The sequence below is a fragment of the Leptinotarsa decemlineata genome, unplaced genomic scaffold, assembly GCF_025532065.1.
Source record: "Leptinotarsa decemlineata unplaced genomic scaffold, Ldec_3_MD MMD2_tig00026307_RagTag_RagTag, whole genome shotgun sequence".
Lineage (NCBI taxonomy): Eukaryota > Metazoa > Arthropoda > Insecta > Coleoptera > Chrysomelidae > Leptinotarsa > Leptinotarsa decemlineata.
In genome coordinates, this window is record NW_027412681.1 from 18,108,116 (window position 1) to 18,991,645 (window position 883,530).

The window sequence follows — 883,530 nt, forward strand, 5'->3', positions numbered from 1 at the left end:
AATTTACAAGCATAAGTATTGCAGATGTATCCTACTGAATAATAATAATCATAATCATTCACTAAGAAGTAAATATAGTCTATAAAAATAAAAAACACGCTTTTAAAGAGCATCGAACTGAAAGGTTAAAAATATTTTTTCAAATATGTTCAAAACAATAACGAACGAAAAATATTATTATTATTGTGAAAAAAGTGACGGACGCTTGATATACAGAAAATATGGTACAAAGCGCCCACACGCATTTTTCACAATGATACTAGTATTTTCCGTTCGTTATTGTTTTAAGCTTATTTGAAAAAAATATTTTTCAACTTTTTAGTTCGATGTTCTTCAAAAGCGTGTTTTTAAGTTTTTTGAACTATATTTATTTTTCATTTTTTACTTTCGTATGCCATAAAATCGTGTTTTTTAGTCTTTGTGAACTATATTTATTTTATCTGAACTTTGGGAACAATTAGAAAAATAACCATTGATATTTTCCGATGCCGGAGAGGGAGCCTAAAAATCTGCTACCAAGCCCAAGGCAGCAGGTGCGCAAAGGAGGGTTACAAATAAGGCAGCAGGCACGCGTGTTAATAAAAAAATACTTTTTTCAAATGCAGAAATACATGTAAAGTGAGTTCTAATTATATCAAAGAGGTTACTTACTGCGTCATCTGCCTCGAATAGATCAAGCAATAATATCGAAAATTCTGTTAAATACAGATCCCGAGCTTGAGAGTTACAAACAAACAAATACATACATACAGGTGAATCTAATAAAAACGTGTCTAAAGAAGTACAAAATAGTGTATATGATTGAGATGATGTAAGTAGATGAAATAACTTCAAATATGAATATCTAATTTGGTGATATGCGCATACGTCTACTCACATTCACACATATATAACAAACAGTTAGAAGAAACAAGAGTATACATTCAGAAAATAAACATTTAAAAAGTCACAGAAATATTAAAAGCTGTTTGTACGTGGTGAAACAGAATTTGATTTAACACTTTTTTGTTGTTGGAACACTAAAGTGGAAAAAAGGATTCTAAAATAAGTACATATAAAATATTTAACATTTACAAAATAACATTTATGTTCCATGGAAATATAAGTTTACTGTGATGTATAAAAAAAACAAAAGGTAAGTATTTATATTTTTGCGATTACAGAGATATTGAAATGGTGTATAAGATAAAACTTATTAGAATAGATCACGTGGAAAATAAATATATACATATTAAAATCAGGGGATAAAGAGGATGTGAGTTGTATAATGACATGTAATCCGTACTTAATTATTTTGGTCGGATATTTTCCCAATGTTTTTACGATGAAGCCTAGTAATAAATTTTTCGAGTGCCTTTTTCATGTGCTTGGTAGATTCACAATTTTGTATATCTTCTGGTAAGGATATTTCATCTATTCGGACTTCCATTGTCTGATATAATTAAAATTGATTTGAAATCTCTGGAAAAAATTAAAAAAAGATCAGCCGAAAATAACAATTTTATTAAACAAAGACTGAAATTACGAAGAAATAACATACAAGCAACAATAAAAAAAAATCAAAAATTGAAATATTAGATAATAAAAGTTGAAAATTGAAAAATTAAAATTGGGAGATTCCAAACCAAGTCACGACATTTCGATTGTTAGTATCTGTGCTGGGATGTCTTCCTTCGGGTTGTCTTGGACAGTTAGTCGGAATAAGAACATCAGATATTGACATTGAACACTGTGGACTGTATTTATTTATTGTCATACATCAGGTACAAAGATGTTCGAGAGCAACATATACTAGCGTTGACAGACTGTCGCTGAATGCCTTTTTTGCACTTAGCCGAGTGAGTTGCCGATGGAGCCAAGTAACACTCGCCCGAGTGAGTTGCCGATTAGACCAAGTCATATTCGGCGCAGTTGCCGTATCTGATTCTGAGAAGCAAATCCTCCTTCAGTAGCACCATGGAGCCAACATGAAATTTTTCGTCGATGTCGAATTGCCATTTGTTTCTTGACTGAAGTTGAGTCAGATCCTCCTTTCGCCATCGACTGCAGAAGTGTTGTCCGATTCGCTGCAAGTGCTGATAGCGCTTAGTAAGAGCTATCTTGGATTCCATCAAATTTAATTCTGGTATTGCGGCCAATTGTTCTCCAATTAAGAAATGGGCCGGTGTTATTGGTTCAAGGTCATTGGGATCGGATGAAATTGGGACTAACGGCCTTGAATTTAAGATTGCCTTGATTTGCGTAATCAAGGTATAAAATTCCTCATAATACAAATGAGTATTATTCAATACACGTTTCAAATGGTGTTTGCATGATTTCACAGCAGCCTCGTGTAAACCACCGAAATGAGGCGATCGCGCTGGAATGAAGTGCCATTCGATTTTTGAAGAGTTCAAGTAATTTAGGAATTCGCTTGTTTTGATCAAATTCTGAATTGAAATCAGCTGATTATTATTGCCTACAAAATTAGATGCGTCGTCTGAATAGATATCTGTACAAATGCCTCGTCTTGACACGAATCTCTTGAGCAAATTCAAGAAACCATCACTAGTCAAGTCTGTTATTAGTTCTATATGAACCGCCTTTGTCACCAAATACCCTTGATCAATTTATTTGTTCGAAGTTTACTGGGCTTCAACTCGAAAGGCCCCGGCATAATCCAGTGCACTCGAAATAAATGGGCGTGATGGTGTTATACGAGCCTTAGGCAGATCGCCCATTTTGGGATAGATTACTTCATGGAGATTTGCCCTAAAACATTCTATGCATTTTCTAACGCGACTTCTTACTGTCTGTTTGACGTTAATTGGCCAGTATGTTTGCCTAACATGAGACAAAGTACATTGAACTCCTGAGTGGAGTGTGCGCTTGTGATGAAAATCTATCACTAATTTTGTGTAACTGTGTTTGGGATGTAACACTATTGGATGCTTAATATCAAAACTATACTTCGCGTTCTGTATTCTACCCCCTAATCTAATAATTTCTCGATCATCGAGAAAGGGAGCGTAAGATCTCAGCTTACCTTGGTAATGAACACATTTTTCATTTTTCAACGTACGAATTTCAGCAGAAAAATATTTCCTTTGAGCTAGTTTTGCAAGAAAGAGTTCACTATTTTCTAATTCTGCAATTGTTAATTTACCCATCTCGCGTTGCTGGGTTGTTACCTTTAGATTTTTGAGAAATCTCAAGTAATAAGCTATGACGCGAATCAATTTGGTAAAGCTTGAATATCTTTCAAAAATACAAATATTTTCGATAGCCTTATCCCTCTGGTGGTTACCACAAAGGAACGGCTTTCTGAAATTTCATTGAGTTTTCGTTTAGCAAAATCAATTATGTTCGAATTTTGAGGCCAATTATCGTGTTCAATGAAAAATTCAGGTCCGCGCAACCACAAATCGGAGTTAATTAAATCTTCTAGGGACATACCGCGTAAAATTATATCAGCTGGATTTTGCTCAGATGCAATATAATTCCAGTCTTGAATTTGAGTATTATTTTGTATTTTCGCGACACGGTTCGCTATGAAGTTTTTCAAAGTCGTGGGTTCGCTAGCTATCCAACATAAGACAATAGTCGAATCTGTCCAATGATGGGTGATCAAATTTTCAATTTTTAATGCTTCCTTGCACTTGACAATTAACTTACTTAAAATGAATGTCCCTAGTAATTCTAGCCTTGGCAAACTTTGATATTTTATTGGACTTACTCTAGATTTTGCGCACAGTAAGTGACTTTCACTGTGACCATCAAAATCTATTGATTGTAAATAAATACAACAAGCATATGCTCGCTCACTTGCGTCGCTGAACCCGTGGATTTCAATCAATTTCGGATTATTCACTAAAACGTGTCGGGGTACTTGCATTAGGCCTACTTGTGATATTTCATTTTTCAAATTCACCCATTCCGAAATTGAGTTGCTGGGAATTCTAATTTCCACAACTTTTGAATTTAGCTCTGACTGACAATGGACCTAGAATTCCTAACGGATCAAAACTCTTGGCAACAAAAGATACTATTAATCTTTTGGAAACGCTTTCACTATTCTTTACTATATTTTGGGAGTTATATTCAAATTTGTCGTGCTTTGGTATCCATGAAACACCCAGAGTTTTTACGCTAGACTCGTCTGAAATCAAATATTTAGGATTTTCATTCGGATGTCCATTCATATTTTGGAGTGCATGTGGTTCATTTGATTGAAGCTTTCTAAGCTCGAATCCATAGCCTGATAGCATTTGACAAATGTTCTCCCTAACCCTTATGAGGCTGTCAAGGTTTTCAGTGTCTGTGAGAAGGTCGTCAACATAAAAATCTGAACGAATTATGTCACTTTCAACAGGCCGTTTTTCAAAGCTGTCCATGGCTATTTGTGTCAAACACCGAGTAGATAAAAAAGAAGCTGAAGCCGTGCCGTAGGTCACGGTATTCAACTGGAAGTGTTTAAACGTATATATTTTCCAAAATACATTATTGCCTAAAGTTTAACAAATCATTTTTTATAATTTTTTTTGGGTGCAAATTGATGAATTTCATTTTTGTGCAAAAATCATACTTCGAATGAAAAAATTAGAAGAGCAGATCAGTTCAGGAAGAGATGAGAATTTCAGAAATAATTTCAACTTCAAGTGGTGTATGAATGTTTCCAATAGAATGATTCAGTGCAAACCCTGCACTACACCACTAGCAAGAATAAAAATTTTTGTTGTACAGAAAAAAAATCGGAGATCGTACCAAATAGCCTAAAATCAAGTCTTTCCTAAAAATAACTACCTTTCTGACATTTTCTAAGTGGTTTGTTTATCATTCAATGTCCGGTTCGTTCCCTCTAATATTTCGTCTTCCTCTTATCGGTTTTTCATCGTTATCATTGTTAGCCACTACAAACATAATTATTGTTTCGTATAATTTTGGCCATTACTTTTATTTATGTTGCACCCTGTCACTTGACTGTCAGAGAGGCAATGAAATCAATATACGACGCGATGGGATGTTTTTGAATTTGTACAAGTCAATGGTACAAAATTTGATGTATTACTCGAATATATGTAAAAATCTTGCGTCGAGAGATTTTCCTCAGGAGGTGATTCATTATAATTAGCAGGTTTCTGATAAACTGCACCTCTCAAGAATAATTTTTTTTTTAAATTAATCAAATGAGAAGGGCATGTTCAACTTGTAAGTAAAACTTCTTATTACAAGTTTAAAAAAATATATGAATTCATTGGATGGCGTTTTGAGAACCACCTCGGTTCCTTTCCTCGGATATTCATAGAAAATGCCTGGAAAATTTACCACAATCGACAAAATGTCAAATTAAATTTCTTTTGAAATTGACTGATAATTTCAGTGTACTGTTGAAAATGTTACTATCTTACAATTTTTCCAGTACAGGTTCCTTCTCGGAAAAAGTATAGACTGATTTAATAGGATTTCATATCATAGGATCATTAATAGGATTTCATATCATCATTTCCATTCACAATTATACAAGCTGTCTCTTTTAGTTTTCTTCTCATTTTGTTGGATTCTGTCATTAGAATTTTGGCGTCTGCCTAATTTATCATATCTCTTGTGAAAGTGTGCTCTGCTAATATGCTTCAAATTAACAGACCATACTTTAACAAATAAAGACAGCTTGTATCATTTCAAATGGTACTAATAATATAGCATTATTCACAATCAATTTCGATCAAACTTTTTCGAAACATCACCCCCTAACTTTTTGTCTCTCTTGGTATCGATGTGACTTTTTGGTGGTTCGAATGGTATCACGATTTGGATTGATTGGATCAAAAACAGTTTTTGTAGTAATTCCAAACGATACTTCCTGCATGCTTTTTTATTTTTATATTTAGCAGTTCATTTCATATACGAATGTCATATTTTGTTGAAAATAGACATACTGTGGATTCTTTTCTAAGTGCTCTGCTTCCACGATCTGATGTATAAATGAAATCAGGACTTCTCTTTTTCCAACTACACACCTGTTAACGATATTTGATAAATATTTCAATTTTATTATACTACTATTTCTGCACATTGGCACTATAATGGCTAATAATTATATTACTCAGAATTATTTCGATATCATGAACACCCACCTGAGCAAAATCATAAAAAAAATGTATTTCAGTGCATACCACAGTTCTATTCATTAATCTTTCTGGCTATGGTTGAAACAATTTGGTATAACGATGTCACATCTATTGGTATCCAAAATTTAACAAAACTTTCCAATGTACGACGAATTGATCACATAACTCAGGGGAAAAAAGAATCGATAGATGCTGGGAAACAAATCAATAAGCACTATTGAAATCGATAATATCTTTGGTGTCTCCACTAAATTTCACAAATGCTCAAAATGTCCAGCGTTCATGTCCCGACATTTTCTAAGGCAATCTACCGTTTCTCTCACAACGTTATTCAACTACTCATACTTATTTCCGCAGTTTCTCACATCATCCAATTTTCCAAATCACCTCGACTTCCTATCGGTGTACGATCGCTGCGGAATCACTACGTCCATAGCGTAGTTAACCAAACTCAGATTTTTACACACATTTATGAATAGGACAAGGTGCCAGTCAAAATGTGGCCGCAAATATTTTTAATTATTGATATAAGAAATCTGAAAACAAATGTCATAATAATTCAGTAAATATGAAATAAAAAATAATTTGGAACTAACGGAGAATTATCTTCAAAATCGGTTTTTCATTTTCAAACATAACTGAAAAATTTCAGATGAATTTCCAGCTAGGTCAGGTGTTACCACAAGGAATCTAGGTCCACTTCTGTTCATAATTTTCATCAATGATTTACCGTCAGCTCTGACATATATAGATTGTCTTCTTTTTGCTGATGATTTTAAACTCTTCAAATCAGTCCAAACAATCCGAGACTGCACATATCAGCAAAATGATATTAATAACATTTCAGATTGGAGTTGGAAGAATAAATGTAAGAGTTTTATTGTATCGTCACAACACAGTACTCGCTTTGCTCATCACGAGAGGATTTATCGCTGTTTCAACCAACTCTCTTTCATCCAAATAATGAAAGAACTCATTTAAAACTGAATGAAATATTTATTATGATGAAAACGAAAAAATTACGATAAGGGTTGTTAAAAAAATAGTTAAGAAAGATACAAAGAATCACCAAAAAACTTACATTATATTGCTACCCAGCAGGAACGATGAAAAGGAGATGTGCTGCATTCTTAAAATTCTCTGGAACCGTTTCTGAAGAGTGATCAATGAATACTGAATCAATTTCTCAATACTTTCTGTTGATCTTGACCTCCCTCAATATTTATAAAAATTCATATGCTGAGGTTGCAACTTTCTCTGATCACCTTACTAAGGTAAAATGCGTAATACGCTTCCGTGCGACTTTCCGTATTTGGAGATTGTTTTATATTTCCATATACTTGGAATATTAAAAGATGGAATTGTGAATACTGACTGTTTTTGTTTTAGAATATTGAAGTTGGGGTTTAAATATCCTTCAATTCATGTATTTGCTTGAATGAATTTAAATTATTTCATGACTATTTTCCATCCTTCCAAGTGATGAAGGGTTTCTTAGAGGGATTGACCCGGGTCTTACTCTATGAAATATTTTAGTAGCTTCATTTTTTCAAATAAAAATATTGGCGGCTACTTTTTGACTGGCAACCTGTCATAAATGTATTTTCCTATTTATAAATGTATGTAAAAATTTTAGTTTGATTAACTACGCTATGAACGTAGTGATTTTGCGGTGGGATCATGTACTATAACTATCGCTCCCCTATTGAAGATCCTTCGAACATATTTGGACAATCCATATGTTGAACATATCGGTCTTTAAAATTTCCTTCTCGGATATTGTTTCTATCGAACGTGCCATTATTTGTAAAATGAAATTCGTCATACAATTTTTGATGTAGTTGATATTTGTCTGAACGAAATTTGTGGTTTTTCAATCATTACCACACAGACTGGTAACTGATATAAACTTTCAAAGCAATAGTTCCAGTGGATACTATTCTGTTCAAGTGAACATAAGCTAACACATCTATTTCGTTTTCCTCAGTTACAATAAACTCATCATTCTTGTCTACTTCGTGGCAAAATTCATTTTTCAATTTCCCAAAATTGTGTCTTGTCGGGTTGCACCTTCCTGGATGACGTTCAGCGTACGTGTTTCTTTGTAGGTTTTTCTACATTCACCTAAAATGAGAAACATGTTTATCAACTTTTTCATTATGCCTATCAAGTTTCCATATACCTATCAATATTAAAATAACTTCGTTTCAAATAATTAACAGATACGTTTTTTATTTATCTTTTATTCAACGCCTACTTTCGATCAACATAAACGCACCACGGAGTACTCATTCCCAAATTGAGATTTTTGTATGTGAAATGAACTGAAATACAAAAATATATAAATAGCTATACTGAGTGTTCCATTAGAATTTTCACTTCTACAGTAATTTCAATCTTATATCGATAAATAGATAGATCCGTTTTCATGTTGTTATTTTGCCTGAATTCACAATTTTCAGGACAAAAAACATACCCAGCGAGAAGAAACCAGCAAATCGGGAATAGCAGAGCATGTTTGGACTCATCAACATAACATCAAGCGGTCCCAAGCTGAGATCATCCAGAGAGAGGAACACTCGTTTAAAAGAAAATTTAAAGAAACCGCATATATGTTGTCCATCAACGCATTCAGCCAAGTTAGGGTAGAGATACGCAACATATGGAGACCCATATCCAACAATCAACTTCCGCCAAACGGTCAGCACCCGGTAAACCGGTGAAGCGGAAAGAGGGAAGAGGGGATAGGTGAAAACACTCGAATGACCTATAGATATTCATCTTTCGGGAATAAGTCCAGTCATCACCCGAAGACGATTGTGGATACTAACAATCGAAACGTCGTGAAGTAACTTGGTTTGAAATATTTTGATTTTTATTTCTTTTCAATTGTTCAATTTTCAATTGTTTATATTTTATTGTATTGGCAATGTCGGTTCTGAATTTACTTTGAAAGCACTATTTATGATATCTAGATAATGTTTAGCATCCATTTGTAGGTACAGTTTTATTGAACTATGACTTCCGAGATCGGTGATTTCAATTAGCTGCTGCTCTTGTATTTTATTTTTCATCAAGGCACTCACAGCAGTAGGTCTAACGGAATCGTTAGTTATTTCATTTTGTGTTGTATTCAAACCATTTTTTGGCAGCTCCTTTCATACCAGGAAGAAGAGCTCATATGGTTCCAGTATGGATTGCAAATGAGAAATAATCTATCTGTAGGTAAATTATCAATTCTTCTGCTCAAAAATGTTCAAAATAGGCACAAGTCAGGTTTATTTTTATTGGATGCTAACACATTTTTTGCACAGTTGAAAGACACGCCAGATGAAGCCATTGTATGGCGAAACACGTGTTGCGTTTTTGTAAAACAATTTAGTGAAAATCTCACAATAAAGTGTTTTTGGAATACGTTCGAATATGACACCTAATACCTGACATCAACGAACTTGGATCCTCGAACTGAAAATAATTACCCTCATTTATAACTTTGATATGATTTTCAACAACCGTATATTATAAACTATATAATTAAATAAATAAAATAATATAATAAACCAGTACATTCATTGCACCTTTGCTCTAGATATATGTCTTTTACCGAATTGCATTAATTTTAACAGATTAAGCAGGTTGAGTGCAAAAAATCTCTGTAAAACTCTGAAAAAACTACCTAGCCTTCAACTTTCTCATCGTTTTCATGCATTGATGAAAATAAACTGCATTATTTAATATTTTCCACTCAAATGAATAATTTTCTCGTTAGCCATCTAGGAAAGTTGTCCATTTAACTCTTTCTGTCATGCGATTTTTATAGTTTTGAGCAGCTAAGCCGCTCCTTTTGCTTCGTCTATATGTAAGTTCTTGAATAAATAGTACACTAACAAGTGAACTCAATAATTTGAATTATAACTTGACACTTATGATTATTGCACTTATTTCACATATAAATATCACTTTCAACCTCATCGGTTGTCTGTACTAAGATATATTTCGTTCTGAACAAATATGTCTGTTTGTAATTCGATAACCTCGTATATCCCCTGCTCCTCTTCCTATGTGCTTCTAGTTGCAAAAGTGGTTTTAATAATTCGTGTTGTTCTTATTTTCCATATCATTCCAGGTTTTTCACTTATTCATTCATTATATGTGTTATATATTCTCTTCAATATTCCCAACACTTTTGTTAGATCTCTGCTGTCTTTGCTGATCTCAGATTCTCCTATATTTTCTTCGTTGGTTTGAAGACGTTGTCAATTTTCTCCTTTAAAATTTTTCCGATTCGGTTGGTAACACCTTCTGTATGGCAAATAGACAGTGCCTTGGGGTTGCTCTTTACTGGTGTTCCTCTTCTTCTCTCTTGGACGCGTAACATTCTGTCGTAGCCGTTCGCTTGTAACACAGTTGGTAGATGTTCACTACGGTGTAGATGATGGTTCGCTTCTGTTTTGGATGATAGTTGGATCCATGTACACCGTATGGCCTAGTTGATTACTTTCCTTGATAACTAAAACCAACTAAAAACCAATCAAAATATTGACGACAGCCGTGAAAGCCTAAATTCCTATATAACAAAGGAAACTTCAAAAATATAATTTGTTTCCTAGATAAAAAACGCGCAAAATGTATATGTTTCACTTTACTGTCATGAAATCATAAAATTATTATTATATCTCAATTGGTCAATATTAACGCGATCTCGATAATGTATCTATGGTTTAATCTCCAAAATAATAGTTTTTATTTGCAGGCGGCATCTAATCCCATCGTTTGTCATTCTGTTTCTGGGTACTAATCATTTTGACAATATCAAGGTAGGACAAAGATTACGATTCAAATGGATTATAGCTCATTTTTTAAAGCGGTGCAGTAATGAAAGCTCATTATGTATACAAAAGTCTCAGGAATTACTTTGCGATTTTTTTCCCGCACGAAGGTTGGTTAACTCACAATTTATATGATTTCATGGGTGCATCTGAGGAATGGTTGAAAATATCAAACAGATTTCTATAAAATTATATTTTTCAAAAGGAGAGTTGGATGATAGTAAATTATCTTTCAGGAAATAATTCCAAAAAGAAAGTAGATTTGGAATTGAATCCAGACACATGAAATGAGTACTATTCTTCAGTTGCAGATGAATTGACAAAAAATATAACCGTAGCCTATGATCCACTATTAAATCTAGCAAACGTGAGTGTTAACGAAAACTTAATCATTTATATATTGAAAAATTGAAAAAAACGTTACATGATATAGATGATATGGATATCATTAATCTATTCAATTTTGAATCCGGACACATTAAATAAGTATTATTCTTCAGTTGCAGATGAATTGACAAAATATATAACCGTAGTCTATGATCCACTACTGAATCTAGCAAGCGTGAGTGTTAACGAAAACTTAATCGTGTATATATTGATGAATTGAAAAAAACGTTACATGATATGGATTTCATGACATTTAGTATGGCTGATAAATGAATCCTTCAAAGAAGGATTGCTGATCTATAAAGGTGGTGAAGTTAGGTCTCCCATGAATTTTAAACCCATTTCACTCATTCCCACGGTAGCCAAAATCATCGAAAGACTTGTTAGGCAAAGAATCTTTGACTGTTTGCAGGCATTGAGCATCAAAAATGAAAAGAGAAATGAAAAGTGGTAAAAAACAGGAATTTTCATTTCTCTTTTCATTATGATCTCCTACCACGTAGTAACGGCTACATCCATCAATTTATTGAGCATCAAAAAGTTTGGATTTCAGTGCAATCATGGCCATATTTATCTGGCCGCACACAAGGCGTTAAGACAAAATCAGTTTCAAGTAATAAACAATGTGGTGTTCCGCAAGAGTTGGTCTTGGGTCTAATTTGGTGTTTGCTATATAGTAATGACCTGACAACACTTGACATCTCAGAAAATGTCACCGTGTTTGCCGATGATACCACCATACATCGGCATAAAGATAAGGAAGCTGATATTCATCATATCATCAATTCAGATATAATAAAGATCAAAGAGTGGAGCGACTCGAACCTGTTATCTTTCAAAAATTGAAAACCAACATGGATATTTCTTTAAACCACCAGATTATTGAAAACAGTGTTTTATAAATTTCTAGGACTAGGCATTAACAACGGTCTTAAATTCAATGAACTTGTCAAAAACTTCAAAAACTCAACCGCGAAGACAGTATACTAATCCTTGATAGGGTCACATTTGCGATACGGTATCTCATTCTGGGGAGTGAGCAGTGGTGATATTCTTCAAAGTATTTTTGTTTTGCAAAGAAGAGCCCTGAGATACCTCTGTAAACTAAAATTTCGCGATTCATGCAAACTTCACTTCAAGCAATACAACATACTTACGGTACTGTCTATATTCATTCTTGGTACAGTGTATCTCATAAATAAACACAAACAAAATTTCATTACAGGGAATAGATACTCAAAGTAACCATTACCATTACTATCTTTCACTCTCGTTAAGGATTCAGTTGTACATAACGGCTGCAAAATGTACAATCACCTTCCAAATAATGATGTAGTTTTACCGTCCAACGCCAGTTTCAGAAAAACAGTAAAAAGAGTATTTTATGATAGAACCTATTACAATTTGAAAGAATATTATGTGGATAGAACAGAATAAGTAGCCCAAACTGTACACTTTGATATCATATACTTTCTATTGTTAGTTATATTTCAAATTTTGAATTAGTGACTGTTTCAATTCAATTCAATTTTATATTGTAGTGATTATTTTTATACATGATTGAATTTTTAGTGTAAAACAGCTATAAAAATAAAAACAACAATAAAAATTAATTGACGCTCCGGGGCGACTACATTCATCAAATATTATTAATTTAATTTACATTTACATTTACATTTACAGGCTTTCTCAACGAGATATTATTTTTTGATAATGAAGCATATTTTGATTGATTGATACATCAATGAAAAACCCGCATTCAGATTTCAAATAAAATATAATGGTGAATTATGCACTGATACGATATCAGACCTGAATTTTTATCTCTGATGCGACTGATGACTGGGCAGTCTGCTGTGTTTCCGTGCTTTCCCACTCCCCCACTATCAATTTCGAAATGCGCTCGTGCTTGTTTCAACAAAACAAAATAGTAGAAGATCCGAACCTAAATCGACCTTCACCGAGCTGATAATAGAATGAAATATATTTTACAATGAATTTAGTATATTAGAAAATATGTTAAAAATGGGTTCGCTATAAAAATCCTGGACAGACTATTTTTAATTATTTTTTGAAAAATGATTTTTAATTAAATTTTGCAACATCCAGATAATAAGAAAATTTTTGTCCTTTCTTGAAGTATAAAACGTATAGAATGTGCAGCCGTTGGGTTGTCTATTATTTACCTGGGCGAACTACTGGTTTGTCAGGTATAAACAGGTATATCGATGCCAGTTACTTTCACTGATTAGATATTAAAAAAAAAATTATATCATCATAAGCGCTGTTTCATTGCGAACACGTTGATATAGGGTTGTCTCCAGAAAATTCAGTCCTATTAGGGGTTTGCGAATTTTAAAGATTTGAAATTCAATGCGCGTGGAAATGTGTGACAGAGAGATCCGAAGTAAGTATACTGTGTAATAATAAAGGACCCAACATCGTAGTCGCCTCGAATGGGACCTTGATGAATATTAGAAAGTGCGCATGCTCGGTATGTAAACTAAAGAGGGTAGAGGTACCTCTACCACCCTCCAAATAGTAAACAGTGCGCGTTATTTTGGAGCAACTGACATTCGAGTTGCAAAAAAAAATAATTAATTAATTACATAATAATCAAATATATTTACTATAATACCAAAATATAAAACAATATAGCATTAATTAAATAAATAAATAAATAAAATATATATATATATATATGCTGATTTTGAATATATATATATATATATATATATATATATTTATATATATATATATATATATATATATATATATATATATATATATATATATATATATATATATATATATATTTATATATATATATATATATAAATCAAGAATGAAATAATTCGTGGACACAACACTCAAAAAATAGGGGCAAACCGCGGACACGTGTTTCTGGCAATTGGCCTCATCAGGCCGTGCGTATGTGTTGTTTCCTGCTTTCGGCAGGAAACAACATGTGCGTATGTGTTGTTTCCTGCCGAAAGCAGGAAACAACACATACGCACGGAGTCAACAGCAGAAGCCAACCGCACATTTGTGGTTCCAGTTAGAAGACCTAGAATTCCTAGGCTACATCTAACGTGACCACGTAGGCAGCTATAGCTACCTGCGTGACATCCGGGTCCAGGATATAAATACAGATAGAGATTTTATCGAGTGTGTATGATAGAAATCAAGAATGAAATAATTCGTGTACACAACACTCAAAAAATAGGGGCAAACCGCGGACACGTGTTTCTGGCAATTGGCCTCATCAGGCCGTGCGTATGTGTTGTTTCCTGCCGAAAGCAGGAAACAACACATACGCACGGAGTCAACAGCAGAAGCCAACCGCACATTTGTGGTTCCAGTTAGAAGACCTAGAATTCCTAGGCTACATCTAACGTGACCACGTAGGCAGCTATAGCTACCTGCGTGACATCCGGGTCCAGGATATAAATACAGATCTTTTATCGAGTGTGTATGATACAAATCAAGAATGAAATAATTCGTGGACACAACACTCAAAAAATAGGGGCAAACTCGATAAAATCTCTATCTATCATAACAACCAGTTTTTGTAGCCGAAACGAATTGGCTTCCCTTTTATAAATTGTTTCGCTGAATGATGGCCAAAGTATTTCACCATTGACTCGTCGATTGAGAGGTCCTTATGGAATATTCCCCACTGCTGAAAATTTTTATTTAGAAGGTTCGTCAAAGGTCGTAACTTAGTCATTTTGTCGTCTTTGTCGAGGTTAATATTGTCCGACAAATGGATATATTTTTTTATCTCTTGAAATCTATTTCTGGGAATCACATTGGCAACAAATGAAACTCTGACATCATCATCAAGACACCAGTATAAACGTTCGCGGGGCAGCCGATGATATCCTGACAGCAACAATATTCCAATGGTTGGTTTAACAGAAATACACATTATAGGTGAAATTATATAAATGAACATTTGCATAGCGAAACCAATTTCCAAGAAAGGTTCGGAATAAAAGTTTGGATGGGAATTGTGGGAACAAGCATCCTTGGCCCTTTCTTTTACGATGATCATTTGAGTAGTGAAATGTATCTTCATTTTTCATTAAATGAATTCGATGGCTACTTAGATGAATTGCCACTGAATATCCGCCATGAAATATAATATTTTCAAAAGGTCGGCGCTCCTCCCCATAATGCAGCAATAGTAAGGAAACATTTAGATGCAATATTCCCAAGAAAATTGATTGAAAACAAGGGTCCAATTGACTAGCCAGCTCGATCCCCAGTACAGATACCAAGTACAGATATCGACCATCTCAAACACAAAATAAGAGATGCATGTATCAGTATTGCACATATTTAGAAAATTGCCACAGAAATTATCTGGACCGACAACTTATGTGCATTCAACAAAGAGGTCGCCAATTCGAGCATTCAATGGAGATTGCCATGTAACTTTGATTTTCAAATTGGATTCATTTCTCCCAAAAGTTCATGATAAAATAAATTGTTTTTCTGTTTGATTGTTGTCACTGATGATGGTGGCTATTTCAAATGGATCGCTATAAAAATATAAAATGTTATATATCCTTGGATTGTGAATTTATCGCTTTATCAATATCTGTAATTGAAAAGACAGGTCCGTATTTGAAAACAACAAATTTGATAGTGGCCATGTTGACATGAAACGTTTTATCGAATATTTATTATTACATCGTCATAGTACACTTCGGATACAATAACATTTTCCTTTTCCATTTTTTGATATTCTCCGAAATAACAATTCCATTCGAAAATAACGAAAAACAGCATTGGTTTTCCCCATGTAACTCGAGAAGAGCGAGAGTCCCCGTAAATTTTCTTCGATTATTGTATTGTTTCCGATGACAGTTACCTTTTTTCCCATTTAATCGTCTTCGTATCTGTTACGGTTTAGGATATAGCAATGTCACCACATGATAAAACAAACAGCCTGTATACGTTGTTATATATTCAAAGTAATTCATCAGATTTTTTATGAGGATAGGTACATTGTTATATTAGTGTAGTTGGTATTACCACATGTGAGTATTACCGCAATTGGTAAAACTTCAAAAAACATTAGAGACAGAAAAGGGCAATTTCTAGTTATAAATATTGCGCTACCGGCTGAAATAAGACTTGAATTTAAATGGTAATAATTAAGTACTTTACCGTCATCATTCCAGTTCAAAAGCCGTTCTGCGAGTGGTAAATTGCATTAGAAATTATTTTAAAACAATTTGAAAAGAAAATAGTCTGTCTCTATAGAAAAATAAATGTTTACAAGGTGAGCAATTTTTATTAACCTTCGATCTAATTGGTATTGATAAAATTTTGTAACCATATTGTCTAATCTTTCTGCGTGACAGATAACTATATTTTCAGAAAAAATGTGCAAATCAGTGAATGACGTAAATTTAATCCACATCGTACGTTGATCGATATTTACATTTTGGTGATTCACAGTGGATATTTGTATAGCTAGAGTTGTAAATATTTTTTTTGAGATAATTCAAAACTTTCCAATAGAAGTATTCCGAATGTTCATACATACTCATAGTTGAGTATATTCGGTCAATTGTATTGGAAGTATGAATTTTTTTCCATACTGTTTTCAAATACAATTTAGAGTTGAATTAGTTGACAGAGGTTGTCTATCTTCTTTCAAATAAAACTTTGTCAATTACACTTTTTTAGAAAATGAAGGTACGAACTTCTAATATCATTTCCACCAAATGGACAAAACCACAACAAAACAATAACTGTGTCGATTTCGACAAAACAAAAACATGAGTTTGATTGAAGGTAATTGACAATGTTTCATAAATTTCATTAGTTTGGATTTCCATTGTTCATTAGTTTGGATTTCCATTGTCTAATATTGTATAAAATGATTTGAAATCTCTGAAAGAACCAATTAAAATAAATTGAAAAAGAGTAGCTGAAAATAACAATTATACTAAGCAAAAAAAAACCCTTAAATGAAATGACCACCAAATGGTCATCTCCCGTTAAACCGGTGAAGCGGAAAGAGGAAAGCGCAGATAAGTGAAAATTAGTACTCTAATAACCCATAAATAGTCATCTCTCGGAGGAATTAATCCTGTCACCACCCGAAGACGATTGTGGATACTAACAATCGAAACGTTGTGAAGTAACTTGGCTTGTGAAGTAACTTACCTTCTAATTTTTTTTTTGTTCAATTATTCTATTTTCACTTGTATTTTATCTATTTTCACTATTATTTCATTTCAGGTTTTTTTTTGCTTTATATAATTGTTATACCCAGCTATTCATTTTTCATTCTTTTTCAGTTCTTTCAAGGATTTCAAATAATTTTTTATAATATCAGACAATGCAAGTCCGAACTAATGATGTTCTTTTTTAATTTTTCTGTTTTATTGGTAAAGGGATTTCAAATCATTTTATATACCTAATATTAGACAATAGAAGTCCGAACTAATGAAATTCAAAAACTTGAGTTGTCACAATGAAAAATATTGTGCCACACGCGACTCTTATTGTCATCAACGAAATGCCCCGTCATCAGGCGGAAAGATCAAAAAGTTTCGGTGTGATGTATATGTTTATGTAAACAGAGTGAAAACAGTCAGCGAAAACAACTATTTAGATAAAACATATCTGTTATTCGTATACTTTTTGGCCTAAGTTAATTCAGCAAGTTCTCAAATTCGTGACTGGAGAATTCTTAGAAAGTTACGAAACAATGATCTCAGTTCCATTCATTCCTATGCTATCATTTGTCAAATCTGCCATGATTTTATCCATTCTATAATCTATTCGTCTTTTTGACCATGACTTCATCTAGTATCTTGGTTTTTTCGCATGCGCTTGAAATATCCGATTATAATAAAACCGCGGGCTGTTATAACGACGTCATCTATCAAACGTCTTCAGTTCATTCAGGTTGGAGCCCAGCTCCTTTGCCCTTTCAGCTGATACAACGTCGTCTAGAGCCCAAAGCACGTATTTATAGAGAAAACTCCAAAAATGGGCCTTAGCAGAAATTGGTTTTAGTTCTGTTAACGATCCGATATGGCGCTGCTATCAAAAATCTGTTTCTGTGGGTAAAACAGATTCCCTACTATCCGACGGTCATACGTCAATGTCGTCAATCAAATATCAAATCATTATTTGTGCTTTGTGTATTCATCCTGCCGCAACATCTACTTCAAAAATTGTGTGACCTCTTGAGAGCCGATTAGAGTCGTCTCCATTTCGAAACCTGGAAAAATCATACAGGACCGACGCGACAAAGTCCTTGAGACCAACCAGCCTCATGTCATTTGCAATGCTGACCTTAGAAAATATTCTTGACAGGCATATTAGGGACAAAGCACCGGCTACCAGACCGCTGCATTGAGACCAATACGAGTACGCGATGAAGTATGTTCAGCTGTTTTCTCGAATATTCACGCTGTATTTGATGACACGTCTCTTGGATCAAATATACAGGCGTCGAGATAAAGAGGGATTGAAGACACAAACTGCAGATAGATAGACTGCATGCTTAGAGATAGATTGGTATACCAAATAACAACGAAATAATTGTACATAGCACCATTCAGTTTTTCCACTGATGAGAAAATTGAAATTATGAATGAACATATTTTCAACAAAAAAACAATTGAAAATTTTTTTCAGTTTACCCGGAAATTAATTCAAGTCAAGAATATACCCTGTATATTTTTCAAACCATTTAAAGTAGGATATGAAATTCTATTTTCAATGGCATAAAGTCAAGCGGGTGGCATTGTGACATCATTTATAGAAATATTATCAAACAACTTGATCTTGCATGGAACAAATGGCGAAAGTTTGATCAGTATTAATATAAAAATTCAAAATTTGAGATTTTTCACCAACTTACTTCTTTTTCTGAAATTCAAATTTGAAACTTTTAACCAATTCACTTACTCATTTTTCTGAAATGTCAAATTTTACTTCATTTGTCTCGAAAATCTTGATAGATACATACTACAAATAATCAGTGTTATTATTTTCAGAGTTTGAAGGCCGTGGCTTTTTGGAATTTCTTCCTGACGTTTCGTTGATACGAGTGGCTAACTGCCAGAGGTTTAAACATCCTAAGCTAACATCTCCGATTTCGTTATTCGTGTGTTTGATTGTGAAAATGAAGGCAGGTAGTGTTCGCCCCCAGATGTGCTGTGTGACAAACTGTAATGGTTTGCAGAGTAAACGTCATCGGTTTCCTCGATCAGCCTGAACTTTTTGAATTGTGTATGGAAAATGTTAACAATCTGTTACTGAACAATAAAACGAAGGTGCAAATTCATAAAAGTCATAATGAAGTATTGTAAAACGATGACTTCACACAAGCAGGAAAAGATTCCAAAAGTTCCCAATTAGTTAAAACTGGTAGTTTTATCATTTTTCAGTTAGTCAGTGTTTTTCTTATCTTCTATATCCTAATTCCTTGATATTGTCATTTAAAAAACATATGTGGTGAGTTACAGACATTTTTAAAACAAAATGTCAATTTCGATCTAATTTATTGTAAGATCACAATAATTCTGCTGACACTGTTTGCAAATTCATCATACGATGCTGTAGGTGCATTTCAACAAAATTATGGAAGGTATGGAATTCAAATTTATCGTTTATTCAAACACTTCTCTAAATCCAGATTCTGTTAAGGTTATTGCTGACAAAAAATTTTGAATAACAACACAAAACCAAAAAATATATTTTTCTTTCAAACAGGAAATGAACGATGTTACTGATATTCAACTATAACGTTGAACCAATTCACCACATTTACATTCTACTTTTAATGCTACTGGCACTCATATGAAGCTACTTTTTCTGTCTAGTAAAACTATAATTTTTCCAAATTCAAGTTTATATTCCGTTGATAGTTGGTTTATTTGAGAATTGTTGTTCTGCCATTGTAATTCTCTTGTTATCATTACAATCTTATCTGTGTATGTATTTGGAATATCGACTGTTTTTAGATTCTAGTGTTATTTGTAATTTTAATGTTGACGTTGCTCGTCTGATCCTAGAAATAAATTTGTATTACATGCTTTAACAATTTTCATTTCTTCATCATCATTCATTATTAAACCTAGTTTTGAATATCACAAAATAAACTTTTGTTCAGCTTACTTCAAGTACGAACTTGCATACAGGACTCATACATTTTAGCTTCTTATGGGAGTCTTTGATTCATATTCATTTTCACCTTCATACTTTTCAATCCAGAGAACATTGGATAATGGTTATTGAGCAATGGATAATACTTGGTCGTTGCTCAATAACCATTATCCATTGCTATTCAATCTGTGGCCATAGTATTTTAAATTTGCCGATAGTTCTCCTTTTGTCCAGCAGTTGACGCGTCGAATTGTCCAAAAGTTCTGTTAACGGACAACTATAGCGCTAGTATCAGTTTCTAACATTACCACAGGACGTTTTATTCTATATATAGGTGTTCTCTGGTCTAAAGAAGGCAAGATGAATACTGTTCGTATAGTAGAAAAAATAGAAAATATTTCCCAACAAAACACGCGACTCAGACTAGTTTTTGTCTGTTTGGTAAAATTCGAGTTTGTGTTCGAAACCAAACCAAGTTTTTTTATTTTTGTAAATCCTCTTTTACGTTTCTGGTGATTGGGGGATTGTTTTGGATTTAATGATACATTTCTTCACTTCAAAGATATTTCCACCAGAAACTTTCGAAATTAACACACTGTATTCAATGGGCCACCTTCATTCATTTGTTACTACGAGTTGTATGATCTTGCATTTTTAAATAGTATAAATCCCTGATCCTCCCCGCACTCACATTGAAGATACAACTCGACAGTTCGTAATTACTTTACCATACGATGAAATAATTTCATATGAACATATCTCATAGTTCAGTTGGTTGAAATATCCAGATGTGATATATGGATTTTTAAAGCAATGAAAAATAAGAGCTATTTCGACTGTTTTATGTTGATTGGAACGGCATTATCGACAAAAACTGAACCAGGATTACTAGAAACGACACAACCTTGGGTACATGATGTTTTTACAACAATTGTTAATGTGTCATTGATTATTGAAGAATCTGTCGTTGAAGATAAAAATTTAGTAAGTATGTTATTTTACTTCATTACCATACAAACTGAAGAGACTAATGACCAATGTCATTGGCACCATAGATGAATAGTTTTCTGACTTCATTCAATCATTTAGAACTTTTGTGAAATTATGTCAAAAGTGTCTGTCGCAGAAATAAATGGGGTCACGATCACAGTAACAAAGCCATATAATCCATAGTTTAGATTAGATACTCAATAAAATGAAGCTTCTCGAAAGAGATAGAAATGATGGAACCTCTACATACATTACATCTCCTTGTAGGTAAGGCACAAACTATTTTTTTTCAATATAATCTTCGGTCTGAGAGTACAAACAATTGTTACGAGAATTATACTATACTACTATACAGTAGGGGAGACTAATAGGGGGATATACTTAAGCAAGGCAAACTAACATGAGGGGGATACCTTGCACCCTGTTGAGTACCTTCACCCTCTATGTGGGGCCGCCCGTGTACGGCAGTCGATGAGTATAGTTTGAAAAAATCGATATTCTGGAATACTCCAACGCGTCAGATAAGGGTATAATGGCAAGAATCTGACGATTTGAGTGTCACTTGAAGGAGTGGAACGATCATTAATTTGCAAAAAAATCGTCACCTCGATATTCTCGAGCGCGATTGATTTTTTATTCATTTTGAAGAAAGTAATTTAGGGTTAATTCTTAATCATTTCCTGATGATGCTAACTTGGTTAGTGAAAGGCGCGTCGAGATACAGCATTTTGTTCTGGTGTGAGGAAAGTGTTTTCAATAGACTCATTTCACGTTGAAGGTTTCAAATTCTGTTCATCAAGTGGAAATAACAGTGAAAAGACAAAAAAATCACTGTTAAATTGCTCTCCCACTCACCCTTATATCGCATACGAAAGTGAAAAAATCATTCATGTTATTCGAATGCATCTCTTTTTTTTTCGATGTAAAATGTTACTAACACAAAACCAAAAACATACTACTCAAAAATATATTGAATATAATGACATTGTTTCTAGATAGGTGTTTATATAGGTAGTCTGTTAACTAGACCATTGCTTCACAATAAAGAAAGTTCAAAGAAGAGTTTGGTGTATTGCAGTGTATCTCGTTTTATTGAGTCAGGTATATCACTGTAGATAACATAAATTTGGTAACTCCGTCGAAAAAGTTTCAAAGAATAAAATGGCAAAATTAGCTTACCTTTATGACTAATTTTGAGGTTATGAACATCTTTCCTGTTAAGATGGAATAGCATTTTGTTGATAATTTATGGAAAATTATTTGAAAATTGCATTATTTTTATTCAATCTGCCAAAGTCTCTCAGCTTGTGTCAAATTCTTTCTCTACTAGGAATACCGAAGATGAATCGTAAACAGAAATTCTGAACTGCTGTATTCATTTTTTCACACTACTAGTCAAGCACTGGCAATATAAAACATCAACATGGATGGATTTTGATAAGAACAAGCCCTGACTCAGACCGAAGATAATGATGATAAGTTGACTGAAATATTTTTTAAATCCAGCATCCAAAACCACACCATCTCAAATCATAATCAATTATAATACAAACCGAAATACATATACTACTTTTGAAGTTATTGAAACTTAAAACAAGAACACCAGATGGACCACAGTTCATAATCAAACAATGGTGAGGGGCTTTTTTAACGAGTATCTCTTTATAATTATTGACCATGTTCGACAAAAAATACCTATAAAGATCTGTACCGTCAGCATACAATTGCCTTGAGAAAATTGAAAACACTTCATTAGAATTGATGTATAGATGACATATAAGAGTACCAAGGAATAAACTTTATGGTACACTCTACAATATTGTTATTTTCATATTGGAAATTAAGTTTCGCATACTTTTTCCTGAAGGGAATAGACTTGATGAAAAAATAATTTGAAAAGTGGTATTTTCAAGATATCTGATATATAACATATATTTTCAGATATATTGTTGAAGAGTGGTTCGTCCTCGTTCGTTTATTTAATTTTTTTTTATTTGTTTACTTCAAATCACATCCTTACTTAGGTTACATTTTTTTGTTTGTTGCATCTACAATTATCGGGTTGATATTCATTATTATTTCACTTATTTCGTTTACATTCTACTGCTGCCAGAGTTTTTTCCCGCCTGTACTCCCTTAGCACTTCAGACTCGAGTGTGTACGTGTCTAGGAGAGAAGTTGACCGTTAGTGGTAAAGCAAACAACATCGTTTTCCTCCCTGTCATCAAACTACTTCTGCTTTGTTTATCTACCGAATTGTATTACTACATGTTAAAAAGTGCTTTCATCCTACTTTACTCCTGTGGTAAGTGATATTTGAACTACTATAGATGTTATTCAACATCAAATTTTACTTTTACCGCTCACATTACAATTTTGAAAAGGCATTTGGTTATCAATTCAGAAATTTTGTTTCCTTGAACTTGGCGTCCCTTATAATTTTACAGTCCAATCCTCAATTCTTCCTGAATATCTTGTGACCTAATTTGGGATCAACTAGAGAAGTTATGTTTATACTGTACCTGCGTTCTCATCTGTCGATGAGTTAAAGAGAGAGAGAGAGAGAGAGAGAAGGAGAGAAAGAGTCAGCAATTTTTTTAAACTCTTCAAGCGGGTAGATATATCACATGTAAAATGTACAGGTGGTTGCTAGGTATTTTTTCCACCATGTGTTCAGTCCATTCGAGACTGAAGCAGCAAAAGTTTCTCGAACCCCCAGTTGTTTCCAGTGGTCATAAATATCTTTCCTGGAGGGTTTCACCTGACAGTGGATGGCGGATAATATATAACACGTGAAGGATCTTGATGTGAACTGGAAAGCTTCTTACAGAATTTGATGTTCTTTTGCTCACTTCAGAATTGTTTCTTTTGAAACTACTGACATCTGTAATCTAGCAAATGAGTTGGCAGCACCTCCTAATTCAAAGACTTAGTTTGATCTATTGGTCGACTTCTCATCTCATGTACAAACTATTCATATCTCATAACCAGACAGGCAGTTTGCGAAAACTCAGGTTCGTAAAGAGCATGAACGACATTGCTCATGAATATTACTGAATTTTTTTTCCCTACACCAAATCGTTATTTTTAACACCTCGACACGTGTTTCGATCACCAAGTGATCATCTTCAAAGAGGAAATGTCTGTTAAAAATAACGATTTGGTGTTGGGAAAAACTCCAGTAATATTCATTACTACACCAAAGGTTCCAAACAGTGCATCATAAGGACATTGTTCATAGTGATATCAATTTGTAAATGTCAGTCTCCTCGAATTTTCTGTAATTATACATCCACTAGATCCAGTAATAGCTGCTTCAGGAGCGTAACAGCCAATCCAGAAATTTCCACAGTCACCATTATGTCTCCATTGAGATCTTCTGATCTCAAACTTATTTCAGTGTTGTGTAAATTACCGATAAATGTTGGGAAACCATCTGAGCCGTTGAGTGGGAGGATCTTCAAGACCATTTCCAAAATTTTCCCTGGCTAGATGTTCGTTTCAGCTCTAAAGATCCATCTATTTGTGTTTCTGAAGTAAAGTTTTTCTATCATCCATGGTTGCATACATTCCTTTTTCAATGAAACAAATATCTAGCAGAAAACCTTGGTCCAACAAAAATTGCGAGCAAGCTGTCACCTTCAAAAATCTCGCCTTCCGGCAGTGGAGCAAAAATCCCAGTGCTGAAAACCGAACTAGATTTGTTAGTGCTCGCAACAACTGCGAACTCAGGATAAATGAAAACAAAAGAACTTCGCAACCATAAAATTAGGGATAAACTGCTTGTCAATCACAACAGTAGTAGATTCTTCTGGTCGGTAGCTAACGCTGTTAATCAAAACTTTACAAAATCCAATTTCACCATAAACACAAGTGAATGGTTCAATAGGAACAACATCCATAGGAAAAATCAAATCTACTAGCTGGACAATTTGCGTCCCACTCTACAGTCGATTTTCTCCAAAAGGCACCACCCACTATTTCCACACCAGAATCCACAAAGCCGGAAATACTTTCCGACAACGTTTAGTCAGACGAGTTTTGAAAACGCTCAATATCAACAAGACGTCTGGTCCTGATGAAGTACCCGTCATCGTACTCAAAAAGTGAGCGAATGAACTTGCACCAGCATTTTGCAAACTATTTAACCTGTCTTATAAAAAAGGGGCTTTTCCTTCTTGTTGGAAGATTACTCGCGTTCAACCTATTCCCAAAAAGAGCAAGAAAAATCTTCCAAATAACTATAGACCAGTCGCTTTGCTTTCAGTGATATCAAAAATCATGGAGAAATCCGTAAACCACCATATGTTCAAATATTTGGAAGGCTTCAACATCCTGAGCGATCATCAATATGGCTTTCGGAAATAAAGATCAACAGGCGACCTTCTATTGTATATCACCTATATTTGGAATAACGCAATCGAGAAACATGGAGAATCAAGAGATGTTGCGCTTGACATTTCTAAGGCCTTTGACCATGTGTTGCATGAGGGTTTGCTGGCCAAACTTCGATGATATGGCCTGTTGGATCATTTTTGTGTATGGCTTTCTAGCTTCCTGAAATAACGTTCCCTGCTGGCCTGCAGCATATCTTAATGAGGATCTAGTAGTAATTTCGAATTGGGGTGAAAGTAAACAGTTTCAATTCAATGCCACAAAAACCCAGGCATCGGTTTTCTCCAAAAAGATAAATGTCCCCGAATCGGATATAATAATGTTACATCAGTCAATTCCACTTTCTGCTTCGATAAGTTTGATGGGGGTTAAAATGGACTCCAATATGTCTTGGTAGAATCATGTCGCTGGAATTGCAAAGGCTGTTTCTCAAAAGCTTGAAACACTGTTCCAAACGAGACAACTGTACACACCTCAGCAACTTTTGATGCCTTATAAAGCTCAGATCAGACTTTCTTTGGAGTATTGTTCTCATGTATGGAGCTCCTCCCCTAAGCATATCCTGAAGCTGCTGGATTCCATCCAGAAAAGAGTCATCCGCCTGATTAGAGACGTGAACATCACTTGCAACCTTGATAGTCTGGAACATCGAAGAAAGGTTGGAGATTTGTCTCTCTCCTATATATATTTTCACGGAAAGTGTTCAAGTGACTTGGCACATATGAATCCACCAAGAGCGGTACATATTAAAAAATACGCGACGGACTGTGGCTGCTCATCGTTTTCAACTCAGTACACCTCAAACTTCACTGTTTAATTTGGAGAACTGAGTTCGTTTGAAAGAAATTTCCTGAGAACATTTCTCCAAATAGATTTAATCTCCAGCGATTCAAATTGAGAATTTTTCAGTAGTGCTAGAGTTTTGTTCTTGAAAAAAAGTAGCATGCTCTATTACCACTGGTGGCATTATGCATGTCTTCCGTGCAGTCAGATTGATGATAAACATGACATATTTGCGACTACGTTAGAATACTGTTTTGTTGAAAACGCAACTTACTCTGAGTATATTTCACACAAAAAAAAGCGTCTGTCTGGATCGATAGAGTGGGAACTGCATCATGTTCCTAGAATTGAGTATAATCTATCAAAGGGTACACTTCGACAACTCTTCTCTCAATGCCTATTCGTACAGAAATGTATGAAATGAATGTTTTCATTTGTAATCGGTTCTTTACACTCTAACTGCCTAACTGATTTTTATTTTAGGATATTGAAGTAGGCGGACTTCTAAACCAAAGATGGGTCGATCCTAGACTGGGAGCTAATGAACTCACCAGAAAATGGGCTGTTGCTGGTCAGGTTTGGGAACCCAAAATAACCACTTTCAATGGGGAGAAGATATTTGAGGAGACAGTATTTTGGCGAGGATTTGGAGAAGAAGGCAATGTTCTTTTGTCCAAGAAAATTAAGATTAAAATTAAATGTACCAGGGACCTTCAATTATTTCCATTCGACACTCAATATTGCACATTGAAATTGGGATCATGTGAGTAATTATAGTCTGGAAGAAATAAAGAACACAGTCTGAAATTAGAAATATCTTTGGAGAATTCCAAAAATCAAAATATTCTCATATATGCATTCTTGGCAGCCCTCTAACTTTTATAAAGTGTTTGAATATGCTTACGTTTTTTGTTTGATCATTTCTCCATGCTTCATGTTAATATTCGCAATACCTATCCCAGGAGCTAGAGCGAAACAAGTACGAGTATTGGGGCTAATATAATTGTTTACTTTATCAAATTCCATAGTATATCTACAAGAGTTTGACTGAAATAGAACTAATATGGAACTGATTGCCTTATGAAGATTTAGCTTGATCATAAGCAAATAACTTTAGGGATAAATGTAAAGGTCAGACACGACCATATTACACATCTATCTAAATTCAGAGTCTTAACTGCTTGTGACAATCTGCCAAATAATTAGCTGATTGAGGACAATTTTCCTTTGTCTTCGAAGATGAACATTTATTCAATAACCCCTATTAGGTATACTCATAATTTGTACTTCAAATGTCGAGTCTATCTGTTTAAAAAAAAATCTGTTTTTCCGTTAACCAGCTGTCGCACCTCTACGAACGACAACCCTCAAAAGTCGAAACTTGTGCGAGCTACGGATCAACGAGGTCTTACCTTTTAACGTGTGATTCCTAACACGGGTTGGACGATAGCAAGTGAAGATCGATCGTTCAGACTAGGGCTTGAAATAAATGAATTTGGATAACATCTTGATTTGACAGACTTTTTCAGTAAACTTTTTCAGTAAACTTTTTCATTTTTTCGTTTTATTCAAGCACTAGTTGAAATTCCCAAGACGCCTTCTTGTTTTTTTTTTCAAAAACATCATTTTGTTGATGAATGAGGAGAGTTTTCAAAAGTTGTGTCAATCATTTACCAATAGACATACAAATCCCCAACTTTCCTTCATTTTTCTCGACTATCGAGGTTGTTTGTGATGTCTTACTAGTTTCCCTTCAGAATCAGTGCCGGTATGCTTATATGTACTATTGACGGAGCTTCATATATGGGAACAATATTCCAAAATAATCTAATCCCAAATTCCTGCATTGAGAGTTGCTTGTGATTACTACTTTCTAGTTGCCTTTTTTATTCCAATATGTTTTGACATTGAATTTATCTTGGGTTACTGTCACCACCAGCTGAAATATCTCTTGGGTCGTCATTGAGATGTAACATTTTGGAGTCGACAATGACGTCCATTGGCAAGAGAGTTTGACCAACTAATAATTAAATCAATTCGTTCTTTGTCACGAGAATTCTCAATTAACTTTCGGAATTTGTTCAAAGTATCTTCATAAAGGGTGTCATTTGACTTGGTGCACCTTCAACTTTGAAATTTTGAATAGCAAACTGTATTTTAAAACAATTTTTGTTTGACAATGTTCATACGTTATTTGTATTTCGACCCAGATTTAAACAGACTTCAACCCTCTATTCCAGAGAGGTCGTTCCACTTCAACCTCAAGAGGTTTAAGAATAACCGGAACTCTCTTGAACTACCTTTATTTTGGGTACTATGGAGTTCAATGATTACTATAGGCGATGACTTGTAGGAGGAGTGAAATCAGTCAAAAAATATACCACAAAACTTTTATTAGTAAGAAAGAATCGATATTCAAGAAAAATGAGTGCATTTCTCAATTTGAAGCTCAAACGATTTATAAATATGAAACAGCACAAATGTAGATATACAAGGTTTCATTTCTTTTGTACCTTCGAAACTTAGAATAAGTTACTCCTCAAATTCCAGTTGTTTTTATCTTCAGACTACGATCAGTGAACAGAAGTGTTACCTTTTTACAGTCATAAATATTAGGCTTATGTAGTCTTATTTTGTCATCAAAAAGAGCACACAATTGTGCTCTCGTCAGAAAACACTATATGAATTCATTGAAAACACCAGCATTGATAATAATAAGACCTTGGAAATATCGAGTGGAATTCCCGAGAATTTCCATGTTTCCCAACTGCATGAATAGAAAAGATGGATTGTATATGAAAGAATGTTAACATTTGATCTTTGTTTTCGAAAAATATGTTCATGGTCTCTTATTAGTTCAAGTAACTATTCATGAATGAATGAAATAACTGACTGAATGGTAATTCATTAGAAGATTGTTCTAACTAATATTTGACTCTCTTGAAACATTTTGTTAGCTTGGATGAAATGAATATCTCTGAGCGTTTCAACAGTTGAGTCAGCTTTGATCCAACTGCATGATATTATCTTGATTCTCAATTTTATTCTCCATCGTTCATCCATCAAAGAAGATATTCTTAGTTTTCAGCTTTTGACAGTATTACAATGATATTTTATAAATTTGTATGCAAGTACTTTTTTCAGATATTATCAATACTTGAACTGAGAGGGGTTCAATACTACTTAGCAAAGATGAAAGAGATAAGACTCAACATGGGTTGTCTTTTCTCCGAATGGTGAACTCCTTTCGAAATACACTGGCTACAAACTGAGCTCTGCTCGGGCATTTCAATTCATTTATTTCTTAATTTGATTCATGAAAATAATCGCTGTTTCGCGATGAGACATGCGTTTGCTGACTGGGACATCGGTCAGGGCCGGCTTCAGATTCATTACAGTATATGTCGTGGATTATTTGTTTGTTGAGATAGATTTCACCTCTTGAACATATTTCATCTTCTTTGACCGTCTCGGATATTTTCTCCTGTGAATCTTATCTAACAGGAATCAATTGTTGAAATAACAACTTCTGTTCCTGTTGGTCATACGCCCTCTGCATTTCTGTTGTTTCAACTAAAAACGTTTTTTTCTTCCCCAATTTTCATTATTTCTTTTTGTTGTTTCTAGGATATTTTCGAATATTCCACAAGTATACAGTCAGTCATGATAATTTATATTATTTTTATTGCTCCATTTTTTTTATCTCCTCACTAGCCATTTAACATAATAGTGATAGTCAAAAATAAGCTAGCAAGTCATTCACTCAACAGGAATAAATTCTATATCTCCAAACCTTCACAAACACTTGTGACTGAGTTATAGCAAAAATTCAGAAGGAACGCTTTTTCAGATCGTTTTCCACATGATGAGGTGTCAATAATATGGGATGATCAGCCAATACTTATACTGAATGAACTTAGAACGCATGAATTCAGATTAATCAATGTATCAAAGAATATCATAATGGACATGAAAACCTCGGGTAAGTAATATATTTTTCAAAATATTATTTCATTTAGTTAGTTGAATTAGTTCTTTAGGCGATTTTGATGATTGATAGTAAATATTGAGACTGCAAAGATAATTTTATTAAAATAATAATTATTTCGTTCAAACCACTGTAATGAGGAAAAATTTGAGGGATATGCCACAAAAATAGGGTTTTACAGCAATGAAAATGTGAAAGAGCGAGTCAGAGTCTGTCAGAATAAGGCATTTTTTTAAATTCCTTTCTTCGACGTAATTTAATGCTTTCAAAATAGCACATAATTCCCCTGTGAAAACAATACTCTCTTTGGGTAATTTGAAGGGGGCCCTGTAATCAGAACTAATGAAAGCTGCTCCTACACCCTTTTCGGTTTTTGGATGCGTCCGTGTATATCAAACAACGAAAAATATCGCAACACATTCTTGGTCGTTGATAAAAGACTCGTGTATTTCCGATTCAAGGTCCACCAAGTTCTCTATTTTTGAGGAAATACTTGATTGTTCCAGATAATATTGTATATTTCAAGCAGCAACTCCTTAGTATTTTCTGGCAACATTTTTAGAAAAACCGTTGGAATATCATCACGGCCAGGGAAAGAATGTTTCATGCATTTGAGATATTCAAGTTCTCTTGAAGTTATTTTATTGCCCAACGTATCTGATGTTATGGCTGAGGAAATTGTACCTATACGATTTCTCTCTCAACCTCAACTGTTTTATAACGTCAGGGTACTTATTCTTGCTCAAGTGTTGTTGAAGGGAGGCCGCTAGGGTTTCTACTATATCTTCTGGAGACGTAAAACATTTTTGTCCTTCGCTATGTAGTTAGTATAATTGTGAGATTGAATGCCAGATTTTATTTTCATTTTTCCAGATGGTACTTGATAGAGTTGAGCTGTTTATTTCATTCACAAATGCTCTCCACGAATCGCGTTTACTTTTTTCATCGTATTCCTGGCTATTGCTGTCAAACATTTCAATTCTATTCGATTTTCATCTGTTTTGTGTCTCTTGAAAATGTTGAATGCTTTTTTACATTTGTCAGCAATTTTTTGGTATTCTAGGTTCCACCAGGGAATGGGTGGATATTTATATACCTACAGTACTAGTTTTCCTAATACTTATTTCTGCTGTTTCAATTATCATCTCTGAGAATTGCTCAATCAGATGATCTATGTCTAGATGTGATACTCCATTCTCTTTCATATTTGCGAAGAATAAAAACTCAAAGTCGTCTCCACAATTTAATATTACCATCAGGTGTTAGAACGGTAAAACCTTCCATCAGTACAAGTTTCGAACCTATATAGGTTCATCATCAGCTAATTATTTAAAATTCTACAATAAAAGAAAAACAACATAACAATAGTCACATGTTAACAATGAGTTAAATGGTCACAATCAACTGGTGTTCTGGGCAAACAAATCCCATACCATCTATAGTTGCCATCTTGTTACAAAGAGAAAGATTGAGAAAGATAGAAAAAAAATGGAACGACAGGACTAATAGGTTTCCTGGGACGTATCACTATCCTTTATGTCGCTAATCGATTCCGGTTCTAATTGTTTCTTGATTTTGGTACACCTTGATTTTATCCTCCTCTCCGTCAGGAATGGATAAATTTTGTGTAGTAGAGAAAGAAGTCTCTGAAGGGTCAGGTGAGCCGTAGACGTTATGTTTTCAAAGAATTCATTGACCTCGTCGTATGTTGAGACGTGTTTTATAGTGTTGTCCTCAAACATTGGTTTGACTGGGTGTAAAAGGTCTTTCACTGGTGGGTTCGTGTCACCAGTCTTGACGTTTTTCCTCCGCTGATCTGTAGTAGGTTTGTAAATGTTGTTTCTTCATTGACTTCAAGGCGCGCTGGAGTTGTTATCTCAGATCTAGTTCTCTTAGTTGGATTATTCGGTGATAGATTTTCAGATTGATTGATATCTGTGTTAACTGTGCCTGTACAGCCACGGCTGGGTGGTCTGTCATAGTGTCAGTTGTGTTTTGAGGATCTTCGGTTTTATTTGGGCAGTTTGCTGCTAAATGTCCTTCTTGTTTGCAACTGAAGCATAGTTGATGATCCAGAGAGAGGTATATGCGATAGGGTGTATCATCGAAGGTTATAGTTATTGATGGGGGGATTGTGGAATGAACTAAAGGAGTATCGTAAATTTTGTCTTCGGAAGCTAAGTAGGTATTTGTTTGTATTCAGGATGAGAAACATCAATTCTCAAAAAGTAAATTGTTGACACTAGCTTCACGTCTAACTTGCGTGATTCCTGCTCCAAAAAACTTTTAGGAATAAAAGGGGAAACATGGATATTTTGGTTAACAGCACTAGCGTTGTTCATGAAATATATATATATATATATATATATATATATATATATATATACATATTCCGTTGTTTGAGATTCTTGAGGAACAAATGATGTCCTTTGGATTCACTTCACCACCTAAAGTCTTCTAATTTCAAGTTATCTAGGACATTGAATAGAATTGATTGTTTCTTAGTGGGAAACTTTGGCTTGTTTGGTTGGTTCGAAACAGTGGAAAACAATCTTGTAGAGTGATTGGAACTCCTGTAGTCAGAAGTACCCGCCAATCTATAATTGAAAGCAGGTTTCATCGAGGTCTAGTACGGATCTGTACGCTGCTTCCTGGGACAATGATAACAGACAGTCAGTCATTATTTTCCGTGTTTGAAAGCCGTGAATTGTTGGAATTTCTTCCTGACGTTTCGCTGGCGCGAGTGACTAGCTTCCTTAGATATTTATGCATCCTGAGTAAACATCTCCGAAATATTAACTCAGGATATATAAACCTCTAAGGAAGCTAACCACATACCTTTCTTATATGTGAAACAGAAACAAAGTCGGCATCGCGTTGAGTTGAGTATTTTGTTTGAAATTTTGTTTTGACTCGACATCATTTCGATAGAGGATACCTGTAATGGTTCCTACACAAAACATCTCTTTGATTTTTTTACTAATACTGAATCTTTGAATTTTGAGTTGTTGTTATTATTTTTTTGGTAAAATCGAGAGGTTGCATACGAATCAATGAAATATCTCGAATAAATAAGTTTCTCATGACACAGTCATGAAGTTAATAGAAAACTAAATAGACAGTTCAATATTCTCATTTCTCATTCTTCGCGAATATCACCTAGATGCTCTTTGAACACCCATTCTCATTATCGATAATAATATGAATGTTATCAATTAGTGCGATTTAAGGAACTTCAATCAACCGTTGTGCAAAATGTATCACAGTTTTTTTTCAGGTAATTTCAGTGTTGCAACAGTTCAGTTCGTGCTAAGAAGAAATTTCACTCACTACTTATTTTGTACTGGTACTCCTTGTTTCCTCATAGTGCTCCTCAACTACATATCCTTCTGGATGGACCTCGATAAGAGATGGAACTTGAACATACTGACTTTCAGTGGCAACTTATATTTCTATTATTCTTCCGTTTGTCTATTAAACCCAGTTTCGTATTTGAAAGCTTTAGATATATTCACTGGTGTGTGTACATTTTTTTCTTTAATATCCTTACTGGAAACTTTCCTTACGGACAGTATTTTAAATTTAGAACAAAAATTTTACCACCTGGGAAAAAGCACTACTTTCAATAAGTATTCTAGAATGATTAATCTAATCGAATTGGGAATGAAGATAACTTTTCCCATTTTTTTTTCATTTTTCATTTCACTTTTCATTTTTGTTTATATACCATAACAATATTGGTCAATTCACAGGTAAAATCAATAATAGAAGATTTGATTTGATATTTAATAGTTCCTGAAAATACAATGTTTCGCCTCAATGAAATATGACATTTTTTTCCAGAAAACTTCAGAAACTGAATATTGAGAATGAAACGACATTATTTTTCTCATACCTTTTAATAACATTTTGTCAAATTCAAATATATTTGAGTATAACAACCAATATAAAACGATTTTTGGTACATCGTTGGGTTTCATTTCATCTATAATTGTATGCTATTTTGTATCAGATGACCTATTGACTAAAATATTAAATGAATTCGAATTTAATATATCGAGTTTTATTAAAAATCAAATTGTTAAGGAATATTTTGAATGAAAATTATTTTTCTCCCGAGCTTTCAAATAAATATTTATTAAACATATATCTCCATTTAGTCGTTATTCATATAATCCACATATATATTCTTGTAAACTGACATCACCCGCTATCCCTGGATGTTGGTTACTCCTTCAATATATTCCTGATTTGACCTCCCAATTGCATTGCAAAGATTAACATTACTACAAAACCTTGTCATCCCTTCTATCTTGACATATACATTATTAATAAATCGAAATCATACACAATTTTCCCTGAAACACATGTTGTAAATTGATTTACTTTAGTAGGACTACTTGTACTCGTAACCTCTCTTCAGAAATTATGACAGATAATAAAAATAACTGCATGCATACTAAAACCACAGTAGAATAGTAGAATGCTAAAGACCCAATAGTGTCACTATCTCCTCTTTTTGGTAATAAATCACAATGCGCATGATCGAACGCGCATTGTGATTTATTACCACTCAATCTGATACAATCCTATCCGAAAAACCGCCTTCAAGCGGTAAGTATTGGAAATTCCTTATCTGATTTCAAACACAATGAACATGGCGTTCCTCAAGGGTCAATATTAGGACCGTTATTGTTTATAATAAACATTAACGACTCAAGTAACTATATGGTTCCGGTGAAACTTATCCGTTTGCAGAAGATACGACGTTGATATATTCTGGCAAACAGATCAGATCTGCACAGAATTCAAGAAGACTTAGATAATGAATCCGAAAACTGTTTTGCAGCCAAAAAACTCAAACTTAATAACGATGAATCACAGTAGCTTTATCTTTCGTCTATGAATGCCATAGAAACTCATTCTGTAAATTCACTAGAAGTAACTCTGGATAGTGATCTACCGTGGAAACCTCATATTACCAAATTGAGAAGAAAACTATCCAGTGCTCTATTCGTCCTACGATAACTTCAAACTATAACCAATTTAAATTCACTCGAAACAACATATTTTTCTTTATTTCATTCACACATAAGTTACGATACTATTCTTTGGGGTGGTTCATTGGATTCTCTCTTAATTTTTCGTTTACAGAAAAAAGCTGACAGTATATTGTCCTGTGTCAGCTATCTGGAACACTGCCTCTCTTTATTAAACACATAATAATGCCCTTACCGTGTTTGTACATTTTCCAAATTCTAACAGAGATTCACAAAAACTCCTCGATGCTCACCAAGCAATTGGACATACATAGCTATGCTACCAGACAAGCAGATAACCTGAGATTCCGCCAAACCAAATCAAAGAAAAATTCACTAAATTATCATCTCTACAATATATTACCATCAAAATTGAAATCATTAAATATATATTTATTCAAAATAAGGATAAAAACTTACTTTCGACGCAGTATTTTTATTCCACAGAGGAATACATTGAACATTTCAGACTTTGTAGGGAATAAAATTCGTCTCGCCCAATTTTCCAATTTTATGTTACTTTCTATGGTTTTTTAACTAGTTTCTTGTTTCAACATTATTTTAAAAAATTACATTATTTTCGAATATTACATTATATTACACTATAGGTTATATTTTAACAATTATTATTCTACAGTATTGTCTTATTAGTCAATGGGCTATGCTTGAAGACTGGCAATAAAAAAATCTAAAGCAAATGGAACTTCAAACGTTCAAGCCAGTCTCTATATACCTACACAGTAGGTTTAATGGACTGACGCCTATCAGAAAACAACTACTCCCCTGGCTAATACCACGAAGGGCGTTGGATTATATCAGACAGGCGTCAGTGCAGGAATCTTCACAGAAAATGTCCTGCATATGCAATTGGCAATACAACTGAAAGAGTCGACCTTCAATTATGGAACGGGCACACTTGCAGACCGGTTTCGGGCTTATTAGCCACTCATCAGTGCAAGATCCAACGCCCTTGCTTTAGATTTCTACAGTATTGTCTTTTTTTTTTCTTAATGTGATATGCTACAAACGTGTATTATAATGTAGTCAAATAAATATGTTCCATTCTTTGCTCTGAATTCCTCGATAAACGTTGTTGTCATTTATAAAATTTCATGGAAATTACCGCTTTTGGCCTATCAGACTGACGACATTTCGCTTGTAGAATCATCATAAAAAGATGTTATATTGTGGCTAATATCACCACTTCGGCAGAAATATTCCAAATTCAGATTTATTTCATATTGAAATTGGTATAGGTTTGAATCAATTTTAAAAGGATTTCTGAGATTTTCACGGTAGGTTACCTTACAAATGACACCACAGGTCTAATCAGGAAATTGGTTTTGTGTAATTCAATAAGAGAATACAGATTGGGTTGTGGATTCATGATCGATGCTCTACATTTATCCCTTCTATTCATAACCAATTCTATTGTCTTAAGGGTTTCCCTCACCTTTTTCTGATAAATAGTTGTAATAGGGTAATTCCTCATAATCTTGCAGCTTCCTGAATTAAGGAAATGTAGAGTTTTGTCTACGTAGTAATTTTTATGTAATGCAATAACCTTTATCTGCTCTGCGTAAAAATCACTTCATTATCCTTATGTCATTTCATCGTCATGAAAAAATATTTTCAAAAGAGAAAATTTCCTAGTATTTTCTTATTGTTTGTAATTGTTTTTTCATGTTATAACTGTTTAAATAATTGGACGTCGAGATATAACCTTCGACCTCGCAGTCGCAGTAACACTGATGATGTTTGCCGCAGTAGCAGACGAAACGTTTGGTAATTAATGTTCCATTCGACCACAGCCTACCAGCCCGGATGTTGTCCCTTTTAATCGTGACGCCGGTAGTGAAAGCCTACGTTCTTATAATTAATTAGGTAATAACTTCTCCTTTCAAAATCGTAATTGGTATTCATCAACAAAATAACAAAAAAATTCCAAGTTTGTTTCAATAGTTTATTGGGTTAAATAATTATGATAAAGTCTTCTTTTTCCGAAAGTAAATAAAATTTTGAGGAAAATTCATAAACAGGGTGTAACATAAGTACGTTGAAATATTCAAGTGACGTATTCCTGAGACAATTTTAAGTCTATATGAACTTGTGTCCGAAAATGCTTCGTTTCGGAGATACGGGGTGTTGAAATTGAATTTTTTTTGTTCGCTTTTTAAAATAACTCTTGCAAAAAAAAGTTATTTGCACGAAATTCGGTACCCGGGGTTTTTTGACGTGGAAAATCATAATTTCGTATTAATTCTCATGTAGCATCTAGAGGGCACTGCGTACGCTGTCATTATTTATTTCAAATTGACCTAACTTTTTTGACAGTAAACTTTTGGTACTTTTCATGGAAAAACCTAATTTCCACACCTTTTCCAAGTAAAAAAGGTACACCTCTTCAATAACGCTGGAGGTGATCGTTTTCGAGATATTTACAATTTTCTATATCGATGCATATTACTCAGCTCCTAAGGCGCTAAGTGAAATTGCTGTGAACATTACAAAATCTAAATATGTGGTGGATCTCGTCAAAATGAACAACTTTTTTCTATAAAATGTTTAACGAAGAATGATTTGTTTCGAAATACAGATTGTTGAAATTTTTCAAAACATGGTGAGTTTTTGTCATAAGTTTTTTGCAATTTTAGTTTTCTTCATCAAACTTTATACGCAGTATACCCGTACTGACTTCTTCTAAACTAAGCATTACCGAACTACTTATTCAATCCAAATTAAAAAAATTTGTCACGTTCGATTATTCAATTAGAAAGTGCTACATTTCGGGGAAGTACTATGTTATTCATTAGGAAAATAAACATATAAAAATTGAACGAAACAACTATTACAACAACTGTTCAAAGTGACGACCCCAACAGTAATACAAAATTCTGCTCTCCTCATCAAAGAATTCCGCACCCGTTGAAAAATTCCCGGAGTGTTTCTTATCGTTTCGCAGCAAGCTATGATGCGATCCCTCAACATTTCGTCGTTTTCAATGGGAGCATGAACTAGTGATTTTACGTGTCCCCAAAAGAAAAAATCGACGGGATTGAGGTCCGGTGACCTCGGGGGTCTTAGTGCCTTCTCTTCCTATCCATCGTTGGGGATATGCTACGTCTAAAAAATTTCTTGCTATCACACCAAAATGAGCAGGAGCTCCATCGTACATAAACCAAGAGTGATTTCGGAGACCTATGAAAACATCTTCCATAAGTTGGGGAAGCTCGTGTGAGGGGAGAAAATAGGGCCCAATTAAATATTCCCCAATTATGCCTATCCTAAATTAAAAGAGAATCTGTCTTAGAAATGAGTTTGCGTTATCGCATGTGGGTTATCTTCCACCCAGATGTGGTTGTTATGGAAGTTCATGATACCGTTTCTTGAAAAATTAGCCTCATCTGTGAAGAGGATTTTTGATAAAATTTGCGGATGTTGTTCGATTTTTCTTTGGAGCCATTGAGCAAATTCGATACGTGGTTGGAAATCTCGTATCGTAAATGCCTGGATACGCTGAATATGATAAGGATATAATAGCAGTTCCTATAAAATTCTGTAAACTGTCATGTGACTCACATTTAAAGTTTGACTAATTTTTCTTGTACTTCTCTCTGGATGTTTCTTCGAGAACCGCCTCCTCCAATTCTACAGTTCTTGTAGTCCGTGGCCGACTTACTGCAGAATTTGTTTCAAAGCTTCCAGATTCGGAAAGTCGCCGTAAAAGATTCGCAAATGTCGCTACCTTTCCTGATAGATGCGTCTGGCCTCGCTTGAATTTCCGTCAGCCAAGCCGTATGCAAAAACCATATCAGCCATTTCAACATTCGCAAAGTCGGGCATGGTACCAAAAAATCACTTTACAAACTCCGAACTGTGAATTTTGCCCATTAATAGTTAAAAATGTGACTGCGAACTTCTATTTTTATAAACAAACTTTCATAGCCTACTCGATTTAATTAACTTAATTTGCAAGCGGAGAGTGACAAAAATTATTGAAATCAAATTTGGCTATAAATTAATATGCACCGATAAAGAAAATTGTAAATATCTCGAAAACGATCACCTCCAACGTTGTTGTACCTTTTTTACTTGGAAAAGGTGTGGAAATTAGGTTTTTTCATGAAAAGTACCAAAAGTTTACTGTCAAAAAAGGCAGGTCAATTTGAAATAAATAATGACAGCGTACGCAGCGCCCTCTAGATGTTACATGAAAATTAATAGGAAATTATGATTTTCCACGTCAAAAAACCCCGGGTACCAAATTTCGTGCAAATAACTTATTTTTTGCAAGGTTTATTTTCATAAAGCGAACACAAAAATTCAATTTCAACCCCGTATCTCCGAAACGAAGCATTTTCGGACATAAGTTCATATAGACTTTTTTTCTTAAAATTGTCTCAGGAATACGTCACTTGAATATTTCAATGTACTTATGTTACACCCTGTACATTTCGGACGTGAATATTTCCCCCTCTCTTAACTTTTGAATGGACAAGATGTCAAGGTCGAACAAAATTTATGTATAAAATATCATTTTTAGTACTTTTTGATTGTTAAGTATTTAAATTCCCTAGCAATTTTCATTTATTTTTGAAAATCGTATCAGGCGTTTCTGAGTAATAAGCAGTTTCATATTGGTTTTAGGAATTTACCATACATATTTACCATTAAAAAAAGTATTCTAATCTCACTTCAGTTCATTCCAGCGAATGTTCAAATTGGTCATCATTCACTTTCTGAAAAAAAATTAAGTTTCATTGTTACAATCTTCATTTGGGTTTGAAGGCCGTCGTGGTTTGGAACTGTATCCTAACGTTTCGCCAGCACGAGTGGCTGGCTTCTTCAGAGGTTTATTCATCTTGATGGTTCACCGATGACTAGTGATTTCTAGTTCGTAAGTTGTATTTATGTTCACTCAGGTAGCCCACCTTTCTTATTAGGTTTGTTCTGTTTCTACGAAATTCTGGTTCTAAGACGTCAGGATTATGAATCCTCTGTTCTGGTTTCGACTGCGAAATGATCCTAAACTGTTTTGAACCGTCTCGAATCGTTGTTACTCTCGAGGCTGAACTGTTGAGAACTGTTCCCGTTGCTCATGCGCATTCGTGTGGAAATTTGTTTTGGCTATTTGCCAGGATGTTTTTTTATTTATTTGATTTGAATAATTGATGATTCAGGGTAGATAACATTTGCACTGACTATAGGGATACGCTACATAATAAAATGGACATGATTAGTAGTATTTTCTTGTCTTCATCTCTTCATATATACGATAGGTGACACAGTGGTCTCCTGGTCTCCTGAAAAGCGTTCTGGTTTCAACAAGTGTCCGAGACTATTTCGGACTGTTTGAGATTTTTTGCTTGTACGCACCATGTCTTGCGCAGTTTCCAAACAGTTTCGGATGTTAGAACCAGAACAAACCTATTGATGCGTTGCTATTGGCCGCAGTGTTATTACCTGTTGATGACGTTACGTTACATTGCACTGTTGCCACTTTAGCATCTTTTAGTATGGGATTCCAAATCCGGTTAAGAGTTATCGCATCCTCTTTTCCGTTGTAGTTTTCCGTATGTTTGTGGATTTCTATGGCTTCCCGTACAAGCCGACTGTGGTATCCATGATCGGGTGCAAGTAGTTTCACATCTTCAAACAGTATTGTATGATCCCCTTCACTAAACGCGTGTTCTGCTACTGCCGATTTTTCTATTTGACCTAATCTACAGTTTCTCCGATGTTCATTCAGCCTTGAACCTATGGATCTTTTGGTGGTACCGATATAAACTTTTCCACAGGTGCATGGTATACGATACATCCCCGCCGCTGATGGTAGATCTCGTTTGTCTTGTGCATATCTCAAGTTCTGTTGTATTTTCCTGGTGGGCTTGAATACTGTTTTTATGTTATGCTTCCTTAAGATTTCTCCGATTCTTTCTGTAACCCTAGGGATGTACGGTAGAAATGCACGTGCAACCATTTGAGTTTCCTCCCTATTTTGACTTGTTGAAGCCTTCAGTTTCATGGCCTTGTTGATCTCGGTTACACTGTATCCATTCGATGTTAAAGCCACTTGAAGATGCTCCAATTCTTCTTGTAGGTGTTCCGGTTTGTTAATAAATTCATCATTGAATATTTCTGGGTTAATTTCGTTAGGAGTATCATCTAGCTCTTCCTGATAAATAAGTACCTCATCTTACTGAAACCTAATAGTGATAGTGATAGGAGAGCCCACTGGAACACCTGATAGGATGCCTCTAAATATTTTTGAGGGAATGCGTGACATCTGAAGTGTACGATACATAACTGCTATACATTTCAGAACTCGTGGATAGAAAAAAAAAGTGCTTGCAACGATATTACCCCAGGAAAAAGTATCAATTAAATTTATAAGTATGTATATATAGTAGATATATATTGTCCGACCTTGACATCTTGTTCCGTTCAAATGTGGAACAACTATATATATATATATATATATATATATATATATATATATATATATATATATATATATATATATATATATATAGAGGTTGACGGTTAACACGACTGGCTAAGTTAAGAAACAGCACGGGGATTGGAACGCGTGCAGTCGGAGACAAGAAAAATGAGAACTCTTGTTTCTGTTCAAGCTTTCGAGACTTCATTGACTCTTCTTCAGGAACTCTAGATGATAAGATGAAAATTAACAATTGTCAAAATTTGTTGTACATTACTTACGAAAGTTGAGGTTATGTAAATAAAGCAAGCATGAGAAGAATTGTTTTCTTAAAACACTTTGAAAATGTGATGATTTATGAACACTCATGATACTGGATAACTGGTTAAGACTGAGAACATTATAATAAAATGTAGATGGCACTAATAACATTAGATTGTTGTAAAATATTTTTTTTTAACATTTTTATACATCTTGTGAAAGGGACATGTCCAAGTCAACTGTCAATTGTCTTGTCAAAAAATATTTTTTTAAATATTGGAAGAGGAGAAAAGAAAAGATCCATGTCTGTGGTATGGAATGCAAAAGTGACTAAGTTTATCATCAGACAGGAATAAAGTGCAATTGAAATTTGTGATGAATTTTCAAAAATAAATTGAATAGAATTTTGTTTTGGTTAACATCTTGGAAGAGTGAACAGTTGGCCTGTCATTTACAGCACATATTGAAATTGATAGATGAATGGTTGAATGTAATTTTATTTTTCGATTAAGTTAAAAGAGTTTGAAAGAGGTTTATTGAATGATAGTTCCAATCATTATGATGTGCAGATTGACTTTTATTATATTGGATTGGTAGCAGGATGGTTGGTGCATCTGTTTTGATTGTCTAAGTGAAGTAGGTAAGTATAGATTATACTAAGTCCTTCTATGTCTCTTCTAGAATTCATACTGAGAGGATTTTTGAAAATGTTTGTCATTTCTAGGAACATTCTTTTGTGTACGTTGTTGGATTGGTCTAATATTTTGACATTGTCATATGCAATTTTGTGGTCATGGTTGATGGAATGTTGGGCTAAAGTGCAACTATTTTTGTTGTTTTTTATATCACTTTTGTGGGCTGTGATTCTATCTTTGAGGAGTCTGCCAGTTTGGCCTATGTATATTTGGTTACATTCTGCACAAGGAATTCCATAAACTATGCCTAAGTTGAATATAACCACCATTTTAGATTCCAATCACTATGATCAACTTGCAATGAACATCCTCAATGACACACAATATTACTCACACCTTCATAGAGACCCGTCATCCACCATTCAACAAAAATCCAACAAATTAATTACTTCTCTAACAAAGAAAGGTTGTCTAACTGAACAGGAAAGTAAACATTACAAAATTTACAATGGTACCATCAACAAATTCTATGGCTTTCCTAAAATTCATAAAGCAGAACTTCAATTACGTCCAATTATTTCTGGTATTAACAGCCCTAATAAAGGAATTGCACAATTAGTCACAGATATTTTGACACTCTCATATAATCAAGATAACAATTTTTATTTCAAAGACTCTTTCGAATTTTGTCAATTTATTAATGAATTTCACGTTCCCAATAATTATATCTTAATTAGCTTAGATGTAAAAGATCTTTTTAATAATATCACTCTTGACCTTGTATTTCTAATCACTGCAAAATTAATCTTCAAACTTTTCTGGACTTGATCCATTTTCTCTTTGAAACCACAGTTTTTTCATACTCCAACAATTGTTATAACCCTCAACTGGAAACACGTGAAAGTAGTGCGCTATGAGTAACACACGTCTGACAGACGCAACCCAGGAAAATTGGTTATTTTAGGGTATCTTTAAGAAGATTAAGTGTCTATAAACAGTTTTATTCATGTACTACAATTAATAATGATATTTTAAGAATTACTTGTAATATTGTTTACACACAAAAATCTGATAACCTAATAATAAAAAATATACAGAGGTAAAAATATAGTTCTTAAAATATTAGTCATACATTTGGTTCATTTCTTTAAAAAAAAACATCAAAAAAATTGAATAAAACTTAAAAGTTAAAAACTACAAACATCGAAGGTAAAAAACAAAGTAATAAAAGTTAAAATATATAGGTATAATAATTATTTGTAAAAATGCAAAAGTAATAATTGAAATAGAAAAAAAAATAACTTGAGGCTGTGAACCTTACTTTGCTCACATTATGGGAATTACTCTTTAGCTTCTTTTACAATTTACTTATTTTAATATTTTAATCAAATAAAAAGTTAAATTTAATCGGTAAACAAAAGGCACAACACACTTTAAATTACACTTGGTGCACATTCGTTGCAAACTTTTTTTGAACACTCTAGGCAAACTGGGTTCTCACACTTGATGCACTTATACGCGGTTTGCCTTCTTTTTTCGTATGAGCAGTACCTACAAGTTTTCTTTTTGGGAAGCCTATCCGTTATTTCCCTCGTTCCGGCTGGCGCTTGGTCTTCAACGCCCAGAATTTCTTTAACAATTTTCGTTAGGCAATCTGGAAGGTTCGGAATTGTGAGTCTTCGTTCAAGTTGCTTCTTGATCAATACATTCGCGAGGTTGTGAATAAAATCAAACCTCTTGATCACGGGCGTGTCATCGTAGCTTGCGTATATAATTCCTGCGTTGACGAGGCTCACTGCGATCATATTATAAAATATAGTAAGAGGCCAACGTCTGGAACGCCTATTTGGCGAGTAATTCGCAATTATTTTATCCAAGTTATCCACACCAGATTTCGTGGAATTATAAAAGCTTATTATTTCCGGCTTATTGTTACTGGTGTCGGTGTACTTTGATCTATGCATGGATGATGTCAGGATGACAGCTTTGTTGGGCTTCGGAACGTATGAAAGTAGTGTAGCCTCTTCTGAAAACCCGTATAAGCTGGATCCTACTTGTCGCTTCTTGTCTGCCTTAAATGCCGGTGGAATTTCTTTTTTGTTGGATCTCAATGTACCAACGTATGTTAATTCCATTTTTTCCAGTTCTCTTATAACCTCTAACGAGGAGAACCAATTGTCCGCAGTTACGTTTCGTCTCGATTTCGCGATCGGTTTGCTAAGCCGAATGACACTTTGAGTCGGTTTTGCAAGTTGTCTTTCTTCTGGAGACAGAGTTTGTCCGTCACTGTCTTTGCCCATGTATAGGTACGCATTATAAAGGTAAGATGTATGGGCGTCAGTTAGGCACATAATTTTCAAACCATATTTAGCCGGTTTGTTTGGCATGTATATGCGGAACTGACATCTTCCTCGAAATGGGACAAGCATTTCATCGATGCAGGCGTGGTTCCCTATTTCAAATGCTTTCTGGCAGTTGTCTATAAATTCATAGAACAAAGAAGAAATGGGAGCAGCGGGATCAGTCTTGCTTCGTTCTTTTCTTGATGTTTTATCATCGAATCGTAGTGCCAGAAGAAGTGTAAGACACCTCTTGAGCGACATAACTCCTCGAAAAATTGGACGACCTGAAGGCCCAGTTGAGAAAAGCGAAGAAAAGTCTTCCTTCCCAGATTTAAATATTGCGCACAACATCATTAGTCCAATGAGAGCTTCTATATCAATCACATCAGTGTCTTTATAGTTCGGGGATTGTTTCTCCTTTATTTTCTCCCGCATTTTTCCCAACTTTTTATTAGTCCAAATGACCACTTCATTGATGATATCTTCATCGAACAAAAGTCGCCAAACTTCTTCAATTTCCGGATTTTTGCCAAGGGATTTTGAACTCGGTCTCAAAGCTGGAAGTTTCATTTTCATCAAATTTCGTACGGGAGTTTTTGTTGATTTTGGTTCTTCGGAACTCCAGGTGTAACATCTTTTTTTCCCGTAAAAATAATTTGGTTCTTCTTCGACATCTTCAGATTCCTCTTCATCGTCAATCAGATTCTCATCCCTGCATTTTTTTCTTTTCCTAGTCACCCTTCTTGCAGGTGGGGATTGAACATTAACCTCTGAAATTTCATTGACTTCTTCTAAAACTTCTCTTTCGTCTTCGTCTGAAATTTGTGGATCGTCTTCGGTGTCAGTTTCATGTTCAGAGACTTCTATATGATCGTCTACTCTAAAAGAATCATCAGAACCAAAGTCTTCGTCACTTGGTGCTTCTTCCTCTTGTGGCAGGAGGACCATTGCCATAATTTTCTTTGTTCTAGCAGAAAACATTGCTGAAACACAGTAGACAAAAAACAACAATACTAAGATAGATCTGAAGAAAAAGTTTATAAATTTTACAATATAAAATTATAATACAAAATATGAATTATCAACACTGAATCGATTAAAATATTTTTCAAATATAAAAAACAGAAGTGCAGGATTGAAATTGTAAATATAAAGTGCAAGAATGGAAGAAAAAACTAAAATACCAAGTCTAGCAATGATTCCAATATAGTATTTCGAGAATCTAAAACAAATAATATAACGTTATTGGTAACACACGTCTCAAAAACGTGTATGAATATCGCGACTACTAGTAACATACGTCTCTGAGACGAACACAACTAAGTACATTACAGATAACATGCATCTCACAGACGTAGTGGTTTTTAGTAAATTTGTCCTCAAACAACTTGAGTCCTTGTTGCCGGTAAACACACAAGGTATACACTGAAGGAGAGGTTGCACTTGCAGCGCTAAGTCGACCTGTGGCAAATTTTGTAACTAGCCGCGTCTCTCAGACGTATGTTACCAGTTGAGGGATAAGCAAATACTCGGCATGCCTATGGGAAGCCCAGTGTCCCCTATCCTGGCCCAGTACGTGATGGATGACTTAGTCAATTCATGTTTAAATATCATACAATTTCAAATACCGTTTTTAAAAAAATATGTCGATGACATAATACTCAGTGTCCCGAATGATGGAATCGAAGAGGTCCTCCGAATTTTCAACAACTATGACCCACATCTCCAATTTACCATCGAAAATGAGGATGAGAACTTCAGTGTTCCATTTCTCGATAACAATCTCATAAGGAGACATGACAATTCGTTAATCACGACTTGGTACACCAAACCTGGCGCTTCAGGTAGATTCCTGCATTACCAATCATTTCACAATAACAAACAAAAAATCAATCTGGTCTTAGGAATGAAAAACAGAGTGATCCTCACAAGCCACTCCACCCTTCGGAACCATAATCTCAAAAAACTTACAAACTTATTTATCACCAGTGGATATCCACCCAAATTAATCAACAGTTTAATCTTCAGTCGTTCCACCACTCTCACTGAACCCAGTGGGGTTGATGCTCCCTTTCCCATACACAATGCTGTGACTTCCAAATATTTTTCCATTCCTCACATCGAAGGATTATCTTATAAAATTAAAAAAATTTTCAAACCTTTCCAAAACATTACAATTTCATTAAAAAATACAGTGATAGTAAAAAACATTTTTTCCAAATTAAAAGATAAAACTCCAACTCTACACAACTCAGGCATAGTTTATGGAATTCCTTGTGCAGAATGTAACCAAATATACATAGGCCAAACTGGCAACATTCCATCAACCATGACCACAAAATTGCATATGACAATGTCAAAATATTAGACCAATCCAACAACGTACACAAAAGAATGTTCCTAGAAATGACAAACATTTTCAAAAATCCTCTCAGTATGAATTCTAGAAGAGACATAGAAGGACTTAGTATAATCTATACTTACCTACTTCACTTAGACAATCAAAACAGATGCACCAACCATCCTGCTACCAATCCAATATAATAAAAGTCAATCTGCACATCATAATGATTGGAACTATCATTCAATAAACCTCTTTCAAACTCTTTTAACTTAATCGAAAAATAAAATTACATTCAACCATTCATCTATCAATTTCAATATGTGCTGTAAATGACAGGCCAACTGTTCACTCTTCCAAGATGTTAACCAAAACAAAATTCTATTCAATTTATTTTTGAAAATTCATCACAAATTTCAATTGCACTTTATTCCTGTCTGATGATAATCTTAGTCACTTTTGCATTCCATACCACAGACATGGATCTTTTCTTTTCTCCTCTTCCAATATTTTAAAAAATAGTTTTTGACAAGACAATTGACAGTTGACTTGGACATGTCCCTTTCACAAGATGTATAAAAATGTTAAAAAAAATTATTTTACAACAATCTAATGTTATTGGTGACATCCACATTTTATTATAATGTTCTCAGTCTTAACCAGTTATCCAGTATCATGAGTGTTCATAAATCATCACATTTTCAAAGTGTTTTAAGAAAACAATTCTTCTCATGCTTGCTTCATTTACATAACCTCAACTTTCGTAAGTAATGTACAACAAATTTTGACAATTGTTAATTTTCATCTTATCATCTAGAGTTCCTGAAGAAGAGTCAATAAAGTCTCGAAAGCTTGAACAGAAAAAAGAGAGAATATAAATATATATATATATATATATATATATATATATATATATATATATATATATATATATATATATATATATATATATATATATATATATATATATATGTTAACTCGAAGATTCTCACGGATAAAGTATGATTAGCTGTTTTCTCGGGTTTCGCTCCGTGTTCTGTGTATTTTCTCCCCATAAGGATTATTTTCACAACGTTTCGGCAAAGTCTCATTTGCCATCTTCTGGTGATGTCTGGTTTTTTCAACTAGACTGATTAATTCGAACTCTGTGTCTCAATTTATAGGGATGGATGTTTCCCTTTACCTGCGTTGCTGCCACTAACTGTGTTTGCTCGACTACCTGTTTTGGTCTTATTACCTGAGCTGCCTCTCCTGTCTCTGTTATTGTACCTGTATTGTCATGTACCGAGTTTTGCCTCTGAAGTTGAGCAGTCTGATTGCTTGTGCGAAGTGATAAAGTGGTAATAAGACCAAAACAGGTAGTCGAGCAAACACAGGTAGTGGCAGCAACGCAGGTAAAGGGAAACATCCATCCCTATAAATTGAGACACAGAGTTCGAATTAATCAGTCTAGTTGAAAAAACCAGACATCACCAGAAGATGGCAAATGAAACTTTGCCGAAACGTTGTGAAAATAATCCTTATGGGGAGAAAATACACAGAACACGGAGCGAAACCCGAGAAAACATATATATATATATATATATATATATATATATATATATATATATATATATATATATATATATATATATATATATATATACAGTGTCACACATAAAGTCCGCAGCATGGGATTTTTTTTGTTCATCTCTTCAAGCAACTTTTGATATCTCCATTAGGTTGTGCTTTAAAAATGATGCCATATGACATGCATATGACCGATCGAGTGATTTCTCATCCCTGTCAAATTTGACATTTTTTCCAAAAAATGTTCAGAAAAGCATTTATTGCTCAAAATTTCGAAAATCGGTAAAGAGAAAAGATGATTGTTTTTTCATTTTTCACCCATATACCAATTTTTAGCTCTCTAATACAAATTTAGTTTTTTTACAGTTTTTCGAAAATTTGACATTTGCCGATTTCTCAAATTTAGCCAAACCTCAACAAAGTTAGTGCTTTATGCCTAACTTATCTTTCTAACGCATTTTTATTACCAATTGCAATTCTAAATACAACTTATTTCGCAAAAATTGAAAACACCAGAAAAAATTATGCCAAAAATGATGCAAAGTTGATACAGTTTTTATAAACAGATAAATATTTCACTTTATTTCTACTTTTTGCGAAATAGCTTGATACATAAGCATAATTAAAAACAATATCAATGAAAAGTCAATAATTTATTCTTTACTGCACTTTTCAACAGTTAAACTTTGATTTACTAATTACGAAAAATTACAACGAAATCAAACTAAGGGTACTGTGGAAACAATTGAACTGAACTGAATAAGCAAAATATTTCATTGTCATATGACATTTGTTGAATAACTCAAAATAGTGTTTATCAGTTTCAGATTTAAAATAGTTTATTCGTTGTTTAGTGTGTTGTTAAAAATGCTGAATCTTCAAGAGAAAATTGAAATCGTTTTAATATGCAGCGAGAATACCGGTCACCGACAAGTAGCTGATATTTTCAATGCCAGACATCCTGCAAGAAATATTCATCAGTCAACAATTAGTAGGATAATAGCTAAGTTTAAATCTACTGGCTCGGTTGAGAGTAATTTTAGAAAAGCACATCAGCCTTCTAGACATACTGAAGAAGTGGAATTTGAAATATGTTTGGATGTCGTAGAACATAAAAAAACAAGTATTCGAGATATTGCAGATAGAACAGATGTTAACCGAGAGAGTGTACGACGTATTTTACACAAAAATAAATTTACGCCTCATAAACCGAAATTTATCAATACATTAAAAGAAAGGGACTTCGATATGCGCTTGTATTTTTCTTTTTGGTTTTAAGGGGAAGAAGAAGAAACTTATCATTTTCCTTATCAAATTTTATGGACAGATGAAGCGACCTTCTCTTCAAATAGCGTTGTGAGCTCGCAAAACTGCAGGTGGTGGGCAAAAGAAAACCCACATTTCGTAATCGAATGTCGAGATCAATATTCGTTTAAGACGAATGTATGGTGTGGCATATTGAACGATCAAATTATAGGACCATACTTTTTTAGACATAATTTAAATTCTGCGGACTACCTACACTTTGTGAATACCGAAATATCTGAAGTTTTGGATAATATGCCCCTTCAAGTAAGAAATGTTGTGTGGTATCAGTGTGATGGTGCACCTATTCATACTACAAGGGTGGTTAAAGAGCGCCTTTTGGAAATTTTTAGGGGCAAAGTAATCAGTCGCAATATGGAACACTTTTGACCGCCTAGATCTCCTGATATAAGCCACTAGATTTCTTCTTGTGGGGTTACTTAAAACAAAAGGTGTATAAGCAAAGACCTTTTCGAGATATAAACCATTTAGAGGCAGTTATTCGAGAATGTGTTGTAAGCACGAAACCCCGTAGTGTAAAGAATGCAGTTGAAGATGTTTTAAAAAGGACAATTGATTGCATTGAACGTGGTGGAAGGCACACCGAAATGTGACTTTTTATTTTGTATTTCTATTGGTATTTACATGGTTTAGGCATATGTTTCGATTTGATTCAGTGTTCTTAATTTAAATTATAACTTTATTTTAACAGATGTTTGTTAGAATTTTTTACGGTCTAGTTTTCTAGGCAACAAAATCTAAATTGATTTCTGAAGTAATTTTGTTCAATCATACCTCATAAAAGATATTTAGTAAATGTGAAATTACTTTCGTATAATTCCTTCCCTCAGTTTAATTGCGTTGTAATTTTTCGTAATTAGTAAATCAAAGTTTAACTGTTTGAAAAGTGCAGTAAAGAATAAATTATTGACTTTTCATTGATATTGTTTTTTATTTATGCTTATGTATCAAGCTATTTCGCAAAAAGTAGAAATAAAGTGAAATATTTATCTGTTTTTGAAAACTGTATCAACTTTGCATCATTTTTGGCATAATTTTTTCTGGTGTTTTAAATTTTTGCGAAATAAGTTGTATTTAGAATTGCAATTGGTAATAAAAATGCGTTGGAAAGATAAGTTAGGCATGAAGGATATAACTTTGTTGAGGTTTGGCTGAATTTGAGAAATCGGCAAATGTCAAATTTTCGAAAAACTGTAAAAAAACTAAATTTGTACTAGAGAGCTAAAAATTGGTATATGGGTAAAAAATGAAAAAACAATCATCTTTTCTCTTTACCGATTTTCGAAATTTTGAGCAATAACTGCTTTTCTGAACATTTTTTGGAAAAAATGTCAAATTTGACAGGGAAGAAAAATCACTTGATCGGTCATATGCATGTCATATGGCATCATTTTTAAAGCACAACCTAATGGAGATATCAAAAGTTGCTTGAAGAGATGAACAAAAAAAATCACATTTGCAGCGGACTTTATGTGTGACACTGTATATATATATATATATACAGAATATGTCCATGAATCTTTTATATAGGGTGTCATCTGACTTGGGCCACCCCATCTTTGAATTTTTAAATACGAACCTGTATTTTTTGGATCGTAAGGTTTTGGATCGTAGACATTCACTTCATACTGAGAAATTGAATTTTATTTTATATTTGAGGATGTTTCGGTAATATTTGATTATAGCTGGGTGAATTATTCCCTTTCAAATTACGGTCCAGAAAATTGGTTGACAGAGTTAAATAAAAACACAATAGAAACGTTTACGTCTCCCTATGTACCATAGAGTTTTTAGGGAGTTTTTCTTTTCATTTTCAGGTACCAATTCATATGTTTTCATATTTCCATTGCTCTGAGCGTTTTCTACAATGAACTTCGAATAAGAAAACCTTTTATGATTATCTGAAACATATCTACATCATTAATATATTATATGTGTATTAATAAACAGAAAAAGAAACGATAGCAATAATAACATCCAAAACGAACACTATAATTGTAAAGAAAATTAAAATGAAGCAATTTATATACACAAAAAAAAATAATGGCGCAATAAATTTTCGAATTGGAGTCCTTCCATTCCGAGACATTTCTGAACTCGGTTTTTCGTATTATTTATTGCCCTTAATACACTTATTTGCTGTTGCGAAATCATTCAAAATCCTCAATCTCGAATCTTCCACCTTTTCTATTTCTCTGCCAGCGTAAATCCTATTTTTCAATGTCCCCCATAGAATACAGTCCAAAATAGTAAGATCTGGTGATCTTGCAGGCCATCTTATTGGCCCATTATTTGTCTCGAAATGGAAGGACTCCAATTCGAACATTTATTGCGCCATTAATTTTTTGTGTATATAAAATACGTCATTTCAATTTTCATTATAATCATAGTGTTCGTTTCGGATGTTATTATTGCTATCTGTTTGTATATATATTAGCTCAGAAATTGGTTTCGAAAAATGAACAGTTGGAAAATATTCTGAGTTGGGGTGATATCCGTTATTCCCAAAAATAATGGCGAAAGAGAAATTATGTTAAGAACGACAACATTAAGGAACTCTTGATAATGACATTCATAAAACAAAACACCTTTGATGTCCACAAATATATTAGGCGTTATTTTCAATGACGAATACTTCGACATGAGCACCGGAGTTCATTGCGTTGGATACTTAAAGTCAATATATTGGACAATTATATTTTTTGGTAATACGCTATTTTTTTTGCCTTTCAGAAGTTCATGAACGTCTCTTGTGGGTGGGTGCAACGTTGCTTTGGCCCCTTAATGCTCGATACAACGCGAAATATTTATATTTACAAAATAAATTAAAGTAAATTACCAATTGAGCTTTCCCAAACATTCTGCCTCGACCAAAAAATATCCCATTTTTTTTTCAAAATGACAGAATTAGAAAAAAGAAACTAACATAAATGAAATTCATCAATCCATTCATCCAATTCATCATCGGAACGCGTTCGGACCGTATAAAAAGACACAACAGGATGACACGTTCAGTTTGAGTAGTGCCTAGATGATGACAGTACGACTCGCAGATAATTAAATAGAAGTTATAAAGCTTCAAATCCTTTTTGTGACTCACATTCAATATGATGCAACTAATTTTCCTTTATTTTCAGTATTTCAATATTAAATTTTACAAAAAGGATTTGAAGCTTTACGTCTTCTATTAATTATCTGCGAGCTCTTTCGACAGTTGGTAGTACTGTCATCTTCTAGGCACTCCTCAAACTGAACTTGTCATCCTGTCGTCTGCCTCTTTATACGGTCAGAGCGTCTCAACTCAGGTATTTCAGGTACTTTAGGTAAATTTGCCTGTATTTGTACTGCATCAGGTACTCTTCTTTGTGTTAGATCTTCTCTAGGAATGTGTATGGTTTTGTTTAATATATATTGATTGTGAGATCTTGTTGTGTTTTGATTTGTACTTGTTCCTCGATAAGTGATTTATGAGTCATCACCCGAAGACGATTGTAGATACCAACAATCGAAACGTCGTGAACTAACGTGACTTGGAATCTCTACACTTTTTTATTTTTATTATTTTCTTTTTGCATTCCTTTAATTTTTATTTATTCAATTATTATATTTTTACTCGTAGGTTATTTTACTATCATTTCATTTCAGGTTTATTGTTGCTTAATATAATTGTTATTTTCAACTATTCTTTTTTAATTATTCTTTTTTACTTGTTTCAGGGATTTCAAATCATTTTATATAATAGACAATGGAAGTCCGAACTAGTGAAATTCATCACGAAACATTGTCAATCACCTTCAAACAAACGGTGATTTATGACTGTTGAATTTATGAATGTTCAAGTTTTCCTAAATGTCCATGCAGTTTGCCTTGTTGACTTGTTTTATGAGTTTTATGTTCTCTGGTGGGGGGAAATTATGTTTGTTTTGTATGGCGTGTGTTGCGAGGTTTGATTTATAAACTATTGGATTTATGTATGCCTTTTTGTGCTCATTGAACCTTTGGATTAGTTTTTTCTTGGTTTAGCCGATATAGAATTTGTTGCAGTCCGAGCATTGTATACTGTATATCCCGTTTTGGTATTTGTCTTCTTCTTTTTCATAGTTGTTCATTTTTTGTGTTATCTTCGTGTTCGGCTTGTATATGATGTTGATGTTCAGTGGTTTGAAGATGTTTGTTAGTTTTTTTTGGTGTCCTACGTACGTAAATGCTGTCCATCGTTGTGTTGTTTTGTCTGTTGGGGTGGCTTGATCCTTGTTCTGTATTTTTTGTTTGATTCTGTTTTCTAGTTTATCTATTGTCTCTTGGGTGTATCCGTTTTCGTTCGCTATTTCGTATATGACTTTCCGTTCTTTGTTTCGGGCTTCATTGCTGAGTGGTATCCTTAACATTCTATATATGAATGCGTTATATGCAGCCATTTTGTGTGATGGTGGATGGTTTGAACTTGCGGGTATGGTGGAGCTTGTTTGTGTAGGTTTCCTGTATATTGCCATTTGAAATTGTGTTTTGTTGTGGTTATATCCTATGGTTATGTCCAGGTAGTTAAGTTTTGAGTTGTGTTCTTCCTCAATGCTGAAACATAGTTTTTGATTTATTTCGTTAATTTTTTTTATTTGTTCCATTCTTATTCCATTGTTTTGTGATTTGTACAGTCCATCGTCAAAGTATCTGAACCATTCTCCTTTTTCATCATGTGTTTTCATTATTGTTAAGATTTTCTCATCTATGGTTTGCAGGTATATTTCGGATATATGAGAGTTTGAAAGTGGCAATTCATTAGTTTGGAGAAAAGGCATACCTTCCCACCATAACTGGTGATCGACTTACTCGAGTTAGGCACACTTTTTTCTTGGATGAAGGAAACCATATGAGCGACAAATGTTTTCCATCGATGCGGAGATCCTATTATCCAATGTAATGCAATGTGAGAGTGAGTGAATGAAGCAGTCGCGTGAGTAATACCGCAGTACATAATTCTAGACGAGGAATAGTTACCTTTTTGAGGGGTGTCACTTTAGATTTGGCGCCTAAAAAAAAGGTAGTTATTTGTTGGTTTTGATTAAAAACTCGAAAATAAATTGCGTCAAGATGTGATCTGCTATGTCATCCTGATTTATGTTAGACGTTTCAGATATGGTTCCACCCAGAGAAGTCGCGGCGAACATTTGAACGATATTATGTTCCACACATAATGGCATCAATAAGTCTTCAAGACGAATGAAAAATTTCGATCATTTGTACACATACAATTCAAATTTTAAGATAAGAAGTGTCTAACGAAAAATTCTATACCTCGACTACAGTTTTCAACTAGCCGAACTTTGAAGTTGAAAAACAATCCCTTCTCACTTGCATCACAGAATCCATGAAGTTCCACTTTTGTCACAAGAGAGGGCATCACCAAGCGGGGAATTGGTAAATGTGAAAGGAGTTTCAAGTTTGACTTATATTTGTTCCAAATTCGAATAATTTCATCAGAGGGAACGTCATCCTATCCTTCATCATCGAATTGAGTGAGCAGCGAGTGGAAAATTCCTCCCTTCATCAATCAACCGACAACTGCGGTAGCAGAAATTTAGGAAGCTAACCTGAAATGCCATCGGAAAACGAATCCACATGTTTCTAGAAATGATATGAAATCTAGAAAGGTTAATGCAGTCAAGCTGCTGGAAAATAATTCCATGAAAATCTAAAAATGAATAGATAAGTACTTTTTTGATCATTCCCATATTGATTTCAATTTAAGAGCCACCGGTAGACAGCTGTTTCAGCCTATTGGGCATCGTCAGTACCGGGCAGGCGGTTGATTGGTCAAACCACCAACACTGACATAAAAACTTGGCAAGTTGACTTGGGTGTCACACCAATAGGTGGTTCCACTTATGTTTCGCTTACATTTACGCAGCTATTTTTATCAAGTACTTTCTTGGACAACACTTGTTTGCCGAAAGCAGGAAACAACACATACTACACCGCGCTGATGAGGCCAATAGCCAGAAACACGTGTCCGCAGTTATATATATATATATATACATGGATACACCCCCGCATCTTCCGTAATATTCAACGAACACCTAACCTTGTTGAACAAAGTTCTTCATAAGGAAGCGAGAGAAACTGTTGAAAAGAAAGGAATTAAATTCGTGTGGGTAAAAAACGGAAACATATACTTGAGAAAAACCGATTCATCGCCGATCCTACATGTAAAAAATTCCGAAATCTTGCAAAAGCTGCAGATTAACATACCAACTCCATACTGATTAAATGTATTACCAATAGCTGGAAAAACGAATCTGAATATATATTTACAAAATGTTAGAGAACTTCGTACAAAATCTAAAGAATTTTCTGATAAAGTCAAGTCCTGTAATTTACAAGTTCTTTGTTTCACTGAAACATGGCTCAACTCAAGCGTTAACTCTGGTGAACTATTCTGTAACAGATATCATGTTTTTCGACGAGATAGGGAAACTACGGGCTACATGAAATCTGATGGCGGAGGGGTAAGTATTGCAGTGACCGCAACGCTACGAGTCAATCATCATCCACATCTTCAGTCAGATGCCGAGGACCTATGGATATCTATTCAAGAAGAAAAAGGAAAAAAACTTTATATCTGTTGTGTTTATCTTCCCCCAGGTAACAGTTTAGCCATATAACTCATATCAACCAATTGCATAAAAACGAACCAACATTATCTAAAAACAATGTACTTATCTTGGGCGATTTCAATCTTTCTACTATTGAATGGAACCAAGTGAATATAACGAGTCTCATCTTGAACCCAAAAATGTCTGAACTAATTGACACCCTTCTATCACTAGAATTATTACAATATAATAATATCACTAACAATAATGATAGGATATTAAATCAAATTTTTTGCAATCAGAATCACGTACAATATGTAGATAAATCTATAGATATAATAGTAAATGAAGATCCCCACCACCCTGCAGTTGAAATTCTACTAAAAGAAAAACAATTCCATAAATTGACCTCCAAACACAATGTATACCGTAACTTTTCCAAAGCAAACTACGATGCTCTGAACATTGAACTCAGTGGAAAGGACTGGGCTGGAGTATTTTCTGGAAAGGATGTTGACACGTATCTAAATGAGTTCTACTCGACAATCTTATGATCTTATTGACAAACATGTCCCCGTAACAAGAACAAAAACTGGGTTTCCCATATATTTCAAACGTGAAACTATTCAAATCATATTGAAAAAAAACCGAGTACACAAAAAATTTAAAATATACAAAAACCAAATCGACTATCTGAAATTTAAAAACCTGCGAGCGCGTTCTAAGGAACTCAATCGACGTGATTTTCTAGAGTATTCTAAAAATATGGAAGATGAAATCAATAGGAACTCGAAAATGTTTTGGGAATTCATAAAAAATTTGAGAAAAAATACAAATTGTATCCCAAGCTCGTTATATCTTGACAATGAAACTGCAGATACCGGGGACACAATAAAGTAACCTTTTCGCTAAAAATTTCAAAAACAACTTCATCCAACCTATTGACATAGTTGATCCAACTTTCTTCATCTCCCCAGTCGAATCCGTCGAAGTAAATGAATATACCTTACTGACAGCTATTAACTCGTTAGATATAAAAAAATGTGGAGGTCCTGATCATATACCCGTTTCCTTTGTTAAGCAGTGCAAGAACAACCTTGTTCAGAGTGGAATTTTTCCTGCCAAATGGGAAATTTCGCATATCGCACTAATCTACAAGAGCGGCGACAGACACAATGTAAAGAATTATAGGCCGATCAGTAAATTATGTATATTTGACAAACTTTTTGAAAAAATAATATATAATAACATTTATTCTTCATTATATACATCAACGAAATCTCTAGTTGCTTTAATAAGTGTAAATTTTTACTATATGCCGATTAATTGAAAATCTATCACACAGTAAAGGATTCATATGACAGCGGAGAAATTCAGGAGGACTTGAAGCGGCTCAAAAAATTCTGTGATGATAATGATTTGCGTGTCAATTTCATTCTCCAGAAACAAAAATATAATCAGAAATAATTATTACTTTGAAAATCACAAACTGAAATCTGTTTCAGAAGTTAAAGACTTGGGAATAATTATGGACTCGAAGTTGTCATTTAATTCACATATAGAAAAAACCGTCAATGAATGTAATAGTATCATTGAATTCTTTGAAAGAAACTGTCAAAACTTCAGAACGGCAAAATCTCTCCTCAATTTATATTATGCATATGTACATAGTAGGCTCTGCTTTGCATCGGTTGTTTGGAAACCTCAGTACCACATAAACATGGCTGGTATCTCAATCGCCACAAAAGAAATAACCAAGAAAAGAATTTCTGGCAAAAACATAACAATCTGCACTGATAGCAGACAAGCACTATTAGCCTTGAACAGACACCGTGTTACTTCAGGGCTAGCACTAGAGTGCCACCAAGATGTAGCCAAAGCCTCGGTAGATAATAACATTATTCTGAGGTGGGTTAAAGGGCACGACAGGAGTAAAGGTAATCGCATTGCCGACTCTTTAGCCAAGGAAGCGGCTGGACTAAGAATTTTAGGACCAAGTGGCACCCACGGCCTGATGACTTCGACAATTGCGGAACTAGTCAAAAGTTACACCCATGCTCAATCTCTAAAGAGATGGGATTAAATCAAAGGATGTAATCTTGCCAGGATCGCCTTGGGCGACCCTGGGAAGCTGGCGCCGAAGAAATATCTGGCGATGACCAAGAAAAATCTACACCTTACAGTAGGACTTCTGACTGGCCACCGTCAGCTAAGGAAACACCTACATAATATGGGGCTAGTGGACACACCTCTATGCAGGATGTGTGAACAGGAAGATGAGACTGTCAGGCATGTCCTGTGCGAGTGCCCGGAGTTATCGTCAATAAGAGAGTGTGTGTTCGGCGAGTCTTGGCCTACACCTGCCGATATAAAGGAGATGTCTCCCAGCGACCTGTCCACCTTCCTGGAAAGGACAGGATGGACGACGACCTAGGAGGACAACTCCTCGGGAGGATGTACAATGGGTCACATGTGGCCTAAGTGCGTGGGCTTACACTCACCCTCCCTACTCTACAGAAACAGAACCACATGAACATAGATCGTATTGAAAGAGTCCAAAACAAATTTCTTCGTTACATTGGTCACAAATTGAATTTTCCAATTACGAATAGCGATTACAGTCCCATTATGCGCCAATACAATATTATGCCTATGAAGGATAGAAGAACTGTTACGGATCTTATCATGATTTTCAAGTTGATGAAAGGATTAGTCCACTGCCCAGAGCTTTATTCCAAAATTGAGTTCAATGTTCAGGGTAGAACGTTGAGGCGCACATAATTCTTCAAATTAACTTGCACAAGGACAAATGCTGCTCAAAATTCACCACTTTATAGAATGCTCAAAACCTTTAACGAAATTTGCAATGATATTCAATATTTTGAAATCTCTTTAGACTGTTTCAAACGCAGGATGAAAAAAAATTTCATTGATAAGTTGTGATCATTTCTGTAGTCTCTGTCACTCTTATAAGAATTATGTTATTCTTCGATTGTCTAATTTAGTTTACAAAAAATTTAAATTTACATTCTTTTTTCTCAAAGCCCACTTGAACTAAAATTATAAAGTGGGTTCTCTATTGGATTTGTTAATCTGTTTGTAACCCCTATATTGGTAAATAAATAAATTAATTCGAGATAGACCGATGAAACTCTCTGGACTGATGGAAATGCTCAAAATGCACCTTCCACCTGAATGGGGTTGGCCAAAGTGATATACACTGCCCGCCACTCGCGATGGAATACCCCATTTTTACGGTAAAACATATTAAGGGGCAAAATAGGCTCAAAATTCCTTCAGATTCGTGATCAGGACTACCAACTTACTACGATTACACTTTTTTCCTAAAAAAATTTCAGTCCTGAAAAATCCGAATTTGTCTCACTTCTTATGGAAACACCCCCGTATCTTCCGTAATATTCGAGGTGGAACGATGAAACTCTCAGGACTGATGGAAATGCTCAAAATGCACCTACCACCTGAATGGGGTTGGCCAAAGTGATATACACTGTCCGCCACTCGCGATGGAACACCCCATTTTTACTGTGGACGGATAGTGTATATCACTTTGGCCAACCCCATTCAGGTGGTAGGTGCATTTTGAGCATTTCCATCAGTCTTGAGAGTTTCATCGTTCCACCTCGAATATTACGGAAGATACGGGGGTGTTTCCATAAGAAGTGAGACAAATTCGGATTTTTCAGGACTGAAATTTTTTCAGGAAAAAAATGTATTCGTACTAAGTTGGTAGTCCTGATCACGAATCTAAAGGAATTTTGAGCCTATTTTGCCCCGTAATATGTTTTACCGTAAAATATGGGGTGTTCCATCGCGAGTGGCGGACAGTGTATATCACTTTGGCCAACCCCATTCAGGTGGTAGGTGCATTTTGAGCATTTCCATCAGTCCAGAGAGTTTCATCGTTCTACCTCGAATATTATGGAAAATACGGGGATATTTCCATGAGAAGTGAGACACTGTATATGTATATTTCGAAATACTTTTCACTATCACACGATGACGATCGCTCGATTCATTAAGAAACTGTTGAAGCAATTTGTTTATGAGATTTTTTTGACATTTTTGTATATTTTATGACTTATAATACAATTTTTATCAAACTCAAGAGTTTCTTTTTATTTTTAAACAAGTTTTCATAATTTACCATAAGACTTGTTATTGAATATAAGGTTGTGAATCATCCCCTAAAAAAATAACACTAGCCGCCGCTGGTTTTCGTCAATCGATTGTGACTGAATCAAGTTCGCGCTCAACTCGACTTCCGCTTCGCGATCGTTCCAAACGTCGCGTCACTTCAAAAGATTTCCATGGACTTCCCAATCGGCTTCCAAAGACTTCCATTTTGATATACAAACACTACCAACACGCAGATCGGGAAAGTCTAGTTAGAACCAACGGAGAAACGTAACATTTGGTGTTGGAAGTGGAATAATTGACTTAACTGGTTGCGCCCTTGATTTCAATAGATATATTTTTGTAATATTTTCATTTTCAATATCATTCAAGACGAATTTCAAAATAATCTTAATAGTTTTTTAGGTGTTGGAAGTGGAATAATTGACTTAACTGGTTGCGCCCTTGATTTCAATAGATATATTTTTGTAATATTTTCATTTTCAATATCATTCAAGACGAATTTCAAAATAATCTTAATAGTTTTTTAGGTGTTGGAAGTGGAATAATTGACTTAACTGGTTGCGCCCTTGATTTCAATAGATATATTTTTGTAATATTTTCATTTTCAATATCATTCAAGACGAATTTCAAAATAATCTTAATAGTTTTTTAAACATGGAAATTAACTGTTCGGTGTTTTTAATTACTTACAGAGCACATCAATAGTTGCTCAATTGAGCAACTATTTTCTATCATACTGTTATTAATTTTCAAAAATCATTTTTAATTTTCCCAATGAGTTTTTTACCACAAGATGAAATTATTTCCTCTGAGTGACGACATAAAAACTCATATATATATTCAAATGACCTAAGTTTTCAGTTAGTATTAGATAATTAGCCAATATTCATAAAAAAGCAACTCAAAACTGCCATTTAAAATCGGATAAAAGAACACAATTGGCAAATTATCGTGCGGACAGTAATTAAAGAAAGTTTTATATTTGTGTTCAAATCATAGCCACCTGTATTAACATTACCTTACATATAGATCAAATAGTTTAACTGGGGTATTGTTATGAACTTCTTGCCACATCACTGGTGGATTGATCACCACTAGAGAAAAATAACAAATATTATTATGTGTTCACTTCAATAATTAATTTTTCATGCAAAAGTACACTCAATCTTCTGAAATAAATTTCTTATGTACCTAACCGCAAATCATCAATTATTATTATGTATTAAGATACCAATAAAACATTTAAATGAATATTAGATGGCGTCCTTGAAATCTTACTTGCTTAAAGTAATTTAACAGGAATAAGATGAAAGGTAACAAAACACCTATCTCAACAGGGTCATTGCAAGTTCGTTTTGAAATTGATGAAGATACTTCAAAATTCAATTTGCAAACCATATCTGTTTTGTGGCTTTGACAACGAGAAAACATTTTTACCAGAAACAATTTACTAGAACAAGAAACAATACCTCCCAAAAAATATATGATGAATAATAATGATTTCATAAGTAGTAGGTGAGAAATGGAGAGTTTAGTACACAAGACAACATTCAAATTTCTGAAAAATTATGAAAATTTTCTTTTTTATTTTCTCAACAAAAATATATAAAATAATACAAATAACTGGCTCTCATCACCGCAAATATATGTTCAGTTCCTAATTCTGACCTTATAAAAATAAATTCAGGATACTTGACTTTCAACAGACCATGAACAAAACAAAAAATACAGACAAACTGTCAATTTTTCAAGCTAGTAAAATTTTTGTTATTAAACTACTTTGTTATTTGAACTAGAGAATCTAAAATATGAAAAATAAAAAGTGATAGTCTGTATTGTGGATATCTTAAAAATATACCAAAATTTATGAAATGATGATAAAAAAATATAATTGAACACTTCAAAATAGGTATCTAGAATATCCACAGATTTTCGTCCAAATACAAACAGAAGAAAGAGTACATCTGAAACAACAGTGAATCTATAGTAGCCAAAAGCAACTGTACCCATAAGCCTTAAGAACACATGAAACTTTTTGTTTACCAACGCTGTCAAAATATACCTTGCCAATATTTACAAGACCATGACATACGGAAGTTGTGTAATGCCCACAAAATAAAAAATTTTTATTGATTGGACAAAAGGAGTTGACCCATATTTTTTGCAAATGACTTTTAAACGAAAAAATGTGCTTTTCCTAATAGTAGAAACGGTTTGAGTCTGAAAAATAGAATTTCTGATATGAAGTTCATGGTATAGGTACAACAAAGTTAATTCCACCCTAATACCATAATGTAAGATAATGATTTATGTTGATTGCTTATGCGAGACTTAGCCCCTTTTGGCCATATTGCTGTTTAGCAAAAATTTATGAATACAGAATTGAAATAATTCAAAGTAATTTCTCGATGTTTCTTGATTTCTTAAACTTTGATTCATCTATCTATTATCATTCCCATAAGAAAAACAATCTTCAATAGTTGAAACTTATGCAAGCAAGCTCTTAATTTTTAATGAGTACCAACATAGAAATATTTCTTGTCCTTGGTAACCTTTGAGAAACAGTCCAACTTTCATGAACTCAGCTTACAAAACCAAAATGAAAGAACAGTCTCCAATCAACAGAATAATGGCTTTTCATCATTCTGAATACTCAATTTCAAAATGTTAATACTGGGTCATTAAAGGAAAAGGTGGTAACATGCCCCATGAATGATATCCATTACACTTTTCATTATGAAGGATTGGTAAAGAAATAGATAAAAAAATTACTTCTAACTACAGTATCAATAGGGCGAGTAGTTGTTTCAGATACTCTTTATTTTCATCCGTATTTGATGATCTGAAAGATTACACTTTTTGTACCAAACGGAAGGTGGAAAACCATAAAAGGCATATTCTAATGTTATAATGAATCAAGTCTAATACCCTCTTATATTTTGGAACATTTTTGGTACCGGAATGGAACTAAAAATGGAACAAAATACAAATACCTCAAAAGAAGCATAACGTGAATAAAAATTTGATTTTTATAAGTTCAACATTTGGTTGAGTTTGGATCAATTTGTATCAAAACCTTAAATATATATTATAATTCAAATCTACTTTGCCAGTTTGTTTAAAACAAATAACCCCAACATATATTATCAATTAAATCATTTGGTTCAGACTCATTTGAAAATAGAAAATTTTTTCAAGGTGTCAATTTCTTTGAAGGTTCTAGAAGAACTAGTAGGCCTGCGATGGAAGAAATAGCGCCCAAGAAACCAACAGTACCTGGAGACAACTTAACATGACCCAGAGCCGTTAACGGAATGAAAAAGTCACAGCCATTCTTGACAGTATCTATAACTACATTTTGATTCATTTGTACAGCTAGAGATAGCTTCGAGAGAGCTTTCATAATATCAGCAAAACTTCTTAAACCATTTTTTGGTATAATATTACTTTTTTCAGATTTCACAATTAGGGAAATTTCATAAAAATCCCTCATTAAATTCATTGTAATTGAGTATAACCAGTATTTATTTGAGATACGGCTCCACTTTTCTGTGTCGACCGCACATATATCAGCCCTACCAAGCCATAAAAAGTGGTCAGCGAGTAAAAATAGAGAATTAGCTATTTTGCTCAAAATAATTGTGTATCTCGTGGGTATATCCTCTTGTTGAAATAATGGTAGAGCTGTATACAATCCCTCAGCGAATCTTCCAAATCGAAGTACTGGAAAATTTGTTATGTATATAAAACAAAACTCATCCAAACATCAACTTACGTTTTCTGAAAGTGCTGAGTTGAAACTCTAGATTCTTTAGTCCAGCAACACCATCTTTATTACTTTGTTGAAGTCTGTGCCATAAAAATCGACTGATGTACTGTAAGAGCCTACAAATTTGTTTTTATATTGCTGAAACAATGATAGAACATTATAAATACCTTGCGATTTTGTCTCTTCCAGCAGTTTGATTATTGATTTTTATTATTTTGTCCATGATTTCATATAATAAATTGATGACAACTCATATCAGTTGAAATTTTAAATTTTTATCTTGGTTGGAATCTTGAAATTATTGTAACCTTGTCCTTTCGTTCTCTGACATGACAGAATACTTATGGAAATTATCGCATGGTTTATATCATGCAGTATGCAGGACATAAAACATTTCGAATTGAACATCCACTTTATTTTGACTTGAGCAGTGTCTAGTATTCCATATGTATGGAGGAATTTCTACCGGTGCGTTGATTAAATAACTGAATGTTGTTTTTTGTTATGTTTATTGTTGTGGATTTTTGTGTTTTGAGTTATTTTTTTGGGAATTTGTGAGAGTTATGTTTTTTGAAGGTGGATGACAATGTTTCGTGGTGCATTTAATTAGTTAGAACTTCCCTTGTCTAATATGATATTAAATTGATTTGAAATTCCTGAAAAAATCTGTAAAAAATTAAAAAGATTAGCTAAAAAATAACAATTATATGAAGCAAAATAAACTGAAATTACAATGAAATAAAATACAAGCAACAACCAAAATATAACAAAATGAACTATTAACACGAGATATAAATTAAAAAATTATTATCAAGAAATGAAAATTGAAAATTGAAACATTTCAAATTAAGTTACTTCACGTTTCAATTTTCATCTCGTGTTAATAGTTCAATTTTTTTTTATTTTAAGGTTGTTGCTTGTATTATTTTATTTCATAGCAATTTCAGTTTTTTTGCTTAATATAACTCTGTTATAATTCAGCTAGTCTTTTTTAATTTCTACAGATTTTTTCAGGGATTTCAAAGCAATTTTATATCATATTAGACAATGGAAGTCTGAACTAATGAAATGCAGTAATGTTTTCGTGTGTTCATTATAGGCGTGAGAAACTGATGAAGAGGTGAAATAAATTACTTTCACTCAAGAAACCACAACAATGTATGAAAACTGCTAACAGGAGTTTTGTTTTGCTATCCGGATTAGTTTGAATTTGTCCGAGAGATGTCGCATCTGAACGATGTACTTAGCAAATATAGAAATATTTGTACGGTATTTCCGACAATTTGGTACCTATATAAAAAAAAAGAAGTAATTTTTGAAAAAAATGTTTTCTCACTTAAAAATAGGATTGTCGATCATAGAAAATATTTTGTGTTAACATACAAATTTTTCAAGAGTAAAGAATGAATCATTATTTTGAAATATTATTCGAGAAAATTGTCAAGTCAAATCGCAAATTCTGAATATAGTTTATCATTAAGTGTGGACAGCTGAAATTGTTTGCTTCAAATTTACATTTCACTTGGAATTTTGACAGCCAAACCTTTGATTTTTCATACCTTTTCATTTCGTATATCGCTTTCAGTATCTTTTGAAGTGAGTGAAGAAAACATGTAACTGTTTTATATATAAAATAAAACATTCACAAATTACAATAAACTAAAACGAACACCAATATCCAGAACAAGCACTGCTCTCAAACACTGCAACATTCTCTCGGTGCAATCATCAGAAAAGTTTGCACGCCCAGAAGAGGGTTGCGGTTCTAGTCAATGGAATGCAACATAACAGTGCTTGTTTTGGATTTATTCTATGTTGGCATAATTCATAAAAATAGAACAAAATCAGATAGAATTCAAACACCGCTCTAACATGAAGACAACATTTTCCAGTTAGCTACTGAAATAATCAAAGTATTCCTCACTACTTCTAGAAACATTCCTTCTATTGCTTTCATAATGCTTGGTTTCAAAATATGCTCATCATTTGACACCGTTTTATCGTGATTCAACTGTTTTAAGCGTACCCACAAATACTCTGTCGAAGTTAGGACTTGGAGGGCATAAACCTAGACAAATTGCCGGATCCGTTTTTGTTCAAATTTCTGATCGAGTCATTTCTTTTTACATCTCTTGGAAAATGGCACAGGTATACATCTGATGGCATTCGTTCTGAATAATCATAAAAAGTGAGCATTTAACATATTAAAAAAATAATTTCTTTCACAAGTTTTCTCAAAGAAATACGATACAACCCACCAAGCATACACGTTTTAGAAATAGCGACGTTGGGTTGGATTGGGATTCTGAACATATGATTGATATCATTCCAATACCGAACATGTTACGATGTCACGGTTTTATTTATCAAAATCGTGGACTCATCTGGGAATATTTGCCTGTAAATGATGATCAATTCAAAAGTTACGTAATGTTTGCAACCTAATAAAAAAGTGTTGAAATTAGATCGATAGAAATTGTTGGTCAGAAAGGCGAGTAATAACAAAACTACTGAAATGCAACAAAAACCACTGAAATATTCTTTCATTATTTGTCTGGTTATCCCTCGGTTTCTCCTCTTGGCACGACGTACTGTATATAAAATCAATATTTCTAGTAAATTGCAATACTTTTTTCGTCTACTTATTATATGAGTCGAATAACAGAGAATCTGGATTGAACGTCTTTAATTCTGTCATGAAAAGCAATTTCCACAATAACGTTACGGTGCAGGCAACTTAGACACAAGCTCAAACTAGAGTCAACAAAAACATGTTAAGTTATGGATCTTTCTTGCGGTAACTCATCAAGTGATGAAAATGATGTAAAACCTACATTTCTACTAAGTCCAACTAGTTCAAGCTCTTTGGGTCTATCTTCGGACGTAAGCTGCAGTCCCAAAAAGTGGTCTCCTCGATTTCTTCAAGATGGTATACGTAAAAGTGCGTTTTTGCCTTACAAGCAGCAAAGTAGTTCGTGCAATACGGTATTAACTAATTTGCAACGGGGAAACACTCAAGCTGAAACACCAGTGCCGGAACCTACAGAAATTAACTTTCATATGAAAGCTGGTCAAGGAGAGTTGACTGAAGAAGAAATTGAAAGAGAAAAGAATGTGGATATAGTGGATGGTGAAAATTTGACAGCACTGCACTGGGCTTGTGCGTATGGGCAATTCAGTACTGTCGAACACCTTTTGAAACATGGAGCAATGGTAAATGTAAAAGGATCAGAAGAAGAATGCCCCCTTATTTTAGCTGCAAGTGGTGGTCATCATGATATTGTCAGGTTACTCATCAACCATGGAGCTGATGTTAATCAAGTGGATCACGTAATATTATTTCTATATTTTTTTAATTCATTCTGAATTCATTTAGGAAAATTTTACTTTATGGGATACTCACGGATTTTCGCGATTTTTTCTGTGATGATGATACGTGATGGTAGGAATTCAGAACACTTTTTATTTTTTGTCGGACTCAATTAGTTTTCGAGATATAGCCTGTCAAAGTTTGTATGATGTCATAGGTATTTTACATTTTTTTAAGCCATAAACGATTGCAATTCACATATTTTTTATTCAACACATCTTTTTCCATATAATCGCACTTTTTTCTATCGCTTTTCATTCACTTGTTGCCAAATTTCTTGAAATGAGATTGAAATTCCATAATTTGTCACATGCTAACTCAACCTAACCTAACCTAAGTTAGTCTAACCTTACTTTAAAATTTTAAAAAACTATGTATCCTCAACATCTAACCTGACCTCCAAGTTCTAATGCAACTTATAAAAAGTGATTTGTGTGCACCTGACAAAAATTATGGAATTTCATTATAATTTCAGGAAACTCGGCAATAAGTGATTGGAAAGGGATAGAAAAAGGTGCGAAGATACGGAAAAAACTGTGTTAAATAAAAATATGTGAATTGCAATCGTTTATTGCTTTTAAAAGAAGGTAAAATATGACGTCATACAAACGTTGACAGGCTATATCTTGATTGAACCTTAAGATTTAAAGATTATTCATTTTGAAATTGTCCACAGATCATATATCTGGATGTCGAATGTCAATTTTAACTTGAGCTTTGTCATTGGCTTGTACTACACATATACGAATTAAATACATGTCATATGTCAACCTCAGTTTGAGGAGTGCCAGATGATGACAGTACTACCAACTGTCGAAAACGCTCGCAGATAATTAATAGAAAATATAAAGCTTCAAATCCTTTTTGTAGAATTTAATATTGAAATACTCAAAATAAAGGAACATTAGTTGCATCAATCAATATATATATATTGTTCCCGATGAAGAGACAATAAACGCCTCGAAAGCTTGAACAGAAAAAAGAGTTTTACAATCTTTCTGCCTCTGACTGCTATACAACTTTTTGAGGATGTTTCATACGATGGTTATGTAAAATATTGGACACAACATGATGGATGAACATTGATGAAAGTGAATCTAGTGAAACAAATGAAAAATAGAGAGTTGAAAATCTCTGACATCCAATTTCACTAAAAAAATCTTGATATTTTGCTTAAACTTTTTCTGGATAATTCATATCCTTTGAGTATGTTAAAAAATATTTTGTTTAATTCCTCATCCATATCAGACATTAATATAACCTTACCACCAAATCCAAATATAATTGAAAACAATGGAATTAATATTGCTCCATCCCCAGTTTTTTATAGTACTTTACCCTTCATTAAGGAGATCACCCCCAAACTCTCTAGAATTTTCAATGAATTGCCCAATATTAAAATAGCCACCAAAGCAGTTCTCACGATTAGAACTTTACACACCAGAGTTAAAGATAAACCCCTCATTACTTCTCGAATAAATGTAATATACAGTATTCCATGCAACAAAATCTATGTTGGTCAAACGTCAAGAACTTTAAGTTCCAGAATAACTTCTCACAAAAGCGATTGTAGACACCATCCTGAAAGATGTGCTCTAGCTGAACATGTCAATAAGTTTGACCACCATAGGAATTTTGATGCCACTAAGGTCTTAGCTAGTGAAACACATTTAATAAAAAGGTCCTGTCTTGAAATGGCCTTCATTGCTGAAAATAAAAATTGCATCAACAAAAAAACAGATATTAATCATCTTAGTGAGATATATTCCTATCTTTTGACGTTAGATAAAAATCCATATAACAATGTTTCAATGAATTCACCCAATCTAGCATTAATAGAATAATGTACTTTATACTTTAATCCAAATGTCATTATCTTACATTCACTTTAATAAAAGCTGCACAGGTAGAAATTTCCAAAAATAATTCTTTACAAGTCAAAGTTGGTAACAGCTTTTATCACTAGAACCACTGACATATGTCAACTATCTGTCAATCCCTCCAAATTAATGTTTTGTGAAATTTCGACATGTGACATTATTCTTCCTTCAAATTAATTTTAAACTGTAACGTTTTTCACAAATATTTTATCCAATATTAGACATCCTTTAACCAGTTTTATAAATGTATTGTATCAATGTTCACCCATCATGTTGTGTCCAATATTTTACATAACCATCGTATGAAACATCCTCAAAAAGTTGTAAGTCTAACCATTCATAATTATATATTAATATTACTTACACCCTCAAATTGTAGCATCCCTGATGGAAACAATTTATTATATTTCCGAAAGCTTGGACAAACTTTAAAGAGTACTCTTTCATTTGCTGCTTAGCCCCATTATTTGTTGGTTCCATTCTTAACTAGTCAGCAACGATTACCTTCTCCTATATATATATATATATATATATATATATATATATATATATATATATATATATATATATATATATATTTATATATATATATATATATATATATATATATATATATATATATATATATATGATGAGCTGTTTTCTCGGGTTTCGCTCCGTGTTCTGTGTATTTTCTCCCCATAAGGATTATTTTCACAACGTTTCGGCAAAGTCTCATTTGCCATCTTCTGGTGATGTCTGGTTTTTTTCAACTAGACTGATTAATTCGAACTCTGTGTCTCAATTTATAGGGATGGATGTTTCCCTTTACCTGCGTTGCTGCCACTACCTGTGTTTGCTCGACTACCTGTTTTGGTCTTATTACCTGAGCTGTCTCTCCTGTCTCTGTTATTGTACCTGTATTGTCATGTACCGAGTTTTGCCTCTGAAGTTGAGCAGTCTTATTGCTTGTGCGAAGTGATAAAACGGATCTCCATGTTGATGGTAATCTTTGCGCATCATCCCTCTTGTTCATATTATTAGGTCGTTTTTCAATTTCGATTGCCTCTCTGATTGTTCGTGAGTAAAAGTTTTCGTTGCTTGCTAGCATTTTTGTGTTGTCGAAATTGATGTTATGTAAATATATATATATATATATATATATATATATATATATATATATATATATATATATATATATATATATATATATATATATATATATATATATGATTTTGAAACAGTGAACTGCCTTATTTATTGATTTGAAAAAATTCTTAATATTTCAGATGTGTAATACAGCACTGATGTATGCTGCTAAAGGAAATCATCCACATACCTGTCAAGAGTTGTTGCAACACGGAGCAAAATTCGCTTTGGTAAATTTAAATGATGATACGGCCCATAAAGTCGCCATAGACAACAATAGTACATTGGGTGAGTATACGCACACGGATGTATATCTATCATTCGTATATACGTCAAAACCTATTTGAGTTTTTTGGCTTTTATGTTTGCTGCTATTGGGGGGATTATTCAAAACTATTCGTTGTGAATCAGAATTTGATGATGAGGTGTCAATTTACCCTGACCTATATTCTGTGTTACTGGTCTTCAATATCATTTTCAGCGGTAAACTCAATTCATTCAAAATTATCGCAGCTGTCCACATTCACTTGATATTGTTATCTGCTAAAAAGTTCATTGTTTCAATTCCGTCTTTAGGGACTTTTTTGTATAGTATTTTGTGATCGCGTCGTGACTTTGGGCTAGGGGTTGAACAAGTTCTCAAATTCCTCCACAAATCCACCGATTTAAACATTGTCCCGCGACAGTTGGAAGTTGACTCCCATAGTTACTACGGGGAAATTTTTATCTCACTTTGTATAATGTAATTTGGTCATTCCGGCTCTAGACTCAGAATTTTGACGTATTTATTCATTATAACCTAACCTAACATTCAATCTATTTTGTATTTAGAGCCGAATTTTTTTAGGTGAATGTCAAAAAAAATACATATGCCCTTTCGTACAACTGTTACAACTGAAGCAGAAAAAAATACAGAAAATTAGATATTGATGGATTAATATATAACAAAACAGCTGTAGACAATTCCCTATTCCCAAACACGAAACAAAGTTGCAACTGTTGTGAGATTCTCCAAAAATGTTACATCAACTCTGGTTCATCTAGTTGATTACTTGTCGCTCCTTCGGCTGCCCATGGTTTTTCAATAGATTACCATGAGGTCCCTCGTTTATATTTGATATTTGTGATTTGAGTTTTTGTCTATATCACGGATGAAAGCTAGAACTGGAACATCTGGCGTAGAATGAATGCAAAACAAATACTGCTTCCAAACACCCCAACCGCAACACTTTTCTTGACGCGTGTTTCACTAACCAAAAACTAAGTTGGCATCTTCATCTCCATATCTGGTGTTTGGGAACAATGCTTTATTTGGATTTTTCCTATACATGGCATTTTCGCTATAATATTCTATTATTATTAATATCTTCACTCTAAGACAATACAAATTTGAATCTCTATGAATTATATTATTGTAATGGTCATTGGTGAATAACCTGTGTACATCTTGCAAGTTTTTTCAGCTCAAACTGTGATTGAAAATTTCATTATATCGAAGTTAGAGGCTTCCACCACTGCTTCTGAAAGGATTGATTGAACTAGGCATGTACAAGACATCGAATTGAAACATGCTACCTAATGCTGAATATATGGATCTCTCCTGGATTTATGTAGATTTTTTTAATATTTTTTAGTAGTGTCACCACCCCAAACTTGTATAATAAAATAATATTGGCGGCCACACTTCGTTTAATATTTATAAAACCTAGAAATACAAATTCTATTTTTCAACAGTTATATAACTTGTAAAACTGATTCAATTTTAAGTAACTCAACTTATTGATTTAAATATCAGCGTACCTACAAGAATATTTTTCTTGGATTGAATATTCTCATGGGACTAAAATCCATGCCCCGCTATAGAGGTCAAAGCAAGATCCGAAGTTTGATAAACTTTACAAAGTTCGGCCGCTTATTGACACACTGTCAGAATGGTATTTGATATCATTCGCGCTTAATGAGCATCAAGCCATTGATGAATCAATGATTCGCTACGAAGGAAGAAGCAGCCTACGCCAGTATATGCGTAAAAAACCTATAAAAAGAGGCTACAAAGTCTGGGTACATAGTGATGAGACAGGTTATGTCTCACAATTTCAAATATATACTAGCAAAGTTGGTGTTCTTACTGAAAGGGTGCTAGGAGAACGAATCATCAAAGATCTTTCTAGAGAGTTAGTTGCTAAGAATCACAAGGTGTACTTTGATAACTTCTTCAATTATGTACACCTTTAAAAATACGCTACTTTCTAACAAAATATATGCATGTGGAACTGCTCGAGAAAACTGTAAGCAGATGCCAACTTACTTATGAGATGACAGGCTGCTGAGACGTGGTGATTCAGATTACAGAGTTTCCAAAGACAGACTAGTGGATGGACAAAAAAGCGATGCTATATTCAATTCTAACTTTCATGACCCTACAGAGTTGAAGAGTGTTTCTAGAAGAAGAAAAGATGGCTCTAGAGAGGAAGTCAAATGTATGGTACTTGTTAATGACTATAATCTTCACATGATATGTGTAAATCACATTACTTGATAGATCGCAAATCAAGGAAATGGTGGCACTGAATAATTTGGTTCTTTGTGGATGTTACAGTGATGAACTCATATATCATATTCAAGTCCCGATTACCAAGTAAAATAACCTTGAAATAATTTCGACTTTCTATGGTTTCTGGCCTAATAGGTGCTATTTCTGGGGAATCAAAGCGTGGTCGGAAAAGTAATGAAAATATACCTAATAAATTCACAACCATCGTGCCACAGTAATTGAAATTTGATAAGAACTTGCATACAAGTTCACGACGATGTGCACATTTTGGATGTGTTCTACGTGCAATGTGGAATTATGTGTCAAAGACAAAAATTGTTTTTATATCTTTCATCGGAACTAGATGATGCCTAGTGGTCACTTGAAATAACCATATCATATTTTTTCTTTTGTCACGATCCCACGTTTTTTTTGTTTTACTTTGTGAATAAATATATTAATCAATACATTTTTCCATGAAAGTTTGTTTTTTTCCAATAAAAATTAACTCCGTCCTCAAAGGGTTAAAACAGCAAATGAATCTATCTCGAACGATGAGTTAAAAAAAGGTATGAAATGTATATTCCTACAGATAGATTTCCATGTAAGGGAATAATGGTGTGTAGATAAAGTAATCACTAACGAGGATTTATTGGAAGGTCCAAAATCAACGTAACAGACCATGGAACATTCCTAGAATAACCACAAAAGACATAAATTTCTAAGTACCAAAATATTCATCAACATATACTGTATGTTACACATTTTCAGGGACATGGCTCCTAAGGGAGTTCATATCTGTGGTAATACCCTTATATCAGTCTGGTCGTACAATATTCCAAATGTTCGATTTTTGGCCATACCAAAAAATATGATAAAAAACTGAATGTTATTACTGTGGGGCTGAATCACATGAAGGGGAATGCTATACTGTATTCATTTACTGTAGTAAGAAATTGAAGAATCAGTAGTACTAGATAATTGATCATTATATGAAGCAAATGAATTCTGAGCAAGAATTTATAAGAAAACGCAAGCTACAGAATTTCAGAAACATCAAGGGAACTTTCCTGTGTTATGTAATGAAAAAAATTAGATCATTTCGGCGATCAGTCAGTGTCATCCAAGGAGGAGGGACAATAACAGTATACATGATGTAATTCCTAAAACCATGAAGATACTACAGTGTGCAGATGATATTGTAATGATTACATGGGGAGTGGATAGAAACGATATACTAAACTAAATGAATTCAACTCTTCATAAAATGTCACTATGGTAAGAGAAGCACAACTTTTAATTATATTATTTAAAATCAGTTACAATGATGTTCAGCAAAAACCATCACACAGAACATCTCCTCTTGCACATAGTAATGGACCAATCCATCATTCAAGTGACCACAAATATTTTGGAGTAATTATTATTAATGTTATTACAAACACACTGAATTGATCTGAATATATTGATTATATTACAAAAAATATAAGGAGGGAATCAACAACATAACGTCTCTTTGTGTTATATGGTGGGGGTTAATCCTCTCATACTACTCACAGTGTTCAGGGGTATATCAGAACTTACTTAGACAATGGTCATTACTTCATCAAGCTTTCTAGCAAAGTAAACCTGACAAAATCAAATCGAATTCAATATGGTGCACTTGGAATTTCAACGGAAGCAACGAGATCTACTCAAACCCCTGCGCTATTATCCGAATATGGTGAAATGGATTTCGAAAATTGAAGAAAAAGAGACTCGTAATATTCCAGTCATAGACTTAATACGGCTACTATATCAATTATGTACACAGAAAACGGGATACTGGAGAAACAAACCAGTACCATATCTAATTGAAGCATTGCAAATATGTCTCAAATTTAATATAAACACTTATCAATACGAAATCAATCCGGGATATGATACAGAAATTGACTATCAGGTAGGTCACCAAAAAACACCAAACTTCACACAACAGAAATCATATCTAACGGAAAATCAAAAATTCCTGAACTCGTTCAAAAACAAATATTCTGACAATAACTTTACATATATACTGATGGATCGTTAGATTTTCACATTCATCGAGTAGGTTTTGGGGCACACATACATCATTGTAATTATAATTACAGTTCCAGATAATATAACTTTACACAAATATGCTCAGCTGAGATAATAGCCGTTCACAATGCTGTTTAAGTCTATTGAAAAATAATCCTAAAAATCAAATATCTTCTGTGACTGAAAAAAGTGCAATTGAAAAATTAAACAACAAAATGTTTTATAAATCTAGTTATATCACAGGACTAAAAAAACATTAATATTAGCTGCCATGAAAAGTGAATACGATATTATACTAACATGGATACATATTCACCAGAATATAAAAGGTAACGAAACGGCAGACATCCAAATAAATATAGGTCGAAATCTAAATATCTCCAATTACATCAAACTTGCCGACGGAACTGTAAAAGTGACCTTACATGTCGAACCCATCTAAACAAGAAGAAGAAGAATAAGTCATTTCAGAAATGGCCTCAGAGTAACAAAAGACAATAGAGAGGTCTTTTCCATCCTTACATTGAAGGCAGCATAACTTTGTTTACGGGAAGTAAGTTGGACCATAAAACAGTGGCGGTTGGTTCAGTTGATAACCGGAGAGATATTTTATATTTATAAAATAAATCATTTCAGGTGAAAATATATTCTGTTCAAATAGTTCCTACAGGAAATCTGATTTATTATTAATGATTATGGAAATGGGGCTAGTTTTTCTACCACCTACTAGATTTTTATTTATGTATGGCTTTATAATAAAGCGTGTGGTTTACTGGGTTGAAATTAAATTATTTCAAATGACTAATTGATAACAATGATAAATGTAATGAACTTTGTTTCATTAAATCAGATGAAGAAATTTGTGATTCATTCTCAGATTTGATAAACAAGCGGTACGGTTTGTGTCCGATATAAAGAATTTTCGATTAGAAATCATGAATATTTATAATTACGATTGAGTTTTGATATTATTCTGTGATTTCATTCAAAATTGGTATCTAGGGTTTTTGGGTACATTATGAAAAGGAATATTTTTGATGTTTTTACTGATGGTTTTTTTTGATCTTTTGATTGAAGTTTTTAAAACTAGGTTTACATTTACATTTCATTATTTGACAACCCAACCAAAAAGAGGTTAAAAATGATAACCGTCATGTCTTATTGAATATTGTTTGTATGCAACTCGAAAGCCTCGTGCAAAGAAAGAAAAATCAAAACGGAGATCATATTCTTTGTGAGACGTAAGTTAGTTGTAAAGTGAGCAATAACAGATATAACACCGGTTGCAGAGGAATAATTATTTAGTATACATATTTTTCATTTTTGAATACAGTTTTTTTCATTTACATTAATGATTTTTCGTAATTATAGAATTCGTCAGCATGAAAAAACAAAGTCGGTCCACAAAGACCCCTAGACACAAATTTCGAATGAAATCACATAATAATATCAAAATCCAATCGTAATTATAAATTCATTACTTTTGAAATTAACATTTATCATTGTTATCAATTAGTTCATTTGTAATAATTTAATTTCAACCCAGTAAACCAAGCGCTTTATTAAGCCATACATAAATAAAAATCTAGTAGGTGGGTGAAAAACTGGCTTCATTTCCATAATCAATAATAAATCAGATTTCCTGTAGGAACTATTTGAACAGCATACGTTTTCACCTGAAATGATTTATTTTATAAATATATAATATCCCTCCGATTATCAACTAAATCAACCGCCACTGTTTTATGGTCCCACTTACTTCAAATGTAAACAAACTCTCCATAACCTCTCATTACCCGCCACCCCCCTCGCCTATAAGTTGTACAGAAAACGATAATACGATATCCGTTTCAAAACACGTGTCTTGTTTTGGTATAGGCACAGAGGCATGTGTCTTATTATTACTCTGAGGAAATTTCATAAAGTTCGAAAGAAGAAGAAAGTTGATGGTTCCTAAATGCATCTTTATTACTGTTTGTTTGTAGTCAAAGCATATGCTGTGTTGTAGTCGATAATAAAATGTGTTCACAAATGCCCCCTTTCAATTTTCTTTTGGGGAATAAATATGTTGAAGAAGAAATTAAAAGTGAGGATGACATTGAGATTTTTCACCATAAACTCAAATCAGAAAATTGCGAGGAAAATGTTAGCAAAGGCCCTCACTGTGAAGTGTGTAAGGAAAGCTTTTGTAGGCCAACTGATTTTTTCAGCACCGAGGCGTTCATATCCAATTGTACCTGCAAAATCCAAAATATCTTTTTGGGTGAAGACTTGACTGGGGATGAGAAATTTTTTTCTGAAGATAAACAAGGTATTTTCTATCTGGATAAAAGTTATTGCACCTGCTGTTCAGTTATTTGCACATACTGTTTAGTTCATGTGGGGAACAGCGCTAAGTGTATTTATTTATTTATTTATTTGATTTTAACCAAACAGGCCAAGACGGCCTTATTACATGGTTAACAGCTTTACAAAAAATACTTGAGGAGTTGTAGTAATTAAGCTATGAACCTGAATCATAAATATAATGTATCATGAATTGCAGGGGCTTGTAATCAATCCACAATAAAAATATTGAGAATATCGAAAAATCCTTTGAGATCTGTAACATTTTATAAGGAGATATTCAGAATATGATTAATAATTACTGTATAAAAAACTTTAGGAGGTAGAGAAAAATATACATTTACAAATACATTGTAACTGTTGATTAATTTCATAATACTTACGAGAGGAGCTCTTAAAGTTAAGAGAGAATTTGGAATATTGAACATAAGTATTGTACGAGTACGCCACCCAGGTACATTAAAAGGAATAAGTGCAAGAATTTTGGGACTGTTTAATTTACTATTGATCACCTTGTACAGAAACATAATAGCAGATAGATTTCTTCTTTGGTCCAAAGACATTATTTTAAATTCATTTCTTAAATGAGTCGATCTAACTGTGTTATAGTCAGGCCACAAACAGTATTTTCTATAATACAATATTAAAAATTTATTCTGTACTCTCTCAATTTTATGTAATGAGGATGCATACTCCGAGAAACACAGTAATGATGCAAACTCCATCTTAGGCCTTATTAGCGCAAAGAGTAATTTTATTGTGGTAGTATTTGTGAAAGTTGCAGATTGCCTCATCACATATCCTAGTGTTCGGTTGGCGGTGGCTACTATATTTCCTATATGTTCCGCAAATGAAAAAACTATATTGTAGGTTACACCAAGATCCTTAATTTCTGTACATCAGATTAGTTTCTCTCCCCCCATCTCATAATTAAAGATAACTGGTTCTTCAGTGTGAGTTATACTCATCACTTTACACTTAGTGAGATTGAAATGCAGTTTATTAATCAGACTTCATTCATAAATACTATTCATGTCCTTCTGCAGCATAACACAATCCCTTACTGACTATATTTTTTTATATACTTTGAGGTCATCTGCAAACAGGAGGCATTCCGAGTATTTAATAACTGAAGATAAATCATTTATGAATATAATGAAGAGTAGAGGCCCCAAATTGGAACCCTGTGGCACTCCAGAGTTTGCATGATATTCTCCCGATACATTTTCTTTGTGTCTGACAATATATTTCCTATTTTCCAAGTAACTCTTTAATAATTCAACAAAATTCTTCGTTAATCTGAACCATGTCAACTTTTTCAGAAGTACGTCATGATTTACACAGTCAAATGCTTTGAGGAAATCGGTAAATACCGAATCCATTTGAGATTTACATCCAAATGTTTCAAATACCCGGTTTCCAAATATGAACAAATTTGTATTGATCGACTTATTTGACATGAATCCATGCTGCTCAGATATTAAATATTTTTCAGTATATTGATATAATTTACTGTATATGATCTGTTCGAACAGTTTGGAATTATGTGTGCTCCACACATAATTGAAATTGGTCGGTAATTTTCAATGTTTGTCTCATCACCAGATTTATAGATTGGTGTAGTTATGGCTGTTTTTCATTGCTCTGGAAAGACTCTCGACTCAAGAATTCTGTCAAAAATATGAACAAGTGGTTTCTTTAACCATTCACTACAACATTTTAGGACATAGGGAGGAATACCATCAGTTCCTGCAGTTTTTTTGGTTTTAATTTCATTACCGCTTCCTCAAAATCTGCCTCAGAAATAGCCTTAATTGAAAATATATCGTTAACGTCCCCTACAATATCTTGTATTTAGGCTATAGGAAGGAGGCTTTATTCAGATCATATACGGAAGAAAAGAATTCTGCAAAGACTTCAGCAGTGTCCTCTTCATTCACTACGTTACTTTTATATAGAAAATTTCCGGCATCAGTACAGTTTGCCCTTTTACTTCTAACATAGTTCCAAAAATAGCTCACATTATCTGACATATTATCCTGCAGCTCTTCAAGATACCTATTTTCTTCCTTTTTTATAATTGATTTCAATTTCCTTCTCATTACAATATATTTTTCTTTGTAATAATTCGATACCTTCTGAAGCCTTCTATGTGTGTCCTTTTCTTTCAACATACTCTTTATTTCTTTTGTAAACCAGATAGGAAACGGTTTATAGTTTTTATATATTTTAAACTTTGGAACCGAGTCTGATATAATCGTATTCCATATTTTATAGAAGGCATCTAAAGACCGATTTACATCGGATTCTGATAAAACACCCGCCCAATTTGTATCTCGTACTTTTAAGACTAAATTTTCGAAATTCGCTTTTTTGAAATTATATTGGTTCTTATTGTTCATCTGTTTGACACATTGATTACTTTTTCTATATTTAATATTTATATTAAGGGTATGATGGAATATGTCTTCTTTGACAAACGGTACAACTTCTCTTTGCACATTACAATTTTGTTCGCTATTTTCCAATGTGATTACTAAGTTGAGAGTTTTTCCTTGAAAATTTTGTATGTAATTAACAAGTTTGAAAGAATTAAATTCTATAAACTCCTGTAATATTTTTAATTTTTGATTACATGCGTTGAAATTAAAGTTGGGACCGTTAATTTCGGAAAAGTTAAAATCTCCAAAAATATATGTATCTTCAGTAATAACTATCTGTTTCTGTACAAAGTCAAATACCAACTCGTACACATTACTTGAGCAATTTGGGGGTATGTATCTGTATCTGTAGAGTAGGGAGGGTGAGTGTAAGCCCACGCACTTAGGCCACATGTGACCCATTGTACATCCTCCCGAGGAGTTGTCCTCCTAGGTCGTCGTCCATCCTGTCCTTTCCAGGAAGGTGGACAGGTCGCTGGGAGACATCTTTATATCGGCAGGTGTAGGTCAAGACTCGCCGAACACACACTCTCTTATTGACGATAACTCCGGGCACTCGCACAGGACATGCCTGACAGTCTCATCTTCCTGTTCACACATCCTGCATAGAGGTGTGTCCACTAGCCCCATATTATGTAGGTGTTTCCTTAGCTGACAGTGGCCAGTCAGAAATCCTACTGTAAGGCGTAGATTTTTCCTGGTCATCGCCAGATATTTCTTCGGCGCCAGCTTCCCAGGGTCGCCCAAGGTGATCCTGGCAAGATTACATCTTTTGATTTCATCCCATCTCTTTAAAGATTGAGCATGGGTGTAACATTTGACTAGTTCCGCAATTTTCGAAGTCATCAGGCCGTGGGTGCCACGGTCACAGTCGCTGTATTTGATATAATTTTTGGATGGCCGTTGCTTGTAGAACTTCCGGTCCCCATGCAATGGCTCCATACGTTAGCATAGGTCTTATTATTGCAGTGTAGATCCAGGCGACTACACGGGGTGAAAGACCCCATGCGCGTCCCACTGTCCTCCGACATTGCTCATAAGCCACGTATGCTCTTTTTGCTCTACTCTGTAGATGAGAGTTCCATGTTAGCTTCTTGTCGAGGATAATACCAAGGTATTTCACCTCTTCAGAGAAGTTCAGTTGGCTTTTGAAGATTTCGGGAGGTTTTAAGCCCGTTAAACTTCTTTTCCTGGTGAAAAGGACCATCTCAGTCTTCTTGGGATTGATCGACAGTGAGTGTTCCTTACACCATGTTTCTATCAATTTCAGCCCATCCTGCGCTCTATCGCACAGTGTGTTTACAAATTTGCCGGTCTGCAAGATAACTATGTCATCTGCGTATGCAATTGTGTAGAATCCATTTTTGTTAAGGTGATTAATTAGGGTATCCAGAACTATGTTCCAGAGAAGGGGTGATAAGACCCCTCCCTGTGGACATCCCCTCATGACCAGTCCTTTAACTGTGATGTCTTCTACATTAATACTTATTGCTCTGCTAGAGAGCATCTGGAGTATCCATTCTCCTACTACCAGGGGTACATTCCTGGAGTGTAGTTGCTGGGTAATTGTTGGAAAGGTTGTTTTATCAAACGCTCCCTCAATATCTATGAATATACCTAGGGTGGATTCTTTGTTGTCCAATGATCTCTCGATTCTGCCAACCACATGGTGAAGGGCCGAATCAGTAGACCTTCCCGGGGTATATGCATGCTGATTTGGATGAAGTGGGTTGTTAACAAGTACTTCATCTCTTATGTACCGCTCACATAGCCTCTCCATGGTTTTTAAGAAAAACGATGTAAGACTAATTGGTCGGAATGCTTTTGGTAGGGTGTAGTCCATCCTACCTGGTTTGGGTATAAATACTACTCTTACTTCTCTCCACTTACTGGGAATATACCTCAGAGCTAGAGAGGCTCTGAATATTCCAACCAGGTGTGGCATAAGAGTGTCCAGTCCCCACTGAAGTAGGGCTGGTCTTATACCGTCAGGCCCTGGTGACTTGAAGGGGGAAAAGCCCGATATAGCCCATCTTATTTTGTCCTCATCAATTACTGTACTAGCATATTGCCAGTCAAATTGTGAGGGTGTTATTGGTACATCCGTCCAGTTCGCCGTTCCAGGAAAGACAGAACCTGGGAAGTGAGTTTCCATAAGAATCTCAGCACTCTCCTGGAGGTTGGCGGCTTTGTCGCCATTTTTCCTCGTCAGGATGCCGATAGTCTTATGGTGGTCATTTGAGAGTGCCTTCTGTAGCCTAGAAGCTAGTGGAAAGTCTTCGACTGCCTCACAATAGGCTCTCCAGGCTTCTCTTTGTTTTCGTCTGCAGACTTTTTTGAACTCTCTGAGGTTGGCTTGATATATAACCCAGTCCTCTTCGAGTCTTGTACGTTTTGCCTTGTTAAAGGTCGTTCTCGCTGTTTTCCTGAGGTGTTCCAATTCAGGGCACCACCATGTGTTGGTTGTGCCATGCGTTTGAACCATCCTCATTGGACAGGATTCCTTATAGGCAGTGTCTATTTTGTTGTGGATAGATACTGTGTACCTTTCCAGTTCTTCATTGTTGCCAGGAGTCAGGACCTCTGTTTCCCGTAGAGCTCCTCTTAAGAGTCGATTGTAGAGAGCTACATCCGTCCTCTTCGGGTCACGGGATTTTACAGTAGTCCTGAGATCCTGGCTTACCGTATAGGTCAGCCAGCGGTGGTCTGACATAGAGATATGGTCCGAGACTTGCCAGTCTTGGATTTTGTTTGATATTTCGGCTGTCGTGAGCGTGATATCTATTAACGTTTGGCTACGGGCATTAATAAATGTTGGCTCCGTGTCTCTGTTCAAGATTGTTAGATCTTTCTGTATTATATATTCGTATAGTGACTTACCTCGGGCGTTGATATCCTTGCTGCCCCAGCTCACGTGGTGAGAGTTTGAGTCGCAACCCAATATGAGCTCCACTCTCTGGTTGAGCCAGTGGTCCACTAGTACTTCCATTTCTCTGGTCGGTGGTAGGGTGGCTGCATCTGAAGGGAGGTACACCGATGCGATTATCAACGCCATATATTTGCCTTTCCCAATTGGACATTCAACTTTGACCGCAGTGAGATCTGAGGTGCTGAATTGTGCCATCGGAAACGCTCTGTATTTCCTAGGAACGTAGACAGCCGTCCTAGGTTGCTGGTTGCTTGGTAAGCTGAAAATTTGACCAGTTAAACTACTGAAACCAGTAATTTTGGTCTTAATTATCCAGGGCTCCTGGATCAAAGCTATTGCCTCCTCCAATACATCAAGGTGGCGACATAGTGTTGCCGTTGCCGCCTTTTTGTGTTGGAGGTTGCATTGTATTATTTTTACTTTTTTTCCAACGTCCTTGCCCATGAGACAGTTGTTGGATACAAAGTTACCTTTAGAGGTCCATCTGCTCCCCTGCTAAGGGGGAGGTGGCCTCGCTGTTTTTGGGTGCCTCCTCCGTCAGGTCATCGAATGTCATCTGTTCAGATGCTTCGACTTCCTTTTCGGGACCCATGGTGGCCTTGGGGTCAATATTCACTTTAGGTGGTTCAACTTCCAAGGACCTAGGGTCTTCAGAGGTACCCTCTGTTTCTTTTATTGTTGCCCTAATAGTCAGTGAGGTAAACGCGTAGCTTAACCTCATCGACTTCTTCTTCAGGACAGCCATATCATCTTCTCCGATCCCGAAGACGAAGAGGTGTCCTTGTGGGTTCATCTTAACCTCATGATGGAAGGTGCACCATCTTGCAACCTTCAGGTCAGGATTCTACGCCTTTAGCCGACCCAGCACCCTCTCCTTTTCACCGGATGTCGTCCTGTGGACGTCCTCCGGGATCCAGAGTGAGGCTTTGGTAAGCTTCGGGAGCTTATCCACACTGACGACTGCAAGTGATGCCTCCTCCCATGGCTTAATATTCATTGTGGCTTTCTTCAGCCACTCTAGCGTCACGTCGTCATCGCAGACCACTCTGATGATTTCACCGGAGTATGTCCACGACTTGAACGTGGGCGGTTTGCTGTTGTTGCTGGAGGCGGAGAAGATGATCTTGTCCAGCTCCTCCAACAGTTGTTTTTTGATGAGACTCTCTCGTTCTGCGGTAACCTTACCGTACGGGTTAGTCTCATCTATGATGGCTACCTTGAGGTGTCTCAAGGCGGCCTCCACGAAGGTTTTGGAAGGTGCAGCGACATTTATGTCGCTGCGCAGCTTCTTCAACCTTCTTGGGGTTCCCTCCGTGGAGGTACTCGCGTGAGGGCGCTTTCCTGCGGTGGCAGCCGGTTCCTTGCCTTTTTCCAAGGCGGAGCTCTTGGCGCCCTCCGCAAGAGGTGCCCTTGTTGTTGAGGATGGAGTGGGAGAGGTGGAGGGTGCACTCATAGTTGCTGCCACTTCTGCCTCTTTCGCTCTCTTCCTCCTCTTGGCCTCGGCGCCGCTGATACGCTTACGCCTTGGCCTTTGCGTTGCATCGCGAGGTGGTCTGCTATGTCCAGCCTCTTTCTGAGCGGTAGCTTGGGGTGAGCATTTCTGTTCATCCCCAGCTCCCGCCCTAAATTGAGGTGAGCATTGCTGTCCAGCCTCGGGATTGTTTGGTTTTTTGTACTTACGTTTAGTTTCCATGTATGTTCCCACGAGTAGCAAGGGAAGGGTTGGTCACCTCTAGCAGAGCCCCGCATTACCAGAGGAAGGCTAGTTACAATGAGGTTTCGCCCGGTTCCTCAAGGGGATCGTTCGTAACCGCATATAACCCTGCGGCCATTCAGCTGTCGACACGATTCCTTACATCTTAGCTTGGGTAGGCTGGTCCGCGGTGGCATGTTTTGCAGGGCTTTTGGGGGGTTTTAGTTCCCCTCACCCTACTTATTTCTGCCACTGACCAGGAGTCCGTCAACCCCGTCCGTTAGGCCCCATTGGCTTCCCGGATAGGACCTCCAGTCCCCTGGCCGTTCCCCTATCCGCCACCTGGGGACGCGCCCGATAGGTAGCCCAACCCACGGGTTGGGGGTATGTATAACACGATAATAGAAATTTTTTTGTTACCTGCTTTTAAATGTACAGCCAAACCTTCAAATTGGGTTCAGTTTCTTTCGGTTTTGATTAAAGTGTATTCTTTTTTAAAAGCAATAAGAACTCCTCCGCCAGTAGTTTTGTTCGTTATTTGCAAATCCCTGTTGCCTCTCGCCAGATGGTACACATTTGTATCAACAATTTCGCCGTCACTAATCTCTTCTTGCAACCACGTTTTGACAGATATGATGATGTCAAAGTTACAATCTAATGTACTTCTAAAAAAAATCATTGGTTTTAGTGTTCAAACCCCTGCAATTCTAGTAGTACACATTTATAGTCTTAAACATAACATAACATCAGTGGGCTCAGTCTGTAGTTAAAGTTATTAGTAGAGTTTGTTAAGTAGAAAATAAATAATGTATATGGATATGTGTTCAAGTTACTTACAATATTATCAGATAAGTAATGGATTAAATGGATTAGAACACATTTCCAATTATCGTAAATTAGGACTAAGAACTATATATCAAAGGTTATTCATTTTATTTAATTACTTGTCCACAATACTGAATTTGATAACAGCCCAAGATATTTTCTGTATAGGCCAGGCTTTAGATAAAATAAGGTACCTAAACTAACAATAGTTGTTTTTCAACTTCAAACTTTTTCCCTTTCAGTTCGCCAGTTCCACTTCTTGACGGATAAGTTTTACAGTGTTGTCACATTTGGCATAAATTTTGCAATTATGCGACCATGCTTCTTTATTACCAAATTTCTTCTTTGCTTGAAGAAGTAGCTTGTAGCGATAGTCTGTTAAATCCTCGTTGATGAAAATTCCTGTTCCTTTCAGATTGAATTTGGCTTTGTAAACTTCAGTTCGCTTCAGGTTGGTGACAAAGTCTACAATTACTGCCCTCGGTTTAGTAAGATCTGTGGAGATTTTGCCTACTCTGAATACTCTGTTCAGTTCGAATATAGCATATTTAATTTTCATTCCATCATTTATTGTATTTAAGATTTTGCCAATCAAATTCTCATCTGCTTCCTCATTGACTCCAATTAAGCGTAGGCTATTCATTTTAGATTTTTCATGTAACACATCAAGTTTTTCATTAAGGTAAACAAGTTGCTTCTTATGTACTTGTGATATACTGTTTGGAACCTTTGGTGTAGTAATGAATATTACTGGAGTTTTTTCCCAACACCAAATCGTTATTTTTACACCTCGACACGTGTTTCGATCACCAAGTGATCATTTTCAAGAGGAAGATAAAACTCAGTTTTATATAAGGCTAATAAAAGTAATATAACAATATAAACATTCATAGTAATATAAGAGGTCAAAATTTAAAAAGAAAAATCTAAAATTAATTTATATGTAAAATGTATATACATGTATAAGTTACAATACCAAAATAACTATTAAAATACCAATTAAAAAATGTATATATGAATTCAAGGAGTGGTAGAGAACTTGGTAATTATTGAAAGTGTTAGAAGCATATTTGAAGTATAATAACATAGCTTATATATACAATAACGGTAACGAATGAAGAACGAATATAAAAGAATTCATGGTATCATTACGCTTAAATAAATGTGTATATATAAAAATATTATCAGTATATATTGAAAATGTAAAAGTTATCAATTTTTTTTTTTATTTTATTTTTTCAGTTTTCAATTAGTTCATGAGTCTCATATCGATCAGATTGTTTTGTGAAGAGTTTTATTCCTTTCTTGAACCTGAATTTTGATGTCTCGTTTTTCAATTCTTTAGGAAGTATATTAAATGCCTTTGGAAGTAGGACTCTGTAACAGTTTCGACCAATTGATTTGGATGCAAAGAGTATTGAGAAGTTATCAATTTGCCTCGTTGTATGAGCATGAGATGGTTTATTTAAGAACTGTGTTGTAGTTATGCTAAAAAAAATTATTGTCTCAGATATATATATATATATATATATATATATATATATATATATATATATATATATATATATATATGTATATGTGTATATATATATGGCGGGGGCAGGTGTGCGACGCGAGCACTCTCTGGCGAAAGAAGAGCTTAGTTAACTTGTACGAACGTTCGGTCGAACGCTGCCGATGGTCCTGTCTCTTGGTTAGCCACACTAAGTAGATGTAAGGAAGCAATTCCGGGTTCGGTGAGCGGGAGGAAGCCCTGCGAAATCCTGTTGGTGTGGGGTGAGGGGCGGTACCCGCAAGGATTTCCCGAAAATCCACCCCTCCACGCCCGATCGCATCCAACGCCAGGGTACGTCTGGGGGGCCTAACCGGCCCCCCAGGCCCCCCGGTGCGGTCGTAACTATGACTCTCTACATATATATATATATATATATATATATATATATATATATATATATATATATATATATATATATATATATATATATATTTGGCAAAATCCCCAACGCAATTTGTCAGTTCTTTGGCGGCAATTGGATCCCTGTGATTTTTACTAGTTGCTACTTGTCATGCGTGATATTTTGACATTTCTGCATCAACCATTTTATTCATCAGTTCTTTTACCTTGACTATGCCTAGATGACCTTGGTGTACTAGGTGTAAACTTTATCTCAATATCATATCATCTTTGATTGTAATATCATCAAAATGAAAAATTACAGCTGGTGTATAGATATGAAAATGTTTCAAACCCCAGGTGATAACCAACATTTCTTTTTCAATATGATTATTTCTCATTCAGTTTCATAAAGAGGTTAACTTGCATATGCGATTATACAGTGAGCACCATATGTAACAGATAAATTAATTTTCTACGTTATTAGCCATTTTCAAGAAAAACCCTTAAACACGTCAAATTATATATTCGAAAAGACACTTCGTGACATAAAAAATCCCCCCTTCTTCAACTTTCTCAACGTGACAGCCACTCCCCCAATTTTTTTAAATGCAAAAGGGGGCTCATTTTGAAGGGTATTCCATTTTCTTAAAGTCATATCTTTATCTTTAATTTCGTGCATGTGTCATAATGAAACAAAAAATTCACAATTGTTGAAAGGTATCACGTAGGTATTCCATTGAATCCGTCCGCTGTACAATATGCCATGCACCTTCAATTTTTTGTTTTGTTTTTACCAACCGTTGTTTGTCAGCCGTGACAGTTGAGTAAAAAATTATATGTTTTCTGTGAACTTGCTGAAGAGAAACAGTTTTGCAGTTGTTGTTTGTGTTTCTTGTTGAGTATTACTTTTAGACAATAGGCTAAAAGTTCTAGCAATGTCTCATTTGACTGAACGTCAAAGAGTAGAAGTGTTAATACTACTAGGATGTGGGGACAAAACTAGAACCCAGAAGAATGTAAGTGAAATGTTCAATAATAAATATCCTGATCATCACATTTCTCAATCTACCGTTAGTAGAATAGAAACGATATTTCGTGAATTTGGGACTGTCAAAGATATTTCAAAACCAGGCAGGAGTGTATTGATTGACGATGGGAAAAAATTGGATATTTTGGTAGACATCGAGGAGAATCAACATAAACCTACCCGACAACTTGCCGCCGATTACGACATAAGTCAAAGTTCGATATTGCGTCTTTATAAAATTGAAAAGTATCACCTTTATGAAGTACAATTGGTACATGAACTCAACAAAGACGATCCAGATCGCAGAACTTAGTTTTGCGAAATAATGAAAGCCAGGTGTCTGCGGGATCCTTCGTTTAAGAAAAATATATTGTTTTCCGACGAGTTAATTTTTTTTAAATGGAACCGTCAACAGACAGAACTGTCGATATTGGAGCCGAGAAAATCCCCATTGGATGATGGAGGCCCACACTCAATATCCCAGAAAAGTAAATGTTTGGGCAGGGATTATAAATAATCGCATAATTGGACCATATTTTTTCAACGAAACATTAACCGGTGAACGTTACTTGGAGTTTTTTACTAATTTTTTACTTTCAACGCTGAAAAGACTTTTCAGATAATGATAATCCAAATCAAATAGATAGGAGTATCTGGTATCAGTAAGATGGCGCTCCACCACATTTTGCAGCTGACGTTTGTGCATATCTGAATGAAGTTTTTCCCAACAGATGGATTTTTAGACGTGGTGCCATAGAGTAGCCAGCCGGTTCTCCCGATATGACACCGCTTGACTACGTTTTGTGGGGTTACCTAAAATCCAAAGTATACGTCAATTGACCAAACAATATTGAGAGTTTGCAAATCAGAATTAGTGAAGAAATAGAACGTATCACTCACAAAACCATTCAAGATGTTGTTGATAACTTTCAGCAACGCCTTTATTATTGTCAAGAAATAAATGGCTGTCAGTTTGAGCATTTGATCTGAAGACTTCCATTAGTTGCACATTGATTGCTACCGCTTTAATAAATCATTTAGATAACGCAATTTATTCATTGGTTTTTTTTCGCATGCAAGAAATTAAAAAATAAAGATATGGCTATACAGAAAATTGAATACCCTTCAAAATGAGGTATCACTTGAGCCCCTTTTGCATGTAAAAAAATTGGGGAGGGGGTGGCTGTCACATTGAGGGGGGTGAAGGAGGGGGGATTTTTTTATGTCACAGAGTGTCTTTTCGAATACATAATTCGACGTGTTTCAGGGTTTCTTTTGAAAATGGCTAATAACGTAGAAAATGAATTTATCCGTTACATATGGTGCTCACTGTATACCCAGAAAAACAGTAAGAAATGTTGATATAATTTTGAAAAATACCTCGATCCATTTACAGCTGTTATGATGTCATTATTCGTTGGAGTGAGGTGCCGAATTGAATTCGTTCGATAACTTTATTGAGACATTTCATATTGACACATATACGCAGATCATCTGAATTGTTTGGATATGGTACAACCACTATCGGAGATACCTAAGGAGTTGGTGTTGTAAGTCTTTCAATACTATCGGATTTCTCAAGACATTCAAGCTCTTGTTCAACTTTGTCTCGATGTTTTTTTATGTGCAAAAAGACTAACCAATTTATCCTCAAATAACTTGACTGTGAAATTCTTCAAACAACCAAGTCTTCAAAATAGTTCCATTTCAGTAAAATAATAGAGCTGGTGTAAATCTCTTCTTTAACAGGATTTGTTTTGTACCGAAAGTTTACAACAAATACTCCTGGACTTTTAGTCCAGCGTGGCAAATTCAGCTGTGCCTCAGAGATGCGCAAATGATAAAGAGAGATGGTAACTGTCCACAATCACTACTTGTAGTTGTGAACAGCTCTCGCCCCACTCTGCCGAATGATCTACTGCGCATCCAATATTCACAGACACACCTAAATTTGCCAAGCTATACTTCATTTGAATTATATGAAAATATCTTAGTTTCATTCACTTTCAGTTTATGATTGCGGTGGAAATTGTAGTTCTGCTGATTATTTTTACAGATGATCCTGTTTATCGATAGTGCAATTAGTTATTTTTTCGTCTAATTCTATACCTACTTTTGTTGAGTCGCACTTGCAAGATCTTGGTATTGTGGATCCCGCATCATTTTCCAATCCCGTCTGTTGCGAGCTTACAGGGGCAGGATTTGCGAGGCAGGAAAGCGGCATGCATTATATAACTACGAATACCCTTATATTGGAAGGGTTGTTGTGAACTTTGTTGATGATATTGCTGACAATTTTCAGAAAATGCCAATTCATTTGTTTTTCTGTAATACATGTTTGTACCGTTTTCTACACAATCATCCTTCACACTTACAAGAATTATTAGTTTGTTGTCTTGCAGGACATTGTGACAAAACTTTCTCATGCCAACTTAATCCACAATATTAATATAATGGGTGATTTTTTAAGAGGTATAGGATTCGATTTTCAAAACACAAAAAATTTGAAAAAATTGATGAAATCTTCCTTGGAATTGATAGAACATCAATACAATTTAATGTTTGAAGATGATTTCATGCAAATGTTGTCCGCAGCTCCACTTTAGATGGCCCATGCGCGAGGTCCAATTTTGGGACACTCTCTCTAACATATCGTCCGGAATTTCACGTATAAATGCTTCAATATCGGCTTCCAGAGCGTCAGTCGTTGCTGGTCATGAGCCCTAACATGACCCCATAAAAAATAATCCAAAGGCGTTAAATCACACGATCTAGGCGGCCAATTGACGGGCCCCAAACGTGAGATAAACTGTTCACCGAAGGCGGCTCTTAATTGGGCCATTGTTTCGTGTGGCATGTGGCACCGTCTTGTTGAAACCACATGTCAGGCATGTCCAATTCTTCCATTTTGGACAACAAAAAGTCGTCAGTCATCACACGGTAGCGCTCGCCATTCACAGTAACGTTCCGGCCATTGTCGTCTTTGAAGAAGTATGGCCCGATGATGCCACCGACCCATAATCCACACCAAACAGTGACTTTTTCGTGGTGCATCGATAGCTCTTGCTATGCTTATGGCTGGTCTTCACTCCAGATGCGGCAATTTTGCTTGTTAACGTATCCATTCAACCAGAAATGAGCCTCGTCGCTGAACACAATTTTTCGATAAAAATGTGGAACTTCCTCCAACTTTGCCAGCGCCCATTCACCAAATGTTAGACGTTGTGGAAAGTCGTGTGGCTTCAATTCTTGCACCAGCTGTATCTAATGAGGTTTTACACCCAAATCCTTTCACAAAATTTTCCACGTAGTGTGGAGTAACAGATGCCCAATTGCTGCGAACGGCGGTGAATCGATATTTCACGATCATCACGAACACTGGCGGATACAGCCGCAATATTTTCTTCGGTCCCCTCCTCTAAGTATGTGTGTTGGTGGTTTAATGTCCAATAATGTAAACTCGGTTCGAAATTTAGTCACAAGCTTCCGAATAGCTCCCTCAGTAGGCCGACGAAACTGCCCATAAATTGGAAGAAATGCACGATGCACTTTCTTCATCGACTATGAATTTTGATAATAAAATTCAATAATTTGCAAGCGTTGTTCATTTGTAAGTCGATTCATGGTTAAATCATAGACCACGATTCACGCGTGATCTGTCGAAAACAGGGTTGCCAAAAAGATACCAGCAGATATGTAATTTAATGACTTCATGTTGATTTATGCTAGTTATTTGTTCCATATGTTGCGCTGCTATTCTTGTATTCTGTATCATTTTTTTATGGTATTATAAGTAGGATGTTCCACAAAAACCATATTTTCGAAGAGATGCGTCAGTTGTGTTCAAAATAATGTGATGCTTGATTTCCTATCGGACAAAAAGTTATAATTTCAAATTTTATTTTGAGCTTTTAGAAAAAGTATTTTTTGCATTTTTTTTTTGTCTTATTGTGAGGTGATGAGTTTTCTTGTTTCACATCGAGTGAATTCAAAAATAGGTCATACGAATCTTCTCCTACCATACATGAAAACGTGGCCTTGTTCCTTTCTTCGTCTGAAGTATTGGCAGCTTTTAGGTAATTTTTGAATCTGAAAATCCATCTTTTCTATCTAGCTCCAAAATTGTTCATATCATTCTTGATGTCTAATGGATAATAGAACCGATATCACAGGACACAGACATTTTTGAATGTACCTTCTTTAAAAAAATGTGTTCATTTATGCGTTCCATTGAGTTTTAGTGTTGTTTGGTAATCTTTAATTATTCAGTTATCATCGCCAATTTGTAATGACCTACGTCAATATTTTATTAACTGTCATTTCCTATATTACACTGAGAGCCTTAATATTTTCTTATAGCTCAAGGTTTCTATCTCTATACACATGATATAAAACTATTTTGCAAGAAGTAGCAAAGCTAATGAACAAGAACTCGTAATTGATTTTTTGTTGATTGATGCATTCACATATGGTAATTATAAGTGTTTGAGTTTACATTGAAAAATGTTTGTTGTTTATATGAAGACTGTATTTTAATTTCATTAATAAATTATTCTCATTCATGAATATTTCTTTTTATTCCAGATTTTGGAATCATGCTTCTTCAAGAACAAGAAGAAACAGTGTTGGTGAAGAAAGAGGATACCACTAATGAATTAAAAAAAAAAAAGTGTCCCATAAAAAAAGCAGAATATTCTAATCATAGATCCTCAAGAGTTTGTAATAGAGCATATAAAGAAGAAGAAAACTCCTATAAACTCCCTACAAAATATCTTGGTACTAGAAAAAAATTGAAATACCATGCCAACTCGTTGACTGTAGTGGATCCGTTTCATTGTAAAATCTGCTCAAAATCATTTTTTCAAAGAAGTCATTTGGAATTGCATGAAAAAACTCATATTGGGAAGAAACTATTCATTTGTAATATCTGTAAATTATCTTGTGTTTCTAGCAGCCACTTGAATATCCATTTGAGGACGCATTCTGGTGAAAGACCTTATCACTGTAAATTCTGTTCAAAATCTTTCAGTATATCTGCAACTTTGAAGAATCATGAACGGATACATACAGGAGAAAAAAAATTTCATTGTGAATTCTGCCCAAAATCTTTCACTTTTAGGTCTAGTTGGACAGTTCATAAAAATATTCATACAGGGGAGAAATCATTTCCCTGTATGTTCTGTCCAAAATCTTTCAGACAAAGAAGTGGTTTGAATGTCCATGAAAAAATTCATGAGGAGGAAAAATTGTTTCTTTTTAAAATCCGGCAAAGATTTATTGCTCAAAATTTGAATAAACATGAACAAAATAACAGTGGTAAAAAACGGTTTCACTGTAAAATCTGCTCAAAATCTTTTACACAAAATAGTTATGTGAAAGTTCATGAAAGAATTCATACTGGAGAAAAAATGTTCCATTGTAAAGTCTGCTCAAAATCTTTCACTCAAAAAAGTACTTTAACCACACATGAAAAATCTCATACTGGAGAAAAACGGTACCAATGTAAAATTTGTAAGAGATCTTTCACTCATAAATGTCATGTGGTAAACCATGAAAGAACTCATAGTGACGAAAGGCCATATACTTGTAAAATATGTTCAAAATCTTTCAAAAATAGTAGTACTTTGAAAGATCATGAAAAAATTCATACTGATATGAAAGTGTTTCATTGTAAATTCTGCTCAAAATCGTTCAATTATAAATCTAATATGATAGTCCATGAAAGGACTCATACTGGAATACTTCCATATCATTGTGAAACCTGTTCAAAATCGTTCACCCAAAGTGGTGGTTTAAAATACCATGAGAAAACGGCACGTCACCAAGAACTCGTTCAAGAAAAAAAGAACAAAAATGTTAAGACTGAAAAACCTGTATCGTGTTAGTTTTGCAAGAAAATCATGTAATGTAAATATACCTTCAGATTGAGAATGTAAAACTGTCAGTTGTCTCGGTGTGTTGTCGGTGAATGACTATAAACTATTATGGATGTTGATGTATAAACTGAATAAGAGCCTCATAGCTTTTATGAATAGATTAATGTTGTAAAAAGCAATAAGTATTTTTATATGAACATAGCACGGTTCCCAAAAACGACTAACCTGGCAAATAAAATTTGTGAATTCAAGATAGGTCGAAAAGTTCCCCATTTGTGGGAAATGTAAGTCCAAAGAATCCGGTAACATGGTAAGTGCTTGGGAAGAAAATCTGCTTATAAAAAACAAGAAATTTGAGGTTAGGCTAGGCACAGGTGCTGATGTAGGCGTTATGCCCTTGAATATATTGAAACAGTTCAAAGTTCATTCTACAGAACATGTACTGAAAGGGTTCAAAGGCTCAGAAGCCAAAACTATTGATATGAGTAATTTGCATTATAAATATAAAGGTATATATATAAGAGGAAGGGTAGTCGTTCCTGACTAGTTAAGAATAAAAACTATTGGATAGTGGGGTATTGCAGCAAGTAAATGAGTACTCTTTTAAGTTTGTCCAAGCTTTCGGAAAATTTTATTTCCATCATCAGGGAAAATCTTATGTGAGGATGGTTACATTGATGTTGAAGAAAAAATTGTTGATACATTGGAGAAGATGAAACTTGATATACAATTCTAAATGCTTGAGATTTTTTTTTTTATAAAATATTGTTTTTCGTCAGACCGTTATTCACATCATGCGTGCAGGATTCAAATCTGCACGCATATATATATATATATATATATATATATATATATATATATACATATATATATACATATATATATATATATATATATATATATATATATATATATATATATATATATATATATATATATACACATCGGAAAAGTCTAGGGATATTTTTATAACATACTAAATATCATAAAAATAAATGCATGGGGTCGTTTAATTTCGATTAAATTGGTACACTCGACCACCTTGTAGATTTCTATGGGTTGAACAAAGCCTGCAAAAACGGTAACTAATCTTTTATCAATTTTTTTACAAACTGTAGCTTTTCGGCTAAAATGAATAGTCTGAAAGTGTCGAGTTTGTACATTTTATGCAGTTCTTGCTCAGCAATTAAACTGGAAATATTGTGCTTTAACATGGAACGCCATCACTTACCATTGGCTGAGATGAATAGAGCTGTAGGGCTTCTTCAAGGTGGCATGCGACAAAATGATGTAGCTCTTCGTTTGGGGGTCTCCCAAAGTGTTATCAGTCGATTGTGGCGGCGTTTCCGTGAAACTGGCAGTCCAGCCGAACAACATCCAGGGCGAGGACGCGCTACAACTGCAGTTCAAGACTGATTTTTGATCTTAACCGCAAGAAGATAACCGACAATCACAGCACCTGAGTTGGTTAACGTGTTGCAGCAGACGCACCAAGTAACCATTGGTCGTGATACTGTCAGAAATCGACTGCATGAAGCAGATCTCCACAACAGAAGGCCACTTAGGTGTCCACCTTTGTCGAGAGGCAATCGCGGTAGAAGATTAGAGTGGTGTCAAGAACATCAAAACTGGGATGCAAATGATTGGGCCACAGTTTTGTTTACAGACGAATCCAGATTTGGATTTCATCCAGATTCTCGTCGAGTAAGACTGTGGAGACGACCTGGAAATAATGAACGTTTGAGACACGTCCAGGAAGTCCATACATACAGAGGTGGTACAGTAATGCTCTGGGGCGGAATCATGATCGGCGGCAGAACCGATCTCGTTTTTCCAAATCGCTCCCTCACAGCTCGACAGTACTTCGACACCATTCTTCTACCTATCGTCCGTCCGTTTGCTGGTGCTGTTGGTGAAAACTTCCACCTAATGCACGATAATGCTCGTCCACATGTCGCGCGTCTAGTGACTGACTGGCTCACCAACGAAGGAGTTGATGTATTGCCATGGCTAGCACAATCATCGGACCTGAATCCCATCGAGCATGTGTGGGACACGCTTCAACGAAGAATTACTCCGCATATGGGGAACATTCACACAACGTTTCAATTGAGAGAGCTTTTAATCGCAGAATGGGTAAATGTACCTCAACAAGACATTGACAATCTCATTTTATCGATGCACGATAGATGTAGGGCTGTAATAAACCAGCGTGGAGGCCATACTTTGTACTAATTCCAAGTTTTTTGTATTATGATGTTTTTTCGGGATGCCAAAGAAGAGCCATATTTTTTTTTAGTTTTGCTTATATGCGCACTCAGTATTTTTGACCATTTAATACATTTTGTTGTAAGTTACATTCGTTTAATAATCACCCGTCAACTTTTTTTTTTTCCTAAAGCGATCTAAAAAAAAATTATTGCCATTTTTAAAAATATCCCTAGACTTTTCCGATGTGTATATATATATATATATATATATATATATATAGAATCTGTTTAAAATCTGTTTTTCCGTTAATCAGCTGCCGCCCCCATACGAACGACAACTCTCAGAAGTTGAGAAACTTGTGCGAGCTGAGGACTAACGAGGTCTTACCTTTTAACGTGTGATTCCTAACACGGTTGCAGAATCATTCCAGCTTCAACCAGATAAATTCTCTCGAGAAAAATATCTGGTCGATGCGAGAATCGAACACACGACCTTCCGACCGAGACAAAGAAGATTTTATCGAGTGTGTATGATATACAAATCAAAAAAGAAACAATTAGTGGACATAACACTCCAAAAAGGGGGGGGGGCAAACCGCGGACACGTGTTTCTGGCTATTGGCCTCATCAGTGCGGTGCAGCCAAGTGTAAAGGTGGGTAACACTTGTTTGCCGAAAGCAGGAAACAACACATATGCACGGAGTCAACAACAGGAGCCAACCGCACATTTGTGGTTCCAGTTAGAAGACCAAGAATTCCCAGGCTACATCTAACATGACCACGTAGGCAGCTATAGCTACCTGCGTGACATCCGGGTCCAGGATATAAATATAGACAAAGAAGATTTTATCGAGTGTGTATGATATACCCCCTTTTTGGAGTGTTATGTCCACTAATTGTTTCTTTTATATATATATATATATATATATATATATATATATATATATATATATATATATACAGGGCTATTCAAATTCGTTTCTGTACATGAGGATCTCGTAAACGATAAGAGATAGAGTGTCGAATATAGCTCTTTTGGTTCTGGAGATATACAGGAAAAACCAAAAAATCCCTTGTGGAACCACCTATTGGTGTCACACCACTTATGTTTCACTTGCGTTTACGCAGTTATTTTTATCAAGTACTTTTCTGATTTTTCACTTTTTGTCTTCAATTGAGGACCGCCTGCCCGGTACTGACGATGCCCAATAGGCTGAAACAGCTGTCTACCGGTGGCTCTTAAATTGAAATCAATATGGGGATGATCAGAAAGTACTTATCTATTTATCTTTTGATTTTCATGGAGTTATTTTCCAGCAGCTTGACTGCATTAACCTTTGTCGATTATATATATATATATATATATATATATATATATATATATATATATATGTGTGTATATATATATATATATATGTGTGTGTGTGTATATATACATATATACATACATATATATATATATATATATATATATATATATATATATATATATATATATATATATATATACGAATATTTTGTAATTGTAGTTGGGGAAAAACAGGTTCTCTTGAGCGGCCAAGATTTGAGTTTGATTAAGAGGATGAATAATATTAATGTAAATAATTTAGAAAATTCAGTTCAACAAATTTTACAGGATAACTCAGAAATTTTTAATGGTTTTGGTAGGAGTAGGAGTAGGAAAACATTACTGTAATATTCGGGATAGATTTTACTTTATAAATGAAGGATTAAACTTATTTTTTATTCTGGCATTCAACATTTTTTTGTTTTTATGACACGAACAATATACGGAGGCTCAAAAATAACTAATAATGAAGTTCTTCCCCCGTTTGCAATTGAATTCCAAAATAATTTGCAAATGGAAAATAAACAATCAAAACCCATATCATGCTGATTTCTGCACTTTACGGCCGTATCTAGTGACATCTGGGCCTTGAGCTACTTCTCTTCTCTTGAAGGTCTGCTCTTTATTTTCTTTCTAATCCTTCTTTTCTTTATTCTCTAACATTTCGCAACCTACAATTTTTTTTTCCTTTACTTTTCTCTCCATAGAAATATAATTTTCAGATAATATAATCTGCGAATTGGTCGAATTAGATCTTCGTGTTCCCATTTGACTCTTGCTACTCTATGGAACTTGTCTTTTCCAGGAAATAAAAATGCAAAAAATATTTCCTGAAGGCCATGGCAGTTCGATTATCTGTTTCATGAGAACAATATCACCTACTTTCAGATTGCCTATCTGTTTTTGACCAGTATGGACCTGTTCTACTAGATACTTTTCCTGAGTCGACTACATAAACCATCTCTGAGCTTCTGTATATAATTCAATCTTTTTATCAAATGACGTACATCAAATATGACCAATTCGGGAATCTCCGTATTGAGAAATATGGAAGGTGTTATAGGCACGAAATCTTCATTAGATACATATGTAATTGGTCGAGAGTTGATCTAGTTGCCTCGCAATCAAATAACACAGTCATGAGTTCTTCATAATCAGCAGGATTTTTCGTAAATTCCGCCGCACCATTTTTCTTGAGTTCGAATATTCTTCCACTCCATTCCAGTTGTCTTGTTTTAGTAAATTGATAATTCCAATGAAGTTTCCACCATTATCCGAGTATATTACTTGAACTTTACCTTTTCTTGCAACAAATCTTCGGAAAACCATTAAAAATGCATCTGTAGAAAGTGATCTAACCAATTCAAAATGCACCGCTCGGTAGACTGCATATGTCAATTTTCTCCGAGAAAGGCACCACCCACTATTCCCACACTAGAATCTACAATACCGGAAATTACTTTTCGACAGCGTCTAGTCAGGTGAATTTTAAAACAGCTCAATATTAACAAGGCGTCTGGACCTGATGAAGTGCCCGTCATCGTACTTAAAAAGTCTACAAATGAACACGCACCAGTATTTTGCAGACTTTTCAACCTGTCTTATGAAAAATGGGTTTTTACTTTTTCTTGGAAGATTGCTCGCGTTCAGCCGTTTCCCATAAAGGGCAAGAAAAATCTTCCAAATAACTACAGACAGTCGCTTTGCTATCAGTGATATCAAAATTCATGGAGAAAGTTGTAAACCACCATGTCCTCCAATATTTGGAAAGCTTTAACATCTTGAGCGATCATCAATATGACTTTCGGAAACAAAGATCAACAGGCGACCTTCTATAGTATGTCACCCATATTTGGAATAACGCAATCGAGAAACATAGAGATTCAAGAGCTGTTGGATATTTCTAAGGCTTTGATCGTGTGTGGCAAGAAGGTTTGCTGCACAAACTTCGATGCTATGCTGAAAGTGGCCGTCGATGGATATCTGTCGAATACTTTCACCATTAACGCTGGTGTTCTCCTGGAATCCATATTGTCTTCAACCCTTTTTTATTGTATTCAACGACTCATTGGAAAAAAAACAAGAATCCAATATATTGCTTTGCTGACGACAGCACACTTGTCTCGTCATTCCATTTGGATTCCAGGACATCAGCTATGGAGGCACATCTTCACCGGCAGCAGAAGGTTGCATATCTTAATGAGGATCTAGAAGTGATTTCGAATTTGGGTGAAAGTAACTAGGTTCATTTCAATGCCACAAAAACCCAGGCATCGGTTTTCCCCAAAAAGATAAATGTCTCTGAACCGGATATAATAATGTTAGGTCAGACAATTCCGCTTTCTGCTTCGATAAGTTTGTTGGGGGTTAAAATGGACACCAATATTTTTTGGCCCAATCATGTCTCTAGAATTGCAAAGGCTGCTTCTCAAAATCTTGGAAAACTGTTCCGAACCAGAAAACTGTTAACACCTCAGCAACTTGTGATGCTTCATAAAGCTCAGATCAGATCTTCTTTGGAGTATTGTTCCCATGTATGGAGCTCTGCCCCCCAAACATACCCTGAAGTTGCTGGATTCCATCCAGAAAAGAGCCATCCGCCTGATTGGAGACGCGAAATCACGTGCAACCTTGATAGCCCGGAACATCGAAGAAAGGTTGGACATTCTCTCTTCTATAGATGCTTTTACAGGAAGTGTTCAAGTTTCTTCGCGCATTTGATTCCACCAACAGCAGTGCATATCAGAAATACGGGACGGAATGTGGCTGCTCATAGTTTCGAGGTTCAACTCAGTACACCTCGAACTTCACTGTTTAAGAGCTCTTTCAGCTGGAAACCTGGGTTTATGTGGAAAAAAACTTCTGAGAACGTTTTTTCAAATGGATTTAGTCTCCATCGATTCAAATCCAATGTAAATCGCGACTTTCGCACAAGCATCGCTCTGAGAGCACCTAAGGATTTACCTGTAGTGCTTGTGTTTTGTCCTTAAAATAATACTGGTGTCCATGAATTTTCTCCGCCTTTGAAGTAAAATGGACCGACTAAATCTACACCCGAAACTTGAAATGCTGCTGTATTATTTTATCTTGTCAATAGGGAGAGGGGCAAAGGGATTTAGTGTTATATCTTTTATATATTACGCATTTTGATCACAAATTTTCTTCCTTTCAATAACCAAAACTTTTCTCTTGAAATACATAAGAGTCTGAACTCCTGCATGAGAATTCAATCGACGTTGTTATTCAATTTGGCAACAATCTCTTTTTTAAATGGAAAAATATGCCAGGAGATGTAAAAATGAAAGGTTCACTTCTTTGAATAATATTTTGTTTTCACTCTCAGAAGACCATCATTTGACTCGAAGGTATTCATTTTATTTATTTGTTTGATATTTGCTGAAATTTTTTTTCTGGATTATAATCCAGCGATTCGAACATATTTTGAAATATTCCACATGATTGTTTTACTTTTTTATAATTATTCATATCAATATTTCCAATTTCAAGTTTCTTGGTGCTTTTTTAAAGTTTATCCAAACATATTGAAATTGTTCTGAATTCGTATAAATTTCTTGATGTTCATTGGCGGTAGATTCGGATACATTTCATTGAACTTTCTACATGTTCTGCTGATAATTTTGTCACACTGTCCAAAAATAATAAACAAATTCATAAGAACTTCGTTTGAATAGTTTTGTTCCATCGTTTTGAAGGTATTTGCAACTTCTGAAGTGACGAAAATGTCGATATTATTAGGAGAATGTCACAACGCTACTGTCAAATAGTAATCACGGCCTGCTTACCAAATACCGAATGGAAATACCATTCTGAAGGGACATTTTCACAAATAAATGTTCATAAGTCCGAAACTTGACTAGTTAGATATAGGTATGATATACATAGAAAGAAAGCAAATTTCAGCAGCTTTCCGAATTTTCAATAATATACAGGGTGTTCCATTTAAAATAATCAAATTTCAGCAACTTTTTCAAGCAAACGAAAAAACTGTATTTTTTTACCACCCTGTATTGAAGTAACGGAGATTAGGCTGACGTGTGGGAAGTGTCCAAGTATCATCTAACTCCAAACCAAATTTCGATATCATAGTACTTCTTAACTAAAAGATATCGGCATTTTTAGAAGTCATGATTTTCGAAGAAAAAAATTGAAATTAATTTTTATTTCGAAAACGGTAACAGATAGGTATAGGGAAATATCAAGAAAATTTGTCGGGCAATTGTTGGAGATTCCAAAAATAATATTATATACAGAGTGTTCCATTTGAAAAATCAAAGTTGCTACTGCTTTCTAATAGAAGCGGCAACACCGCATTGTTGAAAATATTTTAGTTGGCTAGAGAATGTTCGAATATGCCCTCCATTAAATTTTCAAAGTGATATATATATATATATATATATATATATATATATATATATATATATATATATATATATATATATATATATATATAATCTAAAAAGGTTAATGCAGTCAAGATGCCAGAAAATAATTCCATGAAAATCAAAAAATGAATAGATAAGTACTCTTTGATCATTCCCATATTGATTTCAATTTAAGAGCCACCGGTATACAGCTGTTTCAGCCTATTGGGCATCGTCAGTACTGGGCAGGCGGTCCTCGATTGAAGACAAAATGAGAAAAAACCAAGAAAGTACTTGATGAAAATAGCTAAAAGCACCAATATAGGTGGTCCACAATTATAGGTGTCCACTAGCGTTACGCTAGTTGCACACACACACCGATTTGGGACGGCCAGTATAAAATCGGCCGATATTTTATTGGTAGCTTGCACACTCACCGGATTTTTATCGGTCAAACAATCAGTTGCTTTGTTGTCGTAATTAGCACGCACTACCAAAACGAAGTTAATACGTAGTAACTACAATTTCACCGAGCATTCGAGACTGGTGGAATGGTCGGTAAAAAACCGGTGAGTATACAAGAGTGTATTTAGTCATGTACGCCACTACTTCCCGGTACTGCCGGCGATACGGTGGCAGTGGACGGCTGCTCACCGGTATTTTACCGGCGGCGATCACCAGTCGGCGTGTGTGCAAGGTCCCGTTCCCACATGTGGTTCACTATTGGAATTTGGACGACCAGTACAAAGTCGGCCGTCCAAAATCGGTGTGTGTGTGCAACTAGCGTAACACGTGGTGTTTTCAAACCAGTCAGCAAATGAAGCAAAATCTCCAACTACCGACCCGGCTGCCACCGCTCGAAGCTCGGTGCTTGGTGTGACGTCAGGATGTACCGCGGGCGATATCACATTTTCAATTACTCTTGCTCAGTTGTTAATTGACATAAAAACCGGAAAATTTTGTGGGATACTTGGGAGATGATTTACTTTCATAATATATAATTTTCAATAAAACACTAAATTAGCCTGAATGAGCCCATTGTAACCACATTCGTTGTCTGATATTTAGCGGCACATTCTCCAGAAGCTCAGGCAGATAATCTCGTAAAAATGTTGACCATTCAAGTTTCTATCAAAGAGTTTAAATTATAAATGTGTTCATTAGTGGTTCTGTTATTCCCCAACTGAATGGCATCTCAACGATGGCGGCTTAATCCTAAGGTGTGTGTATCCGTGCCGAGAGGATGAATGACACCCGAATACCGGGCGCCCTCTCGTCGTAGCATCGCCTTGTCACGGTAATGCGGGGCTCTGCCGTGATTGACATTCCTTCCCTAGCTACTGGTGGGACTTTTATATACAGAGTAAACTTAAAAATTCTTTCTGATGCTGAGTCTATAGAGTAAATGGATGTCGAGTTTATGACTCCAACTGACCTCCCTGTAAATTTAGATCAGGAGCGAGTCTACAGAGGCGATGGACGTCGAGTTTACGACTCCAACTGACCTCCCTGTAAATTTAGTTCAGGAGCGAGAGCTTCCAATCTCCCCGACTCCTGGTCCAATAATGAACCAAACAAAAAAGGTTTGGTGATGCAGCCAGAAACGACTGAGTCGTCTTCTCAAGAGCGGGGTACCTTATAAAACCGCCTTGCACGAAATTCTTGATCGGCGTACGCAGAATCTATCTCAGTGAGGAAACAAACCCCCCATAAGCAGATTAGCAAACGTTTGCGCTCAAGTGATGATTCACCAAAACCAGAGGCGAAAAAGCCCTGCACGGTTGAATCTAAGGCCATCGTCAGGTGTAGCTGACGTGCAAAAACCATTATATGGAAAGGTTGTCGCGGGTATCAAGGTGGGAATCTTGTACCTTATCTATCCGACTATCTCATCAACGATGACACAACAGAGCATATACTTGGCAGAGCCGTACTCTTAACATCTGACCTGAAAGACCACTACTCACCATACAAACTAATCTTCGTTAAGAAGCTGGGTTAATTTGGTCGAGTGTGAATATGTGTGAGCCACAATAAACCCTTGCGGGTTGCGGTGGAGGGTCGAATAGACCCACTCACTTTGGACCTAACCTAACCTTCTATGAGAAAAGAGTATGGTACTATAACTTGTGTACCTATAATTCCTTCCCACACGTTAATAGACCATCTATTCTGGTGATCCAGAGTGCGGAAAAAATAAGGATTCACATCACTATAATAACGGAAGTTGTCTGTTCACTAAGCCTTTGTTATGAAAAGTAGATTCATAAGAAAATAAAATGGATGTTTATCCTTACTAAACTTGTCCAGAACCCATAGACAAAATATGATTCGTCGATGGAAGTCTATTCCATATAACTCCTAGTGCATCTGAATACGGTACGAGTGAAATTTGTATTTTTTATTACCTTATTAGGAATGCTCCGTCTGCTTATCTCTGGTTCTTTCTCGATATTACGGTGACTCGTATGAGGGTTTTCTATGATTGATCCCATTATAAGAAATTCATTTTCCTCATTTGTAATGATAGGTTTTAGTCTGTTTGCTTCTATCTACTAGAGTATGATATGCGTTAGGTTAATTTTCATTTGACGTAGGTGAATCCCAAAGCTGTCCCTGATAAGGACGTACCTATTCAAGTAATTGAATTTCTCACTGTGAGCAATGTGTTTGTTAGTCTGAATACAGCATTGTTACTTATAAAAAGGTCTGAAATTCAATGAAATGTCCGGACAAATTAGCAATTTAATTTTGGGATAATATTGTAATCTAAACCACCGTGGTGAATCTTATTCTGAAAAAAGTTCACGTAGAAAAGCGTGGAGAATTCATCACATCGTTTGTAAAAATCTGTATTGATTTTTTGTCCACCTTTCAATTGATTATCACCAGCAACCAAATTCAAAATTTTACCTTCTGCATATTCATACTCCTGTAATTGACTTTGAATGCATTGTTATAAATAGGATCTAGTTTTTACCCCCAACTGTCTCGTCCCAGCAGGGTTACAGAACTATCACGCAACGCTCTTCCTTTCAAAATTGTATCAGAAGTAGATGGCATGTTTTTTAAACAACAAAACTAACAAATCGCAGAATCAGCAAATATATGTACCTACCTATACAAATTCAATTTTTTTCCGTTGGAGTGCAAAAAGTAAAAATGTTATGATTAATTTGCTACAAAAAAGATCTGATACATTCAGGCCCGCTTGGTGTTTAGCATCAGATATTATGTTGATTAAAAAATGTTATCCCTTTTTGTGAGTCTACTTGACACTGTAATATATCAGTGAGTATAATTATTCAATTTAATCGAAATGAACACCATTTGAATCGGTGCACTTTTGCCAATGTATTAACACGAGTCGATTAATTACGTCAGCATAAAAATTGGTTCTCGAAATTCGATGAAGTCGACGAAGGTTGTTTTTGCTTGGACCTGATTGGCGATAGTTCTACCGGTGAGAAAGTTACCAAATTGCTCGAAAAGATGGTAGTCGATTAGGGAAAGGTCTAGGGAGTATGTTAGGTGAGACAGGTTCGACACTCGATTCGTTTAATTTTTGCACGGTGATTTATAAAACGTGCAGAACAGGATCGGACCTCTTCTGTTGACCAATTGCTTACGCAATTTTGAATACAATGTGATGGTTTGGCCCGATTCCAGTACGTTAAGTGAATCACACCAGTCACTGATCACCAAACAGTAACCTTGGTCTTTTCTGACGGCTATTTGCCATTGGAAAGTGTCTGGGTAGAGGATCCACTAGGTACTCAACACATATATGACGATCCTAACCAAAAAATATAGTTTTGATCGCGCAAAAGTGACGAAGAACAGGCCTCGAAACGTGACAATTTCTGTCGATCGTGCAAATCATGGGCTATCCACTTTCCGAGCTTTCTGACCTTTGCAATACGTTTCAAATAATCAAAAACCACATAGATGCTGACACCCATTTCTTCCGCCATCCTACACACTGTGATGAGTTAGTCTACAACAGGGTCCTCAAATCCTTGTCGTTCATTACTGTAGGTCGACCACTTCGGGGCTCATCTCCGTGGCTAAAATCTCCGGAACGAAATTTTGCAAACTAACGTCGTAAAGTGCGTTCATTAACACTATCATTGCCAAATGCCTGATTAATTTTTCAGGCTATTTCGGCTGCGCTTTGGTACAATTTGAATTCGCAGAGAAAAATTGGCCGGAAATCGTTCAACGAAATCATATAGTAATGAGCTGAAAAGAGGCAAAATTCCCTATCGATCGGTATACCTATATCACGATACAATAGAATACATACCTATTCATTGAGATATGGAGCTACAAAAATACATGATACGAAATGGTCAAAACTTTTGAAACAACCTGGGGACAATTAGAAGGCAAAATATTCACCTAGTTTAGACACATCCTGGCGTGTTCGGTGATATCATTTGCACGTCGCGCCTTAACGAATAAATCTTCAACAGATATTTCTGCAAAAGCAGTTTGAATTTGGGCCACTTTGGATGAACCAACTAGACCAGAAAATAATGTAATTACTTGCTCAAGTCGTCATTTCAATAAAAGTAAATTATCGTCCTTTATTGAAACAAGTGTTCCAATTTTGAGGGCAAGCTACTACTGCTTCATTTTGATACATAGGTACCTACATCTTTGCAGTACACCAATATACTCTCTTGACAAGCGGCTCCAAAATTGCTGTTCCACTTTTGTTGAATGTGTTTTTTACAGCTCACTCTGGTTAAACACCCATTCTTTGGGAAAGTGGTACAATTTTAACTTTGAAACATTTTATACAGGAAGAAACTGTTTTCTTCGCCTACTTCCTACCGTATAATGGCCAATATTTTTCACGAATAGAAAAAGAAATTATTGATATCTACAATGTTTTTAAGATTTAATTTTTTGCAGGTCCCATTTGTGCAAATTTTTGATTTTTTGACTTGTTCAATTCACTTTTGTAAAGACAGCTGTGAAAATTCTAAACAGTTTTATATAAAGCGTTCTTTGGATTTCTACTAGTTGGAAGATTATTTAATTTTTTTAATTTCTTTGGTTGAACTGCTTACTCTTTCCAATAAGGCAGCTCTATACCCTCTAGAAAATGTTTGAGTCCATTCAATATATTTAAAATTTGTCTTAGATCGAATCAAAACTGAAACATTATAATTCTTTGTAATGTGACAACGTGTATTCAAGCAGGTTCATAATTTGAAGAAGAAAATCTTAAGGAACGTAAAATATCAGTAGCTTGACTGGTTGAAGAAGCTCTCAAATAGTAAAATTTCTGAGTTGTAATTGAAGTTTAATTAGAATAATTCAAAGAACTGAACGTTCAAGCATTTGAGCCAATTTCCATGGGAGCTTGAGAATGTTGGCATATCGATAGCAGGTAATCTCACCTTCTTTATAATTTTTTTTAAATTTCATTTGACTGTTGTATACACAAACCACTTACAGTTGTATAGCGTTAGTTTTTTTCGTTTAGGAATCAGAAATGACTTTTTGCACGCTTCAACGTTCTGAAAATAAGTATTTTCTGAAAGACTCACGAACTTTAATTTGTTCAGCAATTTTATTATCAACTATGACAGATATTTCCCTAAGCAAGTTTCTATATTTTAGCCCTTTTTTATTACACGCTTTATATTAGCTTCACCTGTATGTATGTATGTATGATTGTTTGAATGCATGTATGTATGATTGTATGCATGTTTGCTTGTAACTCTCAAGCTCGGGATCTGTATTGACTGAATTATTGGCATTAGTGCTTGATGTAACCTACTTGATATTTCTTGATCTATTCGCGGGCACATGACGCTGTACGTAACCTACTTGACATTTCTTAATCTATTCGCGGGCAGATGGCGCTGTACGTAAACTCTTTGATATTTCTTGATCTATTCGCGGGCAGATGGCGCTGTAACCTCCTTGATAGGTTGTTCATAAGAAAATCAAAATAATAAATATAGTTTAAAAAACACTCTTTCAAAGAACATCGAACTAAAAAGTTACAAATAAATATAGTTTAAAAAAAACTAAAAAACACGCTCTTAAAGAACATAAAACTAAAAAGTTAGAAATATTTTTTTTTAATTGAGCATAAAACAATAACGATCGAAAAATACTAGTTTTATTGTGACAAAAGCGTGGGCGATTTGTGCCATATTTTCTGTATATCTAGCGCCCAGGCTTTTTTCACAATAATACTAGTATTTTTTGATCGTTATTGTTTTAAGCTTATTAAAAAAAAATATTTTTAACTTTTCAGTTCGATGTTCTTTAAAAGCGTGTTTTTTAGTTTTTTCAAACTATATTTATTTTACCTAGGGGGAGATTATGAAAGGAAGTAACCAGTTGATTAATACGCTACTGATATCACGTTGCTGGTAAAGTGATATTTCGTCTCTTGTGATGTGATATCACGTCACCAAAAAATTTTAATATTTTGTGATTTTCGTCAGAAAAAAAACAATATCTTATTGATTCCATTAGCTTCCTATTATTATTCAAAAAACATATAATTTGACAGGAAAACGAACATAACAACATAACTTGACAACGAACATTTGAACTTAATTTCCAACACTGCAATTTTTTACTTTCTATATATGTGGCGAAATTATATAATAATCAACAATTACTTTCTATTTATGACTTTATTCACACTTTTTTTAATTAATGAAATGAAAATCAATTAATATGATATGAATATACGTATGCAATATTTAAAGAAAGGCAGAACGAAACATTCAAAAAATCAACGAAGCACAAACTAACTTTTTTTCAAATTTTCGGAATTTATGAGTAGCACCAGTAAAAAAAATAATCTCGAGAAATGATTATCAAATATCACTATGCAAAAAATTGTTTATGTACTTGTCGAATGTAGGAAGAGCTTTTTGAATTCCGTTATGGTTTCGCCCTCTTGCTGTGCTTTCGTTATAAGACTATGAGAGCGAGAGAGAAAGAGAGAGAGAATTCTCAAGTCTCTTTCTAGATTTGACAAACTGTACAATTTGACATGCAAGACAAAAGATGATATAGTACAAAAGGCACAACTCTTTGGCATTGCTGGATCAACATAACTGTCCTGAAGGGATAAGCCTGAGTAGTAAAAGGCAACTCCTATTAGAAAAGACGCCATCTGTGGGATCGACAGAAAACTCATAAATCCGCGAATATCAAAAATATACGAGGCTTCCCAAGAGTGCTTCGTTTCAGACTTTTTTTCATCTAGTTATCGCTCTAAAGGGAGAGCTGTAAAAAAGATAGATAACCAATCATATGTGGCTGTCGATGTCAAAGTATGACTGGTCTGGCTTTACAATTGACCGCCTTGGGGAGCTTCGTTTATCTTTGATATTTGTAATCATCGCCTCTTACTACTCAAGCTAGTCCTTTAAGGGTCATGGTGGGTTGAAATAGTGCAACCTGGTGTTGGATTATGAATGCTTTGCTTTAGTACTCTCGTCTCATCTAGAAGAGTTTCAATTTAGTCTTCGACAGTTTTTTATTTTTCATTGAATTTTTTCTAAATTTCAATCAATGATGATGAGGTAGGTAAGTGTTTAGTACTAGATTTCCACCTTTTCATCTTCAAATACCAAATATCAGGTAAAATCAGATCCTTGCTAGACCTTATCATCCACGATTAATTTGGAATTTTATACTGTTACGTTTCCCGTGGCTTGTCGAATAATTGACTACACTAAATAATCAAACTTAACTTTATTTCACTTTAAATACAACAAACACTACAAATACAACTTCAACTATTATTTGAATGTCTATCGCCTTACTAAATCACTTCGCGAACTGCACTGTAACGTCCACTTGACTGTGTCGATATGCTCCTGGCTAGCGTTTATATATCGTAATCGAATGCAATATAAATTTCGATGAAGCTCCATCGATATCGGTAGCATTATTCTCGCTGCTTCTAGAACAGCAGGGAACATTCGCGCGCTCTTAGCTACGTCACGATTGGTTTATGGCTACCAGTGGCGGCCGGCGTTATTATTTTAGGGCAAGATTTACAGCAATACCTTATATCTATCCGGTATACCTATTCAATCTGAAAAATAAATAAATGTAGATCAACAAAGAATCTGCTCAGGTGTAATGTAGGGCAAATTGAAGTGCGAAAGTGAATCGTTGAATTGTCTGATTAAACGTTAACATGTCGTATTTATAAATTGTGGAGTTATAATTTGAGTTGAATTCTGAAATTTTAAAACTCCATTCTCCTAATTATTTATTTCATTCATAAAAGCTCATGGATGGTAGCCAGCTGGGTTGGTGTGGGTGGTTTGCTCCACTCACTCAGTCGAACGCTGTGTGAATCGATGATTAAAGCCGCGACGCCAGACGGATCGATTTTCACGTTATCGTCCAACCCGTGCTATGAATCGCACGTTAAAAGACAAGCCCTCGTTATTTCTCAGCTCGTACAAGTTTTGACTTCTGAGAGTTGTCGTTCGTGGCGGGACGACAGCTGGATAATGGAAAAACATATTTTGACGATTTCAATCAATTCATTAAACTCTGTTTGTCTGTTATTGCTACACTTAAACATATTATTTGTGGATCTGTATTAATTGATTATTCAGACAGTGAAGGGTTGAAAAAACCCAAAAAACATCGATGATTATAGAATACTTCATAAGAAACGTCTTCTGAAGAAGATTCAATATGATAAATGAAAAAGAATATCTTATAGTTAATGTTGATGACCTGGTGAGAATCTCCGCTGGTTATTGTTTTGATCGTATGCATTCAATTCAAACTTCATTATTTTCAAAAAGATATTGATAGAAACTAAAAAAGGAAAAGTCAGTGTTATTACATTCCTGACGATAATGTTTGTTTTATACCACAGGAAATCACTATATACTACAAAAACATGCAAAACCTCGGCTACATTGACAAAAAAGTTTGTCACTCAGTGTTTTTCCTACTCTTTGATGATCACGATATGTAATGAATATCTTTATCCATCACAGTTACTGCTTTATACATTTTTTGTATATTACTTGCCAGTTAAACTTTTGAGCAGTGTCTACCAGTAGTAGCAGTAGCCACTCCACATTTGACCATCTGTTTTTAAACAGCTGATCTGTCATTTCATCTTGACATATTATTTGAAAAACCATTCTGAAGATTCCTAAAAGTTTTATTCATTTTGAATTCTAATACTTTTTGTGATATTTCAATACGAGATTATGACTTTTCCAAACGTGTCTTATAGTTATTGAAAGGTAGGTACTTTTCTGATTTGTAATATTACTTCACCTAATTTTGATCTTTTCCAAGGTTTTTATTTACTATAGAATGAGTTGTGATTTTGGTATGATATGAATAATAGCTGAAAAAACTATCCCTTCTGAACCAATATTGTAAAATTTTTGACAAAATATATTTGCGAATTTATCTGCACTTCTAAGCAATGCTTGCATTCTTCAAAAAATGTTTATATACTGTATGCAGAGAAAATGCGTCTTCAAATATCTCATATATGTATATATAATCAATAACAATATTCATTAAAGAAGAAAGTAATAAAAATCATGAAATTATGAAACAACAAAAATTATTACATACATAGTCACAACTCTTTAAACAGCAGTTGAGTTCTTCAATATTACTCTAGGCTGACAAAGGGTAAAAATTCTCATGTTATCAATAACTTTATATAAAATTTTGGCTATATACAAAACACAAAAGTGAAATCTGTATTATCAATATAGCATTTTATTCCAAGGAGGAAATCTCAAACGTGAAATGACAATTTTTATAGTTCAAAAGTTTGCATTTCATTTATTATAATATTTATTCCTGTGTTAACTTCGGTATCTGTTTAAATCTGTTTAAAATCTGTTTTTCCGTTAATCAGCTTAACTTCGGTATGTTAGTGTATTTAAAAAATTGTTTAGTCCAACTGACTCTTGAACAATTTTTATATTTGTATTTCATGTTATGAATAAATTAGTTTTGACTTTGTATTTTTTAGCATGAACGTGTCATGATACCTTCTGGAAAAATCAAGACAGTAAGTTAAGATGCCCGGAAACACACCTCCAGCCTTTGAAATAGCTCCTCCAACATTTGAACCACGTCAGACAGGTTCTGAAGTACCTATTTCTGGAAATAACATGACCGAGGAAGCTTCACCTGCAGCTGCTAGTGAAGCAGCTTCAATTGAGAGTGAAAGAGCTTTGTCCACTATTGCAGAAAGCGCAACTCCTATTGAAGAAACTGCACCTGTTATTGAAGGAACTGCTCTTGGTGTTGAAGAGACTGCACCTACCATTCAACTACCAGCTATTGAAGTCACTCAGAACACTCAACGGCATGGCCCCTTTCCAATGCCTAATAGAATAAGAAACAATAACCATATTCCACTGTTCAGTCTAAGAAATAGACTGTTCCACACTTTATTTTATAGATCTGCTTTGGCTTATGCAAGAATTGTACCCAGACCATTTCGCCGATTTCTAGAATTTGTTATACTTCTTAAAGCAATAGCTGCCTTTTTCGTATTAGTGTATATACACATATCTTTTTCTCGAACACCATCTACATGTTTGGCTCATGTCAAAGATTCATGGCCTAGAGATGGAATATTAAGAGTAGAAATTGTGAGGAATGCTGGAAACAATTACAACATCGAACAAAGTTATGCCAAAGAGGAGAAACTTAAACAGGGAAAAGCAGAAGATTTTGTACATGTTATTGGTTTACTAGCCAGGGAAGGATTTATGTACATAGAACCGACAGCAGTGGAGGAAACTACAAAGGAAACCCAACCACTTGATCCAGATATACAGAGTAAGATAACTTCCATACCTTTTTCTGAAAAAATATTCAAAGATTCTGAAAGAAATTGTTCTGTATGGTTCTAGAACTTGTGAATTCACTTGTTAATTCAATGACTTGGCCAACACATTGAAATTACTTTGAATATTACTGGAGTCTTTTCCCAACACCAAACCATTAATTTAACATCTTGACACGTGTTTCGATCAACAAGTGATCAACTTCAAGATCTTCCTCTTGAAGATGATCACACTTCGCTCGCATTTATGCAATAGAATAGCATAAATGCGAGCGAAGCCGAGTGTAAAAGCTAGTAATATATTTTTGATGTAGATCACGATACACTCATAATGGTGTGCTACTCGTTAGTTCCAAACGCGTCCAGTTCGCGCAGATGACGTGAGTGCGAAGCATATCGGGGTTGTAACTTCGTAACTCGTAACTCACAAATTCTCTGTTGTGCTGTGAAGTTTAAGAATTATTACGAAATTATTGTCAAGAGTGGTTTTCAAACATTTCTAATTAGCTTTTGCCAATTTAGTGTCGTATTCGAAGCTTCAATAAAATTAAACAAAAATACGAGTAGGTAGGTATATAACTAAGACAAAAGGGACCAATATTAAGTATTTTCGATTCCCAAAGAGCAAAGAACTATCTAAACAATGGATTTCAGCATGTAGGATGAAGGACAACATCAATTTGAAAAATGGTGTGTATTAATTAAAGCAATGATGACACATAATTTATTAGGTATTCAATGGTTTTCAGCAACTATTTGTTCTATTCATTTCCATAAAGATTGTTTCGAAGATTTATCAGTCAAAGAGCAATATGGTACTTTTTCAACAAAAAACGCCCGTATTTTGAAAACTGATGCTGTACCCACTCTGAACCTCTTATTTGAGAGAAAGCAAACTGAAGAATCAGAAAGAACAATTCGTTTTGCTAAAAGGACAAAATCCACTCTTTTACCAGAGCAACAATTGGAAAATTATGAAGGTAGTGTTTCCACATCACTACAATTAAATACTGAAGAGATAGAACAACCTGAACAAACAAACGTAGATAGCACTTGCAGTACTTCAGTTCAGTCGAATGCACAACAAACGACAGAAAAAGAGAGGTTAGGTTCTTTTATCAATCGAACTTCTTGTCACTGTGAATATTGGCTCTAATCGATTTTTTTTCTTTATGCATTTTTAAATTTTTTTCAGAATTGCGGAGTTACGTATAGCGGAACTAGAAGAAAAGGTTGCAAATTTGGAATCGTTAAATAGGGAGCTGTGCGATGAAAATTTACAGCTGAAGAAAGATATGGAAACATGCAGAAAATCATTGGAGAAATGTTTTTCGTCTGGTCAAATAGAAAGACTATTGAATCCCCATAAGAATCTTAGAAAGTACTTTTGACCAATGTTATCAATCTCATGCAAAAAATGTCATTTCAATTGAAAGACATTGAAAAGTTGTGTGTTCTTTCCTTCGACGAAATCCATTTATCCAATAGGATTGATGTAAATAAAAAAGATGAACAAGTGATAGGCCCACATAAGACTTGCCAAACTGTAATGACATGAGGGCTGATTAGTAACTGGTAGCAACCAGTGTTTTATGATTTTGATCAGCCAATGAAAAAAGAAATTTTAAACCAAATTATATCTGCATTATTCAATGCCGGTTTCACCGTGGTAGCCGTAGTAAGTGACATGGGTCCTACGAATATGAAATATTTCTCGGAAATGAATATTGCTCATGATGAAAATTGTTCATTCCCACATCCTTGTAATGAATCTATGATGATTTTTTTGTTTGTTGATGTACCTCATCTAATCAAGTTATTGAAAAATCACTTCATTGATCAAGGATTTTGGTTAAATGGTACATTTATGGATAAATCTTGTTTCGAAAGTCTCCTGGATATATCTACATCAGAGCTTTCTATAGTACATAAAGTCAGCAAGTACCATATCGAATTGAAGGGAACTGAAAGACAAAAAGTTAGGCCAGCAGTGCAACTGTTCTCTAATTCTGTTTCGAAGGCAGTTTTATTTTGTGGAAAAAGCGGATTAATGCCATCAGAGTTACCCTGGGAACAAGTATCAGACTTCGTTCAGCTCATTAACAGATGGTTTGACGTTATGAATTTGAAAACGAAAATAAGGGCTAACGAACCATCTAAAAACGCATATGGTATAAATTTAGAGGATCAGAAAAAAGTACTAGAAAAAACTTCCAATGTGATTAAAACACTACGAGTGGGAAAACATAAATCCTTGATTCAGTTTCAGAAAGGTATACTTTTGAGTAATAGATCAATTGTTGAGCTCTTCCTTTATCTTCAGAAGAGACATTCTGATGTCCAATATATTCTTACTACGCGACTGAATCAGGATATTCTGGAAAACTTCTTTTCTTACATGAGAGGGATGGGGTCATCTAATAATCATCCAAATCCTCTGGATTTCATTTATAGAATGCGTTGGTTCATTTTGGGAAAACACTCAGCATCAGTTTTCACTGAGATCAGGAATACCGAAGAAACCGGAGAGCAATGTTTAATCCAATCTCTAGAACAAACTTCAGAACATCCTGAGTTTGAAGAGTTAAACTGCATTACTGCTGATATGTTTGGGAGTATATCAACGGGAGCGGAATGTCTGGAAAACTCCCGGGAATTCCAAGATAGAGAAAATTTTATTCCTTATTCCTTTATAAATTCATGTTATGAAAAATGTCACACTAATGGACCAGATATGTCGCAAGAGGCGTTGGAGTTACTCGGATTGAAAGAAAAAATAAACAATGACTCATTAACTTATGTAGCGGGTAATGTGGCTCATAAATTCAAGAAAAAATATAATTTGGGAACGGAAGTTCTTCCAGCTTCCTCAAAGATTTGGATTGGTTGCAATTCATATCAAGGGGAGGTCTTCTAACACCCAATAACTCATTCCTTTAAGCAACACAAATAATGGAAACCGAATTTCAGAAAATGCATGGAAATACATTATCCAGAGAAAAAGGTATCTTCAAAACTTTAACGCAAAGAACCATAGAATAGAAAACCCAATACCATACGATGCATTACATTGTTTGTGCAGAACAATGTAATGCGGGAGATTAACAAACGAATAAATTTCCATAATTTGAAAAACAGGATGGAAAAAAATTAATAATTTCGTAAATCAACGAAAGAAAACTCGATGAATTACCAAAATAGCTTCTATCTCATTTTGTAGCTCGTTGTCATATGTCTTGTTACTTCAAATAATTAGAATATGGAAAATTTGACCCATGTGCAAATTGCACATGGTTTGAAAACAAAAGTACTTCAAAAAATATGTATTTTATTACCTAGCCGATTGAATTTGTCAAAAATATTGTCAAAAGTCGGAAATATCATCACAGTATGTATCACCCTCAGTTTCATCAATAGGGTGAGAAAATGACTCATAATTTTAGTATTCAGTAGACTCAGGAAACAAATATACCTACTTCTGAAAAAATCAACATGTATGTATTTATGCATCAAGACTAATAATTCCATTTTCATGAGAAAATGCCTGGAGATATTTGACCGAATCTCATTCTACTTCTAATGAATTGTGCGTTGTCCGGCTCCGTGCTTTGCAGTGACGTCACAAGTTAGGACAAAGCGGACAGAGATGCGCGTCGGCATACCGTTATGAGTGTATCGTGATGTAGATATGTTTCAGATAATCAAAAAAGGTTTTCCTATTGAAAGTTAATTGTAGAAAACGCTCAGAAAAATCGAAAAAATATTAATAGGTTCCTAAAAACTCCACGGTACATAGGGAGCCGTGAAAGTTGCTATTGTGTTTTTATTTAACTCAGTCAACCAATTTCCAGGGCCGTAATTTAAAAGGGAATAATTCACCCAATTATAATCAAATATTACCGAAACATCCCGAAATATAATATAAAATTCAATTTCTCAGTTTGAAGTGAACGTCTACAATCCAAAAACTACAACAAAAAATATAGGTCCGTATTTAAAAATTCTAAGATGGGGTGGCCCTAGTCAAATGACACCCTGTATAAAAGATACATGGACATATTCTGGTAACCCACATCGAGTGCCTACATCAAAATGTAGGCAGATTTTCAATATCTCTGCGAATAAAGAAGATATAGGCAAAAAATTAATTTGGAATTTTTTGGTTTTTCCTCCATATATCCAGAACCAAAATAGCTATATTCGATTTTTTCACATCATTGAATAGGTCTCTAAAATACGCAACTTTGCCACAATTCAACCGACACTCTATCTCTCATCGTTTACCAGATCCCCATGTACAGAAACGAATTTGAATAGCCCTGTATATACAGAAACATTTCGAAAAAGATATATTTCTTTACTACTAGAGTCTCATCTGAGCTATCTTTATATTCTAGGTTAACAGTAATACAATTATTCAACCTTACTTTGATTTTGTTTTTGATTATTATTCTGGCATCGACTGCTGAGGTCATTACTGTGTAAGTAATGTAAGTGTATTATATTCCTTTGACGCAAACAAAATTTCAAGTCTACCAGAAATTGCAGAATCAAGGAATGCTATAATATTATGGTGTAACCGAGATACAAAATTATTTTCATGTTGGACTCATTAAAATGGTTATCAGTGTCACAGAAATTATATTTGACATCTATAATTTTCATTTTTAAAGTGTTGAATACGTTGATGCCAGAATACCTTAATGATTTTATTGTCTTTAAATCTCAAATTCATAATCATCAAACAAGAGCAAATACAGGACAACAACTTCACTTACCAAAATACAATCTTACTAAGTCAATGAAACTTTTATTTTGTAAGGGTTTCAAAGAATACAACGAACTACCCAATCACATAAAAGATACGAAAACAATTATTTAATTTAAAACTAGTCTTGTTATGCATATAAGATCTAATAACTAATATTTGATCCAATATTATCATTATATATTTATTTATGTTTTTAGGGGCCTAAAATAATTTTTGTTATTGATTTTTTTTTCAATTGTATGTATATTAGGATAAGTTTCCTATTCAATAAAAATTCATTCATACATAACTATGGGGCTATATGCATACAGAGTCAAATTGCTAAACTATTCGAAGCATCTTATTGTGATAGATTGACCAAGCGCTTGGAACACTTTAAGCTCCTCTCAGCAAATCAGAATGGTTTCCGTAAGCACAAATCAACCAGCTCGGCAATCTCTGATTGCTTAGAGTTTATGTACAGTGAACTAAATAGTAGAAATAATGTTCCATGACTTCAGTTGTGGTTTTGATACTATTGATCATAATTTGTTGATCATGAAATTGAAAGGGTTGGGAGTTAGAGGTATTCCACTTCATTGGGTAACATCACATCATGAATAATGTGAAATCAGATTCAAGAATATTAAATACAGGAGTTCCACAGGGTTCAATCTTGGGAACACTATTGTTTATAGTATTTCTGAGTGACATTGATGACACCTGTACCTCTGCAAATCAAACGATAATATGTGCTGATGACACTAATATTCTGATGTCACAGAATAACCTTGACCAATTAACAAAATTAAGTTCCAATGCAACTAATGAAATAGAAAGATAAAGCCTTGAAAATCTACACAATATATGGAAGCTTTCAAGTTCTTAGGTGTTACTTTGGATGTTAAGCTAACATTTGAAGCTCTCATAAATTATTATATTATGGGATGGTTCAGTCTATTCTGCAATATGGCGTGATTATTTGGGGGTCCTCTTGTCACTTTGAAAGGGCATTTGTATCTCAAAAAGGATGATAAAAAATGTGTGATATTCACCCAACTACAACACGTAAAACTTTATTCAAGTATCTTTGAATACTGACCGTTCCATGTTTGTATATATTTGAGCTGATTATGTACATTGAAAGAAATCAAAATAAACTAATAAGGAATGAGGACACTCATATATACAATACTAGGAATAAGGAAAATCTTAGACAACCCTATGCAACATTATCAGTCTGTGAAAATTCTCCAAAGCATATTGGTATCAAATGTTTCAATAAAATAATAGATATAATAGATGTGAATCTGAATGAGATTCTATTCAAAAATAATTTGAGAAATTTTCTTTAGAAAAAATATTTTATAATGTTGAAGAATTTTATATTTCCTGATACCTGACTGCTGTGAGGTTTTGTTTTGCAACTACACTATCTTAACAACATATTTGTAGATTACCTTCTTTTTTTTATTGGTCCGATAATTTTTATACATGTGTGTATGTATGATGCCTTGTATAATCTTCAATTTACTTGTGATGCACTGTTTGGAACCTTTGGTGTAGTAATGAATATTACTGGAGTTTTTTTCCTCAACACCAAACCGTTATTTTAACACCTCGACACGTGTTTTGATCACCAAGTGATCTTTTTCAAGAGGTGTTAAAATAACGGTTTGGTGTTGGTGAAAACAACTCCGGTAATATTAATCTTCGATTGATGAATACATTCTATTATTATTATTATTACAGAAATTTTAGTTGCAAGTAAAAGTTTAGCTTGTATAATTTATAAACATAAACACAGTTTAAACAAATATTTTCCTTGAACACCTAAATGATGTTGACATTCACAATTAAAACACATGAAAAACACTGAATTTACAATTTCCTTCCGAACGCTTTTAATATATTTATAATGTAGAAGCAGGATGCCATTCAGTGAGAGTTGTTGCAAGAGAGTTAGATACTGCTATTATAAGTTCCATTTACATTATGAAATTTGCTTTCTGGGAAATTGTGTGCAATTTCTTTTCAATATGGTATTCTTACAAAAAAGGGCCATCAGATATATATCCACAGCTAATTGTAAGAATTCATGCCGTCCTTTATTTGTGGAACAGGATATTTTGACCATAGTCACAAAAAGTATAAAAATCAAATTAATACCACTTCAATAACTACACATCAATCACACCTTATCTGCCTTCCCCCTTACACAAAATTCGATTAGTTTCAAGTTTTTTTAGTAATCATTCCATTAACTTATGGCGAATATAGAATGAAAATAGATTTAGAAATAAGGTAAAACATTTATTGTTGTGAGGGCCTATTATGGTGTCAATTAATTCTACTAAGATACCATAAAAATTTAGCTTTAATTAAAAATAGCCCAACTGAATTTTGTGATGAGTTTAACTAAGTACAACTAACTGTAATAGTTATGGAAGTTTATTATTTTATTGACTACTTTTATATATTTTTTCAACTTTTTCAAAATGGATATATTGTTACATTTCTATTAGATGTATTCATTTTATGTATGTATATTTGTAGATTTTTTATTTATATTTTCTTCAATGCTTTGTCAAAAAGAACACATTCTTGAGACAATAAAGAATATTTTGAATTGAATTGAATTGAATATTTTTTAGGCCAAATCAGTGACAGTAAATCACAAGTGATTATTGATAAAGATATGGCAGAAGATTCACTGCTCAATGTTTCTGGAATATCACCAACTGTGTGGAGAGATTATGATATGCTGACTGCCTTCCCTTTGACAATTTCTGAAAAGCCAGAGTTTCTAGATAACGTTATTGATAGAACCGTTCATAAGGCAGCTAACTCAACAAAAATATTGGACAATGATCTACACAAAGGAGAACTTTCTGAGACTGTTGAATCAAAAGGTAAATATCAAACAATATTTTTAACTTGAGTACTTTTGTCTCGTTCACTGCTAGAACATACCCAAAAAAGTGAATTTTAGACTAGATTTAGACGAGATAAATAACTACACATCCTTATCTTAAATGATTATGGATATTAGATAATTCTAGGGTCCAAAGTATTGTGTAAATGATCCAATTCCAAATAGTACTCTTTAAATCTGCAACATATCTCATTAGGCTCTTTTGAATGTCTGAACAATAAGTGGTGATTACAATTTGCCTTGCAAAGATGTCATCTATGGAATCAACAAAAAATTAAAACCTTGAATATCCAAAATAAACGAGGATACCAAAGTTGGTGTATTTTCTGAAGATTTCGCTAAGTAGGCAAAATAGCGGCAACATTTGGGCTCTGGTATTTTCCAGTTGACTATTTTTAGTGAAAGTTGCAGCGAGAAATAAAGATATATTTGTGATTTGAATTTTCTACCAATCTCATACTTGGGTGTTCATAATGAAAATCTTCATGAAATCTAATCTTCTTTAGAAAAGACAAATATTTTCCTGTGCTGTGCAATTCTTTTTTTCCTAACAGGAGTCACAAGCTATGAGGTTCTTGATGCAATTAATGCATTGAAAAATTCGAAGTCAGTAGATACACATGATTTGAAATGCCATATCATAAGACAAACATCAAATCTAATTCTTGCGCCATTAACATCAATGATCAATTTGATCTTCAGTGAAGGCATTTTTCCAGATAGTTTCAAATTAACCAGAGTTATTCCTATTCATAAAAAGGGAGATATTACAGAAATTGACAATTATAGACCAATATCCATTATTTCCATATTTGCTAAAATAATTCTGAAAAATAGACTAGTGAAATATTTTGAAAAAAAACAATTTTTGAATAATGCACAATATGGGTTTCGAGAAAATCGCTCTACAACTTGCAATTCTTAATATATTGGAAGGCATAGGTGGGGGTCTGGAACAAGGTGTACTCACGGATATTACACTCTGTGACTTGTCGAAGGCCTTTGACTGTGTCTCTCATGAGATACTCATTTTGAAACTTAATTATTACGGTATTAGAGGGTTGGTATTGAAGTTATTCAGTACATATTTAGAAAATAGAAAACGAAGTGGTTATTTTTGTAAATGACCTATGCAACTTCCTATTACCCAATAAAAGTGTTTTATTCGCCGACCTTTGGCGAGTACCGTCAAAGTACCGATAGATAGATAGATAGATAGATATCCTTAATTAGTTCTCTGTAATAAAAAACCTTTTCAGGTGTAGAACATGTCAATTACAGTAAACATTACAGAAATAGTAAAAAAATCATGAGGCAATATCATTAATATTGGTTAAGAATATAAATGGCCACATATGTAAAAAGAACAAGGTTATCACAGTCAATATACTTAATGTAATATTGTTAATATTAGATACAGAACACGAACATATACATCTATATGTAGGGTTAGAGACTAAACTACATCACAATGCAGAATGATACGACATGAAATATTCAACGCGAACAACATCAGTTTAAATTATCATCGAAGAATTCTTCCAGCGAATAATAAGCTTTGGAGAGAAGCAAAGTTTTCAATTTATTCTTCATGATCACAGAAGACAGAGTTCTGAGAGATTCAGGTACCTTGTTATAAATATTCATGATTGAAAAAGGTATATTTTTTCGAAGATAGGTCGAATGTGTCTTTATATTCAAAAGGTTATTTTTGTTTCGTGTGTTGTGTGTGTGGTTTCTTTATGGAACTCACTTCTTCTTCTCAAAATATTGAAAAACCTTCTGAAAATTGGTTTACTGCAAACAAACTTGAGTTGAACGCAAGCAAATCCCAAAAAGTAACCTTCTCCTCTAATATAAACTTACAAATGGAAAACACTAAGCTACTCGGAATTGTCATTGATGACAAACTCACGCACATAAAAATATATTCTTGAACACTGCTTTTACTCCACATACGAGTTTCTCGTTACAACGAAGCAACTGAGTCATGCACTTAACACATCGCTTCTCTGAAATGTTCCATTCTGTTCATGCCTCACTTGATTATGTTTGTAACCTTTCAAAATATTATATGTTTGATTGTATTATTTTATCCATTGTATTTTATTATTTATTTATTGAAATAGGATTCCCTAATATACAGGTTAGCTAACTTAAAATATAATATAATCAACAATTTATATAAATAATACAACTTTATATAAATACATAATTTGAACAGAACAAAAAGGAATTTTTCAATTTCCATCATGAATATATTTTAACAGTTTGCTCTTGAAAATCTTTAATGATAGAGTAGATTTAATTGAATCAGGTAAATCATTGAATTGGACAAAACCTTTAAAAAATAAACTGCTCATACTATTTCTTGTATTTGTTCTATTTATATGAATGTGACTGTTGTGCCTAGCAGAATGGTGGTGGATGTCCTTATTAAAAGTTATTAATGATAGCAAGTATGGAGGGGTCATTTTATTCAATATTTTATAAATGAAAACCATGGAACAATAGAATAATCTTTTGGATACTGAGAGCCAATGTAGAGCAGATAGCATGGTAGAAATTGGTGTATACCTATTACATTTTAAAATTATTCTCATTCCTCGATTTTGTAGTTTTTGTATTTGTTGCACTTTGTTCATATTAAAAGAGAATAAAATAGATGCACAGTAGTCTGAATGGGGTTGGATTATTGATTTATATACCATAATGTTTGTATCTGTTGATAAGTAATTGGCCATTCTTGAGAAGAAATATAATTTTTTTGCAATATTTTTTTCAATATATTTGAAGTGGTCGTCGAATGATAAGCAATTATCAAGTTGAAATCCCAAATAATTCACTGAATGTTACTATTTCTATACGTTCATCTTCAATTTTTATATTTATGTTGTTTGTATTTATTTGATTATATTTGAATTTAGTAGTAATTATCATTGCTTTTGTTTTTTTAACATTAAGTTTCATTTTATTGGTTTTCAGATATTTTTCTACTTTCTCTAGAACTGTATTCATTTTGCCAACAGTTTCTTCTAAATTTATTCCAATACAGGCCAATAAGGTATCATCTGCAAATAAGTTGATGAACTCACAGTCTGTAAATAATTGAATATCATTCAGATACAGAATGAATAATAGGGGACCAAGCACACTACCTTATGGCACTCCTGTGTGATTTGTTATATATGATGAGAAATAATCGTTCACACGTACTCTCTGTTTCCTATTTGATAAATAATTACTTATCCATTCATAAACCATCCCCTCAAGCCCATATCTTCTCAGCTTCCGAAGCAAAATACTTCTATCAATCGTTTCAAAGGCCCTTTCGAAATCTAAAAAGACAGCTACAACACATTTACCTTTATCTGTTTCATTAGTAAGTTTAGTTAATGATAACTGTAGAGCTGTTTCACAAGAATGTTTTTTTCGAAAACCAGATTGATTGCTAAACATGATTTTATTTTTGTCAATAAACTCTAGTAATTGATTATATACTGCTATTTCTAAAACTTTCTCTATTGGCGGTAAGGTATTACCGATTGGATTAGGTTAGGAAATGTATGATAAAACAAGGGTTTTTAAGGTTTTCCACATCAAATGAGAATTATTCTTGTATCTGTCTATTTTGTTATGATAATACTGAATTTCTTTATTTTCAATGAGTTAACCACATCGTTTCTTAATTTTTAAAAATTTTTCCATCTAATTATTTTTAAATTTTCATCTCCCACTGTAGTCACAAACATTTTATAGGCTTCATCCCGTTTCTTAATTTTGATAAAAATTTCATTGTCAAACCAAGGAATATTGTTTTTCAACTTACTTATTTGTATGGGAGAAATACTATTGACAATATTTGAACATTTTTCGAGAAATTCTTCAATAAGTAAATTAACATCTATAGAGTTTAAAGACCAATTACAAGAAATGAGCTTATTCTTAATTATACTCAAATTATTATCAAAAAGATTTCTGTATTTTCTTATTGAGCTTTCTTTGTTAGATTGACTAAAGAGGAAATTGACAGAAATAATTGAGTGGTCAGTAATTTTTGGCGTTAAATGAACATTTGAAACTATATTATCGTTATTAGTCAGAACCAAATCTATTAATGATTGTGTATCTAGTGTCTTTCTAGTAGGTTCAGTTAATGTTTGATTTATACCATAGGTTGTGAAAAAAATTCATGATTTTTTTTTGGTATAGAAACTTTCTTCTAATACGTTTAAATTAAAATCACCTACCAGAATAAAACGATTGGTAGATGACACAAGCTTCTCGCAAACATCCTTGAAATCTTCTAAAAAAGTTGCATGAGAACTAGAAGATGAATGATATAAACATCCGATCAACCATATTGAAGATTTGAAGTTAATTTTAACAATTTTACACCAGTAGTTCAATTCCAGTATGAACTTCTTAAAAATAGAAAATTCGAATTTTTTATTTATATACATACAACGCCAGCAGTATATCTATTTTTTGAATCACAACGGATGCAAGTATAATTGTCCATTATTCCACATCTTCAATATCCTCAGTTGTTCTGGTTTCATTTAATAAAATTACTTTTTTGATCATAACAAACAATACTTTCTTGAATTTCATCTTAATGTTTCAGTACGCTCTGTGCATTGAGGTATATGATATCACTGTTCAACTGTATATCAGGGTTATTTACTGGTTTTTTCTTACATGACTAAAATTTTTGTTTCTCACAATTGTGGGCTTTTCATTCATATATTTGATGGTACTATTGTTATCCCCTGCTGCAATCATTTCATCCAATTTAGATTTCACTTTACGGAAATAGTCCCTTTGTTTTGGAGTTTGGTCATTAGATATTTTCACACTGGGTATTTTTATTGATTGTTTATTCTTCAATATATGTCTGGCATCATCTTGTGATTTGAAAATAAGCTTGATGGGTCGATTTCTGTCAATTGTTGATTTTCCCAATCTGAAATGTTTTATTTCTTCCTTATTGACGTTGAAGTCCTGCAGTACATTATTTATGGTTTTTCTTTCTTGTGCTGATCTTTCAGTGTGGAGGTTTCCCTGAGGTTCATTCACATTATAAATGATAACATATATACTATATATATATATATATATATATATATATATATATATATATATATATATATATAAATATATATATATATATATATATATATATATATATATATATATATATATATATATATATATATATATATAAATATATATATATATATATATATATATATATATATATATATATATATATATATATATATATACATATATACATTGTACTATACTATATATTGTATCTGAGTAATGTATGCACTGAGGAATTCTTTCAATGGTGCCTGAATAATGGATTGATTTTAAATGCTTCCAAAACATCCGTCATGTTTTTTCGACAAAAAAATATCAGCTGTGACGCAAGCCCTCTTGTTAGAATAAATCATAAGTCAAGTATCAAACATAAAATTTCTGGGTGTAACAATTGATGAGAAACTGACATGGAGAACTCATATCGAAAATCTGGTAGGGAAATTGAGTAGTATCAATTTTATTATCAGACAACTGAAAGACACTGTATCTACAGAGGTTCTATATATAATTTTTTTTTAGATCGCTTTAGGGAAAAAAAGTTGACGGGTGATTATTAAACGAATGTAACTCACAACAAAATTTATTAAATGGTCAAAAATACTGAGTGCGCATATAAGCAAAACTAAAAAAAATATGGATCTTCTTTGGCACCCCGAAAAAAAATCATAATACAAAAAAAATTGGAATCAGTACAAAGTATGGCCTCCACGCTGGTTTATTACGGCCCTACATCTATCGTGCATCGACAAAATGAGATTGTCAATGTCTTGTTGAGGTACATTTGCCCATTCAGCGATTAAAATCTCTCTCAATTGAAACGTTGTGTGAATGTTCCTCATATGCGAAGTAATTCTTCGTCGAAGCATGTCCCACACATGCTCGATGGGATTCAGGTCCGGTGATTGTGCTGGCCATGGCAATACATCAACTCCTTCGTTGGTGAGCCAGTCAGTCACTAGACGCGCGACATGTGGACGAGCATTATCGTGCATTAGGTGGAAGTTTTCACCAACAGCACCAGCAAACGGACGGACGATAGGTAGAAGAATAGTGTCGAGGTACTGTCGAGCTGTGAGGGAGCGATTTGGAAAAAAGAGATCGGTTCTGCCGCCGATCATGATTCCGCCCCATAGCATTACTGTTCCACCTCTGTATGTGTGGACTTCCTAGACGTGTCTCAAACGTTCATTATTTCCAGGTTGTCTCCACAGTCTTACTCGACGAGAATCTGGATGAAATCCAAATCTGAATTCGTCTGTAAACAAAACTGTGGCCCAATCATTTGCATCCCAGTTTTGATGTTCTTGACACCACTCTAATCTTCTACCGCGATAGCCTCTCGACAAAGGTGGACATCTAAGTGGCCTTCTGTTGTGGAGATCTGCTTTATGCAGTCGATTTCTGACAGTATCACGACCAATGGTTACCTGGTGCGTCTGCTGCAACACGTTAACCAACTCAGGTGCTGTGATTGTCGGTTGTCTTCTTGCGGCTAAGACCAAAAATCGGTCTTGAACTGCAGTTGTAGCGCGTCCTCGCCCTGGATGTTGTTCGGCTGCCAATTTCACGGAAACGCCGCCACAATCGACTGATAACACTTTGGGAGACCCCCAAACGAAGAGCTACATCATTTTGTCGCATGCCACCTTGAAGAAGCCCTACAGCTCTATTCATCCCAGCCAATGGTAAGTGATGGCGTTCCATGTTAAAGCACAATATTTCCAGTTTAATTGCTGAGCAAGAACTGCATAGAATGTACAAACTCGACACTTTCAGATTATTCATTTTAGCCGAAAGCTACAGTTTGTAAAAAACTTGATAAAAGATTAGTTACCGTTTTTGCAGGCTTTGTTCAACCCATAGAAATCTACAGGGTGGTCGAGTGTACCAATTTAATCGAAATTAAACGACCTCATGCATTTATTTTTATGATATTTAGTATGTTATAAAAATATCCCTAGACTTTTCCGATGTGTATATATATATATATATACCGGGTGTCCCACATTTTATGTGACAGGCAATATCTAGTTTGTTGAAGGAGATACACAAAAATGTTTCATACACAAGTTTTAGGAGTTCATGAGAGCTATATTTTGATATAATTTTTAAATATACAGGGTGTTTGGTGTAGGTGCTACAGACCAAAATTCCATTTTTTAAAATAGAACGCCCTGTATATCATTACATATTCAGATGCTACGTTAAATTCTGATATCATTTCATGTTTGGTTTTTGAAATTCGGTTAGGGCGTTGTTGAGTTATTGCACTTTTCCTTAAATATAAAGTTTCAAAAAAACTTATTTACTCGTACACGAATGCAGTCTATATCTTTTATTAAATTGAACTAGACTACTACTGAATACAAACCATTATTCTCACCTCTACGATACGATATCGATATCAGTTGAATATAATATTGAAATTCTTGAGAATGTGACTAACTTGAGGGTGAATTGCTTTATATTGCACAATTTCATCAAGTAGCTTATGCTTGTTGATGCCATAGTAACAAATGTTGTTGAATTGTATCTACTTGTCAGTTCGATTCAGTGATTCTTTGCAAAACAGTAACTGTGTTCTTTGTGCGAAAACTCCAGTATGCCTTTCGCGTTTAGTCCAAGTGATTGCATTGATATGCTATTAATTTTTGGGGAATGTCAGAAAAACTGCCGTCAAGCACAACGTCTATACCAAGAACGTTTTCCAGACAGACCCATTCCATCACGAATGACTTTTTCGAGAGTTGTAGAAAAATTGCGAACTGGGTCATTTCCTTCTACTATTAAGCATCGTCATCATACGAGATCTGTTAGAACTGAAGATTTAGAGATCAATGTGTTGGCTTATATTATTATTCATCCACATGTTTCTATCGGTACTCTTGCAGAAGAAGTCGGTGTGAGTAAATCTAATGTACAGAGAATTCTGAAAGAAAATAAATACCACCCATTCAAAATTCAGTTGGTACAAGGTTTGAAACCCACGGACTTTGAACGACGACTTGAATTCATTGCTTGTATTCAGGTAATATTACATGAAAGTCCCAACATATTCAGTCAAATTTTGTGGAGCGATGAATCGCGATTCCACAATAATGGAATTGTGAATCGACATAACAGTCACTATTGGTCTCAAGAAAATCCCCACTGGGTCCGCGAAAGTAATTTTCAAACTACTTGGGGTATTAATGTATGGTGTGGATTGTTCAATGGCCGCATCATAGGACCTTAATTTGTCAATGAAAATCTCAATGGATTGCGATATTTACATTTTCTAGAAAATGATTTGATCCAGTTGATGGAAGATATTCCCATAGCAGAACGACAAGGAATTTGGTGGCAACAAGATGGTGCTCCTCCTCACAATTCACAGGTTGTTACTGAATATCTGGATAGAACGTACCCAAATAGATGGATTGGTAATAAGGGTCCAATTCGGTGGCCGGCTCGTTCCCCAGATTTATCGCCGTAACCGAATTTCAAAAACCAAACATGAAATGATATCAGAATTTAACGTAGCATCTGTATATGTAATGATATACAGGGCGTTCTATTTTAAAAAATGGAATTTTGGTCTGTAGCACCTACACCAAACACCCTGTATATTTAAAAATTATATCAAAATATAGCTCTCATGAACTCCTAAAACTTTTGTATGAAACATTTTTGTGTATCTCCTTCAACAAACCAGATATTATAAAATGTGGGACACCCGGTATATATATATATATATATATATATATATATATATATATATATATATATATATATACATACATACATATATACATATATACATATATAACTGAAAATTGAACAATAAAAAAATCAAAATGAAATAAAATTTAAAAATCAAAAGATTTCAAGCCAAGTTACTTCACGACGTTTCGTTTGTTAGTATCCACAGTCGTCTTCGGGTCATCACCCGAGATTTTTGGAGGCGACTGCTTGCTCGCAATTTTTGTTGTTCCCCAATATTTATCGTTTGTGGTCAGAAGATCCCAATGGAGACCTTACAGTGACTGTAAACTTCTGAATTGGTCGTTAGGTATAAATCTAGGAGACTAGCATACTCTCCATCATGGTCAGGAATCCTGGTTGGATCATTTATGATCTGAGTAAGTCCGCTGCTTATTGCAAAAGCCTCAGCTTCGCGACCTTGTTGGTCGTTAATATTTAAAAATTTGAGCTATCCGATATAGTGGACATTTAAGTCACCTAATATGAAAATTTCAGCACTGGGATGATTGATTTACAGAAAGTCAATGGTGTGTAAAGCTTGGTGGTCGATAAACGCAGCATATGAATTTAGTGATCTTCTGTGATATTATTTTTAACCACATAACATCAAAGTTTTGAGGTCCAGCATTTTCTCTCGTTGACAGAAGAGATCGCTTCTGGTAAAAAGAGATATTCCAAAGTTACGTCTGAATCGGGAGTGGAAATCATAGCCGGGATATAAAAAATTGTCGGGGTTTGTTGAAGCACTGACTTTGGTTTCTGAGAGTGCAAGAATATGAGGACCATCCTTTTGCAGATGTTGGTGCTCTGAGTTTATATTTGAGTTGAGTCCTCTTATGTTGCAGAAATCGATTTTGAAGTTGCTAGTGGGACTCTTAGCAACTGCAGTTACCATGCTACTTTCCTGTGGACTGATATTAGGAAAACCCTGCTGACAGTCAGAAATAGTGGTTTTCGAATAACTTCTGCAGGATGATGCTCTCGAATCGGCCCCCACTCGGAAATACGATTGGGGAGTAATTTGATCCTAGGAGCGCCATCATGAAATTTTTCCTTGTATCCCCACCCTTGAAACGGGAAAGAGCGGCATAGCAACAAAACGTTAACCCGAAAGCTGCGTAAGCCGTTGCAATGGTATCTCACCGGGCGATTTGAGGTGGAACCAGCATCTACTATTTCTAGCTTGATCATGTGAAACAGACTTATTACATTCCACTACAATGATTCTATCTCTGGAGTCCTTGCAAAAGGTTCACATGGAAGACCCTGAACTCAAAGCCAATACATCTTTTTCAAGTCTACATGAAGGCTGTGATAGGTAGATGACATCTTTGCAATATGGCCTCATGGATTTGAAAGTCTCTATACATTCCTGAACCACATCAACTTTTTACACAATAATCTCAAATTTCCAATGGAAGTCAAAAATTACAACTCGCTTTCATTCCTGAACGTTCTCATTATAAAATTGAATAATTCTTTCCCACACACTAATCCATACCAACCGCTACTTCAATGCTAAGTCCCATCATCATCCCACCCAAGTGAATCTCGTTTTGAATTCTCTCATATACAGATCTATCACACTCACCGATAACCACAATAGATCCAAAGAGCTAGACGAACTCAAACTGAAGTGAAAAAAATACTTTACTTTTACTCTAATGAGTGGTGTAAACAATTTTGTTGACAACGGGAAGTATGAAAGTACAGATTGACTGTATACATTGTTGAAATATGCTCTCCTTCATTTTTGAAGGCATGTGATTCTTTTCTAGAAAAAAACTGCTTTAAATTCATGGAAGAGAACACCCAATTTGACATGTAATTTTTTTCAGTATATCCAGAAGACGAATATATTGTGGAATTTTCTCTTGAATTTGGATTCCTTCGACTCAGTCCGTCTACTAGAGCTAGGCTGAAAATTCCCGTGGAAATTGTCACACTCGATCCGGATAAAGACCCATGCTTTGGTGATGCATTCAGCAGACTGATATTAGCCGAGTTCTTGGGTTATGATGATTTGCTGTTAGCTTCTATCAAAACTTTAGCTGAGCAGGAGGATAACAAAGGATATTTAAGGTACCTTGAAGAGTATTGAAAATTATTCTGTATATACACTTTGCATTCATTATGAACATTTTGAAACTTGATGATAGTTTTCATATGTTGAAAACTAGACCAATTTTTCTGTAATTCGGTCCCTGCTTCAAAAATAGTTGTTATATGGTCATGAAACTTTAGCTGAAACCCATTAATTACTGATTAAATCAAGGAAAATATGTTTCATGTGTGAATACCTACACTAACCTGTATTTCATTATGAAAGTTTTCATTTTTTTTTCTTTCAGTTATCATACTATTCAAATTGAAAGCTCTTCATAGCGATATCATAAATGGCATGATATACATAAAGAGTTACCAGCTAAAAACCCTCCAACCATTTTTACTTCGCATCAGTGGAGGCGCTTCCTACAGAAACCCATCTCTCTCTATCGTATTTTTGGTTTCAATCATGAGCATGATGATCATGCAGGTTTGTTTCCATTATTCCTACCCTGACATCAGAGACATCATCATTATGTTCCTTGCATTGATGACCTCATTTCTTTCTGATATTCTTCTTTGTACACTTGCTGCCTGTTGCATCTGAACAATGTTTGTCCTGCATCAATCTCTGTATTTTAATATGGGCATTCATTAGATTTAGCTCTTGCTTTATTGTATAAATATTTTCTGAAGCAGCCATGCCCAGAGAGCTTGCGTTAGAAAATATATTATGTCACCATATGGCCTATTACCTACTGTTTGTTATTGGGTATCAGCCTATTTGTCTAACCTCCATACTTTTCATTAGTACAATTCTCTTGTCACTTTCTCATAAGGTTGGCAGTTGTACCTCTCTTTGTCTTTCGTGTAATAAGAGAAAAGTATTCACTTTTGCTTCAGTTTCGATTTGAGTATCCAGCTCATCTTTCAACTAATTATTTGGTATCGCAGATCCTTTTCAGCGTTGATGGATCTTTTGGTGAATTTTATTTCATTTCTTGGGTCTATTATGTTAATGAAACGTCTATTGGGAATCAAATGCATTATTCAAACAAAAAATGTCAGTCGAGATAAAAACATAGTTTTTTGTAGAGAAATGGTTATTTGAATGTCCAGTACATTGAGGTGAATAAATATATAATATCTTCCCTTTTACAAATCACTACATAGTATAAAACAAAGTCGCTTTCTGCTGTCTGTCCCTATGTATGCTCAAATCTTTAAAATTCCGCAACGGATTAAATAAATGGAGTGATTCAAGAGGAAGGTTTATATGTATATAACATGCATAATCTAGTAGAGAAACACTGATAATTTCAAAGGTTTCTAATGTGTTGTCATAAATAAACACATTTTTTTGCCCTTACATTGCAAATGCTGGCTGAACCCTACGAGACAGACAAAATAATGTACTACAGAATTGTACACCTCAAAAAGGTCTACAAAAAAATCCGCGATGGTATATTTCTAATTCTTAGGAATAACCACAATAACCGTTTTTAATCTTTTACTTTTTACAAGAAATAATGGGACGAAGTGATTTTAAGCTATACGGCATTAATCCTTATCCAATTAAGTAACTTAAATACATTATGCATTTATTGTAGATCAATAGGGCGCTTCACAGCATGTAATTACAATGAATTTTTTCGAAAATATAACAGATTTGAAATGCAGGGATATAGCGGCTGCGGCGGTACCGGTCGAGGGGCCGGCTGCACGTGTCTAAAATAGCGCTTCGAAGGCCGCGCTTCGCCCTATTGCACATTATGATTACATATACGTGCTGGTTAGCAGAAAAACAGATATTAAACAAATAAAGTGAAACTGTTTTAAATTATTCACTTATAACTAACTGAATAGAGTAAAATTTCAGCAAAAAGGTTTCTTAATTTTTCTATCAAAATATGTTTTCTTAGTTACATTGGATACAATATCATGAAATGAGTTTTTGAATGTATGTATAGTACCTGAAAAACTTTCTTTGTCAGAATCCTTAATCATTGGAGTTTGGTGAAGTTTCTATGAAGCATTTTTTTTTGTACGGCATATGACGGATCTCGAGGTTGATCAACTACTTTGCCAACTTGCCAGTTGAATTTCAGTTTCTTCTGGGATATAAAGTTTTGATAAACGTTCCGGTTTCATAAAATATGAAATACTAATGATAATTTTGGCTGTTGAGATAAATGCGAGATAAATATTACAGTTTTGAATCATTTCTTCAATTTGTTTACACATTCCCGGCCAATAACACATCTCTAGTACAATTTTTACCTTTCTGAATCCCAAAATGCCCCCAATGAATTTTTATCAAAATATTTTTACCCATTTTGTTAGGAATTATTAGTAATTGTCTCTTGAAAAGTAATTCATTTCTTTTCACTATTTCACTATGAAATTATAATAATTATCATTGTTTGGCCGTCCCTTACAAATAAATTATAGCAATAATTCTTATTCAGAATCTTCTAATGATGTATTGCATTTCTTATGGGTCATTTGAAAATTTAATTCTCTTACACAAACATTTCAATATTTTTGAAAGTCATTTGCAGAGAAAGTTTTGTGTAAGTAGGCTGTGGATAGTGTGCCAACATTGCCAATATATAAACCCTTTCTCGGTTTGAAAATCAACTTAAAATCATATTTTTGCACTTGGATAATCATTCTTTGTAAACGTGAAGGACAAGCGACAAGGACGTGAAGGACAAGACAATCTGCGTCCTATTTCCTTAATACCGACTTTAGCAAAAATTATTGATAAAATTAGTCAAAGTACGTTTAGATGAATTGTTAAAACTGCACTGTATTATAAGCAAAAACCAGTTTGGGTTTCAAGCGGAAAAAGATACAAATGATGCTATCTTTTCTTATTTATATGAAATTTACTCTGAATTGAATGCTGGTGAAGTAGCCGCCGCAATTTTTTGCGATATTTCAAAGGCGTTTGATTGCGTCAATCATGAAATTTTATTAAAAAAACTTCACAAATATGGATGTAGAGGTGTAACGAACACTTGGTTCGAATCGTACCTTTCAGGTCGGAGTCAAATGGTGAGGACAACGGAACTCTCAGAGAACAGGGCCATTGAATCTGGTGTACCACAGGGTTCTGTGTTAGGCCCTATTCTGTTTCTGCTATATATGAATGACATATCTATGATTAACATATCTGGTAGTTTCACTCTATTCGCGGATTCTATTATAGTTTGGAAGAGTATTTTAGCGAATCCTTTTAACAATATATTAGCAATATATTAGCAATTTATTCTTTGTACTATCACTTTAAACATGGTGGTATTTTATCTACACATTTTTAGAACTTTTTTTATATTTACATTTATACATTTTTGGAATTTTTTTATATCTACATTTATACTTTTTTAATACTTTTTTTATATTAATATTGTATTTCTTGGACTTTGTCAATAAGATGCGAATCTTCGGACAATAAAGTATATTTTGATTTGATTTGAAGAAGTGGTTTTTTGAAAACACCTCACAAAGGTTCATGATCTGTTTCTACAACTAATTTTCTGCTGAATACATATTCATTAAATCATTGAGTGATTTGCATAGGCACTGGATAAATTATTTTGGAGAAGGCATGTACCCACGTCTTCCTTTGATGAATCTACTGAGATCGCAATAGGCCTAGAATTGTAGTACAGGTGCCTCAACTAATAGTTGCTTCATTTCATTGAATAATTCCATATGTCTGGATGTCTTCTCAAAAATCACACATTATTTTTTCAATAACTCTCCCAGTGGTGAATATAAATTAAAAAGATTATTTATGAAATGATGGACATATGTGATCATTCATTTGAACTCTATTCTTATTTTTCGGTGTAGGCATTGATTTTATTGCTAATAAATTCTCTTTTTCTGGAAAGTTATCCTCTTTGGAAATATTATGTCCTAAAAATATTATTACATTGGTAATAAATTTGCACTTTTCTTTTCTGAATATGACTAGATTTTTTCTAGCTATATCCAATACCATTTTAAAACGTTTATCATGTTTTTTTTCGCGTGTGACCCCACACAATTAGGTCATCGATATACCAAACATTGTTTTAAACTGTTTATGAAAAACCTCAAGTGCTGAGCTTATACCATATGGAAGATATAGAAAACAGTATCTTCTAAATGGTGTTGCAAAAGTACATAGAACATAGGAATTTTATGTGAAGAGTACACAACTGGTTTTGCACCTTTTCTTAACTATATGTGTTATTTGTCTTGTAAACACCCAAGACCCGAGAATAAATCAGAATACTCTTTGCCTAGGTTTCCAACATTAGTTTCTCTATAATGGTTTTGTTCAAGTTTGTGAATGTAGTAAGCATTGAAACCATGATTTTACTATAAAAAATTCCAAATTGTAGAAATGATCTTTCAATTTACATTTTAAAACGCATTTTTCCAAAATATGTACGTTAGTATTTGTATGAGACTTCAGATTTGTAACAGTTTCCATTAAATAGTTCGGATCAAATCCAATGTTATTTGAATTTTCTATAAATATCGGACTGGATTGACCTCCATTATCCAGTTTGAACTAATTAATTTGCTCATTTTATTCTGAAAAGTATGCCAAGCATTATTTTTATTGAAAGCACCATAAAGTGATCCAATAAATAAACAATTATCATTTTTCAAACTATCATTAATTTCTACCAAATTTATATTTTTATTTTGACCCAAGCGAGCTTCAATATCTAGAATACTCACTTTTCTCTCTATTCGGCCAAGTTCTGCTTCCTGGTGAAGTTGATTTTTGTCTACAGTTGTTAGTCTGCTTCCACACATATTGTTCTTGATGTAGCTGATGGTTCTCGGCAGATTTTTCAGAATTATTATGAATGAAATTTTACTTTAGATTTTGAACTGCCTGTATTTCAAGTGGAGCTGAAGTTGTAACATGCATAATGATGTTAGATTGCTGCTCGGAACTCTCCACTGTAATACAAAATTTCACTGCTTTTGATAAGTCAATTTTTTTCAAGTGTCGCTTCAACTCAATTGGTTTAGTTAAAGATTATCTGAGTTCTGATTCTTTAAGGTTGGAAAGAGAGTTTGAATTCTCAATCATAAGATGCGTCGAATTAAATATTTTTGTAAAATGTGTATACAGACCCCCTACATCTAATGTGACAAATTTTTTGAAGAGATTAGAGGTTCTTCTAGATCAGCTTTCCTTAGATGCATCCTTACTTCTCACAGGTGATTTTAATATTAACTTTTCTGATACAACATCTACAAATACTAAGTTATTGCTTAACTTATTGACATCGTTTAACCTTCATATGCACGTAGACACTCCTACATGAATCTCTAATTCCTCTTCCACAATAATTGATTATTCATGTACAAATGTTAATGCCGTTGAATGTATGGTTGTAAATTCTGGTTTATCGGACCATGAAACCATTTTGTGTAATTTATCCTTCGAGAGAAACGTCAACAAAAAGTCCTTACGAAGAGGAAGACTTTTCAGTAAACACAACTATAATAAGTTTGCCCAACTTTGTGAAGAGTCTGACTGGAATAACGTCCTACATTTTGAAGACCCCACCCCCTGAGCTAATTCCATAAATTACTATCTGTGAATTTCAATCGTGCATTTCCCATTCGAAATTTAAAAAACAAAACCGAAAAACCTTGGATTACAAATGTTACAAAAGTATCTGCAAAAAATATGCGAGCACTGCATCAAATTTGAAAACATGGAAATATCGATAATACTGATTTCATGAACTATTTTAGTAAGTATACGAATATATATACAAAAGTAATTAAGAATGCCAAAAATATGTATTACTTCAACAGAATTGAACACTCCAAGAATAAACAACAAGAAACATGGAATATTATCAATGAATTGAGAGGAAAGCATATGACCGAGTCAAAAAAGCTAACTCTTAACTCAGATGAATTGAACTCATTTTATTGTTCTGTGGCAACTAAACTGGCTGAAAAAATCATTGTGAAAAACGACCCAATGTCGTACTTGAAGAATATTGCAGTACCTTCTACTTTCTTCTTCACACCTACGGATATCTAAGAAATAAAAGAAATGTTTGGTGAAATTAAAAATAAAAATTCGGTGGAGTGGGATGCCGTTTCCTTGAAAATTCTGATAAATCTTCCTGACAGGGCTTTGGTGCGTTGGCGGAGGCAATAAATTTCTCATTCTCTAAAGGTATGTTCCAATTGTGTCTGAAAATTGCCCCAATCATTCCTCTACATAAAGGAGGCGATCTTGACAACCCAGCTAATTTTGAACCAATTGCTTTGCTACCCGTCTTGTCTAAAGTGATAGAAAAACTGGTAAAAAAACGAGTAATATCCTTCCTCGAGAAAAACAATATAATAAATTTATTCCAGTTTGGCTTTCAGTCTTCAAAAGGGACACAAGACGCCATATTTTCACTCCTGGAAAACCTGTATACCAATCTTAATGACAGAGAATCTGCGGCGGCCATGTTTTGTGACCTAACCAAGGCCTTCGATTGTGTAGACCACATGCTACTTCTTCGCAAGCTAGAAGTTTACGGATTTAGAGGATCTGCATTACTTTGGTTTGAGACGTACCTTTCTCATCGGCGGCAGAATGTTTTATTAGATGGAATTTCATCAGAGGAAAGTTTTATTGGCAGTGAGGTTCCACAAGGTTCCGTTTTGAGACCGGTGTTGTTTCTTATTTATGTCACTGACTTAGTTCATGTTGACATAAGTGGTACATTCACATGTTTCGCTGACGACACCACTATCCTCTGGCATAGCAATACCGCCTCCAATTTACTTGATCAAATCATTGTCGACATAAGAAGGGCAAAAGAGTGGTGTGATTCCAATCTTTTATCATTCAACATCGATAAAACAAATGTGGTCACGTTTAGATGTAACATAGGGGAAGTACACTTGGAAAATGTAAAAATTGAAAATTCGGAGAAAAACAAATTCTTAGGGCTCTTCATTGATGAAAATCTAAAATTTGATTCCCATGTCGACTATTTATGTAAGAGACTAGCAGCAGGATGTCATGCAGTGAGAGTTGTTGCAAGAAAGTTAGATACTACTATCACAAGATTAGTTTATTTTGCACAAATTGAGTGCTATTTACGTTATGGAATTTGTTTCTGGGGAAATTGTGCAAAATTTCGTTTCAATATGGTATTCTCTCTACAAAAAAGATCCATCAGATATTTATGCAAGGCTAGCTACAGGGTTTCATGCCACCCATTATTTCTGAAGCAAAAAATTCTGACCTTAGTATGTCTTTTTATTTTGGAAACAGTGTGTCTTATCCACAAAAAATATAAAAATCAATTTAATAACACCTCAACTTATAGTACACGTCAGTTTTACTCCGTTTCCCTTCCCACACCTTTTTTAGCCCTTACACAAAATTCTATTATTTTCAGTAGCAAGAAGTTATTTAACCACCTTCCCATTAATTTAAGGCGAATATATAAGGAAAATAAATTGTTGGGAGGCCCTATTATAGTGTGGACGAATTCTACCAAGGCTCTATCGAGTAATTGACATGTAGCTTTGTGTAAACAAGTTATTGAAACCAATACGAAATGGCTATCAATGTTCATTATGCAGCATTATATATTTACATTTACTTAATATTCATAAATTAATGTACTTATATTTGTATCTGTTCAGCTGCTCTTGTCTTGTAGTTTATATTTGTTAATTGTCCCATATACATGTTTTACTTTACTAGACTTTGCCAATAAGATGTTCAGATCTTGGGTAATGAAGCATATTTTGATTTGATTTGAATACAAGCACTACAAGAAAATCCTTAAGACGCTCTAAGAGCGGTGCCTATGCGAAAGTAGCGAATCACGTTGGATTTGAATCGCTGGAGATTGAATTCATTTGTAAAAACGTTTCCAGGAAGTTTATTCTACATAAACGCAGTTCTCCAAATTTAAGAGTTCTTAAACAGTGAAGTTCGAGATGTACTGTTTGTCGCATATTTCTGATATGTACTGTTCTTGATGTAATCAAATGTGCCAAGTCATTCGAACACCTCCCATGAAAGTATCTATAAAAGAGAGACAAATCTCCAACCTTTTTTCGATTTTCCAAACTATCAAGGTTGCAAGTGATATTCGTGTCTCCAATCAGGCGGATGGTTCTTTTCTGGATAGAATCAAGCAGCTTTAGGGTATGAAAAGCAGCTTCAGGGTATGAACAGTGTTCCAAGTTTTTGAAGAGCAGCCTTTGCAATTCCAGCAACATGATTGTGACAAGACATATTGGTGTCCATCTTAATCCCCAACAAACTTATTAAAGCAGAAATCGGAATTGTCCTGCCATTATTATATCCGGTTTGAAGACATTTTTCTTTTTGTAGAAAAATGATGCTTGGGTTTTCGTGACATTGAATAAAACCTGGTTACTTTCACTCCAATTTCAAATCACCTCTAGATCCTCATTGAGATATGCAACCTCCTGCTGCCTGTGAAGATGTGCATCTGCAGCCGATGTCCTGGAATCCAAATGGAATAAAGAAACAAGTGTGCTGTCGTCAGTAAAGCAATATATTGGATTCTTGACAATACGTCGACGATATACAATAAAAAGAGGGTTGGAGACAATATAGATCTCTGGAGAACATCAGCGTTGATGGTGAATGTATAAGTATAAGTGATATCAATCGACGGCCACTTGCAGGAAACGTTCTTTTAGGAAGTTGCAGAGCCATACATAAAAATGAGCTGACAAGCCATAGCATCAAAGTTTGACCAGCAAACCATCATACCACATACGATCAAAGGCGTTAGAAATATCAAGCACAAGAGCTCATGACTCTCCATGTTTCTCGATTGCGTTATTCCAAATATGGGTGACATGCAATAGAAGGTCGCCTGTTAATCTTTGTTTCCACAGGCCATATTGATGATCGCTCAAGATGTTGAAGACTTCCAGATATTTGATGATATGGTAATTCACGACTTTCTCCATGATTTTTGATATCACTGGTAGCAAAGCGACTGGTCTATAGTCATTTGTAAGACAGTGTCAAAAAGTCTGCAAAATACTGGAGCGAGTAATAATAATAGTAATAATAAATAATAAATGTCATTTGTTGGTGAATAGCAAAGGGCCATCGGCCGAAGTCCTTCAGCCAGTGTACAATTTTTAAATATTTGCAGTGGTTTTTACATATGCTTACATAATAGATTTTAGGTACATTATATTTCTGAAAAAAATATATGAATTATGAGAGTGATATGATGTTTTCCCAAATAGTTTTTTCCGGGTATTTGAATTTGGATGGTTGTCCTGCAGCTCTTTCCCTACATAATGCCTATAGGGTCTCTAAGTTAGTTTCATTTAATGCAGGATTACGACAACTTGAAAAAATTACATATGCATATTCGAGAAGTGGACGACAGATCATTTTATATATTTTAGTTGCAGTTTTAATGTTGATTCCTCTTTTTTTAAATGTCAGACTCCGAAAGTCTTTTCCTCTATTGATGCATTTCTTTTTAATCATTTTTGTATGGCTGTTCAAGTTGATTTTGTGGTCAATGTTAAACCCCAAGTATTTTACTGATTGCCTGCTTCCTACGATTTCGTTGTTGATGTTTATTGTTGGTAGCATCTATGAAGAGTTGTGATGAAAAATGATGACATGTGATTTTTCTGGGTTTGGTCTCAATCTCCATTTATTGAACCAGAGCGTTGTCCTGCCGACGAGATTTTGCAGTTCCTCTATTGTGAGTGCTAAAGTGCGGTTGTGTGAAATTAAGGCAGTGTCATCTGCATACTGTAAGATGTTTTCATTAAATTCTATCTTGTCTTCCAAGTTGCGATTGTATATATCACGGCAGTATATATTATAGATAATTGGAGATAACGGAGAGCCTTGAGGAACTCCTTGTTGGGGAGCAAATTTTTTGAAGAATGAATTTCTGACTCTGACTGTGAAGGTTCTTTTCACAATATTGTTTCATTATACAGAAAAGATGGATAGGGGTGTTCAATTCGTGAAGTTTATATAACATTCCTTCTTACCAAACGCTATCAAAAGTTTTATTGGTATCCAAAAATAGCGCCGCAGAGTGTAGGTTGGTCATGCGTGCTGTTTGTACGTTAGATGTTACAGTTACTATAGGGTGGGTTGTATTTTTATTTTCTCTAAAACTAAATTGATACATTGGTATATTGATATGTTCACTGAGTTGATATTTGATGATTTTCTCAAAGTTTTTTCCTAACACTGGAAGAAGAATAACGGGTCTGTAGTTGCAGGTCTGTGAATGGTCTGTATTGGGCTTTGGAATGGCAATTATTAATCCTTCTTTCCAGGGTGTAGTATAGTAATGATTATTCAAACAATATTCATGGATGGAGATGATATGTTTGTGTATGTCTGATTCTAGGGCTCATACTATTGCCTATTCCTGGGGCTGTATTTTTTCCTTCACTGATGATGTTATAATATAAATCTTCATCTATTTCTTGATCATTTTGAATTGGGATGTTTTTGAAAAAGTTTCTGTACCAATTATTGACAGACTCATATTGATTTTGGTCAAAATAAATATAATTTTCTTTTTGGAAAGCATTCTCAAAATTAGTTGAGAATGTATCTACCTTATCTTCATCTGTTGATATTATACAACCATTAACTTGCAGATTATTGATGTTATTTATTGGTTTGTATTTGGATAGTTTTTTGGTTTGGTGATTTGCTCGTTTATTTTTTCACATGTTTCTAACCATTTTTTTGTACTGCATAATAAAATTCTGGATATTTTTGTTATAGTCATTAATGTTCTTCTTCAGTTGAGGATCCTGGGTGATTTTGAATCCTCTGTACATTTTTCTCTTGTTTTTTATCAGCCTCATGATAAATGGTGGAAGTTCGTGGTGTTGGATGAATTGTATTATATCTACATTTACTCTTTCCATGTTGCACTTATTATAGTTTATCTTGTAATCCTCTTTCTCCATAATCGTATTCATGTTTAAGTTCACTTCAGTTGCCAAATGGTCTGAACCTAGGTCAGCATGAGTCTCAATTTTTACTATGTTATTTTCCAGGTTACTTGTTTACAGTACCAGGTTACTTGTTTACAGTACCACGTCTGGAGTGCTGTCAGGATTATTTTCCATCAGGAAGGTAGAAGATGTTTTTGCTTTTTTGAAGGAGGATTTCTGTAGGAAAGTGTTGAGTTGTCTGTTGCGCATGTGGTTCACATTGAAGTCTCCTATTATCATTGCATATTTGTACAGAGCAGATTTATTAAAGATTGTGTCCTCAATATTAGGTGAAGAGTTATGTATGTATACTAGGAATGTATGAAGTTTATCATTTAGGTACAGTATGGTAAACTGAATGTATTCATTCAGGATGTTGTTGAGCCGAGGAGCATTATCTTTTTTCATTTTCAGAGATGGACATACTTGTACTAAGCTTGCACCTCTTGCGTTGTTAACCGAGTAACCATCTTTTTTTATTATATCCCAGTTTCTATAGTTGCTGTTACTATCTATTTTAGTTTTGGTTTCAACAAAAAGTGCACAGTTGATATTGTTACTTTCTATGAAATAATTCACTAGATGTTTTTTTGTCACATAGCTATTTATGTTAGAATATAAAATTTTAAGCATGTTGAATGTTGATAGATAATGCTTGTTCATTGATGGGTTCTGTTGGCGAATTTGAGGCTGGATCATCTAGATCAAACAAGAATGAAGGCTTGGATTATTTTCTGTGAATATTACACTGCTATGAATGGTCTCTTTAGTTTTTTCAAAAGTTCTTCTCTGTTTGTGTGTTTCGGTTTATTTTTTTGTGTATATAGGAGTTGATGATGCGATCGTGAATAATCACATAAATATGAGTGAATTTTGGTCCCGTGTTTGATTTTAGGTTTTATTTTGTTCGACCTTTTGTTGAGGCTTTTTATGGTTGCATTGGGTATTTCTTCTATTGGTTTAGTTGGTCTTTTAGACATTTAGAAGAACAGGCTTGGTGGTCTTCTGCTCCACAGGACTGACATTTGGGGAAGGTTAGTTGTACATTTAGTCAACTTGTGATTTTCTCCACATTTGTTACATTTGATTGAAGAGAGTTGTGGGTGAAAATATGTTTCACTTAACTGTTTTTCAAGTCTCCAAATTTACATGAACAAGCCTTCTTTTTTAAATCAGTCACAAATTGTTCTATACGATTTTCAGTTTGCTTTTCTGGTCATTGGGTATTATAAATAAGGAAACCTTCTTCTTCTAACACGTCGCCTGCTACTAGTAACACGTCGTTAAGAAGCTCTGCAACTATGTCTTTTAAATGTTGCAAATCGAAACCCTTTATACATTATGTATGTACAAAATGCTCCAGTGTGTTTCATAAAAGTTGCCTGCCAAGATTTAGAAACCAAATTTCTTTCATAAAAGACAACAAAGTTTTGTGCTGTACGGACGAAAATGAACGTTTTCTCAACAACCTGGAAGAAGAAAACACTTCACTGGAAAAAACAATTAGTGAACTTAATGAAGATAGTGCAATAAAAAACAAGTACATCGAAAAATTGAAACGTGAACATGAATTGTTTATGGAAGAGGCAATTAAGCTAGAAGATGAAATGAGCCAAACTATACAAAAACAGGAAGAAATTATCAGAGAATTAGAAGGACAGATAAGAGAACTCAAAAAAGAAATATCTTTAAATACTATAGAAAGAACAAAAACCCAACCAAAAACAGTAAGTACACAAACTAACCTTGTAACTAATAAAGACCAATCTACGTCTGTTGAAGATCATTTATTTAGCGAAGCCAGTGGCGTAGAGGAACGATCAATTAATAATAACACTGTCAACATTCAAAAACCTAATATTGTTAAAAAAAGGCTCTTACTGTTAGCTGATGATTATGGCAAAGATTTAAGTAGCCTCATTAAACGAAAAATTGACAAAAAGGTATATGACGTTCTGACAATTGTTAAGCCAGGAGCACACATGGAAAGTGTCATTGAAAATATTGAACATCTGGCAATGGATTTCACTCTGCAGGATCGCATTATAATAATTGCCGGATCTAATGATTTGGACAGACGAAAGATACCTTCTTTCAAAATAATCTGTAATAAACTAAAATTGTGTGTGCATACCAATGTTTCTTTTATGTCTGTTCCTTATAAGAAATATGGTGTCGTCAAGAATAAATATATATGTAAATATAACAGTAAACTAAACGATTTTTTATATAGATTTAATAAATTAACTGAAGGCTAAATAAACTATATTGAAAGCAATGAATCGAAGTCATTGAAACTTAGCCAAGTTAGGATTGCCAAAATTTTATATCGTTTTCTGTCTAACACAACATATTCATCTCCTAAGAATTTGAGGTTTGTTACTATTACAAATTTAGTCTCTACTAGTAGTGAAATAGCCTCCGATAATGATGATGCTGTGTTCTTATCTACATCTACGTCTAGGGATCCTTCTGATGTACAGGAATCCATTTTTGAAAAAGACTCGGCCGACAGTGGAAATGATGTGAATTTATATCGAGAACATAATGATAACAATTCAAGTAATTCAAGGTCTGAATTAATAACCTATGATGTCGAAACAATTATTGATGGTAATGCTCTAAATGACGTACCTTTATCGCAAGAACTTAATATTAGTAATAATTTAAACAAGGTAGTTTGTTTAGAATCAACAACCTTAAACACTGATGCTACCATGTTAAATCCTCCCTTGGCCGATGATTTATTAAACAATAAGGAGAACAATTTTTTATACCCCAGGTTATCCCAACTGAGTCTTATATTGTAGATTCCAAAGTTCATAATATATGTCATATAAACGTGCAAAGCTTTATGAATAAAGTTAATGAAATAGAACTTATGATAAATGACAAACATATAGACGTACTGTGTCTGTCTGAACACTGGATAGTGAAAGAGAACATTGATCATATTTCTCTCGAAAATTACAAAATAATTAGCAATTTTTCTCGATGCAATCATAGCCATGGTGGATCACTCATTTTTGTTAGAAACGATATTGATGCTACTCAGGTTAGTATATTTAATGAACTCTGTATGGAATGTGAGATAGAAATGTGTGGTATATCTTTTCGCATATCAGAACATGTTAATATTGTTATTTTTAGCGTTTATAGACCTCCTAGTGGGGATATACAGGTATTTTTTGATAACCTTACGTCAGCACTAACATCGATTAGCAAAAAATTCAACTACATTGTGGCATGTGGTGATTTTAATATAAATTTGCTTGAAAACTCGTTATCTACCAAAATTCTCTGCGACATATTTGATTGTTTTAACTTAAATATCACCTCTAGAGCACCAACACGAGTTTTCACAAATATAAGAGGGCAAACAAGTTCTTCATGCATAGATTACATATCGACAGATATTCCTCTCGAGTCTTATAACGTGGAAATATTTGACCCAATGTTATCAGACCATTATGCCCAGTTACTTTCTGTTTGTTTTAAAATCAATCAAAACATCGAGAACACAAATATCAATAAAGTAAATAAGCGTGATATACGAGAACATAATATGCAAGAATTTAATGATCGTCTAATGAATATAAATTGGGACGTCATATTAAATTTAAATGTAAATGATGGTTTTAATGTGTTTATTGAAAACGTCACTTGGTGTTTCGATGTTGCATGTCCGTTAATATTAACTAAAAAAAACCACAGTCTTACAAAAATGACAAAGGTTGGCTGTCAAACGCATTAATCGTAGAAGGTAAAGAGATTCGTAAAATATACAATGAAATAAAAAACTGCCCTGAAAATAAATTACTTTACATGGAAAGGAAAAAAATATATAGAAAGAACATAAAATCTGCCAAATTGAATTATTACAATAATAAAATAATAAATGCTGAAAATAAATCCAAAGAGACATGGGCTCTAGTTAATAAGAAGCTTGGAAGGTCAAAAACTGGTTTTAAAAATATTACTCTGAACATTCAAAATAATTTAACTGCTGATGGGAAAGAAGTGTCAAATTGCTTTGCTTCCTATTTTTCTAGCGTTGTGCCTGATCATATCGCCGAAAATTTCGGATATAACTTATCTTTGCCCTGTACTTTGTCTGAACATAGGATAAATTCCATATTTTTTTATCCAGTGAGTAAAAATGAATTAGCAACTGTTATAAGCAATCTTAAAAATAAAAAGTCGGCTGGTTTGGACGGTTTCACTACTCACATCATAAAAAATATTTGCAATAACATCATAGACCCACTGCTTCACATCATAAATCAGTCATTTCTTAGCGGAGAGTTTCCTGATCTTCTCAAAATAGCTTGTATAATCCCTATTTTCAAAAAAGGCTGCATGAGTGAAGTAGAAAATTATAGACAAATATCCTTGCTAAGTGCATTTTCAAAAATTATAGAAAAAATTCTCTACTACCGCATTTTAGCATATATTGAAGGGAGCAAAATTTTTACAGATTGTCAACATGGATTTAGGCCATCAAAATCAATAGAGACAGCATCCGCACATTTTTTCAAAAATGTATATAAAGAGCTAGATGATGGCAAATATGTTTTAACTCTATTTTTTGACCTATCGAAAGCTTTCGATTCAGTGGACAGGAACATACTGTCTAAAAAATTATATAATATCGGAATAAGAGGATGTCTTCTAAGCTATATCAATTCCTACATGGAAAATAGAAAACTAATTGTTAAATGTAATGAATGCCAATCAGACATGCATGACGTAACTCTCGGTGTTCCACAAGGCTCTATTTTAGGCCCACTACTCTTTTTAATTTATGTTAATGATTTACCAAATCATATTCAATATGGTGCCACCACTTTGTATGCTGACGATACCACTGTTACTGTGTCGGGTGTTACTGAGGAGGAACTTTACCACAAAACTCAGGTAACGCTTGACGAAGTGTATGCGTGGTGTCAAAGAAATAAACTTATTTTAAACCATGGGAAAACGGTTTTTATGAACTTTAACCTTAGGAGGCCATTAACACCTGGCTGTAATTTTGCTCTATCTGAAACAACTAAGTTCCTTGGCACCTTTATAGACAGCAAGTTAACATGGGAACCACACATTGACCACGTCTGCAAGCTGCTTAATAAAGCTTATTTTGCCATTTTACAGCTTAAAGACACAATTGCCAAACAGGGTCTTGTAAGTGTGTACTATGCATTAGCTTATTCACATATTTCATTGAATATATTAACCTGGGGACGATCGAGTCATTTACAGCGCGTCTTTGTTGCTCAGAAAAGATTACTGAGACTGATCTTCAATATAAATCGCTTAGATAGCTGTAAAGAAACTTTTATAAATAATAATATTTTAACGGTACCTAGCATTTACATCTATAAATGTCTGGTGTGCGCGAAAACTAATATACTCTCTTTCAATACCTCTGCGGAAAGGCTAATGTACGTTACACGACATAAAAAATTATTGTCGATACCTGGGCATAAAACAGCTGCATTCAAAAACTCTCTATACTATAACTGTATTATTTTGTATAACTGTGTTCCTCAGCCTATGAAAGAAATGACGTTATCTTCATTTAAAAATGAAATAAAAAAATATTTGATGCTGAATGCTTTTTATAGTATAGATGAGTTTATAAATAGAATTAAATGACCTGTCAAAGGGAAAATAGGAGGAATGAGGAATCTAAATTATTTCCTCATTGTGTAAACTTTTTGTGTAGTGTAAGTATTTTGTTTTATTCCATATACACCTGACAAATATTTTGTTTTGTCTCATATACACCTGTTTTTTGTGAAATTGACAAGTATAAGTTATATTATACAATCATATTTGTAAATATGTTCATGTGTGTAAATGTGATGATTCAGTTTTTATTCATTTTGTTACATGACTCTTACATGACTACATGACTACATTTATTTGTGACATTTGTGATATTTATTTGTGTGTGATATTTAAGTGACGTACCAAATATACACTATTGTATCAAATATTGGTAAATAAATATTCTATTCTATTCTATTCTATTCTATTCTAAAGAGTGTATTAATTGGGAAATCTGTAATCCTCATCTTTTTCACCCATTTCTGTTGCCACAGAATAATTTTCAAACAGTTGATGCCCAGAATCGCTAATTTTCGGTCATAAAAAAATGAATGTTTGTATGACAAAAGTCATTCTTTACTGAATTAAGGGAGAGTTGAAAAGGAAAACTTCTGGATGTTGTATGACATAGGAAAGAATGACTGAAAAAAAAGAGGTTGATGAGTAGAATTAAAACCTCTGGTGTAAAATGAATTTATAGAAAACACTTCTCCCCATATCAGAACAAAAGTATAATACTGATTCTCTATGGGTGTTTCACTAAACAAGCTAGTATTATCAAGAGGTGACTAAAACTAAACGTTACAGAGCTTTTACTTACATCTAGACGAACCATCACCTTCCACAGTGAGGGTAATTAAATGAGTGTCATTAAATTCTTTTTTGATATTGGATATTGTGTTATTCTTTTATTAAACTTCAATCTCTAATTTATATGTTGATGAATACCTGATATTTACATGTTTTCTACCTGCAATTATTACATAGGAGAGTAAACAAAGAGCTGTCTGGAATGGGACCTTGGTCATTACATTTTGTCTTGTAGATTTTCAGTGTGTCAACTCTTTCCAAGACTTGTTTTTTAATAACCTCCATATCAATCAATTTGAAAAGTAGAAACTATAAAGACTATTTTCAATTAGTTAGCTTGAAATAAGTTTCCCAGTAACCGACCGTTATCACCAAATAATTGACAACACACAAAAGTCGTAACTTGTGTGACTTAAGGATTATCGAGGTCTTACTTTTGAATGTGTGATTTCTAGTATTCACAATGTAATTTTCTTCAGTAAAAAATTGAAACCACGAATAATGATTATGAATGGAGGTATAATGAGAAGTCGTCTTCTAATTTTGTCTGCAGTTTTCATTGGAAGCTTAAAACATGATGATACCACAGTTAAACGTTGCCATCTATGTAATGCCTTAAATGATGTTCATCACTACTTATTTACGAAGCTTGTTGAGATCATAAAAAAATATAATTAATTTTAATATCTATTTATGATATGAGTATTGAAAGTAAGGTTTTATTTTGTGAATGAAAAAGTTTGCGAAATGAGCGTAGCGAGTTGAGCAATTTCACGAACAAAATGAAACTTACTTTCAACATAAATATCATACAAAGTTTTTTGTACAACTGTCCTGTTTTTTTAATAAAATAGATACATTTAATATTTATATAAAAACACATTTTGACATCTCTTGTCAGTTAACTGTTTTAATGTTATCACATTTGCTGTGAAGTGACTGTAACAGTATTGTTTACAGCTCACGCGTTATATTTAAAGTTATATTTAAATTTCTTGCTGGTGTTTAATGTCTTGCATAATGAAGAACGATATTGAAGAGGCTGCAAAAAGAGCTTCAATTGAATTTACCAAAAAAATCAGCTCAGCAGTACGACTTCGCATATTCTAATTTTCTTAGCTGTGTAGACTTGAAAACGTTGAAGGAAATTTCAGCGAAACCGTCTTCTTGGCCTATCTAGAAGAGAAATCGAAAATATGGAACTTGTCACTTTTGTGGAGCAAGTTTTCAATGATAAAGTCGAGTGCGCTTGTTAAAAATGGTGTTAATACAAGCAACTATTTCCAGGTAATAGCATTCTAAAAGCGGAAAAATGAAAGTTATAGACCCAAAAAATCAAAAACTCTTACGTTTGGACAATTCCAGAGGTTTATAAATGCGGCGCCAGATGAAAAATATTTGATAATAATTTTCGGAATATATGGAGCCTGCCGGCGTGAAGAGCTGTGCCATTTATTAATAGAAGACATTAAATTAATGGATAAATCATTGATTGTTCAAATCCAAATATAAAAACGAAAATAGGTCGTTTTTTTTGCATTGTTGGAAAAAACATTGACTATTTTAATAAATACGTTTCATTACGTTCTTCTGTTATCAATCATCAAGGTTTTTTTTCTGAGATACTCAAATTATAAATGCAGTGCCAACCCAGTTGGTATAAACACGTTTGGAAAAATGCCCTCTACCATTGCTGAGTTTCTGTACCTCCCGGAACCAAAAGAATATACAGGTCAGTCATTCAAAAGGTCTTCTGCTTCTTTTCTAGCAGAATCAGGAGCAAATATAACGGATATTAAGAAGCGCGGAGGATGAAAGTCTACAACAGTAGCTGAGGGTTACATTGATCAATCTATTTCTTATAAAAAGGCTATTGCTGAAATAATAAGCCCAACAGCTAGCTTCAGCGTTACAGCGTCGTCCTCTTCACTTCAAGAATTAAATGTTAATGCCCATGAAATTGTCAACTCAGATAGTTCATATATATATTACAAAGCTCTTCAACAACTCAAAGTATCAATATCAGCAGTTGTTCTGATTGTATTTTTCATATTAATTTTCATAAATAATAATAATGTAATTAATGTATATAATACATTTGTAACATAATTTAATTGTATCTATATCTATTGCTCATTATACAAATTCCTTGAAGATTGAATAATTTTGTTTTGTTTATTGCTATTTGGTGAAAAAAAAATCATGTTAAAAATACTTTTAATACTAGTGTTCAAAATATTTTTTGAACCCTACTTTGTAAACATCATCTTTCAATACTCTTGACAACCATAAAAAATGTCAATTTTGATGACAATTGTACAAAAATCTGATTTGGGGGCTGTCTCTATCTCAACTGTCTCTTTTGAGACAGTTGAGATAGATGTCTCTATCTCAACTGTCTCTTTTGAGACAGTTGAGATAGAGACAACCCCATACTTGTGATTTAAGAAAAAAAAATTATATCCAAGCTATTATAATCCCAAGTATTTAATTTTGGTCTGTCAGTGTATTTCCCAATTTTTTGTAAGAATTTAAAGTATTTTGTTAAATTCTTCATTTACTAAATTCTATCAGTTGTTTTTATATCTATGTGATAATTATTGTTTTTACTTTTAGAAATGTGGTTTCCGGAGAACATTATCGCTTTGTTAGTATGTGGATGGCAAGGACCTCTTATTTTGCAGCATTTTTCATCATGATGGTTTTCGTAAGTAACTATTTTATAAGATATCCATGTTACTTTATATGCCTCATCAGAATCAGAATGAAAAATATACATTTAGATGAGAAATAAACGAAATCTTTTATCAAAAATATTCAAAAACTCCCATGGAAGTTACAACGTTTTAAACTTATTATACTATTAATTTTAATTCTCCCTGGTAAGTGTTGGAGAAAGTGAATAAATATTTTTGACTGGATATGGTAGGTTTGATCATTAATTTTTTTTATTGAAGAGACATAGTAAGCACATATCCATCAGAGATGAAACTATATATTATTGCTCAAATTATTTCAAATTGTTGTTATGGGTTTCCTTTGAATAGAGGTTCATCAATAACTTCAAATGTAAAAGTAGAGTGTAACTATGATTGATGATATTCTGGCTCAAATGGTTTTCATTTGAATGAAGGTGAAAGATGACAACCAGTGTAGAAGTCTGCTTAAACAATGATATAAATGAATATTACTGGAGTTTTTTCCCAAATGTTATTTTTACAACTCGACACGTGTTTCGATCACCAAGTGATCATCTTCAAGAGGAAGATAAAACTAATAACTACTCAAAACTGAAGCTACTTATACTAATCAGGTACATCATACGGGTGGGGAATCAGTAATACCACCCATACAAGTGTACCACCCTAAATTAATTTTACAATTGGCCTTTCTATTATTTTTAATATGTCCTTATGTATGTTTAAATGTTACAGCTATATGTAGAACAGTTTTCAGCTATATAAAATTAGTTTCACAATATTGCCTATCTAAATATATTTACAATGTGTCTTTTTGTAGTAATCAGTAAACCCAACAATATTATTTCAACAAGCTATATAGAATGCTATTTGGTATTGGTCCGTTGTCGTTATTCATAATATTATTATGTTTACTTATTTCCACACTCTCATAGGCATCTAGTTGCCTGTTGTTATTAACTTGTCTAATCTTAAATAACTGAAGTCTATGGAATGGTTTTGTTGCAAAATATGATGGGCGACTGCTGATTTTTCAAATCTTCCATATTTCAAGTGTGCTATGTGTTCCTTATATCTCACTTTAATAGATCTTTTTGTCTGTCCATAATATTTTGCATTGCAGTCGTCCTTACATTCAATTTCGTAAATTCCAGACCTTTCCGAATTTTCGACTTTGTCTTTTGGACTTCCCAAAAGGTTCTGCAGTGTATGACTTGTTTTAAAAACCACCTTCATACCTAGTTCCTTGAAAATCTTTCCAAAGTTCTTCGTATATTGGTGGTATGGAACTAAGATGTATTTATCTTGGTTTTTGTCCTTTCTGAAAGTCGAGATTTCGTTCATTCTTAATCTAAACTTCTTTTTCCTAATTATGTCATCTACAATACCCCTCGGGAAACCGTTAGTGACTGCTATTTCCTGTATTGAACGTTTTTCTTTTGTGAACCTATCATGTGTTAGAGGGTGATCGAAACACGTGTCGAGGTGTAAAAATAACGATTTGGTGTTGGGAAAAAACTCCAGTAATATTCATTACTACACCAAAGGTTCCAAACAGTATATCACAAGTAAATGATATAAATGTAAAAATAAGCCATAGAAGTTACCTGGCAACAAAATCAGCATTTTGAAGAAAAAAATAAGGGAGTTGTGTGAGGTCGGAGAAATGAAAAACAAACAGATAACTGAATTGAAAAAATTACACATACAATTTGTTGAAAAAGCTAAAAAAAAATAAGTCGAAATGAACAGTCTATAAAAGAGCAAGTAATCGTAGTATCTGAATTAAAACAACAAATTAAGGTACTAGAAAAAAAACTGAAGGACAAAAACAGGGCAACAAAAGATAAACATTCTGTTAAAATCTGTTTTTCCCTTAACCAGCCGCAACAAACCAAATAAATACACTCAAACCAACCAAAGGGAAATATAAACAGATATGAACCGGATAACAGTATAAAAGATTACTGACTAATAAAAAAGAGAAAAGCCTCAAGAAAAATAATAGGAAGGACTGAAAAATTTCGGGGGAAAATAACGTAAAAAATTACATGAAATGAATCAGTTTTGTTGCTGGAAATAATGGTAGTGATATGGCAGAATTTTAAAGGAATCAAATATCAGCCGAATATTCAATTAACCAAATTGCACTAAAATTAAATGATGAAGACATTAACTAATGCAAATCAGCATCTAACAAAAAGAAATTTCGTAATCAATCGGCCTAACAGAACTGATAGTATTGCAATTATAGAGCTGGCGGAAATGTCACATAAAACAAACCTAATGATTTTGACTGAACCTTTTAGATATGATGAAACATACATGAACGAGATAAAATACATGAATAATATTTCTCACTAGACAAAAAAAAACCTTGCTAGCTTTCCATTGTAGCTGTAGAATGCAACAATGTCCTGCTAAGAATGACCTACCACCGAGATAAATCGCCCATCAACAAGACCGGAAAATAACGTATACAGGTAGACAATTTCGAAAGTCACAATGGCTATATCTGACCAACTTAATAAAATATAAGAAATCGCTGAAAACAACTCCCGTAATAAGGAAGGGGAAACAAAATGATGTAATAGGTAACTTGCTTCCACTTACCCCCTCGTCCCCAGCTACCCCAACTTTATATTCTCAAATGACAACCCCTACTTGTGATACCTCAACTAAAAGCTCTCAAGAAATGCTTTTCAGTGGTACCATACAAAGCTACAATCGATGTAGTAACTTTTGGTTTATTGAATAAAACACTATTCAAATTAAAATTGTATTTTCTATCATTCATTTTAGAAATGTCTAAAAACATTCTTATTACCGTCATATCAATAATATTTAGAGTCTAGGGCATTTTACGCCGGTACTATTTTTGTTTAGTTGATAGGTAAAAGTAACAAATGAGTGGTATTTGAAATATTCGTTTTAGAGAGTTATTTTTGTATTGCATTTTTTACTTTAAGACGGGAAACGATACTATTATTATTAATACATTTGATTTTTATTCCGGTACGTTCTACATAAACAGAATATTTATCTGCAACAATGGTGTACAACACAGCTGAACATGTGGAAATGATTTTTATTTAGGGTAAAGAAGATCAGTGTTTGTTAAGAACAACTAAAGTATTTAACCACTAGGTGAGAAATGTAAGTCACGTGTACATTCGCCAACTAGTAGCAAAATCACAAGAATCTGGTACTGTCACAAAAAAAGTGTTCATCCAAGATTACTGGACAAAGCAACGCAAATTGAAGTACTCCTATTCCTCGACTCGTCAGACAACTACAAAACCGGATTATCCCGCGAATCTGTAAGGAAACTTAAATGACATAAATTTCGTCCATTTAAAATGCACATCCTTCAAGAATTTGTTTACGATGACCCCGATAGGAGAATTGAAATTAGTGAAATTATGACAGCTATAATTATCCCAGAACCTCGGCTCATCAAAAATATTTGCTTTAGTGCACTTTTTATTTAAATGGGCACGCAAATAAACAAAACTGTCGTTACTGGAGAGACGAGAACCCACGACTATTTAGAGCAGGGCATACACAATGCCCTGAAAAAGTTAATGTTTGCGCTGGTATATTGGAAAATGCAGTTATTGGTCCGTTATTTATAGAAGGAAATTTTAATGGTGAAATGTATGCTCACATGCTAGAAAGATCTATTGAACCTCGGATGGTTCATGAATTAGAGAATCAGAGACCTTGATTTCTTCCTCTGGGGCTACTTCAAATAGAGCAACTGAAGGAAAGAATAATCCAAGAATGCTGAGCTATTTTCAGAGAAACATTTACCAATGTACGTCAAGAGTTTGAATATAGACTTCATTATTGTCTTGAAAAGAAAGGAAATCATTTGAAAATTTTCCAATTCAATAATAAGAAATGAAACTTCAATTTAAATAAATAGTGTTTTATTTAATGAACTAAAAACGACTACATCGAATGTATACCCAATGGTACTCTTTGTAGGGTACCATTGAAGAGCATTTCTTATCTTTCAGATAAGGTATCACAAGACGGGGGTTGCCATTTAAAAATATAAAGTTGGGGTGGCCGAGGGCGAGGGGGTAAATGAAAACAAGTTAACTATTACATCATTTTGTTTCCCCTTCCCTATTATGGAAGTTCTCCTCAGCGATTTCTTACATTTTATTTCGTTGCTCAGATATAGCCATTGTAAGTTTTTAAATTGTCACTCTGAATCTAAATTACTAGTAAACTTTTTAAAATTGAAAACTAAAATGTTTGTAGAACCCTCTACAAATGATATGAGCGTTAGAAACGATGAAGAAAAAAAACCAAACTGAGATTTTGCAAACTATTAGGCAGTCTACTTCATCTGAAGAATTTATAGAACCTGACCCAAAAAAATAACTTATTATTTCCTCGCCTAAGCCAGATAGCTCCATAGAACACGTTAAAACACATGTTCTATGGAGAAATAGAAAGCCAAAAGCTTTCTTACCCAAAAATTAATATCTCCTAAAATATACGCCTTTCAATTTAAAATTGATGAAATAACTGAATATCTCTATCAACAACAGAAAGTTGAAATTGCAGTATTGACAGAGTACTGGCAAAATCAGTGGCAAATAGATACTTTGGCTATCACTATTTTCACAGTGGGGACTTATTTCTCTAGAACACATCTCAGAAACAATATGGAGAACAGAGAAATAAATAAGGTGGCAGGTTTTTCAGTTGAAATGCAGATTCAAATCGTGGGAGTTTGAACAAAGTATGAAATAAATCTGGCACGATATAGATCGCCATAAGGAGAAGTAGAAATATCTCAAGAAAAGCTGGACTCTGTACTGCAATTCATAACTGGAACGAATACTATGGAAAATATTTATTTAGCAGGAGATTTCAATGTCGATTTCATGACTGAAAGTAACTTATGCTGTTCAGTGGGGTATCTGTTGTCGTTCTGTGGATTATATAAAACAACTATAGAACCATCACATATAAATCATAGATCTCAAAGTTGCATTCTTAATATTTTCACAAATATAAATTATTAAGCGAACTTCAAACAGTGAATTGGCATTCAAAATATCACATGGGAAAAATACTGAATTTAAATAAGAAAGAAGACGGAATAACAAAAAATTACAAAGTGACAGCATGAAAAAATATAAGTAATGAAAATATCTAACACAAAGAGAAATTATCAGAATTGCTTTACTTGAAAATCTTGATCCCTCCACAGTCTACACATGTTTCCATGAAGAGTTTCTGGCTATATATGAATCATGCTTTGCTATAAAAGAAATGGAAAATAAAAGTAAAACAAAATCGTCACAGTGGTATACTGAAGAATTGAAAGAGATGAAAACCAGATTGGTTGTATTAGATAGAATAAGAAAAGTGAGATTAGATGAAGCTCTAGAAAGAGTCCAAGTTTAATACAAAAATGATTATAATGAACATATAGTAGAAACGAAAAAGAGGTTTAATGAAGAGTATATTGCACATGCTGTCAACATAACTAAAGCAATGTGGAATATCATTATGTCTGAAACAGCACCGAAAATGCTAAAAATCAACAAATCCAAACTCGTGACTGATGAATTAAATGACTATTTTGCAATGGTAGGATTAGAAACAGCAAGGAAAAGCAATGTTCTCTCTATTAAAATGCTGATAAATAATGATATAAATAATGTTCGATCAATATATTTTTATATTTTGAATGAAATTTAATGTCAGACATATATGGATCTTCAACCAGCCTTTTGAAGGATGTAAGTGATGTAATAGGGAAAACCTATCGCATTAATAATCAATAAAAACATAAACGAAGGGGTGTTCCAGATGAACGTAGGCATGCAGAAGTTATAATAGGTTTTAAAAAAAGAGGAAGTTGTTTGGCTCATTACAATTCCACCAGTGATATCACAGATTAGCACACTGCTTTAACATCTTTTTTCGACAGCTCTCAGCATGACTCACCTAAAAATCATGCTATAGATAATCAAGAGGACCTCCAGATATTGAGCCGCATTTTTAGCAAAGGTCAAGAAGTTGCTAGGGAAGTTGTCATATTATGGAGTAAGAGAAATTTCGTACAAACTGCTTGAACATACCTGTCAAATCGTCTTCTAACGACGTGATGGAAAAAGTCACTTCCAGTAACTCAAGAAGTGCCTCAAGGTTCTATTTTAGGGTCAGTTTTCTTCATCATCTACACAAACGGCCTTCTCAAATATATCAGGTTTTATCAGCAACCAGATTGTTTTATTTAATTTACATATTCATTTGAGCTGTCTCATTAGAGTTAGGGACGAACCACTGTCATAATCATAATATCAAATGAAACCTGTGAATTTCTGTACAAGCACTTATGCAAAGTTTTGAGATTTAAATAAATTGATGAATGTAGCTGTTACTACGTGATAGGAGATCATCATGAAAAATGAGGAATAAAACTTTTGATGTATTTTACCTCTTTTATTTGTAACTAACGTTACTGCAGTTTCGTCCTATGAGGACATTTTCAAACTAATATTAGTGTGAAAGTGGTTAAAAACATAGAAAGTTTTATTTCTCACTAGTTATTGCCCGCGGCTTTGCCCGTGTAGAATTTGGTTTTTCACATTAAGCTGCATGACAGACTATTTTAAACAAATAGTTGAAATATTTTTTTATCAACCCAAAACTTCGGGTTTCCAACTTCAAAACTGACGAAATTCAATACAATCTCTGAACCCCCATTTTGCCCCTTGGGGTGGAAATTCCTGATTGCCTTTCTTGATGCTTATCTACTCTATTCAAAGAACCTATTTGCATATTTCAAGATTCTAGGTTCAGTAGCTTCGGTTGTACGTTAATATAAGATTGGGAACAGCTAGTAATTCATATTTTCACTTTAAAAATACAGTTATTGAAAAAATATGCCAACTGCACTAAGAAATGAAAATTGAAATCGAAAATCGAATTATGTCACCTATAAAGAAATTCGGAAAACTAACACAACCGTCAGCAACGTCTGCCCTCACGCGTCTGCCCGCGTTCGGGTTGCATTCTCGGCCATGGCGCTTCATTGCTTAGACCCCCCTACGTCTTACAGTAGACGCGACCCGTAATGGCTTACTGCGTTGCATCAAGTAGATCTTATCGTTATAACTTTTAAACGATTCGTCCAAATTACTTAGCGTAAAAGACAAAGTTTATCTATATTGAATACTTAAAACGACAGTTGCATCAATTTTTAGAGGAATTTGACAGATATTCTAAAATGTGAATTGTAAAACAAGTATCCAATTTAATTGTATTTACTGCTCAGTATTTTGCATATAGTGATTACCACATAAGAGGTAGATATATGCTATCACCTACTTTTATTTATTACTATTCAAGATAAATACTCTTAAGGTACATTATATTCATGGACCTCCAATGGTTTAGGCAGCGCACGTCAAGATAGCTCTCAGGGAGCAAGAATTTTACCGACTTACTTAATAGTTATCGTTGTATTATGACCAAAATTACACAAAACCTTTGTAAATTGTAACCTATATATTATTTTGATGTATAGGCTGTATTTATGTAAAGTTTCATCTAAATCCGTTCAGTCGTTTAGGCGTGAAACAGCCACACATTGGCTCAATTTGATTAGGACAGAGACAGTGATTGAAATTGTGTCAATGATGCGTAACTGGGAGTCAAGTATGATTCAAGAATAATTAAACCTAGATGTTTATTTTATGGCTGTCAATTTTATCGCTCATGAGAAGCATTTTATCACTGTACAATTACAGTGAAGGCCTAGCCTTCAATCTTTTTATCATTTTATCGGTATTAAGGAAAGAATCAATAATAATAAAGATAGAAAAATTACTTCAAATTTCTTCCTCGTAATCAACAATAATAGTGAAAACAATTCTTAGAAAGCATTTGATACTTGAATTTTGATAACCGAATTACACTTTTTCTGAAACATTAGAACCAAAAGAAGTAGTTATTCATTTGCTCACCACATACAAGGGGTACGTTTTTTGGCAGGTTTGAAAATTTGTCATCTTCAATTTTGTATTGAGGAGAAATCAAAATTCCAAGAAATTTTCACGGCTTCATTGGGAGTAATGTAATTGTTGAAATATAACATACACCCTTCAAAAAGAAAGTACATACACTTGTTCATAAAACACACATTAACTAGGAAATTAACATTTCCCTCTCGTAATTTCGCAAAATTGCCTGCAAGGACCAAAGTCTTCTTCATTTCGTTTTTTTCTCTCTCTTTCACTAAATAATCGAATCTTATACGGATCAAACTTTTTTTCAATATTTTTCAATATTTGCGATTCAATATCGTACTATTCATTAAACGTACTGGACTTTCAGCCTATCTCTTAGTATTTTGATCAGACCCAGTTCATCGAAATTTTGACACCAACTTGCCACAAATTTTTTCAGAAAGATTTCCGTTGGCAAACAAAAAACCAATAGTCGCTGAACGACAAATACTACAAATTGATCTGATGGAGTTCTTCTAAAGTTTAGATCAATACAATAAATTTCATTTAAAAACAATTTAATTTTTTTATTGTTTGGAAAACATAATGTGGATATTTCAAAGATTCATATGTTTCAAAGAAGCCAACCAATTTTCAAAAGGGAAAAGCATTGAATATGGAACAGAAAGCTCTTTACAATGAGGTACCACCCAACCCCCATTTAAAACTTGCTGGAAAAAGATAACTGGAATAGATAACCTGGGATCATTTTTGGGTTTACTATGCTCCGTGTGCATTTTACCGTGTTTTAATAATTTTTGTTCTTTCCTGAGGCATCACTCTTGAATGCTCTTGTTATCTCTGTACCAAAACTGAACTAATGGGTCTCTCTCTCATATATAAAACAACGCGTTAATGAATATTTCCTGTGCAACCGAAGGCAACTTGTTTCTCCTATAGCAACAACCGATATTTGCTTTGGATCCCTAAATGAATCCCGTACCACGCAGCCCGTTTCATGCACGAGTCGAGAGAGAAAAACAAACCGAAAAATCTCTTTTTCGCCCTCCGAAACGCCGTGGGGACCGCTGTGTGGCAGTCGGTGGAGGGGTGAAAAGGGGTCGACACGATGTCGGTAGCCGGCTTCGAGTGTTAATCAGGCCGATCATATTTCCGGCGGCAGAGTACATAAATCAGTGGGTATACCCGAGTCGAGGGTTAACAGGCTCCCAGTGGCCTACTATCACGTAATTATGTCACCTATATCATATGACAACGTGGCGCCTCTTGTTTCGATGGATGTGATATGCAGTGCTGGAGATAAGGAGTGGAAAATATATTGAAGTTGACCTCGACTATGAGGTCGTATTCTGAAAAAAAAACTGAAACCATCTACTTTCAAATATTAACCTTGAATTACATGGAAATCATTTCAAACAGTAGCAATGGAATTGGGAGTACCTCAGGGCTCAGTTCTGGGACCACTTTTTTTCACACTTTATACTAGCCAATTTAATAAACATGTTGAACATTGTAAAATACACATGTATGCTGATGACATACAACTATACCTCCCTCTTGAAGTTGATGACTTGAACAACGCTGCTAGAAAGTTGAACAATGACTTAGAAACCATATCAAATGTTGCCGAACTGCATTCCCTTGTGCTCAATCCAAAAAAATCAGTAGCACTAGTATTTGGAAGCAATGCTCATGTAGCATCAGTTAAAAATAACTTGAAACTGTATCTGAATAATGAAGTAATTAGATTTGAAAGTAATGCAAAAAATCTTGGTTTAATTTTAGATGAGTCTTTAAGATTTAGAGAACATATCAATCGAAATATTCAGAGAGCCTATGGTGGTGCACTACGATTACTATATCCTCACAAAATGTACCTCAATGTACCTATAAAGAAAATGTTATGCGAGTCTCTAGTTTTAGCACAATTCAATTATTGTTTTCCGGTCTATGGACCTTGTCTTGACTACGATACCTGGTCCAGAGTACAACGTGTTCAAAACTCCTGTATTCGTTATATATATGGAATTAGGAAGTATGAACATGTGTCCCACAAGCTTGCGGAACTGAACTGGTTTAACAATTTATATCGTAAAATAACATTCAGGACAGACGTACACAACATAAATTTGAGAAACAAAAATGTAATCACATGTCCACAACACAAGACCGCAATTTTCCAGAGAAGTTTTTCGTATTCGATTTTTCATCTTTATAATTCTATTCCCGATTCGCTAAAACACCATAGTAATTTATATAAATTCAAAAAAGAGCTTAAAAGTTTCCTGCAAGTTAACACATTCTGATGCAGGTCCGTTTCGTATACCCCTTTTTTTTTCTATAATCTGTGTTTCACAAGTAGTCATTTTTCGTTATCTCTCATACAACTTTCTTTTTTTCCACTTAGTTATTGGTGGTGAATATTCAGGTGACCCAACAAATGACAAATGTCAAATGCCAAATAATTGTGAAATAAAAATTTAGGTTTTAGGATTAGTTAGGTTAGTTTTCAAGTTATAATATGCTTATTTAAAATAGCAAGGGTTGAGTGGTAGAGCACCCTCGGGTGAACTCCCCCTTGGGATTTTTGTGTAACAAGATGAATACCATGCATTTTATTTTTCATTGGAAATAAAGACATTATTATTATTATTATTATTATTATTCACAGAAACGCTACACGTTACAGAATAGCTATTACGGATAGAATCATACCACGTTATTCCACTGCACACAATTCAAAGTGATGGCTATTTAGAGCAATATTTTTGTCAATGTAAATATTCTTCTTAACTTGAACGGAGCAAAGTGTAATTGAATTTGAAACATGTCACTTTCAGAACAGTTATTGACAGTTGACCCTATTGAATTTCACTAGTTCGGACTTGCATTGTCTAATATATAAAATGATTTGAAATTCCTGAAAAATAATTAAAAAAGAAGAATTAAAAATGAATAGCTCAAAATAACAATTATATTAAGAAAAAACAACCTGAAATGAAATAAAAGTGAAATAAAATACAAGTAAAAATAGAACGATTGAACAAAAAATTAAAATTAAAGAAATAAAAAATGAAAATAAAAGTAGAAAGTTAAGAGATTCCAAGCCACGTTAGTTCACGACGTTTCTATTGTTAGTATCCACAATCGTCTTCGGTTGATGACTGGACTGATTCCTCCGAGAGATGACTATTTATGGATCGTTCGAGTACTTTCACTTATCCCCGCTTTTCATTTTTTTCGCTTTACTGGTTTAGTAGGAGATGACCGTTTGGCGAGAGTTGGTCATGTTTCGCTTGATAATGGGTTTCCATATGTTGCGTATCTCTACGCTAGCTTGGCTGACTACGTTGTTGGACAACATGTATGCGGCTTCCTTGAATTTTCTCCTAAACCTCTCTCTAGAACAAATAACTAAATATAGACAAAAACAACGGTCAATTTTCTATTTGGACGAATCTTGGTATGACACTCACGACACATTTACGAAAGGGTGGACTGATGGTTCGAGAATGTGTACGCCTAACATGCCTGCAAACAAAGGATGCGAATAATCATTGTGCATTGCGGAGGAAGTAAAGGATGGGTTCCGAATTCTTTGAAATTATGTGAAAAAAAACTTGAGGACTGCAATGTTGACTATCTTAAGAACATGGTCGATAATATTTTGAAGAAATGGTTTGAAAACACATTGATCCCAAATTTGGATCCCAATAGTGCAATAGTTCATTCGCGACAGCTCATCAAATTACCGATTAAAAATTCAAGGAAAGATGAAATAGAAAGTTTTTACATGGATAACAATTTGGATTTTGAAGATTACTATACCAAAAACAAACTACTTGAAGTTTTACAGACAAAAACATTTGAAAAAGTATATGCCCTTGGAAGTATTGCTGAGAAGTATAGACACACCATACTGAGACTTCCCCCCTATTTTTGTATTTTCAATCCCATCGAGTTGATTTGGGGAAAATTGAAACAAAGCATTAGGCGTAAAAATAATTTTTCAAAATTTTATAAGAGGGTAATAGAGCTAATTAAAGAATAAGTATTTAATATTACCGAAGAATACTGGCAAAGACTGGGCACCCACATGAAGCTGAAAGTTTTACCGCTTTCCTTCATAATATGAATTCTGGCAAGAATAATCCTTACAAGGGGATCAAGAGTAAATTTATTTTGTAACGATCTTATGGAACTCAACAAGTCGGTACAAATTAGGAAATGAGTTTCGTTTCGTGCAAATTCACAGAATAGTAAAGATTGGTATATAGCATACGCTGGTCGTTGAGTGCATCGATCAGCTATGGAGGTGTCCATCTACAAGGAATGCACAGCCCACCCCATTCTCGGTCTTTGATCCATCAGTATACAATGCATTTCTTTAATACCCCCCTTTTATTTTTTGAACGGGTCAACTCAAAAAATTGAAATTTGGGATAATGAAATTAATGCATGAATACTTTATTTTGAAGTGAAATTGACAGATGAAACTTTCAAGATGGAAAAAAAATAAAATGGAAAGGGGGGTCTTGTGACACATATTTTGAAGCTCCTGACGAATATTTCACAATCCTAGAATATGAAGTCAATATAGTTACCTACTACAAAATGGCGGAAAATTGAATAATTTCCTGAACACAAACATATTAATATCGATATTTTTACAAATATTGCTTTTTATCTGCCATATGGCAATTCCATATTTTTTGTTTATAAAAATGACAAAAAATGTCGGTACGACAATGAACATCATTGTTCAGTCACAATATTCTCATTTAGTTTTCGGTTCTACTAGTAGAAAGATACCACGTCAACAATCTAAAATGGTCAATTCTCGTCCATTGGAATAAAAAATTTAAGCGACTTTTATTTACAGTGCGACGCGTAACTTTCACGAGACCGAAAGGATTTTCAATGAACGTTTTTCGAATCGTCCCATCTGTAGAAAATATTTGAAGGAACTTGTATCCAAATTCACGACTACTGGTATTGTACATAACCAAAAGCCCCAGGTCTTTCGTCCATTCCGGAAGAACAGTAAGTGCAAATGATTGGAGAGATGGTAGTAATTCCTGAGCAGTCTACTTATTCCATCGCGAATGTTTGTGAGGTTACTCCTTCTACTGTGTGACGACTTTTGAAGAGAAATAGGTATCATCCATACAAAATTAAAATGGTACATCAATTAACTGAAAATAACTGATCGAAGAACAGAATTCTGCGAAATCATGACGGAAACGATTGCAAGGCATCCTGCCTATCTCCACAATATTTGTTTTAGTGACTAATGTACATTTTTTTAAACGACAATGTTCACAGACAAAATTACCGTTATTGGAGTGACACCAACCCTCACGTTTTCCGGGACACACATACCCAATATCCAGAAAAAAACGTTTGGACAGGACTATTGGGAAACCATATTGTAGGACTTCTATTTGTTGATCAAAATTTTACAGGAGAACTGTATTTGAATATGCTGGAAACTACTTTCGACCCTCTCATCACTGAAATTGTCGAAGCGAATCCTAATGAATTCGATATGGATATTGTATTCCAATAAGATGGATAACCACTACATTACTCCAGACAAGTAAGAAACTATTTGGATACTACTTTTCCCGGTCGTTGGATTGGCCGTCGAGGTCCTACAGAATGGCCAGCCAGCCCGCCAGATTTGACACCTTTGGACTTTTCTTTATGGGGCTATTTGAAGCAAAAGGTGACGAAACTGAACCTGTTTCAATATTGGATATACGACAGAGAATAATAAATATTTGTAGAGATATTGACGTTACTGTGTTAGAAAATGTTCGTCGTGAAATATCGGATAGGCTGTTCATATGTCAAGAAGTTCAAGGCAACCACTTCGATCATTTTCTGAACTGACCTCAAGATTATAACCTCATATTATGTAGTTAAATATCAATGTATTCAGGCAATTATTAAACGTTCCGCCATTTTGTAGTAGTTGAAGATATTGACATTTTATTCTAGGGTTGTGAAGTATTTGTCAGGAGCTTCAGCTTAATTTTTTTTCTCAGATGGTGCCCAGTCGCCATCTTGAAAGTTTCATCTGCCAATTTCACTTACAAATAAAGTATTCATGCATTGATTTCATTATACCAAATTTCAATTTTTTGAGTTGACCGGTTCAAAAAATAAAAGGGAGGACATTAAAGAAATGCACTGTATATTTTGCAGTAGTTGGGACATTTACTAATGTTATTGTAGTAGTTTAGTTCGTGTTGTTGTGAGTTCAATTCTGACTTTTTCATTTTACTATCCGAAACATTACAATGCCTATCAGCTAGTTTCAATGTTATATTCCTATATTTGAATTAAATATTTTCAGTATTTCCAGTCGAAAATAAACCCCTTTCTACTTAATGGCCTATGGAAACCTATTTTTTGAGAGAAAAGTAATTTGCTGTTATTTTAGTTAAAAAAGTTCGAGTGTAACAAGATAAGCATTTTTATTTACTATGGGAAATCATTGGTTTTTCCCCAAACGTTATAAATGCCTCGCCTATGACTACTCAGACGAGCAATTTCCTTGGAGACAAGTTAAAATCAAAGAATCAATCTACCTCATCCACGTGCTCCCGATAATATACCGCTCCTTCGACGGAACGAGTATTACGAAAAATAAAAAAAAAAAGGAAAATAAACTCGGTATCGTTACCGCCATGATTATATCCGAGTACAAACAGTCTATTAGAGCGGGCAGGCGGAAGGAGCGCACACTTCCGGTTCGACGTCGAGAGGAGCAGAAAAGTGATCATCGAACCGGAAGTGACACACGTCATATCTATCTCTGTGTCGGGCCACGTGACGTTCCCGATCACGAGGACGACGACGACGGCGGGGTTGCTGAGGCCCCGCGTCGTTTTCAAAGGAAATTCGTCTCGGGGTTGCCGACCCAAGGGAAATTTCTTCACAGCGGCAGAAATATCTGGAATGGAAATCACTTAGGTGCGGGCGGTCCAAGATGTGGATTGTTTTATGCACTGGAAAGCGGACAGTGGACGGGAAGGACCGTTAAATGATATGTCGGGTGCGAATTGTATGATTTCATCTTGAAAAAGTCTTTTTGGAGTCGCTGAGAAAAGAAACGCGGTAAACATTATTTTCTTTATACGGAAAAGAAACGAATGATTTTTTTTTTGATGATCGACAGCATCATAATATCGGTTCCCCATATGTAATATGTTTATTGTGGGACGATACGTCAAAATTTCCGGCCTTTTATAAACGTCGACTAACCTAAATGGCAAATCTACAATACGTTATTTTTGGGCGACAAGCCAGGATTTTCGGCGTTGTATACAGGGTGTAACTAAATAATTGTAAAACATTCAAGGAGGTGATTCCTCATCGAAAAAAAGATAGAATCTTTCATATAAAAAAAATTCATTGGATCATCCCTTGTTAAGATACAGCCCCTTAAAGGGGGTATATAACATTTGTATGATAATTTTTTTCACAAAAAAGTTACAATATTGAAATTAACCTGACGTTTTGTACTACCAAAAAGACACTTAACCAGAAATTTATTTGGTTTACCCCATGGTTGTAAGGGGTGGAAAACGCAACCCCTAAACTTTATTTCCAATGTAACTTTTTGCCTTATTATTTGTTTATCATTCAAAAATTTTTTTCCGATAGCCTGTTTCATTCTAAACAAAAATTGTCTCTTGGGTTTTTTGCCCTACGAGATAGATCAAAATAATGTACACCTCAAAAAGTCTACAAAAAAGATTGCAATGATATGTGACTATCTCTTAGGGATAACCTACAATCACCATTTTTACGAGAAAGTGAAGTATAAAGGATAAAAAATGGTTATTATGGGTTATCTCTAAAAGATAGATATATACCATCATGGACAAGCGCAAAAATGTGTTTATTTATATCTCATTAGAAACCTCTAAAATCATCAGTGTTTCTCTACTATGTTATGCATGTTATATACATATAAACCTTCCGCAATCACTTTATCTATTAAGCATGCATAGGGACAGACCGGGCAGCTACTCGTTTGCTAGACTGTTTTTGATATTTTATGTATAATAATAATGATATTTATTCACACAAGAAAAATAATTACAGAGTATATCCAACAAATGCAGCATTACTGTGAATAAACAAGAATATACCACGGAAGCAGTAGGTACTGCTTGTGTGTGGGCGTATACACCATGAGTGTATACAAACAAATTATTCGAGAGTACTATAGTAAAATTACTAACAATATCTATCAAATATGTATCTAGTTATAGTTTCAACTCGATAAAAATTCTTTTCGATGAATGATTTTATTATAGTTTTACAACATTAAAAACGACAACAGTTATAAAGTTTGTGGCAGGTATGTACGTTCCATAAAATTAATTGTTACACTGCCCTGAAGAAGAATTTATTTAAATTCGAAGAGTTGTCAAAAAAATAATCGTTTTTCTAAGATACTCTTATCCTGTTTCCCAACACAATTTCCTAGAAATGTATCCCGTTAAGACAGACAAGCGGACGCGGCGGATGATATAAAGTGATGACTATAAATGAACATCTTGAAAAAACTTATGATGTACTGTTTGGAATCTTTGGTGTAGTAATGAATATTACTGGAATTCCACTAATATTCATCTTGAAAAAAGGCCATGTTGAGGCAAATAAGAGAAATGTTGAAAACGAAAACATTTTTTTTTTCGAGTAATAGGCTGAGACCAGACAAGTACTTAACAAATCTATGTGAGGAGAAATATGAGTTTCCCTTACATAGTAGTTGGCCCAGTCATCTTAGTCAAAATTAGGTAAGTATCTCGGAATTTGAGATACACAGCTATGAACTCTTAGAAACATCCTACATATGGTAGGGTGTATGCGACTATTAAAATCTATGGTCAAAGGTCACAAAAATATATTTTTGCACATTTGATGACTGTTGACCTACCGGGTTGACTAGTAGTTACTTATAGTGCAATTGCTTGGTGGCCGAAGGCTTTACAGAAAACGGCCTAAGCGAAGCTCTCTGGCTTACAGAGACAGGCTTGTCTGGCTATCAGTGGTGCCATCAGTACCACACCGTCAGCGGCTATGGAGATCCTTCTAGATCTACCTCCTCTCTGCATTTTTCTGGAAAGAGAGGCTAGATGGACTGCATACAGACTTGTGCACATTGCTAATTGCACAAATCAATTCAATGCAGAGTGCAACAGACTGTTGTGACATTGGAAGTCACAGCATTCTGGAAATGACCTCTGACTTTATGCCTTCAACTGTCAACTACGAACTGCCTTATATTCCTTTTTAAGAGCAGATAGTTGTTGGTTCACAGATGGATCAAAAACACCTTCCGGTTCTGGTGCAGGTGTTTTTAGTCGCCGACCCAAGACAGTGTTATCTACCTGCCTAGAAACTTATGCGACTGTATTTCAAGCGGAAATTTACGCTATTGATTTGTGTGCGTAGAGATTGGATAAATCCAACCTCACTCACAAGTCAATAAAAATATTCTCGGAGAGTCAAGCGGCGTTGGAAGCTCTTGGCTCCTACCGAGGAACGTCTAAATTGGTAGCAAACTGCCAAAAACGACTCTCCTCGATAGGAAAACTTAACAGATTGTCTCTGGTATGGATTCCTGGCCATACTGGCCTGGAAGGCATTGAAGCTGCTGACTCTCTTGCAAAGGAGGGTGCTGCAAGCGGCTTCATTGGACCAGAACCTGTCATTGGCATCGCTTTGGGCTTTGCCAAACAAACACTGAACACCTGGATGGCAAGAATATTTATGGACTTCTGGCAGAATCTTCCAGGGTTGGCTCACTCCAAGGCGTTAATTCACCCTTCGAAGCTTGATTTCAAACAGTTGTTGGACTACAGTAGGGATGAACTACAGGACACTGTCATTTGAATCATCATATGCAGAGACTTGGACTGTCAGAAGACAGTGTGTGTCGCCTCTGTCTGGAAAATGATGAAACAGCAGAGCATATACTTTGTGGCTGCCCTGCTGGTGACCGAATCAGGTTCTTTGAGTTCGGCAGATCCGTACTCTCACCATCTGACCTGAAAGACCACTCACCATACAAACTAATCGGCTTCGTTAAGAAGCTGGGTTTATTTGTCCGAGTGTGAATAGGTGTGAGCCACGATAAACCCTTGAGGGTTGCGGTGGAGGGTCGAATAGACCCACTCACTGTAGACCTACCTACCTACCTACCGGGTTGACTACCGGGACTACCGGTTGACCTTAAATGATGCTCTAACCGCGTGCTCTCCGTCCAATATTGCGAAAATGATTCAACCTATAAACATTTTTTTGATACGAAAGTTGTGGGAAATATTTATTCCCATACAATATTGATGATGAATACAAATAACGAAAAACCCATAGGAAACGAGATATTTGCAAAAAATGTGTAAAACATCGATTTTCGTGACCTTTGATCTTAATTTTTGATAGTCGTGTACACCCTACTATATGTAGGTTTTGAGATTACTTTCAGGATATCAAAATATAAGTTTATACGAGTTCATAGCTGCGTATCTCAAATTCCGAGGAGAACTTACTTACTTACTTACTTACTTCAAAGCGGTGAAAACGAGAAACACAGAAAGAGTATTGCAAACTATTAATGCCATACTTGTATCCGGAAATTTTCCACCGCAGGTGGTCCTCACCGAAAAACAAAATAAATCGAGGAGTGTGAATAAGGCCTATCGACCTATATGTGTGGGAGAGTAATTAGAAAAAATGTTAACAACTGGATGTTAGTCATTAATAGTGATAACAGGCGAGGTCGTGCATCTCCATAAAATGTGAATCATATCGCTATGAAAAATTTTCGCCCATTATGATATCAATAAAAATAACGTCAACCCTATGCGGTTACAAGTTTTCATTACTACAAAATACTATTTCTGAAGTATCTGAAGGACGTCCAGGCATTTCATTAAAATGATTTGTCGCAAACAAGAAGAGGAATTGACAGAGATCTATGCGACCGATAAAAATAACCATCCTACCGATAACATCGCTCATATTTGTCAGTGTTATGTGCATGTAGATCAATCACCTGCGACATGAGCTCTGTATACATACACGTTGAAATGCAGCGGCGTCCGGTTTCCAATTCGATTATCATTATTAACTCAAATCGAAGCCTCGTTATAATGTCGGTGGGATCGGCCAGTGGGCGATGACAGGAAATTGATGAAAAATATATCGCGTGTCTTAATAGTATTTTGAATGTCTATTGACTGATGAAGATAGCGCATTATTGATAGATAGTGTGAATCACGCAGCAGTTGGATAGTTAAAGATTTATTTCAGTTGAAAAATAGAAGATCTATTTTTTTGACGTTAATTTTTTCGATCTATTGGAGAAACAATTTTTAATTTTCATTGTTTACAAGAATTATTTTACTAATTTATAAAATAAAATTACTGACACTAGTGCTGTTTTAGTGTTGCGGCGTTTTAAAAATACTTGTGCCAGTATAATAGTCCGGAAATAATAAATTTCTGAACAAATATACAAAATTGATAGTTAATAAAAAATAAAACAACCTCTTTTGAGAAAACGGACACAAAAAGTGGATATATACTGGAGAGAAAAAGAACAAAATGAGTTTTTTAGATATAATTCTGCTCTAGTTTTTCTCGATATCCATATTTTATGTTTATATCTTTAACTAACCTCCATCGTGGGGATATTGAAAATATGGTATAATATACAGGGTGTAACATTTAAGGAGGTGATTCCTCATCGAAAAAAAGATAGGATCTTTCATATAAAGAAACTTCATTGGACCATCCCTTGTTAAGATACAGCCCCTTAAAGGGGGTACATAAAATTTGTATGACAATTTTTTTCACAAGCACTGAAAATTTTATTTCCAATGTAACTTTTTGTCTTATTACTTGTTTTCAATTTAAACATTTATTTCCGATAGCCTGTTTCATTCCAAACAAAAAATGTCTCTTGGGTTTTTTGTCCAAAATAAACCAAGTTCACAGCAAAAAATTATTTTACGAACAACTACAGAGATGCATCGTCATAAATGCGAACTGGATTTATTGTTATTTTGTAGTTGCATTAAACGATTAAAGGGTAATGAACAAAACTAATTTATTAATAACAAAACACACAACATGTAGAAATCGTAGTAAATGTTCAATATTTCTACCTTCAGACATTACGCATGCGTCTAGACATCGGCGCATTGAGCCACGTATTCGCTCAAATATTCCTGGAGTCTCTCTGATTACCCTGCACGCATCGATGATGCGGTTTCTTAAGTCCTCTACATCGCGAACAGGAGTACGATAGACCAAATGCTGTAAATGGCCCCAAATAGAGAAATCGAGAGGATTGAGATCCGTGGATCGAGCGGTCCAGTTCTGTGGTCCTCCTCGACCTATCCACTGAATTGCATATGTTTCAGTTGAATGCTGACGTGCTACTTGACTAAAATGGGCGGGAGCCCCATAATGCATAAAAAACATATTCCTTCTGACGCCCATAGGAACTTCTTCCAGCAGTACTGGATGCACTTCTCTTAAAAATTGAACGTATGCCTCACCATGTAATCGAGAAGGTAGAAAATGAGGCCCAATTAAATCATCCCCAATAACTCCGCGCCACACGTTAAGAGAAAACTGTTCTTGATGGTTAGTTTCGACAATAGCGTGAGGGTTTTCATCAGCCCATATGTGGTAATTATGAAAATTAATAATCTTGTTCCGAGAAAAACTACATTCGTCTGTGAATTCTATCGTCATATGATCAACATTTAGCTGGAAAGCAATCTTTCTAGTACTGGTAGTAGGTTGTTCTTCAATCAAATTAAGTACTGCTTCCTCAAGCTGTGGTGTTCGTACTTCTCGATGGCGACCACAATTCTGCGTTCTTTTGTCGAATGAACCATATTCTCGTAATCGTTGATGAAGTCGAGCAAATATTCTATGTGAAGGATGCTGCCGTTGAGGATACATTTCAGCATATCTTCTAGAAGCATCTAACCCATTCCCCTGTGACAGACCGTAAACGTAATGCATGTAAGACATTTCCTCATTTGTGTATGCCATTTTAGTAACAAGTGAATTATTGAAGTAACAAATTAAGTACAGAACAACAACATACAATTAGTATTAATTCAATTTCGAAAATTCACAAACTGAGAGCGTCATAACAATTTAATTGTCTCTATCGCTAATAGCGACCTACTAGATAGATTAGTTTCGTATTTTCGCATTTCTGACGATGTATGCCTGTAGTTGTTCCTAAAATAATTTTTTGCTCTGAACTGGTTTATTTTGGTCATAAAACCCAAGAGACATTTTTTGTTTAGAATGAAACAGGCTATCGAAAATAAATTTTCAAATGGTAAACAAATAATAAGACAAAAAGTTACATTGGAAATAAAGTTTAGGGGTTGCGTTTTCCACCCCTTACAACCCTGGGGTGAACCAAATAAATTTCTGGTTAAGTGTCTTTTTGGTAGTACAAAACGTCAGGTTAATTTCAATATTGTAACTGTTTTTGTGAAAAAAATTGTTATACAAATTTTATGTACCCCCTTTAAGGGGCTGTATCTTAACAAGGGATGGTCCAATGAAATTTCTTTATATGAAATATCCTATCTTTTTTTCGATGAGGAATCACCTCCTTAAATGTTTTACACTTATTTAGTTACACCCTGTATATGTGTAAAAAACTGAAAATAAAACATATTCAAAATATACGGAAAAGGATTGACCAACTATTATAGTCCATTCGGTATTAACTGGAGGTGAAAGAATTTCAAGAATGCAAACATGCCGGTACATCAAAGAAAGCAACATTGTCGTTTCAAGCAAGTGGCACTGCAATTCATTCACAAAGTCTCTGAGATATTTCTAGCCGCTGTACCCCATGACGCCGCTAAGGAGCCATTAAAACAGTAATCCAGTCATTTTAGGTTTTTTAAATCTCAATCTGCGGAAAAATTCCTATTGAGCTGAATTTTGGTATACACCTTCATTACGGCGTTTCAATGAAGATGTGAAAAATCGACATTGATATCGTCCGGCTTGAAAAGTTATGAAGGTCAAAAGGTCACAAAAATCAGTTTTTTGCGAATATCTCGCGACCTATAGCTCGAAGGTCAATAAAGATCATCCTAAAAATATTCCTCATACGATTATGTACCAAAAATGTCTCTTGCATTTTTCTGTAAAGTCAACCGCTGAGCAGAGCGCTGAGAAAGCGAGTAGAATGCACTCGCATAGGGTATTGTATACCGTATACATATAAGGCGTTAACTCTATTACTTTTCATCAATGTATTTGAGTTTTCTTAAAACTTCTAACTTCTACTCGGGTTCATAACTTCTATCATGGTTCATAACTCTCAGGTACCCATCGGTCCGTTATTGCTATTTCAACAAATTAGTTTAAATAAAAAACTTGAGGAAATTCGTTGTGAATATTTACAATATGAATCAAGTCCATATTCAACAGAACTATTTGATAATGTTGGCATGAGAAAAACTCAGAAATCAAAATTATATCAATACTTGGAGCCAATTAATTATCAATTAGTTTGTGATAATGCAACATACATAATTGATGGTAGATTTCTTATGCATCGTGTTGTATGGCAAAAAAATGATACATTCAATATTATCATTAACAAATATATTAATTATTCATCAAACAATTTTGGTCAAAATACTGTTGTCATTTTTTATAGTTACTCCGATACCAGTAAAGATATCAACGAATCGCAGCCGTTTCTACATCTTGTGAAGTTCACTTCAATGAATCGATGGAAGTTCCTATCAGTCAAGAAAAATGTTTATCTAATGAATTTAACAAAAGAAAATTAATTAAAATGCTCATTGAGAATTTCGAAAAAGTTGGTATTTCTATAAGACAATCATGTGATGATGCTGACGTCTTAATAGTTGAAACAGCAATTGAAAAATCAATGATTAATACTACAATTCTCGTTGGCGAAGACATAGAGCTATTGGTACTTCTCATAGCATGCGCACAAATAATTGATCAACTTACATACTTTTTTTTTTAAGAAACCAGGGAAAAACAATGTTGAAACAAAAATATACTCGACTGAGAGCCTCAACAAGTATCCACACTGCAAGAAAAATATTCTGTTTCTACATGCTATGACCGGATGTGACACAACTTCAACACTTTTTGGTAAAGGAAAAATTAAAGTCATGAAGATGTTTGAAAAAAGACCCGATTTACAGAATTCTGCGGAAATATTCCAACAAGAAAATTGCGCTTCAGATGCCCTTGTCAATGCTGGAATACATTTTCTATTAGCAATGTACGGTGCTCCAAAATCAGAAAATTCAATTGACAATTACAGATACAGTGAGGTTGGGAGTGGAAAAATAATATATTACAACCAATAACAACTTTATTGCCACCACCAGCAGCCGATGATCTACTGAATACAATCTTTTGTAATTGTATAATTGTTCTAAAGCTCGTGGACATTGTCGTGGTCAGTCATGCTTAAACGCAGAGTCCACTAGTGAAGAAAATGATGAAGATGTTGATTTAAATACAGCAATAAGTACACTCGATGTTTTGTCAACAACTTTTGATGAAGTTGAAATTGAGGATATCGACGACGAATGAATATAAAAAATAATATATACAAACATTTTTTCCTTCATTTTTCAAAGTACAAATGAAAAACTATTGAACATAGAAAAACCTTTTATTACAGTTCATGGATTATGCCTACAAGGGAAATCATATACTACAGTGAACAAATGGAATGGTTGTTCTAATTCATCTATAAATAAAATACACATATTATTTAATGTCCTTTAATCATTAGGTAAAATCTGTAACTATAACAAAAATTGCATTATAAATTAATGCGATTTTTGTGATTGCATACTCTTTACTGAATTCTGAATCCTTGGTTTAGTGTTATATAAACTTAAACGCATATCAGCAGTGGCATACAACCGATTTCGGTGCTTGTTTTCAATAATCAGAAGCGTCGAAAACATAGATTTGTCGAAGAAAATGAAGTTAGGTAACGAATAGCAATGTCTCGAAGTTTTGGCTCCAACATTTGTCAAGATTAATTCCTGATTCAAATGTATCTTTTCTCGGAAAATTATGACATTGATTATAATAATTATTTCAATTTTGTCATCTACTCCTCAAGATGAATTCATAACTACCCAAAGAAAATAATTTGTTGTACATTTATTCGGAATACCAACCACCGAGCATTATTGCGACGAATTAAGATATTTGAAAATTAACTTATAGCTTCTCTTGTCTTTTTCCATTTTCTTTTTCCACGAAACGTTGAATGCAAAACAATTCTTTATGAGGGTTGAGAGAGTTCATGAAGCGTTTCTGAAAATCCCGTTGGAACTGGATTATCGCAAACCTCGTTGTTTGCTTGTTGTTTTTTTAATTCCTACCTTAGTAACTTGATATTCGAGGAAATTAGGGATGTTTTCGACTTCGTTTTCTCTCCCTAAGAGTACAAAAGACTTTGAGAGAAATGTTTTGAATGTTTCGCTACGTTCATTCGAAAATCATGAAACTGTTCATTCCACCGTTATTCACATATAATATTTAGGATGGACAGAAATATTCAAGCATATATATATATATATATATATATATATATATATATATATATATATATATTTACTGAGGAAATGCTGACAACCATGCTTTCGTTTTAATGCAATATTTTTGAGAATTTAGTGCCTACTATCTGTTGAGATTTCATGATATTCTATTCATAAGTCTGTTGAGTTATTGTGCTAAGAGTGACACTACTTTTATTATTTTCAAAATAATTTATCAAAAAACAATTTTATGTTTTAATTTTACACTGCTTTTTGATGGGAAAAAATACTGTTCAACCGAAGTAATGGACTGAAACAACAAATAAACGTTGGTTTCACTTCTTAGATTGACGACTTGTTTATTTTGTGGAAATTCATGTTCACTGAGGATACACTAAAAACACACTTTTGTCTATTTTCCACTATATTTCTTTATTGTTGACCGGTTTCGGTTTTGAAAATGGTGTAATAGCCGAAACCGGTCAACAATAAAGAAATATAGTGGAAAATAGACAAAAGTGTATTTTTAGTGTATCCTCAGTAAACGTTGGTTTCCTGACTTTAAACGTGGTCGTAGAGACACGAATGTTGCAGAACGCAGTGGACGTCCGAATGAGGCGGTAATACCAGAAAACACAAAAAATCCACAAAATCGTTTTGAATGATGGAATAGTGAAGTTGCGTGAATTAACTGACATTGTTACGATATCAAAAACACGTGTTGGCTTTATATTGCATGAGAATTCGACTATGAGAAAGCTCTGTTCAAAGTGAGTGCCGCGCGAGGTCACTGTGGACCAAAAACAAGAACGTCTTGATGATTCTGAGCAGTGTTTGGTCATGTTTGAATATAACAAACCGGAATTTTTGCGTCGATATGTGACAATGGATGAAACATGAATCCATCACTTCACTCCGGATCGTCATCTTAGTGGAGAGCAGCTGATGAACCTCGTCCAAATCGCCCAAAAGCACAACAATCGGCTGAAAAGTTGTGGCCTCGGTATTTTAGGATATGCGTGGTGTAATATTCATCGACTATCTTGAGAAGGAAAATACCATCAACAGTGAATATTATATATCGTTATTGAAGCGTTTGGAGGAGAAATTGCAAAGAAACGACCCCATGTGGCAAAGAAAAAAAAAGTTTTATCGAGACAACACACCGTGTCACCAGTCAATCAAGACAATAGCAAAACCACGTGCATTGAACTTCGAATTGCTTCCACATCCACCGTATTTGGCAGATTTGGCCCCAGTGACTGGCTGTTCGCAGGCCTCAAAAAATGGCTCGCCGGTAAAAAATTTCGCTCCAATGAAGAGGTTATTGCTGGAACTGAGGCCAATTTTGAGGCAAAAGATATATTGTTCTAGAAAAGTGGTACTGAAATGTTAAAGCGGCGCTCTTAGGCTCAAGACTTTTCAGCCCATGTGTTATGTCAATATTTGTGAATAATCACAGATTGGAAAACAGTGAAAAAATCAAATGCTTCATATAGAAACTTCTTCTTGGATCCAAGAAGTTGAGAATGCTTGCGTCTAATTAATCTTTTCGCTCAAATGAAGAGGTCATTTAACAACATTTGTAAACAAACGTGTGTGACTGAGAAAGTTAAATGGAAGGAAACATCACTTGTGTATTTTGTTTATAAATTATTAACAAATCAATGATTTATCTCTATTCCAAAAGTTACCCAAGTTAACCATTTTCTTCATTGAAACATTCGTAAAATCATTAATCTTATCTTCGATGTCACTTCTCCTTTCTACAATACTTACTAAAAAAGGAAAGCCATTCTTCTTAGATGTTGTCTGTTTATTCCATTTTTTCCCTTCAAAACGTAAACGAATATAAAACCTAGTTTGAGTCTTAATTTTAGGTTACATAATATTGTACATGAATGTATGAGCGGTAAAATGGCGTAGGCTGAACTTCGTCAACTTTAAAATAAAAAATACCATTAGTTTGTTTCTGCCGAACTCTAAAAACCTGATTCGGTCATCATTTTCCAAACAGAGGCAACACACACTGTCTTCCGACATACAGTGTGTCAATTTTAAAACTCACAATGGGCTAGATCTCACGAACGAAAGCCGTGAGCAATGGTGAAACTTTGGCTTGAATGGAATATTTAATGAGGTTTTGGTTGAACTGCAAATTAAAAATGTCAATTAAGTAAATGTTCAAAGTGGGTTCCGTTGTTTTGTAAACAATAATATAGCCTATTTTCAAATTCTGCACGAACTTTGGCAAATGTTGTTCTAATAATGGCATGACATGCTTGCGTAATTCTTTCTCGCAATTCCCCAAGTGACGCAGGTTGAGTTTTATAAAAAACGGACTTGAGGTGACCCCACAGAAAAAAGTCAGGTGGCTCCAAGTCTGGTTACCTCGGTGGCCACTCAATGGGACCTCTCCTTCCAATCCATTTGTTCGGATAATTAGTCTCCAACCAGTGCCTAACTGGAGCTGCATAGTGAGGAGGTGCTCCATCTTATTGGAAGTGCAGCAAATCTTCGTCTACAGCTAGGTTGCCTTGGTCGTCCCTTTGGTTCTCCAATTCATGCCCAAGTGTAAGGTTTGATGGTGTTTTCCACCATATCGAGATAAATGTCGCCACTTAAATTGCCTGGTATGAACAAGGGACCAATTATGGCATCACCTAATATTCCCGCCCAAACATTCAGTTTTTCAGGATATTGAGTGTGACTTTCTCTGAATCGATGCGGGTTCGCATAACTCCATTACCATTCAGCATAAAAGTACATTCATCAATGAAACAAATATTTTTTAACATTCTCGGTTCAACGCGAATTCTTTCAGTCATGAGTTCACAAAACACAATTCGTCGGTCTGGATCATCATCGCCTAGTGCTTGAAGAATTTGTGTGTTGTACGGGTGAAACTTATGTAATTTCAACACCTTTCTAACCGACTCATGTGAAAGTCCTGTCCCTGTCACTGCAGATACTTGACGTGTTGATGCAGTAGGTTCCATTGCAAAATTTCCAAGGACCTCAATTTGGGTTGCTTCATTCAGTAATCTTGGGCCATTCCTTTTTTAATTTGCACTGATCCCGTTTCTCTAAACTTTTCAACTAAATCGCGGACGTACACGCAACTTACATTTTTGTCCGGATGCCTTTCATGAAATATTTGAGCTGTTTTTAAATAATAATGGTTCTGGGAGGCAAATATGAAAATTATCTCCACGCGCAAATATTGACTCTGACAGAACCCAAAAAACAGATCTTTCCAACTTGTTTTGCAAAAACGGCCAATTAAGTTTTTTATTTAACAAAAAATGTATCGACTTGTCATTTAAAATAATAGTCCGGGAGGTAGCATTACAAATAAAAAAGTCATAGTAAGCCGGCTAATGTTAAAGTTCGTGTAGACTTTGACAATAGGCTGAATTATTGTTTACTAAACAACGGAACCCACTTTGAACATATACCTAATTGACATTTTTAATAAATTTGTAGTTCAACAAAAACCTCATTAAATATCCCATTCAAGCCAAAGTTTCACAATTATTGCTTCACCTTGTACATTTTTATAATATTTTCAATGATGTATCACAAGTAGGCGTTTGCAATTTAAACTTTTTGAGTTTTGGTGGGTGGGGCTTAGGGGGTTTATGGGGTTGAGTTCTCTTTCATGTCACTTTAGTTCCCCCTTACTATCCTAGACACGGTTTCAATCATTTTAAATTGACACACTGTATGAGGATTCAAATGACAGTGGCCTGTAAGAAGGCCTGTTAGACATCGTAGTTCATTCCTACTGTAGTCCAAAAACTGTTTGGTATCAAGCTTCGAAAGCTTCGAAGATTCTGCCAAAAGTCCATAAATCTTCTTGCCGTCCAGATGTTCAATCTTTATTTGGCAAAGCCTAAAGCGATGCTTATTACAGGTTCTGGTCCGATGAAGCTGCTTGTAGCACCCTCCTTTGCAAAGCAGTCAGCAGCCTCATTGCTTGCCAGGCCAGTATGGCCAGGAATTCAGACCAGAGAAAATCTGTTGAGTCTTCCTATCGAGGAGAGTCGTTTTTGGCAATTTGCTATCAATTTAGAAGTTGCTCGGCAGGAGCCAAGAGCTTCCAACGCCGCTTGACTGTCCGAGAATATTTTTATTGACTTGTGTATGAGGTTAGATTATTCTAATCTATCCGCACACAATTCAATAGCGTAAATTTCCGCTTGAAATACAGTCGCATAGGTTCCTAGGCAGGTTGATATCTCTGTCCTGGGTCTGCGACTGAAAACAACTACACCAGAACCGTTAGGTGTTTTTGATCCTTCTGTGAACCAACAACTATTTCTTGATATGTCTTTCTTCATCCATGGGACAGAGAAATGGTTTTTCGGGTGACAACGTTATATGCTGGGTGTTCATTTTAACTTACCTCTCGTGATATGAAAATAGTAGGAATAAATCAATCGCGTCATGAGTTTAGGTAGGTTTCACGGGAATCCAAACTTTCGCCTCACCACCTGAATAATTATGTATTCAAGTTTTTGTGGTGGTGTGGTGTAAGTCAATAAAATAATGATCCGTGCAAACAAAGTATAAGTTTGGAGAAGATTGTCGATTGCACATCTGTCAAGTCGCCCACCGAAGACGGTGTTGAGATTTACTCTCCACCACACTTTATCTTGTGTTTTGTATACAGAGTGGGCCAAATTGGACACTTTTAAAGGAAAAGTCCTGTTTTCAAACTAGATAGAGGAAAAGTGATGGCTGTGTCTCAGGGTCAAATTTTATAACAAACTTAATTTGAAAACCGCAGTTGCTGTAACTTTTTTCCTGTCAAGAATTTCACGTTTCTATGAGAAAAATTTCAAAGCAATGTTTTACGTAGAATTCAATAGTATAAAAACTTATTTTTTCAAATGAGATATCAATAGATTTTGTTGGAAAACTATTTTTTATGAAACACCCTGTAAATTAATGCATATTTCAATAGAGCTTGAATTTACCTTTCCAAAATTGTAGCACACTTGATGTTTCGCAAGAGTCATCTTTGAAATACTAGGTCTTATGTACTGTGTAACTTTTTGAAAGCGCTCAATTAAGTCGTTTCTAATCTCGATAGAGGTGAAAAAACGATAATGTTCTATTCGAATTGTCGCGAGCTTTCGACACTGTTGATCACGATTTACTTTCGAGCAAGCTGTTTTGTCTAGGAATTTCTGGCTCATCTCTGGATTGGTTGAGATCTTATCTGGATTGCAGAACGCAAACTGTGAGGGTTAAACTGGAGACTGGGACCTTCCACCCTAGAACCGGTGTCGTTCCCACCGGTGTTCCCCAGGGTAGCGTTCTATGACCTATTCTCTTTCTTTCATTCGTACATGACCTCAACAACAGTAATCGTCAACATTGTACGGTGCAATTTGCCGGCGATTCTTAGTTTACTCTGAAGTCCGCGGATTATGAGGGATTGTCGTGTCAGGCCAATCAAGCAGTTGTTAATATGTTAATATTGTTCTCAAAATGGTCTCATTCTGAACAGCTCAAAAAATAATACAATCGTCTCTTCACTAAATGAGAATGATCGCAGTGTTCTGGTCAAAATAAATGTAAAGTCAATACAACAAACTTTATCTGTAAAATTTTTAGGTGTGAACATTGATGCTCAACTCTCTTGGAACAAGTACATTGATTATATTTTGAGTAAACTGTCGAAACATTGTTTTGTAATTCGTCATCTCCGTAATTTTCTTCCATTGAATATATTGAAGAGCTATTACTATGCTTATTTATATTCAATCTTCACTCAGTTATTGTCTGATCAACTTTGGTAACTGTACAAGAATAAACGAATTATAAATAGCTCAAAAAAGATAGTGAGAACAAAGTGTTTCAAAAAATAGGATGACTCATGTAGGGAGCTTTGCCGATTTGGATATTCTAACCATTATTTCACTATATATATTCAATTCAACTGTGTTGTTTATATCAAAACTCATCTCGACAAATTTGAATCAAGAGATAATCCTCGGCTCGCCACAGGATATACGTTAAGATCCAACTATAATTTTATTGTTCCCCACCATAAATTGACGAAAGCAGCAAACGGCCCTCTAATTATGCCAATCAAGTTATTCAGCAAACTACCTATCTCTCTTAAACTGCTATCAAACCTGCATTCCTTCAAAAAAACTGTTACATTACAATACATTTTATTCCCTCAATGAATACTTCCAGGCTGATTTGGAAATATTAATCACTTGATTGCAACAGTTTCGAACGTACTATTTTCCATAGTCATATTTTCAATTTTATATTATTATGTATTAATATTCACAACTTCCATATTGAATAGTATTAGTGTTCTAACTCAACTGATATTTTCATATCTTTACTGTTTTATATATAATTATTTCTATTGTAATTTTCTATATTTTAGTTTAATTGACTTTTCCATGCTGTAGAATCTCTGGAAATAAATTGATTTGATTTGAAACTGTCCAATCTATATCCCTCAATAAGTTGAATGTATTGGCTAGTCACAAAATGATTATAAGCGATGACCTAACAGTAGTACAAACTATGTGTATATTGAACATAAGAGAATTACTCATACTTCTTGTATGCACATTAATTCTTATCCGTGTAAGGAGTTCAGGGGAGTTGACTTCATGATTCAGTATTGCGAATAGAAATATTAATATATTTTGGTTTCTTTTATCGCCCAGAGACAATATTGTGAACTCATTTCTCAATTGTGTTGAGGAGTGTAGTCAGGATAGATACGATATTTTTTGCAGTACAAGAATCTCAAAAATTTGTTTTGAATTTTTTTTTTTACTTAGGAAAGCGTAGTTTGATATTCTCTTAACCAAATTTCTTATCCAAATTCAAGTTTCGATTTGACTAGTGGGTAGTACAAAATCTTTGCAGTTTCTATATTGGAAACATTTGATATTTGTCTTATTATGAAGCCCAACATACGGTTTGCTGATATAATTATTCTTTCTATATGGTTTGAAGAGGAAAGTCTATCATCATATGCAATTCCCAGGTCTTTAATTTCCCTAACGCGCTTTGAAACCCCCCTCCTTGCATCATGTAATCAAATATCGGATCTCTTAACCTTGCTATTCCACTGTATTTTTTCAGATTGAAGAATAGTTTATTCCCACAACTGCGCTCATAAACATATTGCAAGTCCTTCTGCAACATAATACTGTCTCTGACAGTTTCAATTTCTTTTTTCAATTTAGAGATCATCTGCATATAATAAACAGCTTGAGTACTTGAGAACTGAGGGCAAGTCATTGATAAACATAACAAAGAGAGTAAGGGTCATAAATGGGAACCCTGTGATACTCCAGAATTAGCTTCATATTTTCCCAAAGTATTTCCATTATGCTTAACTACTAAACTCTATTTTCAAGATAACTTCCGATCATTTTGAGTTTGCTATGAGAGAGTCCAAACTCATGCAACTTTGTTAATAGTACATCGTGATCAACTTTGTCAAAAGCCTTTTTAAAATCAGTAAATATTACATCAAGTTGTGAATTACTTCTGAGCGTTTCATACTTCGAAAACAAAGCTGAAAAAATTTGTATCAACAGATTGTTTGGAAATAAAGCCATGTTGCTGATGTATTATACTATTCTTAACGTATCCATACAATTTTGAATATATAATTTGTTCAAATAATTTATAAGGTGTCGGCATTATTGATATAGGTCTGAAATATTCAATGTTCATCTTGTCACCTGATTTGAAAATGGGAGTAACATCAGTTGTTTTCCATAAACCCGGAAATTCAGTTGTCCGGATTAAATTGAAGATATGTAGCAGAGGTGTTGCCAACCATTCATTTACACTTTTCAATATATAGGTTTCAGTTTTTTACAGCTTCTTCATATTCAGACTGATTGCATGTTGAACGTATCATTCGTTACTAGAATACCACTCATACAGTCAGAATATGATCGATACAATGACTTTGTCTTTGAGTAAACAGAGGCAAAAAACGTTGCAAATGCTTCCGCTATTTCGTGTCTTCAATTTTTTTCTTTTATATTCATAGTCCCCAATACTAAAAAAATCTGTTAAAAATCTGTTTTTCCGTTAACCAGCTGTCGCACGCCTACGAACGACAACCCTCAGAAGTCGAAACTTGTGCGAGCTAAGGATTAACGAGGTCTTACCTTTTACGTGTGATTCCTAACACGTGTTCCCAGTACTATCTTCATTATTTTTTCTGTCTTTCTTCTGAAACTGTCGAATTGTATTACATCATAATCAGATACAAATCTTAATTTTCTCAACCTCTCTTTCTCTTTAACCAAATCTTTAATTTCATTTGTTAATCAAACCTTGTATTTTTTAGAGTTTTTATACATATTGTACCATTAGTACACATTCATCAATGATATTATTCTATTTACCATAAAATTTTTCAACTGACACATTTACATTTTTTCTGTTCTCACATCGAACCAGTCGGGGTCCCTCACCGTTTCGCAAAGTTTATAAAATTCAGCTTTTTTGTAGTTGTACTTGAATACAAGGGATCATTGGCAATTATTATTAATAGTCCATTTGCTGGGTACAAATGGAATTTAATATTACTCCTATTATGTTTGTGTCTGACATATCTCGAAGATCGATCTTAACTTTCAGATAGATATACTGATTTAGATGATGGGAAAATTTCCACTTTCCATAGATAAATGTGAATATTCAAATCTCTAACGTGAATATTGTTTCTGTAAGTTATTTTGCATCCTTGTCTGCCTTTTCATTTCCTCGCCAACGTACTTTGGTGACTATACAACTACTATTTGATTGCCATTTTGAGTGAGGAAATGAAAAGGATCAAATATTTTCAGGAGCGTGAATTTTCCGGTTTGATATACTTCGGAGCGAACTTTCTGAATGTAACGTGAGAGTATTTGATTATTTTGTTGTGAAAAGCAGAAACATGGTATACGGCATAAAGCTAAGCTGTAAAAATATTTGCTCTTTACGCCAAGTACCACTTGTGAGATTTCCTTGAAATGAAAACTGCACAGCTAGAGTCCTGTCTTGTTTGCGATCCATTAGAATATATTTATTGGTGAAACAAAAATTTTTATTGTGAGTGCAATTACTTTTTTGATGGTCATTATTGGGTTTGGTATAGTTTAGTTAATAAAAGTAGCATTTTAGGTGAAGTTTAGTTGTTACGAATTTTAAAGTCAAACAGTAAGCGGGCAGTTCAAACTGTCATTGGGAAACAATATTCTCAAGTTGTGTGTGTAGGTGATGTGGTGAGGTTGGGACCTAAATCTATAGACGAATCTCAGTGAGAGTTTGCGTCCTTTCACATTGAAGAGGTGAAATACTCACAGTATGAACTTTATGAATTACGATCTGAGTTGATTTGATCAACTGGAATTTTTTAGCTGAATATACTATGCATCCATGAATTTGAATTGTACTGATGCTTTGTACATCATTAGTGAAATTTCTTTCTGCGCAGATGCACTTTAACCACCCAATCACAATATTTAACTTTTTTAATTTTTCTCAATTGTCTCAAATATGACAGTTAAACTATTTACCAGTAGAAACTTCAATTTATTGTGAATTGTATTTTTATCAACTTTAATGGTTCCCCTGCATACACAGTAAATGAATGTTGACATATGTTAAAATGTGTTATATGTTTTTCCAATTACCCTCTTACTGACAACTCTCAGAAGTCGAAAATCCTCCAATGTGAGGTTTTCTGGGCTTTGTATATTTTTCATCAATTCACTGAATTTGAAATTTTCAAAATATATTCGAAATGTATTTAATCAAACGGGAGGTGTTCAAGTGACTTGGCACATTCGATTCCACCAAGAGCTGTACATATCAGAAATACGCGACGGACTGTGGCTAATCATCGTTTTGAGGTTCAACTCAGTACACCTCGAATTTCACTCTTTGAGAACTCTTTCATTTGGAGATCTGTTTTTATGTGGCATAAACTTTCTGAGAATGTTTTTCCAAATGGATCTAATCTCCAGCGATTCAAATCCAACGTGAATCGCTACTTTCGCACAGGCGCCGTTCTTATAGCGCCTTAAGGATTTTCCTGTAGTGCTTGTGTTTTTCCATAAAAAATCCTATTCTACTATTGTGTCCTCAAAAGTATAACATTTTTCATATAAATCTTGGAAGTAGGACTATCTATGTACATATGATACTTACACAAAAAAGTTGTAACAAAAGTTAAGTGTACCAAATGTGATTGAATATTTGATACAGAATGCATGACAATCTAGTGAACAAAAACATTATTGATGCCTGCTCGAATCTGCTGAAAATATGCAAAATGTGTATGTCTGCAACTGAAACAAGCTAACTAATAAAACAAAACTCTAAGACAAATACTTGCAAGATAGTGACCATCATCGACCTAAAGTCAATGATACTCCATAATTGAAAATTGGATTTCTTTCAGAATATTTCATTCCTCTTCCAAAGTTGGAACGAACATCACAAAATGTCACCCCATCTAGTGGACGAAGTACTAACCAACTGCATATCCGTAATTTGCCCGATTCCTCTGAATAAGGAAGAAAAATTTTCTTATTAGTACGTGGGCTATGCTTGAAGACTGGCAGTAAACAAATCTAAAACAAATGAAGTTTAAACGTTCAAGCCAGTCTCGATATACCTACACAGTAGGGTTAATGGACTGACGCCTATCAGAAAACAACTACTCCCCTGGCTGATAGCACGAAGGGCGTTGGATTATATCCGACAGGCGTCAGTGCAGGAATCTTCACAGTAACCGGCCTGCAAGTGTACCTGTTCCAGAATTGAAAGTCGACTCTTTCAATTGTATTGCCAATTGCATGTGCAGGAAATTTTCTGTGAAGATTCCTGCAGTGATGCCTGTCGGATATAATCCAACGCCCTTCGTGGAATTAGCCAGGGGAGTAGTTGTTTTCTAATAGGCGTCAGTCCCTTAAACCTACTGTGTAGGTATATCGAGACTGGCTTGAACGTTTAAAGTGCATTTGCTTCAGATTTGTTTACTGCCAGTCTAATAATAACAGTTGATAAAGTTGCTGCTGAAATTAACGGATGAAAAAGGTATATCTAATTCAATACTGGACACATAAAAATAGATATCTAAGAAATTTCACAACATTCTTTTTTAAATATCGAATATTCAAAATTCCAGAATGCATTTTCAATCATCCAATTATCCAATGTTGAAGGGAACTATTTCTGAAGCAAACTTTTGACTCCAGAATTTTTACTTCAATCATGTCGATTTTAGAACGGCACCATTTTCTAGACAAATTTACGTGAAGTTTAATAATAAAATTTATCAAAATCTTTTATAGTGATGATCAAAATAAATATTTTTATTAGGTTTTGATATGAATGTTCATTAGGAATGGGCCAGTTGCTTTCAATTCACGGAAAAATAAGAAACAAAAAATTGTTAAGCACCGGCCTATTATCCCTAACTGTTGAATCATATATAACTCTGAAGCATATCAACAAGCAAGGTGGTGTTCCTAAGAAAACTACTGATTTGTAAATTCAATAACTTAAAAAAATCTAGTGTTCTGTGTGTTACTGAACACTGGATTGATTCCAATCACGTTAAAGCAACCTATATTGTAACTTTGAATTAATGTTATTTTTTCTACGAAATGAAAGAGAAAAACGAAGTGTTCGTACATTTATGAAGAAAGATAATTTTTATTTATAATGAGTAATTTTAAAGTACCTAGTATAAAGTACTGGATTCAAAGAAAATGAGTATTGAAGCTGAAATTGAGTTATATGGGAAAAAACTTGAATTAAAATTGCATTTCTGAAACTTTGAAGTATTCATTGGTCTAATAGAAGAATAACTGCATAAAATGTCTAGAAAAGATCATGTATTTGAATTGAAAGTGGTGAGAAAATTCCAAAGGAAGTAAGAAAGCAATATTTTTCAAAATGAACCGTTGACAAAGATGTATGGATCATGCACAGAAGTTACAGACACAAACTGCAAGAAAAAGCCCACTCGGAACAACTACTTTCATATAAAAATTGAATTACAAGAAAAAGAAGAACTTTCGAAACAACCAACCCCGTATGAATATCGAATTGTGCAAAAACATTCTCATTCAGTTTATACTGCAAACATTTGTTATGGAATTGAATCATACTTGTGATATACTGTTTGGAACCTTTGGTGTAGTAATGAATATTACTGGAGTTTTTTCCCAACACCAAATCGTTATTTTTACACCTCAAAGGTGTAAAACGATTTGGTGTTGGGAAGAAACTCCAGTAATATTTATGAATTGAATAAGATATCATTCCCTGCTTCGATGAGTTTGTTGGGGTTTAAAATGGACACCAATATGTCTTGGCACAATAATGTCGCTCGAATTGCAAAGGCTGCTTCTGGAAAGCTTAGAACACTGTTCCGAACCAGAAAACTATATGCACCTCTGCAACTTTTCATGCTTTAGAAACCTCAGATCAGTCCTTCTTTGCAATATTGTTCTCATGTGTGGAGCTCTGCCCCCAAACATACCCTGAAGTTGCTGGATTCCATTCAGAAAAGAGCCATCCGCCTGATTGGAGACGCACGTGCAACCTTGATAGCCTGTAGCATCTAAGGTTGGAGATTTGCCTCTCTTTTATAGACACTTTCACGGGAGGTGTTCGAGTGACTTGGCACATTTAATTTCTCCAAGAGCGGTACATATCAGTACTACGCGACGGACTGTGGCTGCTCATCGTTTTCAGGTTCAACTCAGTACACCTCGAACTTCATTGTTTAGGAACTCTTTCATATGGAGAACTGCGTTTATGTGGAATAAACTTCCTGAAATCGTTTTTCCCAATGGATTTAATTTCCAGCGTTTCAAATCCTATGTGAATCGCTACCTGGTCATACTCAACACAAATGAATCAAGCTGAAAAACAAATGCGTAACACCAATTTTGGTGGAAGAATAATTTTATGAATGGTAATAGTGGCGACTTCGCCACATTTTCAACATCCGAAGAGGCGAATGAACTTTATCCATTATATTCAGTCGGCAGGTCAGTCGGTAGCCAAGCGGTTCGGCGTGGGTGCTTTGTTCACTCACTCGAATTGACTGCCGTGTTGGTCGGTGGTTCAAGCCCTAGTCTGAACGATCGATCTTCACTTGCTACCGTCCAACCCGTGTTAGGAATCACACGTTAAAAGGTAAGACCTCGTTAATCCTTAGCTCGCACAAGTTTCGACTTCTGAGGGTTGTTGTTCGTAGGGGTGCGACAGCTGGTTAACGGAAAAACAGATTTTAAACAGATTTTAAACAGATTCGTATCTTGAGTATTTTTCAACTTTTGAGGATGGTTTGTGAATTGAATGTTTTCGAAGAATAGTTTTTCAAAGCTCCACACTTTTTTTTTGCCTTAGCTTTCTCCACTCTGCCCTCTTTCTCCATTCTGCCCTCCTTCTACATTCTACCCTCCTTCTACATTCTGCCCTCCTCCATTCTGCCCTCCTTCCCTTTCTCAATTGTATCAATTCTCAACATGAAATGTAAAAATGCACAGTTTTCATTGCAAAGTTTTTCCTAAGACTTTTACAAACAGGATATAGAGTTGACATTATTTTGATCTGTAGAAAGTTCCAGCAAGTTTCTTTTCATTATAGTTACGTAAAATTTGATATTTGCTTTTGGAGACTCCGCCAAAATTTCTATTTTGAGAATGGCGAATTCCTTTGGTTATTCATGATAGCAAACCCAGTTCCAGTCATGGAAACTTGAAGTCACTTATCGAAGAAATCATGAATTTGGATGATCTGGTATTAACAATGTATCAGTAAGATCGCCTTTGATTCTTCATCATATAGAAAAACTATTGTCTTTCCGTAATTTTATCCCAGTGTATAACAAACAGTATTATATAAATTGAAAGGGTTATATTTTTAGGGGTGATTAATTTTTTAGGAAATAGAGTTTTTGGCTTTCTAGTACTTCATATTGATACAAAAAATGTGGGAATCTTCCAAATAAAGGAAGGTAGCAGTCAATTTCAAAAATTGACTCTATACAAAGATATGTAGATCATACAAAGAAGTGTAGTGTAGAAGTGTAGAAGAACAGTATTATATATAAATTGAAAAGGTTATATTTTTAGGAGTGATAATTTTTTTAGGAAATAGAGTTTTTGGCTTTCTAGTACTTCATATTGATACAAAAAAATGTGGGAATCTTCCAAATAAAGGAAGGTAGCAATCAATTTCAAAAATTGACTCTATACAAAGATATGTAGATCATACAAAGAAGTGTAGTGTAGAAGTGTAGAAGAACAGTATTATATATAAATTGAAAAGGTTATATTTTTAGGAGTGATAATTTTTTTAGGAAATAGAGTTTTTGGCTTTCTAGTACTTCATATTGATACAAAAAAATGTGGGAATCTTCCAAATAAAGGAAGGTAGCAATCAATTTCAAAAATTGACTCTTTACAAAGATATGTAAATCATACAAAGAAGTGACTTTCAGACACATACTGGAAGAAAAATCCCTCTCGAAACAGCATTTTTTTTATGTAAACATTGAAATACACGAAAGAAAAATACTTTTATATGAACTCTGAATTATATGAAAAACACTTTTCTCTATTCCGTTTGTAATCCAAACATTCGTAATGGAATCGAGTCAGATATCATTCACAGGATTCCTACACAATATAATTAATGAGTGAAGTAACATTTCACTTGCATGGAACACCGTCATCCTCACTTGTAGATATACGATGTTTCGCCGTAAGACACTTTTGTTAGGACCCTTCAGTACCAATCTGGATAACATAAGAAAAAACACACAATTCATTCATATAATATTATAATATTTGAAATCTATGTATAAATAAGAATTTGAGATACTTTCAGATGTGGAATATTCAAATTCATTTGTGGGTGGCGTACTAGAGATGTTCCATATATTCCATAAAGTATTTTTACGTAATATTCTTGTATTACTATGTCTTTTGGTTACTGATGCTATCATTTATATTCTGAAAATACTCATTTTTGGCTTAGCATTTCTTCTTTAGTATATAAAAAAATCTTTCAAAAAAGAAAAGGAAAGTTCAACTATTATTTTACAGGCCCTTTCTTTTCGTTTGAGTATGGATGAAAGTTCAGTTTTATTTTTTGAAGAGTTTCCGTTGGTGGTTTTTGATCACTTTTTGTAAAGTTTTTTATATAATACAGGTGAAGTAGAAGACGGAAAATAGATATTTTCTAAACAATAATCTCTCCTTGTTGAAGTAAAAAGTATTTTGTGGAGACATAACTGTTTCCTAAAAACATCCATTTTGTCATTCTAATTCTACTTTTCAAAAAGTAGAAAACTTTCAAAAAAGAAAAATAAAAATATAAGGTGCCGATGAAAACTTTTGAAACTATATTTTTTTTTTATATATAGGTACATGTAAAGAGAAAAATTTTACCTGAAACAACGACTTCGTACAGAACATATAGTACAAGTTATATCTAAATATGATTCTAAATAGAATTAAACGAAGTTGTATTTTCAAATGGTTTTGGAATGCTCATGAACCCTAATAAAATAAATCAATTAAGCATTCATGCTACCCAACAAAAATAAGAAATTCAACGTTACTGGTATATTAGCCATATTGTCATCCAGTCAGCCAGCGCCTTCAGTAATGAATGCGACAATGTACTCTTTCTAATGTCAACGGTTTCCAAAAACTTCGTATATTTGTTAAAATAATTTCAAAATGAATGATGAGCCTAGTTTTGTTAAAGCTGACTCCCGACAACTTACCAAGAGTCGATTTTGAAATGATCCATGAATTTTACTTGAAAAATTTGCATTTGGTACCGAAATGAAGAATGAAAAATTGAAACCGTAGGTGGTATATTCAGTAGGTCCCTTTTATTTATATGACATTCATTTCAGACTTTGCCTTTTATCGAATGATGGAAAGATTTGATTCAATTTTTATTTCATCTCGGCCAAGGCGCTGTATGGTGACTGAAAAGAGAAGCAAAAATATGTACAGTGAAATGTAGAATTACTCCAGAACATATCAATCCAAAAATAACCTGAAAAAATATTTTTCGGAATTTAAACTAACAATACGGAATATGCAGCAAAATAGGCACCCACCGAGACCTATTTTTTACAAAAAAACATTCTTTAATTAGATAATTTTAACAGTTGTATTCAACCGAGTTGACAACAATAACAACAAAAAATGGCGTTTGTCAAATTGGATCATCAGATCTGTGATTGGATATTGAAAACCAATACACTTGGCAACTCCGCTCTAGACACGGTCCATTTTATTGGTCAACAGACACGCGGCCAATTTAAATTCTTGCTGTTCGAATTATTCTTTTTTCTGCAAATATAAAGAGATTTTGCGACCGATTAGGCTTGATAAGTATAATATACCCCTAACTCGATCAGTCTATAAGCAAACCAATATCATTTTTCATAGCATGAAACAAGCCCATTGAAAGTAGGTGCACGAAATGACGACCATCCAGTTGAACACAAAGATCCACTCTCTCTATGAAAGACTGCTAAACATTTAATAACATTTGAAGCGTGGCTCTTCGAAAGCAGCCCTTATTTTACTCCTTCATATTTTCCAGTGTGGTTGGAGTGTCGTAAACCTTCTTTCTCAAGTAGCCCCATAGTCAAATCTGGTGATCTTGTTGGACCATTTTTTGGAACCATACCAATCCATTTTATTGGAAAGCACATATTCAAAACTGAATTTGAAATGTGCCGGAACTCCATCCAATCGTAACCACATCCGTTGTCTGATATTTAGCGGCACATTCTTCAAAAGCTCAGGCAGATCATCTCGTTAAAATTGTAAACATTTGTGAACAATTAAGTTTCCATAAAAAAAGTATAGTACTATAAATTGTGTACCTATAATTCCAACTTGTTTAGATGATTCTGGTCTGGATATTTTTGGGTATACACACTGGACGCCAAAAGGCAATTCTCTAAACACTCACCAATCGCTAAACTCACATCTATCCGTTCTTAAATGGAATAAGTTTTCATTTTCATCGAAAATAGTCCAGTTAATGTTTTGAATAACGTAAAATATAATAACTGTCAATAACAATTCTTTCAACAAGTTGAATAAATATCGTTTCAAAGCTATCTTGAAATAAGAACTACTATTTGAAAAAGCCAATATCTGAAAAACTATTTAGGTTGAGTATAGGAAACCCCAAAAAGGAATGGTAATTGAATTTTATATTGTTCAGACTAAAAAAATACAAGGTGTTCTATAACAAAAATATCTTTGTCAGAAATTATAAAAAGTGACACTGATTTTTGAACTTTCTGTATAGTATTAAGAAACGAGTACTATCGAAATCAATAGCCCAAAACCTCTTTGATGAGAATTAGAAGGGATGACTTCAATACATTTCTATGTTATTTAGTTTCCAATTGTACCTAGCATTTTCATAAAAAAGCCAATAACTCGAGAACGGTTGAAGTTAGGTACATAAAACCTAGCTTATATGGAATCATATTATTTTTTCCGCACTAATCAAAGACGTAACGAAATACAGGGTGTTACATTGAAAGCACAACTTTGATATGTCACACTTTTTTGAGCCACCCTGTAGACTCCAAAATAATTTATTTCTGCAGCCTTAAACAATATACATATAACGAAATAGAGAAATTGCCGAAAAAATAATTGTTTGGCCTACAGGGACCGTGTCGTATGGGGTGCCCCACCCTATATAAAGTGTGGTCCACTAAGTGTGCAACAAATGGGAAACTTTTTTATTATCGATTTCTCAGAAAATTCTATTCTTGACAAAAGTTGGTGCATGTTCCAAAACTATACCAAGTGTATCTGAAATGGCTTTATGACAAACACCATACAGGATAGGCCAAAAAATATAAAGTTCGTTCAAGAGTAAAGTACCCTTATTTCAAAAAATATAGAAATATGTTGAAAAGAAAAGTTGCTTGGAATTAAAAGTTATGTTCAGATTAAAGTTTTTTTTTTAAATTTACTTGGATTTGTATTTTCTTAGGTGACCGTCAACTTCATGTTTGTTCCAACGATATTCAACAGAACTCTAGAATAAAACAAATACTCTTTTTAACGAGGCAAATACTTTACCAAGTATAATGTTCATATGAGTAAACTATCAAAATCTATCGCGGATAGCCATGAACAAAAAAGAACCAATAAGCGGTAGTACAGAAAAATACAGTAGGTAACTTAACAACTTAATAGGTGCTAACAATAAAAATTATCGAAGCGTCTGTGCATGTCCACCTTCTCTTTTAATGCATCTAATTGTTCGCTCATAAAATTCATTTAATGTAGATCGCAACACATTAGCGGGAATATTTCTGCAATGAACTCGTATGGAAGTTTCAAGCTCATCAACATTATTAAAGGGGCGATCTCTGTAGACCGTTTTGTTTTCAAATATCCCCATAAATAATCTAGAGGTGTAAGGTCTGGAGAACAAGGAGGTCATCGAGGATCGGTATTTCGTCCTAACCATTTATTACGAAATGTCCTATTCAGCCACTGAGAAACATTTCTAGTAGAATGGGCAGGACGTCCGTCATGTTGGAATCATAACTTTTGCCGTTCTTCTAATACCATATCATCCAAAAACTCTCCTATTTCAGTTTCCAAAAAGTTCAATTACCTGTCACCATTCAAATTCTCGCGAAAAAAAAAACGGACCTAGTAATTTATCATTCAATATATCACACCAAACGTTTGTTTTCTGATAGAATTGATTTTTGTTGTCAATAATAAAATTTGGGTTGACATCTGACCACCATCTGCAATTTTGTGATGATAGAACCCCATTTGTTGTAAAAATAGATTCATCTCCAAACAGAATACATCGATGAAAATCTCGTTGTTCTTCTATTTCACTCTGAATCCACATGGAAAAATCATATCTTTAATCATAGTCTCTTTCTTGAAATGTACAAATGAATGTAGGTTTGTAAGCACGGTACTTATGTTTCTTGAGAATACGCTTCACAGATTTTTTTTCATGCCGGTATAATCACTAATTTCTTGGGTGGATCTTCTAGGATTTTCTATTACTGCTTGAAGTACGTCAAGCTAGTTTTCTTCTGTGCGTACAGGTTTCGTACGCTCCGTATTATGTTTATATTCTAGTGAGCCGGTCTGTTTGAAATTCTTTAAAATTCTACTTACACTTGAACAGCAAGTTTGTTTGTCTGGATGCGCTCGTTGAAAATATTTGCAGCTTCGCGCATTGTTGTAACATCACCACAAATTAAAACTAATTCTGCCTTTTCAGTTAACGTTAATAATACTGAGCGAGGCATTTTTAATTAAGGACAAATATGAAAACGTTTTACAGGCAAGTTTTAAGAAGCCACACTATCAAACTGCAGTATTGTTTTAGGGCGTATGTGTTTTTTGTTCATGGCTATCCGCGATATATTTTGGATTGTTTTTTAATATCTGTTCTAGTTGAGGCATTGTTGTCAGAATAAAAGAAATTTTATTCTTTTATTGCCAGTTTATTCATATGAACATTTAGTTAGTAAAGTATTTGCCTCGTTAAAGAGAGTATTTGTTTTATTCTAGAGTTCTGTTAAATATCGTTGCAACAAACATGAAGTTCACGGTCACCTAAAAAAATACAAATCCAAGTTAATTTTACAAATAAACTTCAATTTGATAAAAAATACTCCAAACTGATTTGATTGTGGCTACTTCAAATACATATTAAATCAAAATAGTAAAAATATGTATCATACGGGGGTAATTCAAAATTTTCCAAAAGAAAAAAAAATCGAATAGCAGGCCATGACTTCGTATCTGAACATAAATTTCAATTCCAAGCAACTTTCCTTTTTAACATATTTCTATATTTTTTGAAATAAGGGTACTTTACTCTTGAACGAACTTTATATTTTTTGGCCTATCCTGAATGGTGTTTGTCATAAAGTCATTTCAGGTTCACTTGGTATAGTTTTAGAACATGCACCAACTTTTGTCAGGAATGAAATTTATCGATAATAAAAAAGTTTCCCATTTGTTGCACACTTAGTGGACCACACTGTAATTATAATCATGGATAGTTTCTGAATTTTATTTTTATTGATCAAGTTTCTTACTCCATAAAATCCCAATGGTCTGCAATAGAAAAGTATAGTTTTGATATACAGGGTGATTCATTTCGAAAGCTGCCAATGATCTATTCTTTCAAAATATTTTCACCTGTTACTTTTGGTTATTAACAGAAGGCAACACGTTTCTATTTGAAACGGATCACGTTTGTACCATTTTTTCCACACCAGAACAAAATACTGTTCGTACGCGCATGGTTAGCGAAAAGTGTGTCGAGAGACAGTTATTTGTTCTGATGTGTAAAAAGGGTTTTCAATAGACGAAATTGGCAGTTATAATGGGAATCATAATTTCCAACAATGAATCCGGACAAAATTTAAAGAATATAGTCAATTATTGCTACTAACTTCACCAAAAATGAAGGTGAGTTGAAATATTTCAAAGAAACAGATCAATATCAAACATATTCTTCGCAAAATCAAAGATTTTCATTATCTTTTTCATTTTGAAGTTTGTCTAACTAATCAGTGTCAAAAATCACTCTGTTTACACAGAGTAACGTGCCTATGTTGAACACGATGAATATATTCATTACTATGATAAGGTTGAAACTAGAAACTCCTCTTTCGAGTCATTGCTCAATTGTTTGGTTCATTAGCGGAGACTACAGTATGTTGCCCCGTAACTACTCTCTGCCGTGAATCATGCGTTTGATGATTGTTTGTTTTGTATGTTTCAGACCATTTCTGTGTCCATGCTGCTCCGATTCTCGCACCACCAGATTTTCGTGTTCATTGGTGAGTTGTTTTGATTGCATATTGGGAATATTGTCGCTGAATTCGATAATTGTACACGTTTATAATTGGTAACACAGAGCACAGAAATTTGAGATAAAATAGTGAAATATTTCATTGGTATGTATGCACTCTGGTAAGGTAATCACGAGCCAAGTATATATATATATATATATATATATATATATATATATATATATATATATATATATATATATATATATATATATATATATATCGTGAATCCTGGATGTGCATCGATCGATTTTGGGGAAACTTCACTCAAGAATAATCTGAAAATTCCACAATATACTAAAATCGATAGGGGCACAAGTTTCTCAACTTCTGAGAGTTATCGTTCGTATGGGGCGACAGCTGATTAACGGAAAAACAGATTTTAAACAGATTAAAAAGAACAACCTATATATTATTATATTTTTGGATTATACATCAGATTCTAAATAGTTTTTGTGCATAATGCCCTATATTCAATACTGACCGTTTTTAACATATCTAAGTTTTTATGTCAAGAATGATGTTGGCAGTACAATAATTATCAATTTTTCCTATGAAAAACCTTTATGTTTTGGTCGGGTTCCTTGTAGAGTAGAACAAAATCCAATAGACTTTATATGAAATTTGGAAAATTTAGTACAGGATGGTCAAAAAAGAAATATAAAAATGAAATGTAGTAAACCTTCTGAGGTGACTTTTATCATATTAAAATCGTCCATTGTTATGAATTAATCGTATTCAGTATCAAAAATAATGGTAACTTTGTGAAAGGATACCTATTCCAATAATTGGTAGTTTTTAAAATATTTTCAATTTAATATTTTTCTGTCGACAGAATACTTACTACACGGTTTCTAAATTCTGTCAGGTGGCCATAACGGCGCAGCGTTAGAAAACAATCAATTGATACGATAATGCCAATACTTGTCATTTGCAAATTTTCAACAATAAATCAGGCTGGGACAGTAAAATTACACAAACGAAGGTTTTTAAATTTTTTAAATTTATATTTCATTTACGGAAAACGTAATAAAGTTATTTCAAGGAAATGTGATACATTTGCGACCCGATTCCCGGTTAAAAGAAACCATCCCCAAATACTGGTGAAATACGGCATCATAGGTTTGAAATTTTTGAATTTGAAATGCATGTTATCAAAACAAACGCCAATATCTTGAATGTGAAGCAGATCTGAGCCAACTGCATATTCAAACAAATCAAATGTACATTGGGCGAAATTAATAATGTTTGCTGAATTGGAAAATCTGGAGACAACGAGCAGACGCCTAGAACAATAATAGTGGATACTGTTTCCTATCTAAAGCGTAACGAAATTTATAACGTCAGAGCTGCCTTGAAAGGAACAGAAATCTATTCAAATTAAGATCTAAAGGAAAATTATTATTATCTCCTAACATCTGCAAGGAAAAAATTCGGCGCACAAAAAGTCTGGACCAAGAACGGAAGAGTATTTGCAAAGGTTGGCAACGATGTAAAAATAATTGATGAAGGAATGGATTCAATTTAACATGCACCTGAAAAACAGAATAGTTGATGTTTTGTTGAGTTACTTTATTTCACTCACTACATGTTTATTTTAATAGATTTTTATTTAAGCTAGGTTTACACTTTTGAATCGGTTTGGTTGATTTGTTATGTTGTTATTAAGTAGTATAAATTCTCCAAAGCACTATATGTGAATGTTATTGTAGTTTTCATGCTGTAGGGTCCACTAACAGACACTTGGGAGTAGGTAGGCATTACGAGTATATCTGTTTAGAACCAGAATTGTAGGTGACTGAATACAAAGTGCAATGACCTTCAAAGGAGGTCACTCGAAGATAAATAAGATATTTTTATGATTACAGAAACATGGTTACAGAAAGAAATTGGACTTGGAGAAATAATACTTATGAAAAATTTCAATATGGTAAGATCTGACAGAAATTTGCATTTTACAAATAAAAGCACCGGAAGTGGGGTTCTGATAGCAATTGAAAACAAATTCCAAATACTCGATATCGTGAAGCACGCAATAAGCAACGAAACTTACTCATTTGGTGTAGTTTATACTCCTTCTAATAGCCTGAATGATATTTACGAATCTGCATTTAATTTCTCACAAGATAATATTAATTATCTTGATGAAACATACATTGTTGGAAATTTCAACATTCAAGGAATGACAGGTACAACTTCAAATTCAAATAGTCATAGTGAAAAAAATCAATCTGTTAGCTGATTTCCTTGACTTCAATGCAGGCAAGCAACACAATGATATAGTAACACCAGGGTCGGACATTAGACTTAGTTATTAGTTCTGAAAAAACTTTTATTGTTGCAAGGTAAATAAAATGGATCCATATTTCGTAAATGAGGATGGTTGCCATCTTGCTTTCTGTATCACTAATTTTTTTTTTCTTGGGCAAATGAAAGAATCGACGAATTTGAGAGAAGTTCTCAGGTATAATTATAAAAAAGCGGACTTTCCTGAACTCACACTATTAAATATTTTGACTGGTATTTTGTATTAAATGAATATGATGTGAACACAGCTTTAGGTAACTTCTATAAGATATGCGAAGATCTTGTAAATAAGTGTGTTCCTAAATTTACTGGCAATAAAAATGCACATCCAATTTGGTTCACCAAAGAAACAAAAAGTATACTGATAGAAAAAGAAAAATGCCGGAAATTGAAATCGCAGTCGGATTTTTATAATAAGAAGTTTATGGAATTAAGAAGGAAAATGAAAAGTCAAATTAGGAAGGATGAAAAAATGTATCACAAGAAAATTGAGGAAAATATAGATAATAATATAAATGAGTTACGGAATTTCATGACTACAAAAAAAATTAATAGAAAATTGTACAGTTTTTTTCATAATAACGTGCCTGTTGGTAACAAGGAACAGCTAATGCTTTTGCAGATTTTTTCTTGTCAGTTTTTTGTTCAGAACCAGCTTCATACAATTTAAATTTCAGTAATAATGATGATACAGGTTTATGGAATGAAACATTCACTTTGCAGTCAATAAATGAAACTGATTTCAATACAGTACTGAGAAAATTAAAACTTAAAAAATCATAGGGCACAGATGGTGTACTCCCATATATTCTATAAGGGTGCGGTGAATGGTTGAAAGCCCCATTGATACACATTTCCAATTTAATTATCAAATCTAATCCATTTCCGCCTATGTGGAAAACGTCCATAACAATACCTTTACATAAATCTGGATATAAAATGGATGTTGAAAACTATAGGGCTATCGCCATCACGTGTGCACCAGCAAAATTATTTTCAGTAAACTCAGCAGTTTCACCAGTAAATATTCATTTCCTCAACAGAATGGCTTCATGAGCCAAAGATCAATTAACACAAATTTATTACTATTCAGTAGTGACTTTTTTCAACACTATAACACTATAGAGAATAAATCACAATTGGACACTGTGTTTACAGATTTCCGTAAAGCATTTGATCAGGTTCATTATGATGTATTCTTGGAAAAGATAAGCAGATATAGATTGTCAAGCAATTTGCTAGAATTAATATAAAATTATTTACAAGATCGATAGATACGATAAAAATACGTCTGGGAAATTTTCGTTTGAAGGTGATTGACAATGTTTCATGATGAATTTCATTAGTTCGGATTTCTATTGTGTAATATTATATAGAATGATTTTAAATGCCTAAAAGAACCATTACAAATTAATATTAAAAAGAATACATTCAAAATGATAATTAAATTCAGCAGACAAACCCTGAAATGAAATCACAGTGAAATAAAATACAAGTAAAAAATAGAAGAATCAAACAAAAAATAAAAAATTGAGAGATTTCAAGCCAAGTTACTTCACGACGTTTCGAATGGTAATATCCACAATGGTCTTTGGATCATCACACGACTACCTCATTAACGATGAAACAACAGAGCATATACTTTGCGCTTACCCCGCTAGGGACCGAATCAGGTTTTTAGAATTTGGCAGAGCCGTACTCTTACCATCTGACCTGAAAGACAACTCACCATACAAACTAATCGGCTTCGTTAAGAAGCTGGGTTTATTTGGCCAACCTTGCGGGTTGCGGTGGAGGGTCGAATAGACCCACTCACTTTGGACTTAATCTAACCTAACCATCACACGTGGGTGTCAGCTTTATCGCTGTTTTGAAGGCTGATCCTTCATTTGAAGGAAATAATCTACTTGACTATCCAGAGCGATTAATCGATGACAATGTCCATTTGTGTTTTTGAATTTTGAAAAATTTTCTCGATTCAATAATTTCGTATGAAAATGTGTACATGATTATCAAAAAAGGGAATATAAGTGTGTGTAATGAAAATTTTCCGGTTGGTCTACTTTTATTTATTTCGAGTTGCTTTTTATCGAATTTCAATGCATACTATGAGCGTATTCGAATTGAATGTTAACAGTGACAGCTAATCGCTTGCAGGCCGTCGCATCGCTTTGTTGGATTGAAAACTCTATGAATATGTGAAGGTCATTTCCGGAGTTTTATGGGCGTTTTTTTGACTAAAAGAGCAAAACGTTACTCATTGTGTTTATGGAAAATGGGTCTTTACTTATTCTCTAGAATTACACCAAGTCTAACAAAGTGACGGACAAAAGCTACACCTTGAATTAGTTATGGTTTATGCTTGAATTTCGCAAAGCAATAAAAAATATCAGAAAAGTCATAACTTGTATATGGGAAAAACCAAAAATGCTGTTTTTCTTCTTTTTTCGAATGGAATTCCTATTTAGGAGAATATTAAAAAATGTAAAAGAAAAATGTTATTGTATTCGAAGTATACTATGAAGATGTAATAATAAATATTCGATAAAACGTTTCGTGACAACATGGCCACCATTAAGTTTTTTTTTAATACGGACCTGTCTTTTTTATTACAGATATTGAAAAAGCAATAAATTCACAATACAAGGGTATTTTGATATTTCCATAGCGTTTCATTTGAAATAACCACCATCATCAGTGACAACAATCAAACAGAAAAACAATTTATTTTATCATGAACTCTTGGGAAAAATGAAACCAATATGAAAAATCAAAGCTACATTAAATGCTCGAATTGACGACTTCTTTGTTGAATGCACATAAGTTGTCGGTCCACAAAATTTCTGTGGCAATTTTCTAGTATAATAGGTGTAATATTAATACAAGAATTTCTTATTTTTTGAGATGGTCGATATCTGTACTTGGTGTTGAAAAAATGTTATCCTCTTTGTATTCCCAGACAAAAAAATCTAAAGGAGTAAGATCTGGGAATCGAGCTGGCCAGTTAATTGGCCCATTGTTTCCAATTCATTTTCTTGGGAATATTGCATCAAAATGTTCCCTTACTATTGCTGCATTATGGGGAGGAGCGCCGTCCTATTGAAAATATTGTATTTCATGGCAGATATTTAGTGACAATTCATCTAAGTGGCCATCGAATTCATTGAATAGAAAATGAAGATACATTTCACCATTCAAATGATCATCGGAAGGATAAGAAGAATTGGGTTCAAGCATAACATCAGAACCTGCTTCAGATCTGGGAACACTATCCGTAGCAGTCTCACCCAACGCGGACTGTGATTTCAAGAATTGCATTTACCGGATACCCTGCGAGTGCGGAGAATCATACATCGATGAAACTAAGAGGCCTTTGAAAGTTCGCATTGCCGAGCACAAGAAACACACACAGCGAGGAGAAACTAGCAAATCAGGAATAGCAGAGCATGTTTGGACTCATTAACATAACATCAAGTGGGTTCAAGCTGAAATCATCCACAAGAAGGAACATATATGCGGCTTTAAAGAAGCGTAGAGGTACGCAACATATGGAAACCTCTAATCAAGCGGAACACGACCAACTCCCGGCCAAATGATCATCTCCCGCTAAAACCAATGAAGCGGAGACAGGGAAGAGGGGATAGGTGAAAGCACTCGAATGATCTATAAATAGTCAAATCTCGGAGGAATACGTCCAGTTATCACCTTTAGACGATTGTGGATACTAACAATCGCAACGTCGTATAGTAACTTGCTTTGGAATCTTTTAATTTTTATTTTTCATTTCTTGTTAATAATTTTTTTTTCATCTCGTGTTGATGGTTCAATATTTTGGTTGTTGCTTGTATTTTATTCAATTGCGATTTCAGTTATTCTCTTTAATATAATTGTTATTTTTCAGCTAATCTTTTTTTAATTTTTTACAGATTCTTTCAGGGATTTTAAATCAATTTATATCATATTAGACAATGGAACTGCGAACTGATGAAATTCTTTTTTTTTAGAGCACTTAAATGAGAGCTTGTTTTTTAAAACAGTTTTTACCATTAATTCACCATTCCATGAATTATTGGTCTTGAATCAGGTACCCTATTAAATTAATTACCGATCCAATAGTATGTTGAATCATTGTCAGGTACTATTCTATTGTTTCCATGCATGAACGGTTCTAAATTGTGTCGTACGAAATTGCCCCTGAAAAATTATTAAATGTGAAATGAATATATGAACGTTTTTCATTATTTCAAAATCTAAATGGGGAATTTTTGAATTTGTGCAATTGATGAATTGTTCATTTTGTGAAAATTCATGATCACTTTAATGAAATGAATAAAAACACTTTTGTCTAGTGCTGCACCGGCTCCGCACGGTTGCAATGCTGATAGTAAATATTTTAGCCTTCGAAAATATAGCGGTACGGATAACAGTGATGAAAACGTAATTTTTATAAGTATGTAAACGCTCCCCTTTTACTTCTACGGGAGGAGCCCCAGTTGAAATATTTGAATTTTTTTTATATATGGAAGTGAAACATGTCTTAATGGATTGCATTTTGTGAGTGCTTTGATTTTATGTAATTTGTTTGTGTTATGTGAATTTTATGCAAACAATCTTCAAACTCATATGCCTAAACTCATCTGAGCTCGCCCTGTACAGTGTAGCATGAGCAAAATACGTTTATTTTCAGATTCTTAAAACGATTTGTTAGCACCCGTGATGTTTTTGGAAATGGTATCTAGAGCATGACAAAATCCATTCCTTTTCACATTCTAAAAATAATGGTTGGTCTTCATTAAACCACACATGGTAGTTCTGAAAATAGTCAATGTTCAGCAAAAAATCATCTTAGTTCACTCTGTACAGAAACAAATTAACCCACCACTTCAATGAATCAATTTTATTTGTAGTCAGAGGAGGAATACAAAAAACAACCCAGATATTTTCTATTGGATTTAAATCCATTCTACGTGCTGGCCATGCCATTGTGTTAATTTCAAACTCTTCGAGGTAATTTCTGAGTATCTGTGCAATATGGGGTCTGGCGTTGTCTTGCATTGGTAAGAAATTATCGGCGATATGAGGGGCGAATGGTACTATGTGTTGTTCTTAAGATCTCCATTATGTACCTTTTAGCTGTAACGGACCCAATGTGTATGACCACAAGGTTTGTAGGTGCTGTCTAAGAAATACCACACCACATCATAACGGAGCTTTCACCAAATGATGTGGTTTGTGAAAAGTTACATTGAGCATTTTATTCATTGGGACGTCGTAGCACACGAACACGTCTGTCGTTATTGTGTAAACAAAATAGGGACTTATCCGTGAAAACACTCGTTCCCAATCAGCCTCTAACCAATTGACGTGTTCCCTGGCAAAACGTAATCTTTCTCTTCGATGGTCTGCAGTTAATAGAGCAATCCTTGGATGTTATGAGTCCCTGTGTCGCTGGCGAAAACTTTCCGTACTGATTTGTATAGCATGCACGTTTCGAAACTGAATTTGTAGACTGTAGATGTGTCACAAACCATTGTCGAAGTATCAAAATTCTCAAATATCGATAGTTACTCGATTTCTTCCTTGCCCTGGTTTGCAAACATGATCGCCTGTGTCACGGATTTTTTGCAAAATCCTTGTGATAAATGTGTGGGAAACTTTGCAATTCGGCGATAACTCCAGCCTTCTTTCACATTCATCACGTGATTGACTCTCCATAATAAATACAATTAAGAATCCTTTACAAGTAAACAGTAACCGAATAAGTACACGTCTAAAACTCGTTTAGATTTGCGAATTCAGAAAGTACATTTCATGCTTCTTTTTATGTTTTTGTCAATGAAAACTAAAGCACTGAACCACAGTCGAAACATATCGCATTCACCAGTGACATATACGAGAGGGTTTACCAAATATGACATTGTAGTAGGAGTTTTCATTAACGCCAAAAAATATTTTGACATTTCAATGAGGTGCGTTGATCCATTGGAGATGTGCATTTCAGAACACCTTCATGTTTCACACTAATAACATCACCAATACGAAATCTACCTCTACATCCCACGATAAAATAGTAACACTCCACCTATGGCTGCTCCAATAATGTCTTCGGCCAATATTGTCGAATTCTAAAGGTACTCAAAAAATGTCCAACGCCATATACCTTACTAAACTTCAATTCACCCTCATACCTCACGACACCCCATCTGACAAACAATTACAACTCACGTAAACCCCCATCTGGAACAAAAAACATTCACCCCCATGTCGTTGCGACTATGCTACACACACTATTCACTATCATAGCACGCACTTACTTTTTCTGGTTATCAACTGGGATATCGTGTTGATGGAAAGCCAACTTACGGGCGGCTCATAAGCCAGCAGAAATCGTATGGGGTTTCTAGGCCTAGTAATGGAATAATTATTACTGTTGTGGAAGTACAAAACAGATGTATACGTTGTGTGAACTTCAATTAGAAATGATACACTGAACTTCCACTGTAATACCCTTATATTTCAGTACTTCAAAGAGCAACCGACTAACGCACTACATTTAACGATACATTTACTCTATCGAGGAACAAACATTAATGAAGGAATAAGCATTCCTATTTTACCATCAATACCTTACATAACCGGCTAGCTCAGTCGGTAGAGCATGAGACTCTTAATCTCAGGGTCGTGGGTTCGGGCCCCACATTGGGCGCCATTGTTACTTTGTATTATTTACTACCCTACAGATCTTCCATTATACTTTCAATTTCTCGAAATTATGCAATAGAGGATCTAAGGTAGATGAATACTTAAGGAAAACCTCTTAAGGAGTGGGTAGATTAAGATGATGAGTGATTGTAGGGAGCTGTATAATTTCCAACGAGAAAAACTATACTTTGGTTATGTTTCGGGATGAAAATAGGACAACAAAATAAATCAAGCTCTAGCTCTCTATTTCAACGTTATTCAAACAAATAGCCAGGGGCAACCGATATCTTTATACCAAGTAAGAAATCCCCTTAAGGTATCGATACTAAAAGTTCACAAAAGGAAGTATATGATAGGAGGACAAGATATATGTGGTAGAAAAAAAAAGATTTAGTTTTAGCCAAGTACAGTATGAATAACGATACAGCTCACTTGTGTGATGGTTATTGTGTTTTCCACCCTGGGTTCAGCTTCGTAGGAGAATGTTGCCTTGTATAGAGTAATAGCGTAGAAGGGTAGGCCTAGGCGTTCGAACGAAGCATCCAAAATACATAATCATAATCAATTCGACTGAATGTCCAAATTGGGAAGAGATTGCGCTCCTGGATGAACTTATTTTCCAATCAATGATCCCGGCTTGGATGATTATTACTACCCCGTGCTATCTTCAACTAGATATTCGACCCTTATCTTCAATGGTAAGTAAAACCAAGCTGAACTGAACCGTTTCGTAAAGGCAAGATGACGCAAAATAGGGTAGTTGCCAAGCACACGTAATGAAAAATAGCAAGTAGAAAAAAAGGCCTTAAAAAGAACATATTCATGAAAAGTTTGACCGGGTTCATTCGAATTTGAATGTAATTCATGCCAAGGCTGATAAAACCTACTTCAATGATGGATGACTTTGAGTAGCAAATATTCAATGTGAATTTAGCAAACTTGTGTAATTCGGGAACAAATCTTCTTGAAATAGTCAGAGAACCTTCCTTTGAATAACTTTTTCGCAATAATTACAAGAGTTTTAAAGAAAAATCCGCAAACAAGCGACACACGTTTTTCCAATCCTTCTAGAACACCGAAAAAACGATCATTCTCCTCAACTCTCCTTTCTTTTCATATTTAACAAAAAAACCCGCTTGTTTTAATTCATTTTTCATCAGTGTCGTTCTTTTATTTTAGGTTGGGAACCCTGATATTTATAATGAAGTGACCTGGTAGTTCTAATAAACCTTCAGATGACTAGCAGAAGTGAGGTTATGTTATTTTGTTATGAATTCCCAAAATAATGAAAACAATTAGTTGACAGTGATTATTCTGGCTATCTACTTCGATAGTGGAATCTGCCAATAAGCCGATTTTACGTCTAAGGTTGTCAGAAAATGGGCGTCACGAAGCTTATTCGGCGTTGCACTCACAAAAGGTATGGGGTAGGCGTCCCGTTTAGTCACTTCGTTTAGCTTTCGGAAGTAAACGCAAAAGCGATATCTTCCATCTGGTTTTTTCACTAATAATATGGGGATTTACCAAGGAGAGTCTAAAGGCTCTACCACTCCATCGCGAAGCATTTGATCGAGTTCTTCATTTACTTGTTTAAGTAGCACCGGTGAGATTGGGTAATGCCTTTGTTTGATTGGAGGTGCGTCTGTGGAAATCACATGCTCGATAAGACAAGGTGAAACCCAATTTGTCTCCCACCTTATTGGAATAACCATTTACCACCTTGTGCAACTGTTTCTATTGTGAGTCTGACAACGATTCCTTCGAATTGATTACACAAACCTCGGAATCATCAACATTTCCGTCACGGAAACGCCATTCATCTGAGAACGAGTCCGGCCCAATCGCCATCTGTATCCAAAAGTCCAACCACAAAATAATATAGTGTGCGGAACTAACAGCACGTCAATCACTTTGACGCGGTCACATTATTGAATGGGCAACAAAACCGATCCTTATACTTTCACTGCTTTGACCATTTGCAACTGTGCAGGTGGTTGTCGCCGTATTCACTATCCTACAGAAATCTTTCAAGTTTTTCCATCCTCGGCTACCAATTATCGTCCTGCTGGCTTCACTGTCCAGTAATCCAAGAAACTCTCTACCGAACACAGTGACTCTCAAATAAGGACGGAGATCGTTTTTTGCATGAGCGATTACGAAATCAAGAAGCCATGTTATTATCGGTCGAGACGTCTAGGCGGCTCACTAACGCCTCCCCGACCAGTTTTTTGGCCTGCAATTAGAGCAAGATGAAGCGGTTACATTACCTTAGCCGCACCGAAAGCAAAATATCCGACGGGATTTATCACATTTGCGAAATCTATGCTCTGTCCCTTGATAATTCCAACAAAGTGGTTGAGAACTTGTGGGAGTCGCGGTTGGAATCGACACTTCAGCGACAGGTGTTGATTTCCGTTCTATTGACTCGAGAGTGATTGAGGCTATCTGGGGAGTACCAGGTAGCTTATGATAAGCGAGATCAGGTTCCATGAGATTTCTACAATTGGGGGGCGGAGGAGTGAATCTTTGAACTCTCAGTTCCGTCTCCTCTATAGCTCGGGCCAGCCTAACCAATTCAGCTACAGTACCAGTTTTATGTAAGGAGAGCTGACTTTGTAGGTATGGTAGGAGATTTCGTCTAATTAAAGCGACACGACGTTCCTCTGAAGGTCGACTCACATCTAATGTTTTGAAAAGTAGAAGTTGAATAATAAAGTTCAGTGAGTAGAAATAAAAAAACCTGTATCCTTTTTCTTAGTTTACTGTTATAACCTCTGGAACTAACATAACCCGTAACAAACTTCCACTGTAACGCTCTTATATTTCAATATATCAAAGCGCAACTGACTAAGGCACTACATTTAACAAACTGTACTCTATCAAGGAACAAACATTAATGAAGGAATAATCATTCCTATTTTACTATCGCTACCACTAATTCCTTACGTAACTCATAAATAGTCAAACCATCAAAAGAAACAGTGTGTCATCGGAATGTATCATCGAATTCCTATTTACAACCATCATTTGCTTCCATCGTTGCCGTCGTTAGTTCACAATTGTATATACATTTGTTGTTCAGTTATATAACTACAAATCAATATATTTCGAGTATTTTCAAAGTATTTTGTTCGTTTATATTGAATTTTTCTTTTGTTGAACATTTAGTACTAGAATATTAGTGGAATATATCGTGCGGATATTTCTCATGTATGTTGTTTTCCAGGTTGTTGGTGTTGAATGAATATTTTTCTTCGCAGCATGTTCTGATAAAATGTCAAAAACTGATTACCAATAGTCAAACTGTTTTTTTACTGAATTTCTACTCAACTATAACTTATAATTGCTTTCTAACATTTTGGAAATTGTTATAACTTGACGGGACTCATCCTTCTGCATTTACCACTTCATCAAACATAATTGCATACGGTTTTTGTTTTCAATCTGGAATTTCGTCATTGAAAAGGAATGTTCCTGAAATTTAATAATACCAAGCTTCTCGTATAATTTGTTCCATATTTTACTTGTCGCAAACTTAAAAATTCGATTGTACCGCTGTCAGTAAGGTAAAATTCATAAAGTCATTTGTGAGGAATTTTCCTTCATAAAACTGACGTAATAATCCCCTGTTAGGTTATTAAGCTCTTCTTGTATGACGATGTTGATACTTGAAACTTTTTCTCTTCATTAATCCTGCTTTCAGTTTGTGCACAACTTGAAAAGTTTTATCATTACCGGAAGTATCTTTTGAACACGATTACTTATTGGGAATCGTGTTCCAGGAAGACGAGCAGAGCGAAAGTGTTTGATGATTACATCGAGGATCTTGATTTTCACAAAAAGTTTTGAAGTCTACCGCGTCGAGTGTCATCAATAATTACCCCTCTTTTTAATTTTGAATCGCGTGGAAACGAGGATCGGAAACTTCGGAGATTTTCGAATCACTTCTTTGATGGCCGCTTTGTTTTTCAAACTTGGAAACGATTTTCCATGAAGTCTGAATTGGACGAATATATTTTTGTTCGATTGATGTCCTATTTATTTTCTAGAAATTCTTATTGAATATAGGGTAAAGAAAATACTTTTGTCCAATTTCTACTCAGTTTATTATTTGTTACGACCGGTTTCGATTTGTTAGACCAGTTACTTGAGAATGGTTTAACAAACCGAAATCGGTCGTAATAAATGAAAGCTAAATGAAAGGTAAACATTTCTGAAAGTTACTTCTTTGCATGATCTACACATTAATGAATATAGTTACTTCTTTTAAAATTGATTGTTTTCTTCCTTTCTTTGGAAGATTCACACATATTTTTGTATGAAGATGGTGTAGAAGAAAGACAAACACTTTCTTTCCTAAAAGCTAGTCACTCCTGAAAAGATAACCCTTTCAATTTAAGTATAATATAATTGTATAATAATAGGTATGACAGTCCGGCACCGGGTCGGTGCCGGACTACCGAAAATTCCGGTCTATCGGGCGGTCCCCTTTCCTAGTGTGTTTCCTAGTGTAGGCTTTGCCGTAAAACAAAGGTACTTTGTTTTTTCAACTACATACATACATAGATCGTAATTATAAGAACAATTAGGTTAATAATTAAACTACAAATACAGTATGCAAATACAACAAAGTTTATTTTACATTTCATATAATGGCGAAGACACTTCGTGACTGATTAACTGTGCTGCACTGCACCTGTATTGTCACACAGCTGTATTGTGACCGCTAATTGTTTCCGAACAATACCGAGCGCTTCCGGATGATCCCGAACTACCCCGAAAACTTTCGAATAGCTCTCGAGCGTTTTTATTTGCTTTAAAGAAACACTTTTGGAGAAAACAATTTTTTTTTAAATTTTCCTGAGCGATGCCGGATTATCGGGCATTCCGGACTGTTGGATGCCGGACTAATGGACTTCTACTGTATTTGTTTAAGTTGTCTTTTTGTTCTTTTAGTACTGCAATGAATTTCATGGCTCTTTCATAACTTTTAGTGACACTTTCAATACGGAAATGTTATGAAAAAACCAATTAACACACTTTTTAGGAATCATAAATTCACTGATTATATTATTAGGTTATTTATGTTGATGTTTTATTATGTTCAATGAATAAATAATTTGAGAAAAAAAAATCATGATATTCTTCGTTCAAAGTATATTATTTGCCAGTAAACTGGCTCTCCTTGCTACTTCTCTTCTATGCTTTTACCGGTGGATTGACGCAGTGGTATAGCGCCCGACTCACGGTCGAAGGTTCTGCCGACGGAATGCGAATAGCCATTATTAACATTGCTTAACCATAACACGAGGTTAATGACTGAAGTAGTCGATGCCGTTGGCACCAAAAAAATATATGCAACTTTGTTTCGATGACCAAAGATGAAACAAGCAAGCAAGAATAGTGAAATAAAATACAAGTAACAATAGTACGATTGAACAAAAAAAATAAAGTATAAAAAATTATAAATAAATAAAATGAAAATAAAAATAAAAATTTAAGAGATTCCAAGCCACGTTAGTTCACGACGTTTCGATTGTTAGTATCTACAATCGTCTTCGGGTGATGACTGGATTGATTCTTCCGAGAGATGACTATTTATGGGTCGTTATCCCCGCTTTCCATTTTTTCCGCTTCACTGATTCAGTGGGAGATGACCGTTTGGCGGGAGTTGACCATTTTTCGCTTGATGATGGGTTTCCATATGTTGCGTATCTCTACGCTAGCTTGGCTGAATACGTTGTTGGACATGTATGCGGCTTCCTTGAATTTTTTCCTAAACTAATGTTCCTCTCAGTGTATGATCTCAGCTTGGGACCACTCGATGTTGTGTTGATGGGTCCAAACATGGTCTGCTATTCCTGATTTGCTGGTTTCCCCTCGCTGTGTGTTTTTTATGCTCGACAATGCGAACACTCAATGGCCTCTCAGTTTCACCAATATAGGATTTTCCGCAATCAATGTAATTCTTGGAATCGCAGTCCGCGTTTGGTGGCCTGGTTTTCGTGAGGCTGCTACGGATAGTGTTACCGGATCTAAAGCAGGTTCTAATGTTGTACTTGAAACCAATTCTTCTTATCCTCTCTGATAATCCTCTGATGTAGGGAAGTGCAAGCACTGGTTGTGACGGCCTCTCTTCCTTGTGAGGCTCCTGCTGTCTTTCAGCCAAAGTCTTTTCTACCATCGCTTTGGAGTAGCCATTCCGTTGAAGATCATTTTTGATGTTGTCTAGTTTCTTCTCGAGTCCTTCCTTCGTATTACAGAGCCCGAAAGCACGGTCTAATAGAGTCTTGATGATTCCTCTTTTAGTCGATTGATGGTGGTTGGATTCGTGGTTCAGATTGTGAAAGTGATGGAAGGTCTCATGCTGTTAATGTGTTTCAGGAAGGCGTCTAGTTCAGTATTCCCATAGTTCCATATTATGAAGGTGTCGTAAACATATCTCAACCAGACTCGAGGTTTCTTGTGGGCTTCTTCAATGGCCAGAGTTTTATACCACTCCATATATATGTTGGCTATGACTGGTGAAAGTGGCGATCCCATTGGCAGTCCCTCATCTTGTGTAAAGAATTCGTCCTTCAGTTGGAATTACTAGGATGCTGTGTACGAAACTGTTATTTCAGGAATAGCTAATTATTAATTGATATATTGATATATAGCCCAAAGGACACCCCCCTCCACGAACAATAAATATATGATTATACCCTAATCTTTGTTTATTCATACAATTTTGTAAGTGCATACAACCTCCTTTTACAAAAATTCATTTTTTCCAAACGCATCGTATTCATTTACACTTCTCTCATAAATTGATTTTAAAATTTGATTTTACCGTGATTTCGAAAATAGTTTTAGTAAAGACCAAATTTTTCAAGAGCACATCTCATTTTTTTAAGAAAGATTAGATTTTGTGAAAAAAAACTTGGAAAAGGAAGCCAATATGATAACTTTTAAGGGAAAATTGTGGATAACTTCCAACGGAAGGAAGAAAATAATTAATTCCAAAATAAATCCTTTACAAAGATGTGTAGATAATTCATAAAAGTTACTTTCAGGTACAAACTGAAAAAAGCCCTTTCGAAACAACTACCTTCATTTGAATATTGAATTACACGAAAATGACTTTTTCCTATTCAGTCTGTACTTCAAACAATCGTTATGGAATTGAATCAGATATCATTTATGAGAAATGCTGAACAATATAATATATGAAAAAGTTACCATATAAAGTTTCAGTCACATGGATCACCATTATACTTAATGACGGAATAGTTTGTATCTGAAAGTAACTTCTATGCATGAACTACACATCTTTGTGAAAACTTCATTCTGAATATAATTGCTTTCTTCCTTTTTTTGAAGTTTCCACAATTTGGTCAATGAAGATGGAGAAGTGAAAGTCAAAAAGGATTTTTTCACATACCTATCTGAATAATTACTTCCATAATTCAGAAAGTATTTCTAGTACTTGAATTTATACAAGCTTGTCACTGTTAAAAAAAATCAGTATATGAATTTATGTTTGGAAACATCTTTTAAACTGGTGGTAACTTCTACTAATTTCTGCCCTAGGTAATACAAAAAATCTTGCCGAATTTCCAATATATTACTTCAGATATTATTTTTTTCAGTTATTTAGACTATTATTCTTTCAACATCGTAAGTATACTCTGGACTTGGAATAACCCCATTAAAAAACAAGCGGAGTAAGTTGAGGAAATCTAGCTAGCTATTTTAATGTTCTACATGTATGTGGGAATATTTCGTCTAACTGATTTCGAACTGAATAACACTTATGCCGCGGTGCCTCATTTTGTTAGATTCACACAGAGCTATCCAGTTTATGACAGATATTTATTGACTACGGCATATAAAGTTACAATAATAGTAAGTCAGTGGTACAGAATGTAGATGAACAGCACAATTGAACAATAAACACATAAAAACAATAACAGTTGAACTATACAGAAATATACAAAAAAATTATTGAATAAAATATACAGAGAAGTAATTAATGAAAATTTACATACAATTTCACAAGAAAAGTGAACATATAATGTGCATAATATTATAAAAGTTCAAGTACTGAGTACTGAGGAACATATTCTTCCCTACTATAAAAACTTGTTTTATTAGATAGTCCTTGATGGTGAAGGAAAATGTATGATACTGGATGGTAGAATATTATACAGATTGATATCGAGAGAGTTCTTAGAGGATTTTATAAATTGAACCGGTGAGATCACAGCCCCACTAGTATTATATCCGTGAAATTGGAAGTTAGTCGAAAATCTATGTATATTCTTGTGTATTTCTAAGAGTTTCTGATATATAAAAATAGATGGTAACGTCATAATGCCTAGTCTTCTGCATGAATCGCGGAACCTGCGTTTGATATAATTCTAATTGCATGTTTTTGAAGCGTGAAAACATTGGAAGAGTTGCCAGAAATAGAGTTCCATACCTAGCATGAGAATGAAAAAATGCATAATAAGCCGATTAAAGAGCTTATACTGAAAACGTTTCTCAATTGCCGGAGTAAAAAAAGTTTTGAGAGCTTCTGGCTTAATACATCTATATGAGGTGAACAGTTCAAAGCATCCTCAAGAGTGATTCACAGTAAATTGACAGTTTTGCCTACAGAAATATTATTATAAGTCGAGAAAATTATGTTTTGTGTCTTTTCCATATTGAGTTTGAGAAGGTCGATGTGTCATCAGCATAAATGACACATGTGTAAGGTAATAGTTCATAGAAAAGATCGTTTATATAAACTATGATTAGAAGAGGCCCCAGCACGGACCCTTGAGGAACTTCGAAGTCAATCGATTGTAGATGAGATATTCTGTTATTGCCTAGATCAACAAACAGTTTTCTATCCAAAAAATACGATGAAAAAAATCAAAGTGCCACACCTCTGACTCCATATTCTTCCAGTCTATGTAACAAAATAATATGAGAAACACAATCAAGTCACAAATTGTCGATTTACTGTGATGACCCTTTTCAAAGCCATCGACTATATCCCTCATAACCCGAGCTACTGCTTGGATTAGTCCCAGCCATAGATCAGCGGCTCCCAAAATTAAGATCAAATTTGTGGCTAGCTAGCACGATTAGGCGATTACTAATTACAATAACCCCGACGTTTTGAAAATTGTCGAGAATATTAAAAATGCGAAAGATTTCGTTCGGCACAAAATCATCCCCTCACTGTTTGAAATGATTTTCAAAGGAAAATTCTCAACTTTCACGAAGTTATGCTTTTGTTAATTAATAAATTATTATCGGAATAGTTGTTATTATCGGATCTCTGCTTTGACAAATAGTTGAATAATAGTTTAAATAATGGACCTAAAAAAATTCGCCTCGTGGAGGCTCTTTTTTTATGCATACGTGAGAAGATTATCGGATAAAAGTTTATAAATGTTTTCAATTTGTTCAATATAATTTTCTCAAGTGAAAATTTCTATAAATATCAATGAAATGAGGGTAAGATACTTCTTTTTGTTAATGTTTTGATTTTGAATATTTTTTATTAACAAATGACAGTAATTAATATCGGTTGTAATTTTTTACGTCATTAACAAATTTTTTAATGGCTAGGAACATTTTAATTTTATTAGTTCAGATATGTATAATATGTATAATGTGCAAAACTTTAATATTTGCTATCCTCACAAACAAATATGAACTTCTGTGAGCTGTCTGTGTGTGTTTGTTCGTTTCCTAACTTTTTGTAACCTTTGATATTGTCTATTAGTGCATAAATGTATTATTATTTTTTTTATTACAACAAATTGTTTTATGTGAGTGATTATTTAATTTTTTTCGTATTCGTTAAATTAACCACACACATGGTTGAACCCTCAGTGGATTAGCAATTTATTCATCATTACCTTCAAGATGATAATTCTATTTTGTATGCAACATAGATGAATAAAAAGTATTATTATTATAATGAAAATGATAATGATTGTTTTTCATTTACTGAAATACAAAATAATATAAATACATAAAAAAAAGTTCGGACTCCCATTGTCTGATATTATATAAAATTATTTGAAATCCCCGAAAGAACTAATAAAAGAAGAATTAAAAAAAATAGCTGAAAATAACAAATATATTAAATAAAAAAAACCTGAATTGAAATAACAGTGAAATAAAATACAAATAAAAATAGAACAATTGAACAAAAAATAAAAATAATGAAAATGAAAAATAAAAAATATGAGATTTTTATTTTTTGTTCAATTGCTCTATTTTGACTTGTATTCCATTACACTGTTATAACATATCAGGGTTTTTTGCTTAATATAATTGTTATATTCAGCTATTCTTTTTTAATTCTTCTTTCATCAGTTCTTTCAGGGATTTCAAATCATTTTATATATTATCAGACAATGGAAGTCCGAACTAATGAAATTCATCATGAAACATTGTCAATCTACTTTAAACAAATTTGGAACATTTGTTTGCTATTCAGTTGTATTGAAAAAATAATGAAAACAAAATTCTTGAAAATTTAATTCAAAGAACAGCTATATGCAACAAAATAAAAGCAACACGTGAATTGTTATGTAACAAACAAGTGTAATTTTTAAACAATTAGAGATATGATGGTGAACATTCATAAATTTTCTTTTCTATTTAGGATACATCGATCATCGAAATTGGCTATTGTAACTATTTTACTATGACATAACGAACGATCAAAATTCAAAATAATTCAAAAGAAATCGGACAATTATAACGAAAACGGGTATATTGTTTGAACAATTAGGGATACAAATATGAATGAATGATAACTTTGTAGAAATTTCAGCTGCGAACAAAATTTTTTCGAAGGCCCATCGCCGTATTTTCATTATTTAACAAGTTATACGTCATGAAAGACATGAAAATGTCAAAAATATCAAAATTTTTCATAAACAAATACATAGTTTGAATCATCAATCATAATAATGATTTATGAAAAATGAGAATTGAAACTTTCTATGTTTTCAATCCAATTTTATTTGTAACTAACGTGACAGCAGTTTCGTCCTTCAAGGATATTTTGAAACGAATACAATATCTGTATTCGTTTGAAAATATTCTTGAAGGACGAAACTGCAGTTACGTTTTTTACAAATAAAATTGATATAAAAACAGAGAAAGTTTTAATTCTCATCATTCATGATGATCTCCTACAACGTAGTAACGGTAACATCCATCAATCTATACCTAATTATGAATAGTTACTATAGCTAATTTTCAAGATCAGTATATCCTCTATACAAATTCCTATGTTCCGATGATGTCTATCATCGTATCTCTGATTGTTTAAAATGATATCCGTTTACCGCATAACAAACCACGTAGCTGCTGTCGTGTTATATTGAAAATTATTGAAAACAATTGATTTTTTTATAAATTCTGTTGCATATTGCTGTTCTCATAATTATTATTTTTAGAAAAAATTTAAGAGCTGATCCCAAATAGTTCATAATTTTTTTTGTTAATAAACAATTAATATTACTCTAGTAATATTCATTATTCATAATATTACTCTAGTAATATTCATTACTATACCAAAGGACCAACAGTGCATCACAAGTACAATGAACAATTAAATAATTTTTTTTATTATGTCAAGAAACAAATAATTATTTTCAGAAGAATTTTTTTTTCTCAAATAATTATTCTAAGTATGTTAATTTAAAAAAATACTATTATCAGTTGAACAAATTTTTTGCAATTTTTTTTTCAAATTATTGTTTTTTTCGGAAAAAACGTTGGTTGGATAACAAGATCAATTTAAAAAACATTTGTTTTCTTGACGACGTTTCGAATTCAATGAAATTCTTCTTCAGGATTCTGTAACAATGGATTTTCGTGAACATACCTTCCACAAAACTTTACCATTATTATCGTTTCAATTTCACAAGAAATGAAGAGTTCCTAATTAAATTACTCACCAAAAAGTAGTTTTTTTTGTGTTGATAATATTGCTATTCTAAAAACCATCATACATATTAGATATATATTTAAAAAAACATTGCAAAACAACCAAAATTTCCGAGACAACAAATCGTCCCAAGCTGAGATCATACACAAGGAGGAACATTGGTTTGGGAGGAAATTCAAAGAAGCTGCATACATGTTTTTCAACAATGTATTCAACCAAGCTAGCAACATATCGAAACCTTTAATCCAATGAAAAATGGCCAACTCCCGCCAAACGGTCATCTCCCACTAAACCGGTAAAGCGGATAAAGGAAAGCGGAGATAAGTGAAAGTACCAGAATTACCCATAAATATTCAACTATCGGAGGAATTAGTCCACTCATCACCCGAAGACGATTGTGGATACTAACAATCGAAACGTCGTGAAGTAATTGGGTTGGAACTTCTCAACTTTTTATTTTTTGTTCTATTTTTACTTGTATTTTATTTCACTATCATTACATTTCGGGTTTTTCTGCTTAATATAATTGTTAGTTTCAGCTATTCATTTTTAATTCTTTTTTAATTATTTTTTTCAGGGATTTTATATAATATCAGACAATGAAAGTTCGAACTAATGAAATTCAGTGATGAAAACGTTATTTTCGTATGTAAATGCACCCCTTTTATCCCCAGTGAGAATCCCCAGTTGAAATTTAAAAAAATCCTTTCTTATTGCACATTTACAACATAAAACGAACCTACGTACATAACTTCGGCCTGATGAAAAAGTAATTTTCATATGTAAACGCGCCCCTTTTGCGCCCACGTGGGGCGTTCTACTTGGAATATTTGAAAATCTTTTCTTAGTATGCAGCTATGACCTGAGAAATACCCATATACTAAATTTTAGCTTCCTAGGACTCACCAGTACGGAACAGTTTCAAGTGCATTTACATTTGATTTTTTGTAGAAAATTCGGTGAATTGTATGAAATATTGACAAATGTAAGTTGAACTGAGTTCATGTTGATGAGAGTGGCAATGGTAGTTGTAAAATAGATCTACTTTTGAAAATGTATCTCTATCATTTCTCGAAAATGCGACAAATAAAAAAATCTGATCGGACTGAATGTGGTATAAAAATCTGTCAAAAATAAATTTATTTCAACTTTCACCTGTGCTCTGTATACTATTTATATCCCATCACAGGCATTAGTTTCTATTAGTATAGATTTTGTGACAAGAACCGTACATATTCATACAGTCTGAATACGGAATATTCCCAAAATAATGGGAGCCATTCCGGATCAAGGATTATTTTTCGGTGTATGCTCCTTCATCCGATACTCTCGGTCGAAGTTAATAACGTCTGTGGTTCGCCGGCAGGAGAGAAGAGAGAAATCTCCGGGGGCGGACGCTATGCTTGCGGGCTTTCGCCTACTATCCATCGCCGCAGACCGGCAAACAACTGCTCATGTTGACCAAACGAACTGTTGCGGCTTTACATAAGAAGAATCCGGTTGCCGGCTACCGATCAATCCGCATATCACTCATATATACCGGGACTATCGGCTTTTGTCTTGACCGGTTCCGAGGATCGACGTAATCCTTCGATTCGTTCATATAAATATGTATTCTTCGGAAAGTTGTCCAGAGATTTTATATTCATTTCTCTTATATTATATTCATTTTTCAATAAAACAATAAAAACAATTCATCTCACGAAAACATCATTGTGTGTAAGGAATAGAGATCCTCAAAATTGAAAAAATGCATGACGTTATTTAACGTTTCAAAATCTAAAATCTAATTATTCCTTGCACTATTCTAAGGATATTTTGTTCTTTGATAATTTTTGATAGGGCGGTTTGTTGTTTCTAAGATACGGGGCGAAAAATAATTTCGACAATAACAATTTTGGTCGCAGAACGTTTTGAGACATTCTTAGATTCTATTTGTTGTACCCATACCACATACAACGAGTTCAGGCACGTCTTCCTGCAGATTTTCTTCCACGTATTGAATTCTGTCAATTGCTTTTGTGCACATTGGTTCAAATCCCTCAACTGCTGACGAGTATTCATTTTACCGATGAAGCCAGTTTCTCAAGAAATGCCATAAGAAATTTCCACAATAACCATGTTTGGGCGAAAAAAAATCCACTTGAGGTGTTCGAAGATCACTTTCAACATAGTTCTCTTTAAACGATTAGGTGGGAATTGTAAGTGACTTCCTAATTGGACCGGTATTTATGCCTAGAAGCAAACGCTGGAGCAAACGCTACCTCAGTTTCTGGAGGATGTACCATTGGTTACAAGAATTGCAATGTAGAATATGCACGATGGTGTACCAGCGCATTTTAGCATATACTGACTAGAAATTTCAACAGTAACATACGGAGATCGCTGGATTGGTCGAGGTGGACCTCACTTATGGCCTGCTCGATCACTGGACTCAAATTCCCTGGATTATTTTCTGTGGGGTCATAACTGAAGTCATTAGTTTATGCTACTCCAGTGAAAGATGTGGAAGATTTGAGAAATCGGATAATTACGGGGTGTAACGTAATCAGAAAAGATCATGATGTTTTTGAAAGAGTTCGGAAGTCGATGTGGGGAAGATTGGATTCTTGCATCCGAGCGGAGGGTAGTCATTTTCAACAGTTCTTGTAGATTTAGAAACATTACAAATACATTTTGGTAATAAACTGTTATTGTCGAAATTCTTCATGGCTCCGTATCTTCGAAACAAAGCGCCCTACCAAAAATCATCAAAGGACCAAATATACTTAGAATGGCCCAAGAAATACTCCCTCAAATTTTTGCCGAATTTTTAATAAACACCCTGTGAAGTAATATAGGTAACTCCAGTTTTAAAGATCCAGTTACATTTAAAATATGATTTTATTGTGTAGCCGAGCTATTATGGTCTGTGGTACACAATTGATATTTATATCGGCCAATAGCTGCATTGAGAAACAATTAACCAGGATCAAGAATATTAGATTCTGTGTAGAGAAGGTTATTGTTAATTTGTTTCTTCATTATTTTTTTTTCTGATTGATTCGGCCGTTACTTGATGAAAATCTGTGGTAATTTCATAAACTACACCTTACGATTTGATCTCCACAAAATCCATTTGAGAAATGTATCACGACATGTTTCGCTAACACAGTAGCTTTATCAATAGTGATTTGAATACTGCAAGTTGCTTCTTATGCTAATATTTATATATCACAGGTAACTATAATTAAATTACCTAAACCTCTACAAGTTTTATATACCTGAGGTACCTCTTCAATAATGGTGATCTACTGAAATCCAGTTGGTCATTCATTAGAATTTTTGAATTTTTGAGTTCTCTTATTTACAAGTACCCACATCGGTTCGACGTAGGTGCTTTGTTCACTCACTCAAGTTAAGTTGGTCGGTGGTTCAAGCCTCAGGCTGAACGATCTATTTTCACTTGCTATCGTCCAACCTGTGTTAGGAATCACACGTTAAAAGGTAAGACCTCTTTAGTCCTTAGCTCGCACAAGTTTCGACTTCTGAGGATTGTCGTTCGTAGGGGCGTGACAGCTGGTTAACAGAAAAACATATTTCAAACAGATGTGTTTAAACATAGCTCATATGATGTTCCTGGATTCGATTCCTAAATGTTCTACCAGTTTGACCAATATATATCTTAGGACACGTTCCACACTTTAATTTATATATTTCTGATTTCTCGAATTTGGATGTTTTATCTTTATTATTTTTAACTAACTTTACCAACATATTACTTGTTCAATATGCAATTTTAATATCTCGTTACCTCAAAAATGAAGCCACTTTTTCTGTTTCTATTTCCCAGCATACATCCTGATGATACTATTACTTAAGTAATAGAATTATTAGATAAAAATAGAGTGAACCCAGTTATAAAATAAGAAATCATTGACCTTCTGTCGTTATGTCTCAAACTAAACTATTTTCAACAGCAATATATGTTCTTCTTCAAAAGGTTTAATTGTGGGAAATCCGTTAGGCCCCTTTCTTGTGGAAATTTCCATGGATAACCCAGGGAAGTCAATTTTCAAACATCCTTTGATTAAGAATTTCTTGTATTGTCATAGAATGTAGATGACGTTTTGGTATGTTCTACAAGTACTAAGAGACAATTAGATAATTTTCATAGGGATCTCAACAAAATTCATGGAAACATTAAATTCACTCCATAGTGAATTTAATGTTTTCATTAAACTCAAACTCAATCAATTTCTTGGACTTAACAATTATAGAATGAACAACAAACATGATTTTTCAGTTTATGACAAACAGTCGTGTACGGATTTTACTATACATAACGATTCTACCCATCCATATCAACACAAAGTAGCAGCTTACAATATCATGATTCACAGATTAGTCAAAGTTCCTCTTTCAATAGGTAATAATTTCAATAAAGAACTCAATATGATTAAGCAAATTGCAGTAAACAATGGGTTTAAAGCTGAATTAATAAACAAAATACTTTCCAAAAAAGTCTATGCAAAAGCGATTCGAGACGTTTTCAAGCAATGGAAATCAATAAACTTAAAAATTCAAACATTTTAATGAATAACCAACCATTATTGAACTTGTTTTCTTAAAAAATCGAGGAAGTATTATTATTGATGTAAAAGTGAGGTAATATGCTTCAGGTAATCATAATTGAAGAGGTACCTCAGGTATATAAAAATTGTAGAGGTTTAGGTAATTTGATGGAGGTAGTCCGAATTATAGTTACCTGTGGTATATAAATATTATAAACGTTAAATCATCAAATGTTACCGTACATTTTGCATCTCTCCTCGATACAGTTTTCATGATTTTGATTTCTGTCAAAAGTATTGGTACTTACATGGGATTTATATTTTCCGCTTGGGGCTTTGTTCACGAGATAGAGCAGTTATTAGTTATCAGTCTTTCTCTTTGATGAAGAATTCATACATGCAGTCGAACCGCGTTGAAATTAATCGAGTTCCAGGCCCATTGTGGTTTGGGTAGGATTTTTTCTGCACTTATGAGAGGTAATACTTTCAAAACGGTCTGTAGGTGATTTACTTGATTGATTTCAGCAAGATTCTGCTGCTGAACGAGAAATTTTTGGAAGACTAACATCTGTGCATAAATGTCTGTCGGATATTATTCAATATTCAGCGTGGTATTAGCCGGGAAAGTAGTTGTTTCCCGGCATACCTACTGTGTATATCGGGAGAGATGAATGTTTCGAAAATGTATTTCATAATATTCATTTTCTTGTTCGTATGTATCTTTCCTAGATACAGTTTTCAATCTTTTGATTTTTGTCTTACTATCATTGCCAATACAATACTGTTGTGGTATTCTAATGATTCTCGTGATATCGCTTCATTTCGAATCAAATTATCTCAAATCACTTTTTTGCTGTCATGCAAAAATATTTGTTGAAACATAAAATGCAGAGTGATATAATAAAAAAACTGCATCTTTTAGATATGGACATGATTAATAAAAAAAGTTCTTTACAGTTTTTGAATTACAGTTTTTTTAACATATTGCTTTTTGAATGAATTTGTAAACGCCTCGAAATGAAATCACGTAAGTTGATATGGTAAACATCTTCCTTTACATTTTACAAAATTTTAATAACTTTCGTATGAAGCGACTGACGTGAAAATATTATTTTTCATATAAATTAATAATTTCATACTCCATCGACACTCATGAAATGTGAACAGAATATATCGATTTTTTCCATAGTTATTGAAAAGCAATATGAAAAAGTTTTGATTTTTTCATTCTGTTTACGGGTTTTTTTCTAATTCAGTGACATACTCGTTATAAATGTTAATGCCTCCATTCACTCTTATATTAGATTTACCCTGGACCTGGATGACTGAGTCGTCTGATCAGCCCAATATTTTGTATCAGCAATATAACAGAATTAGTAACTTTGTCGATTATAAAGTTTCATAACAGTGGGGTCAAACCTCTCTCCCTGAGGAAAGCCCCTTGCAACCCGTGTCACTTCTTATCTTTTCAAATGGTTGTATAATATACGATCGTAATATATCGATCTTTCTCTTAGCATGCAGTGTATCTACCTGAAGCTTGTGTCGCTGATCCTCATTTTTCTCGATGCGACGTCTGGATGATTGTTTTTAGGGACGTATCTACATATGCTCTCTCAATATATTTTGATTTATGAAAACCTCAGGTGAGGACAACGTGTATAGTTACTATTGAAATGTATATTTCCTTTCGTGAAAAATATATTGAATTCATGAGGTTTTTTTTTAAAGGACAAAACAAAAGCACTACAGGAAAATCCTTAAGGCGCTCTCAGAGCGGCGACTGTGCGAAAGGAGCGATTCATATTGGATTTGAATCGCTGGAGTTGAAATCCATTTGAAATACGTTCTCAGGATGTTTATGGTAGATGCTCGTCCCACCCGGTATCGTCCGGTGAGATACCATCGCAACGGCTCAAGGCCGGGACTCATCTGTCATACACCTTTCAGAGCCGACTCCCATCATACAGTCGGACGAGTGTCTGAGAGGGAAATGGTACTTTAGTCCGAATAGAGTAGTTCACATCGTTCCGATACGTGGCCAGCCCCGCTCAGATCCAACTCCGATCCTGCATTCGATCATGATCCGATAGTGCAGCCTATTTGTTCTCCAGCTGCGGGACGGGTATCGCTTGGAGTTTGTATGATATTTGAGTTTTTTGTTTTCTTCAAATTAAAATAAAAAAATGTCATAAAAACCGGAGAATCTTATTGAACAAGTCAGAAAATGTCCAGTTCTATAGATATGACCAGACTGAAGAGCTGTACCGCTGTTCTCTATGAGAGCTCTCCGATTTTCCTCATCTTCTTCTTCCAAACAGAGTGCTTTAATGGCTAAATCGCAGTTGCGATTTTGCTTAGAGGACCTTCCTAGATATTGCTTGAATCGACACTGGCGAGAGTGGCAAGTGTATCAAGCCGAAATGGTAAATAGGAAAGAAGTCGGAAGCATGTATGACAAGTGTGATTACGCACTGGCAATCCTGCACCGATCCGCTTTTGGGGCAAAATCAAACTGGAGTCGGATCGAAGAAGTGTATGAAGAGGTGTGTTCCGGCCTTTAGGCAGCGTGAAGTTGCTTTCGGACTAACGTTTTGTTGCTGTGCCGCTGTTTCTGGTTTCAAAGGTGGGAATATAAGGAAAAATGTATGATGGCGCTACTCCGGAGGTAAAATAGCTCCCCAATCGGATCTTTGGGTGGGAGCTGATTTAAGGGCATCATTCTGCAGAAGTTATTCGAAACCACTATTTCTGACAGTCAGCAGGGTCCTTCTAACATCGGTTCACAGGGAATCAGTATGGTAACTGCAGTTGTTAAGAGGCTCACTAGCAACTTCAAAATAGATTTCTGCATTATCAGAGGACTCAACTTGAATATTAGCTCAGTGCACCAACATCTGCAATCAAATAGTCCTCATATTCTTGCACTCACAGAAACCAAAGTCAGTGCTTCAACAAATCCCGTCAATTTTCTATATCACGGCTATAATTTCCACTTTTGATTCAGACGTAACTTTGGAATATCTCTTATCAGAAGCGATCTCTTCTGTCAACGAGAGGAAATGATGGAATCACGAGACTTTGATGTTATGTGGTTCAAAATAATATCACAGAAGGTCACCAAATTCATATGTTGCGTTTATCGACTACCTAGCGGTAAACAATATAGGGCACTATTCTCTTCACTTGCAAATACCATTGACTTTCTGCAAATCAATCATCCCAGTGCCGAAATTTCTACATTTGGTGACAATATCGAATGGCTCAAATTTTCAAATATCAACGACGAATAAGGTCGTGTTGCTGAGACTTTTGCAATAAGCAGCGGACGTACTCAGATTATAAATGAGCCAAATTGGATTTTTGACCGTGATAGAGAATATGCAAGTCTTCTGAATCTATACTGTAACGAATTAAAGAATTAACTGTCTTAACCAAATTCATTTTTAACAATATTTTACTATCCCAACTAATTTATATACAACACTTAGCAACTAACGCTTTATTTATCTTCACTGTTTGTTAACCGCTCGATTTGCTTTCTAGACATAGACTCACTGACTGACTGCCGCTCGGGACGGAAAGCCGGCCGTTTTATATCGCCATCGAGGTGGTTCGCGATGAGTCATGTGTTTGCTGGCTGTAACACTCCACAGTTTTCATGCTCGGTCGTGGAAGATGGTTACCGCACAGCAAAATCTTGATGCCGCTGGATCTGAAGATCGTTTCCAACATGCTTCTCACAATTCTCCAGTCCAGCCTGTCGAGCCCAGAGGCTAATTTCGGAATTGCCAAGTCCACGAGATTCTGGTCGAGCATTGTGTCCTTCAGTCTAGTAAGACTCCTCCAGACATCTTCATAGAACGGTTTGTCTCGAGAATGCTTTTTAGTCACGAAGTAGAAAATGTTTCTCTGACCCGTCTTCAACTGTAGCACTCATCCGACTTCAGGATTTTGTTCTCGTAATGTCTGGAGCTGACCGAATTTCTTGTTGAATACCACAGCGATACCCTTGGACATTTGGAGATCCTCTGCCACGCAGTGAGCTAGTACGTAATCAACTGGAACTTTGAAAAGGTCTCGTGGCTCTTTTCGAGTTACCCATCTACGACCTTTTGTCCGTTCGAGTATAAGGACATGCATTGCTAGAACGTCATTCCATCCTCTGGTGGTCTGAGGGCGTGAACTTGGTCGTGATTTCCTGCATAAGGAGCCAATCTATTGAAATGGACGACCCTAGACTTTCCTCGAAGTGGCTTATGGATTCATTAATTTTTTTCATGATTTTGTACGGACCTTCCCACGAGTTCTGAAACTTCGGTGATAAACCACGGCATCGCTTAGGGTTGTATAGTCAAACTAGGTCACCGGTTTCGAATTCTTCAGCATTTGCCTTGATGTCATAGGCCTTCTTCATCCTATCGCTGGCACTCCGGATCTTCAGACGGATTCGTTCATGGATGTCGTCCATTCTCTGCCGATGCTTGCTGACATAGTCTTCCCCCGCAGTGTCTTGTTCTGGCGGCGTCCCAAACTTCAGGTCGCAAGGAAGCCGCAGCTCTCGGTCCATTATAATACTGGCAGGGGTTTGGCCGGTTGATTCGTGCACTGCCGAACGATAAGCCAGAAGGAACAGGTGGAGGTATTGGTCATAGTCTCTTTGATAGTCAGAGACTACCTTGGACAAGTGGCTGTCTATGGTCTTATTCATTCGTTCCACCATTCCATCGGACTGTGGATGTAAGAGTGTGGTTCTGGTCTTTCGAATGTCCAACAGTTTACATATTTCTTGGAACAGGTTGGACTCAAAATTTCTGCCCTGGTCCGAATGCAGCTCCAATGGAAAACCGAATCGACATATCCATTCCTTTATCAGGACGTCAGCGACGATAAAGGCTCTTGGTTGGGCAGGGTATAGGCTTCTGCCCACTTGTTGAAGTAGTCGATGGCTACTAGGATGTATTTGTTCCCATGGTCGGACTCTGGGATCGAGCTGGCGATGTCGATGGCTATTCTCTCAAATGGACTATCCACGTTATACTGGCGCATTGGAGCTTTCGGTCGTATCCGAGGTCCATTACTGGCAGCGCATACACCACACTTTCTGCACCAGTCCTTGACGTCGGATTGACAATTAACCCAGTAAAACCGTTGTCTTACTTTCTGGAGGGCCTTCGTTACCCCCAGATGTCCTCCAGTGACTCCATTGTGGATTTCTTTGAGCACCTCCCGTCGTCTGCTCCTGGGTACCTCTGTCTGGTGCCTTTCTTCTCCAACGTCTTCAGACTCCAACACACGCTTCAGAACCCCGTTTTCCATGGTAAGAAAGTTCCATCGGGCCCTGTAGGACTTAACAGCTGGCGAATAACGTGCAACCTCCTGCCACGATGCTCTTTGATTACTTTTCTTCCATCCGATGACTAAACCAAGATCTGAGTCTTTCTCTTGGTCTTCCTTGATCCTATTGTCCTATTGCTACCATTTTTTTTCTGCTCATCAAAACACATATAATATATTTTTGTTGTAGATATGTTTCAGATAATCACAAAAGGTTTTCTTATTCGAAGTTCATTGTAGAAAACGCTCAGAGTAATGGAAAAAATATGAATAGGTACCTAAAAATGAAGAAAAACTCTCGAAAAACTGTACGGTACATAGGGAGATGTGAAAGTTGTTATTGTATTTTTGTTCAACTCAGTCAACCCATTTCCAGGGCCGTAATTTAATAGGTGATAATTCACGCAATTATAATCCAATATTACGGAAAAATCCCGAAATATAAAATTGAATTTAATTTTTCAGTGGGAAGTGAAAGTCTACGATTCAAAAACTACAACAAAAATACAGATCCGTATTAAAAAATTCAAAAATGGGGGTGGCCCAAGTCAGATAACCCCCTGTATAAAAGATTCATGGATATATTCTGAGAGCCCACATCAAGTGCCACTAGCAAAATGTGGACAGATATTCAATATGTCTGCAAATAAAGAAGTAATGGCAAAAAAAAGAAGTGTTTTTATCGATTTTACATGCTCCTCTATATGGAGTTTAGATTTGTTTTTTAGTACAGATTGGCTAAGTTTGTCACTTGTACTTGTACGGCGGTTTATATGTAATTGAGCTAATAGGCGTGAAGTTATCCACAGATTTCTGGCCACACATGCTGACGTAGAGGAAAATAAAAATCTATAGTTGGTATACGAAATTATTAGCACCCGCACTAATATCTGTGGCTGGAAATACCTGTTACTATAGGTTGAACGAGGAATTATTAAAACTATTTGGTGTTTAACTTTTTTATAGAATCTTGAGTAGATTGACGCGTTGATAACCGTTTTTCATCAACAATACAGATTTAGGAAAGAATAATATTGTAAATATCAGACTTACTTTCCAATACCCTATGTAGAAATGATACCCGATGATGTGCGTTCATCAAAATCATACAACTTCCGTAGTTTCTTAGGTATATCAACATTGGGTATATCAACAACAGTTTTCTCGTCATAAAAATCGAACAAGTCTCATGGAATCTCGGGTAGATTATTGTAATGATAATAGTTATCTTGTCACCCTTACAGATTTCCAGGAAAAAATTGTTGCAAAAATCAGACTATAACTTTTTTGAACCCCTTGTAGAATTGGAACCAGATGATGTGCGTTCATGAAAATCACACAACTCTTATAGAATCTTGGGTAGATCAACACAACAATCAGAGTAACTTTTTAAAACCCCTTGTAGAATTGGAACCAGATGATGTGCGTGCATAAAAATCGAAAAAGTCTTATGGAATCTCTGGTACATTAAAATAGTGATACTAATTTTCTTGTCACCCAAACGGATTTCGAAAAAAAATGTTTAAACAATCAGACTCATTTTTTGAGTTGTGTGATTTTCATGAACGCACATCATCTGGTTCCAATTCTACAAGGCGTTTGAAAAAGTGAGTCTGAATTTTACAACATTTTTTCCTGCAAATCTGTATGGGTGATAAGATAACTGTTATCACTGTGTTAATCTACACGAAATTCTATAAGACTTGTTCGATTTTTATGCACGCACATCATCTGGTTCCAATTCTACAAGGGGTTTAAAAAAGTTAGTCTGATCGTTTCAACAATTTTATTCTCGAAATCTGTATGGGTGACAAGAAAACAGTTTCCACTATGTTGATCTATAAAAGTTGTGTGATTTCAATGAACGCACATCATCTGGTTCCAGTTTTACAAGGAATCTCAATAAATGAATCTGATCGTTTCAATAATTTTCTTTTTTGAAATCTGTTTAGATGACAAGAAAACTGTTATCGCCAAGTTAATTTACACAAGAAACTATGTAAGTTGTGTGATTCTCATGAACGCACATCATCAGATGTCATTTCTACATTGAGTATTAGAAAGGAAGTCTGATATTTCCAATATTATTCTTTCCTAAATCTGTATTGTTGATGAGAAATGGTTATCAACGCGTCAATCTACTCAAGAATCTATGAAAAGTTATACACCAAATAGTTCACCTATAGTGAATAGGTATTTCCAGCCACAGATATTAGTACGGGTGCTCATAATTTCATATCCCAATCACAGATTTTTATTTTCCTCTATGTCAGCATGTGTGGCCAGAAATATGTGGATAACTTCACGCCAATATTGAGCAATGCCTTCAAATATAAAGAAATTTCCACACAGTTTTTGTAATTTTCCTTTTCATTTAATTTTTACAGTATCTATTGACGCATGTTATGGAGAAAATCAATATTTAAATCAGCTTCCATATGCTTGTTTCTAACGATCATTTTTGTAATACTCCTAATCAGTTTGTTATTTCATTGTTTCAGTGGACGTTCTGCAAATGTTGGAGTCTAACGTCGCCATATCTTTTCCAGCTGCTCCTTTGTTGACCGTCATTTTGGCTTTGGTCGGTGAGTACAAAAAAGAGAACATTGATTAAATCTCATTTCTTTTGAGCCGGCGGTGGCCTTTGTTGTTGCATTTTTGGGGATTTATCGCTGCGGAATCTGCGGTCTTTATTACCGGCTTTTTTCATGTCTTTCATGATTGATAAAGTGTGTGTCGCTTTGACAAATGGTTTAGATCAAAGGTGACTATTCACAATGAGAGCAACATTCACTCAAAAAATAATTTTTTTCTATAAAAACAAAGCAACGCAAATAGGTTAGTCGAAACAGGATATAAATATAATGTATTATTACATATATAATATATATATATATATATATATATATATATATATATATATATATATATATATATATATATATATATACAGTGTCACACATAGAGTCCTCATCAAATGGGATTTATTTTTTCATCTCTTCAAGCAACTTTTGATATCTCCATTAGGTTGTGCTTTAAAAATGATGTCAAATGACATGCATGTGACCGATCAAGTGATTTTTCTTACCTGTGAAATTTGACATTTTTTCCAAAAAATGTTCGGAAAAGCAGTTATTGCTCGAAATTTCGAAAATCGGTAAAGAGAAAAGATGATTGTTTTTTCATTTTTCACCCATATACCAATTTTTAGCTCTCTAGTACAAATTCAGTTTTTTTACAGTTTTTCGAAAATTTGACATTTGCCGATTTCTCAAATTTAGCCAAACCTCAACAAAGTTAGTGCTTTATGCCTAACTTATCTTTCCAACGCATTTTTATTACCAATTGCAATTCTAAATACAACTTATTTCGCAAAAATTTAAAACACCAGAAAAAATTATGCCAAAATTTATGCAAAGTTGAAACAGTTTTTAAAAACAGATAAATATTTCACTTTATTTCAATTTTTTGCGAAATAGCTTGATACACAAGCATAACTAAAAACAATATCAATGAAAAGTCAATAATTTATTCTTTACTGCACTTTTCAAACAGTTAAACTTTGATTTACTAATTACGAAAAATTACAACGCAATTAAACTAAGGGAAGGAATTATACGAAAGTAATTTCACATTTACTAAATATCTTTCATGAGGTATGAATGAACAAAATTACTTCAGAAATCAATTTAGATTTTGTTGCCTAGAAAACTAAACCGTAAAAAATTCTAACAAACATTTGTTAAAATAAAGTTATAATTTAAATTAAGAACACTAAATCAAATCGAAACATATGCCTAAACCATGTAAATACCAATAGAAATACACAATAAAAAGTCACATTTCGGTGTGCCTTCCATCACGTTCAATGCAATCAATTGTCCTTTTTAAAACATCTTTAACTGCATTCTTTATACTACGGGGTTTCGTGCTTACAACACATTCTCGAATAACTGCCTCTAAAAGGTTTATATCTCGAAAAGGTCTTTGCTTATACACCTTTTGTTTTAAGTAACCACACAAGAAGAAATCTAGTGGGGTTATATCAGGAGATGTAGGCGGCCAAAAGTGTTCCATATTGCGACTGATTACTTTGCCCCTAAATATTTCCAAAAGACGATCTTTAACCACCCTTGTAGTATGAATAGGTGCACCATCACACTGATACCACACAACATTTCTTACTTGAAGGGGCATATTATCCAAAACTTCAGATAGTTCGGTATTCACAAAGTATAGGTAGTCCGCAGAATTTAAATTATGTCTAAATAAGTACGGTCCTATAATTTGATCGCTTAATATTCCACACCATACATTCCTCTCAAACGAATATTGATCTCGACATTCGATTACGAAATGTGGGTTTTCTTTTGCCCACCACCTGCAGTTTTGCGAGCTCACAACGCCATTTGAAGAGAAGGTCGCTTCATCTGTCCATAAAAATTGATAAGGAAAATGATGATTTTCTTCTTTTTCCCCATGAAACCAAAAAGAAAAATACAAGCGCATATCGAAATCCCTTTCTTTTAATGTATTGATAAATTTCGGTTTATAAGGCGTAAATTTATTTTTGTGTAAAATACGTCGTACACTCTCTCGGTTAACATCTGTTCTGTCTGCAGTATCTTGAATACTTGTTTTTTCATGTTCTACGACATCCAAACATATTTCAAATTCCACTTCTTTAGTATGTCTATAAGGCTGATGTGCTTTTTTAAAATTACTCTCAACCGAGCCAATAGATTTAAACTTAGCTATTATCCTACTAACTGTTGACTGATGAATATTTCTTGCATTGAAAATATCAGCTACTTGTCGGTGACCGGTATTCTCGCCGCATATTAAAACGATTTCAATTTTCTCTTGAAGATTCAGCATTTTTAACAACACATTAGACAAGGAATAAACTATTTTAAATCTAAAATTGATAAACACTATTTTGAGTTATTCAACAAATGTCATATGACAATGAAATATTTTGCTTATTCAGTTCAGTTCAATTGTTTCCACAGTACCCTTAGTTTAATTTCGTTGTAATTTTTCGTAATTAGTAAATCAAAGTTTAACTGTTTGAAAAGTGCAGTAAAGAATAAATTATTGACTTTTCATTGATATTGTTTTTTAATTATGCTTATGGATCAAGCTATTTCGCAAAAAATAGAAATAAAGTAAAATATTTATCTGTTTTTAAAAACTGTATCAACATTGCATCATTTTTGGCATAATTTTTTCTGGTGTTTTAAGTTTTTGCGAAATAAGTTGTATTTAGAATTGCAATTGGTAATAAAAATGCGTTGGAAAGATAAATTAGGCATAAAGCACTAACTTTGTTGAGGTTTGGCTAAATTTAAGAAATCGGCAAATGTAAAATTTTCGAAAAACTGTAAAAAACTAAATTTGTACTAGAGAGCTAAAAATTGGTATATGGGTAAAAAAAACCAATCATCTTTTCTTCTACCGATTTTCGAAATTTCTAGCAAAAACTGCTTTTCTGAACATTTTTTGGAAAAAATGTCAAATTTGATAGGGAATGAAAATCAAAAGATAAATAGATAAGTACTATTAAGATCATTCCCATATCGATTTCAGTAGAAGAGTCACCGATAGACAGCTGTTTCAGCCTATTGGCATCGTCAGTACCGGGCAGGCGGTCTTCGATTGAAGACAAAATTTGAATCCCCCCTTTTATTTTTTGAACGGGTCGACTCAAAAAATTGAAATTTGGGATAATGAAATTGACGCATGAGTAATTTTGAAGGTAAATTGGCAGATGAAACGTTCAAGATGGCGACTGGGCGCCATCTGAGAAAAAAATTAAATTGAAGGGGGGTCTTGTGAAACATCGTTTTGAAGCTCCTGACAAATGCTTCACAAACCTAGAATCCATTGTCAATATCTTCAACTACTACAAATTGGTGGAACTTTTAATAGTTGTCTGAATACATTGATATTTAACTACATAATATGAGGTGATAAGCTTGAGGTCATTGTTGACGTGGTACCTTTCTGCTAGTAAAACTAAGAACGAAATGAGAATATTCTCATTCAGTTCTTGCACTGTATTTACTGTAGTTTCGTCCTATACGGACATTTTCAAACTTGTACAATAAACTAACAATGATTCATTACATTCGCCCTTATATACCACCCCTGAAGGTACTAATAGAAATAGAGGTACTTGACTTGATTGAGTACCTGAATTTCACAATGCGGATGTGCCAATTTAAAAACCGGTGAGTAAACTGAATCGATTTGATCATTTACCAGGTTGCACCCACAATGTTTATGCTCGTGAATTCCCAAGGATTCTAAATAATTGAGTTTGCAACCCTTCCTGGCATAGTGCAGAATTTCCGTATCGTTTAGATTCGGAAACTTGTGGTTGCATGCCAAGGAATGGTTTGAAAACGTCGAACCATTTTTTCCTAGTGTGAAGGACCTTTCATGTTCAGCATACCGTTTTTGGAAATTTCAGCCACATTGCCCCATAGGAACACTATTACACTCCGGACAATTATAAAACTCCACCTTATCTTTGGCATTGAAAAGGGAATGAGATAACCTGGTATGTGGTCTGAATGCCACTTCGAGATTGTTTTTTCTGAAGAAACCCGCAATTATCTCTGTTCTTTTTCCAAAATATGTAAGCGTTACCCATTTCTTGATTTTTGGTTGTTTGACCTGAGGGTATATTAATCTGTAAGCGAATTTCCGACTATGTTTCCTGACTAACTTCTAGATAGTATCTGCGTTGAAACCATTATTATGACCTATCTGTGTAATTATATCAATTTCCCTAGCTAGATTGTTAGCAGATAAACGCAGTGAGAATGATCTGTGCAACATTGAATTGTAGGCTGCTAATTTATGACTGTCTGGATGGAAATAATCGCTTGGTATGGTGATATCTATATAGCTAGGTTTTCTGAAAACATTGAACTCAAATTGATTCTGATTGTGTGTAATGGCCAGGTCTAAGAAATGTATCTGTTGTTATGAACCACTTGGAGACCACTATAGTTAATTCCGACCTGTGTAAAGAACATATTCATTTTCGGTATAGATATGCAAACGATATTCTCGCCTGTTTCAGAGGTACTATACGACGGCTGAACCAATTTATGACATTCATGAACAATCTCAATAGCAACATTCAGGTCACACTCGAAACAGAGATAGAAAAACAGATAAATTTCTTACATCTGGCCATCACACACAATCAGAATAAATTTGAGTTCAATGTTTTCAGAAAACCTAGCTATACAGACATCACCATTTCAAGCGATTATTTCCATCCAGACAGTCATAAATTAGCAGCCTATAATTCAATGTTGCACAGATCATTCTCACTGCGTTTGTCTGCTAACAATCTAGCTAGGGAAATAGATATAATTAAACAGATAGGTCATAATAATGGTTTCAACGCAGATACTATCCAGAAGTTAGTCAGGAAACAAAGCCGGAAATTCATTTACAGATTAATATACCCTCAGGTCAAACAACCAGAAATCAAGAAATGGGTAACGCTAACATATTTTGGAAAAAGAACAGAGGTAATTGCGGGTTTCTTCAGAAAAAACAATGTGGAAGTGGCATTCAGACCACATGCCAGGTTATCTCATTTCCTTTTTGATGCCAAAGATATGGTCGATAAGTTGGAAAAATCTGGAGTTTATAAGCCTATGTGTACGGAGTGTAATAGTGTTCATGTGGGACAATGCGGATAAAATTTCCAAAAACGGTATGCTGAACATGAAAGGTCCCAAAGACTATAAAAAAATGCTTCAACGTTTTCAAACCATTCCTTGGCATGCAACCACAAGTTTCCGAATCTAAACGATACGGAAATTCTACATTATGCAAGGAAGGGTTGCATACTCAATTATTCAGAATCCTTGGAAATTCATTCATTGGAAGTTTGAAAATTTCCGTATAGGACGAAACTGCAGTAACGTTAGTTACAAATAAAAGTGGTAAAAAACATAGAAAGTTTAATTTCTCTTTTCTTCATTATGATTTCCTACCACGTAGTAACGGCTACATCCATCAATTTGATAAAAAATAACTCAACAAACCTTATCGGGTTGTTGGAATTGCCATATGGCAGATAAAAAGGAATGTTTCTAGAAATATCGATATTATTGTTTTTGTCTTCAGGATATTATTAAATGTTCCGCCATTTTGTAGTAGGTGAAGTTATTGACTTCATATTTTAGAGTTGTGAAGTATTCGTCAGGAGCTTCAAAAGGATGTGTCACAAGAACCCCCTTTTCATTCAATTTTTTTCCCAGATGGCGCCCAGTCGTCATCTTGAAAGTTTCATCTGTCAATTTCATTTCAAAATAAAGTATTCATGTATTAATTTCATTATCCCAAATTTCAATTTTTTGAGCTGACCCGTTCGAAAAATAAAAAGGGGGGCATTTAAGAAATGCACTGTATTAAAACATATTAACGGATAAAACAGTTGCATACCTGTGCTATGTGAGGATATTGTCATTAGAAATTTCAATTTTGAAAGAAATCAACAACTTGTTGACATTCAATAATGTGAAAATCAATAATGTGAAAATCTCACAATGAATTGTTTTTCAAATACGACAGTATAATGAATTCTGTATCATTGTGAATCCAAGATGGCCACAGCTACAAAATGGCGGATTACAAATTTTTTCACAACTACCTCGATATGGGTATCAAATGACAGGACTTGACCAGTGCAATAGTAGTACACTTTTAAAAAAATGTAAAATCAAAATTTCTTTTTTCAATTGATTTCATTAATGGAAGGAACATCGCAGATATTTTCTGTAATTCATTTATTATAGGTATTGTGTATATTATGGGGTTACTTTTCATTGTCATCAATATCACCATCAGAAATTTCATTGTCTAATATGATTATAATATGCTTCGAAATCTATAAAAGAACAAATAAAATTACAATGAATTACTGAAATATCAAGTGATTAAACGTGAAATGAAAATACAATGAAACGAATAAAATAATTGAGATAAAAGATGAAAATGATCACAAAGTAAAAAAGAATAACAAGTAAAAATAAGAAAAAAAAATAAAGATTCGAGCGCTTTCACCTATTCCCTCGCTCGAATGACTTGGTTTGAATCTCATTTAAATTTTTTTGAATTCATATTTTCTTATTTTTTCTTTATTGACTTTTTATCCCATTTCAATTTGTTATTCTTTATCATTTGTTTTTACTCTGCGATCATTTCCATCTCTTTATCATTTTATTCGTTTTATTGTATTTTTTGGTTTTTTATCGACCTTTTTTTGGGTAATGGTTACCTTCCACAATCTGAAAAAATATAAAAATTATAATGGAGAACTTTATACAAGTGTAGAAGGGCAAACTTTTTAGTTTACCCCGATAAGTTACTGCGTAAAAATCAAAGTATTTTTCACAAAGAAAAATCTTCTATTTATCAGTAACTTGTCGTATTTCACAATTTTGCCTATCAAAAAAATATTAAGAAATTATACTTATCTTTTACGTTTCGGAGGCCAAAATCTGCCTCCGTCTTCAGAAATGGATAAAAATTCGAATTAATATGCAGTTATTCCTTTTTTGAGAGCTTATTTCTTTACTTCTTCGACAGATGTCAAAGAAGTTTTGAAATATGAAATATGAGCTTATTTCAACTACTAACTAACCTACCTATAGTGTTGTGTCCACGAATTATTTCATTCTTGATTTGTATCATACACACTCGATAAAATCTCTATCTGTATTCATATCCTGGACCCGGATGTCACGCAGATAGCTATAGCTGCCTACGTGGTCATGTTAGATGTAGCCTAGGAATTCTAGGTCTTCTAACTGGAACCACAAATGTGCGGTTGGCTTCTGTTGTTGACTCCGTGCGTATCTGTTGTTTTCTGCTTACGGCAAACAAGTGTTGCCCATCTTTACACTTCGCTGTACCGCGCTGATGAGGCCAATAGCCAGAAACACGTGTCCGCGGTTTGCCCCTATTTTTTGAGTGTTGTGTCCACGAATTATTTCATTCTTGATTTGTATCATACACACTCGATAAAATCTCTATCTGTATTCATATCCTGGACCCGGATGTCACGCAGGTAGCTATAGCTGCCTACGTGGTCATGTTAGATGTAGCCTAGGAATTCTAGGTCTTCTAACTGGAACCACAAATGTGCGGTTGGCTTCTGTTGTTGACTCCGTGCGTATGTGTTGTTTTCTGCTTACGGCAAACAAGTGTTGCCCATCTTTACACTTCGCTGTACCGCGCTGATGAGGCCAATAGCCAGAAACACGTGTCCGCGGTTTGCCCCTATTTTTTGAGTGTTGTGTCCACGAATTATTTCATTCTTGATATATATATATATATATATATATATATATATATATATATATATATCTTTATTATTCATATGGATATGTTATTTTGTTTATTTTGCATTTATATTGTATGTAATCCAATGTTTTTCAGAAAATGTGACTTTCAAAATTTTCATTTTTATATTTATGGTAGGATTCTAGATATTTTCATCAATCTACTAGCTTATATTCTGATTTCATACAGTTGACTATGTTTTTTCTTTCTCAAAATGTTCACCAAAGCTTCGTCAATAAGAACTTTTCTTTGGACAATTTTATTTTTATTATTATTATTATTATTATTGGTAGGTATTTTTTGAAGCTTGTAGCTTCTATGACTCTCTATAATTTTCATAAGAAACATGTTTCTATCTCAAATAGTTAAACAGCTGTCATCTGCCCACACATCATTGATATACACTGTGGCCGTATACAATCTCAAGTGAATTATCCGACAGTGAATATCCAAGAAATATACTCATACCTTATCATTTTTGGTTTGTATTTAAAAAATTAACCTTACACAATTTCTACCAAATACGCAAAATACAAACTTCAACATTGACGAAAGACAAAAGAGTGAATAAACATTGAAAGTATTCACCGTCATCTGCCGTAATTTTGTTTCCATAGCCGACTTTTCTTTCGTCGAATAATTAATCAAATAACGTTCAGTTCGCCTTAGCTCTTCCTATCTCCGCCAGATTGGCGAGAATCATCCTCAGAGTTTTGCCAAGAACAGGAGAATGAATTATTAACTTATAACTCGGAGCGTATGGGAGAGAGCAGGGAGAATGTAATATTATTAAAAGCAAAGTTGAATTCCAACAGTGGAGAGCCAGCCGACAAACAAGAGGAACGAAACACCGGAGAGAGAATTTTTGTTTTGTGCTTTGTAGAATTGTATTGTAATGAAAATGTTAGGTACGTTTTCGCGAATAATTTCGAGAAAAACATATTAATGTTGAAAACTTTCTGGTGATTTCGCCTAAGGGCGACACTAAAATGAACAAGGGGTGTTTTCTGGCCAGAAAGAAGCGTTCGGGTTTGGAGGTTGAATGGATTCCATTGAAAAAAAAACGTCTTTCATGAGGCAGTGTTTTCATGATGAAAGCTAGAGGCAGTACATGTCACTCAACCAAATTACAAGGCACAAATCAAATCAAAATATACTTTATTGTCAGAAGATTTTGTATTCCATTGACAAAGATTTGTAAGTAAAAATATATTAGCATAACTAAGGTGTATAGATAAAACCTGGCAATTTACAAAACTTTGAATGAAACAAGTACAAATACAATAAAAATAAAATGGAATACACGTTTTTTCAATTATTCAATAAAATACTCTTGTAGGCTATTATAATAGGATCTATCAGTTAGCAAATTTCTAACTGCTTTCTTGAATTGTATGTTGGTCAGATTTGCAGACCTCATCATCTACTGGTGAGTGATTGAATAATTTTCCACCATTATAAAAAATAGAATCTTTGATTAATGTTGAGATCGATATGGAAAATCTTATATTAAACATGCTATTACGAGTAGCATAAGGAGAAAAAACAAGGTCAAACTCCGTTTTATGTTCATTCAGCACATTTTTAAGAATAAACAGCAACGGCAGTTGAAATCTTATCGGTCGCAAAATTATTTCTGCATGATTCCCTAGGGTTGATTTTACAGAGACATCTTACTGCTGTTTTCTGTAATATCAACACAGAAAAGAGAAGGGTTGCACTGCATGTTTCCCAAAATTATATTCCATATATTATTTGGGATTCAATTAAAGCGTAGTAAACTGTTTTTGCTGTGTGAGAACCCAACTCGTTAGAAACCACCCTCACTGCATAACATCTGGAGAGAATTTTACTCTTGGGTTGTATGACGTGTTCGTCAAATTTAATCGTATTATCAATAAATACACCAAGAAATTTTGTGTTCAATTTGTTTTCCAATATATCATTGTCTATTGAGTGTTCATTTAGCAGACATTTAAATGTTATTACATTTGTTTTGGAGATATTCAAGGATAATAAATTGGCATCACACAATTTTTTTACCTTTTCTCAATCAGTTGATACATTTTTATGTATCTCTGCTGAGTTCTTTTCATATTGTATTATCTGCGAAGAGAGTAAAGCTACCAGATATGTCTATTATAGTCAAATCATTGACATGTAACAAAAAAAAAAAACAGAACTGGACCCAACACAGAACCATGTGGCACACCAGATGTAACTGCCCTGCTTTCTGAGAGGTCCGATGTTCTTACCATTTGACTTCGAGGACACAAAGTTATAGTTCGCAAGCCCACGCTGAATTTTCAGAGGGTCATTTTGTACCTTAAAAAATGCATGAAACAAGTGATTGTAATTCGCCCAAAGTTTTTGTAAAGCATCTATGGATCTAGATAATGATTACGACTACGACATTTCCTACCGAAACACTGTACAAAAAAGGTGATGAATTCTTGTATGGCCTTCATGACATTACGTTAAGGGGTTGATAATACATGAACCAACTAATTTATACGGCATAATATAAATGACTGTTTTAATACAAAAAAAAATTCATGAAAGCTGTACAGGACACACTTAGGACGCACTTTTCCGGTCATTTACTTGGTACAAATCAGTTGGTTAATGAAACGGCGAACAGAAAGAAACGTATTCTTGTACGGTCCATCTATTCCATTGAGTTTTACAATGACTACAAATTTACTGGAAGTAACTTAATGACCAGACAAAGGTAAATGAAATGTGATAATTTTTGCAGGAATAAAAACAATACGTATTCTAACCATTGAAAAAGAAGTATACTGGGTTATGCAAATGCAAGTCTATAGTGTGTCAATTTGAAAACATACCATCTTTTATTTTTCGACTCTTGTGGAAAATATAAAAATTTTGAAAAATGATGTAATAAAATTACATCAAGACGGTATCGGATGCGAACACAACCTCTGAAATTTTAAATGGTAGGAAGTGTTGAGTGATATCTCGTTTTGAAGGTCATTCTGCTACCATGTCAAAAATACCACATACTTTACCTTTCTTTTCAGCAATTCACGAGAAATCTGGATGGAATGGACATCCTAACCAACAAAACTGTCGCTACTGTAGCGATGAAAATCCACGACTTTTTTTGGGAAGGTCTTAGTGAACGTTTCGGCTGGTATTCTTCGGAATACAATTATTGAACCTTCATTGAGGAAAATCTAACTGGAGAACTCTAAGCAAATCTACTTGGAGAAATAATATACCCCGTTGATAACATTCAGTTTTGAAAATCAAATTGATGGGGCTGTGGTATAATAATTTTGCAACACGATTTTATTTACTATCAACCAGTTGGAACTTCACCACAGTACTTTCTTCTAGTTCTTCCAGTTAGACAGTGACTAAAAGATAGATTTCCTGGAAGATAGATTGGCCAAGGAGGAGTAATAGAATGACCACTACTATCGCCCTACTTATCTCCCCCTAGACTTTTTATGGAGGCATCTGAAATCGATTGTTTAGAAAACAACTTCGAGATTCAGAAAATTTGAAGGGAGAAACAGCTGCGTGTAGAAAACTTTGGGTAGAAGTTTTCCGTGACTATGTCACTATTTAGAAAATAGTTTCGACTCTTTCGCACATTTAATAAGATCAATAACTTTTTATTGAATTTTCATGTTGTACTGTACTGCAAAAAACTTGATACCTAAATATATTCACGGGTTTTCTTGATTTCTCCAAAAATAATTTAAAGAAAAGTCAAGTATGTGGTTTTTTGGAAAGATTGCTGTACGACCTTGAAAGTGAGATATTACTCAATTTTCCTGTTCATTCAGGATTTTTGAGGTTTTCTCTTCTTTCTAGAAGGAATATGTAACTTTATTAAAAAGTAGCCTACAGAATGTCCTTAATAAAAAGTGTGACCTATTTTTGCATATTTTGGATTCTCTATAGGTGCTAAAATATACAGGGTGGTAAGCTTTCAAAATAACCCTGTATCTGAGGATCCAATAAACGTTAAGAGATGAAGAGTTGGTCAAATATTAACAAAATTACTATTTAAAGTACTATGCAATGATCGATTGAAAAAATCTGTTAAAGATAAATTGAAGTGTTGAAATTAAGTTGATCAATATCAGTTTTTATTCCATGAGTTTTGCAACATTATGTCCCATTGGCTACTTTCGAATAATTTTCCCTGGTGAAATATTTCATTAAAAAAGATTTGTGTTTTCAATTTTCACCAGTTCATATTGCATTTTTTCGAATATTGAAAAAAAAAAATTGAGTTTTTTTTTATCACGTTTCTAATATAAATATCAACACTACCAATTCACTTTTTGGAAATTTGAACTGAATTTAACTGTTTATCTATCTTGTTAGGCTATTGTATGATGAAAATTGTTATATAACCGTCCAATAACAGATTCTCAATAATTCCTGTTTATTTCTAACTCTTCAGGCATTCATATTTTTTGATTATTAATGAAACTCTCTTCAGCTTGTGACTAATTACCGGGTATTGTTTCAGCGAACTACTCTACACTTGACAAATTATCCATCGAAGTGAACTAAATTAAAACTAAACAATACTAATGATCGTTACGTTTTCCATTGTTGTTTTAGTCTGTCGTCGACATTAATTAAAATGAAGAAACTTTTTTTTTTCATATTTCGAAACTGTTCTTTCTCCGATATTTCACGAAAGACAAGCAATTTATCTACCTACACACAATTAACTGTCAGAATCCAACACTCCGACTCAGAACTGGAGAAGTGACTGTTCATAGTGATTATCATGAATCTGATTATTTTATGGGTGTTATTACAATGCTAAAAATGGAATGAATATACGAATTTAAAAAAAATATTTGTGGATCTTTTTTTTTTGTTTGCTATAGACTATCTCATTGGTTTTATTTCGCAAGTACGATATAGCTTTGAAAACATGCAGGTTTCGAATTGAGTGATTCGTAAAGTGCTTTGAAGAACAAAAGAAACTGATTTTATACGATGTGGTCCAACGAATGGAACTTATTATTATCATTGAAAGCTAGCTAATCCATTTTCCAAAAAGCTCGAGTTAATATTACACTAGCCAACAAACAAAAAAAATTGTGACTAATATTATAATGGCTATACATGAGAGTTTAAAGCATCCTGACCGCGACTTCAACATAAAAATTTTTCCATTACTTAAAGATATTTGAGTTATACTTATTCATATTTCATAAAAAAAATTTCACATATTAAAGGAAAATATAAGATCAAAACAAGAAAAAAAAACAATTTGTTTTGAGGATAACAGAATTTATTTACAATACACATGAAAAAATATTTAGATGAAGTCTTTTGTGAATAACCCTTTTGCAAATGTTGACCTTTCGTTTATATGTTTCATTGTTTTTCCTCATAAGGAACCAACAATAATCTTCCATCATTGCCGCATCCCATCTGTCTTGGTAACGTTGCTCCATTGTCAATATGTCTTGGTGGAACCTCTTCCCCTGTTTGTCACTGACAGCACCCAAATTTTCTGGGAAAAATTCAAATGGGAGTGCAAGAAGTGGATTTTGGGAGACATGCGACATCCCATTCTGCAGTAGTTTCCAAGTAGGCCTTCTACTAGTGTTTTTCTACTTTCTTGTTCCCCTAAAAACTCCTAAACAATTATTTTGAAAAAAATCTACGCAGCTAATTCAACATTACTTAATTTTTGATCAAACTATGATCACTTAGTAGTTTTCTAATTTATGGTCCAACGAATATACCTTCGTTGACCTTTGCATCACTTAATTTCGGAAAAACGTGTTTAAGAAATGTAAACGCATCACCTTCTTTGTCTAATGCTTTTACAAAATTTTTCATTAACACCAGTTTAATGTGTAATGAAGGTAACAACACGTTTTTGGGATTAACAAGAGGTATATTCTTCACGTTAGCTTGACCTGTGAATATATTTATCTCTCGGTTGTCCTACTGTTCCAAAGGCAATGAAAACAGCAAAACTTCGTAAATCCGCCCTGAAGACCTAGTAATAGTTGTATGACTTTTAGGTCACCACATACTTGTAACTTATACGTATTATAACTTATTGCATTTAGAATAAGTGACATACTTTCGTGTGTTTCTTTCATGACAACTACAGGGTTTTTTGTTACCATTATGGAGCAGAACGGCTTTCAAACTTGTTTTAGACGAATCTATAAATAAACGTCATTCGTCCGGGTTTTGTGCAAATCCAAATTTTTCCATCACACCATTTGGATTTATATAGACACACATTTTGTCCAGCATAGTAAAAATCGAGGATAGTTCATGTTTACGGTTCGTAAATATTGTAACTTTGGTTTTAGGGGCTAATAAATTCCATTGTTGTAATCTAGACCCTAATAGTTCAGCCTTCTCTTTGGACAGGTGGAGGTCCCGAACTAGGTCATTCAATTTAGGTTGTCCGAATGAATGAGGTGTTCTTACTTCAATCTCGGGAAAAATAAGAACCGTCTTTTTCTGGCACATCATGGAAACCTACATTTCCAAATCTTCCTCCCAATTTGCCGGGGGTGTTGAATTTGGGAAACTATCTGCAGGATTAACGCAGCCACGTTTCTGTACTTTGGACATTTTTGTACTGTTGCTTACGTCGAGTTCAAATATGTGATACATACTGCGTTTACAGGAGTCAACTTATTTTATTCACGAAGAGAACATTAATATAATACTCTTAATATTTGCGTGTTTGCTCACCTCGCTTCTCTAATACTAACTCATCACTACTAGTTAACCAATATTGATGATCCGATTGTCAACCTGCTACTTTTATAGCGGTTCCGTATTTCTGGTATTTTCTGGAAACATCGAGTATCCGATTCGAATATTGGGCAGAGCCAGTGTGTTGCCAGATGCTGAACATTTTCCTCAATTTAGGGGAAAAGCAAATTTGGAATGTCGTATTCATTACATTTTTGTAAAAAAATCATAACTTAAAAATCTCACGTGTTAGGAAATTTTTACTATCATTTTCGCATTTAGAACCAAAAATTACCAAAGAACTGCCTTCGGCATTACAGTCGTAAATTGAATTGAATCAAAGAAAATATTACTCGATACCTTATCGCATTCACTTTTTTGTTTTTTTTTTTTTTGTTTAAAATGATTGTGAGATTTTCACTATGCAGTTTACAAAATCACACGGGTCACTATACAATATCTTCTTCAGAAGTGTTCATAGTAACCTTACTCAAAATGTGCACTACCAGTTCGGGCACTAAACAGAAACTATTGATTTCTAAGCATTTTCAACATTCCTCTTCCAGTTGGATCACGTTGTAGTCATAATGAAACTCATGTACCTCTATCAAAAGATGCATTGTACTTCTACTGTTTTTATTCTATTGGAGAAATATCTTCCCCTTCAACTAATATAAAGTTTGGGACAAGAACCACTTCACTTAAAACTAACTCATAATTTATACGACACTGAAGTTTTGTTTTTGTTTTCAATAAATTTGGTCACATTATTTTCTGTAAGCTATGTCCAAGTGCTTTCATAAAACGAGTGATATTATTTATGGGTTCATTAAAGTAGGCCAATGTCCTATGACGCTCATTATCATTTCTTGAAGTTGCATAAAACTGGTGTATAGCTTGTTTCCGTAGCTTTCAAGAAAGTATAACTTCGTCAATTATATCCACCTCGAAACCGTTATACCAGCATTACATTTAATACCTCTGTTCTCTTTGAAAATTGTTTTTCAAAGGTGGAATATTCACTTCCCTGTGAAGCGTATACTATTCAATGCTGGTATAGATGTGTCGATTCATTCAAGGATGTTTGCTGATAATAAGTAAAATCGAGTGCGAAGTAATGCCTGTTATGATTTAAGTGAGAGCAAAACCTAATCTATTCATTGAATTTTACACCTCCATTTCAGTTGTGGATTTAATCGAAGAATATTCAAGAAAAACTTTAGTGTGATCTTTTCACTAAACAGTTTTACAAAAACGCAACACATGTTTCGCTATACAATAGTTTCTTCAGGCGTGTCTTTACTAACTAAAATCTACATAGTCAATGCTTTATATACGTTTTTACAATTAAAAGTGCCTAAATTTCAGGTACCTGAGTTTCACTTAGCCACCTATTCTTGAATTTGTACCAAGTTTATAAAGTAATGAATGATATGACCCAAGTTTATGTAGCAGTTTCCATATTTGAAACAATATTCGGTAACGGGGAGTTATTTAAGCCTATTTGGTCATTCAGTAAATAAACCGAATTCCCAAATATTTTTATTTATGAACATTCTGAAATATTGAGTTTCAAACTTTTCTCCTGTAAATGTAACATATTATAGTTGTCATTGAACTCATGTACTTCTGCTAAAAGATAGTTTGCTAATGTGGAATTGGTATTACCCTTCAAGAAACTACTTCTATGGTCTTCAACTCGTTTGAAAACATTTTTTTCTGTTTGCCCAATATAAAGTTATATGCAATAGTCACAAGTCAACTTATATATTCCTGATCTATTCGAAACTAATGTTTCGTATTCGTTGTTTTTGACAAAGTTACTTAATGTATTGGATGATGGATAACACCTGCATCGTGAAATCAAAATTATAGGATTCCGAGCAAAACGTAGAATAAAGTGAAATTACATCAAGGACTCGACTTTCAAGGACAAACAAATGGGGCCAGCTGGAACAAGCATCAGAACAGTTTCTATGCCATATCAACTTCATTCTCCTCGCATTTAGTTCACCAAGGGGAAGTAAAACGAAGGAAAGACGCCATTTCTGAATATACCGGTCAACAAGAAAGATATCGGAAAATTAGGTAGTTTATTGTAAATGTACTCATACTGATCAGTATCTCAACAAGAACTCAGTCTATCATCCAGAGCGAAAACGTGTTGTGATGAAAACCCTTGTTGACTCTGCTACGAGGATTTGTAAGTCACATTTCGAAGAACTTTCTCATCGCAACCAAGTTCTACTCTAGCATCTATCAACATTCAGCAACCATTGGTGTGCTCAGTCTACTTGCCTTATATAAACTCATATAAACACTTGGACCATTTACAAGCCAACTGCTCAACCACGCAATCCTATCAGAAACAGGACAATAGAGAAGCTTTATCATCAGCAGGTGTTTATATGATTCCCAGAAGTGCAAGTGCATAAGATGTCTTAGTAGAAATGATCATCTGATAAAATACTAGGAAATTGATATTCTGTCTAGAATAACGCATTACGACGTACGGCAGAAGTTACCTAAAGTAGACCCGCAAAATCAGAGAAATAAAAAAGAGATACAGGGATACTAAATATTGCTTTTTTGTTACACAAGAAAGCACAAGTTAAAAAAATTAGAGACAGTGAAAGTATGCCAGTTGATATTATCCACAAACGAAAGAATAGAAAACAAATAATTCTCAAAACATAACTTTAAATTTTCGTTATTTTTAATAATTTCATTTTTATTACACTTAGCCTCACCTAACCTATCATACAATATAAAAACAAACCTATAAACGCAAAATTTATTATAATCGATTCTGCGGATATATTGATATCTTCCATATGAATATATGAACTCAACAACTTCATGAAACTAGTATTTTTGAAATTAATGTTTGGAACATGAATTTTAAATGTAAGGAACATTAAATGAAAGTAGTTATTTTGTGAATCAGAATCTTCGTTATATAACAAAACCTTTACATATCGGAGGTGTAACACAAATATAAAATCAGAAAGTAGGTATAACGGCAATATGCAAACCCTCTAGTATGTCCCAAATATTTTCAATTACTTAATCCATTCTCGGAAAGCAAATATTGAAACGATTACAGGCGATATCAATGTAAACCTTTCAGAGTAAAATGTGATTAGTCGCTTTCGATATAAGTCGTATATTGCTGAGATGTAAGAGCACAGGATTAAAAAAAATCGTATCCTACCAATTGCAATATATTATTATAGATTATGATTCAGTAATACTTACCTATGCTATTAATAATGAAATTGAAAAAATAATATCTCGTAAGAATTACGATCCATTTAAAATTCAACTGAGAGATTAAACTTGGGTAGATATTTATAACAAAAAAAAAATAGTACACATCATAAATAAAATGAATACTACATAGATCTCCATACTACAAGAGTAAAAAAACGTGACACTACTAACATAAATGGATGACATCTGAATTGAAAAAGTCTATAGACAAAAAAAATTATAAAATTACCTCGAAATATCCAGAAAACTAGGAAATTCAACAGAGATAAACAAATCGTAAAAATAATATCATCAAATTAACGATACAGACTACAGATTTTTCATGACAAGTAAATTAAAATGAAAATTATTTTAAATCTATATGAGACCCAATAGACCAACTGTGTGGCAGTACCTTGAACAGAAATTATTATTATTGAAACAAATGTTTCACAATAAACAATAAAGAAGACATTGTTAACAATTAAAATTTATTTCAGAGTGAAAAATTGTGAAACGCCACGAAAGTAAAAAATTATGAGGACAGTTTAGATTTTATGGAAAACACCGTGCATTTGCATCCAACGGATGAAACAAAAGTAAGTTCCATAGTGAAAAAACTAGAACAAAAAAAATTTCAGAATTTGATGGTATTAGAGCTGAAACTTGAAAAGAAATAACATAATATATTGCAAAGCCATCAACATACCAGTACTTAATAAACACTTGTTTTGAATGTATAATAAAACCATTCTATAAAAATGGACAGCCAATATGGCTTTAGGAGAAGATACTATAAATAAATGATACATATAAATGATACATATAAATGATACATATATTATTCAGTGTATGAAAAATACCGAAAAATAGCATTTTATGTACCTCTCTGAAGCATTTGACACGATTTATCACACTATTCTTCTTGAAAAATTTCGATGGTATTGATTCAGAACTAATACTTTTGAATGTCACTTGTCAGATAGGGGGCATAAAGCGCATCAGATCGGAAACCCTAAAGTGCCCCAAAGAACCGTTCTCATGCCGTTCTCATTCAAGATGGAATAGTATGCTTCATATTAGTGGTAAAATTATTAATTTCAGTGATGCCAAGGGTATATTATATATAGCAGAGAGTATTGAACTAACTATCACTGGATTCATACCGTATCCTTACTCTTTTCATGAGATTCAAAGAAGAAAGTGGTATTTGTGCCCAGCTGAAATGACATAGCTCTTGATTTGCGGAGGCAAGGATGTAGGTCAGTTCTTGAATTTTTTTAAAGAAATTCAATTTTGAGTGCTGGAAAGGGTTATCAAATTCAAAGCACTTATTTGGAAGCCATTTACAGTAATTTTCAGAAATACCGTACCCATTTTCAACGTTTGTCATTGTAGATCAATTGGTTACACTGGGATAGGAGACAATTCAAAATCACCAATCAAACATAAAATAGAGTCTACTTGAGAGTTTCAATTTGGTCCCCTTAACTTTCGAGTAAATTAATGAATACAAATAATAAATAATTAATATTGAAATCAATCTGTCACTGTAAAAAGTGAACAGAGTGTCAAAGGTATTCCAAGGATTGCTTCAATAGAAAAGTAATGAAATACAGGATCAGCAGCACGCCTTGACACAAATTTTGATGTAAACAACGTGATTTGGCGGCTATTCGCCGCACTGCGGACGTGAAAGGTATGTCGGCTTCCCTGTAAACTATCACACATTGGTTACGAGATACGTGTTTTCTGTCAACTTGATATTAGCCTCCATGTTATGTACTCTCCGTTCAATCTTTTGAATCTCAAAGCCGATATTCTGTCCATCTGATTCGCAAAGCGATTGAATGGCGGAAACGGCGCCGTTGATGTTGATTTGCCAGATGTCAGTCTCTTCTGTGACAGCATCAGGAACCTGTGCGTCTAAACGAGCCAATTATTGTGGCTTTACGGGTCTAGTTCGTGGAGCGCCCAGCTCCTCTTCAGCTGCATCAATGGGTGGTAGAACTGCCATTCCCACCATTTCGTTATCAGGCTGGGGTAGAGCTATACAGGGTAATTCAAATTCGACCCCTACCATTGGGATATCCTAAACTACAGGAGAACTTCGAAGCTTAAATTAGGGCAAAGTTGCGTTTTTTGTGCCTCAGAAAATACCGTTTTGAAACTTCCAAACTCCCTACATAAAAACTAAAAATATATTTTCATTGATTTTTCAGCAACTTGTTTTCATGTTCAGATTTACTATCCGACGTTTCGTCTTCTGGCAATCGTCATCATTATTTTTTTCTATCATGAGCGCCATTTTTTTTCCACATAGAAAAATAGTGATTCCCATTCTGATTTCATTGATATATAATTTGATGATTTGCCCGTCTGAAACCTTGGGTTTCTGAGATGTTCATGACTCTATCAAAAAATATTTTGAATATTATTGGAGTTTTTTCCCAACACCAATCCGTTATTTCAACACCTCGACACGTGTTTCGATCACCAAGTGATCATCTACAAGAGAAAGATTGAATCTTCCAAAGGTTCCAAACAGTGCATCACAAGTAAAAAATATTTTGTTTGATGAACACTTGTTGTCAGAACTCATCAGGCATCATAAGTTTGAACAAATACTTGAATCGAAATGTCCTCATTTTCAAATGAAAAAAAACAAGATATGTTGAAACTTTATTATAAATTTGAAAGGAATAGTACGAAAACAGCACAAATTTATTTTGAATCATATCCGGAAAGACAACAGCCAGATAGAACATCATTCGGAGTTTTGGACAAACACTTGACTGACTACGGAGCGTTTCAAAAACTAAAAATAACGTATCGGAGCAGAATGGAACAAAATACTAGATATAACTCATTAGCAGAGGTAAAATTATTGTTCTTATCATATTCGAAATATAATTATTTTTGGTACTTTTTTAGATATATGCAGATCTTTCCAAATCAACGCATCAAGTGCCACAGACGAGCGTTTGGTGGAAATTAAATAAAGTGTTCTGAAATGTTTTATTATACATATTTCACAAAAATTACATTAAGGTGATTCTCAGGAGGAGGATGGAATTTTGTGGCTGGCTCTCGAATAGAGTAAACCGTACAAACGTCGTGAAAAACATTATTTGGAGCGGCGAACGTACTTTTTCGAACTGTGGTGTTTTCAATAAAAATAATGATCATATTTGGAATGAAAATAATTCATGACAATTCAGAGAAGTCAGAACACAAGTTCCGTTTCGTTTGAATGTGGGCTGGAATTTATAACGACCGAATACTTGGACCCTATTTCTTCTCTAATACTTTGAACGGGGAAACCTATCTTCGGATTCGAAAAATATATTGTTAATTATAACAGCTGCTGGTTTCAGCATGACTGGGTTTCTACACACAATAAAAGAGCAGTTTGCAAATATTCACTCCAAAGATTTCCTAATAGGTGCTTAGAAAATTCTGGACTAGTGAGGTGGCCGGCAAGGTCACCTGACCTTATAGTTTTTAATACTTTATTGCGAGGAATTTAGAAAAAACTTAGAGAAGATATTCAGACGAAGGGATATTGTTAGGGCTCTTCTCAATTTGAAACGAAGAGTTCGCTTATGTGTTTAAGCAAAAGGCCATGATTTCATTCTTGGTTTTTGAAACGTACCGTACTCAGCCAAGTGTTTGTCCAAAATACCGAATAATGTTCTATCCGGCTGTTGTCTTTCCGGAAATAATTCAAAGTATATTTATGCTGTTTCCATACTATTCCGATCAAGTTCATAATAAAGTTACGACATATCTCTTTTTTTTATTTGAGAATGTGGACTTTTCAACTGAAGTATTTGTGCAAACTTATGTAGTTTAGGCGATCCCATTGGGGGGGGGGGGAATTTCAATTATCCTATATAATCATGTGGCCAAAGATACGCGACATAATCCATGAGATTTTGCAACAGTTTGTCAGGTAAGTGGCGCAACTTACCAAAAGCCCCAGTTGTTAGGTGGCCATCTCTGCTTTGTTATAATTATTATTATTGTTATTATTTGGGAAATTTCTACATTTGTTTTAGTGATGTGTGTTTAAAAATATGTTTAAACTTGTGCGAGGTAACGACTAACGAGGGCTTACCTTTCAACGTGTGATTCCTAACACGGGTTGGACGATAGCAAGTGGAAATCGAGCGTTCAGCCTAGGACTTGAACCAGCGACTCACACATCGGCTGCTTGACTGAGTGAACAAAGCACCCACGTCGAGCCGCCTGGCTACCGCCCGGCTATAATAGTTTTAATAAATATGTAGATATAATTTTGTCTCAAACTCAACCTTCATTATCGTATCATCAATCCCAACGCCAGCGGAAAAAATCCGTAACTGTCTTGTTCCGTATAAAAAAACCTTGCTAGATTGAATGAATTCAGTAAAAAGATTCAAAGGCGGTCTCTTCTCGACATTGAGCCCATACAATGCCTCGCTTATTTTTGTGCTTTGTTCCGAGTTTCGCCACTTTTAAAGGGCACTACAACGGCATCGTTCGGAGTAAGCCAACCAATTACCAAGACTATTTCCCGGGAAGTCGCAAAAAATCAGTAAAAATATCAAATATTTCAAGAGGACGGAACGACGAAAGAGTCCGCATAAAGAAGTGGCGTCGATAGAGAAAGATATTTTCCTTTGAGGCAGATCTTTATACGTAGCAGTGGCGATATGTTTAAGTCAGAAATGCGAATATAAATATTGGAATTGCTAGGTTTGTTCTGACTTATTTATTTGTGTAGTATGAACATTCAACTTCTATGATGCGAAATACATTTTAGTTGATAACAATATAAAATATTTTTTGATGTGTATCTATTTCTTATTCATTGATGGTTGTCATTGGTTGCTTTAATATTAGTCCGAGTGTAAACATTAACCCCAGCCTAGCGCAATCCCATGAAAAGGGCAAATTCTCGATATTTTGCTTCGCTTAAAAAATACCGAATTTATTTGAAACAGTTGCTTGAATTTCGATTTTGACCATACATACCGAATTTCAACCCAACATTTGAATTTTTTTTTTGTTTGAAGGTGGCTGACAATATTTCGTGGTGCATTTAATTAGTTCGGACATTATCTAATATGATATAAATTGATTTGGAATCCCTGAAAGAATCTATAAAAATTAAAAAGATTAGCTTGAAAAATAATAATTATTTTCAGCGAAAAAAATAATGAAATGAAATACAAGCAAAAACAAAAAAATTGAACTATTTACACGAGATGAAAATTAAAAATGATTAACAAGAAATGAAGATGGGGACCTGAAAGATAGAACAAACTTATCGATACAAGTAAACATGGAATTATTAGGATGCTGTGCACTAAACTGCTACTTCCAACTGAAAGACGAATTATTTACGCAATATGAGGAATTGCCAATGGGATCGCCACTTTCACCTGTTATAGCCAACATGTATATGGAGTAGTTTGATACTCTGGCCATTGAAGAAGCCCACAAGAAACCCTTAGTCTGGTTGAGATACGTTGACGACACCTTCATAATATGGAACCATGGAAATGCAGAACTAGACACCTTCCTGAAGCAGATCAACAACGTAAGTCCTTTCATCACTTCCACAGTGGAGAAGGAAGTCCATAACGGAGTGCCATTGCTAGACGTATCGGTGAAGAGGACCGACACTAAATGGGGAACATCTGTATACCAAAAAGCCACTCACACGGGACAGTCTCTCAACCAGGAATCCAACCACCATCAGTCGACTAAGAGAGGAATCATCAAGACTCTAGAAGATTGTGCTTTTGGGCTCTGTAATATAAAGGAAGGTCTCGAAAAGGAACTAGGCATGATCAAAAATTACCTTTAACGGAATGGTTACTCCAAAGTGATGATGGAACAGACTACGGCTAGAAGACAGCAATAGTCTCACAAGGAAGAGAAGCCGCCACAACCAGTACTTGTATTTTCCTACATCAGAGGATCATTGAAAAGGATAAGAAGAATTGGGTCCAAGTATAATATCAGAACCTGATTCAGATCTGGGAACAATATCCGTAGCAGCCTCACGAAAACCAGACCACCAAACGCGGACTGCGATTCCAAGAATTGCATTTACCGGATACACTGCGAGAGCCGAGAATCCCATATCGGTGAAACTAAGAGGCCTTCGAAATCAGAAATGGCAGAGCATGTTTGGAATCATCAACATAACATCTAGTGGTCTAAAAAAGTGATATCTGGAAAGACCCTATCATTGATTGTATTTTTTCCATACAGAAACAATTTATCTTTCTGAAACCGGAGTAAGATCAAAATGAGTACCTATATATTTTTCAAGTATTTCAAAGCCTCGTGTACATGTTTTTGAAATGAAACAATTCCGTCACTGACGAAAATTCTCATATGATTTTTTATATTGTTATTCCTATGACGACTGAATAAATGCCTCTCTAACAAATCCGATAACGTATATACCGTACGAGACCATACACGCTTATTTCGAAATCGAAGAAAGGGAAATAGTGATATACTTGAATTGAAGGGGTTATATTTCTTAGGAGTGATTAATTTTTGGGAAAGAAAGTTTTTTGGCTTTCTACTACTCCATATTGATACAAAAAAAAAGAAGGATGAGGGAGTCTTCCAAAGAAAGGAAGGAAGTAACTCTATACATGGATGTGTAGATCATGCAAAGAAGTAACTTTCAGACACAAAGAAAGTTCTCCTGAAACAGATACTTTCATATAAACATTGAATTATACGGAAGAAAAAATTCTTTCGAAACAAATAATTCTATATGAACACTGAATTATACAGAAGATATTTTTCTCTACTCAGTTTGTATTTCAAACATTCGTTGTGGAATACAAATCAGATATCATTCACATGAGTTCTACTTTCAATGAATGGTAGCAAATTGCACTTACATAGAACACTGCCATTCTCACTGGTGTATACCAGTGTATTATTTTTATAACTTACTTCAAATATGGCCAACACAAAGCTTTTTGTTGCTTTCCGTATACGTAAGGTCAAAGACGTCTCTCCTTACGGGAACACCATCTATGGGATCAACTGAGAACCCAAACTTGGGATAACAAAGATAAACGAGGTTCGATGTAATCAAAGACGAACTAAAGTCAGAACGTTCGGAAAATATTAAAAATTAACGAATATAAAATTTCACAAAAATAATTCCATTTTTGGAATAGGCAATATGCAAGGAAATTGAACGACCATTTGAATTATCATCGTTCGAAATGAGTTGGATAGTTCACTTTCAGCCCTTTTATACAGTCTACATTTTCTGAAGCACCGTCTCAATTGAGTCATTTCCAATAATAAAACTCCAACACTATATGTTGTTTCGCCATCGTTCGCTATATACAGTCTTTTGTGTAATTCATTTTATATGGGGCTTGATCAGCTAAATGAGAGGCCATCAACATAACTATCCGCCGTAAAACGACAATACGGCAATAGCGAATAGCGTAGATACAACTGTGGAGAATAACGGAAATTGGTGGTGTCCGCCAGTTTAATAGGCTTCTGACTCATTAGCCGTAAGATGAATACTATTGCCGGAATACACAATAGGAAGCATCGGTATTTCGATCTGCTGAATCCAATATGAGAGATAAATATGCTATTATTAGGGAATGTAATGGAGTAAACGGAGCATTTACTTTGGTGAGAGAGATATATAATGGCAGAAAAACTCACCCGGACTGCGTTTATCGCTCTAGAAGCTGGATAGGAAATCCTAAGAAATTGACTTGGGTTTTCATGTTATTGTAGATGGTGTTAGGTTAGGTTAGGTTCAAAGTGAGGTTAGGTCTATTCGACCTTTTATCGCAACCCGTTTATTGTGGCTCACTTGTATTCACACTCGATCAAATAAACCCAGCTTTTTAACGAAGCCGATTAATTTGTATGGTGAGTAGTTTTCCAGGTCAGATGGTAAGAGTATGGCTCTGCCAAACTCTAAAAACCTGATTCGGTCCCCAGTGCGGCAGGCACAAAGTATCTGTTCCGCTGTTTCATCATTTCCAAACAGACGCGACACACTGTCTTCCAACAGTCCGTGTTTCTGTATATGATGATTCAAATGACAGTGACATGTAAGAAGACCTGTTAGCCATCGTAGTTCATCTTTACTGTAGTCCAACAACTGTTTGGTATCAAGCCTCGAAGGGTGAAAAAACGCCTTGGAGTGAGCCAGTCCTGGAAGATTTTGCTAGAAGTCCATGAATCTTCTTACCATCCTGGTCTTCAATATTTGTTTGGACAAAGCCTAAAGCGATGCCAATGGCAGCTTCTGGTCCGATGAAGCTGTTTGCAGCAGCGTCCTTTGCAAGGGAGTCAGTAGCCTCATTGCCTTCCATTCCAATGTGGCCAGGAATCCATACCGGAGACAATCTGTTAAGTCTTCCTATCGAGGAAAGTCGTTTTTGGCACTTTGATACCAATTTAGACGTTGCTCGGTAGGTTAGGTTAAGTTCAAAGTGAGTGGGTCTATTCAACCCTCCACCGCAACCCGTAAGGGTTTATTGTGGCCCACACCTATTCTCACTCGGCCAAACAAACCCAGCTTCTTAACGAAGCCGATCAGTTTGTATGGTGAGTGGTCTTTCAGGTCAGATGGTAAGAGTACGGCTCTGCCGAACTCTAAAGACCTGATTCTGTCCCCAACGGAGCAGGCATAAAATATATATGCTCTGTTAGTGAGGTAGTCGGATAGTCAAGTTGCAAGATTCTCACCTTGATACTCACGACAACCTTCCCATATGAGGGTTTTTGTACGTCAGCTACACCTGACGATGCCTTAGATTCAGCCGTGCAGGGCTTTTTCGCCTCAGGTTTTGGTGAAACCTCACTTGAGCGCAAACATTTGCTAAACCTGCTCATAGGGGGTCAGTTCCCCCACCTGCGTAGGAATGCTGGTGGGAGAACTAACCCCCCATGATTCTGCGTACGCCGCAGCTCTCGCTCCTGAACTGATTTTAAGAGGGAGGTCAGTTGGAGTCGTAAACTCGACATCCATCTCCTCTGTAGACTCGCTTCTGAACTAAATTTACAGTGAGGTCCGTCGGGGTCGTAAACTCGACACCCATCTCCTCTGTAGACTCGCTCCTGAACTAAATTTACAGGGAGGTCAGTTGGAGTCGTAAGCTCGACATCCCTCTCCTCTGTAGACTCGCTTCTGAACTAAATTCACAGAGAGGTCTGTTGGCATCGTAAACTCGACATCCATCTCTCCTGTAGACTCGCTCTTGAACTAAATTTACAGGGAGGTCAGTTGGAGTCGTAAATTCGACATCCATCTCCTCTGTAGACTCGCTTCTGAATTAAATTTACAGGGAGGTAAGTTGGACTCGTAAACTCGACATCCATCTCCTCTGTAGACTCGCTCCTTAATTACAGGGAGGTCCGTTGGAGTCGTTAACTCGACATTCATCTCCTCTGGAGACTTGCTCCTGAATTAAAATTACAGGAAGGTCAGTTGGAGTCGTAAACTTGACATCCATCTCTTCTGTTGACTCGCTCCTGGATTAAATTTTACAGGAAGATCAGTTGGAGTCGTAAACTCGACATCCATCTCCTCTGTAGACTCGCTTCTGATCTAAGTTCACAAGAAGGTCAGTTGGAGTCGTAAGCTCGACATCCATCTCCACTATAGACTCAGCGTCAGAAAGAATTTTTAATTTTACTCTGTTCATAAAGGTCTCACGAGTAGCTAGGGAAAGAAGGTCAATCACGGTAGAGCCCCGCATTACCGTGACAAGGCAATGCTACGACGAGAGGGCGCCCGGTATCTCGAAGGTTCCGTAGTGACAGCTGATAGGCTCAGTGTCATTCATCCTCTCTGCACGGATACACACACCCTAGGATTAAGCCATCGTTGGGATGTCATTCAACTAGGGAATAACAGAACCACAAGTGATTCGGGTAGGAGCCAAAGAGCTTGACTGTCCTTCAATCGAAAGGAATCATCAATCGAAAGGAAGTTGTACCAGATTTTGTAAAAACTCCAAGTCTATTTTTCGGACAAGGATAGATCATCGCTAACATCGCACCACAGTAAGCCCCCTCACTTGTATGGACTACCCAAAATCCACAAGAAGGACGTTCCGCTTAGACCGATCATCAGCTCCAGAGATTCGGCTACTCAAAACTTGTCTAGATTTTTACTTCCCTTTATACAACCATTACAAGGAAAAACATCGTCTTTTGTGAAGAATTCAAAGCATATTGTCAAACTACTAGGGTCAATTGAGGTTACACAGGAAGATCAACTAATTAGTTTCGACGTGGAAAGCCTTTACACCAACGTTCCGGTCGAAGAAGCACTCCAAATCATACAGAGAAAGCTATCCGAAGACGGGAACCTGAAAGAGAGAACGAATCTACCTATAGAAGTAATCATGGAATTACTAGGATGCTGTGTACGAAACTGTTATTTCCAACTGAAGGACGAATTCTTTACACAAGATGAGGGACTGCCAATGGGATCGCCACTTTCACCAGTCATAGCCAACATATATATGGAGTGGTTTGAAACTCTGGCCATTGAAGAAGCCCACAAGAAACCTTGAGTCCGGTTGAGATATGTTGACGACACCTTCAAAATATGGAACCATGGGAATACTGAACTAGACACCTTCCTTAAACACATCAACAGCGTGAGACCTTCCATCAATTTCACAATGGAGAAGGAAATCCACAACGAATTGCCATTCTTAGACGTTTTGGTGAAGAGGACCGACACTAAGTGGGAAACATCTGTATACCGAAAACCCACTCATACGGGACAGTATCTGAACCACGAATCCAACCACCATCAATCGACTAAAAGAGGAATCATCAAGACTCTATTAGACCGTGCTTTTGGGCTTTGTAATACGAAGGAAGGTCTCGAGAAGGAACTAGACATCATCAAAAATGATCTTCAACGGAATGGCTACTCCAAAGCGATGGTAGAAAAATGGCCAACTCCCGCCAAAACGGTCATCTCCCACGGAACCAGTGAAGCGGAAAATGGATAGCGGGGATAAGTGAAAGTACTCGAACGACCTATAAATAGTCATCTCTCGGAGGAATCACTCCAGTCATCACCCGAAGACGATTGTAGATACTAACAATCGAAACGTCGTGAACTAACGTGACTTGGAATCGCTCCACTTTTTATTTTTATTTTCTTTCTATTTTTACTTGTATTTTATTTCACTATTATTTCATTTCAGGTGTATTTTGGTTAATATAATTCTTATTTTCAGCTATTCATTTTTAATTCTTCTTTTTTAGTTGTTTCAGGGATTTCAAATCATTTTAAATAGTAGACAATGAAAGTCCGAACTAGTGAAATTCAAGCCTGTCTCTGTTGTAGATGGTGTAGAAAACTATTAGATATCAAATCCATGCAGGGGTTTAATACCTGAAGAAAATGAGTTTCAGCTTTATGCCGTCAATTGTGGATGGTAAACTTACAAATACTGAAAAAGTGAAAAAGTAAATATCCCAGATGGGGTATAATTTGCCAGCAGTTCTTGTACAGTTCTCCAAAATTTAGATAGTGTAATTTCTAACCTAACCTAACCATGTTTGATAAGGTGACCTATATATGCAAATGCGATAAAATCCTGTTAGACTTTCGCAAAAGTAGTTTTTAATATCAAAAATTTCATTTATTCAGTCATGGTTTGTGTGGCGATAAGTATGACATCGACAGGATAAATTACGTTAACCGCGTATTCTATGGTACGGGATTGATATTATGTTTACCGCTATATAGAAGTCACTTTTCCGATAATAAAAAATTATATTTATCTTTCTTTTTTTTTCGGACGGCGTTTGGTTTTAAGTATTTAAATTCAACACATGTGCTGAAAATTCCCGGAAACGCGTTTTTTGTTTATTCAAAATTGGATTCAGTTATCAACGTAATCTTTATCAAGAGACACAATCATTTCAGCGCCACTCTAATATTTCAAATCCACCTTTGTAGAACGATTTATTTTTTGCCTCAAAATATGCCTCAGTTTTAGCAATAACCTTTTCATCCGAGAGAAATTTCTTACCGGTGAGTATTATTTTGAGGTCTGCGAACAGCGAGTACTCGTTGGGAGCCAAATCTGGCGGATACCGTGGATGTGGAATTCGAAGTTCAATTCATGTTTTGATTGACTTGTGACACGGTGCGTTGTCTTGATGAACCAAATTTTTTTCTTTGCCATATTGCAGTCGTTTCTTTGCAATTTCGGCCTTCAAAAGCTCTAATAACGTTATTGTAATGAAATTACCTATTGTATACATATTGTTATTATTTTGCCTGCGGAGTTCGAAGAGAAAATCTCGATATTTTATCCGTTTTTCCTTCTCTTTTTGGACGATATTCGTCTCGCCAGGAGCTGAAAACTCCACAACAAATATCGTTTTACTCTGGTGGTCGAGAAGGACTACGTCAGGCTTATTACCTTGTAGGAGCCTGAGGGTGGAGAATAAATAGTTCCAATAAATTCGGCATTTCTCGTTCGCCACAATGGATTCAATATCTCTTGTAGCGTAGGGCAACACCAGTGTCTCGTCAATACCGTAAGAGTGCTCTTAGGGCCGCGTTATGTCGATGGATATAGACCGAGACCACATATGCTGGACATGCTGATAGCAAGTGCATTAGGGTCTCACGGTATGCCCTGCACCTTGTGTCAGGAACTTCTATACCCATCACGCGACTGCGGCAGACTAAGGTGTTAAAGACACCATCCTGGCAAGCCATGATGAACCCCTCAGTTTCCGCTTTCTTCGACCCGAAGAAAGCGAAAGTCAGGCGCTATGATGATCCAAAGTCCCCAATGTTATTGAAGAAGACCCCATGCATTGGCCTATTCTTGTATTTCCGCAAAAGTGATGTGATCTCTGCGGCTTTTATATGAGCTTTTTGCTGAACGGGTTCCAACTCGGTGACAGAGTTGTGGTCACCTCGTTCAGTGTCGAAAACTAAACCCACTTCATCAGCTGCTCGGGCAGCTGCCCTAAAGAGAAATGCTTCAATTCCATCTCTCTCATGGTCACGGACCATGCAGAGAAGAGAATCCAAACTCCTGACGATTTTACAGGCCATATCCAGTACCATTCTGTCATGTAGATACTCCAAACTCGAAAGTCCACGGCATCCCTGTTGTCGTAGGAAGTACAACCGTGGAACGGACGATTATTGTTATTACTATTTTTCCTGTTATTCGAACTGTTACTATTCAGAACAATGGAAGATCCTATATATTTTATTCACTCTAGTTAATTAGTTATTTTATGGTTTAGTCATACACACGTTTTGTTTTTTTGTGTTTGGTTTCCTAGGTAAACCTGAGAAGTCGAACGAGTGACTAGAAAATATATTTGAAGAGAGAATAAAGCATACTTTGATCAGTAAACATCGTTAAATTTATTTTCCGCTGTTACACTATATAATATTCACTGTCGATGGCATTTCCCTTTTCAAGATAGTCGATGAATATTAATTACACCATGTACATCCCAAAATACCGAGTTCATAATCTTTCCAGCCCAACAATCGGCTTTCGTGCCCTTTGGACGAGGTTCAGATGATGATCGTTTTGATTCCGGAGTGAAGTGATGGATCTGTGTTTCATCCATTGTCACATATCGACGCAAAAAGTCCGTTTTGTTCTGTTTGAATATGGTCGAATACTGCTCAGAATCAACAAGAAGTTCTTGTTTTTGGTCAACAGTGAGCTCGCGCGGCACTCACTTTGAACAGAGCTTTCTCTTAGTCAAATGCTCATGCAATATGGAGCCAACACGTTCTTTTAATTTATTTACGATGTCAGCTAACTCACACAACTTCAATTCTCGATCATTTAAAACGATTTTGTATTTTTTTCTTATGTTTTCTGGTGTTACTCTTCATTTGGACGTCCACTGTGTACTGTATCATCGGTGTCTCTAAGACTATATTTGAAGTCTGCAAACCAGCGTTAAATTCTCGTTTTTGATGAAGCATAGTCCTTATTACACTTTTCAAGCCATTGCTTCAGTCCTTATTACACTTTTCAAGCCATTGCTTCGCTTGAACGGTATTTTCCCCAATGTAAAATTAAAACACGAATCTGTTTTTTATCCATTGTTTCGAAAATAACAAAAATAATGTCACTCTTAGCACAATGCGAGTAAAATATCAGGAAATTTCAACTGCTTTCAACGGTTAGAATCAGCTGAAAAAGCGGTGATTGTAATAAAACTATCGACATCTATTTGTTAGGCCCGAAACTTTTCAGCCCATGCACTATGAAAGCTGTATAAGAACTTTTGGAAAATGATCCCTCACTTGGTTTATTATTTTCACGTGCACCACCCAGAACTGACGTAATGAGCTGAAACTCATTTCTACCTAAGAACTAACATATGACTCCCTGAAAAATGCAGTATGGGTTTGCGAACTTCATTTTGACCAATAGAACATAACACGTTTTTCTTACAGTACAATTTTTTGTAGCGAGCATTCTCATATACGGAATTCACTTTAATTTATGTTTCCATCTATTTATCTTTACCTAACAGTGGAGGGTTAGCTATTATTCATATTTTGTGAATATGGAAAACCTATTCTGATAATTATTTCACTGTAGATTGCGTTGAGAAGAAATGAATACTACTTTTCCTCGATATTCCGATATATCTACTCGGGTGAATTAGTTATATTCTGTAGTTCACGCCTACGAAGCCGCGGACGAAAGCTATCATATACAAAGAGTATCTGTCATAACTGATTGATTTGAAATTTTTGAAAGAATCTGTAAAAAATTAAAAAGATTCGCTGAAAAAATAACAATTTTATTTAGCAAAAAACTGAAATTACAATGAAATAACATGCAAGCAACAACCAAAAAAATCAAAAAACTAAACTATTAACACGATCACAAGAAATGAAAATTAAAAAATATAAAATTAAAAGATTTCAAACCAACTTACTTCACGACGCTTCGATTGTTAGTATCCACAATCGTCTTCCGGTGGTAACTGGTCTTTCGAGATCTGACTATAGGTCATTCGACTACTTTCACCTATCCCCTCTTCCCTCTCGCCGCTTCATTGGTTTCTAGCCGGAGCTGACTGTTTGGCGGAAGTTGGTCGTGTTCCGCTTGATTAGAGGTTTTCATATGTTACGTATCTCTACGCTAGCTTGACTAAATGCTCTGTTGGACAACATATATGCGGCTTCTTTGAATTTTCTCCTAAACCAGTATTCCTCCTTGTGGATGATTTCAGCTTGACTCCACTTGATGTTATGTTGATGAGTTCAAACATGCTCTGCCATTCCGGATTTGCTGGTTTCTCCTCGATATGTGTGTTTCTTCGCATCGCAGAGCACACCACGAAACATTGTCATTCACCTTCAAACAAATGTTGGAAATTATAACTCTGAATTACACTCGTGCGAAGTCGAGGCGGGTCGCTAGTACGGTTTATAATTCTGAAAAATAAAATTGTTTTGTAGGATTGTCTTTTCAAAAATTGTAGAATACTACAACAAAATGTAAATATTTAAGAATTGATCTAAACCACTTGCGACTGCTACGCATGGAACTGACGACGTGACTGAGCCACGCTAGTATCGGGTATCTTGTATACCCCGATAATGCCAACTTACATGGAACCGGGCGGCGGTTTGGCGTTCGGAAAACTCCCTGTCATATTAGATAATTGCAGTTTTCGTAGGGATCTCAAATTTTTACAGAAACAAAATATTACCTTTGTTACTCGCTGATAATGTAGCTTTCTATAGGTGAAATAGTTCTCGAAATCGGTTGAGTAGTATTTGGTATTATCCATTACAAACAGACAAAAAAAAATCTCAGTTTAGATTCATTTGATAAATGAATTAACGGTTTTACAATTATTCTTATAAAATGAAACATCATGATCACAATAATTGAGCACAATTATTTTTGAGCAAATAGACTCAATGGACCTAACTTTCTGGGAATGAAATTTTACTGGAAAAACTAGAAGTATCTGGATCGCTTCCTAATATGAGCCCCAAAGTTGCTGTTACACACTTCTTTAGTTCGTTTGTGAATAACTTTATTACTTCAAAATTTGGGGAATGGCTTCCAATAAGAGCCGATTCAGAAAGTGCCGTTTCATTTTTCCAAAGGCGTGTTCATACTGGAACGTCTATGAACATCGTTGATTTTCACGAACGCTGTAACTTTAGACAGATATACACCGAATCATATTTAGATTCTCGTTGAGAAATTTTCTCTGAATGAATAGTATCAGAAATTTCTCTCAGTGATTTATGTGACTTGATTATTTATTTTAATCATCCTCACCGGTAGACATCGATGCTTTGCCATAAGACACTTGCCTTAGGGCTCTTCAGTACCAATCTGGATAACATTATTCGAAAAAACACATAATTTTTTCATAAATTACGATTTTAATGTCACGGAACAAGTTTAATCTACTTATGTCATCGATGACATTGTAATGACATTCATTCACGTATTTCCAAAGAAAAGAAGGAAGTAATCAATTTGTTAAGATGTGTAGATGGAAAGAAGTAACTTTCAGACACAAACTGAAACAACTACTTTCATATAAACATTGAATTACACGAAAAAAATTCTTTAGGAACAAATACTTTTATATAAACACTGAATTATACGAAAAACACTTTCCTCTATTCATTTTGTATTCCAAACATTCGTTATGGAATTGAATCGGATATCTTTCACAGGATTTCTACACAGTATACTAAATGAAAGGTAAAAATTTCACTTACATGGTACACTTGTCATCCTCACTAGTAGACATTGATGTTTCCATCGATGATTTCACGTGTTTTCTGTATAATTCAGTGTTCATATAAAAGTATTTGTTTCGACATAATTTTTTTCGTGTACTTCAATGTTTATATGAAATAAGCTGTTTCAGTAGGGTTTTTTTTCCAGTTTGTGTCTGAAAGTTACTTCTTTGCATGATCTACACATCCATGTCTGTATAATTTACTTCTTTTAAAATTGATTACTTCCTTCCTTTCTTCTTATGATTCCCACATATTTTTCTATCAAGATGGAGTAGTAGAGAGCCAAAAAACTTTCTTGGCCAAAAATCAGTCACTCCTAAAAATACAACTGTTTCAAATAAAATGATGAAAAAATGTTTTCGAATCGACCCCGTCCCAACCGTATAAAATTCTTCTTTGTTCTCTTTTTCACCAGTACATTCTACAAACAATCTATGATTTCAAAATAAACTTGCCAAGTTTTTTTGAATGAAAACAAAGATCAATTTACTATCAACACTAGTCAAAAGTAGCAAATATCGAAGAAATGAGTATTACATTTCCCATAAACGACCTGACTACTCCAATCTTTCGGTTAATGCATAGGAACAACAAAACTTGAAATTCTGAGCGTATTATGTGCAAAATTTCAGTTTTCATATGCAGATATCCCCAAAGAACCCTGCCGGAGGTAGTGAATATAAATTAGTTATTAAACCTGTTAATTATAATTACTTTATTGAGCGTGACGTCTTTGTACATAACCTCGAAGAATAGAGAAAGCTTTGAACATTTTCTTTTGAATTAATTAAGGCAGGCATTTGAAACTTTGAATATTTTGGATAGAAAAATCACCACTTTTTCGTGAATTATTCATACAGGTTTAATAATAGAACTCGAGTGCTACCTTCACTTCCCAAGAAGATCGAAGTTTATTTACTTGTTTCAATTTTCAGAGTAGGTGACTCGTCTTCAATTGACTATAAACATAAACTGAAGTGATTTAATTATTAGTCAAACACTTGAATGTAGTTTATCTTGAGAAATATAAAATTATACTTACCAATGAAAAAGTGTTAGGTTATATTGCCAATACATATTACAGAAGAAACAAATATTTGATTCTCAATTGAACACGTATTCTTTCATTCATTATAATTTTCAAGTAATTTTCACAAATTAAATTTTTATTCTAGAAGCGTTTCGCTTACACCGTAGCTTCATCGGTAGTAATAGTGCACACACTGGTATACAATTCTCATATACAACAGTTACCTGTGATGCTTTCAGGACACTTTGTTCTTTCTTTTTATTTTGTTGGTCCTAAGAAGAGTGAATAGCCCAAAATCGTAAAACCTACGCCTGTTTTGAAAAAATTGTTCAAAATCTCTACGAACGACAACCGTCAAAAGTCGAAACTTGTGTTAGCTAAGGATTAACGAGGTATAACCTTTCAACGTGCGATTTCTTGCATGAGTCGGATGAAAGGCAGTGAAAATCGATCGCCTGGCTTGTGGCTTCGAATTACCGATTCACCTAGCGGTCGATCGAATGGGTGGAACAAACCACCCACGCTAACCCCGTCATTTTAGCACATTCGTTCATTTTGACAAAAAATAGAGTAACGTGTAGTGAAGAATGAAAATACATATTATATTGAGAGCCTGGCTCTTTTGCAGTTGAATCTATTATTATTTTGAATTGACAACTCGCACATGAATTTTAGCAGAAAACTGCTATCGATAAAAATTTTTTTTCAGATATCTAGTGTTAATTTTCGACCCAATATGGTCACTCACTTCATATTTTGGGCGAAAATGTTGGAGTAATGATGCTGCTGCTTATTCCGTGAGTATTGGAATTATCCAGAAAGGAGCCTGTCACGTTTACTATCCTAGTTAATAATAATTGATGGTCAATGGATTAAAATATCGGTGCTTTCGTTCCAATAAATGAAGATCTGAAAAAAAAATTGGGATTGGGGTGACAGAAACCAAGTAGAATTTGCTTGGAAAATCCATTTTTTTGTAAGAAGGTACTGGAACCAATACAGGGCACACAATCCCGCCAGCTATATCGATTAATTTATCGGTTGTCTTCCCAGAAACTTGGAATACCACTTCAAACTAGGTAATTGTATAGACCTCAGCAGTTTTTAATGTTTCATGAAGCTGGAATGTGACCTTCTTTGGAATATTGCTTACAATGAGATCCGCTCCTAAGTATATCTTGGGGATCCTAGTGTTCACTCAGTTCAAACATCACAAGCAAACTAGGTAGCCTGAAACATCGAAGGGAGGTTTGGGACTTTTTTTTTCCACAGATTTTTCCATGGAAAGTGTTCTACTGATTCAATCAGCTTAATTTCTCTCAGGTGTATTCCAGAAGTACGCTGCAAAACAAACTTCGAACTCAGTTTTCAGTAACTGTAATGGATTTCCTGGCGCGGTTTTTCCAAAAGAATATCTACAGCAATATCAATGCGATATAAATCAAAGCTTTTTACGAATTATCTTTCATGAAAGATAGATAGCTGGTAATTGATTTCTCCTTCAACATAAGAGAGTACGATTTTTGTCTCATAACTGGAAATGTACCTACATACGTCAGCAGTGAGATTGTGAATCAGTGATGAGGCTTTTATTATATTTTGGCTCTTTTCACATCCCTCCAATTACAGCTCAACGCTCAAAATTCTATTTGTCGTTACTCAGCTTCGTTTTTATGCAAAACGAAACATCCACTCTTTCTTGATAGCGATAAATCTTTCGAACGAGCGAAACAAAGAATTGTAGCATTTGTAACTGTCGACACATAAAAGCCATTGAGCGGCATGGCGTGGCGGCAGAGAAGGAGGGACGTCGGAAAGGAGGCGGATGATTCGGCAATCGTTACAGCAACTGGTAGTTGGCGTGCCGCCGCCAGTCCTCTGCCGCCTGCACCAGGTTCTTTAGTCCTGTCAAAAGAAGACCAGGATTAAATTGAAAGGGACATTTTTTTGGGAGATGATAATTTTTGGAAAAGAAAGATTGTGCCTTTCTACACATCTTTGTAAAGAATTTATCTTGGAATTTATTGCTTTCAACATTTCTTTGGAAGATACCCACATTTTTTGTAAAGAGATGGAGTAGTAGAAAGCCAAAATCTTTCTTTCCCAAAACAGGATTTTCATCAACTTCTCGTTCATGAGTCTTGGTAAAATAGGATACAGCAATTTGGTAGATAAACAACTAGGATAATTGAGAAGCTAATAAACAACTGAAGATGGTGTTCTGATGCCAATGCCTGGGTTAAGTGGGGATTTGAAGGTAGTTCTTAAATACTTTTTAATATTTTGTGTTATGCAGTTGAAGCTTAGAAGTGACAGCTTACTCTTTCTGAAAAGAGTGAAACAGCATCAATTTTACTAGTTTTTGGTTCACCTTTTTTCGCCCCTGATGTTTCATTAGGTGATACGAAAGCCTCAAAAGGGTATAATCATGATCTTATATCAGACAGCGCTGTCGGTATGGTAACTTTCGTATTCTTCCGCCCTTGAAAAATTAAACCCTGAGTAGTGAATGGTGATGATACCAAAAGCTCTGCCGTGAAGGCAGATTTTATTTCCTTTTACTACTCAGGCTTGTTCGTTATGAGGACAGAAGAGTTCACAAGCATGCATGACTCGGCCAGTACTATTGTTGAAACTCTTCTTCTACAGTGCTACCATTTGAAGTCGGAAACTATGAGAATTTTTTTTGTCAATAATATAAATGAAATTGGATTTTGGTGTTGATTTGTGTTTTGAATAAGATCAAAAACAACACAAACACTTGTAAAAATTGACAGTTTTTCAGAAAAACATAAAAAATTTGACATTTCTCCTCAGATTTTCGAAAGTAGTTACCATTTTTTTCATGAAACCCAAATAACAATATGACTGAAAATGGAATTTTGTGTCTGATCAACTATCTCAAATACAGGTTCCACATTTCAGTATAACGTTCTTCACCCTCAATACAAACAACAGTTTGTTTGTTCGTCTCATAGATTGGGGATTTATATTGGTGCAGCACTCTTTGGTTGTATCCTCCAAATGTTGAGCGTCATCGAAAGGACTACTTTCATAAATGTCCAAATGTCCAACAGTTTGGTGTATTGGTACGCTATCAAGCTAGAGCTATAATCTTGCATTAGATTATAATACCAGAATTTTCTTGTGACTAATATAGGCAATTTTCGAATTTCGACTTCGTTTACTTCTCAAAACGAACTCAAAGAGTAACCCTACCTGGGTATCGAAGCCATATTCTTCCAGAGTATTTATGAATTTGGGTTTGCAAGCCCAAATTTTTCAAGGACGAAACACAAGCACTACAGGAGAATCCTTAAGGTACTCCGACAAATCACAGGATCGAGGTTTGGCCAGCTAACCCTCATGTCACACACGGTCAAAGGCCTTAGAAATATCGAGCGCAACAGCTCTTGGAATATTTTTCTTGTCCTTTTCGGGAATAGGCTGAACGTGAACAATCTTCTAACAAGAAGGAAAGCTCCTTCCTTGTAAGACAGGTGGAAAAGTCTGAATGTGTTGCTGATTGTCGCTCATTGAATCTGATCAAAAATTCCGTACCGATTCAATCGAGTAGTACTGATTCTGCTTGAAGAAGGAGCAATAGTTATTTATGAACATTCAGCATTTTTGTCCTTGAGTTATTTTAAAGTATTTGTTAAAAATGTACTCTCAAAGTATACGACTGGTGATTTCATTTGAATTGTTGAGTTTTCCATTTGTATTCACCAAATGCTATTGTTTTAGACAAACTTTTGAACTTCTTCTACTTCGAAACATTTGTGCACAAGTTTTTATGCCGTAAAATTTTTTTCCATGTGAGGTTTCGATTTTTTTTCTGAACGAATGCATCCATCAAAAATGCCAAAAATATTTTTGTCCTAGATCAATGAAATTCGGCCCACGTTCAAAAAATTGCAAGTTTCTAAACGACTTCGTTAAAAGTAATGACATTTTTCAATTCATCAACATTTTTAAATTTTTCAAAATGAGACCATTTTGATACTGACTAACACATGATGACAAGTGGTTGTGTTTGCTTTGGTCCAAGTCGAGGCACGAAAAAACACCATAGAGCAATTTCATATAAGTATATGTTCATATGTTGCAGACTTCAATGGTGACACTGCATGTGGAACAAATTCAAGATCAATCATGATTTGATTGACAGTCATTTTTCAAAGTAATCTGAGATTCAGTATTAAAACGTCAGCCTGAATTGAAAGTGGTGTATTTTTTAGAAGAAATTAGTTTTAAAGAAAACATTTCACCTTTATACTTCCCATCTTTATACAAAAATTGGGAAAAATCTTCAAAGGAAGATAGAAAGTAACTCAACTCAAACTCTTCACAAATATGTGTAGGTCATGCATAGAAGTTACTTTCACATACACAATTTGTAACCTCAAAGCTTTTCCTGAATGTTGGTATGAAAATAGGGAAGTAGAAAGCGAAAAATTTCATTTCCTTCTGTAACCGAAAAGTATTATTCTCAATCAGAGCTTCCAATATTCAACAAAAATAAATCATATCACATTCAAACAATGTATACGCTGAATATTTTTTGTTCTCTATTGAGATCTCGTGAATTACTAACATTTGATTTCGAGATCATTGTAAGTCAGCTCTTAATTGTATCTAGCTGTACTCTGTATGCCTTTCTGGTAGTATTCCGGATTGTGGTTTTATACATGAACTGGCCTAATTTACTTGTTGATATGGTGACGTCGCCTACTCCGACCTCGTCGTCGACGTCGGAACTGTTGCCTGTTGCGTCTAGAGTGCCGGCGTCGGCGTCGGTAGATGTATAGGCGACCAGTTGATTCTTTTGGCGTGCGGTTCTAACCGTGGCGATGTTTTATTTTTCCATTAATAATGTGTTGGCTTGATGGATGGTTTTACATAGTGGGTGCTCACCAAGTCAATGCGTTGTAATTTATAAATATTGGAGAGGCGGTGTGATGAATGTTTTTTGTTATTCGGATTAAAAAATATCGATTCAAACAAATGATCGTATGGATTCCATACGAATGAAATTGAATATGTTGTTATAAATTTGATGATATTATATTTTTATGGGTAATGAGTAATGTATACAATAATTATTAAATAAAGGTATGGATGAGTTATTAATTAGTAATAATTATCTAATAGTTTTATTATTTTTAAAAAGTCGAATAGCTTCCTTCATCCTCCATGCTAGGATGAAGGATATCGTATATTGATACCATAATATTTTTGGCATGCCAGAATTTCATAAACATATATTGTTAGGGCAAACGCACACTACAGACTTTTTATCGGCCGATAGTTTAGTCTGGTTGGGTTTGGTGGGGGCACACTACTCAAACAAAACTGAAAAGTCTGAACAGTTATTGATGTATATAATATTTTGACGCGTTGTATTGAAAGTATTGAAGAATGTTATCGAGGAAAGCTTGTTTTCTTCTGTCTTCAGCATCCATTTTACCCCATGCAGGAACAACAATTGCACAAACCTCATCCCATAGTTTCTTTTCAATATCAACATCGGAATATTCTTTTAATGCTTTATTATATAATGCAGGTCGCTTTTCAACTTCCGCAATTATACTTTCTACTGAACATTCGGCAATATTCGACATAATTATTAAAAAAAAATGTAATGAAAACGCAAATTTATTCAAAGATAATGTAGGTACTAGATAATATTTTACATCAGATATCAACAATGGAATGTAGAGTGGGGAGTCTGCAGGCACCGACTGTTTAGTTGGTGAGTCTGCGCACTTTCATAAACACACAGTCTGATTAGGACTCGGCCGATAGTTGTCCAACTTTGTAATTGAATCAGAATTGGGAAGCCTACACGGAAAAAAAAAGATTTGTTGAATGAAATAAAATTCACTTCATTCAAAGAAATAAAAGTGTCATATATGCACGACAAAATATTTTGTTGATGCAAGTAAAAAGAATTCTTGACTCCTAACTATTTCTTCAAGCATATGTTCATTGTATCAAACAAATATTTCATTGAAACAATCGCATCCATTAGTTATTTCAATTCAAAGAAGAATTGAATTCAAGTAATATTTTGTCTAATTGATAGCGAGAATGATTTAGAGTAATTCGAATATTCTATTGAACAAACAAAATTTAAAGATGGGTGAAATAGTGGATCTGATTGAAATAATCAAATGTATTTTCTATTCGAGTAAAAGTTATGTTGAAGAAACATAATATATCTGCAGGATGATGGAGAACTTTCCTTGTTTTGATAATGGGAAAATTTCCACTAAAGTAATGATTTTGTTGAACAAATAATGAATAGTAATTGAACGAACAATGTTTATACCTCATTGTGAGTATCTTTCTGATAGAGTAAAGCATTTCGAAAGTTCAAAATAAGTATGAATAATGATGTACCAAATGAAATAAAGTTATAAATCAAAATCCTTCCCTCTTGTTTGAATTTGGTTAATGGATTCAATTAACCAAATATTATACTAATCTGAGTACCAGCATCTCGTTGGTAGTAATTTTCAGTCCTACTGAAAATTACTTTTCTCTTCTCCAAAACTTCAATATGTTTTTTTAAGTTTGTAGATAAAAAGCATTACGTATAGTTTTAGTATATTGACAAAATTACTTTTCGGCAGAATCAGAAATACAGAGTCAGTGATTGAATTTACATGAATCTCCAATCAAAATAGATCAAGTTATTGAAGAATTGTGAGAATATATTATAGTTTGTTCAACAACCCGATTTCTCAATACATTAAATACACGTTGTATCATTTTCTCAACTGGATTATTGATCTACTTACGTATCACGATTTTTTAATCAGCTGCTGATGGGAGTCTTGCGGATAATATTTCATATTCATTACTGATTATGTAAATGCCATGGAAAATTGTTCAACGTGAGAATGAGCAAAATATAAATAAAAATCGAGAAATTTTAGTACCAAATTTATTCAAACAATTAATAAATTATAATAGACTTCTACAAATATTTAAATGAAAATATACATTTTTCACAAATGGTTAATCCTAGTATAAAACATTAACATATTTTATTATTTATTATTATTATTATTGGTGATATCTACTAAAAAACAATTAGAGTTGATTTCGAAACCTTTCACTGAAGTAATGATCTAAAATGAAAGAGAACAGAGATTAGTGATAGTCTACATTTTCGCAATAATACTATTGGATCAATTTCTACTAACTAGCTTAGATATTATCCCATAGAAATATAAAAATATAATTATTTTTTTTGTACACATCCAATTTAACAAAAGGAGATACCCTTATTTTTTTATAATAGGAAAAAAACAATGACGTACTTCATCACAGAAAAATTTGATTAGAAATATGACAGTGATGACAAAATTTACCTAGGTCTCCAATCATAACTTTCAGGCCTTCAAATCTATTAAATTGAAGAATTCTAGCATTCAATTACTTTAAGGTATAGACCTGAATAATAATAAGTATCTACAGCAAATCGCAAAAATATATAGTTATTTGAGAAAACTGAATATGTTTTTAATTGTAATGGTATACATATTTATTATTAAAGTTATGAATGAAAGACATACCTCTGTTATATATGATTCTTAATTTATTCCATCAATTGCTTCCTTGATTGAATATTTTTCTTTTGCCAATTGGGGGAGTCATTTCTTTCATTTCTTCATCAGTGAGCCTTTTAGCTATGTCTAAGGTTACATCATTTTCTGTCTGTAAAGTATGTGTTTTAAGTATATTATTAGGAGATGAATAATATACGTATTTTTTTACCTTTAAAAATGCCAATTAGGTCATTTAATCCCAAGTTATTGAGAAATTCCTTCATGTCTAAAAATAAAAGAGATTATATTGCATGTTTTGAGTTCGTGCAGTTTTGTTGGATGTCATCATTTCTGTAAATATGTTACAAATAACTTTCCTTTTTCGGTATTACTGATTTTAATAAAGTAATACAAGAGAAAACTGTGATTATTTCACAATGTTCTTTGAAAGAAAAATCTTAAAAAGAGGTTCCTTCAAGGATTCAGTATATACGGCACCATTCAATTATTTATTTATGATGAAAGAAATTTACAATTCGAAATAAAGGTACAGCTCTTCGCCGACATTGTATACCTACACCTATTTCTGTGGCAAACACCTCAATTGTATTTACTCTGAAAATGTCCAATTCCTTCGTATCCAAAAATCAAAGGTCAACTAGGTACCCAGTGTATGCATACCTACCTACCTCTCTCAATGATAATAATTTCACTCGACAACTTCTACTTTCTTAAAAACAGAATTAAAAACATGGAAGCTTTCTTTCAGTCATTACATTAAACAATAAGAACTTCAACCCACTTTTATAGATAGCTGCCGAGAAAAATTTATGGGCACGTGCTTGAAAAAAACGATGTCCGTTTATCCAATACATGCTATTCATAATTATTTCAAAATATGGAATGAAAGAAAGTATATTATCAACATACCTGTGAAAACACTGAAAAACTTCAATCCACGTATAATCAAAAAGAAACTGTAAACCTCTTCATCATTTCCTTGAAAAACACAAAACACATTGTTAATTCTTATTCCATTCGCGATTAGTTTACGGTTCTTGCGAAAATGCAAATGGTGCCGACCGGCACTCTATTCCTTAAAAGTATTTCAACTATATCATTTCTTTAAAGGAAACAATTCAATTTTTCAAACCAACAAATAATAAAAATATTGTAATGAAATTATCCATAATCTTGAAATTATTTCCAAAATTAGTTAAAGGTATTGATATGTATTGTTGAAGTGAAAATAAATATTCAGTTGATTGAATTATATATTATTATGAATTATATTGTTTGACTCAACCGAATTATTTTGAGAACTCAATAAATGTTATTCTTGAAATGATCCACAATTCATTTGACTAAGTAAAAGACCTCTTGAATTGAAATATTAGAGAAATTAAAATGAGAATTTCATTTTATCTCCGCAAAATTATCATCTAATCGATACAATACACACGTCGTTTGGAATGAATGATATTTAATCAAAGTGATGAAATAAATTGGACTAAGTAAATTTCTTTGAAGTAACAAATCTTTTTTTTCGGTGTATCCAACTTGTTTCTGATTATTCAGTCGGCCAACTGAAATCGCTCAGATGTGCTGACTCACATTACGATTCTATACTTATAAGCATCCAACTTAACTATCGGCCGATAAAAAGTCTGTAGTGTGCGCTTGCCCTTAGAACAGACATAAATTGGCAGCAGCGAGACCAGTGTAATGGACAGTCATCGTGGACTTTGAATCATCTAGACAGCAGCCAAGCTAACGGCCAATTCAACAGTTTTAGTTTTACGAAATCAAGCGCTCAAAGTAGTCAATAGGAATATTACAAGATTACGGAAGCACGTATAATGGGATACGGGCAACAAAACAACAAAATTTGAAGCAAGTTTTCCACAACCTACTTAGGAACCGATATCATCAGATCTAAAAGACCTTCAGGGGTAACAGGCAGATTTCTAAAGATTGGTTAACTCTACCTCTAGTTAAGTCTAGCTCCAAAATATTTTTAGAACAGATTATAGTACAGGTCTTCATTGACACCCATCAGATGTAGGAATTCCTGAGGCTAGGTCAGTATAACCAGATACTTTAGAATTTACAAATACAGAAAATACTTTCAAAATAATCAAGTAAGTTGACAAGGGTGGCATAACAATCGCTGGAAAAGACAGTCCTCAAGCTCTTACCTCAAGCAAGTCATTACCTCAATTTAGAAGTGACTCTAAATTGAGGTAATGGCGTAGGGGTAGGGGTAGGGGAAGAAGCGTGGTTCTAGTTGAGAAAAAATGCGTCTCGTCTAGATTCGGATTCGATCAAGATTTGAAAATATATAAACGGTAACTCAAATACATAGAAAGAGTAAAATGCCAACCGTGAAAAGTACAGAGCTATTGGATAAATAATCATTACATTTTAAAAATAGACGACATATTTTCAATACCCGAAAGAAGGAATATATTGCTAACATTCAAGACAAGGTATAGGTCTATAAAAACCTGGAGAATATATATGCCTCACAAAGGACGAAATACACAAATTGTATTTGAACAGTAGAAAACATAGGTATTTGGTCGAAAGCACAACTATCCTAGAACCGGCTGCTCCGAAATGATGAATGAATTCGACAACTGAAACTGTCAGATCGTATTGATAGGTTCAGTGATAATCTGAAGAGAGATGACGATCTAAAGTAAACTTGAAGCTGTCTCAACAATGGAGTTCATTATGATTTGTAGCAAGTTTGCAAGTATGGTGCATTGGCCAAGGGATACTGTAATTGAAGATGTGCTGGAATAATTCAATATATGGATAGTTTGGCATCAATGAAACCGTGACAAGAGTCGAAAGGGGGGACATTTGGTAACTGTTCCGTTGACATTGAGAAATATTTTAAATGTATGGCGTTCTCACTCCAAAAATACCATACAAATAGTTCATCATTGCAGAGAACGGAGACTATGAGCTAATGATTTCATGCGTATTACAGGTTGGCGAAAATCAGATGAGGAAGCCGTTAAATTGAAGTTACTTGAAGAGAGGGCAACGTTACAGGCTGTCATTCTCATAGAAATGCACATGCATATTACTAAGATACGCAAATATTCATTTTCTAGGTTACATTAGTTGACATTTTTGATCAATATTTCGCACTTCTAAATTACTTGCTGAACAGAATTTCTTTAAAACAAATTTTTGTCATCGTTACTGTGACAATATCATAGTAATATATTTGTGCAAGGACCCGTAATTTATGGATCATTACCTTTGTCCATTTGTGAAATAATTGTTTCTTTGTTCATTTTCTGTCACCAAGTGATAAAGAATTCATTGTTCAGTTGTTTATGAAGTAAGACATTTAAAATTCGGAAAAAGGTATAGATTGGAGACACGAACATCAAATGCAACCTTGATAGTTTGTAACATCGAAGAAAGGTTGAAAATTTGTCTCTCTTCTATAGATATTTTCACGGGAAGTGTTCAAGTGACTTGGCACATTCGATTCCACCCAGAGCGGTACATATCAGAAATACGCAACTCAGTACACCTAGAACTTCATTGTTTGAAAACTCTTTCATTTGGAGGACTCAGTTTATGTGGATGAACTTCCTGAGAACGTTTTTCCAAATGGATTTAAACTCCAGCGATTCAGATCCAATGTGAATGCACATTCACATTCATATATATATATATATATATAATATATATATATATATATATATATATATATATATATATATATATATATATATTATAGAATAAAGTTAGTGATTGAAGTGTCTCAAAATAAAATGTTCATATCCAGAACACTTTTGGTTTAAGTGATTTATCACAAAAAATAACTGAATTGGAAACATTTTTTACATTATTAGAAAGTGATGAGTCAATGAAGCCTGTAAAGGAAAAGTACTGGCGACTTCAACAATACCTACTGACAAATAGGCTTTGATCGGAAAATATTCATTTCATTAATAACAAATTATCCTTTCCTCATATTACAATTGATGAATGAATTGCAACTGCAATAGCTCGGAATGAAACTTGATTCTGTGACAGTCATTTAACTGGGAAATTGCGGGAAAACCAATGTTACGATTAATGTTATATGCGATTGATGAATTAATTAAAATTTTGAACTGACGTATTTTATTCAAAACATTATTGAATATTTTATAGATCCATTGTTTGAAATATCGATTAGAAAATGAGAAAAGATTTTAGATTGAATTTATAGATTTTTTTTCATTCTTGATAATACATGGCTATTTTTTTATTAACCCAAAACTTCAGGTTTCCAACTTCAAAACTGACTGACAATCTTCATACCCTTATTTTTCCCCCTTGGGGAGAAAATTCCTGAATCCCTTTTTTGATGCTCATTTATGCCATACAACGAACTTACCTGCATATTTCAAGATTCTAGGTTCAGTAGCTTCGGCTGTACGTTAATATTAGAGTGTCAGTCAATCACTAGGTACCCATACAATATTGAATAGCATCAGAAAAAAAAAAGAAAGGATTACAATGAAATACATTGGTTATCCTACTAATCCTACTCTTACTAATTTTATAAATCCGTGAAGTTTGTGAGGATGGATGAATGTAATGTATGTATTTACGTTTTGTCATGTCTGAACAGTTCAACTGATTCAAATGTAAGTTGGTATATTAGTCTGGTTCACATGTACTTGATTTAGCTCTTTTTGGTGACATTTCTCAGCCCTGTCCAAAAATTACTACCAATGTGTCATTCGATTCGTATTTTTGCCTAGAAAGTTTAAGGAAAGGTTCGAAAAATTACGACCAATGTGTCATTCGATTCGTATTTTTGCCTAGAAAGTTTAAGGAAAGGTCCGAAAACGCGGCGATAAAAATTACAAAAGTTATAAACAATTAAGTGAAAAAAAAATGGGGCTTTAGTTTTTTCTTAATATCTCGGAAAATTTTCAAAATTTTACGCAAATTCATTTATCTTTTCAAATTTCCAAAATTTTGAAAATTTTCCGAGATATTAAGAAAAAAAACTAAAGCCCCATTTTTTTTTCACTTAATTGTTTATAACTTTTGTAATTTTTATCGGCGTGTTTTCGGACCTTTCCTTAAACTTTCTAGGCAAAAATACGAATCGAATGACATCTTGGTCGTAATTTTTGGACTGGGCTGAAAAATGTTACAAAAAAAAGTACATGTGAACTAGACTATATAGATAGATCATGACTTGGAATAACACATAGGGTAGGTTCCCACGGCAACGCTAGTAAAACAGCAGGAAACTGCTAGTATTGTATAAGTGGGTATGTATTGATTGACTGACACTCTTATATTAACGTACAGCCAAATCAAGTGAACCGAGAATTTTGAAATATGCACCTGAAGTTTTGGGTTGATAAAAAAATATTGTAATTATTTGTTTAAAATAATCTGGCATGGAACTTAATTTGACAAACATAATTCTACTCGGGCGAAGCCGCGGGTAATAGGTCGTAATTTATATTTTTACTTTAAAAATACAGTAGCTAAAAATATGCCAACTGCACTAAGTATTGAATCACTTCGAGGATCGAATTATGTTACTTATAAAGAAATTTCGCAAAACTAATACAACCGTCAACGACGTCTACCCTCACGGGTCTGCCCGTGTTCGGGTCGCGTTCTCGGTACTGGCGCTTTATTGCTTAGACCGCCCCTCTACCCCCGCGCATCGTCCTCCGTTGTCTTACAGTCGACGCGAGTCGTAATGGCTTAGTGCGTTGCGTCAAGTTAATCTTATCGTGATAACTTTTAAACGATTCGTCAAAATTAATTACTGTAAAAGACAAAGTTTATCTATAATTAATACTTGAAACGACAATTGTATCAATTTTTATTAGAATTTGATATATACTCTATGATGTGCATTGTAAAAAAAAGTATCCAATTTGATTCTATTTATGGTTCAGTATTTTGCACATGGTGGCTAGCACATAAGCGATATATATATATATATATATATATATATATATATATATATATATATATATATATATATATATATATATATATATATATCGATTCAATTCGTGAGGTTGCAGTCAATAGCTGGGCTGTTACAAAGAAAACTCTTTGTTATATGTCAAGCTTTCGGTATATTTCACACCTTCGTCAGGACAACTACAATAATAAGATTATATATCTTGTAAGAAATATATAAATATGGAGAACTTACTAACGTGAGAATAAAATATAAAATGGTTCAAAAACAGATAGAAAAACATTAATAAATGACAGTTAATAAAAATTTTGGCTGACAATGTCAAGTGGGAAAATTCTGAATGATACTCGAATTACTAGATTTTTTATTTTCTTTATCATATTTCAGTAGGTACGTGTAAATTTTGCTGAGACTATCAATATCAGTTCGTTTATTCATTGAATGTTCTTCGTTATTAATATGTATCATTTCCAAAAATATTCTTTTCGTTATATTGGTTTCTCTATCTAAAATATTTGGATTTTCAAAATTCATTTTATGATCCTCCGAATTAACATGTTCTGTTAATGCACAAGAATTAACATTTCGTCTACAGTCGCTCTTATGGGAAGTGATGCGACTACTTAGAGGTCTAGATGTTTGTCCTATATATGTTTTAGAACAATCCATACAAGAAATTTTGTATACTAAATTGGATTTTTGTTTATTTGAAATTGGAGCTTTTACTTTACTGTATAATTTAGATATAGAAGTGACATTTGTTTTAGATATTTTGAGGTTATTATTTCGGAATACATTAATTAATTTTGGTGTCAATTCTTGAATATATGGGAGTGATTTATATATGAATGAAGGTATAACGTTGTTATGTTCAACTTCTTCATTATTATTTTGAAAGTTTGTTCTTTCACAAAATAAAATTCTGTTTACTAAAGATTTAGGATAAGAATTTTGGATCAGAATTTTACTGAAATTAGACAAACTTTGGTTTCGTAAATCGGGATGGGTAATTTTGATGATTCTGTTTTTTAATGATTTTATTAAATTGATTTTCATTTTATTTGGATGATAGGAATGGTAATTAATAAATCTATTACTTGATGTTGGTTTTCTGTACCATTCAGTGATGATAATATTTTGTTCTGATCTCAATAACTTCATATCGAGGAAAGGAATTGAGTTGTTTATTTCCTCTTCAATAGTGAATTGGATATTGAGATCATATGAATTAAATACATTCAAAATTTCTTCTTTTCCATCTGTAGGTATGGTCAGAATCAAATCATCTACAAAACGTTTGATGAATGGAATAGGGAAAGATAATTTTTGAATACAGTCATCAATAAGCTCATCTAAAACAAAACTCGATAAAATTGGTGAAATGGTGGAACCCATAGGTGTGCCAAATATTTGTTTATAAAATTTGTCTTCAAATATAAAATATGTTGAATCAAAAATAAAATCTAAAATATTCATGAATGTAATTTTGTCTAATTCACAGTGTTCTTCAATGTTAGACCAATTTTTGTTCAAAGTTTGTTTCACTACTTTTAACGGTAGGTTTGTGAAAAGTGAAACAACATCTAGGCTTATCAAAACATAATTTTGAGGAAGCTGAAAATTATTTATAAATTCACTAAATGAAAAAGAATCTTTAATATAATAAGGATTGTCTGTTTTATAGGAAGTTGTTAAAATATTCGTTAGAAATTTACAAAGTTTTGAGTTAGGTGCATCGATAGAAGATACAATTGGTCGCATGGATAAGGTAGGTTTATGAACTTTAGGTAACGAATAAAAACGTGGTGCTATGGAATTGTATATCATTAATGATTTAGCTGTAATATTATCTATTTTGTGACAATTTTTTAATTTTGTAACAATTTTATTTGCTTTCTGTTGTAGTGTAGAAGTTGGGTCTGATTTTAAAATTTTATAGTACTTATAGTTTTCTAATAATATGTGATTTTCATTGATGTATTGGTCTCTACACATGGCGACTGTAACGTTACCTTTGTCACTATTCATGATAATAATCTCTGGATGTTCTTTCAGATATTTTCGGGTTTTATTATACAATTCATTCAAATAGTGTTCTTTGTCATGATTTTTGTGTAGAAAATTTGTTATTATATTCGTTACTTGTGTTCTATATAAATCTTTTTTAGTCTCATCGAAATTCTCCATTATATATTCCAAATCTGCTAATAGAGACGAAATGTTAATATTATGTTTATTTGGAGAAACACTGAATTTAGGGCCAAGGCCAAATAAACATAATATTAACATTTCGTCTCTATTAGCAGATTTGGAATATATAATGGAGAATTTCGATGAGACTAAAAAAGATTTATATAGAACACAAGTAACGAATATAATAACAAATTTTCTACACAAAAATCATGACAAAGAACACTATTTGAATGAATTGTATAATAAAACCCGAAAATATCTGAAAGAACATCCAGAGATTATTATCATGAATAGTGACAAAGGTAACGTTACAGTCGCCATGTGTAGAGACCAATACATCAATGAAAATCACATATTATTAGAAAACTATAAGTACTATAAAATTTTAAAATCAGACCCAACTTCTACACTACAACAGAAAGCAAATAAAATTGTTACAAAATTAAAAAATTGTCACAAAATAGATAATATTACAGCTAAATCATTAATGATATACAATTCCATAGCACCACGTTTTTATTCGTTACCTAAAGTTCATAAACCTACCTTATCCATGCGACCAATTGTATCTTCCATCGATGCACCTAACTCAAAACTTTGTAAATTTCTAACGAATATTTTAACAACTTCCTATAAAACAGACAATCCTTATTATATTAAAGATTCTTTTTCATTTAGTGAATTTATAAATAATTTTCAGCTTCCTCAAAATTATGTTTTGATAAGCCTAGATGTTGTTTCACTTTTCACAAACCTACCGTTAAAAGTAGTGAAACAAACTTTGAACAAAAATTGGTCTAACATTGAAGAACACTGTGAATTAGACAAAATTACATTCATGAATATTTTAGATTTTATTTTTGATTCAACATATTTTATATTTGAAGACAAATTTTATAAACAAATATTTGGCACACCTATGGGTTCCACCATTTCACCAATTTTATCGAGTTTTGTTTTAGATGAGCTTATTGATGACTGTATTCAAAAATTATCTTTCCCTATTCCATTCATCAAACGTTTTGTAGATGATTTGATTCTGACCATACCTACAGATGGAAAAGAAGAAATTTTGAATGTATTTAATTCATATGATCTCAATATCCAATTCACTATTGAAGAGGAAATAAACAACTCAATTCCTTTCCTCGATATGAAGTTATTGAGATCAGAACAAAATATTATCATCACTGAATGGTACAGAAAACCAACATCAAGTAATAGATTTATTAATTACCATTCCTATCATCCAAATAAAATGAAAATCAATTTAATAAAATCATTAAAAAACAGAATCATCAAAATTACCCATCCCGATTTACGAAACCAAAGTTTGTCTAATTTCAGTAAAATTCTGATCCAAAATTCTTATCCTAAATCTTTAGTAAACAGAATTTTATTTTGTGAAAGAACAAACTTTCAAAATAATAATGAAGAAGTTGAACATAACAACGTTATACCTTCATTCATATATAAATCACTCCCATATATTCAAGAATTGACACCAAAATTAATTAATGTATTCCGAAATAATAACCTCAAAATATCTAAAACAAATGTCACTTCTATATCTAAATTATACAGTAAAGTAAAAGCTCCAATTTCAAATAAACAAAAATCCAATTTAGTATACAAAATTTCTTGTATGGATTGTTCTAAAACATATATAGGACAAACATCTAGACCTCTAAGTAGTCGCATCACTTCCCATAAGAGCGACTGTAGACGAAATGTTAATTCTTGTGCATTAACAGAACATGTTAATTCGGAGGATCATAAAATGAATTTTGAAAATCCAAATATTTTAGATAGAGAAACCAATATAACGAAAAGAATATTTTTGGAAATGATACATATTAATAACGAAGAACATTCAATGAATAAACGAACTGATATTGATAGTCTCAGCAAAATTTACACGTACCTACTGAAATATGATAAAGAAAATAAAAAATCTAGTAATTCGAGTATCATTCAGAATTTTCCCACTTGACATTGTCAGCCAAAATTTTTATTAACTGTCATTTATTAATGTTTTTCTATCTGTTTTTGAACCATTTTATATTTTATTCTCACGTTAGTAAGTTCTCCATATTTATATATTTCTTACAAGATATATAATCTTATTATTGTAGTTGTCCTGACGAAGGTGTGAAATATACCGAAAGCTTGACATATAACAAAGAGTTTTCTTTGTAACAGCCCAGCTATTGACTGCAACCTCACGAATTGAATCGATTTATAGTTAATCCAGTCACTAATTATTCTGTTATATATATATATATATATATATATATATATATATATATATATATATATATATATATATATATTTGTTTTGAAAGGGATATATTTTTAGGAGTGATTAATTTTTGGGAAAGAAAGTTTTTGGCTTTCTACTACTCCATCTGATACAAAAAAATGGATGAGAGAATCTTCCAAAGAAAGGAAGGAAGTAATCAATTTTAAAATATGTAACTCTATACATGGATGTGTAGATCATGCAAAGAAGTAACTTTCAGACACAAACTGAAAGAAAATCCTCCTGAAACAGCTACTTTCATATAAACATTGAATTACACGAAAGAAAAAAATTCTTTCGAAACAAATACTTCTATATGAACACTGAATTATACAGAAGATACTTTTCTCTATTCAGTTTGTATATCGAATATTTGTTGAGGAATAAGAATCAGATATCATTCACATCATTTGTCATTTTGTCTTCAATCGAGGACCGCCAGCCCGGTACTGACGATGCCCAATAGGCTGAAACAGCTGTATACCGGTGGCTCTTAAATTGAAATCAATATAGGAATGATAAAAAAGTACTTATCAATTTATCTTTTTATATATATATATATATATATATATATATATATATATATATATATATATATATATATATATATATATATATATGCTGAACTGGTTTTTCCGGGTATTCGATTCGTGTATGTGATATTATCTCTAATTTCACCGACGTTTCGACAAAATCTCATTTGTCATTATCTAGGTGTGCTGTTACGTGTTCAGAAGTTAGTTGACCCTGCTCGACTCACTTCTTACTATACTGGTAAAATGGTATTCGTTACGTGTTCAGAGATAGAGTGTCCATAAACGCTATACTACCTACTACTCGAATGTTGTTGAGTTTTACTTCTTCTTAGTTGACCTCATCTCCCCGTTAAGGTATCGAATGTTAAATCTGAACGGATAGGTCTATATATATATATATATATATATATATATATATATATATATATATATATATATATATATATATATATATATATATAAAGCGAAGGGTAGTCTTGACTGAATAGTTAAGGAGAAATACGGAATATTGTTGGGGATGCAGTCAAAGTACTGGGCTGTTGTTTAATGAATACTCTTTGTTATATGGTCGAGCTTTCGAGAATGTTTATTTCCTTTATCAAGACATCTACAAGAAATTGAAAACATTGCAGCAAAATTGTAAAACAAATAGATAAAAAATGTACTTACCAACTTGAGGTTATAGTAAAAAGTCAGACGTTCAATGAGAAAAACAAAGTTAATAGTTTTCATCATGTAGAAAAGTGTCTCACATTAAAATTTTTGAGTTTCAGAGAAAAAGTACAATGAACTCATTTAATTTGAACATTTAAAAGATTTGGAAATTTCAAAATTATTTCACTGGCCATGCTTGGCACTTACTAGTGGCGTGGTAGCAACCATAAAGAGAGAGAAAACAATGTTGACACCAATGTCACCATGGTTGACACTAGCAAATTCAAAAGTATCTGAATATGGGTACAGTGCTGCCAGACACTCACAAACGAAGTGACTGGTTGTTTTGACAGACTCAGCAATGCGCCCAAAAACAAACACTATCTATTGCTTGGGGAACCTGGAGGAATTAGTTCCAATTTTAAAATGTAATTATAAATGTTGCTGAGGTTGTTGAGCTCAGTCTTTTTGTTCATGTTATTGGTATTCCTTTTGATAAAAAATATTTCTTTAAACAACCGTTTTTGTAAATTGCTTTCAGTACACAAAACTGTAACTTTGGTGTAGTTCATTATGTGTTAAGTGCTGATGGCATGCTCCACCTGTGCATTTGCAGAGCATGTCATAGCTTTCAGATAGCCTTGGAATGTAAGATATAACGTTAGTTGTGAAAGGTGTCGGTGGATGTTGAGTCGGTAATTGTTGAGTTAGATGTTGTTGAATTTGTAAAGCTGTTTGTATGTTCGTTTGGTTTTTAATTAACTCTTTATTTTCTATTGCATTTATCGTTAAATTTATGAAGGAATCAGGATGAGCATTATCTTTCAGAACAGATTTAATTAATGATATTTCTTAATTGAAATTTTCAGTTGAATTGCATATCGTTTTAGCTCTGTTGTAAAGACAGTTTATTATACCTTTTTTAACACTCGTATGATGATTCGATGTATAGTGAAGATATCTATTTGTATGTTTTTTTCCGATAAACATTTGTATCAAATTGATCTGATGACTTCTCCAACATCACATCAAGGAAAGGGAATCGACCGTCTTGTTCAATCTCTGTTGTGAACTTTATTGTCGGTTCCCGCTCGTTAATATAATTCAAAAAAGTATTCAGGTCATCATGGTTTCTAATTCCAAACAGCAAAGATATCGTCGACGTATCTCCACCAAACTTTGGGACCGTGATGATAAGTTTCAACAAAAGATTCTTCAAAATACTCCATATATATGTTGATGGGAGATAAGTGGAAACCCATAGCCATGCCAAATTCTTGTTGATAGAAATCATCTCCATATTGAAAATAGGTTTTGTCTATACATAATCTTTTGTTGAAAACTATTTTCATGTAACTCCAACTGTATATGCCAAGATAGCTCTCAGGGAGCAAGAATTTTTTCGACTTACTTACTTATCGTTATTTTATAACAAAAATTACACAAAATATATATATATATATATATATATATATATATATATATATATATATATATATATATATATATATATATATATATAAGCTGTATTTATGTAAAGCTTCATCTAAATCCGTTCAGTCTTTTAAGCGTGAAAGAGCCACATACATACAAACATTTATCCATCCTCACAAACTTTCACATTTATTTTAGAATTTCTCATACATTTATTAAAAAAATATTCCTAGTTTTTTTGTCGTTCGATAATGTCCATAATATTCAATATATTTGCATAACTATGATTCGAGTTACTTGGCCCAAAACGTATTGCATGCTGTCCATAATTTTCAGAATGAAAATTAGCCGTTTCTTTCGAGTATACAGAAAAAGTGTTTACTACTGTCTGTTTTGAATTTCCAAGATGGACAATGGATAATGGACAATGGAATCTTCAGCACTGAAATATGATGAAAATACGGTAGTTGAAGCTGCGGTATTGAAAATTCTTCGGTGTATTGAACCGACGATATCCACTTCCAAGAAGATCGTGAATTAAAGCGAAATGTTTCCGCTCTCCGTACTCTGAGATATATTTTTCTATATATATCTTGTCATCGATTGATCAAAAACCCATTCCGCAGCAATAAAACGGAGCAAAGGCATCAATTCGAATTAGTGGCATGGATTCAAGGAAGCGTGCGACGTGAAAGCAAATAACATTGTCGCCGATGTCGGAGTGCACGGGGAGCTTAAATATGCAAATTCGTCCATTAAGGCGATTTCAACTGGTGTTGGGATCGACGTGGCGCCGCTTCCAGTACATAACGAAATTTTTGACATATTTTAGAAAAGAATCTGACATGATCTTCTCTTCAGATTAAATTACATTTGGAATTTTGAAACGATCCGATGGTTTTTCGGTCGCCTTTGAGTAACTAAAGGGCCGTGTTATTTTAAACGGAAATAAGAATGAAATAAAGCTTCTTTTCGCAAAAGACCCACGAGCTATTTTTGCTGAAATGCCAATAAAACCTTTGTATTTATCTCTACAAAGATGCATGTTAACCAATTTCTTCAAACAAAAAATAATTTGTGCAAAAATTTATTTCACTCCAAAAAGCTTTCTCAGAAGGTATTGACGTTACGAGTCAATAAGTATATATATATATATATATATATATATATATATATATATATATATATATACAGTGTGACCCATTTAAAATGGAACCACCCCTGTAGAATGTGCATTTTTCAATCAATCTCAATTTTTTTTTATTGAAATATTAAGCATGAAAAACTGTATCTTGACACTAACTTTCACAATTTTAGTTTCATTTCCAAAGCACTCTATGGTTTTTTTTGTTTGTCAAAAACGGCAAAAGTTTATTAGGCAATTTTTGTTTTCAAATTAGACTACACCACTGGATTCGTAGTCGTTATAAATCAAAACTGTCAAATTTTCATTAAAAAATATTTGTTAACAACGAAGTTACAACAACTTCAATTTTGGAAACAAAGTATTTGTTTGTAATTTTTATTCAGATTATAGACATATTTGAGATCTGACAACACTGTCATCACCAAGTAGAACACCAGTGAATTTGTACAGTGAAAATCCGAAGTCAACAGCTCAATGCGTTCTACAGTTATAACTCCTGAAAATATGGTAATGTGAGATGATTTGTGGTGCAAGCGTTTTGTAATAAAAATCTGACTACGCCACTGGATTTGTGGATAATATATCCTTAAAATCATTCATTTGAGTGTAGGTTACGAGAAGTGAAAATTAAAATAAAAATTGAATAATTGGATAACAGAAAATTAAAAGTTCATTTTCAAGTTACGCAGTAGTAGACCAAGTTCAGAATCTCATGTCATGGGATCTCCCAATTGCGCTTTTACCAAATCTTGATAGAATCTTGAAGTATTAATGGTCATACTTGTAAGCTTTTTGGAAGTTTCCCAATAATAAATAATAGTACTTTTGTAACAGCGCAGCTCGATTCGTTGGTCTTGTTCTGTATACTTTTTGTGTCAGAATACCCCACAGAAAAAAGTCTAATATTGTTAGATCAGGCGATCTAGGTGGCCATTCAATTAAGTCACTACCTCGTCCTATCCAATGATTTGGAAACTGGTTATTTAGCCACTCTTTAACAATCCTCGAATTGTGCACGGAACAGCCGTCGAGCTGAAAATATAAATTTACTTGTTCCGCAAGAGGCATTTCATCTATTTCGTCCGATAATTGGTTATTTAAAAATTCCAAAAAATTTTGCCCGTTTATGTTTCCATCAAAAAAATATGGACCTATTATTCTATTTTGTACTATACCACACCAAACGTTAACTTTTTCGGAATATTGACTTTTACAATTTATGATCCAGTGCGGACTTTCCGTAGCCCAATACCGAGCATTTTGCGATGAAACTACCCCATTGGTGCTGAAAGAAGCTTCATCACTAAACATTATGCAGTTTAAAAAATTTCTTGTATTCAGGTACTCGCCTTGTGCCCACAAACAAAATTCCATACGTTTCACTTCATCACCTGCCTTTAAAGAGTGAAGAAATTTAGGTTTAAATGCTCTCATTTTGTTTTGTTTAAGACATCGTCGAATAGTCTCTCTCGGTAAGTTTAAATCCAAACTGGCGACTCGTAAACTTCTGTTTGGGTGGTTTCTAAAATAATCTAAAACAGCATCTTCGTTATTTCTTCTTCGGTGATTATTTTTTAAAATATATTTGCTGACTGCACCGGTTTCTTTAAATGTTTTGTTAATTTTACTGACGGTGCTTCTGTCAATGGGAAGTCGATTTGGATGTCTGTGATTAAATATCCTAGCTGCTTCTCTTTCACTATGATAATTGTCCCCAGAAATTCTCACAATTTCAATTCTTTCTTCTAATGATAATTGCAAAGCCATTATTAAATGCACGTAACTAACAACTATTATTTTATTTATGATTAACTGTCAAAATCACAGCCTACTGTTGATTTATTATAAAACCTTTGCATAATGAGTTCAGCTTCCTCAAATTATTGATATCTCCTCTAAAAGATTGTTTTAGCTGAGTTATGAAGAATTTACAGGGAACAATTTTTGTCCTGCTCTCTGTTTTATTATTGAATAAATGATTTCCATGCTTTAAATCAATTTGATTTTAGCGGCTATGCGGAAGAATGTACTAAGTACTGCTTAACTTGAAAATGAATTTTTAATTTTCTGTTATTCTAGAATACACTTCTCGTAACCTACACTCAAATGAATGATTTTGAGGGAATATTATCCACAAATCCAGTGGCGTAGTCAGATTTTTATTACAAAACGCTTGCACCACAAATCTCTCACATTACCATATTTTCAGGAGTTATAACTGTAGAACGCATTGAGCTGTTGACTTCGGATTTTCACTGTACAAATTCACTGGTGTTCTACTTGGTGATGACAGTGTTGTCAGATCTCAAATATGTCTATAATCTGAATAAAAATTACAAACAAATACTTTGTTTCCAAAATTGAAGTTGTTGTAACTTCGTTGTTAACAAATATTTTTTAATGAAAATTTGACAGTTTTGATTTATAACGACTACGAATCCAGTGGTGTAGTCAAATTTGAAAACAAAAATTGCCTAATAAACTTTTGCCGTTTTTGACAAACAAAAAAAACCATAGAGTGCCTTGGAAATGAAACTAAAATTGTGAAAGTTAGTGTCAAGATACAGTTTTTCATGCTTAATATTTCAATAAAAAAAAATTGAGATTGATTGAAAAATGCACATTCTACAGGGGTGGTTCCATTTTAAATGGGTCACACTGTATATATATATATATACAGAGATATAGATATTATTGAGTGTGTATGATATAAATCAAAAGGAGGAAATTCGTGGACATGACACTCAAGAAATATGGAGGCAAACCGCGGACACGTGTTTCTGGCTATTGGCCTCATCAGCGCGGTGCAGCCAATTGCAAAGGTGGACAACAACTGGTTACCAAAAATAGAAAAAAAAAAAAAACATCACATATGCACGGTGTCACCAACAGGAGCCAACCGCACATTTGTGGTTTCAATTAGAAGACCCAGCATTCCCAGGCATCATCTAACATCACCACGTAGGCAGCTATAGCTACCTGCGTGACTTCCGGGTCCAGGATATAGATACAGAGTTATATTTCTTGAGTGTCATGTCCACGAATTTCCTCCTTTTGATTTATATCATACACACTCAATAATATCTATATCTCTGTATCTATATCCTGGACCCGGAAGTCACCCAGGTAGCTATAACTGCCTACGTGGTGATCTTAGATGATGCCTGGGAATGCTGGGTCTTCTAATTGAAACCACAAATGTGCGGTTGGCTCCTGTTGGTGACACCGTGCATATGTGATGTTTTTTTTTTTCATTTTTGGTAACCAGTTGTTGTCCACCTTTGCAATTGGCTGCACCGCGCTGATGAGGCCAATAGCCAGAAACGCGTGTCCGCGGTTTGCCTCCGTATTATATATATATATATATATATATATATATATATATATATATATATATATATATATATAAATATATATATATATATATATATATATATATATATATATATATATATATATATATATATAATAGTGACCACCCCGCCTCCGCACGGGTGCAATGCTGATACTAAATAGAAGTTCACCAACCGGAAATTCAAGAGCATGGAGAAACAGGCGCATCTGCAATGTGAAACGAACCTACATACAAAATTTTGGCCTTCGAAAATATAGCGGTACGGTGAAATAGTGATGAAAAGGCAATTTTTATATTTAAACGTCCCCAGTGGGGGAGCCACATTTGCATTAATAACATCACTTCCGATCAAACATATTTTATGGATTTTCGATCGATCATGTAGGTAGTAGGGATATCCTAATTAATCACCTTAACAAAAATGGATTCTACACAATTGCATACGCAGATGACATAGTTATCTTGCAGACCGGCAAATTTGTAAACACACTGTGCGATAGAGCGCAGGATGGGCTCAAATTGATAGAAACATGGTGTAAGGAACACTCACTGTCGATCAATCCCAAGAAGACTGAGATGGTCCTTTTCACCAGGAAAAGAAGTTTAACGGGCTTAAAACCTCCCGAAATCTTCAAAAGCCAACTAAACTTCTCTGAAGAGGTGAAATACCTTGGTATTATCCTCGACAAGAAGCTAACATGGAACATGGAACCATACGTGGCTTATGAGCAATGTCGGAGGACAGTGGGACGCGCATGGGGTCTTTCACCACGTGTAGTCGCCTGGATCTACACTGCAATAATAAGACCTATGTTAACGTATGGAGCCATTGCATGGGGACCGAAAGTTCTACAAGCAACGGCCATCCAAAAATTATATCAAATACAGCGACTGGCTTGTTTAAACATCACAGGAGCCATGAGAACAACACCAACCGCGGCAATGGAAGTAATCACGGGTCTGACCCCTCTGGATCTGTTCGTTAAGGAGGTTGCGTTAATGGTCATGGTACGATTGCACACGGCTGGTGTAAACCTAGAAGTAGGAATGGGTCGATTGAGGCTGGGCCTATGGCGGGAAGCGCTTACTGCGCAACCTCTGCTGCAGGCAACAAATGATGCAATTGAACCCAGGTTTGTGTTTAATAAACCCTACAAAATACAAATTAAGCAGAACACAGAATCAGATGCTACAAATGCAATACGGATTTATACAGATGGCTCAAAAACCAAAGAAGGTTCAGGATGTGGAGTGTACCCCAGATCACTAAGCCTAAGGATCGTATGGGGAATGGGAAGAAATACCAGCGTGGTCCAAACAGAACTGGCTGGTATCTCAATCGCCACAAAAGAAATAACCAAGAAAAGAATTTCGGGCAAAAACATAACAATCTGCACTGATAGCAGACAAGCACTATTAGCCTTGAACAGACACCGTGTTACTTCAGGGCTAGCACTAGTGTGCCACCAAGATTTAGCCAAAGCCTCGGTAGATAATAACATTATCCTGAGGTGGATTAAAGGGCACGAAAGGAGTAAAGGTAATCGCATTGCCGACTCTTTAGCCAAGGAAACGGCTGGACTAAGAATTTTAGGACCAAGCGGCACCCACGGCCTGATGACTTCGACAATTGCGGAACTAGTCGAATGTTACACCCATGCTCAATCTTTAAAGAGATGGGATGAAATCAAAGGATGTAATCTTGTCAGGATCACCTTGGGCGACCCTGGGAAGCTGGCGCCGAAGAAATATCTGGCGATGACCAGGATTTCTGACTGGCCACTGTCAGCTAAAGAAACACCTACATAATATAGGGCTAGTGGACACACCTCTATGCAGGATGTGTGAACAGGAAGATGAGACTGTCAGGCATGTCCTGTGCGAGTGCCCGGAGTTATCGTCAATAAGAGAGTGTGTGTTCGGCGAGTCTTGGCCTACACCTGCCGATATAAAGGAGATGTCTCCCAGCGACCTGTCCACCTTCCTGGAAAGGACAGGATGGACGACGACCTAGGAGGACAACTCCTTGGGAGGATGTACAATGGGTCACATGTGGCCTAAGTGCGTGGGCTTACACTCACCCTCCCTACTCTACAGATACAGATACAGCTGTAGGTAGTACTAATAATAAAAGGATTTGTCAAAACTCAGCGGCATAAATCCCAAAGGAAAATGCAGTGGTGGTGTCAGATTTTTGAGGTGAGTCATCTACAGCCGAACGTAAAATCGATTTCTGCCCTGGCGACAGGTCGCCACGCTTTATGATAGTGTAAGAATTGATCACTCGATGAGGAATATTTTGTCGAGCCGCCGTCGGTCATGGGAAGCTAAGACGTTGAATCATAATTGCGATATCAAAAGGTTTTTGTTTTTGATGTGATTCAATGGAATATGTGTTTCTTCGTGCTGGGATGCTGCTTCTGTTTACTCGTCGTATGTGATTTAGTTAATGTGAAAAGGGAATGAAAAGGTTATTCAAAGTGTGACCAGTATTTGTTTCTATCAATAGATTCTCTTCTCACTGGTTCAGCTTTTACGCTATCTCACTCGCAACACTGAGCTCGGATACATATAGTGTGTACAGTATAGTTAACTACAGTATATTGTGTTTCAGTAATTACTTTTTTTTGAATCAATAAAAATAAAATATAATTCATACAGCGATAATTTAGAATGTGAGCACCCTTCTGCAAAGAAAGACAAATAACACTACTGCACACTATCAAGCCATCAGGAAGTTATATATATTTTTATATTTTATAATTGAAGTGTGCATTCATCTGTGCATTAAGCCCGCGTATATTTCGTCTGTCTCAAGGAACAGTAAATATAAAATCTACTCTTAAGGTGGCTACACACACAACTGCAAGCTTGTCCAGCATGCTTGTTCAATCATTTGTACAAGTATGCACAATTTGCTTTTGGCACCACACAAGCATATGCTTGATCAAAATAGAGGTAGTGTTAAAAGTATGTCGAGCTCGGACGACGATGCGCTCGCTTTGGCCGCTTTTGTTCTTGTGCAGAAAAGGAAATCACGAATAAAAAAGCGTGGGGTGCGGTGCAAAGAATGGTTGATGAAAAGGAAAAGCTATTCTCACATTAACTTACTAAGTGAGCTGAAAATATATCCGCGTGACTGGCACAATTATCTTAGAATGGATGAATAAACATATTTGAACCTGTTGTTTCTAGTATCACCTTTGATTAAAATGCAGGATACGATCATGAGAGAAGCCTTAGCACCACATGAAAGATTGACAGCAACATTGCGATTTATTTCGACTAGAAGGAGTTATTATTTCACCGCAAGCATTAAGTTATATAGTTCCTGAAACATGCCATGTCATTTACAAGGTGCTTAGAAGCAGGTATTTGAAGGTGAGTAATAGAATTATTTTAACTCAGTTATTTATTAATATTTCAACGAAGAGACATACAAAAAGTAGGTACATGTTGTATATAATAAACTGTTACAAAATAACATTAGACATCACTGAAATTTGAAATATAAGACGGGATAGACTGATTGGAATGAGAAAGGGTTTCATAATGTACATGAGATTGAGGGAAGGTTGAAGGGAAATTGAAGTAATTAGTATTGAAATGTTGAGTTGGTGAACAATCTGTAAATGTATTGTTAGTTTCACCACGAATACCATGGAACGGAGTCAACTGACCCATTTCTGTCATGAATAATGTGTCGTCAATTATTTTTTCTGCTAACAATCTGACGATTATTTGTCTCGTCTCTCATTTTCAGAGCGACGTTTTTCCCAAAAATATCATATTTATCTTCTTTTATCTTAGGTTTTTCAAAATAAGATTCAATTGCTTCCAACAACACATTTGTCATTTTTGCGTTTAGGTGGTCGGGATATGGTGCTTTTTTTCGGTTTAGATTATGTGGCCTCAGTTGTTTGACTATCAGTATCATCATGTGTAGTTGACTCATCTTTCTGAATCGGTAGATCTAAATTTTCTTGAGAATTTTCATCTGGTTGGTACGTGTGTACCCAACGTACCGTTTTGCTTGCGCAAGCGCGTCTAATTCAAGCATGCATAATTAAAATCAAATCAATCCCCAAGCTGCTTGTACAATTACAAAGCACCACATTTCCCTACAGACATTCACGCGTGCTTGTACAAAATGATTGAACAAGCATGCTGGACAAGCTTGCAGGTATGTAGCCACCTTTAGTCTAATCAACAAGTTCAAAAACATGAAAAATAGAGATGAAGATCCTCAAAATATGAGCGATAGCTCATTCGAATCACCTCTAGAAAAATGTATTTGAAGGATTTTGGTGCAGGTAAAAAATTGCAATTGTTATTAACAAAATAAGATAAAAACAATATTTAGTTTTTCGGTAATAACTCAAAAAATAATAATATTTAAGCAATATCTCCATTATTTATAATTTTAATTTGACATTGAAAATAAGGTTCCGCGCAGCTGTTACGGCGTAAGCGCGCTGCCGCTAAAAAGAGTTTCAAATGAAATAATTTTTTATAACATAAAATGTCATTTTAAAAATTTGAAAAAAATCCAGTATCTTCTCAACACTTGAATGAATCGAGTCCCGTAGAAAAAAAAAGTTTTGTCACCATTTTTCAAAAAGTTATTCAATTGTTAACTAACAAATTTTTTCCCAATCTCCGTTGGCATGAATAATGGGATGAAAGGTATAAATAATTGGCCTATAAATTTTAAACTTCGTGGAGCCCTTTTGATATATATGCGTCATACGATCCTGCGATAAAAGTTCATAAAAATGTATTAATTTGTTGATAATGATTTTTTTATAACTATTGCAAAATGAGATATCTAAAAATTGTTAATAAATTTTTTTTCAATTGATATTCAGCTATGTCTGTTTTCACATTAAACAATGGCAGTTATTAACATAGGATATGAATTTTTTACGTAATTTGTTTATTAAATTGTTTCAAACAAATAGAGAAATTCAATATTTTTGAAAATTTTTTTTTGCTATTATTTGTCTAGAGATAATTATAATTGAATTTTTTTTTCCTAATTTCAATTTTCATTTTTTTAAAATCGATTTTATTTATATTTCGATTGTTTAAATAATCAGTTAAGAAATAATTTTGCTTTTAAAAATCATAATTTACACTTTTAAATACTTATGATGCACTGTTTAGTACCTTTGGTGTAGTTATAAATATTACTGGAGTTTTTTTTTCTCCCAACACGAAATCATTATTTATAAAACTTCGACACGTGTTTCGATCACCAAGTGATCATCTTCAAAGAGGAAGATTAAAACTAGAAACTAATTCGAAGCTAACCCTATTTATGCTATATAGATATCCCATACAAACCATCCAGGTGTACCACCCATACAGGTATACCAACCTAAATTATTTTACAATTTTTCCTTATCAATTATTTTACAATATATGTTCAAATATTATAGCTGTATATAAAACAATTTTCAGTTATATAAAATTAATTTCACAATATTGCCTATCTAAATTTATTTTTGCAATGTGTCCTTATGTAGTAATCAGTAAACCCAACAATATTATTTTAACAAGTTATATAGTTTGCTCTTTGGTATAGGTCCGTCATCGTTATTCATAATATCATTGTGTTTACTTATTTTTACACTCTCATAGGCATCTAGTTGCCTACTGTTGTTAACTTGTCTAACTAATCTTAATGAACTAAAGTCTATGGAATGGTTTTGTTGCAAAATATGATGGGCGACTGCTGATATTTGACGTTTTGGTAATGAGGAGCTAATATAGAGGGTTAGAATACGATATATTTAGAAAAGAAGCAAGCACGTACAGGTATATTCCTGACAGTTCACATCACTGTGGACAACAAAAACGTGCTGGGTTGAATTTTTTAGTGCATCGTCTTTTGACTTTCCCTCTAACACATGATAGGTTCACAAAAGAAAGACGTACAATACAGGAAATAGCAGCCACTAACGGTTTCTCGAGGGGTATTGTAGATGACATAATGAGGAAGAAGCAGTTTAGGTTAAGAATGAAGGAAATCTCGACTTTCAGAAAGGACAAAAACCAAGATAAATACATCTTAGTTCCATACTACCAATATACGAGGAACTTTGGAAAGATTTTCAAGGAACTAGGTATAAAGGTGGTTTTCAAAACAAGTCATACACTACAGAGCCTTTTGGGAAGTCCAAAAGACAAAGTCGAGAATTCGGAAAAGTCTGGAATTTACGAAATTGAATGTAAGGACTGCGATGCAAAATATTATGGACAGACAAAAAGATCTATTTAAGTAAGATATAAAGAACACATAGCACACTTTAAATATGGAAGACCTGAAAAATCAGCAGTCTCCCATCATATTTTGCAACAAAACCATTCCATAGACTTCAGTTCATTAAGATTAGTTAGACAAGTGAACAACAACAGGCAACTAGATGCCTATGAGAGTGTAGAAATAAGTAAACACAATAATATTATGAATAACGATGACGGACCTATACCAAAGAGCATACTATATAGCTTGTTAAAATAATGTTGTTGGGTTTACTGATTACTACATAAGGACACATTGCAAAAATAAATTTAGAGAGGCAATATTGTGGAATTGATTTTATATAGCTGAAAATTGTTTTATATACAGCTATAATAGTTAACATATATTGTAAAATAATAGATAAAGAAAAATTGTAAAATTAATTCAGGTTGGTATACCTGTATGGGTGGTACACCTGGATGGTTTACCTGTATGGGGTATCTATATAGCATAAATAGGGTTAGCTTCGAGTTAGTTTCTAGTTTTAATCTTCCTCTTTGAGGATGATCATTTGGTGATCGAAACACGTGTCGAGGTGTTGAAAATAACGATTTGGTGTTACTCCAGTAATATTCACTTTTTAATAGTTTGTCAAAAAAAAAATTCATCATTTAATTGTTTATTAGTTCAACAATTTGTTATGAACAAATATTGACCAACGTCTTTTTTTTCTGAAGCAGAAAAAAATTATAAAAACAGCTATATATATTATATATACTATAAGTATTATAATAAATAAAAAAAAATTATGGAAGTTGTTTGTATATAGCTGTTCTTATATTTTTTTTCTGCTTCAGAAAAAATATATAACGTTGGTCAACATTTGTTCATAACAAATTGTTAAACTAATGAACAATTAAATAATAAATACATTTTTTTTTTTTGGAGAACTATTTAAAAGTGTGAATTATGATTTATAAAAGCAAAATTATTTTCTAACTAATAAGTTAGACAATCGAAATATAAAAAAATCAATTTCTAACAATTGAAAATTTAAATTAGGATTTTTTTTTAATCATGATTATCTCTAGACAACAAAATAGCAAAAAAAAATTTTCAAAAATACTGAATTTCTCTATTTGTTTGAAACAATTTAATAAACAAATTACGTAAAAAATTCATATCCTATGTTTATAACTGCCATTGTTCAATGTAAAAACAGACATAGCCAAATATCAATTGAAACAAAAAATGTTATCAACAATTTTTAGATATTTCATTTTGCAATAGTTATAAACAATCATAACTAACAAATTAATAAATTTTTATGAACTTTTATCGTAGGATCGTATGGAGTATATATATCAAAAGGGCTCCACGAAGTTTAAAATTTATAGGCCAATTATTTATGCCTTTCATCCCATTATTTATGCCAACGGAGATTGGGAAAAAATTTGTTAGTCAACAATTGAATAATTTTTTGAAAGATGGTGATAAAACTTTTTTCTACGGGACTCGATTCATTCAAGTGTCAAGAAGATACTAGATTTTTTCAAATTTTCAAAATGACATTTCATGTTATAAAAAAAATATTTCTTTCGATAAACTCTCTTTAGCGGCAGCGCGCTTATGCCGTAACAGCCGCGCGAAACCCTATTTTCAACGTCAAATTAAAATTATAAATAATGGAGATAGAGTCTCGGGAGTCGGTAATTTTTTTTCGGAAATTTTCTCCTCTTCAACGAGCTTTTATCAAAATTGCTTAAAAATTAATATTTTTTGAGTTATTGACGAAAAACTAAATACCATTTTTTTAATCTTATGTGGTTGATAAAAATTGCAATTTTTACATGCACCAAAATCCTTCAAAAACATTTTTCTAGAGGTGATTCGAATGAGCTGTCGCTCATATTTTTAGGACCTTCATCTCTATTTTACATGTTTTTGAACTTGTTGATTAGACTAGTGCCTTCATTTTGGTAGATTAATATCTACCCAATTTTCATTGCATATAATATTTTTAAATTAATTATTAATTAATTTTAATTAAATTCTTATGAAAATGATTCACTAACACACTAGGTAGAAGAATAAATTTCATGGAGACTGACAAAACTGTATTTCAAAATCAGTTAATAGCGAGTAAGCCAACGAATGTTTCTGTTATCTGTTATCAACGGAATCGTCAAAAAATTAATTAATTGATCTAATGATGGTGAAATTTATATTGAAACACTAGTGGACCCGGCGAATGTCGTTCCGCCTCACCGTCATTGAATGAGCAAATTTAGGATTTCAAAATTATTAAGTATAACAAATTAAACGGGAATTGGTAGTAAAAGTGCCCTTCTCAGTAAAGCACCCTGTGATATACATGTGAACTATCAGTTTTATTATAACACGTCACAAAAATAATAAAAATTGGTCCAGCAGTTCTTGAGTTCTAGTATTATCATTTTCATTGATGAAATATCATTTTCAATACTTCCTGACGAATAGAAAAAAAAACAAAAAATCATAAAAATTGGTCTAGCCGTTCTCGAGTTCTTTTATAATTATTATTATTATATTATATTTCGATACTTAATATCCCATTCCCGAAGAAAACAAATCCAAAAACACAAAAATCGTAAAAATTGGTCCAGCCGTTCTTGAGTCCTTTTATTATTATCATTATTTTCATTGATAAAATATAATTTTTCAATACTTATTATTCTATTCCCGACGAAGAAAAATCCAGAAACACAAAAATCATCAAAATTGGTCCAGCCGTTCTTGAGTTCTTTTGTTATTATTATTTTAATTTTTTTTTTCATATTACTCACCTTCTAAACATTCCCTGGACTTCCACGAATAATTCAAAACCAAACTTAGCCAAATCGGTCCAGCCGTTCTCGAGTTTTAGCGAGACCCACGAACAGCAATTCATTTTTTACTCAGGGTGAGTCGACAAGATTCCCTCGGTCCATTGCTATCAGAAGAAACAATTTTTTGAACAGCTCAAATTTTTTTGCAATCATATCGATAAATACTATCTTTCAAAATTATTTTCTCACATATTGGGTGATTCAGCCGAGCGTGGCCAACCAAAGTTATATCATTTCAATCAAAACAGCCAGTAGGAGTTTTTGTTTTCGAATTTACAATGCAGCATTGCCGGATTATTACAGAAAAAACTATTTTGCTGACAATATTTTTTTAATTCACCACCAGCATGTCTACAGCAATCAAGTGAATTTCTTTTAGGAATAGTTATTCAACATCACTATGATAATTTCTGGAATCTCAACTTTTGGAAACAATATGTAGAATGCTCGGTAAAACCGGTCAAGTTTCATTCATTTTACAACAGACATAATTCAACTTTTTCAAATGGAACACCCTGTACTTTTTCATTTGTTATATTCCAAAACTTCGAAGTCCGTATTTGAGGATCATAGTGTTCCATGTAAGTAAAATTTCATATCGTTACTCTCTCATCTATTATATTGTGTAACATTCCCATGAATTCCGAAACGAATGTTTGGAGTAAAAATTGAGTAGCAAGAAATTATTTATGGATAATGCAGTGTTCACATGGAAATATTCTGGAAGTACTTTTCATTTCGCGTAATTCAATGATCATGTGAAATTACTTATCACAAGAGGGCTTGTTTTTCCAGTTCGTATCTGAAATTTGCTTCTATGCATGATCCACACATCTTTGTAAAATGTTCATTTAGAACTGAATTGCTTTCTTCTTTCTTTTGAAAGTTCTCCATAATTTTTGAATGAAGATGGAGAAGTAGCAAGCCAACAAGCTTCTTTCCTAAATGAAAATCATATAACAACAATTCACTTATTCTTTCAGAAACTTCATTGCACGGTCATGTACTTTTCATACATGGTGGTTGCTGACTTGTGGTACCCTAAACTTGGAAATTTCTGCAGCAATTTTTCATCGATATTGTTGAGATTATATTGTAAAATCAGTTTTCGATATTTCCTAGAGCTCAGATAATAATTTGATGATCATCAAATAAATATTAATTTTATGATGACGGCTTCGATAATCGCTTGAATTGAAAACATTTTTGCTGCATTATGTATTTCAGCTGATTCCCAAATATCTGAATATTTTAAATCTCCAATATTTTCAATGAGGTTTTTTCACATCTCAAAACTTACAGAGGTTTGAGACAAATGTGAACTTTTATGTCCAGCCCCCATTTTGCTCTCTGCTCTCGATGTTCAATCGAGAGTCATTGATAAGAAAAACAACTTATCGTTTGAGAAAAATGAGCTTGTATTGATATCTTACTGTGAATGTAATAATGTCAGGTCAGGATATGGAATTGCAAAAGCCGTTTCTCAAAATCTTTGAACACTGTTTCGAACCTGAAAACTGTACACGCCTTTCAATGCTTCATAAAACTCAGATCAAACCTTCTTTGGAGTATTTTCCTCATGTATGTCCTTAGCATATGTCCTAAGCATACCCTGAAGCTACTGGATTCCATCCAGAAAAGAGCCATCCGTCTGATTGGAGAGACGTAGATAACTTGCAACTTTGATTGCCTGGAACATCGAACAAATGTTGGGGATTTGTCTCTTCTATAGATACTTTATCGGAAAGTGTTCAAGTGACTTGACACATTTGATTCCACCAAGAGCGGTACATATCAGAAATACGCGACGGACTGTGGCTGCTCATCGTTTTGAGGTTCAACTCAATATACCTCAAACTCCACTGTTCATGAACTCTTCCATTTGGAGGACTGCGTTTATGTGGAATAAACTTCCTGTGAACGTTTTTCCAAATGGATTTATTCTTCAGTGATTCAAATCCAATATGAATCATTACTCTCGCACAGGCACCGCTCTTACAGCGCCTTTAGGATTTTCCTGTAGTGCTTGTGTTTTGTGCTTGAAAAAAATCATGAATTTCTATATAAAGTTCTGGAAAATAGTTGCATTTTCCAGATACCAGTAAGTAATCGGAGTCCCGGAGTTTTTTGCAAATAGGTACATATCAAAAACAATACCGTTCTTCGAAATGAAAAAAATTTAATTGTTCTTCAGATTGTACCGATCACTAGACACATACTCGAATACGAATAGTGTTAATTAAATGAATATTTTCTTCACCCTTTTAATTTTTCTAAATAAACCTGTTGAACAAAAATCGTTATTTTTTTTCCAAATATTTTGAAAACTTCCTATGCTCTGTCGATTTCAACATACATTGATCGCCGTTTGAAATACGTAACTATTTTGAAATTTAATCCACCTTATAAGTTTGAGACTAGTTGAGATCCTAAGAAGCCATCCTATATAGAAGGATTATGAGATTTCGTACAGGAAAAGTGATAATTCAACTGTGGCTTCTCTGGAAACAAAAATGGAAATACTGATATCTTTTCATTTTTTTAAAGTCATTGCAGAGGCAGTTATCTCCATTTCACTGTATCCTGTAAATATTCATTTCACTTCATCCATAATAAACCTAAAATACACAGTCTTTAAAATCCACTCATGAATTTCAGCCACAACAGTTGTTTCAGAAATGAACGAGGTTTCCAATTGTTCTGAATTTGACATGGTTCAATTTCCGCACTAACTAATTTCTGAAAATTAAAACTGCCAACCTTCACGCACTTGATTATGCAAATTCGCGCTTTTACCCGTTTGGCGTCGTTCGTGAAGGGAGTGACGCCTCGATGGCGTCTCTGGTGCTGATGGCGACGCCGACGTCCTCCTGTGACATCGTGTGACGGCCGTGGCGCCATGAGACAACAAGTTGGTTCGAATCAACAGGGGTTTGGGATGGGTTTTCGGATATTCTTTATCATCAATTATGGTCCATTGTCAGTTCATTACCAAATGACATTAAGTAATGTGTTCTTAGAAAGCTCTGAATATATTGGAACAAAATCGTTCAACGAAATTTTTCGATAAGTCACTGCCTTGTGCGTTTTTTTGTAACTTTCGGAAGATATTTCACTTCGATTCACTCTCATGTCATCTAATAATATTATTTTGGACTGTTTTACCGATGCAGATATTTAAGAATTTTTTTGGTGATTTTTGGAATTATCTACAATAACATAAGACATTAATATAAAGTACGAAATAATATTGATATCAAAATCGCATGCAATGAAGTGAAGAATATAGGATCTCTCTCATCACATAACGCATGCGTTTGAGAAATAAAAATAATAATGAATCGGCTTTATTGATAATACAAAAAGCAATACAAAGATACATTCGAAAATGAAAATAAGTTACAGGAGATTCTGGTACTCATTGGCGGAGTCAACAAACACCACTCCATAAGGAACGCGAACATACAGAAATAAAAAGACAATTAACAGTGATGGTACCACGTAATAAGAAACATAAATAAAAATAATAATTTGTGATTACCCTCTGAAGAGAGTTGATAAATAATTAAATTTAATTGATCTGTTGTTTATTAATTTGTCCAATGAGCAAAAGTTGACTATCATAGATATAATTTTCATATTTGCATTTGAATTTCCTGATATTGAATCTCTTCAATTGCTCGGGCAATGAATTATAGAGTTTTACAGCACCAAAAAGAAACGATCTCCGAAACTGTGCAGTGCGATGTTGTGGCACAGTTAATTTGTTTTTATACCTAATGTTTCTTGAGTGAATATATTCACGCAGAATCAGTTTTTGTATTAAAACGAGAGAATGGGGAAGGGTAATCAATTTATGAACAAAACAACCCAAATGATAAATCATACGGTTTTTCATATTGAGCCAGCGGGAGTTTTTAAAGGCTTCAGAAATAGAATCATACTCACGAAGTCCATAAATTAGACGGCAACAAGAATTTTGCACTTTTTGTGTTATTTTTTTATCTGAATCATATAAGTATGGCCCATATATGAAGTCACCGTAGTTCAAATGACTTGGCACCAAACTATCACAGAACATTCTTTTTAAAGGTTGGCTTAAAATAAACGATTACAGAATAACAGTTTCAATGACATATAAGCTTTTTTTATTAAATTTTCAACATGACTAGTGAATCTAAGATCAGTGTCATGCATCACCTCTAAGATTTTAGCTGTATTGACAGGAGTCAAGATAGTATGACCAAGTTTTAAATGGAAATTGTTTTCTGCAAATTTACGATTCTTCTGCGATCCAAAATGCATCATCATTATTTTATTAGAATTAACTCTCAAATCATGTTAACTTGATAGCCCATTGATCAAATCAAGATCAGTGTTGAAGAGATTTTTTGCCTCAGCATACTCATCGATTTTGAAGTGCATATATAATTGTATGTCATCAGCATACACCTGTATATTACATTTCTTGATGGCCGAGATAATGTCAGTAGTATAAATGATGATCAATAAAGGTCCCAAAATGGAACCCTGTAGAACTCCTGGTAGAATATCAAGAGGCAAGGAGTATTGACCATCAAAAACAAATTTTTGAGATCGGCCAAGTAAATAAGACCAGATGAGAAATAAAGCAGCACTATCGAAACCATAATATTTGAGTTTCATGCAAATCAGCTCATGATTGATAGTATCGAATGCTTTCGAAAAATCTAGTAGAACCAGAGTGCTAATCAGTCCCTTATCAAATCCCTCAACAATGTCTCGTGTAACAGTAGTAAGAGCTGTAGCCGTACTAAAACCCTGCCTAAAACCACATTGCGATGGTGATAACGGATTATTGGTATTGAAATATTCATTAATTAGTAAATCAATAACTTTTTCAAAAATTTTACTTATGGTTGGAAGTATACTGATAATTCTGATATCAGAATAACTTAGCTGGATCATTATTCTTGGGAATGGGTATCCCAACGGCAAATTTCCACCGGTCTGAAAAATATGAACGTTCAAAACAACAAATGATGATATGTATGATAATATTTATCTATAAACAAGCTACAAAGTTTCAACATTCTGATTGAAATATTATAAACCCCTGAAGCTTCACTTTTAATATAATTCAGGATTTCATGAATAGCCTAAAAATAAATTCAAGAGATCCTTCAACCACAAAATCAAAAGTTATTTTGTTGTATTTCAAATCATATCTAAGATACATTCCGACACCCCCACCTCTCCCTTTTCTATCCTCACGTATGAACTTGCAACCATAAATTTGAATCAAGGGAGAATCAAACTGATTGGTCAGCCACGTTTCAGAGACCATTACAATGTCAAATTTGTTTTCATGTAAAGTAAAGAACAACTAGAAAAAGTAAATATACACATATTGAAACCGGGTGAATCATAATAGAATATTGTCTATAATCTTGATCGAGCCCGAACTGCCGCGAAAGAGCTGAGAAAACTTGAAGTTATATTTTTTCAATATTTCACTAAATTGGATTACAGCAAAAGTGAATTTATCGGTCAGCAGCTGAAACTAGACATGCTTAACAATTCCATCGTCACCTTGGAGAAAATCTTCTGAATCATTCAGCTATAAAGAACTCAAAGAGGACAATAATTCCTTAGGAACAATTGACTTCCATTTTAGCTAACGGACTTAGTGGTTCCACGAAGGATGAGCAGAGCAACAAAAAAGAAAGTTTGGTTTCTCTTCTTTCTTCGAAATGAAATAGATACTGATGGTTTTCTCATCTAAATAGCATGGATTGGATCAAACTTTATTATCTGCAGTTCGATATCTTATAAAGCAGCTGAAGAACTGATCCAAGTTCTGTTCTATTGTCACCATCTATCAATCTGAGACCTAGGTGTTAATATTTTTTCGCAAGATTTATGAAGCTCCGTTAACTGTTTTCAAATTAATTTCATTGTCATATCAGTACTCTAGATTTGAACGATAAAATTCTGTTTCAAAAATAAGAGAAAACACTAACTTTGCACATCCGACTGTCAGTCACTTGTCCCAAACTCAGAGATCTAATTCAGAATGAATTTAAAATTTTTAGCTCACATTCTCCTCCCTCGTTCCCCACCCTCAGGCTCATACAAGCTAATAAGCCTGATGTAGTCCTTCTCGACCACCAGAGCAAACGATATTTGTCGTGGAGTTTTCAGCTCCTGGCGAGACAAATATCGTCAGAAAAGAGGAGAAAAAACGGATAAAAAATCGAGGTTTTCTCTTCGAACTCCGCAGACTCTATCCAGATCACTCTGTCAAGATGGTTGTTCTGATTATTGGAGTCCTTGGTGGACAGCAGAAGGCTGTCATTCTTGGCTCACTGCGCTTGCTCAGGGCACATGATTCTCGGATCCAATGATCACTTACCCCACGGTGTGGGAAGTGGTCATTGGTTGATAATGCTGGCGCGCCCTCCCGAATGTATCGGGGCTTCGGGGTATAGGGCCTGATCAGCGCACACTACGGTGAAAATAATAATAAGTTTATAAGCAGGCTCTTGGTGACAATATAAACAATGTACAAAAATAGAGCAGTTTCTTGAAACTACAATAAACAATAATTCCACAAAGCCGAAGATGTCCTAGGTATTGAGTTTATGTATTTCTAATCTTTAAACATTATTCTAAGTGTTGTACATAAATGTTGGAAAAGTAATAGTTACCAAGTTACCTAATGCTAACTCATTAATAACTCTTCAAAAATCTAATAATATGGTAACGAGTATAATAATCTAAATTACATATAACATATATTTATAAACATACATATGCGCACCGATACGAATAGTTACCTATATACAGGGTGTCCCTGGACTTCCTCTTTTCCTCTCGGGAATGTATAGATGGGGTCAAAATATCACCAGTACTTCATATAACTTTTTTTCCTAAAATCCTTCGTAACCAAGTTACGGGCCCTCGAAGTTACAAAATGAAAAATGTTTTTCTTTGATAACTTTTCAAGTGAATATTCAAAATCATCCAAATTTTGGTAATTGACTAAACAAATGAATTCCTTCGATGAGCTTTCATGCAGGAGTCAGTTGTTTTGCTACAAAGTCAGGAACGGACTACCCCCGATGGTCCACACCCCAAAACTTTGAAATGACAGATATTTTTCAATATTTTTCAACAAATTAAGGTTACTTGGACAATTTTATGAATAAAAGTACTCGTGTGGAAAGTCGATCGGAGCAACGAGTCTTGATAAAAATGTAGTTTCACTCGACGACATCAAACCCGCTCGTCCACCATTATTTGAAATGAATAATTATCAAAGCAGAAATAATAATGATAACGTTAATTCAACAACATTTATCCTGAGATGTCTACCATTATTCGAAAATATTAGTTTTTAAGGAAAATGGAAATGATAGGTAAAATGTTCATAACGAATTTTTATAATGCAAACACGTTTAACTAACGAAACTCAAGAGCCTCAAGAGCAAACAGAAATGAAAAATCCGCTACAGAAACTGCTCGATATGACCACCTTCTCTCTCTATACATTTTCTTAGTCTGCGAAGACACCCTCTCTGTACTTGAAATAGCATTCCAGGGTCGTTTCGTATGGCTTCACAATGTAATGTTATTCTAATCAACAATGCATCTCTTGTGTGAATAGGTGTAGCGTAAACAAGGCTTTTTAGATGCCCCCACAGAAAGAAATCCAATAGATTTAAATCCGGAGACCGCGATGGCCATGAATATGGCCCACCTCTACCAATCCATCTATTGTGGAAAATATGGTTCAGATGGTCACGCACAATCAAAGTAAAATGAGGAGGAGCCAACATGCATGAACCACATATCTCTTCGGGTTTGCAATGGAACATGTTCCAAAAGTCCATTCAAATCGTTCTGAATGAACTCCAAATAACGTTCTCCATTCAATCGGTCCTGTAGAACGAATGGTCCTATAAGATGGTTTCCTATGATACCAGCCCAAACATTCACGTTGAATTTCCGTTGGTGTTTGGTTTGCAATATCCCATGTGGATTTTCTTCGGCCCATATATGGAGATTATGAGAGTTGATAACTCCATCTCTACTGAAACCTGCTTCATCAGTGAATAAAACTCGATTAATAAAAGTCATATCTTCTCTTTGCCTATCCATGAACCAATTGGCATATTCCAGTCGTGCTGGAAAATCTTGAGGTGTCATGGCATGTACCTTCTGGATGTGAAATGGGTGGAGCAGTTGTTCCCTAATTATTCTATGAATAGTGGACTTGGATGTATGGAACTGTTCTGATAGATTTCTGATGCTCATTGAAGGATCATCAGCGACGGCTTCCCAAATATTTTCCTTCAATACAACGGTACGTACAGTCCTAGGAGCGCCCTCACCACCTCGTTTTGGCAAAACTGTACCTACAATAATATCGAAATAAAACAACGTGCTCAAATTAATTATCAATTATTACATACCTGTCTCCCTCAAGCTGCGATCGACACGCTCGAATGTTTCTCTTGACGGTACCGTTCGATTGGGAAAATGCTCGGAATACAGACGACGAGCTTCTGCAGCATTACAAAATGCTCGTCCATAAAATACATGCATATCTGCATATTCATTGAATGTAAACTGTTCGGCCATATCAAAAAAATTCAAAATATCCTATAGAATATTGACAATACAATGATAGTTATATGACAACGCACCACTCAACAAAACAAAATCGCATTCCAGTTTCTCATTTTTTATCAAAACTTTCTAAAAGGTTTTTTTGTCAACATCTGTGAAAGAAATGGAACATAATTATTCCCTGGATATTTTTCACCTGATCATGTGTAGCCGTTTTTGTAGTTCATTCGTTTGCTTTTTATTAGTATAGTAAATATTTTTTCCGATGTGCGTTTTTTCAGCTAAATTTAGATTCGTGTTAAAGAATTTCTCCCATAAAATTATAATTATCAGTGAAACTCCTCAACAGTTCAGCTGTGAAGAAGAATTTGAAACATTCGAATGTTGAGTTTCAAGAGATTCAGATAACTGATCAACACGAAACGTGATTATTCCACACGTATTATGTACATACAAAATATGGAATGAATTCGATATTTCATAGTAGAGTAGCTTGTTAGTTTAAAAACACCACGAATCTACAGAACTTGATATTTCTTTCGAAAAAATATCTGCTATCACAATTGTGACTTAAACTTCCATATAGGTACTGTACTTTTTGTTTACGACTTCATTTTAGCATACTTTGTATTATTCCTGTTATAAATGTTGTTGAATTAACGTTATCATTATTATTTCTGCTTTGATAATTATTCATTTCAAATAATGGTAGTTTTCCTTGCAATTGGAATTTTGAATTTGTTGGAATCCTTTGCCTCTCGTGAGATATATAATCAATCTCATTAGTTTTTTTGTGTTTGAAAAAAATAGATGATTGACTTGGAAAAATATAATTGTCCCAAATCAAGCATTTCAATTTCTTCAAATAGAAGATTAGACGAATAGTTTTTTTATTTATGGAGCGTAATTTTAAAGAAAAGTTTTTGCATAACTTGCAATTTTTGAAAATGTGTATACGATGCAGCAGCCCAACCCAAAATCACATACGATAATCGAGATTCAATTAATGCGAAATGAAGTATTTTAGAACGGACAGGATCATTATGTTGCTCATATATCGGAATCTCCCTAGTAAAGTTCTCAGAGTACTAGTGACACTATCTATATGACAATCCCAACGTAAATGACAGTCGATTTTTATCCCTAAATATTTAACATTTTTAGTAGACTTAACTTTCAAAATATTGCTATGGTTCTTCACTTCTAGAAATTTGTAGTTTACGCATTGCCGGCGGTCTTTCAAGTATGATTCAAATATACTGTAAACATTTCCACGAACTCACACATCTTGCAAGTCCTCCAACAGCTGAGTATGAGTATGTCGAAGGCCTTCAGAAGACCAAGGAGTACTCCAACTGCAGGCCTGGTAGATTTTTGCAGTAACTGATGGGATAGCATCTTCCGTTAATTTATTTATTTGGAACCCATAAATCCTGGCTTCAATATAACATCCCTAATTCTGATTTAGGTATCGACAGTTTTCTTTGTGGCTTAGTGTTTCCTTTCTAAATACACGTACAGGTATATTCCTGACTTTTCCTCTGCGACATGAGAAGTTCAGAAAAGAAAAACGTACAATACAGAAAATAGCAGCCACTAACGGTTTCTTGAGGGATATTGTAGATGACGTAATAAGAAAGAAGAAGTTTACGTTGATAATGAAAGAAATCTCGACTTTCAGAAAGTACTAACTAAGATAAATATATCTCAGTTCCATACCACCAATACACGAAGACCTTTGGAAAGATTTTCAAGGAACTAGGTATGAAGGTGGATTTTTAAACAAGTCATACACTACAGAGGAAGTCCAAAAGAAAAGTCGAGAATTCGTAAAAGTCTGGAATTTACGAAATTAAATGTAAGGACCATTCCATAGACTTCAGTTCATTAAGATTAGTTAGATAAGTTGACAATAACAGGTGAGAGTGTAGAAATAAGTAAACATAATAATATTATGAATAACGATGGTGGACCAAAACCTAATAGTATACTATATAGCTTTAAAAATAATATTTTATTTATTAGATTTCCCTGACTATCACATAAGGACACATGATAATAGTATATTATATAACTAGAAGTGAGCTATTATTTACCGAGCATTTTTATATCCTGAGGCGCGTAGCCTCAGGTTTATGGTTTATGTATGCTTTTTTGTGCTCGTCGTACCTTTGGATGTTTTTTCTTGGATTGGCCGGTATAGTATTTGTTGCAGTCCGAGCATTTTATGCTGTACACTCCGTTTAGGTTTTTGTCTTCTTCTTTTTCATAGCTGTTTATTTTTTGTTTTATTTCCGTGTTCGGCTTGTAAGTGATGTTGATGTTCAAGGGTTTGAAGATGTTCGTTAATTTTTTGGTTTGGTGACCTATGTATGTGAATGCAGTCCATCGTTGTGTTGTTTTATTGGTTGGAGCAGTTTGATCCTTATTCTATATTTGGTATAAAAACTGAACGTCATCTTTTGTCGAATGTTCCATTTTGTTGAATCTGTAATTAATCGATGAATAAAGCCGATTATTATCATTATTATATATATGCAGACTTTTCATTGATTGAAAAATACGAATTTTCATAAGCTCAATGATTTTACTGTTTTTGAAGTAATGTTATTTTAGATTACTCGTAACTCATCCTCAAAGGTTTGTTTATTTTCTGTTCGTTATAATATGGAAATAAAACATCTCTTCAACGTTTTGATTTCATCCACCGAAATACATATCAAAAAATTCATTTATTCATCTAAAATGAAATGATGTAGCTTGAAGAAAATAATCTAATATGAGACATTTACGATATCGAATATTTTACCAAAGATTTCAATCAGGAAAAAATGTATATATGATATCTCATAACACAGGTCATTGAGATTACGTCATATCTTCACAAACGTTATTGTTCAAAACTATTTTGGTCTATCTGCAGACATCTTACGAAAATGACCGATATCTTGAAACTTCCTTTTCCATTTTTCAGTCATCTATTGATGTCGTTCTGCAGATATTTGTCACAGTCAACGAAATGAAATTATCTGAATGAATTCACTGCTCAAGCTCAAATCACTTGGTGTACATAACATATTTTTTCAAAGTATATAATTAATTATTAATTAATCACTCCACGAAATGTCGGATTGAGAATATGTATTCTAAATATTTCCAGAACTAATCGAATTATTTTAATGAAAAGAGAAATGAATTTTCTATGTTTTTAACCACTTTTATTTGTAACTAACGTTACTGCAGTTATACATTAAAGTATAAGTTTGAAAATGTCCGTCAGTTACAAATAAAAGTGGTAAAAAACAATTTTCATTTCTCTTTTCATTATGATTTCCTACCACGTAGTAACAGCTACATCCATCAATTATCGAATTATTTTAATTTATGAAACATTATTCAAATGAGATCTGTAATGAGCAACTTTGTTTATCTCTGATGGTTTCCAATCTTTCCATGATGGTACTCCTTACCATGAACACATAGTATACCGAATTTTTACACCGTTGAAAGTTTGTTGAATTTTTCTCGTTCATTACAAAATGATACACAATGTGACGTCACGATACGTAGATACCATCTACCATCTATAAGGCTAAATCGCGGTTCAGTTGAGAGGGATATTGGCTAGAAGAGCAATATCTGCCTTGATTTATCATGTGCAGATGTTGAATTCTGCTATTTGTTAGGTCAGGTTAGTATCTCTTGTACTGTGTAACCCTTTAATAAAAGCATTTATTAATATTATTGTTAATAATATTTGTGATGTGATACTTGCATTGCCCATGCATATTTGAACTTCTTTTTTAAAGAAATGTTATTTTTATTCTGTCTCATTTTTCAGAACGGAAACCATGCGGAGAGAAAAAAGTTTGGTTTGAAAAAAAAACGCGAATCCATATATTTTTCGAACTGAATTTTAAAACCGTTGACAATTGAGAATCTCTCTTCGCTAATTCCCTGTAGATGAATCAGAATGGGAAAACAGTTGAATAAATAATCAAATAAGCTCGTTGGAATCGGTATTCGTTAAAACGATTATTTATTGAACGGAAACACGGATGGAGTCTGATTCGGTCCTGTAAATAGAAGCAACGGGAAATTGAAGATCAACAAGGGGTAATCGATTTAGGCTTATATACGGAAGTTGGAGATAATTAACTATTAAAAACTCATTGTGTTCAATTACGCCGAATAAACTGTCGGCTGGAATAAATTTCTCCGTGGGGCTTTTTCGGATAAATAATGCCTCTTACGAATAAGCATACAGATGACAGTCTACTGCTTTGAGGAGAATAATAAAGTTTTTTACGTGTTGAGTTTCGATCCGGTTTGAAGAAGTTGAATCAGAATGACAGTTGTCATATACTTCAAATTTCTGTATTTTTTTTCCGAATTCTGTACAGTGTTGACAACTCCTGTCTCTATCAGTGCTTCTGGTAATTTCCCTTTCTATTATTTACTAGCGTCCCGATTTTGCACGGGTACATTTTTTTCATTGTGGCATCAACTCGTAACTAATATTAATGATTTTTTTTGATTCAATCAAAAGTATGTTCACAGCCATTGATTTCAATTTCAAAGAATTGGTGAGTACATATCTATCTAAAGACGACACAAAACAGGAATACGACTTTTATCTTCGAAGTGATTCACTACGTAAAACAAATTCAAGGCATTTGCAGCCTTTCTTCATTACTTGTCGCGTTGGTGTGTGAGGCCACATTGACTTATTTTCATACGCATTCATCTGAATTTAGCGATAACACATAAGATATTCGAAATTGTTACTACATAGTATAAAACAAAGACGTTTTTCGCTGTTTGTCCCTATGTATGCTCAGATCTTTGAAACAATGCAACGGGGTTTAATGCGGGTGTTTTCTAACTGATAGAGTAATTCAAGAGGAAGGTTTATATGTATATAACATGCATAATATAGTAGAGGCTGGCTGAACCCTACGAGATCAAAATAATGTACTACTCAATAGAGTAGTACATTATTTTGTACATTATTCTATAAAAAAATCGCCATGGTATATGTCTATTTCTAAGGGATAACTCACAATAACCATTACCATCATCCTTTACTTTCTATGAGAAATAACGGCCTATTTACGTAGCGATTTTAGGCAATACAGCATTAATCATTATTCAATTAAGTACCTTAAATACATTGTTCATTCATTATAGATCAATATGGCCCTTTATATCATGTAATTTCAATGAATATTTTCGAAGATATTATAGATTTCAAATGAAGGGACATAGCGGTTGCGGCAATACCGGCCGGGGGTCCGGCGGCGCCTGCCTATAAAAATAGCGCGTCGAAGGCCGCTCTTCGCCCTATAGCACATGCTCCGCAGCGATCGCAGGCGTTTACATATATATTTAGTATCAGCATTGCATCCGTGCGGAGCCGAAGCGGTTCGCTAGTATGGTATAAAGGACAGTTATAATATTTATAAAATTTGATAAGAGTCTAAATAGCTTTCCAGTCATGACATTATCATGTGATCAAATTTTTGAACATTGAAATGGGTATAGTAAGCTATCCTCAAAAGGTAGACCTATGCCATCACTGACTTTTTCGAAGTCCTCTAAAATAAGAGTAATATGTAATGAATTGTTTGGTTATAATACAAAAGAAATTTGGTAGCATTTTCAATGAAAGCTCCCTGGCTTTGCACGGGTAGCATCACCAATCTACACAAAATATTGATGAATTATATTGTATATTTGTGGTTATATTTTTTGCACGAACAAGCAGCAACCTTTCATGCAGCTATGCATGAAAAAAAAATGAATGGTCACGTTATTTATACACATACACCTTTTCTTTTTAAACTGTATGAGAATTTTTTCTAATTTTTTTGAGTTTTTCAGTTTATCGCGTTAAGACAGGCAGACAGATACGGCGAGGAACTTTGTTTTACAGTGTGTAATGATAGTCACATAAAATCAATCCAAATGTTAATTTCGAGATTGAAAAGGGTATATTTTCATGAGCGACTTTTATTCATTCACATGAACACTACAATAAAGGAAAGAGTTCTTTCGAATCAACCACCTTTATGTGGAATTCGAATATCATGAAGTTTCCCACATTTCTTGTTCGATGGTGGAGAAATAGAAAGCCAAAATCTTTTTCCCAAAAAGCCAGATTTTAGGTTCGCATCTTGTACCTGTTGCCTATTTCTGAATTGGTACTTATTTTATTCCCATTCGTTGCTTCCAGATCATAAGCTGACTTCTGCTTATCGACATTTTTCTCATTTCGGAATTTAAGGATAAAATGACCATCACATCCAATCACGTTGAATTTCTGTCGCTATCCCTTGGACTGTTATTTTGGGGTCTACTACATTCACTCAGAAATAATAAATGCCATGTTATTGTTGATATCTATTCTTGATGAAAATTTTCTTGAAGATGGTGTCTGTTGATTGCTGATGTTTGGGGATATCAATTGAAAAATAAGGTTATTGTTTTGCAGAGCAGATTGAAGTAAAAATGAATTCTCGAGAAGGTATTCGAGTAGCGGCGTCCTTAACCACTCGTATGGCTACAGCTAAAGAGAAAAAATACTGAAAAAACGCAATCCGTTTGCGTTAATCTATACCGAAGATGACTGACATATGGAAAGGGGTAATGTAATGATGATGTATCCGTTACTACGCGGTAGGAGGTCATCATGAAAAATGAGAAAGGAAACTTCCTAGGTTTTTTTACCAATTGTATTTGTAACTAACGTTACTGCAGTTTCGTCCTATAAGAACATTTTCAAACGAATATTGTATTCATAATCTTTACTTGAAAAAACACAAAAACATGATTTATTTTCAAGGAAATGTTCAAAAGGATATATTTGTTTGAATGTTTTTACAGAATTTTCAAAATTACAGATAGATTAGCAACCAAGTCAACTTGACAAGTTTTTATGTCAGTGTTGGTGGTTTGACCAATCAACCGACAACTGCGGTAGCAGACATTTGGGAAACTAACCTGAAATGCCATCGTAAAACGAATCCACATGTTTCTAGAAATGATATTGAATCGAGAAAGGTTGATGCAGTCAAGCTGCTGGAAAATAATTCCATAAAAATAAAAATATGAATAAATAAGTACTCTCTGATCATTCCCATATTGATTTCAATTTAAGAGCCACCGGTAGACAGCTGTTTCAGCCTATTGGTCAAACCACCAACACTGACATAAAAACTTGTCAAGTTGACTTGGATGTCACACCAATAGGTGGTTCCACTTATGTTTCGCTTGCGTTTACGCAAGTATCAAGTACTTTTATGGTTTTTCACATTTTGTCTTCAATCGAGGACCGCCTGCCCGGTATTGACGATGCCCAATAGGCTGAAACAGCTGTCTACCGGTGGCTCTTAAATTGAAATCAATATGGGAATGATCAGAGAGTACTCATTTATTCATATATATATATATATATATATATATATATATATATATATATATATATATATATATTTGATGAATAAACTTTATCATCACTATGATAATTGAATATTATATTCTTCTATTGGTTGTTGATAACCAAGAATGGACACTCTCTAACAAAGCAGTTGATGGAAATTCACCTATGAACATCTATGACGTGGCTTTCCCTGACCAATGTGAAAACTTTTTTCCGAAAGTGACCAAACGATTACGTTAAAGTGAGCACTTGTAATGAAACTGTGGCCACCCAATGGGAATAATTGTTTTCCGGTAGCAGTTGATTAATTAGCAGTAACGCACGTCATCGGCGATCATTTCAAAAATGACACGTCAAACAAAATGAGCGACGACCCGATCCATCAGCTCGCGTATCCTAATAGATAAATTGGAAAATTGAGAACCGGGACCGATATCAATTGATGGCAGAGCAAATTACTGTTTCTGATGTTTGGAAATGTGGACAGCTAATAGTGAATGTATACAGTGTGGAATTAAATGATGCAGTTATATCCCTATCATCATTAAAATATTTTTCGAAAAAACTCGGATAGGTTGATTTTTATTTTTTGAAAATCTTTTTTTGACATGTCATGTTTCACCACTTTTCCGAACTCATGCTCTTCATTATTTTCAAATTGTACAAGAGGCCACCTGTCACCTGGTTCAAGAGTAATTTTTAATCTTTTTACAATTGTCCTTTTTTTTCAATTAGGTTAAGTCATATCCGTTTACATGATTGAATATTGGTGATAATTATGATGCACTGTTTGGAACCTTTGGTGTGGTAATGAATATTACTGGAGTTTTTCCCCAACACGAAACTTTCAATCTTTCCCTTTGAAGATGATCACACTTGGTGATCGAAACATGTGTCGAGGTGTTAAAAATAACGATTTGGTATTGGGGAAAAAACTCCAGTCATATTCATTGGTGATAATGGTAGGGACTATTTTACACTTTTGCATTGTATTAGGTTAGGTTAGGTCCAAAGTGACTGGGTCTATTCGACCCTCCACCGCAATTCGCAAGGGTTTATTATGGTTCATACCTATTTACACCCGGCCAAATGAACCCAGCTTCTTAACGAAGCCGATTAGTTTGTATGGTGAGTAGTCTTTCAGGTCAGATGGTAAGAGTTTGGCTCTGTCAAATTCTCAGGACCTGATTCGGTCCTCAGCGGGGCAGGCACAAAGTATATGCTTTGTTGATGAAGTAGTCGGATAGTCAAGTTGAAAGAATCCCACCTTGATACCCACGACAATCTTACCATATGAGGGTTTTTGCACACCTGACGATGCCTTAGATTCAGCCGTGCAGGGCTTTTTCGCCTCTGGTTTTGGTGAATCATCACTTGAGCGCAAACGTTTGCTAATCTGCTCATGGGGGGTTTGTTTCCTTACTGAGATAGATTCTGCATATGCCGCTCAAGAATTTGGTGCAAGGCGGTTTTATAAGGTACCCCGCTTTCGAAGAGATGACTCAGTCGTTTCCTGGCTCCACCACCAAACCTTTTTTTTAAGGTTCAGTTGTTGGATCAGGAGTTGGGGAGTTGAGAAGCTCTCGCTCCTCAACTGAATTTACAGGGAAGTCCGTTGGAGTCGTAAACTCGACATCCATCTCCTCTGTAGACTCGCTCCTAAACTAAATTTACAGGGAAGTCAACACTGATTTGTTTTGTGAAAAGTATCCCAAATTTTCTCCTTATTCACAAGAAATGCTTTGCAGAGCGTGTGCTCAAGAGATGTGCTAAACTGAAATCATTATTGAAGATCTTACGACCTCTTGAGGTAAATTGCATGGAATATCAATGGAGGTTATACAATGGTTATCGAAGAAACACGAACTGTCCTATCGTTTTCCACTGAATCAATATTTAACTTTACTGACATCCAAATATTCAGTGTTGTAGATACTGATATTTTCGGGTTTGACCCCATTATCAAGTTTCATGCTTGAAAATATATGGATCACCATATATTTTCATCAGTTTCCACTGATAATTTCAACTATTGATTCTTTTCAATAAGCGCTTGACAATTGACACAGCCGTTTTTTATTTGAAGTAACCAACAATAATATATTTTTCTGGTAACCACTGTCGATGCGCCCAATATACCTATACAGTTTTCCACAATGTTTTGTATGAAGATAGGGAAGTGAAGGCCAAGAAGCTCATCTAAAAATTATCAATTTCAAGTATTAGAAATAGGCAGTTATCACACGAAGGCGATTTTGGAATCGAAACCTCGCGAAGAAGATAATTTTTTATTCATCTCCATATTTTATTTTCATTTTCAATTTATTAATTTTTATTGTTCTGCATACAATTGGTTTTTCATTATTGATATTCCATTTATTTTTTAAACCATTCAATAATTCATTTCAATTTCAAGTCACAATAATTTTCTTTTTATAAAAATTAGAATTCTTACAATTTTTATTTTTTCTTTCATTCAATTTTGTTCTCAATTTTACCTATTTTTGGCATTATTTCTGTTTAAACTGATTCACCCGTTCGTTTAATTTAATTTTATTTCATTCCACCTTTCCTGACAATGGAACTCCGAATTAATAACATTCAACACAAAACATTTTCAACAACATTCAAATAAATGTTTGAACTTTGCGAAACAGAATCTCAAATTTCATCACAATGACGTTCTAAGTTATGAATTTCTTGTCACTTTTCTACAGATATTTTCACGAGAAGTGTCCAATGACTATTTCTATTTCGAATCTAGCGGCTAGTAACATCACTTCCAATGTGCCAACCACCGTGAATCAACCTGTATATTCGATTGAATTGAGTATAATGTAGATCTGGATTTTTTTTTATTTATCCATATTTCGAGGTTTGTTATTGTTTCCTCCTCAACTTTGTTTATGCAGCCGATATCGACATAAATACACACTACGAAAGACAAGGGGTATAAAAAGCGACCTGCAAAAATTCCTGCAACATTACATTCTCGGAATGAATTTACAATCGTTGTTATGCATATATGTTCCAGTTGGACTTGAATCGAATATTGATCACCTCAATTAATTTTGGAGTAAAATCAATCAATGGGAATTGTGTAAGCTTTGGTTGTATATAGTCATGCGAAAAGGATTAGTGTTGTTCAAAAATATATTATCAAACCGTACGCCTAGCAAAATAATATGGTTCGGCCGTCATTGTCCATTCAATATTTCACTAGTGGAAAATTCATTACAAATAGATCCCGTTTGGATGAAAATTCCATTCAAATTCATTTGGATACCATACAGGGGTGAAATATTGACAGTATTTTTTAGAAAATATTGTATTCCGAGAGAAAATTCAAATGTTTTGTAGATCAGCTTATTTCAGTCTATTAGATATTTGTAACAAGTCAATTAAAATATAAACTACATAGAATGAGTGATAGACACAACTTCACATAAATAGTCGCATTCAAGATCAATGAAAGATAAACTCAGTAAACAAATATATTACGGACTCAAACAGTTCTCTTGTCTCTTAACTTTTGATCAGGATAAGTTGGACCATATTTACGTAAAAATGCGTTATTTTTGTACTTTTTGATAGAAAATACAATAGTTGCGTTTGCCCACTCGTCATTGACTTTTTTCAAATGAAAAGGGTAGTTTAACAGTCGTTCACTTCTGGAAATCGATTCAGTCGTTCATGAATAATTAGCAGTTCCATATTCGTTTCAAAATCTGCCAACAAACGATAAATATCCTAAATGAAAAAATGTATCAAAAACTTACTCCACTTTTCCTTTACACATTTTCAAAAGGTTCACCATTCACTTCCTGACAACAATGAAAGTTTTTCACAAATTCATTTCTTACATTATGAAATGTTTCTGTGTTAATTTTGTCAAGAGCAGTTCTTATTCTTTCCATGAGTTCTGGAACGAACTGCGGTAATGTACGGTATATTTAAGATCTAACATATTCCCACTTGGAACTAAGGGCGTCATATCAGGTGATTCAGCGGGCCACTCTTAGGTGCCACGTATTTCTGTTCAGTTCAGTTTGGATAACTGTCATCTAGGCACTTCTCAAACAGCCTGTCATTTTATTGAAACTTCACACTAGTTGAAAATTCATTGGGTTTCACCAGTTATCCATACCGGTAGATAGGCTAACGTGGTCCCTTAAAATGGCCCGCTATTTCACAGGATATGACGCCTAGAGATGTTCTTGAGGAAATACATGACATTTTGAGTGTACGTTACACTGTTGCAATTCATTTCACCTTGCAGACTTCATTATTGTCAAGAAGTGAATGGTGAACATTCTGAACGATATTGAAAAAGAGGTTTGAATACATTTAAAAAATTATTATATTGATAGATTATTCACAGATTCATGAAAAAGAATAATCTGCCAATTACTCAGGAACGGCTTGTCTGACTCTCGAAAACAAACCAGTGTTGGATGGATAATCAAAAGGTCTGTCAAACGAGGTATTCGTTTTATTTGACAAAAAAGTTTGGTAAGAAATTTTGGTTTGTTCCATAAAAATATTCTTCCGATGACGACCAATATCTGAATTGTTTCTAGATAACCTTTTTCGAGTACTACTTTTTGAAGTTAAAGTAGAACATGATGACAACTATGATCTCGTATTCTTCAGGTTGCAGCGACATCAGAACTTTGATTTTTGAGTAAGACAGTTCCTTATTTTCGACCGGGGTTTCGTTTGATTCCAACATTTACATTTATCCGTTCAAAGCCAATGTTACAAATGCTGTCAGTATATGTCAATATCCAACCAAATTAAATAATAAATGTTCAATCCAAAGAAAGGTTCAATATTTTCATTTTATTTTGTCATTATTCGAACTTTTCAAAACAACGTAATGTACAGTACATTATAAAAGAAAACATAACTGTATATACTAACATGCTGCCATCCGTTTTGGAGATACATTTTTACTAAATCCTTATTCGATGCGTACCTGAAAGCTTTTATATCGAATGAATTTTTAAAAACATAACTCTGGGGCGAAAAGTTTTTGGATTTCTCTAAAGAGTGTATATTCGAAACAATAGAGATCTGAAAATGTTCGGCGTTACCAAATAATGCTACGTATTTGTAGCCTGAAGGGTTTATAACTTTTCATAACGAATTCTCTTCTCCTGTTCCTCAGGTCGACATACGACTTTTAATGAGTTTTCTGAAGTAGAGTAACATGTGAATAAAATCAAAATTACCATTTTTCATTCTGTTCATGAATAAAGTTCCAAGATTCAGTTTCAAAACATCTGATCGTTGTTGAAAATTTTTCAGAGCGGAACATGACTACATGTTTCTGGATGCTTTCGAAAACTTTATTTATTTATTTATTTATACACTGTTCTACAGGTTACACCCAACTACAGAACAGTGAAATTATAAGATAAAAACAATACATAGAGAATTACCTGAAGTAAAAAGACCTAAACTCAGAGATGGAACAGTAAAAAATGTCGAGCTGACACCTTCCAGAATTGCATTTGACATACATATTATGCAGATGTGAACGTTTCAGAAAATTTGTACGTGGTGTTGGCAGATAGAAAGGATTAACCACACTAGAGGTTGGTCTAGGTATATTGGAATTCAGTTTTTGCGGAATATGTGGGTCAGTTTAAAAAGAAACATTGTCGAGTGACAATTACGAAGGCAACAAGAGCTATTCATAGCTTGTCTAGCTAACAATGCATCATGGGGAAATCCAATTGGTTGATAGATATTGTCTGATCTATAGGAGAGGAGTTTTAGGAAACGACGTTATACTTATTCAACATTCTCTGTATACAACTGATGAGATGGATTCCATGGATTCCAGATGGAAAGCATAGTATAAGGTTTTCGATGTAGATGGATCCGAGAAATCTCTGGAGATTCATGCATTAAATCCATACATTCTGTTTGCAGCAGACAGAGTAGCTTCAATGTGCGGTACGAAGGAAAGTTTTGTGTCGAAGGTAACACCTAGATCGGTGAATGTGAGAGGTCGTTGAAGTGGAATATCGTTTATTAAATATTGATATCAAAATGGACTATTTTTTAGTGTGTACGTCATAACACTACATTTACTCGCGTTTAAAGGAAGATTGTTGCGAAAACACCATTGCTCAACACGTTTTAGATTGAGGGAGAGTTGAAGACAGTCCTCGATGCCATTGATCTCACAATATAATTTCAGGTCATTCGCGTATATTGAACAGTTGATGTCAATGACCTCAACTATGTCGTTTATGAAGGCGTTGAAGAGAAGTTGACCTAGGTTGCTTCCTTGTGGTACACCTGAAGTAGCTGCATATTCTACAGACTTGAAGCCATTGAATATAACATACCTGTCAGTGAAGTATGATATGAAAAGTTGGATCAGGGTCAGAGAAAAGCCGTACCTGTACAATTTCGGTCGCAGTATCTGTATCTGAATCTGTAAAGTAGGGAGAGTGTCTCCGAGGTCTCTGGGAGACATCTCCTTTATATCGGCAGGTGTAGGCGAAGACTCGCCAAACACACACTCTCTATTGACAATAACTTCAGATATTCGCATAGGGCATGCCTGACGTTCCATCTTCCTGTTCACACATCCTGCATAGAGGTGTGTTCACTAGCCCCATATTGTGGAGGTGTTTCCTTAGTTAACAGTGGCCAGTTAGAAATCCTACTGTTCCTACTGCGTATATTCTTCCTGGTCATCGCCAGATATTTCTTCGGCGCCAGCTTCCCAGGATCGCCCAGGGTGATCCTGGCAAGATTGTATCCCTTGATCCCATCCCATCTCTTTAGGGATTGAGCATAGGTGTAACGTTTGGCTAGTTTCGCAATTGTCGAAGTCATCAGGCCGTAGATACCACTGAGTCCTAAAATTCTTAATCCAGCCGCTTCCTTGGCCAAAGAGTCGGCAATGCGATTACCTTCACTCCTGTCGTGCCCTTTAACCCACCTCAGGATAATGTTATTATCTACCGAGGCTTCAGATACAGGTGACCACAGGGGGTGAAAGACCCCATGCGCGTCCCACTGTCCTCCGATATTGCTCATAAGCCACATATGCTTTTCTGCTCTACTCTGTCGGTGAGAGTTCCATGTTAGCTTCCTATTGAGGATAGTACCAAGGCATTCCACCTCTTCAGAGAAGTTTAGTTTGCTTTTGAAAATTTCTGGAGGTTTTCGATAGCATTAATCCGTGATCAAGTCTGTCGAACGCCTTAGAGAATATATGACATCAGTTTGGGATCTCCTATCAATGGTTTCAGAAATATATTGAGTAACATTGAAAAGGTTGGTGATTGTCGAGCGACCTTTGATAAAACCATGTGGGATATAACCCACATGATTTCAAACACTTTGGCGAAGTTTCATATTATTGATATGGTTCTATAATTACCGACATCAAACTTGTCCCCTTTTTTATAAATTGGCCAAACTTTAGATAATTTCCATAGATCTGGGATGGTACTAGTTTTGATGCAGATATTTATCAATATTGTCAATGGACGACTTGGAAATCGAAAAGTGCGAAATGAGTTCTATGAATAGCGACAAAGGTCCTATTTTGAACAGTCCTTTGTTTGGTCTCACACGTAATAATTCTAAATAATAATTCGATAAATATAGGAGATGATTACTAACATGGTATCAAAACAGGTAGTTTAGCATAGGATCAGTAACAGGTAGTAATTATATAATACTAACCGATGTTGTAAGGTAATACTGACAGGTAGTAGTTAGGCCACTAGGATATAAAAACACTAACATAGTTGCAAAATTGAGTCATAATGATCTCCTGAGGACGCTAACTTGGTTAGAGAAACGCGCGTCGAGAAACCGTAATTTTTTATTCTGGTGTTGGGAAAATTATTTACAGATTGGTGGATTCTTGAAACTTCACGAAAAAAAGTGTTGCGAAAATGTCTACAATTGTAGAAATATCTGTTACAAATTATATCACATATCGAGACGACTCAAATTTGTATTATTATGTACTACAACATTGTGTACATACTTTTTCTCTGAATTATTCTACCACTCGATATATTTTATTTTGAAAACTTTTATAACCTTGTGTCACCAGTAACCCTCAGCAGTAATAGTTTTTCATAAAAATCTATAGTGATTTTTCAAATAATATTGTACTAGATCATGCTTCAATTTTTCACGGAATCAAAATTTCAAAATATTCAAGGGAATATTGTGTTGAACAATTCTATAACTTTTGTCACTAATTTTTAAAAATTGTATCAATTAACACCAAATCATCAGTCAAAAATTCGTACAGCACATAATAATAATTTACTTAAATTGTGCTAATAGTTGTATCGGAAACTCAAACAAAATAACAAGTAATTACTATATGCAATGAGTAATGAATGAAAACATATCTGTCAGTTTTTTAAAACAGGATGTTTAAATTACCACTTAACATTGTAAGTTGAATGTTACATCAACATACATTGATAAAGTGATTTGTCAAAAAAATTGAGAAGTGATAGGCATAGTTAGGAAGTTCAAATAGTGTGGAATATTTCAAAATTCAAAATACAAATCTTTGATCTATTTTTTATTTTGGACAAAATATTTTGAAGATGGCAAGCGACGTAAAATTAAACAAAAATAATAACATTGAAAATGTCTATCTAGTATAAGTAAGTAGTAAATTTTTTTAGAATCCAATTATCGATTTTTCTCATTTCAAGATTTCCTATTAATTCAGTTAAATGGAATGTTCTGATTCTCTCACAGTATATTTGGAAAATAAATCCGTGAAGAAAGAGATATAAACAGTAATGATTATATAATTATGAAGTTAGCGACACAAATTTTGAAATCAAAACTTTTTGAAATGATAATTCCACCATTCGTTTACATTTCTGTTACAAATTAGTTGTTACAGTCGTAACAATTTCCTTAGAATTCTTCTTTCACAATGAAAATGTGGCTTACCTTTTATTTTCGTCATCTTTCCATTTATTCTTAATTATTAAGTATGCTATCTCACTTGAAAATACACGTCCTGGTTTATAAGTAGTCATTATCAATTTATCATCCTCAGTGGTATCCAAAAGCTTTTTGCAGTCTGAAATTCGAGAGAGAAATATTAATTCATGTAAACTATAATAAGCAACATATTTCAGAAGGTACATAAATCTTCTATTCTCCTGAAAAATATGCATGGAATATACCTAAATAAAAATGAAAATTGACAAAAAACCATTACCGAATTAAAAGTTATCCCATCTGGAGCAATAATATATGGTAATCCTACAGTAGCTTTTTCGCTGTAAGGTCTCACGTGTAGAGGTTCCTCGATATCCTCGGGATTGTATTTTTCCAAAGTGGTAGTAGTAGCGTCACTTCCCTGAAGGACTTTCCCAAACGAGGTAGTTTTTATTCATTTTCAGAAGATATTTTTTTTCCTAACACAATATTTTATCATTCCAACAATTGTAGTGATTTATGATATTAATTTTTGTCATTTTCATTGACTTCATTGTGAAGTTCATGGACGATTTTTATCGGTTCGACGAGCACAAAAAGGCATACATAAACCCATCAATATATAAATCAAACCTTGCAATACACGCTATACAAAACAAACATAACTTTCCCCCACCAGAGAACATAAAACAAGTCAATAAAGGAAACCGTATGGACATCTGGGAAAACTTAAATATCCATAAATTCAACTTTCATAATTCACTTATCGAGTAACAAATACAAATCAAAACACAACAAACCTAATATTCAATATATTACACAAAACAATACACATTCCTAGAAACAGTGAACCTAGAGAAAATCCAACACAAAGGATATTACCAGATGTAACCCAAATACAGGCAAATTCACCTACAGTACCTGCAATTAGGAGTTCTGACCGCAAAAAAGAACAAACAAGAGGATGAAACGCTTAGTTTAAGTAGAGCCTTGAAGATGACAGCACAGTCAGCTATCGAAAGCGCTCGCATATAATAAATAGAAGTTATAAAGCGTCAAATACTTTTTGTGACATAAAGGAAAATTAGTTGCATCATATATATATATATATATATATATATATATATATATATATATATATATATATATATATATATCAATGAAAAATAATTTTTTGGACAAGCACTCATATGAAAGTGGGCAAACCGTAGACACGTGTTTCTGGCTATTTAGCCTTCGTCAGTACGGTACAGCCAAGTGTAAAGGATGGGCAACACTTGGTTGCGAAAAAAAGGTCGAAAACAAAACAAGCGGATTCACCATCAGGGGGCCAACTGCGGTTTCGTGTCATCGTTGGAAGACCTCGTTATTACAAGGACTAACTCCCAACTTCATCACGGGTGCAGCTATAGCAACCTGCGTGACATCCTTGTAATCACGAGGTCTTCCAACGATGACACGAAACCGCAGTTGGCCCCCTGATGGTGAATCCGCTTGTTTTGTTTTCGACCTTTTTTTCGCAACCAAGTGTTGCCCATCCTTTACACTTGGCTGTACCGTACTGACGAAGGCTAAATAGCCAGAAACACGTGTCTACGGTTTGCCCACTTTCATATGAGTGCTTGTCCAAAAAATTCTTTTTCATTGATAATACCATATCCACTCAATATCCCTTCTTTCATATATATATATATATATATATATATATATATATATATATATATATATATATACATATATATATATATATATATATATATATATATATATATATATACATATATATATATATATATATATATATATATATATATATATATATATATGTATGTATGTATGTATGTGTGTATTTCAATATTAAATTCTACAAAAAGGATTTGAAGCTTTATATCTTCTATTAATTATCTGCGAGCGCTTTCGACAGTTGGTAGTACTGTCATCTTCTAGGCACCCTCAAACTGAACTGGTCATCCTGTTGTCTGCCTCTTTATACGGTCAGAGCGTCTTAACTCAGGTATTTCAGGTACTTTAGGTAAATTTGCCTGTATTTGTTCTGCATTAGGTACTCTGTTTTGTGTTAGATCTTCTCTAGGAATGTGTATGGTTTTGTTTAATATATTGAATGTGTGGTCTTGTTGTGTTTTGATTTGTACTTGTTCCTCGATAAGTGGTTTATCACTGTTAAATTTATGGATGTTCAAGTTTTCCCAAATGTTCATGCGGTTTCCCTTGTTGACTTGTTTTATGAGTTTTATGTTCTCTGGTGGGGGAAATTATGTTTGTTTTGTATGGCGTGTGTTGCAAGGTTTGATTTATATACTGTTGGATTTATGTATGCCTTTTTGTGCTCATTGTACCTTTGGATCAGTTTTTTCTTGGTTTGGCCGATATAGAATTTGTTGCAGTCCGAGCATTGTATACTGTATATCCCGTTTTGGTCTTTGTCTTCTTCTTTTTTAAAGTTGTTTATTTTTTGTGTTATCTTCGTTTTCGGCTTGTATGTGATGTTGATGTTCAGTGGTTTGAAGATGTTTGTTAGTTTTTTCGTTTGGTGTCCTACGTACGTAAATGCTGTCCATCGTTGTGTTGTTTTGTCTGTTGGGGTGGCTTGATCCTTGTTCTGTATTTTTTGTTTGATTCTGTTTTCTAGTTTATCTATTGTCTTTTGGGTGTAAAGTACCTGAAATACCTGAGTTAAGACGCTCTGACCGTATAAAGACGCAGACAACATGATGACCAGTTCAGTTTGAGGGTGCCTAGAAGATGACAGTACTACCAACTGTCGAAAGCGCTCGCAGATAATTAATAGAAGATATAAAGCTTCAAATCTTTTCTGTACAATTTAATATTGAAATACTCAAAATAAAGGAAAATTAGTTGCATCAATCAATATATATATATATATATATATATATATATATATATATATATATATATATATATATATATATATATAGAACTAACAAATAATGGGGCTGAGCAGCAAATGAAAGAGTACTCTTTAAAGTTTGTCCAAGCTTTCGGAAATTTAATAAATTGTTTCCATCATCAGGGATGAACTTTTTGAGGATGTTTCATACGGTGGTCATGTAAAATATTGGACACAACATGATGGATGAACATTGATACAATACATTTATAAAACTGGTTAAAGGATGTCTAATATTGGATAAAATATTTGTGAAAAACGTTACAGTTTAAAATTATTTTGAAGGAAGAATAATGTCACATGTCGAAATTTCACAAAACATTAATTTGGAGGGATTGACAGATAGTTGAACTATCTGTCAATCCCTCCAAATTAATGTTTTGTGAAATTTCGACATGTGACATTATTCTTCCTTCAAAATAATTTTAAACTGTAACGTTTTTCACAAATATTTTATCCAATATTAGACATCCTTTAACCAGTTTTATAAATGTATTGTATCAATGTTCATCCATCATGTTGTGTCCAATATTTTACATGACCACCGTATGAAACATCCTCAAAAAGTTCATCCCTGATGATGGAAACAATTTATTAAATTTCCGAAAGCTTGGACAAACTTTAAAGAGTACTCTTTCATTTGCTGCTCAGCCCCATTATTTGTTAGTTCCATTCCTAACTAGTCAGCAACGATTACCTTCTCCTCTATATATATATATATATATATATATATATATATATATATATATATATATATATATATATATATATTCAAGCAGTGAACATTATTATTATATGGACAAGTATCACCTTACCGTAATTCTTTTAGGCTCATGAAGATCAGATCTAGTAGAATTTCGTGGTCGTAATAAAATCGATTGCATTTATTTGATTTGAGCTGAATACTCGTAGACCTCAAGCTCATGCTGCATTTTCAGTAGGACCTATGTGTCTCAAAAGTGTATAATTTTCATAATTCTGATAAAAAAAATGCGTCGAAGTGGAAACAATAGTTTGGCAAAAATTATTGTAGGGCTTTCATGAATTCAGATATTGATTGGCACCTACTGAGTTTTTTCCTAGCCAAACGCCGTACAAAATATTAGTTCTCCTTGCCAATTCCATCGGCACTCGATATTTCTGGCCAGTGGTTGAAACCGGTAATGACGGCTTGAAGAAATTAATTGGCCAAAACTTGATGAAAATACATAACATATTTGAATAATACTTTATTGTGAGATTACAGATTACACACACACTTTACAAAACCGCAACACGTAGCTTCTGGACACTCTCAGAATATCGTGTGAAGACGATATTACAAAGTGAAACACGTGTCTCTTTTTTGTGAACTAACTGTAAATCAAACAATGAAGATTTTAATACTTTCAAGTTCATTGTTAGAGCGAAAACTCAGTTATCAGTTTTTTCTTGAAAGATGAATTTGCTGAAACTGGGCATCATAACGCCGAGGAACAGAATTGCACCGTTTCATTTGTTTGGATGTCATATATACAGCTCGGGAACTTTCAATGTTTTATACAGCTCACAATTAACTTTCTTTGAAATAATGCTTGAATATTTAGTCATGAGAAAATACCCAAATTTCTGACCAGCTGAGTTTTTGTACGTACCCCGAATGAATCATCATACATGAAATGTCAAAAGTTCCTATCGGTTCCATTTGCTTTCATTTTATCCGAGGCCAAAGGTCACAATTTTTTATTTATTTCTTTTTGAATCTAGGAATTATTTCAGACCCAAAGATCACAAGCAATTGTGTTATCCTGAGGCATCAAAGGAAAGTTGGAGGTTTGTCTCTTTTCTAATTTAGATATTTTCATGATGTGTTCAACTGATTTAGCTCAATTTGTCTACAAGAAGCAATAGGTATATGTCAAAAATATGAGGCAAAATATAGCTCATCGTTTTGAGGTTCATCTCTACATACTTCGAACTGAAAATCTAGGAAATCTTTCAGACCCAAAGATCACAAGCAATTTTGTTATCCTGAGGCATCAAAGAAAAGTTGAAGGCTTGTCTCTTTTTTAATTTAGATACTTTCATGATGTGTTCAGCTGATTTAGATCAATTTTTCTACGAGAAGCAAAATATGTCAAAAATAAGAGGTTAAGGTTCATCTTAAGGTTCATCTTAACACACTTTGAACTGTACTTCTAGGACATCTTTTAGTTGAAGTGCGGAGTTGTCTTGAAATGAATATGACGGACATTTTTTATAAATGAATATAATATACTGCGATTAAAATCCAATAAAAATTGCTACTCTCGCATATTAGGAACCGTGCTCAGAGCAGTCTATGCAATGCTTGTGTATTGGAAAAAATCGTGAACAAATTCAACAATTATACGGCGGACCATGCTTCGTTTCACGATGATGAGAGGCAAACGATTCTCCATTCATCCCCGCACCCTGGTCTAAATGGAAAGGTCGTCTTTATGGGAGAAACTGTATTTTTTAATTTTATCCGAAAAGCTCTTTGCCGTACTTTTCGCCGTCCTCATCTCCCTATCGCAGCATTATGAATACGAAATCTCCATGCTGACGGCGACGTCTCGATCATAATAATACCGTGAAAAGAGCAGCAGCTTTTGGTCTTTTTCTCCGGCAGTAATTGAATCGGTTTCGAAAAGCAGCAACTAACAAACAACCGACAGCTGCTTTGAGATGCTGCTCGGGATCGGTACGGCTTGTCATTTCCGTTCTATGCTTAGAAATACAAATTGCCCGGATTACTTGTTATTGAATATTAATATAAAACCCCTCGTGACGCGCCTCGGTGTATTTTGTAGTCCGGTAGAAGTAGTTTCGCATTCTCTTCTCGTTAATAAGGTTACCTTTTCCTCGTAAGTTCAATAATAATTGATGACACTATAAAAAAAGTTCTGACAGTATATTTCTTGGAGCAGGTTGAAGGTTCGGCTAAATAGGTGATGACTCTCCTGGTGGATATGTTTGTCAAACCTATATAATTAGCAACCTTGAGTTCATTAGTGATCGCTTTCGATAAGGAGTATTTTCCATGTCATCCTCTTTCACGAGTATTCTGTTTGACACGGATTTGCTACGTGACGTGACGTGACGAGGTTTTATATGGGTATGCTACGGATCTCGTCGTTAGTGCTAATTTTTGCAATGCACCTTTACTACTACTAAATTGAATCTACAAATTTTGATTTTCATCAGTTGATCTTCATATATTGTGTCCAAGATAAGAAGCGATTTTAGAAACAGTTAAAAGATCAAGCATTGGTTGAATGGAGAAAGAACCCAGTATGATGTATTTGAAAAATTGAAACATTCTGAACACTTCCGTAACATATTTGAGTTATATCGAAAAAGTGCAATTTCGCTTCTTGAGGCTTTTTGGGTTTCAACGTTGCACAATCTGATATTTAAATAAATATAGATCAATCGAAAATCTGCTCTAGTGTACCAATGAACAAACTGAAACGTTCACCCTTAAAAATAACTATGTGATAAGAATCTCTGAGGATTATGATGAAATAACGTTAAATCATTTACATATGTGGCTTCCTTTGAAAACGTATACGATTGCGAAATGCAGCCTCTTTCCAAAAGGCAATAATTCGCAAAAAACGCCTCGATTGGAAATATGTAGCTTTCTTTTAACATACATAGAAAAATACAATGCCTTAGACAAGAAATGTGTACTCATATGCCAGCATATGAGTACACATTTCTTGTCTCGGCAGTTACTAACCATTTCTGCAATCGTAATGTTACCTTTCAGAAGAATATATGGTGATTCTGGCTTTTCTATGAAAATTGTGTCAGTACAGAATGCTGTATATCAAAATTTTGAACTTTGACTCCAAATGTCTGCTTTAACCATCCTGAAAACAAGCACTTTTTGACGCACAAAATTTTACAACGAGAACGTCGGTGTGTATTATGGTGCATTTTTTGTTCAATTACATATCATCACGTGATCACCAGTCAATTTCCACATATTCTTCAACTTCCCGAATCTATCGAGTGCTCTCTATTACACTTGAGCAGATTTTTTATTCATCGACATTTATCTTGGCTTGATATTTGTAAGCCAGTACATCAATTACTCACAAATATTTTTTTTGAGAATCATCTCCATATACAGGATGATTCACAGTGTATGGCACATTAGACGTTTCTGGTGAACCAGCCAACAAATTATTTGAAATTCAATGGAGAACATATTCAGACATTCTCTACCCAACTTAAATATTTTAATATTTTCGACAATGCGGTGTTGTCATTTCCATTGGAAAGTAGGTGCAATTTTGATTTTTCAAATGAAACGTATAATATCATTTTAGAATCTACTACAATCACTTGACAACTTTTCTTGATATTTTTCTAAACCTGTATGTAACCGTTTTCGAATTATATGAGATGATTTGAATTTTTTACTTTGGAAATCATGACCTCCGAATGCTGATTTCTCTGAGTTGAGGAACATTATGGTACCAAAATTTGGTTCTTATTCAAGTGATACTTGGAGGCTTCCCCCTCTCCAGCGTATTCTCCGTTACTTCACTATATGGTGGTAAAAATATACAGTCTTTTCGTTTGCTCTGTAATAATTCATTCTGTGTATGATAACAAATTCAGAATGGTGTTAAAATTTGTTTCTTTCTGTGTATGTGTACACTTAACTGGTCAAGTTTCGGACTTACTTCCATTCGGTATTTTGTAAGCAGGCCATGGTTACTATTTGACAGTAACTTTGTGACATTCTCCTAATAATATTGACATTTTCGTCACTTCAGAAGTTTCGAATACCTCAATAACGATGGAACAAAATTATTCAAATGAATAGCAGCATATAGAACATATAGAAAGTTCAGCGAAAGGTGTCCGAATCTACCGCTAATGAAGATCAAGAAATTCATGCGTAATAAATTTATGGATGAATTTAAAAAACGAGAAAATTTTAAAGTGGAAATATTGTTATGAATGTTCACGGAAAACAAGTAAAACAGTCATGTGGAATATTTCAAAATATGTTCGAATCGCTGGCCGTTCACTACTAAGCACTTCTAAATGTGGGTGCGTTGCAAATCTGATTTCATTTGGATCGAATTCTGCAAATGTTTGGCTAATCCTTTCTAATAATTCATCTGTCGAATGCACGGGTGTTTTATAAACTTCAACGAAAAACTCCTGTTTTCAAACTAGATATAGATGAAAACTGATGGGTGTCTAAGGGTTAAAATTCATGCCAAACTTAATGGTGAAAAACTGCATACCGATATCTATCATCGTTTACAAGTTACAGAGCTTTTAGGATTTTCCTTGTAGTTTAATGAAATGAATAAAAACACTAGTTGATTTTATTTATACTACCGGTTTCGGGTTTGACCCCATTATCAAGTATGAAACTGAAATGTGAAGTTTGAAAACTCGGTTATATCGGGAGTTTTCAGGTAAGATGTAAGGACAGGTATTTGAAAGACAGGTAGTTGGGTGAACCAGGATGCAGACTTTAAAATTCATTTCATTGAAGTGATCATGAATTACCACAAAATAAACAAGTCATCAGTCACACATATTTTTTCATGTAGACTTTGAAACGCAAGTAGACTTGGGACGACGCAGCAATGACTCAAGAAATGCATGAAAAAATGCCAAGGCATTAATCTAATTGTCTTCAGAAGTTACGGGTCGATGCAAGTTGCTAGATCCTTTTAAAGTTGATCCAAATTCATTGAAATTGTTCTGAATTCGTATACAATTTTCGAGGTTCATTTGTAGTAGATTTGGATATCTGCCGTTGAACTTTCTTCATGTCCTGCTGACAATTTCATCATACTGTCATAAAATAATGAACAAATTCATAAGAAATTCGTTCGAATAGTTTTGTTCCATCGAGATAAGTTGTTGGGTAATTGTTGTATATTCCAAAAATAATATATACATGGTATTTCATGTGAAAAATCAAAGTTGCATCTACTTTCTGATGGAAGTGGCAACACCGCATTGTCGACAATATTTCAGTAGAGACTGTCCGAATATCCTTTCCATTGAATTTTCAAACTGATACGGCGTCTGGTTCACCAGAAGCGTCAAATGTGCCATCCACCAAGAATCAGACTGATTCTTGGTGGATGGTGGATTATCGAATGCGGTAAATTTTTCACTACATTAATACTTGGAGTTGAATGTAATGATGCATATTTTTACTACTCATAGTACAAAGACACATTTTGTCACCCAGCTCTTTCTTTATAAGTTTGAGCCGTTTAAGGGTACAGAACTTTTTACTTTTATTGCTATTAAGGTCACATAATCACTTAGGTATATCTATATAGATATGTTGTATGTTACATTAAATCAAGAAATGTTTCGTTGGATATCGTTGTATTGGCGTTGTTTGAATTACCAGTATACGCTACGCTTATATTCGAGTGAAGCGTATCAAATTCAGATGTTTTCAAGTGAAATGAGATTATTTGCTTTCCATATTCACATTCCACCAGAAAAATGCTATCAAAACATTCAGATTTGTGTGCGTATATATCAAGCGCTTTATAAGTTATGTCAAAATTATTGGGATAGGGATAGAAAAAAAAGAAGAACTGGTACCTTACGTTGAAAATAGCACCTTAAATTCAAGGATATTTATCATTGGTCGTGGTATGCAGGTATTTCATGTTTGGCGTTTCGTCTACTACTGCGGTAGATATTATCAAAGGCGATGAGGTAATCCTCGATGTGCTTATCACATCGAAGTGCAGATAATATCCAAATAAACCCGGAAAATTACCTTGACTCATATACAGATCATCTTTCTTTCCAGTTTCTGTACAGCCGTTCTCTATGTGTTATGGCGCAAACGTTCACAGCTAACATGATTACCTATTTCCATCAGGAAATTTCATTATCAAGAGTGTTGATAGAAATATACTTTGATCTGTTGTATGTCATGAGACGTTCTGGAGAGTTGTGTTACTGATAGATAAAGAGCAAAACCAAATGCTAATTAATTTTCTTCATAATTGAAAATAAGGGCAAAGTCTTTGTTCACCTTTTCTTTATCGAGTGTTTATTTGCCGTCAGGAATGTTGATTATCCCAAACTGAAGCCAGTCAACCGTTTTCATTTGTTGTTGTTTAATTTCACTTTCATTAGATGTTGCGAAAATTCTGTATACAGGATACATCCTATAAGACTGTTACAAAAGACTTTCTGTGTTTCTCTATATTATTTCATGACATCCATTCCCTGGTTAGTACAGGCCATTCGGTAGATGTCTGTCATATTCTTTCGAACATAATTTGTCTAGGTCATAAGAACGATAACAAGTAAACAGGCCCTATAAAAACGCTATACAAATTTTTCGGAGTCAGTTGATGAGTTTTTTCGTTAGTACTGTGAGGTGAAGTACTATCCTGATTATTTTCGTGTTTTGTATAAAAGTTCATTAGGATTATCTTCAAAATAATTTTCTAATATACCGGGTAATTTATTGGTGTGTGGTGTGTAAAGATATCTTTTCAGGCGGTAGCCAGGCGGTTCGACTTGGGTGCTTTATGCACTTACTCGAATTGACTGCCGTGTTGGTCGGAGGTTCAAATCCCAGTCTCAACGATCGATTTTCACTTTCTATCATCCAATCCGTGTTGGGAATCACGTTAAAAGGTAAGACCTCGTTAATCATTAGCTCGCACACGTTTCGACTTCTGAGGGTGCGACAGCTGATTAACGGAAAAACGGATTTCAAACAGATTTGTTTTAAACAGATCATAGAACATAACAGATGAACTGGTACTTCAACCAGCCAATCAGAGCGCACCAAGCTGTCAATAGGGTCAGGCCAGGCGGGTTGTTTAGAGTTTGATGTAATCGAAATGTTGTATGACGTAAGGGGGAGGCCTACGCGTTTTAAGTATGATGTAGGCAAGTACATTATAAATCCGTTGAGGTACACTTTTCCCATACTAGTTTGAAAATAATTCCTCTCGACACGCTGTTCATCATCCAAGTAACCTTCATTAGGAGTTTACTAAAACTTAGCGGGAAAAAATTTGGGAAACGTATCCTAATACATTCATTTCACACCAGATGTTCCAATTCTACCTATCGAGTATACTATAATTTTCTTTAATAATAATCTGAACAGGGTACATGATAAGACAGTGCAAATACCGTCTATCTCTAAACATCAATAAGTATTACATTTTTTTTTGTCATACGTAACACTCCTATGAATTCAGTGTGAATGATCCCACATGCCTTTCCATGAGGGTGCAGGGTTCTTCGAAGGAATAATAAAAACAACCGACATCAAAACAAAATATAAAACCATCTGCCCACCATATCTTCAAGTTTTAATCATACGTGGTAAGTATATGAAAGAGGCAAATATTTTGTTTTGTTCAATTTGGGCCTCTCAAAGGAAATAATAATAATTGGGGAAATAAAAAAAAATATATAACCCCTTTCATTTCAAATAATTGGAGACTTTCTGCCAAGTATGCATATTAGTATGTTCTGAAATAATCCCCGTTACAATTGTTAAGAATTGAAAAGGGGTATATTTTTGGGTGAGATTAGTTTTTGGGAAAGAAAAGTTTTGGTTTCTACTTGTTTGAACAAAAAAGGTGGGGAACTTCCAAAGAAAAAAAAACAATTAATTCTAAAATGAACTCTCTACATAAAAGTGTAGATCATGCATAGAAAATACAAATTGTTTATTTTGAAATTGATTACTTTCTTCCTTCCTTTGTTAGTGTCCCACATTTTTTGTACAAAAAAGTATTAAGTCAAAACCTTTCTTTCCCAATTATTCAGTAACTTTGTAATTTTATCTAATAGCAACAATCGAAACATTAAAAAAGCTAATAGCAGAAAACTTTTGATTATTTTTATGTAAACATCATCATCTACATAGTGTAGATTATTTTATTCAAAATTTCATGTTTATCGCCGCTTTTTCATTTTGGATATCGATAGAACTACTATGAAATGAAATAAAACCAACTGAAGATTTTAGTGATCGAAAGTGGGTGAATAAAGAGGAAATATTTGTGGTTTCTAAAAATTTCAACTAATATGGCTTGAAAAATATCAATTTCATATATGATATTTCTCATTATTGTTTTTATTGGTAACCTCATTATGAAAAATGATAAATGGAACTTTCTATGTTTTTTCCCCACTTGTAAAAAAAGTGGTACCACGTAGTAACGGCTACTTCCATTAATCTTATTCTGGTTGGCAAGACCTGGTCTTTTCATAGCTTTCTCTATATGATCGACAGGAACATTGATTTTCAGGTTTCTACACAAAAATGAGGTTTTTTTCTTTAAGTGGTTGGATTATTGGAAAAAGGATTCTGGCCAAGTTGTGGGTGGTTGATTCTCTAGAACAGATGATCGGTTCAAGTGAATATTGGGAAGCCCATACAGGTGAGGGGTCTTGCTGTGGTGCGGTGCCAGCGATGATTTTTTTTTAATCTGAAATAACAGTTGATGTTTCTTCAAGATATGATATACGTTCCTTTCTATCGATGTAATGGAATCTCGTGCAATTTCTTTGCATTTCTCAAAAATTTTGGTGGTGTTTGTTCTTTGAAGGTTATTCAGAGCCTTTCGTTCATAATGGCTGACATAAGATATTGGGAGTGGTTCTCGATCCAGCTGTTCTCTGATTTTCCACCTCAATACTTTCGCCTCAATATGAATCAGATTTTGAATTTAATATTCATTGTTTGTTTTTACGTCGTCACTGGAAGACATCTCCTTTATATTGGCAGGTGTAGGCCAAGACTCGCCGAACACACACTCTCTTTGGCAACCTTGAGGTGTCTCACGGTGGCCTCTGCGAAGGTTCTGGAAGGTGCAGCGACATTACTGTCGTTGCGCGGCTTCTTCAACCTTCTTGGGGTTCCCTCCGTGGAGGTACACAAGTGAGGGAGCTTTCCTGCAGGGGCAGCCGGTTCCTTACCTTTATTCAAGGTGGAGCTCTTGGCGCCCGCCGCAGGAAGGGCCCTTGCTGTTGTAGGTGGAGTGGGGAAGGAGGAGGGTGCACTTATAGTTGCTGCCACTCCTGTCTCCTTTTGGCCTCGACGCCGCAAATGCGCTTACGCCTTGGCCTGTGTATTACATCATGAGGTGATCTGCTATGTCCAGCCTCATTCCAAGGGGTAGATAAGGGTGGACATTTCTGTTTATCCCCAGCCACCGCCTTAGATTTAGGTGAGCACTTCTGTCTAACCCCGAGATTGGGTAGGCTGGTCCATGGTGGCAAGTTTTGAAAAAATTTTTGAGGATTTTCAGTTCATCTCACCCTACTTATTTCTGCCTCTGACCAGGAGTCCGTTGACCCCGTCGGTAGGGCCACATTGGCTTCCCGAACAGGGCCTCCAGTCCCCTGGTCATTTCCCCATCTGCCACCTGGGGACGTGCCCGATAGGTAGCCCAACCCACGGAAGGAAGTTGTGTATTTCAACCACTTACTGAATATCTTGAGTAACATATCAATAATGCAAAACTTGTTAACATTTTGTCAGTGAACCCTTTCTTTTGGAGTGCATTTATTTATTTGACTTTGTCTAACTTTTGAGTGTCGCGTGTCATGTGAGAATGAAGGTATTTTTATTCAAAAAAATATTGTTGATTAAAACTCGTTGATTCTAAGGACATCAAAAATAAATCTGTTTGAACATACACTTCAACTTGGTGAATGCAACTAAACCAATGCTCACTTCTTCGGAATTGTAATTATTCAAGGGAATTTTGCGGCTTTTGTAGAGGAGCAACTAATTCCTAGAAATGGAAGTTTTCCTGAATCGCTTTATTCTGCACGTGCTTGAATCGAATTATCGAAATAATTGGTACGGTCCTATGAGGTTATAATAATTTGTCGAACGGAAGATAATACTTATAATGATGTGTTTATTCATAACTTGATTACAGTAAATAATAATAATGAAAGATTGCGTAACATAATTTGTAACATGTTTCATAATGAATAAACAGCTGACTCATTAAGTCATTGTCAGAGCTTCAGACAATTACTGTTGAACAGTTGTTACTCAAACTGCTTTTGAAACATGAAGTTCTCCATACAAATACACTCACATACTTACATTTCTGTGTACAAAGTCACACTAAGGAGATAATTTATTGATACTGTACCTACAATAGTTTGTGAACAATATTCAGGGGAAAACTACAATAGTTGCAAGATTACATTAAAAATGGATGTTGCAGTTATACTCAAATACTTAGAAAGTGAGGGATGAATAAAACGATGTTGGGCGAGTCCATTCAGAAGAGAGATGAAAGATTTACCTTATCTCTTTGATGAAATTATTTTTTGGGCATTTCGAATCTTGTAAGTCGCAAAATAAATCAACGTACACTAAGATACTGTTTTTGCGGAGCTCATCGTTTTGAGACGTTCGTTAGGTTCGACTCTCGTTTAATATTGGTGTTCTACGATAGTTAAGATTCTTTCGATTTGTGTATTGTTGAACGACAACTTTGAGAAACTATAGTTGCCTGAATCTTCAAATAACAACTTCGTAGAGTATTTAGCAGGTTTATTGAAGAGCATTTCAAACATTTTCCTCTGTAGGATAAAAAGTTTTTTTATGTGTGACACTGCTGCCCATATGTTCGACGAGACTCTATAAGTGTATCATAACTTTCATATGTGAAGTATCTAATATATTCAAGGATACTCGAGTGTATAAAGTGTGCTTCTTAATAATAATTATGTATTTGCTCGTAATATTTAGATGTACAACAGAGTGTGTTACAATAATAGCAAATGAAATAGAAAACCCATAAAAGGGGAAACCTACTAGAGTTTGACCTCGTATTTTGGCTAAATACCTCTTTGTTCTTGCAATATTCAGGTGTTTCACCAGGGTTTTGTTTCCTTGCCTATCTTCGTAACATAAATTTTGTACAATGTGCATATTCGTTCACTTCAATTTGTAGCAGTTTTTGAGTACAATGATTTGTTTTTAGATAAAGAAACGAATTCAATTTTTATTGCACTTGTGTTTTCTGTTTTTATGAAAAACAGATTATTAATTTCATTTATCGTTATTTCAATATCAAGTAGTTCTTTGTTTCTTCCCAAGACTGCTATAGTTAAATTATTTCCGTCCAGATGGGTGAGGCCAAAAATTAATATATTACGTTGGTATCTATCTAAATACATCTAGATTCAAGTTTTTTGTATTTGTGTTCAAGTCGGTTGATATTTTCAAAGCAACCTTCTATCTTTCTTCGTGTTTTATCGTTCTCTGTTACAATGATATCTTTTTTTAGTTCCCTTTTGATTTCTCTACTTTCGTTCCTTATTACTCTCAAAATTCTCTCCAGTAATTCAGTGTTGATGATTTCTTCTGTAAATTCGTCTCTATCCATCATCATTTCATATTGTTGATTTCTGAATCCGCTTATTCCAGCATTTTGTTCAGCTCCGCCACTGGTGGATAATTAGGGTATTTCATTCAGTCACACTTTGCTTTATCAGCAGTCTAGTTTTTATTTCACTAAAAGATTCGTATGATCTCCAGTCTTTGTTTATGCGCTTTTATTTCATAGGAGTTGAATTATGTCTATACTTTCAGTTTAAATAGAGGTTATATTTTCAGGAGTGACTTTTTCTGAACATTTTGATATCAACTTGAAATATTAGTTACGAGTCTGAATTCACTGAAACATTCACTCAACCGTATACATTTAACACAACATCTGTGCAATTGCTATGATTCGTTTTGTTTGCCTGTCTTCGTACTCCGTACTACCGACAGATGCAAAACACGTCCGTTCGCTAGAACGGTCACTTACTAAGTGGTGGTAACTTGCTCGATATGAAAATTCTATCTCATATGGCTATTCACTAACTGAGTTTTGATTTTTTTATTGATATTCATTGTATTATATTACGTGGTGGATTAGCATAGCATGACATGACAAAAACATGTTCTTTCATAGTTGATTGACAGTATCTTTTGTTTTGAACAGTCAGAGATTCCGATGATATTATTTTCTGCTTTCACCTTCAGCGCTTTTCAATTGTCAGCCCTGCACAAAATACAAATTTCACCAGCTAAACAAAAAAGTAATCCACAGGTTTTATACTTGAGTATTTCGTTGATATATATTGTGAAAAGGATTGGTCCCACCCCTATACCTTGTGGTACCCCTCATTCAACTATGCTATATACACTGACGATGTTATCGATTCCTACATATTGTTTTAGTAATATTTATTCATCTTTCAGATCATGATAATATAGAATATGTCAAAAAAAATTCAAAAACACTGCTCAAAATACTACTAGCGATATACTTCACTTAGACGTCAACATGTAGATCACTAAACTTACAGTTTTTTTTGCACATTTTCAATATAGTAGATACATTATTATTAACAACATAATAGTGTTCCCTGTCATTGATATAGACCGAATGCGTTTTCTCTGAATTCCAGTCCCTCCAAGGTCTCCAATAGCTTCATGTTGTTTATAGTGTCGAAGACTTTGGAAAGGTCTAAAAATATACAAAAAAATGGTTAGGAATTATCAAGGCTATCCGATATGTTTGATGATCAGAAGAGCAATGTCGGAGGACAGTGGGACGCGCATGGGGACTTTCACCCCATGTGGTCACCTGGATCTATACTGCAATAGTAAGACCAATGTTAACGTACGGATCCATTGCATGGGGACCGAGAGTTCTATAAGCAACGGTCATCCAAAAAGTATATCAAATACAGCGATTGGCTTGCTTAAACATCACTCGTGCCATGATAATAACACCAAAGGCGGCAATGAAATTAATTACTGATTTGACCTCTCTAGATCTGTACGTTAAGGAGGTTGCGTTAATGGATATGTTACGATTGCGCACGGCTGGTGTAAACCTCGAAGTAGGAATAGGTCATTTGAGGCTGAACCTATGTCGAGAAGCGCTTATTGCGCAACCTCTGTTGCAGGCAGCCAGTGATGCAAGTGATGCAATAGTGGAGTGTAGGGTAGGTCTAAAGTGAGTGGGTCTATTCGACCCTCCACCGCAACCCATACGGGTTTATTGTGGCTCACACCTATTCACACTCGGTCAAATAAACCCAGCTTCCTAACGAAGCCGACAAGTTTGTGTGGTGAGTGGTATTTCAGGTCAGATGGTGAGAACCTGATTCGGTCCCCAGCGGGGCAGGCACAGAGTATATGGTCTGCTGTTTCATCATTTTCCAGACAGAGGCGACACACACTGTCTTCCGACAGTCCAAGTCTCTGCATGTGATGATTCAAATGACAGTGACCTGTAAGAAGGCCTGCTAGACATCGTAGTTCATCTCTACTGTAGTCCAACAACTGTTTGGAATCAAGCTTCGAAGGGTGAATGAACGCCTTGGAGTGAGCCAATCCTGGAATATTCTGCCAGAAGTCCATAACTTTTCTTGCCATACAGGTGTCAAGTGTTTGTTGGGCAAAACCCAAAGCGTTGTCAATGACAGGTTCTAGTCCAATGAAGCCGCTTGCAGCACTCTCCTTTGCAAGAGAGTCAGCAGCTTCATTGCCTTCCAGGCCAGGAATCCAGACCAGAGACAATCTGTTCAGTCTTCCTATCGAGGAGAGTCTTTTTTGGCAGTTTGCTACCAATTTAGATGTTGCTTGGTGGAAGCCAAGAACTTTCAACGCCGCTTGACTGTCCGAGAATATTTTTTTTGACTTGTGAGTGAGGTTGGATTTATCCAATCTCTCCGCACACAATTCAATAGCGTAAAATTCCGCTTGAAACACAGTCGCATAAGTTCCTGGGCAGGAAGATAACTATGTCCTGGGTCTGCGACTGAAAACACCTGCACCAGAACCGGAAGGTGTTTTTGATCCATCTGTGAACCAACAATTATATGCTCTTAATATTTCCTTCTCCCGCAGGATCCAGTCCTCTCTACTCGGGAATAGTACTTTATATGGCAGTTCGTAGTTGACAGTTGGAGGCATAAAGTCAGAGGTCATTTCCAGAATGCTGTTACTTCCAATGTCAACCAACAGTCTGTTGCACTCTGCATTGAATTGATTTGTGCAATTGACAATGTGCACAAGTCTGTATGTAGTCCATCTAGCCTCTCTTTCCAGAAAAATGTGGAGAGGAGGTAGATCTAGAAGGATCTCCATGGCCGCTGACAGTGTGGTACTGATGGTACCACTGATATCCAGACAAGCCTGTCTCTGTTATCCAAAGAGCTCCGCTTGGGCTAACGCTGTAAAGCCTTCGGCCACCAAGCAATTGCACCATACGTGATCATTGGTCTGACAATCATCACATAAATCCAATGAATCTGTTTGGGACCTAAACCCCAAGTTTTACCACAAATCCTTCGACATGTCCATAGAGACAGTCTGGCTTTGTGTAAAACTTTTTCCAAGTGAGCGTTTCAGGTGAGTCTTTTATCAAGGACAATGCCAAGATGTTTCATCTCCGTTCCAGATGGAATGACCTCACCATTGAGGGAAAGTGGCGTTAGAAAGTCCAATTTCCTTCTCTTGGTGAAGGGGATTAACACAGTTTTGCTGGAGTTCATCTGCTCCCTCAGGCACCAACTGTTTAACGCGCTTTGGATGATATTACAAGCTACCCTTCCCGATGTGGACCTTGCCAGGATGACAAGGTCATCTGCATAAGCTTGCAGATCAACTTTTCTTCTGTCGAGGGCATCAAGTATACTATCCACCAGGAGCGACCATAGAAGGGGAGATAGTACCACACCTTGAGGGCAGCCCCTGCTGACCCTGAACCTGATATCCTCGCCTTGAAGAGTCGTAGTAGCAGTTCTGTTTACTAGCAGAGCATAGATCCAGCCAGTTATGGTCGATTCTATACACTTTTTAGCCAGAGACAATCCTATAGATTCAGGTAGTGCATTGTCAAATGCTCCTTCAATGTCAAGAAATACAGCAACCGCAATCTCTTTGCTGTCAAGGGATTGGGAGATTTTCTCAACGAGGTTGTTTAATGCTGAATCTGTCGATTTGCCGGTTCGATAAGCATACTGATGGTTATTCAGTGGGGATGCATATAATGCTACTCTCCTGATATGTCCGTCCAGTATCCTCTCAAGTCCTTTCAGCAGGAAGGATGTGAGGCTGATTGGTCATACCGATTTGGGGTGTGGGTCTCTCCATCCCACTTTAGGTATATATACCACCCTTGCTGCCAACCAACTGGGTGGTATATAGTTCCACGCCAGAGTAGCTCTATACAATTTTGTGAGAATAGGTAAAATTATTTCCAGTCCGTTTTGAAGAAGAGCTGGAAATATACCATCCTCTCCGGGAGATTTGAAGAGCTGAAAAGACTTGATAGCCCATTCAACTGCCAGTGCTGTGATAACCTTTCTTGCGACGTCCCAGTCGTTCTTTTTTGGGCGTTTAGCGCCCTCGAAGATGGGCGGTCTGTTGTTATCAAGAGTCAGATTTTCAGAAAAGTGGTTTTCTACCAAAAGCTCTAACGTTTCTTTACTAGAGGTCGTAAATGTTTCATCGGGACGTTTAAGCGACCCAATTTCAGCAGTCGGCTCTCTAGAGAGAATCTTGTGAATTCTTGCGCTGCGAGGTAAATCAGAGATTCTCTCACAAAACTTCCTCCACGACTTCCGTTTTGCCTTTCTAATGTCCTTGTTGTATGACGTTAGAGTGGTTTTATAAAGCTCCCAGTTACCTAACTCTTTAGCTCGATTGAATAGTCGTCAAACTTCTTTTCTTTTATTTTCAAGGCTTTTGTTCCACCAAGAAGAGTTGCAGTTATCTCTTTTGACCCTCAGTGGACAGTTCTCATGATAGGATGACATCATTGCTTCGCGAAATTGCGTCGCTACTGTCTGTTGCACTCTGCATTGAATTGATTTGTGCAATTGACAATGTGCACAAGTCTGTATGTAGTCCATCTAGCCTCTCTTTCCAGAAAAATGTGGAGAGGAGGTAGATCTAGAAGGATCTCCATGGCCGCTGACAGTGTGGTACTGATGGTACCACTGATATCCAGACAAGCCTGTCTCTGTTATCCAAAGAGCTCCGCTTGGGCTAACGCTGTAAAGCCTTCGGCCACCAAGCAATTGCACCATACGTGATCATTGGTCTGACAATCATCACATAAATCCAATGAATCTGTTTGGGACCTAAACCCCAAGTTTTACCACAAATCCTTCGACATGTCCATAGAGACAGTCTGGCTTTGTGTAAAACTTTTTCCAAGTGAGCGTTTCAGGTGAGTCTTTTATCAAGGACAATGCCAAGATGTTTCATCTCCGTTCCAGATGGAATGACCTCACCATTGAGGGAAAGTGGCGTTAGAAAGTCCAATTTCCTTCTCTTGGTGAAGGGGATTAACACAGTTTTGCTGGAGTTCATCTGCTCCCTCAGGCACCAACTGTTTAACGCGCTTTGGATGATATTACAAGCTACCCTTCCCGATGTGGACCTTGCCAGGATGACAAGGTCATCTGCATAAGCTTGCAGATCAACTTTTCTTCTGTCGAGGGCATCAAGTATACTATCCACCAGGAGCGACCATAGAAGGGGAGATAGTACCACACCTTGAGGGCAGCCCCTGCTGACCCTGAACCTGATATCCTCGCCTTGAAGAGTCTTAGTAGCAGTTCTGTTTACTAGCAGAGCATAGATCCAGCCAGTTATGGTCGATTCTATACACTTTTTAGCCAGAGACAATCCTATAGATTCAGGTAGTGCATTGTCAAATGCTCCTTCAATGTCAAGAAATACAGCAACCGCAATCTCTTTGCTGTCAAGGGATTGGGAGATTTTCTCAACGAGGTTGTTTAATGCTGAATCTGTCGATTTGCCGGTTCGATAAGCATACTGATGGTTATTCAGTGGGGATGCATATAATGCTACTCTCCTGATATGTCCGTCCAGTATCCTCTCAAGTCCTTTCAGCAGGAAGGATGTGAGGCTGATTGGTCATACCGATTTGGGGTGTGGGTCTCTCCATCCCACTTTAGGTATATATACCACCCTTGCTGCCAACCAACTGGGTGGTATATAGTTCCACGCCAGAGTAGCTCTATACAATTTTGTGAGAATAGGTAAAATTATTTCCAGTCCGTTTTGAAGAAGAGCTGGAAATATACCATCCTCTCCGGGAGATTTGAAGAGCTGAAAAGACTTGATAGCCCATTCAACTGCCAGTGCTGTGATAACCTTTCTTGCGACGTCCCAGTCGTTCTTTTTTGGGCGTTTAGCGCCCTCGAAGATGGGCGGTCTGTTGTTATCAAGAGTCAGATTTTCAGAAAAGTGGTTTTCTACCAAAAGCTCTAACGTTTCTTTACTAGAGGTCGTAAATGTTTCATCGGGACGTTTAAGCGACCCAATTTCAGCAGTCGGCTCTCTAGAGAGAATCTTGTGAATTCTTGCGCTGCGAGGTAAATCAGAGATTCTCTCACAAAACTTCCTCCACGACTTCCGTTTTGCCTTTCTAATGTCCTTGTTGTATGACGTTAGAGTGGTTTTATAAAGCTCCCAGTTACCTAACTCTTCAGCTCGATTGAATAGTCGTCAAACTTCTTTTCTTTTATTTTCAGGGCTTTTGTTCCACCAAGAAGAGTTGCAGTTATCTCTTTTGACCCTCAGTGGACAGTTCTCATGATAGGATGACATCATTGCTTCGCGAAATTGCGTCGCTACTGTATCCATATTATTACAACTGTGAATAGTACCGAATCCGTCCTCAAAGTACTATTGGAGGGAGTTTTTATATCTCCTCCAGTCAGTAGATTTTGAGTCACGATATTCCACTACTGGTCTTAGACCTGTTTCAATATTGAAAAGAGTATATCTATGGTCTGAACAAGAAGGTTCAGTAGATACAGACCAGTGGTGTATTTTGTTGCTCAGTGAATGTGAGTTGATGGTTAAATCTAATACCTCTTGCCTATTAATAGTGACAAAAGTTGGATCCGAGCCCTCAATAATTACAGACAGCACCTCCTCCAGTATATAATCAAAGAGTAACTCACCCCTACGGTTTATATTCGTGCTGCCCCACGCTGTATTGTGTGAATTGGCGTCATATCCCATTACTATTTGTAGTTTGTTCCTTTTGCTATATTCGATAAGTCTCTAACAGCAAGAGGAGGTACAGTATCTGAATCTCCCGGAAAGTAGGCGAAGAAGCCGATAAAATTCGTCGTACCCTTCTTGTCCGATAGGGAAATTTGAATGGCTACCACGTCTTGGATGCAGAAGCCTGTAAGCAAAAAATGGTTAATACCTTTCCTGATGACCAGACATGCTCTGGGTTTCACCCCAGGGCACGCTATTACCTCACCAGGAATATCACTCAGTCCGGTTACTCGGCCTGTGTTTCCTGTCCATGGTTCCTGCAGGAACCATGGACAGGCATGTTGTAACATGCCTTGGCATGTTGTGAGTTGGCCTGCAAACACTTGAAGATAACAAGTGTTGCCGCAAATTTAGAACTCCTCGACCCTAGGAGGGAGAAGATGGGGGGTCCTTGAGAACACCTCCACCCTCCTCTCCTGGGATCGAGGGATGTGTAGGCTCAGATGATGAGGTGAGGACACCTGCTGTCTCTGAGTTGCCTGCTGATTTATTGGATCTCTTTGACGAGACGATTTTCGTCTTCGCTTTCAGAGAGCCACGTCCAGCCTTTTTTCCCAGTTTACTCGACGAGACGTTGGCCGTCTTCGTCTCCTGAAAAACACCTGTTTTCCCGGCCTTGGGCTGGGTGTGAGCCGGTGGTTTATCCCTAAGTTTGGGTGGAGTGTACTCCAGATTAGTAAGCCTAAGGATCAAGTGGGAAATGGGAAAAATACTAGCGTGGTTCAAACAGAACTGGCTGGTATGTCAATCGATATAAAAGAAATAACATAACAAGCTGCACTGATACTATACAAGCCCCATTAGCCTTGAACAGACGACGTGTTACCTCTGGGCTAGTACTAGAGTGCCACCAAGATTCAGCCAAAGCCTCGGTAGATGATAACATTATCCTGAGGTGGGTTAAAGGGTACGACAGGAGTAAAGGTAATCGCATTGCCGACTCTTTAGCCAAGGAAGCGGCTGGACTAAGAATTTTAATACCCAGTGGCATTCACGGCCTGATGACTTCGACAATTGCGGAACTAGCCAAATGTCACACCCATGCTGATCCCTAAAGAGATGGGATGAAATCAAAGGATGTAATCTTGCAAGGATCACCCTGGGCGACCCTGGGAAGCTGGCGCCGAAGAAATATCTGGCGATGACCAGGAAAAATATAAGCCTAACAGTAGGACTTCTGACTGACCACTGTCACAATGTCACTGTCGCAATGTCCTATGCGAGTTAAGGTCAATAAGAGAGTGTGTGTTCGGCAAGTATTGGCCTTCACCTGTCTCCCAGTAACCTGTCCACCATCCTGGAAAGGACAGGATGGACAATGACCTAGTAGGACAACTCCTAGGGAGGATGTACAATGGGTCACATGTGGCCTAAGTGCCAGATGTAACTCATGCACTTGTGACAACTCGTCACAAGTGAATCAATAGTTGTTTGCTTCAAGTGGAAAAGCCCCTATTTTCACTTTATTTTCTCAATATTATTTCATTATTCCCATGTAACAGAATCAACTGTATTGCCCATTTAAATTTACGCTTCAATTTAAATTTTCAATCCTCGAATTTTTCCTGTGGCAAATTATTCCATGATTCAAGTTAAAAGCTTACAGAATCCAACAAGTTCAGCAAATTAGAGCTCACGTACAAATCTAGACTCTGTTGCCAACCGACCGTTTGAATAATTTTGTATTTTCTTTTTTCCGTTCAACTCTGAAAAGTGGGTGAAAGTTTATTCAAGCTCCGGTGCTAGTGGAGAGTTCATAAAACTACATGTATTCAGAAAAAAAAACTGGAAAAAAGGAAAGACAAACTTAGAAACGTTAAATTACCTACGGTGCTTTGGAATTACGTTTCATTTCGCGTCATGAGCGGCGACAAAAATAGTCGAATAAATAAAAACTTTTCGCGCCACCGCCAACTTCACAAGTCGTAACAACTTCCACGGTTGATAGTCGGCGATATTTTGTCGAGTGCAGTTGAAATACAATAGCTCGTGGAAAAGGGGATTGTTTTCACAAAAGCTCGTCGAGTTCGTTATGGGCGTACTGTTTCGTCGTATTTCAAATTGGTATCGCGGGAGTTGTATATACCGGTTGTCTCTTCGTCAGCAAATATTTATATTTCCTAATTAAACGGATGATCGTTCTGATCTGGTATTGAGCTAATGGTTTTTGTGTATGTACTTAGCATTTATATTTTGTTTACTCGATATCTTTCATATGTAAAATTAGGATATCTAGGATCCCTATTTGTGTAATAAATAAATAAATGGATTATTCATTATATTGTAACGAATTAAAGAATTAACTGTCTTGAACAAATTTATTTTTAACAATATTTCACTATCACAACTAATTTATATACAACATTTATACAACTAACGCTTAATTTATCTCCACAGTTCGAATTGTTTATTGAAATACACGATTCACTTTCTAGATACAGACTGCCACCTCGGGACGGGAAGCCGGCTTATATTTTGGCAACGACCGTTCTAGATTTCTCTAGTTGTTTCGGTAGTGGCCTAGATTGTTCGCGGCGAATTGTCGAGTTCATTCCTTTCGCGATGTGTCATGTGTTTATTTGCTGACTGAGATATTGGTCAGGGCCGGCTTCAGATTCGTTACAATATTATATATTTATCAGTTTGCGACTACTTTAACACAAACAGATTGCTTAGCAACAAGTTCTCCCAATACGCATTCCAAGATGTCCTGCGATGGTTGCTGTAAATGTTCTCCTGATCTTCTCAGGTAACCAGTAGCCATGTAGATCGTGATGTGCAACTCTGGAATCGTACCTGTGGGTCATATTCTGGAATATCCTCTACGGCATTCACAATAGTAACTAGAGATTTCAGTTGATTAGTTGACATTGACGTCGTCAAGATATTGTCGCAACTCAGTACTCGCTTGGCTATTAACGAGAGGATTTTATTCGCTGTTTCACCCAAAATAATGAAAGAACTCATTTGAAACCTAATTAAATATTTATTGTGAAGAAACAGAAAAATTAAACTCACACTCAAATGTTAATAAAAATAATACATTAAATCAATCAAAAACTTACATTATACTGCCACCCAGCAGGATCGAAGAGAAGGAGATGTGCTACATTGCTGATGATCAATCGATACTCAAATGAATACTGAATACTGTCTGTTGACTGTTAATGATCTTGACCTCCCTCAATATTTATAAAGAATTATACGCTGACATTGCGACTTTGATCTGGTCACTGTACTGAGGTGAAATGCACAGCATGCAATCTGTGCAAAGTTTGCGTATTTGGAGATTGTTTTATATTCTATATCCTGTGATCGGATCAATTTCGATGTGTATGAACTTGAAATATTAAAAGATGGAATTCTGAATTCTTGTTTAAAATATTGAAGTGAGGTTGGAATATCTTTCAATTCATGTATTTACTTAAATTAATCTGAATTATTTCATGATTATTGTCTATATTTGACACATCTCCCCTCCACGTTAAAGCTGGCCCCCAGCTTTCTGTGTGGTAACGAAAAACAAAAAAAAACAAATTGAAATTCAAATGAAAACTCACAACTTGATGAAAATATTTTGAATAATAAAAAAAACAATGGGTTTGAAATATGATTATGAACATCAATTACAAACTACATGTCCTATAAAAGTTAGAAAAAGCTATATTGTCCAATTGATTTTTGCAACTATAAGTTCCCACACTAATATTGTCATAGTCCGACACTGAACTTTATCTGTCTTTGTGTCACTCCACCAATCTGTCCGCACATCGTTCCGTGTCTTGGTTCTGATTCTGCTTTAGTTGACGGCTGCTCGGCTACCACATCTCGACTGGATGGAAACATTGGCAACGTAGCAGTGGACTGAATTGGACTGGACTATAATTGATGTGTCAAATATAGACAATAATCATGAAATAATTCAGATTCATTTAAGTAAATATATGAATTGATATTGATATTCCAACCTCACTTCAATATTTTAAACAAGAACACTCAGTATTCAGAATTCCATCTTTTAATATTTCAAGTTCATAGACATCGAAAATGATCCGATCACAGAATATAGAATATAAAACAATCTCCAAATACGCAAACTCTGCACAGATTGCATGCTGTGCATTTTACCTCAGTACAGTGACCGGATCAAAGTCGCAATGTCAGCGTATAATTCTTTATAAATATTGAGGGAGGTCAAGATCATTAACAGTCAACAGACAGTATTCAGTATTCATTTGAGTATCGATTGATCATCAGCAATGCAGCACATTTCCTTCTCTTCGATCCTGCTGGGTGGCAGTATAATGTAAGTTTTTGATTGTTTTAATGTATTATTTTTATTAACATTTGAGTGTGAGTTTATTTTTTCTGTTTCTTCACAATAAATATTTAATTAAGTTTCAAATGAGTTCTTTCATTATTTTTGGTGAAACAGCGAATGAAATCCTTTCGTAAATAGCCAAGCGAGAACTGAGTTGCGACAATATTCAAGATGCAATATTCCCACCTTGACCGCAGCAACCTTTTCATATAAGGACATCTGGTATCAATTGGAATAAAATTCGGCCATACGTCGCTTTTCCACTTCTGGTTTGGGTAAACCATCTTTTCAGCATAAGCGTTTGCTGACCTCCCCAGGAGGAGTTTGTATTTGACCCTGCTGCTCAATAATTTGGTCTTTTTCTGGCTATATCACCTGGCTTCATGGTTTTGTTAACAACATCATGACTTAGAGAACTGAAATGCTTTTACTGCAATGTTTCATAGACGATAGTTGGCATCATATAGTTTCTTGGATCACTTACAGGTGCATAAATGGTCCGACGAGTACCTAGGGAAAAGGGGTCTATAAAAGCAAAGACCTGCATGACAAGGGTTTGTACGACAAGGGAACGCCCAGTATCTGGAGTTTTCCGTTAGTAATCCTGGGTGGGATCGGAGTTATGCATTCTTTCAGCAAGACACACACACGGCTTGATTATGCGCCATTCAAAAATACTTCTTCTACAGGCAACACTCCTCCCGGCAGGGGTATTCTAACCGACTTATAATCTTCACAGAGTTGAACTGCATACTTATTATTCCTGGATACCTCCACACGAAGCTAGTATTTTTACAGCAGAATTGTTTGCTATCCTTCAAGGTATCTATTGCTGTGGAATTCAATTTAAACTTTAAGCAATGCGTCTGGTCTGTAGTTACTTGAAAAATATTTTTGTCCTGTATGTGTAGGCTGAACTTGAGCGATCTTCTAACAGAATGTAGGCACTCATTTTTTCTTAAGTAAGTTACAGAGCATGATGAACGCTGATGTAAGTACCATGACAGGTCCTTTATTAGGATCAGACGCTGTTGAAAAGTAGATGTTTGGAATTGTACAGAGATGATAGTGGGTGACATATTTTCCTGAAAATTAGTTGTTCATTGAATAAATTTGCTCTCCCAACCGCTGTTTTTAATGTTGAACCATCTGCTATGTTCAATTGTGAAATTGTGGGAAAATCTAGAACCATTTGGACTGAGAAGCAGTTCGTCCTTAAATATGTTGATTCAGTCGTTTACTTTTGCTTATTCTCAACTTGCATAATGTTAGTGCTATATTTTTGGCGACATTGTTGGTTTTCCAGACATTTAGAGATGATAGTTCACTGTCAACCTCTGTTGCTTAATACATTTCACAAAATTGAAATTATCGAAATACCATCGTTATAGACTAGTATGAGTATACTATTCCACAATACGATTGCTAACTGAATATTTTAAAACAATATAAATAATTAAAATTATTTTATCTTGTTGATGCTTGTAGAAAGAAACACATTTTGATTCTAACTTTTCCCTAAATAGAACGGGGTACATTCTTAGGAGAGAGAACATTTTTAAGAAAACTGTTTTTTTAGCTTTCACTTCTCTCTCATGAAATGCGAGAAAAATTCCATAGAAAAGAAGAACGCAATTAGGTTTTTAGGAGTAGAAGCCAAAAATCTTATTTCCCAAAAATGTTCCAATTAATAAACTCCTCGAATGATTTGAATGGATATCGAATGAACTTGTTGGAGGGTGAATTTTTACAAGATTATTCAATATTTAAATGAGATATAAAAAGATTGAAAATATTACAAACATTGAACAAATATTGAATGCTAAACCAATTTGTTATCAAACTTTAGTATCTAGAGTTTCGAAGAGCGAAATATTTTGCTTTATCAAATTATAATTACGTTCTCCTTTCTTCTTTCAGTCCACGTCGTTTTGTCACTACCTGGAAATCTGCTCCTTCCACTTACGAAAGTTCTCTAATGTCAAATCTATTCTCCAATCTATTGTATATAGCAATATTTCGAGAATTCGATGTAATGATACTCCGAAGAAGTAGGATTTTAAATAAATAAGAAGTATCACTGGTTCAGATCCTTTTAGTAACCAGAATGAGGCCTGTGAACGAGGTAACCGACTGCATATCTGAAATTTGCCCAATTTCTCGTATAAGGAAGAAAACTTCACAAATTGAGTGGACATACTTATTTATAAAAATAATTCGCTCAGGCCAGTCTCAAATTACCTACACTGTAAGTTAATGGACTGACACCTATCAGAAAACAACTACTTTCCTGGCTAATACCACGAAGGGCTTTGGATTATATCCGACAGGTGTCAGTGCAGGATTCTTCACAGAAGTAATTCTCACATATGTTGATGTAGATAGTTTGATTAATAGCCAGTCTCCAAGTATGCCCATGTGCAATTCTTATGAATAGTTTTATAAATCTTCACCTCTTTTTTCCAAGGTAACTTCCCGCTGGAAAAAAGTTGAACAAAAATTCCAATCATTCGGTCTCAAAGAACATGCATAGTTAGTTACCTTTCCTTACGATTGTCATGTATGGAGTCTTCAAGAACAGTTGAGTTCAATGAAATATTATGCATGGTTCGGCTCAGAACCGCTGATGAGATCTATGGCAGGTTGAAACATTACTGTCTGGTGTTGGTATAACTTGTTGAAGAAAGATATGATAAGTGACTGCATGGCAACTGATTTCTGAGATTTCCTTGTACTGTATCTATTGAATGTTTCAAAGTTATTCAACAATTCTCACAAACATAGCATGTTTCAGATTTCCTTCAGAATCTACCAAAAAAAATTGGGAATAAGAATACGAATTATAGAAGAGATTTACTAGCTGTAATTAATTTGTTCTGATGGCCTAGGCAAATATTGGTCTCCGAAAAGTTAGGACAAGTACTATAAAATACTCAAACGAGTTTATTGTATTCGATTGAAATTGTAGTAACGTTGGTTACAAATAAAAGTGGTACAAAAACATAGGAAGTTTCATTTTTCATTTATCAAAGATAATTCAGCAAACTCAGCATAATTCAGCTAATGCAAATTACAATCAGAGGCGTATTGTTTCAAGTTCAAAATAGAAACTAGTGGCCTGGCCCATGGCAGTTCGCCATGGGCCAGGAGATTACTGATTGCATTAATAGATGCTGAGATGGCTACTTGGATGGATGTTATCACAAATATCCTTTAGCTGAGATAACATGTAATGGTGAAGCGACGATCATTTACTGGCAGCGCTCGAATAATTCTGGAGTGGGCTGTGGCCGGGTATCTGACAAGCTTCCAGGTTTTCAACGACTCTGAATAGAGTTTTGGAAATCAAAAATATCATAGTAATGCTCGTTGCATAAGTAGAAAAAACATGTTGCCACTGAATTAGAACATGTTTCAAGTGTTTTTTCTTACACATAAGTGGTTTGTTGCTTAAAAAATGTATTTCTCTCTCTCTACAGTTCATATGAAATAATATTGCTGCCAATCTGGTTAATACGGTTCTGTTGATACTGATTTCGGACAATATATAAGTCTTCGAATTCACAAAAAAAAAACAATTTCTGAAAAAATATGATGGAACTGACCTATACTTGATGAACCTTCATTATAACGTGTTCACACTTACGTTAAAGTATTTCTTTGAATACTCTAACGAATCTGAAGCCGGCTCTGACCGATATCTCAGCCAGCAAATAAACACATGACTCACCGCGAACCGCCGTGAGAACTATAGATGAGTACCGAAACCACTAAAGAAATCTAGAGCGATCGTTACCGATATAAAAGGCCGGCTTCTCCTCCAGCGATGGCAGTATGAATTCAGAAAGCGAATCGAGCGGTTGAACAAAGAATTCAAATACTGAAGATAAATTAAGTGTTAGTTGCTAAGTGTTGAATATAAAGTAGTTGGCATAGTGGAATATTGTTAGAAATGAATTTGTTTAAGACAGTTAATTCTTAAAATTGTTACAATACGAATCAATTTCTGGATATGTTCATTTAATTTCCTAAATAAATTCACTGAAATAGAATATGTTACTCCTGCGCTGCGTGTAGTTTCTCAATGAATAAATTGGCAGTAATGAAATGAAAAACTTCAGGATTACTCGAATTTGGAATGGCTTCTTGAAGTGCCTCAGGAATAAAGCTTTCAATCTGCGAAATTTTCAATATCTCTGTTAGTATTATCAATTCAAAAAAGATAACAATTGAAACATTTGATGTCATGTTTTTCAGCACTATTCTAGAATTTACTAGCGATGATTTGTTTTTGATAATGATGACAACTCTGTATAAATTTGAGGTATCTATACAGACATGAAATCACTATTTTTTGGTTTCTCAGAAAATTAATAATTCGATAACAATGCCATTCGGACAAATACGTCATCAATTGAATATGTACCGCTCTTAAAGAAAATGTTTTAAAACATATGTCAGATATAAATTTTGTATGAACACATAAATGTATTCCAACTACCTTTACGCGAACATTAATACATGGACTGAAACGTCTCTTGCCCAACACATAGATGGCGCTAGTCTTATTGCATTGCATTCACCGCGTTTTCAGTTAGTACTAATCTTCAAAAGAAATATGTTGACATTTCATGATATTCTACTCATAAGTTTGTGAGTTATTGTGCTAATAGTGACACTACTTTTGTTATTTCCAATGGACCAAAAACAATTTCGTATTTAAATTCCACACTGCTTCTGGATGGGAAAAATACCGTTCAAGCAAAGGAATGGCTTGAAAAGTGTTATAAGAACTCCGCTCCATCAGTAACATTTTCAACAATTAAACCTTGGTTTGCTGACTTCAGACGTGGTCGTAGAGACACCGATGAAGCAGAACGCAGTGGACGTCCAAATGAGAGTGACACTAGAAAATAAAAAAAAATCCACAAAATCATTTTGAATGACCGAAATGTGAAATTGCGTGAGTTACCTGACATTGTGAAGATATCAATAGAACGCGTTGGCTCTATTTTGCATGAGCATTTGAATATGAGAAAGCTCTGTTCAAAGTGGCTGCCACGCACAGTGTCACAAATCAATGGAAACGATGGCGAAATTGCATGAAATGGACTTTTAATGGGCTCATTCAGACTAATTTATTTTTTCATTGAAAATTATATATTATGAAAGTAAATCATCTCACACGTATCCCACAAAATTTTCCGGCAAGAGCAATATAACGAGCTTCGAGCGGTGGCAACTGGGCCTGTAGTTGGAGATTATGAAACGCTGCTATCGTCAATTCAATTTAATTTTTTCAAAGTAATGTATATATCAATTCTGGGTAACTGGCATTTTTGAGACGAAAGTTCTTCAATAAATAAAGAGTCTCTTGTGATTCCAAGATATAATTTCGGATTTTCCCACATGACGTAAATAGATCTTCGCTCGATATTGTTTTTCGAATTCCAGTTTTGAAAAAATATTCCAGACAAAGGAGAATCTGATGATGTATCAACAGAAGTACTCAAACTCTCACTGTCCTCGGGGGACATATCATTGTTAAGTTTTGTTAAGTTAAGTAATAGTTAAGTTAAGTACACAAAAGAATGTAATTATTTTATTTTTCTGTTGAATTTGGATGTATTTTGTTGAATGGGTAATAAATATAAATGGGTCTTCTACTCCACTGGTTCTTCCTTTTGCGTGGCCGGCCTTATGCGTCGACTGTACGACGGGGGGCGGGTGAGTTAGGAGGAGTAGGGGTTTCCTTGACAGTGGTGGCGCTAACTAGAGGAAAGATACCTAGTTGTAAGGCTTTCGAGCCAGGCCAGCGGAAGGCGATGACATTATTCATGTCTTCGGGGGAACTTAGTATTAATTTTTTCCAATACTTTCTGTATTTTCTATTTCTTTAGAACGATTTCTTTTTCGGTGGTATATAATATTTACGGTCTGTTTAGCTTTTGAATTTACGGTCTGTTTAGCTTTTGAATTTACGGTCTGTTTAGCTTTTGATCTTCGAAAAATCTGTTCAATAACTTGAATTCCAACATCAAATGTATTTTTCTTGTGTACCTGTTTCACAGACATGATTTGATTTTCAGCGATATCTTCGTTTCAAGTATTCAACAAAATTTGTTTTTTCTTTTTTGAACAAACCGTGAAGCTTTAGATGTATAGGCCGTCGGTCTATCAATCTGGCAATCAAATATATGCGGAATTACGCCTGGTTTCAATATAATTTTTCCCACTTTCATAGTTTTGATATACATGTAATTTTCTAAGTCTGTTTCAACCTAAAATTCAAAGTATTGATCAGAGTAAACTATAATTATTTTCATTAATCATTATCATTCATACTTACATTAAAATGATCTTCGCAACAAAAATGCGCCCCCTTGGCAGATACAAAGTCGGCCCTTCGCATAGCGCGCTGCCATAACTTTCGTAACAGTAAAATAAAAATTTTGTCTGGTGCAGTTACCAAAGAATTCTTGCATTTAGGAACGATGCAATACTTATAACATCATTTTTTATCATTATTCATATTCACGTAGTTGACACACTGCAGTAAACAACCAACTTGCTTTCTACAGCTTTAGCACACGTATTTTGCTTATCCGCCAGCACTCCCTTGTCGCCGAGTCGATTGATGTGACGTCAAGCTTGACCACGCCCCGTTTCGGTGAACGCCACATTCAACAATTAATTTGAGGGGGAAGATATAGAGTGAAAATTCAGATTTTTGGCAGATGAACTATTTGAAACATAAACTTTCAAATTATGAAATAAAAAAATTGTTAAATGAGCCCATTGCTTCCACATCCACCGTATTCGCCAGATTTGGCTCACAGTAACTACTGGCTATTAGCAGGCCTCAAAAAATGGTCACCGGTAAGAAATTTCGCTTCAATGAAGAGGTCATTGTTTGAGGATAAAGATGAATTGTTTTAAAAAAGTGATATTGAAATGTTGGACTTGGAGTGATCGCGTGACTCTTGATGAATCTTACGTTGATGAATATAGCCAATTTTGACATAAAAAACTTTTTTTTCGCAGGCCCGGGACTTTTCAGCCCAGGTGTTATTTGCTTCAAGTTGAACACTCACAGTAACTGTTCATGGAATTAATTTATTCATTATTTATACATGGTTAACGAGAGATTACATCTCATAATGTTTGTTCGTTCATTTAATTTGAACCGTTTTGGGTATCGTTCTGTAAATGGAATGAATACTGGTTTGATTAATCGACGTAATCAACTAATGAATTTTCACCGTTTCGCGTCGGTGTGCAGTTGAAGTTTTCTGTCTCATCATTGAATGATATTAGATAATTATCAACTGTATCAGAAGTTAGGGACCCCAATGTATTTTTGTTGATAATGTGTATGAGAATATATCCACAAAATATGATTCTCGCTTATTTTTCGCAGTGAACATTTTGTTCTAGGTGTAAGGAAAAGTGGTGAATCTGATGAGAAGAAAGTTTTCCGCGCGCGAACATATTTATTTGCATATTTCGTAAAATTTTAGCATTGGTGTCCTTAGGCTTATTCGTAAATAAGTTCAATATTGCTCCACTGTTGAGACTACGTACATTTTTTTTCCAGACCTAATGGTTTGAATATTTGGAATAAGAAAAAAACAGATCAGATGTTACCCCAATAAATGATGAGAATGAAATATACAGAAGAATAATAATACTTCAATGACCTTGATTAAAACTTCTCGAGTATAGAAATTCATTATTAGAACTGCCAAATATGATGTTGAAAAAAAAAACGTAAGTTGTCCAAAAACTATATTGAACTGTTTGAAAAACGTCGAAAATAATGAAAAACTTGTGGAAAAGAAGGCATTAAAATGTAGGAATGATATCATTCAAGATAAAAAGTTTATAGCTGTTATAACTCACTTGAGAAAAATAACTTTTTAAAAATTAATATTTATTGAACAGGGGAAACAGATCTGTATCCCCAGAGTTGAGTAGTAACAGTATGACAACTAGAATACAACTAACTATTACGCCACGCAGGACGTTTTTTATATGAAAAAATATCATGAAGTAAGCGTCTGGGTGAACAAAGAACAGTAAACGGCGCCTGGGATCTTTCTGGAACTGCGTAGGTGCCGGATGTTGATTCAGCTATGCTCTTGAGATGGTCACCTTGGAGATGAATGGTAGAGGTCAGCCATGGGCATATAACAACTCCCCTTTACCAAAAAAAGTTGGTTCCTTATGAAGCAACTTTTGGGCTGTAAAGTATAAAAAATATATTAGTAATCGTCTAATGTGATTTCCTCGTCCTCGGGAATCTCATCTTGAAGGCTAGGTCTTCTTCTTGGGAACATACTTGTAAAACGCTTAAAAGGCCTGAAGGGTCTTGGAGGCGGTGGTGGGTTGTTGACATCTGCAATTGCTAGGCTGCTGCGACGTCTTCTTCTGCATTTACAAAAGGTGTACAGAATTATTAGCACAATAATTAGCGTAATGGTGAAGTATGTAAACCAAGAAATATGTTTGGTTACATATGGTTGATGTATTAAATCATCCAAGGTTTTAGAATATGAATCAAGTTTGTGTTTGGCAATTTCCAAATCATCGACATTCAAATCGTTCAATTTCAATGGCTTCAGTTTTGGAATACTTGATTTGTCCGGTAGGTTATTGCAACATTCGTATGGTATTAAGACTGGATGTGATCCATACGAGATATTTGAATATTTCGAAAATCTGGAATCAGCTTGAATTTTTGTTATTCCAATAAAGGCACTGCATTCCGTTTCAAGGGTTATGAGAGAGTTTTTATTTATTAATTCCGTTTTCACTTTCTTTTCGGGACAATTTATAGTCACTTGTAAAGGTTCCGAGAGTATCACTAGCCATAGGTTCGTTTCAATTTTGTGCACCTTATAATTCTGACTGAAAAATAAGGAGCTCTGACAGTTGGTTGGAACGTTTTTCGTGTACTTGAAAATTTGGGCTTCACAAATTGAGTTTTGATCAATCGGATATGCGAACATATTGTAACACAGTTTAGTTTGGAATGTCAATGTCTTACACGCACTCATATCCGTGATTGGTATGAACATTAAAGAGTCATCGTCTTTCGCGATATATTGTTGTGAAATTTGCAAAATATGATGTAGCCCTGTTCTATCATCAAATATTGGAATGGGGTACACATGATATAGGGTATAAATTGGAGGTTCAGTCAATGGAATTTTGAGTACAAATATTAGGTTGTGCTCAGTTTGAAAAGCTTCTAGTTCGATTATTTCGAGATATTGAGCTATTTTGTCCAATTTTGGTTGGAGAGGAAGATTATTTCTTCTTAAATTTTGAGAAATTTCTAGTAGTGCATTTATTAAGTGATCAGGTGTTATGATTGACGAGTGAATAATATTCAATCTTGCAAATGTGATTGAATCCAAGGCGTCATCAACGTTTTCTTGAATAAATAAAAAGCTTTCCATAAGTTTTTCACAAATTTCTATAAATTTCAATTTTGCTTCCACTTGTGCTATTCTGTCGTTCAGTTCTGTTATTGACTTTTCTATGACTCGAATGTCTTCATTAAATGTTTTTTCATCAATTTGCAGTTTTCTTATTGTTGTATTGAAATTTTGAATTACAGAAGTAGTAACGGATATTTGATTTTTTAATAAATTCTCTAATTGATGTTCATCGTTATTTAGCCTGTTTATTGAGTTTGTATAAAATTCGCCATCTGAAGCGTCAAGATTTCCAGTAATTGATTTAAAAATAGATCCAATGCCATTTATGAGACCACGTTTATTTCGTCTAGGGTGTTTTGCATCCATTGCAATTTCACGAAACTTATCTCTCAACGCTTGAGCTAGTTGTAAGATAAGCCCGGTGTGCGTTTTGACTTCAGAGCGAAATGTGCTCATGCTTTGACCGTAAATCGAGGTCATGCCGATTAATGAATCTAGAATCTTAACGTTGTTATCAAAGGCTTCTTTGATTTGGGAAATGTTTTTACTGACGAGTAGCGTCCATTTGTCGTCCGTAAGAATAATATTACCTTTTTCATGATAATATACGCCTACGGTATTGTTGATTGTTTCGATTTTGTATGGACTGGTTACAGGGAACGCTACTGTTCCGAGCAGTAGGAGTGACCTGAAAATAAATTTAATTTTCAGTATACGGTTTCATCCTATCAAAGTTCACTTTTGTTCTTTGATTTGTTTGCACATTTAGAAGTATTGCTGAGTTTTGAAAGAGTTGTTCAATTATGAATGGGCCGTTGAATTTATTTTGCAATTTGTCTTTTATTTGCGATTCCTTAACGTAAACTTTATCGCCTACTTTGTAATTGGGTTTTTCTCCAGAAATATTTCTGTCGAAACGGATTTTAGCTTTCTCCTTTTTCCTTTCGATTTTTTCTCGTGCGACTTTGTAATAATGAGAGAGTCTATTATTTAGGTCTCTCACGTATTTTGTAATAAGTTGTTCTTGATTATATAGTTTTTCTGGAGGCCTGCTTGCCGTGTGTCCGAAAACTAATTCATGGGGTGTAAATCCATGAGATTTGTTCTCAGAGTTATTATAACATATTACCGCGAATGGTAATACATTAAAAGGGTGATCATCTGGGTGTTCAGCCAGATGGGCTCTAATCATTTCTAATAATGTTGCATGGAATCTTTCCACAGATCCGTTGGATTGGGGATGATTGACACTAGAATATGTTAGCTTTATATCAAAAAGGGTACAAAGGTCTCTTAGAAGGGCATTATCGAATTCTCGACCATAATCACAATGGATTCGTAATGGGGTTCCATAGTGCTGGAAAAATAAAAGTAGGGTATCTGAAATATTTTTTGCTGTTTTGTCTGGGATTGGATACACTTGTGTGAATTTTGTCAGTTCGTCACGTATACTCAATGCGTAATTTTTCGTTGGGATTTCAACTACGTCGATGTTTATTCTTTCGAAAGCTGTTTTAGGCGTTTCGGTTATGACTAATGGGTTGTTTAAATTTTTTAGACAGATTTTTGTTTTTTGACAAACATCACAAGCTTTTATGAAATTTTCAACATCTTTGTTGAGTCCTTGCCAATTATATTTTTCACGTATTCTACGAATTGTTTCATTGATACCTCGATGTAAATTACTTTTTCCGTTATGATTTTGATCAATTATGATCGGGATTTGATCTTTATCCGGAGTGGTAATGATGTTATTGCATATTTTGAATTTTATATCCTTTTGAGCAAAAATGAAACATAGAATTTCTAAAATGGGAAGTTCAGGATTAGTTTCAATGCAATATACTTTAGAGGGATCTAAATCATTTTGACTTCTATACAGGGTGAGAAACAAGTGTTCAATCACCGATTCTGGATCATAAGTGAGAGGAACTATATAATATTTTCTGTTTTTTATTGTTTTGCTTGATACAATATTTATTTTGAGATTTCTGAATTCGTAATCTTCTTCAAGAATATCCTCAAAGATTTTATAGTGAAAGTCTTTCAATTCCTTTTGTCTAGGGAATATTAGAATGTTTTTATTTTCTTTATCGAGAAATTGACAATTGGAATACTCGACTTTTGAATAATCAATCAGAGATGTTGTTTTGTATAAATTTACGAATGTTGTGAACTCTTCGGTTATCTGTTCTGGTGTATATTCTGATTGATCGCCTTCACGGTTTTCGAAGTTTTCAGGGTTTTCAATATTTTCAGGGTTTTCAGGGTTTTCAGGGTTTCCTTCGGATTCCTCTGGTTCTTGTACCGGATCTTGGATTATTTCAAGATCTAGTTCTTCATTTGTTGGCAAAATGAAGGTACCTGAAGGTATTAGTTTTGTATTAAAAACGAGACAGGCTTTTGTGGAATTAACTTTGATTCTTGAAAGTGCGTCAGCGTTTTTATTTATTCTTCCGGGTTTATATATAATTTCATAGTCGTATTCTTCAAGCTTTAAACGCCATCTTGCGAGTCTACTTCCTGGATCTTTTATGGAAAATAGCCAAGTTAGGGGTCTATGGTCCGTAATTAGTTTAAATTTTCTACCGAAAAGGTAGGGCCTAAAATGCTTAACTGCCCATACTATTGCCAATAGCTCTCGTTCAATCGTGGAATACTTTGATTCTGCGGAACAGAGAGTTCGCGATGCGTATGCAATAGGTAGGTCCTTGCCAATAGGGCCTTGGGATAATACGGCTCCGATAGCGTATGCGCTTGCGTCTGTAGTTAAAAGAAATGTGTCTTCGAAATTTGGGTATATTAGAATTGGGGTTGAAACAAGTGCTTGTTTTAATTCTTCGAATGATTTTCTACATTCATCATTAAAAATGAAAGGTGTGTCTTTTTGAAGTAGTTTCGTGAGGGGTTTTGATATTTTAGCAAAATTTGGGATAAATTTTCTATAATATCCGGCTAATCCGAGGAATGATTTTATACTTTTCTGGTTTTGAGGTTCTGGGAAATTTATTATACAATCGACTTTGTCGGGATTTGGTTTTACTCCGTCTTTGGTTATTACGTGTCCAAGATATGCTACTTCCTTTCTAAGAAATTCACATTTATCTGGTTGGATTTTGAGATTGGCTTGGCGGAGTCTTTTAAATACTTCTTTTAGTCTGGAAATGTGCTCATGAATGGTAGGGGAATAAATGATGATGTCGTCCATATAGACAAGACATCGCTCATTCTGGATTCCGAGAAGAATGTTATCCATCACCCTTTGAAATGTTGATGGAGCATTCTTGAGGCCAAAACTCATCCTAAGAAATTCGTAATGGCCATTTTCTACCGAAAATGCTGTTTTGGGAATGTCCTTGTCATCGATTTCGATCTGGTGGAAACCAGAAGCAAGGTCCAAGGTGGTGAAGTATTGACATTTGCCAAGTTGGTCCAGAAGGTCCGATATCATTGGAAGAGGGTATTTGTCATCTACAGTAAGCTCATTTAACTTCCTATAGTCGACAACTACACGCCATTTTTGTTTTCCTGATGCATCTATTTTCTTTGGTACAACCCAAACTGGAGATGACCAGGGAGAAATAGAAGGACGTATAATTCCATCTTCTAGCATTTTGTTTATTTGTCGTTTCACTTCCTCTTTATGAATTTGAGGGTAGCGATATGATTTGGTAAAGACCGGTTTTGCATCTTTCGTGTCGATTGAATGTTTTATTTCATTTGTGAATGTGAGTCGATCACCTTCCAAATAAAAGATGTCTGAAAATTCCAAGCAAGTTTGCGTAATTATTTCGGATTCTTCTTCGTTCAAATGATCTAATCGTAATTGTTTTTTTATTTCAAATTCCCTATCTACATAATTTTTTTCGATTTTTGTTTCGTTTATGGGGTTCAAGGAAAAATTTTGAATTGGTTCAATATCCAGATTATAAAATTCTACTACTTTAGGTATAGCGTTTGAATTTATAATTGAAGTGAAAAATTCTCCTTTTTCATTTACTTTTACTAAGGCGTTTGGCAAACGAACATTTTCTTTATTCTGAGCTACCAGTATAGCATCAGTATTTGAGAGATGACATTTTAATTTAAAAATTCCTTCTGTCCGAGGTTCGATTTCTATAGTATTTGGAATTTCGTCTTTTAAATATTGGTAGTAGTCAAATTTACTTTCAAAAGCATAATTGTCAGGGTCGTATTCAAAAATATCGTCAAGTTCTGCGGTTGATGTTTCCGGGTCCAACGTAACTTGGTGTTTCTTTTCTGAATTTTGACAATTTTGGGAAGAATCTGGTACATTATTCGAGTCTATCACTTTGAAAAGGGGTATGGTTTTGAAATCAGTTATTAATTGTTTGTTTTGAAAATCAACAACACAATGATAGTGTTCCAAAAAATCAGCTCCGAGAAGTCCGTCAAAGTCTATGTCAAGATTGTATATGTAGATTTTGTGGGGGTCAGTGTCTGAAAAGGGCACCAGTACTGATTCGGTTATTTGAATTCTTTCGTTAGTAATACCTTGAATCATAACATTTTCTGGTGAGCGATTTCTATATTTTTCGACAGTTTTGGGTTTAAATACTGAAATTCCGGCTCCACTATCTATTAGAATTTTGAATGTTTTTGTGGCATCCATGATATAATATAAATTTTTCGAATTGAGCATAAATGATTTTTCTATACGAATTTCTGCTCTGGAAAATTCAGGTTGGGATCCAAATTCAATGTTTGTATTTGGGTCTGAATTTCTGACGTTGGGTCGATAGGAGGAGGGTCTGCTGCTGTTGAGCCAAATTGAAAATCCTGATTGAATTGATTTTGCGGGTAATCAACAGAGTCAACGTTCGGGTTTTCATGAAAATTTTGATATGTTGGAAAACTGGCTGCATAGTCTTCGTATTCGTAGGGGTTTTCAGAAAGTTCATTAAAATTTTCTTGATAACTATCTATGCCTTGATTGAGATAATGTGCTCTTTGAGTGTTTGTTCGATTAAAATAAGGATTGGGTTGTATAGCCGATGGTCTTTGTTGGTTTGGGTTTTGTTTAATTAACGATGGCCTATTTAGATTTTGATTTGATGCGGGTTGATTAGGTCAAACACCTTGCGTTTGAAAATTTGTTTTTTGAAAATTTTGTTGGCTCGATGGATTTTGTTGGAACATGGGTTTTTGAAAATTTTGTTGGGGAATCTGTCTGACTCTACACTCGGTTTGGAGGTGTCCCTGTCGTTTACAGAGATTACAAAATTTTTGTTGTATAGGGTTTTGTGGTTTTTTGTGTTGGTTAAGATTCATATTTTTATTGAGTTTCTGTTGTTGGAAGTAAGAGAGTTGTAATTCTCTCTTAATTCTCTGGACAGCTTCGAGCATTGAGGGTGGATTTCCTGCTCTTACTATTTGTCCGATTGTTGGCTCTAAACCTGCTAATAGCGAGTTTAGCGTCATGGTTTCGATAAGATTTTGTTGGGCTTGTTTTTCTTCTGCGGTGAGCGGTTGTTTTTGTATAGCCGCATGCATTTTTGCATTATGAGTTTGAAGTCTGTTAATAAAAACAAGAGGAGACTCATTTGGCATTTGGAAAATTCTCTGCAGGTCTTGAATTAAAGAGGCTAAATCTCGAGAATCACCAAAATATTGGTTTAGCAATATTTTGATTTCTTCCCAAGTTTCTGGTTTGCGAGAACTTATTAATTCTGCTGCTTTACCTCTGAGTTTGTTTTTGATATGTAAAATAAGTAAAATTCTTTGGTCTTGAATTGCCATGCGGTAAGCGGTATTACACGCACTTATGAACGTATTAAGAAAAATTTGATCACCGTCATATTCTGGGACAATTGAAAAAATTTCACTCAATTTATAGGGTTCAAGTGGGGGTGCACTGGGTGAAGCATTTGTGTTGGGCATTTTTGAAAATAGAACAGTACACACAAGAATGGAAATATTCAATTATATTAAAAATCGAGATGATTCTTTGTTTGTTGCTTACCAAAGGATGTCCATGGAGGATGAAATCCGGCTTCACTAGCGTTGCTCCGGCGAAGTTAGCGTGCGCTTGTTCTTCTACCGTTGAAGAGACCGTCCTGCTATGGTCCTGTGGCTTGGGGTTGTTGGTTCTTCCTTGAAGGATTAGGATCCACCACTATCGGTTAGGCTGTTCCTTGTTTCGTATAGTGTTGAAGGATCCTACCGACTGCGCCAATTTTGTTATAACTCACTTGAGAAAAATAACTTTTTAAAAATTAATATTTATTGAACAGGGGAAACAGATCTGTATCCCCAGAGTTGAGTAGTAACAGTATGACAACTAGAATACAACTAACTATTACGCCACGCAGGACGTTTTTTATATGAAAAAATATCATGAAGTAAGCGTCTGGGTGAACAAAGAACAGTAAACGGCGCCTGGGATCTTTCTGGAACTGCGTAGGTGCCGGATGTTGATTCAGCTATGCTCTTGAGATGGTCACCTTGGAGATGAATGGTAGAGGTCAGCCATGGGCATATAACATAGCTGAACACTAACCATTGTTTCGATGAATTTTACAGTTCAACTTCAGCGAACGATTCAAAACAAATCACCAAAAAGTTTGAGTGTACAAAAAACATCGATATACAGTGCATTTCTTTAATGTCCCCCCCCCCATTTTATTTTTTGAACGGGTCAACTCAAAAAATTGAAATTTCGGATAATGAAATTAATGCATGAATACTTTATTTTGAAGTGAAATTGTTAGATGAACCTTTCAAGATAGCGACTGGGCGCCATCTGGAAAAAAAAATCAAATGGAAAGGGAGTCTTGTGGCACATCATTTTGAAGCTCCTGATGAATACTTCACCACCCTAGAAAATGAAGTCAATATCTTCATCTACTACGAAATGTCGGAATATTTAATAATTTTCTGAAGACAAACACATTAATATCGATATTTCTAGAAATATTCCTTTTCATCTGCCATATGTCAATTCCAACAAACCGATAAGGTTTGTTAAGTTATTTTCTGTTTATAAAAACGACAAAAAATGTCAGTACGACAACAAACATCATTGTTCAGTTAGAATATTATCATTTAGTTTTCGGTTTTACTAGTATAAAGGTACCACGTCAATAATCTCTGAAATGGTCAATTTTCGTCCATTGCAGAAAAAATTGAACTGATTTTTATTTTACGGTGCGACGCGTAACTTTCACGAGACCAAAAGGATTTTCAATGAACGTTTTCCGAATCGTCCTATCTGTAGAAAATATTTGAGGGAACGTGTATCCAAATACACAATTACCGGTAGTATACATAACAAAAAGCCCCCAGGTCATCCGTCTATTCCGGAAGAACAGCAAGTGCAAATAATTAGTGAGATGGTAGAAATCCTCAACAGTCTACTTATTCCGTCGCGTGTCTCCTTGTACTATATGGAGACTTTTGAAGAGGAATATGTATCATCCATACAAAATTAAAATGGTACACCAATTAACTGAAGATGACCCTGATCAAAGAATATAATTCTGCGAAATCATGACGGAAACCATTGCAAGGCAGCCTACGTATCTCCGCAATATTTGTTTTAGTGACGAATGTACATTTTTTTAAACGGAAATGTTTACAGACAAAATTGTTGTTATTGGACTGACACCAACCCTCACGTTTTCCGGGAAACACACACCCAATATCCAGAAAAAATTAACGTTTGGGCAGGAATATTGGGAATCCATATTATAGGACCTCTATTTATTGATCAAAATTTAAAAAGGGAACTGTATTTGAATATGCTGGAAACTACTGTTGACCCTCTCATCACTGAAATCGTCGAAGCGAATCCTAATATATGCGATATGGATATCAACAAGATAGAACACCAATGTTACTCCAGACAAGTAAGACATTATTTGGATACTACTTTTCCAGGTCGTTGGATTGGCCGTCGAGGTCCTACAGAATGGCCAGCCCGCTCGCCAAATTTGACACCTTTGGACTTTTTTTATGGGGCTATTTGAAGCAAAAGGTGTACGAAATTGAACCTGCTTCAGTATTGGATATACGACAGAGAATAATAAATATTTGTAGAGATATTGACGTTACTGTGTTCGAAAATGTTTGGCGTGAAATATCGGATAGGTTGTTCATATGTCAAGAAATTCAAGGCGACCATTTCGAGCATCTTCTGAACTGGCCTCAAGCTCATTACCTGATATTATGTAGTTAAATGTCAGTGTGTTCAGGCAATTATTAAAAGTTCTGTCATTTTGTAGTAGTTTAAGATATTGACTATTTATTCTAGGGTTTTGAAGCATTTGTCAGGAGCTTCAAAAATATGTGTCACAAGACCCTCTCTTTCCATTCAATTTTTTTCCCAAATAAAGCTCCTGGGTTAGATACTTTTGTTGTAAACACCCTGAAAGTATGTGTGAATCATAAACTGATGTTTTACCTAAATGCCTAGGAATCAAGATCCTCCATAAGTCCGGAGATAGACATCATTTCTATCGAAGTTATCGAACATTTTTGAACAAATTATAAAATTAAGACTTGTTTCATATCATAACAGAAATATTGATATATTAGTAGTAATATGGATTTATGGAGAAGAGAGCAACGCAAGATGCTATAGCGGACATAACAAAAAAAAGTACAATAATGCAGACTCGAGGCTGATATATCTTATTCATTGGTCTTGCTAAGGCGTTTCATGAAGTCAGCTATCCGGAATTGTTGAATTCACAGGAATTCCATACAATAAGAAGTTATTTGAGTTATAGAAAAGTAAACTGTTAAAAATGTGTGCAAATTCACATAACATACATGTCACATGTCATGTGAAAATACAACAGTGGTTGTAACGAAGACAGTCCATTATAAATTATGTAGAACAAAAACCGTTGATATAGTGGAGAATAACATGAGATTTTATGTGTTTTAATACAAATACTAATTGAACAGTAAAATATGAATTGGAATAATTCTGCATATGTAATGTAATTTTAAATAATATTTTAAGTAGATTTCCCCAAGAGTAATTCAATATTCTGTGACAGGTAATGCAATTTAGTAAAAGAACTTATGTAATATTTGCCTTATTAATAATGCGTTTTCACATAATACAAAATTCACACTGTATATATCCCTGTATTTTCATAATATATTATCTTAGTCTATACTGTAATATTTCAATGTTATTTCACATACTTATTGTATTATAACAATGTATGTTCATATATTTCATTGTCACTTCACATTGGACATATTTCACTTTTGCCTTTATGTTAATTTGAAAGTTGAGTGTTACATATCAAAATGAAAGTTTTATCAAGCATAGCACTAAAATAAAAGCAAACCATGTCGGATAAAACTTTCTCTTGGATTTATATATCAGGGCATTCCTATTGTTACCCTTTCCAGATTGAAAATTTCATGTAGTAGCTATAGCTGCCTTTTGTGAATAGTAGATCTTACGAAAACCACAGATGTGCGACTGACTTCTGTTGATGACTGCATCTAGTTGGGTTTTTATTTGCAACCATGTAATTGTCCAATTCATGCCATTTGACTACACCACATTGATAAGGGCCAACTAGCCCAAAACATGTGTCTTTTCAGAAAGACAGAACTGCTCAAAGTGGACATGGTGTATTGACTACACATAATGGTAGTTGAAGCCATGCTAACATATTTATTGAAGGTCTGGTAGCCAAATATGAAACAAATTACCACTATCAACAGGCTGAGCAGGTTACGAAGTTTGGAATAGTAAGTGTAATGGAAACTACACCCATAGCATTATTGAAGACTTTCTGGAATATTCCTCCTTTACGTTTTGTAATGAAGTGGTAAGCAAGGGTAGGCAAATCTAGACTGAAAATCTCACAAGTTACATTCGACCAGAAATTTCGGAATATGAGTGCTTTTTGGTGTCACATATTTTAATTTTCCATTATAATGACTATGCAAGTTGTGTTACTTAACATTATGTAGACTCCAGGAGCTGATTTAAATGAAAGTCAATAACCTTATTTTGAACAAAAATGGAAAACTGAATAAATTCATATAATGGAGTATCAAATACCAGACTTTGTGCGACTTGAAGACGGTATATCTACCCACGCTGCCTATTCGGAGGTTTATTTTTTCGTTTTTATTTGTTGAGCTGGCGAATTATTTTTATTTGCCAAGAAGTCATTTTCTCGGAATAAAAACACATTAGCGATAGAGACTTGCTGGGGGCTACGTTGCCGTTTTCAAGTCTGAAATATAAATAGATCTTCGTAATAAAATAAAGCTGGAAATCTCCGGTTCCTGTCGATAAAATGAACAGGTATTTCAGAACAGTTGCAAATTCGGTAGTCGTATAGAACTTTCTATATGTGCACATGAACCAAAAATTATCTGAATGAATATTTGTACAAAGAAAAAATATATTCATTCATTTGTTTCGTGTATCCAGCATCTTTCAACCTATATAAAGTAGAAAATAATATGACTTGTTTCACTTTTTTGAATCAGTCATACATCAACATACACTTCTTGCATTTTCATGGAGAAACTGAAATATTTTCTAGGCTAATCTGACGAATGATTAATTGGTGCTGAAAATCAGTAAACCAAGTTTCTCTTGAAAATGGCTATTATTGGTGATATTTTTCCCTGAGATTAATGTATCTTGTCAAGAATCACTTGATTAGTGAATCTTGTCTCTCACGTGAATTAAAAAAATTCAGGAATGGGTTTATATTGTTTTTTTTAAAGTCCTCGAAAATTATAAGTGAAATTTTCAGAAAACTGTTGACCTTTTTTAAATTTGGCCACGTGATTTGAAATTATATTTCTGATTCATTGAAAAATCATTATTATTGCGATTGGCACGATGGGAGGTAAAACCTCTACTTTCTTCGTTTCAGAAAAGTCCCTGAAGTCTCTTTAGATTGATGGTTGAAACAATTTTGAATTTTTTATTTTAATTCGAACATTAGTTGCATTTAAAATAAATGGAATTTAGACTAAATTGATGGATGTACCCGTTACTACGTAGATATCATCATTAAGAAAGTTCAATGCATAAGTTTGAAAATGTCCTTATAGGACGAAACCGCAGGAATGTAAACTGTTCAAATTGATGTCTTCACACTGAACAATTGTTCAGTTTTCACAGTTAATTGTGAAATTGATATGAACTTTGTTACTGATGCTGATTTACTCCAAAAAGATATAAAAATGAAGTATCTGTTATACAGTGCATTTCTTTAATGCCCCTCTTTTATTTTTTTGAACTGGTCAACTCAAAAAAATTGTAATTTGGGATAATGAAATTAATGCATGAATACTTTATCTTGAAGTGAAATTGACAGATGAAACTTTCAAGATGGCGACTGGGCGCCATCTGGGAAAAAATTAAATGGGAAGGGAGGTCTTGTGATACATCTTTTTGAAGCTCTTGACAAATGCTTCACAACCCTAGAATATAATGTCAATATCTTCCACTATTACAAAATGGCGGAACTTTTAATAATTGCCTGAATACATTGACATTTAACTACATAATATGAGGTAATAAGCTTGCGGTCAGTTCAGAAGATGCTCGAAATGGTTACCTTAAACTTCTTGACATATGAACAGCCTATTCGATATTTCACGCCGAACATTTTCGAACACAGTAACGTCAATATCTCTACAAATATTTATGATTCTCTGCCGTATATTCAATATTGAAATAGGTTCAGTTCCGTACACCTTTTGCTTCAGATAGCCCCATAAAAAAGTCCAAAGGTATCAAATCTGGCGAGCGGGCTGGCCATTCTGTAGGACCTCGACGGCCAATCCAACGACCGGGAAAAGTAGTATCCAAATAGTTTCTTACTTGTCTGGAGTATTTCTGTAGTACTCCATCTAGTTGGAATACAATATCTATATTCAATTCATTAGGATTTGCTTCGACGATTTAAGTGATGCGAGTGTCAACATTAGTTTCCAGCATATTCAAATACAGTTCCCCTGTTAAATTTTGATCAATAAATAGAGGTCCTACACTACGGTTTCTCAATATTTCTGCCCAAACGTTAATTTTTTCTGGATATTGTGTATGTTTTTGCTGGAAATCGTGAGGGTTGGTGGAACTCCAAAAACGGTAATTTTGTCTGTGAATACTGCCGTTTAAGAAAAATGTACATTCATCACTAAAACAAATATTATGGAGATAGGTAGGATGCTTTGCAATGGTTTCCGTAATGATTTCGCAGAATTCTATTCTTTGATCAGGGTCATCTTTAGTTGATTGGTGTACCATTTTAATTTTGTATGGATGATACATATTCCTCTTCAAAAATCTCCACACAGTAGGAGACACCTCATAAACATTTGCGACGGAATAAGTAGATTGTTCAAAATTTACTACCATATCACCAATTATTTGCACTTGCTGTTCGGAAAACGTTCATTGAACATCCTTTCGGTCTCTTGAAAGTTACGCGTCGCACCGTAAATAAAAATCGCTTCAATTCTTTCTTCCGAAGGACGAGAATTGACCATTTCAGAGATTGTCGACGTCGTACCTTTCTATTAGTAAAACCGAAAACTAAATGAGAATATTTTAACAGAACAATGATATTCATTGTCATACTGACATTTTTTGTTTGTTAAATAACTTAACAAACCTCATCGGGTTGTTGGAATTGCCATATGGAAGATAAAAAGGAATATTTCTAGAATTATCGATATTAACTTGTTTGTCTTCAGGAAATTATTAAATGTTTCGCCATTTTGTATTAGGTGAAGATATTGACTTCAGATTCTAGGGTTGTGAAGTATTCGTTAGGAGATCCAAAATGATATGTCACAGGACCTCTTTTCCATTTTTTTTCCAGATGGCGCCTAGTCGCCATCTTGAAAGTTTCATCTGTCAATTTCACTTCAAAATAATTAATTTCATCATCCCAAATTTCAATTTCTACCAAGAGTTAGTGTCATTCAGTATTATTTATTTAATTATCACACCAGATTCAATTTCATGCCACGAAAACCCAAGCATCGGTTTTCCAAAAAGATAAATGTCTCCGAAAGGAATATAATGATATCAGGTTAGACAATTCCGCTTTCTGCTTTGTTAGGATTGTTGGGGGTTAAAATAGACACCAGAAAGTATATCTTGGCACAATCATGTCGCTGGAATTGCAAAGGTTGCTTCTCAAAAACTTTGAACACTGTTCTGAACAGTGTTCAAAGCAACAGTGTTCAAAGAACAGCAACTTTTGATGATTTATGAAACCCGGATTATATCTTCTTTGGAGTATTGTTCTTATGTATGAAGCTCCGCCCCAAAGCATACCCCGAAGCTGCTGGATTCCATCCAGAAAAGATCCATCCGCCTGACTGGAGATGCGAACATCATATGCAATCTTGATAGTCTGGAACGTCGAAGAAAGGTTGGGGATTTGTCTCTCCTCTATAGATACTTTCACAGGAAGTGACTTGGCGCATTGGCATTGATTTCCACCAAGAGCGGTTCATATCAGAAATACGCGACGAAATATGGCTGCTCATGGTTTTGAGATTCACCTCCCTCGAACTTCACTCTTTCATAAACTTTCTTATACTGCGTTTATGTAGAATTAACTTCCTGAGAACGTTTTTCCAAATATATTTAATCTTCAGCGATTCAAATCCAATGTGAATCGCTACTTTGGCACAGGCACCGCTCTTAGGGCGCCTTAAGGATTGTCCTGTAGTGTTAATGTTTCTTCCTTAAAAAAATACTTCAGAATTTTTTTTTTCATATGTAAACGTCACCTATTTAAAAAAAATTGTTTGCTCTACATCACATTAGGGAAATGAAAATCACAATACTACGACCCTAAATACCCAAAACATTTTATTTGCCTAGATAGACCATAATAAAATATCTTTGACTAGGATAAGTTATGTAAGTGTTTATTTCCACATTTTTACCAATATTAGTACAAAAATATGGATAACGGAATGCGCGTCCTGAGACAGTATTTTCGTTCTGGTAAAGGAAAATTGTTTTCAATAGATTCATTTCACGCGAAAGGTTTTAAATTTCAGTTATCCAGTAGCAAATGTATTTTTTTGTTCATTCAATCATATATGGATACTTCTCATTGGGTCTTAAATGTTATCGAACATAGATTTATCAATACTAGCTGTCGGATTGCTAATCGATACTAGAGATTCGAAATGTATCTTCAAATTTTTACCTGTTTGAAGCATTGGCGCAAAATGTACCTCGGATTGAAGGGGCGCAAACTTTGGTCGCTCTTACGATTCAGAAGAAGGGAGAAGGAAAAGCTCGCAACTGCATTTTAAATAGTCTATGAGAATCAGGAATAAGCAAGTTATTATCCGAAATCATTTGTGAATATTAACAAACGAAAGGTCGTCAATTAACTCGGTTTAAAGTCTTTTTTGTAATTTATTTATTTCATTGATATTTCACTAATTGCTCAACCTATTTGTCAAGTCAGTTCGATAGTAGATCACAATAATTTGGATACTTCACACATCAGCTGTCCTAACCTTTGAAATTTCATATCAATCTAATTTTTCATATATTCACCATTCACTTTTTTAATCAACTCATTCGAATATTGAATCTTGAAATTTTAAATATACAGTGCCTTCATTTCAAAACTTCCTTCCCCTAGTACTTCTTTTAGCGTGGATAATTTGCCGTAGGCATAAAACCAGTGCCAGTGGTATTTTAGGTTTAACCCCCTCACCCCTAGCTACCTCCACTCAATAATTTTAAATGGCACCCCCTATCCTGTAAACCATCATTTTAAAGATCTTAAAAATCCTCACTCAACCCCGTTTAGAAAACTGGTTGATCTGTTCTCGTAAAATAGGGCAAAAAGGAAATGAATGATAACAAAATGCAAAAGTTTATGAAATCGCTACCATTGACTCAATAACGGTATATTTATGTATCTTTTTTACACAGAGTTTTTTGCTTTAGCTGAAAGTTCGATAAGGGCACAAAGTTGCTTCTTGGCGTCAGTTACAATTAAATGGTGAAAATATTTATCAGAATCAGTTATTCCTGATTTTAAACTGTATGTCAAGTGGTGTCAGTTGCACTGACAGTAATACAAATCGTAATGGTGTACACTTTACAAGAAAAAACTGAAATTATTTTTATTTATGGTGCTGAAGATGGGTGTGCTCGTAGGACAGCTCGAGTTTTTAATGTAAGGCATGCAGGCCAAAACGTAAGTCACCGATATGTTCTAGACCTTGTTAAAAAATTTGAAGAGACCGGTTCTGTGTGCAACTAAGCAGTAAAGCAGCCGAGAGTTCTTACAGAAGCCGCACAGATTGAGATTTTAGGCCAAATCGCCGTTGATCTTACTACTTCAATTTCGAATGTCGCTAAGTTAGTAAATATTTCAGTTGTTTCTATACACAAAGTTTTAAAACTAAACAAGTTCTTTCCTTACAAAATGAGTATTCTTCAACAACTCAGTGAGGATGAATATGATAGGAGAATTGAATTTTGTGAAATAATGACTGCGAGAATTCAAAATGACCCGAATTTAATAAAAAATATTTGCTTCAGTGATGAATCAACTTTTCTTGATGGCTTTGTAAATAAGCATAACTGTAGATACTGGGATAATGAAAATGCACACTTGTTTCGAGAGGATCATACGCAATATCTACAAAAAATAAACGTCTGGGCTGGAATTCTGGGAAACGAAATAATTGGCCCTATTTTTGTAATTAGGTAATTGTATTTAAACTTATTGGAAAATGTAATCGATCCACCCATAACACAGTCCTTAGAACGCCAAGTTGATGAAGAAGACAACCCGCCCTTGGATGAACAAAATTTACATTTTCAACAGGACGGCGCACCGCCATACTACGCATTGCTTGTCCGACAGTGGCTCGATCAACGGTATCCTGACAAATGGATTGGCAGAAGAGGCGCTCTGAAATGGCTGGCGAGATCTCCGGATTCAACGCCATTGAATTTCTTTCTCTGGTGTTATTTGAAAACAATGGTATACAAAACTCCCCCGCAGGACATACAGGATCTAAGACACAAGATTACTGACACATGCAGATAAATTAATAACAAAACATTTACAAAAGTCCGACAGGAATTTGAAAATATATTGTACTTTTGCTTAGCTACCCATGATGAACATTTTGAATACGTAATAAAGTAAGGTACATTTATTTAATTTCAATAGCTATTATTTTAAACTTTTGCATTTTGTTATAATTCAACCAATTCAACCAGTTTTCCAAACGGGGTTGAGTGAGGATTTTTGAAATCGTTAAAATGATGTGTTACAAGATAGGGGGTGCCATTTAAAATTATTAAGTGACGTGTTTTTTGCCTACGGCAAATTCTCCCAGCTAAACGAAGTACTAGGGGTGGGAAGTTTTGAAATGAAGGCACTGTTTAAAATGTAACAAAACTTTCTCAAGCTTTGGAAGACCGAACCTCTAACATTCACTTTGTCAAATAATATATTTCGAATTATCATCTTCCGACAATTTGGTTCTGTTAGTTGTAACTTTAATTAAAATTTTGATGTCACATGATGTATCAACTTCAATCAACTTGCCTAGAGCTCATGAAATGGGCTATACCGACCATGATATGAATAATTTCCACTAATAGATTTTATTCTAGGTTATGGCGTTCAGATAATATATCCAATGCTTGAAAGAACGAGAAAAGCCTTGATCAACCACCGTGAATACGACGACGTGACACTCGTAGCGCTTGATTGTTGTGGCGTAAACAGAAAAATCCTTTTTAATTCCCCGCAGTGTGTTGGGCTGGTCTGGAAAATTGTGCTGGCTCTTCATCTTTCATTTATTTTGTTTAATTCCCTGCGATAGTCGAGTTGGCCCTGGTGACAGGGCGTGATATTGCTCCTTCTAGCGGCCTTGTTCTAATATGCCCTCAAAATCGACCATTCTCTGCTTCTCTCTTGCAGTAGCGTAGATGGAGTGTGGTGGGTAGTGAAAATGGCTTTGACATTATATTTTTCAGGCAACATGCATGCCTCAATAAACGAATTGAAAATATCGAGAGCTGATTATAACTATGAATTGAAGAGTTGGAAAAGTAGGTAATGAAATTAATTAGTTACGTGATAGATACAATGGAACACGTTCATTGATTTTCTCGTGTGGACATGAAATCAGCGGCGTGGATGGTGAAGTTGAATAAAATGAAAACCTGAATTTTTAGGGATTTATTGCGTATTTTCCTGTTGAAATGTTTCAACTTTCTATTTCAAAAATTTTAATTCAGTGGGGTACTATAAAACTGATGGAAATATAATAGAGGAGACGACGAATTTAATAGTTTTGAAAGTTTCTTTTTGTCGCAGTAGTCAGAATTATGAAAGTATTTAAAAATTACCCAATACAAATGAACAGAGATAACCGATACTGTTTGAAACGAGCGAGAGTAAAATTTCAAGGAGAAATAAGGTCAGCACGAACCAAGAATTGAAATATTCTAGATTGAAGTTTTTAATTTGTATTTAAAATTCTCATGAATATATTTCCTATAGAACTGCAATCAGTCAAACATAACAAAACTTTTTGTTTGAAGGTGGTTGATAATGTTTCACGGTGCATTTCATTAATTCGGATTTCCATTGTCTAATATGATATAAATTGATTTGAAATCCCTGAAAGAATCTGTAAAAAGTTAAAAGTAAAAAGGTTAGCTGAAAAAATAACAATTATATTACTCAAGCAAAAAAACTGAAATTACAATGAATTAAAATACAAGTAACAACCAACAAATCAAAAAAATGAAATATTAACACGAAATGGAAATTAAAAGCTTATTAACCTTTTTTGGTATTATTCACCTTTTACAATCTGAAAACATAAATTTTGGTAATGGACAACTTTATACAGATGTAGAAAGTCAAATATCCAGTTCACTCTGAACTAGATATCGGGTTGAACTAGAAGAGCATGAGAACATCACGGCTTTCACGAACGGAGTCATGATTACAGAGAAAATCCGGGCTGGTAAGCCGTAGTCGAATAGAACATGACGTGCCAAACGATTCGTCTGCTACTGCGGCGGACATCGTCAGTGGTGTGCGTGCTGAATGCGAGGGCGAACGTTATATCTCGAATTCCCAGTAAAGACTGATATTCGACGTGTGGCTTTTCCAAATGAATCTAAAGTGAAGTATAAGAAAATTCAAAACTTGTTATTGATAGAAAGAAACAATACTTTCAAAAAATCAAATGTTTGGTGTAGTGTATTGAATAATGAATCAATTGATTCAGAAGAATTAGAATAGTAAAAGTTATTTGGGCAATGTTACATGACATTACAGGACCGAAACAATTTATTGAAGACAATTTACGATCAATACCTTTTGGATATTTCACTGGTATTGAAGAGCCCCAAACTTACTTCATTATACTTTATTATTTGAATTGAAGGGATTATATTTTTTAGGAGTGAATAATTATTGGGACAGTTTTTGGCTTTCTACTACTCCATCTTGATACAAAAAAGAAAAAGAAGGATGAGGGACTCTTCCAAAGAAAGGAAGGAAGTAACTCTATACATGGATTTGTATATATATCATTCACATGAGTTCTACTTTAAATGAATGGTAACAAATTGCACTTACATAGAACACTGCCATCCTCACTGGTATACACATCGGTGTATACCAGTGAGGATGGAATATTTGTCTTTTATTTTTTTGAACATTATTCACTAACAATATATCTATAACAATCAAAATAAGTGAGGTGGGGTATTTTTCTAAGACCAGTAGAAGAGTACTTCAATTTATTCGAGGAAACGTGATGTAATACTATTATGTGATTACCATAATTATTTTTTCAAATCTAAAAAACTTTTTCCTCCATCTCCTGAAGACTCTACCTTGGTTAGTGAAACACGCCTTGAGAGGAGTATTTCTTTCTGGTGATTGGAAAAAGTTATTATTTTTGGATTTATTCTACGGCAGATCTTCATCTTCATTAGTTTTTATATTTTTTTTCAGTTTAGTAAAAAATATAGTGTATTTCACCGTCTTGATTGGGTATTGCCGTCATCTTGTAATACTTTTCTACATGATACATGTACTCGTATACTGTTAGTACTACTGATCTGCTTTCCCCATGCAGTATTTCCTGTTACTTAATCTGACTAATTTTGGGAGTCCGAACCGTCGTCAGTTTTATTACTCACGAAAGTGAAATGTGAATTCAAAATTAACAAAACGGTCTATTACTCGGATCATTAACCTCTCATTATTCTATATAACAACACCATTCTGCCTCCGCCAATGTTCTTCCGTTTCTCGGTTCAATAAGATCTCCTCTTGCTCTTGTTTACTTCTTCATAAAATTAATTGAATGTCCTCTGCGAGCTAAAAGTTATTCGAGAAATGTGTTTGTGTTGTCGAATATGGGATAGACGGAAAATTGTTACATTTTGATGTGATTTTTTACGTCGCCGTTATTTTCGTTTTTGATGTGAGTGAAATGTTCGCCAACAGTATTTTTGATGGATACGGTCGTACTAAAATCTTTTTCATTAAGGTGCAAAACGTTATGATGAACTCTCAACTGATGTTGGTAGATAATGAAGCAACGTTTTGTTTTCATTCATTCAGTCTTTCCCAAATATTTGTCTCTAACTACTTTGAGTTTTCGAAGATGTTGATAATGATACCGTATGAATTAATGCTATGTATCGAGTCCAATCTGCTGATGAAATTGCAGCCTGCAGATTTTCTTACTGAACTGTTATAATAGCATAGAGATCAGTTCTAAAAAATGTTCAATATGTCTCAAAAAATTCACAATCAAATCACAAAGCTCATTTGCTATATTAAACTTCAAATCTATTGGGAACTGAAAAAGATATGATATATTTTTTAAAGACAAAATACCAGCACTACAGGAGAATCCTTAAGGTGCTCTCAGAGCGGTGCCTGTGCGAAAGTAGCTTATCACATTGGATTTGAATCGCTGGAGATCAAATTCTTTTGGAAAAACGCTCTCAGGAATTTTATTCCACATAAATGCAGTTCTCCAAATAATAGAACTCCTAAACAGTAAAGTTTGAGGTGTACTGAGTTGAACCTCAAAACGATGAGCAGCCAGAGTTCGTCAAGTATTTCTGATATGTACCGCTTTTGGTGAAATCAAATGTGCCAAGTCACTTGAATACTTTCCGTGGAAGTATCTGAAAAAGAGGGACAAATCTCCAACCTTACTCCGATGTTCCAGGCTATCAAGGTTGCACGTGATATTCGCCTCTCCAATCAAGTGGATGGCTCTTTTCTGAGTGGAATCCAGCAACTTCAGTGAATGTTTGGCGGCAGAGCTCCATGCATGAGAACAATACTCTAAAGAAGGTCAGATCTGAGCTTTATAAAGCATCAAAAGTTGCTGAGGTGTGTGCAGTTTTATAGTTTGGAACAGTGTTCCAATCTTTTGTAAAGCAGCCTTCGCAATTCCAACGAGATGATTGTGCCAAGACATATTGGTATCCATTTCAACTCTCAACAAACTTATCGAAGCAGAAAGCGAAATTGTCTGACCTGACATTATTATATTCGGTCTGAATGCATTTATCTTCTTGGAGAAAACAAATGCCTCGTTTTTTGTAGCATTGAATCGAATCTGGTTACTTTCACTCCAATTCGAAAGCACTTCCATATCTTCATTAAGATATGCATCCTCCTGCTGCCGGTGAAGATGTGCCTCCGTAGCCGATGTCCTGGAATCCAAATGGAATGACGAGACAAGTGTGCTGTCGTCAGCAAAGCATATTGGATTCTTGTTTTTTTTTCCGTCAAACGGTCATCTCCCGCTAAAACCAATGAAGCGGAAAGAGGAAAGAGGGGATAGGTGAAAGGTGAAAGCACCCGAATGACCTATAAATGGGTCGGAGGAATAAGTCAAGTTATCACCCGAAGACGATTGTGGATACTAACAATCGAAACGTCGTGACGTAACTTGGAGAGGAGTCTTTTAATTTTTATTTTTCATTTTTGTTAATAATATTTTTTAATTTTCAGCTTTTATTAATGTTTCAATTTTTTATTTTCTGGTTGTAGCTTGTATGTTATTTCCTTGTAAATTCAGTTTTTTTCTTTTAATAAAATTGTTATTTTCGGTTAATCTTTTAATTTTTTTCAGGGATTTCAAATCAATTTATATTATATTAGACAATGGAAGTCCGAACTGATGAAATACATTTTGAATTGTGGTTCCATAAGATTTGCGTTTATAATTTGATCTCTCTTCGACAAATGCAATCAATCACCTCTTTGGTTCAATATTCTGTAAAATTTTCTCGGAGCTGCCCCGCTCTTATATTTTTGAATGTGTGGGTACAAACACGGAATGTAAAATATTTATCAGAAGTATTGAGCCATATGCAACCTATAACGATCAGAATCTCATTGTTGCTTGCCTATGTTCCAGGTGAGAAACGCTTGAGGAGTGGTTACACTGAACAAGAAACGGGTTGATTCGGAAATTCTTAACAATGAACAAGAAATTGAATTTTACTTTTTTCGATGAGTTACCGTTTTAAAAAAATGGAATATTTCTGTACCCATCAGATTAAATTAGAGATATTTTCCTTTTTTTGAATAAAATTATTTATAAAAAAAGTTTTTTTAATTTATTCTATTTGTAGCCAGACAAGAATATCAGTTTACACTTTTTTGAGACATTTCTGTTGAATAATTTCATGACGTGACTTTGAGAAACTTCGAGAATAACATGGCTGAATTTCTTGAAAAAATAAAGTTGATAAAAATATCAGATCTCCATATTGTAATAAAGTTGGTGATGGACTCCAATAAACGAAACGTTTCATTCGAAGAGGAAAAGCACCAAAACGTTCTCTGCCTTTTCCATATCATTTGGAATAGGGGTAGCATAGCCACCAACAAAAGCGACCATTGTGACCAAATGTTTTGTCTGTTACTGCGGCAGACATCATCAGTTGTATCTCGAAGTCTCAGCAACAAATAATTAGCGGCATACGTGTTTATACTTTTAGAGGGTGATGGGGGGCTAAGTTTGTGTTCTTGTATCCTGGTGTTGCGTTTGGTAGTTCCTATGTATATTGAGCCACAGGAATAGGGAATTCGGGTAAACACCGGTGGATATCAGAGGCTCTCTTTTGTCCTTGGTCGATTTGATACTGATTGATTAGTAGGCTTGTAAACGGTTTTGATGTGACGTATGAACAGTTTTCCGATGCGGTCCGTGACATTGTTTATGTGAGGCAAATTTACTGTGCACACCACTGGCGGCTGTATCATGGTCGTTGGAGTATTTCTTTTTCTAGGATGTAGAGCACGTTTGATTTCTTTCGCTGTACATTGGCCTGTAGAACTTGGTCTAGATAAATTTCTCCTTCGAGAAGATTGTGTTCACCAATCCACCCCTGCCCTGAATGGTAGTTTGAGTTCCTGTTAGTGGCCGAAAACGAATTTCTGCAACGGTCTCAGTTTCGGCCGAAGCCGAAACTTCCTTACAAGGATTATATTTTGAGGAAAAAATAAAGAAAACGTTATTATAATCAGTCAGTCTTTATTTTTCTATCTTTAAATCACAACGTTATGCAGTCTCCGACATTTTTACTTATTGATAATCAACATAATAAACCCTCATTTAAGAAAAAATATTATTTGCACCTTGAAAATACTTAAAATGGATGAGGTGTTTATTTGAATAGGTGTAGATCCTTCTATTTGAGTGGTAACTTAAAATGAGCAGTTCGACCACCTTTGAGTAATGTAGCAGCTATCCCGGACGACGCCACAGCCAGGGCAATGCTGTGACTACTTCTTACTATCGCCAAAAGTACATTAAGAAGGAAGGTTTTACACGTTCCACCTGGAGCGTCTGAAAAGAATATTCGACCGTCATTTGCATCTACACTTGTGATAATTTCATTGTAAACTTCCTGTTGCTCGTCATTCAAGGATGCTCCATTTTTTCTTACTGCGTCTTCCAAGGCCACTGTATCGTTACTGGTCTTCTTCGCGTATTCTCTATTTTCAAAATGTATTGATGTTATTGGCTGAGGTAATCCATACTCTTTAAGAGGACGGCCGCCTAATGATAATACGGTATCCTCTAATACCGACAGGCATTTGTTAAATATCAGGTCCGATGAGTGCTCTACTTCTACGTCACCTTGCCTTTCCAGTTGTTTTTTAAATTCTTCAGAAAGGTATTCTTTGTATTTTTCCCAAAGACATAGGGGGTCGAAAACCTGACAGAACGGTGTTTGACAAAGTGCTGCCTCTTCAAGAGCTGAATTCAAATGCCGATCATCTTCAAGTAGACCTAGAGCCTTGCACGCGGATTAGAAAATGGGATGTAAGTGACCATCTACAGTTTTCAATGCTTCAAATGAAATTGGGCCTCTGATCTCATGTAGAAGCATTCGAAGATGGTAGCATTCTGTATTATTTGGATGAAGAGTATAAACCCTACCTAGAACGTGTTCTTTTGTGACCCCTGACCATCCTTCAACATTCACTCTTCTCTGAAACGATCGATTATTCCAAACGTAATACGCAGGTGGATGACTTTGCAATGTTTTTGCAAAGTCATCCACCTTACACAGATCGAAAAAGGAGAGGATTGTAAATGTAGGAGGACTACTCAATTTGTCGCACAAGTTCTGCTCATTAAAATAAATTCTCTGTCCATTTTCCAAATGGACAGCAAAGTGCACTACAGGAGGAAAACGCTCATGTATTGGGAATTCAAGAATTTGCCAAACTGCTTCAGCTGAACGTATATATCGACCACTTGCGTAGGTTGTAACTTCATCCTTCCCGTTCTCTAAAGTAAACAAAGCCTGATATGACCCTTTATTAACATATTTGCAAACGTATTTGATTGACTGCACTGAATGACAATACTCTACGTTCACGTGAGTGTTACATGTTCTTAATAGCACTGGATTATAAAGAACCACCCAACGATTATCTATTGTAACACCCTTGATATTGACAGAGAATCCACTGTCATCCTGTACTGCAGATAACCATCATCACCAGTTTGAGTTTCCTTAATAAGAGCCTTAGGATAACGTTTTCTGTACGAATTATCTTTCATGCATGGATAATTTCGGTTTAAACTTCCACAGGGGCCATGTATCATACCACTTTTAACAATTTCGTAAAGCTCAGGATCACGATCGGGGTTAGGTATTTCAGCACAAATAATATTGTCAATTTGATCCGGAGTGATGCGACGTTGAAGCCATAAAAGTATATGAATATGCGGAAGACCTCGCTTTTGCCATTCCGTCGAATACATATAGCATCTCACTTCACCGAATATTTTCCCTTTTATTAACAAGTCCAAGATCTTTTTAACCTTTAACCGAAAGACACGCGAAATAATACCGTATCGAACATGAGATTTTTGTCCTGGAAGTAAGTGCTCATTTATGTCACTCCAGCGTGGGTTACATGTAAAAGTAAAAAAAAGGTCGGGACGACCGTGATGTCTAACATAGGTCATGGCGTCTTGCGTTTTTTCGTGCATGTATCTTGGCCCATCAGTAAAAGATGATGGAAGTACTACCATTTGTCCCAGCTGATTTGCTTCAGTATCTTGCCAGCCAATTGCATCTTTTAAATGAATATAATTATTTGCGCGAAATTGGGCTTGATTGTTTTTCATGTAGTTTAGTCTTTCAGTTTCTATTTTTGCGTATTCATCTACCAAATATTGAATAAAAAGAGCGCGATATTTAACCAAAAAGTTATCATCTCCTGCTCTGAGCATTATTCTGTATGAATAAAAACTTACAGCAGATACTGTTTTTTTAAGGGCAACTTAGTTATGGGATCGCATTGGGGTATGTTGATTGAATAGCCATCATCCCTCCAGCAAAACATCAACGGGTACTGCAGCGCGTCATAAGCTCGATGTATCCACTGATACGTTACTGATAAGTTACTTCGGCTTTCGAGGATGATGTTTCTTCGGTCAAAATGCTGATCTACCAATACAACAGCCACTTCATTTGCCATTGGTGCATTCGTGCATTAAATCTGCCTCTGTGTTCTCTTTGTGGTTTTTTTATCTGCATGTATAATGACTTTGATTGACTCTGAAGGCGATATTTTATAAATGGCTGTTTTTAGATCTCTTATGTATGCAACATAAGCTGCAATTGTTTGATTGAATTTGGTCTGAAATCAGGAAATTTAGAACATCGAATATTAGCTTCTCTATCATCTTCACCGACAAAATAAATTCGCAGAAACTGTGCATCCTGTCCAGGTTCCGCTAATATTCTTCCAATTAAATGATAGACCTGTCCTTGAACTTTAAAAGTTGGTGAAAAACCGACTTCTTTTATTTGTTTTCCGCCAAAGGAAGTCATTTGAAAACAGGCATTATATTTTCGGATATCATCCATGAAGTGTACATGATTTGGGTTTAAATCATTAACCAGACTGTAAAGTGGTTCAGGCAGTTGTTCAAACTGCTCAAGTTGTACTTTACCGGCGCTACAACATATGCCAGGTGTCTCATCTTTCCACTTCAAGGCGTTACACCACTGACACTTGTACGTCATAGAACCTAATACTACACTGCTGTCAGTTCCATAAGCAATATCTGGGTCATACGCCAAACCTGAAAGCAACTTGTTTCTCCATACACGCTGAAATGTATTTTCTCTACACCGTGACTGAATCACTCTATGCACATCGGTATTCCTGGCTAGATATAGTGCAGCAGATTGCCTATGTTTTTCAGGGTTTGCAGCCTGGTAGGTGGCGGCAGATTTCCTGTGTCTTTCAGGGTGTGCAGCCTGGTAGGTGGCGACAGATTGCCTGTGTTTCTCGGAGTGTGCAGCCTGGTAGGTGGCGACAGCTTGCCTGTGTTTTTCAGGGTGTGCAGCCTGGTAGGTGGCGACAGCTTGCCTCTGTACATCAGGGTTTTTTGTCTTATATTCAGACACAACTTTACGGTGGGATTCAGGTAGATTCTGTCCATATTTTTTTGTGCCTTTTTATTTGATTTTTTCGTTTGTAATTAGTAAACCTTGCCCTACGTTTGTTTTTTTTTCTATCAATGTCACATACTCAGATAGGGACAATAAATTTCTTATTAAATTTTCATCATAATTTATTGGTGAATGTTCACGCTCTAAAACAGGTACCTCCTGACAACCCTTATCACATTTAAGTTGCGAAGGTGTATCGATTCTAAAATCATGTTCTTCTACAGCCTTTCGCCTTTCCGGATAGTCGTTAGATCCAGATTCCGTATATATGAGAGCGTTTCTATAAACTTCAAACTCAAATGGGAATATCAGCATCAAACATCATATCAGCAAAATATTCGTCAGATGTTACGTAGTTATCACCATTCCTGTCGTGGGTCATACTTGAATACTTGCATTAGTCATCAACCACATATCTGACAATTTCTGAACGCACCTCCATCGCTCTATCTTGTGTTCCGTACATTACATAAGAGAGAGCACGAAACAAACATGCACCGTCACCAACAATAGGGACTACAGTACATTCTTCAACTTCTCCATCAACGTTCAGATTTTTTTTAGCCATTTTAAAAAAGTCTAACCGACAAAACGATTACTTAAACCTAACGAAAACAAAACAAATGCCAAATACAAAGCAGAGTCTATAACCAAAACTACTAAACCGAAAGAAAGCAAATGCAATCCAAAATATGCCAAGAAAATAACAGCCAAAATCGTCAAATATAATCCTAGAAATATTTAGGTATAGTATGTACTAGTAGATACGGCGGCCACTCATCATTCGGCATATGTAACAGTGAAAACACGATAGCGCGTTTTAAAATACTACTAACGCCATCTATTAACAACATTTAGAACTAAAAATTATTTTGTTCGCCTTAATTTATTCGTTCCATCAGGTACTGATAGGTTCAAACTAATTCATTTACATCCTCCATCATCCCTTATTTTATCACCTTAGGGGTAGAATTTATCAAAATCCTTTCTTAGGGAATGCCTACGTCATAGTAGCTTTGTGCATGCAAAGTCTCGGCCCGATCGGTTTGAAATTGACAAAGTTTCATGCAAACTTCCATCCCCTATTTTATCCCCTTGGGGGTAGAATTGATCAAAATCCTTTCTTAGCGGATGCCTGCGTGCCAAATTTCAGCCCGATCCGTCCAGTGGTTTGGGCTGTGCGTTGATAGATCACTATGTCAGTCAGTCAGTCATCTTTGACTGATATATATATAAATATATATATATATATATATATATATATATATATATATATATATATATATATATATATATATATATATATATATATAAATAAATATATATATTTATATAAAGAGATGACGTCGCTAGTCCAGAACCTAATCCACCCAGTGACTTTTTCGGGATGCAATGGATGCTCTTGGATTTCATGTGGATTGATATCTTCCCAATTTCGACAATTTTATTTGTTCACGTACTCATCCATCCAGAAATGGGTGTCATCTCTGAAGATGACTTTTTGATGAAAATTAGGGTTAGTTGCCAACTGCTCCAGAGCGCATTCAGCGAACACGCGTTGTGTTCTATGGTCGTTTTCCTTCAGTTCTTGGGTCAGCTGAATTTTGTACGGGTGTAGGCCCAAGTCACGATGTAAATTCGCCAAGTTGTGGTTTGCGAAAGGTTCTTGTGAGCGACGCAAAACCGACTGCTTCGGATTCTCCTGCACATTTTCACAGATAGTAGAGATGTTTTCACCAGATCTTGCATTTCGTCGATTTACGGATGTTGGTATTTCGTTTATGAACCAGTGGACTCAATTTGTCCACAACATGGTGAAAAGTTTTCTAGATAGGACGATTATGGCGACCATAAAATGGGCGAAGCATGCGGTACTTTGCCCCGTTCTTAGTAATTTGGCAAAACAGACTAAATGAATGACAACCAATTTGACAGATGTATTTTAAATAAGATAGCCGTTATCAATTGTCAAAGTTTGAAAGTCCTTGTTGGAAGACCCTATTGAATAATTTCCTGTGCTTATTGAAATCACTCAATTTGTTGAGTACCAAAAACTGCACTAAAAAATATCATTAGCCCCTGACTTGATAATAATAGAATTTATTGTTTCAGGAATGGAGGCCATTATGTCAGAATTTTTCAATGATACAACTACCGCATTCTATATCATTCTTATTGTTTGGATGGCTGACCAATATGATGCTATTTGTTGTCATACATCTATTAGCAGAAGACACTGGTTGAGGTAAGTTTATTTAGTATTTAAAAAAGTGGAAATACCCTGAAAACATATTTTTTCGCCGATTGAAATGTTTTTTTTTATTAGGTAGAAATTCCAGAAATTCACTGGAACTCCAACTTTTAATAATTTTCAATGTTCAGAATAGAAATAAATCAAAGGCGATTAATTGATTATCTGACCATAACACTCGATTTACTAGGTTTTGAAATGGTATGTCATTTATATCAAAACTACGTTCAAATAAAGTCGTAAATGATGAAATTATGAAGGCATACAAGTTGAAAAAATGCCATTCAATTGTCCCACCAATTCAGTTTAATAACAAACAAAATTCTGACTAGTACACTGGATTAAGCAGATCTTTGTTCTTTCACTATCTGTAATTTCATCAAAATCTCTTCATCGTTCAAGAGAAGTTATAGGTAAGGAAAGTTTGAAATATATGTCGTTTGAACTGTCTGTTGAAAACAACACCAAAAATGCTGTCATATCAGTCATTTTCTGATGATGCTAACCTGGTTAGCGAAACATGTGTCCAGAGAGATTATTTTCTGTTCTGGTGCGTGAAAACTGTTTCCACTACATTAATTTGACACTCCACTACACATTTGACACTCCACTATTATTTAATAGGCATATCGATAATGTTGTAACCTCCTCCTGTTGTTTGTACGGATTAATTGCACGTAACAGTAGTGATTTCAAAGAAACTTCGACCTTAAAAACTTTATTCTATGCTTTCATAAGATCAAAGTTAGAATACGCGTCAGTTGTGTGGAGCCCGTTTTATCAATATCATAAAGAATAGAAGCAGTTCAATGACGATTTTTAAAACTGTTAAGCATAAAAACCGATGGCATTTATCCTCCAATAGGAACAACCCACTCTGAATTGCTACAAAAGTATAACTTTTTCAGTCTCGAAAAAAGGCGTGAATATTATAGTGTTGTACTAACTTATAATATAATATAAATATAGTTGACTGCCCAACATTACTGGAAAAGTTTAATATTTGCATTCCAGACACCCGAGTACTTTCTATATAAAAACATCTCGCACAAATTTTCTGGAGAATTCTCCAATCCATACCATGTGTAAAGTGACAAACTCTGTTATATAGCAATAATTTAGATATATTTATTTGCAAATTGTCAGATATAAAATCCCATTTTATGAAATAATTGTTTTGTCACCTATAATAAATATAAAATTGTAATCTTTATAGTCACTTGTTTGTGATGTATTCATTATACTTTGTTATTTTCTGCTCTGTAATTGGGCTATATCCTGTAAAGTATTGTATTAGAAGTAAATAAATGAATAAATAAATACATTTTAAGCTAGAGGTTCCGAATTCTACTTGTCGTTCAATGCCGTTTAATAAGTCTTCATTTTTGTAATGATGAACATATCTCGATGAAATTCTGACAAACCGAAACCTGCTGAGTTACTTCAATTTTTTTTTATGGTGAACGTATTTCGAGGTAATTTTGTCATAAATCATTTCAAAACTACGTGAAACCAATGGTGTGATCGGATTAATAAAAACTTATTTTGTTGATGAAATTTGGTGTTCTTAGACTGCTCGAAAGTCTAAGTCTATGGTCACACATTACTCACTTATTTGAGTAATGTATTTCTAATAAAAATAGATGAAAATAATTTCTAATAGCGGTTATTTGGCAGAGTGGTAGTGCGCATGACTCACGATCGGAAGGTCGTGAGTTCGATCCCAACCTCCATCAGATATTTTGTATTATTTAGCAGTTACATTTAAGTGTTCGTTTTTCTTATGCATGTAATTTTAGCCACAGTCAAATGTTGATCGGTATAGACATCGATTTTAGCAAAAATTTCGAAAAAAGAATATATTATTCAGATCACTTGTTTTGATAGTTTGAGTTGGTTTTATGAATTATACCACGTCGAATTGCAATTCCCTGGGAAATTTGAGTAAATAATTTATATCGAATATTTGTTTGTCATATCATGAATTTGAATATTATTTATCTTTCGAACGAAATGAGTTATCGATTTGTATTTGGAGAAATATTCCTCTTGTTCTCTTCTCTTTGCTGAACACATGAAATGTTTTTCTTATTATTAAGTATCAGTCTCAAAATATGAATAAATCATGCTATCCTGCTATGTATAAATGAACAACGAATACACTTGGTTGGGAAAAGAAATTATCTAGATTTTTCAAACAGTTAGAAAATTGTGAAGTAACACATTTTTTTGTGACCTTCTTTGTGAAAAAAAAACAAAATGAGAGAAAATATAAAAAACCGATGAATATTTTTGAATCTGATGTTTGTATGTGAAGATAACAAAGTTCACCTGAAATAAAAAATATACAAAGTGTTCCATCTGAAATAATTATCTATACGGAAATTGTTTCGGTTTGAAAAAACGATATCTGTAACACATGTCTGAAGTTACCTGTTTCGAAATATTTCAAACTTTTCAACTTTGACAACTGTTCCTCTCCCCCAGAAGGGTCATCAGAATGGACCTTTCTTGATTTGCATTTAACGAATGTTTGTGTCGCTTTCTTGTAGTCATTGAAAATTATTTTCATCGTTACTAGCTAGGGTTGCCTTTTATGTTTCGGGATTTGGCAACCCTAGTGTTGCAATTTGGCAACTCACAGCTCTTTCGTAAAGTTAGACATTTTTGAGCTCATACGTACTCAGAAAGTTTTGACATACGCGCGCTATTTTTGTTGTTTACAGTAACTCAAAAGATTAATCATGACACAAAAAAGGAATTCAATCGTGAACATTTTTGTGCGATTATTTTTTACAACTTTCGACGTGGATTAACACAGCAAGAGTGCATGAATGAACTTAATTACATTTTTGGCGATGGAGCTCCATCAGGGACAATCTTAGGCATTAGTAGAACCAGCATACATTCAATATTGCATAAACATTTGACTGTCAAAAAAATTTGTTCGTGTTGGATCACACATAATTTGTCAATCGCTCAAAAAAAACTCGTGTCGATTTGTCGAAGGAAATGCTCAAAAAATACGATCGCGGTGCTTCGAAACACGTCTGTGATATCGTTACAGGTGATGAATCGTGGATTTACGCGTATGAGCCCGAAAGAAAAAAACAGTCGACTGTATGGGCGTTTCAAGATGAGCTAAATCCAACAAAAGTTTTTTGCGCATGAAGTACTTCCAAGCAAATGGTCGCCTGTTTTTTCGGAAAAACTGGACATGTCGCAACCGTACCACTAGAACAACGCAAACCAGTCGATTCTGAGTAGTACACAACCATTTGTTTGCTAGTTGTCTTCCATGAAATCAGGAAAACCAACCGCCGAAGACCTATCACTTTTCGTCACGCCAATGCGAGCTCTCACACATCGGTTCAGATAACTGCATCTTTGAGCACCCAAAACATCGATTTGATAAGTCATCTCCCGTATAGTCCTGACTTGGCACCGAATGACTTCTTTTTATTCCCGCACGTAAGAAACAAAGTGAGATGTCAACGTGTTTCGATACCTGTAGCAGCGGTTGCTGCATTCAGAATGCATGTTTTGGAGATACCTCAATCAGAGTGGGAAAAGAGCTTCGACAATTGGTTCAAACGCATGCAAAAGTGTATAGATCTTCATGGGGAATATTTGGAAAAACACCAAAGTGATTTTCGATGATTAATATTTGTTTTTCTTCTCTAATCCCGAAGTATAAAAGGCAACCATACCAAATACGAATCATACACGTTAGGAATCACACGTTAAAAGGTTAGACCTCGTTAATCTTTAGCTCGCACAAGTTTCAACTTCTGACGGTTGTCGTTCGTAGGGGTGCGACAGCTGGTTAACGGAAAAACATATTTAAAACAGATTTTTTTTAACAGAAGTCTTTCAGTTACTAACCAAAAGCTGACGCTTCCAGTAAACATCGGATTAATTTCCAATAGAAAGGATATTATCGCTGAAATCTTTCCTAAATCATTCAGTCAGAATTCATTAACCGTGCGTTTCCACCATAAATTACAAATTAATAATATGTCGGCGCATATCATGTGGGAACATTTTGATAAACACAATGTTATTAACATCCAGTTTCTGTTTGATGGTAAACATGACGTTCGGTTTGCTGGATTTCAAAGGATTAATTGTTTAACTATTCTCACTTAAAAATTTCAATTCGATATCCCTTTTGCATGTTGATGAACATAATTTATCAAAACAGTCGTAAAATCCACCATTTGGTCTGGTGTTGGTGTGGTTGGTCTGGTGTGTGATGGATCAAATGAAATATTCTTCGAAGAAATAGAACACAATGAATTACTGTGTCCGACAGAGCCATTTCCTTTCTGAAAGGGAAATAATGTCATATTCAGAATAATCTTAAGAATGTTCAGGAAAACTCGCTTTAACTCTCCTTTGCTTGTTCTACAGCTCTCATTTAAGGTATAAATCCCCTATTCCGATTCATATACATATTTCTGCTTCACAATAGAAGGGTTCTAAGGGTTATGTAAGTGAATATATTTCAAGAAAATAAAGAAAAATGCTACCTACCGTTTCTTGAAACTATATAAGGACAGATTGTCACTATAAAAGGAATGATAGTCTGTATAATAAAAAATTTAATGATAGAAACCAATATCTTCCCACAATATATGCATTGGAAAGGACTTGAGAAGCAATCCATTTATAAATCATCTATTGGCAATGTGTTGTAACACGCAAAGTAATGAAGGAATCTAAAACATTGAACTATGGATCGCTAATATTGGGTGCAAAAGGTCATATGTTGAAATAAATCACCACATCACAGAGAATCACGGAAACTAATATTTTCATGGTATACTTTCATATGTTATTGCATAAAAACAGCAGACAGGAATAAGACTCTCTCACCAATGGCTCTTGATAACTTCGAAACCCTTCTACTTTCAGCGGAACCCAAGTGAACTGGCTCCACAGGTTATCTGTTCTCTCAGTAACCTCTACCAGATCAGGAGATTCTTGTTTTAGAAAAGGTATTTTATAACCTCACCGTATCAGTGACTTCAGAACGCGTTCATTTTATCCAAATCGCTGTATATAGGACCTCGCTCAGTTCCCTCGCCCAGTATCAAGAAATAAATCAAGTCTTAAACCTTTGGAATTCATTCTACATATTTTTTCTACCAGTTTAGGAAAAAATCAAACACATAATTTATGAATTTTAGGTTTGCTAAGCTCATGCTGGAAGAGAAAGAACCATAAATAGTTCACACTACTTATGGTTCATATTCAAGTATCGAAAGCTTATGTTCGTATTACCTTCTCAGCAATGAAGTTGTAACTCATGATAATTGATGAAAAGCTGCTGTCGTTCAACTTTATCTTTCCTTTCATTCGAAAAATCAGTTAGTTGTGTTCAAAAGTTCGGTAATGAATAGAAGAAGATGAAATAATGAAAATGCTTTTTTACACTGTTATGCTTATGTTATGCTATTAGCAATCTATTTTGAAAAACTGTTTTATTAATCCCTACTTACATATCAGTTTCTTCGACAGTAGGAGCAGATTTGTCACTATCATTATAAATATCTCTCCTAAACTGACTTTCTAGATGCATCTTTCTTATTTTTGGTGTATATTAATGTCATATTTGAACAGATTATCAAATCAGGAATACAGAGCGTAGAATACTGAAGGGCAACTTCCGCAAATCAATTCTTTTCTGCATCTCCAATGCCATTATATGTTGTAATAATCTTAGAGACTGAATACATCAGATCATCCACATGGATGACTTTGAACTGTATGCATCTAGAGAAAAGGATCTCCATAAATCCTTGAGGGTACATGTCAAGTCGCCGTTCCACAAATTGGTTCTGGATTGAGCCCATAAAGTCACTAAGAATTGGGATTTCGTTTTCTGCATGCTTTGGAACCGGAGACTAGTAATTGGAAAATTTCTTTTTCCAGTAGTTTTTTAAGAGGCGGCAAACTGCTTGTTTTTCGACACCGAACGATAGAATACAGAGGTACTATTCGAAACTATAAAGGAAGGTGCATTTCATTAGTTCGAACTTCCATTGTATAATATGATATAAATTGATTCCAAGGTGATAGAAGGTGGAAGAAATTCAGAAACACACTAACAATTTCAACTGAAATGAAGTGAAAATTAACATTAATGAAAACTGACGGCCTCTATTCAATGACTTATGTATCAGGTTATTTGATTCAACCAGGAGAACGTGTAAATTCCTATAAAAAAATGTTCAATTCTATAATTTTGCTAGGTATCACTGATCAAAATATTTCTTTCGTTGCTTCATCTCCTTCGTTTATGTTTATCGCAGTTGTAGACGAGGTTTCAGTAATGAAAATCTGCAGATCGCAGCAAACAAGTTCGGAAATCAACTTTGAGACAATTTCAAAGATCAGTAAGTGTCACCTCATTACCGAATGTTGCAAAGTTTCAATTGTTACAATCAAGGTAAAATGGAAGAATGGGCAAATCAGAGATGAGATTTTTGCTGAAGTAGTTTCGTCACTTGGGCATTTTCTTCGTAGCTCCGATATATCAAGTAGGTGCGCGTGAGGTGATTGATCATTCGGTTTGATACTTATTTGGCCACGGTGAGCCAAGGAAATTTTCTGAATTCATCCGGCTAAGACTTTTGCCGTTTTGAGGCAAGCCGGTGTAATAGGAAACTTATATAAAATTTTAGTCACAAAAATTACATTGAGAATCAAAAGATATCATTGTAATAAAGCATTTATTACAAAAAAAAAACAATTTTTTGAATGCTATTCGTTCTATAGAAACAATTGAAGTTTAAATTTCGTCACGTGACCAAAAACGCCCAACCTTATGTTGAACTGTTTGCGTTTGCTGGTTCGAAGTGTCTGTTGTTTATTGTGATAAGTAGATGAATAAAGAGGCTTCTGGCTCACTTTAAGGTCGTGCGTTATTGGTAAGTATTTCAGAGAAAGACTTTAGTGACTGGAAGAGAGAAACGTGTGACGTAATCGATACAGAAAAGGATGAAATAAGTAATAAGGAGAGATTCAAAGAGCGTGGGCCCCCTTGGGACTCCACCTCAACCCTTAGGGGGTCCAAATCTACTATTAAGTGTGTAAATTCGAACAAGCATGACCGACGACGGTCCAATAATCTGCCAGTTGTTGATATGTTAATGGTAGCGAAATTCATTAATGAAGCTGAACATTTTTCTCTTTGTGAAGGACGCGGAGTTAAAATAGACAAGTATGTACAATTATAATTTGTTGTAAGCCTAAATTCTATGTACCTCTATAATAAAAAAATAATACTCTTATACTTATGTAAAGTGGGATAAAAGTACATGTTTTTGTGTACCTCAACGTATAAAAATATATATTAAATATATTATCATAAAACCAGATAACTACTTGATAATAGAACCTAATTAAATGAAGTTTGTATGAATAATTTGGGTTAAATTGTGTCAGTTTGGTAAGTCTTGATTAGCTTTACAATTAATATTAATTATAATATTTAATTGAGGTTATAGTTTTCCAATATTCCTAGCCTGAACGCAATTATCTCCCAATTCACATAGATAATAATATGTAAGGTCTTCATATACATGAAGAGCTTTGCTGTTATGTGAAATATCATTCCATACCGTCTGCATGCATTTAACCATTTTGTTCGACGATTACGATCATCTTCAGGTACTCTCATAAATATTTTATTGAGTGATTTACTGGAAGCATTTGTGCACAAAGGCACAATGCAATATTTGTAATGATAATAATAATAGCCTTCATTACCCAACAGATGAAAACTATTTGCAGGGTTAACTAAGTATGGTAAAAAATTAATATTGTTTGTGTTCCATTACCTTTGAAATTGAAAGTCCTTGTTAGCTTCATAAATTCAACAACACACAAACAAAGCTGAATCAAGGTTAAACGCAAATCATGAAAGTATACAACTTAATAATACCAATCTATTTTACACAAAAGCGTTTCGCTGCAGCTGCTTAAACAAATCACAACCTGCGCCATGTGCGTGCGCCCGGATCGATACAGTATGGTGTCATGACAGTTCGCGCCTTCAAACGCTTGTTTGAATTGGTTTTTCAATTCCAGAAACTTTTTATATTTTTTATAAACTGACTATTGATATTTCACTGCTCATATTTTGCAATAGTTAATAGTTATCATAGCAGAACACATTTACGATGTAAAAATCTACAAGTACGGAGGGCATCATTTAGCCAACGACTTCAATAATTAGAACAAATTTTTCTAACGTCAGGAAAGAGGTGTAAGTCGAAGAGCAAATGTCGATATTTTTTCATTTATCCCCACTTTTCAAAAGAAAGGCATCTCGTTTTGATTATCAAGGGGAATTTGGAGATGGAGAATGAATACTAAACTGATATGTAGTAAATTCGCACTAATCTGGTAGATATCAGATAAAAATACTTGAATTGGTCAAAAAACGTATTTCATCACATGTATAATGTATTATTCAAAATTAGTATTGCCCGTTAATAATTTATGATGCGAATTCAAATATGTTATTGGTCTGAAATTTCTTGGGATCGACAAATTTCCGTTTTCAGGATGAGAAACAGTAGAAAGCCGTGAAATGAAAATTCTGTTCAGATGACAGACGGAGCTGTGTAGTTTTTTTCATAGATACCTCTTCTACCCATCCAGACAGAAATTTTCAATATCACAGGGACTCTTTATCTTATCCCAGAGTTTGTGGTTCACGTAGTCTTAGAGTTTAGACCAAAATCCCATGTTGAATTTTTAGGGTGTAGTTTGATACCTTTTGTGCCGTCAGTTGTAGACGATGTACGTGAAAATCTTGGAAAAGTGAGAAAGACAACCCAAATAGGATACGAAACAGTTGAAGGTGTTGAGAATATTCTAGAACCAATCTACAATAGACTGTTCATCATCCACCCGATTATTGAACATTCTGGGCAGATGCCAAGGGGTCTTATATGGCTTTCATCAATTTGGATAATAATTACGAATGGGATCTTTTCCAACCAAAGGGCGTATATGCAAAAATTGACGGAAAACAGGAAATGAAAAATTTAAATTTTTGGAAATGTGACTCATATCTGCAAAGGTGATGAATTTACCTATAGGACTTTCGTTAAAAAAAATTTCAACAAAAAAGTACATCATCCTACAAGAATAACTGTTTGAATTGAAAGGGCATATTTTAAGGAAAAATTAATTTTAGGGAAAAAAAGGTTTTGGCTTTCTACATCTTTCTCTCCCGAAGAATAACCGATTCTGAACTTTTATTTTTAGTGATTGATCATTTTTGATTGACCTGTTTTGATATAAAAACTAATGCTAATCAATAACTGAATTTATAAAAGTCACAAAAGAGCCTTTTCACAAATTACTCCCCACTTGGATCCACCTTTTCTTCATTTTTACGTGACCACTTGATGAAGAAGTGCACGTAAGAGAGAAAGAGAGAGAAAGAGAGAGAAAGAGAGAGAGAGAGAGAGAGAGAGAGAGAGAGAGAGAATATACTTTATTGTCATAAGATTGTGGACAAAGTTTCACTTGATCTGGAATGCAATTATATGTAACAACAAAGTGCATTTATTTTCACTCATACATAAAATCAGTTTGTAGAACTTATCAGAATATGACACCCTTCAAATAGATGGCAACCAAACAATATCGATGGTCCAACATCGCCTTCGTCTTGAAAAAACTACGAAGTACATTGTCAAAGTTCAAATATCTATCGAATATTTTGAAAATTGATCAGCTTCGGATATTATATTATGCCCTAGTTGAACCACACTTAAATTATGGAATATTAGCCTGGGGAGCGGCAACAAATAATTATACCAAACAACTGGAAAAAATACAAAAGTGGATCATCAAAATAATATTTGAGAAACCATACTCTTACCCCACTAATGATTTATATCGCGAAACGAAGTTATTTGATCTTCGACAACTATATTTTCTATCAGCAGTAATGCGACAGCATACTCACAGAAATACACTGATAGCCATAAACCATAACTACAGTACATGTCACAAAATCAATTCTTCTGTTATACCAAGACCAGAAAAAACACTCTACAAAGAAGTTATGTCTACTTGGGACCCAAATTATATAGCTTGATCCCTCATGAAATGAAAGAATATAATTCCCATCATTTATTTAAAGCAAAAATTAAGGGATGGATAAGCGCCTAGTCACGCCTTTCCATCCATCAATATATTGATATAAAAAACATTTTTTGGTAAAGAAAGTTTTTGGCTTTCTACTACTCCATCTGATACAAAAAAAAAGGGATGAGAGCCAAAAACTTTCTTTCCCAAAAAATTAATCACTCCTAAAAATATAACCCCTTCAATTCATAAAAAACATATATTACAATTTGTTATACAAAAAAAAAATCACATAGAAATTATTGCTCTATAATATAAGTATTCTTTCATTATAAGTGTTCTTTCGTTACTGTTTCTTTGGTATTCATATTTAATATATAAAACATTATTCTCTCTTCATTCGAAACTTCTTCCATGATATTTTATATATACATTACTTTTTAATTTAAAATTTAAAAAAGTAAGCAAGAAACTCAACTCCCTTATTCTCACTAGGAACCAACTTAACTCTCAACCTTCAGTTGAAAAGTTTTCTGAATTTAAATTTCACGAACGTATTAAGCATCTTTCAAGTGCTTCTTTCAATGATGACGAGATAGCTCTTCTATCTTTAGGTCTTAAATTCTCCTTGAATTCAGACCGGTCTGAGAAAAAACTCACTACCTTTTTCATTGAAATAGATGTCTTGATTGACAATCTTTCCAAAAATAATAAGATTAAACAGAAAATTAGAAATTTCTGTCAGTTTACTATTACAAAATATCAACTTTCTCTCAAGGAAACTCCTTCATACTTGAATAAGTCTAGTCATAGGAATTTGAATATTTCTTTACATAAATTACTTGTAAAAATTTCCAATTATAATCTCATTTTAACAAAAGCAGACAAAGGCAATTGCCTTATAATTCTTGATAAAATTGACTATGTTGAAAAAGTTGAAGACTTTTTAAGCTCCAACAATTTCATTTCTTCAAATTTGAATCCTCTCAACAAATTCATTTCAAAAACTCGAAGCTATATAAAAACTTGTGAAAACCTTTTCTTTGAATTCAATAAAACTCACAATTTAATCCCTAGCAATCCACAAATTCCAAGATTATACGGTCTCCCGAAGATACACAAAGATGGTACTCCAATCAGACCAGTGGTAAGCTTTTACAATACTCCTGTCTCTATCTTGTCAACATTTGTCTTACAAGTGATAAAAAACTACACAAACTAACTAACACTTCTCAACACTTAACTTCTGACTCTACCAAAATAGATATATTAACTTTACTTAAATTTTGCATTTCCCAAGATTTTTTTTTGTTTTCAATAATAAATTTTACAGTCAATCTGAAGGCCTAGCAATGGGTAATCCTCTTTCACCTTTCCTGGCTGACATTTTCATGGAAAATTTAGAAAATTCCTTCATAATTAATAAATTTGATAAGATTCTCAGTTGTCACAGATATGTTGATGACTGCTTGGTTTTCATAGATGGTAACTCTAATGTAGCACATGATATCCTTGACTCCTTAAATAACTTACATCCAAAAATTAAATTCACACTTGAAATAGAAAAAGACAATAAATTTAACTTTTTAGATCTTACTATAACAAAAACTAACAACAAACTAGATTTTTCCATTTACAGAAAGCCAACCCAGACTGATCATGTCATTCCTTTCAATTCATTTCATCCTATGCAACATAAAATGGCTTCCTTCAATTGTTATGTTAACAGATTGTTGAACATTCCCTTATCTCTCTCCAATTTCAATTTAGAATTAAATACTTTAAAACAGATTGCTGTCAACAATGGTTATCAAGCATCCATTATTCACAAATTAATTAGTAAATTTAAACTCAGATCAGATAGAAGATTGGCCTTCAACTCTACCACCTTGGTTAATTCACCTTCTGTGAGATATTTTTCCTTGCCTTATTTTGATCAAAATATGTGTACTGTTATTTCCAAATTTATAGAAAATACCATACCTGGTACAAAAGTTTCTTTTAAATCTCAAAACAACTTAAGTAACTTTTCAGTAAATTCTAAAGACAAAATCAACAAATTATATAGAAGTGGAGTCTACAAGCTTGACTGTTCTGATTGTTCGGCATCTTACATTGGTAGAACCTGTAGACCTCTTTTTACTCGCATTAATGAACATTTAAAAAAACACGACAAATCTGCTTTTGGCCACCACATGAAATTTCACAATCACAACTTTAGTCCCAATAGAAATTCCAAAATATTACATAAAATAGATAATAAAAATTTCCTTAGACTTGACTTGTTTGAAGAGTTGGAGATTTCTAAAGAACTTTCCAACAATGATCATTGTTTGAATACTCAATTAAACCTGAACAGAGATTTCCCTCCCCATCATAAGAGGATTATGAATTATTAATTAATCACTGTTTATTAATATAATTTATTCGATATTTTTCCTCTACATATTCAATCAAATCCATAATGGATCACTCCTCGAATTGGTACCATTATTCTAACATGACACTTGACACATTCTGTCCTAATTTGTCCTTCTTCATGTGATACTTTGACTGAACCACATGGCCCCAATCCAAAAATGTATTTTCTTGGCTATAAGCCTATTTTGTTTTATATAAGTCAAATATTACAAATGTGCAATTTACTTAATTTGATACTTCCTGTTGCCTGACAAGTAAGTAATTTCAAACAATTTTTTCTAAATTTCTTAACCTTAAAAAAATTTTACACCTTCAATTATCACTAAATTCCATTTTCAACTAGATCACTTACTTTCAGGTGAGCACTGATGATGACGAAAGTCGAAAGCGCTTTGCAAGAATTTTGAAAATTATACACTTTAATACAAAAACCTCTTCGATTCATTACATTACTTTTGATTTTATATTTGCAACACCATTTATACATTTTATATATAAAACACTATTTTTTCCATATTTTATATACTTTAGACTTCATATTTGAATTTTATACCAACAGCACTATTTACTAATCTTCCGATACTCTTCCCATGATATTTTATATATACAACATTATCCTTAATTTTATATTTACAGCACTATTTTTAAAATTTTATATTCACAACAATATTTTGAATTTTATTTTTACAACAATATTTTATATTTTAAACACTTTATAATTCATATTTCAATTTCATATTTTCACTGTAGTCAAGGTCCGCCTTTTGGTATTTTGTCTACTTTGACTAGATCCCCTATTAGGCTAATTGAATGTATAGATATTACTTTTGTAAAGTTTTACTCCCACTACCAAGGCCTGCCTTGTTGGGTAGTATGTATTCATTTACCATTGAATGTCTTCTTTTATTGTAACTTTACTTTTAATGTAATGTAAATAAACATTATTATTATTATATTATTATATATATATATATATATATATATATATATATATATATATATATATATATATATATATATATATATATATATATATTAATCGAAGGTTTTCACGGACAGGAATATGTTGAAATTATTCTTCGGGTTTATTCCGTGTGGTGTATTGTCATCCCCGATGGGAATGAATTTCGCAACGTTTCGACAAAATCACATTTGTCATCATCTGGCGATTATTGTTAAGTGTTCGGAAGTCCTCTGACCCTACTCGGATGACTTCTTACTGTGCAGGTACAATGTTGTCGTTCCATAAATACCGTTCTTGATTACCTAAGTTTGGTACCTGTATGTTTTGGTACCTGAGTTCTTCTTCTTCTCGATATGACCTCATCTCCCCGTAAAGGTTTTGAAATGTTAATCGAAGGTTTTCACGGACAGGAATATGTTGAAATTATTCTTCGGGTTTATTCCGTGTGGTGTATTGTCATCCCCGATGGGAATGAATTTCGCAACGTTTCGACAAAATCACATTTGTCATCATCTGGCGATTATTGTTAAGTATTCGGAAGTCCTCTGACCCTACTCGGATGACTTCTTACTGTGCAGGTACAATGTTGTCGTTCCATAAATACCGTTCTTGATTACCTAAGTTTGGTACCTGAGTGTTTTGGTACCTGAGTTCTTCTTCTTCTCGATATGACCTCATCTCCCCGTAAAGGTTTTGAAATGTTAATCGAAGGTTTTCACGGACAGGAATATGTTGAAATTATTCTTCGGGTTTATTCCGTGTGGTGTATTGTCATCCCCGATGGGAATGAATTTCGCAACGTTTCGACAAAATCACATTTGTCATCATCTGGCGATTATTGTTAAGTGTTCGGAAGAATACCCCGAAGAATAATTTCAACATATTCCTGTCCGTGAAAACCTTCGATTAACATTTCAAAACCTTTACGGGGAGATGAGGTCATATCAAGAAGAAGAAGAACTCAGGTACCAAAACATACAGGTACCAAACTTAGGTAATCAAGAACGGTATTTATGGAACTTCTGTTTCTATATCAAGACACTCAGTAACTTTCATATTTGTATAATTTCCTGGACCCGGATGTCACGCAGGTAGCTATAGCTGCCTCCGTGGTGATTTTGATAGTTTTCTTGTGAACACGAGATCTATCAACTGAAACCACAAATGTGCGGTTGGCTCCTGTTGGTGGCTCCGTGCATTTGTATTTCTATCTTTTGGTAACCAAGTGTTGCCCATCCTTACACTTGGCTGCACCATACTGATGATGGGCCAAAAGTCCGAAACACGTGTCTATGGTTTGCCACTTTCATGAGTGCTATGTCCGATATTAACTTCTGTTTCTATATATATATATATATATATATATATATATATATATATATATATATATATATATATATATATATATATATATGAATAGATAAGTACCACCGGCCACCGGTAGACAGCTGTTTCAGCCTATTGGGCATCGTCAATACCGGGCAGGCGGTCCTCGATTGAAGGCAAAATGTGAAAAATCAGAAAAGTACTTGATAAAAATAGCTGCGTAAACGCAAGCGAAACATAAGTGGAACCACCTATTGGTGTGACACCCAAGTCAACTTGACAAGTTTTTATGTCAGTGTTTGTGGTTTGACTAATCAACCGACAACTGCGGTAGCAGAAATTTGAGAAGCTAACCTGAAATGCCATCGGAAAACGAAATATTTGAATCACACCAATTTTTCTCTGTCATCATATCGTTGGATATGATTTTAGTTAAATCGTTTGCATTGTCCGATTGCCAAAAAATGGTAGTATCGTCTGCAAATAGTGTGAATTTCCCTGAAATATTTATACTTGTCAAATCGTTGACGTAGATGAAGAACAATGTTGGCCCTATTATTGGACCCTGAGGTACACCCTTATGTACTTTTCCAATTTCTGAGCGGTGGTTTGTCTGGCTACGACCTGACAAATATGAGCTGAACCAGTTCAGTATCACATCTCTGAAACAGTAATAAGGAAGCTTCCTCAGCAGTATTTCGTGATCCACACAGTCGAAAGCCTTCGAGAAATCGCAAAATACTGTAGCAGCAACCTCGCCACTCTTGATTCCAGTATAAACTTTTTCCATGAGTGAGAAAATTGCATCATTAGATAACCACAATTACACAAAATAATCGCATGATTCAGAAATTGCCTGTCAGGGCCATCGATGATTCAAGTAAAAAAAAATAAACTCTGGAAATGAAGAAAAATATGGAAATATACTCCCTAAATCTTTGACATTCTGTATACAGTGTATGCACTGTAACTAGTTTATTTCATTTCTCTTTTCAGAGCTATTTTCTTTGACTATGGCACTCAATCCGTTCAATTTAATTATTTATATGAAACTTCCGGGTTCAAGCTAAAATTTTGTTTCGCAACTGAAATATCGAGCCAACGTCGGGAAAAAATCTGTACAGAAAACTTTATCGATATGACGAAAATACTTTTGTTTGTTTTCTCTCGAACTGCCTTTCAATTCGAGGAACTCGTCAAGAAATTCCAACCCTAATTCGAAGGTATTTCTGGACAGAATATATTAATTCCTGACTCGAAACTTCTCTCCTTTACGCCTCTTATTCCACTCACTTAGGCATAATATTATTAGATTTGTGAATTTTGAACAAGTACAAATTGAATCTTTTGTAACAGCATCAACAGTTTTAAAGTGGTTGAGGAATTTTAATTCTTTTTGTTGGCGCGACTAGAATAATCGGGTGAAAGAGATGTTCATGCCATTTTAGATTATTTATTTTATAACTTTTCGAGTGGCAATGAAATACTGTTCGAAATATTTTATGTCATAATAACGAAAATGATAATATGAATCCTTGGGAAACACATGCGTCGACAGTAAAGATATCAATGGAAAAAGTATCGAAAAAAAGTTTTTGAAAAATCTAGAGAGCCAAGACAGTGATGACCTGAAAATATCTGTTGATAACAGTATGTATTCATTTGTAAGCTTTTTTTGACCGTTGCGGGAATAATCTGAACTCGAATTGACTTCCAACAAGAAGAAGGTCTTTTTAATCTGACACTTTGAAGAATGGCGCATTTCTCAAGTACTACATTGATGTTGAGCTATATCTGCATCGAAATATATTTCAGATTTTTATACAAAATTATATTGTTGTAAATCATGCCCTAAATAAAATAACGCCGGCTGTCACTGGTAGCCATAAACCAATTGTGACGTGGCTAAAAACGCGTCCAGTCCGACCGATTATTCGCGAATATTCGATGTTCTCTGCAATTCTAGATGTGGCGAGAATAATGCCACCGGCTTCCATGAAATTCCGGTGAATTTTCTACGTCCTTCGATTGCCAAGTATAAACACGATCCACTCGCCTATCGAGAAAGTCAAGTGGAAGTGACGGTGCGGTACGTGGAGCGATTTAGTCAGGTGATTGTCATTTGAATAATAGTTCAAATTTGAGTGTTATATCAAAAGTGAAATGAGTTAAATTTGATTATATTATACAGTTTGGACAATTATTGATAATCCCACGGGGAAAAACGTTACAGTATATATCGACAGATGAAAAATCAGCTTGGTTTTATGCAACATATATGATGTATGGAAGGTCTAAATTATCAACTGTGGGTATTTTTTGATTCCTAAGATGATTTACATGTTATAGATCTAATGGCAAATCGAGCAATATAGGTTTCACAAACATTGATTTTTCAAGTCACATCTTTTTGAGGTTCAATATGAGTCACACAAATCTCATTGTCATTTTGTTAGCCCAGGTTTTCACAGTGCTCGAACCTTGGACCTTCATTAATTTCAATGTTTATTAGCTGTTGGTGGAATGTCGTGAATTGAAATGAAGTGAATGAAATTGTATATAATTGAAGATAAAGCCGAAAATCAGAAAAATGATATGCTTTATGAATACTAGAAACGATATAAAATAAAACCAATGTAGAATCAGAGATATAGGCATAATTTATACCTAATTTACTTTTACAATATTTATCGATGAAACAGTCAAGACTACTGTGGTACCTTCATTCGGAATTCAATCTATGTCCATCCAATTCGCATTATAGAATCTATACAATGAAAATTTCGAAGTTTTTGAGTCTCGAAATGAATAGTATCTATCCTGATAAAGAGATTGATCTCGGTTTCTAACTGATAATTTTGATGTGATTGCTTTAGAAGCAAAAAGGTTGCACCATATTTTAATTCAATGTAATTCAACAGAATCAACAGTGACTTTCAACTGACTGAATTGAATTTTATAGTGGCAAGGCTGAAAACAAAGATTGTCTATTTTATTTCCTCACCCTCCAAGCTAAATAAGGTCTCAAATCGCTTATATTTGAGATGTTAGTTAAACCTCGGTTCCTCATTATGGATATCACATTAGGTTCCGTGACAGACTATTTCAAACAAATACTTACAATATTTCTTTATTAACCCAAAACTTCAGGTTTCCAAATTCAAAACTGATGAAATTCAATATAGTCTTTAACCTCTATTTTTCCTCATGGGGATGAAAATTTTTGATTTTCTTTCTTGCTGCTTATTTACGCTATACAAAGAACCTACCTGCATATTTCAAGATTCTAGGTTCAATAGCTACGGCTGTACATCAATATAAAAGTCTCAGTCAATCAATAGGTACCCACTTATACAATATTGAATAGCATCAACAGAAAAAAAAACTGAAAGAATTAGAATGAAATACATTGGTATGCCTATTAATCATACTGCAGGTAGCTTCTTTGTAAAGCGTAAATGAGCATCAAAAAAGGGAATCCAGAATTTTCACCCTCAAGGGGAAAAATAGTTGTTGAAAGATTGTATTGAATTTCGTCAATTTTGAAGTTGGAAACCTGACATTTGGTTGAATAAAAAAATATCGTAATTATTTGTTTGAAATGGTCTGTCACGAAATTTGATGTGACAAACCAAATTATACGTGGGCAAAGCCGCGGGCAATAGCTAGTAGGTGATTTATATTTTTTCTTTAAAAATACAGTAACTAAATAAATATGGCAACTGCACTAAGTAATGAATAGTTTCAAGAATCGAATTATGTTATCTATAAAGAAACTTCGCAAAACTAACACAACCGTCAATGACGTCTGTTCTCACGCGTCTGCCCGCGTTCGGGTCGCGTTCTTGGCGATGGCGCTGCATTGCTTGGACGGCCTCTCACGGCCCCTCTACCCCCGCGCATTGTCGTCTTACAGTAGACGCGACGCGTAATGACATACTGCGTTGCAACAAGTTAATCTAATCGAAGTAACTTTTAAACGATTTCTCCAAATTACTCAGTGTAACAGACAAAGTTTATGTATATTGAATACTCAAAACGACAATCTAAAGAAAAATGTTCAGTGATGAAACCAAAATGTTTCCATATAACTACCACTGCAGCTCTGTTAATTTACGTCTTTCGAGATTTTGTTTTCTATTTTAGCATTTCAGTAGACATAAAATGTTTAATAAATATATTCATAGGTACCTACCTACTGTATACTTTCAAAATCAGTGCCAATGCAATTCACAAACTTTATCAAATAATTCAAATAGTTTTTGATGATGTTTTTTTTTATTTTCTTACCGTTTATGGATGAATTATAAAATGATACTTTTCGATTATTCCAAGGTATTGTGAATCTTGTGAACTAAAAATAAATGAAGAAATGTACGTGGTGCTTACGAAAGCACCAAAGAAACATTTCACATTTCAACCGTAAATTCAAATTTACAAATTAAAAATTAAAGAAATTGAAACTTTCCACCGACTAAAATCATACTGAATAACTATTGATGTATTTTTTTTATTCACCATTCATTTTGTTCTGAAATTTTTATGAGTGGCTCAAAAATCAAGGAAGTTGTAAATTTGTTATAAATTAGAGGCTCCAATAAATTCAACACTTCGTGAACGACTATCGTCAAACTTATATCAGTCCGTTTCGTCTCTGACCAAGGCGTAATAATGACCAAAATCAACGCCAGAACCACAGTGAACAATGACTGCATGAATATTATAATAGTGGTCTGGTAGATTGAAGTGTTCATCTATTTCGAACCCTCTTAATAGTTTGGTGCTTACGTCAGAGATTGAGGCTTGTTTGAAGATCATTCGTGTTATTATTAGATTAACTGGTGCCTCAGCTATACTTGTTTCCTCATAACAGTCAGTTAGTTTGGCGCATGTTTGGCAATACAGTTGATCATCACCTATTGAAAGTTCCATTTTCTGATGATTTAACAATAAGCTTTGCACGGACTGGCTATTAGTCATATTAGGAAACGCTAGTTGATGTTTTAGAAATTCACATTCGTTTTTGCTACCTCTTGAACATTTACTACAAAGTAAACAAGTGAGGATTGTTCCAGCAAAAGATTACAAACACAAAACGAGGTAGACTGTACGGAATCAATCAATTCAGAGCGGTCAAGAGTATTGATTCTTCTATTGTTTTGCTCACGAAGAGTATTCAACAAGAACCCCAAGAATTCGGAACAATCCTCTTGTTGTCCTCACGAGTATCTAGTGGGCTTCAAAGACTCCAGGAAATTGGTTGGAGGGAAATATGATACATTCTTACGAAACTGCAGCTTCATGAACAGGTATTTGAGTTTGGTGAATAATTCAAAAAAATATAATAACAATTGAATAACTTCAACCTGATACCGTTCACACTATACAGTGTGTCTCGGCTAAAACCTCCCTAAAATCGCTCAGACCCGTCGATTTTCATTTCAAGGAGGAACACCAAATACATCATCATTGTGTTGTCAACCCCCTCATTTCCAGCACTCTCTATTTCAGCACCCTCTACTTCAGCATTCTCAATGGTACTACTATACTAGTAATACATCATTTTGAAGGGTGTACATCGGTGTACTATCGGTCTACTGAAATTGAGGATCGATCAAGTGTTGTTGAAGTCTCAATGAAAACTAAGTTTTATCAAGATATTTTTATTTTTCATCACCTAAAATGTTATCATCGTAAGAAAGGTTCACTGTGGGTACACCACTGTATTGAAAAATAATATGCTTCCAGAAATAATAGTTTAGAAGGTATGTAAGTAAGTAAGTAAATGTATTCAATTCAGTAATAAGACAAAGTACATAGTCATCTATGACAAAAGAATAAAAAAATAAAGTAAAATAAAATTGAAATGAAACTAAAAATAAAATAAAATAAATGAATAAAGATACATGAAATGTAGAGATTATACAATTCTAATGAATGTTACGGCTACCTAAGCAAGCTTGTGTTGTAGCCAGCAAACTAAATAGTATATCTTTTCCTGTATAACCAAACATAGTGAACAGAGTATATAAAGGAAGAGATAGTAAAAAAAAGATAGAGGACAAGAAAGAGAGAGATAAATATCTGTCAGTGATGCGCTCTGAAAGACACCTCTAATAATAGATATTTCTTATTCAAGTATCAGAAGGTGAGACAGACGTTTTCATGAAAAGAAAATGTCGCAATGTGTTTTGATATACGACTATCTGCGTTTAGGCCTAGCTATATTGATGTATTCGATTCACTTCATTCAACAATTTGAAAATGGTGTATACTATAAAAGAGAGAATATCCATTGCTAGATGTGCTAGAGCTACGGCTCGAATTTTCAATGGAATTCATCCAGAAAAGAACACATCATGTCAGTACTTGATTCAATTGATGAATAAATTCATGAATAAGTTTATGACAGAAGCCTATGAGAAATAAAGGGGTTGCTGTTGCAGTTGTAGGACATGCAGTGATGGACAACATTCGACCTTTAAGACAACTTGAGACTATTTCTAGTGTTTCTAAAAGCAGCGTACATTAAATTCTGAAAGAAGCAAAATTCCATCTTTATGAAATGCAGAATATAGGTACACGAATTAAATGAAGACGATCCTGACATACGTACAGAGTTTTGTGAAATCATGAGTCAATTATTGATTGGTGATAATAATAACCTCTACAATGTGTGCTTTTCTGACGAATCTTCTTTTTATTTATATGGACATGTCAACAGCAGTCTCTTAATGATCAACGCAGGAGAATTGTTGTGGAGTGTCGTGCAGTGACTCCAGAAATGTTGAGAAATGTGCGAAGATATGATGATTATACTTTAAAAATATCTTGATTAAACTTAGGTTTCATTGAAACTTTATAACACTTTATCGATCCTCAATTTTAATATACCGATGTATTTGGGATTGAATTCCCTTCAAAATGATGTATCACAAGTATAGCAGTTACATTGAAAATGCTGAAGTAGAGGGTGCTGGGGATGAGGGGGTTGACAACACAATGATGATGTATTAGGTGAAAGTGTTTCCCTCTGAAATAAACATCTACGAGTCTCAGCGATTTTCAATTTTTTTTTCACGAATTCGCAGATTAGGGCGGTGACAAGTTTCAGCTAGAAAAACCCTGTATAACACATAACAATACACTTAGTTTTGGAAAGTTTTGGCACAAACAAAAAACTTATACTTTTTCAACTTTTTGAACTTATGGGATTTTATCAATTTTATTTCCTCACATTCATTACCTTGTTATTGTCAGTATCATTTCTGTGAACGCCATTCTAACGAAGTTTTTGTATTTATTTTGTCAAGTATCATTGTCCCTTCAGTCTATAGTTATGCATAGGTATTCGATATTTTCATGAACAGACTGATCTTGATATAAAATTTCAGTGTCAATTTCAAATGTACAATATGCTTTTTCCACTATATAAGGCCACTAAACAAATTTAATCTGGATCCGATACTGAAGAGATTGATTTCAGCAGCGTTGCTCTCGGCATCTGGTGTGATTGCTTCCTAATAAACGAATCAGTCAATATATCACCGGAGAAAACCGAAACATTATTCTTTAATAAGTTATCGTGTTGCCTTTTGTTGTATTTCTTTTGTGTTTTGTGATTCAGTTCAGACGGGTGAATCAATACCTATCATTAACAGCAACATTATTGAAGATGTTTATCTAATAATGGAGTTTCTTGGATGATCCGGGAAGGAACTACTACTTCATAGTGCTCTGAAATAATTAGTGAAACATTATTCATGAGCAATAACTGGAAAAAAATCACCTTCGAAATATTCTGGTATTTATGCATTATCGCTTTCATGGGAACAAATAATATTTTTGAAATTAATCAAATAAGAAAATACACTAGTTATTCGTGGCATTTATGTACTTTCACTCCTCTGAAGTTGTATATCACAGTATTCTACCTTCTAATAACTTTTTCTCGAAACACCCTCTGTTTTTTGTCTTGAATCCTTGTAGAAAACATTTAAATAAGGAAGATCAAACTTTTTGTAAAATTGATGATAGTTTCTCAATGACGAAACATTGGATTGAAAAATAGTTAAAGCCATCGTATACCACTGAAAAAGTGACAATTAGAAATGGTTTTTTGTTTTTCAATATATATTCAACTAACGTCAAAAAGAATTGGAATGTAATTTTTTAATGCAGGTTTTTCCGGTATTTCCAGAATAGATACATTTTTTTCAATTCCACAACATCATTCAATTAATCTATAAAACAGACGGTCTATTTCAACTAACTTCATATCTAGCACAGTTTACGATCCTGTCATGTTGGCCCCTCGCATTGTGGACAGACATCGTAATCGTGAACCCAAGAATTCACAACATGAAAAGTCCTGTTGAAAATTTGATGATAGTTAGAACTGAATAGATATGCAATTTTTGCCCTTCAAATAACATTATACCATTTACAGTTGAGAGAAAGTAGTTTAGTGTTTACTTTCATATTGAAAACTTTCAACAAATATGAAATACGTCGTCACTTTAGATACATCCTTCATGGAGTAAAAGTAAAATATTATTTTGTTTAACCAGGAATATAAACATCTTTGACGGAACGTATTTTTCCCTCAGATTTATTCATATCACCATCTTTTTACAATATTGAAATCTTTTTACAATATTGAAACGCTCCCCTATTTGATACATTATTCGTATCTCCTCAGATGAATGCATTATCATGAACTTGATTACAGACTGTCATCAGCATTACAAACCCATTACACAATCTATCATCTTTCTCCGTTTTCGTCGAGAATACCCCTTTTGCGTACCCCCATTATCATCAGTAGCATCTATTGTCCAATTAAATTGAAAAACCGACATATTTCATTACAAACTAACCAAATAATTACATATTCTCCTCTAGCGGGGACAAATATGCCTCCGTCCGCGAAACAAGCAAGTCATAATTTTCATTTGCATGGGACAAATGGGAGTGTGTGCGATACTATCGTGAATGCAGTAGCGTCGTAGCTGACTTTACGAGGAATGCCTATTTAAATAGTTGTTTGTCATGTTACTGTACTAATTGGAATAATATTTGGTGAGTTTGAATGAAATGCAGTTTTGCGCACTTTAAATCTGTTTAAAAAAGCATAAACCGTTTCTGTCCATCCTTTTGATGCCATGCTATGAAAGTCGACTGAAGAGGAAACGTAGTAAAATATTTCACTTGGCAGACATATATTTGAAAAGTCACATCAATAACTGTATACAGGGTGTCAAATTGAAAACTTTCCACCCTCAATATCTTCCAGTAAACAATATGAGGAATCGAAAGAGCAGGTCAATTTTATTGTCAAGAGGGACACTCTCAAGAACCATTTGTAGCCCTCGTGGTTCAACCCCCTAGGAGAGGTAGATGTTACCCTCAGAATTTTAAATGAAAAGGATGGTCAAGTGGCACATCATTTTGATTGACATTCAATTCTGCTTCCAATGGTACCCTGACTTATTATTTTTTTATGTGCATTTTCCGAAAAAATTACACATGTATTGACTCTTTTTAATAAAATTGGTTAGAATAGTGGGTGGCAACCCTTGAATGACAGGAATAAATGTATTACGCGTGAAATGTTTCAGTTTTTGGTTATTGCCCTGTAACAAATTGAAATTTAATTTGCGGGAAAGACTTTTCAAACATAAAATCTACTTACGCTTATCTTATAGCGCGACCTCCAAAAACACACGAGGGCACTAAATCATCTGTCAGCTAACGTCAAGAACAGCTGGGTATTTGCGGCTAAGGTAAACAGTGGAGACGGGAGTGGGTTAACCAAATTAGCAAATTTAAATAGATCTTAATGGGCGCCAGGTAAATTCAATCCTCAAACACCCTATATGACTAGCAACATTCCTAATTTACCAACCAAATGTTGAAATAAAAGATTAAGTACCCAAAATGATTTATTATATGGTCTCAAAAAAAAACAATGGTATGAGAACTTATCTATCTTATAACGGCCATAAAAAACGACATCAACGACAACGTCTTCATAAATCAAACAACATTAATTCAATGATTTTCTGCTGAACTATCACAACAATAATCAATATAAACGTATATGCACAACAAAGTTACACAAACATTAATTCAGTGATTTTCCGTTAAACTATAACACCAGTTATATGCACGAAACATTGAACATACATTTATTCAATGATTTTCCACTAGACTGTAATGAATAATTTATGAATATTCGGTTATAAATAGATCAGAATTCAGAAAAGTAATGGCATAAATAGGTTCATAATGTTCAAATGTCAAGTATACGTTAAAGACTTGCGTGTTCCAAAGTTGATCCTGATACTACTCTGGTTCCAACGATGATCCTGAGATACTCTGGTTCCAACCGTGATCCTGAGACTACTCTGGTTCCAACCGTGATCCTGTTACTACCCTGGTTCCAACGATGATCCTGAGATACTCTGGTTCCCGTATTTGATCCAATAACTGTTGTAGAGGTTGATTTACGCAATGTGACTACTGGCGTTGAAGGAAACCAAAGAATATGTTATAAAAAAAAACATAAGAAAGAAATACTCAATCAGAATCATAAAACCAAGTGAGATTCAACCCCATTCAATACAGACTAGAAGGAAATATTAACGATTTAATTATGAGACAACCTGTGAAAAAAATCAAGAAAATTGAAAGAGTATTGAAACTTCTATTTAAAACTGATATTCAGTTGAATTATAACGATGAAATCAAAAATGACCAAAATAATTAAAAACACATTTAATAGTATAAATCTTACCCTGGCCAGGGGGTTTTCTATACGTTTCTTCGTGTGCGGTACTCTGCACGGAAGTCCTACTGGGACTTGAATGAGTGACTAACGGCTTTTTGGTTTCTTATGAATCTAGGGACGAGAATTGAAGGTTGTAGAATTGAAAAGATGATACCATAGCTAAGACTACATGAGAGATGCGATAGTGATTCAGACAAACCTGATTTTCGAAAATCCTTACACCTGGCCCAATGAGTTTGGTAACCACCAAAAATTCTCTACACACCAAAATGACCAATCAGTCTTCCACTATATATTCCTGACTTGTAGAAATAATATCCGTGAAGGATGGCAAAAATACAACCAAACATATCCTACAAACCAGTCAGATGGTACCCTTGAACTATCAACCAAGCTCAACACGGAAATCGAAGAGACTACCACATTTGACAGCTGTCCAATCTACACTACAAGCACCAAGGGGGCTCTGTGCACATCATCATAAATCAATTCCACCACAGCCACTCGAGACATCATCAAAAAGTTTATGATCCATCACAACTCCTCACAGCAATGCAACCCTAAAACAAGCCTTGACAATTTGAGTAACCGATAAATCCCTCACCCGTGAACGACTATAGAACTGGTTCGGTGTAGGTTGTCGGAACGACACTACGAAAGTTCGGCAGAATGGCAGTCTGGGCAGATGTCAACCATCAGCTGTCTCTTAACGTGGTTATTGAATGTTTATAAAAATTTCGACTCCAACCTATTTTCAACTATTTACCGATCTTTATTAATGCCATGGAATAAAAACATATAAGGTAAGTTGCTACATCTTTCCCATTCAGTACGACTTTTTGCATATTATGCGAAATATTTACCGAAAATATCAATCAGTATTCAGAAACCCAGAGCTAACTAATATTGTTTTTCGTGCGATATGGCTCTAATATGTAAGTAAACATTCTGGAAGTGATGAATAGCAATCTATGCAATACATATTCTTGGAAAGGTAGAGAAGAAGGCAGACAACGGCTGAAAAATGAGAGGTGAAGAAAACTGAGAAACTTAGAATAACAAATATTTTAACCTAGCGAAGGATTTCGGTCGTCGGTAGGCAATAGACGAATGAGAAGTGAGTAAGTACTGATCCCGGCAGCTAGTCAGGGAGCATTCATATATTTTTTTACATTTCAGGTATGGTTTTCTATGGAAGGAAAGATTACTATGATTTTAACTGAATGAAATCAACTTGTAACAACTCCCCTCTAACACCACGGAAAACTCCACTAGGAATTGACTGGCATGCTGCTGTAATTCGTATTATGAGTTCTTCAATATTAGAAAGTTGTGTTTCATCAACAATGGATTCAAGATGCCTCCAAAGAAAGAAATCTGAGGGTGTTAAATTCGGCGATCTCGGAGGCCATTCAACTGCTCCCCTTCTGCCAATTCATCTATCCAGAAATCTCTCATTTAACCACTGTCGGACGGAAAGAAAATAATGAGGTGGAGCACGGTCTTGCTGGAAATGTAACAGATTCTCCTGCAAAAGATCATTACCTTCTGTATCCATTTGAGTTTTTGGCACATGAGTTATAAGAGGATTGATAGTCTCTTCAAGCATTTAAAATTACATATTGGCAGTCAAGTTTTCCTCCAGAAATAATGAACCATTAAAGGCATTTCCAAGAATGCCAGCCAAAACATTAACTTTTTGTGGGTGTTGTGTACGCCCTTCCCGAAAAATATAATTATATAAATAAATAATAGCAGAATGAAATCAGAATTGAACGCCAATCAAAATGATATGCCACTCGACTCCTCTTTTCATCTATCTCTCCTAAGGGGTTAAGCCACGAGGACTACAAATAGTCCTTAAAGTGTCCCCCTTGACAATAAAATTGATCTGTTGTTTCGATTCCCAATATTGTTTACAGGAAGGAAGATATTAAAGGCGGGAAGTTTTCAAATTGACACCCTGTATATTCGCACGAAAAACTAATTGTTTCATGACCAGGCTTATGTTGAGTGGAAACGTCTGCCACATGTCCTAAATTTGTTCATCAAGTACAGAACTTTTTGGTAACATCAACTCGTCTCGGCCCATCTGTGAAATGGAATAAGCTCTTAGCTTATATCTAAATCAAATAATAATCATAAATCTACTTTTTAAAAGTTGCCTGAGTGTTATTAAGTACTTTTCTTGGTTTTTGACATTTTGTCTTCAATCGAGGGCGCCTGCCCAATACTGACGATGCCCAATAAGCTGAAACAGCCGTCTACCGGTGGATCTTAAATTTGAATCAATAGGGGAATGATTAAAAAGTAAAAGTAGGTACCTATCTATTTATTTTTTGATTTCCATGGAATTATTTTCCAGCAGCTTGACTGCATTAACCTTTCTAAATTATATATATATATATATATATATATATATATATATATATATATATATATATATATATATATATATATATATATATATATATATATATATATGTTGACTCGAAGATTCTCACGGATGAAGTATGATGAGCTGTTTTCTCGGGTTTCGCTCCGTGTTCTGTGTATTTTCTCCCCATAAGGATTATTTTCACAACGTTTCGGCAAAGTCTCATTTGCCACCTTCTGGTGATGTCTGGTTTTTTCAACTAGCCTGATTAATTCGAACTCTGTGTCTCAATTTATAGGGATGGATGTTTCCCTTTACCTGCGTTGCTGCCACTACCTGTGTTTGCTCGACTACCTGTTTTGGTCTTATTACCTGAGCTGCCTCTCCTGTCTCTGTTATTGTACCTGTATTGTCATGTACCGAGTTTTGCCTCTGGAGTTGAGCAGTCTGATTGCTTGTGCGAAGTGATAAAACGGATCTCCATGTTGATGGTAATCTTTGCGCATCATCCCTCTAGTTCATATTATTAGGTCGTTTTTCAATTTCGATTGCCTCTCTGATTGTTCGTGAGTAAAAGTTTTCGTTGCTTGCTAGCATTTTTGTGTTGTCGAAATTGATGTTATGTCCAGGTACCTAAACGCAAATTCACACCACCACCCAAAACAAATTCACATATACATATACATATATATATATATATATATATATGCACCACGTATCTGAGTAACATATTATTCGCTGCCGCTCCCTACATGTTGCCGACGCCGGTCGTCAGCGCTCTTGTCCTTGGAAACGATCGGGAATAATTTATCGGAGAAACCACCATCTATCATTTGCTAATTATTCTGAATGGACCCTAATTCGAGACCATAGAGGCTTTCTGCTGTCGCATGTATATTCACTCAATGACGGTCATTATAATTTGTTTGCTTGGTATTTGGAAATGAATCGAGGACGATGAAACGGTCGGCGGGAGGCGGCCGTGGGGGCGGCCAAGTGCGGTCTCTCTTTCAATACGCGACCGCCGCCTCACAAATGGTGATTACAGAACACTCAAAGCCGACCATTATGAGTGTGCAAACACGACATCGTTCCGGTGAAAAACCTTCTATCTGCTCTCATAAAGGAAATGACATTCAGTCTATTTATCGAGTATGATTAATTTTGTTGCGATGCCAATGGTTTCGATTGCCGAAAACGGGTGGATGGATTTGCTGTTACACGTACATCAATCAGATTTGGTTTTCAAATCTTGAGACCAAAATTAGTGTTTCGAGTTATGTTTATATAATGTGGAAGATATACCAATTTGATTTCTGGCTTTTGAATTTACGGCTCTATGGAAGCATACACTCTGTGTATATATTGCTCCTTCCATCTTTTTATGAAACTTATTGTAACATTCTTGTTCCCTGTACTAATTTGTAGAAATCCTGTTCTCCCAAACTTGATTTGGGTTCTTCATAAATTGCTCTCTACTCTCAATTCTTCATTTGAATGACAATCAAATATATTGATGATTGTGAATGCTTCATAACATAGTTGATGATGACATCCTGCTAGATTTTAGTGATATTAACCTGTCGAAAGGTGCAACATTTGTAATTTTTTTTTTATATTTTTTACCACTTTTATTTGTAACTAACGTTACTGCAGTTTCGTCCTATACGGACATTTTCAAAATGTAAAAAATAGAAAGTTTCATTTCTTTTTTCTTCATTATGATTTCCTACCACGTAGTAACGGCTACATTCATCAATTTATTTGTAATTTCCTTAACTTAAATAAATTGAAAATTAATATAAAGAATTAATGAATCGAAGAGGTTTTGTATTAAAGTGTATAATATATTAAAATTCTTGCAAAGCGCTTTCGACTTTTGTCATCATCAGTGCTCACCTGAAAGTAAGTGATCTAGTTGAAAAGGGAATTTAGTGAAATTGAAGTTGTAAAATTTTTTTTTAAAGTTAAGAAATTTGGAAAAATTGTTTGAGATTACTTACTTGTCAGGCAACAGGAAGTATCAAGATAAATGAATTGTACATTGTAATATTTAAATTATATAAAACAAAATAGGCTTATAGCCAAGAAAATACATTTTTGGATTCAGGCCATGTGGTTCAGTCAAAGTAACTTATGGAGAAGGACAACAAATTGCCTTGTAATTCTTGATATAATTGACTATGTTAACAAAGTTGAAGACTTTTTAAGCTCCAACAATTTCATTTCTTTAAATTTAAATTCTCTCAACAAATTTATTTCAAAAACTCGAAGTTATATAAAAACTTGTGAAAACCTTTTCTTTGAATTCAATAAAACTCACAATTTAATCCCTAGCAATCCACAAATTCCAAGATTATACGGTCTCCCGAAGATACACAAAGATGGTACTCCAATCAGACCAGTGGTAAGCTTTTACAATACTCCTGTCTCTATCTTGTCAACATTTTTCTTACAAGTGATGAAACATGTAACCAACTACAAACCTGCCAATTCAGTAAGTAACACTTTAGATTTAATTAATAAAATCAAAAACTTTCAAACTAATTCCAACACTCTCATGATATCCTTTGATGTTAGCAACCTGTTCACTTCTGTCCCAAAATCTGAAACCCTACCTTTAGTTTCTAACTTGCTTTCTCAACACTTAACTTCTGACTCCACCAAAATAGATATATTAACTTTACTTAAATTTTGCATTTCCCAAGATTTTTTTGTCTTTAACAATAAATTTTACAGTCAACCTGATGGCCTAGCAATGGGTAACCCTCTTTCACCTTTCTTGGCTGACATTTTCATGGAAAATTTAGAAAATTCATTCATAATTAATAAAATTGATAAGATTCTCAGTTGGCACAGATATGTTGATGACTGCTTGGTTTTCATAGATGGCAACTCTAATGTAGCACATGATATCCTTGACTCCTTAAATAACTTACATCCCAAAATCAAATTTACACTTGAAATAGAACAAGACAGTAAATTAAACTTTTTAGATCTGACTATAACAAAAACTTACAACAAACTAGATTTTTCCATTTACAGAATACCAACCCAGACTGATCATGTCATTCCTTTCAATTCATTTCATCCCATGCAACATAAAATGGCTTCCTTCAATTGTTATGTTAACAGATTGTTGAACATTCCCTTATCTCCCTCCAATTTTAATTTAGAATTGAATACTTTAAAACAGATTGCTGTCAACAATGGTTATCAACCATACATTATTCACAAATTAATTAGTAAATTTAAACTCAGATCAGATAGAAGATTGGCCTTTAACTCCACCACCTTAGTTAATTCACCTTTTGTGAGATATTTTTCCTTACCTTATTTTGATCAAAATATGTGTACTGTTATTTCCAAATTTATAGAAAATACCATACCTGGTACAAAAATTTCCTTTAAATCTCAAAACAACTTAAGTAACTTCTCAGTGAATTCTAAAGACAAAATCAACAAATTAAACTGTAGCGGAGTCTACAAGCTTAACTGTTCTGATTGTTCGGCATCTTACATTGGTAGAACCTGTAGACCTCTTTTCACTCGTATTAATGAACATATAAAAAACCTGATAAATCTGCTTTTGGCCACCACATAAAATTTCACAACCACAACTTTAGTCCCAATAGAAATTCCAAAATATTACATAAAATAGATAATAAAAATTTCCTTAGACTTGACTTGTTTGAAGAGTTGGAGATTTCTAAAGAACTTTCTAACAATGATCATTGTTTGAATACTCAAGTAAACTTAAATAGAGATTTCCTTCCCCTTCATAAGAGGATTATGAATTATTAATTAATCACAGTTTATTAATATAATTTATTCAATATTTTTCCTCTACATATTCAATCAAACCCATAATGGACCACTCCTCAAGTTGGTACCATTATTTTAACATGACACTTGACACATTCTGTCTCATGTTGTCCTTCTTCATAAGTTACTTTGACTGAACCACATGGCCTGAATCCAAAAATGTATTTTCTTGGCTATAAGCCTATTTTGTTTTATATAATTTAAATATTACAATGTACAATTCACTTATCTTGATACTTCCTGTTGCCTGACAAGTAAGTAATCTCAAACAATTTTTCCAAATTTCTTAACCTTAAAAAAAATTTTACAACTTCAATTTCACTAAATTCCCTTTTCAACTAGATCACTTACTTTCAGGTGAGCACTGATGATGACAAAAGTCGAAAGCGCTTTGCAAGAATTTTAATATGTTATACACTTTAATACAAAACCTCTTCGATTCATTAATTCAAATAAGTGTATTCAGCTTTTCCAAATCCTTTAATATAAAGACGACTAAAGCAATGATTATCATAACGCAATACAAATATGATTTATTAGATATCAATAATCAACATTGTATTTTAAAAAACATTTTCATTATATCAGTAACAACATTGCAAACAAGTCATTCTTCTTAACAAGAGTTAACTGTTATCTTAACTCTTAAACATCTATTACAGAAGTCAAACCAATGGTTCACCTTCATTTCGATTACTTCTACAATGAGAATATGCAAATTGCATATTCTCATTGTAGAAGTAACAGAATTGAGAAATGAGATTACTTTTCAAGTGTAACAGTTATACCCACATTAGAACTATGCTTTAAAGATTCGACTGGCTTTCTGTCAAGGATATAGGATATTTTTCTTCTCTATGATTTTACTATTCAAAATACTAACTGGATTAGCATCTCCTTACTCCAACCAGTTCATTTTCCAATATGAAATCCTCGTTTATCCCACGAGAAACAATCACAATAATTCTCGAACTTATTTGCAAACGATGAACTCTGAAGCGTTTAGTTTATCTTACTTTTAATTTCTATAATTTTTTGAATAAATCCAATTTTATTTTTATCGTTGTTTCAATAACATCCTCAATTATTGTAAAAATAGATAATTATTAGACTCAAAAAAAAATCCAAGAAAAGTCAGCTCATACAGGACATCATTCGAACACTTTTGTGTATGACTAGTTGCCAGCTCCCAATTGTTGCGGAATTTTAAATATCTCACCTTCCATTTGTCCGATGACTGATGTGTTTTCGATTTGATTAGTCAAACCAAGCACGATTCTTCTCAAGGATAGGGCTTCACTTCGATATTTTTTTCCTGCGAAGGCAGATGTATAATTTTGGGGTTGTAGGATGACATCAAGCGACTAAGTAGTTTATGTTGAAAATAGTGAATCTAATCACATTGCTGTTGCATATCGGCTAGTCTACCCGAGTCCAACTCGGCTAGAGGCTAGAAGTACAGATCTTTCTGATCTTTTCCTTTTTTTCAATTTCAACTTATAATGTCATTCTGAACCTATTTTGAATTGAAAAAAAAACCTATAGGTGAAGTGTTACAATATAAATCTCTATAAAAATCATGATATGATGCTACTATGTTGTGAGCTGATGTATAGCACTATGTGTAACCATCTTTCAATTATGATGTGATATAATCTTGCAAAATTGAGTTCTCAGTCTTTTCCAAAAATATCTTCGATTTCTATATCACAGAAGCCTTTGTTTCATATAACTTTAATATACAGGTATTTATTTCAATTGTTTACTATTTACGCTGTTACTTAACAACCAAACTCCACAAAAATACGTTTTCCGCCTACCTCTATCCAAAGTATACATTTCCTGGCCTCATTGTAGGGAGCAAAGTCGTACTTTTCCTCACTAGGGAGGAAAAGTAAAAGTGACGTCATGGTACATAATCAATGAAATAATTTATACGACATTGACAACCTAAACTATATTCTATTATATAAATATAAAGTTTACTGTTTATTAATAGAACAACCTGTATTTTGCAATATGGTATAAATTAGTAGCTATTTTAATTTAACGATTTTTTCATTGATAATTTGTTAGATTCATAGATCCATCCGGTTTTCGAATTTATGACAAATTTTATAGCATGCTATAGTCGTTTGACAGTTTCAAAGTGTGATTCACCATACATAATAGGTATATCTGTAAAATATTAAGAATATTTTAAAAATGAGTGATTCAAGCGATTTTGAAGATATAAATAATACACCACCGGATATTTTGGAACAAGTTAATGCAACTGTACAATCTTTATTGCCCCAAAAATCTAAAGATAAATACGAAAAACAATATTTACATTTCAAGCGATGGGCCGAAGAAAAGCATATTCGTATTTACTCAGAAAATGTTATGTTGGGATATTTTTCGATATTAGCAAATACACTAAAAGCCTCTACATTGTGGTCCAAATATTCGATGCTACGTACCATGCTTCAAATAAAAGGAAATATGGATAATAAATACCCAAAATTAATTGCTTTCTTGAAAAGGCAAAATCAAGGATATAAACCTAATAAGGCAAAAACCTTCTCAAGAGAGCCCCGGATAATAATTATTTATTAATGAAGGTAAGATATTTTCGAGAAGTAAATATATTAAAAAATTAAAAGTTAAATATTATAATAGAGCTAAAGCTTTATGCTATGTTTATGATTCCGCAAAAGTAGTTTATTAGGCTCAGTAGCGCAGTGAGTTGGTGCACCGCTCATTATTCATGACGGCCTTGTAGTTTTTGGTTCGAATTCCAGCGGCAATTTTTTTTCTTTTTTTTTAAATTATTTTTCTTTGTTTAGTAGGTTCTTCTCATTTTCGGAATTTCAGGAGAATGCAGGTGTGACGAGCTCCTTAAAATGGCCACTACAGATATTGAAGATAAAGGTTCAATATTAATAGTAAATATACCAAATTCTAAAACAAATATTCATAGAACGTTTGTAATCAATGCTTCACTGGGGAATGGCCCTAATTATATTGATATTTATAGAAAATATATATCGTTACGCCCTAAAATAGATCAGACACGTTTATTTGTCTGCTATAGAGCAAGAAAATGTATCAACCAAATGGTTGGGAAAAATACTATAGCTAAAATTCCTACAAAAATATCAGAATTTATAAAACTGCCTAATGCCATAAATATACCGGGCATAGTTTCAGAAGAACCTCGGCAAGTTTACTTGCAAATTCTGGAGGAGACTTTCTTACTTTAAAGCAACACGGAGGTTGGAAGTCTACAAATATCACTGAAGGATATGTGCAGCAATCTCTTGCAAAAAAGCAAAAAATTTCGAACCTAATTATGGGAGTCACTAAAGTTAATGAAACTGATTGTAATCAGCCAAGTACGAGTATCTCCGAGGGATACCAGCTTTATAATAATATAGTTAGTGAAAATATCACGAAAACTGCGTTGGATCCAGCTCTCAGTTCTAGTGGTATTCAAATAACCACTGCTCAAAACTGCACGTTGAACATCACTATAAATAATTACTCTACCCTATGAGTTATACTGTACCTACTTCTCAGTTTTAGTTCTTTAATAAATTTTGTTTATAAGTTTCATAAATACATTATTTTTTGGTAGTTTCAAAAATAAATTATTTAAAAATTTGAGGGAGGCGGAAAAATCATATGTATAACATGGGGGTAAAGTGAATTTTCCTCCCTTGAATGATTACTTCATTCTCGGGAGGAAAAGTAACACTTTCCTCCCTTGTTATACAAATAGCTATTCCATCAATTATTCCCATTTGATTTCCCAGCTTTGTAAATGGTTGCTACTTGTGATTCAACAAAGTTGGGTGGCGCCCACGTCAATGTTATTTTAATTTGATGAAAATAGTCGCTCAACGAACCAATACTGCTCTCCGGCCAACAGCTGCCGTTCGCAAATAAATGTACAGCGGATTATTGAATCATCAATAACTTGCTGTTACAACTCCTTATTCGGTAGAGGTCTTTTGGAATGCAAAAAAAAAGATTTCCAGCAAGAGTCATTAAAAAATATTTTAAGGAGCTTTCAAACGTCAACTGATGGATCACCTACATGTCATATGATACCATTTTGTGATCAGCTAGTGTTGCTTTGAATTGCTTCAAATTATATATGAAAGAAATATTGCCTCTATAATTACTACCATGTATAATATGTTTGTAAATAAGTATGGTAATTTGAATAAAACTCATTATTAGTATTACCTCCTGTGCTGGAGAGCCACATATTTACATAAAACATGCCGACCTGTCTTTGACCATTTATTTCTTTGTAACTGTTTTTCAGGTGTATAGCACACTCATAACTGTCTTCGCCACTTGTGATTCATGACTACTCTGACACCCTGTAGAGATACAATCTACTCCTGTCCGCTAGTTCTTTCAATTCTGAACAGCATTAGCTTTGTCTGTTTTCACATTGAACAATGGCAGTTATTAACATAGGATATGAATTTTTTACGTAATTTGTTTATTGAATTGTTTTGAACAAATAGAGAAATTCAATATTTTTGAAAATTTTTTTTTGCCATTTTGTTGTCTAGAGATAATTATGATTGAAAAATTATTTTTTTCTTAATTTTAATTTTTAATTGTTTAAAAACAATTTTTTCATATTTCGATTGCTTAAATATAATTTTGCTTTTAAAAATCATAATTTACACTTTCAAATAGTTTGGCAAAAAAATATTATTTATTATTCAATTGTTTATTAGTTTAACAATTTGTTTTAAAAAAATATTGACCAACGTTATATTTTTTCTGAAGCAGAAAGAAATTATAAAAACATCTCTATATAAAAAAGTGCCATAGAATTTTTTCTTCATTTATTATAATACTTTCTAATATCATACGATACGGTAATTGTAGCGCCTACTTGACTTGTCAATTCAAAAATTTATGTATCTCCCAAACTATTAGATATACGATAGTTTAAAATTTATAGGCCAATTATTCATACCTTTTATCACATTATTTATGCCAACGGAGATTGGGAAAAAAGTTGTTAGTTAATAATTGAATAACTTATTTTTCTATGGGACTCGATTCATTCAAGTGTTAAGAAGATACTAAATTTTTTTTTAATTTTTGAAATTACATTTTATGTTATAAAAAAATTATTTCTTTTTATAAACTCTATTTAGCGGCAGCGCGCGCATGCCGTAACAGCCGCGCGGAACCCTATTTTCAACGTCAAATTAAAATTATAAATAATGGAGACAGAGTTTCGGGAGTGAGTCCTTTTTTATCGGAAATTTCCTCCTTTTCAACGAGCTTCCTTCAAAATTGCTTGAATGTTAATATTTTTGAGTTATTAACTGAAAACTAAATACCATTTTTTGTTAATCTTATTTTGTTAATAACAATTGCAATTTTTTACCTGCACCAAAATCCTTCAAAAACATTCTTCTAGAGGTGATTCCGAATCGAATGAGCTATCGCTCATATTTTTACGGCCTTTATGTCTATTTTTCATGTTTTTGAACTTGTTGATTAGACTAAACATACATTTTCACTCGTATAATGTTTTCCAGCTGCCATCCCTAGTCCACGTTTCGATCCATCTGTGTATCAAATATTTCTGCCGAACATGTTCTTGGGATGATTGTACTCATGGCTTCAACTGTGAAAGCTTTGTCGAACGAACCAAAGTTACTAAAATGTGCATTATGAAAAGTGTTCATAGATACAATAAGATTTTGAAAAGTGCTTTTCTGTCTTTTTTTTCTTCAATGATATATGAAGAATGGAAAACAAAATATATGAAGAAGTAAAAATAAATCTTCAGGTCATGAAAATGTGTAAAATACTTTAAGATGTTTTACAGGATGCAAACTCAACGATAAAACCTATCTGAAACAAATATAGTTTCTTTAACCAATTTACACATCAAATTACGATATAATATTTGCGACGGGGTTCAGAAAATGAAATATTTCTTGAACTTTCCGTAGTCATCAATCACTCATTTCTGGTGCTTGTTTGTGGATTTATTCTATGCCAGATGTTCCAGTTTACCTATTGTATAGCTGTAGTTAGGTGTTTATCATGTTGAATACTTTTGATATACACCTTTCTCATTAGAATCAAGTAACCAAGTCAGTCGAGTTGAAGTATCTATGGAAAAGCAATTATTTGCTTTGAAAAATTTGAAGAAATTTGAATGGAACGAAGTGTGTGTGAGATATCGTCGACATTCTTCATTCCTCATCTAATGATGCCATTATGTGTGAAATATGACATGTTTCTATGAGCGTTTCCGAAACGTCCAATTTTCCATTACTTTGGCGCATAAGTCAGGCTGAATTTGACCGATAGCATGGGTTATGTAGGCTTTGAGGACCGCTGTGGAATGTGACTTATTCGTATACACCTGCGACTTGAGAAAACCCCACAAAAAAGTCTGATTGGGTCAAATAGCACGATCTCGGTGGCCACTTCACATCACCTCTACGGGATATGACCATGCCTTCAAATTGTCACACACAATATCCAATGTGCTAGTAATCATTGACCTATAGTGCACGTTTTTGACAGTGATGGCCTGGCGAACGTCGTTCTCAAAGAAACATGGGCCGATGACACCGCCAGCTCAAAATAAACACCAAACAGTAATTTTTTCGGAATGCAATGGACGCTCTTGGATCTCACATGGATTGGTATCTTGGTATCGTCCCAAATTCGACAATTTTCTTTGTTCATATAACCGTTCATTCAAACAATGAGCATGTTCGTTGAAGATGACTTTTTGATGAAAATTAGGGTCAGTTGCAAACTGATCCAAAGCTCATTCAGCAAACACACGGCGTTGTCTATGGTCGTTTAACTTCAGTTGAATTTTGTTTTAGTGCAGGCTCAAGTTACGACGCAAAAATCGTCAAGTTGTGGTCTGTAGAAGGCTGAGTTCTTGTGAGCGACGCAAAATCGGACAGCGGCGATGTTCTAGGTAGATCCTACGTTTCGTTGATATACGGGTTTGGTCAAATTCACTCAAATTCATCCACCACATTGCGAATAATCCTCTCGGTAGGAAAATTATGGCGACCGTAAAATGGGCGGAGCGCGCGGCACGTTGCCCAAACAGAACACTCATTTTGATAAAACAATTTTATTATCTGCACGTGTTGTTGAATGCCATATCCGCCCATGGTAATTAAGTAAAACAGACTGAATAAATGACAATTGATTTGACAAATGTAGCTTCAACAATATGGCTTTTACCAATTTTCAAAGTTCGGAAAGCCTTGTTGAAAAACCCTATGCAGTGATATAGCACAACTGCGTAGAGGCGGAATTTTGCCCATATATCAGAACAATTTTCCAAAGAAGATTCAATGTGAGTTTTTTAAAGCACTTAAATATATTGGACGAAAGGCATTTTTGTGGTGGAAATGAGTTTCTTATCGACTTTTTTATTGAGAATGAACCCCACTCTGAGATATGTAAGTTTCTGGTGATGTCAGGGGTTTCTCAGATGAACTAATTATCTCCCTCTCCTGGATTGAGTACCCCGAAGTAGAAGCTTTCCACCCCAGTGGAGTAGGAGAACCTACTACTCCACTCCATCCACCCCCGTTCTCCGAGCGGTCCTCAACTTACTGATGGGCACTTACTGATGGCAAAATTGACATCTGACCTCTTTTGGTCGAAAGTCAGCCTTTAGGTGCTATTCTTTCGCGATCGGTAAAAATGTTTTGTCATGACTATTCCTAACTGAATTTTTGCATGGGGCCCGCCAAAAACTAACCGGTGGCTATTGTTATTAGCGTCGAGCGTTCCTCAGTGAATCTAAGGATAATTGTATCGAGTTGTTCTGCGATGAACTTGCTGAAAGAAAATCTGATTAATATGCTTACTGGAGTCGCCTGACGGCGACTCGTGGGGGTGGTCGTAGGTTCTGTTTCGTCGGCTTTGGGTGTTTGTCCCTTTTTCGGACCTGGGGTCATCCATGTTCAACGCATCGTCTAGATCGCGTAGCGCTGGGTTGTTGTGCGATCTGATTCCTGCGTGTTCTCTCATATACACGTCCACATATTGCGTGTCCAAGTCTAAGTCTCTGTATATAAATCTTTTGGGGATGTAGTACGGTGCGTTCACGGCGGCCCTTACGCTCGCGTTCATGAACGACTGTATCCTCTTCCTGTGTGTCTGTGCGCACTAGCCCCAAGTCGTGCATGCGTATTATGGGCATGAGAACGGTTTTGATCATCAGCACCTTCACTTTCAACCCCATATTGCTTCTGCGTCCTATGATTGGTGCCAGTCGTCTGGCGTGTCTGGCTATTCCGATTCTCTGCCGTACATGAGACTGAAATGTTAATCTCCTGTCTAAGGTGACCCCCAGGTATGTCGTTTTATTGGTCCACGGAATCTCTTGTCCGTTGAAGGTGACGTTGCCTTCCGGTTGTTCGAGTGAACAGTATCGCCTGACTCTTGTCAGGGTTTATAATGATCTTCCACAGGTTGGCCCACTCCTCTAATCTGTTCGCCTGTTGTTGCAAGTACCTTGTGACATGTACTTGGCTCGTGGATCTCGCCAAACTCTGTCGAACGCCTTGGAGACGTCACTCTCGAACTCTGTGTCTTAATTTGTAGGGATGGTTGTTCCCATTTAACTGTATTGCTGCCACTACCTGTGTTTGCTCGACTACCTGTTAGTGCATATTACCTCGAATGCCTCTCCTGCTTCTTTTATTCTACCTGTATTGTCATGTGCTAAGTTTTGCTTCCGGGATTGGGCAGTATGTTTGCTTTTGTGAAGTGATAAAACGAATCTCTATGTTGTTGGTTATATTTGCGCATCATCCCTCTTGTTCATATTACTAGATCATTTTTCAATTTCGATAGCTTCTCTGATTGTTGGAGAGTAGAAGTTTTCGTTGCTTGCTAGTATTTTTGTGTTATCGAAATTGAAGTTGTGTGCTGTGGCCAATACGTGTTGAAAGAGGGATGATGTGGTGACTTTTCCCTTCAGTGCTAGTTTGTGTTCATCTTCGCGTATGTTGATTCGTCTGTTGGTCTGGCCGATGTAAGTCTTGTCACAGTCTTGGCGTGGTACTTCATTCACTCCTTGGGACTCAAGTGGTTTCTGACTTGGGATTACGGAGCATGGACCTTATTGTCGGTTCTGGTACGAATGAAGTTGCAATATTGTGTTGGCGGAGAATTCTGTTGATTTTGTCTGTTGTTCCTGCATCCACTAAAGTGCTAGCTACATATTTCAACTTTCTAGTCGCACCAGGCCGCATACCGGGTGAAAATATAATTAGCAATGTAGAATCAGCCCTTAAAAAGAAATCGATCAACGCAGCCAGCGGAATGTTGTCATTAAAGTAATATGTATGGTTTCGTAACTCAGTCGCAACTCAATCTCGAGTTTTAATGACATCAATTTTTTTATATAGCCATTCGAGTCGAAAATTCTTCTATATCTTACTTCCGGGCATATAAATGAAACGAATCAATGCAATATATTGGATTTGTTTAATATGTCCGATAGATCTAGCTAAAGAAAAATATTGGATTTCTGCTTTCGCAATAAATTATTGAGGAGAATATATGCCTTTGGGAAAAGCCAGCGTTGACGAAAAGAGTAACTGACAGAGATATTCCAAATTCGAGGTGTACAAGAGTTGAGTTAATCACAATTGAAATATGCGAAATGTACTAATGACGACTATAGATATAATATTGAGATAATAATAATAATTTATTCTCGCAATGAAATAAAACCAAAAAAAATAAAAAGATATGAATGTGAATGAAATACCTACTTGTCCAACAGTTAAACGTGTTGAAGTTAATAATTGTAGTCTGAAAAATTGAATAACTACAATTTGAAAAATATATATTTATAAATATATATATTGATATTTACATATCAATAATTATATAACAACACAAAATTATATAAGCGTGAATTCATTAAGATTCGGTGGTATATACTATGTTATGGATATTGGCTCTAGAATTACCGAATAAAAACATATTTATCTTGCTCTCGAAAATTACTTTGGTAGGTTTTTCAACTCTTTGGGGAGGAAGTTGTATATTTTGATTTTTTGACCATTTGTTTCCAATTGAAAGAAGTTTATAAATTCTGAGAGACTTTCTTTGAAAGTTTTTCTCTCTCATTGAAGCAAAGGAAAACTAAACAACGGACAGGTTTTTTTTCCAAAGAGATATCCCCTCCGTATCCATTGAGCATTTTATCATACTTTCTTGTACTGAAGAAAGGCTCCAAAATTCGAATGCTTTCACAATTCTTGTCATATAAATCCCTAACAAAGTTGTCAATATGCAAAAACGAAAATAATGAACTGTCTATATTTTGTAGTTGTGTATAGTTTCATCCTCGAGACCGTTGTCGGAATCTCTTACCTAACTCCGCAGTTCATTTGTTAATTCCGCAGATTTACTGATACCGACCGAGTTCAATTAAAAATGGCAGTGTAATTAGCAGTGCAAATCCCTGAGCAGGCAGTGATAATGGCTCGGCGGCTACAGAGGCCGACTGGGATCCTGGATTATAATTAATTAAATGTCAGCTATGGGAGAGAGAGTCATCGGCAGCCGTTCGGCAAGATCTCTAGATTCTATGCTCAAGGTGCAGAACGGTAAACAAAGGCTTATGCTGGTCCTCATTCATATCAGCGGCGTAACTGGGGTACAAAGAGTTTCATGAAATTAATTTGATGAAATTTGCGGAAGTTTCAATCAAAATTTAATTACCCACTTTTGTCATCAATCGTAGTTCCAATTGAACGTGAATAACAATGAATATAAGTACCTACTTATACGGTATCCGAAAGGAGGATTTCTAATAACCGATGTCAGTGAAACCAAGGTCAATGTCTGTGTACACACAATTTATGTCCAACGTTACCAAACCGGATCAGTTGTCAACTTAAACACACACATTTCGAAACTGAGCACTATTGAATGGTATTAATGAGATCAATTCACGGTTTCCAAGTAGATAATATGGTAATGGTAGTTACTGTTTTTCTGAAATTGTAATTGCTGAAGTTGTTATCGTCAGCTCAGTTCGCTTATCCATTTTTTTTTAAATTTTGCAATGGTTGAAATGTAGTTATTATTTCGTTTATCATCTTGTGTTTTGATAAAATGGTGTATATACTCCTAGACCAGATTGAAATAGTAGGTTTGTATTACGAACATGATAAATCTGCAAAGGCCACTACTCGTGACGAAAATCATAAGGGCAAAAATGTAGGATATTATATAGAGCCTTCTGACAGGGACTTACGAACTTTGATTAGTGTTGCCGCCGAGACAAGAGATTCTCGACTCTTGTCTCGTCTTGTCTTGTCTAATCATGTCTCGATCGAGACAAGAGAAGATTTTCCTTTCGAAAAATTTTGTCTCGTCAAGACAAGACATAAGGTCCTCTTGGACAAGATGAGACAAGACAAGAGAGGCTTCTCTCGACAAGAGAAGTCAAGAGAGGTCGAGAGAAAAATAGTATTATAGAAATCCAATTATAATATTCTTTTGATGCAAAAATATATGGTTCATTACAATTTTTGTATTTGATAATTTCGAATCCTGACAATTGGAGTGAATGAAGGTAATAATTTGCAAATTAAGTTTTAATTGGTGCTTATTTGTTTATTGATACCACCAAAATACATTTATAATGTATTATATATTTTTTGGTTAATCATACCAGCTCAATTTCAGAAGTAGTCAACTGGTAGTAGAGCTGATGTAACATTTCTACATTTTCTAATAGGAAAAACTATAGATTTTCTTCAGCTCAAATGGAAATATACCAGATGCACATGGTGCATTTCATAATTTACATAAAATTTAAGATTTGTTAAATGTGTATAAAATATTCTTCAGAACACAGAAGGATTTAAATAAATAGTTGTAGGGTATTCTATTGAAAATTCAGATTTGGGATTGAGGTTATAATGGGTAATTGTTTTAGTAATAAAGTCTTCTATGGTAACAAACCAGTGGTTCATTTCTTTTGCAGATTTTATCTATAAACACATTTCTATTTATTTTGATTTCTTTAATTATTGTATTGTCAAATCTAGTAGCTTTGTTACGTAAGCAATAACTGATATACTGATAATATATTATTCCATATTTGTTTTAGAATCACTACCACCACGAGTGTATTGATCTTCTATAAATTTTTCTCTTGCAAGTTTTTTTTAATTATTGACCTGATTCTTTGTTGATTTATAATTTTGCAGAGCATTTTCATCATCAATATGATGTTTTTAGAACAGAAGATATGGTTGTGCATTTCACAATAATTTCAAGAATACTGAAATTTTTGCAATATTAGGATTTTGTTGTTGAAACTATCATTTCCAGAAAAACTTTTTTCAGATTGAAACAACGATAATGAAACTGAAATTTATATTTTAAACTTGAAAACAAATTATTAAAATTCTATAAAACACTCTGATTTAAGATAACACTATAAAATAAAACACTATAAAATAAAATATCTAAATGAAATTACTTCAGTTTATGGGCCATCGAATAGGTGAACCAGGAGTTCAGACAGAGAAGACTTCTAGCTGATTCAGCATTCAGTCTGTTTCTATGTTTCCTTATAGTAAGGCCAGCTTTTGAGAAAAGTCTCTCTGCAGGCACACTTGTTGCTGGAATTGCCAGTAAGTCTCTAGCTTTTTTTGCCAGTCGTGGATATTCAATCTCATGTTCTTTCCACCAGTGCAAAAGATTGGTTTTTTGTGGTGATCGTGACAAATCTACTAAGACACTCTTACTAAGGTAAGAGTGTTCCATTTGTCATCTCGAATTTTGAAATTTTTCAAACATTCATTGTGGTCGCATAAAGGGTTGATGGCATTTTTCATCTTGAGAGCAAGTGAAATCATGTTAGAGGTTGAATTGCACCTGGTAGCCACATCAATAGACGCAGCTGAATATTTCACGTTGAAAACTTCGCATAAATGTCTTGGATTGTTAGAAAGCTGTTCAGATACTTTTATTTTTTTCATTAGTATCCTCAAACGTAATACTGGCGAACTTGCATTATCAATAAAATCAGGATCTTCATCGGATATCTCTTCGTAGTCCCCCTTATCCTCTTCGAAAGGCACTTTCACATTCATTACGAAATGAAATATATTAATGAGCAGAATACCTGCTGTTTTCGAAGAATAATCAAGTATCCGAAACTGTTTTGTCAGAAAGTTTTCGATTAAATAATGCCTGATATACTTATACCAGAATAATTCGAAGTTATTCACAATTAGTATACAACTGACATCACTGTTAAACGGACGAATCCAGTGCAGCGCTCAAGTATCCAAATAACCACTAAGTTTCCGTTTACTGCAAATTCTGCATACCAAGGACGCCAAGAGAAGTCGAGACAAGACAAGACAAGACAAAAGAGTGCCTGAAAAACAGGTCTCTTGTCAAGACGAGAGACCATTTTCCCTCGACTTAGTCAAGACAAGACGAGAGAAATCATTTTCTTGTCTTGTCTCGACAAGAGGCATCACTAACTTTGATAAATGATAACGGGCGTCTTGTCGAAGCTACATCTGTTGAATTAGTTGTTATTTATTCATTCTGTTTTGCCAAAGCACCATGGGCGAATATAGCATTCAACAACACGTGCCAATAATAAAATTGTTTTATCAAAATGGGTGTTTTCGCGCGCTTCGCCAATTTTGCGGTCAACATAATCGTCCTACCAAGAGGACTAGTCGCAACATTGAGTCTACTGATTCAGTAAATGATCGACCAATACCCGTACGTGAACGAAACGCAAGATCTGCCAAAAACATTGCCGCTTTCTGTGAGAGTGAGCAGGAGAATCTGAGGCAGTCGATTTTGCGTTGCTCACTAGAACTTGGCCCTTCGCAGACCACAACTTGGCGAATTATGCTTTGTGCCTGCACCTTCACAAAATTCACGTGACTCAAGTACTGAAGGTAAACGAACATAGACAACGACGCGTATTCTTGACCCTAATTTTCATCGATAAAGCCAATTTCTGGATGAATAGGTACGTGAACAAAGAAAATTGTCGAATTTGGGACGATATCAATCCACATGAAATCCAAGAGCATCCAATGAATTCCGAAAGGCACTGTTTGGTGTGGATTTTGGGCGGGTAGCCTCGTCGGTCCATAATTCATTGAGAACAACGTTGGCCAAGCCATCACTGTCAATGGCGAGCATCATAGCTCAATGATTACCAACTTCTTTTGGCCTGAATTGGATGATCTGGACACCAACGATATGTGGTTTCAAGTGGACCGCTACGTGCCACACAGCTTATGTCACATTGTATATTCTGCACGAGCATAGTCATCTCTCGTGGAAGTGACGTAAACTGTCCACCGTCATTGTATGATTTGACCTTGTTAGAATTTTCCTTGTGTAGTTTCCTCAAGTCGTATGTGTATGCGAATAAACCACAAACTACAGCGGTCCCCAAGCCCATGCCATCGGTCAAATTCAGCCTGATTTATGCAGCAGAGTCATAGAAAATTGGACATTTCGGATCCTCTCCACACAGAGAAGCCGTAGCGAACATTTGAACGATGTTATATTTCATACATAATGGAATCGATAGGTCTTTCAAACGAATAAAAAATTTCGATGATATCTCACATACATTTTGTTTCATTTAAATTCAAAGATAAGAAGCCCCCAATGAAAGAATCTATATTTTACGAAATTGTTACCTAAATTCATGGAAACGGGCCAACTGAATAGTCAATAACGAAGGAGTCAATTTAGTAGTTTTGGATGGGAAATACGTAGTACTTGACTAAGTTTTTATAAGCAGCCGGAGTGAGTCTTAAAAACGTTCACAAAATTTTTCATCAACACAAATTCCACCTTCACAAAATGAACATGATTTGTGAATTTCTCTCGAAATACATTACCCGTAATCACATATTTCTCAGATGAATGGGCTAGTGAATTATCAAAATTTCTAATATTGGAGTGATTAAAATACCAGTATGACACCCGAAATTCACACACAATGTGCATAAAAAGTAAATGTTCAAATGGGAATTTCAAATAACCATATTACAGGCCGATAATTTTTGAAAGCAAACCTGAATGATGAAGGATGTTTCTGAGAAATAAAGTTATGCAGATGAAACAACCATCATAAACTCCCATTACCTTGCCACTGAGCTGGATAAAGACATAAAAAATGCGCAAGGAAAAGCAGAAACTTGGTTTGAGAACAATAACTTAATGTTGAATAAAAATAAAACCCAAACAATTTTCTTTTCCTCAAGTGCTAACGTGTCCTCACATGCCAACACAAAATTGTTGAGTGTATATCTGGATGATAAGTTGAGCTGGTCTGTTCACATTGACCAACTTTGCCTTAACATTTCCAAATACCTGTTTCTGCTTAGGAAATTGAAATACATTCTCAGTACACATGCTCTATTAACAGCATATCATGCGTTCTTCCATTCACAGTTATCGTATTGCACAATCCTCTGGGGTAATAGTGCCCACTCTAATAAAGTATTTAAGAATTATCTCTACAGCGGGATACAGAGATTCATGTAAACCCCTCTTCTCATCCTTGAAAGTTATGACTCTACCTAGCATTTATATATATGACTCCTATTATATTCACTGTGTTGACTTTGACTTTTTAAAAACACTTTATTTTCAAATACAGACTTTTTTTAAATAATTTATAAAAACTACAAATACTGGACAAGTTCTGAATAGAGACTGAACAAATTCTAAATAGTAACTGACAAACTCTAAATAGTGACTGACAAACTCTAAATAGTAACTGACAATGAGTGGACCTCGCAGGGTCCATTTATAATGTGTAGACAGCGGTGTCAGCAGGAGACGATGGGAAATAACAAAAGTATCACGTTCTGCTGACTCAAAGTCTTGGAAGTCGTTATCTTGGTAATCTGATACCGGTGAGATCGTCTTACTCAAGATATAACACTCCTTATTGGAAATACATAATAAGAAAAACGATTACGCATTGAATGCTGACTTTCATAGATTCAGCACCCACAGTCGTCTACTAATTAGACCATGCAAATTTAGACTCCAAAGGTCAAAGAACAATTCAATCGATGTTAATCTTTATAACTAGCTACCTTCTTGGGTCAAAGAGCTGATTTTCCACAAATTCAAAAAAACCATGAAAACTCATTTAACTGATAACGCTTTTCACTCTATAAAAGAAAATATGGATCATATCATGTACCTGCCCTATTACGTGTGAAATGAGAGACCAGTTCAGCATTGAGATCACTTCACATTAAGATCACTTACACTGTATTGTCGCAAATTTCCCTTCTCTTCTTGGAATGTTTTGATGCTTTTATTTAAACTTTTATTTAAATATTATTTTGACACTGACTATGTTTTATTATTGTTTATATTTTAATAACATAGTTTTAATATCTGTATTGTATCTAATATATTGTGTTTTTTTTATATACAATTCGATGAAATTGACGAATCTTATTTGTGCTCTCTGAATGAACGATGAATGTACACCTAAATGATCAATAAACTATCTATCTATCTATTTATCTATCTATCTATCTATGCCAAGCATTAACAATGACTCAAATCCTCAATTTTAAAATGAGGCTATTCCTTATTACTCAGTATCAGGAACTGAAGTTTATGGGCCAATGGATTGAAAAAAGGTTCCATAGAACCGTTTTCCAATTTGACTCCAGTGAAACTTTTTCTATGTGGATGGTTGAAATAAAAAGTCTAGGAGAGGCAGCCAACTGCTGTAGATAGTTTACAGGAAGTAATTACCAGGTACTATAGGCTACTGATGTTCTTGAGAATGTAAGGGAGGAAATAGAAGAGGAAACGGAAGTGAGAATGTTACAGTATTGAAGATAGATCTCCCAAATGAAATTATTACCATTTAAATTTTTTGAAATGAGTGTTGTGGGATGGGAATGCCTAACAAGGTGTTGATTTTCACTTAGAAATGCTATCGAGAAAGATGGATCAAAGAAATTGCATCAAATTTTGTGAAATCTTGACAGTGGCATGCTGTGACTGTACCTACTCTGAGTCAGAAAAATGTTTACGAGTGGTACAAGCTTTTCACAGAAGGTTGAGAAAATGTGAACGACAACGCCCATCCTGGACACCCCAGCACATCAGCCATCGATGTTGATGTTGAGAATCATTGAATCACTATACCAGAAGTTGCAGAAGATGTTGGCATTTTGGTTGGCTCATGCCTTGCAATTTTTTCGAAAATTTTGGACATGAACAGTCGCAGCGCTCAAGAATTGTTGAATGACGTCAACGGCGATCAAGATTTGCTCAAAAGGGTCATAACTGGTGACGAATCATGGGTATGGGGCATCATAGGTATCGCTACTGAAGTTCAATCGTCCCAATGGAAGAGTCAAGACCAAAAGTAGCACGCCAAGTTATATCAAATGTCAAGATTTTGCTCACTGGTTTCTTCGCATCACGAGTTCTTGTTACATGATTGTACGGTCAATAAGGAGTATTGCAACTTCGGAAGAGGAATGAAATACTCTGAAAGAATTCCGATTTTCAATTATGGAATATCATTGAATTTAGGTCGATGAAGGTCACTATCTTGCACTGATGAGTGGCTAATAAGCCCAAAACCGGTCTGCAAGAGTGCCCGTTCCAAAATTGAAGGTCGACTCTTTCAGTTGTATTGCCAATTGCATATGCCGGAAATTTTCTGTAAAGATTCCTGCACTGACGCCTGTCGGATATAATCCAACGCCCTTCGTGGTATTAGCCAGGTGAATAGTTGTTTTCTGATAGGCGTCAGTCCATTAAACCTACTGTGTAGGTATATCGAGACTGGCTTGAACGTTTGAAGTTCATTTGCTTTAGATTTGTTTACTGCCAGTCTTCAAGCATAGCCCACTGACTAATAAGAAAATATTAGATATGCCTCAATAAACTATTATATAGTGAAAGTTGCGGATTGTTATATATTATAATGATATGAAGTATGATTCACGGAGTTAGTCAATTTTCGGTCCATTGCAATAATTTTCTATGGAATACATATCTGGTGGTGAACTGATTGGTTCATACCGGCCACTTTTTGGGCTGGTGAGGGTGAGGGTGTTGCGTTGTCCTGAATGAATGAACAAATATCTCTATTCTCAGATCTACTTAGCCTACCTACGGACTTCCATTAGTGTTTGTTTCATGTTGTGTAGTCATTTTATAATTTTTTGGTACCCGACGATTAGGGAATACGGAAGGATCGGCTAACAATTCATGAAAATAGGTAGGGCCTTTCCTGTTACAGATGAATTTGCCCCAATACTAATTATGGATTTGATAACACTTCATTGAAGGAACTGGTATAGAAATTACATTCATGTCAATTACAGAGCATTGTGAATATTATCAGTAGTACTTTTTCACTAGTTCGGACTTCCATTGTCTATTATATAAAATGATTTGAAATCCCTGAAACAACTAAAAAAGAATAATTAAAAAGAATAGTTGAAAATAACAATTATATTAAGCAACAATAAACCTGAAATGAAATGATAGTGAAATAACCTACAAGTAAAATTATAATAATTGAATAAATAAAAATTAAAGGAATGCAAAAAGAAAATAATAAAAAATAAAAATAAAAAGTGTAGAGATTCCAAGTCACGTTAGTTCACGACGTTTCGATTGTTGGTATCTACAGTCGTCTTCGGGTGATAACTGGACTGATTCCTCCGAGAGAAGAATATTTTATAGGTCGTTGAAATACTTTCACTTTCTCCACTTTCCATTTTCCGCTTCATTGATTCCGTGAGAGATGACCGATTTGGCGGGAGTTGGTCATTTTTCGTTTGATGATGGGTTTCCATATGTTTCGTAGATCTACGCTGGCCTGGCTGAATACGTTGTTGAACAACATGTATGCGGCTTCCTTAAATTTTCTCCTGAACCAATGTTCCTCTCTGTGCAAGATCTCAGCTTGGGACCACTCGATGTTGTGTTGATGGGTCCAAACATGGTCTGCTATTCCTGATTTGCTGGTTTCTCCTCGCTGTGTGTGCTTCTTGTGCTCGGCAATGCGAACATTCAATGGCCTCTTAGTTTTACCAATATAGGATTTTCCGCACTCACAGGGTATCCGGTAAATGCAATTCTTGGAATCGCAGTCCGCGTTTGGGGGCCTGGTTTTCGTGAGGCTGCTACGGATAGTGTTACCGGATCTGAAACAGGTTCTAATGTTGTACTTGGAACCAATTCTTCTTATCCTCTCCGATAATCCTCTGATGTAGGGAAGTGCAAGCACTGGTTGTGACGGCTTCTCTTCCTTGCGAGGCTCCTGCTGTCTTTTAGCCAAAGTCTTTCGTACCATCGCTTTGGAGTATCCATTCCGCTGAAGATCATTTTTGATGATGTCTAGTTCCTTCTCGAGACCTTCCTTTGTATTACAGAGCCCAAAAGCACGGTCTAATAGAGTACTTTTTATTTGAACTCTTCACTTTATTTCTCCAATATTCATCTTCGTTAGAAAGAGCAACAAGAGAACGCATTTTCTCCTTCTGCCTTCAGATAGAATTATCCTGAGATTTGTGTTTTATTTTGAATGAATATTCCGTTGGAAGTTCGCAATCCAGCTCAATCAAAAACAAAGGCATAAAAATAAAAGGTTGCCAACGACGATGCTCGGAAAGTGTAGTCAACTGCTTGATTCTATTTTAATGGCAACGAGTTCATTTTAATGAATATTCAAATATGTTTTGGAAACGAATCCAATTTCCAGCAAATTACTCAACTATCAGATGCCATAATCCAAAATGACAAGAATGTTCCGAGAAATATCTTGTTCCATTATTTTCTTGATGAATATGTAAGCAGGAGAAGAAGGGAATAAGAAAATAAAACAAACGAGTTTTTAAATCACTTGAGGCAACTTTACATATTGGGCAATATTCAAAACGCCACTTTTTTCCGCTTTATTCGAGTGAGAAAGGAAACTCTCGAACTGAAACAAAATAAATATTTAGGGGCAGGTTGCGTTTACCGAGATTATACTGAAGGTTGCTTAATAACCCAGAAGACTTGAAGTTCATGGATTTACCTTAAACATTTTGAGAAAACGTGCTTCACTGTGACTTAAATCTAACACATTTCACATTTTCTGGTGATATATTTTGTGTGATCATTGCGTAGTTTGGAAATGATGACCCAGTTTCTTCTGTTCCCAACTGAATTTTTGAAAATTTCATCATTAATGCCACAATATTGACTATAGCGAAAGTCTGCTCAGAAGCTACAAAAGTAGCTACAACTGAAGTCGGCTACAACTGTATAATGGGTCCAATAACAACTTCTGGCACAAAATAAGGTGAATAATCCTACCAAAAATATGAGGTCGAAGTTTGTAGGGTTTACAAAACCGCGACACGCGTTTCGCTATACAATAGCTTTCTCATGCGAAAATCCTAATTTTTGATCATTTTTCACCCACTCAAACAATAATAACTACTACCAGATAATTAATCTACTGAGTATGAATACCTAGTAAAAGCAAATTCAACAGAGAAGAGTTATTCATATCGATTCGATATTTCATAAGATATTGGGATTTTTAAATTTAATAATGGAATCTGTATCTATATTATTTTTACGAGCTTCAAATATTCTTTCAATTTGACCTACCTGAAATATCAGACGTGATCTACACGAAAAGTTGTGAATTGAAATATAGAACTGCATCATGGAGTAAATCCAAAACAAGCACTACCAATTACCAGTACTTAACACTCACCTCTACTCGCATTTCACTAACCAACTTGTTGTCTTCAAGGTATGAAGTAGACTTACTACTACCTTACTATTTCATCTCCTGAAGAAGTCAACTTGCTTGGTGAAACATGCATCAATTATTTTTCAGTCTGTCTGCTCGGTCGATTGTAGATTTGATTTTTTTGAAATAGGAATTTATGCATGTATAATTATCGTGTATGTCTATGTCTTTGTAAAATTAAAATGTCATTTGGTCCCTTCGATTGACTGTCCGTCCTCTTTCCTTTTATAATTTTGTCTTTCGATACTTTGGCCATATTCAGATCTTCAACGTATTATTCTGTTGTCTAGATGAAAAGTTGTTTTTGTTTAATCACTGTCCCTTGAAATTTCATTGCGAAATTAATGGTGGATGAGGTTGAGTTTGATGAAAGCGCGTTTAAATCGCATTCATCAAATCATGGCGAAGGTGACGAGAACATTAAACAGGTGACGCGTATGGTTAAACAATCAGCAGGATTTCCACAGAACGAACACAAAATTTACTGCAAAAAGCCGTCATGTGATTTCACTTGACGAGTTTCTGCACCAAACTGAAATTTCGAAATAAAATACAACCCATTGAAATGTTTGCCATTTGACCGGTTTCAGCATAAAACGGTGTGATTGGAGTAGATCATTCATAAACTGACAGGTTTCAGGAATAAACGATGAAATTTTTATTATTATATTCAAAATAATCTGAAAATGAATGTTGACAAGGTGTGCTACGTGTTGGGAGAGCTATCATGGATTCTTTCTGATGTTATTGCCTATTCATTTGACTTATTTCACAATATTAAATCCAATTTTCTGTATCTTTCGACATTTTTGGCAGATATAGTATGTGCAGTGCTATCAATTTAGTTTTGTAAATGTCTAAATGGGGTTCGTGAATTATTTTCAGCATTTTTGCGCGCAAAGCAGTCAGCACAATCATTTTGTTACAAAAAAATGAGACCGTCTGACAAATTCATATTTTTCTTTAGGTCAAATCAATGTGTCATATCAAGAGATAATTTTTCATGATTACACGGCCAGTTATTCTGAAGAAAATATTTTATTTGAAACAAAACAGAATACCTAATAATTTAATGTTGGCTTCGAAAATATATTTTTTTCTTCAGACATTGGTATATTATTGTACAATGTATGGACGATGTATTCCATTTCTGAATCATATACATTTCTCTACTAGCCAAATATTCAATTTACATATCATATTTCAACATTCTCAACAACATTCTTTGAAGCCTCCCGCTATTTTTTTCCAAATAGTCAAAATTGAAATCAATTGTTCATGATCAGAGTGCACTTTCACTTCATGTCAACAGACAAAACAGACACTTCATGTCAAGTTTTCCCAGGCAAAATGGCAAGTATGTATGTATGTATGTATGTTTGTTTGTTTGTAACTCTCAAGCTCGGGATCTGTATTTGACAGAATTATCGACATTATTGTTTGATCTATTCGCAGGTAGATGGCGCTGTACGTAACCTCTTTGATATATCGACATTACTGATCTATTCGCGGGTATATGGCGCTGTACGTAACTTCCTTGATATATCGACATTATTGCTTGATCTATTCGCGGGCAGATGGCGCTGTACGTCCCCTCCTTGATACAATTCGAACTCACTTCACATGTATTTCTTCATTCGAACATTTTTTTTTATTAAAATGCGTGCCTGCTGCCTTATTTGTAACCCTCCTTCGCGCACCTGCTGCCTTGGGCTTGGCAGCTGATTTTCAGGCTCCCTCTCTGGAATCGGTAAATATCAATGGCCATTTTTCTAAACAATATACGGCTGATTGATCTCAAAGTTCAGATAAAATATAGTCTAAAAAACTAAAAAACACGCTTTTGAAGAACATCGAACTAAAAAGTTTAAAATATTTTTAAAAAACCTTAAAACAATAACGAACGGAAAATACTAGTATTATTGTGAAAAAAGCGTGGGCGCTTTGTGCCATATTTTTTATATATCAAGCGCCCGTCGGGCATATCTTTTGTCTGTTTTTGTGAGACATCTAGATGCAAAAGAAACTGGATGATCCATTTTTAGTGAAACACATCCTAATCCATTACCTGATGCATAACCCTGTATAGTGAATACTTGATTTGGGTCGAATATCTTTTACAGTGGACAACTAATGATTGATGATTTGAAAATATTCAATTCCGTTTCATGTTATTCGTCCAGCAAAATGATATATTTTCTGTAGTGAGTGGTCTGTGATAAATTGGGAATGACTTTAAAAAAATACTAACCCGAGAGTTCCAAAAAATTCCACGTTGCTAGTAGGTGGATTAATTTCTGCTATAGCCATACTATTTACTAGGTTAGGCCTAGGCACACCAGATATAATTTGTCTAATGAATCGAACCTTGTTCAACTTGTTCACCATGAGTTTTTCCGGAAATTTTCATGCAAATGATATTCCAAAATGAACACGGAGAACCAGAAGTAAATAAATTGGCACTCTTTTCGTCAAACTAATTGATGAAAACCATTAATGGAAAAAAAATTGTGTACAGTCAATTGACTTTATATCTGTACTCGTTGGTATGTTGTAGTGCATAAGCGAAGAGATTTATCAGGTTTTTCTAACAACTACGAGGGCATATTTAGAAAGTTTCATTTCACAAAATCCAGGAATTTCACCCAGTTCCTCAAAAACCGACGCATACTTCTTATAGATTCTAGTCAAAGTATCGGGTTAGATATTCAGATTATTTACTCTTTTGATACAATTAAATGAAATACAATCATGTGAGCCCAATAATCGTTCTGATGGAAAATCAACAAAGTGTTCTTTTTTTCGATGGATCACTTGTTCGGGGCATGTTGATATAAACAGTTCTGACGAAAGAATGTTTTTTCTGGTGCTTTCACAGAATCAATCTCTTGTTCCGGTTTCAACATTTTCAAGCGCCTTTCACTCAGTTCAATACTCCTGCTGTACTCCAAAATTTTTATTATATCCAAACCAACATTTTTTATATGGCGTTGTTGTATCTGTTCATCACTGACACCAAGAATCTTTCATATAATCTCATACACTTCGACTTCGAACAAACAAAACTGCAAAGCTTGCTTTCTTTCTGAGAACTGTCAAAAATGCGTCGAATGATCGATTGTACCTCTGATCCATTGTAATAATCCTCATGTTCATCATAAGCTCCAATGACATAGTCAAAAACTTTTTTGTTTCCTCTTCAAAAGTGTTTAAATATTCAAATTTCGATCTCCAATCACACTTAAGAGGATACGAAACCGTGTCAGATCACTAATATTCTTATAAAATTCATTCTAGATTATCCTTATCCTCATTTGAAAAGTTTTGGATTCGTTACTTAATATTGATTTGAGTGTGATCATGTTTTATGGATTAATTGAAGTATTGTGTGGTTCAGGGTTTTATTTTTTTATGATTCTTTCACGTTTAGTTATATTTCAGAAGTACAATTATTCATGTGAGCTGCTCTCTATATGTGGCTGCTCAAAGCAATCAGACGGACTTTCATTTTCCGAAAAATATAAGTTTTTTATTATCGGTTTTAATGAATCATTTTTTTTTCACAGAGCCGTTCAACTTCATAGAGAGTATCATTTGTGTCTTTTGATATTGTGAAAGTTGTAGAAAACTAATGGATAGTTATTCTAATAACTACAGAAATACTTTCATTTGTTAATGTTTTTTTTTGTTTTCTGAGGTCTATGATTGTTCAGGAATCATATGAAATTCGTGTAGGTTAATTCTTGTAGGTTGCATTGATTTTTGCATTGATATACGAAACGAGGAAAAAACTGTTTTCGGTTTTGCACTCCTCCGTAATTATACAAAAATGTGGAAAACTTTTGATGGAAAGAAGGTAATCAAGCAGTGTTTCTAGTATAAATTGATAGGGTATAATTTTAGGAGAGATTAATTTTTGGAAAAAAAAGGTTTGGGCTTTCTACTTCTACATCTTGATACAGAAAATGTGGGAATATTCCAAAGAATGTATTCAAAATTCATTTAGAGAAGAGCAACTTCAAATGAAACAAAAAACTTTTTGTTCACACAAGAGCTTGCAAATGAAAAAATTCCAAGAAATACTGCATTCATTTATTTTTAGAGTTGCAATATTTTTCGCGGAACGGGTGTTTCTAATTTGTTTATATGTTTGCTTCATTGAACGATTTGATATTTGTTTCACTTACACTGTTTGTAGAATGGTTTCAAATTTTTCTCTTTCAAAATGGAATTAAAACTAAGTTTAAATTGAAAGGGATATATTTTCAGGAGAGATATTTGGAAAGAAAGAAAGTAATTGGCTTTGCACTTCTTCCTCTTTTTACAAAAAAATGTCGGAATCTTCCAAAGGAAGAAATTAAATTCTTTCGAAACTACTTTTATTAGAACATATATAGAAAAAAACATTTTCGCATATTCAGTTTGTACCTCAAATATTAGTTGAGTAATTGAATCAGATATCATTCTCAGGATTGCTACACAATATAATATATAAAAGAGGTAAAATTCCACTTACATGGCGGGCATCGATGTTTCGGAATGAGACACTTGTCTTATTAGCCCTGCAGCACTAATATAGATAACATTACAAGATGGAACCCTTAATTCGTTAATTAAATTGAGATTTTCTGTCAAGAATGATTTTGATGTATGTAGTAGCATCGATGACAGTACGTAATGACATTCATTCGCTTATTTAATTTGATCCCATCCATAAGAATCACGTTCAAATTGAAAGAGATATACAGCGTAACTCACGGTCGATGGTAGGTTAGACGTTTCTGGAAAACGCAAAGCATGATTTTTCTGAAAATTTCACCTCTCACATTTCCTTACCTGTTCTATCGATCTAAAATATTTTCAGCATTGCGGCGTTGCCTCTTCTATCAAAATGTCCTAGCAATTATATTTTTTAAATGGAACACCCCGTATATTAATACATTTTTGGAATCGCTCTAGTATTTTAATACTTTTTTGTCGATAATGTCCTATACCTGTCTCTATCTGTTTTCGAGATAAAAAATAAATTGTGCTAAATATGGTCCAAAATATAGCCTTAATTGAAATCAAGTACATCAGTACTCTCAATTCATGAAAAGTTGATATTTTGATAATAGTTTTGACAAACTCGAAATATTCAAATAACACCAAGAAATCGACTGCATATCATACAGGGCGTGCTAAAATTACTATTAGTTCCATTGTGCATAAAAGTAGTCGAAAGTTCATTTTTTCAAATAAAACTCGCTGTATATTACTCGATAAATTGAAAGATGGTGAAAAATGCTTCAAGATGATATACATGTTCCTATACCTGAATCGTCAAGTTTTTTTAATAAAGCCGTTTTTGTGGAAAAATAGTTATTCTCGTTTTACCTACAAGTGTTGAAAGTGGCATTTTATTTTGTGAGTGGGGATTATTGCAAAACGAGCGTCAGCAAGTGAAGCAAAATAAAGTAACTTTTAACAAATGTATCATACAATTTTTTTTGTATAACGTTACTGCTGATAATAAAAAAATATATAGGGTCCATGGGATTTGAACACACGATCTTTGGATTACAAGGCATATGTTACAACTACATACGCCAACTCACGTTATTTTAAGGAGGATTATTGGTTAGTCATGAAAGACTTTCTACAGTTGGACTGAATACTACTTCGTCATCGTCAGTAACTTCACATGGATTTAATATTACCTATAGCACGAAATGCATGTGTGCACTTTTCTAAATGATTTTTGGTAGGTGTTCTGATTGAAGTGTTTCTATCAAAGAGATTTTCAATAACAGTTGTACAAAAAATAATTTTTAAAGAATTTGATTTCTAGGTAGCCGTGGAAATATCAAGCTTATGACAGTTTGGTGACTTTTATAAGTAATTGATAAATGATTATTGACGGTGTTTCAAAAAATCGCCAAAAATGAATGCAAATATTGATTATTCTAACGAAGTTCTTATGAAATTATTTATTATACATGGACAGTGTGATCAAATCATTGCCAGAACTTGTAGAAAATTCAACCAAATGTATCCTGAATTAACACCAATGAACGAGAAGAAGTTTGTAAGATTACAAAATAATTTCCTTAACTATGGCTCCATGTTAAAAGCGCCTTTAACATTACCAAAACCTGTTACTTCAAATGAGGACAATACTGTTAACGTTTTGGCATATTTTTATGCATAACCAGAAGCTTCCATTTGCAGTGCAGAAACGAATTTTGAAAAATCACGGAATTAATCCGTATGAATTTACCAAAGTTCAAGCTCTAAAAGCAGAAGACTTCGAACGTAGAATGCATTTTTGTGCAGGAAGATCGGGAATTTTTGTCAAAAATAATTTGGTGCGACGAATCAAAATTTATGAGGGATGGTATTTTCAATAGAAGGAATAAACATTTTTGGGCTGATCATAATCCTCATGTTACAAAAGAAATGGGTTTTCAAGAAAAATTTTACCTGAATGTTTTCTGTATTCTGAAGAACAATAAAATTTACTTTTTTATTTATGAAGACACACTGAATGCAGAGAGATATCTCCAAATATTGAGGACGACTGTAACCGATTTTCTTGAAAATTTGCCTTTAGAGGAATATAGGAATTCGTGGTTTCAACTGGACGGAGCGCCAACTCTTCCACCCAGAAAAATTCCAGAAAACTTGACGAACTTTTCGACGATCGTTGGTTTAGGCGTTTAGGGCCGTGGGATTGGCCACCGAGATCATCCGATCTCACGCCACTTGACTTTTTTTATGGGATGTTTGAAAAGAAAGGGTAAACAGTACTCCAGTGCCTACCAAATTAGAATTGCGACGGCGAATAATGCGGAGTTTTGAAGATCTGGATCCCCAGGAAATTGAAAAATCAACCACAAGTCGCGTACAAAAAAAACATTTCAAAGTGTTTAGAATGTAATGGACAACAATTTCAGCATTTATTGTGAAAATATGATATTTTGTTTTCAATTTTGTTATTTTGAATCATCCTATTCTGTTATTGTCTGTACTTTCACAGGTTTGAGCCCACAAAATCTTACTTTTTACCTAGAAATGACTAATTTTTGATACAGTTGTTCCCTGGAATCTTTGAGCCATAGTTAAGGAAATTATTTTGTAACCTTACAAACTTCCTCTCGTTCATTGATGTTAACTCAGGATACATTTGCTTGAATTTTTTACACGTTCTGACAATGATTTGATCACTTTGTTCATGTGTATAATAAATAATTTCATAAGAACTTCGTTTGAATAATGGATATTTGCATTCATTTTGGAAGATGATTCGAAACACCGTCGATAACTCTTTGTAAATTACTTGTAAAAGTAACCGAACTGCTCTAAGCTTGATAATTCCACTTCTATCTAAATCCAAATTCTAAAAAAAATTATGTTTCTAGAAGAAGCGACTTTATTGAGAAAACTTGACGATTTAGGTATAGGGACATGATACATCATTTCGAAGCATTTTTCACCATCTTTCAATTTACCGAGTAATATACAGGGGGTTTCATTTGAAAAAATGATCTTTTGACTACTCTTATGTACAAATGTACAATTGATTTTAGCACGCCCTGTATGATATGGAGTCGATTTCTTGGTGTTATTTGAATATTTCGAGTTTGTCCAAACTATCATCAAAATATAAACTCTTCATGAATTGAGAGTACTGATGTACTTAATTTCAATTAAGACTATGTTTTGGACCATATTTAGCACAGTTTATTTTTTATTTCGAAAACAGATAGAGATAGGTATAGTATATCATAAACAAAAAAGTAATAAAATACCAGGGCGATTCCAAAAATGTATTAATATACGAGGTGTTACATTAAAAAAAATAAAGTTGCTAGGACTTTTTGATGGAAGTGGCAACGCCGCAATGCTGAAAATATTTTAGATCGATAGAACAGGTAAGGAAATGTGAGAGGTGAAATTTTCAGAAACATCATGCTGTATGTTTTACAGAAACGTCTAACCTACCATCGACCGTGAGTCACGCTGTATATTTTTTGGAGAGATCAATTTTTGAAAAAGGAAGGTTCTGACTTTCCACTTCTTTATCTTTCTACAAAAAAATGTACATATCTCCCAATCTTCACATGAATGTGAAGATCTATGATCTTCTATGATCTATGATCTCTATCTATGACACTGGTCTACAGTGGTTTTGTTGCCCTAGATATACTTTTGATTTTGGGTATATTTATACTCACAATTCATGAAATTATCAATGGTTTTGTAAGATTTGCTCTCATTTTCTTTTAAATATTTATTTTCATTTTACATTACAAAAATTCGAAAACAAGAAACAATATAACAGATATATTTATAATCTCAGTTTTATTTGGAAAAAAATATGATACTTTGAAGTAAATAGAGAGGGAAATTTCGAAAACATGTTATATTTCCTTGAAAAGCCTTTTAAGAGCTTTTCTTTTATAATTTTTCAGAGGACAATCTCTTTTTAAAAACCATCATGTGACAATCCCATCGACCCTGATATCTTTCTTCCATTACTTTTAGATCCTGGTGGAACCGCTCTCCCTGCTCCTCACTATAATTCCCTAAATTATTGCGAAGATAGTGTAACTTGATACTCATATTTGCTCCTTGAATCTGAAAGTTTGTCAGCATATTTTGTACAATTTCTTCATAATTTGGTGCTTTATGATTATCTAGGAAATTTTCGACTACCAACACTATAACTTTCCCAAGCTTTACTTTCCGGAACAGTCATAACTTTAATAAAATCAGTGTCTTTCATCAATTGCCGTATTTGAGGAACATCAAATATTTCACCTTTCAACTTTTCCATACTAAGTTTTGGAAATTTTCTACAAATATATTTTAAACAATCTCCTTCCTTGTCCAAAGCTTTTACGAATTTCTTTATCATTCCTATCTCAATATACAATGGTGGAAGTATAATTTTGTCTCTTCTCACCAACGGCTCTCTTATTACATTAGCTTTACCGACAGTTAAAGAATTTCTTTCAGGCCAAACATCTTGTTCCCAGTGACGTTGCTTTGCTCTACTGTCCCACATACAAATGAAGCGAGGGTATTTCGTGTATCCACTTTGTTGACCAAGTAAAAAATTAACCATTTTTAAATCCACACAAATCGACCGTTGATGCTCTGAGTAATTGATTTTTTCTGAAACTAATTTGACATTTTCATATTCTTCTTTGAGTTTTGTAGAATGGGCAATTGGAATTGATGCAAATTTATTTCCATTATGCAGTGAGACGCATTTTAAACTTCTTTTACAGCTATCAATAAAAAGACGCCACTCAGTAGGTTTGTATTCTTTCAAACCCATGCCCAGAAGCAGCTTCGCAATATTATTACAGTATACAAATCCTTCATTTTCATCAAAAAATTGTAATAGCTCACTTTCTCGCGTTCTGTACGTTGTAATTGTAACTGTCGGTGCCAGTAAATTTTTTTCTTTCAATCTAGAAACTAACAGTTCTGATCCTTGTTTTGATAAATTTAGATCACGTATTAAATCACTGAGTTCATTTTGAGAAAACAACTTTGGCGTAGATGTTTCACCCTCCCATTCATTTCCACTGGTAGACTGATTCGATTTCTGTGAATTTGGCAACATCATTGTTTCTGAGGGCATGCGAATCACTTTTGAAACATAAATAGGCCGATGGAGATTTTCACTGTGTAAAACAGGACATTTTGTAGACTGTAAGTCTGGATATCTCCACGTGTGATTTCGATTAAAACCTTCAGCATCTACTACGTAAAAGTAACAATCATCGAAATGATTCTTAGGCTCCATCCAGATCATAGGAATACCAAAGTCTAATCCAGAACTTTCTCCTTTTTTCCACAACCGCAAAGACTCAACGCAAGACTCACAAACTTTATTAGGAACCCATGATTCATCTACTTTGTCCATTTTAAAACCGAAATATTCAGCATAAGTTCCCTTAACAAAGTCTGTGATATTTCTTTTTTGTTTTTTTGATATATAAGTACCACAAATATAACAGAATAAATCACTAATATATTTGCACTTCCTTCCTGACAAACTCATGTTTGAAAAGACAAAATAATCATGACTGAGAAAATAATTTTTTTCACTAACCGATTATTATTAAAAATACAAGATACTTAAAAATCATAAAAAAAAAGCACATTCAGTACTTTCATGAATATATTCGTGATTTAGGCACTCGAAAACATAAAAATTTGTAAAAATATCCAGGGCAACACAATTTTTTTTTTTTGTAGAGCTATGTGATCTATGATCCCTCAAAACAACTGCTTACATATAAACATTGAATCACAAGAAAAAAAAAACCTACGAAACAATTACTTTCATATGAACAATGAATTATAAAAAAACACATTCGTTTTCAATTTGTACTTCAAATATTTTGGTGAATGGTGAATTAGAATGCCAAACTCTTTCTTTCCTACAAATAAGTTTTTTAACGTATTTTCAAATATTTTGCAATAATATATAAATATTTCAACACTCATATTCAAATTTATTAGTCAATACATCGACGCTGCGTCGAAATGTAATAAAAACGACTGGATATTACACTCTGGGAAAAAGCTCCTTGCTAATTCATTTTCTCGAACAAATATACATCAAACAGCGAAATAATTCGTGGAGGCTTATTCGATATCTCCGACGATAAGTCCATCAGTCGTATTTTCACAATTGGTTATAGTCTAATCAACAAGTTCAAAAACATGAAAAATAGAGATAAAGGTCCTAAAAATATGAGCGATAGCTCATTCGATTCGGAATCACCTCTGGTTGAAGGATTTTGGTGCAGGTGAAAAAATTCAATTGTTATTAACAAAATAAGATTAACAATAAATGGTATTTAGTTTTTCGTTAATAACTCAAAAAATATTAACATTTAAACAATTTTGAAAAAAGCTCTTTAAAGAGGAGGAAATTTCCGATAAAAAGTGTCGACTCCCGAAACTCTATCTCCATTATTTATAATTTTAATTTGACTTTGAAAATAGGGTTCCACGTGGCTGTTATGGCATGCGCGCGCTGCCGCTGAAGAGAGTTTATCAAAAAAAATAATTTTTTTATAACATAAAATGTCATTTTGAAAATTTGAAAAAATTCTAGTATCTTCTTATCACTTGAATGAATCGAGTCCCGTAGAAAAAAAGTTTTATCACCATTTTTCAAAAAGTTATTCAATTGTTAACTAACAAATTTTTTCCCAATCACCATTGGCATAAATAATAGGATAAAAGGTATAAATAATTGTCCTATAAATTTTAAACTTCGTGGAGCCCTTTTGATATATATATATATATATATATATACTTCCTACGATCCTGCGATAAAAGTTCATAAAAATTTATTAATTTGTTAATTATGATTTTTATATAACTATTGCAAAATGGAATATCTAAAAATTATTGATAATTTTTTTTTCAATTGATATTCAGCTTTGTATGTTTTCACATTGATCAATGGCAGTTATTAACATAGGATATGAATTTTTTACGTGATTTGTTTATTGAATTGTTTCAAACAAATAGAGAAACTCAATATTTTTGAAAAATTTTTTCTGATATTTTGTTGTCTCGAGATGATTATGATTTAAAGAAAAATCTCAATTTTAATTTTTAATTGTTTAAAATCGATTTTTTTATATTTCGATTGTTTAAATAATTAGTTAAGAAATTATTTTGCTTTCAAAAATCATAATTTACACTTTCAAATAGTTTGGCAAAAAAAAATTTTATTTATTATTCAATTGTTTATTAGTTTAACAATTTTTTGTGAAAGAAAGTTTTTGGCTTTCTACTACTCCATCTGATACAAAAAAAGGGATGAGAGAATCTTCCAAAGAAAGGAAGGAAGTAATCAATTTGAAACTCTATACATGAATGTGTAGATCATGCAAAGAAGTAACTTTCAGACACAAACTGGAAGAAAGTCCTCCTGAAACAGCTACTTTCATATAAACATTGAATTACACGAAAGAAAATAATTCTTTCGAAACAAATACTTCTATATGAACACTGAATTATACAGAAGATACTTTTCTTCTGTATAATTCAGATGTATATGTATGGATGTATATCTGATGTCTGGTAAGAAATTTTTTCACTAAATAGGGGAGATATGCCTGAGATGGCATACTGGCTGAGACGGCATAACAAGTGTTTTATTCAAACCTATTTAAATTTGGCGCTGTTCTATCCGAAAACTATCATGCTTGAGCATTTGGCAACAGTGTGCAAAAGCCATGCGTTAGATTCGTTTTGGCGGCAGTAGGCTAGTCAGTCAATTTTGGCCTCATAAAAGTTTTTATGAACTGATTAGAAGTTGCCTCCTTATTGATTGTTGTTTGAAATTAAGGTAAGTCCCAATACGTATTTGTGTCTTTGGTGGCTTAATTAGTGTATTAGGGTGTCGTTAAAACAAAGCTACTGAAATATAAGTTAGGAAAATGATTTTTCTGTATTTGTGTCTGGGATGGCATACTATTTGTGTGGACGAGATAGCAGCGTATGCCTTCTCATACAAGTATGTATGCCATCTCATACAATCATATTTATTTTGTTAATTTGATGGCTTCTTTCCAAAATAGTTATTGATTATTACAATAATGGGTAGGTACAAGAGAAAATCATCCAGACAGAATTGTTCCTTTTTCTACGTTGAGACGTCGAGGTGCTAACTCAAAAGGTGCCGGCAAAGGTTATCTGGGAGGCCACAAAATTACTTTCTCCAAAGAATTAGAAATTGAGCTAGCAGAGCACATTAAAACTTTGGAAACTTAGCTTCTTCAGGATGTCAACTTTTGATTTACGAAATGATTGCCTAGGACTGAGTAGGAGGGTTTAGGCAACGGAATCCGTCTGTACTCGTATCGCTCAGAACACCAGAATTAACTTCTGCTGCTCGTGCCCGTTCTTTCCACAAAGTGCAAATTGGAAATTATTTTCAACGTTTATCAGATGTCATTCATCAGTACTCGTTTGAAACTGTTCCTTCTAAAAATGTTAAAATCTTCGCTTCTTAAGGCCGAAAACAAGTGGGTGTTCTAAGTAGTGCTGAAAGGGGGCAACATGTAACAGTAGTATGCTGTATAAATGCCACTGGGTCATTGATGCCGCCCTCTTTTATTCACCCCTATAAAAATATGAAAAACGAGTTAGTGGATCATGCGCCACTTGGAGCGAAAGGACTGACTCAAGAGAAAAGCTGGATGAATAGCGATATATTTTCAAAATGGATTGAACATTTACAAAATTTGCTGAAGCAAATGGTTTCTCTTCAACAGGCATTTGCCCCTTTACTGCAAATGTCATTCCTGACGAGATGTTTTGTCCTGCCGATGTTACTGATTTACCTAATGATGAAAGTATCCAGCGAGAACGGACGAAAGAAGTTGTTTCTATTGCTCCACGACCATCAGGTGTAATGAGTAATACGGGTGATTTCGATGAAAATAGAGAAATTGGGAGTATTTCTGTGGCAGAAATATCACCATTACCTAAAGCGTCAGCTTCGATTCACAGGTATTCTCTGTAACGCGAAAGACCTGTTAATAGAAAAAAAATGAAAATAGGGAATTAATAATACCATCCCAAATATTGACTTAGTCAAGCAGCTAGTTGCTGACAAGATAGCGCAAGCACTAAGGAAATCCACCCGAGCTGCAAAAACGATCGTAATACCTGAAGACTCTGAAAAGGATAGTAACGATTTGGAGATTGAAAGTCACAACGAGGATGATGTTGTATGTATATTTTGTAACAAATTATATTCCCGTTCTCGTGCGGGAGATACATGCGGGTACGATGTCAGACTTGTTTGCAATGGGCTGAGACCGAATGCGCCGGCGTATCTAAAACAACAAAAGTATTTGTTTGAAGGTGGTTGACAATGTTTCGTGATGTATTTCATCATTTCGGACTTCCCTTGTCTAATATAATATAAATTGATTCGAAATCTCTGAAAAAAAAAAGATTAACCGAAAATAACAATTTTATTAAACAAAAAACTGAAATGACAAAGAAATAACATACAAGCAACAACTGAAAAAATAAAAAATTGAAATATTAATAAAAGCTGAAAATAAAAAAATATTAACAAAAAACATTCAATAATATTTTTTAATCTTCAGCTTTTATCAAAATTTCAATTTTTTATTTTTTTTGGTTGTTGCTTGTATGTTATTTTTTTTTTTTTTTTTCGGGGATTCCAAATCAGTTTATATTATTATGACAATGGAAGTCCGAACTGATGAAATACAACAAAAGTATTTGTTTGCGATATATGCCAACTTTAGTAGGCAGTTTTACACTATATCAACTCACCAACAATTATGTTGATGAGATGGCATATGAAGAGTTTTTTTAAAATTCTTATAAAAAATGCATGAAGTTTTTCGAAGTAATAAAGTTATGTTTCAATAAATAAGATTCTCAATTGTTCATTTCACTCCTTACCAATTCTGTAACTTCAAGGTGCTACTAGTATGGAAAAAAAGTATGCAATTCTCTTCTGTTTTGCATTTTAACCAATTTGATTGATTGATTGAAACGGTCACATATCTCTGTAATTAATGCTAAATATTGGTTTAATGCAGGTATTTTGCAGTTGTGGAATCAAGACGAGGGGCATAGACGATATCGTAATAATTGAACATAGATAGAATCAGAACGTCTGAAAGGGTAATTTTGAGTGACCTACCAAGATAGTGTCTGTTTGAATGAGAGTATTGACTTGATGAACAAATCTGAAGTTGTAGTCTATATGAAGTCTTGACCTTTTTATTTTATCAGTCAATTCCACACAATACCCATCAACATGCAATTGAAAAATAAGAATTGAAACTTCCTATATTACTGCAGTTTCGTCCTATTCGGACATTTTCAAAACAATCAGACTTTGATTTAGACTCTTCTCACGAGTCAGAATTGGAATGAGTCTCTGATGTGGGCATTTTTAGGTTAGATATTTTTCTATTGGTAAATCTGGTAATACTGTTTTCCATTATTGATGTGTCACCGTTTTAATTTCATCATAGCGACTCAGCACGGACCTGCGAATGGCACCCGCGGTTATCCGAACTGCATCCCCCCTTATCTTTATGCAACGACATGGCATTTCGATTATCGGCCGCAGCGCAGAGCAAGCAATAAACATCCTCAAAACCATATTCGTAGCCTCGTGTAATCGTTAAAGGCACATTTGACCAGACCTTATGATTTCGGCGGCGCTAATTAAAACAATAATGTCGTTAAAATTAACAATCGCTTAATTGGGTCCGGTTACTGATTTTGGATTAACGATGTATATTTCATCGAAAGATCTTGAATATGTACTCTGCGACCGAGAATAGAGTTGTGTTATCGTCTATCGGAAACATTAATAAAGTGAATTTTATAATGTTACTTCACTTTAGATTTCTCTTGTCCATAAATCGATCAATACAGGGTGTTTCAAATTCGATCCTCACCATTGGGATCTCGGAAATTATGAGAGATACGAAGATGGTTAAATTGGGGCAAAGTTGCACGTTTACCTGACTGACAATATGCCGTTAAGAATGTTCTGAAATTCTGAGTATATCCTGGGATATCCGGAAAAAACATAAATTTCGGAAAATTATTATTTTTTTCTGGTTTTATTTTTCGAAGGATTCGAAAATAAATTGTACAAACAATGTCTAACTTACCCCATACATACCTCATTTACCAAATTTTCTATAGTTTCCTGGTCCATTCTGTCTCCGTATTTTTTCCTCGGCTTTTCAAATGAATGAACTCGGTGAGATTTTGATCCAAAAACTTGAATATAGTTCGATTTGGTTGTCGTCTTTCGGAATACTAGTCTATACATTTCCGATGTCCTGACACTGTTTCTATCGTATTTGTAATAAATTTGTATCATATCCCTTTTTTATTCATTCGTGAAAGCCATTTTTCGCCAAAAATTCAATGACTTGTACAATAACAAAATGTCATTGAGTGTAACAAATTGAAAGTCAAATTTAGAAAGATCAAAGTCAAAGCCTATTTTTCGAAAAATAATGATAATTTATGATACATCATTGCACAGGTAAAATCTGGTTCTATTCAAAACAGTAAGAATCCAATGTAGCGCCCATAAGAAAACATAAAAACATAAAGTTGATGATGGTGGCATGAAGACGAAATGTCGGACATCAAATCTGAAAACACCATTATATAGCAGGAAAAAGTGGCAATATGGAAGTGCAATTTATTTTCGAATCTTTCGAAATATCAAGCCAGAAGAGAATAAAAACCATTTTCCGATATTTTGTTTTTTTCCGGATATCTCCGGATATACTCAGAATTTCCGAACTTTCTCAACGGCATATTGTTAGTTAGGTAAGTGCGCAACTTTGCCCCAATTTAACCATCTTCGTATCTTTCATAGTTTCCGAGATCTCAATGGTGAGGATCGAATTTGAAACACCCTGTATACGATAAAACAGAGACGAAACAAAACTATATTCAATGAATAACTTCGATATATTTCTTATTCGATTGAAAAGTTAGGAGAAACAAGGCTTATGAATATTTCCATAGTCATTTAGGTATTAAATCTTATTTTATGCCCTGACCCTGCCTTAGTGGGTATTTCTTCAATCCAAGATAACATATATTTTTCAACTTTGTCTAAATATTATTTATATTTCAGTGAACTCATTATTTTTAACATTGGAATGGTCTTGCACGTCCTGGCATTTTTTTCAAAGGTTCGATATCATGATACCACGATACCGCCTTCTATATTGTGAGGTTGCGAGTTAGGCCCTGTATCCGAAGTTTCGACCAATAAATAACGAAAAACCACTCCTCTCCGCCCTGGGGTGAATGATCTTCGTGTCCGAGATTAGTGTGCTCTGAGAAGCCTGCATTTCAATATTACTTGCCTTTCTGAGGCAAGCCGGTTTGATATCAAGATTAGAGAGTAGCGAATGCATTCTCAAACCAGTGATTTTTGATGTTTCATTCGCTTTTCTCTATTTTCGTTCCACCTGGTGCACAGAAAATATATTTTGACTAGCACTATATGCATCACGGCTATTAATTTTTATCTGTCTAATGATCTTCCGAGTAGATCCAAAAACTTAGGCATGTCTCATTCTACACAACAGCTTTAACATTTACCACTCGATAGTGGTTTTTCGTCAACAACGCAGGTATGTTGAGAATGGTATTAAAACTCTCGTAATACCGCATTGTATTGTTGGTCATAGCCGATGCCGATTAAGTTGGACATACTGATAGCAACTGCTATGCTATGAGGTGTACTGCTAATGATAGCAGTACACCTCAAACTTTACTATTCAAGAACTCTTTCATTTGGAGAACTGCGTTCATGTGGAAGAAACTTCCTGAAAACGTTTTTCCAAAAGAATTTAATCTCCAGCGATTTAAATCTGACGTGAATCGCTACTTCTGCACAAGCACTGCGCTCAGAGCGCCTCAAGAATTTTCCTTTTGTGATTGTGATTTGTCATAAAAAAAATCTTCATTTTTCTACGTTACTATTATGTTTAATTGAAGTTTATGTCGACGGAATTTAATCAAAATTTCATGATTTACTTTTTCCAGATTTCTAAGAAACAGAAATACCCTTGAAGAAAATGAATGTAACGAATAAGTTTCGAAAAAATTCCTCCTTTGCGAGCCAGTGATTCGTTCAAAGAAGTGACTTTTTCAGAAAAACATTTTTCTCTGTACATAATTCATTTCAATAAAAAAGTTTATTTAATGGAGTTTCCAGGACGACCCTTCAAAAGATTTAAAACCATGAGACAATTCGTCGAAAGTATCTCTCGATTTTTAAAACATACTAATTAGAGATGTTCCGAGTTTTCCGTCCAATTTCAACGTGGAATTCGAATGGACTAGGAGTTAAATTGAACGAAAGCATATTGTTCAGATATTTGATGAATAATTTTGAACCCCAAACTTTGATATTACATTTCAATGACTTGATTAAACGTTTGAGTATACTAAAATTGAGTGGAATTAATAACTACACCCTAATATTTCGTTTTTTCATTAATTCGAAACGTGTTATGGAATTGAAACAGTCGTGATTTTGCTTTACAGGTATAATAGAAAATGAGCTATTATTTATATATAAAAAGGAATAGTGATCATCAGTTTTATGTGCTCTTCTGTATTTAAGGCACGAACTCACAGAAAATGAATATGTTGATAGCGTTTTCTGTTTGTTTCTGTAAAACTCACAAACTGTGAACGAGGGATGCTGAACAGTCGAATTGATACCATGTTTGGTAAGCAGTTAGGTTGAAAACCGAACATAGGACTGCTGGAATATACTATGCAGTCAGAAATTCATATTACATCTACATCTACTATTACATCAGTATTCTGAAGGGAAGTGTAGACAAGCTTGCAATGCACAAATTAAATTATTTAAAGGTTTCAACAATATCAGAGCGGATCAATATTCTTACAGACAGCCAGGCTGCAGTTGGGACATTGATGAATCGAAAACTGACATCGAGACTGGTGTGGAAGTTGGCTGACCATAAAATGGTAGGTCCCTGAACACTCAGAACTCACAGCCAATAACGTAGCTGATGAGTGTTTCGGACACGGATCATTAGCTCTCTATATTGCCCCTGAGCCAGATGTGGACGATTCAAAATGTGTGGTATAGGATTGGATCAGAAAAAAAATGGATAGTACTGAGAAAAACATTTGGGTACACTAATGGAAGAGTATTTACAAATGGGTCGTCTGATAGAAGAACTGAAGAATTGCTTCAACATGATAGCAATCAGCTCAGAATGATTAAGTGCATCAAGCAATTTATGGACAACCCAAACTATGTTCAGCTGAATTTCTTTTCAAATATCCTGCAAATATAAATGTACAAGTTGATGTAGGAACCAAGATTGTTGAAAGGAGGTATGTAAAGATTGGACGAACGCAATATATAAGGTAGAATGTTCCGGAGACTTGAAAGCAAATGCTCTAAAGGAGCGAAACAATTATTGAAATGGATTGGTGAATTAACTCCAATATTGACGGAACTCCTCAACTTATCACGTGTTAGGTAGTATTGATATATCATACATTTAGATCTTGATGAATCTCTAAGTTTTCTATTTCAGTCCGTATGATCTCTTTATAACAAATGTTAGGTGTTTGAATAATCCAAGGTTGTTAAAAAGAACACCATGACATTTCATAAAGGATGATTAGAGAACAGGATGATAAGAACGCTATACGACATTGCTAGGGCAAGAAAATTTTCAATCACCTTCCCTTAACCTTGTGTGGCATCAAAAGTTCAGAAAATCTGTAAAAACGCTAATAGTTGGGAGGGCTTACTATACCCTGGAAGAATAATTTCAGGATTCTTTTTGCTGAGATCTCTATCTTTGCCGGCGGTCATATAACGTATGCCTAATTCTTTATATATTTAGAGGTAGTCCTTGTAATTTCATGTACAAATTGTAAAAATTTTTTCTTTTTGTTTTTCCGGCATGTTACTTTATTCATTTACTTGGCACATCGTAGTTTTGTTGTTCAATGTTATTTGGCTTAGTGATGTAAATTTTGTTGCTTTTGTATATGTAATTATGTCCGCTTATTGTAAGTGTGAATTTATGTGTATTTATGATCTCCTTGCTAACTGTATATTTGTCATGTTATCATGGTGACTGTATGCTTTGTCATGAGAATTGTTATTCTTGGACAGTAAAGTATATTAAAAAAAACTCCATTCAGTACTAGTCTTTCATGTAAACACTCCAAACTCAAACGTTTATTATTGCTCTTATGTATTTCAGATGCAGGTTTACAGTGAGATGCATCGTATATATAATATCATCAGTACTTGTCGTATAAAATTAAATTTATCATACAGTATTGTTTCCCTACATATATTCTAGTCAGTCAAGTCGAAATAATCGCTTTATAATGTAAGTTACATTTCATTATAAGAAGCATTACATATATTATTTCTATTTCCAAGTCTATATTTCTTCGGGCTCACCTCGTAAACAACTCACTTCATTAGACCGGAGATGATCTTCAGGTTATAGTGTTTATGGACAAACAGAATTCGTCGGTGTCACGTCCGTGGTTTGAGTCCTGATTGCCTTCATTATTATATGGCGTCGTGGCGTATAACCCGTCACCAAAATCACAGTTCTTGGCGCCAACTTAGAGAGTTCAGTAACGAAGTATTTATTGTCTCATTATTTATCAATCTAAAAACTCGTAGAATGATGTTTGGATGCTAATCATAATAAGTGAAATTGAGAAAAAGTTATAAATATTCAAAATTGATGATGAATCTAAAAATATCTGAAAAATGTTGAAATCAATTTCTCACTTGGTCACTTGTGAATGAGATATAGAGAAGAAGCTTGTTATTTCATTGTTGGGTTTTTCAATTGAAATGTCGCAATGTTTTCCATATTCCACCAGAAAACTACGTTCAAAATATAGAATTATACGGAAATACGTGTCATATGAGAATACATGGCGTGCCTAATATTCAAGGAAGTTATTTTGGGATCCATTTTGTCACCTCACAAACCACAAGAGGGGACTAAATCATCTGTCGGTAACAAATAAGACAGATGGGTATCCGCGGCTAAGCTAAACAGTGGAGACGGGAGTGGGTTAAACAACTTAGCAAATTTCAAATAGATCTTAATGGGCGCCAGGTAAATTTAATCCTCCAGATACCCTAAGTAACTCACAATATCAATAACTTACCAATTAATATTGGAAATAAAAGATAAAAATCCCCAATATGATTTATTCAGTAATCCTAACTTACATGGATTAACCAACAACGCTTCTAAGACAACAATGCAATATTCACACTACTACGCGATGTTCAAATGTCCATACAAGAGCGCGGTGTATCTAACCACGAATTCAATCAGCCATAAATTACGGTAGTAACGACGCTCAAAAAAAAAAAACTACAATACGTCGAGTAAAACTACCACGAAAATTGAGTAGGTGAAATCGTAAATACTAGTATCGGATGGTAAGACAAACTCGTTTGCGTCGCGTGAGCTCAGGCGTAGGCGCATCGGTGTCAATCAGCAATCGTGAAAGGAAGAATATACCTCAATTTCCGTTTCACAAATATCTATGTCAATCAGGTATCAATAACAAACTCTTAATCAATAAACGATAAACAAACACTATATCAACAGGTATCAATAAACATAAGGGCAACAATTATTCAAATATCTCAGTATATCACAAATATTCAATTAAATCAATTATAACTTGCGTGCTCCTTTTGGGCCACCCGGTATATGGTGTTAGGCTACCCTGTAGTATGGCGGAGATGGATCACCCTGTAGCACCGGAGATGGATCACCCTGTAGCACCACCAAGATAGATCACCCTGTAGCACCGGTGGATCACCCTGTAGTACGGCGGAGATGGATCACCCTGTAGCACCACCAAGATAGATCACCCTGTAGGGCACGACAAGCTGGACCAGTAATGGATCACCAAATAAGATCCAGAAAGAAAATAAAGGAAAACAGGAACCCTTGACGAAGACAAAAAAAAGCAGGAAGAAAAGCAGGAAGAAAAACAGGAAAAAAAAAAGCAGGAAGGAAAGCAGGAAGAAAAAGCAGGAAGAAAAACCCTACGGAAGAAAATTCTCAATCAGAATCAGATGAAACAAGGTGAGATTCAACCCCCATTCAATAGGACTATTTGACTAATCAATACCCCTGGTATATTTTCATCAAGCAAAGTAGCAAGATAACAAGAGTATATTTTTGGGTGCCCTGTATAACCATATGATCCGTAAAAATCAAGAAAATTGAATGAGTGTTGAAACCTCTCTTCAATACTAATATTCCGTTGAGATATAACGATGGAACCAGAAATTACTAAAATCATTTAAAACACATTTAATGGTAAAATTCTTACCCTGGCCAAGGGGTTTTCTATACGATTCTTCGTGTGCGGTGTTCTGCACGGAAGTCCTGCTGGGACTTGATGAGTGACTGAGGGCCTTCTGTTTCTTATGAATCTAGAGACGAGAAACGAAGGTTGTAGAATTGAAGAAGTGATATCATAGCTAAGATCACATGAGAGATGCGACAGTGATTCAGACATACCTAATTTCGGAAATCCTTCCACCTGGCACGAGTTCGGTATCCACCACAAATCCTCAAAAGAGCTTAAGTTTCCGACTGCAAATATCCACACCAAAATGACCAATCAGTCTTCCACTATACAATCCTGACTTGTAGAAATAATCCCCGTGAAGGATGGCACAAATACAACCAAATATATCCTACAATCAGTCTGATGATACCCTTTGAACTCCGAACCAAGCTCACCGAAGGCTAACTTCCAAATACTAAGAGAATGCCACATCTGACAGCTAACCAGTTGTTGCCACAGTGCATCCAATCTACACTACAAGCACCAAGGGGGCGCTGTGCACAACATCATAAATCTAACAATTCCTCCACAGCCACTTGATACATCATCAACAAGTCCATGACCCATCAAAACTCCTTCTCAAAGCAATGCAACCCTAAAACAACCCTTGACAACTTGAGTAACCGATCAATCCCTCACCCGTGAACAACTGTAGAACTAGTTCGGTGTAAGTCGACGGAACGACACTACGAAAGTTCGGCAGATGTCAACCAACAGCTGTCTTTTAACCTTGTTTACGAATATTTACAAAATATATTGTTCCAACCTATTTTCAACTATTTACCAATCCTTATTCATGCGATGGAATAGAAACATATAAGGTAAGTCGCCATAACCTTCCCTTTCAGTACAAATATTAGAGCATTCATATTATGCAGAATATTTACCGAAAATATCAAACAGTATTCAGAAACCCAGAGGTAACTAATATTGTTTTTCAGGCGATATGGCTCTAATATGTCAGTAAACCTTCTGGAAGTGATGAATAACAATCTATGCAAGAAATATTCTCGGAAAGGTATAGGGAATAAGGCAGACAACGGCTGAAAAAAATGATAGGTGAAGAAAACTGAGAAACAAACAATAACAACTATTTCAACCTAGCGAGGAATTTCGGATCTCCAACGTCGATTGGCAATAGGAGAATGCGTAAGTACTGGTCAAAGCAGTTAGTCAGGGAGCATACATTTATTCTTGTACATTTCAGGTATGGTTTTCTATGGAACGGAAGATTCCCATTACTATGATGTTAAATGAATAAAATGAACTTGTAACTGAATTACATTGTTAATATCCTCTGAATAAAGATCTTAAAAGGTAAGGTAGTGGTTTTGAAAGGTCACATAAGAGCAGTTTGATCTAGTGCTAAATTGAAACGTAACAACTTCTTTGAAAATGTAGGTCGGGCACACTGACAAACCAGATGTGTCCCTAGCTGTGACGAAAAGTTCGTCATCAATAAATGACAATTCTGTCGATTCCATAGTAAATAAACGAACAATATCTACAATATTTACAAGTAAATTTAGACCGTTACAATTCCCCCCTTGCCTCAAGAAAATTTACTAGCGTAAATTTTCATCAGCGCTAGCTGACTTTAGGTCTTTCGCATTCCATATCCCCTTATAATTACCATCTTCATCTCTTAATTCATATGTCCACGGGGATACCCTTTTTTTTTTCAATATCAATGTTCCGTAGTGGTATCAATAGAATGCACAAAGATTACATACATTATCAAAAACGTCAATATTACAGTTACACTTAACAAGGACATGTCAACAATCACAAATTCACGTTTTCATGTATATATAAAAACATCAATACTATAGTTCAATAAAATAATGATAAAAACTTTAAAAACAAGCTTTTACTTAAGTGCCCTTCTCATCTAATTTGATTGCCATCGTCAGAGAATGCCGCATCTCTTGAACAGTTCCTGTAGCAATTTCTCTAACCCTAACCTCATACACGAGCTCATCTTGACTCAAACGGTTCACTAGCATTTTGCGGGACATGATAACAATCCCAATGAGACACAAAAAAAATAAAAAAATATTAAAAAAAAAGATCCAAAAAAAAATTTTCAAATTTATCAAAAAATTTTTTCCCAAATTTATAAAAAAAAGAACTATGAAGACGTTGTTTTAACGCGGCCCCACGTTGGGCGCCAAAATGTCACCTCACAAACCACAAGAGGGGACTAAATCATCTGTCGGTAACAAATAAGACAGATGGGTATCCGCGGCTAAGCTAAACAGTGGAGACGGGAGTGGGTTAAACAACTTAGCAAATTTCAAATAGATCTTAATGGGCGCCAGGTAAATTTAATCCTCCAGATACCCTAAGTAACTCACAATATCAATAACTTACCAATTAATATTGGAAATAAAAGATAAAAATCCCCAATATGATTTATTCAGTAATCCTAACTTACATGGATTAACCAACAACGCTTCTAAGACAACAATGCAATATTCACACTACTACGCGATGTTCAAATGTCCATACAAGAGCGCGGTGTATCTAACCACGAATTCAATCAGCCATAAATTACGGTAGTAACGACGCTCAAAAAAAAAAACTACAATACGTCGAGTAAAACTACCACGAAAATTGAGTAGGTGAAATCGTAAATACTAGTATCGGATGGTAAGACAAACTCGTTTGCGTCGCGTGAGCTCAGGCGTAGGCGCATCGGTGTCAATCAGCAATCGTGAAAGGAAGAATATACCTCAATTTCCGTTTCACAAATATCTATGTCAATCAGGTATCAATAACAAACTCTTAATCAATAAACGATAAACAAACACTATATCAACAGGTATCAATAAACATAAGGGCAACAATTATTCAAATATCTCAGTATATCACAAATATTCAATTAAATCAATTATAACTTGCGTGCTCCTTTTGGGCCACCCGGTATATGGTGTTAGGCTACCCTGTAGTATGGCGGAGATGGATCACCCTGTAGCACCGGAGATGGATCACCCTGTAGCACCACCAAGATAGATCACCCTGTAGCACCGGTGGATCACCCTGTAGTACGGCGGAGATGGATCACCCTGTAGCACCACCAAGATAGATCACCCTGTAGGGCACGACAAGCTGGACCAGTAATGGATCACCAAATAAGATCCAGAAAGAAAATAAAGGAAAACAGGAACCCTTGACGAAGACAAAAAAAAGCAGGAAGAAAAGCAGGAAGAAAAACAGAAAAAAAAAAAGCAGGAAGGAAAGCAGGAAGAAAAAGCAGGAAGAAAAACCCTACGGAAGAAAATTCTCAATCAGAATCAGATGAAACAAGGTGAGATTCAACCCCCATTCAATAGGACTATTTGACTAATCAATACCCCTGGTATATTTTCATCAAGCAAAGTAGCAAGATAACAAGAATATATTTTTGGGTGCCCTGTATAACCATATGATCCGTAAAAATCAAGAAAATTGAATGAGTGTTGAAACCTCTCTTCAATACTAATATTCCGTTGAGATATAACGATGGAACCAGAAATTACTAAAATCATTTAAAACACATTTAATGGTAAAATTCTTACCCTGGCCAAGGGGTTTTCTATACGATTCTTCGTGTGCGGTGTTCTGCACGGAAGTCCTGCTGGGACTTGATGAGTGACTGAGGGCCTTCTGTTTCTTATGAATCTAGAGACGAGAAACGAAGGTTGTAGAATTGAAGAAGTGATATCATAGCTAAGATCACATGAGAGATGCGACAGTGATTCAGACATACCTAATTTCGGAAATCCTTCCACCTGGCACGAGTTCGGTATCCACCACAAATCCTCAAAAGAGCTTAAGTTTCCGACTGCAAATATCCACACCAAAATGACCAATCAGTCTTCCACTATACAATCCTGACTTGTAGAAATAATCCCCGTGAAGGATGGCACAAATACAACCAAATATATCCTACAATCAGTCTGATGATACCCTTTGAACTCCGAACCAAGCTCACCGAAGGCTAACTTCCAAATACTAAGAGAATGCCACATCTGACAGCTAACCAGTTGTTGCCACAGTGCATCCAATCTACACTACAAGCACCAAGGGGGCGCTGTGCACAACATCATAAATCTAACAATTCCTCCACAGCCACTTGATACATCATCAACAAGTCCATGACCCATCAAAACTCCTTCTCAAAGCAATGCAACCCTAAAACAACCCTTGACAACTTGAGTAACCGATCAATCCCTCACCCGTGAACAACTGTAGAACTAGTTCGGTGTAAGTCGACGGAACGACACTACGAAAGTTCGGCAGATGTCAACCAACAGCTGTCTTTTAACCTTGTTTACGAATATTTACAAAATATATTGTTCCAACCTATTTTCAACTATTTACCAATCCTTATTCATGCGATGGAATAGAAACATATAAGGTAAGTCGCCATAACCTTCCCTTTCAGTACAAATATTAGAGCATTCATATTATGCAGAATATTTACCGAAAATATCAAACAGTATTCAGAAACCCAGAGGTAACTAATATTGTTTTTCAGGCGATATGGCTCTAATATGTCAGTAAACCTTCTGGAAGTGATGAATAACAATCTATGCAAGAAATATTCTCGGAAAGGTATAGGGAATAAGGCAGACAACGGCTGAAAAAAATGATAGGTGAAGAAAACTGAGAAACAAACAATAACAACTATTTCAACCTAGCGAGGAATTTCGGATCTCCAACGTCGATTGGCAATAGGAGAATGCGTAAGTACTGGTCAAAGCAGTTAGTCAGGGAGCATACATTTATTCTTGTACATTTCAGGTATGGTTTTCTATGGAACGGAAGATTCCCATTACTATGATGTTAAATGAATAAAATGAACTTGTAACTGAATTACATTGTTAATATCCTCTGAATAAAGATCTTAAAAGGTAAGGTAGTGGTTTTGAAAGGTCACATAAGAGCAGTTTGATCTAGTGCTAAATTGAAACGTAACAACTTCTTTGAAAATGTAGGTCGGGCACACTGACAAACCAGATGTGTCCCTAGCTGTGACGAAAAGTTCGTCATCAATAAATGACAATTCTGTCGATTCCATAGTAAATAAACGAACAATATCTACAATATTTACAAGTAAATTTAGACCGTTACAATTTTGAATGACATTTTGATGATGATCTGAGAACTGTGAATATTTCTCCTTATTTTTTAGCTACTGATTTTTGTTATTATTCTTGTACGTTACTTTCGCTTAATCTCGAACAAAGGCTCGTTTATCAAGATTGGTGGTTGTAAAGAAAATCTGAATCCAAAGATTTTAGATCTAAGCGATTTTAACGGTGAATTTGACTCAGAATTCTGTGTGTGGAATTTTTGTTCAATCTCTAAATACTATCATCATAAGGCTATGCAGATCATGTAACAAACTTTGCTATTGCTTCCGTGCGGCGCATTTAGCCAGCTCTATTCGGGGGGTTACAGCTTTGTCTGATCGGTGATCATGCTGCAATTCATATTGTTTCTTGGTATATATTCGTTCTTCGGAGACCTCTGGTTCATCTGTGTATCTTCGTGTGCTAAGGATAAGTGGGCTTAAAAACAGATAGTACTAACAATAGGAATGATTATAGATGTAACTGGGATGGAAATGAATGAAACTGAAATGAATTAAGGAACATCATAGTTTGAGTTTGTTGTGCTCTATAAATTGTGTTAATATTTTTAATATAGGAAGATTTAAACCATGTAAAATTGTTGTGATACTCATGGGGACAGCAACGCCCTTGAGGATGAGATCATTATACAAGTCTCTGTTCGGGATCTTATTGATCGGACATTTCAGGAATATGTGGTTTAGCGTTTCCACTTCACCACATTCGCAGTTAGGTTGATCAACAATCTTGAATCTAAATACATTTTCTTTGTGTACACAATGTCCCGTTTTCATCCGTATTATCGTGGTAATATGTCGCCTATCCATATAAGGGTACTCGAAATGCCAGGTGGTTTTAGGGTACTCTGAATGGATTTGTTAATACGATTCACCTTTGAATTGTACGTCCCGCTTCCAGACCTGATGGAAAGCATCTTTTATTCGTTGTTTGAGAATGGGCAACAGACTGTGTTTATTCAACTTGATATTCAGTGGAACGTTAAGAGATGTACCAACTTTGGCTAGTATGTCTGCTTTTTCATTACCCTCTTTCTTAGAGTGACCGGGGATCCAAATGAATTTAAATGTAACCTCATTTGATGACGCTAAGTATGCCATTTGTTTTATTGTCAGACTTATGTTATCACTGCGAGCTGTAATATTACTTGTAAAAATTTTTTCCAATGCGCTTTTGGAGTCTGAGAGTATAACATTATTGTTGAAATTATTTTCTAAGCACATCATCATCCCTTGATGAATTACAATGAGTTCTGCATCACATATTGATGTAAGGCTTTTGAGTCGTGCGGCAAACGATATTCTTTTGCGGTGTATGAATTCCTATCCCTACATTATCTTTCATTTTGGACGCATCCGTATATACAAAAGTATGGTCAAGATTGTTCGTTACGAAGTGTCTGACATTGATGCGACTTGAGGAGTCGTGTTTTTGCAGTTTCAACTCTACCGATTGTACATCATGTATGTGTTCAATCCCTCCTGTTCTCTTAACTATCTTCTGGTAATCACTCTATGAAATCAAACACTCTCATTTATTTCCCACGTCCACTCTCGCTTGCTATTCTATCACGAATGAATCTTGAATCATCCCCAACAAAGGAACTGAGTCAGCGTTATACAATCTCATAACGTTCATAGACGTGCATTTATTTCTGACTTCCGTTATTGGTATTCTCACAATATTTCAGAATACCACAGTATGTATGTATCAAAGTGGAAACTAAAGGCTGGAATGATATTGTTCTTGTATAAATCCTTTGTGTATGGTGTGATTTTGTCTAGCGCTTTCACCATATAAGGCAATTCTCTGTTCCTCCAGTATCCTTGTTTGCTTTTACAAAGATTATGTTATATCTTTAACAAATGTATAACGGGAGGATGGTGATCAATTCTGTTTTTAACGAATCTAGTGGCAAGCTATTCACGCCTGAATTCTAAACTCATCTCTCCTGTTTCTGCCAAAAGTACAGTGATCGGAGTGGATTTCATTTTTTCTCTAATAGTTTCTTGACGTTCGTATTCTTTACAATTCCTATTGTTTGATTTGTGATTACCCTTACAATGATAGCATTCAATTTCTACGCAATTTTCATACGGCTCTTCCGTATCATGTTCCTTTGAACAACTAAAACACTTACGTTTACCTTTACACTGCTTACTTGTGTGACCATATAATAGCCACACATAACATTGTGTTATTTGAGGTATATAAGGTGTGACAGAGTGTGTCATGTAACATAATTCAACCTTTCCTGGTAATGTAACCCCCTCAAATGTGACAAGTACTGTAGTTGTAGGTTTATACTGTGTTTTTCCGTCTTCTACCACCCTCCTCACCTCAAAATCTGTAAATTGACTTTTAACATATGTTTAATCCCTTCATCTAAAAAGTTAGTACTAATTTCTCTGACAATGCCATTGCAAGTTACATAATTATATGGTATATACATTTTGTATCCCCTGTTTTTGATAGTTTCATTAATAACAAAATTATTTGCATCGATTCTCCTATTGAATTCTACGCCACGTCTATTGATACCTTTATTTTTAATTCGAATGATATTATTTAATGTTAAATAGAAAATCTCCTTCGCTATTTTCCACTGATTAAATCGTCCAGTATTATTTCCCGATTCTTGTGTAGCCTCGATTATAACAAGAAACGGTCCCAATGGCCCTTCTTTATAAAAACGTATCTCCTTTTTTTTGTCCCTGCGTGTCGGGTGTTTTTGTCATGTTAGTGGTTAGATTGTGTTCAGATAAGGATTGTAATTCACGGTTTCGAAGTTCGTAAATATTAAATTCATTGATATTTTCTGCAAAAGTTTGTGAGTTGAAGATATTTTCTACCTCTTTGTCGTTGCTATTCCCATCGTCACAACTTCCATCTCCTATGTTCGCTTTTTTATAGGGGGAGGTTCATCTCCCCCCGTATCCGAATCCATACTCCCGAAATCAAACTATGAATACTATGGATGATATGCAAGTTGAAAGAAAATATAGAATAAGAATAAGCACAATGCACACCCGAAATTTTTCTTGCGCCTGGTCTCTTATTCTTGAGATGTCGACACTTCAAGAGTTCAGCACAGAATCTGATAATTTACTGTATCGAGTCACTGAGCTAAACAGGAAAATTTTCCTACTTGGAGATTTCAATATAGATTTTATCTCAAATGCTTACTAGATTCTTACTTCAACTAGAATATTTCCTGATATTTTTGAAATATCCAGGGTCATACCCTTGTTCAAAAAGGGCTGCACAACACCACCTATAACCTCCGCCCTATTAGCATTATTTCAATTATCGGAAAGATAATAGAGATTATCTTAAAAAATCGGTTGTATTCTTATTTCGAGAGTCACTTCTATTTCAGCAAATTCTAATACGGTTTTCGTAAAAATAGATCCACTACTCAAGCTGCTTATCAAATCGTGACGAACATAGTCGAGGGTCTTGATCAAAGTAAACATACTTCTCTAACCCTATGTGACTTGACGAAGGCTTTCGACTGTGTTTCCCAATCTATCCTCATTCAAAAATTGAGTTATTATGGCATAAGAGGCACTGCTCTTGATCTCGTCGGGTCTTATATTCAGAATAGGTATCAGTGCGTCAACGTCAACAATATCAAGTCAGATTTAAAGACAATTTGTCATGGCGTTCCTTGGGGTTCTGTTCTCGGCCCGTTACTATTCATCATTTATATGAATGACTTATGTAGCTTTATTTAACCAACAGAATGTGTTTTGTTTACCGATTACACAACCCTCATATGCTCAGACAAATCACATACTAGTTTACCTCAAATGATGGACAGAAATGAAAACTTATCAAACACTTGATTCACAGTAAATACACTGAAACTGAACGATAAAAAAAACCCAGAATATTGTGATATCCTCAAACACCAGTGTTGCTCTAGGAGACAGTGTTAAGTTTCTAGGTATTCATATTGATGCTAGACTTAGTTGCTCCAGCCATAATGAAGTAACTAGTCGTAAGCTGTCTAGTGTTGTATTTGTTCTTAGACAGTCGAGAAGTGCTGTAGGTTTGATGACACTGAATATAGCATATCATTCACTATTCCACGCAGTTATTTCATATGTAGTCTTGATTTGGGGGCATTCCACAAACTCGATCACAATTTTCAGATGTCAGAAAAAAGCCATGAGAAGCATGGCAAACGTAGGATATAGGCAACACTGTGTCTCAATTTATAGGGATGGATGTTCCTCCCATTCACCTTCGTTGCTGCCACTATCTGTTTTGGCAAACACAGGTAGTGTTGAGTTTTACCTGAGTTCTTCTTCTTAGTTGACCTCTTCTCCCCGTTGAGGTATCGAATATGAAATCTAAGTTTTTCACGGATAGGAATATGCTGAACTGGTTTTTCCGGGTATGTAATATTATCTCTAATTTCACCGACGTGAAGATATAATATCACATACACGGATCAAATACCCGAAAAAACCAGTTCAGCATATTCCTATCCGTGAAAAACTTAGATTTCATATTCGATACCCCAACGGGGAGATGAGGTCAACTAAGAAGAAAAAGAACTCAGGTAAAACTCAACAACATGTAAGTAGTAGGTAGTAGAGAGTTTATGGACTACTCTATCTCTGAACACGTAACGAATACCATTTTACCAGTATAGTAAGAAGTGAGTTGAGCAAGGTCAACAAACTTCTGAACACGTAACAGCACACCTTGATAATGACAAATGAGATTTTGTCGAAACGTCGGTAAAATTAGAGATAATATCACATACACGGATCGAATACCATTTTACCAGTATAGTAAGAAGTGAGTTGAGCAAGGTCAACAAACTTCTGAACACGTAACAGCACACCTTGATAATGACAAATGAGATTTTGTCGAAACGTCGGTGAAATTAGAGATAATATCACACACACGGATCAAATACCCGAAAAAACCAGTTCAGCATATTCCTATCCGTGAAAAACTTAGATTTCATATTCAATATCTCAACGGGGAGATGAGGTCAACTAAGAAGAAGAAGAACTCAGGTAAAACTCAACAATATGTAAGTAGTAGGTAGTAAAGAGTTTATGGACTACTCTCTCTCTGAACACGTAACGAATACCATTTTACCAGTATAGTAAGAAGTGAGTTGAGCAAGGTCAACAAACTTCTGAACACGTAACAGCACACCTTGATAATGACAAATGAGATTTTGTCGAAACGTCGGTGAAATTAGAGATAATATCACATACACGGATCAAATACCCGGAAAAACCAGTTCAGCATATATATATTAAAATGGATTAACAGGGTCTCTCAGTCAAAAAATCAAAAATCAAACTCTGCTTTACTTTGCCAAGCTTTCGCTTCTAATGGGAAGCTTCTTCAGGGCAGTAAAAATGAGTGAAAAACAATAAATTGAAGATAGAATTGACATAAAAGTTAACATGTATACGATTTTTTTTTTTTTTTTTTTTTTTGACTGAGAGACCCTGTTAATCCATTTTACCATACATTTCTCCAGTCGCTAACATTATCCAATTTATATATATATATATATATATATATATATATATATATATATATATATATATATATATATATATATATATATGTTGTTGTTGTGTTGTTGGAGATTTACAAGAATATTGAGATGTTTCCGAAACACTCTCACAATCATTACTTTAATCTAGAGACGTTGTTTCCCATTTTAAGTGTCTGACATAGTACCATGAATGTAATTTTGTATATAAAGTGGGTCAAATAAATTACTCTACTCTAAAAATCTCCATATGAATATATACCGGTTGTTTCATATTTTATTTGGACTTTTGTCTTTGTCTATACTTCTCATACCCCACTTTGCTACTTCCAGACTTTAGAAAGCATACCGATATTTTCATACAATAATTGTTGTGTTGAGCGACATCAGGATTTTGTCGTCTCTGAGTTCGAAAATCTGTCGTAGTCTGACCGATATATTATTTGCCACAGTTTCCACAGCTTATTTTATAATATATATTTCCAAATTGTCATTTTCCATCTTCTTGTCTTTGAGGTTGAAGTGAATTAGCAGTTCTTTCTTCTTTCACGTTCAACTTTTTAAAAAAGCTGTCCAATCCGTTAATGTATCTTGGTTCATACGAAAGAACTCCAAATCAGATTTGCTTATGGCGAGATCGGCTATAAGGGGACACAGTGCCCCGGAGTCCATTGTTAATCTTAATGAAAATCACTATATATTGTATTATCGAGAGGCAATTTATTAACTTTCACTTCACACCCAAAAAGAGCTTCATTAGGTGTTCTTTTGATACCTCTAAAAAGATTAAATGTCTTCGAATCGGATATAACAATGTCAGGGCAGACAATTCCGCTTTTTGCTTCGAAAAGTTCGTTGATGGTTGAAATGGACATATTGGCACAATTTGCATCGAAATGCTTCTCATAGAGGAGGTTCCATAACGTTGTACTAACAGATACAAAGATATGTTAGTTATCAAATTCTCTTTCATTCCTCTACTTCTTATTGTCTCTAGAATAAGCTGCCATTCAGCAAAATTGTTATAAACTGCTACAGTGAAGTTTTGTTTCTGTTGGGTAAGAGTCTTTATAATATATTTCTCCAAATCTGATTGGAATAAATGATTGAATGGTTTCATAGAGTGCCTTTCCTAGACCAGTTACATTCACTACTGTTATGAGTCTGATCTCATTTGGCCGCTCGTTTCGCGTAAGACGTCATCGTCTACCTTCTTCGTCGGCCCTGACCCTACTTCCCGCTGGAGATGGTTACTTTATTTCCAGTGAGGTTGCTTGGATTTTCGCAGCTCACCAACTTGGAGGTGAAGATGGGTATTGGTCAGAGAGGCTGAGTGACGCAAACTGAATGCAGCAACACCTACCCTTATTTCCTCACTATCTGTACCTATATCTATGTATCTATCCACCTATATATTTACTGTCAGAAAATATTTTACTGATTAAAAACTTCCCTCCTCTTATAGCTCGCAGATTCACTGTACACGTAAAATCGTCACTTGCATCTTATGACTTTGGAACACGTAGTTTGACTCGGTAGCTGGTTATGTTTTCACTCTTACTGTTTATGAGATCCCCATGCAAAGATTCTAATTGGATTCGCCTCATATATTCAGTGAACTAACTCTATTTGCCGCTTTTTTGAATTTGTCTAGTTGTTACCCCGTGATTAACAACAACTTCTGTTGGAATGGATCATCATATAATTTCATAACAATTGCGCTTCGGCAAAATTTCCGAAAACAGTTATATTTCTGAGATAAAGTCTCTGTCGATATTTTCTATGCATAAAAATCAACCATAATCTATTTTCCAATAAATCCAGTAGATATCGACCATAGCATGCGGTTCACGCCAGAATCCTGTTGAAAATTGTTTACATGATGAAGACATATTGGATGATCGGCACGTGGCTGATTTATATTGGCTCAATAGCGAATCAGGAATTCGTGCTGGTACGTGTCCAGTGTTTGGGAATTGTGTCGGTTCAATCAAAGAATTAATAGGAAAGAAAAAACGATAAAACTCTTGTGCTCAATACGTGAAATCAAACTGAAACCATTATACAGTGTCTTTTTTTGTGTACAACTGGCATCAATAGAATAATCACATTCAAATATTGACAGTATCAACAATTTTGGCAAACATTTCGATGAATACTCTATTCTGAAGATTCCGTCGATTGGGATGGAATCTACGGCTTTCTCGGCCGTAGTTGAGATTAGAGAGAACAAAATTCGAGCTGGTAGGCCGTGGTAGAATGAAATTTATAGTACTTGCAATAATAACTGAAGCATACAAAATATGGAAATGGTCATTCCAGAATTTAAATTGTAGCGGTTGAGATATTACTGAGATACTGAATTTGGTAATTTGTCATCTCTTTATCTTGCTGAAATCATGTCATAATCGCTGAGACTTGTGGGTTTGCTAGATAAGGATGTTTGTCAAAATTGATATGGCTTCATTTTGGAACATTGCTTATGCCCTTGAAAATCGGATAAAACATGACTAATATCGAACATTAGAGCTGCTTTTTAACTCAAAGTATTCCTCAAATTCAAGCATGGTATCCAATTTGTTGTTATCACTAATTGGCTTGGCAGCTACTAGTTTCAATCGTGTTCACATGTCCAAGATTGCAAAACTGATCTTTGAATTTACTGATTGTCCTTTGGAATGCAGGCAGAAAATGTACGAATTAAAAAAAAACAACCAGTTAGTTTCATTTGTGTCCATGTGGTGTCTCCATAACCTGACAACTATTGCCATGCAATTGGACAAGATATTGCTCGGACAGGCGTCAAAAAGTAAAGTTGACCAAACTTTTTTTTCGTTTTTCGAAACTGGAACGGAGGAATGTTTTTTTGTCATTCTTGCATTATTGAAAGCTGAAGGGGAAATAAGTAATGAGAGTGTCGTAGCAAATTTTTTCAATCAAATGTTTTATTAATAAATTGATGGATGTAGCCGTTACTACGTGATAGCAAATTATCAAGAAAAATGAGAATTGAAATTTTTTATATTTTTTACCACTTTTTCCATAAAAGTGGTGAAAAGAAATAGAAAGTTTCGAATATTTCATCATCAAATATCATCTACAATATTATAGGAAAGAAAAAGTTTAGGTTAAAAATTAACGAAACGACGAAAACCAAGATAAATACATTTCAGTTCCATACCACCGATACACGAAGAACTTGAGAAGATTTTCAAGGAACTAGGAATGAATATGGTTATTAAAACAAGTCATACACTACAGAGCCTTTATGAAATCCCAAGGACAAAGTCGAGAATTCGGAAAAGTCTGGAACTTACGAAATTAAATGTAAGGACTGCGATGCAAAATATTATGGACAGAGCAAAATATCTATTAAAATAAGATAAGGAACACTTAGTACACTTAAAATATGGAAGACCAGAAATATTATCAGTCGCCCATCATATTTTGCAACAAAATCATTCCATAGACTTTAGTTCTTCAAGATTAGTGAGACAAGTTAACAACAACAGGCATCTAGATGACTATGAGAGTGTAGAAATAAGTGAACATAATAATATTATGAATTACGATGATGTAATAGTATACTGAAAAGCTTGTTGAAATAATATTTCAAATATCAGATTTACACACATCGGAAAAGTCTAGGGATATTTTTATAACTTACTAAATATCATAAAAATAAATGCATGAGGTCGTTTAATTTCGATTAAATTGGTACACTCGACCACCCTGTAGATTTCTACGGGTTGAACAAAGCCTGCAAAAACGGTAACTAATCTTTTATCAAGTTTTTTACAAACCGTAGGTTTTCGGCTAAACTGAATAATCTGAAAGTGTCGAGTTTGTATATTCTTTGCAGTTCTTGCTCAACAATTAAACTGGAAATATTGTGCTTTAACATGGAACGCCATCACTTACCATTGGCTGAGATGAATAGAGCTGTAGGGCTTCTTCAAGGTGGCATACGACAAAATGATGTAGCTCTTCGTTTGGGGGTCTCCCAAAGTGTTATCAGTCGATTGTGGCGGCGTTTCCGTGAAACTGGCAGTCCAGCCGAACAACATCCAGGGCGAGGACGCGCTACAACTGCAGTTCAAGACCGATTTTTGGTCTTAACCGCAAGAAGACAACCGACAATCACAGCACCTGAGTTGGTTAACGTGTTGCAGCAGACGCACCAGGTAACCATTGGTCGTGATACTGTCTGAAATCGACTGCATGAAGCAGATCTCCACAACAGAAGGCCACTTAGATGTCCACCTTTGCCAAGAGGCAATCGCGGTAGAAGATTAGAGTGGTGTCAAGAACATCAAAACTGGGATGCAAATGATTGGACCACAGTTTTGTTTACAGACGAATCCAGATTTGGATTTCATCCAGATTCTCGTCGAGTAAGACTGTGGAAACGACCTGGAAATAATGAACGTTTGAGACACGTCCAGGAAGTCCACACATACAGAGGTGGTACAGTAATGCTATGGGGCGGAATCATGATCGGCGGCAGAACCGATCTCGTTTTTCCAAATCGCTCCCTCACAGCTCGACAGTACCTCGACATCATTCTTCTACCTATCGTCCGTCCATTTGCTGATGCTGTTGGTGAAAACTTTCACCTAATGCACGATAATGCTCGTCCACATGTCGCGCGTCTAGTGACTGACTGACTCACCAACGAAGGAGTTGATGTATTGCCATGGCCAGCACAATCACCGGACCTGAATCCCATCGAGCATGTGTGGGACATGCTTCGACGAAGAATTACTTCGCATATGGGGAACATTCACACAACGTTTCAATTGAGAGAGATTTTAATCGCTGAATGGGCAAATGTACCTCAACAAGACATTGACAATTTCATTTTGTCGATGCACGATAGATGTAGGGCCGTAATAAACCAGCGTGGAGGCCATACTTTGTACTGATTCCAATTTTTTTTGTATTATGATTTTTTTTCGGGGTGCCAAAGAAGAGCCATATTTTTTTTTAGTTTTGCTTATATGCGCACTCAGTATTTTTGACCATTTAATAAATTTTGTTGTAAGTTACATTCGTTTAATAATCACCCGTCAATTTTTTTCCCTGAAGCGATCTAAAAAAAATTATTGCCATTTTTAAAAATATCCCTAGACTTTTCCGATGTGTGTACTTTACTATTACATAAGGACACATTGTAAAATTAATTTCAGATTAGTAGATAAGGCAACATTGTGAAATTAATTTAATACACTTGAGACGCAGGTACCCAGAAGAGGTATCTATGATATGAATAAGGATAACATTGTTTGTAAATTTAGTTTGATTGATGATAAGTTCTAGTGAAAGCCAAGGTATTGATTGGACACTCATCGAAATTTTTCATTAATAATTCCTTCTTGTTTTTTCTATGAGCTCAATTGGGTTACTTAAATATATTAATGAAATTCCAAATTCTACTTCAAACCTAATGAAGTTGAAATTCATAAGAAACTTTAAAAAGTTTAAAGTATGCTAAAAGACAATCTGTTTCTGTTTAAAATCTGTTTTTCCGTTTTTCAGCTGTTACCCCCATACGAACGACAACTCACAGAAGTTGAGAAACTTGTGCGAGCTGAGGATTAACGAGGTCTTACCTTTTAACGTGTGATTCCTAACACGCAATATTTGAAAAGTTTATTTGAAGAGAAAATATTGAAGTTTCGGAAATCAATTTCATTTTTCATTCTGAATGCAACATTTTTATTTTCTACTGATACCACATCATTGTGAAGTTTTGACATAAACGGTTCACAAAATCGCAACTCATATTTCACTATACACATCCATAACTAAACTACTATCGATCATCTTTGGGCATTTCCGCCTTCCACAATCTGAAAAATATGAAAATTGTAATGGAAAACTATCTACAAGTTACTGTGTGAATTAAAAGTATGAGTTTGTCATTCCTACACCTATCCAAAGTTCTCCGTTGCAATTTCCATATGTTTTTCAATAGAAACTGATTTTTCTCGTAGTTCCAGAATGTAATGAGAAGGAGAGAAATGGTTGAAAATACTTTCTTCTATGGCTTAAAAACATTTTATGCATTATTTATTTATAATTCTGAGTACTTGTATTTACCACGAGTTGTGCAAGGTCAATCGTGATCATGAAAACTCATCAAATAGATAATGAAGAAGGCTCTACCTTATAATTTTCAGTAGAAAACGGTACATCTAGCTATACAACTTTCTAACAAGCACTCTGTCAATATTTCTTTGATCAAATAATTCACAACAAAGGTGAACATTTCTTGGTTCGAGTAATTCAAAAGAAACATCAAGTAACAAACACCTCACAAAAGACTTAATATGAGACCTGTAAGTAATTCTTTCTTTTGAGGGCCTGAGTAACCTTATTATATGTGATCTTTTCGTGACGCTTTTGTTTTGTATCGGCAACAAAAGAGCATGAACCAGAAGAACGAAAGTTATTTGATATGCGTTATTCTTACATAGAAATGTCTGTCAAGTATACGGATATGAGTTTATCGGGAAAGATTTTAGAGACCACATTATATGTTTGAAAGATGTTATTACAGTGGAGAAACTTTGTTATGGAAGAATTCGAATGATCGGTAATTATGGTGGTAATGGATACAGTTCTCTGATAGATTTCATCAAGAGGAGAAAAATCCTGTCCAAAATGAAAAGGTATATATTTTGAGGTTTCTCCAAGCGGTTTCACATCTAGTGTTACAAATAAAAATTTCAGGACTTCCAAAATGGAAGAGCTAAAAATAATAGAATAGCTAAAAACAATAGAACAATAAAGGAAACTCTAATTCTACCATATTATGATGAAATAAACTTGAACTTCGGAAAATTAATGATGCAAGAAATATCATCTCTTCGAATAATTTAATGGTTATCTAGGAATGGTTACCTTTACTATTACAACTACGTCAATAAACTGATGGGAAATACGCTGTACATTGTTAATATTGTATTCAACAAATTCTATTGACGTTATATCTCCCCTAACTATACCGTATTTTGTTCGAATATTTTTTTCGATTCATTTTTGAACTCTTTGCTATTGTAACCATATTGAAATTATTTTTGTAAAATGCCTTTATCTCATTAACCCTTTGAGGACGGAATTAATTTTTCGTGAAAAAAAACAAACTTTCATGGAAAAATGTATTGATTGATATGTTTATTCACGAAGTAAACCAAAAAACGTGGGATCGTGACAAAAGAAAAAAAATATGATATGGTTATTTCAAGTGACCACTAGGCATTATTTAGTTCCGATGAAAATCATAAAAACAATTTTTGAAGTCCCTCAGGCATAATCCCACATTGCACGTAGAACACATCCAAACGGTACGGTGTGGTTCTTTCATAGTGCTGCAATGTGCACATCTTCGTGAACTTGTATGAATGGGCATATGCAAGTTCTTATCAAATTTCAGTTCTAGTGGCACGATGGTTTTGAATTTGTTTGGAATATTTTCATTACGTTTCCTACCACGCTTTGATTCCTCAGAAATAGCACCTATTAGGCCAGAAACCACAGAAAGTCGAAACTCTTTCAAGGTCATTTTACTCGGTAATCGCGTATTGAATATTATATATGAGTTCACCACTGTAGCATCTACAAAGTACCAGAATATTCGGTGCCACCATTTCCTTGATTTGCGATCTATTTCGTAAAGAGATTTTAACATGCCAAACTTATCGACATAGCCCATGTGACGATTATAGTCATTGACAAGTACTGGACATGTGACTTCCTCTCTAGAGCCATCTTTTCTTCTTCTGGAAACACTCTTCAACTCTGTGGGGTCATGAAAATTAGAAATGAATAGTACTGCTTTTTTGTCCATCCACTTGAGGGCCATTAGTCCGTCTTTGGACACCCTGTAGTCTGAATCACCACGTCTCAGCAGCTTGTCATCGCGTAAGTCAGTTGGCATCTGCTTACGGTTTTTTCGAGCAGTTCCACATGCATATATTTGGTTAGAAAGTAGGTGTTTTTGAAGGTGTACAGAATTGAAGAAGTTATCAAAGTAAACTTTGTGATTTTTACCAACTAACTCTCTAGAAAGATCTTTGATGACTCGTTCTCCTAGCGCCTTTTCAGTAAGATCACCAACTTTGCCAGTATATATTTGAAACTGTGAGACATAACCTGTCTCATCACTACGTACCCAAACTTTGTAGCCCCTTTTTATAGGTTTATTAGGCATATACTGGCGTAAGCTGCTTCTTCCTTTGTAGCGGATCATTGATTCATCAATGGCTTGATGTTCATTAGGCGCAAACGATTTCAAATACGATTCTGACAGTGTGTCAATAAGCGGCCGAACTTTGTAAAGTTTATCAAACTTCGGGTCCTGCTTTGTTGGCTGAGTTGCATTATCATTCATGTGTAAGTTACTAAGCAACCATCCAAAACGGTCTCTCCCCATGGCATTGGTTATGTAAGGGTCTCTCAGCTCAATTCTTGATGACCAATGATCTCTATAGCTGGGCATGGATTTTAGTCCCATGATAATATTCAATCCAAGGAATGTCTTCATTTCCGATGAGGTTGTCGCAAGAAAAGCTCGAGAATTGCCACCACTCTTCTGTAAGGCATCGAGGTTTGTTTGGAAAACAATTTTTTCAATCAGAAAATTCGTAAACAAATGAATGAATATATCAGTAGGACTCTCTACGTCTTCTGGAATGATTGGTCCTGTTTCCTGTATGAATGGAGAGGGCTTTGTACAGAATGTGGCATCGCTTGTCCATACTGTGGCCAGTCTCCATAATTGCAGTTGTGATTGTGATAGAGGTCGAGGAATAAATAGAAAATCATCGGAGAGGAAACTGCGTCTAAAATAAAATTTTGTCCAATTCTGAAGACGAAGGCAAAGTTTTCGCCTCTGAAATGTATGATGTATTATGTAATTTCTTAGCTCTTTTGTGAAAAATACTTTGAATTTTTGCAGTAACTGATCGGGACCTTTCTACACGTGTATAAAGTTCTCCATTACAACTTTCATATTTTTCAGATTCTGCAAAGTAGAATCACCCAAAAAGGTCCATGAAAAACTAATTATCCTTCACAGAAAATGACTTTTCGTTCATTGTGCTCTAAAAATAATGAATAATAGTCGGGGTGACCAATAAATGTGTGACAAATTAAACTTTTTTTTTAATACTTTATATATTTACACTAGTGAAATTTATGGATGGGCGCCACTCAAAAATATAGGGTTGGTTGGAATTATACCGAATAGTTCAGGATTTAAGGTTCGACCTATGTCGAAAATTTTTTTTTCAACAACCAATATCTCGAAATTATCATTTGGAATATTTTCAAGAGTTGTGCATTTTCCTTCTCTATAATATTTCAATCAATTATGTTTTTAGAGACAACCAAAACCCACTTTTTTCTCAATTTTTTCAAATAGAATACACTGTAAATAATACTACATCTGAATATCACTGAAGTTTTTTCCCAACACCAAACCGTTATCAAAATAACGGTTTGGTGTTAAAAAAAAAACTCCAGAAATATTCAATACTACACCAGAAATTCCAAACAGAACATCACAAATACTACATCCGGAATGTCCAGTCAATGAGCCTTCAGAAAATATTGGTTTGACTCCTTAGTTTTCATCAGGAATGATTCTAATTCCGAGAGGAATTATGGAGAAGTCTTAGAGAGAAATAACTAATTTTTGGAATTCGATGCTAGATGAAACAGGTAAAAATATAAACTCTTTTAACGACTTTTTTATGATTTCCTTCGGAAATACATACATTTATGACAGACGGTGGCCAAACCCTACATTATCTGAAAGTACATTGAGTGTACTCTTTGAATATAGTATTGTTCACAGGGTGATCCAATAAAAAAAAAGTGAGAATATTGATCACGAATTTTGGTTGCCCCCGTTAAAGAAAAGTTATATTCAATGAAATATTATATGGAGAATATTCAGTAAGAAAATGGTGTTATTTCGGATCCATTTTGAGATATTGGATGTAGTGAAATGCTTTATCCAAGGAATTCAATCGCGTAAAATATATGGGGTATTCCATTCGAAAAAACATTCATTGGTCAACTTGTATATTATTGATTACTTTCAGGACATAGCTTTCATTAATCTTTACAACTTTGTGTATCTTTAATAGGTGTAATCAGTTATCGTCCAGCCACGTATTGTTTTTATATCCGGTAGTGTTTATTTAGCTAGTAGTTGATTTATTCGTTACTTCATGGACGCACTGAATTATTATCATTTGACAATAAAATAATTTATTGTGAAATTTGTATTTAAAGACTCAATTTTTCTAAAATATTGGTTCTTCCTCAAATTCATTTCGTTTACATAAAATATCAGTTGATAAATCTCAGTGACATCTAACACCACACCTATACTTTCAAATCTGTTTACAAAGAATACAGATCCTTATTCAGATCCGGTGACTGAGCTTTCCCGCAAATCCCATCCTTTTACATATATTCGCTATTCTTCAACGAAATATTCGTTTCTGTTAGGTTCTAAAGATTTTCGATGCCTGCACGTTCGTTCCGAAAGTAGAAAAATATGTATTCCATTGTAGGCGATTTAAATATCCTCTTCTGAAGGATGGCGGCTATCCCATTGTCCGAGGCCGAACGTCTCCTTTGAGGAATAGTCTAATCCGGGGATTCTTATTCCACGGGAGCACCTCACATATCTGGGCAACTTACAAAAACATAAGATTGCTATGGAGAAATTGAAATGTTCAGATTCACGTGGGCGAGTTGTTGCATGTATCGCATTCGAGTGAGGGATTAGAGCTTTGGTATATATGCCAACAAAGAAATATCGAAAGGATCTTGAGCTTTGTGCGAGGTCAAGTTACGGGAAATTCAGTGTAGATACAACATATATATGTTTCATTTCGTAGGTTTTTACCCTTCAACGATTTTCTATCTGATACTCAAAGACGATTTGTTCATGAACCAATCCCGAAGGATCACATATGATTTTGGAAAGATTTTCATGCAGTGCTCACATTTCAAAATCAACCTGTCCAGTGAAGACTTTGATAGTAGATGATATTGAACTGAAAAATGTAAATAGTGGTTCAATAAGACAATTCAATTCGACTCAGGGTTAAATGTAAGACGGGGCTGATCTGGCGATACATTTCTCTCTGACAGAACGTTTACTCGTTGAATTCAAATTATTTCTGTATTGGCGGTGTTTGTGAAATCTGTCCCGTTGAAACCACATTTCGATGGTGTTCAGATTATCTAATTCAGACCAAAAGTAGTTGGCAATCATCGACCTATAGTGCTCTCCGTTGACAGTGTAAGCTGGCCAACGTCGTTCTCAAAAAAATATGGACCAATGACGCCGCAAGCCCAAGCCTCATCGCTGAGGATGAAGATGAAAATTGGGGTCGGTTGCCAACTGCTCCAGAGTCAATTCAGCGAAAACATGTCGTTATCTATGGTCGTTTACCTTCAGTTCCTTGGCCAAATGAATTTTGTACTGGTGCAGGCTCAAGTTACGACGCAAAATTCGCCAAGTCGTGCTCTGCGAAAAGCCGAGTTTTTGTGGGTGACGCGAAATTGACTACCTCGGAACATCATACACACTCTCACAGATAGCGGCGATGTTTTCGGGGCAGATCTAGCGTTTGGTCGACGAATGGGTGTTAATCGATCGTTCATGAACCAGTGGACTAAAATTCAACCACAATATTGCGAATAGTCCTCCTGGTAGGACGATTATAGCGACCGTAAAATGGGCGAAGGGCGTGATACATTGCCCGAACAGAACATACATTTTGATAAACCATGTTATTATTTGTTGATTTGGTAAAACATACTAATTTGACAGACGTAGCTTCAACAAGATGGCTGTTATCAATTGTCATAGTTCAGAAGCCCCGTTTGGTTGTGATCCGGTATGAGACTTCAAGAAACTTCATTGAAATTATTCTGAACTTGATTGTGACACCATCCATGGTGATTTGGTCAAATAGACTGGATAAATGACAACTTATTTGACAGATGTAACTTCAACAAGATGACTGTTATCAATTGTCAAAGTTCGGAAGTTCCTGTTGGAAGACCCGTTACAAGAACAGTTATAAATAAATCTGATAGTCATATTTCGAAGTTTCATTGTTCGCAAGGGAAAATGTTGATTCTAGAAAAATCAGATTTGTTACAATAACCAATAAGGAATAAAAGGACACTATTTCAACAGAGAAGACATCGGCACAGAATAATTACAGTGGTAGTTACTTGACACTCATTATTCAGAGGACACCTGAGCAAAATAGAGCTGTATAATAAGTTTATTCATCATATACAGGAAACAATTACAATATAATCAGATGCCAAATAAACGTAAACACCGCTAGGAAATGAATCCATGCGTGGTGTAGGCTTGAAGTTTGTTAGAACACTAAAAACTACAAACATTATATAACTCATAATAATTCAAATAATATCGGTCTATAGTATATTCTAATTTGTTGTAGACGTATTTAGCAAAATGCCCAAGTGAATATTGAAGTGAAAATTTGTAATATTATGATCATTTGATATAAATTTATCATTGTAATTTCCATCGGGAGTTCATTGATAAATTCTTGGTCTGAGAAAGTATAGCATTTCTGTCCTATAGACAGAAATGCTTTTATTAAAATTTTTGGATTAAGTATACAAAAATTCACTCTGTCGAAGTATCAATTTTCTACTCGCAAATTAACTTTGTTCTGAATAATATAATCTTATTATATCTAAGTACTTTTCATCTGTAAATATTACTATTTGTGCCGTATTTCATATTTTCAACTCATCTAAAGTCGGTATTCCAAATTGCCATCATTTTGAAATTGCGTCGTTTTATAAAATAATTTGTTATCAATAGCAAGAGTTTTAACGTATTTTAGCATATATGTTACACCCATAAAACTGTTAAACTGTTAGTTCTAGGAATGATGGTATTGCGGTTATAGATTTCTATAAAAATTAAGAAAGGATTCCTGGCGTATTGTTTGTATAAATGTTATCTGTCGAAATGTTTTGGCTAAGAAGTTTTTATAAAGGCTGAATTACGCTGAGTTTTTAGCTAGTGATTTGAGTATAAATAAACATGGTGCTCTTTGAATCGATGGATTTTAATCATCAATAACCTTTTCCTGTTTTTAGCAAGAACAAAATTGAAACACTAGGTTACGTGGGTCTTCGTCTTAAACGAACCACTTTTCTCAATTTTTTTTCCAATGACCAATATTAAACGACGTTATTAGGTATATAGTTATTGGGACGCTAGTCAAATAAAACTGACAAATTATACTTCATTACACGACCTCTGAGATAAATGTCAGCTAGTTCTTCTTAAATGCTGCATTTTATTCTTGGCGACAGCAAATATAAATTAGCGGAAGAAATTTGATTTTATAACAGTTATTTTATTTTTTGGAATTGTAATTTCCCAACTATGAAATAGTTGGGAAATTACCAATAAAGTGACAATATGGTAATGAAAACAAAATTGTGTTTGAAAGCATTCCAATAAAATACTTTCATTAAAGCTACAGGAAGCATTTGAAAAATAATCTTTAAATAGTTTTATAACGAGCATGAAAATCTAGAACAGGAAGGTGCTATAAAACTGCTACAAAACAAACAATTTTTATAGGGAATATGTTTTATAAGTTTCTCTGATAAATTCGTGACTATTTCATAACGGATTTTTAATTTCATTTTATAAACATTTCAATGACAAATTTATAAAACACTTTTATTGCTTACAACTGTATTATGTTCACAGCTCGTCTAATATAATCAATTAGCATTTTGGAAGTAATTATAAAATAGCAACAAAATAAATGTGTTGCAGCACAATGAAATCATAAAACAATTTTGTTGGTTGGGTATTATCAAACAAAAACTATATTCTCCAACTATAAATAATCTATGTGTCATTAGTAAACACTTTAAACAAACAAAAGTATAGGAGAAAAAAGAATTGAAACTACTTTAATTTGTAACTAGTTTCGTCCTATGAGGACATTTTCAAACTTATACATCGTGGTTCGTCCTTATAGGTATTGATGTTTTGGTTGGTTTCCGGGTTTTGCCGTGGTCTTCTTTGGTTACAATCTCCAAACGTTTCAACTGCAATTGCGCCGGTCATCTTCAGTGGCGTGGTCGCCACAACATACACACACACACGAGATGAACTGTAGTCGGTATCTCCAACTTGCTTTCAGATCTTCCACCCAGCATTTCTCTGCGATCACAAGAAACTCCGGAAGTATTCTTTAGCAATTTCTGTTCACTGAGGACACTCAAAAATAAGGTATTACTCTAATTTAAACATCAAGACTTGAACTTAATGAAATATTTCATAATATTCTGTTGAAGTGGATATCAGTTCGATTTATTATTATACCCAAAATTTAAGCAGCGTGTCAGTTACACGTGAAAATTCTATCACGTGTCTTCTCCACGTGAGATGGCTCACCCCATAGCATTCTGGATTTGATAAGTCATTTCCAGTCTCGAGATGAAATGAATCGAAGCAATATCTTTCCTGCATTTATAACACATTTTCGTTATTTTGTAGAGACGTCGCTGAAATAATTAATTGCCTTTTTTTGAAAAGGTTACCATTCGGAGCATTTACGCTCAATATGATCCGCTCTTATCATCAATTGATATTACTTTTTCCAAAATCGATCTGAAAAATCAGTATTGACTGTATTTCACTTTTAATTGATTTGTAGGAAATTGTACGGAATTGTAGCTGATAATAACTCCTTAAAAATTTGATTGAATCACGTCGAAGTTCGGCTTTTTTATTTGATTCCAATTTTTCAGTATATTTTGAAGTTTTAGAAACTGTATAAAATATACGATTATGTTTCTTCTGAAATTATATGAAAATGAATTGTTCAAACGTATCAGTAATTTTAATATAATTTTAAAGATTCTATAATTTTTTTATTTAACATTTTTGACCTTTGGGTCAAGTTGTGATCTCAAAGTGTTTATTGTATTCATTTCTCTTCATTTGAATTTGGGACCTTCACGTGATTGGTATTCGTTAACGACGTCTAAATTCGCAACTTAACCTTTGAACGTTTTTTAAGCGGTGTATGAAATAGGGACGCAGATTCACCACTGAGATTTGTTTTGATCTCAAACTTTGCGTAAAAGTACGAATAAAAAAATCAATTGCAAAATGAATAAGTTAACTCACCTTGTTTGATGTAGTATGGCAGAAGGATGTATGGTAGGAGTGGAAGTTCCTTATTAGACAAGGAAAAATCGCACATGTAACTTTGTGGGTTTGCACCACGACGTAATTGTATTGCAGTTTTTACACCCAATCACGACGACGAAGGTTTTTCGTCTCTGCTTCTCTCCTTGAATATATTTCGGAACGACAAATTCGAGGAAAACAAAAAAGAGGACAGGATCGGCATGAGTAGATTTGAATAGTAGGAATAAGTAGTAGGATTTCCTCAAAGTAAGGTTCTTGAAAAACAACAATTTAAATTATTTGCCCGCATAAATTGTAAATGCACCCTAAACCATATTTACAAGTGTGAAACAAAAATAATGAAAGAAAAAAAAAAAAAAAGAAATAAAAATTTAATGTTTGGTAATGAACCATTTCCCACCCCCCTGAAAATACTTAGCGTATTTTCAGAACTAGTCATCGTAATCAGGAAGAGGACATAATTTAACTAAAGGTCTTTCAATAAGACCTTTTGTAGTTTTTACAATAGCAACACGAGGGACCCCGTCAGTACCTAAAGTTAATTCAGTTACTCGGCCCATTAGCCAATCTAAAGGATTAGCATTATCATTTTTAATAGCAACCATGGTTCCTGGAGTAATAGTTTCAAGTGGTTTAGTCCATTTATATCTTTGTTGTAGAGTATGTAAGTATTCAAGGCGCCATCGTTTCCAGAAGTCACGATGAAGTCTTTGTAATAATTGCCATCTATTTAAACGATTGATCGTCAAATGAGATACATCAGGATCCGGTAAAGCTGAAAGAGGCTCTAATGTAAGAAAATGAGCAGGTGTAAGCACTGCCAGATCATTAGGGTCTGTACTAATAGAACACAATGGTCTGGAATTCATCACTGACTCTATCTGAATGATTACGGTGTTGAATTCCTCATATGTGAGAATTTGATTGCCAACGATACGTTTGAGATGAGTTTTGAAAGATTTGATGTTAGCCTCCCAAATTCCGCCCATATGAGGAGAATAAGGGGGATTGAAATGCCATGAGATGGACTCAGATCTAGCGGATTTTGCAAATATCTGACGTAAATATGACTCACTTCCTATAAAATTAGAACCACAATCTGGGTATATGTTCAAGCAGGTGCCTCTTCGGGCAATACACCTACGTAAAGCAGCCAGAAAGGCCTCGGAGGACATATCTGATACAAGTTCAAGATGAACAGCTTTAGTCGCACAACAAATGAATAAACAGACATAGGATTTTAGTATTTTGGCTCCTCGCAAACGAGAGGCTCTTATAGAAAAGGGACCACAGAAATCAATTCCAACATTGGAAAATGTCTTGGCTTGACAAATTCTGAATTTGGGCAAATTACCCATTGGAGGCTGTAAAGGTTTGGGTTGAGTTTTCCAACAAATGTAACATTTACTCAGTACCTTTCGAATAACCTTTTTTGCAGAAATTATCCAAAAATTTTGTGACAAGAAAAAATGAGTGGATTGTATGCCACAATGTAAATAATTAATATGAACCTCATTTATTAGCAAGTTGGTGAATTTAGAATTATTTGGCAGAAGAAAGGGGTATTTTTTATCATAGGAAGCGGCGGAATGAGAAATCCTTCCACCCACACCGTGTGGGCCACACGTAGCAAGCCTTTATCGTCAATAAACGGACTCAATGACCTAATAGATTTGCATAGTGGGACACCATTCCTTATTGAACCTATCTCTTTAACAAAGCATATAGACTGAATATGTCGAATTAAGCAAACAACCGCATGGTATAGCTCAAGAGAGGTGAGGTAATCAGTGTTTCGAGATTTGTAATTCTTGAAATTATGAATGGCTCGCAAAACGAGTGCAGTTACTCTTTTAATTTTAAAAAATGAGTTGAATTTCTCTATAAGATTATCAATGAAATGTTTCTCCACGATAATATTCAAAACAATGTTTCGTTTCTCCTTATTAATATCTGCCGATTTCACGGATACAAATTTATCCAAAGGCCAAGTGTGAATGGGATTTTCCAGAAAGGGGGGCCCATTCCACCATAAAGTATTATTAATCATTTCACTTGGAAATATACCACGTGAACCACCATCAGCGGGGTTCAATTCCGAAGAAATGTGGTACCATAAACTAGGTGCAAGTCGCTCCTGGATAAAAGATACCCGATTGCTTACAAATGTTTGCCAACAATGGGGTGAACCTTTGATCCACTGAAGAGCAACCGAGCTATCGGTAAAGGCAAAAATATTTTCAAAACGAATCTTGTCTTTGAAAGTATCTAGAAGAAATTCCATTAGTTTTGCTAAAAGAACTGCGGCACAAAGTTCCAATCGAGGTATTGTGACCGGTTTTAAAGGTGCAACCTTGGACTTTGAACAAACGAGATAAGTTTTAGCTTCAGAATTGGTAAAAGTTGTTCTAACGTAAACGACTCCACAGTATCCCTTAAGAGATGAGTCACAAAATCCGACTAATTCGTATGCTTTCCCACCAAATGTAATAATTTGTCTTGGTATTTTGATTTCCCGGAGTTTAGGTAGTTCGGACTTAAACATTTCCCACTTGTTCGATACATCAATAGGGGGTCGATCATCCCAACCGAGACCCATCGACCAAAGACGTTGTATAATCAATTTCGCAAAGAATGTTACTGGAGTCAAAAAACCCAGGGGATCAAATATACGGGCTAGTTCGGATAAAATGTTACGCTTTGTACATATTTCATCTTGATCAGCTGTAATAGAATAAAAAAAAATAAGTCTTTGATGGGATTCCAACGTAATCCTAAAATTTTGGTTATATTATTTTCCAAATCCAAACAAACATCTATATTTTGTTTATATGACTCAGGTAAATCATGTAATAGTTCTGGAGAATTACTAGCCCATTTACGAGCTTCGAAACCCCCTTTACGCAACAATTCAATTATTTCATTTTTCATCGTACTGCAGATTTTTAATGAATTATGACCATCCAGAATATCATCAATATATATTGAATGCTTTAAAACTTCTGAAGCCAGAGGATATTCTAAATAGTCATTGGCAAGCTGATGTAGGGTACGTATCGCCAAGTACGGTGAAGAAGCAACTCCAAATGTAACGGTATTGAGTTGGTAATCTGCAATAGGCTCAGAAGGTGAAAATCGCCACAGTATTCTCTGAAATTTACGATGTTCTTCTGCTAACCAAATCATTCGGTACATTTTTTCGATATCACATGTGAATACATACAAATGTAACCGAAAACGTAGAAGTAATTTGACCAAGTCATTTTGTAACTTTGGACCCACATATAAAGTATCATTTAACGATGGTTTATTCGCGGAATGACTAGATGCATCGAAAACAACTCTAAGAGGAGTGGTCGAAGATTCATGTTTTATGACAGCGTGATGAGGGATGTAAAAATAATCAGTCAATTCAGTTACCGGAGGAGGTGGTACTTTGATGAGATGACCTTTTTGTAAATAATCACTCAAAACATTTGAATACGAAAGACATAATTTTTTATCCTGAGATAGACGTTTTTCCAAAGAAAGAAAACGCCGTAAAGCAATCTCTCGGGTATTTCCAAAATCCAGATTTGTTGATTTGAAGGGCAGGGAAACTACATACTTGCCGTCAGGGTAGCGAGTAGTAGTTTTGATAAAATAATTTTCACAAAATCTATCTTCAGACGAAATGACCTTAATATCGGGAACCTCCTCTAAAGTCCAAAATTTCTGTAATATATTGTCCAATGTTGGATTTGATACTTTAGTAAAAAATGAATTAACTTTGATAGTATCACATTTAGCAGATATTTGAGGTACTTTACCCATAACAATCCATCCAAAAACTGTATTCAGATAAACCGGTTTATTTTCCCCCAATGAAACTTTTCCTTCTTTCAAAATATAAGGAAAAATGTCATTACCTAATAATAAATCTATCCGAGATTTTTTATTGAAATCAGGATCAGCTAATTTAAGATGATCTGTGAATGGCATCTCATATTTTGAAAATGAAGTCGAAGGAAGTTCATCACCAATTTTGTCTATAATTATAAATTCCAAAGTACAACAATACTCAGGTTGCGTCAATGATGAAATGGTACCACTGACCCCCGACTGAGAAGATGAATACATTTCTCCCAACCCCTGTAATGACATGGATATTTTAGACTTTTTTAAACCCAATTTATTGGCTAAAGATCTACTAATAAATGAAGATTGCGCTCCACAATCAAGCACGGCACGAACAGTTAGCCACTGATCGAAATTATCTTTAATTTTGAGCATCGCTGTAGATAATAGTACCTCATAATTAGAGTTGAGTAACATCCCAACTCGAGAAAGTTGAGGAATTTCCTCATTGTTTGCACGAGAACCTGACGGATCAGGAGAATTCGAATTCTGATTCAAATCTGTATTTAATTTATTTTCAAAATGCAATAAGGTGTGATGTGATTTTTTACAAACTTTACATCGTCCAGTAGAGGAACACTGCAAAGTGTTGTGAGAAGTGGCCAAACAATTTATGCATGCTTTATTTTGTTTAGCGATATCAAATCTCTGTTTAGGACCTTTCGATTTGAAAATTGGACAATGAAAAATAATATGATCATCTGAGCACAAAAAACACTTATACTGTTTGTGAGATTGAACAAGGAAAGCTGATTTATTTTGAGCTGAATTGAAACTGTTTTTTTTGCAGGATGAACTAGAAGTAATGCATTTATTATTATTTTTTGGTAAATTCAACAGCTTACTAGAAGTTTCAGCTGCAGATTCCAAAGCAATACACTGTTTTTCCAAAAATGATTGAATATCATCATATTTGGGAATAGCATTCGAGGCATGTTTTTGTTCAAAACATTTACGAGTATGTGAATCTAAACGATTTAGCAACATATACGATAAAATGAAATCCCATTTATCTGTTTCTAAACCCATAATTCTCAAAACAGAAATATTTTTTTTGAAAGTGAAAATTAAGTTTCGTAAAGAAGTTGCATCTTCAGTACGCAAAGCTTGACAGGCTTCTATTCTACTCCAGTGAGTAAAAGCTTGTTCCCGTTTATTGTTGTATCGTTCTAGGAGAAGATTATAAGCTGATTGATAATTAGCCGATGTAACTGGAATGTCGTCAATCAATTCCAGTGCCGCACCACTCAAAACAGATATCAAGTAATTGAATTTTTCTACGTTAGAAATTGAACGATTGACATGAACAGAGGACATAAACATTTGATGAAACGCAGGAAATTCTGTCATGTCACCGGAAAATGTTTTCAACTTCAATTTTGGCAAACAACAAACGTCATTAGAATGCATCAGAGTACTATTTGAGGCAGAAGGAAGCGTTGTCTCAGATTGTTCTTCGGTAGGGAGTTCAAACAATTCAAAATAAATAGTTTCCACCTCATCACATCTCCTAGTGAAATCGTCGAATATTTTATTTTCCGTAATCAACTCATCCGCTTTATTGGCAATCAAAGTAATAAGCATATTATGATGTTTCTCAAAATCTTTGGTTACCTTTTTCAACTTCCGAAAGCTGACTTTGAACTTATTTTTATGTTCCTCGTCATCAACATTTTTTGACGATTCTTCAATCAATTTAAAATGACTAAGAGCGATAGAACGCAATGCTCGTGTACGAGCAAGCTTATCATTTGAATTCATTATAGTTAAATCAAATGAATCTGATTTCAAAACAAATAATTCAATGCCGGACCTTGAAATAACAAAGATCTGAACCAAAACACCAGTACAAAAAATGCGCAAAAAAACGTCAACCAACTCTCAGAAACGATGGTTTTCTGAACTGTGAGGTTGGAACGCAAAAAAAAAGATAAATGTTTATGAAGAAATGCAAAGTTGCAAACAATAATAAATCAAATATATCTAGCTATTTCGCGAGAAAAATTTAGGTTGCATTCAAAATTTATATTATTGCAAAGTTTGAAACTACAAATCTAAATGTTGAGAAACTACATCCGGCTCGAAGAAGGACCATGAACGTTTTTTAAGCGGTGTATGAAATAGGGACGCAGATTCACCACTGAGATTTGTTTTGATTCTCAAACTTTGCGTAAAAGTACGAATAAAAAAATCAATTGCAAAATGAATAAGTTAACTCACCTTGTTTGATGTAGTATGGCAGAAGGATGTATGGTAGGAGTGGAAGTTCCTTATTAGACAAGGAAAAATCGCACATGTAACTTTGTGGGTTTGCACCACGACGTAATTGTATTGCAGTTTTTACACCCAATCACGACGACGAAGGTTTTTCGTCTCTGCTTCTCTCCTTGAATATATTTCGGAACGACAAATTCGAGGAAAACAAAAAAGAGGACAGGATCGGCATGAGTAGATTTGAATAGTAGGAATAAGTAGTAGAATTTCATCAAAGTAAGGTTCTTGAAAAACAACAATTTAAATTATTTGCCCGCATAAATTGTAAATGCACCCTTAACCATATTTACAAGTGTGAAACAAAAATAATGAAAGAAAAAAAAAAAAGAAATAAAAATTTAATGTTTGGTAATGAACCAACCTTCAATGAAAAACCTATACTTCTATTTTTAACTTGATCAAGACAATCTATTTTTTTTCTTCATGACTTTATTATTTGGGTTCAAATACTAAGATTTATAAAGTTAACGTGGCGTTTCTCTACATTCCCATCTCTTATGAAATTATGGCGGCTATTATGTACAATCTTTACTAATTTCTTTGCTTGCCGAATTTCGACTCAAGCACCCTTTTTTCCAAGAGCTTCGGAGACTACATACATTGATAATTATTTCAACCCACCCTGATAAATTACTCTCTCTCAAAAATACATTTTGGGGTTTGACCAAAGGGGAATAAAATTCAGTCTTCGTTTGGGAGTACTTGTGAAAAGACGTAGATGTAGACACATCTTGTTGCAAGACCAGATACCGTTAACAATACCAATAATATTGTTGTATCTGAATTATGTTTGGTTGAAGACGCTAAAAACTGTTCAAATATTTTTTTCAATTTTTTCATAAAAAAATCACAGTTGTTTTACTGATCATCAGCAAGTGTTTATGTTAAAAAAGAAACATAGCAATAATTGATATGTGTCATCTTATCTATAGACGAAATTATAACTGCGTCATATTTTTCTGTCTTATCACAACATGATAAATATATTTAATATTAATCCATGATATTCTGAATACTAATATCTCAATTTAAATTGTTTCAGATTCTTCTATCTGTATCACTTTTCGTTCTACGCGTATCATTATAGATTCAATGGGCAGTACAGCAGTTTGGCTTTACTTACATCATGGCTCTTCATTCAAGTGAGTATCTCAAATCAATTGAAAAAAATATAAAACAATAAATTGTGTACTTCAGGGATAATTGAAATTACTGATTCAACAATGAAAATAAAATAGTGAATTAACTTGAACATTACAAAATAAAACTCAACAACGGTATTTTTTGCAGCTGATATAGTGAAATAAAAAATCGTGTTCCTCCATGGGATGATTTTGCTTGAAAAAGAAATTTAATAAAAGTGATTTTGCCGAGGAAATTAAGAGTTTTCATTGACAGTATTAGGAAATTTTTCCCTTTCACCTCCATACAGATGAAGAAGGTTCAAACTTTTAGTTCAAACCGATGAGTTACTCTGTTAATTCAATAATATTTGCGTAAAGAAAAATTTGCTATTCATTAGTAACTTTTTTAGATGGATTTGTCTATGAAATAAAACGGAGGTAATGATTTCATAGATAATCATTTTAATTCTTCGGATGCCATAATCTATCTTGCGCTTCAGAATCAAATACATTAATAGCCAGAAAACATTTTTGAGAACGAGCTTTCATTCTCTAATAAGAAAAAAAAATTGAAATTGTTGAAATTAATTCGAACACATCAATTCATTACCTTACACAGTATATATGACATGAAATCTTGTCGCAGGACTTTCTTATTTATAAAAAATTTATAATTTTTAAATTTATCCTATGTTTAGGGAAAGTTAGATATTATGATTTTATTCTTTTATACAGATTAATCTCGACAGAAGCTTTCATATTATATTCTAATTCATATGATATAAATAAATTATCGTTTGCTTGAAGGTGGTTGACAATGTTTCGTGGTGCATTTCGTTAGTTCGGACTAACAATTATATTAAGCAAAAAAACTGAAATTGAAATGAAATAAAATACAAGTAACAAGCAAAAATAAAAAATTGAACTATTAACACGATATGAAAATTAAAAACGTTAACAAGAAATGAAAATTGAAAAATAAAAGATTCCAAACCAAATTGTTAGTATCTACAACCGTCTTCGGGTGATGACTGTTTCTTGTTAATAATTTTTTTTATTTTCATCTCTTGTTGATAGTTCAATTTTTTGATTTTGTTTGTTGAAGTAAATAAATTATAATGTAATAAATTAATAGGTTAGATTTCATTCAAAGTTTACTTTCTCCTTCTTGAAACATGAAAATGAAAGACTTTTTTTAAATGGTTCTTATCAGAAGCATTTTTTTTGTTTCAGTTTGCTGATCTGTTCATTTCATTTAATGAGTCATTGTTGTATGTTCAAATCCTAGAATATTTTTATGGGCACCATCAAACTATCCCTAACTTTCCGAAGTATAATAATTTTTCAAAACTGACAAGGTAAACAACTCGTTTTCCTCCATTTTGAATGTTTCTTTCTTGAACCTATTCATTTGGTATCTGTATTATTGGGGCACATAAAAACAGTCCCACATCTTTTGGAAACCACTATATCAGATTCAGAGTAATGTCATTTTATTTTTCATATTCTTTTCAACAAACTTTTTTTCTTTGATGACCGTATCATGTTGGTGCATAAGCTAGTCCGTCATTGTGGGTCTCATTGTTATAATGAATTTATAATGACGTCATTTTGCTTATTGTGTTTGTTCAACAAGCTCTTTCATTTCATACCCATAGCATATAGTTTACTGGAAAACGATAAATTGAGATTTAAATATGTCCGTAATGTTGGATTAAAAATTGGCATTATTTCGGTAATCGCGCGTCATCATGAGAATCAAATATGTACGTACAATTTCACCTCAATCAGACTCTAATGAAGAAAAACACATCTTCGTTTTCGAATTTCTTCGTATTGGTGTAGACACTCTAACCCAGATATGCCTATAGGATTATTTGAGATTTTCAAGAACTAATTTTATAGAAATTGAAGCACATTAGCGACAAAAAAAAGATTAAATTTTTCTCAACATTTTAATTTTATAAAAAATACAAAATCAAGACCGCACTACATATAGTACATTAGGTAGATGTACTACTACGAAAAAATATATTATTCTGTATGAAATATTACGTTGCATTACACGTGTACTCCAATGTCACATTTCAAACATCTTGTTGTTGTTTTCTCATGACAGTATCCACATCGGGTCTGTTTTGCCTGCGGAATCACAAGAGGGTCTAACCGGTCGTAACGCAAATCAATACCTTGTGTTCTACTCGAATGTCTTTTTTGGTATGTAGCTTGCTTTTTATTTTGAATCAGTAATATTGTGGCAGTTCGTCTTCTGAAACTCAGGTGATTTAGGACTCCTCCATTGTTTTTATGTAATTGCCAAGCATTCTGAACGCACATGTCAATGCTGTGGGTAAGCAAAGGAATATACCATTTTTCCTCTCAGAGATGTGCGATATAAGCTGATATTCTGGTCAGAGCGATCGAATCCTCCCATATTAGAGTTATACATGTTTATGACATGTGGCTGTTCCACCTAAAAATAAACTATTTATTATACATAACTGCGTATACAAGCTGATTATACTTACTTGAATATTTTTCTTCTCCTTTTGCGAGTAGCGTTTGATCACATGCAGAAGTTCGACTCCTGAAAAATTCGAGCAACGAGTTACGATGCTGTTGTCATATTCTGATTTGAAATTTTCTTATAGTCATAGCTTCCTCGCTTTTTTTTCTTCAGAACTTTAGAGTCTATGAGGGTATTTCCTGCCAATCGGTTCTCTCTTGCTGTACCAGTTGCGAAAAATTTTTCTTTCATGAGCTCTTCAATTAGAGGAATGGACGTAAAGAAGTCCGTCCATTTTTTGCGCAGGGCTTGTGCGTATTCCTATACCACTCCTGCGCCAACTCCGAACTCTACATATCGTTCAATTATATTTATTGCAGCACCTTGGTATGGTTCAAACCAATTCAAGTAACCAAGTCTTGTACTTCCAACCCATAATTTGAAGCCATACCTTATTGGCTTTCCGCGAATGAATTATTTGCAGCCATGGAATCCATAATAAGGTACCATGACTTCATCAATTGAGTGCATTTCTTCGACAATCGAGTTTTCCATAAACGTTTTATTCAGAAGAATGAATAGGGGCAAATTTGTCATGGTGGTCTAATTGTTGATTATCTGACACATGTAAATTGGAAAAAATGTATTCAAATCTGTCCATTCAAATTGCTTCGGCAACCAACTCGTTATGTCCATCTTTTTCACGTTCCCAATACATTTTTCTCCTTGGCACCTGTACGTATCCACTAAGCAAGCAAACTCCAATGAAAGCTTTGAATTCAGAATGTTTTATATCAGGTGTTCGATTTTTTTGTTGGGCATAATTATTACTGCTACTCACGAAGAATTTCGAGAAAAGCTCCATTGGATTCTCTGAATTATTATATCATGGGAATGCTCAAAGTTTGCTTCTGATGTAGGTAAATCTTGGACCCACTCGTACTTTTTTTTCAAATACTTTTTTTTTCTTCTATCCGATAATCGCAATCGTTCTTGTAATTCGGACAAGGAAACATCATCCTCTGATGAATAATCAATACTATCATATTTCGTTTGGAATCTAATCTCCGCTAGTGCTTGTAACTGAGATGCAGGTAGATTATCAATTGTAAAAATACCTTCATTCCCAGAATCTTCATCTGTTACTTCAGCCGTGGCATTTTCTGGGGGAAAATGAAAATTTCATCTACTGTTTCAGCTAATTCAGCATCATCTTTCAACATAGCTAGAGCTTCGTTGAGTGAAAAACCTCTGAAATGAAAATGTCACCCCAAACAAAAAACAGTTGTCTGAATAATGAATATATTTAAAGGATCTATAATATAATTATCATTTTTCTTTTAATTACCAGCAGTTGGTAAAATATATTCTGATTTCTTATGCTTGAAATGTACATACCTTGCAAAGTTGACACCGTACTCAAAAAAACTTTATTATTTTAAATAGAACACCCTGTATTTTTTTTTCAAATTTTTTTTTCATTTCATTTTGGAGTTTCCAAATGACGATGCACATCACGATAATAATGGAAGTTGTATCTGTTCACTAAGCCATTGTTATGAAAAGTAGATTCATCAGAAAATTGAATGGAATCCAAAAAATGTTCATCCTCACTAAACTTGTCCAGAAACCATAAACAAAACTCGATGGAAGTCTTTTACTTATAATTCCTGGTGTATCTGAATACGGTACGGGTGAAATTTCTATTTTTTTATTACCCTAGAAATGTTCCGTCTGCGTTGACTAGGATACTCCAGGTTCTTTAGGTAATTTTTTCTGTATTTGGGTTACACCAGGTAATATTCTTTGTGTTGGATCTTCTCTAGGTTTACTGTTTCTAGGAGTGTGTATTGTTTTGTTTAATATATTGAATGTTAGGTCTTGTGATTTGCATTTGTTCCTCGATAAGCAATTTATGACTGTTAAATTTATGGATGTTTGAGTTTTCCCAAATTTCCATACGGTTTCCCTAGAAACCTCATAAAACAAGTCATTAAGGAACACCGTATTTCATTTGAAAAAACAAAACTTTGATAAGTCACCCTTTTTTTAGCCTCCCTGTAGGGAGGTATTTCTCTGTTGACCAACATAATTTTCCTTCACTATGTAGGTTTTTTCAAAGTTGCAGAAATGTCGAAATTGTTATCTGCCACACCTCAATGAATCTTATTTGTTCAGTCGTGTTTTTTCCTTTTTTTGATATTACAGTTAATGTGCTGAAAAATATATTTATTTCTTTCAGAAAATAATTTTGTTCTAATGTTCCGAAAAAAGGTTTATTGAAATGTTTGACATCGTCAAATCGATTTGAATTAAAAATACAACACTTTATCCATTTTTTCAATGAATATAGCCCTATTGCTGCTGATGGTATCTGGCTGAAACTGGCATAAGTACCAAATGACTGAAAACTTGACTGGCTAATTTAACCTTTATCTTCTGGAAGCTAGTTGGAAATAAATGAGAATCAATAAGTTTGCTTATCTAAGTTGTAAAGTTGTTCAAGATGGCTTTTATTCGTTGTATATTCATCAAATTTCGAAAAGTCTTCGAAAAAATGGTTTCTACTACATTTCAGCAGATGAGGAGTATCAAAAAAGTAAAATATTTTTTTCTCAACAACAAAGAAATATGGCTGCTCTACAGTCACTTTGACATCTTTCCTGGCAAGTGTATAAAAAGTAAAACCTAAATCTGAAATGATACTCCTAACTCCTAATCCAATTTTTGATAATTGCCTAACAGCTTCAATCAGAATACTTTTTATATCCAGTATCGATGTGGATGAATTGGTAAAAAATATGCAACAGTAGGCTCCAAAAAAGGTTATTTGAATATACATTTGATACTTTGGTTTTGCAGAGGTTTCAGTGGAAGTATATTTTTTCTACAAATACATACTAGCCAAATCAAAAAACTTTCTTATTAGTCAGTAGGCTATGCTTGAAGACTGGCAATAAACAAATCTAAAGAAATGAACTCTAAACGTTCAAGCCAGTCTCGGATATACCTACACAGTAGGTTGAATGGACTGACAACCTACAGCGTAGGTATATCCGAGACTGGCTTGAACATTTAAAGTTCATTTCTTGAGATCCAAATCAAAGAATGTGGTTCAACAATTATTTTCCTCTGTGGATTTCTAGTGGAACTTCGAGTGTTTTTTGTTTTTATATCAATACTTGTGAAGCATGTACTATTCGTAAAGTTCAATTTCATCAAATTAATTTCATATAAAAAAAGTCTGTATATATATGGTCTATAACAATCTTATTCTATGATTTTCATTATATGTTCATTCCTTCAATCTTACAAAATGAATACTAGAAAAACATACATTTTTTCGTCAATTGGAAATCGAAAAAAATTAAAGACGACATCACCCTGCAAATTACAGCAACAACTCGACACTTGTTCATTCTGAAACTAGGCACGAATTTTTCACAAATACAAAACCACCACTTACAACGACTCACTCTGTATTAATATTCCATGTCTCAACTTGGCTCGCATTGTAAACCCATCAGATTCAGTCAGTTGCGCTGATCATAAATTTCGAGTTGGGGAATCTTGACCCAAATATGGCGGAGAGTGAACTTACTTGTGTTTACTTCTATACGGTGCTATAGTTATTCGAGCTCAATGTGACGAGAGAGACAGCGTAACGCCGAACCAGTGGAAAGAGAATATGTCATGTAGCGTGGCGACGTGTCGTCTTGTCAGCAATCGGTGTTAAGTGCGGCTATAGATGTTTCACATCAATGATTTGATTCAACAGACCGCAGTTTCATAAAAAAAATAACCACTTCACTGCAATTTAAAATATTCATGTATAATAATATACTCGAAACGAAGATTTCTGTTGTAACATACACAAACCTACAACTGGCTCAGAGACCATATATGTATATGTATCTGATGATCTGTGTTTAGCATTCTTATCATCTTCTTTTTCACCATTCTCTTCAGCTCTTCACGTCCTTTCTAGCGCAGACTTGTTGTCATTCTTGAATTCAGTAATACTCTAAGATATGCTCATTTCTTATATTCGTCTCAAATTCATAATTTTTCCGCATCGAAATATTGCATAAACGTGTCATGTTCGGTATTCAACCCGTCTGTAACCTAGATGTTTGTGCTTAGCATTTTCTGGGAATGTCTGTTCATCATATAGGAATGTAGGTTAGGTTAGGTAGACTATCTGTTTATCATTCACTCTTCACAGTTTTTGATATTAAGCAAGAAGTTTGGTTCATATGGTTGGTCAATATGTTTGACATTCATTGATATTCTTCTGTCACTCGGTGAATTCTCATTATTCACTCTTGCCTCCTTTGTTGATAGAGGATGTAAAGAGGGTAGATTCAATGATTTATCCAATATTTATTCAATTATTAATTTATTCATTTCATTTATAGTGTATGCAACACTATTCTACAGGATGAACCAAATTACAGAATAGGGAGTAACAGTGGCATTTACAAATATGTACTTACATAATATAATTTGTGAATCTATATAAAAAATAAAATAAAAACAGAACTGTCAGTTAGCTAAGAAATGTCTTTTGATTTGAATATACCTAGGACATGACTAACGGAATTAAAGGTATCGCACATTGTATAAATTGGAGATTTGTTCATTATATTTGTGTTGAGATAAAATATAACACTATTCCTAGATGACCGTCTAGGAACCCAAAAATTGAACATATGTAATAGTTGAGAGCAGGTGATGATATTGTTTATGACCTTGAATAAAAAAAGAAATGAATAATATTTACGCCTTACCTCGAGACTACAAAAATTGTGAGTTACAAGCAATTCATAATAGGGTATTCCTACAGTAGGATACGTGCCTTCAAGTTTAAAAGACATATATTTTAGGAAGCGCCTCTGTAGGGCTTCTAGTTGATTTATATGAACCCGATAGTAGGGACTCCACACGACAGATGCATATTCTAGCCTAGATCGAACAAAAGTGAAATAAAGTAATTTCAATGTTGAAGCTTTTTCGAAGTCTTTTGTATTTCTATCTAAGAATCCGCACATGCGATAAGCTGCTGTCAGAGTAGTGTCAATATGTTTATTGAAAGAGAGGGATGAATCGAAAGTAACACCTAGATCAGTGAGTGTGTCAGGACGCTCCAGAACTTGATTGTTTATGACGTAGTTGTGTAAATTCAGGTTGGTTTTCAGTGAGTAAGACAATACATTACATTTGGATATGTTGAGAGATAGATTATTCTTTCGAAACCAAGTAGCAACAATATCGCAATAGAGTTTCAAGTCATCTGCGTATAAAAGGAAATTGACATCCATTTCAGCTCCCATATCATTAATGAACATTACTACACCAAAGGTTCCAAACAGTGGATCATAAGTACATATTGAATAGTACGGGTCCTAGATTTGATCCTTGTGGTACACCAGATGTAGCTATATATTCGATAGACTTGAGGCCATTGAGTTGGACGTACTGCTTACGGTTGTAAAAATAGGATTTGAAAAGGGTGATTAAGTATTTGGATAACTCAAAAGTCGAAAGCTTTTTGAGCAGGATACTATGGTCAAGTCTGTCGAACGCTTTAGGGAAATCAGTGTAGATGACATCAGTCTGAGACTGACAATCAATACCCTCTGCAGTACATCGAGTGATTGTTACAAGATTCGTGCTGGTTGAACGTCCTTTCACATATGATAGAGATTGGTCTGTAATTTTGTATCTCACTTTTATCTTCTTTTTTGAAAATTGGGTAGACTTTCGACATTTTCCATAATGATGGTACAGTTGATCTTTTCAGGCATGTTCAGCCAGAGCTGAGGCACAATCTTTAATGATGAATGCTGGAATATGATCAGGTCCCGCAGTAAATTTGGGCTTTAATTTTTTTAGGGTATGATAAACAGCTTCAATACTAAAGTTTTTGATTGCTAAGCTGGGAATATCATTACTGTTGTTCGCATGGTCACTTAATGTTGACACTATATAAGAACCACTGAAGAAAATCTGCAAAACTATCAAGAATATCTGAGGGATTATTAAGTAGCTTGCCTTCATGTAACATTTTATCTCCGATTCCATTCGTATGTTTTGACTTATTAATGATGACCAAAACTTATTGGGGTTATGGATAATCTCGCTGTTGGTATTCCAATAAGTCTCTACATCTTGCCTAGTTTGCTAATAAAAGCGGTTTTGGCTATCATACCAAAAATCATATGTTTATCTATTCTATGTTAGAAAGGAATAAATAAGATTAGTATAATATTCCTTGTAGAATTGACTTCTAGTGACTGAGTGATTTCATTTGATCACGATAATTTTTCCCAAACATTTAAAATGTAATATCTAGTGCAAACATTACTGAAATGTAAAATTGCAACCTCGAATTTTCAGACAATCTTTAATGCCATACAATAGCAAGTTTTTGTAACGTTGAAGAAATATAGCGAGAGACAAGGCATCTTTGATAACAATGCTGTTGTCATCAGTTGTTTTTGTTTTTTATCACAATCAGTATTATTGTTTTCTTTTCATTCAAGATAATGGGGATATAAATTACCATATTCCCTGAATACGAAGTTGTTGGAAAAATAATTTGATTTCTTAAAATCCAACACCTGCTCTATATATCATTTTTTCCCTAACAAATAACTTGTCAAGTTATCGTAGGTTCCGTGTTCACCGTTCAGAGGCAAAGATTTTTTGTATAGGTCATTATCGAGAAAGCCAAGAGTTTATATTTCCGTTGAAGCGTTAATTCAATATACATTCTGTAAAAGTTTCGCAAGTCTTGGATGATTCGAAAACCGCGTGAATTATTATGAAGTGAGAATTGATTTGACAAGGATGGTGAATTAAAGTGATGATGGTGCTTCGGTAGATTTTCTCTTAACAAAAAATTGGAAAGTTTGGGAAGGTGGAATTATCCTCTTTATTATTGCACGCTATGTGGTTTGGAGTCTTTTTGAACAGGAATAGATTGTATTTTGTGGAACTGTATTATAATTCCTAAGTAGTAGGCACTAAATTCTCAGAAATGGCTGACGTTTTTGTCTCAATCTGTCTCTTGCAGAGGCATACGGAAATTATTTTTTTCCTGAAAAACTGAAAATTGGTATATACCTGATCATTAGAGGTCTTACGTTCATCTGTTACAAAATTATAGGCCTATTACTGTGCCCTCTGGTTTTTCAAAAATGTTCGAGTATGCATATTCAGAAAGAGTTTGTTGAGAGTCATGAAAGTATTTGTTCCACTCAATACGGCTTCCGATCTAAAACATCCACCATAACTGCCATCATAGCGTTCTATGCAAAAATTCTGGAAAATATCGAGAATGACGAATGCCATTCTTGATGCCATGTCTTTCACCAAAAAAAGAAGACAGTTCTTTTCAGTTACTGGATAATCAGTGTACATTAACATCCGGAACTCAAATTTTGAAAATTGGGGTCTCTTTAGGGTCTGGAATAATAATAATAATAATTTTTATCAATCCCAAGAAACAAAAATATTTATAAATAATGATTCAAAATGATGATTAAATACGTTATTTCAATACTAACATATCAATTAATTGTACAGCACATAAATATATGAATAAAAACACACACATATATATATATATATATATATATATATATATATATATATATATATATATATATATATATATACATATACATACACATATATACATATATAAATATACAGGGTGTAACTAAATAAGTGTAAAACATTCAAGGAGGTGATTCCTCATCGAAAAAAAGATAGGATCTTTCATATAAAGAAACTTCATTGGAGCATCCCTTGTTAAGATACAGCCCCTTAAAGGGGGTACATAAAATTTGTATTACAATTTTTTTCACAAGCACTGAAGAAGTTACAATATTGAAATTAACCTGACGTTTTGTACTACCAAAAAGACACTTAGCCAGTAATTTATTTGGTTTACTCCATGATTGTAAGGGGTGGAAAACGCAACCCCTAAAGTTTATTTCCAATGTAACTTTTTGTATTATTATTTGTTCACCATTCAAAAACTTATTTCCGATAGCCTGTTTCATTCTAAATAGAAAATGTCTCTTGGGTTTTTTGCCCAAAATAAACCAGTTCGCAGCAAAAAATTATTTTACGAACATCTACAAAGATACATCGTCATAAATGCGAACTGGATTTATGGTTATTTCGTAGTTAGTACCTGCATTAAACGATCAAAGGGTGATAAACAAAACTAATTTATCAATAACAAAACACACAACATGTAGAAATCATAGTAAATGTTCAATATGTCTACCTTCAGACATTACGCATGCATTTAGACGTCGGCGCATTGAGCCACGTATTCGCTCAAATATTCCTGGAGTCTCTCTGATTACCCTGCACGCATCGATGATGCGGTTTCTTAAATCCTCTACATCGTGAACAGGAGTACGATAAACCAAATGCTGTAAATGGCCCCAAATAGGGAAATCGAGAGGATTGAGATCCCGAGATCGAGCGGGCCAGTTCTGTGGTCCTCCTCGACCTATCCACGGATTTGCATATGTTTCAGTTAAATGCTGACGTGCTACTTGATTTAAATGGGCGGGATCCCCATCATGCATAAAAACATATCCCTTATGACGAGGAACTTCCTCCAGCAGTACTGGATGCACTTCTCTCACAAATTGAACGAATGCCTCACCATTCAATCGAGGAGGTAGAAAATGAGGCCGAATTGAATCATCCCCAATAACTCCGAGCCACACGTTAAGAGAAAACTGTTCTTGATGGTTAGTTTCGACAATAGTGTGAGGGTTTTCATCAGTCCATATGTGGTAATTATGAAAATTAATTATCTTGTTCCGAGAAAAACTACATTCGTCTGTGAATTCTATCGTCTTCAGAAAGTCACAATTTCTTCTAATCATTTCCAGCATCCAATTGCAAAATTCAAGACGGTTCGGAAAGTCTCGCGGTAACAGTGCCTGTACTCGTTGCAGATGGTAAGGGTATAAGAGTTGTTCCTTTAAAATTCGAAATACCGTCATATGATAAACATTTAGCTGAAAAGCAATCTTTCTAGTACTGGTAGTAGGTTGTTCTTCAATCAAATTAAGTACTGCTTCCTCAAGCTGTGGTGTTCGTACTTCTCGATGGCGACCGCAATCCTGCGTTCTTTTGTCAAATGAACCATATTCTCGTAATCGTTGATGAAGTCGAGCAAATATTCTATGTGGAGGATGCTGCCGTTGAGGATACATTTCAGCATATATTCTATAAGTTTCTAACCCTTTTTCCTGCGACTGACCGTAAACGTAATGCATATCAGCCATTTCCTCATTTGTTTATGCCATTTCAATAACAAGTGAATTATTAAAGTAACAAATTAAGAACAGAACAACAACACACAATTAGTATTAATTCAATTTCGAAAATTCACAAACTGACAGCGTCTTACCAATTTAATTGTCACTATCGCTAATAGCGACCTACTAGATAGATTAGTTTCGTATTTTCGCATTTCTGACGATGTATGTCTGTAGTTGTTCCTAAAATAATTTTTTTGCTGTGAACTGGTTAATTTTGGGCATAAAACCCAAGAGACATTTTTTGTTTAGAATGAAACAGGCTATCGAAAAAAATTTTAAATGGTAAACAAATAATAAGACAAAAAGTTACATTGGAAATAAATTTTAGGGGTTGCGTTTTCCACCCCTTACAACCATCGGGTAAACCAAATGAATTTCTGGCTAAGTGTCTTTTTAGGAGTACAAAACGTCAGGTCAATTTCAATATTGTAACTTTTTTAGTGCTTGTGAAAAAAATTGTTTTACAAATTTTATGTACCCACTTTAAGGGGCTGTATTTAACAAGGTATGCTCCAATGAAATTTTTTCATATGAGAGATCCTATCTTTTTTTCGATCACCTCCTCGAATGTTTTACACTTATTTAGTTACACCCTGCATACTGTAATTGAAAATTACAAAATGTAATATGGAAATCAGAATTTTAATTAGAGTAAGAAAACAGAAACTTTTTCAATTCCGATTTGAATTTTGTTTTTTGATTTGTTTTTATTTTCTCCCCAAATTTTGAGCCATATGATTTACCTAGTAGTTTTTTTGCTTGTCTTGTGTTATGAAAATGGATGGTATTTATCTGATTGAAATCCAAATTCGAATGTTTGTGATGTTTTTGTAACAGAATGAATGAAATAACAAATTTCAAATTTTCAATTGAAAATGGACTCAATATCTGAATTACCACCTTGTATATATAAATCTGACGTAGATTCAAGATATGGTGATTCGAATATACATTTTATTAATTTATTTTGCAGTCTCTTGAGAGGATTTATTATTGATCAATTAACTGTTCCCCAAATTGAAATTAAATATTGTAGATTTGAATATGCTAAACAGAAATATATACATTTGAGATATTTTATTCGAAAGAAATTTCTAACCATGAATAATATTCATAAAATTGGTTTAATTTTTTTTTTTAACATCTCAATATTCCAACAGAGACTTTCATCAATGTATAGTCCTAAAAATTTTGTATTTCGACAATATTTAATCATTTTTTTGTTAAAAGCCAAATTCTTGGTGTGATTTTTCATAATTCGAATTTAATTTATGATAATTTAACCAAGAGGATAGCAGTATAATGTAGTTAATCATGTTATTATGAACTTATTTAGTATCACTAGAAATAGAAAGTAATGTTGTGTCATCCGCAACTTGATATTTCCTTTCAACAATCATTTTGAAACAGCATTTATGTAAATCAAAAATGAAACTAGAGCCAAAATAGACTCTTGAGGAACACCACAAGTGATATTTCTCAATGAACTGGCATTTTTTCTTAAACACACAAACTGTTTTCTGTTAGATAAATAAATTTCATACCATCTATATAATATATATACCATCTAATAATCTTTCGAATACCAATAGTGTTTCATTTTTTTAATAAAATATTATTATCTAATTGTTGTTGAATATTGGAAATAACATCCATTACTGCAGATTCAGTATCACTTGATCTGCCAAAGCCAAATTGACCTGCGTATAAATAATTTATTGACTCTAAATAATTCTATCAATCTATCATTCATGACCTCCTAATAATTTTTGAAATACAAGAAGAACCGAAATGGGCCAATAATTATTCATATCACTTTTGCTACCGGATTTGAATATAGAAGAAACACATGAAATTTTACAGTTACTAGGGAAGATACTAGATTTAAAAGATTCTTTGATTATTTCCTTCATAATTGGGGCCAATTCTGATCTCACATATTTAATGGCGTATACTGAAATTTGATCATATCAGGATGATTTATTTATATCATTTGTAGGTTTCAGGAACATTTTATTCGCTTCACCATCGACAATAAACTTGTGACATTAAAATAGATGCCAACAACAGCAAACTCTCTAATGTCAATGAATGTGAATTTTTGGGCCTTACATTAGATTACTGTCTGAATTGGAAACTAACTTCAAAATTATCATCTATTACATATTTGATGAGAAATCTCAAAATGATTCTAATTAATTATTACCATGCTTATGTATAATCACGAATTAGATACGGCATTTGCCTATGTGGCGGTTTTCCATCAGCAATAAGTGTTTCTGTCGCACAAAAACGTATACTCCGAATCCTGGCTGGAGTTGAACCACAAGCATCACAAGCATTACAAAAAATCACCTCTTGTGGAAATATTCATATTTGAAATATGGGTTCTGTGTCTGTATCTGTAGAGTAGGGAGGGTGAGTGTACACTGTACATCCTCCCGAGGCGTTGTCCTCCTAGGTTATCGTCCATCCTGTCCTTTCCAGGAAGGTGGACAGATCACTAGGAGACATCTCCTTTATATTGACAAGTGTAGGCCAAAACTCGCGGAACACACACTCTCTTTGGCAACCATGAGGTGTCTCACGGTGGCCTCCGCGAAGGTTTTGGAGGTGCAGCGACATTACCATTCAAGAAATACGTATGGTCTTGAAATAACGTTATTTTGGGTTGTTAATAATATTTCATCTCCAAATATGGGTTCATTTACTGCTTTCAAACGTTTCAACCAAATTGTTAGCAATACAGATAATGAAATATACGCATACCCATCTGATCAATGAAAATCATGTTATACGAGGTATATGCATGATGTTAAAGAGTTTTGGGAAATTTATCTCAGATTTTTAGAAAGTTTCACTCCTCCAAAAAGTTATCATCATCCCAAACTCGAATAACACACTTCAAATATTAAAAAGAACTGGTGCAAAAGTGAACCAGCCTCATATTTTCGAATGTAAAAAATTCTAGTCACAAAAGCTGTTTAGATTGATACTATAATAGCAGAAATAGTATTTTATTCGTAGAAAACTAAACTAACTCGATCGGAGAGAAAATTGAGATATTGGCCTCAAAAGTGAACAGAAGTCTTTGAAATCTAAAGTGGTATGAATTTATATTTGAGTAAATAATGCCAATCTGAACAATTTCTTTAAATGAAAACGTATTTGTTATTTCAAGGGTAGTTTACTCTAGCATCGAATGCTTATTTTCTGTTCTTCTTTTTCAACGACAGAACACAAGCACTACAGGAAATACCTTAACGCACTCTAAGAGCGGTGCCTGTGTGAAAGTAGCGATTCATTTTGAATTTGAATCCTTGGAGAATCAATTCATTTGAAAAAAACGTTCTCAGAAAGTTCATTCCAGATAAAGGGAGTTCAACTGGAAGAGTACTCAAGCAGTGAAGTTTGAGGTGTACTGAGTTGAAACTCAAAACGATGAGAAGCCACAGTTCGTCGCTTATTTCTAATATGTACCGCTCTTGGTGGAATCAAATGTTCCAAGTCAATTGAACACCTCCCGTGAAAGTATCTATGAAATAGAGACAAATTTTCAATCTTCCTTCGATGTTCCAGATTATCAAGGTTACAGGTGATGTTCATGTCTTCAATCAGGTGGATGGCTCTTTTCTGGATGGAATCCAGCACCTTCAGGGTATGCTTAAGAGCGGAGCTCCATATATGAGAACAGTTCTACGAAGAAGGTTTGATCTAAGCTTTATAAAGCATCAAAAGTTGCTGAGGTGTGTACAGTTTTTTGGCTTTTCATTCCATTTCAACTTTCAACAAACTCATCGAAGCAATAAGTGGAATTGTCTGTCCTGACATTATTTTATCCGGTTTGGAGACATTTATCTTGGAGAAAACCGATGCCTGGATTTTCGTGGCATTGGATTGAACCTAGTTACTTTCACCCTAATTCGAAATTAACTATAGATCCTCATTAAGATATGCAACTTTCTGCTGCCGGTGAAGATGTGCATCTGCAGCTTGGAATCCTGGAATCCAAATGGAATGACGGCGACTTGCAGGGAACATTCTTTCAGGAAGCTGGAGAGCCATACACAAAAATGATTCGACAAGTCATAGCATTGAAGTTTGTTCGGCAAATCCTAATGCCACACACGGTCGAAGGCTTTAGAAATATCAAGCGCAACAGTTCTTGATTGTCCATTGTCAATTGCGTTATTCTAAATATGGATGACATGCGACAGAAGGTCGCCTGTTGATTTTTGTTCCCGAAAGCCATATTGATGATCGCTCAAGATGTTGAAGCCTTCCAAATATTTGAGGATATGGTAGTTTACGGCTTTCTTCATGATTTTGATATCACTGATAGCAAAGAAACTGGTCTATAGTTGTTTGAAAGAGATTTCTTGCACTTTTTGAGAATAGGCTGAACGCGAGCAATCTTCCAACAAGAAGGAAAAACACCGTCTTTGCAAGACAGGTTGAAAAGTCAGCAAAATACTGGTGCGAGTTCATTGGCGCACTTTTCAAATACGATGACAGGAACAGACACCTTGTTGATATTAAGCTGTTATCGAATAATCATTTATATTCGACATTGTGGACTCAAGTATGGGAATAGTGGGTGATGCCTTTCTCAGAAAATCGACTGTGTAGTGGAATGTGAATTTTTCAACTAGTAGATTTGATTTTTTCTATGGCTGTTGATGCAATTGAACCATCTGCTTGTGTAAGTGCTGGAATTGTGGATTCCACCATTAACATAAGCTCGTGAAAGCTATTGTATAGCGTAATTCGTGTCGCGGTTTTTTTTAAACCCTTCACATTGAAAATCATGAATTGACCGTACTATTCAGTTTTTTATATCGCTCATTTTTTGAAAATATGGATGTTTGTGTAATACGTGATGAAATGATTTGATAAAAAAAATTAAATTATATCTTCATTCTATATGCGATGGCAAGCATAATATCTCTAATATTTCTCTATTCTTCAAAGTAGAAAATCTTTTTGTTTGTTGCTCAGCTTGTTTCATAAAATGTTACATTATGAAATTCATCTAAATTTTCCATAGAATCAAAATACCAAACTGAAATTGAACCGATCTTACGTAAGAATCCAATATTGAAACTTTCAAAGGCAGACATGTCGCGCACGGTTTTAATCTTGGTTCAGTTGAAAAAAAAGGAAATAAATAAATATTCCGAATTCCATGCTTCGACCGAAAACAATATCGGGCCTTTTAAAACGTGACAATTACACGAAAATGTCAGAATCAGATTCGCAAATAACAATCGCAGCAGGGGATGTCGGCAGTACAACTGAGTATGGACACACTGGAAGATTTTGAGCTATCGAAGCGAAAAAGTCGTTTCAATATTCTGATATTTTTGACAAGAAATTGCTATTCACATAACGTTTCTTCTATTCTGAGGCATGAATAAAAAGTTAACATGGGTGATTTGATGACAACAACAACAAATATTGAGTTTGTAATAACACAGAAAAAATAAATGGTAGAAACAAGAAAATAATGAAAAAAATAGTAAAACGAAATAAGAAACAGGAGAAAATAAAAAATAAAGAAAGAGTCATCGATTATCATGTTAAAGATTCGTCACAATAACAGGTATAATGATATCACTTCATATAAAGTGAGAAAAGGAAATTATAATCAATAACAAACAATTCATGGAAAATTAATAGCTGGAAAGCTTCAAACTAGGTGTAATTTGTCGCGTGAACACCAAGACCGGACCGGACGGAATAAAAGTGATTATAATTTTATTGAATTATTTTGATTTTCATTGATTGTCAATTATGTGGATACTACAATCGAACGTAAAAATTAGTTATTAGTTTTGACTTGAATCCAAAAGAAATATTGTTTGCACTATAAAATGCTTCCAATTTGAGGAATTTTTTTAAATACATTTTCATGAAAAATCACGAATAATTCCTAAACCATTGACTCTGTGACAAAATTTATAATGATCTTTTTTATAGTATTCATGGATATCTACAAAAAGGATTAGACGTAAATTTTGATTCGATTTTTGTAAGAGAAAATATGATTTTCTCCTATGTTAATCAGTATTTTCTGAACTATAGCAATAACACTCATTAATACATTTTATTGTATGATTTTCACTATAAAGGGTTTTACAATAACCGCGACACGTGTTTCGCTATACAATAGTTTTCTCAAAAGTATTATTATTTAAGCTTGAGAAAGCCGTTGTATAGCAAAACACGTGTCGCGTTTATCAACAGAAACAAAAAAAAAAAATGAGTTCTTTCACTATTTTCAGTTTGTATTTTGAAATTGATTTCTGAACTATTAATTTTTCATGAAATTTGTCGTGATGAATAAAATTGCTTCTATGGGAATTTTAGAAAAATGAGATTTTACAAATTGTATCCAACATTCATTGAACTAGTGTTATTACGACAAAGTTTTATCAAAGTGATTCGTTTCTCTCAAAGATGTGTAGATTTTGCAGTAGTTTCTTCAATATAAAAACTGAAAGAAAGAAACATGAACGCTACCCAACGTATTGTACCAACAATCATTAATATAAAATTTCACTTTCATGAAATGATTCAAATCGCTGAGGGTACTTCCCGGTTTTGAGTAGATGAACTTTTTTTTATTGCTTTGAAAAAAGCGCACTTAATCATCGCAGAAAATTACGAAATGTCACAATGACATTTCGTATAAACTATTCATATTGTTAGCCGCAGTAATATAACGTTCCATAGATACGAATATTTCATTCTAGTGGAAAGTCAATGTAAACTGAAAGTTTATTCAATATCCGTAATCATGCCACCTAAGGCAAACAAATTTTTTAATGGTTGTTCCTACCTATTTCTTCACAAGGCATGATAAAAACGGCATGAATCATTCTGAATATCGATCGAATACGATGTTAATTCTTCTGTTCAATTTGAGAGCCACCAGTTCTCGACTGAAGGCAAATGTGAAGAACCAATAAGAGTATTCGATGAAATAAGTGCTTCATAATCAGGAGCCAACTGCGAAATCATGACATAGGTAGTCGGAAGACTTTATGATTACAAGAACAACCCCCAACACTGTCACGGGTGTAAGTGATGGATGGATAGTGAGTGATATGGAGTCTGCTAGATATTCTGAACTAAGTTTTACCATTTTCATCGAAATGGTAAAACTTTTAGCAGTCCTCATTCATTGTAGTTGTTTTTATTGTTTTTATTGACCTTTCTGTGGACTATTCACTTTCCACAATCTGAAAAAAATCAGTGTTGAAAGGGCAAACTTCTAGTTCACCCCAATAAGTAACTGCATAAAATAATTTTTTTCTCACGGAAAAATATTCTGTTCAGTGACTTGCCGTATTTAATTTTTTATCATTCGGAGGCCTGAACCTTCCTTCAAAACGTCTAGATTACGCTAAATATTATATACGATAAGTTAGCGACGATAAACAGAATTATATTTTCAGAGAAGAATATATTGATTTCATTAAGATAAACTAAAGTGCCTCTTCTATGCCTGTATAAAGTTCTCCATCACTAAGTTCAGTTTTTTTTGTGGAAAATGAAAAGGTCCATAAAGGACCAATAAAAACTCTTATTTCTCCACAATGAATAACTTCCGTTCAACAAAGAATTCGTTTTGTTTTTATGTTGAATTTACGTTTTTCTGTGCACGCCACTGAATGATATTCCGTGGAACTTATTTGTTGCTACGACTCGAAAGGAAACATTCTGATGAACGTTAGTGGGATTAACGTCGTGCAACGACGGAGATGGTCCCTCGGGTTTTCATTCTTCCTTTCGGTCACCGAATTCTTACATTTTCTATTTATTTGCCATTTTAATTCCGTTCCCATTTCTCTTGATTCCCCGCCAGCTTATTATTTTCACAATAAACTAAGTGAAATGGGATACAATAATGTTTTCGTGTGTTCTTTCATCCCTCATGATGCCGCATTGTGTTTCACAAATATTTTTTCGTTTCATTGTTGAATCAGTGGCGCTGATATGTGAAATTTTCGAAAGGCTTTCTTTCTCAATCACCCAAGAAGACATACGTTTTTGAATGTGAATGATAATGACAAGTTTATCTTCACTGACCTATCACTACAAGTTAAAGAACATTTCGCAAAAATACAAACCACGACAAAGTCACCCTTCTACTGTAGAACCTTCAACCATTGAAGAGCGTGTAACTTCATTTGATTTTTTCTCAGATGGGAATGAAATTTGAGTGCTATATTATTGAAAACGGATTTGGATTTGCTATCCTCTGCTGTTTCGCCCTTAAAAATCTGCCCATTCGTTTAGTGTTTTGGAATGCCAACAATAAGTTTTCCGACAATTGTAAAAGTTGAATAAATGTCGGATAAAAACCTCTTCTATTGATCTGAACGTTAAAGGCCTCTACATACTTACTGACCAAACTTCTGATCAGACAATCTGTTGATGAATATGCTGTCTGAAGCGAGTTCCAGACACTTTTTGAACAGACTAGACATTTCAGTTCAACAGTTGTCGACAGCATATTTATTAAGCCTCGTCCACAGATCTGGACGAGAACGATTTTCGGAATTTTTGCCGAATAGACGAACTGAGTTTAAATCGATTTACTCTATATGGTGAAGGAAACTGATATTTCTGAAATTTGTGAATTTTGACAGTCGGTACGGTCGGTACACCACTCAAGTGTCGTATATTTTGAATATCTGACACTCTGACCGTTCAGTCAAAGCAATTCCGTCAACCAGAAGCGTTACACACTCTTCTACAAGAACCCATACCTCTATCTCTATCTGGTCAGAAATCTGGTCAGGAAGTAAGTAAGGGCCTCAAAGATTAAATCCTTCGGAAAAATTTGCAGTTTCAGCCGTTCAGCGAGAAATGGGGCTACAAAAAATTCAATTCTGGAAAGGGTGGAAATTGTTGAATCTCATGTGGAATAAACTTCCTGAGAACGTTTTTCCAAACGTGTTCAATCTCCAGCGCGCAGCGACTCAAATCCAATTTCAATGTCTACTTTCGCGTAGGCACCGCTCTCAGAGCGCCTTGAAGATTTTCCTGTAGTGCTTGTGTTTTTTCATTTGATGCGTCATTGTTGCATGGTAGTTCTCTACATCTGTTCGTGCACTAACAAAACATTCCCAACCTTTGCCAAATTATAACTCTTCAAAATAGGTATGACGGCCATCTAGTTAACCAAAAATAAATGTGGATAATATATATATTACAATCAGGTGGTTGTACCGAATAATCAAACGCGCCAGAGTATATTCACTTCATTATTATCGAAAATGAAGAAATTAATGCCATTATTAATCAATATCTCGCAAGACCCGAAACATTTTATAGAAATCATTCATTGAAGGAAATGCAATATTTTATACAGAAAATGATTTCAAGAAAAGGATTTTACGAGTAGATCAAAATTATGCACTGTTGATAATATTCGATTTCATCAATCATGTTAAGAATTTTGTTTCGCATTTCGTCTAGTAATACATCTAGTAGAACCAATAATTCGCGAGAAAAGAATGACATTCATCCACCAGGAATATATATAGACTTTATACAAGCAGCTGAATGGTTTTATGAGAAAGAACCTGCTAGTCATCGCATCAGAAGATTCAATGGAGTGGAACAGAAGATATTCTGAAAAAGAATCAAACTTGGATTATGACAGATTCACCAATAAATTGTAAAGCAATCCACAACCAATTAGTTCACAAACTGGAAAGTTACGACCGTTCCAAAGCAAGACTTGTGAAACTATACTCAGAAATATGCAGAAAAATGCAGTTCTGAAAAGGTAACTCTAATGGATGTAAGAACTGCATTTTTATATGATAATAATATCTAATCATAACAATAATGTTTATTCACTTAATATAGATGAAGGGAACCTACACATAATTCTCAAATATAAAAAAGGAGAAGGAGAAGGAGCATCGCCGAAGGAGTTTCTCGTACGTGATATAGCCATATCAGTGAATAAAAAAATAAAAAAATACTAAATATGTGCTAAGTTGAAATTCATCATAAGAAGTAATATAAAATCAATGTTAAAAGTTATTAAAATAAGTCTGAATTATAAAATAGTGCTTACTATCTGACTAATATTTACAATCGTTCAGCGACAATAGTTATTGACGGTTGAGTGCAAAATACATTTTGTATGTAATTAAGATGACCAATGTTTAGAAAAACAGTGTTAACTAGTTTGAAATGATATAAAATAGTACAGAATGATAAGAACAATAGCTTAAGTAATTATGTTACATGGAGGGTTCTGAAAATAGCCGCTATGCTATTAAAATTTGTTTGTTTTGTGTGTTTTTTGTTTTTTTTTTGGGGGGGGGGATGGAGTTTATAGGGGGATAATTTTGTTTATATATTATTTTGATTACTTTGATTAAACAAATTATGGAAATATGATCTTTCGGTGAGCAATATCCATTTTTCATATTTTTCCTTGAAACTTTTTTTATTATGATTGTCTTTAATTTCATCGGGTATTATATGATAAATTCGTGGTCCCAAGTAACATGCATTTCTCTGTCCAATCGTTTTCTCGCAATGAGGGGCGATCATAGAATTATCCCTGTTTCTTGTGTGGTAGGAGTATTCAGCTAGGGTTATCTGAATATTTCCTTTTTGAATATCATTTAGAATACTCATACAGAATAATTGCCTCATGTCAGGGACCTGTGTGTCTCTGAAAACATTGTCACTTGAGTATGTTCGGCCTTTGTGAAGTATTATTTTTAAAATCTACTTTTGAATTGTATCAAGATTCAACAAATAACAATCTTTAACTCCTTCCCATCCAATTATCCCCTACGACAATTGAGACTAAACAAGTGCATAATATAGGGTTCTTAAGTGTTTCATGTCTGGGAAGTTTCCGAGATATTGGAATTTAGTAAGTGTACCTCTCATCTTCCTTACTGTGTCTTTTATGTGTAAGCCCCAACGATTCAGAATATTTTGTTTTCATTCAAGAAAAATTAAATTATGGCTATATACGTTGACGATGGTATTATTTCTTCTACTAATGAAGGAGAAATCGATAACATTTCAGAACAATCGAATGCCCAACTTTTATACACTAATTCACTTACAATTAAAAAACTGAAGAAGTTTGGAATATAAAATTTGAAATATATATTAACACCCCTCCCATGTTATATTCATCCAGTAATGATGATATTAACAAGAGTGTAGGAGTAACTCATAAAAAGCAGTACGAACTTTGACAAGACTGTCAGCAGACACCAGACCTGATACTTTCCGTAACGTTAAATCTAGATGCATTCAGTGATGCGGATTTTGAAATCGAAACTAGATGACCTTCAACAGGATTTGTTTCAAATGTGGGTTCAGCAAGTCTCACATACAATTCTATACGCAAAGTTCAATGTCATTATCTACACTCGAAATTTCGGAGATCAAAATATTTGCCAGATAAATTATCTGCAAGTGATGAAGACCACTTAGGAAAACCTTCGCAGTAATCATTTGCCACATTTTTTGTAAGTTACTTGTGCTGATGATGTTAGATGCTTATTTTTAAAAGGTTCATCGTTATTGGGAATGACGTCTTCGATGGAACTCACGACTATTAAATCGAACCAATTAACCTTAGCTCAGTTTCAAACTCAAAATCGCCCATTCTGTATTAGTTTCACACTTCTCGAATACTTTCTCAGTTAAACCACAAAATTTTGAGATGTTCTATCATACTAGTTTGATTTATTCAATGTTCATTACTTCAGATATAATGAAGTTTTTGTGGATTCAAGCAGTGTAAGTTTATCAATGTAGACTTTGATGAGTAGAATTATTTTCGTTTCATCGACGTGTTACCGGGATCCTTTTTTTATTTTTCGAAACTCAACTGTTATGTTGTCCTTATAGTGATGTTGAAACTAAAAATTTTATTTTTTTAGTCTTTTTAGCAATGCATTTCATTAGTTTGGACTTCCATTGTCTAATATGATATAAATTGATTTGAAATCCCTGAAAGAGTATGTAAAGAATTGAAAAGGTTATCTGAGAAATAACAATTATATCAAGCAAAAAAACTGAAATTACAATGAAATAAAATACAAGCAACAACCAAAAATAAAAAAATTTAACTATCAACATGAGATGGAAATTAAAATATTATTAACAAGAAATGAAAATCAAAAATAAAAAGATTCCAAAACAAGTTACTTCACGACGTTTCGATTGTTAGTATCCACAATCGTCTTCGGGCGATAACTGGACTCATTCCTCGGATATCTGACTATTATAGGTCATTCGACTGCTTTCACCCATCCCCTCTTCCCTCTCTTCGCTTCATCAGTTTTTGGCGGGAGCTGACCGTTTGGCGTGAATTGTTCGTGTTTCACTTGATTAGAGGTTTCCATATGTTACGTATCTCTACGCTGGCTTGGCAAATGCGTTTTTGGATAACATATATGCGGCTTCTTTGAATTTTCTCTTAAACCGGTGTTCCTCCTTGTGGAAGATTTCAGCGTGAGCCCACTTGATGTTATGTTGATGAGTCCAAACATTCTCTGCTATTCCGGATTTGCTGGTTTCTTCTCGATGTCTGTATTTTTTGTGTCGGCAATGCGAACTTTCAATGATCTCTTAGTTTCACCGATGTATGATTCTGGCACTCGCAGGGAATCCGGTAAATGCAATTCTTGGAATCGCAGTCCGCGTTTGGTGACCTGGTTTTCGTGAGGCTGCTACGGATAGTGTTCCCAGATCTGGGAACAGGTTCTGATGTTATACTTGAACCCAATTCTTCTTATCCTTTCCGACAATCCTCTGATGTAGAGAAGAAGTACAATTACTGGTTGTGGCGGCTTCTCTTCCTTGTGAGGCTCTTGCTGTCTACTAGCTCAAGTCTGTTCCACCATCACTCTGGAGTAACCATTTCGGTGAAGGTCATTTTTGATGATGCCTAGTTCCTTTGCGAGACCTTCCTTTGTATCACAGAGCCCGAAATCACGGTCTAGTAGAGTCTTGAATAATTCCTCTCTTAGTCGATTGATGGTGGTTGGATTCATGGTTCAGATACTGTCCCGTGTGAGTGGGTTTTCGATAAACAGATGTTTCCCATTTAGTGTCGGTTCTCTTCACCAATACGTCTAAGAATGCCAATTCGTTGTGGACGTCCTTCTCCATTGTGAAATTGAAGGAAGGACTTACGTTATTGATGTGCTTCAGGAAGGTATCTAGTTCTGCATTACTATGGTTCCATATTATGAAGGTGTCGTCCACGTATCTCAACCAGACTCGGGGCTTCTTGTGGGCTTCTTCAGTGGCCAGAGTTTCAAACCACTCCATATATATAATGGCTATAACCGGTGAAATTGGCGATCCCATTGGCAATCCATCATCTTGCGTAAAAATTTCATTCTCCAGCTGGAAGTAGCAGTTTCGTACACAGTATTCTAGTAATTCCATGATTACTTGTATCGGTGAGTTTGTTATATCTTTCAGAAGACGACGAAGACGATTGTGGATACTAACAATCGAAACGTCGTGAAGTAACTTGGTTTGGAATCTTTAAATTTTCAATTTTCATTTCTTGTTAATAATTATTTAATTTTCATCTCGTGTTAAAAGTTCAATATTTTATTTTTTGGTTGTTGCCTGTATTTTATTTCATTGTAATTTCAGTTTTTTGCTCAATATAGTTGTTATTTTTCAGCTAACCTTTTTAATTTTCTACAGATTCTTTCAGGGATTTCAAAGCAATTTATATCATATTAGACAATGGAAGTCCGAAGTAATGAAACGCACACATTGTCAACCACCTTCAAACTCTTAAGCAATATTTTACATCTCCGATATGTGTAACTCTTAATATTTTCATAATTTTCGCAAAATCGAAACAGCCCATAGATTCCTTCCTGATAACATTCCTAGAGTTGTCAAAGATAATTGTCAAAAGTGTCGTGACAGTTATTTCTTACTGAAAAATATTGGTTGTGTTTCGAGGTTTTTAAATGATCATTTTATCAAGGTAAGGATATTTAAATTTCTTTCAACCAAAACACAAGGCCCCATAATCTGAGATGTGTCAAAGTTTTATGGAGAGAATGGATGGCTACAGTTGACTTCTGAATGTTCGCAAAGTAAGGTATTAATAATCAAAATAAACTGAAAATGTTGTCGAGATATTTGAATGCTTTTCATTCGAAATTCAATTTTTAATTTGAAAACAATACATTTCTAAATATTGGCTGTAAGCAATTGAGATTCAAACACATTTTTTAGTTCTAGTAGTATCTATAGACCATATAATCTTACAGAATTACCGGAATCTAGTTTGAACCAACAAGATCTCACGAATATAAAAAGCATCTATGATTTTACCTTATTAGTTTTAACAGTTCGGAACTCAGTAGTTACCAGTTATTGAATGCAGCGATAATGTTACACAAGTTTCCTCATATTTTTTAATCATTGACCTGAATACGTAAATTTTATCTATATTCGAAATACATTCTTCTCTCAAATATCTGTTGACATTATTGCCAGTAATAGTGTTTAGTTTTCATAGTATTGAATTTTTAGGCTTCTGCATATTTCACTTCAAGTATGATCAATACAAATAAATATGCGTTTTATAAACAAGTTGAGACCATCTCTCATAACTATCATTCTAAGTTATTTCGAAATTTTTGGTATTTACCTATCATAAGCCTGGCACGTCTACTGTATAGGCAACTATTTTCGGGATGAATGATTCATTTCTCAAAAGAATTTTGACAGTAATATTATTCTATCCAGTTATATTTTCAGATGTGTATTCGGTTTATATCTAAGAGCAAAATGTCCCTGATAGGACATCAATTTTTATGACTTTCAAAATGGAACATCGCTTTTTTTATTTTTTTCATCCGCCCAAATGGATACCAAAAAGTATTCAACGTACTTGCTTGGTATTTGAATTAATTTTGAAAATTAATTCTGGCATAGCATCCTTCATGGCATGGTAAAAATCTCTATTTTATTGGTTATTTTGCTGCCCTTCCAATTTGTAATCAAAAGTACCTCCCGATTTTATCGTAATCTTTTATATTGCGCTCCAAAAATTTCATTTTAGACGCGTTTCGCCACACAGTAGCTTCATCAGCTACCGAGCGTGTAGCGGAACGCGTCTTGATTAAAATCAATTGTGAAAATATTATGATAATCATCATGCATAGTGTTATTGATTGTCATCATTGTCTAATGAATTATCGAAGTTCTTTACACCTAAAAAAATCATTAATTTAAGAATAAAATGTTTTTTGTAGTAATCCGATGATATTCTCTCCCAAAACTTATAATTTGTTTGATTCTATCTCATACACATTAGACTTCAAATGACTTCATAGAAAGAAATTCATAGGAGTGAGATCCGGACTTGTCGCACTGGAGCTGCATAATGAGAAGGTACACCATTCTGCTGAAAAATTATTTCGTTTCCGAATAAATTTATATCCTTCTCATTTGCCCTATTGATGCACTATACTATTCGATTCTCCAAAATATCCAAATATTCATCATCGATAAAGAATGTCCTATGATGTGGTCACCTAATATTCCTGCCTAAACATTCAGTTTTTGGTGTCTTTGGGAATGAACTTCACGGTATAAATGAGGATTCGTATCACTCCAATATCGACAATTTCGCCGATTCACCTATCCATTCAAACTAAACGTACATTCATCCAAAAAACAAATTTTATACAAAAAACTCTGATGCAAGTTGATCTGTTCAGTGAGACTCACAACACTCGATACGTCTATCAAAATCATCTTTATTCAATTCATGAACTAGTCTAATCTTATATGGATGAAAGTTATACTTATGAAGGATCCTGAAAACATTTGTATGACTGATTCCTGAATCTCGAGATAACTTAGTGAGAGATTGCGAATTTTCCATTAGTCCCACGTGCCCTAAAACTGCAGTACAAATAGTTTCATCGTTGACAACTCCTGAACGGTTATGCTTTTTATTGTTAACAGATCCAGTTTCCATAAATTTGTTCAATAATTCCGTACATGTGTCGTACATTCTTTCCTGGATAATAATCATTGAACATACGGGCAGCAGCTCTATCACAATTTCCATTCTGGTACTATCAAACCCAACTAGACCATTGCTTCTCAAGAATTCACAAAAACAGAAACATCAATTGTAACTTCACCTGGTAGGTAATCGTTATTGTAGAATGAGACAAATACAAAATGAAGCGAATATCGAATTCAAAGTTAACTGGGTAAAATAATACTTTTTTGAAGTATACTTCGTTCGACGAAGTATACTTCGTCGCTCACTCGAATTGACTGCCGTGTTAGTCGGTGGTTCAAGCCCTAGTCTGGACGATCGATTTTCACTTGCTATCGTTCAATCCGTTTTAGGAATCACACGTTAAAAGGTAAGACCCCGTTAATCTTCAGCTCGCATAAGTTTTAATTTCTGAGGGTTGTCGTTCGTAGGGGTGCTACAGTTAGTTAAAGGAAAAAAATATTTTGAACAGAAGTTCATTCAGCGTAGCTCGTTTTCGACTCATATAATTTTTAGCTTCCAAACTATGAGCTTCAGACCATAATGTATTCTACTTTGTTGAAATCTGTTCATCTGATAATGCAAAACAATTGATCCATTAAAAAAAATGGTGACATACTCTGGGGGCGCGATAAGGCAAATTAGATCAAATCTTAATGTGTCAAAATGTGTCCCCCTGTATACTTTTGTTGAGATGTTCTTTTATTTTTCCTGAAAATTATAGTTCCGAAAGTTATTCAGGGTGGCTTGTTTTCAACTCAAATAATTTGTAGCTCCCGAACTATAAGCTTCAGACCATATGTTTTATACTTCGTTGAAATCTGCTCATCATGGAGCATCTGATAATGCGAAACAATATAAGGTGATCCTTTAAAAAAAAATGGTGACACGTTCTGGGGGTGCGATAGCGGAAGTAACATCAAATGTGAATATGTCAAAATGTGTCTATACTATGGCTGACATGTTTTTTTATTTTTTCTGCAAATCACTGTACCAAAAGTTATTCAGAGTGGCTCGTTTTAAATGGAATGCACTGTATATCATTATCACTATTGAATGATCATTATGTCATTTTGTGAATTGTTACTTTGGAAATGTGTCACTACGATCGAACCTCACCAAATTATTTTTTCCAGCACTCCATGGTATACTTCTTTCACCACTACGAATTGCCGGTGATCTTACAGCAAAATCGCATTCACCAGTTCTTCACTGAGAACCCTCAGATTCACGTACCAGTCGGAGCGATTCCTCTTTTGAGGTCAAGAATAACGCATTTAATAGCAGCCGTGCGGCCATCGTCGGTGACCACTCAGACCTCGACGGTGACGGTGAGTCAAATTGCGACCTCGACATCGACCAATACCACAACCACATCCACCGTCGGTACCACCGCCCAGCCCGTCAGTTCAAGTCAGTCCAGTCAAACGGTAAGTGGTTTTCGCAAACATCACTTATAGTGTCTAGATCATAAGAAAAGCAGATATACATCAATTCACAATTGAACTTAACAAATAAACTATCACCCTTTTTCCGATCTGGATATAAACAACTAAATGAATAACAAAGCTCTCTCCTGGCTCGCTCGAGTTGACTGACTAATTCCCATTCAATCTCTCGGGCCCCGCTTTCTTTCGGGTGCCGTGTTTTTTTCCACCCATGTCGATAGTGATTTCTTACAAGATGATTCCATATCAATCCAGCAAACTCCAATAAAAATTCAAATTCGACATGTCAGGTTTTTTCATCAGTTCGGACTCCCATTGTCTATTATGATTCTACTATTATTCTAAATCTATGAAATAACAAAGAAAATTGGAATAGAAAGCTAAAATATCAATTATATTAGGCAGTATATCGTGAAATATAAATACAATAAAACGAATACAATAATTGAGATACAAAATTAAAATGAGTATAAAGAAATAAAAAAATAAAAATACAAATAAGCGAAAAACTAATAATTAGGAAGTGAAAAATAAAAATAAAAAAGATTTCACACCAAATTACTTCACGACGTTTCGATTATTAGTATTCACAATCGTCTTCGGGTGATGAAATTCACCATGAAACATTGTCAACCACTTTCAAACATCTCTGGTTTTAATTAAACTGGAGATATACATTTCAAATGGAATACACTTGGGGTAGCAAATCGTAACACAAGCGTTATCAATACTTGATACGATAAAACACCATAATTTTCACAAGGAATTGTTTGAATCTTCCAAAGAAAGCAACTAATTTCAAAATTATTTCTTTACTAATATGTGTAGAGCATACGAAGATGTAACTTTCAGATACAAATTGGAAGATGTCTTCTCAAAACAACTACTTTCATATAAAATACTCAACATACATAAACATGAAATACTTTTTTCTCTTAGTTTGTACTATGAACATTCGTTATAGAATTGGATCAGATATCATTCACAGTATTGCCACATTATATAGTATATGAAAGTGGAATCATTCAACTCACATGAAGCAATGGGATTGAATCAATAAGTCAAAGAAAGTCATCGATGCCATGAGCAGATTTGAATCATTCGTGACATAGGTACGTAAATTTATGAATTAATTAAATGAATTTTATGAATGAATTGAAAACCAACGGGGCATTTGGAAATGATAGTGTTAATGAATGCACTGTTCGACGTTGGTTTGCGAAATGTCATTCCGGAGATTTTAGCTTCGAAGATGAGTCCCGAAGTGGTCGACCTACAGTAACCCAGGACGAGTATTTGAGGACCCTAGTGGAGACTGACTTATCACAAACGGTGTGTCCGATGGCAAAAGCCACATGGAGCGTTAGCTTCCATGTGGTTTTTGATGGTTCAAAACGTTTTGGAAAGGTCCAAATGCCCGAAGAGAAGGTGCCTCACGATCTGGATGATCGACAGAATTTGTCACGTTTCGGTTTCTGTTCTGCTTTACTTTTGCATAACCAAAACGAAACTTTTTTTTATCGAATAGCCACTTCTGATGAAAAGTGGACCCTTTTCGATAACAGGAGACGTTTAGGACAATGGTTGGACACCTACGAACCACTCAGACACTTCCCAAAGGCGACAACTCATCAAAAAACTATTGGTACTATTTGGTGATCAGCGGCTTGTGAGATTCACTATAACTTTCTGGAACCGGACCAAACCATCACAGCAGTCTTATTGTGAGAAATATACCGAAAATTGCGTCAGCAGCAGCCGGTACTGGTCAACAGAATAGGTTCGATTCTGCTACACGACAGCACACGTCCGTACGTTCCACAAATCACCATCCGAAAATTAAACAATTCGAGCGCCTGAAACAGGTATTCGAGAAATTGCAAGCCACCAACCACAAGTTGAAACCAACTCAGTGCAACTTTCTGCACACTGGGCTGCTCAATAACAAAAGAAGGCACAGTACCAACCCAGAGAAAAACTAAACAATTGGAAATTAACCAACGACTATAACTATTCACATTCTTGAGACTTTTATAGCGAAACCTGTGACCAATTTGTCAAAAAGATGTTAACATTATTTGAAGCGATGAATAGTTACAAGTTTTCCAACGACTCAAAAAATACACTGATACTATGTTACTGCGGACGCAAGCGGAACGACCATTAGTGTGATTCCAACTCGAGGATGTGATGGACAAAATGTGATACTCTGCTGACGTAGCTGAGCTTTAAACGAAGATGGACGTCAGAACTCGACCATAGAGTACTTCAAAAAGTATCGCTATTATCTAATAGGAAGCCAATTTACAGTATTTACGACCACAGACCGTTGGATTGAAGAATACAACGTCCATGACTTTGATATAAAACAGTTTCAGCATAAAATATGGATCAGAAAAGAGCAACACAAACATGGGAGCTTTAACCCATTTCAGAACCCCTGATAATCCAACAGTACTTTCAGGGCATACAAATTGCTAGAGTAGATGTACGAGACAGAAGATTGAGTCTGAACCGGATATAATGGCCATTTTGACAGCAGAGAAAACGAACCAATTACAAGAAAACGACCCTGTATCGAGTCCCAACTATAATAGGTCAAATTAACGAGCATGTGGAACGTTATTGAATCTGCGGGGAACTTTTATAATTTATTGAAGAAATATTGGTTGGGTAACAGGATCAATTTTTTCATCAAAAGAAACCGTTGTCTTCTTGTCGACGTTTCGAATTTTTTTTATTCTGCTTCAGGGCTCGAAAAGTAGTTTTTTCCTGTTGATAATGTTACTATTTTGAAAACCATCAGAGATATTAGATACATAAAAAAAATTAAAAACATTGCAACAACCAAATTTCCGAGACAACACCAACACAAAACGACATGAAACAGCGGAAATCAACTTTGTTTTATACTACGTACTGATGTCCTGGTGTCAGGTCCTAATGGACCGTGAAGATCGGTAATCATGAATACATATTTTTTCACAAACGGAATAAAAATTTATCTTACTTCAACGTGTGCCATTCATGTGAAGTAAGGGGAAAATGTATCATCCCCCGCCGAGCTTCCGCTGCCCTGTCCCTATACATTTTTGGAGGTTTTCATGAACATAATTGGACACCAAATCATACCATAAATGATTATTAATATATTTTAAGTCATGGTTACCACACACGGTATACAGAAGCTATAGCAATTCCAGATATTACTGCCTCAACAGTAACCAAAGCATTCTTTATTGAAATTGCAACTAGGCATGGAGCTCATACACAGTTAGTAAATGATAGAGGTTCCCAATTTACATCGAAGTGGTTGGCTGAACTTACGGCACTATTAGGTTCACTACTCTATATAATACAGCCAAAAATGGCGTCGTAAATAGACTACATAAAGATATGAAAATTATGTGATAAGAGTATGTTACCGAAGACTTATGGGATGAATGGTCACACTTTGTTATGAAGGGAGAAAGCATTTCAACCTATCATCTGGCAGAGAAATGGATCCAACCCACCACTTAACTTTGAGAAACAGCAGAGTAAAGGATGACCTAGATGAAAACTATACTACTGAAATGTCACAAAGATTGCAAATAGGGCACCAAAAATTTCGAAAAATATTGGATAAAACAGCTGAAAAAAGTTGAATATTTGACGAATAAACAAAAGATAGCACACTGATAGGAAGTGATTGTGTCTACTTGAGTAACACAGTCAAGAAAGAAGTACCAGCAGAAAAGTTTCATCCTGAATATGGATATACATATCTACACCGCATCACTAAACAACTGTCTATTCTAATAAGGGTTGTATAAAAGAGCTCGTGAGGACCCATGAGTAGATGAGACAGCAGAAAAGAAATAAGCTTGATAATTAATCTGGAAAATAAGAATACATTGAACAACAAGAATGAATTAAAGAAGAAGGAGTTGATCAAACGATGATGTATACACTGTATACACACACCATCAAACGATGGTGTGTGTATACAGTGCATTTCTTTAATGCCCCCCCCTTTTTGTTTTTGAATTGAAATTCGGGATAATGAAATGAATGCATGAATACTTTATTCTGAAGTGAAATTGAGAGATGAAACTTTCAAGATGGCGACTAGGCGCCATCTGGAAAAAAAATTTAATGAAAAGGGGGGTCTTGTGACACATCTTTTTGAAGCTCCTGACAAATGCTTCATAACCCTAGAATATAATGTCAATATTTTCAACTACTACAAAATGGCGGAACTTTAAATAATTGTGTTCGATCAGGGTCAGCTTCAGTTAATAGGTGTATCATTTTGATTTTGTATGGTCAAAAGTCTCCACGCAGTAGAAGGAGACACCTCACAAACATTCGCGATGGAATAAATAGACTGTTCAGGATTTACTACCATCTCACCAATTATTTGCACTTGCTGTCCTTCCGGAATGAACGGATGACCTGGGGGCTTTTTGTTATGTACACTACCGGTAGTTGTGAATTCGGATACAAGTTTCCTCAAATATTTTCCACATACAGGATAATTCAGAAAACGTTCATTTAAAATCCTTTCGGTCTCGTGAAAGTAACACGTCACACCTTAAATAAAAATCGCTTAATTTTTTTTTCCCAATGGACGAGAATTGACCATTTTAGAGATTGTTGACTTGCTACCTTTCTAGTAGTAAAACCGAAAACTAAATGAGAATAATCTAATGTTCATTGTCGTACTGACATCGTACTGTCGTACGCCATTTTGGAAGTTTCATCTGTCAATTTCACTGCAAAATAAAGTATTCATGTATTGATTTCATTATCCCAAATTTCAATTTTTTGAGTTGACTCGTTCAAAAAATAAAGGGGGACATTAAAGAAATGCATTGTATAAATGAGTATTCGAGGAAAGGATATAAACTGACAATACACGAACAGTTCGTTCTACAAATTTGAAATCAATGGTTTTGGCGATCTAATAATTCTTAGACTTTGCGTCAACCGCAACAGTATTTAGACTTTAGGTTTTTGATTACGAAGGCGGTATCTATTCAGAATGGAGAAGGTGTTTCAAATTTTATTGATTACAAACTCACACAACTTTCAAATTCAGTAGAAAAAGTGTTTTATTGTATCGTGGATTTATCTACAACTCAAAATGAATGGTGAAAGTAAGGTAACAGTCGCAAGGCCTCGGAAAATTCTAGAAATTGCGGTTCAAGCTCAAAAGGTACAATCTGTCTCCCAATTTTGTTATACCAAGTGAAATCTAAAATGTTTCAAATGTAGACATGAAACTCTGTTAATATCTTATAATGCATTGAATAGTGGAAATGAGGACTTTAATTTGTGTTTTGAACCATTGCCAAGTGCCACTGTCAACCAAATATCATACAGAGTGTTCAGAGGCTACGACAGTATCTTTCATAGCTACATCAAGTTCCGGTTTTTCACCCTGCCTCCCTACATTTTGAGCTGATTCGAGTTTGGTAATGGATAGCGAAAACTCAAAATTCAACTTATCGCAGTCAAACTCATAAAGGTCATTGGCCTCATGCCAGTTGATAAATTATTGTAAATTTTTCGCTGATATCCCTGAATTATATGTTTGTAATGTCACGTAACAATTCATCAGGTTGTGTGGTAAAATAATTTTCCTACCATCGGATACGAGCTTTGTAATGCTGAAGTACGTTATTGAAAAACTCTAAATTGGGTAATTCTGTTATCGACCACATTTTTGCCAGATTCCACTATTTTGAAGTGGCAGTATCATCTACAGTTGGCAAGAATGCACAGGAGATTTGACATCAGTTGACATAATTAGGATACACAGAACGATCTGTAAGACTGGGTTTTTGAAATGTCTCGAATTGAAAGAGATTAATGACTTCCTTACAAAAAAAAGACAATCGGCATATTAATGTCGTCACGAAAAATTTCGTCGGAGCCCTTTTACAAACTAAAAATGAAAGTCTGCCTATTCAGTTCAAATAATTGAATGGTTAAGATAGGTCAAATGTTTTGTATCCAGAATATGATAGATTGCAGAATAGCCACTATGATTTTTAGGCCCGAGCTGCCGCAAACAACTGCTGATCACCAAGTAGCAATGCTTTGGTAGAATACGAATGTTAGTAGCTACCAAAATAAGTAATAGTTAACGAGAAGTATTTTAGGAAACACAAAAAATCCGAGATGATTTTTCTTGCTCACTTCAAGAGCTTACTCGTATTGTGGATAATCTGCCGATCACTAGACAGTTGGAAGCTTCCTTCAGAGAGTGTTGACGGCCTAAGGTTGAGCGAACCCTCAATCATAGAAAAGGGTCCTTGTTGGTTCAAAGCACTTCACTGTTCCAAACCCAAATGTGCTGAACTTTCATTGATAGCCGAAACTTCCCAGTATCTTCGCCATCTAACCAGAGTCTTCTTTAAGTGAACTTTCTTTCATTCTTATGTCTTGTGGTATCCGACAAAATATTGAAATGCATTGAAGAACTGCAACCTCTGTTGAGTCAAATTCCAAATGGAGTAAGTCTTCTTCAGGAGACGTGTGCGACACCTAAGAAGTTCAGAGGTATCATGTCTCACTTACTTTGTATGGATGAACTTGAATTTCACGAATTATAAGTGAAGTGGGAATGTAATTAGGCAAAGAAAAAGTTCGTAATGTTCTTGCAGCTTTGAAGATAGATAGAACTCGGGTTTTGAGTTTCACATTGAAAAATAACCTAAATTCAGAAACATATATTCTATTATGAAAATTTGTTTCAGATTCCCACGTCGATCGAAACTACGGAATCCCAAACATCGGGAAGCGCGCCATCTGTATTTGCCTCCAGTCAAACAACTGATGAAGGACTGCGACATCCTAGTGGAGGATCGGATAGCCATTAGTTCGAGGTTTGAAATGATCACATCATTTAATAGAAATGAGGCTAAAGTAATCATTTTCCCAACTATTCATTAAATTTTTATATTATTTACATTGTTTTCGTAATTATTCTATGGTTTTACTTAATTGTTCAAAATTATACTAGTATTTCGCTACTGAGCAAAAACTATAATTTTCAGAGGTGAAAAATTCTTTCAATTATCTAAATCAAACCTAAAAATGAAAACTTTTACTGTTCCTCGGAACTAAAATGAAAGTGGTTGAATCATATGAATTATGGAATCATCAGATTTATTTCTCTGACTTTATGAACACTTCTGTATACCCTCAGTACTTATACTTTAAATTAATTTGTCTACTACAACTCAACTTTGCTTCTATTTTCACTTGGTTGCAATCAAATAATGGCAGTATCGACACTAGGTATTGTAGGAAACATGCCTTATGGAAAATTACTCACAACTGGTTACAAAATAATTCATAATTCGACAGATTGAAAGACATATTATCATGATACTCACTTCATTTTAGTTTCAATTATGACTACATACTTGCTGTAATATTTCTTATAATTTTTTTGGTACAGCAGCATCCCCCGTCATGAATATTATAACGAATATATATTGTTTTCCATGTAAATATTGTTGTTTTAGTTCATTAAGTGGATGTGAATGACTAAAAGGATCCGAAAATAAATTTAATATATTACTTTTGTTTTCATTTTTCAAACTCTCACAATGAAGTGTTAATGACATTTTCATGTAGAACTTATGATTCCTTGAAATCCATGTCAGTAATTATTCTACAATAGTAGCCGACCGTCAAATTGTCAGTTTTTATATACGAATTTCCGGCGAATAAAAACATCATATTCACACCTAAAATTCTCTTGGGCGTTGTTCACGAGTGAATTTTTTTGGGTTTTGAAAATGGAAAAGGCTTATTCTACGAAACCTTAACCATCTAAAGGAATCTTATTGTAGAAATTTTATTTTTTCCATTGATTATTCAATTTGTAAGTAAAATTTATGGATCAAACTAATCATACTTACAAAGCTATCCTTATTTATATCATAGATACCTGTTCTAGGTACCTGTGTCGTGAGTGTCTTAAGTCAATTTCACAATATTGCCTTATCTACTTGTCTTGAATTAATTTCACAATGTGTCCTTATGTAATAGTCGGGTAAATCTAATAATAAATGAAATATTATAAGCTATATAGAATTAATTTCACAGATACCTATAACAGGTATTTATGGTATAAATAAGGATAGCTTTGTAAGTATGATTAGTTTGGTCTCCCTCTTGAAGATGATCACTTGGTGATCGAAACACGTGTCGAGGTATTAAAATAACGGTTTGGTGTTGGAAAAAAACTCCAGTAATATTTATTACTGTAATATTTATTACAGTAATATTTATTACCAAAGGATCCAAACAGTGCATCACCAGATCCTGAAAACATTTGTATGACTGACTCCTGATACTCAGGATAACTTAGTGAGAGATTGCGAATTTTCCATTAGTCCAACGTGCCCTCAAACTGCAGTTCAAATAGCTTCATCGTTGATGACTCCTGCTTATGCTTTTTATTGTTAACAGATACAGTTTCCATAAATTTATTCAATAATTCCGAAACGTATATTTCGTACGTTTCTTTCGTATATTTCTTTCAGAATGATTTCTTTACAGATAATATTTTTACTCAACAGTTCCTTTATAAAAAGAATGTTTCAATTCTTGAAGGAGGGGTTTACTCATGAAGGGTTTCATTCAACTCTTCATTTAGATTTGAAATAACTACTCATTTTTTTTCATTTGTTGGCAAAGAAAGTAATGAAAGTCATGAATAAATGAAAAAATTTGAATTGTATGGAAGGTGAAACAACATATGAGTTTAGTGATTTGAAATTTTCGAATGTGTACTTGAGTCGAGAAACGAATTAAAGGAATGTTATAACGGAAATCCAAAAGCCAGAATGGCCAAAATACAAAATGGTATTGCTACTAGTGATAATCATAATCTTCACTAATTACTAAGTTGTCTATAACACATCAAATACAGCAAAAGATTTCTCTTCATATCAGAAGTCACGAATTCACTTTGAAAGGTTGATAAAATACAATTATACTAAAATCATTTCTTAAAAAATATAAATGACTCACTTGATCCGGAAAAAACTGTTAGAAACTTAATACAAAAAACTGGAACCTCACTCATTTTTGAACAAACTTCAAGTATCCTCAAACTGTTCAAATTTTTGACCGAAATAAATGAAATTTGGACTTGGATAATTTAACTTTCGATCGATTACCAGTTTTCTATATTGAGTATTGGGAGAGATACATCAGTATTAGCCAATGAGACGTGACCCTGATAGCAGATCACTGGTATAGTAATAATATATTCTGTCTGAATAGAAACAAAATACAACTCAACTTTGTCACAAATCACACACTCTCAAATGGTGGCACTGTTGAACTCCTTGGAATAACCTTGGACGATAATCTCAACTTTGCAGAACAATATCCAAATACACGTATGTTCTGCGTCAACTCAAAAAGTTTGCAGATATAGAAACCTTATTGAGTGACTTTCATGGTCTCATACAATCCCATTTGAACCACGGTATCATTTTATGGAGTAATACTCCTAGCTCAAAAAGAAAGTCTTCATCATTCAAAAGTGAGCTATAAGAAAGAGTATTACATAACGCAGGATATAGGGATCACTGCCGGCCGCTGATTGCCGAGTATGGAATAATGTATGTACCTTCCCTATACATATAACATTCACTACTACATATACATAAAAACAAAAAATGCCTACTCAACTAATGCGGAGTTCCATAACTACAATACCAGAAACCAAAAAACCGGCTAAGAGAACGAAGACATCGTCTAAGCAAGTCAGCCAGAAACTCTGTCGATATTAGGATTTATAACAAAATACATGACAAAGCAGAAGTCAAGAAAATATGCTTTCACCACTGTTTCTACACAGTTGACGAATTTATGACCTGCAATATATAAAGTTTTGTCTTTGAAACACTTATGAAACATATTCACAGATCTGCCTACCAACATATTTCGCTTATATACTCCGCTAATAATTTACCTGTCTGATCGCCTGCTAGGCAACTTATATCCATACTTATATTGTTTTATGCCTATGTGATTTTTAGTCTTTAAGTGCATACTGTGTTCTACTATTTTATACATACAAATTGTCCACACCTCATGACCTCCTACAAACGTAATTTTTTATATAACGTAGTCAATAAACATCTATTTTTTTTGGCAGAGGAGAGGAAATCTTCAAAAAGACGACGGTCGTTCCGTAGTGGTAGATTTTTACCACCTAAAACCTCTCCTCACTGAGCTCCAAGTACTGGGACCGCTTTCGCATTACTTCGGTACATGGGCTGCTGTCTCACTATTAATGCTTTATATAATCATATATGTGTCTTCTCTTGACATATGTATATATACATTTTTTTCATCACATATCCTCCACTTCTTTGGTTTCGATGATAGATCGTACTATGTTATAGGCACCCTAAAGACTTTGCATCATGTTCTCTGCGCAGAAAATTCTCGCCGTTTTGCGTAAAAATGCAGTTCTTGCGTCTTGCCATCTTGTACAGATAAAAAGTGTATGCTCTACGTCGTCGTCTGCTTGACAGTACGGACAATTTGTCGATTCAGCTCTCCTGCGAACATAGAGGTATTTGCGGAAACAACCATGTCCCGAAAGTGCCTGGGAAAGGAAATAATCCACTTTACCGAAAGGTCTATTGATCCAGACCTGTAAATCAGGTATTAAGGAGTATGCCCATCTTCCATGAGTTCCTCCTTCCCATTTTTGTTGCCAGCTGTGCATTAGGTTACCTCTTGCAATCGATTTCGGTACGCCTGAATCTTTTCTCTCGCTAGCTTGCAGTTCTATTGGAGGAATTGCCGCTATGACGCCAGCCGCCTTTGCTGATATTGTTCGGTATGCACTGCATATCCTTATCGCCAGTTTTCTCTGTATTCGGGTGAGTTTTAGTAGTAGCTTTTTATTAGTGAGGGCTGTGTACCAGCAAGGTGAACCGTACAGCATCTGGGAGTGCACCACGTTGGATATGATTAATCGTTTCGATGCCCTGGGGCCACCTATATTCGGCATTAACTTTGCTAGTGCAGCCACGGTTTTGCCGGCTTTGACTACAATTTGGTTTGTATGTTCAGCGAAGGTGAGCTGTGTGTCTAGCCATATACCCAGATATTTCACAGCTTTGCTAAGTCCAATCGTTGTTCCTTGGATATCAAAAATCATCAATTAGTCAATAAACATCTATCTATCTATAGATAGATAGAATCTATCTATTTGATCAAGCTTGCGAGAAATGTATCCTTAAAAGTTATAGATTCAGCAAATACTGTGCATGTCAAGTATTGAAAATCATGAAATTAGCTTGAATTGCAATGTTGAAAATATGATAATGTCTGTGGTGTCAGAGAAAGTCATCACAAACTGAATGAATTCAATCCAATGAAAAACAGGGATTTTCTCATGTAGTTTTTTAAGATTTAATCACAATATTTCCTTGAATAATAGTCGTTTAGTGTTCTCATACCGTTTTGAATATTCAAATAACCGTCATCATGTTAATATTTTTGAATGACCTGCAATACATTTTTCCACTTCCTCGGTTACATATCGGTCAGTGGTCCGGAATGGCTATTATGCCTTCGAACAATAAAATTAAAGTATTTCTGTTCTTTGCAGAAATATGTTTTGTCTGATTGATTTATCAAATCTGGTCACAGATATCTAAGATATGATTCCTTCAACTCAGATTTCACAAACTCTAAGGGTTCGATATTGACAATAAAACAACTATGTTTTACGTTTAGGGTACGTTTAGGGTAGGAGTTGATCTTAGGTTTACTTCCTCGTGCTCCAACTAATGCATACGGCTTTACAAAATAAATTACCCTTGTATCATATGACTCTAAGAATTATGCAAGCGCTTGCAGTCTTAATAATTTTGATCTAAAAATTATTTCAACTTTCTGTTTTTATTGTTCATATAATAGAAGATTAGTTTATAATAATTGAAGACACTCAATGACGATCGCCCCATTGAAAATATATGTTAAAAAGTACATTTCTTGAAAATGTTACAGATTTTTTGCCGAAATTTTTGTTTCGTACTAGATATACAGTACGGACATAAATAGTCCCCATTCAGAAGACATAAATTTCACTACTATAAACTGATTATAATCTCGATAATTTGATCTGCCGAAAATATTTCAGGGAATTGGTTGAAAATTCTCAAACAAATGGAACTGTAGGTAGAGCTAGAGGCGCTGAAAGAAAATCCGTCAAGAAATATCTCCGAATACATAAGTTTTACCCTCATAAGCTAAAGATATTATATGGATAAAATTAAGATGACCCTCACAAAAGGATGTAGTTTTGTGAGTTAATGTTCATACATTTGATCGCAAATCGAAACTGCAGAAAAAGTATTTGTTAGAGTTACGAATTCACCGCCAAAATATGGGATATCGATCACACTCACACATTTTTCAAGATCACACAGTCCTGAGAAAATAATTATCTGAGCAGAAATATTAGGAAATCATTTCTTTGGTACCATACATCTAGATGATTAATATTTACATTTGGTAACAACCACTCCAGGAAAATCCTTAAGGCGCTCTCAGAGCGGTGCCTATGCGAAAGTAGCAATTCACATTGGATTTGAGTCGCTGGAGATCAAATCCATTTGGAAAAACGTTCTTGAGAAGTCCATCCTTCATAATCGCATTTATGCAGATGGAAGAGTTCTCAAACAGTGAAGTTTGAGGTGTACTGAGTTGAACCTCAAAACGATGAGCAGCCACAGTTCGTCGCGTATTTCTGATATGTACCGCACTTGGTAAAATCAAATGTGCCAAGTCACTTGAACACTTCTCGTGAAAGTATCTATAAAAGAAAGACAAATCTTTGACGCTCCACGCTATCAAGGTTGCACGTAGTGTTCGCGTCTCCAGGCTCTTTTCTGGATGAAATCCAGCAACTTCAGGATATGTTTGGGGGCAGAGTTCCATACATGTGTACAATACTTCAAAGAAGGTCTGATCTGAGCTTTATAAATCATCAAAAATTGCTGAGGTGTGCACAGTTTTCTGGTTCGGAACAGTGTTCCAAGCTTTTGAGAAACAACGTTTGTAATTCCATGATTTTACCAATACATATTGGTGTCCATTTTAACCCCCAACAAACTTATCGGAGCAGAAAGCGGAATTGTCTATTATACCCGGTTCGGAGACATTTATCTTCTTGGATAAAACCGATGCCTGGATTTTTGTGGCATTGAATTGAACCTGGTTACTTTTACCACGATTCGAAATCACTTCTATATCCTCCTGCTGCCGGTGAAGATGTACCTCCGTAGCCGATGTCCTGGAATACAAATTGAATGACGAGATAAGTATGCTATCGTCAGCAAAACAATATATTGGATTCCTGGTTTTTAACAATAAGTCGTTGATATGAAATAAAAAGAGGGTTGGGGACAATATGGATCTCTGAGGAACACCAGCGTTGATGGTAAAAGTATTCGACCGATATCCATCAACGGCCACTTCCAGGGAACGTTCTTTCAGGAAACTGAAGAGCCATAGTCAAAAATGATCCTACAAGCCATAGCATCGAAGTTTGGCCAGCAAACCCTTATACCACACACAGTCAAAGGTTATTCTTTAAAACCTCGAAAATCCAGTTGTTTCTCAACAAGATGATGCACCCTCACATTTTTCAGGCCTACTAGTTCACCGGATTTGACTTCTCTCAATTGTTTTTCTTTGGAGTTGAATCCAATTGAATGTTCGTGTTACGCAACCTGAAGTTGGGCACAGAATTACCGAAACTTGTGCTAGCATTAGTCCAAAAACATTCCAAAATGTTACTGGCATTTTGAAAAATCTGCTCAAACGATTTTTTTGTACCTATGAAATGAATAATAATGAGGATCAAATCAAATGCTATCAATATATGCCCTTGGAATTAACACTTATCTATTGCAAAATATTTCACTGATTTATCTTTCCAATGCACATTCATTTCTAAAAATCTGACATAGGTTGGCGGATTACAAAATTCCCAGTCTGGTTTTCAGTATTAAAAAAATCGAAGGCCATTGTGAAGAGAATAAAAAAAATTGATGCAGGCAAGTGATGTTACACTGTTGGATATTCGATCAAAAAGTACTAAAAATGATTCCTTTCCACAAACCTTTTGTCCGAGACTAGGATATCTTGCCCCGTTCGAAAGGGAGGGAGGGGCTAATTACGGTCGTAGTGTATATCAACACAGTTTCAATATTATAGTAGGTACAGTATAATGAAATGAACTATTTTGGAACGGCCGGTTTTTGTTCGGTTTGCATCTGAATTTTTTTTCTTCAGTGTAAAATTTTTCATTTCCTTTATATAAATGGAAAACTAGAATGTCAAAAAGGTTCAGTCCAGTAACAATACAGTAGAAAGACATCTGAAAATATTGGAAAATGCCTGTTTCTCTTCATCTTTCGGTCCCGATGTCAATTTCTATAATCAAAGCAGATAACAATATCCATTACCCAAGAGAGCATGATTGCCAACTGATATTAATAATGGGTAATGTCTCATTGTACACAAGTTGTAAGTGATGAATGTGTAACAAGTAGGTTGCTTGTGAAGCTCAACTTTCGTAAGATGTCTAGCCGAAGCCCGTAGCTCAATCAGGTAATTAAGAAACTTAGTTTCCCTTTATCGAGCCCTCTTATTATGTAATACATGTCGAGCAAATTGTTGGTTAATAGAACGTGTTTTGTATAATATGAAACCGAAATTCCGGAACATTTTAGTCGTTAGCAGGTTCTTGGCGTCATTCTTAACACATACATATATGTTAAACTTGAAGAACAAGTTTTATCATACCTCGAAGAATAATAATCTATTGTTGCGGTGCAGTGCGGTTCTATTTTTTGTTCGAGTTGGTTTAAAGAAAATGAAAAAGATACATAAAATTTTCTTGATCTGTCTGTTCGTGGTTAGGATTGTATTGCAATATTGTCATAAACAAAAAATGCGTTAGATGACAGAAAAATTTCTTCGGCAGATTGTTTTTCTGATACTGAAATTGGAAAAATTGTGGAATAAAAAAGGCAACGAAACAATTTTTGTGATACTTCAATGATGATCTGATTGTTAGTGTATGATATCTTGAAAATAGTGTGGATTACAAAGAATTCAATAATTATATCGATATTTTCGATACGAGAAGTATATTCGTTTGAATATGTGAACTAAAAAATGTCGAAATGATAATAGTGATTAGGAAATTGTAAAATTCCATAAAATGAAAAAAGTTGTTGAATATATTGGGTTCTACAAAATGAGGGCACCTTGAAAATATAAACATTAAACGGTTATGAGATGGGGGTTCTTTCAAAAATACATCCCGAATCGACTTCGAAGAAACTGTTGAAATCCATGGAATGGGTGTTAAAAAATGGTTGCTGAATGCAAGATACATACAGGCTGATTCACGGTGGATGGCACATTGGACGTTTCTGGTGAACCAGACAACGGATCTCTTTGAAAATTCAATGGAGGGCATGTTCGGACATTCTCTAGCCAACTAAAATATTTTCGACAATGCGGTGTTGCCGCTTCTATTAGAAAGCAGTAGCAACTTTGATTTTTCAAATGGAACACTCTGTATATAATATTATTTTTGGAATCTCCAACAATTGCCCGACAACTTTTCTTGATATTTCCCTATACCTATCTGTTACCGTTTTCGAAATAAAAATTAATTTCAATTTTTTTCTTCGAAAATCATGACTTCTAAAAATGCCGATATCTTTTAGTTAAGAAGTACTATGATATCTAAATTTGGTTTGGAGTTAGGTGATACTTGGACACTTCCCACACGTCAGCCTAATCTCCGTTACTTCAATACAGGGTGGTAAAAAAATATAGTTTTTTCGTTTGCTTGAAAAAGTTGCTGCAATTTGATTATTTTAAATAGAACACCCTGTATATTATTGGAAATTCGGAAAGCTGCTGAAATTTGCTTTCTTTCTATGTATATCATACCTATACCTAACTAGTCAAGTTTCGGACTTATGAACATTTATTTGTGAAAATGTCCCTTCAGAATGGTATTTCCATTCGGTATTTGGTAAGCAGGCCATGATTACTATTTGACAGTAGCGTTGTGACATTCTCCTAATAATATCGACATTTTCGTCACTTCAGAAGTTGCAAATACCTTCAAAACGATGGAACAAAACTATTCAAACGAAGTTCTTATGAATTTGTTTATTATTTTTGGACAGTGTGACAAAATTATCAGCAGAACATGTAGAAAGTTCAATGAAATGTATCCGAATCTACCGCCAATGAACCTCAAGAAATTTATACGAATTCAGAACAATTTCAATGCATTTGGATCAACTTTAAAAGCACCAAGAAACTTGCCTCGACCCGTAACTTTCGAAGACAACCAGATTAATGTCTTAGCATATTTTCACGCATTTCCCGAGTCATCGATAAGAAGTGCTGAAGAAGATTTGTGTATAAAATATTCATCGGTTCAAAGAATCTTGCGAAGACATAAAATGCATGATTATAAATTCACCAAAATTCAAGCAATGAAGCCTCAAGATCCTCAACAGAGAGTAGAATTTTGTGAAATGTTGTTGACACGCATTCAAGAAGATCCACTTTTTTTAAATAAAATTATTTGGACTGATGAATCGAAATTTTCGAGAGAAGGGATTTTCAATAGAAAAAATCGTCATTATTGGTCCAGTGAAAATCCTCACGTCACAAAAGAAGCCGGATTTCAAGAAAAATTTAGTTTTAATGTCTTCTGCATGTTGATGGACAACAAATTGAGGTACGTGATATACGAGGAGTCATTAACATCCAGAAGCTACCTGAATATTTTGGAGAATACTGTAGACAGTTTCGTGGATAATCTGCCACTCGAAGATTATCGAAACTGTTGGTACCAACTAGACGGAGCTCCTGCACATTGCACAAGAGAAGTGAGCGCAGAACTCGATAGACTATTTGACGATCGGTGGATGAGGCGCTTGGGACCATGGAATTGGCCAGCGAGATCACCCGATCTTAATCCATAAGATTTTTATTTGTGGGGAATGTTTAAAGAAAAAGTTTACAAAATACCCGTGCGTTCGAGAGATGAATTGTTAGAAAGGATTGCCCAAACATTTGAAGATTTGGATCCCAATGAAATCAGATCTGCCACCACGAAAGCAGTCAACACCCGCATTTTAAAGTGCTTGGAAGTGAACGGCCAGCGATTCGAACATATTTTGAAATATTCCACATGATTGTTTTACTTTTTTATAATTATTCATATCAATATTTCCAATTTCAAGTTTCTTGGTGCTTTTTTAAAGTTTATCCAAACATATTGAAATTGTTATGAATTCGTATAAATTTCTTGAGGTTCATTGGCGGTAGATTCGGATACATTTCATTGAACTTTCTACATGTTCTGCTGATAATTTTGTCACACTGTCCAAAAATAATAAACAAATTCATAAGAACTTCGTTTGAATAGTTTTGTTCCATCGTTTTGAAGGTATTTGCAACTTCTGAAGTGACGAAAATGTCGATATTATTAGGAGAATGTCACAACGCTACTGTCAAATAGTAATCATGGCCTGCTTACCAAATACCGAATGGAAATACCATTCTGAAGGGACATTTTCACAAATAAATGTTCATAAGTCCGAAACTTGACTAGTTAGGTATAGGTATGATATACATAGAAAGAAAGCAAATTTCAGCAGCTTTCCGAATTTCCAATAATATACAGGGTGTTCTATTTAAAATAATCAAATTGCAGCAACTTTTTCAAGCAAACGAAAAAACTATATTTTTTTACCACCCTGTATTGAAGTAACGGAGATTAGGCTGACGTGTGGGAAGTGTCCAAGTATCACCTAACTCCAAACCAAATTTAGATATCATAGTACTTCTTAACTAAAAGATATCGGCATTTTTAGAAGTCATGATTTTCGAAGAAAAAAATTGAAATTAATTTTTATTTCGAAAACGGTAACAGATAGGTATAGGGAAATATCAAGAAAAGTTGTCGGGCAATTGTTGGAGATTCCAAAAATAATATTATATACAGAGTGTTCCATTTGAAAAATCAAAGTTGCTACTGCTTTCTAATAGAAGCGGCAACACCGCATTGTCGAAAATATTTTAGTTGGCTAGAGAATGTCCGAACATGCCCCCTCCATTAAATTTTCAAAGTGATCCGTTGTCTGGTTCACCAGAAACGTCTAATGTGCCATCCACCGTGAATCAGCCTGTATATGCGAGAGTTTTAGATTTCAGGGCTTTGTAAAAAGTAGATACTTGGTAATCATACTGAAAGTTCACGATTCTTTGAGGTGAGCATGATATGGGAGGGACGGAGGGAGGAGTCCCAATTTTGATTTTATTGATTTGCTTCGCGAAAACAACGGATTCTGAGAAAATATGTTTTAAATAAAAATCGAAACTATTCAAATCTCTTCAAATTAACTAAAAAATTGTTTTCATATGTATTAGTAAAATGTCAATGATATTCAAGTTACATGGAATTGAACTAGGCCTATTAGGGAAATTATAGACGACGAGTTACCAAACTACCGCATAAGAAGGTATTTTCCACCCTACTATAGAAAAGCAACCATACGAGCGGTTAAAGAAATGAATGACTTTCACATCGCAACCAATTTCAAATATTTTCTGCATTCTATTAAAAATAAATTACCTTCTAACTCGAAACAATTCTGGAAATAGGCCTCTATCAAAAAATAATGCGCAAGTACCGAGCTTATAATGGACAGGATATTTGCAACCTGTCTTCAACTTTCTTTAAAAGCATGTACACACCAGAAACAATAATAATATGAATAACGATGGTGGACCAATACCGAATAGTATACTTCATGGCTTGTTGAAATAATGTTTTCATTTTTAGATTACATAAGGACACATTATAACATCAATTTGAGACTAGTAGATAAGGCAATATTGTGAAATCAATTTAAGACGCAGATACCTAGAAGAGGTATCTTTGGTATGAGTAAGGATAACATTATAAGTATATTTAGTTTAATCTTCCTCTTGAAGATGATCATTTGGTGATCGAAACACGTGTCGAGATGATAAAATAACGATTTGGTGTTGGGAAAAAACTCCAGTAATATTCATTACTACACCAAAGGTTCCAAACAGTGCATCACAAGTACTTATTCCACATACCTTTTCGGAGAACTAATTCGTCTCAAATTTCTATTTTATGTAGAATTGTTCGCATTACTAACAAGTACAATTATCAAATTGATATGTTCTCTACATCAGATCTAAAATTAAAACCATTTTGAAACGGCTCACGTAGTTTTGCTTAAATTAGTTAATGCTGACGACTAATAAACTACTATTTGTCTTTGAAACCTTGATATTTATATTTTCTTTTTAATTGCAATTGAGGGTTTCAAAATATTATTTGAGTTTGAGTCTACGTTGAAGTGTTACTCTGATGACAGGAGTTTTACAACTTGTGACTCCTTGTCGGTATAATCTATATGCACTTTCGAATCACAGTGGGTCTACCTACAGCGGACAGAATACAGCATTCTGCAGACATCCTTTTAATGGCACGTGGCACGAATACAAAGATTCACAAGTGTCACCAATTCCACCAGAATCGCTTGTGAGTGGAGATGCATACATCCTCTTTTATGAAAAGGAGGAAACAAGTTCGCACCTTTGAGCGTTTTGTAAAGTTATTTTTGAACTGTTCATTTTAATGTTATGTATTATCTAATTATACTGTTCAATACGTAAATAAAAATGATCTGTTAGAATAAAGTTTTACAACTTATCAACTTATTATGTATTATGTACTAATGTATCATTTTTTAGTTTTACTACTATACTATACTACACAGGGCACGGGTGCTTCCAGACTTACCACAAACGCTTCCATGTAAGCAATAGCGACTCATGCATATACTGCGAGGAAGGTGACACCCCACATAGCAATAGATATTCCAGGTATATTTCATGAATATACATTTAAGGATATTGTATTATGCTATGAATATGCCATGGATATATATATCTTCTGGAGAATATTCCCTGGAAGTGCTCCTGGCGAACCTTTGATATATTTTAAGAATATTCCTTGGGAATATTCTTGGAATATCTTATAATATTCTTAGAATATCTAAGGTATATTCTATTAAGAATATTCCAGGAATAGAACCCGAGGAATATTCATAAAATATTCAGGATATTCTTAGTTTATTGTAGGAATATACAATAGAGAAACACCATAGAATATTCTTTAAATATATTTTATGAATATTCTAGGAATATTTGGAATATTCCAAGAATGTGACGAGTAACCGCTATTAGGCATGTATATATTGCATTTTGATACAAGATTCACACAAGTAATAAAACACATAATATTCATAAACAAATATATTTTAAAAACAATATACACTGAAATATTTGACGTTTCAACCAATATTAAAAATAAAAAATCTAATTCAAAATATTTATTCACTGAATAAAATATTCCTGAATACTGTCATATTACAAATATTAGAAATGTATTCAAATTAGGATGTTCCTACTCTCAAACAAATGTATACTAAAAAATATGCTAAAATAACAACTCTGTGAATTCATCAGCACTAATTAAAAAATAATAAATATATCATTTCATTGAAAAAGAAAAAGTGTATTACATCAAGAAATAGGTTAGGTTAGGTTTCTCACTTAGAAAAATAAACCCACAAATGAAGTATTTAAAATAAGTGGTATGATGGGTTCTTCAATGAATTTCACTTACTTAAAGTTATTCAAATTTTGCTCACCAGAAAAGTTTTCCTTATATTTGTCCAACAATGCATCAGCCAGTGTTTCAATAGTAATACCTGGAACAAAATGTACATTAACGTTCATTATCACTATTTGAAAGTGGCACAATAAAACTGGAATAAAAATCAAATAGATATTTTTCGCATAGGTTACTCATGAACATTTACAACATTTTATGACTTGGAGAACAACATGCATTGTCTTGTGAAAAAGTAATCATTACGTTTTCAGTTCCTTGGCGCACCTGCCTGTACCAGGTACCACTCTGTTTCCTTTTGGGCAAATTGATACTATCTTGAAAACGAGTGATAAAAATTATGAAAATAAATGATACAAAAGAATGTGTCATTCACTTACTTTTCTCTATTGAAGATACACAACTGAAATCACTCTAGTTCAAACATGTACTTAGTCAAACCAACAAATCCCACACACCAACTCTCCTCGAACCTAAAATGAGGTATAGTAGGTTAATCACCATGACTTTACTATCGATACTATTGCATTTCACTTACTTTTCTTGAAGACTGAATAGATGCAACTCTCCTGTTTGAAGATCCAAAATCAAACTATTCGCTGAACTGCAAATTGGACAACCCCAAATTATAAATGGTACACTGAACGTGACAGAATTATACTTTGATAATAACACCAACACACCATGCATTACACACGCGAACCTGCCACGTCAACCGCCATGTTGAATCAAATGTCGAATTTAACGCAAACCAAATGTACCATACATTAAGGGACAGGCGCTTTCACAGAGCTTATTCGACTGTCGCGCGCTACACTTCAATTGACCAATGAGCCCATTTCTCTGTTTCCAGGATTTTTCGCTTTGTAATTAAATAATTTCAAATACAAAAAGACAAATAGGATGAGAATTAACCAATTTATTGATGCAATTGGTTCATTTATTGGCCCATTCAAATTTTTTTGTCGTTTCCAACAGTTGCTGTTGGATCAATTCATCCAGAATCTTTGCGTTGAGTTCAAAAACTGGTTAACACTATCAGGGTTATATACATTAGGTTATGCATTCGATTAAGATCTTCAAATATTTTTGTTTTTAATAATATTGAATTATTTGAATACGTTATTATAAGATAATTCAAAATTCCATTGTATAGAATGTTCCAAAATATACCGTGGGGATATATTCTAAGAATATACCATATGCTATATTCGAGCGACAATATTCTTAGAATATTCAAGGGAGAATAATCCATTTATAGACATTCTATGCACATTCTTTCGGGAATAATCCTGCCATATTCATTCAAGCATATTCTATGAGTATTCTAAAGGCATGTATATATTCCAAGAATATTCTATGAATATTTGGAATATATACGTTCGTTTTATGATATACAGAGAATATTCCATGAATATCTAGTGCTGTGTGGGACCGTCGAACATACATTCTTCACCTGTATGAGATGGCATCAAAAAAGACAAGAAGTAGAAGTAGTCACAGGTCAACTAACTCCAGACAATATAATAAACAAGATGCTGGAGGATGCAGAAATTTGGACTAAGATAAGCTTCCTGGCCAAATACATAATTGACACGAAGGAGAGAGACATCAAGGTGAGAAAAAATAGACAGCGATGAGGAAAAAAAAACTAAGAACAATAAGCATCCTCTTTCTGAAGTAATGCCCCAAAGCAGTTCCAGAAAGAGCCACTTGAATGCTGAAGAGGGGTTTTAGTAGGTAGGCTGTGACAGAGTCATGGAGTCCCACACTTCGAGCAGGAGCGTTCCCCTCAGGAAAAAAAAAACTACTATTCTATACTACTGTGAAGATATTTGAATTTTGTAATAATGTAGATACTCTGGTGGACCTGGTGCCTTTCATGACCTATAAATAAATGAATAAACATTGACAATTTTCGAAAAAAAAATCAACTCACTTTTTGTCAAACATTCGTTTCGTACTCCTCAGGACTGTTTTTTTGAAAAATTATCAGATAAACTCTATCAGTTTTGCACTCCAACTGGAAAAAAAGTTCAAAATTTGTTTATATTCATTACTTTCATTGTGCATTTCAAATCATGCATAATAATAATAATAATGATGACTGTGCAACGGTCCATCTCACCAGAGGATGATTCGGGAGTTACGGAGAATATGTACAATTCGTATACGAAAGCATCCTGAACCATCTGGATGTCTGAGAGACGTATGAGTATACTTACCCCGGGGTGAAACAACGCCACTCATAAGAGGTAACAGTATTGAAGGACTCTCTTCGCGGGAAGTATCAGCACAAACTTCGACAGATCTGGTTATTGCATCTGTCAAAGTAGAACAAAGTAAATAATGTGCAGAAACTTTTATTTTTTTATGTTTTCTAATAGATCATGAATAATTCCAGAAATACGCCAATTATCTTGTCTGTTTTGAAAGATACTTAAAAATTCAGGCAAATATCAACTTTCTGTCACTGAAAAAATGTATATCAACGTGGTCATGTTTTGACGTTTTCTTGAAATATGTTTCCCTTTCGAATAGTTTATACAGGGTGGGGTACAGAAAACGAAACAGGTCGAATATTTTCAAAACACATGTTTTCTGAGAAAAATGCAAAAACACGTCGATTTGCAATACAAGGAGCACATTTTTCTATCATAACCTCAACTGCCATACCTTTCTATTCACCCCTCGGTCACTATCACCCAAACAATTCGAATAGAGAAAGTAATAATTGTGACACATCATTACAAAGGAATTCGGCCATGTCAATTTTCGCTACCCAACTTTCTATTTTGGCGCCCTCTTGAGGAGAAAAACTATCATGTATTCCAAATTATGATACTTCATTTGCAAACTAATTTAACATTAATTCGGTGACAATGCATTATGGAATTTTTCCAAAAGAAAAAACAAAATGGCTGCTCCACAATGACGGACAAGATTTGCAATTATGGTCCGATTTGATTCAAAATTGAATCCAAAAGTGGTGGTTCAGGGTCGGAAATTATGATTTGTTTGTCAATGGAAAAAACAATACGGTGGCTCTAAGATTCGAATCAAAATTAGTATGTGGGGATTTTTATGGTAGGAAATTATGATTGTTTTGTCGATGCAAGAAACAAAATGGCGTATGATATTTGTGATTGTAGTTCGAATCGATTCAAAATTGGCATATTGGGGTTTCACAAGTATCCAGTGTGTCTAAAAAGAATTAATTAAATTGATAGACAAGTTTTTATACAAATGCGCTAAATTTTTTTTTATGTGTGACGTGGTATATTCTGTGCGTAACATAATCGAAATTTTACCGCGCAAGAATATCTATTTTGTACTCGTGACAAGTTTTTCTTTTTTTTGTCATCTCATTCAAAACCTTTTTATTCAATTTTATTCATGCACTTCAGTCAGTTGAAAATCTGTACCCAAAATCCCCACAATCCAAATTTGAATCGAATTGGACCATAATTACAAAACTCATCCGCCATCCTGGACCTGCCATTTTATTGTTTTCTCTCCAACAGAAATTCCATAATGCATTGTCATCCCAATGATGAACACCTACCAAAGTTCAAGTCTCGGTTCAAGTTAATTGGACAACTAGAAGTGTGTCAAAAGTCAGTTGCAAGGTTTGTTCCACACATACATACATACTAACTATCCGGGAGCAAGTTGAACAAAAGCTTTTGAGAAAAAAATGGAAAACCTTGCATAAATTCAAATCCAATCATCCCAAACTACATTAATTCACAGTAGATGCTCAAAGTGTTCGACATGAACTACCACAAATGAGTATGAGTTAATTTGGAAACGCCTTCTGACGTTTTTGAACATTTCTTATTTATTTTATGATATTATTTGATGACATTCGTACCTTTGGAATAAAATTGGACTCACTACGGCTATGTATTAGTATAACAAAAACTATTGTTTCAGTGCTTATGTATTTCAGCTTCTTTTCAGTAGTACTTCGGGTCCATTAACGAGTAAAATATAAAATGGTTCATTCTATTCAGGATAGGGTAAGAATAATTGAATATTATTTCAAAAATAATGAATGTGCCAACACAGCCAATAGAATTTTCAATTAACAACACCCAAACAAAAACGTATATCGTAAATACGTTTTGGAACTAATTTCAAAATTTCGACAAACGGAATCCGTGGCAAAAAAAAAACGTCAAATTGAAAACCCAGTAAGGAACGAAGCGTTAGGGGTAGCTGTTTTAGGACAGGCGAATTATGAGAGCTCTTAGATTCCATCCATATAAAATTAAACTGGTTCAGAAACGTATTCCAAAAACACTTTATTGTGAGATTTTCACAGAACTTTCACAGAAACTTAACAAAGAGGACTTTGATCCAGCGTAATCCAATGTTTATCAAACACTAAATGGTTATTGGAATAATTGAAAACGGATGAATTCATGAAAGATATCAATACCAGTATTTCTAGTATGGAGGGTGCTTCAAACAAAGCGTTTTCAGAAGTCATCAAGAGTCAAGAAGAAGTCAGAAGATTCAATTGATAAAGTAGTAAATACAGCCTCCTCAAAAAATCAAGATTCAAAGTTTTGCTCCTCGATTCATAAGTAATTTCCATCAAGACGCCCAGGAGTTTCTCCATTATCTTTTAGAAGGATTAAATGAAGACGTTAATATAATTAATGAGAAACCTAAACCAATCTTAACGAACATTGGTGAAAAATTGAGCGACAGCGGAAATGCACAAGAGTCATGGCTCACATAATTGAGGATGCATAACTCTGAGATTGTAGATAATTTCGTTGGTCAATTGAAATCCATGATGAAATGCATACACTGTGGACACTCATCAACCTTTCGTTTCTGGAATGTGTCTCTCTCCATACGACAAAGAACCGACCAATTGAGTTTGTGGCAATGCTTGGATTCGTTCACAAGAGAAGAAAATTTGGATGGAAATGACAAACCGATGTGTTTGAAATGCAAGGAAAGGAAAGAATGCACAAAATCCCTACCAATCCACAAGTTTCCCCATGTTTTAGTAATTCATTCAAAAAGATTCTCTCCAACGGAAATATTTAGAGGCCAATTGAATGATGACATCGAATTTTCCCTAGAAGTATTGAATATGGACTATTTTGCAGCCGAAAATGTGGTTTCTTTTCAACCGAATAAAATTGCAGCAATCACATTTTTTGATGAATTTATACATATTAATAAAAAAAAAATTAAAATTCGAGTGTTTTCGATTTTTTGCACTTTATGAGAACATTAACTATAGTAATGTATATTTTTTTCACACCATAGAAAGTAGAGATTCCAACGAACAAAAAAACTCAGTGACTTTTTGAAAAAAGCTGATATTTCGACACGAGAATTTTCGATTGAAAATTAGGGTGCTTTTCCGATATAAAGTCAAAATAAGGTGAAAATATTATTATTTGAAATCAAATAAATCACAGTCTATTTGGCACCTAAAAAGGTAAGTTTTCATCAAATTTCGTAAAAAAATAATTGGAAAAGATGAAAATTAAAAACCAAAAACTTGGTTATTTGAATTCTTCATATAAATTTTGAGGTTATGTGGAAAAATTGTGAATACAAAAGTTGTACATCTTTTCATTACCTATAACTTCGCTATTTATTTTTTTCCCATGGGACTTGTAGTTTTGCCGGAAATCGAGATAAACCATTTTTCACCCCCTCCCACTTTCCGAAGTCAGATCGCCCGTAATATATTTTTCCATTCATCTGTATCATATTTTCCTCGTTTTTTAAAGGGTTTTATCCAACTGTTATTTTATTTGGGTTCAAAAATTATCGATCCAATTCTATATTGTCTCAGTGCTTTTTGTGTTTAGCTCAGTATTTCTTTTCAAAATTTACAGAATCGATATTTAATTTTCTTCGTAATTGTGAGTACTTTTTATGATTATTTTTTGTGAGTATATGTTGAAGTGATTATCAAGCAGACATTTCCCAAAACCTTATTTGGAATCAACCTTATTTGATCAAATTGTAAAATCAATATCTCACTCAACCTCAGTCAATCGGTTTTCGTACCTTGAAGGTACAGACATCAAGAAATAGATGTTTCATTTTCTGAGTGTCAACTCATTTACTCCAAAACCTTAATTTGTCGTATTCTAGGAAAGCAGGAATCCCGAAAGGAAGTAACCTTATACTTCTCTGTTCTGAGGCGGATATACTGTCTCCACAACGTTCCGAGAAACTTCAGCTACCTATTATTTGACTCGCAAGCACGATGTTATAGTATTTCCTGCCCCCGGAGTGCCGTTTCCGTTTGCGAGGATCAATTACATGATCGGATGTGTTTGTTTTGCCATTACTCGGTGGCATGTATGCCTGCAGATAGATTTCTGGATATAGAGGAACGACAAGAACGCTCAGGTAAAAACTGCAGCTGTTTGATTTGATAAACGGATTATCTATTCTGTTACTGAACAATTCAAGGGTGGTCTGTATTTAGGGGATAGTGTGTATAAAAGAGCCGATGTGATTTTCTACCACTTACCAAAATCCTACCATAATTTAATTTTAACGTTTGTATGGCAATACCGAATAGCTGTCATCCACAAACATTTGACAGTTCTGCGAAAACGAATGGTATCGGTAGACCACATCAAAGATTTTAGGACCAAAAAATATGTTTGCGCTTATTCAATTTGTTTTTCAAAGAAAAGTGCAGCATGAGTTGATGAAATTGATATGTTATATTGTTACGCATATATTTAGCATTATTTTACGATAACATTGATGTCATAATGTTTACGCGAAATAGCAGTATTTTGAGATTACAACTTGAATGACAAAATGTTTTGAAAGAGCCACTTGTGGAGGCTTTGAAAGAGCCGTCTCTTTCATGGCACGAAAACTGGCTCTTTCAATACACTACAAACTATCAAATAGCGCAGTTTGTTGGAGATGTCTATTTAGCAGCTTGTAGCCTACAAAATGTTACTTAAGGATTCATCAAAACTGGCATATATCCAGCTTCAGAAAAAAATAAAACGAGGAATAAGAGAAGAGAAATAAACCTAGAAAAGTGAGAATGTCAACAAAACCAAATATAAAAAAAGTGAGTTCCAAGGCACATGATGAGTCCAGTGATTCCAGCGCCAACATATCTTTACGATGATTCCTCATTAACAAGCTCAGATGATTAAAATAATCTATTGGAATTAAAAAAAAAAGAGAATGCTCCACAAGAAGATAAAAATTATTGTATTGTGTGTAATGGAGATTATTCTAAGAGTAAAGTAGAATGGTACCAGTGCGATATTTGTGATAATTGGGCACATGAAGGTGTTACAAATTTCTTGCAAAAATGTTTCTAGATGATCATTTCATAAGAAGACTGATTTTTTTTTAAATAATAATAATAATAATTATATTAAGATGCTCGAGAATATTGTAAGATTGTGATTTGAACCTGATGAATAACTGTGATTTTAATAGAAATAAGCAATGTTCAAGTTTGATTAAGTTTTTTTATAAGAGATACATAGTTTATTAAGGGATTGTTACTGCTGAAACACTATTTGTTTTGTGAGGAAGAGCCTTGTGGCATTACAAGGTTTCTAGTTATTCAATTATTTCATAATAGATACTGTTTATCAAAAAAATGTACATTATATTGCTTAAGATTGTTGGAAGATTGTGATTTAAGACTAATGAATAACTGATTTTCATAGAAATAAGCAATTTTACAGTTTAATAAGATTTATATAACCGATAAATAGTTTATTAAGTAATTTCAATTTGATGAAAGACTGTTTTTGTTTCGTCAGCGCCAGCTTTCATATTGTTTTTCACCACTGCAATAAAATCTCACCTACATTATTTTGTGTGTGTTTCTTTTGAACCCTAAGACGTTCTATCTGGTGCATAATACAGGACCAAATTGCAATAATGGACATAAACCTGAAAAAAAGGGTTACAACAGTGTACAGGGTGCAATACCAATGGAAACCGAAAACAGGTAAAGTAAGGTGAGGTAAGGTTCATAGTGAGCGGGTCGATAGGACTCTACTGCAACTTGCTTAGGTTTATTGTGACTGACACCAGATAGGTCGAACTTCTTGTCGAAGCCAAAAAATTCATTTGGTAAGTGATTTGCAGGTCTTATGGCAACGATAAAAATAAAATAAAAACAACAATTTGAATCATTATTAAATATGTGGTAGTTCATGTTAGACATGCATATGCGTGAAAAATGTCAGTCCGTTCTCCTGTAAAATGTTATGTGTTGAGACTACGCATCTGTTTTGGGTACCTCACACACATCCGTCTAGCATGACGTCGACAGATAATAACCTTGCATTTATTTGAAAGTCAAATCAGACTTGATGGCTAAATCTGGTAATGAGAGGTGAATAAATTTATTTTCGATCAAAGTGATGGCATATTCCACTTTTCAGATATTGTTACGCCGATATCATATGCCGATATCGTAAGGAATGCAAAAGCTACAAAAGCTACACGGACCCTAATTTTCAGTATGGAACAGGTAGTTTGGGAAATTATTCAATCCACACGAGGGTGGCAATGACTGAATTTCATCTTTAATGCTAGATAGTATTGGGTCGAGCGCGCAGTGTTATTTTATTTTTATTTTCAATACAGTGGAACGTGCGACATCTGAATGGTGTATGCAATCTTGTGGATCTTCAAATTTACATGATATTTTCCATGAGGCGGTGTTGCCATTTGCCCCATGTTCTCTTAACTATTCTACTGTATGAAATTTTGTGGATCTGGGGAAATCTGGCAACACTGTCTTATGGAGATTCCCATGTTGGGACAAAAATGTGCAAAACGGAGCTTGACTTTTTTCTCCAAATTTACATGGTATTTCCCATAAGGCGGTGTTGCCATTTGCCCCATGTTCTCTTAGCTATTCTACTACTGGTTTCTTGTCTTATATAGGAGTGTAGGCTTTCACGCCTGGCGTCAATGTATTGGTTGGTTTCTGGGTTTTGTCGTGGTCTGTTGTTTCAGTTGATATGTCAAGAAGAGTACTTCGACCATGCCACTGAAGATGACTGCCGTAGTTGCAGTTGAAAGGTTTGGATATTGTAACCAAAGATGACCATGGCAAATCCCGGAAACCAACGAAAACATTCTCATCTTATCTTCATGAAAATATCAGGTTTATAAATAAAATGAGATTTGCTTCTATTCGGGCGATTACTATCAAGGTCGTAAAGAAGTAGTAGTAGAAATTAGGCACAAGTTATATTTTCTATCCTATATTTAAAAAAAAATAGTCTTATCTGAAAATGATAAAATTACTGAATCTTTGGGAAATATCGAAAAATTGTCAAAATAATACAGGGTCATATTTAAAATTCCAAAGTTGAGGAACCTCCACGTGAAAAGACGCCTCATATAAAAATTCTGTGATTATATTATGACTGTTCAATAAAAGTTGCTGCGGTGAAGTGCGAACAGATTTCCGATAATTCTGCAGAAAAGATACAACGAATCATTGAATTTCATACCATTTTCGTATTCTATCTCACCGTTCACGAGATTTCCATGCTCAGACTCGAATTTGGATAGCTGTGGTATATTTAAAACCCGAATGTACCCTTTGGAATATCTCCTGATTGCTTCTTTCCCGAGCGAATTGTTCAGGAAATATTTAATTTATCTTTAAAGCCAATAACAAACGACTTAATCCTCAATCCTCAAGCAAAGATGGCGAATAGAACAAGTTCTCGAGTGTCTTATATTCGAAGAAGAAAAGAGTTCAAATACATCTGTAATTTCCACTTTAATTTCCTTTACTTTTTGAGCAAACTGAAGAAAAGTGGAAACCTGAGCCAAATTGTAGTAACCGGAGACACTCCTTTGTAATTCATGGGATTTCCCGGTTTATTTGTCATTCATCCCAGTCCCTTCGCTGCTTGTCTACCTTCTTTGTCTCTCCCTATGCTGGGACCGCCTTGTCCTTCTCTTTTCGAACTGCACTGCGCCTAATCTCTCTCGGCTCCATTTGTCTCAATCTAAAAAACAATGTATTATTTAAAGATGCTACCCTGCTATTCCGAATTTCAGTTTACTTTTCCTGGAGAGTGTTAAATGTTCTGAAAGTTCTGGAGATGCCGCACGAGAAAAGTTGGGCGCCATATTTATGGCTGTCATTCATTTTGGTTAAAGAAAACTGTTATCGTTTTCGTAATTAAAATCCTCCGGGGTAGGAATATAACGGTTCCAGGAAATGCGAAGTAAAATATTTCAATTTGTTTACATACGAAATTCTGATGAATGTACTACTGGATGTACTAGTTATTGAAAATGTCGATAAGGGTCTAGAGTTTGATGTATATTGAAAGAATACGAGCACTTTCAGGTATATCTCTGATAGCTCCCATCATTGCCTATAACAAAAAATTGCGGGACTACAATTTCTTGTCCACAGACTGCTCACATTTTCCTTTAGCAAAGATACGTATGAAATCGAGAAAAAATTGTTAGGGAGGTTGCTGAAAGAATCGGGTATCCATCAAACATAAGATAAACAGAAGTTTAGGAAGTATGTTCGTAATGCATCAATTTTTCGAAAAGAGAAAAATTCATAATGCTTCCATATGAACCCAAATACACAAATGTGTTGGTCTTTACCAAAGTCTGGGCTTTACCAAATAACCTGCGAGTATTTTGATAGCAAATCTGTTGGTGAAACCAAACCGCTTATACAGCGTGACTCACGGTCGATGGTAGGTTAGACGTTTCTGGAAAACGCAAAGCATGATTTTTCTGAAAAATTCCCTCTCACATTTCCTTACCTCACCTAAAATATTTTCAGCATTGCGGCGCTGCCACTTCCATCAAAAAGTCCTAGCAACTTCATTTTTTTAAATGGAACACCCTGTATATTAATACATTTTTGAAATCGCTCTGGTATTTTAATACTTTTTTGTTGATAATGTTCTATACCTATCTCTATCTGTTTTCGAGATAAAAAATACATTGTGCTAAATATGGTCCAAAACATAGCCTTAATTGAAATCAAGTACATCAGTACTCTCAATTCATGAAAAGTTGATATTTTGATGATAGTTTGGACAAACTCGAAATATTCAAATAACATCAAGAAATCGACTCCATATCATACAGGGCGTGCTAAAATTACTATTATTTCCATTGTGCATAAAAGTAGTCAAAAGTTCATTTTTTCAAATGAAACCCCCTGTATATTACTCGGTGAATTGAAAGATGGTTAAAAATGCTTCAAGATGAGATATCATGTCCCTATACCTAAATCGTCAAGTTTTCTCAATAGAAACATTATTTTTTTTTCAGAATTTGGATTTAGGTAGCAGTGGAATTATCAAGCTAGTAGCAGTTCGGTTACTTTTATAATAAATTTACAAAGAGTTATCGACGGTGTTTCGATATCGATTATTCAAACGAAGTTCTTATGAAATTATTTACTATACACATGAACAAGGTGATCAAATCATTGTCAGAACGTATAAAAAATTCAACCAAATGTATCCTGAATTAACACCACTGAACGAGAGGAAGTTTGTAAGGTTACAAAATAATTTCCTTAACTATGGCTCAAACTTTCCAGAGAACAACTGTACCAAAAATCAGTGATTTCTAGGTAGAAAGTAAGATTTTGTGGGCTAAATCATGTGAAAGTACAGACAATAATAGAATAGGATGATAATTCAAAATAACAAAATTGTAAACAAAATATCACATTTTCACAATAAACGCTGAAAATGTTGTCCATTAAATTCTAAATAAAATGTTTTTTTGTACGCGACTTGTGGTTGCTTTTTCAATTTCCTGGGGATCCAGATCTTCAATACTCCGCACTATTCGCCGTCGCAATTCTTCTTTGGTAGGCACTGGAGTACTGTATACCCTTTCTTTTAAAACATCCTATAAAAAGTCAAGTGGCGTGAGATCGGGTGATCTCGGTGGCCAATCCCACGGCCCTGAACGCCTAAACCAACGATCGTCGAAGAGTTCGTCAAGTTTCCTGGAACCTTCCTGGGTGGAATGACCTGGCGCTCCGTCCAAGTGAAACCACGAATTCCTATATTCCTCTAAAGCCAAATTTTCAAGAAAATCGGTTACAGTCGTCCTTAATATTTGGAGATATCTCCAAATATAATATTTGGAGATATCTCACATTCAATGTGTCTTCATAAATAAAAAAGATATTTTTATTGTTCTTCAGAATACAGAAAACATTCAGGTCAAATTTTTCTTGAAAACCCATTTCTTTTGTAACATGAGGATTATGATCAGCCCAAAAATGTTTATTCCTTCTATTGAAAATACCATCCCTCGTAAATTTTGATTCGTCGCTCCAAATTATTTTTGACAAAAATTCCCGATCTTTCTGTGTATGAATCAAAAGGGATTCACAAGAATGCATTCTTGTGAATCCCTTTGGTAAATTTATACGGATGCATGTGATACACCTAAATATTTTTCTGCACTGCGAATGGAAGCTTCTGGATATGCATAAAAATATGCCAGAACGTTAACAGTATTGCCCTCATTTGAAGTAACAGGTTTTGGTAATGTTGAAGGCGCTTTTAACATGGAGCCATAGTTAAGGAAATTATTTTGTAATCTTACAAACTTCCTCTCGTTCATTGGTGTTAATTCAGGATACGTTTGGTTGAATTTTCTACAAGTTCTGGCTGATCACACTGTCCGTGTATAATAAATAATTTCATAAGAACTTCGTTTGAATAATCAATATTTGCATTCATTTTTGGCGATTTTTTGAAACACCGTCAAAAACCATTTATCAATTACTTATAAAAGTCACCAAACTGTTATGAGCTTGATATTTCCACGGCTACCTAGAAATCAAATTATTTAAAAATTATTTTTTGTACAACTGTTATTGAAAATCTCTTTGATAGAAACACTTCCACCAGAACACCTACCAAAAAATCATTTAGAAAAGTTCACACATGCAGTTCGTGCTATTGGTAATATTAAATCTCTGTGAAGTTACTGACGATGACGAAGTAGTATTCAGTCCAACTGTAGAAAGTCCTTCATGACTAACCAATAATCCTCCTTAAAATAACGTGAGTTGGCGTATGTAGTTGTAACATATGCCTTGTAATCCAAAGATGGTGTGTTCAAATCCCATGGATCATATAATTTTTTTTATTATCAGCAGTAACGTTATACAAAAAAATTTGTTTGATACATTTATTAAAAGTGATTTTATTTTGCTCGTGAGTTTGCTCCACTTGCTGACGCTCGTTTTGCAACAATTCCCACTCACAAAATAAAATGCCACTTTCAACACTTGTAGGTAAAACGTGAATAATTATTTTTCCACAAAAACGGCTTTATTAAGAAAACTTAACGATTTAGGTGTAGGGACATGTATATCATCTTGAAGTATTTTTCACCATCTTTCAATTTATCGAGTAATATACAGGGGGTTTCATTAGAAAAAATGAACTTTCGACTACTTTTATGCACAATGGAAATAATAGTAATTTTAGCACGCCCTGTATGATATGGAGTCGATTTCTTGATGTTATTTGAATATTTCGAGTTTGTCCAAACTATCATCAAAATATCAACTTTTCATGAATTGAGAGTACTGATGTACTTGATTTCAATTAAGGCTATGTTTTGGACCATATTTAGCACAATTTATTTTTTATCTCGAAAACAGATAGAGATAGGTATAGGACATTATCAACAAAAAAGTATTAACATACTAGAGCGATTCCAAAAATGTATTAATATACGTGGTGTTCCATTTAAAAAATTTAATTGCTAGGACTTTTTGATAGAAGTGGCAACACCGCAATGCTGAAAATATTTTAGATCAATAGAACAGATAAGAAAATGTGAGAGGTGAAATTTTCAGAAAAATCATACTTTGAGTTTTCCAGAAACGTCTAACCTACCATCGACCGTGAGTCACGCTGTATTAGTCGCTACAAGGAACATGTTTAGCATGTTTGGTTCCATGGACCGGAGAAATCTAGTATCGCTCAACATGCCATAGAGAACAATCCTCAGAATAAGCGAGAAATGTTGGAAATTGTTGAGACCGGCACATGACAACAGGTTTTTGGATACCTTAGAGAGCTTGGAAATCGAAAAGTGCGGAATGAGTTCTATGAATAGCGACAAAGGTTCTAAATAAAAAACAGATAAATATCAGAGAAAAAATGTAGGGGAATGATATAGAGGAAATACATAACAAATTAAAGGTAAGTACAGGTAGTTTAGCATAGGAAAAATGAGAGGTATTAGTCAGGTAATACTAAACGATAGTAGTTAGATATAACTAACAGGTGGTAGTTAGGCCACCAGCATATAGAAACGCTAACATAGTTGTCAATTTCAGTTATAATGATGTTGGGAAAGTGTTTTCGAAAGATTCATTTTACGCCAGATATTCCAGTATGAGTTATTAAGATAGGATATTGAAATCACTGTTTTTCATACAGTTTGTGAAGCAAACATTGGTAGTGGAAGGAAGAATCGCTATTCAATGATATATACAGTTAATTTGAGTTGAAAGGAGCCATTCTGAATTAGCAGGTAGTAAACTATTCAACCAGCTACCAACCGATCTAAAAAATATTATTAGTTATGCCAACTTTATGACATTTCATTCCATTAACTCTTCACCGGTGCCGTAAGGTATCACATTCCGTCGAAATAAAAAAGTACCGTTTATTTTCATTGTATTAGAGAGAGCGCGCTATTTCCTCTGGTACCTTCTTAGCTTCTTATCGTTTTTTCAGTCTCAAAATGTCAGTTGAATAGTGAACATTTCAAGAACAGTAGAAGCATATCGGTCTATGACACCGTACCTCACCGAAATTAGACGTGGAAAGATAGACAGACAACACCGATATCGCAAGTATATTTTTCATTGTTAATTTCTAGATTTGTTTGACAATCCTGAAAATATTAATCATATAAATTACATGATTTATATTATTACAGCAGTTGGTACAAGAGGTTTTACCGGAGTCTGAAACACAACAGGCTGATGATAAAAGTGATGATGACGAGCGAAACCATACTGAAAAAAGAAAAGATGATCCAGACACTGAGCAAGAACTTGAAAAAAAATCTTATGAGGAAGAAAATATTATAGAAACAGAGCAAGCAGAAAATTACTTCACGGAAAGACCAGATAACTTATACTACATCGGTAAAAATGAAGTCACAAAATGGAAAAAGTACTGTTCCCCATTATCAAAATTCAGAACAAGATCAAAGAATATTGTTACTAAGTTACCCGGAGTGAAACAACCAGGTAGAAATCTAGTTATACAAAACCAACAGATGTCATCGAAATTGAAGCTTCAATTGGTTTATTATACTTATGTGCGGTGAAGAAATGGAATCGACTATGCTGTGAAGAAATATTTGCCACCGATGGAAGTTCAGCAGACCTTTTTTGACTTACCATGTCTATGCAGCGTTTTCTTTTTCTCGACATATTCGATTCGATGACCACTACACAAGACTCGAACGACGAACCGATGATAGGTAAGCGCCCATCCAGTTTGGAGTGTCTACATGACAGAATGGTACTGGATACAGCCTGTAAAGTCGTCAGGAGTTCGGATCCCCTTCTCTGCATGGTCCGTGACCATGAGAGAGCAGGAATTGGAGCATTTCTCCTTAGGGCAGCTGCTCGAGCAGCTGATGAACTCGGTATAGTTTTCGACTCTGAACGAGGTGACTACAACTCTGTCACCGAGTTGGAACCCGTTCAGCAAAAAGCTCAGATAAAAGCCGCAGAGATCACCTTACTTCTGCGGAGACACAGGGATAAGCCGATGCATGGGGTCTTCTTCAATAACATCGAAGACCTTGGCTTATCAAAGCGCCTGACGTTCGCTTTTCTCAGGTCGAGTGGGCTGAAGTCGGAAACTGAGGGGTTCATCATGGCTTGCCAGGATGGTGTCTTCAACACCTTAGTCTACCGCAGTCGCGTGATGGGTATAGAGGTTCCTGACACAAGGTGCAGGGCCTGCCGCGAGGCGCCCGAGACCCTAATGCACTTGCTATCAGCATGTCCAGCATATGCGGTCTCGGCCTATATCCATCGACATAACGCGGCCCTAAGAGTGCTATATTACCATCTACGGCACTCTTACGGTATTGACGAGACACCGGTGTTGCCCTACGCTCCGGGGGATATTGAATCCGTTGTGGGGAACGAGAAGTGCCGAATTTATTGGAACTATTCGTTCCCCACCCTCAGGCTCATACAAGCTAATAAGCCTGATGTAGTCCTTCTCGACCACCAGACCAAAACGATATTTGTCGTGGAGTTTTCAGCTCCTGGAGAGACGAATATCGTCAGAAAAGAGGAGGAAAAACGGATAAAATATCGAGATTTTCTCTTCGAACTCCGCAGACTCTATCCAGATCACTCTGTCAAGATGGTCGTTCTGATTGTTGGAGTCCTTGGTGGAATGATGTCTTCTCTACTCTCGAATCTCAAAATCATACCGGCTTGCCGCACTAAGGCAGAAATCTTAGCCGCACAGATGCAGAAGGCTGTCATTCTTGGCTCACTGCGTTTGCTCAGGGCACATGATTCTCGGACCCAATGATCACTTACCCCACGGTGTGGGGAGTGCTCATTGGTTGATTATGCTGGCGCGCCCTCCCGAATGTATCGGGGCTTCGGGGGATAGGGCCTGACCAGCGCACACTACGGTGAAAAAAAATAATAATGATAATAATAATAATAATAATATCTTTATTTCCAATGAAAAATAAAATGCATGGTATTCATCTTGTTACACAAAAATCCCAAGGGGGAGTTCACCCGAGGGTGCTCTACCACTCAACCCTTGCTATTTTAAATAAGCATATTATAACTTGAAAACTGACCTAACTAGTCCTAAAACCTAAATTTTTATTTCACAATCATTTGGCATTTGACATTTGACATTTGTCATTTGTTGGGTCACCTGAATATTCACCACCAATAACCAAGTGGAAAAAAAGAAAGTTGTATGAGAGATAACGAAAAATGACTACTTGTGAAACACAGATTATAGAAAAAAAAAGGGGTATACGAAACGGAACTGCATCAGAATGTGTTAACTTGCAGGAAACTTTTAAGCTCTTTTTTGAATTTATATAAATCACTATGGTGTTTTAGCGAATCGGGAATAGAATTATAAAGATGAAAAATCGAATACGAAAAACTTCTCTGGAAAATTGCGGTCTTGTGTAGTGGATATGTGATTACATTTTTGTTTCTCAAATTTATGTTGTGTACGTCTGTCCTGAATGTTATTTTACGATATAAATAAGGCGGATTTCTGTATAATATAATTTTACGAAATAAACATAATGAATGAAATTTGAACCTATCTTTCATGTTAAACCAGTTCAGTTCCGCAAGCTTGTGGGACACATGTTCATACTTCCTAATTCCATATATATAACGAATACAAGAGTTTTGAACACGTTGTACTCTGGACCAGGTATCGTAGTCAAGACAAGGTCCATAGTAGGGTGCTAATGCCGACTGAACGCCTCCCCCCACTCCTTTTGACCTTGAGACGTCACACGACCTTGAATGACGTCACCTAACCTTGAACGTCGTACACGTAGTATGAGCTTGAATGCGGTGTTTGACCTTGAGTGTGGGGTTTGACCTTGACGTTCGACACTTCGACTACCTTGAGCTTGCTCCATGGCATTGAATGTTGACCTTGAATGAAATCGTGACGTGTACAGAATATAACCTTGAACAGTGGGCGTTCGGCGTTGTCCCCTCCCTTGTTGGTAATTCCTATATAAGCTCAGAATATCGTATGACGTCACCTAACCTTGAACGTCGTACACATAGTATGAGATTGAATGCGGTGTTTTACCTTGAGTGTGGTGTTTGACCTTGACGTTCGACACTTCGACTACCTTGAGCTTGCTCTGTGGCATTGCATGTTGACCTTGAATGAAATCGTGACGTGCACAGAATATAACCTTGAACAGTGGGGTTCGGCGTTGCCCCCTCCCTTGTTGGTAATTCCTATATAAGTTCAGAATATCATGCTTCCACATTCAGTTTAGACACTCTAAAATACCCAAATAGGTAAACAGAAGTATTTGTCGAATTCCAAAGTGAAGACAACGAGTATCAATCCATTCGAGAGGGCGTTTTCGTCAGTGAGGTGAATATATATTTTATTTTAATCAACCGTAATTTCACTATATTTATGAATATGGATAATTTGAAATTTGACATTGAAAAAATTAATTTTTCTATAATTCAACAAAGTGAAGCTTTAGAGCAGAAACCTATAAACGCTCTGGTTATTGATAAAGAATATAAAATTGAAAAAATGTCAATGTATTCCACACGATATGGTAAATCAATTCAAGTAGTTTTATTGGATGAGGAAAGTGATACTCCTTTTAAAGCATGGCTTCCAAAACGTGTAACAGAGCAATTACCAGAAGACTTCATTCGTGAAGTGAATTCATCCAAAGCCAAATTCACACTTACTTATATGGGTCAAAGTTCGCAGGATTATCCTGGTGCTAAAACCCGATCATTGATGAAATTCAATGTTTTAGATTGAACATTTTGAAATTATGATTTTTTTTTGTAAATAGTGAAAATATGGTAGATTAATATAAAATATGTATCAACTTGGTCACTTCATAGACATAGTCAGATTTCAAGTGAGTATTTTTTTTTATATTATTTGCAAACTAATGAATGCCATTTATGAATTTTCAGAACTCACCATTCTATAAATATGTGGATGCAATATTCAGCCCAAGAGTGGCCGGAAGCAGTGGATTTGGATTCCGCCATAAGAAAAATGGCTTGGGAGATGGCTGATCTGAGTTTTGATGCTCTACATTCATCAAATTATGATTTGAGTGTATGTTACGATGCTGAAGAGGTGCGAAAACTGTTGGAGCTTAGTGAGAAGTATGAACTCGGTGTGGCATTGTGTCATAAATATTCATATGGGAGTAGAAATTTGGATGAGTTCTGTGAGTTAATAATTGAAGCAGACTTGAAACATTTTCTTCAAGACATATGCACCTACCTACCGCAAAATATCATAGAGAAATGTCAATTGGAACCACAGAGTCCCAACCCGCAACTGGAAGAAGCGATACATATTTGAAATCTGTTGTATATGTTTGTGAATAAAGTAATGTTTCAATCCATATTTGTTTGTATCTAATTGTTTGGTGAATAAAAGATATAACATAATTATTGAGTGTTTTATTATTTATCAATATCGAATATTTCATAGCATATTACATGTCAATCTTATTACAATCCAGTTTGAACAGAGCCATTAAGAGCATTATATGATAGAACAGCATCGTGGAGGATGAGTGCATATACTTTGGTGTTTGCTGGAAACTTCACCTTGCGTGTTTCGAATTCTATTTTGATGTCGACAGTGGATGACTTCATAGCTTCGGGTTGATGGGAGCAGTCGATAATGAATAGTGGGTTGTTGCGAAAGCTACCAATATCCATCATCGGTTCACTCATAGTTTTATAATAGTAGCTACGTTGGAAGTTTTCATATGCATAGTAAGCTGATGAGTCTAACTTCTTGTCGAAATCCAGATTCCAACGCTCATATGGGTATACTTCAGAGTTCAGAGATAGTCGAATATTATTAATATTCACATGTGTGAATTTCGTAACATCTTTTGACATATTTTCGGATTGGTCGGTGTTTTGAAAGCCGATGATGATATATCGTGGTCTTTCGAGGCTGCTGGTTGTCTTCACCGCTCATATATCCGAGGATGTATCACGAAGTGTGGGTAATTCATAAAGGTCCCACATACGATAAGCCACCTTCACTTTAGCATTATTACCATTTTTATTTATGCGATTCAATAGTTTCAGTTTCTGTCGATCTTCCGGCACAATGTGCCTGATTCTCCATTCTATTTTATTGATTTCCAAATCTGCATCGACTTCCCCAATGAATGAATTTTTGAATGAGCGAGCTATAATCAAAATGAGCTCCTGCTTCACATTCATTATCCCCTTATTGTAATCTTCAGCAAAACCCATGAGATACTTCAAGGGTAATTTACCACTAAATACATTGCTAACGGGATCGAATATATCTTGTTTATTCACATCGAGTCCCCATCCTATCGGTAGTAGCGAATTTGCATGCGTTTTTCCGAATGATATCATCGTTTTCATTGTGGTAGTTATGCCGGGTTTTCGAACAACAACCACTTGCTCACCACCCATTTCATAGCGAATTTCGTCGAAGAGAAAGGCGAGAGCATTATTGGATAGGTAGCACCGCTTTGTGGCATCAGATGGTGTGAACTTCCCCTCGATATAAATGTAACTATCTGCAATATCGAGTATGAGATCTTGATAATTGATTGGAATTCGTATTTCATCTGAATTTTTGTAATATGGTGAACCATACGGCTTATATGTATGCTCATGAAGGCTGATCAGGGAATGGTCGAACATGGGCTCCTCGAACACTTCCAATTTATCACTTGTGGTGATTGTCGCCATGTTATTACTATTTTTTATATCGCACCTTCAAGCCAATAGATTTGAGAAAGTTCAGGCTACTAGCACTTATTCTATATCTTGACCGTTTGGCAGATATACGTGGAATGAATCGACTGCTGGATTTTCGCTTCTTTAAATGCACATGATCGTAGCCTCCACCAAATACATTATGCTGACTCAACTGCTGCCGCTGCGGCAATCGCTGACTATTGAAGCACAACCCCATTTTTAGAAACGATAATCGCAGAATTTATAGTTCCATCAATGAATATCACCTGCTCAGCGTTAGGAAGTAACAAATACTGAGTAACAATTTGATCAACTTCAGCTTTATATTGACTTTTTTCAAAGATGATCATCGCTCACCATCGTTTTTGCTCGATCGTTTGAATGCTTATCGAGGGTTGTTTTTTCAAATCAGATTGCAGCGATTTGATATCCTTATCCATATGCTCATACTTTTTTACAAATTCTACTAATTTCAGTCCAAGCATAATGAGATCTTCCCTCACTGATACGGAATATTTTTCTACTCCATCTAATTTCAAATTAATTTTGTCAATATCAGTATCTAATTCTCCTCTCATCTTGGAGATGTAAAAACCGACATATCCTCGATTAACACAATCCGTACTCTCTTCAGGCTCTGCTATATTTTTCAAACGTTTATTTTCCATATCAGAGTTTCCATCGGTTGTTAATTTGAAACCAACTCCAGGCTGCCCACGCAAAACAGTATTTGAAACTGCCTTACTTCTGCGACCAAACTTATCGATGCTTCCTTTACTCATTTTCTTTATGATACACTAATGACAGTCATCGATGTTCTGAATCAACGTATGAGAAACGATGATTGTTACTAATGACTGTCGTCGATGTTGTGAATAAATATATGAGAAATGATGATTATTATAGCTTTATCAATTCCAATTTGACTATTATTTTTTCACCATTGAAATTGATCAGATTACCATTATCATCCAATATGCGAAGAGTGATATTGTCGAGGTACTGACGACCACCAGGTCGGATTGGCATATAAATAATATTTTGTGGCTCCTTGGTGAGTTTGTAACCGGGCTCTACATCAATATCAAATTCAAAGATGCTATGGATTTCATCGCCATTCGAATATGCTCCAGCTGTGACATTACAATCCACACGAATAATCCTCACCTTATTGATATTCACGGGCAATGTTGATTCATGTATTTCACCACAATTGAAAACATTGTCATCGAACCCTAGAAGTTCAGCAATGCTGTTTTCATGTTTGAGATGAATGTAATATTTCGATCGCATTTCACATTTCAGAGTGTTGTTGTTTGCACGTAGGAGAAATACTTCGTCGATATTTTCTTCAATTCCATTTTCTAGTTGCACTTCTTTGGATTTCATGAATCTTTGAATCACCTTATTAATTTCATCAATTTCATATGCCTCAGGTGGAATTTTTATAATAGTGGGGGGTGAGATAATTGTCTTCGAATAGCCGATAACATTATTCTTAGCATCTACATTGAATATGGAATTGTAGGAGTAGAAACCATGTAATCCCAGACCATAATTACTATTGGTATCCAATTCGATGGGTGGGTAGAAGTTGGCACTCAACTCGCTAGAGTATCCCGACAATGAAAACGTGCGTGACATGACTGACGAATTTTCGATGACTCATGTCTTTTTATTGCTGACAGCAGAAATTGTGGACCAATCGTCGCTTTTTCGGTGGTCTATCCATATCATTATGTGTGACTACATTCACATCATTCACTTTACAATAACAACAAAAAATTTTTCTTGTAGGTGGACCATCATTCATATCGGAATTACTACTGCTACCGCTGGAATCATTGTAATGCTCTTGACAGTACTGATACTTCAAGACATCAATATCATTTTGTAGGTTTTGTGGTAACTTATCCCATACAGATGCAATTTCATGTGATGCACACCCAATCAACACCTCTTTCGGCATATCAGCGAGTTGTTCTTTACTCATTTTTTGTAAAGTGCGTACTCTGGAATATGCGATCAATGAATGACTCATCCTCTTGATACTCATCCTCTTGATACTCTCCCGTGTTAGGAATCACACGTTAAAAGGTAAGACCTCGTTAATCCTTAGCTCACACAAGTTTCGACTTCTGAGGGTTGTCGTTCGTAGGGGTGCGACAGCTGGTTAACGGAAAAACAGATTTTAAACAGATTTTTATCCTGTACTGGTGTTAACTCCATGTCTTGTTCTGAAGAAACTTCAAACACAAATGGCCACACCATACTGTGTTGAATCGTTGTTCACGCTTATAGTTATATGTGATAGTATTGATAGGATTCGAACCCATATAAAAATAGTGAATCAGTTCTTTGGGAGTGGGTAAATCGCCAAAACTATCAAAATATTTTATCGAAGTTCCCCTTTTTCTATATGCTACCCAATGTGTCCCTTGACCATGTCGACTATCCAAATTTACTATGGCAGATTCATATCGGAGTGGTCCTGATTTTGGTAAATCGTCACGCATATATACCCCCTGAAAATATGGAATCGTCATTTTCTTAGCGTAATAGTTGAGGTCGATATTGGAGAGAGCTCTTTTAGGTAGCAAATTTATGAGTTTTTTGAATTTTGAGGTTTCAAATAGACTCCTAATCCTTTGCGGTAAGGCTTCAAGTAGATACCACTTCCTTGTTTACCTATAGCAATTGCCTCCATGTGTTTATTATGGCGATTCGTCTCACTCAACTGCTCCCTACTCGCTTTTGCTGCTTGAACTGCTTTCGTTATACCAGCAGTAGCACCGGCTAAACTACCTAGTGCTGATAAACCAGCAAAAATTGGAATGAGTGGTAGTATTCCACCAATTTTAGGAATCGGTATGATTCGCGGTGTGCGAATTTTCTTTTTCCCAGCTGCAGCCCTCATATATTTGCGTGCTGCTTTGAGTGCAATTTCAGCTGCTCTTTTAGAATTTTTGACAACAAATTCACTTCCACCCGCTTTGTGTAGAACATCACGCACTTTCTGAACGATCCCAGAACCAAAAGCTATCACCTTAGAAGCTTTCAATATTTTTTTAACTTTTTTTTTCTTAATAGAACGCTTTTTCTTCGGAATGTGTGACTGCTTGGGAGATGAGTCACAACCCATACCAAATCGGCGTTTCCCTTTCATTATATTCGTAACTAGCCAAGCAGCTCCTTTTTCTCCAATAGTAGCGTCTTTTGCTTTGACACGATTCCAAGCACTTTCTGCAAGCTCCTTATCCGCTATGTGTCTAGCTGCAAGATTATCGGGGTTCTGTGAATATGCAATATCGTGTTTTTTGCATGCAAAATCCAGCTGATTGACACCCGAATCACCTCTCAACAATCTTTTCTGCAATTTGGTGCCCGGACCGCAATACTGATAGCCAGGTAAGTGTAATTCAAATGGTAGATTATTGATGAGGGAATTGATCAATCCTCTACCAGTTTTATTTGAATGCAATTCAGTAGATCTGCATCGACTCATAACCCCTATTTAAATAAAGGAATCGATGTGGAACCCTGCTTATATAGTCTCCAACTGTCATACAATGCGCATATTGAAGCAGAAGCAGCAATTTTCCATCGATAATTTCGATGAAAAAGTGGGTGGTGGATCGGGAAGCGGTGTCAAACAACGTCACGGATCTTTACTTCCACTTTCTATTCGCGGCCTGATTATTGGACCTTCTAACTGTGGCAAGACAAATGTTATGATTTCTTTGCTAACGCATCCTCTAGGATTACGATTCGCAAATGTTTATCTTTATTCAAAGTCTCTTTACGTGAAGTATTATCTCCAATCGAAGGGTTGGGTTTTTACACTTTTGCCAATAATGCAGGTGAAATAGTAGAGCCTTCAGACGCCAAACCTGATTCGATATTCATTTTTGATGATGTTATGTGCGAGAAACAGGATATTATACGATCATATTTCAGTATGGGTCGTCATAAAAATGTGGATTGTTTCTATTTAGCCCAAACATATTCACGAGTTCCGAAACAATTGATACGAGATAATGCAAATTTTATCGTAATGTTCAAACAAGATGATATGAATCTCAATCATATTTTTTCCGACCATGTATCACCAGATGTAACATATAAGCAATTTCAAGATATGTGTGCGAGATGTTGGGAAGATAAATATGGATTTTTAGTAATTGATAAGGATCGAGAAGTGGTAAATGGACGTTATCGAAAAGGATTCGACGCTTTCATATATCCTTGACGTTCTTGAAGAATTGAATCACTTGAGTGCTAGATAGTGGAGATAACACTTCATTATACAAATTCTATACAAATATGTTTAAAAAGAAAGTTAATTGAAGCAACGGATGCCGTTCGGAAGAAATTCAATTATATCAAAAGTAGTCGTCTAGGTGATCAATCAGCACTCGAGAGGATCTATGAGCCAATAATAACACCTTTGAAAGTAATATCTGCCAATACTGAAGGAGCATCTCAAATGAATCAAGTGATGCAGAAAACAAAGCCTGCTACACCATTAACAGCCAAAACTATAATTGAAAGTGAGTGGAAACCGAAATTTGAACGGGCTTCCTCGAAGGATCTTCAAACCTCTCAATTGACAACTTGAGATTCACAATCACCTAATGTATTCGATGATGGTGATGAAGTACAAAAGCATATAAAAAAGTTACTATCAGGAAATCCCTCTTACGATACAGTCTTTGGAGTACACATGAACACTGAAACGGGAAATTTACAAATGGGAGTAGCTGATGTGGAATTTATCGATGAGAAAATTGTGTTTATGAAAAATGGTAAAACTATTGGCTCTTATCAGGGCACTCCAAAACTATATAACTTGATATTCATGAAAGTACCATCGAGAAATATCCCCTCTTCCGATATGACTACATATGGTGATATACTCAAATTAACAAAGGCTGCATATAAATACAATGAGAGAAAACAAGGTCTTCTATCGAATAATTGGAAGAAATATAGAGAAATAATCCTACCATTATTATCCAATGGAAACCCTAGTAGAGAAGGTGCTGGCATGATCAAAATACCCACCCAGAAAAAATATATCAGAAATAAGCATACAGATTATGTTTATTGGAATGAACTCGAAGAATTGATTGATCGCCTTCGACTACTTTGGAGTTCACGACTGGCTGGACATACCGGACATGATAATGAAATATTAGCCATAATTGAGGAATTACGTGAAGAAGGATTAGTCTATTGACCGCAATATCATGAACATGATGTGTGAAACTGGCTCAGTCGATCACAAACGATCTAACTATGCATACCACAATTGATAAATTTGGTCGTAGAAGAGGTGGTGTTAGTAAACCAATAGTTGGAAGATCTGGTGTTGGATTCATTCTCACACCAAATGGTGATTATGATATTCAGAATAAGCGGTTTCAAAATGTTGGTGAACCTGTAGACAGTAAAGATTCTGTTACTAAAGGATATGTTGACGATCACATTAGAAAAGTCAATGAGACAACTCTGAAGTATTTCCAAGAATTCATTGCATCAACGCTACGTAACATCGGAAAACATATTGATTCAAAACATAATGAGGTGCAAATAATCATTGACAAAAATGCACTCATCATTTCTGCATTAGCTGATCAATTGAGTAATGTGGAAAAGCGAACTGACGTAATAGCTAAGTTGGTTGATACTTTTACTGAGCGAGTCATTGAAGTTTAATAGTCAATCGTTACACTTGCACCTGAACAGTAGAAAAGTGATTCCTCAATTTTATCATCTTGAAGAAGTCTTAGAGCAGTAATATGAGTAATGCAAAATGGCAGGTTGTGAAAGAAATACACAAGCCGGCGCGTCGAAATTTCCCCCGCCGGAAGACAATAATAAAGGGTTTTTCTGACTTGTGGCAGATGGATTTGATGGAAATGCAACCATATTCTAAAGAAAATGAGGGATGTAGGTACATCCTTATAGTTATCAACTGTTATTCAAAGTTTGTATGGTCAAGGCCGTTGAAGAATAAAACTGGTGATTCAGTTACTGCAGCTATGGCAAGCGTGTTGAAAGATGCTAAATATACTCCAAAAAATTTACAATCTGATCATGGTACTGAGTTCTATAATTCGAAATTCTCATCGTTAATGAAGAAACACAACATCAATCATTACTCAACATTCAGCACAAAAAAAGCTGCAATTGCAGAACGAGTAATCAGAACATTGAAGAGTTGGCTTTATAAGGAGTTTTCACTTCAAGGTCATTACAAGTGGTTGAACATTCTTCCTAGAATTACTCGTCAGTATAACAACAAAGTTCATCGTACGATTGGTATGAAACCTGCAGATGTGAAACAGTCTACTAAATTGTCAATGTATGCCGAATCTAAGAGTCCACATGTGAAACGTAAAAAAAGTACGTTTAAAATTGGGGATAGTGTTCGAATCAGCAAATATAAAAATGCATTCGATAAAGGTTATACAGCAAATTTTACAGCTGGAATATTCAAAGTTGTGAAAGTTAATAATACAGAACCTATAACTTATGCATTAGAAGATGTGAATGGGCAACCAATCAAAGGCTGTTTTTATGGGCTGGAGTTGAATAAAACGAAAGATCCCAATACGTATTTGGTGAAGCGAGTTTTAAAAAGAAAAGGACATCGCCTCTATGTAAAGTGGCTGGGGTTCTCTGAAGATCACAACTCATGGATCGATGAAAATTCTTTAGTGTAATGACATTATCATGATTGTACTCAATATTAGATAAAAAATAAAAAAATAGTGTATTAAAATTGTTTTATTTATTAAAAACTAAATAGAATAATAACCTTAGAAATGATGCAAGTAATATGTAAACTATTGGTTTTATTTTTCATAAATTCAACATATTGAAATCACTTCAAGATGTGTATGTTAGCATAAGATTTCCATGAATCCTCCGTCTCTCTATCCGCTCTTCATGGGTTAGACACCAGCATTCTCGAAAGTGGACATCTCTGTTGGGGTGAAATTGGCCGACATTCTCACACAATTGCCAATCATTTCTACAAGCACTGCATAAATTGTTCCAACAATCCACACTATATTCACCACATTGTAGACATCGCTGGACTAATGTATCGCAAGTCGCTACACAATTTATGCATATATTCCTTGAAATGCCCATATTATTACACATAATCTCTTTCGAACATTCTCTGCACTGCTGGCGGTAGTCACTTACTTCTAGAGTTGAACCATTTATCCTCTTCCGAAGTGGGTCTGGATTCCTTGCCACAACACATCTACGACACAGGCCGGTACATGGGTTGATATATGTTTCAGGCCAATACCCATGGCAGTTGTAACACACTATATGTTTGCCAATTTTGATTGGAAAGCCGCGTATTGTCGGTTTTGTATCCCACTCTTTAGGGAAAGACATATTCACTGATAGATGTACAAATATTCAATCGATGAATTTAACTACACTCTCACGCTCCCATGTTTCCCTCTTATAAACAGGTACCGTGAAGAGTGGGGTAGAGTGGAGGGAGCTACCACCACCACTGTCAAAAATCATATAAAAATCGGTGAGTGATTGTAAACTTCAGTCAGTATTCAAGTATCACCACAAGAATACATTAATATGTCTGCCCAGAGAGCTGCTGTGTTAGCATTATTATCTCAGAGAGATAATAATAACCATGAGCTGGTGGAAGAGTTTGAAGACGTTGGACAGATAGTGGGTGTTGACGAAGAAAATGATGGTGGAGATATGCAGTATGAGGTGAATGAGCAAGGTGCAGAAGGTGGCTTAAATATCGAAGACGATGAGGCAATTGAGCAAGGTGTTGGGGATTTAGATATTGATGATGATGAAGAAGGTCTTGTTGAAGAAGAAGATGAAGGTATCGCAACAGATTCGACTCACGAGACTGACGACAGCGGAGTAGTTATTGGCAATGTTGAGTGGTTGAATATCACTGAGACATTGGATGATCCGTTAGATTTGTATTGTGTAACGGATAGCCATGTCAGGATCAAAACGATTGACGGTGAAATAGAAAAGTTGTGTTGGTGTTGCTTCCGCTTTTATTCTGTGCGGAATAACAATGGAGGGTATTATGAGCACGTCGACATTCATTACACCGCCCGCTTCATGGAGATGGGGCAAACATGGTGTAAAGCATGTGATAGGCCTTTGACCAACTTTAGGAGAATAGCCGTCTGTATCATATGTAACAACACCCCACCTCTGGAGATGTAACCGTGGACCTTCGGGTCAACAAAAAAAAACAGCCCTTTTCAGGGCTACATTATTTAAACAAAGAGTAGATATCTCATAATGAGATTGCAACAACACCCCATCTGCGGAGCAGTTACCGTGGACTTTCGGGTCAACAAAAATACAGCTCTTTTCAGAGCTACAAACAAAGTGTAGATATCTAATAATAAGATTGATCACTCAATCAAAAAAATAGAATATTTTGAGTGTCACATAATCATACGAAGAGTTGTTTGTAATATATGGATATACCTCTAAAATGTACATCCATATACATATGAGGTATGCACAAATGTGTTATAGAATATGTAAGTTCTCTGAATATCTTATCTTTGTAAAATAAATCATATTGAAAAATGATTGTTTAAGCGTCCGAGTGGATTTGAATCTGTTTGATAACATACTAGCTCTCTCTTATCTGAACAATTGCAGAATTCATGTCAAGATTTGGAAATATAATTTTCATAAGACAATATTTCAAATTCGAGGGTGTTTATTCAGAGTAGTCAATAAGAGTAATTGGTATTGTAATTCAGAATATTTATTTCAAAGGTGGAAAGGAGAGAGGGAGGTAGACACTGCCCCAACCACGCAGTGTCTCGTGTACACCAACCAAACAAAATGTGTACTCCGAGGAAGGATAAAGGATGGGTGAAATAGGGAAAAAAATAGGGAAAAAAAAGGAAAGGATTACAAGTCGTCGTCGTCGTCGCTGTCATCGGGTCGGGGGAAGTACTGCCACATCACCGAACCCTCAGAAAACGCCATTTCCTCCGCAAATGCGTCGTCGTCCCAGAGATCGTCATCATCATCCGAGCTGCTCGAGTCTTCGGAGTGGTCTTCGGTACTGGTCACATGCAGTACCTGGACCGAAGATGTGGAAGGGTGATGAGGCGTGGTGGTTGAATCGGCCTCCATATCTGGATTCTCCATATCGGAATCCTCCAACTGAAGATCCGGGAGTGGCGCTGTAGGTTCTTCCGCCTGGGGTCCGGTCGTGGAATCGGCTTCCTGGTATGTTGACATGCTGACGATAGCTACTCAACTGAAGATTACATTGAGGAACTCCTACATTTATACTCTTGCACAGGAGGGGGTATAGTGGGAGGCGGAGTGGGGGGGAGGTGGGGGTCGCAAAAAACGCGCCCCGGATGCAAGTGGTGGATGTTGAGCGCCCCAGGCCGCGAAGCGGCCTGCTTCGCGATCGTGAAGCGATCGCGAAGCGATCACTTCGCGATCGCCTATACAACCTTTCCCTTCGTTACTTATCCGAATATACATTGCTTGAAATTTCTTTATGATACGAATTTTTATCAACATTATTAAAATAATGTTCCAAAGATATTCAAAGATAATGATTAACTGTTTCCATTTTCTAATTAGTTCGTTTTATAGCGAAACAACTAACGTTTCACCGCAAGGGTGTACCGATATAGCCCTATTTTTTTCACTACTACCAAAAAGAGTGGTTAGGTTGAATGCTGCCCCATCCACGCAGCATTCCGTGTGCACCAACCAGGTACTATGTGCACTCCGAGGAAAACCTAACCTAACCTACCTGATCATCATCATCATCATCATCTATAATGATGATGTCAGGTTCGGGAGAATCAACCACCACGATGATATTTGGTGGAGCGATTTGATGATCTTCAAGCCACAGTTGATCCACAAGTTCTGGGCTGGCAAATTCATCATGTTCAAACTCATCTTCGTCTGAGGTTACATCTTGTTCTTCATTCAGCTCTATTGTTGTATCTGAATACCCATCGAATTCATCATCGGGAGATGTTGAATCAACTACAGCAACTTGAATGTCACCATAGGACCAATTCTCTGGTGGGGCAAAATGAGGTTCACTGGTGGAATCAGCTTCCCGAATAATTGGTGTTGCTTGATTCATGATGAACGAACAAGTTGAAGAATATTGAGAATACAATCTTATTTATATGATTTGAAGAAAGTGGGGTAGAGTAAGGGAGGGGAATATGTGAAAAATAAAGACCTACTAGGTTATTTATTCAAGTATTGATGTGAGAATTGGGGAATAAATCCAATATAATATTCATTAGATTCATGATTTTATTTTTACACATTCACATAAATGAAATTTGTTTGAATAATGTTGAGAGAAGTAATGATGAGAGAAGTGTCAAAAGTTTTGGAATTATACTCAGAGCATTACTAGAATCACTTTTATTTATTCTCTAGAAAAAATAACTATTTTACAATTCACACACTTTCAAATGATGGAAATTCTATACAATTATTCTATTTAACTAATTTTATTCTATATACTACATGTGACTAGAAAATGACTAGAATGAAGGAATAAATACTGCCCCAACCACGCAGTATTTTGTGTGCAACAACCAAAATAGATATGCACTCCAATATTCCTTATTTTATTTTTTCATTCATAACATTCATAACCTTAAAATTAACATGCAAGTTTTTATTATATTCCTAAAATTACAATTTTCTTATTCTAAACATACATCTAACTTAAACTAAACAAAAATATATTTACATAAGGGGTTAGGTATTAAGGAACCCCTGGCACATGGCATCCCATTCCTGAACAAGAGGTCCATATTTTTGGATGTAAGCCAAACTCTTCCCTTGTTGCGAATCTTCTTCTTGAAGTTTCGCCCTAAGCATAGAGAGTCGCTTCTCTAATTCCAGTTTCTGGGCCTCGATGGTGGAAATATCCGCCATCAAGGCCCTTTTTCTGGAATCAGAACCATCCACAACCTTCTTTTCCCTCAAATATCTCTTTTTCACAGACTGTGCATAGGTAATAGACTCTTTGAGTTTATTACCCTCTACCACAGTCTGTGAAAGGACATTTTCCGGGCCAACCTCTTGTTCGGAATGCTCAACACGTACCTGGGGGGTGACTGGAGGGGGTGACGCATTCCGATGGACCTGGGGGGTGACTGGAGGGGGTGACGCATCCCGATGGACCTGGGCGACGACTTCCACCAAGTTCTGCACCTCCATCAGTGGAAGGGGTGCTGTAGGCCAACCAACGTAAGGTGAGTTCTTTTCACACTTTTTGCGAAAAGCACTCAACTTACCACCCCTCCCACCTTTGGCTTTGGATGCCTTCACAGGTGCGGACTTCTTCACATGTGCGGACTTCTTCACAGGTGCGGACTTCTTCATCTTCTTGGCCCTCTTCACCGGTTTCTCGAACTCATCCCCTGAATCGATGGGGGATAATAGTTCCATGGGCGATAAGAAGCTTTGAAGATGCGATAAATCCGCCAGAGACTCGTCCAGGTCCGGGTTGTAGACATTCAGTAAATCTTCGATTTGGGGTGCTGACGAAGAAGTTGGTCCACTGAATGTCGACAAAGTTGGTGGGTGGTCAATCTCCTCCTCCTCGGGGGTTGGTTTGAAGTCCTCGAAAAAGAACTTCAAGTCAGGAGCCGCCACTTCCTGGGTGGAAGTCATCCCCGGTGGTGGAATGGGAGCCGCCACTTCCTGGGTGGAAGTCATCCCCGGTGGTGGAATGGGAGCTGCAGCTGGTGTTGCAGCTGGTGGTTGTACCATGATGTCCTGTAGGACAACCACCCTCCTCCGCTCTACATCCTCCAACTGTCTCTCACTGAGAGTGGTAATCGGGGTCATCAGAGCATTCCTTAGAAAAGACATGATTCTAGAAAGAGAAAATGAAAATATTAGACAATATAATATAAATAGTATGAAAGTGTGTACTTACATCAAGCTGCTTGGAATTTTCAACTTCAACTAAGTTGGCTGGCAGGTATCTCAGGTTGGCTGCTTCTTTCGAAGGAAGACTGCAATCGAATGATGAACTGTGGCCTCCTCCTCATGTTTTATAGCCGTATGCTCCCTACCACTTCGGGTGGGAATGGGAGTGGGGGTGGAAGTGGGGTAGGATAATTCGTTTGAAATATTCCACAAGTATGAATTTTACAATTTGTTGAACAAACCAGATAATGAGTGAAAAAATTCAATTACTCGATTGCTCTTCCAATAAGGCAATGAGTAAATTTAATTTCTTGTCACTTATACTGTTTTCATCTTTCAGTACATTCAAAAGAATTCTTAAATTTTGTTCGGAACTTGTCTGATAGAATTCAATATCGTTGTGGCCCCAAGGTAATGTCTTGGTGGTATTAGGAATGATGAATCGCTTATCATCATTATGTGATAGCGCGACTTTATTGCACATCAACGTGTAAATATCATGTAAATCACTCCTGAATACATTCATCTTTCTAAATATTATACCGCCTGTTTCAACAATCCTAATGTAATCTTCAATTGAAATTTGATTTTTTATAACGGATTTTTTAATACCTTTTGCTTTCTTTATTTCATCAGACACACTTTGTACATGATATGCTTTCGCACCGGTGCCATGGAAACTGATGATGGGATCACTCGGAAGTTCATCCTTCATATTTCCAATCACCGATTTGCTAACTGGCACATTGAATTTATTACCCAACCTATAGTTAGAAGTGTCAAATTTGTCAACATTTGCAATCATAAAATTATAAAAATTATCCGTCATTATTTTCAGTATCAAAGAATCCGTATCGGTATAGAGAAGAGAAGCTTGTGGTCCGTAATGTTTTTTGATGACATCATAGAAAAAATCATAAATGACTTTTTTCGACATATCCAATATACTGAACCCCAAATACAATGGTTTATTATAACAAACCTTAACTTTATCCATATGTATGACGAGAAAGTCTTCCGAAAATATGGATAATGTTTTGAAATTGGGACGAGCTATCAAAGCATTGGCACCCATACCTCTTCTTATGGATTCCCAATGTGTGACAATTCGAATGTCTCTTCTATTGTTTACATTTTCCATCGTTTTGCCAAATATGGAATTTATATTCAATTTGAAGTAACCCTTCTCAAACTTATTGGTAGCCTTATTTCTCAAATTTGTATTCAATTCGATATATTTTTTCAGCCACGGTGACTGATTGAATCTGAGAATTCTATGAGTTTTCATCACCATCAAACCATTACGGACCGCTTGTTTCAAATTCCTATAATGAACGATATATTTCTTTTTATCATTCAAATTAGGAATAAGTTTGGGTATTTTGGACTTTGAACCAGGTGGTATAATACTTTCAACCAAAAATGGTAAATCCGAATGTAGATCGTGTAACTCGACAGGGTAATGCACATCTACTTCAAGTATGTATCCTTGGGGGCTATCATCTGGAATACTATTGATATCCAACTGACATATTTCACTGGCGGTCAACCAAGTGAACCCACCAAAAGGTAATGATTGAGACATGCTATGACCATACAGATTTGTTGCATCCAAATACATTATGAAAGATGGAGGTTCTTCGGGATTATAATTTGGAAGGAACTGATTGTTTGCAATATGCTTTCTCTCCGAACACTGGCTTACACCACCATGTATACCGTTTTGGAGAAAATGCACCATATCGATATCAGTTAATAATTCCAAGTTGACACCCGTATACTTCAACATAGCATCCCAAGAAAGACCTGGAGAAGTGAAATAGTGAGCAGGATCCAATTTATATGTATCTAAACTCATATTTCTAAAATTTTCAAAAATATCGCACAACAGTAGAACATCAGATTTTAGGTATATGTCAGAATATTCACCCAAATCTTGACAATTGAATGTGTTCCATACCTGCTTTACTCTATCATAATCCTCATCAGAAACATGTTTTTCATTTAATTTATCATAAAAGTCCACCTTTGATGGTATACTAGAATAATTTAATTTATCTAAAGAATCGATAAAACTGTACGGAAAAACACCTTTCTGCCTCATAAGTTTGAATTTATCCTGTTCCGGAAAATATTTTCTTGTTTCCACAAAATGTTTTTCATCTAAATTGTCACCTAACTCTTGAAGGGAAGCAGCCATAAATTTAAAACTATCGATGAACCTTAATTTCAAAAACTTATTTTTCATCACTCCATTGTGATCTACTATTCTCTCCATAATTATATGTTTCGTGAAGGAAACATACTTTTCTTTAGTTTGAGCAATGACATCAACTTTTGTTTTGTTTGTGCATAACTCTTTTATGAACAAATGACAGTCATACCCACTGAGATTATGAAAAATTATGGGTATAAAGTTGGGCAATTTGAAATTGAGGTTACAAATACTATGTGCAGCTCCATTTCTTTTTTTCCCCGTTAGATGGCAGTGGTCACGCACCTTAATATCACCATCACCAAATGGTTCTCCACATATACCACATGTGGCGGCAATATTGAAATCATGCTCTTCCTCATCAGTCAATGGACTCATTGGAATGACTTTCTTCAAATATTTGTGATAAATATTGGTGACATCAGCCTCCAAGTTTGACACAAACACTTTAGCTGCATCAGCACCTCTATATAGTACAAATTTAAATATAGAATCATCAAAAGAGCACTTTATGAGGTAAGAAAAAGCATATGGTTCATGAAGATATGTTCGATTTGTATAAGAGTTAGCAGGATTTGGCTCATTAGTATGCACTGGTTTCAGAATAGATTCGAAATCAGCATATACAACGAATGGAACCCTCAACTGTTTCTCGATATTTTCAAATTTCAAAATATTCTCAGGTACCCTTTTACCAAATTTATCAACCCTGAAATTTGTGGATGGTGTCGTTGTCGATATGTGATTACAATCATTCAACTGATGTCGCAATAAAGTTCGTTCATTATCAAAGTACAATAAACAACCATCACAAAAATACTTTTTATGACCACGGGCAGATATTTGTGATGATACTAGTCTCGATAAATCCTTAATCCAACAATAATGACTATTACCAGAATCATCTGTAATAATCAACAGATTAACATGACTATTTAATCTACGTTTAGAATAGTGTAACGGACCCACAACTTCATATTCAATTCTACCATTTTTAAAAACATTTTCCAACCCATAAACATTGATAGAGCAATCGTTCATAACCTCAAACTTAGGAATATCTTTCAACTTAACTGGAAATTCCATACCTGCTACATTCAAGACGGTTGAGAAGTGGGGATATGATGAAATTTCATTAAGTTTCTGACTGGCAGGGTATAAAGCTGAAGTCACAGCCCACGCAAAGCAGCACTGATCTTGATTAAGAACATTCACCACACTTTTCTTCAATTCGATGAACCTTGGCAATTTGATGTATGAAGACCCTCCGAAGGGGCTATACTTGTTGATATTCACCTCCAAGTACAAAATTTTCTCAATGGTCCAACCTGAAAATATGGGTTTTCTCTATAAGTCCATCATCATCAACATTTTGACTAGATCACATACCTGAATCCCGATCTTGAAATTCCGCTGCTTTAACAGTTAAACTATCTGCAAAACTGCTATAAACCACATCCAAATCATTCGATTGATCAATTACTTCATTGGGACTATTAAATGATTTGATGTCTGAAAGATCCTTAGTTTGCAGACTGTACCGCCCAAACACTTCCATGTTCACTTTCATGCATTTATGGATATCCAACACTTCTTCGAGTAGTTTCACTACTTTCTGCTTAATTTCATTGAAGAATGTTGGGTCATCCATGTGGTGGTTTTCACTGTCCACTCGGTAGCTCACAATTCGACACTTGAAAGCTGTATTGACAATTTTCACACCTTCCCCATATTGAACACATGCATTTGTTCTGTGCTGCAACGTCCTCCGATGTACATTCATCTGATCGCTTGCAATAGTCAAATTGCAGCAAACGCATGTTTGCAGTGTTGGAAGTGCTGGGGGTGTCAACCGTTGCCTCTTCGATGTTGGAGGTCCATCACCATTTGCGGGTGTGCAGGAATCCCGCTGATGACGACGTAGGTTGTCACTACGAGTGAAACTTTTTTTACAATCAACGCACGAATACACCTTGTATATAGAAATATCTACCGTACGATAAGGAGAATTTGAAATGAGTGAAACGTTCACACCACACTCCTTATAAAAGCCCAACTCCTCCCCCCCACCATAACCCAAATGAGAGCTACAAGGTCAACATTCAATGCCACAGAGAAAGCTCAAGGTAGTCGAAGTGACGAACGTCAATGTCAAACCCCACACTCAAGGTCAAACACCACAACGCCTAATCCCACTGTATATTCTGTACACGTCACGATTTCATTCAAGGTCAACATTCAATGCCATGGAGCAAGCTCAAGGTAGTCGAAGTGTCGAACGTCAAGGTCAAACCCCACACTCAAGGTCAAACACCGCATTCAAGCTCGTACTACGTGTACGACGTTCAAGGTTAGGTGACGTCATTCAAGGTCGTGTGACGTCTCAAGGTCAAAAGGGGTGGGGGGAGGCGTTCAGTCGGCATTAGCACCCTACTGTCCATAGACCGGAAAACAATAATTGAATTGTGCTAAAACTAGAGACTCGCATAACATTTTCTTCATAGGTACATTGAGGTACATTTTGTGAGGATATAGTAATCGTAGTGTACCATAGGCTCTCTGAATATTTCGATTGATATGTTCTCTAAATCTTAAAGACTCATCTAAAATTAAACCAAGATTTTTTGCATTACTTTCGAATCTAATTACTTCATTATTCAGATACAGTTTCAAGTTATTTTTAACTGATGCTACATGAGCATTGCTTCCAAATACTAGTGTTACTGATTTTTTTGGATTGAGCACAAGGGAATGCAGTTCGGCAACATTTGATATGGTTTCTAAGTCATTGTTCAACTTTCTAGCAGCGTTGTTCAAGTCATCAACTTCAAGAGGGAGGTATAGTTGTATGTCATCAGCATACATGTGTATTTCACAATGTTCAACATGTTTATGAAATTGGCTAGTATAAAATGTGAAAAAAAGTGGTTCCAGAACTGAGCCCTGAGGTACTCCCAAGATGACATTTCTAGCTGCAGATAATTGATTTCCCAATTTGACGCTTTGTCTACGATTGTTGAGATATGATTGACAAAGCTGCAGTGATTCCGTACAGACTCCACTTGTTTTCAAGATCTTTAGTGAGGTATCATGCCTAACCGTATCGAACGCTTTACTAAAGTCAAGCATTACCAATACCGTACAATTATTTTTATCAAGTGATCCAATAATATCATCAGTTACTTGTAGAAGAGCCGTCGTGCAACTATGTCCCTTTCGGAACCCCGACTGAATAGAGGGTAAGATTTTATTTTCATTGAGATGTTCAGATAGTTGACTGGCTAAAATTTTCTCAAACAATTTAGATAAGCCCGTCAAGATGTTTATAGGCCTAAGGTCAGAAAACTGTGAGGGATTTTCGTTTTTCGGAATAGGGGTAACAATAGCAAATTTCCAAGTAGAGGGATATTTAGATGACAGTATTATACTATTAAAGATATGTACCAAGAAAGGCAAAATGTAGGGACAACAAATTTTTATGAAAGCTATACTTAAGTTGTCAGAGCCAGCAGAGCTGTTTTTTATTCGTATAAGGAATTTGAGCACTGTAGCTTCATCTATAAGTTGGAAACTGAATTCTTTTTCACATAAGACAATATTATCGTAAAAAGTATTTATGGAAGTAGTAGCTGAGTTCTTAGGTATGTTATCTATAAAGAAATTATTTATTGCATTTGCGTCTTTGAACACATTTGTTATATCAGTATGCGAGTCATTAGTACTGGTTAGGGATGTAAGTTTTTTCCATAATTTTTTTCTGGAGCTACTCAAGAAGGCATTATTAAAGTACTCACGCTTTCGGTTCTCTACTTCGCGGTTAGTTAGGTTTCTCAAACATTTGAATTCATTCCAGTTGTCTAGTGTTGGTTTTTTTTATGTCTCACTTTAGCTTTATCTCTTTTTTCATTAGTTCTTTGATTTCAGTAGTCAACCACGGAGCATATTTTTCAGTTATCCTAACGCTTTTCTCTGGAAAATGCATATTATATAGACTGAGTAGTTTTATTGTAAGAATTCCGATCTTTTCGTCGATATCTTGTATATAAAATATTTCACTTAACCCAAGTTCAGAGAAGTCATTAAAAAATGAGTACTCATCTAAGTTTTTATTACCTCTAATTTTAATTATCAAAGGTTCAATTTTAGGTTTTCTGCAAATTAATGTAGAACTAATGCACTCATGCGAGGAAAAATCCGATTCTATTATCTCAATAGATTCAATTAAATTCATTTTGTTGCATATCAACACATCAATGAGAGATTGGGAATGAGATGTAATGTGTGTAGGTTTTGTAACAAGTTGGTGCATTTCCATTGCTGAGAGCATTGAGTTGAAGTATTTTACTGATGGGGCGGTATTATTTAAGAAATTCACATTGATGTCGCCAACACATACTATCCTTTCAGAATATGACATAGCAATGCTTATACTGGCCTCAATATTATCAATGAAAAATTTGTAAGGTTGATCTGGTGGTTCATATGTAACACCGACAACAAAACGGCAACCGTTAAATGAAATACTGACAAAAAATTGTTCAATATCCTCGGATAATTCGATAATTTCGTATTTTAATTTATGATTTAAGTACATAGCAACCCCGCCACCCCTCGCACCCGTAGTTCGATCCTTTCTTAAAAGATTGTAATTAGGAATTGATAAATTCCTGGAATCAATATTATTATTTAACCATGTTTCCATAATTATTGTATTCCATAATTTTGGAATACAATAATATGAAAATAGGAATGGACATGTTGGACCAGCTATCAGCAAACTATAATGTGGCACGCAATTCAAGAAGATGGCCACAAGTTATATTTTATACTTTGCTGAATACCAGAGGAATAAATGCATATGTCATATATAATCGCAATGAAAAAAATTATACAATCCTGAGAAGGCATTTTCTAACGAAACTTGCAATTGGCTCAACTGAAATTCACTTGAGAAGCAGACATACTGATCACCACCTGCCAAGAGCTATAAGAACAAGAATGAAAGAAATATTGAAAGTACCAACAAAAGAGCCGCGACGAGCTCCCAATGAACCAACACGTAAAGGACGTTGTGTAGAATGTACATCCCGACAAAAACGCAAGACTAAATACTTCTGTAGGTTATGTAATACGTTTCTTCGGCTAGAGCAGTGGTTCTCAACCTTATAGTCATGCGTGACCATTTGACAAAATTTCTGTCAGTCCATGGACCACCAAGTTGGTCAATTAGTTTGTGGTAAATATAAAGTACCTTACGATAACTACAAACAAATACAGTACAGTATAGTAAATAAATGTAATAGTTGTTCTAATTCATCTATGAGTAAAATACGCATATTACTTTAATCATTAGGTAAAATCTGTAACTCTAACAAAAATTGCATTATAAACTGATGTGATTTTTAAGGTTTACTACATTCTGAATCCTTGGTTCAGTGTTCAGTTAAACTTACACTCATATCAGTAGTGGCATCCAACCGATTTCGGTGCTTGTTTTTAATAATCAGAAGCGCCGAAAACATAGATATGTCGAAGAAAATGAAGTTAGGTAACGAATAGCAATATCTCGGAATTTTTTCTGTGTTAGGAATCACACGTTAAAAGGTAAGACCTCGTTAGTTCTTAGCTCGCACAAGTTTCTCAACTTCTGAGAGTTGTCGTTCGTATAGGAGCGACAGGTGATTAACGGAAAAATAGGTTTAAAAACAGACAGAACAGATTTTGGTGAAGAAATTGCTTTTTGGCTTCAAAATTTTTCAAGATGAATTCCTGATTCCAATGTATCTTTTAAGTTGCTGTCGTGTAGCATATCAATTACTTCTTCTTGAACTTCATCAGGCACCTCAGAAACGTTCACAATAAATGGATTGCGGATCATTTTTTGAATACTTTTTTCCTCGCGGTCGGGAAAATAGCCAAAGAATTCAATTTTTAAGTTTTCTAAATGTAATATGTTCTTTTGTATTTCTCCTTTAATTTCAGCACTCTGTCTATCAATAATTTGATTGAGCGTATCAAACACAAAAAATTATTACTTTCGACCTTGTTGATCCATACCTCGATTTTAGCGATAAACGCACTGATTTTATCTTCATAAGCAGAAATATTGCTCATGCCTTGCAACTTCAAATTTCCCGACCTTTGCAATAGAATGTTTAATTCATTCAGTTGCGTAAAAAATCGACCAAATGAGCAAAATGTATTTGAAATTTGGATTCGCAGAACTGATCAAACAACTCTTTGTTTTCCTTGTTAGTTAAAATATTTTTACTCCCTGTCTTAATTCGTACAACCTCAACAACATGTTTCCTTTGGAAAGCCACTTCAATGTGGAAAAGCAAAGTTTCATGTTCAGAGTTCATATTAAAACACATTTGTTTGTAGAGACGAGTATTGGGTGCATTCTTTTTAATGAAATTTACTACTTTTATAACTATTTTCATCGTCAAAGCAAAGTATTCTGAGAGCGTCTTGGCAGCTAGTGCTTGACAATGAATAACGCAGTGCATCGTAATTGCAAACGGATTTTTGGTTTTTATCAATGTTGCAAGACCAGAGCGAGAACCAAGCATAGCAGGAGGACCGTCCGTACAAAACCCCGCAAGCCGCTCCCACATAAGTCCATGTTTCTCCATATATTGACTCATTGCATCCATAACATCTGCACCTTGGGACGTCGTTTCAAGTTCTTGAGAAAATAGTAACTCTTCTTTAAATATTTTAGCGGCGGGTCGTATTGCATCGTGTCGACTCATCTAACATATTTTTTAGGATGGCTCCGCGGACCGCTTGGGATGCTTTCAGGGACCACCAGTGGTCCACGGACCACCGGTTAAGAACCACTGATCTAGAGCATTTGAATATGGTTTGATCTGTCTGTTTGGAGAATTCAGATTAAAAAAATAATTTTTATAAATAATGATTGTATTTTATATAAAGCATAAAACGTTTTTATTATTTTTTCTTTTCACTTATGCATGGTGCAGTTGTTGAATTATGACCAATAAAAGTTATCAAACAGACTATTTTTTTTAATTTTTTTGACAATTATAGATGATTATGCAGAACGACTTCAAAGTCGGTATGTCAGACCGACCGTGTAATTTTTTACCACGTCACCAGTGGAGGGTTTTAAGGAATTTTTTGATTGCGAAAATTTTCAAGACGGTTGTTTTGTGTATGTTCGTTTGTTATTTGTTTTTATCAATATTTTCCTCTGTTCTAGTCCATAAAATATAGTATCTTTTTTCTGACATTATCCTGCACTTGTACGTTGCAGGTCTTTTTGGAAATATATGTGTTGTATTATATTGTATTGCATAGATCGATTCACGCTTTGACACTATTATTCTAGGCGATTCAAAAACATCATATTTTATTTGTTGTATTGTATTATTACATAATAACATTATTACCCGTGTCAAGACACTAGTGATTTCCGATTTTATTATCTTTTGAATTCCTGTATTATTGTTAGACTTCGAAGTGTTTCAGTGCAATTTGTAATCCATTGTTGAACATTATCTTCTTTAGAGAAAGGTAAAGTACCGACTGAACTAAAAATTTCTAATATACCTATCTATACCAAAAGGACCAAATACCAACCAAGCTATTCAATTGAGACCAATAAACATGATTAATGCTACAGCTGAAGTACTGGAAAGGGCTGTATATGAACAGATATTGGATTATTTGGAGAGTAATAGGGTGAGTATCAATCGGGTATCAATAGGTGTACCCCAAGGGTCTATCTTGGGACCATTGTTATTCCTCATATATATAAATGACATTGTAACCATAGCAGAAGAATGTAGAATTACCTTATTTGCCAACAATACCCTACAGTACTCTAGTAGTGAAGATGTACATGAATGTGTTGATACTATAAACGCTAGTCTTGAAAGGGTGTATAAATATTGCTCTGCAAATTTGCTGAAGTTGAACGTGAATAAAACAAAATGGATGTTATTAGAGAAACATAGAGATCATAATAATGAAAACCTACGACTGAATGACAGTAATATAGAGGAGGTAAACAAATTCATGTACTTGACAGCAACTTGAAATTCAAGGAACATGCTAATCAAGTTATCAAAACAATAGCTTACAAAATCAACTATTCAAGAAGATGTTCCCCATATATGAGCCAGTGGTTTAAATTATTAGTCTACAACTCCATAATCCTTCCACATTTGAATTATTGTTCTACCATTCTGTTTTTTTTCAATCAAAATGAAATAAACTAACTACAAAAGATGCAGAATCGTGCTATGCAAATAATCTTACGATGTACGAGAATAACACTCATAGCAAATATGCAAACCCTTCAATGGCTACCAGTGAAGAAACGCTTCGAGTACCAAACACTAATTTTTATTTTTAAAATAAAAATTGGATATTCATCTGTACCCCTGCCTGGCTGGGGTGAGTTGGATGAAAAAGTTGTTCATCTTTTAACGGAAGATATAGGGGCCTCATTCGACAGAGTGTCGGGGCCTTCTATATCGGAAGGGGTCGTCTACAGTATAATCCATAGCTTCTCTGACTAATACAAAATGAGAAAAAACCAAGAATCTACTTGATAAAAATAGCTGCGTAAACGCAAGCGAAACATAAGTGGAACCACCCATTGGTGTGCCACCCAAGTCAACTTGCCAAGAATGATCAAAAAGTACTCATCTATTCATTTTTAGATTTTCATGGAATTATTTTCCAGCAGCTCGACTGTATTAAACTTTCTATATTTCATATCATTTCTAGAAACATGTGGATTCGTTTTCCGATGGTATTTCAGGTTACCTTCCCAAAAAATCTTATACATACTCAACCTTCTCCGTCAGTTTATATTTTCAACTCATTTTTACTGTAAGTATGAATTGTAATGTTTTTCGATGGCAAAAAAACCAACAACTCAATAAATTATAGGCCCTGAAGAAGCTTCCCATTAGAAGCGAAAGCTTGGCAAAGTAGAACAGATATTTGATTTTTTGACTGAGATATATATATATATATATATATATATATAATGAATAGATAAGTACTCTTTGCTCATTCCCATATTGATTTCAATTCAAGAGCCACCGGTATACAGCTGTTTCAGCCTATTGGGCATCGTCAGTACCGGGCAGGCGGTCCTCGATTGAAGACAAAATGAGAAAAAACCAAGAAAGTACTTGATGAAAATAGCTGCGTAAAAGCAAGCGAAACATAAGTGGAGCTTGACTGCATTAACCTTTGTAGATTTTATATATATATATATATATATATATATATATATATATATATATAGTGGAGCTTGACTGCATTAACCTTTGTAGATTTTATATATATATATATATATATATATATATATATATATATATATATATATATATATATATATATATATATATATATATATATATATATATATATATATATATATATATATATATATATATATATATATATATATATATATCATACTATTCAACTCATTCCAGTTTTGCAGTATATAGTATGGCGGTATCGTCTGCGTAGCTGATAATATCTCTTTTGACAAGCTGCATATATAAGTCATTGATGGAAATATTGCAAAGGATTGGACACAGAATTGTTCTTTGAGGTACACCATACACAACTTCTTTAAATTCACTAAACTGATAATTTATTCCTACGCATTGATTTCGTGATGACAAATAGTTTTTCATTGACTCATATGGAATTCCCCTGAATCCAAACCCTTCCAATACTCCAATACTCTGCTAGGTCCACAAAGACACATAAACTAGGTTCTCTTCGTCAACATATTGGCTAATTTTACTTATCAGATAGTTTGTAGCATCTTCTGTTGATCTCTACTCTTTGAATTCATATTGGCCATCTGACATTATGTTGTTTTTATTCAAAGATTGTTGCCAAGTTTGAGATAAGGGAAATTCGCCATAGTTTGATACGACAGGTGTGTCACCTTTTTTATATACGGGATTTATTACAGGTTAATGATGTAAGTAAGGCAATTTCATGCGCTATCAGTTTCTCACCGGATACCATCGATTCCTGGATATTTCTTATTTTTTAATTCAAGCATTGTTTTCAAGACCTCAAAATGAGTAGTTTCTTCTCGGAAAAATGAACTGCGTAATTTTTTTTGAGAAGCAATTCCTATTGCAATTATTATTATTATTTTCTCAACTAGTATTTTACCTATATTAGTGAAGTTGCTATTTCTGTATCATTTTTCACTTCATCACTTTTCTCTTTTTTAAATTTCATTTATTACTTTTTCTTTATTGTTCCCAGATAATTCGTTTGCCAATTATATGGCTGGTAATCCAACTTCGTTTAAAATTTTCTTTTTTGACTTTTACTTCATTTGTACTGATTTCTATTGCCGATTGTATTTTTTAGATGGTTATTTCTGTTGATAGTTCAATATTTTCAGCCATGTAGATTTCATACCAATTATTCCCCTGAATGTTTTTTATTAATTCACTTTCATCTAGGTAGTGCTTCATTATGGATGGATTATTTACATGTTTTTTTCTGTGGGGTGACTTGAAGAACTATGGGAAGATGATCAGTTAAATGTTTCTGTAATATGTAAGACTTATGTGAAAAAATTTCTTTTTGATCTTTAATAAAGAAATGTTCTACATATGTTCTTGTGAAAGCCTGTATGTGCGTGTATGTATTAATATAAGAAAGAAAACCAGATGAGTATGATATTATGAGTTACTTCGCTTTTGTTATCTAATATGTTAAAATTTATATAACCAGTAATGATATGTATATCTGATTCAATATTTTTTGGCATCTGCAGGTACTTTATGAGGCTATTGCAAAATTCATTAGCACAGGTTGATGAAGACCTATACACTGAAGTTATTTCAATATTTTCTGATTCTGCTTGTAATTTTCTTTACTGTATAAAGTTTTTTGGTGGATAGGTACAGTATGTGTTCATTTTAATATGGATCTTGGCAGTGAGATTAAACGCAAATAGTGGCAAATTCACTTACTTGATGGTATTTCTTATTACACCTTTATACTTCACTTTGAGGTTTATACACAAATTATTTTAGGTTTGTCACTATTAACCGCCCTTTTTTGAGCAAGCACTGGAGACTGCAAACAAGCGACCCGCCGATCTCAACACATTACAATGAATAGTTGAGTCAATGTTTAGAGATGGGATGTTTGATATCTTTGAGAAATGTGAATTATGTTTCAAGTATTAACTTTCGCCTCTCTTCAACTGAAACCACTTACTATTTATGAGAAATACATTTTCGTTTGCTATTCAGTTTTGATTTGATGAAATGAAATAAACGGATGATTCGCTAATATAATGCAGTGTTACCAAATTGAACAAAGTAAATATTCATTTATTATAATATTTCTTAGGTCTAAAGTTGTACTAGTTAAAATAATTCATTCAACGTAGAAATACGTCTCTATAAGATTTTGAGAGTAATTAAGTCTAGTGTAGAAGAAAATCAAGAGACACCATGAGTGAACAAAGTGAAGCGCAACAGTCCGTGGAAATAAAATATACAATATTACTTTAATCCGAATTCCCCGGACTGGAAAGACTCTGATATCAAAGGCCGCCGCTCGACCGCAAATATGGTGGAAAATTCAGGGGAAATCAACTTGAAATGAAGAGTTGTTTTTCAGTGTTGAGAGCAATACTCATATCGAACGCAATATTGCTGATTTCAAATATAATCATTTGTAAAAACACTTGAATATATAACTGAAATATATTTGTGTTTAAAGAGAACATAATCCTGGCTAGTAGGCCGTAATTGAATGGACCCTGAAGTTCCAAACGTTTCGTCTGCTATCGCGGCAGACACCATCAGTGGTATGTACGTTGACATATTTATATTTTTCTGCAAAGCAAAATTTTTTTCTTTCCATCAACATTTCACATATATCTATATAGACATCAATATCAATAATACAAATAATTGGTAAACATCTATATCGATGAAATAATCGATGGTACAACTGTGGAATCTCCGGAAACTGAAAGCAGAGGCTCACTCATTTGTTTTATATGGATGATCTCAAACTTTATGACACCAGAGAAAATGGATCTTCATCAATCCTTCGAGGTGGTGGAAGAGTACACGTATGCTATTGGTATGAAATTCGGGTTCAACTCACAAAAAAATTTTTTTTTCAGATGACCAAACACAAACACTACAGGAAAATTCTCAAGGCGGTCTTGAAGCGGTGCCTGTGCGAAAGCTACGATTCACATTGAATTCAATTCCTTGTAGAATAAATCTATTTGGTAAATCGTTCTCAGGAAGTTTATTTCACATAAACTCAGTTCTCACAATGAAAGAATTCTCAAAAAGTGAAGTTCAAGGTGTACTGAGTTGAATCTCAAAACGATGAGCAGCCACAGTCCGTCGGGTATTTCTGATGTGTACCGCGCTTGTTGGAATCAATTGTGGCAAGTCACTTGAGCACTTCCCATGAAAGTAGCTATAGAAGAGGGACAAATCTCCAACCTTTCTTCTATGTTCCAGACTATCAAGGTTGCAAGATGAGGAAAACTGAACGTCTCCTGAAGGTGCTAACTCAATTGTTGAAATGCGAGTCTAGAAATGAATTGCAGTTCCTGTGACATGGGAAAGTGCTTGTTTTGGAGTGCAATAGGGTTTTGCTGAAAAAGTCTGGTAAATGGATGACTGGTCGTTTTTAGATGTATTCTTGTTGAGAATAAATTGCACCATTCAATTGACGATCAGTTGGCTTGAAATTGTCGACATTTTGCATTGAAGACAGAGTCTTCAATGCAAAATGACAATATGTTACCATCTTAATTGGCAATGCGTGTGATTTTTGACCAAAGTAAAAGGCATAGTTTGAATATTTGCAACTGGAGCTGGAGTTATTATATTTCCCACATAATCCTCATTTTGAAAAATGTTTACTTGTGACTTATCTGCTTCAGTCTTCGATTCATCAGAATAACTCCCCAACTGATTTTTCTTCTGAAAAGATCTATTTTTGAAAATTGTTTCTCAGGTAATCAAATGTCTATATTTCGTTGATTGAATTTTGTTTTCTATTCAAATTATGTATTTTACATATCCAAACAGTACGATATTTATGAAAATTTGGATTCCGGTTGACTGACTCTTCCTTAGGCATTGACGCAGAGCTGGGGGTTGTCCTTTTCGTGGTGAAAAATGTGTAATCAAATATGAGTACAATAATAAATAGATCGGCTAATTTCAAGCAACTTTTGTTATATAACGTTTTTTCAAGTTAATATTAACTTATTAATGTGTTATGTTTTCGGAAACTTTTTTGCGAGAATTCCAAAATGTAAGTATTATATAAAAAATCGTTCTCATTAAAAATGTATCTTATAAAAAAGCGAACAGAAAGTTAGATTTACGGTGTCTGTAGAGCCGAAACAGAGGAAGTAATACCTTCTGGAAAATTGGTTTTTATTCGTCAAACGCCAAATCTATAAAATTCAATGTGAAGCAACCGAAAAAAACGATGCAATTTTCGACGAAACCTTCATATTTATTTTTGATAAGAGATACTAGTATCGAAACTGAACGAGCACTTCTATGTGAGATTTTCACTTGACAAAACTATGACGTCACAATACGTCAGCACGAAGTCACCAATAGGAGCCAACTGCACATTTGGGGTTCCGGTTGGGAAACCTATCATGTATAGTCATCAGTCAAACTGACCACGTAATAATGGTTTCCTTTTAAATGAATTTGTTAATTTATACGTATTATACGTGAAAAATCGACCAGTGTGACTGCTGTCTTCCGTTCTGAGTAGTGTAAACTCTATCCATCACGATTCACCTCGACAAAAATAAATGATGGTCCTATTATCATTAATTTTATAAATTTTGACAATAATCATATCGATCTGTTCGAATGCAACGAACTATCAAAACTGATTAGCAATTGTTTTACTCAATCATTTAGATTTGCAATACAAGGAAATGAACAATTCCTTAGTTTCGAAATATCTCTGCCCTGCCTACATATTCTTTATCGGGTCAGCAGAGAAGCAAAATACGTTAGAAATGGAAATATTTGAAAAAAACTGATAATATTTGCAGAACAATGTTATTTCTAAACTGACGTCCCAAAATGGAAGAAATAGCGATGAATAGGTGAATGAATGGTTTAAACAAAAAGAAATTCATCTGAAATCATCTAAAACCATCTGTTGAATTTACTTAATCACTTGGCAACGCTGTACGAGGGATGAAGTTTGACAACTTCAACGGTAGTTTAGATTCATAATAAAAATATCAGTGTTTTAACGAATTATCCAATGTTATTTGTAAAACACAGTAGTAAAAAAGTTAATAAAGACACAGTTGGTATGTTGGTTACAAGAAAGACAGTTTATAGTGTTGTACAGATTGCTAGAGTGACATTTACCAGAAACCACTTTTTCAACTGAAAAAAGTGCATATCTCCTATAATTATTTTTTTCTGCGCGGGAATTCACTTGCTATAGTGTTTTTTGATGTTTTGAATCATCTGTGCAAGTTTCATGAAGATTCTGAAGGTTATCGTTTTCGATACTTTCACCAAAACATTTATCTTGGGTGAAAATTTCGAGGCAGTTAGGCTTGGACCCGCTGTATGTGATATGGTTATAGGAGGTTTCTTTTCAGAACTGTCCATACGGTTTTTGGGCTCACTTCGAGCTGCAGTGTAATCTTCTATCGCCTTTTCTAGTTCAAGTGTTTTAGAGTTTCTGGTCTTCCACTGCCTGCATTTTTAACAAAACTCCCAGTTTCACATAATCTTGCATGCAGCGTTCTAAATGTTTCAGCACATGAAATTACTCTGTTACAATATCTGTCCTGGAGAATTATCCTTGTTTCTTCTGCATTTTCATTTGCTAATCCATAAAAGAAGTGCATGTCAGCCATTTCATTGTTAGTTGAATTATTCATAATGGAATCACTGTTAATTGACAACTCTGACTTTCACTATCACTATTACAACTTCGGACATATGTTCATGAGAACTTGTTTTTGATACGAACTAACGAATCACCCTGTGAAGTTTCGTACCGTAGTTAGAAAACAACCTGTATATGAAATAATGAAAAATAATATCAATCCTAATTATCCAAATAACTTTATAGAAAATTTCACAACACAATAAAAAAATATTTTTTGAATGTTTCCTACACTAAATTAGTCAATTTCTACTAATTTTGGGGTGATAAAAACGAAAATAACAATGAAAAAATTTTTATTAGCTCTGGTTTTTGAGATACACAGTACTTAATCTTAAAGACTAGTTATACTATACGTGAAAAGTGAAAGTACATAAAACAATATTGTTATGTTTCTTTTAGAATATTTTAACTACAAAATTAATAAAAAAAAACATTATTCTTAGTGTTTTGACAAATAAAAGAAGTTTGTACCACCAAATTTCAATTAAGTCCATCCGATTCATTGTAAGATCGCTGTCGTTCAGCTTGTCTTTTATAAAACACTTCTAGAGCATCCCTACACACAGACCAGCAGTAGTCTGCAAGCATTGCTTCATTCCAACGGCCCTGATATATCTGTTCCATTGAGGCAATGTCTTAATGGAATCTTTCTCCATGTTCGTCACTCACAGCTCCACAGTTTTGTGGGAACAAATTAAGATGAGAGTGAAGAAAATGAATTTTTAAGGACATGTTGCATCCAAGTTGGTGATAAGCTTGAAGAAGCTCTTTAACCAATGCTGTGAAGTTATCATATCTTTTGTTACCTAAAAACCCATGTACAACCCCCTTAAAGGCTTCCCAGGCTCTTTTTTCATTTCCTGTTAAAATCATGTCAAAAGCAGGATCATTTACGATTTCACGGATTTGAGGCCCAATAAAGATGCCTTCCTTGACTTTAGCATCACTCAACCTGGGAAACTTTGCTCTCAAGTACTTAAAAGCTTGTCCTTCCTGGTCCATGGCCTTCACAAAGTTTTTCATAAGTCCCAACTTAATATGTAATGGGGGAAGGAGAACATCTTTAGGATCTACAAGAGGCTCGTAAACTACATTTTTCTCATTAGGGTTTAGGTCTCGTGTAGGCCAGTTCATTTTTTTATAGTGAGATTTTCTATCCCGACTGTCCCACAGACACAAAAAACAACAGTACTTGGTGAACCCTAATTGCATTCCTAGGAGTATAGCAATGACTTTCAGATCACCACAGATGTGCCACTTGTGTTGTTCATATTTGATTGATTGGAAAAGTGTTTTCATATTTATATACGTTTCCTTCATGTGAACTGCATGACCTATAGGAATAGAGGGTAGCTGATTTCCATTATGCAGAAGTACAGCTTTTAAGCTTAGTTTTGAAGAGTCTATAAATAGTCTCCATTCAGATGGAGTGTGATCCAAATTCAAGCAGTCCATCAAACCATCAACATCAGAACAAACTACGAGGTTTTCTTTTTTGTAGAAGGATGGGTTGCTTTTTCTAAACAGTCTTCATCACCTTCCTCTAAAATTTCATAGTTTTGGGGTGGAGAAGGGACTGGCAAATTGTCTGAGTGTGGTACAGGCCGAAGAGCAGATCGGAGATTAGGGTATTTAACCGTTCCTCTTTTCTTCATAGATTAACCTTGCTTAATGGGAGGAGTTAAGCAGAAATAACAGTCGTCTGTATGATTGGTAGGCTCACGCCAAACCATAGGTACTGCAAAAGCCATTGCCCGGTTTTTATTTTTCAGCCACTCTCGCAATATGACGGAACAAGAATTACAACATATATGAGGAGCCCATGATTTATCTTGGTCCCCAACTTTCACACCAAAATAATGTTCATAGGCTGTCTTAACGATAGGTGTCATTTTACGTTTCTGAGCCTTAAATGTTATTTCACCACATATATAGCAAAAGCTATCGACAGAATTCACACACTTTCGAGGCATTTCAGATCAGCACTTAAATTAATTTGAAAATCAACTTCACACGATAATTTCAATAGCAACTCACATAGGTTATGTTTACTACTTAAGAACAGCTGATGAGAGGGTGTTATGTAAACAAGCATGTGTACCAACTGTTGGTGATGAAATATTTCATTTGTTGAAAACTCAATATACATATATATAATATAATGATACTATATCTTGAAAACAAGAGCTAATATATAATTTTTATGGTCACTTTCGGTTTTAACACGTGGAAATACATTAAAATCATCTAATTTCAACCCCGAAACAAAAACTTTGTTGTGTTGTGAATTTTCTATCAAATTGAGTGGCGTCCACATCTGAATGGATGTAAGTATTTCTATCCGAACGCATTCAACAGCTTTCTGCTGAAACACGATTGCATTTCTGCCCATGAATGGGCAGTAATTCCTACAGGACTTACAATATTTACTGGGAGAAATTACTTCTAAATTAATAGGGTATTACCTCGAATAAATATAAATACGAACGTATAATTTTGCGCAAATGGTAATTTTTTATTACAGCAATGCTAATTTTACGTATTTCATAGCCACTCTGAATCATTAAAAACCTCTCCGCTTTCCCCATTCACTGAACAAACAACAACTGAAAAACCCTAACAGATCGATCATATTTCCCCCGCTTGAATTCTAAAAACTTTCCAAACTGTTCATAACTCCGCAAAGTTCCCCAAAAATATCGAGTTCTGGAATTGAAATAAAGTTTTCGGAGGTATCTGGTGTCTTCAAAAAGGGCCAGAGAGTGGAAGGTAAACTATGAGACACACAAGGATAAGTACCTAGTCACGTAATGAATACGAGAGCGATCAATACCCAGCAGTAGGCTGATTAAATAGCTGAAGCTACCGGATATTGCCATCCGAATTGTCACCGCGAGACTTTTACGTAGCGGCCTGGGTCTCTACAAATGCTTTGTAGTTCCAGGAAATTTCAGAACGTCGACTTTCGAATTGAATTACCTGAAACTTTTTTCCCTAGCGGCATTCAAGCGGTAACTTCACAGTGTGAAATAAACAATGTCTGTGAATCTGACTACGATATTCGTACAAATATATTTTCATTCTGGCTAACGATCTCAAGTTGTACTTTCTGTTTCAATTATGAAATCAATGATGAAATAATATTGTTAAAAATACTTTCACTTCAACATCCAGTTCTGAGATTGGAATTTTCGATTGATATATTTGGACAATTATATTGCGACATGAACAACAGATATTAAATTATTATGATTAACGTTGAAAAATATATACATCATCATTCAACAGAAATGAACAAAATTTCATCGATCACTTTTCAATCTGCAGTTTAACCAGTAGATAATGAGTTGATCAACATGTTCTATGCCACAGAATTTTTGATAGATAGATAGATAGATATTTTATTCATGTCATTACACAGAAGTGCATATACATACGTCACATATAATAGATTCAAAAAGTAAAAATGTATAAATGTAAAATATAACAGTGAACAATTAAAAGTAACACAATTTGTCAAATAATAGAACATATATAGACACACTATGTACATATGTCTTGTAAATAAATATCTTCCTTACGAATATAACATAGACCTAACAGACAATAATCATTAATGAAAAATAATTACATATAAAAATGGTAAACCTGAGGTATATATAAAAGTCAACATGATGAGTACTGAAATTCAGATATATCATAATAGGCGGTTTGAAGGAGGTGATGCTTGAGTACTAGTTTAAATTCAGCTAATGGGGTATGTCTCAGTGGTTGTGGAAGGGAAATGAATAATTTAATTTATCTCAACTGTTCATGGGTGGATGTCAACCTGTTGTGAGAAATTGCTAAATGGGATCTGGTCCTTGTGGAATAGTTATGGTTATCTCCATTCATCCGGTACTTATGTCTGTGTGTTTTCACATGAATCAAGTTATAATATATTATAGCTGAGGGAAGTGTCTAGATCTTGAATTTGATTCTTGATTTTCTGGACGGTAAATACTGATGTATTGTGACAGGAATATCCCCAGTTAATGATACCATAAACCATAACACTATGAAACATTCCATAGTAATCGGAGAGAGCAGCTTCCAAGTTCACAACTGATTTAAGTTTCCTGATTGCAAATATCGATTTGGACAATCTGCTAGTTAACTGCTGAATGTGATTTTTCCAGCTCAGACTCGGATCAATGTTATGTCCTAAAAACAAAACGTGTTCTTCAGATGTGTTTTTCTCTCCAAAAATAAATGTTTTGGTTTTATTTTTGTTGAGAATCAGTTTATTTGCGGTGAACTATTCTGTGGATTGCTGTATTATATTTTCTTTCCACTCCTGGATTACTGAGGATCTATCACTATCACTTACAATGAATGTTACATCATCCGCAAACAAAGTTGTTACGGCATTCATACTTCCGGGTAAGTTGTTTATATATATTAAAAACAAAAGTGGTCCTTACACACTACCTTGGGGAACTCCGTTGTTTACCGGAAGACTTTCACTGGTTTGGTTTTGAAGATATGAGATCATCAATTGTATAGCTATGTGCAAAAAACCATAAAATTTTAACTTTTTTATAAGAATATAATGGCAAACGCAGTCAAAAGCTTTGCTGAGATCCGCAAAAATAGCTAATGAGTTAGAAGAGGCCTCAATTTCTTCAGTTACAAACTATACAAATCTCGTCAGTGCATCAGATGTAGATCTACCATTACGAAACCAAAATATTCCCTGATTTTAAGATACATATACTTTTCCACCAATTTCGCCGTTATGGGAACTAAAGCTATTCCCCTATAATTGTTGAGCTCTCTTCTGTCTCCACCCTTGTGATGGGGTATTACTTTTGCCATTTTCAATTTGTCAGGAAATATCCCATCACACAAAATAGTATTAATTAAATGAGTGATGGGGCTAACGAGAAATTTAATGTTCTCTTTGAATAATAATGTGCTGTGTTCGAAAATATCTGTAGCGTGTGTGTTTCTAACACAGTTGATTACATCATGAATGTCCTTTTCTGTAGCTGGTAGAAAAGTAAGTGAGGTATGCGCAACTAAGTTGGATTGTAAAAGGAAATCTTCAAATGACTTTTTGGAAGTGGGCAGAAGTTCTAGTATTTAATCAGCTTGGGTGGAAAAATGAATGTTGAACTCAGTTGGAGAATGCTCGAGTTGATTATTTAAAATCTTTTTACCAGTAATATTATTGATATGTTTCCAGATGGTTTAAGGTTTATTACTTGATTCTCTGATATCATTAATTTTAATGTTATTTTTTTGCTGAGAAAGTTCATATTCATACTCCATTTTCTTTTCCTTGAGAATCATTCTATACGCAGCGGTTTCATCAGTATTAGTACTACCGGAATTCAATATAGTGTTTAATATTTTCCTATCTTCTTTGATTTGAACTAAGTGTGGATTTGACTGTTGAATATGTTTGTTCCGATTGTTTTTTTCTTTAACTCTTATTTTAGGAGAGCATGAATCAAAATAGTAATTGAATATATCGTAAGAAATTTCTGTAGAAGTTACTGCAAGCACTGAGTTGTAGAGACATGCCCAGTTTTCACTCTCTAAACAATCATGAAATCTATATTTATTTTTGAGACTTTTATTCCTTATTATTTTTGTTTGTTCACTTTCCATTTCATTTCCATAACCAATTCGCACAATTTGGGCTAAATGATCAGATAAATGATAATTAGCCGTAAGCTTCTTCGACATGAAAGTTAGTGAAAATATTATCAATAACTGTTTTTGAATTTCCCTGTATTCTAGTAAAATCAGAAATATTTTTTTGATAACCGTAAGATTCAAATATATTCATTATTATCATAGATACATTATTGTACTCACCAAAGTTTATATTAAAATCACCACCTATTATGACATTAACATTATTTGCGTCTAATATATTCAATAGGTCAATCAGTTTGTTTATGAATACGTCAATATTGCCCGTAGGAGATCTATATAATGCAATTATATTTATTGTACCCTTGGTTGTTTTCATGAGCAAACCACAGAAGTTTTGCTCTTCACTCATATCCCTGATGCCATCCAAGGACTCTCATTGGAACGTATCTCTATTGTAAATGCAGACACCACCATGTATTTTTTCTTTCCTGGCAAAAAAAGATGCCATATAAAAATTATCCAATTTATATAAATACATCTCTGCATCCACAAGCCAAGCCACTAAGAATGATTGCCGAAAAATTGTATTCCTCTGCCAATTTGGATACTGATTCAATTTTATTTCTGATACATTGAATGTTAATGTACATCAGTAGTAAACATTTATATGAAGAGCTTTCAAGATCATTCGACGCTATAGATTTGGTGCTTCTTGAGACAGACGAGAGTATAAAAAATAATTAGGCTTGCTCACTTGATGTTCATTTAATTCAGAAGCTAACGTTTCGGTTGTTTCTTTGGTTTCAATAAATGGTTGACTGGAATAAAGATGTGATGAAGAACTTGATGGTCCGCCGTCTTCGACAGAATTAGTTGTGAAGGCATTATTTATAAATTCTTCAGCATGGTCTTCTGCTAGTTCAACTAAATTGAAATGTTTATGGATATGAGCAACAATTTCTCTACACATCTGCCATTTCTTGAAGTTATATCCATGCTTCCTATGATTCCACAAGCCCACAAAATTATTACTCTCTATTATACTTCTTGGTCTGTTGATTCTGTACATATGCCTGATTAGTTCCAAGTTCCTATTATAAATAAACTGATCATTTTTTCCTTTATCTTATGTGAATGGTACAGTCAGAAAGATTATCTCTCCTTTCGATAAGCCCCCCAGTATTTTATTGATCATCTGTACATTATATTTATTTGGCCAAAATATTACTGGGTCATTGTCTTTGTTATTCTTTATATAGATGAGAGCAGTTCTAACTGGTTCATCATCTCTTTCATTTGTCTTTATTATTGATTCTATGGCGAGTTCACCATTCGTCAAATTTAATATATTGCTGGCCATATTTTTTCCTTTCTGATGAGCGATGATTGTTATTCTCCTTTCCTTCACATTATAATTTTCAAGAGGGTGATTTGTCGGAAATTCTTTTTGGTGATTTCCAGCCCAGTCTTTTTTAATTTCTCTGTTACATTCTCCCATAACTGTTTGGGTCGAGCTGTCCTTTGAAGATTTATTTATTACTACGCCCCTGGAGATTTTCCATGGAGATTCTGTTGATGTATTGTCAACCGTTTCTGTAGTATCAGTTTGTGAATAGGAATACTTTTTGTCTATGTGGATTTTGGATATTTTTTTGTAGAATATTTATTTTCTCTTGGAGTTCTCTGATTATTGTTTTTTGTTGCTCTACTAATTGATTCAACTCGCTTTCCGTTTTAATTGCTTCATTGATAATATATTTATGATCACTCTTGAGTTGAACTAATACAGGAGAAATGTTTTCAGTTTGGTAATAAAATAAATTCGAATCATTACCCAAGATCATGAGCTTTCCTTCAACAGAGGAAGTAACCTTCAAATATCCTGTCATGGGACATCAATTTTTTTTTTAAATAATATTCACCAGTGCACGCAAACATCAGCAAGATTTTAATTGAAGGGGTTATATTTTTAGGAGTGATTAATTTTTGGGAAAGAAAGTTTTTGGTTTTCTACTACTCCATCTTGATACAAAAAAATGTGGGAATATTCCAAAGAAAGGAAGGACGTAATCAATTTGAAAATAAATAACTACACATGGATGTGTAGATCATGCAAAGAAGCAACTTTTAGACACAAACTGGAACGAAGCCCTCCTTAACAGCTTCTTTCATATAAACGTTGAATTACACGAGAGAAAATAATTCTTTCGAAACAAATACTTTTATATGAACACTGAATTATACAGAAGATACTTTTCTCTACTCAGTTTGTATTCCAAACATTCGTTATGGAATAAAATCAGATATCATTTACAGGAGTTCTACTTGTATGGTAAAATGGTAAAAAGTTGCACTTACATGGAACACTGTCATCCTCACTGGTAGACACCGATGTTTTGTCGTAAGACACTTGCCTTAGGGCTCTTCAGCAAGATCTACTAACTCCTTCACCAAACATGTCTTTCAAAAAATTTAAATAAAACTTCATTTTGAATAATGGCGTTAATGAATATATAAAATAAGCAATCGTCTTTGGCTAGAAGCTTCCATTTTGATGAGGAATTTTGAAAGTATAAATTTTTTGAGGCGGGATTAGAATTGTTTATATCAATCAACTAATATGCATAATATTTATAGAAGAAATTCAGTTATAGGTGGATTGTTGTTTGAATAAGTTCTTCAATTATTAATAAGTATAACAATTGTGTCATGATAATAAAGACATGTTGTTATTGTTTTCGTTAAATAATTTCTAATTAGATGGGCTTGAGTCGTAAATACTTGACGAATATCAAAAAGGTTCTATCCGTATAAGATTCAGTCAGTTCAAGATCTGAATGAAGATAATTAGATCGTTGCATAAAATTGTGAATAGAAAGCATTCGAAAATTATGAAAAACACTCGATCCTCAAAAGCTGAACCTGTGGACTGGTATTTTTGAAAATTAATTTCATTGTTTTTTTTATTCCTGGAAATCCGACTCAACTCTTACTAGTATTATAGATGATGATCATGCATACATTGAAGAAAAAAACAACGTTTCAAAAAGATGGTGTTGGTCCGCAGAAGGTTGTCATAAAATGTTCGTTATCATTCAAAAGACGTTTTAGCTAGATACATTGTGACAATCTAGGTCTTTTGACTTGAGCTCTCCAGATTTTTTTGGTGGAGACACATAAGAAATGAAGGGTTTTGCTTTTCGTCTGATACTTGCGAAAATGAATTATCTCTTCATGTCGCGAAGTGACTTCGCAAATGCTTCAAAATGTATGATAATGATTTGAAAGAAAAGTGGTATTATTTCACTAAGGTTGATGGATAGCATTACCAGCATCTACTCGACTGTCATAATGATTTCCTGAGGACGCTCACTTGTTCTGGTGTTGGGAAAATGTTTTTCAATAGATTCTGTGTCCTGATCAGTCGCAATTATTCGAAAAGAACACCCTCCTACATGTGTTTGACCAAGATTTCTGCCTGAGTGCTTCAAACCAGCTTGTCTTGTAGTGTGAGAGTAGAGAGGGGATCATTCCACCAAGGACTCCGATTACTATTATTATTTTTATTATTGCCACATGTGGATGTGTATCAAAGACGTCGGCTGATAGCATGAAAACTGCTTCGATAAATCAATAAATGTATTTGCAGTGATGAGTTGAGAGGTTATTCAATACTTTGAATTCTTTAATATATGATCAGATAAAATTTTATAAATAACATTCAATTTTTTTCATAATCACAGAATCGAAGGTCAAGGTTTCCAACTCTTTCTTGATTATGATTATGTGGAAAACTGCTTTTGCTTCTCAAGGATCTTGAATGAGATATCTGTGGCGTGAATCTTCAATTGAAAAATGAATAAGTATACAGGCTCATTTCAAACATTTATTGTTTTCATTTTCAGTACACATTATTCATATTTGTTAACAAACCGAATATATTCAAAAATTTTGAAACCACTTACAGTAAGTATACTCATTAGATCACAATTGAATGAGAAATAATACTAATGATTCTATTATACATTCAGGATATCTTGTATTTCTAATATACTTTTTCCCCTTGTTTCAGGCATGGCACAGTAAATGAATACAAAATTCAATATACACATTCCTCCTATTCCAAAGAAGTTCCAAGCAAGTCCAAAATTTGCCATAATTACCGGAAACAAAAATAGGGTCAAGCCAATTACTATAAAGTTGGTTGATATAACTATTGATGTTGCCAAAGATTTCACGTTATTTGGAAAAACTTCACTTACGAAAACCATTGGTACATTACCCAACCCAATAACAAAGAAAATGAAGAATATAACTAAACTCAACACTGGTAACCACCCGAGAGACTCAGTAATGGAAGGATTATATGATTTCATTTTAAAAAATAGACTGATTGCAAACATCGGTATTCCGCAGAGAATTGAGGAAATGAGCATCAGTTGTCTTCTGCCAAATTTTTCTACAATCATGGATGCAACAATACAACCAATAACTTGAACTAGTGCTACCGTGATAGTACTCACAAATCCAGATATGTTGGTTCCTGCTTCTTGGAAAATGAGATCCAGGAATGCTATTATAGAAGGTGCCCCTGTGAGTGAAAATGAAAACATCACTGCAGCAATGATGAAAGCCTTCCTCGAAGCCCTATTCTTCACCAGATATACTAGTCCTTTCTCTTCAGACTTCATATTCTGCATCAAAGTAAATTGAATCATTTCAATTTCTTTCTCGATTTCTTTCAAACTTTTATTTCTTAATTCAGTCAAAGCCTTTTTAGCATTTTCTACATCTCCTTTAGATAACAGATAAACTGGTGATTCAGGTAAAATTATTGAAAAACAAAAAAAGTATATAAAACTGGGAATAGAACACATAAGCGAAAATACTTTGACTGAGAAGAAAGGACCTAGAACAAACGCCAATAAATTTCCCAGTGGCAATGATAGTCCAATGAAGCAAATGAACTTTGATCTGTTGTGATCTTCTGTTATTTCACTGCAATATAATGTTGTTCCAGCTGTTCCTACTCCTAGTGCTAGACCTATGGCCACCATCGATGCATAGTAAAAGTAGATGTTGGTGGAAAATGCAAGAATTATGTAAGAAACTGCCAGCAACGAAGATAGTGCAATCATTATTTTTTTCCGTCCGTAAATATCAAAACAGCTCCCCAATAACATTAGCCCACTTATAGCACCTAACGAAGGAAAAGATCCGATAAATGATAATTGAAGTGTAGTAACTGGTTTTCCTAAGGGGTTAATGATTGGATCAGAAGACAGCAGTTTCAGAGAGACAGGAGAAGTCCATGTTACTGCCATGCCAGTCGTGAGAGGTAGCAAGTTAACTGAAAGAAAGAAATAAGGTCATCTAGCGTATATACTTTTCTGTTAGCGTTTTTCTACAAATTTGAAACATATTAGCTTTGGTTAGACACGATATATCACTTCGAAATACTGACTCAAAGAACGCTCAAATAATGATAATTCATTCTCTTTCCGTAGGGATACGTGATATTTTGGGAGATATTAACATTTTTCGTCCAATCTGAAGCTGTCAAAAAAATTATATTCATGACTTTACCATCGTATTTTGCAGTGACAATTTGGAGTTCATTTTCATCATCACCTTGTGAGAGGATGCTAAAATATAAATTTTCATATTTCACTCCATTAATAAACTTTTCTGTTAAGAATCGTAGAATATCTAACGCACCAGATCAATTACTGTTATATTATTTGAGATTGTTGGAGTTTTGGAGGTCCTTTCATTCTAGATCTTATGATAATTGCGAATATGGTATATTTGAAAGGCACATGATATCCAGAGCTTGCTGCATACGTTTCCCCTTTATATAATTATATTCAGTAGGATGACCAAGTCATATTCATAGCCCAGAACTTTTTTTAAGGACAAAACACAAGCACTACAGAAAAATCTTTGAGGCACTCTCAGAGCGGTACCTGTGCGAAAGTAATAATAATAATAAGGCCTTATGCATTGCTACGAGAGTAGTGAGTCTGCGCGAAGAGGATACATGGCGAGATTGCATGCTCTGTGGTGTGAAACACTTTCGGAGCATGCCGCCTTTTCCGCCCGAAATCTTAGGGATTACGTATCTTATCTTCGGCGCCAGGGCCATTTAGCTCTTTCCCAACCTGCTAACGAAGTGGTAGAAGTGACAGTTCTACCACCCGTTGGCACGGCTGGAGAAGAGACTCGCATCATACCACCAATGGAGACGACAATCAGAACAAGTAGGGCGCTCCACAGGATTAAGCCCCTGAAGCCACAAGAACTGGCTCGTTTGGATGCGGAGGTTCATAGTGTTCTAACAGAAGAGGCTGACATCTGGAAAATCAACACCGTCGTGTATAGCGTCGTCCAATCGGTTTCCGAATCGGAAGGACGAAATCCCGGCCTTGCGGTTCAAAAAATTGAACGGCGTGTACACAAGATGGAGGCTAAGATCACGTCGGCGAGACAACACGCGTCTCATATCCAATGTGTGATGGACTACAGAGCGGACAATAGGCGTTTCACGCCCGCAGGGCGGCGAATAGCTGAATAGCCGCTAGTGGCTGCTAAGAAGTCACTAGTGAGGCAAGCGAAAAGTATCGCGGAAAACCTTAGGTCCGCGATAAACCTTCTCGCTTATTCCAAAAGCCTCCATGTGTTGTGGATAATCCGCCGACCGCTGATCAGGTGGAATCTTTCTGGAAGGATATCTATGAACACCCGCAGCCACTCAACTTAGACACTCCAGCCCTAGCTCAATGAACTGCGCAACCCGATAACCCCGGATGACGTTGTGCGGAAGTGCCCTTGTGGGTTCCAAGAACTTTGCTGCTCCAGGCCCAGATGGGCTGAACACTTATTGGTGGAAAAAACTACCAAGCACCCATCGCCACCTGGCTAGAGTTTTCAACTCATGGCTGGATGGAGAGCAGCCGATTCCGGATTGGTTTGTCGAGGGGTGGACCGTTCTTATCCCCGAAAGCGAAGATTTGTCGAATCTTAAGAATTACAGACCGATAACATGCTTTAATTCGTGTCTTCTTCAATAACATTGGAGACCTTGGCTTATCAAAGCGCCTGACGTTCACTTTTCCCAGGTCGAGTGGGCTGAAGTCAGAAACTGAGGGGTTCATCATAGCTTGCCAGGATGGTGTCTTCAACACCTTAGTCTACCGCAGTCGCGTGATGGGTATAGAGGTTCTTGACACAAGGTGCAGGACCTGCCGCGAGGCGCCCGAGACCCTAATGCACTTGCTATCAGCATGTCCAGCATATGCGGTCTCGGCCTATATACATCAACATAACGCGGCCCTTAGAGTGCTATATCACCATCTACGGCACTCTTACGGTATTGACGAGACACCGGTGTTGCCCTACGCTCCGGGGGATATTGAATCCGTTGTGGGGAACGAGAAGTGCCAAATTTATTGGAACTATTCGTTCCCCACCCTCAGGCTCATACAAGCTAATAAGCCTGATGTGGTTCTTCTCGACCACCAGAGCAAACCGATATTTGTCGTGGAGTTTTCAGCTTCTGGCGAGACGAATATCGTCAAAAAAGAGAAGGAAAAACGGATAAAATATCGAGATTTTCTTTTCGAACTCCGCAGACTCTATCCAGATAACTCTGTCAAGATGGTTGTTCTGATTATTGAAGTCCTTGGTGAAATGATGTCCTCTCTACCCTCCAATCTTAAAATCATACCGGCTTGCCGCACTAAGGCAGAACTCTTTGCCGCACAGATGCAGAAGGCTGTCATTCTTGGCTCACTGCGCTTGCTCAGGACACATGATTCTCGGACCCAATGATCACTCACCCCACGGTGTGGAAAGTGGTCATTGGTTGATAATGTATCGGGGCTTCGGGGGATAGGGCCTGACCAGCGCACACTACGGTGAAAAAAAAATATAATAATAACAGGTCTTTATTCATCATAATAAAAAAAAATAAACAATAGGAAGATATGATGAAACATGGTATGATGAATGGGCGAGGTTCAGCTATTATAGCTACTTTCAAATCTAACCTTTCAAAGTATAAAAAAGTGCAAGGTATCGTAAATAAATAATAAATTATCATAAAATAACTATAAAATAACACAAAATGATACAATCGCGATATGGTAAAACGAAATCTGGGAAAGCGAAACCTATTTGATAGCCTGAGGAAAGTGTTATAATGTTAAATTATTGACTCGTTGACATTGGAGCTTTGAGTCTTTTTTTAAAGTTCTTGAGAGGTAACTATTTGAAATCCACTGATATGGTGTTGTACAATTTAGCTGCCATGTATGAGAAACTACCTGTATAAATAGCCGAATTATGATTGGATATAAACAAGAGGTGTCGATTGCGACCCGCAGCCACTCAACTTAGACACGCCAGCCCTAGCGCAGTTCGAAGCTTTCAACAGAGAGCTTCGACAGCCTGAGCTCAATGAACTGCGCAACCCGATAACCCCGGATGACGTTCGAAGAGCCCTTGTTGGTTTCAAGAACTTTGCTGCTCCAGGCCCAGATGGGCTGAACACTTATTGGTGGAAAAAACTACCAAGTACCCACCGCCATCTGGCCAGAGTTTTCAACTCATGGCTGGATGGAGAGCAGCCGATTCCGGATTGGTTTGTCGAGGGGTGGACCGTTCTTATCCCCGAAAGCGAAGATTTGTCGAATCTTAAGAATTACAGACCGATAACATGCTTTAATTCGTGTCTTCTTCAATAACATTGGAGACCTTGGCTTATCAAAGCGCCTGACGTTCACTTTTCCCAGGTCGAGTGGGCTGAAGTCAGAAACTGAGGGGTTCATCATAGCTTGCCAGGATGGTGTCTTCAACACCTTAGTCTACCGCAGTCGCGTGATGGGTATAGAGGTTCTTGACACAAGGTGCAGGACCTGCCGCGAGGCGCCCGAGACCCTAATGCACTTGCTATCAGCATGTCCAGCATATGCGGTCTCGGCCTATATACATCAACATAACGCGGCCCTTAGAGTGCTATATCACCATCTACGGCACTCTTACGGTATTGACGAGACACCGGTGTTGCCCTACGCTCCGGGGGATATTGAATCCGTTGTGGGGAACGAGAAGTGCCAAATTTATTGGAACTATTCGTTCCCCACCCTCAGGCTCATACAAGCTAATAAGCCTGATGTGGTTCTTCTCGACCACCAGAGCAAACCGATATTTGTCGTGGAGTTTTCAGCTTCTGGCGAGACGAATATAGTCAGAAAAGAGGAGGAAAAACGGATAAAATATCGAGATTTTCTCTTCGAACTCCGCAGACTCTATCCAGATCACTCTGTCAAGATGGTTGTTCTGATTATTGAAGTCCTTGGTGAAATGATGTCCTCTCTACCCTCCAATCTTAAAATCATACCGGCTTGCCGCACTAAGGCAGAACTCTTTGCCGCACAGATGCAGAAGGCTGTCATTCTTGGCTCACTGCGCTTGCTCAGGACACATGATTCTCGGACCCAATGATCACTCACCCCACGGTGTGGAGAGTGGTCATTGGTTGATAATGTATCGGGGCTTCGGGGAATAGGGCCTGACCAGCGCACACTACGGTGAAAAAAAAATATAATAATAACAGGTCTTTATTCATCATAATAAAAAAAAATAAACAATAGGAAGATATGATAAAACATGGTATGATGAATGGGCGAGGTTCAGCTATTATAGCTACTTTCGAATCTAACCTTTCAAAGTATAAAAAAGTGCAAGGTATCGTAAATAAATAATAAATTATCATAAAATAACTATAAAATAACACAAAATGATACAATCGCGATATGGTAAAACGAAATCTGGGAAAGCGAAACCTATTTGATAGCCTGAGGAAAGTGTTATAATGTTAAATTATTGACTCGTTGACATTGGAGCTTTGAGTCTTTTTTTAAAGTTCTTGAGAGGTAACTATTTGAAATCCACTGATATGGTGTTGTACAATTTAGCTGCCATGTATGAGAAACTACCTGTATAAATAGCCGAATTATGATTGGATATAAACAAGAGGTGTCGATTGCGACTGTTATTATTGAAAGATAGTGAAATGAGTTTATCACGCAGAAAGGGTGGAGTTCCGGTTTGCAATATTTTATGAGTGAGAGTAAGAAGGTGCAATTTTCTCAGGGCATTAAGTTTCAGCCAACCTGAATTCTCAAAGGATGAGCTTATGTGATCGTATTCACGGATTCCATACGAAAATCGAATACAACTATTTTGTATTTTCTGAAGACGCCGAGCATCAGTTTGTAGTGAAGCTGGTCCGTAAATGCTATCACAGTAGGCCAGTCTTGAGAGTATTAGGGACTCAGGCTGAGAGGCTGAGTTTCAAGTTCTTAGACACTACAAGTCTGTTAGGATATAACTCCCTCAAAATATTGAAAGAAGTCCTACATACGTAATTGACATGTTTTGTGAATCTAAGTTCGGTATCAAGCCATAAACCTAAATTTTGACTTGCCTCTACGAAGGGGATAGCGTGATTATCGATGTGAATAGATAGAGATTCACGCACCGCACTTCTTCTATTTTTCGGTCCGAAAAGCATAACTTGCGATTTATTTGGATTGAGTTTTGAATTGTGTGCACATGATATATCAAATAGCGATTTAAGATGTATATCAATGAGTTTCGCGACCTCTTTAGTTTCATGGAAACTGAAACTTGTATATAGTTGGGTATCATCGGCGTAGGAAATCACGATATGTTACATATTTCACAAAATCAAATTTCGGTAAATTAATTTCACAAGAAAATGCCATATGATCTGAGATCACTTCTAAGTCCACAACATCTTTTGATACAGTATGTCCTGGATTATTCACAATCAAAAGGTCTAGTAATGTTTGGCTGACATTAGTTACTCTAGTTGGTGATTTTATCAATTGAACCAAATTGAATGACTTCAGTACATTACACAATAACTCACTCTTTCTATCATGTGTCAATAAATCAATGTTTAGATCCCCAAAAATAATGAACATATCACTATCGGGAAGATAATTTACAAGAGAATCTTCTAGTTCACTTAGACAAGTTGTAATGCTGGCGGAAGGAGGACGGTAAACAACTGATAAGACGATTGACTTTCGATTCAGTTTGATACTTATCCAGAGTTGTTCTAAATATGGACTAATATTTGAGTGCAAAAGTGTGAAATTGAACTGATTTTTTATGTAGAGAGCAACACCCCCTCCCAATCCATCCCTATCTGCATGTATAAATTTATAACCTTTAATTTCAAACCTATCACAATCATTACGTTCGTTGAGACATACTTCTCCTATGGCAACAATATCATTATCACAGTCCAGAATATGTTTATGCAAAATATCAAAACCGGTCGAGAGAGACCTAACATTAACATGTAATAAACTAATATTTTTCAGCATCAATAATAAATTTTCATAATTTAGACAAATATCAGACAACAGTAGACTTGAGAGGAAATAATTGACATATGTAATTTGAATGAGAAATGTTCAATGTATAAGAATATCATCTACTTTTTCTCAGTCGTTGATCGGGTTCTGGTCCTCTCAATATTTTTGTTGCTAATTATATTATGCGGCAGTGGTTGCTTCTTACTTGCTCCTAACGATAGCAGTTTACTGACAGTAGCAATACTCGGTGACTAACAGTTTATCCGTTTTTTCCACGACTTTTTGATCCGGACTGCCTTTTACTAGGAATTGTGTAGGCGTAGCAGGCACGCTGTTTGATTTTTTTCACCGCCGGCACAACTTTAATCGGTTTCAATATCACGAAGTTGGCCCACTGTGTAGTTTACACCGTTAATTATCACTTTGTTACCCTTAATAACAGTTTTTGTCGTTTTGTTGTCGATGGGTATGTAGATTCCTCCTCAAAACCTTCAAGTCTTTCCTTTGTTGGGCAGTGAGATCATGGGCAACTGAAATTTCTGTTCCTTTCAATTTTTTACAATTGGCCAGTAAATGCTTTTCACTATAATTTGATAGAAACTCAATCTTCACCGGACAATTTTTCTGGTATCCCAAGCAGTGGGATACCATATTTGACCTATTGATAAATCAACACCCAACAGAGATTTCAATTTCTCTTGGAGAAACTCAAAAGTAATCTCGTGGCGTTCCTTATCAAGTCCGAATATAATAATGTTATTCGAATTCATTCGACGTTCTAACTTTGTTAGAACTCTTGTTGTCTAATCCTCTCGTAGGATTCTTCTATCGTCAGTTGTATTCTTGCCTCGCTCGCATTTATCGCAATTTTTAATTTTGTCCTATTCAGTTGTATCTCACCAATTATATACTTCAGTTCAGATGTAGAAAGACTCATATTTCAATGTTGATGAGTGTATGGACAGCTTAAGTTCAGTGACTGATATGATAATGTTTTTATTAGCCCTTTTTTTCAAATGTAGTATGGATATGAAATGATTGTATTTGATTCAACTGAAGGAATTCGCCTTTAGGATGACTCAGATTCACGAATGTATGTTGTAATATATAGAGATATAAGTTACTCACAGACATATATCGTTTTGACAAATTTTATGTCACAAATTCCCGTGATAATCAACAAACTCTACAGAGCGACAATTCCAGCTACTTACTTTCAGGCCTCACTTGTAGAGCATATATTCTGTACCTGCCAAGCTGCAGACCAGGTCAGGTTTCAAACGATTGATAGCTAACCTTAGCTTAATAGCTAACCTGAAGTATCAATATCCTTCCTTGAAAAGCTAGATTCATTTGGTTGTGTTTGGAACAAGTGTGAACTACAATTAACACAGGTTGCAGTGAAGGGTCGAATAACCCCACTCACTTTGAATCTATCTATTTTGTTGACTAGAAAATGTGGTGAGAAAAATCGGTGTTTCTATTTTATTCAGTATGAAACTTGAAATGTGTCGAGTCTGTGTGAACATTTTACTGAGAACAAAACTGAATGAATGATTTTATTCAATTCTTGTTGACAAATTACAGTTTCTATGTCAATGTGGGTTCAAGTGGACAATATCAGTCAGGAAGTGTGCAAGTTTCCAAATGAAAAAATCAAAAATTCAAGAAATCTGAAAGCATAGCATAGAAGTGAATGAAGGATAATAAAAACAATTGGTTTCATTTCCCTAATGTGTAGTAAGTGTATGATATTGATTTTCATCATTCATTGTAGTGGTTATAGTTTCTGCTTTTTCTGTGATAAAGTAGTACTTATTTTTTTTGTTTGACAATTTGTGTTTCACCATCACAGTTCAATTCCTTTCTGTGAGCTACTAATTTCTATCGACATAAAATCGATAGATATAGAAAAACTAATTTTCTTTTTTAACATTAACAGGATGGACACTGTTCATGATAAGAAAACATAAACTACTTTATAGCCTTATTGTCAAGTACAGCTATAATCCAATACTTTCATATGTCCTTTCGAACATATATCTCTTATTTTTTGCTTCAATGAAGTCATGAAACCCAAATAAAATGAATGCATTTCTATAGTTTCAGTCAGATATTCGCATGGTGGAATAATGTTATATAATGTGACATTGAATAATGTAGTCATCACTGCATATACTCAGCAAAGTGCTTTGATAAACCGATATCTTCAATGTTGTCGAAGAAAATCCCTTGCATTGGCACATCCTTAGATAGCCACAGGACTAAAGTAATTTCAACGGTTTTGCTGAACAAGTATGGAGATAAAAAAACACATGATATTAGGACGGCCGAAACTTTTGTAAAAATCTAATATTATTATTATACCGAAGTATTTCTACCTCTGTTTTTTAATAAACATCATGCTCATCTAATTTGTAGAGTTATTTCACATAACACATTCATTACTGTAAAAAGCCAATCAAAACATCACTGTTCACTGTTGAAAACCGTGATCCAAAATAACCAATAACCCATAAGTTCACTGAGGTGTACTTACTGTGTAGCACTGACAAATAAAGTTCGAAAATTCAAATCCATACGATTGGTTAATCCACCTCTACATATTTATGATACCTGAAACCAAAATTCAAAACAATACAGTTCGAATTATGGCTATGAATTTATGATATTGGATTCTTTGATTTATCAATTTATTTGGGTTTTTTGGTGAAGAATAAATATGCTGGGTGTGATTCGAATTACCACCACTGGAAACAAATGGCGCTAGTTTCAGTGTCAAATCTTTTCTGGAATATACAAATAGTTCTAAATGATGTAAATTCCAAATAAACGGTAAATATGTTCAATTCTAAAAGTTCATTTCAATGAAAACCGTATTAAAAATATTGAACGGCAAATATGTTCAATCCTAAACGTTCATTTTATATATTTGGCAAACAAATAATGACATTCTCACTAACGAATCAATATGAAATACATTCAAATTCTCTTTCACCTTCGACCTTGTGCAATGATTATAAGTTTCAAACTTTGATAAAATCAAGAAAACTCACCAACGATTGATGTGAAGTATAAAAATAAACAAGTATCCTTCTTTTTTTCATTTTGAGGTTTTAACTTTTGAAAGAGTTCTGACTCAGTGGTTGGTTTATATACGACTTCGTCTTGATCTTCTGCTCGTGTCATTATTACGTTCAGAAATATCTCTTTCGAGTTCAACTTCGGTAATATGAACAAAATTATAATCGTTATATTGATAGAATTATCTTTTATGGAATTTTTATTTACCCCAATGGTATCTTCAATATTGACCAAGGAATTATATTTAACGTGGCAATGATAACACTGTATTGTCATTCATGTATGTTAGGTAAATACAATTCACTTCTCTGATCAAGAAGATATCCACTGTTATCAAAATCACAGGGTGTTTGACCTTTCTTTTTTAAAATTATAAAAACTTGCAACAATATGCGATAAATCATTGTTCGTGAACCATTTTTTGTGACATAGGTTTCAGAAAACTGAACTTTAACTTTCCGCAAAAAAGTACTTGTCATTCGAAGGGCATTTGTAAATACAGAGTATGCCGTATGAAAATGTACCAATCTTGATAGTTCAATATTCAAGGAAAACCTATAATGAACATTTAGAAACGCGTTTTTCGACACAGATCTGGAACCATATTACACTTCTTGTGTGTGAAAGAAGTGTTTCTATTGGAAACATTCAAAAACAGTACTTTATATGTTAATAATCAAACAATTTTCACAACTATTTCTCAATTTCAGTAGCTTCATCGATCGTTAGTAATGATTATATTAAAAAAAAATAATGACCATGTCAATATTCAGTCAAATGAAAGTAATCTCACAATTCGAAATTTTAATTCCAAAATAGGTACTGGCATCAGATCAGTATTCAAGTTGGGAGTCTCCTATTCTCAGTGGAAAACTCATAACTGGTTGGCGAAAACACTCATTTTCAGTAATATCAATATATTGGGATGCAATTCATTGAAAATATCCACTACTTGGTCACAACCCCGTCTTCTATCACCGTATTCTATGATCATTAAAATTTTAATACGCTCAGTATCGGTTGCACATGCCATTTTGGCGCGAAAATTATTTACACTTATACATGAGTTGTCAAGATCATCACTGTTAGACGAAAGAACAACGCGGCGTTGTTATGAAGCTGGAAACTTTCAAAAGGAAACTTAGGAAATTATGTTCTATATCAATTCTGTTCAGAATTTCGAGTAGAATTGAAATATGAAATAATATGTAGGATGTTCTATATGTTAATACTATTGCGTCAATTTTTTGAAATGTTGTCGTCAATATTCGATTTTAAATTGTGAAACTCAGATTACTTCATCCTGACGAAGTCTCTATTCAGAGACGAAAGTTTGGCGATTTGTGAAATAGAGTAGGTTTGTTTTTTGAACGTGTTTGACTGAAAGTCCCGTTAGTTCCTACCTCCATATACTACCTTCAGTCGTTAATATAAAATTATATATATATATATATATATATATATATATATATATATACATATATATATATATATATATATATATATATATATATATATATATATATATATATATACAGGGTCCTGCAACAGTGGCGCGGTGTTCCATATCTCTATATAGGAAGCAGATAGGAATCTAATTTTCTATAATATTACCTTATTGCTAGAGCTCGACAAAATAAAAATATTGGCGGTCACACAGGGTGTTCGATTTTTTCTGGGCGGATCCCAACTGTGTCTTTTTAAATGGCAACCTATATTTTTTATCGTTTTTTCGGTTTCTTCATAGAAAATAAAATAAACTTTATGTATATCTGCACTTCGAAAATATTGACGGTTTTCGAGATATCTAGCATGACAGGTTTTTTTTCCAATATTCGTCACTCAGAATATTTGAAATTATAAAGTGGTGCCAAGTCCAGTTGGAATTTTTTTTGGTCGAATATTCTACATTGGTAACTCTCTCAAACGATATATCTGAAATCGACCTGTGATATACAGGGTATGAAAAACCGCTTGCCAAATATTGCAAATGAAAATTTGCAAAATCTTCCTTATATTAAATGGAACACCCTGTATATTATTGATCCATAAGAAGCGCCAACGAAACCTCTACAAATTTCATTAAGTATTCCCTATGGCTAAGTTCAATAGTTTTTCTTAAATGAGCATTTCTTTCGAAAAATGGTCATTTTTTCAAAGCGAAATCCATTTGACGACTGATAAAAATATACGAAAGATATCTTGTTTCAATTTTGTACATTAGAAGGTGTCCAAACAAATATTTTTTAACGAAATAAATGTATGTACCTATCACTTTTTGCTAAATGGAAAATTATTTTTTCATTGGATGCAGAATTTCACTCATAAATCGTGCAATATCAAACCAAACAAGTTAAAAGAAAAAAACATTATAAATAACTATTTTTTTCATGTTATTATATTCATTCAGAGCTTGAGTTCTAGATATTCAAATTTGTCAACTGGCAAATTACAAAACAACAAAAGGGAGAGTTTAATTAAGGTTGATAATGAAACTTTTATAAAATATGTTCAACATGTCTTCCATTTTCTTGAATGCAGAGCTGAAGTCTATGTTTGAAAGACTGTTCTACCCTGCGCAAGACAGCTGGTGTAATGCTGCGAAAAGCATTCGTTATTCTAAGTCGCATATTTTCGGGAGAAGTTGGTGGCTCAACGTAAACCATATTTGTTATGTATCCCCATAAGAAAAAATCTAGTTTCGTCAAATCTGGTGATCTAGCGGGCCACCGTACAGGCCCATTCCGTCCTATCCATTTATTGGGAAATACTTCATTTAGATGATCTCTCACTTCTGCCGAATAGTGAGCAGGTGCACCATCATGTTGTAACCACATTCTATTGCGGAGGTCAAGAGGAATATCATCTAACAAACCTGGTAAATCATTTCGTAAGAAATTGAGATACATTGCACCATTCATATGTCCCTCAAAAAAGTATGGACCAATTACATATTCTCCAATGATGCCTCCCCAGACATTTATCGACCACCTATGTTGATAATCCACCTGTCTCAATAAGTGAGGATTTTCTGTCGCATAATAATGGTAATTATGTCGATTTACAAATCCATTTTTATGGAATGTCGATTCATCCGACCATAAAATATTATTGAAAAAATATTCGTTTCGACGAATTTTGTTCATGGCCCAATTGCAAAATCTCACTCTTTTCTCGAAATCAGCATACAGTAGTTCTTGATGTAACTGAACGTGGTATGGATGCAAGCGATGTTTCTTCAATACTCGTTGCACTGATCTCTCATTTATCTCCACTATTTCCCCAATTTGTCGTTGACTCCTACTAGGATCTACTTCAACAGCAAGAAGAACTTGCAATTCATTATCTTCATTAGTAGCTGGCTTGATGCGCTCATGTTTGGAATAATTAATAGATCCAGTTTCAACGAATCGTCCCAAGACCTTTCGGAAAGATCTTTCATCTGGATGCCTTCTATCTGGATACCGTTGAGAATAAATTCTACTTGCCAATAAACAACTCCTGTCTGATTCACCTAATATGAAAATCATATCAATCAAATCACTTTTTGATAACAACATTCTGATGAAATTATACCGACAGTTCAACTTCACGATTGACTAAAAATTTCAATATTCATTTGCAGCCAAATATTTTGTTCTGTCATTTGCCAGACTACTTGATTTCCAATAAATATTTCATTCGCTGAAAGGTTGTTTTAGACCGAAAGAATATGGCACAAATTCCGAGATTTTTGAAATTATTGTAACTATTCAAGAACGTCCATTTTGTGGTGTAATTCGCAACTTGTTTATCTAGCAACAGGTAATTTTAGGAATGGGCGATATTTTAAGGAAAGGGTATTTTTTGTATATTCTTATCAGTCGTCAAATGGATTTCGCTTTGAAAAAATGACCATTTTTCGAAAGAAATGCTCATTTAAGAAAAACTATTGAACTTAGCCATAGGGAATACTTAATGAAATTTGTAGAGGTTTCATTGGCGCTTCTTATGGATCAATAATATACAGGGTGTTCCATTTAATATAAGGAAGATTTTGCAAATTTTCATTTACAATATTTGGCAAGCGGTTTTTCATACCCTGTATATCACAGGTCGATTTCAGATATATCGTTTGAGAGAGTTACCAATGTAGAATATTCGACCAAAAAAAAATTTCAACTGGACTTGGCACCACTTTATAATTTCAAATATTCTGAGTGACGAATATTGGAAAAAAAAACCTGTCATGCTAGATATCTCGAAAACCATCAATATTTTCGAAGTGCAGATATACATAAAGTTTATTTTATTTTCTATGAAGAAACCGAAAAAGCGATAAAAAATATAGGTTGCCATTTAAAAAGACACAGTTGGGATCCGCCCAGAAAAAATCGAACACCCTGTGTGACCGCCAATATTTTTATTTTGTCGAGCTCGAGCAATAAGGTAATATTATAGAAAATTAGATTCCTATCTGCTTCCTATATAGAGATATGGAACACCGCGCCACTGTTGCAGGACCCTGTATATATATATATATAGGGTGTTCCTGGACTTCTTCTTTTCTTCTCGGGAATGTATAGATGGGGTCAAAATATCACTAGTACTTCATTTAACTTTTTTTCCTAAAATCCTTCGTTACCAAGTAACGGGCCCTCGAAGTTACAAAATGAAAAATGTTTTTCTTTGATAACTTTTCAAGTGAATATTCAAAATCATCCAAATTTTGGTAATTGACTAAACAAATGAATTCCTTCGATGAGCTTTCATGCAGGAGTCAGTTGTTTTGCTACAAAGTCAGGAACGGACTACCCCCGATGGTCCACACCCCAAAACTTTGAAATGACAGATATTTTTCAATATTTTTCAACAAAATAAGGTTACTTGGACAATTTTATGAATAAAAGTACTCGTGTGGAAAGTCGATCGGAGCAACGAGTCTTGATAAAAATGTAGTTTCACTCGACGACATCAAACCCGCTCGTCCACCATTATTTGAAATGAATAATTATCAAAGCAGAAATAATAATGATAACGTTAATTCAACAACATTTATCCTGAGATGTCTACCATTATTCGAAAATATTAGTTTTTAAGGAAAATGGAAATGATAGGTAAAATGTTCATAACGAATTTTTATAATGCAAACACTTTTAACTAACGAAACTCAATAGCCTCAAGAGCAAACAGAAAAAAAAAATCCGCTACAGAAACTGCTCGATATGACCACCTTCTCTCTCTATACATTTTCTTAGTCTGCGAAGACACCCTCTCTGTACTTGAAATAGCATTCCAGGGTCGTTTCCTATGGCTTCACAATGTAATGTTATTCTATTCAACAATGCATCTCTTGTGTGAATAGGTGTAGCGTAAAAAAGGCTTTTTAGATGCCCCCACAGAAAGAAATCCAATGGATTTGAATCCCGAGACCGCGATGGCCATGAATATGGCCCACCTCTACCAATCCATCTATTGTGGAAAATATGGTTCAGATGGTCACGCACAATTAAACTAAAATGAGAAGGAGCGCCATCATGCATAAACCACATATCTCTTCGGGTTTGCAATGGAACATGTTCCAAAAGTCCATTCAAATCGTTCTGAATGAACTCCAAATAATGTTCTCCATTCAATCGGTCCTGTAGAACGAATGGTCCTATAAGATGGTTTTCTATGATACCAGCCCAAACATTCACGTTGAATTTCCGTTGGTGTTTGGTTTGCAATATCCCATGGGGATTTTCTTCGGCCCATATATGGAGATTATGAGAGTTGATAACTCCATCTCTACTGAAACCTGCTTCATCAGTGAATAAAACTCGATCAATAAAAGTCATATCCTCTCTTTGCCTATCCATGAACCAATTGGCATATTCCATTGGCATATTCTGGATGTGAAATAGGTGGAGCAGTTGTTCCCTAATTATTCTATGAATAGTGGACTTGAATGTATGGAACTGTTCTGATAGATTTCTGATGCTCATTGAAGGATCATCAGCGACGGCTTCCAAAATATTTTCCTCCAATACAACGGTACGTACAGTCCTAGGAGCGCCCTCATCACCTCGTTTTGGCAAAACTGTACCTACAATAATATCGAAATAAAACAACGTGCTCAAATTAATGATCAATTATTACATACCTGTCTCCCTCAAGCTGCGATCGACACGCTCGAATGTCTCTCTTGACGGTACCGTTCGATTGGGAAAATGCTCGGAATACAGACGACGAGCTTCTGCATCATTACAAAATGCTCGTCCATAAAATACATGCATATCTGCATATTCATTGAATGTAAACTGTTCGGCCATATCAAAAAAATTCAAAATATCCTATAGAATATTGACAATACAATGATAGTCATATGACAACGCACCACTCAACAAAACAAAATCGCATTCCAGTTTCTCATTTTTTATCAAAACTTTCTAAAAGGTTTTTTTCGTCAACATCTGTGAAAGAAATATTATTCCCTGGATATTTTCCACCTGATCATGTGCAGCCGTTTTTGTAGTTCATTCGTTTGCTTTTTATTAGTATAGTAAATATTTTTCCGATGTGCGTTTTTTCAGCTAAATTTAGATTCGTGTTAAAGAATTTCTCCCATAAAATTATAATTATCAGTGAAACTCCTCAACAGTTTAGCTGTGAAGAAGAATTAGCTGTGAAGAAGAATTTGAAACATTCGAATGTTGAGTTTCATGAGAATCAGATATGTGATCAACACGAAACGTGATTATTCCACACGTATTATGTACATACAAAATATGGAATGAATTCGATATTTCATAGTAGAGTAGCTTGTTAGTTTAAAAACACCACGAATCTACAGAACTTGATATTTCTTTTGAAAAAATATCTGCTATCACAATTGTGACTTAAACTTTCATATAGGTACTGTACTTTTTGTTTACGACTTCATTTTAGCATACTTTGTATTATTCCTGTTATAAATGTTGTTGAATTAACGTTATCATTATTATTTCTGCTTTGATAATTATTCATTTCAAATAATGGTGGACGAGCGGGTTTGATGTCGTCGAGTAGAACTACATTTTTATCAAGACTCGTTGCTCCGATCGACTTTCCACACGAATACTTTTATTCATAAAATTGTCCAAGTAACCTTATTTTGTTGAAAAATATTGAAAAATATCTGTCATTTCAAAGTTTTGGGGTGTGGACCATCGGGGGTAGTCCGTTCCTGACTTTGTAGCAAAACAACTGACTCCTGCATGAAAGCTTATCGACGGAATTCATTTGTTTAGTCAATTACCAAAATTTGGATGATTTTGAATATTCACTTGAAAAGTTATCAAAGAAAAACATTTTTCATTTTGTAACTTCGAGGGCCCGTTACTTGGTAACGAAGGATTTTAGGAAAAAAAGTTATATGAAGTACTGGTGATATTTTGACCCCATCTATACATTCCCGAGAGGAAAAGAGGAAGTCCAGGGACACCCTGTATATACACAAACAGTGTAGAAACATTTGAATGTTAATTGAAATATTGATTATACCGAATGGTTCATTTAAGAATATTAGTTTTATAGGTTAGTCACGAAAAACGTGATCTTATAGATGTATGACAAGTGTCAATCAATAACTGCCCAACTGGTTAACAGAAAAAAAATACACATACATACATATTCTAATCGTTCATGGATGAATTCTCTCCTTTTATTCGTGCAGTGATGTTTACCATCAAAACTATTTGATGGAACATCTAGAATTGGACTTTGGAAAACGGGAATGTATGGTAGGCAGTTTTCTTGTTTTTTTTTTTCACTTTTTGGATTGGCTATTACAGTAGGTTGTATTGGATTATGTTAAATTTTAAGCAACAATTTGTTTTATATTTGTTTTCTAACTGTTTTTCTGTAATTTTCCTGAAATTTCGTAGCATCAAAATGCGTGACTTCTCTCTCAAAGCTCAGAAAACAATTCAGTTTTTGACGAAATAATGTCCAATATTCCACTCTGCTTGGATACCAACCAATAATTTTCACAATTTCAGAGTTTGAAATTACATATCTCTAATTAAAATCTACTTAAAAACTTGATTTCAATATCTAAATTTAGCTACATTTCTCTTTTATCTATTTGAAATTTCGTATATTCCTACTTATTTCTAAATATCTCAATTTTCTCTAAGCATCATCTAATATTCATACCTAAGGAAAATTTTGACAACTCTCATTTTCAAACATTTCCTCATTTCTAACTAATTTTAATAGTTTTATTCTATCTCTTTCAATTTTCCACAATAGATACATTAATCTTATTTCTGATTGATAGTAGTTTACCAATTTTATCTGTTAGATTTATACATGAAATAAATAATTTCATGTCCAAATTTTGAATTTGACATTTCCTTCGCTTAGTCACGTGATTTCCGATTTCAGAGATGCCTTTTTATCCATATACAGGTTGATCGAAATTTGACCCTCATAAGAATTCTCCTGAGATGTTGAAAAATTTCTTTTCCATTCTGTTACAGGGAAATTACAACACTAAAAATATATCTTTTTGAAAAATCTGTTCAAAATTTGTTTTTCCGTTAACCAGCTGTTGATGTGTATTCACATAGTGATAAAAACTCTTTACATTGTCCATGAGGTTGTGTGCAAATGGTGGAAAAACCATCAAAAATATGTACAACAAAACATTTAGGTAAAGTTGATAATACAGTCTTTGTAACAGATTGATTTATATTAGTATAAAATGTTGAACTATTCTCATGTTCTATTGTAATTGTTGAATCTAATAGACTTGCTGTCTTCTGTTATCATAACATGCAAATTGTTTTAAGTTAATTTGTGTTCTGTCATATGTCGATGAATGAGAAGAAGCAGAGAAATATATTTTGATTTTTGAGTGCTGTGGCAAAATGAATAAAGTAGTATGAAGTTGAATTGTATGACTGACAGTCAATGCTGCTTGCTTGTATAATTTTGTTTAATTTTTAATAAAACCAATTACATTTTGGAGTTATGTCTATTTGAAAGTAAAAACCAAACAGGTTATGGGCCCAGGCACTTTCAGTTGAAAGCAGAAAGTGTAAAAAGGACGCAATCATAAAAATTAAAAGCAGTGACCACTGAAAACAAAATGGCGACTGTAGCTCAGGACGACGCGGTCGAAAAACTAACAAACAATGAATCGTACCAGTTTCAAATAACAATTATATCCAAAACTTATGCTTTATGGGACATTTTCAGTGAAACAGAAGTTTTTGCCATCTCATGATGAAAGTGAAAAAGTAAAATGGAATCGTCGAGATGCTGGAATCGTCGAGAGCACAGAAATCAATGAATATTACTGGAGAATATTACAAAAAGACTCGCATGCACATAATCAACAGTAAAACATGTAATGAGATGGTCGAAAAACTGATTAATATTTTCGATAAGAACACTGAAGAACAAAAGTGCAGCTTACTTAAGAATTTCTTCAACTCAACGTATGATGAAAATAGTGTTATTTCTTTACATATAAGTAAAGTTGGAAGCCTGACATACTGACTCAAAATTTCGAGTCAAGACATAAGCGGATGGTTTGTTGCAACAACAGCTGAAGAAAAAGCAAATCTACTAGCTGAACAATTTGCGTCCCACTCCACAGTCGATTTTCTGGGAAAAGCACCACCCACTATTTCCACACTAGAATCCACAATTCCGGAAATTACTTTTCGACAGGGTCTACTCAGGCGAATTTTGAAACAGATCAATATTAACAAGGCGTCTGGCCCCAATGAAGTGCCCGTCGTCGTATTTAAAAAGTGCGCAAATGAACTCGCACCAGTATTTTGCAGACTTTCCAGCCAATCTTATAAGAAAGGGGTTTTTCCTTTTCGTTGGAAGATTGCTCACGTTTAGCCTATTCCCAAAAACGGCAAGAAAAATCTTCCAAATAACTATAGACCAAACACTTTGCTGTTGTTGATATAAAAAATGATGGAGAGAGTTGTAAACTTTCATATTCTCAAATATTTGGAGGGCTTAAACATTTTGAGCGACCATCAATATGACTTTAGGAAACAAAGATCAACAGGTGACTTTCTATCATATGTCAACCATATTTGAAATAACGCAATCGCGACACATAGAGAATCAAGAGCTGTTGCGCTTGATATGTCTGATGTCTTTGACCGTGTATGACATGAGGGTTTGCTGGTCAAACTTTGATGCTATGGCTTGTCGGATCATTTTTATGTATGGCTCTTCAGCTTACTGAAATAATGTTTCCTGCAAGTGGCCGTCGATGGATATCTCTTGAATACTTCCACCATCAACGCTGGGGTTCCCTGGAGATTCATATTGTCACCAACCTCTTTCTATTGTACATCAACACCTTATTGGAAAAAACCAAGAATCCAATATATTGCTTTGCTGACATCGGCCACGGAGGCACATCTTCACCGGCAACAGGAGGTTGCAAATCTTTATGAGGATCTAGAAATGATTTCGAATTGGGGTGAAAGTAACCAGGTTCAATTGAATGCCACAAAATTCCAGGCATCAGTTTTCTTCAAGAAGATAAGAGTCTCCGAATAGGATATACTGGTATCAGGTCAGACAATTCCGCTTTCTGCTTCTTTGGAGTTTTGTTCTCATACAATGAAGTTGCTGAATTCCATCCAGAAAGAAGTTATCTGCTTGATTGGAGACTCGAACAGCACGTGCAACCGTGATACCCTGGAACATCTAAGGAAGGTTAGAGATTTGTATCTTCTCTATATATACTCTCACGGGAAGTGTTCAAGTGACTTGGCACATTTGATTCCACCAAGAGCGGCACATATCAAAAATACGACACGGACTGTGGCTACTCATCGTTTTGAGATTCCACTCAGTACACCTTGAACATTTCTGTTCAAGAACTCTTTCATCTGCAGAACTGCGTTTATATGGGAATGTTTTTCCAAATGGATTAAATCTTCAGTGCCAGAGAGAGCCTTAAGGATTTTCCTGTAGTGCTTGTGTTTTGTTCTTGAAAATGAAAATGATAATCTTCAAGATCCCACCAACAAAAAGTGAAAAGCAGGATTCCAAAAAAAAATAATCTTAAAATGCTTCAAATGTGTCATTTTGCTGAAAACTGTCAGAAGCAAAGAAGTTGCTCAATCTGTAAGAAGAACAATCATGTAATACATGATTGATATTTCAGAAAAACGAAACTGACACCAGAAAAAAAAGCTGAAAGTAGCATTTTCGACAAAAAAAAATCCGGTAGATGATAGAGTTTCTGTTGTAGACTCAGAATAAAATTTGCATATTTCGGCACGAATATGGCAAAGAAATCAATAGTACATTTGTGGGTTAATAACTTGACATGTGTTTTTATTATTGTTAAGATTTTCTCATCTATGGTTTGCAGGTATATTTCGGATATAATGCTAGATAGTGGGGATCCCGTCGCTAGTCCATCTGTTTGTTTATAAATTTTTCCTTCAGATTCGAAATAATTTTGATTAAGTATTGTATTTAGACTGTGTTCCATTTGGTTAATGTAGGTTTTGTCTATGTTTTGGTGTTTTAGGTTCTCAACATACCAGTCAACGAAAGTATAAACATCATATCTGAGAACCTATAAGCCATACATACAAAACAAACATAATTTCCCCCCACCAGAGAACATAAAACTCATAAAAAAGTCAACAAGGGAAACCGCATGGACATTTGGGAAAACTTGAACATCCATAAATTTAACAATCATAAATCACTTATCGAGGAACAAATAAAAATCAAAACACAACAAGACCTCACATTCAATATATTAAACAAAACCATACACATTCCTAGAAAGATCTAACACAAAGAAGAGTACCTGATGCAGAACAAATACAGGCAAATTTTCCTAAAGTACCTGAAATACCTGAGTTAAGACGCTCTGACCGTATAAAGAGGCAGACAACAGGTTGACCAGCTTCAAATCCTTTTTGTAGAATTTAATATTGAAATATATATATATATATATATATATATATATATATATATATATATATATATATATATATATATATATATATATATATACAAATATGAAAGTTATTGAGTGTCTTGATATAGAAACAGAAGTTAATATCGGACATAGCACTCATGAAAGTGGCAAACCATAGACACGTGTTTCGGGCTTTTGGCCCATCATCAGTATGGTGCAGCCAAGTGTAAGGATGGGCAACACTTGGTTACCAAAAAATAGAAATACAAATGCACGGAGCCACCAACAGGAGCCAACCGCACATTTGTGGTTTCAGTTGATAGATCTCGTGTTCACAAGAAAACTATCAAAATCACCACGGAGGCAGCTATAGCTACCTGCGTGACATCCGGGTCCAGGAAATTATACAAATATGAAAGTTATTGAGTGTCTTGATATAGAAACAGAAGTTAATATCGGACATAGCACTCATGAAAGTGGCAAACCATAGACACGTGTTTCGGGCTTTTGGCCCATCATCAGTATGGTGCAGCCAAGTGTAAGGATGGGCAACACTTGGTTACCAAAAAATAGAAATACAAATGCACGGAGCCACCAACAGGAGCCAACCGCACATTTGTGGTTTCAGTTGATAGATCTCGTGTTCACAAGAAAACTACCAAAAGCCCGAAACACGTGTCTATGGTTTGCCACTTTCATGAGTGCTATGTCCGATATTAACTTCTGTTTATATATATATATATATATATATATATATATATATATATATATATATATATATATATATATATATATATATATATATATATTTATCAAGTACTTTTTCTCATTTTGTCTTCAATCGAGGACCGCCTGCACGGTACTGACGATGCCCAATAGGCTGAAACAGCTGTATACCGGTGGCTCTTGAATTGAAATCAATATGGGAATGATCAAAGAGTACTTATCTGTTCATTTTTTGATTTTCATGGAATTATTTTCCAGCAGCTTGACACCAATAACCTTCCTAGATTTCATATCATTTCTGGAAACATGTGGATTCGTTTTCCGATGGCATTTCAGGTTAGCTTCCCAAATTTCTGCTACCGCAGTTGTCGGTTGATTGGTCAAACCACCAACACTGACATAAGAAACTTGGCAAGTTGACTTGGGTGTCACACCAATAGGTGGTTCCACTTATGTTTCGCTTAGGTTTACGCAGCTATTTTCATCAAGTACTTTCTTGGTTTTTTCTCATTTTGTCTTCAAAATAAATGAAGCAATGAGAGGGAAGAGGGAAAGCACTAAAATTACCTATAAATAGTCAGCTCTCGGACGAATAAGTCCACCCGACCAACAATCGAAACGCCGTGAAGTAACTTGGCCTGAAATCTTTTAATTTCAATTTTATTTTTTTGTCAATTGTTCAATTTTTAATTGTCACTTGTATTTTATTTCATAGTAATTTTAAACCATCTAATAGGAAAATTTGTTTCTGTCTCAAATTACCAACACTGTAGTTCAATGGACTGACACCTATCAGAAGACAACTACTCCCCTGGCTAATACCACGTAGGGCGTTGTATTATATCCGACAGGTGTCGGTGCAGGATTCTTCACTGAAGTTATTCCCGCATATGCGGTAGGCGATACAACTACCAGAATCGGTTTTAAATTTGGAACACACATGCAGATCGGCTTAAGGCTGTTTGGCCACTCGTTAGTGCAAGCTAGTGTCTATCATCAACATGAAGTCGATGATTTTCGATAATTGAAAATCTAATTCCTTTCAGAATATCATTCCTCGAACTAGGTAGAAGTGAACAATAAACAACATGTTTGTCAACACCCCATCTGACCGTGAACTAGGTAACCAACCAGGAATAGCAGAGCATGTTTGGAGCTATCATTATAATATCGAATGATCGCAAGCTGAGATCATACACAAAGAGGAACATTGGTTTAGGAGGAAATTCAAAGAAGCCGCATATATGTTATCCAACAATGTATTCAGCTCAGCTAGCGTAGAGATACATAATATATGGAAATCCATAATCAAGCGAAAAATGGTCCCCAAACGGTCATCTCCCACTAAATCATAGAAGCGGAAAAAGGAAAGCAGAGATGAGTGAAAGTATAAATGACCTATAAATAGTCAGCTCACGGAGGAATCAGTCCAGTCATCACCCGAAGACGATTGTGGATACTAACAATCGAAACGTCGTGAATTAACTTGGCTTGGAATTTCTCAACTTTTTAATTTTATTTCATTTATTTTTTGTTGACTTTATTCAAGTTTCACTTGTAGACTGTAGTAGACTGCATTATTGTATGGAACTAGATAAAGGTCATTTTGAATACTTCATCCGTTGATTGTGTTGCCATTGATATTACTTCTGTTGATTTCCTCAATAAAATGAGCGACAGCGAATTTTCTGTTTTTCTCTTATAAAACGTTCAACATGCAATTTCTCAATAACTAATTTCGAACCAATTTCGAAAAAAATTACAGAAGTAATTGAGGGACGAAGGACCTTTCAAATGATGTATCCATCGATCCTCCATGGCATTGAAAAAAATGGGGGGAGTAGTTGCAGACCGCAGGGGTGTGAAGTTTCGAGTATGAGTTCCATATCAGAATTAGTCCCCCTAGAAATGAAATTTGACGTATTCTTTGAAATCTTGATTACGAGCTCGTTTCTGACTTACAGAAGGTCAAGTTTTCATTGGAATGCCCTGTATAAAAGCTGCTGGAAAATAACTTATTGAAAATCAAAAAATAAATAGATAAGTACTGTTATGATCTTGATATAGATACAGAAATTGATACTCGGACATAGCACCCAAGAAAGTGGATTTGTATTTCTATCTTTTGGTAACATATTTCAAAATTAATTTCTTCCATACTGGATGATTCAGCCGAGCGTGGCTAACCAAACATTATTTTTTCTAAACGGAATACCCAGTATATAGGTTAGGTTAGGTCCATAGTGAGTGGGTCTATTTGACCCTGCACTACAACCCGCAAGGGTTTATTCTCACTCGGCCAAACAAACCCAGCTTCTTAACGAAGCCTATTAGTTTATATGGTGAGTGGTCTTTCAGGTCAGATGGTAAGAGTACGGCTCTGTCGAACTCTGAAGACCTTATTCGGTCCCCAGCGGGGCAGGCACTAAGTATATGATCTGTTAATGAGGTAGTCGAATAGTCAAGTTGCAAGATTTCCACCTTGATACCCACGACAACCTTTCCATATGAGGGTTTTTGCACGTCAGCTACACCTGACGACGCCTAAGATTCAACCGTGCAGGGCTTTTTTGCCTCTGGTTTTGGTGAAACCTCACTTGAGCGACTTGAAAGACTTATTCATATACCCAGTATATGAATAAGTCTTTCGATTCCATATTTTTTTAAGTCTCTAAGGATTTTTTTTCTAATTTCCATTACGTCATTGCCAAGTTATTCCAGATGAATCTATTTTGCTGACTATAATTTTTTAATTCATCATCCGCATGTCTACAGCAATCAACTGATTTTTTAGAAATAGTTGGTCAACATCACTATGATAATTTCGGGAATCTCAATAAATATGGTGCTCGGTAAAACCGATTAAGTTTCATTCATTTTCAAACTGACAAAATTCAACTTTTTCAAATAGAATAAATACCCTGTATTTTTTCATTCGTATGAAATGTTTCACTATTTCACTACATTTTTCATCAGACGTATACTATACGAAAAACAGATATTTTACAAATTATACCCAGTTTTATTAATTGTTGTAACCACAAAAAATTCATTTATTTACGTTTACTTACTAAAATTTTTTTTCAACATGACTAATAACGCCTGAATTTTTTATTGAATAAAGGAGTCCAAGAGATGTTCAAAATGATAGCCACGGTATAGGCCCACCCTTACCTATCCATTTTTGATTAAAATGATCGTTGATGTATTCCCGTACCTCAGTTTTAAAATGTGGTGGTGCATCATTTTGTTGTAGCCACATTCTAAGTATTTTTCCATGAGGAACCCCGTTCTCATGAAAACGAAAACTCATGCTGAAGAAATCTTACATATTTTCTTCCAGTGAGATGCCCATACTTTTTCCGAGAATTCCACCCCAAACATTCAGTGACCAACTCTGTTGATGGTTCAGGCAACGAACAAAATGGGGGTTTTCCGTTGCATAATAATGCATGTTATGCCGATTCACAGTTCCATTTTTATGAAAATTCGCTTCATCAGAAAATAACATGATATCGAGAAAATTAATTTCCTAATTCTAACTCTTGCATCAATTGCATGTGGTGAAGATGAAATTTGCTTGCTCGTATCATTCGAGACACGCTGGTTTGAGAAAATCCTAATTCCCTGCTCAGGTCTCGGGTAGTCAACAAGGTGAAGAGCAATTTGAAATGTATTCTCTTCATTTGTTTCAGGGCAGACACGTTTGAACTTCTCGTGATTGACATTACCAGTTCCTTTCAAATCTTGTTTTTAGAGTCTGAAATGCCCTTTCGTCTGATTGTTTTCTTTCGGGTAACTTCTCTTTGTAAACCTTAAATGCAAGGAGGCAGTTTCAGTCACTTTCCCCCAAAGCATAGACCATTTGCACCATCTTCCAATATATAATCCATAAATAAAAATGATTCAATCTACACGCGGAAGAAACTTCAACACATGGCGTTATTGACAAATTCCGAAATTTATTTTTTGATGTCAGTCATGGATAACTGGACTTTTAAAGAAAAAAGTAGTGAAAATATTCTTTAGGTTTTTTACGCATTTTTACCGTTGAAACCGCTGATGAATATCATCATGCGGATAAATATCAAAATGGTAATGGACTAGCAATTAGTTTGAATATTCGATAAATGAATTTGAGTAAGAGGAAGCAAGAAAATACATATTGTTACAACAATTACTACAACTTGGTATAATTTGTAAAATATCAGTTTTTCGTATAGTATTCCTCTGATCGAAAATGTAGTGAAATGTTGAAACATTCCATTCAAATAAAAAAATACAGGGTGTTCCATTTCTCTGTTTGAAAATGAATGAAACTTGACCGGTCCAAAGTTGAGATTCAAGAAATTATCATAGTGATGTTGACTTACTAATCCTAAAAAGTCCACTCAATTGCTGTAGACATGCGGGTGGTGAATTAAAAAAGTATTGTCTGTAGAGGAGTAACTTGACAATGCCGCAATGGAAATTTGAAAACAAAAATTCCTTAGAAAGCTAAAAATATATGGAATCGAATGAGGTATTCACATACTGGGTTGAGAAAATACAACTTTGGTTGGCCACGGAAATCTTGTTGACTCACCCTGTATTATATCAAGCCAAAATAAACTATATTACTTCTTTTGAAATTTCAACAGCTACCAATATGTGCCTTAATCAGAGTTACCTACAGTTCAACAACAAATTTTATAAACAGAATTAAGTTCACACTCGAAACGGAGATAGAGATAAATTTCTCAGACCTGAACCGTACACACAATCAGAATAAATTCAAGTTCAATGTATTTAGAAAACCTAGCTATACAGACATCACCATCCCAAGTGATTCATTCCATCCAGACAGTCATAAATTAGCAGCTTATAATTCAATGTTGCACAGAGCACATTCTCACTACCTCACAATCCAGCTAGGGAAATTGAAATAATTACACAGATTGGCCATAATAATGGTTTCAACATAGACACAATCGAGAAGTTAGTCAGAAAACAAAGACGTAAATTTACTTACAGATTAATTTACCCCCAAATCAAACAATCAGAAATCAAGAAATGGGTAACTGATTTCCTTTTCAATGTCAAAGAGAAAGTGGACAAGTTGGAGAAATCTGGAGTTCATAAGCTCAAGTGTCCTTGTGTAAAAGTCTTTCTGTAGGACAATGTGATTGAAATTTTTCGAAACGGTATGCTGAATATGAAAGGTCCTTCAGACTAGGTAAAAATGATTCGACGGTTTCAAACCATTCCTTGGGAGGCAACCACAAGTTTCCGAATCTAAACGATACGCAAATTTTGCACTATGCAAGGAAGGGATGCAAATTCAATTATTTGGATTCCTTGGAAATTCACAACCATAAACATTGCGAGTGCAACCTGTTTAAATCGATCTAGTTTACTCACCAGTTTTCAAATTAGCATATCCATATCGTCACAGGTGAAGAAAATTGAGGTACTCAATTGAGTTAGGTATCTGTTTTTACCTGCAGTGGTGTTTATATAAGGACTAATGTAATCAATCATTTTTAGTTTAATATATAAGTTTGAAAATGTCCTTATAGGACGAAACTGCAGTAACGTTAGTTACAAATCAATGTGGTAAAATATCATTGTAGAAAACGCTCAGAGCAATGGAAAAAATATGAATAGGTACCTAAAAATGGGCCGTAATTTGAAAGGGAATAATTCACACAACTATAATCGAATATTACCGAAAAATCCCGAAATATAAAATTGAATTCAATTTCTCAGTATGAAGTGAACGTCTTCGATCCAAAAACTACAACAAAAATACAGGTCCGTATTTGAAAATTCAAAGATGGGGGTGGCCCAAGTCAGATGACACCCTGTATAAAAGATTCATGGATATATTCTGAGAGCACATATCAAGTGCCAATAGCAAAATGTGGACATATTTTTAATATGTCTGCGAATAAAGAAGATATAGACAAAAAAATAATTTGGAATTTTTTGGTTTCTTCTGTATATCTTCAGAACCAAAAGAGCTATATTCGATGAAATACACAACTTTGCCACAATTTACCCGACACTCTATCGTCTACAAGATATATGGAATGAAATCGGGTGTAGCAGTCAGGGACGTTTTTCGTTTTTCTGTTCAAGCTTTCTAGGCGTTTATTGTCTTTTCATCGGGAACTCTACAAAAATTATTGAATGAACAACGTCTTCATACTCAGTAAAGTGACGTTAAAATGAAGTTTGCAAAGAAGTAACAAAGAGGATCCCCATATTTGAATGTCAAGAATCAAATTGGTTGAAAACATGAAGTACTTTTCTGATCATACCCATACTGATTTCAATTTAAGAGCCACTAGTAGACAGCTGTTTTAGCCTATTGGGCAGGCGGTCCTCGCTTGGAGACAAAATGTGAATAGCCAAGAGAAGTACTTGATAAAAATAACTGCGTAAAGGTAAGCGAGTCATAAGTGGAATCAACTATTGGTGTGACACCCATGTCAACTTGCCAAGTTTTTATATCAGTGTTGATGGTTTGACCAATCAACCGGCAACTGCGGTAGCAGAAATTTGGGATGCTAACTTGGAATGCCATCGGAAAACGAATTTACATGTTTCTAGAAATGATATGATATCGAGAAGGGTTAATGCAGTCAAGCTGCTGGTGTTCCATCGCAATCGGAGCATCAAAATTCATATATACCCAGAGATTCATTGACAATTTTGTCCTTGGAGGAACGGAGTAATCTGGAAATTTTATAGTTAGCGGTGAATATCGTTTATTGTCCTGTTTTTGAGCCAATGTAGGTAAGGAAATTTTCACTTCGAAAAGGCTATACCGAGCGGTAGTGTAAAAATAATTAATAATAGTCGTTGATTTTTCAATGATTATTTATATTTCTGATTTTTTTGAACCCTTCATAGACTAATTTGAATACTTCAACTTCAATCGTTTAATGTTATAATCCATCCAGTATGTATAAAAATCTCATCTGATAGCAGAAGATGAGTCAAATGCCATGATATTTCTGGAAATGAGTGTTTTCGTCAGCCAGTAATGAATTTCTCACTAAGGATAGGAGACTCCCAACTTGAATACAGGTCTGATGCCAGTACCTATTTTGGAATTGAAATTTCGAATTGTGAGATTACTTTCATTTGACTGAATATTATTATAGGTAATCATCATTAGTTACAAACTGATGCGTCATTGAACAAAATTTGTCTCAGACATGTACTGAAAAAAGGGTCAAGTATACGGTATTTCTGGGAATTGAATTCAATAACCTCTCGAATAATAACCTCCTGAATTTCAGGAATCTTATTATTCAAGAAGAAATAACCGTAAAGGTGAGTAGAATTCATTTGAAATAGATTTTAAGCAAGAATAAAGATTGGTTCGAATTTATGAATTGACTAACCCCTTGCTTGATGAAAATCAGTAACAATGGCATGATGATGATTGAACAATTTTCTCAAACATTTTTGTGTTAGCAATACGTTTCTAGAATTAAAAAATGTTTGTGAAAATTGGTTAGTTATTATCATGGATGAGAATATAATTTACTGTTTTTTAATGTTCCCAACAGAAACACTTCTTTCACCCACCAGAAGTGTAATATGATTCTAGACCTGAGTCAAACAACGCGTTTCTGAATGTTCATAAGCTTTTCTTGAATGTTGAAATATGAAGATTGGTACGTTTTCATATGACATACTCTATACTTACGAATGCCTTTGGAATGACAACCACTTTTTGCGGATAGTTAAAGATTAGTTTCCTGAAATATGTCTCAACAATTGGTTGACGAACAATGATTTATCGCATTTCGCTGAAAGTTTTTATAGTTTTTAAAAACGAAAGTCAAACACCCTGTGATTTTGATAACACTGAAAATCCTCTTGATCAGAGAAGTAAATTGTATTCACCTCATTTATATGAATGACAATTCAGTGTCATGTGCCACGTTAATCATAATCCCTTGGTCAATATTGAAGATACTATTGGAGTAATTGAAAATTCTATAAAAGATAATGTTATTAATATGATAATATATTTCATTCAAATCACTGTAGTTGAACTCGAAAGAGATATTTCCGAGCGTAATAATGACACGAGCATAAGATCCAGATGAAGTCGTTTACAAACCAACCATTGAATCAGAACCAAAAGTTAAAACCTCAAATAGAAAAAAAGAATAATACTTATTTATTTTTATACTTCACATCAATCGCTGGTGAGTTTTCTTGATTCTATCAAAGTATAAAACTCATAATCATTACACAAGGGTTAAGATGAAAGATAATTTGAGTGTATTTTATGTTGATTCGTTAGTGAGAATGTCATTTCTTTTTTGTCAGACTTATAAAATTAATATTTAGGATTGAACATACTTGTCTTTCATTACTTTCGATAATTTACAACTATTTGTATATTCCAGAGAAGATTGGGCACTTGAACTAGCCGTAGTTTTTCATTTGTTTTCAGTGGCAATCATTCAAATTACCCATAGCACCAAAAACCTCCAAATAATGTCGGCATGAAGTTGATGAATCAAAAATTTCAATATCACAAATTCATAGCCATAATTCGAACGGTATTGTTTTAAATTTTGGTTTCAGGTATCATAAATATGCAGAGATAAATCAACCGAACGTATGAATTTAAATTTTCAAACTATATTTGTCGGTGCTACTCATCAAGTACACCTCAGTGCACTTATAATGAGTTATTGGATATTTTGGATTACGGTTTTCAACAGGGAACAGTGATGTTTTTATTTGGCTTTTTATATTTTCATTTTAATGAATGTGTTATGTGAAATAACTCCTTTAACTAGAGGAGCATTATGTTTATTGAGAAACTGAGGTAGAAATACTTCGAGATGATCATAATATTAGTTGTTCCAAAAGTTCTGTCCGTTTTGATATCATGTGGTTTTGTAACTCCATACTCAATCAATATTCATTCTACTGTGACATGGTATATGCTGATCGATAGAGAATATTATGCTACAGCTTTAATGTACCGAAGTGGCTTTAATAAAGTAGTATTTATACTAAATACTACTTTATTACAGAAAAAACATAAACTGTAGTCACGGTTACGATAAATGATGAAAATCAATAACTTCGTAACAGAAAGGCTCAGAGTATTAATGCACACTTTTTATGATCTACGTGACATACTAAAAAAAATCTTATAATAATCTATACTTCTCTTGTCGAATCTATAATTAAATATTGTATTCCTGCTTGGGGTGCAATATTCAAAAATGCGATTAGCCCATTACAAACCGCTCAAAATATTCTATTAAAAACTATTTAAAAAAATTGATTCTTTCCAACAAGAGAATTATATCAAGAATCCAATATGATAAATATTCATTCACTATACACTTGTCACTGCTGATGAGGATGTTCCATAAACGAGCAGATTTCACGCAGAAACATTCAAGATAAACTCTATCAAAAATGAACCAGGACGTAAATTTTCTATTAAAATGGTCACCTATAATTTTTTTTCTTTATGGTCCAAAAATATTCAAAATACCTAAAAATATAAAAGATATAACATCCTTCAAACTATCTTAAAAAGAGGCGAAAAAGTATGTAAATAATCTCCCAGAAAAATTTTCAACTTTATTCTGAAATAAATTACTTATAATTTGTACTTATTGTGTATATAAGCACTTCACAAACACTACCGAAAATTAACAATAATACCATACTTAGCGGTTATAATTCCAAATTTTGAATTCTCTCTCTTATCCTTATCTTATCTATATTCATAAGAAAATGTAAGTAAAATGCCATGCTGATTTGGACATCACAAAACAGGCTACATTTGCCTAGCGTGAGTCTACTTCAGTGAGTCATTTTTAAAAAACTCTTACAACTATCCAATATCCATTTTTTTTATTTATATCCACATTATTGATCGTTTTGGATATTGATGTTTATATGTATAATGGTTTAATTATCCAACATTTGCCTTAATGCTTTCAGATTTCTTGAATTTTGGTTTCTTCACCTGAAAATTTGCACACTTTCTGATTGATTATGTCCACTGAAACCCACACTGAAATAGAAAATGTGATTTGTCACCCACAATTGAATGAAATCATCCATACAGTTTTTTCTCAGAAATATCTTCGCACAGACTTGACACGTCTCACGTTTTATACTGAATACTTTAGAAATACCGTGTCTTCTTCATATTTCACCGCACTTTTTTCATTCAAAAAGATCCAAAGTCAGTGTGGCTATTCGATCCCTCACTGCAACCTGCGAGGGTACATTATAGCTCACACTTGTTCCAAACACAACCAAATAAATCTAGCTTTTCAACGGAGGATAGCAATATTTCAGGTTAGCTAACAAAAGTGACACTCTTCAAAACGCTGAAAACCTGACATGATCTGCAGGTGTGTGAGCAACGTACAAGTTTGGCTTGGGAAGTGATTTTGCTGTGACACATTTCGAAAAGGCGCCTCTCTCACCTGGCAGGTACTAGAAACGCTATTCCAAACCTCAGTTGTAGTAAACCATGCCAGAATGTGTAGCCCTGGAATCACACTTGTGGATCATGTCTTTAAATATTCTCTACGGTAGCCTTGGGAGCATACTGAAAATACTCAAGGTTCGAAATTTCCACTTTAATGACAGCATCATTCCATTAATGACCAACATTTCAATCTGAGAGCATCTATACGACCCGACAATTCATAAGATTCGATCATGCAGAGCTTTTTCACCTTTATTGTGAATCACTGTTAGAGCGTAATCGGTTTTTGAGCTGCTCGGGAGAAGTTTGTTTTCTATCTTGATTGTGATGTTGCTGTTCACGAATTTGGTGCAGGTCAGATATACAGTGTCACACATAAAGTCCGCATCTAATGGGATTTTTTTTTGTTCATCTCTTCAAGCAACTTTTGATATCTCCATTAGGTTGTGCTTTGAAAATGATGCCAAATGACACTTTTCGGCACTTTCCAAACAGTTAAACTTTGATTTACTAATTACGAAAAAAAACTGTTAAAATAAAGTTATAATTTAAATTAAGAACACTAAATCAAATCGAAACATATGCCTGAACCACGTAAATACCAATAGAAATACAAAACAAAAAGTCACATTTCGGTGTACCTTCCACCACGTTCAATGCAATCAATTGTCCTTTTTAAAACATCTTTAACTGCTTTCTTTATACTACGGGGTTTCGTGCTTACAACACATTCTCGAATAACTGCCTCTAAATGGTTTATATCTCGAAAAGGTCTTTGCTTATACACCTTTTGTTTTAAGTAACTCCACAGGAAGAAATTTAGTGGGGTTATATCAGGAGATCTAGGCGGCCAAAAGTGTTCCAAATTGCGACTGATTACTTTGCCCCTGAATATTTTCAAAAGACGCTCTTTAACCACCCTTGTGGTATGGATAGGTACACCATCACGGTGATACCACAGAACATTTCTTACTTGAAGGGGCATATTATCCAAAACCTCAGATAGTTCGGTATTCACAAAGTGTAGGTAGTCCGCAGACTTTAAATTATTTATAAAAAAGTATGGTCCTTATAATTTGATCGTTCAATATGCCACACCATACATTCGTCTTAAACGAATATTGATCTCGACATTCGATTACGAAATGTGGGTTTTCTTTTGCCCACCACCTGCAGTTTTGCGAGCTCACAACGCCATTTGAAGAGAAGGTCGCTTCATCTGTCCATAAAATTTGATAAGGAAAATGATAATTTTCTTCTTTTTTCCCTTGAACCAAAAAAGAAAAATACAAGCGCATATTCTAAGTCCCTTTCTTTTAATGTATTTATAAATTTCGGTTTATGAGCCGTAAATTTATTTTTGTGTAAAATACGTCGTACACTCTTTCGGTTAACATCTGTTCTATCTGCAATATCTTGAATACTTATTTTTTTTCATGTTCTACGACATCCAAACATATTTCAAATTTCACCTCTTCGGTATGTCTAGAAAGCTGATGTGCTTTTCTAAAATTACTGTCAACCGAACCAGTAGATTTAAACTTAGCTATTATCCTACTAACTGTTGCCTGATGAATATTTCTTGTAGGATGTCTGGCATTGAAAATATCAGCTACTTGTCGGTGACCGGTATTCTCGCCGCATATTAAAACGATTTCAATTTTCTCTTGAAGATTCAGCATTTTTAACAACACACTAGACAACGAATAAACAATTTTAAATCTAAAACTGATAAACTCTATTTTGAGTTATTCAACAAATGTCATATGACAATAAAATATTTTGCTTATTCAGTTCAGTTCAATTGTTTCCACCGTACCCTTAGTTTGATTTCGTTGTAATTTTTCGTAATTAGTAAATCAAAGTTTAACTGTTTGAAAAGTGCAGTAAAGAATAAATTATTGACTTTTCATTGATATTGTCTTTTAATTATGCTTATGTATCAAGCTATTCCGCAAAAAGTAGAAATAAAGTGAAATATTTATCTGTATTTAAAAACTGTATCAACGTTGCATCATTTTAGGCATAATTTTTCCTGGTGTTTTGAATTTTTGCGAAATAAGTTGTATTTAGAATTGCAATTGCTAATAGAAATGCGTTGGAAAGATAAGTTAGGCATAAAGCACTAACTTTGTTGAGGTTTGGCTAAATTTGAGAAATCGGCAAATGTCAAATTTCCGAAAAACTGTAAAAAAACTAAATTAGTACTAGAGAGCTGAAAATTGGTATATGGGTAAGAAATGAAAAAACAATCATCTTTTCCCTTTACCGATTTTCGAAATTTCGAGCAATAACTGCTTTTCTGAACATTTTTTGGAAAAAATTTCAAATTGGACAGGGAAGAAAAATCACTTGATCGGTCATATGCATGTTACTTGGCATAATTTTTGAAGCACAACCTAATGGAGATATCAAAAGTTGCTTGAAGAGATGAACAAAAAAAAATCCTATTTGATGCGGACTTTATGTGTGACACTGTATAAGATATCTGTTTATGAGATGGCGACTGAAATACTTTCTGATGGCACTATCTAACGTCCCACGTTTGTTAACAGGACCAGGATTTGAATAATTGAGAAGTTTCCCACTGTTTCAAGCAGGACACTTGGAGTCGTTTGAATGGCGATCATCTCCATTATCGACACGTACCTACAAAATGCTAGGTCCACATGAGAGCCAAGAGGTAGAATGTCTTTCACCTGAACTCTGGGATGCCAAGCACCTATCAGAAATATCATCGTTTTACTGACTCCCACCCCGGAGTATGTATATGTGGAGTTGTTTCCTGGCTTCTCTGCAGATGGTGCAGTGGACATCCTACTGAATCAACTTCAGATAGAGTTTATGACTAGCTGGGATACTCAGACGGTCACTCCGTTTGAAGTGACCTGCCCGGTACTGATGATGGGGCAAGTACCCCGAAACCGGTCTATCGGTTGGTTATACCGACCAAGTGAAATTAATTTCTGCATTTAATAATTTAATATGTAGGAAGCAACTTGCGACGAATCTTCCAAATGGAAACCGTTGCACAGATACCTGATGGTTTTACTTCAGGTTTCTGCACGGCATTAGCTGGGATACTTGTTGTCTTTTCGATTTATAGTCATATATATATATATATATATATATATATATATATATATATATATATATATATATATATATATATATATATATGCATATATATATATATATTGCTATAAATACAAATAGGATATAAATACAAACATATATATATATATATATATATATATATATATATTGCTATAAATACAAATAGGATATAAATACAAACATATATATATATATATATATATATATATATATATATATATATATATATATATATATATATATATATATATGTATTTATATCCTGGACCCGGATGTCACGCAGGTAGCTATAGCTGCCTACGTGGTCATGTTAGATGTAGCCTGGGAACTCTAGGTCTTCTAACTGGAACCACAAATCTGCGGTTGGCTTCTGTTGTTGACTCCGTGCGTATGTGTTGTTTCCTGCTTTCGGCAAACAAGTGTTACCCATATTTACACTTGGCTGCACCGCGCTGATGAGGCCAATAGCCAGAAACACGTGTCCGCGGTTTGCCCCCCTTTTTTGGAGTGTTGTGTCCACGAATTTTTTTTGATTTGTATCATGCACACTCGATAAAATCTCTCTCTCTCTCTCTCTCTCTCTCTCTCTATATATATATATATATATATATATATATATATATATATATATATATATATATATATATATATATATATATATATATATAGTTATATTCAATATATAAGTTAATATCGGACATAGCACTCAAGAAAGTGGCAAACCATAGACACGTGTTTCGTGATTTTGACCCATCATCAGTATGGTGCAGCCAAGTGTAAGGATGGGCAACACTTGGTTGCCAGAAGAAAGAAATACAAAGGCACGAAGCCACCAGCAGGAGCCAACTGCACATTTGTGGTTTCCGTTGATAGATCTTGTGTTTACAAGAAAACTATAAAAATCACCACGAAGGCAGCTATAGCTTCCGGCGTGACGTCCGGGTCCAGGAAATTATACAAATATGAAAGTTATTGAGTGTCTCGTGTTTCTATTCAAGCTTTCGAGGCGTTTATTGTCTCTCCATCAGGCACTCTACAATAATTATTTAATAAACAAAGGTATGGACAACGTGTTCATAAAATATGTAACATTACGTATTATTTTTATGATAACATGAGATAATTGTACAGATAATCTGAAATCAAGTACTGGAAATTGAAGTCAAGAAATTGACGGACATGTTTGACAGATTTTCTTGTTCTGACTGCAGTGCTGCCAATGAGTTCTCACAAAACTATAAAATGATATGTAACAGAGAGTGAAGGTAAAGAAATTCCTTTACGGAGTTAATAATTGTTATCAAATGTATTATCTTTATTTAAACAAAGGAGATAAGTATAAATCAGGTTGAGAGTTTCAATGTCTGACCTGGAATCAATAGTACCTATTTGAATTTTCAAATATATGACACATTTCTAAGACATTTCTTTATCTTTTTCTTCAACTATTATTTTCTGAATCTGAAAGTATGAAAATAAAATTCATGATCTAAGTTAATGGTGTGATTAGAAAGGGTGTATGATGGTTTATTGCATCTTAAGGTTACATGTTTTAAACCAATTTTAATATTGATATACATATGAGTATTATCTTCGTTACTTCTTTGCAAACTTCTGACTCTTTCTTTCACAAAAAATAAACTTGAACATCCTTTCCACGGATATCCACAATGCTCAGCACTGATTGCTGGAAAACCACTAGTACTTGAATCAGATGGAAAATATCATTTTAATCTTTTACTCGAGAAATATATTCACTGGTATACAGAATTTCATCAATGGTGGTGAGATATGAGAATTTGTATTCTAGTATCTTCTCACGAAATGAAAATGAACCCCAAATTGTCATTTCAAAATACGATGATAAAGTGATGAATATGAATGTTTTGACACGTATCCGTGAAAAGAGATTGAATATCACCATCATTATCATCGTTTGAGCGTTCTTTAAGTCAGTGATATATCGTGTCTGATAAAACAAGCTGATGTGTTTCAAATCTGTGGAAAAATGTGAAAAGAAAAAGTATATATCTAATTTCTTTCCTTTACTTAACTTGCTGCCTCTCACGACTGGCATCGCAATAACGTGGACTTTTCCTGTTTCCCTGAAACTGCTGTCTTCTGATCCAATCATCAACTCCTTAGGAAAATCAGTTAGTCCACTTCAACTTTCACTCATCGGATCTTATCCTTCGTGTTTTTCAATAATTATACCTGAATCACCAGTTCATTTGTTGTCTAAAGGAGACGTAGATAACGCTAGAAAGGCTTTGACTAAATTGAGATATAAAAATTCGAAATAAATCGAGGAAGAAATTGAAATGATTCAATATACTTTGAAGCATAGTATGGAGTCTAAAGAGGAAGGACTAGTACATCTGGTGAAGAATAGGGCTACAAGAAAGGCATTCATCATTGCTGCAGTGTTGTCTTCATTTTCACTTACTGGGACATCTTCTATAATAGCGTTTCTGGATCTCATTTTTCAAGAAGCAGGAACCAACATATCTGGATTTGTGAGTACTGTACCGGTAGCACTAGTTTAAGTTATCGGTCGTATTGTTGCATCCATAATTGTAGAAAAATTTAGTAGAAGATAATTGATGCTCACTTCCTCAATTTTCTGCGGCATACCGATGTTCGCAATCAGTCTATTTTTTAAAATGAAATCATATAATTCTTCCATTACTGAGTCTCTCGGGTGGTTAGCAGTGTTGAGTTCAGTTACATTTTTCATTTTCTTCGTTATTGGGTTAGGTAGTAGTGTACCGATGGTTTTCGTAAGTGAAGTTTTTCCAAATAACGTGAAATCTTTGGCAACATCAATAGATATATCAACCAATTTTATAGTAATTGGCTTGACACTATTTTTGTTTCCGGTAATTATGGCAAATTTTGGATTTGAATAGACAAATGGTGGAACTTATCTTGGATGCGGATTTCATTGACATGAATGTAAACGAAGTAGTAGCTGAAGCTGATAAATTGTTTGGCAAATATAATAAGCTTAAGTTGAGAGTGGAAACTAGTTTTTTTCGCAGAACAAAACACAAAGACTACAGAAAAATCCTAGATGCGCTCTGAGATCGGTGCCTGTGCAAAAGTAGCGATTAACAATGAATTTGAATCACTGTAGATTGAAATCAATTGAAAAAACTTTCTCAGGGAGATCATCCTACATAAACTGCATATACCAATTTACTTTATAGTATCAAAATACTGTAGTACTAACTCGGTGCATGGAGGAACATTGATCCTTCTCAACGAAAAAATATGTGAAATAGTTAGTTTTATGGTAAAGAAAGTTTTTGGCTTTCTACTACTCCATCTGATACAAAAAAATGGATGAGAGAATCTTTCTTTCCCAAAAAATTAATAACTCCTAAAAATATAACCCTTTCAAATCAAGTTAGTTTTATCAAATGTGATGAATATGATTATATGTTGGTTGGGAAAAAATTTGAATTTTCAATGATTTACTGTCAAGTTTATGATGCATACATGTTATGCCTTTGTCGATCACCATAATGTAATGAATACGTTTTTCTAGAGCGACAAGAAATGTTGATATTGCAAATTCCTTCTGAAGCACTTATTATAGTTACGGGAAATTTCAACATAAATTTTTAAAATATGCTCTCTAGAGCAACTTTAGAACTAAAAAACATGCTGACAACATTCGATCTCACAATGCATGTTGATTCTCCTACACGTATTTCTAAATATTCAAGTACTATTCTTGACTATGTATGTTCAAATACCCGAAAAATCAGCTGTAAAGTTGACAGTGCTGGACTCTCTGACCATGAGTCTGTTTTATTTAATTTCCAAGTAGGTCAAAAATTATCGAGGCCAAAGAAGCGCTTTGGATGAAACTACAGCAAAAAAATTTTTGATACTTTCGTAGATCTTTGCAATGATGCAAATTGGAATGATTTACATCATCTTAATGACGACCCATTGAGTAGATTTCATGAAACTCTCGAATAATTTCAATACTGCGTTCCCTATTAGCAAAATTAAAACTAAAATTGAAAAACCATGGATCACAAAGGGCATCAAGGTCTCAGCAGTAAATCTACGATCCATATATTCCATTCAGAAATATTTAGGTTGCAATGAAGGCTTCAACTCCCTATATGATAGGTACAAAAACATTTATAGAAGAAATATAAGGACTGCAAAACAACTTCATTATATGAAAAAAATGAAAAGGTCTGTAAACATACAAACAGAAAGCTGGGCAATCATCAATGAAAAAATGAAAAAAGAATATTGCTCCTACGAAAACTGACCTAAAATCGGATTGTATTAACAAATATTACTGCACTGTGGCACATAATTTATCCAAAGATAATAAATCCAATATTAATCCCTTGACTTTTCTTAAAGACGAATCAGTTTCAGATACGTTTTTTTTTTCATGCCTACACACGTTATTGAAATTAGAAAAATTCTTAAAAAAATTAAAAATTGAAACTCAGCTGGTTGGGATGACATGAGCATAAAAGTATTTACCAAGTTACCCAACTCCGCTATCACCGTTTTGGTGGAAGCTATAAACACAAGCTTCATAACGGGTGTATTGCCAGCATGTTTAAAAACAACCATTGTTATTCCTTTGCACAAAGGGGGCGACACTAACAATCCTTCCTGGTGTGATGCTAATCTTTTGTCATTTAATATCCCAAAAACTAGCATCATCACCCTCAAGTGCTCCACACTAGATATCATAGAAAACAAAATATCAGCAAATTTCTGGAATTACAAATTGATAAAAATTTGTATTTTGAAGGTCACATAAATAACCTATGTGAAAAATTTCAAAATGTTTTGCAGTCAGAGTATCATCAAATGAATTGGGCACTAATATGGCAAAAAATGTGTATGCTCTCATCGATTCCCATCTGAGATACGGTATCTGTTTTTGGGGAACGTGTTGCCAATGCATGTTTGATAGGGTGATTGTTCTACAAAAAAGAGGAGTTAGAATTATGTGTAGAGTTGGATTCAGGGATTCCTGTCGACCTTTATTCAGAAAGCATAAAATCCTGACCTTACATTCCATACTTCTAATGGAAATGTTATGTCTGATGCAAAAAATACAGGACGGAAATTTTCATTTCACCACTACGAAATATCAAAAATAAGCTCAATATAGGTTTACCGATTCCAATATCATCAAAAATTGAGAGGTCTTTCATATATAATGGAAAAAAATGTTTAACCATTTGTCAATTGAGATCAAAGTCATGACATGTACTACTAAATTTAGAAAGTCTGTAAAAAAGCTTCTGATTTCAAAGGCCTTTTATTCTTTGGACGAATTCTATTCAGACAGAAATTTAAATTATATAAAACAATTAATTTTAAGTATTGTGTTTCAGTACCTACTGGTATTTAAACTATGTGACTTTTTTAACTTTTTGTTTGACGTTTACATTTAGCTCTGAACTGTATAATTGAAAATGTTTACGAAGTTGATACTTACTTTTATTTTCTAGGCATTCACTTTCATATTTTTATGCTTTATAGTTTTTATATTCTTATACTTACAGTTATGTGTTGCATGAGAATATTCATTATTGAATATTATTAAATATCACTCTCAATTTGTATAACTCATATTCTTTAAAATAACACTTGGACAATGATATTTCATCTTTTAAGTTGTATCTTATATTTCTTAGAATAGTAACACTTTGTCAATAAGATTTAATCTTCGACAATAAAGTACATTTTGATTTGATTTGATTTAAACGCAGTTCTGTTCAAAACAGTCAAGTTCGAGGTGTACTGAGTTGAACCTCAAAACGATGAGCAGCCACAGTCCGTCGCGTATTTCTGATATGTACCACTCTTGGTGGAATCAAATGTGCCAAGTCACTTGAATACTGCCCGTGAAAGTATCTATAAAAAAGAGAAAAATCTTCAACTTTCCTTCGATGTTCCAGACTATCAACGTTGCAAGTGATGTTCCAATCAGATGGATGGCTCTTTTCTGGATGGAAACAGCAGTTTTGAAGTATACTAATGGGCGGAGCTCCATACATAGAAACGAGAGCCCAACGAAAGTCTGATCTGAGCTGCATGAAGCATCAAAAGTTGCTGAGGTGTGTACAGTTTTCTAGTTTGAAAGCATATTCCAAGCTTTTGAGAAGTAGCTTTTGCATTTCCAGTGACATGGTTGTACCAAGACATATTGGTATCCATTTCAATCCCCAATGAACTTTTTGAAGCAGAAAACGTAATTGTCTATCTTAACATTACTATATCCGGTTTGGAGACATTTATCTTTTTGAAGAAAACCGATGCACGGGTTTTTCTGGCATTGAATTAAACTTGGTTACTTTCACCCCAATTCAAAATCACTTCTAGATCCTCATTAAGATATGCAACTTCCTGCTTCCGGTGAAAAAATATCACGCGCAACAGCTATTGACTCTCCATGTTTCTAGATTGCGTTTCAATAAGTATTTTCCAAATATCAGTCAGTTGAAAATAAACTTCAAATCAAAATATCAGAAATTGAACTCACGAAATTTGGTGGTGAAACTGGGGATTGGCTTTTCTTTTGGAGCCAATTCAAGCGTATTGATGAGGATGAATCCATAGATAACGAAGACAAGTTTTAGTGCCTCATTCAAACAACTATCAGAACAGTCTTAGGAAGTTCATTGAGATCGATACAAAGATTATATCGACTAGAACTCAAACGATAAAAACTATGAACTTAAGTTTGATTCAACTGTGAAGTTGAAAAGTGCTAAAACCAAACAACTCACTTCACGACCCAGGTGAAAAACTATTTCTTGATGTGGAAGAAGAGTGAAACCACTTTTCGAAAATTACCCCAGCTTAGAAACGAGCCCAATTTGTCAAGTCAAGTCTCATCTACCGACACTGAGACTTGTGGTGGCAGTATGTCAGAAATTGGTCTGTTAGTTAGAATATTTTGTTTTTTGAAATGTCAGATTTGGAATAATTGGAATTGAGTCAGAAGGGCAATTTATTTATTCGTCTGTCGTTTGAGAGTTGTATGTATACAATGGTTAATTCTGTCTATCACACTGTTGCAAAAAATTGTTCCGAAATATACTTCAATGCCTCACTAAAGGATAATAAGAATTGAAATTTGAAAGTCGTTTAGCTCTGTATCCCTTGTTAAAGTGAAGATCATAGGATATATTGAATAGATGAATAGATATATCACCTAGTTCATGCTCATAATTACAATGTTTAGGATAATGACTCACTGATGAAATGGAAAATGAGAAAAGTTAAGTAGAGCAGTGAAAGGAATATTAAATATATTGTAGGATGAAAGCGTAAGATACACATTAAAATGTTCAAAACTATAAGTCCACACATAATTGATAAACTCTCTCAAATCATGAATGAATTTATTTTCATTCTGCCTTGGCTTTTTTTATTGAGAGTATTTTCAGTTTGTCAGGTAGCAAGTTATAAAAATGAACTCTCGTCCATTTCGCTGATTGATTATACTGAGTACCTACATAAATATGACTGTTCTGTATCGTTCGAAGTTTGTAAATACAGATACAAATTATATAGTTCGGCAACCGGTTGAATAAAGTAATTGGCGGTGTTTTAGCGGGCAACGCGCAAAAAGTTCGGGTTTTTTGCTGGTCTCTTATCTCGGTTCCTTTCCAATTCGTGTTTGACTTGGAATATTTTTAAATAGGTTTTGGGTAACTTATTGCTTTGTTTATCATCACAAACTAGAGTTTGAGCTGAAATCATTTGTTGAATTTGGCACAAGGTGCAGATTGATTTTGAGCTTTGCTCATCCATTATTCAATTTCTTTCACTAATTTTTTGTTTGGGTTTTACTAATTTGTTATAAAAATGACAGGAGGTACAGTTGCGGAGCGGAAGGTCAAGGTTTTGACCGCAAAAAAGGAATCATTTTTTACCAATTTGCTGAGTTTATATGATTTGTCAAAAAAAATTAATGATCTAGTAGTAAGGAAAAAAATTGAAATAATGGTGAAGTCGTTAGATTCAACGCGTAGTCAATTATTACAAACAGTAGATGAGGTTAATGAGAAAAGTTCAGAGGTTGAGGTTGGAGACATTAGGGAATGGAAAACATTTTATTCATCTTTAACAGACGTTGATAGAATGAATTATTTGGTAGATCGCCTTAAGGGCTCGGCTTTGAGGGTGTGTTCGGGAATAGCACCCACCGGAAATAATCACCCAGTTATTTAGCAGCCTCTTATAAATAAATATCTGGATCAACGTGCTCTAGAGTATAGTTATTTGAATCAGATTATGGACTTCAAACGATTGGCAAGTGAATCGTCTAGCAATTTGAATTTATTTTTGGAAAAGTAAGAATCCGCGGTTAAAGCTTTGAAATAGTTAGGATTACATTTCATGTAAATTATGAAAATTCCTAACTTGAGGTCAACTTACAATGAAATTATGAAGGATTTTATTGATCAGGGACATATGCGTTTGGTCCTAAAGGATAGTTTCAATGCGCCCAATTATTATATGCCACATCATCCAGTTTATAAACCAGAAAGTAGTAGTACACCGGTTAGAGTAGTTTTGGATGCAAGTTTTCCTTCAGAATTCGGATGTATCTCTCAATGATTTGTTATACAGTGGTCCGAAGCTTCAAACAGATATCGTTACCCTATTGATCAATTTCAGATTATTCAAAATAGCTATAACAAGTGATTTGTGCCAAATGTATCGTCAGATAAATATTACAGAAAAGCACCGTAGATTTCAAAGACTATTTTGGCGATTTTATTCAGCGGATGAAATTCAAACTTATGAAATTTCTACAGTAGCTTTTGGAGTTAAATCCTTCCCTTATTTAGCTTTGAAAACGGTTAGGAAACTCATAGAAGAGGAAGGTGAAGAATTTCTTGTCACCTCTCAGATCATACTTAGGGACCTATATATTGATGACTTGGTCTCTAGCGTGAATACTGAAGTTGAAGCAGTCAGATTGTACGAGGAGTCGACCAAAATATTCGCGGCAGGTGGTTTCGATTTGACCAAATGAGCTACAAATTCAAGTTCTTTGTCGAAAAAAATACCAACTGATGAACAATTGTTGAAGACGGTACTCTTCCAACATGATACAAACATTTTAGGTCTACAGTGGAATCCTCAAGTGGATATGTTGAGTTTTCAATTAACAGATCCAGATACACAAGGTTCAAAATGAAAAAAATTGTCATCAATCGCTCGATGTTATGACCCAATTGGTTTGATTGGTCCTTTTATATTTTATTTAAAACTGTTAGTGTAAGAATTGTGGAGGTTGAAACTAGGTTGGGATGACGGACCACCAGATGAAATATCTAGGCGATGGAATAGGGTCAGCTCAGAATGGTCGGAATTGCATAGTTTTCAGGTGCGTAGGAGTCAAGGAGCAGAAGCGGATAATCCAGCATTTGGAGATGCTAGCCAGTATGGTTATGGGTCAGTGGTTATATTTACGTACAATAACATCCAATGGTAATGACAACGTCAATTGGGTTTGTGCCAAGTCCAAAGTTTCACCTTTCGAATTATTAACGATTCCTAGATTGGAATTGTGTTCAGCGATTCTTCTTCCCAATTTGGTGAAACATGTAATAGATACTTATACAAAGCGAGTTTTCATTTGAAAGGTTTATGCATTTTCTGATTCCACTACTGTCATACAGTGGCTTAAATCAAACCATCTTGAAGAAATGTTTGTGGCCAATTGAGTACAACATATTCGAGAGCAATTACCAAAAGCAATTTGGCTTCACATTTCAGGAGATACCAATCCGGCGAATTGTCTTTCAAGGAGCTTAACTCCTGTTCAGTTGATGAACCACTTTTGTTGGTTAACTGGACCTGATTGGATCATTTTAACGGAAGAGAATTGGCCTGTATTGGATTTGAAAGTAGTGAGCGAACAAGTACCGGAGAAAAAGGTTTTCCTTACTGAAGAAATCGTAGAAAATCATCCCTTATACGAGTCAATCCTTAGCTGTTCTTCTTGGTCACATATTTTGCGGACAACAGTATATGTACTGAGATTCTTGAAAATTCTCCACGAAGTAGAACTATTTCGCCAACGGATCTGTGGAAAGTGGAATTGCGGTTGATTGAAATAGTCCAACATGAACATTTTCATCAGGATATTGAGCGTATATCTAAAAACATGAATTGCTCGACAAGATTATGTAAATTAAAACCTTTTCTTCAAGATGGTTTATTGAGGGTTGTCGGTCGATTATCCCAATCAGATTTGGCCTATAATCAACGACATCCTATAATCTTGCCTTCCAAGGATAAATTAATCGATAGGTTGATAGACTTTTATCACATAGGTAACTTGCATACCGGTCCGCATTTATTGGAATTTATTCTAAGACAGAAATATTGGATTCCAGTCGATGTTTTTCAATTTTGGCTGAAAACTTTAGTTTTTCAGGCCCTATCGTACGAAGTTTGTAAATACAGACACAAATTATATAGTTCGGCAACCACGCATTTTTTAAAAGGAAAACGAACCGTATTGGTACGAAAAAGTAGTATGTTCCTTGAGTTTATGGAAGGCGGAGCTCATGGTAAATTATTATTTCATCGGTTCGTGGTACATTTGAATTTAGTTATTTGTTTGTTGGGGAAAATTTTCGGAAGATCTTTCGATTAGAGTTCATATTTCCTTCATTTTCCTACTTTACCTTCCTATTTTCCCTAACTGCCAACGTATTGGGTGGAAGAAAGGAACTAGCGACATTTTTTTGGGGTAAGTTGTGAATTTTTTAACCGAATTAGGTGATATTTGCAACAATGACTGAAATTTGGTTTGTCAAAAAATATGTTGATTTCTTGTTCCCTATCAGTGTTTATTGGAATGTAATTTAAATTTTGTTTCATTTTTGTGTTTATATTCAAAAATTTCGAATGAATGAATATTTCTATTAGCTTACAAGTATTCACCAGTCAAGCGACAATTTGAATCGTGCAAACCTCTCAGTACTTGTGAATGATTTTCCTGAATGTTATTGTCCTATCCTCCTGTTTTCAGAAAGTCCCGATATAAAATATAAATACGAACAGCGAGTGTGATGTGTGCATTATCGGAGTATGCAGGCCTTCCGGCTCACTGGACAACTTCCAGTCAACGACCACAGCAAAATTACTGATTTTTGATACCTCGCCTGTTCACGGTTCATCCTGTCACCGAAGGTTCGACAATGGCGCACCGGAAAATTATTTTCTAGGATAATAAACATCAATCAAATTCACGAAATACATTAAAGAAAATCTGAATTTCATGAGTTCGGACTTCTATTGTCTAATATCATATGATTTGATATCTCTGAAATAACAAATGAAAATTGAAATTGAAAATAGCTGAAAATAACAATTATTTTAGGCAAAAAACCTGAAATGAAATAACAATAAAATTAAAATAAGGCAAACCATTTTAAATTGAACAATTGATATGCAATAAAGATTGAAAATCAGAAAATTTCAAGCCAAGTTACTTCACGACGTTTCGGTTGTTAGTATCCACAATCGTCTTCGGGTGATGACTTCACTTATTTCTCCGAAAGATGATTATTTATAGGTCATTCGAGTGCTTTTACCTATACCATCTTCCCGTTTAGCGGGAGTTGACCGTTTTCCGCTTAATTATGGGTTTCCATATGTTACGTATCTCTATGCTCGCTTGGCTGAATGCGTTGTTGGACAACATGTATGCAGCTCCTCTGAATTTTCTCCTTAACCAGTGTTCCTATCTGTGAATGATCTCAGCTTGGCACCATTGATGTTATGTTGATGAGTCCAAACATGCTCTGCGATTCTCGATTTGCTGGTTTCTTCTCGCAGTGTGTGTTTCTTGTGCTCGGCAATGCAGATCTCTTAGTTTCACCGATGTAGGATTTGCCGCCCTCATAAGGTATCCTGTAAGTGTAATTCATGGAATCGTAGTCTCGTGTTTGGTGGCCGGTTTTCGTGAGGGTGCTACGAATGGTGTTTTTGGATCTAAAGCAGGTACTGATGTTGAACTTGGACCCAATTCTTCCTATCCTTTCCGAAAATTCTCTGATGTAAGGACAGTTTCTCTTCCTTTTGACGTTATTGCAGTCTTTCAATCAAATTCTATTCTATCATCACTCTGGAGTAACCATTCCGTTGAAGACCTTTTTTGATGATGCCTGTTTCCTTCTCGAGACCTCCCTTCGTATTACAGAGCCCGAAAGCACGGTCTACTAGAGTCTTGATGATTACTCTTTCGGTAGATTGATGGTGCTTGGATTCGCCGAGGCGATAGGTGAAAGCACTTGAATGATCTATAAGTAGTCATCTCTCAGAGGAGTAAGACGATTATGGATACTAACAATCGATACGTCGTGAAGTAACTTGCCTTGAAATTTTTCACTTAATTTTTTTCAATTGTTATTTCATATCAGGGTTTTCTGCTCAATATAATTATTTCAGGTTTCAAATCATATCATATCAGACAGTGGAAGTCAGATCTAATGAAATTCACCGTAAAACATCGTCAACCACCTTCAAACAAACGTTATAGAAAAGATGTTGAAACAAGTCGGATATAGGACACGAATTTTCGACTTTTAGTCGATAAAACCGAGTTTAGTTCAGTCATCTTATTAAGTTCACCTTGTTGGTGAGCTGTTGCACTTGCTGGTGGAATATTTGAGAACTGCTCAGGGTATTTAGTTTTGTATAATTGACATATCGTCATAATGAAGATGATCGATACTGCCCACATATTTAGAGCATTACTACCAACAACGAAGAAATTCAATTCAAAGATAATTCAATGCTCAAAAAATGTTTTCTTTGTAGCAAACTTTCTGAAACTATCCTCTTATATCTGCCTAATTTTTTAGATCTATCCTATTTGGAGGTGAATTTAATTTCTACTGATATATTAAAAAACATTTTGGAAAGAAACAACTTATATACTTCAATGATTTCATCTAGAATATATGTTACCCATCATAGATTGAAACTGAAGTATTGAATGGAAAAATCTCAGATATGGTGGTATCAGATTATTCAAGAATCATAGAATGAATTCATTTGAGTCTATAAAAAAAAAATCAACTGGAAAACTTATTGTGTGGAACACTATGAAATGATATTATGATTCACTTCATTCTGTGTTTGATTTTTGTAGTGTTTGCAGCTAAGAGAAAATTGAGGCGAATAATATTAAGACGCATTGGTTATGCGATGAAAAAACCAGGTGTGCTTTTTTCAATTAACATTTTCCATCTTATATAATTGATTTAGGTTATCTCTGAATATAGTTTATATATAAAAATCTGAACTTTGAATCATGATCATGGATAGTGGGAGTTATTTTCCGCATAAAAAGAAAAAATGTTTAAAAGGTTAGATTTTCCTAAAGATAGAGAAATAACGAACAGCGCTGATGAGGAGGTTGCAAGTGTATTCAATGAATCACAAAATGAAAGTTCAACAGGCAATCATTCAGGTATAATGATATATAGATATAATAACAAGGGGAGAGGGAACGATAGGAGATTCAATCAAATCCTAAAACTATACTCTGAAATTACACGGGAAGCTAAACATATGTTAAGTAATTTATCAGCTTTGAACTGTACAAAAAAATTAACTATACCAAATGGTTACGTAAACAAGGTGAAATAAAGGGTTATGCTCACAGCTAGCCTGAACAGGGAGAGAGGGGTGAGTTCCTGAAATACTAGGTGTCACTTTAACGGGCGCCAATAGATTCAAATATTTAACCCTGACTCAAAATAAAGAAATTAGAGAAATTGAATCTATAAGATCTACTCTAAAAAGTAAATAATTGATAATGAACTTCGGCAGGTAACAATTAGAAAGACTACGGTATCAATTTAATAGAAATATATTATATACTGGCTTATCTATAAATGTATAATGAATAAAACAAGATTTAAAATGGTTGGGGGGGTTTTGTGCACTTAGAAAACTCTCATGAGAGGGAAGAAGAGGAGTGGATTAGATCTGTATTGTAACCTAGGTCTTCGTCCAGTGTCCTAAAGACATTATGCAAAACTTACATAACTAATACAAATGACAGAAAACATTTAAACAATATTCGCTGAGAGAAATTCCCCGTTGATGATTACTAAATGTAGATATTGGCCCGTGGAAGTTACGGAAAGCAAAGTAAATGATCAAGAACAAATTTCGCTATGCGGTACTTAGCCAGATTTCTGGATTGTGCGGAGTACTGCACTCCCTGGAACGGGTGTTCACTCCCTTAATTATATCCTTAGAAGGGACCATGAATATTACGGTATTGCGACCAGCGAATATATTCTCTTCCGAGTAATTTTTATTTTCTCGAGATGATTTCAATATATGGGGTTGAACGCTGATGGAACTCCAACCCGTATGAGTGATCCAATGTGCAATCCTAGCTTTGTAGATATTACATTAGTATCAAACGAAATTGCCCCTAAATGCAATTGGAAAGTTTTAGGTTACTGTGCAAACAGTGACCACTTCTCAACAATGTGTAGATATAGTAAATTCAATGGATACTGGGATGAAGATACAACTAAAAAGAAAACACAAATATTCCGGAAAGCGAATTGGGAGTTATATCATAAATCTCTTAGCGAGAAGGGTCACAACGAGAACACATCTTCATATTGCACATTGACAGAACTGATAAATGAGGCAGAGGATATAGCTATACCTATTAGAAATTACAACCGATCAACAAAACCTAAATACTCCTGGTGGGATCAGGTATGTGATCTACAAAAATGTAAAAAGATATTACATATTCAAACTAGAACCTACTGTAGATAACTATTTAGAAGTTGAAAAAATAAAATCGATAACTAGACGCTTTCTAAAAAAGAAAACACGCAGAGGATTCAAAGATTTCTGTTCGACTCTCAATAGGGATTTAAACCATCATATGTATATGGGGTAACATAAAACAGTTTTCAAACAACAAATTCAAAAACACTAAACAATTACCAAATAAAAATATAGCCATGGCACTATTACATCATCTTTCCGATAATGATATGAACCCAGAATTTCTTCTACAGGAACCCACAAGAATATTCGAACATTTCAAAATGAGTGAACTGTACAGTAGCCTAAATCATCATAAAATAACCTCCATAGGAATGAACGAATTGAACTATAGCATGTTGATAAATCTACCGGAGTCCCTTAAAATGAAATTACTGAATATATATAATAGAATTCTAGAAAATGAAACAATACCAAACACATGGAGAAATTATCTAATTTTAGGGTTTCTTAAGAAAAAAAGAATATGGAAAACTATATGAATTATAGACCAATTGTTAAAGCTTCATGTTTGTTAAAAATATTTAACAAAATGGTAAAAAACAGAATAGAGTGGCATATAGAACACCATAAAATATTATCAATGTTCCAGTCTGGATTCAGAAAGGGAAGAGGGATAGCAAACCTATCTTGTATCCTACATACAGGTCGCATTCGGTATGAAAGAAACTGTCGGTGCAGTATTTTTGGATATCAAAGGAGCTTACGATAACGTCAAAATATATAAACTATATAAATACCTAATACAATATAGAATCCCAATACATCTAGCCAACTTTATTTTTGGTGTACTGAATGACAAAAATAATTATGTATCAGATAATTATGATCAAATGAGTGAACCCATGATGGCTACTAAAGGACTACCACAGGGATTTCCACTCAGTCCTACTTTATTTAATATATACACCAAAACTATGTTTGACATAAAAATTCCACCAAATAGTCAAATCCTAACATATGCGGACGATATAGTGATTTTAAAGGGCAGTGCTCCAAAGACATCAAAAATAAAATTTACCATTGCTTGGACGAAGTAAGAAAATGCATAGAAGTACATGGACTCGAATTAGCAATATCCAAATGCAAAACCCTTCATTTCCACCAATTTTCATCATGTAATATTTTGGAATTTCTAGAAATTCCAAAATATTACATAAAATAGATAATAGAAATTTCCTCAGACTTGACTTGTTTGTAGAGTTGGAGATTTCTAAAGAACTTTCGAATAATGATCATTGTTTGAATACTCAAGTAAACTCAAACAGAGATTTCTTTCCCCTTCATAAAAGGATTATAAATTATTAATTAATCACATTTTACTAATACAATTTATTCAATATTGATTTTTCCTCTACATAATTAATCAAATCCATAATGAATCACTCCTCAAGTTGGTACCATTATTTTAACATGACACTTGACACATTCTGTCTCAAGTTGTCCTTCTTCATATGATACTTTGACTGAACCAAATGGCCTCAATCCAAAAATGTATTTCTTGGCTATAAGCCTATTTTGTTTTATATAAGTCAACTATTACAAATGTGCAATGTACTTAGTTTGATACTTCCTGTTGCCAGACAAGTAAGTAATCTTAAACAATTTTTCCAAATTTCTTAACCTTAAAGATTAAAAAAATTTTACAACTTCAATTTTCATTAAACTTCCTTTTCAATCAGATCACTTACTTTCAGGTGAGCACTGATGATGACGAAAGTCGAAAGCGCTTTGCAAGAATTTTAAAAATTATACACTTTAATACAAAAAACCTCTTCGATTCATAAATTCAATTAAGTGTATTCAGCTTTTTCAAATCTATTAAAAAAAACAAAAGTTTCTTTGAATGTAAGTATTTCTGGAGAAAAAATAATAATAAAAATGTAATAGAATAATTGGTAATAATGCTCACAGAGAAACTGAAGTAAAATTTACACATTTACACATACCTCCAAGAGGGCACTGTAAGGAGTAAACATTATTAAAAGTTTTTGCAAAACCTGGTGGTGTGCAGATCCTAAAAGTATGCTCATGGCATTCAACGAAATCGTTAAGTCACATCTAGAATTTGGGAGTATACTGATTAGACCATGCACCAAAAAAAAACCAAACAAATTAAATGATATATTCAATCAGGGACTAAGACAGGTACTATGAAATCAACCCAATCAATGCTATTTTAGTTGAAACTGGAGAAATGAAACTGGAATATAGACGACAATGATTAGCCTTCAAAGTCATGAATGAATAGGATTGATTATGAACCCTCAATAATGAACACACTTAAATCACTAGGCAGAATTTGCAGTAATAAACAAGGACACTGGAAAACTAGGAAACCTCCCTAGAGTAGAAGCTTTGAAAAAACGTCTTAATATACAATGGGCAAGAACACAAAATGGATGTTATCACATGCTTCAAACATGATTACGAAGTATATATACTAGACATCAAAATGAAGGACCTCACTTTGAGAAAACAGGACGCAAATATAAGACACAATTTTATGTCTTCCACAGAAAAACAAAAATCTATTTTTTCGTTGATCAGCTGTCGCCGGAAAAAGCAAGGAATATAATTTCATTTATACAGACGTCTCTAAACAAGACGGGAAAGCAGATATAGGCATACACTGCCCAGCAAAATTTAACTTTGCAGCGAGAGTAGCTGATCAAGCTTCTATATGTGATGCAGAACTTTTACAATACATTCAGGAATGATAATGTGTCTAGGAAATGATTTAAAGAAAACCTAATCTTTAGTGACTCTAAAATTGCACTGGAAGGAATGGGTAGTACAAAATTTAGTGCAAAAACAGATTACATCACAATGAAAATTAAACAAACTAGGCAGTTGGCCGTAATGAATGACACTGATTTTGAGTTTGCGTGGGATTCCAGGGCATTAAAACATCGATGGAAACGAGAAAGCTGATAAGTTAGCAAAGGTTGGCACGATTCTCAATGTTCCGCTGAATATCAAATCAGACAAACATTCTCTATTACCAATTTTAAAAAATAATATCCGGAATGACTTGAGAAAACAATGGGCAAAAGACATACAACTCAAAGGAAAAAAATACCTAAAAATACATTCTGAATATCCTAACGAAGTATGGTATTTAAAATTCTCAAAAATGGATAGACATATCACAACAAAAATTAGAATCTGTTAAAAAAAATCTGTTCAAAATCTGTTTTTCCGGTAATCAGCTGTCGCCCGCATACGAACGACAACTCTCAGAAGTTGAGAAACTTGTGCGAGCTGAGGACTAACGAGGTCTTACCTTATAACGTGTGATTCCTAACACGGTTGCAGAATCATCCCAGCTTCAACCAGAATAAATTATCTCGAGAAAAAATATCTGGTCGAGGCGGGAATCGAACCCACGGCCTTTCGATCGTGAGTCGGGCGCACTACCACTGCGGACAATTCCACACTGTTCCACCGAAGAACATCTATACCAACTTAATTGTATTGATAATCCATACTGATAATGTGGAAAAATAGAATCTTCAAATCACATATTTTTCGAATTCTAATCAAGCTGTCCCAAATCTTGACTTTTATAACGTAATTATAGAAAACGTATTCCAAGCTCCATTAACCAAACTGTTCTAAGCAAACTTAATATAAAAATACTAAAACTATTTATTGAACATATTGATTATAAAAGTCTTGGGTTGTAAAATAATCAATGCAGAGATGACCTGAAATAACTATTGTCTTCACTGATATCCCTTTTTTTACTAATCCCTAAATCATTCATAACCCTATCCCTTGTATGTTATACTCTCCACCTACTAACAAATTAGAGCACAGAAAACTGTTACTAGATAAAGAAAACAAACACAAATATATGGGAAAATAATAAGTATTATAACATGGTGCATAGCAGACAACGTTGTAAACCCACGACCGACATGGCTTAATGCGCCTCAATGGAAGCAAAAACCATTATCATAGATTGAGAGAGATTCACTTGCAAAAAATTGGTGAATTCATCAAGTGTCGAACGGATATTCGTGTCATATCATATATTAATAGATTCTTCATACAATTGTTAATGAGTTCAAAATCGAAAAAAAACATTCACGAATCTTATTCGTTCAGTATTTTCCTTTTCACTCTGTAGAGAGGGTTGTATTTTTACCATCATTTATGTATATAATCTCTTTATCACCTACGTACAATTTTTTTCACGTTACGTTTTGATACAAAATCGATATAATCCATTTATGTTTGAACTCATAATATTTTTGAAATACCATATTCCAGGTGTATGTCGGCCCCCCACTATATCCAATGCCATGTTTAAATTATTATTCAAATTTTGATGTTTACTTCAAATATGGATCAACATAATTTTCATATTTATGGGGACATGAGAAATAACTATTTCACCTGATTGGGTATGGAACTAGGCGTTGATCGGAACTTTCATGTGGATGCGGTGATAGCATTGATATAATGAATGTAGACCATATCAATTTTGTGATATGTCTTTTCATGTCACTAAATCGTGGTGACATTTTTTATTTTATGTTATTGATTTTCCATGAATTATATCAGTATCAACTTGAAACAATTCCTTTTTATATCATGAATATTTTTCTAATTGATGATTGAGAAGTTTCTCAACACTTGACAAAGCCCAAGGTGCTTCTAACTGTGAAACTTTCCTTCATTTGACCCAATTAGTTCAGAATCTTCTTGAAAGAAATTAGAATGGGTTCTGATACATGCATTGTCATATCAAAGGTAGTTGAGCTGATGACGTGAGAGATTTCTTTTTAGAGAAATTAATAATAAAATCGCCAGCTATAATAATTTTCGATTTGACCGATATTTCTGTAAGAATGTCTTCGATGTTTCCAAAGAAATTCCTGAAATCTGAATAAGGAGCTCTGTAAATATAAAAAATATATAGACTATTTGAAGATTCGTTTTACACGTAGATTATCAAATCTATTAACATTTTTCAGAGTGAAAGTATTAGAAAAATTGTTCTTAATGAATCAAAGTATTTTTCACAAAGAAAAATCTTCTACTCATCAGTAACTTGTCGTATTTGACAATTTTGCCTATCAAAAAAATATTTAGAAATGATACTTATCTTTTACGTTTCGGAGGCCAAAATCTGCCTCCGTCTTCAGAAATGGATGAAAAATTCGAATATATTCGCAGTTATTCCTTTTTTGATATCATATTTCTTTACTTCTTCGACAGATGTCAAAGAAGTTTTGAAATATGAAATTATAATTTTTACGCAGTAACTTATCGGGGTAAACTTAAAAGTTTGCCCTTCTACACTTGTATAAAGTTCACCATTCTAATTTTTAAATTTTTCAGATTGTGGAAGGTAACAAATACCCAAAAAAGGTCGATAAAAAACTGATTTTTTCCTCCACAAAAATGACTTTCGTTATTATAGTTCCATCATTATTTGAAGTATTTCTACACTATTTAGAAGCTATCGTATAGTTAGGTAGATAACTGGGTCCATCAGCTTTTAGCCAGTACTACATTAATTTGAGTGGACTCTCTGAAAAAACAAACATATTCATCCGTGAAATTAACAAAATCTGTTGACAATAGTTTCTGAAGTTTAATTTCAAAATTATTTTCGAAAATATTTCAATCTGTTTGAATAATAAACGAAATTGTTCTGTATGAGATCAGTGAATTGTAATAACAATATATTGATTTCTGATTTTACAAAAAACAAAAAAAAAACTTACATACTTTTTATATAAAATTACAAACATTCAAAAAATTATAGAACAGAAACTGAGAAATGTGTTCATACTGTCTCTTGAGATAAGAGTGCCAGCATGGAAAAATCGAAAACTGCGAGATATAAATGAATATAGTTTGAAAAATTAAAAAACACGCTTTTGAAGAACATCGAACTGAAAGGTTAAAAATATTTTTTTAAATAAGCTCAAAACAATAACGAACGGAAAAAACTAGTATTATTGTGAAAAAAGTGACGGGCACTTGATATACAACAAATATGACACAAAAAGCGCCTTGTCGGAAATATGAGTTTGCCACGAATTTTTTTCATATACAGCTGTTAGATGATCACCCATATCTGGTTGCATTATTGATTTGGTGAATTTGGTGAATATGTAATCAATAAAATTTTATTGATTACATATTATTTTATTCTGACAAATTTTCTTGAATTTGAATCGCTGCATTCAAGCTCCTTCTGGCCAGATCGCCGGGTCGTATACCTATTTCAGAAATGTTATCTCGTTTATAATAATAATAATTTTTATTTACATTCAATTACATGGTTCAATATAAACATAAAAATATTTCAGAAAGGAAGACAAAACTAAACAAAAGTATATATATATATATATATATATATATATATACACATATATATATATATATATATATATATATATATATATATATATATATATATATACAGTGTCACCGATAAAGTCCGCATCAAATGGGAAACTTTTTTATTTATCGTTTTATGTGAAATTTGATTTTGGCAGTAGATTTTGCTTAAGAAATGATGTCAAATGGCGTCTACAAAATAGGTCACGTGATTTCCTTAACCTGTCAAAATTGACATTAAAAAAAAACATCGAAAAATGACATTATTCTTCAAAATATCCAAAAATATCAAAGGATAAAAACATTTTCTTTTGTAATTTTATACCCACACACCAAGTTTCAAACCCATAATAAGTATTTTATATTTTCACTATTTTTCCGCACTCCTGCTTTTTCTACTTATCAAAATTTAAGCACACCTGTACTAAATCATTTATTTTAACTAAACTCGTCACCGAATTTCTTTTTTTGTAATATAATAATATTTTAAGAGCCTCTTTGATGTTAAAAACAAATTTTGAAAAATAAAAGTTGTCAAACTTGATGCAAAGTTCATCTAGTTTCAACGGGGCTTTCCAAACTATACAGTACTTGAGTTTTTCAATGAGCAAATGGCCTCACAATATGAATTAGAACAAAACGGAACATTAGGAAACATCATTTCGTGATTCTTGAAGCCCATTCAATAAAAGAAAAAAACTCATAGTATAAACATTTACCTACTCCGCTAACAACACTAATTTAAAAAAACTGGGTAGGCTGTGAAAAAATATGAAACTACATAATGTGTTTTAGAAAACGTCACTGTCACTGAATAAATTAATGCCCGTCAGTTCAATGTAATGTATGAAAATTAAAATAATATGTTATCTTCACAAGAAAAAATTGAAATTGTGCTAATTTGTGGTGAAAACACATTGCATCGACAAGTGGCTGATATTTTTAACGCAAGACATCCTGGTAGACATGTACAGCAATCCACTGTAAGTAGGATTTTAAAAAAATTTAAACTGACTGGTTCAGTTGAAAATACTTTTAAAAAACGTCATAATCCATCACGCAATAATGATGAGGTTCAGTTGGCTGTCTGCCTGGATGTTATCGAACAGGGAAAATCAAGTATTACCAATATTGTAGATAGAACTGGCGTTAAAAGAGAAAGCGTAAGAGCAATTTTACATAAAAATAAATTCAAACCCTACAAACCCAAATTTATAAATACCTTAAAGGAAAGAGATTTCGATGTTCGACTAGATTTCTCTTTCTGGTACCAAGGAGAAGTAGAATTGAACAGAAAATTTCCTTATAAAATCCTATGGACCGACGAAGCTACCTTCACATCGAACGGCGTAGTCAGTTCCCAGAATTGTAGGTGGTGGGCTCAGGAAAATCCTCATTTTGTGATAGAATGTCGGGACCAATATTCATTTAAAACATATGTGTGGTGCGGTGTTTTAAATAATCAGGTAATGGGACCATTCTTTTTCAGACACAATTTAACTTCTCAGGATTATTTGCAATTTCTAAATACCGAGATCAGTGATATAGTGGACAATATGCCGGTTGAAATAAGACACAGTCTGTGGTATCAATGTGACGGGGCTCCTATTCATAGTTCAAGACAAGTCAAAGAGAAACTATTAGAAATGTTTAGGGGCAAAGTTATTGGGCGAAATATGGAGCAAATATGGCCGCCTAGGTCGCCAGATTCAACCCCACTAGATTTTTTCTTGTGGGGTTACTTAAAACAAATCGTTTATAAACAAAGACCTTTTCGTGACGTGAATCACCTAGAAACTGTTATTAGAAACTCTATTTTAAACATAAACCCTGTGAGTATCAGCAACTCAATAAAAGATGTATCAAGAAGGACAATTATCTGCATAGAACGCGATGAAAGACATACAGAAATGTAGTGTATTCAATGTCGTGAGTCTTTTTTTCGTGTTTTTTTGCTATTAGGTATAGGTACATGTTTATTTTCAGTTCCTTTTAATTAAGATTAAATTCCACTGTATTTTTTGTTAAAAAAACAATAAACACTCTAAGATATTGTTTCCTAATGTTCCGTTTTGTTCTAATTCATATTGTGAGGCCATTTGCTCATTAAAAAACTCAAGTACTCATTAAAGAGGCTCTTAAAATATTATTATATTACAAAAAAAGAAATTCGGTGACGAGTTTAGTTAAAATAAATGATTTAGTACAGGTGTGCTTAAATTTTGATAAGTAGAAAAAGCAGGAATGCGGAAAAATAGTGAAAATATAAAATACTTATTATGGGTTTGAAACTTCGTGTGTGGGTATAAAATTACAAAAGAAAATGTTTTTATCCTTTGATAATTTTGGATATTTTGAAGAATAATGTCATTTTTCGATGTTTCTTCTTTTAAATGTCAATTTTGACAGGTTAAGGAAATCACGTGACCTTTTTTGTAGACGCCATTTGACATCATTTCTTAAGCAAAATCTACTGCCAAAATCAAATTTCACATAAAACGATAATTAAAAAAGTTTCCCATTTGATGCGGACTTTATCGGTGACACTGTATATATATATATATATATATATATATATATATATATATATATATATATATATATATATATATATATTTATATATACATATCTACATATAAAAAATAATAAGAACAACCGGAATGCAAAATGGAGTTTAAAACAATTTGAAAAAGTTCTAGTTCAGCCCCAGTTTATGAGTATAATATAATAAGTATTGACGGTCGTTTGACGGTCGAATCCAGAGAAACCGTCTTCCTGAAAAGGGGATGTCATTGCATTGTCATACTTGTTTTATAGATACTGGATTCCAGCACAGCACCACTAATGAGACCGATGACAAATTTAAATAATGCTGTCTGGCGTTAGATCACAAATGCTTTGTAATTGAAGAAAAGAGAAATGTTACTTTCTGTTTCTTACCACTTTTATTTGTAACTAACGTTACTGCAATTTCGTCGGACATTTTCAAACTTATACAATAAACTCATTGTATAAGTTTGAAAATGTCCGTATAGGACGAAACTGCAGTAACGTTAGTTACGAATAAAAGTGGTAAAAACATAGAAAGTTTCATTTCTTTTTTCTTCATTATGATTTCCTACCACGTAGTAACGGTTACATCCATCAATTTATTGCCTTTTAATTGGGCTCCGGTTTCATCTAGTTGCCTTGCAGTGAAAGCTACAAAGGACAAACTTTGTTTGGTAGTCGATGGCTTGTCTACGGATAGCGTTGGGGAGCTTCTTTTATCTTTGATATCTGTGGATTGCGTCTTCTGTGGATTATAAAGATGTCGTCATCGTGAAGGTAGATTCCATAGTTTGTCCTATTCGTGTAATCATATTTGGTAGACCACATAACAAAATTATTGAGAAATTCTTTTTAGAACATCCGTTTATAAATTTCACCCTGAATGAGAGGTGACCCACTTACATAAATACGGGGTTATCGTGCCCCCTACACATAGCATATCTATCGTAATTCTCGAATCGTGTGCGTCCAGCTCATCGAGGATGTTCCACTGCGGTTCCACCCTGTCCCGCGGGACGGCACTGTTCGACACGCAAGCTGGCCTAGGGGGTGTTGTGGGTAATTAGATGGTTCAAAGGAAGCGAGCATCAGAACTTTGGCCGGCAAACGCACTAATTAGGAATTGGTTTCGAGCTCAGATCAGCAGCCATTCCATTGCTTCTCTGGCGAAGACAATGAACTGATTTCTTATTTGATCAACGAAAATGAACGGAAAAGCCAATGTTCCTAAATAGGGCGAGTAGGTCGTAAAATTTTAATGGGAAAATTAGTAAAAGTGGAAAGTTGAACCTCAATTATGTATAATAATTTTTCAAACCGTCAATAATTATCCATTTATTGAATATTATAATCAAACCCAAAGTGGTTTCAATTCAATTTATTTATTGAAATATTTTGTTAAACTATGATTGGATTCATACATCGACCACACTGTTGAATCCGTTAAATGTGTTTTTCCGTTAACCAGCTATCGCCCTTCTACGAACGACCACTCTTGTGCGAGCTAAGAACTAACGAGGTCTTTTCTTTTAACGTGTTATTTCTAACACTACATACAGTGCATTTCTTCAATGTCTCCTCCCCTTTTATATTTTGAACGGGTCGACTCAAAAAACTGAAATTTGGGATAATAAAATTATTGTATGAATACTTTATTTTGAAGTGATACTGACAGATGAAACAATAAAAGTAAATAGAAAGGGGGGTTTTGTGATACATCGTTTTGAAGCTCCTGACGAACACTTCACAACCCTAGAATATAAAGTCAATATCTTCAACTAGTACAAAATGGCGAAACAATTTATAATTTCCTGAAGACAAACACAATAATATCGATATTTCTAGAAATATTCCTCTTTATCTGCTATATGTCATTTCCAACAACCCGATAAGGTTTTTAAATTCATTTTTTGTTTATAAAAATGAAAAAAAATGTCAGTTCGACAGTTAGAATATTCTAATTTAGTTTCCGGTTTTACTAGTACAAAGGTACCACGTCAACAATCTCTAAAATGGTAAATTCTCGTCCATTGGAAGAAAAAATTGAAACGATTTTTAATTACGGTGCGACGCGTAACTTTCACGATACCGAAATAATTTTCAATGAACATTTTCCGAATCGTCCTATCTGTAGAAAATATTTGAGGGAACTTGTATCCAAATTCACAACTACCGATAGTGTACAACCCCTGGTCATCCGTCCATTCCGAAAGAACAGCAAGTACAAATAATTGGTGAGATGGTAGTAAATCTTGAACATTCTACAGTGAGGTGTCTCCTTCTACTTCTACTCCAATTAACTGACAATGACCCTGATCGAAGAACAGAATTATGCGAAATCACACCACAATATGTATTTTAGTGATGATTGTTCATTTTCTTAAACGGCTATGTTCACAGACAAAATCGCTTTTATTGGAGTGACACCAACCCTCACGTTTTCTGAGAAACACATATTTAATATCCAGAAAAAATTGAATTTTGGGCAGAAATATTGGGAAACCATATTGTAGGACCTCTACTCGTTAATCGAAATTTAACAGGGGACCTGTATGCTGAATATGCTGAATTCGATATGGATATTATATTCCAACATAGTGGAGCACCACCACATTACTCCAGACAAGTGAGACACTATTTGGATATTACTTTTCTCGGTCGTTTGATTGGCCGTCGAGGTCCTACAGAATGGCCAGCCCGCTCGCCAGATTTGATACTTAGGGACTATTTTTATGGGGCTATTCAAAGCAAAATGTGTACGAAACTGAACCTGATCCAATATTGGATATACGGCAGATAATTATAAATATTTGTAGATATATTGACGTTGCTGTGTTCGAAAATGTTCGGCGTGAAATATCGGATAGGTTGTTTATATGTCAAGGAGTGGAAGGCAACCATATTGAAAATCTTCTGAACTGATCTCAAGCTTATTACCACATATTATGTGGTTAAATGTCAATGTATTCAGGCAATTATCAAAAGTTCCGCCGTAGTAGTTGAAGATATTAACATTATATTCTAGAGTTATGGAGCATTTGTCAGGAGCTTCAAAAAGATCTGTCACAAGACCCCCCCTTTCCTTTCAGTTTTTTTTCCAGATGGCGCCCAGTCGCCATCTTGAAAATTTCATTCGTCAATTTCACTTCAAAATAAAGTATTTATGCATTAATTTCATTATCCCAAATTCAAATTTTCAAAAATAAAAGAATTGCACTGTATATAAAAAAATAGTTTTTACTATTATCATTAGTTTAATTTCTCATTTTTTCCTAAGCTGCCGAAAAACGTTGACTGTTTGATAGAACTCATTTAGTTGAAGAAAAAATATTTATGTTTCGTTGAGATGAACGAGAATATAGTACAGATATATTTTGATGTCGAAGAGAAATAGTAAAACTTTATTGTTTGAAGAACAGTAAATCACTGCTGAAAAAAGTATGTAAGGAGACCTGAGTATTGTGAATAACCACCAATAATGAACAAAATATATTTATCCTACCAAATAATATGTTAAAATATGTTTTTTTCGTTAACTAGCTATCGCACTTCTACGAACGACAACCCTCAGAAGTCGAAATGACGAAATAATTCAAATTTATTTCACTAGTTCGGACTTCCATTGTCTGAAATGATTTTAAATCTGTGAGAAAACAAATGAAATTAGAATATATATCTGAGATATCAATTATATCAAGCAATAAAACCTGAAATGACAATACTATAAAACGAATGAAATAATCGAAATAAAAATCCATAGAGTAAAATGAAATAAAAGAAAGGAATAAAAATAAAAATAAGCAAATAATTAAAAAACAGGAATTGAAAAATTGAAAAAGATTTTAAACTAAGTTACTACACGAAGTGTCGATTGTTAGTATCCACAATCGTCTTCGGGTGATAACTGGACTTTATCTCCGAGAGATGGTCCTTGGAACACTGTTCCTTAGCCACCGCTTGATTACAGGTTTACATGTGTTGCGTATCTCTACGCCAGTTTCGCTGAATGCGTCGTTGAACAACTACCTCCGAACTACCTACATAGTAGATTGTGATGAATGCCTGACGGAAAACAACTACTTTTCCGGCTAATACCATGCTGGAATTCAATTGAAAAAAAATTTTTCATCAACAATTTTCAGGTATTTCATTTTGCAATAGTTATAAAAAATCATGTTTAACAAATTAATAAATTTTTATGAACTTTCATCGCAGGATCGTATGAAGTATATATATCAAAATGCCTACACGAAGTTCAAAATTTATAGGCCAATTATTCATACCTTTTATCCCATTATTTATGTCAACGGAGATTGGGAAAAATTCGTTAGCTAACAATTGAATAACTTTTTTTCTACGGGACTCGATTCATTCAAGTGTTAAGATACTAGATACTAGATACTAGATTCTTTTGAATTTCAAAATGACATTTTATGTTATGAAAAAATTATTTATTTTGATAAACTCTCTTTAGCGGCAGCGCGCGCATGCCGTAACAGCCGCTCGGAGTCCTATTTTCAACGTCAAATTAAAATTATAAATAATGAAGATAGAGTTTTGAGATTCGGATATTTTTTATCGGAAATTTACTCCTCTTTAACGAATTTCACTAGTTCGGACTTCCATTGTCTACTATATAAAATGATTTGAAATCCCTGAAACAAGTAAAAAAGAATAATTAAAAAAGAATAGTTGAAAATAACAATTATATTAAGCAACAATAAACCTGAAATGAAATGATAGTGAAGTAACCTACAAGTAAAAATATAATAATTGAATAAATAAAAATTAAAGGAATGCAAAAAGAAAATAATAAAAAATAAAAAAGGGTAGAGATTCCAAGTCACGTTAGTTCACGACGTTTCGATTGTTGGTATCTACAATCGTCTTCGGGTGATGACTGGACTGATTCCTCCGAGAGATGACTATTTTATAGGTCGTTGAAATACTTTCACTTTCTCTACTTTCTATTTTCCGCTTCACTGATTCCGTGAGAGATGACCGATTTGGCGGGAGTTGGTCATTTTCCGTTTGATGATGGGTTTCCATATGTTTCGTATATCTACGCTGGCCTGGCCAGGCCAGGCCATCATCAAACGGAAAATGACCAACTCCCGCCAAATCGGTCATCTCTCACGGAATCAGTGAAGCGGAAAATAGAAAGTAGAGAAAGTGAAAGTATTTCAACGACCTATAAAATAGTCATCTCTCGGAGAAATCAGTCCAGTCATCACCCGAAGACGATTGTAGATACCAACAATCGAAACGTCGTGAACTAACGTGACTTGGAATCTCTACCCTTTTTTATTTTTTATATTTTTTATTATTTTCTTTTTGCATTCCTTTAATTTTTATTTATTCAATTATTATATTTTTACTTGTAGGTTACTTCACTATCATTTCATTTCAGGTTTATTGTTGCTTAATATAATTGTTATTTTCAACTATTCTTTTTTAATTATTCTTTTTTACTTGTTTCAGGGATTTCAAATCATTTTATATAGTAGACAATGGAAGTCCGAACTAGTGAAATTCATCACGAAACATTGTCAATCACCTTCAAACAAACCTCTTTAACGAACTTTTTTCAAAATTGCTTAAATATTAATATTTTTTGAGTTACCAGTTGAGTTACCAGTTGAGTTACCAGTTGAGTTAATCTTATTTTGTTAATAACAATTGCAATTTTTCACCTGCACCAAAATCTTTCAAAACTATTTTTTTAAGAGGTGATTCCGAATCGAATGAGCTATTGCTCATATTTTCAGGACCTTTATCTCTATTTTCCATGTTTTTGAACTTGTTGATTAGACTCTAAGATTGACCATAACTATCAAATGAAACACTGACAATCTTTGCTTTTTTTCGACAAATCAATCTCATATCGTCAGTGTTATACTGTTAAGACAAGCATTTATTTTCAATCACGGTCACCGATATTATACAAATTTTCGAATACACTACACCACGTCATAGTACACTTCAAATACAATAACATTTATGTTTTCCATTTTTTGATATTCTCAGAAATAACAATTCCATTAGAAAAAAACGAAAAACAGCATTTTTGGTTTTCCTCGTATAACTCGAATCAATCTCATATCGTCAGTGTTATACTGTTAAGACAAGCATTCATTTCCAATCACGGTCACCGATATTATACAAATTTTCGAATACACTACACTACGTCATAGTACACTTCAAATACAATAACATTTATGTTTTCCATTTTTTGATATTCTCAGAAATAACAATTCCATTAGGAAAAAACGAAAAACAGCATTTTTGGTTTTCCTCGTATAACTCGAGAAGGGCGAGAGTTTCCGTAAATTTTCTTCGACAATTGTATTCCTCCTAATATGATAAAAAAATGGCCTGTATACCGGGTGTCAACGAATCTATTAGACAAGTCATAACTTCTAGACTATTAGGTGTATCAAAACGAGATTTGGTACAGATAAATGGTATGTGGAGAGGAGAGTTTTCACATATTTTTCACTTTCCGGTCACTGTTTCAGCGGAAATGGCTCCGGTTCTGAATTTTTAAATGGAACACCCTGTATATTGTAACATTTTTGGATTTCTGAGACAATTCTGGATCAGAAACTGACATTTTCGGAAGTTTTTCAGCCTACTTAATTTTTTCAGAGTCACTTTTAAAATTGCATCTAGGTGGCCATGATCGGACGTAAACTAATCTATGGACCTCAGGTGATATTAGAAAATTGCAATAGCGGAGTTTTAGTGACTAGTGTGTTGAATATGAATGAGAAAAGTTTACAAAATAACATTTTCGTGTCTAACTATTATTTTTCAAATGGCGACCATTTTTTGACAAGCACTTTCCGAAAAAAGGATTTTTTGACAAATCTAACGATACTAATTTATTTGCGATTGGATTACAAATAAGAACATAAATTAAATATTACTGAGGAAAATACCCGATACAAATTCATTTACTTTTGTCAAGGGTGCCATGGATAGGAATGATGCATAATATTTTGCGGTTATTTCCATCAAGTCCACTTTGGAGAACAAAACGCTCACCTAGGTTATGACAGTGACATAAGCTTTATGAGCAGAAAGTAGAAGTTTCTCTTGATTTTCGTTAATTTTAGTTTAATTTTTCGTCGAAATAATGTATACTCAAAGTGAAAAAGTGGATATGTTGTTATTGTTTGGAGAATGCCACAGAAATTCAAGGAAAGCTGCTGAGTTGTATGCTCAGAGATATCCCAATCGGCAACACCCATCTCATCAGTATTTTCCCTATGTTGAGTGTCGTTTTAGGCAAGAGGGAAATCGAGACGCAGAACAGAGGTTTGTCATAAATGAGGAGACTGAGATTAACGTTCTTGCTATGGTAGAAGTTGACAAAACGGTTTTCTTAAGAGAAATTAGTAGAGAAATGCAGATAAGTCACGAATCAGCAAGAAAAATACTGAAAAAGCACGGATATCGAGCATTTAAATATCAGTTACATCAACATTTGTATGCTGACGACGGCAATAGAAGAGTAGTATTTTGTGATTGGTTGCTTCAAAATCATAGAGTTAACCCAAATTTTATCAACTTCATTCTATTTTCCGACGAATCACGGTTTACAAATAATGGCATGTTTAATAAGCAGAATTGTCGGTACTGGGCCCAACAAAATCAACATGCAATGAAAGAGGGCAATTTTCAAGAAAGGTTTGGCGTCAATGTCTGGGCTGGTATCGTTGGAAACAGAATAATTGGTCCAATATTGTTTCAAGGTCAGTTAACAGGGGTTAGATACTTGGGTTTTCTTCAAAATGAAATCGAGGATCATCTTAATGATATGCCTTTAGAAGTTTTACGGCAAATTTACTTCCAGCAAGATGGAGCACCACCCCATAATAGCAGAGACGTACTTGATTTTTTAATAGAGCATTTTAATAATAGAGTTATTGCAACCAACGGTCCAGTACGGTGGCCTGCCCGCTCACCGGATCTGACTGTGTTAGATTTCTTCATTTAGGGATATGTAAAAGAAAGGATCTACTATGCAACAGCCCCAGCCACTCCCGAACTCTTAAAAGAAAGGATTCAACAGGCAATCAAGTAGGCTGAAAAACTTCCGGAAATGTCAGTTTCTGATCCAGAATTGTCTCAGAAATCCAAAAATGTTACAATATACAGGGTGTTCCATTTAAAAATTCAGAACCGGAGCCATTTCCGCTGAAACCGGAAGTGACCGGAAAGTGAAAAATATGTGAAAACATTCCTCTCCACATACCATTCAACTATACCAAATCTCATTTCAATTCTCCTAATAGTCTAGAAATTATGACTTGTCTAATAGATTCGTTGACACCCGGTATAGTGAGAATTGTTTAATCACTTTTTTGACATACAGTTTCTTATTTCAAAGTATTTTGTTTTTAAACAAGCCGGTTGATTTCCTCTACTTCGTGAGTTAATTTGATTTCTCCATTATGTAAGCCATTTTGTTCAGTAATTCTTATCAGAGATTGTTATCAAATTATACAAATCATAAAAAGAATATATTACTGATATTCACAGAGACTTACACATTAATAGAGATCAAATACATGTTCCTCGCACTATGAACACGTGGATTTTTCGATGCTATCCGGAGCATCTTCTTAAAAGGATTCCAAGCATTGTGATATTCTGAATTTGTTAAATTTTGTGGTATAGGGAGAAACGAAAAGACGAATACCAAAAGATATCAAAGACTTTTTATTTCCAAGTTGAAATCTGTAACGCCACAGGTTTCAATAGCTTTACTATTGAACATTTTACATTCGTCTGCTTTCTATAACAAATTATTGCCAAGTTCAATAAAAAATCTATCTGTTTTCAACGTTGTCAGTTAACAGTGATTCCATCATGAATAATTTTTTTAACGCTGAAATGTCTGACATGTACCTTATTTATGGATGAGCAAATGGAAATGCGGAAGGTGCAAGGATAACTTTCCAGGATAGATATCTTGATAATGTGATTCAATGTGCTGAAACATTCAGAAGGCTTCATGCAAGTTCATGTGAAACTGGTAGTGTTGAAAAAATGAATGTGATAGAAGCCCAGAAACTGTATCAACGCCTCAACTAGAAAGAACTATAATCAATCTGATAAGAAAATCTCCCAAATAGTGCCAGAAAAATTGCATAACAGCTTGAAGTCAACTAAAAAACCTCTTGAGAACTTCCTGTATCCACATACATACAGCGGGTACGAGTTCATTTGCCTCAGAATGTCACCCAAGATTCATGTTTTGCCGGTTGTTGATTCATACGATGGTACACCATAATAATTTTCAATTAATGATGTGGCAAATTTTTCACGGGATGCTATCATCAACTGTCACACAGTCCGTTTTCGGGCTAATAAAAATGCCCACGTTCCTAGAGAAAGTAATTTTAATAACAATTTTTGCTGAACCTATGAGTACGAATTATTGGTGACTCACTAATCGGCCTATTTTAGAAATGTTAGTAGGTGAATCCTACACAGACGTTTTTCGATATAATTCACTCTAAATGGGTTAGAAGGGTTAGAAGGAGTACTCGCAAATGTGGAATACACATGTGTGTGATGCACAATGAAGCTCTAGCTCATTTTAGTGTTCTGCTCGTCAGTATCTGACATCAACACAACAATGTTTTTCTCAAAATATAATAAGAAATATTGTGGAATCGATACCCAATAAAAAAGTACAGGGTATGATGAGGTTTCTATCGAACTAGCTAAAGAATGTATTTATATTATATCTGAATCAATTGCGCACCTAATAAACTTTTGAATTTCTTTTGGAGGTTACCCTGATCTTCTTGAAATCGCACTACTGAATCTGGTATTGAAAGGTGGTGATTGCACCAACATCGAAAATTTGAAAAAATCATATCGCGCAAAATAAATGACTACATGGAAACATTTGGATTGATGACAAAGTATAAACATGGCTTTCGAAAACATCATTCAACGGAAACAGCAGCACTCAAATTGGTTCAACAAGTCCATGATTCAATCAGTGAGAAAAAATAAGTTGTGGGACTTCAATTCGACTTGAGTAGAGCTTTCGAAACTCTGAGTATTGAAATAATTTTTGAAAATCTCTTCAACATTGGTATCAGAGGCAATATTGATAGGCTCATTGTGTATTTCTTGAATAACAGATATTTCAAGGTGAAACAAAACAATACATTATCTGACAAGTATTCTGTTAAAACAGGAACACCACATGGTAGTAGTTTTGGTCCGTAGATATTTTTTCTGTATGGTAACGATCTTCCTGAAAACATAAGTTATGGTAAAGTGTACCTTCATGCAGATGATACGTCTATATTTTTAGCGAGCAAAAAACCAGACTAATCGTTAATGTAAATAAGACACTTTGTATTGAATATTCATATTCTCCTCGGAGTCTATATAAGTTCACTCTCAATTTTCTCAATCAGCTTCTGAGATCAACAACCTGTACAAAGTTTTAGGAACAATGACTGATTCCCTTTTCACATGGCGAGGACCAAGCGTATTACCTAATGGAATCACTAAAAAGTAAACTAGATACCAAATCTCTACTAACGGTATACTACGCAAAATTTCACTCCATAGTATATTGTAATATTGCTGTCTGGGGGTTAGCCCCTGAAATTGACAGAATATTTTTGAAACAAACGGCACTGTTGAGGTTAATTTTTAACCTTGATTACGGAACATCCTGGAGAAAAATATTTCAAGAGGATAAAATATTAACTGTGCCAAACATATTGTGACCAATTAAAAAATTAACTGTATTGAACAATTTTATTTCTAATAATCTTCAACTAATCACAAACTTATTCATTTACAACACTTAGCAACTAAGTCTTAATTCATTTCAACTATTTGAATTTCTTGTTTAGCTGCTCGATTCACTTTCTGAACTGCCCTCTTGGGTCGGGAAGATGTGTTTATATAATGTAACGGTCCTTTCTAGAAATATCTAGTCGGTTCGATACTCGACTATAGTTTTACCGGCGGTTGCCGACTGCGGTGATGTCATGTGTTTGTTACATGATTCGGCCGGCATACTGGTCAGGGGCGGCTTCAGATTCATAACAGTATTAATTTTGAAGCTCTCGATTCACATTTATGAGAGTATAAGACATCTTGACCTACGATCGAAAATATGATGATGAAAATAGCTACTTGATGAAAATAGCTGCGTAAACGCAAGCAAAACATAAGTAGAACCACCTATTGGTGTGACACCCAAGTCAACTTGCCAAGTTTTTATGTCAGTGTTGGTGGTTTGACCAATCAACCGACAACACTGACATAAAAACTTGGCATTTCAGGTTAGCTTCCCAAATTTCTGCTACCGCAGTTGTCGGTTGATTGGTCAAACCACCAACACTGACATAAAAACTTAGCAAGTTGACTTTGGTGTCACACCGATAGGTGGTTCCACTAATGTTTCGCTTGCGTTTACGCAGTTATTTTCATCAAGTACTTTCTTGGTTTTTTCTAATTTTGTCTTCAATCGAGGACCGCCTGCCCGGTACTGACGATGCCCAATAGGCTGAAACAGCTGTATACCGGTGGCTCTTAAATTGAAATCAATACTTATCTATTTATTTTTTGATTTTCATGGAATTATTTACCAGCAGCTTGACTGCATTAACCTTTCTAGATTATATACAGGGTGTCCCTGGACTTCCTCTTTTCCTCTCGTGAATGTATAGATGGGGTCAAAATATCACCAGTACTTCATATAACTTTTTTTCCTAAAATTCTTCGTTACCAAGTAACGGGCCGTCGAAGTTACAAAATGAAAAATGTTTTTCTTTGATAACTTTTCAAGTGAATATTCAAAATCATCCAAATTTTGGTAATTGACTAAACAAATGAATTCCTTCGATGAGCTTTCATGCAGGAGTCAGTTGTTTTGCTACCAAGTCAGGAACGGACTACCCCCGATGGTCCACACCCCAAAACTTTGAAATGACAGATATTTTTCAATATTTTTCAACAAATTAAGGTTACTTGGACAATTTTATAAATAAAAGTACTCGTGTGGAAAGTCGATCGGAGCAACGAGTCTTGATAAAAATGTAGTTTCACTCGACGACATCAAACCCGCTTGTCCACCATAATTTGAAATGAATAATTATCAAAGCAGAAATAATAATGATAACGTTGATTCAACAACATTTATCCTGAGATGTCCACCATTATTCGAAAATATTAGTTTTTAAGGAAAATGGAAATGATAGGTAAAATGTTCATAACGAATTTTTATAATGCAAACACGTTTAACTAACGAAACTCAAGAGCCTCAAGAGCAAACAGAAATGAAAAATCCGCTACAGAAACTGCTCGACATGACCACCTTCTCTCTCTATACATTTTCTTAGTCTGCGAAGACACCCTCTCTGTACTTGAAATAGCATTCCAGGGTCGTTTCGTATGGCTTTACAATGTAATGTTATTCTATTCAACAATGCATCTATTGTGTGAATAGATGTAGCGTAAACAAGGCTTTTTAGATGCCCCCACAGAAAGAAATCCAATGGATTTAAATCCGGAGACCGCGATGGCCATGAATATGGCCCACCTCTACCAATCCATCTATTGTGGAAAATATGGTTCAGAGCGCCATCATGCATAAACCACATATCTCTTCGGGTTTGCAATGGAACATGTTCCAAAAGTCCATTCAAATCGTTCTGAATGAACTCCAAATAACGTTCTCCATTCAATCGGTCCTGTAGAACGAATGGTCCTATAAGATGGTTTCCTATGATACCAGGAGTTGATAACTCCATCTCTACTGAAACCTGCTTCATCAGTGAATAAAACTCGATTGATAAAAGTCATATCCTCTCTTTGCCTATCCATGAACCAATTGGCATATTCCAGTCGTGCTGGAAAATCTTGAGGTGTCATGGCATGTACCTTCTGGATGTGAAATGTGTGGAGCAGTTGTTCCCTAATTATTCTATGAATAGTGGACTTGGATGTATGGAACTGTTCTGATAGATTTCTGATGCTCATTGAAGGATCATCAGCGACGGCTTCCAAAATATTTTCCTCCAATACAATGGTACGTACAGTCCTAGGAGCGCCCTCACCACCTCGTTTTGGCAAAACTGTACCTACAATAATATCGAAATGAAACAACGTGCTCAAATTAATTATCAATTATTACATACCTGTCTCCCTCAAGCTGCGATCGACACGCTCGAATGTTTCTCTTGACGGTACCGTTCGATTGGGAAAATGCTCGGAATACAGACGACGAGCTTCTGCAGCATTACAAAATGCTCATCCATAAAATACATGCATATCTGCATATTCATTGAATGTAAACTGTTCGGTCATATCAAAAAAATTCAAAATATCCTATAGAATATTGACAATACAATGATAGTCATATGACAACGCACCACTGAACAAAACAAAATCGCATTCCAGTTTCTCATTTTTTATCAAAACTTTCTAAAAGGTTTTTTTGTCAACATCTGTGAAAGAAATGGAACATAATTATTCCCTGGATATTTTTCACCTGATCATGTGCAGCCGTTTTTGTAGTTCATTCGTTTGCTTTTTATTAGTATAGTAAATATTTTTTCCGATGTGCGTTTTTTCAGCTAAATTTAGATTCGTGTTGAAGAATTTCTCCCATAAAATTATAATTATCAGTGAAACTCCTCAACAGTTTAGCTGTGAAGAAGAATTTGAAACATTCGAATGTTGAGTTTCATGAGATTCAGATAACTGATCAACACGAAACGTGATTATTCCACACGTATTATGTACATACAAAATATGGAATGAATTCGATTTTTCATAGTAGAGTAGCTTGTTAGTTTAAAAACACCACGAATCTACAGAACTAGATATTTCTTTTGAAAAAATATCTGCTATCACAATTGTGACTTAAACTTCCATATAGGTACTGTACTTTTTGTTTACGACTTCATTTTAGCATACTTTGTATTATTCCTGTTATAAATGTTGTTGAATTAACGTTATCATTATTATTTCTGCTTTGATAATTATTCATTTCAAATAATGGTGGACGAGCGGGTTTGATGTCGTCGAGTAGAACTACATTTTTATCAAGACTCGTTGCTCCGATCGATTTTCCACACGAGTACTTTTATTCATAAAATTGTCCAAGTAACCTTAATTTGTTGAAAAATATTGAAAAATATCTGTCATTTCAAAGTTTTGGGGTGTGGACCATCGGGGGTAGTCCGTTCCTGACTTTGTAGCAAAACAACTGACTCCTGCATGAAAGCTCATCGACGGAATTCATTTGTTTAGTCAATTACCAAAATTTGGATGATTTTGAATATTCACTTGAAAAGTTATCAAAGAAAAACATTTTTCATTTTGTAACTTCGAGGGCCCGTAACTTGGTTACGAAGACTTTTAGGAAAAAAAGTTATATGAAGTACTGGTAATATTTTGACCCAATCTATACATTTCCGAGAGGAAAAGAGGAAGTCCAGGGACACCCTGTATATAGGCCTAAAGTTGGTAAGATTGTTAGTCTCGCCCCCTTTGTGCAAAGAAATAACAATGGTTGTTTTTAAACATGCCGGCAATACACCCGTTATGAAGCTTGTGTTTATAGCTTCCACCAAAACGGTGATAGCGGAGTTGGGTAACTTGGTAAATACTTTTAAGCTCATGTCATCCCAACCAGCTGAGTTTCAATTTTTAATTTTTTTAAGAATTTTTCTAATTTCAATAACATCTGTAGGGACATGTGTAGGGACACCCTGTATATATATATATATATATATATATATATATATATATATATATATCAATATTGAATTCTACAAAAAGGATTTGAAGCTTTATATCTTCTATTAGTTATCTGCGAGCGCTTTCGGCAGGTGGTAGTACTGTCATCTTCTGGCACTCCTCAAACTGAACTGGTCATCCTGTTGTCTGTCTCTTTATACGGTCAGAGCGTCTTAACTCAGGTATTTCAGGTACTTTGGGTAAATTTGCCTGTATTTGTTCTGCATCAGGTACTCTTCTTCGTGTTAGATCTTCTCTAGGAATGTGTATGGTTTTGTTTAATATATTGAATGTGAGATCTTGTTGTGTTTTGATTTGTACTTGTTCCTCGATAAGTGATTTATGACTGTTGAATTTATGTGTGTTCAAGTTTTCCCAAATGTCCATGCGGTTTCCCTTGTTGATTTGTTTTATTAGTTTTATGTTCTCTGGTGTGGGGAAATTATGTTTGTTCTGTATGGCGTGTGTTGCAAAGTTTGATTTATATACTGTTGGATTTATGTATGCCTTTTTGTGCTCATTGTACATAAATCCATGTGTATATATGGCTATATAATATATCATACTATTTGTAGTCCTCTTCATATGTATCAGGTAAAAATATTATTTGACGTATCCCATCTATGTATTGTGGCACAAAGAATAAATGAATTATTTGTATCATTTTATCTATCTACCATAGTCCACTGAGACGCCACTGGGCCAATAAATTTCAATCTGGTCAGGGATAAATGAGAATCCATCACGTCAAATTATTGTACCAAATTCCAAGCAAATTTGTTCAAAGAAATCCATGATATTTTATAAAAACTGTTTTTTTAACTTCAACGTTCTGTATCTCAGAAACAAAACAACTGAAGGGATACGTTTGAATATTGTTTTATTTTTAAAGTTTTCTATAGGAGAGTTACCGATTGATACTGTTTAAGAACTTTGAACTCTATATAATATTACTAATATTAACAGCATTTTATTATATACTGTGTACTTAGGCCTATTATGTTTATTTGTCATAGTTGATGTAAGGTTGTCCTTCCCTTTACATTTATTTCGAAGGAAATGGTAACTTGTTTTCTGAAAAACATTTTCTATTTCCTTTCGAGTCAGTTGAAGGAAATGAGTTTCAAGTGAATAGTGAAATTGTATTAAGCAATGACGTATTGAAAGGAATCATAAACGAATCATGTTTTTCTTACTGTGAAGTTGAAAAGTGTCTAGGTTGCTGAAATTTTTCAACATTCGATTACCAGAATATTGAAAAAAAAAATAATGCGATGTCATGTCAAGACATTGGGTATCTAACTGAATAATACTGATATAATCAATCAACCTGTATTCGAAACTGGTTTCCTTGAAATAATGCTTTCGAAAAATGAAAAGACTGCCATTGAAATTTCACTATGTTTGAAATCTTGAAGACGATAATAAAAACTAATACTGAAATCACTGAATCATTTCGACAGAAACTGAGAGTAATATAATCAAGTATCGGACAATTCCATCGCATGAAAATAGGATAAAATATGAGAAGAAGTAAACCATGAACAAAACAATGGCTTTTTGATTTTTCCGACGAAGAAATTCTCTCAATGATATTCGCTAAATAATAAATCCGCACTAATTCAGCAATATTCTGTCAATCAATATGTGATAAACTTGATAACACAGGACAGGTGGATGCGATGTATACAGATTTTTCGAAGGCATTTGACAAGATTAAGGCGCGGTACACACAGGAGAAACTGTTTTCGTGAATCATGAAACTGAAGTCGCTTGCAACAGATAGATAACATTTACACTGGTTGGTGCACATAGCGTTTGATGACACCCCAGGAAGGCCGCACATCAAAGAGACATGGAACCTGAAACATGAAGCATGAAGCATGAAGCATGAAACATGAACCAATAAATTGCGAAACAAGAAAGTGTTTAATTTTACATACTAATCAAAGAAACAAAATTAAAATTTGTATATTCAACAATGGAAAGTGATGAAGACGAGGTCGTTGCTGTCGTGGCAACCCTTTTATTTCTGGGTACACCCACAATGATTTAAATCTTAAACATAATACATGTGGTTGCAAAGGAATTAAACAATCATCCTGCCAAATTTCAATAATTTTATAGAATGAGTCCATAAACATTAACATTATTATGTTCTATTGTGGGTCCTAGTTTGAAGGAAAAAGATACTTCAGAATGTGCCTCAAAACTGATAACAGTAAGGTAAGTTATAATTAATTTTTATTGGTGAACACTATCACTATTAATAAACACAAGAGAAGCATAGGATGGAAGAGTATCTGTTTGATATATATTTCTTGCTTGATTGTTGGCGTCATTAAATTGAGATGTTGCGGATGATACTGAAGAATATTTGGATATAGCCGGAGAGGACACTACAATAGGTACACATTGTTAATTTAGAATTTCTTCGTAAAGACCCAAAATTCTTTGTTTGTACCGCCTTTTTTGAGTATCATTCAAGTTTTTCGTATTAGGCAACAAAATCTTTAAGAAAAGGAGATCGCTGTCTTCTTCGTCAGTAGATTAATTTATTTTTCTTTTGTATTTGGCACTCAAATCACTTGAACATTGCACTGCAGTATTTTTCCAACTTCTAGTACTTGGCTGTTTTGTTCTGTTTTTTTTTTGTTGATGGTACTTGAAAAATTCTTCTAGAAACATCATCCGTAGATTTAGAAGGAATTTGTGTCTCTACTTCATTTATTTCTTGAATCGTCGGTGGTGTGTTCATACCTTCATCTTGTTCGTCTTAGGTGTTTTGCGTATCTTTTGAATTGTGCATACCGTCGTTTTTGGCTATTTCACTATCATTAACTTGCGAATAAATTTCAGTTTCGAACATTTCGTCATCGGATTCAGAATTCCCTGTTTGACATCGAGATCTAGTGAATGGAATCAAAAAAGCCATTGGATCTTCCAAATAATGTGTTTTTTTTTACCAGAGAATCCGGATGGTTTTCTTTTTCTCGTTAACTTCTCAGAAAAGTCACCCTCAGCAATCTCCATCTTTTTTACATTCAGCAGCTGAAACAATAATTATTTCACGAATAATGAAAATTATACTTTTATTGTACAGGTTGTTTTCTTGTATTTAGTGCATCTTCTAGAGTTTTTATTTTTGAAGATAAGAAGATACTTTAAAAATAGTTTTGTATTTACGGTTTTTTCTATCTCAAAAAATGAAGCTTCAGGGGAGGAACTTAATATAAGGAATCACCCGGTACAGATTTATCTATAATCTATCAAATATACACAAAATCAGTATCAACAGCGTTATATAGTAATATCAAACGGTTTTTTAGGTATATTGCCACTGGTGCTGCTTTTCGAGTTCTGTCATTTCACTTCATGAGAGAAGAGACGACAGTAGGAAAAGTTATTGAAGAGACAACGGCAGCAATTTGAAAGTGTCTTAAAAAACAGTACATGCCTTTGCCTCCAGAGACCATGTGGTTAGAAATTGCTCAGCGATATGAGGAACTATGAAACATGCCTAATTGTACTAGTAGCATAGACGGCAAACATATTCGGATCAAAGTTCCCCCAAAATCTGGATCGGCGTTTTTTAATTATAAGTCATATCATTTTACTGTATTAATAGCAATTGCTGATGCCGATTCACTTTTTACTGCAATTTCTGTAGGTGATTTTGGTAGGAATAGTGATGATGCAGTTTTCAAAAGTTCTGAACTTGCAAATTGCTCGAAACAAACAAATTAAATATTCCACCTGCAAGAAATCTACCCGGAGACTTCGGGTTCAATTGTCCAATGTTTTTTGTTGTAGACGAAGCATTTGCATTGAAAAAATAAATAATGAAGTCATATCCTCATGTTAGGACTCACACGTTAAAAGGCAAGACCTCGTTAGTCCTTAGCTCGCACAAGTTTCTCAACTTCTGAGAGTTGTCGTTCGTATGGGGGCGACAGCTGATTAACGGTAAACAGATTTTGAACAGATTTTTTTTTAACAGATTCCTGGATAACCCAAAAAGAATTTTTAATTATCGCTTTTCAAGGGCACGAAAAAGTGTAGAGTGTGCTTTTGGAATGGTATGAAGTAAATTTACAGTTTTCGATAAACCACTGAAGCTGATGATATTATTAAAGCCGCTTGCATTCTTCACAATTTAATAAGAACGCATGATGTAGTTTATTCAGCCTCCGATTCGTCCCTTCAAGTGTCAGCAAATTGCAAACCTCTCACTGTATGTGGTAGACCAACATCAGAAGCAATTCGTTCAAGAGATGAGCCGTGTGACATAGCTTTACTATGGCAAAATAAAGTATGTATGTAACTGCATATATCTCTTTTTACAATATTCATTGTGAAAATCAAGAGATGGATACATTCAAGAACGGTAAATTTTCATTACGTTATATGCACATAAAAAAATATCCAAATTTATTCATTACTTAATTTCCATACTAAATAGTGGCTAATATAATTATTGTAGTTTGTCAAATTTTGGTTCTGCATATTGAAAATAAAATATTAGTACATTGTTGCTACTTTCATGACAGTGTAAAGTTATTTACTAAATACAAAATATATTTATGCTTACTTGAACTTTTTACCTGATTGGCAACATTTTGCCAGGCTTTTTCTTGTGAGTGTCTATTCGAGGACTTCTCCAGGTTATAATTATACAATTCTTCGTACTTCTCCACCACAGAAACAAAATATTGAATTCTTGGTCGTTATTCATTTTGACGCACGTATTCAATTGACCAAAACAATGCAACTGAAACAAAAAAATAGAACGCGACCTTTTCCATGAAACATGTTTCAACAAGATAAAAAAATTTTTTTCGCACATGAAACACTCTGGATTCATTGGTGAGCGGACGGAGTTGAGCGTCACCTCAGCGGGCTGAGGTGACGGTCAACTCAATTCTCCTCTATCTTACCTTACATGATGATCGGAATACTCTGTTTCTCCCAAGGCCTCCAACATCATCATCAACATCTGCTCCCAACTGCTATTCAATTTCTGAAAGCTTCAGTATTCCACAACGGGATCAACTCTTTACTGAACTGGAACCCTTCCTTTCAAAGAAACAGTTATAATGATGTTTCTATCACTTCAAATGACCATTCTTCATCAACATAGTTCATAAATAACGATGAGATTGGAACCTTTGGTGTGAAAGTTGAATAACTTTTTTCGAGATCAATTGCCCTAACACCAAACTGATATTTTTGCACTCGACGCGCGTTTCGCCAACAAAGTTAGCATCCTCAGGAGAAGAAATTTTCTTCTAGTTCGAACCAGAAGTGGCTTCGTCATTCGAAAAGATCCTTAAATTCAGTAGAATATCTGCTTAGTTCTTGAACTACAGTAAAGCAGGTGTGCTGCCGATAGTGCCGATTCTTGATCAAGGTGTGAACCCAGTACTTTTTTTTTTCTTAATTCTCAGTCACCAACATGAAACAAGCACATCGTCGTCAGCATTCATAACGAAACTGATGGAAAACCGTTGCTTCTGTATGCACGTTCCACAAAAACAGTTTTCTTGAAACCCATTACATGAAACCAGTTTCATGAAACAAGTTTCTCCAGTGTTTCTTCCTAACCATAATTTTCTCCTTCGTAAACATATGAGCTTAGGTCTTGATTCGAAATAAGTAAAACTCTTGAAATCTTATCTGAATCCACGCAAACTGTTAATGCAATTTAACGGCTTCAACTCTGATATGTTCATAATTAATTGAGGATCAATCGCGCAAAACCCGTAATACACTTTCTGTAGTTCTGAGTAAATCAAGAAAAACGTGTAGTATGCAATCGCTGGTATATTTTTTGATAATTTTTCGAGCAAAATACGTGATGAGGGTTGATCTTTGGAATACCGAGATTTTGATGAAATTGATACAATAGAACTTTTTCTAAAAAAGAATAATTTTTGGATTTATTGGCTTTCGCACGAAATTCAGATTTTAGCGGTGTTTGCTCAAAATTTCCCCCACAAAAGACATTTTTCATTAACGCATTCAATATTGCTTATGAGAATAATAGTAACAGAAACAACAAAAATATTTTGAATATATTGTTTTGTTGGAAAATATATTAGAAAAAAATAAATAAATATAGAATGCGATTTCCTCTTGAAGTAAATCACAAAGTTGTTGCTCATCATTTCCCTGTTCATCGTCAACAACAGGTCCACGTATTGAATTCTTGTACCATATAGTACTGTCATATTCATCTATTCCCAAGTAGAACCAAATTGTTGATTCAAAAAGTGTTTTATTGACACTTTTTATCCGGAATGCTACGGTCTAAACTGATTTCATGTAAAGCAAGATATTTGTCATTAGCTTCGTTTTTAGCAGCTTATCAAATTTTACTGTGTCTATGTCAAAGAAAAAATGTGCCCACCCACAATATTTATACATATATACTGTATGTATAAATATGTATAAACATAGAGTTTATGATTATTATAAAATCTAAGAAACAAATACGTAATATTTTTCCATTACGTGAAACGTGATTCGAAAATAATGATATTGATTTTGTGTTTATACATTATTAGTATCATTATTTATTCCTACAGAAAAACGATTGGCTTGTAGTAGCTATGAAATATGTACACACCCAAAATAATCAAATAAAAATTTTATCAATGAATAACCTTTCCTTGCATTACTATAATAATATACATGAAATTCAAGTAATAACCTGAGCTCGTCTCAAGTCAAACAATGTCAATATTAAATAGTTTAACTTGTATCAGATAGATTAGAATAATTCACAGTAAATATGTTTACGAATCCAATAGAAATAAGAAAATGACCAAGTCCGGCTTGAAGGACCCGAATAATTGGTGAAGTGGTGGTTGGTTGTTTCAATGGTCTGCTGTATTAGCCAAAAGCACCACATGCAAGACTATTGAAGTATGAGTTGCACTAATTGATATAAGAGAAAATATCATCTGAACTTCAATGCCGAAGGTGAGAGTGCTGAGTAAAACTGTGTTTCAAATAATAACGTGAAAATCTGTCAATTTCAATAAAACCCCTAAAAACACTGTCAATTGTCAAAAGTCTCTTCGATCCACGCAATACAGATAGTAGTAAAACTCATCTCACGAGTTATCTCTCTTCAAATACTACTAACGTATACCAAATTTCATTTTGATACACCTGATATTCTAGAAATCATGACTAATAGATTTGGTATGTCAATCGAGTAATTAGCGACTTTTTGCCATTTGAGATTTCAAAGTTAGTTTTCCACCCCAGAAGATGATTGGTTTTTTGATTAAAACAATTACAGACTGAAGAGTTTTATATAATATTGAGGGTGAAAAATTGCAAGAACATTTTTGGAAACAGCTAGTAAAACTGTTTTTACTGCGCTGCGTTTGTATTCTCGCTTGGAGTTTGAAATAGTAGGATTTGTCGAGCCGGTGAGTGGTTGAGGGATTGACATTTTGGAATTTCGGTGATCAACTCTCATCTGAGCTAATTTTAATTTCGAGCCACAGAAACCAGTTTTCGAGAAGTTTATCGATTATATAGGATTTATTCTTCACTAAACATTTGTGAGGCACTGTTTGGAACCTTTGGTGTAGTAATGAATATTACTGGAGTTTTTCCTAACACCAAACCGTTATTTTGACACTTCGAGAGGTGTTTCGATCACCAAGTGATCATCTTCAAGATAAAGAATAAACAAGAGGAAGTTCAATCTTCCTCTTGAAGATGATCACTTGGTGATCGAAACACATGTCAAAGTGTTAAAAATAACGGTTTGGTGTTGGGAAAAACCTCCAGTAGTATTCTTCATTGAACATGTTTATCTCAGGAAGTCACTGACAGAACTTTTCATTTCTGTGAAGATGATACTTAACTATAGTCTATTCAGCGTTAACATTTCACAAAAGGAAGGATTTCGTAAAGACAGTTTTCAAGATTCATGGTTTTTCAAATCATCCTCCATCCTGGTTAATGAACCACAATAGACACGTTTCAGCACAATGATGCTATTGATTCGAAATATGAGTTCGTACAAAATTTGTAATTCCAATTCACCTGGTAAACCATTCTGAAAGAATTATTCTTTTCTGCGTCACATTACGAGCACCGTTTTTTCAATCAATAACAAACTTTGAAGATATTTGTGAAATGTTGATTGAGTGCATTAACTTTACTAGAATGAATATAATTTCCTTTACCTTATCAACCAATTTGAGCTGTTCAACAACCTGCATTGCTGAATTATTATGAATTCAGCCATCATTCAAGCGAGCTTTGATAGTGCTACATACATAATGGGACATTATATTAGTTGTCGTGCTCGAGTTCGCCCCTCATTGTTCAACTGAATCAATTCAAGTTACTTGTAATCTCTTGACCAACATCATGGGTTTTCATGTTATTCAGTGCATACAGCTGATCCTCCATTATAGTGTCATGCGTACTCATAACAGAACATGTTGTGGAGTTTTTATAATTATTAGTGACAAAAACATAGATTCTGGAAAAGAAAGTGATTGTAGCGTCGAAATTCCACACGTTTTGAACACATTGATGTAAGTCTATCTAGATTAGAAACCAAGCGAAGTATCCTGTTGTTGTGTAATGAAAACATCAGTCGACCCAGAAGACTTTCCCTATAGGCAGATGCCGTATCGAAGCTTCAAGTCAACTTGGGCCTTATGGAACCTTAGCGACTGATCACGAGACAAAGTTGTTTTTGAGTTGAGAACTTGGTAGATAAATCCTCCAGGAGAGATGAATATCTGAATATATATACCAAGCAATCTAGCGTATTCCTCTACCTTTACCAAATCACCAAAATTCGGATTTTTCATCTGTTGTGAGAGCAAATACATTTGGTTTCAAACAACTGGCTCACGTCAAGGGGAATTTCATTACTATTCGGACTCCGCATAGTAATGAAATGTCATTCATGTAAATGGTCAATGAAATGGTCAAAAGTGTTCACAATATCATTTAGAATAGGAATGAAGGAAGTCCTTGGATTAAACCCTGGGCAACTATAATATCAGAATATTCACTGTATTATGATCGAATATTTCAATGGCCTCATCACCATTAAATTCATTAGAATCACCACTCATCCATTCATATCCACCGTGATTCGCTAATTTCGCACAGGCACCGCTCTCAGAACACCTTGAAGATTCTTCTGTGGTGCTTGTGTATCCTTCAAAAGTGATTCCATACATGCCATACTGTGATACTATGCCCAATAAGATAGTATGGCAGATGCAATCGCATGCCCTATTGAAGTCACAGAGTACTCACCATCGATGATGTGATATCAAGAGGTATTCAATAAGATAACAATGAATATTTCTTTTTTATGATATTCCACGACGCTATTTTCCCTTTGGAAGTTTCATATTCTAGTTGTTGTGTCGAAGTGAATGAAAATAATTATTTCTTTGATAGCCTCCCAGGTTTGTTGGAAAATTGGAGATCTGTGGAGCGATTGCTCCTAATAAGAAGACAGTTGGAGTCGTTTAGTCAACGTCTTCTCTGTAGACTCAAAGTTGAATTTTTCTTAATTTCTTGATTTCTGGTTGTTTGACCTGTATCTGCGTTGAAACCATTATTATGACCTATCTGTGTAATTGTTACAGATTATATATTTTGTTTATTTGTTGCTTTGAAATGTATGTAATTCATGTATCATTTGGTATATTTTTGTTCCATTCAGTTAGCTATGAATGAGATATGCTTAAAAAAAGGTGGTTTTTGTTGATTGTCAAAAAAGGTTAACAGTCGTCAAAAATTAAATTTGGTATTTTCTTGAAAAATAAAGTATCTAAGGAAATCACATGGTCCTTTAACCGGATTAGATATCAAAATATAGTATATACAGCCCACAAATACGTACTGAAAAGGAAACATCTGAATATCGAAGAAGATCTCAGAGAAAAAATGCTGGCAAGACCAATAATTTTGATGATTATGTTCGATGTCCGCTGGCATTAGACAGTAATATTCAAAGTATTCATGACACTGTTCAGTCAGAATCAAATATCTCTATGTCTTCGCATCAGCAAGGAGACGCAACTCAGGAGCTGGAAATTGTCCAAACAGCTCCCATAGAAGAGCAGAAACGTTCCGGATTTCATGTACAATCTAATAGAATTGGCAGTAGGGATGGAACAGGTCCAGGATCAATCAGGTATCCATCAAAAGTATCAGATTCTACTAGAAAATCGGCAAGGAAATCAAATGAATCCAAGGTGTCTTCAAAGAGGGTAGAAATTGAAAGGAACCGTTTGGCGTTTGAGACTGAGGTCGCGAGGACTGAGCTAATGAGAGAAATGAAAAAGCAGGAATTCGAAAATCAAATGAGGATTCTGGATCTTCAGAAACAGTTAGCTGAAACTAGAATTGAAGAGGAAGAGTTATGCTCTACAAGAGATATCAGTTCGAAAAAATCGCTTGCAGAGAGTACAGATAAAGAAAGCATGTTCAGAGGAGTACAAGAATGGGTGGATAAGTGTGAAGTGCATTCTGTTACTTTTTCACCAGAAATGAAGAAAATTCAAAACACAAATATGTCACAGGAAAATGACATTTCAAAATTATGTCATGTTGTTGCCGATGTTGTTAGAAGTGTTTCGAGGGAAAATTGTTCCAATAATCATGCAATTGCTGAGGAATTACCTTTTTCTGATGGCAAATCAAACGACTCGCCGTTATTCATCAGTCAATTCAACAGGAAAACTAATATGTATCATCACTCAGAGAATGAAGTGATGCTAATGTTTCAGAGGTGCCTGAAAGGGAAAGCTCTTGAAGCGGTAAGGAGTTCATTATTGCACCCTAAAAAATATTTTTCATGTTATTGAAATATTAGAAATGCGTTTTGGTCGTCCAGAATACGTCATTGGTTTTTTGATGAACGAAACTCAGAATTTGCATTTTGTTAGAGATGGCGATTTTAATAATTTTGTTAAATTTTCATGTCACGTCAATAACCTGGTGGCTACATTGAAGCAATTTGGGGCAAGTAATCATTTGAATAATCCGTTTTTACTGGAGGAGTTGGTAGGAAAATTACCCAATAGTCTGAAATTATAATGGGGACAGAAAATGGTGCTAAAAGGAGGTAAGTTGACATCCATAAAATGGGGCTAGTGGACACACCTCTATGCAGGATGTGTGAACAGGAAGCTGAGACTGTCAGGCATGTCCTGTGCGAGTGCCCGGAGTTATCGTCAATAAGAGAGTGTGTGTTCGGCGAGTCTTGGCCTACACCTGCCGATATAAAGGAGATGTCTCCCAGCGATCTGTCCACCTTCCAGGAAAGGACAAGATGGACGATGACTTAGGAGGACAACTCCTCGGAAGAATGTACAATGGGTCACATGTGGCCTAAGTGCGTGGCCTTACACTCACCCTCCCTACTCTACAGATACAGAGACAGGAGGTAAGGTGACTTTGAAAGATTTTGGAATCTGGGCAAATGAATTATCTTCAGCTGCATGTTATGTAGGTCAAAGAACATTCCCTACTACCACTCACCATCAGAAAAAGTTCAATAATTCAAGATCGGAAACTATCTTGGTTTCTACAAATCAAGCAAACGATAACCCTAAATGTCTTTACTGTAATGAAATTGGTCATGAAATTTACAATTGTTCCATATTGAAAAATGATAGCATAGATATTCGTCAGTCAAAATTATACAAAACCAAAATTTGTTTCTGTTGTTTGAAAACTGGTCATTCAAAGAGGTTTTGTAGATCAAAACAACGCTGCGGCTTTAAAGGATGCAAATTACGCCACCATAGCCTTCTGCATAAAAGTGAAGTTTCTGATGTACTTTCTCATACTGAAAGAATTGATGAAAGTGTTCAAACAGTTTGTCTCACCAACAATAATTTTAAAGTTCTTTTCAGGATACCTCCCATCAAGATTTATGGCCCTGTTCGATGAGGGATCAACCATATCTTTGATAGAAAGTCAGACTGCAGAACAAATAGGATTATCAGGGGAAACAAAACCTTTATGCATGCAATGGGCTAAGAATATTGTCTCATATTATGAAGGTTCAAAATGTATCAATATGAAAATTTCTGGAGTTCATGAAGGGGCAAAAATCTTCCGAATGAGTGGTTTGAGAACAGTAACAAATTTGTCTTTACCTTCTCAAACAATCGTGATGGATAATTTCAAAGATTATGTACATCTTCAGGGACTATCAATTCAAGATATGGTTGATGCAAATCCTACTGTTCTCATAGCGGTAGCAAGAAAAGTTTATCAAGGTTCTGAACATAGTCCAATTGCTACTAAAACTAATTTAGGATGGGTTATCCATGGTAACACTTCAGAATCTGATCAAAATGTATATAGCTTCCACATTTGTTCCTGCGATAACGATGATAAACTGAATCGTCTAGTCAGAGAATCTTTTAGTACCGAATCATTTGGCGTTTCCGTTAATAATAGAATTATTGGCATTGCTTTTGGAAGTGCCCTTGATATTTTGGAAAAAAACACAGTTTATTTAGAAAATGAAAAACGATATGGGACGGGGTTGATTTGGAAAAATGACAATTAACTTTATCAGAAAGTAAATCAAATGCTATGATTTGTATTGAGAAAAAATGTTGAGGGATAAATCATATTTTAATCAGTACTGCAACAAAATCAGTGACTATTAAAAAAAGGGGTACATTCGAAAATTAGAAACTTTCGAGGCGATTGCACAAAATTCTCGCACATGGTATCTTCTACATTTTGATGTCGTAAATCCTAATAAGCCCAATAAGTTGAGACTTGTTTTTGACGCTGCCGCTAAGAGTAATGGTACCAGCTTGAATGAAAACCTTCTGCAAGGTCCGGATTATCTGACTTTATTACCAGGTGTCCTGATGCGCTTTCGTCGATCGAAATGGGTTTCTGTGGGGATATAACCGGGATGTTCCATAGGGTAAAAATTCGCAAGGAGGATAGATGTGCACAGCGGTTTCTTCGGCGGTTTCATAGGCAGGTAGATGAATACAAGTTACAGGTGATGATGTTCAGTGCTTCTTGTTCTCCATGTTCCGCACAATATGTTGAAAATTTAAATGCCAAGCAATCGAAATATCCTGAATTGATTGAAGATGTCGAGAGAAATTCCTATGTTGATGACTATCTGGATTGTTGTGATACATGGCAAGAAGCACTCTCAAAAATCGAAAGAATCATTGAACTTCATAAAAATGGTGGTTTCGATATTGTTAATTGGTCGTCAAATTCATCTTTGGTTATCTCAAAATACGGAAACGATCATGTCGAAAAATATTTCAATAAGTCATCGTTGGACCGCATTTTAGGAGTATGGTGGGATGTGAAATCTGATTCGTTTACATTTAAAGTCGATTATCATAAGGTTCTCAAAGAAATAACTGACGGTACGGTGATTTCTACAAAACGCCAAGTTTTGCAGTTGGTTATGTCGATTTTTGATCCCTTAGGCTTTCTCACATTCTTGTCTATCAAGGGAAAAATCATTCTACAGGCAATTTGGCGAAGTGGCATCGGATGGGACGATAAGATTCCTACAACAATCTTCTATAGATGGTTAGAATGGTTGAACAGTTTAGAATCAATCTATTCACTCAGGATTCCTCGATGCTACTCTCTCTCTATTTTTATTGCTAAGGCAACAGAAATCCATATATTCTGTGATTCGAGCAAGGAAGCATTTGCGGTGGTAGCCTACCTGAGAATAATTTTCGAAACGCACATTGAGGTATCTTTCGTTAAAGCAAAGGCCAGAGTGAGTCCACTAAAGCCTATTTCAATTCCAAGGCTAGAGTTACAAGCTACAGTGATGGGTAGCCGATTGTTATGCACGATATTGAAAGAAATTGATTTTTCTGTCGATAGTTCTTTGTTGACAGATTCCAAAACAGTTCTGTATTGGATGAAAGGTGATGGACGGAATTATAAACAATTTGTCGCATATAGAATTGGTGAAATACAAGATTCAACAGTTGCAGCTCAATGGAAATATGTCACTGGCAAATTAAACGATGCTGATGAAGCAATAAGAATATATTCATCGTATATTGACGCAAATTATAATAGTTGTTGGTTTCGAGGTCCTGATTTTCTGTGCAACTTGAATGATTCACCACCAGACTTTGATTTTTCAAATTATCATCTCGACGATGAAAATGAGAGAAAATCTGCCGAACATTTTGTTGGTTTCATTGTTCCATCTTTTGACTACCTGCCAGAAGCACACCGGTTTTCCAAATGGCGAAGACTTGTGAGAAGTGCAGCATGGGTATTAAGGTTTTGCAGACTTCTTCTAGGAAAACATCGTGGGAAAACCGATATTTCTTCTCAAGGAAATAGATGATGCAAAGAGATTGTGTCTCAAAAGAAGCCAAGAGGAGAGTTTTGGCAAGGAAATTAAATTACTTAAAGCAAAGGGTCAACTTGACAGAAAAAGCTCGCTTTTTAATCTTTCAACGTTCATTGATGATGATGAACTTCTTAAAATGCAAACTAGAATCAGCCAGGCTCTTTGTTTAGGTGAACCCGTAAACAAACCGGTGATTTTAGATCCCAAAAATGCTACTGTTGATCTGATATTACAGCATCTTCATGAAAAGGATCATCATCAGGAAAAGGAAATGGTTTTGAATAATATACGTCAGGAATATTGGCTAATTAAAGGAAGACAAGCTGTAAAAAATATTTTTCACAGGTGTCGTTACTGTAAATTGAAAAAATCGAAACCAAATACACCGAAGATGGAAGATTTGCCATTGATACGCCTCACCCCAAGCCTAAAACCATTTACTTATACTGGTATTGATTATTTCGGGTCATTGTATGTCACAGTTGGAAGGAATAAAGAAAAACGTTGGGGAGTTCTTTTCACTTTTGTGAAAATTCGTGCAATTCATTTGGAAATCGCACACTCCCTTACTGCTGATGGTACAATAATGGCCATAAGGAGGATGATATCACTTCGGGGTCCAATCAGACGCCTTTATTCATATAATGGCAGAAATTTCAAAGTAGCGAATGAAGAACTTTTGAAATTGTACCATAAACTTGATCACCAGGAGCCTAACTCGAAGAATGACAGAGATGGAGATAGAATGGCACTTCATTCCACCTGGTAGTCCACATATGGGTGGATGCTGGGAAAGGTTAATAGGCTCGGTCAAGAAAATTTCGGGGGTTACTTTAAAGGAAGAATCTCCTAAAGTTGAAATTTTATTAACATTGTTCGCGGAAGCTGACTATGTAGTTAATAGTAGACCATTAACTCATGTTTCAACCGATCCTTCCGATTCTCAGTGTTTAACGCCAAATCATCTTCTGATTGGTTCACCCTCAGAAAATCCATTTTCAACAAAATTCGAAGAACCAAACCTAAGAAAGCAGTGTGAGAAGTCCCAAAGGCTGGCAGAGATATTTTGGTCAAGATGGATCAAGGAATATTTACCGACTTTATCGAAGCGTGCAAAATGGATCAAGGATGATGAACCTGTTGCAGTTGGCGATGTAGTCGTAATTGCACTTGGCCACTGCAGTTTTTCCAGAAAAGGGCAATGTTACGAGAGTAGTCGAGGTGAAAATATCTACAGGAGTCTTCAAACGTCCTGTAACCAAAATCTGTAGGGTGGATGTTGAATTTGGTGAAAATTGTCAAGAACTTTAACGGTGGAGAGAATGTTACAGATTATATATTTTGTTTATTTGTTGCTTTGAAATTTATGTAATTCATGTATCATTCAGTATATTTTTTGTTCCATTCAGTTAGCTATGAATGAGATATGTTTATAAAAAAGTTGTTGTTGTTGATTGTCAAAAAGGTCAATAGACGTCAAAAAGTAAAATTTGGTATTTTCTTGAAAATTGAAGTATCTAAGGAAATTACAGTAATTATATCAATTTCCCTAGCTAGATTGTTAGCAGACAAAGGCAGTGAGAATGCTCTGTGCAACATTGGATTGTAGGCTGCTAATTTATGACTGTCTGGATGGAAAGAATCGCTTGGGATGGTGATGTCTGTATAGCTAGGTTTTCTGAAAACATTGAACTCAAGTTTATTCTGATGATCAGAATCAGTATCAGCAGTGGTTCATATTGATGTTCATAAATAATAATAATAATGTAATTAATGTATATGATACATTTGTAACAGAATTCAATTGTATCTATATCTATTGTTCATAATAAAACTTCCTAGAAAATTGAATAATTATATCTTGTTTATTGTCATTTGGTCAAAAAAAAATCGTGTTAAAAATATTTTCAACACGCTACTTTGTAAATATCATTTTTTAATAATCTTGACAGCCATTAATAATGTCACTTTTAACGACAGTTGTACAAAAACATATTTTAAGAGAGCGCGTATTTGATATTTCAATGCTTTTAAATAATCAAATATTACTTCAAATGATTTGCACATGGATGAGATTTTCAACATATAACATCTAGTCTGCTGAATATTTTCGAAAAATATTTAAATCCAAATTCAAATCCATGTTCAGCATTAGAGCTACTTCATTTTCCATCATAAGGTAATTCTTATTACTGTTTAACAACTCGAAAACATGTAGCGTTCACAATAACGTACCACTTTTAATTTAATTGTTATATTACCTACGGTAATACCATATGATTTTTGAAGGTTACCTGTGGAGTAGGCAACCAAAATCTTTGTTTTCTTAATACCGAAAGTCAGAAATGGGGTATTGCCAAAATTATTTGGGAAACTTCCTGGGCATAGACCTGCGCCGTAGGTGCTTTTCCATCATGAGAACGGCGAAGAGATGAGGCCATTTTTGAAGAAGTAGAGTGGAGGAGAATATGGTAAACTTGTTAAGTAGTGAACCACGTGGTACAATTTCAATAATTTTAACGAACTAGTTCTGAATGTGATTTCATATTCAATATTTTCCTGATTTTTCACCTGGACTTTCCTCAGATAAGTGAAAGCGTACTTCCTTCCATCTATAATCATCATTCAGTTATTATATAACCGAGCAGTGCTCATGTTGACAATACATTATTAATTAAATTCTACCGGATGCTTGATCATTTTTTCAAAATAAGCAGACAAACATATACAGGCTGATTCACGGTGGATGGCACATTAGACGTTTCTGGTGAACCAGACAACGGATCACTTTGAAAATTCAATGGAGGGCATATTCGGACATTCTCTAGCTAACTAAAATATTTTCGACAATGCGGTGTTGCCGCTTCTATTAGAAAGCAGTAGCAACTTTCATTTTTCAAATGAACACTCTGTATATAATATTATTTTTGGAATCTCCAACAATTGCCCGACAACTTTTCTCGATATTTCCCTATACCTATCTGTTACCGTTTTCGAAATAAAAATTAATTTCAATTTTTTTCTTCGAAAATCATGACTTCTAAAAATGCCGATATCTTTTAGTTAAGAAGTACCATGATATCGAAATTTGGTTTGGAGGTGATACTTGGACACTTCCCACACGTCAGCCTAATCTCCGTTACTTCAATACAGGGTGGTAAAAAAATACAGTTTTTTCGTTTGCTTGAAAAAGTTGCTGAAATTTGATTATTTTAAATGGAACACCCTGTATATTATTGAAAATTCGGAAAGCTGCTGAAATTTGCTCTCTTTCTATGTATATCATACCTATACCTAACTAGTCAAGTTTCGGACTTATGAACATTTATTTGTGAAAATGTCCCTTCAGAATGGTATTTCCATTCGGTATTTGGTAAGCAGGCCGTGATTACTATTTGACAGTAGCGTTGTGACATTCTCCTAATAATATCGACATTTTCGTCACTTCAGAAGTTGCAAATACCTTCAAAACGATGGAACAAAACTATTCAAACGAAGTTCTTATGAATCTGTTTATTATTTTTGGACAGTGTGACAAAATTATCAGCAGAACATGTAGAAAGTTCAATGAAATGTATCCGAATCTACCGCCAATGAACATCAAGAAATTTATACGAATTCAGAACAATTTCAATATGTTTGGATAAACTTTAAAAAAGCACCAAGAAACTTGAAATTGGAAATATTGATATGAATAATTATAAAAAAGTAAAACGATCATGTGGAATATTTCAAAATATGTTCGAATCGCTGGCCGTTCACTTCCAAGCACTTTAAAATGCGGGTGTTGACTGCTTTCGTGGTGGCAGATCTGATTTCATTGGGATCCAAATCTTCAAATGTTTGGGCAATCCTTTCTAACAATTCATCTCTCGAACGCACGGGTATTTTGTAAACTTCTTCTTCAAACATTCCCCACAAATAAAAATCTAATGGATTAAGATCGGGTGATCTCGCTGGCCAATTCCATGGTCCCAAGCGCCTCATCCACCGATCGTCAAATAGTCTATCCAGTTCTGCGCTCACTTCTCTTGTGCAATGTGCAGGAGCTCCGTCTAGTTGGTACCAACAGTTTCGATAATCTTCGAGTGGCAGATTATCCACGAAACTGTCTACAGTATTCTCCAAAATATTCAGGTAGCTTCTGGATGTTAATGACTTCTCGTATATCACGTACCTCAACTTGTTGTCCATCAACATGCAGAAGACATTAAAACTAAATTTTTCTTGAAATCCGGCTTCTTTTGTGACGTGAGGATTTTCACTGGACCAATAATGACGATTTTCTCTATTGAAAATCCCTTCTCTCGAAAATTTCGATTCATCAGTCCAAATAATTTTATTTAAAAAAAGTGGATCTTCTTGAATCCGTGTCAACAACATTTCACAAAATTCTACTCTCTGTTGAGGATCTTGAGGCTTCATTGCTTGAATTTTGGTGAATTTATAATCATGCATTTTATGTCTTCGCAAGATTCTTTGAACCGATGAATATTTTATACCCAAATCTTCTTCAGCACTTCTTATCGATGACTCGGGAAATGCGTGAAAATATGCTAAGACATTAATCTGGTTGTCTTCGAAAGTTACGGGTCGAAGCAAGTTTCTTGGTACTTTTAAAGTTGATCCAAATGCATTGAAATTGTTCTGAATTCGTATAAATTTCTTGAGGTTCATTGGCGGTAGATTCGGATACATTTCATTGAACTTTCTACATGTTCTGCTGATAATTTTGTCACACTGTCCAAAAATAATAAACAAATTCATAAGAACTTCGTTTGAATAGTTTTGTTCCATCGTTTTGAAGGTATTTGCAACTTCTGAAGTGACGAAAATGTCGATATTATTAGGTGAATGTCACAACGCTACTGTCAAATAGTAATCATGGCCTGCTTACCAAATACCGAATGGAAATACCATTCTGAAGGGACATTTTCACAAATAAATGTTCATAAGTCCGAAACTTGACTAGTTAGGTATAGGTATGATATACATAGAAAAAAAGCGAATTTCAGCAGCTTCCGGAATTTTCAATAATATACAGGGTGTTCCATTCAAAATAATCAAATTTCAGCAACTTTTTCAAGCAAACGAAAAAACTGTATTTTTTTTACCACCCTGTATTGAAGTAACGGAGATTAGGCTGACGTGTGGGAAGTGTCCAAGTATCACCTAACTCCAAACCAAATTTTGATATCATAGTACTTCTTAACTAAAAGATATCGGCATTTTTATAAGTCATGATTTTCGAAGAAAAAAATTGAAATTAATTTTTATTTCGTAAACGGTAACAGATAGGTATAGGGAAATATCAAGAAAAGTTGTCGGGCAACTTTTTGAGATTCCAAAAATCATATTATATACAGAGTGTTCCATTTGAAAAATCAAAGTTGCTACTGCTTTCTAATAGAAGCGGCAACACCGCATTGTCGAAAATATTTTAGTTGGCTAGAGAATGTCCGAATATGCCCTCCATTGAATTTTCAAAGTGATCCGTTGTCTGGTTCACCAGAAACGTCCAATGTGCCATCCACCGTGAACCAGCCTGTATATATATATATATATATATATATATATATATATATATATATATATATATATATATATTTATATCAATACGAAGTATCTGCTGTTCTCTCATCACTGTGTTATGTATTCATTTTAGTTTGTCAGTATTTCGCTGATTGTAGAAGTTTCAAATAGTTAGACTGTGAAAGCAACCATTGATCGCCAATCGTTGAAAATAAATTACTTCATACTATAACGCTTCATAGAAACACTTCAAATTTAGAGAGAAACGAATGATTTCCTGATATATTTCATTAGTTTGGACTTCCATTGTCTGATATGATATAAATTGATTTGAAATCCCTGAAAGAATCTGTGAAAAATTAAAAAATTAAAAAGATCAGCTGAAAAAACAATTATATTTAGCAAACAAACCGAAATTACAATGAAATGAAATACAAGCAATAACCAAAAACTAAAAATAAAAAATTTAGCTATTAACACGAGATGAAAATTAAAAATTATTAACAAGAAATGAAAAATAAAAATTAAAAGATTCCAAACCAAGTTATTACACGAAGTTTCGACTGTTAGTATCCACAATCGTCTTCGGGTGATAACTGGACTTATTGACCAAGCTAATTCTCAGTTCAATCAGGTTGGAGCCTAGCTCCCTTATACTTGCAGCTGCTTTTCTTCAGAAAGACAAATGGGTTCATGACTAAAGAGATGGTTACGTTATGAAAGTCCTCAGACATCAGTACTGCCATTCACGGGGTACCCCTAGCTGGCTGGGGTGGGATGGATGAACAATTTGTTCGTCCGTTAACGGGGTACATGAGGACCTCATTCGAAAGAGTGTCGGTGCCTTTTATACCGAAAGGGGTCGTCTACAGCATAGTCTATAGCTTCCTTAACTAATGGATTTTCCGTGTTTCCGGAGTTTCCGTGAGTTTCCGCACTATCAAAACCTCGCCGATTCCTCGACTCAATGGACTGCTGAAGGCAGCTGCAAATCTCTGCGTGTGGCTTCATTCCGCATGAACCACGGAGCATTCACATTCATACGTATCAACTTATTTTGTAACCTCTCCAGGATGGAGATGTAAGACGGAGCAGCTTGTCCCCAGACGCCTATAGCATATATGATGACAGGCTTGAACATTGTAGATAGTAATTTTGTTCTTAAGGCTCATTTTTGATCTTATGTAGATCAGAGGGTACAGACTAGCTATCCAACCCTCGATCTTTGATTTAACGCACATAATGTGCGGGTTCCAGGTGAGCCTACGGTCTATTAGAAGACCGAGGTACTTCACCCGCGCTTGCACACGTCCAATGCACGTTGCATGTGGACGACACCGAGCTCTCGACCCATGGAAGATGAGAGGAGAGCCGTGTCATCGGCGTACAGAGATATCTTCACACGCTCAGACCTTTGAAGGTCACTGGTGTGAAGTGAGTACAGTGTGACAACATATATGCGGCGTCTTTGAATTTTTTCCTAAACCAGTGTTCCTCCTTGTGGATGATTTCAGCTTGAGCCCACCTGATGTTTTTTTGCTATTCCTGATTTGCTGGTTTTTCCATGCTGTGGGTTCAAGTCGGCTCAAGCTGAAATTATCTACAAGAAAGAACACTGGTTTAGGAGCATATATATTGTCCAACAATGCATTTAGCCAAGCTAGCGTAGAGATATGCAACATATGGAAATCTCTAATCAAGCGGAACACGACCAACTCCCACCAAACGGTCAGCTTCCGCTGAAACCGATGAAGCGGAGAGAGGGAAGAGGGAATAGATGAAAGCACTCGAATGACCTATGAACCTTGGAGGAGTCCGGAACAGCGGAAGAGTGCTGACGTGTCTGAGCGTTCATGTGCAAAACGTGTTTCTGGTTGATGATCAGAAAAAAAATCATTATCTTGGTTGCAACAATATCCTGCAAATCATCGCCCCCAACACCCACTGGAATTATAAATACGAGTGAACACGTAGCTCGCCAGTCAGTCTTCTATGCAGTCAATGTATATATCAATGATGATGTTTCCGCAATACGAAGTATCAAACGAAACGTTTGGTACTCCAGGTTTCATTCCACCAAATCCTACCAGTTCGGATTCTGTTTCTTTTGATCAATTATTTCAATGCTTCAAATCTGTTGAATAATCATCGAAATGATCTGTAATCTATCCAGTACATGCGCATGCATCTATTCATATGGCGGTTCGATATTTAATAATGTGATAACAAGCCTAATGAACAAATGACATTGGAAAGTGGCATGAATCTATATTTATTTCAAGTAATATAATTAATTGAGTATACCACTTGTATGATAATTCAAAGTAACAATACTTATAACCTTGTAAGAATACCATTGTTCTCACATCGACTTTCACATCGACCCTGTACTCACATAAATTTTGCTAGTACAGCAAGCACGAAGTATAGCGTAACAATATCATATTCAGGTGCTAACGATGACGCGTTTTCGGTTGAGTTAGCGGTGGCGGCGGCATGGCACGCCGTGATTGATGTTGGTGGGACGGCGACGGTCGGAGCTGCCAGCCGTTATTCCGCCGGTCTGCGATAACCGACCGATGATGGATTGGGGACAAAACCCCCCGTCTCTTCACTGTTAGGGATGAATGTATGGAAACCATCATTGAATCAGTTCTCAATGAAGTATTCGGGTCAAAAAAAGCTAGGAGAGATAACACTTTACAACGTAACACATTCAGATTATGGTCTGGATAACCTCTCAATCCAGAAATGCCTTGTTAATCAAAAAGGAAGTTGTGGATTTTCCATTGGTTTCCTTCATATATTAAAGTGAAATGGAGAGAATGATTCAGGGCCAAGAATGATAGCCTTGAGATTCGAGAATAAAGAGAGCACTATACCACCAAGAAATCCAAGAATCGAAACAACCGTCTTGGTAAAGTGAAGTATGTGGAGTTGGAAGAGAAAATTCTTGATATTTCATCTGCTTTTCCTTCTCTTTTCGAAATATATTCGTCTCGTCTGGAGCTGATAACTCTACGACAAATATCATCCTACTGTAACGGTCGATAAGAACTACAACAGCTTGTATGAGCCTGAGGGTGGAGTACAAATAGTTCCAATCAATGCAGCACTTCTCGTTCCCCACAACGGATTTAATATCCCCCGGAGCGTAGGGCAATACCGGTGTCTCGTCAATACCTCAAAAGTGCCGTAGATGTTATTGAAGCACTTTAGGGCCGCGTTATGTCAAAGGATATACGCTGAGACCGCATATGTTAGACATGCTTGACAGCAAGAATCTCAGTAGCCTCACGACAGGCCCTGCAACTTTTCTCTCTGTTACCACCACGCGACTGCGGTAGACTCAAGTGTTGATTGAGTACACCATCCTGGCAGGCCATGACGCATTCCTCAGTTGAGTTCAACCTACTGGATCTGAGAAAAGCAAAGGTCATGGGCTTCGATGAACAGATGTCTTCGATGTTGTTGAAGAAGACCATCCTATGTATTCGCTTATTTTTCTTCAGAGTCGAAAACTAATGACTTCTCAGGCTCCATCCAGTGTCGTGTAGATACTCCAAACTCAAAAGTCCACGGCCTCTCCGTTGTCGAGGAAAGTACAACGGTGGAACGGACGATTTGAGATGCAAACTCCTAAACGTCTTTACGGCGAGTTAATAGCTCCTCTTGGGTTTATTTCACTAAACCAAACGGGTAGAGTGAGATTGGAGCAGCAAGCGAATTCACAACAGCGACTTCGTCCTATTGTTATTATTATCATCATTACAGAGAAGTGTATTCGATCAAAACCCGAAATTACAAAACAACTTGCCAGCACAATTAAAAAACATGTATAACCTGAAAACTTTTGAATATATGCTTGCTTATTCGAATTTGAAACTGAATTCTTCGGACTATACACTGATATTACGATTCTCGCAAACATCTGTTCAAAGAAAATGAAATATTAATGGTGATAGCAATATACAATCTAGAAACAGTCACAATAATAAAAAGGCAGATTTGTGTCACGCTAATTACATTACTTCATGGAACAAAATGATATTAAACTTCCTCGAAATGAATTCACTCTATTTTAAAACTTTCTTGATCACACTAGACGTTGAATATTCGATTATATAAGGAATTAGTTACTATGAGTCAGTCATGCTGATATTTTCACAATCGAGAAATTCATCATTAGTGCAGGAATTGAATAGAACTGGCTGATACTTGATGAAAATCCATATTAAAACTCATGCATAAAGTTTATTGTCTGTCATTATAATGATTGGGTTGTTTGTTCTCGTGAGTTCACTATTTCGGAAGGAGACTACTTTGAAAGAGATATAATAAATCGTAGAATAATACATATTTTGCGTTTCATCAACCAGTTCTTGGTATTTATTGACAAAGTTTCGATACCAAACCAACGAAATTGAAATCTTTTTTCATCACACATATCGCATCGGTGGCTGCTTGAATTTGATTTGTCGTGGCGATATTTTTGATTTTGCAAAAACTCCAAAAGCAATTTAAATTTCCTTTTATAATGAGTAAAAACGAATTTTCAGCTATAATATCCCAAGGACATTGATAACTAACGAAATAATTTTATCACAGTTTTCGAAAGCACGTTATTTGGTAACATCCCGACGCCGAAGGCGGAGGGATGTTACCTAAAATAACGTGCTTGAGGAAGTTGTGATAAAATTATGAGTTATTTATCAATGTTCGAGGGATATTCGGTGAGAAAATTTTTTGCAATTCGAACAATAGTTATTTATGTATCAAGGGAATTAGGAGGGCCTTAATTACCGATGGCAAAGTTTGCGTCCCGAGGGCCTCTGGCCCGAGGGACAGCAATTGCCTGAGGTTATTAAGGCTCATTAATTCCCGTGGTACATAGATAATTTTATTTCTGACCGATTTCAATAAAATTTTGTTCATTTTTGAAATTTTCAACAATTGCTGTTCTTGAACTCCACTCTTAGCTAGTTGACTGACTGCAGTTGCTCTATTAGAGTGATTGGTTATTTTCCTCTGTTTCGTACCCAAGCCAATTGCTTCAGCAGAAGATTTCGTCCATCCGTTGATTATATTTCTACCCAGAGGCATATTGTCATACCAGTTATCGCTTCCTGTCTTCCAGTGACGATTTGGCCTTGAAAATAGTCTATTTGTCTTGATATTTGTGCCTCGTTTTGATAATAATTTAATGAATAATCTGACAGGACAAGCATTGTTATCACTATTTTGAACTAACCATTTGCTAGAGGCGCAGTTCTTTGAACCCCCTTAGCAGGTTTTACTGAAAATTGGATTATATTCTATCCTATTAGTTGGAGATCCATTGTTGTCCTTTTCGATATGAAAATAATCAACTAAGCAAGCAGCACCTTCACCACCTCTCCAAGCCAATTCCACCGCTGCTATGTGATAAAATTTGCGTAGGAGTCCTATAGGGGTATTTTCATCCCAAAAGTTTATAATTTTACTCATTTCATTTGAAGTTAATGGTACTGAGCTTGTTTTGCGTTTAGTGGGATCTGTTTGTAAATTTCTTCGTGCTGCGTCGCGTGCATTCCGCGCTTGTTTGAATGCAACACTTTTAAAGGGGTCTAGCATGATATTATACTCCTTGTAATACTTTTCTTGTAATAATTTGCTTGTTATATTCCATACGGTTTTAACAGTAGCCTCCTTAAACTCTGTGCTATTCTTTTTTCTCATATTAATCGCCCAATCCTTGAGTATTAATGCAAGCTCTTCGAGAGTACGCTTTCCATCCAATTCATATTTTCTGGCGTCACAAAACTCCATAAATATTTTCCAAGTGTATTTTTTACTATTGACAGTATTTTTTGGTGTATTTTCTTCAATGATTTTGTCAATTGCCGCATCAAAGCGAGGAAGTGACATTTTCGAAATAAATTGAATTACTGAAATGTCAAACAACTTTATTGTGTTGGTTGCTTAGCAATGTCATGACATAAGTGATAACTACCCGTGAAAACTATCCATGGATAGTTATCAGTGTAATGATGGTTTCATTGGTTATTTCGACACACATGACTAGAAATAGACAAATTTGGTAGGATAATTTTTTTGGCAAAAAATTTTCAGCTATAATATCCCAAGGACATTGATAACTAACGAAATAATTTTATCACAGTTTTCGAAAGCACGTTATTTGGTAACATTAACATTATTTGGTAAAAAATTATGAGTTATTTATCAATGTTCGAGGGATATTCGGTGAGAAAATTTTTTGCAATTCGAACAATAGTTATTTATGTATCAAGGGAATTAGGAGGGCCTTAATTACCGACGGCAAAGTTTGCGTCCCGAGGGCCTCTGGCCCGAGGGACAGCAATTGCCTGAGGTTATTAAGGCTCATTAATTCCCGTGGTACATAGATAATTTTATTTCTGACCGATTTCAATAAAATTTTGTTCATTTTTGAAACGGAAAAATGTACCAATTCATTACCTTCCCGGTATATTTGAATCAGGTACCGTTGATTATAGTAGAGTTTTCTTGTTGCTAGGTTGTTGCTATGTTACTTGTTTATAAACAGAACTTTGTTATCAAGCTGTGTTTGCGGTGAAAACGTGTTTTCTACCCCAAATATAATGAAGGATATTTTGAAAAAAGCTGAACAAGCAAGAGAATCATTAATTCCATCGAAAAGTGAAGCCGTATACCAAAAAGAATACAAGATATATCTGGACTGGCTGACACGGAAAAATGTTATGCCAAAAGATGTCACTGAAACTGTATTTCTGGCATATTTTCAAGAACTGGTAAGGAATTTTCTATGTTTTTCGGTAGATTTGGTAGTAATTGTGTTTATTCGTTTCAGTCAGAAACGTATAGTCCGAATTCTTTATGGACTAAATGGTCAATGCTAAAATCGATGGTGACTATACATGAGAAACGAGATATCACCAAGTTCAATGAACTACAGGCTTTTTTGAAACGGAAGAGTAAGAGTTATAAGCCGAAAAAGTCTGCTGTTTTATCTCCTAAAGATGTTATCAGATTCCTAAAGGACGCTAATGATATTCATTTATTGCATAAGGTATTTTTTTTCTTATTTTCCTTTTTGTGTGTATTTATTTCCTTTTTTTGTTATAGGTTGTTTTGATTATGGGTTATTTTGGAGGATGCAGAAGTCAGGAACTTTTGAATATGAAGATATCGGATATAGAGGACCGGGATTCCGTTATGGTAGTGAACGTACCGGAAAGTAAAACTGGTGTATCGAAGAAATTTACAGTTGTGGATGAAAAAGAGTTCTCCGCTTTGCCTTTATTAAGACTTTATATGTCTTTGCGTCCTAAAGGTATTGAACGATTTTTTTTGAGCTTCCGACAAAATAAATGTACATCTCAGCCAATTGGAAAAAACATGTTTGGGAAAATCCCCAGCAAAATCGCAATGTATTTAGGATTTCCAAACTCATCTTCCTATACGGGACATTGCCTTCGTCGCACTTCTGCTACTGCTCTAGCCAATGTAGGAGCAACTATGACTAACTTAAAAAGACACGGAGGTTGGAAAAGTTCCACGGTGGCGGAGGGGTATTTGGAGGATAGCATCGAATTGAGAAATAAAACGGCGCGTGTCTACTTTGTCATCAGAAGAGGCAGGTACCTCGACTGTAGTGAACAGAAGCTCCAGCCATACAAAAGAAGAAATTGTTTCCAGTGGCGGAAGTAATTTTCAGGGAACATTTCAAAATTGTACATTTATTATTTGTAATGACGTGAATAAATAAAATATGGTACAGTTTTCATTTCGATTTATTTTTACTTGTGAAAGGTAGAGGGAATTATAAAATCTATAATGTCCCAAGGGAGTTATGACCCTCTTTATTGATAGCGTAACTATGACGATATAAGCTTATAATATCCCGGTCAGAAATAAAATTATTTATTGAACACACAGTTATTACCAAAGCGAGGAAGTGACATTTTCGAAATAAATTGAATTACTGAAATGTCAAACAACTTTATTGTGTTGGTTGCTTAGCAATGTCATGACATAAGTGATAACTACCCGTGAAAACTATCCATGGGTAGTTATCAGTGTAATGATGGTTTCATTGGTTATTTCGACACACATGACTAGAAATAGACAAATTTGATAGGATAATTTTTTTGGCAAAAAATTTTCAAGGTAATCAACACAAGTAATTCAAGAAATAATATCGTATCCGTCTGAGTAGCTTTCCAATCACCAAATTTTTTGTGACCATTATTCAACAATAAAATGGGCATGGTGAGCTATCCTTGAAAGGCAGACATATTCCACCGCGGACTTTTCTGTATACCTATAAAAAATGATATGTAGTGAGATGTTTTGTTATGTCTCGAATGGATTAGGCAGCGTTTTCGATGAAAATTTCCTGGCTTCTCATGGCTTCCCCCAGACTTCGCGCGGATAACATCGTCATATTTCAACCAATTCACACAAAATAGTAATACAATCATACACATAAAACTTCTTTACCAAATGCTCACATATTCTGAAGATCCTCATTAATGTGTTATTTTTCTATCCGCCCATTGATAGTTATTAGGTTCATGAATGCTGAATTAATATGAATGGTCACCTCTTAGTATGAAATAAAACAAATTATCTCACAACTTTCTCAAGTATTTCAACTGTGAATTTCAGGGTTGAAGTTATGTTCAGTTTTTGTTTCTTATTTATCATCAGTTTGACACTGAAAGCAATTCAACGCCAGGTGGTTTTCCGAACATATTTCAATTAAATCTGATATGAACCGTACACTCATGATAATAATATATGATATTTATCTTTCCCAATTATCCCTTTCCACGAGAAACGCCGAGCAGCAAAAATTTCCTTGTAGCCTTTTAGTTAGGCTCCGATATCAAATTCAATATCCCATCACCCATTCTACCTCAAAGTTATTTATCGGTTTTTTGGAATATTTGGAACAGAAAGTTTCGAAATAACAAACCGGACAATATATTCTGGACCAGTCTATATTTACTGTGAAGATAAAACGAGTTAGTTCACCTCTCATTTCTCTGTCAAATTGCTTTTAAAACATGGTCCTTGAAACATCTTGATAACTGAAGAATGAAGAGAAACACATTCTTTGCATCTTTTTCAAATAACAAGTTTCGGAAAATTATATGTGCAGATTCCTGATTGAAAAATTACCCAACCCACCAACCCAACCGACAGGACAGGACAGTAGCCGGTTGAGTTCAACCCGTTCTAGGGATCACACTTCAACGGACCTCCTTGATCCTCAACTGACATATGTTTCGAATCCTGATGGTTGTCGTTCGTAGGAGGGCAGACAGTTTTTTTTAACCATTCTTAGGCTTGGAGATGGGACAAATCTATTAGTCTTTTGATATCTGTCCAGTACTCGTGCAAAAAAATATTGCTATCAAATCCTGGTTTTGGTACAATGGCCTATTCTACTGACCAATTTTGGCATTGACAGCTGCCTTGAATCGATAAATGTATATGGCACACGATGACTATCCATAATAAGATGGAATGATCTGAATGAGTTTAGATGAATATTCATTGCCAACACCAAACCGTTATTTTCAACACCTGGACACGTGTTTCAACCTCCAAGTGATAATCTTCAAGAAGAAGATTGAACTCGATATACTTATAATGTTATCCTTATTTATACTTTATATTTATACTTTTTATATATCTTATATACTAATCTTAAATTGATTTTACAATATTGCCTTATCTAACAGTCAGGTAAAATGTTATTTCACCAAGCTATACAGTATATTATCAGGTAGTGGTCCACCATCGTTATTCATAATATTATTATGTTTACTCATTTCTACAGTCTCATAGGTACCTAGATGCCTGTTGTTGTTAACTTGTCTAACTAATCTTAATGAACTGAAGTATATGGAATGGTTTTGTTGCAAAATATAATGGGCCACTGCTGATTTTTCTGATTTTTCATATTTGAGGTGTGCTAAGTGTTTCTTATATCTTATTGTGATAGATCTTTTAGTCTGTCCATCATATTTTGCATCGCAGTCGTTTAATTTCGTGAATTTTTGAATTTTCCGAACTTTCGACTTGGTCCTTTGGATTTCCTAGAAAAAATAAGGACGAAATTGTATGCTACTCAGTTCAATCTTCCTTTTATAGATGATCACTTGGTGATTGAAACATGTGTCGAGGTGTTGAAAATAACGGTTCAGTCTTGGAAATAAACTCCACTAATATTCATTAATACACCAAAGGTTCCAAACACTACATCACAAGAACGAAGGGTATTGAGTGATATGATATCATCAATAAGAGGGAGTTATTGAGCAAGCACTCAACAAGCGTATTTATCATCAGGGGTCAACTGCGGTTTCGTGCAGGTTGCTTTAGCTGCACCCGTGACTGAATTGCGAGTAAGGAACAGAAAGTTTCGAAATAACAAACCGGACAATATATTCTGGACCAGTCTATATTTACTGTGAAGATAAAACGAGTTAGTTCACCTCTCATTTCTCTGTCAAATTGCTTTTAAAACATGGTCCTTGAAACATCTTGATAACTGAAGAATGAAGAGAAACACATTCTTTGCATCTTTTTCAAATAACAAGTTTCGGAAAATTATATGTGCAGATTCCTGATTGAAAAATTACCCAACCCACCAACCCAACCGACAGGACAGGACAGTAGCCGGTTGAGTTCAACCCGTTCTAGGGATCACACTTCAACGGACCTCCTTGATCCTCAACTGACATATGTTTCGAATCCTGATGGTTGTCGTTCGTAGGAGGGCAGACAGTTTTTTTTAACCATTCTTAGGCTTGGAGATGGGACAAATCTATTAGTCTTTTGATATCTGTCCAGTACTCGTGCAAAAAAATATTGCTATCAAATCCTGGTTTTGGTACAATGGCCTATTCTACTGACCAATTTTGGCATTGACAGCTGCCTTGAATCGATAAATGTATATGGCACACGATGACTATCCATAATAAGATGGAATGATCTGAATGAGTTTAGATGAATATTCATTGCCAACACCAAACCGTTATTTTCAACACCTGGACACGTGTTTCAACCTCCAAGTGATAATCTTCAAGAAGAAGATTGAACTCGATATACTTATAATGTTATCCTTATTTATACTTTATATTTATACTTTTTATATATCTTATATACTAATCTTAAATTGATTTTACAATATTGCCTTATCTAACAGTCAGGTAAAATGTTATTTCACCAAGCTATACAGTATATTATCAGGTAGTGGTCCACCATCGTTATTCATAATATTATTATGTTTACTCATTTCTACAGTCTCATAGGTACCTAGATGCCTGTTGTTGTTAACTTGTCTAACTAATCTTAATGAACTGAAGTATATGGAATGGTTTTGTTGCAAAATATAATGGGCCACTGCTGATTTTTCTGATTTTTCATATTTGAGGTGTGCTAAGTGTTTCTTATATCTTATTGTGATAGATCTTTTAGTCTGTCCATCATATTTTGCATCGCAGTCGTTTAATTTCGTGAATTTTTGAATTTTCCGAACTTTCGACTTGGTCCTTTGGATTTCCTAGAAAAAATAAGGACGAAATTGTATGCTACTCAGTTCAATCTTCCTTTTATAGATGATCACTTGGTGATTGAAACATGTGTCGAGGTGTTGAAAATAACGGTTCAGTCTTGGAAATAAACTCCACTAATATTCATTAATACACCAAAGGTTCCAAACACTACATCACAAGAACGAAGGGTATTGAGTGATATGATATCATCAATAAGAGGGAGTTATTGAGCAAGCACTCAACAAGCGTATTTATCATCAGGGGTCAACTGCGGTTTCGTGCAGGTTGCTTTAGCTGCACCCGTGACTGAATTGCGAGTAAGTCTTTGTAATTACGAGGTTTTTCTAAGATGACACAAAAATGCAGTTGACCCCTGATGGTGAATTCGCTTGTTTTGTTCCACCCTTTTCCATAACCAAGGGTTGTCTATCCTTTACACATGTCTGTGTCGTACTGACAGAGGCCTAGTAGCCAGACACATCTGTCTTCGCTTGTTTTGTTTCACCCTTTTCCGTAACCAAGGGTTGTCTATCCTTTACACATGTCTGTGTCGTACTGACAGAGGCCTAGTAGTCAGACACATCTGTCTTTTTCATGAAGACATTTTGACATTGCCTATGGAAACATCTACACATAGAATGTTAATCCCAAAAACATTCTGCTTAGCACTAGCCGTGAAAGCCTATACATCATCATTTCATTTCATATTTTCAAATCCCTCAAAATGATCATTTTTATAACCTGTTGAAATATTTTCATTATGCATTTGCATTTTCACGTCTTTCATTATCACAAAAAATATGCTGTGCTGATTATTTTGTTCTGTTCTTTTGAAACTTTTTTCGTCACTAATTAATTTAAAATTTATTTTCACAACTTCTGCCTCACGATGATTTTCAACTTCATTTCCCGTTAGTTTATATATGTTATGTCACTTTCAGTCTTGCAAGAATGAAGAGAATTGACTATAGACTCTGAGATGATGACAAAATGTTGGTCACTTCAATGGAATGAATAAAAACACTTTTGTCTAATTACCACTAGTTAATTTTATGTATACGACCGGTTTCAGGTTTGACCCCATTATCAAGTATATCAATTATAACAAGTATATCAAGTTTTATACCTGATAATGGGGTCAAACCCGAAACTGGTCGTATAAATAAAATCGACTAGTGGTAATTAGTCGAGAGTATTTTTATTCATTTCATTGAAGTGATCATGAATAAACAAGTCATCAATCACACAAATAAAATGTGTCTTGAGAAACTTGGACACTCGAAAATTATCCAAAAAAAGCCCTCCATATCCTAGCATTCATGACAGAATCTTTTCTGGAATAGTTTGTATTGATTTCTTCAATTTCCTCTAAATTGGTATCAAATCTGTCGACACAAACAAATTCATTTAATATAAATGAAATAAAAACCCCATATCGTAAGAATTCATGCTGGCTAATATAATTCATGACTGAAAACACTCGTGCATGAATGTTGAGAATGAGAAATTGAACTAATTTAGATTAATAACTTACTATTCAATAATACCTTCAGATTTGTTTTCAAGTAGATCGAATCAAGGCATTTGATATCGTAGAATTCATTTTTGATTAAAATGCAATAATTGCTGGAATGCCAATGAACAATGAATATATCTGACAACAACGACAATACCATTCCATAGATGGAATTTGAGAAACGTTACCTGGAACTCATTCACAACACACACCAAGGACAATTCATAAACTTACACCGAAATAGATAATGACTCAGAACAGAAATTGAATCACCTCTCTAACGTGATTTTAGGAGATGCAGGAAAAATCTACAGGAAAAACTAAACACCTTAAAAATGTCACCCAGTCCCATGGTGGAATAATGAATGAATTTGAAGACGCACTAATTGAACACACTTTTCCTGGACCGGACCAGCTGTTTTTATACAAAACGTATCTGGAGCTGCTAAAGCATATCTCCTCGAATTCATAAATGACTTATGGATACAACAGAAATTTCCCCACCAGTAGTAAGAAGCTACTGTAATACTAATTTTAAAACCAAAAAAACCTAAACAAAATCCTGAATCATACAGACCTATATCTCTAACTGAAAACTTTTATAAATTAATGAAAACAATCTACTTCGACAGGAACAAAATGGCTTCAGAAAGCACATATCTACCGTAGACAATATTATAGACATGGAGTCAGAAATACATGAGGCATTCTCAAACAAACAAAAATGTATATCAATATTTTTCAACTTTGAGAAAGCTTATGACAAGGCTTAGAGATATTATATTTTGAAAAATTCACAACAATATACTAGAATTCGTAAAAACTTTTCTTGAAAATAGGTATTTTTTCTAGTTAGAGTCAATGGAGAACTATCGAATCTGAAAACCCAAGGAAATGATACACCACAAGGTTCCATTATTAACGCAACATTTTTCCTTACGGCAATCAACCAGATAATAAAACATGTCAAACTATCAGTGAAAGCACAAGTTTACGCTGATGATCTACTTTTATTTATCAAAGGGAAGAATATTGAAACGATGAGATCAATACTTCAGCATCACCTACAACAATTAGACCTCTGATGCAAAACACATTTTTTTCAGAAAAAAGAAGGTGGATACTCTTTTAGAAAACAAACATCAGAGACCGACTAACGCGCTACAACTCTATGGCAAAAATCTATTTACGAAATAAAATTTCTTGAAATGATCTTCGATAAAATTGAATTGGAAATCACACATACGCCATTTCATTAGAAAGTCCTAGGGAGGTTTAAATTTGCTGAGGATACTATCCAACACAGCATGGGGTACTGATAGAACTACACTAATTCGACTTTACAGATCTCTTGTCAGGTCTGGAATCGCCTACTGACGAGTAGCATATGCTATTCTGCTATGCTCTCTTATGCTACTGTATCACAAGAAATGATACTCTTTCTCAAATCATACTAAACCTATTCAACCAAAAACTAACGCAAAATGAGAACCATGTAACTCTGTACATCGATGCCTCAAAAACAGATCAGGGAGTTGGCTCAGCTGAAGTATCGACGGATGGAACATTGAAATACAAGTTACTCCAAGTGACATGTATATACAATACACAGCTCAACTCTTTGTAGTACTACAAGCAATAATATTATTCCTAAAGAATTATCCAGCCGATAGATTTTGGATTGCAAGAGACCCTTCAGACAAATTAGAAACTAAACAAAATGAAGTATCACATATATCTGTGGTATCATATACATCTGTGTTATATGTGATACAGCAGTGACTGTGAAACACGTTCTTCAAATTTTTTCCAAGTATCAAGAAGCAAACATAGAATTCAGAATAACGAAATAACTACGAGACACTTTCAGTGACATTTGTATATGAAGAATCTCATGTCATTCCTTATAGTCTAATAGGTACCTTACACGTTCAGTAATAATGTCATTTTATCAGATCATTACAGAAACATCATAACAAAAAATTGTACTGTCATTCCCTGTAATTATTTCCCGAAACTCACATGTTCATTATTACTGACGCTGTTGTTTCATCTTTATTATTCTTGGAGTGGCGTAGAAATCACATAGACTGTGTTTTTATCGATTATGGATTTTGAGAAAAAAACATGTCTAGCTATAATTATTGCATTAAGTATGAACCGTTCTGTTAAACATCATAACTGGATAAAGGAATGGTTGAAAAACCCCAAACATATTCACATTCAGAGTTACTGAAGGAAATAAGTGACGCTTCTGGTTTTAATTTTCAAAAAATGACCAAAAACTTATTTATAGAGTTGCTTTTCTTTTCGTTCTGTTTATATAAATATCACGTGACAAATTCCATAATTCAGAAATAATTACGAAGAATTTCTTCACTTGTTGTATCATATATCTCCTCTGTCTGCTGTTCAGCAGAGACCTCACTTTTCCGTACGTCGACCACGTCGTTTTTGATGTGTTCAGTTTTAGTTTCACTAGCTGCAGATCCGACCATCTTGCTTCCACAAATCTCACTGAACTGAATACTGACAAAAGAATGATGCCCCTACTTTACACGATCATCAGTATCCCCCTCCCCCTGCAGTACTTTCTTACTTTCACACGTTCATTTTTAATGTATTTATTTTCAGGTAATGACATAATTACTGAACGTGTAATGGGCCTTTAAGAGCCGGTTAGAGATCGACCTTCACCCACCAGATAACTTAATGAGACATAGTTTTTATCAAATATAGTTTATTAACAAGCATACCTATGATAATTTGCCTATCAAGGAGTACCTATTTTCAATTGAGTTAATTTTAATAAATGTATTCCTTTGCTTCACTTTTTCATAACCGAATGACTTTCATTTCAACTGATGGTTTTTTAACACATAGAATATGCCTAGGTAGGCTTCGGTATTCATTTCGGTGCATGCCTACCTGGCAAGCAAATATGAACAGGTAAGTCAATGTAAGTAACTACACCCATCTGTTAACCAATAGAAATTGATATCATAAGTAAGATATTTGAATTAGAAAACCAATAGTTTGGGCTTGCCTAAAAAAATTGTGCATGAAATATGATTGCCAAACTGTATATTTTTAGAATTGGAGTCATTTGATAAAAGCAAATTTCACAATAGAAATATTAATAAATAATTACAACTTCATTTTCGTGTATAATTTCACAATATAGCAAAAATTAAAATAGATAATAACAGTTTAATTGACAATTTATGTCTGAAATGTTTCTTGACACTCCATATTGTTGTAAATCATGCCCTAAAGAAAATAACGCCGGTCGCCACTGGTAGCCATAAACCAATCGTGATGAACCTAAGAGCGCGCGAATGTACGATGTTCCGTGCCACTTCAGAAGAAGCAAGATTTCGATGAAACTTCGGCGAAATTTAAACTGCATTCGATTAGGATATATAAATGCTTCGAGCATATCGACACAGTCAAGTGGAAGATACAGTGCGGTACGCGAAGTGATCTAGTAAGGCGATAGACATTCGTAGAATAGTTGAAGTTTTAGTTCAAGTGTATGTTGTATTTGAATTGAAATAAAAGTTAAGTTTGATTATTCAGTGTAGTCAATTATTGGTCAGCCGACGGGTAAAAACGTAATAATAAATTCAAATATGTCTCCATAGACATTTGTTTTAAAAAATTTCAATTCGCAGAAGTTGCGTCATCTTAGCGTTTTCTGGCATTCATGCATACAAAACGTATTCGTCTGTGATTCAAATACATCCATTCGGGCGTTGAAACGATGACGTCAACTATGATCTGAAACGTATTCATGATGATCCAAAAGTAGTTGTTTACAGCTGATTCTCGGCCTCCCCCCACCACTATGACGTATTAATTGCTTTTTTTATTGGTTGTTGTTTGGTGAAGTTTTTTTGTTGTGCAGTGAAGTCAAGGCGTTGTGACCTTGAAGTGTCTGGTGCATGGATCGTTCAGATTTTTTTTTCATATGAGATTTTGTGTGTTTATGTGTGTGTGTGTGTGTGTGTGTGTGTAGGAGAATGCACGGTACAGGGTTTCATCATGTGCTTGTTTGTCTATGTACAAACATACGTCTGCATACTTCGAAGATCCTCCAAGTAATAAATGCTCCATCGGTGTTAGGGCACCAAGTTAGTAGTGGAGTGACGTCACAGCAATAACCGTTCAACGGCTAGAGAGCGACATGTTCACTCCACGACGTGTGGCAGAGTAATGCGTATTCATCGGTCTGCCCTCACCTCTCCCGAAGCGATGAAGGTTCGCTCTAGCCCCGCTATCGATGGTGACACAACGGCAGCCGAGGACCGTTTGCCTAGCGTCTACCCTCTCCGAGACCGCAACGACCACTGCTTGCTCGTATATCGACATCTGTTATCGCATTCAGTTGGGAGGTAATCTTGGCGCATGTAGTTGAGAAGTGGGGTTGGCTATGACGTCTTGACGGGTCCTATCAGAGTGTATTTAAGAAGCGTACGAGTGTTGGCTATGTCAGTTTACATCAAGTGAGTTAGTGAGAACTATTATATAAAATGTATTCCTGTGACTGTGGTAAATCTTTCACTCGTAGTGATAATCTTCGTCGGCATCAGCTCCAGAGTTGCCAAGGAGGGCCTGCAGTGAAACGGGTGAGAGTGGATAATGCAACACCTATGTATACGTGCAATTGTTGTAATGTGACAATTCCTATGACCCAAGTGAATTCTCACCGAAGAACCATGAGTCATAAAAATAATGCATGTGTTCAATTGTCTGACGGTGTTCAAATTATAACGAATGCATTCAATTGCCGCATTGCTACATACAGGGTGGAGAGTTCGATTGTAACCAGTGACTACATGTCATTTTTCAATGAGATTAGGCAGAAGGTCATTGAATTACTGGAATCAGCCATCAGGATCCATAAAAGCATCAAGGTGAATATGGAAGCTTTTGGGAATTATATTCTTCAGACTGATGATTCGAGGGACACGAAGTCATTTAATTCCCAAAATAAAATAGTGGACCAATCTTCAGATTTGAATGCTGTTTTTGATGGATTCCGTGATGTAATTGTGGCTCAAACGACTGAGTTCCAGGATCGTGACTCAGGTATTTATTTTTTAAAAATTTCAATAAGATTGAATAGTAATTTTTTTTTAATAATTCAGGTTGGACTTGTGAAAAAATATTGTTTCTCGAGGTCAACATTAATAAATACAGTCCACTGGAAGGACGTTCATATGTGAAGCTGCCTCAATGTATTCAATGGAAGAAAGCTGTTGTGAATGTTCGTAATGAAGATCAATATTGTTTTGCTTGGGCTATAACATCAGCATTATATCCTGCAGATAGTCGAGTGTCCGAACTTACGTCATATCCACATTTTTCCACTGTTTTAGATGTCACAGGTATGGATTTTCCGGTTAAAGTTAATAATAAGAGTATCGAAATATTCGAAGATAGGAATGATATTTCAATTAATGTTTACGGTTTAGAGAGTACATTTGAGAAGGGTAAAATGAAGTATGAAGTGATTGGTCCATTGCGATACTCACAGAGAAGACTCCGGAGACATGTCAATTTGTTGTTTATAACTGATGACTCCGGTAATGGTCACTATTGTTGGATCAAAGATCTTTCAAGATTAGTTTCTAATCAACTATCAGCTCATAGACAGAAAAAATATTTTTGTGACGGATGTTTGATATATTTTTCTGATGAGAGATTGCTTTTACGTCATAATATGTATGATTGTAATCACATTAGTACCACAACACCAACTACTAATTTAAAGATCAATAAATATGGTAGAATGGTTTCGGAAAATAAACTAATGTTTGAAAACTTTGAGAGGCAAATGAGGGTGCCATTTGTAGTGTATGCTGATTTTGAATCAGTGCTTAAACCGATTCATGTGAATGAGCCAAATCCTGAAAGTTCATACACGATTAAAACATTCAAACATGCCCCATATTCATTTGCTTATTTGATAAAGTGTTCATATAATGATGATTTGTCAAAATTTGTTACATATAGGGGTGTAGATGCAGCTCAGAAATTTGTGAGTAGCATTGAAGATGATTTGAAAGAGATACATGAAAATCATCTCAGAAACCCTAAACCGATGGATACACAAACTGACGAAGAAGAAGAACAGTTTGCTGCAGCCAGAACTTGTGGTATATGTAATAAAGCATTTACTGATGGTGAAGTCAAAGTAAGAGATCATTGTCATGTCACAGGAAAGAAAAGATCACATGCCGCTCACTCGAAATGTAATTTAAATTTCAAAATACCAAACTTCATACCTATCATTTTTCATAATTTAAGTGGTTATGATTGTCATTTATTCATAAAAGAATTGTATAGGAATAAAGAGAAAGTTGATGTTATCCCGCAAACTAAAGAGAAATATATATCTTTCACGAAGCATCTCTTCACACACAGCTATACCGATAAAGATGGTGTGGTTAGGAAGAATTATCTCAAAATGAGATTTATCGATAGTTATAAATTTATGACTAATTCGTTGGAGAAGTTGGGTGCAAACTTGACCTCCGATCAATGTTTGGAGATGCACAAACATTTCCCACAAATTGAGAAATTCAATTTGATGAGACAGAAAGGTGTATTTCCATATAGTTTTGTTGATGACATTGACAAATTGAATTATCCATTACTTCCGACAAAAAATCAGTTTTATGACACACTCAATTGTGAACATATATCGGAAACTGATTATGATAGGGCTAGAAATGTTTGGAATGTATTCGAGTGTCAGAATTTGGGGGAATACTCTGATTTGTATTTGAAGTCGGATGTATTGCTACTATGTGATATTTTTGAAAACTTCCGCACCACAAGTTTAGAGATATATAACTTAGATCCGGCACAATATTATACTGCACCTGGATTATCATGGGATGCCATGTTGAAGTTCACTAATGTTGAATTGGAATTACTAACTGACATTGATATGATTCACTTTTTTCAAAAAGGTATACGAGGTGGAATTAGTCAATGTAGCGAGAGGAAACATATAGCAAATAATAGATTTTTACCCAATTATAATCCCAATGAACCTTCCACATTCATTACATATTTAGATGCAACAAATCTATACGGTCACAGTATGTCACAACCTCTACCAACAAGTGAATTTACATGGTTGACACCAAATGAAATTCTTAATCTCGATGTGATGGATGTGAGTACTGATAGTCCGTATGGGTATGTATTTGAAGTGGACATTCATTATCCACAAGAGTTGCATGATAAACATTCTGACCTTCCATTTTTAGTCGAAAAAATAATACCACCTCGTACACAATCGAAAATTCCCAAATTAATTCCAAATTTGAATGATAAAAGAAAATATATTGTTCATTATAGGAATCTACAGCAAGCTGTCAAAAATGGATTGATTGTAATGAATACACATAGAGTATTGAAATTCAAACAATCATGCTGGATGAAACCCTATATAGATCTTAATACTGAAATGCGTAATAGGTCTAACAACAAATCTGTTAGAGATTTCTATAAACTAATGAATAATGCGGTGTATGGAAAGACAATGGAGAATGTAGATAATCGAATTGATGTTAGACTCGTTACACATTGGGAAAATATAAAGAAAAATATAGGTGCCAGCACTCTCATAGCCAAACCAAATTTCAAAAATTGTTCAATTTTCACTGATAATTTCGTTGCCATTCAATTGGGTAGAGTGAAGGTTCATTACGATAAACCATTATATTTGGGATTTTCCATATTAGAATTATCTAAAACAGTCATGTATGACTTTTTCTATGGATGCATCAAACAACACTTTGATGAAAATGTCTCTTTACTTTACACAGATACCGACTCGCTCATTCTTAAAGTAAACACAGAAAATTTTTATGAATTCATAAAAACTAACATAAGTAGATTTGATACATCCAATTACAGTATAGTTAACCAATTCAATATTCCAGTAACAAGTTCAGTCTTGGGTAACTTCAAAGATGAATTTCCAAATGATCCAATCATGAGTTTTTATGGTACAGGTGCTAAAGCATATTATGTGAAATCTGTTGATGGTGAATTTAAGAAAGCCAAAGGGGTTAAACGATCGGTAATAAAGAATGAATTGACATGCGAAGATTATCAAAAAATCGTCGAACAAGGTGGTATGATATTCAGAAAGATGAATTCATTTAGAAGCGTGTTGCATGATATGTATACTGAATTGAAAAATAAAGTTGCATTATCATACCACGACGATAAACGATTTATCATTCCGAATACTACCCACACTCTTCCTTGGGGTCATAATGATATTGAATTTTATGAAAACGATCCAAATGAGAACATTCGTTGGATAAGTAATATTATTCAACAATCACAATCTCAGGAGACTCCATTGGATCAATTGATTAATTTATTATCTGCCGAGATCAATGATTGAAGTATCATTCAATATCTTCAAAACCGGAAAATTCAATATGACAGAAGTATTGTGATATTAATGTATTATGTATGTATGTATATGTATTACTGTAATGAATATAAAATGATTGAAATTTTATTTATATTATTTCTATTTCCCTAATCGATTACTGCAATATATAGTATAATGTAAAAGAAAGGAATATCAGTTTGAAAAGAATCATCGTGGGTGCACAATGTCTAAAACAATCGATAAATTTGGCAGAAAAAAAAAAGGGGTGGTAATGTCATCCGAGGTCCACCCGGCAATGGATTTAAATTAACAAAAGATGGTCATTATGACATGCAAAGAAAAATATTGAAAAATACAAGCGAACCAATTGACAAGAGTGATTGTGTAACTGTATCATACCTTGAGGGGGAAATTAACGGAACAAAGGAGGTTATACTTCTAGCCCTACAAGCTGCAATACAATCCACAATAGGCAATATTGCTCGCGATGCCCGTCAAGCATTTGACGATAAAATTGCAGAGGCTCGGATAACTTTCACTCGTAAATTTGACAAACTTACAAATGATGTAGACATAAAAATGTCTGACATAACAGCGTCTACAAATAAAAAATTTGATGCTATGTCAAACATAACAGCGACTACAATGAAAAAGTATGATGTACTGGAAGAGAGAGTTGAAGTTTTGGAGAAAAGCCATAAAGTCAGGCCATCAGGTGGAGTGGGATATCCAGGACTGAACATTGATCCAAATATTAGAATAATAGAACCAAAACCAAAAGCAACAGATGACGTATTAATTGAACCAACATGGTGAATAGTGAAGTGGAATGGCCTGCCTGGCCAGGGCCTGATTAAGTTAGGTTAGGAAAAAAAATGTGTATTTGAAAAATTAATAATGAAAGTTATCAACAAGTATTATTATATATATTTCAATGTCCCTGAAGTGGCATTAGTGATGTACTCGAATTCTGACTTGACATGTTCTCAACTGTTAAAATTTGAAAAAAAAAATTTAATTTGAAAAAAAAAAAGCAAATTTGAAAAAAATTTTTTGAAATTTGAAAATAAATTTTAAAATTAAAAAAAAAATATTTTTTCACAAACCTATACCTCTCTACAACTTTTGTCATTACCATTTTTCGTGTAAAATTGAAAATAAGTGTAATAAATTTAATATTACATAATGAGATTACAACCCGTTCTTTTCTCGAAAAATATCAATCCTGCGAAAAAATTAATAGAGACCAAATTTGTTGGAAATTGAATTCTCTACAACTTTTGTCATTACCATTTTTCGTGTAAAACTGAAAATAAGTGTAATAAATTTAATATTACATAATGAGATTACAACCCGTTCTTTTCTCGAAAAATATCAATCCTGCGAAAAAATTGATAGAGACCAAATTTGTTGGAAATTAAATTCTCTACAACTTTTGTCATTACTATTTTACGTGTTAAATTGAAAATAAGTGTAATAAATTCAATATTACATAATGAGATTACAACCCGTTCTTTTCTCGAAAAATATCAATCCTGCGAAAAAATAATAGAGACCAAATTTGTTGGAAATTAAATTCTCTACAACTTTTGTCATTACTATTTTTCGTGTAAAATTGAAAATAAGTGTAATAAATTCAATATTATAATAATGAGATTCCACCACTCATTTCTCAAAAAATATCGATTCTACATACACACTGAACATTAAATACCCCCATTATTGATTTTAATAATATAGATTTACAAAAAATAAAGATTTTTTTCTCCAGTCACAATTCAAGTAGATGATCAATGCCGGTTCTATGACTGAGGATGACCAATGCCGGTTCTATGACTAAAAATTTTTAATTTTATGTTTCATTAAAAAAAAAAATTTAACAACACACTGTAGTCCCCGCCCACTCTCCTCCACTTTTAGCCCCGCCCCCTTCCCACCATTGCTCGCCTCACCCCACAATTGCGCATGCGCGCCCCCACCTCACTCCCACCACTACCACTTCTGCCTACACCCTGAGGAGCACACTTCTCGGCATTCAGTACGACAAGTCTTCTCATCGAGTGCAGTCCAGCTACAGCAATCTACTACAACACCAGTCTAATACAGCAGTCTTCTACAGTCTACAACAAGCGAATTTTGAGTAAGTTATCAATGTTACTTTTTCATAACAACTAACTTTGTATTACATTTTCAGAATGGAAAACTACACGCAGGAAATCGACAACGCTGTGGCATCGATCATACCTGTGGATGTTGAGGTGGAGCGACCAGGCAGCCCTGACATGTTCGAGGGAGACGAGGTGGCGATGGTCCAAGAGGTGAAGGCTTCAACTTCGGGTGGTGTGCAGCGGCCACGCAGCCCTGTCTCATTTCAGGAAGACAGGGTTGTTAACAAAGCCAAGCGGCAATCTGCAGCTAAGGTTGGTCCTATTCAAAGGTATAGGAGTAAATGCAATAGGACTAACCCTTATGCAGGTAGTTGGTCGACCGCCAAAAGGAATCCTCCGAGACGTCCCACACCGCTCGCATTGACAGTGGAAAGACGGAGGGCATATAAGCCGGTGCCGAGGGTGCCATCTCCAGGTGAAATCCTCACCCAATTTGCATTATCAGCGATGTTGACACCCATGGAACTCACACCGGTGCCTGATCCTGCCATGGAGGTCGTGCCACCAGTGTCGAAGCCTGCCGGGGAGATCGCGCCACAAGTGCCACCAGTGCCGGAGCCTTTCGGAGAGGTTAACCCCCAGGAGATGGAAACTTTCCTACAGAGGTGTAGGGATGTTGCACTTGCTTCACGAAATAGTGAGGCCGCGTTGGCTAGCATTTCCCGGGAGGAGAATGAAATTGCTAGCCAACGGCGCGAGTTGTTAATGAGGATGGCCGAGCTAGATCGAAGGACTGCAGCTCTGAAGGAAAGGCGGAAGGCAGAGACCTCTTCGATAGAGCTCAATAATGAACTAAAAATATTTATAAAGAAATTTTTGAATAAAGTGAAATAGTTTTTAGGTCAACTAGGATAGTTTTAGGATAATTAGGTAGCATGGTAGTTTTAGGTTTGTAATTATAATTTTAGGAATAAAAAACAAAAAAAAATGAAAAAAGAAGTGAAATAAAGGGTGTACATTGTTTTGGTTTGGTACACATTGAACAATGCGATGGTTGGAGCATTTTTCTTCACTTCGTCTTTTCATTATTTTTCTTTTTTTCCATTTTCAATTCCAAGTTCTTTCATCCCCACTCCTCCCCACTCCCTTTCAAAAGTATAAAAGTAGGAATTATCTGTTGGAATATTCAGTTGATCAGCCACCTTCAACATGGAACCTGATTCAACTACTGAGCCGTACAGTGACCCAGCGCATCAACATCCTTACTGGGCTTCTATCCATGAAGGATTCGTGGACTCCACAACGGCACCTCATGACATTCCCTTCGAATTCATGAATAATGACTACAGGGTGCAGGTTCAGCATGTCACTGGGAGTGATGAAGCTGACTTATCGGACGGGGATTATCCGGATCCCTACCAATGGGATGACGAATGGGGTGACCCACCGCCTGTAGACATCACAGATGAGGATGACGACGACGACGACGATGACGCTGGCGACATCAGACTTCCACCATCCCCAATCCTTATCGAGGACAGTCCTCCGCCATCTCCTATCCTAATTGATGACGATGATGTCCTAAATTCCGACGACGATATGTAATCGTTTCCCTGTTTCTCCCACCCTTTCCTTTCCTTTCCTTTCCTTTCCTTCCACGGAGTACACACTTTTTTGGTTGGTGTACACGAGGCACTGCGAGGCTGGGGCAGTGTCTTCCTCCCTCTCTCTTATTAGTTTTTCATAATAATCACTTAGAATTTCTCATAATAATCGCTCAGAGTTTCATGAAGATCGTCATTTTTAATGTTTTCGAATCTCAAACACTGTTCTACATTTACACTTCACCCCCTCCGTTTTATTTCTTCCAATATAAATATAGTATCAATCCCAGTTCTACATCATTCTTCCACAATGTCGATTGCTGATTCCACCACCGAACCGATGAGTGTACCAGAGTCTTCTATGATGAGTACAGGACCCATCCAGGTACATGAAATAGATTCTACGTTTGATCATTTCAGTACAACCTTCGCAGAAATGCTGCAACGCATCTACGATCTTCCTGATGATTTCCCGGAACGTATGCAAGAGGAAGTAGATGAGTTAGACGATCTACAGGATAACGAGCTAGATGATCATGCGGACGACATAATTAGTATATCATCTGATTCAGATGAATCTGATGAATATGAGGACGACATCATCAGTATATCATCAGATACAGATGATTCAGATGATGACACCATCATGATTGTTTCTGATGATGAAGAGCGTTAGTCCATACCATTGTATGGATTAATAGGAAAAACAGCCCTTTTAAGGGCTACAATTAAAGACAATAAACAACTATTTTCAGAGCTATCATTATATTCAATGATTGAGAAAATATCAACTTCGACTTTTCAGTCAAAGTAGTACTCATCATATACACAGATATTCGATGATAAACCAAATCCTAACTTCGACTTTTTAGTCAAAGTAGTCATTTATCACATAATCTGTGAATTCTACTACTACCGTTTGTGTGAATAATGTAGCCCTGAAAAGGGCTGTTGTTTTTTTTTTGACCAGTAGGTCCACGGTTATTGTGCCACAGGTTGGACATTATTACATATAATACATGTAGATACTCGGGTGAAGTTTGTTAGTGGCCTCTCGCAAGCTTCACACCAATTTTGTCCCATTTCCATAATTGAGACAGTGTTGTGGGTGTTGACATGGGCATACCACCCTCCATTATTGTTTCTATGCGAATAAAACCGAAAGCAGCACCAGCATAGTTTTTTGTTCTCTCCATCTATTGTGCTGATCAATACGTATGCATCCATTGCACAATACAAATCCAAGGGATCTTCCAATGTCTCACTGACATTGAGCGTTCGCATACCGATCCTCAAAGCACCATCGCCTTCAGTTGTGTCAGCTTCTATCCCTTCATCATCTCCTTCTTCATCCATGACCCTCTCAAACTCCATCACGTCATCATCTTCGTCGCTTTGGTTGGCCTCGTTTTCAACTTCGTCTATCTCATCTTCATCGACTCCAACATCTTCTGCTTCAACTATCACTTCCTCTAGCGGAACATTGACATCATCATCATCTGATTCGTCTATCCAATTGTTTTCATCAACAGCAGATATTCTATTTAATGCAGCATTTATTTTTGCAGAATTCATCTTGTTGTTGTTTGCTCACAGTTGTAGAGAGTGAATGAATGAACTTCAGGATCGCAAGTCGACTTATACGATTGAATAGGAAACGGAAGTGGTACGACTCCCACCTATCACTTGACTCGTTTTAAGTGGGAGAGAAGGATATGGCATCTCTAGTCGATGAAAGAGTGGGCTAGTTGACGAAAGAGCGCATGCGCTAGTTTATTTTCTTCTATAAAAGGTGAAGTATCAGTAACATCATCACCTTTCCTATCCACATTCTATTGCTATCACATATCATTCCTCCAAACCTAAATAATCATTATCATGAGCTCCATGCCACTATTGATTGCTGAAGATGGTTCACCACTTGTTGATATCGATCACACTAATTTTGAAAATATTCCAGTATTACATTTACAGTCTCAAGACTCGATAAGTGATTTTGATATTAGCGACTTCGTTAACTTCGCAGATGTGCCGGAACCAATTCAACAAATTATCGTTGAAACTCCAATCATTTCACAATCATCATCATCCAAACACCCTTCATCTACCCCCCCTCTTGGTGTTGATAAAAAATCCAGAACTATCAAAAGGAAGGTTAATAATGCATCTTCATCGATTGTCACTGAGTTGAAAGAAAAAAAACAATCGAAAAGTGGTTTGCAGGAGAAAAAGCCCACAACGAAAAGTGACAGATCGAAGAGGAAGACAAAATGTGAACCCAAAGAAATGAAGGGTGATTTGATGACTGAATCGCTATCTTCTTTCACTCCATTACTTCGGTTTGGAGATATGAAAAAGAAAGCGAAATGCCGTCTTGTAAAGGCGCAAAAGGCTATTGCTGAACATGAAAAGAGTGAGCAAGCTATTAGTGTCAATAAGGACACTCTTCAAGCATTAGATGCTAAGATTGCATTAGCGAAAATTGAATTGGCTAACATGAGCAAAGAAGCAGATGAACTACGTTCAAAAATCATGAAAGATGACAAATTCAATCAACGTTCGAGAATGCAAGCACAGGCAGAGCTTGAGGAGTCGACTCGACTTTATGAGACGGCATTATCAGTGAGAGATAATTGGCGAAAAGAGTTGGAGAAAGCATTTCAAAGTGACAGCGATTAGTTTTGGGAATGGTATTGTGTTCTCAATATTGTGAGTTGAAAAAAAATTTAAGCGGGAATGGAGTATACAATTAATTTGGTTTGGTATACACAGAACATTGCGAATGGTTGGGGCAATGTTTACCGCTGCAATATTTTTTCAATTCACTTACATATAATTGAAATGAAAACAATAATGAACTTTAACATTACTTTATTCATAAATACATTATTAGATACATTTAAAGCATATTTGATTCATCAATCCAAGAATTCTGTTCACTAGGAAGTCCTAACCACTTTACATATACTTTATTTTTCCTTTTCTTCAGCACTTTCTCGATCAGATATACATCAGGATTTTCGGTTCGCAATAACTCTTCTTCGTAAAAACATCCTCTAATAGGTTGTTCATTCATATCTTCAAGATTATAGGTTGTGGGAAAAGTTTTATTGATTTTAACAATCTTGAAGAGTTCCGTGGTAAAGTTCGCAGTGTAAGACTTATCAAAAATATTTTTGTATTTGCTTATTCGTACAATATCATTCAATCGGAATTTGGGTTTACTTTGTTTTTTTCCAACTCCATTGATACCTTTGAATATCAATCTTGTTGATGGATCAACATTAATGGGTGCCATACCTATTGTACGATGAACTTTATTGTTATATCTACTAGTTATAGTTGGAAGAATATCAAGCCATTTGTGGTGACCTCTCATCGAAAATTCCTTATAGAGCCACCCCTTTATTGTACGAATCACTCTTTCTGCTATAGCTGCCTTCTTTGTGCTAAATGTTGAATAATGATTGATATTATATTCTCGCATGAGAGATGAGAAGCTTTTATTGAAAAATTCTTTCCCTTGATCGCTTTGTATGTGTTTGGGGAAGTATTTGGCTTCTTTCAGTACATGTTTCATTGCATTAGTTACTGTACTACCTGTTTTATCTTTAACTGCTACAGTCCACAGATATTTGGAGTAACAATCTATCACTACAAGTATATATCGGTATCCTTCATTACTTTTTGCATAAGGTTGCAGTTCAGCTAAATCTATTTGCCATAGATCTGCAAAACCTTTGATGGTGGTTATTCTTCTACGAAAATTACGTCTTGCATGTTTATGTAATTCATTAACAACTTGTCGTTTGACATCACTTATTTCATTAGTCATTCTATTTCAATATGATTAAAGAGAAAATGTGATAATGTTACTGCATTGAATGATGATGTGACAGTGATCATTACATGTGAATATGTTAATATATTATACCTTCTTCACGTAATTCTTCAATTATTGAAATTATTTCATTGTCATGTCCTGTATGACCAGCTGACTTTGAAGCTACCAATAATCGTAGGCGAGCAACTAACTCTTTCGGTGAATTCCAGTACACATAATTCACAGGTTTAGAATTATATATTTTCTCCATTTTCACTCGTTTGAGTGCTCCACCAATTTTACTTCTACTTCTTATTGGATATTGTCGTGAGTCTAATAGAGGTTTGATAACTTCACGAAATTTTTTAGAATTTGTATTTTTAAAACCATTCTTCTGATGATATTGTTTATATGGAGCATTCGTTATTTTCAATATTTTGGAATATACTTGACGAGTTTCTTTATTATCAACATCTCGTGGATTCTTCAAAAAGATCATATCATACAATTCTGGACTACCTGCGCATTCATATTTTTTCACTTTATTAGCATCCCAAAATGAAATGTTTCCATCTTTGAAATACACCACTAGACTTCCCATTTTCAGCTTTTGTGTAATAGGATCCATACGTACGCCAAATGTTCCATCATATGCTGGATTTCTAGATTTTACATTATTCAAATGTTTCATCAAAACATCTTCACCACTTTCATTCATATCAGGTGAGGTGTCAGGATCCGAGGAATCGATGTGGGACGATGATGGTGTTTCGAATAGAGTTGTTCTCATATCGTCTTGAAGTGTGCTCGTGTCACTATTCACAGATGATACACTAGCAAAAGATTGTTTTCTTCCTATTGGAGTACTCATGGGATAATTTGAAGTAGATTGAACAGTTCCATGATTTGGTGATAACACTGGTGATTTAGAAGTAGCGTTTGATGATAAAACATTCAATGGTTTCATTATGGGCTCATACAATCTTTCAAGTGTCGTACGATTTTCAATATTATCATTCTTGATAGAGTTGAATTTCTGCCTGACAGCTTCTGTTGTCTCTACTAGTTGACGTTTCAAATTCATTTCATTGTTTTTATTTTCAGAATCTTTTTTTGTATTCATAATGCCCTTTTTTAAATTATAGCCTAATTCGCTGATGAAGTGACCTCTACAATATTCAGTGATCGAATAAGTGTAAAAAACAAGATCATGGGTATATAAAACTATCGAATCCTTTGCGATATCTACCTTCATCTATTTTTCTATCCTTATCAATGACTAGAAATCCATATTGGTCCTCCCAGCATTTAACACACATCAATTGAAATTGTTTGAATGTTACATCGGGTGAAACATGATCTGAATAAATGTGATGTAAATTCGTCTCATCTTGTTTGAACATTAAAATGAAATTGGTATTGTCACGCACTAACTGTTTGGGTACCCGTGAATATGTCTGTGCTAGATAAAAATAATCAACATCCTTATGACGTCCCATACAGAAATATGATCTAATAATATCTTGCTTTTCACATATCACATCATCGAAAATGAAAACAGAATTAGGCTTAGCGTCGGAGGGTTCCACTATTTCTGCATTATTGCTGAATGTATAAAAACCTAATCCTTTTATAGGTTCCAAAACACTTCGCAAGTACTGATATTTAGGTTGATTGAGTGATTTCGAATAGAGATACACATTTCTAAATCTCAGTCCTTGTGGATGTGTTAATAGTGATATCATTGCATTCGTCTTTCCACAATTTGAAGGTCCTATAATGAGTCCTCGAACTGATGATGGAAGTAGTGGACCATGTCTGAATACCCTTTGTCCATTCAATCCACAACCAAATTTCTCATCTAGATTATCTACAGCAAACTTTTCTTTCTGTTTTACAATGCGCATCGTGCCGTGGTTGGAGACTATATAAATGTTATTAGCTTATTCATTTCAATGTGTACCATCAAACGATACGGACGTATTGAAAGTGATCGTAAAATTAAAAGAGGTTGTGGTTTTGTTAATGATTTAATAAAAAAACTTCCTTTCGAATTACATCTACCCGGAGGTTATCAATACTGTGGACCGGGTACAAAATTGAAACAACGTTTAGCTCGTAACGACCCTGGAATCAATAAATTAGATATTGAATGCAAAAAACACGATATTCAATATTCTAAGCATCCATCCGATCTTGCAGCAAGACATTTAGCCGACAAAGAACTTGAATACAGCGCTTGGGATAGGGTTAAATCGAAGGACGCGAGTATTGGGGAAAGAGCAGCTGCATTACTTGTCACCAACATTATGAAAGCGAAAAGACATATGGGCATGGGTTGTAGTACCAATAAGAAAAAATGTAAGAGGAAACAAACGAAGAAAAATAAAATTAAAAAAGTTGCATTTGGTGCTGGGATAGTCCATAAAGTGCGAAATGTATTGAAGAAAGCTGGTGGGAATCAATTTGTGACGAATAATAGCAAAAAAGCTATTACTGTGGCATTGCAGGCGGCACGTAAATACCTTAAAGCTGCCGGTGGAAAGAAGAAAATCCGCACACCACGCATAATTCCTGTTCCCAAGATCGGTGGACTTTTACCATTGATACCAATTTTTGCTGGACTATCCGCACTAGGAAGTTTGGCGGGAGCCGCTGCTGGTATTACCAAGGCCGTGAATTCGGCAAAAGCCAGCAGAGCGGCTTTAATGGAAGCCAATCGTCACAATAAAACCATGGAGGCTGTAGCATTAGGCAAACGCGGAAGTGGAATATATCTCAAACCATACCGTAAAGGTTTAGGACTATATTTAAAACCATACAAAGCCACAAACAAAACAAAAAACTAATTGAACCCCTACCTCAGAGGCCTCTTACTGATCACGATCTCAGTTATTATGCACAAAAAATGAAAATTCCACATTTTCGTGGTGTTTTTATGCGTGATAGATTACCATCTTCAGGTCCAAAACAAAACGAGACAGCTATTGTTAATTTAGATGGAATAAGTGGACCAGGAACACATTGGGTGGCATATAAAAAATGTGGGAAAGAAGTCACATATTTCGATAGTTTTGGAGATCTACCCCCACCATTGGAATTGACTCGATTCTTTCGAAAATGTTCGAATGTAAAAATCAAATATAACTATGATCGACAACAGAAATTTAATACAGTTCTCTGTGGTCACTTGTGCTTGCAGTTTCTCTCTAAATAATTTTCCAAATAAAAATGGATTCAACACCAAAACTGGATCGGGAGGCTATCAAGGGAATGGGGTTTTCACTTAGAATGTTTTCAAAATATGGTACCTTGAAAAAAATGGATAAAGTGATGCTTGCAAATATGCCTAAGGAAGTGATACTTGCATGTGTTGCACATGAGATTGCATATGTTTGGGAAAAGTTGCCTAAGCATCTGCAAGATGACATCGATATAATGAAACATAGATATTGTTATGAGCACCACCACCACGATCAAAATTCAGAATCGGATGTTAATGACGGTCCTATACCTCGGAAATCTATGTGTTGTATTTGTAATATAGAGGATGTGAATATTGGTATTAATAAAAATGATACTTATTACAATACAACACCTTCCAAAAAGTGTAAATTGTCTCAAATGTGCTGTTGCTGTGTACAATAATAAATTGAAATGTGTTTCAAAATATTCATCAGTCATGTCACGAAAGTTCGAGCTACAAGCTGTCGGGACAAGTGTCTTGAGTGCGGATTTTTTTCCACCAATTGAATTGGATAGGAACAGTCGTTATGGATTAGGACTTTTGGGATTCTATGGATGCAATACAATCAATAATATAACTGAAGCTAATAACTTAGTTAGTTTTAGAATCAGTAATGACAACTCATCGATACCCCAAAAGTTGACAATTGAAATTCCATGTGGTGCTTATGAAATAGAAGAGATCAATGCCGTCATACAGAAACATATCATGTTCAGATTGTTTCATGATAAAAAACCAAATGATGTCGTTGCAGATGATATTTTCTATCTACACGCCAATAATAATACATTCAAATGTGAAATGCGATCCAAATATGAAATTGATCTGACACATCCAAATTCAATAGCAGAAATGATGGGGTTCGCTCATGAAATATTTCCACCAAATCAGATACATGAATCATCATTACCAATAAACATTACAACTGTGAGACTTATCCGCTTAGATTGCAATATAATATCTGGTTCATATATAAATGGTGAAGAATCCCACATTCTTTTCTCATTCGATATTGATGTTGAACCTGGCTACAATCTCACTAAAGAACCACACAGTATTATATATATGCCTTTCAGTCCAGAAGGTCGTCAATTGATTCACAACATTACAGTGCGTATTTTGGATGAAAAAAATAACCTTATCGATTTTGGAAGTGAAGAAGAGATTTTCATTATTTTGGAATTGAAGAAAATCGAATAACTGTTGTTATGGGTTTCATTTATAATAGACAAAATCGCATTGAACAATCCCAAACGAGTTGCACTATCAAAAAGAAAGGTGTGCATAAAAAGAAGCTCATTCCACAAGTGTATGCTAAACAGTTAGCACATAACGCTCTGTCTGTGAGTGATCTTAAATTTTTGAAATCGATTGGATTGAAAGTGAGAAAATAACAATGGTGCTCGAAACAAACAATGAAAAGTTGAATATATTCAATGAACCAGTGCTCGATCATTCTCTCATAAGTTTACATGAGCACACATATAAGCCCTATGGATCACCGCTATTCAGGAATTCGGATGAAATCAGAATTGCAATCAATAATCAAGATGTTATACTAGATATTGCCGAGAGCTTCATTTACATAGAAGGTAAATTCACCCCCAAAGATGTAGCGAAAACATGCTATCTCTCGAATAATGCAATTGCATTTCTCTTTGACGAAATTCGTTATGAAATGGGTGGTGAACAAGTGGCTGTTGTTAGAAAACCTGGGATAACATCTACAATGAAAACCATGATATCATTTGGACAATCTCATGCTAACACATTATTGACATCTGGTTGGGGACTTTCACAATTGAAGCAAGATATCTTGGATACAAACAGTCATGTTTTTAGTGGAAAACTACCACTGAAATATTTGATGGGTTTTGCTGAAGATTACAACAAAAGTATCTTGAATGCCAAACAGGAATTGATTTTGATTATCGCTCGATCATTCAAAAACTCATATATAGGTGAGGTTGATGCTGATTTGGAAATAAATAAAATCGAATGGAAAATAAGACATATTGTACCAGATGATAAACATAAGCTCAAACTTTTGAGTAGAATAAACAAAAGCGGTCTGAATGCCAAAATCAAGTTGGCGTATCGTATGTGGGACCTCTATGAACTACCATCATTACGTGGGACTTCTTCAGACATATGGGCCATCAAAACAACTAACGCATTGGAAACTCCTCGTTTTGTCATCATCGCATTCCAAAGTACTACCACATCTGAAGATAGAACACAGGATATTACAAAATTCACAACTGCTGATATCAATAGTATTCGAGTATACTTGAATTCTGAAGTTTATCCATATGAGCGTTGGAATTTGAATTTCGATAAAAAACTTGATGCTCCTGCTTATTATGCTTTTGAGAGTTTCCAGCGAAGTTATTATGATAAAGATATGAGTGAACCTCTGATGGACATTGGACAATTTAGAGAGAATCCACTATTCGTCATCGATTGTTCTCATCAACCGAATGCAACAAAATCATCAACTATTGATATAAAGATTGAGTTTGAGACGAGGAAGACCAAGTTTCCAGACAACACTAAAGTATATGCATTAATTTTGCATGATACAGTTTTAACATACAATGCATTGGATGGTTCAGTTCATAGCAGATATTGACACTTTTTTTTCACTCTATCATGTACTGTTTCATGATCTTTTTTTTTTATTTGTAACTGACTTATATCATGTATTGTATTTTATATCATATTTATTGTTTTGTAATCATTTTCTATTGTATTTCATGAGATTTAAATAAATAAAACATGAAAATAATACAAAGTTTTTTATTTGACATTATTTATGATTTACAGGAACATACAGACTATCTAAAATAACTTCTTCCTCATAATCATCATTTTCGCGACCATCTTCAATTTCCTCTCGATTTTCATCATTCAATTCAAAGTGATGAATAATCCATTCTGGCAAGTATGGTTGGAGGCTATACAGGAATCTTCTTAGGTTCAGTTCAATCATAACATCACAAAGTTGCCACAATTCCAATTCATTATCCAAAAATTTGTTACAAACTTCTGCACCACTCCAATAGTTCTCAGCATCACGAAGGCATAATTCGATTTGTTTTTCATCATAGCATACACTCATATCATAATTGCTTGCATGTTCGGCTCCATCACCCAACACCTTCAATTTAGACGACAAATGTTGAACCGATGATTTGAGATCTACAATATCGACCCAATCTTGACTTGCGTACTGCATCCACATCTTTAAATGGTGGAACTGAAATTGAATAAAAAAAAACAATAAGCAACCTCCAATTTTTCAGTGATATAATACTCACATTCCCATTTTACTTGTAGTTACAAAGTGAGTGTATTCAACTAAGTTAGTAATGTTTATATTTCCATATAATTATTATCATCTAATATATGAATATCATAAAACAATAAGAAATTCATTATAATTACTATTATTATTCAATCATATTGAATTTGACTAGAGTTAGCGTTTTCACACCAAAAAAACTTCGTAAGCTATGACCTAAAGAAATTCACTATAAATTATTACTATTATTATTCAATTATATTGAATTTGACTAGAGATCGCGTTTTCATGCCAGCAAAACTTTGTTGGCTCTGTCCTAAATACATCATCGTATATTTACCACCTGATGAGTTGATACAAGATATATCGTCATCACTGAATTGCAACGAAATACGTTTTGGTAGCCATGTTTTAAATAATTTATCATTGCTCACATCTTGCAAAGTTAATAAAATTGATTTACCAAATCGTGTAGAATAAGTTGACATATTTTTAATTATGAACACTTCATCAATTGGCAATGATGATAAGGCCTTTTGCTCTACTATTTCAACCTCCTGTACAATCAAATTATTAATTTTATTCAAGTCTACTTTTGAAACGGACATGATGAAAATATATACGAAAATATAAACAATTTCCAACAGACAAATACACTCACCGTCTTCCTTCTATTACGAACTGAATAACACTCTACCAATTGCTAACTGCTGCAGATATATTCGTCTACTGATTTCATAGTGTGCCAGGCATTTCTTTTATATTAAACAGTGTGAGTCACCCCCACCATGAAACCGTGAAAGATTCACATTGCTAGTTGCTATCCACTAGAGATGCCTGACGTCACAGCCAAGCCCATCTCCCAACTTGATGCGATAACAGTTGCCGGTACGAGCAAGCAGTGGTCGTTGCGGTCTCGGAGAGGGTAGACGCTAGGCAAACGGTCCTCGGCTGCCGTTGTGTCACCATCGATAGCGGGGCTAGAGCGAACCTTCATCGCTTCGGGAGAGGTGAGGGCAGACCGATGAATACGCATTACTCTGCCACACGTCGTGGAGTGAACATGTCGCTCTCTAGCCGTTGAACGGTTATTGCTGTGACGTCACTCCACTACTAACTTGGTGCCCTAACACCGATGGAGCATTTATTACTTGGAGGATCTTCGAAGTATGCAGACGTATGTTTGTACATAGACAAACAAGCACATGATGAAACCCTGTACCGTGCATTCTCCTACACACACACACACACACACACACACACACATAAACACACAAAATCTCATATGAAAAAAAAATCTGAACGATCCATGCACCAGACACTTCAAGGTCACAACGCCTTGACTTCACTGCACAACAAAAAAACTTCACCAAACAACAACCAATAAAAAAAGCAATTAATACGTCATAGTGGTGGGGGGAGGCCGAGAATCAGCTGTAAACAACTACTTCCAAAACTGGCGTGAAGGTGGTTTTGAAACGGAATTTGACGTAACGTTACGTTAGTTGTCAGTTTGTGTTTTATTTTGATCGTTATAGTTCGTGAAGTGCTGCAAATACTTTTTGAGGATGTACAAAATAAAACTGGAAAATTATCATAGGTATCCAATTATAATTGAGATTAAATAAAATTGCAAAGTTTTTTTTCATTATTGAATTTGACATCTGACACAAATTGAATCATTCTATTCTGGCGAATATTTTAATTACTAACGTCACTACGAATAGTTTCTGAATGAGAGAGGAAGTAGAGCGTCCGAGGTCCGTGTAATAGAACAGGACACAACATAGCAGCTGCCGTTGAATGTATCCGAGTGCGTATGCTCGTGTACAGTCGAAAATCGTTTATTTATAATAATAACAGATTTAATTGCCCCAGACTACAAAATAGAATCATGAAATAGAATACAAACTCAAAATACAAACTCATATGGTAATCCGGCAAAAGGCAGAGTGCTCTTTCACTCAACCTGGAAACAAATGATTTTCCACAGGTTTTCCCATATCATACAGGGAAACTAAAAATTATATGTAAGATACAGAATATACAGGGTGTCCCTGGACTTCCTCTTTTCCTCTCGGGAATGTATAGATGGGGTCAAAATATCACCAGTACTTCATATAACTTTTTTCCTAAAAGTCTTCGTAACCAAGTTACGGGCCCTCGAAGTTACAAAATGAAAAATGTTTTTCTTTGATAACTTTTCAAGTGAATATTCAAAATCATCCAAATTTTGGTAATTGACTAAACAAATGAATTCCGTCGATGAGCTTTCATGCAGGAGTCAGTTGTTTTGCTACAAAGTCAGGAACGGACTACCCCCGATGGTCCACACCCCAAAACTTTGAAATGACAGATATTTTTCAATATTTTTCAACAAAATAAGGTTACTTGGACAATTTTATGAATAAAAGTACTCGTGTGGAAAGTCGATCGGAGCAACGAGTCTTGATAAAAATGTAGTTCTACTCGACGACATCAATAATATGATAATAATAATAACGTTATGCATTCATCTGAAAGGTTTCACGAAGCATTATAATAATAATAATAAAAATAGTTGAATAAAGATAAATAACGATAAGTGCAAAAGCACTTGCTTCGTATAACAAGAATGCAATTTCAAGAATTTATTAAAACACAGATATAATATAGGTATAGATATAAAGTTAAACCTATAACATTAATGATAGTAAAAACTATTCTTGAAAGTTCAAGATATAACTATCGTTAGTGGCAATTTCAGTTACATAACGTAAAATACAATTTTGCCAAAGAAAGTTTTTGGCTTTCTACTACTCCATCTTGATACAAAAAAAAAGGATGAGGGAATCTTCTTTGAAAGATTCCCTCACCTCTTTTTTTTGAGTAGCGATGAGATGGAGTAGCCATGGAATGCCAAAAACTTTCTTTCCCAAAAATTAATCACTTCTAAAAATATAACCCCTTCAATTCAAATAAACAATTTTGTTTTATGGCAAAGTTTCGGACTTTATTAAATCCATCATCAGGACTCTATGATAAAATAATTCAATAAGTGAACAGAATATGACAATACATATTACAAAATTTATAATGTTTTTGAAACCTCATATAATGTAAAACAGAAACAAACAGGTGCACTTACCAAACATTAGTTATCCATGTCAAAGAAACTTATTAAATATGTCAGACAACATAGGTACAAACGAAAATGAGAACTAACCAAATGAAAACACATACAACACAGACACATTAAAAATGAAAACGATATCAAGGGAGACAAACTGATTAGAAATGGACGTTTTTGTTTGCTCGTCCAGCATTATTTGAAATGAATAATTATCAAAGCAGAAATAATAATGATAACGTTAATTCAACAACATTTATAACAGGAATAATACAAAGTATGCTAAAATGAAGTCGTAAACAAAAAGTACAGTACCTATATGGAAGTTTAAGTCACAATTGTGATAGCAGATATTTTTTCAAAAGAAATATCAAGTTCTGTAGATTCGTGGTGTTTTTAAACTAACAAGCTACTCTACTATGAAATATCGAATTCATTCCATATTTTGTATGTACATAATACGTGTGGAATAATCACGTTTCGTGTTGACCAGTTATCTGAATCTCATGAAACTCAACATTCGAATGTTTTAAATTCTTCTTCACAGCTAAACTGTTGAGGAGTTTCACTGATAATTATAATTTTATGGGAGAAATTCTTTAACACGAATCTAAATTTAGCTGAAAAAACGCACATCGGAAAAAATATTTACTATACTAATAAAAAGCAAACGAATGAACTACAAAAACGGCTGCACATGATCAGGTGAAAAATATCCAGGGAATAATTATGTTCCATTTCTTTCACAGATGTTGACAAAAAAACCTTTTAGAAAGTTTTGATAAAAAATGAGAAACTGGAATGCGATTTTGCTTTGTTGAGTGGTGCGTTGTCATATGACTATCATTGTATTGTCAATATTCTATAGGATATTTTGAATTTTTTTGATATGGCCGAACAGTTTACATTCAATGAATATGCAGATATGCATGTATTTTATGGACGAGCATTTTGTAATGGTGCAGAAGCTCGTCGTCTGTATTCCGAGCATTTTCCCAATCGAACGGTACCGTCAAGAGAAACATTCGAGCGTGTCAATCGCAGCTTGAGGGAGAAAGGTATATAATAATTGATAATTAATTTGAGCACGTTGTTTCATTTCGATATTATTGTAGGTACAGTTTTGCCAAAACGAAGTGGTGAGGGCGCTCCTAGGACTGTACGTACCGTTGTATTGGAGGAAAATATTTTGGAAGCCGTCGCTGATGATCCTTCAATGAGCATCAGAAATCTATCAGAACAGTTCCATACATCCAAGTCCACTATTCATAGAATAATTAGGGAACAACTGCTCCACCTATTTCACATCTAGAAGGTACATGCCATGACACCTCAAGATTTTCCAGCACGACTGGAATATGCCAATTGGTTTATGGATAGGCAAAGAGAGGATATGACTTTTATTAATCGAGTTTTATTCACTGATGAAGCAGGTTTCAGTAGAGATGGAGTTATCAACTCTCATAATCTCCATATATGGGCCGAAGAAAATCCCCATGGGATATTGCAAACCCAACACCAACGGAAATTCAACGTGAATGTTTGGGCTGGTATCATAGGAAACCATCTTATAGGACCATTCGTTCTACAGGACCGATTGAATGGAGAACGTTATTTGACCACACAAACTAATCTATAATCAATTTGTCAGTTGCAATAAGAGTGGTGACTTATGTTTTAAATGCAAATGGAGAAAGATTCCTCATTTCTATAGGTATACAATTATAAATCTTTGCCATAAAAGACAACCTAAAGCAGTTTTTTTATTTAGAAAATCAAAGGTTACCCAAAGTTGTGTTTCAACTTAGTTATAATTCATACACCTTGATTTCAGTGTATTTTTAATATACAATGCCAAGCCACCTCCTCTCTTTCCAAGTCTGTTCCGACGATATAACTTATACCCTGGTAATTCTATAGTTGACTTATGCCCTAGTAATTCTATAGTTGACTCCAGTTTATTAGCGTGAAGCCACATGTCTGAGATAGCTATGACATCATATTCATTATATACTAAATTTTTGAAACAAGGAAAGTTGGACAAAATTAATCTGGCTTCAATATGCCAAAATTTTATTGACATTCCGTATTATATATAGTTAATCATAAGATATAAAATATAATATATAAAAACAAGTGAAAAGTTACAAGTAGATCAAACTTATTAACTAGAAAATTTATGTTTTTCAAAGTGAAGGATGACAACAATATACAAATAAATCAGCTTACTTATCAGTTCTTTTTCTGACTGCGTGTAATTCTGCCTTCACCACTGGTAGTTTTGTTCTGGCAAAAAGTAATCTCCCTCCGTTTTAGATTTCCATCATCATTTCCATTTGAAGTTGCGTCACAAGGTACAGAAGAATTGCTAGTTTCTTCTTCTTTTTTTCCCTCTCTTCTGCACAAACAGACTCTCTCATTTCGAGCTTTTCAAGATCTTGGGCAAGGTAAGATACACCTCCGAAGTTCGTGATTTCTGATGCTAGCTTCAAGATTCTGTTCCCTTGCTCTCTTCAGATGCAACTTCAAAATAGACTGCTGTTCTCTATCTTCAGGACATAAATCATTTGTGATAGCGATTTGGGATCCTTTCAACTTATGAATGTATGGGAAAATCAAAGATTTATTCAAGAAAGAAAGGAACTCTAACATAAAAGGGGGCTTTTCTGATTTCCCAGCAAAAAATATATTATTAATATCACCCTCAGCAAGGTTCAAGTTAAGTGCCTTGTTCAACTGCGACAATGTACTTCCTATTAAGGAATCCTTTTCTTTTTATCACGCTGCCATCAGAAGTTCTACTTTCTCTCTCGCGCCTATCAAATAGCTGCAATTCCAAAACTGTATAGCTTGGCAATAATATTTCATGTACAATTTTTTGCAAGCCATATTGATTTTCTAATTTGAATATTTTACTTATGATATCCATATCGATTGGTTAACAGATCGATGTAGTTACTATATTGACTTACCTGTTCACATCTGCTTGCTAGGTAGCCATGCACAGAAATAAGTAGACAAGCCTATCTAGGTATATTATGTGTGTTAAAAACTATCAGTTGAGTAAAATTCTTTCGGTTATGAGAAGAGTGAAGGTGGTGAAAAAAAATTGATAAAAATTAATTCAATTATAAATAGCTATGAACACTTTTCGATAGACAAGTTATCACAGGTATGTTTGTTAATAAATTATATTTGATAAAAAATATATCTCAAGTCATGTGATGGGTGAAGGTCGGTCTCCCACGGACTCCTCTACCATTACAAATGGTAATACGTTTCATTTAATTTGAATACAATGATTATGTAATGTTACGTAGTACTAATAACCCTAATGGCTAATGCGCTCATCTTGAAATAATAAAAAAATATATATCTTATTGGAGCATCGCAAAACTCGATAACATTTCAGAAAAATAAAATTCAAAGAATTCAATAGTATGATCTTATTCTGGTCATCGTGTTGAGTAATATTTAGAATCATCATTTTTGGAAACATTTTTTCACTCCAATTATGCAACTGGTTGTTTGAAAATGAAAATTAAAAAAATTCTCTCACCTGGCTATGTACTACTCGAATTAATTAAGTGATAATAATAATAATGATTTATTTCCTCAAGACACATACAATGTTTATAGCAAAGAAAAAAAAACAGTAATTCAAAAAACTAACTATAACATAACTAATGATCACTTGAAAATTATTAAGGAGGTGAAACTCGGGATAACTTTCATCCAACCAGTCCTAAAACCGTGAGATGCCACAAAGCACGTCCCTGCTCTGAGGTTGACTCCATTTGAAAGCATTCAACCACTGCTTTGATAAATGTTCTATCTCAAGTTGCGGACATCATTCACAACCTGACCACTGGAAAATTTCCCAATCTCTCTAAAGCATCCAGATTGCTGGATCATGAAGTGGAAAATTGTTTAATCAATTTGATTATGTACACTTTGACATAATGATTTATATCGTAGATTTGGATTGATTTCTAGGATAGTGTTTGGTCGTTGAATTGATTTCATCCATTCACCGAATGTGGGGAATGTAATGACAAACTTAAAAATATTTCTAACATGAATGGAAAAAAAAGTGTGTTGTTGAAGCCAAACTCATTTTTTGTAATTCATTATGCTGAAAATTTTGATCATTTCAATAGCAGAGTGTGAATTTTAGTAAGTAAAATGAGCGAAATATAATCACTCATCATGAGTGTTAAGGCAAATATAATATTCTAGAATTGTCTATCAAAAAGTATACAGGTAGCAAACGAATGTCATAACGTATGTTCGAATTTTATAAATCAAAATCACCTGAATTAGCAAAGTTTCGAATGTTTTACTAAAGCTGAAGGACAATACAATACAACAAAACATTGTACCTGCAAAATTCAGACCTCGCAATGGGGTCACCGTTGAGTCCCGTACTAGGAGATATCTTTATGGACAACTTAGAAAAGACACATATCCTGAATAATGCCCTATAACAGAAACGCCTTTCATTCTCATTTAGGTATGCGGATAATATCCTCGTGGGATTGAAGAGACAGAAAAATCAGTATTTGAATTTCTCCAAAACTCTCCACGATAAGATAAAATTCACGGTCGAAATTGACCAAAACAACAGCATTACCTTTCTTGATATAACCATTACAAAAATTACAAATGAATTTCATTTCTACATAAATAGAGAAACACTTTTACGGGCTGTACAATCTCCATGGATTCTTTCAGTCTGTTATCACATAAATTATCTGCATTCAGATCAATGATATATAGAACATTTGTGATTCCGTCATCAGAGAAGGCTTTTCAATAAGAAATGGAGTTCATAAAAATTGACAAACTGATCTCCAATAAAAACCAAAAATCGATCAGGAACGAACTATATATCAAAAGAACCTAAAGAAGCTCTTCGTGAAAGATCTTCGAGAAAGCTCTCCGAGAAAGTTCTCCGAAAACATAAAAAAAAATAAATCACTAGTAATAATAATTCAGAGAACATGTCATTCAACGCAAAACCCAAAAGGGATAAGTGGGAAAAATCGGGCCTTCCGTAATAATCAAGGTAAAATGATGAAATTCTCAGTACTGATGGAAATGCCTGAAATGCACCTACCACCTGAATGAGGTTGGCCAAAGTGATACACTTTCCGTCACTCGCGATGAAAGATTCCATTTTTACGGTAAAACATACTAGGGGGCAAATTGGGATCAAAATTCCTTCAGATTCGTAATCAGGACTATCAACTTACTACCAATACATTTTTTTCCTAAAAATGTTCAGTCCTGAAAAATCTGAATTTATCTCACTTCTCATGGAAACACCCCCGTATCTTCCGTAATAATTGAGGTAGAATGATTAAACTCTCGGGAATGATGGAAATGCTCAAAATGCACCTAACATTTGAATTGGATTGGCCACGGTGATATACACTGCTCGCCACTCGCGATGGAACAACTTATTTTTACGGTAAAATATACTAGGGGGCAAAATAGTTCGCTTCTTCATTCTTTCATTCTTTCCGAAGAGTATTCTCAGGTGATGAAGATGCAGACATTTTCACGAATTCATTTGGGTGTGAGATGCTATCATCCATTTTGAGCCTCTTTGAGGAAAATGTCACAGCAACAAATTCACAGTTTGTCGAGATAGTGTGGAACAGTGTACGAAAAATTATGGATGGTGGCATTTGATATAACTGAGAATGACCATTCGTTCAACTCATTCTGGGTGCCAAACGTTCAAATTCCATCCCAATCTGAAGTGATAGCTCTCTGATTGATGAGCAAATACCAAAAAACTTGACAACGCTGCTCCGGAACAACAATGACGTAACTGCAAAATTTTGCGACATGGTAAGTGCATAGAGAAGTTCAGATACTTCACCCGCACTCAAAGGAACGTCGTCGTCGTAAATGTAGTACTTTGCCACTTGTAAGTAGTTGCACCACTGTTGAATTATCAGCTGATCGTCCAATCACTCTTACTCTTAACAGTCAGTTGTGCAATAAATACAGACGGTGGCCTTACGATTTCGGTGGAATAGTGACCTATATGTAGTGTGTGACAAAAAGTTGACGATTCCATCTCACATATTCAAGGCAACATTGCCGTAAGTGTTCATTGTGTCGTTGATCTTTTGAATTACACTCATGTTATCTGGCTTAAGTATTCTTTGTGTCATTTTTCTCCTGAGTGAGACACACATGTTTTCCGACGTAAGTTTCATTATGGCACTAAACAATTTTTGAGTAGTGTGACATACAGAAGTAGTGTCCTGTGTGGTTCAATGATCCTTATGGTCAAAACAATAATTTTTATTAATAATGGTAATAATGTTATTTTGTTACTTACAATAGTCAATAATTACAGGGCCTAATAATGAGTGAACGTACTAAGAAAATTATGAACCTCATAAACATAAAGCTGAAAGACGTGACCTGCATTGCCGCACAACAAATCAGAATAACTAAGAAGCCTAGACTGTCTGAGGAGAAAACAATTCAACACGGCAAAATGCAGATGTAATTAACAAAAATGTATCCGTGCCTGAAGAAATGATTGAAAATCATGGACTGACTAAAATATACCTCCCAAAAATATTGACGTTGTGTGTGAACAAGAGGAATGCAAAAACTCAATTCAAGGAAATGTAGAAGTGATGAATAGTAATGTTTCTGTACCTGAAGAAATTATTCAAAATCGTAGACTCGCAGTAGTCAAAAACATTCAGTGCAACAATGACGCATTTGCAGAAATGAAACCGAAACCCACCCCAAAAAACCCCAAAATGAAATGAAATTTTTGATACCCTCCAATTCCTTGTTATTCATATTCATGAATGTATTATATGCCTAGAGTTTACTGTCAAAGTTATTCGCATACAAAAATTATTGAATTGTAAAGGTAATACATTTTAAATCCAAAGAAATGAACTTTAAACGTTCAAGCCAGTCTCGAATATACCTACACAGTAGGTTGAATGGACTGACGCCTATCAGAAAACAACTACTCCCCTGGCTAATACCACGTAGGGCGTTGGATTATATCCGACAGTCGTCAGTGCAGGAATCTTCACAGAAAATTTCCTGCATATGGAATTGGCAATACAACTGAAAGAGTCGACCTTGCAGACCGATTTCGGGTTCGTTAGCCACTCATCAGTTCAAGATAGTGGTCATCACTGACCTAACGTCAATGATATTCATTCCACAATTGAAAATCGGAATTTTTTCAGAGTATTTCATTCCTCTTCCTAAGTTGGAGCGAACAACAAAATGTCACTCAATCTAGTGACATTTTAGTTTTTTGCGCCTCCTGAACAATTTCAAAATATGCTCCGGAGAAGCGACAATATGTTGAAAGATCTTGTTGTATTAACCCCCAACCAGTTTTAATTGCATTTGTTGTTTCTAATACTGTAGTTCCTTGTATCACTGTTGTTTCTATTGTTTCTGCCGTGTTTTTGTTCCCATTGTGTTAATTGTTCCTGTGTTTGTGTTGGATATTGTTCCGGTGTTTCAGTTGTTTTCTGTTAACGAGTTCCTGTTCATAGTTTAATATTCCTGAAGTTCCTATTTTAACTGATATCAGCTCATTTTGATTATCAAAGTTCAACAAGGTACATATGTCACTTTAAGAAAAAATTGAAATTGTTGTAATTGTTGGTGAAGGAGCGGGGTCTTATCGTGAAGCGGCCGCTGATTTCAATAGAAGACACCCGCTAGAGGTAGCTGTACACCCTGGAACTGTCCATGAAATATATAATATTTTCATGAGCACCGGTCAAGTAACCAAGGACAGAAAAATTGTAAAACAACATATTGAAGATGTTACCATATTTGGCGGCTTATCAAGGTCATCCTAGAATTAGTTTGAGAAACTTATCGCTTCGACTCAATATAAGCCGCAGTAAAATATGAAGGTTTTCAAAGAGGCATAAAATATATACGTTCAAACCCAAATTTCCACATACTTTGCAAGGGTGGTGAATTGTAGAGACCAAATATCTCAGAAAATTAATGTATGGTGTGGTATTCTGTACGAAAATATTATCGGACCGTTTTTTTCGATCAAAATCTAAACGGACGACTATTTGTTGATTTTCACGAAAATGCATTTTCCGATATATTGGAAGAACAACCTTTACATGTGATACATAACATGATTTTTCAGTCAGATGGTTCACCAGTTCACAATAGTGGTTTGGTTGAATAGGAGAATCTACCTATGAAGTAGATATGACTCAATATCCCTCTCGTAGTATGGCCACCACGATCCCCAGATCTAACTCCACTGGATTTTTATTTGTGGGGAACATTGAAAAATGAAGTTCATAAGTATAGGCCAACAAATAGGGAAGATCTCCGTGCAAGAATTATTCGAGCGGGTAGAGAAATCACACCTAGAGAACTGAGAAGAGCTGAAGGAAATAATAGAAGTAATTTAAATATGAAATTGTAGACAATTAAATCAATTGAAATTGATTGTTTTGTTTTTTAATTGAAAACGTGATTTTGAAAGTACTACTCCGAAAGAGTTTTGAACTACATAAAATTTTACGCCACCAAAAATATTATTTGGTTTTTTGAAAATAATGGGAAGATGTGAATCTGAATTAACATCAACCATCCTTAAACCTCACTGATATCATGTTTCCATTTCACTCATAGAATTAACATTCCCTCTCTTATTGACTTTGCGAGAAGGATCAACTTTCCTGACACCAAAATAAAAATAAATCATTTATGTGAAAACAAAAGTCAAGTTTCTCCTATACAATTGATTTTTCATGTAAAAATACTAAATTTCAAGGACGGGTTCGTGTTTTGATGTCAAAACCGAAAAATAATCTACTTCAATGATTACGGAAGATACGGGGGTGGTTCCATGAGAAGTGAGACAAATTCGGATTTTTCAGGACTGAAATTTTTTCAGTGAAAAAGTGTATTCGTAGTAAGTTGGTAGTCTTGATCACAAATGTGAAAGAATATTAATCCTATTTTGCCTCTAGTATGTTTTGCCGGAAGAATGGGTTATTCCATCGCGAGTAGCGGGCAGAGTGTATCACTTTGGCCAACTCCATTTGGCTGGTATATGCATTTCCATCAGTTCATCATTATTCATCATTCTACCTCAATTATTCCAGAAGATATGAGAGTGTTTCCATAAGAAGTGAGACACTCTATATATAGACTAGAATGTGGTGACTATTTAACAGCTTATCTAGACCAGATAGGCGGAAATTTCAACATAAAATACTGTGACCATGTATTATCAGATGAGAAATCAGCTACATATAGCCAAGTGTGAGTGAAGTAAGTGAGTAAGTGCGCACGAGCATCGCTGGAGTCTCGACAGACACTAAAGAAAGAAAGACACTAAAGAGAAAGTACCGCAAATAACTTTGTGAAAATAAAAGTCAGTTTCAAGTCCAGATTTAATGAAATTCGAATAATATCTGAAATTGATTCAGTGTATTGGGACTAAACCATAAAGTGCCTGCAATTGATGTATTGTAATGCCAACATGTTTTTACACGACTTTCTTATTCCCTTCGTTACCCATTGCTTCTTAGATTTCCTCCGAATGTTCTGCTTGGGAAATGAACAGTGAAAAAATATTTTGTATTCTCATAAAATTCGCGAAACGGGTCCATTGAAGACATAATAGGGAACCAATTGAAATTATTGCACAACGAGTAAAATTTATCATAGCTGGTTGAACTGAAGAGTCGACCATATTCAATCTTTTTGGTATCAAAATGTATAATATCTACCATTCGTATCTGTGCAGTGACAACTTGATGATCTGACAGATTGGCGTGTTCAACTTTACAAGAGACATCATTTTCATCTAAGGAAGTACAAAAGTAATCAATCATAGATTCCGAATATTTACTAATTCGTTTCATTTCAGTGACGCATCCTTAAATTGTAACATGTGAGAGTAGTAGTTAAATTTTTCACTGATCTATTTTGTGTGTCTTCAAAATTCAAGTTGAAATCGCCAGTTGAAACTATATTACCAGTAGGAGGAATTTTAGATAATAAGTGTCCAATTTTGTGAGGAATATAGAAATACTACTTGTAGGGGACCTATAAAACCATTTATATATGAGATAAATTTGAAGTTTTTTGATATAAATTACAGAAAATTCAAATTGTTTTTCCTCGAGTAAGCTCTCAAAATATACAGCTTCAATCAGTAGCTTATTTATGACAGAGTCATGTACTAGGATGGCTGTTTCTCCATGAGAGAAGTATTTTCTGCAGAAAATTGAGATAACTTTATAGTTAGGTATGCCTAACTATAAAGTTATCTCATGTTTGCGTTGTTCCGATTATGTGTCAATTGTTCATTGTAATTTGCGATAATCGGTTGCATAAAAACTGATATTCAGATGAACTATTTTGCTCACCTTTGTTATCATTAACTTTCTTTGTAGCGTTATCTTTTTGACTATCGTCAAGAGTCACGTTTCCCTCATTACAATATCATAATGACAAATGGTACCAGCGTAAAAAAGTTATGGGAGGTGATAATCGACTTAAGTGAAGGCAAACAATCTAAAGTTCAAAAATGATCCCTCGAAACTGACACAGGTCTGCCCATAACCTTCAAAACTTGCATCGCCAACGAATTCAATGAAAAATTTGCAAAACCGGAAAAGCACATGCCGATAAAATTACCAGAGACCAGAATTATATTCTGAATAGAAATCTCACTGCAAACTCCTTTGTTTTATTTCCTACGAACGAAAACGAACTAATTACGATATTGAAAGGTTTGAAGATGAGAAGTCAGTTGGAATTGACGGAATTAGAACTGAAAGTCTCAAATTTATTGGAGACTTCATTATGAAACCATTATTTCACATACTCAATATATGCATATTGAAAAATATAATTTTTTATGTTAGTCATGAAGGACTTTCTACAGTTGGACTGAATAGTACTTCGTCTTCGTCAGTAACTTCACAAGGATTTAATATTACCAATAGCACGAACTGCATGTGTGAAATTTTCTAAATGATTTTTTTGGTAGCTGTTCTGATTGTACATCTGTACAAAGATATTTGTACAGATGTACAAAAAATAATTTTAAAAAAAATTGATTTCTAGATAGCCGTGGAAATATCAAGCTTATGACAGTTTGGTGACTTTTATAAGTAATTGATAAATGGTTATTGACGGTGTTTCAAAAAATCGCCAAAAATGAATGCAAATATTGATTATTCAAACGGAGTTCTTACGAAATTATTTATTATACCCAGAAGAAAATTGTTAAAAATAAATTATAGACAATTGTGGCGATTACCAAACCTGTTCTTGAACTCGTTCTTTCATAGCTCCACGAAATTGCATGCGATGATCAAAGTCATCTCAATTTAGTTATCAAACCGAGTATTCACCAGAATTATTTATGGGACTCGCGCCCGTCGCATTGGCCAATTTTATCGTATTGAACGTTAGGTTAGGTTAGGTTAGGTCCAAATTGATTGGATATATTCGACCCTCCACCGCACCCCGCAGGGGTTTATTGTGGCTCACACACATTCACACTCGACCAAATGAATCCGGCTTCTTGTATGATAAGCGGTCTTTCAGGTCAGATGGTGAGAGTACGGCTCTGCCAAACTCTAGAAACCTGATTTGGTTCCCAGCAGGCACAAAGTTTGTACTCTGCTGTTTCATCATTTTCCAAAAGACATCGTAGTTCATCCCTACTGTACCACCAACTGTTTAGTATCAAGCTTCGAAGGGTGAATAAACGTCTTGGGGTGAGCCAATCCTGGAAGATTTTGCCAGAAGTCCATAAAAACTCTTGCCATCCAGGTGTTCAATCTTTGTTTGGCAAAGCCTAAAGTGATGCATGCATCAGTCACCTTTGCAGCCTCATTGCCTTCCAGGCCAGTATGGCCAGGAATCCAGACCAGAGACAATCTGTTGAGTTTTTTATCGAGTAGAGTCATTTTCGGCAATTTGCAACCAATTTAGACGTTACTCGGTAGGAGCCAAGAGCTTCCAACGCCGCTTGACTGTCCGTTTGACTGTCGTATTCTTCCAATCTCTCCGCACACAATTCATTAGCGTAAATTTCCGCTTGAAATACAGTCGCATAGGTTCCTAGGCAGGTTAATATCTCTATCCTGGGTCTGCACCAGAATCGGAAGGTTTTTTTGATCCATCTGAGAACCAACAGCTATTTACTCCTAATATTTCCTTCTCCCGGAGGATCCAGTCCTCTCTGCTCGGGAACAGTACTTTATAAGGCAGTTCATAGTTGACAGTTGGAGGCATGAAGTCCGAGGTTATTTCCAGAATCCTGTGACTTCCAGTGTCAATCAACAATCTGTTGCTCTTTGCATCAAATTGATTTGTGCAATTGGCCATGAGCACAAGTCATTATGCAGTCTATCTAGCCTCTATCTCCAGCAAAATGTGGAGAGGAGGTAGATCTAGAAGGATCTTCATGGCCGTTGACGATGTGGTACTGATGGCACCACTAATATCCAGACAAGCCTGTCGCTGTAAGCCAGAGAGCTTTGCCTGGGCCGTTTTCTGTAAAGCCTGCGGCCACCAGGCATATCATTGGCCCGAAAATCATTACATAATTCCAATGGATTTGGCCTTGTGTAAAACGTTTTCCAAGTGAGCGTTTCAGGTGAGATTTTTATCAAGGACAATGCCAAGATATTTCACCTCCGTTCCAAATGGAAAGACCTCACCATTAAGGGAAAGTGGTATTAGATCATGTTGAACGTACTCTCCTTTGCAATATGTTTCAATACTGTAACCGTTTCAACTTCAATGAGCTTCAAGTTTTCACCGTGCTCTTTTTCATTTGGAACTAGTCCAGTTTCGTGGAACTTTGTCATCAATCCACTAACAATTTTTCCAGAAATATCTATCAGATTATAATTAGTTAACAACGACACGACAACTTAATATTTTCTTAATCATTGCTTTTCTTCTTCTTCTGATTGATTTGGTCGTTGCTTGATGCATATCCATAGTAATTTCATAAACTACACCTCACAGAAATCAGGTATGACAAAAATTCAATCCAAGTTCAACTGGATTGAAAAGTATTATATGATTCCGGAGAATTTATTCAACTCACTCGAAGGTACCCATTCAATTTTCAAAATATTTCATCTAGTCCAGTAAATCAACTTACCCTTCACTCATCTGTTACTGTGATGTGTTGCTCAAAATAATTTTTTGTTTTTGAAAGCAATGCCCTTTTTTTACTTAATTCTTTACAAAATGTACAAGCTGTGTACAACATTTTTGTCACACGATAACCAAGATTATATCGATAACCATGTACAATTATCAAAAAAGAACTGTCATAATTCAAAACTAACTTGAAAAATACGTACTGTGCGCCTCGTCTTATTAGTAGAAATACTTTCATGGGTATAAATTCTACTCTGTTACTCTGAACAGTAATGAGTCATCTACCGGACTTATAACGTGAAATAATATTTCGGCCCTGTTGAATTATATGTTATTTTTCCATTTCCTTACGATAATCTTCAATTTCATCCATCTATCAATTTCTCTGTATTGAAATATATATGCCAAACAATTCACTGAAAGAAGTACCTCCCAATATTAGGATATTGAGATAGAAAAATTAAAAAAGTAGACACTTCTAAGACCGTTGTTTTGTAATTCATGATTTCGTCACACAAGAAACAGGTTTCTATATCGTTCGAAAATGTTAATTTTGCCGTTCTTTCCCCTGTATGCCGGTCCCTTATACCTTGTTTTGCCGTCTCTCTCACCTGTAGGAACAGAAAAAGAAAAACATAAAAGTCGTTCTGCGATGAAGTGAGCTTATTTATCTCCAAACATTTTTGATACCCAATTAGGATGGGTAACATACGGTAATAGCAATGCCAAAAGAGACTTCAATAAAAGACGCATTATAGCGAGCGATTTTCTGTTGTGGAGCGAATTCGTTGTAGGCAAGTAGCACAATCTCGAAATAACGAGTCACTCAGCAGAATGGTTATGGAACTGTTTGTGTTTGACTGTACAGAGTATTTATGTATAAAAAACATATCAAAGAAAATTCAATGAATTTGAATCGTGTGAACGGAGTTCTAGGAATCTAGCTTAGAGGATGGAATATAAATTTGGAATACAAGGTATATTGCCCTATCAGTAACTGGGATAAATGAGCTGTTTTTTCTTCGAATACGAAACAAAGATTATTTCATTAGCTAGGAGTTAGACACAATTACCAATTCTATCCCAACTGGAATTTACATTGGACGATATTTCAAAAGATGTACTGATCTCAATAGGGTATTTATTTAATATTCGAAATGTCTACAGTTCTTTTGGAAATTAGATTAATTTCTGATACATGACTACAACTACATGGTCGTCAACGTCAAAAAAGATTGTGTTGATTGGACAATTGATATACATTTTCTGCCAAACTTTTGAATGGTGATAAAATAAATATAGTTTAAAAAAACTTAAAAACACGCTTTTAAAGAACATCGAACTGAAAAGTTGAAAATATTTTTTTAAATAAGCATAAAACAATACAGATCGAAAACTACTAGTATTATTGTGAAGAAAGCGTGGGCGTTTTTCTGCCATATTTTGTGTACATCTAGCGCCCACTCTTTTTTCACAATAATACTAGTATTTTTCGATCTTTATTGTTTTATGCTTATTTAAAAAAAATATTTTTAACTTTTTAGTTCGATGTTCTTTAGAAGCGTGTTTTTTAGTTTTTTCAAACTATAATTATTTTCAACTTTTTAGTTCGATGTTCTTTGAAAGCGTGTTATTTAGTTTTCTTAAACTATATTTATTCCCTCTTTAGTCCGATTTATTGTCAAAAATACTTTTTTGTTAAGCTCTAGTCACTAGTATTATAAATCTTTAACAGACGGCGCAAGAAGAAGGTGTAAAATTCCTCTCAAACAACATAATAAAGTTTGAGCATTGGTTTGAGGTCTTAAATTCTATAGCAATAATGAGATGCAGTTAGTCTCCAACAGAGGGCGGGTAGTTGTTTCAAAGTTAAGAGAAAATTTGTAGTAATAATTTCAAAATCCTCGTGATGTTAAACACCTGGCTATATGTCTAACCCACTAGGTAGGAAACCACATCAACCAGCGAAGTTATCAGTACTTTAGAGGTTAGTGATCTTCCATCTTGCACGAAAGATCATTCATATGACCGTAGAAGAATTTTTGTCTGAGCAATATTCAGATTCAAATCTTATGAGAGATATATTCGTTTGGAATGGAACAAAGTTGCCTATTTCAGAATACTATTGACAGAAATAAAATTTCAGTTCTTCTAGTAATTTAAATGATAGGTCCATAATTGAAAATTTCATAGAACCAGTTACGCAATACCTTATGTAGTATATCAATCAACATATTCCAGTAGCATATTTCAATAGAATATAGAAGTTACAATTTTCCATATAAATGCGGAAGTCACTCAAACTCACTCATTCATCTCTGTTTCTCCATACTGGTAAGTCCTAGGAAACTAAAATTTGGCATATAGGTGATTCTTGGGTTTCAAATGTCCACTAAAAAATGGTTCTCAAATTTTCCAACTGGAGCACTCCCCGTGGGGGTATAAGTGGCGCGTTTACATATAGAAATTACATTTTCATCACTGTTTCTCCGTATAGATATATTTTCGGAAGCTGAAATGTTGTATGTAGGTTCTTTTCATATTATAGATGTGCAATAAGAGAAGATTTTCATATATTTGTATTTAATATCAGCATTGCACCCGTGCGCAGTCGTGGTGGTTTGCTAGTCCCCTACGACGAAAGGAAATTTATTGATTTTCAATTTGAATTCGTGAAACGAAAAACCTAAAATCGATTTGCGGTAATAATACTCTGAAATAGGTAACTGGTTCTTAATTTAAGCGAATGTGCAACTTCCATTGCATCATTCATGAAATCTCTAGGACCCAAGTTAGAATAGCCAGTTATCAGAAAATAATCAAAACAGGGTGGTGGCATTCAGATTTTTTGGGAGTGTTATACCCCTCCTAACCCCTATAGTTCTTTCTACTTCATCATTCATGAAAATTTCTCTCTTTTTCGTAAAAGGGTCAGATTTAGAAGGTTATGTTACTAGCCACTCAATGTATCTCCGATACATCGTCACATACAGATGCAGATAAATCTTCCTCTATCAGAAGAATTGTTCACGTTTATCAGTTGAAAGTATGTAATACCTATCGTCACTATATTGCCGGAGAAGAGAAACAACAATTCATGCAATTGGAAACAAATCCAAATTGTATTTCTGTCGTCCCTTAGAAGTATATTATAATCTAATAGATTCCATTAGTGACCATGAATCAATAACATCATCATTTCTCATCACTTGAAAATAAGTATCCTGGATGATATACGAGTACACTACATATTGAAAATTCATTCTGGAATATTTTACCCAATCTATTTCAGATGTAGCATATGAATTACAAAAACAAATGAATATCAATTTCAAAGATCACTGTACTATTAATAATAACCTCAATATATTATCGATTGCTTTAGGACATAAATCAACGAGGCTCCCAATCCTCTTCATATGCTTGGTTCGAATGAAAAAAATCCTACTAACAAACTATATTGTGAGACAACCCTCAAGTGTTCATATAATAAGTATATTGAAAAAGATTCCGACAGATGAAGTCATTATATTTTATATTCGAATTTATATGATTAACAAAATGCTAGTCTCAATTATAGAATGCCAGATACAATTAGATATATTTCAGGGTTGTAACAGCAACTCGCCTCCGTTTCGACAAGTGCGGAGATTTCACATGAAACGGCCCTCTTCAGCCGCATCCGAATATTTTTCAACGAAGTTTTACAGAGTTCTATTTATGAAGGGTCGAGTCATTTTGCACTGCGAAGCCGCAAAATCAGTTCGTAACTTGTCGTGTTCATAAATTTCATCCATAAATAAAATAGATTATCGAACATTTTTTTTAATATTTGGCTTCCTTGAAATCTCAAAAGTTTCGAAAAGAAAATAAAATATTCATTCATCTTCTTCATAACACTATCATAATGTGGAGGTGAATGAAGTCCCTCGTCTTAATTTTCGAACAAGGTAAGAGTCGGAAATTTTTTTGTTAAAGTGAGTAGCACCTTTCAATATATATATATATATATATATATATATATATATATATATATATATATATATATATATACAGCCGCGAAGTAACCCATATATATAATACCCATGTATATAATATATATACAGCCGCGAAGTAACCCAGTTTTACGATAACCTTGAAACGCCAGTGAGAAATATAACAATATAACAAAGGAGCCTCCAGACTATATGGTATGGATGAAACCGGTATATATTCTCTCTGTGAAGGAAAAAACAAGTGGGCATGATTACAAGCGCAGAACGCGGCCAATTGACAAATGTCATTCCACCTTTTTTAATTTTTGCCAAAAAGAAGATGCAGCCGAGACTCCTTGATGAAAGTCCGCCAGGGACACGTGTACTCCTAATGGTTGGACATCAGGCGGAGTCTTCTTGAATTGGATGCATTTTTACGTAGAGCAAGTGAGGCCAACAGCAGACAAAAATGTCCTGTTGATACTAGACAACAACAAAAGTCACAAATATTATCCTGCACTTGAGTACGCAACCAAGAAAAATGTGTTGATATTATCATTAGCACCACATATTACCCACAAAATGCAACCGATGGATGTTGCTGTATATGACCCACTTATAACGTATTTTGAAAGGGAGACCAACATTATTCAAAAATCTCACCTCGGCCGCGTCATTAACCAGTACGATGTAGCTAGATTGCTAGCACTATTTTTCTTAAAACTGCGGTGAATTTTAACGTCTCGGAGTTTGGCCCGTAAACAAGCATGCTTTTGGTGATCACCACTTTGCACCAGCCGAAGTACTTGCAGGTACATCCAATTTGAATACTCAGTCAGAAACTCTGCCCCCACCGAAAAAAAACTATTTTGCCCGAGTCCATCATTCAAGCGTCATCATCAAATGGATCTCAAGATCAACCCAGATCACTTTCTTTGATGAATGCCACCCAACAAACTGATTCAGTCATAAACCCTCTTGGAAAAGAAAATTCACCGATTTTAGAATCCATTAATCCTTTACCTGTTTCGTTGTCAGATGAAGTTGAAGTTCTAGATCATTTTCAGTCTCAAGACGACGACTTTAACATGGAAGACCGTCCTTGCACTCCTACGGAATCCAAATCTACAAAAAAGAATCTAGGCGATGGTGTTCCAGCCACTTGATCCGAACATGAAACTACTTCATTTTCAAGATATCAACACAATGTTGCCATTACAGACCGTCTATATACTCCCATGTGATCTGATACAATAAAAGAAGTCCAAGGCAATGATATTTCCGCCGCTTCACCCAAACCTGGATGTTTTTAGAACTAATATAGTTCTTCAGTTTCACGACCTATTCCTCAGCCTGCTGAACCAATAATAACACGTGAACGGAAACTTCAGAAATGTATACTTCTGACAAGTACTCCAGTGAAGGGAGATCAGAAACAAAAATTTGAAAAAGCAAGAAAGACTGTCATGAAGTCACTAGATGATATTTCGACTGAAGCTTCTCAGAAGACTGTTAAAAAGACTTCTAACAAAAAAACTGTTGAATCAAAAATCTCTGCTACAAAACATAAGACTACAGAAGAGAATAACAAGGACAAGGAAGTAACGGAATTTGATGATGTAATGTGCATTTTCTGCGATGAAATGTCGTATTTGTACTCAGTAGTGTCATGAAGAGTGTTCCGCATTATAATACAACGCCCTTCGTGGTATTAGCCAGGGGAGTAGTTGATTTTTGATAGGTGTCAGTCCATTAACCTCCAATGTAAAGAGTTGAGACTGGCCTGAATGAATTGTTCCTTTAGATGATTTGATTTATCGGAAATCATCGACTTTATGTTGATGATAGACACTACCTTGCACTGATGAGCGGCCCTACAGCCCGATACCGGTCTGCAACTGCATAAATGAATGAATAAATAAATGTATAATCAATAAAGTTTATTAACTACGTTACATTAGTATAAATGTTTGTAGCAAGTCATTTGAGATACATCAATAGATTGATCAAAACATTTTAAAAGATTAATAAAAATTAATGATTGTATTGTAATGAATCTGAAGCCGGCCCTGACCGATGTCCCAGTCAGCAAACGCATGTCTGATCGCGAAACAGCGGGAATGGTGTGGATGGGTCCCGAAATCCGCAGAGAAATCCGGTACGTTCATTGACGATATAAAAAAGGTCGCTCTCCGTCCCGAGGAGTAGTCTGTACTTAGAAAGAGAATCGTACGTTTAAGGAAAGGAATCTAATTGTGAAGATAAATTGAGCGTTAGTTACTAAGTGTTGTACATAAATTAGTTGTGATACTGAAATATTGTTAAAAATAAATTTTATTAAGACAGTTAATTCTCTAATTCGTTACAGTATATAACATACATATATCACAGATTTCGAAAATAGATGACATATTTACTGACAGAATAAAAGCAAAGTCTCAAAAGATAAGCCTTTAATGTTTTTTTAAATTTGGTTATACTAAGGTTCTTCAAATCTTCTGGTAAGTAATTGTAAAGACTTTAATCTAAGGTATTTTTCTGGCTCTTCAATAATATCTTCATATCAATAATTGAAAATATGACGCGACAGTTGTATCGCCAACACCATATGTAGGAATAACTTCAGTGAAGAATCCTGCACTGACACCTGTCTGATGGGTGTCAGTCCATCAACCTCCAGTATGGAGAGTTGACACTGGCCTGAATAAATTGTTCCTTTAGATGATTTGATCGACAATAATAAAAAAGGTTAAGATATTCATTTTGCCTGAATTTTACCTATTTTGATGATGAAGAAGACTTGTGATGCACTGTTTGGAGCTTTTATTTTAACACCTTGATCACTTGGCTGACGAAACATGTATCGAGGTGTTGAAATAACGGTTTGGTTTAGGGAACAAAATTCCAGTAATGTTCTTCAATGAATGAGACATTTATAATTCAGCACTCCACTAGTTTTGACGTATATTTTTTCTCACTGCTGTGTGAGATTATTTTCATAATAGGAAATCTATATGAAATTTATTATGAATTAGAATATACAGTGCTTCATTTCAAAACTTCCCACCCCTAGTACTTCATTCAGCAGAAAGAATTTGCCGTAGGCAAAAAACACGTCAATTTAGATATCGAGGGGGAAGTTTAAAACCAATGCCAGTGGTATTTTAGGTTTAACCTCCTTACCCTCAGCTACCTCCACTTAATAATTTTAAATGGCACTCCTTATCTTGTAATACATAATTTTAAAGATATTAAAAATCCTCATTCAACCCCGTTTAGAAAATTGAAATTGGTTGATCCGTTCTCGTAAAATAGGACAAAAAGGAAATGGATTATAACAAAATGCAAAAATTTATGGAACCGCTACCACTGACTCAATAACAGCATATTTATGTCTCTTTTTTACACAGAGTTTTTTGCTTCAGTTGAAAGTGAGATAAGGGCACCCAGTTGCTTCTTGGCGTCAGTTACAATTAAATGGTGAAAACATTTATCAGAATTAGTTATTCCTGATTTTGGTGTCAGTTGCACTGATAATAATACAAATCGTAATGGTGTACACTTTACTCGAAAGAACTGAAATTATTTTTATTTGTGGTGCTGAAGATAGGTGTGCTTGTAGGACGGCCCGGGTTTTTAATGAAAGGCATGCATGCCAAAATGTGAGTCACCCATATGTTCTAGACCTTGTTCAAAAATTTGAAGAGACCGGTTCTGTGTGATACAAAGCAGTAAAGCAGCCGAGAGTTCTTACGGAAGCCGCACAGATTGAGATTTAAGGCCAATTCGCGTTGAGTCTACTACTTCAATTTCGAAAGTCGCTAAGTTAGTAAATTTTTCAGTTGGTTCTATACACAAAGTTTTAAAACTGAACAAGTTCTTTCCTTACAAAATGAGTATTCTTCAGCAACTCAGTGAGGATGACTATGATAGTCTATGATGTATCTGGATGTGAGTATTCAATAACAAAATATGAATTCAGGAAATTTTTTTTTTCAGTTTCCAAATGGTTAAGAAATTTCTACAGGATTTTTGAAAACAGAAAATGGATTTATGTATAGCTGTAATAGCCCACTGAAATATAAAACTACTTTAAAACAAAAATTAATTTATTCATGAATTTTGATGGTTTCTAGACATTTACAAGGGCACCAGCAATTATCACAATCTCATCCAACACATTCCATATATTCAAATTGAGGCAGGCATTTAGTTTCAATATTTTGAATTCCCTCAATCGCCTAATGACTCTTTCAATATGAATTCTTAGTGATGCAGTCCTCTTTGCTTCTTTCACTTGTTATTCAGCTGATGGAACATTATTTTATACATTTGATTGCCTAATTTTTTGCTGTGCAATCTTTGTGAAATCTTTGAACCCTCCTAAACTGTAATAGGCATCATCTAGTCTAGGTAATTCTTTTGAAACTAATTAGAATGTCTCTGTAGGTTATCGACTCATGTTCAATAATGAGATGCATCAAATGTTGAATTTTTTGAGGTAGACCCAAATAAAATTCGGAATTATTTTCAATTACGTAAATTGTTGATCCTCTTCTTTCCTTAGTATTCACAGATCTTTCATATCTTATGATCTCTTCATCTACACTAGATGAACTGCTTATGAAATCTACATCTGTCTTTGATGATTCACTTGGAGATACATTCAATTTTGTATAACCTTCAATATCATTCTTTGAATGTGATAGTTCTCTGACTTTGGATGAAGATTATGGCTGTGGTGGAAGGTTTCTGAGAGATACAAAAATTTTTATACATGGAGACGGATTTACTAACAGTACTCCCGAATTTACAGGTTCCATATATTTATGAGGCACTACATTTTCTTTAAGTTTGAGTATTCTTCCTTTAACAATTGTGATTTGAGTATTTTTTTCTAACTGAGAAAATTAATACATTTGATTCCCACCTATGAGATTATGAAAGAGATTTTTTTTCTAAAATATATATTAAGTAAAAGAAACTATTACGTCGAAGTCATCCTCGAAGCAGTAATATGCATGTCCTTCCGATGATGATTTATATCCGATAGAAAAAAATCATAGATCTCTTATAGTTTTGATTTTTGGAACATTGAAAAACTTTTTGTCTGATATGGATGATCTGTTTCTACACCTATATATAACATTTTTCAACCATTTTGGTGTTAGTAATGGTGAAATTCAATCCAAAAATAACCTGAAAATTTTTTTTTCGAAATGTGAACTGATGGTACGGAATATGCAGCAAAATAGACACCCGCCGAGACCTATCTTTTATAAAAGAAAATGTTCTTTAATTATAAAATTGTAACAGTTGCATTCACACCGAGTTGACAACAATAACAACAAAATGACGTCTGTCAAATTGAATCAATATATTTCAGTTCTGTTATTGGATATTGAAAAATAATACAGTTGGCATCACCGGTATAGACACGATCAATCAATTCTTGAATTGTTTTTTTTTCTGCTAATATAAAGAGATCTTGACACCAATTAGGCTTGATAAGTATAATTCGATCAGTCTATAAGCAAACCAGTATAATTTTCAATAGCATGAAACAAGCCTCATTCTACTTCTACAATATGAACGTGTTAATAAAACTCAGCTTACAACTAAATATATGAAGAAAGAGGTTCATATACTGAAATAGGTAATTCAGTCTCTTCAAAATCAAGATGAATTTCTATTTTGCAAAAAAAAACTCATCTGAAACCTTCTTCCCTTCCAAATGTTCAAATCCACTATTTCTGGGAGAGGAAGTATTAGATTCACTTCAATTAAACTGACAACAGAGCAAATATATATACCAATTTTCTAAATTACATTGTGACTTCAGTTTTCCTGAGATTGTACAACAGATATATTAACTAATATATGTTGTTTGTTTTCAGACCGTATTCGAAGTCTTTATGTTTGTTTCTTCAGCGATATTCTTTGTCTCAGATGAGTTCTGGAAAATATGAAACATGATTTGATGGAAAGAACAAACAGATAATGGTCATTTGAGAAATCTTTTATTGTAACGGTATTTTGAACTTACGAATGGCCTTACTCATTTCAACTGTGCTAGGTTCATATTCTTGGGAATAATAGTGGACATCATTGTCTAACAGATGGTAGCCAGTTGGCTAACGTGAGTGGTTTGTTCTACTAATCAATCGATACCTATATGAATATTGACTCTATTTCAACTAGCTCGCACTAGTTTCGACTTCTCGGAGTTGTTATAACACTTTTTTGAACAATGTATTGAGAAACATATAAAATATTTGTTGAATATGCAAGTTTTGTTTCAGTGATACATAAAAAATCCTGATCCAATTTCCATTTTTGAAGTATCATCCGAATGATAACATTTTTGAAAACAATCAATTCAGGTGAATCGTGAAGCAATATTGGCATCAAAATGTTATTTTAATGTTATTAGGTAAACAGAATGACGAATATCCAAAAAAGAATGGTTTAAATAACCCATTCCAGTTTACAAAACCGAAACCGACCTCACCAACCTCTCCCAGCTTCCCATATGTGGAGATGCTGGTGGAATGAATTCCCAAGTAATGTTCTTGAAGGAAAAGAAACCCAAAATTTCAGTATTGTCTATGTCCTTGACAGCTTCTCTCAATTCTCCATTGGCAGAATGCATGTTCGTACCGTTATCTGAGTAAATTTCTCTTGGACATTCACGTCGACTTATAAATCTTCTCATCACCATGATAGCGGAGTCTATATGTAACGAATTTGCCATATCCAGATGAATCGCTCGTACGCTCATACAGGTAAATAGTAATTCATATCGTTTTTCATGTTTTCTGCCAACTGTTACAGAAACAGGCCCAAAGTAGTCCATTCCACTGATAGTAAATGGCCTGATAAAACCTTGAAGATGACACTCCGGTAACTGACCCATTTCAGGTACGTGGGGTTGTATTTTCCTTTTCTTGCAGAAGAAACAAGAACTTTCGCATTTTAGGACAGCACTTCTCATTCTTCAAATCCAAAATTTCTGTCACAGCTCATTCATAATAATTTCCTCTCCAAATTTTATGTGATAGCTCTCAATTAAAAGTTTCGTGAAACGGATCAAGAACATTTTATAGTCTTTCTTCTATTCACAAAATACCTTTTTCGTCAAGTATTGGCATGAGGGTATGTATTCGGCTTGATTTTCCAACAGGTTTCCCACTGCGCAAAACTGAAATTTCTTGAAAGAAGCTGACTTCCTGACTATACTTGATCAGAGCTTCCTCAGCAAAATCTAACTCTTCCGCATCTAAATTCGTTGTATTCCTCGTTCGTTTTCAACAGTTTTTTATGAAGCGAAACATCTAGGCAGTTGTTGTTACTAACCTTTCATATTTGGAGAATCTTTCGATATTTGGCAGATACATGTCTTTTAATGTAACTGTCTTTATTTTCTCTTTCTTTATTTCCATTTCAATTTCTTATATTTCTTCTTGGGCCTATTTTGGCCAGTAATATTCAGGAAGTTTCAGAATGTTCAGCCCTGTCAGCCATTCGTTTTTGTTTGCGGTATTATCTTCTCTGGTAATTTCATCTGCTACATTCTCATCTCCAGGAACCCTGTGCCAATGAGATACGTTAGTGATGTCTGTAATTTTCGCAATCTTTACCGATACAAAAGTTTTGTATCTTTTAGATTCGGAAGGAATCCAGTGCGGAACAATACTTCATGTCCATAAATGAGTTGAAGTAATATGTATTTCAATGTTTTTTTGATAGTGCTCATGAGTCTGCTCAACATAATCGCGACTTGTAACTCCAATCTGTGTATGGTCATCGGTTTTATAGGTGCCACTCTTGGTTTAGCAATTACGAAAAATAATTTGAATTTTTCATCGTATTCAAATCTCAGATAAACGACAGCTGAAAAAGCTTTCTCACTGCTGTCACAAAAACCACGTAGTTCAACCTATTTGCTTTCATACAATCCCATACCATAGCATCTAGATGGACTCGCACCATTAATTTTTGTCAATTCGCGTAGGAGTTTCCATCTTGGTGTTCATTTCCGTAAATAACTCATCGTCCCAGCCTATTCTAATCCTTCATGAGTTTTGCATGAAAATTTTGAATTTTACGACCAGTGGGGACAGAAAACCTAACGGGCCAAATACAGACATGCCACCCTTCGAAATATCTCGTTTCGTGGGAATCTTGGTTCTGTTCAAGATTTTTGAGTCCAATTTCTGATGGTTCAGCAAAAAATTTAAACTATTTGCTTCAGGATTCCACCAGAGTCCCAATACTCTCTCAGGATTTTGAGTAAAAGTGCTGATATTTTTCTGATTTGGTGATCGAAGATTCACAGGAATTTTGTCAATCACTTCCTGAGAATTACTCATCCAATTACGTACTTCAAATTCGGCTTTCTCATGGATTTTTTTAACTTCCAGAATCAGTTGAATTGCTTCTTCTTCTGTTTCTGTACTATCCAGATAGTCATCTACATAATCTTTGTCGATTATTGACCTGGTTGCTCCTGGACATTTTGAAAAGAATTCTTCAGCGTGCCTATTTTTAACGAATGGTGCCATCGAAGGGAAGAAAGTTGCTCCAAATGTCATTGCCTTCATTTCATAAATATCAGGTTTTCTGGGCCTATCCGTTTCTCGCCAGAAAAAGCGCTGACATCTTCATTTCGGTTTGAACAAGAACTTGAGGTTTCGTTTTCTTTTTTTTGTGAAATCAAGGTTATGTAATATGTTGTTGTGGAATTTGGGCAATTTTCAATTCTACACTTTTGTTTCAATCTATATGAGTAGATATTATGACCTAGTTCCAAACAGTAAAAACAGAGTTTTTTCAAAGTTACAATTTTCCATTTTTCGTCGATATCTAGTTTTTTGAAATTTTGGCAGTCAGTCAAATTATGATATTTTTGACATTTGGGGCATTTCTCATATTTTTTGGTCGAAAACATATTAGCATTTTTCCTGGAGTGGAATTTCACATTTTCGTTCATTTTCCTTTAGGAGAAGTGGTAACTACTGAAATCAGCACAACTTGATGAGGCTATTGCGATTTTTCTCATCCATACTGTAACGAATTGAAGAATTCACTGTCTTAAACTAATTTATTTCTAACAATATTTCACTATTGCAAACTAATTTATTTACAACACATCTATACTTTTCGAGGCGGTTCGCGGTGAATCATGTGTTTATTCGCTGGCTGAGATATCGGTCAGAGCCGGCTTCAGATTCGTTACATTGCACCCTTCTTAAAGACGTTTCGCCCCGAAATGTCATCCTTGGCGTGTGTCGATACCTGCAGGACTCCCCATATCTGCACTGTGAAGTTCGATGGAAGTAACACTTCACAGTCTTCATGCTCGGTCGTGGAAGATGGTTACCGCACACCAAAATCTTGATGCCGCTGGATCTGAAGATCGTTTCCACCATGCTTCTCACTATTCTCCAGTCCAGCCTGTCGAGCCTAGAGGCTAACTTCGGGATTGCCAATTCGACGAGATTCTGGTCAAGCATAACACTCCACAGTCTTTATGCTCGGTCGTGGAAGATGGTTACCGCACACCAAAATCTTGATGCCGCTGGATCTGAAGATCGTTTCCACCATGCTTCTCACTATTCTCCAGTCCAGCATGTCGTGCCTAGAGGCTAACTTCGGGATTGCCAATTCGACGAGATTCTGGTTAAGCATCGTGTCCTTCAGTTTAGTAAGACTCCTCCAGACATCTTCATAGGACGGTTTGTTTCGAGAATGCTTATTGGTCACCAAGTTGAAAATGTTTCTCTGATCCTTCTTCAACTGTAGCACTCCTCCGACTTCAGAATTCTGTTATCGTAATGTACCCTTGGATATTTAGAGATCCTCTGCCACGCAGTGAGCAAGTGCGTAATCAACTGGAACCTTGAAAAGGAAAAGGTCTCGTGGCTTTTGTTGAGTTACCCCATGTACGACCTTCTGTCCATTCGAGTATAAGGACATGAATGTCTGGAGCATCATTTCATCCTCTGGTGGTCTGAGGGCGCGAACTTGGTTGTGATTTTCAGCATAAGGAGCCAATCTATTGGAATGGACGACCCAAGGCTTTCCTCGAGGCGGCTTATGGATTCGGTAGAGGAGGTCATTATTCATTTTCATGATTTTGTACGGACCCTTCCACGAGTTCCGCAACGGTGACAAACCACGGCGTCACTTAGGATTGTATAGCTAAACTAGGTCACCGGTTTCGAATCCTCCAGCATTCGCCTTGATGTCATAGGCCTTCTCCATCCTGTCGCTGGCACTCCGGATGTTCAGATGGACTCGTTCATAGATATCGTCCATTATCTGCCGAAGCTTGCTGACATAGTCTTCCCCCGCAGTGTCTTGTTCTAGCGGCGACCCAAATTTCAGGTCGCAAGAAAGCCGCAGCTCTCGGCCCATTATAAAACTGGCAGGGGTTTGGCCGATTGACTCGTGCACTGCCAAACGATAAGCCTACAGGAACAGGTGGAGGTCAGAGACTACCTTGGTCTCATTCATTCGTTCCACCATTCCATTGGACTGTGGATGTAAGGCTGTGATTCTGGTCTTTCGAATGTCCAAGAGTTTACATATTTCTTGGAACAGGTTGGATTCGAAATTCCTGCCCTGGTGCGAATGCAGAAAGGTTGCAGTCCAAAGTTGGACAAACCTTGTATGAAAATGAATTTCAAATACTCATTGATGAAGTAATCATTGGTATGAAATCACCCGCCGCAAACAGGACGCTATCATTTTTTTTTAAATAAGAACCCTTCGCTTGGGAGGTATTTCAATTTGCTGTACAATATTTACTATCATGAATTTGATTAACCGATTACAGGGTCATTGGTTTATGAATAGGAGACTATGAAAAGTGATAATCCCTACAACTTTGAATACAAAAAAGACTGAAACAGCTCCAAAGTTGGTTATCAAGAATACAAAAAGTTTGTGATGAGTTTGAAAAAGAATTTTCTCACGAAATTAAAATTTTTCATGGTCGTAACTTTAATGACACAGAAAGACTGTTCAATGCAAGATTTCCTGATAATCTGACCAGCAGAAAATATCTCAAAAAATTGGTTGATTTTTTTCTTGAGCTGAAAGTGTAGCTAAAGCTATATGAGCTGAAGAAAAATCTATCTCGGAGGAGAAACAGAAAACATTGCGTCTACAGTCTACGACAACAGTTGTTCCTGAAAATGATGCCTTGATAACCACCGTCGAATATACTTCAGAAGATATAAATTGCACCTCTTTAAATATTACATGTCAGGTAAACATGGCAGGAGAATGCAGTTTTGTGAGTTCATATTCGAACAATTGATTACTAATCAAAACGGCATAAAATGTCTTCTTTTCACTGATGAATGCACTTTTTTTATAAAAAAAAATATCAACCGTCGAACTATGCGTTATTGGTTGGTCATAAACCGACATATTTCTCGAGAATGTCACTCTTGAACTCCTGAGAATATGAATATCTGGGTAGGACATTCGGGAAATCTAATTATTGGTTCCATATGACTACAGAAAAATCTGACTGGTTATACATATTTAGAAATTCATCAAAACACCATTTACCTACGGATTCAAGAAATTGTCGCCAAGAATCAGGATGAAAAACTATATTGTTTTTCAACAGTTTGGTATACCTCCACGTTTCTTTGAACCTGTGAGGAATTGATCGCATCAGGCATATCTAGGCATGTGGATTGGCAGGCGTGGACCATTGGTGAGACCCACTCGTTCACCAGATTCAATCCTACTTGATTTATCGTGGCTATATGAGATCAAAAGTTGGTGTTACGAAACCGGTAACAATACAGGAACTGAGAGACATAATTACCAAAACTCTTGCTACCAAAATATAGGAAATGAGTTCGAAACATTTTGAATATTTGCTTAAATGATTTTTTTCATTTACAAAATGAGTAAGAACGAGGTACATATAGAATGCTATCGTTCTATGCCCCAGAATCTACACTTATCTATCGCAAAAGATGTTATCCATTCACTTCTCTGTCCGGTGAATATTCATTTCATAAAATCTGACTCAGGCTGGCAGAGTTTCGAATTTCTAGACCCAAATTCAAATTTTCAACTCCGCAACTTCTAGACCCAAATTTAAAAATTCAACTCCGCAACTGATCAAAATTGAAGAAGTGAAGGTCATGGTATAGATATATAATGTCAGGAAATGTTGGTGACGTCAAATTGGTTGATGAAATTCGGGTCGCGGAAACTAATGAAGTTCTAGGTTTGGAGAGATATGGCTTTGTTGGGTAAAGACAAGTTGGTGTATTGTGAAAAGACCCCGGAACAAAATATGTATTGGTATACTTCAGAGTTTTGATCAAGATAATTTAGACTTCACTCTATGTGTTTGTCATGCTTGACATACGTTTACATGTTTCACTGTCAAAGTCATTTGACGTTACTATTATACAAGAATAGTGCGTAAACTGAATTCTTATGGCTTGTCTAATGTGATCCTGGTATCAATATTGTAGAGAACAAGTTGACTTGTCGGTTACTAATATCCATATCCATAGCTATCCGAAAGTATTTACCGTTTAGTTAGTGTCTGAAAAGGTATTTCCTTCTCCGTTTTGATAACATTCTCAAAAAATATCCTATCGTTCTCAGGTTCAATTCTCACTACAATATTTCTCTATATTATTTATATGGTGACTGAAGTTGTTGAGAGGCCCACTAGCAAATTCAAAATTGATTTCTGCGACATCAGAGGATTCAACTGAAATAAAAACTGAGTGGAACAACATCACTCACAGAAACCAAAATCAGTGCTTCAAGAAATCCTGTCTATTTTTCATATTTCGGCTATAATTTTCACTCCCGATTCAGACGTAATTTTGGAATAAATCTTTTTTTCAGAAGCGATATCTCCTGTCAACCAGAGGAAATGCTGGAACTCCAAAATTTTGATGTTATATGGTTCAAAATGATCACTAAATTCATATGCTGCGTTTATCGACCACTATTTTCTTCACTTGCAAACACCATTGACTTTCTGCAAATCAATCATTCCATTGCCGAAATTTCCATATTCGGTGACTTCAATGTCCATAATATCGAATGGTTCAAATATTAAACAATCAACAACGAGCAAGGGCGCGAAGCTGAGGCTTTTGCAACGAGCACCGGACTTACTCAGGATTCATGACCATCATGGAGAAAATGCTAATCTTCTGGATGTATTCCTAACAACCAATCCAAAAATTTACACAGTCACCGTAAGGTTTCCATTTCAGTATCAAGTAAATTACCGATACATGCTGCTGCGCAAGATTTGGCATTACAGATCTGCAGAGTGGAAGGATCTTCAAGACTATTTCCGAAATTTCCCCTGGTATTAGCTCTAATGATCCATGCTTCCGAAGTAAGTCACGGAAGTTATTATCCATGAATGCATATATTATTTTTTCAATGAAATGAACTTCTAACGGCAAACCATGGTACAACAAAAATTCTGAGCAAGTTTTCGCCTCCAAAAATTTCGCCTAACGGCAGTGGCAAAAAAATTTCAGTGTCGAAAACCAAACCAAGTTTGTTAATACTGTCAATAGCTGCATACTTGAAATAAATGAAAGCAAATAACTTCACAATCAGATAATGGAAGCAAATAGCTTAACAATCAGAGAATTGAGAATAAACTGCTTGCCGATCCAAACGGGTCTTGATCCTTCTGATCGGTAGCTAAAGCAGATGGTTCAGCCATAGAACAAGCAAATCTATTAGCTGAACAATTTGTGTCCCACTCCACAGTCGATTTTCAGGGAAAGGTTCCACCCACTATTTTGCAGACTTTTCAATGTGTTTTACAAGGAACTAACTTTCCCTTTTCGTTGAAAGATTGCTCGCGTTCAGCCTATTCCAGTTGCTTTGCCATCAGTGATATCAAAAATCACGGAGAAAGTCGTAAACCACCTCGAATCTTCGAAAGGCTTCAACATCTTGAGCGACCATCAATATGACTTTCGAAAACAAAGATCTACAGGCGACCTTCTATCGTATGTCACCTTTTTGGGAATAACGCAATCGAGAAACATTGAGGGTCAAGAGCTGTTGCGCTTGATATTTCCAAGACTAGCACCGTGTGTAGCATTTGGGTTTGCTGGCCAAACTTCGATGCTATGGCTTGTCGGATCATTTTTGTGAATATCTCTCCAGCTTCCTGAAAAAGTTTCCTGCAAGTGGCCGTCGATGGATATCTCTCGAATCTTTTTGCCATCAACACTGGTGTTCCCCAAGGATCCATATTGTCTCCAACCCTCTTGTAACTGTACATCACCGACCTATTGGAAAAAACTAACAATTCAATATATTGCCCAGCTGACAACAGCACACTTGTCTCGTCATTTCATTTGGTTTTCAGGATATCGGCTGCGGATACACATTTCAACCGGCAACAAGAGGTTAGATATTTAGTGAGGATCTAGAAGTGATTTTGATTGGGATGAAAGTAAACAGGTTCCATTCAATACCACGAAAATCCAGAAATCGGTTTTCTAGAAAAAGATAAATGCTTTCGAATCAGATATAATAATGACAGTTAAGACAATTCCGCTTTCTGCTTCGATAAGTTTGTTGAGAGTTAAAATAGGCACAATGTGCCTTGGCACAATCAAGTCGCTGGAATTGCAAAGGCTGCTTCTCAAAAGCTTTGAACACTGTTTCGAACCAGAATACTGTACACTCTTCAGCAACTTCTGATGCTTCATAAAGCTCAGGTCAGACCGACTTTGGAGTATTGTACTCATGTACGGAGCTCCGCGCATACCCTAGAGCTGCTGGATTTCATCCAGAGAAGAGTCATCCGCCTAGTTGGAGACACAAACATCACTTGCTACCTTGATAGTCTGGAACATTGGAGAAGGGTTGGAGATTTGGTCCTCTTCTACGGATATTTTCACGCGAAATGTTCAAGTGACTTGATATATTTGATTCCACCAAGAGCTGTACATATCAAAAATATGCAAAGGACTGTGGCTGCTCATCGTTTTGAGGTACCACTCAAGACACTTCGAACTTCAGTGTACAAGAACTCCTTCATTTGGAGAACTGTGTTAATGTGGAATAAACTTTCTGAAAACGTTTTTCCAAATGGATTTAATCCAGAACGATTCAAATCCAATGTGAATCGTTTCGCACAGGCACCGATCTTAGAGCAATTCAAGGATTTCCCTGTAGTGCTTGTGTTTTGTACTTGAAAAAATAATAATATTTCCTCTGAACCTCGGTTAAAATTTATGTGATGGGCGGATCCTGCCACATTATTATAATACCCACCAATTTCCCATTACGATAATTAGCAGTCAAGTACATTTACTGTGCACTCATCAAATTTATATCGTATTAAAACATTCACCAATCAATTTCATCATCCACTCATTTGTATATTCGCTGAAAACATTTCATGGAAATATGAAGAATCAAATAATCTCATAATTTCCTAAATTACAAAGTGGGTTCTGGAAATGGAAAAATGTTCATGATGATGGAGTGATCTTCATAAGGAAAAAAAAATAACTCATGTAACTATTTGAATGAAATGACAACATCTCTGTAAGTTTTTTCAAAATTTTGTATGAGGGCTAATAATTCAGAATTTAAAGATCGAAAGGAAATAACAATAATTAGCATTTCAATAGAATCCAAGAGATTTGAATTGGAATAAATATAGAAGAAATGTTTTTTAAATAGTATACCATTGAGCGGAATTATAATGAGATAGTGAATATAAATAAAAATTTAATAGTTGACTCTACATAAAAGCTTGTAATATACTACATGGACTGAAAAGTCTCAGGCCTAAAACATATACGGCGCTAGTCTCATTGCATCCACCACTTTTTCAGTCAGTACTAACCTTCAAAAGAAAGCTATTGAAATTTCATGATATTCTAATTTTGTTATTTTCAAAACAATGGATCAAAAAATAATTTCGTGTTTCAATTCCACCCTGGTTCTTGTTGAGAGAAATACCGTTCAAACGAAGCAATTGTTCAAGAAGTGTTATAAGTACTCCGCTCCATCAGAAACAATAACTAAACATTGGTTTGATGACTTTAAACGTGGTTGTAGAGACACCGATAATGCAGAACGCAATGGACATCCAAACGAGTCCGTAACTCCTGAAAACTTAAAAAAATCCACAAAATCGTTTTGAATGATCGCAAAGTGAAGTTACGTGGAATAGCTGACATTATCAAGATATCAAAAGAACGTGTTGGCTCATATTGCAAGAGTATTTGACTTTGAGAAAGCTCTGTTCAAAGTGGGTGCCGCGGGAGCTCATTGTTGACCGAAAACAAGAACGTCTTGATGAATTTGAACAGTGTTTGGCCATATCTGAACATACAAACCAGAATTTCTGCATCGATATGTGACAATGAATGTAACATGGATCCATCACTTTACTCCGGAATCAAAACGATCGTCATCTGAGTGGAGAGAAACTGGTGAACCTCGTCCAAAGCGCCCAAAAGCACAGCAATCGGCTGGAAAAAATGTGGCTTCGTATTTTGGGATGTGCATGGTGTAATATTCATCGAATATCTTGAGAAGGGAAACACCAATAACAGTGAATATCATATAGCGTTATTGTAGCGTTTGAAGGCCGGAATTGCAAAGAAACGACGGCATATGCCGAAGAAAAATGATGTTTTATCAACCCAACGCATTATCTTACAAGTCAATCAAAACAATGGCGAAACTACATGAATTTCACTTCGAATTGCATCCACATCCACCGTATTCGTCAGAATTAGCTCCCAGCACCTACTGGCTGTTCGCTGAAAAAAATGCTTACCGGTAAGAAATTATGCTCGAATGAAGCATTTATTGCTGAAACAAGAAGCAAAAGATGAATCGTTCTACAATAGTTTAATTGAAATGTTAGAACAACTCTGGAATTATTGTGTGGCTCTTGACTGAGATTACGTTGATGAATGAAACCAATTTTTCAAGGCCCGGGACTTTTCAGCCTATGTACATCATATGTGCTGGGGCTCAATGGATGTGGAACACCTCCTCTCCTATAAGTCCATACTTTAGCAACTGAATGAACATTCGACACAAATAAATTGCTTTGGCTGTCCTTACGAAGGTTTTGGGAAAGTTTTATATGGGTCTCAAACTGGAACTCTCAATCTTCATGTGCAATTTTCCAAAATGTGTTAAATGTATTGCCATTGTGCAACTTACATAACAAGGACTCAAGTGAGTATATCTTCAGACATTATATTGCACTGAGAACAATATGTGAAAGTATTTCATGAATACAGCCTAAATGACGACAAAGTTTCTCAATATTACCTGTGAAAAAATCAAATACACCATTGATAGTAATTTGAAAAAATCACATTCCGTATGTCATCAAAAAACTACATAGCATCCGTTATAAATTCAGATACATTAAGAAATTTTTTTCATTCATTCATATGAATGTATATACTTTGCTTTAGTAGAAAGTCACTTACGTTACGGCATAGTTGGTTGGGATGAGGCCCTACGAACATACATTGAACCACTAGAGATTATCCAAAACAGATTCCTGAAGTTGATATTGTAAAAACCCCACAGATATTCTACAGATCTTTTATATAAGGAATGTGGGATATTGAATCTGAGACAACTATATTGTTTGAATGTTATATTGAAATATAACAAAATAAAAAAACACGGCAGTTAACTACGCATAATTGTGGTACTCGACAAAGACACCACTATGGTGTCTTTATCGAGCAAATCTGTTTGTTAGCGATCATTTTCTTATATAGCAACTCACAATTCAATAAAAATATTTTGAATAGTGAGTTTTCATTTGAATTTCAATTTGGCTACTTTGTTTTTCGTTACCACCCAGAAAGCTGGGGGCCAGCTTTATTGTGGAGGGGAGATGTGTCAAATATAGAAAATAATCATGAAATAATTCAGATTCATTTGAGTAAATATACGAATTGAAAGATGTTCCAACCTCACTTCAATATTTTAAAACAAAAACTCTCAGTATTCAGAATTCTATCGAATGTGTTTCCACTAGTTCCCATTACTAACTTTTTTCAAATTGGAACTTGTTTGTCGCTGTCGTAGATTCCACCGATTTTACAGATGTTGTTCGTTTTATCTCAGGTATGCTTTCCACCGAATTTTGTGAAAGAAATATTCCTCTCGAAGACACCTGGTTTTCGACACTGGTACTTGCGTGAATGGTACAATTAGAAGGCACATTAGTGAGAATATTCCTGAAATTGACTTTCGAATTTTCTACCTCGGTATAACCACTTTTACTATACTTCGGACTGTCAGATATTTTCCCCAAACGTTCCTCAAACTCGTTGTTAACCCTTTTTTTGTCTCCATCATCAAAAATACTCTCATTATTGTAAACCCCAAGAAAAATTCACTGTTAAGCTAATTATCATAACATATTTTTCATAATTGAACAATTCAACTTTTTGTATTGAAAAACTTTCACATGCCCATTATGGAGAATGAAGCCCCCGAAAACGAGAGAGGCGCCTCCACCACGTGTCGGAACTCAGTTCTCGCTTGGCTAGTAACGAGAGGTTTTTATTCGCTGTTTCACCCATTCATTCATTCATCCAAATAATGAAAACACTCATTTGAAACTCAATTATGAATTTATTGTGAAAAAACGGAAAAAATAAACTTACACTCAAGATGTCAATAAAAAGAAATACATTAAAACACCAAAAACTTACATTATACTGCCACACAGCAGGATCGAAAGGAAGAAGATGTGCTATATTGCTGATGATCAATCGATACTCTAATGAATACTGTCTCTTCGTGATCTTGTCGTCCCTCAATATTCATGAAGAATTATACGCTGACTTTACAACTTTGATCCGGTCACTACTAAGGTAAAATGCTCAGCATGCAATCTGTGCCACTTGGACTGATTGGTTTGAGAATATCTCAGATGATAATGAAAGTAAAAGCATGTATTACCTCGAAAATGAATTACACACACATGCAAAAGGAAGTAGGAATAGACATACCTTCCAAAATATTCATAAAAATACAATTAGATTATGAATATTTTCAGGGGACTGAAAAGTAGAGAAACATCCCCATTACATTCGATAGAATTACCAAGTAACAACTGAATTGGTAATGAACTGCGGTAATAAACTCTCCTAAGTAGAAAGACTCAACAAATTTTCTCTAGTCTGGTTCCTGGCCATACTGGCGTATAAGGTAACGAAGATGCTAACAACTCTCCCTGTGACAGTGATTATAAGCGGTTTCAATGGACCAGAACTTGTCAATGGCATCGCCAAACACACATTGAACTTCTAGACCAAAATGGCTCCATTCCAAGGATTTATACATCGAAGTATGATACTAAACAATTGTTAGACTACAGCAGAGATGAACTGCGTTGTCTTATAAGCCTACTCACAGGTTACTGTCGTCTGAAACATCATATGCAGAGACTTAGACTGTCGGAAATCAGTGTGTGTCGTGTCTGTTCGGAGAATGATCAAACAGTGGAGAAAATAGTTTGTGCATGACCTATTGCGGACCGAATGAGGTTTTCAGTATTTGACAGAGTTTCTCTTTCACAAAACCTAAAAGATCACTCATCATATAAGCTAATCAGATTTGTCAAAAATATTCAATATATTACTATACGCTATAGATCTAACTCCATTAATAAAAATTAAAAGTGATAGGCAATCCACAAAATATCAATGGATAACAGAGGAATTCAAGGCAGAAGGTAGACAATTGAAGGAAATTTATTGTTTAACCAAAAGTGGCCATGATCAAAATGTGCTAGATTTGTATCGTACAATGAAAAAACAACATAGAAAAAATATTAAAGAAGGTAAACGAATATATCATCAAAACATAATAAAGGCATCAGATAGTATACAGAATAAACAGAAGCGAATATGGAAAACTGTTAATACACTGTCCGGAAAACGAACATTGATAGAACGCCCACAGGAAGTGTACATTAAAAACAAATTGGTCGAAAATAAAAAAAAACCTGAGTCTTTCGCCAGATACTATGCAACTATGGTTCCAAATGATTTACAAAATCAATTCAAAAATGAAATTCTATTAGGTACAACGGATTCAAACGTTAACATGCATAGTTTTTATTTCCATCTTGTTACACCAACAGAAGTATTCAATGTCATTACTGAAATTAAGAATAGAAATTCCACCGGAATGGACTGCCTTGCTACAAAAATAATTGAATCTATAACTGAATTAATCTGTGAACCACTGGCATTCATAATCAATAAATCTGTTGGGGACGGAACTTTTCCAGACCCTTGGAAAAATAATTCCCTTATACAAGAAAAATAACCCCCTTATAATCGATAATTATAGGCCAGTAACAATTCCCTGGTTTGGCTAAGGTAATTAAAAAAAGTATCTGTAATGAATTATTTCCTTTTTTGTTGAAACACAATATAATCAATAGCTATTAACATGGATACTGCCCCGGTGAGTCGACGGAAGGAGCAGCTGCAACTTTTCTGGAGCATATTTATAACGGTATTGACGAAGGTAAATTTGTAGCTGCGCTTTCTTTTGACTTATCCAAGGCATTCGACTCCATAGATTTTTATATACTTACAAACAAATTATATGCAATAGGTATTAGAGGGACAGTTTTTGCATGCGTAATATCATATATGAAGTTCAGGAAATTATATGTGACATGGAATGATACGAACTCTGTTACATACAACGTAGACATTAGAGTTCCACAGGGCTCAGTTTTGGGACCACAAATTTTTCTGATTTATATCAATGATTTACCTCAACATTTAGGACAAAATCAATATCACTTTTTGCCGATGATACTACAGTCTCAGGAGGAGCTGATAGTCCTGCGGAACTACAGTGGAAACTGAACACAATAAGTCGTAAATTTACGAAATGGTGTCACACAAATAAACTTATAGTCAATCCCGACAAAACGGTGTTAGTTCAATTCTTCAACCGAAGACACTTGGAGCTTATACAGGTTGATATAAATAATGTCACTATCTATCCGTCGGAAACCACAAAATTTTTAGGACTTCATATAGATTCTGGGTTGAGTTGGCAAGTTCACATACATCAAGTTTGCAAGAGAATCAACAACAGTTTTTACGCATTGGTACAACTTAAAAAGATTATGAATGAAGAGCATTTGTTGAACATTTACTATGCGATGGTTTATTCAGTATTATCTTACAATGTGCTTTTTTGGGGAGAAGGGATTAACATCAGTCGAGCATTTATCTCTCAAAAAAGGATAATACGTATGTTGTATGGTCTTCGACACACAGATTCCTGTAGACCCAGGATATACATTCATAATTGTTTACTTTTTGTAAAAAAGAAGGAGTCTGAGTTTGAAACTAATTCAAAGTGTCACAGTTACTCAACAAGAAATGGAAATCTAATTAAACTGCAGCAGCATCGTACTAGATTGTTTCAAAAATCACCCTCTTGAGCAGGCTCCAAGCTATTCAATTGTCTACCTTCAAATATAAAGAGTATCCCATTAATGTCTACTTTCAAAAGGAAAGTTGAAAAATACCTTTTAGAGGGATGTTTTCATTCTATCAATGACTATTTTGGGTATACTTCCAAATAATTGTAATCAATATACTGTAATCTCTATGTTACACATGTTTTTTTTACTTGACGTTTCTTATATCATTGTTAAATGATCATTTCAAAGGAATAAACATTATTGTGATTATTTGGTCGAGCTTGAATATGTGTGAGCCACGATAAACCTTTGCGTGTTGCCGTGATGGAACGAATGGACCCACTGTCTTGACGCGACTTCCGAAGCCAAATCACATATGTGCAAACCCGTAGCTTTACAGTCGAATTTCAATAATTTTTTTCAACACAAAAAAGCCTTCAAAATTCACCCCATTTGAATTATGTTTTCAAATGTCTAACTATCATCGAACCGATAGATCATTTCGTATAGACCAAGAAAAAACCAAGAATAAAAACAACTTTTCGAGAAGTACACCACAAGAAATTTGTAAAGTGGCGAAGAAATTGATATTTCTCTAAAGTTCATAATTTTATAACGAAATTGCGGAAATTTGAATCTCAAATAGTTTTATGTCACACTAATTAACATTAATGATTGTGGGTTACCTGAAACAACACGGAATTGTAAACTGGAGTACTTAGGTGGAAATCACACTAGCGACAAACATTTTTCGTTTTTTTTTTGACCATAACATTTTTAAAATATCTGGACTTCAATCAAATAACAAGAATAGATGATATTTTTGAATTTTTTTTTCATGAATTTCAATGATATTTCATCTTATCTTTTTGAAATTTTCCTGATAAAATATCTCACAGAAAAATTGTCGTATTCTCTTTGTGAGAAACGGTCATCACTTTACCGAATGATTCACGGCGCTTGTCTCTGACTTGCGTCGACAATCTTCATTCTCATGAGTAACTGACCAAATTTATTGATCTTTGAATGAATAACTGATATAATGTTATGCCCAGAAACTATAAAAATCCTTCAAGGATATTTGGCATTATAAATGTCATTCGTGAAGCTACCTTCAATGACAAGAGTGACATAAAAAATATGGAAGATTTCCTTTCATAATTCTGTCATCGATTGATTATAATGCAAGATTTCATTTTATCCAATATAGTTCAACGAAACTAATAAATTTCATTGCAATAAATTTCATTCAAATAGTCATACAATTTGGGATACTAGTGATCTTATGCTCTTTCGTAGAAAAGCTTTTTGACATGTTCTTTTGTAATACTTTTGTTTCATTGAATCTGCGTTAGTTACCAAACATTTTCAATTATTCGACCGACCGACCGGTCGATAGCCGGTCAGTTTGACGTGGGTGCTTTGTCCATTTTATTCACACCATTTGTTGGTCCTATTACGACCCAGATTTGAATTTTCATTGTAAATTGATCCAAATTATATTTGATTACTCTCGGAAAAAATTAAATTATGCATTTGTTCATCGTTAGTCATTCGGAGAATTCCGAATATACCTAGAAAATAAACCCTACCCAAGTGAAATTTCGATTTGGAAATCATTAGTTTCTTCAGTGGATGTTCAGATATTCAATTTGTTTTCGTTGAACCATAGAAAGTGCAACTGAAAAAAAATCGATCCGTTTTTTGCCGCTTGAACTCGCAATTATAACCAATAGCCTAGTGAACGATTCATTAATTTTCATATCTATAATGAAATTTTTTGACTATTTTTCGAGATGGCGAAATCAAGGGACGAATTAAAATTAGAAAGACTCTTAGCTCAACGGGAAAATATATTCAAGCGTACCCAGATATGTTATGACGCAGAAAAGGCTTTAGAAATTGATTCTGAAAATGAGAACAAAAGGAGAAATTTCAATATTCGATATACCACATTTGATAAAATCGTCACTGAATACCGTGAAATAGTCCAAAATATTATTGAACTCAAACAGACAATTGATCCTGAAGAACCGATAAATTATAGTTTGATGGATGGTTTTGAAGATTTATATTGCCATATTGAATATTTTGCAGCAACATTTTTAGTTCAGCCGGTGAGTTCTTTTCCGAATGTGGAATCTCGAAATAATTTGAAGAAGAGATCAAATGTTGAATAAACTAATAGTAGAAGGCCAATGACCTCGTAGTCGACGCCTTTAAACAAACAAAAAAAAAGAAAGACCCACGCTTCATATGCCGAGAATAGAATTAGTGAAATTTGATGGAGAGGATATTGCAATATGGCCCCTTTTTCACGAAAACTTGTAACATTTAGTGCATTCTAAAATTGAATTCTCTAAAGCTGAAAAATTGAATCATTTGCTTGGTAGTTCAAGTGGCAAAGCTTTGAAAACTTGTTATGCGGTAGAATCAATTCCGAATAATTATGATATTATATGGAAATTGCTCGAAGATACTTATAACGATAAAAAGACCCTAGCAAATTTATACTTGGAAAGAATTTTGAATTTTCGTGTTTAGACAAATAATAATCCTGCTGGTTTACAAAATTTCCTAGAAAAATTTGACACCAACGTAACGGCTTTGGAGCGGTTGAACCTGAATGATATAGGTGATTCTATTTTGACCCATATTGCCATGTCAAAGTTGTCCCAAGACTCCATAAATTCTTTTTGAATTGATCGGTTTTAGTACCGATTTACCCAACTATGATGAGTTGATTAAATTTGTTCGTCAACAAAGCAAAGTAGTTGTCAGAGGTGACAAATCCCGTTTGATTCAATCACTCCAGAAACATAGTCCCTACCCTTCTAAGAGTATGACAAAAAGTTTCTTCACTAATGAATTTACCAATAGTAATTTAAATAATTGTTTAGCATGCAACAAAGCTCAACATTACCTGAAAGATTGTCATAAATTCAAAAATAGTTCATTTCAAGTAATATAAGATTATCAACGGTTTTATTGAGTACTGCTCTGGTTGAAGAATTTGATCGGTGGTATAAAGAGCATGAAATTAGATTTATAATAGACATTGGTTCTATGTCGAACCTATCCACAGTAGATTGTTGCAGAAGGCCCAATTCACCTCACTCAAATATAAATAAAAATATTATTGGGATAGGTGGTATGGCTAATCCTTTGAAAGGCCGGGCTAATTCGACGATTTACAGTAATAATACTCCTAACATAATATATCCAATTGAAGTCCTACTTGTTGACAAAATCTCTGATTTATCACCAAATGAAGCTATTGATCATAAATCCCTTATCCATTTGAAAAAACTACCTTTAGCAGATCCAAGATTCCACTCCTCTGGTAAAATTTATGGAATATTAGGTGCTCCTCTTTTTGCTGAGATCATGGGTTCTCATCTTGTTTCAGGAATCAATGGTGCGATACAAAACTCGGTTACATTGTAACAGGTCATGCTCCAAGTTCTGAAAGTTTCTCCTTATCACAAAATTGTTCAACATTTCTGAACTTGGATACTTTGATAGAAAAAATGTGCCACGTGAATAATTTTTCAACTCCCATTTTGACAAAGGAAGATGAACTTTGTGAACAATTATTCACTGAAACAGTTAGTAGAGACGAAACAGGTCGTTACATGGTAGCGTTACCATTAAGAGATGATCCCACCAAATTGGGAGATTCGTTCATACTAGCCAAAAATAGGTTTTTTTTAACGTATTTCAAAAACACTTTATTGTGAGATTTTCATTAAATTGTTTTACAAAAACGCAACACGTGTTTCGCCATACAATGGCTTCATCTGGCGTGTAGTTGAAAGTGTCCAAGTATCACCTAACTCCAAACCAAATTTCGATATCATAGTATTTCTTAACTAAAAGATATCGGCATTTTTAGAAGTCATGATTTTCGAAGAAAAAAATTGAAATTAATTTTTATTTCGAAAACGGTAACAGATAGGTATAGGGAAATATCAAGAAAAGTTGTCGGGCAATTGTTGGAGATTCCAAAAATAATATTATATACAGAGTGTTCCATTTGAAAAATCAAAGTTGCTACTGCTTTCTAATAGAAGCGGTAACACCGCATTGTCGGAAATATTTTAGTTGGCTAGAGAATGTCCGAATATGCCCTCCATTAAATTTTCAAAGTGATCCGTTGTCTGGTTCACCAGAAACGTCTAATGTGCCATCCACCGTGAATCAGCCTGTATTCTATCATAAATTATTTCTCTTCTTGGTCAAAAGTATTGATTGCAATCATTTTTGTTTTGAGATTTACCAAAATATCACCTATTCATAAAGTTGTTGATATTGCTGATTTGAAAAAGGCAGAACTCGCTTTGATAAAAGGGGTTCAACAACGACATTTTTGTAGGGAATATGAAAAAAATTTGAAAAATAAACCATTACCTTCTCGTTCATTCCGTTTGAAACCTTTTGTTAAGGATGATATTTCCGGAGTTGGAGGTGAATTAAGGAATTCTACTCTTAGTTTTGAACATAAACACCCCATTTTACTACCAAAATCAGATCCGTTCGTGAATATTTTGATCGATTACAACCATAAAATTTATTGTCATACTGGACATCACTTATTGCAGTCAATATTAAGACAAAAATATTGGATTTTATCTGCTCGCGATATTATTCATCAACGTGTCTGGAAGTGTAATCACTGTTTCAAACTGAAACCTAAATCTACTTATCCAGTCATGGCTGATGTTCCTAAAGAAAGAGTTAATGAATCCAAAGCTTTTTTCTCTACCGGAGTTGATTATACAGGAGTATTTCACATCACCATGAGTCGAAGGAGAGGTATTAAAAGCCAAAAGGCGTACGTTTGTTCATTTATTTGCTTAGCTACGAAAGCCAATCACCTAGAACTGCATTGAAACGATTTTTATTATGGAGAGGTCACTATTCCACTCTGTTTTCAGGCCAAGGTTCGAATTTCAAAGGAGCTGATACACAATGAAAAGAAGTTTATCAGCTCGTTGAGTCCCAAACCTTCAAAGACTTCAGAAAATATCATTTAGATTTAATCCCGCTTCCGCCAGTATTGGGGTGGAATCTGGGAATCTAATATAAAAAGTGTGAAAGCCCATCTGGCTAAAGTTATAGGAAATCAAATTTTAAGTTATGAAGAATTCAATACTGTTCTCGTACAGATAGAAGCTTTTCTCAATTCGAGACTCTTGTGTTCTTCAAGTAATGATCCCACCGATCCAATAGCTCTAACCCCCGCACATTTTATGTATAGTTTACCACTGAAATCACTACCAGTGGAATATTGTCTGAACGAAAAGATCAACCCTTCGAACAGCTTCAAACTCTTAGACTCTATAGTACAACATTACTGGAAGCGTTGGTACGTGAAATACCTTTCAACGCTTCAGGTTCGGCAAAAATGGAATTCCCCCTCTAATCCTATAGAAGTCGGTATGACTGTTATTATCATTCAGGGTAATATTCCTCCATTACAATGACCATTGGCTGTTGTCGAGGAAATATTCCCAGGCAAAGATGGGATAGTAAGAGCGGCGCTTGTACGAACGGAAAATGGTTCTTACACTCGCCCAACAGTTAAACTTTGTCCTCTTCCCAATCAGTAGGGACACATCGTTTGAAAATTTCACTTGTAGATATGTATATTTTTGCTTTCGTTTGGTTCAGCGAATGATGCGTTGAATATCTTTTGAGAGACTAAAGGTTTCGTCGTTCATGTTTAGATATGTTATCATATATAGTTTTTGAATTAAAATTCAACTCGGCGCGTCCAGAATGTTTCCACCGTATTGAGAATATATTGCCATTGTTAATTTATCAGATTTCCTAGAGATGAGATTGACTTCACTATTACTGTCATTGGTGTTGCCTACCTCTCAAGTCCTACGCTTTGATAGATTGAAAGTGTTTTTTTGGATAGTTGAGATTAAAAAACAGGAAAAAAGAGTTTCGTTTCGTGACCAGAATAGAACAGACTAACACTGAGCATTTTCTTACATTATTCAACTATAATAATTGTTAGATTATCACAGAATCAGTGCTGTGTGTATTTACACTCTTAACTCCTATTTCCCTTCCCAAGCTGAATTTATCGTATCCTTGGAGTGTAAAACCAGCGGATTTTGTAGAATTCGTCTGTCTGAAAACAGGTGAGTGACAAAATCGTTAACAGAACTGATTTTCCATACAGTCCATTTTATTCACACCAAATACCACCTTCATATCTCATTCCTTGAAAATCTTTCCAATGTTCTTCGTATATTGGTGGTATGGAACTGACATATATTTGTTTTGGTTTTCAAGATTTCGTTTATTCTCAACCTAAACTTCTTACTCATGATATCATTTACATTACCCCTCAAGAAACCGTTACTGACTACAATTTCATGTGTTGCCCGTTTTTCTTTTGTGAACCATGTGTGAACCATTAGTGAGAGGAAATGTCAAAAGAGGATGTACTAGAAAATTCAGCCCAGTACTTTTGTGCTATCCACAGTGGTGTGAACTGTCAGGAATATACCTGTAAGTGCTTGTTTCCTTCTTGAATACATCGTATTCTGACTTTACCCATTGGCTCCTCATTACTGAAACGTCAAGAAATGGAAGTTGTCCCTTATTTTTCAAGTCATAAGTGAATTTTACTGATGTGAATCTATTATTTTAAAATGAAACAAAGTCCTCAATATTCGATTTTTTGTTATCGAAAATCGAAAATATATCATCCACATTCCCCAGCCATATCCTATAGAAATAATTTTTCTTTGGTTTCCATGTCGAATTTGCTCGTGAACAGGTTTTCTAGGTAGTGAACACCTCATTCTGTAGAGCCGTTCCTTCCTGTTGTTCATAAAAGCAACCTTCTACCTGGAAACGATTTCGTTCCATAGACAAATTAGTGTATGAAACCAACCCAACTACCAATCAATTGAATATGGGAATATGTTTGTTTCGTTTCAAAAACTACACATTTTTTTTTAATAGAATCTATATCTTTCACTTTGAGTTCAATTGATCATTGAGTTACTATGCGAATAAATTTGATTCAGAGATGTTCATATTGTGTGTATTGATGAAACCATGATATTCATCTAAATTTGTCAATTGAATCATTCTCGTTCAGAATTATGTGAAGTTCTTGTCATTTGTATTTGCATAAAAACCCGCATTCTGTAATATATTCGTTCCGCATTATTTCTTCACTGTTATGTAACTGAAAGTGATGTAAATAACATACTATACGAAAAAGCTTATTATTTCACATTTTCAGTTTTCAACAAGATAATTCAAACTATTTTGACAATCGACCATATCCTAATATAATGTTTCTATGAATTTTTTTTGAAAGATTTATACCCTTATAATAAAAAACAAATATTCAAAATTACAAAAATTAAGAAAACAGCGGACATATAATCTCATTGATGCAATATGTATAAAATGAATTCACGTAAATTATTAACATTGTTCAAAAGTAATAACGAATATTATTACAATTGAAAATTAATCATCAAATCGCTCTTAATCAAATTGTTACAACGTATTCATAAAATTCATAATTACAAATATTTTTCTATCTACAAAATAATCCTATGGAAATATTCATTATTGGCTGTATCTTTAGCGGTCCATACGAAGCTGTAGATGTTGCCACTTGTCAGCTACGTGTATTCTCAAGCAATAACATCCCCAAATATGTGTTAATTACCCAAGAATACACGTGACCAACCAAGTTACTATTCTTCTCATGACGTCATTTTTTCATCTTCTGGTGTTCACCGCCACATCTGAAACAAAACTCATATTACGTTTTCTTCGCGATGATTGTTAAAATTATAAGTCAAGGGAAAATCACCATGCGTTCCTAAACATATTCACACTATGACTGAATTCTGTTTTGTATATGAAATCCCACACAAACACACTTCCATAGATCTCATTGATACCATTCATTTACTTTGTATATCTTACTTGTTCCAAATCTTCAAATTGTACAGATTGAGTTTTTGGTGAAGGTGCCAGCGTTTAAAGTAACTTATTGGGAAGTTAGGCAAAAATTGAATGGTCATTTAACAGAAACAAAATTTTTATGAAATGTTCACAAGAGAACATAACTTTTCGAATATTCGTGGGTGTTTAGAGGAAATAGTAATTAGACAGCGTCATACATAAAAATCTCTGAGGAGTGAAAAATCCTGCAACAACTCCCGACACCATGAATATTATCAATGAATATTAATCATTTCAAATTGTGGCATTAAATTATGTCAACAAGATTATTTATTCATCATATTTCCAGTTCAGTATCTGAAACATATGGCTACGATACCTTATCACCAACTGAAAACAAACACATCTTATCAAATATATTATTCAGAGTGTAATATTGCTATACCGGGAATACAATGGTTTTATGCCGTATTTCCCGAAGGTGATTTCCACTATATGAAATAAGTTCAATAATTATGGAAATGTAGATTGAGAAAAACACTATTTCTATAATACACATTATAGAAACGAAAAACTAATTCAGATAGTTCAACAATAATATTCGGTATCGGTGAATTAGCGCAATGACAGTGACCCCGACGATCGAAAGGTTATTAGTTGTGTCATTTAAGAATATTTATCTGTTAAATGATTTTAACAGATAAATATTTGAGGGAATACGTGGCTCAATGCGCCGACGTCTAGACGCATGCGTAATGTCTGAAGGTAGACATATTGAACATCTACTATAATTTCTTCATGTTGTGTGGTTTGTCATTTATAAATTAGTTTTGTTTTTTATCTTTTAATCGTTTAATGCAGGTACTAACTACAAAATAACAATAAATCCAGTTCGCATTTATGACGACGTATCTCTGTAGTTGTTCGTAAAATATTTTTTTTGCTGCGAACTGGTTAATTTTGGGCAAAAAACTCAGAAGACATTTTTTGTTTATAACGAAACAGGCTATCGGAAATGATTTTTTAATGGTAAACAAATAATAATACAAAAAGTATATTGGAAATAAATTTTGAGGCTTGTGTTTTCCACCCCTTATACAACCAAATAAATTACTGGCTAAGTGTCTTTTTGGTAGTACAAAACGTCAGGTTAATTTCAATATTGTAACTTTTTCAGTGCTTGTGAAAAAACTTGTTATACAAATTTTGTGTACTCCCTTTGAGGGTCTGTCTCTTAAAAAGGAAAGCTTCAATGAAGTTTCTTTGTATGAAAGATCCAATCTTTTTTTTGACGAGGAATCACCTATTTGAATGTTTCATACTTAATCAATTACACCCTGTATTTCAATTTCATTGTGATACCATTCTCATAAAAAAATTCTCTCAATGTAGATTGAGAAAAACACTATTTCTATAATACACATTATAGAAACGAAAAACTAATTCAGATAGTTGAACAATAATATTCGGTATCGGTGAATTAGCGCAATGATAGTGACCCCGACGATTGAAAGGTTATTAGTTGTGTCATTTAAGAATATTTATCTGTTGAATGATTTTTTTCTGTCTAAATTGAAAGGGTATATTTCTAGGAGGGATTAATTTTTGGAAAGAAAGTCTTTGGTCTTCTACTTCTCTATTTCGGAACAAAAAATGTGGGAATTTTCCAAAGAAAGGAAAAAAGAATCAATTTCAAAAATTAACTCTATACAAAGAAGTTTAGATCATACAAAGATGTAACTTTCAGACACAAACTGGAAGAAAAAGCCTTCTCGAAACAGTTATTTTCATATGAACATTGAATTACATGAAAGAAAAGTACTTTCGAAACAAATACTTTTATATGAACGCTGAATTATACGAAAAACATTTATATCTATTTCGTTTGTATTCCAAACATTCGCAATGGTATCGAATAAGATATGATTCACAGGAATCCTACACAATATAATTAATGAAAGGAGTAAAATTCTACTAAGATGGAACACTGTCATCCACACTGCTAGACATCCGAGGTTTCACCGTAAGACACTTGCCTTATCGGGTTTTCAGTAGCAAATAGGGATAACATAAGAAAAAACGCTCAATTCGTTAATGATTAGGACTTTTTAAACCGGAATGGGTTGAATGCACTCATGTCGTTCTTATGATTAAATATGTGCCATAGAAATTTTGTTTGAATTGAAAAATGTATATTTTCAGGAGGGATTAATTAGAGATGTGGAAATCTTTCAAAGAAACGAAGAAAGCAATCGTTTTAAATAATTAACTTCATACATGGATGTGTAGATCATGCAAATAAATAACTCTCGGACACAAACTGGAAAAAAGCCTTTTCGAAACAGCTATTTTCATATAAAAATTGTTATTGGTTCAATTTTGTTCACCTAGTATGTTGAAATAATTGATCATGGTTAATTTATGAAAAAAAGATGATTCTGACATCGACAATAATTTTTGAAGAATACAAAATGAAGATATTGCTTTGAAACGTTTGATTCCTGGTTTATTTCGACTTTAAATCGAAGGAATTCACAGTAGCATCGACTAGTCCGAACATTGGTCCTTCGAGCAAAAGAAAAAGAACCAAATGTATTGAATTGCAATATGTCCATGCCTAACCTGAGGAGGAGTGAATAGCGACGTATGTTATGCCCATGACAAGCTTCGGAGTTGCGAAACATGAGAAATGGATGTATACTACTATTTACCTGTATGAGCGTATGAGCAATTCATCTAGAAATAACAAATTCGTTAAATGCAGACTCCGCTATCATGGCAATTAGAATATTCATGAGTCGACGAAGTTTTCCGAGAGAAATTTATTCAGAACATGCATTCAGCCAATAGATATTCAAGTAAAGCTGCCAAGGACATGGACGATACTGAAATTTTGTTTTTCCCTCAAGAACATTGCATGGAAATTCATTCCACCAGCATCTCCACATATGGGAGGAAGATGGGAGAGGTTTATGAAAGTTTGAGAAAAAAAATATCCATTGCAATAATAAATAATAGATGTTATTGAAAAATCTATGCAAGTAAAAAATTTAGACTGTTTTGACAACATCACAATGTTGTTGTGCTGAAATGAGAACTCTGAAAAATTCCACGAACATTCGAGCATTTTTCTCATTGACTTAATATCAAAAATATTCTATAAAATACTGAAATAATAGTGAGAACTTCATGTATAACCCAGTAAGTTCTCCTGGATGATTCAATTGTTCCTCCCTGTAAAATAGTCATGGTAGAAAATATAGATGAAATAATGAATTTTTGAATAATTTCACGTTACTGTCAAAAATGAATGAATATGATATACAGGGTGTAACTGAATAAGTATTAAACATTTGAGGAGGTGATTCCTCTTCGAAAAAAAAAATAGATCTTTCATATAAAGAAATTTCATTGGAGCATCCCTTGTTGAGATACAGCCCCTTGAAGGATAACAATTTTTTGCACAAGCACTAAAAAAGTTACAAAATTGAAATTAACCTGACGTTTTGTACTACCAAAAATACACTTTGACCAAAATTTATTTGGTTTACCCCATGGTTGTAAGGGGTAAAAAACGCAACCCCTAAAATTTATTTCCACAGTAACTTTGTGTTTTATTATTTGTTCACCATTTAAGAATTCATTTTCAATAGCCTGTTTCATTCTGAACAGAAAATGTCTTTTGAGTTTTTTGCCAAAAATAAACCAGTTCGTAGCAAAAAAATTTTTTACGAGCAACTACAGAGATACATCGTCATAAATGCGAAAATACGAAAATAATCTATATAGTAGGTCGCTATTAGCGATAGTGATAATTGAATTGGTATGACGCTGTCAGTTTGTAAATTTTCAAAATTGAATTGATACTAATTTTGTGTGTTTAATAATTCATTTGTTATTAAAATGGCATACACAAATAAGGAAATGGCTGATATGCATTACGTTTACGGTGTGCCGCAGGGGAATGAGTTAAAAGTTTCTAGAAGATATGCTGAAATGTATCTCAACGGCAGCATCCTTCACATAGAATATTTGCTCGACTTCATCAACGATTACGAGAATATGTTTCATTCAACAAAAGAACGCTGGATTGTGGTCGCCATCGAGAAGTACGAACACCACAGCTTGAGGAAGCAGTACTTAATTTGATTGAAGAACAACCTACTACCAGTACTAGAAAGATTGCTTTCCAGCTACAGAACAACTCTTACACCCTTACCATCTGCAACGAGTACAGGCACTGTTACCGCAAGACTATCCGAACCGTCTTGAATTTTGCAATTGGATGCTGGAAATGATTAGAAGAAATTGGGACTTTCTGAAGACGATAGAATTTACAGACAAATATAGTTTTTTTCGGGACAAGATTATTAATTCCCACAATTACCACACATGGACTAATGCAAACCCTCACGCTAGTCGAAACTAACCATCAAGAACAGTTTTCTCTTAACGTATGGATCGGAGTAATTGGTGATGATTTAATTGGGCCTCATTTTCTACCTCCTCGATCAAATGGTGAGGCATACGTCCAATTTTTATGAAAAGTGCATCCAGTACTGCTGGAGGAAGTTCCTTTGGGTGTCAGAAGGTATATGTTTTTTATGCATGATGATTTTAGTCAAGTATCACGTCAGCATTTAACTGAAACATATGCAAATCAGTGGATAGGTCGGGGAGGACCACAGAACTGGCCCGCTCGATCCTCGGATCTCAATCCTCTCGATTTCTCTATTTGGGGTCATTTACAGCATCTGGTTTATCCTACTCCTGTTCGCGATGTAGAGGACTTAAGAAACCGCAGGAAACTCCAGGAATATTTGAGGGAATACGTGGCTCAATGCGCCGACGTCTAGACGCATGCGTAATGTCTGAAGGTAGACATATTGAACATCTACTATAATTTCTTCATGTTGTGTGGTTTGTCATTAATAAATTAGTTTTGTTTTTTATCTTTTAATCGTTTAATGCAGGTACTAACTACAAAATAACAATAAATCCAGTTCGCATTTATGACGACGTATCTCTGTAGTTGTTCGTAAAATATTTTTTTTGCTGCGAACTGGTTAATTTTGGGCAAAAAACTCAGAAGACATTTTTTGTTTATAACGAAACAGGCTATCGGAAATGATTTTTTTAATGGTAAACAAATAATAATACAAAAAGTATATTGGAAATAAATTTTGAGGCTTGTGGTTTCCACCCCTTATACAACCAAATAAATTACTGGCTAAGTGTCTTTTTGGTAGTACAAAACGTCAGGTTAATTTCAATATTGTAACTTTTTCAGTGCTTGTGAAAAAACTTGTTATACAAATTTTGTGTACTCCCTTTGAGGGTCTGTCTCTTAAAAAGGAAAGCTTCAATGAAGTTTCTTTGTATGAAAGATCCAATCTTTTTTTTGACGAGGAATCACCTATTTGAATGTTTCATACTTAATCAATTACACCCTGTATTTCAATTTCATTGTGATACCATTCTCATAAAAAAATTCTCTCAGTTGAATTGAACTGAGATTCCTACGATTTTTCCAAATTGTATTTTCATTGATATGCTTTCTATATACTATTCATCCGTTTTCATGAAATTCCACGACCACTTCCATAATATATTGAATATAAAATAAAAATAACCTACAAACAATATTGCATTGATTTAAAACTATTATGCGATTGTATGATCCTTCCTGAATTATAAAAACGTAAAAGTGTAAGACTTGGGTTCGGTTTTGAAAAAATTGAAATTGAATTTTGTCCTAGATAATATGTCTCCTCTAATGAAACTGTAATCATAAATCAAAACGAATATGAATCCGATTGTACGCAGTGAATACCAATTATTACAGAGTATGGAACGATATTGTTTTCACTATAGCCATTGGTTCAGTTAGAACTGATGGATCATGAGTAGAATTTGGAACTTCTATTGGAAATACTTTTCCCTCACCAGAACAGAAATGCTAACCAAGTTAGTTAGTTAGCAGGAAATGCGTGGAGAGACAGCATTATTGTTCTGATGAGGAAAAAGTGTTTTGAATAGACTTACGAGCTTGTGAACTAACCTGTAACTGTCTGAGCGAATTGACAGTTGAAGAATCACAAATTTCAACTCCTAGGAAAATAAAACGAAATGCTAGCCCAAACAGATTGCTGAGAATGAATTTCAATCCGATTTAATCTCTGCTAATTTCATGAGATTGAAGGTTTTAAACATGAACCAAAATTACCATTTGATATCATATTATGTCTGCAGACGCAGCACGATTCAATAATTCATTATAAATCCTGAAAATATCTACCATATATTCAAAAATAGTTGTGTGTGAGATGAGATGTAGCCATTTCGGTGGCAAACATTATGTCCTCAATAGTTCTCAAAGGCATTCAGAACTATCTTCGAATAATCGTTTCTAGAAAACAGAATTGACAAACACTGAATAATTATTTTTAGAAAATGACGAAAAATGTTTTGTGAGTATATTATATGCGTTAAAGATTATGCGCTTGTGCATTTGTAATCAATATTTTTGAAAGGAGGTAGTTGTCAAAAGGCTTCCAATAAAAACTACTCAAACAAATGTTCTTAGTGAAATATAGATGATTGAATCAGGTTAATTTTCCAATATCCTTTAAGTTCCCGATATTGCTTTTGTTTCCTTCTCAGTTTGGAATCACATTCAAATTGTTGAATGTTCGGAATTCTCTGATAACATTATATAATGAAAATTGAAGGTATTTTTCAAAGGAAACCTGACAGAAAAAAGTATTCACGAAATGCAATGAGAAAAAGGAAGTCTCAGGTAAATTCCATATATTTCTTCTGTCAAGAGGTCAGATCTGCTGAGAAGAAAAAGGTGTGTGTCTCGAGACGCACGACAGAAGATGAAACTTAAACTTGAAAAAAGCTCAGGTTATTATTCAAATTTTATGATTAATATGTTAGTGTGAGGAAAGATTGGTTATTGATAGAATTTTTTGTTGATTATTTTCTATATGTACTATATTATAGCTATACCATAAGCCAATCGTTACATTTGTAGGATTAGATAATGATACTGATAATGTACATACACAGAATTAGTATGATAATTTTTAAGCACCGGTTTACAAAGAATATTACATGTGTTTGCTATTACTGTCAACACTATATGTGTATCCAAAACTGAGCGTCTGTTAGACGAGAGAGAAGGAGCCTGCCATCTCCTGACGTATGCGTGAGACACTGGAAACGCTGCAACGCGTTAGGTAACGAATCGGTTTTCCCCTCCCACAACTTCAAAGAGGAAAGGTAAATTTCAAAATGGAATTTAATATTCGTCTAGACGCATGCGTAATGTCTGAAGGTAGACATATTGAACATCTACTATAATTTCTTCATGTTGTGTGGTTTGTCATTTATAAATTAGTTTTGTTTTTTATCTTTTAATCGTTTAATGCAGGTACTAACTACAAAATAACAATAAATCCAGTTCGCATTTATGACGACGTATCTCTGTAGTTGTTCGTAAAATATTTTTTTTGCTGCGAACTGGTTAATTTTGGGCAAAAAACTCAGAAGACATTTTTTGTTTATAACGAAACAGGCTATCGGAAATGATTTTTTAATGGTAAACAAATAATAATACAAAAAGTATATTGGAAATAAATTTTGAGGCTTGTGTTTTCCACCCCTTATACAACCAAATAAATTACTGGCTAAGTGTCTTTTTGGTAGTACAAAACGTCAGGTTAATTTCAATATTGTAACTTTTTCAGTGCTTGTGAAAAAACTTGTTATACAAATTTTGTGTACTCCCTTTGAGGGTCTGTCTCTTAAAAAGGAAAGCTTCAATGAAGTTTCTTTGTATGAAAGATCCAATCTTTTTTTTGACGAGGAATCACCTATTTGAATGTTTCATACTTAATCAATTACACCCTGTATTTCAATTTCATTGTGATACCATTCTCATAAAAAAATTCTCTCAATGTAGATTGAGAAAAACACTATTTCTATAATACACATTATAGAAACGAAAAACTAATTCAGATAGTTGAACAATAATATTCGGTATCGGTGAATTAGCGCAATGATAGTGACCCCGACGATTGAAAGGTTATTAGTTGTGTCATTTAAGAATATTTATCTGTTGAATGATTTTTTTCTGTCTAAATTGAAAGGGTATATTTCTAGGAGGGATTAATTTTTGGAAAGAAAGTCTTTGGTCTTCTACTTCTCTATTTCGGAACAAAAAATGTGGGAATTTTCCAAAGAAAGGAAAAAAGAATCAATTTCAAAAATTAACTCTATACAAAGAAGTTTAGATCATACAAAGATGTAACTTTCAGACACAAACTGGAAGAAAAAGCCTTCTCGAAACAGTTATTTTCATATGAACATTGAATTACATGAAAGAAAAGTACTTTCGAAACAAATACTTTTATATGAACGCTGAATTATACGAAAAACATTTATATCTATTTCGTTTGTATTCCAAACATTCGCAATGGTATCGAATAAGATATGATTCACAGGAATCCTACACAATATAATTAATGAAAGGAGTAAAATTCTACTAAGATGGAACACTGTCATCCACACTGCTAGACATCCGAGGTTTCACCGTAAGACACTTGCCTTATCGGGTTTTCAGTAGCAAATAGGGATAACATAAGAAAAAACGCTCAATTCGTTAATGATTAGGACTTTTTAAACCGGAATGGGTTGAATGCACTCATGTCGTTCTTATGATTAAATATGTGCCATAGAAATTTTGTTTGAATTGAAAAATGTATATTTTCAGGAGGGATTAATTAGAGATGTGGAAATCTTTCAAAGAAACGAAGAAAGCAATCGTTTTAAATAATTAACTTCATACATGGATGTGTAGATCATGCAAATAAATAACTCTCGGACACAAACTGGAAAAAAGCCTTTTCGAAACAGCTATTTTCATATAAAAATTGTTATTGGTTCAATTTTGTTCACCTAGTATGTTGAAATAATTGATCATGGTTAATTTATGAAAAAAAGATGATTCTGACATCGACAATAATTTTTGAAGAATACAAAATGAAGATATTGCTTTGAAACGTTTGATTCCTGGTTTATTTCGACTTTAAATCGAAGGAATTCACAGTAGCATCGACTAGTCCGAACATTGGTCCTTCGAGCAAAAGAAAAAGAACCAAATGTATTGAATTGCAATATGTCCATGCCTAACCTGAGGAGGAGTGAATAGCGACGTATGTTATGCCCATGACAAGCTTCGGAGTTGCGAAACATGAGAAATGGATGTATACTACTATTTACCTGTATGAGCGTATGAGCAATTCATCTAGAAATAACAAATTCGTTAAATGCAGACTCCGCTATCATGGCAATTAGAATATTCATGAGTCGACGAAGTTTTCCGAGAGAAATTTATTCAGAACATGCATTCAGCCAATAGATATTCAAGTAAAGCTGCCAAGGACATGGACGATACTGAAATTTTGTTTTTCCCTCAAGAACATTGCATGGAAATTCATTCCACCAGCATCTCCACATATGGGAGGAAGATGGGAGAGGTTTATGAAAGTTTGAGAAAAAAAATATCCATTGCAATAATAAATAATAGATGTTATTGAAAAATCTATGCAAGTAAAAAATTTAGACTGTTTTGACAACATCACAATGTTGTTGTGCTGAAATGAGAACTCTGAAAAATTCCACGAACATTCGAGCATTTTTCTCATTGACTTAATATCAAAAATATTCTATAAAATACTGAAATAATAGTGAGAACTTCATGTATAACCCAGTAAGTTCTCCTGGATGATTCAATTGTTCCTCCCTGTAAAATAGTCATGGTAGAAAATATAGATGAAATAATGAATTTTTGAATAATTTCACGTTACTGTCAAAAATGAATGAATATGATATACAGGGTGTAACTGAATAAGTATTAAACATTTGAGGAGGTGATTCCTCTTCGAAAAAAAAAATAGATCTTTCATATAAAGAAATTTCATTGGAGCATCCCTTGTTGAGATACAGCCCCTTGAAGGATAACAATTTTTTGCACAAGCACTAAAAAAGTTACAAAATTGAAATTAACCTGACGTTTTGTACTACCAAAAATACACTTTGACCAAAATTTATTTGGTTTACCCCATGGTTGTAAGGGGTAAAAAACGCAACCCCTAAAATTTATTTCCACAGTAACTTTGTGTTTTATTATTTGTTCACCATTTAAGAATTCATTTTCAATAGCCTGTTTCATTCTGAACAGAAAATGTCTTTTGAGTTTTTTGCCAAAAATAAACCAGTTCGTAGCAAAAAAATTTTTTACGAGCAACTACAGAGATACATCGTCATAAATGCGAAAATACGAAAATAATCTATATAGTAGGTCGCTATTAGCGATAGTGATAATTGAATTGGTATGACGCTGTCAGTTTGTAAATTTTCAAAATTGAATTGATACTAATTTTGTGTGTTTAATAATTCATTTGTTATTAAAATGGCATACACAAATAAGGAAATGGCTGATATGCATTACGTTTACGGTGTGCCGCAGGGGAATGAGTTAAAAGTTTCTAGAAGATATGCTGAAATGTATCTCAACGGCAGCATCCTTCACATAGAATATTTGCTCGACTTCATCAACGATTACGAGAATATGTTTCATTCAACAAAAGAACGCTGGATTGTGGTCGCCATCGAGAAGTACGAACACCACAGCTTGAGGAAGCAGTACTTAATTTGATTGAAGAACAACCTACTACCAGTACTAGAAAGATTGCTTTCCAGCTACAGAACAACTCTTACACCCTTACCATCTGCAACGAGTACAGGCACTGTTACCGCAAGACTATCCGAACCGTCTTGAATTTTGCAATTGGATGCTGGAAATGATTAGAAGAAATTGGGACTTTCTGAAGACGATAGAATTTACAGACAAATATAGTTTTTTTCGGGACAAGATTATTAATTCCCACAATTACCACACATGGACTAATGCAAACCCTCACGCTAGTCGAAACTAACCATCAAGAACAGTTTTCTCTTAACGTATGGATCGGAGTAATTGGTGATGATTTAATTGGGCCTCATTTTCTACCTCCTCGATCAAATGGTGAGGCATACGTCCAATTTTTATGAAAAGTGCATCCAGTACTGCTGGAGGAAGTTCCTTTGGGTGTCAGAAGGTATATGTTTTTTATGCATGATGATTTTAGTCAAGTATCACGTCAGCATTTAACTGAAACATATGCAAATCAGTGGATAGGTCGGGGAGGACCACAGAACTGGCCCGCTCGATCCTCGGATCTCAATCCTCTCGATTTCTCTATTTGGGGTCATTTACAGCATCTGGTTTATCCTACTCCTGTTCGCGATGTAGAGGACTTAAGAAACCGCAGGAAACTCCAGGAATATTTGAGGGAATACGTGGCTCAATGCGCCGACGTCTAGACGCATGCGTAATGTCTGAAGGTAGACATATTGAACATCTACTATAATTTCTTCATGTTGTGTGGTTTGTCATTAATAAATTAGTTTTGTTTTTTATCTTTTAATCGTTTAATGCAGGTACTAACTACAAAATAACAATAAATCCAGTTCGCATTTATGACGACGTATCTCTGTAGTTGTTCGTAAAATATTTTTTTTGCTGCGAACTGGTTAATTTTGGGCAAAAAACTCAGAAGACATTTTTTGTTTATAACGAAACAGGCTATCGGAAATGATTTTTTTAATGGTAAACAAATAATAATACAAAAAGTATATTGGAAATAAATTTTGAGGCTTGTGGTTTCCACCCCTTATACAACCAAATAAATTACTGGCTAAGTGTCTTTTTGGTAGTACAAAACGTCAGGTTAATTTCAATATTGTAACTTTTTCAGTGCTTGTGAAAAAACTTGTTATACAAATTTTGTGTACTCCCTTTGAGGGTCTGTCTCTTAAAAAGGAAAGCTTCAATGAAGTTTCTTTGTATGAAAGATCCAATCTTTTTTTTGACGAGGAATCACCTATTTGAATGTTTCATACTTAATCAATTACACCCTGTATTTCAATTTCATTGTGATACCATTCTCATAAAAAAATTCTCTCAGTTGAATTGAACTGAGATTCCTACGATTTTTCCAAATTGTATTTTCATTGATATGCTTTCTATATACTATTCATCCGTTTTCATGAAATTCCACGACCACTTCCATAATATATTGAATATAAAATAAAAATAACCTACAAACAATATTGCATTGATTTAAAACTATTATGCGATTGTATGATCCTTCCTGAATTATAAAAACGTAAAAGTGTAAGACTTGGGTTCGGTTTTGAAAAAATTGAAATTGAATTTTGTCCTAGATAATATGTCTCCTCTAATGAAACTGTAATCATAAATCAAAACGAATATGAATCCGATTGTACGCAGTGAATACCAATTATTACAGAGTATGGAACGATATTGTTTTCACTATAGCCATTGGTTCAGTTAGAACTGATGGATCATGAGTAGAATTTGGAACTTCTATTGGAAATACTTTTCCCTCACCAGAACAGAAATGCTAACCAAGTTAGTTAGTTAGCAGGAAATGCGTGGAGAGACAGCATTATTGTTCTGATGAGGAAAAAGTGTTTTGAATAGACTTACGAGCTTGTGAACTAACCTGTAACTGTCTGAGCGAATTGACAGTTGAAGAATCACAAATTTCAACTCCTAGGAAAATAAAACGAAATGCTAGCCCAAACAGATTGCTGAGAATGAATTTCAATCCGATTTAATCTCTGCTAATTTCATGAGATTGAAGGTTTTAAACATGAACCAAAATTACCATTTGATATCATATTATGTCTGCAGACGCAGCACGATTCAATAATTCATTATAAATCCTGAAAATATCTACCATATATTCAAAAATAGTTGTGTGTGAGATGAGATGTAGCCATTTCGGTGGCAAACATTATGTCCTCAATAGTTCTCAAAGGCATTCAGAACTATCTTCGAATAATCGTTTCTAGAAAACAGAATTGACAAACACTGAATAATTATTTTTAGAAAATGACGAAAAATGTTTTGTGAGTATATTATATGCGTTAAAGATTATGCGCTTGTGCATTTGTAATCAATATTTTTGAAAGGAGGTAGTTGTCAAAAGGCTTCCAATAAAAACTACTCAAACAAATGTTCTTAGTGAAATATAGATGATTGAATCAGGTTAATTTTCCAATATCCTTTAAGTTCCCGATATTGCTTTTGTTTCCTTCTCAGTTTGGAATCACATTCAAATTGTTGAATGTTCGGAATTCTCTGATAACATTATATAATGAAAATTGAAGGTATTTTTCAAAGGAAACCTGACAGAAAAAAGTATTCACGAAATGCAATGAGAAAAAGGAAGTCTCAGGTAAATTCCATATATTTCTTCTGTCAAGAGGTCAGATCTGCTGAGAAGAAAAAGGTGTGTGTCTCGAGACGCACGACAGAAGATGAAACTTAAACTTGAAAAAAGCTCAGGTTATTATTCAAATTTTATGATTAATATGTTAGTGTGAGGAAAGATTGGTTATTGATAGAATTTTTTGTTGATTATTTTCTATATGTACTATATTATAGCTATACCATAAGCCAATCGTTACATTTGTAGGATTAGATAATGATACTGATAATGTACATACACAGAATTAGTATGATAATTTTTAAGCACCGGTTTACAAAGAATATTACATGTGTTTGCTATTACTGTCAACACTATATGTGTATCCAAAACTGAGCGTCTGTTAGACGAGAGAGAAGGAGCCTGCCATCTCCTGACGTATGCGTGAGACACTGGAAACGCTGCAACGCGTTAGGTAACGAATCGGTTTTCCCCTCCCACAACTTCAAAGAGGAAAGGTAAATTTCAAAATGGAATTTAATATTAGTCACAGCATGAACTTTGTTTTAAATAAATATTTTGCATTGTTTCGTTGGTCTTGCGATAAATTCAGCAACAAAATGCGGTTTCTTCATTTCACAAACCAGTGTTCATATCTGAAATTTCCTGGTTCTAAGTTCCGTTTTCCGCAAATTAAAGCAATTATTGAAGTAGAACTACAAGGGTAACGTAATAGAGAAGTGAACATTTATACTTTGCCGCGGCTTGTCTTCATATCAATTATTACTCTCGACTAAATTTAATCCGTACCGACAACAAAGTTTCTCCTCAATTAGTTAGGTACATCAAGCTTGTACGAATGATGCTGCCTGTGGGATGTAAATTTTAGTGTGGAGTGAGTTGAGTTATCTGAAAATCTGTGAATTAGTACATACCTATGGAGCTCGATCGCTGGAGAAAATTTCATTGTCGAATGTCATGTTATGGAGGTTAATTTACAAAATGATAGGTTGTGTTTCAAGAATGAAACAGATCACATCAAGAGTGTATTGAGTTGAATTTCGAAAATATAACTAACAGTTTGTTTGAAGGTGATTGACAATGTTTCGTGATGAATTTCACTAGTTCGGACTTCCATTGTCTATTATATAAAATGATTTGAAATCCCTGAAACAAGTAAAAAAGAATAATTAAAAAAGAATAGTTGAAAATAACAATTATATTAAGCAACAATAAACCTGAAATGAAATGATAGTGAAATAACCTACAAGTAAAAATATAATAATTGAATAAATAAAAATTAAAGAAATGCAAAAAGAAAATAATAAAAATAAAAAAGTGTAGAGATTCCAAGTCACGTTAGTTCACGACGTTTCGATTGTTGGTATCTACAATCGTCTTCGGGTGAATCAGTCCAGTCATCACCCGAAGACGATTGTAGATACCAACAATCGAAACGTCGTGAACTAACGTGACTTGGAATCTCTACACTTTTTTATTTTTATTATTTTCTTTTTGCATTCCTTTGATTTTTATTTATTCAATTATTATATTTTTACTTGTAGGTTATTTCACTATCATTTCATTTCAGGTTTATTGTTGCTTAATATAATTGTTATTTTCAACTATTCGTTTTTAATTATTCTTTTTTACTTGTTTCAGGGATTTCAAATCATTCTATATAATAGACAATGGAAGTCCGAACTAGTGAAATTCAACTAACAGTTTGTCGCATCACTCTTTGGGTTAGATTATTTTCAATAATGAATCCACGGGACATGAGAATTGCTGTGAATATGCAAAAAATATTTCAATAATGGTCTGAATCAGCCTATATAGAGCATTAACTTAGACTGACCAGCAGTTCATTCTTGATTTTGTGGTGGCATCAGATTACGACGAAATAGTATAACAACAAAACATTGATGGATAGAATAAAGTTTGTGTGACTTTCTGGTTTACCATAATATATTTGGAATTCTGAATTGAGACATGAATCTCAAAATCAAACAATTGATTGAATTAATTGTGAATTCTGGCTATTGAATTCAAGTCCACACATGGAAATCTATTGAACAGTGAGAGACAGAGGGTCGGTTGAATTGTAACAAAGGTGAAGTACTGTCAACTCCTTTTTTGGTACCGAAAATTTTCATCAACTTCCTTTATTTGCTGTATTTTCTCTATTCGCAGAGCTATTGAAAATCTGTTCATACTCATGAAATGCTATCTGATCATGTTCATCAGATTTATATACAGAGTGTTGTCCAACGTGGGCCACTCTCAATTTTCAAATAGATAAAAGTGAAGGAAGGAAATTGGTGAATATTGTCGAGACCATTTCCACGAATTCCACTGGCTAGATGTTTGTTTCAGCTCTAATGATACATCAAATTGTGCTTCGGAGGTCACAGAAGTTATTCTATCATCCTTGGATGCATATTGGGTTATTCCTTTCTGTTGCAAGGTTGCTCGAGTTCAGTCCCTTCCCAAAAAGGGTCAAGAGCTGTTTCGCTTGATATTTCTAAAGCCTATGACCGTGTGTGGCATGAGGGTTCACTGGTCAGAATTCGATGCTATGGCTTGTCGGATCATTTCTGTGTATGACTCTCCAGCTTCCTGAAAGAACGTTTCCTGCAAGTGTCCGTCGATGGATATATCTTGAATACTTCAAAAAAGCTATTTTCTATTGCTGGATATCATTCAATAGTTTCAAAAAATGGTCAATTTTGACACAATTGTTTATGAGTTTCACATGCATAGATTTGAATAGTCCTGTAAACCGAGAAATAGAATTCGAATCAACTTCGCAGTATTTACTGAGTATTCAAGAAAAAATAAAGTTTCATTGATGTTGAACTTTGGAAACGCTATACTCAGTTACAGCATTCCATTTATTGAATCAGTTTCAACGAAAATACAAGATGATGTATATATGGTCGGTCGGTAACCAGGCAGTTCGACGTAGGTGCTTCGTACACTTAGTCAATCGGCAGATGTGCCTGTCGATGGTTCAAGTCGCAGGCTAAACGATTGATTTTCACTTGCTATCGTCAAACCCGTGTTAAGAATCAAACGTTAAAAGGTAAGACCTCGTTAGTACTTAGTTCGCACAAGTTTCGACTCCTGAGGGTTTGCGTTTATAGGGTTGCGATAGCTAGTTAATGAAAAATAATTTTTTAAACATATTTTATATTTTTTCGAACATATATCTAAAATATTCTTCAGAATTCTTCGTATATATACAGAATGCAGTTGTTTCATTTTTCTCTTAGTATTCCAATAATAATAATATAATAATGATGATAATAAATATACTTTATTGATAAAACAAATAGAAATTCATAACCTGCTTCGAGAAGCAAATTTCAAATCACTATGGAATATACATTTTTTTCAAAAGCAGATTGAAGGAAAAACTACTTCATTTCGTCTCATTTTGTACAAACATTTACACCTTCTTCATCATACGAATGAATCGCTAATTTTTTCATTCAGCTAATGCGAACTTGATTTTTAATCGAAATAACAAATTTGTACTGAAGGAATTGGTGAAACGCGAATACTGAAAACCTGTTAATATCCCTTTTCAGTCCCTTCAACTGCGAAAATGATTTCCAGGAAAGAGCATCGCGTACGTGTTATCTGATAAATTGTTTGGTTTCCCTTTGCGGAAGAGAAACCAGAGAAGTGGGTGAAAGCAATAAAGTAGCTGTTAAACGTCTGCCTCATTCTCCGTTCATTGCGTTAACGAAAAATTTTATTGTTCATATAAATGGAAGATCATTATTCGTCATGAAGTCGATATAATCGATATTTGTGAAGACTCATTACATCCTGGAATGCGACGAAAAAAATTATTTTAAATTATTCTTCGAAAGAGGAATACTTACAGTGGAAACCAGTTTTTTGAAAGGAAGGTTTTTTATCTGAAATCAACTAACCATATTATTGAGTATACGTAATGTCATCGTGACAATATTACATTATAATATCATGTCATTAGAAATTAAGTAAACAATTCTGAGTAAAGTAACAAATTCGTCCATGAAAAAATGCTGCCTTTTTCACTTCATCATGATTTGAATACAAACAAATGTTTTTTTTTTCTGTTTTCATCAATACAGGGCCAGTAGTATTTGTTTTATACATTCATTTTGACAAACTGGTAGCTTGCCTCTCACTCGTCCCGCCCATCCCTCTCTACACTCTCTGTTCATTCATTCGCAATGCGTATCCATTAATTTCTCCTTCCATTCCTATTTCTCAACTGCATTCCTCTTGTTTCTTGTTCCTGCCGTTCTTTCCATTCTCGCTACCCCATCCATATGAGCAGGGCACCTCCGGTGACATGTTGAATCTGGCCAGGTAACACGGAAAGTTACCGTGCCCCGTGAACAGTTGAACTCCCTTCTTCGACAAATCCAGTGATATATACCCGACTACTTTACAGACTCTGTAGAGCAGTCGGCCAGTTATGCCAATATCCCATTCCGTGATTCATTCCCTCATCCTCTTTCTTTCGTCGCTCTTGCTACTCATTTCTTTTTACAGTTCATGAAGTGCTATACCTTCTTGTGCCTTTCGTGGCTTCCTCGTGGGCCTTTTAATTTTCAGGATTGTCGTTTTGATGTCCTTTTCACCATATGATTTCGGTCACGCTGCTCTGTACGGGAATCCTTTCATTCCCATTCACCCCCATTCCTTTCATCCGTCCAATCTATGCCCATTCTTCCATCGTTCATCTTCGCTCCGGCATCCACATACACCTCAGTCCTCCCCTCGTCCTGCATCTCCTTCAGTAACCTCCCTTGCATCCAGGGAAGTATCTTGTCTATACCTTTCATTCTGTCTTCAGTCCTTCTTTCACCATTCGTTCTCCACTCATGGTATGTGGCCCCAGCTTCAATATGAAGTGGGGATATACCTGAGATCGCACTGAGTGCGGCTGACGGCGCCGTCCTATACGCCCTACATGCAGCAATAAGATAAAGCCTCTGCGCCGCACTCAGCTGTCTTCTGACTCTACTATATAATATTGTAACATTGTAATGAATTGTAATTTATTTTGGGAATCAATAAATTTTTAGGTCTTCGACTCCGTTGGTTTAGATGAGCACGGGTCACTTGACAGTGGTGACGTTGAATAGAGGGAAGATGCCTAATTGTGAGGCTTTCAAGCCAGGCCAGCGGAGGGCAGTAGTCATCGTGACAAAAGCATATTTGTATCTTCCGGTGACATACAGTCGTAATGTTATAGAAGAAATGAAAGCTTAGTATTGTAAGACTAAGACAAGCGTTTTGTCTCGAAACTTAAAATTACACCATTGAGAATGATAGTGTTCTATGTGAGTGACCCATTATCATATAAATACTCTCTCGTATATCACATTGTGTAGCATTCCCATGATTGATATCTGTTTCAATTCCATGACTAATATTTGTAGTACAAACTGAATGGAAAAAGTGATTTTCGTGAAATTCAATGTTCATATGAAAGTAGTTGTTTGAAAAGAATTTTATTTTCATGTTATGTAATGTTCATGTGGCAGTAGTTGTTTGTTGTGGAGATTTTTCTTCCAGATTGTTTCAACTATAGTTATTTTTTCCTTCCTTTCTTCGAAAGTTTTTCACATTTTTATTTTTCATAATGGAGAAATAAAAAATCATAAAGTTCTGTGTGAAAAAATATTTTCAATGTGTTCAATGAAAAGTTTGATGGGAAAAGCTCTTCTTATATGATTTGATAATTATATCACAAAGATACATTTCTCGGTTTGTAGGAAACCCCATTGACTGAATATATCTCTTTCTATGAAAACACACCCCAAATAAAGATAAATAGGGATCATTAATGATTCACTGTATATAGTGTATATCAGCCAAATACAATGAATTTCATAATAAATGAATGGTGGCTTGTTAACAAAAGATAAGTCGATTGGTGATTTAATGAGCGCATTTCATTCACCAACACGATTTACACATGGATATTGTACATATTTCATGTACAATATTTTGAGCATTCAAAAAATCATTGCAGAAATTTACCTACGTTTGAACATTAAAAATCATTCTATGACACAATCAATTCTTATTTCTCAATTTGGCCTAGAGGTTGAAAAAGTATGCAATAATCATTTTACTGAAATTTCCGTTCAGCAAATTTTTGTCAACAGAAGTTATCAGTATCAATCAGGAAAATGTTTCATTTGACAAATATACACAAAATAATAATTTCACAGATGATCAGTTTGGTAATTACATAGAGATACAAATAGAATATGCTTATTTATGTATGAAAAATCTCAAGCGATACTTAATTAAAGGAGCAGTTTCGTGAAAAAAATTCAACATAGAAGAATTATTCAATTTTATTTGATAAGTGCCTTAAGCTTGAAATTTATACATTAATTGAGTTCAATGTATAAGTTTGAAAATGGCCTTACAGGACGAAACTGCAGTAATGATAGTTACAAATAAAAGAACATAGAAAATTTCAATTCTTTCTTCTTCATTATACAATAATACTCAAATACAAGAAAGTTGAAATAAAATCACCTTGTATTTTAAATTATCCCACTTGACACTGTCAAAATGACTTATTAATAAATCTGTTTGTTTTATAACTAGTTTTCTTGTAACTCTAAAGTTAGTGAGTGTTCCATATTTTTATATTTATAAAAAATATATCTTGTAATCTATTTTGGTTGAGTTCAAAAATGGAATGACATTCATGTACAAAATAACCAAAATAAATCATATTTTGATATTCTGAAAGAATAAAATAACATCCAGAAAGCTCGAAGGATCAATAAATAATATTTCTCATATAGCCATTCGATATTGAAGTGCCTCATCTCGTCAGATTTTTTTTTTTATATAACAGATAGACCTTTTTTGTTATTTTCGAAGCACCCTATGAATATAACATGAACTCAAGTAGGGTTTATTTTCTGGTCATCTAGTTGAGTGAACTCAATTTTTCGGTTTGGCTTTCGAATCTAAATTGAACGTAGTAGTAGGGAAATTTCGCCTTGTACTCGTACACGTCTTAAACAGTACAGTCCGTGGATAACCACATCCTTGGCGGGGAGAATTCTCAAACTTCCCTAAAGTTTATGTGATGAAAGTTTTCGCTAATCTAGTTGCTCGGTATGGTCAAGAGAATAACTATCTACTGGCTTGTTAGTTTTTGTTATCAACAAACAAACGTGCGTGTCAAACCTGAAACTTCTCTCCTTTCTGGTTGGAACTTCATAAGATTTCAATTATTTATGTATGAGTCATCCTTTCAGCTGAAATATAGTGGTTTATCATTTGAATATCCGCATTATTTTTAATTGATGATGATTGTAATATGCAGAAGGAGACAGAAAGGGTTGGATTGTGAAAGTTGAATGTTTTTTGGAAAAATTCATTTCATTACTCTATTCATTATTTTATATGTTTGAAATATATAGTTCATATCCTGTGTACTACCTAGATTTGGAAAATTGCTCGTGTAGATATTACCCACTACTATGAGTGGCGGTTTGTCTACAAGAAAAATATGAGTAACGATAACAAACGTATTACCTAAATCACATCCAGGATTATTGTGATTTTTTTTAAATATTTGGGTCAAATTCAGTAACTGAAGTTCAACCCTCTTCCTGTTGACAGATTAATCTGAGATTTGTTACTCACATTTAGTTTTGATGACAATACAATCTGATGAATTCTGTATGATTGTAAATCCAAGATGGCCGCAGCTACAAAATGGCGGATTATATATTGTTTCACAACTACTCGATATGAGTATTGAATGACAGGGCATGTCTAGTACAATAGTAATACATTTTAAGAAAGATGCAAATTCAAGCAGCTACAAAATGGTGGATTACATATTACCTTGTGATACTGAGGCACTAAATGAACTGAACAGAATGAGAAAAACTGAGTAACAAAATAAGAAACTGAAAACTCGGAAATAAAATTAATTAAAAAATGTATTAGGTATGTTAAGCGGTTTTATTGAATAAAAAAGATAAAAATGAGGTAGATGATGTACTAAGAACTAAAAATTATTGGGAAGGTCCTAGGTAGCAGTCAGCACACCACTCTTCTCAGCAATCTACAGTATTCGTCAGTTAAAAAAATAGCAAAATCGTTGGGCGTAGTATTTACATATTTACTCAAGTTATGCTACGCCTCCCAATTTGATAATTATTTTATCTGATCATTACCGAAGATTGCTGACGAGAGTGTGATGACTGCTACCTAGGACCATCCAAATTATTTTTTAGTTTTTAAAACATTATCTACACATTTTTTTAATTATTTCATCAGTGAAGTTGAAGTAAAGTGAAGGTGGAACAGAATTAATACTTGCAAATTTGTATGATTTGCCACTAGGCTCAAAACTTTCTAAGATATTGTGGAAACTGATTTTTACTTGAAGACTGGACTATTCTCCCTGATATTCGTGTGAATATGAGAGAAAAATTTAAATTCACTTTTATCTAAATGTGAAAATATACCATTAGCCATTCCATTGAATAGTCATATTTTCACAATATACACGTCAAATCTGAGATCTCACAAACTTACTGATCTCGATTTTGTAGTCAAATGGTATTTATATGTGATATATACAAACCAACGACCACCTTAAAGTCATCAAAATTTTTGGAATATTGATTGTCTAAAGAAGAGACTTGAACTGAAATATAACTGAAACAGCACTTTTGTTTCTGTAATAAGGAGAAGAACTGCGGAAGAAATTGCAATTGCAGATCTTGAATCGACGTTCAAAATAATACTAAGCAAAACTTTTGTAATAATATTGGCTGATACTTGATGAAAATTCATAATGTTTTCAAGTAATACTTGAATACAAGGCATTTTCGGAAATGCATTGCATTTTGAGTAAAAAACGTGGCAGCGGTGGGATTCGAACCCACGCCTCCGAAGAGACTGGTGCCTTAAACCAGCGCCTTAGACCGCTCGGCCACGCTACCTTGTATATGAAATTTAGAGAAAAATGACGCCACTTCGTGACGCCTAGGCGCGTATGTTGTACGCATTCAGTTATATTGAACGTATTTCGATCCATGATTATCGATTCGTTCATCGTGTTACACACCTACTGATGATTTTACTTCGAAACGTATTTTAGCGTAGGTGCTCGGAGAAATATTTGGAACCGTGTTTTTTTAAACACGTGATACTCTGTTCCATTCTGCATAGTCGCCGAATGTAAGTTTGAGCACAAAACCCTTGAGATCATAAAATATGGTCGGTTCAACTGGATTGTATATGTTGCAGTTTTTCAACCCGCAACTAGACATAATCTTCTTTGATTATTTCTTATATTTTGAGTAGGTATTTATCAACAGTAAAGTAGGATGAGTTTGTTATAATTATAATGAATTCTTAACTCATTCATAAAAATGGAAAAAGTAATCCAAAAAATCAGTAGTTCTCTTGAGGTTAGTTGAAAAATTTGGAAAACAAATTTACATTTCATTCCAAGAGGTATTTGATAGCAAATGCTTTTTAATATCCTTTCTGAACTCCAAAATTCAGAGACATTTATATTCTGAAGAAATCCGATTGTATAGCCAGGCAATATGATGTGAGAAAGATCCATGAAACATTGCAAATTTATGTATAGGTAATATTAATTTCAAAGGGTGCACATTGGTTCTGAATAACAGTTTTCCAAAAAGGTAAATGTTCAACCGACCTAAATCTCTGAACAGTGTGAAAAGTGCTCATGTTCTCTAATAATGGTGATTACTCTCATACAAGAGATTTGAAGTCGAATTGATGAATGTGGCCGTTACTACGTGGTAGGAGATTACCATGGAAAATGAGAATTCAAACTTCCTATGTTTTTATACCACTTGTGTTTGTAATTAAAGTTACTGCAGTTTCGTTCTACAAGAATATTTTCAAACGAATACAATAAACTGAAAAAATTAACAATGTGTACCCGATACGACCACAGCAGGTAATAACAGACAATCCTTAATAACATTTTTATCTGGATTTTGTTCACCTGTGACATTGTGGGTACGCTAATATGAAAACCGGTGAATAGACCAGGTCAATTTGGTACAAATATTTGAGTTTTCAACTCTTGCCTTCATAGTGCAACATTTTTGTATTGTTCAGATTCGGGAACTTGTGGTTTCATTCCGAGGACTGCTTTGAAAACGTCGAATGATTTTTACCTAGTTGAAAGACTTTTCTTGTTCAGCATACCGTTTTGAGAAATATTAGCCACATTTTCCAACATTAACACTGTTAACTTAAGCTTATAACTCCAGATTTCTTCATCTTATCCACTTTATCTTTGACATTAAAAACGAAATTATATAACCTGTCATGTGGCCTGCATGCCACTTCCACAATATTTTTTGGTAAAGGAACAGAGACAATTTCGGAAATTCAGTCATGCTACTAGCCTAAGTTCCTTCACAAACTGAACAACGTCGTAGCGATACAGGGTGTAACAAAAAGGTAGGTCATAAATTGCACGACATATTCTGGAGTCAAAAATAACTCCATTGAATATAACTTACTTTTATGTAAAGGTGCACACACAAAATTTCATGAAGTGATTAGCATTTTGTAATGAAAATGAACACATGTTTTTTTTATCTTGAGAGCATTTTTTTGTATACAACCACGAAATCTGTTCAGCTTATATTAATTTAAGGGAGTACTGAACCCCTCAAACTCCCAAACTTATCTATGCGTTACAATTAAATTAAATTAATTTCAATTTAATTTTTGCTGAACGGTACTTTTTCGAAAAACCATTTTTTATCAAGTTGAGGTCTCTATTTCCTACAGGTGAATAACAAACAGTTGCTTTAACAATAACATACTGTCATTTGTGATACCATTCATTTTATAAATTATTTTTAAGTTTTTTTCACCTCGTAGCAAGCACTCTTTCAGAAAGCCAGTTTTCCTTGAGATACGGCGAAATTTTGAGTAACAAAAAGTGAATTATAATAACTGAGTATTCATGTAATTTGCAGATACAAAAAATATTTACAAATGTTTGATATTTTCTGAAATGAATGTTTAAAATGGGCTCCATATTCGAAACCGTTTGAAAAAAAAAATGAATTCTTTGGAAATCCGTAAGCTTCTGACAAAATCGATTTTCAATTTCAATTTTTCCATACCTCAGTTGTTGTTCGTCTATTATTTCAACAGAATACACGTACTCTTTCATAAAAAGCAAAAGTCATTAGGGTTGAAATTTGGACTTTTGGTTGAACAAAAAATAGATTCAATAGGGCCTTTTCCACTCTAATGTCCAGGGTACAGACCAAAAATATATTCGCTAACTTTGTTATCGAAATGCGCTGTAGCTCCCTCTTATAATCACCACATATTCTTGAATTTACCTTTTTCAAGTATTCTGGTAAATCATTTTTTTATTTGGAAATAACCGCATCACCTTATGGTTATTGGTGGCGGAAAAAATATTTATAACCTGTAACTACATTGAAAACAATATTATATTTTATTGGACAAGTTCAGAGCACTTAAGTAATAATGAATAATCAAACTTAACTTTATTTCACTTTGAATTCAACAAACACTTCAACTGAAACTTCAACTATTATTTGAATGTCTATCACCATACTAGATCACTTCGTGTACCGCACTGTATTTTCCACTTGACTGTGTCGATATCCTCGTGACTAGCCTTCAAATATCGTAATCAAATGCTGTAGTAATTTCGCCGAAGTTCCATCGAAATCGTTAGTATTATCATCGCTGATTCTAGAGTGGCGGGGAATCATCGTTATTTTCTTTCAGGCATGATTAACAACAAGTTCAACTTCACAAATGTACCACTGTGGTTGATCTGCTAGAGATATCAAGTATTCGTGAATGACTTTGGTGTGTCCTAATCGAAGTCGAGTGATCATAACTTGTTCCCTTCTTTTCAGTGCTCTATAGTTCCATGGTCCGACTTCGGGTTTCCATTCTCTAAGTTTGGAGTACTCGGCCACTTAATGTTCCACTTACTCAGCAATTTGATATTGAAGTATTGCTTCAAACCGGTACGAGGGCTATACATTGTTGTTTCCTGGTTCGGGCTGTCGATCGCTTCTTGGGAATAAAAGTCAGCTCTCTCGTTTCCCGCAATCCCCACATATGAAGGGACCCAAAATCTGTGTAAAAAATCAAAAGTTTTTTTTTGAAGATTATATTTTCTGTTCTATTTGTTAAAAACTGGTTTTCCATTAACCAGCTGTCGTTCCTCTACGAAAGATAACTCTCAAAAGGTAAAACTTGTGCGACCTAAGGACGATAGGAAGTGAAAATCGATCGTCCAGCCTTGCGGTTCGAATGACCGGTTCACACAACGGTGGATTGAGTGAGTAGAACAAACCACCAGGCTCGGACAAGAAGAAATATTATCCATCAAATAGAGCTAAAGAGCTTCTATGGTTAAAAACAAAGACAAACTAGCGGCAACCAGATTTCTTGCAAGACACTGCCAACTCAGGTGTCACCTCACAATTGAATACTTGATTCGTGGTATACAAATATATATATATATATATATATATATATATATATATATATATATATATAAATCCTTTATTTAGTCAAAGACTAATAAATTATACATATAAGTAAATAACAATTTTAAAGAAATCGATACAATCTAAAAATTATAGTATTTTTTTTTTGTAACTTGTATAATGTCATTAAGCTGTAATAAACTTATATTAAAAATAATTAATTACTAATTTACATCTCACCTCAAATATATTGTAAAATCTTATAAGTGAAATTAATAAATTAAACGTCGCGTCGTTCTATAGAACTGAAGTCAACAAAGTAAAATATTTACAATCTATATATATATATATATATATATATATATATATATATATATATATATATACATATATATATATATATATATATATATATATATATATACACACATATATACACATACATATAGATCCTTATTTAGTCATGAAACTAATAAAAACATTGTGAACAATATACAAATATACAATGATAAAATAGGTGACTCGCACACATGTGTATAAACTTACAAACAAATATAATATATAAAATGAACCACACAACATTTATATATAAAAAAAAAATGTTACTACAATATAATTCCATCCGTTAATAGGTGCTTCTTGAGTTTGATTTTAAATATACTCAGACTTTCAGAATTTTTTACATAAACCGGAATATTGTTGTACATGGTTACACCTTTAACAAAAATAGAGTTTTGGCTATATGTTCTGCTAACCAGAGGAACGCGAAGATTACCTCTACATCTAGTATCGTGCTGATGAACATCCTGATTGAGAACTAAGATATTCTGCAAGTATTCAGGTGCTATACCTCTTTTAATTTTATGAATGAATATTAAGGAGTGATATAATAGATAAGTCTTAACCGGTAACCAATGAAGAGTATCGAGCATAGAATTTATTGACGTGTCACGTGCACAACAAAGAATAATTCGCATAGCTCGATTTTGCAATTTTTGCAAACGGCTTAGCACATTTTGATTTACCAGATAAAGCACTGTTGCACAGTAGTTGAAATGAGGAAGAATAAGTGTATTATAAATTATAAGTTTACTCCACTGAGTGAGATGCGGAGAACATCTCCTCAAATAATAAATTTTCATGGCAATTGTTCTTATAACATTTTTGCATGGTCATTAAAATACAGTTGACGATCAACCAAAACCCCTAAATATTTAAATGTCTCAACCATTTCTATCTGGACACCATCGATTGAAAGTTTTGGCTCTGTTTTCATTACTTCCCTATACATTTTATCTCTACTGATTAACATCCATTTTGTTTTATTTGTATTTATTTTCAATAAGTTTCCACAGCAATAATTTTGAATGGCTTCTAAACTTTCGTTGATTGCATTGAAGCATGTTGAATGATTATTCCCAGTGTAATAAATAACAGCGTCGTCAGCAAAGAGGTGTATACAACATTCTTTCACCACCTCAACCATATCATTTATATAAACTAGAAACAATAAAGGACCCAGAACACTACCTTGAGGTACTCCTATATTATTATCGAGTGTGCCAGATGTAACATGGTTAAGTCTTAACTTTTGCTTTCGGTTATTCAAATAGTCTGCAATCCATTGTAATGCTGCATCTACAATTCCAACTGACTCCAATTTCTTCAATAATCTGGTTCTGTCAATAGTTTCGAAAGCCCTTTGCAAATCCAGAAAAACGGTCACTGTTATTTGATTTTTTTCTAAAGTGTTCTTCCAATCGTGGAGCACACATTGCAGAGCAGTTTCACAACTGTGTTTATTACGAAACCCTGACTGAACACATGTAAGGGCCTTATTACCTTCCAAGTGATCCACAATTTGATTGTAGACCGCTTTTTCTAGTACTTTTCCTATAATTGGTATCATATTTATTGGTCTCAATTCACAAGCTTTATTCGTATTTGGGACTTTGGGAATTGGGATAATTGTTGCAATTTTCATTTCATCAGGCACTTTATGAGTTTCGAAAGAATAATTTATCATATTCAAAAGTGGTTTAGAGATGGTTGAGAAGCATTCTTTCAACAATTTTGTAGATATTTCATCTGTACTATTTTTATTTGTCATTGAAAATATTATTTCCTTGAGATTCACAATGGTAATCATCTTGAAATATCTCAATTTATGTGAAACAGGACTAACTATAAGAGGAATTTCGTCTTGAGGTATTTTAATTGAATCAGTGATATCGTTAATACTTTTGACATAGTATTCATTAAGACTATTTGACATTTTGATATTATCATTTTCAATAATAACATCATCGAATTCAATACTTGCATATGTGCTAGAAACACTATTCTTTGGTATATATTTCTTCAAAGTCTGCCACATTTTAGTAGGATTACCGATATTACTATTTATTTTATTTTCTAAATATTTCTTTTTTTCTTGTCTTATAACCTTCACAGCAGTGTTTCGTTTTTGTCGGTAGGTTTCCCAGTTCTCTGCTATACGATTATTGACATATATCCGATAGCTTTCATCTCTCTCTGCAGTCGCATTTTTGACTATAATATTCCACCATTCTTGATAGTGAGGTAATATTTTTATCTGCCTCACAGGGGCAACTGTATCAACAGCTTCTAAAATTGTGGTAACCAAATACTTAAATTTACGATTAATATCATAGGTTCTATAATCCCATTCTATACTCTCTAGTCTTTCATTGATTGCACGATAATCCAAAGTCCTACCTCTACTCTCGATTAATTTTACTTCATTTTTTGAAACAACTTCATCGAGATTTACTATTATATTTCTGTGGTTACCAATTCTAGGTAAATCCAGTACTTGTACATTGGTGTCACAATTTGACAACACTAAGTCAATTAAAGTACCCCCACTACTTGTTATGTTCGTATGCTCTTTAACTTTATTTTCAAAACCAATATCCTCTATCACAGCCATCAATCTCTGAGTGTACGTATTCGTACCATACCAATTAATATTGAAATCTCCAACAATAATAATCTTCATATTCTTGTCTGTTAAATTATCATCACACCATTTTTCGAAAAAGTCTAAAAATAATACACCACTGCTGTTTGGGGATCTATAAACTGAGACAACTAAGAAAGTAGTTTTATGATACACAAATTCTACAGGTATTAACCAGTAGGACTTTTCAAAACACGTTTTAGAAATAGTCAAGATTTGTAATTCATTTTTTATATAAATGAGGGCACCACCAGTGTGTCTACTACTACTGTCCACTCTATGAACTACATAACCACTTAAATCAATTTCACTATTGTATATATCAGTTGTTAAATGTGTTTCCGATAAACAGACTAATAAAGGTTTTTTATCATCAACAAAATGCTTTATTTCATCAAAATGTGCTAGAAGACTTTGCGAATTCATGTAAAGAAGAAAACAGTCCATATCTTTCGTTATGCGTTGTATTCTACGGTTTTTTTGGCTCTCTCTAAAAAATTACTTTCAATTATATCCTTATCATCAGCGATCTTGCATACCTCATCTCTATTTGGATATTCACCTATCTCGATATGAACTAAGTTACTATGTTTTCTACCATTAACAATTATACTAGTTAATTTAGAAACTAACATATTTTTAGTAAGTACACGTCTACCATCGTTAATATCTACTAATATTGCTCTCGTCTTAATATAATTGTCTAACCTGGTAATGTACTTACCAAGTTTGTCATTAAATTTGTCAATAAAATAATTTAGATGTGATAATCTAAGAGGAACTGTAGTCAAAATCAAATTTGTATGGAGACATTGTTTCAAGTTATTATTTAACATTTTGAATGAAGGATAATTCTTATTGAGAAAATCATTGAAACCAGCTTGTATAATCACAAAATCGTTCATTGTGAATGATCGTGTCAACTGTATTATATCTTCAATAACATATTTTAAACTAGCACCTGGTTTGATTATAGTTTGTACAAAATAATTTTGTCTAAGTTCCTTACTCAACAAGTTTCCTACATAATATCACATCACATAATATCAAAATCTTATTTCTCTCACTTTCGACTGCTTCTTCTTCTTTATTAGAAGAGAGTTGTTCAATTGCTTCTTCTACTTCTTTATTTGAAAAAAATTGTTCATTTTTCCTTTCTTCAAGAATCTTTGTATCCACTGCGTCTATCTGACTTTTTAGTTCAGTCAGTTCTCTGCTGTATCTTGTATTTTCCTGTTCTAAAATTTTAATTGACTCCACCATGCTTCTGCATATCTCCTCCATTCGTTTGAGCTCATCTGCTAACAATTTATTTTCATCAATCCTAATTTTCATATTATTTTCATAGGACTGATTTGTTTTTTTGATTTCAATAATTTTTTTATTCAGTTTTTCTATGATATTACTCTGTTCCTTCAACATTTCCTGGTCTTTTTCATCTCTTTCCATTACTTCATCTTCAAAATCCCTTGTTCTTCTATTCAGCCGTTTGATATATATGTTATTTTCTTCTATTGTTTGTTTCAATTGGTCAATTACCGCTTTAAGTTTTTCGACTTCTTCATTTGCATCATCTTCATTCTTCTGTAGTAGTAAGTCCCTTTCAAATATTTGTTTTTTCATTAAAGCAACTTCCTCAAGTGCCTTGTCATGCTCTACTTTATGGGAAATACCTTTTTTCTCGCATTTCATCGAACAGTATATCTTGCCACCACCCAGATTTTTACAGAATTTCTTTTTTTCTATACAGGCACGATGAAATACTTCGAAGCATACTATACAACACACGTTTTGCGATTCTTTGTTTTTGCAGCATTTAAAGTAAACTTCCATTATTTGGAGCTGAAATTCAACTTGGTACGCCACTGGTCACTGGTTCTAGTATCAGTGTTTCGTTTTTGTAGCAGAAAAACGGTCCACTTTTTCGGGTGTAAGTTGTTTTCATTCACCGATATGCATATCAGTTATTATTTAATCTGTTGAAGATGTATCATTAATTACAATATTTATCAACTCACTTTCTTCGGCTCGAATTCTTGAGCAGATTCATATAAATTTTACTTTTGAAAGACACTTTAAACCATGGAAAATAGACAAATTACTAGAGAATACTTTCACTTGTTGTGGGTTGTGGGTATAGTTCTTTGAAGAAAGTCTTCTGCTTCGTCAATAAATTTGTCTATCTGAACGCGATAAATTAAAAAATCATCGAATGGCGAAACGTTTATATGTATATTTCTATATTATTTTGTGTGAATTGGTTGAAATATGGCGATTTTATCTCTACAAAATTGAGACGGCGATGTCTTCTTTTGAAGGTCCACAGAAAAGTCCATTTCAATGTGAAAAAATGGTGATGTATAAAGTGGTAATTGAAAAGCTATTGAGACGGATACGATATTGATCGTCATTGAATCGAATATAATAGTACTATAATGAAATCATAAACCTCATGATTGCCATATGGTCTGAATTATTATCTTAGGAGTATTCGCAAAGTTGAAACTCTAGCACAATGTTACACACCAGATGAAAAAAGGTTGCAGATGTGTTGGTTTTTTTACACGCTTTTATTAGCTTCACCCGTATGTATGTATGTTTGTTGGTAACTCCAGAATTATCGACAACATTGCTTGATATATTCGCTGGCAGATGCCGCTGTACGTAACCTACTTGATATAATTCGAACTCACTTTACATATATTTCTTCATTTGAAAAAAATTATGTTTCAATTTTAACACGATTTTAATAGCTTCACCTGTATATATGTGTGTATGTATGTATGTATGTTTGTTTGTTTGTTCTTAACTTTCTTTTTCATTTCATATTTATTCAGGTTTGGATGCTCGGGATCTGTATATAATAGAATTATCGACATTATTGCTTGATCTATTCGCGGGCAGATGGCGATGTACGTAACCTCCTTGATATAATACGAACTCACTTTAAATGTATTTCTTCATTTGAAAAAAGTTGTTTTTTCATCAACACGCTCGCCTGCACCTTATTTGAAACCCTTCTTTGCGCACCTACTGCCTTCCTTGGGCTTGGTAGCTGATTTTGAGGCCCCCTCTCCGGAATCGGAAAATATCAATAGTCATTTTTCTAAACAATATACGGCTGATTGATCCCAAAGTTTAGATAAAATAAATATAGTTTGAAAAGAATAATAAACACGCTTTTGTAGCATACGAAACTAAAAAATCAAAAATAAATATAGTTTAAGAAATTAAAAACACACGCTTTTAAAGAACATCGAACTAAAAAGTAAAAAATATTGTTTTTTAAAATAAGCTTAAAACAATAACGAACGAAAAATACTAGTATTATTGTGAAAAAAGCGACGGGCGCTTGATATAGAAAAAATATGGCACAAAGCGCCCACGTTTTTTTCACAATAATACTAGTATTTTTCATTCGTTATTGTTTTAAGCTTATTCAAAAAATATTTTTGACTTTTTAGTTCAATGTTCTTTGAAAGCGTCTTTTTTAGTTTTTTAAATTATATATATTTTGTATTGAATCATTTCGAAGGTTCAGGTCACATTTTTATTTTGCGTGTTGTCTTCAAATTATTAATTCATTATTATTTCGAATTTGAACATACATTTGTTCGAATGAATTTTATCAAAGATTATTATTATCAGCTGGTAGCTGATGCGAGTTCATGACAAAAAAAGTATTGGCATAAATGCTCTGCTATTCGTGCGTAGACGAGTCCGGTAGAAAGTTGTATATAATTTCAACGTGATATATCTGTGTAGAGATTACAAGTTCCTTGAACAGGTTCATTAATAACTCAATCAATAATTTCTATAGTAACCTTGTTCCGTCTTTCGATAGGTCTGATATGATTCACCCTGATGGCCGATATTACCGTGATTTCCTACATAAACATGAAGCTTAGTAATGATTATTATGTACTTGTATCTGAATTGGGCCCATTTCCGGAGGCAAATTACGAAATCAATGACGATGATAGGCCTAATAAGGCTTACGACGGTGGCAATTAATGTACGCTATTAAGGGACAAACACAAAGCTGATGACGGTTGCGAAGGGGTTCGCCCGCCAAAAGACCCGGGCAAAGGATGCGAATTGGCAACAAGTAATTAGCGCGCTGAAAGTCATCCCGACAATATTGTTCCGCTCATATGAATTTTGTAATTATGGAAATTAGGGTAATTGCGACACTTTGATTGTGTTATGAACTGAAGAATATTGTGTTATGTGACAGCATTTCACATCGATATATAGTTAGATGGCTCACCAGGAGGCTCGTATGATTTTTCTTGAAGGCTTCATAGCTATGTACTCTGCTTAGGATGACTAATATTCATTTGAATAGATATGTCATAGTGATACTGATTTGGTTAGTTTTTGAAACTTTTTTTCGTGACTACCCCTCTGCTGATGGCGAATTTAATACTTATAGGAACGAATGTACTGACTATAACCGGCAGCTCAAGCAAACCTGCAGAAAAAGAGTACCCTCTCTATCTCCAGCACCGTGGGTTCATAGGGCTAAACACCATATAGATTTGATACTCGGTGTCTGCAATACGAAGGGGAGCTTCCACAACCGATCCATTTCTAAGGTCACCGATAAAGCAGTGGGTGTTAGAGCGATGATTTGCCTACTATGAATGGCATCGAACTGCATGACAGTATACAAGCGAACGTAGAGGATATAGTTGCAAAAATGCATGATTAGTGGTGTGAAATGTAACCAGAGTGTGCCGCTTTTTTGTGTCCAAAGTCTGAAGGATTTTGTAATACTATATGCATTATGCCATCAGTAATAATGCAGAGCAGTTCACATAATCAGCCCTTTGAAGCAACAAAAGCTGCTAGAGTCGATGCTCGGACTGATAACTATGAAATCTAAACTACAGTTCGTGTGAACTCTTTTCAAACCAAAGAGGTAGAATTTCACTTTTTTGTTTCAGAAATTTCAGAAATGAATGCACAAAATAATAGCTATGTGCAGAAGAAGCACTGTTATCAACCAGTAGAACTGCAATACTTATCTCGAGACGCGTTTCACCAATTTTGTTGATAAACATTGAATGATTCACAAATCAGATGGGTCATTGCGATCAGTTGTCCCTGTCATAAGTTTTTCTATCCATAAAACTGGTAAATAGCAGATCAAAAAGCTTGAAACTGTCTCAATCTCACAATTGAGTTTCAGTGTTGGAGTAACAAAAACTATTGAATATTCAAGGGATCATCTGGAGCTCAATGGTTTCAGACAGACATATTCGAAGAGTGCATACAGCATACATCGAACAGAATTGTTGTCAGTTCAACAATAGTCAGCACAAAGACACAGCAATGGAAAACCCACTTTCCTTTTGTATGGCTATTCTGTTAATGAGCAGATTTGTTACTCCAAGAAAGAAGATTACCTTTCACGGACTTGTATTCGATATGTAGATGATGTATTTGCTATTTTTTTACTCAAACAAATCTAAGGTAGAGGAATTTGTATAAACTCTTAACAACAGATCTTCGAATACTCAGTTTACATATTATGTGACTGAAAACAACGAAGAAGTACCATTCTTCAATATCTGAATGATTAGAAATCACCTGGAACTAGAATTTGATAGAAAAAATAACAAGCTTTTGGATATATTCCTGATAGCTCGTACCATTGTTAACAAAACGAAATGGTGCGAGCTTTTCAGTAAAGAAAGATACGATATTGAAAAAAAAGTTTTCGGTGGCATAGCTGAAAGCCAGGAGTACCCTTCACTAAATAAAAATCTTCGAAAATCTTCGACTTTTCGAGTTGTGAAAACTATGAGAAAAATTTATCGAACTTATTTCAAAGAACACGTAGCAAATATCCAGTTTCGGAAACGAGTGAAATCTAGTGTCGCTCAATACGCTTCAGGAAACGGCCATAGAATATATGAAAACTGTTCAAATTTGTTCAAATCAGAAACGATTTCTGGATGGTTTCAAATGTCTGGAAATAAAAAAGTGTGGCATGATAACTAAGCACAATCATAAAAGTTACAGCAGAAAAATCCCATTGTTTATCATTAATGAATCACTCATATGAAGTGAAAACTTTCACAAAAAAAATCCCAAATTTCTACCCAAAATCATTATTGTGTGTCGAAGAGTGGAAGTGTTTCTTGTTAGGTATGAACTGAAATCAATTATAGAGTTGAGAATTGATCTGCTTCATTTCCTAAAAGCGTCAACATAGTTGATAAAACCCGCGTCAAGGAGAGTGTTCCGTATTATTGCTTATTTTGGATGCAATCTATGCCAGAGGTCTAGTACTATCTTTCATAGTAGCTAATATTATGCCGTTTGAGGTATCCATTGTTTCACTACTGAACAAAGACGGGCGAATACGAGTATACGTGGTACTAGAAAGGCTAATGAGAAATATCATGGAGAATATGAAATAACTTGTGAATCCTTTTCGCCTAGCCTTGTGATTGGCCAACCGCTGATCAGTTGAAATTATTATTGAAGAAGCCTTCTGTAGTGAGCTTCAACAACCTGAGAGAAATGAACTCACGAACCGAACCACCGAACAACCGTAGAAGTTCGATACCTCGTAGATTTTGAGAACTTCAGCGCTCCGGACCCAGATAGGAGTCCCATTGCCCGCTACCCATTACCGCTGGACAAAAATTTTCAACTCTTGACTAGAAGAAAGCAGCAAAGTCCAGCTCAGTTTGTCAATATATTACATTCATTTTGATTTTCAAGGATTTGAATATAGAAAAGATTTGTGATAGATATGGAACAGATGATATGGCTGCTCATATTTTTGGCGGTAAAATCACAAATATTATTTTCCTCAGTGTAGGGTGTTGCTGAAAATAGTTTTCCCAAACTTCATTTACATATACGTAAACTTCATATACATATACGTATAACGTTCATATCATTTGATCCTTCACTCAATTGTCTCCATTGTGCATCTGATAACAGTATTTCCTTTTCGGTGGTAGTATCCAAACCAGTCATCCACCGGTTGTGCTTTTGTCTGGAATATCAATGATATTTTCAATTGCAACCTATTTAAAATTGATGGCAATTAAGATATTGGGACCCTACATATCTATGCTCTGGATGTTTCTTCATTCACCAAACCTTTCGCCAACGAGATGATCGTAGCTTCATGGATTTGTGGCATACCAAACTCATATTTTTCTTAATGGAGTTGAATATTTGTACCTCTCCTTCCGTCAAATCAACATAAATTTGACTTTATACATATGTATGTATGTATGACATATGTATAATGAACTATTTTTGGAACTATATAGACATGGTTGTTAATGAAATACAATTATGAAATTTGAACATTTTGAAAGTTAATTGCTCAATGTTCACTAATCGGCAAATTACTATTAACAATGTTGTAGTAGGAGACGAACGTAGAGAAATATGAATTTGAACAAAAATCAGATAAGGAAAGAATTATGCGTTTCTATAAAAATTACCACTTTCCACAACCCTTCATGATAGGGTTGTGATAGAGTTTATAGTTGTAGTGTATCCACTGAACATTATATCCTTTTCCCACGAAAATTTTCCTGGGAAAGATATGGCTGAGAAGAGTAAGTAAGGGGAAGAGTAAGTAAAAAGTTTTCAACATTCACCAATCTGAAAAAATGATCGAAGGTAATTCAATAGAGAATCTGCTGATGTATCTGCACCTTACCGCCTTTGATACTGTAACGAATCTGAAGCCGTCCCTGATCGATACGCCGGCCGACTAATCGAATAAACCGCAAAATGTAATGGAGCGGTTAACAGTTCAGGCATTCTTGGACGGACTTCGCGACCAAGAAACGAGCCAGGCCTTGACACTAGCTCATCCCAAACATCTCCAGGATGCACTAGCGAGCGCCCTGGAGTTTGAGGCTGCAAAACAATCCTGCAAGAGACAGAGCAATGTTCGAACTATCGAGGAAGATGAACAGGTGTCTGCTGATATTGAGGCCACCATTAGAAAGGTAATGAAAGAAGTGTTGCCTAAGAGAAAACAAATAAGATGCTGGAACTGTGGGAAAAGTGGGCATGTACGTAGCAAATGTTCAAGCATTCAACGAACCAACACCAAATCAGGAAAACTAAAGAGGGTCGATGAGAAGCGGCAATCGTCAGCCTGTATCCAGCAAGCCCCCGTAAAAAACGCAGATGCCCTGTCATGGAGACCATGTCTCGATGACTGCTCACATTGCCAACAAGCGGAGGAGAATTAGGTAGCTATTTGTAGAACTACAGCTGTAGACAACAACTGGGAAGACAATGAGATCAAGAAAGACCAAGACAAAGACCCAGATCTTGGTGATGATGGAGGAAAATTAATCGAAGACCATCGTGGCAGGAGGTAGCATGTTATTAGCCAGCGGTTAAGTCCCACTGGGTCCAATGGAACGTCTTTACCTTGAGAAACCGGGTTCTGATGCGGGTTTTGGAGTCTGAAAACGGTGGAGAAGAAAGGCGCTAGACAGTGGTACCCAGGAACAGACGACGAGAGGTGTTCAAAATAATCCATGATGGAGTCACTGGAGGACATCTGGGAGTAACGGAGACCCTCCAGAAGAGTGAGACAACGGTTTCACTGGGTTAATTGTCAAGCCGACGTCAATAACTGGTGCAGAAAGTGTGCTGTATGTGCTGCCAGTAACGGGCCTCGTTTGCAACTGAAAGATCCAATGCGCCAGTATAACGGGAACAAATACATCTTGGTGGCTATGCACTACTTCAATAAGTGGTCAGAAGCCTATGCCCTGCCGAACCAGGAAACCTTCACCGTCGCTAACGTCCTGGTAAAGGAATGAATAAGTCGATTCGGTGTCCCACTGGAGCTGCATTCGGACCAGGGCAGAATATTCGGGTCCAACCTGTTCCAAGAAATGTGTAAACTGTTGAACTACAGATTTCTAGAAGGGTCCGTTACCGATATGAGCCCGGCTTCCCGACCCAAGATGGCAGTTCAGAAAGTTAATCGAGCGGCTAAACAAGAAATTCAAATAGTGGAAATTAATTAGGCGTTAGTTGTTAAGTGTTGTAAATGAATTAGTTTGTGATTAGTGAAATATTGTTGAGAATATTTTTTTTAGGACAAATAATTCATTAATTTGTCACAATACTATCTACTAAAACTGTATACGAAAAGTCAGATCTGTAAACCAGCCGATCACTGTCAACAAACCTGGGGACAAGCTTGAACATCTCTTTACTCAACTGTGAATGTTTACATTCGTTGAAAACCGTATCCGTTCCTTCGTATTTCAACCCAGGAAACGATCACTTCTGAAAACAGCCATGCCCAATTTATCATATTCAATTGAATGCTTCCGAACTACCACCCCGAATGAACCGAGCTATAAGTAATAAAGGTAATGGATGTGTTTCGCTGCTCAATTAAATTTCAATAAGTTTAATTGACCGAAGAACGATCACAGAGCTTTAATTTGCTTGATTTATCGATATTATCAACGTGAGCCAGCTTCTTGCTTGTTTGAACTACTTTCGGCAAAACAGTTTGAAAGTAATCTTGTGAGATTGAGAGGGGTAAAGTTTAAAAATTTTCATGGCAAAGTGGAAGAGGTTCTGGAATACGAAATAAAGAATGATATTAGCTTGAGAGGTGATGGCACATCTGCAAAAGGAATTGTAAGAGAGTTGAAATAAACAAAAAAAACCTACTATATCGATATTACTGAATCTAAAAGTCGAGAGAGCCGTTTGTGTTTTTTTTTTCGGTGCACTGTATATTTTATGTATTTACTGAATTGGACTAATAATAAAACATACAGTAGGATCTACATTTGATTGAAACAGTGCAAACATTTTTCCATTCCTTGGAACAGGTTGGACCCGAATATTCTGCCCTGGTCCGAATGCAGCTCCAGTGGGACACCGAATCATGTATCAAGATGGAGTAGTAGAAATTCAAAAACTTTCTTTCCCAAAAATTAATCACTCCTAAAAATATAACCCCTTCAATTCAAATGTTAGTGTGATTTTCACGAAATAATAAATAATTGAAATTCAAATTATTAGAAGAAATTCGGTACTCACACAGCCAGTGAATGTTCAGAAGTATTTTCTATAACGGTCTTTTTTTTATTTTTTTTTATCACAAGTACACCATGGTGTCTGGACAAGTCACATAAAATACACATATATGACATATATAAAATTATGAATTATTTACAACGTAAAATTACAACATAATTACTAACACATGACATATGAAACAAAATTTAAAAGTGAAAAATAAACATATTAAGGTTCATATAGATTATTAACAAATCTGTAAGTCATATTTATAAATAAGAGTTAGGAGTATTATGTAATAATTTGAAACAAATTCAATGAAAAGAATGAAAAAATAACAGGAATTCTAATTCAAATTAACTTAGGACAATTCCAAATCATTTACTTCGTAGTAGGCTTTCCTCAACAGAATACTCTTTAGTTTCTTTTTGAATATTTCCAGGTGTGTATCTTTCAATTCAATAGTTAATTTATTAAACAGTCTCATTCCTAGAAAATTGCGACTATTACTTGCTAATTTATGTTGTGGAATCAGCAGGTTGTCTCTATTTCTTGTATTATAATTATGATTATTACTAAGTGTCTGATAGTTGCTGATATTTTCTTTTATGAATACCAAGTTAGTATATATGACTGATGAAGGTAACGTCAAAATACCTAGCTGTACAAACCACGGCTCACAACTTTCCAATCTGTTTAGACCTACAATTGCTCTAATTGGAGTAAAAAAATAGGCTGTAAGTAGATAGAGTGTCCCCAATTCAATAATCCATATGACATAACATTATGAAATAGTGAATGGTATGTCATGATAGCCGCTTCCCTACCTAAATTAATTTTAACTTGTCTAATAGCATAAATGGCCCCGTGGGTTGGGCTACCTATCGGGCGCGTCCCCAGGTGGCGGATAGGGGAACGGCCAGGGGATTGGAGGTCCTATCCGGGAAGCCAATGTGTCCTAACGGACGGGGTTGACGGACTCCTGGTCAGTGGCAGAAATAAGTAGGGTGAGGGGAACTGAAACCCCCCAAAAGCCCTGCAAAACATGCCACCGCGGACCAGCCTACCCAAGCTAAGATGTAAGGAATCGTGTCGACAGCTGAATGGCCGCAGGGTTATATGCGGTTACGAACGATCCCCTTGAGGAACCGGGCGAAACCTCATTGTAACTAGCCTTCCTCTGGTAATGCGGGGCTCTGCTAGAGGTGACCAACCCTTCCCTTGCTACTCGTGGGAACATACATGGACACTAAAGGAAAGAACAAAAAACCAACCAATCCCGAGGCTGGACAGCAATGCTCACCTCAATTTAGGGCGGGGGCTGGGGATGAACAGAAATGCTCACCCCAAGCTACCGCTCAGAAAGAGGCTGGACATAGCAGACCACCTCGCGATGCAATGCAAAGGCCAAGGCGTAAGCGAATCAGCGGCGCCGAGGCCAAGAGGAGGAAGAGAGCGAAAGAGGCAGAAGTGGCAGCAACTATGAGTGCACCCTCCACCTCCTCCACTCCATCCTCAACAACAAGGGCACCTCTTGCGGAGGGCGCCAAGAGCTCCGCCTTGAAAAAAGGCAAGGAACCGGCTGCCACCGCAGGAAAGCGCCCTCACGCGAGTACCTCCACGGAGGGAACCCCAAGAAGGTTGAAGAAGCTGCGCAGCGACAGAAATGTCGCTGCACCTTCCAAAACCTTCGTGGAGGCCGCCTTGAGACACCTCAAGGTAGCCATCATAGATGAGACTAACCCGTACGGTAAGGTTACCGCAGAACGAGAGAGTCTCATCAAAAAACAACTGTTGGAGGAGCTGGACAAGATCATCTTCTCCGCCTCCAGCAACAACAGCAAACCGCCCACGTTCAAGTCGTGGACATACTCCGGTGAAATCATCAGAGTGGTCTGCGATGACGACGTGACGTTAGAGTGGCTGAAGAAAGCCACAATGAATATCAAGCCATGGGAGGAGGCATCACTTGCGGTCGTCAGTGTGGATAAGCTCCCGAAGCTTACCAAAGCCTCACTCTGGATCCCGGAGGACGTCCACAAGACGACATCCGGTGAAAAGGAGAGGGTGCTGGGTCGGCTAAAGGCGCAGAATCCTGACCTGAAGGTAGCAAGATGGTGCACCTTCCATCATGAGGTTAAGATGAACCCACAAGGACACCTCTTCGTCTTCGGGATCGGAGAAGATGATATGGCTGTCCTGAAGAAGAAGTCGATGAGGTTAAGCTACGCGTTTACCTCACTGACTATTAGGGCAACATTAAAAGAAACAGAGGGTACCTCGGAAGACCCTAGGTCCTTGGGAGTTGAACCACCTAAAGTGGATATTGACCCCAAGGCCACCATGGGTCCCGAAAAGGAAATCGAAGCATCTGAACAGATGACATTCGATGACCTGACGGAGGAGGCACCCAAAAACAGCGAGGCCACCTCCCCCTTAGCAGGGGAGCAGATGGACCTCTAAAGGTAACTTTGTATCCAACAACTGTCTCATGGGCAAGGACGTTGGAAAAAAAGTAAAAATAATACAATGCAACCTCCAACACAAAAAGGCGGCAACGGCAACACTATGTCACCACCTTGATGTATTGGAGGAGGCAATAGCTTTGATCCAGGAGCCCTGGATAATAAAGACCAAAATTACTGGTTTCAGTAGTTTAACTGGTCAAATTTTCAGCTTACCAAGCAACCAGCAACCTAGGACGGCTGTCTACGTTCCTAGGAAATACAGAGCGTTTCCGATGGCACAATTCAGCACCTCAGATCTCACTGCGGTCAAAGTTGAATGTCCTGTTGGGAAAGGCAAATATATGGCGTTGATAATCGCATCGGTGTACCTCCCTTCAGATGCAGCCACCCTACCACCGACCAGAGAAATGGAAGTACTAGTGGACCACTGCCTCAACCAGAGAGTGGAGCTCATATTGGGTTGCGACTCAAACTCTCACCACGTGAGCTGGGGCAGCAAGGATATCAACGCCCGAGGTAAGTCACTATACGAATATATAATACAGAAAGATCTAACAATCTTGAACAGAGGCACGGAGCCAACATTTATTAATGCCCGTAGCCAAACGTTAATAGATATCACGCTCACGACAGCCGACATATCAAACAAAATCCAAGACTGGCAAGTCTCGGACCATATCTCTATGTCAGACCACCGCTGGCTGACCTATACGATAAGCCAGGATCTCAGGACTACTGTAAAATCCCGTGACCCGAAGAGGACGGATGTAGCTCTCTACAATCGACTCTTAAGAGGAGCTCTGCGGGAAACAGAGGTCCTGACTCCTGGCAACAATGAAGAACTGGAAAGGTACACAGTATCTATCCACAACAAAATAGACACTGCCTATAAGGAATCCTGTCCAATGAGGATGGTTCAAACGCATGGCTCAACCAACACATGGTGGTGCCCTGAATTGGAACACCTCAGGAGGACAGCGAGAACGACCTTTAACAAGGCAAAACGTACTAGACTCGAAGAGGACTGGGTTATATATCAAGCCAACCTCAGAGAGTTTAAAAAAGTCTGCAGGCGAAAACAAAGAGAAGCCTGGAGAGCCTATTGTGAGGCAGTCGAAGATTTTCCACTAGCTTCTAGGCTACAGAAGGCACTCTCAAATGACCACCATAAGACTATTGGCATCCTGACGAGGGAAAGTGGCGACAGAGCCGCCAACCTCCAGGAGAGTGCTGAGATTCTTATGGAAACTCACTTCCCAGGTTCTGTCTTTCCTGGAACGGCGAACTGGACGGATGTATCAATAACACCCTCACAATATGACTGGCAATATGCTAGTACAGTAATTGATGAGGACAAAATAAGATGGGCTATATCGAGCTTTTCCCCCTTCAAGTCACCAGGGCCTGACGGCATAAGACCAGCCCTACTTCAGTGGGGACTGGACACTCTTATGCCACACCTGGTTGGAATATTCAGAGCCTCTCTAGCTCTGAGGTATATTCCCAGTAAGTGGAGAGAAGTAAGAGTAGTATTTATACCCAAACCAGGTAGGATGGACTACACCCTACCAAAAGCATTCCGACCAATTAGTCTCACATCGTTTTTCTTAAAAACCATGGAGAGGCTATGCGAGCGGTACATAAGAGATGAAGTACTTGTTAACAACCCACTTCATCCGAATCAGCATGCATATACCCCGGGAAGGTCTACTGATTCGGCCCTTCACCATGTGGTTGGCAGAATCGAGAGATCATTGGACAACAAAGAATCCACCCTAGGTATATTCATAGATATTGAGGGAGCGTTTGATAAAACAACCTTTCCAACAATTACCCAGCAACTACACTCCAGGAATGTACCCCTGGTAGTAGGAGAATGGATACTCCAGATGCTCTCTAGCAGAGCAATAAGTATTAATGTAGAAGACATCACAGTTAAAGGACTGGTCATGAGGGGATGTCCACAGGGAGGGGTCTTATCACCCCTTCTCTGGAACATAGTTCTGGATACCCTAATTAATCACCTTAACAAAATTGGATTCTACACAATTGCATACGCAGATGACATAGTTATCTTGCAGACCGGCAAATTTGTAAACACACTGTGCGATAGAGCACAGGATGGGCTCAAATTGATAGAAACATGGTGTAAGGAACACTCACTGTCGATCAATCCCAAGAAGACTGAGATGGTCCTTTTCACCAGGAAAAGAAGTTTAACGGGCTTAAAACCCCCGAAATCTTCAAAAGCCAACTAAACTTCTCTGAAGAGGTGAAATACCTTGGTATTATCCTCGACAAGAAGCTAACATGGAACTCTCATCTACAGAGTAGAGCAAAAAGAGCATACGTGGCTTATGAGCAATGTCGGAGGACAGTGGGACGCGCATGGGGTCTTTCACCCCGTGTAGTCGCCTGGATCTACACTGCAATAATAAGACCTATGTTAACGTATGGAGCCATTGCATGGGGACCGAAAGTTCTACAAGCAACGGCCATCCAAAAATTATATCAAATACAGCGACTGGCTTGTTTAAACATCACAGGAGCCATGAGAACAACACCAACCGCGGCAATGGAAGTAATCACGGGTCTGACCCCTCTGGATCTGTTCGTTAAGGAGGTTGCGTTAATGGCTATGGTACGATTGCACACGGCTGGTGTAAACCTAGAAGTAGGAATGGGTCGATTGAGGCTGGGCCTATGGCGGGAAGCGCTTACTGCGCAACCTCTGCTGCAGGCAACAAGTGATGCAATTGAACCCAGGTTTGTGTTTAATAAACCCTACAAAATACAAATTAAGCAGAACACAGAGTCAGATGCTACAAATGCAATACGGATTTATACAGATGGCTCAAAAACCAAAGAAGGTTCAGGATGTGGAGTGTACTCCAGATCACTAAGCCTAAGGATCAAATGGGGAATGGGAAGAAATACCAGCGTGGTCCAAACAGAACTGGCTGGTATCTCAATCGCCACAAAAGAAATAACCAAGAAAAGAATTTCGGGCAAAAACATAACAATCTGCACTGATAGCAGACAAGCACTATTAGCCTTGAACAGACACCGTGTTACTTCAGGGCTAGCACTAGAGTGCCACCAAGATTTAGCCAAAGCCTCGGTAGATAATAACATTATCCTGAGGTGGATTAAAGGGCACGAAAGGAGTAAAGGTAATCGCATTGCCGACTCTTTAGCCAAGGAAGCGGCTGGACTAAGAATTTTAGGACCAAGTGGCACCCACGGCCTGATGACTTCGACAATTGCGGAACTAGTCAAATGTTACAGCCATGCTCAATCTTTAAAGAGATGGGATGAAATCAAAGGATGTAATCTTGCCAGGATCACCTTGGGCGACCCTGGGAAGCTGGCGCCGAAGAAATATCTGGCGATGACCAGGAAAAATCTACGCCTTACAGTAGGATTTCTGACTGGCCACTGTCAGCTAAGGAAACACCTACATAATATGGGGCTAGTGGACACACCTCTATGCAGGATGTGTGAACAGGAAGATGAGACTGTCAGGCATGTCCTGTGCGAGTGCCCGGAGTTATCGTCAATAAGAGAGTGTGTGTTCGGCGAGTCTTGGCCTACACCTGCCGATATAAAGGAGATGTCTCCCAGCGACCTGTCCACCTTCCTGGAAAGGACAGGATGGACGACGACCTAGGAGGACAACTCCTTGGGAGGATGTACAATGGGTCACATGTGGCCTAAGTGCGTGGGCTTACACTCACCCTCCCTACTCTACAGATACAGATACAGATAGCATAAATGGCCTTAGATAACCTACTCGAAAGATTGTCTGTGTGGGTTTTCCACGACAAGTTGCTGTCCAAGTGAATTCCTAAAAACTTTTACAACTGAGCATCAATAAATTGTTATCTGGCATTTTGTACCACAGATGTTGTTGTATTCCGAATGTCTTGCCTGATTGGCAAATTTATGTCACTGATATTGTAAGATTTGTTACTATAAACTGAACAACTTCATTGAATGTCGAATAGGCTACGATTAGGTGATCCAGCTAACCGTTGCTCTGTTTCCTTTCTTGTTACCCACCGATCTGGTGGGAAAAAAAACTTGCTTCAAAGGCAGAAAGCTATCCTGTTCTACCGTATGAAGGATTGATTCAGAAAAATTTTCAGAAAACAGTCAACAGATAACTTTAGAACAAATTTCACGTAAACATACGTATTTTGAAGCGTTCTCGATAAAAAATTGAAATTTATATTTCATTGACTATTTTAAACTAAAAATGTAAAAAAAAAACAGGAAATATCATCAAAAAACTTATTGTGTACAATTTCAACAATATACGGTGTATTTTTAATAGTTCATCCAAGTAACACTCCATTGTGAAATTTCAACTGAATATTTTTGAAATCTCAACAGCTTCCTCTGGTGTGTTCATACTCTATGGAAGTCTATGAGTCCGAAGAAGCTATTTCATAGTGAAACAAGTAAACAATTTTGTAAACTGTTCAATGAAAATCTCACAACACATTGTTACTTTAGGTAATGCGTTACTGATTTTTATGAAGTATTGGTCAGATATTAGCTAATTGATTTTACTGTAATAACAATTACGTAGTTTCACTAAGTTTTCCTGCGAAAAAGCTACTGTGATAGCGAAACATGTCGTGATATATTTTTGAGAATAAAGTTTGTGAAGATGAGATCGTGAGATGTTAGTTATGAGATTACTATGGATCTTCATCAAGTAACGGCCGAATCAATCAGAAAAAAATGGTCATGATAGAATTGAAACAAAAAACTTTGGACAAAACATTTATGAATAAAAATAAAGACCAACTCAATGGCCGTTACTCTTCATACGATCTAATGAAGAAAAGGAAAAATAGCGCCTCAGTAATCTCAAAAATTTAAACTGAAAACCAAAGAATTTTGAAGATATTTTAGATAATGGCATCTGAATACTACAGATAAAAATTCCAATCTGCTGACATCGATGAACATGCGGTACGATCTATGCAATCTCATATTGTTAAAAAAATTCAGATTCTCAATATTAATTAAACAAGGAAATCGATGAAGGTGAAGTGTGGAAAGTCTTGAAGTCAGTGTCAAAAATGAAAATACTGGGTGTCGATGGAATACCCTAAGAATTTTACATTTGTTTCTTCAATGAGATGGGAAATGTGTTAACAAATTTTCTGAACTTGATTTTCACTAGTGCACTTTTGACCCCTAGAGAATTTTCTGAGTGTTATGACTCTCATTCCATAGATATAAATCCATTAATGATCAGTGATCAGCGGCCTACAGCTTTTTTGAATACTGACTACGAATTACTAATGAAAACTGTAGCGGAAAGGTGTTGGTAAAAATTTTAGGAGACGAGCAGAACTGTAGAACAGAAAAGTCAATATTCGAAAACCTGCTTTTAATCAGGGATACTGTCTCAGACCGGAAAACCGAGCAAAAACCCGTGGAGGTATTATAAAATGTTGATTTTTGCCAAGCCTTCGATATAGTTAATCATTCATATCTACGGCAAACTATGTATATTATGAGATTCAGTAATAAAATAATACAGACATTAAAAACATTTATAGCAATGCAAATTCTTTTAGAATGATGAAGGGTTTTTTGTTTAAGACATTCGACATAAAAAACTCAATTAGGCAGGGCTGTCCTTTGTCTTGGATTTCATTCAGTATTTCAATTGAACTGTTTTTGAAACTGTTTGATGTTTCACTGCGGGGCATAAAAACTTCAAACGGGCTGAGGAAAGCTTTGGCTGTAGACGATGTCACAATTTTCTCAGGAATCCAAAGGATATACACGTTCTGAACAACTTGATCAGAATATATTGTGAGGCATCTAATGTAAGTGTTAATTTTGAAAAATCTGTAATTTAACCTCTAGAAAACTTCGAACATAACTTTTCACAAAATTTTTCTGTTAAAGAAAATAGGACTCAATTGTACACGATATACACATACTCCTAGAAACCAATTACACACGGAATTTAGACTTGATAAAGAGAAATACATTTGTAAACATGTTTTCGATTTCTAAAACATGGTATTTGGCATTAGTTTTACCAGTTTTTCAGTAGCATATACATTGGTAAAACTTCTAACAGGTAATCACATATGTAGTGGTTATCTATATAGAGTTAACAGTGACCAACTTCAACTACCGTACAAACAGAGAGGGCTAAATCTAATTAATTTTCACTTGAAAGAAAGTCCGTGGCCACCTGTGGAAGAAAAATTCCATACAAAACGTCTTTGAACTATATGCTAAATAATAACGTATTTATCCCGGTACACAACTTTCTTGAAAAATACAAAGAAGTAATTCGGGAAGCAGTCGTAGAATTTGATCAAGATATGCTGCTGACAACAAAACTGACATATCAAAGTTTGATGAAAAAAAAATTATCAAACCGCTGTTTGAGTTTCTTAACAATTAATAGAATACGGTATGGAAAGTAATCGGAAATTCTAGAATTCCGTCAAATTGAAGATCTGCAGTTCACAAAGTGATTAATCAAAAATACCTGGTAGGTTCTGAAATTTCACGTCATGGCCTTAGCGACTCCATTTTGTGTTCGAAATGTGAAAATATCGGACCGTACTGAAAACTGTTCAATTTCGAAGGTCTCATGGAGATGGTGCTATGAACATATAAAAAAAAATTCTTCTTTGTAATCATAGTGGTGATCCATGAGAGATATTTCAAACTTTCTTCAAGAGAGAAAAATATACAAGATACAAGTTGTCATTTTCATTGCCTTTTTCCAAAAGATATATTGACGATATTGCTACTACCATTACAAAAAATAAACAAACTTCTCAAACTGAAATTCACTGTTGAAATGGAAGAAAACAATTAGTTAACATTTCTAGACACTGAAATAATTGAAGTTGCAAACCGAATTTTAAAGGTAGACTGGTATCATAAAACAACTCAATCTGAGAGATTTCTACATCATTTTCCAAAGCACAACATTATAAGGAATTTGAAATCAGGGATAATTGCCATTTCCAATTTTGAATTCCATAAAAAAAAATTCAAATTAAGTGAGAATTACTCAGAAGCGGACAAATTAAAGTGGCCTTTTCAAATGAAAATACAGTTGGAAGGCATTTTGATATTCCAACTATTCTAGATGTTCACCCATATTCATACAAAAGACTTCTGAGCGAAATGATATATATTCTCAAATGCGATAGTGTTAGCACTAGAAGAGATGTCGATGGCCTTAATACTACATATTTCAGTTTGATAAGTAAAATATGTGAATAATTCACTCTATTTTCATTATTTTTTATCTGTCATCAATAAAAAACAGGTCCCACCTTATCAGAATCACAGATAAAGACATTCGTTCATTTCATGTCATTTTGTGTTGATGTTTTTCCAAAAAGTTGGTTGTTGCAATGCTTTTATTTTTTTTCAAATGTATCTAATATGTCTAATGGTTATTAAAATGGTGAATTGATATGAAGAAACTACTTTTCGATGAGTAATTTGATTATTAACTCATTATTTCTTGTAAAATTGAAACGATAATATGTAATATGGGAAGTATGTTTGTGAAAATTCATTGTTAGAATTCAATTGAATTCGAAACGTTGGTAAGAAAACAATTGTTCTTGAAAAAAATTGATTTTGTTATCCAACCAACCTCTCTCAGAAAAATTATTGAATCTTCAAACTAGTTAACTAAAGATACATATATATATATATATATATATATATATATATATATATATATAAATAGAGATTTTATCGAGTGTGCATGATATAAATAAAAAATTAAACAATTTGTGGATACAACACTCAAAAAAGGGGGCAAACCGCGGACACGTGTTTCTGGCTATTGGCCTCATCAGCGCGGTGCAGCCAAGTGTAAAGATGTAGCCTGGGAATTCTAGGTCTTCTAACTGGAACCACAAATGTGCGGTTGGCTCCTGTTGTTGACTCCGTGCGTTTGTGTTGTTTCCTGCTTTCGGCAAACAAGTGTTGCCCATCTTTACACTTCGCTGCGCCGCGCTGATGAGGCCAATAGCCAGAAACACGTGTCCGCGGTTTGCCCCTCTGTTTGGAGTGTTGTATCTATGAATTTTTTCATTTTCGATTTATATCATGCACACTCGATAAAATCAATATTTGTATTTATATCCTGGACCCGGATGTCACGCAGGTAGCTATAGCTGCCTACGTGGTCGAATTAGATATAGCCTGGGAATTCTAGGTCTTCTAACTGGAACCACAAATGTGCGGTTGGCTCCTGTTGTTGACTCCGTGCGTTTGTGTTGTTTCCTGATTTCGGCAAACAAGTGTTTCCCATCTTTACACTTGGCTGCACCGCGCTGATGAGGCCAATAGCCAGAAACACGTGTCCGCGGTTTGTCCCCCTTTTTTGAGTGTTGTATCCACAAATTGTTTAATTTTTTATTTTTATCATGCACACTCGATAAAATCTCTATTTATATATATATATATATATATATATATATATATATATATATATATATATATATATATATATATATATATATATATATATATATATATATATATCAACAATATAACCAGTTTGTATCATATTTCAGTTACTTCTTCGAAGTGATCTATAAAACCAGTCAAATCTTCGGAACTTCTTGAATTGTTGAATAGTAATGCACTGTATATTCAAAGCCAAACATATGTATCTTCAGTTAACTAGTTTGGTGATTCAATAATTTTTCTGAGAGAGGTTGGTTGGATAAAAAAATCAATTTTTTTCAAGAACAATTGTTTTCTTACCAACGTTTCGAATTCAATTGAATTCTAACAATGAATTTTCACAAACATACTTCCCAAAAAACTTATACCATTATTATCGTTTCAATTTTACAAGAAATAATGAGTTAATAATCAAATTACTCATCGAAAAGTAGTTTCTTCATATCAATTCACCATTTTAATAACCATCAGACATATTAGATACATTTGAAAAAAAAATAAAAGCATTGCAACAACCAACTTTTTGGAAAAACATCAACACAAAATGACATGAAATGAACGAATGTCTTTATCTGTGATTCTGATAAGGTGGGACCTGTTTTTTATTGATGACAGATAAAAAATAATAAAAATAGAGTGAATTATTCACGTATTTTACTTATCAAATTGAAATATGTAGTATTAAGGCCATCGACATCTCTTCTAGTGCTAACACTATCGCATTTGAGAATATATATCATTTCGCCCAGAAGTCTTTTGTATGAATATGGGTGAACATCTAGAATAGTTGGATTATCAAAATGCCTTCCAACTGTATTTTCATTTGAAAAGGCCACTTTAATTTGTCCGCTACTGAGTAATTCTCACTTAATTTGAAATTTTTGTTATGGAATCCAAAATTGGAAATGGCAATTATTCCTGATTTCAAATTCCTTATAATGTTGTGCTTTGGAAAATGATGTAGAAATCTCTCAGATTGAGTTGTTTTATGATACCAGTCTACCTTTAAAATTCGGTTTGCATCTTCAATTATTTCAGTGTCTAGAAATGTTAACTAATTGTTTTCTTCCATTTCAACAGTGAATTTCAGTTTGAGAAGTTTGTTTATTTTTTGTAATGGTAGTAGCAATATCGTCAATATATCTTTTGAAAAAAGGCAATGAAAATGACAACTTGTATCTTGTATATTTTTCTCTCTTGAAGAAAGTTTGAAATATCTCTCATGGATCACCACTATGATTACACTTTATTTGGCTGCACCGCGCTGATGAGGCCAATAGCCAGAAACACGTGTCCGCGGTTTGCCCCTCTGTTTGGAGTGTTGTATCTACGAATTTTTTCATTTTCGATTTATATCATGCACACTCGATAAAATCTCTATTTGTATTTATATCCTGGACCCGGATGTCACGCAGGTAGCTATAGCTACCTGCGTGATAATTAATAACGTCAAATTTACTAGGCATGATTTTCCCAAACATATTGAATCAATTATTTAAATTTTTCTTCGTTTATCAGTTATTTGTATTATTTTTCATTTTGATATCTGCCAGCATCATATATATAAAAACGATATATGATCTGTCCTCGTACCCCTCCTAAAAATATTATTCTTTTCATTCAAATCAAATTCATATAGCGCTGGATTTTGATTTACTGAGCGTTCGAATATTTTTACGATTCCTTATCGAAACAAGAGGAGAATTATTTTTTCCGGGACATGAAGTTGTAATTTTCTGTAAAAAAATTTCAATTTTGTTCAACTGGCTATCGACCGAAGTTCTTTCGCCCGTATTTTTATAAATTATCGAAAAATGTGCTGATGAACGGATGAAGTAGAGTGTCTGCAGCCTTAACTTCATGCGATACATCAGAATTACGTGTAAGTGAAATTTCATACAAAACTGTTTTTATGTATTCCATTGAGTAGCATTTCTGTTCCATCACGAATGTTTGAAATTCTTACTGGATGGACTTTTTCTTCAAGTTTTTATCAGCAAGAAAAGTATGTTCATGATTTACACATCTCTGTTAAGAGTTTCTGTTCAAGCAAAACTTCATTGTCTACCGAAAATTTCGTTCCATTCATATATTCATAATACAAACTATCATCAATAGATTAGTCAATTGAATTTCAATCATCTGCTAACTCCCTTATATGGGATGTAAGGATTCATAAAAGTATCTCTTCCTCCTCAGCGTTTGACGAGAACGGTTGATATCTAATAGGTTCTGAACTTTTGCTTCAATATTATCGTTATTCATAGAAAATTATATAAGATCTGTTGAGTATCTCTTTTGCCTCTTTCTGAATTTCGATATTCCGTAATATAAATCAGTTCAATTATTTTCTCTGTGATAATTAAGATGCATGTGATTTAAAGGTTAGAAATTTCATAGAAAATTATATAAGATCTGTTAAGTATCTCTTTTGCTCCTTTCTGAATTTCGATATTCCGTAATATAAATCAGTTCAATTATTTTCTCTGTGATAATTAAGATGCATGTGATTTAAAGGTTAGAAATTTCAATTTCTCCTAAGTTGGCTTTTATTTCATGGATGAATGTTATAGTGATGTAAATATTGCTAATTACCTAAATTAAATATTCAATAATGTAGTTTTCTGGTTATCATTGTTTCAGGAGGAAATTCTGCATCCTACCTGTTTTTAGGACAGACGATTGAATTCTCTTTTTTTTATTGTAATCTCAAATCATTGTCTTAATCAAGTTATATCACAGACTTCCCTCTAGGTAACGAGAATTTGCTGTGAAAATAATTTTGTCAGATCCCATTTTTTTCCGGAATCGAATTTTTTAACTAGTATACGTACTGCCAGTAACATAGTTATATTTTGCATGCCCCTTTCATCGGTCAACTTGTGAAAATCAGTATCTACTACCTGTAAAATTTTCGGATAATTGGGAATTGATTCCTATGGAATATTTTTCAGCTGCAGTGTCATCACGAAGTGAACGCCGACTGGAGACTTAGGTTGACTGCTTTCTGACATGCGGCAGTACCGTTTCAGGAAATTTCTCAGGTAAGCATTTATTTTCGATCTGATCTATGAATGGTCAAATTAAATTATCTCTGAGAAATGAATGCGAACTTGAGAAAATCTGTTCTCTAACCTGTCTGTCATCACAATGACTGTCCGTGGAAATCATTAATACAACTAGGAACTTTATGAGAAAAGGAATTATTTTAGATGAGTTTACAGAGTTTTTGATCTATTAAAAGCACTATTACTGTGTAACAAATCTGTTTATCCCACTATGCTACTATGTTTTTGAGTTTATTTTATTATTTTTCTGTGAAAATAATGTTGATTTTCTCAATCAACTGTGCCTCCTCCCCTTCAAACGATAACCCTCAAAAGTCGAAACTTGGGTGAGCTAAGGATCATGCGATTTCTAGCATGAAAAATGTATATTGATGTAAAATTTTGGAATGGCTGCCAATCTCTAGGTGAACTTGAAGTCTTCACCAGTATATATTTGGATATGTCTTTGGAAGAGACCAATCTGCTTCATCAGATTTGTCAGCTCGTGGAAATGTCTCATTCAAATATGAACTTCAAATTCAGCCTTATAAATAACATTAATTCAACAGGGAATATTTCAGGCAGAATTATTTGATGGAAAGAATCTTTTTAGTTTTGTACTTCTCCAATAATATATAGTGAGGAACTTCCACAGGAATGAAGAGAAGTTAATAGTCGAATGTATCTATAAAATCTTTCCATGAAGATGTGTAGATCATGCATATTTTCTTCAAATACAAATCAAACGGAAAATATTGTCCAAACCATTAACTTTCAACATTATAAACATTGACTAACATGTTCTTTGCCATACTTATAACCATGAAAATGTCGTGAAATTCATGCAAGAATTGAGTGAATCGCTTTTCTAACATGAACACAAAGGTGCTGCTGATGAATTCCAGAATTTCTGAAAATTCTCCTAGAGAGTAAAACCTGTTATTATAAGTACCTGAAATTTTATTTAATTACTGTGTCATATATTATTTCGTGCCGCGTTCCTTTGTATTATATCTATTTTGACTTCATTTCAAATATTTGGTATGTTAGGTTGGGTAAAGTTAGGTCTAAGGTGAGTGGGTCTATTCGACCCTCCACCGCAACCCGCGAAGGTTTATTGTGGCTCAGACCTATTCAAACTTGGCCAAATAAACCCAGCTTCTTAACGAAGCCGATTAGTTTGTACGTTGAGTGGTCTTTCAGGTCAGATGGTAAGAGTACGAATCTGCCGAACTCTAAGAATCTGATTCGGTCCCCAGCGGGGCAGGCTGTTGTTTCATTTTCCAAACAGAGGCGACACACACTGTCTACGGACAGTCCAAGTCTGCATATAATGATTCAAATGACAAGTGACCTGTAAGAAGGCCTGTTAGACATCGTAGTTCATCCCTACTCTAGTCCAACAATTATTTGGTATCAAGCTTCAAAGGGTGGATAAACGCCATGTAGTGAGCCAATCCTGGAAGATTTTGCCATAAATAAGTCCATAAATCTTCTTAGTATACAAACTGATGGAATGTGATTTTTTTGTAATTCAATTTTTATAATCAAGAAAAGTTGTGATCTGTGATCTACACATCTTTCGAAAAAGTTTTCATAATTGAATTTTATCTGCGATGCATTCTATACTGACAGAGAAGTAGGAATATAAATGATTTAGTTCACTGGTTTTTGTACTGAATCAATTATTTTATTATGACGAGGTCAGTGGAGTTCCGATATAATTTTCTGGTAACTCTTTTGAATGAACCGTCATTGAGGTGAAAAAAGTTTATTTCTTTCATAGTCGCCCATAGTCGTGAAATTTTTTCCATAATAGTAGTGATTCGCCTTCCAAAAATATAATGAAGGTGTGATCAGGATTTACTGACTTGTTTCTGTTTGTAACTCCAAAAGTACATCTAGATATTGAGAGATATGATAAGAGATATGTCTGTAAGAGAAATTTTGTGTCGTACTCGTTTCAGTTGATGATATTTATGTCAATTATATCGTTAATGTTTGGTGTAAAAACCTAATGAGAACATTCAATCAACAATATTCATATTTTTTTCTTTCATTGTTTTGGAGTTTTTTTTCCCAATATATAAATAGATAAGTGAAGAGCGAAAATGAGTTTTCTACAAGAACAAATCCCGTCTAAGATACGAACTGCCATTGTAATAAACCAGATTTTTTCCAGTATCAAAACTTTCTGCTAGGATTCGAGTCAACAGTTTTTTCACAAACACACAATGTGGTGATGAGAAGTGTAAGATCAGTGTTTTTGGTAGAAATCTTCAAAATGATTGAGAACTATCCATGAAAGTCAAATTCGATTTAAAATTTTGTAGTTTGGTTTGTATCTGAAAGGAATGTCATTGCAAAAACTAAACATCTTTGCGAAGAGATTATTTATTGATGAAGTTGTCATGAGAAGATCAACAACTTCAGTTCTAGAAGAGACATATTTCTGACTTCCACTAATAATAATTAAAGAGAACGAACACATTCCTTTGCGACTCAAGTATCTCGTAGAAGAAAATACATTTTTCGAATTCAGTTCATATGAAATCATGAATACATTTATATTTCAAACATACGATTGGTTTTTTTCAATGTAAGTTTTTCAGTTTTCTTCAGTTCGAAATATTTTAGGAGTTTTGAAAATTTGATGAAGATTCAACCATTGTAATGAATAGTTTCTGAATACCTATTATTTCGGTCGGTACGTGAGTTCTTGCTTACATTCATGAGATTTCACTAACATACAATAAAAAACGGTGTCAAATAAATGAAATTCAACGAATTGCTCTTCTCATTCGATTAATTTTCCCTGGGAAGAGAACATTAATAAATGCCTTCAGTAGTAGGAAATGTTTCCGTTTCTTTGAATCTCTATGTGAAATTATTCTCATTGAATAAAAACAGTTTTATATTCTGACAAAAATAATTGTATTAAACATTCGTGAAATATTCATTAGAATCATTATTTTTTTTAATGTTGAAATATGAACCACATTCATATGAAATTTCCCAAAAGAGAAAAACCAGCATCACCCCAGCAACATATTACAACAACTGAGTTTAACGCACCTGAATTCAATCTTCCGCAACTCAATCACAGTTACATAACGGACATAACAATTTTCCCACCCGGAAAACCGCGTGGAAACCGAACTGCTCCGCCAGAGTGGAACCGACCCTTTGCTGTCGGAAAGCGAACTGAAACTGTGGGGTGCGCTTTTTTCCCCAGCCTGGAAAACTGCCGAGAGGGGGTGGAATCGCTCTAAAAGCATATTGTTGGCTCTCTCCCCACTATCTTGTGCACAGCGTTGAAAGTGGGGGCTTTTGGGTCACACTCGTATTACGAAAAGTATTGGGTAAATTAAGTTTTCCTTACTTGGTTGAGTATTGATCGAAAAAATTGGGAGTTGTTTATGATGTGTGTTTTATGATGTGATAATGGTTTGGAAATGCTTCATGCTCCAGTGGAATTAGGCGTAGCTTAGATGGATGAATAGAAGGATATTTTATTCTTTGATACACTTTTTCGTGAAGCAGTCAATTTTCCTTGAAGTTTTCTGTTCTAACCAATGACTGCTCAATTATTTACTAATTCTTACCTATGAATGTCGCCTTCAAAATATAGAAATTTATATACTTAGTTTTTTCACAATGGAATGGGTAATAATAACATATATAGATCACACAATCATCATAAACTCAACAATACACTCATAAAAATATGATAAAAATGACCAACACTTGATAAAAATTCATCATAACGTATTCAAAAGACACACTTCAATGTAAGATTTCCACTTGAAAATCCAAAACACGTGTCGCGATTTTGCGGTAACAGTATTTGTAATGATGTTCTAATTGTAAATTCAATAACCGAAAGAGATTTTGAAAAAGCATTAAAAAAACTAAAACCTAATAAAACATCTGGAAGTGATGGCATTCCATCTTACGTACTTGAAGCTTGCGGGGTCTGGTTGGAGACACTTCTACTAAACATTTTTAATTTGATAATTTCAACTAACAACTTTCCGACTGCTTGGAACAGCAATTGTTACTCCAATTTTCAAATCGGGTATTAAAATGGATGTAAAAAACTACAGGCCAATATCTATAATGTGTGCACTTTCCAAGATATTCGAACAATTTATTTTTATCCATTTATGTGAATATGTTGAAAAATATATTATACCCCAACAACATGGCTTTATAGCGAATAAATCTATCAGCACAAACCTGTTCAATTTCACAAATCACGCATATGAAACTTTGGAAACCAAATCGCAACTTGATGTAATATATACAGATTTTCGAAAGGCGTTTGACACAGTTAATCATAATGTACTCTTTGTAAGTTTGGTGTGTCATAAAATCTTCTTAAACTGATAAGGAGTTGTTTGCAACACAGATATCAAATGGTAAAATATAATGGCAATACATCGGGTGAATTTGAGGCCAACTCCGGAGTTCCCCAGGACTCTAATTTGGGGCCCCTTCTGTTCGTTTTCTTCATCAATGACTTACCATCAGTATCAAATCATACTGAAGGTGCATTGTTCGCTGATGATTTCAAATTTTATAAGCGAATAGAAACTGTTAGAGACTCTGTATTATTGCAGAAAGGTTCAAATAACACTTTTGAATGGGCCATAAAAAATAAACTGTATTTCAATGTTGAAAAATGTAGTATTTTGTCTATTACGCGATTGGAAGAACATATTATGTTCGAGTACAGAAATAATGAAGAGGCCCTAGATCGGTGTTCTGAGGTAAAGGATTTGGAAATTACTTATGACCATCTATTGTCCTTTTCTACACATTTCAAAAATATAGCTTAGTCTGCAAACCGATTGCTGGGTTATCTAATCAGACAATTATTTGATTTTACCAATGTACATTCCCTAAAGATTTTGTGATATAGTTTAGTGGGGCCGTAACTAGAATTTGGTGCAATAATTTGGCATGGAGAGTACGAGACTAACTTATTATAATTACTACCAAGATGAATTTTCTCATTTGTTAAACTGAAATCAATATTTAAAAAAATCATAGTGTTGAGTTCACTTTCATTTTCACTTTCACTTTGATTTTTTATGTTTATTTCTTGTAAATTGATATAAATTATCTGTAATATCAGAGAGAACAAACTTTCAAAATAATGAAGAAGTTGAACACAACAACGTTATACTTTCATTCATATATAAATTGTTCCCATTGTTCAAAATATCCAAAACAAATGTCAGAAATCCAATTTAGTATACAAAATTTCTTGTATGGATTGTTCTAAAACATATATAGACAAACATCTAGACTTCTAAGTAGTCGCATCACTTCCTATAAAAGCGACTGTAGACGAAATGTTAATTCTTGTGCATTAACGGAACATGTTAATTCGGAAGATCATAAAATGAATTTTGAAAACCCAAATATTTTAGATACAGAAATTAATACAACTAAAAGAATATTTTTGGAAATGATACATATCAATAACAAAGAACATTCAATGAATAGAACAACTGATATTGATAGTCTCAGCAAAATTTACACATACCTACTGAAATATGATAAAGAAAATAAAAGATCTAGTAATTCGAGTATTATTCAGAATTTTCCCACTTGACATTGTCAGTAAAATTTTGAACAACTGTCATCATTTTATGTTTTTTCTATCTGTTTTTGAACCATTTCATATTTTATTCTCACGTTAGTAAGTTCTCCATATTTATATATTTTTTTCAAGATATATAATCTCATTATTGTTGTTGTCCTGACGAAGGTGTGAAATATAGCGAAAGACAAAACCTAACATTCAATATATTACGCAAAACAATACACATTCCTTGAAACAGTAAACCTAAAGAAGACCCAACACAAAGAATACTACCCTATGTAACCCAAATACAGGCAAATTTACCTAAAGTACATGAAGTACCTGTACTAAGTCGTTCGGACCTCATAAAAGGACAAACAAGAGGATGACACGTTCAGTTCGAGTAGAGCCTTGATGATGATTACACGACCAGCTAAATAAATGAATAAATACACAATACAGCACATATCTGACAACGTAACGTACATAGTTTGTCTGAGAAACTGAGAAGAATCGGTTACAGATACAATTTCAGAACAACTTTTGGAATCGAAATGTGAATATTTATCCAAAAAACACCTCACTGTGAGATTTTCACTAAACAATTTATAAAAAACGCAACACTGGATGGCAAAATACGTGTTTCGTTTTTTTGTTTTTTTGAATACGTTATGGTTATATAAGTGAATATTTTTTAAGACGTAGTTTTTGATCATTATGAACAAATGTGGTAAACTTTCGAAATAAACTACTGTCTTTCTTTCTTCGGAAGTTTTTCACATATTTTCGTATGATGATAGACAGGTAACAATCTGGGAAGTTTTTTTTTCCAGAATAGCAGAGCAAAATATCACAGCATATTTTATGGTATGACGTATCATGGCGGATATTTCCAACTGATATAAAAATTATTATCTACGGAAAAACTCGACAGCATTTTTTGTTTTCGTTATGAAATTGTATTTACGTTTAATTCATATTCATACATACCTTTCGGGAATAATTGAAGATGCTTTATGAAAAATAATTGGAATAATAAAAATCGGAATCGGCAATATTTGTTTTAGTCCCACTGACCTAATAAAATACAAAAAACTGTAATTACTATGACAATTTTCTTTACACTGTACTCCATATTGCGTTATCATAAACTAAGGTGATTTCTGGAGAGAAAGAAAGGTTTTGGCTTTCTTCATCTTTATACAAAAAATATGAGAAACTTCCAAAAAATGAAGAAAACAATCAATTTCAAAAAATTTATTCTATACAAAGATGTCTAGATCATACAAAGAAATAACTTTCAGACACAAACTGGAAGAAAAAGCCCTCTCGAAACAGCTGCTTTCATATAAACATTGAATCACATGAAAAAAAAACTTTTCAAACATCTACTTTTATATGAACACTGAATTATACAAAAAATATTCCTCTATTCCATTTGTATTCGAAACATTCGTTATGTAATTGAACCAGATATCATTAACAGGATTGCTACACAATATAGTAAATGAAAGAGTTGAGATTTCACTGATATGGAACACTGTCGTCCTCACTAGTGGACATTCGATGTTTCGTAATAAGATACTCACCCTACTCCTCCCTCCAGCACCAATCTGGATAACATAATAAGATGAAGCGCTCAATTCATCCCTAAAATTACGACTTCATGTTACGAATGACTTGAATCATCGATGATGGTACGTAATGACATTCATTCGCTTACTTGATTGGGTCCTAGCCATTTCATGTCTGAAAGTTACTTCTTTGAATGATATACGCATGTCTGTATGGAGTTAATTTTTTGAATCGATTCCTTTTTTCCTTTCTTTCTTTGAAAAATTCCCACGTTTTTTGTTTGAAGATGGGGAATTGGAAAGCCAAAACCTTCCTTCGCCACGAATCAATATCTCCCAAAAATATACTCCTCTCCATTTGAACAAAATTCTAAGGTGAGTTGATACAACCGAATCAATTCTAACTGACAGTACATTGAAATCCTGAAGATTTGTTCGGTGTGATTTGATGATAACTTAAATTTTTCATTATTTTCTAATTTTTTTTTCCGGATAATAAGAATATATCATGATGTTGTGTATCTACATGTTGTATCGCGCATTTCTTGCAGGAATTGTTATCGTTGCTAATTTTGGAGAGAAAGTATAAAATGAAAACAATTACCCAGAAGTTTTTTAAAGACAATGTTGGAAAACGGAGTAATTTTGTGAAATAATATTTTCGTTGTTGATGAAAAGAAGACGTACATTAGTCTCATATGAATTTTGCCGTGCATAAATAGAAATGCAATTAAAGCTTTTTGGTTCTTTTATGACTTCTTTCCAATTTCCAACACAAATAGACAAATCACCCACAAATATTCAAAAGGTTTCTTTTCCATTCGTTTTTGTTAGGTCATCATACACTAATGGACGATGAATTGTACCATTGAAAAACTGGGGTGTCAGTCATGATAGATCTTCGTATGTAGTTCATGAAATTATTGTGGCACATGAATATTACACTGATATTTGACAGAGTTTGAAGTTGAACTGATTGAACAATTTGTTATTCATAGAAAAAACTATACAGTGTGTCAATTTGAAAGTGTACCACGTTCTATATTTCGACCCCCATAGAAAATATGCAGGAACACGACAAAACTATTTTCAAGTAGACATTTCATTCGCTGGTTTTTGATTAGATTACAACAACCCTTAAGCAAGTGCGGACAAAATGTCTGAAATTTACTCAAATGGATATTTTTTGAGAGATGCCACATTCAGAAGGTCTAATTAGCAGTTCGCGGGAAATCTGATGGAAAATGTTAACAAGTTCATGTATCAAAAACACTTTGTGATATCATTTCATTATACTGAAATGAAATAAACTGGAGTCGTATTACATAACGGTAGATATTCAAGATAAAATAAAAGCATGATATTCTATGCTTGACGTTTAGTCTACTACTGCGGTAGATATTATGAAAGGCGATGAGGTATCGTAGTGCTCGCCTTGTTCTCAACGCAGAAACTACAATGGATTGAGTTACCTCGTTTGGGTACAGGTAGCTAGATTTTACTAATGTTCTTTCGAAATAAATTATCCCAGTATTTCTGAATGTCTATTGCCTCTCTGTTTGAGTTTTATCGCGTATCAGTTTATCTTCAAATGAAACAACGCAATTGCCTTCTTTGAGAGCATGTTAGGTGACAGCAGACTTGTTACAATTTCTTTTGTATTCAGAGAGACGGACATTTTCACCGCAGCTACAAAGGATCCAATTCACCCCGGGTGTCTGTCTGGGGTCCTTAGCTGACCTCAATACTGGAATTTCCCTATTTGGTCTGTAATATTTTTAATTAAGGAAAGGACAGATTTTTCCTCAACGGATCTTGCTGGAGTTCTTCCTCCTGGATCGTATAGTTCGCTCGAATGCTTCTCGGCTGTACCCATTCCCTTTGAAGGCATGTTTTAGGTGATCGAGTTCATCGGGAAGACTCCCAGGCAAACAGATGCGTCCAACCAACGTTTTGATTACCTTTTTTTTCATTGTGACTTGTGGTTGGAGTACTTATTCAAGTACCCGTCTGTGTGTGTTGGTTTCCTGTACAATGTATGGCCCCGTATCTTATCTTCACGTCTGTTCACAAGTACATCCAAGAAGGCTTCAGTGTCTTGGTTTTCTCGTTCCACTATGAATTAGATGTTCAAGGTGAGAGAGTTTAGATATGAAAACATCGTGAAGTGCCTCTTTATCACTTGCCATACCACGAACGTTTCATCAAAATAACACACTTAACGGAATGATTTCAGGGCTGCTTGCTTTAAGGCTCCTTGTTCGAAATATTCCATGAGGAAGTTCGCCACCATCGAATTTATTGAACTGCCATTTATGATATTATTCGTTTGCTCATGAAAACACCATACCACTGGAAATTGGTCGATGATAAGGGCTAGTATATATGCTATATTAGCCGTATGGTGTCCTTGACCGAAACCATTGTGTACACAGAGACCACGTCGAAGCTCACTAGTATGTCTCCAGGACCTAATTTCATATCTCTAATCTTTTCGATGCACTGTCACTGCCTATCGTGAATGTGATAGGTTGATTAACCTATGGACTGGCTAAATACTCGAACCTACTGCAGCCGCTCATAGGGTATCAGCGAAGAAGAATTCGCTTGGGCTATACGTCCAGGGAAGAGTACGCCAAAAATAACCCTGCTTTCCTCACCTATGATGAAAATGTTAAACGAATTGGGATAGTTTTAGAGGAACACGACATGGAACCAATATTCAGGTCAACTGAAACTATAAGAGAGAGTCGAAAGTAAGCTACGGACCCCAGAGATCCAGGGTAAATCAGGTCCCTTGGTGCTGCGAGCTGGTCTACACTGGAACCACGGAAAGAACATGTCTCTCTGAACAAATCAGCTGTAGCGGAAAATGCTCCCAAAGAAGGCACTCAATCCAGTTGAGAGACACGAAGCCACATCCACCAATGATGATATAATAAAACCGGAGACAAATTCCAACAATATAGTTTCTACTTTGGAAACAACTCGAGCCCCTCGACCGTTACCTCATCGCCTTTGATAATATCTACTGCAATAGTAAACGAACGTCTGTTATGAAAACCTGCAGACCATGGCCAACAAACCCCGGAAATTGATTTGACAGATGTATCTCTTCGATTCCTTTGAAAGCCATCGTTAGAAGGAATGTGCTTCACCTAAACTAGTTTTCGTATTATAGTACGAATTATGAGTTCAGTACAATCCACATATCGTAGAAAAAAAGCCATCTGAGGCATTCTTGGGTTGTTCATAAATTTATTCTTCACAACAGGTATCTACAGTATAGATAAGGGTAGCTTTGTAAGTATGACTAGTTTGAGCTTCCTCTTGAAGATGATCACTTGGTGATCGAAACACGTGTCGAGGTATTGAAATAACGGTTTGGTGTTGGAAAAAAATTCCAGTAATATTCATTACTACACCAAAGTTTCCAAACAGTGCATCAAAAATATATTCTGTGTTCATTATTCTTGAGACTATTTTTTGTTGTCGAAGTTACTTTATTGTAAAATCAGTTATGCGAGTTAGAGGTTATGCGTTGAATCAAATTAACAATTATGTTTACACTTCAACAATGAACTGAAATCATTCTCATTCATAGGAAACGTCAAAGCCCGGCAGCAAATATTTCCTGACGTGAAGTGAATATGGTTTTGTTGCTAACATGAGAAATAATCGCCATGTTTTGAATGGAGCAGCGCAAATAGGCAAGTTTTAGACACCGCACACTAAGAAGAGTGGGCTTGTTTTATGCTATGGAAAATTATACTGGTTTGCTGATCGAGTAAGGGGTATATTATACTCATCAAGCCTAGTCGGTTCCAAAATCTCTTTATATTTGCAGAAGAAGAATAATTCGAAAAGCAAGAATTCAAATTGACCGCGTGTCTGTTGACCAATAAAATTGATCGTGTCTAGAGCGGAGTTGCCAAGTGTATTGGTTTTTAATATCCAATCACCGATCTCATGATCCAATTTGACAGACGCCATTTTTGTTGTTATTGTTGTCAACTCGGTGTGAATACAAGTGGTACAATTATATAATTTAAGAACGTTTTTTTGTAAAAGGTAGGCCTCGGCGGTTACCTATTTTGCTGCATATTCCGTGTCATTAGTTTACATTCCGAAAAATATTTTTTCAGGTTATTTTTGAATTGATAATGTTCTAGAGTAATTCTACATTTCACTGTACATATTTTTTCTTCTCTTTTCAGTCACCATACTGCTCCTTGGCCGAGATAAAATAAAAATCAAATCAAAACTTTCCATCCTTCGATGAAAGACAAAGTCTGAAAAGTATGTCATATAAATAAAAGGGGCCTACTGAATATACCACCTACCGTTTCAATTTTTCATTCTTCATGAGTACCATATACCAGTAACGTTGAATTTTTTATTTTTTGGTGGGTGGCACGAATGCATAATTGATTTATTTTATTAGGGTTCATGAGTATTCGAAAACCATTTGAAAATACAGCTCTCTTAATTCTATTTAGAATATCCGTTATCAAGGCAAATATTATTGTCCATTTTTATGCTTAATTCGTGGATTCGGGCGATCTTATTATTGTATATTTATTTGTTTGCTGGCTTTTTTCTCAAAAAAAATTAATGAATAATACAGAAAATTTTAATTGACCGTTCATCTTCTCAGGAAAATGAAGTACCCATATCACAATTTATTGGTTTATTCGGCATTGAAGATGTATGTCATATCGAATCCATTCTGCTTGTTTTTGCAACATTGAGTTTCAACTTTTTCTTAGCTGACAGCTCGAGTAGGAACAATTCGTTTTTTCATCGAGTTCAGTTTGTGTATGTCTTGAAAGTGTTTAAGAGATTTATTTGAATGTTAATACGGTGCATTCTTGTGCTGATTTTAATTGTGCGGAAAGGCACAAGAAAACAGAAAGCGCATTGGTTTATAAGTGAGTTATTTTATATAATGAGTTCAGGTTCCCAAAGAAAAAAATGATGAGAAAAAAAATGGACGAAAGTATTAAAAAGAAAGAACTACAATCCTTCTATTCTTCCACGACTTTATAGAAATCAGTTAAAAAGTGATTATAAATGAAAGAGAACGAAAATATTGAATCTGGTGACAGTTTTTTATTTCAGCTTCAAGTATTGTCCACATAAAGTATTATCTGGAGTTAATCCAGTTACTGAAGCTTTTGTTGGATCAGTTCGGGTAGAATCAATTCTGTCTATACTTGACCTCATTCAAACTTCCTCTCAATTTTTGGAAGATTCAACAGGTTACCCAAGCGAGCCTATAACGCTTGAATTTAGTAGCTATATTAGAAAGAGGTATGTCTGTAGAAATCGTTTTTTTTTATAATAAACTGCAGTTGTACAGATTGAGGATTGTAGAATGAATTGAATATTTGAAATAATTCTTTAACCCCGTTTGCCATAATTTTTGATTTTCATAACTGTTAATTATTAAATGATGCAAAAAATTATAGTTTAGGTAAATATTTTGTGATCTATCGAATTTGTGTACTGATTTTAGATATAGAACTTATTTGCAAACATGGTTTTTCGTGTACATTTTATTCCATGTGGAGAATTTTTCATGAATTGAAGTGCACTGTTTTTCAATTTAAAATTTCTATCAAGTGAACTATGAACCAAAAATCATGAAATAAGCCCATTGTCTGACGACACGGTAAGGAAAGCACCAAAGTTAAATAAATTTCATTCGTGAGAAATGAATCAGCTTCATTTCGACATGAGAATTGAATTTTGTGAAACAATAACAGAGTTAATATATGAAACCCAAAATATTTCGCATAATAGTTGCTTTACTGATGGGTGCTCGTTTTCTTTTTAATGAGCATATTAACAAACACAATTGACGATACAGAAACGATGAAAATTTGCAGCTCATCAGTATTCAGAGAATGTTAATTTTTGGGCTAGTATTGTTGAAAACACTATTGTCGAGCCTATATTTATTTAGGAATATCTAACTGATGAGTTATACTTGAATATTCTTGAAGGAATAATTGACTCCTAAATTACAACTGGTTTGGAAAATGAAAATAATGCGGCTGGATCCATTATTTTGCAAGACGATCTCATTAACTCTCAACAAAATGAAGTTTTGCCAGACTACGGTAGACTGACAGTGACTGAAGGGTAGATTTACTGGCAGATAAATTGGTCGAAGAGGAGCAATAGAATGGCCACGACGATACCCTGACACGATCTAAATTTCTATCTTTAGATTTATTTCTATGTGAGCATCTGGAATCGATTGTTCATAGAACTCACCCTCGAAATTTCAAAGATTTCAAGAGAGCAATAACACCTGCGTGTAGAGACTATTTTGAAGCAGACTTCATCACTGTTGGAAAAATAATATTGAATATTCGATGAGATGAACAACTTCCAATATTTCTTTAAGTTTTCAATATCACTATTGTTCGGATTTAAAAGCCGTTGATTTCTCAAATTTTTTCCTGACGCTTTGCTGGCGCGAGTGGCTAGCTTCTTCACGGGTATATACATCCTGAGTAATTTCCGATGACTTATGTTTTATTATAAAACACTTGATACTTGAATATCTTCAAAATTCCACTTGATTTCTATAGAAGCACTGAGAAAAAAGTTAAATATGTGGCATTTTTATAAAGTTAGCCGAACGCCCTTCAACCCTCTGTTCCATTTAAGATTTCATGGGTTGTCTCATCCCCTGCTAGAGGGTTTATGTAATTCAATTGAGAACAATCCTACGAAATGTCCACCTCAAAATCAATCTTGTGTTTTTTTTTGTATATTTTGGGGCTAAAATTTATAGAGTAGTAGGTACGTTTCCAAATCAACACTCTGTATTTCAAACGATATATCATCTGTATTTATATTACTGTTCGATTTTCATTTATTTGACAAATGTTTGTTGTCACTGGATCTGACTCAAACTCTCAATATATTTTTTACAAGATATATAATCTTATTATTGTAGTTGTCCTGACGAAGGTGTGAAATATATCGAAAGCTTTACATATAACAAAGAGTTTTCTTTGTAACAGCCCAACTATTGACTGCAACCTCACGAACCGATTGTCACGCAGCTGCCTCCGTGGTGATTTCGATAGTTTTTTTGTAAACACAAGATCTATCAACTGAAACCACAAATGTGCAGTTGGCTCCTGCTGGTGGCTCCGTGAATTTGTATTTCTATCTTTTGGTAACCAAGTCGCACTAGTATTTCTAAAATGCCACAACTCAAAAATCGGTATATTTGAGTTGAGACTATGAAAAAATTGGTAAATATTTCTTTATCTGAACTGTATCAAGTTGTATTAACATCCAAACTGTATCAACTTGATATAGTTCAGATGATACTGTATCAACTTGATACAGTTTATATGATCGATAAAGAAATATTTATCGATTTTTTTCATATTGATTTTTGAGTTGTGTCCCTTTAGAAATACTAGTGCGAAGTGTTGCCCATCCTTAAATTTGGCTGCACCATACTGATGATGGGCCAAAAGCCCGAAACACGTGTCTATGGATTGCCACTTTCTTGAGTGCTATGTCCGATATTAACTTCTGTTTCTATATCAAGACACTCAATAACTTTCATATTCAACCAATTTAGACAACGCAGACAAAATTTATTTACGAAAAATTATTATAAATAATTATACAACTGACAAAATTGTGCCTACAATGCCAAATATTTTAAGAAAATTTAAAAAAACTGGATACACAGGAGAGAGATATTTTCTTCATGAAGAAGTAAAATCGATGGCATTCCGCTGGAGAAAAACGAAACCAAATGGAAAAATATGAATGCAGAGACATGATATCCGTCAATTAAGAATAGCTTTTTTACGTGTCATGAAATCGTACAGTCAAAACGATTTTATATATATGGATCAAACATACATTCATTCTTCGCATACCGTTGCTACTTGTAGGAACGACAATTCCAATGAAATACTAGCTAGGTCCATTTCAAAAGAATAACGATTCATTCCAATTCTTCATTTCCAATGCTCGACCAGAGACTACCATCACGAGATAAATTTCGCCAATTATAAAAAATGGTTGGCGAAACAATTGATTCCTAACGTACCTTCAAATTCGGTCATAGTTATTGACAATGCGCTCCTAACAATAGAAAACAAGATATGATAGAATGGATGGGGTCTAAAAATATATATTTTGACACAAATATGTTAAAACCTGATTTGTACAACTTTTTTAACTTCATTATCCAAAATTTGAAAAGTTTAACCCTGCGTAGGTCGCGTGTTGTTGTGGATCATAGGGGGTCGCGCGGTATCTCACAGATGTATGAACTTAAAAATGATGTTCTATCTAATGATAGAAACATGTCGTATTAATGAAAACAAAAACAAATATGAGGTACTTTTATTGAATTAGAAAAAGTCAACATAAATTAATAAATTCTTATATAAACATAAAAGCAAACCTTAACCTCATAATGAAATGAAAACATGATTTAAGGTAGAACACCATATACGTTTAACATAACATGTGATGAATAATGCTTGAATAGAAAAACATAACAAAAATCAGAAATAATCGTTTCAGTCAGAATTTGAACTTTGATTAGTGTCCTCATCGAAACATTTTTGACAGAGCATTGTGGCATGTTCTAAACAAAAATAATCTTCTCATTTGCGGCATCTATACTTTGTCAGTCTTCTTGTTTTACTTTTTGAATAGCACGGTCTGCAGGTTTTTCTGATGTTATCTACTTTTTGTGGAGAATGCTTTTTTTCTGAAACAGGATTATACTTGTTGAGTGCCTGTTGTAGATGTGTTGGAAGACTTTTTATTTGTCCCTTACGTCCAAGATGTTCTGCAACTAAACTGTGAACTAGCATCTTTAGATATTCCCTCCTATTTGCAAAGGCATTTTTATTATCAGCAAAAACTATCATTCCGTTGATGGCTGCAATATTCATCATAGAAAAGAAGATTACCATTGGCCATCTTCTTGTATTTCGTGCACAGTCATATGTGGCACATAGCTGATCTACAGTATCAACTCCTGATTTTGTGACATTATAATATGTGATTATTTCAGGTTTATGTTGATCCCCTGTGCCTTCATCAATATTATCGTCAAAATGCAACGATGATAAGAGTAATACCTTTTTTGGCACATACGATACCAAAGTGGCTGTTTTACTGAATCCAAACATAGATGAATGTAGTACCATTACTTTGACGTTTAAAAATATTGGTGGAATCTGCCTTTTGTTTTTTCTTATTGTGCCAACATATGAAAGCTTTTTATTCTTTAGTTTTTCTACGAGCTCTAGGTTGGTAAACCAATTGTCTCAGGTGATATTTCTTCCGGTGTCATAGATAGGTTCAGCAAGGCGCAGTACCAAGTCAGTAGGTGTATTACTAACTTCAAAGGGTCCCTCAGGTTGCTTGCCGACATACACTACTTCTTGGTTGACGGTATAAAATAATTTGGAATCTACTAGGGCAAATATTTTTTTTCCATACTTATTGGGTTTTGAGGGAATGTACTGTCTGAAAGAACATCTTCCTCTAAAACCCTCAAGTTTTTCATCTATCGTAACATTTTGGCCGACGGAATAACATGCTTTGCAGTTGTTCACAAAAAGGTCGGACAAATCTCGAATGGGAGCCAACTTGTCAATTTTTTTTCTTTCAACTCTTGTACGTTTATCGTCGAATCTACAGCATATGTACAAAAGTTTGAACCTTCTAAGAGACATAGTTGTTCTGAACAACTCAACGCCCATGCCGTCTGTTGACCATAAATCTTCTAAAGACTGTCTGCCACTTCTCAAAATACCTGCTAGGTACAAGAGACCAAAGAAAGCTTTCATTTCAATTGAATCAGTCAATTTTATATCTCTTTCACGACTATAATTCGGTTGTATGGTCTGTATACTCAGATTAGTAGAATTCACTATGAGATCTATCATTTCGTCAGAAAAAAACACTTCCAGGAATCGAGAACAGTTTTTATACCTTTGGCGGACCCAATTACTCCAGGTATTTTTGTAAGGATGTTATGCGGCATTCTTTTTTTGACTTTCGTGGGTACGTGTTTTCCCCATTTTGTATTGTCTTTCCCTGAATAGTATCCTGCATAGCAGTCTTCATTGAACTCAACTTCACTACCACTTTCAATGTCCGAATGAACAATTTCAGTTTCAATTATATCATCTTCATCACAATCACTTTCGTCCAGAATTTCATTGTTTATGATTTCTTCATTATCTTGAAACGCAAACTCTGTCAAATATTCAACATCATCAGGGTTTGTAAGATCAAATAATCTCTTAGAATCCATATTTTCAGACGTCAAATAGTGTCACACAAAAGGTCGCGCAGTATCTGTCAGATGTAAATACAACAAGAGGTTAGGAATCAGCTGTTTACAAGTCACACTGCAGAGACCTACTAACGTTAGCCACATGAATGCATAGAAGAAACACATATAGCAAGATAGCAAGAAGCACAGTTTAAAATTCGGCGAATTACAGATATAATTTGAAAACACATGCGTCATACATCTGAGAGATCGAGCGCGACCTACGCAGGGTTAAGATAGATGAAATTTCAACTCAGCATGAATATTGTGTCTTACGATTACCTCTCTACGACCCAGATTTGTATCACATGGAATTAGTATGGGCATCACTAGAATGATACGTGGGACAAAAAGAATTGTTTTTTCATGTTAGGGATGTCCAACATTATGTGCAACATTTTTTGACGAATTTAGTGCTGAAGAGTGGATGAAACGCTGTGATCACGCAAAAAAGTGGAAAAATTCTTGGATACAGAACTTTTTATTGACAAAGTTAAATCTGATTATAAAATTAAGTAAAGATTCTAGTTCCGGAACTGAAGAAGGAAATAGTGATTGTCATTCGGACTAATTCAAATAAAATAATTATTTATCGTATATGAAACTATCATTACTGATTTATTTGTCATAATATTGAAATTATTTTAAAATCAATTTATTACTCACAATAAAATTTTTGTTGTTTTCTCTTAGAATATTGGGATTACCCCAATTAGTTCCTTCATTATCTACTTTGACTATACATATTTACAAGAACCCAAATGGAATATTCGTTTATTGGTCACAACAGAATATAATTACTGTTTTTTTGGAATAATAAACTGTTTTCAGAATATCACAATTATTCGAATTGACCTTTACATAAAGGTAAAGGTAAAGAAAGCCGCAGTTAAAACTAATCCAGATGTTTTTAATAAAGGATTGTTTCGAAGATTTATTATGAATTATTATACTATCGATAAAAATGTTCCAACTCTTCGGCGCATACATCATAAATTCAAATCCGAAAATAACTATGCTGGTTCCTACGAAATCTTGAGAAAAATTATGCATGATATGAGATTTCGTTGGAGGAAAACGAAAAATAATCAAAAATTATCAATGGAAAAGCAAGATATCGTTCAGTTGAGAACAAATTTTTTGCGAAGTATGAAAAAATTTTGAGAAGAAAAGCGACCCATAATTTTCATGGACGAAACCTATATTCATTCCTCGCATGATCACATAAAAATAATGACAACACTAGTGAAGGTTTATATAAACTAGTATCGAAAGGGCAAAGACTAATTATAGTGAATGCGGGCAGTGAAAATGGTTTTGTGAAAAATGGTTATTTGAAATTTAGATCAATTACGAAGTCAGGTGATTATCAGAACGGAATGAACTTCATGAATTATAGGAGATGCTTATCCCTAATTTACCACCAAAGAATGTGTTAGTGATAGACAATGCTACTTATCACAATGTGCAGGTGAATAAGTCTCCTACTTTATGTAATAGAAAGATGGAAATGATGGAATGGCTAAGGCAACGAAATATACCTTTTACAGAAGATATGTTGAAAATTGATTTGTATAGTCTAATTAAAATTCATAAACCGCGATAAGAAATGTATAAAATTGATAAAATTATGAGCGCCCACGGGCATATCGTTCTAAGGCTTCCTCTATACCATCCTGACTTAAATACTATAGAGTTAGTGTGGGCATTTTTAAAGCAATATGTTGCACGAATGAATGTAGATTTCAGCCCAAAGACCGTGGAAAGATTATGCGATGAATTTTTTCAGTACGTTTTCTGAAACTGAGTGGAAAAAACGCTGTGCGCATGCTCAACAGTTTTTCATGGAAAAGGAACCAACATAAGTTTTCATGGTAGACGACATGATAATCAACTTGCAAGAAGATAGTGACACTGAATCGCATTACATTAGTTCAGACCTTAGTAAAGATTCATCCTCCGAAGATCAAGATGGAATATTTTTTTATTTGAATTTTTGCGTTTTTTGCCTTTCATAATTTTTTGCTTTGTATTGTTTTATTTGTGATTGTTACGTTCTTAGAAATTTTCCACCGTATTTTGCGTTTAATTTAAGTATAGAAAATGTGCATACCTATTTAAAAATAAAATAAAAGCAACCATCTAATTCGAAGCAACTTTTATTTATTTATTCCAAACATTTCATCGATCAATGACATAACTATTATTCATAATTCTCTAACTCAAAAGAATACTAAATCCATAATTAAACAAGTTATCTTTATAGCCCTCATTTCCTGTGTTGACCAAAATTATTTTGAATTCAATAATAGTGGGGACTTTGTACGTTGGTTTCACAGATTATTCAGGAGACTGTGCATCTACACTAAGTAGAGACAACTTCAATCGCAAATATGTTCATCTTTGTTCCTCCGAATGCTTTCTAGCTCTTTGTTACGCGAGTTACGTGGTCATAGTTCCCACGACACGGCCATTCACACGGAGATTCAGCTGAGTAAGAGATATTCCAGGAATCCCTTATCTCGACATGCAGTTAGCATCCAGTTAACATTATATTAATAATCATTCTGTTTGTAGCTCTCGTAAGAGACAGTCGTCTCTAGTTTGTAAAATAAATTCTTTTTAAAAAGTTATTTTCTCGTTCCAATCATTTAATTGGCGCAGTCAGTAGGATTTGTGCAGCGTGAAAACGAACTTTTTGCGTCGTGGAGTTTCAACCCCTTCAGCACAAATTCAACAAGAATCCTTCGAGGACCACCCAGAACGAGCGGACAAGGAGACGACAGAGCCCCAGGGAAGCTGCAAGGAATCAACGGAGAAGGAACTGGAACTTACAAGTAAGTGCCAAATATTTCCTTCTTGCCTTCACGAACCCTCTGTATAAGGACTTCGGCGAAGATATATAGTATCGTTCATTGCGAACAAATTGTTGTCTATTCGAGACGAGTAATTTTAAGAAACTATTTATTGAGAAAAACAATTATTTATTTATGAGTGAAATTGAAGATATTTTATCACGATTGAATAGTTTATCATTTCAAGAAAGTTCAGCAAATAATACTGAAAATTTTGATAATACTTTTCAACCTACAATGGTTCCACCAGTTCCGCCCCAACCAACTCAAATAAATTGGAACCTTTTCAAATCTAGAATAAACAATTTAAAAACTTTTGATGGTGATAGCAATACATTGAACAAATTTATCAGTAGATGCGATGCTATAGTTAACGCGTACAATGTGTTTAATGATGCTTCACTTAATGAACACGTTCTTGAATGTATTCAAGAAAAATTGACAGGTAAAGCCGAGTATATGGTTGGTAACAGAACCGAACTTAATACTTGGGACGCCTTAAAATCTGCTCTGAAACAATGTTTTTCGGATAGGAGAGATTTGGACTGTTTAGTTCAAGAATTAACTAGAAGTCGACCCCATAGAGGAGAAGACCTAATGACTTTCGGTAGTAGAATTCAATTAACCAAAAGTAATGTAGTTCAAAGAGTCAGTAACAACCCAGACTTAACTCCAGAAGAAAAACTTTACCAAACAACTCACTACGATAAAGTAGCCCTCAGTACTTTCATTGCTGGTTGTCCTGGTATTTTAAGAAATAATATGCATCTTAAAAAGCCAGCCTCACTGGAAGATGCCATAGCATACGTAAACGAGTTCGAAAATTTTGAAAAAATGTATGGTACGTTAAACGATTATAAACCAAAGTTCAATACTTTCGGTAGACAATCCATCATACCAAACGTCAACCAAAATGGCCCTAGATTTATACAACCTCAAAGACAAAATTTTCAAAACGAAAATTTCTCTAACCCAAATTATTTTCCAAAAAATGAACATTTTTTCAATCCACAATTTTCAACTAGACCTAATTGGCCTAGCCAACCAATTAATATCCAACCTAGACAATTACACCGCAAAGATACCCTACAAACCGAGAAGTTTTCGGACCTCCTCAGAATGTTTTCAAACCAAAAAATATTCCACCTAATCAATTACCAAAACCGGAACCCATGTCCACTACATCAAGAAACCCAACAAAAATGTCTCAAAAACCTTTTTCTCAACAAAACAACACTTTTAGGAACCCTACTAATTACCGAAACCCTCAAAAAATGTTTACCGCAAGTCAAAAACCCAATTTTATATCTGAGGAATTATTTTATAACGAATACGATGAATTTCTCCAAAATAATGACACTGATCAACAATTTTATGATAATCCCAACCTCAGTGAAGAAGCATACTCTTCAGAAAATGCTGTTTATTTAGAAAACGAACAAAATTTTCAGAATGAATACTTAAGCGACGTAGATTGTGATGAAACTGGAAATGTTCATTTAACAACCCAATTCGAAGATCATACTTAGCCGAAATCAATGCATTTTGTAACAATGCATCACCTTATGTCGAAGTTAGTCTCAAAAATAAAATTATTAAACTACTAATCGATACTGGAAGTTCAAGATCCATTATTAAACCATCTATTATTGAAAAATTATTCCCAAACAAAATTTATCATTCAAATACTATTATCAAAACGGCTTTAGGAAGTCAGCAAGTAAGGTACCAAGCCTCGATACCTGCTTTTCCAGAGTTCAACACAAACTATGAAATTACTTTTATTTTATTTGATTTCCACGATTACTTTGACGGAGTTTTAGGATTATCAGACTTGATAAATATGCATCTGAATATAGACCTTGAGAATAAGAGACTGATAGGAAATCATGTTGAAATTCCTTTCAAGTTCAGACAGTCTACAGATACGAGTTTTTCTTTCTCTGTCAACCCACAAGAAAGAGTACTTAAATATCTGCCTGTCACAGTTCCTGAAGGTGAAATTCTTACCCTTGAGGGAACACTCAATGATCTTTTCATTCCGCAAATATTGACAACTTCAAAAAATTGTTACGCTTCTCGAACACTTGACCCACCTGAAATTAATTACTCAACTATCGAAAAAGAACTTCTTTCGATTGTATGGAGCTGCAAATATTTCAGACCATACCTTTTCGGCAGAAAGTTTACAATTTATTCAGACCACAAACCCCTTCAGTGGCTTTTCTCACTAAAGGAACCTAATTCAAGACTTGTGCGATGGCGTTTGAAATTAGAGGAATTCGACTATGTTGTAAAATATAAGAAAGGAAAATGCAACCAAGCAGCGGATGCTCTTTCCAGAAATCCTCATACAAATGACTTCAATGCTATCGAAACACTTTCAGTTCAAAATAATCCTGGAGACATAAACGAACTTATCGACATCTATTTGAATAACGATAATATTCCAGTCTTAGACAACGACGTTCTCAATGAAGTCCTGGAACCGCAAGAACCGAAAAAACAAATTAACATATTATCTGATATTCAAATTGTTCCCCCAAAATCAAATGAAATCGAAAAAACATCAGATTCACAAACCGTTCACACTTCTCTCGAAGACCCTGTCTTTCAAATTCCCATTTCAGAAAGACCAGTTAATACATATAAAAATCAAATAATTGTAGCTATTGGTGACATAGAAAAACTTAAATGTAGAATAGAAAAGGTATTCGAGAATTTGCGATCTTATATTACCATACCCTCTAAAAATCTGAGCGAGAATATTGTTAAACTTATTAAAGAATATATCGATCCCAAACAAACATTTGCCTTCCATTTTAAAAACCCAACAGTTTCACAAATGTTCAATACAACAATCCAAAATTTACTCAAGAATTCTTCATTCAAAATTGTTCATTGTCCAACATTCTTAGAGGATGTAGAAACATCGAAAGAACAGAAAGAGAAACTTAAATGCTATCACATTAAGAAAACATGCCATAGAGGTATAAATGAAATGAGGACATCCCTCAGTTCACGATTTTATTGGCCAAAAATGGCAGAAGACATACAAAATTATATTGATAATTGCGAAACATGTCAGAAAAACAAATACGATCGGAATCCTCCTGTAATTAAATTCAACCTAACACCTACAACTTCTAAGCCTTTTGAGCATGTTCACATAGATACATTCAAAATTTCAAACGAAACTTTTTCAACAATTATCGACACATTTTCACGATACGGTCAGGCATATCCATTAAAATCCTTAACCGGAGTTTTAGTAGTCGAAAATCTACTCAATTCACCAGTTGAAAGATTTCATTCAACACTGATTGAACATTTTCGATGCCTAAAGGAAGAAGGAAAATCGTTCACAGCTGAACAGCTGATGAAAAAAGCTGTCCTTGGCTATAATAATTCAATACATAGTGTTACCAAATTTACACCTTTCGAAGTAATTAAAGGTCATATTAATAACACAGACCCATTTGATTTAAATGATCGTATAATTGTTTCCGATTACGTTCAAAAACACAAAGAAAATGTCAAAAAACTGTATCAATCTATTCAAAATTCCAACCAAATTACTAAAGAAAAAGTCATTGAAAACAGAAATACCCAACGAAATGAACCCCCAGAGTTTGCAAATCAACAAGTTGCGTATATTAGAACAAAGGCGCGAAATAAAGATCGACCGAAATTTAAGAAAACTGAAATTATTGAAGAGACCGATATAAAACTCAAAACAAATAAAGGCACCTACCACAAAACAATAGCCAGAAAACCAAAAATTTCAAAAAAACTTTTGTTACAGGGAGTAAAAGAACATGAAGATACACGTGTTGATAACGCTATACCTTCTACTTCACGTGCTCCGAGTCCAAAGTGACGATATTCAAATAACCCCTATAACCAACCCCATCCTTCCCATACAGCTGGGAAATGCAAGAATTATATACAGCAAACATACATTTTTATATTACATAGAACTTAGCTCTATTATAAAACAATTAAACAAACTAGACGACTACTTCCAAATAATCAAAAATAATTTTGATAAGGGAACAATTAATAACCCAATTTCCTATCATGGATTAGCATACAGCCTGCTAGTCAGAACCGAGTATCTTATTGAAATGACAAAAAAGAAATTAGAAAACCTCCAACCCCATATCCGTATTAAAAGAGGTATGATAAATGTTATTGGAAAAATCGAAAATTGGTTATTCGGTACTCTTGATGCTGATGATGGTAAACGATACGACGAAAGTATCGCTATATTAGAACGTAACCAAGAAAATATGATTAATGAGGTAAACATGCAAATCTCTCTGTCCAAAAAATTAATCAATCGCTATAATAAAACTATCCAAATTTTGAATTCAAATCAAGAAAAATTAGAAAACAGTCTAAAAACATTTCAAGTTGCAGTTCAAAAAACCATTGGCGACCTGACGAATTACATTAGTTTTCAAGGAATTGTTTCACAAATAACCCTTCACTGCCAAAATATGATTACTTTTATCGATAATCTAGAAGATGCTATCACATTTGCAAAGTTAAATACCTTACACAATTCAATAATACCTAGTTCTGAACTGAAAGAAATAATAAATTATTTAAGCAACATCTACTCTGATTCAAAAATCCCGAAATTTGAAAGTATGTTGACATATTATCAATTTTTCGGTGCACAAGTAACTTTTTCGAATGACAGAATAATTTTCGCAATACACGTTCCTATTGTCGGAAACGAAGTTCTTACATTTTTCCACCTTTATCCTATCATCCAAAATCACAGTATTTTTATCCCAAAATACCCATATTTGGCACGAGCAAACCACAATATCCAGTTCGAAGACAGTCCATGCCCAGTATTAGAGAAAACGTATTATTGTCCAGAAGATTACTTTTCCGAAGACCAATGCACATCCCACCTGATCGAAGGCAAAGTCGCCGATAATTGTCAGCCTCTTCCAATCAATGTGGCAGAGTCGATTATCGAACAAATCACTCAAGAAGAAATCCTGGTAATTCCGATACAGAGCGAAAGAATATTCTCCAAGTGTAAAACCGATCAATATTTGGAAATAAAAGCGCCCACCCTAGTCAAGATCCCGAAAAATTGCCAAATTGAAGTGAGAAACAAGATTTTCACCAACAACGTGAAAATAGGAACAGGCAAGCCACTGATCTTACCTAAAATTGAAATGAAAAATATCGAGAAATCAACAATATATGAAACACAAAATTTCTCGAGAATCAATTTTGAAGAACTCTACGAAATCAACAATATAGTGGACCGATTGAAACCAATCCACAAATTTAACAACTCCGAAAATAACACTACCATTTTTGGCATTTTTGCAGGAGTTACTATCACAATAATTGTCCTGATATTGGCAGCTTTTAAGAAAAATTGGATTAAAACCCGTATACTGGGATGTTGTTGCTTCAAAACACCCCAAAAAGAAGAAAATACCAATGACGAAGATATGGTTCCAAGCCGCCAAAATAATTCCATTATTTTTTCGGCCTAAGGAGGGAGGAGTTACGTGGTCATAGTTCCCACGACACGGCCATTCACACGGAGATTCAGCTGAGTAAGAGATATTCCAGGAATCCCTTATCTCGACATGCAGTTAGCATCCAGTTAACATTATATTAATAATCATTCTGTTTGTAGCTCTCGTAAGAGACAGTCGTCTCTAGTTTGTAAAATAAATTCTTTTTAAAAAGTTATTTTCTCGTTCCAATCATTTAATTCGCGCAAGCCGCAAAAATTTCACCTTATTTCCTATTCTTGACAAAGTGTAATTAGTTTTAATCTCTCACCTCCTACATTTCAATACAGTATATCTAATCATATTCAATATTCATCTGTTGTCGGAAGTTTCATCAAAACTGGTCGTTTACAAAAAAATTGTCATTATTTTAAATAAATTGATGGATGTAGCCATTACTATGTAGTAGGAAATCATAATGAAAAGAGAAATTAAAATTTCTATGTTTTTTACCAATTTTATTTGTAACTAACGTTACTGCAGTTTCATCCTATACGGACATTTTCAAACTTATACAAATAAAAGTGGTAAAAAACAGAAATTTTCATTTCTCTTTTCATTATTTTAAATAGTTTTGAATATTTGCCAATTGTAATATCTTAAAAGAGCAATGGGAAACTTGCGTAATATATATGTTTAATTGTGAATTTTACTATATTTCGGACTCCTATTGTTTCTGAAAGAACAAATTGAATTTTATTTATTTTTTCAGATATTTCAAATCATGTCATAATCATATTACACGATGCTCGCCATGTATTATTCGAAATGAATAAACTTGTAATGAGATCATCATCGAAACGCAACATTATCTTTGACGGCACGAACCAATTCAATTTTCAATTGGTTAGTAGATGTGAAGTGTATTATTGTTGACTCTCTGCCATCTGTAATATCGTTTGCTGTAATATTGGACCAACAAGAAAGCCTGTTGACAACATTGAAATTCAAAAAATAATAACAACAATAAAATCGTTGAAAATGATACATTCTGCTTTTGATTTTTCTCTGCTTTTGATTATTCTCAGGTGAAAAACAGTTCCTCCGAAATAAAAATGTTTTTAATGAATTATTCATTATCAAATAGTGTGTAATAAAAGTGAAATGTCTTGAAAGAAAATCCGAAAAATGCACCTAACTGAAATGAACTCGATTTATCGAATTAATATTCTCGAAAAAGTTCATTTTGTGTGGAAACGTAGTTTTCACTGGAGTTGTAGATATTTTCATCACCTGCATTTTTCATATTCAGGTTCATTTTTAAAAGATCCAGTAAATATGGAAAAACGTCTCCCACCTTTGAAAGTTCACTTCTTCTCATCCCTGTCAACCTGGATCAATTTCTGAAGAGTAATTTAAACAATTTAAATGCCGTTTTTTTTTGACGAATGTTATTTTGTAACCAATTACAAATTATTATTGACCAATATCGTCCGATCCAAAAAAAACCTTGTCCTTATACTTATTTGGATGATATTCAGAGGATTACTTTATTCAAAGCTTCAGATTTTTCAAACAAAGTGAGCGGTGAGTTCCGAATGTGAAAACCAACCATTAAAGAAGCAGAATTTAATGTGAGATTGCGTGTATTTTTATTACTGATGAATGTGTACAAAAAATATCATTATATTCATATTCGAAAATGTTTATCCTTGAGTACGGAATACGGAATGCTGCAGATTTGGACGTCCATTATCTATAACGGTGTCAACGGATCTGCAATTCACTTGATATTTCTATTTATTTCAATGATATTTTCATGCATTGCCCAACCAAATCACCTATTTATTACATTGAAAAAAATTTTCCACATTATAATAAAAATACTGTCTCTCAACTCATGTTTCACTAAACTAGTTAGCATCATCAGGAAAGACCAAGACCAAGTCTCAGATTCATTCTACGACAAAGATTCCCAATTCTACTTATTATACTGATTTCTTGTCAGTTGAGGTTGCAATAATTTGTTTTTTTCAGCCTTATAACATTGATAAATGTTGGACTCATCGTTAACATTATTGTCAATTTCGATTTCTTTCCAATTTTGATTTGAGTTACTCATTCGAATACTTCGGTTGTGTATTAAAGGGCACGACAGGAGTAAAAGTAATCGTATTGCCGACTCTTCAGTCAAGGAAGCGGCTGGACTAAGAATTTCAGGTCCCGTGGCATCTACGGTCTGAAGACTTCGACAATTGCGGAACTAGCCAAACATTACACCCATGCTCAATCCCTGAAGAGATGGGATGAAATCAAAGGATGCAATCTTGTCAGAATCACTCTGGGCGACCGCGAGAAGTTGGTGTCGAAGAAATATCTGGCGATTACCAGGAAAAATCTACGCTTAACAGTAGGATTTCTGACTGGCCTGACCTGTGAAAATGAAGATGAAACTGTCAGGCATGTCCTATGCGAGTGTCCGGAGTTATAGTTAATAAGAGAGTGTGGGTTCGGCGAGTCTTGGCCTAAACCTGCCGATATGAAGAAGATGTCTCCTAGTGACCTGTCCACCTTCCTGGAAAGGACAGGATGAACGATGACCCAGGGGAACAACTCTTCGGGAGGATGTACAATGGGTTAGATGTGGCCTAAATGCTGTGGGCCTACAGTCACTCTCCCTACTCTACAGATACAGATACTTCATTTGTGATATTTTGAATATTCTATATTTTTTATTTGATCGTTTGCTTCAAATCCTTAGATTCTGAATCTTTTTGCGAGAATGAAATTTCAAACCTGTAACATTCACTAGGAAACATTGACAACCACATCCAGTTCGCTTCATGGAAAAAAATTGTATTATGAAATGAATACCTTAAAAACACTTTTCTCCCATCGGAACAGAAAATAATATCTACCGACGCGCATTTCGCAAACCAATATAGTCCTTTCCTGATAATGAAACCTTAGTTCTCAATAAACTACTTTCGAACAAATATTAGATTCAGTTTAATTTTGTAGAATAACATATACATTGTTATGTTTACTTATAATGTTTCTGAATTCAAATGTGGTTACAGTATAACAAATTTCTTGTATTTTTTTTTATTTCATGAATGTCACCGACATCTGATAAATCAATTTTTGTATAATTGGGAAATATTGCCAAGTATTGCGGAAACCATACGAACCTGATATTCATTACACGATAAATAATCTATTTTTCTGTTTTCCTACGTTTTACAACATCTCAAGAAGTACTACATTTCACATTTCTCAAGGCATTGAATCAGAAGTAGTTTTGGATAATTGAAAGTTTCAAAAGATCCTTCCAAAATGTTTATTTGAAATTAGGTTTTCCAGTTTATATTCTATTTGTTGAATATTTTCTTAGTAAGTATGTAACACCATTTGATAGTGGACGTACTCATGAAAAAGACCATTGACTATTCAAATATCAAATATTTGGTTGAAAATTAACTTTTCAGGTTGAAAAATCTAATAAAATCTAAAATACTACATGACTTCATAACGTTGAATTTCATTTCTAATTTCCACTTTAATGTGCCCAATGTGCCAAATATGACCCACATTATCATTCAAAATAAAATATGACCTTTGTAAACTGCTTATATGTTTTTGACGCAATTATGATATTTGAATGTATATTTTTGGGAAAGAAAGATTTTGGCATTCTACTTTTTCATCTTTATAGAAAAAAAAGTGAATCCCCAAAAAAAATGGGAAAATAAATCAATTTGAAAATAGTAACTCTACAGGCTGATTCACGGTGGATGGCACATTAGACGTTTCTGGTGAACCAGACAACGGATCACTTTGAAAATTTAATGGAGGGCATATTCGAACATTCTCTAGCCAACTAAAATATTTTCGACAATGCGGTGTTGCCGCTTCTATTAGAAAACAGTAGCAACTTTGATTTTTCAAATGGAACACTCTGTATATAATATTATTTTTGGAATCTCCAACAATTGCCCGACAACTTTTCTTGATATTTTCCTATACCCATCTGTTACCGTTTTCGAAATAAAAATCAATTTCAATTTTTTTCTTCGAAAATCATGACTTCTAAAAATGCCGATATCTTTTAGTTGAGAAGTACTATGATATCGAAATTTGGTTTGGAGTTAGGTGATACTTGGACACTTCCCACACGTCAGCCTAATCTCCGTTACTTCAATACAGGGTGGTAAAAAAATACAGTTTTTTCGTTTGCTTGAAAAAGTTGCTGAAATTTGATTATTTTGAATAGAACATCCTATATATTATTGAAAATTCGAAAAGCTGCTGAAATTTGCTTTCTTTCTATGTATATCATACCTATACCTAACTAGTCAAGTTTCGGACTTATGAACATTTATTTGTGAAAATGTCCCTTCAGAATGGTATTTCCATTCGGTATTTGGTAAGCAGGCCATGATTACTATTTGACAGTAGCGTTGTGACATTCTCCTTATAATATCGACATTTTCGTCACTTCAGAAGTTGCAAATACCTTCAAAACGATGGAACAAAACTATTCAAACGAAGTTCTTATGAATTTGTTTATTATTTTTGGACAGTGTGACAAAATTATCAGCAGAACATGTAGAAAGTTCAATGAAATGTATCCAAATCTACCGCCAATGAACCTCAAGAAATTTATACGAATTCAGAACAATTTCAATATGTTTGGATAAACTTTCAAAAAGCACCAAGAAACTTGAAATTGGAAGTATTGATATGAATAATTATAAAAAAGTAAGACAATCATGTGGAATATTTCAAAATATGTTCGAATCGCTGGCCGTTCACTTCCAAACACTTGCGGGTGTTGACTGCTTTCGTGGTGGCAGATCTGATTTCATTGGGATCCAAATCTTCAAATGTTTGGGCAATCCTTTCTAACAATTCATCTCTCGAACGCACGGGTATTTTGTAAACTTTTTCTTTAAACATTCCCCACAAATAAAAATCTAATGGATTAAGATCGGGTGATCTCGCTGGTCAATTCCATGGTCCCAAGCGCCTCATTCACCGATCGTCAAATAGTCTATCCAGTTCTGCGCTCACTTCTCTTGTGCAATTAGCAGGAGCTCCGTCTAGTTGATACCAACAGTTTCGATAATCTTCGAGTGGCAGATTATCCACGAAACTGTCTACAGTATTCTCCAAAATATTCAGGTAGCTTCTGGATGTTAATGACATCGTATATCACGTACCTCAATTTGTTGTCCATCAACATGCAGAAGACATTAAAACTAATTTTTTCTTGAAATCCGGCTTCTTTTGTGACGTGAGGATTTTCACTGGACCAATAATGACGATTTCTTCTACTGAAAATCCTTTCTCTCGAAAATTTCGATTCATCAGTCCAAATAATTTTATTTAAAAAAAGTGGATCTTCTTGAATGCGTGTCAACAACATTTCACAAAATTCTACTCTCTGTTGAGGATCTTGAGGCTTCACTGTTTGAATTTTGGTGAATTTATAATCATGCATTTTATGTCTTCGCAAGACTCGTTGAACCGATGAATATTTTATACCCAAATCTTCTTCAGCACTTCTTATCGATGACTCGGGAAATGCGTGAAAATATGCTAAGACATTAATCTGGTTGTCTTCGAAAGTTACGGGTCGAGGCAAGTTTCTTGGTGCTTTTAAAGTTGATCCAAATGCATTGAAATTGTTCTGAATTCGTATAAATTTCTTGAGGTTCATTGGCGGTGGATTCGGATACATTTCATTGAACTTTCTACATGTTCTGCTGATAATTTTGTCACACTGTCCAAAAATAATAAACAAATTCATAAGAACTTCGTTTGAATAGTTTTGTTCCATCGTTTTGAAGGTATTTGCAACTTCTGAAGTGACGAAAATGTCGATAGTATTAGGAGAATATCACAACGCTACTGTCAAATAGTAATCATGGTCTGCTTACCAAATACCGAATGGAAATACCATTCTGAAGGGACATTTTCACAAATAAATGTTCATAAGTCCGAAACTTGACTAGTTAGGTATAGGTATGATATACATAGAAAAAAAGCAAATTTCAGCATCTTTACGAATTTTCAATAATATACAGGGTGTTCCATTTAAAATAATAAAATTTCTGCAACTTTTTCAAGCAAACGAAAAAACTGTATTTTTTTACCACCCTGTATTGAAGTAACGGAGATTAGGCTGACGTGTGGGAAGTATCCAAGTATCACCTAACTCCAAATCAAATTTCGATATCATAGTACTTCTTAACTAAAAGATATCGGCATTTTTAGAAGTCATGATTTTCGAAGAAAAATATTTAAATTAATTTTTATTTCGAAAACGGTAACAGATGGGTATAGGAAAATATCAAGAAAAGTTGTCGGGCAATTGTTGGAGATTCCAAAAATAATATTATATACAGAGTGTTCCATTTGAAAAATCAAAGTTGCCACTGCTTTCTAATAGAAGCGGCAACACCGCATTGTCGAAAATATTTTAGTTGGCTAGAGAATGTCCGAATATGCCCTCCATCAAATTTTCAAAGTGATCCGTTGTCTGGTTCACCAGAAACGTCTAATGTGCCATCCACCGTGAATCAGCTTGTATACAAAGATGTGTAGATCATGCAAATGAGTTACTTCCAGACACAAACTGAAAGAGAAATCCCTATCGACACGACTACTTTTTTATAAATATTGAATGACACAAAAAAATAATTCTTTTGAAACAAATACTTTTAAATGAACACTGAATTAAACAAAAAACACTTTTCTCTACTCAGTTTGTGTTCCAGACATTCGTTATTGAATTTAATCAGATATCATTCACAGGATTGCTACACAATGTGTCAAATTGAAAAGGTGAAACTTCACCCACATAGAACACTGTCATTCTTCTCATTGGTTGACATCTAGTGTTTCGAAATAAAACACTCACCTGATTGCCTCTTCAGCACTAAACTGGATAACATTATAGGATGAAGCACCCAATTTATTCGTGAAATAACGACGTTTTGTCACGAGTGAGTTAAATCTCCCCATGTCATCGATGACATTACTCAGAAAGTAGAAAATTTAAACTTTTCTTTCCAAAATATACACACTTCAATTTAAACAAGATTTCTATGTCTGAGATTCAATCAAATAAGCGAATGGATTTCAGTCAATACTGCCATTGATGACATGAGTAGAATAGTTTGACATAAAGTGTAATTTCATAAATGAACTGAGTGCTTCATCTTATAAGAGTGATAATGACAGTTTTCCATGTAGTGAAATGTTACCGCCTTTATTTACTATATTGTATAGCAATCCTGTGAATCATATCTGATTCAATTCCATAACGAATGTTTGGAATAGAGAAAAGTGTGTTTTGTATAATTCAGTGCTAATATAAAAGGAGTTGTTTGGAGAGTAATTTTTCTTTCGTGTTATCTAATGTTTATATGAGAGCTGATTAACGGAAAAACAGATTTTAAACAGATTTTAAACATATTTTTTTAAACAGTAGCTGTTTCTAGAGATCTTTTCATTCAGTTTGTGTCTGAAAGATACTTCTTTGCATGATCTGAGCATCTTTGTATAGAGCTATTTTTTAAATTAATTGCTTCCTTTCATTATTCGAGAAAAGTAGAAAGTCAAAATATTTCTTTCTCAATTATCAATCTTCCCTAAAAGTGTATTCCCTTCAATTTGAATTTATAATAATGAAAAACTTTATTCGTCAAGCTTTGATGAGATCATCTCAATAATATTTTTTTTCATGAGATTCTCGTTTTCTTAATTTTTGTCAGCTGGCATATATTTCTCAATAATATATTTTGCTTCACATTCCGAAGATTTGAGAATGGAAAATGTATACATACCCGAAATATTTCAAAACAGGGTTTCCTCCATTCGACCAGTTTAAAGTCATATCTAACCTGTAACAAAAAAGTTATTTGTAGTATACAGGAAAAATGTTATAAAAGGGAAGATTTTGATATATCAAACAAATATTTTATGTATTTGAATGGTTTTGAATGAAATACCAGATTAGTCTAGAAAAATAACATCAATTGAAAAAAAGCGTTGTTGCCAAAAAAGAGTAATGAATTACTATTATGTGATCACTTCCTTGGAGTGTACCTATTCTTGCATCTCGGAATCGAAAAAAAAAAATCGAAGTCAATGCGTCAGGGTCCACTTTTCAATATTACTATATTATGTGAGGAAAATCAGCTACCAGCCAAGCGGCTGGATGTCAATCAGACATTTGAGTCGAGTGATTGACTGTAGTTTCAACTTATAGCTTAAACTCAACTGGTGATAGTGAAGCCAACCATCGATTAGTTGAAACAAGTGTGTTCATTTATCAAAATTACTTCAATATATCGAAATAACTTTAAATATAGAACTTCTGTTTCAATTGTATTTCAATTAACAAAATGGAAAGAATAAGCAGGACCATGAGTCTTGATAAAATAACCTAATTTTATAAAAAGATGTGGTCAAATTGACTATATGCCACTAGAAATCAAAAATAGTAGCTTCAGCTATTGAAAATCAGAATGCACTTCAATATAAATGCATGTGATTGTGACCTGCAATACTGGAGAAACAGCTTACAAACATGAACTCGGAACATATACAAAAAATACTACTCAAAAATCTTTGTAGATCAGATGAAAAATAGATTTTTTTCGAAAAACGGAGTGACCACACCAAACGAGTAATCATGACCGTAACTTTCCTCACAATGCCGGCAAGTTTTATTATATTTTTGGATAGTGTACCTTCCCGTTTCTCGTGAAACAAAGTTTTTGATATCGTTCAAAAATATGAATAAAGTCAAATTACTATTGTTTTTCATCATTACAACAGAAAATAACAACAACTCTTCAAAGAGTGCCGCCAGTATTCGACGTTCTCGAAGCTGCCTTAGTAACGAGCAATCATAATAATTTTTATTTCCTGTTCTTTAGTGAAAATTATGAGGTTAGTGTACCTGTATCCCCTCTTATCTTCAATAGTAATAAAGTTATCGCCATGTCTTTTACACTTCTGAAAATACTCAATTATGTTTCTTGAAATTGAGACGAATCCATTGATGTCGAAATTATCGAAATTGGACGACCAGAAGTGAAAACCAGAAAAAAAAATTATTTTAGATTTGGACTCTGCTCGATATGGCAATCCAACCATCAGTTTTCTTCCATCTCAATTTTTATAAACAGGAAGTTTTTATATTCCGATCGATCGTAAAGAACCCAAACTTCGTTAATTCATATATTGGCCACCATCATGGATGATAAATGGTGCTAATGTATACACTCGTCGATGATAGTGACACAATTCATGCCTTTTCTCATAATAATGAATGAATGTATACACTCTGTATGTAGATGCATATATATCTCTCAATGACATAACACACGCGCGATCATGTTTTTTCTTAATGATGAAATAGACTGTATACGTTCTTGAATAGGATCGCATATACCCGGTATACGTTCCTGATTGAGATCTCACGTTGAAATGTTAGACCACTCCATCGTTATATATATATATATATATATATATATATATATATATATATATATATATATATATATATAATGATAATAATAATAATGACTTTATTCATAAAAAAGAATAATTATAATCATACAAACAAATAATAGCTATGTTGAATAAAGTAAAATGGCAATAAGTGCAGAAGCACTTGTTTCGCCTAAAAAAGAAAACTTAACACATACACACACAAATACATACAGACACTTTTTTAAAAATAATGTTAGGGCTATAAAATGACCAAATTGTAAACCTAGAAGGTGAACGATCAGAAGGGTGATATTTTTCATTTCATAATAGGTACTGTTATAAAAAAATTCAAAAAATAATAACGCGCATTATACATTATATCATGAAACTGCTTTATACTTAAATGAATTGATGTTAATAATGTACATGCAAACATATGCATCATATGGGTTCAGGTATATAACAAACATAACACACAAATTTCAAATATTTTTTTTGTCAACAAGTTCAGCAAAAAAATTTCTTGGTTGAGATAATATGAATAATCTTAATTTTTTCTTGAACAAATGAATAATTGTGACACTGCGCATTTCGTCGGGAATAGTATTGAACAGCTTAGGAGCAAGGTAATTGTATGAATGCTGGAAAATTGATTTTTGCGTTTGAGGAATAACGTGGTTATTTTTTTTACGGGTGTTGTATAAGTCAGTCGGAAGAGTGAAACATCTGTTCTTGTAATAAGCTATGACAATATGATAGTAAAACAGTTGGCGGATATCGAAAACTTTAGCTTCGGAATACAATGATTCTGTTGAATAATGTGGTGGTTTTGATAGCATCAATTTCAGGAACCTGTTTTGGAGCACCTCAAGTGGACGAAGGTGTACATGGAATGTTCCACCCCAGCAAGCGATTCCATAGCTCAGATGACTCGCCACGAGTGCCTGATATAGAATTTTAAGATCAGATTATGTCAGTATTTTCAACAAATATTTGAATTTGTATAGTATACAACGTAACTCATTACAGATATATTGAATATGTTCCTTCCACTTGAGATGTGAGTCAATTATCACACCTAGATATTTCACTTTTGATTCGGGAAGTATTACATGTTGTCCAATCTTCAATTGTGAAAAAGAAGGATTACTGAAATTATAGCAACTGAAGGGTAGATAATGAGTTTTATCGAAATTTACTGTCAACAATCGATGTTCAAGCCAATTTTTTATTGATCCGAGATCAGTTTCAACAATACTTTTCAGTTCCTCCCAGCCATTCGCCTTGTAGAAAATAGCCGTATCGTCTGCAAAACCTGATATTTTACCTTTGCTTTCGATAGAGTACAGTCCATTCACATATATGTTGAAAAGGATTGGTCCTAAAACCGTGCCTTGGGGAACCCCAATAACAGTTTTCATCTTAGATATTTTGTTAATAGCGCGTCATCCCCAAATATTCTCGATACGATTCGTATTTCGTTCGAAAAATTTTATTTTTGGAAAATATGCATATCTAAGAATTTCACAGAAATTTTTGTTCAGAATTATTTTTTGGAAAACTCATGTTGTCCTATCGTTCGTTAAAATGTTCCGTTATTTTCCGTTCCGTTACATTCGTGAGACTGTTTCAGAATCCAAACAAAAGGTTGAGGAATATTTTCATCTGTCCAGAAAAAAATTATTTCAGAAGTTTCAAGATATACACAAATTTATATTACCATTTGTGGAGTATAAAGAACTTGATCGAATGTTAAAACTTCCCAATTTCCCATTCCTATAGCAAATTTTTCTTTACGTGTCTTCATGGTGTTTTCAAGAAACATTGTGTCAATTTTTTTTATTGTAGTCAATGCTAATTCCAAACCATCAAATAGTATTTGATTGCAATGACTTTCAATGTAATTGGTCGGAGGTTGGTATTTGTCATTGCGAATTTCTAGTGATGAGATAAAAAATGAAAAACAATGTTATTTGTAGAATTCATGAAGCAATTTTGAAATGAATATATTACTAGAAATCGAGACAATTTCTGAATGTTTTCAAATGGAAGAATCAGTTTTTATTCAAATAGAAAAAGTAGCACTCTGACTCGATTAATGAGTTCCTTATATCTTTCTGTTTTCTCATTTACAAAATGAAATGAAATATCTGCTGAACCAGTGTCGAACAAAATACTCGTCTCAATGTTCATGAAGATGGAAAGGAGAATATTTTTAAAATATTCCATTCATTAATCACACACTTCATAATAGTTGTCGAAATATCAGTATGAAATTCTGAAAATTGCAACCTAACTCGGTTGAAACAGTTGAAACAGGGGAAGCAATGGCAAAATTCGAGAAGTAAAATTGCCTTTTCAGCTGAAATTTGTATAACTCCTTGATGTATTCACGTTTCTGGCGCCATTTATTCCCATACAGTGTCACACATGAAGTCCAAAACATACCATGAACCATTTTTTTGTCAATGGATTCATTTGAAATTTGATTACGCAGTGAATTTATGTGTCATTTGTATGAAGTTAGTAGATAATGAATCGTGGCGTATTTCATTAGTTCGGACTTCCATTATCTGATATGATATAAAATTAATTTGTAATCCCTGAAAGAATCTGTACTGTACTACATCAATTGAAAAGAAGTTGTACTAGACGTTGAGAAAACATCAAGTCTATTTTTCGAAAAAAGAGAGATCATCGCTAACACCGCACCACAGTAGACCCCCTCACTTGTATGGATTACCCAAAATCATTAGTTCTAGAGATTCAGCCACTCAAAACTTGTCCAGCTCTTTACTACCAATAATTGAAGCACTGCAAGAAAAAACATCATCTTTTGTGAAAAATTCAATGCATTTTGTCAAACTACTAGGGTTAATCGAAGTCAATGAGCAGGATCATCAGTTTCGACGTAGAAAGCCTCTACACCAACTTTCCTGTCGAAGAAGCACTTCAAATCATACAGAGAAAGTTATCCGGAGATGGGGACCTGAAAGATATAACAAACTTACCGAAACAAGTAATCATGGAGTTAATAGGATACTGTGTACGAAACTGATACATCCAACTGGAGGACGAATTCCTTACGCAATATGAGGGACTGAGGGTTATAGCCAACATCAATATGGAGTTGTTTGAAACTCTGCTATTGAAGAAGCCCACAAGAAGCCCCTAGTCTGGTTGATATACGTGGATGACACCTTCATGATGTGGAACCATGGGAATGCAGAACTAGACACCTTCTCGAAGCACATCAACAACGTAGGTCCTTCCATCACTTTCACAATGGAGAAGGCAGTCCATAACGAATTGCCATTCTTAGACGAATTAGTGAAGAGGATCGACACTAAATGGGAAACATCTGTATACCGAAAACCCACTCACACAGGAAAGTATCTGAACCAGTAATCCAACCATCATCAATCGACTGAGAGAGGAATCATCAAGATTTAGTAGACCGTGCTTTCGGGCTCTGTAATACAAAGAAAAGTTTCGAAAAAGAACTAGGCATCATAAAAAATGACCTTCAGCGGAATGGTTACCCCAAAGTAACGGTGGAACAGACTTCAGCTAGAAGACAGCAAGAGCCTCACAAGAAAGAAAAGCCGTCACAACCAGTATTTGTACTTCTCTACATCAGAGGATTATCGGAAAGGATAAGAAGAATTGTGTCCAAGTATAGCATCAGAACCTGCTTCAAATCTGGGAACACTATCCGTAGCAGCCTAACGAACACCAGGTCATCAGACGCGGACTGCGATTCTAAGAATTGCATTTCTCTTCCAACATCACATTTGACCGAGCTGCTGTGACAAAACTCTTCAGGAATGGATAAAGGAACTAGAATTTAGATTAGAAATAATTAATGAACATAAGGCAATTATGGAATGCAGAAGAAAAGTGGAATTGCGTAACAAATACTTAGAACAAATAACTAAATATAGACAAGAACAACGGCAAATTTTCTATTTGGACTAAACTTCGTATAACACTCACGACACAGCTACGAAAAGGTGGACTGATGGTTCGAGAATGTGTACGCCTAATATTCCTGCAAACGGAGGATCGCGACTTATCATTGTACATTGCGGAGGAAGTAAAGGATGGAATTCGATGGAATTCTTTGAAAAAAACTTGAGGACTGCCTTGTTGACTATCATAAAAACATGGAGATTTTTACCACTTACCATATAGAAAGTTTCAATTATTTCACCACTCATAAAAGTGGTGAAAATCGTAGAAAGTTTCAATCATCTTTTCTTTATTATGATTTCCTACCACGTGGCTACATCCATCAGGTTTGAAAACACATTGATCCCAAATTTGAATGCGAATAGTGTAATAGTTCTTGACCACGCTTCCTATCATTCGCGACAGCTCATCAAAGTACCGAAAAATAACTCGAGGAAATATGAAATAAGACGACCGGCAGAAAATATTTAAAAAGTCATTTCAGTTGAAAAAGACTATATGGAAATTGGACACTTCAAATGACGACTGTGATAGTGAAACAGAGTTATGGAAGAGGAATTACAGGTAAATTTGCCTGTATTTGTACCTAAAGTACCTGAAATACCTGAGTTGAGACGCTCTGACCGTAGAAAGAGGCAGACTACAAGATGACAAGTTCAGTTTTAGGAGTGCCTAGAAGATGACAGTACTACCAACTGTCGAAAGCGCTCGCAGATAATAGAAGATATAAAGCTTCAAATCCTTTTTGTAAAATCCAATATTGAAATACTGAAAATAAAGAAAAATCAGTTGCATCACTCAAAAAATAAATAAATGAAAAAAAAAAAAAATATATAAATATATATATATATATATATATATATATATATATAGATATATATATATATATATATATATATATATATATATATATATATATATATATATATATATATATATATATATATATATATAGTGAAAAAGATGGACAATGCTTGAAAGTAATCTGAGTTCCACAATTTAAAATTGAATTTCGATGAAAACCTTTCAAATAAGTGACGCATTGGTATCAATAATGTCATTTTCTGATATCTGATATCAGTAATGCCATGTTCAAAGCGTACTGTAGTAATGATGAGAGTGACATTATCATTGAAAAGATTTCTATTTCATGAATTGAAGGGAAGCTGTTGGAAGGTAGGTGGCACTATATCGTTTACTTGAACTATACGTCATACAACTGACGGTATACGAGAAAATTTGATACTATCTGCTATCTACCACACTATGAATATATTAATTTATCTTCGGGAAGGTAAATATCGAATGAGTTTTACTGAAATAAATCTCACAGATATGAGAACAAAGTACCCCTTCTAATCAATAAACTCAGTCCGGATTTTCATCATCTACATTCATTCGAAAGCTTTTTCAAGTAATTTATGTAACTCGACAGAAACCAAAACTCAAAGGGACTGATCATGGAAAATACATTGTCATGTACATAGCGATTGAAACTTCGAGCGAACAATCGCGGTTTAATTGAGGCTACACCATGTCCGCGAGGAAATGTATATTTAATCAACTTTTTCGGATTTATCCATCGATACTCCGCGTGCTATGTCCGACGGGAAAACCAGGTATAAAATGAAGTTCCATATTGATTCAGCGAATTGGGTAACTCAATGTTCACGTAACACACTGTACAAAATCATTCGTGACCTGCATCAAAATACTGCGTAATTGATTGAAATTTTGAATTCATTTATAATGTTCCGCTATGTCTGAACAATAGAGAGAAAACAACCTTTTCAATCTACTTGCGCTCAATCCCAAAGACACAGTAGTTGAGTATCTATCGTATTGGCAAGGAATTCCACCTAACCTCACCTAACTTCATTTCTGTTCTGACTTGAGTTAGTTGAACACTTTTTGAGTTAATAATTGTTTAGAGATTTTATCGAGTGTGCATGATATAAATCAAAAATTAAACAATTTGTGGACACAACACTCAAAAAAGGGGGGCAAACCGCGGACACGTCTTTCTGGCTATTGGCCTCATCAGCGCATTGCAGCCAAGTGTAAAGGTGGGAAACACTTGTTTGCCGAAATCAGGAAACAACACAAACGCACGGAGTCAACAACAGGAGCCAACCGCACATTTGTGGTTCCAGTTAGAAGACCTAGAATTCCTACATCTAACATGACCACGGAGGCAGCTATAGCTGCCTGCGTGACACCCGGGTCCAGGATAAATACTATTGGCCTCATCAGCACAATACCTATATAACTATATACCATTGGAAAACAATTAAGAAAAGTGGTTCATTTCAGACGAAGACCCACGTAATCTAGTGCTTCACTTTTGTTCTTGCTAAAAACAGATTGAAATCCGTCGATTTAAGTGGAGCACCGTGTTTATATACATTAAAATCACTAGCTCAAAACTTCTTCGAAATTCAGCCTTTGTAATCGATGGAGGAAGCTTCTTAGTCAAAACATAACGACAGATAATATTTATCCAAGCAATACGTGAGGAATCCTATCTTCATTTTTATAGAAATATATATCTTTGAAAGTATTCCGACTCTGCCGCAATACACTCACTCCTAGAACTGAGTGTTTCTAACAGTTTTATAGAGGTAACGTATAAGCTAAAATACGTTAAAACTCTTGCTATTGAT

At 34.7% G+C, this 883,530-nt stretch overlaps 7 protein-coding genes, 6 long non-coding RNA genes and 3 other non-coding genes across 18 annotated transcripts; 9 read left to right on the forward strand and 7 right to left on the reverse strand.

The window, feature by feature from the left end:
- Nucleotides 1–19,170: 19,170 nt before the first annotated feature.
- On the forward strand, nt 19,171–34,757 carry LOC111503563 (glutamate-gated chloride channel). The gene is made up of 4 exons (XM_074181280.1): nt 19,171–21,451; nt 27,119–27,398; nt 30,486–30,617; nt 33,901–34,757. The coding sequence occupies exons 1-4, from the start codon at nt 21,281–21,283 to the stop codon at nt 34,353–34,355; spliced, it is 1,038 nt and encodes a 345-aa protein (XP_074037381.1). The 5' UTR covers nt 19,171–21,280; the 3' UTR covers nt 34,356–34,757.
- Nucleotides 34,758–62,875: 28,118 nt separating this feature from the next.
- On the reverse strand, nt 62,876–65,536 carry Pex11ab (peroxisomal biogenesis factor 11ab). The gene is made up of 3 exons (XM_023166672.2): nt 65,263–65,536; nt 65,102–65,211; nt 62,876–65,049 (listed from the first exon to the last, which is right to left on the reverse strand). The coding sequence occupies exons 1-3, from the start codon at nt 65,316–65,318 to the stop codon at nt 64,520–64,522; spliced, it is 696 nt and encodes a 231-aa protein (XP_023022440.2). The 5' UTR covers nt 65,319–65,536; the 3' UTR covers nt 62,876–64,519.
- Nucleotides 65,537–67,791: 2,255 nt separating this feature from the next.
- LOC111510730 (uncharacterized) lies at nt 67,792–73,154 on the forward strand. 2 transcript variants are annotated; one of them, XM_074181281.1, is made up of 3 exons: nt 67,792–68,425; nt 71,614–71,761; nt 72,321–72,902. In XM_074181281.1, exons 1-3 carry the CDS (start codon nt 67,877–67,879, stop codon nt 72,401–72,403), a joined length of 780 nt encoding a protein of 259 aa, XP_074037382.1. In that variant the 5' UTR covers nt 67,792–67,876; the 3' UTR covers nt 72,404–72,902. The 2 variants fall into 2 exon arrangements, with proteins under 2 accessions (XP_074037382.1, XP_023022439.1); XM_023166671.2 differs by lacking the exon at nt 72,321–72,902 and adding an exon at nt 72,937–73,154 and having other exon boundaries at nt 67,801–68,425.
- A 1,224-nt stretch (nt 73,155–74,378) lies between these two features.
- Nucleotides 74,379–86,916, reverse strand: LOC141485153 (uncharacterized). The gene is made up of 3 exons (XR_012467044.1): nt 86,314–86,916; nt 85,897–86,141; nt 74,379–74,699 (listed from the first exon to the last, which is right to left on the reverse strand). It is a non-coding gene; the product is annotated as an uncharacterized lncRNA (long non-coding RNA).
- Nucleotides 77,725–94,120, forward strand: LOC111510729 (uncharacterized). The gene is made up of 2 exons (XR_012467043.1): nt 77,725–78,378; nt 93,810–94,120. It is a non-coding gene; the product is annotated as an uncharacterized protein (transcript).
- Nucleotides 94,121–112,149: 18,029 nt separating this feature from the next.
- On the forward strand, nt 112,150–534,834 carry LOC111510728 (membralin). The gene is made up of 11 exons (XM_074181282.1): nt 112,150–112,310; nt 113,063–113,880; nt 121,292–121,549; nt 132,264–132,507; nt 152,536–152,626; nt 198,106–198,163; nt 231,526–231,609; nt 390,484–390,616; nt 498,422–498,521; nt 527,565–527,858; nt 534,623–534,834. The coding sequence occupies exons 2-11, from the start codon at nt 113,112–113,114 to the stop codon at nt 534,743–534,745; spliced, it is 2,154 nt and encodes a 717-aa protein (XP_074037383.1). The 5' UTR covers nt 112,150–112,310; nt 113,063–113,111; the 3' UTR covers nt 534,746–534,834.
- TRNAK-CUU (transfer RNA lysine (anticodon CUU)) lies at nt 207,116–207,188 on the forward strand. The gene has a single exon. It is a non-coding gene; the product is annotated as a tRNA-Lys (tRNA).
- On the reverse strand, nt 274,173–276,000 carry LOC141485172 (uncharacterized). 2 transcript variants are annotated; one of them, XR_012467067.1, is made up of 4 exons: nt 275,724–276,000; nt 275,023–275,079; nt 274,821–274,962; nt 274,173–274,373 (listed from the first exon to the last, which is right to left on the reverse strand). It is a non-coding gene; the product is annotated as an uncharacterized lncRNA (long non-coding RNA). The 2 variants fall into 2 exon arrangements; XR_012467066.1 differs by lacking the exon at nt 275,724–276,000 and having other exon boundaries at nt 275,023–275,279.
- On the forward strand, nt 462,767–468,441 carry LOC141485154 (uncharacterized). The gene is made up of 2 exons (XR_012467045.1): nt 462,767–466,093; nt 466,214–468,441. It is a non-coding gene; the product is annotated as an uncharacterized lncRNA (long non-coding RNA).
- LOC141485155 (uncharacterized) lies at nt 469,535–470,394 on the forward strand. Its single transcript, XR_012467046.1, has 2 exons — nt 469,535–469,674; nt 469,795–470,394. It is a non-coding gene; the product is annotated as an uncharacterized lncRNA (long non-coding RNA).
- Nucleotides 534,835–548,303: 13,469 nt separating the features above from the next.
- LOC141485174 (uncharacterized) lies at nt 548,304–549,425 on the reverse strand. The gene is made up of 3 exons (XR_012467069.1): nt 549,236–549,425; nt 549,078–549,170; nt 548,304–548,776 (listed from the first exon to the last, which is right to left on the reverse strand). It is a non-coding gene; the product is annotated as an uncharacterized lncRNA (long non-coding RNA).
- A 30,097-nt stretch (nt 549,426–579,522) lies between these two features.
- On the reverse strand, nt 579,523–581,975 carry LOC141485156 (uncharacterized). The gene is made up of 2 exons (XM_074181283.1): nt 581,235–581,975; nt 579,523–581,171 (listed from the first exon to the last, which is right to left on the reverse strand). Exon 2 carries the CDS (start codon nt 581,165–581,167, stop codon nt 580,046–580,048), a length of 1,122 nt encoding a protein of 373 aa, XP_074037384.1. The 5' UTR covers nt 581,168–581,171; nt 581,235–581,975; the 3' UTR covers nt 579,523–580,045.
- A 25,947-nt stretch (nt 581,976–607,922) lies between these two features.
- On the reverse strand, nt 607,923–618,822 carry LOC111516420 (probable metabolite transport protein CsbC). Its single transcript, XM_023172585.2, has 2 exons — nt 618,517–618,822; nt 607,923–609,399 (listed from the first exon to the last, which is right to left on the reverse strand). Exons 1-2 carry the CDS (start codon nt 618,818–618,820, stop codon nt 608,069–608,071), a joined length of 1,635 nt encoding a protein of 544 aa, XP_023028353.2. The 5' UTR covers nt 618,821–618,822; the 3' UTR covers nt 607,923–608,068.
- Nucleotides 618,823–726,684: 107,862 nt separating this feature from the next.
- Nucleotides 726,685–727,916, forward strand: LOC141485160 (uncharacterized). The gene is made up of 2 exons (XM_074181298.1): nt 726,685–726,928; nt 726,983–727,916. The coding sequence occupies exon 2, from the start codon at nt 726,984–726,986 to the stop codon at nt 727,788–727,790; it is 807 nt and encodes a 268-aa protein (XP_074037399.1). The 5' UTR covers nt 726,685–726,928; nt 726,983; the 3' UTR covers nt 727,791–727,916.
- Nucleotides 727,917–810,860: 82,944 nt separating this feature from the next.
- TRNAL-AAG (transfer RNA leucine (anticodon AAG)) lies at nt 810,861–810,942 on the reverse strand. Its single transcript has one exon. It is a non-coding gene; the product is annotated as a tRNA-Leu (tRNA).
- A 50,535-nt stretch (nt 810,943–861,477) lies between these two features.
- Nucleotides 861,478–867,623, forward strand: LOC141485161 (uncharacterized). The gene is made up of 2 exons (XR_012467054.1): nt 861,478–861,872; nt 867,252–867,623. It is a non-coding gene; the product is annotated as an uncharacterized lncRNA (long non-coding RNA).
- The last annotated feature ends 15,907 nt before the right edge of the window (nt 867,624–883,530 follow it).

Bases quoted from the DNA above. Each gene is read 5' to 3' on its own strand.
- LOC111503563 (XM_074181280.1), top strand. From the start codon at position 21,281: ATGAAAAATAAGAGCTATTTCGACTGTTTTATGTTGATTGGAACGGCA. The intron at 21,452-27,118 runs GTAAGTATGTTA...TTTTTATTTTAG, and splicing joins TCGTTGAAGATAAAAATTTA to GATATTGAAGTAGGCGGACT. The intron at 30,618-33,900 runs GTAAGTAATATA...GTTTTTTTTCAG, and splicing joins AATGGACATGAAAACCTCGG to GTAATTTCAGTGTTGCAACA.
- Pex11ab (XM_023166672.2), bottom strand. From the start codon at position 65,318: ATGGACAAAATAATAAAAATCAATAATCAAACTGCTGGAAGAGACAAA. The intron at 65,212-65,262 runs GTATTTATAATG...ACAAATTTGTAG, and splicing joins GGAAGAGACAAAATCGCAAG to GCTCTTACAGTACATCAGTC. The intron at 65,050-65,101 runs GTAAGTTGATGT...CAAATTTTCCAG, and splicing joins ACTCAGCACTTTCAGAAAAC to TACTTCGATTTGGAAGATTC.
- LOC111510730 (XM_074181281.1), top strand. From the start codon at position 67,877: ATGGATCTTTCTTGCGGTAACTCATCAAGTGATGAAAATGATGTAAAA. The intron at 68,426-71,613 runs GTAATATTATTT...TTAATATTTCAG, and splicing joins ATGTTAATCAAGTGGATCAC to ATGTGTAATACAGCACTGAT. The intron at 71,762-72,320 runs GTGAGTATACGC...GAATTTTTTTAG, and splicing joins AGACAACAATAGTACATTGG to GTGAATGTCAAAAAAAATAC.
- LOC111510728 (XM_074181282.1), top strand. From the start codon at position 113,112: ATGCCCGGAAACACACCTCCAGCCTTTGAAATAGCTCCTCCAACATTT. The intron at 113,881-121,291 runs GTAAGATAACTT...AATATTTTTTAG, and splicing joins ACTTGATCCAGATATACAGA to GCCAAATCAGTGACAGTAAA. The intron at 390,617-498,421 runs GTAAGTTTATTT...AAATTGTTTCAG, and splicing joins AGCAGAAGACACTGGTTGAG to ATTCTTCTATCTGTATCACT.
- LOC141485156 (XM_074181283.1), bottom strand. From the start codon at position 581,167: ATGTCTTTTCTAAGGAATGCTCTGATGACCCCGATTACCACTCTCAGT.
- LOC111516420 (XM_023172585.2), bottom strand. From the start codon at position 618,820: ATGACAATACAGTGTTATCATTGCCACGTTAAATATAATTCCTTGGTC. The intron at 609,400-618,516 runs GTGAGTTTTCTT...TCTTTCTTTCAG, and splicing joins ATACTTCACATCAATCGTTG to TTAACTTGCTACCTCTCACG.
- LOC141485160 (XM_074181298.1), top strand. From the start codon at position 726,984: ATGGAAAACTACACGCAGGAAATCGACAACGCTGTGGCATCGATCATA.